At 38.7% G+C, this 1,111,349-nt stretch overlaps 1 protein-coding gene, 1 long non-coding RNA gene and 1 pseudogene across 22 annotated transcripts; all 3 read right to left on the bottom strand.

Annotated features, from left to right (window-relative positions):
* Positions 1-143,353: 143,353 nt before the first annotated feature.
* LOC147348230 (uncharacterized) lies at positions 143,354-460,360 on the bottom strand. Of its 17 annotated transcripts, none has more exons than XR_015151241.1 (10): positions 460,081-460,360; positions 377,360-377,478; positions 375,837-375,957; positions 303,076-303,143; positions 269,220-269,359; positions 252,563-252,900; positions 208,481-208,935; positions 181,050-181,156; positions 164,281-164,368; positions 143,354-147,174 (listed from the first exon to the last, which is right to left on the bottom strand). It is a non-coding gene; the product is annotated as an uncharacterized LOC147348230 (long non-coding RNA). The 17 variants fall into 17 exon arrangements; XR_015151240.1 differs by lacking the exon at positions 143,354-147,174 and adding an exon at positions 161,610-164,170; XR_015151242.1 differs by lacking the exons at positions 143,354-147,174; positions 164,281-164,368 and adding an exon at positions 172,504-172,669 and having other exon boundaries at positions 460,081-460,359.
* A 5,189-nt stretch (positions 460,361-465,549) lies between these two features.
* Positions 465,550-861,153, bottom strand: CNTN3 (contactin 3). Of its 5 annotated transcripts, XM_086366707.1 has the most exons (23): positions 860,923-861,153; positions 756,016-756,150; positions 730,146-730,272; positions 713,556-713,731; positions 648,065-648,160; positions 589,459-589,662; positions 587,905-588,007; positions 587,205-587,389; positions 583,368-583,504; positions 582,119-582,248; positions 579,303-579,453; positions 541,559-541,686; positions 539,089-539,264; positions 513,882-513,999; positions 512,685-512,843; positions 512,436-512,585; positions 510,482-510,552; positions 509,298-509,532; positions 505,398-505,513; positions 491,356-491,542; positions 470,661-470,773; positions 469,861-470,029; positions 465,550-467,551 (listed from the first exon to the last, which is right to left on the bottom strand). In XM_086366707.1, exons 2-23 carry the CDS (start codon positions 756,068-756,070, stop codon positions 467,451-467,453), a joined length of 3,087 nt encoding a protein of 1,028 aa, XP_086222833.1. In that variant the 5' UTR covers positions 756,071-756,150; positions 860,923-861,153; the 3' UTR covers positions 465,550-467,450. The 5 variants fall into 5 exon arrangements, with proteins under 5 accessions (XP_086222833.1, XP_086222834.1, XP_086222835.1 ...); XM_086366708.1 differs by lacking the exon at positions 512,436-512,585; XM_086366705.1 differs by lacking the exon at positions 465,550-467,551 and having other exon boundaries at positions 467,908-470,029.
* An 83,861-nt stretch (positions 861,154-945,014) lies between these two features.
* On the bottom strand, positions 945,015-945,113 carry LOC147348228 (U6 spliceosomal RNA; annotated as a pseudogene).
* Between the last annotated feature and the right edge of the window lie 166,236 nt (positions 945,114-1,111,349).

The following is a 1,111,349-nucleotide window of genomic DNA, read 5'->3' as shown; positions in this document are numbered from 1 at the left end:
AATGAAAAGCAGAGGAATGTCTGTGACTGATTCATAAGGAAGAGGTTGGACTAGTAGCCATTTTTTCGGGATGGAGATATAAATACTCAAGGCACCATGCACGCAGACCATAGTAGAGGTGGGGTGATGGGGGAACAGGGCCCCTGGGCTCTTGACACAGCATAGAATGGAGCAGTGACTACCATGCCTCTGCTGCTTCTCACTTTAGTGGAGACAGAGAAAATTTATTTATTTTTTTTTCCATTTAAAATTTTATTTTATTTTTAAACTTTACATAATTGTATTAGTTTAAACTAAATCTGCCATTGTATTTTAGATTCTGAATTCCAGTTAGATCAGTTACCAGACCAATATCTAAATTGATGAACAACAGCCAACTTGTCTATTTACTTTTACTTTGATTATCCTAGACCTCTCTCAGGCAAACAAGACCCCTCTCAGGTAAACAAGTCTTCATGCGTAACTCTCACCATTTACAGGTCCATCCCCCCGTGGCTTCACTGACATCCATTCTTCCATTTACCCCCACATTCAATAGACCGTGTAAAGTATGAACAGTAAACCAGGCACTGGAGAGATTACAGAAAATAGGAGACAGCCTTTGGCTTTAAGAAAACTATAGTCCAAGGATGGGAGAAAGACAAGGCAGCAACTATTGTGCAGAGGGACTGGAATTGTCATTAAGAGAAGGAAGTGGATGCAATGGGAGAAGGAAACAGGGGAGCTAAGATAGGAGGGGGCACCCAGGAAAGGCTTTGAGGAGGAATGATGCCTACCTGGGAGTAGGAGGAGCCTCACTTGAGTTCAGCCATCTACAAGAAACTTTGAAAGACACACTAGTATAGTGGTCAAAAGCAAGGCCTTGGCATCTGAAGTGAATTCAGATCTTGGGTCTAAACGGGTGAAACCTCACACTGCGACTGGATCGTGCATCTAAGTCCATTTTGCAGTTTGTAATAGGACCACCTTAACCTTGTGCTCCAGGGCTTTCCAGGAGGCTCAGTGGTAAAGAATCTGCCTGCAATGCAGGAGATGCAGGAGGCATAGGTTCAATCCCTGGGTTTGGAAGATCCCCTGGAGTAGGGAATGGCTACCCATTCCAGTACGCTTGCCTGGAGAAGCCCATGGACAGAGGAGCCTTGTGGGCTACAGTCCATGGGATCTCAGAGAGTTGGACACGACTGAGTGACTGAGCGACTGAGCATGCACGCGCACATCCTTGTGCTCCATCTGCCTGAGTGTATATTTTGAGTCCAGTTTCCCTTTAGTTCCTTCCTCCCACCATTTTCTCAAATACACAATATTATTCCCACCCGCAGATTCCTGGGCTGTCTACTGAGCTTCTGACTCCCTACTTTCTAGCTTATTTCTGCATAAAAGCATTCCCATAACGCAAGTCATAAAGTATTCCATCACTGCAGGTCTCAGTGAGTGTGGGAATTCCTTTTTGATGTTACAGTACTCAAGATGCTGTGGTCACTAAATAAACATTTATCAACTGCATGGGCAGATTATTGAAAAGGAAGAATATCCCATGGCAGTCTCATGAAATGAATGGCTTTATAGCTTCATATTTTTCCCTCAAAATCCAGAATTATCATTTATTACTGCTTGATTGCTCATGAAATGGCATCTCCCCAGAGGCAGACTCTTGGTATTTTTCTTGCTTGTTCCTAGAGAAATTAAATAATGCAAACTTATACTAGTGAAAGTCTCTGAATATCTGAATTCAGTTCAGTTCAGTTGCTCAGTCGTGTCCGACTCTTTGTGACCCCATGAACTGCAGCACACCAGGCCTCCCTGTTCATCAACAACTCCCAGAGATTACTCAAATTCATGTCCAGTGAATCGGTGATACCATCCAATAATCTCATCCTCTGTCATCCCCTTCTCCTCCTGCCCTTAATCTTTCCCAGCATCTGAGTCTTTTCAAATGAGTCAGCTCTTCACATCAGGTGGCCAAAGTATTGGAGTTTCAGCTTCAACATCAGTCCTTCCAATGAACACCCAGGGCTGATCTCCTTTAGGATGGACTGGTTGAATCTCTTTGCGGTCCAAGGGACTCTCAAGAGTCTTTTCCAACACTACAGTTCAAAAGCATCAATTCTTTAGCACTCAGCCTTCTTTATAGTCCAACTCTCACATCCATACATGACTACTGGAAAAACCATAGCCTTGACTAGATGGAACTTTGTTGGCAAAGTGATGTCTCTGCTTTTTAATATGCTATCTAGGTTGGTCATAACTTTCCTTCCAAGGAGTAAGTGTCTTTTAATTTCATGGCTGCATTCACCATCTGCAGTGATTTTGGAGCCCCAAAAATAAAGTCAGCCACTGTTTCCACTGTTTCCCCATCTATTTGGCATGAAGTGATGGACCAAATATCTGAATAGACCATGGAAATACTTGCTTCCTAATATACCTCCAATTTTATAATTTTCAGCCCTTAAAGAGGCTCACAGCAGGCATCAGGTCACTCATGGGTCCTAACATTCTTTAACTGCTTGGTGGGTATATCTCAGAACAATACATCGCTGGTTAAAACATGAGTACAGAAGCACAAAATGGAGAAGAAACAGGAAAACAAAGAAAGAGAAACCCGATAATGTAGCTTGGACTTGTGTTGAAAGTTAAAGGTTAGAACTACATGAGTTTCTTTGTTAGAGTTTCTTAGGTTAGAATTCAAGCTGATATGTAGCAGAGATCTCCTGGAAGCAAAAAGGAGAGAAATATTGGCTTACTACGATGGTGGGTTTCACTGGAATGGGAAATTCTCTGCTTCTGTAGGATATCTGGCATATGTAATGTTCTGAATTAGGCATAGAAGGTTACATACCTTGACCAAGGTGTGAGCTGATCGAATGGAATGATGTTTAGTACTTTAAATATATTATTTATTATCCATGGGAATATAATATTTTAAGATTTGTGGATAAGAGAACTAAGACTTAAAGAGATTAATTACCCAAGGACACAAGATTACAAGAGAAAAAACCAGGATTCAAAAATAAATCTACATTTAAATCTTATTTCAACTTTCATCTGAGAGCTTTCAGATACAATTTGCAGAAAGTAAAAAAAAAAAAAAAAAACAATTGGTTTTCATTTAGAAAGCTCATGTTTTAGCTTTAGTACTTAATCTGTACCACTGCACAATTTAAATTTCTATTTTAGTTAGGGCAACTTATGGTTAGAAAGGCTTCCCGTGTGGCTCAGTTGGTAAAGAATCTGCCTGCAATGCGAGAGACCTGGGTTTGATCCCTGGGTTGGGAAGATCCCCTAGAAAAGGGAAAGGCTACTCACTCCAGTATTCTAGCCTGGAGAATTCCATGGACAGTCCATGGGATCGCAAAGAGTTGGACACGACTGAGCGACTTTCACTCTACTTCAGTTCACTACGGTTAGGAACACTGAGATGCCAAAGGTCTCACAGGTCACAAAGGGAAGACCCAAATACCCATTCAGATATGTTTGATCCTGTTTTCCAGGTATGCCCAAGTTCTTACTCTGTTTATTTTTGCTTCAGACTTTTTCCTGTGTGTTCTCCTTGGTTCTCTGTTGAGCTTGGAACTTACACTTTAAATCCTATATCAGTGAGACAGCTGCTGCACCAAGGAAGTTAATAAAAGGTGGAATTCAGCTGCCACTGCTTACAAGCACCTCTAGATTTTAAATTAGGAGAGAATCTTACACACACTTTTACAGAGCTGGTTTTTTTTTTTTTTTTTTTCCTTTTATACTTTTCATCTGGGTGTCTCTTTGGTAAGTGCAACTTTGTATGGGGATGTTTGCCAAGAGCCTTACTTGGGAATAAGAAACATTACCATTCTTGAAAGGGGAACAGTGAAGCCTAGAAACAGAATGTGTATGAGTCACACATCACACATATCCCAGGGAAGCTGAAGTGTGCCAACCCACAGCAACCGAAATAGTGGCATCTTGAAAGTAAATATCTTATGGATCTTCAGAATAGACTGTTGATTAGGCAATGCAATGCATCTTAGTCCTCCAGCCCTAAGGCAGACACCACCATGGCAGAATCGAGTAGTGTTTAAAACGGGGAAGTTAGGAAAGGCATTTCTGAGATTTTAGGGCCCAGTATGGATGTTTCTAAGGTTTGTCTTACAGGATGGTGAATGGTTGGAATTGGGCGTATTTTATGACATATTAGCTGTCAGTGGTAGACACAAAGAGGAAAAGATCTGAAATTTAACCTTAGTGAACAAGCACTCCAGTTGAGTTCAGTTCAGTTCAGTCGCTCAGTCATGTCCGACTCTTTGCAACCCCATGAATCGCAGCATGCCAGGCCTCCCTGTCCATCACCAACTCCCGGAGTTTACCCAAATTCATGTCCATTGAGTTGGTGATGCCATCCAGCCATCTCCTCCTCTGTCATCCCCTTCTACTCCTGCCCCCAATCCCTCCCAGAATCAGGGTCTTTTCCAATGAGTCAACTCTTTGCATCAGGTGGCCAAAGTACTGGAGTTTCAGCTTCAGCATCAGTCCTTCCAATGAGTATTCAGGACTGATCTCCTTTAGGATGGACTGGTTGGCTTTCCTTGCAGTCCAAGGGACTCTCAAGAGTCTTCTCCAACACCACAGTTCAAAAGCATCAATTCTTCCGTGCTCAGCTTTCTTCACAGTCCAACTCTCACATCCATACATGACTCCTGGAAAAACCATAGCCTTGACTAGATGGACCTTTGTTGGCAAAGTAATGTCTCTGCTTTTTAATATGCTGTCTAGATTGGTCATAACTTTCCTTCCAAGGAGTAAGCGTCTTTTAATTTCATGGCTGCAGTCACCATCTGCAGTGATTTTGGAGCCCCCAAAATAAAGTTGACACTGTTTCCACTGTTTCTCCATCTATTTACTATGAAGTGATGGGACCAGATGCCATGATCTTAGTTTTCTGAATGTTGAGCTGTAAGCCAACTTTTTCACTCTTCTCTTTCACTTTTATCAAGAGGCTTTTTAGTTCCTCTGCACTTTCTGCCATAAGGGTGGTGTCATTTGCATATCTGAGGTTATTGATGTCTCTCCCAGCAATCTGATTCCAGCTTGTGCTTCTTCTAGCCCAGTGTTTCTCATGATGTACTCTGCATATAAGTTAAATAAGCAGGGTGACAATATACAGCCTTAATGTACTCCTTTTCCTATTTGGAACCAGTCTGTTGTTCCATGTCCAGTTCTAACTGTTGCTTCCTGACATGCATACAGGTTTCTCAAGAGGCAGGTCAGGTGGTCTGGTATTCCTATCTCTTTCAGAATTTTCCACAGTTTATTGTGATCCACACAGTCAAACGCTTTGGCATAGTCAATAAAGCAGAAATAGATGTTTTTCTGGAACTCTCTTGCAAGCACTAAGTCTTTATAAATAAGATACTTTAATTGGTAGGCATTCCAATCTTATATGAGGAAGGATTTCCTTCCAGGAACAGGTAGGGACTTACTTTTACCTGTTCTCAGTATTAATACATGCATGGGACAATATGCCCAACCCTAGTACTGTTTACCCAGGGACAGGAGATAAGGCTGGTTTCAGTTCTCAAAGAGTACCAGGATTGTTCAAAAGCAGGCCATGGCTATGATTGGCCTGTATTAGCCAGGGTCCTCCTTACAGGGCCAACATAAGCAGGAGTCCCTTTTTCAATAATACGTGATGACTAGGTAAGTCCCAATTGCCTTTCTTTTTCCAAAGGGCTTCTCCTATAGTATAAGCACTTCTAAGCTAAAGAGATAACAAAACTGAAAGTAATCATTTTCCTCTCCTACAAGTACTTTCTCTCAAACTTTGCTTTGCACAAGAATCTATCAGGGAATCTCTTATGAATGAAAATAATGGACTCACCCAGGTATGGTTGTGAAGTAGGACCCAAGACTCCAAATGTTAAATGAGCATCTCCCCTGTTATCCCCAACTATTACTACCGTTATCAAACGATGCCTGTGTAGTGGTCCCAGGACCACACTTTGAGAAACACTGAGAACTCTGAGTTTTCTCCGGTGGTATAGAGTCTAGAATTGCCACCTGCTACTTGTAGGTAATCTTTGTTTTCTCTGGAGTTTCCTTTTCCTGACATCTCTAAACATTTCAACATGGCCACAGGTTAAGGAATTAATTGGGTTTACCATAATTCTCTGGTAGATTATGTGAGATCGGGGTCCCAGAATCTACAGGATTTGTCTAGAAAAGCTATTCACTTTGTCCTTCTACTAATTATCTCACACCTTGCCAACTCACTTCTGATGCTTCGGTGGAAGATAGCCACACTGTGGGAGATCTTTAATGGCAATTTTTTTTTCCATTGGCATTTTTGGAGGAATAGAATTTCCCTTCTATTTTTAAATAAATTTGTTCATTGACTTTTTTTTTTTTTACAGAGAAGTGTAAAGAAGCATGTAAGAAACACCTAAAATTCTGCCATTTAGTTATCTTAACATTTGTGCTAAGACTTTGAGACTTTTTTCTCTGCAACTACAAATTTTACAAAACTTGGATTATGCTATAATACTTTTTCTGCTTCTTTAAAGAAACTTACTATGTCATGAACATTGTTTAACTTAATAAATTTAGTTGAATACATAGTTGTCATTTTTTTTTTTATTATGAGAAACCTGCTCCAAGGAATATTCCTGTGCACATATTTCAGCACAACTGCTTTAATAACTGCTTATGCTATGTTATTACTAGTGCAAACACTGGGTCACAGTTAAGATTTAAACACATACTATACAACTTTCTTCTGGGAAAGCTTACAGTTGTGTGTCTTCCACACCCTCAAAATGTTGGCTACTTAGAGAAGACTTCTATGATGGTATCATTCTAAATAAAACTGCATCACTTCCACTTCAGTGCTCTTTATCCTATTACCTTCTTCACTGTGCTTATCACCACTTGGCATATTATATATTTGTTTGTTTATATTCTCTCTCCAACTGAACTATACGCCCCACAAGAGAAGGGACTTTGCTCTTTTGTTCACTGTCGTAACTCCTGCTCTTAGAAGAGTGCCTAGCAGACAGTAGGTGCTCAATAATTTTTTTTTTTTTTGAGTAATGATCTGCTTCTAACACGAGATATTAATAGTATCTTTTATTCTCCTTTGTAAAGAGCCATCTTCCAGTTGAACAGGAAAAGTACAGTCATATGAGGGTAGCTTAGCCAATTAGTGTGTTCTGCTGTACCTGCTCCCATCTGTTCAGTCAGCTCTTCTTCAAAAGTCCCAGATTTGCTTACTTCAACTATGAAAATATTATTACTGTCAGAATGACAACATTTTTATCCCACCCATCTAGTGGAAATACCCTTTGATCCAGCATTGGCAAACTTTTTTGTAGAGAGGCAGATAATAAATATCTGAAGCTTTCTTGGGGCCATATGATCTTTGTCACAACACTCAACTCTGGTTGGAGCATGAAAACAGTCATAGATAAACAAATAGGTAAACACATAAGTCGGACTGTGTCCCGGTAACACTTGATTTATAAAAACAGGTGGCAGCTGGGTTTGGCGCCCAGGCTCTAGCTTGTTGTCCCCTATTTTAGAATCAAACTCTTAGTTCTCACTGATTGCATGTAATACAGAGTCAAGCTCTAGCCAATTAAAATGTATTGTGAGCCGCAGATGTGAGCCAAATATGTAATTTAAAATTTCCTAGCAGCCCCATAACAAAAAAATAAAAACAAAGAGGTGAAATTAATTTTAAGAATGTATTTTATGTAGCCAAATATATTCAAAATACTGTTTCAAAATGTAGATGTATTGACATGATAGTTTACATTCTTACATGAAGTTTTGGGGAGTCTGGTGTGTCTTGGACACTGACAGCACATGTCAATTCGCTCCAGCCACACTGCAAGAGCTCAGGAGCCACACTGGCTCGTGATCCTGTGCCGGACAGTGCAGATCCAGAGCACCTTGACACTATGGCCATTTTGAGCAGGAATGTACTTGGCTCCGGGGAATTGTAACAATGCATGATAAGATATCATCTTGCCTCCAGACTCTAGTAGTGCTTTTTCAAACTGTGACAATCAAAAATATCTCCAGACATCTCTAAATGTTCCTGGAAGGATAACATCACTCCAGCTGAAAATCACCAATATAGAGTAAGCATTCTAAAATGAAGTCGGTGAACCACCCGGAGCTGCACATGGCATTAGTGTCCACGTGCTTAGGTGCATTTTGGGGTACAAATCATAAAGGGGCAAGGAGAGGGTCTTTAGCTTTCCACAGTTTCCCAAAGGTATCTGTGACCCAAGAGATTTTAAAGCACTGATTTAGTGGAAAGAGATGTTAAATTATACAACGAGGTGCATGCCACCAATAAATTCATACTACAAGTCCAAACATCTGCTTTCAAAATGAAATCAATTCCCATGATAAACCTAAATATTTCAGTCTCCTTAGACTATGCTATTGCTTTGCCCTCTTGATCCTTTAGTGTTGCAATACTGATTTTGAACACTTCGTTTCTAGCATTAAATAGCAAGGAAATCCATGAAGAAGTAGATGCTGGTCAAAATACTACAACAATGGAAAGGGATTATAATGCAGCATTTTAGTAACCAGAGAATCATTATTATTGAAACTTCAAATTAGCTAAATGGAAAGGTGGAGAGATTAGAGGTGAAATTTATATGCTCTAAACAGCTATGGGATCTGTTGAGGCTGAGTGGGACTGGGGCACAAGCTTTATTAGATTGAATGAGAAGAAAATGAGATAACTCATGTAGGGGGTATTAAGGTTATTGTCTCCTTTACCAGTCACTCTGATTTACACTCAAAACTCTGTTTGACTGCTTACAACTACCTGCAGACACGGAGTGGAGAAGTCTGACTGTGATGACAAGGGTAATGAAGGTAAATGATAATGAGCTTTTCCTATTTCCTCCAGATGCTATAAAATATTAGGATGGGCTGATAAAAGCATTAGAATATGAACTATCTCTACTGGACATGAGCATCCAAAAAGAGAGCTCCTCAACCATCTGCTTTCATTCTGAGTCAATAATTATCCCTGTAAAGATATACTCCCTCTCCAAGCCCCCCATAAAGCGGATCTCCTGCCCTTAAAATCTGTGTGATTTGAATATGAATTTACTGAGGTTTGTCTAGGAGGTTGTTACTAAGAGGTCCTTTAGCTCGTCTCTAAATGAAATATTCTCAATTCCTGCTTGTTTTTGAGCCTAAATGCACTTCCGTATTTAGTTACATAGAAACAGTCTACTTTTCACACATTCTCTCAAAAAAAAAGGCTAAGCCATTTATTTGGCCCACGTTTCCCACTTAGGAAGGGCTTATATTTTTGATGTTGCATCCTTTTAGACTTTTGATGCTACCATATTTTCTTTCAATGAATGTATACTTATTGTTAGCGAGATGTACTGACAGGACTGAAGAAGGGTGGTGTTCTTTGTGCTGTGCTTAGTTACTCAGTTGTGTCCAACTCTTTGTGACCCCATGAACTCTAGCTTGCCAGGCTCCTCTGTCCATGGGATTCTCCAGGCAAGAATACTGGAGTGGGTTGCCACGCCCTCCTCCAAGGGATCTTTCCAACCCAGGAATCGAACCCAGGTCTCCCGCATTGCAGGCAGATTCTTTACTGTCTGAGCCACCAGGGAAGCACCTTTAAAATTATGAGCCTATACTAGATCACACTTTTCATAGTTCACTTGGAACCAAATTTTTATAAGTATTATCTGCAATCATCTTATAGGTAATGCAATTATACTGAAAGCAACTCTTCTGACCCTTTCCTATGCCTATTTCTGTTCCCCTCTAACCTTAAAAGAACCTAGCTCCAAGAATGAGATTGAAACCATTTACCAGTCTGGGACTCGAACCACATGGCTGGTACTCAGTTCAGTTTAGTCTCTCAGCTGTGTCTGACTCTTTGCGACCCCATGGACTACAGCACACGCCAGGCTTCCGTGTCCATTACCAACACTTAGAGCTTGCTCAAATTCATGTCCATCAAGTTGGTGATGCCATCCAACCATCGCATCCTCTGTTGTCCCCTTCTCCTCTTGCCTTCAATCTTTTCCAGCAGCAGGGTCTTTTCAAATGAATCAGTTTTTTGCATCAGGTGGCCAAAGTATTAGAGTTTCAGCTTCAGCATCAGTCTTTCCAATGAATATTCAGGACTGATTTCCTTTAGGATGGACTGGTTGGATCTCCTTGCAGTCCAAGGGATTCTCAAGAGTCTTCTCCAACACCACAGTACAAAAGCATCCATTCTTCAGTGCTCAGTTTTCTTTATGGTCTAACTCTCACATCCATACATGACTACTGGAAAAACCATAGCCTTGAATAGAGAGACCTTTGTCCACAAAGTAATATCTCTGCTTTTTAATATGCCGTCTAGGTTGGTCATAGCTTTTCTTCCAAGGAGTAAACATCTTTTAATTTCATGGCTGCAGTCACCATCTGCAGTGATTTTGGAGCCCCCCCAAAATAAAATCTCTCACTGTTTCCATTGTTTCCCCATCTATTTGCCATGAAGTGATGGGACCAGATGCTATGATCTTAGTTTTCTGAATACTGAGCTTTAAGCCAACTTTTTACTCTCCTCTTTCACTTTCTCTGCTTAGCTATTAATAGTTGAAATTGAGTTTCTCTTACAGGTAACCAAGAGTTGTAACTAATATCCTGAATGTCAAATGTTTAATAGATGGGGAAACAATGTAAACAGTGACAGACTTTATTTTTGGGGGGCTCCAAAATCACTGCAGATGGTGACTGTAGCCCTGAAGCTTGCTCCCTGGAATAAAAGCTATGACCAATCTAGACAGCATATTAAAAGGCACAGACATTACTTTGCCGACAAAGGTCCGTCTAGTCAAGGCTATGGTTTTTCCAGTAGTCATGTATGGATGTGAGAATTGGACCATAAAAAAAGCTGAGTGCTGAAGAATTGATGCTTTTGAACTGTGGTGTTGGAGAAGACTCTTGAGAGTCCCTTGGACTGCAAGATCCAACCAGTCCATCCTAAAGGAAATCAGTCCTGAATATTCATTGGAGGAACTGAGCTGAACCTGAAACTCCAATACTTTGGCCACCTGATGCGAAGAACTGACTCATTTGAAAAGACCCTGATGTTGGGAAAGATTGAAGGTGGGAGGAGAAGGGGAAGACAGAGGATGAAATGGTTGGATGGCATCACCGACTCCATGGACACGAAATTGAGTTAACTCCAGGAGTTGGTGATGGACAGGGAAACCTAGAGTGCCGCAGTTTATGGGGTCACAAAGAGTAAGACGTGACTGAACTGAACCTGTTGATGCTTTTCCTAGATAAAACGAAATAAGAATAAAGATTTAAGCAGTTTAAAAAAGTGTCTAGCTCTCTACTTTCAACAGCCCCCTAAGCAATCCTGCAGGCAGATCATTTGAGCAAGATAATATCTGAAGTAACAGTCAGCTAGTCTGCAAGCAACAGAGAATGAGGCAGAACCCAACATTCTCAACAATGATTCACTGAGATTCTTCCCACCACTACCTCATTTTCTCTTAAAAACTGTCATGGCTGAGCAGACTCTGGAGTTGGTCTCTGCACAGGAGTCTACTATCTCCCCAGATAGCCAGTTTTTCTGATTAAAGCATCTTTCCTTTATACTGATGCTTGCCTCTCAAATTATTGGCTTCTGTGTGGTGAGCAGCTGAACCTGGGTTTGGTAATAATATTGAATTGGTGTTAAAATTATTAGTGGAATAAAGTATTCCAATTTGGGAAGGAAAAAATATACTACAATTCTGCTAAATCTGTCTTGGCATTTTTTTAAATGTTTTAATATAAGAAGATGCTTAAGAATATCCATGCTCCAGGCCCCCCCTTGACGTCTGACAGGCACCTGATCTCTCAGATCCAAACCTAAAAGGAAAACCCTGCACTAAACTATAGTGGGGACAGGACCCAGAGACATCCTGAGGTGGTCGAGGGAAAGACTTTAAAATAAGAAGGGAAATAATGACCCAGGGTGGGGATACCTACACCTAGACATTTGTCACATGAATGCGTGGTCATCCGTCTCTTCATCAAACACCCATATGGACAGGCAGGATGGTTGTGCCTCCAACAGGAAGCAAAGGGTTTGTATCCCCAAGTGAGGACCTGCTCATTCCAGAAGGGTAATTCCTTCAAGCAAAAGAGGGTATCACAAAGGAATGTGATAAAAGGGACATCAGATTAGATTAGCCTGAGGACTCAAAAATGCCTTCCCAACTGCTTCCTGCTCAGTCAATTGAAATTGAAATTGACACTGAGCACCTGTGGCTCTTAGCCTTTTACCCTCCCGAGAGGACTTGACTTTAAAGGCAAACAAACAGCCTCCTTCACCAGCATCTTACAATGACTGTACAAAGTCAAACAAAGTCTGATCTAACATCTTTGTGGTTTTATTCTTAACTATTAGGCTCTCGAAAGATTTGGGTTCATTTCTGTTTAAAAAAAGAAAAAAATCTGAGATTTGAACAGCAGAAGACATTACGAATTTTACCTGACTGCAAACTGCTTCAAATTCCACCACTGGAGGGCACCAGTTGACAATATTACTATCCCACTAGTATTTTTGTCTTATTTGCCTTGCTAACTTGACCAAAGACTCTAAATAAAAGTCCTGTTTCACAGAATAAATTGGAGTCGCTTTATCCTTCATCATTCAGATTTCAAAGACCAATTTCTTAGAATAACTGGAAATCACAACATTTCATACTCATTTCTGGAATCAATATTTTTAGCCAATTCACAGTAACCCAGGAGGGTCACTCTAAGGAAATGACAGGGAAATACTTACTCAGAATCATTTAGAAATTGCTGTTTATCATAAGAGTAGGTCCGCATGCTCTAAGCACTGAAATGTTCAGCTTAGTAACATTTAAAGAATAACCACAACCAGTATAAATATTTAAGTTCATGTAAAAATATTATTTTCAGCTTATTTCAGAAATACTTTGAATTAGATATTTGAATAGAAGATCCCCCCTCAATCTTAGCACCTTATTGCTTCATTCATGTGCATTAATGTTCTCACAGGAATAATCATCAATTTAATTAATTAATCTGTCTCTACAGCACACCCCAAGTTTCTCTCTTACCAACAAATGCTACCAAGGCTAACGTGTGTGAATCAAGGAAAAATTACTTTCATGGAGAAAGCTGTCTTTAGAAATCCTAATCCGAACCAGAAGAATCTATTATCTTGAGACCATCTGTTATAGAGAAGATGGCCTTACCAATCCCCTTTTGAAGTTCAAGTTATATAGATTTGATTTTATCCTTATCTTATTCCCTGCAATCCTATTTGTCAGATACTCATCTGCTTGTCTGCTTTTATCATAAGCATCACTGTTCTGCTTTATTAATCATAATCATTATTATTTCCATTTACTAATCTTGACTAATGCTAGTTTTTGCTACTTGTCAGAGTCTGGACATATTGAAACTGCACACTGAGATAAATTCATTGTCATGAGTTTGGCAACATTTGGGTATTAACTGGCAAAAGTGGCTGAAGACAAGGATTTGGGTGTTATTGGCAGAGTGTTCCGTGGCATATGCTGTTTCTGAAGCTTTTCTGATAACTTTGGCTTCCACATAATTTCCTCCTATGTGAAATATTTCTTTGGACTGACATTCAAGAACTTTGTCTTCAAAGAAAAAAATTTATCATCTCTCAAATACCTTGTAGACATATTTGATACTAACTGAATTATGTTAAATAATCACTGGCAGCACAGTACCAGATGCAGAGAGGCTTAATAAATAGGCATTGTCACCCTGCTTTCCTACTGTTACCAAGTCCAAGCTCGCTCTGCTCACTGCAACTAATCTAGAGATGTGGTGTTGAGGCAAGGAGTACAACTTTATTCGGAAAGCTGGCTGACCAAGAAGATGGCAGAGTAATGTCTCAAAATAACCATCTTATCCGGGTCTGGATCCCAGGTTCTTTTATAGAACAGAGATGGGGGAGGTGAGAAAGTAAAGTAAAAAGGCCGTTAATCTTGCAGAATCTCCTGAAATGGCCAGCTCCATGGAGGAGATGTGTTAATTTCTTATTTCCTATAGCCATCCACAGGTAGACAGTATCCTAAACAAAGGTAATTTGGTTTAACATTCAGGCAGAGGGGCAGGGTTCCTTGAGGTAGTAGGCCATTACATATGGAGAGTACCCTTTCAGTGAAGAAAAGCAATGGGAAGCAAAGTTTAAAGTCAAAGAAACAGATCAAACATGGAGTCAGTTCTTCCCTGTAATACTACTTCCATTTCCTTTTTCTCTTCGAGTCTCCAGCCACATTTTATATCAATCAGAGCACTGGATTGACTAATTTGGTAATTGATTTACTTTCCTCCTCTTTGATCAAGTTTGCTGTTTTACTATAGACACATATGTTTTATTGTACTGAAGGTTGGTGGCAACCCTGCATTGAGCAAGCTTATTGGTGCCATATTTTCTAATAGCTTTTGCTCACTTCATGTCTCCATGTCACATTTTGGTAATTTTCACAATATTTTAAACTTTTGCATTATTTTTCCATATTTTCATTATAATGTTTTGCAATAGTGATCTGTGATCTGTGACCTTTGATGTTACTACTGTAATTGTTTTAGGGCCTCTCACAAACCTCATCCATAGAAAATGGTGAACTTAATGAATGTTGGCACTCTGACTATGCCAATAACCAGCTGTTTCCTTGTCTCCCTCTCCGTGGGCCTCCCTATTTCCTGAGACACAGTTCAGTTCAGTTCAGTCGCTCAGTCATGTCCAACTCTTTGCGACCCTATGAAATGCAGCATGCCAGGCTTCTCTGTCCATCACCAACTCCCAGAGTTCACTCAAACTCACATCCATCGAGTCGGTGATGCCATCCAGTCATCTCATCCTCTGTCGTCCCCTTCTCCTCCTGGCCCCAGTCCCTCCCAGCATCAGAATCTTTTCCAATGAGTCAACTCTTCACATGAGGTGGCCAAAGTACTGGAGTTTCAGCCTCAGCATCGGTCCTTCCAAAGAACACCTAGGACTGATCTCCTTTAGAATGCACTTGTTGGATCTCCTTGAAGTCCATGGGACTCTCAAGAGTCTTCTCCAACACCACAGTTCAAAAGCATCAATTCTTCGGCGCTCATCTTTCTTCACAGTCCAACTCTCACATCCATACATGACCACTGGAAAAATCATAGCCTTGACTAGACACACCTTTGTTGGCAAAGTAATATCTCTGCTTTTCAATATGCTATCTAAGGTTGTTCATAACTTTCCTTCCAAGGATTAAGCGTCCTTTAATTTCATGGCTGCAGTCACTATCTGCAGTGATTTTGGAGGCCCCCCCCCCAAAAAAAAAGTCTTACACTGTTTCCACTGTTTCCCCATCTATTTCCCATGAAGTGATGGGACTGGATGCCATGATCTTCGTTTTCTGAATGTTGAGCTTTAAGCCAACTTTTTCACTCTCCTCTTTCACTTTCATCAAGAGGCTTTTTAGTTCCTCTTAACTTTTTTATAAGGGTGGTGTCATCTGCATATCTGAGGTTATTGATATTTCTCCAGGCAGTCTTGATTCCAGCTTGTGCTTCTTCCAGCTCAGCGCTTCTCATGATGTACTCTGCATATAACTTAAATAAGCAGGATGACAATATACAGCCTTGACATACTCCTTTTTCTATTTGGAACCAGTCTGTTGTTCCAAAATTAAGTCAGTAAATCGTCCAGCAATGGCATCTATATGCTCAAGTTAAAGGAAAGGTCAATTGATGTGGCAAACTTCATTTTTGCCTTACTTTAAGAAGTTACCACAATCACCCCAATCTTCAGCAGCCACCACCTCAATCACTCAGCAGCCATCAATATGGCAGCAACATTCTCCACCAGCGAAAAGTTTATGACTCATGAAGTCTCAGATGATGGATAGCATTTTTTAGCAATGATCTTCCCAGGTGACTCAGTGGTAAAAATCCACCTATGATGCAGGAGACAGCTGCCAAGGAGGAGACCCAGATTCGATCCGAGTCAGAAAGATCCCCGGGAGAAGAAAATGTCAACCCACTCCAGTATTCTTGCCTGGAAAATCCCATGGGCAGAGGAGCCTGGCAGGCTACAGTCCATGGAGTTGCAAGAGTTGGACACAACGTAGAGACTAAACCACCACCATCACTGGAACTAATCCATAATATCTCAGAGGTGTGCCAGGATATTTCTTTCTTCTCAAATGCCTTTTTTGAAAATGAAGTGGACCTAACATTTTTTAAAATAAGTTATCTAAATGATTTGGAGCAGAAATGAGTGTTTGAGGAAGGAAAGCAGTAGTTCCTCTTGGGTTGTGATATTTCTGAATATTCCTGTACATTTGACAAGTTTAATAAGAGATTAGAAAGAAAGAAAAGAAAGTGAAGTCGCTCAGTCGTGTCCGACTCTTTGTGACCCCATGGACAGAGGAGCTACACCATGTGCAGTGATTTTGGAGCCCAAGAAAATAAAGTCTGTCACTGCTTCCATTGTTTCTCCATCTATTTGCCATGAAGTGATGGGACCAGATGCCATGATCTTAGTTTTCTGAATGTTGAGTTTTAAACCAGCTTTTTTACTCTCCTTTTTCACTTTCACCAAGAAGCTCTTTAGTTCTTCTTCACTTTCTGCCATAGGGTGGTGTCATCTGCATATCTGAGGTTATTAATATTTCTCTCGGCAGTCTTGACTCCAGCTTGTGCTTTATCCAGCCTGGCATTTCTCATGATGTACTCTGCATATAAGTTAAATAAGCGGGGTGACAATATACAGCCTTGACATACTCCTTTCCCAATTTGGAACCAGTCTATTGTTCCATGTCCAGTTCTAACCGTTGCTTCCTGACCTGCATACAGATTCTCAGGAGGCAGGAAAGGTGGTCTGATATTCTCATCTCTTAAAGAATTTTCCAGAGTTTGTTGTGGTCCACACAGTTAAAGGCTTTAATGTAGTCAATGAAGCCAAAGTAGATGTTTTCTGGATTCTCTTGCTTTTTATATGATCCAAAGATTGCTGGCAATTTTATTTCTGGTTCCTCTGCCTTTTCTAAATCCAGCTTGAACATCTAGAAGTTCTTGGTTCATGTCTTGTTTAATCCTAGCTTGGAGAATTTTGAGCATCACTTTGCTAGTGTGATGAGTGCAATTGTGCGGTAGTTTGAGCATTCTTTGGCATTGCCTTTCTTTGGGATTGGAATGAAAACTGACCTTTTCCAATGCTGTGGCCACTCCCAGGTTTTCCAAATTTGCTGGCATATTAAGTGCAACACTTTAACAGCATCATCCTTTAGGATTTGAAATAGCTCAGCTGGAATTTCATCACCTCTGCTAGCTTTGTTCATAGTGATGCTTCCTAAGGCCCACTTGACTTCATACCTCAGGATGTCTGGCTCTAGGTGAGCGAAAATCACATCATCATAGTTATGTGGGTCATTAAGATCTTTTGTATAGTAATTTTGTGTATTCTTGCCATCTCTTCTTAATATCTTCTGCTTCTGTTAGGTCCATACCATTTCTGTCCTTTTTTTGTGGCCATCTTTGCATGAAATGTTCCCTTGGTATCTCTGATTTTCTTGAAGAGATCTCTCGTCTTTCCCATTCTATTAGTATCCTCTATCTCTTTGCCTTGATCACTTAGGAAGGCTTTTTAACTCTCTTTACTATTCCTTGGAACTCTACATTCAGATGAATATATCTTTTCTTTACTCCTGTGCCTTTCTCTTCCCTTCTTTTCTCAGCTATTGTGAGGTCGGCTCAGACAACCATTTTGCCTTTTTGCATTTCTTTTTCTTGGGGTTAGTTTTGATCATGGCCTCTTGTACAATGTCACAAAGCTCTGTCCATAGTTCTTCAGGCAATCTGTCTATCAGATTTAATCCCTTGAATCTCTTTGTCACTTTCACTGTATAATTGTAAGGGATTTTATCTAGGTCATACCTGAATGGTCTAATAGTTTTCCTTACTTTCTTCAATTTAAGTCTGGATTTTGCAATAAGTTCATTATCTGAGCCACAGTCAGCTCTCGACCTTATTTTGCTGACTGTATAGAACTTTTCCATCATTGGCTGTAAAGAATACATTATCAATCTGACTTTAGCATTGACCATCTGGTGATGTCCATGTGTTGAGTCATCTCCTGTATTGTTGGAAGAGGGTGTTTGCTATGACCAGTGCTGTCTCTTGGCAAAATTCTGTAGTCTTTGCCCTGCTTCATTTTGTATTCCAAGGCCAAACTTGCCTATTACTCCAGGGATTTCTTGACTTCCTACTATTGCATTCCAGTCACTTATAATGAAAAGGACGTCATTTTTTGGTGTTAGTTCTAGAAGATCTTGTAGGTCATCATAGAATCATTCAACTTCAACTTCTTCAGCATTAGTGGTTGGGGTATAGACTTGAATTACTGTGATACTGAATGGTTTGCCTTGGAAAGGAGCAGAGATCATTCCGTCATTTTTGAGATTGCACCCAAGTACTGCATTTCAGACTCTTTTGTTGACTATGAGGGCCATTCCATTTCTTCTAAGGGATTCTTGCCCACAGTAGTAGATATAATGGTCATCTGAATTAAATTCACCCATTCCAGTCCATTTTAGTTTACTGATTCCTAAAATGTCAATGTTCACTCTTGCCGTCTCCTGTTTGACCACTTCCAATTTATCTTGATTCATGGACCTAACATTCCAGGTTCCTATGCAATATTGTTTTTTACAACATTAGACTTTACTTCCATCACCAGTCACATCCACAACTGGACATTGTTTCTGCTTTGGTTCAGCCTCTTCATTCGCTATTTCTCCACTCATTTCCAGTAGAATATTGAGCACCTACCAACCTATGGAGTTCATCTTTCAGTGTCATATCTTTTTGCCTTTTCATACTGTTCATGGGGTTCTCAAGGCAAGAATACTGAAGTGGTTTGCCATTTCCTTTTCTAGTTGACCATGTTTTGTCAGAACTCTCCACCATGACCTGTCTTGGGTGGCCCAACGCAGCATGGCTCACAGTTTCACTGAGTTAGACAAAGCTGTGATTCATGTAATCAGTTTGTTAGTTTTCTGTGATTATAGTTTTCATTCTGTCTCCCTTCTGATGGATAAGGTTAAGAGGCTTGTGGAGGGCCTGGCTGATGAGAGGGACTGACTGTGGAGGAATCTAATGCCTATCCAGAACTTAATGGATGCCTTGCACATAATGAAGCATTCAGTTATTGCCAACAGTATTGCTGCTACTGTTACCCTTCATTACGCACTGATATTGGTGGCACTGGTTGATGAGATGGAGGAGGAGGGTGTGACAAGAGACTACTGAGTTGGTACAGGAGTAGGTGGGCCTGAAGGAGAATAGCAGCTGTGAGGCTGCTGGGGACCATGGAGTCCCAAGTAACCTGTGGGGAGCAATGGTGATTGAGTTGAGTTGTGTCAGATATCATAATACTGTGGCACAGGACAGCTTGTCCAGCTGGGCATAGAACTTTTCCACTTGGGAATATTATCTTGGAACTTGAAGGTCAAGAAGCAAGCAAAACAATTCTCCCTTAAAATAAACCTGAAAGCCATTTCTGAAGCCCTGCTTTACCATCCTCTTGTCACTGATGAGTGATGTTTTGCCAGAATAAACAGTACTTAATACAGGCTTAAGAGGAAAAACAACTCTGAAACTATTGATTTATCAAATCCTCACTGAACATCATCATTTCACGGAGGCCATGGAGCACCATCATCCAGAGCCTTCCTGTCGCATAGGGCTGGTCTCTGAAGAGATAAAGAGCTTGGCCCAGAAGGAAAAGGTACATATTGCTTTCTTCATTGAAAAAAAAAAAAATCATCCCAAAGGGAAAAAAGTCACTGGACAGAAAGAGTATGCTCTAGTGACATAGTTAATTTGCATTTTGGCCCAAGTCTCTTATGTTGGTTCTCTGGTAACTAGTGCATAGTCCACATTTTTGAGTAAGACTAGTTTTGTTTTTGTTTTTTTTTCTTTTTTTAAAATAATTTTCACTGGGGTATAGTTGACTTGTGTTACTTTCTGCTGTACAGCAAAGTGGATCAACTATACATGTATACATATCCCCTCCTTCCTGGATTGCCTTCCCATATAGGTCACTACAGAGCAGCGAGTAGAGTATGTTCTCAGTAGCTACCTATTTTATACATAGTATCAATAGTGTATATGTATATGTGTCCATTTCACTCTCCCAATTCCTCCCATTGCCCTCCCCCCACTTCCCTTTTCCTTTTGGCATCCAAATATTTATTCTCCATGTCTGAGACTATTTCTGTTTTACAAGTAGAGTAAGACTAGTTTAGAGTAGTTCTTCTTAACTGGGGGAAGTTTTGCCTCCCAGGGAGAGTTAGTTCTGTCTGGAAACTGCTTTGCTGGTCACAACTGAGTTGGCACGTTGCTTTTGGCATCTAGTGGGTAGAAAGCAGGGAGGCTGCTAAACATTCCAAGGTGTACAACACAGTCCCCAAAACACAGAATTATGCAGACGCAGATGACAGTAGTGCCCAGATCAAGAAACCTGCAGAACATGGCTTTAGAATCAGACAGACGTGGGAGTCAAACACCTGCTCTGCCACTTAACAATGTTTTCTCCTTGACTTCAGTTCACTTACTCAGTTGTATACGACTCTTTGTGACCCCATGAATCACAGCATACCAGGCCTCCCTGTCCATCACCAACTCCTGGAGTTCACCCAAACTCATGTGCATCGAGTCAGTGATGCCATCCAGCCATCTCATCCTGTGTCATCCCCTTTTCCTCCTGCCCCCAATCCCTCCCAGCATCAGAGTCTTTTCCAATGAATCAACTCTTCACATGAGGTGGCCAAAGTATTGGAGTTTTAGCCTCAGCATCAGTCCTTCCAATGAACACCCAGGACTGATCTCCTTTAGGATGCACTGGTTGGATCTCCTTGCAGTCCAAGGGACTCTCAAGAGTCTTCTCCAACACCACACTTCAAAAGCATCAATTCTTCGGTGCTCAGCTTTCTTCATAGTCCAACTCTCACATCCATACATGACCACTGGAAAAACCATAGCCTTGACTAGATGGACCTTTGTTGGCAAAGTCATGTCTCTGCTTTTTAATATACTATCTAGCTTGGTCATAACTTTCCTTCCAAGGAGTAAGTGTCTTTTAATTTCATGGCTGCAGTCACCATCTGCAGTGATTTTGGAGCCCAAAAAAATAAAGTCTGACACTGTTTCTATTGTTTCTCCATCTATTTCCCATGAAGTGATGGGACCAGATGCCATGATCTTCGTTTTCTGAATGTTGAGCTTTAAGTCAACTTTTTCACTCTCTTCTTTCACTTTCATCAAGAGGCTTTTTAGTTCTTCTTCACTTTCTGCCATAAGGGGGGTGTCATCTGCATACCTGAGGTTATTGATATTTCTCCTGGCAATCTTGATTCCAGCTTGTACTTCTTCCAACCCAGCATTTCTCATGATGTACTCTGCATATAAATTAAATAAGCAGGGTGACAATATATAGCCTAGACATACTCCTTTTTCTATTTGGAACCAGTCTGTTGTTCCATGTCAAGTTCTAACTGCTGTTTCCTGACTTGCATATAGGTTTCTCAAGAGGCAGGTCAGGTGCTCTGGTATTCCCATCTCTTTCAGAATTTTCCACAGTTTCTTGTGATCCACACAGTCAAAGGCTTTGGCATAGTCAATAAAGCAGAAATAGATGATTTTCTGGAACTCTCTTGCTTTTTCCATGATCCAGCGGATGTTAGCAATTTGATTTCTGGTTCCTCTGCCTTTTCCAAATCCAGCTTGAACATCTCGAAGTTCACAGTTCACGTATTGCTGAAGCCTGGCTTGAAGAATTTTGAGCATTACTTTACTAGCGTGAGATGAGTACAATTGTGCGGTAGTTGAGCATTCTTTGGCATTGCCTTTCTTTGGGATTGGAATGAAAATTGACCTTTTCCAGTTCTGTGTCCACTGCTGAGTTTTCCAAATTTGCTGGCATATTGAGTGCAGCACTTTCACAGCATCATCTTTCAGGATTTGAAATAGCTCAACTGGAATTCCATCACCTCTACTAGCTTTGTTCATAGTGATGCTTTCTAAGGCCCACTTGACTTCACATTCCAGGATGTCTGGCTCTCGGTCAGTGATCACACCATCGTGATTATCTGGGTCGTGAAGATCTTTTTAGTATAGTTCTTCTGTGTATTCTTGCCACCTCTTCTTAATATCTTCTGCTTCTGTTAGGTCCATACATTTCTGTCCTGCATTGAGCCCATCTTTGCATGAAATCTTCCCTTGGTATCTCTAATTTTCTTGAAGAGATCTCTAGCCATCCCCATTCTGTTGTTTCTCTCTATATCTTTGCATTGATCACTGAGGAAGGGTTTCTTATCTCTCCTTGCTATTCTTTGGAACTCTGCATTGAAATGGGAATATCCTTCCTTTTCTCCTTTGCTTTTCACTTCTCTTCTTTTCACAGCTATTTGTAAGGGCTCTTCAGACACCCATTTTGCTTTTTTGCATTTCTTTTCCATGGGGATGGTCTTGATCCCTGTCTCCTGTACAATGTCATGAACTTCTGTCCATAGTTCATCAGTCACTCTATCAAATCTAGTCCCTTAAATCTATTTCTCAGTTCCCCTGTATAATCTAAGGGATTTGATTTAGGTCATACCTGAATGGTCTAGTAGTTTTCCCTACTTTCTTCAATTTAAGTCTGAATTTGGCAATAAGGAGTTCATGATCTGAGCCACAGTCAGCTCCTGGTCTTGTTTTTGCTGACTGTATAGAGCTTCTCCAAATTTTGCTGCAAAGAATATAATCAGTCTGATTTCGGTGTTGACCATCTGGTGATGTCCATATGTAGAGTCTTCTCTTGTGTTGTTGGAAGAGGGTGTTTGCTATGACCAGTGAGTTCTCTTGGCAAAACTCTATTAGCCTTTGCCCTGCTTCATTCTGTATTCCAAGACCAAATATGCCTTTTACTCCAGGTGTTTCTTAATTTCCTACTTTTGCATTCCAGTCCCCAATAATGAAAAGGACATCTTTTTTGGGTGTTAGTTCTAAAAGATCTTGTAGATTTTCATAGAACCGTTCAACTTCAGCTTCTTAAACATTACTAGTTGGAGCAAAGGCTTGGATTACTGTGATATTGAATGGTTTGCCTTGGAAACGAACAGAGATAATTCTGTGGTTTTTGAGATTGCATCCAAGTATTGCATTTCAGACTCTTCTGTTGACCATGATGGCTACTCCATTTCTTCTGAGGGATTCCTGCCCACAGTAGTAGATATAATGGTCATCTGAGTTAAATTCACCCATTCCAGTCCATTTTAGTTCGCTGATTCCCAGAATGTTGACGTTCACTCTGCCATGTCCTGTTTGACCACTTCCAATTTGCCTTGATTCATGGACCTGACATTCCAGGTTCCTATGCAATATTGCTCTTTACAGCATTGGACCTTTCTTCTATCACCAGTCACATCCACAGCTGGGTATTGTTTTTGCTTTGGCTCCATCACTTCATTCTTTCTGGAGTTATTTCTCCACTGATCTCCAGTAGCATATTGGGCCCCTACCGACCTGGGGAGTTCCTCTTTCAGTATCCTATCATTTTGCCTTTTCATACTGTTGATGGGGTTCTCAAGGCAAGAATACTGAAGTGGTTTGCCATTCCCTTCTCCAGTGGAGAAGTTTTTCTCCTTGACTACGAGCAAAATGTTTTGTCACTGTAATCACCAGTGTCCTCTACCGCCAAGTTTTAAACTGGTGTGGTTGTTTGCAAATAAGGTGAGCAAATGTAGGCTGCTCTTTACTGCTTCCCCTCCACCCCCCAGTTTTACTGAGATATAACTGCCATATGGCACTATGTAAGTTTAAGGCATAAGGCATAATGATGTGACTTTCTACATTATGATATGATTATCACAATGAGTTTAGTGAACACCAATCATCTTTTATATATTCAAAATAAAAGAAAAAGAAATATTTTCTTTCCTAGTGAGAACTCTTAGGATTTACTCTTAACAACTTTCGCATATAGCACACAGCAGTGTTAAGTAGATTGACTCTTTATAAAAGAAAAAAAAGAGTTCAATTAAGTGCAGATATTATTATAGTTTTAGCTATGGCTCTTATCCTGGTGGCCCATTAATTATCCAGGCAAGAATACTGGAGTGGGTTGCCATGCCCTCCTCCAGGGGATCTTCCCAACCCAGGGATCGAACTGGGGTCTCTGGCATTGCAGGTAGATTCTTTACCATCTGAGCCACCAGGGAAGCCCATGAATTGTCCAAGCACTCATTATATTAAGGGCAAAGACAGATTTTGTTTTCCTTCCTCCTTCCTTCCCTCCCTTCTTTTTTTCCTTTCCTTCCTTCCCATCTTTCTTTCATAAGTAACAAATTGCAATGACTTATTTGCAACCTTTTACTTTGAGGACCTAAAACTAAAATATAAACTCATTTCATGTCTCATTGAAGGTGAATGCAAAACAAAATAAAATAAAACCCTGAGCTTGATTTCTTAAGAGAAAACTCTACTGTCAGAGCCACTTCATAGACAGAGCTGGGAAATTCATTTGAAATTCCTCTTTTGTCCCTTAGGATGAAGTATGATGCATGCCCGGGAGCTTAATGGTTTACAAGTTGGGACTCCCACTGTGTCTTTTTTTGCTGGTGATTTTATGATTCTTCTACACACAACATGATGGATTCTTGAGTATCCTGAGCTTCGAATCCATACTTTTTTTTGTTGCTTGAGTGAAACCCTTCAGGCAGAGCTGTGAAGATGTGGGTCTTAAATAAAATATTTTTCTACTGTGCTAATAATTCACACATTCTCCACATTTCTCTTCTATACTCAGGGTCAGTGGGATACATCCATTTTTCTTAATTCTATCAGGCTTGTTTTTCTCTGGCTTCCAGCAGCTTTTTATGAAAGCACAGCATGGCTTATTCCAGATGCTGGTCTTTGGGGAGGGAGGAGGGCTTTGGAGGGGGAGGGGGCACTTTCTTCTTCTTTTCCCACCGCTCTATTAATGGTGGACTTTTAATAATTTGAAAACTCTTTGTAAGTGACCTAATATGAAATACTGCATTACAAACCCCCATAGGAGACACAATTCAAACAATAAGAGCAATAACACATTTTCATCCTGCTTCTAAGTTTTAATGGAGTGTATGTTATTGAGAGCCAGGATATTTTTTTTCCCATCTGAGAAGTCATTTATTTACTTGCTGGATTGCTAAATCTCTACAGAGTTGACATTCTTCTTTTGAAAAACTGGATGTTTAGATTTCTGGTTCAGATGGAAAGATTGTACTATCAGACGTGAAAATGTTACATATTTCAAGTGTGAGCATATGCCCTCACTTTTGCACATATGCCACCATGGCTACCGGGATAGGATGGACAGTCAGTAAGCAGTGATGCCTAGTTAAGGCTTCTGCTTTCCAGAAGACCTCCAGACAATATGATGTTGTCCACCCCATACTATTATTTAATCAAAATACACACATTGCACTTGAGTAAACGAGTAAACAGTACAAAATTGGCATATTTTAAAAATTCATCTTTGGAGACTCCAGGATGTAAGATCTCTAAATATGATCTAAAGTCGATTTTTCTGAGCATGTGTATTGTTTCTGAAAAATCTGACCTTAAAACCACGGAAAGCTGGAAGAATTCTGTGTTCTTTCTTTTGTTCTCTCATCTCTTTTGCTTATGATTTAGTTCAGTTCTTATGGCTCAGGTTTCTGAGTGTCTTCTGGGAGGGAGGACCCTTCTCCCTTCCCCCCTGTGTTTCTGGCCACTGTGTTGGAATTTCCCCAGGGTCAAGATCTCCACCCAGCCAGGGGAGGCCTGGGTGGCCCCAGATGCCACGTCTGTGACTAGGTGGGTACAATTAATCAGTTCTAGAGATCACTTTCACTTTCCACTTTCATGCATTGGAGAAGGAAATGGCAACCCACTCCAGCATTCTTGCCTGGAGAATCCCAGGGACAGGGGAGCCTGGTGGGCTGCCGTCTATGGGGTCGCACAGAGTCGGACATGACCGAAGCGACTTAGCAGCAGCAGCAGCAGCAGCAGAGATCTTGTTGCAGGAAGTCCCATTTTGACCTTCGATCCAAATGACATTATCCAATCCAGTTTTACCACTACCACTCATTTCTGGGGCAATTTCTCAATTGTCTCAAAATTTGAAAGAGAATGGTAATAAGAAGTTAGGTTTCCTACAAATCAGAATATCTTTTAAAAATCTTAGCACAGTTTATTTCTTGTACTACAAACTGCCAAGTCTTGTCATGCAGTTAAAAATAAAAACTTTATTTCATCATCATTATCAGGTATCATAATTATCTATAAGGACTTACCAAGGCCAGGACAATCTGTTAAATCACCCAGGATAAGACATCAAAGTCATGGATCAAACAGTCAAAAAGCTTCAATCTACTAAGGATTAATATATATATACATATATATATGTGTGTGTGTGTGTGTGTGTGTGTGTATAAAGAGTGCAAAATTTAAAAACTAAAGAGTAAATTAGGGAGGTATACATAAAATGCCATGGGGACATCAGAAAAGTGGATGTAACTTCCAGGTGGGAAGGGTTAGAAGTTTTTTTTAGAGAGAGAGAGAATTTATGGTTGGACCCCAAATGATGGATACAATTCAGATATGCAGATAAAGGAATGATGATTGTTTTAGAATACCTTTTGAGGTAGAGGGAATAGTGAAAATGTGTATGTGAAGGAAGAAATTAAAGGGAAAACCAGAAGTATTTTGCTAAATAATTCATATTAACAATCGCTGTTCACCTAAATCTCCACTGATGGAGGAATGGAAAAAGAAGATGTGGTACATATATATAATGAAATATTACTCAGCCATAAGAAGAATGAAATAATGCCATTTGCAATTACATGGATGGACCTAGAGACTGTCATACTGAGTAAGTCAGACAAAGGCAAACATCATATGACATCACTTCTATGTAGAATCTAAAGAAATGGTACAAATGAGCCTATTCACAGAACAAAATGGTACAAGTGAACTTATTTACAAAATCTATTTCTGTCACAGAGATAGAAAACAAACTCTGGTCACCAGTGGGGAAAGGAGAGGGGAGGGATAAATAGGCAGATTGGAATCGACATATACACACTACTATAGAGAGAATACAGAGCTACTAAGAATCTATGGACTAGCACAGGGAACTCCATTAAATACTCTGTAATGAACTATATGGGAACAGAATCTAAATAAGAGGGTATGTGTAGGAATAACTGATTCACTTTGCTGTAAAGCAGAAAGTCACTCAACACTGTAAATCAACTATACTCCAATAAAAAATAATTAAGGAAAAAACTTTAAAAAGTACTCAAACGTGGGAAGGAAGTTTAGATAGTTCTCTGGATATATATATAGAATTCCTCCCTGACCCTGGCTATTGGCCCCTAACAGTAAGAATAGGCTGAGTTATGCTGTGGTAATGGTGGTTTAGTCACTCAGTCATGTCTGACTGTAGCCCCTCAGAGTCCTCTGTTCATGGGATTTTCCAGGCAAGAATACTGGAATGGGTTGCCATTCCCTTCTTTAGGGGATCTTCCCAACCAAGGGATCGAACCTATGTCTCTTGTGTTTCCTGCATTGTCAGGCAGATTCTTTACCACTGCGCCACCAGGGAAGCCCATGCTGTGATAAAAGGAACTCCAAATCTCAGTGGCTTAAGAAAACAAACATTTATTTCTAATTCTCATTAGATCTCTACTGAAAGTAAAGAGAGAGATTCTGCTTGGCAGAGGGATTTCAGAAAACTGAACATTGGCGGTTAAATGTTTCTGTCTACAAGCGGTCATTTTGGCTCACACTTCCCTGGTCAGAAAACACTTTTTACACTCGCCTCACTTTAAGAGTGCAGGAAAATATGATTCTGTTGCGGGTTTAAGTAAGGGAGAATGGTTTTAATGTCTGTTCCAATTTCCATGTGTTGTTACCACAAGAATACATCCTCATTTTAGTACTGCAACTCACATGTCTCTAAATATTCTCAGATTTTTTCATTTATTGAATGTTTATCTATGTCAAGTACAGTCGTGTTAAGTTCAGTTGCTCAGTTGTGTCTGACTCTTTGTGACCCCATGGACTGCAGCACGCCAGGCCTCCCTGTCCATCACCAACTCCTGGAGTTCACTCAAATTCATGTCCATCGAATTGGTGATGCCATCCAACCATCTCATCCCCTGTCATCCCCTTCACCTCCCACCTTCAATCTTTCCCAGCATCAGGGTCTTTTACAATGGGTCAGTTCTTCACATCAGGTGGCCAAAGTATTGGAGTTTCAGCTTCAGCATCAGTTCTTCCAATGAATATTCAGGACTGATCTCTTTAGGATGGACTGGTTGGATCTCCTTGCAGTCCAAGGGACTCTCAAGAGTCTTGTCCAACACCACAGTTCAAAAGCTTCAATTCTTCAGTGCTCAGCTTTCTTTATGGCCCAACTTTCACATCCATACATGATTACTGGAAAAACCATAGCCTTGACTAGATGGACCTTTGTTGACAAAGTAATGTCTCTACTTTTTAATATGTTGTCTAGGTTGGTAATAACTTTTCTTCCAAGGAGTAAGCGTCTTTTAATTTCATGGCTTCGGTCACCATCTGCAGTGATTTTGGAGCCCAGAAAAATAAAGTCTGTCACTGTTTCCCCATCTATTTGCCATGATGTGATGGGACCAGATGCCACGATCTTTGTTTTCTGAATGTTGAGTTTTAAGCCAACTTTTTACTCTCCTCTTTCACTTTCATCAAGAGGCTCTTTAATTCTTCTTCGCTTTCTGCTGTAAGGGTGGTGTCATCTGCATACCTGAGGTTATTGATATTTCCCCTGGCAATCTTGATTTCACCTTGTACTTCATCCAGCCCAGAATTTCTCATGATGTACTCTGCATATAAGTTAAATAAGCAGGGTGACAATATACAGCCCTGACGTACTCCTTTTCCTATTCGGAACCAGTCTGTTGTTCCATGTCCAGTTCTAACTGTTGCTTCCTGATCTGCATACAGATTTCTTAAAAGGCAGGTCAGGTAGTCTGGTAGTCCCATCTCTTTAAGAATTTTTCACAGTTTCTTGTGATCCACACAGTCAAATTTGGCATAGTCAATAAAGCAAAAGTAGATGTTTTCTGGAACTCTCTTGCTTTTTTTATGATCCAAGGGATGTTGGCAATTTGATCTCTGATTCCTCTGCCTTTTCCAAATCCAGCTTGAACATCTGGAAGTTCACAGTTCACGTATTGCTGAAGCCTGTCTTGGAGAATTTTGTGCATTACTTTGCTACTGTGTGAGATGAGTGCAATTGTGTGGTAGTTTGAGCATTCTTTGGCATTGCCTTTCTTTGGGACTGGAATGAAAACTGACCTTTTCCAGTCCTGTGGCCACTGCTGAGTTTTCCAAATCTGGCATATTGAGTGCAGCACTTTCACAGCATCATCTTTTAGGATCGAAAGAGCTCAGCTAGAATGTCAGGTACAGGGCTGACCTTTTAAATAGGAACTTTCTCTCTGTATTCCAAAAAAATTTCTCTGATGTTGGTTTTAGCATCTTTCTGTCTGGTGAATTCCTGTCATTTGTTTTCTTACTCACAGGATACATAGCGCTGACTGTCAACATTTGCTCATTAGATGTATGCTTTCAGGAGTTTCTGAAAGATTATGAGATGAGCCACAGTGGATGGAGACAGGCTCTAGAGCTGCTATTGGTGCTGCCACCAGGATCACATTGTCATTTGCATGATTCCTCATATTTACTGAACACTCTATATGCCAGATGCTGTGCTTCACACCTGTAAGACAGGCATTGGGTTGGTCAAGAAGTTTATTTGAATTTTCTGTTAGATGTTACAGAAAAACCTGAATGAACTTTTTGGCTAACCCAATACTATATGTTTCCTCTCATTTTACAGATGAGAAACAGCAGAGAAGGGGTTCAATTTGAGTCCAGCTGATATTCTTAACAGAACTGCTATTCTACTAGAGGGGTTGGATAGGAAGAAAGAAGGAATGAACATTTGGGTTATAATTATGAGGTTCAGGATGGATGAAAATGAATGTGGAAAACACTAGAGAAATGAATGCCATTCCAGAGTATGAGATTTGGGACTGGAAAAAAAGGGATTTGAAACATTCCATAGATGTGGAACTCAAAAGACTATGGAAACTGACAGAGTGTAAGAAAAAGAGAGGAAATGAAAAGGATCCCAAATACTGGTACGGCACTTTATGGTTGGGGAAATATTGAAAGGACAATATTGGCTGTGGGTACATAAGGGGAAATACATTCATTGCTGAATTTACTGAATTTTCTGTACAAAGTGGCTATTTGTGTAGAAACAGTGAATCATTCATTCATTTATTTATTAACTCAGCACATAAAGAACACAGATCTATATTAAGCATTAGAGATACACAATAAAACTAGCTTTATAAATAAAAATACAATAGATAAAACTAGTGCTTAGAAATGCATGGGTCTGAAAGATATAGATTTGGTGTTTATTTGTTTATTCATTAAAACGTGTATTCGGGGTGTTCCAAAGCATGTGATATACAAAACAGAGGGGATAGAGGAATTTGGGAAAACAAACATGATCATCAAGGGAAATGGTAAGAGAAGGTGAAATGCCAGACTTCAGTGAGTGTCTATTTGAAGAGGTATAAGCAGGAGGCAGAGAAATTTGAAAAGAAGTGATAGTAAATGAGGGAAGAGAGCAGAACAACATAAAGTCCCAGAATGTGATGTATGAGAAAGGGTTTAGGAAGAAATTCATAAGAGCTCAATATGGCCAAATCCCACAGCTGCTGCTGCTAAGTCGCTTCAGTTGTGTCCGACTCTGTGCAACGCCATAGATGGCAGCCCACCGGGCTCCCCCATCCCTGGGATTCTCCAGGCAAGAACACTGGAGTGGGTTGCCATTTCCTTCTCCAATGCATGAAAGTGAAAAGTGAAAGTGAAGTCGCTCAGTCGTGTCTGACTCTTAGCTACTCCGTGGACTGCAGCCTACCAGGTTCCTCCGTCCATGGGATTCCCCAGGCAAGAGTACTGGAGTGGGGTGCCATCACCTTGAGATGTCAATTAATATAAGAAGTATATACAGACCTGTTTTTGAGGGATGAGAGGTCACTGAATGTAGGGAAAGCATGTTTGTTTATTCTTTTAAGTCTTTCATGAGGGAGACAGCAATGGCCCTATTACCTCTATTGCCTTAGAAGTAATAGGGCCATTGGGAAGATTTTTAAGGGTAAGTTTACAAAAAGGAGTTAGTGAAAAGGGAGTGGTTCTAGATGTAAGGAATCAGTTTTGGGGAGGCAGGTATTTTAGTGGAGTAAGATGGTATGTTAGGTGGGAAAATGGGGTGAAGGCCAAGGATGGCCTTCTTTGTGACTTTTTAAAGCAAATTTTATAGCTAACAAGAACCAGGGGCAAAAATTGGAAAAGACTTGGGATTGAGGATGGCTGTCATGACTGAGAAAGTGGTAAGGGACTTCAGGGCTAGGGTATTTATTTCCTAGGGTCGTCTTAACAAAGTTCCATGAATCGTTGCTATAAAACAATAGAAATTTATACTCTCACAGTACAGGAGGCTGAAGTCTGAAATCAAGGTGTTGGCAGGGCTCCCTCCCAAGATCCTAGAAAAGAATCCTTCCTTGCCTCTTCCTATCTTCTGGTGGTGGCCAGCAATCCTTAGAATCCCTTGGTTAGTGGCAGAATAACTCCAATCTCTGTTCACATGGCCTTCTTTACTGTAAGTCTGTGTTTCTAGATTTCTCTCTTATTAGGACATCAGTCATTGGACTTATGGTCCACCCTAATCCAATACGAACCCCATCTTAACTCGATAACATATATAAAGACTGTATTTCCAAATAAGGTCACATTCTGAGATTCTAAGAGGACATAAATTTTAGGGGGCTATTATTCAATACAGTAAACTCATAAGAAAGCTGTGAAATGATGGCTGTAGAAGAGACTGAACAGTCAAGAACTGACAAAGGTGATGACGAAATAAAACAACTCAGTGTGGTTATGGGACCAAAGAGGAGTCTGAGGTTAAGATTAACAGAAGTAAGAGGATGAGGGTTTTATTGACTGAAGGAAATTTTATAATTGGAGACATCGGGCGTTAGGCATTTAGTTAAAGATAGAGAGTACAAGGACTTAGGTTCTTCATGGATTCCTATAGTCTCCTTATCCTACTCTATAGAAAGATAATACATAAAGACCACTGATGCATGAAGAAGAGGAAAAAACAGGTCAGAATGTTAACTTATGGGCTAAGCCTCTACTCATATACTCATTCATTCAACAAGTATTTATTGGATGCTTACCATTCATTATAAAGTGTTCCAGGGATACAATAGTAAAAAAACAAACAAACAAGAAAACAAAACCCAAACACCTCTGACCTTACCTTTACAAAATTTGCATTCTGTGGGGAAAAAAGACACTAAACAAGGGTATAAATATACAAATACAGATTATGGCTCTTGTCCTTTCACAGAGGAAATGTACCACAGCCCTAAGGCTTAGTACCCTCCTTAATCTCTTGTATATAAACAAACTCTTGTCTTAATAAAGCAGTACAGTTTGAGAAATTTTTGTGCAATTCTTTTCTGTGTCTAGAGAAGTGTAAAATATGGCTGACAACATGATAAATAAAATGATGAAGAAACCATTCAGAAATGTGCCTGCACACAGTGGTGACAGATTAAGAGAAAGCAAGACAGGATTTGGAAAAAAAAATTTTGTATGATAAGGTATGGTATGCTTTAATCCTTTCTGTCTTAGGTCAAATTTCTCTGGATGGAATCAGAGCATTAAAACAGCAATAGGTAATTTGCATATAATAAGTGATTATCTTCCTTTTTGGCCAACTGACATTTGCCAAATGGTGCTTCTTGTATTTGTTGGTGAACTTTCCTTCTATGAATCCTGGGCGGGGGGCAGCAGATACTGAATCACACCAAGATACTACAAAGCCCCTTGCAGGTAGGGTACTGGCACAAGATAAAGCCTCAACCAAAAACAACCATGCATGGTCTGATGGTTATTTCAAGATCAACATGCTATTTCTGAGCACAGAAGTGGCAGCAATGCAAATGTAGTGTCATAGTCAGTGGTGGTACCATTTCTCACCTCTAACCCATTTCCAGTGTGGATCTGGGTGCTGCCCTGGTCACTTGGCCTCAGGCCCACCTTTTTACATGTGCTCAATAATCCTGGGACTTCCTACATATTAACCTTTTACAATCATTTTTTTCCCCTATTTCAATCTGTCCACTGTCAGCTTCAGTTACTTATGTCCAAGAAATCTAACTGATATATTGACTTTCTAGAGATATTTTTCAGTTTTTTTTCTTCATTCATTCAGATAATTATTGAGTGCTTTCTGATGTCAATTGAGGGTATAATGATAAATGAGGCATATCTAATTTCAAAGTTCTTGGAACATTCATAGTTTGGGGCAGAAGGCAGACAGGTAAGCAAACAACTGCAGTAAGATGAGCTATATGAGGTGACAGGATAAGAGAGCAAAGAAGGTGCTCTGCTAGTTTTCATCCTAATCCATACTTGGTGGTCCACAGGGAGGTGGGAGCCCAATTAGATGCTCAGGGTTGAGAAAGCAGGGTCCATATCCTGAAGAAAACTATCAAGAACTACAGAGAGAGGGAAGTGTCTTAACCTAGCAGAGAAATGAAATAGATTCCAAGCCATACTGGAAGTAGGATTCCAACCATATTGGAAAACCAAGCAGAGAGCTACCTCCCAAGGATCCAGACCAGTGGACACTGTGACACAGACTAGTTTCCTGTGAGAAGTGGGTCTTATTAGTGCTGGGATTAAGTGAAATCAAGTCAACCAGTAGTCTTTCTTCATCCTGGCATTTGATTTTATCAGATACTGCTATTATGAAAATATGGACTTGTATGTATTTGCCAGGCACAAATATGTGTGATTTAATTTAATCTTCTAAGGATTTTTTTAAATTTAATTTTATTTTTAAACTTTACAATATTGTATTGGTTTTGCCAAATATCGAAATGAATCTGCCACAGGTATACACGTGTTCCCCATCCTGAGCCCTCCTCCCTCCTCCCTCCCCATACCATCCCTCTGGGTTGTCCCAGTGCACCAGTCCCAAGCATCCAGTATCGTGCATCGAACCTGGACTGGTGACTCATTTCATATATGATATTATACATATTTCAATGTCATTCTCCCAAATCATCCCACCCTCTCCCTCTCCCACAGAGTCCAAAAGACTGTTCTATACATCAGTGTCTCTTTTGCTGTCTCGTACAAAGGGTTATTGTTACCATCTTTCTAAATTCCATATATATGCATTAGTATACTGTATTGGTGTTTTTCTTTCTGGCTTACTCTCTGTATAATCTCTGTATAATAGGCTCCAGTTTCATCCACCTCATTAGAACTGATTCAAATGTATTCTTTTTAATGGCTGAGTAATACTCCATTGTGTATATGTACCACAGCTTTCTTATCCATTCATCTGCTGATGGACATCTAGGTTGCTTCCATGTCCTGGCTATTATAAACAGTGCTGCGATGAACATTGGGGTACACGTGTCTCTTTCAATTCTGTTTTCCTCAGTGTGTATGCCCAGCAGTGGGATTGCTGGATCATAAGGCAGTTCTAGTTCCAGTTTTTTAAGGAATCTCCACACTGTTCTCCATAGTGGCTGTACTAGTTTGCATTCCCACCAACAGTGTAAGAGGGTTCCCTTTTCTCCACACCCTCTCCAGCACTTATTGCTTGTAGACTTTTGGATTGCAGCCATTCTGACTGGCGTGAAATGGTACCTCATAGTGGTTTTGATTTGCATTTCTCTGATAATGAGTGATGTTGAGCATCTTTTCATGTGTTTTGAGATAGAGTCTATTGCAGTTGTGGTGGAATGTTCTAATTCTCCATCTTACCGTGTCTTCCATATTCCTGGGCCCATGCAAGACTACATTTTCCAACTTGCGTTGCAGTTAATTGTGGTCATGTGACTGTATCTACTCTAGTGGAATGTGAGTAGAAGCAATATGTGCTGTAAGACCACAGTCAAGTTTCCTTGATGTTCTGTATTCCTTTCAGTAAGCTGCTGCTGCTAATTTGCGTCGGTTGAGTCCAACTCTGTGCGACCCCATAGAGGGCAGCCCACCAGGCTCCCCCGTCCCTAGGATTCTCCAGGCAAGAACACTGGAGTGGGCTGCCATTTCCTTCTCCAATGCATGAAAGGGAAAAGTGAAAGCTAGACCCATCAAAACCCAGCCTGGACTCTAGTGATAAAAACAAAGTTCTAGGGAATAGCAGAGCAACAGGAATACAGTCCATGGAATTCTCTAGGCCAGAATACTGGAGAGGGTAGCCTTTCCCTTCTCCAGGGGATCTTCCCAACCCAGGGATCAAACCCAGGTCTCCCTCATTGCGGGCGGATTCTTTATCAGCTGAGCCACAAGGGAAACCCAAGAATACTGAAGTGGATAGCCTATCCCTTCTCCAGGGGAGTGTCCTGACCCAGGAATTGAACTGAGGTCTCTTGCATTGCAGGCAGATTCTTTACCAACTGAGCTACCAGGGAAGCCCAATGAAGACCAAGGAAACCATAAACAAAATGAAAAAAAAAAAAAAAACAGCTCTCAGGATGGGATAAAATATTTGCAAATGAAGCAACTGACAAGGGTTTAATCTCCAAAATATATGCATGGCACATGCAGCTCAATATCAAGAAAAGCAAACATCCCAATTAAAAAGTGGGTGGAAGACCTAGATATACATTTTTCAAAGCCATACAGATGGTTAAGAAACATGTGAAAAGACACTCAGCATCACTAATTATTAGAGACATGCGAGTCAAACTACAATGAGGTATCACCTCACATGATCAGAATGGCAATCATCAACAAATCTACAAACAATAAAAGCTGGAAAGGGTGTGGAGAAAAGCAGACCCTCCTAAACTATTGGTGGGAATATAAACTGGTACAGCCATTATGGAGAACAGTATGGACATTCCTTAAAAAACTGGAAACAGAGCTACCATACGATGCAACCATCCCACCCCTTGGCACACATATATCAGGAGGAATACATGCTTTGAAAAGATACTTGCATCCTAATGTTCATTGTAGCACTATTTACAATAGCCAGGGCATGGAAGCAGTCTAAATGTCCATCATCAGAGGAAGGGATAAAGATGACGTTGCACATATATAGAATAGAATACCACTCAGATGTAAGAACAAAATAATGTCATTTGAGACAACATCAATGGACCTAGAAATTATCATACGAAGTGAAGTAAGTCAGACAGAGAAAAACAAATAACATATGATGCTGTTTACATGTGGAATCTAAAAGAAAAGGTACAAATGAACTTATCTACAAAACAAAAATAGAATTACGATGTAGAAAATAAACCTACGGTTACCAGGAGATAAAGGGGGAAGGCATAAATTGGAAGATTGGGATTGACATATACCCATTACTGTATATAAAACTACATATAAAATAGATACCTAATAAGGACCTACTGTATAGCCCAGGGAACGCTACACGATACTTTGTAATAGCATATATGGGGAGAACATCTCAAAAAGAGTAGATATACGTATACATATGAAAGACTCACTTTACTGCACATCTGAAACTAACGTAACATTGTAAATCAGCTCTATTCCAATACAAATTTTAAAAAAGAGCTCTGAGTGATTTTGTTGTATGGGGTGGTGTTACCCACCAATCTGGAATGTTCCTTTTAGACTCAGATGTGTGGAAGATAGAAACTTCTCCTATACTTAAGCCACTGGGTTAGTGTCAGATGTCTTTGTTGTAGTGGCCTAGACTCAGGCTAAATGAATATTCTCCCGCATTCTGTATTTACCAAGTGTCACCATTGTTCTGTTGGAGATGGGAACCCTGAGCCCCAGGAGAGACGGAGTGGTCCTGAGACCATACATGCAACAGACATAACTCAGATCTGCATGAGTGCAGATTTTGCGTTCTCAAACACTCTTCCACTTGGCCTAAGACTGGCCAGGACAAACTGAACAGACTAAATGTTTACAGTGTTTGCTATTGAGAAAAAATGGCAAGGAGACCAGAGACAAACTCTCCCCACAACACCGCTCATCTGGAGAAAACGTACAGTTATGCCGTTAAGACTGGCCAAAAGGCTATGTAAAAGGAAGAGATGTCTGAAAATCTTCCTATAAAAACTGGAAGAGAGCTCATTAATAAGAACATGTGCCATTTGTTGAGCAGAACAAACAAACAGATTTTTGGCAAAGAAATTTACTTCCAAGAAGAAAAGAGGTGCCTGCAGTGGTGGGGGCGGGGGCAGACCGCTAACACACAGATGTGAGAACAAGATGCTCGCACCAGCTGTGCACTAAAGAAAGTTACTGCAACTATCAATTTTCTATTTTTGTTTTAGTAATTTATCAGTTAGACTTATCACACTGAGAGCGCTTCATAATAGGGACTGCGATTTTGAAAATACAGTTAGCAACTGTTCCTAATACACACCCGGGCTCACACGCAGTCTGGGGAGAGGAGCCACGGAAAGGACAAGAGTCAGCTCTGTATGTTCTGTGCATCCGTGGGTTCCCATTACCTCAGCTTCAAATTATGCTTGTTCATGAAGAACAGGTGTTGGAAATAAAATCAAGGGGAAACCACTATGAATTCAGCCCCTCTAAAGTCATTGCAAGAATTTCTAAAATTACTCTTCTTAGACAAATTGCTCCCACAAGCCCAGATGATTTTTTATCTTGAGAGTGCACAGGGGGTACTAAATCTTCCTGCCGACACAAACTCGTTTTTAGACGGGGCCAGAGATCCCATTCATCATGCATGCAGGGCTCAGGGTGCCTGTGCCACATTAAAGGTTAAAGCTGAGAAAGTCTAGGCAGTTCTGCCCCGGACTAGTATGAGGAGGTCATGTCCACAGACGCGGGGGAGATTTTCCTTTTGGTAACATGTAAGGATGAGTAAGTTCATTACTGATTCAAATTAAAAAAGCCCAGGGTTGAAGTGAAAATATTTAAACTCATTTGTGTAAACAGAATCTTTCAAGATGAAGAGAATAAACAATTTAAGCATTAGTGAGCTCCAAAGGAGTGGAGTATGTGTGTATTTATATAATTTCTTAAAAGTGATAGACAACTAATTTAGATTATTTTCTAATGGCTTCTGCACCAAACCTACAATTTAATAAATACATTTATTAGAGTCAAATTCCAGTGGCTGGCACCTGCTTAGGCTGATATCAAGTTTACTTTGGGGAATGGAATTTGGTTTGGAGTCAAAAGAGTTCACTCTCAAAGATTGTATTTCCCAGTGCTTCAAAAATCATGGCCACAGAGTTTTCTGCTGGGCCAAGGAGAACAAAGTAAGGCAAACGTCAAAGAAGAAAGCTAAGTTCACTCATTAGCAACTTCATGAACACTCTGTTGGACTGGCAAATTAATAGCTAATGACATATCACAAAAATTTTAGAAGTATATTCTTTCCCACACTTAGAGCCTATGTCATTGGTCTGAGCCTAGAGTAGATGAGATGAGAGAATATAATCAACTGCTCAAAGCTGGCTTTAGTCAAATCTAGACAAAATAACTTATAGGATAAAGACATCATCTTAGATTACCTTTCAAAAATTGACAACACTGGAGAGATTACAATTTTATCTACCAAATTAGCTGCATTCATCTCTTGAACTAATGCTGCCAAAGTGTCAGAAATCAAACTGAACTCAGTCAAGAAATATTGAAAGAAGTAATACCTGAGGGAAAATGAAATGCATGCAGCCAAAGAAGCAAATACACATATTAATGGAAACAGACACCTTTTAGTTAATTTCTACTAGGAAACTGCTGCTTTGCTGGAAAATTACTCATCCTTATGTGTTAACCAAATACCCAGGTACCTGCCCATTTGTGTCAAATCTGAACAGCTGAAAAATCATGAATTCAGGGCTACTGAATCCTTAGTCCATTTGATGTACACAAAATGGAATTTTAATTCAAGATCAGAATCCGTAGTGTTGGTTCATCTGTTTCTTCCATTCAAGGTAGGGCCCTGGAGATAGTTTTTCTCCTATAGTAAGAAGTGAACAGGTTTACTACCTGGTTCTACCTAAATCAACCCAGCTAAATCCAGGAGAATGAAAACTATTCTTCAATTCTTAATTTTAATTCTTTCACATGAAGCTAATTTTAAAAGATTTAGACACTATACTACTATAAATTAATTACATCATGAAAAATTATGTTAAACTTTTGCTTATTTCTATCCAAAAGGACCAATGAAATTAATTTAATTAATTGTCCTTCTTGCCTGGATTAAAGCCATTTTATTGGGTAAAGACAGGCTTCACCTGGCCACAAAAAGTGATCATCATAGTGCATTTGACTGGCCATGAGTCCGGGTGGACTAGAGCAAGGTTTTGGTAACTCTGAACCATTTCCTAGAGGATGCCCACCCTCATGGCAAAAAGAAAATGTTGGGATTACAATGAAGGGGAATGACTTAGTAAAAGAGGGAGACCAAAGGTGAACATGTGGGAAACCAATTTTCTTGACCTGCTAGATGAGTCTGCTAGGGCTTCTGTAACAGTGTACCACTGAGTGAATGGCTTCAGTTCAGTTCAGTCGCTCAGTCCTGTCCGACTCTTTGCGACCCCATGAATTGCAGCACGCCAGGCCTCCCTGTCCATCACCAACTCCCGGAGTTCACTCAAACTCACGTCCATCGAGTCAGTGATGCCATCCAGCCATCTCATCCGCTGTCATCCCCTTCTCTCCTGCCCCCAATCCCTCCCAGCATCAGGGTCTTTTCCAATGAGTCAACTGTTCGCATGAGGTGGCCAAAATACTGGAGTTTCAGATTTAGCATCATTCCCTCCAAAGAAATCCCAGGGCTGATCTCCTTCAGAATGGACTGGTTGGATCTCCTTGTAGTCCAAGGGACTCTCAAGAGTCTTCTCCAACACCACAGTTCAAAAGCATCAATTCTTCGGCGCTCAGCCTTCTTCACAGTCCAACTCTCACATCCATACATGACCACAGGAAAAACCATAGCCTTGAGTAGATGGACCTTTGTTGGCAAAGTAATGTCTCTGCTTTTGAATATGCTATCTAGGTTGGTCATAACTTTCCTTCCAAGGAGTAAGCGTCTTTTAATTTCATGGCTTAAACAACAGAAATTTAAAACCTCACCGTTCTGGAGTCTATCATCGTTGTTGTTTGGTCACTAAGTCATGTCCGGCTCTTTGTGACCCCATGGACTGTAGCCCACCAGACTCCTCTGTCTGTGGGACTTTCCAGGCAAGAATACTGGAGTGGGTTGCCATTTCCTTCTCTGGGTGATCTTCCCAAGATTAAGGTACTGACAGAGGTTGATCCTTCTGAAGGCTGTGAGAGAAGGATGTGTTACTGTCTTCTCTCTTGGCTTGTAGATGGCCATCTCCTCCCTGTGTTTGTTCCTGTACAGAGTACAGGACTGGCAACATGACAGGTGTATGTTGTAAGACCTCATAACAGGAGTACCTGAGGAAAGGTAAATATTTGACAAGCCTATCAAAAATTTTACAATATTACAATAAGAAAATCTGGAATTAATTTATTTTTCATTTCAACATATAGGAAGGCTTTGTGTTCATGGTGTAGCATTTTTAATGTCCTGCTTTTCCATTTATGACCTCAAATGTTCAGTGCAGAGCTCTGGGGGAACTCTTTCTCTCCTTCTATTTCTGTTCCAAATGCCGAAGTCATGGAGACTCAGTGAAGATTGTTTTTATGAATAGATGCAATGAATTAGAAACAATGAACTGAGAACAATGACTTAATATCTAGTGACTTTCTCATTCTCTTTTTCATGAAATAAACCACTGTGTAGTATCACCCTTATTCTTTCATGTTATTAAATTTCTTGTCAAAATCTTCCTAAACCACAAAGACAAAGATGAATTCTCCCTCTGTGAGTCTGAGCAGTTAAATTTACTTCTCTGACACACTGCAAGTTGATTTAGAGCTAATCTGTCTCCTTTTTATTGGCTTCGTGTAAAACATTGCTTTTCCTGGTTTCTTTTCTTTCCTCCTGCATTGTCTTGTAGAAATATGTAATTTCAATTTATACCATAAGAAATTAGTCTTTCTGAGAAAAATTCAAGAAGACTTTTATAACAAAAGAAAAACATACATTACTCATATGCTTTTGAATTTCCCCCAGTGTAACCAAAGTTGGAATGTCAAGAATCTGAGGGGAGTGGGGCTGATAATCAATACCTGGAAAGGAACACTAATGAAAAGGACAAACCACAATCCAGACACAGTTGGCAACATGACAAAATGTTGCTTCTACTATTTATCTGAGCTAATCTGACCTTCCACTCCTCCAAAGGCTAAGAATATTTGACTTAGATTCATGATACCACATTCAATCCCCCTATTTATTTTATTAATGAACAGATACATTGCAGACCTATAGGAACAGAAGAAAAGAAACACATCAGTAATTTCAGGAAACCAGTATCGATTTACTGAGCACCAGTCCCAGAAACGAATCTCAATTTCTGATATTTGCTAAATTTGAGATGTGGGCAAACAAGAAACTATTTCAGTGGAAGTTCAGCCTTAGGCTTCTAGGATACCTTTTTGCAAAAATTTGGATTAGGTGATAGGACAGTTAAGTAGACTGACATCTGTTTGGACGATTATGTTTAAAGTTGATTGATGAATTAAAGTCATTGTAGAAGAATCCTAGTGGTGGTGGGGTGGGGACAAAATTCAAAAGCAATTCTTATTCAACATATTTTCATTCAATATTATTTAGTGATACTGTTCTCTGTAGCAGGTGTTTGGGCTACACATTGGGGGTGTCACTGTGTAGATGTCACAATGCCAGACATGGTTGGACATTCAAGACACTTGCAATTTTGGGGGAGACCAAGGGAGATGAGAGCACTAACAGTAGGGAGTGATACATCCTGTACATATTATGAATACTGTGGCAGGTTTGGAGTTCTATATGGTGATAAAGCTGTGCCTAAAAGAGAAAGAGAGTGTAACAGAATCTTAGGGAAAGCGTTATGGGGAAAATGCCATCTTGAATGGGAGCTGAAAGGTCACTAAAACTGAACCTGGTAAAATGCAAGGTGGGTGTGGGAGATCATCCTCAGGGAAAGATGTTTCAGGGAGAAGGAAAAACATATACAAAAGTCTTTTGTCTCATCAATGACTCGCATAAGGATTAAAGAGGCCAGTATAACGGTCAATGGTGTTGTCTCCCTAATATTCATTGTATACCAGCAACTTTGTGAAAGGCTTAGGGACTTATACTCTGACCACATTTTGAGGAGTTGGACTTGATTGGTGAAATCAATCCTTGCCATATTCTTTGCCAATGATTAGTTCACAGTCCTGGCTTAAGACACTCAGTCACAGTGATGTGAGAAGAAGGTGGGCTGGTGTGGTCCAGTAGGACATTTTCTGGGGGGCTTCTGGGAGACTGCCAGTGGAGAAGAAGATGTATCCTGTCTGATATGTGACTGTGATGGCATGAAGCCTAGAATGCTCTGGCAGGCATCCTATGATTACAAGGACGGACATTAAGCCTTGGAATGAAGATGACACTGCTGTCGAATGAAGCATGGAAAGGCCGTGAGTCCTTGGTAACATAACATGACTGAAACATCCAGCTCCAGAGCCTGGCTTACCCCTGCACTTTTGTTATATGAGCCAAAGTCTCCTGTTAATTAAACGAGTCTGACTTAGACTTGTGATTTTAATTGATGTATAATTTATTTATAATATTATATTAGTTTCAGGTGTATAACACAGTGATCCAGTACTTTTACAGATTCCATTAAAACAAATAACCAAATAATAGCTATAGTTTCCCATGCTGTATAACACATTCTGGTTGCCTTTTTCATACACGGTACTTTGCATCTCTTAATTCCATACTTCTATCTTGTCCTTCCTCCTTTTCCTCTGTTCATTGGTAACTGTTCATTTACTTTCTATATCTGTGAGTCTGTTTCCATTTTGCTATATAAATTCATTTGTTATATTTTTTAGATGCCCCAGTATTTTTCTTTCTCGGTCTGACTTACTTCATAAGCATAATACTCTTTAGGTCTATCTGTATTGCTTCAAATGGCAGAATTTCATTATTTTTAATGGCTGAATAAAATTCCACCATCTAAATAGATCCAAAATATAATGTGATTTATGTCAAAGAGTGTTCTGCCTATGTTCTCTTCTAGGAGTTTTGTGGTTTCAGGTCTTATATTTAGATCTTTAATTTGTAGCTTTTCAATAAAAATGCACTATCAGAAAGATAAAGTACAAAAATTAGTCCCATTAAAAATCCCATCAGAAATAATAAAATACCTAGGAATAAACTTAACCAAGGAGGTGAAAGACTTATAGCCTGAAAATTAAAAACACTGATGAAGGAAATTAAAGATGATACAAAGAAGTGGAAAAATATCCCATGTTCTTGATTTGAAATAATTACTATTGCTAAAATGACCACAGTACCCCAAAGAATCTATAGATTTAATGCAACCTCTATCAAAATACTCATGACATTTTGCACAGAACTACAAGAAGCAATCCTCAAGTTTATATGGAACCACAGAAGGCTCTGAATAGCCAAAGTTATCTTGAAGAAAAAGAACTACGCTACAGGTATCACCTGTTCTGTCTTCTAACTATACTACAAAGGTACAGTAATCAAAACAGTGTGATACGGGCATAAAAACAGACACAAAGATCAACAGAATATAATACAGAGTCTAGGGGAAAAAACCCCATGCACCTATGGTAAATTAATCTGTGTCAATGGAGGCAAGAATATACAATGAATGAGTCTCGTCAACAAGTGGTGCCAGTAAAACTAGACAGCTCCTCACAACATATTAAAAAAAAAACCTAAAAATGGATTATAGACTTCTGTTTGCAGCTGAAAATCCTTAAATAATAATTACTGATAATCATATTGACAGATAATGCAAGAGTAGGAGAGATAGCAAATAACTTAGATGAACATAAGAGGATTCGGTGAGTTATTACTGGGGTGGTGATGGGGGCTTGGGTAAACAAGAGGAGATTTAATATGAATAAGTATAAAATTTGGTGATTATATATAATATATATCAATAATATAAATATAAAATAATAATAAATAAATGATATATTTTTTATCATACAAAACAATGGAATGGAGGAAATGTAGATGCTATGATATATGTGAAGAATCTCTAGGGATGTTGTAAAACAACATTTGATAATTAAGTGTATCATATGGATTCCAACTGAGGTTGAATTAGAGTAATAATTTCTAAAAGTCATAGTCCCATATTTTTGCATGAGATGCTTATACTTCATAAAGACTCCACGTCCTTGGAACAATATTTGTAAAGGTTCAATGATACCCTGGGGAAGTAGAGAAAAGGCGGGTCTAGGAATGAAATTCTTGAAGGGACTAGAACTGAGAAGCACAGTTATTATAAACAATGGTTTACACATGCAACTCCTCCCCTTCTTTGCATTCATGGCAGACACTAATGTTCAATCACAAGGTTTTTTCCTGCTGTACTGGAGGGCTCATAAGGGAAAGAACCCCTTTTTATAAGGCAGCTCCCTAGGCATAAAGTCTCAAACAGAATCCAAGTTGGTTTACAAGATAAAACTTATTTACCACACCTAATTTTCCTAGAAAACACATGACTTCAGCAGTGGGTTGCAAACTAAAATTCCTTTGGATGCCAGACAGGTAATCAAATGAAAAAGCTACAGTATGGCAGAAACTGGGACAGAGATACTTAGTCTGAAAGCATGCAAGCTCAAAATTAAACAATAACAACAACTTGACTGTTCAGCCTAAATAACAGCCATCTGCAGACCAAAGCTAGTCCTTAAGTAGTTGTGTTCTCTCTGACATATGGAGTCATAAAACATTCTTCAAATAATTGAAGTGTGGACATATGAAAGAATGATTATTATGTAGCTCTTTCAAGAAGAGACGGGCTTCCATAGTGGCTCAGACAATAAAGAATCTGCCTGAAATGCAGGAGAATATAGTTCCATCACTGGATTGGGAAGATCCACTGGCGAAGGAAATGGCAACCTACTCCAATATTCTTGACTGGAGAATTCTAAGGACAGAGGAGCCTGGTGGGCTACCTACAGTCCATGGGGTCTCAAAGAGTTGGACACAACTGAGCAACTAACATACTTCAAGATGAAAAAGGACGAATGGTTGAAGTTACGGGTAGACTAAAGTATAATTTTATAATTATTGAAACTGTCAAATAATAATTTACTTTCTGTTAATATTATGAAAACTACTAATAACAAATCCAGATAGTCAACCCTCTCTGGATCAGAATTTTTAAAGCTAAATCCATAAAATCTTTACACATAAAAGATATGACTGTGTGCACTTTTTCTAGAGAAAAGTTACATGGCTTTTCCCAGTTTATTTAAAATTTCAGTTCCAATTGTTTAAGTAGTTGTGGTAGAAATGATGATATGTGTTTACCAAAATTTGCTTACGTTTCTTTCTGGGCACAGAAGATGACTGTATTTCTTCACTCAGTCATGTAACTTAGCTCTGGATAGTGGGTCAAGTCCAGACCTACTCCCTAAAACTTCTCACTTCTTTTCCAAGCTCCTTCTTTTCTCTTGTTTTAAAGAAATAAAGTATTTCCTAAGCTCCTGAGATTTGGGATTGTTTGTTACAAAAGTTAGTTTCTCCTGGCCAATTCAAAAATACTCTATGGACAGCAAGTTTAATAATTTATCAAGCTTGCAATTGTATTGCAGGAATTAAAACAAAGTGTTTTAAATCAAAATTCTTTAACATATGTATTACAAAATTGGCACGTACATATTTTGGGCTTTTAAGGTCTTCAAGGTTAATGACGGTAAGGCGACAAATAACAATATACTGTTACACTTTTGCAAATAATTTCTCTAGAGATGTTCAAGTTCCAGATTTTCATGGGTTCAGGTTCCAAACATTAAGGACATATTTACACGAGTCATCTATAAAAGTCATTTATTTGACAAGGTAATTTTCTTCCATATTTATATTGTGAATAAATCCATGAATGGTATGTTATTTTAATGCATTGCTCTAAAATCTCCAATGCCCTCCCATAAAGTGCAGATGCACGTCTCTGAACCCTCACTGCACTTTAGAATCACCTGAAGGAAAATTTAGCAACAGATATTTAATCCTACCTCTAGAAATTCTGATTTAACTGGCCATTAATATTTTTGACAAGTCCCTCAAGTGATTCTAATCTGTAGTCCAGTAGAGAACAGGGGTCCATAGGATCAAGTTTAATCTCCTCAGCATGGTATTCCTTGCTTTTCCTAATAGACTCAACTCAATCTAGCTTCAGAATAAACCATGTGCCATCAACCTTACCCTGTTTATCTTATCTTCAATTGCTATTTTTTTTAAAAATCCCTTTGTTATTCCCAATAATGTCCTAAGTCGCATGGCTTCTTTTTATATTTGGAAATAGTAACAAACTAAAAATAAAACCATTTGCCCCAAAGTCATTCATACTCCTATTCACCTATGTTTGCACAATATACAGAAAAGCAAGCCAAAATATTCTGTTTTGGAGTTTTGAAATGGCCAGGTTATATAAACTTTGCTAACAAGGTCAAAATTCCTGGCAGGATTTTCTTCCTTGAAATAAAGGCAAAATGTGGAGGGGAAGGGAAAAAAAAAAAAAAGAAACCTATGTTTCTTTGCACTCTTCATTCCTGTCTGAACAAAGATGTGAAGCCGAGCAGTACTGCAGCCATCTGTGACCATGTGGTAAAACAACGTGAAGATGAAGGCCCACAGATCAAAGGTGGAAAAACAGAAGAGCCTGTATCCCTGTCGATACCAATGAACTGCTATGTCACTCCTGAATCGCCAACTAACGGCTACACCAAAGTAAGTTTTTAAGCTACTAAAGTGTGTTTTTCTGTGTCTTGCAGCAAAATGTTTTCCTGAATAAAATTACTATGATTATATTTTGAATTATTTGATTCATCAGATTACTGGAAAATAAATTCAGTCACTTCAAAACACAGGGACTTTTAAGGGCAATTTTGGTGTCAGAATTGAAGAAAACCAATATACTACAACACTGTGATTAACTTTATAATGAGCAAGTTATACTTAACTGGGTAGGAGAAACAGTGGGACCATAATTTGAGGATGTCCAGAGAAATATTAATTGTGTGTTTTGAAAACAGCTTTAGAAACGTACTTTTTCTTAGATGTCTGTATTAAAAAAATTTTTCCCTAGCTCTATCAATCCTTTACACATTCATTTATGAAATCAATGTGGCACCTCAGATCTACAAAATGGCTGGTGGTTATATTTAAATAATTCATTGCAGATTAACAAGGCTTTTAGATGAACATGATTTTGGTTATTCATGGGTTGCATAAATTCATAATGGGGTACAAGGTCTTTCTTGCAAAGGATGCACTTTGCATTTGTCATTCAAGAATATTCCTTTGATGAATTCAGTTAGAATTTACTCAGCTGTCAGGACCTAATGAATAATGAAAAAAAATTGATCCTAGAAAATTGAGGTATTGGTGTGGAATTCTGTATATTTAAAATGTATCCTTTATTATATACATCTACTTTGAAATCAAATGGTTGGATTCTATATCAAATGGGTTTTGGAGTCCAAGTATGCATTTTTTTTTTTGTTTAATGAAAATGGTCTATAAAGCATTTATGACAAAGTTCAAAATCTAAGGTTAATACAAAAGGGTTTGAAAGCAATCACCAGATAAGTAGAAATTTAGCATAGGAAATGAAAGGCAAAGATGGGGAAATAAAATGAAGAGAAGCAGTGGGCAGAGAAGGATTTGAAAGGAACATTAATACTTCACATAATGAAAAAGAGTATAGGTAGATGATCGTGAATATGGTAATGGTGAGGAATAACGGATGGAGTTACTTCATTCTACACTAGAGAAAACTGATAATAAATAAAAGTCAGTTGGCAGATCTGTGGGTGTTCTGGACTTTTAAAAGACCAATAAATCAAGTGCTTATAACATGAATTTCAGAATGAGAAAAGCACGTGGGGCCTGCATCTAATTTCCCAGGCTTTAGGAAAATGCATGTCATGTCTATTGCCAAACAAAAACAAATCCAAGAGAGCTATTTAACATACACCAGTGAAAATAAAGATCAACAGAAATTGCCTTCTAAAAATATTTCTAGAGGAATTTAAAAGCGATGAGGTCCTCATTATTTCTATTTCTCTACAGATTGCCAATGTGCCTCTATTATTTTATGCTTTTTTCCTTTCAGTAAATGCTAATGAGCCAGCGATATGCATATGCATAATCTGGGCACAGCTACATATGTGAGATGATGCTCTGTGCATTAATTTGCCAGCTTCGTTTCTGTCAGCTTCACATATCTGAAGAGCTGGAAGAAAGTTCTAGAGGAGGAAATTTTACCCCATCATTGTGAATACTCAAGAAGTCAGGTCATTTTTCATGATAATTACTACCACACAATGATGGAACTGGCTGGGACTCTGAAAACCTGTTCATTCTCTTACTAATCACTCTACTCTCAAAAACCAACATTGTTTTTGGTAAGGTCTTCCTATGACATCCAGACTGTGTGTTTAATCATTAAGACTCTGGCCTGTTCATTCCACACATGAAAAATAAACACTCTGAGTAACAATTTCTAAGGAATTAATGTAACAAAATCCATGAAGGAGAGAAAAGTAACCAAGACATCACTGGACAGTTTTGGTAAATAAATTAGGCCAAAATTCTATGGGGTAAGACACCAAATGTTATTTCATTTTTAAAGTGTTACCCAGTATTGACAAAATTTGAGATCAATTAATTAAAAAGTTCTTTGCATACATTATTTTTTGCAAGTGGTTAAATTCCTTGGACAATCTGGGTCCAAATCTTAGATCTACCACTTATTAGACATCTGACCTTGGGGAAATAAATTAACCAAGAGTGTTCTTCTTTGTGAAATGGAGGTAATGGTATTAAAATACCTAGTTCAAAGCATTGCTGTACTATCTGAGACAATAAATGCACACCTTTTGCACTCTGATGTTTTCCAGTACACCAGATCACTTACCTTTAGGTTATAGAATACAGATTAGGTGATTGGTACCTGTTAATGATAGGACAGAATATATTGGATTTGTTCCTTTTTATATTTAGTCTCGTTGACTTATATAAGATTGGAATCAGGTAGCTGGTGTGGTTATGCCTTAAAACAGATGTCCAGAAGTGACTGGGTCATGAGGAATCTATGAGATCCTGCAGGGGAAGAATACAAGAACATAAGAGCTTGGGGAGAATCTAAGACTGTGGGTCCTCAGGGGTATTCGATTATTTAGGTAAAGTAAGTTTTTATTTCTTACTAGTTTTTTACCTTCTTCCAGTATACTGCCTGGAGAATCCCAGGGACGGGGGGAGCCTGGTGGGCTGCCGTCTATGGGGTCTCACAGAGTCGGACATGACTGAAGCGAATTAGCAGCAGCAGCAGTAGTATACTGAGAGTGATGAAGACAGTGAAGTCTGGGGGTTCAGGAGAAGGCCTTGCTTAATTCACAACTAACATGTCCCACCAGACTGTGCTTTTCGTCAGTTGATAGGCAAGTTGGAATGTCCCAGATACAGAACTGGCTTAACTTTCATGGTCTCAGCTATCAGTAAAAGGGCAGTGAGGAAAGTCAGGCAAAGTTTTAGGAAAATCAGTGTGCAATCTGACAGGTTCTCCTCAAGTAACTTCTGCCAAATCGTAAAGTCTTTTGCCCATGTTTCTGAACCCACCGCTAACACCCTGGGTATTTTTGAAATTGTATACAATGTAGGTCTATTACTATCCGTATCAGTTATAATCTCACTATGTGTAGAATTTTCTGAAACTTTTAAAAATAATCTTTGTGTAGTAGGTTTTATTTGGCAGTTCATTCAGCTAAGTATATTTTTACCTATAAAATCTACAGAGGCTGTGTCCTAGAAGAGAAAGGAGTGTGTTTCTAAAAGTAATCCCAAAGTAAAAATCTGAAGTTGGGACACTGGAAGGGGTTTAGGAATTTTACCATTTTTTGAAGGCTGTTAGCGCTCTGAACGGAGAAGGCAATGGCACCCCACTCCAGTACTCTTGCCTGGAAAGTCCATGGACAGAGGAGCCTGGTAGGCTGCAGTCCATGGGGTCACTAAGAGTCGGACCCAACTGAGCGACTTCACTTTCACTTTTCTCTTTCATGCATTGGAGAAGGAAATGGCAACCCACTCCAGTATTCTTGCCTGGAGAATCCCAGGGATGGCGGAGCCTGGTGGGCTGCTGTCTATGGGGTCACACAGAGTCGGACACAACTGAAGTGACTTAGCATAGCATAGCGCTCTGAATAACCCACTCCAGTACTCTTGCCTGGAAAATCCCATGGACGGAGGAGCCTGGTGGGCTGCAGTCCCTGGAGTCACTAAGAGTTGGACACGACTGAGCGGCTTCACTTTCACTTGTCACTTTCATGCATTGGAGAAGGAAATGGCAACCCACTCCAGTGTTCTTGCCTGGAGAATCCCAGGGACGGGGGAGTCTGGTGGGCTGCCAGACTGTCTCTGGGGTTGCACAGAGTCGGACACGACTGAAGCGACTTAGCAGCAGCAGCTGTGGCAGTGGAGTTGAAGGTATACAGAGTTGCATTGTATCAACAAGTAAAGTGTACTGCTGTTTGATTTTCACTTGTAAATAATTCACCTCAAGAGTTTAAAGAACGGACTGGAGTAACTGTGTTCTAATGTTTCTCTCGGGGCAGCATCACTGAACAGATTTTGGACAGCTGTCCTTTTGTTTTTCAGCCAATAAGTGATATTGACTCTTCTGATGACTCTTATTTATAAACATATAAAAACTTATAAAAAATAAGTACCATTATTTATAGATTTTTTATTCTTAAAGAACATAGAACCCTCTGCTCATATTTTTATTTGGGGGCCAGTTATTTTATCTGTAGAGTCAAATGTTTGTTTTTATTTCTAGCTTGTTTACTTGTTTGGATATTTTAAAAATATTTAGCCACATCTTGGAGATCTTCTAAATTGGTAATTTCCACTCTAGTTATTTTTTTACCATGTCCCCATATACAATCCATAGCAAAAGAGAAAACACAGCTTCTTTGATTTCTTTTACCCCTGAATCTTATAACCCAAAGTCTATTTTTAAAGTCTCCTATTTATTCATCTTTAACTTGTTTACAGTTTGGAATATTTGACCAATCTACTCTTAAGAGAAAGGCTTTCAGAGTTTACATAGTGCCTTTTTCTCTTTCCATTTTAAGGTTAATTTTCAAACTGTGTATATTTGGAGTATTTAAATATTCTCCTGGTCTTTCTCCTCCTGCAATTTTCAAACATTTTCCCTAATTTGGGTGCTTACAATTTAGTGAATGGGTTTGTTAAAATACAGTAGTTCAGGATAGTAAACAATTTCTTACAAGATCTGGAATTCCATAACTTTCTGTTCTGTCTTCCTGAAGCACGGTAATCATGACCCTTAACTCAGCTCTGAACTAGGGTTTAAATTCTTCTGATTCAGATCTACATTCTGGTTTAGCAATTTTAAGGGAGTACTGTACAATGTGTCAGCTTTTTTAAAGTGCAGATTCTTTCTTCTATTATGGATTGTTAGGTTGGGTATTTCATCTAGAGTCCTCAGTAGCATTTAACTCACTGCAATCCTTCCATGGTAAGTTAGTATCTAGGATGTGACGATCAGTAATATTTTCCCCCAAAGTATACTCTTATTCCCTTGAACATTCATAAATTATCTATCTCTTGGCAAGCTTGAATTCCCTCAAATTCTGTCAGTTAAAAAAAAATCTGTTAATTAACTGAATAAGATTTTCTAATTTAAGAATTTTACACTTAACCATCAACTCTTAGTCAAGAGGCATTATCTGTTTCTATTCCTAGAGTAAAACAGTATAAGGGGCTGAGGGCAAAGCAATTTTCTTCCCTGCTTATCTCAACTGGTATCTCTTTTCTGAAAAGATTTCCAGGCTAATATTGAAGATGGGCAATGGGAGTGGAAAAAAATTTCTTTAAATAAATCTATAAACTGTAAATCTTTGTGAAAAAATCAATGAAATTAATCTAAAGTATATGTCAAGTTTCTAAATAATTGTTAAAACATACAGTTATAGAAGTAGTTAAGTCTGCTGTTCACTCTCCCCTTACTCTTTATATCTTCTAGAGGTGGAAAGAAAAATAGTTGATCACCTCAAGGGGGCTTCAGGTTTGAAAGCATCTCACTTACAATATCAGGGCTCTAATTTTTAATGATAATTTTTAGGAAAATGGGTTTTATTCCTGGATTCCTTCTAGGGATTTTATGAGTCCTGAAATCTGCATTAGTGTATGTACAACTTTCCAGTTTTATTTCTCCTCCACTTCCCCTTTCTCCTTCATTGAAATAGCCATTCAGAATTTGGAATTCCTCAGACACAGTTCCTTCTATCTAAGATTTCAAGACATGAGTGTGCATACACACACACACACATGCATGTGCACACACAAACACACATGCACACAATGGAATACTACTCAGCCTTAAAAAAGAATGAAATCCTGCCATTTGCAACAACATGAGTGAACCTATGCTAAGTGAAATAAGTCATATGGAGAAAGACTAATACTGTATGATTTCACTAACAAAAGAAACAAACCATCAAAATTAAACAAAAAACCCCCAGAGATACAGAGAACAGTGCTTACCAGGTTAGTGCTTGCCAGAGGGCAATGGTATTTGGGGGTGAGTGAAATGGATGAGTCTATCACATGTGATGAATGGCAGCTAGAACATATGGGTAGTGATCACTTGTCACTGTGTACAGATGCCAGATTATAATGCTGTATATCTAAAACTTACATAACAATTTGTCAACTGCAAAATACCACTCAAATAGCTTTGAAAAGAAGAGTGTCACCCAATTCTGGCACCAAATTTAATAGAATATTACAAGACAGATTCTAATAAGAAATGCATATATTCAAGTCATTGTGTTAGTATATTAGTTAGGGGACGTGTGTAGGAATTTTAAGTAGTTTCTCCTACGACTTTAAGTAATTTCTTAAAACAGAGGGGATAGTTAAAAAATTTACCAATGATACAATTACTCATGGAGCACAGTCAATGAACTAGAGTAAGTCAAGAAATATTTACACATATTTGAGCACTCCCTATGTGCCAGACATTATGTAGACTGAAGACAGAATGGCAGATAGATGACTGCAGTAAATAACTCAGCAACTAGTGGTTGCTTAAGCATTTTTAATTCTACCGTTCTCCACCATCCACCAATTATTTTGGGCAGCAAGTATAAGTCCCAGACCACAAACTAAGAAATGTAAGAATTGGGAATATTTTTAGTTTTTAGAACTTAATGTCTATTATAAGATTCTGTTTTTCTAAAAGCTAAAAAATTAATTTCAGTGAATTCAGGGATCTGCTTTTCCTTCTCTTTCTCTCTACATTTGGGTCTATAATCTAGTGAGTTTATGTAATATCAGGGCATATTAGCTTAGAGTGGGGGTGAACACAAGCTTATTTGGGTCAACACCGTCTATTAACATCGGCATTTGCTGATAAGTTCTCATTTGTATCTGGATGTGGTCACTGGTCCATGTGGCTATTGAATTCAGCCTTGATTCCAGCTGTCAACATCTTCAGATCCTTCTGCTCTCTGTCACGTGCAGACACATGGTAAATCATCTCCCACTCCTGCACTATGCTGAATGGGACCTACTGCCCACTTCCTGTGCTTCCCAAACTCTGCTGTAGCCATGGGAACTCTCTGAGGAGGTCACAGTCTCATCTGCCTACACACATCTTGCAGAAATTTCTGCTATATTCCCCACCATGCTGGGTGGAGAAATCAATATCTGGTCATTTTCAGGGCTTTATCCAGTATATTAGGATAGTAACTGAGCTCTTTTATTTTGAGACAGCAAATAATGTCACTTAAATAAAATAGAAGTTTATTTCTTCCTCACAGAAAAATATTGGAAAGTGGTCCTGTGCTGATACAATGCTTTAAATGTGTCATTATCCAGGTTTCTTTCACCTCATTGCTCTACTTCAACCTATGGTCCAGTTTTCACTATTTCTTTTCATTATAGTCAAGAGAAAGAAGGAAATGAGGGTATACTTGGTCACATGATCAAATTTAGCTGCACAGAAGACCAAGAAAAATAGCCTTTTGCTTGGGAGGCCAGGTGGCAATTAAATCTTGCAAGTTCTCTGACTGAAGAAAAGAGGAAGTAAATTTGGTTTGTGGGGTAGAGAAAGAAATGGCAACCCACTCCAGTATTCTTGCCTGGGAAATCCCATGGGCAGAGGTGCCTGGTGGGCTACAGTCCATGGGGTTGCAAAGAGTCGGGCGTGACTGAGTAACTAAACAACAATAGGTGGGGTAACAAGGAAAATCTGCTATTTGGGGGACAGCTTTCCGTCAACCTGTTCTAGGTTTTCCATTTTGGCTCAGCAGGTAAAGAATCCACCTGCAATGCAGGAGACATACGAGACGTGGGTTCAATTCCTGGCTTGGGAAGATCCCCTGGAGGAGGAAAACAGCAACTCACACCAGTTTTTTGCCTGAAAAATCCCATGGACAGAGGAACCTGGTGGACTGCAGTCCAGGGGGGTCGCTAAGAGTTGGCCACAACTGAGAGACTGACACATGCACACACCACCTTGAGCCTAAATCTAAGGGTTCAGGGCTCTTTCTGTCCACTCATGTCTAAGTTCTTTTTTTCTGCTCTAGTCCTCCTTCCTTTCAGCAGCACAGGGTATTATTATTGTGATGGAAGTTCGGGAGAGGGATAGAGGCAGTCAGGAAGCCTTCTCTCCTGAAGCAATCACCATTTGCAGAGCAACAATCAAGCTTCTTAAAAATCAAAAGCCAAAAAATGGATTGTTTTTTGTTGTTCTCAGTCATCATTTTTCTGAGGCTATGAGCATAAAACATATAAGTGAGTGCCTTAATGGGGGAGGGTCATGAAGTAATGCTAAATTCTTGGAACTAAAGATACACTGGTTGAGATATTAAGACATTATTTGATTAAATGTGCAAAACGTGGGGCTCCCCTGGTGACTGAGTGGTTAAAGTATTCACCTGCCAATGTAGGAGACACGGGTTTGATCGCTGATCTGGGAAGATCCCACATGCTGTGGAGCAAGTAAGTCCACATGCACAACTATTGAGCCTATGCTCTAGAGACTCCAAGCCACAATTAATGAGTCCACGTGCTGTGAGTACTTAAGCCCACGCGCCCTAGAGCCTTTGCTCCACAACAAGAAAAGCTACTGCAGTGAGAACCCTGCCCACTGCAACTACAGAACAGCTGCCCTCGCTGCAACTAGAAAAAAGCCTACACACAATGAAGACCACACACAGCCAAAAATACGTAGATAAATAAATAAAATTATTTTTTTAATGTGAATAACCTGGACTCTAAAATAACCTGGCTTTTAATTTTTGCTCCTGTTGTCTTCAATTAATTTTGACAAAATTCTGAGTTTCACTATTTTCTTAGATAACTGTCTATATACACAAAGGGCATGAGGAATATTTTTTAAAAATGGCTAAGTATGTTTTATATAACAAAGTACAGAAAATATATTTCTTGCAAAGAGCTAACTGTGAGAGACATTTTCCCCCGTGGACCAACAGTCTTTTCTTCAGAGTATAGGCAATGCTGATCTCTGAATTAAAACTTAAACTTTCATAATAAGTATATAATTTGAAATATCTCTAATAGTTCATATATTAACAATGTCCCAGAGAAATTTTTCTTACACACATCTCAGCAATTAACCTAGAGTAGACAGAATATACATAGTATTATATGTGACTGAAGTATGGGTTTATCACTACACTATGGGCCTGGCAGGGTTAAATTTTGAAAATTTAACCTTGCAGAATTTAAGCTTGCAGAAAATAATCAGGATTCATACTTTTTTTTTTTATATTCCTCTTGTATTCATTGTGAACAAAATTTCAAATGCACACAACAAATTCTTCAAATATATAAAAATGTTGTAAATAGTCATTTTCCTAACACATCCTCAAATTAGACCCTTGGCCATAAATGGGAATTGTTTTATTTTTTATTTTTTAATGAAAAATTATTATAAGGGTTAATCTCACAGACAACAGGCTTTTGACTCAAGGGTAATTTAATAAAGGTATTGCTCGATTTGCCAATGATGCAGTGAATTTTGCCTGTGATGTTAGTCCTATCTTTTTATTTAAGAATTGCTGTCAAGGGACAACTCATAAAAATAGAATCTCATTACTACTAATCTTAATAATTCACTCAGCAAGCTCCTATGTCCAATTCTGCCTGACTCTTGTCCATGTCACAAAATGACTTTCTTGGTCTGATTTTCATAATAAAGCTTTAACCAAGTCATCTCCCAGTTAGATTATTCTGCATACAGAATGGGATTTAATGTATTTAGAATGAGAATGATACTACTGGAAGGTGCACTAGTGATTAAAAGTCCCACCCACTGGTTTTATAGATGATGAAACAGAATTTATGTGACTGGTTCAAGGTTATACAGCTATGCTATGTGTGTTTCAAATTCAATTAAGATGAGGATAAGAAGGTATGTGTCAATAAGTACAAATGTTCTAAGCTTAGATTTAGAATAATACCATAAATATGATAGAGCTGCATCTCCCTTGGATGTTATAACATAAAGACATTAGGCAAGATGAAATTACCATTTAATGATCATTTAACAGTAATGGTCAAATTGCCATTATCTTGTGGTTGACTTTCCAACACTGTACCCAGTGAAATGCATGGTACTGTGGCTTTTTTCTGTTCCATATGTTCTTGGTAGCATAGATGCAAGATTTGCTGTGGCTACGTTTATGCAACACACTGAAAACTGAAAAGGATTTCTCAACAAGTTCAACACAGCCCCCTTTCTTCCATCACTAAAAAAGACCTTGATTTCTTTAGTTGAGCACTAGTGAATACTACAAACACTCAGAGAATTAATGCCAATCCATTGCAAATTCTTCCAAGAAATTGAAGAGGAGGAAATAATTCCAAATCCATTTTACCAAAGCCAGGTAAGATACTACCAAAAAAATTAGACTAATATCTCTGATGTATATACATGCAAAATTCTCAACAAAATACTAGCAGATGAGATTTAACATGACATTAAAAGGAGCATACACCATGATCAATTGAGATTTATCCCTGAGATTTAAAGATGTTTCATCATATACAAGTTAATAAGCATAATAAACCACATTAACAGAATGGAAGATAAAAATCATATGATCATCTCAATAGATTCATTAAAAGCATTTTTTTCTGAATTCAATATCCTTTCATAATAATATATGAAATACAATTTCATAGTAATAATAAAAAAGAAAACTCCTAACAAGTGAGGTACAGAAGGACCATACCTCAACAGAATGAAATCTACATTGAGCATCACACTCAATGTTAAAAGCTAAAAGCTTTTCCTTTGAGACAGGAAACAAACACTGTATTCATGAATCGTTAAGATGGCCATACTACCAAAAGTGATCAACAGATTCATTGCAATCCCTATCAAAATTCCAGTGACAGTTTTCACCGAGATAGAAAAAACAAAACAATTCTATAGTTCATAACGAATCACAAAACTCCTAAATATCTAAAGCAATCTTGAGAAAGAAGAATAAAGTTGGAGGCATCACACCACCTGATTTCAAAATACACTGAAAAGCTATAGTAGTAATGACAATATGGTACTGAAATAAAATCAAATATATAGACAATGGAACAGCGGAGAGAACCCCAAAACAAATCCATTCATTTATAGTCAGATAACCATTCGTCTAGTCAAGGCTATGGTTTTTCCTGTGGTCATGTATGGATGTGAGAGTTGGACTGTGAAGAAGGCTGAGCGCCGAAGAATTGATGCCTTTGAACTGTAGTGTTGGAGAAGACTCTTGAGAGTCCCTTGGACTGCAAGGAGATCCAACCAGTCCATTCTGAAGGAGATCAGCCCTGGGATTTCTTTGGAAGGAATGATGCTAAAGCTGAAACTCCAGTACTTTGGCCACCTCATGCGAAGAGTTGACTCATTGGAAAAGACTCTGATGCTGGGAGGGATTGGGGGCAGGAGGAGAAGGGGACGACAGAGGATGAGATGGCTGGATGGTATCACTGACTTGATGGACGTGAGTCTGAGTGAACTCCGGGAGTTGGTGATGGACAGGGAGGCCTGGCGTGCTGCAATTCATGGGGTCGCAAAGAGTCGGACACCACTGAGTGACTGAACTGAACTGAACTGAACCATCTATAAAGGTGCTAAGGGCATACAATGGGGAGAGAACAGTTTATTCATTAAAGGGTATTGGGAAAACTAGGTGCATGCAGAAGAATAAAACTGAAACCTTATCTCACACCATATACAAAAATCTATTCCAAATACATTAAGGACTTAAGTATAAGAACTTAGCTGTAAAACTACTAGAAGAAAACATAGAGAAAAACTTCCTCGCATTGGTCTGGGCAACGATTTTTTTGGATATGACTAAAAGTACAGCCAACAAAAGAAAAAAAAAAAAAACAGGCAGATGGAATTACATCACATCACAAAGCTTCAGAGTAAAGAGGAAACCTTTGACATGAGAGGAAGTAATTTCAAAGCATAATCTGATAATGGATTAATGTCTGAAATCTATAAGGAAAACAAACAACTCAATAGCAAGAAAACAAATAACCCAGTTTTAAAATGGGCAAAGGACTTGAATAAACATTTCTCAAAAGAAGACATACAGGGGACCAACAGGTATATGAAAATATGCTGAATGTTACCAGTCATCAGGGAAATCCAAGTCAAAGCAACAATTAGATGTCACCTGACACCTATTAGAATGACTATTATCAAAAAGATAAATGGCAAGAATTGTCAGTGAGGACATGATGGAAAGAAGACCCTTGTATACTGTTGGGAATGTAAACTGGTATAAGTTTATGAAAACCAGTATAGAGATTCATCAAAAATTAAAAAAAAAATAGAACTATCATGTCATCCAGAAATCTCACTTCTGGATATATATCCAAAGAAAATGAAATGGTATCTCAAAGAGACATCAGCACTTCCACATTCACTGCAGTGTTATCCACAAGAGCCAAGATGTGGAAGCAACGCAAATGTCAGTCCATGAATGAATGTATAAAGAAAATGTGATACATATATAATGGAATATTATTCTACCTTAACAAAGAAGTAAATCACGGCATTTGTGACAGCATGGATGAACTTGGAGAACATTATGCTAAGTGAAGTAAGCAAGGCAAGAAAGATAAGTGCTGCATGATCTCACTTATATGTGGCATCTAGAAGAGTCTAACTCATACTTGTAGAGAGTAGAATGGTGGTTACCAGGAGCTAGGGGAGATATTGATCAAAGAGTACAAAGCTTCAGTTATGCAGGATAAACAAGTCTAGAGATCTAATGTATAGTGTGGTGACTACGTTAATTACACTGTAATGTATTCTTGAAATGTGCTAAGAGAGTAAATCTTAAATGTGCTCACCACACACAAAAATAGATAACCTTCTGTGACATGATGGATATGTTAATTAGTTTGATTGTGGTGATCATTTCACAATGTAATACCAAAACATCACATTATAAACCTTAGATATATATGATTTTTGTTAATTACACCTCAATAAAGTTGGAAAAATGTCCAAAAAGAGGGTTGTGTCTCATTTCTGATTGACTTGGTTAAGAGCATAGAGCAGTAAAACTGATGTTTGAATAAGAATAAGCCACATTTATATTTTTTGACATGACCCTTAGGGAAAAAAAGTCAAAGGAAAAGAATGAACTCCTGCTCATCTGATCACATAGGGGATGTCAATGTGAGCCATCTCAGGCTATTGGAAAGGGATACTCTGGTTATGTTTGTTCATTGAGAAGGTATTTATAGTGCATGTCCATCTCTTTAAACTGAAAGCTGTGTGAGGGCAGGGGCTGTATTTTTCTAATTCCCCAGCAGTCATTCTAGCTCTAGGTAGGCAGTACAGAGGCACTGGATAAACTTCTGGGGAATGCATACATGGCAAAATGACTGTATGCCTGATTTTACAATTAGACTTTGACGTCTCAGATTCAGAGATAATGGCTGATGCTTTTGTGATGCATTATTTCCCTTGGCACTTGGCGCAAAGTTGAGTAGATGGTAGACTCTCAATAAAGGCACCCTGGATAGCTTGGTGGAGGTAGCACATTTCCCCTTTGAAACCTCAATTGTTTTCTCTTTCTTCTTTTTTTTTTTTCCTATAGTATTTTGAGGTCAATAAGAATTTCTCTTTTACTTTTCAACTACTCTTTTTTTCCTTTGAGCTGACTTCCAAATATTTTTAATCATATCTCTTGACTTCTCATTGTCTAGCATCTCTCAGAAAATACCCAGTCTTCTAGTTCCATTAACAATCTAATGAGGTCATATCTCACTTAGTCCCCACAATTCAAGTAGTAGACTCATATATCTTTTGTTTGGAGGAGAAGCACTTTATACAAAATAGTACTGTATTTTTGTAAAAAATAGCTCAAATGTAGTATTTTCCTGTTGTTAAAGCATCTTATTAGATCTCCAGCTCACAACTCTTTAGCAACAAAATAAGGTCTGAAAAAGGGTGATGATTTTTACAGCAAAAGGATAGTTCATCTCTCTAGAGAATAAAACTGTCATTGATCTTTATGACAAATTGAATCTCGGGGTCTGAAAATATAGACCTTGTTTTCCTTCTTTTATCTTTTTTCATTATAAGAATGACCTTCCGTCTATTATAAATCAAAAGTAACTAGGCTTTTGTGGCTTCTACAAAGTTACAAGGGACAAAATGTGTCCATGGCACTGGGCTGTGACTGTGGACCCCATCTGGGAGGCTTCATAGATATGTCCTTTAGGTTTTGTGTTTTGAGACTTACTCTTCAGCCTCCTGGTTAAAGAGAGGGGACCCGTAAACTACATGACTCCATTGGGAGAGAGCAATTGTTTTAGGAATATTTCATGCCTGTAAAACACAAAAACAAAAAGCAGTAGTAATAGCTCAATCAAATGTTGATTTTTATTTTATAGTAATAGAACAAGGATCTCAAAAGCAAAGGGAAAAAACAGATTTAATTTCTATTTTCTAATTTAAACAAGCAAGGTGAACAACATCTTAAGATTTTACTTTCTAACTTTTAATTGTATGTTTCTATTTTAAGGGCAGAAATTAAAGGTGGAAGAGAATATAGGTGACCCTGAAAACATGGGTTTGAACTGTGTGGGTGTGCTTACATGTGGAATATTTTCAATAAATACATACTGCATGACCTGGGGTTGACTGAATTTGCAGAGGCAGAACTGCAGATATGGAAAGCCCACTGTAAAGTGATACTCATATTTCCACCCCCTCAACCCTGTTGGCTACTTATTTTACACATGGTAATGTAAGTTTCCCTGTTACTCTTTCCATACATCTCACCCTCTCCTCCCCTCTCCCCATGTCCTTAAGTCTGTTCTCTATGTCTATTTCTCCATTGCTGCCCTGTAAATAAATTCTTCAGTACCAGTTTTCTAGATTCCATGTATATACATTAGAATATGATATTTATATTTCTCTTTCTGACTCACCTCACTCTGTATAATAGGTTCTAGGTTCATCTACCTCATTCAAACTGACTCAAATGTGTTCCTTTTTGTGGCTGAGTAATATTCCATTCTCTATATGTACCACAACTTCTTTATCCATTCATCTGTCAATGGACATCCAGGTTGCTTCCATGTTTTAGCTATTGTAAACAGTGGTGCAATGAACAATGGGATACATGTGTCTTTTTCAATTTTGGTTTCCTCAGGGTTTATGCCTAGGAGTGGGATTGCTGGGTCATATGGTGGTTTTATTCCTAGTTTTTAAAGGAATCTCCATACCATCTTCCATAGTGGCTGTATCAATTTACATTCCCATCAACAGTGCAAGAGCATCCCCTTTTCTCCACACCCTCTCCAGCATTTATTATTTGCAGACTCTTTGATGATGTCCATTCTGACTGGTGTGAGGTGATATTTCATTGTAGTTTTGATTCGTATTTCTCCAATAATGCATGATGTTGAGCATCTTTTCATGTGTTTGTTAGCCATCTGTACGTCTTCTTTGGAGAAATGTCTGTTTAGGTCTTTTCCCCACTTTTTGATTGGGTTGTTTGTTTTTCTGGCATTGAGTTGTATGAGCTGCTTGTATATTTTGGAAATTAATCCTTTGTCAGTTGTTTCATTTGCTCTTATTTTCTCCCATTCTGAGGGCTGTCTTTTCACCTTGTTTATAGTTTCCTTTGCTGTGCAAACACTTTTAAGTTTAATCAGGTCCCATTTGTTTACTTTTCTTTTTATTTCTGTTATTCTAGGAGGTGGGTAATAGAGGATCTTGCTTTGATTTATGTCATCGAGTGTTCTGCCTATGTTTTCCTCTAAGGATACTCAGATTTTTGACTGTAAGGAGAGTCAACACCCCTAAATCCTGCACTGTTCAAGAGTCAATTGTAGGTATACCTTTAATTCTACTCAAGAGGTGTTTATTGAGCAGTGTGCCTCAAGAAGCTTACAGGACAAATCCACTAGTAAATCAAACTCTGAATGTGGCAAGAAAAGACAGCACTATTAGAATGTGGAAGAGGAGAGACTTAATTTAGAAATCACAGACAACAGCATCCAAAAGATAAGGATGCTTGAGCATGCATAAAAAGGAAAAAATACTTTAGAAGTGAGGGAGTAGCATAAGCGAAACACTGAAGTACTAAAATACAGGGCATGTTCACAGACCATGGACAGCATGGCTCTGCCCTGCAATCATACTGTAGAAGATATAGCTGGGAAGACAGTATGAGTCCTAGCACAGAGAATACTGGGCGACAGATGAAGAAGCCTAATGTCAATTCCACAAGTAATAAAGCATAGGGGCTATTGGTATGGGAGCTAGAAATCTGGCAAAAATAAGTTCAAGACCGGGTGCCAACATCCAGCAGTTGTGTGGCCTTAAGTAGTTTATCAGGTTTCTCTCTGAGAGTGATTGGCAATGTTGGTATATCAATAGTTCTTACCTCATTTGAATGCTGAGAGGGGCAAATAACCAAAGGCATGTAAACATTTAGCACTGTTCTAGGAATCAGTCAGTGTTGGAAAGGTGTTTGGTATGACTATTAAGGGCAATGGGATCTGAAGCTTTTGAATTGGGGGATGGATGGAGGCACCTGGTGGGCTGCAGTCCATGGGGTCGCTAAGAGTCCGACACGACTGAGCGACTTCACTTTCACTTTTCACTTTCATGCATTGGAGAAGGAAATGGCAACCCACTCCAGTGTTTTCGCCTGAAGAATCCCAGGGGCGGTGGAGCCTGGTGGGCTGCCATCTATGGGGTCACACAGAATTGGACACAACTGAAGTGACTTAGCAGCAGCAGCAGCCATATATAGAAGGGAGTTGAAGGAAGTGTGGATTTGGTATATGTTAGTATTAATGACCAGAAGTTCATTTGAGAGATGACTGAGGGAGACTTTGAAGATCTAGAGCGACAGGGGGCAAGATCAGTTGTTGGTGATAATGTCTGGAAAAAGATTATGAATTTGGCTAGTCTTGAGACAACCTGGAAAGTTTTCAACTCCTCATTGTTAGGATGTACAAAAGGACATCAACAAAGAAGGCACAAAAATGTATACTGACCCTTTTAAAAACCAACAAAGTAGATTGAGAGTGCAATTATTCCACTCTCAATGGAATTAATGACCATATTCTAGAATACTACAATTAAAATGATGTTTAGTTACATTACATTGATTTGGTATATGCCCAAGAAAATGGAAACAAGTTTCAGTGAAGATGACAAAAATTCTTAACCATCTAAGTTTTTTTTTATAACAAAGGGATAATAAAATACATATTTACATATTTAGAGTAAAATTAATAAAATTAGACCACTCTGAGGACTTCCATTAATTCAAGTGAGTCTTTGTCTAGCAAGCATGCTCAACTGAGATAACCTCACTTCTGATCAACCTGCTTATCTAAAGATGGACTTTTAAACTCAGCAGGTTATACTGCCAATCTTCAGAAGAAACAAAAAATAAATACTGGGATGTCTAGGCAGATATTGAATGACTTCTAATATCAAGATTAGTGTGAACCATAACAGAGTCATGAGACCTTGGATGAGGTCAACAGCCACTCTGGATTGTAAAATGTTTGCCTGTTGAAACAAGTTTAAATTTAAGTGTCTACTAATATATAAACTTTCCCATTAAAACATTATATAAAATTCAGGGTTTCTTTAAATGAAAAATTTTATCTGCTGTAATAACAGGTTTCATGCTATTTCCTGTATTTAAAAATATTGCTTTATCCACTCAAGGTTATCAGTATGCATATTTTAGTGTCCTAAAAAAGGCATAGATTAAATTAATAAATAACTTAGATGTGATGGAACATAAAAATAAATAACTAAGAATGAAACCTGGGGGTTATGAGAGCACATGGGCCAGGACCGAGTTTCACATGTTACTATGAAACAACCCTGCTTTGGTTGTACCTTTGATCATAGCAAGGTACAATGCAATTAAGCTAGCATTGCAATAATCAGTCTGAGATCCAATAAAGTTTGGATTGGTATTCATGACTTCATGGGTATTGGCTACTCTTGGGTCAAAGAGAGGGGGCTTGGCTAATTGAAAGAGAAAGAGGAGACTTCAAAAGCAAGGCCTGAAATCAATCAGCCCCTCAAAAACATCTTACTTCCCTCAAAACCTTTACCTACTGAGGTGATTAAAGGAAAAAGGAAAATTCTTTTAAAGCAAGATGAAGGAAAGCAGAAGAGAAACCTAATATTTTCTTAGGAAAATTGTAAACTTTTACAAGAAAACAATTTTACTGGTTGTTACTATTTATTAAATGCTAGCTTTGCTTTTTTGCTGAGAACTGTATTTCTCACATGTACTATCTTATTTAATCTTCATGGTGCCCATAAGAGGTGAGGATTGTCATCTCTATGCTGTAGAGAAGAAACCAGTGATAAAAGAGAAGTTGGTCAAGACCACAAAGCCAATAGGTGGTGGCACAGAGAATGAAAACCCTCTCAGTTGAACTTCAGGGCCAGTGCTCTTCATCATTACTCCATATTCCCTCTTCCCTCAAGTATCTCTGCAGCATTTACTTAAGATTCAGAAATAAAACATTTGAATAAAAACATGTATTTAATTTTTTTTTAGCTGCACTGTGCAACATGTAGGATCTTAGTTACCTGACCAGGAATTGAAACTTCACCCCTTGCCCTGAAAGAGCAGAGTCTTAACCACTGGACTGCATGGAAGTCCCCCTACAAACATGTATTTTGACTGAAGAATTTTCTGCCCTATGCAGAAATACTGCCTTATATTCAGTTACAGAAAGTGGCGCTGGTTGAAATCTTGGATTTTCTTTAACCTACACTTTTTCTATGTGTGTGAATTTCATAAGTAAATGGAAAAACTGAAAGCTGAGTTCAACAAGACTAAATCATGATCATTTCTAAATTCTTTAGTGTTTCCTTTTCTCTCTGGGGAGAAATAACAAATGATAGGTATTTAAGGGGGCTAATTATAAAGGGTTTCTTGGGAAAAAAACTAAAAAAAAAAAGATTAAAAAAAGTAAGTTATGCGTTAACAGAAGTGAGTCAGACTTCTGTATGGCAGAAAGAACTTTATTTTCAGGTGTAACTTTTGTCAATAGGATGGCTCTTCTGTCCATGGGATTCTCTAGGTAAGAATAATGGAGTGGGTTGTCACGATCTCCTCTAGGGGATCTTTCCGACCAGATATCAAACCTGCAACTCTTATATCTGTTGTACTGGCAGGCTGGGTCTTTACCACTAGCACCACCTGGGAAGCCCCCAATAGGACAGTATTTCTACTGAAAAGAATCCACGACTGCATAATGTCTCTCTCAGAATGAAAGGCAGTAGAATGCATTCACAGTAAAATGTGAAGAGTAAATATTTGGGGACCAAAAGGAAACTGTATTTGAGACTCAGATCTAGCACTTACCAGCTACTGGATTTTGTTACTCAAAACTGAAATGAAGTCGTATCTACCAAATAGAGTAATTGTGAGTTCTTAATAGGATAAGGCATATGAAGTGCATGGCACAGTTTCTGGCATATGATAATACTCCAAAAACAATAAAAGACGGTGGTAGTGTTAGGGATGGTATTGAGGGAAAACACTAGATGTCTCTTTTAGCATCGTTGTTTAGTCACTCAGTCGTGTCTGACTCTGCAGCCCCATGGACTGTAGCCCGCCAGGCTCCTCTGTCCGTGAGATTTCCCAGGCAAGAATACTGGAGTGGGTTGCCATTTCCTTCTCCAGTGAATCTTCCCAACCCAGGGATCAAACTCATGTTTTCTGCATTGGCAGGTGAATTCTTTACCACTGAGCCACTAGGGAAGCCACCTTTTAGAGGAGACCTTTGCAAACTGTAATATGTTTACAAATCACCTGGAGATTTTGTTAAAATACAGATTCTAATTCAGTATATCTACGGGTGAAGTGAAGTGAAGTTGCTCAGTCATGTCCGACTCTGCGACCCCATGGACTGTAGCCTACCAGGCTCCCCCATCCATGGGATTCTCCAGGCAAGAGTACTGGAGTGGGGTGCCATTTCCTTCTCCAGGGGATCTTCCCAACCCTGGGATCAAACCCAGGTCTCCTGCATTCCAGGCAGATGCTTTAACCTCCGAGCCATCAGGGAAGCCCCATATCTACAGGTAGAGCCAGATAATACTGAATTAGATATTTTCTCTCACATTCTGAGGTGATGCTGATACTGTTGGTCTGAGGATCATACCTGAAGTAAAGGTCTAGGTCACGGACATTGTATGTAGATCATACTTCTAAAAATAATAGAAAATCCCATTAAGATCATTCCCCCCATGCAGTAAAGAGAGGGTAGGGACTTCTGTAGTAATAATATTCTTTGACAATGATTTTTGCTTTCCAGTCGTATGCTTTGACCATCAGGCTGCTAAATTTAGTTCAGTAAGGTCTTTGGAGCAGTTACTTGCTGACCTCCACAGTAGAGAACAGGCAATCAGATGTGGGTCCTTCTTGTGGGGAATTTACAATTTACCTGCAATGATAGGACTCACATGAATAAGATGTGTTCCACATTTAGATGGAAATATAAAGAAGGATAAAATAAAGCACATAAATGCACAGAATGAGAAATTGATGCTTCTATAGGAAGGCAATGGCAACCTACTCCTGTACTCTTGCCTGGAAAATCCTATGGATGGAGGAGCCTGGTAGGCTGCAGTCCATGGGGTCGCTAAGAGTCGGACACGACTGAGCGACTTCACTTTCACTTTTCACTTTCATGCATTGGAGAAGGAAATGGCAACCCACTCCAGTGTTCTTTCCTGGAGAATCCCAGGGACGGGGGGGCCTGGCAGGCTGCCGTCTATGGGGTTGCACAGAGTCGGACACGACAAGTGACTTAGCAGCAGCAGCAGCAGCATAGGAAGGAAACGGGGGAGAAGCTGCTTTCAGTCCCCTGTACTGGTCATTTCAAAGAGTTTTTAAAAAATATTTTCACAGACAGGCACCCCACACTCAGCATCTCTCTGTAGTGTAGGAGAGCTGCTATCTGTGGTTATCAAAATATGAACTGGATCCTAGGGTATTTCAAAGTTCAAAATTGTAGGTCTATCCAGACCCCAAATAGTGAACTGTTCTTCATAGTTTGGGGATGATCTGATGGTGGAAGAAGTTACAAAGTGTCTTGGAAATTCTAACTCCTCAAATGCTTAGGGTTTTAAGAAAAGTTAAGACCAAAAACACAGCTAACCAGGAGAAAACCATAATTCAAAAAGACACATGCACCCCAATGTTCATTGCAGCACTGTTTACAATAGCCAGGACATAGAAACAACCTAAATGTCCATCAACAGAGTAATGGATAAAGAAGATATGGTACATATATAAAATGGAATATTATTCATCTGTAAAAAGGAACAAACTGTGCCATCTGCGGAAACATGGATGGACTAGAGACTATCACACAGAGTGAATTAAGTCAGAAAGAGAAACAAATATCATGTATTAACACATATAGGTGGAAACTATAAAAATGATATGGATGATCTTATTTGCAAAGCAAAAATAGAAACACATATGTAAAGAACAAATATATGGATACCAAGGCGGGGAAGGTGGCATGTAATATGGAATGGATTGGGACACTGAAATTAGCCTATGTGTAAAATGAATAATGAGACCTGACTGTCAGTTCAATTCAGTTCAGTAACTCAGTCGTGTCCAACTCTGCAACCCCGTGGACTGCAGTACTCCAGGCCTCCCTGTCCATCACCAACTCCTGGAGTTCACCCAAACTCATGTGCATCAAGTCGGTGATGCCATCCAACCATCTCATCCTCTGTCGCCCCCTTCTCCTCCCGCCTTCAATCTTTCCCAGCATCAGGGTCTTTTCAAATGAGTCAGTTCTTTGCATCAGGTGGCCAAAGTATTGGAATTTCAGCTTCAGCATCAGTCCTTCCAATGAATATTCGGGACTGATTTCCTTTAGGATGGACTGGTTGGATCTCCTTGCAGTCCAAGGGACTCTCAAGAGTCTTCTCCAACACACAGTTCGAAAGCATCAATTCTTTGGTGCTCAGCTTTCTTTATGGTCCAACTCTCACATCCATACCTGACTGTTGGAAAAATCATAGCTTTGACTAGAAGGACCTTTGTTGGCAAAGTTATGTCTCTGATTTTTAATATGCTGTCTAGGTTGGTCATAGCACAGGAAATTCTACTCAACACTCTGTGGTGACCTAAATGGGAAGGAAGTCCATGGAAGAGGAGATATATGTACACATGTGGCTGATTCACATTGCTGTACAGCAGAATCGAACGCAACATTGTAAAGCAAGTATCAGTTCAGTTCAGTTCAGTTCAGTCACTCAGTCATGTCTGACTCTTTGCGACCCCATGAACTGCAGCACACCAGGCCTCCCTGTCCATCACCAACTCCCGGAGTTCACTCAAACTCACGTCCATTGATTTGGTGATGTCATCCAGCCATCTCATCCTCTGTCGTCCCCTTTTCCTCCTGCCCTCAATTCCTCCCAGCATCAGAGTCTTTTCCAATAAGTCAACTCTTCTCATGAGGTGGCCAAAGTACTGGAGTTTGAGCTTTAGCATCATTCCTTCCAAAGAACACCTAGGACTGATCTCCTTTGAGGTAGACCGGTTGGATCTCCTTGCAGTCCAAGGGACTCTTAACAGTCTTCTCCAATACCACAGTTCAAAAGCATCAATTCTTTGGCGCTCAGCTTTCTTCACAGTCCAACTCTCACATCTATACATGATCACTGGAAAAACCATAGCCTTGACTAGATGGAACTTTGTTGGCAAAGTAATGTCTCTGCTTTTGAATATGCTATCTAGGTTGGACATAACTTTCCTTCCAAGGATTAAGTGTCTTTTAATTTCATGGCTGCAATCACCAACTGCAGTGATTTTGAACCAAAAAAAATAAAGTCTGACACTGTTTCCATTGTTTCCCCATCTATTTCCCATGAAGTGATGGGACCAGATGCCATGATCTTCGTTTTCTGAATGTTGAGCTTTAAGCCAACTTTTTCACTCTCCTCTTTCACTTTCATCAAGAGGCTTTTTAGTTCCTATTCACTTTCTGCCATAAGCGTGGTGTCATCTGCATATCTGAGGTTATTGATATTTCTCCCGGCAATCTTGATTCCAGCTTGTGCTTCTTCCAAAAAAAATGGCTAAACACATACTTCAAAACAGAAGATGAATACCACATGGTGGAAATATTCATATCATGTACAACATATATTTTCTTCACTTCTCTTTTCAAGACAGTTTGTAGGCAAAGTCAGTGGAATAGTAGCAGTTATAGATACACAATGGCTGTGTATATATATACACACACACTCACACACCAACTCTGACAAATGCCCAAAGGCAAAAAATGCTTTATCATCTCACAAAAATTAATTAAAGCAAGTGAAGAATGGAATCAATTAGAGCTACAGTGCTGTGTAATATAAAATACTTTCTAATCATTGCATCTAATTAAAAGGAAGAAAAAATCATGACTTTTAAAGGACCTTAATTATTACAGAAGAAGAACATTAATTAGCAGAAATTCTCAGCTGGACATTCATGGATGTCTTTGGACAAAAGGGATATCTGACTAAGGAGACCTGGCAGGCCAAAAAGATCAATGGGATTTCTGAGAAAAGAAGCTGTTGAGCACTTTGAATAATACCAGTTTGTTTGCTGATCAGTAGCATGTTCACTATGGATACTAGGACCCCAGAAGAAGATACATGGTAAAAAACTTGATTACAAAGGGCATGGAAACTCTAGTGAATCAGTCTTGTTTCTATCTTGGGTATGAGAAGTGGACTAATTTAAGAATTGGCTTTGTGAATCAATCTATATCCAACAACACAAATGTGCTTTCAGACCTTCTGTTGACCTTAGGGTTTTCATTATAAACAGGAATTATTCCTTCCAGTAATGGAGCACAATCTGTTGGTCATTATTGCTCTGGTTAATAACAGGATGAAAATCAGATATACTTCCATTCATTCAATGTTTTCAATCTCCTATTCGTTGATTTAGGACAACATCTTTCTTCTTAGAATATTTATTTTCTAATCATACAAACAACATATGCTCATTGAAGATACTGTAGAAAAATGAGTAAGTGCTCAAAACACACAAGGAAAACGAGGTCATTTTATTTCAATATGACTGTGGCAAAAAGCCTCGTGTTGGTACTATGAGACTTGAGAGTACCACAGATGTTTCCTGTGCCCGATGGATGGGACTGTGTTAATCAACTTTGACATCATTCTTTTTTAATCATTTCTGTTAGATATTATCCTTCATAGACATTGTTTTGTTATGTTTAAAAATTTAGATGGAGAAAATATCTATTTGAACAGTTTGTTGAACAAGCCATAATCTGTAGAATCTGAGCAGAAGGTAGTATCTCAGCTAACCCATTCTCACAGGAGTGTGCCTTTCTGGCTCTTGGATAAGAAACCAGGCCAGTCTCACAGATTTGATGGCAGTATCATCTAAATAGACCAGATTTCCAGCAGCTTAAATCTTGTTTTCCTCCTCTGGCTCAGACCTGCTTTGGGCTTACAAGCCTGACATGGGGATGGAACAGGGATTTGGGGGAAGTCCCAGCCAGTTCCTTCACAGTTTGTACACCTTATGTTTTATTTCCAACTTCAAATTTCCTATGCTTTTCCTAGTTACCTCAGGACAGGAGCAGACAGGAAGAGAAAAGGAAGGGTCTATAAATCTCTCACCAGGCTGGTACCGTTACCATCTGGTTTTGGTGTCCATTTGGTATGTCCGATGTTCCAAATGCATTCTGTATCTCCTGTTTGTGAGTCCTCCAGAGATGCAAATTCCCCCCAAGAAAGTATCAATTGTAGATACGGCTACCACCTTAGTACCTACTTCTGGAAGACTACCATTCTTTAGGGCTCACCTCTCCCCTCCAGGAACTTCTCTTAGAAGGATAGCTCTCAAACAATCCCATCTCTCCAGTCTACATCGGTGAGTGCTTCATCCCCTCCAAGCTTCAGCAGAGCAAGCTTTTCTCCAGGCAACCCAGGCTCTGTTATCCTGGTAAGCAGATCTCCCTGGTGTGTGTTAGGAACCATCCCTCCATCCTCAAATCCCAGCTCCACACTGCAAGCTTGCAGAGTAGTTTCCTTAGGAGCAGACTCTGAGACCAAGATTTCAGGGCAAGTAATTTGTAAGAGAGGTGATCCCAGAAAGCATCAATAGGGAACTGAGACAGGGGATGAGGGAAGCCAATAACAGGGATATTCTCAAGCATTTAGAACATGGCAGGCGATTGGGCCTCATTCTCATTGGGAGCCCTGGGAGATATTGCTGAACACGCTTTAGAGTCATCCCCTTTGCACAAAGATGATCTGGGGCAATAAACTACCAATTTCTTTTGGCCTTTCACTGAGGGTTGTTCCTAGGGTATATTAGAGTTCCTGAATCTCTGCCTGACTTGTACACAGACCTAGTGAGTTCAAGGGGCTAAAGAAGGCCTTAGGTAAAGTTCTGAACACTGGCCTTTGGAATTTGCTGGGTCAGCTCAACTGGAGGGGAGGAGGAAGCCATTTGTTTCTTCTATTACCAATTATTTTTTATTTTAAAATCTCATATGTATGTACAATACATATGTATGCATGTACCTATGTATTTATATTATGATACAATAAGCATAACATGAAATTCACCATTCTAACCATTTTTAGGTATACAATTTAGTGGCACTGAGTACATTCCTAATATTGTACAATCATCACCAATATCCATTTCCAGACTTTTTAATCATCCCAAACAGAATTCTACACCCATTAAACAATAACTCCCTATGCCTCCTCCCCGCCTTCCTGCATCAGCCTGTAGTAATCTCTATTCTTTTTTCTGTCTTTATACATTTACCTATTCTGAGTTCTGAATATAGATGGAATCATACAATATATTTATCCTTTTTGTGTCTGCAAGCCCTTCTTTTCTGATATCTTCATAGTGGGTGATAAGCTAAGAGTTTACAAAACTAGTTCCACAAACATTTTATCACAGCCTGCTATGGTGGCTGGGCACTTCTTATGGTGTTCTTGGCTTCAAGGCCTCAGCCAAAAGGAAGGAGGAGGTTCATTTGACAGCATGTTCACATCTGTATCAACTCATGCTAATACAGTGTGAGCTCCACTGAGGGAAAGCAAACATGATTTTGCCCATTAGCATTATGCCTTTCCATATCATACTCGGGTGGACCTTGATACATGAAAGAGCAGTATGATTATAAGGGTTTCAGTTGTCAATAGTCTACTTTTCTCTGAGGTTTTGAAATACTCTGCAACTCTGGGGTAGATAAAAATAACTTATTTAAATGCATACTGACTCTCTAGGATTAACTGTTTACACACTTTTCAGTCCTCTACAAAGGAAAATGATATTATCAATAAAGGACCCCAACATTTCAGACTGTACTGAATTTTAAGGTCAAGAAGTGATGATGAGAAGTGAAAGTTTGCTTCTTGAATACCATTTCTGTCATTTAGTATTCGACATCTTTATTATTTCATTTATATCTAGTGCTGTTTCAAGAAAGATTTGAGATTGGTTTCAAATGACTTGGCAGTGTTAATGAGGACAGTATACTGACAACTGAAAGAAAAGACATTCTCAACAGAAATTCATCATATCTTTAGTAGCTCCTGCTTTACAGAAATGATTATGGAAAGCATCAAGTTAAACTAAAGTCTGGCAGATTTCACCATCTCTATTCTTAAAAAACTAAGGATAAAACCACCTGAAGGAAGAACTTGGCTATGCCTATTTATAGTTTAGAGACTGGATTATGCATGCACATTTCTAAAGACAATGCAAAATGAAAGTAAGTGGGAATGGCCTCCTTGGGGGTGACAGTACTAAGATTTTTGTTGTTTTTCAAATAGAAATTCAGGACAATTTTAGATTGAAGCTTTGGGGTGGAACTGATAATGGGGAGAAAACATAACTGAGTATCAGAGAGCACTGTTGTAAACCTTTTTTAAAATTATTTTTAAGAAAAGATAAAGCTTCTAACTTAATGAGAAGCTTAAATTAATTTTAATTTACTTATCCATTTATTAGGAAATAGGGAACGAAGCTAAGTGGAATGTGGAGTGAGAAATTTTAAGGTTACTTGGACATAAATAAGGGTTAAGTTGGATCAAATTGGCCACAGTTTCAAGCCAGCATGACCATTACATTTTAATTTTTTTTCATTTCTCACAAGTGCTATTGCAATCTTAACACTTAGGGAATCTTGTACGTTTATGCATCTCAAAGTAAGTCAAGAAATATTTACTAAGCACATGTTAGGAAAATGAGGACTAAGGCTGATTTGGATTGGAAGCAGAAGAAACAAAAGTCATCATCCCTGCCTGTGAGGATTAGATGTGTTCAGTGCTTTTAAACTGTTCCAAGACTACATTTCATTTTCAAAAATATTCTGTAGCTGTTCAAGCACATACATGAGCAACACAGAGCTGTATCCGATTAATTTGTACATGGCCGATCTGAAATGTGTATACAGGATTTGGACTGAACTTTGTTCTTTTATCTTCAGTTTTGGCAAAGAAAGAGGATACTAAGTGGAATCGGTTTATTGAACACTGAACCAGAAAGAGCAGCATCATAAAACTGTCTAATTTTTTTCAGTAAGTGCCTTCTACCCTATGCTGCTAAATATTTCCTGTCCTTTAGGGACATCTTCAACAGAATATATAACACCTCCCTGTCAATGACTTCTGCCCAAGTACCACCAGAACATACCTATGGTCAATGAATGGGGGTCATTACTGGGTTAAGTGAGGAAAACCCCGGGCTGTGGGCAACTGTGAGGCATCTCCACTGGACAGTGTTAGAATGGACTGTTTACAAGACGTGGGCTTGTGTTAGGTCAATTTGAAAAGGGTTTAAGGTTTGGGGAAGGGTTTCAAGAAGTGAAGCTTTCTCTGGACAGGATTTTATCAGGAGATGGGTGATTCTACGAAGGCAATCTGAGTCTCTCTAGAGGGAGTACAGACCCAGGCTGGGTGAAAGCTGTCACAGCTAGAGTAGCAGTGGTCACTCCTGTCAGCCAGCAGAGAGGTTGTCTGGAACTCTGTGGTTTGCACAGTGACCTTGCCTTTGTCTCTGCTTAGACAAAATTATGAAGTGGTTTTTTTGTCTGCCTTCACAGTGTAGCAGGGCCTTGTCAGATGTCGGCGGTCTATGAAATTGTATACCTGCATGAGGAGAAAGCCAAACCCAGTCTGTGAGGACAGTGCAGCTCCTAGTAGCACCCAGCCGAGCTGGTAAAACAAGGCCAGCTCTTGGCCATCAACAAATGTATCTCTCTTTCTCATCCATCTCCTTTAGTTACTATCAGGTCTAGTCTGTACAATGTATCTCCTTCCCTTTGGAGCTCAAGTGTGATGTGTCCTTTAAGGACCTCCAAATCCCTTAAGATTATACAGTGGAAGTGAAAAATAGATTCAAGGGATTAGAGCTGATAGACAGAGTGCCTGGAGAACCATGGATGAAGGTTTGCAACACTGTACAGGAGGTGGTGATCAAAACCATCCCCAAGAAAAAGAAAAGCAAAAAGGCAGAATGGTTGTCTGATGAGGCCTTAGAAATAGCTGGGAAAAGAAGAGAAGCAAAAGGCAAAGAGAAAAGGAAAGATATACCCATGTGAATGCAGAGCAAGGAGAGATAAGGAAGCCTTCCTAAGTGATCAATGCAAAGAAATAGAGGAAAACAATAGAATGGGAAAGACTAGAGATCTCTTCAAGGAAATTAAGAGATACCAAGGGAACATTTCATGCAAAGATGGGCACAATAAAGGATGGAAACAGTATGGACCTAACAGAAACAGAAGATATGAAGAGGTGGAGAGAATACACAGAAAAACTATACAAAAAATATCTTCATGACCCAGATAACCTTTGTCAACAAAGGTCTGTCTAGTCAAGGCTATGGTTTTTCCAGTAGTCATGTATGGATGTGAGAGTTGGACCATAAAGAAAGCTGAACACCAAAGAATGGATGCTTTTGAACTGTGGTGTTGGAGAAGACTCTTGAGAGTCCCTTGGACTGCAAGGAGATCCAATCAGTCCATCCTAAAGGAAATCAGTCCTGAATATTCATTGGAAGGACTGATGCTGAAGCTGAAACTCCAATAGTTTGGCCACCTGATGTGAATAGCTGACTCACTGGGAAAGACCCTGATACTGGGAAAGATTTAAAGCAACAGAAGAAGATGACAGAGGATGAGAAGGTTGGAGGTCATCACTGACTCCATGGACATGAGTTTGAGCAGGCTCCAGGAGTTGGTGATGGACAGGGAAGCCTGGCACTCTGCAGTCCATGGGGTTGCAAAGAGTCAGACACGACTAAGTGACTGAACTGAACTGAACAGAATCGGGGCTTGCCCAGCAGTGGCTTGTCCCTGGAGCACATGTATCAGACAGCTGGGGGCCCTGCAGATTTTGCTCAGGTTTTAACTCACTGATTCAGAAGATTAAATTCCTTCTAGAACCCTTTCCCCATCCCCTTCCTTTCTCCTCCATTGGTTCATCTCATGCACTGGGATCCCTTTTCTTTATTTTGTCATCTCCCTTTGATTCTGTTCTTTCATGTCTACAAAAGTCCCAGGCAGGTTAGCAAATCCTTGGCCTAAGAAGAAGCTCAAGGGAGTTTTCCTCTTCTTGCAGCCCTCTTGATGTCTATGCATGGGTTCCTTGCAGCCCCATTCTCCCACAGATATGGAGGGGCTGATGGGCAGCATCTGCCATTTGGTGAAAGTTTCACCATTCCTTGTCAAATTGAATACTTATATGGACCACTGGAGGGAAGGGTGGCTGGATTTTTTAGGGGCTGCCAGAGACTATGTGGCTGCTGTTTTATTAGCCCTGGAGGTGGCATCCATTCTTACTTCTGACTGCAAGATTCAGTATTATGCCTTTTTTGTCCCAGCTTAGGGTCTTAATCTATAATTCCAGACCAGTGAGAGAAGTCATGCTCAGATTCTCACTCTAGAGGTTTGCAAGGAGGAGTTCTAAATCTCTTTAAAGACTTAATTATTGAGATTCACCTCTACTTGCATCTTTATGTTAATTACAGATATTTCTCCAAAATTGAAAAGGACATTTCCAGCTGACCTGCAATGGAATCCAATCTTTTGTAATGTCTGCCTCACATATACTTCTGAGAAAGATTCAAATGCATGGGAAAGAGTTCCATGATTGATTAACAACGTCTGTCATGGTTACAGCAGAGGAGAGTTCAGGTATGCTTGTCAAGCATACAGAATCCTAGAGCATGCAATATAGGTTTAACTAGAAGGAATAGAATATATGTTGCTGAAGACAACAAACTATTGTGGAACATTTGTATAATTTTGACATTTTTATTAATCCAATTTGAATTTCTCTGCCAATAGAAGCGAACTGGGAAATCAGTTTATATAGGGAAATAAAAATAATATGACAAACAGTAATAGAGAGATGCTGAATGAAAATACAGAAATAATATACAAGTCTCAGTTACTACTAGATATTCTATATGCCAAGTTTTTTTTTTTAAGTCACAAAATATGCTTGACCTCCTGCAAGGTGTTATTCAGGTTGTTTTAAAAATTGGCCTTAAAAATGGTTTTTAAGTTTTCAATATATCATCTTTCTTACAGTGACTGAGAGAATTAAGCCTAACTAAGCAGTGCATTCACTGAACAAGCAAAGATACTGAATTGACACTCGAGAAGAAATTAGATGAGGGAACCTGGGAATTTAAATGGCACACACAACAATGAAAGCTGCTGGAAAAATATGATAAACAAAAAGTCTGTTCCTATTAGAAGGAGCAATTATCAATGCAATAAGCACAAAAGAGAATTATTCTGAGAGCTAAATCTAGTAACAATGTGAAAATGGAGAGAAAATATACTATCATCAGCACTTTCATTCATTTTATTTATTAGTTTAGTTATTTTAACATAATAAATCCTCCTGTCTTATTGATCAGTGGGGAATAATCAGTATTTTTAGTAAATTGTCACCTTTTATCCACATAGACTTTTGCAAGAACCAAAAGGAGCATTGACATTTACAGTATGTTAGCTGACAAAAACAAATCCATGGGAAGTTCAAAAAGGGGTATTCATATTGGTAACTAGAATTAATCTATTATCCATTCTGTGTCAGTAAAGTGGTTGCAAATGGTGGACAAGTGAAAACTGTCAGAAGATGAGCCTGTAAATACATATGTAACATTGTCAATTTAAGAATAAAACTGATATGAAATGAAATTTCATGGTGCTTTGGTTACTGTCACAGAAATCATTTAAATTCAAATTATAGCAAACAAACCCAAGAAAACCCATTTAAAATCCAAAGAGTTTCCATTAAATAATATCAGAATACTTCATATTTCAGACTTGGAAATTTGGATTCATTGTAACTAACTGTGTGTAGAGGGAGGTAAACAAGCAAATCTACTCATTTTCAATTAGATCCAGAACTGGGGCTGGGACGTTCTTGAATTTTGGGGTCAGGTCTTTTTCCCCAAGTAACCAAACTCATGGCTTTAATCTCTGCTTTGTTCTCATGAAATGAATGACCAAATGCAAAGAAATCAGCAAATTATACTTGTTTTCATTTTTTTCCACCTGAAAAATTTCAGTTGAAAATACACAATGAACAGTTCTCAGAAGTGAATGCATGTAATTTGAAGGCAAGCTGACTCAAGTTTCTCTCTGGGCAACATCAACATCTGTGTCATTGATCTGGAGCAATCTCAGGATCTTTCCATGCCTCAGAGTCCTTATCTGTACAGTGGGAATAACAACACTACCTACAAATAACACTTTATGGGAGATAATGGGATCATGCCTATGAAACATTAAGCATAGTTTGTAGCAAATAATAAGTAACCAATAAATTTTAGCTGCTCTACTATACCATCAAAATTGTTGCCTTTTTTTTGGAGACATACCTAGTTAAAAAGCAATAGGATATGACATGTACACAAGGCATTCAAGTTTTTAACACTATAGATGTGACTGTGGTATTACCAGTCTCATCTAGAGTAAATTCTGCACAGAATTTCCAACAGATCAGATCAGATCACATCAGTCGCTCAATCGTGTCCGACTCTTTGCGACCCCATGAATCGCAGCACGCCAGGCTTCCCTGTCCATCACCAACTCCCAGAGTTCACTGAGACTCACGTCCATCAAGTCAGTGATGCCATCCAGCCATCTCATCCTCTGTCGTCCCCTTCTCCTCCTGCCCCCAATCCCTCCCAGCATCAGAGTCTTTTCCAATGAGTCAACTCTTCGTATGAGGTGGCCAAAGTACTGGAGTTTCAGCTTTAGCATCATTCCTTCCAAAGAAATCCCAGGGCTGATCTCCTTCAGAATGGACTGGTTGGATCTCCTTGCAGTCCAAGGGACTCTCAAGAGTCTTCTCCAACACCACAGTTCAAAAGCATCAATTCTTCGGCACTCAGCCTTCTTCACAGTCCAACTCTCACATCCATACATGACCACAGGAAAAACCATAGCCTTGACTAGACGAACCTTTGTTGGCAAAGTAATGTCTCTGCTTTTGAATATGCTATCTAGGTTGGACATAACTTTCCTTCCAAGGAGTAAGCGTCTTTTAATTTCATGGCTGCAGTCACCATCTGTAGTTATTTTGGAGCCCAGAAAAATAAAGTCTGACACTGTTTCCACTGTTTCCCCATCTATTTCCCATGAAGTGGTGGGACCAGATGCCATGATCTTCGTTTTCTGAATGTTGAGCTTTAAGCCAACTTTTTCACTCTCCACTTTCACTTTCATCAAGAGGCTTTTGAGTTCCTCTTCACTTTCTGCCATAAGGGTGGTGTCATCTGCATATCTGAGGTTATTGATATCTCTCCCGGCAATCTTGACTCCAGAAAATGCAAATCAAAATCACAAATATCACTTCATACCTATTAGGATGATTTTAATTTAAAAGATAACATGAAGAAACTGGACAACCCAAATTTGCATCACCTGATGGATGGATAAATAATATATTTTATAGCTAGACAATGGAGTATTATTCAGCAATGGAAATGGAATAATATAGTGGTACATGCTACAACAGGAATTAACATCAAAAAACATCGCAGTAAGTATAGTGAAGTCATCAGTGAAAAGAGCCAGTCAGAAAGGACCTCATATAGTGTGATTCTACCCACATGATATGCCCAGAATAACCCAATCTATTGGGAAGAATGGTTGGCTGGGGGTGTTTAGGCATGACAGCTAATGGGTATGTGGTTTCTTTCTGAAATGACTAAAATGTTCTGAAATTGATTGTGATGTCCATTACACATCTCTGTGTATATACTCAGTCATTTCACTGTACATTAAAAAAAATGGGCTTGACATATATATGCTCCTGCGTATAAAACAGATGAGAACTAGTGTGTAGCAGAGGTGAAAAAAAGAAGGTACAATTTGTTTGTAGGACATATATTAAGTTAACCTTAAAAATTCATTCCAATATACATTAGGTACAGCAAATGCTGTTTGATTTCATTTATACAAGCTACCTAGAAGATTCAAATTCACAGAGTCAGAAAGTTTATTGCTAGATGCCAGGAACAGTTTCAGTTGAGGAAGGTGAAAAACTTGGGAGATAGATGATGGTGAGAGTTGCATAGTGATGTGAATGTACTGAATGCCACTGAAATGTACAGAAAAATATGGTTCAAATAATATGTTTACATTATATGACTTTAAATCTAATTTGACAGAATAGGTAAATAAAATCAACTGTCATCAACTCCCATTTTATTTACGAGACGAGGTCAATGTTTTTATAGCATCAAACGAAGCAGCTTATTGGAAACAGATTTCAGAACCACTCAATAAAGGCAGTTCTGGAAGTTAGTTTGGTTTTAAATGCCCAAATTCGATGCATTATTTGAAAAAATGTCTTCAGAGAGCCTAAGACAAAATGCGGCGAATACATTCGGCTGTCCGGCCCCACCTAGTTGGTTCTGAGAACTGGGGCCCTCTCTGTGGAGGGACCCCTCCCGGTCCCTCGCCCCCGGGGTCAGGGCTGGGATCGCAAAAAAAAAAAAAAAAAAAAAAAGTTAAAAAATAATAATAAGGTTAGCAATACCAGAAATTCTGACTACATGGTTACAGAATTAACAGACTTGATCATACCTTCACTATAAGCTGTTACCAACACCCAGGATTAGAGAATGCTTAATTTCCATCACAGGAGTCAATTCTGTCAAAATACAAGTAGCCCTACTCTGGATAACAGATTGGTGGTGGTTTAGTCACTAAGTTATGTCTGACTCTTGCAACCCTTTGGACTGTAGCCTGCCAGGCCACTCTGTCCATGGGATTTTCCAGGCAAGAATACTTAGCAGAGTGCCATCTCCTTCTCCTGGGGATCTTCCCAACCCAGGAATCGAACTCAGGTCTCCTGCATTGCAGGCAGATTCTTTACTAACTGGGCTATGAGGGAAGCCTGGATAACAGATTAAGTGTCACTAAATTTTAACCCTTTCACAGAAGGTAGTTACTTCTTCGGAGGCTGACAAACTGGAAGCAGATTTTGTTGAGAAAAAGGCAAAGAAAAATGAAACGTCTTTTGATTACCAAGTAATTGATAAGTTTTGTGGTTGTTTTGTTGCCAAGTCATGTCTGAATCTTTGCAACCCCATGGACTGTAGCCCTCTAGGCTCCTCTCTCTGTCCATGGGATTTTCCAGGCAAGAATACTGGAGTGGGTTGCCATCTCTTTCTCCAGGGAATCTTCCTGACTTAAGGATTGAACTTGTGTCTCCTGTATTGGCAGGTGGATTCTTTACTGCTGAGACAACAGGGAAGCCAGTACATGCGTTATTCCCGAAAAAGAAGTATTCCTTCTAATATAAGTCTCCTCTCAGGTGTTATAGGAATTTGTTCATTCATCACTCTGAATTCACCATCAGAATTCAGATCTAAAGTCAAAGGTAGCATTCATCTTGGTTGTAAGAACATGTGAGTATTGAGGCAAAATTCTTCAGTGTATTAGTGGTAAACCCATTTTTAAATAACCAATCCATTTTGTATGAATCAGAAAACTTAGTCAAGAGGGCAGGCATGCTTACTGCCTATTTTACAGCCAGAGAGATGATATATAATCAAAACCACAACTAGTCTGCCTGAAGGACAAATTGGGACCCCAAAGAAATGTTTTGCTGGATTTGCACAATGGTTTTTGAATGATTTTTTCAATATCTTAGGTAGAATATAGATTCCATACTTCTTCATGATTCCACCACATTCCTATGGTTTAATCTCATGCTTGGCCTACTTCTTTATTTACTTTATTGGTCTCTATAAGCATTTCAGTTTGTGATCACCAGTGGTTTTGCTACTGGTCATAAACCATGAGAAAATAATAATTCAAAAAGACACAAGCACCCCAATGTTCATTGAAGCAGTATTTACAATAGCCAGGACATGAAAGCAACCTAAGTGTCCACTGACAGATGAATAGGTAAAGAGGATGTGGTACATATACACAATGAAATGTTACCCAGCCATTAAAAGGAATAAAATTGGGTCACTTGTAGAGATGTGAATGGAGCTAGAGTCTGTCATACAGAGTGAAGCAAGTTAGAAAGAGAAAAAAAAAGTACTGTATATTAATACATACATGTGGAATCTAGGCTAATGGTGCTAACGAACCTATTTGCAGGGCAGGAATAGAGACATGGACGTAGAGAACAGATGTATGGACACTGTGGGGGGATTAGGAGGAGAGGGATGAACTGAGAGATTGAGATTGACCTATAAACACTACCATGTGTAAAATAGATAGTGGGAGCCTGCTGTACATCACAGGGAGATGAGTGCTCTGTGGTGACCTAGAGGGGTGGGATGAGGAGGAGTCGGAGGCATGCTCAAGGGGCAGGGGATATGTGTATGTGTGTGTGTGTGTGTGTGTGTGTGTGTGTGTATCTGATTCACTTTGTTGTACAGCAGAAACTAAGACAATATTGTAAAGCAACTACACCCTAATTTAAAAAATAAATAAATATAAGGGAAAAACCATGCTAAAGTTCAGGTTTCTTCTGTTGTTCAGTCTCTAAGTAGTGTCCAACTGTTTGCGACCCCATGAACTGCAGCATAGGCTTCCCTGTCCTTCACTATCTCCCAGAGTTTGCTCAAATTCATGTCAATTGAGTAAATAATGCCATCCGCCCATCGTATCCTCTGTCATTCCCTTCTCCTCCTGTGCTCAATCTTTCCCAACATCAGGGTCTGTTCCAATGAGTCAGTTCTTTGCATCAGGTGGCCGAAGTATTGGAGCTTCAGCTTTAGCATCTGTTCTTCCAGTGAATATTCAGGGTTGATTGCCTTTAGGATGATTGGTTTAATCTCCTTGCTGTCCAAGGACTCTCAAGAGTCTTCTCCAGCACCACAATTTGAAAGCATCAATTCTTTGGCTCAGTTTTATTTGTGGTCCAACTCTCAACATCTATATATGACTACTGGAAAAAAGATAGCTTTGATTATTCAGACCTTTGTTGGGAAAGTGAAGTTTTTACTTCCTAATATGCTGTCTAGTTTTGTCACAGCTTTTCTTCTAAGAAGCAAGTGTCTTTTAATTTCATGGCTACAGTCACCATCCACAGTGATTTTAGAGCCTAAGAAAATAAAATCTGTCACTGCTTCCATTTTTTCCCCATCTATTTGCAATAAAGTGATGGGACTGGATGCCATGATCTTCATTTTTTGAACACTGAGTTTTTTTTTTTTTTTTTTATGTTTATTGGCCATGTGTTTATCTTTTTTTTAAATTTTATTTTATTTTTAAACTTTACATAATTGTATTAGTTTTGCCAAATATCAAAATGAATCTGCCACAGGTATACATGTGTTCCCCATCCTGAACCCTCCTCCCTCCTCCCTCCCCATACCATCCCTCTGGGTCATCCCAGTGAGTCTTAAGCCAGCCTTTTCACTCTCCTCTTTCACATTCATCAAGGGGCTCTAGTTCCTCTTTGCTTTCTGCCATCAGGATGGTATCATCTGCATAGCTGAGGTTGCTGTTATTTCTCCTGGCAATCTTGATTCCAGCTTGTGATTCATCCAGCCCAGCATTTGGCATGATGTACTTTGCATATAAGTTAAATAAACAGGGTGACAATGTACAGCCTCGACATACTCCTTTCTCAATTTTGAACCAGTTTGTTGTTCCATGTCTGGTTCTAACTGTTGCTTCTTGATGTACACATAGATTTCTCAGGAGGCAGGTAAGGTGGTCTGGTATTCCCAACTCTTGAAGAATTTTCCAGAGTTTGTTGTGCTCTACACAAAGGCTTTAGTGTAGTCAATGAAGCAGAAATAGATGTTTTTCTGGAATCCGCTTGCTTTTTCTATGATCTAACAGATGTTGGCAATTTGATATCTGGTTCCTCTGCCTTCTCAATTCAACTTGTATATCTGGAAGTTCTTGGTTCACATACTGTTGAAGCTTAACTTGAAGGATTTTGAGCATTATCTTGCTACTGAGAGAGTCGTTTCCTAGGCAGGTTGATAAGAAGTCCAGGGGTCCCCAAGGAGAGAGGAGTCTGGAATTCTCAAGGAGGAAGAAAGGACAAACTTTTTTTTCCCTTCTACATTCCTTAGGATTATATAACAATAATGTACCCTGCTTGAGGACAGTCTCTGGAAAAAACCTTCTGGCTAATCCTGTTATCTTAAAACTGTAAATTATGGGAGTAGGTCTAGTGAGGTCTGTACAACCTCCAAACATTCTTTTGATTCACTGTAATAATTAATTGGAGAGTATATAACTCCATTGCTAACATTAGCAAGGGGGTATGCTTTCTGCCCCCTCTGATGTCTATGTCAGAAGCTTTCTCTACCCCTTTTATACTTTAATAAAACTCTATTGTACAGAAGCTCTGAGTGATCAAGCCTCGTCTCTGGCCCTGGATTGAATTCTTCTCTTCCAGAGGCCAAGAATCCTGGCGTCTTTTCGTGGTTGAGCAACAACCTTTCACTACCATGTGAAATGAGTGCAATTACACGGTAGTTTGAACAGTCTTTGGCATTGCACGTCTTTGGGATTGTGATGAAAACTGATTTTTTCCAGGTTTCTTATGGACATTTTAAAATTCTTTAGAAAAGCCAGCACATACATATTTTCTTATGCCCTCCTGATCTACCATCTAAGAACCTTTAGGAAGTATACACCCTGGGGTGCACTACTGGTACACTGCATATGGACTATTGGTTCTCAAGTTTGATTAAGTATGAGCAACAACTAATTGGGCTGTTAAAATATAGATTTCTTGACCCTTTCCCCAATATTTCTGATTCACTGGGACATGGATGGGGCGAAATAATTTGCATTTCTCATGCGTTCAGAGATGATACTAATGCTGCTGCTCTGGGAATCACACTTTGAGAATCACTAACCTAGATCAATTTAAAAGTAAATATAATCTTTCTGTGATATTCATCCTGGAGCCCCAAAGTGCAATTAAAAATTTAAAATTACAACAGCTGGCAAATGAATTCTTAAACCCAGGCAAGGCAAGTTAAGCTCATTTTTTGCCAAGAGGACTAGAACAGTTGGAAGATTTTCTAGGCTTACTGGCACATAAAGAAAGTTCTTAAGGACTATTACTTAGGTGAATGGAGCTAAGAGATAGTTGAGCAGCATGAGACTGAAGCCTTAAGTCATGAAAGGGCTTGACAGTGTTCCTCCACTTGTTACATAAGTTATAGTCATCTGGGGTTTACAAATATGGATGAGGACCCATGTGTAGAGATCCTTATGTGCTCGAGCACCCCAGGCTAGCAGAAATCTGCTTGGTTAGAGCTGGGTAACTCCATGCAATCCATCAAACAGAGCACTCAGCACTCACTGGACATAACCAGGGCTGGAGGGTATGAAAAACCAGAAGTTCTAATGGAGGAAAATAATTTGACTTGGGAGACTTCATTCACTTCAACGTATTTATTATTCCCCAAGGGCCTGGGGAAATGGATACAATATAAAGAAAGCTCAGTCCCTAGTGCTTTGCTGAAGCTCCCTAGCCAGGACTATGGGCTACCGTAGAGGGTAGACCACACTTCCATCCCTCCCTGAGCTCCAGCCACCTGGCTAGGCCAGAAAATGGGCCAGCCTCCTGTTTCTGCCTCTTCTGTTGAGAAAGGGATGTTCCAAAAGGGGTCCATGCGTGGCATCCTCTTCACTCACGCTATACATCTGTTCTCTTCCTTTTTGAGGGCTACTTTAGTTCTTCTATATTCACTCATTTCCAACAACATGACACAGCTATAAACTTCCTCCAGGGGTTTAATTAGATGTTGCACCTTATCACAGCAATTAGAGGGAAGGGAGAGACAGGCAATTTGCACCAGGCTTGTGAAATCAGCTTTCTTGTAGCTTCTTTTACGCTTGTTGGAATATACGTTTGTAGAACTTGTTTCCCCAAACCTAACCTGGGCCCTGGCTCAGGTGCATGATGTAGGCAAATGCACTTAATCTTTCAAGGGTGCACACAAACTAAGCTTTTTATTATAGAACTAAGAATATTTTGGTAAAATTTATAAAAATATTTAATCATTTATCTCTAGTAGATTATTTATATGCACATCCAGCTCCTTTTTATGCCTATCACTCTAGTCCCTTTTTCTTGACAAAATGACTGATTAGAAATTTTTCCATTTCTACACCTTCCATTTATCTTCAGTGTCTCTCATAAATGTTGAATTAAGCAGGTTTTATGAAACTCATCATAAATTGTAGTTTTCATCGAAAGTGACTGTGACAGAGTAGATTTCTATACTCTCAAATTCAATTACAATAACTCAGGGTTTTCAGGCTTTAAACCAGAGAGTACCCACACCAGAGAAATTGTGTATCAGTCCTATGGGTAGAACAGTCAGGGTGTCTTTTCATTTCTGCTTCTCAAAATCAGTAGAACTGAGCAAATTTCAGGGGATAGGAAACAAATGATTTTTTTATGGATCAGAACTAGTAATAATAATAATTTTTTCTTCTATAGGCATCCAGTCCCATCACTTCATGGCAAATAGATGGGGAAACTATGGAAACAGTGACAGACTTTATTTTGGGGGGCCCCAAAATCACTGAAGATGGTGACTGCAGCCATGAAACTAAAAGACACTTGCTCCTTAGAAGAAAAGCTATGATCAACCTAGATAGCATACTGAAAAGCAGAGACACTGCTTTGCTAACAAAGGTGTGTCTAGTCAAAGCTATGGTTTTTCCAGTAGTCATGTATAGATGTGAGAGTTGGACCATAAAGAAAGCTGAGTGCTGAAGAATTGATGCTTTTGAACTGTGGTGCTGGAGAAGACTCTTGAGAGTCCCTTGGACTGCAAGGAGATCAAACCAGTCAATCCTCAAGGAAATCAGGCCTGAATATTCATTGGAAGAACTGATGCTGAAGCTCAAATACTTTGGCCACCTGGTGGGAAGAACTGACTCATCGGAAAAGACCCTGATGCTAAGAAAGATTGAAGACAGGAGGAGAAGGGGATGACACAGGATGAGATGGTTGGATGGCATCACTGACTTGATGGGCATGAGTTTGGGTAAGCTCTGGGATTTGGTGATGGACAGGGAAGCCTGGTGTGCTGTAGTCCCTGGGGTCACAAAGACTCAAACATGACTGAGTGACTGAACTGAACTGATAGGCATAAAGACACTGTGTTATTCTTTAAAATAACATGATACTGTAAATCAAGTATATTCCGATTTTAAAAACATGATACTGTATTATTTTCCAAAAGGTGTTTTTGAAAATTAACATTTATTGGGAACTTACCATGCGACAGCTACTTAAAATGTTTTATATTGGCTAAGATGGCGGAGGAATAGGACAGGTAGACTACTTTCTCTCCCACAAATTCATCAAAAGATCATTTGAATGCTGAGCAACTGCCACAAAACAACTTCTGAAAGCTGACAGAGGACACCAGGCACCTAGAAAGGAAGCCCATTCTCTTCGAGAGGAGGTAGGACAAAATATAAAAGACAAAAAGAGAGACAGAAGAGTTAGGGCCAGAGACCCGTCCCAGGGAGGGAGTTGTGAAGGAGGAGAAGTTTCCAAACACCAGGATATCCTCTCACCCGCGGGTCTGTGGTGAATTTTGGAATCTCAGAGGGCAACATAACTGGGAGAGAAAAAAGAAACCAAACCCACAGAATATGCGCCTAACTGCAACTCCCAGCGGACAACTGGCCCAGATGCTCACGTCTGCCACCAGCGAGCAGAGGCTGAACAGGGAAGTGCACACTGCATTCTTAGGGTAAGGACAGGGCCTGAATGCCCTGAGGACAATCAGAGGGAGCTAACGTGAGATAGCAACCCAAACTGTGAGACAGCCAGAGAGAGCAAAAAAAAAAAAAAAAGAAAAGAAAAAAAAGAGAGAGAGAACTTTCTCTCAAAAAGCTCTAACCTAAGGCACAGCTGGGCCTGCTCATAGAACAAAGGACTGAGAGAATACCGGAGGAGAGCTAGCTGGCTGCAGCAGACCGGACCATCCCCACCTGGAGGCAGACAGGCAGGCAGGCGACAGCCAGAGCCAGAAGGCGAGGGGCAGTCTTGGCCCCAGAGACGGCATCCTCCACCAAACTGTGAGCAGGCTCCCACTGCTAACCAAGTCTTCCTGGGATCCTGGACAGTTGACATCTGCCAGGAGGGTCGCAGCCTGAGATGAGCTTCCCAGAGGAGACACACCAGCACACCTGAGACGCTGCTCTCGTGGCACACCCAGGAAACCTAGCGGCCGGGACCAGGGAGGTGATAAGCCGCACCGCGCACCCGGGACAGGGCACTCCTCAAACACCTGATTGCCTGAGTTGCTCAGAGCTGGAAAGGGCACAAAACTCAGGCCCAACTGAGTCTGTGCCTTTGTGGAGTACCCCAGAACCTGAACCTGAGCGGCTTAGACCTGGGAAATGCATGCCACTCAGGGCCTGCTTTAGGACAGGTCCCCTGCGGAGCAACCTGGAGCCTGAGCAGTGTAGACTGGGAAAGCACACACCTCCGTGAGATGGGGCAAATCTAGTGTGGTCCAGACACTGCGAGCACTCCCCACACATGCCAGTGATATTTGTTTGCAGTATTCCTCCTTCCCCACAGCACACCTGAACAAGGGAGCCTAAATAAGTGACAACTTTTGCCCCCTTGTGTCAATGCAGAAATTAGGCATTGAAGAGACTTGCAAACAGAGGAAGCCAAAATAAACAGAGAGAACCACTTTGGAAGTGACAGGTGCAACAGATTAAAACCCTGTAATTAGCATTGACTACATTGGAAGCGGCCTGTAGACCTTGAGAAGAAGTATAAGCTGGAACGAGGAACTATCTGAAACTGAACTGACCCCACACTGCCCTTAACAGCTCCAGAGAAATTCCTAGATATATTTTACTGTTATCATTTTTTAATTAATTTTTTAAAAATTTTAAGTTCTTTATTACTTTTAATTTTCATTTTTATAACCTACTATTACCTTCAGAGAAGGCAATGGAACTCCACTTCAGTACTCTTGCCTGGAAAATCCCATGGATGGAGGAGCCTGGTAGGCTGCAGACCATGGGGTCGCGAAGAGTCAAACACGACTGTGCAACTTCACTTTCACTTTTCACTTTCATGCATTGGAGAAGGAAATGGCAACCCACTCCAGTGTTCTTGCCTGGAGAATCCCAGGGATGGGGGAGCCTGGTGGGCTGCTGTCTATGGGGTCACACAGAGTTGGACACGACTGAAGCGACTTAGCAGCAGCAGCATTACCTTGCAAAAAAACTCCTATTTTTAAAGCAAATTTCATATATATATCTTTTATAATTTTTGTGATTTTTTTAATATTGTATTTTTGAGAGTCTAACCTCTACTCCAGATTTTTAATCTTTGCTTTTTTAGTATTTATAATCTTTAAGAATCTAATCTTCGGTACCCATTTTTATGTAAGAGTCTGATTACTGGCTTGATTGTTCTTTCTCGCCTTTTGAATCTCCCTTTTCTCCCCCAGGTCACCTCTATCTTCTCCCTCCCTCTTCTCTTCTCTACTTTGTGAATCTCTCTGGGTGTTTCAGGCTGTGGAGAACACTTAGGGAACTGATTACTGGCTAGATTGGTCTCTCCCCTTTTTACTCCCCCTTTTCTCCTCCTGATCATCTCTATCTCCCTCCTCCCTCTTCTCTTCCCTATGTAAATCCATGAACCTCTCTGAGTGTTCCAGACTGTGGAGAACATATAGGGAGTTGAGTACTGGCTAGATTGCTCTCTCCCCTTTTGATCCCCCTTCTTCTCCTCCTGGTCACCTCTATCTCCCTCCTCCCTCTTCTCTCCATATAACTCTGTGAACTTCTCTGGGTGTCCCTCACTGTGGAGAATCTTTGCACCATTAACCTAGATGTTTTATCATCAGTGCTATATGGATGGAGAAGTCTTATTTCAAAATAAGACTGAAAGCCAGAGGCAGGAGGCTTAAATCCAAAACCTGAGAACACCAGAAAACTCCTGACTCCAGGAAACATTAGTCAATAAGAGCTCATCCAAAAGCCTCCATGCTGCTGCTGCTGCTGAGTCACTTCAGTCATGTCTGACTCTGTGTGACCCCATAGATGGCAGCCCACCAGGCTCCCCTGTCCCTGGGATTCTCCAGGCAAGAACACTGGAGTGGGTTGCCATTTCCCTCTCCAATGCATGAAAGTGAAAAGTGAAAGTGAAGTCACTCAGTTGTGTCCGACCCTCAGCGACCCCATGGACTGCAGCCTACCAGGCTCCTCTATCCATGGGATTCTCCAGGCAAGAGTACTGGAGTGGGGTGCCATTGCCTTCTCCAAAAGCCTCCATACCTACACTGAAACCAAGCTCCACCCAAGAGCCAACAAGTTTCAAAGTAAGACATACCAAGCTAATTCTCCAACAATGCAGGAACATAACCCTGAGCATTAAAATACAGGTGGCCAAAAGTCACACCAAATCCATAAACACTATAGACATCAAAACTCACTACTGGACACTTTATTGCACTCCAGGGAGGAGACATCCAGCTCCAGCCACCAGAACACTGATGCAAGCTTCCCTAACCAGGAAACCTTGACAAGACACTCATCGAATCCCACCCACAGGGAGGAACCTCCACAATAAAGAAGAACCACAAACTTCCAGCGTACAGAAAGGCCACCCTAAACAGAGAAATTGAAAAAAATATGAAAAGGCAGAGAAATATTCAGCAGGTAAAGGAACATGATAAATGCACACCACACCAAGCAAAAGAGGAGGAGGTAGGGAGTCTACCTGAAAAAGAATTCAGAATAATGACAGTAAAAATGATCCAAAATCTTGAAAACAAAATGGAGTTACAGATAAATAGACTGGAGACAAGGATTGAGAAGATGCAAGAAATGTTTAACAAGGACCTAGAAGAAATAAAAAGAGTCAATCAGTAATGAATAATGCAATAACTGAGATCAAAAGCACTCTGGAAGGAACCAACAGTAGAATAACTGAGGCAGAAGATAGGATAAGTGAGATGGAAGATAGAATGGTAGAAATATATGAAGCAGAGAGGATAAAAGAAAAAAGAATTAAAAGAAATAAGGACAACCTCAGAGACCTCTGGGACAATGTTAAACGCCCCAACATTTGAATCATAGGAATCCCAGAAGATGAAGACAAAAAGAAAGGCCATGAGAAAATACTTGAAGAGATAATAGTTGAAAACTTCCCTAAAATGGGGAAGGAAATAGCCTCCCAAGTCCAATAAACCCAGAGAGTCCCAAACAGGATAAACCCAAGGCAAAACACCCCAAGACACATATTAATCAAATTAACAAAGATCAAACACAAAGAGCAAATATTAAAAGCAGCAAGGGAAAAAAAAAACAAATAACACACAAGGGGATTCCCATAAGGATAACAACTGATCTTTCAATAGAAACTCTCCAGGCCAGAAAGGAATGGCAGTGCCGGGAGCCGGTGAGGCATTCCACTCGTGACAAAGGTCATGAGGAAGGAGGCTTGGCACAGGCAAAGGCGGGATTGAGCCTCAGGAGTCCGCCCGGATATTCTCGAGCATTTTCCCCCCAAAAACCAGAGTCTGCCTACTTTATTGCTTTGTGCTCTCACCTCTGACTCTACTGGGGGCTGTCCCCTACCACCATCTCGCTCTCTCTGTCAAAGAGTTAACTTACAGCTCCAATTAATAAAGTTCCTGGGCAATTAGGAGTGTTTAAATCCAAACCCCTCAGATGGCGCTCTAACTCGCCTGACAAGTTTACCCGGACTCCTGCAGCTATGCATACGATTGTTTACAGTTTCCCAGCCTCCAGAGGCACGGGAAGCATAAGATATTCAAATAGCTTAGAGCCTCTCAGAGAGTTAGAAACTGTCAGAATAAGACTAGTAAAGGATTTCATTGATGAGTCAATGTTTGTTGCCAAGTTTTCACATCCCCTGAATTGTATACTTGAATGTGTATTAATTAATAGTTGGTATATAGAAAAAATAAGTAGTGGCCTTGGTGTTAGTAACTTTAGACCCTTAAGGTAATAAATTCTTTTCTTTGTTGTAAGCCCATTACACATCCGCCCTATAGGAATGCAATTTTATCTTTGGAAGATGGCGCCAAACCTTAAAATAATTACTCTTAGAGAAAATAAGTCTTTGTTGATAAGTCCTTGTCAAGAGTCATAAAATGTTAGTAAGCCTTCTGGCCAGAAGATGATTAAATCACCTAAACCATTTGTATACGATAAATTTGCAGGAAAGAAACCCTGGTTTTTGATAAGAATCAAAGACTGCTGACTTTGCATCCCCTATTATCCTCTGTGTGTAACTTAGGGTATAAAAGCCCCTGTTAAAAATAAAGCTATGGGCCTTGTTCACCAACGCTTGGTCTCCCCATGTCATTCTTCCCTTTAACTTCCAGCTGAGTCTCCATCTGGAGCGCGGAACCCACCACGCTTACTAATTATGCCTGGGCTTCTAAGACCCACTCGAGAAGGTGTCTAGGGTGAGGCACCTTCCGCTATTCGAGAGGGCGCCTGCGGCCTACGTAAGTGGTGCAAACTTCTTGTCTTGAAGTTTTATTGGTCTCCAGCGTAAACCAAGCTACTCAGCCTCTTTTCTCCACTGAATTTTCCTACTGAGCTATCCTCATTCTATCATTCTTTATATCTCTAATTAGCATATAAATAGCCGCCTAGGCCGTCTCTCCTTCGAATACCCTGGATCAGCTGGGGCTGGTCCCCAGCATGGCAGGACATACTTAAAGTGATGAAAGAGAAAAACCTACAACCCAGATTGCGATACCCAGCAAGGATCTCATTCAAATATGAAGGAGAAATCAAAAGCTTTACAGACAAGCAAAAGCTGATGGAATTCAGCACCACCAAACCAGCTCTCCAACAAATGCTAAAGGATCTTCTCTAGACAGGAAACACAGAAAAGATTTATAAACTTGAACTCAAGACAACAAAGTAAATGGCAACAGGATCATACTTCAATAATTACCTTAAATGTAAATGGGTTGAATGCCCCAACCAAAAGACAAACACGGGCTGAATGGATACAAAAACAAGACCCCTATATATGTTGTCTACAAGAGACTCACCTTAAAACAAGGGACACGTACAGGCTGAAAGTGAAAGGCTGGAAAAGGATATTTCATGCAAATCGAGACCAAAATAAAGCAGGAGGAGAAATACTCATATCAGATAAAACAGACTTTGAAATAAAGGCTATGAAAAGAGACAAAGAAGGACACTACATAATGATCAAAGGATCAATCCAAGAAGATATACCAATTATAAATATATATGCACTCAACATAGGAGCACTGCAATATGTAAGGGAATGCTAACAAATACGAAAGGGGAAATTAACAGTAACACAATAATAGTGGGGGACTTTAATACCCCACTCACACCTATGGATAGATTAACTAAACAGAAAATTAGCAAGGAAACACAAACTTTAAATGATGCAATGGACCAGTTAGACCTAATTGATATCTATAGGACATTTCACCACAAAACAATGAATTTCACCTTTTTCTCAAGTGCACATGGAACCTTCTTCAGGATAGATCACATCCTGGGCCAAAAATATAGCCTTGGTAAATTCAAAAAAATTGAAATCATTTCAAGCATCTTTTCTGATTATAATGTGGTAAGATTAGATGCCAACTACAGGAAAAAACTGTTAAAAATACAAACATATGGAGGCTAAACAACACACTTCTGAATAACCAACAAATCACAGAAGAAATCAAAAAAGAAATTTAAAAAAATGCATAGAAATGAATGAACATGAAAACACAACAACCCGAAACCTATGGGTTCAGTAAAAGCAGTGCTAAGAGGGAGATTCATAGCAATACAAGCTTACCTCAAGAAACAAGAGAAAAATCAAATAAATAACCTAACTCTACACCGAAAGCAACTAGAAAAAGAGGAAATGAAGAACCCTAGGATTAGTAGAAGGAAAGAAATCATAAAAAATTAGAGCAGAAATAAATTAAAAAGAAACAAAGGAGACCATAGCAAAAGTCAATAGAACTAAAAGCTGGTTCTTTGAGAAGATAAATAAAATAGACAAACCATTAGCCAGACTCATCAAGAAAAAAAAGGAGAAGAACCAAGTAAACAAAATTAGAAATGAAAATGGAGAAATCACAACAGACTACACAGAAATACAAAGGATCATAAGAGACTACTATCAGCAACTATATGCCCATAAAGTGGACAACTTGAAAGAAATGGACAAGTTCTTAGAAAAGTATAACTTTCCAAAACTGAACCAGGAAGAAATAGAAAAATCTTTACAGACCCATCACAAGCACAGAAATCGAAACTGTAATCAGAAATCTTCCAGTAAACAAAAGCCCAAGACCAGATGGCTTCACAACTGAATTCTACCAAAAATTTAAAGAAGAGCTAACAGCTATCCTACTCAAACTCCTCCATAAAATTGCAGAGGAAGGTAAACTTCCAAACTCATTCTATGAGGCCACCATCACCCTAATACCAAAACCTGACAAAGAAGCCACAAAAAAAGAAAACTACAGGCCAATATCACTGATGAACATAGATGCAAAAATTCTTAACAAAATTCTAGCAAACAGAATCCAACAACATATTAAAAAGATCATACATCATGACCAAGTGGGCTTTATCCCAGGGATACAAGGATTCTTCAATATCTGCAAATCAATCAATGTGATATATCACATTAACAAACTGAAAGATAAAAGCCAAATGATTATCACAATAGATGCAGAGAAAGCCTTTGACAAAATTCAACATCATTTATGATAAAAAAAAAAAACCCTTCAGAAAGCAGGCATAGAAGGAACATACCTCAACAAATTAAAAACTATATATGATAAACCCACAGCAAACATCATCTTCAATGCAGAAAAATTGAAAGCATTTCCCCTAAAGTCAGGAACAAGACAAGGGTGCCCACTTTCACCACTACTATTCAACATAGTTTTGGAAGTTCTAGCCACAGCAATCAGAGAAGAAAAAGAAATAAAAAGAATCCAGATTTGAAAAGAAGAAGTGAAACCTCTCACTGTTTGCAGATGACATGATCCTCTACATAGAAAACCCTAAAGACTCCACCAGAAAATTACTGGAGCTAATCAATGAATATAGTAAAGTTGCAGGATATAAAATTAACACACAGAAATCCCTTGCATTCCTATACACTAACAATGAGAAAACAGAAAGAGAAATTAAGGAAATAATTCCATTCACCATGCAATGAAAAGAATAAAATACTTAGGAATAAATCTACCTAAAGAAACAAAAGACATATATATATATATATGTGTCTATATATATATATATAGAAAACTATAAAACACTGATGAAAGAAATCAAAGATGACACAAATAGATGGAGAAATATACCATGTTCATGGATCAGAAGAATCGATATAGTGAAAATGAGTATACTACTCAAAGCAATCTATAGATTCAATGCAATCCCTATCAAGCTACCAACGGTATTTTTCAGAGAACTAGAACAAATAATTTCACAATTTGTATGGAAATACAAAAAACCTCAAATAGCCAATTTTGAGAAAGAAGAATGGAACTGGAGGAATCAACCTGCCTGACTTCAGACTATACTATAAAGCCACAGTCATCAAGACAGTATGGTACTGGCACAAAGACAGAAATATAGATCAATGGAACAAAATAGAAAGCCCAGAGATAAATCTACACACCTATGGACACCTTATCTTTGACAAAGGAGGCAAGAATATACAATGGAGAAAATACAATCTCTTTAACAATTGGTGCTGGGAAAACTGGTCAACCACTTGTAAAAGAATGAAACTAGAACACTTTCTAACACCATACACAAAAATAAACTCAAAATGGATTAAAGATCTAAATGTAAGACCAGAAACTATAAAATTCCTAGAGGAGAACATAGGCAAAACACCCTCTGACATAAATCATAGCAGGATCCTCTATGACCCACCTCCCAGAGTTATGGAAATAAAAACAAAAATAAACAAATGGGACCTAATTAGACTTAAAAGCTTTTGCACCACGAAGGATACTCTAAGCAAGGTGAAAAGACAGCCTTCAGAATGGGAGAAAATAATAGCAAATGAAGCAACTACAAAGAATTAATCTCAAAAATATACAAGCAGCTCCTGCAGCTCAATTCCAGAAAAATAAACGACCCAATCAAAGAATGGGCCAAAGAACCAAACAGACATTTCTCCAAAGAAGACATACAGATGGCTAACAAACACATGAAAAGATGCTCAACATCACTCATTATCAGAGAAATGCAAATCAAAACCACAATGAGTTACCATCTCATGCTGGTCAGAATGGCTGCTATCAAAAAGTCTACAAAAAATAAATGCTGGAGAGGGTGCGGAGAAAAGAGAACTCTCTTACGCTGTTGGTGGCAATGCAAACTAGTACAGCCACGATGGAGAATAGTGTGGAGATTCCTTAAAAAATTGGAAATAGAACTGCCATAAACCCAGCAATAACACTTCTGGCATACACATCGAGAAACCAAAATTCAAAGAGACACATGTACCCTAATGTTCATGGAAGCACTGTTTACAATAGCCAGGACATGGAAGCAACCTAGATGTCCACCAGCAGATGAATGAATAAGAAAGCTGTGGTACATATACACAATGGAATATTACTCAGCTGTTTAAAAGAATGTGTTTGAATCAGTTCTAATAAGCTGAATGAAACTGGAGCCTATTATACAGAGTGAAGTAAGTCAGAGAGAAAAACACCAATACAGTATATTAATGCATAGATATGGAATTTAGAAAGATGGTAGTGATGACCATATATCCGAGACAGCAAAGGAGATACTGATGTTAAGTACAGACTTTTGAACTCTGTCGGAGAAGGCGAGGGTGGGATGATTTGAGAGAATAGCACTGAAACAAGTCTGTTACCATATGTGAAACAGATCGCCAGTCCAGGTTTGATGCATGAGACAGGGTGCTCAGGGCTGGTGCACTGGGATGACCCAGAGGGATGGGATAGGGAGGGAGGCAGGAGGGGGGTTCAGGATGGGGAACTCGTGTACACCCATGGCTGATTCATGTCAATATATGGCAAAACCACTACACTATTGTAAAGTAATTAGCCTCCAATTAAAATAAATATATTTAAAAATGCTTTATATCATTTCATCTTTATGACAAACCTACTTCTTAGAAGTAGGCACTATCACTATTCCCATTTTATAGATGGAAAACTGAGGCCAAGCTAAAGTCAGCTGTCCCATATCAAGTAAATGGAATAAATGTTATTTCAAACTAAGATAGGTTAATTAAAATTACACACACACATATACGTATGCTGCTGCTGCTGTTGAGTCGCTTCAGTCATGTCCAACTCTGTGCGACCCCATAGACGGCAGCCCACCAGGCTCCCCCGTCCCTGGGATTCACATATGAATAGATATATATAAACATACACACATATCTATACACTTACATATATGTACACAAATATATTAATGTAACAACGTGTTTGATTGTGGAAAACCAAAATCTAGAATCTGTACCTTTTTCCTATTGTACCTTCATCACCTCCACAACTTTTCCCACCATCATCGTTTCTGCTTTTATTATATGCACACACTTGACATAGACTATATCATTTAAATGTCTCTAAACCCTATGACTTATGGAAACATTGTCAGACTTTATTTTTGGGGGCTCCAAAATCACTGCAGATGGTGACTGAAGCCATGAAATTAAAAGACGCTTACTCCTTGGAAGGAAAGTTATGACCAACCTAGATAGCATATTCAAAAGCAGAGACATTACTTTGCCAACAAAGGTCCGTCTCGTCAAGGCTATGGTTTTTCCAGTGGTCATGGATGTGAGAGTTGGACTGTGAAGAAAGCTGAGCAGTGAAGAACTGATGCTTTTGAACTGTGGTGTTGGAGAAGACTCTTGAGAGTCCCTTGGACTGCAAGGAGATCCAACCAGTCCATTCTGAAGGAGATCAGCCCTGGGTGTTCTTTGGAAGGAATGATGCTGAGGCTGAAACTCCAGTACTTTGGCCACCTCATGTGAAGAGTTGACTCATTGGAAAAGACTCTGATGCTGGGAGGGATTGGGGGGCAGGAGAAGAAGGGGACGACAGAGGATGAGATGGGTGGATGGCATCACTGACTCGATGGACGTGAGTCTGAGTGAACTCCAGGAGTTGGTGATGGACAGGGAGGCCTGGCGTGCTGCGATTCATGGGGTTGCAAAGAGTTGGATACGACTGAACGACTGAACTGAACTGAAACCCTATGACTTAGGCACTATTATTACTTCATCCAACAGGAGAGGAAACAGAGTCTAAGGAACTTACTCAAGGTCACAGAGCTGTTGAGTTACAGCATGTATGATTCTAGGAAGTAAACTCTAAATTACTCAACCGTAGCACCATGCAATGCTGAAAACGAAGCACAGTTTTCTCCAGGAGGCACTGAGGAGTCACAGAAGGTTTTAAAGCACGCGCGTAAGAAGATGCAAGGATGCTGAGTGGACATGGGCAAGCACGTGCTGGAAATCATTAAGTGAATTGTTGAAAATGTTCTGTTCCCTGTTTTAATATTTCTCATGGCTGACAGCTGGTGTTCTCATTATAGGATTGTTAATACATCATTGAGCCTGGAAAAATGCTGGTCTCTGTTGGGTAGAAGCCAGTTGAAGTTTTGCCATTATCTATATGGAAGACAGTTAGTTATTTATGTATCTGCTTTTTCTAACCAATAGTGAACCATCTGACACAGGGCCCTTTCCTTATTTGTGTTTGCATGCCAGGCCTCACTAATGTCAGGCAGAATTCGGAGCTCTGGAAATTTGCGGAAATTGAAGGGGGAAAAAAAAGATGTAAAATTCATTCTTAGGTGACAAAAGAAGGGAAAGAACATTTTATGAGCATCTGTTGGTGATTTGGTCATATGCACGTGTCTTCTGAATAGCAGCATTACCTACTTGCCAGGCTGGCAGATTTTTCATTTGTTCTAGAATCCTGGGAGACACGACTCATCTCTTTTCTTTTCCAGCCTCACTGTAGAAATAATGCAATTCTCGGATGAAAAGGGTGGAGAGTTTTTTTCTTAGAGAAATGTAAGAGGATCTGATTTATGTCAGGCTACCTCTTACCGATGCATCAAAGTCACTGCCTCCCTAAATAACCAAATTAAATGGCTGGAAAAGGGCAATCAAGGTGGCTGTCACAACCCAGTGAGTGGAAGTCAGGGCAACATCTGTTTTGCCTGCTGTTTTGGAAGTCACTGGAACATTCTACAGTCTGGGATTAAATTTCTACTTTTTTAAAATACCTTATTGGTGGAGACTGTGTGTAAGAACTGCAATTACTTTGTGAAGATGTTCTTTCATAAGCTAATGTGGAAAGAGGAGAATAGTAACGGGCACATGAGAAACCTCCAAAAACTGTGATTGCTGTTCCTGCCATGAATTACGGCACATTCATATTTTGGCACTGGCAAAAATAAAGTCACCAGCATTGGCAGGCGGGTTCTTTACCACTAGCACCACCTGGAAAGCCCCCCAAAAATAAAGTGACCAAACTCAACAGCCAAGGCCACACTTGTATTTTTCACAGTTAGCTTGCATTTTCTTGCCTCTGTCCTCCTACTTAACTTCTCTCCATTTAGGATCACTTCTGTTTTCTTGAACAGTGTGCTGTCTGTGTGTTAGTCGCTCAGTCATGTCCAACTCTTTGAGACCCAAAGAACTGTAACCCACCAGGCTCCTCTGTCCATGGAATTCTCCAGGCAAGAATACTGGAGCGGCTTGCCAGTCCCTTTTCAAGGGGATCTTCCTGACCCAGGGATCGAACCTGGGTTTCCTGCATTGGAGGCAGATTCTTTACCATCTGAGCCACGAGGGAAGCCATTAAACATTTTTACTTACTTTTATTTCTTCGAATACAAAGGGATCAACAACTTATTCCTTCAGTGTTCACTGAATATCTACTTTGTGTCAAGTTCTAAGGTAGCAGTTAGGTATACAGTAATTAAAGTGGATCCTTAAGGAGTTCATAGTCAAATGCAGAGGGAGACTTGGAAATAAGCAGTAGCAAGAGACTGTCCAAGTGCTAGAAAACTGATTTCATTTGGTTTTTATTAAGCAAAGGGAGATAACATGGGTCAGTGGGAGAGATTTCGCAACGGAGGTAAAAAATATTCTAAGCTTTAAATGGTGAGTGGTATTTGAGTAGACTGAGATAGGGCACTTCAGGCAAAAAGCACTGTATAAGCAAGAATATGTATGCGGTGTGACCAGAGGTGCTCAGGAACTGTGCATACTTGAGAACGTACAAGGCAGGGCTTTCCCAACTATATTATGGGGAATTTTAGTATTAATCAGTGTTCCATGAAAGAATAATTTCCATGGTTTGGTAACTTTGGGAAATACCAGGCAAAAGAAATTGGACAGGCTTCTAACCTGAAGAACCTTGTGAATATGATAACATATTCCCAAGCAGGATAACACAAAAGATATAAAGTTCACTGAGCTCTTTCTTATAGAAAAAGGATAGTATTAATCTTTACTGGGTTTTATGTATGAAGTTAGTTAATGCAGTTAAAGTGCCTGCTTGGCACAGTTCATAGTGCACTAAAGTATTCAATAAATATTTGTCATTCTTTTTCATTTCACATTATCCTGAAATAACAAAATACTTAAAGAAAGTAGATTTATAGATCTGGATGAGATGAACTATTCTCATCAAAGTAGATCACCGGGGTTTGGTACTCTGTATCAAATTCTGCACCATAAATCATTCTTTCTTCTTTGAAGAGAAACAGGCAACGCTAGCTACATATCAGATATGACAGACCAATGAAAACTGCAGTGTATCAGCTCCCCCTCCCCCCACATTCAACCTTTTTACCCAGAGAAAATTTTTTAAATATTACAAAATGTTTAAAAAATATACTTCAACATAATCACAACAGTAAACAATGAAAGATGAAAAAAAAAAACCCTTTCTATGAAATCAAGTGTATATTAAGGCATTTGAGACAATTCTGGAGAGCACAGAGAGAAACTCAAAGTCTGAAAACTGTCAGATTTCAAATTCAGGGAGACCATTCAACATCATCTCTTTGGATGAACAGTACAATGTCAAAGGACTACAGCAATAATTTCCTCTGCAAAGAGACCTTTCAAATCCTAGTGCGGAAGATGCACTGTAAAGTCATTAACCCTTGCAATACCTCAGAGGTGGAGAGTGACTATAATTTACTGCTCCCTGTGCACAGATCAGTAGGGAAAAGGTCAGCGTCTGAACCTGGAAGAGACCCCTAAGCTATCTCATATGGTGCCAGATCCGAAGCTTGTGGTCATTTAGTCACTAAGTCATTTATGTCCGACTCTTTGTGATCCATGGACTGTAGCCCTTCAGGCTCCTTGCCCATGGGATTTCCCAGGCAAGAATACTGGAGTGGGTTGCCATTGACTTCTCCAAGGGATCTTCTCGACCCAGGGATCGAACTTGGGTGTCCGGTATTGCAGGTGGATTCCCTGGTGGGAAGCCCCCAAAGCTCATGATCACTTTTCTAAAGCAAGATTATGACAAGGCCTCTGTTCTTTGGGCATATTCTTAATTTTTCTCCCTTCTGTAGTTTTTTACGCCATTTCTCACTTTCAATAAAACCAATTTACAAAATTCAATCTGCAAAAGTCAAGGCTGATTCTCATTAACTGACAGGAGATGCTTCTCTGAAAATTGCCAATTTAACACAGTAGGAAGCAATGGGAAAGGGGGAAAAAACTCTTTCCACCAGGTCTATGGGACATAAAATTGAGGGTCAGTTGACAGATTCCTGCTTAGTTAAAAATTATCTGATCAAGTGACAGAAATAGAGAGTTGTATTTTTGACAGGACCCTAGAATTTAGACTGATTCTTATGGCTGCCTCCCCCATCAATTGTTTGAATTGCTCTAACAGGAGGTATATTATGAATACAAAGATACCCCTGTGATGATCTAGAAAAGGAGAGAAATTAGCATGCTAAGTTTTATTTAACTAGCCTGCATAATCACTAGGCTACATTTGTACAGCCTGCCTCTGGCATAATTTTGACAAGGTTGTAAAGGCCACCCATGATGTCCCAATCTCTGTCTACTCCCCCTGTCCCTCTGCCCTAACCACTGTTGTGCTGTGAATACACATCTTTACAATCTGTATGTTTTAGAGAATTTGCTAGGTTTAACCAAACCACAATTAATAGCCAATCTGGGCACTTGACTGAGGTGTCAATTTCAAGGAAGTGATAAACTATCACTGGAAAAGTAAAGGCATGGAAAAAATAAAAATCTACATTTACTAGACTGTCTCTTGGGGAAGTTCTGAACATCAGGATTGCAAACTTAAGTAATGCCAGGAGCAGTGGAGCAGTGAGGTCACAGAGAACCGAGATGCTGTGGGCAACAGGTGAGCATATGCACGTTTATGCACGAATCCTTTAAGGAGGTGATCATGACTAAATGAGGTCTCAGTGGTGGGGCCTCAGTGGTGGCCGTTTAAGAAGTGAAAGAGCTACCAGAGGTGCAGGAGTGCAGAGGAAAGGCCATTTGAGGACCCAGCAAGAAAGTGAGTGTCTACAGGCCAGGAAGAGAGGGTCTCCCCAAAATCAAGGCTGCTGGCACCTTCACGTGGGATTTCCAGTCTCCAGAATTATGAGAAAAGTACATGTGGTTGCTTAAGCCACTCAGTCTGTGCTAGTCTGTTGCGGCAACCAGAGGGGCCTAATACATGTTCTTTGTCTTTTTTCATTCCCTGAAGTAAATATTTCAGTAGGGGGAAGTGGGTCGTACTTTATGTCCATGTGGGTCAATGACTGCAAGGGTCTCTGGTCCCAGCTTTATTTCTGTCTGCGTCTAAACAGGGGATTTAATCCGAGGTCCACACCTCTGCAAGTTCATGGTGAAAATTCAGTGCCTGTGAATTTGGCTGGGCCCAAATGCCCTTGCCATGTTCACCAAATTTTAACTGAAATGCAGCATTTCTTTGTTGACAACAAACCACAGTAAGATAAGCAATAACCATGACTTTGTCACTGATGGAAATCACAATCTTTTCCCAATCATATTACAATTGTTTCTAATACCTCAAATAATCATTTATACTCAACACTATTTTGAAATGATGGTAATTATCGCATCCACAGCTAGTCCTCATTATTTTATTCATTAAAAAGTACATATTATTTTATAAATAGAAATTTATATATTTTGATAACTGTTTTGCTATAACTGGATCCCTTTACAATTTTTTGTATTTTATTTTGGTCATTTCTAAATATTATTCTTGGAGAAGGCAATGGCACCCCACTCCAGTACTCTTGCCTGGAAAATCCAATGGACAGAGGAGCCTGGTGGGCTGCAGTCCATGGGGTTGCTAAGAGTCAGACACGACTGAGCGACTTCCCTTTCACTTTTCACTTTCATGCATTGGAGAAGGAAATGGCAACCCACTCCAGTGTTCTTGCCTGGAGAATCCCAGGGACAGGGGAGCCTGGTGGGTTGTCATCTATGGGGTCGCACAGAGTTGGACACGACTGAAGCAACTTAGCAGCAGCAGCAAATATTATTCTAAGGGGGATTTATGGGCAGAGCTGTACTACAAAGTACCCATGGCACAGAAAATTTCAAGAGCTCTTTGATCCCAACTCTTATTTCCAGGTGACTGAATGGCCAGGCCTGTGTCACAGAGTAACCTGAACTCTATCCTCCAGGCACAAGGTCTCATAATGAATAAATTCATCTGAGCGGCCTGAGCAAGTGTATTTGACAATCTGGTATTGCCAATACTAGTTGATGGCACAGCACCCCTGGTAACAGCACCATAACCAGGAGAGTCACCAAGCTACAGGGCTTTCCATCCAACAGCTCACCAGGCTCTGAGTCATCCCTTCTCTGACATGTGTAAAGGTTTCCTGGCTAAGTCAACCTCCCCTTTGTCCCCTCATTGCTTATTCAACTTTTCCAGCAGCATCATCAGCTCCAATAATGAAGGCAAAAATGAGACTTCCTTGTTTTTAGCAGATCTCTCACTGCACAGCAGAGTTCTAGAACCCAGCAGATGCTTAGGAACTGTAGATGTGTGAGTGAGAAGACAGAAAACCAGAGACAACTCAGCAGAGCACGGTGCTTGTCTGAATCTTCTTCATTCTGAGCTCATGTCCATATTTCTCTTTCCTCATCCAATACCTTGATTATCTTCTTTTCCCTGCCTCTCCTGTCTGGCTGCATGTCCTATTGGGTTCTAGGCCATATCCTGCTTCTTACCATAATTATAGGGTATTTTTTATTTTACCAAAAATGTGCTGCTCATTACTTGTCAAGCACTGGGCTAACAAGTCTTGCCTATAATACCTCAGTGTATCCTCTTAATAAACCTGTGAGTTATTATGAATATATCAATTTTCAAGAGGAGAAAACTGACTTAAAAGACTACCTAATTTGCTCAAAATAACATAATTAGCAAACTGGAGAAAGAGAAATCTACCCTAGTTCTCTCCAACTCTAGAGCCCATGTCCTCTAATCCCCACTCCAACTTGGAAATTTGAATTCATCACCTATTAGATGAGGAATTTCACTCATCTCACACACTAGCAAAACAATGCTCAAAATTCTCAAGCCAGGCTTCAACAGTACATGAACTGTGAACTTCCAAATGTTCAAGCTGGATTTAGAAAAGGCAGAGGAACCAGAGATCAAATTGTCAACATCCGTTGGATCATTGAAAAAGCAAGAAAATACCAGAAAAACATCTACGTCAGCTTTATTGATTACGCCAAAGTCTTTAACTGTGTGGATCACAACAAACTGTGGCTAATTCTTCATGAGATGGGAATACCAGACCACCTGACCTGCCTCTTGAGAAATCTGTATGCAGGTCAAGAAGCAACAGTTAGAACCGCATGTAGAACAATAGGTTGGTTCCAAATTGGGAAAGGAGTATCTCAAGGCTGTATATTGTCACCCTGCTTATTTAACTTATATGCAGAGTATATCATGTGAAATGCTGGGCTGGATTAAGGACAAACTGGCATGAAGATTTCCGGGAGAAATATCAATAACCTCAGCTACGCAGATGACACCACCCATATGGCAGAAAGTGAAGAGGAACTAAAGAGCCTCTTGATGAAAGTGAAAGAGGAGACTGAAAAGCTGGCTTAAAACTCAACATTCAAAAAATGAAGATCATGGCATCCAGTCCCAATACTACATGGCAAATAAATGGGAAAACTCTGGAAACAGTGACAGCCTTTATTTTTTTGGGCTCCAAAATCACTGCAGATGGTGGTGACGGTAGCCATGAAATTAAGACACTTGCTCCTTGGAAGAAAAGCTATCACCAATTTAGACAGCATATTAAAAAGCAGAGATATTACTTTGCCAACAAAGGTCTGTCTAGTCAAAGCTATGATTTTTCCAGTAGTCATGTATGGATGTGAGAGTTGGACTATAAAGAAAGCTGAGCACCAAAGAATTGATGCTTTTGAACGGTGGTGTTGGAGAAGACTCTTGAGAGTCCCTTGGGCTTCAAGGAGATCAAACCAGCCAATCCTAAAGGAAATCAGTCCTAAAAATTCATTAGGAGGACTGAGGTTGAGGCTGACTCCAATACTCTGTCCACTTGATGCAAAGAACTGACTCATTTGAAAAGACCCTGATGCTGGGAAAGATTGAAGTCAGGAGGAGAAGGGGACAACAGAGGAGGGGATGGTAGGATGGCATCACCAACTTGATGGACACGAGTTTGAGCAGGAGTTGATGACGGACAGGGAAGCCTGGCATGCTGCAGTCCATGGGGTTGCAAAGGGTAGGACACGACTGAGCGACTGAATTGAACTAGATGAGGAAGGCTAGATGTCTCATTCGGAGAAGGCAATGGCACCCCACTCCAGTACTCTTGCCTGGAAAATCCCATGGACGGAGGAGCCTGGTAGGCTGCAGTCCATGGGGTTGCTAAGAGTCAGACACGACTGAGCGACTTCACTTTCACTTCTCACTTTCATGCGTTGGAGAAGGAAATGGCAACCCACTCCAGTGTTCTTGCCTGGAGAATCCCAGGGATGGGGGAGCCTGGTGGGCTGCCATCTATGGGGTCGCACAGAGTCGGACACGACTGAAGTGACTTAGCAGCAGCAGATGTCTCATTAGATAATAGTCAATAGTCTATAGCCTTCTAACAGGGAGAGACATTATCCTTTGTCATAACCTCCATATGTAAGTATTTTTTAGAGTATTTTTTGTTTGTTCAACACTTATAACAACACGATGAGTTGGATTAACTTATAACAACATGGGGAAGTGGGTTCAGAAAGACCAGGTGACTTACCCAAGTTTGTACAACTCATAAGCAAAGGAACTCAAATCCCCGGCCAGCCCTGTCTAACTTGAATCTACTATACTTGGATTCCTTTATGAGTCCATCAGTCTCACTTAGCCAGACCAAGCGCAGGATTGATGCCAATAAGCAAACAAACCAAAAGAGATTCTCCAGTGTGCCCAATTTCCTGCTTCACTTTAGAAAACCAGCATGCTGGGCTGATGTTCCTAACTTTAGGAGAACGGGGTGGTTTCCTCATCACCTGCTATACTGGAGTGTTGTTTGCTCCAATTCTGTCCTGGGCTCTGTGCAGATTCTCACAGAGGAAGCCATGTGGACACAATCAATAACCAACTCGGTTTTCCATCTCAGACTTGACTCCTTGTGTTCTCAGGAGTACCACCCAGTTAAAACGACTCTTTCATGAATGCATGCCATCTAAATCTGCCCTGGGACTTGGTCCCTTGGTTCTCCTCTGGCACGTCTCCAGTCTGAAGAAACTACCCCCTGGACGGTTTGGTATCACTGCTGTTCTGCACCCTCTGAGCCTCCTCTGAGGAGGGCTAGATTTTATTAACAGTGTCCATCTAGTGAAACATCAGTGGGATGGCAACACTTGGATTGTGCTCAACTTGTGATTAAGGAATCTTCAAAAGATCTGAGTAATTGTCCCTGTTAAAAGCTATCTACTTCCAGCAGGATTTTATCTATATGCTTTAACTGGCATCAGAATAGAAGTTAAATAATCATAATGATTATTTTGCAGGGAAGAGGAAGGTAAAGAAATGCTTTATTTTCTTGAGGTTGGCAGGCCTTTGAGAAAGAATTTCTTTCTCCTCTGTCACTTCTATAAAAAAGAAAAATCTATAAAAATCTTGTCAGGGAGAGCATTTCACATCCTTTTTGGCTATCCTCATGGTTTGAAGTGGTGGGTAGGGATTTAGATACAAAATTTCCCCAGATTTTAAGGCAAGTTCTTTCAGTTACACTGTAAGAATTGCTTACAAACCTGGTGTCCAATACCTGTGATATAAAGGGAACTGTTTTCCAGTGTCATTCCCTTTTATCACTTTTAATTAGACAAATAACAGGCATGCTCAAAAAAATGAAATGCAATTGTTAACTTCAGCCATTTTACAAGCCTCTGAATTTCTCAAAAGTTTTTTTTTTTTTTTTTAAAACTACAACAACAACAAACAAACAAACTTGAGGGCAACATTGTGTGATCAGGTACTGCTCTCTGTGGATTTCTCCTACACTCTCATGAGATCCTTGGGGCACTTAAAGTGACTCACTCATCTCCCTTTTTCTCTAATTTCTCATACAGTGTGGCTATTACTGGAATTTGAAAAGGAGTCTTGCATACTTCAGGGCTTCTCTGGTGGCTTAGACAGTAAAGAAACTACCTGCCAATGCAGGAGATGTGGGTTCAATCCCTAGGTTGGGAACATCCCCTGGAGATGGAAATGGCAACTCACTCTCGTACTCTTGCCTGGGAAATCTCATGGACAGAGGAGCCTGGTGGGCTGCAGTCCATGGTGTCGCAAAGAGTCAGACATGACTTTCTAATTAAACAACCACAACTTGCATTCGGTAGACAGCCTTACTCTAGCTATCCAAGGCTGAGGGTGTGAATAGAAGATGCATGTTAAATACTGCAGCGTAGACCACTGATTAATACCTGGCACTGGGGCCAGGCAGATCCAGTTTCCAAATTCTGCTGTCACTAGCAAGCTATGTCACTTTGGGCAAAGCCCTGGATGACTATAGTGCTCAGTATCCTCGTCTGTTTTGCCAAGATAATTCAGCCCCTTTGTAAAAGTGCTTTTCTGCACAACAGAAGCTCCATAAAAATCAAGGAATATTGTTTGCTTTGTTTGCTTTTACATCCTGGTGCTGAGCACAGGGTGTGGCACATAGCACTCAATAAATATTTATTTAGAACAGTGAATAAATAATTTTATATCAATTTTAGTTAATTCATAAAGTATGTAATCACTATAATTTCATCAAGATATTAAAATATTAGTGATAAGATTTAATGAGTAGTTATATTTGATAATGAATAAAAATTTATTTAGAATGAATGAATAAATATCCATTATTTAGAATAAATGAGAGATGATAGTTTTTAGTATAGCTGCTAGTCTATTAAGGCCCAATAAATAGTATTACTATTATTTTTTCCTCTAGGAGTTTCAGATTGGTCTCATACAGACTAAAGAGGTCACATAATTTACATCCCTTTCCTTCTTTCACCTGGAGCTTTATTCTCTGTGTTTCAAGTCTTTGTGAGTTATATTTCAATGACAAATGCTAAATACTTCCTGAGCACAATCATTATGTTCAATGTCAGCAGTTATATATAAAAAGTAGACGAAAAGCATGTTTATATTTTAAATGGGAAAAATAGATGCTGACACTTCTCACCTTGCTAAGCTTTAATGATTCAAATAATTTCTTCATTGGGATTTTAACAGCTAACATAATGGAGGGCTTTAAAATTTCTTTAAATAAATAAATTCCTTACTCCAATTCACCTATGTTTCTAATACTGTTTCATTTAGACTCTATGCTATGCTAAGTCACTTCAGTCATATCTGACTCTGTGCGACCCCATAGACAGCAGCCCACCAGGCTCCTCCATCCCTGGGATTCTCCAGGCAAGAACACTGGAATGGGTTGCCATTTCCTTCTCCAATGCATGAAAGTGAAAAGTGAAAGTGAAGTCGCTCAGTTGTGTCCGACTCTTAGCGATCCCATGGATTGCAGCCTAATAGGCTCCTCCATCCATGGGATTTTCCAAGCAAGAGTACTGGAGTGGGGTGCCATTGCCTTCTCTGCATTTAGGTTCTACTTTATTTATAAAAGATTTGCAAAACTTTGCTGAAATTTAATGGGAATTTCCCCCTATTTAGTTAGCTACAACTCAGATCTTTATAGCGTTTTCATATTCTCTGATTCATCTCCTATGTCCTATTTAAGTTCTACTCTCTGCTTACAAAGGAATGATTCTGTACTGATCCAGAGGCTTCAGTTAATTAGCAGTGACCAAAAGTGAGTTGAAGGCAAGGTGATGGCTGGGAGAAGGGAGGAGGCTAATGAAGGTGTTGGGGGAGTGAGACAGGTGGAGAGACTGTTTTCAGTCTGGCCCTCTCCAGAAAGAGACAATGGCATTGGATCAAGCTTCAGACACCAGGACTCTGCTTCTTAAAGTGTATTAGGAAGAGCCCTCATCAAGTACCTGTTAAAACTGCAGATAACCTGGACCATAGAGCAGGCATTTTGGGATACAATACAAAAATCTATATTTTTAAAGTAAGTCTTCATGTGGACACTTTCAGTACTAATGTACACAAACTTAAGACAACCTAGATGAGTGCTGGGACTTGCAGCCACTGGATCCCAGACCCCTTTTAATAGGAACAATTTTGTAACACTTCCTTGAGCCTCTTAGATCATCAACGAAAAATCTAACCTACCCATTCAAGCAGTGCCAAAAACTCCACACACTTTCCTAAAGTAATAAAAACTAGAAATGAAGTGAAAGTAATTTATATCAAATCAACACTTTGATATTTAAATGTTCATATCCAACTATGCCAGAAGACAATAGAGCAGTTTGTGCTTGCATTCAGACACAATAGTACCCTGACTATTACAGCAACAAAAAATGTTGCTCCAGGTATGTTTTGTTGGGAATTCAAAAGTTAAGGCACCACTGCCATTAGTGATAGAATTTTCCAAAACAGTGAACAACTTTTAGTAAAATTTTGAATGAAAGACCATCTTCCCTAAAACTGCATTGTGGTTGCATTCTTTGCAAAATCAGTGATATAAAAACGGTGCTAGGAAGACTTTGTAGATCATATGGAGTTATTTTCGTAGCTCAAATAATTACAAAAAGGCTTTCAGTTACAAAAATGTCCAAAGAGACATTTGAAGCTCATGCCAAATGCAGTATAGAGAATCATTTTTGTGTGGTTTCTCTCTCCTGTGCAGGAAATCCAACACCTATGGCTCCCATCTTTTAAATCCAAGAAGGATCGCCTTCATATACCAAGTTCTGTAACAACCCAAAACAGTCCTTCCCCCAGTTTGTACAATCCTCTCACTTAGAGCCACTGAACTAGAAAGCTATGAACCAGGAAGAGACATCAGCGAGCAGAGTGCAAAGAAGACCTGTCATTCGGTTCCTGAGCCATGACTGACCAGTCTCTGCTCAGTGTCTAAGAGTCACCAGAGATTCAGGGTGCTAAGCTCTTTATACTCAGTAAGTCCCTTCCTTGTCATAAAAATCCTTTGAAGTAGGTTTAAAGCCCTTAGTTCACATAAAGAAACTGATGTTTGGAGTTAAACAGTGTGTTCAAGGTCGCTGGGTGGCATCGTTGACACCTGAACTAAAGTGTCTGAATCGAAGGCATGGTCTTCCCATGGCACCTGCCACTGCCTGGAAAAAAGGAGCAATGCTGACCATCAGCAGTGCCAGTCTATGGTGCAAGAGTCCAGGGGAAAAAGAGCAACAGGTGTAACTTGTAGCAATGAATGTGATAGCATTTAAGTCTGGAACTGAACATCAATAACAAGGTTGGAAATGGACATAACTTCTCACTAAAACTTCCGTTTCTGGGCCTGAATTAAGTTAGACAGGAGTGTCCCCTGAATTTAGGGTTTGATTTTTCTGGGGTTGCCTTTAAACACCCAAGTGTCCAAACTCTTGCAGCATTACTTGGGCTTTAGGGTGGGTGTTGGTTTGCCAGAGGGTCTTCTCAGTATCTGGTCCACCTGCAGCTTGACAAGTTTTTACACCTGTCCCTTGAAGGGCCTTTTCTCTCTGCTTTTGTTCTTGCTCCAAAGATAAGACTCTTATTTGTAACTTGACACTTGCTTGGTCCTGATGGTTGGGGCAGAGGAAGGGTATACCCTGCCTTTCATGTTCAGCATCAGACTAAGCAGATGCTGGTCTTCTGTTGGCCTTTGCTAGCTTCCTCTTAATGGCTTGCTGGCTTTCTCATTTACCATGAACTGAATGCTCAGATGTCATGTCTTCTTTAAAAGGCTTGTTTGTCTTTAGATTTCAGAAGATTGACAGCTTTCTGATGGGTTCAGGTAAAGTTGTGAGTTGGGTGAGTATCTGGTATTTTTTAGTATAGTGGCAAAAATGGAAGGGACACTTCTTTTCTGCTTTCTACATCCTCAGTAGAGGTGAAAAATTGCTTTATGAGAAACATGAAATATTTCAAATGATCACATGCACATGGATAGAACTTAAAATGCTGCCTAAGAACCCCGTGTGAAAAAATAGTCCTTTGGGCAACTCTTTATCCTCTTCATGCTATAACTCAGAAGGAATTATTTTTATTTAATTCAACTCTTTCTGGTGTTATTTCTTCTATTATTTAATTGGTAATGCTGCCAAATACATGTACACACAGATATTTCTTGATTAATTAATTTTCAGTTCATTTCAGTCACTCAGTTGTGTCCGACTTTGCGACCCCAAGGACTGCAGCATGCCAGGCCTCCCTTCCATCACCAACTCCTGGAATTTACCCAAACTCATGTCCATTGAGGCAGTGATGCCATCCAACCATCTCATCCTCTGTCATCCCCTTCTCCTCCTGCCTTCAATCTTTCCCAGCATCAGGGTCTTTTCCAATGAGTCAGCTCTTAGCATCAGGTGGCCAAAGTATTGGAGTTTCAGCTTCAATATCACTCAACATCAGTATTTCCAATGAACACTCAGGACTGATCTCCTTTAGGATGGACTAGGTGGATCTCCTTGCAGTCCAAGGAACTCTCAAGAGTCTTCTCCAACACCACAGTTCAAAAGCCGCATTTTTTGGCTCTCAGTTTTCTTTATAGTCCAACTCTCACATCCATACATACGATATATGGAAAAACCATAGCCTTGACTAGATGGATGTTTGTCAGCAAAGTAATGTCTCTGTTTTTTAATATGCTGTCTAGGTAGGTCATAACTATTCTTCCAAGGAATAAGCGTCTTTTAATTTCATGGCTGCAGTCACTATCTGCAGTGATTTTGGAGCCCCCCAAAATAAATCTGTCATTGTTTCCACTGTTTCCCCATCTATTTGCCATGAAGTATTGGGACTGGATGCCATAATCTTCGTTTTCTGAATGTTGAGTTTTAAGCCAACTTTTTCACTTTCCTCTTCACTTTCATCAAGAGGCTCTTTAGTTCTTCTTCACTTTCTGCCATAAGGGTGGTGTCATCTGCATATCTGAGGTTATTGATTTTTCTTCTGGCAATCTTGATTCCAGCTTCTGCTTCCTCCAGTCCAGCGTTTCTCATGATGTACTCTGCATAGAAGTTAAATAAGCAGGATGGCAATATATAGCCTTGATGTACTCCTTTTCCTATTTGGAACCAGTCTGTTGTTCCCTGTCCAGTTCTAACTGTTGCTACCTGACCTGCATATAGATTTCTCAAGAGGCAGGTCAGGTGGTCTGGTATTCCCATCTATTTCAGAATTTTCCACAGTGTATTGTGAATCAATAAGGTCTAATCAATTTTAGACCTTTTCTATTGATTACTGATGTGACAGATGAGGACTTAGCTCAGTAATACAATATTCTACCTTCCTTCCCTAAAATATAACCATATTTCTAGATTTAGTTTCTATCTGAGCAATATTTGTAATTATAGGCTTTGTACTTTGATTCCACTTTTATTTATCATTTCATTCACTACATATTGCTTTGGATCACCCTGTTTACATTAAGCTTTCTGATCACCTCTATTTCTTTCCAGTTTCCTCTCATCCTTCTCTTTTCCTTGTTTATCTGTACCCACTCAAATTATTTTTTAGTTTGTGTTTTTCATAACCTTAATGAAGATTTTCTTGTTTTACAGGTAGCATGAATCCAATCATTGCCAACCAATGAGCAGGGATTGCATTATTATGGTGTTGCAGATATTTGTTACACAGTCAAGTAGTGTGTTATGACTATATTTCATTTCTTTTAGAAGTTTTTATAATTTCTATTTGTCATTCTTTCTTCAAGCATCATCTGCTTTTAATGCAGCCTATGTTCTTGTAGCATCTCATGGGTGGTACCAAGTCAATGACTGCTCTCCTGATTTCCTGAATCTTTGGCCTCAGGAAAGATTATAGTATTGTGCATATGTTAGTTCCAGCCTTCCAATTTACCCCTCCTCCTGGAAACCATAATTTTTTTTTTTAACATATGTGACTCTATTCCTGTTTTGTAAATAATTTCACCTGTGCCATTTTTAGAGATCCCATCTATCAGTTCAGTTCAGTTCAGTCGCTCAGTCGTGTCCAACTTTTTGCGACCCCATGAATCGCAGCACGCCAGGCCTCCCTGTCCATCACCAACTCCCGGAGGTCACCCAGACTCATGTCCATTGAGTCCGTGATGCCATCCAGCCATCTCATCCTCTGTTGTCCCCTTCTCCTCCTGCCCCCAATCCCTCCCAGCATCAGAGTCTTTTCCAATGAGTCAACTCTTTGCATGAGGTGGCCAAAGTACTGGAGTTTCAGCTTCAGCATCATTTCTTCCAAAGAAATCCCAGGGCCGATCTCCTTCAGAATGGACTGGTTGGATCTTCTTGCAGTCCAAGGGACTCTCAAGAGTCTTCTCCAACACCACAGTTCAAAAGCATCTATAAACCATATCATATTATATTTGTCTTTCTCTGTCTGACTTCACTCAGTTTGACAATCTCTGGATCTGTCTATGTTGCTGTGAATGGCATTTGTGAGTTTATAATGGTATCCTCATTGTAGGGGGTTTGTACACTTCAAATTTTTTTACTACAGTTGTAATGGAGTCTTGGGAAGGGGAAATACATAAATGCATGGACTCAGTCATTATCCTGAATCATATACTATGGTACTGTTTCATGAGCTTGTCTGGTCAACATCCCAAGGGAAGAGCAGAAGAGCATTTGTGTAGAGAGATGGAAGCAATCTGAAACTGTGTGCCATAAATTAGGCAGAGATACTTGTGATGAGCCTGGTAGGATGTAACGAAATGTTGTTTCTTAACTTCAGTTTCAGAGTTCTCAAAAATCTGTATTTACTGCTCACATAAGAAGACATAGACTATCCGCTGATAGTCCGAATCCTGAAGGAGACCAACAGAGGTGTATGTATCAAGTAATCTAGATGCATAAGAGCTACTGGAAACAAGAAAGGGCGCATATACAGGGAGCAGGTCATTCACCATTAGATCTATCCATCCCATCAAAACTGATGAGGTGATAGGGCTGATTTATGTTGATGTATGGCAGAAACCAAGACAATATTGTAAAGCAATTACGCTCCAATTAAAAATAAACAAACTTAAAAAAACTGATGAAGTGAATCTTGATAGCAGACAGGTAATATTTCTTTCTGTTAAATTGGATGACAAATTTATAAGCCCTTTCACCTCAACTACATCTAGTTCCTTAGCTCATCTATTGTCTTTAATGGTCACTGGACACAAGTTGATCCCTTAAGAAAGGCACATGAGTAGAAAAGCCTTGTCAGCCATGGGGACATGAACAGTCACCCGTGGGGCTCATTCTTTCCTTTGACATTCAGAAGATACTTATTGAACAACTACTCTCTTTTCAATACATCCAATTAGGAGAATCTTGAACAAGTTAAATTCTCATTGAGTATCTAATTGCTTTTCTGTGAAATGAGGGTTAAAATAGCATCTACTTCACAGAATGGATATGTGAATGAAGCGAATTTATTCTCATGAAGTGTGCAGCAATGTGTCTGAAATTACTAAATGCTTAGGGCTACTTTTATTACGAAGATTAACCAAAACACCTGGCCTTGAGGATCTCAAGTAGGAGAGAAATATATATGTAAACTAATATTGCCATTTAAGTATAAAATAAACTATTTGCAGGGAAGGAATAGAGACACAGAATAGAAAAGATGTAGAGCATGGACTTGTGGATGCAGCAGGGGAAGAAGAGGCTGGGACAAGCTGAGAGAGTAGAACTGACCTGTGTACACTACCGTGTGTAAAATAGATAGCTGGTGGGAAGCTGCTGCTAGCACAGGGAGCTCAGCTCGGTGCTCTATGATGAACTAGAGGGGTGGGGTAGGGGAGGAGTGGGAGGGAGGCTTCAGAGGGAGGGGATACATACATATATATATATATATATATATAGTTGACTCATATTATTGTATAGAATAAACACATTATAAAGCAATTATCTTCCAGTTTAAAAAAATAGGTGTTATGAACATTAAACAGATGAGTTAAATAGAAAATAACAATAAGATGGTAGATATAAGCCTAAATATGCCAATAATTATATTAAATATAAAAATTAAAAGACAAGATTGCCCAAGTGGATGAAATAATTCAAAAATGTAATGCTTATGAAATAAAACCTTACATATAAAGGATGCAGACAGGCTGAAGAGACTGGAAGAAGACATACCATAAAATGAGTAACAGAAAGAAAGTTTACAGTCAAAGAAGTATTTCTTCTTCACACCTAGTTTTGCAAAGATGAGTGCTAAAGAGCTGGGAGAGTGACTCAGCTTTCATGAGCCCTGTTCCAAGCTGGATCTTCCAGGTGCTCCCATTTCCCAGCCATGGGAAAGAAGGCAGAGTGTGCCTTCTTTGTACAGAGTGTGCCAGAATGTACACACTCAACATTTTCAGGTTCCAGGCACAGAACACCCATTACTTCTGCTCAAATCGCACCAATTGTACCTCTACCACATGGCTACAGCTAACCTGTAGGAAGACCACAGGATCTAGTCACTCTATCAGCAACCATGTACCAGGATGAATTTGTGGTGAGGGATAATTCTTTTAGAAAATAAAGATCATTGTATTTCTGTCTTAAATACAGGAAGGAGAATGGATATTTCAATGTCCCATTTTATAGGAGAAGAAATGGGGTTTCAGAGAAGTTCCTCACAGCCACTTTCACATAGCTAGTAACAGTGCATGCATGTTAAGTCAGTTGTGTCCAAATCTTTTGTGATGCTATGGACTGTAGCTCGCCAAGCTCCTCTGTCCCTGGGGAATCTCCAGGCAAAAATACTAGATGGAATTGCCATGCCCTTCTCCAGGGGATTTTCCTGACCCAGGGATGGAACCCATGTCTCTTATGTCTCCAGCATTGGCAGTCGAGTTCTTTACCACTAGCACCATCTGAGAAGCCCAGCTAGTAAATGCAAGGCCTCAAATCCTTGGCTGTTCAATTCCAGGGCCCTTGCTCTTATACAGCCCCCTTAACTCCTTTCCACATCTTTTCACTTATGCACCTCTCAGTTTCTCACCAAGTTTGGGAGAAGACTTGAAAGCCAGGAGAAAAACAGGACAACAAGAGAACCCATCAAGGTTAAGAAAGATCTCATCCCATCATACAGCCCACCAAGCACACCACAGGAATTACAAAGAGCAAGGCTGTTGGCATCTCGATTGGGTCCCACATTGGGTAACACTTTTCTGGTCTGGGAAATACAAATCCAGTTCAGACAAAGAATGATGTGCACCCTAGTCTCTCCATTTTTTGTGGGAGACAAATTATGCAGAAATGTAGCCAAGATTCAAAGAGGAAATTTTCCTTTCTTATTTCACTATTGTTATAATAAATTCATTTTTTCAGAAGCTTTATCATTTGGAAAGCATGGGGAAAAACAAAAAGGAAATCTGTTCAACCAGAAAGAGCATATTGAATTATTACAGAAGAAAGAGCCCTCAAATTTTGAAAATGTCCGGAAATTTCAATTTAATTCCAAAGTAGTGACAAAAGTGAAAGAAAGAAGCAGGAGAAGAGAAAAGGGGGAAAAAAAAAAAAAAAGGAGAGGTGAGGTGGGAGAGGCAGGGGAGGGGAAGAGAAGAGAGACCTGTCTTCCTATCATATCCTAAATTTCAAACTATCTTGATGTGATTCACCAAATTAAAACCAGTAGGTTTTCCTACAGATTTTTGTTGTAGTGATGCTTATATGTCAAGTCTCCACAGAAGCCCCTAAATCTGAAAAGACTCCATGGATTATTTTGGTTGCCAGGGAAACTGCCTGGATTTGAATGACTCTCAGTGATTCCTGAAGACAAGCCCTGGCAGTTAGAAGGGCCCATGGTAGTACTAGTTTTCAAGGGCTACGGCTCGGCACCATCAGTCCTCATTCTATTTCTATATCCAGCTACTTGCCTCTCAAATTCTCTGAAGTCTGAACTTTTCCTGGGAGGCAGGGGGTGGAGGGGACATACACGGCAGGGCTGTATTATGGCATGATAATTCCAGTAATTTACAAGGGCCTTAATTGCACACTCAGGAATCTTCTGTTACCAATTTTGCTTTTGGTTGGATTTATTTTGTACTTTTTAAAGCACATCAACATGATGTCACAACTAAGACATAATCTGAGAGAATAAAACTAAAGTGGATGATTGAAGTAGTAACAACTATTTGCTCTGTGTCTTCTAAGAATGATATATTTTAGTCATTATTTATTTAGTCATGCTTAGTCATTATTTTTTCATTATCAGTATAAGTAAAAGTTACTCAGTTGTGTCCAACTCTTTGTGACCCCATGGACTGTAGCCCACCAGGCTCCTCTATCCATGGAATTTCCCAGGCAAGAATACTGGAGTGGGTTGCCATTTCTTCCTCCAGGGGATCTTCCCGATCCAGGGATTGAGCCTGGGTCTCCTGCTTTGCAGGTGGACTTTTTACCATCTGAGCCACCAGGGACTCTGTTCTTAAAATCAGCCATAGAATACAACAGATTAGAGGGAAATGATGAAATGATTAAGTGACAAAATGTAGATGGATATGGTTACCGATCTGTAGGTCTAACTGATTAAAAACAAAGCCAATATCCATGAAGGCCCTCTTGGGGTGCAGGGATCAAAACTCTAATGTACATATTTATATTTAAATTCTATTTGTGTTAAATTCTCCAGATGTTGGTTTTGAAGGAGCAATGGAAAGAAGAATATTTTATTGCTCTGAGCTTGTTCTATGAATTCAAAGATGGAAAATGTTAAAATTACATTGGTTAATTAAATCAGATGAAGGCAATGTGGCTCCAAATACTTTATCATGTAACTGCTTAAGGGAATGAATTTCCTCATCAGTGAAAGATGAGAGAAAGGTTAACTTTCTAAGTTCTTTTCACTCTGAAATACTATGATTTTATCCAGTTATTAGGGGAAACGGGCATTTTGGAAGCAGCTATTAGACCCAGACATGGCTAAAGTATGGCATAGGGTGTGCGATTTGTTTTGCTGCCCATAATCCACTTGTCTTTCTTCTAACTGTACCTTTTCCTTTTTTAAAAAATATTTTCTTCAAATTGCCACTCCTCTGAAACTCATTTAAGGCATATCCGGTGGATTTAGCATATATATAGTAACTGACTTCCCTAGTTCCTCAGCCCAGATTTGTTCCAATTCTGTGATGAATCAAGCATCTGTGTGAGGAAGCCTATGGTCCCTCACTGACAGGCCTACTCAGAATTCATATCCTAGTAACAGCAATCAGGTTACCACTTCTAAATGTCCCAAATGGAAAAGACCCTGGAAATAATCCAGTCTATCTTCTCAGATCCCAGTTTAGGGAATCTGAGGCCCCCAAACATTAAGAGACTTGCTCAGCAACACGGAACTAGAAATGACCAAGATCTGGGTTAGAACTTGGCTCTCTGAATGCATGATCAGTAAATCACAACCAGATACGTAGGTTCATAAATTGTCAGGATTACCACATCCATAAATAAGTTTTAACACTTAATGGAGGTGTATTTTTCTGTACTCATCAAGTCATCTTGCTGAGTTCAATGGGCAAGAGAAGTTCAAAATTATCAAGACAACCTTTAAATAATTTCAAGTGAAGATCATACTATGAACGCTCCTCTGAAAGCTTCAGTCTCTAAATGGCAAATCACAAGAGCAATGAACTTCTTTAGTTCAGCTCTCTTATGTTCCATTTCTTTATTTGTAAAATAATGATAATAATAAATTTCCCTCAAACTGTATAAAATAATACAAGTCAGCTGCTTAGCACAGACCTTACTCAACCTTAGCACTCTGTTACGATCACTACAATCATTACTAATGCTAATGGTATTATTGCTCCCTGACTAAACCTGGGGAAATGTCCTTAAATAAACAACAATGCCTAGCTACACATTCTTTACTTAACAATAACTAAAATATGTTTTTCTTGCAATTGGCTTAATTAGTTAAACTCTTATCAGAAGAATGTTCTAGTACAAGTGTAAGGATGCCCAGAATCTGTTGAATTGCATCATTCAAGCTTGATTTAATCACCAGTGTGACCTATCTCACTAAACCAATCTAACCACCTTTTATTCGAACTGCCTTGACAAAAGAGAAGAGCTTGTGTAGCACTTCTGTGTCTTTACAATTTGATGAGTTTATTCTGTTGACTTCGTTTTTTTTGTATAAAAATGTTTTCTTACATACTTTCTAGTCACTAAGCAGAGGGGAAATAAAAAGAAAATGGAATTGTTTCGTAATAGGATTGAAAGGAAAGTATGTCTAACAAGCCTTGGAGTCCCAGAAGAATCAATGCAAAACATGTCTGGTGATAAACACACTCGGTTATTCTTGAATAAAAAGAGGGGTGTACAATTTAATTCAAATAAATAGAAAGCATTCAGTCTACAGTTTAAATGCTATGTTCTTGGACACCAGAAACCATCAAAATGGTCCCTCTTGACCCAGATAGGAAAACAGCACATTCTTTGGGTGTAAAAACAAAAGTTAGCGTCTTTACTTGTGTCGTCCAGCTTAGCAGCTCTTACAGTGAGGCCTTGACAGGAAGAGTCTAAGTCCTGAACCCATGAAAACGTTTTCTGAAAAGCCAATTGTAGTATGTTTTCTTCCGTGGTCTCAGTGGAATATAGAAGAGAAAGAAAGGGAGGAAGAGAAAGCTATTCTCTAAAAGGAAATGGAGCAGAGATCTGTAGAAATGCAAAACTCCACAGACATATTCCACATGGTTCTGATAAAGAGAATTCAGAGGTCTGGTCCTTTGATTGTTGAGCTTCCAAATTATGAAGGCCCCTCTTCCCTTGACTAGAAAAATAATGTAGAAAACTGGAAAGATTGAAGCATTCTCCAACCACCCAAAATAACCAATGTGATTATTCTGGAATATGCCCTTGAAGGAATTTTTTTTACAAGTCTACAAAATCATGACAAACTTTCATATTTCTTTGCTTGCTTTTAAGTAATTATCATGAAAATAATTTTCCTACAACATGGTTTCCAAAGGCTTCTTATCACCACCACTGCTATCAAGATAATTCAAAGTACTATCATCTTTCACCTGGATTGTGGTCTCCACTCTTCTGCTCTTTTCCCCTTTTAGTCCCTTTTCAGCCAGCCAGAGAGATAGCACTTAAACGTATGTCAGAAAGCTTCCTCTCTGCTTAGACAGAATCTTTCAATGACCATGGCTTTGCATTACACACAAAGTCAAAGACAAAATTTAATATGCCTCCCTAAACATCCTCAGCTTTATTTTGTCCTGACCTCGTATCTTATTAGCTTTGGCCTCATTTATTCTACATCAGCCATACTGACTGCTGTCTCACCAGGCATGCCGCTGTCTCAAGGCTTAGTGAATTAGCATGTACTGTCCTTTTGCATGGATAGTTTTCTTTCAGACCTACCCAGCTCCCTTCCTTCCTTTAGGATTTCACACCTGCCTGTTTCTCACTGTGACTTTTATGGGCTACCATATCTAAAACATATCTATCCCCATCTACCATTTTTTATTTTTTTTGGTTCAAGTTGTGTGAATGACAACCCAAGAGATGCTGTGGGGAAGCGAAACTGGGGACGGAGGGGCTATTAAGCAATATGCTACTTAGAGGGTCAATGCTGTGGGCAGTTGGGCTGAATTTACTGGGAAGCCCCTGAGAGACTTCACTGCACGTGCCTTGGAATTGTCTTCCTGAAGTGCCAGGAAGCTGAGGTGTTTATCTACTCACCCAAGCTCTTTCCTTGGGCCAGATGGGACTTTTAACAGAGACACACAGGAAACCATCAGCATGTATGGGGACTGGCTGCAGATCTCTCTGGGAATGGGGGTGTGTGTGTGTGTGTGTGTGTGTGTGTGCACGTGTGTGCTTGGCAGCAGTAATACACAATTAACATCTACTAACTGGTGGTCCTGTCTCCGGGTTTGCTCCCTCCCTCTCACCCCCATCTACAGCTCCCAAAGTAATGCATCTAAGACACCAACTAGATTAAGCTATTCACCTGTTTAAATCTGTCAATGGCTTCCCACTGCTTTCAGAATAAAATCCAAATTGATTCTGTATTTCACCACTCTTCAAGCTTCATCGCTTACTCATATGAGGCTCCAGGCAACCATACTACTAATAACTCTAGAGTATCTCTGAAACCACACTCATGAGGCCCCCAAACACAGCAATCCTTCTGTCTGAAGCCCACTCATAAATGTTTAACAATCATTTACTTGTTCAGCTACTACATGCCGGGCTCTGAGCAAGACACTGCAGATGCACTGAGGAAGAAACCACAGCTCTTGTCTTCAAAGAGCTCACTGTCAAAAAGCCTACTTCATGCATTTTCTCTTTTTATGTCTTTTTCTCTTAGCACTTAATTATCTAACATACTATAATATACTATATTGTTTTACTTATTTATCTTGTTTATTGTCTTTCTGTCTCACTAGATTACTGATTTTCAAAGAGAGAGATTTTAATTTGTTTTCTTGAATCTCCAGTGTTCAGAATGGCACGTGGCACATCATAGGAGAGGAGCCCCACAAATATTCATGGAATGAGTTCTTTATGAAAACTAGTTAACGAATGGCTTCCTAGTATTCACTTGCGTTCAGGTACCATACTTTACTAATCACCTATTTTGGCCATTTAGCTTGCTTCCATTTATACTTTTCCAATAAATGACACTTAATGAACCTCTGTGAACATACATCTTTGTCTATATTTACAATTATTTCCTTAAGTTTAATTTCCAGAAGCTAAATTGCTGGACTAAACTAGTTTACAACTCTCTATCAATTGTGTATCAATCTTGCAAGATGTGTAAGACACTATTTTTTTCTTCACACCCCATCTGGCACTGGATATAAGCATTGTTCAAGCCAGTCTGATAGGCATTTCATTGTGATTTTAATTTGTGTAGTTTTGCAAGTCACATCACTTTTTGAAAAAGCTGGTTTTGGTCTGTCCTATTTTATGTAGTTTTCTAGAATGCACATGGAGAAATAATTAGTAAAAGAAACACACTAAAGTTCACTTGGTCCCCTCTTGGTCTCCATCCATTTTATATTAAAATACGACTAGCACCAGCTGTTATACTTAGAAATGACAGCATATCTGGATACCTGATGATGTCATTTTTGGAAAGGGCACTGCATCAGTTTGATCACATAGAGAACTGAACAGATAAAGTTTTGAGCCAACTACCCTAGGAAAGAAGAGTTTCTGTAATATCTCCCACTTTGGACTTTGATGAGGATCTCCTGGTACCTCCAATATTGGGTCACCTGCTTTTGAGCTCAAAAAGCCACTTAGAATACCTGGAATAAACTCCATTTTCCAATATTAACAAACAAACCAAGAGCCCACCCAGAAATTCAAGGTATTATATACTTTTCTTTCCCAGAGTAAATACTGGCAAGCAGAGTGAGAAGTGTTAAACCAGTCTGAAAGAAAGAAGTCTCTACTCATTTTCTTAACTTTGAGATAAAACTGACATGGATATCTGAGACATCAACATGGTGTTTGAAATTCAAGCCCACTGCACAAACTCATCCCATTTTGTAAGAATCGACACCTCCAGGCATCAGGGCTGGACAGTGGGTCCCTAGGCACGCCATTCATGCCTCACCCAGCCCTCCTTGATGCCGGTGTATGTTTTCAATGAGTCACATCAAAATTCTAACCACAAAAATCCTGAGCTGATGCTCATTTTGGGAAGCCAGTTTCTCTTTCCAGCTGAAAAATTTATTAGTAAAAGAACATCATCAAAGAACCAGCTGCTATGATATCAACTAGCACAGGAATCTGCAAGAGCGGAATTTTTCTTTAATATTTTCTCAGAATTCCTCCCTTTTATGAATTTGCCTGAAAGGTAAGTTATATTCTAAAGTTTTCTTTAGGAAAACATTATCCTCTTCTTATATTGTGAGTTTTTTTTAAGTAAACCCTTAATTTTGACATATTTTTGGAAGAACTTGTTTTCCCCCTGGATCAAAGTAGAAATAATCTCTTCTTTCTACTTCTATTTTAGCTGAAGTTTGAGGTTGGGGCTTATCAAAGTGATCTGTACGGAAAGAGAGAAGCAGTCCTTGCTCTCTGTGCCAAACTCATCATGTTTAACCTCCAGGGATGCTAATGAGAATCAGAGCTGACTGGTCCCAAAGGAATGCCACAGGAAGCCAGGCTGTGTTCCTTCTGCATTTGAAAGGGCATTTAAATGAAACCTGCAGCTGTTTAGAATGTGGTTAGGAAGACTTCCTATGGACTTTTTGTCAGACCTCTGGGGCAGATATAATGAGAGATCTAGATCTAAGTTTTAGGGGAAAAAGATCAAACCACATGAATCTTAACCTTTGTTCTTCCAGTGAAGTGAGAGAAATATCCAGAATACAACTGTGAAATGCACCTTATGTCAGCGAGGACTCACAGCTCTGTGCATTCTGTTTGCTTCATTGCCCCATTCTTTCATGAGATGAACAGGAATTTGAAGTATGCACCATGTTCTAGATATGAAATTAGATGCCTTAGAGAAAGTGACTAATGTGTTAGTGAGGGTGATAATCCCAAAGGGAAATAAACAGGACCCTTTAAAGTTAGCATTTAGTGGAAAGTTAGAGAAGGAAATAAGAAATGCAAACCAAAACCACAATGAGGTACTATCTCACGCCAGTCAGAATGGCTGCAATCCAAAAGTCTACAAACAATAAATGCTGGAGAGGGTACGGAGAAAAGGGAACCCTCTTACACTGTCAGTGGGAATGCAAACTAGTACAGCCACTATGGAGAACAGTGTGGAGATTCCTTAAAAAACTGGAAATAGAACTGCCATACGATCCAGCAACCCCACTGCTGGGCATACACACTGAGGAAACCAGAATTGAAAGAGACACATGTACCCCAATGTTCATCGCAGCACTGTTTATAATAGCCAGGACATGGAAGCAACCTAGATGTCCATTGGCAGACGAATGGATAAGAAAGCTGTGGTACATATACACAATGGAGTATTACTCAGCCATGAAAAAGTATACATTTGAATCAGTTCTAATGAGGTGGATGAAACTGGAGCCTATTATACAGAGTGAAATAAATCAGAAAGAAAAACATCAATACAGTATATTAACGTATACACATGGAATTTAGAAAGATGGTAACGATGACCCTGTATGTGAGACAGCAAAAGAGACACAGACATAAAGAACAGACTTTTTGACTCTGTGGTAGAAGGCAAGGGTGGGATGATTTTAGAGACTAGCATTGGAACATGCATATTATCATGTGAAACAGATCGCCAGTCCAGGTTCAATGCATGAGACAGGGTGCTCAGGGTTGGTGCACTGGGATGACCCTGAGGGATGGGATGGGGAGGGAGGTGCGAGCGGGGCTCAGGATGGGGAACACATGTACACCCATGGCTGATTCATGTTAATGTATGGCAAAAACCACTACAATATTGTAAAGTAACTAGTCTTCATTTAAAACAAATAAATATATATATATTTTAATGTGATGTGATGGAGAATAGCTGAGAAGGATACACTTTATAGGTGCTCAAGGAGGGTTTCCAGGAAGAGGAGATATTTAGATAGAGATGTGGTGTTGCTTATTGAAATAGCTTTTTATTCACAGTATAACAGTGACTTAGAAACTCTGGGGTCTTTCTTGAAAAAGTCAATATCCCTTTCCTGTCTGAATAGGACAGCTTGTTGTTCAATTTCTCGGATAACTTGAGAGATTTAGAGATGCTCCTAGTTACCTGCTGTTCTAAGGGTTTAGAAGACAATCATGGATAATGAGTTAATAGAGCTTTTTCCCCCTTCTTCATAAGAACTTAACCTTTTGGTTAATTCTCTACTCTGTTCCCCTGGTAACCTCATAAGGTAATATGTCAACTGTTGCTAGGCAATGTTGTCAATAATAAAATGACTCCATACAGGAAGGTTACATTTAGACTGGAAGAAGTGTATCTACCTGATGGGAAGTCACAGCTCCAGGCTCTCCTGAGTGGCTCTGACAACTCGGCATGGCCCTTGCACGGACCCTGGAAACTCTGCCTGTGCTGCAGAGTTTGAGCATATAGGCTCCTGTGAGGCTAGGGCTGCTCAGATACCTGCCCCATATGCTTTTCCTGCACTCGAGCAATCACCTCAGGAGAGATGCTCTGAAAACCACAATAACTGTCCCACTCACACTGCAAGGCTTCCCACAGGAGGAGAATGCCACTGCCTCCCTCCTGGGAGCTTTGGATTCTGAATCCCAGCCTTCTCAGCACACTGTGGCCTATGGTGGCTCTTGAGTCTGAACCTAAAAAAATCCCTGGTAGGCTCTGCAGAGTAATACTCAGTGGAAGAGAAACTTTTAAAACATTGAGAGCTTTGGGTGCAAAAGTCAAATGCAGAGTGAGAGCCCTGAGTTGGGAGGAAATCAACACAATCTCCATTTGAAACTTATTTCTCTTCCTTCCATCTACATGGCTTTCTCTTCTCATTGATTTTGCCTGTTGCCAAATATAGAAGATATTGAAGCAATGACTAGCATCCACTCTGTTGTGTAATTCCAAGTCTCGTGGATTTCACAGCACAACGAACATAAAAAAATTATTGACCAAGCAAACACTAGGTTTGTTAAATTTTCTTCTGCCAACAAAGAGTACAAATAATTGCAGCACCAGCACACACACTCAATTCTCTGTGTCATTTCCAAAAGAAGGGAAATATTACACAAATGTAAGAAGGAGAAAACATTTAGGTTGAATAAATTTAGCTTTATGAAGCTTACCAGGTATAAGAGGACACCGTCCATGTTACATAGATCTGGGGAAAGCCCTACCTTAAAACTTGTAACCCACTTGTGATTTTTTTCTCTTTTTGCCAGTAATTAGGGAAAAACCCATCACAAGCTCACACTGGCCCACAGCACAGTATCTGGGAACCCCCAAATCAGATGTCTTCAAAGCTGCTTTCCAGCTCTGAAATTTTCCAATTCTAACCTCACCCACTCTACGAAGACCATTTTCATCACGCAGTTTTCTGCAATGGTACCAGCCTAATCCCTCCTCTCTGAATTATTTATACAAATGCAATCAATACTGCACAAGTTTGATATTTATTCAATTCTGTATTACACCATTAACTAAACATCTTCTCTGTGATCAGCTTCCCAGTCTAGTAAGATGACACATTCTTTAACATGTAAGGGGAGCTCTTTCCCATTCACTTAGCAAAGTTCTAGGCTAGAGGTTGGCAAACTTTTTCTCAAAAACTCCAGGTCATAAGTATTTTCAGCCTTAAGGGTCACGTGGTCCTTGGTGTAATGACTCAGTTCTGCAGGAGTAGAGTAAAAGCAGCCATTTGGCAATACATAAGCAAATCGATGTGGCTTTTTCCCCCAATAAAACGAAATAGGCTAGATTTGGCCTTTGGGCCATAGTTTGCCAACCTTTGTTTTAGGCAATAGGACAGGCTCTTATTTAGTCGTTAAGTCATGTTTGACTCTTTTGTGACCCCATGGACTGCAGCCTGCCAGGCTCCTCTATCCATGGGATTTCCCAAGCAAGAACACTGGAATGGGTTGCCATTTCTTTCTCCAGGGGATCTCCCTGACCCAGGGATCGAATCCAGGTCCCCTGTGTCTCCTGCTTTGGCAGGTGGATTTTCTGAGCTGCCAGGGAAGCCTATAAAAGCATAGGCACTCTTTGCCCTGTTTGCACAGGAACTAAGGATTCCAGTTAAACTATTGACATCCTACCATTGCTGCTTGGTACTCCATCGATTTATGAGCTGTTCATTTGGATATGGGAAAGTCATTTTCCCAGCAGAGTTCCAGATGTTGGAAAGAGGGAGAGAGAGAACACCCACTTAGTAAGCAGATTGACAAAATTAACTTTGGGTTAGGATGTCATGGACAACTTGCCCCCCATTAATTATAGCTTAATGGCAGAGTCTTTTCACAGATTCTGAGGGTTATAGAGTGAAACCTAGTTCTTTTGTGGCACTAACGATGAAGGAGAAAGAAGAGTGGGAGGCGGGGTAGAGAGGGAGGGAGAAAGTGATGAAGGTGAAGAAAAGGAGTATGAATTGCAGACGGAGGGTTTGGTTTCTTATTCTGGGGGATTGTTTAAAACTGTACTATTTTGTTGACTTTCCTATAATCCTCTAATAAAACACTTACTATGGAGCGAATGTTGCGGGTAGCAAGTTCTTATAATGTCTTTCTCTGAAATTAGACCAATTCCTTACCAGAATAGATACCCATGTTGTCGAAAGGGTTGATTTGGGGGTTTGTTCTTCACGGAGCTTAGTCTGTTTTGTAAAGCTCTCTACATTGCTATTCCCTAGGAACACCATGCAAATTCTGGTGACTGACTGACTGATCTGCGGGCTGTCCTGCTGTATTTTAAAACACTTTATGCTGCCAGCAGTTGTCATGACCCACTGTGTAGAAATTAGGAGGCAGTTACCTGCTTCTTTTTTTAAAATGACAGCCTAATGCAAGCCTATTGTTTTAAGGTCTTCTGTCCTTACAGGCTTTAGATGGGAACTGATGGCCAGACGAGCAGTAATAGTCAACCCTGTTTACCTGTGTGGGAGTCCCAAGACGGCACACCTTCACAGCCCCCGCCTCACAGTTCATGTTCAAGGTAATGGCAGGCCATCAGGCCATCGCTGTATATATTTGAAATAATGTGTTCCTCAGCAAGGTGTTTATTAATAGACCAGCAAAAGGTAGTGTTTTGTTCCTATTGTTTGACACAATACCAGTGCAATTCGCTACTGCCTAACCATTATGTCCTCCCATGAAAGGCAGTGTGGCCACAGCTTTCAGAATATTTTCCTTTAAGGGAGCTATTCAGACTGTCTTACTGATTCTCAGCAAATAGTCTCCAATTAGGAATAAGTTTTCTCACCCAGTTAACAGGTATACGAGATACTAATGAATAAACTAATATTCCCTACTATAAACAAAAGTAAAGCGGATGCAATGAGCTCAGAAAATGAATTGCAAGGCCATTCTGGGGGCTGACCAGCACTCAGGCCGCCTTTTGGAGAATGATAAGACCATCGTCACAGACACCCATGGCTCTTCTGGTGAGAGCTCTATCAAGAGAGCCTGTCCACCCTTTGGTGTGTGTGGGTCAGTCGCTCAGTCAAGTCTAACTCTTTGTGACCACATGGACTGTAGCCCGCCAGACTCCTCTGTCCACGGGATTTCCCAAGCAAGAACACTGGAGTGGGTTGTCATTTCCTTCTCCAGAGGATCTTCCCAATCCAGGAATTGAATCTGGGCCTCCCACATTGCAGGGAGATTCTTTACCATCTGAGCCACCAGGGAAGCCAACTCAAGTTAAGCCAAACAGAATTTATCTTCTGGAATTCGAATCTTTGGGAAGCTGCACAAAGATGGAAAACCCACAGGATGTCTTTCACTGGGATGCTCATGTCTTGAAATGTTCAGTGAGTTTCTGGGACCACATTCTCAGGGCTATGTATCTCCTATTCCCACCCGATGTCATTAGTATTCTTTGGATTCTGTGAGCTGCCCTTCATACAACCAGTATATTCCTTTTCTGCCTGGATTAGCCAGAATCCAGGTTCTTACCTGCAACCAAAGGGCCCTATCTAAGACAGTAAGTAAGAATTTTAAGGAAAATAACAGAGTTTATAGTTCTTGTTTCACTTTTTTCCTGCCAGAGAGACCTATAAATATAACATGGCAGTGACCTTTCCAAGTGTGAAAAGATAATGAAAATGTCATAGGCTACTAAAAATGTTTAGGAACTAGGTTTTAAAAGTCAACAATCTTTTAAAATAATAATCATTTTGCCAACAAAGGTCCCTATACTCAAAGCTATGGTTTTTCCAGTAGTCATGTATGGATGTGAGATTTGGACCATAAGGAAGACGCATGCCAAATAACTGATGCTTTTGAATTGTGGTGTTGGAGAAGACTCTTGAGAGTCCTTTGGACAGCAAAGAGATCAAACCAGTCAATCCTAAAAGAAATCAACCCTGAATATTTATTGGAAGGACTGATGCTGATGCTCCAATACTTTAGCCACCTAATGCCAAGAGCTGACTCATTGGAAAAGACCCTGATGCTGGGAAAGATTGGGGACAAAAGGAGAAGGGGGCAATAGAGGATGAGAACATTGAATGGCATCACCGACTCAATGGATATCAGGGTAAGCAAACTCCAAGAGACAGTGAGGACAGGGAACCCTGGCGTGCTGCAGTTCATGGGGTTGGAAGGAGTAGGACACGACTTAGCGACTGAACAATACTCATAGCAAATGCTGCCTATGGTCAGCAACATAGGCTGCTGTGTTTGGTGAACCGGGTGAAACACTGCTTTAAAATAGAGTGTAATTGTTGTGAAAACCACAAAGATTGGTATCAATATTTTCTATGGCTCAATTGTATAGGAAAAATAGATAGGAAGTTGAGTGACTTATTCTCATAAGCAACCTTCAGTGGATGTAGGAAAAGAAATCTGATTTCATAACCCCTGTTCAGGCATCTGTCTTTAAAACACTCTCACTACTGAGATCAAGTCAGTAGTGAGTGATTTATTACCAATTTTGGTTCCTATTGCTTTAACTGTAACCTTTACCTTCAAGTTCCTGTCATTTCTCCTTTCTTTTGAACTATTACTTCAACTACCTGGAGCATGTACCTCTTCTTTAACTTTTGTTTTTTTTTGGTTCAGTATGATTTGATGTGGATTCAATTTTCCAAAAATATCTCTCTGGCTCAATAGTTTCTACATGGAATATGGTAATGTGAGTCTTAATGAAAGCACTTCTCTCTCTTATTCTGGTGAATCCTTATCTCTGCTGAAAAATGATTAAATAACGGAAATCACGATGCCTTCTCTTTAGGTGAAAATGAGCTGTATGTTCACAACTTAAATATGTGAGCCTGGAAATGTAGTTCTTCGCTTGTTGTGTACTGCCTTCTGTGAAGAGTAATTATATGGTTTTGCTTTTAACAGCAATGAACTTGTAATGCATTAATACTCCAATCAATGGCTTATGCTTATATGCAGCCAGACTATCACTCCCTTTAATCTGCAGTATACTGACTTCTCAGAAGAGCACAAAAGAAAGAGGGCCTGTTTTCCTTAACTATAATTATGTATTTATTTTCAACCCTAGGATTCAATCATAACAAAGGCTGAGTCACTCCTTAGCCTTCAATGGGGCTCTGTGTTCATGGGTAAGATGCCTAATTGCAGATGTATCTGGCTACCTGAACTCACAAAGATTAAGCAATTTAGAACTAAAAGCAGCCACAGTGGTGCTTTATAGGGTCTATTATGGCAGTAGTAGTTTGATTTTCTGAACCAGAAATGCAATTACAACACAATCTTTATCTAATACATTTTCAAAGAAAGTGAGGAAGAGTCATGGTGAAATAAACAATTTGCTAGTTCTGCCACTAACCAGTCTGTGATCTAGGGCAAACTCCCTAACAACTCTCAGTCTAAAATGTATCTGTAAAATACATACAATAAAATATGTATTGTATATCCCAAAGAATCATTAGTGTATTAATACATAATAATATGTGTGTGCTTGGTACTCTGTCATGTCTGACTCTTTGCAACCCCATGGACAGTAGCCTGCCAGGCTTCTCTGTCCATGGGATTTTCCGGGCAAGAATACTGGAGTGGGTAGCCATTCCTTTCTCTAGGGGATCTTCCTGACCCAGGAATCAAGCCTGGGTCTTCTGTATTCCAGGAAGATTCTTTTACTGTCTGAGTCACCAGGGAAGCCCATTAATAACACATGAAACTATAAAGTCTTAGAAAGTCTAAGGCACTGGGTAACTGGAAATCATTCTTAAGAGCCAGGTTGCCATGGCACCAGGAATTAGTTTTATGTATCACTGAATTCTGACATGGATTCTGGATTCTTCTTCTACTCTGCCATTTGAGTGGGTCTGATGAGCTCCCAAGTTGGCATAAGCAACAGGCAGGCACAAGGCCATCCCTCTTGCCAAAGTGTTAGTTCAGGGATGAACAGCCAAGCACAGAGCAATTCTTAGCCACAGACACTGGTTCAGGGTAGACACATGACTTCAATGCTCCAAAGAGAGAGAAACTCAGGGCTTCTAGTATGATGACTTGCATCCCTGCTCTGGAGGATGTGTTGTACAGACATAGGTGTGAACTCCTGCAGTCATTTTGGTACCATAAGGGATACTCATCTGAGAAACGCAGAAGTTAAAGAGCTCCAGGGGACCGAATCCAACTGTACATAAAGCCTGTCCTCCCGCTGTACTGTTGGCATCATGGGAACCAAAAAATTCTCTTTTATTGTTCAAGCCAATTTAAACTGGGCTTTTTTTGATATTTCAGCTAAAAGCATTTTGGTTTATATATTGCCTCAAGGACATAATATGGAGAAAGACGTGGAGTGAGGATTAAGAACTCATCAAAGGAATGCCAATCAAATGAAAGAATAAAAAAACAGCATTAGAGAAGGAGGGATGAATATTCCTTCATCTTCTTCCTCCTTTTTCTTTCCTCCAGATTACTGGTTGTGTTTCCTGAGAGAAAGCGTATAGAGATGGAAGGAAAGATGATTACATCTTGAATTAATTAAGGTAATGCTTTAACTCTCAGTGACTTAAGAGAACAGTTATTTAGAATACAGTTTTTTGTGTGGAGGGGGAGAATACGTGAGTTGGCTCCTGACCCCAGGTTGATGGAGTCTTTGCACTTCTGCATGTGTAGCTTTTGAGATGACCTAGGTGGTTGCCAGTGGACACAAGAAGAAAAGAGAGTTACAATCCCTCTTCCATTAAATAAAACTTAATGACCTAGCAAGTGTTAGTCGCTCAGTTGTGTCCAACTCTCTGTGACCCCATGGACTGTAGCCTGCCAGGATTCCTGACGTAGCAAAAGAATCTGGGAGAGGAGTCTAGCTATGTGCTAAGAATGAGTAAAACGGTTTGGTGAACAGCTGTCTGGTCTCTACCTCACATTATAAGGGCTGTGGCTTTTGGTTTATAGATTCAGTATGAAATACTTTATGCGACAAATTTAAATAGGTACCACAGTCAGGCAGATAACATAGAGTAGCGAAACCATCCAGGCAGAATACAGTAAAGAATGGCAAAGATATGGTCAATACAGCAATTTAGTCATTTTGACTAAAGGAGGGAACTATTGATCACTCAGCCAACTGTTATCATGGATTTAAAAACATACCTGAGGCCAAGTAGATAACATAGTGAAACCAATCAGGAAGAATATCGTGATGAATGGCAGAGATTTGCTCAACACAGAGATCGAGTTATTTTGACAAAAGGAGAGAGCCATTGATCACTCCGCCAGCTGTGGTCACATTACAATCTGAATTCAGTGTTTCTGTAGCTTTTCATTTCCCAAGATCAATTAGAAATCTAGATTTTTCTGTTAAACATTTTGATTCTTAAATGTTGGAACATACTGTATTTTTTAACTACCAAGAAAACCAAAAGAGACCTGTTTCTGATACCCAGTTTCATCTGCTGATCACTAGCTCATGATATACATTAGTATTTCTAAAAATACTAACTTTATATTGGTGCACAGTTTGCATTAGTTTCTGGTATACAGCTAAGTGATTCAGATTATACATATCCATGTATTTATCCTTTTTCCAATTGTTTTCAAATGTAGGTTAGACTTCTTAGTCTATCAAGGAGTTTCTTTGAATGCTAAGCTCTAAGGCAAATGTGCACACATTTATTAAAATTATATAAATAAATCCATCTGTAGCTCAAATATTACTTAATGCTCATTTCTAACCGTTTAGATGTAAAACTGAAATAAACACTGGTTGCCACACTCTAGGGGAGTGGGACGCACACATCGTGTTTTGAATCTCACAGTTTTATGAGTTTGCTATTCTTCTTTTGACATTTAGTTTTTTTCTTAGGAAATTTTTGTTCTCTAAAAACCTTTACCTTATGTTGATATATTTATGCATATAAAATCAGTTACACAGTTGAGTTACTCTAAAGTGACCAGCCCTCCCAGGAGGCCCATCAGTAACCGTCTCTTAGTGATTTCGGGTAGCTATGACACGGACAGCTTTACGGCATTGTCGTAAAGGCCCATTGTCTGAGGTCCATTTCTCCTCCACATCAAATGGCTGCAGTTTATTCTCTTGTTGTGAGACAACAAACACTAAGGGATTTGTCTTTTTCCTTTTTTACCTCAAAGCCTACGTACATATTTTTGCTATTTGCAGAAATCCACTTCTGACTGTGATAATAATACAGAATTCCAGGGATGACGTATTTTATCAACCTGAAAAACTAGGAAGATACATGCAACATAAAGAGTCTTTATAAAATGTGTTCAGTAGATAAATACCATATATTACTCACTCAAAACGATATTCAGGCTTAGAAAGATGTTTGCTGATGATTTCCTTTACTGTTACCCTAAGGTATTTTTGAAGTACATTTTTCACATTTAAACAGCATCATTCATTGGGAAGACTCTTTCCACTGCAGCCAGAGTTCAGTATAATTGAGAGTTATATAAGAGAACCAAACACTTAGCAACAGGCAGAGGCTGTCATTACATACTATCCCTTGGGCCTGATCATGAACTTGATTATGAAAAGGAAAGTAATAGGAAAGGTCTGAAAGAATGCTTTCATGTCTGGTAGTCTTTGAATTAGAGAACTAAGAGAAAAGAACGTGTATATTTGGTTTTAAAAAAAAAAGAACAGATGTGTCTAGGTCACTGAGATCAGTGTGAACACTGAATACTATAGACCCACTACTATTAATAACAATTCTTCATAACACTAAAGGGCAGCTTTGTTTTCATTTCTTTAATTTCACTTTCACTGACTACCCAAGAGGATGACATTAAATCTTAGGTTGTGCCTGTTTTTAATACAAGCTTTGTGAAGATTTTATTCATGTCTCATTCAATCAACTCATTAAGCGTAAAATTCATCTCAATATTGCTAAACATTAGAGAAATGCAAACCAAAACTAAAATGCGGTTATTACCCCACAACAGTCAAAATGGCTACCATTAAAAAGTCTGCAAACAAAAAAGCTGGAGAAGATGTGGAGAAAAGGGAATACTCCTAGACTGTTGGTGGGAATATATAATAAATGGGAGCAGCCACTATGGAAAGTGCATGACATTTCCTTAAAAAACTAAAAATAGAGTTGCCACATGATCCAGAAATCCCACTCTTGAACACATATTTGAAAAGTGAAGTGTTAGTTACTCAGTCATGTCCAACTTTTTACAACCCCATGGACTGTAGCCCACCAGGCTCCTCTGTCCATGGAATTTTCCAGGCAAGAATACTGGAGTGAGAGCCATTCCCTTCTCCAGGGGATTTTCCTGACCCAGGGACAGAACCCAGGTCTCCTGCATTGCAGGCAGATTCTTTACTGTCTGAGCCACCAGGGAAGCTCATAAAAAAGTGAAATAATAGCATTTTCAGCAACATGGATAGATACAGAGATGATCACACTAAGTGAAGTAAGGTCAGAAAGAGAAAAATAAATAGTATATGATATCACTTAAATGTGGAATCTGAAAAATTGATACCAATGAACTAGTTTATAAAACAGAAAAAGATACACAGACGTAAAACACAAAATTAGGGTTACCAAAGGAAAAAGGTGGTGAGAAGGATAAATAAGGAGGTGGGGACTGACATATAAACACTAACATATATATATATATATATATATATATATATATATAAAATAAATCATCCAAAAAGACCCACTGTAGCCCATGGAATACATATTATATATTGCAGAACACTCTGTAATATCCTACATGGGAAAAGAATCCAAGAAAAAATAAATATATGCATAATTGAATCAGGTTGCTATCCACCTAAAACAAATACAACATATACAACTATACTCCAATCTAAAATAGAAGTTAAACAAAACAAAGAAAGCAAGAGAAAGAAAGAAGAGAGATAAACAAAGAAATAGCTACTATACTTCCCTCAGGCCTTGGTCACCTGGGCTGGAGTCACATCCCTGGAGCCTGAGCTGCTCTGGGGTCCCCACAGCTGGGCTGAGGCAGAGACGAGCTGGGGAGGATGTATCAGTAAAGGAGGCTGCCCCCCGAACATGCAGTGCCTGGGCCCCTGTGGATGAGACCCCAATCTCCAGATCCAGGTGGGCCCTCCCAAAGTTCCAGCAAGTCTAGTGCACTTAAAGGATGGTGGACCCTCTGGTCTGGAAGAGCTCTGAAAAATCACTTGGCCGCCAAGTCTCCCAGTGGTGGGGTTCCCGCCAGCATGCTCCTTCTTCGGAGTTGCTGTTCCTAAGTAGGACAGCATCCTCAACACTGCAGTTTTGCCAGGGTTTAAGGTTTGCCTGGGAGGTGCAGGGTAAAGGGGAAAAAGTAATGGGACACAAACCCTGGCACATTACACTCTAATCTACAAGCCAGTAACACGGCTTTCTCCAGGGCTCTTGGAATCCAAAAGGAGCATGGACAAGTGCTGCCGCCTTGTGGACATTTCCCAAAACAACAACTGGAAAACCCGGGCTTCTGGGTACTTTATATTCCTGCGGCCGTAAAGAACACTTGCCCTCAAGAAATGTTCTGGGGTAGGTAGTTGAAAAACAATTCAATTCAGGGCAGACTTTCAAGAAGTCAATCTCTATAGGTCAATTTAATGCACTTTTTTTCAATATAAAGCATATGAAAAGATGCTCCATATGGCTAATTATTAAGAGACCTGAAATCAAAACTGCAATTCAAAACTACCTACAAGTCAAAACTACCTCACACCAGTTACAAAAACCATCATCAGAAAGACTACAAACAGTGAACGGAAGAGGGCATGGAGAAAAGCGAACCCTCCTATGCTGTTTTAGAGAATGTAAATTGGTTACAGCTTCGATGGAGAACAGTATGGAGGTTCCTAAAAAAACCTAAAATAGAGCTACCACATGATCCGGCTGTCTCACTCCTGGGCCATTTCATGGGGAAAAACCATAGTTCAAAATGATACACGCACCCCAACCTTCACTGCATCACTGTTTGCTTTAGGCAAGCCATATTAATAGAAGCAACCAAAAAGTCCACCATCAGAGTGACGGATAAAGAAGATATGGTACACATATATGCACCATGGAGTATTACTCAGCCATTAACAAGAATGAAATGATGCCATGTGCAGCAAAATGGATGGACCTAGAAAGTGTCGTAGTGAGTTAAGTAGGTCAAACAGCAGGAAAAATATATACATCCCTTATTGAAGTATGTCTCAGTGAAATAATGCCTTTTCTAGCAATATGGAGGGATGTGGAGATGATCATACTAAGTGAAGGAAGTCAGACAGAGAAGGACAAATTGCCTACGATATCACTTATGGGTAGAGTTAAAAAATCAAATTGATACAAATGAACTCATTTACAAAACAGAAACAAACTCGACGACTTGGATAACAACCTTATGGTTAGCAAGAGGGTTATCATATACAGAGTAATATATATGAAATAGATAATTAACAAGGACCTAATGTGTAGCCCAGGAAACCTTTCAATGCTCTATTATGTATGCCTTAAACCCATCACTTCTCTATGTTGTGTTAAATGCAGCTGGTACCCTGAAGACAAGGTTCCCACCTCTACCGTTTTCTCCAGCCAGAGGCCCTCACTTTTTGTAGTACCTTCTCACGATCTCAGATCATTTCCACACGTGATAATTAATTTCATTGTCATGGAAAACCCAGCAAGTTCAGTTCATAAATGATAAAACAGAGGTTCAGAAGCTTATGTGAGTTTGCAATGATGGAGCCAAGTCTGGGGTTCATGATTCCCATATAATCCCTTCTGCCCATTAGGGTGGGAGCAAAACAAAGTCTGCCTGTCCTGACTGCCTTCTTGGCATCTTCATTTTTGTGCTCTCCTGCAGTGAAAAAGCACACCGGTCAGGCAGACACATGTTCAAATCCAGATACTCACCTTTACTTAATGGGTGATTTGAGTAAAGTATCCTGCTTACTGAAGCCTCACCTTTCTCATCTGTAAAATGGGAAGGTAATTATAAAAAAAACTCTATCTCACAGAATTGTAGTATGCGTTAAATGAGATGGGGCACATGAAGAGCTCAATACTTATTAGCTATCATCATAACTGGAAACACAGGCAAGGCATACTGTTGGCTATTATGTGAATTATTTGGTAGCCTTCAGTCAGCTCAAAGCGATACCTGAAATTCATAACCCACTGTACCACTGGGATAGAAAATTCCTGCATCGGTAGCTATCTGTGTCTCATTTCAAGGCGTTTTTTTTTGTGAATTCTATTAAGGAATACTATATTCTCAGGAAGGACTGCCAAGGCAGGGAAATTTTGACTTCCTATTTCTTACTCATAACCTAAAGAAAAATGACAAGATACTCTCCAGCCATATATATAGTTCCCTGCAAACATACCTTGGAAGCATTTTAACTGGCATCAGATTTGTGGGCTTTCTAGCACCACACTTGAATTTGTGCAGGATCCCATTTTGTAAAAGCTGACAGACAACCTCAAGAGATGGTCTGACGATCATTCCCTCCAACCCTTCCCTGGTGATGTTCTTCCGTTAACGCTCATTTTAGTATTTCAATAGCTTTTCCAAGACGCACTGGGGAAGAAGCCTCTGTGGTTACACATTCAGTATTATGAATGAATTATTCATATATGTCACGGTAATTCATAAAAAAAGTGAAAGCGTTAGCTCAGACCATTCTTAGAAGTATAGCTTTAACATACAAGATACAAGCCCTACTCAAACACACCTCAATGCTTTATGGCCTTCAGTGACTCAAAATTAAGTGACGTATTTTGAGCTGCTGAAACATTGAAGATGAGAGACCTATGTTCTATAACTCTGTGTCTTATACTGAGATAGACTTTGGAAAACTCCTTACTACCTCTTTAATAACTACATAGACTTCTCCAAAGTCCTGAGAAACCCTTTCTAAAGTCCACCTGTGTGTCACTGTAACCACTTTGAATACAGTCAATCTCTCAACAGGCTCAGAATATATATCCAAGAAAAATACTTCTGCAGGCAATCAAAAGAGCTCAGCTGAAACGCCCTGCAATTCTTCCAAGGGCTTATGTCTCAGTAACATCTCAGCTCTTCAGCTGAGCCAAATCAAGCATAGATGAAAAGGAGAGGTAACCAAAGAGGAAGTTAATGGACCTTCCTGTCATCACGTGACTATAAATGTAGCTCCCAGAGGACTCCTTGGTTCTGGAACATCTATCACACTTAGCAAGAAAGTTAAATTCCTAGTGAGTCTTTAGTTACACAACGTTGAGGAACTGATCTGAACAAAGACATGAACATTCTTGCTGCATGTGGAGTTTTCCCCAAGAAGCATTAATAACGAATCTTGACTCTATGGTTATTAACATTTTGTTGGCAAAGAAGAGCTATGGAATCTGAAATCCATCTCAGCTCTTAAATCAAGGTGTCATGCTAATGTGACCAGCAACCTCACCACACTGCCATTTTCCCAGACAATTAAGAATACAGGATTTTACCTTTTTTCCAGTTGTGTTCCACAGTTTGAAATAGTTTTGCCTATTAAGCAAAAGGTCACTGTTGTGTAGTTGCTAAGTTGTGTCCAATTCTCAGTGACCCCATGGACTGTAGCCTGCCAGGCTCCTCTATCCATGGGATTATCCTGGCAGGAATATTGGAGTGAGTGGCCATTTCCTCCTTTAGGGGATCTTCCTGACTCAGGGATCAAACCCATGCCTTCTGCATTTCTTGCATTGGCGGGTGGATTCTTTTACCATGGTGTCACCTGGGAAGCCTTGAAAATACCATTACTAAATAGCAATAATATTAACGGTTTTTTGCATTAATATCCACATTATTACATACTAGGTATCTTATATGACTTTTATATGGTTAGCTCATTTAATCCTCAAAAAACTGTATGTAAATGGGATTTTTACATTCCTGTTTTACAGATGAAGAAACTGAGGTCTCAAGAAATAGTGTATAGAAAGAGTTGTTGTTTAGTTGCTAAGTTGTGTCTGACTCTGTGACCCCGTGGACTTTAGCCTGCCAGGCTCCTCTATCCTTGGGGTTTTCCAGGCAAGAATACTGGAGTGTGTTGCCTATATAAAGAGGAACAGTTTTAATTTAAACCCATGTTTCTAAAGACAGTCCTCTTAAGCACTCTATGAATCATCCTTTGGTATCTCATGATTTTTAATGTTTTAGAACAAAAAGTATGTAGTTGTAAATATGACATTTTGGACCACATAATATAATCAACTTTAGCATATTGAGTTGGTAGAATTTTAGGTAAAAGCAAAATATTTCAAGTTTTTATAAATATACAAAGAGTTTTTATTTTCTAATATAACCTTTTAGTTGGATATGTTTTGAAGTATTGAAAATAAGTGAGAAATATTTATTCCCATCTCCTCCTCCACTGCTTTCTATATTCTTAAAGTTATAAGCGCTTCAGTTAGTGAACAGATTATTTAAGGTAGATGGTATGAAGTTTACTAACTCAAATGAACAAAAAGCACTGTTATATGTCAGTGGAAAGTTTTTAAGTTGTTGATGCTTTTTTTTTAATGTTGCTATTCACATACCTCTGTCCATCAGTTTTAAGAATGTGCAGTAGCACTCAGATTTCAATGTGCATAAGGGTTCTGCTTGTGATTCCCGGGTTCTTCCCAAACATTTTGATGCTGCTTAACTTAGGGACCTATATTCTTTGCACGTGGGCAACTGCGTTCTTAACAATCCTCCAGCAAGATTCTGGAGCAGATTATCCTCAGACCTAAACTCCTTACTCCTCAGTGAGAGCTCCTTGCTTTCTCCTATGCCATCCACACAGCATCAAGAATGACCCTGGGGGTGGCCCGCGTAAAAGCCTCCTTTGGCTTCTGCTGTGTTAAAGCACATTCCACCTCATGAGTTTGGCCCTGAGGGCTGTACGTTTTGGCCTCCCTCTCCTCCTGAGTCCATCTCTTGTCATTCTTCCCAAACTCACTCTGCTCCAGCACCTTCAGCTTCTTCCGTGGCTCAAAAAGGCCTGATGTGGTCTGATTCTAGGCCCTGTATGTGCACTGCTGTGATGGCTCTGCAAAGTCGATTCCTTCTTACCACTCAGCCTGTGCTGTACAACTCGGGAACTGCAACTACCGAGCCCATGCGTCACAACTATTAAAGTCAGGGCCCCAGAGCCTGTGCTCTGCAACGAGAGAAACCACTACAGTGAGCAGCCTGTGCACGGCAACTAGAGAGTTGCCCGTGCAGCAGCGAAGACCAAGCACAGCCAAAAATGAATAATTAAGTAAATAAAGAAATAAAATCTCGGTAAAAAAAGAAAAAAAAATCTGTTGGATGAATGAGTAAAACACAATACCTCACAAACATGCATAAATAAGACGTATTAGGAAAGTGCCAACCACCACCACCACCACAAATATTATAGGAGCCTTTCTAGGTATACTTTGTATACAAGGCCCCCTTTACTCTTTAAAACAATGAAGTGGGTGCAATGAAAACCTCTACTTTTGCAGACGACACAGAAAAGCTAAGCAATTTGATTAACATACAGCCAGGAATAGGCTCAAGCAAATGTATTCTGTTTCATGATGAAACACTGGGTAGGTGAGGAGGTGTATGAATGAATAAATGATTGTATGAGGGTGGCAGGGTAAACAAGTGAATGAATGAGTATCATCAACTCAGGATCCCAGATTGAAACGAGAAATCTCTTCTTCATTCAGATGTAAAGGAAACAGCGCAAAATTTACAATTCAAATGCTATCCAAAAGTATATCATGTGAAAACATTCATGTGAAAGCACTCACAGATACACAGCCTCTTTCCCAACAGAATGAACTTTCCCAAGACTGCTAGGAATCGACAGCAGTGCAACAAGGTGAGAGGGCAGCTTGTCAGGGTCACAGGCGGTGATATATAAGCACCACTTGAAGGGTTCAGACCAGCATCCTTCCAGCTGTGGAAACAACACACTGCTTTCGGAGACTGCCCGGGCTTTGGAAACTTGAGAGCTAGAAAGATGTGAGCATTTGATAGATGATGATCTGTATTGCGTGCCCCTGGCTTTCTCAGGCCATATGATACCTAGAGCTGGGCTTCAGGATATCACTATGCTAACCGCTGACTTTTAAGTAAAAATAAAATCAAACACCTGATCATCAGTCAGCACGGACTACTGGGGTTCCCACACACATTCGACCATAAGACCTTGGCCATGAAGACAGTTTTATTTCTCAGTTTAAATACAAATGGGAGATTTATTACAGGAGTGGCAGATAGCATGATTAATAAATATCTGTCATCTTTGATTTTAAAAGAAAGGCGAAATGAGAAGAGGAGGGAAGTGGAGGGGAAAAGGATCAGCAAGGGAGGAGACTAATGGGACGAGAGGGCAGGGAAAGTGGGAGGAAGGAGAGGGAGGAAGGAGAAAATAGGGCCTGTTACCTCTGGCTGGGAATATGCGACCTCAGAATCCTCCTTCCTAGAACCCACTAATCACTAATGTCTCCACTCCTCACTTGAGTAATTTCAGCAAGGTAGTTGGGTCACCTCCCTGTAACCAGCAGAGCACCATGATGCACAAGCCTCCAGGTCCAGAGCACCAGCTACTATTCTCATACTCCCCCAGCCCCGTCTCTTGGCCCACAAAAAAAGAGACAGAGAGAGAAAGTTGTATACAATACATACCTATTGGGTTGCCCAAAAAGTTCATTCAGGTTTGTCCATAACATCTTAGGAAAATACCCAAATGACATTTTGGCCGACCCAACACATGTTTGGTTTGTTTTTAATATTTTTTTTAAATTTTGTTTTAATATGCATCACTCCATACAGTCACTCAAGATAATTGAGATAATTCAGTGAGTTAACTGGAATGGCCCAAAAGATTGAGAAGCACTGTTCACTGTGGCAAAATATAGTGAAGAGATAAATATGCAACTTTCTTGTTACATATCTATATTCTGTTGCTGTTGTTGCTAAGTTGCTTCAGTCGTGTCTGACTCTGTGCGACCCCATAGACGGCAGCCCGCCAGGCTCCCCCGTCCCTGGGATTCTCCAGGCAAGAACACTGGAGTGGGTTGCCATTTCCTTCTCCAATGCCTGAAAGTGAAAAGTGAAAGTGAAGTTGCTCAGTCGTGTCTGACTCTTCGCGACCCCGTGGACTGCAGCCTACCAGGCTCCTCCGTCCATGGGATTTTCCAGGCAAGAGGACTGGAATGGGTTGCCATGTTTCTATAATTTTATTGCTACTACTAGTACTATAATGATCAGCACAATCATCATTACTATGATAATGATTATTCTGATTTCTTCTCTGTCTTCTCCTTCCACATTTATTTTCATGGTTCCCTTTTTCTACCACATTAGCTTTTGTTCGTCAAAGTGGTTGCTTAACTGTTTTTCCATCTTATCAGTTGATTTTCTATCTTAATGGTTCAAGTTTTCTCCTTACTGCATTACGTGATGGAGTGTTGATAACTGGATTTTCCCATAATTTATACAATGATGTATGGCATGAAGATTTATCTAAACTTAATATAAAAATGTATAGAAACATAAAATATAAAAAATATTTTCCTTCTTAGCCCACTCTCCATTTTCTTCCAGGTTATCTCAATTTTATTCGCCAGAGGAGTAGAAATCTTAATGTGTTTCATACATCCTTCAAGTTATTTTATACATACACACATATTTGTACTTCTTTATATAGTCACTAAAATTGGCTCATGTTACATATACTTTTTTATAACTTTCTTTTTCCCTTAAACACTGTGTTGGATCTCTTTCTAGGTCATGAGTAGTCATCTCATTCTCATTCTTTTTACTAACTTTCTGGTACTGTGTTGTATAAATACACCCTATTGAAAATAAAAATCTCTATAATACTTATGAACATTTAAATTCTTTCTGCTTTTCAATGGTTTAAATCAAACTACAGTGAATATCCATTCATGTTTGGACACACACACTTATATAAACATAGAGACAAACTTTTTTAAAAAATGAGATAAAGTCTTATGAGTAAAATTATAGCAGTAAAAGGTATTCTTATTTTGAATTTTAATAGTTTGCCAAATTTCCTGATGTAAAGCGAAATCAATTTATAATTTTAAAACTAAATTTATGTTCTTAAAATCTGAGATTAAAAATTAATGTATCCTCATTTTAACAAATAAAAATCATACAGAGATATACTGAGGGCCTTCTTTCCCCCACCTTCCAATTACAAACAACCCTTTAAAATACCCAGTGTTAATTATTTGGTTGATGGATTAGCAAAAGTCAAGAATATCTATCTAAATAGACATTATTTTTTCAGAGAAGACATACAGATGGCCAAGAGGCACATGAAAAGATTTTCAGCATCACTACTTGTTAGAAAAATGCAAATCAAAGAGGCATCATTGCACATTGGTCAGAATGGCCATCATCAAAAAGTATAAACAGTAAATGCTGGAGGGGATGTGGAGAAAAGGGAACCCTGCTTACTCCTGATAGGAATGTAAGCTGGTACAGCCATGATGGAGAACAGCATGCAAGTTCCTTAAAAAAACTAAAAACAGAGCTATCATACGATCCAGCAATCACATTCCTGGGCACATATCCAGAGAAAACCATAATCCAAAAAGATGCATGCACCCTAATGTTCATTGCAGCACTGTTCACAAAAGTCAGGACATGGAGGCAACCTAAATGTCCATCGACAGAGGAGTGGATATAGAAGATGTGGTACTTGTATACACTGGAATATTACTCAGTCATAAAAAGAATGAAATAATGCCATTTGCAGCAACATGGGTGGGCCTGGAGATAATCCCGCTAAGTGAAGGGAATATAGAAAAAAGGTGATAAATATCATATGGCATCACGTATATATGGAATCCAAAATATGATAAAAATGCTATTTATGAAATAGAGGCAGAGTTACAGATACAACAAAACAAAACTTATGGTTGCTGAGATGGAAAGTGTGGGAGAGGGATAATTTAGGAGTTGGGGATTAACGTATACTTACTACTCTATATTAAATAGAAAACCAACAAGGAAATACTGTATGGCACAGGGAATTATACTCAATATTTTGTAATAACATAAGATAAAGGAATCTGAAGAGGAATATATCTATGTGTGTGTACACACACACACACACACATATATACACGTATGTATAACTGAATCTCTTTGCTGTACACCTGAAACTAATACACTGTAAATCAAGTATACTTCAATAAAAAATTCTAAAAAAGTCAGTACCATAATTTTTTTAAATATCTTAGTTTCAACATAAAATATAACAATATAGATATTCTAGTTCTGAAGTGATGGAGTCATTCTATTCCTGATACTGAATATACTGCTGAGATATGCCATTTGAGCAAATAATGTAAAATCAGAGAACTAAACTATTATTAGTAGTTTCCCCAAAGAGTGGTTTTCGTTGTTGTTGTCATTCAGTTACTAAGTTGTGTCTGACTCTTTAAAACCTCATGGACTGCAGCACGTCAGGCTTCTGTTTACTTCACTATCTCCTAGACTTTGCTCAAATTCATGTCCATTGAGTTGGTGATGCTATCTAACTGTCTCTTCCTCTATCGCCTCCATCTTCTTTTGCCTTTAATCTTTCTCAGCATCAGGATCATTTCCAATGAGACGGCCCTTTGTATCAGTTGGCCAAAGTATTGGAGCGTCAGCTTTGGCATCAGTCCTTCCAATGAATATTCAGGATTGATTTCCTTTAGGGTTGACTGGTTTGACTTCTTTGATGTCCTGGGACTCACAACAGTCTTCTCGAGTACCACAGTTCAAAAGCATCAATTCTACAGCACTCAGCCTTCTTTATGGTCTGACTCTCACATCTGTACAGACCACGGGAAAAACCATAGCTTTGACTATATGGACCTTTTTCGTAAAGTGATGTCTCTGCTTTTTAATATTTGTCTAGGCTTGTCAGAGTTTTCCTGCCAAGGAGCATCTTTTAATTTCATGGCTACACTCACCACCTGCAGTGTTTAAGGAGCCCAAGAAAAGAAAATCTAACTGTTTTCACTTTTCCCTCATCTATTTGCCATGAAGTGATGGGACCTGAGGCCACGATCTTTGTTTTTTGAATGCTGAGATTCAAGCCAGCTTTTTCACTCTCCTCTTTCACTCTCATCAAGAGGCTCTTTAGTTCTTCTTCGCTTTCTGCCATTAGAGTGGTATCATCTGCATATCTGAAGTTGTTGATATTTCTCCCAGCAATCTTGATTCCAGTTTGTGATTATACAGCCTAGCATTTCATATGATATACTCTGCATACAATTAAATAAGCAAGGTGACAATGTATAGTCTTGGCATATTCCATTCCCAATTTTGAAGGTTTTTGTTTTGTTTTGTTTTTCTTTTTCTTTCTCTTTCATTTCAAACTTGTTTTCTGAACAACTTTATCTTGAAAGGCAACATACTTCAGGGTAGAAAAGCAGAATCTTACATTCATTTTCTCAATCTATGTCACCACTTGCACTTTTTTTTTGTTTAATTTGAATCAAAGTAGAATTGTTGACCACCAAATTTTCTTTGCTAATAATATGTCTTCTTGTTGGCACTAAGGTGAGAATCCTTTTCTTTGCAAAGCAAACTCCATCCATGCTACGTATGGGTTGTTGGAGTCCAGTGGGACTGATTTCAATGCACATTTTCTAGTCTGGCTCACAGATCATGAAAAAGAATTGTAAAACAACAGACACCTCCCTTTTCCTATATCCTGGATAAACAGAATAAAGCATGTCAAGCACTTCTTCTTCCTTTATGTACTGCATTTATGCCAAGAGCAGCTAATTCATACTCTCTCCATCAATGGCATCACCCAAGTCTACAGTGAAATATCTACCAGTAGACGCACAAGAGTGTAATTGCTCTTCCACAACGTATCCCATTGATATTTTGCAACATCCATCAGTGTTATTTGATAAGGAATTTTGCCAATACCTCATTCTGCTTTGCCTGTGATCACACTATTTGTCATTAACGTGGCAGCTGTTGTTATTAGCTTCTTGGCACTGGTGTGACTTGTACCTGTGTTTTGGCAAGATGAATGCAACCTTGAAAGATGCCTCTGTAGTTCTGGTCTTTTTTTTCCACCACTGACAGCAGAAGTCATCAACTTTGCTTCAGAAAGTATTATTTTGAGCTTGTTTAGGAAAAACAGAGAGGTCGAGGTCACTTAAAAAAAAAAAGCATAATATGAATAGTACTATGGGTTTATTCCAATATTGAATAAAGTTTTATATGGAAATTTTCTATATTTTGCTAGTTTAAGTACATACAATATTTAGGATATTCATGAAATTGTCACTTAAGATTCATTTTTCCTAAAACAATACCTATTCATATTATAGATTTGTACTAGAGTCTCATCACTCTTTATGGTTGTGATGCTTTCTGAGATGTATGTAGTGTTTATGTTCCAATTTAATCACCACTTTTATGCCCCAATGAACTCCTTTTTTTGTGACTTGAACAATTTTGAAAAAGTATAACATATTCAATAGGAATAAAAATGCAAATTTCACAGTTAATTTCACATTAGCCGAGATGAACTGACCATCAGTCTGGGTCAAACATATAAAACCCTAAAATGTAATGAGAATTCTATAACTAACACAACAAACCTTACATCTCATTATTTGTGAAATTCATATGAAAAGTGTGTTTACTGGAATCGCCCCAAAATACATGTACCATGTGTGACAGTTGACTGCTGGTCAAGAGTCAGCAGGGTTGGAAAACCCCACTTTGAGAAACGCTACTGCAGTGCAGTGATCGGTTGCTTCCACAGAGCTGCTGTCATCTAAGAGCTTTGCTGACTTTGGGAGAAGATGCCATCAGTACAGAAAGGGAAGATCACAAAGAGTACTGCAGCGTGGTTACAGTCTCTGTTTTTTCACTTTCCCTGAAGGCAGTCTTTTCATCTTTACCTGTGTTTCCCCATTCTGACACTAAGCTCCTTTAAGGGTCATTTACTGGATACCTGAGTGTAAATGTATACGAAAATACAGGCCTTTTATGTTGACTCTACAAATTTGTATTAAGCTCACTTTAGAGAAAAGGAAACTGAAACTGTGAAAGGTTTTTAAGTTGTCCCCTAATCACTTACCATTAACAGGCAGAAGCGAAGTGAAAGTCACTCAGTCGTGTCTGACTCTTTGCGACCCCGTGGGCTATACAGTCCATGGAATTCTCCAGGCCAGAATAGTGGAGTGGGTAGCTGTTCCCTTCTCCAGGGGGATCTTCCCAACTCAGGGATGGAACCCAGGTCTCCCACATTACAGCAGATTCTTTACCGGCTGAGCCACCAGGGAAGCCCAGGCAGAGTTGGGCCCAAACCCAGGTCTTTTGGGCTCTAAGTCTGGCCCCATTGGTCTGCATGCTCACTGCCTTGTTAGAATGCACATAAAATGTCTTTTTACTTTCTTGTTCTAAAATCTTCAGTGATCTGCTACTTCCTATAGGAAAAGGACAATCTGGCCTTCACCTACGCTTCCAGTCCTGACACCCACAGAATGCTCAAGTTCCCCAAGAGCACCATGTCCATCTCTGCTCTCAAGATAAGTTCAGGATCATTCGTTTCACTTGCCAGCCATTCCTAGCTTTGTTACCTATCAAAATCCAGCCCGCCCGCCTTCACATATCTCTGCCCCTAGGTCATATAGCATGCCCTGAGCCTCTGCAGGTAACCACTTATCTTTCCATTGGAGGAAAAAGCATGAGATTGACACCCAAAAAGGTACATTTATACCATAACTGTCCCGTGATTGTTATTAGGTGGTTAACTAACCACCAGCAAAATGATCATCTGGAAGGGCTTTAAAAATGCAGATATCAATGTTTCTTTCCACATATACTGCTGGGCTGGAGTAGAATGTCTGAGTCTTCAATAAGCTTCTAAAAGTAGTCTCTTCTATCTTAAAATTTGAGACGCTCTGTCTATACACATGTGTTCAAGGGATGCTGGCATTAACAGTGACTCAGTGACTTCAGGAAGGTTGGAGGATCACATAAGCCTGGGTATGTTCCATTATCCAAGCAAGCCCCTGAGGTCCAAAGTTGAGCCTGTATCTCTCAGGGAGGGGAGCCTGAGCAAAGGCAATGAAGGTGGGGGGAAAGATGAGGCTCTACCTGCTGGACACCCCGAGTCTCTCACTGTCTTTCCTTTGTCACCTTCCTGCACTGCTTCCTGAATCCATTAACGCATTCCCCTCTTGATAGCATCTCTTATTTTTCTCATTACAAATTGGCATATATTTTTGGAGAAAAAAATAATGCAGAATGAAAGAAAATATCTGCAAATGATATGATTGACAAGGGCTTAATTTCCAAAATATACAAACAGCTCATACAACTCAACAATAAAAACAAAAAAACCAATTCAAAACTGAGCGAAGACCTACATAGACATTTCTCCAAATAAGAAATACAGATGGCCAATAGGGACACGAAAAGATGCTCAACAGTGAAAATCAAAACTACAATGAGATATCACCTCAAAACAGTCCGAATGGCCGTCACCAAAAAGTCTACAAATAATAAATGCTGGAGAGGGTGTGAAGAAAAAGGAACCCTCCTACACTGATGGTGGAAATGTTAGTTGGTGCAGCCACTGTGGCAAACAGTATGGGTGTTCCTCAGAAAACTAAAAAGAGGACTACAATATGATCCAGAAGTTTCACTCCTGGGCATATATCCAGAAAAAACTACAATCAAAAAGATACACACACCCCAATATTCATATTACAGTAGTAGTATTCACAACAGCCAAGACATGGAAATGACCTAAATGTCCATTGAGAGATGAATAGATAAAGAAGATGTGGTACATGTATGCAATGGACTATTACTCAGCCATAAAACGAATGAAATGATGCCAGTTGCAGCAACATGGATGCAACCAGAGATTATCACACTAAGTGACGTAAGTCAGACAGGGAAAGACTAATGCCATACGATATCACTTACATGTGGAATCTAAGATATGACACAAATAAACCTATCTTCGAAGCAGAAACAGGATCACAGACATAGAGAACTGACTGGTGGTTGCCAAGGGGGAGGGTTCTGGGAGAGGGCTGGAGTGGGAGGTTGGGCTTAGCAAATACAAACTGTTATATATAGAATGGATAAATAATAAGGTCTTATTGTAAAACACAGAAAACTATATTCAGTATCTTATGATAAACCATTCAGTCTCAGTTAGGGTCACTGTCGTTCTCAAAGGACTTTGTGCTCTCTCTCTCTTCGAGTTCTCGTAATCTCTCTCTCTCTTGTCCCTTGTGGTCTAGAGGCAGGAATAAACTGGCTGCTATGTATCAAGAGTTCTGGAATGGAATCTCCTATTTCCTTTATACCCCACATATGCCTTTGTAATTTACCCCTTTGCAAATAAACCTCCTCAAATTAACCTTATTTGGATATGTCATTTGTTTCCTGTAAGAACTCTGACAAGACAGTCCTACGCGTTACAGGTGAGAAAACAGAGGCTCGCAAAGGAGGAAGTAGAAGAATACAGATTCAATCACAGCTCACCAGCCTCCAGAACTTGTGCTCTTATCCACTTTTATCACCTCCTTGCAGTATCAGAGAGAGGTAGAAGAAGCATACAGAGAGAACAAAGTTGGCCAGTGCAGAAGGAACTTTTTAGTTTCCTGAATAAGCCCAGCTTGTGCCCAACTCTGGGTCTTGTTTTTACTCTGCAATTTGTATGTAATTCTCTTCTGAGTTCACTTTTTCTCATCATTTGCCTCTCAACATAATATCATATTTTCAAAGAGACTTCTTCAAGTTCCTAATTTATTGTATGCACCCATTGTTACTCAGCTACTTTATCATACCACCTTACATTACTTTCTTTATAGAATTTATATTCTCTGGATTTATTCTCGTCATGCATTTATTTATTGGTATTTTTCCTCTATCTCACCCTCTGGCAGATAGAAAGTCTAAGGGCCAGGGACCATATGGGTGGTAGCCTTACTTTCCCACGGATGAGGACACTGCCTGATACACACAAGCAAATGCTTAATAGTAATCAATGAATGACCAAAAAATAAGAAATGAATAAATAAATGCAATTATATAATTTTAAGGTGAACTAAGAGGACAGATTGCAACAGGGTGAGTTGTGGCCAGCTAGGAAAGAAAGCAAATACAGATTTTTCTTTCTAGATGTTTCACATTGAAGGCAGCAGGGTAGCACAACAGGAAGCAGCCCTCACATCCCAGTTGAATTTATGATTAAAATAAAACTAATCTATGTTCCTGAAATTCTACTATTTTAAAGAACCATTTCACCATGATCATATGCTATTTTAACGCTTTCAATTATAGAACAAAAATAAATGCTTTAAAATAAGAATCAGGAGAAATCAGATTATATAATTATCAATTTTCAATGCAAATTGGTCTATCTCACACTTGGGAAGGTATTTCTCCTCTTTTATTCTCATTGTGGAATGGCAGTTTGTTGCATTTCTGTTGCTGCTACAAGAAAACACACGAACATCAATCAAATAGTTTATTTGGGGATGATGGTCCTTGTAAATCTTTGTCTTTTGAGATTCAAAGGTCAATGATATTTTCTGTATGGAAGTTTATTTGTTAAATGCATTACACATTACTAGTCCTGGCATCAGTGAAAACTACAAATTTATCACTGCAATAACTTCATAAATATGATGGGTCATTACGCACACAGTGTGACAATTTTAATTCTTTTATTTTCAGTGGCCTCTTACATACACACACACAAAGCTAAAATCTACTTTTCCCATGTGTCAAAACCAAATTCAATATCTTTTCAGACACTTTAATGGATTGTAATCCTTCATTCTGCTTAAGATTAAGCTGAACTTCTGCCCTTTAATAAAAAACTTTAATAAAAACTCTCCTGAAAAATTTTATGTAGTCAAGATGTATTTTTAGATTTGGATGCTTTATATTGAAACTAAACAATTCAAAATGACAGGAACCACTGCTATTGCTATATCTTGAATTTGATATGATTTTTTTCTTTAAGGAGCTTAAAATGCCCTCACATACAACTTTCCTTATTCAAAATGTCAGTCTAAAATGGAGATGCTGATTTTCACTTTACATTCTTTCATGCTCAAAAACTGTTTGTACCGCTCACACAGACACATTAATTTGTAAAAAATTAAAGGGATAGCAAGAGGGAAATGGAGAAATGGTAGAATCATGGACTACCGAAATTTTGGCATAGAAGACACATAATCTGTTATTCTGTGTTGCATAGTGAAGAGGATATGGAATATTGTTTTAAATCACTGAAGCTTGGGGCCTCTTTGTTACCTTAGCATCACCTCACCTAAACTGACCATATGGTATGAATATAGGTACCTATACTAAAAAATATTTTGTATCATCTATGAAAATTACAACATTTAACAAAAACTCTAGACTCCAATCCTATTTCTAATATCTACTCACTGTGTAGCTAGAAAAAAGGACAGAAATTTTTTGAATCTGTCCCTGGTGACTCAGCTGGTAAAGAATCCACCTGCAATGCGGGAGACCGGGGTTTGATCCCTGGGTTGGGAAGCTCCCCTGGAGAAGGAAAAGGCTACCCATTCCAGTTTTCTGGCCTGGAGAATTCCATGGGCTTTATCGTCCATGGGGTCACAAAGAGTCAGACACAACTGAGCAACTTTCACTTTCACTTTTCTGAATCTCAATTTCCCTTTCTATATAATGAAACCAAAACTGTATCTCTCACATGGCTGTTATAAGAATGAATAGAAATCGTTGCTCAGTGACTGATATCTATTAAGAATGTACTAAATGGAAGCCATAAACACAGAACCCACAATTTCAGTATAATGAGCTATTGACCATTACTAACATAGATCAGATTGGCAAGTCATACTTCTTGCTGTTTTCCCCTAATTGTGCTTCTTTCTCAGAAACCCTAAGCCTTCAACCCTAGCAGTTTCTTCTAAGTTGCTGTTTCTTCAGTCATATTGGTTTTCATAATTCTTTAACTATAGTGAGTGGCAACTAGTAACTACTATTCCTTTATCTTGATCTTGGCCTTGCAGTCTGAAATATCTAGTTCTCTTTTTGAAGACAGCTCTCTCCTTATTACATCTTTTAGGGAGTACCTAATTTCAAGTCTTCAATGTTCTCATTCTATCCCACTGATGGTTTAGTCCTTCTTATTCCCCAAGGAAAGGTGTCTCTAGTTATCTCTTTGTAGTCCTGTGTGGCTGACTCTAGCTTCCCTTTCAATATTAATCTGTCATTTTCTCCTACAGAATACTAAGAGGTCAATGGGAGCTTTATACATTAAAGAACTTCTCAAATAGATTTCATTCTACTTTTCTATTTTCAGTTTTTATTAGTTGCCTAAAATAATCATGTGGTTTTCTATGTTTAAAAGTAATACGTCGTTTCAACAGTGAAAGCCTGAAAGCTTTCCCCCTAAGATTAAGGACCAGAGAGGGAAGCCCACTTCACTACTGGTATTTAACTCTCCAGTAGAAGTTCCAGCCAGAACAATTAGGCAGTAAAATTGCCTAAGACAAAAGGCATTCACATTTAAAAGTGAAAGTTGCTCAGTTGTGTCTGACTCTTGGCGACCCTATGAACTATACAGTTCATTGAATTCTTCAGGCCAGAATACTGGAGTGGGTAGCCTTTCCCTTCTCCAGGGGAGCTTCCCAACCCAGGGATAGAACCCAGGTCTCCCGCATTGCAGGAGGATTCTTTATCAGCTGAGCCACCAGGCAAAGAAGTTAAACCATCTGTTTTCACAACTTACACGATTCTGTGTAGAGAAAATCCTAAAGAATTCACACACACACACACAAGCCTATTAAAGATAATAAATTCAGCAAAGTTCAAGGCTGCAAGATCAATATGTAAATATCTCTTGTATCTCTACACACTAGTGATAAATAATCTGAAAATGAAGTTCAGTTCAGTTCAGTCGTTCAGTCGTGTCTGACTCTTTGCAACCCCATGGACTGCAGCACTTCAGGCCTCCCTGTCCATCACCAACTCCTGGAGTTTACACAAACTCAGGTCCATTGAGTCCGTGATGCCATCCAGCCATCTCATCCTCTGTCGCCCCCTTCTCCTCCCGCCTTCAATCTTCCCCAGCATCAGGGTCTTTTCAAATAAGTCAGCTCTTCGCATCAGGTAGCCAAAGTATTGGAGTTTCAGCTTCAACATCAGTCCTTCCAATGAATATTCAGGACTGATTTCCTTTAAGATGGACTGGTTGGATCTACTTGCAGTCCAAGGGACTCTCAAGAGTCTTCTCCAACACCACAGTTCAAAAGTATCAATTCTTCGGCACTCAGCTTTCTTTATAGTCCAACTCTCACATCCATACATGACCATTGGAAAAACCATATCCTTGACTAGACTGACCTTTGTTGGCAAAGTAATATCTCTGCTTTTGAATATGCTGTCTAGGTTGGTCATAAGTTTTCTTCCAAGGAGTAAGCGTCTTTTAATTTCATGGTTGCAGTCACCATCTGCAGTGATTTTGGAGCCCCCATCCAAAAAAAGTCTGCCACTGTTTCCACTATTTCCCCATCTATTTGCCATGAAGTGATGGGACAGGATGCCATTATCTTCGTTTTCTGAATGTTGAGCTTTAAGCCAACTTTTTCACTCTTCTCTTTCACTTTCATCAAGAGGCTCTTTAGTTATTCTCCACTTTCTGCCATAAGGGTAGTATCATCTGCATATCTGAGGTTATTGATATTTCTCCCAGCAATCTTGATTCCAGCTTGTGCTTCTTCCAGCCCAGCATTTCTCATGATGTACTCCGCATATAAGTTCAATAAGCATGGTGACAATATACAGAAAAGGAAGTTAAGAAAATCCATTACGATAGCATCAGAAAAAATAAAATAATTGAGAATAAATTTAACCAAAGAGGTGCAAGATTTGTATACTGGAAACTAAGGAAAAAACATTGCTGAAAAAAAAATTAAAGAAGATACAAATAAATGGAAATTTCCCTGAAACTTTACCCAACACATAATTTCACTGTTAAAATTATGGTGTATGTTATTTTAGACTTTTTCTATTCAGTATGAATTATGATTCTTGATTGGAAGCAATAGGAAATTTCATATTGAATGACATTTGCCTCTCTGAGTTTCAGTTAGCTCATCTGGTTCCAGTCGTTTGGAGGGTTTGCTTTAATATTAAGAAGCATCTTACTTAGTTCCTCTTTTGCAAAACCATATTTATAACCTGTAACTGTTAGGATTTTTCTGGTTACAGTCTGTGACTCGTGGATATGGACAAGTACTGCAATAAAATAAAGTGAATTGTTTTGTAACATGGTTAAAAAAAAAGATATTATCTGGACCTATTGCATCTGGTTATTGTGAAGATCAAAGGAGATATAGCATATAAAATACACAAAACAGTACCTATTACATAAGAAAGCTATTTTCATATTTTAATTACTATTTTTATAGTTGGTTTTTTAAATCAACTGTAACTTTTCAGTCAAGACTCTGCTACAGCTGGCCTTACATTACATCCTAATTTAACACTCTCAATTAAAAAAAAAAAATTCCTCTCTTGTAAGAATGCTTTTCTTATTTTTTATTCAAAAGTATTTCTTCAATACTTTTCTTACTGTTATTCAATACTTTTATTTGTTTATTTTCTTCATTGTACTTCAAATTACAAGGACATTTTTTTCTTAAAGGCCATTTCCTTTTATCAGCAAATCCAACTCAATATAACACCTACTCAAATCTCAACTTCTCTACCACATATACTCTCATCACCATGACCCCTAATATCTACCTAGTGGGAATAATATGTATGTTAGATTGCATTCTTCTTCATAGCATTTGCCTTCCGGTATGAGACGCCTCTCTACAGGAGGCTTTCCTTCTCAAGGTTATATGACTTGCTTGAACCAATGGAAAGCAAGTGGAAGTGACAGTACTACTGATACTGGTGATGGTTGCACAAGGTTGTGAGCATATTAAAGCTGAATTATACATGTTAAGTGAGTAAATTCTATGACATGTGGATTATATCTCAACAAATCTGTTACAAAAATACAATACATATACAATACTAAAGTACAACAGAATTTAATATACATAAAGTAGAATTAGTGAGAAGAGATGATAAATAATTTTTTAAAGTGTGTGAACTATTTAAATGAAGAAAAGTCACATGGAAAACATAATTAATGCAGATCATTAATTAATGTGAATGTCAGAGATGCCTATTTCTATAAATTATATAGGAAATGTATTATCAACATAATAGTTGATATTAAATGTGTCATATCAATATATAATAGTATCAGTTTTATTAATTTCATCTTTAAGTGTCAGAAATTCCCAAATAATGGTGGCGTAAACATTACTGAAATATATATTTCTCTAATAAAAATGTAGGTAGTCCAGGACAGGTAAGTTGGCACAAAGAGTACCAGGAATCCAGGTGCCTTTTAATTTGTTGTTTCATCATCCACAACTCTTGCCTTCTACTTCATTACAAAATGGCTACTCCAACTTCAGTCATCATACCCACAGTTTGGCCCCAAGAGGACAAGTAAGGGCAGGAGAGGGGCATGCCTCTTTCTTTAATGATGTTAATCAAGAGCTACATATATATCTTTCATTTATTCACATTATCATGCCAAACTGAGAGGGATACTTGGAATTTTTATTTTGTTCAGCAATGAACCCAGCTCATATTAGTTTTATGCTAGAGAAGCAAAGCAGAATTCATGTTTGGTGACTACTTGCAGTCTCAGCTCAAACACCAAAAGGCAGAATGGCCAGAACTCCTCCCCAAATCATTTTATTATGTTTCAGGACAAAGACCATTTACAGAAATGCTGCTCTTTATATTAGTTTCTATTCTAAATACCTTGTAAACTTTAGTGCATCTCATTTATGGAGATCAAGCAGCCTCATGCAGGGTCACAGATAAAGCAGAGGACAGGAAGGATAATGAAGAGTTCCTGTGCTGGATGAGGGTGCCTCTCAATCTGGTGTGGGGAAGGCAAATAAGATAGATGGGTCCTGGTAAATTGGCAAGCATTGCGCTACTGAACATGATAGCTAGTTCATAGCTGCCTCCTGTTAAAACACATGGAATCCTGAGTCTACACCTAAAAGACATTCCAAACATTTAAGACAGGTGTATGACTTTTTACTGAACTCTGGATTCAATAGGAAATCACTTTTTCCTTAATTTTGTTTTTAATGTTTAAAAACTTCATGCTGCTTTCCTGTGGACCATCAGTTTGAGACATCTGGCTGAGAATAGTGAGGTAATGTATCAGGTATTTAACAATGGATAGCCCATCAGACTCTGAAAGTAACCTTTGCACCGAGAATTATTATAAAGGGTGGTGACAATTTGATACCTACTATCACTACCAACGTATTGAGTATCAAAATGTCACCTTTACTGAGCATTTCCTGTTGGAAGGTATTGTACTCAACCCTTTTTACATTCATTATCTTGTCTATACAAAATTTCTTGTGCTATTTCTTTTTTAAAAGGGGAGTGGATGGAAACTGTGGGCCATAAATCTTTAATAACAGACCCAGGGTCACACAGCTGGTAAGGGAAATGGCTGGAACTTCAATCTGGCCTTCTCAGATATCCAAGCCCATGTTCTTAATCCTCATTTAATATCATAAGTAATTTTTATGCCTTTCCTGGAGCAATATAAGGGAGGTTTGCCACAAAATAAAAATAAGAATGTGATAAGTAGGGAGGCAGAATCTCGACATTTAAGCATAGAGTCATCCCATCAGAGAAGCAACACAGAGGATGGAAGAGAAAGATTAACCAAAGTCTGAAAAGCCTCTAGAGGAATTCCCTGCTCAAAACATCATGCATTATCTTTAAACAACATCTGGAGGGCCCTCACACTATTTATCCCATTAAATGAAAAAGAGATTTTGACGGTTACAATTTCGTGGCTTTAAATCCACAGTGGAGCTATGCAACTTATTTAGCACAGGTGTTTAATTGTGATAAATTGGAGGAAGTCCTGGTATTCAGTGGCCTCAAATGAACATTACCATCTGGGTAGAGTAGGATAGTGATTTTCTGTCAACAAACTTGCTTGTAAAATTTCAAGGGCGGTGGCCTGTAGGAGATCTACAGGCATGGATCAGGAGGTTGGGCATGCATGGAGGGACAGAATATTTAAACCATCCCCAGGATGACAAAATACTACAGAGGATAAACAGGAAGACTTTGTGCTTATTATGTTTTTGATTATCTATTTCTTTTTCAACGCAACATCAAATATTAAATACATGTGGGTGTCTCAGTCAGTGACAGATTACATTGCCATTTGTACGTTAAGGGAAATTTATGTGGACAGCTTTTGGCAAATCTTTCTGTTCATGAAGAGTGCACAAATGTTCCTATGGTCTGCCACAAGAAATCAGGGCATGTTTTAGTTAATCAAAAATGGATTAAGGGAGACTTCTGTATCCAACTGATGTGAAGTAACTGGGACTTCTCACCTGGAATAATGGAAAAACCAAATATATATATGAACCAATGTTTTTCAAAACATTGGACATGAGGCAATGAAGGAAAGTAATTTCAGAAAGATATTAAAAAAATAAAGTGAGCTTTACAATTGACCCAGCATACTGACTTGAGAGTTTCCAGGCCACAATACAAGGAAGAATTGATGCAGCACCTGGTGGACTCCCCAGATGAAGAGACAGAGCTGAGAGTCTGGAGAGAGTAGAGCTGCTAGAGTTGGCAGAGTACCAACAAGGAGGGTCTACATAGAAGGTAATCAGAGAACTGGAGGGACTGTCTCTCAAATATTCAGTAGAGGACTAATTTATGTGATGTGCGAGGAAACTACCAGAAGCCCCACAAAGGTCACCGGAAAGGTGTATAGCACCTTTACAGGGCACTGAACCCAGGCAGGGCCAATAATAGCCTATTCTCTCCAGCCACATGGAAAAAACTCAAAATTCACAGGGCAGTGGGTATAGTAACCAAAGGAGCCTTGCCTAGTGGGTAAAATTAGCCCTGATTAAACACTGGTCTGGTTCTGCTTAAAAAGTCTTAAAGAAAGGAAACTGGAAAAAAAAATTAAATGATTTCCAAATAACTGAACTGTATATAAAAAGAAAGCTTAATAATATTTATAGAAATATAAAACAGCCAATATCCCACAAGATAAAATTAACAATACCTGACATTAAAAAAAAAATTACCAGGAATGCAAAGATGTTAAAAATAAGACAATAATGAGGTGAAAAATCAAATGACCAAAATTGAACCAGAACTGACATAGATGTTGGGGTTAGAAGACAAAAATATAAAAAGAGCTAGTATAACTGTATTCCTTACATTTGAAAAGTTAGGTAATACATGGAAGATTCAAAAACTCAAATCTAACTTCTAGATGTGAAGACTGTAATATCTGAGAGGAAAAATACACTGAATGATATTAGTGGATAATTCACCATGCTAGGGAAAATGTAAATGTACTTGAAGATTCAGCAATACAAAAGTATCTAAAATGAAATACACAAAGAAAGGTGATTTTTTAAAAATGAATAGAACATTATTAAGCTGTGGGACAAATTTAAGCAGCCTAATATACATGTAATTGGAGTCCACAAAAAAAGAAGAGGGATAGAAAAAATATATGAATGGCTAAAAGTTCCCAAACTTGTTAAAAATGATAAAACCATGGATCTAAGAAATTCAACCAACTCCCAATGCAAGGAACATGGAGAACATCACACCAAGGCACATCATAATCAAGTTGCTTAAAAGTAGGAATTAAAAAGAAAAATTGGAAGAGCAGCCAGACAAAAAAGCTGTATTACATTTACAAATAAAATAAGGAAATTGCATATTTCACATTGAAAATAATACATTTGAAAAACAATAGAGTAACATCTATACAGTACTGAGAGAAAAGAAGAAAAAAAAACCCATCAACCCAAAATATATAACTATATTCAGTAAAAATATCTTAAAATGAAAGTACAATGGAGCCTTTTCAGGCATACAAAGCTGAAATAATTCCCTACCATTAGTCTTGCATTACAAGTAATGTTAAAAGAAGTCCATTAGGCAGAAGGAAAATGATACCCAGTGGATATATGGATGAACAAAAAGGAATAAAGAGTTAGCTGGAAATGCTAACTACATGGGTAGATACACACTATATTTTCTTATTATTTAAACCTCTTTAGATGATAATTAAGTGTTTAAACAAAAACAGTCACAATGGGTGTGAGGTTTATAATGTTTGTAAAAGAAAAATATATGATAATAATAACACAAAGACAAAGAGGAAAGAAATTGAAGTATATAATTATGAACTTTCTAATATGTGAAATGTAGCACCACCACTTGAAGTTAAATTTCAAGGTAACAGGCTGATAAAAGAAGCAAGGCACAATTTAAAAACTAAATATTTGATCAAAAGAAGGAAGAAAATGTGAGAAAGGAAACAAAAACCTGATATTTCATAAAGAAAATAAACAGCAAGATGAACAAATTAAATTTTAATCACATCAAATGTTAAAATGCCTTTAATCTCCACTTAAAATGCAGAGATTGTCAAATTGATAAAAAAGCAAGATCCAACTCAAGAAATACACCTCAAGTATATAAACACACATACATTGAAATTAAAAGATGGTAAAAAAGATACACCATGCTAACATTTTTCAAAGGGAAGCAAAGGGGGCTGTGCTAATATCAGACAAATTAGATTTCAGAGCAAAGAATATTTCCAGTGATAAAGGTCACTTCATAATGATAAAGGGATCAATTTATCAAGCAGGCAAAATAATCCAAAATATTTATGCACCTAGTAACAGAGCTTCAAAGCAACTGAAGCAAGAACGACAGAACTGCAAGGAAAACCAGACAGATCCACAACTACAATGGAAGGTTTTAATACTACTCTCTTGATAATTGAAAATCCTAGTCAAAATCCCAGCAGGCCTTTTTGAAATTGGTAAGATTACTTTAAAATGTGTACGAAAATGCAAAGGACCTAAAATAGCCAAAACAACTTTGAAAAAGAAGAACAAAGTTGGGAAACACACTATCTGATTTAAACTTATTAAAAAGTTACAGTAATTGACACATTGTAATTTCAGCATCAAGTTAGACAAATAGATCAATGACACAGAATAGAGATTTCAGAAACATGCCCATGCATATAAGGACAATTGATTTTTGACATAGATACAAGGCAAATTCAGAGGTGAAAGAAGAGTTTTTCAACAAATAATACCAAAACACTGAAATATTTCTTTTCTTCTACCATACACAAATATTAACTGAAAGAACTTAAACCAAAATTTCTAGAAGAAAATCTTTGCGTTCTTTGGGTAGGCAAACATTTCTTAGACATAATATCAAAACCTTGATTTACAAAAAACAAACTGATCAAGTAGACCTCATTAGAATTAAAGTGTTTTCAAAAGACATTCTTTAGGGAATGAACGGACAAAGTCACAGACTGAGAGAAAATATCTGCAAAGCAACATATCTAATACAGGATTTCCATCTAAAATATATAAATAATATATAATATATAAATAATATATGAAAATTCTCAAAAAATGTAGGCAAAATTCTGAACATACACTTCAGAGAAGAAAACATACAAATGACAAATAAGCACATTAAATAATTACAAATAAGTACATCATTCATTAGCGAAAGGCAAGTTAAAGCCACAGTGATATATGTACCTTTAGGAATGACTTAAAAGGTCTTACCATTGCGAGTGGTTAAAAGACAACTGGAATTCTCACGCACTACTGGTGAGAATGTAAAATTAGGCAATCTTGGAAAATGGTTTGGCAGAATCTTGAAAAGTTAAACATACACCTATTAGATGATCCAGCCATTCTACTCCTAAGTATTTACCCAGCAGATATTAAAGCATATATTCACACACCTATGATCACAGCAGCTTTTTCTGTAATAGCCCCAAACTGGAAACATTCCAGGCCCATTAGTAGATGAATGAATGAACAAATTGCTACATATCCAAGCAATGGAATGTAAGTTAGCAATAATAAGAAATGAACTATTGATAAACGCAATACATTTCCCATGGACAAATACTAAATAGCTATGCTGAGTGAAAGAAAGTACCTAATCTTTTCAATGAATGATGTGTGAAAAATACTCACATGTGAAAAAGTAAAACTGTTCCCTTACATCACACACAAAAATGATGTAAACATGCATCAAAGATGTAAATTTAAGGATGAAAACTATAAAGTCAAGAAAATGTGAGGGAAATTTTCACAACACTCAATTACTTTCTTGGATATAACACCAAAGCACAGCCAACAAAGAAAAGAAAACTAAACTAAACAGGACTTCATCAAAAAATAGAAACTTTTGTGCATTGAAAGACTATCAACAGAATGAAAAACAACCTATTAATGGGAGAAAACTATTGGCAAATCGTATTTCTGACAAAGGATTAATAGCCCAAATACATAAAAACTTCTACAACAAAAACCAAACAACCTGATTTAAAAATAAGCAAAGGACTTGAATAGATATTTATCTAAAGAAAATATACAAATGGACAATTAGCACATGAAAAGATGCTTAACCTCTCTAATCATTAAGAAAATGCAAATCAATAAAATACTACTTTACACCCATTAGGATGACTGCTATAAAAACAAACAGAAATAGAAAATAACACATCTTGGTGAGGATGTGAAGAAATTGGAGCCCTTGTGGATTATTGATAGTAATGCAAAGTGTTGCAGCAACCTTGGAAAACTGAATAAAGCACCCTCAAAAAATTCAACATATTAATAGAATTATTATATGATTCAGCAATTCCACTTCTGGGTATATGACCAAGAGAACTGAAAACAGAGATATGAACAGTTACTGGTATACACTTACCGTCCATAGTAATATTATTCACAAAACCAAAAGTTGGAATCAACCCAAGTGTCCATCAACAGATGAACAAATAACCAGAATATGATATATCCATGCAATGGAATATTATTTAGTCTCAAAAAGGAAGGAAACTGGAAATGGGCTACAACCTGGAGGAACCTAGAAGACATTATAATATACGAAATTAGCCTGTCACAAAAGGACGCATACTGCATGACTCCACAATGGTAAAACGGTACAGACACTTTGAGAATAGTTTGGCTGTTCCTCAAATGACAAAACAGAATTATCTTTTAACCCAGCAATTCCCCTCTGAGGTATAGACTCAAGAGAAATGAAAACAGATGTCCACACAAACACTCGTACATAAAGGTTTATACCAGTATTACTCATAATAGCCAAACTGTAGAAACAACAAAAATGCCCATCAATGAACCAACAGATAAGTAAAATGTGGTGCCTTCATATGATACAATACTACTCCACCATAAAAAGTAATCGAGTGTTCATACATGCTACAAGGGATGAATCTTGGAAACACCATACTAAATGATAGAAGCCAGTCACGAAAGGCTGCGTACTTCATGATTTTATCCATATAAAATGTCTAGAATATGGAAATCTATAGAAAGTAGATTAATGATTTCTTACAGCAACCAAAGTGGGGAGGAGGTGGCATTAGATAGTGATAGTTAAAGGGTACAGGATTTCTTGGTGAGGTGATGAAAACATTCTAAAACTGACTGTGGTGTTGATTACATACAACTGTGAATATCCTAAAAACCACTGAAACATACACTTTAAATGGGTGAACAATATGGTATGTAAATTACATCTCAATAAAGCCATTTTTCAAAAAACTAATTAAGTAGACTTGTAATTAACACACTTATGATAAAATTTGGTTCTGTCCCTATATTTTAAATATGAGGATGATCAGAGTTATAGTTTCATCAGTCAGGATGTACTCATTTATGCTGTGGTAACAAACAAACCCAGAGAAGGCAATGGCAACCCACTCCAGTACTCTTGCCTGGAAAATCCCATGGATGGAGGAGCCTGGTGGGCTGCAGTCCATGGGGTCGCTAGGAGTCGGACATGACTGAGCGACTTCACTTTCCCTTTTCACTTTCATGCATTGGAGAAGGAAATGGCAACCCACTCTGATGTTCTTGCCTGGAGAATCCCAGGGATGGCGGAGCCTGGCCGGAAGCCATCTATGGGGTCGCACAGAGTCGGACACAACTGAAGCGACTTAGCAGCAGCAGCAACAAACAAACCTCAAATCTCAGCAACTTAAGATAGTAAAGATAAGTTTTTCACTTACATGTCCACTGCAGTTGATTGGGAGCTCAGCTCTTGCATCTTCATCTCAGGATTCAGACTGCTGAAGCTGCCACAAAATGGAACATTTCCTGGAAGAAGGAAAAAGGAACTCTATAGGGTCTCACTCTGGTAACCAAATGTTTTTCCTGAATTCTTTCACTCCCAACTCATTGGACTTCCCTGGTGGCTCAGACAGTAAAGAATCTGCCTGCAATGCAGAAGACCTGATCCCTGGGTTGGGACGATCCCCTGGAGAAGGAAATGACAATCCATTTCGATATTCTTGCTTGGAGAATCCTAATGGACAGAGGAGCCTGGCGGGCTACAGTCCATAGGGTTGCAACGAGACAGATACGACAGCAACTAACACTTTCTCCCAACTCATTGGCTGAAAATTTTCCAATCACAGAGATCCATGATATTCAAGTGGACTCTTATCCCAAGGCAGGGACTGGGGACTATTTGATAAACAGCTCGAATATAGCTAATAGCTATTTAATATAGCTAAATAGCCCACGTAGCTAATAGTCATTCAGGGTTTACTGTGTATCGCGAGTTGTTCTAAACCCTTGCATCTATGTTCTCACTTAATACTCAGCAAAAAAAAAAAAAAAAAAAACCAACAAAATATAAAACCTTCTGAGGCTGGTGCTAGTATTATCGTCAACAGCAATATTTTATACAGGAGAGAATGAAGGCACAGGGGACATTCCTAAGCTTAGTAAAGTTGGCTAGTGGTTGGGATCTGAATTCAGACAAGGTGCCAGAGCCAATGTTCTCAATTTCTTCACACGACTGACGCCTGGCATTCACATATTCCCCTACCTCTTATTCAGACAGAAATCTATCACAGAATCCAAAAGAATGTAAGAAAGCTAGCGTGCACACATTATTAGATAATGACAGGTTGGTGTTCAGGTCTCCTTGCTCCCATCTGGTGTCTTTCTGGCATCAGTGCTTTCCCCACTGTCCTTGGCAGAGCCCTGATTCTCACGCTTATCTCAGGCCTGCTGAGGCATCTGGAAGCTTCAGACAGAGCACCTCCGATTCATCCTTTGTGCTCTCACTTATTCCACTTATTTCTTGGCTGATGTCTCCATCCCCAGGAACAAATTTAAGCAAATGGAAAAACCGGGCTAATTTTCTATTTCTGTGGTCCAAAATGCTTACTTTTCTGTCAGAATAAGGGCACAAGTTTTGATAGACACAGCTATGTATGTGAGGTATTGACTAAAGCAGATTCTAGCTTAGGCAAAATAAAAATACATAATTCATAGAAAGGCATCATTAAGCTGAGGAGTTAGTAAGGAATGATACTAACAAGAACCTAGTTTAAGAACACCAGGGCTTACAGGTTAAGAAATAGTGGCTTTGATCTTTCAACACAGCCTATCATTCAGACTCAGGATTCATAGCATTAATTCTCATTGACCACTTACAGGGCCTAGCACTCGCCAACCTCATGGAAGATGTTTAGTGATGCCTGGTGAATTACTTGAGGGAATGAGTAAAAACCGGGCATAACTGAAATGTTCCAGGGTCACCAGGAATAGGAATACACTGGGTACACAGGACACCAGTAAAGCCTATTACTAAAGATACTACACAGTCCTGTTCCTTTGTTGTTTCTGACAATATAGATGCTGTTAATTTTTGCAAATAGAGCATTTGAACAGGTTAAGATCAGAAAACAAGTCTAGACTGCATCACTGGCATCAACTGATGGGGTGAGGGACCAGTGGGAGGAAAAAATGGGGAGTCTTCCCCAAACGACAGGCAAGAAAAAAGCATCTTGTTCAAGCTGGTGTTCTCAGTCTTCTGTTAGCAATAGGAACCAGCCCAATGTGATAATAACCTCTCTCTGGGGTGGCTTCTTAAAAGGAAACAAGCAACCCGCTTCTGTGACCATTTGGAAGAGGAATCCTGGCAGGTATCAGGGGTCTTGGCAAACACCCCCCCTCGAGCACTAGGACATCTTTGAAGAGACCAGCTTTGAAGAGTGCCTTCCGTTATTGTGAGCATGCATACACAATTAGGGAGAAAATCACCCAACTCTGACTTCCAACCCATTTGAACTTTCCCCTACTTCTTTTTGATAAAAGGCGACCTAACCCCCTTAGAGATTGTTCAGAGGCAGTGAGGAGCCACAGAGAAAGCACATTTTCATCAGGCTGTTATTATGGGAACACTGCCAACAGGAAAAATAATGGGCAAAGAAAGAAAATTCTGATTATCCAACCAAGAGGCTTGAAGCATCTGTGGCTTAAGGCCAAGAGACGGAAGGGAAATTAAATGACAAAATAAATCAAAGATGTCTTCACCCACCAACATGTTTGAAAGGGCAGAATGCTGCCTGCCTGTTTGTGCCGCCCAAGGTTTTCTCCATGTAACATATTTAGAGTTGATTTTTAGCTCATTATTGCAATTTTCTTTCGAGAGCTTTAACAGTCACAATTCAATTTAACTTCTCTCTCTTTTTTTTTTTGGCCGTAGTAAATCAAGTATTCTGGATGGGTCCCATCTATGGTTTTCAGTTATCTTGGAGACTTTTCCCTTGACAAAGATGAAAAAGAAAGACTTGAAAAGATTTTAGAATCCAGGGGATGCCACCTTTCATATAGGAAAGGAGGATGAGTTCAAAGATGGGCAAGTACATGGCTGTCCATGAGAATGACTAAAAACCTAGTCACCAGTGCTGAGTGCGTGCAAAAATCAGAATAATTTGTATTACTACTACAAATATTTCTCAAACAGTACTCAGTCCCAGGCACTCTGCAATGAGTTTTATATTCACAGTCTTACTTAATTTGGATGAGAAACATGGTGGTCTGCTTTCCAAAGGATTGCATTCCATTAAAAGGCTTTTAAACAGGAAGCAATTTGGAAATTATGCTATGGTTTACAGATGTTAGTTATTAATGTGATGTGCACATCATGGGATCATATTTTAATTTATCAATCGATATGTTTTTCATTTCTAATAACGGTTTCTCATCCTCTGGGCATTCTCCACGGATGCAAGATTAGAGAGGTCTCATGGCCTGAAAGAACTGTTAGTATAACACAAAGGCAGAGAAATGAATTTTTGAGTATCAAAAGCCCTGAAAAGTTGACCCTTTAAACAACAGATCTGGAACAATAATGATGGTAAGAGTCACCTTTTCTATGTCCAACCAGAAGCTGGACAGCTTTCTTAAGTGACCCTGAGAAGTGACCTGGGTATTAACCCCTTGGTAGGGACAGAGGAGCCTGGCAGGCTACAGTCCATGGGGTCGCAAGAGTTGGACATGACCTGGCGACTAAACCACCACCACCGCCAGGGTGCAGTAGAAACCTCGGGTCAATTTGGAGGAGTTGAATAATTTAGAAGGCTGTCCTTCCTTCCTCTGATTCTCCCTGGGGAAGTGACATGCCGCTCACCACCCCCTTGCCCTCAGAATTACTGGGGAGTTTTAAGAAGAGGTAGCTTCAGAGGGTCTCCACGAAGTTGAGACTGGGATCTCATTAGAGAGATTTTCTCTGGGTTTCATTTGGCTCCAGGAGAAACCAAATGTTTCTCTCATCTCTGGGTGGTCAGGAAAATGGCTGAAAGCCCGCCAACCTGAAAAGCACCAGGGTTAGGCTGGATAAGGAAGGGCAGAGGTGAAGTGACCTCTCCAAGACTCTGCAGTCAGGCGGACTGTTCATTACATATCAGAGTGGACGGGGGACAACACTTGACTTCATTCCTTGGCATGTCACACTTCTCTCCCAACGTTAGAGGCACAACTCAGAGAGATCAACGGATTGAAATGACCCTCAACAGACTGAAATGCATTCTCTGCCTCTTGGAAGAGTGAGTGCTTGAAAGAACAATTAAGCTGGTGTGTACAAAAGTAACAAAAGCTGTGTTTCTGCACACTGGCACCCACACCATCTCAGTGCACAGGGATGATATGTAAGAAAGGAGTTAGATAGCACATCCATTAACCCCTGGGGAGATCTTGGCAAATCACGTACCTTTCTGAATTTCAGTACCCTCATCTAGTGAACAAGAGAATTGGGTTTAAAAAATATATATTCTATGGAAATACCTCTTGGGTTTCTAGAGGGGAAGGTAAGGGGAAATCATTTCATGGGACCTAGTTCAAGACTCCCCTGCACCAAATTTCAGCTTGGACAACTCGATTTCAGTCTGATTTTTTTTTTTTTTTTAATGTATTGGAACCAATGTACTGAGTGCAGAGTTTATGATTCTCCACCTGCAATGGTATATTTTCATCATTGTATCACTCCTGACTTTTTCTCATTTGACTTTTTCCCCTTTCTTCCCAGTCTCCACTCCTGGTTTTGACAGTAATGCTGGCAACCTCACATATTTCCAAAAGCTCCCTTTTTACTTTGTTTACATTGAGAATACATGTAAGATTTACTTTTGGGGGAAAAAAAAGGATTAACTCCATTCTATATAGAGCAGTTTAAAAACCACTTGATTCCTTATTGACTTCTAAGGTCCTTTCTACTTTCTATATTCTAGGAAGATTTTTGAGGGGTGAATTGTAACTTTCCTCTCGAAAGACACATTGAAGACCTAACCCCTCTGAAGCTCAGACAGAAGAGAAACAGGAAACAGTAATTTACAAATATAATAATTCAGCTTCTCTGTACTTGGATGAATAGGAAGATTCCAATATGCCCCTCACTCCCTTCTTCCATCTGTTACATATAGTTTGTCATTCTCCCCTCTCTTTGTAATGTCTTTTTACACCCTGCACTATAAGATGGATTGCCAAAGAACAGAAGAAGTCGTTTCAGGGTTGTTGTTTTAAAACTTCTCTTCCAGTGCAAGAAAACCCCACTAGGGAAGTGCATCTATAAATTGTGCACACTCTCACCCACAGCAGCAAGAGGTTGCCTCATTCCCAAGGCATGTTTTGCAGTCTGCCCCTAGAACAGGATTCCAGGAGCTGATCAGCTCCTGCTGTCTTAGCACCTGTTTCTTGATGGTTTCTGCTTTGGTGACATCACATGTTTGATTGCTGCCCTGTAGAGATACGATGAGTATAATTCTGTGCTGGAAGGCTTCAGTTTGGAAAGCTTTGGTCCTGTGTGGGAGAAATGGCACTGAAACAGAAGCATCAGGGTGCTGGGATGTTACCATGGCCTGTTCTCTTGCATTGATCATTTATGTGGCAGGGCAGATGGAGGACCTGTTTTCAGAAGATGTGTTACTCCATGCTGGGTTTGCTCAATGAAATCTTGTCTAGTGCCAGCACACGAGTTAAGATATTTTATTTAGATGATTCATTTATGCATGTATACATCCATACACACAGTCAGAAATATTTATTGAATACCTATGATGTGTGGGGCTCTATATTCCAGAGATATAGCAGTAAAAAAGACAGGAAAACCCTTGTCCTCATGGATTACTTATTGATGGATGAAAGTGTTAGTTGCTCAGTCATGTCCAACTCTTTGCAACCCCATGGGCTATATAGCCCACCAGGCTTCTCTGTCCATGGAATTCTCCAGGCAAGAATACTGGAGTGGGTTGCCATTTCCTTCTCCAGGGGATCTTTCCCACCCAGGAATTGAACCCATGTCTCCTGCATTACATGCAGATTTTTTTTAACTGTCTGAGCCACCTGTGGATGGATGGAGTGGAACAATACATAAGCTAAATAAAAATAGATATGAATTTAGAAGATTATAACTACAAGAAAAAAATGATGCAAGTAAAAGGAATGACTAATGTCCCAAGGAAGTGAGGAGGGAAGTTGGAATTTTTAAACAAGGTAGTGTGCAAAGACTTCACCGAGGAGGTAACATTTTAGGGCAATTAACTTTGCTGCTTTCTGCAGGGAAATAGTAGTGAACTTGGAATTGGAAAACCTGCATCGACCCTTGTTATGAACTGAATTATGCAGCCTTCCCTCTTCATATGCTGAGGTTGTAACTTTTAGGACCTCAGAATATGACTGCATGTGGAGATAAGGCCTTTAAAGAGGAAATTAAGTTAAAATGAGGTCGCTAGGGTAGATGCTAATCCAATGTAACTGATGCTGGAGGAAGAAGATGAGACTCCTGGGATGTGCCTATATGGAGGGAGGAGAGACCTTGGGATCTCACAGCGAAAAGGTAGCATTTGGAAGCCTGAAGGGAAACCAAACCAGTTGGCACTTTAATTTTGAACTTTCAGCCTCCAGAACCATGAGAAATAAATTTCTGTTGTTTAAGCCACCCAGTCTGTGGCATTTTGTTATAGCAGTTCAGGCTGACTAATTCAACTCTGAATTCTGGTCCTTGAGACCTGCCCTCTTGATCTTCATATTTGACCTGAATACTTGGACCCTCAAACTCAACATGTCCCTAAATGAGCTCATGATCTCCACCCTTGTCAAGCTGGCTCCACCCACACACCTTCCCACTTCTCTTGATTTCAGCTCTAAACTTCTAGTTTCTCAGATCAAAAACAGTCACCCATGGGGTCACTGTTTTTGTCAAACTCTAAATCCAATATGCCAGCAAATTCTGCTGGCCCTACCTTCAAAGAATACTGAGGTCTAGTTACTCATCACCTGTGCTGCTACCACTCTGCTGCTGCTGCTGCTGCTGCTAAGTCACTTCAGTCGTGTCCGACTCTGTGCAACCCCATAGACGGCGGCTCCCCCGTCCCTGGGATTCTCCAGGCAAGAACACTGGAGTGGGTTTGCCATTTCCTTCTCCAATGCATGAAAATGAAAAGTGAAAGTGAAGTCACTCAGTCATGTCTGACTCTTCGCAACCCCATGGACTGCAGCCCACCAGGCTCCTCGGTCCATGGGATTTTCCAGGCAAGAGTACTGGAGTGGGGTGCCATCGCCTTCTCTGCCACTCTGCTGCTGCTGCTGCTGCTAAGTCACTTCAGTCGTGTCCGACTCTGTGCAACCCCATAGACGGCGGCTCCCCCGTCCCTGGGATTCTCCAGGCAAGAACACTGGAGTGGGTTTGCCATTTCCTTCTCCAATGCATGAAAATGAAAAGTGAAAGTGAAGTCGCTCAGTCATGTCTGACTCTTCGCAACCCCATAGACGGCAGCCCACCAGGCCCCGCCGTCCCTGGGATTCTCCAGGCAAGAACACTGGAGTGGGTTGCTATTTCCTTCTCCAATGCAGGAAAGTGAAAAGTGAAAGTGAAGTCGCCCAGTCGTGTCCGACTCTCAGCAACCCTATGGACTGCACCCTACCAGGCTCCTCCATCCATGGGATCCTCCAGGCAAGAGTACCACCACCTAAATTTCTGCAGTAGATGCCAAACGGGTCTCCCAGTTCCCACCCTTGCCTTCTCAGGATGTGTTTTCCCAGCAGACAGAACTTTTTAGCTCACCTACACCCTCCCCACGCTGACAGCCTCCAATGAGGACACACTGGATGTCTTCCCTTTAATCCATGGTAACACTTGCCACTCCTCTGCCTGCCTTTGCATCTCTGTCAAATGCAAGTGATGGGGGCCAATCCCTTTGCTACAGCAAACTCTGAATAAAGAAAGAGCCTCTGCTTATTCCCATTTGGGTGGCCTTCATTTATGTCCACAAAAGGCATGTTTAAAATATTTGATAATGTTGCAGACTGGTTTTATGGACCACACTGAATATTTTTTAATTTTATCTTTGCTCCATAAAGTGCTTATTTTGAAGATTGCTTATAGATCAGAATAAGAATAGCATTAAGTATAGATAACTAAGCAATTATTGGACTAAATGGAATTACATGAGCTTCTCTCGTTAAGCTCCCTGTTAGAGGATCATACTTAAACCACTCCAGCATTCTCTAAAAATCTGAGTTGCAACTAAGCACTTTAACCGTTTCAATGTTTCACTCTGATGACCTTCTTCCCTTTTTTCTACATGCATAATAATTTTCATTTTGTTGCAGTTCAAGTTTACGTATATTTGTTTTCTCCCCAGTAGAGATGGACATCAGAATCTTCTATGTTTTCAGTCCTTCAAACACTTGAAACTCTGTTAAATTGAACTTTATGTTATTTTCTCAATATTGGAACACACTTACCTTCATTTTTTCCATATAATTATTCTTTTCTAATATAACATTCCCAATAAACCTGTTTAGGGATCATAGCTGCGTGTGATTTTATCTACTTATTTATGTAAAGAATTCTTTGATTAAACAAGTATTAAGTATAATCGCAGGACTTCCCAGAGCCTAATATACAGAGTAAATTTTTAAGAAGTAGAGATATTTACATGATACTGAAGGATTTTTTTTTCTTATAGAGCATCTTCATGCTTGGGTTTCATGTGTCCTAATGCTCATATACTGTCATGACACTGATAAACTTTTCCAGGTTCCTCCCGCTCAGTAAGATTTATATCCCGGATGGTATTTGGCTTGTTTGTTAAAATACTGGGACTGAGAAGGTAAAGGCAGAAAACAGATCATTCTATTGTAAAAATAACAGTATTCTATATGTAAATCATGTATTGATCTTAGCATTTTTGTGGTCTTATATACACATCAATTACTTTCATTATGCAAACCTTTAAAAAACACACGATATCTTGGTTGGGTATGGCGTGAAAAGCTATCAGGGCTTAAAATAACAGCTGACATAACTTCTGTACTTCATTTTCTTGCTAAATAAGACCTTCATTCGCTGCTAAATGTGTTATTTTAACACATTTTAATTCGTGCCAAGCCCAAGATGCCATTGTGCACAGAGATATTTAATATTATGGAAAAGTGAAAAGTGTTAGTCACTCAGTTGTGTTTCGACTCTTTGTAACAGCATGGACTATAGGTAGCCTGCCAGACTCCTCTGTCCATGGAATTCTCCAAGCAAGAATATTTGGGTGGGTTGCCATTTCTTTTTCTAGGGTATCTTTCCTACCCAGAAATGGAACCTGAGTTTTCTGCATTGGCAGGTGGATTCTTTACAACTGAGTGACCTATACTTCAATTAAAAGGAAAAAAAAAGTTAAAAAAATAAAGCAGGTCAAAGGAGGAAGTTAAGTTCAAAGTCAAAGAGTGAAAAGATCACTCTAACCTTGGAGATGGTAGAAGCAGCAGTGAGTAGTTGGTGAGTAATGATCTTATCTACTGCAGATAGACTGATTTGCATTAGAAACTGATCCCTTTCTGCCAAGAAATATCCTTTTAACATGCCAATGCTATTGGAAGAAAAACAAACAAACAAACATAAAGGCTCTCCTTTAACAAGGGCTTCTCAGGCAGGGATTCCTGGGTAGCTCAGCTGGTAAAGAATCCACCTGCAATGCAGGAGACCCCAGTTCAATTCCTGGGTTGGGAAGATCTGCTGGAGAAGGGACTGGCTACCCATTCCAGTATTCTTGGGCTTCCCTGGTGGCTCAGTTGGTAAAGAATTGGCCTGCAATGTGGGAGCCCTGGGTTCAACCCCTGGGTTGGGAAGATCTCCTGGAGAAGGGAACGGCTACCCACTCCAGTATTCTGGCCTGGAGAAGTCGAAGGACTGTACAGTCCATGGGGTCGTGAAGAGTCAGACACGACTGAGTGACTTTCATTTCACTTCTTCTCAGGTAGGCTCAGTGGGTAAAGAACCAGCCTCCAACGATTCCTGTGGAGGAGGGCATGGCAACCCACTCCAGTGTTCTTGCCTGGAGAATCCCAGAGATAGAGGAGCCTGGAGGGCTACAGTCCATAGGGTCGCACAGAGTCAGACACAACTGAAGTGACTGAACACGAATGCACTCCTTTAACAAACTGCTTTAACTTTGTTCAATTGCCTAATATGCAGTGTCCATCAATAGCTAAGAAGAAGAATCTCTGGAGTGAAACAAAGATGGATCCATATTACCAAGGGGCTTTGGGGTTCAGGAGAAAAGGAAACCTACGTTCACGTCACAGTATGGAGGACACATGTAAATTTATGTAAGTGGGATGCTCAGGGCCTAAGGAAAAAGGTAAATTTCACTGGATATGTGGATACCCCTCCTAGATAATAAGTGAGGGTGTAATAAAAGGAGTTTACAGGTCCCTTAGTTTACAGCTTACATCAGTTTAGCGTTTACACAGAATGTCTCAAATACCATTTTTATTGCCCTGAGCTCTGCAATAGTTACACTGTTGATCTGGAGTTAATTGTTATAAAAAAGTTAGCATAAAGTCTTTTCCATGAGAGCTGAATAGATTTTTGCTTTTGATTCTGCGAAAGCACTTTCCTTTCAGTCACTTCTGGTTTTTAACTTATCAATATGACATAAGGTCATCAGAGCTGCAAGGCTGGCTCAGGTCATGAAACATATATACCTTGCAAGGTTCTGAGGCCTGTGGAAGCTTCCAAGGTGTGGCAATTATTGTATTAGTTGGGCTTCAAAGGAATGGGAGAAGTATAGCGACCTTGTCCAAATATGAAGTTCAAACCTGTCTCCAAGTATTAAAACATCAACATGTGTGAATTGAGAGCGCTGAATATGAGTGAGAAGCAGGGAGAGCGGTTTCTGTATAAATCTTATTTGGCTATTTAGAAGGATATAATTGGAATATAAAATAGCCACATTTGGACAGAGCACAATTCCACTCCCAAATGTATAAGCCTCCTCTAACTACACTGTCATGCAAATTAGGTCAAAATATGCTTAAAAACCTACAGCTCTTGGAATAAAGGGTATTTTCCCCAAGCCCATTTAAACAAAATGAATGACATATTCTCCCACAAAGAGAGATGATTGACATTACATATGCCATGAAAATTTCCTTTTTAAAATCATGACATTTATAACATAAAGAGATAGCAATTATATTATACAGTCTTCAAACTAAAAAATTAAAAAAAAAATTCCTACTGGGAAAACAGGAATAATATGTCCTACAAAGAATGCAATTAGACAGAGCTAGATTAGAGAATCCACAGAGGGTAAGACACAGGGCTGATTATCTTGAATTTAATTTGCTGCGTTTGATATTTCCCCCTGCATTTTAGTGATTCCATAGGGATCCGCCTGCAACAACTTCATTTTTCAATTGGTCTACTTAATGTGATGGTATTTTTTGTTTGTTTTTTTTTTTTCCAACAAGCATGGTAAAATATAACTGCCCAGACCTGTATCAGTCTTTCAGCTGTCTTGTCATTTCCAGTGGGAAAGTAACAGTAAGGTTCTTGACATCTAAATCTCCCTTGAGCTAGCTTCAGTCAAAATTTCTTTTAAATGGGGGCACTTGAAGTTAAGTTTTATAAATACTGAGATACGTTGATGTTGAGAACGGACCCAAACTTAGTAGATGGAAGAAAACATCTCTGGGTGCCTTCTCTGTCTCTTGAAATGCCAGAGTTCAAAAATAAATAAATAACTGCCAAGAAGCTATAAATAATCAAGGGATTTTTATTTTCCCCCACAAAATAGCCAAGAATTTTTATAAGGCACTGGAGATATAAATTTGTAACTTTTTAATTGCTTATATATCTTATAAACCCCACTGTTTCCTCATCTAGATGTACTGAGTCTGTCTGCCCCATGCCCAAAGACATGCAGATTTTAGCTTCCTTAGTATTTTCCTCAAGAAATTTCATCACATTCAATATATCATGAATATTTTATTGCCTTTACTACAAATTTAGCAGAAATATAGAGGAATTATTTCCATATACAGACCTCACTGTTGCAGGCAACTTCCTACATTCTCAAGAGTTTGAGTATCTCCAAAGTTCAAATGGTTTTCCCCTTTCCTCTTTTTCTACATTATTCACACTTGCTTCTCTTTATTTAAACTGAGCTGTGGACTCTACAAATTGCAGTGTTTAGTAAAACAGAAATGCACCATATTGAGCTTTGCAACTGATCCTTATTACTTGAGGAAATCCCTCTAGGTTTTGCCACCCTACCACATCCAGTTCCACAAGTTTTTCCTCTAATCACACATAGTTATGCGCCAAGAAGTGAATTGGCAGTACAAAATCACCTTTTATGAAGTTCTTTTTCCTTTGAATTTTTGGCTTGGAAAAGAGATTATAACAGTGATATTATTGGGGGGGGGCAGTAGCTTGGAGTTTAATGAGTAGAATTCTAATTTTAGGTGCTAGTAGGCAGTGTATTTTTTTCCCCCTTTTGGATATCAAATAATGCAGAACTTTAAGGAAGTAGCAGGTAAAACAGACAAGAAAATCTGGTTCTAATCATCCTACTGGAAACTTTTGTAACCTAAGACCTCTACTAGAAATTCACAAGGCTAATGCAATACCATTGATTATTGAATCTGAAGGAAATAAACTGTTTTTTTTGTTTTTTTTTAACTATAGTCACTTCTTCTAGTCCCAAAGTAAATTAGAAGGGTAATCTAGAAAATAATTCAACTCTGCTGCTGCTGCTGCTAAGTCACTTTAGTCATGTCTGACTCTGTGCAACCCCATAGGCGGCAGCCCAGCAGGCTCCTCCATCCCTGGGATTCTCCAGGCAAGAATACTGGAGTGGGTTGGCATTGCCCTCTCCAATTCAATTCTGTTATAGCTAAATACTACATATTAGGCAATCTTAAGCGTATAGTGAATTTGTTTTTTCCAATGATGCTACTTAAAAAAAAATTCTGAACTATTTGTTGACTTATGATTTTCAAATTACTACCTTACGCATATTTAAATTGCTTCTATATGTTAAGTTTAAATTATTGGTTTCATACTCTCACATTTTATAAACATGATTTTTTGAAGTTCTTCCTAACAATCTTTAACACTAGTGTCTTTGTCACCACCAGAGCTACTGTTTGCATCATCCAAGACATTTTTCTGACAGCTCCATTTCTCTCTAATTTCTTCAAGACTTTTTAAATCCATGTAAGAGGATGTCAATAGAGAATTTTATCCCAAGCCACAAGTATTCATTCATATAACCTGAGAAGAGCTGGTTTCTTGTTCATTCTGTAGGTGTAAAGTCATGCTCTCCAATTACTGGGTGGCCTTTAAAGTAACCTGAAAAGCTTGTTTACAACAGGCATCCAATGTTTGCAATTCTAAGGTCACACATACCAGGATAATTACCAGACCTTTGTTAAATGTCCACATCTTGCCTCACTTGTTAACAATTCTACTTTCTGGTCCCTGTGACCTTTTCCAACTAGCGTTGATTGCGGTCATCTCTAGCTAATGTAGACCTTCAAACAGTTCTTCATTTGATTAAAAAAAGGTAACTAGAGATGTTGTAAATAGAATAGCACCCCCTACTCCAAAGACGTCCATGTCTTTGTCCTCAGAATTTGAAAATATGTTAGTTTGAATACGTTAGCTTATATGGCAAATGAGAATTAAATTTGCAGAAGAATTAAAATTGCTAATCAGCTGATCTTAAAAAAAGATAATCCTAGATGATACAAACAGGCCCCAAATAATCATGAGGGTCCTTTCAAGCGAAGGAGTGAGGTTGAAAATTAGTCAAAGAGAAGAAATGACACAAGAAGAGGCTGGGAGATTTGAAACATGAGAAGTGCTCTCCACTGGCCCTGCTGTCTTTGACAATGGAGGAAGGCTCATGAGGGAAGATTTTAGAAGCTGGGAACAGTCCTCAGCCGACAGCCAGTAAGGTAACAGGGGCCCTTGTCTCATAACCATAGGGAACTGACACTTACAACAGCCTGAATGAGCCAAGGAATTGATTTTCCCCAGAAAGAAACCTCTAGATAGGAAAATAGTCATCCTGACACTGTGATTTTAGCCCCGAGAGACCGTATTGGACTTCCAACCATGGAACTGTGAGATGATAAATTTGCTTTGCTAGGACTCTGAATTTGTGACAGGAAACAAATATTTGAGCATACGTGTATTAGGGAACCGTTGACCAAAACTGCCTGACTTGACCAGCCACAATAATAACTGCTAGCATGGGTTATCTCACTATAGGAGGTCTGAATAATTAACATGGCGCTGCTGCTGAAAACTAACAGGGAGAATTTGGGAGGGGCCAGAAGGAGGGGGGAGATGCCAGCCCATAATCCTGTCCTGCCACCTTCCCAGAATCCTTCACGCCGGTATCCCTCTTGGCTAAGAGGTGCTCTGTGTAACCAGGAAGGACGCTATGGCTGTGTGTGTGCTCAATTGCTAAGTCGTCTCTGACTTTTTGTGACCCCGTGGACTGTAGCCTGCCAGGTTCCTCTATCCGTGGAGTTGGTTGCTATTTCCTTCTCCAGGGGATCTTGGGATTAAACCTGCCTCTGCTTCATTGGCAGGTGTGTTCTTTACCACTGAGCTGAATCAGACCAAATATGAGCCAAGAGAAATGACTGGCCAGAGACAATCCAGAAACTAATCCCATTACTGAAACTGCCATGTAGCAAAACTTCTGCTGTGTTCCCTTAACCTGCTGCTCTCCACTCAGCACCCCTTCCCTATGCCCAAGAAAATCTTTTGCTTTGAGACTTTCCTGATGGTCAAGTGGTAAGAATCTGACTGACAATGCTGGGGACATGGGTTCCACTTGTGGTCTGGGAAGACCCTACATGCAGCAGAGCAATTACACTCATGAGCCGCAACTACTGAGCCAGAGTGCCTAGAGTCCATGCTCCACAATAAGAAAGGCCACTGAAATGAGAAAGCCTTGCATTGCAAGGAAGAGTAGCCCCTGCTTGCCACAACTAGAGAAAGCCTGTGTACAGCAGCAAAGACCCAGGACACCCAAAAATAAAGTAATACTTTTTTTTTAAAGTCTTTTGCTTTGTCAGCCTATGTGTCTCTTTGGACAATTCACTTTCAAGTATTAGACAAGAGCTCACTCATGGGCCCTGGGAGGGATCCCCCTTCTGCAAAACCTTTAATCTGAGACACTTTATGACAACTTGAGTACCAGGTAACATTTGCTTTTAAGGAACAAAACAATTTAGGCAGAGAAATTGAGCCTTATATTCAGCATATATTGTCTATCGTGTTGGTAAGTTATTCCATCATACAATTATCACATCAGTAATATACACAGAACAAATGAGTAGAAAGCACTGCCCATTTCCTTCCTCTTAAAATGAGTAACACTCAGGTCCTCAAACCCCAAAACAGAGGAATAGTTTACAGTCACAGGGTAGCTGTTCCTAGAGTTATCCAAAGACAATTATTTACAGCAAAAAAAGTTTCACGAGAAAGGGGGATATACACATTTTTCCAGCGTCTCATTGTTCTACTACCCAAGGATTTGGGGCTGAGCTGTTGAATTTCAGTTTTTGTCAAAATGCTGCCTTTATCTAAGAATAGCATAATTTGGTATCACTTTAAAACATGAATGTGAAGAAAATGCCAGGTATGAGGAAGAGAGACCCAGGGTTGTCCAGCCTGAGTGTGGGATGCTTTGTGGACAGCAGTGGTTGGGGAGGGACAGTGGGTTGGGTGTGGAGGTCTGGGCCATGGTGAATCCTGGCCATGATTCTGGGGGAGCAGAACTTTCTCTGAAGGGATCCCTTCAGGGGTTTATGATGGGGAAGGACTTGATCAGATTTGTGTTTAGAAAGATCATGCCAAAGGACATAATAAGGTTAAAGTTACTGCTATAGTTTAGCCTCCGCTCTCCCCAGGAAATAACAAATCTGGCGGGAATTGAGATGGAGGCATAGTAACAACGACATTCGTTGAGTGTACACATATCTTCAACCCTCACAGTGATGCCTAATTTATCACTGAGGAAGCTGGGGCTCTGAGCAGTAAACTCGCTTCCCCCAGGCCATGAAGACAACAGTCAGAGTGCTAGCACCAGCCCTTCTGAGACAAATCAATGCCCCTTCTGCATTCATGGGATCGCCCTCTGTGCTTTCATCAGCAGTTCATCTGTGAAAGAGTCAATGCCTGTGTCTAACTCCACAGGTTACAAGAGATCAGAACTGCATAGGAACTCTGAGTTCCATTTATTAAAACAAACAAGATACTTTAGAGTTCAGGGTAGGAAAAAACTAGTCTTCCTCCTCATCACAAGTGCTCTGATCATGTTAATTGAAATTCATTAAAAAAATAAATGATTTAATTATACAAGTAACAGGAAAAAATAATCAAATCCATTTTATGTTTTGGAAATAGTGAAATGTTGGCTACATGTTCAGTTGCTCACTTGTGTCCAACTCTTTGTAGCCCCATGGACTGTAGTCCACCAGGCTCATCTGTCCATGGGATTTCCCAGTACTCCAGGGGATCTTGCTGTTCTAAGGATAGAACCTGTGTCCCTTACATCTTCTGCACTGGCAGGTAGATTATTTACCACTCAGCCACCTTGAGCTTCCTGTTTACTGAATGCTTAGGCTCTGCTAGGTTAAACACCGCTCTTAACATGGACACAGTAAGATGACATTGTTATCCCATTTTACTGGAGGAAAACAGAGGCTCAGGTCAGTTTAGTAATGTGCTCAAGGTCAGGAAGTGAGGACAGGGTCAGAGTTTGAGTCTAGGAACTTCTGTCTTAAAGTTCCTAACCTCCATGTCACAATGCCTTAAGTCTGAGAAGGCAGTGGGTAAAGAGAACATGAAAGAAAGTCAATATAAAATTAACTTTTTGGTGATTACTTATGACAGCTCCTAAACTTCTAGCATAAACTCAGGATCATTGATTTCTTCAAATATACTCAAGGGAATGCATGAATCTAGGAAACTGCATTTTTCTAGAGAAACTTTATGTAATTTTTATCAGATTCTGAAAGAAATTATGTGACCCTACATATAAAAGGCATCACATCAAAAGAAAGTATTCAGTGCTGAGCCTGGTTCCCCTGCCTTCCTCGGGGTCTCAGTGCTGAGAGCCTGGGTTATCCTCAGGTAATAATAACTGCTTGTGGACGAGCATCAAGATGGCTGTAACCTTACCTCCAGGCAGGCATCTGCCACAGCAATGCTCCTGTGTTGCATGAATTGGATCTTTTTTCCCTCAGAATCTTCTCATCCGTTCATTCTTCCCTGATCCGAGGGATTAACTGGTAAAACAGGGAATAGAATAACTTTGTTTTTCATTCAAACAAATCAAAGTTATGTTATAAAATATAGACAATTATTTGTAGAAGTGTCATTACTATTGTAGCTGCTTCACTATAAAATATATGAAAGACTTAAGTCTGTTGGGTGACAGAGAATCAAAATAGATCAGGAAGCCAGAAGTGTTGTAGAAAGGAGATGGAAGACAGAAGAGGGAAAAAGAGCAAATTGATAAAGGAGTAACATGAGGCCACCTGTGATGGGTGCTGAGGGGACCAGGGGGTGACTTGAAGAGAAAGTACAAAATATTTGTCTCATCCTTCTCCAGACTCTTATCTGTGACCTAGGAAGTAAACAGTTTATTTTCTGTCATGGATTGCATCTGACAATATTGCAGGAGAAGAATGAGTGCTTAAGATTCCAGGAATCAATTAATTCATTCTAGAGCTCAGCTTCATTGGTTCAGAGGCAGACAAAGTTCAAAAAACACAGCAAGTTTGTTTCACCCATTGGAAATTCCTGATAAAGTCGATTTTAGACCTTGTTAAGGTACATTATTATTTTTTTTCTTTTCCCCTTGTTTTGATTACTTCAAAAGGCCACCAACTTTACAGACAGCCTTTAAACTTGATCTATTAACTTTCCCTGGGAGCATAACAGTCCAGTAAACAGTGCCTCAGACAGCCTGCTTTCCTCTGTGAGAACTGTGTGGCTGGTCAAAAGGGACCCTCAGGGATGGGGCTTCATACAAGAAGAAAGAAATACAGGCTGCCAACAAGCCACTCTGAAAAGACAATAAGGAAAATGTCAGGTGCTGAATTTTATTTGTATATCAATCATTTCATAATAGCTTCCATTATTCCTGTTCACCAGCCAACTTTTACTTGAATGGTTGCTATTTTTTTTTCTTTTTACCTTTTATGCAATTTCTTTTTCCTCCAGGTAGAGAGGCACTTTAATTTTTTTAACTCCAAATCACTCCCAATTTAAAAAGTATGGCTTCAAAGATCCGACAAATAAAATTAGAGTAGTTTTATGTCATTAACTACAGAGCTGTGACCGATGTCATATGACGTGTATGATCACTCACCTAGAGGCAGGCATCCTGGAATGTGAAGTCAAGTGGGGCTTAGGAAGCATCACTTCAAACAAAGCTAGTGGAGGTGATGGAATTCCAGTTGAGCTATTTCAAATCCTAAAAGATGATGCTCTGAAAGTGCTGCACTCAATATGCCAGCAAATTTGGAAAACTCAGCAGTGGCCACAGGACTGGAAAATGTCATTTTTATTGCAATCCCAAAGAAAGGCAATGCCAAAAAATGCTCAAACTACTGCACAATTGCACTCAACTTACACACTAGCAAAGTAATGCACAAAATTCTCTAAGACAGGCTTCAACAGTTTGTGAAATGTGAAATTCCAGGTGTTCAAGCTGGATTTAGAAAAGGCAAAGGAACCAGAGATCAAATTGCCAACATCCGCTGGATCATGGAAAAAGCAAGAGAGTTCCAGAAAAACATCCACTTCTGCTTTATTGACTATGCCAAGTCCTTTGACTGTGTGGATCACAACAAACTCTGGAAAATTCTGAAAGAGATGGAAATACCAGACCACCTGATCTGCCTCCTGAGAAATCTGTATGCAGGTCAAGAAGCAACAGTTAGAACTGGACATGGAACAACAGACTGGTTCCAAATTGGGAAAGAAATACGTCAAGGATGTATACTGCCACCTTGCTTATTTAACTTATATGCAGAGTACATCATGAGAAACGCTGGGCTGGATGAAGCACAAACTGGAATCAAGATTGCCAGGAGAAATATCAATAACCTTAGGTATGCAGATGACACCACACTTCAGTTCACTTCACAGGAAGTGAAGAACAAAAGAGTCTCTTGAGGAAAGTGAAAGAGGAGAGTTAAAAATTTGGCTTAAAACTCAACATTCAGAAAACTAAGATCATGGCATCTGACCACATCACTTCATGGCAAATAGATGGGGAAATAGTGGAAACAGTGAGAGACTTTATTTTGGGGGGTCTCCAAAATCACTGCCGGTGGTGACAGCAGCCATGAAATTAAAAGACGCTTGCTCCTTGGAAGAAAAGCTATGACCAACCTAGACAGCATATTAAAAAGCAGAGACATTACTTTGCCATCAAAGGTCTGTCTAGTCAAAGCTATGGTTTTTCTAGTAGTCATGTATGGATGTGAGAGTTGGGCTGTAAAGAAAGCTGAGTGCCAAAGAATTGATGCTTTTGAACTGTGGTGTTGGAGAAGACTCTTGAGAGTCCCTTGGACAGCAAGGAGATCCAACCAGTCCATCCTAAAGGAAATAAGTTTGAATATTCATTGGAAGGACTGATGCTGAAGCTGAAACTCCAATACTTTGGCCATCTGCTGTGAAGAACTGACTCATTTGCAAAGACCATGATACTGGGAAGGATTGAATGCAGAAGAAGGGGATGACAGAGGATGAGATGGTTGGATGGCATCACCAATTCAATGGACATGAGTTTGAGTAAACTCCGGGAGTTGGTGATGGACAGGGAGGCCTGGGTGCTGCAGTCCATTGGGTCTCAAAGAGTGTGACATGACTGAGTGACTGAACTGACTGAACTAGCTAGAGCTAGCATGCCTAGGTCAGGAAGGCTGCAAAGAAGAACAGTTCTGGAATGCATTTGTAAAATTTTTTTGCTCATCTGATATAAGGAATTATTCACCAGTTGCTCATTGCCTATATTCAAAGGTCCAATTTAGATATTTAGTTTTAAAAATAGAACGAGTCTTAGGGATTAATATTCATAGAGGTCAAATAAGTTTCATCTCCAGGGTCATTGATTGAGCATGGTCATTGGGAATACTATGTTAAGTAGGATTCTCATGTTAAGTCTGGGTTCTGAGCAAAATGAGCCATGATAAATTTCTGTGTCCACCATGAGTGTAGAAATGGGGTAGAGCTGATGCAGATATTAATAGTTGTCATTCTGGCTGTAGCCCAACCCGTTAATTTACACAAGACAAAACTAACGCCCATTAGGGTAAAAAGACTTAAACTTCAGTCATTCCAGGATGTAACAGCAGACCCAGAGACACAATTTAAGCATAGACCTGAGTTCCTCACACTATCCACAATGAGCACGTATGATAAGACGGATGTGTGAATATTTTTTGATCAGCCTATTGCAGTTTCTTGCCTTTGCTAATTTCAGATTTCTGTCATTAGATATATCCTCCTTTAGAGTATAACTTTTGTAAAAATATTCTGAGAGTGGAAACACTTCACACTTCATATTTTTATATGAGTTACTCTTTCAGATAATTTGCTATGGTAACATAAAAGAAAATGAGAGCAAAGAGTTCTCTATCTGGGTGAAGGAGATCAAGAGGGTGTTCACTGGGGACTTAACAATTTTACCTCTGGTAGGATAGAAGGGAGAATAGAAATACATGGCTTGGGAAGTAGGGGGATGTGGTATTATATTATTTGCTGTCTTTATCCCCCTTGAACACCCTCACATCCCCAGAGTTCTTCAGCATCCTGGCTTAGCCCTACTTCTGTCTTTAGAACTATTTCCATAAATTTGGAATATTTCTATGTTGCACGCCTTTCCTACTTATACATCTCATGTTCAAATTTCACCTTATAAGCATGATTCCCTTCCTCTTTTTTTAAAAAATAGCATACTCCATCCCATCCCTTTGTCCCTTTCCCCTAACATGTTTTATTCATACTGCGTTATCACCTGACCACTGTAAATTCTTCCCGGCTGTATTTGTACAACATAGTGTCTGACACAGAATGTCTTTTACCTTTGTAACAAATGATGTGTTTGCGTTTCTCCCCTGTTGCTAGATTGTACACTTCATGATAAGCACAGTCTGTTTTGTTTCTGGCAGGTTTCTCAGCCCAAAGAATAATCTTTGGCACACTGTAGGTCTGCAGTGGAACCTATACAGTCTGTGAAGCCTAAACTGGTCCCTATCTGATCCTTTATAAAAAAGGCTTGCTGACTCCTACTACAGAGCATTACTAGGGATGAAACTAGTCAACAGCAGCCATAGCTATCTCTCTGTAACTGACTGAGATGATCTGCCGAGAAGGTGAAGAGATTGAAATAAGGAGGTAAAATAACAGAGCGATGCCCCAGACCTTGAGCAGGACTCAAGCTGCAAACCTCTGAGCAAATTCTGGATCTGTGCATTCTATTCTAGGACCCTAATTTCTACAGTTGGTTAACTTTACTGCATATTTTTAAAAAACTATTAATATCTGAGGTCTGCTTTCACCAGAAGGCAGTTGGGGCTGTGAATCAGGTTTCCCCTGTCTTGATCTTAACACATGAATAACCCAGCTTTTTCTTGTATCCCTTACTCATCCTGAACCAAGTCTCCATCTATTTCTCACAGTTCACTTCACACAGTATTGCTTCTGGACTGCAAGTGCCTGGTTTTTCGACTGGATAGTAAGATGGTTATTTGACCCCCAAACCAGATCTTATTGTCTTCCCTGCTCAAGTAGACTGCCTAAGCTTTCGCTTATCTTTCCTCAATTTATCATGACCTTTTGGTATTAATTCTACTTTAGATTAATATGAAAATTTCAATGGGATGGTTTCTAAATCCTTATTCAAGTTACTAAAATATTGAGCATCATAGGACTAAAAACAGAGCCTTTTGATGTACCCCTAAAAAGCTCCCCAAGCTTTAATAAGATCCCATATATAAGATAATTTCACCGATTATAACTCACACAGGTTATATGATACAGTCTTAACTTGCCCTTCTGACTATGAGGTTACTATGAGGATTTTTTTTGTTCTTTGCTCTATTCAATAACAGATGCACAACAGTATCATCCTGTGATATCTTAGTTATTTCTTGTGTGCTCAGTCACTTCAGTCATATCCAACTCTGCGATCCCATGGATGTAGCCCACCAGGCTCCTATGTCCATGGCATTCTCCAGGCAAGAATACTGGAGTGGGTTGCCATGCCCTCCTCCAGGGGATCTTCCCTATCCAAGGACTGAACCCTCATCTCTTCTGTGTCCTGTACTGGAAGGCAGATTCTTTCCCCCTAGTACCACCTGGGAAGCTGGGTATAAAAGTAGAATATCTCCCTTCTAATTAGGCTTGCGGTTTACATGGCATCTGTTTAGAAAACCAGACAACGACTGTCCCTTGGGTAAAACCACCCAAGTCTTCTGTGGCACACACAGTGATGACCATCAAATACCCCAGGTGCTTCTCTAGATTTTGGAGATCCCCTGCCATTAGGCAGAGTCTGGTAACTAGATCAGGCAAGGTAATACGATGAGAAGTGACAGGTGTCCCTCTCTGGCGGAAACAGTGACAATCTCACATGAATGTCTGCAGTATCTCTTTCCCCTGCCTTGGTGGCTAAGGATGACTGGTGCCCTAAGTGGTGTAGCTACTAGATGGCAGAGCCTCCATTGCCTGGGTCCCTGAACTACTGTGTGGAGAAGAGCCCCCTGCTTACCCCAGGGGGTCCCATGCATGGTGTCCCATCTCCGCCTCACTTCTCTAGCCACACTGACCTTGTCGTTGGTCCTGGAGGATGCCACACCCTTTCTAGACCTGAAGTCTTCCTGCATGTTCAGCTCTGGGAATCCAAGTTTCCTCTGCCTCAACTGCCATTCTACTCTCTCTGGACTTAGTTCAACTATTTTTCCTTCAGATCCTAACTGAAATACCACTTTCTGAGGGAAATTTCTCGACTCATTCATATTGTCTTAGAACTCCTATTACTATATGCTTTCATGACATCCTGTATCTCTCCTTCAAAGTGCTTTGCAACACTGCAGTTATAAAATATGCAACATTTTAATTTCACTCTATTTTCCTTGCTAGAATATACATTCATCAAAGTAGGGGCTTTGTTGAATTCACAACTGTAATACCAACACCTTGTGTAAAGCTGGTGCACAACCCTCAAATTACTGATAACTACTGGATACTCCCATGAAGTTGGAAAAAAGACAAACCCAACAGATTTTACACTTGTCCTTGAATTCCTCTAGTCGGGTTATCTGATTTCTTTTGATCTCTAAAGGCCAAGGCACTTAATATTATGCTTGAAATAGAATTACCTTCTCCTTTAAATTTAGCTTATCAGCGCTCCACATGATGTGTCGAAAAGAGACAGAAAATGGGTGAAAAGGACAAAGATGATGAAATTTGGTGCCCAGCTGTGTAACACAGTCACGAGAAGAGTGGAAACTGGAGTAGCAGACACGCTACAGGGTTTATGGATACGGGGGATGAGTGGTTCTGTGAGACCCGGGGATCTGAGAGGAAGGGTGATATTTAAAGGCAGGTACAGGTGCCAAGAACAGTTCCTGCCTTTCCTGGGGCCCAGGCACAAACTACAGATTAACCTTTTATCTGCAGCCATGAGTAGACCACCATCCCAGTTCAACTGTATCACCTACAAAAACCAGTAAGTGGCTGCTCCTACAGTGCCTAGGTTGGTGTGGGGAGCAAACTTGTAACAAATTACAGCTGAATCATCGATTCGGCACTTTAGAGTTAATGAACCACTTTATTAAGTCATTTTATACAGTTATTTCCAAAATTTGGAATCTCTTAGTCAAACCTAATATAAGCATCTCCAGGGCAGAAAAGTTTCAAGGCTAATAGTGGCTTTTGAGTATGATGGTAAACTCAGCTGGTATCTGAAGATGTGTGTCTGTCTCTGGCGGGAACGGGGATATATGCGTGTGTTTCCAGTGCCACATACTGAAAGACTCGTGACAGTGGACTTAAAACACTTTTACATATATTCTCAGTTTCTGGGTACATGTATGTATGTACATATGTGTGTACATGCATTGGAGAAGGAAATGGCAACCCACTCCAGTGTTCTCGCCTGGAGAATCCCAGGGACGGGGGAGCCTGGTGGGCTGCCGTCTATGGGGTCGCACAGAGTCAGACACGACTGAAATGACTTAGCATGCATATGTATGTATGTATTTATGTATGTATCTGTGTGTGTGTGTGTGTGTGTATGGATTCCAAGGTGGTGCTAGTGGTAAAGAAGCAGTCTGCCAATGCAGGAGATGTAAGAGATGTGGGTTCCATCCCTGGGTCGGGAAGATCCCCTGGAGGAGGGCATGGCAGCCCACTCCAGTATTCTTGCCTGGAGAATCCCATGGACAGAGAAGCCTGGCGGGTTACAGTCCATGGGGTCGCACAGAGTCACACATGACTGAAGCACATTTAGTCCCAGAAAATATCTTAAGAACTAACTTTCAAAATAAAAAACAAAAACTACTTTGCATCTATGAGTGAGTGATAGTCGCTCAGTCGTGTCCAACTCTTTGTGACCCTATGGACTGTAGCCCACCAGGCTCCTCTGTCCATGGGATTCTCCAGGCAAGAATACTAGAGTGTTGCCATTTTATTCTCCAATTTGCATCTATATTGTACTATAAATGGAATGTTCTGCAATAAAATCTATCAGTTGTGGCTCTTCTTTCTCAATCTGAATGCACACGTTCTAGTCTTGACCATTAATGTTTCAAGACTGGATACATGATAGCAGTTGACAACTGACAGGACAAAACCAGAAGACAATGGGGATCAGGTGACCCTATCTTTTCTCCAACCACAGGCCCTTCATCTAAAGGAATTGGGAGCCAGAGCTTCTGTTGTTATTCATGTCACTTATGTATTCCTCAGCATTTCTCAATTAACTCTTACAGACATAACACTTTTAAAATGATAAAAAATACCTGCTATGACCCTCATCACTCTATAATTTCCCCCATTAAGTGTGGTGGACTGGTGACTGTGATCGTCTCTCATGCCCAGAAACCAGATCCTCCTCAACTGGAATGAACTTTGAAGCAGGTTCTTTCCTAGAGTTTACAGATAAGAGCATAATGCAGTCAGTACCTTGACTGCCTAAGTAACAATCCCAGTCTCGTTCCACTGGTTTTCTGTCCTATGGAAATGTAAGATCATAAATGAGAATTATTTTAAGCTGCTACACTGTGGTCATTTGTTATATAGCAATAAAACACTAATACAGAATACATTAAAATTAGAAACTTGATCTATATTTCAGAAGCTTACTCTCCAATTTGGAAAATAGGTTTTTTATTCTCTACATGTTGGACTACCCAAGAGATACCAGTGGTAAAGAACCTGCATGCCCATGCAGGAAACATTAGGAGATGTGGGTTCGATCCCTGGGTGGGGAAGATCCCCTGGAGAAGGGCATGGAAACCCACTCCAGTATTCTTTCCTGGAGAATCCTATGGACAAATGAGCCTGTAGGGTTATGATCCATGGAGTGACAAAGAGTCAGACTTGACTGAGCAACTAACACTTCCTTTGAGTTAAGTTGAGTTCAGTTCAGTCACTCAATCATGTCTGACTCTTTGTGATCCCATGGGCTGCAGCACTCCAGGCCTCCCTATCACCAACTTCCAGAGTTTACTCAGGCTTATGTCCATTGAGTTGGTGATGCCATCCAACCATCTCATCTTCTGTCATCCCCTTCTCCTCCCACCTTCAATCTTTCCCAGCGTCAGGGTCTTTTACCACAAGTCAGTTTTTTGTATCCGGTGGCCAAAGTATTGGAGTTTCAGCTTCAGCATCAGTCCTTCCAATGAATATTCAGGACTGATTTCCTTTAGGATGGACTGGTTGGATCTCTTTGCTGGCCAAGGAACTCTCAGAAGTCTTCTCCAACACCACAGTTCAAAGCATCAATTCTTTGGTGCTCAGCATTTTTTATAGTCCAACTCTCACATCCATACATGACTACTGGAAAAACCATAGCTTTGACTAAATGGACCCTTGTTGGCAAAGCAATGTCTCTGCTTTTTAATATGCTGTCTAGGTTGGTCATAGCTTTTCTTCCAAGGAGCAAGCATCTTTTAATTTCAAGGCTGCAGTCACCATCTGCAGTGATTTTGGATCCCTCCAAAATAAAGTCTGTCACTGTTTCCATTGTTTCCCCATCTATTTGCCATGAAGTGATGGGACCAGATACCATGATCTTAGTTTTCTGAATGTTGAGTTTTAAGCCAACTTTTTCACTCTCCTCTTTCACTTTCCTCGTGAGGCTTCCTTGAGAGGCTTTCCTCAAGTTCTTCGCTTCCTGCCATAAGTGTGACGTCATCTGCATATCCGATACTATTGACATTTCTCCCTGCAATCTTGATTCCAGCTTGTGCTTCATCCCTACATGCTCACTTTTACCCAATCCCCCCCAAAGCAAAGTACTTTATCATATTTTGAAGTGTCAAGTCAGTGTCAACCTTCCATCCACTCTACTAAAGCTTTATAAACTCCTACCGTGTACCATGCTGTTCAAGTGCTGCATTCAGTATCCCAGCAAATTTTGGAAACTTAGCAGTGGCCACAGGACTGGAAAAGGCCAGTTTTTATTCCAATCCCAAAGAAAGGCAATGCAAAGAATCTTCAAAATACCGCACAATTACACTCATTTCACATGCTAGCAAAGTAATGCTCAAAATTCTCCAAGCTAGACTTCAACAGTATGTGAACTGAGATCTCCCAGATGTTCAATCAGGATTTAGAAAAGGCATAGGAATCAGAGATCAAATTGCCAACATCCGTTGGATCATAGAAAAGCAAGAGAATTCCAGAAAAACCTCTACTTCTGCTTTATCGACTAAGCAAAAGCCTTTGACTGTGTGGATCAAAGCAAACTGTGGAAAATTCTTGAAGAGATGGGAAGACCAGAGTCATCTTACCTGTCTCCTGCAAAACTTGTATGCAAGTCAAGAAGCAACAGTTAGAACCAGAGATGGAACAATGCACTGCTTACAAATTGGGAAAGCAGTACGTCAAGGCTGTGTATTGTCACCCTGCTTATTTAACCTATATGCAGAATGCATCACGTGAAATGTGAGATGGAAACAATTGAAACAGTGACAGACTTTATTTTCTTGGGCTCCAAAATCACTGCAGATGGTGACCATAGCCATGAAATTAAAAGACACTTGCTCTTTAGAAGAAAAGCTATGGCAACCCTAAACAGTATATTAAAAAGCAGAGATATTACTTTGCAGACAAAGGTCTGTATAGTAAAAGCTACAGGTTCTCCAGCAGTCATTTAGGGATGTTAGAGTTGGACCATAAAGAAGGTTGAATGCTGAAGAATTGATGCTTTTGAACTGTGGTGTTGAAGAAGACTCTTGAGAATTCCTTGGACTGCAAGGAGATCAAACCAGTCAATCCAAAAAGAAATCAACCCTGAATATTCATTGGAAGGACTGATGCTGAAGCTGAAGCTCTAATACTTTGGCCACCTAACGCTAAGAACTGGCTCATTAGAAAAGACCCTTATGCTGGGAAAGATTGAAGGCAGGGGAAGGGGACAACAGAGGACGAGATGGTTGGATGGCATCACTGACTCAATGGACTTGAGTTTGAGCAAACTCTGGGAGATGATGTAAGACAGGGAAACCTGGTGTGCTGCAGTCCATGGGGTCACAAACAGACACAATTGTGTGACTGAACCACAACATTAACCATGCAACCGTGTACCATATACTGTGGTGGGCCCTGGGATCCAGAAATAGTGTCTGTTCTGAGGAGGATCCTGATTGGAAGTATGAAAGCAACTACATGGCAGATGTATAGCTTTCTGCTGTGAAAAACCACAGGGAACACTGTGTTATGGATGATTCATTTTTCTCTGGGCAAGAAAGGCTTCTTAAAAGAAATGACAACAAAAATTAATACTGAATTTCAACAGGCTCAAACGTGTCTTCCAATATTAGGTTCAAACAGGTCTCATAATATTTCCAGACAATTTCACCCTGTGATTGTGCTTTAAATTTTTTATTGTTCAGTGGACACAGTGGTGCATTTAATTGCTTTCTTGGAAATTGTGGGGCCATTTATGCAAAATAAGAGTCTATATTGTCTCTGCTAGGTAAAACCTATCATTGCACCCAAAGTCATTTAACTTGATTCCTCAGAAAGTAAATTCTCAAGAGTTGAGGAAATTGACAAGTAGCTGCTGTTGATGAAAATTAAAATGCCTTTCCCTACTTTCCTCTTAAATACATTTGCCTGGATTTGAGAAAATAGACTTTTGAAGAGAGAGGAACTGATTACATTTCCACAACTGTAACTGTATAGAGGGAGGATAATGAGGATCACAGAGGAACTCAGCATCATAACTCTTCACAATAATTTTTAAGAGGGTCAAGAGAACCAGTCGAGTATCTGTGTATGTAAAGAGGTATGACTCAGGTTCTCGTTTGAAACTTCTGTCCTCTAAAAGAAAATGAAACAAGTACATTTGCTCTGCAATTTTCTCTCTTTTAAATTCAATTCCATATTTCTCCTCGTGAATTGCAAATTGCCCTTCAATTTTATGATCTTTTAGAATAATACAGCAAGGTCAAGAATATTAAAGGATATTATCATACAAAGATCATTTCTATGCAAAATATATATGCAAATATACACATGCACATACATGTCTTCTCATTTATACTGGCTGACTTATTTAGAACTGAACAAAATGGAATCTTGAAAGATGATGTCTTCCCAGGTTTCTTATGTCTAAGACCCAAGAATAATGACTATTGATTCTTGGTCCACCTTATAAAAAGAAATGCACTTTATCCATTGGTTCACCATTAATGGCTCTCACATAACAATAGGCAGTAAAATTCAAAGTGCAAATTGATATTAAAAGGGCATGAATAAGAGACCATTAAATGCAATTACAATAGAAATGAAAGAAAGCACACCTGCTGAGAGAGAGAGAGAGAAAGAAGGGAGAAGGTGAGTGCCTGTTAGGGGTGTGGCTTTATGATAAACGCAGCAAGAAAAGCTTTACTGAAAACCTGGGAGAGTTTAGAAGAGCTAGGAAGGAAGGAGGAAATTCAAAGGGTCAAGCTACTTTACATTACTGAGGTACTCTTCATAAGCCAGTTCAGCTCACTGGGGACCACAGACTGATAGCAGTCAAATGACCCCACACAAACACACACAGATACGCTACCCTTATCTGAGTCCCTATTTGAAATTCTCACTACTAGCATTACTCTTCAGGTAACCTTCTTGATGTCAATTGCTGTCAAACCTGGTTAAGGATTAAGGTATTTCTTGAGCACACAATTCAACTAGGTAATAAATTAACAAAGGTATATTTGTTTAATTCACTTTAGCACTTTCAAGCATCTAGCAGACAACACAGCTCCAAGGAAATGAGACATGAAATAGGTTAGTTTTGCTGGGAGTTAAAAGATGCAATGGGCTTACACTACTTGTCTGATATTCAGTGACAGTAGATGGAGGAATCTGAAGCTGCTGAGATGCTGAGAGCAGACTGGGGGACAGGGATGAGGCAGGAGCAAGAGTACCATGTGCCACTTTACATCTATCAGTTCATTTAGTCTCAAACAAACCTATACAAGTAGAACACTCATCTCCATTTTAACTACCGAGACACCAAATGTCACCTGAAAGAAGTGGCACCATGGGTGCCAGACAGTGTCAACAGAGTGTCTCCAATGCCACGGGGACCAATCCCAAGAGTCCGGATCCTACTTCTTGCCCATGGAATCTCTGGGAGGAGGTCGTGTAGGCAGCGACTGAGAAGACCTAGATGATCTTGGGTTCAACCCAAGGTGTGCTGCTAACTATATGGCTTTGATCACTTACGGACCCTTTTCAACCTCAACTTTCTTATCAATAATTTGGGAACAACAAGAGTGCCTGTTACATGTAAGGTGCTATCTGGCATGAGGACCTCTACCCAGTACGCTCAGGAAACCCCTAGTAATATCAACAATATGAAGCACAAAGAGGTTGTGTATCAGTTCAGTTCAGTCACTCAGTCGTGTCTGACTCTTTGCAACCCCATGAACCACAGCAAGTCAGGCCTCCCTGTTCATCACCAACTCCCGGAGTCCACCCAAACCCATGTTCATTGTGTCGGTGATGCCATCCAACCATCTCATTGTCTGTCATCCCCTTCTCCTCCTGACCTCAATCTTTCCCAGCGTCAGAGTCTTTTCAAATGAATCAGCTCTCCTCATCAAGTGACCAAAGGATTGGAGTTTCAGCTTCAACATCACTCCTTCCAAAGAATACCCAAGACTGATCTTCCTTAGGATGGACTGGTTGGATCTCCTCGCAGTCCAAGGGACTCTCAAGAGTCTTCTCCAACACCACAGTTCAAAAACCTCAATTCTTCTGTGCTCAGCTTTCTTTGTAGTCCAACTCTCACATCCATACATAATTACTGGTTTGATCAAAGAACTGTGGCTTCTGTGAATGCTGTAGAACAAGGGATTTGTTATGAAGCTAGTCCTTGCATGATTGTACAAGCTGATGGGGATGCTTAGGCAGGCTGTGGTCTCTGCATCTAGTGTTGAGCTCAGCATCACCAGAGGTGAAGCAGACTGGCAGTAAGGAAGGAAGGCCAGATATGGATGAGCAAAATGATGACATGAAACCCACGTGGACAAGCAGAACCTGTGCTATCCCATTTTGCTCTCCCATGTGGATACATGTCTCCCACCTTGATTTGGTGTTGAGATGCATAAGAAGCTGGCTCACTCTATACTTGGACCAGAGTGAGAGAATCTGGTGGACTACCTGTGGTCTAGCCAATAGCATGCACTGGCAATAATGTATTCAAGCTTCATGCACCCAAGCTAACCTTCAGAGTATAAAGGTACGGTTGCTGCATTGCACCTGTCTTGCAAATAACATACATAATTTCTCTTGTGGCTAACACTAAGTTTCAGGACACAGGGAAGGAAATTCTGGGAAAAGCAGGTCCAGTTTAGCCAAATTGACAAAGTACATTCAGGAAAACACATGTTACAGTCTCAATACAGGCCAGTTCCTTTATATTTTAAAATATAAATAGAGATATTCTCTTGAAACAATAGCCTGACTCTCCCTGGAAACCACCTTCTGATGGGCAACAATAAATGTCGGTCTAAACCTGTCCTCATCTGGACTTCAAGGAATCGAAGACTTTGCTTCTCACCAGCTTTGGAGCAGTAACTGCTGCCCAGGCACCACCGTATTTTCAGTGCCAGAAACATTATACTTCTCACATACCAGGTTTATTGAACACTTCTTTATTTAAAAAGCTCTGTGGACTCCTACTACAAGATGATTGAAAGCAAACTCCTTAAGTTGTCCTTCCTATCTGGTCTCAAACAGCTTTTTATTTTACTAGCTTTGTACCCCTACCCCATCCTGATCTACTTTTAAGATAGCCCCTCCAAATCATATTGTAGTAGGAAGTAGGTACGTCACCCACTAGATAATAAGCTACTCATGAATAGGGGCTGACTCAGTACATGGTTGAATGTATGGACGTATCAAAGAACAAACATTGTCTAAGTCTATTTTTCATTCACGTTCATTCAATTATTTGACAAGTTTATATGGATAGGCTTCTATAAGCCAGGTACTCTATTCAGCATACATAAAAGGGATGAAAACACCATGATCCTAGTCCTTGTGGTGTGAACATTCTACTCAGGAGTCAGATATTAAATAAAAGGTCTTGGGAAATCAATGTACAATCAGTCATTGTGATAAGGGCTGAGAGTGAAAATAAAATGATTGCTATTTTTATTAAATAAATTCATTTAAAAATGACTGAGTCAAGAAATGTGATTTGTGGATATCAGAGAGCAACAGGAATTAGCCCAATGAAGAATGGACAAGCAAATAAATTTGTCTTAGTGCAAGGCTCCAATTAATTGAAGGAGCCCATTCAATTCATCGTTTATTAGCTGCAAAGCATTCTACTAGGCAAGAAGTGAGTGGGACCTCAAAAACTGCCCAAAGAACTTTGAGAAAACATCTAACCACAGGCTCAGAATGGTTGTATAATATGACTAAATTAAGTTTCTCTTAGAGAATAATCTTTGCAGACAAATTCAGCTCTCAGGGATCAAGGTCATAAGATTTTGGATACTCCTGACCAAAGACTCTCAATAAATACATGAGGTATCAAACTCCTCAGACAACAATTTGGTAAAACAACCATTGAACTTAGGGCGTTGCATTTTAATAATGGAATGTTAATCATTTATTTTGTATCCAGCACATAAAATTCCCAGATGCCTACTACAGTGCCAAAAACGAACATGTGGAGAACAGCAGGTCTGAAATGATAAATCTTGTGATTCATACACCTTGCCTGCTGAAGGTCTCTAATGATTCATTTCATCACCATAGAGCAATTTCTTCTAACAAAATATGTCCTCATCCCTGAATCCAAACTCCTCATTTTCTATTCACTTTGTTTGTCTTTCAGTTTGGTCTTTGTCAAAACACTTCCCTCTTAAGAATCTCCTCCTTATAAAACTGTGCCTTTGATCATCTCCAAAACCTGTGAAAGATTATGAGAGGTAAGAACAAAGAGAAGCTATTTAAAATCTTGCCAACCATCTGATCTCTTTGTTGATTACATCTGTTTGTGAATTTTTTTTTCATGTCATATTTTTGTTTCAGCTTGTCATGGGTGAGATGAGAGATTAAAAATGCACGTGAACATTCACTAAACAGAAGTTTTGATACATCATGCGATGTTTAGAAACATAAACAGGTTTCAATTAGTGGAAAATACACTTTGAATTCAAAGGAGTCTTTATTTATCTGTTCTTTCATCCAATCATCCATATATTTATTCAATAAACATATATCCAACATATTTTAAGGAGCCAGATATTAGTGATCTCGTGGTAAGCAAGATAGGCATGGCATCTGCTTTTGGAGTGATAAGGTTAGAAAGAAATTAACACAATTTAATACACTACATTATATGCCTCTGTGTATGTCTGTGAGTACCTTAATACAATACACTCTATATACCTGTGTGTGTACATGCATGTGTGTACTGAGGGTAAAATAACATCACAATACTTGTTTAATGTCCTGCCTATGAGAGTATAAAATGACATTAGAACTAAAATTTAGTGAAGAGAAGAAGCCAGCCTGCAAAAATTTGGGAGAAAGGCTGTTTCAGTTTGGAGAAGGAACAAGTTAAGAGGCTATGTCATGAGTTTGGCATGCTTGAGGAATCAAAAGAAATCCAAAGTGAATAAAGTAGAGAGAGGGTTGCAAAATGTGGTATAAGATGAAAGTAGAAACATAAGCAGAGGTTAGATTATTGTGCGTTTATTTCTATTAGGAGCTCTTCATTTCTGGTATTACAGATCTAAGGATTCCAAAGATTCACAAAACTCTTAATTTTTAGCATACATTTGGTTTTTGTTATGCATCTGTGCATTTTTACAGTAGTCTTGACTCAAGGCAGTCTAAGAATTAAGACATGATCTGTTAATTTTATAGTTTTAATCCAGCATTGGCCTAATGTGCTTTTAATTAAAATATTGGGTAGACACATCATAAATTGAGGATTAGCTTCCTTCAAAGTCTCATGACCCCTTCCATTAGTGACTGTAATATTTTGGTACTTACACATTCTAATCCTAAATGGTTCAACTAGCTGTTATTTGAGGTTTTGTTTTTTTCGTGCAGGAAAAAGGAAGTATTTCATTAAATCATGCCAAGGGTCATAGTGTTAAACCTGCTTGAGAAGAAGGAAAAATTGGATTAGGAGTTGTTTTATTCTTCTTGAAATGTGCATTACACCAACATATTCTGAAATTGGTACAATAGGCAATTTTTAGCCCTTGATAATAACTAAAAATGTAAACTTCTTACATTCTCATTTTTCACAAGTGTTTGGCAAGTATTGTATGAGAACAATGGAAGCAGATATATGATTCTATATTCAATATCCCAAAGAGATGATGAATGATAACACTTACAGTTTAAAAGAAAAATGGCCCTATTTCAAGTGTCCTTTCTGGAAGTTCTATGGCTGTTTTGGGAAAACTTCCTAAAAACACTAAGGCAGTAGAGACAAGAATGAAAAGAGTGAAATATAGTCTCCATTCTTTTTTTATGTTCCTAAGGATACTGTTTAACATACATCATTTTGACAAAGCCCACTTATTTATTAGACAAAACTTATGATCATTAAATAGCTTTCCAGATGCTATGTCCGTGAACAGTGGATTCTGAGAAGGTTCATTATATGAGTCAAAACATTGAAATATACCACTTTTAATGTGATAAATGTCTTTGTCTGCTTTACCCCATAACTTCAACTGAAACGATCTGACACATAAATAAATATTTATATCAGCTTTTACACTAAAAATGAAAAGGCTGCTTGGAAATCCTATGTTGCAAACACTCATGGGTATTTGACTGATGATGATCTGTTTGTCTCTAATACAGGGTATGTTCTAAAATCAGCAGAATCTGGCAGAGAACCATCAAAGAATATGTTGACACCTTATTCAATTCACAGCACAGCTCTGAATCTTTGGTTGGGTTTTCCCACCGAAGTGACTAGTTTTAGTTTTGTAAAAACACCGATCATTGTGGTTATGGGATTACAGTAAAAGATATCTTTCTCTATGTGGTATGCTGGAAAGTTATTCTAAATCTTTAGTTTGTAGATTCAGGGACAAGCCTGGAATATTGATGGAAATGGAGGAGGACCACCTAGAAAGAAGACAGTAAAGTAGTAGTGATAAGGTCAGGACATATCATAAAAGACTAAATATCAGAGGATGGAGTTAGAACTTTATCTGTGTGCATTGACGAGCCTCTGAAAATTTTTAATCAGAGGAGTAACAGTGACATCGACTTCTCAAAATGATTTATTTGAGCAGAAGCTGCATGAAAGACCTGTATAAGGAAGAGCGTTTCCCTTTACAGTGCAAATATGACATCCAGCAATTCCTTCCAGCAAGAGGTGGACTCTGTTTCCTCTCCCCTTGACTCTGCATTGGCCGTGACTTGCTTTGGTCAAAAGGTCAGTGCAGAAGTGCTGCTATGTGAGAAGCCTAGAAGCTTCCTCTTCTGCTGCTTTGGAGCCCAGCTGCCATGCTGTAAGGTAATAAATGTACTCCATGAGCATATGGAGAGGCTCTGGAGAAAGAGGTGCCAGTGGAGATGGAATCTAAGTAATAGACTGAGGAATACAGTAGAGCAGAGGTGCCCCAGGTAACAAGCAACCCTAGGGCTTAAAACACGTGAGATAAGTTTTCTTGGGCCCCCAGTCCAGCCCTCTTGCCAGCTAAATGCAACTGATCAAGAAGACGAGCAGATGGATCATTCAGTCTATGACAGAATCTTGAGAAGTAGCAAATCACTGCTGTTTTAAGCCATTCAGCTGGGGGGCAGTGATAATTGCCCAGCAATAGAAAACCAAAATAGCATCTCACAGAGCGTTTTTCTCATAATCAAATTCAAGAAAGATTAATTGAGTTAGTAGCATGGAAACTGGTTTAGAGTTTAGTAAGTTTAGCCGGGGCTAATGAGAACATGGTCTGGGCTTCATTATGCTTATATTTCCTCCTCTCACCTGGAAAGAAGTTGTATAGCAGGTAAAAATGCTGACACTAGCCTAGTGTCAGCACTTAAACACTTCTTTCCCTAAGACTAGGTCACCTAAAACACAGAGCTAATGTTAGCCTCCACATAAGGAACTCAGTATAAAGATTAACTGGGGGAATATGTGAAATTACTTAGCACAGACATTTGCATATATTACGTCCACCATGAGATAACTCTGGTATTTGGAAATATTGCCCTGTTTCCAAAGTTTCCTCTTGACCTCCCCAAGTGTCTTAAGTATTTTCAAAAGGGAGTTAAAGAAGAAATGCATAGAGAAATAGAAAACAACTATTCTTTGTAAGTATATTTAATTTGCAATATTATATTAGTTTCAATATATAGTGTTTCAATATTTTTATAGCTCATACTCCATTTAAAGTTATTATAAAATATTGCCTATATTCCCTTTGCTGTACATTATGTGCTTGTATCTTACTTATTTTACATGTAATAAAATAAGTTCATAGCTCTTATTCCCTACCCTTCTCTTGTCCCTAACGTCATCCATGTCCCCACTGGTCACCATTAGTTTGTTTTTATATCTGTGAGACTGTTTCACCCCTGTGGTTTAGTTTTTAGAGTCCATCTATAACTGAGAACACATAGCAGAGTAAACAACAATTCTTGGTGGTTGAGTTTCAGAGGCTTAGAGAGTTTGTGTTTCAAATGGCTCTGGCCTGAGGCCAGTCTCTGGATGATAAGAGAGTGTCTACAACCTTCCCCTTGCTTCCTCCACCCCATCAGCCAAACTGGAGAGAAGGAAGAACACTCAAACTTTAGGTTCTGGGATATAGCCTCTAAGAAGGGTCTGTTCTCTAGCACATTCTTCCCCAGCCAGGCACCTAATCCAAGTCCCAAGAGAGGAAGGACTATTGTAAATTCTGGATGAATCCAAGATAATCTCAGAGACTTGTGTCCCATTTATATTTTAAGGGAAAATAAACTAAGACCATGGCACCTGGTCCCATCACTTCATGAGAAATAGATGGGGAAACAGTGGAAACAGTGTCAGACTTTATTTTTGGGGGCTTCAAAATCACTGCAGATGGTGATTGCAGCCATGAAATTAAAGGACGCTTACTCCTTGGAAGGGAAGTTATGATCAACCTAGGTAGCATATTGAAAAGCAGAGGCATTACTTTGCCAACAAAGGTCTGCCTAGTCAAGGCTATGGTTTTTCCAGTGGTCATGTATGGATGTGAAAGTTGGACTGTGAAGAAAGCTGAGCACCGAACAATTGATGTTTTTGAACTGTGGTGTTGGAGAAGACTCTTGAGAGTCCCTTGGACTGCAAGGAGATCTAACCAGTCCATTCTGAAGGAGATCAGTCCTGGGTGTTCTTTGGAAGGACTGATGCTGAAGCTGAAACTCCAGTACTTTGGCCACCTCATGTGAAGAGTTGACTCATTGGAAAAGATTCTGATGCTGGGAGGGATTGGGGGCAGGAGGAGAAGGGGACGACAGAGGATGAGATGGCTGGATGGCATCACCAACTCGATGGAAGTGAGTTTGAGTAAACTCTGGGTGTTGGGTGATGGACAAGGAGGCCTGGTGTGCTGCAATTCATGGGGTCACAAAGAGTTGGACACGACTGAGCAACTGAAATGATCTGAACTGAGAACTTAAGTTTCCTCTGTGCCCAGAAGCCCTCTGGGAGATAATAGTGGGTTAAACAAACAAACAAAACATTTCTAGATATCTTGTCCTTCCTTCTGGATTATCTCTACCTTGAGCTATTTTACAGGTCTACAAGTCATAGAATACTGACAATAACACAAATACTCCTTATCCACAGAAATGCAAGTGCTATCCAGTTAAATGAGATGATGGTTACTGCCCAGTGTATACTGCCCAGTTTGGAACACATTTGAAAAATCATTTTGCCAATCCTGATGTCCTAAGTGTTTCTCTTCTTTTGGATTTTCACTGGAAGCATCTATGGCTTTTGTTCACTTTAAATTTCACCAAGAGTCATGATTATACCTCTGTACTAGTTTGCCAGGGCTGCCATAATGAAGTAGACAGATGGGGTGACTTAAACAACAGAAATGTATTTTTCTCATGATCTGGAAACTGGAAATCATAGATCAAGGTGTTTATGGGATTGGTTTCTTTTAAGACCTCTCTCTTTGGCTTGCAAATGGCCATATTTTTCTATCTGTCAGCACACTGCCTTCCGCTTCTGTCTGTGCCCTAATTTCTTCTTATAAAGACACCACTTAAATTGGATTAGTGTCCACTCATATAACCTCATTTTACCTTAATTCTTTCTTTTAAAGTTACATTCTGAGGTACTGAGGTTTAGGACTTGAACCTATGTATTTGGGAGGGATATAGTTCAGCTCATAACAGTATCTTTAAAACAGTATATTAAAAATAGTTTCTTTAATACTTCTCAAGTGATGATTTCAGCCAAATAGACTTATAAAAGAATATTTAAAATGTCCTAAGTGAGCTGACATTATGGCTAGGGATTATGGGCTCCCTTTTTACCCACATGCACCAGTACATATACTTCCTATTATTCTTGGGTACTTTAGTGTGAAAGTCTTTCTTTTTATTGTTAGCATACTTTCATAGCTCTATTTTCAAATTCAATCAAATTGCTAACATCCTACCAAGTGTGGGGTATGACTCTCTTCACTGCCCCTCATCCCTGACCTATTATAAAATACATATTTTCAAGGGTGTGCAGAGTTAAGAAAATTGTGCTGAATAAAATTTGACATAAGGTGAACTGAGGATTTCAAAGACTAGTAATGACAGTAACAAAAGGTTAAACTTCCATAACCTCAATACCTAACTTTATCTAGAGGAAGTCACACATTGACTTCCACTCTCTAGTTTATCCATCATTGGGCTTGGATAACATGAAGTTGAAAATAACATCAAAGGCAATGTCAAAGGATGTGAAATGGGAAGATTCAAGACATGAACAAATTCTTCTAAATTCTCTTGGTAAATTCTCCTGGCATACTGGAAGGAGTCTGGCTTTGGAGTCTAAGAAATTTCCAGCAGTATGACAAACAGATATGAGAAATCAGATGAAATTATAGTTTTTGTTTACATGATTTTGTGAACACAAACAACTCCCATTCATTGACTTGGAAAAAAAACAACAAAACATATGACTGCCTGATGTCCCAAGTGATCTAAGAATTTGAGCTCTTAGGAGACAGAGGTCTGGTCCCTCTTACTCATGGCTATATCCCTCAGCCAAAGAAAAAGGCTTCAACCTAGTAGGTGTTCAGTACATATTACTGAATGGAATGAGTGAAAATCATCAAAGCTCTTTGGATTTCAATTATTTGTAACTAAAACAAGCAGGTAGGTGATAGTATTCACTGAATAGTGTTAGTGTAAGCAATAGATGTCAGAGTATGCATGGAGTTCCTAGGTATAGCAGGAACTTAGCAGGAGTTTCAGCCAGAATATTCCCCAGTTCCTCTGCAAACTGACTTCAGACTGGCCACCAGTCTGTGAAACACACTCCTGTGTTTGGTTCCCAGTTTAGGGTCTAGATCAGACACCAGCACAGCCGCTTGTACATTTATTAACATTCCCATCCCAAGGAAGAGTCAGACAAAATGACCTCAAAGTGTCCCTTATCCAAAGACACCTTTTCTGGTGCTTCTCATGGTATTTACCTTTAATTTCTACTTAACAAATATTTACTGAATGAACCAATGGCTTTCAGTCACAAAGCCTTTACCTTCTTCTTCCCTCCCCCACATTTCAGAAATTTCCCTTTCATAGATTCTGGGATGATCATAGGTATTAATTCCATTTTGAACCTGGCTGAGTTCTGACTCTAGGTTTTGAAAAAAGACTTAGTGCTCAAATAGGACTTTTAGACATGTGACAATTTACCAAAAGTGTAAGAGCTCCAGGAAAATTCTCTTAAGTCAGACTTTGGAGTGACCTCTAGAAAGTGATGGCATTAGCTCTGAGAGCAGCTGGCAGGTTCACTTTGGTGTCAGTATCTAGAGGGAGAGGTGAAGACCTCCTTCTCGCCCACCTCAAGTGTTCGACAGGCTTTCACCTGACAGTTTTAGCTGCAGAAGAATTCTGCAGACGGGCACAACAAAGAACAGAAAATGGAATATCATGTAAAACAATAAATAACCCTTTGAGGGGGATAAACCTCTCTCTCCCTTTTTTAAGTGCCCTGGTGGTGGAAGGACTCAGAGTCCAGAGGCGTGGATGCTGAGTATCCACAGTGCTTTTTTATTTAGATCATTTTTGTAGCATTTACCCCTGGTTCTTTGTCTCCTTTTATCACATTCACACAAAATAAGGAGTCGGGGTCTAGACCGGATAGCACACAAACTGGAACCTGTGAGAGAGAGGAAGAGACTGAGAGAGCATTTGAAAACGTCCACCTAACCCCCATTTGATTTGGTTTTAATTAACTATTTCTTCTGCTTCAGAATTGCCCTCAGGAGGAACTTAAAAAACCTCAGACTTCAGGATGTGCAGATTCCCCTCAAGCCCCTTCTGCCATTCTTCATGTGGCACCAAACACGATCACAGTCTAAAATGTTTAGCAGGAATATTTTAAAGAAAAAGCATCTCTAAAAGGTCGCCACAGAACACACATATGCAGCTTCTGTCTCTTTAAAAAGGATTAGAAATTGCACCACATGGCAAAAGGCACTACTGGTGCCTTCACCACTCCCTGGGAACAAGCAGAGAATCTTTGGAAATTGCATTAACTCTTTCAGGTAAGGCTGGGGCATGGACCCCTACACTGCCGTGTTAGCTTCATCAGATGTCGGTTTTTGTAGGTAGCACTGAGATTTCAAAAGCTCACCAGGCCATTTCAAGTTTCTATTTGTGTTACTCTCAGTGGCAATTGAGATGGAGCTCATTAATTTTCTTCTAAAATTACTTGTTTACTTTGTAAGAAAGTAAATATTTTCCTCAGAATGCTGAAAGGAAAAGCTATTGCTTTTGGATTGGAGGTCAGTTCCAGGCAATGAAGTGAAAAAGGAAGAAGCATACCTTGAAATCATGTGAGGTATGTAACCAGGTCCTATCTTACACCAGGGTCAAGTCATCAAGGCAGCAGGTGAATCCCAGATAAGGTCCAGTCGAAATTACACTTGAAGAATCCTTAGAAAGATGCCATACTGGAGATCCACCTACCATCTCTCAAACAGTTCAGGTGAGCTTTTGAGCACACATGTACATTTTTAAGGGTACTCTGGAGTTCTTTCAATCAGGTATAGTAAGACATGCATATAGTAAGATGCTTGCTCCTTGGAAGAAAAGCTATGGCAAACCTAGACAGTATATTAAAAAGCAGAGACGTTACTTTTCCAACAAAGGTCTGTGTTGTCAAAGCTATGATTTTTCTAGTAGTCATGTATGGATGTGAGAATTGGACCATAAAAAGGCTGAGTGCTGAAGAATTGATGCTTTTGAACTGTGGTGTTGGAGAAGAGTCTTAAGAGTCCCTTGGACTGCAAGGATATTAAACCAGTCAACCCTAAAGGAAATCAACCCTGAATATTCATTGGAGGGACTGATGCTGAAGCTGAAGCTCCAATACTTTGGCCACCTGATGTGAAGTGCTGACTCATTAGAAAAGACCCTTATGCTGGGAAAGATTGAAGGCAGGAGGAGAGGGGGATGACAGAGGGTGAGATGATTGGATGGCATCACCATTTCAATGCACGTGAGTTTGAGCAAGCTCTGGTAGATGGTGAAGGACAGGGAAGCCGGGCATGCTGCCGTCCATTGGGTCACAAAGAGTCAGAAATGACTGTGCGACTGAACAACAACAAAAAGACATGCAGACACAGAAATGACTGTTATGAAGGAAGAGGCTTGCCCACAGTTACCTAGACACAGAAGGCAAGGCCCACCACACAGGGTCACAATGGGAAGCACCAGCGTCAGAGAGGAAACAGAGACACTGAGGAGCAAACGTGGGCAAGTCCTTATTGTGGCTTCTGTGGCAAAGGGGGGATGAGACAGGGTAAGCAGGCTTAGGATTGTTATACTTTGAATAATTTCAGGGGTCTGTGGGGCAGAGGAACCTTTCTTTGTTGCCTGGTATCTGGTCCTAGGATGCTTAGTGTAGTTGACAATGACCCAGAATAAGTGCCCAGTTAAGGAAGTGGCTGGATGTATGGGCTCTGAATTGCTTTGCTTGCAAAGACACATCTCAAGCAAGTTCTGCAGCATCTCTAGGAATTAGCTAACTTTGGGAGGGCCAGTGCCTCCAGGATTAGAAAGGCCCTAAGATGTCAAAGCATCTAAACCATAAAGTAAAAAGTCAAAGATACAAAATAAAAGGACATAAGATATTTATTTACCTACCTACCTACCTATCTGTCTTGGGATACAGCATCTACCTATGTATCCTTTTATTTTGATTCCCTGCCCATCAGGCAACTTTGGAATTTTCCTCTCAGGGCATTTGCTTTTCGGTCTACTCAGTCCAATCACCACCCGTAATTCAGGTTGTTTGCTGGGGACTGGAGGAGGCATGGTGGGAGGGTGGGAATCAAGGTTCTTCTCCCTGACCAAGGGTTGGTTTTTGACACAAGCAATGGTAAAATTTCTCTGTCAGGGTTGAATCTTGCATAGAGCTTGCCCATATGATTTCAGTTCAGTTCAGTTCGGTCGCTCAGTCATGTCCGACTCTTTGTGATCCCATGAACTACAGCACACCAGGCCTCTCTGTCCATCACCAACTCCCAGAGTCCACCCAAACCCATGTCCATCAAGTCAATGATTTACCTTAAATTAAATTTTAATATAAGCTAGTCCATGTTAATTTCTGTTGTGAATAGCCGAAGAAACTACTGCAATGAAGTCTGTAAATATAGAAACTTATGGACTTAGACTGTTTAATATTGCTTATCTCTTTACAGTGATTTGCCTAGGTTTCCTTCTGATTGTGATCTTTGCTGCCTATATCCTAGACAAAGAGTATCCTAGACTTAGTCGCTTAGTTATCTCTGACTCTGCAACCATGTGGACTGCAGCCCACTAGGCTCTTCTGTCCATGGGATTCTCCAGGCAAGACTACTGGAGTGGGTTGCCATTTCCTTTCGAGGGGATCTTCCCACACCAAGGACTGAACCCCGGTCTTCTGCATTGCAGGCAAATTCTTTACTGTCTATGTCACCAGAGAAATCTCATATATCTATATATCCTATATTTTGCTCCCTATATCTTAGACAAAGAAGGAAAGAATCATGTAAATTCAGGGGCTTCAGTTTCATGGGGCATTATCCTTTCCATTGTATGCTAATAAATCAGCACCCCGTTTGCCACCTCAGTCTTCTGTATTATGGTTAGTGTGATGGCTCAGGGGCACTGACAAGAGCTAAATTCTGGAACCTCCAAGTGGAGGGCAGGGCCAGTCACCTTCTTTGAGACCCCATCAATCACTGAGGACCGATAACAGATAGAAGCTCTTATAATCCTCTGCTGATTTTCAAAGGTCTCAGTGACACTTTAGGGACTGAGGTGGAAAGGTTAATACAAAATCACTTTCTGGGACTTGTGGTCATAGCAACTAGAAGAAAAAAAAAAAATGGCATCAGTGCTCTGACAGTTGCCAGGACAATCTGCTTACTTTTTCTTGAAACTAGAGCAGTTCAGGCCTTCCTAACTAGCCCCATCTTGCCTGCTAGCCCTTGTGGATTTCTGCCCATTAATCTGTGACTAGGCGTGCTCACCCTACACATTCACAGAAGGGCCACGCCACTGGGTCAGACAATGGCTGAGTTGGGTCTAAAGGAGGAAGGGTTTTGACAGTTTCAACATCTCCCCAAAGAACGTCCATGTGACTAAGGGGCATTGGAAGATACATGCAATTGTGCTGTCCTCTGCCCTTTTATTACTTCTTGGAAAATTGAGGATTTTCTCACACAGAAGGTCATTCAAGAAGTGGTTGGAATCATGCCTCTTGAAGAAATAATGGTGACTGTCAACTCAAGCTTAGAGATGGTCTGTTTCAAAACACACTATTGTTGAAAGATAAAAGCCAATGTATTGGAAACAGATACTGTCAGAGGCCTCTGGTCTCAGAGAGAAGGATTTGATATAAATTCTCCTTACTCTCAAAGGTAGCACGCACCGTCTCCAAAGAAAATGTCAAAAATGTCTATCAAAGGACAGCATGGAAACAAGAACATGAAACTTGATATTCTATGTTTCAGGAAAGGTAAGCAAGGAATCTCACATCATGGAAACACACCAGTAGCATTAGCTGGTGCTGATGGTGTGCGCCATTGGCTGGTTGCCTGGAAGGCAGACTCCAGGGTATTTTTTACAGCAATCAACAAGTTTCAATGATGGATAATTAGTATCAGACAACGCTGGGAAAGCCTTTCATCTGATTCATCAAGCTCATAAACAAGACAGTCCCAGCATGCCACGATTCTATGAAATGAAAAGACATTTGTTATCCTGAATTACATTCAACAGCTATCCAGCTTAAGCCTCTGTGCACTGAAGGGTCCAGAATGCTTGGTTGTTCTGTGCCAAGGTCCATTTGGTTTAATCTTTTGTTCTCTTTTCCTTCACATAGACGATAAAAGGATGCCTCCTGGCTAAACAATAGAGGCCGAACCTTTTTAATCTACTAGCTATTGACTAGCTTTTAATATACTAGCTAACATATTCCACAGACCGCTGAACACTTTATATGCACTATTTCTTTTAACATTCCACCACCACCAATCCTATCATATTTGTAGGTAGGGACACTGAAATCATGTGATCTCTCTCCTGAAAACAGCAATAGGCTCCAAGATGAATTGCGAGACTGGGATTGACATATATACTTGACATATATACACTATTATGTGTAAAATAGATAACTAATGAGCACTTACTGTATACAGCACAGGGAACTCTCCTCAGTGTTCTCAGTTCGGTTGCTCAGTTGTGTCTAACTCTTTGGACCCCATGAACCGCAGCACGCCAGGCCTCTCTGTCCATCAACAACTCTCAGAGTTTACTCAAACTCACGTCCATTGAGTCTGTGATGCCATCCAACCATCTCATCCTCTGTCATCCCCTTCTCCTCCTGCTTTCAATCTTTCCCAGCATCAGGGTCTTTTCAAATGAGTCAGTTCTTCACATCAGGTGGCCAAAGTATTGGAGTTTCAGCTTCAACATCCGTCCTTCCAATGAACACTCAGGACTGATCTCCTTTAGGACGGACTGGGGTTGGATCTCCTTGGAGTCCAAGGGACTCTCAAGAGTTTTCTCCAACAACACGGTTCAAAAGCATCAATTCTTCAGCACTCAGCTTTTTTTATAGTCCAACTCAGAGCTCTGTGGTTATCTAAATGGGAAAGAAATCAAAAAAAGAGAGGACATATGTACACATATAGCTGATTCACTTTGCTATACAGCAGAAACTAACAGAACATTTTAAAGTAACTGTGTGTGTGTGTGTATGTGTGTGTGTTAGTCTCAGTCGTGTCGCACTCTTTGAGACCCCATGGACTGTAGCTCGACAGGCTCCTTTGTCTATGGGATTCTCCAGGCAAGAATGCTGGAGTGGGTTGCATTTCCTTCTCCATAAACCAATTATACTCTGACACAAATTAATGAATTAAATAAAATTAAAAACCTCAACTTCTCTCTGTGGTTGGTAATGTCCTGAGGGATCTAGCCTCTGCCTACTCTTCTGATAGTGAAGGATGGGGAAGCCTGGCATGCTGTAGTACATGCAGTCGCAAAGAGTTGGATACGACTGGGCAACTGAACAACAACGCTTCTGACATTATCTCATGATCTCTCTTCCAAACAGACTTCCCTTACTCAATTCTTTGAACTCACTGAGTATATCCTTGCTTCACAGTTTTTTCTCTGGCTGTTCACTTTTACATGCAATGCTCTTTGACTGACTGTTCATATTTGGCTTTTTATTATTTAGGTCTCAGCTGTAATGTCACCCACATGGAGAGATATTTCTTGATCACCTTTCAAAAAGATTTCTCCCTATTTCTTTCTTTCTTTTACCTTTTGCTTAATAGCACCTATTACCATGGGAAACTATCTTATGAAGTCATTTATTTTTATATCATACCTCTCTGATTAGAATATAATCTTCATGTCAGATGTATCATATCAGTCTTGTTCATCACTCTCTACTGACTCACTGGGACATTTAGTTTAGGTACATAACACATTGATTAAAGGCATGTGTGAATGAATAAACGAGTTTTGGGAAATATAGGTGATTCATATATTCAAATATAAGTGATTCATATATAAAGGTCATATAGCTATTGAGTAACAGAGGTGGAACTCAAATCCAGGTCACACTAATTTCAGAACTCAAATTCTTAATGACTGTCCTATATTGTTTTACTCTGGACAGAGTATACCAACTTTCATCATTTGAAACTGTGCTGAGATAAATGTGATTCCAATGAATTGGGGGAACTGAGACCATAATCAACCATGTGAAAAAACATGTAGAGCTGACATTCAACTGATACATCATAGCATGGCTAAATTGGTGTGAAAGAATTAAAATGCTTCAGTAGTGATTCCTGTGTAACCACTGCTACAAATTCTCGAAGTGAGAAGAGTCTCACCAGTGCCCTCCCATGAGACCTCTGTGAGACTTGGAAACTTCTCCAGAATCTCGACTTGATCCATCAACTAAAATATTTACACCTGGCAAAACCTAGGTTTCCATGACCATTTTAATTTGTTCTGATTGGTCAAACCCACTGATCATCACATCCATCACTTCTGGAAAGACACAAAAGACAGTCACTACAAAAGCCCAATTCTAAACTTGGTCTATCTTTTCTCAAGAAATAAAACCTGAGATATATCAGCTTAGCCATAGCATGATAAGAGATAAAGTAATTTTCCATTTTATCTCATCAAATGCTTGTTATAAATTTCAACTTAATAAAAAAAAGAAAAGGACAGGCGATAGTGGAGGGTAATTGTGAACTATTAATTGAACTGGCAAACCTAAAGTGTCCTGAAAAGGATTTAGGATTCTATAAGGGACCATAATAATCATTTTCCCTTCAACTTTAGCTTTTAATTATCTTTTTGTCCCAGGCCTCCCATTTGTATTGAGTGCTTAAGGGTAATCTGATGAATAAGAAACAGGGTAAGAACTATCTTCTGGTAACAGAAATGGCCAACATTTATTGGATATTTACCCCATGTTGGGAATTATGCTCAATATATTATATATGCATCATGCATTTATTCAAATGTCAACCTATCAGACATCAGCCTCATAACACAATTTTGTAAGGTAGACAGTATCATACTTCTTTTACAGAGGAGAGAGCTGAGCATTACAGACATTTGTGACTTGCCCTGGGTTTTTTAACCACTAAGGATTGGCATCCAAATGTGAACCATGGTCTCCCTGATGCAGAGTAAGATCTCTAAACCACTTTGCAGAACTGTCTCCAAAGCAAAAGTCAAGCTTGACTGGTTCTCCAAGTTTCTAGTCAACAGCTCAGCCAAGAGAACCAAAAGAAAATATTCAGTTTGTCTGGAAGTTCCTGTTAAAATGAAATGATTAACTCCTTTGAATTTAAGCAAGCAGTGCAGCGATGATTATCTGTTTTTGCTTTAAAATTTTTCCATATGTTTCTTTTCCATTGGCATATGGTAACACTGAATTTGAGTATCCCCTCCAATTTGCAGTGAAAAGAAATTAAGCTTCTGGATGAATCTAAACCCTAACACATGCCTGCAGGTCCATTTCACTAGGATGCTGTTTCTGGTGTATTTGTCAGTCTAACAGCTACACGGCTATATTAATTGTATCGGAGATTGTGAGTTAATCCCTTTGCTTTTTCTGACTTGCAACTGCCATTAACAATAGTGGTATAGGTGAAAGAAATCCTACCAAACCCAAAAAACATGAAATGAAGTCATGGGCAGGGCTGTCATGGGAAAAGCAAGCCCCTGAGGTATTATTGATTAACTAATTAGTCAAGGTTTATAAACAGTCTCAATAATTAGTCTTAATATGTACATTTTAAGGATCGTTTTATTGATAGCTCGGAAGTATGGCATGTACTGCTTCTCTTTACCACAGCAGAGGGGAGAATGTGTGGAATGGAAATAGGCATTAAATGGCAAAAGCCTGGTGATAAAAGTACACTATGACCTGGTTATTCGTCCATCTTACTATGTTTAAAACACTTAAGAAAACAATCAGACTACATCTAGTTTCAATTATTTGGAGACTAATCACTGGGGCTGAGGACGAGCCAGCTCTTCAGTCATTTTTCACAGATTTCATTGGCTTTTAGTTTTTTTACCATTCGTTGGCAATTTATGTGAATGTAGCTAGGATAACAGAGATAGGATGAAATCATACCTCTTTTCTTTCAATCCAATTCCTTTGCCTTTCTACTTGGCCACCACAATTTCTGTTTGTCCCCTCTGTGCTAGGTTCTTGGCTTGACATCATTTCAGAAGTCAGCTAGGAAGCCAAGGTAAACTGTGACTGTTGCCTCAATCACCACCTTACTCACACTCACTCACACACACACACACACACACACACACACACACACACAGATCATGATAATGCAAACCAAAACGATAAGTACTGTAGCAGAGGAATTCACACAAAATTAGCAATCGTAGGGAAAGAAAGGAGATGGGCATGGCATGGGAACATATAAAACTAATGATTTCTGAACACTTTTTCAGACATTTAATTTGTGTAATTTTATCTAATATTTGGCATAATTTTATGATGGATACTACCTTGTACTAATTTATGGTTGAGTGATGGACTGGCTTGCTCAAAAACCCATGGCTTGTAAGTGAAAATGCTAGAAAAAGAGCCCACATCATTGACCTCCATGTCTATTATCTTTCCACTGCAGAAGATCTGTTTCTCTTCTGATCCTGAGGAGGCCTCAGGGAGAAAGTGAAAATTGTGCAAGTCCTTGAAAGGTAGGTTGAGCTTGAACAGGCAGAGGAAGACTATGGCTATTTCAAGATAAATAATTTATTCAAAAGATAAGGATATGGGGGAAGCATACAGCTGAAAGTATAGATTGATGTCAGACTTTGAAAGGCCTCAAATAACTGTTTTTGAAATATCTATGTAATATGATTCTGCATGGCCAAACAAACAAATGAAACAAAAAAATCCCCTACATATTTGGAGACAGAGACATTACAGAAGTAACTAAGTCAAAATAAGATGATGTCCTTCAACGGAGAAATGGATAAAGAAGATGTGGTATATATAAGCAACAGAATGTTACTTAGCCAAAAAAAAAAAAATAAACAACAAAATAATGCCATTTGCAGCAACACGGACGGACCTAGAAATTATCATACCAAGTGAAGCGAGTCAGGGACAGAAAGACAAATATAGTATTGCATATATGTGGAATTTAAAAAGAAGGGTACAAATGAACTTACAAAAGAGAAGTAGAATCACAGATGTAGAAAAAACTGGTGGTTACAAGGAGGATAAGGGGTGGAAGGGATAAACTGGGAGATTGGGACTGACATATACACACCACCATATGTAAAATAGATAACTAAGAAGAACCTGCTGTATAACACAGGGAACTTTACTCAATAATCTATAATGGCTTATCTGGAAAAAGAATCTAAAAGGAAAAAATAGAATGGATATATGTATACGCAACAGATTTATTTTGCTGTATGCCTCAAACTAATACATTATAAATCAAAATACTTCAATTAAAAATATTTAAAATTAAAAAAATAAGATGATGGGGGTGAGCCCAATTCAATATGATTCTGTTCCTATAAGAAGAGGAAATGTGGATCCTGTTGCAGACCAAAGGAAGAAGACATGAATAAACAGAGCCAAGATGGCTGTCTACAAGTCAAGGAACAAGATGTAGAACAGGTCGTTCCCTCAGAAGGAAACAACTCTGCGGACACCTTGATCATAGACTTCTCGCCTCCAGAAGTGTGAGAAGGTAAAGTTCTGCAGTTTAAACCACATACTTCAAACACTCCAAAAGAGCAGTCCTGACAAACCAATACAAAGGGCAGCTTCCTAACCTCGTTGGTCTCAGTATCATTAAAGAAGTACCTTTCTACTTGAGTTCAACCAGTTCATGCTGTATGTGAATGACCTAGCCTCACCATTCATACTTACTACTTTAAAACGCTTTCCTACAACCTCATATCAAAACCCCCATTCTATCAAAAATGGAAAGACATCTTATTGGGTCTCTTCAACATTTTATATAAAATTAATCACTCTCCTCTTTTCACTTTCTTCCATATTTTCTCCTTCCTTTCATCTCAACCCCACCTACTCTGCTTCAACCTGCTCTTCCCCGAATCAAGAAGATATTTCTATTAACTCCATGTAGTACATAGAGATGGCTCAAACATAGCTTATGAGGAATAGTTACTATATATTTTTGGCAATCCAGAGTCCCAGATGTCACTGTCTTTAATGTCAGTGATGTGAAGTAGCTACAGAACTGCAGAACTGTGCAATGAAAAATAAAAACCATCAATATGTGTCATTTAAAAGGTCCTGAGCTCTCCACTGACAATAAATTTGGATCAGCTTCACACAGTTCATCAATTAAGTGTATTTTTCCATAATGCGTGTCAAGAAATTAAGTTCACCTTCCTTTATTTTTATATTGCTCTATTGTAAATGAAATGTTTATTGCCTCTCTTCTTCCATTAAAATGGAAGCTGCAAAACTGTTGGGCTCTTGTAACTGTTGTTCACAGTGGTATTTCCTGACCTGTAAGTAGTTCCCAGCAAATAGCATATATCGTATAAATTTCAGTTGAATGACAAAAAAATTTCCTGTCACTTAAAATTGTAGAAATATAATGATACTGATTCATAGAAATAGGTTAACTGGATGGGATTTGGGGTTACATTTAGAGATGTATTGGGTTAGCCAAAAAGTTCATTCAGCCCTAAAAGTAATATTTAAGGGAAAAAATGTTACTTGTAATTTGTGAAATATGTGCTTATAATTTGTCTAGAGTAAAGCCATTTGAATCAATGGAGTTGGGAGTAAATACTAGCACTTTAGAACATCAAAATATGCAGACGTATTAGGCTGAAGCCTCAAGGGAGAAAAAGTCAAATAATTTTATTTGACTTAATAAAAGAATAATGAATTTTACTGATTTAAATCTTATTAAAAACAAGACAACTGGATCAACTGGCCAAAGATGAAGTCATTTATGCTAGGCCCCACAACAGCAAGCTGAGACATAATAATGGTTTTAAGTTCAGTTCAGTTCAGTTCAGTTGCTCAGTCGTGTCCGACTCTTTGCGACCCCATGAATCGCAGCACACCAGGCCTCCCTGTCCATCACCAACTCCCGGAGTTCACTCAAACTCACATCCATCGAGTTGGTGATGCCATCCAGCCATCTCATCCTCTGTCATCCCCTTTTCCTCCTGCCCCCAATCCCTCCCAGCATCAGAGTCTTTCCCAATGAGTCAACTCTTCACATGAGGTGGCTAAAGTATTGGAGTTTCAGCTTTAGCATCATTCCTTCCAAAGAACACCCAGGGCTGATCTCCTTTAGAATGGACTGGTTGGATCTCCTTGCAGTCCAAAGGACTCTCAAGAGTCTTCTCCAACACCACAGTTCAAAAGCATCAAATTCTTCAGTGCTCAGCTTTCTTCACAGTCCAACTCTCGCATCCATACGTGACCACTGGAAAAACCATAGCCTTGACTAAACGGACTTTTGTTGGCAAAGTAGTTTTAGCTCTCCCCAAATAGAAACTTAAACCAGTTCATCAGTAACCACCTGATTAACACTAATCAGAGAATCTGCCTGCCAAAGACCCAGGCCATCCCCTAAAAGAAAGCTACCTTATAATAATTAACTTGCTTTTTTGCCTGATATAACTTTCCTGTCCTGTTCTACCTCTAAAGGTCTTTAATTCTGTCAATAGCTTTCCAGAGCTCCTTTATAGCTGCTAGATGGGATGCCATGAATCACTGAATAAAGCCAATAAGATCTTTACAATTTATTCATCTGAATTTTGGTTTTCAGCAGTTTAAATAAAAATGCAATAGCTTGTCCTCCTGGAAAGCCCAGTGTGAGTCGATATAGTGAGTTTCCACTCCTTAATAATTTTGTCCCTATTATACTGGGACTTTAAAACAGATGGTTTTCATTGAATCATTGAATGATATGCACTTAACATGTTTCTTACAAAAGAAATGGGAGTAGTCAAAATATATAAATGTCTTGGAATACTGATGAGGCAGGAGGTTCTTATATGTATCCAAAGAAATGGACGAGTGGTATACTGGAGCTATCAAAGACATGACCAGCGATGCCCATTTAAAGGGACACAGACAAGCCCACAACCCCAAATGCTGAAATGGCCATATTCTGAAGCATGCTTACAAACCTGCCATGGGTAATTCGGTCAAGGGTGAGAACAGAGCCAAAGGTAACCTAATTTTAGTCTTGCTCATGACATGGTGTGAGAGAGACATGAACCAATTTGTTTCCCTCTTCTGAGCACATAATCTAGAAAATACCAAGCAAATGAGGCTGATAACAGTGTGACCAAGGCCCACAGTTCTTGGCTGAGACTATTTAGGAGCAGATAAAATCAGAAAGCAAAAATGCTGAGATGGAAAAAAGAAATATTTGCAGACTTCCAAGACTGGCCTTTCTTGAGCCTTCAACCTATAGTGTCTACATGTTTTGATTTTCTAAATTTCTGGCACATACACCTGCCTCTAAGAGGCAAAAACCCAGGCTGCCAGTAGACCCTGAGTCCTCTAGATTCCTGATACCTTACAGTTCCGGATTCTACTTAGGTCTAAGCTCAAAATAAAGTCCATCATCTCTGGAGAGACACAAGTGAGTCTCTCTCAGCAATCAAAAGACCTTAAGCAGAGCAGTGTATGCGGTCTAAGTGGCTTCCTTCTCTACCACACTCAAAATGTATCTGAACAGCTACTATAAGATAACAAAATCTACTTGTGAGCAGAGTTTCTCAAATCATTGCTTTTCCGTACTCTGGATAAAGACCCCCACTGTGTCCTCCCATGCCCTGTAACTGTTCTATTTTCCTATTTATGGCATAACTTTTGTTCATACCCTTGACTGGTAAGTTGTTTATTTCTTTCCTGTCTTAAGCAGATAGGTCACAGGCCCCAGACAGAAAAAGCCCTAAGAATTTATAGCCAGACAAAAATATGCTACAGGGATGCCAAAATAAATAACAGCAAGAGAACTTGCTTGACTATTTTGGAAACTCAATACTTTGTTTATTCTCAATAGTTCCTTTGTTTTGGTGGACAAGGTACTTTCTGTCTTTCCAGAGTCTCCTCAATAAATAGCCCTATGAATGCAACGTAGGCTCGAGGAATGGAATATACAGATGAGAGAAAGAGAAAGTAAAAATCTCCTCTTTGCTCTTACATCTATTCCTGTTTGTCGTCTATCATTACTCAGTTGCTGGTGAATTACTCTATGGATATTTGCCTCATGGCAAAAGTAAAGGAAATATAATAGATTCTTTTTAAAAAGGGGACACTAATAGCCTTTTCCTGTTAATTCAGATGCAGCATTAATGGCTGCATTCTAATTTCATATCAGGCAGGAAGTGGGGAGGGAGTGCTGCCATTTCATGGAAAACATTATTGATTCTGTTGCTTATTTAGCTTTTATTATTGTTTATAAAGTTAGCAATTTAAAATTTTTAAAAATCACTTTATATGTGCAATTCCTGTGGAAAGAAAACCAGACACTTTAAATTACATTCCTATTTGAGAGAGGAAATCTAAATGAGTATTTGGAGACTCTCTACAGTTAGATCATTGATTTTGTGTGCTTGGAGGCAAAGTTAAGTTACAGCATCTTAAAATTATTGTTCCAGCTCTGAAAAACGGAAGAGAAGGGACTTCATGAACAATGCCACAGTCACATTTGTCATCCAGCTCACCCTGACTTGGGCACACCCTGATTAGACACATGCCTGGGTTTTGGATTTAATCAACTGCCTAGCACCCAACCCCACCTGCCCCCAAGCACTCATTGTATTTCAGTGGAGGGACAAAGCTCACTTTGTTGTTTTTGTCAGGTGTTTTGGTATAAGCAGGAGAAAGAAAACATTTTTGATTTTTGTCTTGTTTGTTTGGATTTTGTTTAAGTTTCTCAATGCAGGGGCTCCTGCGGAAGATGGAAACGGTGATAAGAAGCATATTATGAACTGGTTGTCTCTCATCCAGTGGTCCCTCCTGATGGACATATTTCGAGCCCTAGTGGGAAAAGAGACTATGGGCAGAGGTGTCAAGAGGCAAGTTCATGAAAGTCTGTAAGATTCGAGATACCAGCAGGGTTACTTCAGGTTCTACGTGATCAAGATCAATGAAGAGTGGGAAGAAGGGTATTTCACACATTTCTCAGTGAGTGCCCAGCAGCAGCCCCAGGGCAGCACAGTGGAACAACAGGAGAGCAGCCTCAGTGCCCACTGAGCCAGGCAGACTGGCCCAGGAGTGGTGTGTGTTCAGCTCCCCAGCACCCGTGGCCTCCAGACACACAGTGCCAGCCAGATTGTACTGGATGGAAGTGCATGCATGGATTTCCTGAGTATGATAGACAACTCTAAGGTTAAAAAAAAGCCTAAGACCTCCAGTCAAAAGGGAAGGAGCTCAGCTCTGGGGACATTCAGGACAGATGTGGATGTGACCCCAGTTGTACTCAGGCGTTCTTGTCTTTGGGTTACTTAAGCCTACATAAGAATGCTCAAACTACCGCACAATTGCACTCATCTCACACGCTAGTAAAGTAATGCTCAAAATTCTCCAAGCCAGGTTTCAGCAATATGTGAACCATGAACTTCCTGATGTTCAAGCTGGTTTTAGGAAAGGCAGAGGAACCAGAGACCAAATTGCCAACATCTGCTGGGTCATGGAAAAAGCAAGAGAGTTCCAGAAAAGCATGTATTTCTGCTTTATTGCTATGCCAAAGCCTTTGACTGTGTGGATCACAATGAACTGTGGAAAATTCTGAAAGAGATGGGAATACCAGACCACCTGATCTGCCTCTTGAGAAATCTGTATGCAGGTCAGGAAGCAACAGTTAGAACTGGACATGGAACAACAGACTGGTTCCAAATAGGAAAAGGAGTACGTCAAGGCTGTATATTATCATCCTGCTTATTTAACTTATATGCAGAGAACATCATGAGAAACGCTGGACTGGAAGAAACACAAGCTGGAATCAAGATTGCCAGGAGAAATATCAATAAGCTCAGATATGCAGATGACACCACCCTTATGGCAGAAAGTGAAGAGGAACTAAAAAGCCTCTTGATGAAAGTGAAAGAGGAGAGTGAAAAAGTTGGCTTAAAGCTCAACATTCAGAAAATGAAGATCATGGCATCTGGTCCCATCACTTCATGGGAAATAGATGGGGAAACAGTGGAAACAGCGTCAGACTTTATTTTTCTGGGCTCCAAAATCACTACAGATGGTGACTGCAGCCATGAAATTAAAAGATGCTTACTCCTTGGAAGGAAAGTTATGACCAACCTAGATAGCATATTCAAAAGCAGAGACGTTACTTTGCCAACAAAGGTTCATCTAGTCAAGGCTATGGTTTTTCCTGTGGTCATGTATGAATGTGAGAGTTGGACTGTAAAGAAGGCTGAGCGCTGAAGAATTGATGTTTTTGAACTGTGGTGTTGGAGAAGACTCTTGAGAGTCCCTTGGACTGCAAGGAGATCCAACCAGTCCATTCTGAAGGAGATCAGCCCTGGGATTTCTTTGGAAGGAATGATGCTAAAGCTGAAACTCCAGTATTTTGGCCACCTCATGCGAAGAGTTGACTCATTGGGAAAGACTCTGATGCTGGGAGGGATTGGAGGCAGGAGGAGAAGGGGACGACAGAGGATGAGATGGCTGGATGGCATCACTGACTCGATGGACGTGAGTCTGGATGAACTCCGGGGGTTGGTGATGGACAGGGAGGCCTGGCGTGCTGCGATTCATGGGGTCGCAAAGAGGTGGACACGACTGAGCGACTGATCTGATCTGATATGATCTGAAGCCTACATAAAAACCCCAACTGGAGAAAAACCCCAAACTTGCAACTCACCTTGGGGAAAACTGTGCTAGAAGAGAGAGTTCACAGATCAACCTGCCCCCTGACCTCTGTGACCATTTTGGTGCCTTTTTCTCTTCGTTTAGTAGTTTGCCATCTTTTATATCTCACTGAGTACACCCAGACCCTTGACTCTGGTAATCTGGACAGCTCTGTTGCTAGATTTGCTAGATTTTTCCAGTTCCTTCTTACTCTATCCCTCAAAACTTATTGTTCTAAGTCAATGGAAGAAAAATCAGACTTTAGAATTAGACCCAAATGTATATTGTAAATTGATTGTAGTTTGATAAAGTGAGTGTAGTATGTCAGGGAGGGGAGATGGAGATCCTCGAAATAACAGTTGTATCTCTAACTTACTGGATTTAATTAGATAAATTCCAGAAGGATCAGCAATTATACATGAAAAAACACAAGCATCTTCTAGAATAAAACATGGTGGAATATTTAACGCAAGAAATTGGTTATATCTGGCTTAAAAATAATATTTTACATAGGAAAAATGACTAATGAAATCCAATGATATTTTTGGTAAGTAGTATTTGCAATATAAATCACTAAACAGAGTTTCCATTTTTCTTTACATAAAAATAAATATTGCAAATCAAAAATTAAAAGGTTAACAACTCAATGAAAAAAAAATTTTGCCTGAGACATGAAGCAAAAATTCACAGATGAATAAAACTGACATTTAAACATACATTTTTAGAAAGCTCATATCACTCAAGGCAATTTGCAGATTCAGTACAATCCCTATCAAGTTACCAATGGTATTTTTCAAGGAACTAGTGCAACAAATTTTTAAATTTGTGTGGAAAAACAAAAGGCTTTGAATAACGAAAGGAATCCTGAGAAAGAAAAACAACTAGAAGAATCAGGCTTCCTGACCTTGGATTTTACTACAAATCTTTGGTCATCAAAATAGTATGATACTGGTGCAAAAACAGAAATATACTTCAATGGGACAGGATAGAAAGCCCAGAAGTAAACCCAAGCACCTATGGTCAATTTATCTATGACAATGGAGGCAAGAATATACAATGGAGAAAAGAGAGTTTCTTCAATAGGTGGTGCTGGGAAAACTGAACAGCTATGCTTAACAGAAAGAAATTACAATATTCTCTAACATCATACACAAAAAAAACCTCAAAATGGGTCAAAGATCTAAAGGTAAGGCTGGACACCATAAAACTCTTACAGAAAAACATAAGCAGAACACATTTAGACATAAATCACAGCAACACATTTTTGGATTCATCTCTGATTCAAGACTAGTCACGACATGAAAGCAACCTAAATGTCCATCAGCAGAGGTATGGATAAGGAAGACAAGGTACATATATACAATGAAACATTGTTGTTGTTGTTATTTAGTTGATAATTGTGTCCGACTCTGTGATCCCATGGACTGCAGCACACCAGGCCCCTCTGTCCATAGGATTTCCCAAGCAAGAATACTGGAGTGGGTTGCCATTTTTCTCTCCAGGGGATCTTCCTGACCCAGGGATCAGACTCACATCTAGTGCTTGGTAGGCAGATTCTTTACCACTGAGACACCATAAAGTGAAAGTGAAAGTTGCCCAGTCGTGTCCGACTCTTTGCGACCCCATGGACCCCATGGAATTCTCCATGCCAGAATACTGGAGTGGTAGCCTTTCCCTTCTCCAGGGGATCTTCCCCACCCAGGGATAGAACCCAGGTCTCCCACACTGCAGGCGGATTCTTTATCAGCTAAGCCACAAGGGAAGCCTCAGCCACCTGGGGAGCCCACAATGGGATATTACTCAGCAATAAAAAAATAACAAAATAATGCCATCTGCAGCAACATGCACGGACCTACAGGTTGTCATACTAAGTGACGTAAGTCAGAGAAAGTCAAATATTATATGAAATCACTCATATGTGGAACATAATTTTAAAATGGTATAAGTGCACTTATTTACAAAACCAGAGAAGGCAATGGCACCCCACTCCAGTACTTTGCCTGGAAAATCCCATGGATGGAGGAGCTTGGTGGGCTGCACTCCATGGGATCGCTAAGAGTCAGACACGACTGAGCGACTTCCCTTTCACTTTTCACTTTCATGCATTGGAGAGGGAAGTGGCAACCCACTCCAGTGTTCTTGCCTGGAGAATCCCAGGGACGGCGGAGCCTGGTGGGCTGCCGTCTCTGGGGTCGCACAGAGTCGGACACGACTGAAGTGACTTAGCATAACATTTACAAAACAGAAACAGACTCACAGATTTCAAAAACAAACTTACAATTACCAAAGAGAAAACATGAGGTGGGTATAAATTAGGAGTTTGGGATGACATATACACACTGGTGCTGCTAAGTCACTTCAGTCGTGTCCGACTCTGCAACCCCATAGATGGCAGCCCACCAGACTCCCCTGTCCCTGGGATTCTCCAGGCAAGAACGTTGGAGTGGGTTGCCATTTCCTCCTCCAATGCATGAAAGTGAAAAGTGAAAGTGAAGTCGCTCAGTCGTGTCTGACTCTTAGTGACCCCATGGACTGCAGCCTACCAGGCTCTTCCATCCATGGGATTTTCCAGGCAAGAGTACTGGAGTGGGGTGCCACACACTACTATGTATAAAATAGATAACCAATAAGTACCTACTATATAGCATAGGGGAACTCTACTCAATATTCTGTAATAACCTATGTGGGTAAGGGATCTGAAAAACAGTGAATACATGCATGTGTATATCTGAAACACTTTGTTGTACACCCGAAATACAACATTATAGATCAACTGTCATAATGTTTTTTTTTAAAAAAGTTTAACTTTACTTATAAGAAAAATCAAATACACATATAGAACAGTCTTTTGGACCCTGTGGGAGAGGGAGAGGGTAGGATGATTTGGGAGAATGGCATTGAAACATGTATAATATCATATGTGAAACGAGTCGCCAGTCCAGGTTTGATGCACGATACTGGATGCTTGGGGCTGGTGCGCTGGGACGACCCAGAGGGATGGTACGGGGAGGGAGGAGGGAGGAGGGTTCAGGATGGGGAACACTTGTATACCTGTGGCAGATTTATGTTGATATATGGCAAAACCAATACAATATTGTAAAGTTAAAAAATAAAAATTAAAAAAAAAACAAATACAAATTAAAATAACTGCCACTTAGATAGACAGAGACAATAGCTGGTGAGTTGCATCAACAAAGATAATCTCATGAAGTTTTGGTGAGAATGTCAATTGGCACAATCTGTACTGAGGACAATTTGTGAATATCTTTAAGATCACAAATGCTTATATCCTTTGACCCCAACAATTCCACTTCAAAGAATGTATTTTCTGGATAGTTTCAGATGTCTTAAAAGATGACTAGGTAAGAAAATTCCTTGCAAAAGTATCATGGCAAATGATTGCAAACAACCTATCCATCTTTTTTCCCTATCCATTTTTCAATGTGGATCTCATTAAATAAGTTATGGTACAGCCAAGATCCATTATGTGTACATGATGTGGAAAAGTGTCCAGTACATATTACCAAACTAAAAGCAAGCCAGATTTAATGTAACATGCACAGGATGCCACTATTTGTGGAACCACCTGCCTCCCACCAAAAACCACATACCCCGAGATCTGCTTTTAGGATCTCTTGAAGAACCCTCAGGAGAAGACAATGGCACCCCACTCCAGTACTGTTGCCCAGAAAATCCCATGGATGGAGGAGCCTAGTAGGCTGCAGTCCATGGGGTCGCTAAGAGTCAGACACGACTGAGTGACTTCACTTTCACTTTCCACTTTCATGCATTGACGAAGAAAATGGCAACCCACTCCAATGTTCTTGCCTGGAGAATCCCATGGATGGAGAAGCCTGGTAGGCTGCAGTCCGTGGGGTCGCACAGAGTCGGACACGACTGAAGCGACTTGGCAGCAGAAGAACCCTCAGGAAACATGTAACGTGTTGTTTTACAGGAGGGAACTGGGTTGCTGGAGGATAGGAGAAAAGAAATCTGTTTTCAGTGTTGACCTGTATACCTTCTGAATATTGAACTTTGCACATTTTTAACCCATTCAAAGGGAATAAATCACCTTAAACACTATCCTATTAGTTCTATTTCTGTACTCATGAGGCCCTGTGTCCTTTACAAGGGAACTGACTTCACCACGTTTCATCCAGCACCTGGTAGGTCATCACTATTTGCTGAATGGATGAGTGAGTAGTTAGCCTTTCCCCAGCAGTTTTTTGAATGGCTAGCTTACCCAAAGAAGGCATGCATTCTCAGGGTCAAACAAGTGCATAGGACTTCTCTCGCCCTAGTCCTGGCACTGTCAGTAAAACCACCTGCATGATCATATTTATTTCCTCATGGCATTATGACTCTATAATGACCCATTCATGTGTTTGCTTGTCATTGCCTGCCTCTGCCATTAGACTACAAACTTCATGAGGGCAGGGACCTCTTCTGCCTTGGTCCTGTGCCTCCAGTGTCCAAAAATTATTCATTTCCATTTGTCTGGCAAATGGAAGACATCAAATAATAGTTATGGGAAAAATGACTGAATGGAAATATACATAAATTGTTAGCTATTTTCCTCATATAAATGGATAACAGAGTTCACAAGATTCATTTTTTCCAGTGAATTATTTCTTCTCTACATGCTCTAGGTCTATCAAAACCAGCAGGGAAATGCACATACGACAAACAGGGGCTCTAAATCAAAACAATATATCAGACTCGCAACTATCCAGAATTTTGATACCCAAGTCCCACCTCGGACCTACTGAAGAATCCTAAACAGTAAGGCCTCAATATCTCTATTTTTCTAAAGCATTTAGATGACTTGGATGGATCACCAAGTTTGAGAACAGCCTATAAATATACAATCACATAACACATCTTTACCCATCATTCAAGAGGAAATAAGGTGCCCACAAGGGCGAATGAGAAAAAGGCAAATAGCTAGGAAATAAATAAGATACTTAAATTCGAACTGCATCAAGACTTCTCCCTTAGTGGCAGTAATGTTTGTGTGTTACCCAGAGTAGAAAGAAACTTGTGAAAAGCAGAATGAACAGATGCCTTAGTGGCAAACCTTTGGGTTGAAAGGGAGTGCTATTAAACTGACTCAAACAATGAAGGATATTTACTTTCTTAAGATTAAAAAGTAGTCCAGCTTTCAGGCAAGATTTGATCCAGCCACTCAGGTAATGTTACTAAGGGTGCACCTTCCTGTCTCTCTTCTTTCCTTCATGGTAACAATTCAGTTCTCAGGATTTAAACAGTGAATGTCCCTGTAAAAGCATCCAGGCTCTCCCCTCATGGTTGTAAATGGTTCCCACTGTTCCAGGATTCGTATCACACTCCTATATTTACCTAATGGAACTAAAAGAAGATGTTTTCTTTTGGTTGCTTTTCTGGAATAAATCTTACTTTCTATAGGCTCGACTAAACATAAATATTTTCATGAATCTCTTCTCCTGCATTGGGTCATTTCCCTATGTTCCAAACCCATAAAAATCTTTAAGGTTTTTGAATACACTGGTTACCTCAGTCACTGAGAGACCACACCTCAAGCAGGTATAAATTCAGTGATGAGCCAGCACTGGTTTGTACTGGTTCACAAAGTTAAATTGTTAATTTAGGAGAAAACTTTCCAAATGGAGGTTCGATAAGACATTATTCAGTATTAAATATATAAATGTGCAATTAAATAAATAATATGAAAAACAAAGGCAGCAAATACTCAAAATCCATCACTTAACTGCTTTACTACACTTGACCATTATCTATGCCAAAGATCAGTAAATTATAGCCCTCATGTCAAATCCAATCTGTAGCTGATTTTTTTAAACAGTATTATTGGAACACATTCATTTACATATTATCTAAGGCGGCTTTCACACCACATTGACAGAGTAGAGTAGTTGTGACTGAGAACTTATGGCTGGCAAACCTAGAGTATTTGCTATCCAGCTTTTCACAGAAAAAGTTTGTTTACTCCTGATAGATACTCTTGAGATTATTTGAGTGTTTCTTTATGATGAAAATATTATGAAATAGTATGTTTGCATGTTTCAAACATTATATTCAGTGACTTGTAACTTGAGATCAGCTATAGGAATATTTACCCCATAGGCATCAGAAAGCATTACAAATTGGGGCTTTTGTTTTTTCCTTACACACAAAAGCACTGGTTCAAGCATTGATTCATCTGCAAAGTAGTGTAAAAGCTACCTTAGATAATATATAAATGAATGTGCCCCCAAAGCATTGATTCAATGTTTACTACTACATGATTGCATGCAGTTAACTTCATCTAAAATATACAGCTGTGAAGGGGGAAAGAATGGCTTCCTGGAGGGCAAATGGATATAGGATGGTGGAGGACAAATAAGTGACCTCTGAAGTTAGTGTCTCCAGGCTTATGGTTTATTGCATTTAGTCAAATGAGCCAACAAAATACCAAGGGAAGATACTCCAGTGTCAGGTTATGTGCACATGTGCTCAGTTGTGTCCAACTCTTTGCCACCCCATGGCCTATAGACCACCAGGCCCCTCTGTCCATAGAATTTTCCAGGCAAGAATACAGGAACGGCTTGCCATTACCTACTTTAGGGGATCCTCCTGACCCAGGAATAGTACCCATGTCTTCTGCATTGGCAGGATTCTTTACCACTGCGCCACCTGTCAAGCTGAAGGAAGTTAAAAGAACATAGATACAGAAGATAGAAATTATAAACGGGAGTAGGAAATGTGGTGACTGCAGCCATGAAATTAAAAGACACTTGTTCCTTAGAAGAAAAGCTATCACCAAACTAGACAGCATATTAAAAAGCAGAGACATTACTTTGCCAACAAAGATCCATCTAGTTAAAGCTATGGGTTTTCCAGGAGTCATGTATGGATGTGAGAGTTGGACTAGAAACAAAGCTGAGTGCCAAAGAATGGATGCTTTTGAACTGTGGTGTTGGGAAAGACTCTTGATAGTCCCTTGGACTGCAAGGAGATCCAACCAGTCCATCATAAAGGAAATCAGTCCTGAATATTCACTGGAAGGACTGATGCTGAAGCTGAAACTCCAATACTTTGGCCACCTGATGCAAAGAACCGACTCATTGGAAAAGACCCTGATGCTCGGAAAGATAGAAGGCAGGAGGAGAAGGGGACGACAGAGGATGAGATGGTTGGATGGCATCATCAACTCAATGGACATGAGTTTGAGTAAGCTCTGGGAGTTGGTGATGGACAGGGAGGCCTAGCATGCTGCAGTCCATGGGTAACAAAGAGTCAGACACAACAGTGATTGAACTGAACTGAACTGAGAAAACGTGAAGTCTAATAATGGGTTCTGGAAAAAAGTGACAAAATCTGTAAGAGTCTAAGATAAGAAAAAGGAAAAAATAGAACAAAACATAAAACAATGGGATATGATGTATGCAGCAAATGGTCTCAGAACAAAATCTATTTAGAAAGTGAACAGGTGGAAAAACGGAAAGAGCTTAAGAAAAAATTGTGTCAGGAAATGGAGGAACAGACAGCATCTTAAATGAAGGAACTCAAAGGTGTCCACGGTCAGACTGTGGGTGGAAGTCAATCAGTTACTGAGGAGGGTTTCCATTATCCAGAGTTCAAATACCACATTTGGGGAAAGCTGGCTTCATTTCCTGGTCCCTCCTCCTCTAGTTGAGGATTTTCTACTTCCAAAGTTGAAAGGTAGAAAGGGTGCCTCGGAAAAATTCCTACTTATGATCACAGGTAATATACAAAGATGTTAAGAGCACTGGGTTGAAGGCCTAGCTACTCCAGGATGACATTGACCGGCAGGAGTCCAGCACAGCTGATGGACATCCTACTATGCTTGGAGAGAGGGAATGGAGGCAGTGTCTGCCTGTGCCAGTCACTGAGATAAAGAAAAAAAGAACCAAAACATATGTCACATGGATTTTCTCATGTGGCCAGCAAGCTGCTGCTGCTGCTAAGTTGCTTCAGTCGTGTCTGACTCTGTGCGACCCCACACATGGCAGCCCACCAGACTCCCCTGTCCCTGGGATTCTCCAGGCAAGAACACTGGAGTGGTTTGCCATTTCCTTCTCCAGGAAGCAGCTCTGGTCAAAACCACAGGAGGCTATGTACTTGATATTGAAAGCAGGAAAAACAAAACCAAATCTGTTCGCAGTAGAGTTATGTACAATGGGGAACCTAGGGGACATAGGCACCAACATATCAAAGGTTTGTCTTAATTATCTTTTCAAATAGAACAGAGCTGTGCTTAATGGCTTCCTGTGATAGTTATGTTCTTTAGAACAAAGGTATGGAAATAATGTTCTCAACAAGTGAACTGGGATCTAATTTAGTAAAGTGAAAGAAATAATTCCAATATACAGATGGGAGGATGTACATTATCTCTATAACCTACAAATATTGGTATTACTGAAAAGCAATTAAAAAGTTTTTTAAAGGTCCCTTGTATTACAGAGTTTGTTATAAGGCCAAATCAGCACTTATCATGAGCTAGGGTTACTACTTCTGCTTTTGACAAAGATTCTTTGACCAAACTTTTATCAAATTCCTGAACATTCTCTGAGGCCTGTGCACTTCCATATAAAATTCAGTTTCATCAGGAAGCCATCTAAGTCAGTTTAATCAGAACCTCCCACCCTTGATATCCTCCCACTTTACATATCTGATTAGGTTCCTCATCCCCCACCAACTCCCAGGTGACGTCTGATCACTCTGGCCTGTCTTCAGCAAGAATCCTATTGTTATCTCTGAAGTGTCCATGTAATAATTATTCTTCCACCCTACTCCATGGCTATAAATTCACATTTTTCCTGTGATGTATTTGGAATTGACTTCTGTTATATGAGAGTGAAAGTGTTAGTTGCTCAGTTGTGTCCAACTGTTTGCAACTCCATGGACGTCAGCCCACCAGGCTCCTCTGTCCATGGGATTCACCAGATAAGAACACTGGAGTAGGTTGCCATTCCCTTCTTGGAGGGATCTTCCCAACCCAGGGATCAAACCCAGGTCTTCTGCATTGCAGGTGGATTGTTTACCGTCTGAGCCACTAGGGAAGCCCCCAGTTGCAATAGTCCTGAATAAAATTTGTTTTACCATTTCAATTACTGGTCAGCTTTGGTGTTTGACACTTTTAACACTCTGCTTTATCTTCTTACATCAAAATGAGCACGGATTTTGAAGTATGCATCATCTTTGTGTATATATCTGCTTTAGACTTGGGGAGTCTCCTGCGGTTTCCAGTAGCACCCTTTATAGTTAGCGCCACATCTGATATCAGGTTCAAACTCAGGAATCCACAGACTCTACTTGTTTCATCTTATAGCTACTTAGTCAATTTGTCAAAGAACCAATGAATGCATACATACACACACACACACACACACACACACACACACACCCCCCAGACTGGAAGTTGGTACACAGATTTCTATCAGATGAATTTAATCAACAAATATTTATTATGCTTTTGCTTTGAGACGGGCTGGGCTCTGAGATAAAATTGAGAATTTACTGTCTAGTGTGGGAGAGAGGCCAGAAGAAAATTTAAGTAATAATTAATTATAGTTTGTGATAAAAGTTATCATAAAATAAACAGGGTGCTAGAGAATAATAAAAAGAGAACTCGTAAATTCATGTTGTTGTATAAATGACTGGCAATGGGAATAATAATCATTCCCACTGATATTTCCTTAGCAATTGGGCTAAAAGCCCAAATGTGAAATAATGATATTTTTATAGTTTAGTGATTTCAAAAGTTATTCATGTGTTGGACCACCTGGAAGATGTTGAGCTTAATTAAATAACACTACATGTAGTTAGCTACATCATGAATGTTTTAGCACACACATGCCATTTGGTTAAGTTTATGGCATTTTTAGGCATGTCCAATTTAATTAAATATATGTGCTACAAAACAATGTCTAAAAAAGTCGCAATGATAAACACTGCCCTAAAATCAAAACCGCTGCTGTACATTAGGCTCAGCAATTTCAAATTCTTCCATCAATACTGATTTGCTAAACTTAAATCATAGACAGATGCATGAGATCTAATGGAATTTGTGGAAGGAAAAACAGCAACTTTAGAGTCTATCCATTTGTCTTAATTTTAGTGGTCTGTTCTATATATCCACAGGCTGAGACTATTTCCCACCCAACAAAGATTTTTAGTACAGTGACTTTTGCTTGAATCTCAGTTATAAAACATGGATTTTTGTACACCTGAAATCATACAAATCACCCAATTATAACAATAGCTAAATTTCACTGGTGAGAAATAAAATATTGCCTGCCACAGAAGTAAATAAAGGATGTTAACAGCCATCAAACACATTACATCTGCCCAGATGGTGAGCCCTGAAGGAACTCAGGATGGAGACAAAGGGGCCACCCAGTGTTAAGCTCATCTAATAGTCAGCCACTGTTACCACCCCCACAATGCTGCCTGGGCAAACTCAGGATGAGGAAACACAGGATACTGGCCCCAGATAGCTGAAGTGCATATCAAAGGTAGGTATGATTCAGTGAGCCTAAACTCTTGCATCTAAACTCAGATGACCATTATATCTACTACTGTGGGCAAGAATCCCTTAGAAGAAATGGAGTAGCCATCATAGTCAATAAGAGAGTCTGAAATGCAGTTGCTGCTGCTGCTAAGTAGCTTCAATCGTGTCCGACTCTGTGCGACCCCATAGACGGCAGCCCACCAGGCTCCCCCATCCCTGGTACTCTCCAGACAAGAACACTGCAGTGGGTTGCCATTTCCTTCTCCAGTGCATGAAAGTGAAAAGTGAAAGTGAAGTCGCTCGTCATGTCCGACTCTTGGGTGCAATCTCAAAAACGAGAGAATGATCTTGGTTCGTTTCCAAGGCAAATCATTCAATATCACAGTAATCCAAGTCTATGCCCCAACCAGTAATGCTGAAGAAGCTGAAGTTGGATGGTTTTATGAAGATCTACAAGACCTTCTAGGACTAACAACCCAAAAAGATGTCCTTTTCATTATAGGGGACTGGAATGCAAAAGTAGGAAGTGAAGAGACACCTGGAGTAACAGGCAAATTTGGCCTTGGAGTACAGAATGAAGCAGGGCAAGGGCTAATATAGTTTTGCCAAGAGAATGCACTGGTCATAGCAAACACCCTTTTCCAACAACATAAGACAAGACTCTACATGTGGACATCATTGAATGGTCAATACCAAAATCAGATTGACTATATTCTTTGCAGTCAAAGATGAAGAAGCTCTATACAGTCAGCAAACAAGACCAGGAGCTGACTGTAGCTCAGATCATGAATCCCTTATTGCAAAACTCAGGCTTAAATTGAAGAAAGCAGGGAAAACCACTAGACCATTCAGGCATGACCCAAATCAAATCCCTTACAATTATACAGTGAAAGTGACAAACAAATTCCAGGGATTAGATCTGATAGACAGAGTGCCTGAAGGACTATGGAGAGAGGTTCATGACACTGTACAGGAGGCAGTGACCAAGACCATCCCCAAGAAAAAGAAATGCAAAAAGGCAAAAGGGTTGTCTAAGGAGATCTTACAAATAGTTGAGAAAAGAGAAGTGAAAGGCAAAGGAGAAAAGGAAAGATATACCCATTTGAATGCAGAGATCCAAAGAATAGCAAGGAGAGATAAGAAAGCCTTCCTCAGTGATCAATGAAAAGAAATAGAGGAAAACAACAGAATGTGAAAGACTAGAGATCTCTTCAAGAAACTTGAGATACTAAGGGAACATTTCATGCAAAGATGGGCTCAATAAAGGACAGAAATGGTATGGACCTAACAGGCAGAAGATATTAAGAAGAGGTAGCCTCAATACACAGAAGAACTGTACAAAAAAGATCTTCATGACCCAGACAACCACGATGGTGTGATCACTTACCTAGAGCTGACATCCTAAAATGCAAAGTCAAGTGGGCCTCATCACTAAGAACAAAGCTAGTGGAGGTGATGGAATTTCAGTTGAGCTATTTCAAATCCTAAAAGATGATGCTGTGAAAGTGCTGCACTCAATATACCAGCAAATTTGGAAAACAGCAGTGATCACAGGACTGGAAAAGGTCAGTTTTCATTCCAATTCCAAAGAAAGACAATGCCATAAAATGTTAAAACTACCATGCAATTGCACTCATCTCACACACTACCAAAGTAATGCTCAAAATTCTCCAAGTGAGGCTTCAACAGTATGTGAACCATGAAATTCCAGATGTTCAAGCTGGATTTAGAAAAGGAGGAGGAACAAGAGAACAAATTGCTCACATCCGTTGGATCATTGAAAAAGCAAGAGAATTCCAGAAAATCCTCTACTTCTGCTTTATTGACTATATCAAAGCCTTTGACTGTGTGGATTAGCAAACTGTAGAAAATTTATCAAGAGACAGGAATACCTGACCACCTGACCTGCCTCCTGAGAAATCTATATGAAGGTCAAGTGTTGGGGGCCAGAGTGAGGTACTCCGCCCGTGACAAAGGTCATGAGGAAGGAGGCTCGACATACGCAAAGGCGGGATCGAGCCTCAGGAGTCCCCCTGGAAATCCTCGAGCGTCTACCCCCATAACCAGAGCCTGCCTACTTTACTACTTTGTGCTCACCTACACCTCTGACTTTACGGGGGGCTGTCCCCTACCACCTCTTTTGGAGAAGGAGTTAACTTAGAGCTCCAGTTTATAATAATTCCTGGGCGTGATAAGAGTGTTTTAACCTACAAACTCCTCTGAAGGTTCTCTAGCCTGCCTGACAGGCTCCTCCGGCCACATGTGATTGCTCACAGCCTCCCAACCGTGAGAGGCACGAGATGCTTTAAACCTTCTAAAAACAGGTTCCTTAGAAAAGTTAGAAAACTATTAGTATAAGTATAATGGGCTGATTAGAAATTGTATTGGTGAAGGGTTTTTCATTTGTTGAGCCAATGTTTGTTGCTAAGTCTCCACATCCCCTGCCCTTACACACATTAATGAATATATAGAATTAACCTTTGATATTAATCACGTTAGACCTTAGGCTAAGTAAATTCTTTCCTTAACTAAAACCCACTACACCCTCACCCTGTAGGAATGTAACTTTATTTGGGTGGCGTCTGTTTTGAGAATAATCAGCCCTGGAGAAATAAGTGTCCTGATTGACTGACCGCTGTCACAAGGAGAGGGTCGTAAATTGTCAGCAGGCCCCCCTGGCCAGAAGATGATGTAACACCCCTAAGACCTCTGTATACATTTGTATGAAGCACCTGACTTTGATAAAAGTCAGGACTGCTGTCCCCACGTGACTTTTGTATAACATCTAAGTGTATAAAAACAGACTCTGGAAAATAAAGAATTGGGATCAGTTTCTTGAAATACTGGTCTCCCCATGTCGCTCTCTCTCTCACTCTGGCTGAGTCTCCATCTGGAGCGCGGAACCCACCATGCTTACTAATTATGCCTGGGCTTCTAAGATCCGACCGGGGAGGCCTCAGTGTCTCCTCTCCTTCGGGAGAACGGAAGGACGCCTGCGGCCTACGTAAGTGGTGCAAACTTCTTGTCTTGAAGTTTTATTGGTCTCCCGCGTAAACCAAGCTGCTCAGCCTCTTTTCTCCACTGAATTTTCCTACTGAGCTATCCTTATTCTATTACTCTTTATATCTTTAATTAATATCTAATTGAAGCTACTGTATCCTGATCCTCGCCTACGCCGTCTCTCCTTCGAATACCCTGGATCAGCCGGGGCTGGTCCCCGGCAGTCAAGAAGCAACAGTTCCACTGGACATGGAACAACAGACTGGTTCCAAATCGGGAAAGGAGTACACTGAGGCTGTATACTGTCACTCTGCTTGTTTAACTTATATTCAGAGTACATCATGTGAAATGCTGGGCTGGATGGAGCAAAAGCTAGAATCAAGATTGCTGGAGAAATATCAATAAGTTCAGCTATGCAAATGGTACCACCCTTATGGCAGAAAGCAAAGAATAACTAAAGAAACTTGAAGAAAATGAAAGAAGAGTGTGAAAATGTTGGCTTAAAACTCAACATTCAGAAAAGAAGATCATGACATCTGGTCCCATCACTTCATGGCAAATAGATGGGGAAACAGTGACAGACTTTATTTTGGAGGACTCCAAAATAACTGCCGATGGTAACTGCAGCCATGAAATTAAAAAATGCTTGCTCCTTGGAAGAAAAGCTATGACCAACCTAGACAGCTTATTAAAAAAGTAGAGACATTAGTTTGCCAAAAAGGTCCATCTAGTCATAGCTATGATTTTTCCAGTAGTCATGTATGGATATGACAGCTGGACATAAAGGAAGCTGAGTGCTAAAGCACTGATGCTTTAGAACTGTGGTGTTGGAGAAGACTCTTGAGAGTCTCTTGGACTGCAAGGAGATTCAACCAGTCTATCCTAAAGGAAATCAGTCCTGAATATTCATTGGAAGGACTGATGCCGAAGTGGAAACTCCAATACTTTGACCACCTGATGCAAAGAACTGACTCATTTGAAAAGACCCTGATGCTGGGAAAGACTGAAGGCAGTAGAAGAAGGGGATGATAGAAGATGAGATGGTTGGATGGCATCACCAATACAATGGACATGCATTTGAGTAAACTCTGGGAGTTGGTGATGGACAGGGAGGCCTGGCATGCTTCAGTCCATGGGGTCGCAAAGAGTTGGACATGACTGAGTGACTGAACTGTAACTCTTGCATCTACCCATATATACAAAAGCACTAAATTCCTTAACTTGAGAAATCTGGTTTTCTTTTATTAACAGTAATCTTTTGATGTTCTGACTACAAGGTCTTTTGTTGCAAAAACACCTATACATCCCTGCTTACCCAACCCTTGCCTCTTTGAAACAGTTTTCTTTTTTCTTTATTTTATTTATTATTATTATTTTACTTTACAATATTGTATGGGTTTTGCCATACATCAACATGCATCCACCACGGGTGTACACATGTTCCCCATCCTGAACCCCCCTCCCACCTCCCTCCCCGTACCATCCCTCTGGGTCATCCCAGTGCACCAGCCCCAAGCTTCCTGTGTCCTGCATCAAACCTGGCTGGCGATTTGTTTCTTATATGATATTATACATGTTTTAATGCCATTCTCCCAAATTATCCCCCCCTCCCTCTCCCACAGAGTCCAAAAGACTGTTCTATACATCTGTGACTCTTTTGCTGTCTCACATACAGGGTTGTTGTTACCATCTTTCTAAATTCCATATATATGTGTTAGTATACTGTATTGGTGTTTTTCTTTCTGGCTTGCTTCACTCTGTATAATAGGTTCAAGTTTCATCCTCTTCATTAGAACTGATTCAAATGTATTATTTTTAATGGCTGAGTAATACTCCATTGTGTATATGTACCACAGCTTTCTTATCCATTCATCTGCTGATGGACATCTAGGTTGCTTCCATGTCCTGGCTATTATAAACAGTGCTGCGATGAACATTGGGGTACACGTTATCTTTCAATTCTGGTGAAACAGTTTTCTTAGAGTGATCTGAGATGTTGTGTCCCAACATCTGAAATATTCAGAAAGTCCTCCAAATAAAATATAACTCTCAACTTTCAGCTAGTACATTTTTTTCCAGTTAACAATGGTGTGCAATCCGTACTGTAGCATTGCTTTTCCTGTATGTATACATTATAAATGTAGACATTTAAGAAGGGCAATCATTAGAATGTGAACTTAGACATGTTTTAAAAAAGATGGAGATTTTTTGAGTTTGAATTGTAAAATATCAAAAACATTTGACATGTATTTAAGCATCTAGAAAGTTGATTATTATAGAATTTCATGCAAAACAGAGCTGAGGTGTTTGAATCTACCTTCCTTTGACATACACTGAAATGCTTCTAATAACATGCCTCTTTCAGTGAGTACCCTTTCAGAGCCTAGAAATGCTGCCTAAATGCCACAGCATATTTTAATCATTTATGGTCAGCCAAGTTCTACTAATTTGTTATCATTATAAATATATACAGGGAATTTACATTGGTTCTTTTCTTCGGGCATATGTTACATGCTAATAAAGCTTTACAAAGACCTTTCCAACTTTTCTTGAGTATCATGTCTCAAGAATTTTAATGAAAAGAAAAATCAATTATGGTGAGGCTACACAGAAAGCTTTCAGTTTGCAAATGGTGATCTCCCTCTTAACATCTTAACAGTAACAGATATGAGCTGATAATTAAATTCTCATAGGTCATAACTGCTGGAAACAAGAGCACATCTTTCAACTCATTCTGCCATCTTTCCTCATGTATCTGCCCTGGAATCAGATGGCTTCTGCAGCCTCTGGTTTCTTGGTGATAAGGTTCAGATAATAGAAAGCGCTGCACACAACGTTTCTGAAACAGCTCCCTTTTACGTTAGCGTTCTGTAAATCGACTTTTCATATGCTCACATCTAATTACCTTGGCTAAAGGTTTTTCATCATGCTCTGAGAACTACCTTCATTTATTAGAGAAATGTTTATACATGTGTGCATGCTCAGTCACCCATGAGGCTCCTCTGTCCATGGGATTTCCCAGCAAGAATACTGGAGTGGGTTGCCATTTCTTCCTCCAAGGGATATTCTCCACCTGGGGAATGAACCCAGATCTCCTGCGTCCTGAACCCAGATCTCCTGCGTCTTCTGCATTGGCAGGCAGATTTTTAACCACTTAGCCACCAGGGAAGACAGGAGTGTTTATGATTTCTGTCAAATCAACAAGGAAGACCCTTGAACACTAAAACACAATATTTGGATTATTATTATAGTGCTATGTTAGCAGACTCATCAAATCTATTGGTAAACATTTAAATTGCCAAGCAATTAGTAAGAATGATTAATTGTTTATATTTATTCATGCTAGTTTAGCTCTTCAAATACAAATACTTTAGGATTTTGAGTTTCCAAAGAGTAAAGCACTCTAATCCTGGAAAATAATAATAAGTTCACCAGAATCCTAGAGTCATAAATATAAAATGTACTATATATAGTACCATAAATTTCAAGATTAGACATAATGTATTACTTGTCAAACATGTAATCATAAAATTTGTGCCTATATAAATATCAAACAAATATATGTCATGAAGTATATAACACTGGTTTCTTGGTTATATTTCTAATTTCCCATAATTTTATAAAAAGTAAAATCTTTTTGCTACATTTTATGTAATTAAGTATTCCAAAATTGGAGCTTCTGTGTTGCTCTTATGCTAAAGAATCTGCCTGCAATGCAGGAGACATGGGTTTGATCCCTGGGTCAGGAAGATCTCCTGGCGAAGGGAATGGCAACCCATCCCAGTGTTTTTGACAGGAGAATTCCATGGATAGAGGAGCCTGATGGACTATAGTCAGTGGGGTTGCAAACAGTCTGACATGATTGACTAACACACACACTCACACACACACACTCCACAATTATGTATTAAAAGCAAAGAGCTTTGGCCCATTTATAGACATTTCTCCAAAGAAGACATACAGATGGCTAACACATGAAAAGATGCTCAACATCACTCATTATCAGAGAAATGCAAATCAAAACCACTATGAGGTACCATTTCACACCAGTCAGAATGGCTGCGATCCAAAAGTCTACAAGCAATAAATGCTGGAGAGGGTGTGGAGAAAAGGGAACCCTCTTACACTGTTGGTGGGAATGCAAACTAGTACAGCCACTATGGAGAACAGTGTGGAGATTCCTTAAAAAACTGGAACTAGAACTGCCTTATGATCCAGCAATCCCACTGCTGGGCATACACACTGAGGAAACCAGAAGGGAAAGAGACATGTGTACCCCAATGTTCATCGCAGCACTGTTTATAATAGCCAGGACATGGAAGCAACCTAGATGTCCATCAGCAGATGAATGGATAAGAAAGCTGTGGTACATATACACAATGGAGTATTACTCAGCCATTAAAAATAATACATTTGAATCAGTTCTAATGAGATGGATGAAACTGGAACCTATTATACAGAGTGAAGTAAGCCAGAAAGAAAAACACCAATACAGTATACTAACGCATATATATGGAATTTAGAAAGATGGTAACAATAACCCTGTGTACGAGACAGCAAAAGAGACACTGATGTATAGATCAGTCTTATGGACTCTGTGGGAGAGGGAGAGAGTGGGGAGATTTGGGAGAATGGCATTGAAACATGTATAATATCATGTATGAAACGAGTCGCTAGTCCAGGTTCGATGCAGGACACAGGAAGCTTGGGGCTGGTGCACTGGGATGACCCAGAGGGAGGGTATGGGGAGGGAGGAGGGAGGAGGGTTCAGGATGGGGAACACAGGTATACCTGTGGTGGATTCATTTCGATATTTGGCAAAACTAATACAATATTGTAAAGTTTAAAAATAAAATAAAATAAAAAATAAATAAAAGCAAAGAGCTTCTGTTTTTAAACTTAAGAGTCCTGGCCTCATTTCATAAGTAACATAAAGATATCTTAGAAATTGAATATTCATTCATTTATTTATTCAGGAATTTTTTAGATAACATAATGTAAGTCAAGTAATTTCCTAGGTGCTATAAATATAATACTAGTAACAAGCAAAAAAAAAGACAACCAAACATTCAAAATATTGAAAATAAAGAAGGACTCTGTGTCTATGGTTCTTATTTTAAATAACCGAATGAATAAAAAATGATAAAAACTATAATGAACAACTCCATTATACTGAACAAATGAGAATTAGTAGGGGAGGGGAACTTTTGAGAGCAAATTCAAGTAGTACTTGCTGAGAACTTCCTTAGCAATGTGGTCTGATCTCATTATTATCACAAAAACCTTGAAAACAGGTATCAACTCCACTGACAAAATGTATTTTGTTGCAATCTTCTAGTTTTTCCATATCTGTTTATTTATTTTTTATGAAAACTATTGTCATGAAGTTTTAGTCATTTTCAGGAGAATGTAAAATGACTGCCTATTTTCACATGCACCTTCTAATCCTTGGTGGGCAACAACAGCTTCTTTATGTATATATATATACGTACTGCATGCAAAGAATGCTACAAGGTGGGGTTTGGTACTCACACGTGTAAGGCATTGTCTTAGTCTGCTTGGGCTGCCATAACAAAATGCCATCGGTGGCTTTAAGTGACAGAAATTTATTTTTTACAGTTATAGAGGCCGGGAGGTCCAAATCGAGGTGTTGGCCAGTTCAGTTTCTGGTCAGAGTTCTCTTCCTGGCTTGCAGAAATCTATCTTGTTATGTGCTCATGTGACACTGAGACTGTGTCTCTTCCTCTTCTTAAAAGAGCACCAGTCCTATTGTACTAGTGCCTTTCCCTATCAAATGATTTCATCAAAGCATCCGCACAGGCCCTATCTCCATAGGAGTTAGTGAGGGAACTAACACCCTCAAAGATGTCCTTTTCACTATAGGGGACTGGAATGCAAAAGTAGGAAGTCAAGAAACACCTGGAGTATCAGGCAAATTTGGCCTTGGAATACGGAATAAAACAGGGCAAGGGCTAATCGAGTTTTGCCAAAAGAACGCACTGGTCATAGCAAACTCCCTCTTCCAACAACACAAGAGAAGACTCGACACGTGGACATCACCAGATGGTCAACACCGAAATCAGACTGATTACATTCTTTGCAGCCAAAGATGGAGAAGCTCTATACAGTCAGCAAAACCAAGACCAGGAGCTGACTGTAGCTCAGATCATGAACTCCTTATTACCAAATTCAGACTTAAATTGAAGAAAGTAGGGAAAACCACTAGACCATTCAGGTATGTCCTAAATCAAATCCCTTATGATTTATACAGTGGAAGTGAGAAACAGATTTAAGGGACTAGATCTGATAGATAGAGTGCCTGATGAACTATGGATGGAGGTTCATGACACTGTACAGGAGACAGGGATCAAGACCATCCCCATGGAAAAGAAATGCAAAGAAGCAAAATGGCTGTCTGGGGAGGCCTTACAAATGGCTGTGAAAAGAAGAGAAGCAAAAAGCAAAGGAGAAAAGGAAAGATATTCCCATCTGAATGCAGAGTTTGAAAGAATAGCAAGGAGAAATAAGAAAGCCTTCCTCAGTGATCAATGCAAAGAAATAGAGGAAAACGACAGAATGGGAAAGACCAGAGATCTCTTCAAGAAAATTAGAGCTACCAGGGAACATTTCATGCAAAGATGGGCTCAATAAAGGACAGACATGGTATGGACCTAACAGAAGCAAAAGATATTAAGAAGAGGTGGCAAGAATACACAGAAGAACTGTACAAAAAAGATCTTTATAACCAAGATAATCATGATGGTGTGATCACTCGCCTAGAGCCAGACTCCTGGAATATGAAGTCAAGTGGGCCTTAGAAAGCATCTCTACAAACAAAGCTGGTGGAGGTGATGGAATTCCAGTTGAGCTATTTCAAATCCTGAAAGATGATGCTGTGAAAGTGCTGCACTCAGTATGCCAGCAAATTTGGAAAACTCAGCAGTGGCCAGAGGACTGGAAAAGGTCAGTTTTCGTTCCAATCCCAAAGAAAGGCAATGCCAAAGAATGCTCAAACTACCACACAATTGCACTCATCTCACATGCTAGTAAACTAATGCTCAAAATTCTCCAATCCAGGCTTCAGCAGTATGTGAACCATGACCTTCCAGATGTTCAAGCTGGTTTTAGAAAAGGCAGAGGAACCAGAGATCAAATTGCCAACATTGGCTGGATCATTGAAAAAGCAAGAGAGTTCCAGAAAAACATCTATTTCTGCTTTATTGACTATTCCTAAGCTTTTGACTGTGTGGATCACAATAAACTGTGGAAAATTCTGAAAGAGATGGGAATACCAGCCCACCTGACCTGCCTCTTGAGAAACCTATATGCAGGTCAGGAAGCAACAGTTAGAACTGGACATGGAACAACAGACTGGTTCCAAAAAGGAAAAGGAGTACATCAAGGCTGTATATTGTCACCCTGCTTATTTAACTCAGTAACCTCAAATATGCAGATAACACCACCCTTATGGCAAAAAGTGAAGAGGAACTCAAAAGCCTCTTGATGAAAGTGAAAGTGGAGAGTGAAAAAGTTGGCTTAAAGCTCAACATTCAGAAAACTAAGATCATGGCATATGGTCCCATCACTTCATGGGAAATAGATGGGAAAACAGTGGAAACAGTGTCAGACTTTATTTTTCTGGGCTCCACAATCACTGCAGATGGTGACTGCAGCCATAAAATTAAAAGACGCTTACTCCTTGGAAGAAAAGTTATGACCAATCTAGATAGCATATTCAAAAGCAGAGACATTACTTTGCCAACAAAGGTTCGTCTAATCAAGGCTATGGTTTTTCCAGTGGTCATGTATGGATGTGAGAGTTGGATGTGAAGAGAGCTGAGCGCCGAAGAACTGATGCTTTTGAACTGTGGTGTTGGAGAAGACTCTTGAGAGTCCCTTGGACTGCAAGGAGATCCAACCAGTCCATTCTAAAAGAGACCAGTCCTGGGTGTTCATTGGAAGGACTGATGCTAAGCTGAAACTCCAATACTTTGGCCACCTCGTGTGAAGAGTTGACTCATTGGAAAAGACCCTGATGCTGGGAGGGATTGGGTTCAGGAGGAGAAGGGGACGACAGAGGTTGAGATGGCTGGATGGCATCACTGACTCAATGCACATGAGTTTGGGTGAACTCCGGGAGTTGGTGATGGACAGGGAAGCCTGGCATGCTGCAATTCATGGGGTCTCAAAGAGTCAGACACAACTGAGCGACTGAACGGAACTGAACCCAGGGTTAGAGATTCAACACACAAATTGCGGAGAGGCACTATTTAAATTGTAACCTAGGCAGTCTATATTCTGAGTAGATTTATTACATGGTTAAGGAACAAAAGCCTTTGCATATACAGTGCATCAATAGCATAATATTTGGTGAAGATGCTGAATAAGAAAGAATATGATATGAGATCAGGAGAGTTGAGGAAGTGTGGCCTGTGTTGATGTGCACCTAAGGTACAGCTGAGTTGGGTCAGACACACTATGTGAATCTCAGTGCTGCCAAAGTGACTTGGGTAGGTTACCTAAATGCTAAGCCTGTTTCGTGAGTTACACATGGAGATGACCTAATACCCACTGGACATGTCACAGGCCAATAATGAAGACAATGGTTTTAAAGGGCCTAGACATGGTATTAACCCTTGGCTAAACAAGTGTTAGCCACCAAATGGATTACTATTGATAACCAAGAAAGGAACGTGGAGAGAAGGAAGGTGGGAAGGAGAGAAGAAATATGGGGACAAAGGAAAAAGAGATTTTACCAGCCTACATATGTTTTATCTAATGGAACTTCAATTTAAAAGTCATACCTTATGGGTGTCTGATAGAAGCAAAAGACCTAAAACTGCCTGTTAATGGCCTGTTACCAAAAAAAGGAAATCAGGCCCTAGGTATGATCTTCTTTTGGCCCAGGGATTTGCAATCCTGAGATTGGAAAGAGATGTAAGTGAACATTTATGAGATGGTATAAAACTGGAAATATTCTCACCCTTGGGGCAAAGCAGTCATGTGCTAGTACTAATTAAGCCTTGTTTACCTTGCTAGAGCAACAGAGGTTCACAGGCAAAGGAGAAAACAGATGTTTAAAAATCACCACTTTCCTTCACTTGAACTTCAGCACTTTATCCATTAACCTGGTCTCTTGCAATATTATTTTGAAAAGTAATTCTCTCAGAAAGAACTCTTTATATGAATGAGATATTAACACCAGTCAGTCCAAATCATGAGCATTCTTGCATTGAAATGCTTCTTCTATAGGAAATAACTTCCTAGTAATTTTTTTCACAGTAATTATTGTTTCAGGCAGCAACAGTGAGGAAGTTTTCCCTGTGGTAAGGTTAAGATTGCTCCTAAATAATTCTCAGTGCCTGAAACAGTTGGTTGGTCCCTTTTGGGCAAGGGAGGTATGGGGAAAAATATATGCAGAGGAGGGCTGAACCTGAACAGCAGTTTTAATATCACAGACATACGCAGAAAGACAGGTTACATTCTTCCTTGAAGTGGTTTCTTTGCCCAACCAAAGATAAACTGAATTAGTTCTACAATCTCTACGAGCTGGCTGAAGAAAATTAATACATGACTCTTCAACATAGCTCCAAGTCTCATATATGAATGTGTGAATTTCTCATAAAGTTTCTTTGCTTTGTATTATATAGTTATTCCTGAATAAATATGAAATACCTTTTCTCAGCCAACAGGTAGGCTTGATATTCTGTGTTCTGAGCTGATTTCATTATACTTCATTGTCTTTTTTCCCATAGGATGTGTCTATTTCTCTGTTATGTATTATCTTTGTTTTCTTTATTATCTTTGTTTAAACATGAAAGAAGACTTCCTTTTCCAATTAGGGGGTTTCCTTGATTTCTCATTGAAGATATGTGGGTGAATGAATCAGGCTATTGAGACTCCACATCAAAGCCACCAGCAACAGAGGCGCCAGGTCACAGAGATCCATGGAGAAGCCTTGTCTAAACCATGACATGTGGTGAGCACAAGAGAGAAATGAATTTAGAAGTTTGCCGGGGGAGTATTTCATACAAAGACAGAACAATTTAAGGCAATAAGGTTAGAGAACTACTCCTGGATGCTGTAAAAGGACTTCTGAAAATCTTGAAATTTTATTCTAAAGAAGAAGACTGATAAATTTGATTTGTAAATATTTTCTCCCATTCAGTGGGTTATTTTTCACTTTCTTGATGGTATACTTTTAAAACGCAAAAGTTTTTAATTTTGATAAAGTCCAACTTATCTTTTTTTTGGCAGGTCATGATTTTGGAATCATACAAAGCAATTAAAGAAATCAAAGTATACAGTGAAGGAAATGGGAGGAAAAAAGAAACATCACATTAGAGACTACTAACTCCATTCAGAGACCCTTTAACAGATCAGTTCAGTTCAGTTGCTCAGTCGTGTCTGACTCTTTGCGACCCCATAAATTGCAGCACGCCAGGCCTCCCTGGCCATCACCAACTCCCAGAGTTCACCCAGACTCACGTCCATCGAGTCAGTGATGCCATCCAGCCATCTCATCCTCTGTCGTCCCCTTCTCCTCCTGTCCCCAATCCCTCCCAGCATCAGAGTCTTTTCCAATGAGTCAACTCTTTGCATGAGGTGGCCAAAGTACTGGAGTTTCAGCTTTAGCATCATTCCTTCCAAAGAAATCCCAGGGCTGATCTCCTTCAGAATGGACTGGTTGGATCTCCTTGCAGTCCAAGGGACTCGCAAGAGTCTTCTCCAACACCACAGTTCAAAGGCATCATAGCAAACATAGCATAGTTTTCAGAGGATTTTATTTAATATCATCAAAAAATTTGAACTAAGTAACATATGCTTAATACATTAATATTTTAATATGAACTAACTGAAACATATTTAGTATTTATATGTATACCATCTTGACAGAGCACACATCTTCATTTAATGCCTATAAACTTGATGACCAAAAAATCTCAAATTCTAGAAGGCAAAAATCATAAAAATCTCATTCTTTGACAAAAATATAATAAATATAGAAATAAGTAAGAAAATAGTAGCAGAAAAGTAAATCAACAAAGAAAAAATTCGTCTTTGGATTTCAAAAGAACCTTCCTTTATGCAACTCTTAAACTAAAGAAGACTATAAAGCTGAAAACACTAAGTCTAAAGAATCATAATAAAAATATATCAAACAAATAAGTTATGCTTTGTATCATAAGAATTTGAATCCCAGTAATTGCTCTGGTCACAGTAATGTGTAAGCAGCATGTTGACCTGGGTTATTAGCAGTTGCTCTGTATCTGCTCTCCACACAGGACTCTCTTCTTTGCTAACCCTGTCTCTAGCTCTGCCATTTTGCCTCAATTCTGGAATACACATATGTGGAAAAAGTAGAATGAGAGGTTTCAGGGATTTTTGTTTTTAAACAAGATTAGTTCTAAATTTAACTGTACATTAAAAATTATCTAAACTTAAGAGTTAGTTTGAAGATATGACCTAATATTAATAAACATCTCTTTACTTAAAGATTCATTTGCTTCCTTATTAGATATTGTGAGTAGGTATGCTTAAACGGAGGAGCAGAAATATACATTCAGCAAAAACAGAGAGCAGTCATTTAAAGGTGGCTTTCACTCTGTGTCTGCCCTGGACTGAATTCAAGGTGAAATTCAGCGTCAGCTAGGATGTAGGTGTGAGGTGTGTAGACATCCTGTGCTGCATGTCAGTCTGGTGTTTAAAGGAATGTGTTTGTTGTACCATGTGGACTCTAAATTCAACTGTCTGTTCATTTTGTCTGGTGTTTAAATCAACAAAAAACTGATGTATTCTATCACTGGAGGGAAAATGCCAAAGTAGCAAACTTCTAATTGATGACATATCTCTTCATATGATGCCCCTTGCAAAGAATTGTTTGGGCTCTGACTTTGAAACTTGACCAAAAATGAGATTCAAAATCAGTTGTTTTTTTTTTTTTAAACAAATCTAAATGTATTTGATGTGACTTGACTTTGTTGGTAAGATGTTGAGGACAGTTCTTATTAGCAAAATCTTAATTTCTGGTAGATCTATAAAAAGAGGTATGTCCCCAAATTACAAATGAGAGAATGAGATATAAGGAAAACCTTGGTTAGGTTAAAATGTTTTGAAAAGTAGTAAGATAATATTTATTTGGCAAATACAGAATATATAACAAATTAGTATTATCAGAATGGGGCTGTTCTATCTGAAATTTACAATTGTATTAATATGATTTTTTTGGATCAAGAATAATTGGTTACATATCATCTCTTTTGGTGTTTGATATGTATTTTAATCTTTTTCCTTCAATAAATGTGATATATTAAAGAAAATAAAGTATGATGTAAGGCAAGAGCTTAAATTTTATATAATTTATATCTATTGTGAGAAAAGATTGCTTGCTTATCACTAGTGAATTCCTTTGTTTTCTAGGGGAAATAAAAATATATTTATCTTTTTACCTAAGTTTTTCAAATAAAATACTAAAGTGTTTTTAGAACAGCGATCATCGCAGTATTTTTGTACATCTTATCAGTGTGTTTTTAGAAAACAGGCTAATGGGAAGGAAATACAATACAGGGCCAAATTGATAAAACCAATGGAAGGTGGGCGAGCACAATGTGGTGTCAGTGTGACCTTGAGAACTTAGTTAAAATAAAAGACTGCAAGCGTTAAAAAAAAAAAAAAAAAGTTATGCTGTATTCAGAAGAAAAATTTTAGCATGAAACATGTAACTATGAAAGGAAATACAAAAATAAGTGAATTAAATATTTAATTCAAGAAATATAAAGGATTTATAAATCTTTTAAAAAAGATGACAAGAAATAGAGATGAATGCAGAAACTGATGAAATAAAAAAGTAATAAAATAAAGTGATTAAAACATCAGTGGCTTATTATTTGCATACACAAATAAAACAATCAATCCCCAGTTACACTAATCAGGAATACAAAAGGACAATTAAAAAACATGGAGATGATCACATATAAAGATGAATAATAGCAATTTTTCAAAACTCTAACAAAGCACACTTGAAAACCTGAATGAAGTTAATCTTTTGTAAATATGAGCCAACAATATGGATCCTGATATAGAAAAGACAGAAATAAATCTGCAAACACTAGGAGCTCATTTCAGAGAGCCCGAGACATTGTACTAATATCTTTTTAAGCATTTTCACATAACCTAAATATTTCATTTCTTAAACTACTGCAGAAAACGACAAAAGAAGATAAAACTCCAAATTCTTTTTATAACACCCAATATGTTTCAAATATAACAAAGATCATTTTCTTAGAATATGTTAGTTAGTTCTAATTTATTAATGATATTACTCAAATCCTCTGCTAGATTTAGTATGTTTTACCTGCCATGGGCTCTCAGAACTGAGTTATTGTCATATCAAGTGGCTTACAGCAACATACATTTATTATCTCACAGTTCTAAAGCTCAGAAGTCTGATATGGGTTTCATGAGATCAAAATCAAGATGCTGGCAGGTCTTTGTTCTTTTCTGGAGGTTTTAGAAAGCAATTTGTTCCCTTGCTCCCTTGGGGTTGGCAGAATCAGTTCTTTGTCCCAGTGCTCCCTGTTTCCTCGCTGGCTGCAAACTGAGGGCTATTCTCAGTTTCTAGAAGCTGCCTGCACCTCTTTGCTTGTGGATATGTTCCTCTATATGCAAATCTGGTAACTAGGTCAAGTTTCTCTCATACTTAAAATTTCTCCCCTCTTTTAGTCCATCGCAAGTCTCTGAAATTGGAAATGTCTCTACTTTTAAGGATGTCTGCCATTAGATAGAACCCACACAAACAATCCAGAACTATCTCTCCATCTCAAGCCAAATAATCTTAAGTACATATGCAAACTCTCTTCTTCCCTGGAAAATAACATACTCATAGGTTTTGAAATTTGGGCATCTCTGTGGGAATTAACTCATCCTTTGAACCACCCCATAACAACGAAAAAAAAAATGAAAAAGTTACAGATTAATTTCATCTTTGCATATTGATACAATATGGATAACCTAAATAAACACAGTAGCTAATAAAATTAAAGCATGTTAAAAGTAAAAGAATTACCTCTTTGGCTAAATGTGATTCATCCTGAAAATTCGAGAGTGATTTAAAAATGCAACTTATAATAATATATCACATCATTCAATTTATGACAAATCAACACGTTTTTGTTTAACACTTAAATGTTTCTTTTCCATCTCATTAAACTATTAGGAAAAGGATAAGAAAGTGGGCTGGAAGAGGTAGCTTGATCTGGACCTTTTCATTTCAATGGCTCATGATACTGAATAAGTCAGAGCACTAACAACTGACTAACCGCTCAATACAGAGAGAGGGTAGGTAGTACTGCACCATTTTATGCAAGAAATTAGGCTTCATTCCTGGATACCTTGCCTAAGAGCCCTTGGCCTGAGGCTTTCCTTCCATTATCTTTTCTTCCCACTCCTTCTGTGGGTCCTAGTGGCCACCACATCTGCACACTGGCACTCTACTTCCAAAAGTCTTTCAGATACTGGATGTGGATGGAAGAATAAACGAATAGTTTAATTTCTTGGAGTCAAAAAGGACCTTTTACATTCTCTTCTTCAACTCTGTGCTTTTACAAAGTAGAAAATGATTTAAGATACAGGATCTTGCATTTATTTTGAAACATCATCTGGATTGGAATCCAGTTATCCAGTTCCTTCTGCTATTATGCTGCTTTGATCGTCCTGGGTGAGGCAGAGGCAAGCGCCACAGAAAACTTGCCTAGCTCTGAAATTAACTAAGTTCCAAACAAAATGTGATCCCGACATTCTTGTGGTTGCTTTGGTTCTTTGGGGATTTAGGATGTCTGAATGTGCCTTCTTCCTTTCTTTTAGTGACTGGCTGGCCCAATCCTGCTTGACTCATCTCTACTTCCTGTTCTGCTCCTTGTCTCTTGGTCATTGTACTATGTGTAAGATCACCATTAGAACTCGGGAAAGACGGTAAAACTAAATTTGTGACTCTGGCAATTGTTTTAATCATTGAGACATTTGATCTCTACTGAGAAGCCATCTTCTTCCCAGGTCTTCATATCGCCTTCCCTCTGCATATAAGAATACTACCCAAGATTCACTCCTCAAATTAAAGTTTCACATCTTGACTTCCCAGCACACAATGACATATTCTCCCTCTGAACCCCATGTACTGAATATCTATTATGGGCCACATATTGAGTCAAAGGCTTTAAAATATCTTCACTTATTTAATCTCAGAAAAACTTGCTGAAGAAGAATTATAAGTTTTAAGATGAAGAGATAAGAAAATAAGAAAGGATCATAGTATTAAGAGGACTACACCAAAGCCACTGCTTACTGAGACTGGACCATGGACCAAAATGTGCAATAGGTTTTCTGTGTATTAGCTTGTGAAATTCTTCAGTAATTCTATAATACACTACTACAATTATCCCCATTTCATAGATAAGAAAACTGAGGCACAGGGGGTTCAACAAACATCCCCTGGAAAAGACACTTAGTAACAGCATTACATCTTGAAGTCAGGCAGCTGAATACAGAACCTAGGTCTTAATCACTATGATATTTGCCCAGGTTCACACAGTAGATAAATACAATCTTGTAGAAACATGAAGCTAGGCTTCAACAGTACATGAACCATGAACTTCCAGATTTTCAAGCTGGACTTAGAAAAGGCAGAGAAACCAGAGATCAAATTGCCAACACCCGATGGATCATAGAAAAAGGAAGGGGATTCCAGAAAAAAAGTCAATATCTGCTTCATTGACTCTGCTAAACCCTTTGACTGTGTGGATCACAACAAACTGTGGAAAATTCATCAAGAGATGGGAATACCAGACCACCTTACCTGCCTCCTGAGAAACCTGTATGCAGATCAACAAGCAACAGTTAGAACCAGACAAGAAACAATGAGCTAGTTCAAAATTGGGATAGGAGTATGTCAAGGCTATATATTGTCACCCTGCTTATTTAACTTATATGCAGAGTACATCATGAGAAATGCCAGGCTGGATGAAGCACAAGACAGAATGAAGATTTCCGGGAGGAATAACAATAACCTCAGATATGCAGATGATATCAACCAAGTGGCAGAAAGTGAAGAGGAACTAAAGAGCCACTTGATGAAAGAGAAGGAGGAGAGTGAAAAAGCTGGCTTAAAACTCAACATTCAAAAAACAAAGATCATGGTATCTGGTCCCATCACTTCATGGCAAATAGATGCGGAAACAATGGAAACAGTGACAGACTTTATTTTCTTGGGCTCCAAAATCACTGCGGATGGTGACTGCAGCCATGAAATTAAAAGACACTTGCTGCTTGGAAGAAAAGCTATGACAAAATACCAGACAGTGTATTAAAAAGGAGAGACATCACTTTGCCAACAAAGGTTCATCTAGTCAAAGCTATGGTTTTTCCATTAGTCACGTATGGATGTGAGAGTTGGACCATAAAGAAGGCTGAGAGCCAGAGAACTGATGCTTTTGAACTGTGGTGTTTGAGAAGACGCTTGAGAGTCCCTTGGACTGCAAGGAGACCAAACCAGTCCATCCTAAAGGATATTGGTCCTGAATATTCATTGGAAGGACTGATGCTGAAGCTGAAGCTCCAATATTTTGGCTACCTGATGCAAAAGGCTGACACGCTGGAAAAGACTCTGATGCTGGGAAAGACTGAAGGCAGGAGGAGAAGCAGACAACAGAGGATGAGATGGTTAGGTGGCATCACCAACTCGATGGACATGAGTTTGAGCAAGCTTCGGGAGTTGGTGATGGACAGGGAAGCCTGGTGTGCTGCAAACAGTGGGGTCGCAAAGAGCCGGACACAACTGAGAGACTGAACATAACAATAACTAGAGAAACAACCCACATGTCCATATCCAACTGAGAATGGATAAACAAACTATGGAATATTTATACAGGGATATTATTCACAATAAAGAGAAATGAAGTACAGATGCAGCCTACAACGTCTAAGTGATATAAGCCAGTTATAAAAGAATACACATTAACTGAACCCGCTTATATGAAATGTCCTGAACAGGCAAATCTACAAATACAAAAAATGAAATAGGGGTTACCTTAGGTTAAGAAGAGAGGGAATATACTTGAAGGAAAATGCAGATTGACTGCTAATGAGTATGGATGCTTTTGCGGGGGAGGGCAATGAAAGTATTCACAATTGATTATGGCTATCATTGCACAATTCTGTGAATATACTGAAAATCACTGAATTTTACAATTTAAATAGGAAAATTGTATAATGTGAATTACATTTCAATAAATTAATTAAAAAAATAGGGTTAGAACATCAATCCGAGAATTTTGGATTTAATTCTGTACTTTTTTGGGCTATACCTGGCAAGCCATCACTTACTAAGCCTCCCCTTGCATCACTAGTTAGCTCTCCTTATTGGTTCTTCTTCTTTTCCTAATCAGTGTAATAAACCACTGCTGGGCAAGAACGGCATAGTAATTATCTTTGTTGCATCAGATCCCCAAACGCCAATTCTGGTATTGTTATTCCCAAAGTCAGCTCAATACATTTTTTGTTTGTTGAATGATTAAAATAAAATACTTCCAACTGAGGTGATTCTAGGCTTATAGAACAGGACTGTCCCTGAAAAGCAGAATAAGGTTTTAATGTAAATGTCTAAATATTCTTGTGTGCTCAATATTTGGAAAAAATCATTATCACCATGTCACTATCTCGGTCTTAGAGTGAACAGCCATCTGTCTATTTTTATTTTTGGAAATCTGATTTTTGGAAGTCATACTCATGGCCCCTTAAAGCAGGTACATTTTAAATCTTCTTCTCTTTTTCAAGTTGATTTGGTTCACTGGTATAACACTGGAGACTCTACATGGAAAAATGCAAATGTATTACAAATGTTTTTGACATATAGTGTCATAATATTCTAAGTGGGTTTAACTTTTACATTTCCATTAGCTGGTGGTAATAACATAATAAAAAGTAACAAATGATTGGAACATTCAAAAGGAGGATAAACAGCTGTAAAGCTGTGTGAGAGTAATTCTGCAACAGTTTCCATGGATTTGTGCTATCAGAGAATCACATATAGTCGAATGCAGTAAACTACTATTTTTAAATGTTCCTGTTTGTTCTTACTCACCTTGCGCAGTCACTACTAAATCTCTTAATCATACAGTAAGGGCATTCCTTGCCCTTGTCTCTCCTCTCTCTCCCTCCCACTACACATGATTTCTCCCAAGAGGATCATGGGAATCATCTGTTGTTGCTATTGTTTAGTGGCTGTTTAGCTGCTAAGTCGTACCCAACTTTTTGCAACCCCAAGAACTGTAGCCTGCAAGACTCCTCTGTCCATGGGATTCTCCAGGCAAGAATACTGGAGTGGGTTGCCATTTACTGTGATGCAAAACATTCTTAGGTATACTTGGAGACAAGAGATAAAAGAAGGATGGCTGAAAAAGAGGGGCTAGAGGGAAGAAGAGACCCTTCTGTTTGGAGAAGAAAAGAACTTCCCCAGAGAACTAGGACACCACGCTTCCTGTTACTGTCCGGATAGCACAGTCCATCCACTCACTGGTGTGAATACTGAGTTTGACAAAACGGGTCAAGTCTCTGCCCTGGAGATTCTGCTCCAAGCATTCTTCCCCTCACCTTCCAGGGAAGGTGCACCTACAGAACCTCGTAGGAAATGTCAGAACGCTTTCTTTGTTTGCAGGCAGCATTTTCTACAGCACAAATCATCTCACGCAGCCTCATATTTTATGGAAAACTTGCCTTGTGTAAGTTTGAGTATTTGCATTCAATTTTAAGGGTAGAGAAAGACTGAGTTAGTGGATGGAGTATTTCAGAGGTGGATCATGGGACCTTATGGTCTTTCCAAAATTCCCAATTCTCTTGCTTTTTTGGCACAAATATTACACTACATTAAATTATATATTTTGGTATAAAATGGCTTCCAAAAGCAATTAAACCTCATCCATACTCAATCAAGGAAAGAAAGACAGTTCCAATGCTGCTTGGAAAATCTAGCTGGATTGAATTGCCAAGAGACAATACATATTATTTTCTAAAGGTTGGTTCAAGAATAATATGTATTAGTTATGGCTACATTCCACACTGGCTATAGAATGAATATTATATATAGAACTATATTATATATATATAATATATATATAGAACTATCATCATAGTCTACTTCATTTTATTAAGTTGGCCAAAATGCGTTCTCTGCATTTGCTTTTTTAGTGGGTTTATAGAATTTATATTAATTCACTTCAGTTCAGTTGCTCAGTCATGTACATCTCTTTGTGACACCATGGACTGCAGCACGCCAGGCCTCCCTGTCCATCACCAACACCCAGAGCTTACCCAAACCCATGTCCATTGAGTCAATGATGCCATCCAACCATCTCATCCTCTGTCGTCCCCTTCTCCTCTTGCCTTCAATCTTTCCCACCATCAAGGTCTTTTCCAATGAGTCAGTTCTTTGCATCAGGTGGCCAAAGTATTGGCATTTCAACTTCAACATCAGTCCTTTCAATGAATATTCAGGACTGATCTCCTTTAGGATGGACTGGTTGGATCTCCGTGCTGTCCAAGGGACTCTCAAGAGTCTTCTCCAATACCACAGTTCCAAAGTATCAATTTTTCAGTGCTCAGCTTTCTTTATGTCCAGCTCTCACATCTGTACATGACTACTGGAAAAACTATAAAAAATATAATTAGTTATATTAACTATATAACTAAAATATCCTTTTAAAACATCAGCAAGTAATATATCTGATAAAGAACTTGTGTGTACATATATAAAGAATACTTATACCTCATTAATGATTTAAAAAACAGCTTAAAAGTAAAACTTCATCTCTATGACATTCTATTACCAAACTCATAACTCTAGTCTAGTTATGGGAAAAATCATGAGACAAACACAGATTGGGAGAGAGTCTACAGGATAACTGGCCAACACTCTAAAACTTTCAAGGTCATGAAACCCAATGAAAGTCTTTGAAACTGTCAAAGACCAGAAGAGAAACATGACAACTAATGCAGTGTAGTATCCTAGGCTGCATACTGAATAGAAAGGGGAAGTGAATGGGGAAACTGATGAAATGCATATAAAATCCATACTTCAGTTCATAGTAATTTATCAATGTCAGTTTCTTATTTGTATCAAATATTCCATGTTAACATAAAGTATTAAGAGATATACAAGAACTCTCTGTTCTACCTTAGAATCTTCTTTGTCAATATAAATTATTCCAAAATGAAAAGCTTATTTTTAAACAATGGGTAAAATGTTTGAATAAACACTTTACCACAGAAAATGTACTAGTGATTTAAGGCAAGGGAAGACATCCAGCATCATTTAGCCATTCAGTTCAGTTCAGTTCAGTTCAGTTCAGTTCAGTCGCTCAGTCGTGTCTGAATCTTTGCGACCCCATGAATCACAGCATAGCAGGCCTCCCTGTCCATCACCAACTCCCGGAGTTCACTCAGACTCATGTCCATCAAGTCAGTGATGCCATCCAGCCATCTCATCCTCTGTCATCCCTTTCTCCTCCTGCCCTCAATCCCTCCCAGCATCAGGGTCTTTTCCAATGAGTCAGCTCTTCGCATGAGGTGGCCAAGGTACTGGAGTTTCAGCTTCAGCATCATTCCTTCCAAAGAAATCCCGGGGCTGATCTTCAGAATGGATTGGTTGGATCTCCTTGCAGTCCAAAGGACTCTCAAGAGTCTTTTCCAACACCATAGTTCAAAAGCATCAATTCTTCGGCACTCAGCTGTCTTCACAGTCCAACTCTTGCATCCATATATGACCACTGGAAAAACCATAGCCTTGACTAGATGGACCTTTGTTGGCAAAGTAATGTCTCTGCTTTTCAATATGCTATCTAGGTTGGTCATAAATGCAAATGAAAACCACAAGCAGATATCACTACAAACATAAATCAAAGAGCTAAAAATATAGTGGGACTTCCCTGGTAGTCCAGTGGCTAAGACAGTTTCAGTGCAGGGGTACTGGGTTTGATCCCTGGTCAGAAAACTAGATCCTACATGCTACAACTAAGAGTTTGCATGCTGCAACTAAAGATTCCACATGCTGCAACGAGGCTTGACGAAAAACCAAGACATGATACAGCCAAACATAAATTTAAAAATAAATATTTAAAAATAAAAAGTAGTGACAACACCTAATGCTCTTAAGGATGCAGAGAAACTGGATCACTCCTACATTGCTGGTACAAATGTAACACAGTAAAACCCCTGCAGAAAACTGCTAAGTGGTTTCTAATAATGTTAAGTACAAAGTTACAATATGACTTAGCAACTCCACTCCTAATTATCCATCCAAGAGAAATAAAAAATATGTTAATGGCAGCATTATTCATAACAGCCAAAAAAAAAAAAAAAAGGAAACAACCCAAATGACCATCAACTGGTGAACGGATACACAAAATATGGGTTGCAGTGGCACCCCACTCCAGTACTCTTGCCTGGAACATCCCATGGATGGAGGAGCCTGGTAGGCCGCAGTCCATGGGGCCGCTAAGAGTCGGACACGACTGAGCGACTTCACTTTCACTTTCCTGCATTGGAGAAGGAAATGGCAGCCCACTCCAGTGTTCATGCCTGGAGAATCCCAGGGACGGGGGAGCCTGCTGGGCTGCTGTCTCTGGGGTCGCACAGAGTCAGACACGACTGAAGCGACTTAGCAGCAGCAGCATACAATGGGATGTTATTCAGCCACACAACTGAAAGAGGTGCTGATTCATACTACAACATGGAGATATGTGTATACACACACATACACACACACACACACACACACACATACATACACATACCTTAAAAACATTATGCTGAGTAACAGACAGACCTAAGGATGGACCACACAGTGTGTGATTCCATTTACATGAACTGCCCCTAACAGGGAAATATACATTGACAGAAGGTAAGTCATTGGTTCCCAGGAGTTAGGGGTGGGAACTGGGAGTAACTGCAAATATACACAAGGCTTATTTTGGGGGTGAGAGAAATGCTCTAAAAATGACTGCAGAGATGATGGTAGAAAATTAGTAAATTTATTTTAAAATATTTAATTATCTCCTTAAGTAGATTTTGCTTTATATAACTTAATATATCAATAAAACTGAAAAACATGCTTTCTGTATAAAATTGAAATTATTAAGGAAAGTATAAAGAGAAAGTACTTATGAATAATTATTCCATCACTTAAAAATATAATTTGGTACATATCCTTTCAGTTTTGCTGTTACCTACTGATTTTAATTTTAAAATCAGGGCAAGTCAAGTTTATTTTTTCAGTTGATGTGTATTAATTTAAAAAGCTAACTAATTAGGGTTGATATCTTAGGAATTTTACTGACAGAACATGATCACCCCTTTCTATCACCTGGTTTAGTCCTTGGTGATGTAATTGCTAGGTAGCACTGACTACTGGTCCAAGCAGCCTGGAAAATCTCATTGCATCTTTGCACACAAGCCGCAGCTGCACCTCTAATCCAATTAAAAACTCAAAAGCTCTGTGTCCAGAAGAACAACACAGGAAATCAGGAAGGTTGCACACTTGACTTTGGCTTTTCAGCCCAGAATGCAGAGGGCACTTTTCTTGTCATAGGAACACGTGAGGATGTCAGATCCTGTCTGTGACCTTTGGTGGCCATGCTGTGCAGGGAGCTCCCTGCAGTTCTAAGAAGGCTCAAAATGAAACATGTAAGGTTATTAGGGAGGGTTTTTTTTTTTTATTCCTTTGTTTCATTTTCCTTTTTTATTATGGTCATTTTTGGTTTTCCAAGTAGAAAGGGAAAGTTCAGACATTTCTGAGATGAAGAACAACATCCCCCAGCCCAGACTCATCCAGAAAATTTTTTAGCTGATCCTAAATGAGATTTTTAGCACATGCCAGAGATGCAATTCATCTTAACCTGTGTCTAGATGATACAGGCAAGACAAGTTCGCAGAACAAAAGGCACTATAGGCCAGATACACACAAACACAAGCATGGCTTCAATTATTTCTTTCAAATCACCTGCTGTCCTACACACACTTTCTTCTCAGACAAGCAAAGGGTACAGACAAATCTTGTCTGTCGTAATGGATAAAGTGACTGAAAGTGGAATATTTCAACAAGTCTATATATTTTTGTTCTTTGCCAACTAAGAAGCACTCATAAGATTTCTCATGCTGTCTGAGTCTTGATTTTTTTTTTCCCTCTGATTGCTGTGAAATAATGGGGAGGCATCTTTCTAAGCACTTAATTCTAAACACCCTAATTAGAAGATGTCAAGCACCATTAGAAACATGCCCACAAGCACTAGAGGGCAATGCTGGAGAAATATTCCTGAGATTCAAGGAAACACTAGTGAGTAGGGACTAGCCCCTCAATCGTTTTCAAATGAACTGTGCTTCAGATGCGACTTTGAATATTCTACCTCCCTGAGTAGGGTGCAGCCTTCAGCTCTTTCCTTCCAACCTGGTTACAGGAATGGACAAAGAGGGTGAGGTTTTCTTGGTAGCAATCAACTCTGCTTCCTGGCTTTATCAGGGCTTTTTGCCCAGATTGAGGCTGGGCCAGCTAAAGAACAGGTTGGCAGAGTAAGGAGATAATGGCTAACATGAAAGCCAAGAAAGTTTCTGGAACCAGAAATCAGAATCAAAGCCTGGCATCTGCAGTAGAAATAAAAAGGCTGTGTACTCAACTGGCTCTCATGATCTCAAAGGATGCAACAGGGCTCAAGGAGTTACATGAGGGTGAGAATTATTCATACATATTCATAAAAACTAATTTAATTAAAGTCTAGATAACAACTCACAAAACTGTAAGATGATATTTTGTGAGGGTGTGGTGGTGGTGGTTGTAGTAACAATACAGGATTCAACTCTGTTTATTTTTCATTTCTCTCTCTAATGCAGTCTCCTTGGGCTGTGGAATCATGGTGCTGCTGAATCACTTCAGTTGCTGTCATATCTGACTCTTTGCGACCCCATGGACTGAAGCTGCTAGGCTTCCCTGTCCATCACCAACTCCCAGAATTTACTCAAACTCATTTCCATCATGTTGGTGATGCTATCCAACCATCTCATCCTTTCTTGTCGCCTTCTCCTCCTGCCATCAATCTTTCCCAGCAACAGGGTCTTCTCAAATGAGTCAGTTCTTTGCATCTGGTGGCCGAAGTATTGGAGTTTCAGCCTCAGCATCAGTCCTTCCAGTGAATATTCAGGACTGATTTCCTTTAGGATGGACTGGTTGGATCTCCTTGCAGTCCAAAGGACTCTCAAGAGTCTTTTCCAACACCACAGTTCAAAAGCATCAATTCTTCGGTGCTCAGCTTTCTCTATAGTCCAACTCTCACATCTATACATGACTACTGGAGAAACCATAACTTTGACTAGATGGACTTTGTCGGCAAAGTAATGTCTCTGCTTTTCAACATGCTGTCTAGGTTGGTCATAGCTTTTCTTCCAGGAGCAAGCATCTTTTAATTTCACGGCTGTGGTCACCATCTGCAGTGATTTTGGAGCCCCAAAAAATAAAGTCTGACACTGTTTCCACTGTTTCCCCATCTATTTGACATGAAATGATGGGACCCGATGCCATGATCTTAGCTTTGTGAATGTTGAGTTTTAAGCCAATTTTTTCACTCTCCTCATTCACTTTCATCAAGAGGCTTTTTCGTTCTTTGCTTTCTGCCATAAGGGTGGTGTCACATGCACATCTCATGTTATTGATATTTCTCACAGCAATCTTGATTCCAGCACGTGTTTCATCCAGCCCAGCATTTTGTATGATATATTCTGCAAATAAGTTAAATAAGTAGGGTGACAATATACAGCCTTGATGTACTCCTTTCTCTATTTGGAACCAGTCTGTTGTTTCATGTCCAGTTCTAACTGTTGCTTCTTGACCTGCATATAGATTTCCCATGAGGTTGGTGAGTGGTCTGATAGTTCCATCTCTTGAAGGATTTTCCAGGTTTCTGTGATCCACACAGTCAAAGGCTTTGGCATAGTCAATAAAGCAGAGGTAGAGGTTTTTCAGGAACTCTCTTGCTTTTTCGATGATCCAGTGGATGTTGGCAATTTGATCTCTGGTTCCTTTGTCTTATCTAAATCCAGCTTGAACATCTGGAAGTTCATGGTTCATGTACTATTGAAGCCTCACTTGGAGAATTTTGAACATTAGTTTGCTAGTGTGTGAGATGAGTGCAATTGTGCAGTAGTGTGAACATTTTTTGGCATTGCCTTTCTTTGGGATTGGAATGAAAACTGACCTTTTCCAGTCCTGTGGCTACTGCTGAGTTTTCCAAATTTGCTGGCATATTGAGTGTAGCACTTTCATAGCATCATCTTTTAGGATTTGAAATAGTTCAACTGGAATTCTATCACCTCCATTAGCTTTGTTCGTAGTGATGCTTCCTAAGGCCCATTTGACTTCGTGTTCCAGGATGTCTGGCTCTAGGTGAGTGATCGCACCATCGTGATTATCTGGGTCATGGTCTTTTCTGTATAGTTCTTCTGTGTATTCTTATTAGCTCTTCTTAATATCTTCTGCTTCTGTTAGGTCACTACCATTTCTGTCCTTTATTGAACCCATCTTTGCCTGAAATGTTCCCTTGGTATTTCTAATTTTCTTGAAGAGATCTTGTCTTTCCCATTCTATTGTTTTACTCTATTTCTTTGCATTGATCACTGAGGAAGGCTTTCTTATCTCTCCTTGCTATTCTTTGGAACTCTGCAATCAAATGGGTATATCTTTCCTTTTCTCCTTTGCCTTTCACTTCTCGTCTTTTCTCAACTATTTGTAAGGCCTCTTCAGTCGACCATTTTGCCTTTTTGCATTTCTTATTCTTGAGGATGGTCTTGATCACTGCCTCCTGTACAATGTCTCAAACCTCCGTCCATAGTTCTTCATGCACTCTGTCTATCAGATCTTGTTCCTTGAATCATGGAATCGTGGTGCTGCTGAATACTTGAATAAAGTCCCCTAGTACATATTCAGCAGCATCGAGGAACTTGCTAGAAGTTAATATTAATACTCAGACATGACCGCAGACCTCCCAAGGCAGGATATCTGGCAGTGAGGCACAGAAATCTGCATTTTAACAGCATACATATGAAAGTTTGACAACCACTAGACTAGAGTGAGGGCTGAACAGGTTGTATTTAGGAAATTACATGGTATCATATGCATTACAATCGTGCAGTATGTTACCAACTATATTTTTTACACTTGTTTTTTTTATCATATATACACAAAAAAATCTTTACATGCTATAACTATTTTCCAGAACACACAAATTATTTTTATGCACCTGAAGATGTATTTTATTCATAGCATTGATTTAAATATTGATGGCTGGATTCTAAGACTAGCACAAGAATGTTTACTATATTTCTAATAATAGTACTGATGGTAAAGCATACAAGCTTAAGTTTACAAGAAAGGCTTCAAATAGATGACATAATAGATTCTGGAAACTTCTTAAGGGCATACAATTAGCACCGAGTAGGGAGTCAAGATTTGAATCCAGAACTTGGAACACAAAACCAGTGTTCTTCTCATGACATCAAAGCTCCTTATACTGTGAATGAAGTACTCTAAATATTCACCAACAACACAAGGGATATTGTCACCAGAATATGATTTAGACAAAGTGGCACTTTCTTAAAATATTCTGGTGTTTGATGAAAATCAGTTTTAATTAGAAAGGAATGAAGTAGACAGAGTTTTCTGGAAGTGGAGGGAAACTTTGGACCATTTTTCAAGAATTAAAGAGGGACTTCAAGTGTGTAAAAGAGATCATGTGGGTGAATCTCACTGAGTTCTAAACTGGAAAATGGAAACCCTGGGGGCATGTGGTGAGTGCCCAGTGCCCCTGCAGGGGAAGAAAGGCAAGAGGGGCATGTGTTTGAGCTGGGGGTTGGGGGGGGGCTACTTTTTATGAAAGCTGAAGGTCTTGGCACATCTTAGATTGAGCAAGACAAGGGAAATTGTGACTGGTTATGATCAATCCATCAACATTTACTGGGGCATCACCAAGTCCTAGGGCTAGGACAAGGTGAGAGGGGTGAGGCTACTGCCTCCACTGCAAGATCAAAGGGGCTAAACAACTAGTCAGTAGTGGGTTAAAATGCAGCATTTTAAACCTTCACAGTAAACTCACAGAGCACAGACTTGTGGGTGCCAAGTATGCAGAGAAGGACTGAGAGAACTTGGGACTGGCAGCTGCAAGCTGGGCCTATTATATATGGGATGGATAAACAACAAGGTCCAGCTATATAACACAGGGAACTGTATTTAATATCTGGTGAGAAACCATAAAGGAAAAGAACATTAAAAAGATTATATATATATATATATGTGTGTGTGTGTGTGTGTGTGTGTGTATACTGAATCACTTTGCTGTACATCTGAAAGTAACACAACATTGTAAAACAACCATACTTCAATAAAAATTACAATCAATGTAAGAAATCCATGAGGAAGAAAATAGCAAAATTTTAAATAAAGATGGGCTCCATTTTAGTTTTTCATTTGTTTCAGGCTCCGGTATACCACTATGACTGATCTTGTCTTTATTTATAATTTTGACATGTTACTTGGGGTGTTTTTTGCATTAATTTTGATTTTGGAAAATATAGCAGAAAAATAATATTTACCTTGATTGTCAGCTACCTTGATTATTATCTAGTTAAAAACTCAACCTTACACAATGCACCCTAGTGTTATGCTGAAAGCTTTACATCAAGTACCTGAAGGCATCATCACAACCCATAAAGCACACAAGTTGTTAGGTATGCATATTCCGGGCCTATTTGATGCAAGAAAAACTGTGTATTTGAAAATAAACACAAACACATAAAGATACACGCATATATGCAAATATCCCAAATATTTGAGAGATAGCATATATCCATTAAATCCCACATGCTGGTTTCTCTTTGTAAAAGCCACAGAACACAAGACACAATTCCATGTGTTTGAATTACTTGTTCTCCTTTTTTGTATTGCTTTCCTAATTTTGTATGTGAAACATGCTTGGATTGTATTAGTCCTATAATCTGTAGGAATTACCAGACCACCACTGAAAGAAATGTTTCTCAAAATCTATACGTCAGAATGTGAGCTGAGGATTTCTGGCTGCTTCCTGAGATGGAGCGATTGTAACAGTGAAGGAACAGGTTGGGGGTGGAACTAGGTAACAGGAAAAAGAGAAAGGAGATGAGGCAGAAGCACCAAAAAGAAACACAGTTCCCCCCACCCAAGGTAGTTCTTGACTTCCTTTGTCTCAGAATCACCTGAAGCTTGCGAACTCCTCCCGAGTTTTAGATTCAGCTTGTCTGAGTTGGATCCCCAGCAGCACAGAGGATGCTGGGTGCAACTAAGCTTGAGAACCACTATCCTAGGGGACACAGGAGGCCAGCCTGGACTGGGTCAGTGTAAATGGAACTCTCCAAGGTCCTGCTCAAACAATGGTAGACGCTCAATGCTGGGCATCTCCTACAGTTTCACTGGGCTGTGAATGGGTTGGTAAACAGTGAAATCTGAACTATTCTAGGGAACAGAGGAAATTTTTAAGGGAGGTGTGTGACTGCAGAAGGGGAAGGGGAAGATGGGAAAACCGAGGATGAGATTTTCAATACCTTTACGGTGTACAGGGTAATGCATCAGTCCTTCTATCCATGTGCCCATGTGATCTTCAGTAAAACATTTATTTCTCATGATGGCCTCTAGCAAAGGCTGTCTGTGGGAGCTGATGTCAAATTGTTGAAGACTTTTACAGAATGGAGAGTTAGAAGAATAGGAACTACCCACAGGAGATTATGCTTCAGGTACAAAGTTGAATAAGGACGGGGGTCCTGGCAAATGCCAGGTCAGCAGATCCCAGCTTCTGAACACAGAGGGTGCCCTGTGCTGCTGCCAACCTCTGAATGAACTGGAATTTCACATGAATGATGACTGGAAAGCATCTCATTTTTCTGAAATCATAGTCTGAGTGGAATCTGTACTCTGGGTTTTTTGGTATTGGGCTGATACTACTTATTACATCCCTTCTTACAACCTCTTGTTGAAGAGATTTTTCACCAGTGAAAGTGGTGGTGTGTCAGTGTGTTATATTTTTAAAGTTGAGCTAAGTGCTATGAGTCATCACAACCCTTAAGAGGTACACACAGTCCCCGTGAGGCTTACACACATCTACTCCTGGTCATTTTCTCTCATAAGCGGAGTTAAAAGCAAAGTGTTATAAAAGAATTTCATGAAATGCCAGCATCATGAAAGTGTTAAGTGTAAGAGCAGCAATTTCTATTTGAAGATGATGTAGCCCAGACATGTGGAGGTAGAGCTGACTCCTCATAGCTGTACCAGCTTCACTTCTGACCTTGGATAAGAGATCTAGACTTCTGTGCTCAATTAACACCCTCTTCCCAGTTTTTCATATTAAATAAAAAGAGAGATATGGTGGCATTAAAAAAAAATGGCCACAGCAATATCTCTGCTTAACATGCTGCTTTCCAGAACCTTCTTACTTTATTTTTCTCTCCTTGACCTGGACACCTTGTGACTATGTAGACAAGGCTGGCAGAGCTGATGCTCTGAGACTTCCTAGACTGGTCACTTCCTGTCCTTGGCTGATACATGGGATGGTCCATTGCCCTCAAGACACTGTGATAAAGAGACCATATCATGAAAAGAGACCCCAGAGAGAGGTGCCTTAGGAGCCCTGGTTATTCCAGAGGCTTCCAAGCTCAGACATATAGTACATGAATATATAAGTGAGGAGAAGGCAATGGCACCCCACTCCAGTACTTTGCCTGGAAAATCCCATGGATGGAGGAGCCTGGTAGGCTGCATTCCATGGGGTCGCTAAGAGTGGGACACGACTGAGCGACTTCACTTTCACTTTTCACTTTCATGCATTGGAGAAGGAAATGGCAACCCACTCCAGTGTTCTTGCCTGGAGAATCCCAGGGACAGGGGAGCCTGGTGGCTGCTGTCTATGGGGTCACACAGAGTCGGACATGACTGAAGTGACTTAGCAGCATATAAGTGAACTTTGTATGATTCCAGCCCCCATCTATGAGCTGCCCCAGATGACATAAAATGGAGCAAAGAGGACCCATGCCATTAAATGCTCCATGAATTGCAGATTCATGTGCAAAATAAACACTGTCATCATTTTAAGACATCGAGTTTTAGGATGGTTTGTTACACAGCATTAGATAACCAGACCAGAGACAGAATGCCTATCAGTAGCAGTAAATACCATCAATGAAAGGAATATTCATGATCATCAAACATAAGGGCTTCCCTGGTGGCTCAGATGGTAAAGTGTCTGTCAGCAATGCAGGAGACCCGGGTTTGATCCCTGGTTTGGGAAGATCCCCTGGAGAAGGAAATGGCAGCCCACTCCAGTATTCTTGCCTGGAAAATCCCATGGACGGCGGAGCCTGGTAGGCTACCGTCCATGGGGTCGCAAAGAGTGGGACACGACTGAGTGACTTTACTTTCATACTTTCAACATAAGAATAGCAATCTTTGCCAGCCACTTTCTCCACTCTTTATATATTTTACTTTTCTTTGTAGTAAATACCACCACCTACTATTATATATTTACTTGATTGCTCATTTATTTCTTTTTCTCTACACTAATAGAGTAAGTTCTACTAGGTCAGAAAGAGACTACAGTTGTTCACTTTTGAGAATCTTGATTGGCTAAGTCATAGCATTGTGACTGGAATGAGAAAAGACACTTTATAAGAGGCCTGTTACTATCAGAACAATTAGGAAATAAATTTTAAATCTATATTTCATACTGCTTATGAGATAGGGTCAAACACTTGACTTGAATAAAAAATAGTCTTCAACAAACTTCCTTTTATTTTAGCAGAATTGGCTGAACTGAGTTTTTGTTAAGTATTTTCCTACCACTTCAACACCATGAGAAGAGACAAACCCAACATTTTTGAAAGGTGTTTGTTTCCCTTTACTGAAAGAAACTTGATGATTCATGAAATGTAGGTATGCCCAAACTTCTCATGAACCTAACGAGTGATATCTTCATAATGTAGTTAAAGAAATGAAAATTAAGGTCAGATTTATAAAATTAAGGATTCTGGCTTCTCAGGTGGCACAGTGGCAAAAAGTCTGCCTGCCAATGCAAGAGATACAAGAGATGCAGATTCAATCCCTGGGTCAGGAAGAATCCCTGGAGAAGGAAATGGCAATCCACTCCAGTGTTCTTCCCTGGGAAATCCCATGGACAGAGAAGCCTGGAGGGCTACAGTTCAGGGGGTGACAAAGAGTCGGACACAACTAAGCACACACGCACACACACTCACGCACACACATCATGTAAGGAAGGGCTCTATGACGTGACAGAATATTAATTACAATAAATGGTTCAGGGCATTATTTAAGTCTCAGATTCATGGACACAAATCACCATATCATTGTGGAACGACTGAAGAGAGTATTGAAATAACATATGATCTTATTCACTGTGACCACAAAGCCAATTCTGTTCAATTTTTCTTTTGATTCTAATTTTAAACTCAATTTTAAACTCCACATCATCAAATGTTTGCTGAAAAGAATCTGCTAAACAAGGCTATCAAACAGGAATGGAAAGGTTACTTTGTGTGATTCAAATGAGTTGCTCTAAGCTCCACCCAAACAGAGTTAATGAAAGGATCAGAGCTTGATATAGATGGTCAGATTTTATAAACCAATGGCTCAAAAAAGATGCAAAGTTTGGGAACATTTTTATAGGAACAGTTCAGATATTTGAACAGTCTATGCAAGCCTTTCTGGGCATTTATGCATTAATGAAAACTTTTCCTTCCTTAATTTTTGTCTAGCATTACTAAATAAAACAGTTACAGAAACTGAGTAAAAGAACACTGAACATCTCTAACACCATACATGTAAACCTTGAGGAAACTAGAATCTTCCAATAGACACCATATTCCCATAGCAGAAAACAAATGGAATCAACTTCATTTTCTGCCCATATAAACAAGACTCACTGTGCTTTCCAGGAGTAGATTTGAGTGACACAAAATATCCATTTCCTTAAATGCTGATACAGCAAACCCAGTTATTTTGTGTGGGACATGAACAACAACACAATAAATGACCAAAAAAAAAGCTTCAATGAGCAGTTAATACAAAAATAGCTGTTTTTACATCCATTGTTTTCTTAAGGGAAATATAACCATTGAATCGACTGAAATATAATCACTGAAGTGAAGAGGAACTAAAGAGCCTCCTGATTTAAGAGAAAGAGGAGAGTGAAAAAGATGGCTTAAAACTCAACATTCAAAAATGAAGATCATGGCATCTGGTCCTATCACTTCATGGCAAATAGATGGGGAAACAATGGAAGCAGTGACAGACTTAATTTTTTTGGGCTCAAAAATCACTGCAGATAGTGACTGCAGCCATGAAATTAAAAGATGCTTGCTCCTGGAAGAAAAGCTGTGACCAACCTAGACAGCATATTAAAAAGAAGAGACATTACTGACAAAATTTCTTCTAGTCAAAGCTATGGTTTTTCCAGTAGCCCCAGTAGCCATGTATGGATATGAGAGTTGGACCATAAAGAAAGCTGAGCGCCGAAGAATGGATGCTTTTGAACTGTGGTGCTGGAGAAGACTCTTGAGAGTCCCTTGGACTGCAAGGAGACCCAACCAGTCCATCCTAAAGGAGATCAGTCCTGGGTTTTCATTGGAAGGACTGATGCTGAAGCTGAAACTCCAATACTCTGGCCACCTAATGCGAAGGGCTGACTCATTGGAAAAAAAAAACTGATGCTGGGAAAGATTGAAGGTGGGAGGAGAAGGGGATGACAGAGGATGAGATGGTTGGATGGCCTCACTGACTCGATGGACATGAGTTTGAGCAAGCTCCGGGAGTTGGTGATGGACAGGGAGGCCTGGTGTGCTGCAGTCCACAGAGTCACAAAGAGTCGGACACGACTGAGCAACAGAACTGAACTGAATCTTTGAATCGAAAATTAACAATCTTAAATTCTCATGACACATGTTGTCATATTTGCTTCCAGAAATGTAACGTGTATTTACATTCCATTAACAGTGTGTTAGAGTGTTTATCTGAGTGTGCTCTCATCAGTATTGAGCATTATATTTTAAAAATCTTTATCTACTTCCTAATTGAATAATTTCCATTTTTTTGCAAAACAGTAAGGTTCAGAATTTTTAACTTCCTGACTCATAATTACTTTTTTATTGTGGTAAAATATATATAACATAAAACGTAACATTTAACTCGTTTTAAGTGTACAGGTCAGTGACACTAAATATATTCACAGTGTAGGAGAGAAAGAAAAACATTGCACTAGCCAAAAAGTTTTGTTTGGGTTTTTCCAGAAGATGTTACAGAAAAATCCAAGTGAACTTATTGGTCAATGAAATAAGTTCCCTCTACCCTTCTGAGTTCTTGGCTGATACTTCTGCAATACAAAACAGATTAATAAGACAAAACATACAGAATTTGTTAACATGTATACCTCATACATATATGTGTAATATTATATATATATATATAATATATAACATATTATACACACACACACAGGAGACACCCAGGGAAAATTAGTAACTCCCTCAAGTGGCTTAGAATGCAGCCTTAAACACTATCCTAATAGGAAAAGAGGGGGCCAGATTGGGGGCTATATAAACCTTTTAGAGGAGCACAGATAATTTCCAGGAAAGATGAATGGGTGCTTAAAAGAACAAGCAGGAGACATGATAGCTCGTGACAAAATTCATCTGAGTGTAATGTCAACCTCTAGTCTCCTTTCCTGTTATAAAAGTCAAAGTTTCCTGGTTGATGAAACTGCCAGGGAGGGGATTAACACTTAAATCCTTTTGAAGGATCTGTCTTTAGATAGATAAGGGAAATTCAAAGAAAGCATCTCCTTGCATTTGCTGTTTATTAAGTGCCTAGAGCTCAACAAAAATCCATATGGTAAAGTGGCCTTTTTTAGGGTGACGTACTCTGCTACCCGCCAGCAATGCTGGCCAACCGTCACGACTACCCAACTTTTCCACCACCTTCGACAGGAACTCTGTACCTATGAAATAATAACTCTCTATTCCTCCCTCCTCACAGATCCTAGTTATCCCACTTCTATTCTCTGTCTCCAATGATCTGCTTACTCTAGGTACCTCGTATTACTGGAGCTATATAATATTTGTCCTTTGGGGACCAATATATTTCACTAGCATAATGTTTTTAAGGTTCGGCCATGTAGCATGTATCAGAATTTCATTCATTTTTAAGGCTGAATACTACTCCATTGTGTGTATCAGTTTATATAACACATTTTGTTTACCCCTAAGCTAAAGCACATGGGAGAAAGTTTAATCACATCTCATGTAAGGAGAAATGTTGCTTCTGAGAAAATAAGAAGGGGAAAACAAGCAAAACAGTCTTTGGGGACAGAAAAGGCTTGTACCAAAGTGTGGTTGAAGGACAAGGACAATGTCCTGGTTAAAAGATATCCAGTAGGCATTTTAAGAATGTGGATATCTAATGTTTATTTTTAACATGACTACTTGTAATAAAACTCCTCTTCCAACTTTGTAAAATCAACACATTACACTCAGAAGTGCACAGTCAGAGTGATGCCATTCATTTATTTGTCAGCATCAATTGAGAATGAACTGATCTTTATGACTGGTTTGGAAGGACTCAGAATTGATAACGTAAAGTCAAGTTCTCAGGAATCCACTGAAATACAGCAGAGGGCTTTAGACTCTCTTTGGGCAGGCATGAGGGCCAAGGCAGTGACATCAAAGTTCAAGGGCTTAGGTGTGCATTCTGTGAGATACCTGGTCTAGGTATACTTTACTGCACTTTGCACTTGGGGAATTTTGAAAAATTATCCCACCAACCAAACCAAACAACTACCACCCCGTGATGCTGGGCAGTGGCAGCAAACCTCAGCTTCCAATTAGCTGCTTAATCAGGAGGGTCAACAACTGACACACTTAAAGTGATTCAGTACCCAGAAAACAATTCTATTTTTCATTTTTCAGTTCAGTGTCTCACAAATTATATGAGTTATTCAAGACTTTATCATGAAATAGCCCAATGGTTAGATGGTTTTGCCCAATGGTAGGCTAAAGTAAGTGTTCTGAGCATGCTTAAGGGAGGCTGGGATGAATGATGATGTTTGGAAGGAAGGGATATTAAATGTATTTTTTGTTTAAGGTATTTTCAACTTGAGATATTTTCATCTTATGATGGGCTTATCTAGCTGTAACCCCATGAAAGTCAAGGAAGACCAGTATTTTAAAAGAACTCCCACTTTAACTATTAGAAAACTTTCTCCTGGTTGGTGTTGACAACCTTTCCATTGGCACACAATGCTTTCTATTCAATTTCTCTTTGTGCATTTTAATCCCCACCCCCACCCTGAACACATACACACACACACACACACACACACACACACACACACACACACACACTTTATCATTCTTTAACTTTTTGGCTGCTTCTTGCCAAAGTTAGACATCTTTCTCATAATATCCCTCTTTTGAACAGGTAAGAAAATCTGTGAAGATATCGATTTGGACATCATTAAAAGGCAGTGTTGGCCTCAATGACTGATATGTTTGCTATAGTGTGTGAATCCTTATCAGCAATCAGCCTGCTGAAGGAAAAAGTCACCAGGACAAATAAATGAAAGACCTAACGATGCCATGAGGAAATGGGTTTTCAAGCTCGACGCCCAGCATGTTTATTACGGGGCCATGTCCCACATTATGCTCATCAGTCGCTCCTCTGGAATCACTGATGTGGGCTGATGTCAGTTCTGCCCTCTCAAGCATATCTCTGAATTACGAGAAAGATAAACGGATCAGATAGAGTAATCAAACTCTCTGTCGAGTGTAATTACTTGAACTCATTTTACAGGCATCCTTGTTCATATGACCTTGTTTAATTCCCAGAACACCACTTGATGCTCACCCTTTCGTGACACGCACACGGAAGCATTCTGGCACAGCGACCAGGGACTCCTGCACTCTGCGGGACACTGGCTCCTCATTCCTGCACTGACTTCCGATACCACATGGACAAACTGGAGGCAAGTTTGGGAAGGCTCAGATCTAGACGGTGTACACAAAAATCAAAAAGTGAAATTAATGAACAACTGTCAAGGGGATGGTTTAATTGTTCTTTCCCTTGTTCAACCCACAAATTAGCTATTCTAAAAAATACCAACATATTCACTGCCCTTGAATATACTTTCCATGAAAGACTGACATTGAAATGAATACAACAACAAAATATGTGTGGATAAATGCTATGGCTGAAAGACTACATGAAATGCTTCCAAGGCTGGGAGTTGAAGCTGAGTCAAAGGGAAAAATTCTTAACTTTATACACTCATTTTGGGTATCTCTTTCTACATGTCCTTCTTATTTACCTTTTTTATTTTGTGGTTCTTTCTATGTACTGTAGACATGACTATGAATATGAAGTTGAACCAGAAAAACAAGGTTTTTCCATTCATGGAGTTTATGATCCAAAGATTACAGTACTTTGTCTTAGAAGCACTTTGTTGCTAAGCAACAAAATAGCAACCCTTCATAATATTGATAGGTGATATTTCTTAGGCAATTGGTATGGGCCCTGGCACTTTGAACTGTGGTGTTGGAGAAGACTCTCGAGAGCCCCTTGGACAGCAAGGAGATCCAACCAGTCCATCCTAAAGGAGATCAGTCCTGGGTGTTCATTTGAAGGACTGATGTTGAAGCTGAAACTCCAATACTTTGGCCACATGATGCGAAGAGCTGACTCATTTGAAAAGATCCTGATGCTGGGAGGGATTGAGGGCAAGAGGAGAAGGGGAAGGCAGAGGATGAGATGGTTAGATGGCATCACTAACTCAATGGACATGAGTTTGGGTAAACTCCGGGAGTTGGTGATGGACAGGGAGGCCTGGTGTGCTGCGGTTCATGGGATCGCAAACAGTTGGACACTACTGAGCGACTGAACTGAACTGTTCCAAGTGTCATTAAACATATTTAATTCTCACAGCAATGTTGATGTGAATATTCTTATTATTCTCCTTTTTACACGTGAAAACACTAAAGAGCAAGGACATTAAATAATGTCTGTGGTCACATAAGTAGTAAATGGGAGAGTCGCTCTGTGATTTGCGATGTCTTATACCAGAAAGCATTCTGTACTCTCCTCTGAATGTTGGGTGCTAGTGTTCCCCTTGAACCTAATTTTTCTCCAAGTTCTGTTCTGATGGAACGAGAGGAAGGTCAAATGAAGCCAGCAAACAATCAATACACGGAGAACAGAATGGCCCAGGAAGATTAGAAGTGCTCAGTAGACAAAGCAATGAAAACAATGGGAGAGGGAGACTGTGAAGAAGTTTTACGTAGGAGAGATTTGAATTTAGGTTAAAAAATCTAAAGATACACTGTTGGATCTATAAGCAGCTAAGGAAGAACAGACACACTCTAAACTTTTCTCAATAAATGGGAATATCACAACGAACAGCAACTAATTATCAAGGGTAACCTCAGGAGTAACAGAAGAGTTGGAAGTCTTTCATTTCCTAAATTAACTGAGTCGAGATCTTAAAACTATTCTAAGCATTTTCTCTCACTTTTGTTATGAGGCGCCTGGTTATGTTTGTGTGCCTTGAAGGAAAACTTTCTCTAGCACTTACAAACATCTAAATTTTGGTAAATTGGTAACCATATTTTTAGAATTCTATCTAAAATTCAATGACTGGATGGGATTAGAGGCTTTTCTCTAATAAGACCATTCTACTCTGGCCATCACTGATATATGTATGGCCACAGGGTGCAACTGACAGAGATCAAGATGAACGACCATCATTGGAGGAAACAATGAACCAACCATCCAGAAAAATAAATGATTTATTTTTACCTATGAATGTGTTTTAGAATAGAAAGTAGGTGCTTTTTAAAATATGGGCCATTATTTTCCATTTCTGGGTGGTAAATTTGTTTTTTTTTATTAGCCAGATCAGATTAGATCAGTTGCTCAGTCGAGTCCGACTCTTTGCGACCCCATGAATCACAGCACCCTAGGCCTCCCTGTCCATCACCAACTCCCAGAGTTCTCTCAGACTCACGTCCATCGAGTCAGTGATGCCATCCAGCCATCTCATCCTCTGTCGTCCCCTTCTCCTCCTGCCCCCAATCCCTCCCAGCATCAGAGTCTTTTCCAATGAGTCAACTCTTCGCATGAGGTGGCCAAAGTACTGGAGTTTCAACTTCAGCATCATTCCTTCCAAAGAAATCCCAGGGCTGATCTCCTTCAGGATGGACTGGTTGGATCTCCTTGCAGTCCAAGGGACTCTCAAGAGTCTTCTCCAACACCACAGTTCAAAAGCATCAATTCTTTGGCGCTCAGCCTTCTTCACAGTCCAACTCTCACAGCCATACATGACCACAGGAAAAACCATAGCCTTGACTAGATGAACCTTTGTTGGCAAAGTAATGTCTCTGCTTTTGAATATACTATCTAGGTTGGTCATAACTTTCCTTCCAAGGAGTAAGCGTCTTTTAATTTCATGGCTGCAGTCACCATCTGTAGTGATTTTGGAGCCCAGAAAAATAAAGTCTGACACTGTTTCCACTGTTTCCCCATCTATTTCCCATGAAGTGATGGGACCAGATGCCATGATCTTCGTTTTCTGAATGTTGAGCTTTAAGCCAACTTTTTCACTCTCCACTTTCACTTTCATCAAGAGGCTTTTTAGTTCCTCTTCACTTTTTGCCATAAGGGTGGTGTCATCTGCATATCTGAGGTTATTGATATTTCTCCCGGCAATCTTGATTCCAGCTTGTGCTTCTTCCAGTCCAGCATTTCTCATGATGTACTCTGCATATAAGTTAAATAAACAGGGTGACAATATACAGGCTTGACGTACTCCTTTTCCTATTTGGAACCAGTCTGTTGTTCCATGTCCAGTTCTCACTGTTGCTTCCTGACCTGCATATAGGTTTCTCAAGAGGCAGATCAGGTGGTCTGGTATTCCCACCTCTTTCAGAATTTTCCACAGTTCATTGTGATCCACACAGTCAAAGGCTTTGGCATAGTCAATAAAGCAGAAATAGATGTTTTTCTGGAACTCTCTTGCTTTTTCCATGATCCAGCAGATGTTGACAATTTGATCTCTGGTTCCTCTGCCTTTTCTAAAACCAGCTTGAACATCAGGAAGTTCATGGTTCACATATTGCTGAAGCCTGGCTTGGAGAATTTTGAGCATTACTTTACTAGTGTGTGAGATGAGTGCAATTGTGCAGTAGTTTGAGCATTCTTTGGCATTGCCTTTCTTTGGGATTGGAATGAAAACTGACCTTTTCCAGTCCTCTGGCCACTGCTGAGTTTTCCAAATTTGCTGGCATATTGAGTGCAGCACTTTCACAGCATCATCTTTCAGGATTTGGAATAGCTCAACTGGAATTCCATCACCTCCACTAGCTTTGTTCATACTGATGCTCTCTAAGGCCCACTTGACTTCACATTCCAGGATGTCTGGCTCTAGGTGAGTGATCACACCATCATGATTATCTGGGTCGTGAAGATCTTTTTTGTACAGTTCTACTGTGTATTCTTGCCATCTCTTCTTAATATCTTCTGCTTCTGTTAGGTCCATACCATTTCTGTCCTTTATCGAGCTCATCTTTGCATGAAATGTTCCTTTGGTATCTCTGATTTTCTTGAAGAGATCCCTAGTCTTTCCCATTCTGTTGTTTTCCTCTATTTCTTTGCATTGATCGCTGAAGAAGGTTTTCTTATCTCTTCTTGCTATTTTTTGGAACTCTGCATTCAGATGTTTATATCTTTCCTTTTCTCCTTTGCTTTTCGCTTCTCTTGTTTTCACAGCTATTTGTAAGGCCTCCCCAGACAGCCATTTTGCTTTTTTGCATTTCTTTTCTATGGAAATGGTCTTGATCCCTGTCTCCTGTACAATGTCACAAACCTCATTCCATAGTTCATCAGGCACTCTATCTATCAGATCTAGGCCCTTAAGTCTATTTCTCACTTCCACTGTGCAAAGTCCAAAGGTTTGTGGAGAGTGGAAAATATGAGACAAAAATGTTCAAAGACCAATTTGTGATGTCTGCAATAGCTTTTAGAAGGGGAAGTGATTGTGTGTGTGTGTGTGTGTGTGTGTGTGTACGTATATATAAGTTGCTAAGCCTATTCTGGATCATCATCTTAAAATAAATGGCCAACCAAATGATGCTGCTTTACAGACATGGGAATTAGTACATGTTCTGTCCTGCGTCTGTGTTGTGGTTATGAAGGCAGATGAAAATAATCATTTCTCAAGATGTTTCATCACTCTCTGACATAAATCACAGCAGGATCCTCTATGACCCATCCCCCCAGAGTAATGGAAATAAAAGCAAAAATAAACAAATGGGACCTAATTACACTTAAAAGCTTTTGCACAACAAAGGAAACTATCAGCAAGGTGAAAAGACAGCCTTCAGAATGGGAGAAAATAATAGCAAATGAAGCAACTGACAAAGAATTAATCTCAAAAATATACAGGCAGCTCATGCAGCTCAGTACCTGAAAAATAAACAACCCAATCAAAAAATGGGCCAAAGAACTAAACATACATTTCTCCAAAGACATAAAGATGGCTAACAAACACGTTAAAAGATGCTTAACAAGACTCATTATCAGAGCAATGCAAATCAAAACCACAATGAGTTACCATCTCATGTTGGTCAGAATGGCTGCTATCAAAATGTCTACAAACAATAAATGTTGGAGAGGGTGCAGAGAAAAGGGAACCCTCTTACACTGTTGGTAGGAATGCAAACTAGTACAGCCACTATGGAGAACAGTGTGGAGATTCCTTAAAAAACTGGAAATAGAACTGCCAAACGACCCAGCAATAACACTGCTGGGCATACACACTGAGGAAACCAGAATTGAAAGAGACACGTGTACCCCAGTGTTCATGGCAGCACTGTTTACAATAGCCAGGACATGGAAGCAACCTAGATGTCCATCAGCAGATGAATGGATAAGAAAGCTGTGGTTCATATACACAATGGAGTATTACTCAGTTATTAAAAAGAGTACATTTGAATCAGTTCTAATGAGGTGGATGAAACTGGAGCCTATTATACAGAGTGAAGTAAGCCAGAAAGAAAAACACCAATACAGTATATTAACACATATATATGGAATTTGGAAAGATGGTAACAATGACCCTATATGCGAGATAGCAAAAGAGACACAGATATAAAGAACAGACTTCTGGACTCTGTGTGAGAAGGCGAGGGTGGGATGACTTGAGAGAATAGCACAGAAACATGTATGTTACCATATGTGAAACAGATGACCAGTCCAAGTTCAATGCATGAAACAGGGCACCCAAAGCCCAGAGGGATGGGATGGGGAGGGAGGAGGGAGGGGGCTTCAGGAGGGGGACACATGCACACCCGTGGCTGATTCATGTCAATGTATGGCAAAAACCACTACAATACTGTAAAGTAATTAGCCTCCAATTAAAATAAATAAATTTTAAAAAAAGAAGATGTTTCAGGAGTTAGACAATTTCAAAATGGCTTCTTTGCGCCCTGTCTTATCTCTGAGTCTGAGTAAGCATGCGGTTTCTTGGTCCCTTACGCAGTCCCCACAAAAGTGAAAGGTAGTCTCTGTTTGCCAGTGGCAGCCTCATTAATAACTAGTATCTGTGAGTATTATAATTATTTTGTTCCTAGATTTTCAATATGAAATGCACATAGCAAGTTATTTCATCTCCCTAAGGAGCCATGGAAAACACAATTAAAGCATTAAAACAACTAAAATTTTCATAAGAAAGCCCGTATAACAAGTCCTTTAAAAAAACAAATAGCAATACCGAAGCAGTGAGGATCTCTGAATTCTGTTTTGAGCTATCGGAGCATTCATACAGAGAAATAAAGACCCATTTGATAGTGTGATTTTAAATGTTTCCATTTTATATCACTTTAGCCACTGAAAATTCGTTTTCTTGAAAACTTTTGGCTTAAAATATGCTGACTTAATGCTGAGGTGAAGAGTGACTGTGGGTATAATTGGGACATTTCTCCACATCTTTGGCATTTTGTCCATTTATATATCATCACCATGGCTACTGTGATACCATTTAAAAGAATTCCGATGTGCATCTGACAGCACCTCATTAGGTTTTCTTAGAATCCTGTAATTAGGTAAGAAAAGACTGCTGATTGAGAAGGTTAAAGCTGCCTGAGACTGGATCACATTTCCAGATTAACAATCACAACATTCATCTCAAAAGTGCTCTTTAATTTAGTGGATGCTCCTTTCATCTGGGAAACAGGAGATAGTGTTAAAACTTTAAGGTTTAACAGGAAAAAAGAACAACCATGAGGGATTATTTCCTGTCTCGGGGGTGTGGCCAGACATAGGGTTGCTTTTCTCCTTCCTTTTCAAAGGACTCACACGTGCTTTGATGCTGGTTTCAGAAAAGCTTAGCACCCTGTGAAGGTTAAGTCCCTGGATCTCAATATTGTAGTTTACCATCTTTATTTTGCTTAACAAATTGAATAAAATTAAGGACGGTAAAAGTGCCATTAAATCAAGGTTCTCTCAGGATGAAAAGCTGCCTACCGACAGATATGGCACATATCTGATTCATTTCCTTAATAATCTTTAAATCTAAGGTGTATTCCTGGGTCCAGAGGTGAAGTTGAAGTTAAGCATAATTTTTAAATAAACACACTCTGTATTCTGTAGAAGGGAGTGGCATGAAAGCTATTTAAGCCGCCACTACAGTTGCCTTGTTTGCAAAAAGGCATCATAAATGCTCAGTTTGACATTCTTTGGGGTTTCAACTGAAGGGAGAATGTTTACACACTTGAAATCTTCTATAATGAGGAAGAATTTACACTAATTGGCAAATCTAATAGGAGAGCTGATTAGCTCTTACAAACAGCTCAACTCCATTATTTGACACGACTGCACAACGGTGGCCTTAAGAGAGCTCTCTTCAATTTTACAACAGAGTGGAGGAAAAAAATGCAGACAAAATCAATTTGCTATTGTTTTCAAAAAGTGTTGCTGTCCACCATGGAATTGACTTATAAAATTTGTGCTTAGCATCAAATGATCCAATCCGAGAGAGGAATCTATGTAGACGCACCTATCATACCAAGTTAAGAGAGTGGAGTCAGTGATCTAGAAGCAAACTGCAGAGCGGAGCTCTTGTAGAATACTTGATATCATGTGATGCTGGTATAAAATTGATGTTACATTAGAACAGATTTCTCAGTGATAAAATAATGGCATGACGTCTGCTTTTCCTCAAAATGATGTGTTCCCAACTCTTTACCAATCCAACAGTTAACAACTTGAGCTCTTTACCACTCCACCTGATTTTCAATCAGTGATGATCCATTGAGATGGGGATTATTTGAATTTCTTAAGACACATTTCATTGCCATAACATAGGGTTGTCACAGCAGAGGGTTATGCTTCTGGCATCTAGTGGGTTGCTTTCAAATTGTGGTGCTGGAGAAGACTCTTGAGAGTCCTCTTGGACTGCAAAGAGGTCAAACAAGTGCACAGGAAACCAACCGTGAATATTCATTGGTGGGACTGTTGCTGAAGCTGAAGCTCCAATATTTTGGCCACCTGATGCCAAGGGCCAACTCATTGGAAAAAAACCCTGAAACTGAGAAAGATTGAAGGCAAAAGGAAAAGGGGGCAGCAGAGGATGAGATGGTTAGAGAATATCACCAACTCAGTGGACACGAGTTTGAGCAAACTCTGGAAGATAGCAGAGGATAGAGGGGCCTAGCGTACTGCAGTCCATGGAGTCGCAAAGAATCAGACATGACTGAACAACTGAACAGGAACAACAATATTTAGTAGGTGGAGGTGGGGATGCTGATAAACATCCTACAATGCTCCACATGGACCAAACATAAACAGTGCAAAATGTCAATGATGCTAAGGTTGGAAAAAACCCTTTACATAGATGTACTGATTTTTTTCTTAACTTAGTAAACAAGTAAATGTTTCCTTAAAAATTATCCATTGCCTAGCCTTCCAAATTTGTTCATTCCATCTTTTTATGAAAGAGAAGATTCTGATGGAGCTTCAATATATAAAGAACCTTAAATCTTTCAAAGTCAGTATCTCCAGAAACAGAGGAGCTGACATTTTTTTCTGAAATCACAGAACAGAATCCCCTCACTTTGCTCTTTAAAACACATGTCCAAAGCAGGTGGCCTTCTGGTCTAAAATCCTGGGAGGAATCAGCAATCTTCCAGGCAAAGATGCTCCTTAGAAAAAGCAATTTGTGGCATGGTCAGCTTTACTGTTATCTTGAAAGAGGGCATGAGCAAAGGCCAGTTCTGGGCTAAAAGCCAGACGAGGTGAAAATCTTTTATAGTGACCAACGATGGACCCTTGGGTAAGCTCCAAAATGTCACTAGTGATGAGAGGAACAGCAAAACAAGTCAGAAAAAGTCCTTATTTTTAGACCAAGTGAAAACATTGCTGAAAGGGCACATCTGAGCTGCCTGCACACCACTCCATTTTTAAGACAGACAGGACTCTGACTTAAAAACAGTGAGGGAAACTGATGGTATATGTTTCATGACAAAGATTAAGTCAGATCAAACTTATTCTTTACATAGCAATTTCTGTACTGGAGATTATGTCTGTTGCCACATAATACTAATATGCAAGTATTAAATTATTTCAAATAGCAAAGCAGAAACTTTTCTAAAAATGGGCTCGTGTCATATATCTACCTATCCCACCTAACTCTGTGACAAAATGGTTTGGAGTCCACAGGAATTATTGCCCATAAAAAGAAAGCTTATGAAGTAGGTATTTTAAATTCAAGACTGCAATTAAGTTAGCTCAAGTTAATGTTTCAGGATTTATACCAACACAGAATTTTGGAAAAAGCTGAGATCAGACTGCATACTGCATTTATTATTCTCTATATGGGGACACTAATCCTAAAAAGACAAAGCACTTCTCTTCAAGCTGTAATCAAAAGGGGATAAATGGCATGAATCTAGTTAAATTTTGGCAAGATGATGAGATGACATTTTGCTGTAAGTTTTGCAAAGATCAAGTGTCTGTTAAACTAAAAATGAAACCAGCAGTTTCTGCTTACTCTTAAAAAATTAATGGAAAGCCAAAGCTTAGAAATTAGCAAAAGTTTCATGTTTCGCAAAAGTTTATGTTTCCACAAGAAGTATTCTTAACTTCTCTACTTGCTTCTCTTACCAAAGTTTTTTTTTACAACCTATGACCTTTCTGACCAAAAAAAAAAAAAAAAAGACTTGAATTTCATTGGAAAGATTTCATTTGGTTTAAAGAATTTCATCCCAGTTCACCACTCTTTTTTAACACAGTATGATTAACAATTTTCTTTACTCATTTATCTGAAAGTTTCTGGAAATACAAGGCAGGTGCCACAGTATACCATCTATACCACATGGAGGTAACAAGAGAAAAAAAGGGCTTAAGAAAAGAGGGGAGGAGGAGATTTAAAAAGCTTTTATAAACTATATGATCATGCTGCTGCTGCTACTGCTAAGTCGCTTCAGTCGTGTCCGACTCTGTGCGACCCCATAGACAGCAGCCCACCAGGCTCTGCCACCCCTGGGATTCTCCAGGCAAGAACACTGGAGTGGGTTGCCATTTCCTTCTCCAATGCATGAAGGTGAAAAGTGAAAGTGAAGTCTCTCAGTCATGTCCGACTCTTCGAGATCCCATGGACTGCAGCCTACCAGGCTCCTCCGTTCACAGGATTTTCCAGGCAAGAGTACTGGAGTGGGGTGCCATTGCCTTCTCGGGTATGACCATGACGAAAGCCAAAATTTACTTTTTCTCATCTTATGCCAGAAATACAGAGGAGATTAGACATCCGAATACACATCAGATAGTTTATATATTTGTGCTGTATGGTGCTTATTAGACATTTTTAATTGAATTCATCATTTCACAGGAAAATAGTTAGAAATTGACCAAAAACATAACAGTCTTTCCCCGCCTCCCCCCCCGCCCCACCATCAGAATATTGCCTAGATTGTCTGACTCCATGGGGTCTCTGGGCATTTCATTGTCTTTGAGTTATTTTATAGCCCTGTAAGCTGTAAAATACTGATAACAACACAAATGATTCTTGTCCCTAGAAATGCAAATTGCTCCTAGTGCAGTTATAGGAATTGATTATTGCCCTATGGATATTGCCCAAATTTCCATGAAGTAAGCAAATTTATTTCAGTAATCCTGATTGCCTATATATGTGTCTGCTATTCCAATGCTTCTTTCAACCAGTTGTAACATCTGACTGTTTCTATTATTAATTCATTAGTTAGGCAAAGTATTTGATACATATTCATTTTCCACATAAATGAAAATCATGATTATACTGTCTTTCTTAAATTATACTTTAAAGTAACCAATGTTTTAAAATTGGAAGATAATACTCAAAAGTCAAGTTCAACATCTTTTTTTAAATAACATATTCCAGCAATCAAAGGTTGTTGTGTTTTACAGGGATCAGTTAGTTTTAACAGAGAATTAAGTTGCTTCTATTTATCAAATCAATCAAATCACGGCATAACAGTGACCATTTCTCTCTCTTTTGTTTTATCCAACGTATGCATGTCTCCACCCCAAATTCCCTCCCCTTAACATTGGCAGACTCTCTAGTGGTTTAAAAATGCTCTCCCAATCCATATTTTATAGATTTGTCTAGATATATGGCTCCTTAAAAACATTTATTTAGATCTGTGGATCCTTGAAAATATATAGTGTTGTTCTGTATGTTTAAGTTACACAACCAGGAGTTTAAGACATATCTCACTCTGCTTCTTTCTTTTTTTTTTTACACAGTATTGTTTTTGAGATTCATACAGCCATGGGTAAATAAAGTTCATTACTCAGGATGGCTGCAGAGAATTCTATCATATGTACTTAAGACCAGTCCTCATCCTTTCTCCTGTTAATGCAATCAAAGTAATCTCCAACTATCTGGTACCCCACAGCACAGCAATGACCATCTTAGTACATTATCTCCTGTGGATCTGGAAGCTAGATGTGAACTTCTGGGTCTGACAATATTCACATGCTTGGTTAGGCTCAGCAGTGCCACATGGACCCCCATTAAATAGGGACTCCTTTCCCACCATCACTGCATGAGTGTTCCAAATCCCACAGTACTTCAATATTAACACAACTTTTCCATTCTTGCCAAATGTACAGATTGTGAAATGGTATCTTTTTTCTATCTTTGATATAAATCACAGAAAGATCTTTTTGATCCACCTCTGAGAGTAATGCAAATACACAAAAATAAACAAATGGAACCTAATTAAACTTAAAAGCTTTTGCACACCGAAGGAAACCATAAACAAGATGAAAAGGCAACCCTCAGAATGGGAGAAAATATTTACAAATGAAGCAACTGACAAAGGATTACTTTCCAAAATATACAAACAACTAGTGAAACTCAATATTAAAAAAGCAAACAACTCAATCAAAAAATGGGCAGAAGACCTAAATAGATATTTCTCTGAAAAAGACATACAAATGGGCAAGAGGCAGATGAAAAGACTGTTGTTGCCTTTTTTTTTTTTTTTTTTGGCTTGTCTTTTAAATTGCTAAGTCATGTCTGACTCTTTTGTGATGCCAAGGACTATTTACTTGCCAGGCTCCTCTGTCCATGGGATTTCCCAGGCAAGAATACTGGAGTAGGTTGCCATTCCCTTCTCTAGGGGATCTCCCAGACCCAGGGATCGAACCCAGGTCTCCTGCACTGCATGCGGATTCTTTACCAACTGAGCCACTACTGGGCATATACTCTGAGAAAACCGTAATTCTGTCTTAATTTGCATTTTATTCCTTAGGCCTTATTTTCTTTTTGAGGGTGCCCGTGATGTTGAGAGAATAGCAGCTGCAGAAGAAGAGAGCCAATAAATAAAGAGATGTAAAAGAATCATATTCAATTAATTCCTTTATTTCCAGTCCACAGAGAAAGAAAGAATTATTGATTCAACCTTTTAAGATTAGATCGTAGGCTTCCCTGGTGGCTCAGACAGTAAAGAATCTGCCTGCAGTGCAGGACACCCAGGTTCTATTCCTGGTTCGGGAAGATTTCCTGAAGGAGGAAATGGCAACCCACTCCACTACTCTTGCCTGGAAAATTCCATGGACAGAAGAGCCTGGCTGGCTATAGTCCACAGGATTATAGAGTCAGACATGACTGAGTGACTAATCCACACACAAGATTAGATCCTACACAATGTAGGTTATGTGATTCACACATTGAAAAGCAAACAGGAAAAGACATACAAATTCTTAAAAAAGAGAAACAAATTGATCAAATATTTAACTAAATTTTCTACAACTAGCAATTAAAATTTAGATATGGTTCCATTGCATACACTGTGCACATTTATGTATGATACAGATTATTTATTTTCATTTCACACAGGGCTAACTTCATCAACCATAGTGGATATGGCACTAAGGGCCTACAATGCTGTTGGTGGCACACAAAACTTTTTTATTATTACTATTATCTATTATTCTGACATCACGTTACATGATTGTGCTGTGTAGTCCTGGATATGCTAAAAACAACAGTTTATGCCTTAAAACCTTAAAGAAAGAACACACATAATCTTGTCTTTTATGCTTCCTCTTTTGGCCGTGACGACAAAATAAAAGAAACAGGAGCTCTTTTGCAGTCGAATAAGAGAATAAGGACATGCACAAAAAACAGATGGCAAGTGCACACTGTCATGATGGAGCATACGGGGTCCCTTGGAGGAACACTAAATCTATTCTAAGAATCACCTTGGGGTGCAGGTGAGGCCGGGGGAGAAGATTTCAACACTCTCTCTTTACTGTCCTTTCCTTTACCTTCTTTACCTTTCTTTCTTCTTCCCTTCCTCAGTCTGTACCATGACCAAACCTCTTCCATCTTAAATAAGATCCTACAACCTCATCCCATTACTGCTCTTTACCAAGCCTTTCTTCTTAAATCTCTTAAACGAACTGTTTATATCCTCTGCCTCCACTACCCTACTGTCTCTCTTCTTCTTATGCCTCTTCTATCTAGATTTTCCTTCCTCACTCTACTACTATTATATAAAAGAACTACAAGAGATTCCCTTTACTTTCAGACATTTATTTTCCGTCTTTGGCCATAAAAAATGATGCTGCTATGAAGATGTTTGTTGACCTCTCTCTGTGTACAGGCAGGGGGTCTTTTTTCTGAGATGAATTTCTAGAAATGGAATCAACAAGTCCAAAGAACAAAATATTTAATAGCTATTGCCAAAGTTTCTTCCAAAAGGACTGAATTCACCAACTGATATCCCTCTAATGGATTTCTCTGTAGCAACTGGTATTAGATGGTTCTCTTGTGTGTGTGTGAATCTCCCAACCCTATCGATTCTCAAATTCTAGTGGAGATGAGCAGAATTAGGGGAGTTGGTTAAAATGTGGGGTCCTAGACCCCCACCCTTGACCAGAACTTTTGACAAGTTTCCCTGATAATTCTGACGCACTGAATAAGAGTTTAAAGAAATTGCCCTTGACCCCTTGGCCTGCCTCCTGCCTCTGTCTGTCCCATGGAGCTTTTCGTTTTATGCTCAGCCCTTCGACTGTGGTTACCTCAGGCTTATCTCCTCTCACCCTGCATAACGTCCTGAAGTATTAGTAATGTTACTCACTCACATAGTTTTAATTACCACTGATATGCTGATGAATCCCAGAAATACATCTCCAGCTCTGACCTCTCCCAAGAATATTACACACACAATATCCAGCTGTCTACGGACTCTATCCAAACAGAGAGCAAGCAGATTCAGAGTGACCAAATTCAAATGACATCACCTTTCCCCACAAATCTACTCTTTCTATATCTTATTGGCAACCACGTTAGAAATCTCTCTCTGCTGCTTCTCATTCACTCCCCATTTCCCATCTAGTACCAATATTAAATCCTATTGATTACATCACCTAGATAATTCTCCGGTTCTTTTGTTCCTTCTCATTCCTGTCATCTACACTCTTACAGAGGCTTCCTAAATGGTCTCCAGGTCTCCTTTCTTTCATCTTTCTCTTTCTCATCTACTCTTCTCAGAGCCAGAATGAGCGGTAAAGTAAGGTATGCCAGGGCTTCTCTGGCCCCTCCTCTCTCACCAGCTTTCCCCTCCCAGCTCTTCTCATCCTGCACATCATTCCATCATAACACAAAATTGGATCTATTTTCCTGGCACAATATGCTGCTCACGACTTCAAGCTAACGCCATTTCCTTTGCCTAGAAAGACTGCCTGTCTGTTATTTTACTGTGTCCAGTAAATGTTTATTCATAGTTTAAGACTTAATTTAGGCATAATCCCTTCTTGGGGGCAGTCTTGGAATTCAGTTCAGATAAAGGACGTACCTTTTGTGTTCCAGAATCACATATTCATATTTTCACCTTCTCTTTCTGCAACAAATACGAACAGAGAAATTCTTATCCATAGGGGTCATCATAATAAACATTGGGGGCACAGTGGAGAATAAAATGGAAGGGCCCACTGAAACATCAGGATTTACTATTTCACAGTAAAGTGTGGTTTTGCATCTGCCTTCTCAAATAGACTGTCACCTCCTTAAACTTAATGACAATGTCTTACTGATTATCTTTGTATCCTGTTTCTTTGGAATAGGTCCTCAATTAATACTTTGGTCAAAAATGGACAGTTTTCAACCAAATGAGACAAAGATGACTTACAAATTAAGTGAAAGTTTCAACTAGTATTTGAGATGAGTCTTAAGCTCAGTTTGCTAGAAGAGTGTTTTAATCTGAGACAGGAACAAGTTATTTTTCACAAAATAATCATAGAGATAAACATTCTAATGAATTCCAGGTAATCTAAATCACCTTATTTTTTACCACGTAGTTCAACAGATACTTGGACTTAAAAAATGTCCTTGTGGAAAAGAAAGCTTTAATTAAAATGGACCAGAGGAGATCTGTTTTACTGGTCTGTAAAATATGGTGGCTTATCAGAGATACCCAAAAACATCTCAGATGAAACCGAAAGGCCGCAAACAAGCTCTATTTGAGTGTCAGCAACTCCCTGGACAATGGAAAGGCCTGGTACTTTCATAGGATTCTGATTATAGGCTCAGGAAGGGTTTGTAAACTCAGCACACAGGTTTATCAGAAACACCAGATGCATCCTGACTAGGAAGAGTGTTCAGTGCCTGTGAAAGAACATTTTGCTGAATTAGACTTCTATTACATGACATTTCAGGAGCATGAGTTTGGGTTCAGGAAAGCAGTATTTGGCTCTCTTTAGGTTTAATTTTTAAGCATAGGTATTTCCTAAATGGTAAGGCCTACATGGTGTTTTAAAAGTGCCTACATTCCATTTTGGAGCGATGGCAGAATATATATCATGTCCATGAGTCAGAACACTGCCTCACACCTTTTCAGCAGGGAAGTTTTCGAGAGTCCTCTAGACAGTGAGAGTGATGTAGCAGATGTTAACACAAAGGAAAGAGCAAATGAGATGTGAATTACAGGGTGACAAGCCTTGTAAGAATCTCATTTGTTTAACCATCTGAATGGCACACTCCAGGTACTAAATGAGCTAGAGAGTACAGAACACAATTTTCTGAATAGCCAAGAAGGTGGTTTAATGAACTATGCCCACTTGAATATCCTCATAGCCTCTTGCCTTTTCAACCAGCCATAGCTTATTTAGCTTTTCTATCCCAGTCTTTTAAAGGAACGCTTTGGATGATGATGACCTTGTCATTCCATTTTCTAGGTAATGTAACATCAGGGATTATTACATGATTAGTAATTTAATTATCAGGTGTATTAGCAGATATTCTTTTGCAAATTAAGAACTTACTCTTAATATCTTAATAACCACTCGACTTCAGAGTTGGCAGTTTGAGGTGTGCACACATTTAATGGGTCTATTTCTTCATTCCCACCCTGGCTGCTGGGAGGTGTGAAATCCCCAACTTTCCAAAATGTTACTTGTCTAAAAACAACTCTGTGGTTTCCCCGATGTTTTCAATGGCTTCACCTTTGATCAGTTTCATGATGCAAAGGTACTGGCCCAGGAAAGCTTCTCTTTTCCTGTCACTTCTGAAACGAGGTGGAATCATTTATTCTTGAGTTGAGAATAGAGACTATAATTTAATTTGCCAACAATAATGGAGAGTTCTACCACTTATTTCTCATTCGCTGGATGTGTTTCCCTGTTCACAGATGAGAATTTCAGTGAGCTTGGAGGATAAGTTAATTTGAAAGCTCACCCACAGACCTGCTATCCTCCACCTACTTCTGGGAAATAATTAGATAGGGAATATTTAAAACAGAGAATAGTTCTGTGGCTGCAAAGTCAACATTTCCCGGAAACTTTTCTGACTTGTAGACAATGTGGGTAGGCTTGTTTTAATGTTCTAATTAAAAGTAATTTGACTGCACTGTATATGTCAGTGTAGTAAGCAGGATTATATTTTTCCATTTTGTTAACAACTATGCCAGTTCAGGAATATATAAACCTAATACAACTGATGTGAAGGATATAAAACATTTTTTTAATATTAACATTAAAATATACTGTAAGTGTTATGTCCTAAAACTTAAAGATATCCTCTGCAGATGTCTTGTATTTCTGATAACTCAGAAACAAAGACAGGAATTTCTTTAAAGGTAAGTTGAAGGGTCACAAGAGGTAAAATGGGGGAATTTGATGATCCAGCATCCAAGGTTAAAATAGACACCCTCTCAAAGAAGTGAATAAAGCAGGGAAATCACAGGAAGCAACCACACTTATCTCCTGCACCAGTGGTGTGCTGGGGCCAGCTCCAACAAGGATGAAATTATTCCTATTACTTCTTGAGTTAAGTGGTATCTTGTTGGTTGCTTAAAATTGGCCAAGATAGAATAATTTATACCATGGGGATTAGCAAAGGCTGTGGATCTATTATTTGGCTTTTGTTTTTCCAGGCATACCACTATATTTTGACCATTGGCAGTTGGGTCTCATAAGGGATGGAACCTGAGATAGAGAAGAGTCAACCAAGATGATTCTCTCTGTAACCCTAGAATTTCAGAGCCTCTTGTGACTCCTCTTGCTGCTTTCATGCTCTTCCTGTTGACCTTTTTGTGAATTGGCATGGTTTCCAAGTTGAAATAGCCTAAGGAGAAACAGAATGAAACCAGAGCCCCTTGCATCATGAGTCCTTAGTATCAGCAAAGAGAAAACGAGTGGTCTTTAAAGAGAATCTTGAGTCTTCCCTGGGAATGTGGCTTCCACCCTTGCCCCCAGAGTCTAGTCCATACTCACCATCTAGAATGACCCTTTCCATCTGATAGTCAGTGCATATCATTCTCTGTTCAGATCTTCTAATGGATTCCATCACGTTTCAAGCAAATTCGGCATTCTCTCCATGACCTAAAGGACCTATTGTCTGACTCCTTCCCTCTCCAAGACCCAAGGGTGTACAATTCTCTCCACTTGGTCCCCTTTCTTGTGGCCATACCCTTCTCTTGCTGTTTCTCAGACATGCTGGGCATCCTACCACCTAAGGCTTTTATAAATTGTGGTGAATGTGGACTAGAAAGGTGAAGTTACACGAACTACAGGGGAATAATTGCATCGGGACATCTGTTAACCAACATTAGTAGTTTTATGAAACATATGCCCTGAACAGGAGGTACAAGCAATATCTAGACAGTGAATGAGATTCGTGAATAGATGAGATCAAAGGAAACTAAGAGAAAATTGAGAAATGCTAAGGAGGAAGAAAATACTCTGGTGCAAAGTTACAACAAGGCTTTCAAGTGACCACAAGACACATAAGAGCAAACTGATCACCATTAATGAGACTTCTTTTCTTTTAAGCAATGCATGGTATTTTGGAGAGAGTCAAACCACTGTGAACTACATCAAGCACAGAACTGAACATAGACAAGGTTGGCAAGTGTTAAAAAATGTGAGTCAATGGAAGCATATACTATAGTTTTCTTCTAATGAATATGGATTCCTGCTTTTTCATACCTACCACAAATCACTTTGTAAATTAAAATATTTTTCAAAAGCTAGGCAGTGGGGAGGATTATCACTGAGATATTATATTAATCCCTGTAGTAAGCAAACAATAACCATTAACTATGAGCCAACTCTAGATAATTAAATTATATAGAGAGAATTTAGATAGATATAATTATGTATATAAGTTAGGTATGCATAATTATATATATATATATATATATATATATAAAATTTAGATAGCTGTAAGTACCAATTCATGTATGTACAATTTTTCTTATATCCCAACAACTCAGTGTGAGGGATGGTATTAGGAATTCAATATTGTTGATGAAGAAACCAAAGTAGGGAGTGGTTAAATAACTAGGTTAATCCCTAAAGTTGCTTATGCATAGGCAGTTTACAGCCAAAGCCTACTCTCTTAGCCATTTAGATTCAGGTTTTTCAAAAATTATTTCTTAAACATTTATAATTTCTTAAGCTTTCAAGGTTAAGACTTCCTTCAGGGAGGAACTTGCATGTTAGCTGTTTCTTCAGTCTTTACATCTGGGTCACAAGCTCTCCTGCTCTCTGCCCATCCTCATCACCTGGCTCTTGTATTACCACCGAGACTCTTAGCTCCAGTCTTTCCACTTCAATCCACTGTGCCAGGATAAAGGTGCTCACCCTCACTCTTCCTTCTCCGTCTGCACAATCAGCCCCTCATTCCTGTGTGGTCTGTGTCCCAGGGCCCGTCTCTAAATGGCTTGTAACTGGTCCATGGCAAGGGAAACACAGACATGGAAAACACGCATTCAGTCACATAGCTATGCATCAGAGTTATCTCCATCTTTCGAACTCAGTGATGACCGTTTGAATTTGGATTTTTTGTATGTCCCTTTTACTTTCATTTTTACAGTAATTTTTTATCACATTTTATACAAGTATGGATATGCAATAGATTAGAAATGAAAAAGGGCTTTTGCCCCAGATAACTTTAGCAACACTTCTGTCCTGGGAGGTAATCAACCATCCCACTTGCCCAGGACTCAGGGAGTTCTCAGGACCCAGGGCTTTCACTTTTTACAACCAAGAAAGTCCCAGGTACACTGGATGTGTTGGCCAACTTAGTCTCCAGTTCCTAATCTATAGTCCAAATGTCTCTGCTTGTCTTCTACAGTTTCTTTTTTATTTGGTCTCATCTTACCAGCCACCCTTGCTTTCTCCTTTGCCTCAACATATACCATTTTATTTTCTGAAATTGAGACTTGTCAGTGGAAATGCTCAGGGCTGGAGGACATGATCTACCTTGAATGCCAACTCGGATCACATCCAAAGTGCTGTGCTGAGTCCTTGTCTGAGAAAGTCAGAGGATGCAGGGCAGAGGGAAGAACAGGGCCTTCAGAGTAAGATGGCAGGACCCATTCTACCACGCTCATGCTCCATGCTTGTCCTATGACAATGACCTTCCTTTTTAATCCAGTTCACTCAACGTTTACGTTAATTTTATGCATCAATGTGACTGGGCCACAGGGTGCGTAGATAATAGGCTAAATATTATTCTGGGTGTGCGTGTGTGAGGGTGTTTCTGAGTGAGATTAACATTTGAATCAGTAGACTGAGTAAAGCAGAAGATTCACTCCTTTGTGGGTGGGCCTCATCCAGTCCATTTGAGGATGGAAGAGAACAAAAAGAAGTTAGGGCAAATTAGCTTTCTCTGCTAAATCTGTTTTTGAGCTGAGATAATGGCCTTCTGCACTCAGACTAGAATTTACCATTGGCTGGACCGCCAGCTCTCCTGGTTCTCAGACCTTGCAGATTAGGCATAGAATCCAACTGCTGGCTTGCCTGGGCCTCCAGTTTGCTATTGGCAGATTGTGGAACTTCTCAGTCTCCATCAACATGTATCCTGTGAGTCAATTCTTTATAATAGAGAGATGATATAGATATAGCCATAGACACAGATACTGCTGCTGCTGAGTTGCTTCAGTTGTGTCCAACTCTGTGTGACCCCAGAGATGGCAGCCCACCAGGCTCCCCCATCCCTGGGATTCTCCAGGCAAGAACACTGGAGTGCGTTGCCATTTCCTTCTCCAATGCATGAAAGTGAAAAGTGAAAGTGAAGTCGCTCAGTTGTGTCCAACTCTTAGCGACCCCATGGACTGCAGCCTACTAGGCTCCTCCATCCATGGGATTCTCTAGGCAAGAGTACTGGAGTGGGGTGCCATTGCCTTCTCCAAGACACAGATACAGATAGAGATATATTGCATTGGTTCTGCTTCCCTGGAGAACCACAGTTAATATACTCGAGCATAAACTAGGGTTGTGTCATGGAATTCCTGGGCAGATTACAGGACACAATGTGTAAAGCAGGTTAGCAAAGCACTGAGCATATTGGCACAATTATATTATTACTACTATTTCAATAGTGAGTAATGGCATTGTCCATGGGTTGGAGGGCACATGGAGGTAAGTGAGAGAGGAATGTGTAGATGGCATGTATTTGTCTCTCTTTATTCAATATGACAAAAACACATGTGGATCACTTTGTGGAAGTTTTCCAATTTACTGTCTGAATCAGATCCATATTAATTTGAGTCTCAAAAATCCATACTGTTAAAAAGAGGTAGATGATGTCTGATCATATCTCTAATGTATATATTACATTATAATGTATCATATTAAGCACATAACATTGATAAATACATTTTAAATAAATAAAGGAGACTTCCCAATTAATTGCTGTTCCCAAAAAATACTGCCTATTTTTTACACACCAGATGTCACATTATTTTTTCATGACTTTGTATTTACTTGATATTGGTCTTAAGTTTGTTATGCTTAAATGTATACACCCTTATTTACAATGGAGTATTTGCTAACAGTATGTAAATATTTTTGAAAGGGCGAAAACCATTCCAATCAAACTGTGAAACTTTGCACTGTATATAAATCTCACTTTCAAAGCCAAACTTTTGTGTACGACTTTATGCCACGATTTTTGTCTTCTTGCTTTGTATCAGCATATCTCGTAGGTCGTTAGGATGGTAGCTGCAATTGTCACCAGTCTAGTCAAGTGTGACTCTTACATGTGGCGCTTTCTACTGTTGGCTGTAAAAATGCCGTAAAAAGTTGAAGGTCATTCTTACCGTCTGTTCATCTCTAACTGCAGAAAAATACAAGCATTCCTTTGAAAACAAGGCTTGCATTCTTTGGAAATTAAGTACTGATAGGCTGGCAGTCAACTAACTTAGAATAAAGTTACCTGATTTCTAACAATATTAGTGCTTAATATTACCAATTACAATATTCATTCATCAAACTGCTAGAGAAGTCTGGTCAGTTTGCTTAGACTTCATGTTTTTTGCTCCAATCAACACTGAACTTGGTCATTTCTACCGAGTTCTGCCTGCTTTCAGTGGCACAAGTGAGCTCTTTGGTCCACAAGTAGACCTGAATTTAAAACTTAATTTGTAGCACTGCATGATTATTTATCTTTCAAGCTGTTAGTTCAACGTCTGTAAAATGGGAAACTAATACCTACTGAAAAGGGACTTTGTGAGGCTTGAATGGGAGAATTATTCCTTTATTTACTCAACAAATATTTATTAAGTATCTACTGATTGAAAGCACTCTTCTAGATGCTGAGGGTACAACAGTTAAGAAACAGCCCTATTTTAAGTATAAAACATGCAACATGGTGTTAGCATCAAATGGATCATTAGTGTTGAGTTCTTTCTCTTTTAAAGTCCAAATTATTTTATGTTCTATGTTCTCATGTGCACCAGATTATATATAATATTTTATTAGCTTTTCAAATGTTTCTGTCCCATAACCAATTAGGCTCTTTGAGGACAGGGGTAATATCTTACAAGTTCTGCTGTTTTATACAACGCCTGGCAGTACTAGGTGGGAATCAGCCAACTCATTGATGGAATCACCAATGAATGACCAGTATTTTGTCTGGAGAAGCTGGAGGGGAGAGATGGTTTGAAGACCAATAGAATCAATTAAGTTCTTAACTTCAAAGACACATTCTTTGATGACTAGACTCAATTCCCACTTTTTACTGGATACCCCAAAGTGTGATTGCTGAAAGAATATTATTATTTTTCAGGCAGGAATAGTAGAGGAATACACTCTGTGTCACTGGCATTTCTCTGCACACTCTAGCATCAAATATTAATGTTTGATTTCAGAAAAAAAGTTTAAAGCCTTGAGCAGCACAACTATTTTTCAATGTCATGCATCTCAACATATTTCATCACCAGAGAACTATTAATAATTTTTAAAAATATTTAATTATAAAATTAATTTCCCTTGGATAAGAACTGGGGTTTTACAATATTTCTTCCACCCTTTCATATTTACACATGCATGCATGTGCTTGTACACACACACACACACACACACACAAGCACTTTCCCTGAATACAAAAATTGAAAACTTATTCTCACTCTATTTTTAGTCTAAAATAAATAGAAATGACTTTTGTTCAGTATTGTGTGAACTTTGTTTCTAGAAATTTTTGAGTAGGGCATATAGATTTTCAATATATTATGACTGAATCTTCATTTTGGTAGATATGTAGGCTGCCCTCAAGAATGTTTTTAACTGTTCTCATAAATGCAAAATAATTAATCCTCTATTTCTAAATGTCTCAAAGATAAGTCCAGGAGAGAATAAAAATAGTTTGAAGGAGAGAATATATAGTCTTCAAAACTATACTTTCACTTAAATAAAACTGTGACATTCATTTAATTTAAACTCTGTCCATTATGACTAAAGAAATCCAATTCCCTATAACGAAAATATTACTGGACAAAGGAATTTTATTCATTTCTGTAGGTTGAGATCAGTACATTATTCCTGAATAATTTTAGAGGGCAGAAGACCTTGTTCAATTACAGGACCAGCAAGTAGCACTATAAAACACATATATAATCAAATCTAAAAGTACTTTCTTTGAATTACCACATTTTTTGGATTTTTCACTTGTGTAATAACCACAAGAAACTCATGTTACATAGTTACAAATTGGGTCTTGTAGAGCCACACTTGCTCTTGGATGATAGCCTCTATTGTTGATTGACACTTCCAGGTGCCAAAGAGACCTTGCCAATTGGAATCTGATTTATCATCAACTCTTTACCATTGTACCTCATCATCTTTTTATTCAAGTCACTCTGACTGTATAAACTACAGAAAACATTTTTGAATCTTTACTGTTTTCCCCAATCACATTTCACTGCCCAACTATTGATTTTTCTTTCATGGAATTCTTGGATTCTGAATCAGACACTTTTTCTTGCCAGTGTCTGATTCAGAAACATGATACCAGATGCCTGTGTGATGGCCAAAATTGTATAATTGGTCTCACTAGTTTATATATTTTTGTTCAAATCCTTCAGTGATTTATATTCTCTCTTTATACTCTTACTGGTTTATACCCTTCCTTCCAATCCATTCTACACAGTCACAAAGACCAGTCTTCCTTAACAACACTGTGAAAATATCTCATCTTTACAATCCTTCCTTGACCTCACAAGGCACAGAAATGCTCTACAACTGTGCCAATGTTCTGCTAAGTCCTGATTCTAGTATCTCTCTGCCTTGAGTATATTGAAACAATAAATTAACATCAAATGAATGGTTACTACTTATGCCAGCACTATTACAAACATTAGCTGCTTCTACAAATGAAATATCTTTTTACTGACGTATACATAGAGAGCAGGGTGTGTAATTAATTATACAGCTTAATGAATTTTCATGTACAAAACACCCCTCTATAACCTGCTCCCAAATTTCATTATTTGCTTTAATCATCACAATTATTTTATGTGATATTGTGATCTGTCTAAAAGAGGTCAGTTATAAAAGGATGAGCTTAAATTTAAACTGATCCATCAAAATTCAGAGCCTATGCTCTTCATGACATTTGTAAGCATTATCTGTTTTTGCTCCAGACAACTCTGTATAATCGTTGTCCACTAAATTCATTTTGTACTTTTTTGCCTCCATTCTTGTTATTTTTAAAACCTCTAACTATTACCTCTCTTTTTCCCTCCCTTCTTAACTCTCCTTCTAACTCTGACTTCTGTTTTAATAATCAAATCAAGTCCTACTTCTCACTGTTTGGTACATTTTGGCAGCACTGGGTAGCAAGTAGAATCCAAGATTCAGAGAGAGAGAATTCTGGGTTCAAGTTCCACATGGGCCCCTTACTGGCATTTACCAACAGTCCCTGTGCATTGTCCTCATGTACTGGGTGGGCCAAAAAGTCGATTAAAAATAACAGAGTTTTCCAAAGTGAAAAACATCCAACATAGACTGCCTAGCACAACACCTTGTAAGTAATAGACAGTCTTTAAAAGATAATCTTTATCCTTAAAAACTCTTCAGCATCTCTTTCTCTCCCTCTAATAACTCTGTTAGTCTTCACCCATTATGTAACTTACTTACACACAGCTGGTGATTCTCTTTATCTTTGTCCTAGATTATCACTGACTCCTTTTCTTCTACTTCATTTGTATATATTTCTTGTGTTTCCAAACAGTTGGTAAGCTTCTTGCAGGGAGAGAAGGCATTTCGTTCTTATGTGTACTGTTCATTACAGGCACGCTCTGAAGCCACCCTATATGTACTGGTTGTTTCATAAACAAACCAGCTCATGGTAACCAATGGATGAGAAATTCTGACATGACAGATAAAAATAACATCTAACAACAACCTGAACCAAATTTAATATTTTCATTAAAATTATTTCCCCAGTTGCACTGATAAGAGGGAAACAACTGACATGAATTGTGCTTCTTAGTTTAATTAAATTACCTATGCCACCATGGTTCTGGGGAGAAAAAAGTGCATAATCCCATTAAAAGAAAGAAGAATACAACTCTCTGTGAAATTAAACTTCTGTTTTGAAAAATCCATAGGATTTGGTACTGTTGTCTTTAAATGAATGATCTAACCCCTTGGCTATAAGAAGCATTTATTGTACAGGTGTAAAAAGAAACAAAAGCAACCATGCAGAGGAGAAATAACTGCATTCTTGGAACAGAAAGCAATCAGGTTGGAAATGTAAGAAATCAAGTGGGAAATGAATGAGAGTCTTAACAAATCATCAATACACCAATTCTTGCCAATGGTTCCACCCCTTAAGACAGGTAGTGATTGTTATAATTCAGAAAATAATTTCCTTTGAGATTTGTAAAGGATGAGTTGTTTGAAAATTGTTTATGTCCTAGAGTTGAAAGTTGCTTAGACCTAGAGTCTAGGTTTTCACAAGCTGTCCCACTGTTTATTGCTAATATTTATGTATCAGTGATACAAAGAAAAGATACTAAATGGTAAGTGTTTGAAATATCAAGATGTTTCTGAGAAGGAATCATTTTTGCTCACCTGGTCAGATCCTGAACACCTCTGAAAGGATAAAGTCCAGGGAAGTGGAAATAAAAATAAGAAGGGAATTAGCAAGGATATGTGGGTCTTATAATAAAGAGCTTATCTAGAGAGTAGAGAGAAGAGGCTGCAAGGGAAACTAAGGAGGAGAGGTTGGGGGTGTTGGAATGAGGACAGGAGAAGATTTTAGAGCAACGTATTTGAGTTTGACAGATTGTGAAAATAAGAAGGATGATGAGAATATTAATGGCTAAAAGATAAGAACACATGCTCCCTCTGCCATTTTTGTGAGAGGCAAATATTATACCAGAGCTTCCCTGGTGCCTCAGTGGTAAAGAATCCACCTGCAATGCAGGAAACACAGGTCTGATCCCTGGGTTGGGAAGATTCCCTGGAGGAGGAAATGGCAACCCACTTCAGTATTCTAGCCTGGAGAATCCCATGGACAGAGGAGCCTGGCGGGCTACAGTCCATGGGGTTGCAAGAGTTGGGCATGACTTAGTGACTAAACCACCACCACCACCACATTATACCAGGGCAACAGTCAGCACAAATTTGATGAGCTGAGAGCCTTACTCTACTTTAGCAAACTTAAGAAACAAAATAATGCCCTCCTGCTCTCAACATCCCCCTAATGTTTCTTAGGAGATGCATCTTAGGTATCTATTTGGGGGTAACTTACTATAAAAGCAGCAGCAGCGGCCATAACAGTTGTTAATATTCACTGAACACTTACTATGTGCCAGTGGGAATCGAATAAGAATGAGTCTCTGGGTCATTCTACTGTATCATCACAAGCATATTTTATGGTAATTGTTTATATTATCCCCAGATGACAAATAAGGAAACTGAGGATCATAGTAGCTCAGCACTTTTCCATAGCACATATACTAGTTCAGTTGTAGGACTACCCCAGACTCCAAATACAGAGTTGTAATTACTACAGTGCTTTATAAAACAAATAAAAAAACAGACTGTGACATGTATTTATTGAGTGCTTACTCAGTGCATCAGAAAGTACATGTGGAGTTTTACATGCTTTGTCTCTCTTAATCTTCAGGAAAAAAGTTTTAATATTGCATAAAGTATCTCTAAGCCCCAATCATTAATGCAATTTGATACCTAGAATCTATAGTATTGATTAAATGTTCCTCAAAATCTAAACTGTTTAGTGACAAGAATGCTACTAATTTAAAGTAAGTAGATTGGGAGTTTGAGGTTGACATGCACACATTGCTTTATTTTAAATAGATAACCAATGAGGAATTGGTAGCAAGAGTTCCCTTGCTACAATATAGCTAGCAAGTGAACTCTGCTCATTAGTCTATAATAATCTAAATAGGAAAGGCACTTGAAAAATAATAGATATATGTATAACTGAATCACTTTACTATACATCTAAAACTAACAGAGCATTGTTAATTGCCTATGTGTATGTGCTAAGTCGCTTCAGTCATGTCTGGCTCTTTGTGAGCCTATGGACTGCAGCCCACTAGGCTCCTCTGTCCATGGGATTCTGCAGGCAAGAATACTGGAGTGGGTTACCATGCCCTCCTCCAGGGGATCTTCTTGACCCAAAAGTGAACCTGCATCTCCTGCATTGTAGGCACTGAGCCACAAGGGAAGCACTCCAATACGAAATAAAAATTTAAAAATCTAAGGTAAATAGAGCTCTACATGCATGGTATGTTGCTTCGGGTGGGTCTGCCTCTGTGTGACCCTATGGACGGTAGCCCGCCAGGCTCCTCTCTCCATGGGATTCTTCAGGCAAGAACACTGGATTGGTTTGCCTTTCCCTTCTGCAGGGGTCTTCCCAACCCAGGGATAGAACCCACATCTCCTGTTTCTTGCACTGGCAGTTGGGTTCTTTAGCACTAGCACCACCTGGGAAGCTCACATAGAGCTCCAACTACAACCAAAAACAGACTACTTTCACTTTTGAGAAGAAGGAGTACAGGTGTTTTCACCACCAAGTACAACTCAAAACCCTAAAAATTATATAGTAAGTAGATATAAAGTAAACAAATCTTTGAGCTTGTTGGGATACTCTGGGCCCAAGGAATGACAGGGTGATTGGTTTCCTGAGTTTTCTATGTATGCCTGATAGCTTACTGCCATACCAAAGGGCAAAGGCAAAATATCCTAATGAAAGCCTGGTATCTTCAACCTAAGGACAAGGAAAAGATAGCGGACCGAGACAAAAAAAACAAAACAAAACAATTTTTAGACAACAGTACTGTAGCCAACCATCACAGGAAAAAACTGTGGAATCTCCTCTACCCATGTGATGGACAGGGAGGCCTGGTGTGCTGGGGTTCATGGGGTCATAAAGAGTCAGACACGACTGAGCGACTGAGCTGAACTGATGCCAATAAATGTTAAGGCCCACCCTCTGGTCTCCCCTCTCCAGGCTGTAATAGGGACCTCCAACTGCCCCTCCAGCCTGGTGTCAGAAAAGGCTGAGTAGGGAGTTTGGACGTTAATTCTATGAAAGTGAAAGTTGCTCAGTTGTATAGGACTTTCTGCAACCCCATGGACTGTAGCCTGCCAGGCTCCTCTGTCCATGGAATTCTCCAGGCAATAATACTGGAGTGGGTAGCCATTCCCTTCTCCAGGGATCTTCCCAACCCAGGAACTGAACCTAGGTCTCCTGCATTGCAGGCAGATTCTTTATCGTCTTGAGCCACTAGAAAAGCCCTTTAATTCTATGTGACAGTAATAAACCCATTTTTCTCCTCCCTGTAATATCAATGAAGACCACATAAGAAACTTAGACTTCCACCTCCACATGGCAGGAATGGAGATACACTCCTGCTCTTTACTGGGGTGATGTCAAAGGAGACCTGATGAAGAGTCAGGAATTTTACCACCACCCAGTGTGGGTAATAAGGTCCCTGTCCCTCCTCATGATGCCAGTAGAAAAAACAAGGGAATAGTCAAGAGACTTTCTTACCCCTCCCAGCCAGGTAACTATCTTATCATTGGAGTTTACTGAGATCAACTTAGCAGTAAGGAGTTCACCCCATTGAAATAAGTGTTAATGGAGACAGAGTGGAAAATACAGACTTCTCCCTTTACCTAGCAATAACATAAAAGCAGACATCCTTCCTGCCAGAGCAATGTGAAAAGAAGTAACAACATTTAAGACATAAAGATCTAGAGTCTGAAAGCATAATATCCTGGATGTCTAAGATTTAATAAAAAAAAATATTATATAAGGAACCAGAAAGATCTTAAGCTTAATGAAAAAAAGAAAATAGCTGTCAATCCCATATTGACACAGATGATTTAAAGCAGTCATCATAAAAAAGCTTCAATAAGGAATTAATTATGCATTTGAAACAAACAAGAAACAGAATGTCTTAGGAAATATAGAACATTTCAGTAAAGAAATGGGAGAAATACAGGAAACCAACTGGAAATTTGATAACTAAGTATATATATGAATGGGGATTTTTTTTTTTTAAGTCAATGTCAGACTTTATTTTTTTGGGCTCCAAAATCACTGCAGATGGTGACTGCAGCCATGAAATTAAAAGACGCTTACTCCTTGGAAGGAAAGTTATGACCAACCTAGATAGCATATTCAAAAGCAGAGACATTACTTTGCCAACAAAGGTCCGTCTCGTCAAGGCTATGGTTTTTCCAGTGGTCATGTATGGATGTGAGAGTTGGACTGTGAAAAAAGCTGAGCGCCAAAGAATTGATGCTTTTGAACTGTGGTGTTGGAGAAGACTCTTGAGAGTCCCTTGGACTGCAAGGAGATCCAACCAGTCCATTCTGAAGGAGATCAGCCCTGGGATTTCTTTGGAAGGAATGATGCTGAAGCTGAAACTCCAGTGCTTTGGCCACCTCATGCAAAGAGCTGACTCATTGGAAAAGACTCTGATGCTGGGAGGGATTGGGAGCAGGAGGAGAAGGGGACGACAGAGGATGAGATGGCTGGATGGCATGATGGACTCGATGGACGTGAGTTTGAGTGAAATCGGGGAGTTAGTGATGGACAGGGAGGCCTGGCATGCTGCGATTTATGGGGTCACAAAGAGTCGGACACGACTGAGTGACTGAACTGAACTGAACTGAACAATCTTATCAACAGAATGGAGGGGAAAGAGCAAAGAATTAGTAAACTTGAAGGTAGAACAATAGAAATTAGCCAACCTGGACAACAAAGAAAAAGAAAATTCAACAGCAACAAAAAAACAAGCGAAGCTTTTAGATCCTGTGAGACTATAACAATCTTGCCATGGGAGTCCCTAAAGAAGAGAAGAAAGAAGCAGAAATGAAAAGATAGTGAGAGAAGTAATGGTTGAAAACTTGCCAAATTTGATTTAAAAAAATACAAACCTAAAGACTGTTGAAGCTGAACAAATGCCAAATGGGTTAAAACCAAAAATGTTCACACAAGCATGTATAATTATACTTCTGAAAACTAAAACCAAAGAAAAACCATAAATGACAAAAGCTAGAAAGAAATAAATGCATTACATACAGAGAAAACAATTTTATTGATAGCAGATTTCTCATGTGAAACCACAGACATCTGAAGGAAGTGGCACATTTTTTTTTTAACTGCAGAGAGAAAAAGATCAACCCAGAATGCTAAGTACCTTCAGAAATGGAGAAAAAACCAAGATATTCTAAAGATGAAAGAAAATTCAGAGAATGTGTCGCTTGCAGACCTACCCTAGAAGAATGATTACAAGAAATTCTCTAAACAGAAACTAAAAGGAAATTAAAAAAGAAGGAAGCTAGGAACCTCAGGTAGAAAGAATATGGTAATCCAAAAGATGTATAAATATTCTAGACTTTCTTTCTTTATTTAATTTTCTAAATCATGTTTGATGTTATAACAACAAAAAAATTATAACAACCATCTGCTGTTGTTTGGAACACATTTAGAAGGAATATTCAAGACAATTATGTAATAATCGTGAGAAATTAAAGGAAGATAAAGGGAAATAAATGTCTTTGATTTGTTCTAAATAATAAGTTGAGGATACAAGTAGACTTCCATTAGTTACCCGTGTATAACAATGTACTACCTAGAGTAACCACTTAATATTATGCAAATAAACACACTGAAAAATGCTACATATAAAATATGACTACAAAATATTCAAGTTAATTCATGGGAAGATATGAAAAAGAGGACAACAAACAAGTAGCACATTTAAACCCCAATATATCAATAATTATATTAAGTGTAAAACCAAATAGTTTGAATTCACCCATTAAAAGGCAGAGATTGGCGGACTGAATTTGTAAACATGACCCAACTCACTTCAAAAATAGTAACACAGGTTGTTGAAAGAAAATGCAAAAGGTTAAGCAAAAGAATGCAGGAGCGGCTACATTAAAATCAGTTGTATAACACTTCAGAGCAATGAATATGACCAGATTCAGAAAAGAGCATCGTCTAATGTTAGAAGTGTCCCAAAAGATAAACCAACACTAAATAAGTATGTAGCAAACAAGAGATGCAAAATATGTGAAGCAAATATTAGTAGAACTGAAAGGAGAAAGGGGCAAATCTGTAAGTATAGTTAGAGACTTAAATGACCATCCTTAATGATTCTTGAAATAGCAAGTCAAAGTATTAGCAGGAATATGGAAGAACTCAACACCATCAACCAATAGAACCTAATCAACAATACAGAACAGTCTGCAGAAGAACAGCGGACTACACATGGTTTGCAAGTGCCCACGGACATATACCAGGACTGCCCATATCACGGACTATAAAACAGACCTCAAAAAACTTAAAGAACTGCCATATGCAAGCATGTTCTCTGACTCTGATGATATCATATAATAACAGAAAAATAATAGGGAAAAAATCTCCAAATATTTGGAAACTAAGCAACACACCTCTAACAATCCACCAACCAAAGATAAAGTCTCAAATGAAATAAAAACATTAAATTGAACGAAACTGAAAATATAATATTTCAATATATGTGGGATACAGACAAGTAAGTGCTGAGACGAATATTTATAGCACTAACTGTGTACACTGGAAAAGAAAAAAAGTACGTCAAATTAATAGTTCAAGATCCTATCAAAAGACCCTTAAAAAGAATAGCAAAATAATTCCAAATCAAGTAGAAACAGGAAATTAATAAAAAGAAAAGCAAAACTCAGTGAAATTGGAAACAGGAAAATAACAGGAAAAAAAATGATGAAATAAACAACTGGTTGTTTTTAAAAATCAATAAAATTGGCAAACTAACCAGATTAGCAATGAAAAAAATTAAGAGGACAAAATTTTCAGCATCAGGAGAAAAAGTAGTTATCACTAAGGATCAAAAATCAAAATCAAAAAAAGGAAATAGTACAAAAAACTATGCACACATACAAATTTGATCATTTATGTGAGATAGATCAATTCCTCTAAAAAATCAGTGTGCCATATCACATGCAACATGAAATAGATAATTTTAATAATTCTTTACCTATTAAGTAAACCGAATTCTTTCATTATTAAAAATGTATCCAAAAACTCTTTGCCTAGGTGGTTTAACTGGAGAATTCTACAAAATGTTTAAGAGATTAGTACCAATTCTAAGACTTCCCAGGTGGTGCTAGTGGTAAAGAACTTGCCTGCCAGGGGAGGAGACTTAAGACATGTGGGTTGGAACCCTGGGTTGGGAAGATCCCCTGGAGGAAGGCATAGCAACCCACTCCAGTATTCTTGCCAGGAGAATCCCATGGACAGAGGAGTCTGGAGGCCTATAGTCCATAGGGGTCACAAAGAGTCGGACATGACTGGAGTGACTTAGCACGCATGCTCACACCAATTCTAAATAATCTCTTCCAGGATGTGTAAGAGATAGAAACCCTTCCCAGTTCATTTTATGAAGCTAATATTATCCTGATACTGAAACCAGTCAAAAACAGTACAATAAAGGAAAATGACCTACAAACATCTTCATTAATATAGACAAAAAAAATCCTTTAAAAAGTTAGCAAATAGAATTCAACAATGTATGAGAAGGATTATAAAACATGACTGCTAATGCTAAGTCACTTCAGTCATGTCTGACTCTGTGCGACCCCATAGACGGCAGCCCACCAGGCTCCCCAGTCCCTGGGATTCTCCAGGCAAGAATTCTGGAGTGGGTTGCCATTTCCTTTTCCAATGCATGAAAGTGAAAAGTAAGAGTGCAGTCGCTCAGTTGTGTCCGACTCTTAGCGACCCCATGGACTGCAACCTACCAGGCTCTTCCATCCATGGGATTCTCCAGGTAAGAGTACTGGAGTGGGGTGCCATAGTGGCATTTATTCTCCAGATGCAAGCCTGCTTCAAAACTAGAAAGATAATCTGTATAATTCACTATATTACTAAAGAAGAAATTTTTTCAGATAGTATTGTCACGTGAGCGTATGTTCCTCGGCTCTTTGTCTCGTCACAACAAAGATTTGGAGTGACGGACATTAAAGCCCTCCTCGGTGCGTCATAGCTCTCAGGTCTTGGATAGACCATGTTATAGCTCTCAGGTCTCGAAAGGACCATGTTATAGCTCTTAGACAAATCAGTGTTACAGCTCAGTGTTACAGCTCTATTTTATTTAGAAGATAGCAGGAAAACCCATCTTCGAGGCGTGAGGACATGGCAATCCAAAGACACGAGGAGAAGAGTACCCCAGTGCACGGCGGGGAGAGAGAGAGAGAGCTTTGGCTCCTCTTTGTATATGTTTCTCTCTCCCTGGGCCTGTCCTATGTACATTGGGCCAGCCAAGAGTGTTGTTTGTTTTACCTGAGGTCCTCATTCCGGTCCTCGGACCTTCTTTTGTTCTATTTTCGAAGGCTTTTCCCTTCCTTGTCTTTTAGCCTCCGCCATTTTGGACTCCTGTTCCCTATTCTACCTACCTAACATTATGAATCATTGCAGAGAAAGGATCTGACGTAATGCAATACACATTCATGATACAAGCTCTCAGAAAAAGGAGAAACAGAGGGGGGACTATAACGAGTCAATAAAAAACATCTGCAAAAACCTTCAACTAACATTTTAAACAAATTCTTTACATCTAAGATTGCTTCCCTGATAGCTCAGTTGGTAAAGAATCCGCCTGCAATGCAGGAGACCCTGGTTTGATCCCTGGGTCGGGAAGATCCACTGGAGAAAGGATAGGCTACCCACTCCAGTATTCTTGGGCTTCCCTTGTGGCTCAGCAGGTAAAGAATCCGCCTGCCATGCAGCAGACCTGTGTTCAATCCCTGGGTTGGGAAGATCCCCTGGAGAAGGGAAAGGCTACCCACTCCAGTATTCTGGCCTGGAGAACTCCATGGGCTGTATAGTCTATGGGGTCGCAAAGAGTCGGACACAGCTGAGCGACTTTCGCTTTCACTGTCACTTTTCACTTACCTCTAAGATTGGGAACAATGCAATTCAGTCTGCTTTCGCCACATTGATTCATCACAGTGTTGAAAATTCTAGCCAGCAAGGCAAGGAAAGGGTAAGAAAAGGAAGTAAAAGTACACAAATTAGAAATGAGATGTGAAACTGTTCCTTTATATTTATTTAAAGTTGATTGTCTATATAGAAAAATTTCAAGAAAATCTCCAAAAAAGGTAAAATTAATAAGAGAATTCAGCAAGGTTACAGGATATAGAATAAGATAACAATGAACACTTGGGAACCATATTTTAAAAAGTGTAACACCATTTACAATGGCTCAAAGAAACAGAATGCTTAGGTGTAAATCTAATAAAACTTATATGCTGAAAATTATAACACTAATGAAGGAAATCGAAGATTTAGATAAATTGAGATGTAACATTTCTTGGATCAGAAGATTCAACATACCAGAGATGTCAATTTTCCCCAATTTATATACAATAATGAAATTCCTATAAAAAGTACAGCGTGTTCTTTTTTAAAATAAATATAAGGCTATTCTTAAATTTATACTTAAAGACAATGGCACTAAAGTAACATCCTCCAACAAAAAACAAAACAAAAATTGAAGGTACTGCTTTTTAATCTACTAGATACAGAAGAATTTTACAACTGACTCCAGAAATTTTAAAAGGTGACTCAAAAAATTATTTGATGTACAGAATGTGGGAAAATATTAGTGAACCATATATCTTGTCACGGATTAGTAACTAAAATTTATTTTCAAAAAAAACCTCTTAAAACCCAACAGTAAAAGAATACACACAACTCAATTCAAAACTGGATAAAATATATGAAAAGGTATTTCACCAAAGTGGACACAGAGATGGCAGATAAACACCTAACATTGAAAAGATGTTCAATACTATTAGCTATTAGGGGAAGGAAAATTAAAACCACAATGACATAACTGTAGTCCTACGAGAAAGGCTAAACAGTAGTGAGAACAGCAAAGGCTGGTGAGGATGAGGAAGAACCGAAAAACTAATAAATTGCTAAAGACCTTGTAAAGTAGTACAGCCATTATGGAAAACTGTTTAGTTGTGTTTCTTAAAAAACTAAACAAGCAATTGCACTATGACTCAGTAATTGCACTCTTCAGTATTTATCCCAGGAAAATGAAAACTTACACTTATACAAATGCTGTACATGAATGTTTACAGCAACTTTATTATAAAAGCCCCAAACTGGAAAAATCCAGAAGTCTTTCAATGATGAATGGTTTAACAAACACAGATAGACCTATACCCTGAAATGTTACTCAGCAGTAAAAAGGAATGAAATATTGATGGATGTAACAACCTGGATAAATTTCCAGAGAATTATGCTGAGTGAAAAAAGCCAATCCAAACAAATTATACGTTGTATAATTTCATTTAAAGTTCTTGAAATGAAAAAAATATATATATAGAAATGAAGAACAGACTTGTGGCCACCAGAGATTAAGAAGCAAATGGGCATGAGAGGAAAGCAGTATTGTTACAAAAGTCTCCATGAGGAATTCTATTTTAATCACTTCCTCTTTACTCCATTAGTGAAGGACAGATTCCTGCCCTGGGACTATGGGGATGGCCAATCCTGGACAAGTGAGATCAAATGAAGCTTATCAGTCTCATGCAATCAGAGCCCAGAGAAGGATGACACTGCACCACACTCCACCACACGGGGGTTGCACTGGAAAACGGAGTGAACAACCAAAGGTTGTAGGAGGCTTTTGCGGTATCGAGGGTTTTGGATGACCGTTGGTTCCAATGCAGAGATGTGATTGGCTTATTTGAATAAATCCACAGGTGCCAGGGGACCAAAGCTCACTGCTCAGGGCTAAGTAGGAACGGGGCTTGTCCCCATAGTAAGCAGTGTTCTTTAGTTAAGGGTCCTTATCTGCTGGGGCAGAAGAGGGAGAGGGCTTATGATCAGGTCACTGGAGGACCTCTCTGTTCTTGATATGAAAACAACACCATATCAGGCCTTAAATTGAGGACCTATACTGTAAATCCTTTGGCAAAGGAAATGTTCTGCATCTCAACTGCATCAAAGCTAATAACCTTGTTGAGGTGATGTACTATAGCTCTGTTAGTCATTACTAGTGGAGGAAACAGTGCAAACCAGCAGAATGGTGGCTTAAGAAGATGAGGGGGTATTTGGCATAACCAGGACTTACTCCAGGAAGTTAAGAGTTGCTTCTGAAAAGAGCCAGGACTTGAATAGACAGCCTCCAGAACAATGTAAGCCTGTAAGTCTCAAAAGACTATTACAGAATTCAACAAGTATTCTTTCTATGTATTTGCATGCTGTCTATAGTTCATTGCTTTTTTTTCAGTGTATATTAGGATGTGCAAAAGAGGGAGAAGAATGGCCTTCCCTCCTGGGGAAGATGCAGCTTATCAGTTTTCAAACATATGAATGGATCAGAGAACATACAAGCTAACACGACTCAGTATGGTTCTGGTCAGTACAATATGAAAGTGCTCAATGAATACAAGAGAGTTTAGATTTGAGTGTACTTATAAAGCAGGAAATGGAAAATACACAAAATCATAATAATACAATTTGGGGATGTAAAGAGAAAGAGGACACGATAGGCTTTGAGGAGTAAACAGATGCAACAAAAGGTAGAGAAATATATATAGTGAGTTCAATGACAGCAATTAGCCCAGCCCAAAGAGAAATTTCTTTGTGGAATATTTCTCAGTGGTTAAAATATCACATTCTGATACTGGAGTGCCTAGTTCCAGCCATTTAATATAGGGCAAGTTATCTAACCTCTCTGAGCCTCATTTCCTCACCCATAACAAGACATGATGAAAAGGGCACTTTTTAATAATACGGTTGTGATGTCAAAATGTGAAAATGGGTACAAAGAGTTTGTCATAGTGCCTGCCATACAATACGCACTTGGTAATTATCAATGATGATTTCAAAGCGTCAGTCATACATAGATTGGGCCAGATAATCAGGAGGTTCAAAATTTCATGATCCAGAATCAGAACCTGGGGGGTCTAGGAAGTAATGAGGCGCCATGGAAAGCTTTTCTAAAAGGATCTAAAATCATTAAATAATAATCTTGACTAGAATATTTATTATTGTTAGAACTCTTTCATTTGCTGTTCCTTGCAATTATTTTGTGATACTGGAGTCATTATGACTGTTTTATAGATAAGGAAAGTGAGGCAGAAAGACAGTGAGTTACTCAAGTTCATACAGCAAGAAAGATTATAGGACCAGGCTTTCTAACTCTTGGTCCAAAGCTCTGTCTGTCAGTGTTTTCTGTGGAGAGTTGCTAGCACTTCTGCAGAAGGGATAAGTTCCACATCAGCAGAGAGAGGATGAGGAGTACACATGGAAGCAAGGAAGTACAATATAAAAGTTCATTATTACATACCAGGAAAGCAATCGTTCAGACAAATTCATCTTTTAGTAGAGTAAAAGTTGGGTGTGGAGAGGTTTGAGCTGAGGGACCATGTTATCACAATAATCCAAGAATATGAAGAAAACATCTCCCTTGCTTGTGGTAACTGGAATGGACAGGGCAGCTAGAACATCTAAAGGAGGAATCTACAGGGAAATCAACATATATTTTGAGATGGATACTTTAAATCTTAAAGCACTGACCTCTATGCTTTGATATCTTTTATACTCATTAATTAACCTGTCTTCTTCCAAAATGTCCCCCCAAACTACTAACAAAACCCTCTTCATTATGATTACAAGGGGGCAAAGATCTTTGTCTTTTTAAAATTATAATGATTATTGTGAAATGCTATTATTATTTCCTCTTTGGACAGAGGTTTTTGACACGTATAATTTTTTTGAGAGTTTCTTTGTCTAATTTTCTAACCACAAATTTACTAGAAGAATGGTAATTATATGGTAAACATCTGGCTTTGCCATTATTGCTCACAGTATTATAATTTTCTAACAATAAACCTGAAATTTTTCATGAATTATAAACACAATCAGCTGTCAAAGCCCCTTTTTAATTCACAAAGAATTAGAGAGACAGTGTTTCTGAGTTTTTCTCAAGAACCAAATTTAGCATCATGATAGGTATGCTTCTTTTCAATATTTTAATGAATATTGTCTGTAGTTCTCAACTCTGAATATTATTGAGTGATCACATTTTTCTTCTGTTTTAATTTATAGGTGAATTCTTTTGTTTGACAATTAGAAACATAATTAACTGTAATTTCAAAGCTTAGCTTTGATTTCTAAGAAAAGGAGCTACCCTAAGATTTCGAATAGCATATGAAGTGAAAGTAAAAACAATGTGATAAAATCTAAAGCAGACTGGGAAACAATCTAAGCCCAAAGACCTAATTTAGCTGTCTAACAACCATAGAACTAGTTTCTCATTTTGACAAAACTTATTTTACTTTTAAATTTCACTGACATTTGTACAAAAGATGTTGATATCTTAGAAATGAAAAATCTAGTCCCACTGACAGGTATTAGAGTTTCTGTGTATGCAATGGGACACAAATTAATTGGGGAATATTCACAGTCTTTCCACCCTCTCCCTTCCTCCTCTGCGAGTCTCATAATTAGCACAACTATCTTCTCCCTTCTTCTCCTTTCTAAAGAGCAAATATCTCATTCCACTAGAGAAAAGCTAGGTCAACCTATAGCATACAGGAGTGGACTGAGAGGGAGCGATGGAAAGATCTAGAAAGGACTAAATGGTATAGGGATGGGGGAAATTCTGAGAAACTATCTAGCCAATGTGACAGAATTGAGTATAAGAGAAAAGGAGATATTAGATTCTCCATGGAAAATAGTCCTAGATTCCTTTTTTGTATGGTTATCAAAAAATACAAGGGCTGTTGCTGGATAACACAAAAGGAGTTCACCGGCTTGGAATGGGTGTTTTCTCTTTTTCTGATATGAGGTCTTTGACCCCACCCTTAACAAAAGGCTCCCCCAAATCCTGTAGATTCCCAAGCGATAACAGCACTAGGAACAACTTTTGTTCTAATGATGCAACTCTGGGGGGGCTTCTGGATGGCCCCTAGATGCAAACTGGTTACCAGAGACATAAAACCATGACTACAAACTTAGAATTTTCACCCATTCTCCAGAGAGGGGAGAGGAGTTGGAAACAGGCTTAATGGTTGATCATGCCCACGTGAGGAAGTCTCCATAAAATGCCCACCATACAAGGTTCAGAGAACTTCCATGTAGGTGAACACAATCTGAGAGGGTAACACCCCCCAGTTTCACAGGGGCAGAGGCTCTTGTGCTCATGACACTCCCACACCATTGCCTGCATATTTCTTCATCTGGCTGTTTATCTGTGCCCTTCTCACATCCTTTAATAAACTGGTAGACATTAGTGTTTCTCTGAGTTCTGCAAGAATCTCAGGCAAATTAAATGAACCTAAGGAGGAAGTCATGGCACCCTGAGGTTAACAGAAGCACAAGTGATAACCCAGAATTGCAACTGTCACTTCAAGTCGGGTAGGAGAGGTCTCATACAACTGAGCCCGCAACCAGCAGGATCTGATGCTATCTGCAGGCTGGCAGTGTCACAGTAGAGCTGAACTGAAGAACATTCAGTCAGTGTCATGAAAATTGCTTGGTGGTGGAAATCACTCCCTCCCATTTGGTGACCACAAAGGTCAGAAGTTAAGTGTTCTGTAATAAGCAGTAAGTAGACACAGGAGGGAAAACTGGGTTTTCCCTAATACTGATGTTCAGTTAAATGTGATTTTCAAACAACAAATAATTTTTAATGTAAGGATGTCCCAAATGTTGGGTCATTTGGTACTTACCCCATGCTCAAATCTGTCAGTCCTTCTTTATATTATCTATTAAGGAATGGATTCTTTTAAAATTACTTTAGCTGTTGGAGTAAGTATCTTTGATGAGGCCCTATTCTGAGATAGGAGTAAGAGGATTTATGCTTTAACGAGTCACATTTCTAACAAAAGGCATCAAAGTGATGTCTTGGGAATTTTGTTAAAGTGAGGTAGAACCTGTGTCTTGAATATCCTGAATTTGCTGCAACAGACTCAGCATTGAAAGATCTGAGTGTGTAAGCATGAACAAAAGAATAATAATAATAACTTAACAAAGCCTCAGAAGCTCACAGAATGTCATGATATAATGTTTCAATAAATTTTTTTCTGTTTCCTCAGGATTTCACTCCATAATTAAAGCAATCATGGAAAGAACCAGATGTACACCGTAAGGTCAAGCTTACTGTAATTATTCACTATCACATTTTTGGCTGAAATTTTTACACACAAAATTCATTCCCATAGCAGAAGAGAGAAGAACTGTGCTATTGCAATTTCACTCACTTATTTTAAAATTTAAATATGGGGAAGAAATTATATACACAAAGCTGTTATTTGGCTGTCTCTTTGAGTATGCAGAAGAGAGATAGAACTCTTCATGCGATATGGGGCATGACTGCATTCAAATAGGCACTATAATTAGTCACAATAACTTTTTTCACACTGCTGGAAAATGCAGAATATCCATACGATAAGCTCTGAGCCTCAGCTGGCTGTATTTTATTACGCTAGTAAACGGGTATCTGATTAAAACAAAAGTTGAAGGGCTTTCTCTCTTGCAAGTTTTCCTAATAAATTTCTTTTCTCATCCCCACCCTTAAAGTTTCTGTGGTTCCAATGTTTTGCATACAAACTTTCAACAGTCCCTGACTAAACTCTGCATAAAATTCACGTGTGCTTTTTATGTCTGATGATGCTCTTTGTCACGTGGCCCCAGGGACTCTCCAGCCCCAAACTCCATGATCGTGACATGGTGGGCAATTTTCTGACACAACTCTGTGCCCCCTCTCAGGTAAGGAGCTTTGCACATGGTGGCCATCCTGGGTGGAAAACACTCGTCTCTATACTCCCACTTCTACGTGACTGACTCCTACTTATTTTCTTGTTATCAGTCAGCTTAGATGCCACTTCTTCTGAGGAGTTCTCCTTAACCAAGATTCACTGGGCGAACCTGTAGTTAGCTCCCATTCATCTAGACTTTATGTTAACGATAGCAATTATTACCCTATGAGCAATTACATTAGAGCAATATTACATTCAGTTGTACATGTTCACTTATTTACATGTGTGGTAAAGAATCCATCTGCAATGCAGGAGATCTGGGTTCAATCCCTGTTGTGGGGGAGGTCCGCTGGAGAAGGGAATGGCTACCCACTCTAGTATTCTTGGCTTAGGAAATCCCATGGGCAGAGGAGCCTGGTGGGCTACAGTCCATGGGGTCGCAAAAGAGTCTGATACGACTGAGCGACTAAGCATGCAGACAGAGAAGTTCTTTTAGGATCGAGTCTTATTTATGTTTTTATTCCCAGTACCTACCACACTGTTCTTACATAATGGGTCCTCAATAATTGCTGTTGAATGAATGAACACATAAATGTTTGTGCTGCTGGGAATTTAATGTGTTATGGCAGATTTTCCATTGGCAAACTGATTGTATCAGCAAAGCAAACAGCCATTCCAGTGAGAAACCGCAGAAAATTGCTGCAATTAGCAAAAACAGGTGGAATTTTGCAGGCATCTGCTTTTAGTACAATTCATTCTCTTTGAAAAATACTCAGAGAAAAGTGGTTTACTTTAGGTGCAACCAACTGTGCTCCAGTCTTGCATCACACATCACGTCCTGAAACTGTAATAATCACTAGCATGAGTGAATGAAAAGCGATACTTTTGTTGTTGTTGTTTAGTTGCTGAGTTGTGTCTGACTTTTTATGATCCCATGGACTGTAGCCTGCCAAGCTTTTCTGTCCATGGGATTTTCTAGGCAAGAATACTGGAGTGGGTTGCCATCTCCTTCTCCAGGGGATCTTCTCAACCCAGGGATTGGACCCAAATCTCCTGCATTCCAAGTGGATTCTTTACGGCTGAGCCACCAGGGAAGAAGTAGTAGGAGACACTACTCTCTCTTAAACACCCCCACCCTTCAGGAAGTCATGTGAATGGCCTGGACTTCCATGCAATCCATCAATCGATGAATGATTCAGTCCATTTTTAATTTCAAGTTCTACTCTAACAAAGCCCATGGTTGCAAGGTCAATACTTGGCCACTTGAAGCTCTATTTCCCAGGATGACAACTGTTTAATTGGTCAATTGCTCAGAAGATAATCCAACTGGCTGTCTAAATAATTGAAATACTAGAAATTATATTGTATTTTAGAATTTCTTAAAAGTCTTTTGAAGGCTGAATCAAATTAGCCAATTAAAATCTGCTCATCTGCTCAGCCATCAACCTACCAACATCTGCTTTAAGTAACCATACAGATTCAGACAATGGTGGTGAGTGAAGATGAACAATTTGATGATTTATGTGTCTTTCTAAATATGGTGGCTCAGATGGTAAAGAGTCTGCCTATAATGTGGGAGACCTGGGTTCACTCCCTAGGTTGGGAACATCTCCTGGAGAAGGAAATGACAACCCACTCCAGTATTCTTGCCTGGAAAATCCCATGGACGGAGGGACCTGGAAGGCTACCATCCATGGGGGTAGCAGAGTCAGACACAACTGAGCAACTTCACTTTCACTTTCTAAATACAGGAAGACAGTAGAAGAGGAAATGAGAAATCCCCAGTGTTTGAATCTGATTTCTATAAGAAGAAAATAGAAAATTCCAAAACGCATCTCCAAACTAGCTTTTTAAAGTAAGAGTATTATTTCCACCCTGCTCCCAATTATTAACAGCTAGAATACCAGGATAAGCTTAAGTAATTATACATAATGGCTACAAGTATTTCAAGAGGCAGGAGTTACCGTACAATGCTTCATTTTAGTGTCAGGCATTATAAACAAATCTGTCATTTATTGACAACTTAAACAATATTGAACTATTTCAGCAGTTTGTATAATTTACTATTATTGGGAGGGGCAGCAAAATGTAATAACTTAGTGATTACCTTGTATTATTGCTTCTTGAGTGATCTGGGATATAATGGCAGAGTGAGTTTAAATATCAAATAACTACCTTAAAAGTGTTGGGAGTTGGAGTAGCTACATCTCTGAGCATCTGTACCAAAGAGGAGCAACCTACTAGATTTGATATAAGCTTTCCAATTTATCCATTTTGTTCTGAGTGTTACCCATTTGAAAGCTCTACAATGTGATTTTTACAGCCAGTTATGAGAAATTTATTAGACACTGATGGAAAGTGTTGGGCCAGATATAATGGAAAAAAATACCTAGGTTCTACCCAGGCTATTTTCTTGGGCTTCATGAAAGAAATATAGAATAGTTAATGTTGCCTTGGGATTTATTGTCTCAGTTTGGGGACCCTTGGACATACTCAATCTTTATATCTTCATTTGATTTACACTGTCTGTTATAGACTAATGGGTCTTTTGAGAAGATACCAAGTACTAATTATAAATAACCTTAATGAAGTTATAAATATGGCCTCTGGGCCTTCAAATTTTCATCCATTTTGCTTTCATGAAACAAAAAGCTTTCAACCTGCGCTGAGTCACAGTGTCATTTTTTAAAACATTTAAACTGTCTCAGAATCTGACAGATGTATAACACAGAACATTTAAAGGAGAGTGTTTTACTTAAGTAAGTTACAAGGCTACAAAACACTGTCAAAACCCTGCAGAAACACTTCACTTCAAATAAGTGACTCAAGAAAATGCAAGAATAGATGAGTTCCTAAAACATCAACTAATTTTTATTTTGGGTTTGTTGGTAATAGACTAGGACACAGTTTTCTTTGGGAATGATAAAATCCAAAACTGGCTGGAGATGATCCATTAACATCCATTTTTATTGCTAGTGCAATACTCATCTGAAGTATGTGGAATGGGAAACTCTCTTGGTTACATCAGCTTGGGAACAATGCTATAAACTCAAGAACTCTACTCTGAACATCTTAACTCTCCTCACTTCCATGATCTTGATTTGAAACAAAGCAGTCAATTCTAAATAAAATTTTCCAAAGAGTCAGGGGGCTTTCTTACTCAACTTGAGCATCACTTATGCTCCATTCAGTTCAGTCACTCAGTCGTGTCCGACACTTTGAGATCCCATGAACCGCAGCACGCCAGGCCTTCCTCTCCATTCCCAACTCCTGAAGTTTACCCAGACTCATGTCCATTGAGTTGGTGATGTCATCCAACCATCTCATCCTCTGTTTTCCCCTTCTCCTCCTGCCCTCAATCTTTCCCAACATCAGGGTCTTTTCCAATGAGTCAGCTCTTCGCATCAGGTGGCCAAAGTATTGGAGTTTCAGCCTCACCATCAGTCCTTCCAATGAAAACCCAGGACTGATTTCCTTTAGGATGGACTGGTTGGATCTCCTTGCAGTCCAAGGGACTCTGAAGAGTCTTCTCCAACACCACAGTTCAAAAGCAGCAATTCTTCAGTGCTCAGCTTTCTTTATAGTCCAACTATCACATCCATACATGGCTACTGGAAAAACTATAGCCTTGACTAGGCGGACCTTTGTTGACAAAGTAATGTCTCTGCTTTTTAATATGCTGTATAGGTTGGTCATAGCTTTGCTTCCAAGGAATGAGTGTCTTTTAATTTCATGGCTGCAATCACCATGTGCAGTGATTTTGGAGGCCAAAAAAATAAAGTCTGACACTGTTTCCACTGTTTGCCTACCTATTTGCCATGAAGTGATGGGACCAGATGCCATGATCTTAGTTTTCTGAATGTTGAGCTTTAAGCCAGCTTTTTCACTCTCCTCTTTCACTTTCAACAAGAGCCTCTTTAGTTCTTCTTTGCTTTCTGCCATAAGGGTGGTGTCATCTGCATTATTGATATTTGATATTTGAGGTTATTGATATTTCTCCTGGCATTCTTGATTCCAGCTTGTGCTTCTTCCAGCCCAGCATTTCTCATGATGTACTCTGAATATAAGTTAAATAAGCAGGGTGACAATATACAGCCTTGACGTACTCCTTTTCCTATTTGGAACCAGTCTGTTGTTCAGAAACCTCAATAATTACCATTTATAAACTTGAGATTTAGAGACCCAAACTCTCTACTTCCTTCTTGCTCTGAAATGCAGAAATAACCTAAATGCATTTCCAATCACTTTCCTTAGGGATGTAATCCTCCCAACTCTTCTCTCTCTTGATAGATTTAATTTTCTCTATAGCATGAAGTACCATTCTCTTTTTTTGTTGTTCAGTTTTTTTTAGAATAATTAGACAAAAGTTTATTCACAAGGGGACTATTTAAACATTTGGGTGGGGTATAGAGGAAGACAAGAGGTAGTTCAGGAACCTATTGGGCTGTTAACACCCCTTGACCTGAATGGGTGGGGAGAAAAGGGAGAAATTACAGCATCTGAAGAGTCCTATTCATCAAGCCATCTTGAGAGGGGAATTACCTTCAAAGGAGGTTCATAGCTAGCCCAAGGCAAACTTACTGGGAGGTAGCCAGGGAATTACTACCTGCCTTCTCCTGCCTCCCTTTCACCAATCTCCTGCTAGGGTGTTCGCCCATACTTAAGCTGAAGTCGGTGAGCAAAGGAGCCCATTGACTTACTCTGCACAGTTTCAGTGTACTGGGCAGCAGTGAGTGGACAGTGGATCTAAAGGAGGAAACAGAAGGTATTCAGCGCACAAACTCGACCATCCTCTTTGTTAAATGTTTCACTTATTTATCTGTCTCCCTAAACTAGAATGCAAGCTCTAACAGAAAAGGGACTATGTTTTTCTTTTTTGTTGTTGTTCGCTGCTTTATCCCCAGGAATGTACACAGAGGACAAATCGAATAAATGGTTGTTGAATATAAATGAATAAGCACATAAACTGACAATAATAAGCTACTGATTAATAAAGGTTGTCAAGTGGAAAACAAATCTGGAATTAGATAAGGAGAGAATTGATTCAAAGATACTACTGCCAGGTGCAGAAGGAGCATATTGCAACTGGGGAACGGAAGGTGGTGCTCTAGAGAGAAGACCCTGACTATAAGGTCTGTAAGCATCTCAAAGGACATGTAGAAAGATTAGTCTGGTACAGGAAGGGGTAAACAAGGTTAGAAAGAACTAGGGGTGTGTGTGTGTGTGTGTTGTTGTTGGGTAAGGTGGAATAAGGATATGGTGACCTTGGATAGTTCATCAGGAATGTTCTTCCCTGATGTTAGCCTGTTTCAGTAGGAACCATTAAGGAGGTGCTGTTCTGCTTTCCAAGGCTTGTTCTGATTAGTTTACTCAAGTCAAGTTAGCATGTATTTTGTCCAGATTGGATAGTGGGGGCAAAAAGTCATCTAATCATTAATAAGACAAAGAATGAGAATTTGGAAGGTCTGTCTCTGGCCTTTTAAACAAGAAGGGGGAAGAGCAAGACATTTGAAAATCTTATCTAAGTCTCATGGGGATGTGTAGTTCTTTGCAGTAAGCTATTTCCCATAACACAAAAGTGCAAAGCAAATTCTTGACCACTGTGATTTTCCAGAAGCACAGGGCTTGGAGAAATTTTGACACTGTCAAGGGATTTATGTCAAGGGACTATCAAATGAATAACATTGTAAATATAAAATGTATTCAAACAAGAGATAGTTAGAGACTGTAGTGTACATCAAGTACACCTCATTGCATTTTTTCCTACTTCTAGCTGTGTCATTCTAGTAAGATGTTGCTTCATTTACACATTTATCACAATAACTACAAAAAGAACAAGGGTGGGAATAGTGTTTGCAATCCTGCCTGCCATTCATGGGTTAGGGACAATGGGAAGCATGATATGATTCTTTCCTCCTTTGTTTGGCAGTACTAATCGTGATGCTACTATTTAAAGATTTTTTTTAATGTTGTTGTTGTTTTTTAATGATAATGAACCTCACGAACAAACCAACTACTTTCATGTGCTTTCTCCTTCTCAGTAAACGGCAGATTCATACTTTCTGTTGTTTACGTCTCAAATCTGGAGTCATTCTTACTCCTGTCTTGAATTTAGCAAGCAAGCACATATTCAGCACATATTCAATTGTGCTGCACATATTCAGCACATATTCAATTGACCCAAAAAATGTCATCAAAACACAGGTATAATACAACCCCTTCCCACTGCCTCCACTACGGCCTGGCCCAAAGGTATCACCTGGAGTTCCACAGTCATCACCATCAGGTCAGATACGCTCCCACTTCAGGGGTCCTGGCTCCCTGTTTCTGTTCCCTCTATACAGAATGCTCTTCTTCCTTCATGCTCTGTCTGTACATTTTTTGGTTCTTGGCTTAAATGTCACCCTATCAGAGAGGTCTTTCACATCTACCCTGTACAGCTATCCCCTCATCCCTCAGAACCCCCTTTCTCTGCTTTATCTACTTTATGACACTCATCACCATGATTCATTCATTCATTACTTCCATCACTCAACCATAGAATGTTTTATTCACTATTGTGTCTCTGGCACCTAAAACAGCATCTGGCATAGCATAGGCATTCAAAAACTATTTGTGGATGAATAAATGATTTTTCTTTTCATGAAATTTCAAATTTTCTGTATAACTACCTTGCTCTGGAATAGAGGAAGAAAAGAGAATGACTTATCAGCACTACTGAAGAATTTTTCAGATTGTCATAATTATTTCCCCTTAGGAAAAAAGAAAAGTTATACTGACTACATTCGAGTGAATTTTTTTTTTTTGTATAAACTCTCCCGTGAATTTAAGTTACATACTATAAATATAAACTTATATTTTAAGATCCATTCAGGCGGATGTCATTTTGGGTCTTACTCATCCTTATATACACAGCATCTGCCACATGAATATAGGTTGGCATAACTTGATCAGAAAACATTTTTTTTTTTTCAGTTTTTCTGAATTTGTTTTTTTAATCAGCTGGGTCAGTCATTTTTAGACCTCTACTCTACTATAGTAGGTTTAGGGAAGATATGGTAACGACAGATATGGGCCAACTTCTGATGGAAAAGTCTTGTGAAAGTTGGATCAATCAAAAGCCAGCCCTGGGCCTCCCTGGTGGCTCAGTGGTAAAGGATCTGCCTGCCAGTGCAGGAGACACAGGTTTGATCCCCCATCCGGGAAGAGCCTACAGGCCATGGAGCACATGAGCCCATGCTCCACAACTATTGAGCCTGTGCTCTAGAGCCTGAGAGCTGCAGCTCCTGAAGTCCCTGTGCCCTATGGCCCGTGCTCCAAAGTAGGAGAAGCCACTGCAGTGAGAAACCTGCGCACCGCAACTACAGAGTAGCCCCTACTCTCTGCAACTAGACAAAAGCCCGCGCAGCAACAAAGCCGCAACTACAGAGTAGCCCCTACTCTCTGCAACTAGACAAAAGCCTGCACAGCAACAAAGACCCAGGACATCAAAAAAAAAAAAAGCCAGCTCTGCTTTAATGGAAAGGACATGAAGAGAAAGCATTGCAAAAGCTCTGAGACCCAAATCTAAACTGAAAATGGTAGAATTGGTACAAAAATCTGTACTGTTTGCAAGATATTCCAAGACTGAGCTTATATCTCACTCTTCTTAAACAGGAACAGTGGCCAGACCACACGATACAGCAATCCATCAATGGGATTTCATCCTGAGCCCCAAACACTGCTGGGAGAAGGAAGCCAGGGACATGAAAAACCTGGCTCAGGAACTAGGGGTGGAACAATAAATATAAGAACATAGATATGAGTTTCTTTCATTAATAAAATTTAATAAACAAGCCTTTCTCCTTTTCTGTGGAGGTTCAAAAAATATTTGGATATAAAATATCCTTCAAGATTAATTAAATCAGACAGCCACATGTGAAAGAAGGAAATCAAACCATTATCTTACACCAGGAACAAAAACTAACTTAAAATGGGTTAAGATTTGAATGTAAGACCTGAAGCCAGGAACTCCCAGAAAAGAAGATAGTAGGCTCTATGACATGTCTCTTGATGATGACTTTTTGGATTTGATATCAAAAGCAAGGGCAACAAAAGCAAAAATATGTAAGTGGCTTACATCAAACTAGAAAGCTTCTATACAGCAAGCCATCAATAAAATGAAAAGGCAAACTACAAAACAGGAGAAAATATTTGTAAATCATATATCTGCAAAAGGATTAATACCCAAAATATATAAAGAGTGCACACAACTCAACAGCAAAAAAACAAAACAAAACAAAAAACTGATTTTAAAATAAGCAGAGGATCTGAATAGACATTTCTCCAAAGAAGGCATATATTTGGCCAACAGGCACATAAAAGAAGCTCAACATACTAATCATTAAGAAGTATAAATCAAACCATAATGAGATATGACCTCACATCTGTTAGCTTGGCTATTATTAAAAAGACAGGAAATAACATACGTCTTTAAGGAAGTAGAGCAAAGGGAACCCTTCTACACTGCTGGTGGGAATGTAAATTGGTACAACTACTACAGAAAACAGTCTATAGGTTCCTCAAGAAGTTAAAAATAGAACTACACATGATTCAGCAATTTCACTTCCGGAAATTTTTTAAGGGCCAGGAGGGCAGGCAGGACGGACTCTAGAGGCAGTGCTGGTCCATGGCTGGCTCTGGTCTTCACCTTCTAGAGACAGGATTTTGGATCATACTGAGGGTCCTGGGAGAGGATCCAAGGCAACACAAGAGCACCTAGGGAATGGAGCACTTGGGAGCACAGGGCTGCCTATTTTGTTCTTATAAGCCCCACCCCCCTCCAAAAAAAAAGGGCAAGTGTATGGGATAACACAAAATGCACTGGCATCTGTCCTGAGTCCTGGCCCACATTTCCTAAAAGCCATGCAAGTTCCTCAGTGATGGGAGTGTCTTTCATCCTAATGGGGGTGACTCTGAGTTGGCTCCTCAGTTAGAGCTCATCATCAGAAAGATAAGCCATGGTGAGAAGTATGGCATTTTTAGCCCTGGTAGCCATTCCCTTGAGTACAGAGAAGGGCTGGAAATGGCAATAATAACCCATCATACCAATGTGAGGAAGCCCTGGGAAAATCCATAAAGAACAGGGGTTTGGTACGTTGCCATGTGGGTGAATATGTGGAGCTGCTGGGAGACAGCATGGAGATTACACACGCACACACACACACACCCCCAGTACTTATGAGGTTCTGTGCTCCTTCACCATGTGGATGCCCATCTGTACCCTTTATTCTATCCTTTAACAAACAGGTAAACATGAGTGTTTCCCTGAATTGTGTGAATCACTCTTTCAAATTAATCCAACCCTAGGAGGGGATCATGAAACCTCCAACCTAGAGCTGGTTGGTCAGAAGCACGAGTGATAACCTAGGTTTTTGAGTGTTATCTGAGGTATGTGTTGCTGAGGAATGCAGTGGAGGGGGTAAGGATTCGGGGAGGGGTAGTCTTTTGAGACTGAGGCCTTAACCTTTGGGATCTGAAGCTATCTCCTTGTCAACAGTGTCAGACGTGAGTTGCCTTGGAAGACACCCAGCTCATGTCACAGAGGACTGCTTGGTGTGGGGAAAATATCCACAAATCTGGTGATCCTAAATGGAATATTTTGTGGGAGTAGAAAAGGAGACTCACAAGGAAGAAACACACAAGTAGGGAAGAACTGGTTTTTTCTCTACACAAGTAGAAAAAAACTGAGCTTTCAATTCCTAAGATGGAAAAACAGTCTTGCTCAAGCCCCAAGAGGTGACTCTGAATCTAGTAAACTTTCCATTTCTTCATTCAACCAGAGGAAAGAGGTCTGAGCATTAGCATTTGCTAATGCATTTGAATGCTAGAAAGATCTTAAAGGATGACCTGCAGACAGGAAACAAAATGACTATGCTGGTCTGGGTGTTCAGAGAATGCAGAAGCCTGGGGAAATCAACAAAGGTCAAAGGCTGAGAAATGAGGGATGAGTGTCTCAGCTACTGCTGGTGGAGAAATTTCTAGACTCGAGAGGAGGCAACTTGCATGATTTTTTTTTTTTTAATGGCTGCGTTTTGTACATCAAGGTACCTTCCAAGATGACAGAGTAGAAGGACATGCACTCATCTTCTCCTGCAAGAACTCCAAAATTACAACTCACTGCTGAACAACCATCCACTGGAAAATGTTGGATCCCACCAAAAAAAAGATACCCCATGTCCAAGGACAAAGAAGAAGCCCCAGCAAGACGGTAGGAGGGATGAAATCGTGTTTAGAATCAAACCCCATACCCACCAGAGATGCTTGGAGAAATGCAAAAAGACAAAATGGTTCTCTGAGGAGGCGTTACAAATAGCTGAGAAAAGAAGAGAAGCAAAAGGCAAAGGACAAAAGGAAAGATATACTATTGAATGCAGAGTTCCAAAGAATAGCAAGAGAAATAAGAAAGCCTTCCTCAGTGATCAATGCAAAGAAATGGAGGAAAACAATAGAATGGGAAAGACTAGAGATCTCTTCAAGAAAATTAGAGATACCAAGGGAACTTTCTATGCAAAGACGGGCACAATAGAGGACAGAAATGGTATGGACCTAACAGAAGCAGAAGATATTAAGAAGAGGTGGCAAGAATACACAGAACTATACAAAAAAGATCTTCATGATCCAGATAACCACAATGATGTGATCACTCACCTAGAGCCAGACATCCTAGAATGCAGTCAAGGGGTCCTTAGGAAGCATAACTGCAAACAAAGTTAGTGGAGATGATGGAATTCCAGTTGAGCTATTTCAAATCCTAAAAGATGATGCTGGGAAAGTGCTGCACTCAATATGCCAGCAAATCTGGAAAATTCAGCAGTGGCCACAGGCCTGGGAAAGGTCTGTTTTCATTCCAATCCCAAAGAAAGGCAATGCCAAAGAATGCTCAAACTACCACACAATTGCTCTCATCTCACACACTAGCAAAGTAATGCTCAAAATTCCCCAAGCCAGGCTTCAGCAGTATGTGAAACATGAACTTCCAGATGTTCAAGCTGATTTAGAAAAGGCAGAGGAACCAGCATGTTGTCAAATTCCAAACATCCGTTGGATCATCAAAAAAGCAAGAGAGTTCCAGAAAAACATCCTATTTCTGCTTTATTGACAATGCCAAAGCCTTTGACTGTATGGATCACAACAAATTGTGGAAAATTCTGAAAGAGATGAGAATACCAGACCATCTGTCTTCTGAGAAATCTGTATGCAGGTCAAGAAGCAACCATTAGAACCGGATATGGAACAACAGACTGGCTCCATATAGGGAAAACAGTATGTCAAAGCTGTATATAGTCACCCTGCTTATTTAAATTATGCAGAGTACATCATGTGAAATGCTGGGCTGGATGAAGCACAAGCTGGAATCAAGATTGCTGGGAGAAATATCAATAACCTCAGATATGCAGATCACACCCTTATGGCAATATGCGAAGAACTAAAGAGCCTCTTGGTGAAAGAGGAGAGTGAAAAAGTTGGCTTAAAGCTGAACATTCAGAAAACTAAGATCATGGCATCTGGTCCCATCACTTCATAGCAAATAGATGGGAAACAATGGAATCAGTGACAGACTTTATTATTTTTTTTTTTTTGGTGGGGGGGGCGATGCAAAAATCATTGCAGATGGTGACTGCAGCCATGAAATTAAAAGATGCTTGCTCCTTAGAAGAAAAGCTATGACCAGCCTAGACAGCATATTAAAAAGCAGAGATACTACTTTGCCAACAAAGGTCCATTTAGTCAAAGCTATGGTTTTTCCAGTAGTCATGTATGGGTGTGAGAGTTGGACTATAAAGAAAGCTGAGTGCCAAAGAATGGATGCTTTTGAACTGTGGTGTTGGAGAAGACTCTTGAGAGTCCCTTGAACAGCAAGGAAATCAAACCAGTCAATCCTAAAGGAAATCAACCCTGAATATTGATTGGAAGGACTGATGTTGAAGCTGAAACTCCAATACTTTGGTCACCTGATGTGAAGAACTGATTCATTGGAAAAGACCGGGATGCCGGAAAAGATTGAAGGCAGGAGGAGAAGGGGATGACAGAGGATGAGATGCTTGGATGGCGTCACTGACTCGATGGACATGAGTTTTAGTAAGCTCTGGGAGTAGACAGGGAAGTCTGGTGTGCTGCAGTCCATGGGGTCACAAAGAGTGGGACAGGACTGAACGACTGAACTGAACTGAACTTTGTACTTCGAAAAACAAACATCCTTTTGCAGATGAGCATTCAAAGAAATTCTGCTTCTTCCTTTTCTTGGTCTACTGACCTTAACAGGTTTTCATTTATTTTGTGCTTTCTTGCTTTCATCTTTAAATATCATTTTATCTCTCTACAATAAAGGATAAGAATGGTAGAAACTAAGTTTTAAAAAAACTTCTAAGCACTGCATTTAAACAGTTATGATTTCTCTAAAGGTAACATATTCTACTCTATTAAGTCCCATAGAAATTCAATTAGTTTTCAAAGTGCCAGAACTTTATTCAAACTACAAGCATCTCGGAAAGGGGGCCATGCTCAGAAGCCTTGCCAGAATCAGACTTTAACTAGACATTTTAAATCTGTAATTCAGTATAATTCTGGCCCTCTGACTGCAATGACTGGCTCAGAAATGGATGCAGAACGTTCACTGGTTACCTGGTTACAGCTGGGAAACTTTTACTAGAACTGGATAGGAAGAGAAACTTTCCCCATGACCTTTGTGAGATTTCTTTTCCACATAATACGTAAGAAAGCCTGATATAAAGTGCTGATAAGTCTATTACCAATTTGTCTTTTCAGTCAACAAAAAAAGAGTCCTAATATGATTTGATTTTCTGCATGCAACATGCCTGAAGATCTCATACTCCAATTAACCTTATTTTTGGACTACGGCCAGCATGAATTTACAATGGCACCCCACTCCAGTACTCTTGCCTGGAAATCCCATGGACAGAGGAGCCTGCTGGGCTGCAGTCCATGGGGTCGCTAAGAGTCGGGCACAACTGAGCGACTGCACTTTCACTTTTCACTTTCATGCACTGGAGAAGGAAATGGCAACCCACTCCAGTGTTCTTGCCTGGAGAATCCCAGGGACAGAGGAGGTTGCTGAGAGTCCATGGGGTTGCTGCGGTCCATGGGGTTGCTGAGAGTCCGTGGGCTGCGGTCCATGGGGTCACTAAGAGTTGGACACGACTGAGCGACTTCACTTTCACTTTTCACTTTCATGCATTGGAGAAGGCAATGGCAACCCGCTCCAGTGTTCTTGCCTGGAGACTCCCAGGGATGGGGGAGCCTTGTGGGCTGCCGCCTATGGGGTCGCACAGAGTCGGACACGACTGAAGTGACATAGCAGCAGCAGCACTGACTTTTAAACTTCATGAAGATGTGTATTGTTGTCAACTCCTCAGGATGGGTATGGACACACGGCCCATGTATTTAACCTACAATTTCAAAATGCTAAAAAGAGTTAACAGAAATTGCCACCAAAAGAAGGGTGGGGTAGATTCTTATATTAGGAATTTCTTATAGAAAATTGTATCTATCCATAAGCATCAAAAGAACTGATCTTCTTTGAAGAACTTCCAATTATGGCAGGATAATGAAGATATTTCACTCATTTTTCTTGTACCTAATACTTATACCAGTCACCTTTATCTACTTGCACTTTCATTTTTTATGTTAATATATGAATATTTCAAGTTTGCAGTTGATGTAGAGAAATCACTGAATTGTTTTCTTTCTTTTATGAGCCTTCATGGAGGCTTCCTGGGTGGCTCAGATGATAAAGAATTTGCCTGTAGTGTGAGAGACCCGGGTTTAATACCTGGGTTGGGAAGATCCCCTGGAGAAGAGAATGTCTATCCACTCTAGTATTCTTGCCTGGAGAATTCCACAGACAGAGGAGCCTGGTGGGCTATAGTTGATGAGGGTGCAAAGAGTTGGATACGGCTGAGTACCTAAACATGCACACATGCAAGATGCTCTGGGGGTTAAAATTCCTCCATTGAGAATACAGTTCAGTTCAATCTCTCAGTCATGTCCGACTCTTTGTGACCCCATGGACTGCAGCACGCCAGGCCTCCCTGTCCATCACCAACTCCTGGATTTTACCCAAACTCATGTCCATTGAGTCGGTGATGCCATACAACCATCTCATCCTCTGTCGTCCCCTTCTCCTAATGCCCTCAATCTTTCCCAACATCAGGGTCTTTTCAAATGAGTCGGCTCTTCTCGTCAGGTGGCCGGAGTATTGGAGTTTCAGCTTCAGTATCAGTTCTTCCAATGAACACCCAGGACTGATCTCCTTTAGGATGGACTAGTTGGATCTCCTTCCAGTCCAAGGGACTCTCAAGAGTCTTCTCCCACACCACAGCTCAAAAGCATCGATTCATCTGCACTCAGCTTTCTTTATAGTCTAACTCTCACATCCACACATGACTACTGGAAAAACCATAGCCTTGACTATTCAGACCTTTGTTTGCAAAGTAATGTCTCTGCATTTTAATATGCTGTATAGGTCGGTCATAACTTTCCTTCCAAGGAATAAGCGTCTTTTAATTTCAGGAATGTAATCACCATCTGCAGTGATTTTGGAGCCCAGAAAAATAAAGTCAGCCACTGTTTCCCCATCTACTTGCCATGAAGTGATGGGACCAGATGCCATTATCTTAGTTTTCTGAATGTTAAGCTTTAAGCCAAGTTCTTCACTCTCCTCTTTCAGTTTCATCAAGAGGCTCTTTAGTTCTTCCTTTTCTGCCAGAAGAGTGGTGTTATCTGCGTATCTGAGGTTACTGATCTTTCTCCCAGCAATCTTGATTCCAGCTTGTACTTCATCCAGCCCAGCATTTCTCATGATGTACTCTGCATATAAGTTAAATAAGCAGGATGACAATATACAGCCTTGACGTACTCCTTTTCCTATTTGGAACCAGTCTGTTTTTCCATGTCCAGTTCTAACTGTTGCTTCCTGATCTGCATACAAGTTTTTCAAGAGGCAGGTCAGGTGGTCTGGTATTCCCATCTCTTTCAGAATTTTCCACAATTTATTGTGATCCACAGTCAAAGGCTTTGGCATAGTCAATAAAGCAGAAGTGGATGTTTTTCTGGAACTCCCTTGTTTTTTTGATGATCCAGCAAATGTTGGCAATTTGATCTCTGGTTCCTCTGCCTTTTCGAAAACCAGCTTGAACATCAGGAAGTTCACGGTTCACATATTGCTGAAGCCTGGCCTGGAGTTTGAGCATTACTTTACTAGTGTGTGAGATGAGTGCAATTGTGCGGTCGTTTGAGCATTCTTTGGCATTGCCTTTCTTTGGGATTGGAATGAATACAAGCCCTAGGTTATATGTTCCTTTGGAGAATAGGCAGTTTTCTTTCATCCCTGTCTTTTCTGCTAATCAACATGAACCCCTTTTTTTGTGATCTTTATCTTTGTTCTGTAGTTTGTGTATGGGTCACTTGCCTACATTTATTGCCCTGAATGAATGAGCAGTTTCACCTCCAAAGCAGAATACATTTCACAGTACATTTGGTCAACAGTACATTTTCAGCAAAATATTAGAAAACAGTCCTGCCCAGCTTCCCTCAGCCACTCATCCCTCTTTCCTACAAGTGTAAGAAGTTGGCATTTTTAATTTAAAGCTATGATCTACCAAAAGATTTGCCATTGGAGAGCTTTAAAAATTCCTTTTTGAGAAGACTTAATTCAGCCCTATTTTCTGAAGAAAAAAAAATGTATTTCTCTTTTTGATGCTGAAATACCATCTAAAGATTCTCCAAGGAACTTGAATTGGGTTTTCACAGATTTTTGAGAGAGTTTTTTCCCACAGCCTCTAGAGAAAATTGCCTCCCATTTCTTTAAGTAAAAGGAAACAGTTAGAGGGGAGAAGAGTAATTTTTTCTATTCAAATTTTTTTGTGCTGTGATGTTACTTGGTACCCCTGTGAGAAAACAGCTGCTGCTATCTTATTTCTACTTTTATATCTGTTTCTAAATTAATTTATGATCAATGCTGCCTTTGTTTTATGACTACCACTGAAAGATGAATTATGAATTAATAGGGAACTGCTAATTTCAGTACAATCAAGAACATCTTTAATAAGTGAGGACTGCCCATAAAGAACCAATAGATCATTATGGTAAGCATTAATAACTTACACTAAACTCAATGTGACCAATATATAAAAGAAATTTATTATAAGTATCTAGAAATAAACTTATGCTCACCTTAGTATGAGTTATACTTGTTGACTTGAATCAATATGATAATGAGAGATATTTTCAAGGCCTTGGGAGCAGGTTTTTATGTCGGAGACTAGAGAGTAAATTTAATTGACACTTCCCTGATATTCAGACTTGCCTTATCTATATAGCCTTCACATGAATTTTCAATTTGATTTTGACTTCAAATGGGAGTTCCCACAAATCCAAACACCTTGTTGAAGCAGCAGAAAAATGAATTATGTGGATAACAATATTTCATCAAGCTTGAAACTCCACTGTGTTATGTCCAAAGCAGTAAAACTGTGTAAATAAATTGCTAAGTCACAATGAAATTGATGACTTGTATCTCATGTTTTAAAACCAAGATGACTAGTTAAAAAGAGAGAGAGAAGGAAAATCATTCCTTTGACTTGGCACATTTTATTGTTATTTTCAAGTTCAAATGAATGTTGGAGCAAAAAGCTATCCTATTAGACCTAAATACCTTCAAATTAAGTTCTGTGACTCTCTCTCTCTCTCTCTGGGGGTGTGTGTGTGTGTGTGTGTGTGTGTGTGTGTGTGCGTGTGTGCGCGTGTGCGCATGTGTGCATTTTCTTGGCTGCTTTTTTTTTTTTTTAACTGAGATTTTCCTACTCAAAGATTAAAAAAAAAAAATAACTAAGTGATTGCAGTATTACTATGTAGGAGAGTAAAGTTTGCCACGACACCCCCTCCAGTATGTTCATTAGGCATGAGGATTAATTTAGGCTGAGTATTTTTAAGAAACAAAAGATTCATACAAATCTCCTTTTCTCTACCCCACCCCTTCACTGTCTGAAAGAACTAGATGGAGGGCCTGTTGCCAGAATAGAGCTACCACTAGAGATATACGCCAAGCATACGGGCTCGATGTGGTGAGCAAACTTCGCAGAGCCTAGGGCTCAGAGTCCACTGTGTGTCCCAGCAGCTCTGCCTGGCCCAGCAAACATTTGCGAGCCATTTGCTTTTCCATCTCCAGGTCAAATGCCTTTTTCTGCTTTGAACTCTCAAATCCCTATTCCCAACATCCTCTTCTGTCTTTAGCTGAAGATGATATTTAAAGTGAAGGTTTTGTTGAGTTTCTAAGTTGTGTAGTTCTCTGTCATGCATGCATGTTATTAAATGTTTAATTTTCTCCTGTTAGTCTATCCCACGTCAGTTTGATTTTCCGACCAGCCACAAGAATCTAAAAGGATAAAAATGTCTTCTTCTCTAACAATTGTAATATAACAGGACATACTTTTTAACTGTAGGGGATGGAAAAGTTTTCCTCACCCCTCTAAGGGTCCCTGGCTGGGTATGAAAACTAAGGTGAAAAAGACAGATGAACAGGAGAAAAGCATACATTTGTTATGAATTTTTACATGTACATGGGAACTTTTGTAAGAGAATGAAGGCCTGAAGAAGTGACAAGAGCAGAAAGTTTTTATGTCATTCAGATAGAGAAACAATAAATTTGTGAAGAGTTCACCAAAGAGTTTGGGCCAGGAGTAGTAGTGGCTAAGAGATAATCAGAAGTTAAGGATTAGTTTAATGAGGTTTATTTTTACAGATTTCTCAGCCCCAGGTTCCCAGTCTCTGGTGACAAGAATATATTCCATCCTCCTGGTTCAAGGAGGGTGACTTTCACATGGGAACTTTATGACTAGTCTCAAGAAAGAAGGGCTTGAGGTAGGGGTGGGTGATCACAGTGAGTGATCTTCCTGCTTCTGCCATTTTTTTTTCAAGCTCTTTTAGCTTAAGATATTAAATATGCCAAAGTCCCAGGCTGTGTGGTAGATTGTTCTGAACCTCATCCCAGCTTATCATCAATAAAACTTTAAAAAATGTACATGGCTGGAATATCAATTTTGGTACAAAGGTTAACCCAGGTAAGTTAAGCTCTCTACCACTTGTCACACATTTTAAGAATAACCACCCCCCAATCAAACTCAAATGCCATTAAAAATTTCCTCACAAAGGGCAAAAGTCAGAGACCCACCTGGATTTTGTTTTACCAGGTGGGTCTCTAACAAGTTGCTGACAAACAAACAAAAATTTTAAACCAGAGGTAACAGCAACACCATCTCCTTCTCAAAAGACTATTTGAAGATATTTTTGAACTCTGGTCTGAATCAGAAAGATCAGTAGGGAGAGCTGCTGCTAGAGGAAATCTATTATGGAGAAAAAAAATTCCTTAGGTAGATGTGAGTAGGAAAGAAGGAAAACAGCCTGAAAATCAACATAGAAGTAAGGAAAAGCATGGTGGTTCCCAACAATCTAGAATTATCAACGCAGCTACAGCTAGAGTGTTAGGATCCTCGTTAGACCTCCGGCACCTAGAAAGTAGGGTGAGTGTATTACACATCAGAAGTCTCATTCCATTGGCTAGAGCACTTTCTTTTAAAGGCTCCCTTACCAGATTCCAACATTCCCAGAAGAGACAGTTTATCTGTTATCGACTACTTTCCCTTGAGGACTACAAAGAGAGCTGGCCTGAGCAGGTAAGAAGTCTCAGAAGGATGCTGAGATCTCAAAGGGGAGGGAGAGAAACTTCTGTTGAAGATAAAAGAAGGGAGAACAGGTCTTGTCAGAAATAGCATAGGAAATAATTGTCATTCCTAAAAGGAAGCAAAGATAGCAACGGTGGCAAATGAACTGGAGGGAGTTGTTTACCACGTTGTTTTAGCAGATTCCATTGAAAGCAACCCATCTGTTGCTGCTTCAGTGCTGGTCTTCATCTAGGCAGCCATTCAGGCTGGGCTGCTCTGCTCTTCAGTGGTGGAGGAAGATTTGTACACTGAGTGGTGCCCGGACCTGCTGCTGATTCCCACTGATTCTTCTGTCGATTGCATCTAACTAGCCCCTAACCCTCTTATTTTGGAGAAGGAAATGGCAACCCACTCCAGTATTCTATCCATGGGAAATCCCATGGATAGAGGAGCCTGGTGGGCTACAATTCATGGGGTCATTAGACATCCCATAAAATTGGGGGTGTGGGCTGAAAACCAATGTATTTTCTAAAATGCTTGTCCTTATTATTTCAGCGATTTCATTGAGCATTAGGGATGGTAATGAGAGAGCGTGTGGGTAGGAAAGGTTTTAATTGGCTGTGTTCGTTTTACCGTCTTTACCCAGAAAAGTGTTTGCTATTGATTATTTGAAATAGATTCTGTTCTATTACAGAATTTATTCCTCTTTTAACTTTTAGAGAGAAACTGGGAAGGCAAGATAGATAATGTTTTCAGAGATGTGACCTGGCTCTATTTCATTTGGGGCTGTAGGAATAATAGAGTGCATTTATTGTTTAATATATGTCAGGCACTGTTCTCAGCTTTAAATATGCATGAATATAGCTTTACAATAGCCTTGTAAGATAGGTATGCTATTATTATCCCAAGATTATAGCTGGGATACCCACCTGAGAAATTTGGTTCCTTGAGACACACTTGTATCACTAAAATCACTGCCTCCTTTTATGCTGGGGGAAGCTGTGACCAGACTCTCCATGCTTACAGATAAATTTACATGTAATTCTTTGCTGTCTACATTCTGTCCATTTGAATATTAAGTTAGAATAAAGACAAAAGAAAACCCAGACCTCCATACTAGCTTTGTATGCTTCACTGAAGTTACACAGATTTCATGTTTTCTGAATCATGACTATTATGAGTCCTTTTCCTTGCACATCAAAAAACAAAACTGGCAGTTTTCATGTGCTGCATATCAAGGGCAGAAAAGGCAAAACCCAGGAACTCTATCAGAGCATATATAAAATTTCTACTCTAAAAATCAAATTTCTCATTTGGAATGATTTCCCTTTCTTTGATCTTTCACCAAGTTGGCATTCAATAGTTTTTTCTCCTCCAGGAGATCCCACTTTGGCATCACAATGGAGGGAAATTGCCAGTCCTCATGTCAAAGTTCTTTTAACAATTATGTGCATTTAGTTTATATTTTAATCAAATTTTCTTCATGTGCATATCATATGTTTATTGTCAAAGTACTGAGTTTTAATTGAAGAGCAAGGTACTTCCTGTGATTAGCACAGTCAGTATTCAGACAGCGGAGACAAATCTCTCAATATGCTTTGGTTGCTCCAGTTGGTCCATTGTTAAAGAATGGAAAGTGTCTCTCTACAGATTTATTTTTCCTGGTCTCCAGAATGCTTGCAAAATGTTATCTCTTTCACCATTCTACAATATGTTGGCAACTCCTGGCTGCCATGAGGCTGACATTATTGTTGTACTGCTTTGCCATCAACTGCTCATGACTGAATGTCTTCATTCTAGGTCATCTTTTGATGTCTTATTGATACTTTATGGGATATTTTGTTACTGTCAGAAATCCCACATTTTAGAAGCTCTTTAGATAATAAGTTTGATGACCATATTGGGAGATAACATGTTTTTTGTGGAGGATATATTCCAAAGTCCTTCCACAAATCAAAACTTGCATAAATCCAAGTCTCACTCTGACAAATGAAGTAATGCTCCTGCATGGCAACAATACTGGCCCAGTCAAGAGGTCACTTGCTCTTCTAATCTGCTTCAGTCGTGTCTGACTGCTAATCTGCGTCAGTTGTGTCTGACTCTGTAAGACCCCATAGACGGCAGCCCACCAGGCTCTCCTGTCCCTAGGATGCTCCAAGCAAGAAACTGGAGTGGGTTGCCATTTCCTTCTCCGATGCATGAAGGTGAAAAGTGAAAGTGGAGTCACTCAGTCGTGTCCGACTCTTAGCAACACCAAGGACTGTAGCCCACCAGGCTCCTCCATCCATGGGATTTTCCAGGCAAGAGTACTGGAGTGGGGTGCCAGTGCCTTCTGTGAAGAGGTCACTTACCATGGACATTTTGCAAGTCTGAGAAACTTAAAAAATTTTAGACTCATCTTTCTTCTATTTTTAAAATACAGACTTTATTCACACTATCATGTTGTATGCTTTTAAATTTCATAATCGAGATTAGAACAAATAAATCCACACTGTATTCTATCCTCTCATCTAAGGTTATGGAGGAAAATACATATTAAAAAATTAAATTTAGTTTTTGGTTGTACTTCAGTTCAGTTTAGTTCAATAGTTCAGTAGTGTCCAACTCTTTGTGACCCCTGGGACTTGCAGCACACCAGGCCTTCCTGTCCATCACCAACTCCCAGAGCTTACTCAAACTCATGTCAGTTGGTGATGCCATCCAAACATCTCATCCTGTCATCCCCTTCTCCTCCCACCTTCAACTTTTCCTAGCATCAGGGTCTTTTCCAGTGAGTCAGCTCTTCGCATGAGGTGGCCAAAGTATTGGAGTTTCAGCTTCAGCATCAGTCCTTCAAATGAATATTAAGGACTAATTTCCTTTAGGATGGACTAGTTGGATCTCCTTGCAGTCCCAGGGACTTTCAAGAGTCTTTTCCGACACCACAGTTCAAAAGCATCAATTCTTCGGTGCTCAGCTTTCTTTATAGTCCAACTCTCACATCCATATGTGACTACCGGAAAAAAATAGCTTTGACTAGATGGAACTTTGTTGACAAAGTAATGTCTCTGCTTTTCAATATGCTGTCTAGGTTGGTCATAGCTTTAAGAAGCAAGCGTCTTTTAATTTCATGGCTGCAGTCACCATGTGCAGTGATTTTGAAGCCCCCCAAAATAAGGTCTGTCATTGTTTCCACTGTTTCCCCATCTATTTGCCATGAAGTGATGGGGCTGGAGGCCATGATCTTAGTTTTCTGAATGTTGAATTTTAAGACAACTTTTTCACTCTCCTCTTTCACTTTCATCAAGAGGCTCTTTAGTTCTTCACTTCCTGCCATAACCCACGCCCGAGGCCAGGGACGGTGGCCAGGAGGACCAACCCCACATCCAAGGAGCCGTGGCTGTGCGGGCGCAAGAGGGCCTAGAGGAGCTATTCCACATTGAAGGTCAGGAAGGGCAGTGGTGAGGAGATACCCCTCATCCAAGGTAAGGAGCAATGGCTGCGCTTTGCTGGAGCAGCCGTGAAGAGATACCCCACACCCAAGGTAAGAGAAGCCCAAGTAAAATGGTAGGTGTTGCAAGAGGGCATCAGAGGGCAAACACACTGAAACCATACTCACAGAAAACTAGCCAATCTAACCACACTAGGACCACAGCCTTGTCTAACTCAATGAAACTAAGCCATGCCCGTGGGGCAACCCAAGATGGGCAGGTCATGGTAGAGAGATCTGACAGAATGTGGTCCACTGGAGAAGGGAATGGCAACCACTTCAGTATTCTTGCCTTGAGAACCCCATGAACAGTATGAAAAGGCAAAATGATAGGATACTGAAAGAGAAACTCCCCAGGTCAGTAGGTGCCCAATATGCTACTGGAGATCAGTGGAGAAATAACTCCAGAGAATGAAGGGATGGAGCCAAAGCAAAAAGAATACCCAGCTGTGGATGTGACTGGTGATAGAAGCAAGGTCCAATGCTGTAAAGAGCAATATTGCATAGGAACCTGGAATGTCAGGTCCGTGAATCAAGGCAAATTGGAAGTGGTCAAACAAGAGACGGCAAGAGTGAATGTCGACATTCTAGGAATCACCGAACTGAAATGGACTGGAATGGGTGAATTTAACTCAGATGACCATTATATCTACTACTGCAGGCAGGAATCCCTCATAAGAAATAGAGTGGCCATCATGGTCAACAAAAGAGTCCGAAATGCAGTACTTGGATGCAATCTCAAAAATGATAGATTGATTTCTGTTCGTTTCCAAGGCAAACCATTCAATATCACAGTAATCCAAGTCTATGCCCCAACCAGTAACACTGAAGAAGATGAAGTTGAAAGGTTCTATGAAGACCTACAAGACCTTTTAGAACTAACACCAAAAGAGATGTCCTTTTCATTCTAGGGGACTGGAATGCAAAAGTAGGAAGTCAAGAAACACCTGGAGTAACAGGCAAATTTGGCCTTGGAATACGGAATGAAGCAGGGCAAAGACTAATAGAGTTTTGCCAAGAAAATGCACTGGTCATAACAAACACTGTCTTCCAACAACACAAGAGAAGACTCTACACATGGACATCACCAGATGGTCAAAACTGAAATCAGATTGATTATATTCTTTGCAACCAAAGATGGAGAAGCTCTATACAGTCACAAAAACAAGACCAGGAGCTGACTGTGGCTCAGATCATGAACTCCTTATTGCCAAATTCAGACTTAAATTGAAGAAAGTAGGGAAAACCACTAGACCATTCAGGTATGACCTAAATCAAATCCCTTATGATTATACAGTGGAAGTGAGAAATAGATTTAAGGGCCTAGATCTGATAGATAGAGTGCCTGATGTACTATGGAATGAGGTTCATGACATTGTACAGGAGACAGGGATCAAGACCATCTCCATGGAAAAGAAATGCCAAAAAGCAAAATGGCTGTCTGGGGAGGCCTTACAAATAGCTGTGAAAAGAAGAGAAGCGAAAAGCAAAGGAGAAAAGGAAAGATATAAACATCTGAATGAAGAGTTCCAAAGAATAGCAAGAAGAGATAAGAAAGCCTTCTTCAGCGATCAATGCAAAGAAATAGAGGAAAACAACAGAATGGGAAAGATTAGAGATCTCTTCAAGAAAATCAGAGATACCAAAGGAACATTTCATGCAAAGGATAGAAATGGTATGGACCTAACAGAAGCAGAAGATATTAAGAAGAGGTGGCAAGATTACACAGAAGAACTGTACAAAAAAGATCTTCACAACCCAGATAATCACGATGGTGTGATCACTGACCTAGAGCCAGACATCCTGGAATGTGAAGTCAAGTGGGCCTTAGAAAGCATCACTACAAACAAAGCTAGTGGAGGTGATGGAATTCCAGTTGAGCTATTCCAAATCCTGAAAGATGATGCTGTGAAAGTGCTGCACTGAATATGCCAGCAAATTTGGAAAACTCAGCAGTGGCCAGAGGACTGGAAAAGGTCAGTTTTCATTCCAATCCCAAAGAAAGGCAATGCCAAAGAATGCTCAAACTACTGCACAATTACACTCATCTCACACACTAGTAAAGTAATGCTCAAAATTCTCCAAGCCAGGCTTCAGCAATATGTGAACTGTGAACTCCTGATGTTCAAGCTGGTTTTAGAAAAGGCAGAGGAACCAGAGATCAAATTGCCAACATCTGCTGGATCATGGAAAAAGCAAGAGAGTTCCAGAAAAACATCTATTTCTGCTTTATTGACTATGCCAAAACCTTTGACTGTGTGGATCACAATAAACTGTGGACAATTCTGAAAGAGATGGGAATACCAGACCTCCTGATCTGCCTCTTGAGAAATTTGTATGCAGGTCAGGAAGCAACAGTTAGAACTGGACATGAAACAACAGACTGGTTCCAAATAGGAAAAGGAGTATGTAAAGGCTGTATGTTGTCACCCTGCTTATTTAACTTCTATGCGGAGTACATCATGAGAAACGCTGGACTGGAAGAAACACAAGCTGGAATCAAGATTGCCGGGAGAAATAGCAGTAACCTCAGATATGCAGATGACACCACCCTTATGGCAGAAAGTGAAGAGGAACTCAAAAGCCTCTTGATGAAAGTGAAAGTGGAGAGTGAAAAAGTTGGCTTAAAGCTCAACATTCAGAAAATGAAGATCATGGCATCCGGTCCCATCACTTCATGGGAAATAGATGGGGAAACAGTGGAAACAGTGTCAGACTTTATTTTTCTGGGCTCCAAAATCACTGCAGATGGTGACTGCAGCCATGAAATTAAAAGACGCTTACTCCTTGGAAGGAAAGTTATGACCAACCTAGATAGCATATTCAAAAGCAGAGACATTACTTTGCCAACAAAGGTTCGTCTAGTCAAGGCTATGGTTTTTCCTTTGGTCATGTATGGATGTGAGAGTTGGACTGTGAAGAAGGCTGAGTGCTGAAGAATTGATGCTTTTGAACTGTGGTGTTGGAGAAGATTTCTTGAGAGTCCCTTGGACTGCAAGGAGATCCAACCAGTCCATTTTGAAGGAGATCAGCCCTGGGGTTTCTTTGGAAGGAATGATGCTAAAGCTGAAACTCCAGTTCTTTGGCCACCTCATGCGAAGAGTTGACTCATTGGAAAAGACTCTGATGCTGGGAGGGATTGGGGGCAAGAGGAGAAGGGGACGACAGAGGATGAGATGGCTGGATGGCATCGCTGACTTGATGGACATGAGTCTCAGTGAACTCCGGGAGTTGGTGATGGACAGGGAGGCCTGGCGTGCTGCGATTCATGGGGTCGCAAAAGTCAGACACGACTGAGCGACTGATCTGATCCTGCCATAAGGGTGTTGTCATCTGCACATCTGATGTTATTGATATTTCTCCTAGCAATTTTGATTCCAGCTTGTGCTTCATCCTGCCTAGCATTTCTCATGATGTACTCTGAATACAAGTTAAATAAGCAGGGTAACAATATACAGCCTTGATGTACTCCTTTCCTGATTTGGAACCAGTCTGTTGTTCCATGTCCAGTTCAAACTGTTGCTTCCTGACCTGCATACAGATTTCTCAGGAGGCAGGTCAGGTGGTCTGGTATTCCCTGCTCTTTAAGAATTTTCCACAATTTGTTGTGATCCACACAGTCAAAGGCTTTAGCATAGTCAATAATGCAGAAGTAGATGTTTTCCTGTAACTCTCTTGCTTTTTCAATGATCCAATGGATGTGGGCAATTTGATTTTTGGTTCCTCTGCCTTTTCTAAATCAGGTTGAACACCTAAAGTGCACGGTTCAGATACTGTGGAAGCCTGGCTTGGATAATTTTGAGCATTACCTTGCTAGCATGTGAGTTGAGTGCAATTATGCAATAGTTTGTACAATTTTTGGCATTGCCTTTCTTTGGGATTCGAATGAAAACTGACATTTTCCAGTCCTGTGGGCACTGCTGAGTTTTCCAACTTTGCTGGCATGTTGAGTGCCACACTTTCACAGCATCATCTTTTAGGATTTGAAATATCTCAGCTGGAATTCCATCACCTCCACTAGCTTTGTTTGAAGTGATGCTTCCTAAGGCCCACTTGATTTTGCATTCCCGGATGTCTGGCTCTAGGTGAGTGATCACACCATCATGATTGATGGGTCATGAAGATCTTTCTGGTATAGGTTTTCTGTGCCTTATTGCCACCTCTTCTTAATATCTTCTGCTTCTGTTAGGTCCATGCCACCTCTGTCCTTTATTGTGCCCATCTTTGCATGAAATGTTCCTTTGGTATCTAATTTTCTTGAAGAGATAGTCTTTCCCATTCTATCATTTTCCTCCATTTCTTTGCATTGATCACTAAGAAAGGCTTTCTTATCTCTCTTCCTATTCTTTGTAACTCTGCATTCAAATAGGTGTATCTTTCCTTTTCTCCTTGCCTTTTGCTTCTCTTTTTTTCACAGCTATTTGTAAGGCCTCATCAGACAGCCATTTTGCCTTTTTGCATTTCTTTTTCTTTGAGATGGTCTTGATCCCTGCCTCTTGTACAATGTCACAAACCTTCATCCATAGTTCTTCAGGCACTCTATCAGATCTAATCCCTTGAATCTATTTGTCACTTTCACTGTATAATCGTAAGGGATTTGATTTATGTCATACCCAAATAGTCTAGTGGTTGTCCCTACTTTCTTCAATTTAAGTCTGAATTCGGCAATAAAGAGTTCATGATTTGAGCCACAATCAGCCCCCAGTCTTGTTTTTGCTGACTGTATAGAGCTTCTCCATCTTTGGTTGCAAAGAATATAATCAATCTCATTTCGGTGTTGACCATCTGGTGATGTCCATGTGTAAAGTCTTTTCTTGTGTTGTTGGAAGAGGGTGTTTGCTATGACCAGTGCATTCTCTTGGCAAAACTCTATTAGCCTTTACTCTGCTTCATTCTGTACTCCAAGGTCAGGTTTGCCTTTTACTCCTGGTATTTCTTGACTTCCTACTCTTGCATTCTAGTCCCTTATAATGAAAAGGGCATCTTTTTTGGGTGTTAGTTCTAGAAGGTCTTGTAGGTCTTCATAGAACTATTCAACTTCAGCTTCTTCAGCATTACTGCTCAGGGCATAGACTTGAGTTGCTGTGATACTGAATGGTTTGCCTTGGAAATGAACAGAGATAATTCTGTCATTTTTGAGATTGCATCCAAGTACTGCATTCCGGACTCTTATGTTGCCCATGATGGCTACTCCATTCCTTCTAAGGGATTCTTGCCCACAGTAGTAGATATAATGGTCATCTGAGTTAAATTCACCCATTCCAGTCCATTTTACTTCGCTGATTTCTAAAATATCGATGTTCACTCTTGCCATCTCCTGTTTGGCTACTTCCAATTTGCCTTGATTCATGGACCTAACATTCCAGGTTCCTATGCAATATTGTTCTTTACAGCATCACACTTTATTTCCATCACCAGTCCCATCCACAACTGGGTGTTGTTTTTCCTTTGGCTCTGTCTCTTCATTGTTTCTGGAGTTGTTATTTCTCAACTGATCTCCAGTAGCAGACCAAGCACCTACCGACCTGGGGAATTGTACTTACCAGTATCAAAAATATAATAGTGAGGGATGTGAGGAAAGATACTCTTTCCTAGCATGGTGAATGGAATACAGTTGTGACTAAATAAATATTCAATGAAAAAGTGAACGAATGAATGAATGAGCTCTTACTGACCTCCAAATTACTTTCTTAACATGTGATCTCCTTGTATGTTGAGTAAAATTTTTAGTATGTAGTCTTTTCAACTTTGTAGAGGAAAAATGCCATGTATTCTCTTGGCATTTGTAATGCTTCATTAGGAACATGTTACTTATATCCTTAGCATTATTGATTCTAAATGGAGTGAGTGTGAGTTGACTGATGTAGATGCCAGCAAAACCCCATTCTGTCTAAGACTACACAGGTAGAACTACAGTTTCCAGAACAAAGGGGACAGCATTGATCTAGCTTTGCTCTGCCCCTCACTCCCACCAGGCTGCATCTGGCAGGGTGGGGTACTGTTAGGAAATTTTAAAAAAATATATTCTTGTTTAGGCTTCAAAAACAAAGCAGAGCAGGCCTCTGACCTTGCTTCTCACTTGCCTGGACACTGCCCTGACTGAGTGACTGTAAATGACTGCCTGCTGTGAGTGAAAGACTTGCAGCACCTTAGATAAGATGGAGGAGGAATCTTGTTGAATTGTTGAGCCCGTGAAGGGGGCCTGGCCAACCAAGCCCCAGGCTTAGCAACATTCCAAGTTTTAGAAAACAAACAGCATTAACCTGAAACCAGGCTTGCAATTGGGTCACAGGTTGATGATGATATCAGTTTGTGTCTATCCTGGGATTATAAGTAGGGACCCTGAACCGCAATCTCTGAAGTCTTACCTGTGGAGCAGACATGCTGCCTGGGACCCTTTCCCAACTGGGGACTCTACATGTGCTGTGATACAGGACTCCCCAGCACTGTTTAAATCTGGATGCTGGTCAAAATCCAATTTAGTGACTTATTCTTTGCTCTATCTCTCTTTTTCTTTTAATGTTAGTATACTGAAAATAAGCTAGATGATTCTCTAATAAATATTTGCATTATTTATGTGTATATAATGAGTAGCTTATTTTGTTAACAAATCCTCTGAACCTGAGATGAAAGTGAAAACTTTCAGCAAAACAGCTCCCCAACTGCAAACCCCCATTTCCAGAGCAACAGCCATACACCAGGTACTGTGTTAAGCACACAGAAGGCACTCTCCACTTGATTCCCCCAACCAGCGCATGGAAGACCTTTCGTTAATATCCATATTATACAAACATTTAGAGACATTTACCCCAAGTTCTCAGCTAATAAAGGAGAGCTTAGACTGAACAGATTCAAACACTAGTTGCATCTTCAACCACTTTCGTCTACTGCCTCACAAGATAGACTTGCCCAGAGAAATAATCGGGATGAGAAAGAAATTAAAATACTGTTTTTTGAATGACCAATATTACTCTGGGAAATTAGTCTGTATGATTAAAAGCAGGGAAAGACAGGGTAACTATTCTCAAATTTCTGAAAAGTTACCATGAAGTAAAAGTTAGATTTGTCTATAGAACACCCAACATTAGGTGTTAGGGTTAAAAATGGAGGTTTTAGGGTGAACAATTCAATCTCAATACACAAGAAACCCTAACAATATCTACACCAGAAAGATTACAGGCTGCTTTGGCAGGAAACAAAAGTTTCAACCAGAGACATGATAATGACTTTCAAAGGTGATAAAGAATAGATTTGTAGATAAAGAGGTACATCAAGTACCCTTAATATATCTTTCAAAGTAAATATTTTATGATTCAACAGAAGCTAGTAAAAGGAAGGAGAAGAAAGGGGGGAAATATTAAAATTATTGGCCACCCAGTTAAGAACACTATTTATGCATCATCTCACTATTCACCATAAGGTCAAGATTGCCCATTAGGTTAAAATATCCCATTTCTACCTTATGTACAAGGAACAAAAATCTGATATTATATGCCCATCTTGCAGACATGAAAACTGAGGTTTAGAGTATTTATGTTTGTATATATACACACATATTTATAAGTATATATAATATGTATATGTGTGTATGTGTGTGTTAGTCATTCAGTCATATCTAACCCTTTGTGATCCCATGGACTGTAGCCCACCAGGCTCCTTTGTCCTTGGGATTCTCCAGGCAAGATTACTGGCATGGGTTGCCATTTCCTTCTCCAGGGGATCTTCCAGATTCACGGATCGAATTAGGTCTCCTGCATTGCAGGCAGATTCTGTACCATCTGTGTGACCAGGGAAGCCATAAGACATAAATATGTCTAACACCACACAGTTGTATAATAGCAGACCCTCAGCTGAACTTCTGATCTTTTTGACTCTAAGCAAAGCTCATAAGCAGAAGGAAAAAAACAGTGGATGTAGAGCTACTGGAAAAGAGACAAGGAAGCTGTTAAAGAAAAAGAATATTCAATGACACTTGTTATAGTCGGCAAGGCAGACTAAATTCATTCAGGATCACCCCAGTAGGTGGGGCTTCCCAGGTGGCTCAGTGGTAAAGAATCCACCTGCAATTGCAGAAGCTGTGGGAGACTCAGGTTTGACCCCTGGTTCAGGGAGATTCCCTCACAGGAGGAAATGGCAACCTCTTCCAACATTCTTACTGGGATAATCCCATGAACAGAAGAGCCTGGCAGGCTATAGTCCATGGGGTCACAAAGAGTCATACACAACTGAGTAACTGAGCATGCACACACACACCATAGAAGGTACATGAACCACTGCAAAGGAATTTACAGTGTGGGAAAGAGATTGGGCTCAACACTAAATACAGACAGGCAAGTGGGGACTGACATTCAAGAAGTAAGCGTGGAGGTCAGTGGATGGGAAATTATTAAAAGGAAATGCCAGGGGTAGGAGAGATTTGGGCTCAACCAACTGAAAAGGAACCTCACTGAAGACCAACCATGTTAATGACACACCACCGGTGGAAGATGAGGAGACCAATCAGGTATCAAGGGTGAGGAGTTCTGATTCAGCTAATTCAGTATGTTTCTGCTAAAACTTGGTTTCCCAAGGAAGCACAGAGATGGACCTAGGAGAAGGTTCAGGATCAAGTTAGGTCAAGCAAAGAATCTTTGTCGAGGGTAAATGTAAGACAAATTGAAAGAGATAAATAAGGAGAAGTCAGAAGCTGGTGCTTGGCTGAAGAGGCAGGAGCTGCAGAATCTACCTTTGAGGGAAGGGCTGGCAGTCAGTGGGAGGTGTGGGGACAAAAGGGAGAGGGTATGGGTGCAGCATAAACACCTACCAGGGGAGCCTCACATTTGTGCTAAGGACTTAATGTTACTGCTCCAAGTAAATCCATTCTAAAACCGAATATAGAGAAACTGGGTGATGCAAGAGATTAGAACTGGGGTGGGAGGATTATGGAGGAATAATTCATGTATTTCCATCTAATTAATTTATTAGCCACTAACTAGAAGCATGAAATTAAAAGATGCTTACTCCTTGGAAGGAAAGTTATGACCAACCTAGACAGCATATTGAAAAGCAGAGACATTACTTTGTCAACAAAGCTTGGTCTAGTCAAGGCTATGGTTTTTCCAGTGGTCATGTGTGGACGTGAAAGTTGGACTATAAAAAAAGCTGAGCATCGAAGAATTGACGCTTTTGATCTGTGGTGTTGGAGAAGACTCTTGAGAGTCCCTTGGACTGAAAGGAGATCCAACCAGTCCATCCTAAAGGAAATCACTCCTGAATATTCATTGGAAGGACTGATGCTGAAGCTGAAACTCCAATACTTTGGCCACCTGATGCGAAGAGCTGACTCACTGGAAAAGACCCTGATGCCGGGAAAGATTGAGGGCAGGAGGAGAAGGGGATGACGGAGGATGAGATGGTTGGAGGGCATCACCGACTTGATGGACATGGGTTTGGGTGGACTCTGGGAGTGGTGATGGACAGGGAGGCCTGGTGTGCTGCGTGGTTCATGGGGTCACAAAGAGTCGACACAACTGAGCGACTGAACTGAACTGAGGAGCCCCATGGCAAGTAGTGTCCAAGTAATTCGGTTATGACTAACTTCTTACAGGCAACTTGGAAGTCTAATGGGCATTTCTCTACATTCATTTCTTCAGTGAGTATGTGCTAGATGCTGACTCTCTGTCACCGGAAAAAAGACATGAACCCCTATCTTCATGGTGCTTACATTTGGGAGCAGAGACCAAAATAATGAATAAATACATTCTTGAGCACACCAAGAGAAGTGCTGGGAAAGAAAGAGCATAATAAATGGTTGGAAGGTTGGGAGGGAGCTTTCCATTTTAAATTCAGCTGCTGAGAAAGACGCATTTGAGCAAAGGCTGGCAGCAGGGGGAGAAATGACCCCTGTAGCTATTCTAGACCCATCCTTCTAGAGGGAGGAATGGCAAAGGCCACAAGGAAGGAAACATGGCCACGTGTTCTAAGAAAAGTGAGATGTGGACTGGAGAGGAAAGAGGAGAGGTCAGGAAGAACCAGAAGATGAGCTCACGTCAGACCTTCTGGATCACTGCGAAGCCACCAACTTGCACTCTGCATGCAACGGAAAGCTACTAGAAAGTTCTGAGTGTAGGTGTAGCATGATCTAACTTGTATTTTTAAATTATAAAATAGACACCAAGATATCCCAATGTGTTCATGAAAAATGGATAGTCTGCTAGAGGCACCATAAGGAAACAAGAAGAGGATTCCTACTGCCTATCACATGGAGGAAATGTATTAAAATTCCCTTCCATGAACAGAGGATTCCTACTGCCTATCACATGGAGGAAATGTATTAAAATTCCCTTCCATGAACATGTCTCCACTTGCCCTAAAAAAAAAAAAAAATCTTACTGCTAGTAACAGCGTCTCCTTCCCCTCTTCCTGACTGAGCTGCCAAAATTCTTGTCTATTGTTCTCAGCTCTTGTTTTCAACCTCTCTACTTCACATGGCAAAACAAGTGTTCTCTATTTAACTTTAGAGCATACTTCTTATTTTCTCAAGCATGTCCCTGGAAAGGCTCCATCCCTTATTCGACCCAAACTGATTAAAATGTCCACCCAAGGAAACCAGGTCCTTCCCTTGGGGTTTTGCTGCTAAAAATAAATAAAAATTTTCCTATATATGCTGACATTCAAAAATATACTAAATAAGATTTGAAATTAAGGTTTTTAAGAGTTAGAGTTCAGGGTCTTTTTTGACATTAGTTTCTTGGACTAAGGTGTGTTTGCTCTCACACCTTATTTCAGAAGAGGAGGTATTTCATCACACTGTTGAAATATCAGCAGAACACTGAACAGAAGGTGAGGAAAGAAGGTTCCATTTTCACTTCCAAACTGAAGTGGAAATTTCAGTTTGTGGAATTGGAAACTTCCACTTCCAAATTATCCAGAAAAGGACTCATTAAAAGGCTCATGCTGTGGTATGACTAGAGGAAGAGAGTTTGAGACTTGGCTTATTCAAAACCGTGTTCTTCATCAGTTAAAGCCAAAGCCCCAGAAGCACAGGCAGCCTGCAGGGATGAGGAGGAGGAGGATGGCTGGGCCAGTGGACCACAAGGAGGAGGCAGACGGGAAGTGGAGACAGAGTGGGTGGAGGCGTGAGGAGGAGGAGGATGGCTGGGCCAGCGGACCACAAGGAGGAGGCAGACGGGAAGTGGAGACAGAGTGGGTGGAGGCGTGAGGAGGAGGAGGATGGCTGGGCCAGCGGACCACAAGGAGGAGGCAGACGGGAAGTGGAGACAGAGTGGGTGGAGGCGTGAAAGTCAAGCTTTGCCATTTTGCCCAAGGCTTAACCAAAACAGAGACCAGAGGCTGTGAAAAGCAGGAGACTCAAGTACACCCAGTTCTTTCTCCCACTCTCTGCAAAGGTGGTACCACCCGCGGGAATAACAACTCTTCACTAGTCTTCATTATAATAATAGAATGTCCTCCACAGATCAAACTGGATTACCAGAAACATCCACAGTAGAAGAGATTCCCACTCTTCATTCCAGATGGGCAGTGGGTAACACTAGAAAATTTCCTTATTCATAGTTACTCCAAAAATACAACCCATGCCCTAGAGCCCTGCTACTCAGTGTGAAACTTACCCAGCAACATCTGAAAAGTTCAAAATGCAGATTTTGAAATGATCCCCCCTTCTCCAGTTCTAATGCATCACAAGCTAATTTAAACATCCTTAGGGGCTTCCCTGGTGGCTCAGATGGTAAAGAATCTGCCTGCACCTTAGGGAACACAGGAGACACAGGTTCCATCCCTGGGTTGGAAACGTCCCTTCAAGGAAGAAATGGCAACCCACTCCAGTATTCTTGTCTGGGAAATCCCATGGACAGGGGAGTCTAGTGGGCTACAGTCCAGGGGTCACAAAGAGACAGGACTGAGCGACTAATGCTTTCACTTTCAATGATTTACATGACCTTTAAAATGATAGCAGTAGTGTCTTACAGCAACCATTCTCGAACTTTGCACATTAGACTCACCTAGAGAGCTTTTTAAACATCCCTATGTAAAATTGGTTATCATCTTTAAGGCTCTGATCATCAAACGTGTCTACTTATTGGAATCTCCTAGGGATTTAAAAAGTACTAGTAACAGAAATATATGATATTGAAGTACCAATGTAACAGAAATATATGATATTGAAATACCAATGTAAAATTGTACTTCAATATCATATATGATATTGAAATACCAATATAAAATTGTACTTCAATATCATATATTTCTATTACTAGTACTTTTTAAATCCTCAGGAGATTCCAATAAGTAGACACATTTGATGATCAGAGCCTTAAAGATGATAACCACGTTTGCATTCAAGTGAGAACATGCCCCCAAACTTTGCATTACTGATTACCACTGAGGTTTTCCCGGTAACTTAGGTATTGAAAATCTCAGTAAGTCCTACCGCAAAAAATTCATGGTTAAATTTCCAAATTCTGATGACTTAAACAATTTCTCAAATTCCAATGATACTCATTTTAATTTGCAACAGATCTGTAACTGACAAATGGTCTGAGAAATCCAGAAAGACTGCTAAGTCTCTTCACCCAGAAATGTCAACAATTCTTTGTTCTTAAATGCTGTTTGTAGTTCAAGTTTGTTTTTTAGATGCAATAATTTCTTGTTTCTTATTTCTCAAATCATTACTCAATAAGGAAAATAAAGAATCTTAACTATGCTCAATATTTCTAGGCATGATGATTGCAAATGTTTTGCAAGTTAGCTTCAGGAGCTGAAAAGATTTCTCAGTGGCAGGTGATATTTTTGTTGAATCAACAAGATAGACTGGTCTTGTGGTTGGTGTTTAGTAAGTCAATCATTTTCACTACACAATGGGTAGCACTGAAATAAATTTTCTTTTATTCATTGGAAGGCTATTTCATGATATTAAGAACAAAGAAAATCAATTCTCCAGGGAACCAGAGTCAATCTTCCAAAATGTAACACATCCATTAGCAGGAAAAAAAAAAAAAGTGTCAGATGAGAAACAAATTGGCTAAATTGGTTGAAACATCTCTTTAAAATTGTTTACATACTAAAGAGGAGATAAAAGAAATAAGATCATCATTTTCTAGCACACAAGTATCTACTGATTTTCAACTGTTTCACATTTCAGTTTTCTCTCTTCTTACATTTTAGCACTTTTGGTTATGAGCAGCAGAAAATAAAACCAAACTGACTTTGAAAGAAAAGAGGACAAATTTATTGGTGCACATAACTAAAATATTCAGGTGTGTCTGGCTTCAAGTATGGCCGTATCCAGATGCCCAGATTATGCTAAAAATGGTCTTTCTCCCTTGCAGGCCAAACTTTTTCTCTTGCTGCCTTAATTTTTAGTTAAATTTTCACTTCATAATGGGTCATTATATTCAATAAATTTCCTGTATATGTTGCACTGACTTGTCTTGTTTCAATTGCCCATCTCCTTAATCAAATTCCTTGCTGAAGGAGATGTTTGTTGGAAAATCAACTAACATCTGGGTTGCAGTGGAAGATGGAGCCAACTTTGTTAAAACTACATACAGTGAGAAGAGGGGAATAAGATTTCCCCAAAGGATAAACAAAGGTGTGATGTCAGAAAAGAAAATACAAATTCTGCAGAGGCAAAATAATACTCCATAAAGGCTCCTAAATTATTTGTTTTGAAAACAAATGTGTGATATTACAATCATCTTTGAGAAGTTCAGGAGAAACCAGCTTGGAGCATCATCAATTTTATTCCTTTTTTTTTTTTTAATCTTGTGGTGTGGGCTACCAACACATAGAGGGTGTATCAATTCCATTTGAGAAAACAGAAACTGTCTGATGTTCTCAATCAGAAATCTCAAAAGTATGGTTCTTAAAGAGGAAACTAGGGACAAGGAAGGGTTAGGTGTTCAGGCACACTGTGGGAAGCCTTACTTGTTAAGTGTTTATTTTGTTGGATGCTTTGTTGCATTGTGAAATCCATCTCTTTTGAGCATGGCCAAGTGCTAATTTTTGTAAGTACTATCTCCTTTATCCACCTATTGTTGACATAAAGATGCTTACACTCACTGTTTCTAAGTAACTAGAACAATGAAAAGAAGCTCTCAAAGGACAAAGACTCTGTTTTCCAAAATGCAATGCATTCAGGATTTCAAGGTGGAATCCTGAGATTAATAGCTATCTGTGTGGGGTGGCGGCTGGGAGGAGCAACCCCATGTAAAGGAGCGGAGGCTGCATGGGCTCAGGAGGGCCAAGAGGAGCTACTCCACATTTAAAGTCAGGAAGGGCGATCTCGTCCAAGGTAAGGAGCAGCAGCTGTGCTTTGCTGGAGTGGCCATTAAGAGATATCCCACGCCCAAAGAAAGGGAAACCCAAGTAGGATGGTAGGTGTTGCAAGAGGGCATCAAAAGGCAGACACACTGAAACCATAAACACAGAAAACTAGCCAATCTGATCACATGGACCACGGCCTTGTCTAACTCAATGAAATTAAGCCATGCCGTGTGGGGCCACCCAAGACAGACAGGTCATGGTGGACAGGTCTGACAGAATGTGGTCCACTGGAGAAAGGACAGGTAAACCACTTCAGTATTCTTGCCTTGAGAACCCCATGAACAGTATGAAAAGGCAAAATGATAAGATACTGAAAGAGGAACTCCCCAGGTCAGTGGGTGCCCAATATGCTACTGGAGATCAGTGGAGAAATAACTCCAGAAAGAATGAAGAGATGGAGCCAAAGGAAAAACAATACCCAGCTGTGGATGTGACTGGTGATAGAAGCAAGGTCCAATGCTGTAAAGAGCAATATTGCATAGGAACCTGGAATGTTAGGTCCATGAATCAAGGCAAATTGGAAGTGGTCAAACAGGAGATGGCAAGAGTGAACATCAACAATTTAGGAATCAGCTAACTAAATTGGACCGGAATGGGTGAATTTAACTCAGATGACCATTATATCTACTACTGTGGGCAGGAATCCCTTAGAAGGAATGGAGTAGCCATCATGGGCAACATAAGAGTCCAAAATGCAGTACTTGGATGCAATCTCAAAAATGACAGAATTATCTCTGTTCATTTCCAAGGCAAACCATTCAATATCACGGTGATCTGAGCCTATGCCCCGACCAGTAATGCTGAAGAAGCTGAAGTTGAATGGTTCTATGAATACATACAAGACCTTTTAGAACTAACACCACAAAAAGATGTCCTTTTCATTAAACGGGACTGGAATGCGAAAGTAGGAAGTCAAGAAACACCTGGAGTAACAGGCAAATTTGACTTTGGAGTACAGAATGAAGCAGGGCAAAGGCTAACAGAGTTTTGCCAAGAGAACACACTGGTCATAGCTAACACCCTCTTCCAACAACACAAGAAAAGACTCTACCCATGGACATCACCAGATGGTCAACACTGAAATCAGATTGATTATATTCTTTGCAGTCAAAGATGGAGAAGCTCTATACAATCAGCAAAAACAAGACTGGGAGCTGACTGTGGCTCAGATCATGAGCTCCTTATTGTGAAATTTAGACTTAAATTGAAGAAAGTAGGGAAAACCACTAGACCATGGTTATGATGATCTAGACCATGATTATACAGTGGAAGTGAGAAACAGATTTAAGGGACTAGATCTGATAGACAGAGTGCCTGATGAACTATGGACAGGAGACAGGGATCAAAACCATCCCCATGGAAAAAAATGCAAAAAAATAAACTGGCTGTTTGAGGAGGCTTTACAAATAACTGTGAAAAGAAGAGAAGGAAAAAGCAAAGGAGAAAAGGAAAGATATTCCCTTTTGAATACAGAGTTCCAAAGAATAGCAAAGAGAGATAAGAAAGCCTTCCTCAGCAATCAATGCAAAGAAATAGAGAAAACAACAGAATGTGAAAGACCAGAGATCTCTTCAAGAAAATTAGAGCTACCAAGGGAATATTTCATGCAAAGATGGACTCAATAAAGGACAGAAGTGGTATGGACCTAACAGAAGCAGAAGATATGAAGAAGAGGTGGCAAGAATATACAGAAGAACTGTACAAAAAAGAGCTTCACGACCCAGATAATCATGATGGTCTGATTACTCACCTAGAGCCAGACATCCTGAAATGTGAAGTCAAGTGGGCCTTAGAAAGCATCACTACATACAAAGCTAGTGGAGGTGATGGAATTCCAGTTGAGCTATTTCAAATCCTGAAAGATGATCCTATGAATGTGCTGCACTCTATATGCCAACAAATTTGGAAAACTCAGCAATGGCCACAGGACTGGGAAAGGTCAGTTTTCATTCCAATCCCAAAGAAAGGCAATGCCAAAGAATGCTCAAACTACCGCACAATTGCACTCATCTCACATACTAGTAAAGTAATGCTCAAAATTCTCCAAGCCAGGCTTCAGCAATATGTGAACTGTGAACTTCCAGATGTTCAAGCTGGTTTTAGGAAAGGCAGAGGATCCAGAGATCAAACTGCCAACATCCGCTGGATCATCGAAAAAGCAAGAGAGTTCCAGAAAAAGATCTATTTCTGCTTTATTGACTATGCCAAAGGCTTTGACTGTGTGGATCACAATAAACTGTGGAAAATTCTGAAAGAGATGGGAATACCAGCCCAACTGACCTGCCTCTTGAGAAACCTGTATGCAGGTCAGGAAGTGACAGTTAGAACTGGACATGGAACAACAGACTGGTTCCAAATAGGAAAAGAAGTACGTCAAGGCTGTATATTGTCACCCTGCTTATTTAACTTATAAGCAGAGTACATCATGAGAAACACTTGGCTGGAAGAAGCACAAGCTGGAATCAAGATTGCTGGGAGAAATATCAATAACCTCAGACATGCAGATGACACCACCCTATGGCAGAAAGTGAAGAGGAACTAAAAAACTTCTTGATGAAACTGAAAGAGGATAGTGAAAAAGTTGGCTTAAAGCTCAATATTCAGAAAACGAAGATCATGACATCTGGTCCCATCACTTCAGGGCAAATAGACGGGGAAACAGTGGAAACAGTGTCAGACTTTATTTTTTGGGGCTCCAAAATCACTGCAGATGGTGACTGCAGCCATGAAATTAAAAGACGCTTACTCCTTGGAAGGAAAGTTATGACCAACCTAGATAGTATATTCAAAAGCAGAGATATTACTTTGCCAACAAAGGTCCATCTAGTTAAGGCTATGGTTTTTCCAGTGGTCATGTATGGATGTGAGAGTTGGACTGTGAGGAAAGCTGAGTGCCGAAGAATTGATGCTTTTGAACTGTGGTGTTGGAGAAGACTTTTGAGAGTCCCTGGGACTGCAAGGAGATCCAACCAACCCATCCTAAAGGAGACCAGTCTTGGGTGTTCATTGGAAGGACTGATGGTGAGGCTGAAACTCCAATACTTTGGCCACCTCATGCGAAGGGTTGACTCATTGGAAAAGACTCTGATGCTGGGAGGGATTGGGGGCAAGAGGAGAAGGGGATATCAGAGGAGGAAATGGCTAGATGGCATCACCAGTTTGGGTGAACTGTGGGAGTTGGTGATGGACAGTGAGGCCTGGCATGCTGTGATTCATGGGGTCGCAAAGAGTCGGACACAACTGAGTGACTGAACTGAACAGTTCTGTATTAGCATAACCTCTAGCTGCCAGAAATTCAGGGTGGGTCCTGTCAAACAGTAGCTAGTATCACGGCTACAAGGAACAAAAAGCATGATTTGGGGACTTAGGGATGGCAATTCTAGAGACAAATTCAAAAAACTAAAAGGATGTTTTGGAGACCAGAAAGGGTTAGGGATTTTTAAAGCAAAGCCATGAAGTTGTTAAAGCTATCTTGCAAGAATTAGGATTGGCTCTGAAGCACAAATGAATATTTGTCCTTAGGGGACAGGCTATCATGAGTTATTTAGGGTAGGGACCCAATAAACAGCTTGAGTTTCTGGAACATTGTGCAGATGTCCTGAGCACCTGCACTAAGACAGCAAGTGGTCAGAACTCATATTCCATCAGCAGGAGACGCCTAAGTCTTCCTTTCACAGTGGCCCCCAGCTCCATTTTAGAGAGCTCTCTTAACAATACTGCCTCTATTTTCATTTTCTTTTCACATCCCAGAGACAGCAGCCACATGACTAAAAGTGAAATCTCATCTACTTTTAAGTCTTGTATTGGGTTTTAAGTAAAGAAAAAACATTTACAAGACTAAGTGAATTAAAGAAAGAGAATTGATGAATGAAATAATTAAGAAATGCTCAAATATTTTTGTGGAAGCTATGCCTTTCAGTGAATTATGGGTATACAGAGAAATATGCTAGGTAGCAGCCTCAGCATCTTGTCTATCTTCTGCCCATCCCACACCAAGAATTAGAATATCAGCCCTTATTCAGACTTGTCAATGTGTCAACCTAGAAGATTCACAGCGTGGTATCATTTTTAAAAATGAACACAGTTGCTTTAAAGTACTCTCTCACAACCTCAGCACTATTAATATTTTGAGCCAAATAATTCACAGCTGCAGAGGACACTCTCACGCGCTGCAGTATATTCAACAACACGCTAGATTCTACCCAAGGTGCCAGCACCAGCCCCCCATTTTGTAAGAAACAAAAATGTCTCTGACATTTCCAAATGTCCCCTGGGGCGCAAAATCCATTCTGGCTGAGAACCACTGCTTTAAAATCTGAAATAAAAACAGTGAAATATGTGGAACACATTTTACCAACATAATGTGAAAACTGTAAGCCTCTGGGGGCGGGGCAAAATTTGCCACGCCTAAATGTGTCTCCTTGGCATGAGGGTTATTTTAGGCTTTTTCCAAGAAACAGAAGACTCGGGAATTTGTTCTTTTTACCCTCCCCCCGCCCCCCCACCTTAACTGCCTAAAACATTTTAGTTGAAGACCCTGGTCTAGGAAAGCACTATCATAAGAGATGTCTACAAAGACTGTGGGCTAAGCATGGGAGAGCAAGCTCAGAAGGGGCTGGAGACCACAGGCATCTCTGTGTTCCTTTTTGTCTCTGGGGCACAGCAAACATCTGTTTACCAAACATCTAGTTTCCCATCTCCATGTGAATTACCTTCCTCCTTTTTGAAGTCTCAAAACCCTACCCCTCTCCCTTTCTTTCAAAAGACATACAAGCTTCAATTGCCTAACTTTTCCTTGGTCTCATTTCTCTTACGGGGGCCCTTGTAGGCATAAGATTAAACTTGTTCTTAGTTTAATTTAATTCTTAGAACAGCCAGAAGAACCCAGACAGGGCAGAGGAAAATATTTTCCTTCCCCAAACACCATAATATAAATATCTTGGCTTGTGTCATCCCTTAAATTCTGGCATTGTTACAATAATCTTGTTGAAATTACCCACGAAACTATTTTTTAAAAGTTGTGAGAATAAAATCTGAAACTGCAAAATAGGGCTCCCCTGGCCACATTAACCTTGAAAGTTACAGTAAAGAGAACTGCTGTTCAAAGTGGTACCAGATGGACATGCTTGTTTAAATGAAGATTCCTCTTTCCCACTTTGCTTCTGATGTCTGCTGGTCACTATAGCAACAAGAACAGGGGAGATTCAGAACCAGGACATATGCACTCCAGCATGACAAGTTCAATTTAAATCTAGATCAGCAATGTAACCCCCCAAAATAGAAAAAAGAAATAAACCCCTCAAAACTCAGGAGCATAATGAATACACATACACCATCAGAACATCACCATACTTTGCTGTGGCATTCCAAGAATGACACTGGTTTAAAAAACAAACGAACAAAAAACCCCAAAAACTTCGGGATTAAGAGTAGGAAAAACTTCAAACATTTTCATTAAGGCATCATTTTTTCAAATCCCTCCTGGGCGTTTTGGAGCCTTCAAATCTCAGGCAGGTTTAATATAGTGTTCTTTTTTAGCACTTGGATATTTTTTTGCCCATAAGATAGAGTGGTGATGTCACCAATAATAGTGAGTGAACAGAATTTTGAGTATTTAAATCATGCAAGAATACTCATATATTCCAAGTAAGGAATGAGCACAGAATCACCAAAGAGGGTGGAGGGGGAAATCTATTCTCCAATGGAATTTTTTAATTTCATGTCCTATCAAAGTTTTAAAAATAAAGTTAGAATAATGTTTACAGCCAGAGATTTATTTCCAAATTGAAATTGCAAAGTGCCAAAGAGAAACAATGAGTTATTTCCTAGTGGGATTAAAAGTCATTATTTAGGATATGTTATTTCCTGATTTTTATCACTGCAAATTCTTAAAATGATGTTTAGAGCTTTCTTTTCTTAGACACTGCTATAGCAATACTTCAGTTTAAGGAGCTTGGGGACTGAATTTCTTACTCTCATAAACTCAAACTTCTAAAGGTGACTTCAATATATCTCACTATGGATTAGTTTTTGTGTAGAACCAAATTTAAGATATTTTTAAAAACCCATGCTATAATTTTAATAAATCTCCTAGAAAAATTAGATAAAATTTATAACTCAATCATTCAAGAAGGCAGTTTATACTTATACTCAATTTAATTCCTCATATGCATCTAAAGGGCTGTCCAGGTGGCTCAGTGGCAAATAATCCACCTGCCAATGCAGGAGATGCAAGAGAACCAGGCTCAACCCCTGGGTTGGGAAGATCCCCTGGAAGAGGAATGGCAACCCACTCCAGTATTCTTGCCTGGGAAATTCCATGGTCAGAAGGAGCCTGTTGGGCTACAGTCCATGGCGTCACAAAGAGTCAGACACAACTGAACGCCACATACACGCCTCTAAACACCACTCTTTCCCAGCAACTGACAGAATTTGTAACTATGCCTGCTCTGCTGTGTGGTTGCCCTTCAAACATTCTTGAGAGGTATTGGATTTATATTTCTATTTCTTATTCTTTAGGTTAGCTTTTCTAACTCTAAAAGTAGTTCTTGGAATTGGTTTTCAGCTTTAAATTTTTAACCACTTTGGGTCTCTCTTTTGATTCAGAGTAACTTTGTAAATGAGGCTGTACCTATGTACTGAAAAGGAATGGAGTTTAATAAAATGCAGAGCAAATAAAACCTTTTAAATCCATATTCATATAATCTTGGTATTTTATTACTTAAGGGCATATACATATATATATATACATATATATATACACACACACACATATATATAAGATATAGTCCATATATATACATAATATATAATACACATATGAAAATGTGTATACTAAAATACATATGTATTTAAAAACTAGCCAGGGTTTAAGTGATGAAAGACTGGCTATTTTCTAAATGAGCTTAGAGTCTTTGGAATTTAATCCATAGTTTTTCTTTAAATTATCTTCTCTACTCTGAGATAAATGGCAAGTTAGTTATCCTTCATATGTGATAAAATTGACAAACCCCACCAGGCCCAAGATGAACAATGATATAGGGAATTTGCTAGAGTTCAGTTTCTGAGGTTTAAATGTGATGATGGATAATCACACTGGACCATAAGACATTAAAGAAAGGTCCTTGATGAAGAGTAAGAAATGTGCAGCATTAACCACAGGACAACAATCTGTTCCCATGAGGGCTTGGTAAAGATACATTTATAGACGTTTAAAGTTAATTTGTCCATGTAGAGAATGAAAACAAATGAGAAAAATAGAAGAGTACTTGAGTTTGCTAATATGTTCCCTTTTATATAAAATTTAGTTATGTAGACAGTAAAATTTCTGAACATTAAATGGAAAATGATATTTTCTTGTCAAATTCCAAGACATATTTAGATGATTTTTTAAAAGCCAAATATATATTTTATGTACATCTGGCTTCCTATTAACTTTATGTTAACTGTGGAAGTGCCAATAAATCCAAAAAACTAACAATTGGCTTAGATGCACATATTTTGAAGATTTAGAGGGTTTCAACAGCTTAAAGTGATAATATAATTAAAAAGGAAACAAACACAATTCTAGGGTCCTACAAAGCATGTAAGGTCAAAACAATTTATTTTGAAAACAACTGAAATTAGTGATCCAGAATATGCAGACACACCCTTATTTCAGAGAAAACTACATCCTAGGTCAAACACCCTGTTTGTAAAATTCCTCCATGAAAACTATTGCATCATTTGTGGGAAAGATAATTTTTAATCAGAGATTAGCTAATTTATTTTATCTTATAGAGAACCAATTTAATATTGATGTACAGGGTCGGGCATGAGGCCCAGGTTGAAGCTATTAGGTAAAATGACACTAGGTGTTTATTGGGGGATAAATGACTTTCCCTCAAGGTTAAGTCAGGAAGAGTCATCTCTTCCGTAAGGCAAGTGAAGAACCTGCCTCAAGCAGAAAGTTTGAGACACCAAAATTATCAGTGATCAAGACAAACAATGCTTTTAATGCACTAGTTCTAAAGATTAAAATGAATACAGAAATACACAGAACCACAAATACCACATTTTTTAAAAAGAACAAATCTGTATTGATTCCAATTTATTACTGGGAACAGCAGCTTGCCACTTGCTATGTCAAAATTTTTCGTTTTTAAAGATTTTCAAGATTCACTCTTTTCTATTCCACATTTTGAGAAAAGGGAAATGACTATTCCTTTTTTATTTGGTCTTTATGCTATTATTTCATGATTAACTAAGAAATATTTTCACTTCATGCTCATCGTTATCACAATATGCAGCTGAGTATGTTGCCTTATAAGTATACTGCTCCCTGATAGTTCACTTTGGATGTTAGGAGTGGGAGTCACCCCGAGCACCCACTCTTCCCTGAACACATACTCAAGACCCAGTACTGTAATTATGCCTTACACACTAGGTGCCCAATAAATATTGATTCAACTGAAAGTTAAGGTAACAGCTCTGGCTGTGTCCACTTTCAATCTTTTTCTTTGATAATCCCAGTTGTGTACTTAAAGCTTATCCTCTTTCCATTTTCTTGAAGTTGGCTACGGAGCATTTATATATATATATCTGAATATGTTAACAATGGTGGTCTACAACTAATTGGATGGTAAAAATTATTATTATTTATTTCTTCTCCTTTTGTTTTGTTGTTCTTCTTGTTGTTCAGTTGCTCAGTAGTGTCCAACTTTTTGCGACCCCATGGACTGCAGCATGCCAGGCTTCCCTGTCCTTCACCATCTCCCAGAATTGGCTCAAATTCACATCCATTGAGGCGGTGATGCCATCCAACCATCTCATCCTCTGTTATCCCTTCTTCTCCTGCCCTCAGTCCTTCCCAGCATCAGGGTCTTTTCCAATGAGTCAGTTCTACACGTCAGGTGGCCAAAGTATTGGAGCTTCAGTTTCAGCATCAGTCCTTCCAAAGAATATTCAGGACTGATTTATTTTAGGATTGACTGGTTTGATCTCCTTATAGTCCAAGGGACTCAAAAGAGTCTTCTCCAGCACTATAGTTCGAAAGCATCAATTCTTCGGCACTCAGCTTTTTTTGTTGTCCAGCTCTCACATCTGTACACGACTAGTGGAAAAATCAGTATTTGGACTGGTTTTTGACTATACAGACCTTTGTAGGCAAAATAATGTCCCTGTTTTTTAATACTCTCTCTAGGTTTGTTTTAATGGTTATTTAATAAATGTGAATTACAGGCATGCTTTTTTAAAAATTCAAAGGAAGCTACTTTGAAAGAAATCAGAGAATATATGCATCCCCAGTTTTTAATTTTAATTCACCACTATATTTACTTAAGCCAAAATGTAACATCCCCATCATATTTCTAGATGACTTAGCTTAAAATGTTTCTTGAGATTCTCAAAAGCAAAAAACACTTATCCTATAGTAGAGGTCTTCCTGATTTTCTTGTTTTTCTTAAATTTTTTTTGTTTATACATAGAAACTAAGAAGAAATAAATTATATATCCAATTCATGGAAAGATATGCTCTACCTTAGCAATTTATACTTTTCCAAAGACATTGCCTCTGCTTGTTACTTGGGGAAAAATATTATTACATCAAAGTTATATATATATTTATATTTATACTGCATTCACCCATTTCTCCCATCCCCCAATCCCCACCTCTGGCAACTACAAATATGTACTATCCATGAGCAAGCTATGTTTTTTCTTTCCCAGATTATACATATAAGAGAAATCATATAGTATTTGTCTTTCTCTGACTATTTCACTCAGCACAATACCCTCAAGGTCCATCCATATTGTCACTAATAACAATATTTCATTATTTTTAATGGCTAATATATATATTAGCCATATATAAATGTGTGTATATATACACACAAACACACATACATGTATTTGTTATATTTACTACATGTATGAATATATATATTAAATAACTATATATGTATACATAATTCAGCCATTATATGGGGGGCAGTTAACACAGTTTTTTATTCATTCATCCATCAATGGATACTTATTTCCATATCTTGCCTATTACAAAGAATGTACCAATGAACATGGAGGTACCTATATCATTGGAGGTTAGTATTTTCATTTTCTTTGAGTAAAAACCCAAATGTATTGCTGGGTCATACAGTAGCTCTATTTCTAATTTTTAAAGACACTTCTACTATTTTCCATAGTGCTTATACCAATTCACATTCTCACCAACAGTGTACGAGGGTTTACTTTTCCCCACATGTTCACCAACACTTGGTATCTCTCATCTTTTTGAGAACAGCCATCACAACAGGCGTGAGGTAACATGTCATTATAGCTCTGATTTGCAAAAGTTATGACCAACCTAGATAGCATATTGAAAAGCAGAGACATTACTTTGCCAACAAAGGTCCGTCTAGTCAAGACTATGGTTTTTCCAGTGGTCATGTATGGATGTGAGAGTTGGACTGTGAAGAAAGCTGAGCACTGAAGAATTGATGTTTTTGAACTCTGGTGTTGGAGAAGACTCTTGAGAGTCCCTTGGATTGCAAGGAGATCTAACTAGTCCATCCCAAAGGAGATCAGTCCTGGGTGTTCATTGAAAGGACTGATGCTGAAGCTGAAACTCCAATACTTTGGCCACCTGATGCGAAGAGCTGACTCATTTGAAAAGACCCTGATGCTGGGAGGGATTGGGGGCAGGAGGAGAAGGGGATGACAGAGGATGAGATGGCTGGATGGCATCACCAACTCAATGGATGTGAGTTTGGGTGAACCCCGGGAGATGGTGATGGACAGGGAGGCCTGGCATGCTGCGATTCATGGGGTCACAAAGAGTCAGACACGACTGAGTAACTGAACTGAACTGATAATTAATGATGTTAATCATTTTTTCACATGTCTGTTGGCCATCTGAATGTCTTCCTGGAAAAATGTTTATTCAGGTCTCTTGCCCAATTTTTAACTGGGTAGGTTGTTTCTTTACTACTGAGTTTTATGAGGTTTTTTTTGTTTTTTTTGAGTTTTTAAAATATATTTTGGATATTAGCCTAAGTAATTCAGGGCTGCAGGGGCAGCACCTCGGTCTTGAGGGTCGAATCGGCTTCTTTTTGCATTGAGAGCGTCGAGGGATGGCTTCGTTTTGTGTTCTGAAATGGTCGCCCGGGTCCTACTGCTAAGTTCACTTTTCCGGTAATTCAAGAAGTGGCCGTGTTTCTGTGCTGTGACGTCATGGCTGAGAAGTTGCACACGTAACTTTCTTTCTCAGCCCACTTTGGCTGCTATAAAACATACCACAGGCTGGGAGCTCATCAACAACAGAAACTTTTATCTCACAGGTCTAGAGGCTGGGAAGTTCAAGATCAAGGTGGTGAGGAGCTTCTTCCTGGTTGGTCCTTCTGTTGTGTCCTCACATTGTGGAAGGGACCAGGGACCTCTCTGGGGTGTCTTCTGCAAGAACGTTAATCCTAGTCATGAAGTCTCCACTCTCATGACTTAAGCACCTCCCAAAGGCCCCACCTCCTAGAATACCACCATCTTCGGGTGTTAGGATTTCAATATAGAAATTTTAGGAGGACACAAACATTCAGAGCACTTTCCTTTGCAGGCCAGAGGGAGTATTTTTTTGTATGACCATGTCAGTTTGAAAGAGCACAGCTAGTGAATACAATTTTTAACTTTTTGGCCATGTGCCCAATAACAACTGAGAAGACCTATTACTAAAGAAGAAAGGAAAGGATACGAGAGGTAACCAACATTTCTGGCACAAACATTAATGGAGGTGGAAATGTGAATTTTGTATCAATTGACTGTTTGATATTTCTCCATTATCTTTCTTTCTAGATCACTGAGCCATAAAATTACATGCATATGCTGAGAACTGTATCACACATGAGATAGTTAAGATGTAAAATCCCCATGAGGACAGCCCAAGGCAGATGTACTCAGCTGCCAGGGCATGTGGCAAGGTTGCAGTATAAAAACTAATCATTGAATGGCTCCAACAGAAACTGGTGAATATGAAACAACTAAGCCAAAAATTGTTGATTCAAAGAATATGGGCAGAGTCAAAGAAAACTGGTATGAGGACACAGGATAGAGAATGTACATTCTTCCAGTCAGGCCAGGGTGCGGGGCTCCAAAAAGAAATTTGGGAATTGGGGGAGGGTACAAAAAGATTGCCTAGTGCTGTAGTAACACAGTATGACTCAGGAAAACAGAAAATACCATTAGGAATTTGGATTGGCCTCTTGGAAGATGCAGAGAAAAATAAGTGTTCTGTTCTTAAAAATATATACAGTCTCATTGTCATTCACAGAATTAACTCTGGTAAAAGAATTAAACAATAGATAATGTCTCTCTTGGGCTGCGATCAGCAGATGAATGGATAAGAAAGCTGTGGTACATATACACAATGGTGTATTACTCAGCCATTAAAAAGAATACATTTGAATCAGTTCTAATGAGGTGGATGAAACTGGAGCCTATTATACAGAGTGAAGTAAGCCAGAAAGAAAAACACCAATACAGTATACTAACACATATATATGGAATTTAGAAAGATGGTAAAAATAACCCTGTGTACGAGACAGCAAAAGAGACACTGATGTATAGAACAGTCTTATGGACTCTGTGGGAGAGGGAGAGGGTGGGAAGATTTGGGAGAATGGCATTGAAGCATGTATAATATCATGTATGAAACGAGTCGCCAGTCCAGGTTCGATGCACGATACTGGATGCTTGGGGTTGGTGCACTGGGACGACCCAGAGGGAGGGTATGGGGAGGGAGGAGGGAGGAGGGTTCAGGATGGGGAACACGTGTATACCTGTGGCAGATTCATTTCGATATTTGGCAAAACTAACACAATATTGTAAAGTTTAAAAATAAAAATAAAAAAAAGAAACAATAATGTGGGAATGTGGGAGGGAGCAGGACTGAACTAAAATGAGCAGAACTTAAAATATAAGAAATGTTTAAAGAGTGTCTCTGGATGATTGATTTGTAAAACTTGAGCTAGATAGAAGATAATCAAATATATACTGATCATTATACTATGCACTGGTTTTAATGCTATTTTAAAAATTCTTCCTCCAAAATACAGAATCTGGGTTTCCATCCTTCAAAGTTCTTTTTCCAACCTTTTGACAAAAATCAATTGATGAAATATTTATTGAATACTAAGTAATATGATGTGCTGCCTAGTGTGACCAAGATAGAGCTGTGGCATTTGAGATGCTTACAAGTAGGGCAGAAGGAGGAGGTAGGCTCCCATACACATGGCAATGCCACACTGTAACATAATGCTAACCCTAAGATGCAGCAAAAAGCAGAGCCTACTGGACTGAGTTACTTCTGAGAGCAGATTTCATGGGAAAAAAGTAGCATTAAAAAAATCTCTGCAAGGAGGCAAAGATTTAAGAATCACTGCTAGTGGTACAGAAAGGCAAGAGCATGCAATGAACTCTCTGTATCAAAGAGAGAAGAGAAGGAGACAGAGAATGTGGGAAACAGACACACCCGTTACACTCTGTACAATGGTCTGTCATACATTTATTCCACCGCCAATAACATGCTCCAAACTATGTCTCTTTTCTGTCTCATATTCCATCTACAATGCCAGTACCTCCAGCTAAGCATCCAAGACTCTGTCTTTTATCCAGCAACTGTCATGGCCTCCTGTTGGATTGCACTCTGATGCCTGCAACTCATTCTTCATAAAGCAGCCAGATGTCTTTTTAAAAGGCAAAGCCTGTCCAATCTTTTTCCCGCTTAAAGCCTTGCAGCAATTTCCTAATGTGAACAGGGGGAAAATTTTATGTTTTTAACTCACCCTATGAGGCCTGCAAAACTTGGCCTTGTCTAGACTCCCAACAAATCCATCCACACTCTCCTCTGCGTGTATTGTAATGCTCCGTTCACACTGCCCCACTTTGATTTCCTGCCTTATAACTCCTGAGCATGCTGTTCCTGCCTCTAGAAATAATTTTATTGGGCAAATTCTCACTCATCCTTTAGATGACATCTTAGATGTCACTTCCTCAGAAAAATATCCCCTTCAATCTCAGTTGTGATTCTTTGTTAAAATCCCTCACTAGTTCCTTATGATTTGTAGGCTGTCTCCTGATTTCCAACATGTGTGATCAATGTGTAATATCTGTCTCCATTCAGTTCAGTTCAGTCACTCAGTTGTGTCCAACTCTTTGCTACCCCATGAATCGCAGCACACCAGGCCTCCCTGTCTATCACCAACTCCCGGAGTTTACCCAAACTCATGTCCATTGAGTCGGTGATGCCATCCAGCCATCTCATCCTCTGTCATCCCCTTCTCCTCCAGCTCCCAATCCTGTCTTTTCCAATGAGTCGACTCTTCACATGAGGTGGCCAAAGTATTGGAGTTTCAGCTTCAGCATCAGTCCTTCCAATGAACACCCAGGACTGATCTCCTTCAGAATGGACTGGTTGGATCTCCTTGCAGTCCAAGGGACTCTCAAGAGTCTTCTCCAACACCACAGTTCAAAAGGGTCCATTCTTCAGTGCTAAGCCTTCTTCACAGTCCAACTCTCACACCCATATATGACCACTGGAAAAACCATAGCCTTGACTAGATGGACCTTTGTTGGCAAAGTAATGTCTCTGCTTTTGGGATATTAAACTCTATGAGAGTAGAAACCATGCTGATCTTATGAAATACCTTGTCTTTGGTGAATGTCACTCAAAAGGTCTTCATTGAATAAGTGAATTAATGTATGCATGCATGAACAAATAATTAAGTACTTTCAGCAAAGATCCAATCTAACATGATTTTAAAATCCTTTTGATGTTTCGTCTTCATAAGATGAAGACATCTTTGTACCAAGATACACAGAAACAGCTTACATTTCTACTGTAGGGTTTTTGACTGCTACTGTTAAGTTGCTTCAGTCGTGTCTGACTCTGTGCAACCCCATAGATGGCAGCCCACTAGGCTCCCCCATCCCTGGGATTCTCTAGGCAAGAACACTGGAGTGGGTTGCTATTTCCTTCTCCAATGCATGAAAGTGAAAAGTGAAAGTGAAGTCACTCAGTCGTGTCCGACCCTTAGAGACCGCATGGTCTGCAGCCTACCAGGCTCCTCCATCCATGGGATTTTTCAGGCAAGAATACAGAAGTGGGGTGCCATTGCTTTCTCTGAATGTAGCTGAATCATCCCCAAAATATCCCTGCTCCTGGAACCCACTCAGAGGAAAAATTCTTCCACAAAACTGGTCCCTGGGGCCACAAAGGTTGGAGACCACTGATCTAATCAATAGTAAGAAGGAATTTAGACTTTGACTACAATAAGACACACTATAGGGCCCACAATGGTTACCTTTGTATGGGGATAAACTAGGTTAAAATATATCCTCTATCATGTGAAAACTTTGAGATCAGTAAGCATCCCATTGTTTTCAGTTTTTTTAAGCTCTGTTAGTGATTTAAATTTTTGAAAGGATTAATGTTTCTTGTACAATTATGTTATATTTTACACTGCATGGCAAGATTTAAGGCCTAAAATAATGGCATCAATTTAGAAAGAAAAATATCTGTTGGTAGTTTAGTAAATTACACCAGATGGGTCTTGTTAAATACAACTACTTGAAGATTTGACTTTTTAATAAAGAATATTATGGTAAGACATAATTTTATTTTTAATACAGTTCCTTGGAATAACTGTTTCATTCCAAACCAGGTTTTTCTGTCTGATATACATGAATCTAGAATTTTATAGATAGAATTATCCTCTACTAAATCTTATTCTTACTGTTAATTGGGCAACACTTTTCATATCACTAAAGAATGAAGGAAGACATGGTCAGATTCAATTTGAGTTAAACCAATCCTAATCAATATTTTTTGGGTCTCTAAGTATTAACTTTTAATAAGTGCATCAACTTGTCTCTTGAATGATATAATTTATACACTGGTCTAAGTGACCTAAATGTCAATAAATTACTGTTTTAAACCTTTCTCTGTTAATTAATTTTGCATCTTAATATATGCTAAGAAGAGTTTTCCTATTTTTGGTATACAGATACATAGGAACAACTACATGTGCAAATATGTATATATGTATTTTAGCTAATACAATGTGTATTCCAATGATACATATAACCTAACAGTTAAGATAATGAGTTTTAAATAAAGATCATCTGCAGTCCAGTCCTGGATCCAAATCATCTATTAACTTTTTAGTTCTATGGCTGAGTAAATTCATTTATAAAATGGAGATTAAATTGCCTATCTTATAGAGTTTTTATAAAGATTAAATGTGATAAGATAAACTTTTAACAGAGGAAATATTCTAAGTTTATGTTCAATAAATATTTGCCATTGCAATACAATTATAAAATATCTGAGCTTGTTATGACAGAACTTCAGAAATAATAAGTGAAAAGATTTAAATTCTGTTATTCTATAGGATTTGAAAAAATTTTGATATATTTATAAAGAGATTTTCTGATTTGTACTGAGAGATTCATTTAAAGTAGCACTATTTCTCATGTTATACTGTATCTCTCATTTTGATTCATTTTTATCTTGTGATGTAAAAGGAAAACAGTAGGAAGCAACATTTCAACACTCAGTGAATCTAACTATCTCACCTCAATTCATCACTCACCACTTAGTTAGAAATCAAAAGCATTCTAAGAAAACAATACTTTAACGATGAAGTGTGATATTTTAAGCCTTCAAGTAGGAAAGATTTAAGCAAAAATACAAATTAGTATGCAGTGCAGGGTCTGAGGTTGGGTTTTACCATTGGCACTCTTGAGCTGAGATTTTGGTATATGGAATTTTCATTTGAGCAACAAAATGCATCTAATTGTGTAATTTGCATTCCTCAATGACTGCATGTAGAAAGCAAGAGTAAATAGTGTTTTAATTTTTGAAGTGAAAAATGATTGGCTACTCGAAGGCACTGCCTTCCAAGAATCTTCCTGACTTAGAGTATATTAATGAAATTGTAGGGGAAATGAGAAACTGGGGTAAGTTTTCAATAGACTATATAAATAAAAAAACTCTGTGATACAAAAACCTTCAATGAATATTTGTGTATGTGTATATTCTTAAATATACCTCCTTCAATTTATTTTTTTCTATTAAGCTTAATTGTTTAATGTTGAATGAAACAATAATGGGATTATAGAGTGACACTGGGAGGTTTATTAAATTTTTCCACTCACTTGAACCAGGCAAATGCAACATTTTCATTTGAACAATGTAAAGAGTTGTTCTTCAATTTAAGTCTGAATTTGGCAATAAGGAGTTTATGATCTGAGCCACAGTCAGCTCTCAGTCTTGTTTTTGCTGACTGTATAGAGCTTCTCCATCTTTGGCTGCAAAGAAGAAAATCAATCTGATTTCGGTGTTGACCATCTGGTGATGTCCATGTGTAGAGTCTTCTCTTGTGTTGTTGGAAGAGGGTGTTTGCTATGACCAGCGCGTTCTCTTGGCAAAACTCTACTAGCCTTTGCCCTGCTTCATTCCATACTCCAAGGCCAAATTTGCCTGTTATTCCAGGTGTTTCTTGACTTCCTACTTTTGCATTCCTGTCTCCTAAAATGAAAAGAACATCTTTTTTGGGTGTTAGTTCTAAAAGGTTTTAGGTCTTCATAGAACCATTCAACTTCAGAGTCTTCAGCATTACTGGTTGGGGCATAGGCTTGGATTACCATGATATTAAATGGTTTACATTGGAAACAAACAGAGATCATTCCGTCATTTTTGAGATTGTATCCAAGTACTGCATTTCGGACTCTTCTGTTGACCATGATGGCTACTCCATTAGGGATTCCTGCCCACAGCAGTAGATATAATAGTCATCTGAGTTAAATTCATCCATGCCAGTCCATTTTAGTTTGCTGATTCCCAGAATGTCGAAGTTCACTCTTGCCATCTCTCTTTACAGCATTGGACCTTGCTTCTATCACCAGTCACATCCACAACTGGGTATTATTTTTACTGTGGCTCCATCCCTTCATTCTTTCTGGAGTTATTTCTCCATTCATCTCCAGTAGCATATTGGGCACCTACCGACCTGGGGAGTTCCCCTTTCAGTATCCTATCATTTTGCCTTTTCATATTGTTCATGGGGTTCTCAAGGCAAGAATACTGAAGTGGTTTGCCAATCCCTTCTCCAGTGGACCACATTCTGTCAGACCTCTCCACCATGACCCATCCATCTTGGGTTGGGAAAACCACTAGACCATTCAGGTATGACCTAAATCAAATCCCTTATGATTATACAGTGGAAGTGAGAAATAGATTTAAGGGATTAGATCTGATAGACAGAGTGCCTGATGAACTATGGACGGAGGTTTGTGACATTGTATAGGAGTCAGAGAGCAAGACCATCCCCATGGAAAAGAAATGCAAAAAAAAAAAGCAAAATGGCTGTCATGAAGCCTTACAAATAGCTGTGAAAAGAAGAGAAGTAAAAAGCAAAGGAGAAAAGGAAAGATATAAGCATCTGAATGCAGAGTTCCAAAGAATAGCAAGAAGAGATAAGAAAGCCTTCCTCAGCAATCAATGCAAAGAAATGGAGAAAAACAACAGAATGGGAAAGATTAGAGATCTCTTCAAGAAAATTAGAGATACCAAGGGAAAATTTCATGCAAAGATGGGCTCAATAAAGGACAGAAATGGTATGGACCTAACAGAAGCAGAAGATATTAAGAAGAGGTGGCAAGAATACACGGAAGAATTGTACAAAAAGAGCTTCATGACCAAGATAATCACGATGGTATGATCACTCACCTAGAGCCAGACATCCTGGAATGTGAAGTCAAGTGGGCCTTAGAAAGCATCACTATGAACAAAGCTAGTGGAGGTGATGGAATTCCAGTTGAGTTATTTCAAATCCTGAAAGATGATGCTGTGAAAGTGCTGCACTCAATATGCCAGCAAATTTGGAAAACTCAGCAGTGGCCACAGGACTGGAAAAGGTCAGTCTTCCTTCCAATCCCAAAGAAAGGCAATGCCAAAGAATGCTCAAACGACCGCACAATTGCACTCATCTCACACGCTAGTAAAGTAATATTCAAAATTCTCCAAGCCAGGCTTCAGCAGTATGTGAACTGTGAACTTCCTGATGTTCAAGCTGGTTTTAGAAAAGGCAGAGGAACCAGAGATCAAATTACCAACATCTGCTGGATCATTGAAAAAAACAAGAGACTTCCAGAAAAACATCTATTTCTGCTTTATTGACTGTGCCAAAGCCTTTGACTGTGTGGATCACAATAAATAGTGGAAAATTCTGAAAGAGATGGGAATACCAGCCCAGCTGACCTGCCTCTTGAGAAATTTGTATGCAGGTCAGGAAGCAACAGTTAGAACTGGACATGAAACAACAGACTGGTTCCGAATAGGAAAAGGAGTACGTCAAGGCTGTATATTGTCAGCCTGCTTATTTAACTTATATGCAGAGTACATCATGAGAAACGCTGGACTGGAAGAAACACAAGCTAGAATCAAGATTTCTGGGAGAAATGTCAATAACCTCAGATATGCAGATGACACCACCCTTATGGCAGAAAGTGAAGAGGAACTAGAAATCCACTTGATGAAAGTGAAAGAGGAGAGTGAAAAAGTTGGCTTAAAGCTCAACATTCAGAAAACGAAGATCATGGCATCTGGTCCCATCACTTCATGGCAAATAGATGGGGAAACAGTGGCTGACTTTATTTTTGGGGGCTCCAAAATCACTGCAGATGGTGATTGCAGCCACGAAATTAAAAGACACTTACTCCTTGGAAGGAAAGTTATGAACAACCTAGATAGCATATTCAAAAGCAGAGATATTACTTTGCATCTAGTCAAGGCTATGGTTTTTCCAGTGGTCATGTATGGATGTGAGAGTTGGAGTGTGAAGAAAGCTGAGCGCCGAAGAATTGAGGCTTTTGAACTGTGGTGTTGGAGAAGACTCTTGAGAGTCCCTTGGACTGCAAGGAGATCCAACCAGTCCATCCTAAAGATCAGTCCTGGGTGTTCATTGGAAGGACTGATGCTGAAGCTGAAAACTCCAATACTTTGGCCACCTCATGCAAAGAGTTGACTCATTGGAAAAGAACCTGATGCTGGGAAGGATTGGGGGCAAGAGGAGAAGGGGACGACAGAGGATGAGATGGCTGAATGACATCACTGACTCGATGGACGTGAGTCTGAGTGAACTCTGGGAGTTGGTGATGGACAGGGAGGCCTGGCGTGCTGCGATTCATGGGGTTGCAAAGAGTCGGATACGACCGAGCTTCTGAACTGAACTGAACTGAAAGAATTGTTAATTCTGTTATGGTTAATATTACTCTTAAAGCAAAATGGAACATATGGCTGAAAGCAACTTTCTGATATTTTCACTTCAAGAACTTCAATGCAGTTATTCATTTTTTGCATAAATATTTATTTTATATCAGGCATATGCACACATTAATTTGATATTAATATTTCTTCTCTGTTTTATGAAGAAGCAAAATGACACAGAATAAATGTTATCCTCACATGAACCATTTTATCATTCCTCTTTGATTTGAAGAACTAACCACCTTAAAAACTGCACTGTCTTGCATTCTTTGCCTATATAGGTGTCCATGAAAATAGATTCTAGCCTGTGAGATGTAAGCAAACTTAAAGACTGTCATACAGAGGGAAGTTAGTCAGAAAGAGAAAAACAAATATTGTATATTAATACATATATGTGTAATCTAGGAAAAGGGTACAGATGAATCTACCTGTAGGGCAGGAATACAGATGCAGATGTAGAGAACAGATGTGTGGATACCGGTTGGGGGAGAGGGTGTGGAATGAACTGGGAGATTTGCATTGGCATATATACACTACCCTGTGTAAAACAGAGAGCTAGTGGGAACCTGCTCTTTAGTACAGGGGCTCAACTTGGTGCTCAGTGGTGACCGAGCTGGGTGGGATACGTGGGTGGTGGGAGAGAGATCCAAGAGGGAGGGGATATATGTGTGTGTGTATGTATATGTACGTAGATGACTCACTTCAAGATACAGTAGAAACTATCATTGTAAAGAAACTACACTCCAATTAAAAAAAAAAAGTAAACCACACGTGTACATGTTCTCATAACTATATTAGCAAATTCTTCAATGAACAAAAAATAAGTCTATTTTATCAATAAAAAAGAAGTAATTAGATGGGGTTTCCAAAGGAATTTATCATGAAAAGATCTTAGCCCCTTGACCCAAATAGTCTTGGTACCTACATTCTATAAGTACAATGCTGTCCTAAAAATACAGAGAACCAAATATCAGGAAACTTGCCTCCTAAAGTTTTGGTAAAACTATTACTATATAAGACTTCAGACTCTGACGTGACATAAGAGAAAAAGAAACCCAAGTCTTATTTAATCCATTCTTGTTTGAGTCTTCTGTAATGAATACATAAAGCCACTATAGAAATGATGTTTGGGGACTTATATTCCCAAAATCATTATACTAATGCATTGTATAAGTTATTTAAGTTCTATAAATTCAGTAGGGAGTACACAGAATTTACAGAACTTATTTAACATACAGTGCATTAATAAAATGAATTCAGTAGGGAGTATACACCTCAGTATACTGAATTTACAGAACTTAAATAACTTATACAATTCATTAATAAAATGAATTCAGAAGGGAGTATACAACTCAGTATACTCCCTACTGAATTTATAGAAGTTAACTGATTTATACAATTCATTAGTAAAATGAATTCAGGAATGTAGGTCCCCAAAAGTCATTTCTTATATTGCATATGTGAAGAAAACCTATGGCTAACATTATACTGAATAAACACGAAAGGTTTTTCCCTTAAGATTAGGAACAAGACAAGGATGCTCACTTTTACCACTTCTATCAGCTGGTACTGAAATTTTACTCAGCGCATTTAGGCAAGAGAAAGTAATTAAAAGCCAAAAGCAAGATTTTCTCTGATCTCAGAAGACACTATCTTGTATGCAGAAAGACTTAAAGAGTACACATTTCTGGGCACATACACACAGGCAAAGTCTATCAGAGTTCATAGACAAATTCAACAAAGTAGCAAGTAAAAACTGAATGCACAAAAATCAGTTGCATTTTTTTTGCACTAACAAGAACCAATGCAAAAGGAAATAAAGAAAATTCTATTCATAGTAACATCAAGAAGAATAAAATAACTAGAAATAAATTTAATTACAGAGGCAAAATATTTGTACAGTGAAAACTACAAAACACTGCTAGAAGAAATTAAAGATCTAAATACATGCAAAGACAACCAGTATTCATGGATTAGAAGACTTAATATTGTTAAAATGGCAATACAATCCAAAAAATATATAAATTCAACACAATCTTTATGAAAATTCCAAGATTTATTTTCAAAAGCAGAAAAGCCCACCTAAAAGTTCATATAGTATATCAAGGGACTCCAAACAGCCAAACAATTTTGAAAAGAGTAACACAGTTGGAGGACTCATGATTCCTAGTTTCAAAACTTACTACAAAGTTATATTAATCAAAATAGTGTGGTTCTGGCATAATGACAGATTTACAGACCAAGGGAATAGAAAAGATCACAGAAATAAACTTTCACATATATCGTCAATTTATTTATTAATACAAAATAAGTGTCAAGGACAGTAGGTGGAAAAATGTACTCTTTTAATAGTGCTGGAAAAATTGTATATCCATATGCAAAAAATAGGTAGCTGGACCCTTACCTAACACCATGTAAAAAATTTAATTCAAAATAGATCAGAGACCTTAAGTGCTAAAACTAAAGAAACCATAGAAGAAGACATAGGGAAAGCCTTCATATTATTGAACTGGGCAATAACTGCTTGAATATAACACCAGACACCCAGGGGACAACAACAGAAATGTTGTTTGAACAGAAATGTCAGATGAACTAATGAACTGGATTTTATCAAAATTTTAAAACTTTCATGCATAGAAAGAAAACTGTCTAGAAAATGAAAGGCAACCTGCCTACTGAATGGCAGATGGTGGTGGTGGTTTAGTAGCTAAGACTTATCTGCCTCTTGCAACCCCATGGACTGAAGCCCGCCAGGCTACCCTGTCCATGGGATTCTCCAGGCAAGGATACTGGAGTAGCTTGCTATTTCCTTCTCCAGGGGATCTTTCCCACCCAGGAATCAAACCCAGGTCCTCTGCATTGCAGGCAGATTGATTACCCACTAAGCTACAAGGAATGGCAGATAATGTTTCCCAATAATATATATGATAAAACATTAATATTCAGAACATACAAAGAATTCCTACAACTCACCCATAAAAAAATTAACCAACTAACCTAATTCAAAAATGAGCAAAGCACTAGAACATTTATCCAAAGAAGATGCACAGTATGAAACAAGCACATGAAATGATGATTGATGTCACTAGTCACTTAAAAAATGCAAATCAAGTCCACAAAGATAAATCACCTCACATTGATTAGGATAGTTAATATCAAAAAAAGACAGAAAATAACAAATGTTGGGGTGAATGTGGAAAAATTGGAATCCTTTTCAGTTGCTGGTGGCAATATAAAATGCTGCAGCTGCTATGAAAAACAGCTTGGTGGATCTTCAAACAGATAAACAGAACTACCACAGGGTTCTGTGGAAAATTCTTAAAGAGATGGGAATACCAGATGACTTGATCTGCCTCCTGAGAAATCTGTACGCAGGTCAAGAAGCAACAGTTAGAACTGGACATGGAACAACAGACTGGTTCCAAATAGGGAAAGGAGTACGTCAAGGCTGTATATTGTCACTCTGCTTATTTAACTTATATGCAGAGTACATCATGAGAAATGTTGGACTGGATGAAGCGCAAGCTGGAATCAAGTTTGCCAGGAGAAATATCAATAACCTCAGATATGCAGATGACACCACCCTTATGGCAGAAAGAGAAGAAGAACTAAAGAACCTCTTGAGGAAAGTGAAAGAGGAGAGTGAAAAAGTTGGCTTAAAACTCAACATTCAGAAAACCAAGATCATGGCATCTGCTCCCATTACTTCATGGCAAATAGATGGGGAAACAATGGAAACAGTGACAGACTTTATTTTTGGGGCTCCAAAATCACTGCAGATGGTGACTGCAGCCATGAAATTAAAAGACACTTGCTCCTTGGAAGGAAAGTTATGACCAACCTAGACAGCATATTAAAAAGCAGAGACATCACTTTGCCCACAAAGGTCCATCTGCTCAAAGCTATGGTATTTCCAGTAGTCATGTATGGATGTGAGAGTTGGACTATAAAGAAAGCTGAGCGCCAAAGACTTGATGCTTTTGAACTGTGGTGTTGGAGAAGACTCTTAATAGTCTCTTGGACCGCAAGGAGATCAAACCAGTCAATCCTAAAGGAAATAAGTCCTGAATGTTCATTGGAAGGACTGATGCTGAAGCTGAAACTCCAATACTTTGGCCACCTGATGTGAAGAGCCAACTCATCTGAAAAGACCCTGATGCTGGGAAAGACTGAAGGTGGGAGGAGAAGGGGACAACAGAGGATCTGATGGTTGGATGGCATCACTGACTAATTGGACATGAGTTTGGGTAAACTCTGGGAATTGATGATGGACAGGGAAGCCTGGCATGCTGCAGTCCATGGGGTTGCAGAGTCAGACATGACTGAGTGACTGAACTGAACTGAACCCCATGGTTCAGCAATCCTCTTTATATATAGCCCCCCAAAACTGAAAGCACGGACTCAGTGGGATGCATGTATACCAATGCTGATTGCATGCATGCATGAGTGCATAATTAGCTTCAGTCATATCCAGCTCTTTGCAACCCCATGGACTGTAGCCTGGCAGACTCCTCTGTCCATGAGATTCACCAAGCAAGATACCAGAGTGGGTTGCCATGCCCTCCTCCAGGGGATCTTCCTGACCCGGGGATCAAACCCGAGTCTCTTACTTCTCCTGCACTGGCAGGTGGATTTTTTACCACTAGCATCACCAGGAAGTCCACTGTCCATTGCAGTATGGTTCAAATAGCCCAAAGATGGAAGTAACCCAAATGTCTATCATAGATGAATAAACAAAACGCAATATATCACTAAAATGAAATATTATTCAGCCTTAAATAGAAAAAACATTTTTATACATACTAAAACCTGGATCAACCTTGGAAATACATTATATGAAATAAGTGAGGGAAGGATAAATATTGTATGACTCCAATTTTATGAGGTATCTATAAAAGGTAAATTAAGAGAGACAAAATGTGGGATAGGGCCGAGGGAAGAGAGGATGGGGGAGCTGTTTTACAAATAAAGTTTCTGTGTGGTATGATGAAAAGTTCTGAAACTGGACAGCAGTAATGATTGCACAATGTGATGACTTTACTGAAGGCTGCCAAATTATCCACTTAAAATGTTAAAAATTGGTAAAGTTTATGTTACTTATATTTTATCACAATTTTAATAATATACTGCAAGGATTCCATATATGAGTTTTCATTGTATAATTATTAAAGTTACATTTAAAAATTTAAAATATAAATATATAATATTTATTATACTCATCTAGGAAAACAAAACCATAATGTTATAAAAATAATATAGTAATTGGTTATCTAGAATCTTTAAAATGATTATAATGAAAGATATCAATTTATTCTTATCATCATGGCTTCCATCCTTATGCATTTTTAATATTAAGTAAAGAATCCAAAAACCACAGAGATTCTATAGTGAAAGATAACTCCAGTAAATCTAATACTAGAAGAGGAGGGATTTCAATTTAATATATATTAGTTTCTCAATTTATAAATACCAGTATAAAGATGAAATCTTATGTAAGAATCTAGCCTTAGATTGGTGATGTCTAGCCTTAGAATTGTAAGCTAAGGTAAAATTTATTTTGAAAATAAAATAACCCACATTGGATTTTTACCCTAATTTTACATTTTCTTGCCTTTTTTCTTTGTGCATTTTACCTTAGAAGAAAGAAAAAGCAAAACAGCTTAATGCTTAAAACACAAGCTTTACCCATATTGTAAAGAACTCTAAAGAGCATTCTATTTCATTCACGTTTTCTAATATGCGTAGGAGGAATATCAGTCATGGCATTTGCAGAGTAAACGAACTAAGAATGTAGTGTGTGGCCGATTCTATCATGTGCATTCAAAATAATTCTTTAAAGATCAAGCATATGATCACTGTGTTCTGATGCCTTTGAATGTTAAGCTTCTTTTCTTTGATGGAAATCATGCAGTTTATCTCTGAATATCGAAGCCCACCTTGCTTTGGGAGAAACTGGAAGCAAAACATTTTTTTTTTTTTCACAGATAAGATAGGACACAAAGTAAAACAAGGATGTTTAATCACGAAATTCAGAAAGGAAATGAATAGCCTCAAAATATTACTTCTCTAATATTCCAAATTCTCTTTATAATCAACATCTATTCTGTTGTGTATAATTTTCCTTTCTCATACTGCCTCAGGAGAACAGCAGTACCCAACAGCCAATGGTTCTTTGTTCTTTAATTAAAGGACAGATGATTTACAGTGCTGTGTTCCTTGAGTTAGTTTCAGGTCTATAGCATGGCGCCTCAGTCAGTGATTCAGCCAACTTTTCCCAAGCAGCTTCAACTTCAGCTCTTAGAAGTTAAAAGTGAAAGTGAGCATTTAACACTTTGTGAAAAATAAAGTATGTTTGCTTTTAGGATTAGAGCAAAATAGGAATCATTTACTTTTTCAAAAGTATTAGACCACTGGCTTTGGTCAATATTCAACAGGAAATGTTTAGAATATTCTAATAGAAACCTATTTCATTCATTCTAGCTCTTGACTTTGAAAGACAAGATAATTACAAAAAAAGAAAACTTGGCAAATAAATATTGCAATATTTTGGCATGACTTATATCCTTTCAGTCAATGGATAGTTTTACAGTACATAATAACAAATTTTAAACTCCCAAACTATTATTGTACCAAGTACATGCATTAAAATGTTAAATATAATTTCCAGCACTGAGGCAGCTGTATTAGTCCCCATGCATTTAGTCATAGATATGATGGGTCAGACCAAATTTACTAACAAAGCAACTTGTTTGACAACTATTTATTGTCGGACAACTGAAACTGAAAACCTGTCCTATCTGCTCATCCATAGAATCCCATCTCTTGTTTAAAGGTGAAAGTGAAAGTCGCTCAGTCGTACCCAACTCTTTGTGACCCCAAGGGCTGTAGCCCGCGAGGCTCCTCTATCCATGGAATTCTCCAGGGCAGAATGCTGTAGTGGGTAGCCATTCCCTCTCCAGGGGATCTTACTGACCCAGGAATCGAAGCGGGGTCTCCTGCATTGCAGGCGGATTCTTTACCAGCTGAGCTACCAAAGGTGAAGCATAGCCTTATGTTTAGAGTATTAGAATATCAGATACAATTTAACTTGTTGATTGACAACAAATGTTTGAATATTTTAGTCTGAAATATGTAACTTATTTTCATGAAAAATCATTACCAATTGGAGATTCTAGGATAATAGTTCACTCATTTATCATTTCAAAATCCTCTGAGGGTTCTACTCAGGAAAGCTGGCTGCCAAGTCACCTAATTGTTACAGTGTAAGCCAGCAACAGAGGATGAGCTAGATGGATGGCATCACTGACTCAATGGACATGAGTTTGCGCAAACTCTGGGAGATAATGAAGGACAGGGAAGCCTGGCATGCTGCAGTCCATGGGGTCACAAAGAGTTGGACATGACTTAGCAACTGAACAACAGCAAAGCAGAAGGTCTACTTAACTTTGTCAACTTCAGGACAATTAGACATCATTAGTATTACCCACTGACTCAATGAACTATAAATTAAGATTTAGCACTTTATTCTTAAGATTCTTTAGGTGTCTAAGAAAGAAACTGTTCTGACTATGACAATGTTTTCTATAAAAATTAAATTAATAACCTAATAAAAAATAAGAATTCAGATGGCTTTTCAACTAAGTAAAGTGATGCTCTGAATGAGAACACTAAATCATATCCATTGATATTAAGATTCAATATTCAAGCATCAACATGCATATGAAGACAATTTTTGCCAAAGTTAAGACATCTTTCATCAAAATTAAGTAGCAGAAATAAGATAACTATAGACTAGTGACTCCTTCTCAAAAATAGGATGAAATCACTGTCAGGATATCATCACTTCCACCCAAAACAACTAGAATCAGTGATGTAGATGATCTGAACATCACTTTTAACCTAATTTGAAAACTGTACCCAACAATGAGAAAATAGACAATCTTTGTGAGTCTGCAGACAACATTTGCCAAAATAGAATATATGATAAGTCATCAAATAAGCCTAAACAATTTGCACAGAATTTAATTCATTCAAATTATGTTTTGGGGACATATGATAATTAATTAGGCCAATAAAAAATAATCAGAATATTTCCCAGATTCTTAGAAATTAAGCCATAAATTAAAAAAAAAATAGGTCAAGAAAGAAATCAGAAAGAAAATCAAGTAATCTTTGGAATTAAATGCTAACAAAGTATAATATATGAAATCTCTAGAGATACACATCTGACACAGTATTTAGAGGCATGTCTAATAAAATGCATATATCAGAAAATAATAAAGATTGAGAACAAACCAAGCATCTATCTAAAGAAACTAAAAGATTCTAGTGCAAATTAATCCTAAGAAAGTAAAGGAAGGAAGTAATAAAGAACAAAAGATAAATTTGGTAATTCAGTGAAAAGTGTATCATTCTTGAAAACTACTGATTATGAAACCCAACACATGAAACGCTAAGTCCAGATGGTTCTAGCAATGAACATTTCCAAATATTTAAGGAAGAAAATGTGAATTTCTAAAAAAAGGAGGGCTGCTTCTCCTGTGGTTAATGAGGCACATCTTTGATACAAAACCTGATAAGGGCATTACAAGAAAGAAAAATTATGGGCAGTTCTTATTCATCAACATAGATGTAAAATCTTCATAAAGTATTATATCAAATTCACTTATATATAGAAAGGATAATACACCACAATCAAGTGAGGTTTGTTTTTCAAATGCAAACTCGGTTAACATTTGGGGAAAAAATGTAATATAACACATTAACCACGAAAAGAAAGGCAAATTCTATGAATGTTGATAAAGTCTGTGATTAAATTCCACATTCTTTACTAAAAGCAAAACAAATGAGCCACCAAGGAAGCCCAAGAATGCTGGACTATGTAGCCTGTCCCTTCTCCAGTGGATCTTTCCGACTCAGGAATCAAACCGAGGTTTGCATTGCAGGCGGATTCTACCAACTGAGCTACCAGGGAATCCTCAAAATACAAATGTTCTTGGCCAAGGTGGAATAGATAAGAGTTTTCTGAATATGCTATCAGTTTTAAATGAAGCAGAAATTATACACAATGATGAATTACGAAATACTTTCTGCTTGAGATAGAGAGTTAAGAAAAAGATGGCTGCTCTTACCATTTCTGGTCACCACTGTACTGAAACTCCTCTCCAATACACGGAAGGAACGGTGAAAGAAAAGTTAGCCAAGAAAAATACATCTTTGTTCACAGACACATGAGAGTATCTGGAGAAAAATCTGAAAGAATCATAAATGAAGTTTAAAAATAAGCTAAACTCATCTCAAATGAAGAAAGTCACATTAACAATAGCTCCTGGGTAATGGTAAGAAGTAGTTTCTGCAAGGAACATGTAAGAATACTCCACTTCTTGATCCCAGTGCTATCTAGACTGATATGTTTCCTTTTTGAAAAATTTACTGAGCTAATACAATTAGGTTTTTATGCACTTTTTTCTTTATGTATGTGAAACTACAAATGTTTACATTAAATGTCATAGGTAATATTTATTGAGGCATGGAAATAACCACATTTCAAGCACGTACCATTTAATATTCAAAACAATTTCATAAGGCAGATTCTGTTTTTAACTTCATTTTACAAATAAAGAAATAAGTTCTTGAAAGCTGATGAAACAATCCAAGTATGTGTGATACAAAGAGTCAAGAAATTTCAACCCAGATCCTTCTGTTTGACAAATGCATTTTCTTTTATCACTAAATGTAATGCTTTCATTGCTTCTTAGGTCAATGTTTTTTTTCAAACTCTCTCAACAATTCTGTTCAAGATTTGGAGCACCAAAAACAGGCTGAAGTATAATTTTAAATGATTGTGAATTCACAACAGCCATGACCTCAAATGATTACCCGCCTGAAAAACTGATGCTTAGGGAGATAATGTTGAGTGCACACTGCATTTTACTTACATTCACACAAGATTGACTCAACCTGCCAAATGTTTAAAAATCAAAGCCAGACTTATGGCCCAAACATATATTAAATCATGCACACAAATGATTCACAACAAAAGCTAATCCACCTGCTGTGTGCTGGCAGCCATGAACAAGTCACAGTTACACGTAAATCTGAAGAACTATTCTGCTCATATATTGTTAATGATGCGATTACAAAAGCATCAAAGCACAGGAGATAAATGAGTGTCCATAAAATATAAGACATATTCTCTGGTAAGACTCAAAGTGATTGCAAGAAATTAGATCATGATGCTACTTTTTTCAATTCCATCTTCTTTTTTCAATCTCCCAGCAGAAGTTGATATAAGAAGAGAAAATATTTGCAGTCGATACACCAGGCAGTAAAACCTTCCCACTTCTGTGCAGATGGAAGCTAGCTTTATCTGGTTCATATGTTCTAAGCACATCTTAAAATAAAAACTGGAGGCTGATCTGCACCAAGAAAAACTGTGCATAAAACTGAAGAAGCAAGGAATTTAAATTTCCAATATGTCACTGCAATTTTTTAATTTTCAAAGGGATAATAATGCTGCCATTTCCACTTCATCTGATTCCTTTTGAAATCCACACATATTTCAAATATTACATCTGACCTAATTATTGCAAGGATGCTGAAGTCACTTAAAAAAAATCAATTACAATACCCAGTATGTTTTGTTTCCACTTACAAATTCATTATTTGAACTTGCTGTCAGAATTCATAGCAATAGAGTTTCCAGTTATAACACATGTATGACATCTGCTATTTTCTCTTGGAAGTGAAGCCCTTGAAGTACTTTGGCAAATTCTGTTAAGAAAATATACAGTAACCATTTTAGCATCATCCTACATAACTGTACATCATCCTACATAACTGTGCATAACTGGACAGTACTTATCTAACAATTATCTTTATATCTTTACTGAGTTTTAAAATCATATGCTACTCTTAACAACATAATCCATTTTTTTCCTAAGAAAAACAGAGAAACCAAGCACTACATTTTAGTGAAGTGTTCTATTAAAGAATTAGGTCCTTTGTTTACTATTTAACAACTTATGGGCATGTTTTCCATTTTAGGAAAAAAAATAAAAGAGGAAGGATAAGCTGAAAATAATGTTATCTTTGTCTTAGTCTATTGTTTCAATCCCTGATGAACCCAAATTCCATGAATGTAGGGACCATGAAGACCTTATTCACAAATTTACTCTTAGATTCTATCTAGCATGACACTTACTGCATAGTAAGTGCTCAGTAAATTTCCATGGAAAGGATGAGTGCATTTGTCATACAAGGTCACCTTTGATATCCAGGAACAAAGGAACAGAAGATTGCCTTTTGGTCAAGAGTCCTCAAGATCCCACTGAGGTTTGATGAGTTCCTAGGAGGACTCCCAGGACTCAACTGTACTCTCAGCTATGATTTATTACAGCAAAGGGCCACAGAGCAAAATCAGTCATGCATTCAGGATATTAGGAAAATGAATGCAAGCTTCCAAGAACCGGCTCCCAATGGAGTCATGAAGACATGCTCAATTCTCCAGCAGATGTGACAACATATATGAAACACTGTCTTCCAGGGAAGCTCACTGGACTCACAGTTTTACTGAGGGCTTGTCCCATATGCACCTGCTGCCTCAGTTCAGTTCAGTTCAGTCTCTCAGTCATGTCTGACTCTTTGTGACCCCATGAATTGCAGCACTCCAGGCCTCCCTGTCCATCACCAACTCCGGGATTTCACACAAACTCACGTCCATCGAGTCGGTGATGCCATCCAGCCATCTCATCCTCTGTCATCCCCTTCTCCTCCTGCCCTCAATCACTCCCAGCATCAGGGTCTTTCCCAATGAGTCAATTCTTCACATGAGGTGGCCAAAGTACTGGAGTTTCAGCTTTAGCATCATTCCTTCCAAAGAAACCTCAGGGCTGATCTCCTTCAGAATGGACTGGTTGGATCTCCTTGCAGTCCAAGGGACTCTCAAGAGTCTTCTCCAACACCACAGTTCAAAAGCATCAATTCTTTGGCGCTCAGCCTTCTTCACAGTCCAACTCTCACATCCATACATGACCACTGGAAAAACCATTGTCTTCACTAGACAGACCTTTGTTGACAAAGTAATGTCTCTGCTTTTGATTATGCTATCTATATTGGTCATAACTTTCCTTCCCATACCAAAACTGTAGACTCCTTGAAGGAAAACAGATATTCTGCATATATCATACTGTTTGCATCAACAGTTTAGGCACAGTGAGTCATTGTTATCTCTAGGCATGGTGGGAACTCTTTTAAAATCTGGGTTCCTAGACGTCACCCAAGGGTTTACGATAGAAGTGGCCCTCTTGATGGATAGCGATCTCAGGACTATTATGTTACAGTTTTCTACAGAAGACTCGTTTCAACTTCTCAGGTAAACACAGTGCTGCTCACAATTTCTATCTGATTCCCCTCTTCCATTTTAACACAGCCCTGTGGGGAATGTCATTTACCCAGTATCATTGATTGTTAGCATATGTAGTAACATAACTAATAATATGCACTTTTTTAGTGGAAGTTGTGATGAGAAAGGTATTAGATAATACGAAAGATAAAAAGTCAATTGCCTTATTGGACTTATGTACTATTATGAGTTATTTGATGTGTCCAGGGAGGGGTCAGTTTTCTGATATGAATCATTGTAAAAGGTAGAGATATTGTCTTATTAGTATTTTGTTCCTTGAAGCACTTCGACTTTCTGTAAATTATCAGTGCCACAAAGATTTGTTGAATGAATGAATAAATTTATGAACACATATTTACATATGCTCTTTGAAAGATAAATTTTGCTATTGGCTGCAATTTTTTACTCAAAATTCCTTTTAAAATACTGCTTTGCTGCCTCTTATGTTATCTGTTCTGGTTAAGTACATAGACTTTTTAACTTAATGAATTAATAAAATAAGTCTTAGCTTCAAATGGAAAATGACTGTGTTTAAGAAGGGAGTGAGAATTAGAAAATTACTGTCTTCTGATGGTAGGGTGATTATGGTAAGTTACCCTAATGATACCAATACTTCATGTTTTTAAGGACATGCCTTTGCCACATAACTGTGCATGCCCTCCCAACAAGAGGATGAGTATATTGCTCAACCCACTGAATCTGGATTTGATCACTGACTTTCTTTGATGCACAGCTTGTCATGATGTAACCAGAAGCTTGAAAATTCTTTGTGAGACTGGGTTTCTGCTCTCATGCTTCTATCATGGCCAAGGAAAGGATGTGCCTGGGCTGGCCCACTGCTCCAAGGGAAGGGATGGGAGACACGGGGCAGAAATGAGTGTTCCCATCCAAGCCCCATCTGGAGCAGCTGGCCTCATGCCAACTCTCACATATCTGAGTGAACCACACCAAGACCAGGACTGATACAGGAGAAATCAATGTTTATTTTTGAATGCCACCTGACTGTTAATGAAAGTCATCTAAAAAGTCATGGAGGCAAATTACAGGGGACCATTTGCCAAGTCACTGTGAGGAGTGTTTGTAACAATACAAAGCACTTATAGCTGACTGGAAGCAGATGCCAGGCACATCCTGGAAATGGCATTTAAAGTCTCAAAGGATTTTTTTTGCATCAGTTAAAACCAAAACATAAGACATATTTTGTAAGGGCCGTTTTAAGATATAACTTGAGTCATTCTAAGTAAAACATTAAAAGTTAATTTGATGTCATTTTATATTCACAGTCTTCGGAAATCTAGACTCCCTGGTTATACTCTATCAATTAAATTTTTGTTTAAATCTTAGACCAGTTTCAGTGTAGAACAAAATGGCATGGCAGAGTGAACAGTGAACTGCGAGGGTGGTAAGCGGTTGTCAAAGTATTCTCAGATTGGCACTGAGTTCACCAACAGGAGGGTGAAAAATAGGAGAAAAGATAAAAGTCAAACACAAAAATCCATGCCTTCATCTCATTTCATGTCTGTCTAACCAGAGGGAAAATAAAGGCAAGACATAGGGAAAAGGAAGCAGAAACTGTCCTGTTATGGCCACGAAATCCTGAATTTCCAAAGGGCTTGAATGGCTTGCACACACCCACCAACTCACAAGAATAAGGCAACCTGCTCCAACAGGTATTTTCTTTCAGATCCTAAATTCAGTTAGGTCAAGTTCTATCTGATTATGTGAGGATTAGTACTATCTACTATAACAAATTAATCCCCAAATGTCAATGGCTTAAAACAGCAAATGTTGATTTGTTTATCTAATAGTCCAATATGGGAGCCTTTTGTCCTTGTCAATCTTCAAACACCCAAACTTTGTCTTTCTTGTGGTTGCATACTTTCAGGGCCCTAGAGCCCTCTGCAACTAGCTAATGCCAAGGAAATAAAGAAGAAAGCATACATGCTTCTTTAAAGGATCAGAAGTCACACTTGCTCTGATTTTCTATTGACAAGAACTAGTCACACGGACACAGAGGTGAGGACGTGTAGTTTCAGGCTATATGGCAGCCTAGCAGAAGTGGGAGCGCACATTTTAGGAGGGGAAGTAGCCATCCCTGCCCTGCTGATACGACTGTGCTTTGCCCAGAGAGACCAGCACAAGCCTTCACCATAGCAAATGCTCAGTACATATTGGTAGAATAATTAAATTAGTGAATGATACAAACACATGTACCCATTTTTGTCTTGTAATGTTGATACAGATGTTATTATTGCCTCAATTGGTTTTCATCGAGTAAGGGCTCTAGGCTAATGGCTAAGCTCATTAACTCACTGTTTAAAATAAATATACCAATATCCCCCTCTTTTGCTAAGTGTTGAAATCAAAACTCAAGCTTAAGTCTGACTCTATAACTGAAACTTTCAGAGGCATTTAGTGACTTTTTCACAGTTTTAGCTCAATCACATGATCTGTAATTAAACATTTTCCATGTATAGAAACCTGTACCAGTTACTGCAGGCTCTTGGAGGACACAATCTCAGTCTTTAATTATTTTTTTTCCCTGTACCCCCACCTTCCTCACAGCTAGCATACATTTCACCTTATAGTAATTTATATTGAAACATAGGAAAATAAAAGTTGAATAATTTGTTTCATGCTGCAAATTGAGTCTATTTTAGTACATCCGAGGTATGTATAACAGTATGCATATACATAACAGTAAGCTTACTATGTGTATATATGTGTGTGTGTGTGTGTGTGTGTGTGTGTGTGTGATATATCTATGTATAACCATAAGTAAATACTGTTAAACCAAACCAGATTCTCACCAATTTTACTGCTCTACTGTCTGGTTTCAAATTAAGGTTTGAAAAAATAAAGAAAAATATAAATTCAGATAAGATTTCAGTTCTGTTTTTTTAAAAAGAAACAGATTGAATTGTTCCAGGGTTATAAACCAAAAATGAACCATTAATTTAGAGCCATCTTAATTATGATCTGAAGATATACCTTAAAGATCAAAACCATAGGTTCTGACTGAATCCATCACTAATAAATTGTGCATTTTATTCTGAGTTCCAGGGCTGAGGAGAGCAGAGCAAACTGTGAAAAGATTGAGAAACATAATATCCCTATAGAATTATTTTGATAAAAGTAAAAGTGATAAATTATTTTTATTTAATTAAAAGTATTTATTTCAAACATCTAAAGATTTTTTTTTTAAATGTTGAGGTTAGTGAATAGATTTTCCTATCATTTAGTAGAAGCTAGATAAATTATGAGAAGGCAATGGCACCCCACTCCAGTACTCTTGCCTGGAAAATCTCATGGGTGGAGGAGCCTGGTGGGCTGCAGTCCATGGGGGTCTCTAGAGTCGGACACGACTGAGCAACTCCACTTTCACTTTTCACTTTCATGCATTGGGGAAGGAAATGGCAACCCACTCCAGTGTTCTTGCCTGGAGAATCCCAGGGATGGCATAGCCTAGTGGGTTGCCGTCTATGTGTTCACACAGAGTCAGACACGACTGAAGTGACTTAGCAGCAGCAGCAGCAGCAGCCAAATTATGAAGGTCTTAATTTGTGACTGGAGAAATACAAAGTAAATTGCCAAACAATGAGAATTCCATACTAAATTCTTTGTGAGATCACACTGTGCAGATATATTCCTTTACCTGTGACAGTTTAAACCAACTTATCCCAAAGTTTTTGGGCTAGCAAATTACTAGCATTCAATTTTGCCAAATACTTTTACAGGAATTATTCTATGTTTTAAATAAGCAAGTAGCTACCTTCATATAAAAATTAAATAAAAATAGAATCTATGATTTATGTTGTTTGTATCAGAGGAAAGTTGTATTAGCTACCACATCAGGCAAACCTACAAAACCCAGTGGCTTCTACATCCTTTTGTCTCTGACATAAAGCCTACTGAGGGTTGGATGGCCTTCCTCCATCTTATATATATGCTGCCTGTGGTTTCTAAGGCTGCAAAGACAGGGAAGAAGAGAGGCAGGAAGCACATCTCCTAACTGTCTTGGCTCCTAAGTGACACATGTGTCTTCTAACCGTAGTCCATTGACCAGAAGTAGTCATGTGACCTTGACCAAACTACAAGGCAGACTGGGAAATATAGAGACACATGGGATTATTTGATGACCCTCTGTCTGCTACATCTACAGCAAAACCAAGCACACAACTTTCCCGAGAGCTGGTCCAGGCTTTTTTCCATGGATCTTACTGCTCCAGCAAACTGTACTTGTTAGCTGCGTTCATCACAGCTATCCTTCACATAAAAAGATATTTCTGGTAGAATTGTAGTGGAACATACTATCGTAACATTCTCAACCTTGTAACTCAGATTTTGAATTTCTGCATGTTGACCAAGGGATTTATTTGATAAGCTTCAAATGATTCATGGCTTGAAACCAGGTTACCTGAAACTTGATTCAGTAGGCCTGTATAGGAGTAGAAGCAGACATGCATAGTAGCAGGCATGGGTATGATTTAGTAGGGTCCTTCTCATAAAGAAAAATATTTTTTTCTCATTGGATATGAATTCTGTTTCTCAGATTCTTTAACAAAACCAAAGTATCTTGCACCAAACTCTTTCTGCATGTATATGTAAAAACTGCAGCATTATTTTTAAGTGCTAAAAGCAACACAGAATAAAAATAACATAGCCAGATATTTTTTTCTTTCCTTTGATAACATGGATCATGTAAAAAGTGTTATAATAAAATGAGGAAAATAATTTTTTGACAGCGTCAAAAGTTTTAAAAATTAATGCCATGCAAGTTAGATTGGTATTTTTCTAGTCTTGTTCCTAAAAGTGTGATGTACCATATTTCATAATAATTTAAATTTATTATTCATCAGTATCTCAAGTATTTTGTAAGCAAATTATGATTTTAGCAAAGCAAACAGATTTCTTCCTACTCTGCTCACATTGATTAGCAAAGATGTGCCTAAGGGAGTTTTGAAACTCTTCCAAGTGTTCTTGTATGTTAACTCCTTTTCATTATGATGAAACACAGCCTATTCTTCATATGGACTAGTGGACAAGAGAGGTATTTTAACCTACATTATGAGATATGGAGAAAATATTGTCATCATTCACCTATAGCAGATTATTGCAAGCATTCCTTATTGTAAAATAATTTAATCAGTAAATTCATTAGAATGATATTACACTGTACCTTAACTAATGCTTGTTTTCCCTGAATTTGAAATACCAGATGATGATATTAATAGTCACAAAATGACCTCAAAAATAATTCTGTTTGTATGCTATTTGAAGTCTGTATTCCCTAGACTTTAGGAAGAGGTTTTAGGAATTCTGATGTCTTGTTTTATTTATGCCTAAAAGGGGGATTCTGTCTAGTTTAAGCAAGCTAGAAAATGAGCAGAATTTCTTTTTTTTTTTTTTTTAAGACATTTGAAACAGTCCGTGAGTGCAAGTGGCACTCAGCATGGAGAATTCTCCCTTCTTTGAAGTTCTAAATATTTAGGTGAGCTTAGCATTAAATGGCTGCAAAAAAGTTTAACAGCGAGTTTTTCAAATACAAAAAAAAATTGTAAAGGAAGCTGTGGGTACAGTTGAATCATACATGCAGTGTACTTATACAAAATAAAGAATGAAAAGCATGAGAAAGTGAAGGAGAAAAGCATTTTAGTTAGAATCAGTAATCATTTTCACTCTTTCTACTCAGTAAATCATGTGCTAAAATGGTCATAAGATTAAAGAAATGAAGATGCTCGTCCCTGACCTTACATTTCAGTGACTTCTAAGAGTGTGAGCATCTCTCTACCTTAACAATGATTCTAATGAAGAAGGTTAAGTATCTGCATACAATATTTCCCCTAAATATCTTCATCTATTCCTCAACCAAGAAAACAGCACGAAAGGAAGAACTTACCCTGTTGGCCCTATTGGGAAATAATATGCCTGTACACTATACTTTATGGGAAACTGAATGGATTTTCAAAGGTAATTTTAGCAATGTGTACTTCTTACTTTATCATCTAATTTAAGACTTTGAGCATTTGAGAAGTTTTAATTTAATTATCCTAATCAGATCCATAGCCTAGCCATCAGATTCATCCATTCCCTCCGGGGCAGGGGGGAGCGGGTTGTGGAGGAAGGGTAAAAGTATTTTGTGGAGAGCTGGCAAACTTCTGAGGCTTTCTCTGGAGTAAAACGACCAACAATGTGAAAATTGTAAGCTAGAGATTAAACTGAAAAGGTTGAAATCAACTGACTGAGTGCATTTAAAACCCACAGTGGTCAAGACCTGGGCATCGTCTTAGAAAAGCAAGTCCATAACCAGCTTACAAGACACTTTCTTCTCTGCCTGGATGAAGTATACACATCAAAATGAGCATTATTCTCTGATTCAGTCAATGTTCAACAAATAGCTTACAAACTGCCCCCTACCAGCATGCAAGCCTTAGAGTAAGACAGGCATGGGGGTTCAAACTCCCTATCTTACACTTACCACTTGAAAGTTGAAACCGGCTAACATTTTCTGTGGCTGATCCTTTCCGTTGTAACTTCTCAAATCTGCCCTAGCACCAAAGCAGCCATAGGCAATGCATACATGGATGGGTGGGGTTGTGTTTCAGTAAAGCTTTATCACATAAATAGGCAGCTGATTTGGCCTGAGGGTTGCAGCTTTTCAACCTCTGGTAAAGACAGGCTCCTGACCCAGAAGCAACTGCTGCCTCCGGGGAAAATAAATTAGATATATGAAGTTCAAGAAACAGAGATTTACTTTCTATTGTATAACTTTCTATAATCGTGAATTCTGTACAATGCACCACATTAAATCCATAGTTGCATTTACCTTTGGAAATAATCATTATTGCGATCTATTAATAGCAATCAACTTGCCAAGGCATCCACTTTATCATCTGTGTAAAGAGGATACTTTATCTCCTCTCCTTCTTCAATAGGGCCATGGTAAAAAGGAAATCAAATACTGGATGTAAAAGTGCTATATAAAAATCTAAAGTACCACCTAAATGTACAGGGCTATTTTCATTATTTTATAACTGAAACTTTGGGGAAGGAAGAACAGCTTAGCTGTTAAGATCTCATGCATCAGAGTCAGACTGTTAAAGATCAACCAGAATATTTTCAGTTTCCTTTTCCTTTCACCCTTCCGTGTGCTTAAACAGAAACAAATTCCATATCAGTACTAGGCTTCAAGTAATTTAGAAGGCAAATATTGTGTATTAAAAATTAGTATATGAAAATCAAGGTCTAACTGGAACTCACACTTTTAATAATTCGTAGTTATTGTTTTCTTAAATCTACTAATATACTAGAAAAACTGAGATAAGAAATATGATTTCCTTTTATCCTTTTTTTTTTGTTTTTACTTTCCAACTCATTTCCGATTCAACTCTGGACCCTGTCCTTTTGACATTTACTGTCTCTGTTAAGTATTGTTCAATTGAAATTGATGAGGATCAGAATAATGACTTTAAGTGCAACAGAATCCTCAAACACAAAGTAAAATTTAATTAGATCATGTAAACATGATCAAAAAAGAAAATAGAAACATCTATTTTAAAATCACCTTCAACAATAAATCTTAACGTTAAAAGAAACTTCATGTTAAGCAAGTTAAACTAAACAATCTATTTTTATTAAATATAGATTGAGATTTATTGAAGGTAAATATAAAAGATTTTTGTATTACACCCTCTCAAGCTTTATAATTGCTGAAATAGTTAAGAGATGGAAACATTTTGAGATAAGAAGACAAACAAATCAACATGATGCAATAACGTACTCACTATTTAAAAAAAATATATTTAAGCACATTGATCAGTAATTGGTGAAATGGACACTTATCATGGCATTTGAACCATCTAGAAAAACTGAAAAATTCCTCACTCTTTTAAAGATCCTTGAGCTACAAAATCCACAAAGTAATGAAAGCTGGAGATAAGATGTGAAGTCTTTTGGGTATTTTTCCAACAACAAATCCAATATTGAAGTGGAAGATGCCATATATGTCATTGAGTCTTACACCCTGAGGTAAGGTAGCCACGAGCAAAAATGTAAGTATGCATAATTCTGAACTCAAGAAGTAATAAACTGGATCAGGAAATGGATTTTGAGTAGCAAATTCTCTGGGCAGCCAAAGATGAAAGACGTTCCTGTTTACAAACAGAGGCACCAGAGCAAAGAACGGCTTCACTGAGGCGAGAGCTAATTAAATCTTGAGGAAATTGTTCCAAGGCATGGAAGATGGAGAGCGAATATCAAAGGGACTCGTGTAAGAGGACTGCCCTAAGGATGAAGGAAATAAAGCAAAATGAAAACTTCCTGGAGGAAAAAAAAGGAAAACAAAGAGCCCTTACTGTGGGCCACATTCTTGCTGAAACAGGTGGTAGTAGAAGCTGTGAATAACATGGCACATTTCTGCTAAGAATTACTAACATCATAATGGAGTCACTGATATTCCAGAAACCAAATACAGTGACGGTACTCATCTCACAAGGGGCGCAGTCTGCTGAAGTGGTCTTACTAGTCACAGCTGGAGGACAACCTGTAGAGCTCATGCCCTGAAGGTAGAATTGTAGGGCTTGAAGCATGGACAACTTGGGGCCTTTCACCAAGTGATTTAAAAAAAAAAAAAAAAAATTGCTAATGAAAACTAACAAGGAATGTTTATCTGGAGTGACAAAAGAAACCATAACTGATTAAGAATGTTAAAAACCTAACATATGCCACAAACAGCCCCAAATTCAGAGAAAACCTTCACAGCATTTAATTCGTATCTTAACATAAACCTGACCCTGCACCTTTTGGTCAAGATGTCAGGGAAACTGGCAGTAGGATACCAGGGAGGCATATTCAGAATCCAGGATGGTTGGCTATACTTTCATTAGAGACATGGAAGTGACTTCGAGCCCTGCATTTCATGTAACCTCCCCCACATCCCAAAGTGAAGCTGAGTGTACACCTTAACTACACCTCCTTCAGCAAAGTTTATGTATAACTGGCCGAAGTCACTTCACAGAAGATACGAGATGAAAGGCATTTCAGAGGTGGGCAAAAGTGGTCCTAAACAATTGAAATCACAATATCCTATTTTTGCAAATTTTACAAGAACACATCGTGGTCAACCCATAGTGTACGCTTTGCTGGGCTCTTGCTACAATCTGGCGGGAGGCAGTGTACACAAGGAGCCCTGTAGCTTCGCTCAGCTTCACTAGTTTTCACAGCAAGTGCCTCTGCTCAGCCTCTGTGCTTCTCAACTGAACCCTGGTGGCCACACTTTGTCAAGACAAAACTAGTGTGGGCCAATGTGTGTGAGTGCCGAGCAGTACGGTTTTAACTGCTGAAGTGTCCATTGCAAAGACAGTCCATCTCAATTAAAGGTATAGCCAACTGTACAACACTCCTACTAGCAATCAGCCAGATAAGGAACAGGGCACCCATACTCACAAATTTCCCCATTTAGGAAGGCCTGAGTGCCCTACGTAACTGCCATTTGAGTGATCCTGCTTTTCCCACTTTGTATCCCAATTTTCTCTCTTGCATTTTAAATTAATCAATAAAGAGTGAACCCACAAAATATGAGGCACCCCAATGTTCAGTTCAGTTCCGTCACTCAGTCGTGTCCAACTCTTTGAGACCCGATAAACTGCATCACGCCAGGTCTCCCTGTCCATCACCAACTCCCAGAGTTCACTCAAACTCACATCCATCGAGTCAGTGATGCCATCCAGCCATCTCATCCTCTGTCGTCCCCCTTTCCTACTGCCCCCAATCCCACCCAGCATCAGAGTCTTTTCCAATGAGTCAACTCTGCACATGAGGTGGCCAAAGTATTGGAGTTTCAACTTTAGCATCAGTCCTTCCAAAGAACACCCAGGGCTGATCTCCTTTAGAATGGACTGGTTGGATCTCCTTGCAGTCCAAGGGACTCTCAAGAGTCTTCTCCAACACCACAGTTCAAAACCATCAATTCTTTGGCGCTCAGCTTTCTTCACAGTCCAACTCTCACATCCATACATGACCACAGGAAAAACCATAGCCTTGACTAGACAGACCTTTGTTGGCAAAGTAATATCTCTGCTTTTGAATATGCTATCTAGGTTGGTCATAACTTTTCTTCCAAGGAGTAAGTGTCTTTTAATTTCATGGCTGCAATCACCATCTGCAGTGATTTTGGAGCCCCCCAAAATAAACTCTGTCACTGTTTCCACTGTTTCCCCATCTATTTCCCATGAAGTGACAGGACCAGATGCCATGATCTTAGTTTACTGAATATTGAGCTTTAAGCCAACTTTTTCACTCTCCACTTTCACTTTCATCAAGAGGCTTTTTAGTTCCTCTTCACTTTCTGCCATAAGGGTGGTGTCATCTGCATATCTGAGGTTATTGATATTTCTCCTGGCAATCTTGATTCCATCTTGTGCTTCTTCCAGCCCAGCGTTTTTCATGATGTACTCTGCATAGAAGTTAAATAAGCAGGGTGACAATATACAGCTTTGATGTACTCCTTTTTATAGTTGGAACCAGTCTGTTGTTCCATGTCCAGTCCTAACTGTTGCTTCCTGACCTGCATATAGGTTTCTTAAGAGGCAGGTGAGCTGGGCTGGTAATCCCAGCTCTTTTAGAATTTTCCACAGTTTATTGTGATCCACACAGTCAAAGCCTTTGGCATAGTCAATAAAGCAGAAATAGATGTTTTTCTGTAACTCTCTTGCTTTTTCCATGATCCAGCGGATGTTGGCAATTTGATCTCTGGTTCCTCTGCCTTTTCTAAAACCAGCTTGAACATCTGAAAGTTCATGGTTCATGCATTGCTGAAGCCTGGCTTGGAGAATTTTGAGCATTACTTTACTAGTGTGTGAGATGAGTGCAATTGTGCGGTTGTTTGAGCATTTTTTGGCATTGCCATTCTTTGGGATTGGAATGAAAACTGACCTTTTCCAGTCCTGTGGCCACTGCTGAGTTTTCCAAATTTGCTGGCATATTGAGTGCAGCACTTTCACAGCATCAGCTTTCAGGATTTGGAATAGCTCAACTGGAATTCTATCACCTCCACTAGCTTTGTTCATAGTGATGCTTTCTAAGGCCCACTTGACTTCACATTCCAGGATGTCTGGCTCTAGGTGAGTGATCACACCATCGTGATTATCTTGGTCATGAAGATCTTTTTTGTACAGTTCTGTGTATTCTTGCCACCTCTTCTTAATATCTTCTGCTTCTGTTAGGTCCATACCATTTCTCTCCTTTATCGAGCCCATCTTTGCATGAAATGTTCCCTTGGTATCTCTAATTTTCTTGAAGAGATCTCTCATCTTTCCCATTCTGTTGTTTTCCTCTATTTCTTTGCATTGATCGCTGAGGAAGTCTTTTTTTTTTTTTTTTTTTAGTTGAAGGTGGCTTTTCTTTTTTTTTTTTATTTTATTTTATTTTTAAACTTTACAATATTGTATTAGTTTTGCCAAATATCAAAATGAATCCACCACAGGTATACCTGTGTTCCCCATCCTGAACCCTCCCCCCTCCTCCCTCCCCATACCCTCCCTCTGGGTCGTCCCAGTGCACCAGCCCCAAGCGTCCAGTATCGTGCATCGAACCTGGACTGGTGACTCGTTTCATACATGATATCATACATGTTTCAATGCCATTCTCCCAAATCTCCCCATCCTCTCCCTCTCCCACAGAGTCCATAAGACTGATCTATACATCAGTGTCTCTTTTGGAAGTCTTTCTTATCTCTCCTTGCTATTCTTTGGAACTCTGCATTCAAATAGGAATATCTTTCCTTTTCTCCTTTGCTTTTCACTTCTCTTCTTTTCACAACTATTTGTAAGGCCTCCCCAGACAGCCACTTTGCTTTTTTGCATTTCTTTTCCACGGGGAGGGTCTTCAAACCTGTCTCCTGTACAACGTCATGAACCTCCATCCATAGTTCACTCCAATAAAGAGACAGAACCCCAGGCGTGCCCACTTTCTCTCTCTCGCCCCCTCTCTCCCTCTTCCCCACCATACCTTCCCAACCCACAACCACACTGTGTGACCCTCAGGCATCTCGTGTACCCTCTAGGACTTAGGGACAGACTGAGAGTTAAGGACTGATATGTACATACTGTTATATTTAAAATACATGACCAACAAGGACCTATTGCATAGTGCAGGGAACTCTGCTCAATATTCTGTAAATAACCTAAATAGAAAAAGAATTAGAAAAAGAATATATACATGTTTATATAGAACCAGCTCACTTTGTTGCACACCTGAAAACAACAAAACACTGTGAATCAAGTATAATCAAAGTACAATACAAATTTTTTTAATAAAAATAAGTACATAAGATAGAGTAGTAACTCTCACTTTTTTAAAGTTCCAGGAGGGTTGTTGCTGAGGTGGATCTGGCAATCATAGTAAGAATCATAAGGGCTGGTCCAGCCACAGCCCTGGCTCCTGTTGGGAAATGTGTGTGAGCCTCACGCCCAATAGCAGGAGCCCAGGTGATGCCTCAGGCTTTCCTAGCCAATAGCATCTCTATCGTAGGCTGCGACTTACACAGACCAGCCACACACTAGATTTTCACAATAATGATGAGCAAGTTGCTACACAATCTGCTTCTAACTACTCTGCTTCTTTATGCTTATAAAGCTTACTGAAAATAAGAACAGTAACAGGTACTTTGAAATATTTAAAGAAAAGGTTTTCTTGCTTATTTCTTTGAAGATTCCAGACTCTTTTACAGCAAGACTAATGGGACTTCAGTTCCCAAAGATTTAGAATTTCTATGCTAGATAGTATGATCTGCAGGATGATGTTGGAAAGCTCTCTGCTCAAGAAAAATCAACCCAGGAAGAAGATTAAACTTCTCTCTCAATCATTTTAGAATAAAAGAGAATGAGTCAAGGCTACTTCTCCATTAAAATTCAAATCTCTTCTCCTCTATCAGGGGATTCTCCAGGCAAGAATACTGGACTGGGTTGCCATTTCCTTCTCCAGGGGATCTTCCCAACTCAGGAATTGAACCCAGTTCTCCTGCACAGCAGGCAGATTCTTTTCTGACTGAGCTATGAGGGAAGCCCTCTTCTCTAGCACAGACTAAGAAATCTGGCCACATTATTATAAATTAGAAAGCTCATCAAGAATCAGTATATTACATCAGAGAGTTATCAACCATGTATTTGAGAAATTACCCAGGAAAGTTGTGTTCTGAAGTTCTGAGTCAACACAGAGGAAATGAATATAGATAGAAGAAAATGCTTTCTTCCAAGATCTCTGCTTCTAGAGGACAAACCATCAATAGATTTTCAGTATGGGGTGGACACCGAAAGCATATGGGTGGCTAGAATTCTTGAAGAGGTAAGAAAAATGGAGAAGGAAGAGGCAATTCTGAAGTTAGATAAATTTTTGTTGTATAGTTTTGCCAATGGCCTGCTTTGCCCTTAGCTCCTACCCATGGTCAAAACTACACATTTAATGCCATATGGTCAAAGCCATGAGTATAACTGGAGAGCATTCATGTGTGCTCAGTCATGTCTGACTCTTTATGACCCCATGGACTTAGCCTGCAAGGCTCCTTTGTCCATAGGACTCTCCAGGCAAGGATACTGGAGTGGGTTGCCATTTTCTTCTCCAGGGGATCTTCCCAACCCAGGGATCAAACTCATGTCCCCTGTGTCTCCTACATTGGCAGCCGGAGTCCTTGCCGTTGGGAAGCCCTTAATTGGAGAGGGCTGTAATCAGAGTAAATTACAGTGAGTGAGCAGATGACGCCTTTACATGCCAGGAACTTTAATTATGGGAGGTTTGATAGAGGGCCAATTCAGAGCCCAGTCTTAAGCCAGCATTTCCCAAAAGGAAGTACAAACACTACCCTTGGTTTTCCAGATGATGTAACATGAGTGCCCATTCCTATTGACTTGCATTTTGCTTTTTTATTTATCTTAATGTAGTAAAGAAAAAATTATATCTACCTAGTAAGTTTACAGAAATGATGCTTTCTTTATAAATTAACCTCTTAAGAAAAAGTGGATCAACTAAATAATATTTTTTAATTAGATGATACTTGGATCTGATAAGAACTATGAAGGTGGGATAGAAGTAATGACACCTGAAAAATTGTCATATATAAGCCTCTCCTTTCTTAGGAGTGTTGAGAAGAAGCCATGTTTCAAAAGACGAAAAGAGACACAATACCTGTTGTATTAAGGTGCTCATATCTCATATTTCAAAAATTTAATCAAATAGCAGTGGATACAGTTAGAAAACTCAAAATATACCTAAGTTTGTTAGGTTTAAATCTGAGCAGGGATCATCCCTTTTTCCCAATGAGGAGCTTGAGGTCTGGAGTAAGTAAGTAGCTTAATTTCAAAGTACAAAGAACTGAGTTAAAGTTGAACACAGGTCTGCTACTTCCAAACTGTGTTACCCTAGCACTAGTTCCAGATGATATATTGGAAAAAAACTGATGTCACAGAATCAGTATGAGCAGGAAAATGGTAAAGATCTCAGGTATAACTCAGAATATTTACTTCATCAGCTATTTCTAAAATTTTACTTTCTCCTAGAAGAGAAACATGAACATCAAATCTGCAGTCAGGATATTCAACCAGAAAAATAAGAATGATGCATGCAAGAAAACTCTGTGTGGACATGTACATTAGGCACAAATGCCTATACTTCCATTATATGCATATGTGATAGGGTAATTTATTGATCAAAATCAACAGTATATTATGCCGTAAGAATGAGAGACCTGAAACCTTATCTTCTGGCCTCAAAACCCTTAGCTTCTATGTGATGTGGGGCAAGTTTTTCAACTTCTCTAAGCTTCAATTTCCTCAAAACAGGGCTAGTGACGGTAGCGGTACAGTTTCTGTGAAGATTAAACAAGCTAAGAGCCTCCCCCAAAGAAGGATTCCACACATATATACAGAGATTCTGAAAGGTAATTCCTGCCATATGCAGGGCAGTAGCCAAGAGTTGAAGCATCAATACAAACTAAAGATCCCAACAAGGTAACAAACTGGCTTAATTAGAAACCACAAATACTGACTGCACTTGTACTTCTCTTTACTGTGTTTTCTAGCAAGAGAGCTCAAAATATTAGATTGCCTCTTGCAATACCAGACATCAGGCAACCTTCCAGGCACTAACTCTGTATGTTATTTCTGATTGCATCTATACATGCACAGTGTCACAGTGGATGTTTACCAGAGATTTCTTCCCAGATCCACCCCACTCCTGGCAAGTGCAGTCAGTTAGTGGGCACCGCCCCTCCCCCCCCCCCCCCACCACTGCCTTAATCTCTCTCAATAAGTACAGTCTTGGAGGTTTTTATCCCATGAACACGTATACCAAGGCTAAACAAATCACATTCCACCAGCCACATGAGCTACATTTGCCCAATAGCAAATCTCAAGATTTTGCAGAGCTCGCTGACAAGATTCTAGCTGTTCCCACTGGATATGAACTGAAGGGGCTGTGAGACTGGAGCTCCTGCAACCAACTGTCCACCAAAGTAAAGAGGCTGGCATTAGAGGAAGAAGATAGCATGTGGACAGCAGAGCAAACACCTAGGGATAAACAGTTCTGTGGGAACAATTCGATGCCTGAAGGCAAAGCTAACTCTGCACTTTTTAAATTCAAAAGCCACTGGTTCTCTTTTTTATTAATACAAATAAACCCAGAGTGACATAAAATTATTACTAGATAGAAAAGATGCTAACAGAAATACCCAATGCTCATGTACTTTGTGAGAAAATTCTATGTAGTTCATAGAGTAATGTGGATTCATTGCTTCTCAATTTGTGATTGTATAAAGTTACCGCTGTTGTAATCACATCTTTGGTTCCCGTATTGTGTTGACCACATTTCTTAAACCGAATTTTGGCAAGCGTACTCTGAGAACCACGTACAACAGGGCCACGTGGAGTGTGGGCCAAGAGTAGACATTCCTGGGTTCAAGGCCAGATGTGTTAAGATTTCTAGGGAAAATGGTGAGGCCAGATAATCTGCATTTTTCTTAGACAGCTGGCACTGGTCACACACAGAAGTGGATGAGGACCTTCTTCCTTCATGGTTACTAAGCCTACAGAGTATATGGAAAGTGTGGGTTTGTGGTGCAGCACTGGACTAAGTCTTCACCAGATGTCTTTTGTATTTTTCACCTTACAGTTTCTTATTACAGCCTGGAAGTTTTGCACTGTGATATGTTGTGCTCAAACGGTACCATGTGCCGTAATTTCCAAAGACATTGGTATCAAAGCAGATTCCCGGGACTTATTCTGGATTCAGTTAAGAATGAATGGAGGGAGCCCTACAAAATCTGTACATTTTTATAAGTTTCCTAGGTAACACTGATGCATCCTGATATTTAAAAGACATTGAACTGTAAAGATCAAGAAAAAACTGAATTCTAAGCAGAGGAGAAAGACTATTAAATCTGAAATTTTTGAATTCCCTTTTTACCTGGTCTATCTAGGAGACACATTTGCTTTTATCCACCTGGAATAGGTTTTTCCTTTTTCAGCATACCACAGCTTCACCTCTGTAGAACTTTGAAATTCATGGTGATCTCTATATACAGCAATGCAAGCCACTTGCAGGCCCCAGCCAGTTTTTAATTAGAAATATCCCTAAGGGAAAAACTCAGGCAGGCTTACAGACACTGCTGTGCCCACACCTTGTCACTACCCAGCAGGGCTTAATGCTTGATGAATTTTAGGATATTTTTAAAGTAGGAAATTGAGCATACAATGAAAATGTAAAAATGCTGCTGCATTCATCAAATAAACTCACTGTGAGCTCTGAATTCCATTTTGTCCCTCAGTTAAAATTGAGTTTGGGTTATGCACATACTTCAGGAAGAGGAAAACCATTATTTGCCTCTTTTTCAGATATGGGTTTTGGCATCTCCTTCAAAACAGCTGTAGAAATTGAGCTGCATATAGGCAAGAAGAAATGCAGTTTCTTATGGTTTTTTTTTTTTTTTAAACAATGGCTTTAGATAGAAATGAGAATGCTTCTATGTTGTAAGATCTTGGGAAGAAGAGGAGGGACTGCATTTATAAAAGTTTTTCATTCTATCAAATAGACAGAGTTGCCTTAATTTGTTAATTTAGGGGCTTTCCTCAATTTTTTTTTTCTGCATAAATACAAATTAGACACTGGGAAAGAGAGAGAGAGATTTGATTTGTTTAATCAGTCACCTCCATATCTATTAGGAATCCAAAAAAAAAAACAACAAACCACAGTATTTTTTATACGTTATCTATTATTTCCTTAATTAAGAAATTTGAAGAGAAAAAATCCTTTAAGGTACTATTTTCATTTGTTTTCATAGAAGTTTTAAAAAGTTAATGCTTACAGATTTTATTATAATAAATGTTTTTCACATGTCACAATAATAAGACAAAGAGATTTGATTACATTTCCCCCAAAATAGAGGCATTAAAAAAATAACAATAATAAAGTCACCTTTAACACTGTACAGCTCACATGTATTTCCTTAAAACGCACCTCCAAATAAACTCTTGGCAATAAAGCTGCACAGAGCATTTCATTCCACTTAATCCCAAGAAATAAGCAACCCGGAACACCTTAAGTGCTGTGTTGGTATTTCCCATTCCTAGTCACACACTGGTCTTTAACAGTAAGGTCTGATTCAGCATTTGGCAGAAGCAAGAACCTACTAAGGCTCCTGGGTTCTGTCAATGGCTTATTTGATATATGGAACCATTAAGTGTTTATCCTTATTAGGGACTATTAACCAAAAGAAAATACTGTACACTTGGTTCAACTTTTCACATTGAATCCCATCTTATGTGAGATATTTGTCAAGTGTATCAGGGAGGGTTTGATCAAAAGAGGACCACTATGAGCCATGTATGAGAATAGGACATTATGCAAATGCAAGAGCTAGGGGTTAGGTCCCTGCAAGGCTATGGTTTCTGTACCTGGTTTTGGGTTTCACTTGTTGCAATCAGATAGGCTGGCCTCCACAAGGGTAGGCTGGATATGAGATGTGGTGTCAAGCACAAACAGAAACCTGAGAGGATGAACTATAACCCACCAAGACCAAAGATCTCTTCATTTCATGCCATGTGACATGTGTGTAACAAGATAATAACAGTGCAAATGACAGACAATGCTTATCACGGCACTGTTTCCCCAGTGATGAAACAATCTGCTTCAGAATCCTTCTAAACACAGATAACTAGGCAGTCATTTCCAATTCAGTGGAATTGATTGCAGAGACGATTGCTAATGTCAACACAGCATTCAATAAAGGGTTGCCCTTTTATAGGATTTTCTTAATCTCTTGATCTCAATCTTTATCGATTTTATGATTTAAAGAGGCTGTGAGGTAATTAATCAAGATTTAAGACATTACTTTTTAAGGGAAAAATGAATTTCAAGCTTCACCAACCAACTTATGAATGCTATGTTTGATTGATTATCAAGAGAAAATATTTTATTAGAAGTAGTAATAATAAAACCTGCTCTTATGAAGACTGAAAGTGAAAGTCCCTCAGTTGTATCCCTCAACTCTTTGCAACCCCATGGACTATCCAGCCCATGGAATTCTCCAGGCCAGAATACTAGTGTGGTTAGCCTTTCCAGGAGATCTTCCCAACCCAGGGATCAAACTCAGGTCTCCTGCATTGCAGGTAGATTTTTTACCAGCTGAGCCACAGGAGAAGCCCAAGAATACTGGAGTGGGTAGCCTATCCCTTCTTCAGGGGATCTTCCTGACCAGGAATGGACCAGGGTCTCCTGCATTGCAGGAGGATTCTTTACCAACTGAGCTATCTATCTACATTTATTTTTCTTTGTTCTAAACTTAAAATTCTTTGAGTCTATCTGAACTTGCTCAGAAAATTAGCCCCTAGATCTTAACAATGGGACAAAAGTCAAAAGGGGACATGCTTTCAAAATAAAAAACCAGACTGGTTGGAGCTGGCCACTGTCTTCATTCACTGTCTGTGGGAACTATTCTCAGTTCAGTTTAGTCATTCAGTCGTGTCCCACTCTTTGTCATCCTATGGACTGCAGCAGACCAGACTTCCTTGTCCATCACCAACTCCCGGAGCTTGCTCAAACTCGTGTCCATCGAGTCAGTGATGCCATCCAACAATCTCATCCTCTGTAATCCCCTTCTCCTCCTGCCTTTAGTCTTTCCCAGAATAAAGGTCTTTCCCAATGAGTCAGTCCTTTGCATCAGGCGGCCAAAGTACTAGAGCTTCAGCTTCAGCCTTTCCAAAGAATACTCAGGACCAATTTTCTTTAGGATTGACTGGTTGGATCTCCTTGCTGTCCAAGGGACTCTCAAGAATCTTCTCCAACACCACAGTTCAAAAGCATCAATTCTTCGGCACTCAGCTTTCTTTATGGTCCAACTCTCACATCCATACATGACTACTGGGAAAATCATGACTTTGACTATACAGACCTCTTTGCTTTTTAATATGCTATCTAGCTTTGTCATAGCTTTTCTTCCAAGAAGCAAGGGTCATTTAATTTCATGGCTGCAGTAACCATCTGCCATGATTTTGGAGCCCAGGAAAATGAAGGAGAACTCTTTTATAGTTGCTAAATAAAGGGAACGCTTCTATAGGCATTAAATCTATAAATGTCACAGGTGTGTGAACTTTCTTTGTGCTCTTAATCATATTTAGTTCAAATATTCTTTTTCTTAGATTCACTCATCTGATGTGAATTCTGTCTAAATTCCTTTTCTCCGTGTGATCTTTCAGTTCTTATTTTCCTCTCAAATCTCTGCATCTGACATCTGTTGTTTTATTAAAAATTCCTCTTTCACCATACAGCATTATTATTCACCCATTCATATACGTACTGATTGTTCTTCGCTAGAAGCCTTCTGGTTTATCCATACTTCTTTCAGAGTTGTAAGAGTCATAATATATTAAGTGCAGAATTGAGCCAGAGTATTATAGCACTTGTTCTGAAATGTACATTTCTATAATAGCCTTGGGCTTCCCTAGTGGCTCAGATGGTAAAGAATCCGTCTGCAATACAGGAGACCTGGGTTCGATCCCTGGGTTGAGAAGATCCCCTGGAGAAGGGCATGGCAACCCACTCCAATATTCTAGCCTGGAGAATCCCATGGATAGGGGAGCCTGGGGGACTATAGTCTACAGGGTCGCAGAGTCGAATGTGACTGAGCAGCTAAGCACACACATATAATAGCCTTAGAATTAAAAACAAGTTACTTCTTTTTTTCTATCCATATCATACTGTTTCCTCTTATTGATCTTGTGGTCAGTTAAACTCCTGAAGGCTTTCCACACAAGGTGTTTTAAATGACAATACCATTTCTATAACTGTACAGCTGGAATATTTTAGACTTGAGAGCAGGTCATTATATTTGTCGCTTTTACAGTTTATTGACCTCAAAAATATAATGGAATGATTGGGTCTACAGGGAAATTTTTTACTGAATATACAGTCACTTTAAGCAATCATCACTACCTTTTCTATGTACTCAGGAGTCAGACTTCCATAATGTTACTTTGGATTTTTCTGGCCTGATAGCAAGTCCACTCGGAGAAGGCAATGGCAACCCACTCCAGTACTCTTGCCTGGAAAATCCCATGGACGGAGGAGCCTGGTGAGCTGCAGTCCATGGGGTCGCTAAGAGTCGGACACAACTGAGCGACTTCACTTTCACTTTTCACTTTCATGCATTGGAGAGGGAAATGGCAACACACTCCAGTGTTCTTGCCTGGAGAATCCCAGGGACGGGGGAACCTGGTGGGCTGCCGTCTATGGAGTCGCACAGAGTTGGACACGACTGAAGCGACTTAGCAGCAGCAGCAGCAACAAAGTCCACTTGTATATTCAGGACACTATACTCATATTCTTATGAGACCGTAAACCACACAAGAGTTGAAATTTTTTTGCTGCTTTTTTCACTGATGTATCTCTAGTAGTAGGTGCTCACTCAAATCTGTAGAATAACCGAATGAATATAACAGGCACTTCCCATACACTGAATTATTTAATCCATTTAGTAGTCCTAACAAGTAAATGCTATTTTGATTCCATTTTACTGATGAGGAATTGATACATTTATTTCCACATTCAAACAGGATATTGACTCGTTGCTGGAAATAAGCTCTAATATATATATGGAAAATAAGAAACTACAGCCCAGAAAATAGACAGCCAACTTTCCAAAAGCAAATTAGATTTTCTTTATATACAAAGTCCAGCTATTCATTTACTCAGGAAAATTTTGAGTACCTTTCCACCTTAAATTGTATTAGCTCCTAGGAAGAATTAGGAGATGAAGGATAGCTCCTAGCCTCAAACAGCTGTGACTCGCAGTCAAAATAACAGGAAGTGTATACTGTGTATAAGATGAGAAGAAATAGGAGGGAGGTGAAGAACCACTCATGTGCTCACGCAGTGTCTGAGGGGTCATAACCCAAACTTACAAATAGGAAACCATTTAAAACAAAACCGATCAAAGGCTCAAATGGGAATTACAGAAGTTAAATCAGACTTCCAAATGAAATAGGAATCCATTCTCAACTGCATAAAAGCTAAGATGATGGGGGTCATTATGAGACCCAGACCAAGATTTATGAAAAGACTTTGTATTGTTAAGAAAACCATTGATGCTTTATTGCCTTATAAATAAGAGTTGGGCTGACCACATACATACAAAAAGACAGTTACTCCTCTGTCATGTCGGTGGAATTAATCAACTGAAGTCAAGCCAGGTTTTCAACGGGTCGAACTTGACTAGTTATGGTTTATATCTATTCTCCATTCTTGACCTTAGAAAAGTTCTTTAATTACAGGACTTCCTAAGTTATGAAATTCTTTTTTGGATTTTTTTTTTCTGTTTTCACATATATCAATAATGTACTAAAACAAATGACCAATTAAAAGAGTTTGAAGCATGAGAGTTCTAAAAAATAAAACTCTGAAGTTGTAATAATCTATACAGCTTGTGTCAAATGCTTAATACACATGTATTCCAACACAGCAGCCATCTGCTGCTGTTGTTCAGTCGTAAGTCATGTCTGTCACTTTGCAATTCCATGGACTGCAGCATGCCAGGCTCATTTCTGCCACTATCTTTCAGAGTTTGCTCAAATTTATGTCCATTGATTGAGTCTGTGATGCTATCTAACCATCTCATCCTCTGCCAACCCCTTCTCCTTTTGCCTTCAATCCTTCCCAGCATCAAGGTCTTTTCCAATGAGTTGGCTCTTCACATCAAGTGGCCAAAGTATTAGAGCTTCAGCATCAGTCCTTCCAATGATATTCAGGGTTGATTTCCTTTAGGATTGACTGGCTTGATCTACCTGTAGTCCAAGGGACTATCAAGAGTCTTCTCCAGCACCGCAATCCAAAAGTGTCAATTCCTCGGCACTCAGCCTTCTTTATGGCCCAACTCTCATATCCGTACATGATTACTGGAAAAACTGTGGCTTTGATTATATGGATTTTTGTCAGCAAAGTGATGTCTCTGCTTTTTTAATATGCTGTCTAGATTTTTCATAGCTTTCCTTCTAAGGAGCAAGTGGCTTTTAATTTCATGGCTGCAGTCACCGTCCACAGTGATTCTGGAGCCCACTAAAATAAAATCTGTCATGTGTAGGCTATTTGCCTTAATTTGACTTGTCCTATTAAGAATAAGCATGTGATATGAGTGATTAGGCCTAATTTCAGTCCAATGAGGCATTTGGGAGATGATTTATGAAATGATAAAATTCAGAAGTGAAATATTATTTTAGGTGATTCATTTCTTTAGATGGTATATTAATCTTGCTCTCACCACTACAAGCAATTCCAATCACAAGGTCATAGTCAAAACCAATTCTTCTCTTAATTTCAGCCAGAAAGCTGACTTTTACCCCATTTTTTATTTCTATACTTCCTAGTAATATAAGAAGCAATTTTAACTTCCTTGGTTACTGATGAGACTCTCAATATTAAAATTATTGAGAATCCCTTGTACTAGGGTTGGCCAAAAGGTTCATTCAGGTTTTTCTGTAACATTTTATAGAAAAACCCAAATGAAACTTGTGGCCAATTCAATACTTCATGAGTCACTCCTCCTTGCTTCTTTGACTTGTTTCATTTTGAGTTTTTTAAGACTTCAGTTTTTTAGAGCAGTTTTAGGTTCACAGCAAAATTAAAAGGAAGGTACAAGGATTTTTATACACATGCAGAGGCTCGCCCATTATCACCCTTCAGATGGTATATTTGTTACAGTTGAACTTACACTGACACATCATGATTACTCAAACCCCAGAGTTGACCTTTGTGCTCATTCATTGATGGTACACACTTTTGGGGGTATAATGACATGTACCCATTTTTTTTTTAATTTTATTTTATTTTTAAACTTTACATAATTGTATTAGTTTTGCCAAATATTAAAATGAATCCACCACAGGCATACATGTGTTCCCCATCCTGAACCCTCCTCCCTCCTCCCTCCCCATACCATCCCTCTGGGTCGTCCCAGTGCACTAGCCCCAAGCATCCAGTATTGTGCATTGAACCTGGACTGGCATCTCGTTTCATACATGATATTTTACATGTTTCAATGTCATTCTCCCAAATCATCCCATCCTCTCCCTCTCTCTCTCCCACAGAGTCCAAGTTGACCTTTGTGCTCATTCATTGATGGTACACACTTTTGGGGGTATAATGACATGTACCCATTTTTAAAATATCTTACACAGTATTTTCACAGCTCTGTACTTTGTGTATGCAATCCTCTGCCCATCCCCAACCCATGGTAACCAGTGACCTTATTATTATCTCCATAGTTTTGCTTTTTCTAGAATGTCACAGAACTGGAATGAAGCCTTTTCAGATTGGCTTCTTTCCCTTAGTTACATGTGTGTAAGTTTTCTCAATTTTTTTTAACGGCTTGACGGAATTTAGTGAATTCAAACTATTAAAAAACAGCCATGTATATGAATATTGGGAGATTTTCTATGACTCTGGTAGAGTTTATAATAAACTTTTTTTATAGTGATAATGTCAAATATCCAAAATAGAACTTTATAAAAATGATAGACAATAGGGTTAATAATTTTGAAACATGCAAAAAAAAAAATAAAGGTTAAGACATTCTGATCTATCTAAAATATATACTTATTTTAATAAGATAATTTAGATGCATAGGAAAATCACAAAAAGGTAGAATAATTACAGTGATTCATCATTTTTTTCTTGGGGAAATACACATCAAATGTCATAGTAGTTAAATGGAATTAACCATGCACCAAAGAGAGCATGAGAAGAAAAAAATGCGTGGGCACTGCTCCTTACCATGCATGGGTTGGGGTCGTTAACAGAAGTTAGTTCTTACAGCTACTAATACTTTAAGTGTCTCATTATGTTGCATCTGATTCTAGTGTTTAAAGACACATTGCTGGAGAACTTCTTTTTGCAAAAACATTTTGTCCTGGGTAGGCATTGTACATGTAAGCATCCCTTTTCTCACGCAGCATTGTGTGTATACATATATGTGCTATCACGCATAGTGGATTGAAGAGAAATCCCCGCAAAAGTCTCATTCATCAGAAACCTTAGAAGGTGAACTTATTTGGAAATAGTGTTTGCCAGTGTAACTGGTTAAGATGAGTCATACTAATGAGGGTGGGTCCTAAATCCAATGACTAGGGTCCTCCTAAGAAGAGGAGGGGCCTCACAGAGATGCATACAGACAGGAAGTCCCAGGAAGGCCGCCAGAGACTGCAGTGGTGCAGCTACCTAAGAAACACCACAGCTTGCTGGACACCTGGAAAAGGCAAGGAAAGGTTTTTCTCTACAATGTTCGGAGGAAGCATGGTCTGATAATACCTTGATTTTGGACTTCTGCCCTCGAGAACTGTGAAAGAATACATTTCTGTTGGTTTAAGCCACTGTTTGTGACATTTAGCCTTAGGAAACTATTATACCAAGTATCCCATATTTGAGAGGAAATATAAGGAATTTTCAAGGGTAAATTTAATTAGGCACAATTCAGCTTTATTTTCACCTTCAGTTCAGTTCAGTCACTCAGTTGTGTCCGACTCTTTGCGACCCCATGAATCGCAGCATACCAGGCCTCCCTGTCCATCAGCAACTCCCAGAGCTTACTCAAACTCATGTCTGTCGAGTCGGTGATGCCATCCAGCCATCTCATCCTCTGTTGTCCCCTTCTCCTCCTGCCCCCAATCCCTCTCAGCATCAGGGTCTTTTCCAATGAGTCAACTCTTCGCATGAGGTGGCCAAAGTATTGGAGTTTCAGCCTCAGCATCAGTCCTTCCAATGACCACCCAGGACTGGTCTCCTTTACCATGGACTGGTTGGATCTCCTTGCAGTCCAAGGGACTCTCAAGAGTCTTCTCCAACACCACACTTCAAAAGCATCAATTCTTCAGCGCTCAGCTTTCTTCACAGTCCAACTCTCACATCCATACGTGACCACTGGAAAAACCATAGCCTTGACTAGACAGGCCTTTGTTGGCAAAGTAATGTCTCTGCTTTCTAGGTTGGTCATAACTTTACTTCCGAGGAGTAAGCGTCTTTTAATTTCACGGCTGCAGTCACCATCTGCAGTGATTTTGGAGCCCAGAAAAATAAAGTCTGATACTGTTTCCACTGTTTACCTATCTATTTGCCATGAAGTGATGGGATCTGATGCCATGATCTTAGTTTTCTGAATGTTGAGCTTTAAGCCAACATTTTTACTCTCCTCTTTCACTTTCATCTTAAAACCACCCCCTCACATCACTTATATAATTCTACAGTACAAAGAATTTCATAACTGTAAATGCATAATTTCTTTGGAAACTATTTAAAACATAATGTATATTAAGTACTAAAATCTGATCTGTATTACTAGTGATATCATTCAAATGCTCTGACCTTCAACTTTTTCATTGGGAAAATGGGATTTTGCAGCCTCATCAATTACAGCCATTTTTTTACATGTGCACAGAAGTTTGTCTAAATTCCTCTGATGGAATTTAGACTGTTAGTGACTATTTAAAATCTTTGGAAAAAAAAAATAAAATCTTTGAGTCCAGGAATATTATTTCATCATCTTTTATTTCACATAGAATAGTATCTTTCCTGAGTTTTCCAAGCACCCAGATGTTGCCTATATCATATGAGGCTTTCAAAAGTTTGTTTAAATGATGCTATCTGCTCAATACCAGAATAATACTATTTTAGAGCTGAAGAAGAACTTTAAGGTGACAGTACAACTGACAGAATATAACCCTTCCCTTCTGGGTATTGAGGCTCAGAGAGTTTATAGCCACAATGAAACTACAGTCCATATTCTCAACTTCCACCTAATACAAAAAGTCCTGTTCTTATTAGAAGAGATCCCAACATGCTTTGCATAATTGGCATAATGGGTTAAGATGGAAGGCTTTTGAAAGCTGACTTCCTAGGTTCAAATTTTGACTGTACCATATACTAACTTTGCAACTTCAACAATTAATGCAGTTTCCCCAGAACTCAGTTTCTTTATCTGTGGAGTGAATGTAATAATTACAACCCCCTAGAGAATGAGTTAAGACATATAGGCAGATAATAAGGCATGAAGAATGTTGGTGGCTACTATGATTATAGCCAAATGTTGCCTGTACTTTCGTAAATAGCTGCTGGTCATGTATTTTGTGGCCTAATTCTGCATGTGCTCGCTTTCCTGCTTCATGGAGCACAAGGTTACTCTACCTAAGCACTACTGACATTTGGGGATGGTTAATTTTTGGTTGATGGTGGCTCCCCTTGGCATTGTGGTAGTGGCACTCCAAGTCACTATATGCCAGTAGCATACGTTGCTTTCTTTGTATAACAACCAAAATGTCACCAAACATTGCTAAACACCCCCAGGGGGACAGTATCTCTGATTTAGAACTACTACTCTAGCCTTATGTTTTTTGAGGGCTTGGAGTAGCTCTTACATCACTTTTTAAAGTACCACCTACTTGGCCTCGTGCCCTTCTATAAACACGGTATTTTATAACTGGTTGTATTATTTAATAAGTATAGCATGTTTAGAATATTAGAGCCTAAAATAAAGGGTTTTCCCACTCCCGCTCTCCCATTAAAACCTTTATCTGATATTAAAAGCTACCTCAGTGGTTGACATATTAGAGAGATTTCATTAATGATGGCTAAATGAATGAATGTTGGTGGGAGAAACTGTGACCTTTGTTGAGAAGGGTGAAATGTATCCCCTATGTACTGAATCTTTATCGTGTATGAGGCACTATAATATACGCCTTACACACAATTACTCTAGCTGCCACATTGTGGCAGAATCAGAGTTTGTAGATAAACCAAGGTTTAGTTCAGAGTCACACAACTAGTAAGACAGAAGCCCGTTTTCAGTGCAAATTTTCCCAAACCTTCATCTAGACTTATTTATCCTTTAGATATAATTGAGTTAACTTTAACAGTCCTTGAATGAATAGAATCATCTATTTACAGTATCCACCTTTTGAATGTGTTCCCTAAGAGTATACAAACATGGTAGAAAGTTTTATATCCAAACAAATGCTATAGAAACCAATGAAAGCATCTGAGGATGGCTTTGAAAGGCACTTTTACACTGTAAGGTTGAGGAAAAGCAAGCAGGTAACTTCCCCAAAGCATTTATTCATCAGTCACGAGCCCAGACCAACTTATCTTATTTGACATACATCTCATCACCTCTACTCATGCTTGTAGCTCTCATTGCAGGATGGCGTGTTCACAGCGGAAAGTAGTCTCAAAGATTTATTATGTCATTAATCAATACTCGGTGCCACAGAGCAAATAAACCACAAACATGCTGAATCTGCCTGTTCAGTTGTCTTTAATACGGTCAGCCCAAATGGACTGAGATCTGAGCGTGCTCATCCTTGTGCTGAGTGTGTCTGCAAATGCACATGTGCCAGGAAAGTCCCATCTCAAAAAATTAAAGACTACTTAATCATGATTTACCACTTCTCTCAGATCACACCATACCTTCATAAATTAGAGCCAGCCCTGTTATTTTAAATATAGAATAAAAAAAAAAAATCCTGTGTAAAAAATCACCCCATCTCCTTTTAGGAATATGAAGACTGATCACTGCATCCTTTTAAAAAATATATATTTTGAATTAGAGGACAGTTGGTTTACAATGTTGTGTTAGTTTCATATGTAAATCAGCCATAAGTATACATATATCCCCTCCCTCTTGAACCTCTCTCCCACTCCCAACCCCATCCCACCCTTCTAGGTTATCACAGAGCACCAGGTTGAGCTCCGATCTTATATAGCAACTTCCCACTAGCTACCTATTTTACCCATGATAATGCATATATTTCAATGCTAGTCTTTCAATCCATCCCACCCTCTCCTTCCCCCATTGTGTCACAAGCCTACCCTCTATATCTGTGTCTCTGTTCCTGCCCTGCAAATAGGTTCATCAGCACCATTTTTTCTAGATTCCATATGTGCATTAATACACGTTATTTGTCTTTCTCTTTCTAACTTACTTCACTCTGTAACAGCTTCTAGGTTGATCAATGCATCTTAATGGATAGCATTACCTTCAAACGTGTGAGCTCTTCGGTTTGTGAAACAAACCAGGTGACTGGCATATCTTTTTAATGGCTACTGGCCATTACATAGGGTCTGTTCTTTGGGGACAGCAAGGTGGCTTTTGCTCTCTTCAAATATAATACCTTAGGCGATGCACTAACAATTATGTACATTCAAATTTGGTAAAGTTCAATCTTCAATTGTGCTGTAAATAAAGAACTGCATGTGTTTGTTGCTTTTCAGTAGCATTTAAGAGGTGCTTAATATAACAATGCAAATCAAGTATACTTCAATAAAAGATAAACAAAATACATTTTTAAAGATTTCCTTAAAATTATATAAAATGTACAGTTACTAAAATAGATTTTTTTTATTCTCTCCCCCTTTGAAAGGAAGGGGATTCAGTTGTTCCTAGCCTAGCTAGAATCATAATAAAAGTATACCAATAATTCATAATGTAAGAATCACAACATGTTAGAAATAATCTTGCAGGCTTATTTCCCAAAGTTCACTTTATTGTGATCAGTTTAGATATTGTATTGTTTTCAATATTTTCATTATATGAAATCTACCATGTGTGAGAGATGATTTAATCTAATTAAGAACTGCTAGCAGGACTTCTACATTTATAGTAATTCAGAATTAGTAAGGAAAACAGTTTATCTTGGTCTAGTTTTATATTAAGATGTTCAGGTTGAAAGAGTGGTATAAAAAGCAAAACTAACCAAGAAACAGAAAACACTAAATTAGGGAGGGAGGAGGGTTCGGGATGGGGAACACATGTATACCTGTGGCGGATTCATTTTGATATATGGCAAAACCAATACAATATTGTAAAGTTAAAAAATAAAATAAAAATTAAAAAAAAAAACAAAAAACGAAAAAATAGTCTTCCCCAACAAAAAAAAGAAAACACTAAATTATATAAGTTGTGTCCAAATTCCATTCAATTATATATTATTTTCTGTTGCATACAGTCAATGAGAACTTGGTTATAAATAAGTATTAGACGTTCAATTTGAAGGCAATCGTTTCTATGTTGGAACACATTTTTCACTTCATAATTACAGGTTATATCTACAATTAATCAACTGAAATACATGGCATTATTTCAACAATAATCAACCATTAACTATATAACTTTTATTGAGCAACATATTAAAAAATTTTTGGAAAACAAACCTAAGTTCCTTCAGCAGCAATATAGTGTAAACAAAGATCAAGCTGCTGGCTACTGAAAAGTTCTGTTACCTTTTTAATTCAGCTCAAGCTTATTAAATACCGATTCTACTTTGAACTTTGTATCCTGCAGTCTGCATGATCATAGATGAAAACAGGAAGCAAATGTAACTATAAATAACAGCAATAAAGTGAGATAAGAATAACAATAGACTGAATACAAGTTACAGATTATGTAGGGAGGGGAAGAGGAAGTGGGGATGGGAGTTTGGGGCTTAACAGGGACTTCATGGAGGAGAAAAAGATTTCCAAGATGCATAAAGGAGGTCACATATATAGGGCATATTTAGGAGATTTAATCGAAAAGACAAAAGGTATGATTTTACTCCTTCCTATAATACCTGATGAACTCACTTGTAATTCTAGCCTTTCTCAGAGAATCTGGTAATTTGATTATATCACATCATAAGTACAAGTTATTATAACTAAACTCCATTTTGTTTTGAGTTTGAAGTTGTGGGAACAATCTTTTGAAATTCACATTTTTAATAACTTGGGAATTATTTCAAGCAATTTACATGCATTATCTGATTTAATTCCATGATATACTCACAAGGTAAACTGAAATTGCCCCCATTTTGTAAATAAGGAAATGAAGCACAGTGTGATCAACAGCTTTCTGAAATTCATGGGGCCAAGATTTAAACCCAGTCAGTCTAATTCTAGTCCTAGTTTTCACCAGAATCTGAATTAAAGTAATAAAATTTAATTAATAATGTAACTAACATCTACTTTGGTGTTTTCCCAGTTGCCATTGTATTTGAGTTCACATATCACACTGCTATTAAGGGGACTTAGCCTATTTCCTCCTGTGAAAATGATCTCTACTTTTTTATCTACTACATAGCCCATGACCCAGCAATTCCACTTTTCAGTTTAAACCCATTACATCCATGTGTTAGTACATTTAACAAAAGGATCCTCAAAGGCCTACGGCAGCATCATTCATAATACTGCCATACTATAAAATAGCAAGATGTCCTTCAGTACTAAAATGGATATATCATCTGTGGTAGACTTATGTAATGGAATGTTATACAGCAAGGGAATAAAGGGCTTACAACTACACACATCATGGATGAATCTTCCATGTAAGGTCTGTAAAATAAATCAGACACAAAAGAGTATCTACCAAATGAATCCACGTAGATAATGTAGAATAAGAGGCAAACCAATCTAAGCTGTTCAAGTCAGGGCTTTTAAGGACACCAATGAGGTTCTTTTTAAAAAATCTATAGCTGTTGATTACATGGATACTTGTACTTTGAGAAAACTTATTGTGTTCCTCATTTATGATATGTATACTCTTCTGTGTGTGTATTATATTTTGAAAAAAAATTTTAAAACGCTAATGACATAATGCATTGATTACTGAACAGAATAACTATATATAACAAACATATATTTCATGGAGGAAATACTAACAATTAAAAATAGCCTTATTTAACCAGAAACATTAATTTGGATATACAACTTTATATATTCAGCCATCCAATTGTAAGCTTATTTAAGCAGACATTTTATAGTCTTTAAGTAATATAAGCTAAGAATTTCACTCTTCTGATTTGCATCTGGGAAAAGGGTAATACACACACATGAGACAGTCTTATCAGTAAAACAGGGCAAATATTTGTGGGATGGGAGCAGCAGGTGAGCAGGAAACAGGGGAAGTAAATCAAAGCCTTTAAATAAAAATGCTGGAGCCCAGTTACTCATCACATTGTGGAACCAGACTGCAGATATAGTAGAGACAGTCTAGCCAGGCATGAGTCTATAAAGAAGTGGAGGAGGCTTTCTCTGGCTATGACTGCAGGGTCAAAGTCAAGTGTGAAGGGCCACGATAAAAAGTGACAGCTGCCATAAACAGCAGTTCCAGCCACAAATCCACGGTAACCGTCTTAAACTATGTTCCATTCCTCTGTTGGTGTTTTCAACTGCACAAACTATAACTGCCTTTAAAGCCATTGGAAAAATCTCCAAATCTTAAAAATTAGATATATGACTATATCTAGAACCAAGCAGTTATATGGGCATTGACTTTGTTATTCTTTTCCCATTAAAGCCTCCTAACAAAGTGAGAAATTGTTTTAGTCCTTCCCATGGAATGTTCATGTAAAATATTTAGAGGGGTCAAATGTTTGCAGCTGTTAAGTATGAAAATGTGAATAGCTGTCCTGAAGCACATAAAATACCATTACAAGTTGGAAAATATTAATAAATTGTTGCACACTTAAATTGTGCAGCCTGCGGCCCCCCAAATGATGAAATAGCTCTTTGGTTGGGCTAGCCAGGCATCTACTCATTGGTAGAAGGTAAATAAGCAGATTAATCTCCTTCGTGTTTGTGCTCTCTTATCTCCTTGTTAATCTACAATTTATTTAGGGAGCAGCACATATGATTGGGGACTAGAATCTGTTTTATCTCCCAACATCACAATGGTAAATCCCTTCATTAACAGAAGCAGGCCATAGGACAGTTATTAAACTAATCCTTTTTATGTTATACTGGATATTTGTTTCAGATTGCAGTTATGCATGATTGGGTAACATAGGATGCTTTGACGACCTTTAGAAATTCTTCTGATTAAATGCTGTTGTACTTCATTATGACATTTCCCTCCTTGTACTACCAGATTTGATGTGTATGGCTTAATAATGCAAGTAGACACGAATGTTAATAACTTTACAATTCATTGCTTTGCTATTTTTTAATGCACATGAAATTTAGTACAAGTTTCCCTGGCTGGAGGCTTACATGAATCATATAAATTAGAGGGTAACAAAAGAACATATTAGCATTTGTTAGCCTAGATGCACGAATTTTGTACTAACCATTTTAATATGTACTACAACTTTTCCACCCTCAAGGTAAAAAGCCTTTCAATTTTTCAACCAACATCATAATTGAACTGGTTCTCTTTCTGCCTACGGATGACAATTTTACACTGATGCAATCTTTATTAGATTCCAAGGATTATACTGATGGTACTGGTTTTTCAAGTTAAACAACTCACCCAGCAAAAGGGGTATTTCAACAAAATTATGAGTCAAAAACAACAAAAACAAAAAGTTAAATCTGTCTTTAAGGTTAAAAATGCCTCTTTAATTATTGTTTCAAAAGAAGCTGAAGGACATTTGATAATTGATTCTCAGGAAAGCTGGCCACACTATGAGAAGGATATGAAGCCTAGAACTTGTTAGAGCATCACTGGCCCCAAACCATAGTAACAAAACACCACATTTTTCACACTGGGTAGTGTTCTGTTACTTTCTGATAAATGCATTTTTAGGTTAGTGTTTGAAACAGAATTTTAGAAATCACAAGATATAATCTTTTTGTAGCTGAGAATTTTCTCACCTCAAATATTATTTTTGAAATAGGATTTAAATCAACAACTTCATAGAAAGTTTTAAATATCCTGCACTTGCCTTTCAAAGTCTGAATAGTATCTTGACAGTGATAGAAAGAAAAGCTTCAGATGCTCTAAAATTTAACACTCAAAAGTCACACACAGGAAATTAGAGATGAGCTAGATAGGCCACTTGTGTTTTAAACAATGAATCGCAAATTTTGAGAAACCAAAGAACACATATAATACAACAGGTCATTTTGATGGGTTCTTGTATATAGTATCAGCTCTTTCCATTGCCTTTGGTTTCTGGCTGAAATCTAGGTGAAGAGCAAAAATGAACATTGTTGATCATAAGGAAGAATTTAAGAATTAAAAGAATCACCAGAAAGAAAGCAAATTCATGTGACTTTCTTGACTTCAGGCCACACAGAGAAACTTCCTCTAATAAGCACATGAGCATGTATACACACACACACACACACACACGCATACAAGTCAATTGGGAGAAAATAGGATAATTCTCATAATCAAAACAAGAATAGTCTTCTAAAAAAAGATGAATCAGGGTCATTCTGGGTTTCCAGGTAGCATCAACTCAGGGCATATGTTTTCCCTATCCAGCATTAATCTGACTTTTTTCTGATAAAAGTACCTAGATTTTTCTCTCAGTAACCGACTCTTTTCTCGCTTAGCTCAAAAGTGGATCATGTGAGCTTAGCCTAAGCCAATCAGAGTGTCATTATTTTCTTAGCCTTGGTAACTGTCCATGCACACACATGTAACCCAACAAATAACATCTAAGATTTCTAAATAATACTTTTATTTCTGCCACCTCATTTTTAGACCCCAGAGGTTATATTTTCAGGGTTACTATAATAAGTTATTATTATTGAAAACAAATCACTGAAATTTAGCAAAAACTTGGAGGAAAAAAAAATACATATGGACAACAAAACCATTATATGATAAAGTAACTAATGTAGCAAAACCAAGCAGATATTTGCTCATAAGCCTCAAAACTAATACAATTTTTAAGAGAGTGAACGCTCAGTAAATGATGCCTGACACTGCTCAGAGAATAAATGCACAAAAGGTCTTCACTTAAGACCAAACCCTAAGCAGCTAACTGGAGGCCTCTACTTTCATTAAGATCTTGGTGAGCCTCTGGAGAGAGTCCCTATTAAGCCACTTAATTCTTTATCCTTAACAAACTTTCCATGTGTAATTAAATGTAGGGATGATGAATTAAACTGGAATTGAAGTAATCAGTTGAGTTCTAAAGCCCAGGAATTATTAAAACAGATTTAAATCCCTAAACAAAACATCAGTCATATATCCAAAAGTAGACTGTTCTAAATTGAACTTTAACAATGCCCCAGTCTCAGTGCTAGGTATATTTCATACTTCTCTCATTAAACCTCCACAATGACTTTTTCAGGTAGGCACAATTAATATTAATTTCCAGTTGAGAGGCAGGGGTACAGTGATAACGTGCCAGGCTGGGATTCGAATCTGAATCTGAATTAAGCCAACATCTTTTTTTTTTTTTTTTCCTACTGCCAGTCCTTGTCCTATTTGTAGATATCTTTTGATTTTATTCACAATATTATAATTTCCATACTGAGCTATTTTTTAATCTGTAAGCTCAAACTGAATCCCCTTCACATAGTTAGAGCTCCATTTATTATTGATCTCTCTCATATCAGGTCCCTCCCCAACAAATAAAAATAGGGTTGTTGGGATTGTACAATTTTTCTAAAACATGTGACAGCATGTTGCCAAAGTTTAAAAGTTCTTGCGCTGTTTCAAACAGCAAGATTAATTTTAAAACTATTTTCTAAATGGCTGAATGTGATCAGCTTGTTACATTTCAATGCAGTTTAGAATAGTAAAAAATTGGAATGCAATTAAATATCCAAAAGAAAGTGGGTAAATCAATTATTATTTAAACAATGAATATTCTGAAGCCATTTAAAATGTTTTCATAGAGCAATATATACCATGAAAAATATTTACAGTATATAAAATGGAGCAAGACACTAAATATTATGTATAATATATGTATAATACAACTCTATAGTTCTATTTCAATATATAGAGAGATGTTTTTGGTTATTGCTGAATAAAAGGATTATGGGAATTTCTTTGCAAAGACTGTTGTGATTGCAAGGAGAAATGTATTATATTTAGCTTAAGCATAAAAAGTGAATTTATCATGAGGATCCAAAGGTCTGTAAATGCAGTCAAGGATGGAAGTAGAATTGGGCTTCAGGAGAGATGGCAGTGGAAACTAACTAGAGAGATGGTAACACGCATGGAATCTCTTTTTCCTCAGGACTTTTCGGACAGTATCTTCTGCTCCTTTGAACACCTATCTCCTTCTGCTCTCCAGACTGGCTTTCTTTGCTTCTGGGTGTGTGTGGCAGAAACTGAACATCCCACTGTGTCCACGCTCACACAGTCTCACTTTAAGCAACTAGAAAACTCAGGTGAGTCTCTCATTCACCTAACATGGGTCACAGTATCAATCCTGGCTCAATACATGGTAACCAAGGGGAACAGGTCACACATTAGGAACCTGAGCTTTTAGTGCCAACTCCAGGGATTGGGAGAGGGAAGTCAAGGTCTGGGATGCTATGCTAACATTTTTTTTCTGTAAGAGGAAAACTGTCAGTACATCCTTGTTTCTGCATTTTTATTTTTTATTATTTTTTTTTCTGGATTTTGAAAGTGAAAGCATGCATCTTTTGTACTAATGAGGGGAGAAAAAGATGTCTATTAGGTTGAATAGACCAGGTGAGTCTTCCCAGGTGGGCAGTAGAGTCATGGGCTATTCATACCCTGATAAGACTTTCATAAAATGTAGGGGACATTTTGGCTAGGAACTTGATACAAACCTTCTTTCATTACTACTCTCTTTGCACCTCCAGGTTTCAAAGATCCCGAAGGTAAAATATCCCATGGGAGAGGGAAAGCTCAGTCCGGGGCCAAAGAGCTAAGGGTCTTGAAGTTCCCAGCTTCATCTGATGCCTAAAAGGATATGAGTAAGAAAAAGAGAAGCAGCATGATGCGATGTACCATTCATGCCCACCTTTAAGTCTGTCCCACCTTTTTGAAGTTAATCACACTCAACTGATTCTTAATTTTGCAAAATGAATAGGCCTGAACCAGGTGATCTAAAACTCTGAAAACATGCACTCTAAATAGCTTGTAAGATTAAGTCATTAAGTAATGAGCTTCGGATATTCACTTGGGTGTTCTGACAGCCAAAGTATATCTTCAAGCTATTTTAGCCGGTGTACTGGAAAGGAATTTTCAATGTTCGGGGTCTTGGTCATTTATTGCAGAATAGGCCTTGTCATTCAGGAACAATCAGGTGTGCAATGCAGTGCTACTTTAATGGGTTTTTAAACCCTCCTTCATGGTTCATTAACATGGATGGACATAATTTCAGAGGTCATAAAGCACAATAGCTTTCCTACACTTAGTTGATAAATAGGTCAATCAGCTTACTTTACAGAGTCAACAACATTCCAGACAAGCACAGATTGAAACTCACACACAACTAATTGTATATGGGATGTCCCAAATGTCAATACAGAAATGATTTCCACGCATTAAACTATTATCAACTATGTGAGACTGCCTTTTCAGTTTACTGTTTATATGCCACAATGTTCCCATTAAGAATGTTGTGACACTTTCTGCCGTTTTGAGAGATAGAGAGGGTAAGAAGTCATAGTTTTGCATATCCTGCAAGTTACACCGTCCTCTCAAATATGTTCACAATGGGAACTGATTCTCCATATGCCACACTCATTATTCTGTATCGTTTGCCCTCTTGCCCACTGCACAAGCATATTTTAGTGTCAGTCAACATGGCTCTTTTCTTAAAAGATGTGTTACATGTCATAAATGGACTTGCATTCCTCCTCTGATAATCAAAAGCCTGTCAGGAGGTTTGCTGGCATTCGACTCTGATATTACACTGTTTGACATCATTCAATAATGTGTTGCAAACTGAACAAACAAGTGTTACTCTTTAGTGTCTAACATACGTCAAAATAAATGGCTATTTCAGTTCTGGTTTTCACTGAGTGACATTTCTATGTGGTGTCATGCTTCTACTTATCGACCTTAGCTTCCTGGAATGATGAGTCTCAAGACCAAATATTAGCTCTGTTGTTCCCCAGCCTATTTTTAACAAGTTGTCAAATCCAGGGATCCATTGCAAACAATTTCAAAAAACAAATTGTCATGCCTCATCTACTAAACTGCTTTATTATCTTCTGTACCACTGGTACTCTCACTAGACCCTGTCTTCAAGTTTCTGATTTCATGAACCTCGGTTTCTATATAGCTTTTTTCCTCCACATAGATATAGGTTTCTGAATTGTTAATGCACATTGACAAGATTATGTCTGGGGATATAATCTTAAATAATTGGGATTATTTAAAAGTTATCTTTGCAAAGTGCTTTATAGACATTGCAGAGGCTTATAAAGGAAGAGACTAAAAAACTGAATTAACTGGAACTATGCCAGGCACTCCACTTCAATGCCAACATCTTACCAAGGATAATTCAAAACTACCTTACCAGTTTAGTCTGAATTTGTGTGTTCATTTATTCTCTCTATCAGTGTATTCTGTAATGGTTACTATGACAGATACCCAGTTACATCAAAAATTTCCTTTTTTTCTTTTAAGTATTTTGTTCTTTCCCTTTGTAATGTGGAGTCTTTTAGGTATTTCAAGTAATATCTTTCTCTTCCCCATATTTTTTATATATTGTATCTCAGGCTATAAAGAATCTGCCTGCAATGCAAGAGACTTGGGTTCAATCTGTGGGTCATTCAAGATTTCCTGTAGAAGAGAATAGCTCCAGTATTCTTGCCTGGAGAATTCCATGGGAAAGGAGACTGACCGGCTACAGTCCATGGGGTTGCAAAGAGTCGGACATGACTGAGGGACTAAAATTCTTTGTAATGTGGAGTCTTTTAGATATTTTAAGTAATGTCTTTGCCTTCCCCATATTTTTGATATATTATTTTTTGCAAGTGGATCATGGTGGTGAGAAGAGATAAGGTGTATATATGAATCTTGGAGAACACTTAGACTAAAGAATAACATCAAAACTACTCACGTATTATGAAGTCAAAGCACTAGAAATGAAGCCATCATGCCCAGCTCTAATGTATTCCTCACCCTATCCCCCAAAACAGAATCAACTACTTGTAAACGTTTGATATTAGGTCTTTTAAAGATTACCTCTAAATCCTAATTAGTACACTTACATTGATATTCCTAGATTTATCAATGTGAGACACTATTAAATATTTAGTTAGAATATGAGAACTTTGTTCATTTATTCTGCCTTTTATCTCCTCACCTTCTTGTAAGCAACACTATAATGAGCACCTGTCGTCTCCTCCTTACCATCAGTTCCCAATACATTCACAGATTCATATACCTGAAAACTACTATGTGACAATACCTTTTAAAAGTGCTTTGAAATATAAGTGTACATAACACAGCAAAGCCTCTGTTTTTAATGGGAAGAAGGAGAAAACAGACAGCAGACATAATATACCAGGTACTTGCTTATGACAGCTAAGAATGCAAAGTGAAGAGGAGTGAACGGGACCTAACATTTATTTCAGTTCAGTTCAGTTGCTCAGTCATGTCCGACTCTTTGTGACCCCATGAACCGCAGCACGCCAGGCCTAAATCCCTTATGACTATACAGTGGAAGTGAGAAATAGATTTAAGGGACTAGATCTGATAGACAGAGTGCCTGATAAACTATGGATGAAGGTTCATTACATTGTACAGGAGACAGGAATCAAGACCATCCCCAAGAAAAAGAAATGCAAAAAAGCAAAATGGCTGTCTGAGGAGGCCTTACAAATAGCTGTGAAAAGAAGAGAAACGAAAAGCAAAGGAGAAAAGGAAAGATATAAACATCTGAATGCAGAGTTCCAAAGAATAGCAAGGAGAGATAAGAAAGCCTTCCTTAGCAATCAGTGCAAAGAAATAGAGGAAAACAATAGAATGGGAAAGACTAGAGATCTCTTCAAGAAAATTAGAGATACCAAGGGAACATTTCATGCAAGGTTGGGCTCAATAAAGGACAGAAATCGTATGGACCTAACAGAAGCAGAAGATATTAAGAAGAGGTGGCAAGAATACACAGAAGAACTGTACACACACACACAAAAAGATCTATTTAATATAATATGGCCAGTAGTGGGATTACTGGGTCATATGGTAGTTCTATTTTTAGTTCTCTAAGGAAACTTCATTCTGTTCTCCATAGTGGTTATATCAGTAAAACAGAAACTAACACAATATTATAAAACAACTACACTTCAAGAAAAATTAATTGAAAAAATCATTTTTCTTGAGAAGTCCTTTTTCTCAAGGTAACATTTCAGCAGATTCTGAAAAGTAATGAACAAGTGAGCCATGTCAATATCAGAGGGGATATCAATAACAATAGCAAAAGCATAATTTATCTGAAAAAAACATGTTATGACAAACCTAGTGTTGATGGAGACAGTACATAGGAGTAGAACAGAAAATGAGAAGGTCGAGGGTGGTGGGCAGGAAAGGGGTGTGTTGAGGGCATGGAGAACACATTCAGCCAATAATAAGGAAATGTATAATATACTGAGTGAAATGAGATCCCAGCAGCTTCAGACACTGTGATGAACAGAGACATACAATGTCATCACCCACTATATCTCCAGCCTGGGCCCCTCCAGCATAGCCTATGTACCTACCACTAAGCACCCCCAGATTCTTCAATTAATATACTACTATTCTTAACAGTATTATGGAAAAGACACTGAAGTAGGGACAAAGCCATGGTAAGAAGAAAAGACAATGAACTTAGGTAAATCTAAGTAAAGTGGAAAAAACCCTCGAATGAAGGCAGTGATTCAAGGTGCAGAGAACAGTGGACAGACTCAAAAGAAATTTCCTGAAAGAAACTCGGGCTGTTCAAGTGTAAAGTTCAAAGGAGTCACAGGACAAGACAATTATACTTGTCTGAACCGTCTACCTCAGGAAATAGAGAGATGTAGTTGAGAAATTGAAGAGAGGAGGCAGGTTTGCTGAGGTTAAAAAAACAGTTTATTACTGGACTGTTAGGTTTTAGGTATGTGTTGGGTGTATGTCTTCACAAGTACAATGTGAAAAGCATCATTTCAGGGAAAGGTTTTTAAAATTCTCCTTTAGAATTTACTGTGTACTATTTTTTTTTGGTGGAATTAATTATTTTCCTTTAGTTTTACTGAATGAAAACTTTAGCTCATTTTGAAAAGATGATAAAGTGAAGTTGCTCAGTGGTGTCCAACTCTTTGCGACCCCACGGACGGTAATCTACCAGGCTCCACGGTCCATGGGATTTTCCAGGCAAGAATACTGGAGTAGGCTGCCATTTCATTCTCTAGGGTATCTTCCCAACCCAGGGATCAAACCCAGGTCTCCTGCATTGCAGACAGACGCTTTACCATCTGAGCCACTAGGGAAGCCCATTTTGATAAGATGATAAGTTTAAGCCAAAGGCTATACATCAGCAAGTTGACAGAAACAGGTAGAAGTACTCTGGAAGCAAGATCACTAATAGCTGATGATGTTCTAGGTGCTTGTTATATGAATGGGCTCATGTTGTGGCAAATGAATTGAAATGAACCAGAGCTGATAATCTGTGTACATTATGTGTGCTATAATACTTTAAAAATATTTTTAAAATTAAAACCTTTGGCCATCTTTTAAATCCTAACAATTTTGGAATTTCGACTATTTCCAATTTGAAAATTCACTAATTTTTCAATTTTTCCCCTCACACGAACATCAATGACCATTATGAGACATAGCTAAAATCAGTTGCAAGAAAGTTTAAAAATAAAGTATCAGCTCCTGAAAAATAACCCCAGATTTCCAGTAAAATTAATTTCCTTTTTCCTCTAAAGTCTTTTTAGAGAAACTAAAACTTTTGTTTCACTTGATTTTACCTTTATGTAAAAATATTATAATTAAAACAGTAAGCCAAATAAAAATTTGGAAATAAATACTTCAAAAAAATGAAAATATATCAAAATTTTAACAGTTTGAGCATTTGAGTACTTCCTTTCTTGAGTTAGGCAATGGGCAAACTAAAAAATAAAAATATATATATACAACTTAGATGTTTTTCATTTTTATTGCTTATATTATCTATTTCTTTTCACACACTTTCCCTCTGAATCTTCTGAAACATTTGCTATTTTTATTGACCATTATTTCTTTGGATGATAAATATAAACCATGCATTACAGAATTTACTTGGCAAATTCTCAAACACGTTCATTATATAGTTTTTGTGTGTGTAAAGCTGTCAATTGAACTAAGTTTACAAACACAAAATTAAAAGCTACTAAAAGCAGAGAGCACACCCAAGATGATTTAATTCCATTTTGGAAATTTCATTCTTTGCTAACAATTGATGTAGAAGATTTCTAATCTTTTGTGATCTCACTTCTGCTTGAGGTAACGTGAGGGGAGGGTGGTGGGGCTTGGGGAAAGTTTTTTTTTTTCCTTTTGCTCAGAAAGAGGCACTAGGAAAGATGCAGGATTCCTGTCTTTACTACAGGATCTGGGGAGTAACAGCTAATATGAGAGCAACCAACAGAAGGCAAAACTCACAACCTTTACTTAACTTTGATACGTAAACTTGTGACTATTCAGGTTTTTACAACTGACTTAATCTGTACCACAGAACAGAATTTACAGAGTTAGAATAATAAGCCATCATGAAGGAAAAGACAATGGAACAACCCAAGTCCTTGATGATGTTACTGATCTATTCATACCGCCTCACCTACAGCTGCCGTATCACCGGGCAGAAGATGCGATAATACATGTGCTTATTTTTAACCAATTTTTAATTGAAGTTATATAAGGAAAAATAAAACATCCTAAGGATGTTACATCCTCAGTAATCTAGGGGGACCAATCTATTCTAACACTTCCCTAGGTATTCAATACAGTGCCCCAAACTTGACAGATAAATATTTCCTGAATTTTCAATTTGAATTAATTTGCAATTTCAGTTCTTTAAATCTATATAGGCTACAGCAGTGTTTCTAAATTTTTTTCCTTATCAACTCCTCCCTTCACCTCAGCAGAAAAATTAAATGACATTTAAATTTATGTAAAATGGATTAATACAATTGATTTAACCTAAACTTTAATTTCTCCTTAAGAAGAGTGCAATACAGCCCACATATCCATTAAACATACAGGTTTGTGCTAGCCCCCATGTTCACTGCAGCAGTATTCACGATAGCCAAGACTTCGAAATGATCTGTGTGTCCAGTGATGGATGAATGAATAAAGAAACAGAGTGTACAGAGACAATGGAATATTATTGAGCCATAAATAATGAATGAAATCTTGTTACTTGTGACAACATATAGGGGCCTTGAAGGCATTATGTGAAATAAAATAAGTCAGACAAATCTTGTTACGACCTCACTTATATGCAGAATCTAAACAAAACAAGCTCATTGAAACTGTAGAATAGAGGCTGTCAGGGACTGGGAGGCGAGGGATGAAATGGGGAGACATTTGTCAAAGACTACAAATTCCCAGTTATGAGAGGAGTAAGTTCTAGGGATCTAAGAAACAGCATGGTTACCAGGATTGACAAAATTGTACTAAAAACTTGAAAATTGCTGAAAGAGTAAATCTTAAATGGTTTCAACTCACACACATGCACACGATATATATATACACACATATGTGGTAATCAGGTGAGGTGATGGAAGTGTTAATTAAGCTTATTGTGGTAATCATTTAGCAATATACGTGTATCAAATCACTACACTGTAAACTTTCAATTTACACAGTGTTATATATTTATAAGTGAAATCTCCATTAAAAAAAAGAATACATGTAACAGAGGATATGTTATCATGGTTGAATTTTTACACAGCACCGAGCATTTTTACCCAGTGTGTGTGGTAGGTGGGTGGGTAGTGGGTGTGTGTGTATGTATGTGGTAGGATGGGGTGTGGAGATAGTGTAACGTCATTTATTTGCTAAGTAGTTTTCAGCATAAAAATGACAATGACTGTGGCTCATTCTTCTAACTATATAGAGTACTTTTCTTCAATACAGAATAAACAGAACTGCACAATATAACAGAGAAGGCAATGGCACCCCACTCCAGTACTCTTGCCTGGAAAATCCCGTGGATGGAGGAGCCTGGTGGGCTGAAGTCCATGGGGTCGCTAAGAGTCGGACATGACTGAGCGACTTCACTTTCACTTTTCACTTTCATGCATTGGAGGAGGAAATGGCAACCCACTCCAGTATTCTTGCCTGGAGAATCCCAGGGATGGGGAAGCCTGGTGGGCTGCCATCTATGGGGTTGCACAGAGTTGGACACACTGAAGCAACTTAGCAGCAGCAGCAGCAGCACAATATAAATATTTACAAGTTTATTTTATTGTATATAAATAAATATTAAGCCTAGATTACATGCTGTTGGTGTGTGTGTGGTGTGTGTGTGGTGTTTAAAGGAACAGACATTTTTTCCTTGGGTGCACTCCTATCTTCTGAAACTTGTCTGAAACATTTCCATAAGATGCATTATGCAATATATCAGCAACTAATGAAGAAGAAATATGATGACCGTGCACTGTAAAATGTATTAGAACACTAATTAGACTATTGCAGAAATGCTTACTGATGTCTTTTAAACACCTGCTTGGTAATTTTGAAGCCTGGGTGTTACCTCATTTAACAATACATGCTTAATTAGGAGACCAAGTAAGGATTAAATAATAAACTCAGGACAGCCCAACATGCTCTATGACATTAACTTTCTATCTCATCCACAAAATTTAAATAACGATTATTCATTTACAGGGGAAGCGATAGGATAGATGTATCAGCTCCCACAAGGCAGTGTCCAATGGCTCTTAGGAACTTCATTTTGTAGAATGACAGGGCAGATTTAGGGATGAAGGTGTGTACAGGGATATTGGAAAGATGTTACACGGAGCCAGGAGGGGAAGGCTGATAACTTCTAGGATTTCTCCACAGGGTCTGGTAGCCCATGTCCCTGTGCTCAAAGAAAACAAAATGTCTCTGACGTTTCCATCCTGGGGTCCTGCAGCAGGTACCTGCTATGTTACACATGCCATTGCAACTCCTTTGCATATGCATTTATTCCCCTAGATTTTGACACATGAATACAATGGGAGATTCTATAGTCGTAAGCATGACAACACCCCGTTGGCCACAACTGATGACTGGTCTCTTCTACTGGAATATTCCACGGGCCAGCAGTATCGACCTCACTTAAGAGTTCACTAAAAGTACAAAATCTCTCACCCCACCGTAAACTGACTAAATCAAAATTTGCATCTTCAGAAAATCCTCTGATGATCTGCAGGCATGTGAATACCTGACGTACTTTGTTACTGATAGTTGATCAGTCCAAGCTTTTGACTCTTTGCAATACTTTGAAGTCATTGTCATCTACACCCTTTGTCCTCTAGTTCAGTAGGCTTTGGCTACCTGCAACTAGCAGAACCTAGAAAGCTCCACTTTACCTATTCAATCAATTTCATTTCTTAAAACAAATTTTACATTTAATTTGTAAACAATTTCCCTCCCCAAAGCAACATGAATGGCAACCCACACCAGTATTCTTGCCTGGAGAATCCCATGACACAGGAGGCTGGTGGGCTACAGCCCATGGGGTCGCAAAGAGCTGGACATGACGAGCGACTAACACTATACTAAAGCAGCATGAAAATAAACACTGAGAAAAAATAACATTGGAGGATCTGGAAGAATCATCTGTTGAGGTTTAAAGAGTGATTTAGCTTCAGCTTCTTTGAACACAGAATAACTACTCATGTTCAATGGCTGGATTTATCTGCAGGAAAAGCATGTCACCACCTATAATGGATGATTTTTAAAAATAACATTATGCTAACAAATTATAAGGAAAAGAAAAAGGATGGAGAGAGAACCCATAGATTAAGAGACTTAAAGGATTAAAATAAAGAGGCAAGACAAAATGTAAGTGTCTCTGCTGCACATCTGGGTGATAAAAAAAACACACACACACACACACAATAATAATGTTTACTATAAACCAAGGTAATGACTACTTACTACTTATGGAAGGGGGAGGGGGTGTGATTGAGACGGAGTCCATGGAAGGTACTGGGGTAGGTGGCCAAGTTCTATTTCTCATCCTGGTCATAGTTGCCATGCAAGATTTATTAGGGCATACATTTGCTTTGTGTGGTTTTTCTTTAATGTATACTTTATTTTATTATAAAAAATATATTAACACATCTGGTAGGACAGTGTGGTTCTACGCAAGAGAATAAATATTACCTTTTCTACACATTGGGCTCTTTACAAATATGTCTAAGGCATCTACTTTACTGGAGCAATATTAAAATCACATTAAAAAGAAAAATGAATACCCTTTAAAAAAAAACAGAACAAATACCGTGCATGTTTTCAGGACTCAGCATTCTGGATTCAGCTGTTTTTGACTCATTTCTTAAAGCAGTTACATCTTCTTATCTCAGCATTGCAGTAATCATCCAGGGCTTTAACAAGAATCTCTGGATCCTGGATGCCCCAATGCTAGCATGACCTCAATGTGTGAACAATAGGCCATTTACTCGTCCTCATCTGGGAAACAGGAGTAACTATAACAACAACCTCATGGCTTTCATAAGGATGCAAGTGTTCATATTAAATCACTGAGGCTGATCCATACATGGGGTGAAGACCCATTAGTTTCTAGAAGCGGTGACAAGAGCAGAGCTTATGGAGTCTAATGGTTTAGCCTAAGTCCAGATAATTTAAGAAGAGTGACTATTTTCTGCCTGATTTCATAAATAGCATAAAGGTTCATTTAGGAAAAGTAAATGTGTAAGTCATTTTCTATCATTCTGAACATCTGAAAAATAGGTTATATTCAAGTCCTAGATAATTGTTTTAGAATAATATCCTACTGGTTGACGTGCAGAGTCAAATTTTTGCACATTATAAAGTCTTTTGATAGTTACCATTTGCTGGTGTCATATCTAAGAATAGGTCATAAAACAATTAAAAAGGTTTTTGATAAAAATTGCCTTTGAATCTTGATAAATGTTTAATCTATTTAATGGGTATATGGTGGTTTACTATATTCTTCTCTATATTTCTTATACTTTTATTAAAATATCTCCAAACTCAAAAACTTATATACATTAAGTATGTACAGCTTTCTATTTACCAAGAATACCTCAATGGAGTAGTTTAAAAATATACAGGCTTAAAGAAGGAATAAAATTATAAGCACACACACACACACACACACACACACACACACACACGGCTGCTCTTCCAAATCTCTTCTAGAAAGGAAGGATGTTAGGAAAGTCTAACATGCAATCTTTCTGTAAGTCCAAACCCAGTTAGCCTTTCCAACTGGGTTGATATAGAGCATCTTTTTCTTTGGTTAAGCAACATGTTATAGAAAAGTAAAAGTTTCTCAATAGTGTCTGACTCTTAGAGACAGTCCATGGAATTTTCTGGGCCAGAATACTGGAGTGGGTAGCCTTTCCCTTCTCCAGGGGATCTTCCTAATCCAGGGATTGAACCCAGGTCTCCTGCGTTGCAGGCAGATTCTTTACCAGTTGAGCCACATGGAAAACCCAAGAATACTGGAGTGGGTAGCCTATCCCTTCTCCAGCGGATCTTCCCAATCCAGGAATTGAACCAGGGTCTCCTTCATTGTAGGTGAATTTGATACAAAGGGCTCACCAATTTGACAGGCAAAATATTTACGTTTTTCTTCTTTAGTTTGTGTTTCTCAGAACACTAGTGAAGTGGCCTTGTTACTTTCTACATTTATCAGTCCTGTGAAAAACTTCTTTCTTATTTTTGGCTCATTTTTCAATAGAGTTATTCATTATGTTATTATTACAAGGAACTCTTTATATATTGCAGGTATTAACTTTACTGTAGAATACATGTGCCAAATTTTTTCTGTTTTGTCTACTATTTATCATATATAGATGATAGCCTTTATTAATATCTGTATATACTTTATATATTTATGTATATAATTTTTCCTTTATGCTTTCTTTCTTTGCATTTCTACTTAGAAAAAACTCTCCATTTCTGTTACCTATTTATATATATTTTTCTTCTTATTCATATATTATTAAATATTGTATATATAATCAGACAGTAAAGAATCTGCCTGCAATGCAGGAGGCCTGGGTAATCCCTGGGTTAGGAAGATCCCCTGGAGAAGAGAACAGCTACCCACTGTCAATGCGCCTAGGAAATTCCATTGACAGAAGAGCCTGGTGGGCTACAGTCCATGGCGTCACAAGGAGTCGGAATCCATCGAGTGACTTTCATTTTCACATATTTTTGGACTTGGCATTTTTCCATTTAGAGCTTATTTAGATGCATTTTGTGAAGCAGAACTCTCAATTTAGTTTTTTTCCTGAAAGGAGTCAAGTACTGTTTATTCTAAAAACAAATACATCTGTACTAATATATTTGAATTGTCCCCTTCATGTTATAAAAATTACAAAAACAGGATATTTTTGTGCACATAGAATCTCTTTGTTATAGTTGACCAGTCAAAAAATGACAACAAGCAACTTTAAGTCTCTATAGCTGGAAATATTTATTTTCTCAGAAAGAGATATGCTTTGACAAATCAAAGAAAGAAACAAGATCCCCATTTTATAAATATATATATATATATATATGCCTCTCTCTCTATATATATATAGATACATATATATATATTAATAGGATGCGTAGGAAAGAGAATTTAAACTTTTAAATTGTTCTACAGGCACTTCTGTGGCCCATTCTGGTGCTGGAAACATAATTTTATTACAGTGAAGACAAAATTATGGTGCACACGATATTGAAATGATCTTGAAATTCCATGACAGGGGCAAAACTTTTCATTTTTACTTTGAAGATGAGACTTAAAACTGTAAATAACCTTAGAAGAGTTTATATCTTGTCTTTAGTGAACTTTAGGTGTGATACTGACAGGGTCCAACCCTGAGGACAGATACTGATGAGCTGCTGCAGAATCTCGAGCCAAATAGGACCCGCTGGAGAAGAAAAGTTAACCAGAGAATATGAAAAATAGATGTTTCTATCACTAGTCTCACTACATCCTCCATTTCTAGAAAGGCAATCATATCCTAAGTACAATCTAGCATATCCTTCTCTTGAAGACAGGCAAGTGGGTCCATTTAGAGAAAGCAAGGAAATTCTCTAGGCTGTACATTTCATTTGACCTTTCTGATGAAAACTCTAAATCATAGGTTGATGAGAAAGAGGAGATAAACAAGGAGACTCATAAACACAAGACACCATGATGTACCACAAACACAAATAAATCACACCTGCACTATATGAGGAACAACCTAAATTCTAAACAGAGAAAAAATACTGTTCCTACAATCAGAGTGGACAAAGCTTATAATTTCAGGGAGGGCACAGACAACATTTCGGTTATACAGGTGACAAGTTCTCCTGACATAAAGGGATGCGATGATTCACTGGTTAGACAACATCATAATTTTGGTGTGTACCTAGAGACAAGAGATAACCCTTCCAAGAGACACAATGACCTAGATTGATAGAAGCTGGGTCTATCAGTTGAACACACAGGTAAAAGATTAAAACACCTTCAACAACAACAACAAAAAAATGTGTGTTTTATTCAAAGAAATACATAAGACTACATTTACCCTTATGTAACAGAATCATCAAGGGAAGATATTTTCTTTTACAAAGAGCCCGAGAGTACTTTTCAATTCTATTTTTTCCCTCATAAACCAATGAATTTCAAGCGTTTTCCAACCCAATGCAATATATATATTTACAAGAAAGGGAAACACAGTCAGTCTGGAATATAATCCCTTGCCTTTACCCCTCTCTAGCTGATTGTGTTTACTTTCAAATAAGATATATTTTCTCATTTACATTGTCCTTCCTTGGAAATTGACTCCTATTTTCACATGTCTTAAAGCCAAAATCAGAAGTATGTTTATGGTCTTTATCTAAGTGCCCTTCTCTGCAAATTACGTACTAGGTGGAATTCTTATGAAACAGCATCTCTATGATATTCACCATTATTTATAAATGGTATATTCTTTTGGTTTTTACACGTCAGTTAAATTGGACTATTAATATTCAGGGTTGATTCCCTTCAGAATTGATGGGTTTGATCTCCTTGTTGTCCAGAGACTCTCCCCTGATGGAGAAGCTGAACCTCCAATTCTTCGGCCACCTAATACAAAGAGGCAATTCATTGGAAAAGACCCTGATGCTGGGAAAAACTGAGGGCAGGAGGAGACGAGGGTGACAGAGGATGGGATGGTTGGATGGCATCACCCATTCAATGGTCATGAAACTGGGCAAAGTCTGAGAGATGGTGAGAGACACAGAGGCCTGGTGTGCTGCAGACCACAGGGTCACAAAGAGTTAGACATGACTTAGCAACTGAACAACAGCAGCAAAATCGGCGTATGCGGATATTCCCCTTAGTCATCTCATCTTTTACTGTTAGTGGTGGTGGTTATGTATGTGTGTGTATGTATGTGTTCGCCAACTTAAAGATGCTCATTATATGGATGTTCACCCAAATCAGCATCTCCGAACCTTCTTCTTAATTTGAATTCACACCTCACACTGCCTGCTGGGTACTTCCTCTCCTTCTCACTGTTACCTAAAATCTAGCATGCTGGCCAACTGCGCAGTCTGTCTCCAGGACACAAACAAATGCCTTCGTTTGCTGTTTTCCTTTCCTTATCTCCATTATGCATAGCAATGATTGTTAGCAGAGTCAGAATTTGACACTAACAGAGTCAATGTCTAATTAAGACGAGGCTTGAAACCCTTCATCATCTTTGCTTCCTTCTCTACCCTTCTCCCTCCTCACATCCAGTTATCTAGTTTATGTGGTTTTCTTTCTATGCCTTCCCTGCTGCTAAGTCACTTCAGTTGTGTCCGACTCTGTGCGACCCCACAGATGGCAGCCCGCTAGGCTCCTCTGTCCCTGGGATTCTCCAGGCAAGAATACTGGAGTGGGTTGCCATTTCCTTCTCCAATGCATGAAAGTGAAAAGTGAAAGTGAACTTGCTCAGTCATGCCCGACTCTTAGTGACCCCATGGACTGCAGCCTACCAGGCTCCTCCGTCCATGGGATTTTCCAGGCAAGAGTACTGGAGTGGGGTGCCGTTGCCTTCTCCGTTGCCTTCCCTAGTCACGTACAAAAGCAAGCAAAGTCAGTGGACAATTCAAACCAGTCTGTGTTTCCTCCTTAGAGACAGTGTCATAAGCTGTTTCACTGCTACCAAGTTCTTGAGGACATTCTTGTTTCTTCTCTGGATTCCGAACTTACAGCACTTTTCTGTACAGCTCAGTATTTCATCAAGCTTTCCTTTACTTCACTCTGAAATGGCAGCTTCTTTTTTTCAAAAAAAGAGTCATCTTGATTTAAGTTGATATGTATTTTTGAAGCATATAATACATGCCCAACTTGACAAGAGAAAAAGAAACCTACCGGCAACTAAGGAGAATGGACAGAAACTACGTCTCAGTAGTTTATAAAGAGGAAGGGCCCACTTCTGTGTTGGACACTTCCCAGCAGGTGTACACTGAGTTTATTCTTACAAAATATCAGTGGCAGAGACCAGGATCATAACTAAACAACAAGAGTTAAAAAAGAAAAAAAAAAGGTGTTGTTTTGGTGGTAAATGACAAAAAAAGACCATCTTTCCAAAGGGAATGATGGGATTCTGTAAAAAAAAACACATAAAATAATGGAAAAAATAAGATGAAAATTCAAGATCTTTTGTATTAGACTGTAGTTTTCAGGATACAAGCCTGAATATAAAAGCGTCAGGAAGAGGACAGGGTTACTGAGGAGTCTGGTTCCTGGTGAAAGTCCTGAGTAGTGTGTTTTCAGGCCTGACCATGGCAGTTTGCAAAGGCTTCAACCGGCAGGTCCAGTGCAGAGCTGTGCATCAGATGCAGGCATGCAGTCTCTGCAAGGGGCCGCAGTCGAGGGCGCAGGCCCCTGGTCAGGTCATGCTCTTCACACACTTCCATTTCCAGCTCCAGAGTCCTCATCCCCCGGACTCTTTATCTCAGTTCTCAGGCCGATGTCTCCTTCAGGTACCTCAGCCGAGGCCCCCTGTTAAGGAGGGGTCAGCTCCCAGTGACTCCACACCCAGCATTTTACTATTCTGAGGTCTTCCCTTTCCTATTGCCCTCAACTTCAGGGTCCACAAAGCTGCCAGAGCCCTCGGTCTGCAGCTTCATCAGCAGGGGAAGGCCCAGCCCTCCCCCCAACCCTGCATGGGGGTACAGCTCCGTGGGAAGAAATGGGACAGGGCAGAGGGCTCCTTCTCTGGTTTTAAACTCCTACTGTTACCGTCACATAAATTGGTGAAGAGGCTTAAGGCTTTCATTTTTGTCTGTGGTTTTTAACAGGAAACATGGCCTTGCCAATTCCTTTAAGGAAATAATAAGCAAGGCCTTCTCTATGGGGCACAATCAAGAGGCTGTTCCTCCTCCAGGCCTGTGGGGCCAGGGCTTGGAGCTAGAAGCTCAAGCCTTTATTTCATCCTCGTCCACCTGCGCAGTCACAGCAGAGGCCCAGGCCCTAGCAAAAGACATGGAAGGGGGAAGGGGTGATTTCTCTATGGAGAGTAAGGCTCTGGGCAGACAACAGACAGAGCCAACACCCTAGGCTGCGTGCAGCAGCGACTATAGTGAGGACTGGAATCGGGCCTTTCGTTATAACAATGATGGAATCTGTGCAAAGTGGAGAACGCAGGGTCCTTTGTCGCCCTTCAGAAGGCAGTGAGTACACAGAGGCCTGCGGACAGTTCATCTCCCCACAACACAGGGGAGACGAACACACTCATAACTGAGAAGAAAATCGCGGAAAGAAACAAAGGCACTTCAAATAAATACCCAAACGTTCTCACACCCATTGTGTCGCTAGACCCATGATTAATACCTTGAGATGAGCATATTTATCCAGTCCTTTGTCAATGTTTGTTTTTATGAACTGTTAAAAGCTTGGATCTCTAGCCTCGAACTTTCTATTTCTATTGCTAAACTATAATTTCTATGCACAAACTAAAGAGCAGATGAAATGTAATTAGAATATACCTTTCAAGAAGAGAAACGAATACCTAATAGGAGCATGTCAAAACAAAGTTTGAGCTTGAGCAACGAAACTCACCAAATACTCTCAGTGTTTCGCTGATGCATGTGGTGATGTTTGAATTGGGGACCCTTTATTGGATAGAGATGATTGAACTCTTAATGAATTCAAAAGTGACCTGAAAAAACTACATCTATCTTTTTCCTTTGAAAAGGATTTGGAATCTAATCTTTACCCTCAAAGTATAATCTTTTTCAAGCAAGCACATTTTGAGGACAACATAATGACCTGGAGGTGGTGACTTTTTTGTTTTTTTTTAAATGTATGTCCTTCCCAGGTACAATGATCACTTGATTTCTAAAGTGCCTTTAAGTATGATAGTACCATTTTAGCTACTTTTAAAAAGTCAATGTGAATGTAACCTCAGATCCTATTATTACACCTTCAAAAAACCATTCTCATCCTCTTAAATTGAACACTTTTACAGTCTACAGTAGATCACCATCATTCAGAGATTTAAACCTCATGATTTTGACAACTGGCAGTGACTATGAATGTATGCTAAGTCATTTCAGTTGTGTCCGACTCTTTGTGATCCCATGGACATTTGCCCACCAGGCTCCTCTGTCCATGGGGTTTCCCAGGCAAGAATACTGGAATGGGTTGCCATGCCCTTCTCCAGGGGATCTTTCTGACCCAGGGATCAAACCAGCATCTCCTGGGCCTCCTGCTTTGGCAGGCGGGGTTCTCTACCACTATCGCCACCTGGGAACCTATAAATGTCTATGACATGTAGTAATTTGTCATTTTCTGGAGCCCTTCATTGAAAGAAGTAAATCCTTCCCTTCCCTTCCTTACCCACACAACTCCCTTCAACTGACCCATGAACTCAGCAGTCAGATGCTAATACCTAGCCTGGGAGGGGACCTCCCAACTTTTCAATCCATCATCACTCTTGTTTTAAAACTCAAAGAATATAATTGTCCAAGATCAATCAGAGCCCAGCTTATCCAGAGAGTAAGGGAAATGGAAGACATACTAAGGCTTCTTTTTAATTAAAGAGTTGACAAGTTTGTTTATGTCTGCTGCAGTCATGGTGGATTTTTTTTTCCCCCACCATGGAACAACCTGAAGTTTCTATGAATTCCTGAGGCTCTCAAATCTCCCAGACTTGTCCAATTGTGTCAAAGATCAAAAGGAATCTAAGAGGGAAATTCCTGCATTAATACGAATGCACCAAATTTCAGGGTGCTCTCTTTACTTTTAGAGACTCGGAGTGTTGACAGGCAGATGCGGATTTAGATTTGGGACATAGCCATCTCAACGATTCAATGAGACGAAAATGTCAACAACAATCTGAAAGTTGTTTCATATATAACCATATGACATAATAATGAATGCATGAGAATTTGTCATCACCATATGTTTTTAGATAATCATTGGGTTTAAAGATGTTCTAAAGCAGCACTAATACAGATATCCAGGGGAATGTCTTAGTCACATCTTGGATAGATTTTCCTCCCGTCCCTGTTGGCTAAGTTCTTCATGTGTAAATTATGCCAGTTTAAATTGAATCACTTTTCTCCATTTGGTCTTTAAACAATTGTTGTACCTCATAAAAAGCTCCTTCAATGTGAAACAAATGGTTTAAAATTTTCTGTCACCTTCTCTTTTCATTCTCCTTTAGTCAAATCATTAAGTACCACGTACTATGCTAGGTACCGGGGCTATAGATGAACAACATATAATATTATATATAATTCTTGTCCCCATGACCTATGTCATGAGGGTCAGATATAAACGGGGGATAGCAAGGAAAGAAGAAAAGGATGAGAAGGTCTTGACTTGGAAAAGCTACTCTGCGCAGCAGGAAAAAGAACTCACTATGTGGACATGGTGAAAGTCGCTCAGTCATGTCTGACTCTTTGCGACAGTCCCTGGAATTCTCCAGGCCAGAATACTGGGGTGGGTAGCCGTTCCCTTCTCCAGGGGATCTTCCCAACCCAGGGATCAAACTCAGGTCTCCCACATTGCAGGTGGATTCTTTACCAGCTGAGCCACCAGAGAAGCCCTACACGGTGGCCCTGACATAGTGGGAGGAGGGCAAAGAGGTACGGCATTTGTGACCTCATTGAAGATTTAAAGAACAACAGAAAAGATCTGAAGACGTACAAATTAAATGTCATACAGCGGATTCCATTTTTATAAAGATCTCTTGGGTCACAGTGTGAATACTGTCTTGGATAGGACTAACAAGGAAACAAACGATCCTCGTAAATATTTCATGCCAGACAAAGGGTGGCTTGAACAAAAATAATGGTAGTGAACATGGAAAAACATGGACAGATCTGATATACATTCAGGAGGTAAAATAATCAAGATAATTTGGTGGTGACATGAATACAAGGGATTGGGGTAAATAAGGATTGAAGTAGTGGTGTCATCTCCTCCATATTCAGAGTCAGGGGAGACTGTACTAGGGAAGAACAGAATCTATCCATGTTGGATCTTTTTCTTTTCCTTTAACCTTTGCTCTCTGTTGCTTTTGATAGGGTCATCACTGAAAGCATGCTGTCTATAGCTGTAAACATACAAAATGGCCTGTCTTAGGGAACCCTTCCCTTTGGCCTGAATGTTAAACTAAAATCCTTTGTTCAGCTCAAGGGAGACATTCTGACCCTGCTCACCTGTTAAAGTCTGCAGAAAAGCAGAAATCGACACATCTCCTCCCTGATGTTGGCCAAGCCAGGAGACATTTTGCAAGATTTATGGCCTTTTTACTTTACTTGCTCACTTCTTCTCCTTCTCTGTTCTGTAAGAGAACTGGCATCCGGGCCCCAATAAGACAGTACTCTAGGACGCTAGCCTGTCATCATCTTAGACACCCAGCTTTCCGAATAAAGTTTCTATTTCCTGCCACAACACCTCATCTCCCAATTGTTGGCCTGTCGTGTGGTGAGCAGGGCAAGCTTGGATTTGGTAACAAGATCAAAGGTTCATTTTCAGTTTTTCTCAAGGTCTATCAGCATTCATAAGGAGAGGCCATAGGGACTCAGCTCTCACTATGCAAGTCTAGAGTTCATAAAAATTAAACTTAATCATGTTGGTCACTAACATTTGCAGGAGCAGTATAGCATAGAGGAGAGTTTAGGCTTTGTATTCAAAGGCCTGGGAGGCAGAACCAAAGAGATTGTGAATCACCAGAGAAAGACTCTGAGCTAGCCTAGGAACTACTTTTATTGTTTACATGGTTTTCCAGTTCCAATCCACAAGTGTTCACATAATAGTAAACTTGACCTTATGGTTGCCTTGGTCTGTATCTTGAAAGCAAAGAAATAAACATAATGGATTTTCATTTGGCTCTGCTCAGATGACTAACTGACTGGAGGCTGGATAAGGAGGCTAAACTCAAAGGGATCAATAATCAAAACACACAGTAGCTCCGTCTTGCTCTGGAGACTTCTTTATACATTTTGCTTTTTCACTCTAATTGCTTGGCACTCTAGTTAATGATTTCTGTGGGATTAAACTCTATGACAAATAGTACTGATTCTAGCAAGAATCAGCTCTGTAACCATTCCTGCCCCTGTCTGTTTAGATGTCATCAGCAGAGCCAGTGAGTCCTACCTATGAAATCTACCTGCACATTTCAGTGTGAAGCAGTAAGCAAAATTCTCAGGATATTAACTCAGCACCAAAAGTACCCACTCTATACAAAGAAAATCATTACCTTTTTCATCTTTTATATATACCTTGCTCTTCCCTGTGCCAGCCTGGGAGATATTCTTTCCCTCTGTTTCATAACAAAGTCACATTTGGAAGGGAGTATCTTAATATAAATTGCTAAATTGGCTATGATTAGTCATAATGTTTCTCTAACATGATCATTTTCCTTCTCTTTTAATCCCTGATTGGACAAACTCACTCTGGCTTCTGCCTTGTCACTTATAAGACCTACACTTGATTGAGAAATTACTGTATACTTGGGTAATTTGGGTAAATTCTTTAAAATGCATTACAATTTAACCACTTTAAGAGGCAAGACATATCTATGTTTTATTATATATATCTGTGTTTATGACTAAGCTGTATTTATCTATCTATATATTTACCTATGCCTATAAATAGATATATTTTACTTTCATATAGGACTTCCCTGGTAGCTCAGACAGTAAAGCATCTGTCTACAATGCGGGAGACCTGGGTTCGATCCCTGCGTCGGGAAGATCCGCTGGAGAAGGAAATGGCAATCCACTCCAGTACTATTGCCTGGAAAATTCCATGGACAGAGGAACCTGGTAGGCTACAGTCCATGGGGTCGCAAATAGTCAAGACTGAGCGACTTCACTTACTTTCATATTATAAACATATAAATATACTTTGTTTGTTAATTATAGTCAAACAAGTTGAAGGTTAGTATGCTGCTGCTGCTGCTAAGTCACTTCAGTCGTGTCCGACTCTGTGGGACCCCATAGACGGCAGCCCACCAGGCTCCCCCGTCCCTGGGACTCTCCAGGCAAGAATACTGGAGTGGGTTGCCATTTCCTTCTCCAATGCATGAAAGTGAAAAGTGAAAGTGAAGTCACTCAGTTGTGTCCGACTCCTAGCGACCCCATAGACTGCAGCCTACCAGGCTCCTCTGTCCATGGGATTTTCCAGGCAAGAGTACTGGAGTGGGGTGCCATTGCCTTCTCCGTGAACTCTAGACTGCGTGATTTCCAACCAGAGCTCTTGGCTGCATAAAGGTGGTATTTTCAGAATCATTCTTATCTGTAAGATTCCATAATATTTGTGACATCATATGTCTCAATGAAATTAAATATTTGCATTAAATACCTGTATATGAAATACCACCTTCATAAAAGCTTATGTGCATGATCTTTGGTGTTTTGAGACAAATGTAACTGAGTTGCCAAAGAAAGAATCATTTTCTCAGACTAAATGCAACTACTGAGAATTATAGCCACTTGTTCAGCAGCAGTATCTACTTGCAGTGAAATGTCTTTAAAAATAATCGGCTCTCCTAGATATTCAGTTCATTTTCCAGCTGTAAATTATTTAGAAAAGGTATCATCTATGCAGTTCTAATAAATCCTATGGACTGTTTCTCATGATATCATATTTATATGAGAATGTGAAAAATCTCCATCATCTTCTTCTTTTGAACCAAAATAAAATATAGCAAAGCTGCTGAAAACTTACAGTAAAGCCCTGGAATTATGTTTCCAAAAATAGTCAGGAAATATTCAAATAGAAATTTTTTTTTTTGTATGTGAGTGAAACTGATTAAGAGCCTAACATACTTGTGAGCCAATGGAGGTGTCAAACTGATGGTATAAAAGGTTTCAAGTAGGTGTCTAACTTATTTTAAGGTGAAAACATACCACTCACCACATGCATATTGTTTTAATGCACATGTTTTCCTTAATGAGTTCTGAGTAATAAAAAGAGAATTATTCTAGGAATTTCATGTGGAATTATGTAATGCAATGAACAGTCTTTGCAAATGGTTTCTTTTCTACCCAGGAGATGCAGTGTGTAATTCACTAAAACCCTGGGTATTAACAGCTCCTATATCTGGGCTGAACAGCCTTAGCTACAAATGAAAATTTCATAGAAATATAGCCAAGTTTAAAACGTTGTTCTCAGAAGAAGTTGGGAGAGGAAGAATGTAATATTTTTACTTATATTTATTCCTTACCTTAGGAGGACAAGCTAAGAATGGTTTGACTTTTTCTGTGTTATGTAAAACATCAGAATATGCCCAAGGGGCATCACTCATTTTACCTGACACACAGTGATTTCTACTTCTTCTTGGGAGTCTTCACCCTTCTTTACTCAATCATAATCCTTACATCCCAAAGCAAGCACACTGAAATGTCTTAAGTCCTTCCTTACAGCATTCAGGAGCTGCTGCTGCTGTTAAGTCGCTTCAGTCGTGTCCGACTCTGTGCAACCCCATAGACCGCAGCCTGCCAGGCTCCCCCGTCCCTGGGATTCTCCAGGCAAGAACACTGGCATGGGTTGCCATTTCCTTCTCCAATGCATGAAAGTGAAAAGTGAAAGTGACATCGCTCAATCAAGTCCGACTCCTAGCGACCCCATGGACTGCAGCCCACCAGGTTCCTCTGTTCATGGGATTTTCCAGGCAAGAGTACTGGAGTGGGGTGCCATTGCCTTCTCCAAGCATTCAGGAGAATACTGTCCAATTAACTTCTAAGGAGATTCATCCTCAAAAGCTTCTTCTAGGGACATGGAATACAATGTCTTTATTACTTACATAATCTTTAGATCTCAGAGTGTCTGACAAAAAGTGTTATGAGGTTAAACCGTCCTCTGATAGCTAGCAAATCTCAAATATTAAGTCCTCTTAAGGCAACCCTGTAATTTTATCTTGCAGTTATTTCTAATAAGAAATTGTATACATCATGGAAATAGAAATTAATTTTCAAAAATCTGGGGTTCTTTGAGAGTGGTGTATACATGTATTTATAGAAATGAACTCTGCGTATTACATTGTATTTGCTTTTTAAAATTCTGTCTTATCCTAACATTCTCCAAGACAAAGGAGACTTCAATACTTGGACAATATCTGGGAGACTTCAGCAAGTAGAAGATGGTATATTCCAGAATTCAAGAAACAAAGGCCTCTTTGTTTTCAGTAGTAGCTGACAGCCTCACTTTTCTCAGGACTCAATTTAGCATGGTATTCCCTCCTCAGAGAGTTCAGGCCTAAAGTCATTAGGTGGAGGTGAGCAAAGTAAGTGTCCAGGTGGGGTTCTGGGGCGGGGACGTACAAGGGGAACCAGAGATCAGAGATGAAGAGGGGTGTTCTAGAGCAAGTATGGAATGGGGTGGAGGAGGCAGCCTGGCAGATAGCCTGGAGGTAGTGTCAGAGTCCTAGCAGGCTACAGAGTGCTATCCAGTGTGGGGTGTTAGAGCCCCAGAGGGGTCAGAGGGCAGGCATGCGGAAGACGGTCTGCCATGGGGTACCTGAGCCCGAGCAGACTAAAGTTGTCATCCACACGGGAAAGCAACTTGATTCAGGGTGTCAGGACTTATCTAGATGATGAAGGCATCCCTGCATGAGGAGAATATAGTTAGGGGATGTTTGAGGGTGCAGTTCTTGGTATGAGGAACTGGGATGTGGACAGGGAAAGGAGAGGTGGTAAGGGTTTTAGCAGGTGGTGGTGGCAATTCTATCTTGGTTACACATAAGCAGAGTGAGCAAATAAGTAAATACTGGGTTGGTCAAAAAGTTTGCTTGGATTTTTCTATAACATGGAAAGGTTCAAACAAACTTTTTGGTCAACCCAACGCTTCAAAGGATGTAGAGGCTGGGATTCTCATTGTCAGAAAATGCAGAAACCAAAATGCCACAGAAACTAAGCTGGTGCCCACTGAATCCCTTTTATGAGAGGGCATTGAGGAAGCACTTGGAAAGTTCTAATATCTGATTATTCAAGTCCGTGAAACTACATTGCTAGCCAACAGATGAGTCTCAGATGAATCCTTAGATTTTCCTGAGACTTAGCACATAATTACACATCATAGACTTAAAGGTACAGATTAAAGGCCCAATTCAGCCACCTAAAAACTGAAGAGCCTTAAACCTGATAAACGTGGGGACAGATGATCCTTCTCCTCTGAAGGACGTAGAAGAGTAACTTACTCGGTCTCATGGGACTAACCCCGGAAAAGGAGGAATGGGTAAGACTGCTAACAATCAACAGATTAATGTGCTGCACTACGATACATGCTTTACAGGTGTTTTCTCAATTCTCACAGCAACGCATTGTGGGTATTGGGAATATGGATATAGTAAGACTATTTTTCAGATGAATAGTGCAAAGGTTCAAAGTTAAATACATTGCCAGGGACTTCTGATGGTCCAGTGGCTAAGACTCTGTGCTCCCAATGTAAGGGGTTGGGAGTAGATTCATGATTGGGGAACTAGATCCCACATGCCACAACTAAGAGTTCCTCATTAACAACTAAAGATCTCACATGCCGCAACAAAGATCGGAGAACCCATCCCAAGTGCCACAATTGGGCCTTTGAATACGCATGTATTATTGGGTAAAAGACCTTCGTATGATTTTGAGCCCATATTTTCAGTCTTTTTACTTCTTTCCTAAGAAAGAAAGAAAAGTAGTCTCTCAGGTACAGTAGACTTTCTAATAATGTAGCATTGCCAACTTTCACTAAGTATGTTACAATAAATACTCTCTTACCAGGATACATTAGCATTGCGTATTCTAAGGAAAAAACCAGTGATGAAACGTTTATGGCTCTAAGATAATCAAGTGTTTTCTAAGGTAATGAGTTACTACTTTTATCCCTTTATAAGAAAATTTACACTTTATAAGAAAGCTGAGTTTGCTTTTTCTTGTTTCTACTGACTTTCACTCGTGGTGCCTTATTTCCTTATGTGTTTATCAATTTTTAACTGTTTGCTGCTCATTTTGTTCGTAGACTTACATGTGAAACACCTTTTGAGTTGTGGGATGCAGGTGGGTACCTCCTGAGGGGATTTGTCATCTGGTCCTGGCATGGGTCTTAAATGCACTATTACTTGGGAAACACTTATATCTAAATTTCTGGCTTGAAGTGGTTCTGTGTTGACCACATAGTATGAATTTATGTCATAGACTGGTTCAAATATCAGCTTCTAGTTACAGGCAATTCCCCCATTTTCATGTGAATACACAGTTACTTTTAATTCAAGTTTAGATGGAGACTGTAGCCCTTTTGAGACCCAGCTATCATAAAAGAGGATCCCTGTTTCCCTTTCTCATTTTGAATTAGCTTTAGAATTTTTTTTCCCTTCTGTACCAGTACCTTTTCCAGTCCTGTGAAAAAGTATAACAAGAAATGATACTCAGCAAATCTGATTCACATGTGCCCTCAAGGTGAAAGCGGGTGGCAGTTTTCCAATTATTCTCCAGTTCTTGCCTTCACTTAATTATTGCTTTAAATTTTTTGCTTTCTTGCTAGACTACATGTACATTTCTCTATTTTATTTACTGTTTTCAGAAGAAAGACTGGTCCTAGATCCTCACCTGCTACATTGCTAGAAATGGAACCAGAGGGTAAGTTTTTCACTAATTTCCATTCAGTTATTCAAACTTTATAGTTAAAAGTTCAATGATATGCATTATTATTTACCTGGGGAGAAACTATTATAGATGGCATGGATTGTCTCATAACTTTAAATTCAAATAAGAAATTTAAGCTATTTTAATCTTCCCCTGTTAATGGATTTCTATTCTTTTTATAGAAGCTCAATAATTTTCTCTCAATATTCTAAGGGATAATGATTTATTGACAGGCCCACACAGACACTTGCGTTCTATGCTAGCTTCTATACTAAAAAACTGTATCACTTGGTAAGTGACAATCTCTCTAGACTACAACTTTAAGAAGTTAGTAATCTCAAGTGGAAAGTTTTGTGTTTCCTATAGCATTTAATCATGGACAAGAATAATACACAGATGTAAAGAGTAAATCACAAAGAGGCCGGTTTGGACCTAAATCTCATTTCTAACCATAAGATCTTCGAGCATGTTGATTTTAAATTGATGCATAATTGCATAGCAGACACTTTCTACTTATAATTCTGGTGTCATTTGGTCTCACAAGACCTAATCTAAAGTTGGTAATGCTTATTACATTAAAACTTACCAATGCCACTTGGACAAATTAAACTGTGTTAGATAATTAAAATATGCAGTATTTAATATGATACTTCAAATCAGTACAGATACTTGACAGACGTATAAGGGCTTCAATGACTCATCTTTTAGAATTCAGTGAGTGAAGCTGCTTCTTTTCATCTTATGCATAATCTTGGACTTCACAAAGGAAACACACTGGAATGTACCGAGAGAAAACCAACAGTTTATTTTCACTTCTATTTATTTTATATGAAATATAGGTTTCTAACAACTACATAGTCAAATTATGTTGCTTAAGTCCTGATAAAAAATAAGATGAAAATTTCCTCTTGTTAAGTTCTGATAAAAACTAGAAGGAGTAATGCTTAGTAAATGCACGAATGTTTCCTTGTAAATTTTACACAAAACTTGGTTCAGTCAAGATACTTCACTGATTGGTTTTATGACAAAACCCACATGTTAAGTAATCATATTAAAATGTTTTGAGAATAATAGTATTGCCTGACAGTGTCTGGCACCTAAGAGCATCTGTATTTAGTAAAATATATGTGGAATAAATCAACCACTGAATGAATAAAATGTGTAACGGATTTACACATTTAAAATAGCTCAAATCAAATAGCACATTATTCTTTTTTTTTTAATTTTATTTTTAAACTTTACATAATTGTATTAGTTTTGCCAAATATCAAAATGAATCCGCCACAGGTATACATGTGTTCCCCATCCATTAACTTATCAAATAGGTATTCTAGGTCAGAGCTTTTAGCTCTATGGATGGACTAGGGAAGGTCTTATGCTTTTGTAAAGTATGTACAAAATTATGATTTACAGGCCTAAATGTATTGTTCCCCCCTGCTGAATGATCACGGCTCCCAAAAGATCCTTTAAGTGGCTGAGGTGAATAAAGGTCAAATATCACAATCTTAAGCAAAGATGGACTCACTGTTTGGGATCAAGTTATTTTTCTAATCAACATGATTCTCTTTTACCAGAACAAAAAAGAAAAAAAAAATACTCTGATGTAGTCAAGTCTTGGGATTTTAAAAGAACAAAACAGTATTAAGTTTAATCACTGCACTTCCTGACATAAAATCTCATGAATGTAAATTTCACAAGGGCAGGGCTTTTTTTGTTGTTGTTCTCTTGTTTATTGGATGTGTTTCCCAGCACCTAGAGTGGCACTTAGCTTATAAAAGTTCGTCAGATTTTGTTGAATAAAATCAATCAAAATTCAAATAAAGTATTAGACATTGGTGATATTTCAACAACTTAGTGAACTATCACTGTAAATATTAATAAGCTCAAAGCAGAGGGTGTATCCTCAAAAATATCAAGTTACATAAATATGAAATATTATATACAGATATTTTATGTGCTTAGATTCTGGAAAGCCCTTAATTATCAACTTCAGAAATACCTGAAGCACGGACTTCCCTCACGGTCCAGTGTGTAAGAATTCACCTTCCAATTCAGGGGGCGTGGGTTCCATCCACGGTTGGGGAACTAAGATGCCACGTGACACAGGGCAACTAAGCCTGCGTGTCACACCTACTGAGCCCAGGAGCTCTGGAATCCCCGCGTCTCAGCAAGAGAGAAACCTACGCTGCAACTACATAGCGCATGTGCTCTGGAGCCCGGGCGCAGCCAGGACAAGATCCGGAGTGTCAGCCACAATGAAAAGATTCCACATGCTGCAAGGAAGACCCGCCTCCCTGAGTGGCCAAAAAAATGAAATTTAAGAAGCTGTTGTTTAAATAACCTACCATAATTTTTGAAAACCTTCCTAGAGTATGGTAAAAAAAAAAAAATGGTTTTGCTCTATTGAATGGTTTCCCCTATCCCAGTCAACCTAAAGGGGTCCCAGTTATTTCATTCATCCATCAAAAGCCCAGTGTGCCCTATAAGCACAATGTGTTAATGAACCAGCTAGATACGACAGCACTTAAACTCATGCAGGTGAAAACTGAGAGATCCAGGTCTTTGATTTGTGTTTTCTGTTTGAAAAGATTAAATCACAAATTACTAGATAAACAAAAGAAAGCAAAAAAAAAAAAAAATCAAGAACTAACATTGAGTAGTAATACATTATTCATTATATCCACATTTACACATTAATGACAAGTTAAACCTAGAAGAATATTTAGGGATGATCCAATCCTACACTCATTTGACAGATGGAATACAGAAGAGCAAAGAGGTGACTTGGCTTATGCAGGATTAAAAGAAATAAAGCAAGAAATCAGAAGTTAGGATAGACAACCATGTTTTCTAATGGCTATCTCAGAAGGTACTTCCTCATAAAATGAGAATACACTTGTCCCCTAATATAGCCAGTCTGTTAGTTGAATATATTAGATACATTTTATTTCCCATATAAACAGACACATAATAGCATGCTAAAAAACTCAGCATAGTCAAGAACTAAGAGTAGGCCCTTTGTGTACTGACAGGTGATTATTTATTAGCTGGTATGCTAGTGGTTCTAATCTAAGAGTCTAAGAGCTCCCTTAGTAAAAAATTAAACTGTAGGTAATGGCTATCCTGGTGAAACGTTGATGGTTACATTCTGGTACACCATATTGGAGGGGCATTTGGCAATATCTATTAACACTATTGCTTATCTTTTGACCTTGCCATCTTGTTTCTAGAAGGTAGGCCTAAAGACTTGCATACACGTTGGCCAGGATACTTATAAAAGTAACGTGTAATAGGAAAGAAAAAAGGCACATGGCTAGCTCTGTTCAAATTTGTAGGATTACAGTGAAGTGACTATTTAAAAAGTATCTGAAAATTTTAGTCCCAGCATCTAGAATCGGTACGATACATACTTAACCTTTGAACAATATCAGGGTTGGGGCACCCACTCTCCACAAATATTCATGTATTGTCAGCCCTGTAGATCCTGGAGGTACTTCTGTGTCCTCTGTTCCTCTAAATCCACCTGTTCCACCAATCATAAATTATGTAGCACAATAGAATCTACTATTGAAAAATATCCACGTGTAAGTGGCTCCCAGAAGTTCAAATTCATTTCTTTGAGGGTCGAATGTGGACTATCAAATTCATCTTAACTAACTAATTCCTCAAAAGCACAGAAACTGACCCCTCTTATACAGAGAACTTCCATGAATGTTCCTGATCAACTCATTCTACCCTAAATGTACTCACTCAACCTACTAGGAGGTATCTCATGATTGGTGTCAAACACCTAGATACTTATCTAGACTGGAAACACTTAGACACTCAAAACCTGTTTTCCTTTTGTTTGTTTCTATAAAGCAGGGGTAATAGCACTAACTTCATTAGGCAGTTCTAAGCAATTATCCTAACATCAGAGCCACTTTGAATGGCCATCATCATCATCCTCTGTATACATGCACAGGCATTATATACCGGAAGTATCATTTTTGTTGTCTTGGAAGTGGTTAAAATACTGGCTCCATTTTACTGGGTTGCATTGGAGCTCAAGGGAAATGCTGACTACAATATCCTTTACATTTCACATAATTTTAAAGTAGTATTATTAAAAATTATATTTTAACAGAAATCCTAAGAATTCTTAATTGAGGTATATGTCTCATATAATAATTACAGAGGTTGTGACAGAGCTATGAAAGAAGTCTAGTAATATAGAAATCTATTTAAAGTAAAAGTACCCTGATATGCCATGTGCCTACTATACAGAAATTCTGCAAGTATAATAGTATATGCAGTAAAAAAGCCAAAATTCCTTCTTTTCCTCCTAAAGAATAACCATTTATTGAGGCTGGTATATTTTTTGAAGCATGTATAACCACTGACTAACACTGGGCTCTATATTTTAAAAAGGGACAACAGTCCACGTTTTTCTTTGCAAATTCTAGTTTCTATAGACCCTCAAACAGCTCAAATCTGACAATCTATGTCATGTCAATAATATATATTCTTGTGATTTTGTAGCTTCAAAAAGAAACAGGTTTGATTTTATTTAAACCGAGAGTCAGCAATCTTTTTTTTCCCTGTAAAGGGCCAGATGATATCTTCAACTTTGAGGGTCAGAGAGTCTTTGCAGCAACTACTCAACTCTGTCAATGTAGCATGAAAGCGGCCAAAGGCAATATGTAAATCCATAGGAATGGATGTGTTCCAATAAAACTTTATTTACAAAAAACCGGTTGTGGGTCAACTTCACCTAAGGTTTCTGTTTGCTGAGCCTTATTTTAGATCACTTTTCAGTATCGAACACTAGTTCCTAGTCCCCTAAGCTAGACAGCATTTACATGAACTTTATATCCTTGTGCAAACTCATGGAAACTAGAGATTTCACAGAGACTTTTAATTTCTAAAGGCACACAATTGTCAAATGATGAGTAAAACACTATCACAGGGCAAATAAAAGGCATCTTGAATATAACTGGCCCCCGTGGAGAGAATCCCAGTAGACTGTTACTTTATAAAGAGAAAATGGCACATCATTTATTCTTCATTAAATGAAAAGAACAAAAACTACTCAGAAAATATATTAAAAGCATGTGCAGATTAAGTGAAAAAAGAAATAGATGAGGTATGGCAGCAAAAAGAACTATGTCAGTGCATTTTATTGATCATTAACCTTTTGCTTTAGGAGGCATTTGACAACAGCAGAGAAGTTTGTTATTGGTTTGGCATAAAACCTCTAATGATGTATGAGAATATATGCTCAAAAATGTCAGAGGTCACTAGAATCACATATTGGCAGATAAAATGTTTTTGATACTGTGTTATATAGAAGTAAAAGGGCAGCAAGCTGACTTTGATTGTAATGCTCGCTGGGGAAGTTTTGTGGTACTTCATACAGTAAAGTTAAAACTGAATGTGGTGCAATGTAACCCTGACCTTTTTTCTACACACCATCAAATAACACTTTGCTAAAATAACAATGCCATGGATGTATTTCTTATCAAGTGTTCATTAAAAATGTCAAGTATCATCCAAAATTGTTATATTAATGGCAGTTCAACTATTTACCAGTGTAGATTTTTTGTCAAAAATTGGAAAACCAACTCACTGATAGAGACATAGGTGTCTATCTTAGAAAACAAAGTTCTCCTCCAATTTACTCATTCTGTGATTGCAAATGTCTAAAATATTTCCATGAGTGGTATTTTACCTAAGCCATTAAGCCTTACAATAAATTTGATTGAACCTACTTTTCTAGAATAAAAAAAAAAAGGGTCTAAGGAAAACAGGGATCTGCAAAGTTTTCCATATTTTTTAAAGATCACCAAATAAACATTGCAATAAAAAATAAATCCTACCATCCTCAGAACATTATACCTATAGGACCTGATCTGGATTTCTTGAGTTGCTTTATTTGGAAAATAATTCAACATTCTCTTTTCAAATAAAATCAATTTACAAAGTTAAGCTCTAGAGGTGTATTAATTTGATAAAGATAGAAATTAACTTTAGACCAAAAATAGTAACTTAGTATTAGGGTAGGATGGATTTCCCGATTTTTATTGACAGTGACCTACAATCTATCTGAAGAGAAGACATTTATAACATGTGGTATAAACGAGAATACCAAATACACAGGAAAAGAAAATTATCCTTATGCATTCTCCTAGAGACTTTTAAAAAATGAAATGCCCTGTGAGTTTTACTTTGACACCAAAAACAAAAACAAAATAAGACATCATCCTGTATTTCTAGTTTTCCCATATCCTCCCCTATTGAATTAATTAACACTATTATTGATCTTGTCCCCAGAATCTCACAGGCATTTCATTTCCATTCCTCTTTATCACCCTTTCCAGTTTTTACTCCAGTCTGCACAACCGAAAGTCTTATTGTTACAATCACACTGACCTCCCAACTGCCCTCCCCAGTTAAACAATTTAACACACATTGGCCAATTTGATTCTTCTAAAACTATCTAGATCATACCACTCTTATGCTTAAATATTGTTTTCCATTTTACTGACTATAAAATCCAACTTTATCATGACAAGTCTACAAGATGTTTGCATATTTCATGTGGTATTATTTTCTCTTGTTCAAACTCTATTCTTGCTCAAAGTCTTTAAATGCTTTCTCTGTTTGGAAATGTGAAGTAAAATTCATATTGTTTGGCAAGACAAGAAAAAATTATACATAAAATTTTTTTCTGTGCCCTTTCCCCCTGGCTGTGCACTGTGTATCTGAATTACACATGAACCGAACCTCCTCCACTGGCAGAAACACCTGCTCAACCATAAAAACCAATATTCTCTAGCATCAACAAGAATCAACCAGACAACTCTGCAAAAAACTAACACTCCTTCTTGATCTTGTAAGGGGTCACATGACCCACCGGAAGGACACTTAGATCAGGATTACATAAACTGTCAATAATATGTCATTTGACATAGTCTCCTCTGCCTCAAAAAACTTATATAACTGTGCCTTGATTTCTAATTGGTAAAACAGAGTGCCTGCCTGCTCAGTCGCTTCAGTCACGTCTGACTCTTTGTGATCCTATGGACTGTAGCCCACCAGGCTCCTCTGTCCATGGGGATTCTCCAGCCAAGAATAATAGAGTGAGTTGCCATGCTCCTCTTCTAGGAGATCTTCCCAGCCCAGGGATTGAACCCATGTCTCCCTCATTGCAGGCAGATTCTTTATCACTCAGCCACCGGGGAAGCCCAGTACTCATGAGTTTTCTGAGATGCTGTTCCTGGGTTATAATCATCAAATTTGGCTCAAATAAAGTTTTCTATCTCTTTGCCACAAATGATTAATTTCTCAATGACAACAGATTATCAGGCATTAAGGAATGAATGAGATACACACAAAGGATGGAAGTTCTGCAGATCCAAGGATAAAATAATGGCAATATAAGAAAAGCATGCACACACAGAACCAGATATTTTATAATTAAAGCCTCAAGTCTTAATTAGGCATTTTTTGAAAATGGCATAATTATAATCAGCTATTAAATGTAGACAGACAAGGGAGGGAAAATATTATAATAGCAAAAATTCAAAAACTCTTTTATGCTGAAAAAACATAAGAAAGCTTAAAATCAGAATGATTTTGTTTATGTAACTGATTTTATGTCCCCAGATTCAACAGGAGCCTGATTATAAACATTCCTCTATCAAAATGCATCTCAGTAAATTCAGTGCACTCCTAGCTACACCAGACTATGCACTTTGCTTTACTTGGGTTCCACATTAATTCTTACAACAGCTTGACTGAAGTGCTATGACCATTGTCGTCATTTTGCAGATTAGGGAATCTTGAGTCTCTTATCTCAACAGGCTATAGAAATAATACTTCAGCAAATCATTGGCGAGGCTTATAGAAATGAAGACACTGCAGATTTCACTGCTGTGTCTAACCATTTATGAATCTTAGTTTAAATTCCATCTCTTGCTAGAGACTGGAGACACTGTGGAATCCCTAGTTAATTAAGGGAAAGGACATTTCATGTCTTTCCCCATAATTCACACAGAAATGTCAGTTATTAGAGACTGGCATCAGAAGCAACAGGACTGAGAAGATGAAATCAGACTAACGGATGGGAGAGAAGATTCCAGAACTCTTATTAATTCATTTAATTATTTTATTTATTGATTCTCTACCAGTTATCAAGAAGAGTGCCTACCTCTGAGTTACAAAGATGAACAAAATGTATTCCCTGCCCTAGACTCAGTGACTGTCATTTGAGCAGAGACAAGTAAACCAATGATAAAAGTACACCAAATAACTTCTATAATACATGGTGTTTACGGAAAACTTTAGGAGTTAAATATACTTAGCTTCTGAGTAAAGGAAACAGTGCAAAACCAGTTGGCGTCAAATGCTCTCTTATAAGAAAGTAGGGAAACATTGAAAACACAACTCATGAAATAATTATACACAGTATATATTAATAGATATATAATCAAAAAACAGTTTCCAGAAGGAAATAGAAAAATTGCTGTGAAATAAGAAAATCTACTTTATTACTGTTTGACTATTTACTTACTTATCCCACTCACCAAATTCATACCATATTGCTATTTATTTTAGACATAAAGCTGTCAGATTAATGCATGCTTTCATGCAAAACTTTATCCTTGATTGTCTGAATTTAATTCCTAAGTGCCACTGCCTGACAGATGGTTTCAACTTTTCTATTCTCACAATAGACAAGTTTACCCTTCTCAGGAAAACAATCTAAATTTGATTTCCAATAATTCTTAAGGATAAATTAGTGACTACATATCTATAAAATGTCCAGCATATCTATGCAAAATACTTGACAGTCTATTGTCTTATAAACCAAGCGATATTTTTGTACTGACAAGTCAAATTTAAAGCATCTTTTCAAATTAATGTTGCTGGGAATATAAACACATTATTGTAAACACAAATACTTGACAAAAGCATTTCTATTCCTGAAAGGTTTATTTATAAGACTTTAAAAATTTATTTTCTTTCTTACACTTGATTCAAATATATTTCTCTTTGTTGGTATTTGTATAACACTGATTATTATATACTCCCATGCTTAAAAACTATTTTTAAATAACAATATAATTTCTATGTTCAGTTTGCAACATTCTCTTCTCTTTTTCATGCTTGTTTTATGTCATACCAGATTTTTAGAGATTAAAGTTTAAAAAGTTAAGGAATATAAAGAATATAAATATTCCATAATGAATGCATGATTTATTTGCACCATATTAATTATATCAAATTATATACATATATATATTTAGGAAAATAAAAATGAAACAGTACAATATATACAACACCAAGATTTTGCAAAACAAGATTTCCCTCAGGCCCCAGCTAGTAACCTTAACATGATTTCACGGCCTCCAAGCCAAGCAAGCATTTCAGAAATTCCTTTGACCTCTTCTGATTAATCACCCAATCTTTCTATAAGGAACTCCTCCTTTCACACCCCTGCTCCTTTGTCTAAACTGCAAATTTACCCTGTGCTTTATTGTATTATTCAAATTATGAGCCCATTCTTTTCCTGTTTTACTTGGCTCCAAGAACGATGACTTAAGATTCAGTTCAGTTCAATTGCTTAGTCGTGTCTGATTCTTTGTGACCCCATGGACTGCAGCATGCCAGACCTCCCTGTGCATCATCAACTCCCAGAGTTTACTCAAACTCATGTCCACTGAGTTGGTGATGCCATCCAACCATTTCATCCTCTGTCATCCCCTTCTCCTCCTGCCTTCAATCTTTCCCAGCATGAAGGTCTTTTCAAATGAGTCAGTTCTTCGAATCAGGTAGCCAAAGTACTGGAGTTTCAGCTTCAGTATCAGTCCTTCCAATGAACACTCAAGACTGACCTTTAGAATGGACTGGTTGGATCTCCCTGCAGTCCAACGGACTCTCAAGAGTCTTCTCCACCACCACAGTTCAAAACCATTAACTCTTCGGCACTCAGCTTTCTTTATAGTCCAACTTTCACATCCATACATGACTACTGGAAAAAACACAGCCTTGACTAGATGGACTTGACTAGCCTTTACTTTGTTGGCAATGTCTCTGCTTTTTAATATGCCATCTAGGTTGGTGACAGATTTTCTCCTAAGGAGCAAGCATCTTTTAATTTCATGGCTGCAGACACCATCTGCAGTGATTTTGGAGCCTCAAAAAATAAAGTCTGACACTGTTTTCCACTGTTTCCCCATCTATTTCCCATGAAGTGATGGGACCAGATGCCATGGTTTTAGTTTTCTGATGTTGAGATTTAAGCCAACTTTTTCACTCTCCTTTTTCACTTTCATCAAAAGACTCTTCAGTTATTTTTCACTTCCTGCCATTAGGGTGGTGTTATTTGCATATCTGAGGTTATTGATATTTCTCCCAGCAATCTTGATTCCAGCTTGTGCTTCCTTTAGCCAAGTGTTTCTCATGATGTACTCTGCATAGAAGTTAAATAAGCAGGGTGACAATATACAGCCTTGATGTACTCCTTTTCCTATTTGGAACCAGTCTGTTGTTCCATGTCCAGTTCTAACTGTTGTTTCCTGACCTGCATACAGATTGCTCAAGAGATAGATCAGGTGGTCTGGTATTCCTATCTCTTTCAGAATTTTCCAGAGTTGATTGTGATCCACACAGTCAAAGGCTTTGGCATAGTCAATAAAGCAGAAATAGATGTTTTTCTGGAACTCTCTTGCTTTTTTGATGATCCAGTGGATGTTGGTAATTTGATCTCTGGTTCTTCTGCCTTTTCTAAAACCAGCTTGAACATCTGGAGGTTCCCGGTTCACGTATTTCTGAAGCCTGGCTTGGAGAATTTTGAGCATTACTTTACTAGCGTGTGAGATGAGTGCAATTGTGCGGTAGTGTGAGCATTCTTTGGCATTGCTTTTCTTTGGGATTGGAATGAAACTGACCTTTTTCAGCCCTGTGGCCACTGCTGAGTTTTCCAAATTTCCTGGTATATTGATTTAAGATTAGTAAAGGAAAACTTTTTACTCATAACCAGAAGCTTTTCTGTGTGAATCAAGAAAACCTTCATTTGAAATCCACCTTGCTGGCTCTAAGGACTGGGGAAAACAAAGTATTTTCTCTCTTGCTTGGATTAGCCTTATTTCACTCACTGCCATGGCTATGAGCCCATAAAGGAAAACATACTCAGACCACCCCTGAGAAGACAATGCTATGATAACTGAATCTGAGACTTAAATCTGAGATGAAGCCTGAAGACAACAGGGTCCACATTTTAAGAGTGTGGAGCTCAACCTCCATGTGATACTTACAAACTATACTTCAATTAAAAAAAAAAAACTAAATAATAAAAATCAACGTGAGGAAAAACAAATTTTAGGAGTCAAAGCCCTCATTCATGCTAAACAAATGTAAGAAATTTATGAGGAAACATTTTCTTAAAATATTGAATTTTATTGAAGTATAATTCTCTTACAGGGTAAGTCCATAATGACTCAATATTTATATAGAATACACTCCATACAAAGTTATTATAAGAATTTTGAGGAAGGTTTTGTTTGTTAAAATTACAAATACTCATTCCCTTGCATTGGAAAGATAATGTTTCTTCCTCTTTAACTCAGTTTTAGAGAGAGGCTTCAAGGAGTTCACTTTATGTATCATCTGTATTTTGAGAACATAATGGACTGATGTGTGTGTGACTGAGCAGGACCCCATGGGGCCTTTCCAGGACAGACTCCTGCTGCTGTGTTCTCTGCCTGCCTCTTATTTATAGAAGACTTGTAGTCTCCTAGGGCTCTTCTGTGGAGAAGGCAATGGCACCCCACTCCAGTACTCTTGCCTGGAAAATCCCATGGACGGAGGAGCCTGGTGGGCTGCAGTCCATGGGGTCGCTAAGAGTGGGACACGACTGAGCGACTTCACTTTCACTTTGCACTTTCATGCATTGGAGAAGGAAATGGCAACCCACTCCAGTGTTCTTGCCTGGAGAATCCCAGGGACGGGGGAGCCTGGTGGGCTGCCGTCCATGGGGTCGCACAGAGTCAGACACGACTGAAGCGACTTAGCAGCAGCAGCAGGCCTCTTCTGAATCACAAAAGTCTGGCTGAAGAATTAATGACTGAAAGGATGTGAACATGAAGTGACAAAGATATCTGTCAGCGGCTTCTCTGGTGGTCCTGCCAAAGAATCGCCTGCCAATGCAGGGGTCACAGGTTCGATTGCTTGCTGGTCCAGGATGATCTCACATGCCGAGGGGCAACTATGCCCACGCAGCACAACCCTGAGCCAGCCCTCTAGAACCGAGAGTACAGCTACAGAGCCACGTGCTTAGAGTTCAGGCTCTACAAGTGAAGCCACCACAGTGAGAAGTCTGCATGCCGCAACTAGAGAGCAGCCCCTGCTCACTGCAACAAGATAAAGCCCAAGAGCAGCAACAAAGACTCAGCCATAAATAAATAATTTTTTACTAAAGGATAGCAGTTAGCCCAGCCTAATTGGTGAAAATTTAAATAGTGTACCAGTCACATGGAAATCACAGAATATTTAGTTCCTCCCTGAAGTACACAGGTAACACTATTTGATGCACAGTCCCTGAGTTGTTTTACAGATGCTGAAGCTCCCATCAAATGGAAGAAGTCAACTGCTTGATGACCATGAACACACAGTCCCCAGACTGGCTGAAGCTTGAGGACTGACAATGCTAATCCTGTGACAGCACCCTGTTACCACACCGTCAACCAGTCAGAGAACTGTGCAGGGCTGATCACATATCTGTAACTTCCCTCCCTCACTTTGCCTTTAAAAATGCTTCTCTGAAATCCAGTAGATAGTTTGGGTTTTTAGAGCATGTGCTGCCTGGACTCGTTGTACAACACCTACAATAAATGATACACTTTCCTTTACCACAAGGAGTTAGTAGATTGGCTTTACCACATGAGGGCAAGTGGACCCAAGTTTGGTTCAGTAACCTGTTTCCCACATGGGATTATCTGAGGACAAGGTGTTCAGCCTGCATTCTGAGCTGCAATATACAACATAATGACTAGAGTTAACAATGACATATAGTATATATGAATGTTCTTAAATTCTGAGTTCTCGCCATAAGAAAAAGATTTCCCCTTATTTTTATGAGATGATGAATGTTTACTACACTTGTGGTCATCATTTAATGATACATGTAAGAAAAGTCATCATGTTGTACACCTTAAACTTACACTGATGTGAAGTACAAGTCACTCAGTCATGTCCGACTCCTTTCCCTTCTCCAGGGGATCTTCCCAACCCAGGGATCGAACCCAGGTCTCCCACATCGCAGGCAGATTCTTTACTAGCTGAGCCACAAGGGAAGCCCAAGAATACTGGAGTGGGTAGCCTTTCCCTTCTCCAGTGGATCTTCCCAAGCCAGGAATCAAACCAGGGTCTCCTGCATTGCAGGCAGATGTTTTACCAACTGAGGTAAGCTTTATCAGCAAAGCCCCAAAACTTATACTACTATGTATCAATTATATCTCAAAAAATCCAGAAAAATACAAAAATAACAAGGTGATAAGTCAAAAATAAGATGCTTTATAGTTATATCCCAAGAGCCTTGCTTGTTTGTTTTTTGATATAAAAGTTTATACCACTTTTTAAATATGCTGCTGCTGCTGCTAAGTTGCTTCAGTCGTGTCCAACTCTGTGCGACTCCAGAGACGGCAGCCCACCAGGCTCCCCCGTCCCTGGGATTCTCCAGGCAAGAACACTGGAGGGGGTTGCCATTTCCTTCTCCAGTGAATGGAAGTGAAAAGTGAAAGTGAAGTTGCTCAGTCGTGTCCGATTCTTCTGGACCCCATGGACTGCAGCCCACCAGGCTACTCTGCCCATGGGATTTTCCAGGCAAGAGTACTGGAGTGGGGTGCCATTGTCTTCTCCGTTTTAAAATATATACCCAAGTAAATCTGGTCCCATCAATCATGGAAAATAGATGGGGAAACAGTGGAAACAGTGTCACACTTTATTTTTCTGGGCTCCAAAATGACTGCAGATGGTGATTGCAGCCATGAAATTAAGAGCTGCTCCTTGGAATACCTCCTTTAGGCCCTCCTGCGCCAGTGCAGCTACCACTCCTTGGACATGGGGTTGCTCATCTCGGCTGCTGCCCCTGGCCTCAGGTGGGGGATAGCTCCTCCCGGCCACCGCCCCTGACCTCGGACATGGGGTAGCTCCTCTCGGCTGCTCCAAGAAAATTAGACATACCAAGGGAACATTTCATGCAAAGATGGGCTTGATAAAGGTCAGAAATGGTATGGACCTAACAGAAGCAATAGATATTAAGAAGAGGTGGCAACAATACACAGAAGAACTGTACAAAAAAGAGCTTCACAAACAAGATAATCATGATAGCGTGATCACTCACCTAGAGCCAGACATCCTAAAATGCAAAGTCAAGTGGGCCTTAGAAAGTATCACTACAAACAAAGCTAGTGGAGGTGATGGAATTCCAGTTGAGCTATTTCAAATCCTGAAAGATGATGCTGTGAAAGTGCTGCACTCAATATGCCAGCAAATTTGGAAAACTCAGCAGTGGCCACAGGACTGTAAAAGGTCAGTTTTCATTCCATTCCCAAAGAAAGGCAATGCCAAAGAATGCTCAAACTACCGCACAATTACACTCATCTCACATGCTAGTAAAGTAATGCTCAGAATTCTCCAAGCCAGGCTTCAGAAATACGTGAACCAGGAACTTCCAGATGGTTTTCAAAAAGGCAGAGGAACCAGAGATCAAATTGCCAACATCTGCTGGATCATGGAAAAAGCAAGAGAGTTCCAGAAAAACATCTATTTCTGCCTTATTGACTATGCCAAAGCCTTTGACTGTGTGGATCACAATCAACTCTGGAAAATTCTGAAAGAGATGGGAATACCAGACCACCTGACCTGCCTGTTGAGAAATCTTTATGCAGGTCAGGAAGCAACAGTTAAAACTGGACATGGAACAACAGATTGGTTCCATATAGGAAAAGGAATACGTCAAGGCTGTATAGTGTCACCCTGCTTATTTAACTTCTATGCAGAGTACATCATGAGAAACGATGGGCTGGAAGAAGCACAAGCTGGAATCAAGATTGCCAGGAGAAATATCAATAACCTCAGATATGCAGATGACACCACCCTTATGGCAGAAAGTGAAGAGGAACTCAAAAGCCTCCTGATGAAAGTGAAAGTGGAGAGTGAAAAAGTTGGCTTAAAGCTCAACATTCAGAAAACAAAGATCATGGCATCTGGTCCCATCACTTCATGGGAAATAGATGGGGAAACAATGGAAACTGTCAGACTTTATTTTTTTGGGCTCCAAAATCACTGCAGATGGTGACTGCAGGCATGAAATTAAGAGACGCTTACTCCTTGGAAGGAAAGTTATGACCAACCTAGATAGAATATTCAAAAGCAGACATTACTTTGCCAACAAAGGTTCGTCTAGTCAAGGCTATGGTTTTCCCAGTGGTCACGTATGGATGTGAGAGTTGGACTGTGAAGAAGGCTGAGCCCCGAAGAATTGATGTTTTTGAACTGTGGTGTTGGAGAAGACTCTTGAGAGTCCCTTGGACTGCAAGGAGATACAACCAGTCCATTCTGAAGGAGATCAGCCCTGGGATTTCTTTGGAAGGAATGATGCTAAAGCTGAAACTCTAGTACTTTGGCCACCTCATGCGAAGAGTTGACTCAATGCAAAAGACTCTGATGCTGGGAGGGATTGGGGGCAGAAGATGGGGATGACAGAGGATGAGATGGCTGGATGGCATCACTGACTCGATGGACGTGAGTCTGAGTCAACTCTAGGAGTTGGTGATAGACAGGGAGGCCCGGTGTGCTGCGATTCATGGGGTCGCAGAGAGTCGGACATGACTGAGCAACTGAACTGAACTACTCCTTGGAAGGAAAGTTATGACCAACCTAGATAGCATATTGAAAAGCAAAGATATTACTTTGCCAACAAAGGCCCGTCTAGTCAAGGCTATGGTTTTTCCAGTGGTTATGTATGGATGTGAGAGTTGGACTGTGAAGAAAGCTGAGCACTGAAGAATTGATGCTTTTGAACTGTGGTGTTGGAGAAGACTCTTGAGAGTCCCTTGGACTGCAAGGAGATCCAACCCGTCCATCCTAAAGGAGATCACTCCTGGGTGTTCATTGGAAGGACTGATGTTGAAGCTGAAACTCCAATACTTTGGCCATCTTATGCGAAGAGTTGACTCATTGGAAAAGACCTTGATGCTGGGAAAGATTGAGGGCAGGAAGATAAGGGGACAACAGAGGATGAGATGGCTGGATGGCATCACCGACTCGATGTACACGAGTCTGGGTGAACTCTGGAAGTTGGTGATGGACAGGGAAGCCGGGTGTGCTGTAGTTAATGGGGTCGCAAAGGGTTGGACATGACTGAGCGACTGAACTGAACGGAAGTAAATCATGAAGCATGGAATGCATTATTTTAATTAAGGTGAATATTTTAACAAAATTATCATGGGTAAGGCTAAATACATCTTATATTTCAACTCCTAATCTCAATACTGCCACTTTATTCCAGAGATAACTATTTTTGATATAATATGTTTTCTTTCAGATCTATGGTATTATAATGAAAGTATATCCATTGAAAATATCACTTACATTTTCACATGATTAGAACCATTCATTTTTTTCATCTTTATATTTGCCTGTAACTCCCGAAACTTGCACTGGGGGAGGCAGTTAGGAAAACTTGACTGCTGGTTGACCCACAAGCTAGACCCAGGCAGCTGGAGGCTTCCATCCCACCTACCTTGTCTTGGTATGTGTGTTCAATTTGCCTTCTCTGTTCCTAGAAGCTGCTCCAGGGATACAGCCTCAAAAGAGTGACAAATCCACTTAGGTGCTCTATATAAACATTTAACCTCTGTCTGGTGGGCAAGGAGATAGTCTCTTCTTGCAACCATCAAGATGAGCCTTCTTCCATGCTCTCCTGCTTATTATTATTACAAACCTGCCACCTAGGAATCTGGATGATATGCCTTTTCCTTTGGTCTCTCACACCCTCCACCTGTTTCAGATTAAACCCAGGAAGCTCCTGAGGAGATTATGAAGCAGCAATCTCTCTTGCATATTTTTTACTTGCAGATTCCTTTTTAAGTACTCCACGCTAATCCTCAGCATCTATTTATCATATCATAGTTAATAGTTTTCCTTCTTGTGGATTTCTAAATTGTTCTTTTTTTTTTCACAGACAATGAATATCCTTCTTATACTATTAAGAAAGCATTTTGATATAAATCTCAGTTTATAAATTCTTAAGGCTAAAAGATAAATACTTTAATTAGATTCATTCTTTCATAGATCTTAATCATGATGTCTGATTTTACTTTACACATTATTTGTCTTATTAAGAAATGTTTTTGCCTTGTCTCAGATATTCTTTACTCATTTGTATTTTAGAACATTGGATACCAAATCATTTTAATCGGCTCATTAGACAAAAATTTGTAGATTCCTTCCCTTATCCTGAGAGACTCTGATTCAATACACTTGGGGAGGAGCCCAATTCTGATACTTTGGTTTCAAAGACCATAATAGAGAAAAAAGACCTAAAGACACACTCGTCCTTCTGTAAACATTTTCTTAAAGAAAATTCTCAGGGTAAGTTATTTTCATGCATATGCTATGCTGTGCCGTGGCAGCAGTATCTAGATAGTAACCTCTGATGTCCTGACACAGAAAACTGTGGGACTTGCTGGTATTTCTAACCACTGATATCATCTATACATCACAAATAGCTCTGCACAGGGCCTAGGTTTGGCCTGGGAAACATGGGATTTTCAACGAAGAGTCAAGAAGAAAATCCATAGTATATGCTGGTAGGAAGGCATTCAAAGATTTTCTATCTCAAAGTTAGTGGCTGGAAAGCTTCCTTTTTTTTTTTTTTTCCTGCTGTTGGAAAAGAGATCTTAGGTTTGTTCAAGTAAAAGAAAAATATCCAGATCCATACGTTTAGTTAAGGTACCACTCTCCTAGACAGCATATTAAAAAGCAGAGACATTAATTTGCCAACAAAGATCTGTCTAGTCAAAGCTATGGTTTTTCCAGTAGTCATGTACGGATGTGAGTGTTGGTCTATAAAGAAAGCTGAGCACCACAGAATTGATGCTTTTGAACTGTGGTATTGGAGAAGACTCCTGACAGTCTCTTGGACTGCAAGGAGATCCAACCAGTCCATCCTAAAGGAAATCAGTCCTTAATATTCATTGGAAGGATGGATACTGAAGCTGAAACTCCAAAATTTTGGCCACCTGATGTGGGAAAGATTGAAGGCGGGAGGAGAAGGGGACGACAGAAGATGAGATGGTTGGATGGCATCACCAACTCAATGGACGTGAGTGTGAATAAACTCTGGGAGTTGGTGATGGACAGGGAAACCTGGAGTGCTGCAGTCCATGGGGTCACAAAGAGTCGGACACGACTAAGTAACTGAACTGAACCGAACTCCTTAAAATCAGGATGTCATGATTAAACTGGAGAAGGAAATGGCAACCCACTCCAGTGTTCCTGCCTGGGGAATCCCAGAGACGGGGGAGCCTGGTGGGCTGCCGTCTATGGGGTTGCACAGAGTCGGACACGACTGAAGTGACTTAGCAGCAGCAGCAGCATGATTAAACTGTTTTCTTTTCTTTTTTTTTTTTTCAGATAGATGTTTTCAGGTAAAGATTTTTTTTTTAAATTTTATTTTATTTTTAAACTTTACAATATTGTATTAGTTTTGCCACATATCGAAATGAATCCACCAAAGGTATACCCGCGTTCCCCATCCTGAACCCTCCTCCCTCCTCCCTTCCCTACCCTCCCTCTGGGTCGTCCCAGTGCACCAGCCCCAAGCATCCAGTACTGTACATCGAACCTGGACTGGCGACTCGTTTCATACATGATATTATACATGTTTCAATGCTGTTGAACATGTATATACATGTTCAAAACTGTTTTCATGTTAGAGTCTTACTCAAATTCTCGAGAAAAATCTCACAAATAAGATTAAGCCTGAAGATATTCCTGCTGGCTCATACTTGTTTTATTCATAAAAATTTGAAAGTATCTAAGAGTCAAGTTTTACCTTTATTGATATAGAAAAGCTTTAAAACTAAAAGACTCAGATGGGAATATGCTATTAGAGAAGAGGGAGAAATGAGTTAATTTTTGGTACATTTTTTTCCTTAAGAATACCATTTTGTTTCAAGGAAAATAATAATTCAAAAAGAACAGTTAGGGATGCATGGCCCTAAAATTATTTACATGTGACCACTTTGGGAAAGTGTTCTGAATCAGTCAAGAATGAAGGCTACTTTTCCTTTTTGATCTCCCTTTTAAACCCAAGAAAAAGCTGTCGGTATTTCTTTTCAATATGGTGCTTTGTGTGTCAATTTTCACCCTGAGCAACAAGCAAGTGTACACATGGGGTCAATGAAAATGATACACAAAATGAAACTTCAAGTATTAAGAAATTAGCACTCACCTTCTCCTTTCTGTAATATTTAAGATGGGAGAAGAGCAGAACTGGTTCTAAGTTCAGAAAGCCGAGAGGGCTTCCTTTCTCAGGCAGAGCTGTAACCACGTTCTCCGTATTTTTTCCCTCATTTATCACGCACCAGAGGCAGGCACATCCCGCCTTCTTTTCACAGGTGAGGAAAGGGATTTTGATTGCTCAAGCACTGAGCTTGAAAGCCCCAGGCAAGTGAGAGACAGGCTCCGGCACTACAGGCTCTGATTTGAAAGCACATTATTGTAATCATTTCCTAAACCCTCCTACACCAACCCTTTTAAAACATGATTTAAGTGTACCTACCAAGACTGGATGCTCAGCTCACAGGTCTGCACCACTTCTTTTCCACCACTGTGTTGCTCAGATCTGGAAATTCTTTCCCCCACCACCCCGGAGGAAGCACCTTTGGCTTTGTCTACGACCTTTCAGCCTCCTTGCTTCTCTCCTGAGCAGCTGGGGCTCATCTACCTTCAAAAACACCTGTAGCCACTTAGCTGCCTTTTCAATGGGGCTCACTGCAGAATGATCTCCACAGAAGTTAGCAAGCCTCTGAATAGAAGTATGGGTATGTGTCATTTTAAAGAAAATTCTCTTTGAAGGTAGTGAACAACCTTTCAGTGAAAGGTACATGTCCCTGAAAATAAGTGAAATGTTTTCAATTAGTATACAGTTCAGTTCAGTCACTCAGTCGTGTCCGAATCTTTGCAGCCCCATGGACTGCAGCACGCCAGGGCTCCCTGTCCATCGCCAACTCCCAGAGTTTACTCAAACTCATGTCCATTGAGTCAATGATGCCATCCAGCCATCTCATCCTCTGTCATCCCCCTTTCCTCCTGCCTTCAATCTTTCCCCGCATCAGGGTCTTTTCAAATGAGTCAGTTCTTTGCATCCGGTGGCCAAAGTATTGGAGTTTCAGCCTCAGCATAAGTCCTTCCAATGAATATTCAGGACTTTTTCCCTTTAGGATGTACCGGTTAGATCTCCTAAATGGAAAACCACTTCAGTATTCTTGCCTTGAGAACCCCATGAACAGTATGAAAAGGCAGTTAGTATTACCCTAGAAAATATTCCTAGGACTTACTCTCCCCTGTGCCTTTTCTGTAGACTCAAACCTTGGCCTAGATCTTTGTTTTCTCTTTTATCTCTCTCTTCACGATCATTTCACTACTATACCAATGAATATGCAGAGCTATGGCAACTAGATTTTTCCCCCCATTCTGCATTCCTTAGCATCTCCTCTTATAGGAGAGGGGAGGCCCAAGGAAAGAATGGCTTTCTTTCCTACTGAAAGGGTCTAGTCAGGTGTTGCAAATTAAGATAAATGAGCTTAATTTCTGAAGTAAGAAAGCTTTTCTTCATGTGGTATCCCCCCAAAAATATCCCTTGACACTTGCAGTCCTAGCAGAACTTAGCCTGTCACTCATGGGCTGTGGTCCTGACAGATGACAGTAAACTGCTCTAAGTAAGACACCAAACTAAGAGCTGTCCTCAAAATGGGGCTCTCAGACAGTCTTCCCATGATTTCCTTTTACTCAATACATTCCTCTATGCCAAAGCTCTGCAAAAATTCTCAGCTCCTCTTGCTCTTCAGAATAACATCTGGAACCTTCTCTGTAGCCAAACAAGCTGTAGTAGGCCACAGACACTGGTTTCAACTTAATTACATGAGGAACAAGTATGAGGTCATAAACAGGCCTGCCTGACTGAAGGCAGAAGCAGTGACATTTTAGTCTGAGATCTAACATCTTTCTGAACAACATCTTCTGAGTAGTATTACTGCACTTACCTGTGACAACATTCTGAGCTACCTGCCATTTGGATCTTGTTTTCAGAGAATAAGGATTGCCACTAACAGAGACTGAGTGCCTGACATGTACCCAGTATTTTGCCATAAGCCCTATAAATATTACTTTAGTTCTCACAAATACTTAAGCATGTATTCTACAATATCTTTCTCATCCTCAAATTACTCTTTAGTCCTTTTCTTTGCTTTATAACTCACATGGAACCTCCATAAAAGGAGATATCTTGTCCCAAGACCAGTATCTGAAATTATGGATGAAATAATGAACTCCCATTGGAGGTTTAATATTGTTTGTGTATTTTGCAAGTAACTTTGAAGAATAATTCAGCATTTAAAACCCAATCATCATAATAGTATTATTATTAGACTCTCTTATTGAGTACTCATTAACCTAACATGATGAAAGCTTACTGTGATTGGATCATGTCCTCTTATCATGACTATTCTCCAAGGCAGGTCCTTCCGTTCATTGTTGTCTTTTTAGAGATAAGCATCATATCTCAGAAAGTTTAACCTGCCTGCACAAGGTCACACAGTTCTTTAGAGACATGCCTAGGGTTCCAACACAGACCTACTACTGAGAACAAATGTTCTTAACCACTATGTCACACTTCCTTCTTTCCAATTTGGTCAACTTTCCCAACAGAGATGATCTATTGCTTTTATTTCAAATACATTTTAAAATGCATTTTAGTCTCCTAATTGGCATATCTTAATGTCTCCAGGGGCAGCATGGGAGAAAAAACGTAAGTAAGTAAGATATGCAAGGGTGAGACAAAATGGTTCACTCAACTGTTAGGTGCTGAGCATCTGAATAGGAGCTGCACACAATGACGAGTGTACTTATTGTGCCACAGTTTATGATCCCAATGAGCATTTCCATATGTGAATCTGAAACTTACTCTTGCAAGGGCAGCCATTCCTGTCTGAAGGCTTTGGAAAAGTCAAAACACCAATCACACTGAATGGATCCTTCACTTCATCAATAGCCAGTCTCCACCAACACTTCACATTAGCATGGGCATTTACATTAGTCTGTCCCATTCCACTGTCTGATGGATGGTAAAATAATTCTACTAATTTGCTATTCTTATCACTTGTCTCTGTTTTTTTTTCCTGAGTTTTCCCAGGTAACATCCAATTATACAGGATTTAATTCTTTTCCTTCCCCATGGTATTACTGATCAAGGTAGAATCATCAGCCTGCAAGATAATTTCGGCAGGCAAAGTAAGATTCAAGAATAAGAATGAATGCTGACAATCAATAGAAACAACCCTTTCTTACAAATTTAATTCTGTATTATTCTGGTGCAAGTTCAAGAGGTAATTATCACCTATATGTAAACCAAGACATTAAATCAGGATAGGGTTCAAATAAAAACAACAGCAGAAAACCTGACCATTCAAAAGAATTATAGTCCTATCTGTTTACATATTTTCTTTCAAAAGAGTGGTACAATTTACTAATTGCTAAATTTGTAATTGCTGTTCTGGTGATTTTACCTCCAATATTTACTGAAGTGTATCCAAATGATAATGAATATCAGCGCAATTTTCATTTTTAAAAAGGGTAAAATACTTTGGAAAAAAATGAAACCAGTTAAGATTAATTTTAAATTTAAAAAGAGATGTTATTATAAGAATATGAAACAGCAGGGGTGATTTTAATTAGGAAATAAAACTTGTAACACTCTAATAATTTTTCTTTATTTAATTGAACTATACTCCTAGGTTTTCATTGAAAATGGTAATACTACTGAAAATCAACACAAAACATTTTCATTTTAAAAATGTCTGAAGAAAATTAAACATACAGCTTGAAAAATATTTTTAAAACAGAAAAATATTTTCGTAATTTTTACTAAAAGAATTCTGACACTTGGTCAATTTTAGATTGGATAGCCTTCCATGTAAGAATTAGAGACTATCAAAATCCACAATACCTAAAAGAAGTCTTCCTAGGTGTTTGGTTCTCCAACTTGAATTATCAATAATAGCAGCAGAACAAAGTATACCACAAATTGGCATTAGAGATACTTATTTGGGATCTCTAAATCTAATGGATCTGATTTTCAGAGAGATTAAAAACCTAATCATGCCTCAGCCTCAGGGGTTGCAGCCAGATTGCCTGGGCTAGAATCCCTTTTAACGGTGTCCCTGCTGGGATGATCTAGTACAGTGTCCTTAATCTTCCTGAACCTTGGTTTCCTCATTTGTAGAAAGGGCTGGATAACGGTATCTAGTTAAGAAGATGGCTGTGTGGATGAATTGAGAAAAGATAAAGAGCTTACCGCAGAATCTGGCACCTAGAGAGTGAAGACAAGTTAACAGCATCAATATTACATGATGATGAAAAGCTAATCTGATACTAGAATCACTTTACTCTCTCTTCTAGGAACTCCTGGAATCATGTACCTTTCTTCTCAGCAGAATGAGACCAAAGGAGAGCTCTGAACATACATAAGGCCACCTTCGAACATTGTCTTTTGTCTTCCAGTGTCATATAGTTAGCTACTGATACGAAGAATAATAAGGGCATGATTCTAGGCACTCACACACATCATTTTGTTTCCTAACTCTCAACAAGTAACACCAATAACCGCCATTTTCTTAAGAGTAGAAACTTCCACAAAGAGCAGTCACTGAAGATTTGACACCCCTGAGAAGATAATACCACTGGGGCTGGTTTGGATGGTCTAATCTGTTTCTGCACATTCCCCAGTTCTTTGACCTTTATTTGCATGTTCAGTCTCTCAGTCATGTCTGACTCTTTGCAACCCCGTGGATGGGAGCCCGCCAGGCTCCTCTGTCCATGAGATTCTCCAGGCAAGAATACTGGAGTGGGTTGTCATGCCCTCCTCCAGGGGATCCTCCTGACCCAGGGATCAAACTCATTTTTTCTGCATTGGCAGGTGGATTCTTTACCACTGAGCCACCAGGGAAGCTGAAGTTACACTAATACAACCAGTACAACTAGACTTAAAATCAGAGCCACACACATATGTGTGCATACACACATGTATTCTCACACCCTGGCAGAAGCCCTACACATACTTTTTCCACTGAATTCTCCTGCCTCTAAATATACCTTAGGTTTTCATGTAAGAAAATGATTGAATTATTATTTCACGTCTAATTTTCCTTACATCGATGATAACATTTAAAACTCTTTACTAATTAAAAATCAATCTTTTCCTACTGCATGTATTCAAATACTTAGTGTATATTATAGCACAAGGATTGTTTAGAAGCAAGTCTCTAACCCTGATACCAAGGAGAAAATTAATGAATGAGTTGATAAATTGACACCAATATTAAGAAGATACTTGTCAAAAAAGTGGGAGTAGCTGTATCAACCAAATAAAATCAGAAGAAACTAAATACTATAATTCAATAAGAGAATTTTCTGCTTCTCTTTTCTCCCATCTACCCAAAGCTGAAATGCCTTTAATAGAGAGGGCATTGTCTCAAACTACTGTCATGAGATTATAAAAAGATAAAAGTTTAAAAGATAGAAAGACAAAAAGTAGACTGAAAAATATAAGAAATGATAGCATCAGAACAACTATTATGATGCCCTCTTATTTCTCCCTTAAAATGTTCTTTTTGACCATAACACAATTAATCACACATAGGCATTTGCTTTTTATAAATTTTATTAGAATAATAAAAAATAATACATACAGATAACCATAGGATACACACACAGGAATTTAAAGGTAAATGTCATACTTTTCAATATGAAACAAAGTACATATCTCATGGAGATATATTTCTAGAAACACCATGAAACAAGAGATTAATCATCTTGAAAATGAAAACTATAGGAACATATTCTAGGAATTACTAAGTAATAAAAAGGTACAACTCCATTACATGTTGCATAAAATACAGGTATTGGAGGAAGTGTTCCCCCACTTTTTGACCTGAAATAACAATGGTCATATGAAATCTACTTGTTCAGATTTTTTTCTAGATATATACACTATATACAGAACTTCCAGAGAAAAGTTATAAATATTTTTTTCTTTGTGTATAATGATGTTATCTTAAAAGGAATCTCTAAATGTAAAGTAATGCTTTATGGTGATATCAGAATTTTGCTAATATGTATTCTCTTTTGATATCTGTTGGTTTCAAATTCAGGTATCTTTGCAAAGAACAAGTTCCTGCAAAATGTGAAACTGTTGGAAATAGGTAAAAAATTGGTTTTGCAATGTTTAACACTCAATCTGCTGATTTTCTTATATTTTTAACATATTGCTATGAAGTCATGTCTTTGACAATCCTTTGAACACAATGCATTGAGAGACTGAGTCATACATATCAAAGTCAGCAGCATGGCCATGGTTCTATTACAAATTTAGCTCAGGAGCTAAAAATTCTGCCAGACTCACTCTGATAGACTGTTGGACTTCATTAAAAAACCATCTCCACCATCCAAAAAAGAGTCCCGTAATGGAATAAAAAATTGGAAATGAAGGATCATGTGAATTTTGTATAATATATGGGTTAAGATTCAGGTCATTTCTTATTTCCTCCACCAGGTTTTAATAAAACCTGAAAGCTTGTTCATAGGTATGAAGGAAACTATTCCTTTTAATTTTATTTCACTTTTTAAAACTTTTGAGAAAAGGATAGAATGTGATCATGCCAAAATAATATCATGGAATGAAAGAGAAAGCATTACCTACAATGAAAACTTTGTTTAAAGTGCAAACTTTAAAAATATGACAGGTTCTCATGACTTTAATATTATTAAATAAACTCACACTAATATTTTGTACAGGCTTAGTGCATTAGGGGTAACAAAGCACTTTCAGATTTCCTTCTTTATCTTTTAGTAAGTAATGTACGGGGCAGAGGCAGATAAGATGGGTATTACTATCTCCACATTTTAGGGATGAGTAATTGAGAAGCAGAGCGAGAAAAGTGATTTGTAAACAATCTCACAAACACTCACTAGTTTACCTGAACAAATAGCACACTTCCACATTCTAGCGGAGCATCTCTAACAACGTTCTTTTGAATCACATGCACCCTTTTCCAAACAGGGTAAATTTTAAAATGTAATTTTTCATCCTTGAGTATTTCAAATGAGCATTTCAAAATAATATTAATTATATCTTCCAAATAGTGCTATTACAATGGGAAGAAAGCATTTGGATTACATGAGTTTTTCTCTATTAATTAAAAAAAAACCCCAAAAGCACCACAGCCATGCATGTGTCTGCATGTGCGTACACATGGTGGCATGTGAGTCTTTATCCACAGGCAGGCCTCAAATCATAGCTTAAGAATGTCTCTATCAAAAATCGGGTAGATGTAATATATAAATTCCTTTGGTTTATCAAGTAAATATTAAGGCATTTCAGAGTCCCCTAAAGGGATTTACTGTTTTTTTCTATTATATTCATATTTTACCTATGTAGAAATTTAAAAATACAGTTGAAAAAAAACCATGCATCATCACTGGATTTCATGAAAGCACTTCTTTTGTAACCAATTCAGTTTCCAATAAATAATTAAAAAGTGACTATCACCACAAGGTGTTTACAATAAAGAACATTATTACAGAGACATAACTTGACACAGGGTAGACAGTGGAGATGGCTGACGTACAACCTCTTGCATCCATATCTGTCAAAGACGATAAACAGCTCATTAATGAGAACTGCACCAATTTAAGCAACCAGGACAAAAGCAAAGTCTTTCCAATCATAAGCAAATCATATCAGGGACCTAATTTACTACCACAAGTTAACATTAGTTTTCAGTTTATTTATCAATGTAGCCGATTTTATTTGCCATGGGTATCTATAAACACCCTGACGTACTTAAGTTTTCTTAAATGATTCTGGGTTTTGTTTATCTAGTATTATTTAACTTTAATTGAAAGTGGAAAAGCAACTTAATCATTTTGAAAACAACTATACTCTATTACAGACAATTTTGAGCTAATTCAATGGTTTAATTAAAGCTTCATCAGAGAAGGGTTCTGAAAAATCTGTGTTTATTTCTCTTTTGTGCATTTGTACATAAATTGTTATGTATAATATAAAACAACATCTTAAAAAAGCAATCAGTAACAAGCTCCATTTTCCTAGAGATGGCTTTGTCTGCACTTAAGACTGGCAACCTATGCATGCTCAGCAAGATGGCAGATGTCAGAGGAAAAGGCTACTCTTGAGATGGCAGCCCTCAAATGCTAAAATCATGTCTGTTCCTGCAAACACACAGAACCCATTCCTGTTGACAGTTCCTCTTTGGCCACGCTGTGCACCGGATCTTAGTTGAGGGCACACGGGGCCTTCGGTCTTTGTTGCGGCACATGGGTTCATTAGTTGTGGCATGCAGGATCAGCAGTTGCGGCATGCGAACTCTTAGCTGCAGCATGCTAACCACCAGGGAAGTCCCCATGCTGGGTCTTTTAGCTGTAGCATGCAGCATCTTTTTCATTTCGGCCTGTGGCGTCTTTAGTTGCAGTATGCAGAATTTTCAGTGGCATCATGCAGGGTCTTTTAGTTATGGCATGCGGCATCTTTAGTTGTGGCATGCAAACTCTCAGTTGCAGCATGCAAACCAAGGACATCCCCACGCGGGATTTTTAGTTGTAGCATGCAAACTCTTAGCTGTGGCATGTGGGATCTAGTTCCCTGACTAGGGATCGAACCCCAGGCCCCCAGCATTGGGACTGTGGTGTCTTAGCCACTTGACTACCACAAAAGCACCTGGCCATATTGTAATTTTAACTCTGAACCTTGAGCTATCATAGAAATAGGACAGAATATCTTAATCTTAATTTTAAAACTTAAATATTAACACTAATATTACCAATAATAAGCTTAAATTAATTTCTGGTTTTGCTCTACTGAAGTGCATACACTTTTAAAAATGTCTGTAGTCCTAAATGGTTTCTACAGATTTTTATGTTGCAGAACTCAGTTCTGAGATAAACATTTCGCATTTTCTTCACATGGCTACTTGTTTGTTTTTGGTCTAAGTATTGCAGTCTTTATGCTTTCATGAAAAGATAAAATTCTTCCAAATTTCCGCATCTCCCTTTCTCTATATTTGCTAAAGATGTCCCATTTTGTTTTCCAAGATTACAGATAAGGGTTTTAATTTTGAATGTCCAAGACTATAGATTAGGTAGAGTTCAGTGAAAGGAAACAAAGTAATTTAGGTTACTAAGGACCAGAGAATAAAGTATGAAGACAGGATGGCTTCTGCGGTACTTAAATGAGGCCCCGAAACTCCACACTTGAGATTTAAAAGAAAAGATAAAATGTGTTCTACCGCTGTCACTGATAAAATATGTATGAAAAGTCTGTTTCCCTCAACTCTGAAAGTGTAACTTTATATTGTAATAAAGTAGGCTTCATGTGGATTTTGAAAGGAAAAGTAAGTATGAACTTCCTTTGAAATCAGAAACCAAGAATTTGTTTAGAAAGTGTCTTTCAGTTTGGCCAAAAGTGGGTTATGACCTTAAAAATGTTAAAATTTCTACTTGGTAAAGAACTGATAAGACATATCTATAATTTCTAGGAGGCAAACAACTGGAATATTAAAGATCTTAAAATTGTTTTGTGGGTTCAACATTGCCCTTGAGAAAAAGAATTCTATTTTTATGGAACTCCAAAGGCAAATTTATGCAAAGCTCAGAATACAAAAGTTAAACTAATAACATTTGCTAAACATTTCTCAAGGGTTTTTTTTTTTTTTTTTTTTCCTGTCTTTCGGCTCTTATCATTCTCCTTACTTAGCAGCACTCTTGAGGAATTCCTCCTTCCCTCACTTCTCATATTCTAAAACCTTCTCAGCATTCAGACAAAAGACACAGTAGGAAAAAAAAGAAAAAAGACGGGGTGGGGTGTGCGCAAACAGACTCTCTCTTGCAGGCTTATAACTGATGCTGGGAATTGAGACACTGACTTCGACCGACTTACTGGTTATTCTTGGAATCCTGATCTGTTCACTACTGGTCCCATCCCCGCCATCCGTTGTGGCCTTAACTTCAATAATGTAGTCCTCTTTAATGGGCAGCAAAAGTTCAGCTGAAGTTTTATTTGTGTTCAGCACTTGCACATTATTTTGACTGCTAGTCCTATAGAAAACCTAAAATGCATGAACAAACATAATCTTTTTTACTGCCTGCTTTTATTTTTTCATCAGAATTATTCCCCTGATGTTACTTCATTTATATCAGTTGTTTTTCTATACCCACTACAGTATCTGCTGCATTCATAGATCTATCATAGATCTTAGATGAAGGGTCAGCACATGGTAAGACTCATCAAATCCTCAAAATCAATGAGGTGGGGAGACTGAACTTCTTCCATGAAACATTCAGTTGGTTGGGTATTTCTAAGGCTTCAGAGACGGGGCAAGGACCTGAACACCAGACCAAGGAATCAGAGCCAAAACTATGGATTCATTTTAAGTAGTATATAGATGAGTATCAGAAATAGGAAACAACAAACACTTTACCAACATTTGGCCTAAAATTCCCATATGAGCACAATTATTTCACTTAAATTTATATTTAAGAAATCAGGCATTTTGGAAAAATATTCTTTTCACAAACAGCTTGATATCTGTATGTCAAAAGTAGTTTATAAAGACCACACCATCAACATTTAGGGGAAAAAACAAACAAACAAACAAACAAAAACTGTTCAAATCTAGCTTTCTTTGAAAAGTACTACCAGAAGTGGGAAAAGAAAGCATTGCAAATTATACCACTTACTTTATATCCTGTTACTTCTGATTCATTCTCCATGGCTTTCACTTGTTCCCAATTAAGCAACACTTTCGTGTCTGTAGCATTCCAAACAACATTTCCTGGTGGCTGACTGGGAGCTTGAAATGCAGAATGAGAAAAGCAAAATAGATTTGAGCATGGAGTGATATTTTACATACGACACATAGATAAAGGAGGCGGCAGAAGTAAGGCAGAATCTCTTTGGTAACTCATAGTGCATAGGCAGAATCAGAAAAAATAACAGAATAGCTAAATTTCCTTTTACAAAGTCATTTCCAGAACACTGTGAGACAATTCATTTTAGCATATTCATGATACACTTTAGGGCATTTCTTCCCAGGTGGCTCAGCAGTAAAGAATCCATCTGCAATGCAGGAGACATGGGTTTGATTCCTGGGTTGGGAAGATCCCCTGGAGAAGGAAATGACAACCCATTCCTGGAGAACCCCATGGACAGAGGAGCCTGGTAGGTTATATAGTCCATGGGATCGCAAAAAGTTGGAGACAACTTAGCAACTAAACCACCATCACCACAGTGATGTCTTGGAAAACTTGTTGATACTGGAGATAAAGAAATTCTTTTATCCACCACTAGAGGGTTGCCTGTTGATGGGCCAGGAAAGGCAGGCAGTGTGTCCTGTTTCATACATCCAGAGGCTGAGAGAAATTGCCAACTGAGCAGATTAAAGTTGTAGGAAATGAAGTGCAGATGATTTTTAAGCCAGCCATGTATGATGAGACGAGCAAAATGGGAGGCAATCAAAAATAAAGATTACTTAGATTTATTCCCATGAAGTAATAGCTATACACATGAAAAATTGCAGCAAACAGTCTATATTTTAGTCTTCGTTTTCCAAGTTTAAATCAATTTTTGAGAAAAATAAGGCAAAACACTAAAACGTTAATGAGAATTCCATTACATAATTAATGAAACTCTCTGAGGTTTAAAAACGTGGATTTATAATTTAGTTTCCTCTCATGAACACTAGCGGAGAAGGCAATGGCGCCCCACTCCAGTACTCTTGCCTGGAAAATCCCAGGGATGGAGGAGCCTGGTGGGCTGCAGTCCATGGGGTCGCTAAGAGTCTGACACACTGAGTGACGTAACTTTCACTTTTCACTTTCACGCATTGGAGAAGGAAATGGCAACCCACTCCAGTGTTCTTGCCTGGAGAATCCCAGGGATGGGGAAGCCTGGTGGGCTGCCGTCTATGGGGTCGCACAGAGTCGGACACGACTGAAGCGACTTAGCAGCAGCAGCAGCATGAACACTAGATGCAGGAGGAGGGGGGTTTGGTAGCATTTGTCAAGAGCAACATAGGGCACTGAAAAGTCAGTTTCTTAATCACAAAACAGCAAACATAATATTATCCATTTGGCAACAACATCACAATTGCCCAAAACAGTGCTGAAATACATTGTACTTGTAGATTTAGCCACAAAATGTAACTTGGTTAACTGAATTTGTTACGGGAAAATGATATAAAAGATTGGCCATGCTGAGACATTTCTAGATATCGCTGATTCATGCCATGAGGGAGAGGTGGCTGGACTTACACATGTGAAGACTGCACAGATACACTGAAGTGACTAATGATGCTAAACAAGACTATTCCCTGCAGATTCTTTGGCTTCCTGTCTGTTCTTTCATACTATTCCACATTGCATTTAAAATCTGTGATCTGATATTCACAAGGAGTTCAGGTCAGCTCAGAGCATTCAAGTTGCAAAGCTTATATAACAAAACATACATAATGGCAGTTGCCTAGGGTTCCTAATGACTATGTTCTGGGGGCTCCATCCAAATGTTATGAATGCACTGTTGTGAGAAGTTACCAAAGTCTGTGATTCCCCATGGCCTAGCAGCACCAGAAAAGGACAGGCTCCATTTGATGCAGTTCAGATAATATACTTCATCATGATGTGTCCTGTCAAGAGATATGTGCTTGCAGAGTATACAAAAGTTGAGTGATTTTGGTGGAATTTATTTTGGAGTGATTTATTCCATCACTAGTATTACAGAAGAAGTGACTTCATGTTTAGCATTCAGTCTTATTTTGTATGAGTCCCAGAATATCAACAGACGAGCTGAATGAGTGCATCCTAAACTCAATACTTTTTGAATGGACAAAAAGAAAAAAAAATAATAACAAAACAGGAAATGGGAAAGGGGGGAAAATAAAAGCTTCATGCTGGGTCTGATTACTCATTTTCCATATTGGTGTTTCTAAGCATCAGATAGTCATGTTCCATTTCCATCATTTTTGCTATTTTTTAAAAAATGAACTTGATTGAACAAAAAAACACATAAACATTGACTTTCAGTTCAGTTTAGTTCAGTTGCTCAGTTGTTTCCCACTCTTTGTGACCCTATGGACTGCAGCAAGTCAGGCCTCCCTGTCCATCACAAACTCATGTCCATTGAGTGGGTGATGCCATCCAACCACCTCATCCTTTGTTGTCCCCTTCTCCTCCCACCTTCAATCTTTCCCAGCATCAGGGTCTTTTCAAATGAGTCAGTTCTTCGCATCAGGTAGCCAAAGTATTAGAGTTTTTACTTCAGCATCAGTCCTTCCAATGAATATTCAGGACTTATTTCCTTCAGAATGGACTGGTTGGATCTCCTTGCAGTCCAAGGGACTCTCAAGAGTCTTCTCCAACACCACAGTTCAAAAGCATCAATTCTTTGCGCTCAGCATTCTTTATAGTCCAACTCTTACATCAATACATGACTAATGGAAAAACCATAGCCTTGACTAGACGGACCTTTGTTGGCACGGTCATCTCTCTGCTTTTTAATATGCCATCTAGGTTGGTCACAACTTTCCTTCCAAGGAGTAAGCGTCTTTTAATTTCATGGCTGCAGTCACCATCTGCAGTGATTTTGGAGCCCCAAAAAATAAAGTCTGCCACTATTCCCACCGTTTCCCCATCTATTTTCCATGAAGTGATGGGACCGGATGCCATGATCCTAGCTTTTTGAATGTTGAGCTTTAAGCCAACTTTTTCACTCTCCTCTTTCACTTTCATCAAGAGGCTTGTTAGTTCTTCTTTGCTTTCACCAACGCCATAAGTGTGGTGTCATCTGCATATCTGAGGTTATTGATATTTCTCCCGGCAATCTTGATTTCAGCTTGTGCTTCATCCAGCCCAGCGATTCTCATGATGTACTCTGCATATAAGTTAAATAAGCAGGGTAACAAGATACAGCCTTGACATACTCCTTTCCCTATTTATGTCCAGTTCTAACTGTTGCTTCCTGACCTGCATACAGGTTTCTCAAGAGGCAGGTCAGGTGGTCTGGTATTCCCATCTCATTCAGAATTTTCCACAGTTTGTGGTGATCCACACAGTTTAGCCTTTTCCTAAACACTAATAGTCACATAATCATGAGCCTGTTATGCTAGTTACATTCCTATGGTATTCTATTTAATAAATGAAGCATTATTAAAATTTAAAACATATTTATAAGCTATTTTAAAATCATCTCTTATCACTACTGGTAAGAATAACATCTGGAAAATACTTGATCAGACCAACTTTCTCTTCATATTTAACATTCTATTACTGTTAGCAACTAACGTTTATTAAAACCTAAACTATGTTAGGAATGGTAGAATATACTTTTTAGTAATTTACTCAATTCTCATTATATTGCATTATAATAATGCCCATTTTCTGTACATGGGTAATCTGGACCCAGAGAGTTTATAAAAACAGATTCTACATTCATGTTGATAGCAGCATCATCCCCAGTAGATGAAAGGTTGAGCAACCTAAGTGTCCATCAACAAATGAATGAGTAATCAAAATGAGGCTTATCCATAGAATGGAATACTATTTAGCCCTAAATAGGAAGGAAATCCTGACACATGTTATAATATGGATGAGCCTTGAGGAAATTATGAAATAAACCAGTCACAAGAAGACAAATTCTGTATGTGAATCCACATATACAAGGCAGCTGGAGCAGTTAATCCATAAAGGCATAATGTAGAATTGCGTTTGCCAGGGGTGAAGGAGAGGAGAAGAGGAGATGTTTAATAGGTACAGATTTTCTCTTTCCTAAGGTGAAAAGAGTTCTGGAGATTAGCTAACCAAGCCTAACAGCAACCAAGCCTAACACTCAGGAACTATACATTTAAAAACAAGTGAGATGGAAATTTTATGTCATGTGTATTTTTATCACAAAAATTAAAAGCAAAGAACTTGCTAAGATGCACAACTGGTAAGAGATACCATGTGGATTCAAACAAGCTCTTGTTAATTCCAAAGTCTATGCCTCCCCTATTACACTGTGCTGACTATCTGTGACTACAGCTCTTGAAAGAGTTGACAAATGATTTGTCCATATGTCCATAGTTTTTAGTCACGAATCCAGTATCCTGTCAAAGGTAGATATCAACTTAAGATTTTATATGTAACTGGCTGCCATTTTAAGGCAAGAAATAAAACACAAGGATTAAGAAAAAAACTTTTGTAGCATTATTAGAAAATAAGTTTGATCTATTCCCTATGTGTCCCTAAGGAATGGTTCATGCAATGATAAAGTAAGATAATGAATTGGGTAAAGAATCAGGAAAAAAAATATCAGTTTATTCACCATGGTATCATCAGGACAACATATGGCTGGACAGTGTTTTCAAATATGACATAATAGGATTTAGAATGTATTTTCTAGCTCCATGGTTTTTATAGTCCTCTAAGACACAACCCAATAAATGCTATAAATTTCACAAAGACCAAACTGGGACATTAATGCTGACCATCAGCTTGAGAGTTTGAATATAGCTGATCATGTTGAGGCTAAGAAGACAAGAAACATAACAGAAAGAAAAAATAAGAAAAAAACAGTTAAACAATTGGTGTGTTAGTTAAATACTTAAATGATTTGTTAACTAACATAGTTCTAAGTGTTAAGGGAAAAAGCAAATAAGGAGGTGCCAACATCTCAAGTGGATTTTGAAAGATGATAAGAGTTGAACATGTGGGGGTTGAGCCGGGCGTGGCAGGGGGTATCCAAGGCGAAGGAATGACACAGGCCAGGGTGCAGAGGCCAAGAACTAACACGGTGCCATGGGGAGCTGAGTCCTGACAATACAGGTAAGGATGAGGGGAAGGGATCAGAGCAAAGGCAGTTGGAGAGGCAGGTAGGAACCATATTCTAAAGGGTCTAGAAGGTCAAAGGAACTAGAAAAGGAATATTGCTTTGAAGGCAATTGGCAGAAGGCTGAAGAAGGATCAGATTTGTGGAACCAATAGGTGTATGCTCATAGATCTTCTGCGGGGCAGAGGGAGGAGGAAAACCTTGGTGGAAGCTCCGTAGGGAATACACTGTAGCATTTTGTGTAAAAGGCAATAAAGGTCCAAACGCAAGTGATGGTAGTGGAGTCGGAGGGATGGGGCAGAACTGGAATCTGTGAACAGGCCATGATGATGGTGGTCATATGAGTGGTGGGATAAGAAGGAAGGCATGGCAGACCGGATGAATGACACAGGCCTTGCAGAAAAGGTTGCTATCTGGAAATCCCTTTCAGTCACTACATACTCAATAAGCACTTGCTCTGTGTCAGAGATTCTCCTAAGTACAGTGAGAACAAGGTAAAGATATTTTCTGACTTCTAACCACGAACCACGTTAGTGGTTCCCAGAGATCAGTACTTGTACCACTAAGATGATTTACGTGGATAACATTTTAATTGCAATTATTTGCCTATATTCACATTAGGGAAAAAAAAAAACCTACTACATCCAACTCTTAGTTGGATGCAATTATTCATAAATATGATTCTTTTTGATGACGCTGAAATTGGCACATCAGTGGCAATCTACTTTAAATACAACACATAGATTAAACTATGATCTAAATAATGACACAGAACAAAGGGCATTATACAAACAAATAACTCAGATGTTTTCAGTTGCACACAGATGTCTGGTAAACACCCCAAAACACACAGTCATAATTCAAATTAACTCTGACCTAAGGATATATTTACTACAAATAATTCATCTCAAATTGAGCAATCAAGAACAGAATATCACTCTACTAGTAACAATCATTAACACTCCGATTCGCTCATTGCAAAACTTATTTTCATGGACACATTTCTGGCAAATGATTATGTTTCTTTTTGCTATTCACTGTAGTTTTAACTGTTAAACTTTTCTCTGTTTAAATAACTGATTTGCTTTCATTTTTATAGAAAAAAAAATGTAGGACTACCACTTTGTAATGGAGAGAATATTAACCATGTTCTGTAAATAACAATGATACAAAGCCTTTTAAAATAAATATATTTTACAAGCAACTCCTACAGCTCAACTCCAGAAAAATAAATTACCCAATCAAAAAATGGGCCAAAGAACTAAATAGACATTTCTCCAAAGAAGACATACAGATGGCTAACAAACACATGAAAAGATGCTCAACATCACTCATTATCAGAGAAATGCAAATCAAAACCACAACGAGGTACCATTTCACGCCAGTCACAATGGCTGAGATCCAAAAGTCTACAAGCAATAAATGTTGGAAAGGGTGTGGAGAAAAGGGAACCCTCTTACACTGTTGGTGGGAATGCAAACTAGTACAGCCACTATGGAGAACAGTGTGGAGATTCCTTAAAAAACTGGAACTAGAACTGCCTTATGATCCAGCAATCCCACTGCTGGGCATACACACTGAGGAAACCAGAATTGAAAGAGACACGTGTACCCCAATGTTCATCGCAGCACTGTTTATAATAGCCAGGACATGGAAGCAACTTAGATGTCCATCAGCAGATGAATGGGTAAGAAAGCTGTGGTACATATACACAATGGAGTATTACTCAGCCATTAAAAACAATACATTTGAATCAGTTCTAATGAGGTGGATGAAGCTGAAGCCTATTGTACAGAGTGAAGTAAGCCAGAAAGAAAAACACCAATACAGTATACTAACGCATATATATGGAATTTAGAAAGATGGTAACGATAACCCTGTATGCGAGACAGCAAAAGAGACACTGATGTATAGAACAGTCTTTTGGACTCGGTGGGAGAGGGAGAGGGTGGGATGATTTGGGAGAATGGCATTGAAACATGTATAATATCATATATGAAACGAGTCGCCAGTCTAGGTTCAATGCACGATATTGGATGCTTGGGGCTGGTGCACTGGGATGACCCAAAGGGATGGTATGGGGAGGGAGGAGGGAGGAGGGTTCAGGATGGGGAACATATGTATGCCTGTGGCAGATTCATTTTGATATATGGCAAAACCAATACAATATTGTGAATTTAAAAAATAAAATAAAATAAAATAAAATAAATAAATAAATAAACTAACAACAGAGTCTTCTCCAACAACAAAAAAACAAAATAATAAAATAAATATATTTGAGTATTAAAGTAAATAAATTAGGGAAATAATAATCAGATTGTTTGAGTATGTGACTAAAATCTTTCAAGAATCATTCAATGACTGGAGATTGTAAAACATTAAGCAAATTATGAACAAAGTTTGATTATTGTATGATCCAAACTTCTCTTTAGTTATCTTCATTCCTACTTTTGACTTCCACCCTTAGTAATCTTTAGTTACCCTGTATTAGGGGATTCTGTGATGGTTCAGTGGTAAAGAATCCGCCTGCAATGCAGGAGACATGGGTTTCATCCCTGAGTCCAATCCCTGGGTCAGGAAGCTCCCCTGGAGGAAGGCATGGCAACCTACTCCAGTATTCTTGCCTGGAGAATCCCATGGCCAGAGGAGTATGGCAGGCTACAGTCTAGAGGGTGGCAAAGAGTTGGGCACGACTGAAGTGACTGAGCATGCATGTACCTTGTATTAAGTCTTAACTGCTCTTCTTTTCTAGCTTACTAATGTCAAACTTCAAATATTAACCCTTTCCTTCCACAAACTAGCAAAACTATTTACCTTTAAGTGAAAGTGTTAGTCACTCAGTCATGTCCAACTCCTTGGGACCCCATGGACTGTAGCCTGCCAGGCTCCTCTGTTCACGGAATTCTCCCGGCAATAATACTGGAGTGGGTTGCCATGCCTCCTCCAGGGGATCTTCCTGACCCAGGTATCGAAGTCGGGTCTCCTGCTTTGCAGGCAGATTCTTTACCACTGAGCCACCTGGGAAGTCCTAACACTATGCCTTCTCTGAGACATGAGCTCAGACCCTTCAGATTAGGAGGTTGATGTGCTGCCACTTCGCTAAGAATTTACCTTTGTGCACCAACAAACAGCAAGCCTGAAACATCACAGACCAGATCTACCTAATACACTTCAGACTTTCTAGATGCACTGTGGCCATTCACAAGTCAGCTGTAATGAGTCTACTCCCCTGACCTGATAGACGCCAGTGTCTCAACTGCAAAAGAAGGAAAACGGCCGGCAGAGCTATTGCTGAAGTTAAAAACACAAGACAGTGAAACATCTGAAACTATAAAGCTTCAAATCAGACACCGCAACCTGAGAGTTCCTGAAAGCCAGACCCAGCTAACAAATATTTCTTGTCTAATCCAAATACTGTATTTTAATTTGGGGTAGGTGCCAACATTTAAATTTGGGAAGTTTCATTTAAGTTCTAGACTTCTGGTTTCTTTTGCAAAACCAAACAATGAGAAACACTGGTCCTACAGTGATGGATATAAAGGATGGGGTGAAGGAAGAAGAGATTGCCCCACTCACCTCCCATTGCTTAGTTAAACCTGCCTGTCTATTGAAGGCATTTGAGGTTATCATTCTTCTTTCTAAATCAAGAGTCATTTGGGGTAATTTTTATATGTCTTGGGGATATTTAATTGACATATTTATGTAAGTAATCCATCTGGCTGGAATAAATTAACTTGTTATACCTATAAAGGCTTGAGGTTGAAGATGCTGAAGGAAGGATATGAAGGACGAAGGCACAGGCAGTATAGGCAGATGAAAGAGCAACTCAGGGATCCCTAGGCATCTCTTGATACCTGCAATTTATTCTTAGCTCCTCCAGAAACATTTTTAATGATCCTTATTATTGGTTGGTAGGATTGATTATCAGTGTCTAAAAATGTTTTGGGGTAGACTGTATTATTATTTAAAGTCTCTGCAATCCTCTGTTCCTCACCCTCTGTGAGAAGATCAAGCTCCCCTGCCTCTCTGTCACTGACAAGCAGCTTGGCTACAGTACTTGTGGTCCCCTGCTCTTAGGAAGACATGCATCCCCTTCTCACTGGCATCTCACAGACATCAGGCTTTGTCATATGGCTTTCTTCAGGCAGGGGAAGGAAAGCAAATGTGGAATGACCCCTTTAGGAGGCACTGAAGAGCATGGTCCATCATTTTCCCTCTGCCGTGAGACCAGCACGACCTGGAAAGTGGCTGCTCCTCCAGTCTGGATCCTGCAATGAAGACGGAATAGACTGGATCTGAGCTACACCAGTGATGGATATGTAGTATGAATGGGAAAGAAACTCTTGTAAGTTTAAAGCATCTGAGGTGTGGAAATTTTCGATACTTGAGCTATGCTAGCCCAGTCTGACAGAGCTATGAAGCAGTAGCCTAAGCAGTTCTGGCTTCCCTTGGTGGCGCAGAGGGTGAAGCGTCTGCCCGTAATGTGGGAGATGTGGGTTCAATCCCCTGGTTGGCAAGATCCCCTGGAGAAGGAAATAGCAACCCACTTCAGTACTCTTGCCTGGAAAATGCCAAGGATTTTGCATGCTCCAGGAGGAGCCTGGTAGGCTACAGTCCAAGGGATTGCAAAGGGTATTACACGACTGAGCAATTTTTTTTTTTTTTCATTTTTTAGGCTTCCCTGATAGCTCAGTAGGTAAAGAATCTGCCTGCAATACAGGATTTATGGATCAGGATGATCTGATGGAGAAAGGATAGGCTACCCACTCCAGTATTCTTGGACTTCTATTGTGGCTCAACTGGTAAAGAATCTGCCTGCAATGTGGGAGACCTGGGTTCGATTCCCAGGTTGGGAAGATCCCCTGGAGAAGGGAAAGGCTACCCACTCCAGTATTCTGGCCTGGAGAATTCCATGGACTCTATAGTCCATGGGGCTATGATTATATGGGTTATAACCCTTATGATTATACAGTGGAAATGACAAATAGATTCAAGGGATTAGATTTTAGATCTGATAGACAAGAGTGCCTGAAGAACTATGGAAGAAGGTTCATGACACTGTACAGGAGGTAGTGATCAAGACCATCCCCAAGAAAAAGAAATGCAAAAAAGCAAAATGATTGTCTGAGGAGGCCTTACATAGCTGAGAAAAGAAGAGAAGCGAAAGGCAAAGGAGAAAAGGAAAGATATACCCAGCTGAATGCAGAGTTCCAAAGAATAGCAAGGAGAGATAAGAAAGCCTTCCTCAGCAATCAATGCAAAGAAATAGAGGAAAACAATAGAATGGAAAGACTAGAGATCTCTTCAAGAAAATTAGAGATACCAAGGGAACATTTCATGCAAAGATGGGCACAATAAAGGACAGAAGTGGTAAGGACTTAACAGAAGCAAAAGATACTAAGAAGAGGTGGCAAGAATACACAGAAGAACTGTACAAAAAAGACCTTCATGACCCAAATAATCATGATGGTGTGATCACTCACCTAGAGCCAGACATCCTAATGAGAAGTCAAGTGGGGGTTAGGAAACATCACTACGAACAAAGCTAGTGGAGGTGATGGAATTCCAGTTGAGCTATTTCAAATCTTAAAAGATGATGCTGTCAAAGTGCCACATGCAATATGCCAGCAAATTTGGAAAATTCAGCAGTGGCCACAGGACTGGAAAAGATCAGTTTTCATTCCAATCCCAAAGAAAGGCAATGCCAAAGAATGTTCAAACTACAATGGCACTCATCTCACACACTAGCAGGTAAAGTCAAAATTTCTAAGCCAGGCTTAAGCAGTATGTGAACTGTGAACTTCCAGATGTTCAAGCTGGGTTTAGAAAAGGCAGAGGAACCAGAGGTCAAATTGCCAACATTGGTTGCATCATGGAAAAAGCAAGAGAGTTTCAGAAAAACATCTACTCAGGCTTTATTGACTATGCTAATACCTTTGACTATGTGGATCACAACAAACTGTGGAAAACTCTGAAAGAGATGGGAATACCAGACCACCTGACCTTCCTCCTGAGAAATCCATATGCAGTCAAGAAGCAACAGTTAGAACTGGACATGGAACAACAGACTAGGTCCAAATTTGAAAGGAGTATATCAAGGCTGTGTATTGTTACCCTACTTATTTAAGTCATATGCAGAATACATCATGCGAGATGCCGGGGTGGATGAAGGACAAGCTGGAATCAAGATTGCCAGGAGAAATATCAGTAACCTCAGAGACACAGATGAAACCACCCTTACAACAGAAAGCAAAGAAGACCTAAAGAGCCTCTTGATGAAAGTGAAAGAGGAGAGTGAAAAATCTGGCTTACAACTCAACATTTAGAAAACTAAGATCACGGCATCCGGTCCCATTACTTCATGGCAAATAGATGGGGAAACAATAGAAACAGTGACATATTTTATTTTTTGGGGCTCCAAAATCACTGCAGATGGTGACTTCAGCCATGAAATTAAAAGATGCTTGCGCCTTGGAAGAAAATCTATTACCAACCTAGACAGCATATTAAAAAGCAGAGACATTATTTTGCCAAAAATTGTCTGTCTAGTCAAAGCTATGGTTTTTCTAGTAGTCATGTATGGATGTGAGAGATGGACTATAAAGAAAGCTGAGCGTGGAAGAATGGATGCTTTTGAACTGTGGTGTTGGAGAAGACTCTTGAGAGTCCCTTGGACAGCAAGGAGATCCAACCAGTCCATTCTAATGGAAATAAATCCTGAATATTCATTGAAAGGACTGATGCTGAAGCTGAAATTCAAATACTTTGGCCACCTGATGTGAAGAGCTGACTCATTTGAAAAGACCCTGATGCTGGGAAAGATTGGAGGCGGGAGAAAAGGGGATGACAGAGGATGAGATGGTTGGATGACATCAATGACTCAATGGACATGAGTTTGAGTAAACTCCAGGATTTGGTGATGGACAGGGAGGTCTGGCGTGCTGTAGTCCACGTGGTTGCTAAGAGTTGACATGACTCAGTGACTAAACTGAACTGAACTGAAGCAGCTCTGATGAAACACAGTGCATTTTTGTACCTGCATGGAGTTAGGTACTGAAGCGAAAATGGGCAGGAGAGTCGATGGCATCTCTCTTAGGAATTCCAGTTTTATTTTTCAGTTCCATCTGGTTAGAAACCCAACCCAGAAGGCTGGCTGAATTTCACACTTTATTAAAACTAACTTGATATACGATCTACATTTTGAAATTTGTGTAATCATATCGCAACTTTCATAACCTGTAGATTTTTCCTTTGTCAACTCAATCTCTACTGTATTGGCAGTACAGTAAAATAGAAAGAAAATAATAAAAACTAATCTAATTCTAGTAGAAATGTGGCACAGTGACAACACTAATTGATAGGCTGCAGCATTATTTCAGTAATTTCAAATGTTATGTGACAAGAATAATATTATGTCGAAGGCTTTTATTATTATCATTTTTTAGCACCTATAATGATATCCTCCATATATATGCTTATCAGACTCCTCAACACCATCTCTGTAAGTTTTACTAAGTCTGCAGCCACTTGACTGCATACAGGTGATTACAAGGCTGTTGATTGGATGAAGCTGGAAATATAAGACATGTCTACCAATAGGAAAATGGTTAAACTGTGGCGCATTATCACAATGGAATGTTATACATACACTAACATATTTACGAAAATTATTAATGACCTAGTGAAAGTTCTGATACCAGGTAGCTAAATACATGGCAAAACTGGCACTGTCTAAGAGAAATACCATAGAACATAAGTCTGGAAAGAAAGAACAATTTTAAAATGGTCTTTCTGAGTGATAGGCTTATGGGTGATTACTTTCTTCTACTTTCCTCCAATTTCTAGCAATGAATGTTTTCCCTTATTTATAAAAAGTAGAGGTTGTTAAAGAATATTGCTGCCAAGAATTTTCAGTAGTGATATCTTCATAGTGTGGATAGGGAAGTTGGCACTGACTTTCAAAACATGGAATTTTAAGAACATATGTTTGCTGTGACTTAAGGCAAAACTCAATAGATTTCTTGACTATCTGATGGTAACGAGCTGACTTACATGATAAGTGGTAGCTTGAGGATATACTTTCCACTCGGATTTCACTTGAGTTAAACATCAGCATTTGTAATTAAACTGCTAAAATATATGACATGGTGCAGAAAACAAATCACCAAAAGCCATTTTTTCCCAAATAATAAGATATATTTGTCCTGAAATCACTGAATTATAAATTTATTTACCATAGGAAATTGACACCATTTTTTAAAAACCCAACAAAAACACCTGCTTCTTAACTTAGCATAAACCCAGAAAAGCCTCTGCATGTGTGCATGCTAAGTCACTTCGGTCATGTCCAACTCTCTGCAACGGACAACCAGGCTCCTCTGTCCATTGTGTCCTCCAGGCAAGAATACTAGAACGGGTAGCCATGCCCTTCTCCAGGGGATTTGCCCAAGCCAGGAATCAAATCTGCGTATTTTATGTCTCCAGCGCTGGCTAGCGGGTTCTTTACCACTAGCACCACCTGGGAAGGCTAGAAAAGACGTTACTTGGGGTCTAATCTAGAAAGTCAGGGAAGAAATTCTTTCTTCATTTTTAAATGACCAGGGATTTCCTTAACCAAAATCTCTCCTTTAGAATAATATCAACATGAAAATTTGTAGTCTATAATTAGAACATTTACACATTTTTAGAGAATTCATGGGCAAGGTAGGCCAATTTTCAAAAAAAAAGTACCAAATCTCCTACCAAGTAAAGTTCATAAGATTTATACATTTTTCCAAAGGGAGGATTTGACTCTGTATTAGCTGAAACTTCCTAATGGAATCCTGATTAAATTCACTGTTATATTGCTATCTTGCTTCAGTGCTTACAAAATCAGGAATCAATTTCCTGAAGTCCACAGATTGGGGGGAAAAAAGTCTAAATCCGAGGCATGTGCATTGTTAGTAAACAGTATATTCTAATGCTGTATGTGTGATCTCTGGCATGTCATAAACAAACATATATACATGGTATGTGATACACACAAAAGCCAACAAATAATATTTAGTCATTGGGAGAGGAAGTGTCTTTTAGTCTTATTGGTTTCAAGAGAAAGCTGGATTTGGGGGCCATAAGCACAAATGCATGCATAGGTCCTTTATGGGCTTCCCTGGTAGCTCAGTGGTAAAGAATCCTTCCTCCATTGCAGGAGACATGGGTTCAATCCCTGGTCTGGGAAGATCCCCTGGAAAAGGAAATGAAAAGCCATTCCAGTATTCTTGCCTGGGAAATCCCATGGACAGAGGAAACTGGCATGCTATATAGTCCATGGGGTCAAAAAAGAGTTGGATATGACTTAGCAACTTAAACAACAACAGGTCCTTCATATTCCTTTAGTGCTACATCACAAACAAAGAGGAAGCAGGTTCAGATGTCTGAACAGACAAGACCATGTTGCTAGTATTTAAAATGGAGAATAGCTTATTTTTCATTATATTTATTTTGTCATTGTTATTTATTATTTTTTAACATCCAATGATATTGGTTTCCTTACACAGGAAGTTAGTTTTCATTTTCTTTAAGTTTGTTTAAGTAAAAAGAGAAGTTAGTTAGTTTTTAAGAAAAAATACTAGGTACACATTAGTAGAGAAGGCCTACAGAAATGGCAAAAATTGAGAAAGCGGATCATCTAAAATGAGAAGCCTTGCACTGATATATATATATGGATCCTGAGTCTTAGAGTGGTTGCTTATATAATTAAATTGTACCTATAAAAACTCTAGAATTTTCAAATTAGGTATTTGAAGCAGGAATATTCATTTTATCAACAGACTCTGAAATATTCTGACTCATACTCTTTCTATGCTGGTTTTATTCACATTTCCTTTTTACTTCCTGAGGACACACTTAATTGGCTTCCTTAAATCCAGGCAATTAATTTTGGCTCAACTTACACGGATGAGCTTTCCATTTGGACATGTGAACACTCAAGTGAAAAACTGATTTCACCATTTAATTTCATTGTTTTCTCAAGGGGAGAATCTGGGCATGTGACAGAGGCCAGGCCAATCGAGGTTTTCTCCCTACTGGCCACAATTTGGCTCTGAGTGCAGGAATCAGGAAGGAGTTGCCCAATTTCCCAGCATGTTGAGTTGATAGAAATGGGCTTGGAGGTGCTTACTGGAAATTCTGTTACTCTGAAGAGGGTATCTGGTGAGAATGATGCCACCATGGAACAGAGCCAAGAGATAGTCTTGTTGGTTTAATAAATACGTATAGGGCACCAACTACGATTACTTAGACAGTAATGATAGAGCAATGATCAAAACAGGGAAAATCTCTGCCCTGCAGGAGTCTGCCCTTCAGTCAAGGAAGACTGCTGAAACAATAAAATAAATACGAACATGCCACAGTATGTATGATGGCTCTAAGCGTGATGGGCAGGAATAAAGCAGCAAGGAAGATGAGGGAAGGCTGGGAGATGAGGTGCAGTGCTTTTAAATATGGCAGTCAGGGGGCACTGAGGTGACATGTGAGCCTGGGGGAGGGTGCCACATGGGCATCTAGAGGAAGAGCTTTCCCAGTAGAGGAAAAAGCAAATGCAGTGGCCCTGAAAGGAAAGTGGAATGAGTCAGGTGGAAGATAGCAGGAAGCAAGTCTAAGTAGGATTTGAAGTTGGATTATACAGGCCTTGTCCAATGTTTTAAGGATTTAGCATTCATCTGGAGTGGGATGGGAAGTGACTGGAAGGATCAGAGCAGAGAATTGACACCATCACTCCCACTCTGGCTAAGGGAGGCAAAGGCAGCTGGGCTGAATGACCAGGGCCACTGCTCTGATCCCTGTGAGGGCTGTACCAGTGGGTACCAGGGCGGCTGCAGTGAATGCCTTAAGAAGTGGTGGATTCTTGTAGAAGTCAGGTTTTGGATCAGGTGTAGGGTATAAGAGAAAGAGAAAAGTTGAGAGTGATCCCCACCCAAACTTTGTGCCTGAGCAAATGAGATAATGGGATTGAATTCACCAAGATGGGGGAATACTGTAGAAGGGCCAGGTTTGAAATGGGGTAAATAATTTAAATAATTTAGCTTTAGAAATGGGTTTCCCTGGTAGCTCAGTTGGTAAAGAATTTTGCCTGCAATGCAGGAGACCCTGGTTTAACTCCTGGGTCAGGAAGTTCCCCTGGAGAAGGGATAGGCTATCCATTCCAGTATTCTTGGGCTTCCCTGGTGGCTTAGATGATAAAGAATCTCCCTGCAACGTGGGAAACCTGGGTTTGATCCCTGGGTTGGGAAGATTACCTGGAGAAGGGAACAGCTACCCACTCCAGTATTCTTGCCTGGAGAATTTCATGGACAGAGGAGCCTGGCGGGCTGCAATCCATGGAGTCACAAAGAGTCAGATATGACTGAGAGTCAATTTGAGATAATGGATGATTCTCAAGGATGCAAAGAGCTGAATCTACCCACAATGAAAGCCAGAATTAACACCTGAATTTTCAGTCATACAAAGCAGAATATGTGGCCTCCACATTCTTTCTTGCAATCTCCAAACATAAACTTCTTAATATACATGTCTCCTTTCAGAAGCCACATCATTTCATCATTTATATGCCATCTGAAATTTTTCCTCATCAGCACCTTTAGATAAAAGTTGTTCTTAAGAGTTAGCTCTCTTTGGGTTTCCAGTTAAAAAAAAACCCATCTTATTTAAAGATGCTAATTAGTGTTTAACTTAGAAATGCTTTAAAAAATACAAGTATTTGGATATCAGAAATAAAGTGCTTAATGGAAGCTACACGTGCAGTACTTGAGAATCCTCATATTATTTACATTAATCAAAAATATCACCCAAGATCTGTATGAATATAAAGCCTTGCATACAGAATTCCCTGATTACAAGTACATGGAACTTGCACATTCTAAGCAAGATGGTGAAGGACTCCAGACATTTTGGAGTTTTGAATTCATCATGTTCAGTACTTCACACTTATGGGCTTCTTTAGATTTCATTCATCCATCTAGTCACCCACTCAATATTTAACGAGCGACCCTCAGAGCCATGCTGGGCACTGGGGCTGGGTAAACAAGACACAGAAGGACTCTTTCCCCATAAAGTTTACAATCCAGAGGAGAAGACAGATAGAAAGGAAGGACTCAAAGATGCTATTTTCATTCTTTATGCCTGACGCATGACAATAATTCTTATAATGATAATCACAAAAGCCTTATCAAAGTTCTTAACTAGAATTTCAAGCTAATACCACATTAAAGGTTAGGATGACTATTAAGAGCTGTCAGAAAAACTTTTAAAAGATTTTGTTATTTTGATAAATTTGAAAAATTATTACCATAAAATTTCAAAATTAACAATGATCTTTATATACAATCTTTGAATAGTTATGGGATTTTAATTATCTCTATGAATTTCCCACTCAGCATAAGAAAACTTTCTTTAATAACACTGACAGCCCCACAGACAAATTCCAGTTAATGGCAGTAGGAATGTATCATTTTCAGGCAGATATTATTCAATTGTTGGAAGTTCTATCACGCTCCAGCTCCATGAGCACAGAAGTTCTGTTTATCTCTGATCACCTTACCTGGTTCCTAAACACAAAGTAAAGTCCCGATAAATATTGGTGCTATGTATGACATGAACATTCTAATTATATGGTTGAAAGAAAAGATAGTACAGTGATTAAGACTAATTTGTATGGCTCTCTGGCTACTTTGTGATCTCATGGAGTTATATAACCTCTCATATAATTATAAATATAGTTATATGATGTTTCAGCAAACTCGTCTCCAAAGTGTGAGACTACTAATAATTTCCAAGTCATGGTGTTGCTGTGAGTATTAAGAATCAATACATGAAACACACTTAGAACAGTGACTGGAAATTGCTCTCTAAATTGCTAGTCATTAAAATCATCATCATCATCATTATTGTAACCTGCAAATTTCTACTTTAGATGGGGTATTTATAAGCTATCTTTAAATTTCAAAGGGGTTGTGCTTCCTTTTAAAATTTTATTTCACTCACTGTGCATTACCATGATATTCCTATTGATTTATAATCAATCTCTTCTGTCTAACCAATTCACGAAACTCTTCACTGATTCTATGATGATGTCACACTGTCTTTTACAATCATAATTTCTTAGTGAGTAATCACATCAATTATTAAGTCAGATGAAAGAACCAGATAAATCTGTTTGCATATATTTGTGCAATCAGAAATTTTGATTAATACTGTGCCTTTGAATATATAAATAATGATGTGTATTTAAATCTTACTAATTCACAAGTGTTATTGGGAATACCAAACATACTTAGTGAGAAGTTCTAAATGCAGAATATTTTTAGCTTGTTGTCACACCTATATGTTCCATGGTCTAAACCCCAACCATGTGCTATAAATAAGAGATTGGGTCAGGCTTCTCCTAATAATTAGTGAAGGACAATTAATTATCACATTAGATGGCTGCTTGTAAATACATGCTGCTTAAAGGGATTAAAGTGTTTTATTGCTAAACTTCTACTCCAAACTCTCTTTTTTATAGATAATATTGATACAAAAGTAACCATATGGACTTTCCTAATCAAATTAACACTGGTTAAAAAAAAATCCAAAGTAGTAGAATTATGTTGTTTGTTTTTCACTTTTTGGTCACACTGTATGGCATGCAGGATCTTAGTTTCCTGACCCAGGACTGAACCCGTGGCTCTCTGTAGTGGGACTATCTTAACTGCTGGACCACCAGGGAAATCTCTAGAATTATCTTTATATATATGTTTTAACTTAGATCTTCCCTGGTGGCTCAGATGGTAAGGAATCTGCCTGCATGTGGGAGATCCCTGGGTCAGGAAGATCCTCTGGAGAAGGGCATGGCACTCCAGTATTCTTGAATGGAGAATACCATGGACACATAAGCCTGGTGGGCTATAGTCCATGGGGTCCCAAAAGAGTCAGACAAGACTGAGTGACTAACATATGTTTTAATTTACCCACAACACTAGCCAATACAATTAAATTTTATACTATCTTTGTTCTTAGCACTTTTGGCCAGCCAATGAAAATCTGGGAATTATATATGGAAATAGGATTAAATGAAGTTGGCGATCAAGCAAAATAACTATTTCATTCCCATATACAGAAAGTTTAAAAACATTTTTACTGAGTTAATTTTGGGAATAAACTTAGAAGAAAAAATTGTTTTCTCCAAGTCAAAGTGATACATCATTATGGTAAAATTAAATTAATCCCTTCATGCCTCACATTCCTCACCTTTAAAAAAGAAAGAAAAATGACACCTATCTTAATGTGGTAGGTCTGAAGTGTAGATGTGGAAATACATGTCAAACAAGCGGACATAAAATGTTCTCAGTCGCTGTGATGATGACAATGTGACTCGAGTGGCTGCATTGCATACAGTGACTACATAGATACTGGCTGCTATCAGTTTCGTGGAAATATATGTGAACAGCAATCAGACTGCAAATCACTGATTTTCTTGTAGCCTAACTTGCTGCTGCTGCTGCTGCTAAGTCGCTTTAGTTGTGTCTGACTCTGTGCGACCCTAGAGACGGCAGCCCACCAGGCTCCCCCATCCCTGGGATTCTGCAGGCAAGAACACTGGAGTGGGTTGCCATTTCCATCTCCATGCATGAAAGTGAAAAGTGAAAGTGAAGTCGCTCAGTTGTGTCCAACTCTTAGTGACCCCATGGACTTCAGCTTTCCAGGCTCCTCCATCCATGAGATTTTCCAGGCAAGAGTACTAGAGTGGGGTCCCATTGCCTTCTCCAGTAGCCTAACTTAAAGCCAGGTTAATGTATAGCTCATAATTGGTGTTTGTGAATGTATCTGTGAATACAGTTACCAAAGACTCAGCTTTGAAGGAATCACTGACTGACATCTCTGGTCAGATTTCTAAATATATCAATATATTCATGTGGACCAACATCTTTGGATGGTAACCTTTTATTGTACACTTCCCTCTTTGCAATAATGTAGGAAAGAAAAAAATCACTTTTGATTGTTTGGCCTAAGCTCCCTGGTGACTTAGATGGTAAAGCGTCTGCCTGCAATGCAGGAGCCCCAAGTTTGATCCCTGGGTTGGGAAGATCCCCTGGAGAAGAAAATGGCAATCTACTCCAGCACTCTTGCCTGGAAAATCCCATGGACGGAGGAGCCTGACAGGCCACAGTCCACGGGGTCACAAAGAGGCGGACACGACTGAGAGACTTCACTTTAAGTTATTTATGCTTATCAAATATCCTCAAGCTTTGGAGACCTAAAAATACATGAAACAAACCAATTCGTGTGATCACATTTTTAAAAGAAAACTGGATAGCCTTGACTGAACATCCCACACTAAGACTTTTCAAAAAGTGCACATTCATATTCACATGGAATTTTTAACCAAAGATTTAGGGGAGTCAGGAAGACATGTACGTGTGCCTCTGAGTTTGAGCTGGCTTTAAAAAATCCAGTGGGCTTATGGACTTGGGTTGTCCATCTAGAATAATAAAGAAGACTATTATTTTTAAGTGAAAAGTATGTTTTTTGCCATTTAAAATATCAGAATGTACGTACGAGTTTTCTTGGTGGTTGCATTAACTGTGGCACTAAAGGGACCGGTACCAGCGCTGTTGAAAGCCCGGACAGCCGTGTAATATGCCAGGTTGCTCTTCAAGCCACGGAGTCTGGCTGATGTCACATTTCCTGCCACTTTCAGTTTGCTTGATGAGTCCTCTTCTCCTCCATTATTCCAGTACCTCACCTGGTAGAAAGAAAACATAAAAGATGCGGAGGGTTGACAAAACAGCATCCTTACATTAAATGATTTTCACCAACACAGGCACTGTAATTTATGTACTTCATCAGTTATTCCACAGGAGTTATTAAGGACCTACTACATGCTAGGTGGCTCAGTGATAAAGAATCTCCCTGCGAATACAGGAGAGGAGGGTTCAATCCCTGGGTTGGGAAGATCCCCTGTAGGAAGAAATGGCAACCCATTCTAGTATCCTTGCCAGGAAAATCCCATGGACAGAGGATCCTGGCAGGCTACAGTCCATGGGTCTTCGCAAGAAGCTGGATGTGACTTAGCATGCAGGCAGTGTGCTGGGTGCTGCTTTAGGCTCACAGAGGTGAAAGAAAAGGGACCCCAGAGGAGACATATTAAGTATGCAAATAAAGCATATAAATTCAAAGAGTAAGTGCTACATGCTGCTAGACCATAGCCTTATAAATGGGAAAATGAAGGGAAATCTGCATTTCTAATAGAGTGAGCTGCTCCTCTTTCTTAGACCCTAATCAACCTGGCCCAAGTTCTACTCCAGAAGGCTGACAGCTATGCTTAAACTCTAAAGGATTGTGAAGATTCCTTCTATGAGGAAACCGACTTGTCAGAGCAAAGAGGATCAAAAAGCCAGTACTGTCCACTGGCTTGTCCTACAGTGATAGCTAAGTATCACCAAGTCCCCCTGTGCAGGCAGAGCTGCTGCAGAAAACAGGAATGCATGTAGTAGGTAAATTTATGGATATATTGCAATATTTTATTTGTATTTCATTATACTGAATTGTGTGGAGAAGGCAATGGCACTCCACTCCAGTACTCTTGCCTGGAAAATCCCATGGGCGGAGGAGCCTGGTAGGCTGCAGTCCATGGTGTCGCTAAGAGTCGGACACAACTGAGCGACTTCACTTTCACTTTCCACTTTCATGCATTGGAGAAGGAAATGGCAACCCACTCCAGTGTTCTTGCCTGGAGAATCCCAGGGACGGGGGAGCCTGGGGGGCTGCCGTCTATGGGGTCACACAGAGTCGGACACGACTGAAGTGACTTAGCATAGCATAGCATACTGAATTGTGTAATATGATCTGAAACTTCTTATAAATGTATATATTTACATTCACAGTATAAAAATATAAAAGTAAGTTATGAGAGTATTTGATAAATTAAAGAAATAAGGGTAGAAGAGATAACCATAATAAGACATGTTCCCCAGTGAACTCCAATTTATGCAATGAAGTTTGGCTATATTTGGTAGACAGTTTGTACCCTTCCTAAGTAAAAAAAGAGACAAAACCAACAGCAGCAAGACAGTTACCAAACTATTCCTCAGGTTTTCCTGTGATATGTGCCCTTTGGTCTGATTTTCATTGTTCTACTTTGACAGCAAAATATGAAAACAAGAAACCATTTCTATAATTTGAGTAAGTAAACGGTTTCTTGAGCACCATGAAAACGGCAATCAAACCCTAGCCATCAGAGTCATGAAGGCAATACAGACTTGTGGGGTCTGTGGAAAAAAGACAGGCAAGTCTCATCTTTGTAATGGAACCTCTGCTCAGCTCTGACTGATGGGGAGAAGGTGGACCCAGTGTTTTCAGGTCTTTATATAAAAGAAAGCAGAAATCCTGCTTTAAATGTCAAATTGTCCTAAGTGAAGAGTTGGCTCAATCTTTTAAAAATAATGTGTGGACAAACAAAATGTGTTTATAGGCTGCATAGGGCAAACCCATTTCAGTTCTCTGAGAAAAATACACCTAAAGCTACATTTTGCTTTGTTTTTTATTTTAAATGATCAACTATAAAATTATTTCTTTAAAAAATTAGTAGTAAAATATAAAATCTCATGTTTTCCAATAATAATCACAAAATGCCACAGTAATATTATGCTAGATATTCTCCCCATATATGTGCATGTATATATGCATGTATATTTATATATTTTTATATTTATATCAATGACCCCTTAAATTCATGTAAAATACTGGGCTCATGGATAGGTGTATGTGCATTTTTCCTGGAAAGCAGTTGTCAATATTCAGAAAAAACCTTGAAAGGAAGATGCAAGCCCAAGTGATTAGGATTAAACTTAACATGTAGTTCCTACAGCTTTAAAGCATTAGATCTACTAAAACTTGGGCTTCCCGGTAGCTCAGTTGGTAAAGAATCTGCCTGCAATGCATGAGACCCTGGTTTGATTCCCAAGTCAGGAAGTTTCCCTGGAGAAGGGATGGGCTACCTACTCCAGTATTTTTGGGCTTCCCTGGTGGCTCAGATGGGGAAGAATTGCCCTGCAATGCGGAAGACCTGGGTTTGATCCCTGGGTTGGGAAGATCCCCTAGAGAAGGGCATTGAAACCCATTCCAGTATTCTTGCCTGGGGAATGCCCATGGACAGAGAAGACTGGCAGGCTATAGTCCACGGGGTCACAAAGAGTCGGACATGACTGAGCGACTAAGCACAGCACAGCACATACTAAAACTTGATGATAAAATTGTAGGAAAAAAAAATCCATATATCTGACACCATTTACTGTTCTCAAACAAAACTACATATTGTTTTTATTAATTAGAAATAACATGCCAAATTGTCTTTTATAAAGTCACACCCAATAAACTGGGGCTTCCCAGGTGGTGCAGCGGTAAAGAATCCAACTGCCAGTGCAGAAGGTTTAAGAGATGAGTTCGATCCCTGGGGTGGGAAAATCCCCTGGAGTAGGAAGCGGCAACCCACAACTGAGCACGCACACTCACACACGCAACAAACGGCTAACGGCCACTGAAAACTCATACTCTGGGTTAGCCAGAAACTGCATTTGGGTTTTTCTATAATGTCTTACAGAAAAATGCAAATAAACGTTTCTGACAGCCCAGTACATTCTAAATTCACCAACTGTAAGCACTAGAGGTATTGCTAGGTTTAGATGACTCCAAACATAAAATGCTCTCCCTGCCCTTGAAAGCATTGTCTAGTTATTAACCAAGAATGACACATAATTGATGATTTTAATAAAACATCATGGGCAACCTCAAAACTTGTGGCCTGAGATATAGCACAGATTGGGGAAAAGATCACATAATTATGAGCTTTAGTAAAGGTCACTCAACAGGTGGAAGGGCAGAGGTCAGTTGAAATTAAGTAATCAATCAGGATCCTTACATACCGGCCTCTTGTTAGGCTGCAATCCTTGCACCGTTCTTCTTGTATTCAAATTACCTCAATATAAATTGCCTAAGAAATCTCTCCTTAGAAGACTGATTTAAAGAAGAGATAAAAACAATTTTCGATTGGCATACGGATTATCTTTTATAAATCAATTCCTAAAAGGTGCTTGAAGGCTCTTAACAGCAGTTTCTGAAGCACTTGAAGCAATCTCCATGTATTAGAATGAGAGATTTATTTTTAGATCTCAGTTGCTGACAAGTATTATCAATATTTAATCATAGAGAAAATTAGTGCAAAAATTGAGCATGGTATTAGTTCGAATTGATTATATGATCTTCTCAAATAGCTTTACTTTAAAAGTTGAATAAAAATGCATATAACTAAAGCATAAAGAAATAAAGCAATGACATATATATTTCCAGGTAATAAATCAGTTACATTTTGGTCAAAAATATGTATAAGAGGATAGATACTTTTATTATATAAGTAATAAATTACTTATATTCTATAAAATTTTGTTCAAAATATTTATATGAGGATAGACTATTTTTAAAGAGGGAAAAGCCAAGCATGAAAAGAGACCAAAAGTTCTACACCCGAGAGGACAGAATGTAACTCCACACTAATTTGGATTTCCTAGGCACAACAGCAATACAGGGATGAAGAAAGGAAATGGGTCCCAGGAACACAACTGTGTAAAAAGAGTTAGTGTAACACTGACAGAACATGAAGGCAGCAGCTACAAAGGATGAGCAGAGAAAGAAATACTACAAAGCTCAGGAAGAGCTCTGCCCACAAGAAACAGAGTCAGCAGACTGGATGACAGGAGACGAGCTATAACACACTTATCTGAAATGACCTTGAAAGAAGTATACTTAAAATGTTCACATTTACTAAAGAAGAGACTAAATTTATGATATGAGAAGAGGAGACAAAGAAAAAAGATGGGGCAAATCTGAAAAATATCAAGTAGGATTCCGACCCCTGAAGAATACAGTGTTAAGAAAGAAATCAGTCCTAGAACTGAGCTGAAGGCTGGAAGGTATAGAAGAATGGATAATTCCAGAACATGAAGAAAGAAACAAAAATTATGAAAGCCAAATTAAGAAACACTGAGAATAAAATGAAATGTTCCAACCAGAGTTCCGGAAGGAAAAGTCCAACAATTAAAGGCACCAATTAAAGAGAAAATGTCCTGAGAATTTTCCAGACCTGAAGAAACACAGACATTTTCATGTGGTAGCTTCACTATGAGTTCAGAGCCAGCAAAAATAAAAGGCAAAGCTACTCCAAAGAAAGAGGTGATTAAGACTGAACTGTGGCTCTCAACACTGTTTCATCACCTGAGAGGTACAGGGCACTCCTTTCATCAGTAGAGGATGACGCTGCCTTGGTTTTTGCTAGAGGGAGTGTGCCCCAGGGGTAGCAACTGCATTCCTTGGCACAGCAGATAGCAGGAAGGGAGGATGCTAAAGTAGAATCAAGCATAGGAGGCAGATTTGTCCTAGTCATCACCATAGCTCTGCCACTCAGTACAAAGCTTGTACACATCAAGTACCCAATATTGTTTAATTTGTAAATAACTTAAACACATGCAGTTTACAAATCCCTCCCTCCTTCCCATCACAGAGATACAGCGGAAATATGTATCTGGCCTTTGCTGGAGTTTCCTGACACACCCCTCCCTCCAAATCCTTAGGATGTCAGAAGTGATAAGTGTCATTGTATGCCAATGATATATCTGGTGATTGTGCCTTCCTGGTTACCTTCAGGATGGAAATTGGTCATCAACCTTGTAATTACAGGGTTGGAACTTAGAGGCCCACCTCCTGACACAAGGCTGGAGGTTAATTTAATTTGGTTGCTGCTGCTGCTGCTAAGTCACTTCGGTCGTGTCTGACTCTGTGAGACCCCATAGACGGCAGCCCACCAGGCTCCCTGGTCCCTGGGATTCTCCAGGAAAGAACACTGGAGTGGGTTGCCATTTCCTTCTCCAATGCATGAAAGTGAAAAGTGAAAGTGAAGTCGCTCAGTTGTGTCCGACTCTTCGTGACCCCATGGACTTCAGCCTACCAGGCTCCTCCATCCATAGGATTTTCCAAGCAGAAGTACTGGAGTGGGCTGCCATTGCCTTCTCCATTAATTGACTCATTAGAAAAGACTCTGATGCTGTGAGGGATTAGGGGCAGGAGGAGAAGGGGACAATAGAGGATGAGACGGCTGGATGGCATCACTGACTCGATGGACGTGAGTCTGAGTGAACTCTGGGAGTTGGTGATGGACAGGGAGGCCTGGAGTGCTGCGATTCATGGGGTCGCAAAGAGTCAGACACGACTGACCAACTGAACTGAACTAAACTGAATGGTAAATGATTCAATCCTTCCTTCCTTTCAATGAAGTGCTAAGTTGCTTTAGTTGTCTCTGACTCTTTGCAACTCTGTTGACTGTAGCCTGCCAGGCTCCTCTGTTCATGGGGTTTCCCAGGCAAACTGGAGTGGGTTGCCATTTTCTCCCCCAGGGGATCTTCCCAACCCAGGGATCGAACCCACATCTCACGTCTCCTGCACTGGCAGGCAGGTTCTTTACCCCTAGCGCTACCAAGCCTCCATAAAAGACCCTAACTGACAAGGTTTGAGGGCTTCCTAGTAACTGAACATATTGAGGCGCTGGGAGAGTGGAGGGCATGGGAAGGGCATGGAAGCCCTGTGCCCCTTCTCACGAACCTCACCCTAGGCATCTCTTCTACTTAGCTGTTCCTGAGTTGTATCCTTTATGATAAATGGATAATGGTAAGCAAAGTGCTATCCTGAGTTTTGTGAGCCATTCTAGCAAGTTCTCAAACCCAAGGAGGGGGTTGTGGTAACCCCCCTAGTTGACCAGAGGAGACCTGGACTGATGGCATCTATGTTTGTGTGTGGTGGGTACCAGTCTTGTGGGACTGAACCCTTAACCTGTAGGAAAGTGAAAGTGTCAGTCATTCAGTCATGTCCTACTCTTTTCGATCCCATGGACTGTAGCCAGCCAGGCTCCTCTGTCCACAGAATTCTCCAGGCAAGAATATCGGAGTGGGTAGCCATTCTCTTCTCCAGGAAATCTTCCCAACCCAGTAAGCCTTGTAGTATCTGAAGCTAACTCCTCATACAGTGTCAGAATTGAATTGTATTTTGGGGCACCTAGCTGGTATCAGGGGCTTCCCTGGTGACTCAGACAGTTAACAATCTGCCTGCAATGTGGGAGACCTGGGTTCAATCTCTGGGTTGGGATGATCCCCTGGAGGAAGGCATGGCAACCCACTATAGTACTCTTGCCTGGAGAATCCCATGGACAGATGAGCCTGGTCGCTACATACAGTTCATGGGGTCGCAAAGAGTTGTACATGACTGAGTGACTAAGCACAGCATAGCTGCTGGTATCAGAGAACAGGCTGGTGTAGAGAAAAAAGAAAAACAACAACAACAACAACAACACATTTTTCATGTCAGAACTGTTCTGTGGATAGAACAGAGACGGATATTTTTTCTCCTTTAATTCACCAAGCTAGTTACTCAAGTCCTAATACTGTATGTGCCTATAAAACACTGGGACTCCAATTTCTTGATGAGATAATAATTTTTTCTTTAGAACCGTAACACCAGTTCACAAACCAATATATTTTGATCTGGGTAGGTAAACAGAAGCAAACTTGAGGAATATCAGCATTTTAAATGCTATCTCTATTCCTGCAAGTAATGTGGTTATTCCGAAAACTAATGTCCTTGCAGTGAGGAGTCCTTCATATTATGGCATCACAGATTTCACTTAACCTTAAACCAAATGCAGTTTATGAAAATAATGTATTGAAAAATGGCACCTTTTTAAGCCATTAAAGTACAGGTATTGTCAGAAATGCAGTTTTAATAGACCAAAATAATTTTGTGCATACTTCTAGATTTTCAGGGAGACATATTTTCTCTTAGCTGCCAGACAAAACACATTTCGATAAATATCAGGCAGGCAAATGCATTCGATGGTGTTTAAGAAGACAAATCCAGATCTATCTTCTGCTCTTCTTTAGGGGTTCCCTGACAGCCCTTCCCTGCTTGGCACTCAGTCCCTGGGGGGCTGACTTGTGAGAACTGCATGCCAGGCTCTCTGACCCTCTCTCTGGCTTCTCACTGGATGGAGACGAGATGGAGCAGGACGCTGTGGAACCCTCCAGGTACAAATCCTTTCTGTGTCCCCTATTTCTTGTTTGCAGAAAATAGTTTCATTTAACCTCCTTGACCTTCCCTGATTTCCAAAGGGCAGATTCAAATAGTTGCTTATCAGGAAAGAGAGGAAATACAGAAACTAAGGAGAAGCAGTAAAAAACTAATAGTGCATGGAAGTGGAGTGGAGGTGCAGGGTCCTCAAGAAATATACTTAACAATACCTCTGAGTTCTTCTGCAGGAACTTAGCACCACCCTTCCCCTCACCCAGGTGAAGGAGGAGCACAAGATTCCTGGAGTACTTTCCTGTTACCTCCCCACCAACCAATAAGAAAATAGTCTGCACATGACAAAGATAGATGAAGGTTCTGGCCCACTCCCCAAATGATTCTCCCTTTAAAAACTTGACTGTCGAGCAGAATCTTCAGAATCGGTTTGCCATCTCCCCAGGTTGCTGGCCTCCTGAATAAAGCAACCTTTCCATTCCTATCAGCACTTGTCTCTTGACCTTTTGAGAGGTGAGCAGCCAAACCTGAGTTTAGAAACAGAGAAGCCAGGAGATGGGCCGGTGCAAGGTAAGAGAGGCTGGGTATTTACTCTCTCAGTGCTGAGTGAGTCACAGTTTGGTAAGGACAATATGTGCCTAATAACAAACCCTGCTTTGTTTGGGCAACCCTCACTCACACACATACTTACTGCTCTCTCCAGCATAACAAATCCTTCCATTACCTCCCAATAGTCTGCTTTTTATTTACTCACTTCATTTTTTGCCAGCTTTCTATTTATTTAAAAGGGTTTGAATTGTCTCTATCCAATTTTCCTATGTACCTGTGACTCTTCGTTCTAGAATGAAGTTAATTCTTTGCCTGATTGTAAGGAATCAGACTCTGTCTATATGTTTTCATTTTTGCCAGTAGAAATTTTATATTCAAAAAGAATTCAAAGTATTTAACATCTTTTCCTATTCTAATTAAAATAGTGGGAGCTAAATATATTCCATATAGCTGTTTACAACAGGAGGCTGAACAGAGATATCAGTGAAGTTTCAGTTTGGTCTTCTGTATACATTTTTTAGTTATATTCTCCTGGCAACAACAACAAAAATCTACTAGGTCCCCCACCCCTTCACTGCCCAAGTTATGTTCCTCTGTCAAATATTAAAAAAAAAAAATCTACTAGCTCCCCTCTCAAAATATACTTACCTGTAATATTTCAAAATGCTTCCCAGGTGCCTCAGTGGTAAAGAATCTGCCTGCCAATTCAGGAGACTTGGGTTCAATCTCTGGGTCGAAAAGATTCCCTGGAGTAGGAAATGGCAACCTACTCCAGTATCCTGTCCATGGGGTAACAAGGAGTCCAACACAGCTGAGCGTGTGTGTGTGCACGCACACATGCACACACACACTATTTCACAATATAGCTTTTCCCATTGCTTGTCAAGATTATTCTTCCAAGTTTTATTTTCTCAAGTCACAAAATGACTGTAAAGAAATGGACCGTATGTACCAAAATAGAACTTTGGAGCTTTTGTTTCTCAGGCACCTACTACCCATGAATTTAAACCATCTGTCTCCTCTTTATCTTGTTCTTATCTGTTGTTTCTACAAAAAGGGGCACAAGAAGAGATCTGAGCCTGAGTGTTGTGGTTAGAAGATGAAATAAATTGGAGCCCAGGGAAATGAGCTCCTCAACGACTTCTTGGTCAAATCAGAAAAAAAAAAAAAATTAGTCTAGCTGCTAATGATGATGTGTGCTCAGCACGCCCCATGGCACATGATCAACCCCCACTGAGATGAGAGGAAGGCAGGAGCTATTAACAATTGCGAAGATATATTGGGGAAACTGCAACCCAGAAAGTTAGCCACACGACTGCTAATTAAATACTCAGCTAAGTCATTTATTCTTCCAGGTTACTGTTTAAATCATTACTGAGACTATGAAAATACGTATTTCTATCTTGGCACAATTATATACACTATTTCTTAAGTTGTCGCACAGAGTGTTTCCTTCTTTCTTGTTTCTTTCTTTTCATACACACCAAACCCTTGGGGAGTTCCCAGGGGGCATTAGTGATAAAGAATCCACCTGCCAATGCACGAGATTCAAGAGATGAGGGTTCAATCCCTGGGTCGGGATGATCCCCTGGAGGAGGAAATGACAACCCAGTCCAGTATTCTTGCCTGGGAAATCCCATGGACAGAGAAGCCTGGTGGCCATAGTCCATTGGGTCACAAAGAGTCAGACACCACCGAGCACACCCAGCACACGCAAGCCCTTGCGGGGGAAATTTTCACTAGCTGTTTCCTTTCAATACTGTACTCAGGCTTTATGTGGATGTTAAGTTCGCTACTCTCATAGGGAAGATGCTATAATTAATTCAAGGCAATTTCCATTTGCTCATCAGCTCCTCATCTTTTTTGCTCTCCTCGCCAATGGCAACACCAGTAGCAACACAAAAAATAGTACTGAGTCCCATGCTCAAGACTGTGCTATGTGTTTCAATACTACTTCACTGGTTTTCAAAATTTTCCTTCCAGTGAAATCTTATCCCAAAGCCCAATATGCAAAAACAGAAAAGCAGAAGCTCCCAAAGTCTCTTTGGCCCATTTTCGCAATGGCTGCTTTATCTCATTTAAAACTTCTCCAATGATGCTGTGAGTTACTTACTATTATCTTTATTTTAACAGGGCCTTGGAGAACATTCATCACGTGCTCAAGGCCAAAGAGCAATAAGATAATGGAGCTGAAATTGTATTTCATCAGTCACCATGAGCTTTCTGCAAACTTCCTCTGTGCTGGATACAACTGCTGGCACCTGGGATACGTAAGTGAGCAAACAGGCAGGGTTTCTTGTCCCTGATGGAGACTGTATTCTGCTCTAGTGGATCTGAATGCAGGTTTGTCTAATTCAAAAATGGTGTGAACTTAACAAGATAACTATTCTGGAACTACATGGATGCTTTGGTTTTCTCTCTTGTTCAATCAACCTCTCTTTCCTGACCTGAGCCACAGCAGTATAATTCTCTTTTCTTATAGAGTTGCTTATCTGGATGACTCCTGATCTGCTTAAACTGACATATTCTAACATCAACATCTACCTGCCTTCAAGCTGTCAGACAATCACCAGTGACTGATAACACTCCTGTGGCCCTTGGAAGCCTACAAAGCTCATTTATATATAGTCTCTTATTTATTTCTCTTAAGTATTTCACAAGCTACAACCAGGTCGAGAATTATGCCCCTGTCATAGAGTGTACCCTGGAGAAGGAAATGGCAAGCCAATCCATTATCCTTGCCTAGAAAATCCCATGGACAGAGGAGACTGGTGGGCTGCAGTCCATGGGGTTGCAAAGAGTCGGGCATGACTGAATGACTAACACACACTGAAACACACACAGAGTTTGTAAAGGACAAAGTTATTGAATGGGGGAGGTGTACCTCAGTCTCCTGTTGGAGGGATGTACGATGAGCTCATTTATTTTCTCTAAGTAAATCTGATTTAACATTGAATTTCATATCCTGCTTGACTTCAATCACTCCTGGGGTTCCCTTCCCAAAGCCTTGCCAAGATAACTTACTCTTAAACTGTTTGATCCCTGTAGGCCCAGCAATTCTGCCATGCTGGGGAAATAAAAAGTCCTTGTTGAGTATAGGAAGCGCATCTGTTCCCTTCTGTGGTCTCACCATCACCCTGGGCACTGCCAGGGAGAAAGTGATAGGACTCACAGGACTTCGTAAGCCTAAGATCTTTGTTTCTTCCAAAATCACCTGAAATTTCTCTTGCATTTTTTTCCGCTGTGGCATTTTCTCTCTCCCCACTCTCTAGGATACATGAAATAATCGGCTTAAAGGCCTGAGCTTTGGAAACAAAGCCAGGAAGGAAGGAATCTCACAGGTCATCCCATCTTAATAGCTGTCACAAACTCTCCTGAGGCAAAAGCGCTTAGAGTTGAAGAATTGTTTGAGAATATTTACTGGGAAGAAATCTATAAATTTATATCTCAAAATTCTTTGGGAATATGGCTCATGCTTCTTCATTGGTTACTAATATGAGCCAGAAACTGTGAGATGCACAAGTATCTAATCACAGTTTATGTTCTCAAAATCCTAGTTAGGTTAGGTCCATTGTTCCCACTCTGCAGGTGATAAAAGTAAGGCTCATAGAATTTACATCACTTTTGCAGCAAAGGGAAAGGCAGGGTTGGAATCTGGCACAGATTTGACCTCAGAACTATACTAGTACATCTGTGTTCCGTCTATCCCACCTACCTTCCCTGTCAATGCCACTTCTCTAATTATGGGGGACCTACTATTGGTTGCCCACTGTCTTTCACTGCTTCCATTCACTGCTAGGGAATTACAGGAATTTTTCATCCAAATGTTCCTGGCTCCCTTTAATATGCTAACCAAGTTGCTCTTCTATATGTATGTGGTGTTTTGCTTCTTCAATATCATTTTACCTTCCTTAAGCTGAACAGCTCTGTCTCTGATCAAGGGTCACTGTGCCAAGACCAGGGCCTCCTATACACACATGTGCAGGAAGATATTTCCCTATGGGTACTCACTAAAAATTCACATTCATGACATCTGTCTCTAGATGAGTGGGTTCAGTGGGTCCAGGGATGATTCTGGGGGCTCATCTTCAGCAAAAATTCAGGTAATTGCAGGCAAGATGGCCTATGGGGCCTCCTCTGAACACCTCTGCTCTAGCTTATCCTTTCTTGGCTTTGTCATTAGTGCTTACTCAAGTCACTGCTTGTTTGGTTACAAGGACCTGGAACTCTTGGAAGTTCACTTGTAAAGAAAGTTGACTGAAAAGAAGGACAAGGCGACATTATGAGAAAGAACACAGCCAACTTGAGTACTGGGTGCTGTCAAAGAGCTATTCTGTTCTGTTCTTTAAGGCTCCGTGGGTCCTTGTCTCCTGCATTTTTTTTAGGGTTGCATCCGTGTTCTTGCCTGGAGAATCCCAGGGACGGGGGAGCCTGGTGGGCTGCCGTCTATGGGGCTGCACAGAGTCGGACATGACCGAAGTGACTTAGCAGCAGCAGCAGAGTATGTCTGCTCCATCTTGTCCTGGTAGAGCTTCTTTGTTCTATTTCCCAATGGCCATCACTGGGCTTCCAGGGGGCTGAGATGGTAAAGAATCCATTTACAAGGCAGGAGACCTGGGTTCAATCCCTGAGTCAGAAAAATCCCCTGGAGAAGGAAATGGCAACCCACTCCAATATTCTTGCTTGGAGAATCCCACGGACAGAGGGGCTTGGGACCCTATGGTCCGCAGCATCTCAAAGAGAGTTGGACATAACTGAGAGAATAACTCTTTCTCACTTTCACTTGGCAAGTCTGACGTGGGTCCTAAATTTGACATATCATGGTATCACTCTTACTAAACACAACCTCTGTGTTGCTTGCTTCAAGACATCATACAAGAATCTGACTTAGTTCAGCTGACCTGTCCATGGGCAGTGGCCTTTGATCCACCTTTTGGCCACCCTGGTGTAATCATTTGAGGGTATGTTGGCAGGTGGCAGGGTACATGGTCCTGTACTGCAAACATGTGCTGCATGTAAACCTGCCACAGAATCAGGAATTAGAAGCATGAGGGAAGCTTCCTAAGCAGATGGCTGGGGGTGGAGGTAAATCACAACGACGGCTACTACAAAGTGGTAGAGAAATCTGAAGACTGGACTTTTTATCTTGTCCATTCTTTGCCCATTTGTTTTCAGTTCTCCCTAACGGCTCCCTCCTAAACATGGGGCCCAGTCAGAATGGTTCTTCTTAACAGTTATGGCCATCTGTGACGTGGCCCCACTGTATTTTTCTTTTCTTCACCTGAAACCAGCTTCCACAGGCAGACCGCTACTCCTTCCATTCCTCCAAAGTGCCATGCTCAGTCTGGAATGTTTCCACTTTCTCTGTGTTTCCTTACTTTTTCTGTTAAGCCTGAATGCCCTTATGAAGTCTTTCAAGGTCTCTCAGCCCTCAGCCACTCTGTGTGACCTAGTCTGATCTTCATGACATTTGGTTGTGTGTTATCCTATTTCACACCATTCATCTTCTTTCACCAAAGGCAATTATTTGAAGGCAAGAATTATATTCTACACAGATGGCTTCTTCAGAGCCCAGAAGCAACAAGTCCACCAAGAAAATAAGCCAAAGCACTGGAGATTGAGTTAATTGTCGTCAAAGTCATCCTATGAACTTAAACACTAGAGTTCAATCTTATTTTTTGTCAATACAGCTAAAAGATTAGGCCCATGGGATACATTATTTCCTTTCATTTTATTATTATTTTCTTTTCTACCATGCTAAAGTTATTTTCATTCAATTGGTTGAATTAAAACCAATATTTGTTGATAGTCACAGGGAACAATATCCAAAGTCAGACTTTAGCTAAGATTTCATTACTATAAAGACTTGTAAACGAAAGCAAAGTAGCCTGCCAACATTCATACACGAGCTAATTAATTTTAAAAGATATTACCTCATAACCGAGTAAGTGTCCATTGCTCAATTTCCAAGGAATGGCATTCCATGAAACTTCAATTTCTGAGGAAGATAGGCTATTTGCAGAAACTTGAGATGGAGCTATTGTAGGCTCTGTTTGGGAACAGAATGTGAAATCCAGTTATAATTTTGATAGTTAATTTAAAAAATCTACTGAAGTCTTTATTTAAAAAAAAACATTTCAACATATTTGAAAATACTATAAAATACTCTTTAAAAATATTTGAAAATATGAATCATGTCTTGGTCATGTCCCATTTCCTAGGAAAAGATGGCATCAGAACCACAGGCTTCTTGCTGAACAACCAGAACAATGCTACCCTCCTCTCTGGCACTCCTTTCTGGGTATTCTACTTTTCTCCCTTTTTTCCCCCTTTGTTCTTTCCACTATATCATTATTTCTCTCTTTTTCATCCTTCAGCCCTGGTGGGAAATCCTATGTCCATAAATGCTACCTATTTTTATTTTTGGCCTTGCCAAACAAAAGTCAAGGTCTACAGAATTCATTTACTCAATAAGCATTTAGTGAGTGTCTTGTCCAACCAGGCTCACAAGAGGGGCAAAGTTCAATGAGATCCTGTACTCTGCTGAAGAAGGAGATAAACCTGCACAGAGCTATTACACAGTACAGAGATCCCCTTGCTAATGGAGAACTCCTGGGGTTTCACAGGCCCTCCGCAGTGATTCTCCCATCTCAGGACACAGCTCTGAGTAGACCTGTCTCCTCCCCCAACATTCATTTCTATGTTAAAGGATCCTGCTCCCTGGCCATGGCTGATGGATACTGACAGCCTGGTCCAAGGATGGGCCTATTAGATAACTTTCTCCTTCATTGAGCAGTAGATGGACTTAAATAATTTACAATAAAATTGTTGATCCAAAGCGCAGGACTACAAACCACAGTGGTAAAACTGAGTAGCATATATCATCAGACTCTAAATTCTATGTAATCCGCTGCAACCCAGATTGTATGTTTTATGTGTGTTTAAATAAATACATTAAATACACGTGTATACATACACACAAATATAGCAGATCCAAGACTGACTGACTTGATTTGAAATGGTTGAATCTGCAGTGTAAAATGTGGATCAGCCATGATTAGGAACTGAAATTTAGCATAAGAGAGAAAAGGACTTGATGTACAAAAATCCCGGTATAGAGCACTTGGGGGATGGGTGGGGGCGGGTTGGTGAGACAATCAGATCGGTAAATTGATTAAATGCTCCTAACCCTGTAATTTTGTGCGTAGAGCACACTGTGCTGTGGAAATAACTGTTCTTAGATTTTCATTGTAACTGGACTGTTCAGGTTGCCCAGAGGGAAAGAACATTCCTAATTCTAATAAAATAAACTTTTATTTTGTTAAAAAAAAAAAAACAAAAAAAAAACAAAAAACTTTCTCTTGAGAACGTGGGTTTGGAGAAACAAGGAGGACTTGAGGCCAGTCAATCAGCCCTAGAACCCTAGAGAAGCCTTAGGTTTCTGAGGGCTCAGAGCTTCCTTGATTAAGACTCTTCATGAGGTCTGCTATTCAAAACCTCCCCCTTTGATTCAGTGAAATGTCTGAGGATATTTCCAATAACTCTCGCTTTTTTCAAAGACCAGTCAAGTCAGATTCGGACATCTGGAACAGACAGAAAGACCTTTAACTGACTCATCAGTGGTTGCAGGGAAGGTAACAGGAGAAGGAACGTGCAGGAGGCAAGAGCCTCCGGCTGCTGCCTCCCTCCTAGCTACCAGCTCCACTCCTGTCCAGGATGCCCAGGGTGGACAGCACCCCAAAACTCCCTGGTCCCTCCCCATCACTCCCCAGACCCCTGACCTGCCTTTGTAATGATAATCCTTCTCAGTAACTCTTGGAGAAGAGTTCTGGCTATGAATTTAAAAGCTCTTTCTGCTGCAAAAATTCGGATAATGCCTTTTCCTTTTTCTCTCAGAACTTGGTGGAAAAAGAATAAAACTAGAGGGTGATGGTTTGATGAAAAAGTGAGCTTTCCTTATTTGTTTTTATGAATGACAACTGTGGACCCACTTCTGCAATTTACTGTAAGGCTTGGTGGATAGAGGAGATGCTGTTAAATCTTATTTCATGAGCTCAGACTACTCAAGAGCAAAAGCCTAAGTTAAAATACTAGCTCAATAGGTCTGTATGGATTTTGGCAAATTCATTAATTTTTCACCAAGCTTCCATTTTCTCCTATGTAAATGGGAAATGACAATAGTACCAACACATCACTCCTCTTTGGAAAATTCAAATTAGGTAATGTCTGGCTCATAGTAAGCATTCAATACTTGTTACTCCTGCCATTCTAATTAGGTAGAACCACGTGAGCTAGCAAAATATTCAGCTGCTTTTAACCTATAAAATGGCTTTATAGACTTCTCCTAACACTACTATTATTTTGTAAAGAGATGCAATAACTGGGACAGAAAGGCAGACAAAGGGAATGAGTCCAGAGTGGAGTGTGTGTGAGTCTATACTAACTGGAACTGGTGAACCCCATCCTCGAACCTGCACATTCTGTGCTTCACCAAAGCCATACTTGTGGTCTTCCCTCTCCAATCTGCTAAAACCTCTCTTTCAGCAATTAGGAACCACTTTATAACTTGAGACTAGGGCACTTCAAAGAGAGTATCTTAATCTTACCCCCAAAAGAAGAAAGCTCTGGAAGGCAGAGCTGCTCCCTGCTTCACAGACTAGGATTCAATGTATTTCCCCCTAAAGAGATGTTTAACTAATTGTGAATCCCTCTGACTATTCACTGAATTTCACACTTCAGGTAAGCATGGTTGATCTTTATTACCTGGATGAGGACTCTAACTGTGACTTCAAACATTCTTCTTTTGAAGAAATATATCTGAACTCACAAAGAACTTCCAAATTGGGGTTTTGGATCATAATTGGATTATTAAGTTTGGAACTGATAAAAAGAGCTTCCTCTATTTATGATGAGGCTTCCCTGGTGGCTCAGATGGTAAAGCATCTGCCTGCAATGTGGGAGACCTGTGTTCGATCCCTGGGTCAGAAAGATCCCCTGGAGAAGGAAATGGCAACCCACTCCAGTACTCTTGCCTGGAAAATTCCATGGATGGAGGACCCTGGTAGGCTACAGTCCATGGGGTCACAAAGAGTCAGACATGACTGAGTGACTTCACTTATATATCAACAAACACATTGTCAGTCAAAAATATAAGTTGAAAATGCATTTAATACACCCAATATATGAAGAGCATAGCTTAGCCTGTGCTATGTGCTTAGTTGCTTAGTCATGTCCTACCCTTTGCGACCCCATGGATTGTAGCCTGCCCAGGCTCCTCTGGCCATGGGGATTCTCCAGTCTAGAATACTAGACTAGGCTACTATGCCCTCCTCCAGGGGATCTTCCCAACCCAGGTCTCCCACATTGCAGGCACATTCTTTACTGTCTGAACCACCAATGAAGCCCAAGAATATTGGAGTGGGTAGCCTGACCCTTCTCCAGGGGATCTTCCCAACCCAAGAATCAAACCACGGTCTTCTGCATTGCAGGCAGGCGGATTCTTTACCAGCTGAGCTACCAGGGAAGCTCTAGCTTAGCTTAGTCTATCTTAAACAGGCCCTGGACACTTACATTAGCCTCCAGTTGGGCAAAATCATTTAATACAAGGCCTATTTTACAATAAAGTGTTGAACATCTCATGTAATTTATTGGCTACTGTACTGAAAGTAGCCAAAACTAGGAGATGTGTCTACTGCTGCCCAACACCCTGATACATTATTTGACTCCACATGACCAGCCCAGGAAAAGACTGAACCAAAGTAAAATTTCCACTGAATATGTGGCCCACTTCACACCACTGTGAAGTTGACAAATCATTAATAGCCTTTCCATACCTTCTTCTGCAGAGAAAACCGTTGTCACTGGGCTAAACGGCCCTTCACCTTTGTTATTATAAACACCCACTTTAACTTCATACAGTGAAAATGGCAGGATGCTTTCATTCCTAAAGACGTATCTTGGGGTATCAGGAGACGTGACCACTGTCTGGATCCAGTTGGTTACTCCAAGAGGGCGGAAAGCAACAACATACCCAAAACCTTCACCATTCTGTAGTTCTTCAGGGACTGGCTATAAAGGGAAGACATATTAAATCACACTTTCACATGAGGGCAAGGCAAAAATAATTTCAGCTATAATGCGGAGTCTTTTCTAAAACTAAAAGTCATCAAATAATAATCTTCATTGTATGAAGTGGCTGGATTAGGAAAGGAGAAAAGGGACAAGGAGAGAGTGAGCTGCTTTAAAACAGACACACGCCACTCTTTCATAGCCATCTAGATAACTAACTACAATTTTCCAAAATAATTTAGATTTTTGAGCATCCTGTAGCCCCAATTTGAGTTCTGAGTAATAAAGATATACTTTCAGTTGAAATACTGTATCTCTAAATTAAATAAAAATCATCTCCTCCCTAATGTTGATCTTACAGAAAAAATTATATATTGACATGATAATTCACTGCAAGAGTAAAACTTTAAAAAAGGAAGTAAAAACAAGGTTTTAAACTCAAAGCTGTATTTGCATCATGTCAAAAATTTCTACTGATACTCCATGATCTCTTGACTTCTTATTTCTCCATCAACATCTTCAAAAAATAAAGATAACTTTAGCGCCTTCTGCTTTGTTAGTTAACATTTTTCCCAATTATGACATAAAGCAAGGGCTGAGAGAATGGCCAGAAGGCAGCACTGCCTGGAGCCGTGGCGTGTGCATCCTCAGTGGGGGAACAGCTCCAGAGCCAACAGTCAAGACTTGACTCATCCCCAGCCAGATGACCTTGGGCAAAGTATTTCATATCTCTATGCCTTAGTGTTTTTAACCTAAAAAATGTTGTGAGGATAAAGTGAAAAAAAAAAAAGCAAAATGCTAGGAACAGAGAATAACACAAAGTGAACATTAAAAAATATGAGCCAGTATTAATAGTTCTACCACCATCAGCACCATCAGCATCACCCAGGAAGCCATGGCTATGGGAAGACCATCACCCTAAGGGGGCAGACGCGGCCCAGACACTTACATCCCAGGTGATCACCAGTTCAGACCGGCTCCCACCTCCTCCACTGACTTCTGAAGGAGGCACTTCTGGTACTACACAGGTTAGAGAGAAGAAATGAAACCCTATTCACATTTGGTAATATTTATCTGAAGGAAGACTCAACATTGTTTACTTTTAATATCTGAATAATTCTACGATTGGCATATTACATGTGTGTGTGTGCATGTGTGCGTGTGCATATATACATGCAATATACATGTGTGTATATCTAAATATATTTATCTTTTGAGGAGATAGTCACATGATTTACATTTGCATAAAATTATTAAAGATTCAAATATTTCAAACAGTAAGAAAAAATTACTCAGTATGAAGGTTAATAAAATGAGAAAAAGCATTTCACGAGGGATTATGATAAATCAATCCAGCATGGAAATTTTTTTCCCCAAGTGTCAAAGTTACTTTTTTTAAAATTGAAATATAGTTGATTAACAATGTTTTAGGTGTACAGCAAAGTGATTCAGTTATAGACATATATACATACATATGAACACACACATATATATATTTTTCAGATTCTTTTCCCTTACAGTTATTGCAAGATATTGAATACAGTTCCCTGTGCTATAGAGTAGGTCCTGGTTGCTTATCTATTTTATATATAGTAGTGTATCTGTTAATCCCAAATTTCTAATGTATCCTGCCCCTTTCATTCTCCCTTTGGGAACATTTCTTTTCTACGTCTGTGAATCTATTTCTGTTTTATAAATCAGTTCATTTGTACCATGTTTTTAGAGTCCACATATAAGTAATATCATATGATTTAATTTTACTTGGTGTGATAATCTCTAGGCCTATCCATGTAAGCATGAACATTTAACTTGTGACTACTCTAAGTAGAGTTCCCACAACACTGGTTTTATATAAAAATGACTCACACTGAAATCTTCAAATCCTGCTCTTTTATGAATCTCACACAGGCATTAGATTTCTCACTAACAGAAATTTGTTTTATAAATCTCACGACACACCTAGAGCATAAGATACCTAAAGGTAGGTCCTTGTTGTGTTCACAGCTGTACCCACTGTACCTAGAAAGTGCTCAGCACACAGCAGATACTTTCTAAACATATTTCTGTGAATAAGTGAACTGAGTCTCAAGATGGATGTGCTCCCCAATTTCTCATAATCCCTGGCACGAACATTCTATGCATTGTCCTAAGTGAAAAAGCATCATTAAAATTACTGAAATACATTCCATGACTTCTATCTTGGCTTTGTTCCAAAGTGATACATCGGCTGTATTTCAAACATAATTTTAGTCTTAACACTACAGATTCTGAAAAGGAAAGTCTTAAATCCTGTCTGATGCCTCAATAACGTGATACCATACACACTTTCTGTTCTGCGGTTTCAATGTTAGGCTGTTTTTAGCATTACAAAGGGGTCTTATGGTTAATATTAATAGTTACCCTTCATGAAAATTTTAAAAATAATTCTCCCTTAATTTAATACTCAAGGAGCCAAAATATACCTATTCATCAATCACTTAAGCTCATTCACTGAGCTTGGAGGGCAGAATGAGATTTCCTAGCAGCTGATCTCCCAAAAGTCATTATCCTACCAATTTGTCAATGCTTGTTATAAATGAAAACAGCACTTCCCCTGTTAACAAGGTGACGATGTCAGATAGTAATTATAACCTTAAGTGACAAAAACATAGTCACTCTACATGCACTAATGAAGGCTGGCACTGGACTGAACTCTTGCAAATGTCACACTACATCAGATTCACTTACACGTGTGTCTTTTGACAAACGCCATATGGCCAGTCTGCCGTGAGATAGGTCAGATAATTGCAACGAGGCATTATTGAGGCTGAACCCCTGCTGGCCTGGGGATCAAGGGCAAGAGAAGTGGAAACACACCCCGAGGAAGACCTATGAAGCCAAGACTCAGAAAACAAAACACTAACCTGCCTCTTCAGTTCTTACTTTTTCTGAGGGTAAACTGGGTTCTCCACCTCCGATTTTGTTACTGGCTACAACCCGAAATTCGTACTCCACCCATGGATTTAACTCGACTACCGTAGCTGTGTGTGTTTTCCCATCAATGACCTCAGGCACTACAAAGGAATATTTCAGAGAGGTGAACGTTTGCGCATCTTAGGGTTGATCTGAAATCCATTCATTTGTACCAGTGGCATCTGCCTCACCCCCTTTACCTGTTGTGGCCGTTTGCCAACCCACGGAGAAGGGCGTCCTCGCCTGGACAGAATAGGCTATAACTGGGCTGTGGTTGTCTGTACCTTCTTTCCAAGAGAGCTGGGCAGTTGTGTCTGTAATTTCATCTACCTTCACGCTCTCTGGTGGCCCAGGTGAACCTATGGAAAGCAAAAATGCAAAGAACAGTTCAGTTCAGTTCAGTCACTCAGTCACGTCTGACTCTAGTTAGCAATTCCATAAACCAAAGTGAAGAACCTGCCTCATGACACGTGACACCTCATGACACTCCAATGGATCCCAATTTCAAAAGCACTTATGGAAAAAGGAAATTTCCCTGGCTATAAAACAGCCATTTTCTTTTGCATTCCTGTTGTTAGATATTTAATCTGGATTTTGAGCCATGAATTCCAAAGGCGTAACACTCCATGACTGCAAATGTACATCTGCTTTTTGAGTCCTCTGTTTGGCAGGATTCCTGTCTCTTTCCAAATTCAATAACCTTCACTTTTGTGTGAAGCCTTTTTTTTTTTTTTTTTAACCTCTTGGGACATCTCTGTAGTTTCCAGTTTGTTATCTAGAGTTGTTTTATTCTACAACGCACTCTGGGTCATTTTTCAGCCCAGTAGAAAGTCAGTACTTTGGACAGTAGTTCAGATTGGCAAATTTTCTCAGGCATTCTGGATGATCCTGGTTTTTTGGAAGTACACACACACACACACACACGCACACTCTATCACTATTATCTTTCACATTTTCACATTAAACACTATCACTGAATTAATGACATATTCAAAAACACATCAGCTTGGCAGCAGCTGTGGAATGCTTATTACTGTGAGAGCTATTGGAATGACAGAATTGAGATTTTTATTTCTTTGAATTAGCATCTGTCCTCATTGGTACAACTTCTGGTCTATTTGGGTGGGGTGGGTATCAAATCAATATTATAACTTGCATGCTCATACTGCTATCTCTGGAGAAGGAAATGGCAACCTACTCCAGTATTCTTGCTTAGAGAATCCTGTGGACAGAGGAGCCTTGTGGGCTGCTGTCCATAGGGTTGCATAGAGTTGGACACGACTGAAGTGACTTAGCATAGCATTGCTATCTCATCATGGTTTTTTCTTCAGCAAGGAAGGCTCAGTTAACATGTTTAAAAACAAAACAAAACAAAACACTGAGCCATTAACGCTTACCTCTTACTATGAGGTCAGCAGCAGATGAAACGCTGTCCACCCCCGTCTGCACCATACAAACATATTTTCCACTGTGCTTCAGTTGAATGTTTCTGATCATTAAATCACCTGATGAACTCTGTTGGAAAACACAGGTAATGAACATATTATTATTCAGAAAACACAGAGAATCTTAAAGGCCATATGCAACACCATTGGGACAAAACCCATATTTAGAAAGAAGACCTAGCTGGTTACAAAACAGAAAATTGCTCCAATGGAAAGTATGGAAATAAAAACAAGTTAAAAACCACACATGACTGCAGACATAGGTTTCTGTAGCTAAATAAATGACAAGCTTTCCCCTGAGCGTTTATGGTTTCACAGATAAATAAGGGCAGAGATTACAGTCTCAGAGTCTATTTACTTCCACTAGGGTGACACTTCTTTTTATATCCACTGCTCAGCACCAGCTCAACTCTTTTCTCTTGTTCCAGCCTCTCTGCAATTATCTGCCTGAGAAGAAGAGGGAAGCATTTAGGTATCTGGTGAGAGATAAATGCAGCACGACAAGGGGATTACCACGGTTGAGACACTTTTCTGAGCTCTTTGAAGCTTAAAAAGCCTAATGCTGTTTAATTCCTTTGCTACAGAATTTAGGGACAGTCAGTATGAACCTCTCAGTAAGAAGAAATTAAACATTTTAAACCAAAAAATAATAGCTGCCCATAAAGACACTGGCTGGCGTTTCCCAGTGCCAATTAATGAAGCAAATGTATTTCTAAAAGCTCAACTTCAAATAGTCTTCATTTTAAAAGAATGTAAAATCATGTTCATAAAATGACTAACTGCAGGCCAGTTTCACGCATTAGTAAAAGTATGGATTGAAATAAAATGATTTGGAAAGCAAAGCCTTTTGAAAAGGATCACTTACTGGGAAAATCTCTAAACTGTACAGACAAGGAAGCAATGAGTGGTTTGTATTATACATTAAAAGGATAGTTTTACTTTTGGGTTTTCCTAGTATTTGTTGAAAGATGGATTCCACTATCTTGTTTTTAGGTAATTTCCCGAGATCTTCTCTAGGTTGATTTCTTAAATATTGCTTCAAATCCTCAGGACTCTTAATGGTCTATACATTCTCTGATGGTTTGGACAGTGGCTTCAGCATGATTTTCTTGAGTACTGGGAATAGACAGATGTGAGGTGATTGATGGCTGTAATTAAATAATAATCCAGAAACTGTTAAGTTTGCACATTTTACTTTGATCAAGTTAAACTCTTTCCTTTCTCTCCCTCTCTCTCTTTCTCCTCAGGGTTATTTAGAAATTTATCCCTAGGACAAAACCTTCAATGCTTGTTGACCTTTAGAAACTCTCAGGTTTTATGAGCTCCATATCCTCACAGGAGGTTGATTATCATTTCTATAGAAATCTCTTATTTTCAGTGAAGTAAGAACTTTTTAACGATTAAATTCCATTAAGGCATTAGGGTAAGCTGTTATTATTTCCTGTGTTTATTTGCTTATTTTGAAAGCAGTTGGGTAAAAAGGGGCTGAAAGCAGGATTTTCTTTATGTCCATAGATTCATGAATACAGTTTCTAGGCATATAAGCTGGTTTTGTTTCTTGAAGAAGTTAAAAAAAAAAAAAAAGACTGATGTTGGGTTTGTCATTTCTGTTCATTTCGGTATTGATGGGTGAAGAGAGACATAACTTAGCTAGTTTATGTAATACCCAAACCATCTTCCTGAAGAAATATAGCTAGGCTCACTCACGATCAAGAGAAATATAACTTTTAATTATTTTTTACACTGAGAGTGAAAACAGAAACAATGAACATGCACACAAGGAACAATTGAGTTTTTCTTTCAGAACCAACATGAAATTGAGTGGATGAATACATTAATGAAAAACAAAATGCAGCAAAAACAAAGAAGGATCCTGTCCTTAATTTTTGTCTTTCTCAGTAGACAAAATTTATGTTATTCCTCTTCTAGCACTTTTTCTCTCTCACCCTATCTGTTGTCTTTTAATGAAGCAATATAAAGAGTCAAGATTGATCTTAACAAAATTTCATTAAATGCTTGCCATATATGACTCACTTGAGGTTAGAGAAGTGCCTTATACATAACCTCTGCTCCCTAGGATAGAAACCTAAGTCAGGGTTTTATGTGTGTGTGTATGAAAGAATTTATGTTTACAAATTTATGGAAGTTTACTTAATAAAGGTTCAATAAATCACATGGCACATACCATATATACACAACCTCAGAATGAAAGAGGAAAGAAATTTCCAGTCCCGCTGAGGATATGGAGCAACTGGAACTTTTATTATTACTTATGGGAGTGCAGACTGGTGCAATTACCCTGGAACTCTGTTTAGAAATATCTACTAAGGCAGGATATAAGCATAATCTACAATCCGGCAATTCCACCCCTATTACATACTTTACAGATATGTGTACATATGCTCCCCAAAGACATTTATAAGAACGTCTGTGGTAGTACTAACCATAATAGCTAAAGGATGAAAACAATCTAATGTCCATCACAATAAAGCAGCTTAATAAGCAGTGAAATATTCATTTAATGAAATACTAATAGACCATGAAAATCAATGAACTATAACTACACAGATCATGCAGAGCCAAGACTCAACATAAATAAAAGATATAAATCAGATAGAAAAGAGTAAAATGATACTGACCTATCATATTATAAATCTGGATTGTGACTATCTTTGGTGGGCTATTTAGCACTGCAATGAAGCAATCACTAGACTTCTGGAATAGGGCTTCCATTGCTTCTGGGTTTCACTGTTGTTTACTTGAATGGGTTCATTTTATGAAAATTCATCAGGCTATACATTTATAGCTTGTGTATTTTTGGTGAGAACATAATAGCTCTCAAGATGTAGTTATTCTAATGTGTAACTACGGCTCTAAAAGCACCACTCTAAATAGGACCATAGTTGAAATTGTCAAAAAAACATGGCTGTAATTCTAAACTTCAATTTCTTTCACAAGAATAAAATGCTTAATAATAATAAAATACTATTAATTAAACCATTTGATACTTTCTTATGAAAATGACTATTCCCAGACATTAAAAAAAAAAGATAAAAAAGGACAAGGGAATTCCAAAAGAAAGTTTCACTTTGACCAAACCAATCTTGTCCCCATTAGTTTTCACTGTTAATGGTTAAAATACATGCAATTAATTACTGATTACAATAAAGATAATAGAAGAGTGTAAAAAAAAATCCAAGTAGAATTAGTCTGTTTGTGGTATAATAGCACTTGATAGATTATTTTTCAATATAGTCATCAGGAAAATTACATCTATCATTTAGAAATATTTAGAAACAAGCTTGTAATCCCTTGAGTGTAAACATAATTCACATAAAGCAACTTATAAACATTACAAACATTAATACTCTTTGAATAAATTCTTAGAAGCACAATAATTCTTTGAATAAAAATAGCTTCTACTTTATTATCTCTTAAATTAGTATTTTAGTCTTTCTTTATACAGTTTTCCTAAATTTTCCTTCCCCTCACCTCAAAAACAATGGACTAGAATTAGAACAATACAGAAGCAAATCTTCATTTCCCTATCCCTATTTCCCTTAAAACATCTCCCTCAAACTTCAGCAGTATAATTTCAGTCTTTCAGAAAGCAAGTCCTTTTTCTACGCTGCTGATAACAGTATTACTTGAAAACGAAGCTTTTCAGTAATAGAAGAGCCCTGTTCCTACAGGTTAAACAGGGTTTTAAGATGAGGGAGACATTTAACTAAGTCATATGAATTTTAGCTCTTTCTAGAAAGCACTATCTTTTTAAATATGATCATTGATTCAAATAATGGCTATCAAACCATTCAATATCACAGTAATCCAAGTCTATGCCCCAACCAGTAAAGCTGAGGAAGCTGAAGTTGAACGGTTCTATGAAGACCTACAAGACCTTTTAGAACTAACACCCAAAAAAGATGTCCTTTTCATTATAGGGGACTGGAATGCAAAAGTAGGAAGTCAAGAAACACCTGGAGTAACAGGCAAATTTGGCCTTGGAATACAGAATGAAGCAGGGCAAAGACTAATAGAGTTTTGCCAAGAAAATGCACTGGTAATAACAAACACCCTCTTCAAACAACACAAGAGAAGACTTTACACATGGACATCACCAGATGGTCAACACTGAAATCAGACTGATTATATTCTTTGCAGCCAAAGTTGGAGAAGCTCTATACAGTCAGCAAAAACAAGACCAGGAGCTGACTGTGGCTCAGACCATGAACTCCTTATTGCCAAATTCAGACTTAAATTGAAGAAAGTAGGGAAAACCACTAGACCATTCAGGTATGACCTAAATCAAATCCCTTATGATTATACAGTGGAAGTGAGAAATAGATTAAAGGGCCTAGATCTGATAGATAGAGTGCCTGATGAACTATGGAATAAGGTTTGTGACATTGTACAGGAGATAGGGATCAAGACCATCCCCGTGGAAAAGAAATGCAAAAAAGCAAAATGGCTGTCTGGGGAGGCCTTACAAATAGCTGTGAAAAGAAGAGAAGCAAAAAGCAAAGGAGAAAAGGAAAGATATAAGCATCTGAATGCAGAGTTCCAAAGAACAGCAAGAAGAGATAAGAAAGCCTTCCTCAGTGATCAATGCAAAGAAATAGAGAAAAACAACAGAATGGGAAGGACTAGAGATCTCTTCAAGAAAATTAGAGATACCAAGGGAACATTTCATGCAAAGATGGGCTCGATAAAGGACAGAAATGGTATGGACCTAACAGAAGCAGAAGATATTAAGAAGATATGGCAAGAATACACAGAAGAACTGTACAAAAAGATCTTCACGACCCAGATAATCACGATGGTGTGATCGCTGACCTAGAGCTAGACATCCTGGAATGTGAAGTCAAGTGGGCCTTAGGAAGCATCACTACAAACAAAGCTAGTGGAGGTGATGGAATTCCAGTGGAGCTAGTTCAAATTCTGAAAGATGATGCTGTGAAAGTGCTGCACTCACTATGCCAGCCAATTTGGAAAATTCAGCAGTGGCCACAGGCCTGGAAAAGATCAGTTTTCATTCCAAACCCAAAGAAAGGCAATGCCAAAGAATAATCAAACTATGCACAATTGCACTCATCTCACACACTAACAAAGTAATGCTCAAAATTCTCCAAGCCAGGCTTCAACAGTATGTAAACTGTGAACTCCCAGATGTTCAAGCTGGATTTAGAAAAGGCAAAAGAACCAGAAATCAAATTGCCAACATCTGTTGGGACATTGAAAAACCAATAGAGTTCCAGAAAAACATCTATTTCTGCTTTAATGACTATGCCAAAGCCTTTGACTGTGTGGACCACAACAAACTGTGGAAAATTCTTAAAAGTGATGGGAGTACCAGACTATCTTATCTGCCTCCTGAGAAACCTGGATGCAGGTCAAGAAGCAACAGTTAGAACTGGGCATGGGAAAACAGACTGGTTCCAAATTTGAAAGGAGTGTGTCAAGGCTGTATATTGTCACCCTGCTTATTTAACTTAAATGCAGAGTACATCATGAGAAATGTTGGACTGGATGAAGCACAAGCTAGAATGAAGATTGTCAATAACTTCAGACATGCAGATGACACCACCCTATGGCAGAAAGTGAAGAAGAACTAAAGAGCCTCTTGATGAAAGTGAAAGAGGAGAGTGAAAAATTTGGCTTAAAAGTCAACATTCAGAAAACTAAGATCATGGCATCTGGTCCCATCACTTCTTTGCAAATAAATGGGGAAACAGTGGAGACATTGACAGACTGGGCTCGAAAATCACTGCAGATGGTGACTGCAGCCATGAAATTAAAAGACACTTGCTCCTTGGAAGAAAAGTTATGACCAACCCAGACAGCATATTAAAAAGTAGAGACATTACTTTGGCAACAAGGGTCTATCTAGTCAAAATTATGGTTTTTCCAGTAGTCATGTATGGATATGAGAGCTGGACTACAAAGAAAGCTGAGCACCAAAGAATTGATACTTTCAAACTGTGGTGTTGGAGAAGACTCTTGAGAGTCCCTTGTACTGCAAAGAGATCCAACCAGTCCATCCTAAAGGAAATCAGTCCTGAATATTCATTGGAAGGGTTGATGTTGAAGCTGAAATTCCAGTACTTTGGCCACAGCCACCTGATGCAAAGAACTGACTCATTTGAAAAGACTCTGATGCTGGGAAAGATTGAAGGAAGGAGGAGAAAGGGATGACAAAGGATGAGATGGTTGGATGGTATCACCAACTCAATGGACATGAGTTTGAGTAAACCCAAAAGTAAGCTTTTGAGTATAAGTTTGGTGATAGACAGAGAGGCCTGGCATGCTGCAGTCCATGGGGAAACAACGAGTTGGACACGACTGAGCAACTGAACTGAACTGATCCTTTACAGGATTTAGATATCAGCTTCTTTTATCCTAACTATTGCGAGAGTGACATATAGAAGATAAAAGCTTGGTCAAAGACTCTTCAGACATATATTTAATTGTATCTAATATCCAAGTTACCTTTGAGGTATCAGCTTCTATTTCAACATCAAGCTCATATTAACGACCTGGGGATTTTTTTTTTTTTTCTGGTCAGGGTAGTGTTCATGGAGTATCTTACTGGAAGCTGGTGATCTCAAGATCCCAAGTGTCTGTTCCCAGAGTGATTGTTTCCTCAATGCTTCCTAAACTTCAGCCATTAGAAGGACACCTCTGCATTTTTGGTAAGCCACATCTCAGGACAAAATGCTCTATTATTTACTTAATTTTTTCTTAAACTATTTAACTTTCTTAAACTTAAATTATATAGAAGTCAACACAGAAATATGTGTACTTTTATCTAACATGGAACACTGCTGACCAAAATAATAGTTAACTGATAAAATGAAAAGTGTAGAAATAGAAAATAATGCAAACAGACATGGTCCACAATAATGTAAATGGACACTAGCTGTACATTTTCAAAGTCTCTGAGAATGTGACCTTTGCTCTTTTAATTAAAAAGGCAGATTAACAAGAATTGGAAAATCATTTGTGACCAACCTAACATCATACTGAATTACTCTCATTGATTTAACCTAAATGATTGAAACAAAATTGAAAACAGCATGGATCTTACTCTGCTTTGTTGTCTATGGTACCTTATCTTTGCTTTGCAAAACACTTGGCTACTCAGATCATTAAGCCAGTAGTTCTCAACACTGGCTGTACAATAAATTCACCTGGACAGTCTTTATAAACATACCAGAACTCATGAAGCTACATCTCAGAACAGTTAAATTAGGATGGATAAGAAATGGAGAGCTTTTAGCTAATTCTAATGATCAGCTAGTATCAAAACTCGTTAAACTCCTGAGATTTTATATTCTTCATCTTCACTCCTCCTGGAACGAAAAGGCTCAAGACAGTCACCAACATCTTCTCCCTAGGTTTAAAGCTCCACAGTCAATAAATGCAAAAAATAATCATCAAGTTAGGTTGTTTAGTGCTGGATTTATAAGCAGAGGAAAGTATCCCGGTACATATTTTCATTCTGGAGGATGGGTGAGAAAGTAATATTTGTGAAACAGGAACTATAGGTCAAGCACAAGGCTCATTTCCTTGACATTAGTTGCACTGACGTACCTGTAGTCATTTTAAAAACAATAGTCATTGAAATAATTCAACACAGTGATAGGTTTCTACAGAAACTGTTAGTCAATGTGAATCACCCTAAGATTACTCTGAACTGATGTGACAATTCTGACAAAGAATGAAGGTGTTTCAAGTCATAATATCTAAGAGCATATCTTGAGTGGCAATCACATCTCACAGATCAAATGTCTTTTTTCTTTTTGTTGTTTTTACCCTGATACAAGAGGTTTAAAATATACTGGGAGTAGATCTGTCCTTTGTAGAATTATAAAGTAGCACATAAAAAAATGAAATCCACTGATACAAAGGTACAAAAAGCCACTGTTTCATGGAAACTTGAGCAAGCAATTTGTGCCAAATGTCTTGCGTTGACTTCCTAGTTCCAATTAATTTTGGTGTGTAATAAATTACTCCCAAAATTTAGTGGCTTAAAAAAATGATGATCATTCACACCACTCAACAATGTGTAATCTGAGCAGAGATCATCAGCTCATCTCAGTTGTAAACCTTATCAGCTGGGGCAGCTTGAATGGGGACAGTACCAGCTTACATGACTGTTGAGTGGTGTTGGCTAGTGAGTGGAAGCACAGCCCTGCTCTTAAGGTAGACCTCTCTGTCTACCTGTTTGTACTTCCTCATATTATGCTGGCTGGATTCCAAGCAAAACTGTACCAATACAACAAGGTGGAAGTGCATGCATTTTTATGAGCTAGCCTCAGCAATCACAGAGCTTCACTTTTCTTTATCAGTTTATCATATTTTCTTTATCAGTTAAGTTTTCTTTATCAGTTTATCATATTTTCTTTATCAGTTAAGGCAGTGACAAAGGTCTACCTGGGTTTAAGCAGAGACGCATTCATTTCACCACTTGATGAGAAACAGTGTCAAAGTCATAGTGAAAGAAGAGCAAGTTGGGCAAAGTGTGCTTGTGTAGCCATTTTTGGAAAACACCATGAGCCACGTCCCTTCAGATCCATTCTGTAGCTGCCATACTGCCTCTTTTGAGGGTAGGTGACCTACAAAGACTATACAAAATGGTCCTCTTACTTTCTGTCTTTTCCTCGGCTTCCTCCCATCAGCAGTTCTGAGAGAGGGAGAATGGTGAGTTTATAGTTTTTGTTCAAAATTCATCCTTGCAGGGTTGTTTTAAGCTGACTGTGCCAAGAAACCAAAATAGATGTGAAAAACTCCAACAACCCTGAGCTAGATGTCCTTGCATGTCAGTAGCCTGTGTGATAAGCCAGAGAAAAGATACCCACAGTCAGAGAGAATAAAATCATACTCTCTCCTAGGAGAGTTGTTCACAAAGTGATCATGCTAGCTTTATTACGACTTCAGACCAAAATATTCCAACAGTTTTCCTGATACTCCAGAAATATAGATTTTTAAAATCTCAAAGTGAAAGAAAGAAAAGTGAAAGTGAAGTTGCTCAGTCATGTCTGGCTCTTTGCAACCCCATGGACTGTAGTCTGCCATGCTCCTCCATCCATAGGATTTTCCAGGCAAGAGTACTGGAGTGGGTTGTCATTTCCTTCTCCAAAATCTCAAAGTCTTATTTAAAAATATAACAAAAAAGATGAGAGACTGAGAGAGTCAATTCCTAGGCAGGTTGATAAGAAGTCCAGGGTCCCCAAGGAGGTCTCAAGAAGGAGGAAAGGACAAATGTCTTTTTTTTTTCTCTACATTCCTTAGTCTTAGTCACATAAAATGTTTTAAAATGTTATATAAATTAGTCACATAAAATGTTTTCCATAACTGATGATTACGCAACAAACAACTCTGTTTAAACTTTGTACTAAGGATTATATAATATATCTTGCTTGAGGACAGTTTCTCCTTCTTGAAAACCTGACTAATCCTGTTATCTTAAAATGTATATTATGGGAGTGGGTCTAGTAAGATCTTTACAACCTTGAGACATTCTTTTGATCTACTGTAATAACCAATTAAAAAGCATATAACTCCCTTACTAACACTAGCGAGGGGGGCACTCTCCATCCCCCTTTTGATGTCTATGTCAGAAGCTTTCTCTGCCCCTTTTCTTACTTTAATAAAACTCTGCTACACAAAAGCTCTTGCGTGATCCCAAAGCTAAATCTTCTTCTTCTTTGGAGATCATGAATCCAACATCATTCACTGTAAGCTATCAAAGACAGAAGGTTGGACGTCAAATATTATCATTAGACTATTTTTCTAGTAAAAAGCATCATCTAAAATTTTCAAGTCAGTATTAATAAATGGTTTTCAAAATTAGAGTATTTACTGTAATAAAAAATGGCTGAAATTCCTGGGTTTTGTGTCTAAAATTTTCAATTGCCCAAAATGAGCCATTTATTCTTCACTTTCTTTTTCATGTCCAGATCAACTATATGGTATAATTAAATATTATGTCTTGTAAAGTAGAGTAATTTTCTTTCTGAAATTGAGACATAAAAATCAAGCCACTATGGACAATTACAACTCAATAATAAAAAGTCAAATAACCTAATTAAAAAACAGGACAATCACCCTGACTTCTGATTTTCAACTGGCATATAAACAGTTTAGCAGTCATCACTCTGTTCTGACAACAAGTAAGAAGCTAAGCAACTCCTGTTAAATCTGACAGAGAAGTGAGGTCAAGAATAAAACCACTACCTCTAAAATGGAGAGACAATAGGCAAATACAGAGAACCACAACTTTCCGGAGCAGAAATCCAACAGCAGAATTTTCCCTGGAAGCCAGTACTGGAGTAGAAAAATCTGAACTGTGATTGATGAATTTCTGGAGGGTCAGCAGAACAAGTCTAAGAGCTAACACTCCTGGGAACCCAGGACATAGGTGGTTCCCCACATTTTTCTGAGTTTTACCTCCAGGAACTCAACTGGATCATCATAGTGAAAAATGATTGAAGATCTTCTCATACTTCTGGGAGGGGGAGGTAAAATGAACCATTCTGCAACAAGCCACAGCACTATATTCTTCTTAAAAAACAAATTTTGCCTTCAGAAGAAACTATTTTACCAGAGCCTAACCTGCTGGGGTTTTGTAATAGCCTAGTAAATCTTGTCCATGGGGTCGCATAGCATCACACATGACAGGAACACAGCACCACCACCTCTTTCTAAGAAAAATACCCAAATATAGCTTTCCACACGGGGGAAAAGAAACACACAGCTCCAGTCCCTCAGCCATCCTATCTCACCAAATGGGTGAGGAGGAGACAAAGAACTGGTGAAGTTGATAATTCAGGAGGACAGGTTCACCAAAACAATGGGACCAAGACACATAACTAGAGAATACTCCCTCTCACTCCCATACTTTCCCACTATATTTGTAAAGCCCTATTCACTGCACTTCTTTTAGCCAGTACATCATTCATGGGTTTCAAGAGAAAACTTACACAGCATGTTAAAATGCAAACCACAACAGTATTAAGAGGTTGAATACACATCGGAACAGGCATCAGACATGGCATGAGTTATCAGACCAGAAATTTTAAAGAACTATGATTAATATGCTAAGGTATTTAATGGAAAAAAAATAGGTAGTATGCAAAAAATGGATAATGTAAGCAGAGGAATGGAGATTCTAAAAAAAAAAAAAAAACACACAAAAAACTAAAAAAGAAATATGTGAGTTGAAGGGCAAGTTCCTATCATCTATAGGAAGCAGTATAAGACAAGGCACCTGTTTTCTTAAGGATCTGTAGAGAAGAAAGTCTCCTTAAAAAAATTCTTAAATTTAAAATTAAAAATTTAATTTTAGTTTTAATTAAGAAAATTTAATTTAATTAATTTAAATAAATTAATTTAATTTTTAATTAAGAAAAATTCTTAAATCTCCTTAAAAATTCTTAAAAAAGAAAGCCAGTGATCAAAAATACTGTAAAGAGATAAGTAATGACTTTGATGGGCTCATTAGTAGACTAAACATGGTTGAGAAAACAATCTCTAAGCTTGAGGATAAAGTGTGTATGTGTGTGACAATCAAATGTTCCAAAACTTAAAAGATGAAACAACTGAAAATAAAGAAGAAAATACTTAAGAACTGTATAATGGTGGTAACAGAAGGAGAAGAAAGAAAAAAAGGAACAGAAATAACATGTGAAGCAGTGGTGATGAAGAATTTCCCAGATTTATATCTGAAATCAAACCACAGGTCTCTCTCCAGAGAGTACGAAAGTGATAAAGGCCAGAAACACAGGCCTAAATAAGAAAAGAAGAACATCAGAAAATAAATAAGTAAAATATTCCTAATTGATCTCATAGTTTTTTTCAAAATAACAATTCACTGCTAGGAGGAAAGTGAAACTAAACATATTCTTGCCATTATGTAGGACCATAGGAAAAACAAGAGAATTCCAGAAAAAACATCTGCTTCATTGACTATGCTAAAACCCTGGACTGTGTGGATCACAACAAACTATGGGAAATTTTTCAAGAGATAGAAATACCATACCACCATACCTGCTTCCTAAGAAATCTGTATGCACGTCAAGAAGCAACAGTTAGAACTTGACATGGAACAATGGACTGGTTCAAATTGGGAAAGGAGTACCTCAGGCTGTATATTATCACCCTGCTTATTTAACTTATATAAAGAGTACATCAGGCAAAATTCCAGGCTGGATGAAGCACAAGCTGGAATCAAGATTGCCAGGAGGAAATATCAATAACCTCAGATATGCAGATGACACCATGCTTATGACAGAAATCAAAGAGGAATTTTTCATCAGCCAAAGACCTCTTGATGAAAGTGAAAGAGGAGAGTGAAAAAGCTGGCTTAAAACTCAACATTTAAAAAACCAAGATCACGGCATCAGGTCTCAGCACTTCATGGGAAATAAATGGGGGAAAAGTGGAAACAGTGACAGATTTATATCCCTGGGCTCCAAAATCACTGTGAATGGTGACTGCAGCCATGAAATTAAAAGATGCTTACTCCTTGGAAGGAAAGTTATGACCAACTTAGCATATTCAAAAGCAGAGACATTACTTTGCTGATAAAGGTCTGTCTAGTCAAAGCTATGGTTTTCCCAGTAGTCATGTATAGATGTGAGAGTTGGACCATAAAGAAGGCTGAGTGCTGAAGCATTGATGCTTTTGAATTGTGGTGCTGGAAGACTCTTGAGATTTCCCTGGAGATCTCCCCTGGAGATCAACCAGTCAATCCTAAAGGAAATCAACCCTAAATATTCACTGGGAGGACTGATGCTGAAGCTGAAGCTCCAATACTTTGGCCACTTGATGCAAAGAGCCAACTCTTTGGAAAAGACCCTTATGCTGGGAAATATTGAGGGCAAGAAGAGAAAGGGACAACAAAGGAGGAGATGGTTGGGTGGCATCATCGACTCAATGGATATGAGTTTGAGCAAGCTTCGTGAGATAGTGAAGGACAGTGAAGCCTGGCCTGCTGCAGTCCGTGGGGTTGCAAAGAGTTGGACACGACGGAGTGACTGAACAACAACAACAACAACAAAAAGGACCTAGAAATCTTACTCTTTGATGTTTAACCAGATTGAAAACTTATGTCCATACAAAACCTGCACACAGCTTTATTCATAATTTCAAAAACTTGGAAGTGACCAAGCAGGCCTTCAGGAGGTGAGTGGTACACTATTATATCCAGTACAAAAAAAAAGAAAAGAAAACCACTTCTTAAGCCACTAAAAGATAGGGAGGAAATAAAAATGTACAGTACTAAGTGAAGTAAGTCAATCCAAAATGGCTATATACCACGTGATTCCAACTACAGGACATTCTGGAAAAAGGCAAAACTATGGAGATAGTAAGGAAAAGGCAATGGCACCCCACTCCAGTACTCTTGCCTGGCAAGTCCCATGGACGGAGGAGCCTGGTGGCTGCAATCCATGGGGTCACGAAGAGTCGGACACGACTGAACAACTTCCCTTTCACTTTTCACTTTCATGCATTGGAGAAGGAAATGGCAACCCACTCCAGTGTTCTTGCCTGGAGAATCCCATGGACAGTGGAGTCTGGTGGGCTGCCGTCTATGGGGTTGCACACAGTCGGACACGACTGAAGTGACTTAGCAGCAGCAGCAGCAGCATGGAGATAGTAAAGATTATAGGATGCCAAGGGTTTTTAGGACACTCTAAAGTTGATGATGATGATAGATGTAGATCTCTTTGAACATACCAAAGCTGTTTAATGGTACACTTTAAATAGTTGAATTATGAGAATTATTTCCTAAAAAAGCTTTTAAAATAATAAGTCATCAGGAATAAAAGATAATGCTGTGATTAGCAGATACCATTTACCTCCTCATTTGGTTTGACTGATTTGTTCATTTATTGGATTTGTTAGTTTTAAGCCTATTTTTGACATTTTTCAGAATGTATTCATGAACCTTTGGCTCACCCCAAAAATAAAACCAAAATTACAAACTGCTAGTTTGTTCCTCCACCTCCAGAGATGAGATATTTTAAATTTGCAAATCATAGATACAAGCAAACACCTGTTATTTACAATGGTGGATCTGAAAGAATTATAAGCAATACTGAATGAATTATTACTGACTCAGAACTTCCTTTGGAGATTTTTTAAAAGTATCTGTACATAGCTGCATTTAGATTTTCATGTGCTGGGATATATACAAACATATTTATAGATACACAAACATACACATTAGTATCTCTTTGGTGGTAGCTTATGGTTTTCAACTGGCTAACTGGAGGACGGGTCCCGTGGTGGAATCTCAGTATGTCCTAAGATCAACAGTAAACAATAGATACCCCCACCCCTGAGAAAAATTCAATTCCTAAAAATTGGAGTGGTGACATTTTATAGAAGTTATGTGGGGAACAATATGAAATTAACAGCAAAATCTCCCTGAAATATTCTGTAAATATCTGCATATCTCCCAAAGTTCCTCTCCCATAGCATTAGCCTAACTTCTCCAAATTTTCTAATGTTACTCTCCATGAATACTAGTTTTAAAATCTTCATATTCCTTTTCAAATTGCTACAGTTTGAATTTTCCATTCAATCCAAGAAAAGTTATGAGAACTATTAGGAAAAGAACAACACAGATTTTTTTGACTACATGAAAATGAAAAGTTTTATTCTGAGTGATATAATAATAGACAAGTTTAACACAAAAGTGGCATACTAAAAGAAGACATTTCCAGTGAATCACACTAAGATAAGATATAATTAAGAGTCTGACTATATAAAGACCTACTGTAAACCTGTAAAACAAAAGACCTGACTTCTAATGGAAGAAATGAACGGAGGATACAAATCTGCAAGGTATGGAAGAGGAACAGGAAATGGCCAGTACATACTGTGAATTTGTGTGTAATATTTCCTGCTATGACCTAAGGAGAACACTGTCTAAAGGACACAAAAAATACGTGAGATTAAAAATCTATTATATGAAAATATCAACATCATTACTTTGTTTCTAGCAGAAATAAAATAGGTCTGATTTAGCTGATGGTTGTCTTGAAGCAACGTGTTCTGCTTTTGCGATCTGGGGAAGTCATTCTCTATTGCTAGATTTAAAATAATTTTTTGAATATTCTTCTGTATAATAATTCAGGCAGCTGGGCTTTTGTAAATTTCTTGAGCTAGAAATTAGGCAAAATTTTTTTGTTTTCTGCAGAAGTTTCATGCATTTCATAAGTCAGTATTAAGCCCCAAATTTTCTTGATTTGGAGGAGTCTGTTATAATTCTGAATCTTCCTTAAGTATCCAAGTTACTAATAAGCAAAATGGAAAGATTCTCAATTTTACTGTTTATTCTGAGAAATGAGAAACTGTTCATAAAGAGATAACACTTCTCAACCATCTGCTTGGGAATTTTTTTATTTAAAAACCTCAAGGGAAAAGATGTGTGGAAACGACTGGGGAAACAGACACCCTCCTGCTCTGCTAAGGAAGCTGTAAATTGTTGCAGTTTTCCTAGAGAATTCTTTAGAAACAGTCCTACCAGTGGTGCTAGTTGTAGTAACCACAACAACAGCAGCAGCAAGAGCTAACACAAGTTGGTCCAAGTGTTTTATGCATACTTTAGAATAAATTACTATTATCATGTTAGGTTTATAGATGAGTAGATAAAAGTTTTATAGATGAGGCAAAGAAAGATAAACAGCAGTTCACAGGAGAATGAAACAGGTTACAAGAGTTGGAATTTTGAGTGCAGATGATTCAGTGATGTAACTATATGTATAATTCCAATCCTATCCAGTAATTCATACCGGAACACATATCCTCCAGAAAACAACCTGGGAATTGCTGACAAAGTGTCATTACTCTTCTTTCAGAACACTCTAAACTTTTCTTTTCTTTACCTCAGAATTGTCCCAAGTGGAATCTGACTGATAGTCATTTTGGAACCATGGAAAAATCTAAGAAAAATGAAAAGCCTTACGATACATGGCTCTTATATTTCATCTAGGAGCACTGATGGTTTTTATTATTCTTTCCCTGTGTTTCTCTACATCCACCCATTCATCCTAAGAAAGTACTGTAGCTGGCTTTATTTAGACCTTCTGCACTTGTGCAAATTATTAACATATATTTTAATCTATCTTTTGAGGGACATTTTTGTATACTTTTCATTGGCTATTGTTGACACATAAATAAGTCTATTGCTTTTTGTGAATTTATTTTGTATCACAGTAGTTGACTGAACTCTGGTTAGTTTTAAAAATTTTTAGAGTTGATACTATTCGGTTTTGAGAAGCCCTAGTAAGTCGGACACGACTGAAGTGGCTTAGCAGCAGCAGCGGCAGCAGTATCATTTTGTTCTCCAATAATGATAATTCTGTCTCCTTATTTCACAAATTAGACATTTATTCTTGTTCATATCAACTGTATTGGCCCAAAACCCTCCAAAGGGATTTAAGGTAATGGTCTATGTGAAAGTCGCTCAGTCACGTCCAACTCTTCACAACCTCATGGACTATACAGTCCATGGAATTCTCTAGACCAGAATACTGGAGTGGGTAGCCTTTCCCTTCTCCGGGGGATCTTCCCAACCCAGGGATCGAACCCAGGTTTCCCGCATTGTGGGCAGATTCTTTACCAGCTGAGCCACAAGGGAAGCCTGAGAATACTTGAGTGGGTAGTCTATCCCTTCTCCAGCAGATGTTCCTGACCCAGGAATCGAACTAGGGTCTCCTGCATTGCAGGCGGATTCTTTACCAACTGAGCTATCAGTGGTATTTTTGAGGTGTGAAGAAGCAATTATTTCTTCCTATATTGGTCATTAATTTTATTGAATGTCTTATAAATGTCCATTGAGGATACAGTGGTCTATTTTATTATATTTATTGATATGAAGCATGCACATTTCTGAAACCATCACTGAGTACTTCAGATTTTATTAGGACTTCCCTGGTAGCTCAGATGGTAAAGCATCTGCCTACAAAGTGGAGACCCAGGTTCGATCCCTGGGTCAGGAAGATCTTCTGGAGAAGGAAATGGCAACCCACTCCAGTACTCTTGCCTAGAAAATCCCATGGACAGAGGAGCCTGGTAGGCTACAGTCCATGGGGTTGCAGAGAGTCGGACATGACTGAGCAACTAAACTTTTCAAATTTTTTTGCTAAAATCTTATTTAGGTTTTCACACTATAATCATGAAATTGATTCAAATTTACTAATTTTTTGTAATCTTGCCAGGTTTTGTCCTCAGGAATATACTAGCCTAACAAAATAAATTAGAAAGATTTAAAACTTTTTATATTTTCAAATAGCTTATATAACAATTTATCTACTGCCAAAGAATTGAAAAAAAATTACCAGTAAAACTCTAGTTTTAGAATCCTTTTTTTGTGGGGGCAGGGGGTTACACAGTTTTTTTTATGATTATGGATTTACAAAGGAATTCTTATTAATATTGATCATTTATATTCTTCCCAAAAGTTTATATTTAATTGAGTTTTCATACATATGACTTGAACATGGAATGCTGTTTATTAATTCTTTCTTACCTATCACATTCTCTTTCTCATTTCTAATTTTAGCTGTTTTAACAGCTGTATTCTTCATTAGTATCTTTCAGAGCTCAACCATTGCTCTTGGCCATTCCTCCATCCTTCCATTTCTTCCTCTATCTATCTCCTTTCTATATAATTGTTTTGTTATTTTTATTTTCTAAAATTCACAAAGGTGTGAAAAGGATGAAAAAGAAGGTATATTTTTTAATTTTAGGATCAATGTTTTATATGTATGTTACTTCCATTATGAAATAGTTTTTTTCTAATTTTTGGCAAACTATCTGTTGATGATTAAAAGAGGAATTCTCAGACTACATGATAATTTTGTTTCTCACTTTTCTCTTTGTTCCTGACTTGATACATTTTAATGGCATATTAATTAGACTATTATGATTCATGATTACTATCTTTATGGCAGAGCAAACTTTTTACAAAATAAATTTCCTTTTTTACATTAAAGGTTTGCCTTGAATTACTATTGTTTTTTTTTAATTTTATTTTTTTGTTTTTGTTTTTTTTTAATTTTATTTTTAAACTTTACAAATTGTATTAGTTTTGCCAAATATCAAAATGAATCCGCCACAGGTATACATGTGTTCCCCATCCTGAACCCTCCTCCCTCCTCCCTCCCCATACCATCCCTCTGGGTCGTCCCAGTGCACCAGCCCCAAGCATCCAGTATCGTGCATCGAACCTGGACTGGCGACTCGTTTCATACATGATATTATACATGTTTCAATGCCATTCTCCCAAATCTTCCCACCCTCTCCCTCTGCAACAGAGTCCATAAGACTGTTCTATACTTCAGTGTCTCTTTTGCTGTCTCGTACACAGGGTTATTGTTGTTTCTGAAATTAACACTTGTTAGCCTTTTTTTTTCTTCTGTTAAATATGACTGATAAGTATTTGCACATCTTTTCACTCATAGTGTTGGTTTTGTTTTAACTCTGGCTGTTTTTATGGATTTTAGCTCAAGTTATAAGTTACTTGGTCTGACTTCTGCTCATCTTCTTATAAATTTAAATCTTGCAGGGTTTCTACTGGGGTGGAGCTTAATAAACACTGTATATAATAAACACATTCCTGGGATACTAATCACACCTTAATAAGGAACTGAGTCTATATGCCTGGGTGGGCAAATGATGAGCTAGTAAAACAAGCTCAACTTCAGCTATTGTGTGCAATTCCCTTTTTCCAACAGGCATTGGAGAATTCTTATTTTTTCATCCCCAAATAGTTTTGTGGGAGGAATTGTGAGGGGCTATTGTACTATGCTCAAGATGAATAAAAATAATTCTTCTGGTGGAATCACCAACTTTTATGGGCTCATTGCTAAATACAGTCTCCTAATGATCTTTCCAAGTCAGTTAATATTTTGAATTTGGACAAGGTATAACATTTATATGACACTCTAAGTGGAAGATGTTTAAAAACACAGTGTATTACCACTGGTACTGTTTGGAATGAGTGCTTTGCCTCGGTTCTGTATTTCAAATGCACATAAAACCTCTTACAGAATTTCGTATCATAAAATAACTGGTATTTTCAAACCCTTAGTCATCATACCCAAATAATTCTATGAAATTAATCAAGTCAAAGTGACCATATTGTGTTATTACACAGAAAGGATTTCTTTCAAAGATACTCTTTCCTGCCATCGAGGGATGGGAAATACATCAAGACTCAGGCTCACAAGGAGTGGCTGTCACTCGACTGTGATTGTGGCCCGTGGGAGATAAATCACACTGAAGGCAGTCAGTTCAATGAATGGCAGATTGGTTGTCACTGCTAAACCTCTTATTGCTTCCAGTGACTTTTATCCACACACATTCTAATCCATCACAGATCCAATTCCACAAACCGTGTATAAAGCTCTACAGCTTGGCTCTATACATTCCTCATTTCTAAACTATCTGCCCCACATCAGGTTTATCAAATATACAGGGGACTCATGAGATGTTTAGGTTTGAAAGTTTCAAGCTATAGTCAGTCTCCATTATGTAATATATCTAAGTCCAAAAGTTAACTTATCACAGCAAGCCAAATTATTTTTGAACGTTCTTAAAAGCATACTTAAGTTGTCAGGCCCTTTAAATCCTTAGGTACCAGCCAATAATGTTCTTTCATTTCTCCTGTGCTTGGGGCTATTATCCCCTTTTTCTTGTCAGTAGAAGCTTGCTGCTGCTACTGCTGATAAGTCGCTTCAGTCCTGTCCGACTCTGTGCGACCCCATAGACAGCAGCTCACCAGGCTCCCCCGTCCCTGGGATTCTCCAGGCAAGAACACTGGAGTGGGTTTCCATTTCCCTCTCCAATGCAGGAAAGTGAAAAGTGAAAGTGAAGTCGCTCAGTCGTGTCCGACTCTTAGCGACCCCATGGACTGCAGCCTACCAGGCTCCTCTGTCCATGGGATTTTCCAGGCAAGAGTACTGGAGTGGGGTGCCATTGCCTTCTCCACAGTAGAAGCTTAGATATATTTAAAAGCAGAGAAAGAAAGATGCTATACTGGGTACTGGGTGAATGATGCAATTCCTCTTTTTTCTTTCTCCTTTTCTCTTTTTCTTTTATTTCTTTTTTTTTTTTTGGAGGGGGAGTGAATGGCATAGAGTTCTGTTGATTAAACATGGGTATGATAGAATGCTACTGTAAACATACTGTTAGGACTGTGTCTCATCCTATTACTGTGCATATATGAAATTTAAGTGTATACACAAACCCACATACATTCTTACCTACATATACACAACTACATATGAAGATATCTAAACAGGCAAAAGGAGAGAGAACAGTATTCTTGGAAGAGGGATCAATGTGTGCAAAATCTTGTGGCGGGAGGGAACATGGCAAATACTAAAAAGTTTTGGGAAAAGCAACCAGAAAATGGGGAACATAAAGGACCCCAGGCAAGGGTATCATCTAGTGAGCAAGAGGATCTAGACCTCACCTGTACCTGAACACAAACTCCCTGCTTCTCTATTTATACCACATGGCACCTGCAAACAAGATTTGCTTGGCCAACAGTGGACTTAAGTGGAAGCCTTTTACTGTTGACTTAGTTATACAACTTTGATTTGTCGTGTGGAACAAAGCCTGTATTTGACCTATATTTCTCCTTGCTTTACACAATTAGCTTAACAAGCTTTTCTGAATGTTATACATTCTGACAGAGCAGAAACCTGAACTGCAGTTGAGACAGGAGGTAAGTAGGCGGGGCACAACAATGAGATTAATGAAGCAGGGGTGCAGCCTTTAGGATGTGATAAAAACTGGATGGAACTGGCTGAATGCAAGGTGGAACGGAGAACAGTCTGGTCACTGACTTTTAGCTCATTGTATCTTCATTACAATACTCAAAACCAGTCTCTTGTGCACCATGAGAATTCCGAGGTGGACCATAAAAGATCAAAAAGTGGGAAGTAGCCCAGTTCCTGGGGATCTGCATCCTTCCCTGGAATAGTTAGAATATTCTTCCGAATCCTTACAGCATGCAATTACTCAGTCCATAAAAACCAACAATCCCATGCCCTGGGGCCCCTCTCACTTTCTGAGGAGGTCCCGTTCTGCCTATGGAATATCTGTCTCTCTAAATAAATTTGCTTTCAATTTACTCTGGCTTGCTCTTGAATTCTTTTCTTCATGAAGCCAATGACCCTCACTTGGTGACCTGTATTGGACATGACAATTTCCTCTCCTCCAACAGTCATCACACTCCTTTGGCATGATGTACAAGTCTATACAACAGATTTAATCTAAATTGTTAGAGGTTGTTTTGAGCTTCTGGGTTTTTCTCGAAAAGTGTGTGCTTTTTATAACAAATGAATACTGAGTACTCAGAGTAGTCTCAAGGACAAGTGGCTGAAATAGTTTAAAGCTGTATGCTTGATTTTCCATTTTTAAAATTCTTTCTCTCTTTTTCTTAAAAAAAAAAATGGTTCTTAGACTATCCAGCTTTCTAGACTACTTTCCCACTTGGCAACTCCTCCCTCACATTCCATTGCTTTTGAAAACAGGGAATCTATCTATGAACACAATGCGATAAAAGAAAAGCAGACTTTCTAGATATTAACGTGGATGCTGCAATGAACACACAATCAGAGGATAAAGTGTTGTTATGTGACTCCCTTCTCATGCAACAGAAAACCAATTTATTTAATAGCCTGTACTTGAGGGTAATGTCATCTTGTAGGGCTTACCATTTTACATTGATGGGAGAATATTAACTTAACTAATGTGACAAGTCAATAAAAAATTCATAGGCTGTGATCAAGGATGTTAGAAAAAGAACAGAATTGGCAAGTGATAGGGTTAATTCATGAAATTGCATGGTTCAGATACCCGACTCTTGTAGAGAGATGGCTGACTTAATACTTTTTATGTAGAACCTATCAGCAGCACAGCAGCAGTTAAGTAACATTATTATCTTGAATATTCTCAATTCTAAGATCCTCTTAAGAAAGCAGCTGTCTACTTCAGTCTTAGCAAATGTTTCTTTGAGGATGTTTGATGCATATAAAATCAAAATACTTTGAATTTTTAGTATATCAACATATATTTCTTTAGCATTAGCTCAGATGGAGGACATTGTATTGGATAAAATATTATCAACAGTTTAAAATCCAGAGGATAAAAAAAAAAAAATCCAGAGGATAAATCACAAATACTGTTATCTACAATATGCAGAAAAGCAAAAGTTTTAAATCAAATTCTTTATGAATTAGAGTAAGAGCTGGGTTACAGGAGAAGCATTTTTCTGATTGGATAAGCAGTTATTGTGAAGGTAACATTCTTGCCTTTTTTTTTTTTTTTCCCTCCCCATTGCCTCCTCTCCAAGAAAATGCAAATGATAAACCCCAAGCATGGAGTAAAGAGCTGGCAGAGGATACTGGCATATGCCTTTTCCTGTTGTGATAGAAGAGATTGGTGATTTTTAAAAAAAGCATTTAAAGCAATAGTGAAAGAAATGGTAATGCTTTGTAGCAACTGATGAAGTTCTTAAAAGCCTTGAATTGGTCAGAATAATTTGGAAAGTTAACTAGAACTTTGAAAACAAAAGCCAGATGACAGAAAATAGAAATAGCATTGAAATTGCACTTAACTGTGGCTAGATATCTAAACATCTTCAATTTCTTGAAGACCATTTGTAGAGGGTCAGTAGGGCTGCTATAACACAGTAACATAAGCTGGGGGGCTTCAAACAACAGAACTTTGTCCTCTTAGAGTTTTGGAGCCAGAAATCTGAAATCAAGATCTCTCTCCAAAATTTCTAGGATAAGACCCTTCCCTGCCTCTTCCAGGTTCTGGCAACTCCAGGAACTCTAGGACTTGTGGAAGCATAACTTCACAGTGCCTGCCTCCATCTTCACAGGGCCATTTTCCTTGTGTCTATGACTTTACAAGGTGATCTTCTCTCTGTGTGTTTGTCTGTGTACAAATTTCCCCTGTCTTATAAGAACAACAGTCATACTGGATTAGGGTCCATCCTATTCTAGTATGACATCACCATAACTTCACTTACTATTTCTGCAACAACCCTTTCCAAATAAGGTCACATTCTGAGGTACTAGTGTAAAGGACAAACTCTTTCTGTGTCACCTTTACGGTCAACTACTCTACACACACTTAGAACACCAAACGTGTGTGTCTTCCATATCAGGCAAATTTCCAACACTAGGTCTGGTAATTCAATGACAGGCAGTCCTATAATTCAATTCTGGTATTAACTGCCTGGAGATAGCATCAGATTGAGTCTCAGATTGCCATTTGTACTCCTCACCAATCACTTATAAACTGATGTTCCCATGACATGCTCCTTGGGCTCAATAATGTGCTAGAATGACTCACAGAGCTCAGGGTAGTACTTATTTATTTTATGATGCTTTAAACATTAATGCCATAAAGGATCATTAAGAATGCACCTAAACATCCAGAGGAAGAGATATAGGGTGAGATCCTGAGGGGTTTCAAGTGAGAGAATTTCTATCCCATGGATGTGGGGTGTGTCACCCACGAAGCATGTAGCTATGTTCACCAACTCAGAAGCTCTCTGTGGTGAAAAGTATTTTACTTTTGGGATGCTTCTGGGAGCATCATCACATAGGCCTGGTCAATCATAAGTTCAATCCCCAACCCTTCCCTCCTTCCTGAAGGATGGGGATGGGGTAGGGAGTGCTGAAATTCCAGGCTTCTAATCATGGCTTGGTCTTTCTCATGACCATCCTGAAGCTATCCAGGAGCCCACAGATTCACTTCATTATGGCAAAAGAGGTTTCATCACCCTGGAAACTCTAAAGATTTTAGAAGCTCTTTGCTAGGAACCAGGGACAGAGACTAATAATTCTATTTCACAGCTAGGCATTAGGATTAGAACAGATCTTTTAAGGGAACACCATTCAGGTGGCTCAATTGTAAGGAATCTGCCGGCCAGTGCAGGAGACACAAGAGACACAGGTTCGACTTTGGGTTGGGAAGATCCCCTGGAGAAGAAAATGACAATCCTCTCCAGGACTTTTGCCAGGAAAATTCCACGGACAGAGGAGCCTGGCAGACTACAGTCCATGGGGTTGCAAAGAGTCAGAAACGACTGAGCATACACACACACATTCAAGTTTTAACACCATCCTTTGAAGTTGCACACAATCCTGACACATTACTAGGTCCATGTATATACATACGTACTTTTAATAAATACTTTCAAATGAATATAGATGAATTAACCATCATACTGTTTTGTCCATAAGGAGAAAACCCAGATTTCATAATGATGCACCACTGACATCTTAGCCAAAATGAGTGAAGATAATTTTGTGTCGATGCAAACTGGCTGGCAAGGAAAGCTGGCCTTGTGATTCTCGATTCACAGACATGTGGCCAGGTATGAGGTTTAACTCTGAGTGGTTCACAACACTGAGTCCCTTCTCAGCAGTTCTCCTCAATGTGTCTATTTTCCCTTGAAATTTATAATTCTTCCTCAAGTAGAACCATCACACATGAGGTGAAAAAATGGACCAGAAGAAAATATATGTGTAATTTGGGGACTCACATATTTAAACTTGGATCTAAGTTCCACCACTAACCAGCTCAGTGACGTTGGACAGATTAATAAGTTTACAAATCCTTGGTTTAAACACCTGCAAAATGACAATTCTTACCACTAACATCCAGCACCACTGCAAGAATTAACTGGGATGAAGAACCTGACCTGATACATTGGAAGCACTTCATAAATGTGAACTTCATTCAATTTCATAACATTTTATGTTGAAAATAAACACTTGCATAAGAACACCTTCCCTTCTGGAAGGGAATACTCATGACAAAAGTATCACAAAGTACTGTTAACACAAATACAAATTTATGTTCATGTTAAAGTAATATTTAACATAAACACAACAAACATTAATTTTAAATAAAATTATAATTTACAGATTGAAGTAAATGTGATCACTTTCTGGTAATTACAATGATAAAGTTAGATCACAGATCACTACAGAATTGAAACCCTACTTGTCTCAAAGAACAAACATTACTGGCGCAACACATATGTCCCTGATGTTTCTATGGGGATAAAACATCAGAGACGTGTAAAAAGCAGGAGGAAACTGTCACGACTTACCCCACCAACTTTCTCAAAGTGAGATCCATCTTTCCTAAAATCTGCGAGGGCCCCATTGAAATACCAGGTAAACATGGTAGCTAACAGGGGGTCGTGTTGCACCTGGCAGGGCAAAATGACGCTCTCACCCACGGAGACATCCATGTTGGACGGTGCCAAGGTTATCCTCGTTGGTTCTATTGGGGAAACAATAAAGTGTTCAGCAAAGCTTCAGCATTTTTATTTCAATAAAAGCAATTTTCAGAGGCAGATTGTTAATCTCACTTACAGTATGCATGTTTGTGTAGGTATATATATGTGTATGTGTGTGTGTGTGTGTAAATATACCTCTATATAATGAAAAGTCTTCAGGATTAAAACAGACATTTTGATGAAGATCCATAATATATTTCACTGCACACACAAATTCTTGTTAAAAGAATTAGGATATCTAAACCTATAGGCTATAGAAGTTTAAAAATTAAAGTCACCTGTAAACAAGAGTTATAATACTATTACAAAATCAATTTCATTTTAGTTTTATTGCTTCATGAAATATAAGAGTAGAAATAGAAATCACTGCATTTTCAATGATTGGAAAATATACTACTACCAAGATTTAAATAGACTCAAAACTTTTGAGATACTACAAAATAAAAAAAAATGATGTTTAGAATAGGTAGGATACTTAGTTAAAATGCTAATTAATTTGTTTCTTCCTAAATGCAAATATCCACATGCGCATTTCTGTCATCATAGTCCTTCCAACTTTTATGAATTCAAAGTTCTCTGACTCCACTTTTCCATTGCTACTCCCCGTTTCTTGCTCCATGTCACAGCAAAAGTCTTCAAAAGAGTCATTTACTATGTTTTCCACAACAGCAATCTCCTGATGCTCCTCCTACCCTACCTGGTAGGACCTCAGCCTTTCTCATCTCGGTTGTTTTGGCTGGTGTTCTTCCTGCTGTTCACCACATACCCTGCAGGAATGCTTCTCTGAGCACTCATATCCAGTCTGCCAGCCATGCCAGTGACTCCACACTCAGAATATATTTAGATTTGAATGCCTTCCGTCCATCAGCTGCTGCCGCCATCTCACTGTGGTCATTATCACTCCCGCCTGGATTACTGCAGTGTCTCCTGGGACTCCTCCCATTTCGGCCCTTGACTCTCCATAGTCTGTTCTCTACTGAGCAGTGAAGAGTAAACCTTTAAATATACACTTTCCATCATTTCATTTCTCTGCTCAAAACTCTGCACCGGTCTCTACTTTTCACTCCAACTAAAACCTTAGTCCAACTAAGTGCTAACAAGGGTTACAGAACCTCTACAGGATTGTCCCTAAGAAACCAACTGAATTCCTTCTTCTCCATGAAATCTTGGTTCACATCTCTCCTTCTCCGATCCCCTGGTTTCATGCTCCAGCTTATGTTTCTCAGACACTCCTCTGGTATTTTCTGCTTGTGTGAATTTTGTTTTCAGTGGATTTCCTTGCTTTATATTCCTTGCAGTATACTTATATACTGCCTATTTTCTTTGTACCTCTGGAAGAAGGTACAGTGCATGTGGGCAGCATCTTTGTCAGTTTGTTTACTGAATAACCCAAGCGTGTTGTTGTGCTGTGTTAGCTGCTCAGTTGTGTCTGACTCTTTGCAACCCCATGGACTGTAGCCTGCCAGGGTCCTCTGTCCATGGAATTCTCTAGGTAAGAATATTGTAGTGGGTTGCCATTGCCTTTTCCAGGGGATCTTTCCCAACACAGGGATTAAAACTGTATCTCTTGAGTCTCCTGCATTGGCAGGCAGATTCTTTACCACTGCACCAGCTGGGAAGGATAACGCAAGCATGGTAGGTACTCAATGTTTTTCTTCGGTGAATAAATGAACAAAAATACAATCACAACTCTAAGTAACTCTGACTGATAGCAAGGATTATTTCAGAGATTTAAACATCTGCAGAAAATATTAAAGATATTGAAAAGGGAAAAAGTGTACAAAAGATTTGACATAATAGAATAGCATAACATAAACGTATAGGAGCAAAACACGCGACTTGCAGTTCTATTGACCATTACTCCAACTGGTAACTCGTAGATTCCCGGTACACACTGTGATGTCTAAGGAAATATTAAGAACTGTTCTCTGACTGTCACTTGTTAAAGATAGTGAAAGTGTGGAACTGTTAGTCACTTAGTCATCTCCAACTCTTTACAAACCCATGGACTGTAGCTCACCAGGCTCCTCTGTCCATGGAATTCTCCATGCAAGAATATTGGAGTGGGTAGCCATTTCTTTCTCCAAGGGATCTCCCTGACCCATGGATCGAACCCGGGTCTCCCGCATTGCAGGTAGATTCTCTCCCATCTGAGCCAAACACAAGGCCGACCTTTATAGTGCACTGCATATCATGAGAAACATTTTTTCCCTTTGATCTTAGTAAGAAGGCACACAGCATATCCCTATGTAAAGAAGTCTTTAAGAAAGGCACCTACCTGTAACAACCAAGTGTGTTGTGCCATTTGCTTTCCCAAACTGGTTTTCAGCTATGCAGGTATAAATTCCAGCATCAGCTTTAGTTACATTGACAATTTTGAGTCCTCCATCATTTAGGAAAGAAGTTCTAAAGGAAATACAAATGAAACAAATAAATGTCTAGAAGTCACTTTTTTCCCCAAAGTAAACAGAGTTTTTTAACAGAAGTATCACCTTTAGCTACTATATTTAAAGCAAGATAAAGCAGCCCCTTAGCTTTCTTGGGTATTAAAAAAAATTAAAACAAAAGACTGTTCTATACATCAGTGTCTCTTTTGCTGTCTCATATACAGGGTTATAGTTACCATCTTTTTAAATTCCATATATATGCATTAGTATACTGTATTGGTGTTTTTCTTTCTGGCTTACTTCACTCTGTATAATAGGCTCCAGTTTCATCCACCTCATTAGAACTGATTCAAATGTATTCTTTTTAATGGCTGAGTAATACTCCATTGTGTATATGTACCACAGCTTTCTTATCCATTCATCTGCTGATGGACATCTAGGTTGCTTCCATGTCCTGGCTATTATAAACAGTGCTGCGATGAACATTGGGGTACATGTGTCTCTTTAGGGAGGAGGGAGGAGGGTTCAGGATGGGCAACACGTGTATACCTGTGGCGGATTCATGTTGATATATGGCAAAACCAATACAATGTTGTAAAGTTAAAATAAAATAAAATTAAAACAAAATTAAAACAAAATTAACATACACATGCACACAGATGACTAAAAAGAGACATTCTACCAATTTGAGTATTTCTCGATATTTTTACACAAATTTACCTAACAGCAATACCAAATATTTTACCTGATTTCAAGGATGCCTTTATCATATAAGTGTGGTATATTTTCTAAAACTATACGGTGAAGGAGATTACTCAAGGTTTTGCCTTCTCAATTTGGAGAAAACAAAAAGACAGGACACCATTTTCCTTAAGTGTGAAATAGCTTATGAGAAATAAGAAACTCCCTGGCCTTTAGTGATGAACTTGGGAAAGTCATATCTAACCCAGTATAAATCCAAATTTTGCAAAAGAACATGCATATGGTCACTCACGAAATACTGCAGAGAATTGGGACAACGTAAATGAAAATCACATTTGAATTTCTGAGGGTACGCTTAAAGTACTTAAGGCTTTTGCATCTAACTAATTAACTAAGGACACAGAACTGAGTACCTTACATGTGCTAGACACTATCAGAGTCTCTGGGATCACAGAGTGCACAAGAGAGAAAATTCCTACCTCGTGGAAATAACAGTCTAGTGAGTGGCACATGCAGTAAATGATTAAACAGGTAAATGTGGTAAGTTCAGATTTTTGAGAAGTAATCAAAAAGATTCAGATGGGGTGATACAATAAAGGCAATGGCCACAGGGAATATTTCCATGAGAGAGCGCTTCCGAAAAGCCTCTTAGAAAAGGTGCCATTTGAACTGAGAAAGAAGAATGAGAAAGAGCTGACCTGTCATTAGTCCGATTCATGAATCTTTACTGCCCATCTTGTCTACCCAGAATTATTTTCCTTTTCTTTGAATCCCTAAAATCTTTACTATCTATATTATACATTTAATGCTTTGAATACTTTTTATTGTTTATGGTTCACATCTCTGTTACCTGAGTGTCGTATCCAAATGAGTGGTAAATTTCTTAAAAGATCTGCAACTCCAGCATCAGCAATGCATGATAAGTGTAAATCCTGGGAGAAACAATGCTCCAACTTCTGGGTGACATAGTACAGTAGACAGGAAAGATGCTGAGGACCTTAGACTAGAGTTGGAGGATCTCAATTCAATCTCTAAATACTATCCTATTTGTGGGAAGATATTTAGGTGTGTGTCAAAAAATGTGACTATTAGGACAAGTTTATGTATCACAATACACAAGATACAGATTTCATGCTGTATATGTACATATATATGTGTGTGTATGTATATATGTGTGTGTATATATATAATTTGTATGTATTTTTCATAGCTTATGATTCACCTTCACCTGCATCTTGGTTATATTTTCTTGGTGGGAAGGTTGCAGTGGAATCAGAGCTCACACACAGGGACCTGTTCGTGATTCTGGGTACAGATACCCATGACTGTTAGTTGCTCATATGATTTTTTTTTTTTTTTTGACATGTCCAGGTATATTCCAAATACAAAGGTTTAAAAGCAATGGCTTGGGCAGCTAACCACAGAACACACAGCACTATTTTATCTCAATTTGAAGAACTACAGTGAAGGGTTAAAAATTCTAAGATCCTGTAAAAAAAGGCACTATGTCTGATTTCCTTCCAGAGGCCCTGCCCTCTTTGCTGGGTGTGAAATGTAATCTGATCACTTTTTGCAAAGGGATGATTAAAAAAAAAAAAATCTCTTTATACCTTATCATAGAACAGATATTTTCTTAAATAGTGTGCAATAATAACTGAAAGAGAAAAGCCTGCAGGGAGGTACACATGAATGAAAGCTTAAGATACAAAGATTCTTTGGAAAAACATGGGGAGTAAGCTTAGAGAAATAGAAATCTGACCACTAATCCTGCCTTACTCCCTTCTGCCCAATTCTGGCTTAGACCTCCTTCCTGGCATCTTATTACCTGCAGGAAAAAGATGACATCCTAAGCCCTAAATTAGCCATGTGTCCCATCAGGACCCTGCCCCTCTAACTACAAAAGGCCTCAGGAATTCTATGCTTTGCTTTTCTCATCACCCAAGCCTTCTTTTAGCTGCTTTTGTGCTTCCTGTCTTGGGGCCTTTATAAAACCTGTTCCCTATGTTTGATAAATGTGTACTCAATCATCAGATTTTGGTCATTTCCCTAAACCGGTTGGATTACATCTTTCTCTACTGATTATACATCATCTGTGCCTTTGTCATAGCAATGGGCAACTGGCCAAATATATACCTGTGTACTTATCTGGCTAATATTTTCCTCCTCTTGTGAGTTTAGAGATGCTAAGGTCTTTTGAAGCACAGAGTGGATAGTATCAGGATTTTTCATCACTAAATTCCTAGAGCCTTGAATTATTTCTGGTATAGAGAGATGCTCAAATATAAAGCTTGCTGAATGAATAAATGTTTATGTTCTTTTAGAGAGTCAGTGTAGAGGAGAGGATTAGTGAAGGCAGGATTCAAGGCACTGAGAAGTTTACAAATTACAAGGAAGTAAGTTCAGAGATCAAATTGCCAACATCTGCTGGAAAATGGAAAAAGGAAGAGAGTTCCAGAAAAGCATCTATTTCTGCTTTATTGACTATGCCAAAGCCTTTGACTGTGTGGATCACAATAAACTGTGGAAAACTCTGAAAGAGATGGGAATACCAGACCACCTGACATGCCTCTTGAGAAACCTGTATGCATGCCAGGAAGCAACAGTTAGAACTGGACATGGAACAACAGACTGGTTCCAAATAGGAAAAGGAGTTTGTCAAGGCTGTATATTGTCACTCTGCTTATTTAACTTGTATGCAGAGTACATCATGAGAAACGCTGGGCTGGAGGAAGCATAAGCTGGAATCAAGACAGCCAGGAGAAATATCAATAACCTCAGATATGCAGATGACACCACCCTTATGGCAGAAAGTGAAGAGGAACTCAAAAGCCTCTTGATGAAAGTGAAAGAGGAGAGTGAAAAAGTTGGCTTAAAGCTCAACATTCAGAAAATGAAGATCATGGCATCTGGTCCCAACACTTCATGAGAAATAGAGGGGGAAACAGTGGAAACAGTGTCAGACTTTATTTTTGGGGGCTCCAAAATCACTGCAGATGGTGACTGCAGCCATGAAATTAAAAGACGCTTACTCCTTGGAAGGAAAGTTATGACCAACCTAGATAGCATATTCAAAAGCAGAGACATTACTTTGCCAACAAAGGTCCATCTAGTCAAGGGTATGGTTTTTCCTGTGGTCATGTATGGATGTGAGAGTTGGACTGTGAAGAAGGCTGAGCGCCAAAGAATTGATGCTTTTGAACTGTGGTGTTGGAGAAGACTCTTGAGAGTCCCTTGGACCGCAAGGAGATCCAACAAGTCCATTCTGAAGGAGATCAGCCCTGGGATTTCTTTGGAAGGACTGATGCTAAAGCTGAAACTCCAGTCCTTTGGCCACCTCATGTGAAGAGTTGACTCATTGGAAAAGACTCTGATGCTGGGAGGGATTGGGGGCAGGAGGAGAAGGGGACGACGGAGGATGAGATGTCTGGATGGCATCACCGACTTGATGGACATGAGTGTGGGTGAACTCTTGGAGTTGGTGATGGACAGGGAGGCCTGGCGTGCTGCGATTCATGGTCCGCAAAGAGTCGGACACGACTGATCGACTGAACTGAAGTTCAGAAAGTGTGCACTTTTATACACACATATATTTATGTATATATGCACATATGCATGTTTTTTCTCTATATAAATATATATGTTATATTGTTGTTGCTCTGTTGCCCAGTCATCTCAGACTCTTTGCGACCCCATGGACTGCAGCATGCCAGGCCTCCCTGTCCCTCACTATCTCGTGGAGTATGTTCTTTGCATTGCTTATACCATTCAACCATCTCATCTTCTGACGCTCTCTTAAATGTGCGTGGGTATATATACACAACTATACATATGTACATACATATATATGTGGAAAAGGAAAGATGAAGCAGTAGAGGGCTGGGTGAAGAGAATTCAACAACTCCTAAGTTAAGAGGACTGAAAATGCATTTGTACTATTAAGCAAGATGCTAATCAAGGGGGAAGGACTGAAAATAAGGGGAAGAGAAATGGGGCGGGGGGTGGGGAAAGAGAGAACACTGATGGAGAAATGTCTCAGAGGAAGAAGGAATGAGAATAAATGAATAAACCCGGGCAATGTTCCTGACTGATTCTGGTTACTAATGTACTTGTTAAACTTTTGACCAAGATCCCCAAAGAAGACAGTCCTTGATCCACAGCTTCACTCATTAAATTTTCCCTCCCACTGCTTTAAAAAGAAAGTGGAGGTTTGCTGGACATTTTCATATTTAAAACAAAACAAAACAAACAGGCAAGCAAAAAAAAAACAAGTTGATGTCAGAAATATGGTATCAGAAGGTCCTGAAGACATTGAAAGGCTGAGGCAACCTTATCTGTTCTGAGTTGGAGGATAGAAATAGAACTGGAATCTCCAGGAGGTGGGCAATCAACTTCTGAGATTTGTAAGCGATAAAACAAAGTAAAGATGTCTACTGTCGCCTGAACAAATATTCAACTTAAGCATAGCACTTCTCCATTTGGGTACCACAGAGCAGAGATAGGCAATTTCAGATATCTTCTCAAGCTATAAACTAGTGTAACTGTCAACCTTTGACCACAAATAAAGAACTATTTACTGTTGGAAGAACTAGAAATCCTTTAGTGCATGAGGTTTAATAACTCTAAACAAGCAGGCCTAGACTCATGGCTACGTTAAGATAAGTAACAGTTTAAAAGGCAAGGCTGGTACCTCGGGAATTGCACAAAAACTCCAAAACAAACATACTGACGCTCAAAGAATGCAAACTCTGTACATTGTAAAATTTTGAGCTAATTGGATATTTTCTTCGTCAATTGGTTCTTCCAGTCAATTCTAAGAGGCCCACAGGGCATTTCACACAACATAAAAATAAACAATATTCAGTAAATGGATAAAGTAATTGTTTCTCAACAGAAAACCTTCAATAACCCGTGCTTCCCTACAGAGATTCGAAGTGAAAATTTTATACCACTTCACTATAAATGAAATTGCTTTCTGTGCTTTCTGGGAACACGATTTTCTGCAAATGGGTAGAGCTGAAAAGGTAGATAACCATGAGTGACTCTAGTCTTGGCACAAAAAGTTTAATGAAGATTTATGAGACTGAAATTCAGAAATGTGGTACTCTGGGCTGATTTGAGAAATGTGTAATTTTAATCACTGTGGAATTTTATCTCCTCGATCAGTTTTACGATATACCTTTATATGAAACCTTTTACTGGTTTTTCCTTTTGTAGTAAAAGAGGTTAAGTATTTCACTTAACTTCATGCAGTCGATGGTTAGTTTGGAATAAGGAAACTTAATGGCTCTACACTGCTCTAATGGGTCCATTCTGTAATTCAGTGATAGCATTAAATTTATGGCTGTTAAGAAACTCTGTTTGCTCAGAAAGTAGACTGCTGTCTATGCAACACTGACCTGTACTATATGACGACATTTTAGCATAAAAACACACTATGTATCAGAATGGAAGAAGTATGGAGCATTATGTATGCAAGGCAGGAAAACATTGTTTTCCCCCCGCCTAGGTTCTGAATATTACAGTAATTTATTCAACTTGAATTTTAACAAACACACGGCAACTCTATGTTTTCTCAGGAACCTCATCTCAGTGGAGATGAGATCACATGAGACTGTAATGATTAAACCGCTCTATAGAAAATAACAAGGCTATTTTGGACTTCACTTTCTGAGTACATATTGTAAGAGACGGATGCTTACAATTAGCAATAAGAAAAAAGTACTCATGATGCATATACTACAGGATAAATAATGACATTTAAGAAAAGCAAATATAAATTGATGAAAATGCATGAGAAAATAAATGTCAAAGACAAAGAGCATATAGCGTATGTTTTCATTTACAACCAATCTCACTCCCGTATGCTTGGTAAATAACGTCTCTCCACTGAGTTCAAAGATAACCTACAAATAGTATTTAGGAAAATAATATTAGCATTTTCATCCTTTTAGCTATACCATTTGGAGCTTTCATCTTATGAATTCAACAGTGTTAGTTTAGTGATTTATTGATGAGAAAGTCTCCAAGGAAAAGAGAGACAGAGTAGAGAAGACTCAGCAGTTAATTATCCATTCTTTGAGTAAGTACCAGGCTAATAATATGCAGCTCTGTTACTCTGTTGGATACACAGGTTACATGGAACAGGCACCTGAAGTCCTAAAGAAATAATACAGTGTGGCCCGACTCTGTAGCCAAAATAAATATGCATTTCTCACATTAATACTTACCCATAGTCATAAGAAGAGAACCAACAAAAAAAGAACATTTTCATTACATTTATAAAACTTTTCCAAATGTGTATCTATCATAACAAATATATCTGGAGCTAAATTTATTGTTATGACACAGACAACGGTTTTACTCCTAAAGTAGACTCACATCTATAGAACAAAAGGCCCCTAAAAAGAGATTTCCAGTTTGAATGAATATATAAAACTATTTAAGTAATTCATGAAGCCTCAGCAACAACCCATTTGAAACATTTAAATTCTCATACAATAAATCTGCAAAAATTACAAATACTCAGATGAATGAGTTAGTAAAACAAACAAACATGACAAATCAACAATTCTCTGATGGCTCATGTATTTAAAGAAAACCTCATAAAGAATATTTAATAACATTCAAAGGGGCCTCATACTTGACACTGTTCCTCTCTGCCTGAAACAGAGAGTCATGAATCAAATCAATGCAAATCACAATGTCAGCTGTATTACAGGAAAAGGTAGTTCAAAACTGCTTAAGTGAGTGGCTGTGGTTTCTTGACACCTCACCCCAGAATTAACAAAAATGGTATGGACCTAACAGAAGCAGAAGATATTAAGAAGAGGTGGCAAGAATACACAGGAGAAATGTACAAAAAAGATTTTCATGACCCAGATAATCATGATGGTGTGATCACTGACCTAGAGCCAGACATCCTGGAATGTGAAGTCAAGTGGGCCTTAGAAAGCATCACTACGAACAAAGCTAGTGGAGGTGATGGAATTCCAGTGGAGCTATTTCAAATCCTCAACAATGATGCTGTGAAAGTGCTGCACTCAATATGCCAGCAAATTTGGAAAACTCAGCAGTGGCCACAGGACTGGAAAAGGTCAGTTTTCATTCCAATCCCAAAGAAAGGCAATGCCAAAGAATGCTCAAACTACGCACAATTGCACTCATCTCACACACTAGTAAAGTAATGCTCAAAATTCTCCAAACCAGGCTTCAGCAATATGTGAACCATGAACTTTCAGATGTTCAAGCTGGTTTTAGAAAAGGCAGAGGAAGCAGCTGGATGCCAACATCCGCTGGATCATGGGAAAAGGAAGAGTTCCAGAAAAACATCTATTCCTGCTTTATTGACTATGCCAAAGCCTTCGACTCTGTGGATCACAATAAACTGTGGAAAATTCTGAAAGAGATGGAAATACCAGACCACCTGACCTGCCTCTTGGGAAACCTATATGCAGATCAGGAAGCAACAGTTAGAACTGGACATGGAACAACAGACTGGTTCCAAATAGGAAAAGGAGTATGTCAAGGCTGTATATTGTCACCCTGCTTATTTAACTTATATGCAGAGTATATCATGAGAAACGGTGGACTGGATGAAGCACAAGCTGGAATCAAGATTGCTGGGAGAAATATCAATAACCTGATATGCAGGTGACACCACCCTTATGGCAGAAAGTGAAGAGGAACTAAAAAGGCTCTTGATGAAAGTGAAAGAGGAGAGTGAAAAAGTTGGCTTAAAGCTCAACATTCAGAAATGAAGATCATGGCATCTGGTCCCATCACTTCATGGCAAATAAATGCGGAAACAGTGGACACTGTGGTTGACTTTATTTATTTGGGCTCCAAAATCACTGCAGATGATGATTGCAGCCATGAAATTAAAAGACACTTACTCCTTGGAAGAAAAGTTATGACCAACCTAGATAGCATATTGAAAAGCAGAGACATTACTTTGCCAACAAAGGTCCGTCTAGTAAAGGCTATGGTTTTTCCAGTGGTCATGTATGGATGTGAGAGTTGGACTGTGAAGAAAGCTGAGCGCCGAAGAATTGATGCTTTTGAGCTGTGGTGTTTTTTTTTTTTTTTTAAGAAACAACAGCTTTATTTTTTCACGCTTATCATGCTAGCCCATGCTTTTCTTACCAGCATTTTTATTTAATGTTTTTTATTTTTTATTTTTCTTAATTTTATTTTATTTTTAAACTTTACATAATTGTATTAGTTTTGCCAAATATCAAAATGAATCCACCACAGGTATACATGTGTTCCCCATCCTGAACCCTCCTCCCTCCTCCCTCCCCATACCATCCCTCTGGGTCGTCCCAGTGCACTAGCCCCAAGCATCCAGTATCGTGTATCGAACCTGGACTGGCAACTCATTTCTTACATGATATTTTACATGTTTCAATGTCATTCTCCCAAATCTTCCCACCCTCTCCCTCTCCCACAGAGTCCATAAGACTGTTCTATACATCAGTGTCTGTTTTGCTGTCTCGTACACTGGGTTATTGTTACCATCTTCCTAAATTCCATATATATGCGTTAGTATACTGAACTGTGGTGTTGGAGAAGACTCTTGAGAGTCCCTTGGACTGCAAGGAGATCCAACCAGTCCATTCTAAAGGAGTTCAGTCCTGGGTATTCTTTGGACGGTCTGATGCTAAAGCTGAAACTCCAATACTTTGGCCACCTCATGTGAAGAGTTGACTCATTGGAAAAGACTCTGATGCTGGGAGGGATTGGGGGCAGGAGGAGAAGGGGACGACAGAGGATGAGATGTCTGGATGGCATCACCGACTCGATGGACATGAGTTTGAATGAACTCTGGGAGTTGGTGATGGACAGGAAGGCCTGGTGTGCTGCGATTCATGGGATCGCAAAGAGTCGGACACGACTGAGCAACTGAACAGAAGTGAGACTTCCTGGCACAGGTACATGAGCACAGATCCTCCCTGTGAGGGCAATCCCCATTCCTGTACAGTAAAGAGAACAGCAGAATATATTTATTCTCTACAGGCAGCGGACCAACAGAGAAAGAAGGAAGATGTCTTAGCTACAATCTCAAGGTCTTCCACCCAATTTTAGGAGTCAGATGGTTTCTCTGGGGAGGTGTTGAGGAGAGACACAAGTGTTATCCAAATGAATGCTCTTTTTCTAGAGATGAGCAGTCCTGGAATGGAGCCCACTTTCAACAATAACTATAGAAGCAAGATACCGTGTATGCAAAAGAGAAATGTCATTGACTCAAGGAATGTGGAAGGTACTGGGCATTTTTGGTTGCCCAGAGTCTATTTCGCTTTCCTAAGTAGCCAACATTGATCTTTCTTCGGAGAATTCTCTTCCACTGTTGTATGCGGTCTTGGTAGGAATATGAGTTAAGGTCCTCATCCTATCCTAGCCAAAGGGGAAATATGGAACACAGGGCTACAGCGTTTCTCAAACTTTGTGTGCATGCTCAGTCGTGTCAGACTTTTTGCCACCCTGTGAACTGCAGCCTGCCAGACTTCCCTGTCCATGGGATTTTCCAGGCAAGAATAATGGAGTGGGTTGCCATTTCCTAATCCAGGGTATCTTCTCAAACCACGGATCGAACGTGTTTCCTACAATGGTAGATTCCTTATCACCGAGTCACCCAGGAAAAGTTTCACCTTCTCAAACTTTTGTTGTTGTTCAGTTGTTCAGTCATGTCTGACTCTTTTTGACCCCATGGACTGCAGCATGCCAGGCTCCCTGCCTTCACAGTCTCCTGGAGCTTGCTCAAACTAAGGCCATTGAGTCAGTGATGCCATACAGCCATCTTATAATCTGTTTTCTCCTTTCCTTCCTGCCTTCAATCTTTCCAAGCATCAGGATCTTTTCCAGTGAGTCAGTTCTTTACACCAGGTGGCAAAAAAATGGGAGCTTCAGCTTCAACATCAGTCTTTCCAATGAATATTCAGGACTGATTTCCTTTAGGAAACCCCAGTCCAAGGGACTGTCAAGAGTCTTCTCCAACACCATAATTCAAAAGCATCAATTCTTTGGCCCTCAGCTTTCTTTATGATCCAACTCTCACATCCATACATGACTACTGGAAAAATCATAGCTTTGACTATAGAGACATTTGTTTGCAAAGTAATGTCTCTTCTTTTTAATATGCTGTCTAGGTTTGTCATAGCTTTTCTTCCAAGGAGCAAGTGTCTTTTAATTTCATGACTGCAGTCACCATCTACAGAAGTTTTGGAGCCCAAGAAAATAAAGTCTGTCACTGTTTCCATTATTTCCCTATCTATTTTCCATGCAGTGATGGGACTGGATGTCATGATCTTCGTTTGTCACTCTCCTCTTTCACTTTCATCAAGAGGTCTTTGTTTGATGAAAAGTTCCTCTCTGTTTTCTGCCATAAGGATGGTGTCATCTGCATATCTGAGGTTACTGATACATCTTCTGGCAATCTTGATTCCAGTATGTACATCATCCAGCCTGTGATTTTGCATGATGTACTCTGCACATAAGTTAAATAAGCAGGGTGACAATAGAGAGCCTTGACATACTCATTCCCAATTTGGAACCAGTCTGATGTTCCATGTCCGGTTCTAACTGTCACTTCTTGACCTGCATACAGGTTTCTCATGAGGCAGAGGTTTCTGGTATTCCTGTCTCCTTAAGATTTTTCCACAGTTTCCTGTGATCCACACAGTAAAAGGTTTTAGCAGAGTCAATTAAGCAGAAGTAGATGTTTTTTTGGAATTCTCTCGCTTTTTCTATGATCGGACAGATTTTGGAATTTCATCTCTGGTTCTTCTGCTTTTTCTAAATCTAGCTTGAACATCTGGAAGTTCTTGGTTTGTGTACTGTTGAAGCCTAGCTTACAGAATTTTGAGCATTACTTTGCTAGTGTATGAGATGAGTGCAATTGTGTGGTAGTTTGAGCATTCTTTGGGATTGGAATGAAAACTGACCTTTTCCAGTCCTGTGCCCACTGCTGAGTTTTCCAAACTTGCTGGCATATTGAGTGCAGCCCTTTCACAGCATCATCTTTCAGGATTTGAAACAGCTCAAGTGGAATTCCATCACTTCCACTAGCTTTGTTTGTAGTGATGCTTCCTAAGGCCCACTTGACGTCACATGCCACAATGTCTGGCTCTAGGTGAGTGATCACACCATCATGATTATCTGAGTCATGAAGATCTTTTTTGTACAGTTCTGTGTATTCTTGCCACTTCTTTTTAATATCTTCTGCTTCTATTAGATCCATACTGTTTCTGTCCTTTATTGTGCCCATATCAAACTTAATTTTGTACCATTCACCTGGAGGACTTGGTCTTTCAAGTAATCCCTCCTGAGCCCACTGCCAGATTAAGGGCCAAGGAGTTACATTTCTAATTTCCCAGATGGTTCTGGTGCTACTAATTTGGGGATACACTTTGAAAAACAGTAATGTAGGCTCTGTCCTTTGGACTCACCCACTTCAGACTTTGATTTGTAACATAAGGATGAAAATAATGATTAGTTCACTCATTTCAGCACTTGCTATGACAAGATGTTGCAATGCAGGATTCCTGGAGCCATTCAATTCCTGTCCATTCCTAAATCAGTTCTTACAGCTTATTTAACAATTTGTTCAATATCTTTGAATTGCTTCTCAGCTAGAGTGCCCAAATCCCTAAAACGTACAAGTTACTAAAAGTCAGTGCTATGCACGTAGTACCTGTTGAATAAAATTTTGTCTTAACCAATGTGAAGGGTTCAGAGACAGTTTTCTACATAGAGAGGATGAGGTTTTTCCACAAATTGAGTGACCCTACTATTCCAATTCTAAAGTCATCCTGTTTTAGAGATGTCCATTAAAGTTTAAGTGGCTCATTTAGAACTTTATGCAGTGTTTACCTGGGACACAAAGTTCTTTGAATATTTGAAAAATCTGAGGACTCCATCTGCAGAAAACACACACACATAAACAACTATAGTAATAACAACAGATCTGATACAATTCAGGATGCATCATTTATGCTTCTGTGGACACCAGGTTAGCAACTCTTGGTAGAAATTCAGCTCATCTGATGAGACGGGTGTATTTAGAATGTCTCTGCTTTAGATGTTTCTGTGTGAGTCTTTTACGCTGTGCCTTATTGAGCTTTTCTTTTTATAATGACTATGTACATTTGATTACTGGCTACTTATAAATTATTTTGCACAAAAGAGAGTACTGATATTACACAGAAGGGAGAGTCTTAGATCCCACATTCATCCACACACTGGAGTGGGTTGCAAAGTTTTCTGAGAGAAGAATCTCAGCCCCAATAACCTGAACTTGCTTTTCCCTCCTTCACACAGAGGTTTAATCATCATCATCTATTTCGACACAGTATCTGGTAATCCACCAACCCTTGATGAGATGATATAAACTTTAATGTTAGTCCAACTGACTCAGCATTTGACTGCATTTTCACAGCAGCACCTTCTCTTTCTCCAAGACTCTTGACACTGAACATAACCTTCTATTTTCAAGCTTATTAAAACATACATGTGAGAAATAAGCTTCATGGAAAATTAGCTAAAAATAATGGCTATCTATTCCTTAAGAGTATTAAGCCTTAAAACTCAAGGTTACCCTTGGATTTTGGGAAAGAACAAAAAAAACTTTTCAAGTCATATTTCATCTTAAGGACATTAATTTATATATTACTCAATGTTATCTCCATCACAATCCACTGACTTTGGACATATCCATTTGCATATTTTTGCCTAGGAATAGCTGCATATCTCCTCATCAAATGGCTTCATTCAATATTACAGACAGCATGGATTCTGTTATTAGCAGTACTATTCTTTGCTCATTTGTTAAAAGCTCTGAGTCAACACTGTGGATCTCAACTAAATGAATTAATCTGCTGGCATATGTTTTGTACACCAACCTCAGACATTCATTCTGTAAGTATTTAATGAATGTGGACTATGGACCATGCTCTGTGATAAGCAAAAAGGATTTACTGGGAAGAATTTATCCTGTCTTGATGAAACCTGTGTTCTAGAAAATTGGAACTCTGGCATGATTTTTCTCCTCAATGTTCACTTTGTGACTACTTTGATAAACTATCCTCAAACTCTTCAGAATGAGGCATGATGTCAGGAAATGAAATTAACTAGAAAATATAAAGTTATTAAATCAGTAGAGTCATAAGCAAATAATAAATTTAGTGAGATATAAGGTGTTTCAAGAACCTAAACTAGAAAAACATACTTTATATCAAGCTTTAAAAACAATTTTACCAATTATGTGAATTGAGAAATACTGCAGAAAATTAAGTACATAGTACAATCTTCAAGTTAAAGGGGCTTCCTTCTTTAGCATTTGAATGTAAAAGGTAAGAAAATGATTTCTTCAAAACAAGACAGATTATATATATTCAACCTCAATTACAGATTTTTTTCTCAGAATTACAAGACTCACAAAGGGTCAAACACTCTCGTGCCCCAAAACAAAAACTGCTTTAGCAATTAAGTCTACATTAAGATATTAATGTGGTCTACATTAAGATAAAACATTGCAAATAATATCAGTAAATGAGAAACAGGTAAAAGTACAAAATGATTTTTCAAAATTTTAAAAAATTTGTTAGGCAGTAAGAAATGTAACTCTGGGTACCAACTGATTAGAACTTATATAACAGATTATAAAGAATTTATATAATAGATTATAAATTATGAATAACTCCTTTCCAGCATAAGAATGTAGGAGGCAGCAACCATCAGTGCCAGTCCACATGCTTATTCCTTTTTCTATAGACGTGCAATGCCAGCTCACCTAATCATTCATTCAACCATCCTATCCATTCCACCCCTCTTTCTATTATGGGCTTCAAGAGGGGGAAGAATAAACCAAAATACAGCACTTTTCATATTTTAATAGGAAGCTTCAAGTATAAATCTATAAAAAAATCAATTTTATCCATTTCTAAGAAATTGTTGCAATAAATTAAATAAGAAACTTATAGGTACTTTTAAGATATGGGAAACTATCCAAAAAAAAAGAATAAAATTCATTTCAACAAATACTTGTTGAGCACTTACAACACAGTTTTCTGAAAAACTCACCGAGGAGTAAGGACTGGCCCCCACTCTTTAGAGGCTTACAATCTAATGGTTGCAGGGGGTGCATTTAGTTCATGCACAACTACCAGTAAAACCTGAGGGTCTGGTAAGAAATTTTGTATCTGAGGTACAAATGTATCCAGCTCGATCACAATATGCACAGTAACCTTTTCTCCAATTCCTACACTTTATTTGAAATCAAGCCTCTAGTAAATACTGCCTGGACAACTCCACGTTGCCTCCTAACCAGAGTCATTGTGCTTTCCCTCTTTCTCTCCTCAACCCACTCTCCACACTATAGCCAGCGTGGTCTTAACCAGAGCATGACACACCTCTGGGTTAAAATCTCCAATGACTTATTATTTCTAACAGTTTTATCACAGTCTTCAAGGATCCCATTTCTGGATTCCGCCCATCTCTGGTGCTATTGTTGTTCAGTTGCTAAGTTGTGTCCAACTCTTTGTGACCCATGGACTGCAGCACGCCAGGCTCCTTGGTCCCCCACTATCTCCTGGAGTTTGCTCAAATTCATATCCATTGAATTGGTGATGCTATCTAACCATTTTATCATCTGCTGCTCCCTTCTCCTTTTGCCTTCAACCTTTCCCAGCATCGGGGGCTTTTACAACGAGTTGGCCCACCTCTGGGACCTCATATTTCATTATTCTTCCTCTCTGTGCATGACACTTCAGTCACACAGTCTCAAATAACTCAATTTCATTCCCATCTCCTGGCTTTTGTTTTTATCAGTGCCTCTCCATGAATGGCACATCTTGGCATGACCCACTGCTTCTTACTATTTAGTTCTTGTCCAATAGTTACTTCCTTAAAGAGGCCTTTCTTGAAACCTCCTATATAATTAAATAACTTTCCCCCTTGGTGGCTAATATAATTGCATTTTTACCCTATTAAATGTGGTCTCTCCTTCTCCAAGTACCACGAGGAAGGGACCATATCTGTCTGGTTCACTGCTATTTCCTCCCATTCCAGCACAATGCAAGGCATGTGGTGGGTGTGCTAGACTGCATTTCTTAAAAGTGGCCACAGAAGGACTTCCCGTCCTAAATGCTCTCCTAGAATCTCGCCATTCTCTCACGAAGATAGAAGGTCCAACTCCCCTCTTTCTGAATTTGGTTAGGTTGGGAATTCACTGGTAACCAATGGAATGCAAGGAAAATAAGGTTCCGTGTCTTTGAAGCCTAGGCGATCAGATTTCCACTTTGCTTGCTTAAAAATTCACTCTTGAAGCTCTTGCTGGCCTTAAATATTTCAGCTTCCCCTGAGGCTGCTATGTTTTGAGGGAACCCAAACTAGCCCACAGAGAAGCCATGGGCTGGCCAGAGAGAGAGCAGTGCACAGCCAGCCCTCAGCTACTGGAGCCCCAGCACAAGCCTGACTACAACCATGTGAGATGCTCTGAATAAACAATGCCCAGCCAAGCCTTTCCCCAATTCCTGACCCATGGAAACTGCAAGAGATAATAAAATGATTGCTGTTTTATATTGTTAAGTTTGAAGGTGATTTGTTATGCAGCAATAGTTAAAGCGAACAGTTTAGTTCAGTTCGTCGCTGTCACGTCCGACTCTTTGCAACCCCATGAACTGCAGCACGCCAGGCTTCCCTGTCCATCACCAACCCCCAGAGTCCACCCAAACCCATGTTCATAGAGTCGGTGATGCCATCCAACCATCTCATCCTCTGTCATCCCCTTCTCCTCCTGCCCCTAATCTTTCCCAGCATCAGGGTCTTTCCCAATGAGTCACCTCTTCTCATCAGGTGGCCAAAGTGTTGGAGTTTCAGCTTCAACATCAGTCCTTCCAATGAACACCCAGGAACTGATCTCCTTTAGAATGCACTGGTTGGATCTCCTTGCAGTCCAAGGGACTTTCAAGAGTCTTCTCCAACACCACAGTTCAAAAGCATCAGTTCTTTAGCGCTCAGCTTTCTTTATAGTCCCACTCTCACATCCATACATGACCACTGGAAAAACCATAGCCTTGACTAGACAGACCTTTGTTGGCAAAGTAATGTCTCTGCTTTTTAATATGCTGCCTAGGTTGGTCATAGCTTTCCTTCCAAGGAGCAAGCGTCTTTTAATTTCATGGCTGCAGTCACCATCTGGAGCCCAGAAAAATAAAGTCTGACACTGTGTCCACTGTTTCCACATTTATTTGCCATGAAGTGATGGAACCAGATGCCATGATCTTCGTTTTCTGAATGTTGAGCTTTAAGCCAAATTTTTCACTTTCCTCTTTCACTTTCCTCAAGAGGCTTTTGAGTTCCTCTTCACTTTCTGCCATAAGGGTGGTGTCATCTGCATATCTGAGGTTATTGATATTTCTCCTGGCAATTTTGATTCCAGCTTGTGCTTGCTCCAGCCCAGCGTTTCTCATGATGTACTCTGCTGCTGCTGCTAAGTCGCTTCAGTCATGTCCGACTCTGTGCGACTCCATAGACTGCAGCCCACCAGGCTCCCCCGTCCCTGGGATTCTCCAGGCAAGAACACTGGAGTGGGTTGCCATTTCCTTCTCCAATGCATGAAAGTGAAAAGTGAAAGTGAAGTCGCTCAGTCGTGTCCGACTCCCAGCGACCCCATGGACTGCATATAAGTTAAATAAGCAGGGTGACAATATACAGCCTTGACGTACTCCTTTTCCTATTTGGAACCAGTCTGTTGTTCCATGTCCAGTTCTTACTGTTGCTTCCTAACCTGCATACAGGTTTCTCAAGAGGCAGGTCAGGTGTTCTGGTATTTCCATCTCTTTCAGAATTTTCCACAGTTTACTGTGATCCACAGAGTCAAAGGCTTTGGCATAGTCAATAAAGCAGGAACGGAATGAATATTTGATAAGTAAATGAATGCTAAAATGAATAAACATGTATGGAACAGTGATCTAGGCTACAAAGATAGAGAAGGTGAGAACCCAGCCGAGATCGCCTCCTGCACGAAGAGCTGTGTTAAATGACACAGTTGGGTCTAAAGAAGTCTCAAGGGTAAAGCAGAAGAGCTATGAATCTCACCTACTGGGCTCGGGAAAGGGTTCCCATAGTGAGTAATAATAAGATGGGCCTTGCTTGATAAGTAGAGGTTTGCTGGGCTGAAAGGAAAAGACATTCCAGCCCAGGAAATACAGAGTTATAAATGCAGGAATATATATGCAGACTGCAATAAGAGTTCTGCTTTGTCTTTAAAAAAAAAAAAAGAATTATGAAAAAGGCAATGGTATACACTCTTGATAATGTTAAAATCAATATTCTTATTCTGAGAGAAAGTTCCTCTTTTTTTCTATCTTAAACATTTTTATCAGAAAATGTGCAAAGGTAGTACATAATGATATGACAGGATTCTATGACAAAATAATTTTTCTTTAAGTTTTCAGTGAAAGCAGGGATATAGAACATGATTAGGCTGTAGGCAAATGCACATGGGATTTTGGGGCTTGAGTGAGAAAATATATATGACCATATGGATGTGGTATGGGGAGACGCACCCAGTAAATAAAACATCTATGCTGAGCATTGTTATGAATTAATGTACCCAGTTCTAACACAGAACTGGCTAGAAGTAAATTCCAATGCCCAGCACATTCAAATTCATTAACCAGCTTTCCCCTACCAAAATCATAAACTGACAAAATATTTTTAAAGGGGCCTTAACTTTTACATCCATAAAAATCAAATTTAAAATATGGATTTAAGAACCACACAGTCATGGGCAAAATTTAGATGATATACTTTTAGGAAAACATTTGAAAGCTGCCAATTCTTTAATAATATGTGGGTGGAATTTATTCACTTGAGGTTAAATAACATAAAACTCAAAACTGGTTGCTGTAAAAAAGAAAGGTCTTTTTTGTTTTGCTTTAAGAAAGCTCTTTGCCCATCTTTCTTTTTAACCCAGTCTTATTACTTTTAATGTATATGAGTAACATGATGAAAAAAATAATATTAAAAACATAGATGTGGGGATTAACAGATGCAAACTGTTATATACAGGGTAGATAAACAACAAGGTCCTACTGTATAGCCCAGGGAACTATATTCAATACCCTGTGATAAACCAAAACAGAAAAGAATATGAAAAAGAATATATATAAAGAACGTACATATGTATATATATACCCACACACACACGTGTGTGTGTGTGTGTGTGTGTGTGTAGTATATGTGTAACTGAGTCAGTCTTCCCTGATGGCTCAGTGGTAAGAAATCCTCCTGCAATTCTGGAGATGTGGGTTTGATCCCTGGATCAGGAAGGTCTCCTGGAGAATAAATGGCAACCCACTCTAGTATCCTCGTCTGGAAAATCCCATGGACAGAGGAGCCTGGCAGGCATCAGTCTGTGGGATTGCAAAAGAGTTGAACTTGACTTAGCAACTAAAGAACAATAGGAAATGAATCATTTTGCTGTACAGCTTAAATTAACAAAAAATTGTAAATCAAACGTACTTTAATCAAATAAATTTGAAAAAACTGTATCAACAGCAGCAGGTACATTTTTTTGAGAGCCTATGTAGAAGCCACCACCATAGTGGATGCTTCATATATTTCATTTTATTATTTTTATTATTGCAACTAGAGTCTACTGAGACAAAAAAAGAATGTAAGAAATTACTTTGGGTAGTATACCCATTTTCACTATATTGATTCTTCCAATCCATGAACACGGTATATTTCCCCCTATGAAGCTACCAAAGGTATTTTTCACAGAGCTAGAACAAATAATTTCAGAATTTGTATGGAAATACAAAAAACCTTGAATAGCCAAAGCAATCTTGAGAAAGAAGAATGGAACTGGAGGAATCAACCTGCCTGACTTCAGGCTCTACTACAAAGCCACAGTTCATCAAGACAGTATGGTACTGGCACAAAGACAGAAATATAGATCAATGGAACAAAATAGAAAGCCCAGAGATAAATCCACACACCTATGGACACCTTATCTTTGACAAAGGAGGCAAGAATATACAATGGAGAAAAGACAATTTCTTTAACAAGTGGTGCTGGGAAAACTGGTCAACCACTTGTAAAAGAATGAAACTAGAACACTTTCTAATACCATACAGAAAAATAAACTCAAAATGGATTAAAGATCTAAATGTAAGACCAGAAACTATAAAACTCTTAGAGGAGAACATAGGCAAAACACTCTCTGACATACATCACAGCAGGATCCTCTATGACCCACCTCCCAGAATATTGGAAATAAAAGCAAAAATAAACAAATGGGACCTAATTAAAATTAAAAGCTTCTGCACAACAGAGGAAACTATAAGCAAGGTGAAAAGACAGCCTTCAGAATGGGAGAAAATAACAGCAAATGAAGCAACTGACAAACAACTAATCTCAAAAATATACAAGCAACTCCTGCAGCTCAATCCCAGAAAAATAAACGACCCAATCAAAAAATGGGCCAAAGAACTAAACAGACATTTCTCCAAAGAAGACATACAGATGGCTAACAAACATATGAAAAGATGTTCAACATCACTCATTATCAGAGAAATGCAAATTAAAACCACAATGAGGTACCATTTCACGCCAATCAGATAGGCTACAATCCAAAAGTCTACAAGAAATAAATGCTGGAGAGGGTGTGGAGAAAAGGGAACCCTCTTACACTGTTGGTGGGAATGCAAACTAGTACAGCCACTATGGAGAACAGTGTGGAGATTCCTTAAAAAACTGGAAATATAACTGCCTTATGACCCAGCAATCCCACTGCTGGGCATACACACGGAGGAAACCAGAATTGAAAGAGACATATGTACCCCAATGTTCATCGTAACACTGTTTATAATAGCCAGGACATGGAAGCAACCTAGATGTCCGTCGGCAGATGAATGGATAAGAAAGCTATGGTACGTATTCACAATGGAGTATTCAGTTCAGTTCAGTCGCTCAGTCGTGTCCGACTCTTTGCAACCCCATGAATCGCACCATGCCAGGCCTCCCTGTCCATCACCAACTCCCGGAGTTCACCCAGACTCACATCCATCGAGTCAGTGATGCCATCCAGCCATCTCATCCTCTGTCGTCCCCTTCTTCTCCTGCCCCCAATCCCCCGCAGCATCAGAGTCTTTTCCAATGAGTCAACTCTTCGCATGAGGTGGCCAAAGTACTGGAGTTTCAGCTTTAGCATCATTCCTTCCAAAGAAATCCCAGGGCTGATCTCCTTCAGAAGGGACTGGTTGGATCTCCTTGCAGTCCAAGGGACTCTCAAGAGTCTTCTCCAACACCACAGTTCAAAAGCATCAATTCTTCGGCGCTCAGCCTTCTTCACAGTCCAACTCTCACATCCATACATGACCACAGGAAAAACCATAGCCTTGACTAGACAGACCTTTGTTGGCAAAGTAATGTCTCTGCTTTTGAATATGCTATCTAGGTTAGTCATAAGTTTTCTTCCAAGAAGTAAGCGTCTTCAGCCATTAAAAAGAATACATTTGAATCAGTTCTAATGAGATGGACGAAATTGGAGCCTATTATACAGAGTGAAGTAAGCCAGAAAGAAAAACACCAATACAGTATACTAACGCATATATATGGAATTTAGAAAGATGGTAACAATAACCCTGTGTACGAGACAGCAAAAGAGACACTGATGTATAGAACAGTCTTTTGGACTCTGTGAGAGAGGGAGAGGGTGGGATGATTTGGGAGAATGGCACTGAAACATGTATAATATCATATATGAAATGAGTCACCAGTCCAGGTTCGATGTACAATACTGGATGCTTGGGGCTGGTGCACTGGGACGACCCAGAGGGATGGTACGGGGAGGGAGGAGGGTTCAGGTTGGGGAACACGTGTATACCTGTGGCGGATTCATGTTGATATATGGCAAAACCAATACAATATTGTAAAGTTAAAAAATAAAATAAAATAAAAAAGAAAGTAAAAAAAGAAAAAAAAAACTAAAAAAAAAAAAAAAGAATGTAAGAGAAATGGGGCAGGACAGAGCTGGAAGTAAGTTGTCCTCTCTCTACCTGTCAACCAAGACGAGTCTTTTTAGCCAACCTCTTGCTAAGAGTTGGCTATGCCACGAAGCAAATGTCATCTAATATACTGACTATCTCTGCACAGTAAGAATTTCTGGCCCTAATACACAAAATAAGGAAACCAAGGCTCAGGGGTTAAGTAACTTGACTAACATCACACCTGTGTGGTAAATGGCAGAGTCACAATTTGACCAGTATCTTTTTGACTTCAATCCTCTGCTCTTTCCACTTACTAAAATTAAATCAAGAAGCAAATAAAATATATACTTAACTTCATCTGACACAATGAGTAATATGCACAGAATTAGTATGCATGTAAATAATGATACAAATAGGCAGAAAATTAAGCTGACTGCAGTTAAGAGGAGATCATCTGTAGGTCTTGTTTGTGGCTGGAGAATGGGAAGGAGGAGAGAAGTGATTATGATCCCTTCCCATGAGTCCCATTCAAAACCCAGTCTTGGGCTGCACGGACTCCTCTCTTTTCTTAAATAGTAGTTGATGCTCTTACGGTGTGGGGATTATGTGGCAAATGCATCCTTTTCCTCTTCTTTTCCCAGCTGGAAGCATAAGAGAAACAGAGGTATGGGTTGGGTAACCCAGTGACAGGAGAGGAATGTTCTCTCTTTTCTGAGATTCTTGTGTATTTACCCAGGTGTATCAACCTCCCCTTCAGGAAAAATTATCTTCCTCCAGGGTTCACATCCTCTGAAGGAGAAAGATGGTTCCCTATATGGGAAGGAACTCAGGTTAGGCTTTCTTATTTTCCTAGTTACATGAGAACTTTACTTTGGACATAATTGTAATACATAAGCAGTTTTACTTCCTGTCCATGCAATGGTTTTGTTCAGATGGTGTTTTCCCTACTATTTTTCCTTTGCTTGGTTTCATAGATCCTTCATAATGGAGCTTCATCATCACTTCCTTTGAGATACCTCTATGTATGGAGTTGCTTGCCCACTCCCCCAAGATGCTGGCTGAGACAACAACTCTTCTCTGTGCTTCTTACTGTCTTACAAACATCTCCATGATAGGGTGGAAATGTCCCATTTCCTTGGGCAAGTCTCGGTTTCTATGTGTTGTCTTGGCAGGAATTACCAACAGGGTCCCCTTTCTCACCAGAATGCCCCAGACTGTAGAATAAAGTACGTATGGTCACCTTAATCATACAGTCCCTCCCAAATTAACTTATGGGTAAATTCTCCACATTCTAAACAGAATGTGTGTGGACTCCCTGAGGGTTTATCTCTATATTCCCAGCCCAGTGCATAGTCCCTAGTGTTGAAAAGATAAGAGAAACTAGTGGACAGCCTAGTACCTTCCCTGCAGACATGAAGCAGAGACAGCAATCTCAAAATGACTAATATCCAGGTCCTGAAAGCTGGCAACATCACAGGTGTTAAATAAATAAAATTCTCCTCTGTTACTGTAAATTTACCAGTAAGAGATTAATCTGGAGTTAAGGGTACAGTCCTTTGGCCACTTGATACGAAGAGCTGACTCATTGGAAAAGACCCTGATGCTGGGAAAGATTGAGGGCAGGAGGAGAAGGGGATGGCAGAGGATGAGATGGTTGGATGGCATCACCGACTTGATGGACATGAGTTTGAGCAAGCTCTGGGAGTTGGTGATGGACAGGAAGCCTGGCATGTTGCAGTCCATGGCATAACAGAGTCAGACACAACTGAGAGACTGAACTGAAGGGTACAGGAGTAAAGGTTCCTTGAGATCTTGGCTTATGTGCCCAGGGGTAGATGAACTGAAACTCTCTGAGCTTCATTACCTATCTGATCAGTGTGAGGGGACAGCTGTTGAGATGGGGACACCAAGGATGATGAGGAAGATAATCCAGTCTGGATTTTTGTGAAAGGAGCAATGGCAGGCAGAGAGAGAACAGCATTTTTGAATAGTATGAAGAAAAATCGACTCCAGTGTGATAAGAGACAGAGGAGCCAAGAAATGTGAGGAAATAGGGAAGGAATGGAGACAGAAACGATTTGGCAAAAAAATTCTTCATCTTCATCTAAAAGCTCCAGCCAAGGGAAATACCATCTAACAGATTTGCTGGATAGTAACAGAGTCCCCAGACACATCTTTACAAAACAAGACTGTGGCGACTACTAGCAGCAATGGCAGAAATGCCAAGTGGTTCTTGCTCTGATGAATTATCTTGTTTACTGGCAAAAGTTTAGATGCTACTTCCAAGTAACGTCATCAAACTACTCAGAGTCCTCAAAGGGGCAAAGTGACCAGTTGGGGGCATTTCTTGAGCTCTGAAACTCCTATATTAAGCTACTCATGAAATCAGATATATTTAAAATTGCATGCAAAAGTTTGCTTAATATATTTAGGTATAATTTATAGACAAAATAACCTTTTTGGCACAGAGTTAGGTGACTTCTAAAGAAGCAATGCAGTCATGTAACCATTGTTATAATCAAGGTCTAGAACAATTCCCTTACCCTCCAAATTCTACCATGACCCCAAAGAGACAATCTCTCCTCCCACTCTGAGCTCTGGACAAGCAGTGATCACTGTTTTATGTCTGTAAAGCAGACTTTTTCAGGTATTACGTATACATGGAATCATACAGCATACAAAGCTAACTGACTTTTAAAGCCAGCTCCTAACTACATGTGAAAAAATACATTAAAATTGGCTAATATATTTTAAAACACTGGATTATGGCTATTAATATTTGGGGAAATCTTTATTTCTTTCTTTAGAAAGCATTTAAATTTCTATAGTATTAAATGCTGCCTAAAACCTTTGAGACAACTTTAATGTGTTTAATTAGAAGTAATGGGTCATTCTTAGACTCTCTGCTGAATTGAGGCTATTGTAATAAAATATTTACTGTTATAAGCAATAGCATTCAAGAGAAAACCCCATTTTTAAAGATAATTGGCTAATGTGTTTTAAGTACCACTAAGTGATACAAAAAAGCTAAACATTCTCTAAAATATGCCAGCTGGCTTTCTCTTCTTGCATACCATGCCTATTCACATTCTCAAGCATCTTCTACAATTCTCCTTGGCCGAAAAAAGACAACACACCCTGTTTTAATTCAAGTCTTTTGAAAATATGTGAATTTAAGTAAATGAATATAAAAGCACTAAAATTTTGACATTTAGTGAAATACCATTGTATGCTCGAAAGGGTACAGCATTTCTGTTTATAAAGAAAACCTCCATTTTACAGGGTAAAAAGCAGAACAGTTCTTCTTAGTACTGGATGATACAAATATAAAACAAAAAGAAGGGGAAAAACTTTATCAGAATTAATAGTAGTAATTTAAAAGTTTAGAATATCTGCATTCCAAGCAACAAGCAGACCTTTACTTAACAAATCAATTACTATATAAATCAATTGTGACTGTTGGTCATTTAAATGATGTAAAAATAGGCATCTTCTACTTACATTTAAATTTCCATCAGCTTCAGAATTAAAGATACAGGCTCTCTTTTAAGTAAATGATTTACTACTTAATGATATGTACCTGCCAAAAACTTTGATCCACTGCCATGCTTTCAGCTACCATCTATATACACACAACACCTAAATTTCTATCTATACCTCCGGCCTCATTCCTGAGTTCCAGATTCAAATAGTCAATCTCCAAACCCACATAGATATATCCAGTTGGTTTGTCAACAAGCAGATCAAACTGAAACAATTCCAAATTGAATGTATCACATTTGCCCTCACCTCCACTCTTTCTGTATTGGTCCCTGTCTTACTAACTAGGTCTAACACAATCCTGATATCTGAAATGGAAATTTAGGATTTGACTTTTACTAGCTTCTTCCCTCCTCATCTTTAATTGAATCAAATCCTGTGTCCTGTTAATTTAACTGTTTCACAACCCTCTCTATTCTCTTTGCTATTTCTTTACTTTGGGCTCTAATTCTCTCTTGCTCAGACTGCTGAATTGTTGCTAACTGGGATTGTTGCCTTAGGTTGCAGTGATTTCAATTCATGCTTTCTGTGATTTTTTAAGAACATAAATTTTCTCTTTCTCCTGGGCATAAATCCAGTTAATGGGTGCGTGTGTGTTAAGCACTTCAGTTGTGTCTGACTCTTTCTGACATTATGGACTGTTGCCCTCCAGCTCCTCTGTCCATGGGATTCCCCAGGCAAGAACACTGCAGTGGGTTGCCATGCCCTCCTCCAGGGGATCTTCCCAACCCAGGGATCAAATCTAAGTCTCTTACATCTTCTACATTGGCAGATGGGTTCTTTACCACAAGTGCCATCTGGAAAGCCCTCATATATCCAGAGAAAACTGTAATTCTCAAAGATATATTTACCCCAATGTTGACTGCAGCATTATTTACAATAGCCAAGACATGGGACTATGTAAATGTCCATCAATAGAAGAATTCCTAACACACACACACACACACACATATATATACATACATACACACACACAAACACACACAATGCAACGCTACTCAGCCATTCAAAAAGAATGAAATAATGCCATTGGCAGGAGCATGGACGGACCTAGAGATTACCTTATGAAGCAAAGTAAGTCAGACAGAGAAAGATACATACCATAACATACATATGTGGACTTTAAAATATTACACAAATGAACTTATCTACAAAATATAAACTGACTCAAAGAGTCAAACCTGTGCTTGCCAAGGTAGAGGAGAGTGGCAGAGGGATGGAGTGGGAGTTTGGGATTAGCAGACACAAACTATTACAAATAGAATGGGTAAAAAACAAGGTCCTACTATATAGCACAGGGAATTAAATTCAATATCTTATGATAAACCATATGGAAAAGAACATGAACAGAATTTGTATATATGCAAACTGAATCACCTTGCTGTGCAACAGATATTAACACTATATGGTAGATCAACTATATTTCAATAAAAATTTTAAAAATAAATAAACGTGATAGTTTATGTATTGTTTTATTGCCATTTTATTTTGTTGCTTTCATCAGAAATAAAGTTGGAACTGTTTATTTCATTTGGTTTCCTGTGCCACTCACAATAAAGTCCTTGCTCACCTCCACGGCCTCTCTCCACAGCCTTCTCTCCTAAATCACTTTACACTTGAACAGATTCACTGAACATCAGATGCCTATGCTGTTATAGCCTTTGTGCCTTCGCACATGCTGTTCCTCCTGCCCAGAACACTCTTCTCCAGTGGATCCCAGTCATCGTTCAAGTCTTGCTATACATATTACATCTGCCAGAAAGCCTGCTCTACTCTCTAATTAGAAGATGGGGCCTGTTCCGCTAATCACTGAATACTCTGTACTTTGCCATTTGAGTTTTACTATAACTGTCCTCTGATATCTGTCTTCATACCCTATAAAGCTACAAATAATGGGATGGACTTCTCTAATGAAATGTAAACTTAGTGCCTAGCACATAGTAGGTATTCAAAATATTTCAAGTGAATGAATGAGCACTTAATTTTAAGGGCTCAGGAACCACTATTTCCATTATAAGCCCTTATTATCTATTCAGACCAGCTTCACTAAGACCTCTGTTACAAAATAATCTTTTTATTACCTTAGCTTGAAAGGTTCTCTCTACTTCTAAGCACTAACACTGGTTTCTTTAAAACTTTTCTGTAATTCAGGTGTCTCACTCACTTAGATCCACAATACTATGGCTGATGCAAAACTGCAAAGCTCTTACTGTGCTAATACAAAACCTTCACACCACGTAAACTCTAATTATTTAAACATATTGTGTGGTTTACATCGGGTATATCTATCACTTTATCCAATTTTTAAAAGACACATTTAATCCTTGAATTTGTTTTTCTGGTTAGGGTTTGAATGATACTATATATCTATATAAATACACAGATATCTACATTTATGTCTCTATCGCATACTAGATATAAATATAGACATGCGTTTATACATGTGTGTGTGTACGTGGTCACTTCAGTCATGTCTGGCTCTTTGCAACCCCACAGATTGTAGCCCACCAGGCTCCTCTTCCTATTGGATTCTCCAGGCAAGAAAACTGGAGTGGGTAGCCTTTCCCTTCTCCAGGGGATCTTTCTGACCCAGGAATTGAAGCTGTGTCTCTTATGTCTCCTGTATTGGCAGGCAGGTTCTTTACCGCTAGCATCACCTGAGAATGTATATACAGGTTTAATGAAAGAAACTGTCAGCAACCCCTAAGCTAGGCTAGGGAAAGCTTTCCTATTTATCCCAAGTTTCTTATTCATTGACAAACCCCTCTTGATTTACCTAAAAACACCAAACAAAACAAAAAAACAAAGTACAACCAAAGTAATTAAGTAAGAAATGGATTGAAAATCTTGCCATAAATATGTTACCAAAAAAAATTTTGCCTTATCTTATATTTTTAAATTCACCAGTGAATTCATTTGTCCCCAAGATGAGATCTGAATCTGCATGTATTATGCTGGAACAGCCCATGATTGAACAACCACAATAAATCTATCATTTAAAGTGCTTCCTCAATTTGGCTTAAGGCTGCAGACCAAGAGGGATAGATACGGGGTTTCTGTTGCCAAGTGATGGCTGAGACCCACTCCAATTTCACATGAACTTGGAGAAGATTCAACTCTGCAACTTGTTCCATAATTGCTTCGAGCAGCTTTTCCCCTAAGCATCAAGGCCCTGGCTTATCAGTGCTGTTGCTGTCCAAAGAGATAAAAGCAAAATCCAAACCACCAGCTCTGGTGCCATATACTGAGTATTAGTGTTTCCCCCAAATTTTTATGTTAAATCCTAGTCTCCAATGTGTTCAGAGGCAGGGCCTCTAGGAGGGGATTTGGTCATGAGGGTAGAACCTTGATGAACAGGATTAGTGCCCTTATAGACAAGACCTCAGAGAGCTCTCTGGCTCTTTCTGCCTTGTCAAGGATATAATGAGAAGGCAGATGTCCTTACCAGGAGTCAACCATGCTGGCACCCTGATTCTGGGCTCCCATCCTACAGAACTGTGAGAAAGAAATCTCCAGTGTTTAAGCCGTCCAGTTTACGGTGTTTTGTTGTAAAATCTCAAACTAAGATACCTGTGGAGAACCTGCAGCACTGTGACCCTTGCCTTAAACATGTTTACTCTTTTTAACCTCATTTTTATACCTGAAAGTTTCCTTATTCACTGAGGAGATGTTAGAAATACTTCAAATGGGAGGTTCAGGAGGGAGAAGACATATGCATACCTACGGCTGATTCATGTTGATGTATGGCAGAAAGCAGCACGATATTGTAGAACAATTATCCTCCAGTTAAACATAAAGGTACTTAATAAAACAATAAAAAAAAAAAGAAATACATCATACAAAGTAGAAGGTCAGAAGGCTTAAAGGGGCTTCCCTGGTGGCTCAGATGGTGAAGAATCCACCTGCAATGCAGGAAAGCCAGGTTTGATACAGAGGTCAGAGAAACAACATTAAACATGAGACAGGGCTGGAGTGACCACCACTTTCCCCTTTCCTCTTAAATCATAATCTCAATTTCTCATTGGGCATATTCCCATCCAGGAAACAAATCTGTATTTCCCAATCTCTATGGTAGCTACATTTGGCTAGGGAACTAACTTCTGACAAACTGGGTCAGGGAACTAATTTTCCATAAGGAAAATTGTTGGATGGAACTTCTGGGAAGTTTCTTAAAAGGAAGTAAGTAGACTTTGGTTTCTACCTTCCTCTCTCCTGTCATCAGGGGATGACATGGGGATGACACTGGGAAGAATGTCTTTGAGAGGCTGAAGCCGTCTAGCAGCCGGCCTGGTTCATGATGGGAAGCTGGAAGCAGCAAGATAAAAAAGGTATGTATCTTTGATGTGTGTGGACTCTGGGTAGCCTTAACTGCCAACCTTTCAAGAGACCAACCTATCAATGAGTAGCCCAACCTACCAACAAAAAACTTCGTCTCGCAGCCACTGCTTCTTCCAATGTTTTATTTATAATGTAACCTCACTGGCCTGTATAGTAAAAGCTATAGTTTTTCCAGTAGTTATGTACAGACGTCAGAGTTGGACCATAAAGGAGGCTGGCACCCAAGAATTGAGGTTTTTTGAACTCTGCTGCTGGAGAAGACTTTTGAGAGTCCCTTAGACAGTGAAGAGATCAAACCAGTCAATCCTAAAGGAAATCAACCCTGAATATTCATTGGAAGGACTGATGTTGAAGCTGGAGCTCCAATAATACCCTTTGGCTACTTGATGAGGAGAACCGTCTGTTTGGAAAAGACCCTGATGCTGGGAGAGTATGAGGGCAGGGGCAGGGGGTGACAGAGGATGAGATGGTTGGATGGCATCACTGATTCAATGGATGTGAGTTTGAGCAAAGTCAGGGAGACAGTCAAAGACAGGGAAGCCTGGTGTGCTGCAGCTCACGGGGTTGCAAAGAGTCAGACATGACTTAGCAACTGAACAATGCTAACAGCAACCACCACTACCTCATTCTTATTGATCAGTGTATCTACAGACAGTGGGTAAATGCTTACTTTACAGCAACTGTATAAGGTAGGAGTTTATCTTTCAGTGTCATATCTTTTTGCCTTTTCATACTGTTCATGGGGTTCTCAAGGCAAGAATACTAAAGTGGTTTGCCATTCCCTTCTCCAGTGGACCACATTTTGTCAGAACTCTACACCATGACCCGTCAGTCTTGGGTGGCCCTACATGGTATGGCTTGTAGTTTCATTGAGTTAGACAAGGCTGTGGTTCTAATTTGATTAGTTTTCTGAGATTGTGGTTTTCATTCTGTCTGCCCTCTGAAAGATAAGGATAAGAGGCTTTATGGAAGCTTCCTGATGGGAGAGACTGACTGTGGGGGAACTGGGTCTTGTTCTGATAGGTGGGGCCATGCTCAGTAAATCTTTAATCCAATTTTCTATTTATGTGCAGGGCTATAGTCCCACCCTTTTGTTTGATGTGAGACCGAACTATGGAAGGAGTAATGAAGATAATGGCCACCTCCTTCAAAAGGTCTTGTGCATCCACTGTTATATTCAGCGCTCCTGACCCTGCAGGAAGCCACAGTCAACCCATGCCTCCACTGGAGACACCTGGACACTCAAAGGCAAGTCTGGGTGAGTCTCTTGTGGGGTCATTGCTCCTTTTATTCTGGGTCCTGGTGCACACAAGGTTTTGTTTGTGTCCTCCAACTCTGTCTCCTCAGTCCTGTGTAAGTTCTGTAATCAAATCCCACTGGCCTCCAAAGTCAAATACCCTGGGGGAATTCTGAGTCCCTTTGCGAGATCTTCAGGATGGGAAATCTGTTGTGGGTCCTAGAACTTTCTTAACAGTGTGAGAATTTATTTGGTATAATTGTTCTGCAATTTGTGGGTCATCTGCTCAGTGGCTCTATGATGGGGTTAATGGTGACCTCCTCCAAGAAGGCCTATGCCACATACTGTGTGACCCAAGTCTGCAGCACCCAGAGTCCCTGACCCTAGGACAGGCCACTGTTGAACCATGCCTCCGCAGGAGATACTGACACACTCAAAGGCAGGTCTAGCTCAGTCTCTGTGGGGTCTTTGGGTCCTGGTGCACACAAGGTTTTGTTTGAGCCCTCCAAGCATATCTGGCGGGTATGGGGTTTGATTCTAAATGTGATTGTGCCCCTCCTATCATCTCGTGGGGCTTCTCCTTTGCCTGTGGACATACGGTATTTTATTTTTTTATGGTATCCAACATTCTCCTGTTGATGGTTGTTCAGCAGCGAGTTGCAATTTTGGAGTTCTCACAGGAGAAGATTAACATATGTCTTTCTATTATGCCATCTTGTTCCCAGTATGAAAAGGCAAAAAAATATGACACTGAAAGATGAACTTCCCAACTGGGTAGGTGCCCAATATGCTACTGGAGAAGAGTGGAGAAATAACTCCAGAAAGAAGGAAGAGACAGAGAGATCCAAAGTGAAAACAAGACCCAGTTGTGGATATGACTGGTGATGGAAATAAATTCCAGTGCTGTAAAGAACGATACTGCATAGGAACCTGGAATGTTAGGTCCATAATCAAGGCAAATCGGAAGTGGTCAAACAGGAGAGGGCAAGAGTGAACGTCAACGTTTTAGGAATCAGTGAACTAAAATGGATTGGGATGGGTGAATTTACTTGAGATGACCATTTTATCTACTACTGTGGGCAAGAATCTCTTAGAAAAAATGGAGTAGCTTTCATAGTCAACAAAAGAGTCCAAAATGCAGTACTTGGTACAATCTCAAAAACGACAGAATGATCTCTGCTTGTTTCCAAGGCAAAGTATTCAATATCATAGTAATCCAAGTCTATGCCCCAACCACTAATGCCCAAGAAGCTAAAGTTGAAACGTTCTATAAACACCTACAAGACCTTCAAAACTAACACTCAAAAGAGAAATCCTTTTCATCATAGGGGACTGGAATGCAAAAGTAGGAAGTCAAGAGATACCTGGAGTAACAGGCAAACTTGGCCTTAGACTACAGAATGAATCAGGACCAAGGATAACAGAGTTTTGCCAAGAGAATGCTCTGGTCATAGCAACCCTCTTTCAACAACACAGGAGAAGACTCTACATATGGACATCACCAGATGGTCAATACTGAAATCAGACTGATCATATTCTTTGCAACCAAAGATGGAGAGGCTCCACATAATCAGCAAAAACAAGACCAGGAGCTGACTGTGGCTCAGATCATGAAGTCCTTATTGCCTGATTCAGACTTAAATTGAAGAAAGTAGGGAAAACCACTAGACCATTCTGGTATGACCTAAATCAAATCCCTAATGATTATACAGTGGAAGTGACAAATACAGTCAAGGGATTAGATCTGATAGAGTGCCTGAAGAACTATGGATGGAGGTTCGTGACATTCTACGGGAGGCAGTGATCAAGACCATCCTCAAGAAAAATAACTGCAAAAAGGCAAAATGGTTGCCTGAGGAGGCCTTACAAATAGCTGAGAAAAGAACAGAAGCTAAGGGAAAGGAGAAAAGAGAAGATATAGCCATCTGAATGCAAGTTTCAAAGAATAACATGGAGAGATAAGAAAGCTTTCCTCAGTGATAAGTGCAAAGAAATAGAGAAAAGCATTAGAATGGGAAAGACTAGAGATCTCTTCAAGAAAATTAGAGATACCAAGGGGACATTTCATGCAAAGATGGGGACAATTAAGGACAGAAATTGTTGGACCTAACAGAAGCAGAAGATATTAAGAAGAGGTGGCAAGAATACACAGAAGAACTATACAAAAAAGTTCTTTGTGACCCAGATAACCATGATGGTGTGATCACTCACCTAGAGCCAGACATCTTAGAATGGGAAGTCAAGTGGGCCTTAGGTAATCATCACTACAAACAAAGCTAGTGGAGGTGATGGAATTCCAGTTGAGCTATTTCAAATCCTAAAAGATGGTGCTGTGAAAGTGCTACACTCAATATGCCAGCAAATTTGGAAAACTCAGCCATGGCCATAGGACTGGAAAAGGTCAGTTTTCATTCCAATCCCAAAGAAAGGCAATGCCAAAGGATGCTCAAACTACCTCACAATTGCACTCATCTCCCACACTAGCAAAGTAATACTCAAAATTCTCCAAGCCAGGCTTCAACAGTTCATGAACTGAGAACTTCCAGATGTTCAAGCTGGATTTAGAAAAGGCAGAGGAACCAGAGATCAAATTGCCAACATCCACTGGAGCTTCAAAAAAGCAAGAAAGTTCCAGAAAAACATCCTATTTCTGCTTTATTAACTATGCCAAAGCCTTTGACTGTGTGGATCACAACAAACTGTAGAAAATTTTTCACGAGATGGGAATACCAGATCACCTTACCTTCCTCTTGAGAAATTTGTATGTAGGTCAAGAAACAACAATTAGAACCAGAGATGGAACAACAGACTGCTTCCATATTGTGAAAGGAGTGCATCAAGGCTGTATATCATCACCCTGCTTATTTAACTTATATGCAGAGTACATCATGTGAGATCCAGGCTGGATGAAGCACAAGCTGGAATCAAGATTGTTGGGAGAAATATCAATAACCTCAGATATGCAGATGACACCACCCTTATGGCAGAAAGCAGAGAAGAACTAAAGTGCCTCTTGATGAAGGTGAAAGAAGAGAGTGAAAAAACTGGCTTAAAGCTCAACATTCAGAAAACGAAGATCATGGCATCTGGTCCCATCACTTCATGGCAAATAGATGGGAAACAATGGAAACACTGGGCTCCCAAATTACTGCAGATGATAACTGCTGCCATGAAATTAAAAGACACTTGCTCCTTAAAAGTAAAGCTATGACCAACCTTGAAAGCATATTAAAAATCAGAGACCTTACTTTGCTGACAAAGATCCATCTAGTCAAAGCTATGTTTCTGCCAGTAGTCATGTATGTATGTGAGAGCTGGACTATAAAGAAAGCTGAGCACTGAAGAATGGATGCTTCTGAACTGTGGTGTTGGAGAGTCCCTTGGACCGCAAGGAGACCAAACCAGTCAATCCTAAAGGAAATCAACTCTGAATATTCATTGGAAGGACTGATGCTGAAGCTTAAACTCCAATATTTTGGCCACCTGATGGGAAGAACTGACTGATTGCAAAATACCCTGATGCTGGGAAAGATTGAAGGCAGGAACAGGAGGGGATGACAGAGGATAAGATATTGGATGGCATCATCAACTCAATGGACATGAGTTTGAGCAAGCTCTGGGAGTTGGTGATGGACAGGGAAGCCTGGAATACTGCAGTCATGAAGACTCAGACATAACTGAGTAACTGAACTGGAGGTAAGAATTATCATCTCTCTCTTATGGATGAGGATATTAATGTTTATGGGAGAAGGCAATGGCACCCCACTCCAGTACTGTTGCCCGGAAAATCCCATGGGTGGAGGAGCCTGGTAGGCTGCAGTCCATGAGGTCGCTAAGAGTCAGACACGACTGAGCGACTTCACTTTCACTTTCCACTTTCATGCATTGGAGAAGGAAATGGCAACCCACTCCAGTGTTCTTGCCTGGAGAATCCCATGGACGGAGAAGCCTGGTAGGCTGCAGTCCATGGGGTTGCACAGAGTCGGACACGACTGAAGCGACTTAGCAGCATTAATGTTTATAGGTGTTAGAGAAGTGACCTAATGATACTAATGTAGCAAGTGGCCAAGTGAGAAACACCAGGTGAGATTCTAGACCTTAAATTTTTTAGTGCATCATCCCATCATTATGTAAAGTGAAAGTTGCTCGGTCATCTCCAACTCCTGGGACCCCATGGACTATACGGTTCATGGAATTCTCCAGGCCAGAATACTGCAGTGGGTACCCACTCCCTTTTCTGGGGGATCTTCCCAACCCAGGGATCAAACCCAGGTCTCCCTCATTGTAGTTGGATTCTTTGCCAGTTCAGCCACAAGGGAAGCCCACCATTCTCTAAAGTGGGAGTAAATCTCTCCTGTGTGCCTTCAGCTAAACCCGCTAATCTTCTGTCCTCTTTTAAAGTTAAGATTAAAACCTCTGCCTACTATAGGCACTACTGTGAGGACAAGTGTGTTTATTATTGTGCAAAGCATTTAAGTCCTTGGAACATAATTACTATTTAATTTGTGTGTACAATTAAAAGTCTTTAAAATGTTTTCAACAACAAAACTGTCACCATTTATACAGAAAGGTTTAACTTGCAGCATTGTAAAAATTAAATGGTTTGTATCTTGACCTGTTTAAACTGGCTTGGACAACTAAATTCGAAATCACTAATTACTTTTCTGTTCCAGAAATCTATTCTGTACTGCCTAGCACTTGGTTAGACTGTGTTTCGTAACCGCTCAGTTCACAATTTTGCCTTGTCATCCCGCTGTGGCTGCCTGAGGCATAAAGTATCCTATAGTCCCCCACAAAGTATCATAGGAATAGCAGATTGTGTTATCCTAACCAACTCACAAAAATAACTTTGGGACAACAATCTAAATGCAGTTCAACCTGGTTGTCTGTCTGCAGTAGGCCTTAGCAGTTTTGGAAAAGTAAATTTACATTTCTTGGTCTAAGAACTTGTTTCCTTGTTTCCCTCCATCTCCAAAAAGAATAATTCGGACCCCCTGATTTCAAAGGCTGAGACCACCTCTCAGATTCTGTGTTCTCTATACAAAATGTTGCCCTGAAAACGCTTCATGGTTATGCCCTAGCTATGGATTCACTCTGGCTATGTGACTTAGGCAAATTATATAATTCCTCTAAGCTTTAGTTTTTTCATTAGTGAAATGGGGATAATAATATGATATAAACAGCACAGAGCTGCAGAAATATTGAAAGGAAATAAGATGTGTGGCACTCTGTATCAGTTTCCTTTTTTTCCAATTACAAGTTACTATAAACTTGGTGGCCTAAAGCAACACAAATGTATTATATTACAGTTCTGGAGGTCAGAGGTCCAGTATGGGTCACAACGGGCTAAAATCAAGGTGTTGTTAGTGTTGTGCTAGTTTTTGTTGTCATCACTGGTGTTCAATCGATAAGTCATGTCAGACTCTTGCGACCCCACGGACTGCAGCCGGCCAGGCTCCTCTGTTCCTGGGATATCCGAAGGCAAGAATACTGAAGTGGTTGCCCTTTCCTCCTCCAGGGGATCTCCACTCCCAGCCACTGCCATCCCCGACATATCAAATGAATGTCTTCTGCCTTGGGAGGTGGATTCTTTACCACTGAGCCACTTGGGAAGCCCTGTGTTACTCTGGAAGGTTCTGGAATCATTTTCTACTCTTTCGCATTGTTGGAAGAATTCACTTCATTTAAGTTGTGGGACTGATATCCCTATCTCCTTGCTGACTGTCAACTGAGGATTTTCCCATTTGATAGAGGAATCTGGAATTCCTTTGTTCCTTGGCCCCCTCCCACCATCTTCAAAGTCAGCAGTCCCAATTAGGGTCTCCCTCATGCTGGAAATCTCTCTTGCCCTTCCTTCATTATCATACATTTCTTTCAAACACTTCTGCATCTTCTTCCCCTTTCAAGTGCCCATCTAGAGGATCCAAGATAATCTCCCTATTTTAAGATCAAGTTGTTGGCAACCTTAATTTCACCTTTAACTTTCATTATCCTTTGTCATGTGACATAATATAATCAAATTCTCCAGAAGAAGGACGTGGACATGTTTGCGGCCATCAGTCCACTTATCAGAAGCTTTCAGCACAAGGTTCCAAGAGGTAGTAAGTACTCAATCAATTAGAACAATACCCAATACTTATGTTTACTCTCTGCCAGGTTCTGACCTAAGTGCTGTATAGATATTTATGGGTTTTATCCACATACCAACCCTCATAATGTGATGTATTTGCTAATCCTATTAATTAACAAATGAGGACTCAAAACACACAAAGAGTAAGTCACTTCCTTGATCTGGTAAAAGAATACAGATTGGAACCCGACAGTCTTGCTCCAAAATCTGTGCTTTAAACTAAGCCCTATTCTGCTTCTTCATTTTAAATGTTATCATAGCAGTCAGGAAATCAAGAGAGCCTTTGCTTAAACTAATACCCATAAAATTACTTCAATATAGGCCAACAAGATTGATATTCATCTAGCATAGGCTGCCATCTTCTATTTTCTTTGCCCTGAGACGTTGGGCCACCTGAGAGAGAGCCTTGGGCCAGGGCCGGCATTCCTTTGTCATTCCAGTTTTGAGTCTTACCAGTCAAATGTGGAAGAAACTCATTTCTAAAATACTCTATGTTGGAAGAGTATTTAGATTTCAAAACCTGATTAGTATCATCTCAAGAGTATTGCGAACAAAAATACTGCTATTATGGTTCCCGAACACCTCACATTTTATTGAAATGCTACTGTTTTTCATTTCATATTGAAAGCCTACTTCAGCATTGCTATGGAAAGCAAGAAGCAGGTAAATCACCACCTTTATGGGCAATAGAATACCTTTCGTTTTCCTGAACGATCACCTCTCCTTTCTTCCAGGAGGAGAGTGCCCTGGGGGAAGCTCTGGGTTTACAATCCAAGTTGACCTCACTGCCCACCTGCACCTGAATCAACTTCTTCATTGGAGTCTTTGAAAAATCTGGAGCAGAAGCTGAAAAAGAGGAAAGAATATGATTTGATTTTATTTCTTTAAATTCCTATCAATTCCAAAGGTTTACTTTATAATGATTTTTTTAAAGGTTCTTGACAGGTGAGCTATGACTTCTTGATTTGTTTGACTGACTGGGGACCACTTACAAGATGTTTTCGATGCTCAAAAGCTAATTCCTACTATTGTGTTTTATGGCAAGTACTAATTCTTGAGACAGTTACTTTATATGAAAATTTTAAGTTTACCATGAACTTTTAAAATAGCTCAGTCACAAATTTAATAACACTAAAAATACTTATCACAGAATGTTCTTGAAAGTTCCATAAAGATAACAGGGTCAGTCTCTCTCTCGTGACTTCAAAGACACAGTGTATAGCACAGTGCCTGATAGTCAGTAGGTACTCAGCAATGTTTACTGAATAAAGGCTGAGTGCTGAACACTTAGTCTCCTGGATAAACATTATCAAGATCTATCATAAACATTATTAAGATCTATTATAAAATGTTCATGTGGTTAGCTTTAACTTCAAAGTTGGAGAAGAATAACATGCATCATTACACTATGTTACAATATTCAATTAAATAATATGTAGAAAACACGTTTGCTAATAATGCATGGAATGCTGATCTTGAAACAATACCTGAACATTCAAGAGACAATCTATCATTTGAAGGAAAGCATATGTTAATCAGAAAATCATCTTCCTTTTACTGCAAATGTGGAAAAAAGTTAAGAACTCAGTGCATTTCTATAAATATCTAATCTACTTTCCTATGGCATATCCCAATGAATATAATTTATTTTTTAATAACTGGATATCATACAATGAATTATATGATACATATATGTGATTGCAGATAAAGAAGACATGTTATCTTGGAGGTTGCTGGCCTTAAAAATTAAAATTCTAAGAGAATGCTGCTGCTGCTGCTGCTAAGTCGCTTCAGTCGTGTCCGACTCTGTGAGACCCCATAGACGGCAGCCCACCAGGCTCCCCCGTCCCTGGGATTCTCCAGCCAAGAACACTGGAGTGGGCTGCCATTTCCTTCTCCAATGCAGGAAAGTGAAAAGTGAAAGTGAAGTCGCTCAGTCATGTCCAACTCTTAGGAACCTCATGGACTGCAGCCTACCAGGCTCCTCCGTCCATGGGATTTTCCAGGCAAGAGTACTGGAGTGGGGTGCCATTGCCTTCTCTGAGTCTAAGAGAATAATTTTTACTAAAACAAGCCAAAAATATCTTTATATATTAGTATAATCTCTTTTCAAACATAGGTCATATTTTTTTCCCATTAAAAAAACCCATGCAACACTAGGCAGAGATTCATTTGGTTTAAGATGAATAAACTATGGTTTATAAGACTGATTGAGAGTACAGCAGGCTTCCACTTCAGATATGTGCACATTTCACCTCCTTTCTGTTGTAATACCATATGTCTCTGTCATGGATAACACCAGCCAGATTTTCAGGTGATGATCTGCTGTTTCCAAGCTTTAGTCTTCTTGGTACAGATGAAGTGTTTCTAACTTCCAGGCACCAAGAGACACCTGTTTTCCTTAAACCAGTGTTTTTCCATGAAACACATAACATTTTGGCTATCTTGGGCACTGAAGGACATTAAGCAGTCTCTCTGGTATCTGTCTGCAAGATGCCAGGAGCATATGCAGGCTCCATCCCTTACACTATGGCAGCCCAAAATGTCTCCAGACATTTCCCACTATTTCCAGGGTGCAAAACCGTCCCCAGTAGGGAAGCACTGAGTTAGATCAATCAGGACTGTGACTTGCACTTAAGCAATTAAGAAAGCTATCCTTCTTTCACTAGATTGATAATGAAAATTGAATGTCCTGGGGATCATCATATGAGACCTGAGAGTGGTGATGATGTTAGAACCCTGAGTCAAATCAAACTGAAATCCAAATTCTCTATTTTAATTACAATGAACAATACATTTCCCCACTCCCCTTCTCTTTCCTTCTTCCCACCCTCTTGCTTGCTCTCTTCCCTCCTTCCCTCTTACCCTTCCTTTCTTCCTCCTCTCTTTCTTTCTTATCTATACATATTATGTTATGGTCTGACAATTTCGGTTGGACTTGAAGTCATTTGCACCTTACAGTGTCTTTTCTGGACAATGGGCCTAAACATAACATTTCCTTTCTTCTCTTATACCTGAAGTACAAGAGAAACAATTCATAATTTCAAGTAGTTGAGCCTCGGTTAGTTAAAGCTCTGGTGTGCCCAAAACTTAAACCTTCCAGCAGAGTTATTAAAGACAAGGACAACAACTCCTTTTGGATCAATAAACTATTGATTGGAATTTTGATATTTACTTTTATGGACCAGCAACTGAGAACACCAGAGTCACTTATTCTCCTAAAAGGTACTACTTATTTCACACTATTGGTGCTGGATAAGGATGTTTTAGCTCAACACTCTCTCCCTATTGTTTCTCTACTTCCAACTTTGGGTTTAATTCTGGCCATAATTGTTGCCTTTCCTTAGAAATCATTAAAGTGTACGCCTCGATTAAAAACTCTGCATGATTCTGCTGCAATACTGAAAATGTTATTAGATGTAGGAATCTAATATGAAAGGTAAATATTTCTGCTTCTGGCAAAAATGGAGGATTTAAGAAAAATAAATTAAGATGAGAAAGTTGGTCTTACCCATGACCTTGAGCTCAGCACTAGAATAGACGAGACCATGTTTGTTCTCTGCTATGCACTGGAACATGCCAGAATCGGTCACATTTAGGTTTGATATTGTAAGGGCACCATTTTCTATCTGTATTCTCTCCTAGACAATAATAAAAATGCCTTGCATATAAATGTATATACCATTTTAGATGAAAAATGATAACCACTGAATATTATTTCAATCATGCAAAAGTGTCCTTAATTTCTTCCCTCATAGTATTAGGCAATCTGACCTGAAATTTAAATGATTCCCTTATTTGAAATGCTGAGAGTGACTTAACAGCTAGACATTAAAAATACTAATAAATATACTGCAGTCAAAAAGTATATCAGTCAAATAAATAACAAAGCATAAATGGAAAATATTGCAACTATTTCATTTTTCCCTATGGATAAAGTTGCAGATTTTAAGAAATGTACCAGGTTCCCAACCCATGAACTGGAAAGGTTTTCACCAGTTTTTAAAATCATGCAAATTGAAGACATAATAAATTCTGTGTATTAAAAAGGGTGCTGGAAAACATATATCTATTTAAGATTTGTAGTATTATGAATGGTTATGTGGAAAAATCTGAAGGAACATAAGTGACTTAGTACAACAATTTTTAAAAAGAGCAAAAATTACATGGCTTGAGAAGTGATTGAGAAAATACTCATGTAACAAGGTAAACATATAATTGATACATTTATTTTCCAGAGGCCATCCATGTCATTAAACAGGAAAAATAGAAATCGCATTCTACGAATGATTAAAATAAAGCCTTCTCTAATTTCAAAATGAAAAAAAACAATAGTGCAGTGGACCAAAGTTTGAACTATGGGGAGTCCACTTATTTCATACTTTTTCATTGAAAACTGCAAATACTACAGGACCTCATAGTCCCTGGTTGGTTGCATCCATGGATCAGGGACACAGGAAACTGATTATAAATTATACAAGAGCTAACACTTGCACTGTTCATAGGTTGACTTTATATCATGAACTAAATTGATAATATAATCTTTCTCCAATGAAATTCAATACTGAAAATATTTCCTCCTTGGAAGACTGGGTACTTGATTTTATCCTTTTTTCCCTTGCACCACTTCTCAGATGAATGTGATAAAAACTCTTCAGATGAATGTGTGCAAACTCACCAGTTTACTCTGGCAGTTGGTACCAGAAAAGGCATTTATACAAAGCGGGAAAAATGTGTATTAACCAGGCACATGACCTTACCTCAAGCACAAGGGCTTCTCCATTTTTCAACCATCGGTAGGAGGGTTTGGGCTTACCACTAGCCCGACATTCCCAGTAAAGACTGTCCTCCACTGCTAATTCTACATCTTTTATGAGTTGAACCCAATGAGGCTTTGCTGCAACGAAAAAAAAAAATTCAAACCACTCCACGATAAAAAACAAATACTTTATCCACATAAATATAAGTGGATATGACTATGGGCAATAATAGATTAATGTAAGCTAATGTAATGTAAGTGGCTAAAACTGTATTTAATTCACTAGGTATTTATTAAGTGGTATGTGAAACATTTATAGATTTGAGAACGGATGTTACAACCTGCCCTTTCCTAAGTCAAATTCATTATGCTTTCTCTGTTTTCAAAATTCTGGGCACTGTATTACGTTCTTCAGATATCAGCAGAAAAATGCAGGTACACAAACTATATAGATTTTCTTGTCCAAGTACATTTTTGAATTACGAGCTCACAACTGATGGCAACTTAATATGTGAATGACAGCAGATACCAGTCTTAATTATGCACTAAAAATCAGCATCAATAGAAGAGAAACTTGTACAGCAGAAGAAAAAAAATATTTCCTTCAGGTTAGAAATAACTCTTAATTAAATACAAACCAGTGAACATCTTATGAACCTTTGTGCAAATTAAAATGAAAGCAGGGAAAGATGGATAAATTCATTCAATTTGAATCAAATGATTTTTTATGAAAAAGAAGTAACTCGTGCAACCTTAAATTAGGTATGCAAATCAGTTGCATCAAGTGGATTTATCATTTTTACTTGCATTTTAGAAGACACTTGGGAAGTCCTTTTACAGATGAAAGCAACATACCACTCACAATGAAAGTCACTCAACATTCAAAGTATATGTAGCCAAATCTCAGTCTGTGTTTTCGATCTGAGACTAGGAGGTGAGATTTCTTCCCAATTTCACATTGCATTATACATGTGATATGTACTTCGGGGTTCACATTTGCATCCTCCATATGAAGAAAGATTTTATCTATTGCTATTTAATTTCAACCATGGGAAGATTTGTCTTTCTGTTTATATCTCATAAAATTGCCTTTTCTATAAATGAAACTGAAACTATAGCTATTCAGCTTTTAGAGAAAATGTACCCATCGAAGTTTTACCTTATTTTGTCCTTTTATAAAATATAAACAGCTTGCCCAATCTGAAGTATAATTCAGTCCCAGATCACTCCTCTCTACTCTATATTGAAACACACTGTCTTCTTTCAGGAATTAATCAGCCTAGGTGGGATGAGACTACAGTAGACTCACATATGATCCCTTGACTGAGGCTCAAGTTTCTAGCAAAAATTTCCACTGGCTTCTCATACTACTGTTCTCCAAATGGAAAGATAATTTGCTGGACTAAGTGAATCCTAAGACTACAATTGCCGCATAATGTGATTTATCCCCTTATTCCATCATATGAAATTCAAATATTCTACTGGACCATTTTTTACATGAAATATCAGAGCAGATAATCAAGAACTGCAAGGCATTTATTGAATATACTAGACTTCAGACAGAATTTTAAAGTAACTTTCATCAAACTCTCTAATTGATTTCTGATTTCTTTTTTTAAATTGAGATTTTTTTTTTCATTTTATTTTTTGGCTGCACTGCACTGCATATGGTATCTTAATTTTCTGATGAGGGATCAAACCTGTGACCCCTGCAATGAAAGTGCAGAGTCCTAACCACTGGACCACCAGGGAGTTCCCTCTAATTTATTTCTTAGGTACATATAAAAATGGACTAAAGCAACCATCTGCCTCATTTACTAAGTATAGCAGATGATGTTTGTTGTCTATTGTGTATCCATTTTCTCTCTTCTTTATTCCTAAGATGCCCTCATTTTTTATTGAATTATCTTCTCTTCTACAAAATCCAGGGAAACCTGACCATATTTTGTATTCCAAAAAAGGCTCATAAGTTGTTGAAGCCAATTTGTCTTGTTAGTGATTGGTTTAGGAATGAACATGCAGCCAATGAGATCTGAAAAGTGAACTGCAAGATGTTTTAGAGAAAGGAAGCATGCACAAGAACGAATGTGCTGGTCACTGCTGGTAGCCATTCTATGACTGTCAGGGAAGTCAACATGCAGAGAAAGGGAAAAGGTAAGGGCAGAAAGAAACGCCAGAGAAACTGAGCCAGGGCCTGATTATAAGGCGCTTAAATGTCAGCTTAGCTTTGAATGTCTTGCCAAACAAGCAAACAAGGGTTTATTATTGGTGCAGGGCTGCCGTTCCATACAGCTAAAAACATTCCTACTAAAACATTAAGACAGTTGGAATATCTTGTATTTTCCGGTCCTGGTCACTTCTTACCCTGGGTCAGGTACTGGCTGTTTAGAAAGGAGAAAATGAGCTTGGACTTGTTTGTGGTCAACTTAGAGCCATACAAGCGCATGGTTTAGGGGTCCCCCGCACATATCCGTATCATCCTGCCAACATGTAGAACGTGGTGTCTGGGAAACTGCAACTTAGCGCTGTGTATTCTAACCAAATCTTGTAATAAGAAGGGAGAAGTACAACACAGAATGGCTCATGCTATCAATCCACACCTCCGTTTTGTTCCTGGCAGATCCTATAAACTTACAATAAAACAAGTGTCAGTCTAATCAGATGTAATGCACTTGCAAACTTCACGTTCCTTTGAAGAGGCTTTACTTGTCTTTGCAAAATTTTTCCTCTCTGTAATATTTATGTACACTATACAAGTTTGCATTGCAAATTATTTCAATTTTCAGTTTTTAAAATAAATAGAATATATTGTCATTTGCCGTTCACAAAAGTGATCAATTCTCATTCATTTTACAATGTTTTTAATGGTTAAACTGCAAAAATACATTCACTGAGTTTACATCTTCACATATTTTATAGTAGATGATTTATTTCTAGTTTCTAAATCATACTTTCATAAAAATACTTAATATTATTTTTCTTAATAAAAGTGATTTGAAAAGAAGTTTGGGCAAAAAAGATAATCTAATTTTCCTAAGACCCTGATGCTGGGAGATTGAAGGCAGGAGGAGAAGAGGACGAGAGAGGATGAGATGGTTGGATGGTATCACCCACTCAATGGGTATGAGTCTGAGTGAACTCTGGGAGTTGGTGATGGACAGGGAGGCCTGGCGTGCTGCAATTCATGGGGTCACAAAGGGTCGGACACAACTGAGTGACTGAACTGAACTGAATTTTCCTAAAAACAGACTCTAAACAAAGGTAATTGTATTAACCTTTCTTACCCAAATTTAACAGTACATAAAATAAATGTGACTACAAATTAAAGGCGGCAAACATGGTACATTTTTATTATTGGAAAGCATAGAATAACACTGAAGAGGTCAAGCGAGCCTGAGTTTATGTGGTTGGACTAATGCAGTAATTTCAGGTTTTCCAAGTAGACAGTTTCTTTCTGCTTAGTAAAGATCACAGAGAAAGATATAAAATCCCATTTTCTAGAGGTAATAGCAGACAGAAAGGAGATCTCTCCTTGATTCGGTTAAGTGAGTAAATTGCTATTCTTAACCCCCCCAAAAAAAAGTGAATATTTCATTATCATATAAATCAGTTTAAAATGCAGTAAGAATATATTACGTCTTCAACTTCATTGCAAAATTTTCTTTCTTTTTAATTCCTTTTATGATAAACATTTATCCTCATTTAACAAAGTATAGAACAGGACAAGCTGGACATTGGGATTCTGCTAAAATCTCCTACCCAGCCTCCAATCCAAATACCAATAATTTATAGAGAGAGCAAAAGGTAAAAATCCAATATGCCAAAAGTGAAGGCTTACCATAGTAAGTGAGACGCCCCCTGGCAACATTTTTCCCTCGTGAATTCTCAGCAATGCATTCATAGGAACCTGAATCTTCTTGTTGGAAGTTGGGAATTTCAAGCACACCACTGAACTTCCTTAACTTAATTTTACTGGAAAAAGGCAGTCCATCACTTCTTCTCCAATTAATCTGAGGTACAGGACTATGAAGAAATTTATCAAGTTATTTGCTATTTTAAGCCATGTCTGGAAGCCTTTTAGGCTTGACAAAATAAAACTTTTGTGAGGATAGAATAGAAATGGTACAGATTTTTCAAATGCAGAAAGTCAGCTGTCAATTACTAAACCTGCAAATGCAAAGATTTATCTCTTTAACTTGATATTTTAATAAAATAAACTGTGCATTTTCTCGAGTTAATTAATAATTTAGAGAAAATGCATACCCACAGTATTATAATACAACAAATGAACAAGCAAAAGAAAAATAACACCAATTTAGTTTATGAAATTAGGCAGGCACAGTCATTTACTGCAAATTGCCTTTAAAATTTCAAACTAAATTATATATGTGAATTTCCCCTCTATTTTAATTTTCCTTTACTTCTAAATGAAAGACATTTTTAGAAAGTAAGGAAAAGAAGAGTCTGTCTAAAGCTATCTTGATCTCTCACAGCAACCAAATGTTTCCGCATATCGGTGTAAATGTTATAAAACTTACTTTCCAAGGGCAAAACATTCCAATTTCACAGTTGAACCTTTAGCTGCTGGAAGAGTTTCTGGAAACTGAACTTCTATTTTTGGCTCATATTCACCCATCACACCTGTAAATGCACAATACAAAGTTAATGGTTTCAATCTTTCCTTTCGGAATTCTCCCATTTTTCTTAAATAAATTTTTTTTTGCTCTATTTTGAAGTACTTCTTCCTAATGATTTAAATTACTGACTTGCCATCTAGTAGGTACTTTTAGAAGCAGTGTTACCTTGGTCCAAATACGCAATATCATTAAACATGTGGAAACTTTGGATTCCATGATTCATAAGTTACAGCTTACAGAGGAGTTTCAAGAAAACAACTAGACCTTTTTCACATTATATAAAATGGGAGGCTTTTTTATTCTGTATTCAATTTGGAAATTTCTAGTCAAACTTCAATATACAATATATTATGATTTCTTAAAATTTCCTAAAGAGCAAAAATAATGGGAGGAAATTTACTTAATGGTACCCTGGTAGCATAGACACAACCTTAAACTTATTAAATAGCTCCCTGAAGTCAAGAAATGGTAATGTAATAAACAAGAACGGTCAAATTCAATTACACCTGACTGGAAAGAAGTACTTAGATACTTCGTGTTCATGGCATTGTGCTGTATCAGATATTGTTTTGTGTAACTGGGACAGTACCCAGGCTTATAAATCTGCTTTGCAGTTCATGGGCTCCCTTGAAACAGTCACTGAGGGGCTAAAGAAACATGTTTTCCTTTTCCCCCCTCCAGTTTTAGTGAGGTATGACTGACAAATAAAAACTGCATAATGTCATTTTTTAGGGTGTACAATGTGATGAGTTCATACATATATACATTGTGAAATAATTACACCAGTCAAGTCAACATATTTAACACCTCACATATTTACTATTTTCAATTTTTAAAAATAATTTTTTTTTTCTCTAGTGAGAACACTTAAGATCTACTCTCTCAGCCAATTTCAAGTTTGCAACACGGCATTACTATAATCGCTATGGTGGTAGGGGTAGGGGAAATGAGGTGATGTTGGTCAGAGTGTACAAACTTTCAATTATAAGATGAATAAATTCTAGGGATCTAATGTACAATTTTTTTCCTTTAATTTTATTTATAGATGCTTTTTAACCTATAACAAAATATCTAGAACTTTAATAATGTCAGGCTGGCAAAAGTCAAGACGGGTGACGTCATGAGAATGCAAGGTGACCCCCAGGCTTGAAGGGTTCATATTTGGTTTAAAGGCATAGTGCCACCATCTTGAGATTCTTTAAAACATTTTAACAAGCAGTTCCTCATCTTTACTCAGTATTGGTCCCTGCAAATTAGGAAGTCAGTTCTGACTAAGAATTACTTTACAGGGACTTATAGTTGATGGAATCATTTTAGCCACTGTACTCATAAATATTTTTTGTTCTGGAAAAAAAAATAATTCTACAGGATACACTTTTCATTTCTCCTAATTTGTTTTGTCTAGTATTCACAACAGCATTTCCACTTAGAATTGCCCCTTGAAATATTTCCTACCGTCAGAACGAAGCACCAAAGGAGTTGGGGAACCCAGCACTCTGGCATTTGTCACTGTACTAGTCACCACACACGTATAATTGCCCACGTCCGATGGTTCCACTTTGGCTATGTAGAGGTGGCCTGTCTCTTGAGAGACAAATCTCCGACTATCTTCTTCGACAAATGATGGATATTCATTGAAGATCCAAGCATATGACAGTTCTAGTAAAATTTTTAAAGAAAAGAAATTCTATCATGAAGGAAAAATTTCTACAATATATTAAAAATATCTGAAATCACCTTTACTGCAAAGCAACACTTAGGGTTTTCTTGCAGGTCATGGAGAGAAACCATTACGTGACATGATGCTGTTTACTCTGCGTTCTACGGAGGTCACTGTCGATCCGCATTCTTGTGGGAGCGATATTATCACTGTTATCATTATCACTACTCTAGACACCTCCTAACCAGTTTCTCTGGCTTGTCTTGCTCCCTTTTAATTTGTGTCTCCACGCTACATGCTCTATGATCTCTCAAAATTATCAGTCTCATCATGCCACCTCCTGCTATAACACTTTCGGCAATTACTCGGTACTCTTTGGAATAATGAAAAATTGCTTAACTTGAAAATGAGACCATGCATGATTAAGCCCCTACTTATTGCCTTAGAAACTGAGAAGCCTACTACTGTCTCTTGTTTGTGGGTCTTTATATATGCTGCTCTCAGAGGCTGTACTGTCCTTTTGCTCTGTTCAAGGCTTTCCTCCCCTTTCAACACCAAAGCTCATTCTGTCGAAATAACTTATAAAGTTATATTTTTCAAAGATTGGTTCCAACATCATGAATCACCTACTCAGAGAAGTCTTCCTTATCTCGCATTCTCTGAGTAAGTGCTTCTATACAGAGCAACTCTATGCTGATATTACTTAAATTATTTGTCACTTCTGTCTTCCCACCACTTGGTAAACAAAAAGAGATGTCAATTTTTATCCTGCTTGCCTTCCTCTTCTAAATTAGCAAATGGAAACATCCAAAAACGTCTAACTGCCCTCGATAAATATTTATTGAGTTAATTAAGATAAAATTATGTTACTAATGTCCAAATCAAGTCCAACATTAGAGTTTTCCTGAACTTTGGGAACAAGGCAAACGAACTCTCCCTTTTAAAGGAACTGTTGTTCTCCTCCTCTGTGATAATAAGGGCTAAATATTAGGTTGCTTTGCTCTAGATGCTCATATTTTTCAGAAGCAAGTCATTATGTAATATAGTTATTGTAGTTGGCCTATTTAATTTTTTCTTTCTGTGGCTGTATTTTCTTTTACAATTTCACTAACCTTGTAGCACTGGTTCATACTGTAATGCTTTTCCAAAAGCATCTTCAAAAACCAGATGCAATAAAAATCAATTTTAATGAATAACAAACTCAAAGAAATATATTTAAGGCACAATTCCAAAGGTGTAGGGTCTTTCTACTTGTTAGAGGGAGACAATTAGTCATTACACAAATAACAGTGACACAGTGTCACTGGGTGAGAGTTACTGTGGGTTTCAGAGGAAGGAGAGATGACATTCTTATAACTGAAGAACGGGTCTTAAAAAACAGGAGAACATTCTGACACGAAGGGATAAAAGTGCTCCTGACGGAGGGAAAAGAGCATGTAAAAGGGGAACTGGGTGAAGAGCAAGCACCTGGTGAAAATGAAAAATGACTGTCTCTCTTCTACCTTCAAAGCAGCTGGGAATGCTGGATGATTCTAAAGCTTAGCAAGTCAATGTCATACTGTGCAGATGTTCAGAAACATTGATCTGTAATCCTGAACTGAGCTTTACATCGGGCTATCATATCAGCAGAGTGTTTCATGAAATTCTACTCAGTCATGTGATTTGTTTGTTAAATTGTATGAAAACAAAAATGTATCTCCAACATCCACTCCACAGTTGGTCTCCTGCCTATCCTGATGGTGCTTTCTCTTGCACTAGTACTAAATAAACTACAGAGCTGAAGAATGTTGTAGGCTCCCCTAAATGGCTCAGTGGGTAAAGAATCCACTGCAATACAGGAGATCTGGTTTCAGTCTCTGGATTGGGAAGATCCCCTGGAGAAGGGAATGGGAACCCACTCCAGTATTCTTGCCTGGAGAATCCCATGGACAGAGGAGCCTGGCAGGCTACAGACCATGGGGGCTCAAAGAGTCAGGACATGACAGAATGACTAATCCGGGTTTCTTTGTTTTAAAGAAAGCAAAGCAAAGCAATCTTATTCTGCTTTTTGAAATGTTTTATTCATGAAATTGATATGATTGTACCTCTCTCTTTAATCCAGGGAGAGTAAAACTTCTGCTGCTCCCTGACAGAACAGGCTGCTTCCAGCTAACGAAGTTCCCCTAGGGTGTTAATGCTGCCATTCCTGCAGGATTCCTCACAAGGGCAACTAACGCTTGCGGACTCCACCAGAATGGCCACGGTGTTTTCAGAACTGTGCTCTGGCATTCTGCCTGCCCAAGTTTTCCTCCCCTATCTTTGTTCAAAGCTTTCAGAACTGAATCTCAGTCTGAATCTCCCTTGACCCATTGCTGCTCCCTTCCTCCTTATCCTTCACAGGCACTTTTTCTGTTTTGTTTGCTTGTTTATGTGTGTGTTTTTAATGTCTGATTCTCTGATCCTGTCTTGTAGTCTGTCTCTTAGGAAACCTGAACTCACACGATGTTGCTGAAATTGAGCAACACACTATCTTCCTTCACTGAGGGATATTTAAAAACTGCCTCTCCCTTCAGACCTGGAGGAAACATTGCCTTTCACTCACTTTCTTTCAGGCAACTGCCCCTCTCTACAACTTCCATCAAGAGAGTCCTGCCCCTCATCCCCCAAGCTCTTCAAATTTACAAATTGATCTTTGGTTTATTCTTAGTGGCTCAGCTGGGAAAGAATCCACTGCAATGTGGGAGACTGGGTTCAATTCCTGGGTTGGGAAGATCCCCTGGAGAAGGGAAAGGATACCCACTTCAGTATTCTGGCCTGGAGAATTCCAAGGAGAGTATAGTCCATGGGGTTGCAAAGAGTCTGACACAACTGAGTGACTTTCTCTCTCACTTTTTCACTTTTATTCTTAGTACCTGTCCTCTAGAGAAGCCCAGACAAATCAGCATCCCAGAGTCAGTGTAAGCCTATCTTGATACCTAACTCATGCCCCTTCAAAGAAGAAAAATTTCCACCATTTATGCAATCTTTCTGGGCTTAGTTACTGATTTCTTGTTCAGTCACTAAGCTGTGTCCAATTCTTTGCAACCCCATGGACTGCATAATGCCAGGCTCCTCTGTCCTCCACTGTCTCCCTGAGTTTGCTCAAATTCATGTCCACTGATGCTATCTAACCATCTCATCCCATGCTGCCCCCTTTTCCATTTGCCTTCAATCTTTGCCAGAATCAGGGTCTGTTCCAATGAGTCAGCTCTTCACACCAGGTGGCCAAAGTACTGGAGTTTCAGCTTTAGCAACAGTCCTTCAGAAGTAATGAATATTCAGGGTTGATTTCCTTTAGAAATGACTGGTTTGATCCCCCTGCTGTAGAAGGGACTCTAGAGTCTTCTCCAGCACCACAGTTTGAAAGCATTGATTCTCTGGCTCTCAGCCTTCTTTATGGTCTGATTCTCACACATGTGTGTGATTACTAGAAAAACTATAGCTTTGATTATACGGATCTTTTTTTGCTGTTGTTGTTGGCAACCGATACCTCAGGTTTTTAATACACTGTCTAACTTTGTCATAGCTTTCCTTCCAAGGAGCAAGTGTCTTTTAATTTCATGGCTGCAGTCACTGTCCGCAATGATTCTGGAGCACAAGGAAATAAAACCGGTCACTGCTTCCACTTTTCTCCTTCTACTTTCCATAAAGTGATAGGACCAGATGCCATGATCTTAGTTTTTTGAGTGTTGAGTTTTAAGCCAGCTTTTTCACTCTCATCTTTCACTTTCATCAAGAGGCTCGTTAGCTCCTTTTCACTTTCTGCTGTTAGAACGGTATTATCTGCATATTTGTGGTTGTTGATGTTTCTCCCAGAAATCTTGATTCCAGCTTGTGGTTCATCAAGCCTGGCATTTCACATGATGTACTCTACATATAAGTTAAATAGGCAGGATGACAACATATAGCCGTGATGTACTGCTTTCCCAATTTGGAACCAGTCTGCTGTTCCATGTCCGGTTCTAACTGTTCCTTCTTGACCTGCATGCAGGTTTCTAAGGAGACAGGTAATGTGGTCTGGTGCTCCCATCTCTTTAAGAATTTTCCACAATTTTATTGTGATACACACAGTCAAAGGCTTTAGCATAGTCAATGAAGCAAAGTAGATGTTTTTCTGGAATCTTCTTGCTTTTTTGATGATCCAATGGATGTTGGTTCCTCTGCCTCTTTGAAACACAGCTTGTACACTGGAATTTCTTGGTTCACACTCTGCGGAAGCCTAGCTTGAAGGCTTTTGAGTATAACCTTGCCAGCATGTGGAATGAGTGCAATTGTATGGTAGTCTGAATACTCTCTGGCATTGCTTTCTTTGGGATTGGAATGAAAACTGACTTTTTCCAGTCCTGTGGCCACTGCTGAGTTTTCCAAATTTTCTTACATATGAGTGCAACAGTTCATGGTTCACCTACTGTTCAAGCCTGGCTTGGAGAATTTTGAGCATTATTTTGCTAGCATGTGAGATTAGTGCAATTGTGCGGTAGCTCTAGCATTCTTTGGCATTGCCTTTCTTTGGGATTACAATGAAAACTGACCTTTTCCAGTCCTGTGGCCACTGCTGAGTTTTCTAGATTTGCTGGCATATTGAGTGCAGCACTTTAACAGCATCATCTTTTAGGATTTTAAGTAGCTCAGCTGGAATTACATCCCCTCCACTAGCTATGTTTGTAGAAATGTTTCCTAAGGCCCACTTGACTTCACACTCCAGGATGTCTGGCTCTAGGTGAGTGACCAAACCATCTTGGTTATCTGGGTCATTAATACCTTTCTTGTATAGTTCTTCTGTGTATTCTTGCCTAGTTTTCTTAATCCCTTCTGCTTCTGTTAGGTCCTTGCAATTTCTGTCTTTTATTGTGCCTACCCTTGCATGAAATATTTCCTTGATATCTCCAATGTTCCTGATGAAATTTCTATAGTCTTTCCCATTCTATTGCTTTCCTCTATTTCTCTGCATTGTTCATTGAAGAAGGCCTTCTTGTCTCGCCTTGCTATTCTCTGTAACTCTGCATTCAGCTGCATATATCATTCCCTTTCTCCCTTGCTTTGCACTTCTCTCCTTTCCTCATCTATTTGTAAAACCTCCTCAGATAACCACTTCACCTTCTTGCAGTTCTTTTTCTTTGGGATGGTTTTGGTCACCATCTCCTGTACAATATTACAAACCTTCGCTCATAGTTCTTCAGGAACTCTGTCTCCCAGATCTAATCCATTGATTCTATTCTTCATCTCCACCATATAATCATAAGGGATTTGATTTAGGTCATATGTGAATGGCCTAGTGGTTTTCCCTACTTTATTCAATTTAAGCCTGAATTTTGCAATAAGAAGCTCAGGATCTGAGCCACCAGCAGCTCCAGGTCTTGTTTTTACTGACTGTATAGAGTATCTCCATCTTTGGCTGCAAAGAACATAATAAATCTGATTTTGGTAGCCTTAAACCACTGTACAATAACCCACCTATTGGAATATGATATAACCAGAATAATACAGTGGTTTTCCTCCACTGCTTCCTCCAAAGACATCCTCAGAAAATCAAGAGGGATAAAAAAAAAGTCTAACAACACAAAATACTAACTCTAAGGTTTTGAGCTGGAATAAGCAGAGGAAATAGGAAAATCAGAAAGAAATATCACTGTGGAGATGGGAAAAAGGTTGTCCTGAAAAAAGATTTTGAGACACTAGGAAGATAACTTAGAAGCAAATGCCTAACACATGGGCAGAAACCTGGCAAACAAAAGTTTAAAAGAGAGCCCGGGCTTAATAATGGTAGACAAAATAGTATACATTCTTTGAGTTTACATACTTTTACTTTAGAACATGTCTACATCCTAATTCCTAAATTCTGATTATGCTAGCTGGTAGGGCAGGAGGGACTTTGAAGATGTTAATACATTGAGGGTGTTGCAATGGGACAATTATTCCAGATTATCTGGGTGGGCCCGCTGTCACCTCAAGGGTCCTTATAAGAGTGAAGCAGGAGGGTCAGAGTCATTGAAAGGATGTGTGATGTCAGAGGCAGAAGTTGTAGTCAGAGAAAGATTACTTCAAGATGCTAAATTTGGGGTTTGAAAATGAAGAAAGGGACCACAAGTCCAAGAATGCAATGACTTCTAGAAGCAGGAAAAGGCAAGAAGTCAGATTTTTCCTTTGGACCTCTGGAAGGAAAGCACATCTGCCAACATCTTGACTTTTAGTCAAATGAAACTGGTTTTGGACTTTGGACCTTCAGAACTAAGAAAGAAGAAATGTGTGTGTTTTAAGCCACTAAATTCATGGTGATTTCATTACAGCAGCATTAGGGGAAATAATACAAACAACAAAGGAAGTCTGCAGATGTGATCAAGTTGAGACTCTTAGATGGATCTGGAATTATGAAATGTAATCTCAAACGTCCTAAGGAACAAAATGGGGAGACAGGAGGGTCAGAACTGCAACCAGGAAAGCAGAGAACAGAGTTATGGGATTGCTGTCTGAGACCAAGAGCCAACAAATGTGGGTAGCCTTAGAAACTGCAGAAGCAAGTGAACGTAGCCCTTTATTTTAGCCCAGTGAGACCTGTGTTGGACTTGAAGGACAGAAGAATATAGCACCTCAAAATATGCCTGTTTGGCATAAGGATCACTTTAAGTTGGTTATTTTTAAGAAGCAGTACTTAGGGAAAGCTCTGAAAACTGAGTAGAAATTATCGTTTTGTAAGAGATGTTTGCATTTATAAGGGGAATCTCTATCTGTGTACCAGGAAAAAAAGGATGACTAAGCTCTAATCAATGTGGAATTTAAGAATTGAAATCTATATAACTGTCTTCATCTTGCTGAACATACTTTTCCTAACCACCTCCTATAACAGCTGTCCTCCTCCCCGACCACATTTTTTTCTGTCTTTTATCTGGAAATGTTTGTTAAGGTGGTGACTCTGGCCATTACAGGGAGTTATTCATTTTTCTTGGGTCTCTTTAATGTACATATGAGACATATGCATGTATACTCAGTCGTGTCTGACTTTTTGAAACGTATGGACTGTAGCTCAGCAGGCTCGTCTGTCCATGGAATTTTTTCAGCAAGAATACTGGAGTGGGTTGCCATTTCCTTCTCCAGGGCATCTTCCCGACCCAGGGATCTAACCTATGTCTCCTGCATCGGCATGCGGATTCTTTACCACTAGCACCACCTGGGCTATCATATTTAGCGTGTTCATATATAATATATATGTTTTATATTCAAATTCTGCTTGCTTTTCTTCTGTTCATTTGTCTCTTATTATGGGTGGGGGGTGTCTAAGCCAAGAGACTAGAAGGCTAGAAGGAAAACTATTTTTCCTCCTCCACAGGTTTCTGACTTGCAGCACTGTGAGATAATAAATTTGTGACGTTTTGAGCTATGAAATTTGTGATAATTCCTAACAGTGGCAACAGAAAACTAATACAAATGATGATGACAGTTCCAATGAAGTGGTCACTATATGTTAGGCACACTAAATGCTACAGATACAATTTTCAAAGAAAAGCAAACAACCAGGGACAAAGAGTGGAGAAAGCATACCCGGCTAATGACTAAGGAAGAATTAGCTTTTACACAATCTATTTATAAGATCAATACAAGTAGGGAGGGGTAATTCCAAAAGAGATACTAAGCTACAATGAAATCACAAGGCAAATGAATTAGTGAGTGTTCTATATAAAGATTCAGATCCTCAAAGATTTATGGGAAGAAATCAAACCTATAGTTATAGTATATACTGTTCATGAGTGGTACACAGAATTTTCTAGCACCAACCTTCCTTTCTTTACAGACTTTCTCATTGAAATGGAATGAAATATAACTTTTCTGTCTTACAGTGAAGAGAAAGAAGATCTGCACTATTTCATTTATTGACTGCATGTCTATGTTAAAATATATACGGTGCCACTCTGATTAAAAATGTTAGAAAATTATGTGATTCACTGTATTCTGAAAAAAGAAAAAAAAATACCTGGCATAATACTATCAGAGTTTTATTCATCACAAAAATCTGCATTTGCAATAAATGTTAATTGCATACTGCAAAGTAAAATGTATATCAAATCAGCATTCTTTGGAGACTTTTCAACATCATTTTATGCATGATGATAAATACAAAGCTATAATAAAAATGATAATTTTATATACTCAAACAAGCTAGGCTTTATGAAACCTTTCCCAACCTCTTGTATAAATCACAAGCACATTATGCCAAAACTTCTTGGCCGCTGGGCTTTCTATTAACAATGTTACATGAATATTGGGAATGAGAAATATTTCTTATTAGAGAACAAAGAGGTTTTACCAATCGAAGCCATAAATTAACAAAATGCAGTACTGAACCTCAGCTTTCTAAAAAGTAATACTTGATGAATGACATCATTCCTCCAATCACCTGCCTTCCTGAGTCACTTAAGCGTAAGGCCAGTCAACTTAACATGAAATATGTCACCTCAGTGTTTACCTGGAAATACATTAATACGCATATTACTGATATTTAAGGGTTTATTTCAGGTTCCATTATAAAATTCTATTATGAGGGATATCCAATCCTTTGTATAGGCATTTTCTAGAAGAAATTCTGTCAAACAGAACTGCAGTTGAGCAAATCTGTGCAAGTAACAGGCGATTTTCTGTGGTGCCAAGTGGAAAGTGTGACCTACTTTAAAATAAGACATATTTAAAAGGGTCTGAGAGCTTGTTTGATGTCACTCAAGATTTTTAACACTGATTCATACAGTTGAGAAGGAAATTTTGCTAGTTTACACATGACACCACAATGACAGAGGATCTAGAACAAATAACATATACAAAAACTAAGGCAATGGTAGACAATTGAAACTTTGAGTTTCAAAGAAGGATCGAGGATTAGGATAGAAAAGTCTGCACCTTGAAGCAGAAGGCATCTACGGCCACTTCTAACATTTCAATGTCTAGTCTTTCAAAAGTTGTTTTGTAATAACTTTTGGTGACAATATTACTTATACCGGTTTCCAATGCGTTCTGATTTACAGGCTTACAGGCTTGGCTTGTGAAGGTCCTAGGATTAGAACAATGATCGGGGAGGGAAAACACTAAAGGTGACATTTCTTTTCTCCTTTCATACCAGGTGGCCACAGGTCAGCAAGAAACACCTAGGAGGTCAAACCCAGACTGCTACCTGCTTTGTAAACTACATCTTTCGGAACGTACTCACACCTCTTCAATCGTTGTGCAAGGGCCACTTTCGGGCTGTGAGAGCAGAGTGAGTAGCTGACACAAAGACTATATGGCTCGTGAAGCTTCAAAGATTTAGCTGATCTTTTTTTTTTTTTTTTAATTTGTCGACTCTTATTTTAGGTTAATATTATCTCTAGACCAAATTTATGAGTTTGATGACCTCTTAGTTGCCTTATTTATTTTTACTCCTCCCTTCTTTATAGGGCTGTCATGTTTTCTTCTTTAGTGGAAAAAAAAAAAAAAAAAATCATGGAGCTCATGCTAGCCCGTTAGCCCCCTGTACTTCACCTTCTTTGTTTCTCTCTCTTGCTTTAGTGAGTACCATGAGGAAGCATATACCAGCCATTCTATTGTGTAATAACTTCCAAGAAATAATGTAGTTCTGTGACCACTACTTTTGACTCTACTATTTTCTTTTAGGAACAGGGAGTATTTTCAGTGGGTACCTGCATCTTCCATCACATTCTGACTTGACTAGGCATTGCCATCCTTGTCTTTATTTTTATTGCTTCTGCTAGGGAAGCCATGAAATTAAAAGACACTTACTCCTTGGAAGGAAAGTTATGACCAACCTAGATAGCATACTGAAAGGCAGAGACATCATTACTTTGCCAACAAAGGTCCGTCTAGTCAAGGCTATGGTTTTTCCAGTGGTCATGTATGGATGTGAGAGTTGGACTGTGAAGAAAGCTGAGCACCGAAGAATTGATGCTTTTGAACTGTGGTGTTGGAGAAGACTCTTGAGAATCCCTTGGACTGCAAGGAGATCCAATCAGTCCATTCTGAAGGAGATCAGCCCTGGGATTTCTTTGGAAGGAATGATGCTAAAGCTGAAACTCCAGTACTTTGGCCACCTCATGAGAAGAACTGACTCATTGGAAAAGACTCTGATGCTGGGGGGGATTGGGGGCAGGAGGAGAAGGGGATGACAGAGGATGAGATGGCTGGATGTCCTCACCGACTTGATGGACATGAGTCTGAGTGAACTCCAGGAGTTGGTGATGGACAGGGAATCCTGGCATGCTGCAATTCATGGGGTCGCAAAGAGTCGGACATGACTGAGCGACTGAACTGAACTGAGGGAAGCTCATCTCCTAACAAATGCCTTCTGGGTATCATGGCTGCTAAAATTGATTTGGTGCCAAAGTGACACTCTTTCTTCCATATTTGTTGAGGCAGAAATGTGCACTGCCCTCTCTAGAGGCTATTTTTTTATTTTTGTTTCTATATACACGTGTGTGCCTAGGTGCTCAGTGACAGCTGGCTCTTTGCGACCCCGTGGACTTCAGTCCTTCAGGCTCCTCTGTCCATGGACTTCACCAGGAAAGAAGACTGGAGTGAGTGGTCATTCTCTTCTCCAGAGGTTCTTCCTGACCCAGAGAATGAACTCGGGTCTCCTGCACTGTAGGTAGATTCTTTGCTATCTGAGCCACCAGGGAAGCCTGCTTCCATGTATGCATTCTTCCTCTTTCTCAAGAACATTTATTTATTTATTTTTCCAATTAACCTCCTCTCTCTCATCCTTAGTTCAAGTTATTCTGGTGAGACTGTCTCCTTGCTACAAGGCAATCTCAAGAGGAAATACAAGTGGGAGTCCACTGCAGTGACATTCAATACTTAATGCCCAGAAATGATCTGGGGTAAAAGAGGAGACAGATTTAGAGATGGATTTGCAAAAACACTGGCAAGGTATTTACTGACATACTTCCTTTGCAAGGGTGCTAAAGAAAAAGGATATTGCTACAGCAAGTGGTTCAGACTTTCATAGAAGATGAGATCTAACAAGGACAGGATGGAGTCATCATGATGCTTTATGAGGATATGACAAGACTTCTCATGCCACAGACCCAATCAGCAGTTACTCATCCCCCAGCTTGTATGAGAATTGCTGGTATTACAATGACACTCAGGAAGAGAGCCACAAAATGGTAGTTAGAAGTTAAGAAAAAAGAGACTTTGGGGAATATAATTCATTTCTTCTTGACTTCCTCATCTTTATTATAAAAATGTACCTTTTCAAAGAGTGTAGATATCCTGAAAATGTTAAAAAGTGATTTTATGATTAGCTCAAATGCTACAACATTGGAAGTTTCATTGCCATGACTTGCTTGTGCAGCTAAAAGAAAATGCTTTGTAACGAACACGTTTTTGTACACTGCTACACTTGACATGGGCTTCCCAGGTGGTGCTGGTGGTCAAGAACCCCTGCTGCCAGTGCAGGAGACATAAGAGACAAGATTCAATCCCTAGGTCGGGAAGATCCCCTGGAGGAGGGCATGGCAACCCACTCCAGTATTCTCGCCTGGAGACTACCATGGACAGAGGAGCCAGGTGGGCTACAGTCCATGGGGTCACAACGAATCAGACACAACTGAAGCAACTTAGCATGCACGCACACACACATGCTTGACATATTGTGCATTTGGTGCACAGATCTTAAATATATGCCATATCCTTTTTTCCAGGTTTGCACTTGCTTCATCACTTACACTGAATAATGGATATTTTTAATGACTTCAGTGACAGTAAATAACATTTTCTTTTTAAGTGCAGCCCAAGAGAAGGTAAAGAGTCCTACAGCTCATGGGAGTGCTAATTGGAGCCAATTATAATTTGATTGACCTGCCTTGCTTATTAAAATGATATGCAAAATTTACACTGCCTTGCAAAATGGAAACTGTCTTTAGTACAAGCTATCTATGGGAAGGCTGCCTTTTAATGAATCTAAAGGTGGTGTTTTGGGGCTGTAATTCCCACATCAAACCTCAGAAGCTAATTCCAGACAGGGATTTCATGGGATTGCAAATGATACAAAAGAAGTCTATGGAGGAGGAAAATGTGCAATAAAATAAATGAAATAATTAAGGGCTAGTTAATAAAGGAGCAGCATCACAATAACTCTGTCCATTCCTCATCAAGTCTCATTTTCTTTTATGAAAATTAAAATGATTTTCTTAAGGAATGTGTTGAGGACTTGATATTTCTCTTCTTACCATGGTAGGTGATTTTTTAAGCAGAATAAACGTTCATTCTCACTGTTAAATAGAAATCAGGTTATTAGTAGGAGATGAAGTCATTCTGCCAAATCACAAGGGTCTTCGTACAGAAGACAAAAAATGAGTTCTTAGGAAGGTAAAGACATTAATGTTTCTCTCTCTCTTTCTCACACACACACACACACACAGTACAACTACTTACCATTAGTAACACATCAAACTGTTCATCAAAATAGGGTTGAATACCATTTAAAAAAACTTATTTTAAAATGGATCTTCACCCTTCCTGGTCTAGCTTTTCTGAATGACAGATTTTAAAAAGTAGTGGCTCCATGATAAATTATACTACTAAAATAATTCTAAGTCATCTCATTAAAAAATAAATGAAAATCAAATGAATCCAAATCAAATAAATATTTGATTATGGCAGGATGTGCAATTATGCCTGAATAAGTGAAATAAACATGATAACAAAAAAAACAAGACCCAAAGAAATCAATCACCAAAAGTAATTCCCTTCCTTCAAATCTGCAGGGCTCTATAAACGCCAATTTCTTTAGGCACTAAAGGATATGCTCTGGAGATTTCATAGCAGCCTCAGGTTCAAGTCAAATATAGACAGAAGTTTGCAGGTTTTCAGAAAAGTGATAGATCACAGAGTCAGAAAAATAGCTTTTAGACCACCTCACATTTCCCTGCCTCCCATGCTCCCTAACACATGTATAAAGGCATACATCACTTTATTGAGTTTCACTTTATTTTGCTTTGCAGATACCCTATTATTTTCCAAACTGAGAGTTTGCAGCAACCCTGTGTTACATGAGTCTGCTGCTGCTGCTGCTGCTGCTGCTAAGTCGCTTCAGTCGTGTCTGACTCTGTGCGACCCCACAGACGGCAGCCCACCAGGCTCCCCCGTCCCTGGGATTCTCCAGGCAAGAACACTGGAGTGGGTTGCCATTTCCTTCTCCAATGCATGAAAGTGAAAAGTCAAAGTGAAGTCGCTCAGTCGTGTCCGACCCTCAGCGACCCCATGGACTGCAACCTACCAGGCTTCTCCGTCCATGGGATTTTCCAGGCAAGAGTACTGGAGTGGGGTGCCATTGCCTTCTCCGTACATGAGTCTATTGGGGCCATTTTTCCAACAGCATTTCCTCACATTCTGTCTCTGTGTTACATTTTGGTAACTCTTGCAATCATTATTTCAAACTTTTCATTATTATTATATTTATTATGGGGAACTGTGATCACTGACCTTTCATATTACTGCTGTAAGTGTTCACAGCATCCACTTAAGACAGCAAATTGCTGGGGGCCAGGAAAGGCTACCCAAAATACGACTCAATGGCATATTGATTACTTTGAATTAAAGTTACTCAAATGGCCAATGCAGGAGATACACTCTGACCCTCGTTTCTGTCTCTCTGAAAGAAAGAAATAAATGTCTCCTGAGAAAGGTGTGCTCCTGTGTCTGGAGGTAGAAGGACATCCTTATCACCACAGATAGGAATCTGGGGCCAAGAAGCTCATATAAACAAACCTTGTTATTTCCTTATTTTACTACCCAGAGCCCATACTTTGTTTAAATTCTTCACTTATTAAGAACCCAAAGCTTCAGTTTCTTTGTCCTGTCAAATCTTCACAAATGTACTGTTTCTTTTTCTAAAAAGTATAACAGCAGCCTGTTTGGCCACTTCTGAATTCACTTTCTGTGCACATGAATTAAAATGTGTTTCTTTTCCTCTGGTTAATCTATCTTGTGCCAATTTAATTATTAGTCAAGCCACAAGAGGGCTTCCCAGGTGTCTCAGCAGTAAAGAATCTGCCTGTCAATGCAGGACGCAGGGTTCGACACCTGGCTGGGGAAGATTCCCTGGAGAAGGAAATGGCAAGTCACTAGTGTTCTTGCCTGGAGAATTCCATGGACAGAGGAGCCTGGCAGGCTCCAGTGCATTGAGTCACTAAGAGTCAGACAAGACGGAGCAACTAACACACACACAACAACGAGGAAGGCTTGTGGAAAGCTGAGACAGGCAGAGAGCTAGGCTTCTTGTGCCGGTTAGGAAGTTGTGAAGGCAAAGGAGAGGTTCTTGAAGGAAATTACAAGTGCCACTCCACTGAAGACATGGATTATCAAAAAAAAAAAAAAAAAAAAAAAGCCCAACAGTCTATTTGCTGATATGGAGAAAGCTTTTGTGGTCTAGATAGAAGATCAACCAGCCACAACATTCCTTTAAGCCAAAGCATAACCAAGAGCAAGGCCCTAACTTCTTTTCTTTCCAAGAAGGCTGAGTGAAGTAGGAAGATGCAGAAAGAAAAGCTGGAAGCTAAAAGAGCTTGTTTCATGAGATTTAAGGAAAGAAGCTATCTCCAAAACATAAAAGCACAAGATGAAGCTGCAAGGACTGACGTGGAAGCTGCAGCAAGTTATCCAGGGGATCTAACTAAGATAATAATTGAAACTGCCTACACTCAACAACAGGTTTTCACTGTAGGTGAAACAGCTTTATGTTAGAAGAAGATGCCATCTAAGACTTTGATAGTTAGAGAGAACTCAATGCCCAGCTTCAAATCTCAAAGGATAGGCTGACTCTGTTGTTGGGGATTAATGCAGCTGATGACTTTAGGTTGAAGCCAATAATCATTGATGATTCTGAAAATCTTATGGCCCTTAAGAATTATGCTCCATCTACTATGTCTGTGCTCTATAAACAGAACAACAAAGCCTAGATGGGAGCACATCTATTGACAACAGGGTTGACAATACTTTAATACTTTCTGAGACCTACTGCTGAGAAACAAAGACTCCTTTCAAAATATTACTGCTCCTTGACAAGGCACCCAAGAACTCTGATGGAGATGTATGAGAGTCTTGCTGTTTCCATGCCTGCTAATACAATGTCCATTCTGCAGCCCATGGATCAAGGAGTCATTTCAAATTTCAAGACGTATTATTTCAGAAATACATTCTGTAAGGCTACAGCTGCCATAATAGTGATTCCTCTGACGGATCTGGGCAAAGTCAATTGAAAATCTTCTGGAAAGAATTCACCATTCTAGATGTCATTATGAACATTTATGATTCCTGAGAAGAGGTCAAAATATCAACACAAACAGGAATTTGGAAGAAGTGAATTCCTACCTTCATGAATGACTTTGAGGGTTCAAGACTTCGGTAAAGGAAGTAATTGCAGATGTGGTAGAAACAGTAAGAGAACTAGAATTAGAAGTGGGGCTTGAAGATGTGACTGAGTTGCTGCAATCTCGTGATAAAACTTTAACAAATGAAGAGTTGCTTCTTATGGCCAAGAAAAGAAAGTCATTTCTTGAGACAAAACCTACTCATGGTAAAGATGCTGTAAAGTTTGTTAAAACAACAATAAAAGATTTAGAATATTACATACTTTAATATGTAATATTTGAGAACTTTGCCTTTTCAGAAGATTTCAGAAGATTCTCTAATCCTGAAGGTTCTACTGTGGGTAAAATGCTATCAAACAGTACTGACTGCTACAAAAAATCATCCTTGAAAGGAAAAGCCCATTGATGAGGCAAACATCGTTGTTGTCTTATTTTAAGAAATTGCTGCAGTCATACCAGCCTCCACCAACCACCACCCTGATCAGTCAGGAGGCATCAACACCAAGGCAAGTCCTTCACCAGCCAAAAGACTGCAGCTCCCTGAAGCCTCATAGATTGGTTAGAATTTTTTAGCAATAAGGTATTTATTTATGTATTTATTTTTGGCCACACTGCTCAGCTCATGGGATCTTAGCTCAACAATCAGGGACTAAACCTGAGTTCGCGGAACGAAAGCCCCAGGTTGTAACCACTGGGCCACTAGGGAACTCCCTGCAATAATTTTTAATTAAGGTTAAGACACTCATTTCAAAAAATAAAGTTATTTCACACTCAATAAACTACAGTCTAGTATAAACGAATCTTTTATATGTACTGGAAAGACAAAAACATCATGGGATTCACCTTACTGCAGGATTTGCTTATTGTGGTCTGGACTAAACCTGCAATCTCTGAAGTCCGCCGCTAGTGGTACTACTGACAATTGTCTCCAAAACGTAGTAAATTTTATGTTTACTATTTTAATTAATTTCTCCCCTTTCACTTTTTTCAAACAAGAAACAATTATAATAAAAGCTTTAAGAGCAACTGACCCTTTTTGTGGCTCAATATATTTAACGGAAACAATACAAAGAAATGCAAAACAAAACCACCACCTGCTCACTCTTTCAAACATTCCATTGCAAAATGTTTCTAATAAAGGAGAGAGGTTTCCTTTTGAAAAGAAACAGCAGCAATCATGTAAGCTATTCTTCAGCTGGTATGATGAAATGTTTGTTTGTTTGTTTGTTTGTTTGTTTCCAAGAAGCAAATATGCAGATCTGCAGTATAAGAGTATTAGATCTGGCCTTGATCAAAGTCAAGAATAAATATATCTAGAAATTTTAATCTGTTTGACATAAATGTTCACTGATCCTTTTTCACTGAGAATGATACTGAGCTTCATTCCTTCAACTTCTAATTCAATATTATGTCTTCTATTTATTTCCCTAACAATATTATATTTTTTATTTTCAGAATAAATTCATATTAAACAAGTTGTCCTGCTGCTTTACCCTGCTTTCTTTGATTCTTTTCCTTTCACATTACCTGAGGTGATATAAAGATTTCTTCTGTCAATTATTTTTTCAGCAGTTAATACTCTATTATAAGCAAGAGTAATACATTTATTTTAGTTACCCTGTAGGACTCTAGTCCTCTGCTTCTAGATAGGTTTGCTGTCTTTTTTGAGACCATCTGTTTAAGGCTCTGGGAATTATTGAAACAGCTTATATTTGTTTTATACCACATTATATTTCAACAACATATCTTCTGGGAAATTTATAAGAATGCTTATTTCTCTCACTCGTTTATTGTATTAATTCAATTAGTTGACCTTCAGCTGGCATGCAATGAAGGACTTTCCTAGCTTCCAATGTGAATGTGTTAAATCAAATGGGTCAGAGCTATATTTTATTTCTGTTGCTTACGGACACTTAAATTACTTGGGCTCCAATTAAAAAAATAAATTTTATCTCTTCTCTTTAGAAAAAGATTTTTGAGTTCCAGTCAGAATTCTCTTTTTGTACCACTTGTTCACAGAGAACATGTAAGAAGGCAAGATCTTAACACTGAGGATTCAGTCATCAACTCCTAGGAGTCCTGAGACTAACAATGGTAACAGTTACACAGGAGAGAAACTGTTCTGTCTTTTCTCCAAATTTCCCTTCAGCTTCATACAAGAAGATACAAAGGGAAGCTTTTCTACTGCTTAGCAAGGAGAAGGAGTAAATATAACATGGATAATGGAAACTAAGAGAGCTTGAAATATTGTTTAAGGATGACACAAATTTTGACCAAGCTATGTCTTTGATTGTGAAACGAACCTGAAATAAGCTTTGATGGTGTGAGGCATTTTTGGAAGAAAGAAAGATTTCTGCACTGGAGTCATGGGATTTGGGGTTTACACCTGACTTTCTCTCATTCTAGGTATGTGCCTTTGGTAAATTCACTTAAAATATCTGGCCTGTTTTTTTTTCCCTTACATGAAAAATGAGAGCGTTGCATAAGATTGCCCTGAGTTGCAACCTGTAGGTTTTATGAGATTGCTCTGGTTGCTAACCTATAGGATATGGGTTCTTTGGGAATTTGGAATTGCCATAAGACTAGGAAATCCATATGCATCATCATGATGGATAGACTAGATACATGATGTACTACAAAATATATAAAAAGGTTCTGCTATTTAAAATGTGAGTTGTACTGTAATTAACAAAACTATACATTCAATTAAAAAGTGTTAGTGAAGTCATTGTGACTTTTAGGTATCATGCATTTTCTCTCTCAGAAATACAAAAAGTAATAAAATCACCTGAGTATTTACTTTGAATCTGATACTGATGTTCTCAAACTAAACATATTATGTTATTTAATTTTCACAAAAGTCTATAAGGTAAGTCTACATACTTTTTACACAGACTTGGTAACTAAGACAATGAAGGAAGTTCCAAGTAGTAAATAGTGTTAGAAGGATTTGAATCCATGCAATGTGGAATGGCTTGGAGAAGGGAATGGCAACCCACTCCAGTATTCTTGTCTGGAAAATCCCTTGGGCAGAGGAGCCTGGTGGGCTATAGTCCATGGGGTCACAAAGAGTGGGACACAACTGAATTGACTTAGCACCCAGCACCTGGTGGCTCAGATGGTAAAGAATCCACCTGCAATGCAGGAGACCAGGGATTGATCCCTGGGTTGGGAAGATCTCCTGGAGGAGGGCATGGCAACCCACTCCAGTATTCTTGCCTGGAGAATCCCCATGGACAGAGGAGCCTGGTGGGCTACAGTCCATAGGGTTGCAGAGAGTAGGACATGACTGAGCGACTAAGCACAGCACAATGTGGAACAGAGTCGATCCCATGATACAGGGCTGTCTTCTCTGTGTGGTGTCTAAATTATGTGACAATAGTAAAATTTTCACAGTTAAGATGAATCCATAAATTCAAAAGGGTTGAGGACTATTTGTGTTTCAGATTCCCTTTTGTCCTTTAAATATCCTCTGGTATAAGTTTTATCTCAACAAAAGATAATCTAGGGTAGAAGTTAAAAATAAAAATTGCTGGTAAATTAAACCATAAACTATGACTGGAGTCCACCCCTAGTTCCGTCCCTACAGCTATGTAACCCAGGGCAAGGCTTTTTTCTTCTCAGTGCCTCAGTTTCCTTATTTGTAATATAGAGATATCCCATAGGTTTGGTGTTTGGATTAATTAAGAAAACACAGAGTATTTACAGTTATGCATGATAATTAGTAAAGGTTCAATAAATGTCTGTGTTTATTGTTTTTGTTGTTTTCCTCGTTTGATTGTCCTCTGTGGGGATCCTACAAAGAAGCTAAATATGCAAATTGCAGATTTTGTGGAGGAAACAGAAAGGCAGGACTGCATAGCTCAGACACTGCAATGAGCCAGCCCATCCAAATTCAAAGAGTAAAGATACAGTTTTCACTGGCAGATCTAGGGAGCACACCAAACCAACTGGAGGAGTTTAAGATGCTGGTAGCAGATGTCAAGCTCTAAGATGATGGTGTGCATGAAGATACTTGACTCCTATAACCAGCTAGGTTGAGTGGTGAGAGTTGCTTTTTGATGGTGTTTTGATGCACTTTAAGGAGACATTGAGATATGTACTTCTGGATATTTAACTACAATCACACGTGAAAAACAGAACAAGAACTTGGCAATCAACTTTTCCCAAACAAAAGAACTGACAGAACTGGACAGAGCAGATTAAAATCATTATACAGCACAACCAAGATTACAGCTTACTCATGAGAGAAAGAGAGATTCTGAGATGGTCCACACTCTGTCTGTGGCGTGCCAAGTCACTTCAGTTATGTCTGACTCTATGCAAACCTACAGACTGCAGCCCCCCAGGCTCCTCTGTCGAGGGGATTCTCCAGGCAAGGATACTGGAGTGGGTTGCGATGCCCTCCTCCAGGGGATCTTCCCAACCCAGGGATTGAACCTGCATCTCTTATGTCTTCTGCATTGGCAGAAGGGCCACCTGGGAAGCCACTCTTAAGAGAAAATACAAACTAAACTAAGTGTTCTGAAAAAAATCAACTGGTCTCACTTTAAAAGGAAGGTAATAGGATTGAACAATGATTCTGAGAAATAGTCACAATGCAAGCAAGACAAAATGCAGCATCCTTTTTGCACAATTAATCAGATGAGCTAAGTATGCCACAAAAGCAGGGGTTCACAGCACACATGGTGCCAAGTGAGCTGGGGAGTGGGTACCCTGCTCTGCTCAGCACTGAAAGCTAGCAATGATTTGCAGTTCTATTTCTAAGTTGCTCTTGGAGTTATTTCCAAATGGGAATAATCATTTCTAAATGTCAGTTGACTGTCTGTTATCTTAAGTCATAGAAATATCTCCTCACATCTCTATGAGGATATTGAGAGAGGCTTTGCCTTTAAAATCAGAAGGGCTGTTAATTAAATGCTCACGTGTGTGCTCTTGTTTTGGGAGGCATACAGATATTAAATGAAACGAACAGATCCCCATCCCACTCAACTGGTGAACCTTAATGATGACATAATGACACAGGTAGGAAAAGAAACTAAATTTATATTTAACATTCTAATATCGCAGACATAAAATGAGATCCCAGTAATTAAGAATGCTCTCTACTATTCTTTAGTTGATGAATTCTTACCCTGGGGTTAAAGGGAGAAAGTTTAAAGGCAGATGATCAGCCCAAATTAGCTCTCCTGACTGATGGCTGAGTCAGGATGGTTTATTCTAGGCTCTCTGAATAGCCAGACAATAGCCCATTCCAGTGCCAGGGTGATTTCTGATAAAAACTATATCACTGAAGTAAAATTAGCCTAGTGTTTCTCAAAAGGTAGGCACCTAATGGATAGTGCCTAATAAGCTAATGTGGACAAATTTTAAAAGGAACATGAATTTAAATAAAATTCTACATTGTAAATATTTATGAAAATTTAACATGCCAGAAAGGTAAGTATTTAAAGCCTCTTAGAATTATTAATTATATAATATTATGATCAGATATATTCAAATTGAGTGGCTATAAAGTCACTAACTTTTGATAAGTATCTTAAATATGACTCAAAAATTAGTACCAGAAAAATTCTAGCATATGAACGCTCAGAGATGTTTCATAATTGTTTAAAAGAAAAAAAGAAACAAAGAAAAAAGCTTTTAAAACCCAGCAAAAGTTTATCTTTATTAAAAACTTTCCTATCCCACAAAAAAGGTTTTCAAATAAATCCTAATTTCCTAATTATTACATTTAACAAGTTTTTTCCTTTAAAGTTGTATTCTAAGGGGAAGCTAAAATAGTCTTTGGATATACAACATAGGTTACCCATTTTTCTTCACAGTACATCTCACAAAATTGCCTATAGGCACACAGGCAAGAGAAAATTGACTGGCCTTTATAACCTTAACAAAGAAGGCACTCTTGTAGGCCACTTGGCAGAAAGTCCTGGATAAAAATCAAGGAAATAAAATTTTATAAGGATTTATCCTTATACTTACTTCAGAGAAAAGATGACTATTCCATTAGACCCTCTTCTTTTTTTTTTTTCTTTTTCATCTCTTAGGCTAGTTACCAAGTTTGATTTGATTTGATTACTGAAGCTAATTCTCACAATTTTCCATATTAAAGATCAATATATATACTCCTGGCACTTTTCCTAAACAACTGATTAATTTTTCAGTTTGGATCCAGTCTGTGAACATGAAGCAAGTGACTTTCTATGCAAGTTATTGTTAGAAGAAATTAAGGCATATAAAATATAATTTTAATTATTGAGCCTTATCTTTCAACAATTGTATGTTCAAATAGATAATTTACAAACAAACCTATGGAATCAGATATATTTGCAGAAAGACTAAATTTAAGTCACCCTCATATTGTCACTGAATCAATAGGTTGAATTAATTTGGGAAATTAACATGCTGCTTAATAAAGTAAGAGTTTACGAGTTACATGACAGGAAACAGGTATCCCCCTTTCTCATGGGAAGAATATTTCTGACTCTTATAGTCTATTTAAAAAATACTTCTTAGGACTTCCCTGGTGGTCCAGTGGCTAAGACTCCATGTTCCCAATGCAGGACACCCAGGTTGTATCCCTGCTTAGAGAACTAGATCCTGCATGCCGCAACCAAGACCTGATGCAGCCAAATAAATAAATATTAAAAAAGAACCCCAAACCAAAAAAATCCCGGTTCTCACAAACATCAAAAACTCACATAAGGACCATGACATTATTTTTGTGCTGGTTGCTATGGTTTGAGAAGTATTACATAAATGAGAAGAGAATCTTATCATTTTAATCCCATTTTACGGAGGGGAGTAATGAGGTCCCAAAATTAAATGAGTTCTTATACACAGTATGGGACTAAAGTAAACTTGAACCCAGCCTGGTCCCTGAGACCCTGCTCTTAAAATCTAAGCAGCTCCATATCCACTAATTCAGGCTTGCCATCATTATTCATTCTCCCTCTTTAATCCAAGCTCTGTTCCATATGCCAAAGATAAAAGAGAAAATGAAGGCCTAAAAGTTAGATTCCAAGCCTAACGACTTGGAAGGAAACCTTATTATTCTCTCTGAAATAAATCATGAACTCCTGGAAGATGTAATTAAGATTCTGGGGAACAAGCATGATAATGACTTGTAGGAGTCAACACATACCCTTGCCTATCTTCAGATCTCTTCTTTTGAATTGATCCTCTATTCACATGTCTCCCTCACCTCTCACTGGAGCTAAACGGTACTGAGAATTACATTCAATGGTCTTCAAAAAGTACTCTGTGAAGTACTCAAAACAAAATTCTAATGTATTAGCCTAGCGATCTCATTAAGGAGCATTACTCCGGCTGTCAACTTAAGAGCTCTAACAGGGCTGGATTTCCAGATCCTGAAGTATTTGACTGGGGTGGGACAGGGGCCGAGAATGCCAGCTTTCGTCAAAGGGTTTGACTAAATAGAAGAAAAATGTTAAACAACCCTAACAGCGTGCCATTTTATACTTTTTCTCTCTGCTGAGAGTCTGCTCTTTTTCTAGAAAGGGCCATTTCATGACAGAATAATTGGTTCTGATTCACAGTTTTCTATGTCAATGTTCTTTCTTCCATGAAGCCTCAGAAAGCTCTAAGCTCCATTGGGGGTAAAAAAAATCAGGATACAGACTCAACCCATTTAGAAGCTCCAGCCCAGTTGGAAAATCAGGCACTGGAAACAGAGCAGAAGTCACAGAAGATGAGTCCTTCCTCTGAGAATTGCACAAGGTCACTGTATTCTGGGACTTCCCTGGTGGCTCAGATGGTAAAGAATCTGCCCGCAATGCAGGAGACCTGGGTTTGATCCCTGGGTTCGGGAGATCCCCTGGAGGAGGGCATGGCAACCCACTCCAGTATACTTACCTGGAGAATCCCCATGGACACAGGAGCCTGTGGGCTACAGTCTTTGGGGTCGCAAACAGTTGGACAGGACTGAGTGGCTAAGCACAGCACAGCACTGTATTCGTGCCCAGAGAATTTCATGGACAGGGGAGCCTGGCAGGCTATGGTCCATAGGGTCACAAAGAGCTGACATGACTGAAGCGACTGAGCACGGTCATCACTGTCATGATCAGCCCAGCCTCGGCCTACCAGGCGACCTGGGCCAGCCTGATGGGCTCCTAGCGCACAGTATCCACCCGCTCACCTGTTCTTCAGGTCCCCACTTAACACTTCCAGACGTCTTCCCAACACAAATTAGACCACTGTAAAGTTGGTAATAGGCTAACAATAAAAGTCAGAATTTAGTAGTGTTCAGACAAATAGGTAAACGTAACTGAGCAATCAGAGATATGATACACATGCTAATTTAGGTGAACAAGTAGGATTATAAAGGCATCCTGCGCTCTGAAAGCATTTCCTCTCACATTTATTAGTTTCTCTGCCACAATGCTATTTATTAAAGTATAATAAGAGCCCATTCGTGGTCATGAATTATCGGAGATGGGTCTTACCAGAGGAATTAAACACGTAACAGCCTGTGATATGAATGAAGCTGTTTTAATAACTTTGGGTTTGGCAGCCCAATAAAACATTATGATCATCTTGGGATTTACACTGAAGTTAGCAGTCCTGCTTAATGGAAACAGGCTGCACGTGGATAATCTATGCTTGCCTAACTACATGTTTCCTCCTTAGGGTGATATGGGTTCAGATTAAAGAACATACGGAGGCATATCATATCACGGGCATAAAATTGCAAAGAATGTGGATGTTTCTATAAACAGTAAATATTTGTTTCCTGGGTTAAGAGGCAGTTTTAAGTAGTGCTCAAGAGCATTAACTCTGACTCTGCTGCTCATCAACTACCTCTGAGCTTCCATGCCCAACTGTGAAATGAAGAAAATAATACCCTGACCTTTATGAGGTTGTTGTGAAGATTAAATAACTTAACGTACTTCAGTGGTTCAAATTAAATGCTCAATAAACTTTAGCTATTAGTCTATTTTTTTTTGTATTATTATTTTGCACTCTTCTACTTAGATTGGTGAGAACAGAGCCCTCTAATTTTGATGTGAACTGTTATGTGACTTTACTCAAGTAATTAGAGATGGGATGTGGAATGACAGAGAGGGAATGAGAAGGAATGGGAAAAAAGGGATGAAGACAAAGTAAGAGGAAGGGGAATTAAGGAAGGATTGAGGGGAGAAAAAAATGACAGAGTCTATATCAGAATCCAGTAATTGGAATATTTAATTCAGGAGACATTAATTAGAAAGCATTACTCCAATGGAAAGGGCTGTGCTTAGGCAAAGAAGAGCTGCTGGTGAAGAGAATTAGAGGTGACCAGGCAAAGGTAGAAATGGCAACCCACTCCAGTGTTCTTGCCTGGAAAATCCCAGGGACGGGGGAGCCTCATGGGCTGCCGTCTATGGGGTCACACAGAGTTAGACACGACTGAAGCGACTTAGCAGCAGCAGGCGAGGGTAGAAGGCCCATAGCTCTGCTTGTCCTGCTGACACTTTGTCCTTTCTCATCCTTTCTTTCTTTCCTTTCTTGTTTTACTCCTTTCTTTTTCCTGCTTCCCACCTACCCTCCAGTCTTTTCACACTCCTTCTCTCCTTCCTTCTTTCCTCCCATTCACCCAACAAACATTTATTCAGGCGTCATTAAATCCTCAGAATATCATAAAAATACACGCTACATAAACCTCAGTAACAAAAGCGGAAAGATTAGGTATCAGATAGACAGGATATTTGGAGAAGGCGATGAAACCCCACTCTAGTACTCTTGCCTGGAAAATCCCATGGATGGAGGAGCCTGGTGGGCTGCCGTCTATGGGGTCGCACAGAGTCGGACACGACTGAAGCGACTTAGCAGCAGCAGCAGAGAGGATATTGCAAAGTCCATGAAGACAGAGAAATTCAGTGCCAGTAGAAGTGTGACTGTATGGTGACTAACAATTTAGAGGAATACTCTGCTCTTAGGGAGCCTGCATTTTCATAACAGACACAAAAATCTGTATCAGAATAACATCATTTGATGAGAGCTACTATGAAGAAAGTGTCAGAAGGTAAGACAGAGAGAACTCACAGGGTGCAGGGTGGTCAGGAACAGGATTTACTTCCCTAATTTTTGAACTGAGGTTTAGCATTCACCTACAGAGAGCAGCATTCTAAATGCACAACAGGGTGCATTTTATATCTATATATACCTGTGCAACTATCTCCAAGATCAAGTCCAGAACATGTCTAGAGATTTGGTTCATGTATTTTAGTTTTTCATAAATGATATTAATAGCATGCTGTATCTCTCTCTCTTTTTTTTTCACCAGGCACTATTTTAAGACCTCTCTCTACTACACTATTTACTTATGTTTTCTAACCTCTGTACATACTCCGTGATGTGCATCAACCATACTTCTACTCATCCTCTAACCTGGTAACGGGTCTAAGGTTGCTTCCAACATTCCGGCCATGTAAAGAACACGGAAAGGGACATCCTCAAACATTAACACTTACTGAGCTATATGAATTTTTTAAAGAAAAATCATGAGTAGAAGCAGTAAGTCACTATCTGAATCTATAGGAAGAATAATTTGATCAGTGCCAGATTACTTTCCAGAACACATACCACTCTGCACTCCCACCAGCACTGCACATTTGACTATTGTTTTGTATATTTACATCCCCTGACATCTCAGAATTTAGAAAATTTTTCACGTAACTCTAAAGCCTCTGAATTTCCTCCTCTTAAACTTATCACTCCTTTCCTGGGGTACATTTTTCAAAGTGTGTGGCTGTCCCCTTCTTGATTATTTGTAAGAAGAGTATGATTGGGGTAATACAAGCTTAGATGTGATTAACACAGAGGAGCAGACGCTGAAAAGATAGGGGAGGAGCAGGCAGAGGACAATGGCCCTCAGGCAGGACGGAGGCCCATTGTGTAGAGGAACAGGGAAGTTCACCAGTGTGGCTCAAACACAGTGGGGATGGGTTGGGAACAGGGGGAAGGAAAACAGATGAGGTCAGAGATGGAGAAAGGGCTGGAAATAGCCACGTGATTCAGAATCTGCCAGACAGAGCAGTTTTCCTGTTCCACTTGCAGAATTTTTAAGTGTTGAACCTAACCTTTTAGTTGCCATCAATGAATGGAGTATGACAAGACCAACTTCAGCTGATGTGCCTTCAAGAGGTTAATAGTAATAAAAGTGTTGTGTTAGTCGCTCAGTCGTGTCCAACTCTGTGTGACTCCATAGATGGCAGCCCACCAGGCTCCTCTGTCCCTGGGATTCTCCATGCAAGAATACGGGAGTGGGCTGCCATTTCTTCCTCCAGGGTATTTTCCCAACGCAGGGATCAAACCTGCATTTCTTGAGTCTCCTGCACTGACAAGCAGATTCTTTACCACTGCACCAGCTGGGAAGCCCAGTAAAACAATTGTGACTCTGAGCATTTGGAACATCAGAAAAGTGCATTCTAAAATAATCTTAATAACAAAGAGTTAAAATATTCTAAATCAGGTAGAGGAGAATTTGTGTAGCAGACTAAGACACACCACTGAGAGGGCACAGAAAATTGCTTCCTCTTCACGGGAAAGGCTGAAAATAATAATAATAATACACTTAATTCATTAGACAAGTCTGTGGAGATATTCTCCTCAAATTACTATTGAATTGAGTCTACACAAGGTAAGGGATTTTGAGATTTAAGTTTAAGGACAAACTGTTCTCATTTTTAAGTAAAAACTCAAAGGGTAGTAAGTTAATAGCTATTAAAAAAAAAAAAAAAACAAGCCTGGGACTGATTAGTGAGAACATTATATAGTCTTAATAAAATATATTAACTTTTCAGATGTTAATTAAGCATCTAGCAATATAAAAATAATGTGATTCAGAAGCAATGTATTCTAAGGCTCCTGGAGAACAGAAATAGAAGATTTATTATTTTAATCTGGTAGAGAGTGAAATGGGAGAAAAAAATGGCAACCCACTCCAGTATTCTTGCCTAGAGAATCCCGTGGACAGAGGAGCCTGGTGGGCTGCTGGCCATAGGGTCACTCAGAGTTGGACATGACTGAAGTGACTTAGCATGCATGCATGCACTGGAGAAGGAAATGGTCACCCACTCCAGTATTCTTGCCTGGAGCATCCCAGGGACAGAGGAGCCTGGTGGGCTGCCATCTGTGGAGTTGCACAGAGTCAGACACGACTGAGAGACTTAGCAGCAGCAGCAGAGAATGAAGTAACAAAGACTTTGTTGTTTGACACTGGGGCACATGACATCTAACCTCAATATGTCTGGCCAACAGTAAAAAAGTCATTATGAAGATAATGGCGAGCATGGTTAAAAAAAGCAGCAGCAGAGAAGAGTAAACACAGAGATAAGTATATTTATGTTTGTTGTTGTTTAGTTGCTCAGTCGTGTCTGACTCTTTGCGACCCCATGGTCTGTAGCCCACCAGGCTCCTTGAGAGATTTCCCAGGCAAGAATACTGGAGTGGGTTGCCATTTCCTTCTCCAGGGCATCTTCCCGGACCAGGGATCGAAACTGCATCTCCTCCATTGGCAAGCAGATTCTTTATTGCTGAGCCATGAGGGAAGCCCCCATATTTATGTTTATTTTATAAATAATTTTTTTCAAATATTAAATGGGAAGTTAATCTCTCTTTTTAGCTATTTGATTTGAAAAGATGGTGTGGAACAATAAAGGGTGAAGATAGTTTCTAAGCCTTTGCAATAAATGTTAAAATAACCATCACAATTAAGAAAACCTTTGATTCCTCTCTCATCTTTAACAGTGACTTCTAATTTTAAAAAGAAGATATGATTTTAATCACTCCTTTTTACTCTGCGGTGATGATTAATAATTTGATATGCACGGAAGTGCTTTGAACTCATAGAAAAAAAGAATCTATAAATATAGAACTCTCATTCTTTCAAACAGTATAAGAAAATGTTTAATGTACAATGAAAATGAAATATATATTAATAATGTACTAAGATAAAAATGCAAATAATCTAAATTGATATAATGATCAAAACAACTGTAATTAACTGAGTGGCCTGAGAAGTCTAGATTAGATACACTTGATTACATAGGCCTATCCTGTATATTCTGTTTTCCTACAAATTGTTCATGTCCTTCTCTGTTTCTCCTATTGGTCCCTAAGCATCTCAGATAGGAGCATCATCCTCACCTCTGTGGCCCAGAGCATGGGATGGGGAAAGAGGTCAGGAAACATATGAACTGCTCTGTCCAATGAGCAACTGAGGGAAACACACATGCTTTGAAAAATAAAACCAAAATTGGCTTGATTCAGCTTTTCTGTAATCATCCGGATGCTAAGCATCCGTCATTGCCTACTCTATTATATATACATACACACACACACACACACACAAACCCATATACATGGAAATTAGAAAGACACTGAAATCAGAGCAAGACATATGAGTCTGACTCCTAATAAATACGGATTTTATTATTAAACATTTATGATAGTATCTGGTGTTTAGTAAGGCTTATGTAAGTGCTTGATTTATTTTAAAACAAACAAAATGGTACTTCATAGTGGTTTTGATTTGCATTTCTCTGATAATGAGTGATGCTGAGCATCTTTTCACGTGTTTGTTAGCCATCTGTATGTCTTCTTTGGAGAAATGTCTGTTTAGTTCTTTGGCCCATTTTTTGATTGGGTCGTTTATTTTTCTGGAATTGAGCTGCAGGGGTTGCTTGTATATTTTTGAAATTAGTTCTTTGTCAGTTGCTTCATTTGCTATTATTTTCTCCCTTTCTGAAGGCTGTCTTTTCACTTTGCTAATAGTTTCCTTTGATGTGCAGAAGCTTTTAAGGTTAATTAGGTCCCATTTGTTTATTTTTGCTTTTATTTCCAATATTCTGGGAGGTGGGTCATAGAGGATCCTGCTGTGATGTATGTCAGAGAGTGTTTTGCCTATGTTCTCCTCTAGGAGTTTTATAGTTTCTGGTCTTACATTTAGATCTTTAATCCATTTTGAGTTTATTTTTCTGTATGGTGTTAGAAAGTGTTCTAGTTTCATTCTTTTACAAGTGGTTGACCAGATTTCCCAGCACCACTTGTTAAAGTGATTGTCTTTAATCCATTGTATATTCTTGCCTCCTTTGTCAAAGATAAGGTGTCCATATGTGCATGGATTTATCTCTGGGCTTTCTATTTTGTTCCATTGATCTATATTTCTGTCTTTGTGCCAGTACCATACTGTCTTGATAACTGTGGCTTTGTAGTAGAGCCTGAAATCAGGTAGGTTGATTCCTCCAGTTCCATTCTTTTTTCTCAAGATCGCTTTGGCTATTTGAGGTTTTTTGTATTTCCATACAAATTGTGAAATTATTTGTTCTAGCTCTGTGAAGAATACCATTGGTAGCTTGATAGGGATTGCATTGAATCTATAAATTGCTTTGGGTAGTATACTCATTTTCACTATATTGATTCTTCCAATCCATGAACATGGTATATTTCTCCATCTATTAGTGTCCTCTTTGATTTCTTTCACCAGTGTTTTATAGTTTTCTATGTATAGGTCTTTAGTTTCTTTAGGTAGATATATTCCTAAGTATTTTATTCTTTCCGTTGCAATGGTGAATGGAATTGTTTCCTTAATTTCTCTTTCTGTTTTCTCATTATTATAAAGTCTACAAATAATAAATGCTGGAGAGGGTGTGGAGAAAAGGGAACCCTCTTACACTGTTGGTGGGAATGCAAACTAGTACAGCCACTATGGAGAACAGTGTGGAGATTCCTTAAAAAACTGGAAATAGAACTGACTTATGATCCAGCAATCCCACTGCTGGGCATACACACTGAGGAAACCAGAAGGGAAAGAGACACGTGTACCCCAATGTTCATCGCAGCACTGTTTATAATAGCCAGGACATGGAAGCAACCCAGATGTCCATCAGCAGATGAATGGATAAGAAAGCTATGGTACATATACACAATGGAGTATTACTCAGCCATTAAAAAGAATACATTTGAATCAGTTTTAATGAGGTGGATGAAACTGGAGCCTATTATACAGAGTGAAGTAAGCCAGAAAGAAAAGCACCAATACAGTATACTAACACATATATATGGAATTTAGAAAGATGCTAACAATAACCCTGTGTACGAGACAGCAAAAGAGACACTGATGTATAGATCAGTCTTATGGACTCTGTGGGAGAGGGAGAGGGTGGGGAGATTTGGGAGAATGGCATTGAAACATGTAAAATATCATGTATGAACGAGTTGACAGTCCAGGTTCGATGCACAATACTGGATGCTTGGGGCTGGTGCACTGGGATGACCCAGAGGGATGGTATGGGGAGGGAGGAGGGAGGAGGGTTCAGGATGGGGAACACATGTATACCTGTGGTGAATTCATTTTGATATTTGGCAAAACTAATACAATTATGTAAAGTTTAAAAATAAAATAAAATTAAAAAAAAACAAAAACAAACAAACAAAAGCCAAGCTAGGCCAAACCTATGGTGTCTATTAGCTTGTCAATCTTGGGTGACTTTTTTTTACTGCTCTGAGCCAGGGTTTCCTATATCTGAAAAATGGAATACTTCTTACTTAACAGGATTTTTGTCAGGAGTAAAATATAGAAATGAACAGAAAAGTATTTAGCATGCAGGTTCAAAAAACACTACCTCTTTTCCCCTACTGCTGATGTCTACCCTTTAAAAAATGATCTAGCTCGACTGCTGTAATGTGTATCTCTAAATTTACTCTTAAATAATTAACTTTTGGTAAAGTGAGTTTCTATGATGAAGAGTCATACGATAAGAGAGGTTTTACAGAATGCTGTGTAAAGGTGAAACTTTAGTCCCTTGCTAACCTGTGAGTCCCACCTGTCCACCCCCAGGGCAATTCGTAAATGCCTTCACTGCTTATCATGTGGCTTATAGGTCTCTTTTTCACATGTTTCTCTATCCCTAGATTATGAGCAGCATCAATGCAACAATTATGTCTTCTTTACTGTTATATCCTTTGAGCCCAGCACAAAGTAAAATAAACGCTTGCTGAATTAAATGAACAAGTGATATTGTGAGTCAAAACCTCCTGACTCATCTGTTTATGCCTGGCTGCATCACAAAACCAGAAAAGTTAACCTACTCTGGACAGAGACTTATAACTGGGTTTAAATGGTTAAAAATAAATTTCTGATTGAAGCGTCTAATTAAAATTTGAAAGTAAATTTTACACAAAGATTCTCCAATTTAACACAAGGCTCTTCCTTTCTCCTTCAAAGATCCCATTACTTTTTCTTTTAACTTTCCCATTTGTTTATCTTCAAATAGGAGGTGTTCATAATCATATCCATTTAACAGATGGGAACACTGAAGTTCAGAGCTGCTGTGAAATTGCTTTCTCAAACAAGAGCACCATCCCAGTTGGGGTCATGATAGAAGTCCTATATCTCCCATTACTCTTTCAATTAGAATCTGCTTCCAAGTAATTAACACATTTTCTTTAGCTTGCAAAATAATAATCTTTTGTACAGCTGCAGTGTGGAAAATTTTTATTTGAGAAAGACTTATTTTGGGAAGTTTTATACGAATGTGTAATCGCAGGCCATTGTGAAAATCACCATGCCATTTCAGGTTTAAAAGTGTAATCGTGATCAACAGTTCTCTGCAACCATGACAACACAATGTGTCCCTTTCTAGCTGTTTACTCTCAAAGAATTAGAGACTATTTAAGGATTCAGATTACCATGCATGCTATACCAAATGACCTTACAAAGAAGAAGATAAAAGCTCTGGGTACTCAGCTTTGTAAATCAGTGCTAGTGATTACTTCAGATTACATAGGTATACATAAAAATTCAATTCCTTGGGAAACATTAGATTAGATTAGATATAGATTCCTATAGGAATCTAGCAATGACAATGATATTTTAAGAACTGATCTACATACCAAAGGGAACTTTATTATAATATTTGTTTCCATAAGTTTATGGATCAGTGTTTAGTACCTGTTATGAGATCAAAGCAAAGGAAGATTCCTTCTACCTTGAATTTCCAAATCAGAAGACAATCAGACTTTTGACCGCTTCTCTTAAAGATCTATTAATGTTCATGTAAGATGAAGAGAGAAGAAAAACTCAAGAGGGTTAATTGTGTGACCTTGTAATAGAAAGAGAAAAAAAAAGCATCTTAACTCCAAGGTTATTTGTGCCTGACTACCAAGAGACCAACTCAGTTATTAACAAAAATATCAAGAACAAACAAAGGCTTCATGTATTTTGGTTCCACTACTTAAAAAAAGATTCAACTTAATCTATTCTTGAAGCTCAATCACTACCCAGGATGAGTTCTTTAATCACAACTTTTTAAACTGCTTATACTAAAAAAGGGATTCAAACTGTCCTTATTGTAACCAAATTAGTTTTCATAAAAGCTTGTGCTCAAGATAATAGGAAACCAGTATTTAAAGAATTTTTTTTTTTTTTTTTTTTTACCAATTTACCTCTAAGCCACAGGTCATTAATCCATCTAGCTAAATTCGAATGCTTTAATCTTATACCCCAGATATTTGAAACAAGCTGATTTAGGAGCCTAATTAAACATTACAGTATTTGTAAGAACCATTCTAAAATGTATGACATGCTTCTCTCTCTTAGTATACTGAGTCTGAGGAACACAACTCTCATAGCAAAAGCATTAGTTAACATAATGTAATAAACTGATGCTAAGAGATGCTCCAGGGAGCCATAGGGACAGAGTTGAAGTCTCTGTAATGAATGCTCCCAATGCTCCCTCAGCCTCTTGTGTCCCTCATCCTGTCATATCCACACAGCTCACAACTCTGCTACTCAGCGAGTTATTTTTCCAGACGAGCCCACTCTTCTAACCATGCTCATGGTTAAGCTTTCGTATCATCTTTCTACGGTGAGGGACAGGAAAGCCTGGTGTGCTGCAGTCCATGGGGTCACAAAGAGTTGGACATGAATTGGTGATGGAACAACAAGAAGAAATCAGCATTCTATATTTACTTTTAAGCAACAGGCTGTGGTTACGAAGCAAGCTCATCTCCTAAGGATAAACTCTGCAAAAGATATAAGATCTTTTATGTTTCTTAGACTGAAGGGTATGCTCCTCAGAAGCAGAAGCTTGGCTTCTGGGGATATGAGGCTCTGGGGCACACACTGCACATCTTCCAAGGGTATCTATTTTACCATGTGGATACACCGTGGGGCAGGAAGCAAAAACTGCAAGAATCTTCAAAGTAAGATCTGAGACTTCAAAGGATTCTTGGGTTTATGTTTGCTTTCCCATGGCTATGTCCCAGAACCCCTAAGGTCTGTGCTTTTTTTCCTCTCCTCTTTTCAGAAAGAGAGAGAGAGAGAGAGAGAGAGAGAGAGAGAGAGATGAACATTACAGGCAGAAAGAATAGCCCTAAATGCTGGAGGTTCTGAGGAGTAAAGGACAGCAGGTCTAGGCAGAAGGAAACACTGGAGAGGGGAATGGGAGAGTGTCCTACCTTGGGTTGATACCAGATGTTCCACACTGCGTGGGGAAGACAAGGATCTGAACTTGACTTTGTGATAAGCATCTGCTGAAGGGCTTTTAAGCAAGAGAGTGAGGTGACTGAATTTACATTTTAAAGCCATAACTGGCTACTGTGTGGACAAGCACTGTAGGGAGAGACTATAGTGGAAATGAGAAATCTGAGAGGAGACTCCTCAGGTACAGACACTGGCAGTTTCCAGAACTGGAGAACTTAAAAGATGTCCAAGCCTTTGTTGAGTGGAATTGCTAAGGTCAGATGAAGGGTAGAGAAGAACATAGAACACCTCACATGCATTCTCTCAGCCTAAGGAGTCTGGAGGTCCCATGATGACCTCATGCAAAGTCATAAGGTGCTGCTGCTGCTGCTGCTAAGTAGCTTCAGTCGTGTCCGACTCTGTGCGACCCCAGAGACGGCAGCCCATCTAGGAGGTTTAATCAGGACTGAAAGTAGAATTTTGACTCCACCCACAAACTTTTTGATGTCAACTGATCAGTTCAAAAATTCTAGTTCTTCAATAGAAAGCAAGGCAATACGATCAGAAAGAACTTAAAAGTCTAGTTCAATCAACCCGATGTTTGACTGTCCTCTACCACCATCCCCAACATACCACAAAGCAGTGGGTGTTCAATATTGCATAATTTCAGGTTTTTGTTTTTGTTTTTTTTTCAAAAACATGTACTCAGAAAAATGTCATAGGAAATAGGAGCCTGTTCAGGTGATCATGAAATCAAACAGAAGTTCCTGGGCTTTCAGAAATATTCTCATTTCCTTCTTGTTTGCCATTAAACCCATTAATGTAGGGAGTTCAAGTATTCTCCTCTGATTCTCGTTTCTCTCCTTTGTCTAGATTTATTGATACTCCATGCCCTAATGGAGAAAGCAATGGCACCACATTCCAGTACTCTTGCCTGGGAAATCCCATGGACGGAGGAGCCTGGTAGGCTACAGTTCATGGGGTCGCTAAGAGTCGGACACGACTGAGCGATTTCACTTTCACTTTTCACTTTCATGCATTGGAGAAGGAAATGGCAACCCACTTCAGTGTTCTTGCCTGGAGAATCCCAGGGATAGAGGAGCCTGGTGGGCTGCTGTCTATGGGGTCGCACAGAGTTGGACATGACTGACGTGACTTAGCAGCAGCAGCATGCCTTAATTCTGAAAGGCCACTTTGCCAGGAATCTCCTACATCTCATCAAGTAAAACAGTCTTTCACAAAATGCCCCCTTTTTGAAATCTTCTCTTCTCAGCTCCTAATATGGGGTTGGCCAAGCTTCGTTTGGGTTTTTCTTTAACATCTCATAGGAAAAACCAATTGAGCCTTTTGGTCGACCCAATACTTTCATTCACTTGGCTCTGATGGGTTCACCATTCTCTGTCTTTCCTTATTAGACCAATGTCTAAGGCTCCCGCTTACACATTAGAAATTACTTCTGATTTATCTTTTTGACAAGATCCTTTCCCCACACAAAAGGCAAAAAATGAATATATACAAAGTAAACAATTACCTAACTTTTAAGCTAAGTTTACTCTATAAGGGGTCCATTCCATTTTAGAAAAGATGCCAAGGGATCAGAAATTTTCTTTCTTAATTTAAGTTGGTGAAAGTGAACTCACAAACATTTGTTAATTCAGTAATTATTTACTATGCCTTTTCAGTAAGATAGCGATGCTGTACTCATTGGACAAACAAAAGAAAGGAGGATGGCTAAGTCTCCTCAATGTCCATTATTCTGGTTTCTCTAACTGGGGGACCTTGAATATGATAAATCATTTCCATGCTTGACTCTCTTTGACTACAATATCACCTTTTCCTCCCAACTAAAACTGAAGTCTGTTTCCTTTTAAGAAAAGCTTAACACCCATTTTTCCTTATAGAATTCATCATGTTCTTAAAAGAAGCCAGAAGACAGCACCCTGTACTGAAAAGAACAATTCAGAGTTATCAAAAAACCTGAGTTTGACTAGGGCTCTGACATACACTATGTGATTTTGCTCAAATCAGTCTATAAAGATCTCAAGATTCCTCATCTGTAACTAGACTTTTCTATAGCATACTAATGCAAAATACTGATGTGGTTATGAAACAATATAGTTTGCTTGAGATATTGATTTTTTTTTTTTGCTTGTTTGTTGGGACGCTTTTAAAGCAGTGGAAAAGAAAAGAAAAAAAGATAGAATAGACAAGAATGGCTCGTATTTCAACTACAAAAACTGTATCATCAGGCTCACTATTTGTGGTCTTGAAAAGGAATTCAAATAGAGAAAAATCTTTTATAATAACCTTAACTATGAACTAAATTTTACACTCAAAGCTATTCATCACAGCATTATAACAGCAGAAGTCCAAACAATCTAAATGACCAAACAAAACCATGATGATTATCTATTAGAACAAAAGAAAGATAGCCCTAGTTACACAAGAGCAATGGAACTCTCCTCCAGGTGTATTTCAAAAATGGCTCCGCTGGTATCTTCTGGGGACACAAGAGCATCACCCAAGAATTTAGACACTAACTTAGTGGCCAGAAAATTTGCAAATAAGTATGGAAAACTAGGTAGCCCCCTTTAATTTAGTCACCATGTTTTTTTAAAAAATGTAAATTAAAAACATTTAAATGTAATGACTCTGATGTGCGTTTAGAAGAATGTGTTTGAAAGACTTTTTTTTTTGTTTTTTGGCTAACTGTATAATAGGATTTGTCCCACAAATTATTAAAACAGTATGGAATTAAAATAGATACAGCATTTAAATACCATGGTGATGCTATAGCAATAGAACAGCAACACAGAATAAAGAGTTCAAAAATTTATTCATGCATGTATATACGTATATATCAATCTACATGATATTTTAATACAATTTTGATGGAATTTCAAAGATGTCGAGGAAAGAAAGGATTAGTCATTGAAGTGTGCTGAGATAACTATTAATAGCTGTTCGTGTGACAAGTTCAGTTCAGTTCAGTCGCTCAGTTGTGTCCGACTCTTTGCAACCCCATGAATTGCAGCACGCCAGGCCTCCCTGTCCATCACCAACTCCTGGAGTTCACCCAAACCCATGTCCATCAAGTCAGTGATGCCATTCAGCCATCTCATCCTCTGTCATCCCCTTCTCCTCCTGCCCCCAATCCCACCCAGCATCAGAGTCTTTTCCAATGAGTTAACTCGTCTCATGAGGCAGCCAAAGTATTGGAGTTTCAGCTTCAGCATCAGTCCTTCCAAAGAACACCCAGGACTGATCTCCTTTAGAATGGACTGGTTGGATCTCCTTGCAGTCCAAGGGACTCTCAAGAGTCTACTCCAACACCACAGTTCAAAAGCATCAATTCTTAGGTGCTCAGCTTTCTTCACAGTCCAATTCTCACATCCATATATGACCACTGGAAAAACCATAGCCTTGACTAGATGGACCTTTGTTGGCAAAGTAATGTCTCTGCTTTTCAATATGCTATCTAGGTTGGTCATAACTTTCCTTCCAAGGAGTAAGAGTCTTTTAATTTCATGGCTGCAATCACCATATGCAGTGATTTTGGAGCCCAAAAAAATAAAGTCTGACACTGTTTCCACTGTTTCCCCATCTATTTCCCATGAAGTGAGGGGACCAGATGCCATGATCTTCGTTTTCTGAATGTTGAGCTTTAAGCCAACTTTTTCACTCTCCTCTTTCACTTTCATCAAGAGGCTTTTGAGTTCCTCTTCACTTTCTGCCATAAGGGTGGTGTCATCTGCATATCCGAGGTTATTGATACTTCTCCCGGCAATCTTGATTTCAGCTGTGCTTCTTCCAGCCCAGCATTTCTCATGATGTACTCTGCATAGAAGTTAAATAAGCAGGGTAACAATATACAGCCTTGACATACTCCTTTTCCTATTTGGAACCAGTCTGTTGTTCCATGTCCAGTTCTAACTGTTGCTTTCTGAGCTGCATATAGATTTCTCAAGAAGCAGGTCAGGTGGTCTGGTATTCCCATCTCTTTCAGAATTTCCCAGTTTATTGTGATCTACACAGTCAAAGGCTTAGGCATAGTCAATATAGCAGAAATAGATGATTTTGTGGAACTCTCTTGCTTTTTCCATGATCCAGCAGATGTTGGCAATTTGAAATTTGGTTCTTCTGCCTTTTCTAAAACCAGCTTGAACATCTGGAAGTTCACGGTTCACGTATTGCTGAAGCCTGGCTTGCAGAATTTTGATCATTACTTTACTAGTGTGTGAGATGAGTGCAATTGTGTGGTAGTTTGAGCATTCTTTGGCATTGCCTTTCCTTGGGATTGGAATGAAAACTGACCTTTTCTAGTCCTGTGGCCACTGCTGAATTTTCCAAATTTGCTGGCATAATGAGTGCAGCACTTTCACAGCATCATCTTCCAGGATTTGAAATAGCTCAACTGGAATTCCATCACCTCCACTAGCTTTGTTCGTAGTGATGCTTTCTAAGGCCCACTTGACTTCCCATTCCAGGATGTCTGGCTCTAGGTGAGTGATCACACCGTCATGATTATCTTGGTCGTGAAGATCTTTTTTGTACAGTTCTTCTGTGTATTCTTGCCACCTCTTCTTAATATCTTCTGTTTCTGTTAGGTCCATACCATTTCTGTCCTTTATTTAGCCCATGTTTGCATGAAATGTTCCCTTGGTATCTCTAATTTTCTTGAAGAGATCTCTAGTCTTTCCCATTCTGTTGTTTTCCTCTATTTCTTTGCATTGATTGCTTGCCATTCCCTTCTTGCAAGACAAAAATGATGCTAAATCCTTATCTTACACATTACATCAAAGAAATTCTAGATAGATCAAAAGCATAAAGACTGAAAAAATACATATTTAGTTGAACTTATAACGTGGAGACTTTATCAAAAGTGACACTCAAGGCAGAACACTGTATATAAACCAAAGGGATTTTACTATACAGTTTTATTTTTGATACTCTAATAAAGCAAAATAAGGAAACAAAAACAAAACTAACTAAATACAATAATAAAAGGTGACAAATAAGATAAAAAGTACAAAAATGTGCCATATATGACAAATAAAATGATATTCATCTTAAAATATAAGGAATGATTTAAATCATTATTTTTATATAAAGGTTTTCAATAAGATAGGATTGTTTCTAAAGTGTTCGTACTAACATAGAAATGTTACCACATTAATAGAAAAAATGTAAATATGTCAGTGCAGTTGCTCTCGATTATGAAACAAAATATGTTAAGAAAAAATAAAATAAATAGATCAAGATGATGGCTATTTTGGTAATATGGGTAATTTTACCTCTGTGATTTAAACCTGCTAAATTTTCTGTGTTCTATAATAAGCACCATTGATTTTAACACCTAAAAAAAAAAAAAAAAAACCACAAACTCTTTTTTTTTTAAGTATCTTCAAGGGAAAATATTGGGTTTATTTTAAAAATCTTACTTTTCAATATGTTCTTTAGTTTAACTATATTTAGTGGAGACTATGTGTCAATAAATACCTCCTTTTCTCTATGCATGTCATTCTCCTGCATCGACAATTCCCTTCCTTAGCAAATCTACAATTTTGCCAAAAAGCAATGTGTACACATGCACACAGGAAGGAAATAAACAGCTGAAATATAACAGCTACATTATTTCTCATTGTTAGTAATTTTTTTTTTCTGCCAGAGGAGGAAAGCAATAAAGAAAACATATATAGAATTTTAGCAGTGAACACGTACTTATTATTCTTTTTCAGGGCTACAGTGACAACTCTACTTCATTTCCTACATTGTATCTTGAAAAATATACAAAGGGACAAAAGAAAAATGAAAGTTCCTGTGCTCAGCATCCAGTTCTCAGATCTGAGGTTTACATAAAAATGTGGTAGAGTGGAAGGAGTCCTGTATTCTCCTTTACAACTAAACATGAAGTCTTCTTTCAGTTTCAGTGGTCAACTGGAATTTGTTATACTTTTCTATGTAAAGCTCAAGATAAGTGGAACTTCAGAGAAACAATAAACTGAAGAATCAGATCAGATCAGATCAGTCGGACTCTTTGCAACCCCATGAATCGCAGCACGCCAGGCCTCCCTGTCCATCACCAACTCCCGGAGTTCACTGAGACTCACGTCCATCGAGTCAGTGATGCCATTCAGCCATCTCATCCTCTGTCGTCCCCTTTTCCTCTTGCCCCCAATCCCTCCCAGCATCAGAGTCTTTTCCAATGAGTCAACTCTTCGAATGAGGTGGCCAAAGTACTGGACTTTCAGCTTTAGCATCATTCCTTCCAAAGAAATCCCAGGGCTGTTCTCCTTCAGAACTGAAGAATAATACATGCCAAATGTTCTTCGCAAAAGACCCAGAAATTTTTGTGCCCAAAGAAGAATTTTAAGTAGCAAGTTTGGAATACAAATAAATAAATACTTGATGGTAAAATATAACACACATCGCATCCATTCAAAGATATCCATTTAAAGATATCTCAGCTTGAGAAAATATCTCACCTTGACAGTGTATTCAAAAAGCAGAGACATCAATTAGCTGACAAAGGTCCCTACAGTCAAAACGATGGCTTTCAAAAAGTTGATGCTTTTGAATTGTGGTGCTGGAGCAAAGAGATCAAACCAGTCAATCCTAAAAGAAATCAACCCCGAATATTTGTTGGAAGGACTGATGCTGAAGCTGAAGCTCCAATACTCTGGCCACCTGATGTGAAGAGCCAACTCATTGGAAAAGACCCTGATGCTGTGAAAGATTGAGGGCAGGAGGAGAAGGAGGCAACAGAGGATAAGATGGTTGGATGGCATCACTGACTCCATACATGAATTTGAGCAAACTCTGGGAGATAGTGAAGGACAGGGAAGCCTGGCATTACTAACTCAATGGACATGAGTTTGAACAAACTCTGAGAGACAGTGAAGGACAGGAAGGCTGGCATGCTGCAGCCATGGGTCACAAAGAGTCAGACACCACTTAGTGACTGAACAACAACAGCTTGATAAAATATAATACCTTGTCAACATTTAAAGGAATCATCTTCTCCCTAACTATACAGGATGCATATCATAAATGCCATGTACATACAAGACACGTTCTCCAATGGGGGTCCATGTTTGTGAGCAACGTGAGCAGTCTCTAGTTAACCTTTCTTTGACCTGATATTTCCTAGATTAGCCAGAATGACCCAGGCAATCACTGGCTTCCTGCAGTCAGCTTGTAATTTGGGGTAGAAAGGACCTTAAGAGGTTATCAACAGTGCCTGAATAAATTTCGCTCCATGGTGGGAGGATGCAAACTTCAAGCTCTTGTACTTCAAAGGAAATTAATTTCCCACTGGTCTTGCAACTTTGTGTTATATAAATCCCTGGATTTAAGACTAGGAATATTTCTGATGTGCTTTTGAAAATCTGATCTAAGAGTTTAAAAAAAGGAAAACAAAATTCTCTAGAACGAAGCACTGTAGGCCTTTAATAAAAGGTTTGCACTGAGTAAGTCTTATCCCTGGATTATCTCCCTAGTACAGTAACTGGCTGGTTTTTAAAGGGTATCACAGAAAAAAGAGACAATAATAGGGCACGCTCAGGAGGCAGTGCATGGTATTCTTTCAACTGTACTTGGAAGTTTTGCCTGTCCTTGGAGGGGACACAACCAGGCCTGAAACCAACCTGCAATTGGAATGTTTCCTGATGCATTTCCAAACTGGGCCAGATTGTTGGAGACATTCTCCCAAAGGTGCATTCAAACCGCATACCCCTATCCTGACAGAGATCATGCTGAACCTCGGTAAACAGACTTGGAATTCTCTGGAGAATGTCCCTCATTTCCCATGTGGAATTGTGTACGTGACTTTGTTAAAGAATTCCTTTCCCTTAGTCAGGGCAATTATCCGGCAAAGGAGGCTCTTGCATTCTCCGATTCCAAAAGAATTTTCATAGAACTCATCTGTCCTTTAGTCTTCCAGTGAAACAACCCATTGTTCAAAAGACCATTTGAAGGTTATTTCCCTAAGCTCTTACTAGGATTCTACTAGCACTAAGATAGAGTATGATTGTCTATACATTTATCAACTCCATTATATTTTTTCAATTCCAGGTATAAAGGTTCTCATTCATTAGGCTTGCACAGAGCTTAGAAGAATCAATTTTATATGATACAAAATTTTAAATAAATTTGTGTGCATATATATATATATATATGTATAATGGTTTTAAGTTATGTCCTCTATTAGGATGTCTTATCATAGTCCTAGTAACCACTGTTGTCCTGTGTGCTGTGCTTAGTCGCTCAGTCGTGACCGACTCTTTGCAACCCCATGGACTGTAGCCCACCAGGCTCCACTGTCCATGGGGATTCTCCAGGCAAGAATACTAGAATGCGTGCCATGCTCTCCTCCAGGGGAACTTCCCATCCCAGGGATTGAACCCAGGTCTCCCACATTGCAGGCAGATTCTTTACTGTCTGAGCAGCCAGGGAAGCCCAACCCACTGCTAGTTGTCTCAATTCCTATTAAAAGAGATTCAAGGAATTAGTCTCTAATCATGTACATAAGACTGAGAGGGTCACAAGTGTAACAGCAGATATACACAGATGCTGTTCTTTGGGAAAAACTCTCTCACAGTTTCAGTTCTGAATTTTCTCTACATAATACTTCCAATGGAAATTCCCAGCCTATCTCTTTAATGCTTCCTTCCTTTGACTAGGTATCCAATTCATGCATTGTTTTCAAGTTCTCCCAACTTGCAGATACCTGGATTTTCAGTGAGTTCTGCATTTCATCTACTCCTTTCACTTGCTCAAGATTTCCTTCATTATATTACAATGGGCTGATCGTAATGACTTGGCTTTAGAAAACCAGCATTTCTTTCAATTAAGCGTAGGATTCTTAATGATTCTTTGTAGCTTGGAATATATACCTCCAAAATACTTCACTGAGAATCAGAAAGAAATCATGGGCACTTTGATACATTCCAATGCCTATTGCTACTGCTGCTGCTGCTAAGTCACCTCAGTCGTGTCCGACTCTGTGCGACCCCCGCCCCTGGGATTCTCCAGGCAAGAACACTGGAGTGGGTTGCCATTTCCTTCTCCAATGCATGAAAGTGAAAAGTCAAAGTGAAGTTGCTCAGTCGTGTCCAACCCTCAGCGACCCCATGGACTGCAGCCCACTAGGCTCCTCCATCCATGGGATTTTCCAGGCAAGAGTACTGGAGTGCGGTGCCATTGCCTTCTTCACCAATGCCTATTGGAGATATGTAATTGTGCCTCTGTTCTGCTTCCATAATAGAAACATTAGCAATGCCTTAATTTTACCCTCTTTTGCATCTGCATCTTGTTCTAGTATTCCTTTAACCTTCCTTATTCTCCACTCTGGGGCTTCCCAGATAGTGCTAGTAGTAAAGAACCCACCTGCCAATGCAGGAGATGCAAGAGATGCTGATTCAATCCCTGGGTCGGGAAGATCCCTTGGAGAAGGCATGGCAACCCACTCCAGTATTCTTGCCTGGAGAATGTCATGGACAGAGAAGTCTGGTGGGTTACAATCCACAAGATCACACAGAGTCGGACACAACTGAAGTGACTTAGCACGCACGCATGCATTAGCCACTCTAGTACTGTAAAGGACAAAATTCTCTCATTTTATGGCTAAGGACTCTTGAACCTCTGCCACTCAACTAATCTATACTAAGGAATCCAAGATTCAGAACCACAGCGAAGGAAAACCAAGAAATAACTTTTACTGCATACCAGCATTAGTTTAAGAAAACTCATATAGATTATGTGTTATAGCCATGGGAAAAAAACAAAACATTTCACACGAGTATTGGAAAGCAGTTGGCAATATTAAGTATGTGCTAAGAATTAACATTTCATGTTTACACCAGATGTCAGGTATACCACTTCTCTCTCTGAGCTGTCAAAAAAGCATAATGCAGAGAAAAAAGGTCAAAGAATCCTGAGGGACGCGAGTGGTGCTTAAAGGCATAATGATTGAAAAAGATTGCTTTAAGCCTACATACATCACCACTTCAAATGTCATTTCAAATCACAAGTGGAAACAGAATAGGCCTTCTCAAGAGATTTGTGGAATACAATATGTTTTGGCAGTAGTCTTCAAAACACAGTATGGTTACTGTAAGCATGGGCCGGCATTGGGCCCCTTATCTGAAGATCAATGATTAGAGATGATTGATGGACTCGTTTTCTCAGCAGAAAACACCAGCCTGTTGTTATTACTGTAACAGATGTAATGTGATCCACACATAATTAATCGAATTTATAAAATGCTAGAAGTATATTAACTAGTCAAAGCAACCCTTATTTTTCTCCCCCAGTTTTCATAATGATATAATGAAGACTTCACCCCCTAATACATTAACAATTCTACAGCCAAGATTAATCAGAACAAATGCAGGGAACTGACTGCACCTGCTCACTGATAAGATAGGCATGTCCTCTACTGCTGTCCTTCTCTTTTCTTTCCTCCTCTCCCTCTTCTTTCCTCTCTCCCTCCCTTCCTTTTATAATATGTTAGTACAGAATTCTATCTTTAAAAACTATTCATGTGTAAGGTAAGGTAAGGTAAGTCACTTCAGTCGTGTCCGACTCTGTGCGACCCCATAGACGGCAGCCCACCAGGCTCCCCTGTTCCTGCGATTCTCCAGGCAAGAACACTGGAGTGGGTTGCCATTTCCTTCTCTAATGCATGAAAGTGAAAAGTGAAAGTGAAGTCGCTCAGTCGTGTCCAACTCTTAGCGACCCCATGGACTGCAGTCTACCAGGCTCCTCCGTCCATGGGATTTTCCAGGCAAGAGTACTGGAGTGGGGTGCCATTGCCTTCTCCAATTCATGTGTAACTACAACATTTAAAATTGGTAAAGACAGAATTGTTCTATGATTCAGGAGACCTGGGTTCGATCCCTGGGTTGGAAAGATCCCCTGGAGAAGGGAAAGACTATTCACTCCAGTATTCTGGCCTGGAGAATTCCAACCAGAATTTACAACCATGGGGTTGTAGAGTCGGACACAACTGAGTGATTTTCACTTTCCCTTTTGGGGAAATGTGAGGTCTGTACACTAAGCTATCCCAAACTTTCAGAAACCCTTAGAGCATTTGGCAGAGGATATTTTGAAAATTTTTCTGGTATGTATGGTCTTTAAGCTATGTAAATGTTTCCTGAGGTGTACTTCTCAGAATATCTGGTCTTGCAAGATGCTGCATAAAGGGTTCTCTTGTCAAGTAAGTTTGGGAGAAGATGCACACTAGAATCCTCCTCTAGGTTACATAAAATTAACACTGTGCTATTAAAAGTTCTGAGAAATAAAAGAAAGGTGCTTTCTTTTGCTTTTCCTAGCATTTTTGCAAACTTTTTTTTTTTTGTAAACTGCCTCACTCTTTTATTTGATGCCTATTACTATTCCACAAGAACACGGTGAAAAATGTTTGCTCAGTGTCAAACAAATGGTCTATGAGTAAAAATATAAAACCACAAGAGAAAACACGGAGTCTATGGCAGGTACACAGAAAGTACCTGTACCCAGGGTATATAATCTATCAACCCATGCGTGAGATGGTCGTGGCAGGGGGCAATGCACAGGAAGGTTCCTTTCTATGATGGGTGATCAAGACTAGGGAGTGCAGATGTATGTGTAATGTTGTATGAAAATTATAAGGAAATTAAAAGAAGCGATACAAGTGGGCTGCAAAATACATAATACTTTCAAGTACAGCAATGTCACTGAAAACATTAAGATTATATTAGAAACAAGAAAAAAAATGTCTTCTTTTTTTTTTTTTCTGGCTACTCTGCTCGGCTGGTGGAATTTTAGTTTGCCAGATGAGGAATTGAACTGGGGTTCTCAGCAGTGCAAGCATGGAGTTCTGACCAATGGACTGTCCGGGAATGCCTGAAAAATTCTTAGCTTTTTACATGTACATAAAAATTTACATTAGGAATAAAAAATGATATACTCATAGCTACAACAGAAGAACTAGCTATGTGGCACCAGTGTTATGAACCTGCCTGCCAATGCAGGAGACACAGGAGACATGGGTTCGATCCCTGGGTTGGGAAGATCCCATGGAGGAGGGCATGGAAACTCACTCTAGTATTCTGGCCTGGAGAATCCCATGGACAGAGGAGCCTGGCAGGCTACAGTCTATGGGGTCACAAAGAGTCACACAAGACTGAAGCGACTTAGCGCACAACACTGCTGAATTGTCATGTTTACTCTTGGGAATACAGTGCTTCTTTATGGCAACTGAACTTTAGCTGACATCTACCACTGACTTTCCAAGTTCATTTCCTTTCAGATAAAACCAAACGGAATCTCAAAAATGACAAAGTTTGTACTTACATCTAATAAAACCTCACACATTAGACCCCCAGGACTTTGCTGTGTATAGTTGACTGGTTTATTCCCACTTTGGGGGCATAAAACATTTGCTAACAAACGTAATAATGAAAACAAACTGAAAGGGAAGAACGCTTAAGTGCTTCAGAAAATGGATATACAATGAATTTGGAAAACTGTTTAAAGAAGGATTGAGGTGCTACTTCCAGCACTGCAGGCCTCCAGGAGCCCATAATTAGCTGTTTTAATTAGCCGTATTTGGAATTATTTTATGTACTCCTGAATCTCATAAAAGATGAATTTTTAAAGGCTATAAACAATACTTTCAACTTTCTCTTAGACATACATCCCCTTGGACTATTGAGTGAATAAGACTTTTTAAAAAATTAACATTAATTGAATGTGCTTGAGGAAGAGACTTCTAACTACAACCCACCGGTTAAAGGCACCCTCAGACCAAGTACTATCTGATTCACATTGCTAACATTTTGGAAAATTTTGCCAACATATAGTTTCTAGCTATACTTGCTTTCCCCATGGAAATAATTAACTGGAGATGAGCAACATTTGAACACTTTGGGTGGTGTGACCCTTTCGTGTGCCATTTTTCATCATGATATATCATTGTACTTAAACATTTTTGTGTTGGAAAAGCGGGATATCTTAAACTAGTTGTTGGATCTAGGTGTCATCACATCTGGGGAAATTGAAAGAGATTACAAGGCCAAAAAGCTAAAGAAAACAATAGGAACATATGGTCAATTACATTATTAGTAAAGTTATCTGTTGCTCCTTCTGTGACAGAATGGTTTCTGGCTCATTTGATCAGTATTGGCCGTAGTACATGCTTTTCAAAACAGAATGGGAGCAAAAATAATGTATATACCACCTGTGAACAGGCAAAATGGGTCTTACAATTTTTTTTCTTCTCCCATGAGAATGACATATCCCAGGGACTTCCCTTGTTGGTTCAATGGTTAAGAATCCTCCTTGAATGTGGGGGATGTGGATTCGACCCCTGGTTGGGAAACTAAGGTCCCATATGCCTCAGAGCAACTAAGCTCGAGGGCCACACCTATAACTAGAGAGCCTATGTGCCACCACTACTGAAGCCTGCCTCACGACTAGACAATTGGTGTACCACCAAGAAAGATCCTGCATGATGCAATGAAGATGTGCTACAGCTTAAAAAAAAAAAAAAAAAAAGACAAATCTCAGACAGGGGCTGCTTTTTCCCAAATTAAGTAAGTCCCTTGGGTTTCCCTGATAGCTCAGCTGGGAAAGAATTCACCTGCAATGCAGGAGACTCTGATTTGATTCTTGGGTGGGAGCCGCTACAGAAGGGATAGGCTACCCACTCCAGTAATCTTGGGCTCCCCTGGTGGCTCAGCTAGTAAAGAATCTGTCTGCAGTGTGGGAGACCTGGGTTCGATCCCTGGGTTGGGAGATTCCCTGGCGAAGGAAAAGGCTACCCACTGCAGTATTCTGGCCTGGAGAATTTCATGGACTGTATAGTCCATGGGGTCGCAAAGAGTGGGACATGACTGAGAGACTTTCAGTTTCATGGAATATAGCGGCAACCAACCCCCAGCATAGAGCCTACAAAACTGGAAATCAATCTAAATTATTATAAGCCATTGAGACTCTGGAGTCATGTGTTACTGCAACAGAACTTAGTAAAAGCTTGACTGATAGAGAGCAAATTTCAAATAAAGAAAAAAAATATTTCTATGTGTTTAATATGCCAAGTGTGTCTGTATCTAATGACTTTAACTCAAGAGGACATTAGGAAAAAAGCCACAGTAAGAACTGTAAGCAGAAAATGGAAAGTATGTCTGATAAACTCTCCATAAACTCAGAGTTCAGTCCAGTTCAGTCACTCAGTCATGTCCGACTCTTTGTAACACCATGAACCGCAGCACGCCAGGCCTCCCTGTCCATCACCTGGAGTCCACCCAAACCCATGTCCATTGTGTCGGTGATGCCATCCAACCATCTCATCCTCTGTCGTCCCCTTCTCCTCCTGCCCTCAATCTTTCCCAGCATCAGGGTCTCTTCCAATGAGTCAGCTCTTCGCATCAGGTGGCCAAAGTATTGGAGTTTCAGCTTCAACGTCAGGTCCTCCAAAGAACACCTAGGACTGATCTCCTTTAGAGTGGACGGTTGAATCTCCTTGCAGACCAAGGGACTCTCTAGAGTCTTCTCCAACACCATAGTTCAAAAGCATCAATTCTTTGGTGCTCAGCTTGCTTGATAGTCCAACTCTCACATCCATACATGACTCCTGGAAAAACCACAGCCTTGACTAGATGGACCTTTGTTGGCAAAGTAATGTCTCTGCTTTTGAATATGCTGTCTAGGTTGGCTATAACTTTCCTTCCAAGGAGTAAGCGTCTTTTAATTTCATGGCTGCAATCACCATCCGCAGTGATTTTGGAGCCCAGAAAAATAAAGTCTGACACTGTTTCTACTGTTTCCCATCTATTTGCCATAAAGTGATGGGACCAGATGCCATGATCTTAGTTTTCTGAATGTTGAGCTTTAAGCCAGACCTCAAAGGGTAAAGGGAGTTGAAGGATTTTAAAACTCCTCCCTGATAAGATCAGTCTGGGTTCTACTCCAGATGGGCACATCCCCTTGAGATGAACACTCACACACAAACAGACAATAACAACAATAAACAAATCCAAACTGCTCAAGGATAAGATACTCAAGGATTGAAAGCTCTGAAAACTTAACCAATGCACAGTTCCTGTGATTATTAACAAGCACAGCTGACTGCCTGGCACCAATTGCTCCACACGTGGGAAAGTGGATGAGCCCCAGGGAATATTCCGCTATACACCTAGGCACGCTGGAAGCTGTACTCTCTAAGAGGATCAATGTTAATGAAGGACAAATTGAGCTGAGATAGGAATTGTCCAGCTTATAAATAAATGAACCTCAATGCCATATATAAGGCAAAAATTCCACTTTCCTTTTAAAGTCCAACATGTCCTACTTAAGAAAATGTAACTCCTGAAATGCTTCAATGCAGTCCACCAGGCTCCTCTGTCCATGGGATTTCCCAGGCAAGAATACTGGAGTGGGGGTGTCATTTCTTCCTCCCAGAGAGCTTCCCAACCCAGAGATCCAACTTGCATCTCCTGCCCTGGCAGGCAGATTTGTTTTTTACTGCTGAGCCATCTGGGAAGCCCCAAAGAGTGGAGATTCCCAGGAAAGACTCCACATTAAGGAATGAGAATCTCTGAGAGTGGGATCATGGGATACACATTTTCAACAAGTTCTCCAAAATGAGCTTCTTATGTTGCCACTAGAGTTTATGAAATACAGACTTTTGAGACACTCTGCACCTCATGTATCTTTGGTCTTAACATGTTTGTGCTTATTTTCAAAAGTACGTGTCAGAGTGTGGCAGAGAGACCCGTTCCCACTTCCCTGGGGACACACAGTGGTCCTCCTTTGCTCTCGCTCTGACTGTGTGACTGGGGACCAGTCAACAGAAAGTACACTTAAGTGACGTGCCATCTCCTGCAGTCAGAGGTCCATAAAAACCACCCATGGGGCTTTCCCCTCCTTTTTTATCTGTCAACTCTACAAAGACAGAGGTAGTGACCATGGATTTTAGATGCTGAAATGGAGAGGCATAAACAGATGGAGCCAGAGGCCTATGATCAAAAACACTTGATGTGGACTTTGAGCAAGAAATATGATTTGGTTTGAGCTAATATATTTTCAGATTTCTTTGTTACAGTAGCTCATGTAATCTTAATTAAAACATTAGTACATACAAATGCATTTTTATGGCAAATCAATGAGCATTTAACTCTCTTGCTAGCACACAAATTAGTTCTTAGGTTTCCCCTAATGCTACTGTTTTTGTTTTTGACAAAACCCACCAAGTAGTAGTTATCCTTAATTTCTGCTTAAGCTGGCAAGAATCAAAGCCTTTACTATTTACAGTGCAATTTTTACTTAAAGCAGAAAACGTCAGAGCTCTGCTACCTTTAAATTCTTATAGAAGAAACTTCCAGCTTACACATGTGATTTTTTTGTTGCTTTCATGAGCATAATGTTCTTTCTTACTTCTCTTTGTGAGTGGATGGAACTACAGCAAGGAAAACTATGTGGTCTTTTCAGTGGGAGAAAATGATTTCTCACTGACTATACCAGACCATTTACGGGATTTGAGAATGAAATGGGGGGCGGAGTGAGCCTGAATTCATGCTGCTGTGATGAAATATATGCAGAGCAGTCCTAGATAGTCCTAAAATTTTCAGGAAACCTACTCATAGAATGAACAGGTAAATAACCCTAAATGCAGTTTCTTCAAATTGTCTTCTGTGACCTGTCTCCTTCTAGGACCACTTATGGTATGTTCTGTGCTGACTTCAATCACAAATGGATGCTAGAACAGCGCAGGGGCTCTTGTGCAGACATGTAGCTTCTCTTCCTTTACTTTTTACATTAAATTTCCTCTTCTCCTTGCATCAGTTATATTACCTCTCCACCTCCACACTGGTGTAGCCCTAGCCATAATGCCCTTTGTATTAGCTCGAGCCCTTGGATGTAAAAAACAAACCCAGTAGACTCAGATTAAAATAATTAAGGGAACAGAATACATATCCCTATACTGGGGCTGTTTCATGGCGACAGAGGATAAGAAAGCAGCTGCTAAGGGAGGAAGGCTGGAGGGCCGGCAGCCAGGCAATCTTTAGCCTTCACTCTGTCCCTGGTCTCTGTTTTCAGTCTCTGAAGGGCTGCTTCTCTGTTCTATGTCCATCAGCTTTCTCAGCATGATAGGGAAGTTCTGCCTCAAATCTCCAAATTCAAACACTGCAGCCTGTCAGGTCAATTTTCTAACTTCTAGGAGAGAGTAGCTGATTGACCCTTCTCTGGGCTAAGCAGCTGAGACTGGCTGGAACACACTAGGTGTGGGTCTAGGCTGTGGAGGCGAAGGAGGGAATCCGCAGGAGGAGAGGCAGCCACTAATGCTTGTACAGGCCGGGCACCTCAGAGGCATCTCTAGGCCTCTAAGTATCAGCGTGTTGGTAAGCAACACATAAACAAGTCTGAAGTCTCCAACCACAGATAATCCGACCCTCATGGCTGCAAGCAGGAAACCCAAACACTCTCCAGAACCGTGTTTTCTAAAATGGGGTACCAATATTCCAGACAAATGTACAAACGTACCTTGGGGTACAAGAAGAAAACAGAAATAAACCCTCTTCATAAATGTACTTAGCTATTTTAATTTTATATTTTCTCCACAGTAAACATATTAGGATTATAGTATATTTTGATCTATATAAATAAATCAGACATACATTGATATATATTATTTTCATAAATTCTCACAACCACCCTATAAGTTCTGTGATTATTCCCTGTTTACACATAAGAAACAGAGATTCAGAGGCTAGTTCTTGGAGGCCTGGTTTGTCCTCCCTGTGCCTGCAGGTCTGACTCAGTGTTTATGCATGTGTGTGCACTGGGTGTTGGTGCTTAACAAATATTTTAATTATATCAGTGCATCTGTGAAAAGGGTTTGGAGAATGCTGTCCCAGAATGCAGAAGATATGTAAATCGGAAAACTGAAGCCTGTAGTTTCTGGAAGCATAAGAAAATTTTCCATCAGAAAGCAATAGACCTAGGTCTGAAGTCAAATTTACTGTGTGTGTCTTTGGACAAATCACCTGACTGCTCTGAGGCCCAGCTGGTTGGTGCAGAGTGATCCTCCCTTCCTTGATGCTATCAACAACAAGCTCAGCATCCACCTGAATAACAGCGCTTATCTTACTGTCACTACAGGGTTAACCCATCACCAGTAATCCCACCTTTCTCCCTTCCAGTGGAGCCATAGCCCTTGAGGACAGGTGGATTCCTACTGCCTATAGTATGAGTGCATTGCACTTCATTTGGGGAGCAGTTTGGGTGGGGTTCAAAAAATATTGATTTGATACACTCCTATCAAGTTTATCAGTAATGCTTTCTACTTTATTCTATTTAATATTAAAATTATTTGAGTAAATGGCCATATTTAGTATTGTAAAAGTAGCATTATAAGATATAAATACCTTTCCTACATCAAAAGATACTTGATGAATGCATGAATAAATCAAAACATGAATAAAATAGTTGGATGGGTAGGTGGACAGATGGAAGGGTGGATGGATGGATGGAAGTAAGGAGGCATGGCAGACTCAAGGAATAATTTTTTTTAATTTAAATTTATTTATTTTAATTGGAGGCTAATTAGTTTACAATATTGTCTTGGTTTTGCCATACATCAACATGAATCCGCCACGGATGTACACGTGTTTCCCATCCTGAACCCCCCTCAAGGAATATTTTTAATTCACAGTTTCTACATTTAAGCAATCTGGAGAAACTAGCGGTTTTTCATTTCCATTTCCAACTATAAAATCAATGTGCAGGAATAAGAGTATTTACTACAATAGATACTTCCTTGAGAGATCAAAATATTTCATTGTTATCCATGTAAGCAGTGACTGAGGCTTTTGTGTTAACAAATTCAGAACATACTTGTCTAAATGCTGCTAGGAATTTGTTAATATTTTGGACTCCTATAAATATCGACAGTCACATCAACATTAGCATATAGTCAAAAAACAGTTTTACAATTGAAAAATATGATTCAGTCATTGTATAGATGGATTCTCTTAACTCTTTGTCATGACATGGTAATATCCCTCCGCCTTCCAGGCTTGGGGGCATTAACTGAGGAGTGATATTTTGTGGTGTAGATAGAGGCTTACTCCTCAGTAACCCACCAATCATCTGCTGGATTTTGATTTCACAATCTGTGACAGTATAAAGGTGTGCATGGCGCAACTTTCAGACACACTGTTTTAGGGAAGGGGAAATCGCTGGGTTCTCAGAAAAACCTTTTACACAGTGACCAGTGATGCAAAGATCATGGGAGGCAGAAAGCACATTTTGCCCATGAACAGTCTATGTATTCTTTACCTCAAAGTTTTGTAAAAAGCTATTGTTGCTGCTTAGTCACTAATTCGTGTCCGACTCTTTGTGACCAACTCTTTCTCGCCTCTTTCAAGGGCAAGAATACTAGAGTGGATTGCCATATCCTTCTCCAGAGGATCTTCCGGACTCAGTGATAAAACCCACATCCCCTGCACTGGCAGGTGATTCTTTACCACTGAGCCACCTGGGATCCAGCAACTAAGATTCCATAGATTAGGAACCTCAACAGTAGAGAAGTGTAGTTCAAGGAAAAATGAGTGCCCAAGACAAGACTTGCGAAGTTTACACATTAAGGTATTTAGGGAAATTCTCGATTGGGGTCAAAGTCACATTGAAAATGCTTGGTAATATCTCATTCCCTTGAAACAAAGTCTAGTAGCTGGACGAATCTTTCCAGAACATTCCTACTTGGAAACTTTTCTTTAAGTTCCCCCAGCTAAACTATCTGAGTTAGCTTTTGGGTTTTGGTCCTCGGTAAAGGGGGCAGGAAAAAAAAAAAAGATGTTGCTACAGAGTGTGTAAATCCCATGCCATCTGGTTACGCTGCTGACAGTTCTCACCTCTGTCACACCAGGATTTACAAAGCAATTTTTAAGATGAAGTTGCTTCAACCTCCACTACTTGTTGTTTGGCATCTCACACTCTCCTTTTCACATCTTAGAGGCTGTGTTGTTGTAAGTGGATGGCAGGGTCCAGGGCTGTTATTGCAAGAAGAATATTCACAGAGCACAGACATGGGAAACTGAATCAGACACCAAAGTCATCTGCTTATGAAACACTGCGAAACACTCAGGTCTATTATTTACTCAGAATAAATCTCATTAGCCATCCTTGGACAAAAATCAAGTCTTTGTTCACATGTGTGTATGCAATAACTTGATTAACCTATGAATTCCTGTCTAATTAGTACTTATCATGAAGGACTCATAATCCAGTGTTGTATCTTTATTTATACTAGGATATTTTTTTGTATGCATTTGAATTTCTAATGATCTTGTAGCGAAATCAGTAACTGACTGGTAATTATACTAATTCCCAGCTTTTCACACTACTGGTAACTAGAATAATAATTAAGCCACAGATAATCCCTGGCTGGTACCTTTTTTTTGGCTTGCTAATTCCTGATCTTCCAACTAATTTTCAAGAGTATACAAATCCTTTTCGCCTTAAAGAAGTACTGGATTATTCTGCAGAGATGATGATGAATAGGAAGTGGCAGAAAGGTCACAGAATGCGTGAGAGATAAGACTCTTGTCAAATGACAGTAGCCTGCATTGCTTAGGAATTATGCGGACCCCCAAGAAACATTTCTAATTGTCACTCATCATGAAACAATTTTTCTTTCTTATGGCATCAAATAAATGGGGACTGCTCTTCAGCAAAGCAGCCCCAGGTGGCTGCTACTTTCCTATAAATTATCTGCATACATGAATTAATTAAGGGAGTAGGAGGAACATATGCAGTGTCCATAATCTGGGACTCCTGTTGAGGCTCTCTCCTTGCATATCTATCTCCCTTGTCACTTATCTGGTTCCTCTCCATACTTTTAATCAAAAGAATCTCCTAGAAGTTGATTTATTTCCACCAAGAGCCAGCATACTGCTTGGCAACTAAGTAGCACTCAGTAAATTGAGGGTACTATTATTTGTTGTTGTTATTATTACTGTCATTACTTCTATTATTATTTTGCCCCTGTGTCTACTCTGTCAGGCTATTAGAGCATATGACAGATGAATAAAATATGAGGGTATCTTCAGTAATCAGAAAGTAACAATGACATTAAACATTTCTGACCAATGAAAAGAGACCAAGTAGAATGGAAGAAACATGGCAAAGTGAATAAAAATAACACAGTGGCGAAGACAGAAAAGGGAAACTCATGTCCTGGAGGGACGATGGGACTTTGTGGGAAGAAGACAAAATAGGTCACAGCAGGGCGGCCAGTGCCCCACATCACGCCTGCTGATAAACCCTGAGGTCATGGCTTTGGCTGCTCTATGCTGCCTCATATCCTCCCCTGAATTAGAAGTCTCCCAGTCCACAAGAAAATGAAGAAGGGCAGATAGAGTTGCTGTGGTCAGAGTTCACCATGATCTGGCCATGTCTGCACCTGTCTTCTTGGTGCCCAGGGCATATCAACTGTTAAATGCGTCTATGTCTAGAAACAGGATTTCCAGTACATTCTCAAAAAGCATTTATCATTGGCCAAATCTAAGAAGATTCCTCTGTTCATTTCATGAATATGTTCATTTGTTAACTATTACTTACTGACTGCTTGTTATAAACCAGCCTTGTGCTGGGCTGCTGCTGCTACTGCTGCTGCTACGTCACTTTAGTCGTGTCTGACTCTGTGCGACCCCATAGACGGCAGCCCACCAGGCTTCCTGTCCCTGGGATTCTCCAGGCAAGAACACTGGAGTGGGTTGCCATTTCCTTCTCCAATGCATGAAAATGAAAAGTGAAAGTGAAGTCGCTCAGTCGTGTCCGACTCTAGCGACCCCATGGACTGCAGCCTACCAGGCTCCTCTGTCCATGGGATTTTCTAGGCAAGAGTACTGGAGTGGGGTGCCATTGCCTTGCTGGGCACTTGGGTGCAAGGCAAACTTGAACATAGGCTCTGTCTTCAAGATGCTCCCAAACCAAGGGGTCAGAGCAGTGGATATAAACTGTGTCTTGGCAGGCACAGCATTAGGTAGACCTAGATCAATGACAATCCTGTTTTCAGTGTCTACATCTGTTGCTCTGGTCCCTATCATTTTCCTGCACAACCTGGCATGAAGGCAAGTATGCTTTTGTTCAGTTGTTTGTTCTCCCGTGCATGCACCGAGTTCTTAAGAGCTAATGCACCATATCCAGGCAGATTTCTTTCCTTCTTTGCCAACAGTTCTACAGACCTCCACTGTCAGCCCAGACTGTGAGCTTTAAAAATGAAAGGAGAACTATATGAAGTCACCAAAGACAGAGAGAAATCAGGATGTCATTACATGAGGAGAGCTGTGATTGGCGAGCAGTTCTCCAATTTCATGACAACAGAAATGATTCATCTTTTGTAATATGTTTTATCCAACAGCTTATTAAGACACCCTCACGGTGTGCAACTCAAAGAGCCCCTCCTCTGTCATCAGTGAGCGCATCATAAAAGCGCTTAAAGAAGATCATCTAGGCAGGCTCATAAATCGGGTCAGCATTTCCCAAATACATCATAAACAAGACTGCCTAGCTACTATTTTATGTTGATTTAAACAGTAAATTTTAGTAATTTTGATACTTGCTTACTAGCTGTAATTCCAACACTGTTTAGTGGTTAGTGTGTATCTAACACATCCCTCTCCCTTTTTTTCCTTTTTTTTTTTTCTCATAATGAAACCCTTTTCCTTTGAAAACGATGTCTTTCTTATTCAAGTGCTTGTCATTAGATGGAGCTGATTTCAGCCCTTTGCTGGAGGGAAAAATCTGATAAGCAAGGCCAGTCCAATTAACATCAGGAGCTACTGAGCAACAGGCTGTCTGGCCCAAGAGGATCTTTAGCATCAAGGATCATGAGAGCCCAGAGTTGCCAGGGGCCACCTGTGCTACACAGGGAGTCTACAGAACAACGGAATCAACATGGAGGGAAGCAGAGCCAAAAAATACCAAGAAACATAAACTGCTTAAGAAATTGGCTAAATTAGTGAGTTCACTAGTTTGGGTTCTCAGGGAGCAAAAACTAGAGTCTGGGATGAAAGATTTTGATTAATGATCAAAACCTGTGAAAACAAGGAGGCAGAAGCAGGATCTGAGATCAGAAAGAAGTCAAATTGGGGTCATCCAAAAAAGCCATGGTCATCCTGGCAGGTAGCTCTGGATAGAGCACGGGCCACCAGAACTTCCCAGTGTTAACAGGCAGAAATGGCTGACCCCAAGACATCCTCTCCTTGTTCAGACACCAGAGGCAGGCAGCACCTGGAAGGGTGAGGTCACAGGCAAGTGGCTCCTGCAGCCAATAAGACTAGGAAGGAGCTGAGAGCAGGAGGCCACCGGTTGACCCCACTACCCACAGTGAGGCAGCGAGCTGTTCTGGGTGGCACATCTCCATGTTAACCACACAGCTCTATAGACAGCATGCGATCAACCCAGTTTTATAAGCCAGTAAACTCCCTATTTTCTTCAAGTCATTTTGAAATCAGTTACTTTTCTTGCTAATCAAAAGAATCTATGCTTCCCTTCAAAGTCAAAGATCTGATGGAACTTCATGATGTCAGCAAAATATATACTGCTGAATTAGACTGGGGAGCCCAATTTAAACTCGTACCCACCAACACGAGGGCAGGCAAAGCAGATAAGCCCCAAATTTGCAGTGTGCAGCTGGCTCAGACATTTCAAATGATCAGATACTGAAGACGGGAAATGTCTGTTTTACTGGGCTGAAGGTTTTGTGATTTAAACTGCCTACTCACCAAAGGGCCACAAGGACTTTGCTTCAGATGTCATGAAACAATTGAAGTCTAGCATATTTTTATTTGAATAAGCTTTACTCTCTTGGGAAGAAGACTTTTGTTTCCCCTCTGGTCAGGAGCATGAGAGCAAAATCCAACCAGCACTCCAGGCTCTTAACAGGGAACAGGGCTTATTAAATTACTTTCATACATGCAGAAGTTCATTTTCACTCTTGCAGCTTTTTCATTAAGGTCCTGAATTTCCAGCAATAATTCAATTTATACCAATGTAGCATAAAATTTGTAATTTCAACACCTCAATAAAAATGATATGAATATAAACATATTTCATTTTCAATACATATTACATATATATCAAGAGGTCCAACAGCATATATCAATAATCATGTATAAGTGTGTGTGTATGAGGCAGGGGGAGAGACAGAAAGAAAGAGAGAGGGAAAGAGAGGAAAGAACCCCACGGACACCAATATATGTCATGGTCTAAAACTGAATAACAAATGGTAATAGTGTAAGGATGAAGCATTGTTCAGCACCATTAGGGAACTAGAATGAACTTGATCTTGCCTGCCTTTAGATCTTTTTTGTTGGAATGAGTAAATCATGTTTGTAAACTTCTCGAGATAGACAATGTTTTGTTGAGTTTCTTATATTCCAACTCAGCCGACAGAATACAATGCTTGGATTATCAAGTTTCTCAAAGTAATTTATGGAAGCAATAAGAGCACATATACTGTGGGTCTTGCCCTGAAACTTATTTAATAAATATAAGAAGCAAAAACATAGCACTTGTTACCTCCAGAGTGTGGCGGGGGGCCGCAGAGCAGGACGACTCCCTGGCCTTCACGCACTGACACTGTACTTCTCATTTTGGTTTTAAAATTTTCAAGATCTGATTTGAAAACAAAACAAAACAGGATTTCAGAAAGGACCATACATTTAAAATGTTTGAACAAGAGACATTCCTTTCCTTTTATAGGAAAATTAAAAAAAAAAAAAAAATCCCTCTCAGGAACCTTAGGAGAACTTTCAGCATTTGCTTTGAGAAGGAAACTTTGGATTTTGATTTCTTTATTAGTGTTTCTAAAAATTCAGTAATAAAAATAAAAACTATACTCACTAACCCTGTGAATTAAATTCACATATTTCTTTTTATTTATAGTGAAAAAAATACAAACTGTTTTTATCATTGCCCACATAATTATTTTTAAGTATTTAATAAAGCAATTAAGGCAAATACTATTTTGATCACCAGTGATCTTTTTAAAAAACCATTTGATTTCTTCTCATAACAATCCAGAATAGCAAATTCTAATTCATATTCTCCAGCTTATAGCATGGAGAAAATTTATGGGTTTCATTTGAACAAAGCTTAAGACTATGAGGAAAGAGAAGAAAAGCCTGTTTCTCTAAACTCTGATTAAAAAAAAAAAATACTGTGCATTCCACAGTTAATACACCGCGAGGTGTCACTTTCTGTATCAGAACACTTGTACTGTCAATTTGTGAAAGAATATACTTACTTCACAGCTTTTAAGGGTTGATATAAATTGCCTATGTGGTGACTATGAAAAGTAAGGCAGAGCATGAATTTTAAGATACGACTTCAAAAATTTCAACTTTGCCTTGAAAAATGCAAAAACTGAAACAACCATCTTCAAATTGATAAAACTACAAACTGTAGACACATGAATATAGTCAACACATCAAAGGGAAATAAGAACCCTACGCTGTTTCATTTTATTGTTACTAAAAATAGTATTAAATTGTTAGATTATAAACATGGAATTAAACAATCAGCAAAACTGATCATATGTGTGACTATAAAAGAAGAAAACATAGTGTTCATGGTCTTATTCAGAGTTTACCCTACAAAATTTATATAACAGTATTATAGCATCTTAAATCTGTAACCAAAAGCTGCTGCTGCTGCTAAGTCACTTCAGTCGTGTCCGACTCTGTGCGACCCCATAGACAGCAGCCCACCAGGCTCCCCTGTCCCTGGGATTCTCCAGGCAAGAACACTGGAGTGGGTTGCCATTTCCTTCTCCAATGCATGAAAGTGAAAAGTGAAAGTGAAGTCGCTCAGTCGTGTCTGACTCTTCTCGACCCCATGGTCTGCAGCCTACCAGGCTCCTCCATCCATGGGATTTTCCAGGCAAGAGTACTGGAGTGGGGTGCCATTGCCATAACCAAAAGCAGCATTATCAAAACAGTAAGGCTCTTGAAATGTAACTGAGTTGAAACTGCAATACTGGAATGTTTTCCAAAGACTAGAGAGAAGAGTACATCATATCAGAATGTTAGCCCATACATGGAAAAAGTTTCAAAACATTATTTTCTGACAACCAAGTGTGTATCATAATTTTTACTGATTTCTTGTCCAATTCCTTGTTCTCTTCTATTGTATATAACTTCGCATCAGAAAACATACTCATCACTGATTTTACCTAGAATACACCAAAACAGATAGAAGTCCTACAGAAACTAATGTCTCTTCTCTTCCAAAGGTGAGAGACCTATGTCTGTCACAGGTCTGTCCCTTGCTCTGCAGTGACACTGTCTCTACAGTATATAAGGGCGTGTGTGTGTCTGACACTCTGAGACCTTGTGGACTGTAGCTGACCAGGCTCCTTCGTCCATGGGGTTCTCCAGGCAAGAATACTGGATTTGGTTGCCATGCCCTCCTGCAGGGAATCTTCCCAACCCAGGGATCGAACCTGTGTCTCTTTCATCTCCTGCACTGGCAGACAGATTCTTTACCACTGCACCCCCTGGGAAGCCCCACAGCCTATAAGGGCAAGGTACATTATTTGTGGAAACCTGATGTGGCCAGTTCCTGGAGAATATGCACCAGAAGAGCAAAGAAAAAATAACTGTAGTGCTGTAAGTGTTTTCCCAGCTTTTTTTCTTTTCTTTTTTTTTTTGAACCTTAGGGAATATAGAGATAAAAGCAGTATAAACATTCAAAGTTTCAGATTACTGATATATCCTGACAGATTACATATACAACCCCAAACTCAAGTCAAAGCTGCATATGGTTCAATCTTGACAAGAACTATATTAGAACAAGGCCTGTCTAGGAGTCAAAATAAATAAGAAGTCATGCCAGAAATTATTTGGTAGAAACTTCTCAGAATTTTCTTCCTATCTCCTAATTCTTGCAAACTCTGACATTATTCTGAAGCCTCCAAAGCCAGATTTCAAGAAACCAATGTGATAAGGAGCATCTAAAAAGAACTACATCTAGGACCAAAGCTGAACGTGAATTTCAGAAAGAGGATGGTTTACTGGTTGCCAGTGTTTAGGGTTTCCATCTATGGGGTCGCAACAGAGTCGAACACGACTGAAGCGACTTAGCAGCAGCAGCAGCAGCAGCAGTGTTTAGGGAAGCTGGGGGCAGGACTATGGGAGTGGTTATAAAAGGGCATTGTGAGGGATCTTGACCATGAGGTGGATATACAAACTACATGTGATACAACTGTATAAAACTAAATACACAGACACACACAAAATAAGTATATATACAACTGGGGAAATCTGAATTAAAAATCAAAGGCAGAGACTTCCTTGGCAGTCCAGTGGTCGACGTCACGCTTCCAGTGCAAGGGGGTGCATGTTTGATCCCTGGTCAAGGAACGAAGATACCACAACAAAGATAAAATCCACCTGTCCACATTTTTTACTTTCTTTCGCCTTCTTCCACACCACCTCCTACAGGATCCAAATGGCTCACCTTGACTGCCCTTCTGGCCACGCGCTGTGCAGCTCTAAGGTATCCCAAGTTCTAATCACACCCTGGAGACAGTAACTCCCAAACTGACATTAAAGGCAGGAACGTAGAACCATGAGAGATACACTCTGTATTCTAATTGCTTTCTCTGTGAATATGCACATGGACCATTCTTGGTGTATAAAACAGTTCACCCGGACACATGTTAACTTTCTATACTGGGTCAGGTTTTCTAAGGTCTGCTCGCACACTTCACTTTCAAGTTGATCTCACCACACCAGAGAGAGGAAGACAAGGCCACAAGACAGAGGCAGTGCCCACAGAGAAGAGTGAGGAGTGACTCTGATTTCCTCCGACATGCATGTGCTCAGTTTGGAGTCTGAGTCTACTGGCTACATATCACTGATGCTGGTTTCTCTGTGTGGATTCATCCAGGTAGGCTATCAAGCAGGGTATGTGAAATGTCACATAGTATAACTGCATGGCTTAGAGTACACAATTCTACCTCTGTAGGACTTGAAATCCGGAGAAGGCAATGGCACCCCACTCCAGTACTCTTGCCTGGAAAATCCCATGGATGCAAGAGCCATGGGGTTGCAAAGAGTTGGACATGACTGAGCGACGTCACTTTCACTTTTCACTTTCATGCATTGGAGAAGGAAATGGCAACCCACTCCAGCGTTCTTGCCTGGAGAATCCCAGGGACGGGGGAGCCTGGTGGGCTGCCGTCTATGGGGTCGCACAGAGTCAGACGTGACTGAAGTGACTTAGCAGCAGGACTTGAAATCAGCCAAAGAATGACGACGGTTTCCCAACAAGAAGCACTTGTTTCTTGAGCCATAAGATGTGTTCAGCTAAGCAAAATGAGAAACATCAAGTACAGTATGGCAGAGACAGAAAATAAAATAAAATATGCACTGATAATGTCTACTACGGTGGGATGGATGTTACAGAATGGCCTATATATTTCTGACCAAAGAATTCTGTATAGATCGTTTTATGGGAAATGGTGGAAAAGGTCATATGTTGAACTGGATATACATATGTGCAGTTGAATATGTCATAATACAAAACATATGACAATAAGAGATGTCAAGGTAAAAAACAAAATCCCCCTAAGAGGATTAAAATGGAACATACAAGTAGCAATAAATCTGAAACTATGGCCAGCTGACTAAATGGTCCTAAAATTTAAAAATTTAGAGCTCAGTCTCAAAACACCTTGTGATCACTTGCAATTATAACACGAGAAGCTGATAAAATCAGCATCACTGAAAACTGCATGTGAGCTTTACTACTTATATAATACAACCCTACTGTATTCTATGAGGCGACGTGTTGCTTTTTCAATTAAAATGCAAAATCCTGTCCAGTAGTGATAGTTAAATTGCAAATGGAATACAGATATTAGCAATGTAATAGCTTTTTACACATAATTCCTGAAATTTCTTTAAAGTTTAATATTGAAATGCTTAATGGTTTATAGTTACCAAATTAAATCATTACCCGAACAGTGTCAACAACAAGATTGCTTTTGAAGGAATCAGAAAGCTTCCAGTAAGAGAAGTCATGCGTGTGAGTAAAAAAGCTGGGGGAAAAAAACACAATGAACACATCCAAAAAGACAATAAAGATCAAGACTGCAGTTCAGTGAAGATTTTGGTCTGAATCTCTCTGATACCAGATGTTACAAATAAAGAAGAATCCCATGCAATGATCCAGCTTCTATGATCAGAGGTATAATTGCAATTAGCTGAAAAATCTCAGTAAAGGATGCCCTACTACAAAAAGAAAAAGAAAACTAGGGATCAGGGGATGATCACGACTTCTCCTTTTTCCTGACAAAAGCTGAAGCTTCTGGAAGGCAGCCCAAATGTGCATATAACACAGAACCCATTGACTCTTAATCATAATCTGTGCATATAACACAGAACCCATTGACTCTTAATCATGATCAGTATCAGCAGGACATAAACTTAACCATTATTTTCTGCTCTGTATTCCAACCTCCAAATTTAAAGCGTCTCCTCCTTTTTGTTCCCTTTCCTACTTAACAGGTTAGTCAAATTCTCAAAATGTTTAATCAACATTGAAGTTTCTAAGGGAAAATTCTATCATGGCAGGCAATATATATGTCCTGGGAAAATAAGTGTTTCCTTCTGTAAAAACAATGGTTTAATCAACAAAGTCAACAGTATCTTAGTTTTTCTTCTCCAAAAGTAGAGCCAAGAAAGACTTGAGTGACTGAGTGTATATGGATGATTATCTCAGGAGGTAAGAGAAACAGTCTGAGGTAAGCAAAAAAGGGATGGAGGAAAAATCATTACGTGGTACATTACTTACTAGAATCAATGAGGGCTTGATTCTGTATGAACCTCTGATAAGTATACAGAATGCCTCCTAGAACTGTCAGTTTGAAAGATGTGCGGGGAAGGGGGGTACTTCCCTGGATGTCCAATGATTAGGACTTCCCCTTCCAATGCATGGGATATGGGCTTAATTCTCAGTTGGGCAGCTAAGAATCCATAACCTCATGCTCCCCCCCAAAATTAAAAAAAATAAAACAGAAGCAATATTGTTCAGCTGAGTTCAGTTCAGTTGCTCAGTCATGTCTGACTCTTTGTGACCCCGTGAACTAGAGCACGCCAGGCCTCCCTGTCCATCACCAACTCCTGGAGTTCACTCAAACCTGTGTCCATTGAGTCAGTGATGCCATCCAGCCATCTCATCCTCTGTCGTCCCCTTCTCCTCCTGCCCTCAATCTTTCCCAGCATCAGAGTCTTTTCCAATGAGTCAACTCTTCACATGAGGTGGACAAAGGACTGGACTTTCAGCTTTAGCATCATTCCTTCCAAAGAAATCCCAGGGCTGATCTCCTTCAGAATGGACTTGTTGGATCTCCTTGCAGTCCAAGGGACTCTCAAGAGTCTTCTCCAACACCACAGTTCAAAAGCATCAATTCTTCGGCACTCAGCTTTCTTCACAGTCCAACTCTCACATCCATACATGACCACTGGAAAAACCATATCCTTGACCAGATGGACCTTTGTTGGCAGAGTAATGTCTCTGCTTTTCAATATGCTATTTAGTGTGTTAGATGACTGCAATTGTGTGGTAGTTTGAGCATTATTTGGCATTGCCTTTCCTTGGGATTGAAATGAAAACTGACCTTTTCCAGTCCTGTGGCCACTGCTGAGTTTTCCAAATTTGCTGGCATATTCAGTGCAGCACTTTCACAACATCATCTTTCAGGATTTGGAATAGCTCAACTGGAATTCCATCACCTCCACTAGCTTTGTTCGTAGTGATGCTTTCTAAGGCCCACTTGACTTCACATTCCAGGATATCTGGCTCTAAGTCAGTAATCACACCATCGTGATTATCTGGGTCGTGAAGATCTTTTTTGTACAGTTCTTCTGTGTATTCTTGCCATCTCTTCTTAATATCTTCTGCTTCTGTTAGGTCCATACCATTTCTGGCCTTTATCGAGCCCATCTTTGCATGAAATGTTCCTTTGGTATCTCTGATTTTCTTGAAGAGATCCCTAGTCTTTCCCATTCTGTTGTTTTCCTCTATTTTTTGCATTGATCACTGAAGAAGGCTTTCTTATCTCTTCTTGCTATTCTTTGGAACTCTGCATTCAGATGTTTATATCTTTCCTTTTCTCCTTTGCTTTTTGCTTCTCTTCTTTTCACAGCTATTTGTAAGGCCTCCCCCAGACAGCCATTTTGCTTTTTTGCATTTCTTTTCCATGGGGATGGTCTTGATCCCTGTCTCCTGTACAATGTCATGAACCTCATTCCATAGTTTATCAGGCACTCTATCTATCAGATCTAGGCCCTTAAATCTATTTCTCACTTCCACTGTATAATCATAAGGGATTTGATTTAGGTCATACATGAATGGTCTAGTGGTTTTCCCTACCTTTTTCAATTTAAGTCTGAATTTGGCAATAAGGAGTTCATGGTCTGAGCCACAGTCAGCTCCTGGTCTTGTTTTTGCTCAATGTATAGAGCTTCTCTATCTTTGGCTGCAAAGTATATAATCAATCTGATTTCGGTATTGACCATCTGGTGATGTCCATGTATAGAGTCTTCTCTTGTGTTTATGGAAGAGGGTGTTTGTTATGACCAGTGCATTTTCTTGGCAAAACTCTATTAGTCTTTGCCCTGCTTCATTCCATATTCCAAGGCCAAATTTGCCTGTTACTCCAGGTGTTTCTTGACTTCCTACTTTTGCATTCCAGTCCCCTAGAATGAAAAGGACATCTTTTTGGGGTGTTAGTTCTAAAAGGTCTTGTAGGTCTTCATAGAACCATTCAACTTCAGCTTCTTCAGTGTTACTGGTTGGGGCATAGACTTGGATTACTGTGATATTGAATGGTTTGTCTTGGAAACAAACAGAGATCATTCTGTCGTTTTTGAGATTGCATCCAAGTACTGCATTTCAGACTCTTTTGTTGACCATGATGGCCACTCCATTTCTTCTGAGGGATTCCTGCCCGCAGTAGTAGATATAATGGTTATCTGAGTTAAATTCACCCATTCCAGTCCATTTCAGTTCACTGACTCCTAGAATGTCGACATTCACTCTTGCCATCTCGTTTGATCACCTCCAATTTGCCTTGATTCATGGACCTGACATTCCAGGTTCCTATGCAATATTGCTCTTTACAGCATTGGACCTTGCTTCTATCACCAGTCACATCCTCAGCTGGGTATTGTTTTTGCTTTGGCTCCATCCCTTCATTCTTTATGGAGTTATTTCTCCACTGATCTCCAGTAGCATATTAACTCAAGGCAAGAATACTGAAGTGGTTTGCCATTCCCTTCTCCAGTGGACCACATTCTGTCAGATCTTTCCACCATGACCCGCCCATATTGGGTTGCCCCACGGGCATGGCTTAGTTTCACTGAGTTAGACAAGGCTGTGGTCCTAGTGTGATTAGATTGACTAGTTTTCTGTGTGTATGGTTTCAGTGTGTTTGCCCTCTGATGCTCTCTTGCAACACCTACCATCTTACTTGGGTTTCTCTTACCTTGGGCATAGGGTATCTCTTCACAGTTGCTCCAGCAAAGCGCAGCCATTGCTCCTTACCTTGGACGAGCAGTATCTCCTCACCGCTGCCCTTCCTGACCTTCAACGTGGGATAGCTCCTCTAGGCCCTCCTGCGCCCGTGCAGCCACGGCTCCTTGGATGTGCGGTATATTTTCTATACTTTCCTGTTTTTCCATTTTGTTCTCTTATTCTAGGGGCTCCAAAAAGATTAGAACATTGTCATTTTCATCTTGATAGCTCTAGACTATTGCATATTTGCTGGCACTGTATGGGTCATCAATAGTTGTTTGAAATGAGTTAAATTATCTTTGCATCCATCATGTCATTTTCCTTGGAATCTCCATGCTGGTTCTCCCCACCAAAGTTAAATCCTGTGTGCCTGGGTTGCAGATTTTTAAACTTTCTACCAGTGAAATTTAGGAAAAGAACACAAGACTGAGCACACCAGGAATCCTGTCTCAGCTCTAAGATAATCCAGGTCTGTAAGCCTGGAGGAGTTACCACTTGATTGGTCTGTTGTTTTTGTTGTTCAGTTGCTCAGTTGTGTCCAGTACTTTGCAACCCCAATGGACTGAACCGTAGCAGGCTTCCCTGTCCTTCACCATCTCCCAGAGCTTGCTAAACCAATGTCCATTGAATCGATTATGCATCCAACCCTCTCATTCTCTGTCATCCTCTTCTCCTGATTTCAATCTTTCCCAGCATCAGCTTCTTTTCCAAAGAGTTGGCTCTTCACATCTGGTGGCCAAAGTATTGGGCTTCAGCATCAGCATCAGTTCTTCCAATGAATATTCAGGGTTCATTTTCTTTAGGATTGATTGATTTGATCTCCTTGCACTCCAAGGGATTCTCAAGAGTCTTTTCCAACACCACCATTTGAAAACATCCATTCTTCAGGGCTGAGCCTTCTTTATGGTCCAAATCTGACATCCATACATGACTACTGGAAAAATCACAGCTTTGACTAGACAGACCTTTGCTGACAAAGTAACGTCTCTGCTTTTTAGTATGCTGTCTAGGATGGTCATAGCTTTTCTTCCGAGGAGCTACCATCTTTTAATTTCATCGCTGCAGTCACCATCTGCAGTGATTTCAGAGGCCAAGAAAATAAAATCTGTCACTGTTTCTACTGTTTCCCCACCTATTTGCCATTAAGTGATGGGATCAGATGCCATGATCTTCATTTTTTGAATGCTGAGTTTTAAGCCAGCTTTTTCACTCGCTTCTTTCACTGTCATCAAGAGGCTCTTTAGTTCTTCTCTGCTTTCTGTCATAAGGGTGGTGTCATCTGTATATCTGAGGTTATTGATATTTCTCCTGGCAATCTGGATTTCAGCTTGTGTTTCATATAAGTTAAATAAGCAGAGTGACAGACAATATACAGCCTTTACATACTCCTTTCCCAATCTAGAACCAGTCTGTTGTTCCATCTCCAGTTCTAACTGTTGCTTTTTCACATGCATATAGGTTTTGCAGGAGGCAGGTAAGGTGGTCTGGTTTTCCCATTTCTTTAAGAATTTTCCACAGTTTGTTGTGATCCACACAGTCAAAGGCTTTAGTGTAGTCAGTGAAGGACAGGCAAATTTTTTTTCTGGAATTCTCTCGCTTTTTCTATGATCCAACGGATGTTGACAATTTGATCTCTGGTTCCTCTGCTTTTTCTAAATCTAGCTTGAACAACTGGGAATTCTCAGTTCCTGTACTAGCGAAGCCTGGCTTGGAGAATTTTGAGCATTACTTTGCTAGTGTGTTAGATGAGTGCAATTCTGTGGTAGTTTGAACATTCTTGGCATTGCCTATCTTTGGGATTAGTCTGTACCTCCCAGTTTTTCATTTGTAAACTGTGGACAACACCTGCCCTCTGAACCTCACAGGCTTTTTGAGAGGGAATCTCCAGCATCACAGGCCTGCAAGCCCTTTGACAAATAAAAAGAATTCTAGCAGTGCAAGACTCCCTTATTCCTTTTGAATCTCTTCCCCCTCTAGTATTCCAGCACTTATATATTTTAAATTATTCAATAACAATCTAAGATGTTCATAATTATTTTAATGTTCACAATCAGAAAGCTTGATGAGGTACCCAAGACAATAGCTCTCATTCTTCTAGATCCTGAAAGCAGGTGCCAGGGCAGAAATCACAGGAGGGCTTATTCCTGCGGCATCCTGCCCATCACAGCGTATGGAAATTGCTGGTGCAGTCATATTGCTGTTTTGGGTTTTTTTTGCATTTTATTTTTTTTTAATTGGAGGACAAGTGCTCTACAATATTGTGTTGGCCTCTGCTGCACATCAACATGAATTAGCCACAGGTATACATATGTCCTCTCCCTCTCTGTTTTTACAACTATCTGTATTTCAGTCTCTTTCATCATCTCGTATATGATTTCAAACATGCAAAGATCATGTGTACAAAAGCAAAATACATCTTCCAATAACTCTCATGCTCCACTTTTGTTAAATAAGTTCCCTTTCCCACTGACCACCTCTTTGTTTCCTTCCACTTTTTAACTTGGGTTAAACTCAAGTCTGTATCCTCAGGAGTCGGAAAAACCCAGCCACAAATCCCTTTCCTGAAACTGCCTGACCTACGGTACATTCCTTCACTTGTTGATCCACAGTTTCATCATCTGTAAATTGAGGAAAATAATAGAAATTATCTCTGCTATTGTCATGAGGAAGAAATAAGATATGCCATATCATTCACTTAAAACAGTGTATAACATAGAAATGTTCAAAAGTGATAACTATCATTTTTCTTTACATTCTCTCAGAATTCGTGATGCTTCTACCACTGTGCATATATCAATGCTGTGCTCATCAAAATTTTGATTCAAAACATGCATTTTCTGCTTGCCTTCTGGATACATTTTGGAAATCTAAATGCCATCTCATAGTCAACATTTCATTTTCCTATTCTTACAGTGGCCGCTCTAAAACCCTACAACTTCTGTACTGTATTGTTACTAAGACGCCCATGTAACTTGCCACTGGTCATTCCTACATTTGTTTGACTCATTCAATTTTATCATGTTAATTGTTTTGCTAAGTTCATCCTCTTTCTTCCCATTTTTCTCTAATTTCTCACAAGCACCATTTTAATTTTATTGAAAAAATTTTAGAGTGCAAATTCACTGGGGGTATACAAAGCATATGGCCCCAACATGCCATGTCTGTCTTTTAAATCTCAGCAGCCCCACTGTCAAAAGAATATGCTCTATCAAAACTCACTAAATTGATATATGAAGGGATTAATGGATGAATGGATTTACAAGGCTGTGTGACAGAATTTTGTGGAATTGAGCTAATTAATTTTCACAAAAGCTCCATTTAAAGGTAACATTTTTTCCATTTTCCAAAAAAGCTGTGGCTCAATTAGTTATGGACTTTGACAAAGGTGACACAGTAAGGGATAGAGCCGCTTACACTGATTTCCAACCCAGTTCTTTTAATCTTTATACTGTGTGAGAAGTTTATCTAACCTTTGGGCTGGTCTCCCCAGCTGTGGTCTCACCTTTCTCATCAATCCATCTATGTGCCCATAGAGTTGAGTTTAGCTTTCTTCATAAAACACATTTCCAGTTTTTAATACCTGCTCAAAATTTTACATCAGTCTCTCATTGCCTAGATGATGAAGTCCATTTTCTTGTCCTAACATTTGGCCATTCATTAGACAGACATGTTTATATTTGTAAATATAGGTGCATGAGTCTGTATGCATGCGTGAAATATGTACCTGTGTTCTAGGTATTGAGACAAGAGAGCGTGGTTTGTCATTCAGAGTATTTCTGATTCTAAAATTTTACTTATTCCCCATCCTTCTCCTTTTAATTTATGTTAAGTTTCCACATCTCAGTTCAGTTCAGTTCAGTTACTCAGTCATGTCTGATTCTTTCTGACCCCATGGACTGCAACACATCAGGCCTAACTGTCCATCACCAATTCCCAGAGCTTGCTCAAACTCACGTCCATTGAGTCAGTGATGCCATCCAACCATCTCATCCTTTGTCATCCCCTTCTCCTCCTGCCTTCAATCTTCCCCAGCATCAGGGTCTTTTCCAAAGAGTCAGTTCTTCGCATCAAGTGGCTAAAGTATTGGGAGTTTTGGCTTCAGCATCAGTCTTTCCAAGGATAATTCAGGGCTGATTTCTTTTAGGATTGACTAATAGGATCTCCTTGCAGTCCAAGGGACTCTCAAGCATCTCCTCCAACACCACAGTTCAAAAGTATAGATTCTTCTGCACTCAGCTTTCTTTATAGTCCAACTCTCACGTCCATACATGACTGGAAAAACCACAGTTGACTAGATGAACTCTTGTTGCAAAGTAATGTCACTGCTTTTTAGTCTGCTGTCTAGGTTGGTCATAACTTTCCTTCCAAGGAGCTACCGACTTTTAATTTCAAAGTAGCTCCTTGCAATTTCTGCAGTGGGCTTTGGAGCCCAAGAAAATACAGTCTGTCACTGTTTCCCCATCTATTTGCCATGATGTGATGGGACTGGATGCCATGATCTTAGTTTTCTGAATGTTGAGTTTTAAGCCAGCTTTTTCACTCTTTTCTTTCATTTTCATCAAGAGGCACTTTAGTTCTTCTCTGCTTTCTGCCATAAGGGTGGTGTCACCTGCATATCTGAGGTTATTGATATTTCTCCTGGCAATCTTGATTCCAGCTTGTACTTCATCCAGCCCAGCATTTCTCATGATGTACTCTGCATATAAGTTAAATAAGCAGGGTGACAATATACAGCCTCTGACATACTCCTTTCCCAATTCGTAACCAGTCTGTTGTTCCATGTCCAGTTCTAACTGTTGCTTCTTGACCTGCACACAGATCTCTCAGGAGGCAGGTTTAAGGGGGTCTGGTATTCCCATTTCTTTAAGAATTTTCCACAGTTTGTTGTGATCCACACAGTCAAATTTGGCATAATCAATAAAGCAGAAGAAGATGTTTTTCTTGAACTCTCTTGCTTTTTCTATGATATAACAGATGTTGGCAATTTGATCTCTGGTTCCTCTGCCTTTTCTACATCCATCTTGAACAGCCGGAATTTCATGGTTCACATACTATTGAAGCCTGGTTTAGAGAATTTTGAGCACTACTTTACTAGCATGTGAGATGAGTACAATTGTGTGGTAGTCTGAACATTCTTTGTCATTGCCTTTCTTTGGGATTGGAATGAAAACTGACCTTTTCTAGTCCTGTGGCCACTGCTGAGTTTTCCAAATTTGCTGGCATATTGAGGGCAGCATTTAAACACCATCATCTTGGTCCAGTTAAAAATACTCATCCTTTGTGACAGAAGAGTTCTCAGATAATTCTGAACTATACAGTAATTGTGTTTTAGATTAGCTGCTCTCACAAAACTAAGGATTTTGGTTAGGCCCTCCTCTAGCTGCTCTTTTTGCTTTCTGCAGACCTCAAAAAGCACCTATCCAGCACAAATGGCTTCCACTCAAGCAGTATGATTTACCCCCTCTAAGAAAGATACTGTCGGCTGTCAAGAGCACACAGAATGCTTGTACCTAGTAGCTACTTTCTAGCATGCCTTTCTGCTTCCACCAGGTGAACTGCTTGTATTTGTTAACAGAACTGATCACCTTCGCTACACGTCTTTGCTGTTGCTGAAATTAAATTACTAGTGAAACACTAAAAAAGTTGATGGAATAAGTATATGAGAAAATAGAACTGTTGCTTATAGAGAATTTTTAACTTTTGAAAAACTCAATAAAGAAACTCACCCCTTCCCCAAGATTGATGCTAAAATAGATGGAATACATGTTGCAAAATACCATAGAAGCTTATAAATACAAGATAAAAATCTTTAGACTATTTCCATACCCAGGTTTCTTAAGAAATATTTTTAAAAATTATCACTTAAATTCAAAGAAAAACAATAGCTGGAAATCACAACATATTCCTAAGAGGTATGGTTTATACAAATAATAAAATGAATAATACCTTCCATCAAAGAATAGTGCATGGCACTACATTGAAAACTAAAAAAAAAAAAAAAAGCAGAAGACATATATAGATTCATATTTGAAGCAGAAATAAAATTTTTATAATAGCCAGATACTTTTTCTTTAAATGGTTATATATTTTAATTTATTAAGGAGTTTTTCAACTAAATAGTCCAACTACTGGTCCTGACTATATCAAAGCCCCCTGTGTATTTGAGGAAAGGTAAATGTTGGATTTTTAAATCAAACGAGAAAAATTATGATGTTTTTGATACTGACAGTTCTACTCTTCCAGTACATTAAATCTAAGAAAAAGAAAAGCAAAAAATGGTTCCCAGTTGACTGTGGATATTAATTTCACCTGTAATACTATATTTTAAAACATGAACAGTTTAATGTAAACCGAAGAATAATATAAATCTTACTTTCTGAAAATTTTTTCTTCTTATGCTTCATGTATAATTTAAAAAGCTAGCTTTGTCATTAAAACCACATTTTAAAAAATTTATGTGGCAATATTATAAATCATTTTCATTTTCTGTGAAACTAAGATCTCCAGGTATGCCAGAGGTTTGAGATAATTCAGAAAATCTGTATGAGAACCATCCTTTAAAAGACAATTTGATTTTTACAGGGCCATTGAAGCCAGTTTTCTTATACAAAACAGTACCAAATACAGAAAACTATTTTCAAGACTTTTAAAAAATGTTATATTTCAAAAACTAACCATTATTGGGTGTGTCACAGAGGAATTCTAATGATTAGTTATACAAAGATGTGCTTGATCTTTTCACTTAGAAACACCTACTTGCCAATTTGGAAATAAAAATATCACATAAAATGACAATATTCTGAAAATCGGAACAAATCACATAATTTCAATGCAGTTATCTTAATAATATCTCAAACATTTAAAAAAAGCTTTTCAACAGTCTAGATTAAAATGGCTTAGTGACTTCTTCAGCAAAGAATCTAAGTTAGATTTCTGTTAGAGTCTCTGCTACTAAAGTAAGTTTTGTGATTTTAGACAGTTTTCTCAGACTCTTTGATAAGCAGATTCTTCTGAAAAATGCAGATAATATGACCTGTGTTAGAAACCTGCTGAGAGGATTATATGGGAAAATAAATACAAAATTCTTGGAATTTATTAGGTGTTCAGTAAGTATTACCAAGCTGCTTCCCCTCCCCAGCCAAGGGTAAATTCTACATACTCATCAGCCCAGACCTGCATCATTCAAGCCCAGCTAAAAGTTTCCATTCTCCTTTGAAGATTTTAACAATATTTCAATTTATCTGTACTTGGTCTCTTGCTTTTAACAGGCATGTCTCTCTCTCCAGGAACATAATAATTTCTACTGTTTTCTCCCTGCAATTAGTAGAGTAGTTGCTAAGTAGTATTTATTGAAATTCAACACATGAAGTGAATTTTTAAAAAGCTCCTGTTATTTGCTAAATTGGCTGAGTCACTGAGACTGTTTATACATTTCATGGAACAGTTGCCATTAAGACACATGTGATTTTAGCAATGAATATATAGTGTTACATTATATGCTTATTTCTATCCATTATAGGAATAAAGAAAAATAAAAATAGTGACTGAAGAACAATCTATTACAGGAATAAAGAAAAATAAAAATGAATTAGCATAATGCAATAACCCTCTAACATTATAAGAAAAAAATATCAAATACTGCATTCTTACCCTTATTTATAAATAGCTTATTTTTTTTTTTTAATGATTCACTCAGCAGCACATTTGCAGACTAATAGCAGGGCTCACAGGTAATAAGAACTCCTATGGTCTGGCATTTAAAGATCACCTTTTTTTACACAGAAAGAAGCTAATTAGGTTTATTTTTCTTTAATTGTATGAACACTTCACACTGTCCATTTTCATCAAAGTGAGAAAGAGAAAGAGACATCAAAGATTAGTTAGGGAGTGCCTGAAAAAAATTACTTACTTAATTCAAATTAAATGAAGATTACTTTCTAAAGAATCAAAATTACTTGCATGTGCACAGACCTCTTGAGGTAGACACATCTTATCGCACATTTCTCAGAAACAATCTGTGAGACAGGCAACACATATATCATTATTCCCAATTTCTACAAGAGCAAGCCAAGTCCAAGAGAGGTTAGATTTTACCCAAAGTCACACTGCTAATTAAGTATCAGGGCCAGACAGATGACATAGCCTCTGATTTCTAACTTGGAGAAAAAAAGGAGGAATATCACACCCAAATTAAAGTTTAAGCTTCTGATTCTTTCAACTGGTTATTCAATTCTTTTTTTTTATCACTGTGAATATCAACATTCTATTTTATTTTTTTTTAATTTAAATTTATTTATTTTAATTAGAGGCTAATTACTTTACAATATTGTATTGGTTTTGCCATACATCAACATGAATCCGCCACGGGTGTACACGTGTTCCCAATCCTGAACCCCTCTCCTACCTCCATCCCCATACCATCCCTCTGGGTCATCCCAGTGCACCAGCCCCAAGCATCCTGTATCCTGCATCAAATCTGGACTGGCGATTCGTTTCTTACATGATATTATACACATTTCAATGTCATTCTCCCAAATCATCCCCTACCCCCATTCAATTCTTCAACAAATGTTACTATGTGCCAACAAGATATTGAAGAAGATGTGCTCTCCCTCTGGACCTTGCCAACTCAGTCTTCAACCATGCAGTGCCTTGGTTTTCTCTCTCAAAACAAGGAGGGATAACACCCACCCAGGAATCCCTTGGGGTTTGATACAATGATCAAAGGCAATGATCAATGAAACAGATTTCAGTAAATGATAGCAACATATTTAGCTGTAAATGCGCCCATTTGTCATCAATCTCTTGATCTTGCGTACTTTCTGTTTCTTTGAAGTCATTATACAATATTGTAGAATGTACTTACTGTTTCTTCATTTACTGCCCATCCATCCCTCAATCCTGGGTAGAAAGTAAACTTTACAAAACTAAAGCCTTTCTTCTGCTTAATTTTAATAGTAGGCATACAGAACAGTGTTTTGGATATATTACGGGTCAAGTACATAAATTAATGTTATCACAGTTCTCATTTTCCATGCCCCTATATTAACAACACATATAAACTAATTCCTGTATGTTGCTGCAAGATTGAGAATACCTTAGATCATCACCTTGTGCACAGCTGACTTCTGTTGTTCTGCTGCGTATCTCCTGAATGATTAAGTTAAAGCTTACAAAGCAAAATAGCTATAAAAAAAACTCCCCAAAAATATCATTATGAAATCTAAAGTTATGCATGATGCATGTATTTCTCCCTAATTTTCATACAGGTCAGACTTACTGTGTTGTGTACATCAATTTCAAAACTTTTATAAACAAATAATGTATATAATTTAAAGTAGGGAATAATAAAAATCTACACATGATTCATGTTGAGGTTTGACAGAAAACAGCAAAATTCTATAAAGCAATGATCCTCCAATAAAAAATAAATTAAGTAAAAAAAATCTACAAGTGTAATAATGACTTCTTAATTTTCATGATGTCTTCAAAACCATTTAACACAGAAAAAAGCAACCTAATATAAAGTTATTTAAGAAAATAAGGGTGTATGTTATCGTACCCTAAACACCAAACCCTAAAATAAACTAAAGCATAATAGATGATATAAATATTATGATAGTCTGCTTGTTGCCATGGAAACATCACTATCAGTCAACCTCTGAATATGCATTTGCCTATGTTTCTTAGAAGAAAGCAAGCATGAATTTATATTACTTGTTTTCTTTATAAGTTATATCTGAATTTGAGAATAAGCAAAGAACAACAGTGCAATTTTGTGCTACAGAAATGCATTACACAGGATACTAGGTGACACTAGGCCCCCCCGACACACACATACACTTCAGTACTTAAAGAGTTAGTGAAAAAGGTCTTATCAGTCTAAATTTTTAAAGCATAAATGTGTATACAAATTAGAACGCAATTAGGGCAAATGTGCTGATGCAGAGAGTAAAATAAAGTGAAAATGGGACAAATGTAAATATACTACTGTTAGAATAAATGAGACAACTTATTTAATGGGTTATATTATCCTTTGCACCTGTTTATTAAAGGTGCCAGAAATCATGAAGCTGGTGGAAGAAATGCACTCCATCAATGCTGTGGATGATGTTTCTATCCATAAATAAGCCCTCTCTAGCATTTAACCAATATGAAACATTAGGCTACCATTCTTCCCTAAGTATATATTCTATGCTTGAGTGTATGCTAAGTCACTTCAGTCATGTCTAACTCTTTGTGACCCTATGGATTGTACCACCAGGCTCCTCTGTCCATGGGATTCTCCAGGCAAGAATGCTTGTCTGATTACCATTTTTTCCTCCAGTGGATCTTCCCAATCCAGGGATTGAACCCGCAACTCATGTCTCCTGCATTGACAGGCAAGTTCTTTACCATTAGCGTCACTTGGGACCCCATATATTCCATAAGCTCTATTTTTCAAACACAGAGGTCGCTGTTCCTATTCTAATCAAAATCATTTCTTGTTTAATGATTACATAATCAGGTAGGAGGTAGATACATCACTCCAATCTCTGCCTTCATAGTCATATGCCTTCTTCCTGTGTGTGTCTATCTTCACAAGGATGTCCTCTCATAAAGACATCAGTCACATTGGATCAGGAACCCACTCTACTCCAGCATGTGAAGTGTGAAAGCGTTAGTCACTCAGTCATGTCCGACTCTGCAACCCCATGGGCTGCAGTGTTTGCCCATGAAACTCTCCAGACAAGAATACTGGAGTGGGTTGCCATTCCCTTCTCCAGGGGATCTTCCCAAACCAGGGATCGAACCCAGGTCTCCTGCACTGCAGACAGATTCTTCACCATCTGAGCCATCAGAACCACATCTTAATTATTTACATCTCCAGTGACCCTATTTCCAAATAAGGGCACATTTTGAAGCATTGGGTTAAGACTTCAATGCAGTTTTTCTGAGAGAACAAAATTCAACCCACAACAGGTAGTGAACAATATAATAAAGGCAGCAAGTAGAAATGTTCTGTCTGGGGCAGAAAGGGTATTCAAGAATAGAGACTTGGGCATTTTTCTTATATCTATGCATATTTCAGTGGATATCCTACTGAAAGCCACACTTTTTATGTCTCTTCCCAGAACTTTTCACCTCTCAGACAATGAAGTATGTTAAATCACAAGCTTCAAGTTCATATGACAGTTTTCTTTAGATTCTTTTTATGTCAAACAGAACCAACTTTCCAGTTTTCCAGTTTTCTTGGTGTTGTCTACTTCCAACACAACTGGCACATTAAATGCAGCAAAACTTCACTTAAACTTTTTTAAAATTAGTACTTTAAATTTTGATACCCACTAAGAAAACCATTTTAATTCAGGTATTTTTATTATAACAACAATTAAAATTTTCTCCATTATAAACCTATCAGGAACTAACTGAATATAGCCTGTTCCTTTACTGCTCAATAAAGGGACATTACCAACCAGAAACAATTAATTTTAATTGAAATCCACAAATGGTTAAAACTAGGTAATACTGAATATAAATGACTCTGAATATTTTTACATACCACAAAGATATCTTACCTGTGATACATGTTAATACAGAAACATGATAAAAACTATACCTAGAAGAAATTAAATATAGCTATCTTTCCTGAAATCAGCAAACATTCAATAAAGCATATATTGTCTAGACAGCTACTGTAGTATTACTCCATGATGAATACTGCATTTCAGTATGCTTGATGCCTCTAACAGCATTCATAATATTTAAAGCACTCATGATATATTTTAGTTAGGAGGTTGGCTGATGTTTTCAATGCAACACTTTCTAGAATGTCACAGTCTTCTGACAGTAACATATGGAAACATTAAAAACTACTCGTTTTATGAAAGCCTTCTATTAGAATCAATGAAATTAAAGAGAAATGCTTTAATAAGATATGTATTTAACTATGACAGTAGGCAAAAGCAGTACTACTAAGGCATGAATTTGGAAAGCAATACATTTTATGCAGCTCCTTAATGTGTATTGCCAAACCAGGGGTAACAAAAATGAGGGATATGATAGTCATGCTAGTGGAGAAAGATGTGTGCCTCGTGATTAAGAATCACAGGACAAGTCAGGGCCTCTGTGATGGCATCAGAGTATATTCTTCATTAGTGTTTTTTTTTTTTTTTTAAAGAGAGGGAGCTCTAGTAATTTGTCTATTGATTTGGGGTACATATGCACCTGAATTCAGGGCTGCCACCCACAGCTGCACAGATTGTAATTCAAGTGAGAATCCTTCGCATGGATATGATGTGAACAGGGCCCTGAGGATGTGTCCTGTGTTCAACTGTCAATCAGAGAGAAGTTCTGCTTAACTGTCAAGTCTCTATGATCCTGATCTTTACACTATGTAACACATGTCTGACAATGTTGTGGCCTAGGGCAAAAGCAAGTAAATGCCAGATCAGAATTTCTCTCTTTCCCACTGTCAACCCCTATAGGTCAAACCTACCTCTACCTAGTCACACCTGGAGGACTCGGACCTCTGGCTTCTAAGTGCATTGGTTTTAGAGCCATAAGAACTGGATATGAGTCTAGGATCTGTTACATAAAACCTCTGCAACTCTGGGCTAGCTGCTTATTCTTCCTGTGATTCAGTTTCCTTGTCTGTAAAATAAGAATAATACTCACTTAGAATATCTTAAGAAGATTTTAATGACAACCAGTAACAACAGCAACAACAACAACAAAAAACACAACATATACGAAGTTGTACTATGCACCAGGTTTCCTTGGAAGAAAAGCTGACAAACCTAGAAAGCATATTAAACAGCAGAGACATTACTTTGCCAACAAAGATCCATCTAGTCAAAGCCATGGTTTTACCAGTAGTCATGTTTGGATGTGAGAGTTGGACTATAAAGAGGGCTGAGCACTGAAGAACTTATGCTTTCAACTGTGGCGTTGGGGAGAAGACTCTTGAGAGTCCCTTGGACAGCAAGGAGATTAAACCAGTCAATCCTAAAGGAAATCAACTGTGCATATTCATTGGAAGGACTGATGCTGAAGCTAAAGTTCCAATACTTTGGCCAAATGATGCAAAAGATCGACTGGCTGGAAAAGACCCTGATTCTGGGAAAGACTGAGGGCAGGGGAAGGGGGTGACAGAGGATGAGGTGGTTGGAACACTGACTCAATGGACATGAGTTTGAGCAAATTCCCGGAAATAGTGAAGGACAGAGAAGCCTGGCATGCTGCAGTCCATGGGGTCACAAAGAGTCAGACCCAACTAAGAGACTGAACAACTCAGCGCCAGGCACTGCTTTAAGTGTTTCACAAACATTAATTGTTGCAGCCCAGTAGAGCAGTCACTACCCACATGCAGCTACTGAGCCTTAGAAATGTGACTAGTCTGGACTGCATATACTGTAACTGGATTTCAAAGATTTTGTATAAAAAAAAAAAAATTAGATGCCTCATTACTAAAATCTACTGGTATAACATCAAATAACTCACTAATAATTTTTTATATTGAATTCATGTTGACAACAAAACTTAGGATATACTGTGTCCAATAAAATATATTATTAAAATTAATCTCACCCATTTCCTTTTCCTTTTAATGTGGCTACTGTGACATTTTATATTACAAGAGTGACTTGCATTATATTTTTATTCGACAGTGCTGCTTAAAAGTATTTTTCATCTGGAAGCCAAAATACAAATACATTTCCAGAAATTAGGGTCAGAATGTATGGATTTTGACTTTTAGTCAGAAAGACTTGCATTATAGGGCATGCCGATAAATCTTACCTTACTATTCTCTACACAAATATTCCACACCAGGTGTTATTTATATGAATATAATACAAGTAATTTGAAAGTTCCAAAGACATTTTCTTCCATTTGGGTCTATTTACAATTATTTCATAAATGTGTATTCATAAAGCTTCCTGCAGTATACAGGGGGCACACTTCACTGGGGCAACTGGAGAAGAGTTTGACAAAGAGCAGGGTATAAGGAAGCTGACAAAGCATGAAGCAGAATTGCAGGGCTAGTGACAGTGGGGAACAAGAACATGCTTAGATCCAAACAGTGAGAGGACTGGAGATTTCCAAAACACAGAGATGGTAACTGTATAGAGACAGGTACTGTTCGGAGCTGTAGCCTCTAGTAGGAGGACTCCTAGATAATATACAGTGTCTAGCAGCCAGTACTTTTGCCTGGAAAATCCCATGGATGGAGGAGCCTGGTAGGCTGCAGTCCATGGGGTCGCTAGAGTCGGACACGACTGAGCGACTTCACTTTCACTTTTCACTTTCCTGCATTGGAGGAGGAAATGGCAACCCACTCCAGTGTTCTTGGCTGGAGAATCCCAGGGATGGGGGAGCCTGGTGGGCTGCAGTCTATGGAGTCACACAGAGTCGGACACGACTGAAGCGACTTAGCAGCAGCAGCAGCAACAGCCAGAGAGCTGGGTTGGTAAATACCCCGACCTTTCCTCTTCCCACTCTCCAACTTCCTACACTGTCTCTCATGAGCCAAAACCTATCCAAAAAGCCAAATGGCAAAGGAACCCTCTGATGTGGTCCATATGGGTCTCATGGGGGCAGAAAACAGGGTGGAAGATGGATCTGGAAGGGCAGATGGAAGACAACTAGCACAACTTATTTTTATTCTTTTTTCATTATTCTTTGGTCAATTAATTGAATAAAGAGATGAGTAATTACAGGGAAAATAAGACATGCTAAGATGCTCCCCCAAACATTTGAAATTGAATTTAGTTGAAGGCTGTGGCATTTTTGTCACAAGTGAGGTCACAATATTACTCTCACCACCTGTCCTATTTTCAAGTTCAAGATTTACCATTAACTTTCTTAGAATGAATGATCTAGTTTTTAGGTGTTATTATCCTTTAGGTGAAGAGTGCAGGAGTTTCACTGCTCTGGGTTTCTAAAAGGAGGAAAATAATTTAGATCTCAAATTAAATTGTTCTATTTGAAAAACATGATGCAGTTTATAATGAAGAGAGGAAAGCAATCTCAATAAGTCTTTTTTTTTTTTTTTTCAGTTACTTGGAGAATAACTCATTCTGGCAGATCCATCAGGATGCAGCCCAGCTTCAAACTGGATGATCCACTGCAGCCCACTGCCTGATGTCACTTTATGGATGAGGCACTCAGCTGGGAACATCTGCTTTAAGATTTTCCAGGTTAAAGCTTTGTCTTCTATACTACATGGGGCAGAACTCCAGGGCTTTTTAATGAATTGCTTGCACACATACTCAGTATGATCCATGGATCTCCTCTGGACAAAGAATCTTTTTACTCTGCTACCATCATGAATTCCATGATACACACCCACACTGCAGTTGGAAAACCCAGGGTCTAGGTGAGAATAAGAGGGCAAATTCATCTTTCTTCCTTGCTTACATCCATTCCAAACACATATGTTTGCCATGTATACTGCCATAAAAGCACATAAATAGATGGGCTTCTTTTAACCTACAATATAAAGTAACAACAGAATCTTTAGACACCATTTTCATCTCAGGACACTAGACAAAGGGATTAAGGTCATTTGTCTTGGTCTAGAAAATGAAAGGCTGAAATAATGAAACGACAAACTCTCTATTCATCCTTATTCTCCAATATGCACAATTTATTATTTTAATTTAGGACAGCAGAAGGCAAACCACTTGGATGAATCTGATAAGCACATAAAGTGTAATACGAGACTCTCAAGTCAGGGTGACACTTGGTAACCCAAGCAACTCAAATTACTCAGCCTCCCTACACACACCTAAGGTTCTAAGATGTAAAACAAGAAGAACAATATTATATACATTTCTGGGTTTGTTTTTTTTTTTTTTTTGAAGATTAAATGAAAAACCATATACCAGGGCAGGACAAACACCAAATGTTAGCTATTATTATAAGGTATTAGCCAAATTCCCTGGTGGCTCAGACGGTAAAGTGTCTGCCTGCAATGCCGCAGACCCAGGTTCGATCCCTGGGTTGGGAAAATCCCCTGGAGAAGAAAATGGCAACCCACTCCAGTATTCTTGCCTGGGAAATCACATGGACAGAGGAACCTGGTAGGATACAGTCCATGGGGTCACAAAGAGTTGGACACGACTGAGTGACTTCACTTCCCTATTAACCAAACAAGAAGTGTCTTTCATGGCTGTATTTAATGCAAAGCTCTCAGAGTAACTAGAATGATACATTTCACAAATATTTTTCTCTATATTTTGCAAAACATTTATTATTTTCTCTGTTATACAATATCCATCACTATACAGCCCACATTCACACTTGCTTATTTAGTTCAAAGAAAATAAATGTTAGCCTCTTCTGACAGTCATATATGCTTTCTATAACCACGATTAAAAATGTATAAGCCAACGTGTTTCATTGGGTGGCAGTGATCAGGATACTTCCCAGCTGTTAGAATCAGCATCTCCCAGATGCCTCTGTCTTTTAAATGGTCTCCATCCATTATTATCTGTGGCTGTCCTGCTTCATACTTTCTTCTGCAAGCCAACTCTAGTCTTTTCAGGAAGCATCAAGTATAAATCATGAAGAAATATCTACATATTTATAATAAAAATTAATGGAGATTCACTGTGGCTGCTTATTGCACCTGCTCTGGGGCCATTTCATTGTCAACTGACATCCTACCACAAGAATGACAAAGAGAAAAGGACTGAAAATCATATTTGGATGAGGTTCTGACTTTTAAGTAAATCATACCATTATAGCAAAGAGTTTAAACCTGAATTATTTATATGCTCTTTTAGAACACTAATCTCTTTAGTCATCTGTGCTCAATTAAAAAGAAAACCAGCCATCATTTTTAATAGAGAGAAGAATAAAATTCACTCTGGTATATAATAATCAGCAGGGAAGTATGCTTAAAGTTAAGATCCCCAGGCCCCAACTCTAAAGATTCTGATTCTGCCAGCAGGGGGCGGAAGGCTTTTGGATTTATTATTAATAAATATAAAACATGTGCACACATGCATGCTCAGTCGTGTCCAACTCTGCAACCCCAAGGACTGTAGCCCACCAGGCTCCTCTGTCCATGTGATTTTCTAAGCAAGAATACTAGAGTGGGTTGGCATTTCCTCCTCCAGGGAATCTTCCCGCCAGGGATTGAAACCACGAATACAAATATAAATATGAAATAGGTACATCTAGTTAGTGATTTGAGGGCCACACATTTTAATATTTTGTACAAAGGGGTAGTCTACTTGACAGGCAGCAAAACCCGCTGACAGAATTTACCCTTCATTAAAATATAAGCCTGGGTTGACTGAAGTCATTTTGATTCTTACAGTTACCAAAAGCTATGTGGCCTTAATTGCTCTTTTCCCAAATGTTCAGGAAAACAGAAGACTACTCCATTATAGAGTAAGTAAAATACATGTACCCAGGACCCTAAGATCCATAGGAATATCTTTGGAACACTGTCATTAAACATAAGAAGTGTTTGAAAATTCTGGACACATAAGGCAATTTAACTCCATGTTTCTCAAAAGAGCATGTTAAAAATACATTTCTTACTTTCATAATAATTTCTGTGATCTTAAGTAGTTACATAATAATTTAGTCACAAGAGAATGAAATATACTGAGTGTATTTCCCTCATTCCTTATCTAAAAATGAAAACCCTTCACTTGAAAGCTTATGAAAATTAAGTTACTAAATTTCTACAAAAGCATCTTACTCTATGCTAGGGAAGATTTTTATTTTGTTTTATAACTATTTGAAATATATTTTACATGTGTACAATTCTTTGACATACAGTTTTTAAAAACCATTGAATCTTCCAATTATAAGGATACAGACATACACCATGTATTTAATTTCCTAAGCATACCAGGAACTCCATATTTTAGACTAATTATACATGTGTGCACTCTATAAATTATTCTGAATTTAAGAACTTGCTCATTCCAAAAGTTCAGTTCCAAGTTTGTTTGACTGGAGAATGCAGAACAGGAAATACTTAATTTTGAACCTATTATTTTTAAGCATCTGCCTCTACCTTCCCTGCTCTAAGAGTGCTAGAAACCTATTAGATCTTAAAGAGCCCTTGTTCCAGTTTTCTACTGCTGGGTAACAATCATTCCAAATAAATTAGTGGCTTAAAATAACAATAATAATTTGCTTCTTCACAAATATGTAACCAGGGCAGGGTTCAGCAAGGAACTCTAATAATCTCTGCTACATGTGACATCAGGTGGGGCAGCTATTGGGACTGGAAGGTTTTCTTCAAAGAGAGCAAGCTGACATTGACTGTCAGTGGGGAGTTAAGCCAGAGCTGAGAGCAAAGAACCTTGGTTCTCTCAATGGGTGACATGGTTTTGTTTTGCTTTGTTTTGTATTTTGCATAGTTGCTCAGTTTCAAGAGGGACTATCAAAGGAGGACAGACAAGCAATATTGCCTTTGATGACCTCTTCTTTAGAAATCACGTATGATCACTTCCACTGTGGTTACAGGATTGCCCAGATTCAAGAAGGTTGCACAGATCCTACTACTTCTCTTTGGGAGGAATGTTAATATCACACTGTAGGTCGGCCATCCTGAAACAATCTTCCACAGCCCTTTTAATATTCTCTCCTCCTGTAATCACCTACCTATCTATAGGATCATATTTTCTCAGTCTTTTTTGGTGCCTTTTTCCCCCTGACAGATCCTCTGTCTAGCCCTCTTAGCCATTCATTTATTATCAATACTAATCTTTAAAAGTTACAAAAATAGAAGAAAACCTCAAGAAAGATTGTTTTAGAAATGCTTAGAAAAATCTCATACATTATTGGTGGGGATGTACATTGGTATAACTTTGAAAAGCAGTTTAACAAAGATCCATCAATCTCCTTAAAAGGTCTATATATAAGGATCTTCACTGCAGTACTATTCATAAAAGGAAAAGGCTAGAAAAAGCCTAAGTGATTTTTAATAGACACCTCTATAAAGAAGATGATTCATCTGAAGCCCCGCATCTCAAGCTTTCGTGGGCATCAGAATCTCCTGAGATCTTCTCGGGTCCGACCCAGAACTGTCTGATGCAGTAGGTCTGCATTAGAATTTGGATTTGCAATAAGTTTTCAGGTGAAGCTGATGCTGCTGGTCGGAAAGAACTATGCTTTGAATTTAGTGGTCTATGGCGTGGACTGTTACACAGCTCTGTGGGGGAAAGCCATATATTCAGATAGGAAACAATATCCAGTATATACTAAATGGGAATTGTAAGGTGCTGAACAACGTGGTGTTACTATTTTAAACCTATGCATGCTTGAATAGTCATACAGGAATTGTTGCTTGGCAACCAAAGGTATGGGGGTAGGAAAGAGACACCCTTATCAATACAAAGCTTTAACATATTATAGGGCTTCCCAGGGCACTAGTGGTAACAACTGCCAATTCAGGACACATAAGAGACTAGGGTTCAATCCCTGTGTCAGGAAGATGCCCTGGTGGAGGGCATGGCAATCAACCCAAACATTCTTGCCTGGAGAATCTCATGGAGAGAGGAGTCTGGAGGGCTACAGTCCATCGGGTTGCAAAGAGTTGGACATGGCTGAGTGACTTAGCATGCACACAGGCTACTTTTAAAAATGAAGATCTATTGATTGAAAAAAATTAACAATATTAAAATTTAATTACTTTTCCACTAACTCACAAAACCCCTCTATATCTTTCTTGCCTAGGAGCATCTTACTTCAGAGTTATTGCAGTAGCATAAAATTTGCAATCTGGAGAACCCTAAAGCCACTTATACACTTTTTTGGCAATGTGTTAGAATCATATTGCATTAATGGGTTCAGGACGAGTGGTATAGATATAAAAAGTGATTTGTTTCTTTTAGAGCAGTAAAGTACACTACTAAAATAGGAACATAATGTCAGCATGTAGGAACAGATGAAAACACTGAAAGAGATAATCTGCTCATTTAGCATTAGGCGGTATGCGTTGGTAAAAGCACCTGATATTCATGCAGGTGTCAAGAGGTGGAAAGTAAATTATTAAAAACAGTTGGGTTGTTGAATGTTTTGCTATCTAGGAAGCCAATGACTGGTAGGAAGTTACACTGTAGGTGATTTTGCATTTGCCATTAAATAAAACAAAACTTTTTCAATTTCCCTTTTTATGACTTAGGTTAAAACTTTCTTGGTAGATGAACACGTGGTGTTCATTTCATCTGGCTGAACATTTACAATGTTCCTTTTATATTGAAATAGCAAATTAGGACACATTTAAGGGAAAATAAAATCTATTTATGAAGAATTTTTAATATATACTTTGCATACTATAAAAATAAAACAAAGTAATTCTTAAGGCCAATGAACACAAAGGATATTAATAAATCTCCTTCTACAAATATGCCATGTTAATGGCAGAGTTTACTTTACCTTCATAAAATATTATATTTTGTAAAAGAATAGAAGCGAAAAGCAAAGGAGAAAAGGAAAGATATAAACATCTGAATGCAGAGTACCAAAGAATAGCAAGAAGAGATAAGAAAGCCTTCTTCAGTGATCAACGCAAAGAAATACAGGAAAACAACAGAATGGGAAAGACTAGGGATCTCTTCAAGAAAATCAGAGATACCAAGGGAACATTTCATGCAAAGATGGGCTCAATAAAGGCCAGAAATGGTATGGACCTAACAGAAGCAGAAGATATTAAGAAGAGGTGGCAAGAATACACAGAAGAACTGTACAAAAAAGATCTTCATGACCCAGATAATCACGATGGTGTGATCACTGACCTAGAGCCAGATATCCTGGAATGTGAAGTCAAGTGGGCCTTAGAAAGCATCACTACAAACAAAGCTAGTGGAGGTGATGGAATTTCAGTTGAGCTATTCCAAATCCTGAAAGATGATGTTGTGAAAGTGCTGCACTGAATATGCCAGCAAATTTGGAAAACTCAGCAGTGGCCACAGGACTGGAAAAGGTCAGTTTTCATTCCAGTCCCAAAGAAAGGCAATGCCAAAGAATGCTCAAACTACCACACAATTGCACACAAGTGCAATTTACGCTAGTAGAGTAATGCTCAAAATTCTCCAAGCCAGGCTTCAGCAGTATGTGAACCGTGAACTTCCTGATGTTCAAGCTGGTTTTAGAAAAGGCAGAGAAACCAGAGATCAAATTGCCAACATCCACTGGATCATCGAAAAAGCAAGAGAGTTCTACAAAAACATCTATTTCTGCTTTATTGACTATGCCAAAGCCTTTGACTGTGTGGATCACAATAAACTGTGGAAAACTCTGAAAGAGATGGGAATACCAGACCACCTAATCTGCCTCTTGAGAAATTTGTATGCAGGTCAGGAAGCAACAGTTAGAATTGGACATGGAAAAACAGACTGGTTCCAAATAGGAAAAGGAGTACGTCAAGGCTGTATATTGTCACCCTGCTTATTTAACTTATATGCAGAGTACATCATGAGAAACGCTAGACTGGAAGAAACACAAGCTGGAATCAAGATTGCCAGGAGAACTACCAATAACCTCAGATATGCAGATGACACCACCCTTATGGCAAAAAGTGATGAGGAACTAAAAAGCCTCTTGATGAAGGTGAAAGTGGAGAGTGAAAAAGTTGGCTTAAAGCTCAACATTCAGAAAAGGAAGATCATGGCATCCGGTCCCACCACTTCATGGGAAACAGATGGGGAAACAGTGGAAACAGTGTCAGACTTTATTTTTCTGGGCTCCAAAATCATTGTCGATGATGACTGCAGCCATGAAATTAAAAGACGCTTACTCCTTGGAAGGAAAGTTATGACCAACCTAGATAGCATATTGAAAAGCAGAGACATTACTTTGCCAACAAAGGTTCGTCTAGTCAAGGCTATGGTTTTTCCTGTGGTCATGTATGGATGTGAGAGTTGGACTGTTAAGAAGGCTGAGGGCTGAAGAATTGATGCTTTTGAACTGTGGTGTTGGAGAAGACTCTTGAGAGTCCCTTGGACTGCAAGGAGATCGAACCAGTCCATTCTGAAGGAGATCAGCCCCGGGATTTCTTTGGAAGGAATGATGCTAAAGCTGAAACTCCAGTACTTTGGCCACCTCATGTGAAGAGTTGACTCATTGGAAAAGACTCTGATGCTGGGAAGGATTGGTGGCAAGAGGAGAAGGGGACGACAGAGGATGAGATCACTAGATGGCATCACTGACTCGATGGACATGAGTTTGAGTGAACTCCGGGAGTTGTTGATGGACAGGGAGGCCTGGCGTGCTGCGATTCATGGGGTCGCAAAGAGTCGGACATGACTGAGCGACTGATCTGATCTGATCTGATGGTAAAATTAATATTCTAGTAGTTAATAGTCTTTTATTTTAATATTATAAAAATCTGATATTTTTGCAGAAGCCTATGATAAACAAAATTATACAACTGAATTTATTGGGGGAAAAAATCACCATTTAACATTAAGAGTGAGAAAAATTAAAAACTGTTTTAATTGTTTGCAAAGGTTTAATGTACTCCAAATGGGTAACAGTTTTCAGAAAATAACTCTGCATAAAGGTAGAAATTTACAAGTTAGGTATGCATAACAGCTTTTCAGCTACAGGTAAGTAGCCAAGGTTTATCATAATCTGTATGCCTAAATCATATCACCTAAAGTCTTTGAGACTCAGTATTCTCATCAGGAAAAGAGGAATAACAGAATAATACCATTTACCATAACCAAATTAAGTAAGATAGCCCTCCGAGAAGCTTCCTCAATCAAAAAAAAAAAAAAACACTATTCAAATTTTAAACATTATTTGTAGAACAAGGTGTAGGTGTAGGAAGAACACTGTGTAGCTATTCCTAGTGCCCTTTAAAAATAATTAGGCCAATAAAAAAATTACTTTCACTCCATATGTTTACTTTGACCTCTTACACTCACTACCAAAACTAAGAAATCTTTTACATTTATTATGTATAAAGAAAGCATGACAAAACTTAAAATGCATTAAATTTTAAATGCCTTGCCTTTTTTAAGAAAACTTTTGCATGACTCAGAAGGACAAGACAAAAGAATAATAAGATCTAAAATGTGTAAAAAGTAAAAAGCAGTGGTATAAAATATGGAGAATTAGGAACTGCATAAAGTCCTACCTTCTTACATTCTAGTCATAAATTTCATTCTGAGCTTTCTAATGATTATGAAGAAAACAAACATTTGTTTGGTTCAACAATGCACTATGTCCAGAAAGACTTTTTTTTTTTTTTTTTCCATTCCACAAGTGAAACACAACCATAGCTGATACTAAATGTTCCCATACAGAGAACGGTTGGTATTTCTGAGTGTTTCACGGCTATTTCTCACAGCATCTTCCACATAGGCTGATGAGCTCTGGATTGACCACATAACATCATCTACCTCAAGACAATTTTGAACGTGAAAATAGGCACTAAATACACATGCAGATGCTTGCTCCTTGGAAGAAAAGCTATGATAAACCTAGAAAATATATTAAAGGGCAGAGACATTGCTTTGCCAACAAGGGTCCATACAGTCAATGCTGTGGTTTTTCTGGAGGTCATATACGAATGTGAGAGTTGGACCATAAGGAAGGCTTGATGCCAAACAGTTGATGCTTTAGAGTTGTGGTGCTAGAGAGAACTCTTCAGAGTCTTTCAGACTGTACAGAGATCAAGCCGGTCAACCCTAAAATAAATCAACCCTGAATACTCAGTGGAGGGACTGCTGCTGAAGCTGAAGTTCCAATGCTTTGGACACCCAGTGTGAATGACTGACTGGGATGGACCCCGATGCTGAGGAAGACTGAAGACAAAAGGGGAAGGGGGCAGCAAAGGATGGGATGTTTAGATGGCATCACTGACTCAGTGGACACAGATCTGAGCAAACTCCAGGAGACAGTGGAGGACAGAGAAGCCTAGTGGGCTACAGTCCATGGGGGTGGCAAACTGTTGGCCACGACTTAGCAACTGAATAACAACAATGCACCAAGAAGGGAAAATAGATCTTAGCTGAAAATGCCCCAGGCAAGTTGACATCAGTGGTCATCCTTGCTGAATTTATCAGTAACAGTTGATTCTTGAGAGACTGAGGAAGAGAGTGGCTAGTACTTTGATGAGGTTCAGGTACACAACTCTCTGATGGAATTAATACATATCTTATCCTCTTCTAATCAGCAACGGAGATCATAAGGCTTTTATAGTCATCAATAATAAAAGTAGTTAACATTTTCTAGGATTTACAATATGTTTGGGGTTAATGGTTTGAGATTTGGCACCCTACTGCCTAAACGCCAAATCCAGTGTGCCATCTAGTTTTTGTTATTATTGTTCATTATATTAGTTAAAAATAATGAAAAGAAGAATTCTCTTTAATGACATTTAACAACTATAAGAAGAAAAAAAAATTCACTGCCAAAAGATGGTTGTACTGGAACACAGCCAAATCCATTTTATCTATATATTTTCTATGGCAAAGGGAGAACTGAGTATGAATGGACAGAGACCAATATGGTCCACAGAGAAGCCAGACTCAAAAGATTATGTACTGTAAATCCCATTTATATGGCTTTATGGAAAAGGCACAACAATATACACAGAGAAGAGATCAGAGGTTGCCCAAAGTAAGGGATATGGGAAATTGGACTACAAAGGAAAGCTGGAGAAAATGCGCTTCACTGTGCCATCGTGCAGCTGTCAACACCTGTATATCTATATACACCAAATGGTGTGAACGACATAATTAAGGGAGAGAAAAAAGATCTATTCGGTTCCAAACTCTGTAGCCATCCAGACTCAATAAAACACAGTTTTGTGTCTTTTCAGTTCTGTTTTCTTCCAGCTGGAAGCTACAGAGCAGCTGTAAATCTGCAGTCTCTATTCACATACCATGTAATGCAAGAGCTATATTTCATTCAGTTAAAGACTGCTAAGTGCATCTGCCTCATGTGAAGATCAGCCAAAGCCTTTGTCCCCTTGACTGACCTAGAACCCCACAGCCATTCCTACACTGACTGGACTGCTCAGCGCTCCTCGAATCTTCAGCTCTGTGCCTTGTAACAGGGGGTTGTGCAAAGTAGAGCTTGCTCTCTTTACTCCATGTTGCCTCTTCATACCCCATTGTTTCCCCAGACCCAGAAAGATCTTGCTACCACTTTTCACTTATTCTTCCTTACACTCAATCTATCACCAAGTTCTGACACTTCCAATTACCTCATGAACCTCCAGGGTTACGATCCTTATCTGAGCCACCATGATCAATCCATTTTAGCAAACATCCTCCACAATCATCCAAGTGCAAATCTCACTCTCCTACCTCCCAGCTTACACCACTTCAATGTCTTCCCACTGACTGACTTCTTACCAAGGCTTGTGAGATCCCTGCATGCCTCATCTCTTTCCATCGATCTCTATAAATTCTAGAGTCCAATCATCAAAGTACTCTCAAGCCCTAGCATGTCCTATGCTTGCTGCTTTTCCGACCACTAAGACTCTATACGTGCCATTCCCTCTGTTGAAACTTTTCTTCAATCATTCTACTTGGGTCTTCACCCTGTATTCATCCATTAGCCCTCAGTTAAAAGCTGTCTTTAACCTTGAAGGTAGCCTGCTTAAATTTAGTCCGTGAACAAGATCACGTCCATCTTTCATCACACTTTTACTAAGGTTTCATACATTCTACTTTTATATTTTCCTGGGGTACTTTAAAGCAAATCTGAACAGCTCATTATTTTAAATACAGTCAGCTCTCTGTATCCATGGCTCCTGCATCCCGGGATCCAACCAACCACAGATTGAAAATACTCAAAACAAAGTTCTACCAAGTTTCTTCCAAAAAGCAAAACTCGAATTTGCCTTGAGCTGTGAACTATTTACATAGCATTTACATTGTATTTACAACTATCTACATAGCATTTACACTGTATTAGTTATTCAAGCAAACTAGAAATGACAAAGTATAATGAAGGCTGTGGATAAGTTATATGGAAACACAATACCATTTTATATAAGAAACTCAAACATGGGGGGATTCTGGTATGTGGGGTGGTATCCTGGAACCAATCCCCTTGGATACAGAGAGACAAGTGTATTGTAGTATTATTTCTAATAGCTACAACCCATTTCATTCAGTTAACATATGAGCTTTACCATTAGCACACACAATGTTTGCAATAATTTCTTCTAGTCCGTAGGATAGATTTTCATCCTCTTCCCGTGGTCTTTGATAGGGCAAAAAATGATTCTTAATTAATGAGGTCTAACTTAAAATTTTTCCTTTTATGAATAATGTTTTGGAGCCCAAGCCTAAGAACTCTTTAGCTAGTCCTTGGGCCTCAAGAAATTTTTTTCCTATTTTTATAAGTTTTATATTTTTGCATTTTACACTGAAGTTCATGATTAATTTTGAGTCGATTTTTGTAAAAAGTATGAAGTTTCTGTCGAGTCATTGTTTTGCTTAGACATATCCAATTGTTCCAACACCATCTGCTGAAAAGCTTGTATTATCTTGAATTGCCTCTGCATCTTTGTTTAGAATATATGTGTAGGTCTAGGTATGGATCCTCTATTCCACTCCTTCATCTGTGCGCTACCCATTTTCCAACACAATGGTCTTCATTACTGTAGTTAAATATTAATCCTTAATACCAGGAATCAGAGTGATTCCTCACACTTTATTCTTCCTTTAAGGAGTGCTTTCAAAGTCTATGCCTCATATAAATTTTAGAGGAAGTTTTTCTATATATAAAAACAAAACAAATCAAAATAAAGTTCTTTTTTTTTTTCCTTTTGGAATGTAATTAAACCTTCAGATCAGTTTGGAGAGAACTGACATGATGGTATTCTGTTTTATGAACATGGTATTTCATTCCATTTATTTAGGTATGCTATTTCCTTCATTAGCATTATACAAATTTCAGCATAAGGATGTTGAATGTATTCTGAAAAGTCTGTATCTCTAGGATTTCATTTTCTTTGGAGCACCTGTAACAATTTTGATTTCAGTGAGTTCACTTGTCATCGTATAAAAACATGATTGTTTTTTGTGTGAACTTGTTTTCTTTGACCTTGCTAAACTTAGTTCTAAGAGATTTTTGTAGATTCCTTTGGATTTTACATATATCTGTAAATACAATTGTGGTTTTTTTTTGTTTTTTTTTTACTTTCCAATATGTATGCCTTTTCTTTTCCATGACTTACTTATTGCAGGGGCTACAATTTCTAGTATTATATTGAAATAATAAAGGTTAGAATGGGCATCTCTGCCTCATTTCTGTCTTTACATGGAAACCATCCAATCCTTCACCCTTAAATACAATGTTAACTATAGGGGCTTCCCTGGTGGCTCAGATGGTAAAGAGTCTGCCTGCAATGAGTGAGACCTGCGTTTGAACCCTGGGTTAGGAAGATCCCCTGGAGAAGGGAAAAGCTATCCACTCCAGTATTCTTACCGGGAGAATTCCATGGATAGAGGAGCCCGATGGGCTACATCTCTTGGAGTCACAAAGAGTCGGACGTGACTTAGTGATTTATTATCCTTATACTGAATAAGAAAGATGAGAATAAACATCTTGGTCTCATTTCTGACCTTAAATGGAAACCATTCAATCTTTCAGCATTAAATACCATGCTAACTACAGTGAGGTAATTCCCCTGTATTTTTAACTTGGTGAGAGATTTTATCACATATGGGTGATAAAATATGTAACATGATCATATGACTTTTCTTGTGTATCATGTTGATAAATGTACTGGTTGATTTTTACTTCTTTTACAATGTAAGGATACAAGAAGTCTGTGACTCTCTGTGAAGAGGGCCCTCAAGGGACCAGGCTGAAACCCTGGTCTTTGACTTCCAACCTCCAGAAGTGTGAGAAATAAATGTCTAATGTTTATAAGTTCCCAGTCTGTTATTTGATATAGCAGCCCAAATGAACCAAAATAACAAGCTTTTTGTTTCACTGATGTGTTTTACCTCCCCTTCTTCCTGCTCCTTCTCTTTTTCTTCGTGCCATTTTTATGTTGAAGGAAATGAGTCACGTGTGCTGTTGAAATGATTTTAATATAGACTAATTGCATCCCTGTGATTTCTTTTAACTTGAACTTCTATCCCTAAACTGGTAGTTTGACTTAGAAACTTAATTAAAGTCATTATTTTTTACTTATTTAAGTTAACCATCATTTATAGGTTTTACTTTCCATAGCATCACATCGAGAGGCACCTAATTCTGGATGCTCCTTTTTGTGGATGTTAAAATTGATCAGTAGGTTCAGATATTATTTGTTTCTCTACCTAGATGCATTAATCTCCATCACTTGGAGTTTTGATAAAACTGCAATTCCACTTTTCAATCTGTTTGCATTTAATCCACATTATATTATTGGATACTTGAATTATCATTGAGATGGCTTGAGAAAAACTTAGGAGAGGTCATAGTTGATACTAGGGGTATTAGTAAGGAGGGATATTTCAATGTGGAATGCTTTTATAAGTGCTTAACTTATTAATGTTAGATCACTGAAAAAGCAAGAGAGTTCCAGAAAAACATCTATTTCTGCTTTATTGACTAGGCCAAAGCCTTTGACTGTGTGGATCACAATAAACTGTGGAAAATTCTGAAAGAGGTGGGAATACCAGACCACCTGACCTGCCTCTTGAGAAACCTATATGCAGGTCAGGAAGCAACAGTTAGAACTCGACATGGAACAACAGACTGGTTCCAGATAGGAAAAGGAGTATGTAAAGGCTGTATATTGTCACCCTGCTTATTCAACTTCTATGCAGAGTACATCATGAGAAACACTGGGCTGGATGAAGCACAAGCTGGAATCAAGATTGCCGGGAGAAATACCAATAACCTCAGATATGCAGATGACACCACCCTTATGGCAGAAAGTGAAGAGGAACTAAAAAGCCGGTTGATGAAAGTGAAAGAAGAGAGTGAAAAAGTTGGCTTAAAGATCATGACATCAGGCACTTCCTAGAGCTTGGTCCGACCACCAGTGGGGTCGGAGCGGAGGCGCGGGCTGGCGGAGCGAGGCGGTCCCTTCCTAGAAGACGCACTGCAGGGCGTCTAGGGTCTGAGAACCCCGGTCCTACCTCGGAGTCGAGTGCGAGCAAGGGGAGGAACAGTTCGTTCCGACCACCGAGCGCCGCGCACCCGGAAGTGGCGCGCTTCTGACTTTGTGACTCCTGTGTACCTTAAAAGATGCTGGAGTCTATATTTAAAAAAAAAAAAAAAAAAGATCATGACATCTGGTCCCATCACTTCATGCAAATAGATGGGAAACAGTGGAAACAGTGGCTGACTTTATCTTTTTGGGGCTCCAATATCACTGCATATGGTGACTGCAGCCATGAAATTAAAAGACGCTTACTCCTTGGAAGGAAAGTTATGACCAACCTAGATTGCATATTCAAAAGCAGAGACATTACTTTGTCAACAAAGGTCCATCTAGTCAAGGCTATGGTTTTTCCAGTAGTCATGTATGGGTATGAGAGTTGGACTGTAAATAAAGCTGAATGCAGAAGAATTGATGCTTTTGAACCGTGGTATTGGAGAAGACTCTTGAGAGTCCCTTGGACTGCAAGGAGGTCCAACCAGTCCATCCTAAAGGAGATCAGTCCTGGGTGTTCATTGGAAGGACTGATGTTGAAGCTGAAACTCCAATACTTTGGTTACCTGATGAAGAGCTGACTCATTGGAAAAGACCCTGATGCTGGGAAAGATTGAAGGTGGGAGGAGAAGGGGATGACAGAGGATGAGATGGTTGGATGGCATCACAAACTCAATGGACATGAGTTTGGGTACACTTCAGGAGTTGGTGATGGACAGGGAGGCCTGGTGTGCTGCAGCTCATGGGGTCGCAAACAGTCGGATATGACTGAGCAACTAAACTGAACTGAATTTATTAATGAATATTTTCTTATTAAAATCACTTTGCTGCTCAATTGTACTTCTTAACTATAAGGAATCAGATAATGAAAACTTGCATATTGAGAAGGCATCCTATCCTTCAAATGACCTAGCTCCCATGCTCTTCCACTATAGTTTATCCTCCTAAATTAGAAAATACGGGGGAGAGCAAACATAAGAAGGACTTTCCTTATAAACACTTTTCTCTCCCCTAGCACATAACTAAAACATTGGCAGCTGAATAATATATCAATAAATGTCTCAAAAAAAAATGCTTTTTACCCAGTCCTCTCAAGCTATCACAGCACTCTTCAATCTCCCCGTTACACAAAAGTAAAAGTGAAGAATCAGCCTCAGAGTCATCTTGCTTCTTTATTCATTACTCAGATCTAATCCAGACTATCTTGAATGTGTTTTATCAATTCTTTTCCTGCTGCGTCTAACTGCAGTCTAATTAGCCTTCCTTTTTCTAACCTCTTCACCTCCAAACTACCATATAATCCTGCAGATCACACATCTGAAAACACACACCTGGTCACCTTGTCAACTCTGATATTTAATATCTTTCCATTGACTATAAATGAAGTCCCAAATTCCATACAATTTCATAAGACCTATGTCATCTATTCTTATTTCTCACCAGTCTCCTTTGTGCAAAATTTACTCAAGAAACAAACAAAAACCCTCTTTCCTTGCATCCATATGTCTGTACTTTGTTTAAAAAGGACTACTGGCTAGCATGTTATCTCTAAAAACTGAAAGCTGTGTCAATATTCAAAGCTTTTGATGAGCTGTGTGACATGGGCACCAACAAACAGGTTGACTGCCAGCCAATAAACCCCACTGGTTGGTATAAGTTTTAAAGCAGTCTGACTGTCAAGTCTCAGCATTCTTTGGGAAACTATGTATTGAGCTCCTTCCTCTACAATATTTCTGTGTATTCCTCCAGATTCCCATAGTCCTATTAGACTTTAAAGTATCACCTCACTCCATTTTTAATAGTTAAGGCATATGTCATTTTCCCTTTTAATCTGTAAATATCCTGAATTAAGAGCTCTCAGATTTATCTTTAATGTCTTTACCATGCCTATAATAAAGCCTGTGCTCCATTTATCTAAGAAAGACCTGTAAGTCTTTGAAGTCCAAGAATAACTGGCATCTCTGAAGTACAACCTTCCAGAACCTTCATGAATTGGTTAATATCTCCCTAGTCTGTACTTCAATAATTTCTTCAAATTGCTACCCGCAGATAAGTCCATCTTTCCTGGTAAGCTATAAGTCAATTAAGGGCATGGACGCATGCCTTTATATCCCACATATTTAGTATAAAGACAGGCACATAGAACTTGCTCGTAAAGAATTATTAATTTATATAAAGCATTAAATGTGCTCAGGATCACTGCTTCAATGAAGATTTGTAACAGCTTTGATCCATTAAGTGTTAGTTCTACAATGTCTTGACTTAGCTAATTTGCATTTTGTGTATATCCTTTTTTTGGCAAAAGACCGGAAACCTCATGAGTATGTGCCATGTCCCTTTTGTCTCTCCCATAATGTTTAATATCTCTGAATACCTGAAAATGATTGATAGCTAGCATCAATACAATTAGACACGAATTTCAGTTACCAAGTAGATGATTAAAAGCTCACTCTGCAGGATTCTAGGCAGAGTAGAGAGGGAGTGAGGCATACCTATCCTGGTAGCCTGCTGTTAGAATGCATGGTTCTTTCTCTCATTATAAAGCTGACTCCCTTCCTGAATGCCACTAGGAGGAACTAATTGGTTTTCTGGATTCCAGATTTCCTATATAAGATGTCAAATGAGTTTGCACTTCATGCAGACATATCTCACAGCAGGGACCAGACTATCTCAGAAATGTTACATGTTTCCAGTTTAACACTGTTTTGGCTGGTTTCCTGGTCAGTCACTTAGGGAAATCTGAGAAAACATGTCTTGTGTTGTTGTTTTGTTCTCAGGTCAACATCTCCTGGAGAGCTAGCATGTCTTATTCACACCTTTCACTTTCTCTCTAATGAAATGATGCTGTTGTCTAAATAATTGTCTGTCTTGTCCACCAGCATCTTTAAATCAATCCATACTATACAAGTGTTGAATCTGAAGACAAAAATCCACAGGGACAAGAAACAGTGGTTTCCAACCAAAGGTATATGGGTCTGGTTTTACTGTTTTTATTACACTTGATCCAGTTGAAACTGCCAAATAAACTTTCCCTAAGAATCCCTTGACAGTGTTTCCCACTAAACCTAGCTGGGCCTTAAATGTCTTCCATAGTTGTTGTTTTTTTTTTTCCCCCTAGAGTCAATCTATGCTATGCTATGCTAAGTCACTTCAGTCGTGTCCGACTCTGTGTGACCCCATAGACGGCAGCCACCAGGATCCTCCGTCCCTGGGATTCTCCAGGCAAGAACACTGAAGTGGGTTGCCATTTCCTTTTCCAATGCGTGAAAGTGAAGCTGCTCAGTCGTGTCTGACTCTTAGCAACCCCATGGACTGCAGCCTACCAGGCTCCTTCATCCATGGGATTTTCCAGGCAAGAGTACTGGAGCGGGGTGCCATTGCCTTCTCCGAGAGTCAATCTAGTTAGTGGTTAAAGCATGGGTTTTGCATGAAAGTATTAGGTTTCAAAATGTGGCTCTCCTCTTGCAAGCTGTGTGACCTCATAGAGTTGTTATAAGAATTAAATGACAGGACCACACAAATGACGTCATTAGAACTATGCAAGTGTTAGTCACTCAGTCATGTCTGACTCTGCGACCTCATGGACTGTAGCCCACCAGGCTCCTCTGTCCATGGAATTCTCCAGGCAAGAATACTGAGTGGGTAGCCATTCCCTTCTCCAGGGGATCTTCCTGACCCAGAGATCAAACCCAGGTCTCCTGCATTGCAGGCAGATTCTTTACTGCCTGAGTCACCAGGATGCAAGTTCACAATAAATGCTTTACATATGTGTACTCAAATACACAAAAGGAAAAAACCATAAACTATGTTTTGCTAACTAGCACTGAAAATTCTCAAGTGAACATACTATCTATTGGCCCCAAAGTAAACTTGGTTATGGGACCCAAACTAATGTATTATGATCTCTTCTTTGCTGAAATACTTGATGGTATTTGCAGATATAACAGCAGAGGTGTACAAAACAGTGCTAAAGCATGACATAAGAAGAAGAATTTAAAGGAGAGAATGACAGTAGCAGAACCTGCTGACAGCTTAAAAATCAGCTGTCAAAGTCCATAGCACTTATACCTCAGTCAAGAGGAGGCCCATCAAAACCATTTACTGAGGAACCACTGAACCCAGAGGACAGTATGTGAAAAGTGCCAAGTCAGGGAAAAAGTCTGTCTTATTCGGTAAATCCATATAATAAAACTGTTGAATTTGAGAAGAGTCCACAGAGGAAAATGGTGTTTCCAGTCAAGAATACATAGGTACCACATTTTACTGTTTCTATTACATGTACCTCTGTTACTAGTAAATACATGTTCTCTAAGAATATCCTCTGACATCAGTTTCCTGTGAAATCCCACTGATCTTAAAATGCTTTCCCAGATACTTAAGAAAGCAATTGGTATATGGAAGGCCCTCATAACTGTTAACAAGCTATCAAAATTATTTTCCTTCAGGCACTGTATACCATTCTGAGGACAAAAAGTCTATAACATGATCCCACACAGTGTACTAAGTGCTGTGGATATAGACAAAAAGCACAAAAAAATAAAGGTCCTTATACTGTTATTAGGCTCATGAATCAGTTAGCGGGGGTGGTGACTGGTACATTATTTAAGAAAGAAAAAAATAACTACATAGTAAAAAAGTTCTAGGGGAAAAAAGCAAACAACTTGACTACAGCTTCAATTAACCAACTACCTCTGAAATTGTTTTCTCCTGCTGCTTCTCTAAAAGAAAGAATCTAGAAAGCACTGTAAAGTGGTGATTGTTTCCAGGGCATTAAATGCTTTCTTATCCTTGTCCAGGAACCATCTTTGCACACACAAAATATATTTCTATCCAAGAAAATGGTTACCGTGGTATATTCCTTTTTGTCTCTGCAGCCTCCATCCCTCCTTTGGTAACAGAACCTTTAATTTCCTTTCAAATCACTTTCCAACCTGCACTCCCTCATGCCTCACTGTAAAAAGAGTGAAGGAGGCTTACCCATTGGTATATTCCACCCACCTTGTCAGAGTTGGTCCAAGACAGAAAGGCCTCCCATTCAAGGTGGGTAAGGTTTACATTTGGGCTCCTCTCGCCTGAGATCGCTAAGCTTGGGATTCTGACAGTGATCCTGACATGGAGCAGACAGAGGATGACCCAGAGTGACGCCAACAGAGAGGAAAGGCGACACTGGAGAAACCAAGGCTTGCGGGGCATCATTTGAACCCTTGGATTCAGTCTTGAGTAAAGCCAATTGACTTAGGACTTTTCAGCTGCAGGAGCCAAGAATCCCCTTTGGAGCTTAAGCCAGTTCTGATTTGAGTTTGTATCACTTGTCACTGAAAGAGTCCAAGCTAAAATAAGTGGGGTCTGAAAAGAAATAGAAAGACACTGCCAACAGGAGAGAACGATAGCACTAAGTGAGTTTGGTGGGAGGGCAAGAGACTCCTGGCAGGAGCAGAGGCCAGTTAGGGAGCAGTAACAGACAACAGGGGCTTCCCTGGTGGCTCAGTGGTAAAGAATCCGCCTGCAGTGCAGGAGACACAGGAGATGCGGGTCCAATCCCTGGGTTGGGAAGATTGCCTGGAGGAGGAAATGGCAACCCATTCCAGGATTCTTCAAGTAAAATTCCATGGACAGACGAATCTGGCAGGCTACAGTTCAAGGGGTTAAAAAGAGTCAGACACAACTGAGCAGAAACACTCGCACATACACACACGAGACAACAGGAGAAGATAAACATGCCAAGTGGCGTAATATTAGTCTTACTGGATACTCAACTCCTTGCAGAGGAGCCCAGGATCTACTCAAGGCAAAAATAATTTGAATTGCTGACACTAGCGAAACACAATGTTTAAAAAAAAAAATCCATGATTAAAACATTACTAACAAAGAAATTTGGAGAAGGCAATAGCACCCCACTCCAGTACTCTTGCCTGGAAAATCCCATGGATGGAGGAGCCATGGGCTGCTGTCTATGGGGTTGCACAGAGTCGGACACGACTGAGAGACTTCACTTTCACTTTTCACTTTCATGCATTGGAGAAGGAAATGGCAACCCACTCCAGTGTTCTTGCCTGGAGAATCCCAGGGACCAGGGAGCCTGGTGGGCTGCCTTCTATGGGGTCGCACAGAGTTGGACACGACTGAAGCGACTTAGCAGCAACAAAGAAATTTATAATAAAGAAAGACAGGGAAATATAATAATGAAATTGAGATCACCTACTAAAATTTATGCTAACTATTATTATTCATTAGGAGATATAACTATTTTGATGGGTGAGAAAATTATAATATGTATAGTTATATGCCTTATCATTAATATCTCCTCTGATAGGAGATTCAAGTCTCAATGAGTTGTCATGGGGAAAATTTATCTAAAAATCCTGGGTTGAGGGAGACATTTTATTAATAAGTTATCTACTGAAAAACCTGGAGCTATAGATTTTTAGGAAACATTTTCAGTGTATACATTAAAACAAATTTAATAATATGAGAAGTTAGTTACCATTAAAAAATGTGAACTTGATAAAGTCACAATCAAGATACTATGGATAAAAAAGATACACTAAAGAAATGAATATTACCTGTTGACATTAAACCATTAACATATTAGTGTTTTTGAGAAGGGATACAAATTCAGTGTGAAAGTCACAGACAGCATTGTTAATCATAATCTGCACATAAAGAAAGAGAAACTGATTAATGTACACAGTAGGAAATTTCTATCAATAGCTTTACCAAATCAAATAACTGAAGTTATAAAATAATAAATTTTATAAAGTACTATCCTTTGAGATTTTGAAATAAAACACTCTTAAGCATGATCTATAAGCCAATAGAATTTTTTAAAAGATATAATGAACTCTTGAATAGCATATTCTTCCCTCTATCACAGAAAAATTAGGGCAGAAAATTCACAAAACAAAAAGAATAATGTGTTTCACAAATCAAATCATTTAAAAACTGACAAACAGGAGATGATTTACCAAACTAGAATAATGAAAAGATGTACAGTGAAGTATTATATGCTTATAAAAGCTATTTTGATTTTTAAAGTCATAACTCCAAATTGAACAAAAATAAAGGAAAGGAGGAAGAAGAGAAAAATCCTCCAAAACAGATCATTACTCTGAAAATTACAGGATTTCAGGTGTGATTTTAAAGACATTTTTCAACATTTGCAAAATAGAATCACAGCAGTATAATGGATGAGCATTAAACCAGAACTCAATTAAATAGATGCTCCTGTAGAAGAAGAAATTATAGAATATTTTTAGCATGCTGCAGCAAGGAAATACAACAGTCTAAAAAATTATGGTACACGATATACTACGAAACACCATACACATATAATAGTGCCTTATCCTAAATTAAATGCTTGAGTTCAATTCCAGCCTTTTCACAAGCCATTTGGTTTCAACTTTAAATACACCACCCAAGCAGCTGCTTCCTTCACCAGGCAACACTTTCTTTCGCAGACAAGCCATAACAGTTCTACTATAGACAGGAAATTGCTTTCAGAGTCCTTAAGAAGAAGTGATTAAAAAAAAAAATCCCAACAGAGCAGCAATAAAGGAACACTCCTACAGTGACCAAAGAGGGAAAGTAAAACAAAACAACAGGCAGATGATTTCTAAGCAAGAACTTCTCTGAGGTTCAAGGAAATAAAACTGATCTATCCAGAGAAATATCCAATCTACTCCTACTGTATGAACAGAAAAAAATCCATATGAAAGAATGCCAGTTAATCCAATGGCCAAATGGGCTGATGATATTGCCAGCTTTGAGAAATTTCCAAGTTTCTGGGATACTGCATTCTGACAAGACAGGATTTCATATGCATATGTACATATATTACAGCATATATATATATATATATAGCATCTATATAATGAATATATTGCATTTAATTTGAAAGCAATTTGAATCAGCTTCATTAAAAGTTAAGCAGCATTTTTTCTTTGATCCCTACCATGATGTAATCAACATGCTTTGCATTCAAAAATATTTATAGCAAGTTAAAATGTTATTGCTACTCAAGCAAAATCTTGACTCTAGAAGTTTTCCATGACAGATAATGGACAAAAAAGGGAAGGGGACTAAAGTCCAAACAAGGCTTAATATAAAAGATTTAAATTATTTTTTAAAGAAATGTAATAAAAACTAAATTATATATGTAATTAAGAGATTAGAAATCTTTTAGATGCTCATGCATGAGATATTTTTCCATCATTATCAAAGAGTCTAACTTAATGAATTTTATATAACATCCAGTGATTGGCCCATGCTGATGAGACAACTCTATTTCAATAGCAACATGTCTGATGGAAATATTCTATTTGAATTCATACAATTAACTGGTCAAATTTTTTAATGATGGCATTAACCAAAACTAACTGGATAAGACAAACCACAGCTGAGAAAAAAGCAAAAAAAAAAAAAGAAAGAAAAATATATTAACCATCAACTGGATTTCCAAGAATGCTACTAAATTTCAATACAGGAAGAGGGAAGTACCTAGACTTTCCAGAGTAACAACCTGTGGTTATAGCAAACAAGAGCCACTTCCAATTGTCAGCCTCCACATGACAGATGAGTCTCCTTGAGACCATAGATTCTGGAGGAATTTAACATTATTGTTCAAACTGTGAATCATTTTATAGAAACAGTTTATAAGCCTTTATTTGGTTCTTAGTTTCAACAAGACTCCTTGGAAGGGAGAAATGCAAGGGGATTCTAAGAACCCTTGTTAGTACCCTGACATTTGGAGAGTTCTCAACAAAAAAAGAAGAGGCGAAAGATATTCCATCCAAACTCTCAGTTGTTTCAAAATCCCAAAGTTAGAATCTTTGCCTGGAAAGGAAAACTAGGTTCATTCTCTTCAACTTAACTTCTAAACTTAGAATTACACAATAAAAGAAGGAGAGTCTTTTAGGGGCTAAATTCTTCCTTACAAGTAAAGCAGTTAAAGCCCAGGGTGGTCAAGTGATTCCCACATAGTGGCTGAGCCAGAACTAGAACCAAGATCTTCCACATCTAATCTTGAATTAATTCTATTCTATCACATTGTTTGATTACTATAGTATCTGAAATATTTCATTTTAACCCTGCTGGATGACTTTCAACCTTTTCAGCCTACTATTTGTACATTTCTACCACTGACCTCAGAAATTTAATTATGTATGATGTATAGAAACCAACATAATATTATAAAGCAATGATCCTCCAATTAAAAATAAATTTAAAAAATAAAGCTAAATAACACACAAAAATAAAAATAAAGAGGTGACTAAAAAATTCATCTTATCAATAGAATGTTAGGAAACATTACATGAATCTGACAAAGGACTTCTTATATCTAGTATGTATAAATAATTCATAAAACTTAGTAAGACAAATAACCCAATTAGAATATGAGCAAAGGATATAAATAGACCTTTTCCCAAACCAGAGAAATGGCCAATAAATACATGAAAGCAGGTTTGAATCACTAGTCATCAGGGAGATGAACATCAAAACCACAATGAGATATGACTTCATACCCACTAGGACCATTGTAATCCAAAGGACAAATGTAACACATGTTGGCTAGCCTGGGGAAAGCTGGAACCTTCATACACTGCCAATGGGACCGTTAAGTGCTGCAGTGACTTTGTGAAACAGTATGGCACATCTCCTTAAGAGGTGAAATATAGAGTTATCATATAGTGTAGTGATTTCAGTCTTAGTTACAAATACAATAGAAATGAAAACTGTCTACAAGAAAACTTGTACACAAATGTTTACAGCAGCATTAGGTATAATATCCCTTAATGTGAACACAACCCTAATGACCATCAACTACTGAAATGATAAATAGCAAGTGACATATCCACATAAGGAATACTATTCAGCGATAGAAAGGAATGAACTACTGATGTATTTTACAATATAGATGAAGCTCCAAGACATTATACCAGATAAAAAGAGTCAATGAAAAATGACCTTATATAGTCTTACTCCATTCATATAAAATGTTCAAAACAGGGAAATCCATGGAGATAGAAAGTAGACGAGTGATTTCCAGGAGGAGGACCCTTGGGAGGAAATAGAGAATGACTGCTAAAAGGGTACAGTTTCTTTGTGGGATTATAAAAATGTTCTAAAACTGATTGTGCTGGTAGTGAACATGTATATCGTACACAACACATGAATGAATTTATATATTTAAAAACTCTGTGAATATACTGTAAATAACTGAGGTATAGTCTTTAAAAGGGAAATTGTTTGGTAATGTGAATTATATCTCAATGAAGCAGCCATAAAGTAATATCAATTAAATCTGTCCATTGTCTCAACTCAAAACACCCCTAGCTATTGACAGAACCATCGTGACATATATAATGTCTGTGTAAGAACTGTAAAAAGCTCCCTCTTCTGGATAAGACAATAAGTCACCTTGTCCTCCATGCAGACCCAGCCAGAACAAGGGCAGCCTGTCTCAATGGAAAAGGAAGCCTTAGTTAGACTTCATCAAAGTGCCTCTGGGCAAGGCTTGGCCTGAACAAACATGCATGACAATCAGGCTGATAGATTGCTCTATTATTATCACACCAGATGGAAGAGATACTTTTCAAGTTACTTATAGAAGATGTCATAAATCTGTTATTGCTGTTCAGTCACTCAGCACTGTCTGACTCTTTGTGACCCCATGGACTGCAACACTCCAGGCTTTCCTGTACTTTAGCATCTCCCAGAGCTTGTTCAAACTATGTCCATTGAGTTGATAAGGCCATACAACCATCTTGTTCTCTGTCGTCCCCTTCTCCTCCTGCCTTCAATTTTTCCTGGCATCAAGGTCTTTTCTAATGAGTCAGCTCTTGGCATCAGGTGGCCAAAGTATTGGAGTTTCAGCTTCAGTGTCAGTCTTTCCAATGAATATTAAGGGTTGATTTCCTTTAGGATTGACTGGTTGGATCTCCTTCAGTCCAAGGGACTCTCAAGAGTCTCCTCCAACACCATACTTCAAAGGCATGAATTCTTCAGCACTCAGCCTTCTTTGTGGTCCAACTCTCACATCCACACATGACTACTGGAAAAAACATCGCCTTGACTATATGGACCTTTGTTGGCAAAGTAATGTTTCTGCTTTTTAATATGCTGCCTAGGTGGGTCATAGCTTTTCTTCCAAGGAGCAAGAATCTTTTGATTTCATGGCTGCAGTCACCATCTGCAGTGACTTGAGACACCAAGAAAATAAACTCTGTCACTGTTTACATTGTTTCCCCACCTGTTTTCCATGAGATGGGACTGGATGCCATGATCTTCATTTTTTTAAATGTTGAGTTTTAAGCCAGCTTTTTCACTCTCCTCTTTCAAATTCATAAAGAGAATTTTTTAGTTCCTCCTTGCTTTCTGCCTTAAAGGGGGAGTCATCTGCATATCTGAGGTTATTGATATTTCTCCCAGCAATCTTGATTCAAGCTTGTATTTTATCAACCCTGATATTTCGCATGATGTACTCTGTATCAGTTCAGCTCAGTTCAGTCGCTCAGTCATGTCTGACTCTTTGTGACTCCAAGAACCGCAGCATAACAGGCCTCTTTGTCCATCACCAACTCCCAGAGTCCACCCAAACCCATGTCCATTGAGTCAGTGATCCCATCCAATCGTCTCATCCTCTGTCGTCCCCTTCTCCTCCCACCTTCAATTTCTCCCAGCATCAGAGTCTTTTCCAATGAGTCAACTCTTCGCATCAGGGGGCCAAAGTATTGGAGTTTCAGCTTCAGCATCAGTCCTTCCAATGAACACCCAGGACTGGTCTCCTTTAGGGTGGACTGGTTGGATCTCCTTGCAGTCCAAGGGACTCTCAAGAGTCTTCTCCAACACCACAGTTCAAAAGCATCAATTCTTCTGTGCTCAGCTTTCTTCATAGTACAACTCTCACATCCATACATGACTACTGGCAAAACCAAGCCTTGACTAGACACACCTTTGTCTCTACTTTTTAATATGCTGTCCAGGTTGGTCATAACTTTCCTTTGAAGGAGTAAGCATCTTTTAATTCCATGGCTGCAATCACCATCTGCAGTGACTTTGGAGCCCAAAAAAATAAAGTCAGCCACTGATTCCCTGTCTATTTGCCATGAAGTGATGGGACTGGATGCCTTGATCTTAGTTTTTGAATTCTGAGCTTTAAACCAAGTTTTTCACTCTCCTCTTTCGCTTTCATCAAGAGGCTTTAGGTTCTTCTTCACTTTCTGCCATAAGGGTGGTGTCATCTGCATATCTGAGGTTACTGATCTTTCTCCCAGCCATCTTGATTGTAGTTTGTGCTTCCTCCAGCTCAATATTTCTCATCATGTAATCTGCATGTAAGTTAATTAAGCAGGGTAACAATATACAGCCTTGACATACTCCTTTTCCTATTGGGAACTGGTCTGTTTTTCCATGTCCAGTTCTAACTGCTGCTTCCCGACCTGCATACAGGTTTCTCAAGAGGCAGGTCTGGTGGTCTGATATTCCCATCTCTTCAGAATTTGGCACAGTTTATTGTGATCCACACAGTCAAAGGCTTTGGCATAGTAAATAAAGCAGAAATAGATGTTTTTCTGGAACTCTCTTACTTTTTCAATGATCCAGCGGATGTTGGTAATTTGATCTCTGGTTCCTCTGCCTTTTCTAAAACCAGCTTGAACATCTGGAAGTTCACCATTCATGTATTGCTGAGGCCTGGCTTGGAGAATTTTGAGCATTACTTGACTAGTGTGAGAAGAATGCAATTGTGTGGTAGTTTGAACATTCTTTGGCATTGCCTTTCTTTGGGATTGGAATGAAAACTAACCTTTCCCAGTCCTGTGGCCACTGCTGAGTTTTCCATATTTGCTGACATACTGAGTGCTGCACTTTCACAGCATCATCTTTTAGGATTTGAAATTGCTCAACTGGAATTCCATCACCTCCACTACTTTGTTTGTAGTGATGCTTCCTAAGGCCCACTTGACTTCACATTCCAGGATGTCTGGCTCTAGATGAATGTGAGTGATCACATCATCGTGATTATCTTGGTCGTGAAGATCTTATTTGTACAGTTCTTCTGTGTATTCTTGCCACCTCTTCTTAATATCATCTGCTTCTGTTAGGTCCATACGTTTTCTGTCCTTTATTGAGCCCATCTTTGCATGAAATATTCCCTTAGTATCTCTAATTTCCTTGAAGAGATCCCTAGTCTTTCCCATTCTCTTGTTTTCCTCTATTTCTTTGCATTGATCACTGAGGAAGGCTTTCTTATCTCTCCTTGCTATTCTTTGGAACTCTGCATTCAGATGCTTGTATCTTTCCTTTTCTCCTTTGCTTTTCACTTCTCTTCTTTTCACAGCTATTTGTAAAGCCTCCCCAGACAGCCATTTTGCTTTTTTGCATTTCTTTTCCATGGGGATGGTCTTGATTCCTGTCTCCTGTACAATGTCATGAACCTCCATCCATAGTTCATCAGGCACTCTATCTATCAGATCTAGGCCCTTAAATCTATTTCTCACTTCCACTGTATAATCATAAGGGATTTGATTTAGGTCATACCTGAATGGTCTAGTGGTTTTCCATACTTTCTTCAATTTAAGTCTGAATTTGGCAATAAGTAGGTCATGGTCTGAGCCACAATCAGCTCCCGGTCTTGTTTTTGCTGACTGTATAGAGCTTCTCCATCTTTGGCTGCAAAGAATATAATCAGTCTGATTTCGGTATTGACTATCTGGTGATGTTTGTGTGTAGAGTCTTCTCTTGTGTTGTTGGAAGAGGGTGTTTGCTATGACCACTGCGTTCTCTTGGCAAAACTCTATTAGTCTTTGCCCTGCTTCATTCCGTACTCCATGGCCAAATTTTCCTGTTACCCCAGGTGCTTCTTGACTTCCTACTTTTGCATTCCAGTCCCCTAGAATGAAAAGGACATCTTTTTGGGGTGTTAGTTCTAAAAGGTCTTGTAGGTCTTCATAGAACCATTCAACTTCAGCTTCTTCAGTGTTACTGGTTGGGGCATAGACTTGGATTACTGTGATACTGAATGGTTTGCCTTGGAAACAAACAGAGATCATTCTGTCGTTTTTGAGATTGCATCCAAGTACTACATTTTAGACACTTTTGTTGACCATGATGGCTACTCCATTTCTTCTAAGGGATTCCTGCCCACAGTAGTAGATATAATGGTCATCAGAGTTAAATTCACCCATTCCAGTCCATTTTAGTTTGCTGATTCCTAGAATGTCAACGTTCACTCTTGCCATCTCCTGTTTGACTCTTTCCAATTTGCCTTGATTCTTGGACCTAACATTCCAGGTTCCTATGGAATATTGCTGTTTACAGCATCGGCCCTTGCTTCTATCACCAGTCACATCCTCAAGTGGGTATTGTTTTTGCTTTGGCTCCATCCCTTCATTCTTTCTGGAGTTATTTCTCCACTGATCTCCAGTAGCATATTGGGCATCTACTGACCTGGGGAGTTCTTCTTTCAGTATCCTATCATTTTGCCTTTTCATACTGTTCATGGGGTTCTTAAGACAAGAATACATCAGGTGACCAAAATATCAGATCTTCCGCTTCAGCATAAGTCCTTCAAATGAGTATTCAGGGTTGATTTCCTTTAAGATTGACAGGTTCAATCTCCTTGCTGTGCAAGGGACTCTCAGCAGTCTTCTCCAGCATCACAGTTTGAAGGGATCAATTCTTCGGTGCTCTACCTTCCCAGCTCTCACAACCATACATGACCACTGGATAGACTATGGCCTGGATTATATGGACCTTTGTTGGCAGATTAACGTCTCTGCTTTTCAACACACTGTCTAGGTTTGTGGTAGCTTTCCTGTGTTGGTGGTATAGTGGTAAACATTTTCACATTAAGCTCCTCAAAAACAAGAGAACTGAATTGTAAACACAGCAAATCCAGTGGAAACTTAGATTAAGACACTTGTCAGTGCAATCTTCCAACTAGCTTTGGCCCCAAAATGTAGAAGTGAAATAATATTTTCATAAATGTCCTAAGATATCAGCAGTTATTTTATAAACTAAAACCTTTCATGATTCAAAGGCAAACAACAAATATATTCCATTTACATGGAAAAACATAAAATACATAGACTGAGAAGTTACTGAAAAAACACTGACTTTAACAGAATCTTAGTTTTAAAGCTCACAACCTTCCTGTGTGACTAGGTTGAAATGTATTGTGTTTGACTAAAACACTTGCTTTTCAAATTCAGAGAGAATGAACAGACTACTGATAAAGTTACAGCCTTTTAAAAGAAATTTAACTTGTTGTTAAACCATCAGAGCAAAGTAGCTTTGAACTTCATCAAAGTCTTTATGTTCAAAGATGAAATTTATTTTTTTAGCTTCACTTTTAGTTACGAGAAATAGCACTGCCTGTAACTCACAGCAAACTAAGCTCCTACTAATTATAACAGAACAATTTTAGCTAATTAGTCTTTAGTAATTTTTCTTTTCAGATACCGCCAGCCACTCTGGGATTCATCCTTCAAAATTTTTGCACTTCTTTAATCTTTCTTCACATTTAGTTTTCTAAGTCTCTATGTGTTTTTAAAGAGGAAGAAGTAAACTTTTGTAGTCGAAATATAGTCAATTTATGTTTTATACAAAGATTGCAAATGGACAGAAGTTAAAAGGGAATAAAAAAGGAAAAAAGAAGCTTTGGGCTGAAGAAATGAGCTCTTAAATATCTTCTTAAGAGACAGAGGTAAGAACATTTCATAATCTAGTGTAACATTTTTTATGTGTTGAGAGCATCTGTTCTCAACATCTAGGTTGGAAGTCATTAATGACAACCCCTGGGCTATATTTGACTTTCACTTGTCTGCTGCAGATAGGGTTGACTCATGCAGTGTTTTCGTAAAAATTAAACTTAGTCTCTAATATGTAAAAGGTCAAAACACTGTATGTAAATAATGGATTCTGGGTTATTCTGAAAAGTGATCAGCTTTGGTAACTGTATGGTCAGGCTATTCTCCTGCTCTCTGTACAGACCCAGCTCAACCAGTACCTGATTCTCCTACATCCTCCTGACTGACCTTTCTGGCCCAGGCCCCAGCTAGAGATTGTACTTATCAAAGAAGTGGTGAGGGGCTTGCTCTTATGCTAGTCTCCCTGGTGACCGAAAAGCCAACCTGGCATCAATTTCCCCTCTAACTGGCAATCTCCTCTTCTTCCCAGGAGTAAAGACTCCCACCAAGTCCTGCCTGCCTTCTGCAGAAGATTGCGGGGTATCACTTCAGGACTTTGTTTCAGACATGTCAGATTCCCCATCCAGTAAACTACTGATGTCTCTGTCACTGACTCCGGGCTCTTTCTTGGGTCTTGAATCTGGGCAAACACAGGATTTATAGACCTGTGGGCTGCACCCCAACAGTAACACTGTTTCTGCATTTCTCACTCATTATTTCACTCATTAATTCACTCATGAAATCATGAATAGTTCATTCATTATCTCATTCATTATTTCACTCATTAATAGCAAATGAGTGAAAATCTGATCGCTTTTCAGAATAACCCAGAATCCATTATTTACAAAAGACTGGATGGCTGCACAGTGAGCACCCCTATAGGAAGAGCATGTCATGGCCTCTGATCCATTCCAGATCTCACTATCCTTAATGCTTACACAAAGATGGCTTCACTCATGAACATTATCTTCCTAAGTAATCCAACTGAATAGAAATATAAAGAAGCACAAAAAAATGGTAGGAGATTTTGAGTTCCAAAAATTGCTTTGCAATGCTGGTTAAAATACAACAAAAATTTAGTTGAATGTAAAGCTGAGCAAACAAAGTAAGCTGCAAAGCAGAATGATTAATTCTAGAGCCTAGGCTGTGACAGCCAGGGCAGCAGAAAGGTGTGGGGAATGGGAGATCAGTCTGGGCAATCTGATAGCGTAGGTTTAATTGCCCTTGAGGAAACAGGAGATGAGGAGGTCCTGGGCTCAGGAGCTGGATATTTGAAAAGGAGTCCTTTCAGACATAGCTGGGTTTCCAAGGTGGCTCAGTGGTAAAGAATATGCCTGTCAATGCAGGAGATGCAAGTTTTATCCCTGGGTCAGGAAAACCTCCTTCAGGAGGAAATAGCAACCCTCACCAGGATTCTTGCCTGGGAAATTCCATGGACAGCAAAGCCTGGTGGGCTACAGTTCATGGGATTGCAGAGAATTGGACACAACTGAGCAGCTGAACACACATTCGTGCTTTAAGGGCTGCACTCATGCGTAAACCCACCCACAAACTTAGAGAGAAGGCTAGGGAGTTAGTCTATCCTTCATTTACTTTTTGGAGTGAGGTTGCAGTGAGGTGGGAGACTTGGAGGGAGCGGCCACTTCAATGAAGAATTCATGATTGGGGGCATATATCTCACATGATTCAGGGTTTCATATGCATTTTACATATAATAGACCCTCATTTGTGGATTTCATATTTGTGAATTCACCTGCTCCCTAAAATGTATTTGTAAAGCCTTAATCAGTATTTGTGCACTTTTGTGGTCACTCTCAGATATGCTCAAAGTGGTGAAAAATCTGAATCACTCCAGGTGCACGTTTCCAGCTGAGGTGGAAGGCAGCAATGCTTTCTGCCTTGCTTCAGTTTACCTTCTTTACTCTAACTGTAAAAAAGGGTCCTTTTTCCTACACACTTAGTGCCTTTTTTTTTTTTTTTTTGGCATCTTTGTGCTTTCTGTTGACTCTGCTTTTTAAATTGGAACTAAAGCATAATGCTGAAACGTTATCTAATCTCAAGCACACGGAGGCCGTGCTGGTCTTATGAAGAAAAACCCATGTTAGGAGAGTTTTGTTCAGGCTTGAGTTACAGGGTTCCTGACCATGAGGTTAATGTTAGCAAACCAACAATGTTTATTACATAAGATGCCTTTAAACAGAAATATCCATAAAACAAGGTTATGTATTGAATGGTGGATGAAAACCATACGGCCCAAGGTTTGCAGGAACCCGCCAACCCTACTTTTCCTAAAAGTGATGCTGCAGTATCTACAAATTCATTTTTACAGGTGAGTGATAAGAAAAAGTGACTATAGATGGTAGGCTACATTGAGCCAATACATTAACATAATACAGTCTCCAGGCTGGTTATATCCCTGGTTCCTGGGGAAACCCACAAAAGCTGTTGGGTATGGACACTTCTTCAACCAAGGTTAAGAACAATCTCATGTTGACATGGGAGGGGAAATTCTCCTAAAGATCAGATTCACATCAAACATTACAAAAATGGTAATATGTTCTACAAATGAGAGTGAACAGATCAACAAATCACAGGTTAACATCAATGATATCCTGAGCTTACAGAACAACATAACGAAAGAACACCTAAATGAACTTTAAACAATTGAAGTAATAAAAAAATGAAGATGGGTGTCAAATCCTCAGAAAAAACAGGATGCTCTAAGGAGAGAACAGAAACATATGGAAAACAATCAGACAGAAAGTCTAGACAAGAAAAATATAACCACTGAAATTAAAACTCAAAGGACAGTTTAATAGTAAATTAGGCAGAGAACAAAGATTAGTGAACTGAAGATAAGAACTAAGTAAGCAGAGATAGAAAACATGAAAGACAGGTTAACAGACATGGTGAAATGAGAAATTTCAATATACACTTATAAAGGAAAACCAAAAGGAGTAAGGAGCAGACAAACAAAACTGGAAGAGATAACAGCTATGAAATCATCAGTTACCATAAGACATGTATTTCAAGATCTGGGAATCATAACCTAGAATTGTCTAAATATGATAATAGCTTATCTTTGAACAGCAGGCACTGTGTGCCAGGCACTGCTCCAGATGCTTAACAATATTGTAGCTCGTTTAACCCTCACACCTGATGAAGTAAATTCTACTGTTATCTTTGATTTACAGTTGAAAAGTTGGAAAAATAGGTTCAATATTTGTCCAAAGTTACATGGCCGCTAAGAGGAAGGATTTGAATCCACACAGCCTGGCTCCAGTCTCTGCACCTTTAAAATTACATTTTATAGCAGAATTATTTTTGGAAGAATAAGGGCAAGTAACACACTCTCTGAAGACCAAAAGAGGGAAGGGAAGAAAAACAAAAGAGTACTGACCATCAATGGAAACTCACAAAATGAACTTCTAGAAAATAAAAAGTCATAGATGCATGAATGATAGTGCACAAAGGAAATGATAAATGTGGGTAAATCTAAAAAAAAAAAACTAATATGAAATAAGAATAAGTCTCTTAGGGCAAACACACACATCTGTACTTTCTCCATTCCTCTGAGAGATTCCCCAATGTAAGACGTAAGTGCAGCAAAGATATTTTTTGAAGGTATAAACTCAACAAAAACAAGTAATAGAAGAGCAAAGTGCAATAAAATTTTGGAAACTAGAAAGTAGAAGTGATGGTGTTGAGGGTTCGACATAACAGAGAAAGATGTCTTTAAACTTACAGTGAGGAAAGGAATGGGAGGAAGTAGTAAAGTTGGAATTTTAAGCAATTGCTAGGTACTCAGCTTCCCTGTCCCACCTACATATCACTCCACATCAGGTCAGAGGAGGCTTAACTCTCTAGAGAGGGTAAAACATAGGATGCCAACAGGTCACTCAGCAGATTTTATAGAGGATCTTGTGAGGAAACAGGTGGCTTAAGGAAATATATATGTACACACACTGGATGCTGCAGTCTCTTAGGCCTCTTCTCCCATCAGGCTTCCAAATGCCAATGGAGCCTTTCATCATCCAAGGGGGCGTTTGGACTATCTCTCAACCAAGCATGTCAGTATAATAACTTTTAGAACATATGCTCCAGAACAATCACAGCTATCCTTCATCCTTTCTTGAGATACTTGAGGACATGGTGCTCTAAGGCACTGAACACCAAGAACAGGATTATAGCGGAAGGAAGATCCTGGAAATACAGCCTTGCCCCTAATGTGCAGGAAAACTAAATCCAAATGGGAGCACCCCAAAACCTCCAAAAAAAGATTTCTCCAAGAAGGTAAAATAGAATACTGGACACCTCTCAAAAATTTGAGAAGAGATTCAGAAAACTGGTCAAAGTTTTGGCTGATGTATGTCTCTCTCTCTCTCTAGTCTCTAAGTCGTGTCCAACTCTTGTGACCCTATGGACTGTAGCTTGCCAGGCTCCCAAGTCCATGGGATTCTCCAAGCAAGAATACTGGAGTGGGTTTCCATTTCCTTCTCCAGACATAAATATAAGACCATAGCAAAATGGAAAATTAAAAAGTAAGATTACTAATTTGAAGGAAAATAATTATGCATGGAAGGAAAAACAATCATAATTATAGTGTGCTATAAAAGTCAGCTCTGAATATCATTTATAAATTCAGAGTAATATAAACACTGAATATTGACCTAATTCAAATTCTGACCCAATAAACGCCTGTAATAAAATGCCCTGAATTAATACATGTTCAAATGTTAATCCCTGGAAACTGGAGGCAGGTGAAATGTTTATTCTCTGTGGAGGTTTGAATGGGGATTGGGTTGAAGAATGGGCTTGTCATCACTCTATCCAATCAAAGTACAGTGAATGGAATATAGTGTGGATTTCCCTATTTTTAATTTTTGTGTTTTTGTACAAGCTATGCATTTTAAAATGCTGTTATTTTCATAAACCTCATAGAAAGGCAACCTTACATTTCTATGGTGGCAAGGTAGTGGTATGAAAGCGTTAAAGCATCAGCTACCAAATTTGATGGTCAACAGTAATACTTAAAATTGAAAAAATCAAGAGGTAGCAAATAAGCAAATTATTTCAAGAGCCAATCAAAAAGTTGAAAGTTGTTCTCTCTAGGAAAGGAGAAATAAAAAGGATGTGAGCAGAAGTCTAACATTTTCCTTGAAAACAAGCAAGAAACTCCCAAACTATGTAGAAGTTTGCACAGACTTATATTATTTCAGATATAAAAGAAAAACTAGAAAATAAAAGGAACAGTAGCAATAATATCTAATTAATGGTGTTAAAAATTTTGACTAAACTACTGGACAACAATAATATTAATATAACATCCAGGAGGAGGGAAATACAGTTTAAAATATTGGAAATTTTTCTATTGTTGGAGACATTAAGTTTAGAATTTGTTAAATATGTCTAGTAAATTTTCTAAGGTGATTATTATAAGAAAATAAGTAGAGTATATAACATTTGATGTTACTGAAGGAAAAATAAATTCTCAATCAGTCCAAGGAAAGAACACAAATATTAACATTTCTGTATTAATATGTTAATATTTAAACTATAAGGCAAATGCCTTATTAGAGATAAGTGGGTCACCACTTATCTATTAAATGCTTTATTAGAGATAGTGGGTCACCTCATACTGACCAAAAATATACCCATTCTAAACTTTCATACATCAATAATTTATTAATTAAAAAAAGCAAAATAATCTGAAATATCAGGATAAACAGAAATCTACCATCACTGTGAGAGAAACTGATAGATTAATTAGATAAAGCATCATTAATGATATATATGATTTGAATACAATTGCGGACTTTAACTCAAAGAACATAAGGAAGACACTTCTCTTGTCAATAGGCCACTAGGTTAGAAATCAGTAACCAAAGATGACTAGAAAAATTCCATATGTTTGGAAATTTTAAAACACACATCTGACAATTCATGGATCCAAGAGAAAGTAATAATGAAATCATAAAATTTATAGACAGTGTGAAAAGTGTTAGTTGCTCAGTCATGTCCAACTCTTTGTAACCCCAGAGACTGTAGCTCCCCAGGTACCTCTGTTCATGGCAAGAATACTGGAGTGGGTTGCCGTTCCCTTCTCCAGGGGATCCTTCTAACCCATGGATTGAATCCAGGTATCACACATCGTAGGCAGATTCTTTGCTGTCTGAGCCACCAGGGAAGCCATAAAACTGAACCAATAAATATGCTACAAGTCAGAACACTGGTTTACAGCTAAAGCTGTGCTTTTGAGAAAATTTAAAGTCATACATATTTAAATTAGAACAGAAGAAAGGTAGGAATGTAAGGAGTTAACTACACAATTTAAGGGATTAAGAAAAGAACAGTCAAATAATCCAAGAAGTTGGAGAGAACAGTAAAAAATTGAGTGAAATGAATGAAATATAGTATAAAAATTCAAAAGCAAGGAATAACATTAAATTCTGAAAGTTAAGATACTAAAATAATACTTAGAATGAAATAGGGAATGTATCTATTGACAAAGCACAGACAAGAAGATTGAGAAGATGCTTCGAAACAACTTTTGGGCAATTCATTAGAAAACAAAAACCAAATGGATATAATTCCTAGAAGAAAAAACACAACATACCACAAAGAAAGAGATAGTATGCTGGTCCTACAACTATTCAAATGATTTCATCAATAGTTAAAATATTTCCTGAATGAGAGCTCCAGGCCCAGTTAGTTTTATTTGTATGTTTTACTTTTTATTCAAGAAGTAGATAATTCCAATATTTTTAAAATCTTATAGGGAATATAAAATAAGAAGTAATCATCTATTCATTTATAGAGACAAATGACTTTGATACTGAAGCCAAAAAAGTACAGTATGAGAGAAGGAAAGAAAATCTCCTATATTGATATATGTGCAAAATACTAAACAAAATACTTACAGATAATAACGTCCAAGTATTAAAAAACATAAAAGCCAATCTGAAACTAACCCAGGACTAGAAGGTTGGTTAATACTAAAAATGGTTCACTGTATTAACAGGTTAAAGGAGAAAAACAGAATGACTATCTCAGTAAATGTAGGAAAAGCATTTACAATAATAAAGAATTCCTGATTAAAAACTAACAGAGAAGAACTGCCTTAACTTGATAAAGAGTACCTATGAAATCTAGAGTAACCATCATACCAAATGGTGAAATGTTAACCTTATTCACTCTTGAAAATCAAGAGCAAGACAGGGATATTCATGCTCAATATACCTATTCAACACTGTACTGGGTGAGAGAAAGTGCACTCATATAAAAGCTATAAAAGGAGCCAAAAACTCACACTATTTCAAATAATACGATTTTCCAGACACAAAATTCCAAAAAAGCCAGAGACATGACCACACGTTGCTTTACAGTTGGTTAAGAATTGCCATCAACTGAGCACGTAGAGTTGATTCCCCTCTGAAATAAAATAAACAAGTAAATCTACTTCACAAGATATACAAAACCAATTCTAGGTAATTAAAGACTTAAATGCAAAGAGGAGAATATTAAATGTTTATAAGTACATTTAAGAAAATGTTTTTACCATTTCACGGTAAGGAAGAAAAAAAATTTAAACGATTCATGAGAGAACATGAGCTATAAAAAAAAATCAATACTTTAATGTAAAATTAAGAACATCTGCTCATCATTTGACAGCATCAAGGAAAAATAAAAAACCTAGCCACTAAAATGGAGAAACATATATAACTGGCAAAGGATTAATCCAAACTATACAAAGAACTCGTAAGTTTAAAAACAAAAAAGACTACCATACAGTGAAAAAGTATCTAGATAACAGAAACATAAACGTGGTCAACAAATATCTGAAAATGAACTTGCTGCTACTGCTAAGTCACTTCAGTCGTGTCCGACTCTGTGTGACCCCATAGATGTCAGCCCACCAGGCTCCCCCGTCCCTGAGATAGAAATGCAAATTAAAACCAAAATCACATTTTATTTAAAAAATAAAAATGGAAACTGAAAAGTGAAATACAATTTTGTATTCAATAGATTTGCACAATTTAAAATACAGAACAATAACAAATGTTGACAAATATCAACAGATATTCACAAATATAATGCTCATGTGAAAAGTAGTGTAGATATAAGAATGCTGCTTGATGTCATTACATAAAAGTTTAGAAATTAAAAAGGTAAAAATTTTATCTGTTGCTTAGAAACACATACATATTTATTCAAACAATAAAAAAAAAAAAAAAACCATATAATTCAGAACAGTGACTACCTATTCAGAGGGAGCTTAAGAGAGAAGGAAATGTCATCAAGGTGAGTTACCAGGTAAGTTTAATTGTACTCTGAATTTTTAAATCTTAAGATAAGTGGTAGCTACACAGGCATTCTTTATACTTTTCTCCATACCATTTTCATGTCTAATATAATTCATGATTAAAATGTATTGCACCTTAAAATAGGTAAAATGAAAACATTTTAACAAAGAATGTCAGGAAATTCAAGAGTAAGAGAAGTAAAACTAATTGTCAACAAAGCAAAGATATTTGTAGTTTTGGAGGTACTGTCCTAACATTTTGTGGTTGGAATTCAAATTCTGTCAAAAACACCTGGAAACACATTTTAAAAGCTTCAAAAATCACACACATGCAACATAACAGCAAATCACTAAGAAAATGTCTACAATTCAAACACTGCATTACTTCATGTATTTTTCCCCTCTCTAAATTTTGTGATTATTCCACAAAGCATCTGTTAAAAGGGATAAAGAATGCTTACAGAAAGCAGACAGCTTAAACTATGAATGAGCTTTTCACCTTCATTTAATTATAAATACTATTTTTAAGCATCTTGAACAGTAAGATAAAATTTCATTGCATTTTCATCAGTGTTAAAAGTGGTGCATTGAAGATGTTATTTATTCATTTCTCCACAAAGAACATTTTGAATGTATTTTTCCATGGCTGACAGAAACAAAGAAGTATTACTAAGTTTGCAAACATAGAACAATTAGAACATTTTTCAACGACAACACTTCATTAATTGTTTACCTGTGACAAAACCAGTCACGGCTCCCCTGTAGTCATGAGCACCTAGAAGGATATACTTGGAGGAATACAAGTCTCCTTATTAACCCCTTCTTTCAGTCCATGTATTACATCCCTTCAAGGCCTCCAAGTGAAAGCAATGCTTTCTAATGCCTTGTAACTTGGAACTCTGATGTATTAAATACTTTCCACTTTTTGCCACCTTCTTTGGCTTCTTTACCAGAAACCTGTATCTCAGCCTGTACCTTAGGTTGAGAAATTTTAAAAAAAAATTTTTTCATTTTTATCTTCTTAGCTCAATTAGGCATGGGCTAAGAATACCCAATATTGCTCTTCATAACTTCCAAAAACCACATGTGAAACCATCAAAAAAAATTACAAAGCAAACAAGACTAAAGAATATCACTGTATGTCAAAAACCACAAAAGCAATCACATGCCAAGCACATGAGAAAATAAAACTCATGAGGCAGATGAGGATAAACTGCAGGGAAACCCAACAGACTAAATGCTACATTCTGGGTTTTCTTTATGAAAGCAAGAAATCACAACAGAAGTAGGAAGGTATTCTGTACCTTACTCCCCACACTTATCCTGACGGGATGCACCCAAAAGAGAAACTCAAGGACAGTAGTACCAAGTGAAAAATAGAAAAACTTAGTTGGGAGAAGCAATCCACTCCATGTGCTCTTGCTTCCTTTTAAGATTTTCTGGGTTTGCCAAGAATGAAAGGCCTAATCATTCTTTACCAGGCCCATTTCTCATGAATATATTTTCAGAGAGCAACCAGGAGGAATAAGACAAGCTCTCCCTCTAGGAAAAGCAGGCTTGCTTACTGCTTGCTATAAAAGAGGTGGATTCCCTAATCTTAATGCTCCTCCTAGAATGCAGCATCCATCCTGGCTAAATCCTATCACCTCTGTGGGACCTGGGGGCAAGGGGAATTGAAGCACGGAGCTTGCTATGTGGTGAGTAATAAACCTCTCTGTTACTGACCCAGGAAATCATGTCTTCTGGTAGCATCCATAAAAGAGCAACAGGCTAGCTTATTAGCTTCTAACTGGGGTAAAATAAAATCCCCGGATCAACAACTTTATCCCACTTTGCCTATAAATTACTGGCCATGAAGTAGGGGCAGACTTCAAGAGGCATGATATATTTTCAGAAGTATTTCCAAACAAGTTACATTCTCCAGGAAGAATAGACTGAGGAAAAACTTGTAAGTAAATGATACTTTGTCAGATATTGGAAGAAAAGACTAAGGAAAAACTTGTAAGTTAATAATACTTTTTCAGATATTAGAAAAGTATAGCATGCAGTAAAAATATACTCCAGTATTTCTATATGCATTAAGAAATATACTTAAATATGTGAAAGTCACTCAGTGTCTCTTTTGTGACCCCAGGGATAGTCCATGGAATCCTCCAGGACGGAATACTGGAGTGGGTAGCTGTTCCCTTCTCAAGGGAATCTACCCAACCCAGGGAATGGACCCAGGTCTCCCACATTGCAGGCTGATTCTTTACCAGCTGAGCCACCAGGGAAGCCCAAAAATACTGGAGTGGATAGGCTATTCCTTCTCCAGCGGATCTTCTTGACCCAGGAATCAAACGGGAGTCTCCTGTATTACAGGCGGATTCTTTACCAGCTGAGCTACCAAGGAAGACCCTACTTAAATACAGTTAGAAGAAATAATGTATTTTGTGAAAGACTCCTGGCAATACAAAATTAAGACTGGAAACTGCACCTTCCCCTGTAGATCAGAGAAGTGCATCTGACCTCTGCAAATTCAGAGTAATCAACTGACATGTGTGTATAAAGGCTGACTTTGGACAAAATTTGCTTTCTAACCTATTAAAAGTTTTAAGCATAAAAATGGGAGGACCAAATGGAAGTAGGAAGAAAGACTGCCTATAAGAGCCAAAATGGCATTTTAGAGAACTGACTGTATCTTCAGAATAATACAAGCAAACAGATGTGACTTCAATAAATCAGAAACAGAAATTCATAGGAAAGAACAACCTGAAATAAAAAGTATTTCAAGAAATAAGACAAAAATAATCCCTTTCTACCCTTTTAAGAATATAAATAAATCAAACATAAAACAAATAGAGACACAAAAATTTCCTAAATTCTTTATGGGATGTGTAAGTATAACAAAATAAATTTTCAAGTTCTAAGCAAAGCAAATTAAGAGATCTAAACGAAGCTACATGCTGGAAAATTAAATATATATGCGTGTATATATATATATATATATGTATGTATGTATATACACATATATGTATGTATGTATATATACATATGCTATGCTGTGTTTAATAACTCAGTGTTCAACTATTTGCAACCCCATGGACTACAGCCTGCCAGGCTCCTCTGTACACGGGGATTCTCCAGACAAGATCACTGGAGTGGGTTGCCATGCCCTCCTCCAGGGGATCTTCCCAACCCAGGGATCAAACCCAGGTCTCCCGCATTGTGGGTGGATTCTCTACCAACTAAGCCACCAGGGAAGCTGAAGAATACTGGAGTGGGTAGCCTATCCCCTCTTCAGAGGATTTTCCTGACCCAAGAATTGAAGCAGGGTCTCCTGAAAGCTATCAAAATACCCAGGGAAGATACAGGTAAAAAAAAAAAAAAAATATATATATATATATATATTCAAAGAGAGAAAAAAACTGAAAATGAAAGAAGTGAAAGAGCAAGAAGTATGAAAAAAAGAACACACAGAATATAATGGCAGGAATAAAACCAACCACTGCCATTATAAAAACAGAAAGCAAAAGAATAAGCCATGCATTAAATGACACATCATCAATTTATTAATGGCTTGTGGCAGTGGGGGAAGACTACTACCACATTATTAGAACATCTGCATTCTAATTTCGGAATAACTGAGGTGTAAAGAACTAAAAGAAATCTCAGAACCAAGGTAATGATGATATGCATTATATACGAAACATGGCAAAAACAAAGGAAGACAGACTAGTAAAAAGAAAGAAAAAGTAGAAAATGGTCTAAATATGCATCAGGAAGATAAAGACTAAATTAGGTCTCTGGTCTCAATTCTAAATTCCCAGCTAAAGAGCATGTGATTTCCTCAGGATGGGACATGGGTTCACCCTGGTCCAATTAACATGGTACAGACTGTCTCCAGAGCCAGACCTCATGGGGGTTGCACTGAAGGTCATCGTGAGCTGGCCAAAACTGCCATGGAGGTCAAAGATATGTTACATTCTTTTCTTTCTCACTGTCTTTGTTCCTTTATATTTTCAGATTTGTTAGATGTAATTTTCTAATTTCAATGTTCTGCCAGAGCAAAGGTCGTGACTGACAATTTGTTCATACTCTTTTTAGTTCTAACATAGTACAAAGCACAGAGTAACTAATGAGTAAACACATCCTTAACTAGATTATTTTTCCTCCCTTAAGCAGAATCCTTACAAAACAGTCAAACAGAAAACAGGCATGCACACACACACCACATTCTCTCTCTCTCTCTCTCTCATACACACACACACACACTTTAAACTCTGCTTTGTACCGTATATAGAGATAAAAAACATTGAATTAATTTCTCAGCCTATTTCCTTAATTAATAAAAATCCTCATACTGTTTCTGAAATCCAAAATGACCACACAAAGTCAGTTATATGTTTTTAAATGTTGGATTTGTGACATGTGTAAACATACACTTACAGGCAAACTGGAGCTTAGCTTCTCTGCTGACAATTGTCCCGACTGAATTTGTGGCAAAGCATTGATAATTTCCTGTATCCCAATTTCTGTTGGGGTTAATAACCACAAGATTTCCTCTTATCAGCTTATAATGATACTCCATACTCAAATCAATATCGCTTCCATTCAGCTGCCATCTGTAAAACAAATGTCCAGGATTTCTCCCTTAGTATAATTAAAAAAAAAAAAAAACCTACATTATAGAGAATCTACTTTAAACATCAGCTCTCTTATGAATGAAAGGGGACAAATATATCATTCAATTGTTATATAACTGGAAATCAAAGATACCCCAGTTTAAAAAAAAAAAAACAGAAACAAAAGGTTAAATTATAGTAGAAAGCACAATAGAGTAGTATCTAAAAGCTGAAAGTTTTCAAGATTTTCTGAAGAGGAGAAAATAATTTAGTTTGTTCACTAGGGGGAAAATTAGTCTAGGTCTGCATAGGCAAAGATGAAGTAGAAAGTTGAGGTAATTATCTCATACACTTCAGGCCAGTCTCATGCTGCCGATGGAGGAGGGGGAAGCACATTTCTTTGATTTACCCAGACTGACTGAGCACATTTAATAAATTAATTGGGTAAGTGTTCAACCATCCATTTCAATTTGTCTGGGTAAAAACCTGTCCCCAAGGCACCTTCGGCTCGTCTAAGCCATCACAGAGCTATTTACTAAATGGTACACTGTGGTACAAGACCCTAAATGCCACCCAGAGGGTCGGAAACGGTAAAGGCACTAACCTGAGAGCCGTATTTATCAATGGGAAGCCAAAAGAGAAAAACAAAGTAGTTGGTTTTTAAATAAGAGTTTTTAAACAGAAAAACCAGAATTTTTTTAAACAGTCAGCACACCAGACACGTCAAAGTAAAAAGCAGACATTACGTTTAAAAACTCATTAAATACCCCGCAATCTCAAGAGCACATCCATTGTACAAAGCCATCGACCTGCCAGAATGCTTGATTTTATAAGAAAATTACACTGGTATCGGGTCTATAAATTTAAGGGTAATATGGCAACAATCATCTCAATTCCTCTTTATAATAACTTTCAGAAAATGGGTAATAAAACACCCATTTCACAGATGAGAATTTCAATAAAACAGCTTAGTGAGCTGTTGTCAACTTTCTCCAAACTCTTAATTACAGATCAGAACTACTATCCATTTGAATTCTGGCCCAGAGATTTTTAACCATGTCACGGGTCATATAAAAACTGTATTAATACACAAAATGTTTAACCTGGAAATAGCAGCATTGTGAAAACACATAAAGTATTGTGAAATGTGAACATTATCACAAATAAAAGTGCATGAAGTTAAAGGAAATATCACATAGCTGTGAAAAATGTATGAGATTTTGTAAACATAGAAAAGCCTTACAAAGGTGAAAACTTTTTTGCAAAATGCAGTTCAATATTATGTATATAAAGTATTTAAAGATATAAAGTAATATTAAGGAAGTATTAAACATGTTTTTAAATGTATAAAAACAAAACACTTCAAGTTTAAGGTATTTTAGAGTTTTCACGGAGGGAAAAGTGTGAAGAGGTTACAGGGCAAACACTGGAAATTGAGCTTTTTAGGTTTGATTTTCTAAACCAAATAGTGTTTTTATGTGGTATTCATCATTACACTTGCCTCTATGTTTGTATCATTTTCTATACCTGAAAGAGCAGGACATTTAAAAAAAAATTAATGCTAAGAAATGAATAAATTTAAAAGTTTAGTTTCTATTGATCAAAGTAGTATTGTATCATTTGCTCAACTTAAAAATTAAGACTTCCTTGATTTTTTTTTTTCTATATTCACATACAAGACTCCTAGGTTTAAAGCAACATTCTGAAATTAAGAGGAAAATCTGAAGGCCTCAAGTCTTTTCTTTTGAGCTGAAAAAATACCTGTGATGGATTCATTTTGATATTTGGCAAAACTAATACAATTATGTAAAGTTTAAAAATAAAATAAAATTAAAAAAAAAAGAACAAAATGTTAAAGAAATAGAAAAACGCCATAACTGCTTTCTCATTTGTGGCAGATTTTTGCTATTGGTTTGATTTTGCTTGGCTTGTACAGTAACTCCCTTATGATCCTTCCCAAGGCAAGTCTATATTTGCATGTGTCTTTTAGATTACTTTCTTCTATTCGGACTTTAATCCTGCCCCTAGAATTTTGAAGTGGGACTGTAAACACCTATTACCCCTTCTTCATTTGATTCCTGCCCAAATCCTAGAACTATGGAAACTTAGAAAAGGAAATTAAGGAAAACTGTTCATCCACATTCTTTCTTAATACTCTGCACTCTTGATATACAAGGTGGTCTGCAGATGAAGGTCATGAGCACCCTAATTATCATCCAAGAGTATGCTTTAAATGCAGAATCTTAGACTCTATCCAGGTCTACTAAACCAGAAAATGGCATCTTAGTGAGAGTTGCCAGTGTTTAATAGGCCCATTCCAGTTTGGAAGAATTGGTCTATAATATCCCCAAGAAGTAACCATGGACGGCCTATGAGGGACATAGATAAGAGTTACCCAATCTTGATTTATCCCATTTCATTTTCAAGAACTCTTATTAGAAAAATCAACCCTCCTTCCTTCTTTCCTTCTTCATTCTACCCTTCTTCCCTCTCTCCCTTCATCCCTTCATCCCTTCTTGGCAAAAAAATATTTGAAAGGTAAGAGAAAAGTGTTAGTTGCTCAGTCGTGTCCCACTCTTTGTGACCCCATGAACTGTAGCCCACCAGATTCCTCTGTCCATGGGATTCTCTAGGCAAAAGTACTGGAGTGGGTTGCCATTCCCTTCTCCAGGGGATCTTCTAGACCCAAGGATTAAACCCAGGTCTCCCACAATGCAAGCAGATTCTTTACCATCTGAGCCACCTCTGAGTGCTTATGTGTCCAGGCTCTAAGGAAGGGGTGAAAAAGCTCCTTCATGGAGCTTACACTGTGCGAGAAGCCGTTTTTCTGTTTCTCAGTTCCTGTCCCTCCCCCCGTGTCTAGCCCAGTCTCTATCCAACCCTACCATTAACAGCAGAATGAACAGAAATGAGATTCATAACCAAGTGCTCCTTGGTTTATGGGTTGAACTCATCGTGTGACCATGAGCAATTAACCAAACTCCATTAAACCTAAGATTTCAACATGTAAAATGAAGACAGTATCATCTTCCCCACATGGTTGTTCTATCAATTTAATTACAAACCGCTGAGAAAAGAAGTAAAACAAAGGTGAAGGAAAAAAGGAAAGATATACCCATCTGAAGGCACAGTTCCAAAGAATAGCAAGCAGACATAAGAAAACCTTCCTAAGTGATCAATGAAAAGAAATAGAGGAAAACAATAGAATGGGACAGATTAGAGATCTCTTCAAGAAAATTAGAGATACCAAGGGAATATTTCATGCAATGATAGGCACAATAAAGGACAGAAACAGTATGGACCTAACAGAAGCAGAAGATATTAATAAGAGGTGACAAGAATACACAGAAACTATACAAAAAAGATCTTCATGACCCAGATAACCATGATGGTGTGATCACTCACCAAGAGTGAGTGATTCCAGATATCCTGGAATGCAAAGTCAACTGCACCCCAGAAAGCATCACTACCAACAGCTAGTGGAGGTGATGGAATTACAGCTGAGCTATTTCAAATCCTAGAAGATGATGCTGTGAAAGTGCTGCACTCACTATGCCAGCAATTATGGAAAATTCATCAGTGGCCACAGGACTGGAATAGGTCACTTTTCATTGGCATCTCAAAGAAAGGCAATGCCAAAGAACTTTCATACTGCCACACAATTGCCCTCATTTCACAAGCTTGAAAAGTAATGCTCAAAATTCTCCAAGCTAGGCTTCAACAATACATGAACTGAGACTGTCCAGATGCTCAAACTGGATTTAGAAAAGGAAGAGGAACCAGAGATCAAATTGCCGACATCCGTTCAATTGTAGAAAAAGTAAGAGAATTCCACAAAAACATCTACTTCTGCTTCATTGACTATGCTTAAGCCCTTGAGTGCGTGGATCACAACAAATTGTGGAAAATTCTTAAAGACATGGAAATACCAGACAACCTTACCTGCCTCCTGAGAAATCTCTATGCAGGTCAAGAAGTTACAGTTAGAATGGGACATGGAACAACAGACTGGTTCCAAATTGGGAAAGGAGTATGTAAAGGCTGTATATTGTCAACCTGCTTATTTAACTTATATGCAGAGTACATTATGCAAAATGCCAGGGTGGATGAAGCACAAGCTAGAATCAAGATTGCTAGGAGAAATTCCAATAACCTCAGATATTCAGATGACACCATCCTTATGTTAGAAAGGGAAGAGGAACTAAAGGGCCTCTTGATAAAGGTGAAAGAGGAGACTGAAAAAGCTGCCTTAAAACTCAACATTCAGAAAACGAAGATTATGGCATCCAGTCCCATCACTTCATGGCGAATAGAAGAGGAAACCATGGAAACAGTGATAGACTTTATTTTCTTGGTCTCCCAAATCACTGCAGATGGTGACTGCGGCCATGAAATTAAAAGATGCCTGCTCCTTGGAAGAAAAGCTATAACAAACCTAGATAGCATATTAAAGAGCAGAGATATTACTTTGCCAACAAAGCCCCATATAGCCAAATCTATGATTTTTCCAGTAGCCATGAATGGATGTGAGAGTTGGACTATAAAAATAGCTGAGCACCAAAGAATGGATGCTTTTGAACTATGGTGTTGGAGAAGACTCTTGAGAGTGTCTTGGACTTCAAGGAGATCAAACAAGTCAATTCTAAAGGAAATCAACCCTGAATATTCATTGGAAGGACTGATGCTGAAGCTGAAGCTCCAATACCTTGGCCACCTGATTCGAAGAGCTGACTCTTTAGAAAATACCCTGATGCTGGGAAAGACTTAAGGCAGGAGGAGAAGGGTATGACAGAAGACAAGATGGTTGGATGGGATCACTGACAGCTGACAATGAGCTTGAGCAAGCTCTGGGAGATGGTAAAGAACAGGGAAGCCTGGCATGCTGCAGTCCATGGGGTTGCAAAGAGTCAGACACAACTGAGTGACTGAACAACAACCATCAATCAATCAATTTATTTAAACAGTGTATATAAAACCAGTGGCTCATGGTAGTCATCCAAAAAATAGGCAGGCGCCAGTGTTAACATGGGAGGGCTTTCCATCCAAATCTGCAAGTCCATCCATTTGCTTTGTTTTTCTTTTCTTCTATCCTCATAGAGCATATGCTGGTTAAATGCAACCTGTGTGATTCAATGCTTTGGGTCATCTCTTCTCATGTGGAATGAACTGTGTCTTCCACATATGGTTTGTCTGCATTTGTACCTGACTTAGAAGTCAGTGAAACGCGGGACAAAACACATGCTGGGCTTGACCTTCAGAGAATAAATCTGACAGTAAATCACAAGTAGGTGGGCTGAATTTTTAAGCTGCAAACAGTTTGCTAGTTACTAAGTTATTTGACGGCTTGTGGAGGAAGAAGGGAAAACTCCTCTACATGCAAAGCAGGAAAAATGCAGTTAATTTCACACACTTTTGAATGGAGAACTCTCATGACAAATGGTACTTGTGGCTTTGTTATCTACAAAGAACAGTGTGTATCAAGGAAAAAAGGTTTCAGCTCCACAGTCTAGAATGTTTATGGCCTGATGAAGCGTGCCTGATGGCTTCATTTGAAAATTCTGTTTTCGTGTTTAGCTGATGAAAAATAAAGGTACAATGGCTATGTGGCAAATTGTAAAGATAAATAAAAATATATAGAAGCACTTCTTCTTGTCTATTTAATAGCTGGAAAGATTTAAGAGATCATAAAATATGTGGGAAAACACCTTATTTCAGTAAGCATCTAAGATGTAAAAGCTATCATATCTCTCAGTTTTGACTGAAGAGCCAAAATGGAAAACATTTCTTACATTATGCATGAATGTTTCTTACTTATGTTATCTCACTCTTTGTCATATACACACAATCTCTAAATTATTTTACTGTGCAAAAAGACCAAAACTGCTCTTGTACATATGTTTCTGCTGTAACAAAATTATAACTGCGTTTGTTTTAGTAAACTCATTAGAGTGAAGATATACTTGAGATACTCAGAAGATGGTTAATTTTCTTTTAACAAAGCAATATAATTATGTCTCTCCTTCTTAATATTATTCATCATTAAATGGAACCCATCCCCCGGTGATATAAAATTTCTCAATATCTTATTATACACGGGTTGCTTTTCTTCTTGCTAAAAATATGTTGATTCAAAAGGGTTGTTTTTAAACTCTGCAATGTGTAAGCAACCCGTGAGCCTGGGCATCCAAGTGTTATTTTATTCTGAGAAAATAGTGCACTTCACTTCCTAATACAGAAATTTATTTCGGAATATTTTCAATAGAATCTTTTGTATAAGAAATAATCAGGAAAATTGAAGGCACACAAACATACTCCTTCCACAAAGAATGTGTCTAATAAATCTACAAATTAGACTACATTTCTTTGGAGTAAATTGTAATCCAACTGTCCAGAGTTCGTGAACATCATGCACAGTGGTAAGACAGCAACAGGTAAATGGTGCATTTAGGTCATAAATTTGGGAAGTTTTCAGAAGCAGACAGTGCCTTTTAGCTTTGAACATGCACAATCCTTTGTGAAAGTTAAAAATGTCTACTTTTATGAAGGGATTTTGAAGTTCCTTAGGACTTTAAAGTCTCAGAATGAAATACTTTTTGAAATATGGAAATCATTTAAAACTTCATAAAAGTAAAATCTGCATATTCCAATTTCATTCCAAAAAGCTTCATGCAGTGATTTGGAGCAAAAGAAGACAGCTCTGGGGCTCTGGGGGTGATGTACACTAGCATTTCAATCATATAACATTTACACTGTGCTCTGGAAGCAGACTAACCTTGTAGCTTTAGTTCAGTGGTAAATGTCACAAGATTAAGTACCTTTGCATACTCATCATCTTGTAATGCTCTTGAATGATCTTGTAAGATCACTGTCAGCTTTCAGTGTTCAAACGCTCATTCTACATGAATTAGGATTTGCTTTTAGAATCCACAAGTGAGAAATGGTTTAATTTTCATATTTCACAACTCTGATTCTCAAGCAATAGGCTCTCAACCCCTTTAACTGCTTGATGTGGAACTTATATGTGAATTAAGGTCAATAACTCGAGGTTCAGATTCTGGAAGAAGTTGCAGTTCCAGAAGAAGTCCTGGACCACTTACTCTGCCAGCTGACCTGAGGTAGCATGAATTAGATCGGTCCATTTCTAAATTTCAGTTACACACTCTATACAACAGGAAGCTGTTACTGGCCTACAACTTCTTTAAGACATTGTACAGGCCCTTGGGTTAACAGGTTTTGAATCTTAAGTATAAAGCATAAGGTGGGGATATTTCAACTGGGAGTTAATAGTTTTAAATGATGGAAACAGTAATTGTGACTTCTAAGAAATAACAGAATCATCAATCATGGGGAGTATATGAATCACTACCTTCCAATACAGAGAAAAAAATATGTGTAAGATTCTGTGTATGTTTGTGTGCAAACAAAAGTTTATGTAACAATGAGTAAATTAACATAAAAAGCCTAGATTCTAAGTGTCGAAAGGTATTTTCAAACCATAAGGCACGCTATCAATCACTGCTGAATTCCTACCATCAGTCGTAACAGGTAGGTGAGCATACTGGGTGCTCACAGAAGTTCCCTGAATGAAGTAATCTTATTCTACCCTCTAACCTAGCCATCCTAGCCTACATACAGTCATCCCTCTCACTGTGGTCATCCATATTATCAATAAATATCTCAAAGACAGGGAATGAATGTATAATTATTTTCACTACCATCCAGTTATTATTTATTTATCATACTAGTTAATATTGGATATGGCAACCTCTTTACACAAAACCACACTAGTATGGAATGAGAATCATGAAGATAAACATAGACATATCTTGTTGTCAGTTTAATTTAAGGCACTAAATCCTAACTTGGATCTTCCACTAAAACTCTGAAATAAAAGGTTAGAGAATATCACCCTTTGAAATCGAAACTAACAAAACTCAGTGACAATAAATTGAGTGACAATCAGGTAGTTTCAAAATAATCTCAGGATGTAATTCATCTCATGGTTGACTGTATTATCCTTCAAGGTATCTACACCAACTTATAAAGTTTGGTCAGGAAAAATGGAAACATAAACAATATTCTGGAGAAAAACAAATGCTACATATTAGAGTTTGATGAAAAACCAAGAAAAAAGCAAAATAATTTACTAAATTCTTTAAGAAGCTGGGGCTGAGTTTTGAAAATATGCCCACATTAAACACTTGTTAAATCAACAGGCAATATTTTATTTAGGGTTTGACAGGAAAATTAGGAATTTAATCACAGAAGCAATTTGTGGTTGTGGATGCAGCTTTCAAGTTAATAAGCAAATGCATTTGTGTTCAAATGCAATGTTTGTTAATATGTTTACTGAAGTGATGAGAATAATTGCAGCCCTTGAAGAATGAATGCCTGAATTTGCATATTCAATACTTTATCCAAAAATAACTAGTTAGGCTTCAGCAATAATTAGTGACGATACAAATGAGTTAAACTGTGATGCTGTGTTTTTAAAAATGAATTTCTAAAATGTGTTTCATGACAGAGATTCCCACTCATTGATAAATTTTAATCATATACAATAAAAAAAGACAGTTTAAAAATAAAATAAAATTGGAAGAATAAAAAAAACAAAAAAATAAATTCCATAAAAAAAAAAAAAAAAAAGAAGAGATGAGACCTACACTGGGATTAAAAACAATTTAACTCCTCAGTTTATACAGGTAAAGCCTAGCTCAGACTGACCAGTGATTACCTTTATATTACGCTGAGAAGAATCAAAGAAGATGGCTGAGCTTTCTGCATCTCTGCTTTCCTTTCAGCTTTTACTGGCAGCATCTTTCTCATTCTCCTCTGGACAGACCACGCCTCCCAGGACCCAGGCATGGCCACTGAGACCATTCCTACTTTCAGGCCTTAGAGATTAGTTAGTTGTATAACTGTGATCCAGTTGATTTAACTAGTGTTTGATCAGTATCTGTTTTCCTTCCTTCTTGCCTCATGACAAAAACATAACAACAAAAATATGTTAATTTTTCAACTACCATCTTTAATATCTAAAACCTAACCTCTACATTTCTCCTGGGTTTTGACTACTGACAGTATTAGCTGTGTTTTTATTTCATGTTTTTCTGACACCTTTCAGAGCTTCTGGTAACACTAATAGGAAATATTTCCTCTTTTTCTAGTTAACATTTTGTGGAGGATGTAAGTAGACCTAGGCAGTCATCTTTGCCATTTCAAGGGCAATCTGTCTTAAAATAGAGCCATAAAGAAGGGCTCAATCCAAATTTAATATCCTATAGAAGCAACTATAGATTGCTTTTGTTCCTGTGATGCTTCATGATACTCTTGACTCCTGAAATAAAACCTAATCCCAAACTGTTTCTGTTTCCTCCCAGTTAACTTCATCCCATTTCTTCATTCATGCCACCTATTTACTTTTCACTACCATCCCTGTGGAAAAGAAATGCAAAAAAGCAAAATGGCTGTCTGGGGAGGCCTTACAAATAGCTGTGAAAAGAAGAGAAGCCAAAAGCAAAGGAGAAAAGGAAAGACATTAGCATCTGAATGCAGAGTTCCAAGAATAGCAAGAAGAGAAAAGAAAGCCTTCCTCAGCAATCAATGCAAAGAAATAGAGGAAAACAACAGAATGGGAAAGCCTAGAGATCTCTTCAAGAAAATTAGAGATACCAAGGGAACATTTAATGCAAAGATGGGCTCGATAAACGAAAGAAATGGTATGGAACTAACAGAAGCAGAAGATATTAAGAAGAGGTGGCAAAAATACACAGAAGAATTGTACGAAAAAGATCGTCACGACCCAGATAATCACGATGGTGTGATCACTGACCTACAGCCAGACATCCTGGAATGTGAAGTCAAGTGGGCCTTAGAAAGCAGCACTACAAACAAAGCGAGTGGAGGTGATGGAATTCCAGTTGAGCTATTTCAAATCTTGAAAGATGATGCTGTGAAAGTGCTGCACTCAATGTGTCAGCAAATTTGGAAAACTCAGCAGTGGCCACAGGACTGGAAAAGGTCAGTTTTCATTCCAATCCCAAAGAAAGGCAATGCCAAAGAATGCTCAAACTACCACACAACTGCACTCATCTCACACTTTAGTAAAGTAATGCTCAAAATTCTCCAAGCAAGTGTTCAGCAATACGTAAACCGTGAACTTCCAGATGTTCAAGCTGGTTTTAGAAAAGGCAGAGGAACCAGAGATCAAATTGCCAACATCCACAGGATCATGGAAAAAGCAAGAGAGTTCCAGAAAAGCATCTATTTCTGCTTTATTGACTATGCCAAAGCCTTTGACTGTGTGGATCACAATAAACTGTGGAAAATTCTGAAAGAGATGGGAATACCAGACCACCTGATCTGTCTCTTGAGAAATTTGTATGCAGGTCAGGAAGCAACAGTTAGAACTGGACATGGAACAACAGACTAGTTCCAAATAGGAAAAGGAGTACGTCAAGGCTGTATACTGTCACCCTGCTTATTTAACTTCTATGCAGAGTTCATCATGAGAAATGCTGGACTGGAAGAAACACAAGCTGGAATCAAGATTGCTGGGAGAGATATCAATAACCTCAGATATGCAGATGACACCACCCTTATGTCAGAAAGTGAAGAGGAACTAAAAAGCCTCTTGATGAAAGTGAAAGAAGAGAGTGAAAAAGTTGGCTTCAAGCTCAACATTCAGAAAACGAAGATCATGGCATCCGGTCCCATCACTTCATGGGAAATAGATGGGGCAACAGTGGAAACAGTGTCAGATTTTATTTTTTGGGCTCCAAAATCACTGCAGATGGTGGTTGCAGCCATGGAATTAAAAGACGCTTACTCCTTGGAAGGAAAGTTATGGCCAACCTAGATTGCATATTCAAAAGCAGAGACATTACTTTGCCAACAAAGGTCCGTCTAGTCAAGGCTATGGTTTTTCCAGTAGTCATGTATGGATGTGAGAGTTGGACTGTGAAGAAGGCTGAGCGCCAAAGAATTGATGCCTTTGAAGTGTGGTGTTGGAGAAGACTCTTGAGAGTCCCTTGGACTGCAAGGAGATCCAACCAGTGCATTCTGAAGGAGATCAGCCCTGGGATTTCTTTGGAAGTAATGATGCTAAAGCTGAAACTCCAGTACTTTGGCCACCTCATGTGAAGAGTTGACTCATTGGAAAAGACTCTGATGCTGGGAGGGATTGGGGGCAGGAGGAGAAGGAGATGACAGAGGTTGAGATGGCTGGATGGCATCACTGACTCGATGGACATGAGTCTGAGTGAACTCTGGGAGTTGGTGATGGACAGGGAGGCCTGGCGTGCTGCAGTTCATGGGGTCGCAAAGATTCAGACATGACTGAGCGACTGAACTGAACTGATTTGCTAAGCATTTTGAATGAAGGATAAAGAAAGAACTGTCTTCACCTTAAGGGAGTTACATTCAACCAGGCAAGTACACTTCATTTTAGTAAACTTAATAATACAGGAAGGCATAGGTACAATAGGCAGTGCATGGTGGGAACACGGAACCCAGCTCTGAGGGTATCGAGAAGGCTTCATGGGAGAGATGGTAGCTTAGTCCAGTTTAAAATGCCTACCTCTACTTGCCATCAGGCACCACAGAAATTCTTTGTACTTAGTGTTTGCAATCATTTCAATCATGTAAACATTTCACTGCTCTTAGTAAAAGTGACTGTGGGTTTGGGGACCACAGCTTATCAGCTAGAGAAGTCGGGATGCCAAGGGAAGTTGAGCTTGAGGATAAACAGAGAATTGAGCCTAGTAACCTGGCAGAATGCACTGTATCTCCTTAGGACCAAGAGACTTTAGAAGAATAAAGGGACAAACTGCATATAATCAAAGATATACTAAATATAGTCATATTGTATTAATATAATGTATCACATCCTATATATAATACATAGGCTATGGATGCTCTACCCTATAAACTATATGTGGTCCCATGTACAGTGTTACATTTGTGTGTCTGCAAGGATGTGTGTTTTTAGATAACAAGTAAACACCTTACATTTACTCCCTGGATAAATGATGGCCAGAAATTAGTCCATTATTATTATTTTTTCTTTCTTATACTGGATGCACTTAGTAGAATTCCAATAAATTAAACACATGAGAGCTAACTCCATTACAGCAAATGCTACTTAAAAGGGAGAAACTACCGCCTGAAAATCTGCATTTTGCAGTGCTATGTAGTCCTTACAATGTGTATATCCAAGAGTCCTCCCCTGTACTTCATTAAAATTGTTTACTTATTATATAAAGCTAGAAGAGAATTATATTCTGGTTGCTTCCTTGTGCTGAGAATAAAACAGAACATTTATAGAAAAGCTGTGGATCCAACAAGGATCAAAGTAGAGCACTGCTGTCCAACAGAACTTTCTGCAAGCACAGAAATGTCCATTTGTGTGTCCAATACAGTAGCTATTAGCTACGTGTGGCTACTGAGCACTGGAAACAAGGCTGCTATGACTGAGGAACTGAATTCTTGGTTGAACTGATTTAAACATACATGGACACATTTGGCTACTGGCTACCATACTGGATGGCACAGCCTGTTAAGTCTTGAGCCAGACTAAATGTTGTAAACACAAAACCCACATGGCCCACATTCACATTTAAGGCTTATCATCTTTGGCCTTTACTATGTTTAAAAAGTGAGAGTCAACATTAGAAATACAGAGAATCAAAAAAAGAAAATTACTCAGTTTTAAACATCTCTTGAAAAGGTTTTGTAGTAGTGGACCAGGGTTCCTGGATGATAACAACTGGCCAGTGCTCAGAAGCAATCATGACCACTGGATGGACTTCTGGCTAAATGTGGGCCAGTCTCTCATCATGATTCGATGTGTCTACATGTTATTAAGGGCCGCCTCTTCTAGTTTGTTACTTGCCTGGTCCCCACTGACATTTCCATATTAAACCCTGGTCAGTCCAATATGTGCCTTGTAATGCTGAATGGCATTAGTTGAAGTGACCAGGGAACTTCTTATTTGGGGTCTTTCATCTTAGCAAATGATGGGCAAATTTAACCCTATGAGAAGTCAGAGAAAATCCTTCCCATTTAAAAAATGTTATTAATACTTCCTCAGGGCAACCTCTTTCAGCATCATCAGCAATTACAACCAGACTGAATACTAATTAACCTTTAAACATAGGCTTTGGGGCTCAAGTGGGAAGAGGCAAAAGAAAGAATAAAATTCTCAATTAAACCCTAAGATGAGTAATTTCTCTTGAGAATTTCTGAACTTTTAGATTTCTAATATGGCCAATTAAGAGTTCTTTTTACCCAGTGGGATAATAACAAACACAAGATCTCTCATCAGAAAAGTTTGCTTCAGTCTACAAGACAGGATCTGGGCTTTCAAAAGGATATTCCTTTACAAGACTCTTAGACTTTACTCTGAGTCTTAGAGAATGTGTTTGGGTTGCTTTTAATTTACATTTTCACATGAACTGTTAATTTCCTCCTTGATATCTTTCTTTTACCCTCCCTTCTTCCCTTCCCTCATTCTTTCCTCCCTCCCTCCCTTTTCTCTTTCTTATCTATGTGCTTGTATTTATAAATACTTACAAAAACATATCCTTTCTCTAAATTAATGTAAAAAAAAAAAATGCCCATGTTAGATGGCTCAGATGGTAAAGAATCTGCCTGCAATTCAGAAGACTCGGGTTCAATCCCTAGACTGGGAAGATCCCCTGGAGAATGAAATGGCTACCCACTCCAGTATTCCTGCTTGGAGAATTTGATGGACAGAGGAGCCTGGTAGGCTAGAGTCCATAGGATGGCAAAGAGTTGGACACGACTGAGCAACTAACACTGTCTTTCACTTTTAAAGTCATTACCTATTTGCACTATTTATTCATAATTTTTAAAGGATAGCAGAAAATAAGAACCAGCAAGTGTATTTTCTTCTGGAACAGGTAAAGGAATAATGCAGGATATTACTTGGTTGACTATTAAAATCAAAAACTAGGAGAAAAATCAGGCCATAAGTGAAGGTGTTGTCTAAGCAAAGAGGCGGACATGACTGAGCGACTGAACTGAAGTAGATGAGGTATAATTACAGCCCACTGTAGTCTATAATCCCATCTACTCATCAGCATAATTACTGATTCAGATAACATGGTAATATGGAATCATTGCTTATTATAGAAAAGCCTAATATTTTCACAGGGAAAGGAGGTTTCCTCATGCTTTTTCTAGGTCTCAATTTCTAGTAACTCTAATGTGAAATTTTATACTGGTCAGAAGTTTTAACTTCAGAGTATCTTTAGAGTTATAATGAAAGTGTTTTCTATTTGCCTATAAACCAAATATTTTAAAACAATACCTAGCATGTAAAATTTCTTCATTTATCAAACTTAAAACTGATTAATTAATTTCAGTCACACATCTCCTATTTTCAGGTACAGATTTGTTTCTACATGCAACATATAGTCTCAGGACATACAATAAAACATAAAAAGTACTGTGCAAATGACAGAACTTTGTCAACATTTTATACATGTTATCAGTTTATTTAAACACATATATCATGTCTATACAATAGCATTTTGAAAACACTTGGTACTTTAATTGTATTTACTCTAATTGTAATACACTGGCATTAAAATAAGTACCTGATAAATAAATAAACACAACAAAAAGATATTTCTGAATCTCTAAGCTCAAGACTTCTTGCTGTTTGATTACTTTACCAACATAATTAATCTGTTCATTTAGAAATAAAATCCTACGTGACTATATCTTATATCTTGACAAGTTTTCAACTGAACAGATTCATCACCAAATTATTCATAAGATAAAATGCCAGGAAATAATTTTACTGACAACCAAAAAAAAAAAAACCAGCCCAGGCATCAGTCATTCACATGGATTCTTTAAAATATTTACAGTCATATCTAAAAGGATAATCTTCCATTTCAGGGAGAAACAAACAGATGCATTTAGAAAGTGTTAGAATGTCCTACAAAAACGCTGGTGAAAATGTTTCCAGGACAATGTCCTAATTAAGTGGATCTGTTCATCTTCCCTCCAAAGAAGAAAATATTTCCACCTGTTGCAGGTACGGTGTCTGATTAACTGACCAAGCTCATAAAATAGTTTTTTGTTTGATTTTAAATCATGTTGACAACTTTTCTTATTTCTATAGGTTAAGGAAAAGGCAGAGAAGAAAATCTTCTATCACCTCAGCCAATTCTGACCAGTAACCAGGATCATTACAATTATTGTGTTGAAAATACTCAACAGGTGCTCAATATATACGCTGTTGAGTCCTGCTGACAGAAACTGACTTTTACTTGCAAATGCAAAAATACAAAGGTCTACCTTCTAACCTAAGCTTGACCCAAGTTAACAATGATTGTTGGCTACTATTATCAACATGGGTTAAGAGAACAATAGGAGTTCAATAAGATCTACATCACTACTCAAAACACTAAGAATTTCATTAATAAAGGCTGAAGTCTGCTTGTCCTTCAGGTTATAGAAAAGGTTTTGCCAAGCGAAGTTGACTGTAAACAGGGAGTTTGAGACAAACGCTTGCAGTACTCAAAAGAGCATGCTGTTTTCAAGGTGCCTCGGGCACTTTCTCATAACCATTTAAATAAAAGCAGCATATCCTGTTTATAAATAATTCATCTCTTCATTAATGTGGGTCCCCTGAGAACCCTAAAAGTAAAAATCGTTAATCCTGTATTATTTAATAAAGTATATACCCATCACATCCAAATAAACTATCATCATCCCACCAAATATTATATTTTTATCTTAAGGTGATGGGAGTTCAGTTTTGTTTTGTATTTTTTTTCTGTTTTTCCTTATACCTTTCTGTGTTGCTGGAAGGTTTCTAGTGAACAGGTTATTATTCATATTATTTGAAAAATGTATACTTTCACATGAAAAAAATACAATAAAATTTATTTTCTCTTCAAGAACAGTTAGTATGACTTTAGTAGGAACGTAGTTTATTCTTCTACACTGTATGAACCTTCTAACACATACTCAGTAAAATAATAAAGGAAGAAGGATAGATGCGGTTACTTTTTTCTAAAACTGTGATTGCTACATACTTTTACAACATATTTAATTTCATTCCTACAATGGATGTGTTCCCCAAAACTACATGTAAATCCAAGTTTATACATTAATTTCTACCACAAATCAAATGAAAAGACATTGCTTATTTAAGAGACTCTATCATGTTTTCTTTAATCAAGAATTCTTACTGTAAAGTAAACAATCAATCAAATATACAAAATATGGACCCAAAGTTTAGGTATGACTGTTGAATAAAGCTTCATGTATTATAACTTACTGATAGCATAAGTATACTGAAGCAAAAAAAATAAGTTCACAGTTGCCAAATTGCTTTTTTTTTTTAATATGGATTTTCAAACTTTTTCCACTGTACCTGTAATGAGGTGAAGGGTTGCCTCGTGCTTCACAATTTAAAGTTATTTTTTTATCCTCTGAGCCAACAGGAAAAATGCTGTTGCTGGGTTCTTTGACAAACACTGGGCCCTGTAAGAGCAGCTCACCTATATGGGTAGAAGACATCCAAAAAATAATCATAATAAGTAAAAGGTACTGTACCAGCTGCACTCTAGAATCAAAGAAGAAAAGCAACCAACCAGTGTCTCTAGTGCTGTTTTTTAAAAAAGGGAAGCAGACACCGCTTCTTCCCTTATCCACAAAGATGCTCTGCAGGCACTGCTTTGTTGACAAGGCATCACTGAAGCTGTCCTTGCAACCTAGTAACACTTCTAAGAAAATGAAAATCACTATCAAAACCACTGCCATATTAATAAGATTACTTAAAAGAATAAATAAGGCTGTACTAATCATTTTTATAATATAAATTCTACCTAAATTATCATTGGTGAATTACCTGGTCTAGGAAGTCTTTCTGTCATAAGCCTCTTTACAAAACTAAAGCTGTATTCAAAATCACTTGAATCCCTGAGTATTGTCTTTCTCATAATACTTGCCACGAATGCAAATCTGAGTGTTGACAATGTCATTTTGCATTCCAACCTCAAAACGCTCAATATTTGGTAGGATTTCCATTTGATTACTAGCAAATTGAAGAGAAGGATACAACACTGAACAAGTGTCCTTTAAAAAGTGCTTTTACTTTGGTTAAGAGAACTTGAACTTCCTGAGAATTTCCACATATACACAACTAGAAACCTGTGTCTTTGTATGATGAACTTAAAAAGGAAAGAAATAATGCCATCACTAACAGCTTATGCCACTGCAATTGTATAATCATTGGCAGAGCATTCTGAAAACAAACACATTCACAGGAAAAAATATAAACACAACCAAACCCCTTACTCCTATTTTGAAATGCTCAGTAAAACTGCAGGAAAAAATAAATAACCAGACTAGGAGACAAAGAGAACCTCTGAAGAGATAACAAAGAAAATTAAATAGAAAAGCATTCAAAAAGCCTAGAAACAATTTAGGCTACCTAAGTAGTAATAGCATTATAACATTAACAAAAAATTTCCCATATTAACAGGAATAGTAAAATAACACACTACTGAAAATAATTATTGAAATGATGAAAAAGCCACAATGAAAGCCACCATGTGAACTCTACGTGTCCACATCTGTTCTGTAACTTTCACCACGCTTTAGGAGGTAAGTCCTGTAATTATTCCCAATGTACAGAAGAGAAGGGTTGAGTCTAAAAGTGGGTTTATGAAACATGCAAGTACACACAGCTTTTCAGAATGTGCAGTTGATGATAGAAACGGCAGTCTGGAGACTGTGCAGTCAAACGCCAAGCTTTGGCTGAATCTGAGCACTCTTCACTGAAACATCACCACACAGTTAACCCCTACTATGGCCCACAATGATTTAAGAAAGTCGTGGACTGTCCTCAGAAGTCCCTGGTTTTTATTTACATATAAGGGGAAAATGTCACAAGGGGGAAAAAAGTCTTACTTTCCCTTTGGACAATCTCCAGAAGAAAGGGATTTTGAAACAGGTACTAAAGAAACAGCTCTTAATTAAAAAGAGCCAATGCTGTCATTTTCTTGAATTTCCCCCCTCAGTTTATTGCATAAAAGTAAAAAAAAAAAAAAGTGTATCATTAATAATATTTACTGTCTTAGAAATTTGAATATATTTCTGTCTGTTACAATGTCTGCCTGTATTTACAAAAAAAAAATAGATTTTTTTCAGTGTTTTTTCTAGTGCAATGGCTTCTGAATATTTTGAGTGGCATATATTTTACTCATTTAGGAGATGGTATAGCAGTGCTGTCCTGACCAACTGATGTTTGCAGGGCTTGACAGCAATAATATATTAACATAATAGTGTATGTTTGAAACCAACAGGTAAATTGGGGAAGCAAACCAACAAAAGGAAAATTGGGTATAGATAAAAAGGGTGATTTCAATGAAAAAGACAGGTGTGTTTAGAGAATCAACTTACAGTCACTAGGGTGAAGAAGGGTAAGAATAGATTAGGAGTTTGGGATTGATACATACACACTGCTATATTTAAAAAGATAACCAAAAAGGACATACTGCTAAAGATTGATAAATAGAGGTGTTTTTTAAAAAAATTTTCCTACAAGTGACCACAATGAAAACACAAACATTCATCATAATTTAGTAAAAGTCAAATTCCCAAATGATGTTCTAATTCTTCTCCAGAGACTGCTATTAATTTAAGGCGACAGTATTAAATAATTAGAAGCATTTCTTTCTGAGACCCTTTTGAAAGAGGGGTGATAACAGCTAATTTGCTAACATTTATGAGCCAGGCACTGTACTCAGCCATCCACAAGCCTTTTCTCCCTTATTCCCAGGCTGCATTTGCCCCACTGCCTACTTTCTGAGGTCCAGCTGCACCATCATCCTTGTCTTTGGCTCTGAGACACGCTGAATTTTGGGTTGACCTTCCTTCTTATTCTTGTGTTCTCATTTCCTTTTGTCATTCAGAACAGAGCATAAATGTCATCTTCTCAGCTTAAATAAGACTGCCCCTCCCCCAACTATGTCATGACTCACCCCTCACTTCCACCAGTCACAGACATCAGCTGTGTATCTCACTATCTATAAATATTAGACACATTTATATAAGTGCTTGCCATTTATTTTGTATCGAATTCATTGCTGCTTCTCCAACTCCTAGAGCATGGCAGCTATTCAATATCTGCTGAACAGGTGATTAAGATGAAGAAATTCTCGTAATAACTCAATGTAAGACAGATATTATTTTACAGCTGGTGAATGACAAAGTTAAGGTTTTAATTCCAGAGCTTATATTCTCACCTTATAGTTGTTCAGCCTCCCCAGAAGAAATGAGACCCAAAGAGGTTAAATAATCAACCACGGTAACACAGTTTTTGGCTGAGAAACCTGGGATCACAGCCCAATGGTCATATTCTTGGTTTGTTTCTCTTTCCATTAAACTACACTGTTCTAAATAGAGTCAAAGGTGAAAACTAACCATCAACTTGCTTTGTCAACTTCAGTATTTCCTGATGATGGTGTTCCCAGGTGGTGCTAGTGGTAAAGAACCTGTCTGCAAGGCAGGAGACATGGGTTTGATCATTGGGTCGGGAAGATCTGCTGGAGAAGGAAATGGCAACCCACTCCAGTAGTCTTGCCTGGGAAATCTCATGGACAGAAGAGCCTGGCAGGTTACAGTCCATGGGGTCGCAGAGTTGGACATGACTGAGCAATTGAGCACATAACATTTCCTGATGACACACTAGAGTTAACAGCCTCTGAGGCACACACCAGGCACTTCTGAAATTTAAGGCTCCTAAAGGCATTTCAGACCACCAGCAGCCATTCCCGAGTCTCCAACGACTCCTAAAATGTAAGTGCAAATAATAATCAAACATGACAGGCTGGTTCATGCTTTACATGAGAGACAAAGGCCTCTCAATCTTGTTTCCCCGGAATGAAATCGGTGATGAGAGATGCTGGGTTATAATATTCTAGTCTCCTGCTAGCAATATAAGCTTAAAAGGAAAAAAATTTCTGAGGTCTTCACTAACCTAAAGGAAATTATCCAACAGTTTCTTCAAAGCTAATTTTGATCCTCCAAAGGACAAAACCTTGACTATTTACACGTAACCAGCAGAAAGCAGTTTGACTGAAAACAGAAGAGGGTTTCATGCCTAAGTAAAGGGATTCAATGTAACATTTAGATTGATGCTAAACTTTACTTTCTGTGACAGGGCATTTTTTTTTTTTTTTTGGTATGTTGGCCTGGCTCCTAAGCTCCATTTTAAGTTTACAACCTAAAATAAAGGGCATATAACATTTCCGAATGGGACTAATAAGTCGAAAAATCCAATCCTGAGGTGGTTTTTTTTTTCTTTCCCCCAAACACCCAGAGGCTATAAGGAATAACTGCCTTTGAATGTAAGTACAAGCATTATGAGCTCCTAAGGTAATGTCACTAAAAGATCAAACTGTGGCAAATCAATTCTAATGGTCATACTCTGTACAATTTTTATGAAGAATGACAGAGAGAAACAGACAAAGGATTGCAGGCAGTTGCATTACTTTTACTAGAAGAAATGAAAATCCTAAAAGACTGTAATGTTACTCCTGAAATTCACACAGAAAAGGAAAGCATATTCCCCATTTCCCCTGGCAGACTTGCACCATAGCTACACGGCACAATACAGGAGGAAATGGTCAATCCAAAAGGGAGCTAGGATGGTAGTGCTATCTAAGAAAGAATTTAAGAGACAGTGGATCTAGAAAGGAATTTTCAATGTACTTAAAAGAGATACCCAACCTAAACAGAAGGATGTCTAGTGCAAGTCAGAGAAAGAAGAAAAATATATGCCACCAATGATACGAGATCTATAAAACAAGCCCTATTATTCCACAGGGAAGGACATTTGAGATGGAGAGAAACACTTTGTAGCCGTGGGACATCACCACTGATTTTGGCATTGGTGCCTTACAGCTAGAAAATGCTAGAAAAAAAGGCAAGAAATGATTGAAATACAATTTCATTAATATTCTTCCAAAGTCAGGAAAGGCCAAACATTTCAATAATTTCTTTAACAAATTCTGAATGCCAGACATGTGCACCACATGAAAAACCAGCTGTGGCAGATACTGTCTGCTGTCGACTCAACAGTTCTTCCGGAACTGTTTTCCCTGCCAACAGAACCCGCCTTTCACCTGAGATATGAAAAGCACCAGTTATGTTGCCTTTCCAGACCTCTGCAGTTTCTGACTCTGGGGAGCAGGGCAGACAGCGGGGATTAACTATGAGACCAGGAACAACTGCAAAGGGGTTCATTAGTTTGCCAGGTCTGCCGTAACAGAGTACCACAAACTGGGATGTTTAAGAAGCAGAACTTAACTCATCTCACAGTCTGGAGACTAGGACTTTGAAATCAAGGTATGGGCAGGGCTGAATTCTTCAGAGGGCCCTAAGATGAGTTCCAGGCCCATCTCCTTGGCTTGCAGGTGGCCACCTTCTCCCTGTGTCTCTTTACCACATCTTCCCTCTGTGTGCGTCTTTATGCCTGAATTCTAACCCCCCTTAATAAGGATACAGTCATAATGGATTAGGGTCTGCCCTGATGATCTCATCTTCAAAAATGATATCTACAATGACCCTGTGTCCAAATAAGGTCACTTTCTGAGGTCCTAAGGATTACAGCTTCAACATACAAATATTCAGGCGATACAATTCAACCAGTAACAAGTGCAGTGAAAGTTGCTCAGTCGTATCCACTCTTTGAGACCCCATGGACTATACAGTCCATGGAATTCTCTAGGCCAGAATACTGGAGTGGGTAGCCTTTCCCTTCTCCAGGGGATCTTCCCAATCCAGGGATCGAACCCAGGTATCCGACATTGTAGGCAGATTCTTTTCCAGCTAAGCCATAAGAGGTAGAGGAAAATCCACTAGGATCTTCTAGAAAAGAGCCCTCACATCCTTGAGCTCTTGAATCAATAAGAACTATATTAACTCTAAACATTATGTGTTGGGAAAATAAACCTTTAATGCATTGTTATCACCTGCAGCTGAATTTACTGTCAACCAGACACTAAAAAAAGGGGGGGAGACAATACAGCATGCTTTAGATGAGAAAGGCCAATGCTTATGAAGAATAGCCAATTCATCCATTTTCCATATTGGAAATGCTATCAAGCAATTAGGTTAAAAGGAAAAATGTTGGAGCATGACATATATTTGGTGTAGTACAGCATGACAGAGAAACTGATAAAAAATTCTTTAAATTGTAAGTTAACAGCTTACTACATGTTTTGCTCAATCTTTAGTTCATGCTTCATTCATACCCCAAATGGAAAAACTGCAAGGGAAGCAGTGCTCAATAGTTAGAGAATTAGAACTGAAAGCAGCTGTTTGAGCTTTACAAGTACTAGAAATAAATGTTCACATAAATGAATGTTCTTCCATAAAGTGGCAGATACCTTTCAATGCAGGAAAAAGTTTTTTAGCCAAAAATTGCATTTTTCCTCTCACTGCAACCTGCTTGTAAAAAAAAAAGTAATAAGGTTCATATCCAGACACATTTATGTACATAACAGTCATGTTTAAGGTTAAATATCTGGATTTTGGCACTTCAGTAAACCAATCACAGATTTTGATGTAAGATACCATCTATTTCACTGGATGGATTAACACTCAATATATAATATAGCTGAGTAATATTAGAGAACTTGGGTATATTTCTGAGAGAATATGATATTTTATCTTGATGCTTTTAATCCAATTGCTGTATTTCTGATTTGTCGAATATTCTTTACATTTGAAAGATGTTTAAACAATGTACAGTCCTATGACAAGAAATAATGTATTGGGAACAAAACAAACATAGAGGAGATAGGTTGAAGTAGATTAAAATGTTTTCATAATACTGTCCCTTTCTTTATTTAAATACGTTATTGTCTTATGAATGTGAGTTCTAGTGCTTTTAAATATCTCTGACATAGTTCCATAATACCCAGTCCATAATTATACCTTTCTTGATAGATGGCTTAATAGCAACTCAACATAATAAATATCTTATAATGCTATTGAAAGATACAGTGTGGAATGTGTACAGTACACTCAGGAGTACACAATTCACGGCTCATTTATTCAAAATGGAAAAAAAAAAAAAAAACAACACTTATATCCCCGCTTTCTATTATACCAACTTCCACTGAATATCTTTGAAGTATGCAAATTCACAAGGTTCTCTCCAACCATGTTGAACTGAAAAGACTTCATTATTTCATTAATCAAATTAAAAAAAAAAACACACACATTTCTTTAGTAAACTTCTCTTGGAGAGTTTAATAGAGTTGGTTGTATTTGTGGTTTCTATTCTTTACCAAAGAGATTGGGTCAAGGCTCTCTGGGGCTCAGGCATGATTCTCTGTGTATTTTAATAAGGATGTTTCATATCAAACTCTAGTTGAAGGCTATTGTTTCTATGAAAAAATAATTATACAATAAAAAATTCCCTGTTATAAAATGGTTATAATGGAGAAGCTATTAAGAAGTAATATGAACCAGTGATTGCATTTTGTAGTATTTTTGCAGCTGTAATCTCATAAAGTCGAAGGGAGGATATTCTTTTCTTGCCTGCACATCAGCAAGCAGAAGCGGGAACGGTGTCTGTAAATATCTGAGTATATGAGATACAATCTAGTTCCCTCTTCCCACTTCTTTTCCCAAACAGGGACTTGCTTTTATATTTCTAGACCATTAGTGGGGAATTAAACTGGGTTATCGGGTAGGTATAGAGATCAAAGAAAGTAAGACAATGAACAACCACTCCCAAAACTGTATCTGGAACTCTGGGGTCTTCTTGGGTGAGTCTCAGAGTTGCAGAAACATGAATAATTAAATAATTTTTCAAATTATTTTTCATTTGACCTACAACTTAGATTCACTTTCCATCGTGATTTATTGTAGATACAGTGTGCATGTGTATATAATCACATACACAACTGATTAAAAAGTTTCTTGAAATAGTACTAATTCTTACTGCATGCAGAATCATAACAGTTTTTTCTATTTTATTCTATTTCATTTTCTACCCCTAATTTGACAATCCATGGTCTAGAAGCATACTTTCTATCCCCAGAGTCCAAGATTACTATTTTCGGGGAGGGGAGTAAAATTGTAATGATTGCAAGGTATTTCTTTCATTTCCTTCACTTAAGAATCGTGGCAATGAAGGAAAAGAACAAACCACATTCAACATGGAAAAAGTTTCTGTGGTCCCAAGATGTAGTGGTGACAAGTGAGCCTTCTCCAAATCTGTGAAATCACTACATCTGTAGGCTTGGGGAGAAAAAACAGTATTGTGTCCTGCCGGTAGTCAAAGGAAGGAAACAAATTTTACTCTGAAAAACATAGCTCCTTCGTTCTGTATAATATGGAGAAAAATCCCTCATCATAAATACTTCATATAAACACATGCACAGTCTCAAAAGTTAACAAAGAAAAAAATAAACATTGAGGATCAGGCCCTACTCTAGACATTTTATATCCACCAAGTCACCTAATTCTAAGTGAATATTGAATACTGAATAAAAAACAGTACTCATTTGAACATTACTGCTATTGTTAATATTGATACAGATTATAAATAATAAACCTAAGGGCTAGTAAGGATGAGTTACATCTCTCTAGAATTTTGGTACCACCATCCTGAAGAACATCTTGCTGATATACATGAGAAGTCACAGGCTACCCAGGTGGATCAATGGTAAAGAATGTGCCTCCTGTGCCAATGCAGGAGATGTGGGTTTGACCCTGGAAAGATAACACAGAGAAGGAAATGGCAACCCGCTCCAGAATTCTTGTCTGGGAAATCCCAGGGACAGTGGGGCCTGGTGGGCTACAGTCCACAGGGTCACAAAGTCAGACATAACTTAGTGACTAAAAAACAACATGAGAAGCTACAGTCATTTAGGAAGTCTAAAGAAACTCACTAAATTATTTCATTAATTCTTCCTCCATGTAACCATTTAGTAGCAATCTTTTCCCATTGCGAATTATTAGAACAATTTTTCCATGTTTTATTCATCACAATTTCCCTAGTGTACTACACATTACCTTCACTTATTTTTCACTCATAACTCCTCCATCACCAGTCTTTAAACTTTTAGAAGACAATAACTATATTCAACATATATATATTTACCCCCTAAGCATCCCTATCATATTGTATACATTGGATAATTTGATAAATTAGTATTTGAAAGGAAATGTGTGTGTTTATGCTTCATTGCAAACGGCTTTAACTTACAAAATGTTAATAGAGGATCAAATGAAAGAATATAGCCATTCTCAAGATAAATGTATAAGCAAATATTCTATCTCCAACTGGAATATGTATATCTAACTGAAAAATGATTCACTTTGTGAAAACAGGAGCTTATTCCCATAAGCTAATTGAATGATTACATCTGTGACTCTTAAAAATACCGTCACTATGTTTTTACAGTAGTTGTTCAGTCACAAAGTCAACTCTGACTCTTTGAGAACTCATGAACTACAGCACGCCAGGCTCCTCTGTCCTCCACTACTTCCCAGAGTTTGCTCAAATTCATGTCCATTGAGTCGTGATGGTGATGCTATCTAACCATTTCATCCTCTGCCACATCCTTCTGCTCCTGTCCTCAATCTTTACCATCATCAAGGTCTTTCTCAGTGAGTCAGCTCTTCTCATCAGGTGGCCAAAGTACTGGAGCTTCAGCTTTAGCATCAGTCTTTTAAGGGTTGATTTCTTTAGGTTTGACTGGTTTGATCTGGTTGCAGGCAAGGAATTCTTGAGTCTTCTCTAGCACCACAGTATAAAAGCATTAATTCTTTGGCACTTAGCCTTCTTCATGGTCCAACTCTCACATCCATATGTAACAACTTAACTATATAGACCTTTGTTAGCAAAATGATGTCTCTGCTTTTTAATATACTGTCTAGGTTTGTCATAACTTTTTTTCTTTTTATTTTAATTGGAGGCTAATTACTCTACAATATTGTGGTGGTTTTGCAATACATTCACATGAATCAGCCATGGGTGCTCATATGTTCCCCATCCTGACACTCCTCCCACCTCCTTCCCCATCCCATCCCTCAGGGTCATCCCAGTGCACCAGCCCTGAGCACCCTGCCTCATGCATCAAACCTGGACTGGCGATCTATTTCACATATGTTAATATACATGTTTCAATGCTATTCTCTCAAATCATCCCACCCTCGTCTTCATCCAGAGTCCAACAGTCTGTTCTTTACATCTGTGTCTGTCTTGCTGCCTCGCATACAGGGTCATCGTTACCATCTTTTTAAATTCCATATATATGCATTAATATACTGTAATGGTATTTTTCTTTCTGACTTACTTTGCTCTGTATAATGTCATAACTTTCCTTTCAAGGGTCAAGTGTCTTAAATTTCATGGCTACAGTCACCGTCCGCAGTGATTCTGGAGCCCAAGGAAAGAAAATCTATCACTGCTTCCACTTTTTTTCCTTCTATTTGCCATAAAGTGATAGGACCATATGCCACGATCTTAGGTTTTTTTGTTATGTTGAGTTCCAAACTACCTTTTTCACTCTTCTCTTTCACCTTCATAAAGGGGCTCTTTAGTTCCTTTTCACTTTCTGCCATTAGATTGGTATCATCACCTGCATATCTGAAGTTGTTGATATTTCTCCCAGCATTCTTGATTCCAACTTGTAATTCATCCAGCCCAGCACTTCGGATGTATACCCTACATAGAAGTTAAGTAAGTAGGGTGACAATATAACAGATCATTGCACTCCTTTTCCAATTTGGAACCAGTCAACTGTTTTATATCGAATTCTGTTACTTCTTGACCCTCATTCAGGTTTCTCCCAAGACAGGTAAGGTAGTCTGGTATTCCCATCTCTTGAAGAATTTTCCATAGTTTGTTATAATCCACACAGTCAAAGGCTTAAATGCAGTCAATGAAGCAGAAGTAGATGTTTCTGTGGAATTCTCTTGCTTTCTCCATGATCCAACGAATGTTGGCAGTTTGATCCCTGGTTCCTCTGCCTTTTCTAAATGCAGTTTGTACACCTGGAAATTCCTGGTTCACATCCTGCTGAAGCCTAAATTGAAGGATTTTGAGCATAATCTTGCTAGCATGTGAAATGAGAACAACTGTCCAGTACTTTGAAGATTCTTTGGCATTGCCTTTCTTTGGGATTGGAATGAAAACTGACTTTTTCCAGTCCTGTGCCCACTGCTGAGTTTTCCACATTTCCAACATAATGAGTACAGCACTTTAATGACATCATCTTTTAGGATTTTAAATAGCTCAGCTAGAATTCCATCACCTCCACTAGCTTTGTTCAGAGTAATGCTTCTTAAGGCCCACTCAACTTCACACTCCAGGCTCTAGGTGAATGATCACACCATCGTGCTTATCCAGCTTATTAAGACATTTTTTGTATAGTTCTATGTATTCTTGCCACCTCTTTAATTTTCTCTACTTCTGTTAGGTCCTTATCGTTTTTGGCCTTTATCGTGCCCATCCTTACATGAAATATTCCCTTAGCATCTCTAACTTTCTTGAAGAGATCTCTAATCTTTCCCATTCTATTGTTTTCCTCTACTTCTTTGCACTGTTCATTTAAGAAGGGCTTCTTATCTCTCCTTTTTATTCTCTGGAACTCTTCATTCAGTTGCTTGTATCTTTCCCTTTCTTATAGTAGAAGCATTCACTATTATTGGGTGGCTATTTCTGTTTGGGCAATTTGTAGGATCTTGGCCATCTACGTTACACACGCTCCTTTGCAGTACTGAGAATACAAATACTACACAGGAGTTGTTTTCCTAAAGCCACACATGAAAAGCACTTTAAAAGCAACAACACTTTATTAGTAATCTCGTTTATAAACTCTGAGTGCTGAAGCAAAGTCCCATTTCTGAATTTTAATGACTTGTTTGAATAGCCACCAGAATCTTGAGCTTTTGGTGGGCTGTTTATTACCCAGATACCTAAGGAAGTTTTTTATGCTTAATGTTATTTTGAAGACGGGTTTCAAGAGGATTTCAAAACATTAGCATCTGCACAACTTTGACCATTCCATGGGATGGATCTCTTTGCAAAACAACCCCAGATCTGTGATACAATGATACCTGTATCTGTGACACATGTAAATCACAAATTTCCTTAACACATAATCAGCCCTTAGTCTAAATCTTCAGGCTAAATTTTTCAGTTCAGTTCAGTTGAGTCCCTCAGTCATGTCTGACTCTTTGTGACCCCATGGACTACAGCACACCAGGCCTCCCTGTCCATCGCCAACTTCCGGAGTTTACTCAGTCATGTCCATTGATTCAGTGATGCCATCCAACCATCTCGTCCTCTGTCATCCCCTTCTCCTCCCACCTTCAATCTTTCCCAGCATTAGGGTCTTTTCCAATGAGTCAGTTATTCACATCAGGTGGCCAAAGTATTGGAGTTTCAGCTTCAGCATCAGTCCTTCCAATAAATATTCAGGGTTGACTTTCTTTAGGATGGAATGGTTGGATCTTCTTGCAGTCCAAGGGACTCTCAAGAGTCTTCTCCAATACCACAGCTCAAAAGCATCAATTCTTCAGCACTCAGCTTTCTTGATAGTCCAACTCTCACATCCATATATGAATACTGGAAAAACCATAGCCTTGACTAGATGGACCTTTGTTGGTAAAGTAATGTCTCTGCTTTTTAATATGCTGTCCAGGTTGGTCATAACTTTTCTTTCAAGGAGCAAGTGTCTTTTAATTTCATGGCTGCAGTCACCACCTACAGTGATGTTGGAGCCCCCAAAATAAAGTATGTCACTGTTTCCACTATTTCCTCATTTATTTGCCATGAAGTGATGGTACCAGATGCCATGATCTTAGTTTTCTGAATGTTGAGTTTTAAGTCAACTTTTTCACTCTCCTTTTTCACCCTCATCAAGAGGCTCTTTCATTCTTCGCTTTCTGCCATAAGGGTGGTGTCATCTGCAGATGTGAGGTTATTGATATTTCTCCTGGCAATCTTGATTCTAGCCTGTGCTTCATCCAGCCCAGTGTTTGTCACGAAGTACTCTGCATATAAGTTAAATAAGCAGGGTGACAATATACAGTCTTGATGTACTTTAGTCTAAATCTTCTAAGGTTAGGATGGAATGTTAGGATTTCTATCAGTCACTTGTTGAATGCCTGAACATGCTCCACATTTCTCTTTACCTCAGAATTTGAGTTTAACTTAGGAAGTCATGTTTGCTTTTCAGATAGAACCCGAGCTAGACTGTCTTTCTGGAGTTCAGCAAATCTGTGATTCTCTAATTATATGGAGCTTGTATGATGTGACCCACCATATATATTTGGAATCTTTAGTTTGACCTCATTTAAAAATCAAAATGTATTAGGTATAAATTCAAAATTCACCTTTAAAAAAATCATAGGTCTAGCAATAGTAGGTCTTGTCTGTCTCTTGGCCCTCCTTGTCTGGGCACTGTCACAGAGACAGAGCACATTCTCAGCTTCCCCTGAAGGCAGTCCTACAGGCAGGGCTGTCAGTAAGAATGTCATCTATAATTATATGCAGAATAACTGTGTTTACTAAATAAGTTATCCTTAATTGATTTATGCCATTCTTCTGTCTGGAATGTTTCCCCAGTCTGTCCTTCAAGACACAGAGTATTATTTTGATAGTCCAGCCAAAATTAACTCCACTTTATCAGAAATTCAATGGAATCTACTGGATTATACCTCTCCCAAAGCATCTATATTTTAGTAATTTCCATGAAGGTTTCCTTCTTTTTCCTCAACCGACTGCCTTTTTATTCCCTTAGAAAGTGAAGTTGCTCAGCCGTGTCCGACTCTTTGCGACCCCATGGACTGTAGCCCACCAGGCTCCTCCATCTATGGGATTCTCCAGGCAAGAGTACTGGAGTGGGTTGCCACTTCCTTCTCCTTTATTCCCTTAGAGCATACAGCAAAATACCTTGCCCATGATAGCATGATAAGTGCTTGATTAAAAAATGATCTGAAAAAAACATGTATTTATGCTTTAGAACTGGGATCAGGAAACTATGGCCCATTGGTCAAATTCAACAGCATCTGTTATGTTATGACCTGTGAATCAAAAATATAATATTCCATGTCACATGAAAAATATATGAAATTCAAATTTCAGTGTCCATAAATAAAGTGTCACTGGAACACAGCCAGGTACTATCTGTGGCTGCTTTCGTTTTACAGCGGCAGAGATGGGTAGTCATGACAGAGACCATATGGACTGCAAAGCCCAAAATACATCCTATCTGAACATTCTATTAAAGAGTATGCTGACCACGGCTTTAGGAAAAGCTACGTCTGTTAGCAGAACAGTGACTTTGCCTTGTGAGAAAAAAGATTTATTTTATAATACTTCTATCTAGGTTTAGGAAGTCATTTTAGCTCTCAGAGTCCCTGAATTCTCTACTGCTCTACAGGAATGATACCAATATTACAGGGCTTTTGATGCAGAGATAAGCAAAAAAATTTTAATACAGCAAGCAGCAGTATCATAAATGGTATTGTTACTGCATTTTTTTGCCTAACCCTCATGTCAAATGTTTAATTATCTCTGGTTGAGGACTAGTAGTTTATGAGAAGGCAGCCTAATAAATGACTTCATTCACTAGAGTCTCATATCTACATGACACAAAAAATAGGATGTGATTTTCCTTATTTTCATGATGGTTGTGAACACTGGCACCTGTGTTCACTTACCTGGTTTGAGCAAATAATTGCAAGTATTATGCCAAGAAAAAAGGTGCCTGTGGAGGGTGACTGCTTCAAAAAGTTTTGAAATATGGAATTGTCAAGACACGCATGCCATCAGTTCTCACTGAGAGACAATTCTCCAACAAGTATTTACTTTCCACTCTGTCTTCAAATAATTACCCACCAATGAAGTGTCAATGGAAAACTCAACAAGGTAACAGCAAAGAGCATTCAAAAACCCCATGAAGCAGGAAAAAAACACGGGATTCTCTTATATTGCTGTTAGCAGGAGGTGTATCTTCTCTCTTCTCCCATAATAGAAATTATTGCCACAGCACTGAGGATCCTCATTTTACTTTGCTGTGTTATCAAGCACATAAAAAAGGCTTGCATGGCACTGAATATGCTGTAGTAAATATTATTTCTTAACTAAAAGATAGATGGGCACTCAGAAACCCATGCATCACATTGTTCAACATCCAATATTTCATAATTACCTACATAATTATGCTCTGCATGTGACTGCTTTTCTATATTTCTTATACATATGTTTGAGTTTAAATATCATGTGTGAGTGTGTGCACACACACATACTCATGAGGTCAGAATGAAAAGCTGTTTTCCTATAGAGTCAAAAAGTCAAAGCGTATTAAAATCACTAAAATCCTGTGAAAGAACATGTAGTTATGCAAGTCTTAGGTGTAGACTAAAATTCCAGGAGTCCTGCTATAAAAACTTAATGCTAGAATAAAAATGCACACAAAACACATAAAAACACAAAACTGCCATCCTTCTTTAAACCTACCTGGGTGGCACATGAGACTGCCCTTTGAGTGGGCATATTCTTAGAACAAGAGACGTATATTGAAGAACAGGGACATTCTGTTCCCAGTATTCATGTATTCTCTAAACAACTGTTGAAATTTATCAATGCCCCATGTCCACGAAAGTGAAAGTGAAGTCCCTTAGTCATTTCCGACTCTTTGTGACCCCGTGGACTGTAGCCCACCAGGCTCCTCCATCCATGGAATTTTCTAGGCAAGAGTACTGGAGTGGGTTGCCATTTCCTTCTCCAGGGATCTTCCCAACCCAGGAACCGAGCCCAGGTCTCCTTCATTGCGGGCAGATACCTTACCATCTGAGCCACCGGGGAATCCCATGTCCATAGGCAGTAGCAATCAATGTCACAATGGTAGCAACCAATCCCAGCACCACCTGGATGCCTTAAGTCCAGCCAACAGTATCCTTCACCACACCTCCTTGCTTGTAGGATCAGAGGAGCAAATAAAGTTCACATGCTTGGAATTAATTGAGTTAGTCATCAGAGCCACTCAAAATAGCAGCTTACAAATTCCACTCTCAAGTTTAAAAAGAAAAAAAAAAGTGAATTAAGTCATGGGTTCAGAGAATGTGAATTCATGAGCCACCACACCATCTCACACCATCCCTTGAATTTTCTTTCTTGACCACAGATGATGGGGTTCTCAGTGACTATATAGTAAGTCCAAGAAAAAAGCCACTCTTCCTTGAAATAGTCTCCCAAGGTCACTCAATACAAGCCGGGCATCAGATCTACCTGAGAAAGCCCTCCTTTCTTTCTTTTTTTTTTAAACTGTTCTTTTAGTTAAAAGGAACAAATTGCCTCCTGTTTAAGTGACAGGTGGGAACATTACCTTTGTCTCCAGCAATCTTATAAATAAGTAAACCTAACAGGTGACTCTTACCTACTAAGATAAGAGCTTAATTCCTCAGCTGCCAGGCAGCAGTTGGAAGAGGAAGCACATTTGCATTGGTAAATCTAGTAGGGATACAGTAGATTTTTTTGTCTTTCCCTTTTTTGCCAAGATCAAGTTTGTTGTTTTCTTCCTTTATACACAATAAATGCCCAAAACACAGTCTGACCAAAAAGCAGTGTTTCACATTCAACAGATGGTTTTCAAAATGAATGGAACATTGAACAAACATTTTATTAACAGCAATACTTTAATCTTAACCTTCTAACATGGAATTTTACAAGTAGAAGTGTCACAGTGATGCACAACTGCACAACTGCTTTGGTAATGCAATAGCAGTTATTTCAGGCTCCAATTATGCCATTCACTTGAAAGATAAAAGAAATAATAAATAAAAAAGGATGTTGAACAATTATATTTATCTACTGAGGGACAAATAAATTCTAACATTTCAGCCATTTCCAAATGTCATTTGCCTTCTCATTTTCACTGACAACCTTCAAAGAAATAAATGTGGTGTTCCTTGTGGGCATTGTTAGTTACCCTTCTGTAAAAAAACAAAAGAAAACTGGCAATCACTGGACAATTACCAACCACACAAAAACAGCTAAACCTCCACAGTTGGCAAATAAAACCTCCAAAAGTTGTTCAATAATGTTATAGTGCTTTAAGTTTATGGAAAGCTATATCAAAAAAAAAAAAAGAGATAAAATGTCTATCTTCTCCTATAGTTTCTTCAAATTATACACACAGATACTTATACATGTAAAGATGTATCCATAATTCAATTGCTCCCTACCACATACTATTCTCATTAAATAATTTTAAATTTAAAAATGTTTTTTGTAAAATAACATCCAGTGCTGCATGCATTGCCTGGTGGCTCAGATGGTACAGAATCTGCCTGAAGTGCAGGAGACCCAGGTTTGACCCCTAGGTCGGGAAGATCTCCTGGAGAAGGGAATGGCAACTCACTCTAGTATTCTTGCCTGGAGAATTCCAAGGACAGAGAAGCCTGGCGGGCTACAGTCCATGGGGCGGCAGGGGGTCAGGCATGACTGAGCAACTAAGCGCACAGTGCTGCGTATCTACTCACAGAGTTCTGTCTCTTGACACTGTCTCAAACTTAAAGTGAGGACTGCTGTTCAAAGAAAGCGACGTGCAAAAGTGAAGATAAATTGGATCTCTATGATCTTTGGTGAGGAGGAAGTATAGACAGGGTACCTTAGGCTTCACTGGCAAAACGGAACAAGCAGCTGTGCCACTTCCCCAATTAAAATATGCAGCAGGTTTTTGGGTGAGAATTTTCCTTCGAAAGTAATATGGATGAAAAAACGGTCCCTCTGCATGGACATTTTCTGATGACCAAGCTATGCATGTATGCAAACAGCGAGGGTACTGGGGCGAGGGTGTCACTGGAAAAGATGAAGTGGAGGAAAGGATCCCCATGGGATGCCTGTCAGGCTTTTTCACTACCATGGGATCCAAATGATATATTAAGCAAAAGAAAAAGAAGTTTTCAAACTGAGCTAAAACGAAAGACAGGAAGTATATGAGAAGGCTTCATTGATGGCTTAGTGGTATGGGATCTGCCTGCCAATGCAGAAGTCAGGGGTTCAATCCCTGGTCCAGTAAGATGCCACCTGTCATGGAGCAACTAACTCCAAGTGCCACAACCACTGAGCCCATGTACCACACCTACCGAAGTCCATGGGTCCTACAGCCAGTGCGCCACCACAAGAGAAGCCACCGCAATGAGAGCCTGCACACCATAAGTAAAGAGTAACCTCTGCTTGCCGCAGCTAGAGGTTGCGTGCATGCAGCAATGAACACCCAGCACAGTCACAAATCAACAAAATGATGTGAGAATTACAGAAACATGTAGTAAAATACCCTGCACAGTGCTGAGCACTGAGGACAGCCAAGCAGCGACGGTCATAATTTTTAGGTAAGCTCAGAGGCACTGACAACTGACATTTGTGAGGAAACGGCTGATTTCCACACTGGTGGGCATTTCCAGTCAGGCTCATATACTGATGAGCAAGACGGCACAGGCTCAGTATAGAGGATACATACGGCACACTCAAGAACCCGACTCCCAACACTCAGCAACGCGCGGGATGAATCAGCAGTCACTTGAAGCAATACACACTGGTGTGTGTCCACAGTCTATTCCAGGAAAGCACTTCACAGTCCTCAAGAGGGAAAGCAAAGGAGATAAACACAGAGGCCAGGCCTAGAATTTTATTAGGAACAGCAATGTGATCCCTCAGCCAGCTGGCCCATCAAGGCAATTCTAAGCAAGCTAATACCAATTAAGCCTCACACTTTTTGAATTCAAAGTGGCTCTATGTCACAGGCACCATTTTCCTTTCAGCAGCCCAGTCTCTCTAGGGCAACACTTTCTGTCCATTCATTTCAACAGTCATGTCTTCACAACCCAGTGAACTGTAGTCTACCAAGCTCCGCTGTCCATGGAATTCTCCAGGCAAGAATACTGGAGTAGGTAGCCATTCCCTTCTCCAGAAGGTCTTCCCAACCCAAAGACCGAACCCAGGTCTCCTGAAATGCAGGCAGATTCTTTACCGTCTGAAAAACCAGGGAAGCTCACTTTTCTTAAATAGGATCCTAAATCTACAGCCACAAAATTAAATGATGCTTGCTTCTTGGAAGAACAGTTATGTTGAACCTAGACAGCATATTAAAAAGCAGAGATGTTACTTTGCCGACAAAGGTCCATATAGTCAAAACTATGGTTTTTCCAGTAGTCATGTATGAATGTGAGTTTTGGACCATAAAGAAGGCTGAACGCCAAAGAACTGATGCTTTGAACTGCAGTGTTGGAGAAGACTCTTGAGAGTCCCTTGGACTGCAAGATCAAACCAGTCAATCCTAAAGGAAATCAATCCTGAATATTCATTAGAAGGACTGATACTGAAACTAAAGCTCCAACACTGGCCACCTGATGCAAAAAGACAACGACTCGTTAGAAAAGACCCTGATGCTGGGAAAGATTGAAGGCAGGAGGAGAAGGGGACAACAGAGGACCAGATGGTTGGATGGCATCACTGATTCAATGGACATGGGTTTGAGCAAGCTCTGGAGATGGTGAAGGAGACAGGGAGGCCTGGCATGCTGCAGTCCATGGGGTCGCAAAGAGTCGGACATGACTGAGTGACTGAAAAACAAAAATCCTAGCATTTTTTCTCCTCTCATTGTCTGCATGTGCCTTCTTTCACTCTCAGACAGAATGCAACCTGACTGACTCATCTTGAACTCCTCCAAAGCACTTATCGCAATGCCTCACACAGAGCAGACACTCCGTGAATGCCTGCAGGATGGCTGCACAAAAAGAGAAGTCTAGTTGCAACGTATGAGATGCACTGCAGAAAGGAAGGAGAAGCGGGCACAGAGAGGAGGAGCAAGGCCAGGGCAATAGTTGAGATGAGAGACAATAAAGGCAAGAGCTGTCCATGTAAACATATACTGAAGTGGGAGTAGAGATAAGGTGAGAAAAAAGGACAATGAAGAGGAAGTATAATTTAGTATCACAGCATAAACCCTGCCTTCTCTTTGCTTACAGGCGTATTTGCAAAAGAAAAAAAAAATGTGTTATTGACTAGAATCAAGATTCCTTTTGTTGTGGTTTGTATAAATGTATATATACACGTGTGACTGTCTTATACTCAAAGTTCAACATTATTCATGAGCTAATACTTAAGAATGCACCCTCACATCCCAGGAGTCCAGACCATTTAGCTCTGCTAATACAATTCATAGAAGACATAATTTGCACAGGGGTACTTAAAAACACTTTCATGTGATGAGTACTTTAAGACTGCTTACCATTTAGGCAATAGTCAATTAAATTGGTTTGAATGAGCACTTTATTCACAGGAGTCAGTGAACTAATCAACAGAAACTTTTGAGACAATAGCTATTTTAAGAGCTAAATAAAATTGTGGGTTTTATTTAACCTTATGTGCTTGTTGAACTCTAACAGCATTTCCAACATACATTATTTTTTAAGCACCCCCCCCAAAGCCTTCTTAGTCACCACAAAGCTTACAAAAATCCATTATTTGGAGATCAAGATTACAGGAAGAAAACACACCAATGACGCTTGCTTTTCCTCTCCCTGATTTTCACATGCATACTCTGATAAACTGTCAAGATATAAATAGTACAAATGAAAAGCAATTCAAGATTTAGGGTGGTGCAACTGAGGGAATGATTTGAAATAACTTTACCGGTGAAATCATGGAGGACGTGAAGATTTATAAGCACAGATCAGTGACGTCTCCATCTCACCAGTATCAATGATATAACATCATATTATACACACAGAAAAATGACAGCTATTTGCGTTAATGGCAACAGTTTACTAGAAGCACCACATCCAATGCCACAAACTCATTTTCTCAATGATTTCAAGGGTGGCAGTTATTAAACCAATTGAACAATATTCCTCAATTATCTCAAAGAGAACTTGGAATGTGTAATCTGTTTCCAAAACTTTCCTTAATCACTATTTGGATGAAAGACTAGTGCAGAAAGTTTTCATGTTAAGATGACAAAGAACAGGATGGAACCTATGATCAAGGGCACTCTAAGATGCTTGCCAATAAGCTCAATTTGTTTTGTATTTGCACACAAACTATCGGCCTTAAAACACGCAGAGTTTATGATGTGCAAATGCAGCCCAAACCTGTGTATTTTCTTTGTACATGCTGTCCATTATTAAATCTATACTGTAAAGGAAGCCAAGGCTCATGCCCAGTGATCACACATTTTAGCCTCAATTATAATACCAACAATTTAAAAAAATGATTTAATCTAGATGATATAAATCTTCTCATAAAGCTGAAGTCTTTTCTCAGTTATAATGCATTCAGGGATACCTGTGAGTGGACACAACCTTCACTGCCTTGGTAGGTCCTGAAGAGGTAGGTCCTTTTTCCAGCTCTGTGGCAAAAGGGTTATGCCCGGTCACAGGGGCTGGAGGAGGGGCATTTTCTGCTTTGGATGACGTGTAAGCCAGAGGGGGCATATCAACATGAATTCATCAAGGGGCTGGTGTCTTCTGATTTCTCTGATCTGAATGCAGAGTCAGCTCTGCCCTCAGGCTGGCTTCCCAGGTGATTGTAGGCTGGACACCTGATGCAACCAGGATGCCAGGATTCCTCATTCAGATACACTAGGAGAAACAGCACTTTTCCTAAAGTTTGAAGAAAATGTCCTTGATTTAATCAAATCTTGTGTTAAAAAAAAAAAAAAAATCCCTTAAGCTCAGTGGCTTAGGCCAATCACTGGGGCAAATCAGAAAGGTCTATCTGTAGGGCTCTGCATGGGGTTAGTCTCTTCCAGGCCTCAGGGCTGTTTCATGACAGCAGTAAACAGTTGATACTGGAGACACCAACAGAATATCCACTACAAGAAAGCTGCTGCTGCTGCTACTGCTGCTAATTTGCTTCAGTCGTGTCTGACTCTGTGCAACCTCATAGACGGCAGCCCACCAGGCTCTTCTGTCCCTGGGATTCTCCAGGCAAGAGTACTGGACTGGGTTGCCATTGCCTTCTCCAATGCATGAAAGTGAAAAGTGAAAGTGAAGTCACTCAGTCGTGCCCGACTCTTAGTGACCCCATGGACTGCAGCCTACCAGGCTCCTCCGTCCATGGAATTTTCCAGGCAAGAGTACTGCTCAGGAAGGCTTTCTTATCTTTCCTAGTTATTCTTTGGAACTCTGCATTCAGATGTTTATATCTTTCCTTTTCTCCTTTGCTTTTTGCTTCTCTTCTTTTCACAGCTATTTGTCAGGCCTCCCTAGACAGCCATTTTGCTTTTTTGCATTTCTTTTCCATGGGGATGGTCTTGATCCCTGTCTCTTGTACAATGCCACGAACCTCATTCCATAGTTCAGCAGGCACTCTATCTATAAGATCTAGGCCCTTAAATCTATTTCTCACTTCCAGTGTATAATCATAGTGCCTAAGTATCCATTAATGAGTACTGTTAGTATTACTAATTTTGAAGTCTTCACTATTATTTTCCTCATCTGAGTGTTACTTCTTTTTCTGGTTTCTTAGACTTCTGGAGGGTTCTTATCTCTAAATCTCTGTTTTCTACATAGTTCTCAACTTTTTTCATAGCAACTCAGTAAGAAACATGTGTAAGATCAAGACTCAATTCACATATATTAAAAGGACAGCTCTAGGAGGACTGGGACATTGTTTTGTTCACAGGTATATCCCAAATGCCTAGAAGTGCTCAGCAGACTATATTTACTAAATGGACAGTGAATGCTGATACATTATACTTTAAGGTTATTTTATTTTCTAATGAAAATGCTTGACATGATCCAAAGAATCGATCTTTTAATCCCTTACTTCGTAATGACCTTCAGTTTGGAAAACTCATCCCTGTCTTCTGCCTGTTCTTCATTTCATTCACAAGGTACACCTCTTCAAGTGGACGCAAGGTGACACTTGAGCCTTGAGGTTATCTTCAAGCCTTTCTTTTTTCTCATATCCCACATACATCCCATCCACAAATCCTCATGAGTATATATTCAAAATTTATCCAAAATCTGACTACCACCCTGATATTTTAGCCACCTGATGAGAAGAGTCAAGGCCTGATGGCTGGCAAAGATTGAGGGCAGGAGAAGGAAGTGACAGAGGATGAGATGGTTGAATGGCATCACCGATTCAATGGACATGAGTGTGAGCAAACTCCAGGAGACAGTGAATGACAGGGAAGCTTGCCTGGCATGCTGTAGTCCATGGGGTCACAAAGAGTCAGACACAGCTTAACTACTGAACATCAACAACCCCTGCTACCACCCTGAAGTCAGCTACCAACATCCCTTCCCTGATTACAGCATTAACTTCCTACTGGGGCCTCTGCTTGCTCCCCTTTATCTCTACAATCAATCCGCAACACAATGTCCCGCCAGGTCCTTAAAAAAAAACACACAAAATTACATCACTGCTCTGATCAAATCACACTATGGCCCCTGAGGGCAGTCAAAGCAAGAGCAGTAAATATTTTCAGTGATACACAATGCCTTCATGTTCTGCTGCATCCATCTCCACATTACTTCTTGACTTTCACCTACTACTTCTTTTCCATAACTCTTCCATATCTAACCAGGCTAACTTTCCTGCTATTTCAAGAAATAATCAGCATGTCATATATTAAACACTTGCATGGATTGCTGACTTTGCCTGAAGCTCTCTTCCCTAAATACCCACAAGGTCAACTCGTTCACTGCTAAGTCTTTGTGCCACACATCACCTTCTCTATGAGGATGAATCTGAACACCTCATTTAAAGTGGTAACTCACGTCCCAGCCCCCCAAACTTTCATGTTATGCGGCTTATTTTTCTTCATAGCGCCATCATCTACTAACTCAGTGTGATTCTCTACCACAACCTGAGTATATATAAACCCTACATGACACAGATCTCTGTCCCTTTTCTTCACTGGAAACAATGTACAACATATAATACATGCTTAATAAATATTTTTTAAAGAATGAATGCAGCCTGGTTTTTTTGAGGAAAAAATGCTCATGTTCATCTTAGGAAAAACTGCCAGCTCAAAATTGCAATTTGCCTCTTTGCTGCAGAGAGAAATATGCAGAGACAAAACAATAGAAGGAAATCATTTTTAAAATGCACAAAATAATGGATAACAGAAAGCTTAGATATGAAAAAACAGAAAGTCAAAATTATCAAGCATTTGCTCTATTTATTGAGTTAATGTCTTAGGATAAACTCTAGGTAGTGAATTCACATAATATGTCTTTACTTGGTATTTATTTATAGATACCTACTACATCAGGAACAGATTTTAAATTTAATATTTAAAAAGTGACCCAATATTGGTTAACAGAATATCATACTCACAAGCTAGCTTTTTTGTCTAAATTTTATATAAATGCAAAAAGAGTACCAATATTGAGTATATAAAGAACTGTAATGCAATCAATACTCTTCAGAAAAGTGGTCAGAGACAAATTATTCTCCATACCGTAATTGTAAAGATTACCAATTCTGTAAGTAATGCTCTCTATATAATTTACCATGTATTAATCCAATTCTCCTTTACCAACTTTTATAGTTTTTTAACATACCTAGAAAATCAAGTGTTCCTTTAAAACTTTTTAAATAATGTCTTAATATTTTGTAAATGAATACTGCTTTTACTGCTTTCTCTATAAGAAAGCAGTATCATAAGTATAAAACATTTCTAAGTTACTGAAAGCAAGCAATACAGTTTGTACACAGTGCCAAATTACAATTTAAAATTTTAAACCTTTGACACACTAATCGCACTTCCTTTAGCTATATTTCTACTTTCTAAGTATATCTACCCGCTTCCAAGTAACTGTAAAATTTCAAGGTTGTTTCTATGAAAGTTGACATTGTGAATAATAATACTGCTGAAGTATATTTCCTTTCATTTTTCTCCTTTAACAACAGAACTCAAATTTTAAATTTTTTAAAATGAAGGAAACAGTGCAAGAAAAAATTGCTTTCATATCTGTGTGGATCGTCTCCAAAGACTATTTAAAATAGTAAAAATTTAAAATAATTATTCCTTTTTCGCTCACTGCTAGGTTAATAGCAAAGAAAATCTTTTAGAGAACAAAACTGAGGCATCAGGGAAAAACCTGCTTAAAAAAAAAGTTTATTTTAAAAGTTGGAGGTTTAAGTATCATTTAAATATTTTAAGAATGTTTAAAATTTGACATAAGGGCTCAGAAGTCTACTCCAATATAAACATGTCTTCAAGTGACATATGTTTTACCTGACACTGCATTTGGCCTCATTCCACACCAATTTCCTCCTCTTAGAAAAGAAAAATGACAGGCCACTTTTTTTTTCTACTTTCCTTAAGTATCAAAAAGAACTTGTTCGTCTAGAAAATAGGTCATCTTCTCAGGAGACAGATGCTTAAATTTTGTGGGTGAGAGGTGAAAACTTCTGTAACCTACTTTCAAGTGGTGTAGTCAACCTACCAATAAATGGAAAATGCATATACATGTGCATATAGATAGAATAAGTACAATTAAAGATGCAATAAAACGGTGCGTATGTGGGTATTCATCGTACCATTCTTTCAACTGCTTAGGTACCGGAGAAATTTTATAATAAAAAGAAATAAAGTAATAAGATGAAAAAGCAAAAAAAAAAAAAAATTAATCCTTGTACATATATTACTTCATTTAAAGCAATCTTTGTCTTTACTCCTCTACTGTTCCAGAAAATGAAACAAAACGAACAAAATGAAACACATTTTAAGAGTTGCTTTTGTATGGTGGATATAGGAGAATCTTTCCCTTTTTTGTTTTGTTTCAAGCTACAAATTTTCAAAGTTTAAAAAATTAAAATTCTATCTTTATTTTTACTCCCTTAAAAAAGTTATTTGGTAGAAGAAAAACTGTATTGCTTTTCAGATTAGACATGAAAATACTGAAATTCCTTAAAATCTATATTCTTCCTTTATACTAAAGTTTACAAGATTTAGACTTTTTGGAAAAAATGTCATACACTACTCTTCTCAAGTTCTGGTTGTTATATTCATAGCACTAAACTAGATCTGTTTCAGTAAGTGACACTATATTTGTGATGAAAGTAAAATAGCTTGCAAAAATTAGGAAGCAAAACAAGACTCCATTTATCAGAAAAGTAGTATTTTCTTTCTGGGAAAAAAAAGATTTGTGGAGTACTATTCAACATTTAAAAATTATTTAACATATGACTCAAGCATAGTTCTAACTTCAACTTAGAAAATACAGTTTATTATTACCTCCTAGGCAGCCAATGAATGAGAGGAAGATCAAATGCTTCCATGACAACAACATCTTTAACTTCCAAAAGCAAGAGTAACTCTTGTCCAGTTTCTGATGAATAGAATGCTTAGTCTTCAGGTAAATCCTTTAATCTGTAAAATATATACACAAAGAAGTCAGACTTTAAAAAAATGAATTGCTTTAAAACATAGATTTTCTTCTTCTCATAAAACTGTACCATTCACAACACCCAAAACAGCACCCAAAATCCCCAAATGAAACGAATCTTTTTGAGGCAAATAAAGATGTATGGTATATAGATGCTTAAAAAACTCTTTATGTAACTGATAGGCATATGGAGGAAGCTTCACAAAATTAAAAATGTCCAACAAAACTAAAATATTAAATATTAAAACTTTGCTTGATAGTAATCATAACAAATAAAATACGGCCTTGAAATTAAAGCTTTTCTCATTTTCTTTCATGATAATAATTTTGGTTAAACTAAAGGAGTCAAATCAGTAGATATCTTGAAGCAATGCTTTTCATAGTCTCTTAATCCTTCATAAGACATATAAATAACATTGTCAACATTCATCCTAAGCCTTTTTTTCAGGAACACCTGTAGAAAGCCCTCAATTACTTATGTTTCATAAAACAGATAAAAATGCTAACAATGAAAATTGTTCAGTCAGATAATCTTGCACATGGAACGACCTTATTTTTTGCTTTCTTGAATTTTCATAAACTTGAATGTGCTGGCTAAGAGTAGATAATTATGTGAATATCCTGTGTCATTTTTGGTGGCCATCTGAAACTACCTCAACTGCACGGTTAACGATCAAGTAGGTTAGATGCACACACGCATAAAATCAGAGAATCACTTTTCGATTGCTGAAACTCAACTGGTTCCACACAGGAGAATTAATGACTCTAATGTCAGCCGTTTTAGCAGAGAATGTGTATAACTTTCAGTCAGCAGCTGCTATGGACTGGGCTATCTTAGTTGTTGCTAAGAAAGGAGAGCAATCTCAGTAGTGCTAAACTACAGGATCTTGCCATGACATGTGATGTATTCCATTAGAATTAAGTGTGTCCCAAATAATAATTTCAAGAGTAAAAACATGGTATCTTGCAACTTACATACTTAAAACAAGTTATTAAATCAGTTACTGCTATATGATGTTGCTCTTGTTCACTTACAATACAATTCTTGGGGGAGGCCGAGGTAGAACTGCAGCCAGAATTCTGAGATTTGGGCATAACTTTGACTTGGCCTATGGGAATCTGAGATAGATGGAAATACAATTGAGAACTACTCCTCTAAGAACTGCAGGTTGACAGCTTACACCATCATGGGATCTGTGACCATTTTTCACTATTAAGGTTCCCCTTAGTGCAGACACTGCAAAACGAATTGAAGTGCAAGCAGTTTACATGAGAGGTGAACAATAAAATCAGTCGGGACATGGAGAAGTGAAAAAGAAAGGAAGACAGCCAATAAAGGCTAAGCTGTGAGAGCTAAGCAGAGGTTATTCCTTCTGGGGAAACTCTGAAGTCCAGCTTGTGTAGGACATATGCCTCAGAGTAATGACAGAGGTACACTTGAGTTGTCCAGTTATTCTTGCCAAGGGGCAAGGGAGCTGAGGTATTTTTATACCAGCTCCCAGGAGTCACTGTTTGGAGGCTGTTTTCAGGGAGTATTAATGAGCCAGCACTTCTAGCCTCTCAAAGGGGCAGCAAAATGGCTCTAGAAGCAAAAAAAAAAAAAAAAAAAAGCTATTAGGTCCAGTCAAAAAAGGCATTGGGCTTTCATGCATTGGAGAAGGAAATGGCAACCCACTCCAGTGTTCTTGCCTGGAGAATCCCAGGGATGGCAGAGCCTGGTGGGCTGCCGTCTATGGGGTTGCACAGAGTTGGACATGACTGAAGTGACTTAGCAGCAGCAGCAGCAGAAGTGATGTGTGTACTGAAGTGAAAAAGGAAAGAGAATATGAATGAGTCACATGTGGTGTCTGTCACACTGTGCATATGAAGCTGAGATGTTTTGAAGCTATTTTCAATAGCATTCAGTTCCAAGAGATTTATGCCCAAAATCATAAAATGATTTAAGATAGAAAGAAGGACACATATTCTACCTCATTCGATCATTGCTTCTCAAAGCTTTCCAGTGGTTGATTTCCCCCACCTGGACCAAAGGGTTTCAGTTACCTAGCCTGCCTTCATTTTTTCTGCTCAATCAGTAAGATATTTAATTTATTTTTTTAGTATCTTATTTACTTATTTGACTGTGCTGGGTCTTAGCTGCAGCTTGTAAGATCTTTCGTTCTGAAACGTGGAATCTAGTTCCCTGACCAGGGACTGAACCCAGGCCTCCTGCATTGGGAGCACAGAGTCTTAGCCAATGGACCACCAGGGAATTCCCTGTATTTATTTCCAGCCATTAACATGAATAATTACTTTAATGATTCTACAATACACTTAAATATGACAGCCTTGCATGAGTCCTATGGACTGCAAGGAGATGAAATCAGTCAATCCTAAAGGAAATCAATGCTGAATATTCATTGGAAGGGCTAATGCTGAAACTAAAGCTCCAATACTTTGCACACCTAATGTGAAGAGCCGACTCATCAGAAAAGACCCCGATGCTGGGAAAGACTGAAGGCAGGAGAAGAAGCGGATGACAGAGGACGAGATGGTTGGATGGCCTCACTGATCAATGGACACAAGTTTGGGCAAGCTCCAAGTGATGGTGATAGATAGGGAAGCCTGGTGTGCTGCAGTCAACGGGGTTGCAAAGAGTTGGACACAACTGAATGACTGAACAACAACAATCATGCATGTGAGGATAGCATAGTGTGTATGTCACTCTTCTCACAATTTCTGCACTATACAAATATATACACAGTAGAAAATCGAAAAACAATTACATTTCAAATAAATACAATGACAGTTATTCATAAAAGGCATTGGAAACATTAAATGCAATAATATGATACATGAAATGTCAAACCTTCATAAAAAGTTAGGGAACAGTTGCAAGGAATATTAAAGTCTGGGGACAATGGTTAAGTCTCACACACAGGAAAGCCTTGAGGAATGTAACAATGATTGAAATAATACTTCGTTCTTTGAGAAGTTAAAGCTACCCAGCTTACACATTAAATGTACTTAGAAAGAATTTGTTAATAACAAAAAAGTAGACTTAAAAAGAACAAGTTGTTGGAATTTTCGAGAAAAAAACAAGGATAAATTTTAGCAGAAGATCCTGTGGAAACATTATCACAATCATTAAAATGCATCCAAATAAATATGAAGCTTTGCTCTATGGTCTACAGAGAGCAAATATATGGTCTACATGCTAATACAGCAATTGGAAAACAAAATATTACAAATGCTTATAAATGGGATAAAGAGAAAATTACTAAACTGAAGTGTCTCTGAAGGTAGGACCACAGATTATCCACCACTGGCTGTTCCAGTGTTCCCAACACCCTGTACATTATTGTAGGCTTTTAAGTAATTTTTCTTGCTGAGCTTTAAGGAAAATGAATAAATCAGCTCTGAAGATTAAATCATTTCACTGGACATCAAGTGAGTGAGAAGCATTTCTACTGGAAAGAAAAATAACAGCATGGGATACACCCACCACTACTTAAAAATTTATTTCAGAAAATTGTGCAAGAAGGCATTAAGAATATGGCCACTTAAAAAAAAAATGTTATCTACTCAACAATGCATCCCACAAGTAACATGCATACCAGCTGCATTTGCAAAATATAAACATGCTCAAAGAAGTTCTAAAGTCTTTTTGAGCATTCATTCAATAATATTTACCTCCTATTAGGTGTTGAAACTTTAATTCTGAAAGAAGGTAGAAATGGGACTGTCAGTTAACTGATGACCCCTGCCCTCCTGGATTATACAAACTAACGGGAGTGACATATGATTCAATTACTTATAAAGTTTATTTGTAAACTGACCACTGTGAGAGATAATGTGAAAGGTACAATGTGAAGAGATAGGAGTTTCTAATGAAAACCTCAGTGAGAATAACCTTCATCAGGAAGGTCAGGGGAAGCTCCTCTGAAGTGAACGGAAAATGGAAGAAAAGAAAACATGATATGATATAATCAGATTGTGTATGTGTTGCAAGGTGAAGACAGAAAGAAATTTTCCAGGTATACACAAAAGACTTAGTATGGCCTTCAGTTGGTAAGTAGGCTGGTGAGTAGCCATTGTCTGGACCTTTTCCCATCAACTATCACCTTGCCTCCCAGGCTGGACCAGGACCCTAGCCCACAAACCAAGATGCATCACCTAAAAAACTAATGACCGGCTGAGCAAGGGGCTTCCAGAATCCTGCTTTAGTCCGTCTCTCTCTCAATTGGTCAGTGGCCATGCCCTATTGCTGGTTAAACGCTCTGGCAATCAACTCTCATTGTAAAGGATAGAATATGCAAAGGCCCCGTGGCTTCAGTGTTCATGACTTGTTGTAAGAACAGAAAGAAGACTGATGAGATGGAATGCAGATGGCCAAGTTCACTGTGGGGTGAAATGAGACAGCAGATATATAATAAGGGTCAAGCTTCTGTGTCTGGCTAAGAATATTAGTATCAAGATAACGCTCTTAGAATACAAGACACAATTTTAACCAGGAGCTAACATGATCAGATTTATAATGAACATTTGAATCAGACATATTATAATCTGTATCAGGCTTAAAAGGGTAAGAAGACAATACATTTTGCAAGACACCAATTTCATTCTTGCAAATTCATAGCAATCAGAAACTGGACCACACTAACCAAACTATCTGATTTAAGAGAAGAAATAAGTATATTCCATTATTCTTATATATGCTCATATACATTCATAGGCACATACTGTATAAAGTTGAGGATAAAAAGAAACCTCATTCAAGAATATTATTTTTAAAAATTATGCTGCTCATTTTTAATCACTGCTAAAGTGGGGTACTGACTTTATAAATAATGAAGGTAATTAATACAATCATGACCTGACTTGTCAGTGCTGCCAAGTATTGTCACAGAGAGAAGGGTCATACAAAAGCTCATTCCCTTTCTGAAATCACCATGCCAAAATAAACACAAAGGAAGCAAATAAAGCAAGACAAATACAAATCAAAATGTCATCTGCTACAATAAAAACATTCTACTAGTCACAGAAATGTTTTAAATCAAGGAAAAAAAATAGATACCCTTTAGAATTTTCTCTGTTAGTAGACATTTGCATCTGGCAGCTAAAGCTTAATATATTCATAGCACGTTTCTCATGGTGGTCTTTAAAAAGCCCCCCAAATTCATACATATTAACAATGGCACTATCTATGCTTAATGTCAGCTGAGTTAAAAATACTAGACCTTGGACTTAAAAACCAAAAATGCCCAAAACAGTTGTTCCTGAATGCTCTAAAGGAAGAGACCATTGGTGACTTTAGTCATACACTTTACAAAATTGCTACTAAGCTTGTGGATCATGAAATACTGATACATATTTGATAATATTAAATGCATACACACAAGTTTGAATGCAGTCTTAACAAATGCTCAGTTAAGTTTCTTCATGCAGTGGAAAGTTTTGGTGTGAGAATGACTTGACTCCATTTCTATCAGAGTAACCAGAACACCTGATCTGCCTCTTGAGAAATCTGTATGCAGGTCAGGCATCGACAGTTAGAACTGGACATGGAACAACAGACTGGTTCCAAATAGGAAAAGGAGTACGTCAAGTCTGTATATTGTCATCCTGCTTATTTAACTTATATGCAGAGTATACCATGAGAAACGCTGGACTGGAAGAAACACAAGCTGAAATCAAGATTGCCGGGAGAAATATCAATAACCTCAGATATGCAGATGACACCACCCTTATGGCAGAAAGTGAAGAGGAACTCAAAAGCCTCTTGATGAAAGTGAAAGTGGAGAGTGAAAAGTCGGCTTAAAGTTCAACATTCAGAAAACAAAGATCATGGTATCCGGTCCCATCACTTCATGGGAAATAGATGGGGAAACAGTGGAAACAGTGTCAGACTTTATTTTTTGGGGGTCCAAAATCACTGCAGATGGTGACTGCAGCCATGAAATTAAAAGGCGCTTACTCCTTGGAAGGAAAGTTGTGACCAACCTAGATAGCATATTCAAAAGCAGAGACATTACTTTGCCAACAAAGGTTCATCTAGTCAAGGCTATGGTTTTTCCAGTGGTCATGTATGGATGTGAGAGTTGGACTGTGAAGAAGGCTTAGCACCGAAGAGTTGGTGCTTTTGAACTGTGGTGTTGGAGAAGACTCTTGAGAGTCCCTTGGACTGCAAGGAGATCCAACCAGTCCATTCTGAAGGAGATCAGCCCTGGGATTTCTTTGGAAGGAATGATGCTAAAGCTGAAACTCCAGTCCTTTGGACACCTCATGTGAAGAGTTGACTCATTGGAAAAGACTCTGATGCTGGGAGGGGTTGAGGGCAGGAGGAGAAGGGGACGACAGAGGATGAGATGGCTGGATGGCATCACTGAGTCGATGGATGTGAGTCTGAGTGAACTCTGGGAGTTGGTGATGGACAGGGAGGCCTGGGGTGCTTCGATTCATGGGGTCGCAAAGAGTTGGACACGACTGAGTGACTGAACTGAACTTAACTGAATAGACATCTAACGATTATTCTCCTCTTCAAAGAGACAAACCTTATAGCAATTTTGTTGAGAAACATTGCTTAACACATTTCTCACATCTAAAAAAAATCACCTCCAACTCTGATATTCAAGAAACAAAATCTATTCATGAATATACATTATTTCCAACCCATATCAAAAGCCCCCCACAAAAAACCTTGAGCAGATTACAGACGTTTAGCAGACCAAAATGTTTAATCATTAATACCTAAAAGTCTGATGAATATGGTGTTGTATTTTGAGTCTTATAGAGAAATTACCTCACCATTGTGGAATGCAACATACGACCACAGTAGTCAGCTAATAAATGAGTTTACTACTTGATAAGATTGCATATCATGCCAGTTCAGAAATCAGGCTTCATACACCACTTGGTTTTCATTCATAATCATTCATTCATTCATGATCTCTACATTTTCCAAAAATGTAGTTGATCTACTCTGCATGCTCAACCTCTTTCCTGCTGAAACTGAACAAGCAGAGGATGAAATTTACATGAACATTGGGCTCCAAGTCCAAGATTCTTGACAATTCCACATATATTCTCCCTACAATTTCTAGGTGTCCAGCAGCTAAGAAGTGGGGGGAATATGAGCCAAGCTTGATGTTATCTTCACACCAACAGTTCTATGCTTACAGGAGCAAAATCAGCAAATAAGGCAAATGACAGCTGCAAGGCCCCTCCTGTTCTTAAAAACACTTACAGACCTTTATCATCCTTCCCTGACCCTCAACATTTTCAACACCTTCCATCATGGTTAGAGAGACTATGGCTTTTCTCTCCAACTAGACTACAATCTGCAAAAAACAGTGATTCATTACCTTATGTAGGTTAAGGTACCTTTTGAGAAATAAATCAAATCTATGGACCCACTTAACTCTCTATTCCAAATACAGATAGACTGACATAAGATAACTTTTGTTTCATACACATTTTGTTTTATTACACTGGAATTTTTTTCTTTTACATTGATGTTATATGTCTGTGTGTGTTGTGTATACTTTTACATGTTTATATTTATTACATAGAGGTGGGGTATGAGTGTGTACATGTGTACGTGTGTGTATGTTTTTTGCAGATTTATTTCTTCTTTCTTTTTTCATGCAGAAATCAATGAAAAATAAATCAAAATGGAGGTTAATATAAAACATGAATGTTGGAAAGAAAAAAAATGTTAAATAAATGCTTTTGAAAAGGCCACTGTTGAAAAGCTTGACAAGCTGAAATCATGAAAGTCTTTGGGATGGAGAGAGGCATCTTATTTCTCACATCCAGTTAATTTTTTTTGTTTGATCTTTTAGCAATCAGTGTACACAGGCAGTAGCGAATCAGAGCTCTTTTTGTGCACACTGCAGTAGATTAATCAGCTATATAAAAATACTACCAGAACGCTCTGAGACACCTTATGTTGATTTCAGAGCCTCTTTTTACTTTGTCCTCAAAGAGGTCTTCTTTGGCAACTCAAGAGAGTTGTCTGGCAACTCAAGAGATCTCTCTATCCTTAACTCAAAGACAGTTTCATTGACACCACCACAGGAAAAAAAAAATTACAATTCCATTTTTCAGTTGGTTACACTAATTTCACCCAAATGCAAGCTAAAGAGGACACAGCCAGAAAATCATGCCAAGCTATTTTCTGCTTCAAAATATTAGACACAATGTTGATACTCCTATGTATATCTACCAGAGGGTTTAGTTCAGTTTTTGGCTTTACTATAAGTCTCAAAATAATGTGGCCATTTCCAAGGCACAGTGTTTTACAAACACCTCTCCAATCAGGGCTGGCATGCAACAATGACCCTTGAAGACTATTGTGTTATGGAGCAAGCCCAAGTTTCAATAAAGTTACAGCATCTTCTAATGGAATCTTCATCCCTGAAAAAGGCTGGCACACTCATGTTCTTCCAAGGTAATCAGAGTGAATGTGCTCTTGTGGGGACTTTTTTTAAATTTAATTCTTGCAGTGAAGAGAACCTTGCCCTAAGAAAGAGCCTTAGACTTCCGGGTCCTACCTCATTTAATGGTAACAGGAAAACTAAATAACAAGCAAATACTTATCCTTGACAATTTCCAAATTAAACAAGAAACAAAATGAAGAAAGACAAATTTCTGTAATTATAAATACTGCATGAGTTTTCTTCACTTCTTACTGAATGGGCAATTACTGCAGACCTCATGACATGGTGATGAGGAGCAACGGATCCTTCTTAAGTCTATACCACAACATTCATTGCCACTATATATTTATTTAGAATTTTAAAATAGTTTAATAATCACATGATGCAAATGATTTTCCAAATATCAGGAAGGAAAATGAATTGTAATAGAATAATCACTGTGTTTTATTGTTTGTAATTTGCCAGATATTGTTTCATAAGTTAACTCACTTCATCCTCACAACAATCCATGAGGCTCATTCTATTACTAACCCCATTTTTCAGGTAAAGAAAGACAAACATGGGTTAAGACATTTACCCAAGATAAATGAAGACAGACCCTTTATATGTTCAATTTTTTCACTGAATATGTAGCAAATGGAATATTTAAGCAATCAGTTTGACAGGGAAACATAAAGTACAACCTAATCTTTTATATACCTTTAAAAGTTCCTATTAATATGGTTGGAAGTTGAAACTAGTGTGATAACTGATAATACATTAAATTTCATTTAATTTCATTCAGTTCAGTCGCTCAGTTGTGTCTGACTCTTTGCGACCCCATGAATCACAGCACACCAGGCCTCCCTGTCTATCACCAACTTCTGGAGTCCATCCAAATCCATGTCCACTGAGTCGGTGATGCCATCCAACCATCTCATCCTCTGTTGTCCCCTTCTCCTCCTGCCCTCAATCTTTCCCAGCATCAGGGTCTTTTCAAATGAGTCAGCTCTTCACATCAGGCGACCAAAGTATTGGAGTTTCAGCTTCAATATCAGTCCTACCAAAGAACACCCAGGACTGTTAATTTAATTACATTTTAACAAATTAAACTTCTTTTATAAAGGGAAAGTACTGGACAGTTTAAATGAATAATCCTTCTGCTTGATTTCAAGTATACACACTGTAATCACGAATCATCCCTATTGCAGCAAAGAATCAAAAAGAATTCAGCAACTCTATTTGAGATTAAACCAAGAAATCTCAAAGACACACGAAGCCACAAACACAAGATTCAACACAAAGTGTGTTAAGTACCATGCCTTTTTTATGGAGACAAATATATATACCTATATACATTCACAAAAACAAAGAACAGTTCGAAAGAATATTTGAGGACTGGAGGAAACAGTTGTCGCTGGGGAGGAGGACTGTGCACTTCAGAACAGAAAACAGACAAAATCCTTTTCTCTCGCCATTCTACATATATTTTAAATTTTATACAATGTCCACATATTGATTTCTCAAAACACTTCCAAACATTTTGAACAGGGGAAAAAATCCTCCTTTAACATCACAATAGGTTCCAAAATATGTAAATAATTCTTCTGTGGGGACTGAGGAGAAAGGGGTCAAGAGGATGCGAGGGGCTTAAAAAGTACTTTCTGGCCCAGATGAAGCAGTACTCATGGGCAGTCCAATTCTGGCAAGGCCATTCTATTTTTTTTTATCTTGCAATTTTGAATGGAGAATAATCTTGGTGAAAAACCTCACATTCACTGAATGCTTACAGCATGTCAATTACAGGCACAGACAGAGTATTTTAAAATAAATCATCGTCTTTGACCTCCAGGTACTTACAGTCTCAAGAAGCAAACTGACCCAGAAATATTTTAACACAAACTTCTAAACCAGAGGAGAGAGGCCTGTATGTAACAGGATGTTAATGGGAAGTTTCTTCTCCAGTCGCCAAGACACAGCAGGTGTTATACCCTAAAGGTAAGAGAGGTGCCAGAACATAAGGAGGAACAAATTTTCAAAGGAAATGCTGCAAAACCATCTGTCTGCCTTGGAGACCCTCGCTCACATCAGAGGTGCTTGGAGATTGAGTAGAGGATTTGAAAAAAAGCTCCTTCGGAGAGAAATCCTGTGAGTTCCACTGATTCAGGGGAAAAGGAGGGTATTCCTCTAAACCTGCTGAGGGGGGACATGCTCTAAGGAGACCACAGCGAGCTGCATTTTGAGGGATGCAGGGGTATAGCACCACACTAAGGAAAAAGACTAGGCTAAGAGAAGATTGCAATTATGAAGAGAGGGGTCCTCAGAGACATTAAGGGCACGGAATGCATGGTGTGTTCTGTGAGCCAGACACCCCCCCCACACCTGGGAGTGCCTAGGGGGGACAAGCTGTCAATCATCCAGGCAAGAGAACCACTGTGGGTTGGTGGGGAGGGGTACGGGAAAACCTTCCAGAGGGAAGCCAGGGCATCTAAGGAAAGAACCACTGAAAGAAAACACCAGTTCTACATTCCTGGTTAGTGCTTGATCATGATCCTAACTCACAACAATGGAATCAATCAGGTTAAAGGTGCAGTTTCCCTTCTCTTCTTTTGTAACACAGTAAGTAGATCCGGTCCCATCACTTCATGGGAAATAGATGGGGAAACAGTGGAAACAGTGGCAGACTTTATTTTGTGGGGGTCCAAAATCACTGCAGATGGTGACTGCAGCCACGAAATTAAAAGACGCTTACTCCTTGGAAGGAAAGTTATGACCAACCTAGACAGCGTATTCAAAAGCAGAGACATTACTTTGCCAACAAAGGTCCGTCTAGTCAAGGCTATGGTTTTTCCAGTGGTCATGTATGGGTGTGAGAGTTGGACTGTGAAGAAAGCTGAGCGTTGAAGAATTGATGCTTTTCAACTGTGGTGTTGGAGAAGACTCCCGAGAGTCCCTTGGACTGCAAGGAGATCCAACCAGTCCATTCTAAAGGAGATCAGCCCTGGGTGTTCTTTGGAAGGAATGATGCTAAAGCTGAAACTCCAGTACTTTGGCCACCTCATGTGAAGAGTTGACTCATTGGAAAAGACTCTGATGCTGGGAGGGATTGGGGGCAGGAGGAGAAGGGGACGACAGAGGATGAGATGGCTGGATGGCATCACTGACTCAATGGACATGAGTTTGAGTGAACTCCGGGAGTTGGTGATGGACAGGGAGGCCTGGCGTGCTGCGATTCATGGGGTCGCAAAGAGTCGGACACAACTGAGCGACTGAACTGAACTGAACTGAAGCAGAACTGGAAACAAGTTAGGGGAAGAAGGTGTAGACCTATTAGGTGAGAAAAGAGGCCAAAACATTCTTTCTCTGATTGCAGACTTCCCCTCTCCAGCAGTGAAGCACTGGGGAGGGAGATTTGTCTTATCTTTAAGGGAAGTTCTAAGTTGTAATGATTATACAGGACAAGAATATTACAGTTTTTTGATTGAAATGATGTCAGATATAGAAAGCATCAGCAAAAATGGAGTGGACAGGGCTGCCTGGGTTTTATTCCAGGGGCAAGCCAGGAACTAAGAAAAGAAATCCACAGAGAGACTCTAAGAGCACAAAGAGAGACAACAAAGTTGTCTGAGGGTCACAGCTCATGGGCCATATTTCTTTAGATATAGCTGTAGATAAGAAGTAGGAATGGGGGTTAGAAAATGGGAAAACTTCACAGTATTGGTGGCATCTGAGGTCATTCTTAAAAGGAAAGTGAGGGCTTATCTAGGAGGAAAGGAAGGAGATGAGTATGGGGAAGTGAACAGGATTAGCAAAATCTAACACCATTGATTAGATTCATGGGAGTGAGAGAAATGGCTCACAGAAAATCCAGAGAGCAGTGGGCTGAGACAGTAGGGCGAAGAAATCCAGTGTTTAGGACGTGGGCAGAAGAAGATCAAATTCTTGAGGATGACAGAAAAGGAACATACCTAGAGATCCAATGCAACTCCTGCATGTCTGGGTTAGGAAAGCTAAGGGTGCACGCAGAGTGTTTTGCTTTCCAAGGGGCTGACGGACATCACAGAAAGAAATAGGTTGCTTGGGGCTGGAAGTAGAACAGACATGACTGACAACAGGCAGGGAGGCTCTTTCTAGGATGATCAAAGTATTTTAAAATTGGTTTGTAGAAATGACTGCACAACTCTGTAAATTTACTAAAATCACTGAGTTGCACAATACTATGAGTACAATTTATGGTATGTGAATTTTACCTCAATAAAGCTATTTAAAAAAAAAAAGGCAGAAATAAAAAGAGAATGAGAGCAAGAAAAAACTAGGAGAGACAGAGGGGGGAAAGAGAGAGAGAGGCTATAAATTAAGGTCTCCTAATGCCTCTGGTGATGTCATTCTGCCCAGTTTCAGCAGAGTCCTGGGGGAGCATCAGCCTCACTGTGGTGGGCAGAAGTGTGAATAGAGGGTGAGGAAGCGGAAATAGCTAGAATCAGCTACTCTCTCAATAATTTAGAATGAGAGAGATGGGATTGCGGTTGGAGATGGCTGGAGGGTCGGTCGATACAGAGTCAATGAAGGATATTTTTAAGTTGAAAAATTCTTGAGCATATTTATAGACTGAGGGGAAGAATTTAAACTACAGAAAACGAAAGGTATATTTTACTAGAAGAGAGATTCTTCTGAAGTGAACTTGCATGGTAATGACTCTGCCTCAGCCAAAATCACATGAGCAAGATTCAAAATAGATGCTGAAAAGGAAAGAGCAATGATTCACCACCATTCAGTGACCAAAAGGTGAACTTCTAGAGTGGAGACACTTTGTGGAGCATTTCAGGCTCATCACTGTGGGTTTTTTATCAGTGTCTCCAGAGGGTGCAGAGCATGACTCAGACTAAGCATTCTAAGTAAACAGTCTCAAAGCCCTGAGATACACTGAGCAACACTAGTATCTAAACATGATATTAATACAGATCCTGACCCAGGGATCCTGCACTGCAGGAGGATTCTTTACAGTCTCAGCCACCAGGGAAGCCCCTTCACTTTCCAGAGAGCCCCTTCATTTCTCAACTACCCAAACCACAATTCCAGTACAAGTTCTAGGTAGGTGATAACAGCAAACCCTTAATGTATGCCAGGCAAGACTCTAGGTGGTTCATGAATATAAACTCATGTAATATCACAAAGGAGCTGTCACCCATCCCCATTTTACAGATGAGGGAACTAAGGTAGAGAAGAGTTAAGCAAAGTGCCCAGTTTCATACACGTGATCCCTCCTGAATCTGGTATCTTTAAGTCAGTCCCTAGTAGTGATGATTCTGCCCAATGGATTCCTCATTTACCTAAGACACAGGCAGAATGTGGTTCTCTGAAGTTTTGTTCCTCTGCTCAAAGCCCAGCTAGACATATATACAAGGTGGGCACAGGCTCTATGGCAGTGGTTCTCAACCAGGAGTGACTGTGCCCCCTGCAGGGGACATCAGTGGTCCCTGTGTGAGGAGGTTTTCAGTTGTCACTGCTGGGAAGGGGAGGGGTGTGCATTTACCACCTGCCTGGGTGGGGGGTAGTCCACCCTACAATTCTAAGGTGCACAGCAAAGTCCCTCACAACAAAGAATATCCACCTTGGAATGTCAATCGTCTCAAAATTAGAAACCTAACTTTACAGCCATCTGGCAGCAGAAGGGTTTAAAACCAGCATCTGTCCAGCCTGGCTACTTTCTGTTCACAAAACTTTACAGAATAAAGGTCACACTTCAACCTACACAGTCCTGCTCTCATACAACCATGAGCCTTGTGGGAAAACGGAATAAAAGATCTTGGAGGCCCTTCTACTTTGTCAAAAGATCTTTCTGTTACGAAAAAAATCCCAATCACATACAAAGTAAAGCGAATAGGATAATAAACTCCCATATACTCACCACCAATTTCAAACAAATATCAATAATCTGCCATTCTTGTTTTTTTTATAGCTCCACTCACCCTACCCCCTCCTGATTATTACTTTTTATTTATTTAAGGTATAATTTGCATACATTAAAACCACTGTGTAATTTTTTAATATAGAATTATTTTATTGTAAAATAAAACAAAGACCTTTCTAATGTAAATGAAACACATATACAGAGGCAGATGTATGTCATCATAAATTACTGAACCGCAAAACCTCCTGTATCTGCACTCATTTTAAAAGCATCTGCCCTCCTCATTCTCATCATCCGAAATTGATTCCATAACATCTACCTTCTAAGTCAGTGTTTTACAAACTTCAAATTGCATCCCATTTGGAGGACTAGGCACAGGGCTTTTAAAACATCTGTGTGTTTGATACAGCGGCAACTAAGAGAACAGAATAAAATAGAAATGATCAAAATGCACTACATTTAAATAAGGACTAGAACTGGTTTGTATAAGGACACTATGGAAGGACGACCTATTAAGCATTAAACTCTGAAATAACTAGTATTTCTTACTATGAATGGCGGTAAATCAAGTTTAAAAACAGGACAGGCAGAAGTAACTGTGGTTAAACACGGTATATGTGTATATGTGTGTGTACAGATACGTGTTAGATAAATATATCTGTATATACACATTCTGCTGTATAACCTCAGGCAAGTTACTTGTTACTTAAACCTCTTTTGCTTTTGAATTTTGTAGCTGTAAAATGGTAGTGGCAAATATTCACATAATTGGTTTACTGTAAGAATTAAATATGACTGTGATTATATGATGAACCAACTTTTGGTATGCAAGACATGATAGTTACTGCTATTATTTCAAAGATATTAAATATAATTAACACCTTCATTGAAATCAAAGACTTAAATGAAGTACTAACTCAACCATAGGTCTCTAAATCATTTTAAAGAGACATTAACACCTCATGGACTGCTTACATCTTTTTTTTTTAAACTTGTGTTGCTTAACTGTGTTGTTTAAAATTGCTTTATCACAACCAAGGAAAGGAGTGATTTTGACACCTTTTGGAACTGCTAATCGTGGCTATGAATAGTTATCTGCTTAGCATTCACACCTACTAGGGGCTGTATTTAGGTGTGTAAAACATCCACTCTATCAACAGAGCAGTGTAAACCTAAACTGAAGCAAACTGTGATAGAAGCTTGAATTTACCTCGGTAGTATCATTTTCAGCTGAGGACACAAAGGAAAAGCGTCCTGGACCCCCTCCTCCACTGCAACAAACCTCTATCTGTTATCAAACAAATAAATAATGGTTCACATGAAGCCCATAACCACAAACTGACTGCCTGTATGGAATAATCTGGAATGTACACACATAAAGTCATAAGGAGGGTGGAGCCGGAGAACAGGAGTACATGTGCTCATATAACTCAGCCTCAGGGGCTGTCTACTGGTGCAAAGAGAAGCCTGGACAGACAGAGCTTTTGATAAAATCTCCTAGTTTTCAAATATTAGCAAGCAACTATTTAAAACCATCAGGTCAAAACATTTGTGTTGACCAAACAAAATATGTCTGCAATTTAGATACAATCCATCTTGAAACCTCCAACCAAACTGCATGCTCCTGATTAAAATTCTGAAAAGCATAATTGATCACTCTATTGCTCCCAGAGAAATATGCAACACTGCATACCAAAAACACTTTAATATTTTTTTTCTAACCAGGAATACATTTTCAAAAAAATTTTGTTTTCTATTTCCACTGGGGAAAGTATGACAATGAAGAGGTTACATCTCCCTGACTTTCCAGAGCAGGATATCTCTGTTATGTAGAAACTCTCCTGTTTTCTTCATTGAGATGGTTCTCTTTCATCCACTAATGACCTCAGGCCTAAGAACCAAAACTGCAAGAAAAGTTCAGAGTGTTCCAAAGACTGTGTCCTCAATGGAGATTTCCTCAGCTCTGTGTACCCAGGCTACCTCTGTCACAAGGAGACTCCTTTTTCTACCCAGATGCTCCACATAGATACAAACATTTCTATGCATGCCACACAGGAAACCTTAGGAAAGCATTTGTAACCACTGGCAGGAAAAGTTTGAAGACCTTAATGAAGACTAGGAGCTGCAGCTAAGAGTTGATATAGTTTAGTTCACACAACAGTCATCACTGTGGTTTCATTTCCCCACATGGTTTGATTTAGGAGATGGAAGTAAATTTACCAAAAGGCTACATGCAGATCTGTAGGTAAAGGTACAATTCTGAATACCAGTCCTGCTTCTTTAGCACTGAGAATTCTGCCTGGAGGAATACATTTATAATACATATACTTCTAGGAATGGACTTCTGAGATTGCTGGTTTGTTCAGAGCACAGATGCTTACTTCCTGGTTCTCTAGTTGCTCATTCTGACTCTGCACCTCCATGGATTGCAGCACACAGGGTTTCCTGTCCTTCACTATCTCCCAGAGTTTGCTCAAGCTCATGTCCATTGAGTCAATGATGCCATACCACAATCCATTCCATCTCATCCAGCTGTCTCTGTTGCCCCCTTCTTCTGCCCTCCATCCTCCCAGCATCAAGGTCTTTTCCAATGAGTAGGCTCTTCGCATCAGGTGGCCAAAGTATTGGAGCTTCATCTTCAATATTAGTCCTTCCAATGAGTATTCGGCACCGATTTCCTTTAGGATTGACTGGTTCTCTAGATCCTCCATATAAAGTCGCATTATGTGGACATTTGAGGACACATTTCATTTTGTAGATCCTGAACAAATTCTGTTCACTGAATCCTCACATTTCAAAATAACAAGTGATAGTTTTCATGAACACATATATAATTTTCTTAATATCCTCATAATGTCAGGATATTAAAGAACAGGCAGACATTATAAGTTAGTGATAATGCCAGATGGTGATGGCATGGAGCTGCTGAAAGGCTACCCAATAAAAGGGACAGCTGCTTCTCAGTTTGAGAAAATAGCTGCTAATCTCTTTGTTTTTCCATGTTGGTGATTTTTTTTTTTTTTTTTTTTTTACATGGGACTGTCCTAACAAACTGTAGGGACCTGAGACCTCTGGATACAGTTATGGCGGGGGGAGAGGGGGAATAACAAAAATCCTCTTAAGAGAGACATTCTTCTTCACATAGAGATGAGCTCTGTTGTGCATACTGTCTGCCTAGCCGTTTCTGTGCACATCCCCGCTGCACGCCCAAAACCCTGCCGCAGTGCTTGGTTCACAGAAGACACTCAAAACAATATGTGTGGAATTAATGAACGTCAGATTTAGGGCAGTAACTGCCACATTTGGCTACATATCTGACTATCTGGGGGAGCTGTGTAGAAACGCTGATTCCCCTGGTCCCACTGCTCCAGAACTTCCAGGCACCAGGCCCAGAACTGCTTGTTTGTTTCTTTTTAACTTCACAAAGTAATTCTGCTTCAGGGTCATCCATGCATACAGGAACCACCGCCTAGGACTCAGCGAGCCTCCAAATTCTAGCCCTAGTGTCAGAGACAAGACTGAAAGGTATCTTCAGTTCTGGGGCTGTTGTTAATATTTTTAACTTGCTTTGTTTCCCCTGAGTCTACCCCTTTTGCTAGCTCTGTGATTCTTTATCACAAGGAAGGAGGAGGCAGGAGGGAAAGTTAAAGTTGTCCTCCCAGCAAACTGCTTCCAAAAGCACAAGCTGTTCCCAAGAAAATATTGAGAAGATTCAACAAAAGGATAGAAATACATGAATACCTTCCAGCTATGGAGGTCTGGAAGGCCACAGGACGGTGACTGGACTCAAGAGAGGAACAGTGACCCAGAGCTCTCTCAGGGAGATGAATTTGGAAAAGCTTCTAAGAAACAGGGGCTGGGACAGGCAGTCTGACCAGAAGAGACAGTGGAGAGAGACAAGCTCAATGGATAAATGACCCATGATCCATCCTTCTAAGCCTTGCTCATTCTCACCCAATTCACAAGTCACGGGCTCTGTGATGACTCTGGCAAATGTAAGAGAGTAGCTGGAGAGGCAGAATAAGTATGCCATTAAAAAAAAAGCAAATGGTGAAGTTGAGATACAAAAATATAGGAAGTAGAGTTGTTTGTAGCATATGAACCTGGGGTGCGGGGCTGGTGCGGGTCAAGATCTCAGCCCCTGAAGTGAAGTCGCTCAGTTGTGTCCAACTCTTTTCGACCTCATGGACTGTAGCCCACTAGGCTCCTCCATCCATGGAATTTTCTAGGCAACAGTACTGGAGTGGGTTTGCCATTTCCTTCTCCAGGGGATCTTTCTGACCCAGGGATCAAACCCAGGTCTCCCACATTGCCGGCAGACACTTTACGGTTTGAGCCACCAGGGAATCCCTATCAACCCCTAACACCTGTCTAAAATAGCCTTTTTATATAAACTCAGGGGTGATGCTTAGTTGAAAGGATTTTCCACAGATTGATTAGTAACTGTGAAACAATCTGGTGCAATAAGAATGTTCCTTATTTTGTTTTTTTTTATTTTTAAACTTTACAATATTGTATTAGTTTTGCCAAATATCGAAATGAATCCACCACAGGTATACATGTGTTCCCCATCCTGAACCCTCCTCCCTCCTCCCTCCCCATACCCTCCCTCTGGGTCATCCCAGTGCACCAGCCCCAGGCATCCAGTATCGTGCATCGAACCTGGACTGGCAACTCGTTTCATACATGATATTATACATGTTTCAGTGCCATTCTCCCAAATCTTCCCACCCTCTCCCTCTCCCACAGAGTCCATAAGACTGTTCTATACATCAGTGTCTCTTTTGCTGTCTCGTACACAGGGTTATTGTTACCATCTTTCTAAATTCCATATATATGCATTAGTATACTGTATTGGTGTTTTTCTTTCTGGCTTACTTCACTCTGTATAATAGGCTCCAGTTTCATCCACCTCATTAGAACTGATTCAAATGTATTCTTTTTAATGGCTGAGTAATAACTCCATTGTATATATGTACCACAGCTTTCTTATCCATTCATCTGCTGACGGACATCTAGGTTGCTTCCATGTCCTGGCTATTATAAACAGTGCTGCGATGAACATTGGGGTACACATGTCTCTTTCCCTTCTGGTTTCCTCAGTGTGTATGCCCAGCAGTGGGATTGCTGGATCATAAGGCAGTTCTATTTCCAGGTTTTTAAGGAATCTCCACACTGTTCTCCATAATGGCTGTACTAGTTTGCATTCCTACCAACAGTGTAAGAAGGTTCCCTTTTCTCCACACCCTCTCCAGCATTTATTATTTGTAGACTTTTGGATGGCAGCCATGCTGACTGGCGTGAAATGGTACCTCATAGTGGTTTTGATTTGCATTTCTCTGATAATGAGTGATGTTGAGCATCTTTTCATGTGTTTGTTAGCCATCTGTATGTCTTCTTTGGAGAAATGTCTATTTAGTTCTTTGGCCCATTTTGTGATTGGGTCATTTATTTTTCTGGAGTTGACCTGCAGGAGTTGCTTGTATATTTTTGAGATTAGTTGTTTGTCAGTTGCTTCATTTGCTATTATTTTCTCTCATTCTGAAGGCTGCCTTTTCACCTTGCTAATAGTTTCCTTTGATGTGCAGAAGTTTTTAAGGTTAATTAGGTCCCATTTGTTTATTTTTGCTTTTATTTCCAATATTCTGGGAGGTGGGTCATAGAGGATCCTGCTGTGATGTATGTCAGAGAGTGTTTTGCCTATGTCCTCCGCTAGGAGTTTTATAGTTTCTGGTCTTACATTTAGATCTTTAATCCATTTTGAGTTTATTTTTGTGTATGGTGTTAGAAAGTGTTCTAGTTTCATTCTTTTACAAGTGGTTGACCGGATTTCCCAGCACCACTTGTTAAAGAGATTGTCTTTAATCCATTGTATATTCTTGCCTCCTTTGTCAAAGATAAGGTGTCCATATGTGCGTGGATTTATCTCTGGGCTTTCTATTTTATTCCATTGATCAATATTTCTGTCTTTGTGCCAGTACCATACTGTCTTGATAACTGTGGCTTTGTAGTAGAGCCTGAAGTCAGGTAGGTTGATTCCTCCAGTTCCATTCTTCTTTCTCCAGATCGCTTTGGCTATTCGAGGTTTTTTGTATTTCCATACAAATTGTGAAATTATTTGTTCTAGCTCTGTGAAGAATACCGTTGGTAGCTAGATAGGAATTGCATTGAATCTATAAATTGCTTTGGGTAGTATACTCATTTCACTATATTGATTCTTCCAATCTATGAACACGGTATATTTCTCCATCTATTAGTGTCCTCTTTGATTTCTTTCACCAGTGTTTTATAGTTTTCTATATATAGGTCTTTAGTTTCTTTAGGTAGATATATTCCTAAGTATTTTATTCTTTCCGTTGCAATGGTGAATGGAATTGTTTCCTTAATTTCTCTTTCTGTTTTCTCATTATTAGTGTATAGGAATGCAAGGGATTTCTGTGTGTTGATTTTATATCCTGCAACTCTACTATAATCATTGATTAGTTCTAGTAATTTTCTGGTGGAGTCTTTAGGGTTTTCTATGTAGAGGATCATGTCATCTGCAAATAGTGAGAGTTTTACTTCTTCTTTTCCAATTTGGATTCCTTTTATTTATTTTTTTTTTTTTCTGCTCTGATTGCTGTGGCCAAAACTTTCAAAACTATGTTGAATAGTAATGGTGAAAGTGGGCACCCTTGTCTTGTTCCTGACTTTAGAGGAAATGCTTTCAATTTTTCACCATTGAGGATAATGCTTGCTGTGGGTTTGTCATATATAGCTTTTATTATGTTGAGGTATGTTCCTTCTATTCCTGCTTTCTGGAGAGTTTTTATCATAAATGGATGTTGAATTTTGTCAAAGGCTTTCTCTGCATCTATTGAGATAATCATATGGTTTTTATTTTTCAATTTGTTAATGTGGTGTATTACATTGATTGATTTGCGGATATTGAAGAATCCTTGCATCCCTGGGATAAAGCCCACTTGGTCATGGTGTATGATCTTTTTAATGTGTTGTTGGATTCTGATTGCTAGAATTTTGTTTAGGATTTTTGCATCTATGTTCATCAGTGATATTGGCCTGTAGTTTTCTTTTTTTGTGGGATCTTTGTCAGGTTTTGGTATTAGGGTGATGGTGGCCTCATAGAATGAGTTTGGAAGTTTACCTTCCTCTGCAATTTTCTGGAAGAGTTTGAGCAGGATAGGTGTTAGCTCTTCTCTAAATTTTTGGTAGAATTCAGCTGTGAAGCCGTCTGGACCTGGGCTTTTGTTTGCTGTAAGATTTTTGATTACAGTTTCAATTTCCATGCTTGTGATGGGTCTGTTAAGATTTTCTATTTCTTCCTGGTCGAGTTTTGGAAAGTTGTACTTTTCTAAGAATTTGTCCATTTCTTCCACGTTGTCCATTTTATTGGCATATAATTGTTGATAGTAGTCTCCTATGATCCTTTGTATTTCTGTGTTGTCTGTTGTGATCTCTCCATTTTCATTTCTAATTTTATTGATTTGATTTTTCTCCCTTTGTTTCTTGATGAGTCTGGCTAATGGTTTGTCAATTTTATTTATCCTTTCAAAGAACCAGCTTTTGGCTTAGTAGATTATGTAACCAAAATAAGGAACATTCTTGTTGAATGTTCCTTATTTTGGTTACATAATCTACTAATTCTGCCACTGGAAAGCAAAGTGATTAAGGTTTTATCACAAGCTACAAAAGCCGAGAAGGCTAAACTTCAGTGAAAGTTCTCTCCCCATGTATTTCCTCCTGAGCCCAATTATCTGTAGGGTCAGACATTTATAATTTTATTTAGCAAAACTGGTGCTCTGAAACACAGTTTCAAGGAACAACAAGAAAGATTCTGGTGTACCATAATAAAAACCTTCCTGTTTTATTTTCATGTGGGGGATGCCCTATTATATTGGAGTACATGTATTTGAATAGATAATGTTTATTGTCATTTGGACATTTTGAGAACTTACGTATTTTATGATGTAAAGGATACAAAGGATGTGTGGATACTCAGCTCCTTGGTAGATGGTATGCTTTTTTGTGAGAGGAGCTTCCCTGGGGGCAAGAATGGTAGAAACAAATCAAAAACAAAGCTGCTGGCTCTATAGGGACCAGTTACTAAAAGACTGGAAATGGAAATGGCTAAAGATTTGCAGCCACAACCCAGACTCTCCAAGCCAGGTTCAAGGTTGCTATTTAATTCAGGTGTCCACAGTACAGTCATGGCAATTACATGGAGTTGCTGTGCATTCTGATAGGGAAATACCACACCCTTTCTAATATTTTGACTATCAGTCTCACTACATTAAAAAATAATTTAGTGGATTTTTTCGCATTATATGGGAGTTTATAAACGATCTTTTCCTAATGTTTTAAAAAGAAAGCTGCCCAATAATTTCAATGTGCACCAAGATATTAGGCTGGCCAAAAAGTTAGTTTGAGTTTTTCATAAGATATTCTAGAAAATCCTGAATGAATATTTTGGTGAACCCAATGTTTTCCTCTCAGTACAGCATCTCCCATGGACATGGGTCTGACATAAAAGAAATACATACGAAGCGCAGGATGATGGTAACAGTGAAATCCAAATATTTAATGTGCCCTTTGTGGCAGGATTGTCAATTTGAAATTTCAGAATTCAATTTATTGTATTAATATTTAATATTGAATAGTGGTGCTAAGAGATGTTTTTATGTATTAATTGGCAAATACTGGTAGTGATTCCTGTCACTTAATGATTACCATGTGCCTGGCACTAAGCTTATTTAATCCTCCCAGCAGCCCTCTCAGGGAAGGGCTTTGACTCTTCCCATTTAGAGAGGAAAAACTAAGGCTTAAGAGAGTGAAGTAATATATCCATCATCACACAGCTACAGAAAAGTGGTTTGGAGTCCACTCCAGTGGAATTTTTAAGACTGAGCTACTAAATTTCCACTTCCTGAAACAGCCATGTGTCTCTTTAAAACATCTGTTCCTTCTGGGACAGAATGGCAACACAATCATAATTTAAGACATCATCCCCCAGGCAGCTGCTGCACAGATACTTCCAGTGTGGAATTCTGGCACTGCTTTTTTGTTAGGTCATGGCTGCCACTTCTTTATGTTTATATTTGAGTTCACTGACATGCTTGTACTTTCCTTGCCCGTTTGAGACTCTGAGGCGGGGATGGGGGTGGTGGGTGAACTAAGATGGGAAAGAAGTAGGAATAAAGGAACATGTCAGTTCAATGCAAAGCCCCTCACCACAGTCTAAACACCAAGGCTTTCCTCCCCACTTCCACAGTGTATTTGTTCAGAAAATAGGCTCCATTTTGCTTTAAGAGGTGACCGAATAATGACCTGGCAGAGAGCCTTCTAGAACCGCACTACACATAAAATCCAGACCAGCATGACCAGTCACACCAGCATTAGAGAAGCTCATCTTCTACAAGGTTAGCACTCCAGGGGACAAAGTTTCTAAGAACTAGCGAAGTACATGGCTAGCAAAACACTTCTCTCGCAGAGATCTGGCAGCCATCCATGCTCCAAGAAGTAGATATCTGAATTAGAAAGCCAGCTTTTTGAACATCCTAATTCCTCTCTGGTTTCTATTTCTGTTCATACTTTTTTCCTGAGGTTTTCTTCAGAGATTCCCCTCATTGGTTATTCAATAAAAGGGATAGGGGGAATGGGGAAAGCTATGGATAAATAAACAATAAGGAATAGTTTGGGGGATTCCCCTTCATGTACTGCTTAACAGTTAATACTTTCATCCTTAAAAATGAGTTTATATGAACACTGATTAGATCATAAATGATATATCATTTTGCTTTTGACAGTTAGTATTTGTTTTCCTGTATTGTTACTTTCTTTATGTACGTCCTGTTTCTCCAAGCAGATGCTCATCTAAGTTTGCTGAGCAGTGACTCCATGCCATGTTCTACAGAGAGGGTTTTATATAGATTTTATCAATTAAACTTCACACAACACATAAGGCAGTCGTTATTAGGGTCTACCTTACACTAAGGAATTTGAATTTAAGTTTTGAGGAATTTAAGTTTGAGAGATTAAGCAATTTGCACTTGGCTAATTAGTGACATAGCTGGTAGACAATCCCCAAAGTGCTATCTCCCTATCCCCACTCCTTTACACTGCCTCCTAATCTGCCCAAGACTTTCTTCTGCTTCTCTGTATCCAAACTGCAAAATTAATCCCTAGGACAAAAAGGATACAAAGAATAAAGGACATTGCGAAGTGGTTCTACTGAATCAAATAATAATAATTAAGTATTCACCTGTTTTATACGTGTGAAGTGAAGTGAAATTTGCTTAGTCTGACTCTTTGTGACCTCATGGAAAAATTTGTATGTGTGTATGACTATACATACACATATATACAGACAGCTGGTACATATAATTTATATGTTTGTAATTATAACATATGGATTGTCCTGTAGTCTACATTTTTCCATTTAAAATATTCAAAACTTTTGGTTTTAATTTAATAATATAAATTCACTGTGTAAAGTGTAGAATATGATGGAAAATTGCTTTTACTTTACATGTTAATTTACTCTTTGGCTATAGCTTTCTGTCAAACTATGTTAAAGATGCTCAGACCAAAACTGAATTCACCTGGAACGAAGGTCATGCCACACTGCCAGTGTACACCGTGGGTTCAAGTGGAACCCAAGAGTTTAGTGCCAGGGATTTCTGTTGCTTGATATCAGTTAGAATTAAGGCTGTATTTGTAGCACATTCTAGCCTTCTCTAGGGTGAGGAGTGGATAAATGAAACACTACAATGTATGAACGTGCTCACTTGCTAAGTCGTGTCCAACTCTTTGCAACACCACGAATTGTAGTCCACCAGGTTCCTCTATCCATGGAATTTTCTAGGCAAGAATACTGGAGTGGGTTGCCATTTCCTTCTTTAGCAATTTACAAATATTCTCCTATAAATATGGGGACTCACAAAGGCCTTGGAATAAAGATGTATTTAAAGGTCTTCTATTTAACGAAGTGATTTTAGAATTCCCTAGCAGTCCAGTGGTTAGGACTCAGTGCTGGGGCCTGAGTATAATCCCGGGTTGAGCAACTAAGATCCCACAAGCCATATGGCACAGCCAAAAATGAACAAATTAATAAATAATGAAATATTTATTTCATTTAGGGAAATAAACCTGGTAGTTACTTGCAAGATTATAATAAGATAAATCAGATCACTGAATCAGAAGATTACTGTGAGGCACAGTTTTTGCAATCCATATGTTTTGCTCTACCCAAGAAAAACCTAAGGTTTGGGAACATACATGTGAAAAAGTTCTTAATGCAATTCTGATCCACACAGCTATTAATTCTGAAATAGATGGGAATACCAGACCACCTGATCTGCCTCTTGAGAAATCTGTATGCAGGTTGGGAAGCAACAGTTAGAACTGGACATGGAACAGACTGGTTCCAAATAAGAAAAGGAGTTCGTCAAGGCTGTATATTGTCACCCTGCTTATTTAACTTATATGCAGAGTACATCATGAGAAATGCTGGACTGGAAGAAGCACAAGCTGGAATCAAGATTGCCGGGAGAAATATTAATAACCTCAGATATGCAGATGACACCAGCCTTATAGCAGAAAGTGAAGAACTAAAAAGCCTCTTGATGAAAGTGAAAGTGGAGAGTGAAAAAGTTGGCTTTAAGTGCAACATTCAGAAAACAAAGATCATGGCATCCGGTCCCATCATTTCATGGGAAATAGATGGGGAAACAGTGGAAACAGTGTCAGACTTTATTTTTGTGGGCTCCAAAATCACTGCAGATGGTGACTGCAGCCATGAAATTAAAAGACGCTTACTCCTTGGAAGGAAAGTTGTGACCAACCTGGACAGCATATTCAAAAGCAGAGACATTACTTTGCCAACAAAGGTCCGTCTAGTCAAGGCTATGGTTTTTCCATGTATGGATGTGAGAGTTGGACTGTGAAGAAGGCTGAGCCCCGAAGAATTGATGCTTTTGAACTGTGGTATTGGAGAAGACTCCTGAGAGTCCCTTGGACTGCAAGGAGATCCAACCAGTCCATTCTGAAGGAGATCAGCCCTGGGATTTCTTTGGAAGGAATGATGCTAAAGCTGAAACTCCAGTACTTTGGTCACCTCATGCGAAGAGTTGACTCTTTGGAAAAGACTCTGATGCTGGAAGGGATTGGGGGCAAGAGGAGAAGGGGACGACAGAGGATGAGATGGCCGGATGGTATCACTGACTCGATGGACGTGAGTCTGGGTGAACTCCAGGAGTTGGTGATGGACAGGGAGGCCTGGCATGCTGCGATTCATGGGGTCGCAAAGAGTCGGACACGACTGAGCAACTGAACTGAACTGAACTGATTCCTCTAAAATGCACTGAGTAGTATTAGGTAATATGATGAATCAAAAACAGTGACTGTTCCAATTTGATATGAGTCAGTAGTAATCAGTTTAAATGTAGCTAGCAGTTTAAATGTGTCAGTCATACACACTGTTTAAATAGCGTGCAAAAGATTCACTAATTTCAATTCTATTTATTTCTTTCTACTTTTACAATTGCAAAGGTTGTTTGATGGCTTTATATATTCTTCATAAAATAAAAAGTACTAATTAAAAGAATACAGTTTCAGTGATTCGGAAGTTGACTTGATAGTTGAAAATAGTGTATTAGGTTTCATAGTATTCAACAGGCAGAAAACACATGGAATGTGTGGAAAACTCGGATACATTTCTCAAGATAAAAAGAACACATGGGCATTTAAGAAGACAATGTTATCAGATGAAAAGTTTAAAATAACAATTTATTGCATGGGAACAATGAACTCTAGTGGTAACAGATCTGCTGCTGCTGCTGCTGCATCACTTCAGTCATGTCCGACTCTGTGTGACCCCAGAGACGGCAGCCCACCAGGCTCCCCCGTCCCTGGGATTCTCCAGGCAAGAACACTGGAGTGGGTTGCCACTGAGGATACTTCAAAATTCATGTAGTCAAGCTAAGACTATGGAGTTAATAACCAACTCCTGGCAAAGACTTGGTTATGACACATTGTTTTTCTACAAGAAGTAGCTAAAGTGAAAACAGTCTGAGATCCAAATGGGACAATATATAAAATTCATTCACAGGAAATATGAATTAATTTGAATAAACTAAAAGATTTTTCAGGTTTAGTGATATAAATTGTTGTGATCCACACAGTCAAAGGCTTTGGCATAATCTATAATGCAGAAGTAGATTTTTTCTGGTACTATCTTGCTTTTTCGATGATCCAACAGATGCTGGCAATTTGATCTCTGGGTCCTCTGCCTTTTCTAAATCCAGCTTGAATATCTGGAATTTCACAGTTCACGTACTCTTGAAGCCCAGCTTAGAGAATTTTGAGCATTATTTTGCTAGCATCCGAGATGAGTGCTATTGTGCAGTAGTTTGAGCATTCTTTGGCATTGCCTTTCTTTGGGATTGGAATGAAGACTGACCTTTTCCAGTCCTGTGGCCACTGCTGACTTTTCCAAACTTGCTGGCTTATTGAGTGCAGCATTCGCACAGCATCATCTTTTAGGATTTGAAATATTTCAACTGGAATTCCATCACCTCCACTAGCTTTGTTCATAGTGATGCTTCCAAAGGCCCACTTGACTTCACATTCCAGGATGTCTGGTTCTAGGTGAGTGATCACACCATTGTGATTATCAGGGTCATGAAAATCTTTTTTGTATACTTCTTCTGTGTATTCTTGCCACCTCTTTTAATATATTCTGCTTCTGTTCGGTCCATATCATTTCTGTCCTTTATTGTGCCCATCTTTGCATGAAATATTCCCTTGGTATCTCTAATTTTCTTGAAGAGATCTCTAGTTTTTCCCATTCTATTATTTTCCTCAATTTCTTTGCATTGATCACTGAGGAAGGCTTTCTTATCTCTCCTTGCTATTCTTTGGAACTCTGCATTCAAATGGATATATCTTTCCTTTTCTCCTTTGCCTTTCACTTCTCTTCTGTTCATAGCTCTTTGTAAGACGTCCTCAGACAACCATGCAATTCTTTAAGAGAAGGGAATACCAGACCACCTGACCTGCCCCCTGAGATATATGGATGCAGGTCAAGAAGCAACAGTTAGAACTGGACATGGAACAACAGGCTGGTTCCAAATCGGGAAAGGAGTACGTCAAGGCTGTATATTGTCACCCTGCTTATTTAACTTATATTCAGAGTACATCATGAGAAATGGTGGACTGGATGAAGCATGAGCTGGAATCAAGTTTGCCGCAATATCAATAACCTCAGATATGCAAATGACACTACCCTTATGGCAGAAAGCAAAGAAGAACTAAAGAGTCTCTTGATGAAAGTGAAAGAGGAGAGTGAAAAAGTTGGCTTAAAGCTCAACATTCAGAAAACGAAGATCATGGCATCTGGTCCCATCACTTCATGGCAAATAGATGGGGAAACAGTGGAAACAGTGACAGACTTTATTTTGGGGGGGCTCCAAAATCACAGCAGATGGTGACTGCAGCCATGAAATTAAAAGATACTTGCTCCTTGGAAGAAAAGCTATGACCAACCTAGACAGCATATTAAAAAGCAGAGACATTACTTTGTCAACAAAGGTACATCTAGTCAAAGCTATGGTTTTTCCAGTATTCATGTATGGATGTGAGAGTTGGACTTAAAGAAAGCTGAGCACTAAAGAACTGATGCCTTTCAACTATGGTGTTGGAGAAGACTCTTGAGAGTCCCATGGACAACAAGGAGATCCAACCAGTCCATCCTAAAGGAAATCAGTCCTGAATATTCATTGGAAGGACTGATGCTGAAGCTGAAATTCCAATACTTTGGCTACCTGATGTGAAGAACTGACTCATCTGAAAAGACCCTGATGCTGGGAACGATTGAGGGCAGGAGGAGAAGAGAAAAACAAAGGATGAGATGTTGGATGGCATCACCGACTCAGTGGACACGAGTTTGAGTAAACTCCAGGAGTTGGTGATGGACAGGGAGGCCTGGCGTGCTACAGTCCACAGGGTCACAAAGAGTTGGACACAACTGAGGACTGAACCTACCTGAACTGAATGATATAAATTAACATAGTAGAAGGTCATAAGTACTATACATTAGACCTTCAAAATTATTGCATAATTTAACCTGGAAGATATTCTTATCATTCATATCTTATGCACAGATACTTCTTTTTATTTCCATCCCTCCCCCAAATTTAGAGGAACATTTCCATCATAGCAACTGCACAAGCATAGGCAACATATAGTCAAATCTGTGATTGGACCATGGCTACCTTAATAAAGACCTGATAGCCACTGCCTCACTTTTCCAATCAGAAGATCACAGAAATGCCAGGGTTGGGCAGAACAGCTGAGACAATATGGGGAATGTAACTGGACAGAGCAGCAATGTGATCATCCAACCAAGTCCTCTTAAGAGTTTTTCCGGGGGAAAAGAAGGTCAAGTACAAAGACAGCCCAAAGAACACAAAAAACATTAACATTTCTTTGCAAATGGCTGTTCCTCATATTTGACTGGGAATTTCAAGTTAAACTTTCAATTTGCAGTGGTGGAGTTTGTATAGCTATTGAGGATAAATTCATCAGCAACTCTAGGAATTCAAAAGTCAGAAGGAAAACAGACTGATTTTTCTATATTGATCACAGACCACAGGTAGGAAATAAATTGAAGCAACTAACATGGGAGGTCAGGATGGCATTGAAAGGGGAAAGGCATTGTTAGAATTTCTTCTTGATAGATTATGATATGAACTCACAACCTTATGATAAAACAATACACATTGAACATTCAAGAGTATAATCTGGTTAACTCTGAGAAACTTTAAAGTTTAAAGGAGGCTTTATTCATTTTCAGATCATCTTACTGAACTCTTCACTGAACATATGCCTGAATATTTGCTTCTAATATAGTATTTGCAATACAGGTTTTTAGTATTTGAACTAAAATTTAATGATGGTCAGACATCATTTTATCTAAGAATAGCTATTTATAAGTCCATGGCGAATTTTCTAAAGTTGAGAGGGTGAATATAGACAATCTTCTATTCTAAAATAAAGAATGTATGGTGGCTTTAGAAAGATATGACTTGAACTGTCCCCTTCAGAATCCCTTGGAGTGCTTATCTTAAAAAGCATATACAAAGTGACAGAAGTTCCAAGACACTGCTGGGGTGTTTGCCTTGCAGGGCAACTGTTTCAAATACTCACTAGTTAACTGACAGCTATTCGTGTCTATTACCCCAAACCACAATTTAAATCTCTACTGTCTACTTTAAAGTTTTCTAAGTAGAAATCTGTCCTAAACATTTCTCTAATCTCTGATAAGCTGTTGATTCAGATAGCTAATATTTTCTATGTAAGTAATTTGCCTTAAGTGTTACATAGAAAATGTCTGTATTGTTTTCTCACCACTAAATTAAACTTGGAGCCTCTTAAATGTCTTTCATCCATACAGAATTCATATCTAATTATTTATCTTATACATATACGCACACACACACCCCATATAGTAAGATAAGGGGCCCACCTTAATTTTTACTCCAGATGGATAGTCACTTGTGCCAATACTACTTCTTAAAGGAGTCATCCATATACCATTACAATGGAATGCCACCTTTGGTATATATTAAATTCCCACACATACTAGTATCTATTTCTGATTCTCTATTATAGTCCACGAATCTATTTGTCTATTCTTACGTCAAATCCTACAGATTTGTTAAAGTAAAAGTGTTAGTCACTCAGCCACGTCCAACTCTTTGCAACTCCATGGATTGCTGCGCCCCAGGTTCCTCTGTCCATGGAATTCTTGAGGCAAGAATCCTGGAGTGGGCTGCCATTCTCCAGGGGGTCTTCCTGACACAAGCATCGAAACCAGGTCTCCTGCATTGCAGGCAGATTATCATTTTAGCCACCAGGGAATCCCTAATAAAGTTTTCTGACACAATGTGATCAAAGGCATCTTTGTCTATTTCTTAATTTAGCTTTAATGGTTGGCCATTTTGGCCAAAATATGCAGTTTTCATGGTTTTTGCTATATAGCCTTTACTATATCTAAATATTGTCTCTTCTCTTTTATCTATGTACTAAATGAGGAATCACAACTGAACCCTATCAAATGGCTTTTCACTATATATTTACCATGGTCACATGATTTTTCCAAAATAACTTGTTGACTCTGATGACATAGTAAAATACTCTTCCTTTCCTTGAAGAAACCTTCCCTGGTCAGAATTATTATTCTCTAACATACTGCTAAATTCCAGCTGTTAGTATTTCAATTCTAATTTTTACATTTTAGTTAGAATTCAGTTCAGTTCAGTTCAGTCGCTCAGTCGTGCCCGACTCTTTGCAACCCCATGAATCGCAGCATGCCAGGCCTCCCTGTCCATCACCAACTCCCAGAGTTCACTCAAACTCACGTCCGTCGAGTCGGTGATGCCATCCAGCCATCTTATCCTCTGTCGTCCCCTTCTCCTCCTGCCCTCAATCCCTCCCAGCATCAGAGTCTTTTCCAATGAGTCAACTCTTCACATGAGGTGGCCAAAGTACTGGAGTTTCAGCTTTAGCATCATTCCTTCCAAAGAACACCCAGGACTGTTAGAATTAGTTTTCCTAAAATCACATGTATTTTGGTAACTTCCTTTTAATATACCATAATAGCGTTTATGAGAGACCCAGGTTCAATCCCTGGGTCGGGAAGATCTCCTGGAGAAGGAAATGGCAACCCACTCCAATCTTCTTGCCTGGAAAATCCCATGGACAGAGGAACCTGGTAGGCTACAGTCCATGGGGTCACAAAGAGTTGGACACGACTGAGCAACTTCACTTTCTTTCAACAGCTTTTGACATTAAAACTATATAGGATTCATAACATGAACTGCTGAGCTTTCTATATTTTTCTAGGGTGTCTGCTTGGGATAGACAACCATATGTATGTATTTGTGGTCTTGCCCTAAGATATAGTAACTCTTCTAGTTATTGGCACTGTATAGTTTCAAGGGAACTAGACAATGTGGATCCTCTGCAGAAATGATGTTATGTCAATGAAATCATGTTAATCAGACCAAACGAGCAAGATATGTCAAGCATATTAAAAGCCCTGATAGAATACATGTGTTCCAGGAGGTAGGAGGAAAATCTCATCAACATCCAGGGGTCTTACTCATAGCTGAACTGTAATTTTTTTTTTTTTTTTTTTATGATTCAATGATCTGGGACAAGTGAGGACATTTTCACCAGACTGAAGGACAAATTATTATGTGTCAGATCTTCTACTACCAGTTTGCTCTCTTTGTCTTAGGAATACTACTCTGCCTATCTGTCATGTAATACAAAGGCTGCCAACATTGAGTAGGCCCAGAGTAGTAAAAGACTCTGCAGCAAGCCCTTCTCCAAGGGCCAAATGACCTGGCAGATGCTTGGGTTTAGAGATATCAGTGGTGGGTAGATGCACTGTAAAGTTTCTGGCAAGTTCCAGTAAGAGAATCACAGCATATCCCCTCCAGGTCCAGGAACAAGTACATGCCGTCTGCAGTGAAGAATGATACACCAGTTGGACAACAGTCCCTAGAATGCCACTAAGCTCCGGTAAAGAGAGATGTCTGACATTATATGGGACATGATACGACCATTCCAACAGAACTGCCCATCACAACTTGGGTTCAGTCAAACCCACCAAATCAAACAGTCAGGCAGGCACATTCGAAACCTGTCATAACAAGAAAATGGTATTCCTGGGATCAGGCATGAACAGGGTCAGACCAGCCAGTTGTGTATGTGGGTACAAATCAAAAGTAAACCGCTGTACCACATCTTCATACCACAGGTCACCCTGAAAGAAAGCAGTGAAGGAAAATCTCCACAATGGGTAGAGCATCCATTTTCTGTTAAAAGAGAAGTATCCCAAGGTGAGAATAAATGTACTGACAAGCAGTGTTAAACAGTTTGGCTAAGGTGGTCAGGAGCCTGAAAAAAAGAAATTGTAGACCACAGACAAGGTAACCTGGGGAACAGTCTTGTGAACAGAAATAGGAGTGAGAATAAAATGTGAAGACCTTACAATTTAACGCATACCAGTGAAAGTGAAAGTCGCTCAGCCATGCCTGACTCTCTGTAACCCCATGGACTATACAGTCCACGGAATTCTTCAGGCCAGAATACTGGAGAGGGTAGCCTTTTCCTTCTCCAGGGATCGTCCCAACCCAGGGACCAAACCCAGGTCTCCCGCATGGCAAGTGGCTTCTTTACCAGCTGAGCCACCAGGCAAGCCCAAGAAAAGTGGAGTGGGTGGCCTATCCCTTCTCCAGCGGATCTTCCCAACCCAGGAATCAAACCAGGGTCTCCTGCACTGCAGGTGGATTCTTTACCAGGTGAGCTACCAGGAACATAACAGAGAGGCACCTAGTACCCAATTCAGGCAGAACAGCTCGCCTGATGGTATCAGCCACTTTTGCCATCATCCACCAAAGAGCCAGCACAACAGGTGTATGAATGGATTGGCAGCACAGAGAGAGGCTATGGATGTGCCCCAAAACATGGTCTCCCCATTCACCAAAGTCAGGGCACCCTGCCATCAGGAAACCAGTGATGAGTCCCTGAAATGACACTATCCCACCAGCAAACAACAAGCAACTTGGCAAGGAGCTGATTACATCAAACTCCTTCTATTACTGGAAGGTGCAGTAATTCATCTGGATGGAAATTGATCTATATTCTAGATACAGATTTGCCTTTTCTGCACATGTGTCCTGGCTAGCACCACTATAAAAGTGCTTACAAGGTATCTAAATCATCCAACATGAGATCACATACAGCACATAAGGTGAAAAGGAATACTCTGAAGCCACAGAGATGCCAAAGACAACACAATGGTACCCAAGCCACTATATTAACACACTCCATAATATCAAGAAGCTGTCAGCCTGATTAAGTGATATAATAGCCACTTTTTAAAAGAGACTTTATTTTTAGAAGTTTTAAATTCACAGCAAAAATGAGGAAAACACATATTTTCTATATATTCTCTGCCTCCACACACACACACAGCCTCCCCCACTATAAATATCCCACATCAGAGTAGTACATTTCTTACAACTGATGAACTTACACTGACACATAATTATCACCCAAAATCCATAGTTTACCTTACGAGTCACTGTTGGTGCTGTACCCTCTATGGGTTTTGGCAAATGCATAATAACATGTATCTACCATTAAAGTATCCGGAGAAGGCAATGGCAACCCACTCCAGTACTCTTGCCTGGAAAATCCCATGGACGGAGGAGCCTGGTGGGCTGCAGTCCACAGAGTCACTAAGAGTCAGACACGACTGAGCGACTTCACTTTCACTTTTTACTTTTATGCATTGGAGGAGGAAATGGCAACCCACTCCAGTGTTCTTGCCTGGAGAATCCCAGGGACAGCGGGGCCTGGTGGGCTGCCATCTATGCAGTCGCACAGAGTTGGACACGACTGAAGCAACTTAGTAGCAGCAGCAGCAACCATTAAAGTATCATAAAGACTAGTTTCACTGCTCTAAACAATCATCTGTTCTCCACCTACTTATCCCTCTCTTCCCCTTGTTGTCATGTTGCTCTCAGTCGTATCTAATTCTGCAACACCATGGACTATAGCCTGCCAGGCTCCTCTGTCCATGGAATTTTCCAAGCAAAAATATGAGATTTGGTTGGCATTTCCTACTCCAGGGTCTCTTCCCCTTTACCCCTAGAAATATTGATCCTTTTATTGTTTCCATAGTTTTAACTTTTCCAGAATGTCATGTGGGTGGAGTCATTACTTCATGGCAAATAGATGGGGAAAATGTGGAAACAGTGACAGATTTCATTTTCTTGGGCTGCAAAATCACTGTGGACAGTGACTGCAGTCATAAAATTAAAAGAAGCTTGCTCCTTGGAAGAAAAGCTATGGCAAACCTAGACAGTGTATTAAAAAGCAGAGATAACACTTTGCCAACATTGGTTTATATAGTCAAAACTATGGTTTTTTCCTGTAGTCATGTACAGAAATGAGTGTTGGACTAAAAAGAAAGCTGGGCGCCAAAGAACTCATGCTTTTGAGCTATGGTGTTGGAGAAGACTCTTGAGAGTCCCTTGGACTGCAAGGAGATCAAACCAGTCAATCCTAAAGGAAGTCAATCCTGAATATTCACTGGAAGGATGGATGCTGAAGCTGAAGCTCCAATACTTTGGCCACCTGATATGAAGAGCTGACTCATTGGAAAAGACCCTGATACTGGGAAAGACTGAAGGCAGGAGGAGAAGGGGACAACAGAGGATGAGATGCTTGGACGGCATCAATGGACATGGGTTTGGGTGGACTCCGGGAGTTGGTGATGGACAGGGAGGCCTGGTGTGCTGCGGTTCATGGAATCGCAAAGAGTAGGATACGACTGAGTGAATGAACTGAACTGGTCTTTTTTTACACTTACACAACGTATCTAAGAAATCATTGCCCTATTTCAAATCTATGAGTCTTTACACTTTTCTTCGAAGATTTTTATGGTTTTAGCTCTTACAGTTAGGTCTCACCTATTTTGAAAGAGCGTGGCCTGCTGTGTGACGTAGCAGTCTGACCTCTTCTACATGTGGATACCCAGTTGTCCCAGCATTGCAATAGCATTTCCAAGGTCCAATGAGGCGTCAGCTTATAGAGCATTCCCTGCAAGAATGTGTATAAGAATTCTCTAGTGCACAGAATATACTCTAAATCAATGTCCACCCTATGGTGCTGTGTCCTTAATAAGGAAAACACATACATTTATGAACCAACAAATGGAAGCAGACGTGGCCTCACTTGTGACTCTAACTCACATCAAAAATTTCTTCTTTAGATTTTCTGAAACTCTGATCATTTAAGAATCTGTCTCTAGAGAGGGAACGTTTCTGCCAGAGGACAAAGCCAGAGTCCCACTGAACTTTAAGTTATAGTTTGCACCTTGTCACCTCAGGGTCCTCATGCTAGATGGTCTATAGTAAAAGGCGGTAGAGATGGAAATGCCATTCAAAGGGAGTCTAGTGTTTTTAATATATTATCTGTATAATGATATACAGATTTTATACTTGGAGGCCAAATGCAGAGATAAACAATGCGTTTTGTCCCACTGGCTGTCCCCTAATCAGACCAAATGTTTTGGTAAGTTTCTTCAAAAATAAGGCCAACAGGAATCTTGGAAAATCTGTTTCCAAAACCTATTAGAAAACACAAGTGGATGTGTTCAACACAAGGAGTGGATGCAGTGGTCCTTCAGAATGAAGCATTCATGACCCGAACTGCAGGAAACACAGATGAGACAACTCAACAACAGTGACTGACATATCCGTATATCCCTAAGTGATATATTAAAAATGATGATCTGAGCTGTCCTTTTCTTAAAAAAAAAAAAAAATCAGATATATATCATTTCAAAAATCAAAGAAAAAAAAAAAAAAGAACAGCATACAGATGATTTGCATAGTCTCTGATATGATGTACTTGAATTTGAGTCCTTACTCTGCTACTTACTGTCTCTGACTTTGGGTAATTACTTACTACACATATACTATTTTATTCACCTATAACATGGGGTTAAATAAAAGGAACTGTGCTCAGGGAGTCATTTTAAGAACTAAATAATCCCTGGCACAAAAGGTAATGAGCAACAGAGCTAAATAAAAATTACGTATTATTTTCATAATTAAAATTACTAGGAAAAACCTCATAGAAGTGAGTTTAAGCTCCAGTCCTGACACTGTTAAAGTGTTAAACTTAATCAGGTTTCTTTGTCTAGCCTACACCTCAGTTTCCTTAAATGCAATATGAAGAAAGCAGAGGAAGACTTGTTGAGCTATTTTCTCCAAAAAAAGAAAATAAAAACATCATGATTCTTTGGATACATAGACCCAAATGACTTGCATCAGGGTGTTTTTCAGTATTAACAACTCCGGGGATGCTGCTGACTCCTTGGCAGTCAAGGAGAGGCACTGGCAACCCCTGCTCCTCTGGGGCCTCATTAGAGCCTGGCTCCCCAGCAACTCAGAGGACCCCTTATTCTCAGGGACTTCAGCGTGTGGCAGTGGCTTGTGACTTTACATACCTAGGCCAGCAGGGAGCTTTGTGGCTGACAGCCCATCCTGACAGAACTGGAGGGTAAACACAGAAGATTAAAATAAACAAACACACACACAACCAACCTGGACTAAAAAAAAAAAAAAAAGCAACACTGAGCAATATTTTAGCACTTGTACAGAAAACAAAGCAGAAAAACAGAAAAGGAAGAAAAAAGTCTGCCTCCTTAGAAGAAATGAAGTCATCCTAATTTTACTTCGATTTTTTCTTCTCTTTAGATGGCTTCCTGATCACATGGTGCAATTATTTGATGTAATGATATAGAGATTCTGTGGCTCCACAAAGTATATTTCAGGGACCCATTACCAGAATCATGGAGACAACTGTCTCAGTTATGATGGAATTTAGCGTCCAAGACCTTGGGGCACTCAAATGATCTGGAAGTCCAATCTCCTAGTCTAAAATGTGCTTCGCCAAGAAAAGTAAGATCTTGTATCATTTACTCAAAGAGTGAAATTCAATAAACACGTTATTTTCTTCTCACTTTTGTGGACTGGATAACTATAAATGATGCAAGTATACTGTCAGCACCATCCAGGCTCTGAAGCCAGAAAGCCCTGGGTACAGATCTCAGCAGTGACCTCACTGGCCAGCTATCATTAGTTCCTCCTCTAGAACAGGAATTACAATGGCACTTCCCTTCTGAGAACTGTATGAGCTAATAACTATGGAGCACTGAACAGAGCACCCAAAAACGGGTGATCGCCTGATAAGGGCTATTTTTAAAATTTAATGTATGTTTAATTTTATATTGGAATACAGCTGCTTTAAAATGTTGTGTTAGTTTCAAGTGTACACTAAAGTGATTCAGTTATACATACATACATCCATTCTTTTTCAGATTCTTTTCTCATATAGGTTTCTATAGAATATTAGGTAGAGTTTCCTGTGCTATACAATAGGTCCCTGTTGATCACTATTTTATATAGAAAGGTGTGTATACCTTAATCCCAATCCCGTAATTTATCCCCTCCACCTTTTCCTTTTGGTAACCATAAATTAATTCTTGAAGTCTGTGAGTCTGTTTCTATTTTATAAATAAGTTCATTTGTATCATTTTTTAGATTCCACATATAAGAAATATCATCTTTCTCTATCTTTCTCTGTCTGACTTATTTCATTTATTATGAAAATTTCTAGGTCCATCCATCTTGCTGCAAATAGCATTACTTAATTCTTCTTATGGCTGAATAATATTCCACTGTACATATGTACCATATCTTCTTTATCTATTTCTCTATCAATGGACATTTAGGTTGCTTCCATGTCTTCATTTCAGTTCAGTCACTCAGTCATGTCCGACTTTTTGCAACCCCATGGAATGCAGCATGCCAAGCTTCCCTGTCCATCACCAACTCCTGGAGTTTAATCAAACTTATGCCCATTAAGTCAGTGATGCCATCCAACCATCTCATCCTCTGCTGTCTCCTTCTCCTCCCGCCTTCAATCTTTCCCAGCATCAGGGTCTTTCCCAATGAGTCAGTTCTTCACATTGGGTGGCCAAAGTATTGGAGTTTCAGCTTCACCATCAGTCCTTCCAGTGAATATTCAGGATTGACTTCCTTTAGGATGGACTGGTTTGATCTCTTTGCAGTCCAAGGGACTGTCAAGAGTCTTCTCCAATAATACAGTTCAAACGCATCACTTCTTCAGTGCTCAGCTTTCTTTATAGTCCAACCCTCACATCCATACATAACTACTGGAAAAACCATAGCTTTGACTACATAGACCTTTGTTGGCAATGTCTCTGCTTCTTTAATATGATGTCTAGGTTGGTCATAGCTTTTCTCCAGAGGAACAAGTATCTTTTAATTTCATGGCTGTAGTCACCAACTGCAGCGATTTTGGAGCCCCCCAAAATAAAGTCTGTCACTGTTTCCATTGTGTACCCATCTATTTTGCATGTCTTGGCTATTGTTAATAGTGCTGCAAAGAACACTGGGGTCCATGTATCTTTTAGAAGTATATTTTTCTCCAGATATATGTCCCAGAGTGGGATGGCTAGATCATATAGTAGTTCTAGTTTTAGTTTTTTAAGGAATCTGCATACTGTTCTCCATAGTGGCTGTACTAATTTACATTTCCACCATCAGTGTAGGAGGGTTCTCTTTTCTCCACACCCTCTTCAGCATTTACTGTTTGTAGACTTTAATGATGGCCATTCTGACCAGTATGGGATGATACTCATTGTAGTTTTGATTCACATTTTTCCAATATTCATGATGTTGAACATATTTTCAAGTGCCATCTGCATGTCTTCTTTGGAGAAATGTCTATTTGGATAATTGTCCATTTTGATTAGGTTGGGTTTTTTTGTTTGTTTGTTTTTTATATTTAGCTTCTGAGCTGGTTGTATATTTTGGAGATTAATCCTTTGTCAGTCACTTCATTTGCTAATATTTTCTCCCACTCTGTGGGATGTCTTTCATTTATGGATTCCTTTGTTGTGCAAAAGCTTTTAAGTTTAATGTCCCATTTGTTTCTCTTTATTTTCATTACTTTAGTAGGTGGATTAAAAAAGATGACTTCAGACACTACTACAAAGGTACCGTAATCAAAACAGTATAGTACTGGCACTAAAACAGAAATATAGGTCAATGGTACAGGATAGAAAGCCCGGAAATAAACCCACTTATCTATGGTTTATTAATCTACAACAAAGGAGGCAAGAATATGCCACAATAAAAGACAGTTTCTTCAATAAGTGGTGCTGGGAAAACTAGACAGCTACATGTACAAGAATGAAATCAGAACGTTCTGTAACACCATACACAAAAACAATGTCATAATGGATTAAATACCTAAGTATAAGACTGGTCACTATAAAACTCTTTGAGGAAAACCTAGGCAGAAGACTATTTGACATAAATCACAGCAATATATTTTTGGGTCCACTGCTAAACTCCTATTACTCTTAGAGTAATAAAAAAAAAGGGTTATTATTTATTATGTGTGATGTTATTATTGATGACAACCTCAACATAAGTCACATATTTTTAGACATGCCTCCAATGCCTCACTTTCATATAAACGCATTATGATTTTTAATTTTATATATGAAATAAAATATATAATGATACTTCTCTCTTCTTACACATGTATATATTTATGTGTATACATGTATGCAAACAAAGATTTATAGAAACTTAGAAATAATCTATCGATGACTCCCATCTTCAGGCTATCTTCCCTGTGCAAACTAACCTCTTAAAAGGATTATTGAAAACGACATTTAACTAACCTGCTTCTACTCTTGCCCTCCTCCTTTTCATTCTTCTTCTAGAAGCCAGTGCTCAAAACCCAAATTGGCACTTAGTACCTGGTTTCAAACTCTCCAACAGCTTCCCATTGTCCATGGAATGAAATCCAGACTCCTGATCATGGGCTACAAGAGCCTTCACATCTGGACCCTGTCTCTCCCTCTGACCTCCTCCTCTTTTACCCTCAGGCTCCCATACTACACTCTAGCCACAGTGGCCTTATTCCTACTCTTTCAGTAAGACAGATTTATTCCCTCCTTGGAGCACCTGCACTTGCTACATTAGGTCTTAGAATATTTCTTCTGCCCCAGCATCCCACAGCTGGCTTTTCTTCTCATGTTTCTGGCCTCCAATTAGGAGAAGCCTCCTTCCATAAGAGTCCTCTGTCCCTCAGCTCTCCCATTACAAAACCTTGTATCATCCTCCTATTCATTATCACTCCCTGGGTTCATAACGGTCATTTATTTTTTTACACTTATTGTTCACCTCCTTTCCATTAGCAAGGAAGTTCCATGAGAAAGAGACTGAAAACAGTTAACACTAATTAGGTACATTGTAAATGAATGATTTCCCAATATCATTTTTATAGAGGAAATGATTTATACACCAAGAGAACTTGTAATCATTTTTACAGAAATGCATTTTATTTCTACTGACCATCTATTTCACAAGTAAGAAAGACCGAATTGGATTTAGCATTCAAAATGCAGCTCTGCATGATCCTTAGAAAACATTTCCAGAAAATATGAAGTAAGCTATTCTCACAAACCTGACTCACCCAGGACAGTAATTCACCTAAACCCTTGGGATTGAGATCCTATAAGCCTCTTGGCACTTCCCCCATATTTCCAACCAGTCACATCATTTTTTATTCTCATTCGCAGCAGAAATGATTGACAACACAAAACAAACAAACAAAAAAAAAAACTGTTAACATATTTGCAGGTAATGGATTCTAGCATGTATGACTAGCTAGGAAAATAAACACATTCAGTTTTACAAAGTCAGATCCAAGTTGAAATAAATGAAGACCTGCTTTTCTTGCATCTGGTGTTAGAGCCATAATTTCCCAAAATAATACCATTCTTTCTTTTTAAATTTCTCATTTTTGTGTGTTTACTTTCCGCTTTTCATATTTCTTTTGGTATCTAAAGGGAAAGCTCACACATCATTGTTATTTCGTCTCTGTTTGCCAAAGAATTAAATGCTATGGCAACAGCACTCAGAACACGATTATTGAAAATAATTAGGACTTAAACATTGACACAAATTATATTCAGGTAATAAACTCAAAAGAAAAAAAAATAAAGGGGCTAATGATGGGCCTTGGAAGGTAAACTCTTTTTTTTTTTTTTTCCCCAAAAATGAGTTCAACATAAACTGGTGAAGGTGTCTATAATCTTGAAAACACTGGCTGTAAATGGTTCTTCCTCTCTCTCTCTCCCTTTGCAACCCTGGCTCAGCACTGAACTCTGGATGCTTTATATTAACAATTCCAGAGCACTCTCACTCAAGTCATCATTGGGAGTACTTCTCCCTCCAGTTCACTTTAACTTTTCTAATCCTTCCCTTCAAAGCAGTTTAGATGAGAGAAAGAAAAAAAAAAATTACTATATTTGACCTTAAATCTCATTTCTTGAATTTCAGTGCAGTTAAAAACAGCTGAAATGTAAACCCCACAGTGAGCTTCTATTAGAAAAGCTAGGAGACACTGAGGCATCCCCGGCATGCAAAGACAGTATACCCGTTTGAGGATAATGATAAGGCAGCTGCAGATGTTCAGTCAATTAGATTGCCTGATTAGCGCAACATTCCAATGCATCATGCAATTCAATAACAGTCTGCCCCCCTGCTCTGCTTCTGGGGGAATGGCTTTAAGCAGCATACCCACCACAGCTGCTGGGTTCCATCTATTTGTTTCTACACATTCCACTACTCAACCCACCTCTTCTTCATGCTCCTTTTGGTTGCCAAGTTGCAGATGTTTCTGTCTTCTTATTTCTCCTCTACAGAATACCTTTTTTTTAATTTGAAATCAAATAAGCCTAAAGGGGAAAAAAATCCACAGTAGCTCTTCAAACAGTGGGAGCTAAAAACAGATACATCACTGTCTACTGAAAAGGTTACATCTGCAAGTGCCAAGTTTCAGGGTGCTACTGCTAAGCAAGAATGAAACACACTTTACAGTCACCTCTCAGTGGAGAGTGATGGCCATGCTGGTAGGTCCATTCATTTCCCGAACACACAGCAGCTATTCTAGCACTGGATCTTACATTGGTCATGATATTTATGACACAAGGTGTGAGGTCCATGGTTTTTGTCTGTGTAAATTCTTGGCCTAGCTCTCGGGTCTCAGATATTTTCTCCTTCATTTATCAAACATCCTTTAAATAAATTCCCCTTTCTGCTTATAGAGGTAGAGTCAACCTATATTGCCTACAAATTAAGAATTCTGACAAATATGGCCAGAGGAGAACAATGATATATGATGGTTAGAGTACAGGCTGGTACAAAGAAACAATCATACAGTGACCCTATTTGGGTCACTTATTTAGTGACCCAATCATCTTATTTAAACAGATGCTTATTTTTCTCTGAATAATCCAGACATCAATAGCTCTGTGCCATGAGGTCATTTGGGGATCTGGGTTCCTTAGAGCTTTTTCCATCATCTTCTTCTGCAAGGTTCAATTCAATGGCCACTATTTTTACAGTTCAAACCAGAGGAAAAGGAGAAACAGCTGAGTGGAATACAAGTAGTTTTCTTTTTTGATCTTTTTCCCACTAATGCTATAAAAGATTCCCCAACTTTGTGGCTTAAAATATCATAAGCTTATTATCTTGTAGTTCTGGAGGTTAGAAGTGGAAAATGGATCTTACAAGCGAAACTAAAGGTGCCAGAAGTGTTCCTTCTGGAGGCTCTTTCAGTTTTTAGAGTCTGCCTGCATTCCTCAGCTTCTGTCCCCTCACTTCATCTGAAAACCAACAGTCTAATGTCGGCTTCCATAACACATATGTATGACTCTGATCCTCTGCGGCCCTCTTATAGAGACTTTTGTCATCACATCGGTCCCACTGGGATAATCCAGGATGCCATTTAAAGAGCCATAAATTAACTGCATACAGAAAGTTCCTTTTGCCACAGAAAGCAAGATGCGTATTCAGGGGTTCCAGTGATTAGGACATAGACACACTTGAAAGACCATCATTCAATCAACCACAGAATGGTCCGCAGAAGCAGAACCTATCATTTTCACTCACATCTCACCAACTTCAAATTAGCCACATAGCTACCCATAGCTGCAAGAGATCCTGGACATTTCAGAAAACCCCGTGAACATGTGCCTGGCCAAAACTTAATAATAATGGTAAAGGGCAAGGGTTTCTATAACTAAAAAGAAGATGAGAAGAATGGAAACTGGGTGTGTCAGTCAAGGTTATTTCAGTAGGAGAGGGCCAATTCAAAAGCTGTAACTGAGTTCAACAAACGGACTGAGTTCAATAAATGGACTATTCACAAATGTATGAACAAGGAAACTCTGCGAGATAGTGGAGGACAGGGAGGCCTGGCTTGCTACAGTTAATGGGGCTGTAACGAGTGAGATATGACTTAGCAGCTGAACAACCACAATATGAATAAGGATAGAGGAAGTTATTATGGGATATTATCTTAAAATTAGCAACAGTGGAGAGTGCTTACCACTCTTAGGCCTAAGGAAGGGGCAAAAGGAGGAATGTCTCCTAGGGCTACCAGAATCAAACACCACCAATCAGTTGACTTAAAATAACAAATTTATTCTCTCAGTGCTTTGGAGGACAGAAATCTAAAATTACGGTGCTGGCAGGAGCAGGCTCTCTCTAAAGGCTCCAGGGAAGAACGCTCCCCTACTTCTTCTAGCTCTTGGTTGTTGCTGGCAATCCTCAGCCTTATTTGGTATGTACCATCATAACTCCATTCCTTGCCTCCAACTTCACATGGTCCTCTTCCTTGCATCTCCACTGCTCTTTACATCGCTCTCTTTGTCCTTATAAGGAGGCTGGACACCAGCCCTTGGGTTTATTTAGGAGCCCCCATCCTAATCCAACATGACCTCATCTTAATTTGATTACCTCTGCCAAGATCCTGTTTCCAATTAAGGCCACCTTCACAGATACGGGGGTAAGGACTTTAATTTTTTTTGAGGGAACATAATCTAACCCACAATAGAAGGGAAGGTTACCAGGTACTGGAGAGGGCTTCCAGCTTAAGAACACAGCATATGAGAAGTTGTAGCCTCCAGTACAGGAACAAAGCTGATGTATGATGACTCAACATGGATACAGATGATGGAACGACCACTGTGACTACATTCTCCTCACCCTCTGATGCTCTGTCATCAACTGACTAACTGGTGTCAACTGAAATGGGGGAATGAGCAGCAAGAAAGTCCATTAGACCAATCCATACTAGTTAATCCCTCAGGGCATAGAGCAGACTGGAGAGCAGGATGAAGAAGGAAACAGAATCTACATTAGGGGGCACTTACAGTCTCTGCCAAAGGGACCTTCAGCAACACAGCACCTCAAGTGGCTTCTGAACCTCTGATAAATGTGTATTAGTAGAAATCAATTCAGCATGCTGTGCAACACATACCATGATAAGCACTAGAGCAATGACAAAATCTGAAATACAGCACCTACAGCGACCTTGTTGGTGGGAAACAGAAGGCACCTGCCTATCTTCCAAGAAGTAGACCCTTTTGAATCTTGAGAAGATAAAGGGTGCAGGCTTTTTTCACAAGATAATTTTCCTCTGCTGATAGCCTGACAATTGCTTCCGGGTATCTGTTTTCAAGATGCTTAGAGTTGCATGGAGGAGACACACAGCTAAACAAAAACAATTTGATGGGAAATTTAAGAGTATGTAAAAGAGCTAAGAGAATACAAACGAGAGAACAATTAGCTGGGTTCAGTACATTGTTGGTTATAATTTACTGGATTTTCTCTCCTTGAAAAATTGTCAATCTATGAAAAATAACTAGAGGAATATTTGCATTAGCAAAATTGGAACAGTTCTTGTAGTTCTCAGTCTTTCTCTGTAAACTGGGAGTTACTAAGTGAAGCCCACTTGGTGACTGTTCTCAGGGACATTCCTCACGGCAGCCCTGTAACTTTCTAAACCAAAGTAGAAAGAAACTGTTAAGCATTTTAGTAATCATCAATATCAATTCTTAATGACTGAAAGGCAATATTCTCTCAGTGCTGTCCAATAAAGAACTCATGTATCTAACAATTAAAAAAAAATGTTATGTGACATTTGAATAGTGATTCCTACATGATTTGATGATGGCAAATGGAAATATTCTCATCTGCATGTACAGAAAGTCTAATACAGATTCTAAACACATGTGTTTGCACTTGAATGGAAGCATATGTATATGTGTTTGGGGAAAACAATTTCCTCCACTCCTTCTATGTGGACACAGTCTTACTAACCTACCACTGCACCTTCTTATTCCCCTGCTCGCGGAGAGGTGGAGTGATTCAAGTGCCTGATCCAGTTGGAAACAATAAATTGAACATGCTCAGCTCATTCCACACTGCTATCCTATGATTCCATGCTCATTCTCCTGCTCTTTTCTGGAACAAGAGTCTGAGCAGTGAGACCCTGTCCATCTTTGCTTATAAGAGTGCAGACACACTGCGCTACTCGTAGGGTTCAGCCTTAACAAGCCCACTTAGCCCACAGCACCTAAACTGCTCTCCGACTTGGCCTCTGCCAGTAACAAATGTAAAAATTTAGCTTCCATAGACGTCTTTATTTTCCACTGTTTCAGAATGTAAGTAGGTGAATGGGGTTCTATTTATTGAGGACCCTCTCAATGTCTTCAGGCTTCGGGGAACGATCTCGGGTACTATGAAGGACACATCAAAGTGTCAAAGTTGGTGAAGCACATGGTGCTCTCAGACACTAAAACCTGTGGCTTTTAGTCTTGCATTTTATCGTGTGGGTAAAGGAAATAAATTTTGATGGCTGAGTCTTAAACTTTAGAGTATGGGTTAAAAAAAAAAATTAATAGATGGATAAACCTTATGTAAGGCCAAGAGGGGGTTAAACAGCCATGCCTTGAGAACGAGGATTCATGTCTGGGGCTTGTGGTATCTTGAACTTGGAGGACTTAGGGAAAATAGCTGATATTCTACTAAGATCCGCTTATATCCATTTGACAGTGTATCCTGTGTATCTAACTCCCAGTTTCTATATGCTTTGTGTTTATAAACATTCATTCCTCTTACCTGTAACCTCCATTAAAGACCTCTCCTTGTATCCTAGAGATAGATCACCTTTCTAAGCACAAAACAAAAAATGGCTGGGAATTACATCACATGGCATAACCCAAAGCCAAGAGGTGAATGCATGGGAGAAAAAAGGCCCAGCTTTCCCCAGTTAACATGGGACAGACTTCAAGGGGTAATTTACACCCCAAGTTCCCTGCAAGAGCAAGATCAGCCAGGACTTGGCCTGGATCTGCCCACGGCTTGGCTGCTTCCCCTTTCTTACTCTGATCCTTACTTGTCTACCAGCCCCTTCTGGAAGCTTTTCCTCAAAAACTCACTAATACGAAAGTCCTCACCTAGGGGTCAGCGTTGGGGTGTCCAGCCTGAGAGACATCAGAGCTTTGGCCCAAGCGAGTAGCTGTGTACACAGAGACAGGAACTAAAGCACAGCCTAGGCCTTAAGCACAAGTACAGATGCAGGTAAGCCAAGTCTGACAGCAGTGAGGGGGTTGACTGCAGGGGCTTGGGGGGGCGGGGGTGGGAAAGCAGCACTGTCTCCAACCAGGAGAGGTGGGTAGCTTCAAGCCTCAAGGGCTGGCTGCTGCAGTTGACTAAGAAGACACCGCTGTCTTCAGGCAAGGTTGCGGTCAGGATTTTACTGAGCAAAAGAAAGGCATTTTGTAGGCTTTGAGAGGCACAACAATTTTTACAATGTTTAATAGCATTGCTCCACTTGCCACACAGAACGAGAGCGCCAGACCTAGGACAGCTGCACTAAGAGCCCTAGAAACCATTCTGTATTCTGGGCCGCAGGCAGGAAGTCGTAGTAAGACTGAGACTGAAGGCCTTTTGCTGGTCCACGGACTCAAGAAAGAAGAGCTTTCAAATCACTCAGTGACTAAGTGATGACCTAACTATGACCTTTGAGGTGGGTGAGTAAGTAAGGTCTGAACCCTGACGGAACATGATGGAGAAATAAATAGAACTTCAAAATAAAGTCTTCAAACAGAAGTACTGGTTTTCAATAGCTCCTGAGGTACAAGCTCCAGTAGCATCAACAGCAGCCTGCAGTCCTAGGATCAGCTTAGAGGAAGTTTGCAGGAGAAGATGCAGAAAAAATCTTCCCCAGGAGACACTGAGGCAGTAGGATGGCTGTGGGGGCCGGAAAGTGAAAATGTACAACATCACGAGAGATGACATGTCAGAAGATAAACCCACACTCCACTCAGGGCTGGATGGAGTGAAAATGGACATATCTAGTGGGTAAGATAAATAAGACCTACTAATCAGAGCTACTATCACTGCACTTTTTTTCACTTGGCATACTAGTTTTCCATGGGCTTCCCTTGTGGCTCAGCTGGTCAAGAATACACCTGCAATGCGGAAGACCTGGGTTCAATCCCTGGGTTAGGAAGATCCCCTGGAGAAGGGAAAGGTTACCCACTCCAGTATTCTGGCCTAGAGAATTCCATGGACCCCATAGTCCATGAGGTCGCAAAGACTTGGACACGACTGAGCAACTTTTATTATTTATGTATTAATTTTCTGTAGCTGCATAACAAATGACCACACATTCACTGGTTATAGTAATACAAATTTAGGCTCTCATAGAGTCTGTGAGTCAGGAGTCCAGGCACGTTTTGGCTGTGGCCTCTGCTCAGGGTCTCACCAGGCTGACCTCAAGGTATCAGCTGGGGATGTGACCTCACCTGAGACTCTTAGACTTCTTTCACAGTGACTTGGATGGTGGCAGAATTAATCGCTTGAAGTTGTAGAACTAGGTTCTTGGTAGCCTGTTAGCTATCAACCAAAGACCACTCTCTGCTCCTAGAGTTCACACCTGAGTCCTTGACACATATCCAGGACAGTCCAGAACACAAACGGCTATTTCCTTCCAAGCCAAGAGAAGCACATCTCTCTACAGCCAGCTGGAGAAACTGCTCTGCTTTTAGAGGGCTTGCCTGATTAGATCAGGTCAACGTGGATAATATCTCTTTGTCCTATAAGGTACCAGTAGCATAGAGTGAGATCTCATTATATTCACAGAGCTCCATCCATATTCAATTAGATGATATAATAAAGCAGAGGCTCAGGAGTCTTGGGGCCACCTTGCAATCCTGCTTACTACACTTTGCAAAACAGGCTAAAGTCTAAAATACCATTCTCTGAAAACACTATGTAAAGGTGGATTTTTCTCCCAGGTATGGCAAATGGATAGCATCAATTTTAAACTCTCATGAAAACAGAGTTTCTTTTCGTGAGGAAGATTCTGCAAAGGAAGTTGAAATCAAGATACTCTCTATTAGCTCCTCGTGATAGTGGAGCACTGGACTTCTGGCAACATTAAATGCTGGGTTCTGCAAACATATGCTGCCTGGGATAACTGCTCTGGAGACAGGTTTTGGTTTTTTGTTTTTTTTTTTAACTCAGATTATGTTGTAGTGGAGCCAATGTTGTGTAATAATCTCATGTGTCACATTAACTCTCTGGTTCTTAAAAAGGAAAAGGCATCAAAGTCTTGGCCTCAATTTCTGAGGTCTTCCTCAGACTGCAGGAGCTCAAGGATCACCAATTTTCTGAGGCATTGCTTAAAATGAATTAGAGGGAATGGAATTGGAATCAACTGTTATTTTAAGATATTGAAATTTTAACTGAAAGACAAGGAATTTGATTGCAGATTTTAATTTAGTTGAACTTGAATACATTTTCTTACTTCTGAGAAGGATTTGATTTTTAGACTGAACGTTTTCCTTGAGACAGGATAGTGGAGCATTTATTCATACTTGAATTTAAGGCATTCCTAAGATAATGTAATTTATAACACAATAGAATAGAAACATCACAGTGTGTCACATCTGCATGGATAACTGCTTTTACATGAAAGTGTAACTTAGGAACTATGTATATCTGTATATTTGTGCTTGGTTACAATATAAAATATATTTCATACTATGTGTTAGTTGCTAAGTTGTGTCTGACTATGATCCCACAGACTGTGCAGCCTGCCAGGTTCCTCTGTCCATGGAATTCTCTGGATGAGAATATTGCAGTGGGAAGCCATTCCTTTCTGCAGGGGATCTCCATACCCAGGAATGGAACCCAAGTCTTCCGTACTGCAGGCAGATTCTTTACAGTCTGAGCCACCAGAGAAGCCCATTTCATAATATAGATTGTAGCAAAAGCAACTTGAAAGCCATTTAATATATCTCAAGTGCTTAATGTGGTCTCTGGCATATAAGAAGCACTGCTGTATTTTAGACAATGTTTCTATCAGCAGTAGCACTGGAATCAGTGACTTTTTCACCCTGGGTTGACCATTCCATCGTTTGGGGAACTTTAAATTACCTGGGCATGCTTGCTTCCTCACACCCACTCCCTGCACCCAGATTCTAATGTGGCTGCCCTGGGATGTGGCCTGGACTTGTATGAAGATGGTGATTAGCTTGGTGGTTCAGACCTACAACTTGGCCTTTCAGTGTTGTGTCACCCTGATGCATGGTAATACGGGTACAATTTTACTGTCTGTTTTACAGAACTCTTCCATAATAGGATTATTATGAAGCTTTAATGCCTTGAAAGTGAAAGTGAAGTCGCTCAGTCGTGTCCAACTCTTTGTGACCCCATGTACTGTAGCCTACCAGGCTTCTCCATCCATGGGATTTTCAAGGCAAGAGTACTGGAGTGGGATCCTACTCCAGGGGATCTTCCCGACCCAGGGATTGAACCCAGGTCTCCCACATTGTAGGCAGTCGCTTTTACCATCTGAGCCACCAGGGAAGTTCAAAACCTCTTAATACCTTAATATATATAAGTATGAGTCACTCATTCGTGTCCAACTCTGCCCACCAGGACTCAGTCATGTCTGACTCTTTGCCCATCATGGCCTGTAGCCCACCAGGCTCCTCTGTGTATGGAATTCTCCAGGCAAGACTACTGGAGTTGGTTGCCATTTCCTTCTCCAGGGAATTTTCCCAATCCAGGGATTGAACCTCGGTCTCCTGCATTGCTGGTGAATTCTTTAGGGCTATGCCACCAGGGAAAATCATATATATAAAGCACTTAGCAAAGGACCTGCCCTCTATGTTCTAAAGTGGTAGCTACTGTTCAGACATATTAAAAAGCTACAACAACAGGAAACATGAATTTAGGCGTTTACTCATGACTTTTGTCAAAATAATCTAGTCATTTCTTAAGATAATACACATTAGAAAACATCATTTTATACTCTGAAGCTAGGAAACAAAACTTGTAGAACTTAGGTCTGTCTGAATAACACCAATTATAAGTCCCATGTTAATACATTTTGTCACTTCTTCCTGTTCAACTATTAGTTGCCCAAGTTCATATTTTCTCTTTCTGGCTTTGCAGTCTTTCACAGCTGTCAAATAAGGTATAATATCAAATACTTCACTGGTGGCTTTGGGTCATATACTGACCTCTGCCTTGACTGCCCCTCCATCTGTGCTCCACCTGCCACAGGCTCTACGTCTTTGCAAATCTTATCAACTTCTTTAGTGTTTCTGAGTTACTTCTAAATAAAAGATCAGTTTTCATTCCAAGCCCAAAGAAAGGCAATACCAAAGAAAGCTCAAACTACCGCACAATTGCACTCATCTCACACGCTAGTAAAGTAATGCTCAAAATTCTCCAAGCCAGACTTCAGCAATATGTGAATCATGAACTTCCAGATGTTCAAGCTGATTTTAGAAAAGGCAGAGGAACTAGAGATTAAATTGCCAACATCTGCTTGATCATCAAAAAAGCAAGAGAGTTCCAGAAAAACATCTATTTCTGCTTTATTCACTATGCCAAAGCCTTTGACTGTGTGGATCACAATAAACTGTGGAAAATTCTGAAAGAGATGGGAATACCAGACCACCTGACCTGCCTCTTGAGAAACCTATATGCAGATCAGGAAGCAACAGTTAGAACTGGACATGGAACAACAGACTGGTTCCAAATAGGAAAAGGAGTATGTCAAGGCTGTATATTGTCATCCTGCTTATTTAACTTATATGCAGAGTACATCATGACAAACACTGGGCTGGAAGCTGGAATCAAGATTGCCGGGAGAAATATCAATAACCTCAGATATGCAGATGACACCACCCTTATGGCAGAAAGTGAAGAGGAACTAAAAAGCCTCTTGATGAAAGTGAAAGAGGAGAGTGAAAAAGTTGGCTTAAAACTCAACATTCAGAAAACTAAGATCATGGCATCTGGTCCCATCACTTCACAGGAAATAGATGGGGAAACAGTGGAAATAGTGTCAGACTTTATTTTGGGGGGCTCCAAAATCACTGTAGATGGTGACTACAGCCATGAAATTAAAAGATGCTTACTCCTTGAAAGGAAAGTTATGACCAACCTAGATAGCATGTTGAAAAGCAGAGACATTACTTTGCCAACAAAGGTCCGTCTAGTCAAGGCTATGGTTTTTCCAGTGGTCATGTATGGATGTGAGAGTTGGACTGTGAAGAAAGCTGAGCGCCGAAGAATTGATGCTTTTGAACAGTGGTGTTGGAGAAGACTCCTCAGAGTCCTTTGGACTGCAAGGAGATCCAACCAGTCCATTCTGAAGGAGATCAGCCCTGGATTTCTTTGGAAGAAATGATGCTAAAGCTGAAACTCCAGTACTTTGGCCACCTCATGCAAAGAGTTGACTCACTGGAAAAGATTTTGATGCTGGGAGGGATTGGGGGCAGAAGGAGAAGGGGACGACAGAGAATGAGATGGCTGGATGGCATCACCGACTCGATGGACATGAGTCTGAGTGAACTCTGGGAGTTGGTGATGGACAGGGAGGCCTGGCGTGCTGTGATTCATGGGGTCTCAAAGAGTCAGACACGACTGAGCGACTGAACTGAACTGAAGGGAAAGGGGCCTATCTTGCTTTTCTACTTTCTTCACTAAGAACAGCTATACCCAAAGGTCACCAACCAATACATATAATGAATTTTAGTTTCCTGGGTCTCCAAGGAAGACTAAGCTAAAAGAAAATGCCACTTTTCACCCAACAGGTTAACATACATTTCAAAACCTGGTAATATCAAACATTGGTAGAAAGGAGGCCAATAAGAAGTCTCCTGTACTACTTGAGGGAATGAAATGAGTTACTGCTTTGAACAGCAACTGGAAATTATCAAAATTTAAAATGGACTTATCTTTGCATGGTACACTTACTGATGAACGAACAATTAATTCTGAATATCTAATGTAAGAGAAATCTTCCCACATTTGAAGAACGAGGCACAGTCCATGACATTCACTGCAGCCCTGGGACCAATAACAAAAATCTGGAACCAACATAAATGTTTAGCAGAAAGGGAATGGCTAATTAAACTATGATATAGTCCACTATGGAATAAAAGCAAGAATCAGATCTACCTACAACACAACATAATATGAAGTAATAAAAGGATGATGAAGAGGACATATTATGAAGTTACTCTTTTTAAAACAATATAGGACACTACTGTGTGTGTGTGTGTGCAAGTATATATGTGTGTGTGTAAAAGGCCCACAATATACAAATGAAACTGTTAAATCTGACTGTCCCTAGAATGGTGGGTAATCTTATCTATACTACTTGAATTTTATTAAAGGATATATTTATTAATTATATAATTAAATCCATGTTTATAAAATTCCTATTTCTAAAATAAGAAAAACTGACCTCTATTTTTCTTTTCCTCTTGCAGCACTTAAACTGGTGATAAATGAAAACTTTTAGGAGAAGCCAAGAGAAGAGGAAAGTCTGAATTATTCTACCTTTTAAGTAGCTGCCCCCAAAAGTACCTGGTGGGGGGGACTCCAAGGGCCATATTTAAATCACCATGTTGGAATATAGTTAGTGCTTAGATGGACTGAAGAGAATGGAGGTTCCTTTTTATCTTCACAGAGCAAGCTGGGATGGCAGTTTCCACAGGGCACACGATTCCCTGCCTAAATGCATGAAACCCAGAGCAGCTTGCCTTCTACCCAGACCAATGGAGGGGATCCATCAGCACACCACTAAGTTGGGAAGGACCTATTCAACCTGAAGGACACCCCAAGTCTCAGGGAAAGGACATAAGGAGACAGACACAGCAGACTATGTCTGAGGGCGGCATGAGATGGGGGTGGGTGATAGGACAGGTCAGATAAATGAAAGACTCTTTAATTGTGCATGCTTTCAGAAGCACCAGTTCCATAATACCAGGCTGCCACAGAGTAAGGTCAGTGTATTTCCTCTGCACTTATATTTCCAAATCTACACGGTAAGTCACAAATCACCACTGGTATTCTATGGAAGATAATTTTGACAGAAATGAAAGTTTAGAGCAGTTAATACCTAAGCCAAGCCATAAAAAGTAAGTCTAGGAGTCATGGACTACCTATACAAGAAAATGTTTTCAAAGGTTCAAGGCATGCAAAAATTATACCCAACTTATATATCCAACAGTTAGGGACTGATTAATGGACTGCAGTATCCTCACTACTGGAATATTATGTGCCTTTTAAAGGGGTAGTAGAGATATAGATTGTTCAACATAGAAAACTGCTCAACAGAGACAAGAAGGGATAAAGTTCAACAGAGGCATCCTGAAGCAGACAGCCTAGGACTGAGTCTAGGATACTGCATTTGTGATCTGTGGAAATATCAGCAAATCTCCCACCAAGTCTCTTAGCTAAGACTTGAGCAATACCCGTAAGCTGTGTCTCAGTATTATAATGCATCAGACTTATAGAGGCTATTGTGAGAATTAAACTATACACATGCACACCTCAGAAAGGTGCCTTGGACTGAGTAAATCTTCAGTAAATAAAAACTACTACTATTCATATTATAATTAATCAAGAATCCCCATTAAATCATACAAAAAGTTCATAATACAATGAAATATTTTCTCATTTTGAAAAAGCATATAAATGTATACACAATCTATATTGATATATAGAAATAGCTAAACTACACAAAGGAGAAGGCAATGGCACCACACTCCAGTACTCTTGCCTGGAAAATCCCATGGATGGAAGGGCCTGGTAGGCTGCAGTCCACGGGGTGGCTAAGAGTCGGACACGACTGAGTGACTTCACTTTCACTTTTCACTTTCATGCATTGGAGAAGGAAATGGCAACCCACTCCAGTGTTCTTGCCTGGAGAATCCCAGGGACGGGGGAGCCTGGTGAGCTGCCGTCTATGGGGTCACACAGAGTCGGACACGACTGAAGCGACTTAGCAGCAGCAGCAGCAAACTACACAAAACATATGTATGTATTAAATTTTAATGATACAAAAACAACTGAAAACATAAATTTACTGAATACTCTACTTCCTCTCTTTGCTTATTGGAAAAGCACAATTGTTAGAAGCCTGGGCTGTCAAGCCAGATCATTAACATTCAGTTTCTGGGTTGACTGACTACTTGTTGACTATGTGACCTTGGGAAATTCATTTAATTTCTTTGGGTCTCAGTTTTCCTCATATGTCAAAGGGTAAGATTATTTATATTTACATTAAATAAGAATGAAATACTTATTTAAAAATCATACTATTTACCAATGCACATGGATTATTGAAGATCAAATGATTTAAATATATGTGCCAGACATAAAAGCATCATGCCATTTTTTGTTTTCTATCATAAGTCTAAAAAACCAGAATTTTCAGATGACACATTTTTATATGCAGACGATCCTAAAGAATCAGCAAAATAACAGAACTATACGCACAGAATGGAATATTATTTAGCCATAAAAACAATCACTGATACATTCTACAACAAGGATGGACCTGGAAAACATTATGCTAAGTCCAGGAAGCCAGACACAAAAGGCCACTTATTGTATAATTCCATTTATATGGACTTTCGCAGATTAGTCATTGGTCGGAACTGGAGGGTAGGGAGAACAAGTGACTGCAATGGGTTTAGGAGTTTTTCAGGGTGATAAAATTTTCTGGAATTAAATAGTAGTGATGGTTGCACAACTTTTACAATTTCCCTCCTTTTGAGTATACTGAAACCCACCGAAGTGTACACTTTAGTGAATTAAACAATATGTGATTTATATTTAAAGAAAAGAATACTGCTTAGAACATATTTACAAAGCTAAATAAAGTTCTTTAATTCCTGGCTATGTTTCATTGTGATGAAACCAAAGCCATTTAGGCTTTTGAACTTCAAGATCTTCCAATAGAATTCATGTCACTTTTCTTTAACAAGCTTTTTCTTTTTCCCAGTGTCACATCTATGTTTTCAATCATTCCAATAGTACCAATAATTTGGGGAATCAGATGCTACCAAATTAGATTAACCTCTTTTTGTAAGATTCTCGGAAAAATCTGCTTATACCTGACATTTCCTGAAGGAGCAATAATACCTCCCTATACTTAGTCCTACCTCTGAAAAAAGATGAAAATTGCTGGTGAGAAAGTGAATATGAGATACTAAACAGCATAGTGATAATTGTGATAAAAATAGATGTTTTCTCAGAATTTTTTACCTATTAAAAGCACGAGTATACCTGTGGCGGATTCATTTCGATGTTTGGCAAAACTAATACAATACTGTAAACTTTAAAAATAAAATTAAATTAAAAAAATAAAAATAAAGTGATTAATTTTTAAGATATGTAATTGTGAGTCACTGACCCTTGAGTCTCTCCCACAACACACACATATGCATACATGCACACACACACACACACACACACACACAGTGTTTCAAACTGTACAGCCTAATCTTTTGTGGCTCCTTGATTTAAGGAGATATATCAGTGTGGCTTTGTTCCCCTAATTTCCTTCAGTTTGGGGTGTCCCTGTCTTAAACCATGTTAAATCTTTCTGAGCAGCTTCTCAGCCCACTGGGTTACTATGGAAATACCTACTATCTCAGCCCACAGGGTTCTGAAAAGCCAGCATGTTTATTTACTTTTTCAGAGGCGAGCCTGGGTGGGTAAACTAGGATGGCCACCGTGGTGCCCAGAGCCTAGCCTCCCTAGGTCCCCCATATGTACTGCTGCCTCAACCAAAGCACCCCCAAGCCCAGGAAGACTCTACCACCTGTGCAGGACTGGCCACAGGCACCGCTCCTTCCAACACCCCAGACCTCCACCTCCTTCTAATGTTAAGCTTCCTTCTCCTGCTTGTTATCAACTCATTCCCCTCCCTCCTCTCTTCTCTCTTCTTTTCGTCCTTCCCTCATTGCCAGAATCTGACATTTTCCCTGAGAGGCAATGCAAAGGAACAGTAGGAATATCACACACAAATCTGTGTCTTCAGAAATTATCCTGCCATCCAGGTATGTGAAAATAAACACAGGTCTCTGATCTAAGCATATCAAATAAGCTTCCAATATTTCCATCAATAAAATGAAAGAAGCTGGAGAGCTAACCTGCCTAGCCTCATCCTTCCCATTTAAAAAAGAAAAAAATTCAATATCACATACAATATGTCTAGTTGAATAGAACAAGAAAAATTTATCCCCGAAACCTAACCAGACAAAACACCATATTCTGAATGTACAAAACCAATAATCCTTAACCTAGCCACAAGCAAGGAGGAAACAATTTCATAAATCTATAGAAATTGAAATTACATTAATCATTTATTGTAAAACAAAAAAGGCCTTTTAATGGCTGAGATAAAAATTAAGCTAATCATACATTATTCTATCAAAACGTCCTTAAACTGACATCCTTAAACTGTACTTATTCTTTAAAAATTTTTTTCCTGATGATATAAACTTATACTAAGTAAAAAAATAACGGGGGGTGGGGGGACATACTGCAATGCTTAATGATGCTTTTTCCTATTTAGAAAAGATAAAAAGCAATCCTACACAGTACTGGCTTTAAACAAGTGTATGGTTTTTTGCATTTGTGTGTGTGTGAGTGTGTGTGGGTTTTTTTGGCCACGGTGTGCAGCTTGCAGGATCCTTCCAGTTCCTGACCAGGGATTGAATCTAGGTCCCCCGAACGAAAGCATGGAGTCCTAACCACTGGACCACCAGGGAACTCCTTTAACAAGCGTATGTTTTTAATGTTGTTGTTTAGTTGCTAAGTCGTGTCCGACTGTCACCCCATAGACAGCAGCACACCAGGCTTTCCTACCTCCCAGAGTTTGCTCAAATTCATGTCCATTGAGTCTGTGATCCTATCTAACCATCTCATCCTCATGTTTTTAATGAAACAAATTCAAAGAAAGCCTTAAATCGTAACTCCCATGTTTAAGGTGATGTTACTTTTCAGATTAACCAACAATTCCTGAAGAATCTCAGTGACCATCCTTGGCCTTCTAAGGAGAAGCAGGAGAGAAATTGTAAGCAGACTTCCTACTATACCTGAGAGTATCGTAAATGAACACCTCCTGGAAGTTTATTGTGTCCCTACTTCATTCAGGAAGGAAAACAAAGCACACTGCTTCCTAGAAAACAATGTAGTTACTACAGTCAGAATACAAAGTCAAGTCCTCATGACCTAAAGTCAGGAGAAAAGCCATGCAGGGAACCATGCCAAAGATGTTTTAGATGAATGGATAAACTAATATCAAATGAGTATCAAATGCTTCCATGCACTATAAAAATGAAGAGATCCTTCACTAAAACAGATTGTTAATCTAAGGGATATCAGCAATTTCTTTCTTGGAAGTTGTGATTTCTAACTGCTCAAACTTCCCAAGTGATTGCATTAAAATGCATCTGGCTTCATTCCTCGATTGGCTTCACAGCATTACTTATTCTATTACACATTTTCAACAGTGGAGGGGAAAAAAAAGAATTATAGTTACGTGTATGTTACTGCAACGACCTCAAACCCAAATAGCATAGTTCTCTCTCATTTAACCAATGCATATTTCATTTTTACTACCATATAAGAGCTCAAGTTATTCTAAATTATTCATGATCACTCCTTCCCAGTACCATCCATATGTTCCCACTCACCCAAAAAAGAAAAGCCATTTCCATTCTTGATTAGTAGCATTTGTAACCCATCACCTTTCTTTACAATAAAAGAAGGTTGAGTATTTCAAAAAATAAGCATTATAACATTGGCAAAAGCTGAAGACCTGGTCACATGCTAGCATTAATTTTAGGCGAAAGTTTTCTCCTGAACCACTGATGGATGTTACTGACAGAAACCTATGATTAGATATTTTAATATTAATTACGTTACCAATATATATGCAGTTTGCAGAATCTTGAAACATGCTTGGCCCAAGGCAGGAATTTTACACACATTTGTTAACTTTACTAATGAATGCCTAACTGATGGAAGTTTCATTTTAGAGTTTTTTAAGAAAAGGATATATTTATTTAAATTTTCCATATTTCCACTACAATAAACTTCTGATGAATCCATACCAATTTGCAAATTAAACAACAAAAATAGCAACTTCCTTATAAGGTAAAGTTAATGCTATTTATGAACTTCCTCTTAAAGAAAGCCTAAATGACTGTATACTTAAAATTCCCATTTGTGTTAAGCAAGTTTTCAACAGAGGTAGAATATCAAACAGCCCTATAACCAGATTTTGGCTGTAAAATATAAAAGAAAAAGTTGAAACTATAAAAACACTACAGAAAACATTACATAAAATAAAATTCAGTATCAAACTACCAGATACCACAGTCAAAGGTTTCTCCACTGTTGGAAATTCATGTAAAAAATTACAAATCACACACAAAAGAGATTCTCATGCAATGCATCACTTCCAGTAGTGAATTAATGAAATCATGTTCTATGAAAGGCTGGCAGGTCATCTAGAGTTAAATCAAAGTACCGTTCTTCTACAAAGTGGAATGCGGACATCTGTTCTCTACAAGCCCGTGCTGCAACTTCATTTACAAGTGCATTCATTAACCCTCAGAGTATTCCATCAAGAAATCAGGAATCATTAACAATTCATAGTTGGCTAAAGTAGCATGCTCCACAAAGGTTAAAATGTAGGGCCCTTCCATAAAGGGCCCCAGGACTCATTACATTTTCTATGTGTTCTGGAAAAGACAGGGGAGGGGAGAAAAATCACAAGGTTTTAATCACTAGTTGCAAAAGCTTTATCTGTTTTTTTTTTTTTTTTATTCTTCCAATTTTATTTTATTTTTAAACTTTACATAATTGTATTAGTTTTGCCAAATATCAAAATGAATCCGCCACAGGTATACATGTGTTCCCCATCCCGAACCCTCCTCCCTCCTCCCTCCCCATACCATCCCTCTGGGCCGTCCCAGTGCACCAGCCCCAAGCATCCAGCATCATGCATCGAACCTGGACTGGCAACTCGTTTATCTGGTTTTAAAAGGGCTACCAAGGCAATGGCGCCCCACTCCAGTACTCTTGCCTGGAAAATCCCATGGACAGAGGAGCCTGGTAGGCTGCAGTCCATGGGGTCGCTAAGAGTCAGACACGACTGAGCCACTTCACTTTCACTTTTCACTTCCATGCACTGGAGAAGGAAATGGCAACCAACTCCAGTGTTCTTGCCTGGAGAATCCCAGGGACAGGGGAGCCTGGTGAGCTGCCTTCTATGGGGTCGCAGAGTCAGACACAACTGAAGCGACTTAGCAGCAGCAGCAGCTTTAATTTAAAAATCTCAAGTTTGTCAATTATATTTCAACAAAGTTAATAAATTAAATAAGTAAATTTTGAAAATTAAAATGGTGACTTTGTCCCCTTCCTCAACAGGAATCAGGAGTGAATTCACGTATACCAACATATGACACTCTTCTCTAACCACATCAACAGTTAAATATAGCCAGACTGCTGCTGCTGCTACTGCTAAGTCGCTCATAGTTTTAAGTCTCAATAGAGAAGAAGAAAGATTCAAAATTAATCATCTGAGAGCCTACTTTAAGAAGCAAAAATAGAGGAGCAACTGAAGTTCAAAATGAACGTAACAAAGAAAATGTTTTTAAAAGACCATAAATAAATGAAATTTTAAGGCACGAACAACAGTGAAAATCAGCAAAGTAAAACACTGTTTCTTTGACTATATTAATAACATTGACAAGTCACCAGTAATTCAACACATGAAAAAAAGAGAAAACACAAAGTTCAATTTCATGACATGAAATGAACAGTATCACAACAGATCCTGCAAATATTAAAATGATAATAAAGGAAGATACTGCAAACAACTTTATGCCATAAATTCACAAAATCTGATGAAAAGGATACATTGCTTCAAAAACAAAAATATACCAGTTGATGCAACCTGAAGCAGAAAATCAAAGTTATCCTGTATCTATTAAAGAAATTGAACCTGAAATCAAAACCCTTCCCAGAAAGTAAGCCTCAGGCCAGATAAATTCATTGAGGAGTTATAATATCCAGAAAATAATTATTTTGTACAAACTGTTTCAGAATATAGGAGAAAGAAGAATACTTTTTAACTCATTTTATGAGGTAGCATTATTATGTTACTAAAAATATCTGAAAATACTATAAGTTACTGACCAATATTTTCTCATGCAAAAAAAAAAAAAAAAAAATCCCTTAAGATTCTGCAAAATGCCAAACTCCTTAAAAGTACTAAGAAGTCAAACATTCAATATAAAAAAAAGTAAAATATCGTGAAAAATACGTTGTTTACCTCAGAGGATAAGATTGGTTTAACATTCAAAATACTAATCAGTGCAATACTGCCATGTTAATAAAATAAACACTTTCAGTGTAAGAAGAAAATGCATATAAACAAAAGCCATGATCATCACAATAAAACTGTCAACAAAGTAGGAATACTAAGCAATCATCTAAATACACTGCGTATCACCACCACCACCACCTCTATCTATAACAAAAACCCACAGCACTTCCGTTAATGGTAAAAATTAAACCCGTTTCCCATACCATCAGGGAGATGGAAAGTATGTTTTCTGTAACCACATGTATTTATCATGGTACTGGAGATCCTAGACAATGTAATAAAGCAAGCAAAGGAAATAGAAAATAAAAGGCATTCAGATGGAAATATTTATAAGACTCTCATTCACAGACACTGTAACTGTTTTAGAAAACACCATAAAATGTACAAAACAGGCACAAACATACACATTACACACACACACAACTGCTTAGATTAAAATGGGATTTAGCAATGTTGCAGAATATCAGGTCAATATACTAAAATTAATTGTATCTCTAAATATAACAAGTTGGAAAATGAAATTTTAAAATTATACTTACAATAGCATGTAAAACCATCAACATATCCAGGAAGAAATATGACAAGTATGTGTAATATTTCTACACTGGAAACCACAAATAGTGGTGAGTTAAATTAATGATGACCTAAATAAAAAGTTATGCAGCACTCATTGATTTAAAGACTCAATATTGTTATGAAGTCCATTCATTCTAAAATGCCTTATAGATTCAATGCAATTCCTTTCAAAATCCCAACAGGCCCTTTTGAACAAAGAGATAAGATGACTAAAATTTATATGCAACTGCATAGGATCTAGAATAGCCAAAACAAATTTCAGAGAAGAACAAATTTTAAAAACACTAATTGATTTCAACCTACAATTAAGACTGTTGAATTTACATCGATAGACAAATAGATCATTAAAGAGAAGACAGACTTCAGAAACAGACCCCAAATGTTAGGACAATGTTTTTGTTATTAAAACAAGGTACCAAAGCATTTCATGGGGGAAGTGTTTTTAATAAGTGTTATTGCAGAAACAGATAACTATATATTAAAAATCCTCAAAACCTATGTCATTGCATCAACAAACTCTTATTTGACATGGCTCATAGATCTAACATGGCTCAGGCTTCCCTGATAGCTCAGTTGGTAAAAAATCTGCCTGCAATGCAGGAGACCCCGGTTAGATTCCTGGGTCGGGAAGATCCACTGGAGAAGGGAAAGGCTACCCACGCTAGTATTCTGGCCTGGAGAATTCGATGGACTGTACAGGCCATCGAGTTGCCAAGAGCTGGACACAACTGAGTGACCTTCACTTTCACTTGCATACATCTAAACATAACCCAGCAAACCAGAAAGCTTCAAGAAGATCATATAGGAGAATACTTTTGTGACCATGGGCAGGACACACAAAAACTCAACAACTTAAAAAAAATTAAAAATTGAATTTCTTCAACATTAAAAATTCCTCATCACAATGTCATTTAAAATATTACTAGACAAGCCAGTCAGGAAAAATACTAGCAGTCAACTTGTATGTTGAATAAGTAAGTAAAAAATAAAAATATAAAAAGCCCTATAAAAATGGGCAATAGACTTGAACAAACTCTCCCCAGAAGGATATGTATAAATGATAAACTAGCATATGAAAAGATGCTTAACAGCCATTAGTCATGCAAATTAAAATCATAGTACTATACACTTTGTCTTTTACTAGAAAGGCTAAAATAAAAAAGACTTGACAGAAATATCCCAAACAAGAACTGTAATAGAAACCTCCAAACAGTCCTGATGTGAATGCAAATTGGTACAACCACTTTAAAAACTAAGTGTGTGTGTGTTTGTGCATGCATGCATGTATGACCCAAGGACAAAGAAGGTCTACATTTAGGTATTTAACCCAGAGAAATTAAAGCAAGCACTCAAATGAATGATATACACGTGTCCATGGTGATGGTCACTCAGTCGTGTCCAACTCTTGCAACCCCATGGACTGTAGCCAGATAGGCTCCTCTGTGCATGGAATTCTCAAGGCAAGAATACTGGAGTGGGATGACATTCCCTTCTCCAGGGGATCTTTCTGACACAGGGATCAAACCCAAGTCTCCTCCATTGCAGGCACATTCGTTACTCTCTGAGTTAAAAAGGGAAGCCCAAAACATAGTTCAAACTGTCCCATTTGTACCTGTGGGGTTTTAAATTATGAAGGTGACTGAGTGAAGACACAGAGAGGGAAATGCCACTAAAAGAAGATTCACAGCTTACATATTCCAAGAGAAGGGGACAAGCCAGGCCACAGGGCACAGGAGAAAGCCCCAGTTTTGGACAGGAAGGAGAAGCAGAACGGCGGTGAAGGTATAAGACTTAGCCTTTCTAAGTAAGCATTCTTTGACATTGCCTTTCTTTGGGATTGGACTAAAAACTGACCTTTTCCAGTCCTGTGGCCACTGCTGAGTTTTTCAAATTTGCTGGCATATTGAGTGCAGCACTTTCACAGCATCATTGTTTAGGATTTGAAATAGCTCAACTGGAATTTCATCACCCCCACTAGCTTTGTTCCTAGTGATGCTTCCTAAGGCCTACTTGACTTCGCATTCCAGGACATCTGGCTCTAGGTGAGTGATCACACCATCATGATTATCTGGGTCATGAAGATCTTTTTTGTACAGTTCTTCTGTGTATTCTTGCCACCTCTTCTTAATATCTTTTGCTTCTGTTAGGTCCATACTGTTTCTGTCCTTTATTGTGCCCATCTTTGCATGAAATGTTTCCTTGGTATCTCTAATTTTCTTGAAGAGACCTCTAGTCTTTTCCATTCTATTGTTCTCTATTTCTCTGCACTGATCACTGAGGAAGGCTTTCTTATCTCTCCTTGTTTTTCTTTGGAACTCTGCATTCAAATGGGTGTATCTTTCCTTTCCTCCTTTGCCTTTGGCTTCTCTTCTTTCCTCAGCTATTTGTAAAGCCTCCTCAGACAACCATTTTGCCTTTTTGCATTTCTTTTTCTTGGGGATGATCTTGATCCAAGCCTCCTGTACAATGTCACTAACCTCCATCCATAGTTCTTCAAGCACTCTGTCTATCAAATCTAATCCCTTGAATCTATTTCTCACTTCCACTGTATAATTGTAAGGGATTTGATTTAAGTCACACCTGAATGGTCTAGTGGTTTTCCCTACTTTCTTCTATTTAAGTCTGAATTTAGCAATAAGCAGTTCATGATCTGAGCCACAGTCAGCTCCCTATCTTGTTTTTGCTGACTGTATACAACTTCTCCATCTTTGGCTGCAAAGAATATAATCAATCTGATTTTGGTATTGACCCTCTGGTGATGTCCATGATGTGTAGAGTCTTCTCTTGCATTATTGGAAAAGGGTGTTTGCTACGACCAGCATGTTCTCTTGGCAGAACTCTGTTAGCCTTTGCCCTGCTTCATTCTGGACTCCAAGGCCAAATTTGTCTGTTACTCCAGGTAGATACCTTGACTTCCTTCTTTTGCATTCCAGCCCCCTATAATGAGAAGGACATCTTTTTGGGGTGTTCTAGAAGGTCTTGTAGGTCTTCACAGAACCATTCAACTTCAGCTTCTTCAGCATTACTGGTTGGGGCACAGACTTGGATTACTGTGATACTGAATGTTTGGAAACAAACAGAGATCATTCTGTTGTTTTTGAGTTTGCATTCAAGTACTGCATTTCAGACTATTCTGTTGACTATGATTGCTACTCCATTTCTTCTAAGATATTCTGGCCCACAATAGTAGATATAATGGTCATCTGAGTTAAATTCACCCATTCCAGTCCATTTTAGTTCATCGATTCCTAAAACGTCGACGTTCACTCTTGCCTTCTGTTTCACCACTTCTAATTTGCCTTGATTCATGGACCTAACATTCCAGGTTCCTATGCAATATTGCTCTTTACAGCATCAGACTTTACTTCCATCACCAGTCCCATCCACAACTGGGTGTTGTTTTTGCTTTGGCTCTGTCTCTTCATTCTTTTTGAGTTATTTCTCCACTGATTTCTAGTAGCATATTCAGTACCTACCAACCTGGGGAGTTCATCTTTCAGTGTCCTATCTTTTTGCCTTTTCATACTGTTCATGGGGTTCTCAAAGTAAGAATACTGAAGTGGTTTGCCATTCCCTTCTCCAGTGGACCACGTTCTTTCAGAACTCCCCACATGACCCGTCCGTCTCGTGTGGCCCTACAGGACATGGCTTAGAGTTTCACTGAGTTAGACAGGCTGTGGCCCATGTGATCAGAATGGATAGTTTTCTATGATTGTGGTTTTCAGTCTGTCTGCTCTCTGATGGAGAAGGATAAGAGGCTTATTGGAAGCTTCCTAATGGGAGAGACTGACTGAGGGGGAAACTGGGTCTTGTTCTGATGGGCAGGGCCATGCTCAGTAAATCTTTAATACAATTTTCTGTTGATGGGTGGGGCCGTGTTCCCTCTCTGTTATTTACTTGGGGCCAAACTATGGAGAGGCTTCCCTGGTGGCTCAGAAGACTGCCTTTGTCTGTCTGTAAAGCATCTGCCTGCGATGCAGGAGACTCAGGTTTCATCCCTGGGTTGGGAAGATCCCCTGGAGAAGGAAATGGCAACCCACTCCAGTACTCTTGCCTGGAAAGACCCATGGATGAAGGAGCCTGGTAGGCTAGAGTCCATGGGGTCGCAAAGAGTCAGACATGACTGAGTAACTTCACTTCAATCTACAGAGAAGGCAATGGCACCCCACTCCAGTACTCTTGCCTGAAAAATCCCATGGATGGAGGAGCCTGGTAGGCTGCAATACATGGGGTCATGAAGAATTGGACACGACTGAGAGACTTCACTTTCTCTCTTCACTTTTATGCATTGGAGAAGGAAATGGCAACCCACTCCAGTGTGCTTGCCTGGAAAATCCCAGGGACGGGGGAGCCTGGTGGGCTGCTGTCTATGGGGTCACACAGAGTCGGACATGACTGAAGTGATTTAGCAGCAAACTATGGTGGAGATAATGAAGACAAAAGTAACCTCCTTCAAAAGATCCCATGTAGATACTGCTACACTTAGTGCCCCAACCCTGCAGTAGGCCACCGCGACCCACACCTCCGCTGGAGACTCCTGGACACTCATGGGTAAGTCTGGGTCATTCTCTTACAGGGTCACTGCTCCTTTCTCCTGGGTCCTGGTGTGCACAAGGTTCTGTTTGTGCCCTCCAAAAGTCTATTTCTCCAGTCCTGTGTAAGTTCTTGCGGCTCTATGGTGGGGTTAATGGTGACCTCCTCCAAGAGGGCTTATGCCATACTCAAGTCTGCAGCACCCAGGGCCCCTACCCCTGCAGCAGTCCACTGGAGACCCATACCTCCACAGGAGACACTCAAACACAGTTCTGTCTCAGTCTCTGTGGGGTCTTTGGGTCCTGATGCGCACAAGGTTTGTTTGAGCCCTCTGAGTATCTCTGGCAGGTATGGGGTTTGATTCTAAACAAGATTTCACCCGTCCTACTGTCTTGCTGGGGCTTCTCCTTTGCCCTTGAACATAGGGTATCTCCTCAAAGTTGCTCCAGCATGGCACAGCCACTGCTCCAGCACTGTGCAGCTGAACTAAAAGATGATGCTGTAAAAATCCTAAAAGATGATGCTGTGAAAGTGCTGCACTCAATATGCCAGCAAATCTGGAAAACTCAGCAGTGGCCACAGGACTGGAAAAGGTTGGTCTTCATTCCAATCTCAAAGAAAGGCAATGACAAAGAATGTGCAAACTACCACACAATTGCACTCACCTCACACGCTAGCAAATTAATGCTCAAAATTCTCCAAGCCAGGCTTCAACAGAATGTGAACCGTGAACTTCCAGATGTTCAAGCTGGATTTAGAAAAGGCAGAGGAAACAGAGATCAAATTGCCAATATCCACTGGATCATCAAAAAAGCAATAGAGTTCCAGAAAAACATCTACTTCTACTTTATTGACTATGCCAAAGCCTTTGACTGTTGTATCACAACAAACTGTGGAAAATTCTTAAAAGAGATGGGAATACCAGACCACCTGACCTGCCTCTTGAGAAATCTGTATGCAGGTCAGGAAGCAACAGTTAGAACTGGACATGGAACAACAGACTGGTTCCAAATAGGAAAAGGAGTATGCCAAGCCTGTATATTGTCACCCTGCTTATTTAACTTCTATGCAGAGTACATCATGAGAAACACTGGGCTGGAAGAAGCACAAGCTGGAATCAAGACTGCCAGGAGAAATATCAGTAACCTCAGATATGCAGATGACACCACCCTTATGGCAGAAAGTGAAGAAGCACTAAAGAGCCTCTTGATGAAAGTGAAAGAGGAGAGTGAAAAAGTTGGCTTAAAGCTCAACATTCAGAAAACGAAGATCATGGCATCCGGTCCCATCACTTCATGGCAAATAAATGGGGAAACAATGGAAATAGTGACAGACTTTAGTTTTTTGGGCTCCAGAATCACTGCAGATGATGACTGCAGCCATGCATTTAAAAGACTCTTGCTCCTTGAAAGAAAAGCTATGACCAACCTAGACATCACTTTGCCAACAAAGGTCTGTCTAGTCAAAGCTATGGTTTTGCCAGTAGTCATGTATGGATGTGAGAGTTGAACTATAAAGAAAGCTGAGTGCCAAAGACTTAATGCTTTTGAACTGTGGTATCAGAGAAGAGGGCTTTCCTGGTGGCTCAGACAGTGAAGCGTCTGCCTGCAATGCGGAAGACATGAGTTTGATCCCTGGGTTGAGAATATCCCCTGGAGAAGGAAATGGCAACCCACTCCAGTACTCTGCCTGGAAAATTCCATGGACGGAGGAGCCTGGTAGGCAACAGTCAATGGGATCTCAAAAAGTAAGACATGACTGAGAAGACTCTTGGCCTGCAAGGAGATCCAACCAGTTCATCCTAAAGGAAATCAGTCCTGAATATTCATTGGAAGGACTGATGCTGAAGCTGAAACTCCAGTACTTTGGCCACCTGATGCGGAGAACTGACTCATCTGAAAAGACCCTCTTGCTGGGAAAGACTGAAGGCAGGAGGAGAAGGGGATGATAGAGGATAAGATGGTTGGATGGCATCACTAACTGAGTAGATCTGAGTTTGAATAAACTCTGGGAGTTGCTGATGGACAGGGAGGCCGGCCGTGTTGCAGTCCATGGGGTCACAAAGAGTCAGACATGACTGAGCAACTGAACTGAACTTTTTGGGGAGAGGGCAAGGCAGGGCTGCATACACAGTTTAGGATTGGCTGGTTTGAATAATTAAGGGGGAACTGTGTGGAATAGCGACTGTCCCCAGGTATCTGGCTCCTAAATCTGGATTGATCTAGGGCCATGGAAATACTGGCTTGGTGCATGAGAGTAGATAAAGGAGGTGGTTCAGAGTAGATAAAGGAGGTGGATCACAGGGGAGATATAAACAACTCTGGCCAGTAGTTTGGCCCTGTAATTAACAGATGTCAAAGAGACAAATAACAGAACCTAAGAAAACACAGTTAGAATAATAATAGTCCGAGAGTGGAAACATGGAAACCAAACCAAATGTCCATCAGGAGACCAATGAATAAACGGTTTATGGTATATCCCTGTAGTGAAAGATTACTACTCAAGAGAAAAAAAAAAAAAAACTAGTAGATGCAACACTACTTGACATAAATCTGAAAAACATGATGCTGAACAAAACAGCCATACTATTAAGAATATATGCATGATGCTTCAGGTTAATAGAAGTCTAAGAACAGGTAAAACTCTATTGTGGCAGGGGGCGAGGGGCTTGGGATTGACTAGGAAGGGCCATGAGTGTCCTGTATCTTGTTGTGGGTATCCATTTGTGACAACCTGAGGGTAATTAATTGTCAAAAGGCGTCAATTTGAACGTTAAGACCTATGCATTTAATTGCATGTTAATTATGCTTCAACTATTTAAAATGAAAATAATCTGTTAAGGAAAATTAGAAATCTAAAGTACAGAATTGCTCTATTTTTATTGCTTACTTTTCATGTGTATCCTTATTTAGAGTCCAGGAAGAAGACAATAAAGGGCTTCCCCAGTAGCTCAGCAGTAGAGAATCTGCCTGCAATGCAGGAGCTGCAGGAGACTATGGTTCAATCCCTGGGTCAGGAAGATCCCCTTGAAGAGGACAAGCCACTCCACTATTCTTGCCTGTAGAATTCCCATGGACAGAGGGGCCTGGAGCATTACAGTCCACAGGTTCACAAAGAGTCAGACAAGACTGAAGCAACTGCGCACGCGTGCGTGTGAGAGGCAACTACAGTAGTTCTAAGTGGAGGGTTTCCAGACTTTTAACTTCCAGTCCTGGCTCTTGTTCCTGGTTCTCATCCAAAAATCTCTGTGACTTTTTACCAAGGTACTTATTCTTTGAAAGCCTCAGCTTTTTCACTTGACAAAAATGGAGATAACAGTACTTATTTCTTATCTACATAAATATTCTGGCAACAACACAAGAGAGGTGATAACTGATAATCATAGTCACAGTAAAGATTATATTGTTAATAAAACCTGTATCAAACATGTCTCCAGGATGGATAATTAGAGGTAATACAATTGTAATATATGATTATTACATGTAATATGTAAATTTTGTACTTTACTCTTTATAATAGAATGTGACACCTGATACAGTTGTTGACATCCAAATGAGACAATATACAGGAATATAACATGTCGTTATATTATCTTCTTTCTCAAAAGGTATGAACTGCGGCACAGCACTTACAATCTGTTTTACATATATTATTGCATGTGATCCTTGCAACAGGCCAATTAAATAGATCCTATTATTATTCTCATTTGACATTTGAGGAAACTGAGGCTTAAACAAGTACCAAGCTCAAAGACGGAAAGTGGATAAGAGGTAGAGTAAGGATTTCAACCTTCTCATTAAGAACTCAGATACTTTCCATCTTTCCATCCTGACAGCCTCAGGAAAACAGTTCATCCCCTCCTGATTGTAAGATGGCTATCTCTGACTGGATATCACATCTTTATACAGAATCCCAAGTACAGAAGGAAGAAAGAGGGCCATTCTGCTTTGTTCTTTTTTAATCCAACCAGTTGAATAACTAACACAAAGAGGGTTTCACCATTTTAAAATTCCTTTGAAAGGAAGAAGCTAGGAAGTGGCCTATCTTGCTTTAAAAAATATATTGTAGCTGAGATTTTTACATGCATTGAGAGTCATTAGATTGAAGGCTTCTGATGGGTCCATATTCGCAAGTCACAAGTGGGGACCTGCACAAATGAATCCACGCTAGAGCGACAGGGAGAATCAAATTAAAAGTTGTAAATCCCAGACTGTACTTATGTATGATTGAAACAGAAGTGGAGTATCTAATTCACATTACTTTCAGTGTTAAATAATAACAGTGTATAAGTCTAAACTCCCTGGATTTTCTGCAAAAGAACTGTGGAAATTGAGTTCTTGCAAACTACAGAATTAATCATTTACTGACATTTGTGGGCTTACATTGCATTAGATTTCTTATTTTGAAGTCAGGTTTTAGACAAGCAGAACACTACATACAACTGACCACCCTTTATGGTATAATAAGCTGAATTAAATGTCATATTTGCAATTGACCCAAAATCTCTTATAGAATAACATTTGCCTTTTGTAAGACATACCAAAAACATTATATCATTACATGCTGACTTGATCATTAAACATTAAGTATGCTGCTGCTGCTGCTAAGTCGCTTCAGTCGTGTCCGACTCTGTGCGACCCCAGAGACGGGAGCCCACCAGGCTCCTCTGTCCCTGGGATTCTCCAGGAAAGAACACTGGAGTGGGTTGCCATTGCCTTCTCCAAAGCATGAAAGTTAAAAGTGAAAGTGAAGTCACTCAGTCGTGTCCAACTCCTAGTGACCCCATGGACTGCAACCCACCAGGCTCCTCTGATCATGGGATTTGCCAGGCAAGAGTACCGGAGTGAGTTGTATATACATTTTAAAACCGAGTGTAAAATTAAAACTCTTTAAGTTTAAAAACCTTTATAGTACCTATCATCTTGAAATACTAAATGGCTCTCTTAACAAAACCTAATGATTGTACTGTCTGAAATAAACAAAACTAAAAACGTAATTTTAATATATCAGATAAATAGATTAAAAGGGGATGTATCTGTGCCCATTTAAGAGTTCTTTTAGCTGTCAAAATGAGCTACAGAAGAACAAATGGGAATTGCATTCTATTTTATTTCACCTTTCTACAGAGGCACAGTATGAAATTCTTTTCTTGTAACTTCCTTGTTAAAATTACAATGTATCAAGTTGAACACCGACCCACTGGGATAATGGTAAAATTACTGTCTTGGTATTCAGACTTCATTTCCTCAAAGATTCTGGAAGTTGTGACAAGCTGCTAGATGTCTTCAAACTACAAAGGAAAGCAAAATACCCTTATCTTGGCTGGCACAGGACAAGCCAGCAAACAAAGTAGGGCATGTAGCCTCGGGCAATGGTTTCTCTGTAGAGACTCCAGATCTGAGAAAACCACTTATCAAAATATTTGCTCTTCTTAGTCATAGAGGAGGTTTTCAGCCAAACATGGAATGGGTATTTCATCAAGAAAACATATAAAGGTCATTAATAACATGGGAGAATGGAAGGAGAATATTAAACTATACACACATACACACACACACACACACACACACCCCATTAATTTCTTTCCTTGGGTTGACTGACAGAAACACTCCCCTTGATCTTGTGGAATTAACAGTCCTTTTCTGCCTTTCAATCTGCATTAATGATGAGGGATATACTGTGCAGTTTGAGGAAAAATGTATTAAAGTACATCAAGTGGCCGCTCAGTAAATAATTATACTGGTGGAACACAGAGCTGCATGTACTGGGTTTAAAACCCTGGCACAGACAGTAAAGAATCTGCCTGCAATGTAGGAGACCTGGGTTGGATCTCTGTGTCAGAAAGACCCCCTGGAGGAGGAAATGGCAACCCTCTCCAGTATTCTTGCCTGGGAAATCCCATAGACAGAGGAGGCTGGTGGCCTATAGTTCATGGGGTTGCAAAAGAACTGGATACAACTTAGCGACTAAACAACAATAACAAATAATACTAATATAATTATATTATAAATGAACGAATAAATAAGCAACAATTTAAGAAAGATACTGTCTGAAACACTTCCCATGGCATATTTTTTTAAAAAGTATTAAGCATCTTTGTTCATGAAATGATGAATCTAATAGGGAACACAGGAGTGTCCATGGCATTTGCCTGCCTTTGTCTTGCATGTGTTCTGCCTTGAGTTTACTGTGATGAGTAGCACCCCCCAAGCTACTCTCCCCAGACCTCTCCTCCCTCCGCAGCTACTCTCCCCACTTATAATTCAGGCGGGGCGTTTCCCACTTCCTTGGTTCCCAATTCAAGGATACACACATGGCCCAGAGTTGGCTACAAGAAGTCAATTTCAGAACTTGGTCTCTATTAATAAGAAAACAACCTCTTTTTCCACAGAGAAATAAAAAAGCATTTAAAAGATAACAGGGGAGTCAGGTAAAGCATGGAGGAAGGGGTGTGTATGTAGAGACAGTGCAGGCAGATAACAATGCAAAAGAAACCCACGTGTCTTCAACATCTGGGCTTATCTGTCCACAAATGCTATGCTTTCCCTTTCAGTTCAGGCACAGGAGAGGACTGCACTCCCACTCTGAATACGGACATGCCCATCTGACTGGTTTTAGCCAGTGAGATGTGAGCAGAAGTGACCTGTACTTCCTGTAGGCTTTGAGACAACTACACATCTTGCCATGCTCCATTTTCCACGTCATTGGGAGAACAGAGGCACAAGCCAGAATTGCGCTTCTGTCAACTTGGGTCCCTGAGTAACCACAATGAGCAGATTTCATCTGCTGCTTAGGTTAGATATGTAGCATGAGCAAGACATAAGCTGCAACTGTATGACGCTATAGTGAATCTGAGGACTTAGCCTGCCAGATGAATACATGAGCAAAAAGAAAAGAGGGGGATACAGGCAGAGCAAGCCAGAAACCATGATAAACCTCTGGTTTCACTCTGCCCAGTAAACGAGTCCTGGACTTTTCAATAAGGAGGGCTGATGCACTTAGAGGGGGTGGAGGGTAGAGGCTTGAGCCCGTTTGAGTTGCAAATCTGACTTTTGCAACCAAATATATACCTTCTACTACAAAAGAGGCACCATTCATGTACAAAAAATAAATAAATAAGCATACACAACAGGTGCTAAATTACCACAATGCACTTTTAAGCAGGCGGGAGGTCAGAGTGTAAGGTTTAGGCATGGATTTGATTCTGAGAAGCAACCAGAGGAGTGCAGACTTTCCCCAGGAGAAAGGCACACACAGGTAAAGGTGAGTGCACAGCACAGAGGTAGCGATGCCCGTGCAGAGATCAGAGCAGTGGCTCTTGGCACCATCCCTCACCTTACTGTGTGGATACTTTGGAAAACATCTGGGGGCATTCTGGTTCTCTCACTGGGGAATACCAGGGTCTTTAGAAAGCAGAGGCCATGAAAGCTAGATATTTTGCAATGCAATTCCCACAGGGTTTTCATATGGGAAGGTTATGTAAGAAAAAACCTATCCATCATTACCTGAGCCTATGAAGAATAATTTGCATGGTCTTAATACATAAGGATGCAAATACTGTGTGAATCAAAGGAAGACCAAATTTGCAATGAATGTTTAGATGATACCAAGAATTGTCGCTCCTATCATTTACCACATCACCAGTGGCAACATCCATAATGGGAACCCAGTCAACAATCTGACTCACAGGTAACCGGTCTGCAGCTGTAGCCACCACATTCCCAGCGATTTTATGATTATATTCACATATACATACTTAGTTATCATGTTCATGTCAAATATGAAGACAATGCTAAAGTTTAGCTGACAACTGTCTAGTGTCTCTTCAATCCAAGCTTAATGATTATAAGACATGCAAGCACAGACAACCTTATCTTCTGGGGTGGGCATAACAAAACACTGAAAGACTAGAACAACAGAATCATGAACCAATTTCAAACAATAAATTACAAATAAAAAAACATTATAATTTCAAACAACAAACTGTGAATCAAGTTCCTTGTATTTCTCTTTTTTTATCATACATAAGATCTTACACCAGGCTTTCTGAAATCATGTGAACAATTCTGTTGTATTAACCATAATGTCATGTCAACATATAAAGGGGATGTTACAAAATACTAGTTCGTATGTATGCTCGTTGAGAACCACTGATTTTGAGGACAGCAACTGAAAAAATAATACTGTTGCCAAAATGCAAGAAGCCTTGAATACCAGGTTAAGGACTTTTATAAGCAGCAGAAAGGTATTACAGTCACACAGTGAAAAAACTGAATGAACATGGCTATGTCCAAAGATAACTGATATGGTACCACAGAGGGTGGCAGCAGAAGAGGAGAAACCAGGAGGCTGTTGCTGTGGCCATGGTAACATGACGATAAAAGCCTAAAGCAGTGCAATGGCTGGGGAGACGGATCTGAGGAACGATGCAAAGATGACTCCAGCATGATGAGTGTCTGGTTAGGGAAGTGGGGAGGTGAGGAAAGAATCGATGGGAAATCCAAGGCTTCTGGCTCCTTTGACAGGGAAGACTGATGGTCCAGAGACAGAAATAGGGTAGAATAAGCCAAGAAGTCATAAGATGAGGAGAAACAGGAGTTCAATTTCAGACGTACTCAAGTTTAAATCAACAGTAAGACATTCAGATGGAAATGGTGTGGTTGGGGAAACTGGGACTAGAGTGACAAGACCTAATCAGCACACAGGAACAACAGAGTTACAGAGAGAATGGAAGGACTCTACTGGAAGAGAGAAGGAAGAAAGAGAAAAGACTGTCAGCAGCTGAAGCTCAGACAACATCCACAACAAGCAAGGTAAGGATAAAAATCAGCCAGATGGAGCAGACACATAAAAGGACTCTAAACGTTCAGTGCTATGAAAGTCACAAGAAGTAAAGTGATGGTAGAGATCAGCAGCAAATAGCACTGAGAGCTTGGAAACAAGGACTGAGACACAACCACCGAACCTGACCTGCAGAAGCTTCCTGTGATCTCAGAAATGCCACCAGTACAGGCGTGAGATCAGAAGGCAGACAGGAAGGCTATCCAAGTCCAGAGAGGACAAGGAATCAAGGGGGCACATACAGGGCACACGTTCTAGAAGCTCAGCAGTGTACAAGAGGGCCAAAGGAAGAAACCTCAAGTCACTGATTACTGATTTCCACATGGAAGATGAAAAGATATGTTGATTGGTACAGACAGGGACTTTAACCTAAAACTGAGAACTGGGGGAAAAATACATCTACTCGAAAATGCATCACGGGGCAAAAAGAAAAACAAAATGAGACATATACAAATCATATCCAATAATTCTCAAAGAAAGTAACACACACACTTTTTCAAAGCGCTCAGACTTCAGGATGTGGCTGCCCCATGTGGCTTAGCTGTGAGATGGACTGACATTCTGGGTCACTGTTTCCCTTGCTTCCCTGAACAAAAATGAGGGTAAAACACAGATTCTTAATTGCAATTTTGTTCACAGCAAATGACTGTGGGTCACACCTAACTAAAGATTTACCTCTCCAGTATTCTTAATAAAGTTATTTTTCAAAAAGCTTAAACAAAACTCTGGATACATATGTCTCACTGATCATAAATTCTCTCTAGGAAATCTCTTTCTAGTAAGGTTAAAGAATAAAACATGTATAATTTACTACATCAACAATTGTTACCATTAATCACTTCATAATAGGAGGAACCATTGAGTGGCTAGTAGATTTCAGGCATAGGTATAGCTTTAAAATAACTTAGCTTGCAAAAAAGTAAATGATTATGCATATTGACTCAATAGTCTAACACTTCTTATTAGATATTGAATTTTGTTTTTGTTTTTAGAAGTCTCACAAATTTTGACTAGCAAATTAACTGAGAGTTTTATAGCCTGGCAAATTTGTTTTAACTTTAGAACAATTTATGACAAGGAGTCCAAAATATACTGTGGCTAATTAATGACTTTTTTGTGGTTTCACATACATAATGCATTAGCCTTGTGATAGCTTCACCTCATATCCTACTGAACCATCTCTCTCTCTCAAATTTTAATGCATGTAAGTGGCTGAAAGAATAGAAACTCCATTTTCTCTTCTCTTTTACAACAACTTCTGGTGCAAAGGTGATTTGCTACTGAACATCAAAGAACAATAGAGAGACTTTGAAGGTTAAAGAAGATTACTATATGTGACTTTAAATTTCCAAAAATATTACACAGTAGTCCAGAATTCCTAGTGGTGTTACAAAGTCTATATGCCCATAGAAAGAGAAAGTATTTTCATTAATGCTAAGAAAACACTACTGCTATTTGAGCAGAGTAGTTACAAGTGCCAATATTAACTCCGTGCCAGAAACCGTATTATTTTTAATTTAGACAAGGAGATTTTATAGGGTACACACACACACACACATACACACAAGAAAGCCCCCACTCCCACAATGCATGTGTGTGTGTGTGTGTGTGTGTGTGTGTGTATACACACTTGGGGGTGTGAACCTATGCAAAAACCTCGCTTTGACCCAGTTCACTGGTTGCTATTGTTTTACCAGTGGGATCAATATTAGTGGCTGTTTCTATTATTTGAGCATCTACTAAGAGGAAGCCCTGGATAGTAAAAGCTGTGTCATTGACTTAAAAATCCTTATAAAATAGAACTATCAAATGTTATATATCTTCTTGCAAACCGTCTCACAACCAAGCCACAATACAGTGGGGTAACATGAACAGAGTGACTGACAGTTCACTCTCTAGAAGAGGAGAAAGAGAGATAGCACTTCAGAAGACAGACAGGACAGAAAAGGTCAAGGACACATGGAAGAGAAGAGATGAAACTCTAAGGGGAACAATTTATTCTGCCCAATAAGAGGATATGTTCAAGCTAGTTTTAGAAAAGGCAGAGGAAGCAGAGATCAAATTGCCAACATCCACTGGATCATCAAAAGAGCAAGAGCATTCCAGAAAAACATCTATTTCTGCTTTATTCTCTATGCCAAAGCCTTTGACTATGTGGATCACAACAAACTGTGGAAAATTCTGAAAGAGATGGGAATACCAGACCACCTGACCTGCCTCTTGAGAAACCTGTATGCCGGTCAGGAAGCAACAGTTAGAACTGGACATGGAACAACAGACTGGTTCCAAATAGGAAAAGGAGTACGTCAAGGCTGTATGTTATCACCCTGCTTATTTAACTTACATGCAGAGTACATCATGAGAAACACTGGGCTGGAGGAAGCACAAGCTGGAATCAAGATTGCTGGGAGAAATATCAATAACCGATGACACCACCCTTATGGCATAAAGTTAAGAACTAAAGAGCCTCTTGATGAAAGTGAAAGAGGAGAATGAAAAAGTTGGATTAAAGCTCAACATTCAGAAAATGAAGATCATGGCATTTGGTCTCATCACTTCATGGGAAACAGATTGGGAAACATTGAAAACAGTGTCAGACTTTACTTTTCTGGGCTCCAAAATCACTGCAGATGGTGACTGCAGCCATGAAATTAGATTTTGTACTCCTTGGAACAAAAGTTATGACCAACCTAGATAGCATATTCAAAAGCAGAGACATTACTTTGCCAACAAAGGTCCATCTAGTCAAGGCTATGGTTTTTCCTGGGGTCATGTATGGATATGAGAGGTGGACTGTGAAGAAGGCTAAGCACCGAAGAATTGATGCTTTTGAACCGTGGTGTTGGAGAAGACTCTTGAGGGTCCCTTGAACTGAAAGGAGATCCAACCAGTCCATCCTAAAGGAGATCAGTCCTGGGTGTTCATTGGAAGGACTGATGTTGAAGCTGAAACTCTAATATTTTGGCCACCTGATGCAAAGAGCTGACTCATTTGAAAAGACCCAGATGCTGGGAACGATTGAGGGCAGGAGGAGAAGAGGATGACCGAGGAGAAGATGGCTGGATGGCATCACCGACTCAATGGACATGGATTTGGGTGGACTCTGGGAGTTGGTTGGTGGGCTGCCGTCTATGGGATTGCACAGAGTTGGACACAACTGAAGCGACCTAGCAGCAGCAGCAGCAGCAGCAGCAGCAGGGAGGCCTGCCGTGCTGCCGTTCACGGGGTTGCAAAGAGTCAGACACGACTGAGCAACTGAACTGAACTGAACTGAAAAGGGAGCTAAGGGTGAGTTAAGAAGCACAGCCAGCCTCTCAATAGACTATCAGCATCTGGTTTGTTAGAAATATCCTAGTGCACTCCACGTGGGTGTGCTAGGTTATAGGCATGTTTGCAGTGGGCAATTCCACCAGTGCCTACACTTATATGAAAAAAAAAAAAATAGTACTGAAGTTACATATTCTAAACAACCTCTCCTATTTCAAAAAATCATTAAAACAATGTATACAAAACAAGAGCGGAAAACCCTACAATGTATTAATATCATCAACACTGAAATCCATGGATCTCATTCCCTGTGTAAGTCAATGAATGGAAAATAAAGAAGGCAAATGGACTTGAGTACCAAAGGTCTTCCAGTTGGAAAAACTATAATTCTGTCACTGCAAGGTATTACTGTTTATGAGGCAGAGTTCTGTCTCCAGCATGGCATCAATATGAACCTTATGGACCTGGAATTAATCCTTTTCCCTTCAATGGATGCATGAGCAATGTTGCCCTGGAATTAATGTCTCTCCCATCCTCCTAGGTATACGTACTTGCAGGAGAAGCAGACAATTTAAATATACCATCCATTTCATTTACAGAGAATTCTAAGGCGGCAAAGTAATCAGAAGGATAAGAGGGCTCCATTCGCTGTCTCATCAGTTCACAGGTCTGACGGGAATCATCAGTGCAGACTGACTGTACACAAGGGTTGATAAATCAGACTTATACTAGGTTTGGTCCTGAACCAAAAAACCACTGTTTATAACCATTTAAGAAAGAAAAACTTCATCATTATCCTTGCAAGAATAATTTCATTAGATATATAAACCTCTTCACACGATTTAATATCATATGGAGAAAATATCTATAAGCAAAACTCTTTTCTAAGCAAAAATCTTCCTAGAACTAAGATTTACTGGGGAGTTGGTTGTTGGTTCTTTTTTTTTTGGATAAGGAGTAACCCAGACTTTGTTCCGCCTACTTACTGAGCTGTGGCTTTGTGAAATGGAATTTACAATTACTAAAAAGAAAAGAGCCCTAAATCCCACAACTCCTTTCACTTAATTATTCATGGCATTGATCAGCACATTTATTTTTAAAAATAGATAAAGTTAGAGCAGTGCTTATAGAGGAAGAAAACTTCTTCTTCCATACTTACATTACAGTGGACTTAGGAGTTTCTTTTTCCAGAGTTTGTACTTTGCATACGTAAATTTTAAAACCAATCAAATATCATCACAACATATTTGAAACAAGTTTACAATGTTCAAAGCTATTTTGCAGGTGACACTTCTCATTCTAATTCACTCACCAGGATTAATTTCTGTTCAGTTCAGTTCAGTTCAGTTCAGTCGCTCAGTCATGTCCGACTCTTTGCGACCCCATGAATCGCAGCACGCCAGGCCTCCCTGTCCATCACCAACTCTCGGAGTTCACCCAGACTCACGTCCATTGAGTCAGTGATGCCATCCAGCCATCTCATCCTCTGTCATCCCCTTCTCCTCCTGCCCCCAATCCCTCCCAGCATCAGAGTCTTTTCCAATGAGTCAACTCTTCGCATGAGGTGGCCAAAGTACTGGAGTTTCAGCTTTAGCATCATTCCTTCCAAAGAAATCCCAGGGCTGATCTCCTTCAGAATGGACTGGTTGGATCTCCTTGCAGTCCAAGGGACTCTCAAGAGTCTTCTCCAATACCACAGTTCAAAAGCATCAATTCTTCGGTGCTCAGCCTTCTTCACAGTCCAACTCTCACATCCATACATGGAAAAACCATAGCTTTGACTAGACGGACCTTTGTTGGCAAAGTAATGTTTCTGCTTTTGAATATGCTATCTAGGTTGGTCATAACTTTTGTTCCAAAGAGTAAGCGTCTTTTAATTTCATGGCTGCAGTCATCATCTGCAGTGATTTTGGAGCCCAGAAAAATAAAGTCTGCCACTGTTTCCACTGTTTCCCCATCTATTTCCCATGAAGTGATGGGACCAGATGCCATGATCTTCGTTTTCTGAATGTTGAGCTTTAAGCCGACTTTTTCACTCTCTACTTTCACTTTCATCAAGAGGCTTTTGAGTTCCTCTTCACTTTCTGCCATAAGGGTGGTGTCATCTGCATATCTGAGGCTATTGATATTTCTCCTGGCAATCTTGATTCCAGCTTGTGTTTCTTCCAGTCCAGCATTTCTCATGATGCACTCTGCATAGAAGTTAAATAAGCAGGGTGACAATATACAGCCTTGACATACTCCCTTTCCTATTTGGAACCAGTTTGTTGTTTCATGTCCAGTTCTAACTGTTGCTTCCTGACCTGCATACAAATTTCTCAAGAGGCAAATCAGGTGGTCTGGTATTCCCATCTCTTTCAGAATTTTCCACAGTTTATTGTGATCCACACAGTCAAAGGCTTTGGCGTAGTCAATAAAGCAGAAATAGATGTTTTTCTGGAACTCTCTTGCTTTTTCCATGATCCAGCGGATGTTGGCAATTTGATTTCTGTATATTGTTCTTAATCATAAAAATTAGACACATCTAGCAGTACTAAAAATAAATGTGGTAATGAGGGAAATAGAATGGATAAGTCTTAGAAATTACCTCAGGTTTTACCAAAAAAATATTAACTTTCAATAAATTACAAGACATTGAATTTAACAGAATAGACTTCCCACACCCCAAATCATTTAAGAGTACCTTGGAAACTTCTAGAAGAAAATTTAGGAGATACAGAGTTCCCTTAGAGTGGAAAATCATCTGAAAATATAGCAGTCAGCAATTCTTGGACTTCTCTGGCAGTGCAGTGGTTAAGAGTCTGTCTGCCAATGCAGGAAACACAGGGTCAATTCCTGGGCCAGGAAGATCCCACATGCCTAGGAGTAACTAAGCCCGAGTGCCCCAGCTACTGTAGCCCACAAGCCCTAGAGCCCAGGCTCTGCAACAAGAGAAGCCACCACAACGAGAAGTCTGCACTCCACAACTATAGAGTAGCCCCGCTTGCTGCAACTAGAGGAAGAATGAATGCAGCCAAGACCCAGCACAGCCAAAAGTAAATAAATAACTAATTAAAACAGTTCCTCTGAATGCTGTGTGCCGCACTGCTTATTCCCATCAAGTATGTATCGCCTATTCTTGATTCTGGACTGGCCTGGTGACATGCTTTACTCAACAGAATACAGCAGAAGGGACATTCCGCTGGTTCCAGGGTTAGACCTTGAGAGGTTTCCACTTTCACTCTTATGGGAAGTAAAGGAAGCCAAGGCTAGCTTACTGAACCATGACAGGTGCAGTAATAGTAACGATGACAGAGCAACCCATCCAGGTCCCAGTCAGTCCAGTTACCCCAGGAGGCAACAAGCTTGGGGGTAAAGGTATCCTAGATACCCAGACCCAGACCCAGATTAAAGATGCGCTGTGCCTGAACAGCCCTGGTTGAATCTCTAACTTACTTACAGAGCTGTAAATGATAAAGTGACTGTTTTAAAAACCACTAAATTTGGGAATGATTGGTTACCCTGCAAAAAGTAACTGATACATTTATAAGTGAATTAAACACTGTGTCATTTCCACTCACATTAATTCTAAAAAAGAATCAGTGAACAAATATTTCCTTCCAGTGAGACATCTACTAGTTATAAGGCACAGAGAAAAAAAATTAATAATAATCATAATCAATTCAGTTCAGTTCACTCGCTCAGTCGTGCCTGACTCTTTGCTACTCCATGAACCGCAGCACAACAAGCCTCCCTGTCTATCACCAATTCCCGGAGTCCACCCAAACCCATGTCCGTTGAGTCGGTGATGCCATCCAACCATCTCTTCCTGTGTCGTCCTCTTCTCCTCCTGCCCTCAATCTTTTCCAGCATCAGGGTCTTTTCAAATGAGTCAGCTCTTCGCATCAGGTGGCCAAAGTATTGGAGTTTCAGCCTCAGCATCAGTCCTTCCAATGAATATCCAGGACTGATCTCCTTTAGGACGGACTGGTTGGATCTGCTTTCAGTGCAGGGAACTCTCAAGAGTCTTCTCCAACACCACAGTTCAAAAGCATCGATTCTTCGGGGCTCAGCTTTCTTCGCAGTCCAACTCTCACATCCATACATAACCATTGGAAAAACCATAGCCTTGATGAGACAGACCTTTGTTGGCAAAGTAATGTCTCTGCTTTTGAACATGCTATCTAGGTTGGTCATAACTTACCTTCCAAGGAGTAAGCATCTTTTTATTTCATTGCTGCAATCTCCATTCACAGTGATTTTGGAGCCCGAAAAAATAAAGTCTGACACTGTTTTCAATGTTTCCCAATCTATTTCCCATGAAGTGATGGGACCAGATGCCATGATCTTAGTTTTCTGAATGCTGAGCTTTAAGCCAATTTTTTCATTCTCCTCTTTCACTTTCATCAAGAGACTCTTTAGTTCTTCTTTGCTTTATGCCATATAGGTGGTATGATCTGCATATCTGAGGTTACTGAGATTTCTCCCAGAAATCTTGATTCCAGCTTGTGCTTCATCCAGCCCAGTGTTTCTCATGATGTACTCTGCATATAAGTTAATTAAGCAGGGTGACACTATACAGCCTTGACGTACTCCTTTTCCTATTTGGAACCAGTCTGTTCCATGTCCAGTTCTAACTGTTGCTTCCTGACCTGCATACAGGTTTCTCAAGAGGCAGGTCAGGTGACTGGTATTCCCATCTCTTTCAGAATTTTCCACAGTTGATTGTGATCCACACAATCAAAGGCTTTAGCATAGTCAATAAAGCAGAAATAGATGTTTTTCTGGAACTCTCTTGCTTCTTCGATGATTCAGTGGATGTTGGCAATTTGATCTCTGGTTCCTCTGCCTTTTCTAAAACCAGCTTGAACATATGGAAGTTCATGGTTCACATACTGCTGAAGCCTGGCTTGGAGAATTTTGAGCATTACTTTTCTAGTATGAGAGATGAGTGCAATTGTGCAAGTTTGAGCATTCTTTGGCATTGCCTTTCTTTGGGATTGGAATGAAGACTGACCTTTTCTAGTTCTGTGGCCACAGCTGAGTTTTCCAAATTTGCTGGCATATTGAGTGCAGCCCTTTCACAGCATCATCTTTCAGGATTTGAAATAGCTCAACTGAAATTCCACCACCTCCACTAGCTTTGTTTGTAGTCATGCTTCCTAGGGCCCACTTGACTTCCCATTCCAGGATGTCTGGCTCTAGGTGAGTGTGAGTGATCACACCATCATGGTTATGTGGGTCATGAAAATCTTTTTTATATAGTTCTTCTGTGTATTCTTGCCATCTCTTCTTAATATCTTCTGCTTCTGTTAGGTCCATACCATTTCTGTCCTTTATTGAGCCCATCTTTTCATGAAATGTTCCCTTGGTATCTCTAATTTTCTTGAAGAGATCTCTAGTTTTTCCCATTCTATTGTTTTCCCCTGTTTTTTTGCATTGATTGCTGAGGAAGGCTTTCTTATCTCTTCTTGCTATTCTTTGGAACTCTGCATTCAAATGGATATATCTTTCCTTTTCACCTTTGCTTTTTGCTTCTCTTCTTTTCACAGCTACTTGTAAGGCCTCCTCAGACAGTCATTTTGCTTTTTTGCATTTCTTTTTCTTGGGGATGCTCTTGATCCCTGTCTCCTCTACAATGTCACAAACCTTCATCCATAGTTCATCAGACACTGTGTCTATCCGATCTAGTACCTTAAATCTATTTGTCACTTCCACTGTATAATTGTAAGGGATTTGATTTAGGTCATACCTGAATGGTCTAGTGGTTTTCCCTACTTTCTTCAATTTAAGTCTGAATTTGGCAATAAGGAGTTCATGATCTGAGCTACAGTCAGCTCCCGGTCTTGTTTTTGCTGACTGTATAGAGCTTCTCCATCTTTGGCTGCAAAGAATATAATCAATCTGATTTCAGTTTTGGCCATCTGGTGATGTCCATGTGTAGAGTCTTCTCTTGTGTTGTTGGAAGAGGGCGTTTGCTATGACCAGCAAGTTCTCTTGGCAAAACTCTATTAGCCTTTGCCCTGCTTCATTCCGTACTCCAAGGCCAAATTTGCCTGTTCCTCCAGGTGTTTCTTGACTTCCTACTTGCATTCCAGTCCCCTATAATGAAAAGGACATCTTTTTTGGGTGTTAGTTCTAAAAGGTCTTGTAGGTCTTCATAGAACTGTTCAACTTCAGTTTCTTCAGCATTACTGGTCGGGGCACAGACTTGGATTACTGTGATATTGAATGGTTTGTTTTGCCTTGGAAACAAACAGAGATCATTCTGTCATTTTGGAGACTGCATCCAAGTACTGAATTTCAGACTCTTTTGTTGACTATGAAAGCTACTCCATTTCTTCTAAGGGATTCCTGTCCACAGTAGTAGATATAATGGTCATCTGAGTTAAATTCACCCATTCCAGTCCATTTTAGTTCGCTGATTCCTAGAATGTCGACGTTCACTCCTGCCATCTCCTGTTTGACCACTTCCAATTTGCCTTGATTCATGGACCTAACATTCCAGGTTTCCGTGCAATATTGTTCTCTACAGCATCGGCCCTTGCTTCTATCACTAGTCACATGCACACCCAGGTGTTGTTTTTTCCTTTGGCTCCATCCCTTCATTCTTTTTGGAGTTATTTCTCCACTGATCTCCAGTAGTTTATTGGGCACGTACCGACCCAGGAAGTTCATCTTTCAGTGTCCTATCCTGTCCTATACTGTTCATGCAGTTCTCATGGCAAGAATACGGAAGTGGTTTGTCATTCCCTTCTCCATTGGACCACATTCTGTCAGACCTCTTCATCCTGTCATATCAACAATATAATGTGCATTTAAGCACGATTATTAATTCATTAAATGAATATGGAATGGCTACTAAGACACAGATTGTATCCCACGAACAGGTGACCAGCAGGTAGAAAATTTTATAGTGTAGAAGGGTATAAAGCCAATGATAATTCATAATGCCAAACGCTATCATGTGCTGCCCTTTGCTAAATTGCTTCAGTTGTGTCTGACTCTATGTGACCCCATGGATTCCAGCCCACAGGATCCTCCATGCAACAATACTGGAGTGGGTTGGCTGCCATGCCCTCTTCCAGGGGATCTTCCCTACCCAGGGATCAAACCTATGTTTCTTAAGTCTCCTGCATTGGCAGGTGGGTTCTTTACCACTAGCACCACCTGGGAAGCCCAAAATAACGGAGTTAAAATAAAGGTATGGAGATTTTTTTCTAAATCTAGAAATAACTATGTTGAAGCAATATAAGCATCATAAGAAAGGTGGCTCATTTTTTGTAAGGATTAAATGAAGTGGTTAGCATAGCACTTAGCACGTAATTAGGCCACATTAAATGGTGCTGAAAAATCTCAACTATACAAAGAGTTACACGAATTCAAACAGGGAAAGCTCATGAGTGGTTTGCAGGTTATTTGCAGATTTTTTCTAATTCGTTCAATAATTTTGAGAGGGTACTCTGTGCCCATTGGGAGAATAACCCAGAGGGGCCAAAATAAAGACACATTTCCTTATCTCAAATTACTCAATGTGGAAAATACACACCAAATAAGAATAATGAGAGATACAAAAGGTAGAGCAAAAGAACATAACCTGTTCAGGAATGCTGTTTAATCTGAAATTCTTAAGAGGAGGAGGAGTAAGCCAGGCAATGGCTGCTGGGCATGTATGTATGAATCTATTGATATGTGTGAGGGTGAGGCAGAAGCAATGGGAAGTGTAACCCAGCCATTTGTAACAGTACATGCAAAGGTCTGGTCAAGAAATGGAAGACACCCATCACTGTTAGAATCAGAAAGCACAGGGAGGACCTCCCTATAGTAAGGCCAGAGGGAGCAGGGGGGTGAGAGATCACAGAGTCCTCAGGATTCATGTCAAGTAACCTGGACTTTAACTTAAGATCAACTGAAGTTTACCAGAGTTTTGGTAAGCATTTCAACAGGGTTTTGTATTTAAAACACATGATGCAGTGTGAAAATAGAATCAGAATAGTCAAGAATAGATATTGGAGACAGAAGCCAGACCGTATGCTTTTGCAATAATTGAGAAAAATGATGATGGTGGTTTATCTGAAGCTGCTGGCATTAAAGGTGGAGGGAATGGGGCAGTTTCAGCAGATATTCTGGATGTAGGAAAGACGGGACTTATTGCAAATTAATGCCTCAAAAAAGGGGAAGAAGTCAGCAGGAAATCCTAGGTTTGTGGGTTGAGCAACTGATTTGATTCTGGTGTTGCTTCCCTGTAGGGACAATGGAGAACACATTGGTAGAAAAATAACTCTGGCCAGGACTCTGGCTGACAAGGTCAGCTCTATACCTATCAAGGCTGAAGGGCTCTGAAACATCCAAGTAGACATTAGACATTGTATATTGACCAGCATAAATGAGGTTATGCTATACCAACAAACAGCTTGCAAATCTCTGTAGATGACAACAGTGAAGTTTAACTCATGCTCATATTTGATGTCCACTGCAGGTCCACGGAGGGCTTTGCTCACGGCAGCCACTAACCTCCCAGGATCACGGAAATTCCATCTAAGCTCAGGCTTTCCTGGCTGCAGAAGCAGATGAGGACACACAGAACCATGGATGGGCTCCCAGAGTCCCTGCAGGGAGGGACAAAATGTGAGATGTTCACATTCCTTTGGCCAAAGTAAGTTAAGGAACCAAGCCTGCCATCAACAATGCGGCAGGAAAGAAATCATCCTTTCCTTGGGAAGGGGTAAATGATTATCAATAGCTTCTTACAGTAATAAAGCAAACAATAAAGATAAATAGGTTTAGACTTTTAGATTAAACTAACTAGAGAGAGCGAGAGAGCAAGAGAGAGAGAGAGATGTGAGAAGAGAGATGTTAAGGTGAATTTCTTAAAAGATGGGTATGATTTTCAAGGGGGTTCCCAGGTGACACAGTGGTAAAGAAGCTGCCTGCCAACGCAGGAGATGCAAGAGATGCAGGTTCAATCCCTGGGTGGGGAAGATTGCTTGGAGCAGGAAATGGCAACACATTCCAGTACTCTTGCCTGGAGAATTCCATGGACAAAAGACCCTGTTGGGCTGCAGTCCATAGGGTCGCAAAGAGTCAGACATGACTGAGCAACTCTTAATTGTGCTCATAAGCATAGCACATGATTTTGACAGAAGAAAGAAAATCATTAAGGGCTTCCCTGGTGGTCCAGTAGTTGGGACTCAGCCTTGCAATGCAAGGGATACTGGTTTGATCCTTGGTCCGGGATGATCCCATATGCTGTGGAGCAACTAAGCCTGTGCGGCACAGCTACTGAGCCAGTACTCTAGAGTCTGCAAACTGCAACTACTGAAGTCTGTGCGTCACAGAGCCTCTGCTCTGCAACATGAGAAGCCACTACAATGATGAGCCTGCGTACCACAAGGAGTAGCCCCCACTCGCCACAACCTGAGAAAAGCCTGCACAGCAAAAAAGACCCAGTGTAGCCATAAATAAGTAGATTTTAAAGAAAAAAAAATTAAGAGGATTCCAGATATTAATGTGGGATGATGGAAAGCAACAGTGACAGGTGAAAGTTTTCAGTAGATTTTGCACACCTCTCTTTACAATGAAGAGGAAAAAGTGAGGGGGGAAGTAAATGATTCATTTAAGGGAGAAGGAAAATGAGCCAATCAAAGTCTCCATGACCAAAAGAGGAAAGAGCAGACCACCCTGGAAAGAAGGGAAATGACAGGGTTAAGCTGGGAAGGGAAATTGGGAAAGGAAGCTGAAATAGGTCCTGAAAAGTAAAGTCAATTTTAGACAGAGATGAAATTTTACATAGAGAGAAAAATGAGTCTACTTGGGGTCTGAGATGAGTAGAAAAGTTCACTCACAATCACTATGGAAGACAAGGCAATAGCTCTCATTTACAGTTATATATATATTGTTTTTCTTATAATAAAGAACAAATAAATAACAAATAAAATTGTTGTTCTGGGGTGAAATATGCATTGCTTTTGGACATGGGACATGCAGATTCCATTTCTGGTTAGGCTGTTAATCTGTTATTTGACCTAAGGTACTCAATGAATATTTTTGGTCTCACTAGTAAAATATATTCTAAGATGCTAAGTTGTATAAGCATTTTTGGACCTAACATGAAAGCAATACAAAAAGAGATTTTACCTAGATCCACTCCCTCCTTGGTCTCTTAGTACCTGAGATTCACAACAGGATACAATCTCCAATCTACCTCCATGCTCTAATACCTGACACTCCACCCAAAGCAAAATCTTCCTCTGTCACAATTTACAACCTGCCAGCTATCCACCTAACATGTTCTCCATTGCAACAAGCATGGAAATGACCCACCGGTTCAAGAACTTGCCAGGACAACTCTTACCAATGATCAGGACGGCCTTCCCTATCATTCTACTTGACAGTCAGCTCGGATTCCTTTTCTTCTGAACTCCCTTGTCTTTTCACATATATCACATTTCCATTTTTCTATGAATGTATATATATATATATAGAGAGAGAGAGAGAGAATGCAAATACTAAGGACACCAACACTAATATTGTCCAAACACAAATATCAATAGGTAGCAAAACTATTGAATTTCCCCTAAGGTTCTTGCCTCCTATACTTATTACAACAAATCTATACAGGTGGAATCAATATTCCAACTTTAAATATGAAACTAAGCTGAAGAATGTAGCCAAGGTCACCAACTATTAAGTGGTAAACAAAGTTGGCCTGGATTAAGATGCACAGGCATTATGACAGGCACAATTTCATAATATTGTTCACAGGTTTCTAAATACATGTCAGTTCTTCCCATTGGACTGTATGCTCCCTTAGAGCCTTCATTATATTTTCTCTCTATTACTGGACCTCATACTAAACTCTTCCACTCAGGCAGCAATTAAAGAGTTATAATTCATTTAAAGGCAATAAACTGACATTTACATTTCCTGTTCCTTATTTGAAAACCAACTAAAATCTAGAGGGCATTTACAACGCTTAATGGATATCAGGCTTGCTGGTACGGCAGTATTCATTATTGGCTCAAATTCTCCACCCCTCCCTACCTGTGCCTTGGCCATGTGACAGTTCCTCCCACTTAAGGGGCAGAGGAGAGTCCCGTTCCCTGGAATTTGGCTTTGGCCGTGTTTCTTGTTATGGCCCACAGAACACACAAAGGTGACATGCTAGTTGCAAGCCAAGATCGTGATAGATCTTCTATGTTTCTACTTATCCTTTTGTACTCATGCAACTGGCATAAGAATAGTTTCCACCACGGAGCGTCTCCTTCAGCTTGTACCCCAGAATAACATGTGGAAACACCTGAATCAGCCAGACCTGCAGCTTGAGCAAAGCCCAGTCAAGATGTGCCAACCCTCAGCTCATCCACAAAAATACAAGCAAGAGTAGCTGAGTTCAGCAGAGCCACCCCAGCCAATCTGCAAAAATGAGAACTAGATAAATTTCTCTTTGAGGCTACTGAAATTTTCTGGTTGCTATTTATGTAGAATCAGTGTGGCAATAAATCAATCATACATGTAAACTGTACTCATGTTTCACAAATTGTTCTTCTTCACCCCCAGACCTATATATGGCATGTGTTTCCGCCCACTGTCTTGTCCATGCAGTTTTTTGATAGCATATCGAGATATGAGGCATATGCCAGGACCCAGAAGAAACTATAATGTGCTAGGAAGGGTTTGGTTTAGTCTCATAAGATGTTGAGACTTTACTAAATCTTAGACTTCTAGCCTGATGATATGATTAGATAAGACTTTGGGGGTATAGTTTTTGTAGAGGGAGTGAGCAAAATTTGTATACATGTAATTAAAAGCATACTTTGTGTGCATGAGGTACACTATAGTAGATTTACTATTATTTGTAAACATTTACTTTATCTTTTTATTGGCCATATGGTGGCTTCTGGCCAACAAAATGCTAGAAAACCTGATATATGACCAGTTCTAGCCAAAGTTTTGAAAGCAACTGCACAGTTCAGGTAAGCCCCTTGGGTTTCTATTCCCCTCCATGAGAATATAGCTGAAATAAGGACCCTTCTTAACTTGAATTCCCTAGGAACAAAATCTGAGGTGAAGAAGGTTTAACGGAGAAATAATTGTGAAAAAAGCAGGGGGAAAAAAGGTATTAGGAAGGTAAAAAAAGGAAAAAGGCAAGAACAGCCAGAGGGGAACTGGTACAGTAGCTGCAATGGAGGCGTCAGTTGGTCCTAAAAGGCTTTTGGAGTTGGGATGATCCTTCAGAGTTGTGCCAAAACCAGGGGACCAGGTTTTGTTATCCCTGTATCAGTCAGTCGCCTGTATGAGCCACCACCCAAGAAAAGGCATAAACTTGGCTGAGACAGCTCCCTACACAAGAGGAAATTCCTAGGTGAGAGAGGAAGCTGAGGGCCACTGATAGTTGGTTTTCCGAGCAGACGTGGGTAGATATACTGGCCCTGAAGAGGTGGACCTGGGGAGAACACCACAGTATCCACTACAACTGGGCCTTCAACCTGGACTCCAAAATGGAAAGCAACATTGGAAAGTCACTCCACAGAATGGAAGGGAGCCAGACCGTCCCAGAGCCAACCCTCAGCTCACAGGCAACAGAGGGGAGGGGACTCTATTGTTAGAAGCCCTTGAGATTTTCAGATAGTTAGTTATAAAAGAAAAGCTGACTAAAAACATTTATAAAATAACAAAAAAGAGATAAGACCCCACGTTTTTTAAAAACGTGACCAGTTTTTGTTTTTAACATTTACCTATCTTTTATAATATGCTTTTAAAATTAGAATGTGTGTGTTATTGCTGCATAAACTACCCCCAAACCGAATCACTTAACCACATGTATTTGCTGATTATTATGCATTTGACATGAGTTAAGCTGAGCAATTGGTTTGCCATTATGCCTGGGGTCATTCATGTAATATTAATCTTCCGATGGCTTAACTGATCACTCACATGACTGATTACCAATTTTGGCTATTGGCTCTGCCTTTATCTGGCTACTCATTGTTACAAGGCTTTCCTGGACTTTTTATGTGGTAGTCTCAGGGAGAGATGGGCTTCCCAGGGGGCTCAGTGATAAAAAAAATCCGCCTGCCAATGCAGGAGACACAGGTTCGATCCCTGGTTCTGGCAGATCCCCAGAAGAAGGAAATGGCAACCCACTCCAGTATTATTGCCTGGGAAATCCCATGGACAGAGGAGCCTGGCGGGCTACAGTCCATGGGTTGCAAAGAGTCGGACGTGACTTAGCAACTAAAACAACTCATGGCAAGAAGGGAACCTCCCAGTGTCTTAAGATTGAGGATCAGCATTCACATTCATACCTACACTTCACTTTATCTACATTTTATTGCTCAAATACCATAACTTAGCCCAAAGGGAAGGGAAACAGATTCATTGCTTAAAGGGAAGAAAGAGCAGAGTACCAAGGACAGTGTTATTGCAGCCATCTTTGCAGACAGTTTCCCACAGGGCTGATGTGTGCTTTATCTTTTTCTAAAGTTATTTTTCTCTGATATTCAAACTTGACAGACACATTTTAGACTTTCCTTTCCCCACCCTGGGGGTGGGGGCTGGGGGATACCTGCAAACATATGTAATTTTTTCAATTACAGACAACAGAAAAAATTTACCTACTAGGGGTCAGTCTAGAAGAGTCAGTTCAAAAATATGACCCTAAAGCAAGAAATAAAACTAAGAAAAGGAAATAAAGAGAAGGGGAGATGAAAAATAAGGGAGGAAGAAGATACTAACTTTAAATAACACTGACATTTAACCCTATATAAAACTGCAAAAGCCTTCCCATCATTAGATTTTATTCTCTTCTGCTTGGACGCAAACAAAATGGATGCATTTCTTACTCTATGAAGTTGTGTGTGTGTGTGTGTGTGTGTGTGTGTGCGCGCTAAGTCGCTTCAGTCCTGTCCGATTCTATGCAACCCTATGAACTACAGCCCACCAGGCTCCTGTATCCATGGGATTCTCCAGGCAAGAATGCTAGAGTGGGTAGCCATGCCCTCCTCCAGGGGATCTTCCTGACCCAAGGATCAAACCTGCATCACTTAGGTCCCCTGCATTGGCAGGCGAGTTCTTTACCACTAATACCACCTGGGAAGTCCTATGACTTTATGATTTGGGATTAATCTATTCCCTATTCTAATCTATGTCTTGGGTAAGGTGTGTTCGGTAGATGTGGGTGGGAAGAATGACAAAGAAATAATCAGATTACTAATAATCAGATGGAATAATAATTAAAAAAAATAAATCAAGATTCAGGAAGAAAACCCCATAAGAAGTTTCTGGAAAAATGACAAGGTATTCCCAAGCTAGTTGTAATGCAAAAACATTTACAGCAACAGACAATTATGACCCTATTAGATTAAAAAGAGATAATGCCTGTAAGTCTAGAACTTCTCATCTTTGGAGATACGTATGCCCTCCATGTATAAGAACCTTTACAGAATATATGATTTGTTTTATGACACAACAAAACCTATATACTAAGACCTTTTTGTTATTTTTAAAAACTAATATTTCTAATGAGTACTACAACAACCCCACAGAGGCAATTACTGCTTAATATTAGCGATATAACAATTCAGTACATTAGCACTAAATATAAACATGTATTATCTTTCCATTGCATATGAGAAACATTTTATTTAATGGCATGAGAATATGAGCAAGAAAATATTTGACACACAAGACTCAAGTTTCCAAACTGCACAGCAGGTATACACAGCACTCAGTTGGTTTCGCTTGTCAAAAATAAAAGAAGTCCCAGTAAAGAGTCACTGAGAATAGCTGAGAAAAATGACAAACTGCCCAATGTATAAATGTGAATGCCTTTGTAGGTATAGGGAATGGGTGGGGGTAAAGGAGGTACTGTCGACTGCTGCATGTACCCAACTTGGGTACGACTGAGCCTTATCTATATTCTAGAGGCCTCAGAATATTCATCAGAATTAGTAACAAGGAATGGTAATCAGCAACTTTCGGCTGCTTTACATTCACAGAGGCGGCCAGCCCCAGTGAGTAGCAGCCATAAGATTAGATCCCTCGCTATACTGTTCAGTTGATTTTAATTGCCTGAAAAGGGTCATTACCGTCTACTGCAACGTGTTAAGTTATTTTAAAGAGTGACTATTTCTATGTAAGAAATAAAAATGGACTGTGATTTGGTTTGAAAATACAAGAACGCATTCAGCTGGGTCTTCGTCGTGGTGGCATAAAAGTGCCATCCAACTCTGATTAAACAAACACGTTTGCCTGCAGGACTTGTTAAAAGTAGTACTGAAAGTCAACACAGATTCCCAAACCAATGACCACAGAGAACCACCCAAATGTCATATCCTGGTTTATAAAATGCCAAGATTTCCATTTCTATAGCAACTTTTTTATATATATATATATATATATATATATATATATATATACACACACACACATACACACAGGCAACTCCAAGGTAAAGAACTGCATGATATTTAAGAAGACAAATATTTGCATAGAAAAAGGTCTGTAGAAGTGGCACTTTTGACACCTCAAAGATACTTGAAAAATATTACATCAGTGTAGGCTCACATGGAAACTGCAGCTCTCAGGATAGCTGTCCTTTAAATTAAAATTCTAGACTCATGAACCTATATATGGCATAAAACAGCACAGAGGTATGTACACATTCTTGCAATCAGGTTAAACCAATAGTGACACAGAATAAGATCTGCTGTCTGGTTAATGCAATGCACTAGGATCGATTTACTGGTTCTGGTATCATACTACAGCTATAGGCAACGTCGCCATCATGGGGGGATGGGTGAAGGATATTCAGAACTCTTTGTACTATCTCTGCAACCTGCTATGAGTATAATAACTTCAAAACAAAAAGTTTTAAGATGTAGGTTACCAAGACTCACTCCCACAGGTAACTCTGAAAGTCCTGTAAGGGCCAAGGGATTTCCATTATTTCAAGAAGGAAAGTCCACGTTTCTAGAAAGATCATTAACTGGGAAGCAGTGAAAAAAGAGTATATTCAGCACAATAAAAGGGGCTTTCTGTTTGAAGGATAACTGGTGAGACTGCTTAATGCTCATAAAGCTTTCATTCATTTATAAGCAATTACTTATAGCTCAGGAAGAAATGCTTTTGATTTCTTGCGATACAGTCATTTAGTTATTTCTTATCCGAATGTTTTATTCTAATAAAAAATGAAATTTGAGAATTCCAAATTATCCCCTTGCGCTAAAATGAACCAATTACACCAAGGACCAATCCATAATACTGACAACCTTTAGCTTATGCTTCTTTTAGGGTATAGGTCTGTTAAAAGAATTTTCTAAATTCAGATCATTATCAAGATATTCATCTACTGTCAACGAATGGCTTGTCACTCTGTGTAAAGTAAAATAAAATCTTTACATATACACTAAAATAATTTTAAGTTCAAAAAAAGAAGCCCTAATATAACTACAGTAGAATCTATCTTTATTTCCTTCCACAAATACTTACCAAAATCCTAATACGTGGGTTCTACTCTACTCACAGACTATCAGGAAAGGCAGATGTTAAAAAATTAATAGTGTTAAACTCTAATCCATTGTCTCTCTAAAGAACATTTTAAAACACAGGTAAGAGCAGACAGCATGGGGCAAATCTAGCCTGGGAGGGCAAGAAAGACTTCTTGGAGAAACATGGATGGGCATAGCTGGATAAATGGTAGGATTGAAAGTAAAGAGCTTTCCTGTCAGAGGTAACAGTGAATTAAGGGTAGAGATGAACTGAAATGGAAATGAGGGGCTTGAGATGGAACCCCTGGGTGCAGAGACCCCGAAGTCATGTCACACTGAATTGTAAGGAAAGATGGTGCCTGTAGTGGGAATGCTCCATGTGGGGGGAATTAGGGGAAGAAGTCTCATGCAGACAGGCTGCATCAGTGGCACTTCTTCTCTAGGCAGTGAGTGTCCAATGACACAAAATGGATTAACATAACACCATGGGTTGGAAAGACTGGAGCAAGAAAGGGAGTGAAGGAAGACCGTTTCTTAACCTGCCGTATTTACGTAAAATGCGTACAGGAAATAAAGTGCTTGGACTCTAAAGTGAAGGTGTTAGTCACTCAGTTGTGTTCAATTCTTTGCAACCCCATGAACTATAGACCACCAGGCTTCTCTGTCCATGGAATTATCCAGGCAAGAATACTGGAGTAGGTAGCCATTGCCTTCTCAAGGGGATCTTCCCAATGCAGGGATCAAACCTGGATCTCCCGCATCGTAGGCAGATTCTTTACCTGAGTCACCAAGGAAGCCCTCGGACACTACACTGGTGCATAATAACCTGAATAAAAGTTCTTGTATTTTTAAGCAATTGACTACCTACAGGAACAAAGGACGGAGAAGGCAATGGCACCCCACTCCAGTACTCTTGCCTGAAAAATCCCATGGACGGAGGAGCCTGGTAGGCTGCAGTCCATGGGGTCACTAAGAGTCAGACACGACTGAGCCACTTCACTTTCACTTTTCACTTTCATGCATTGGAGAAGGAAATGGCAACCCACTCCAGTGTTCTTGCCTGGAGAATCCCAGGGACGGGGGAGCCTGGTGGGCTGCCGTCTCTGGGGTCGCACAGAGTCGGACACGACCGAAGTGACTCAGCAGCAGCAGCAGGAACAAAAGAAGAGGGTGATGCCAAAGACCTCTGGTGCCACATGCCTTGAGGACCACGATGAGAGTCAAAGAAAAAAGACATCATCTAAATTTGAACCAGCTTGAGAAGAAAAAGGATGACTGCCATATTGACAAAATAAGTCTGAAGTAGTAGGTATTCAGGAGATCTAAGAGACTATGCACAATGCCACAGAGAGAATACTCTGAAAGCCAGCTGCAGACTTTTGCTGAACAGGGAGAATCTTCACGGAATCCCTGGTCACAGGGGTGCTCAGTCACATGTTGCAAACTCAATGCCCCCAAAGCACAGTTCTCATGGGTGGGATCAGGGCTTCCTAGTGGCTCAGTGGTAAAGAATCTACTAGCCAAGCAGGAGACAGAGGTCGATTCCTGGGTCAGGAAGATCCCCAGGAGAAGAAAATGGCAACCCACTCCAGTATTCTTGCCTTGAAAATCCCATGGACAGAGGAGTCTGGAAGGCTATACAGTCCTTGGGGTCACAAAGAGTCAGATACAACTTAGAAAGTGAACAGCAACAGCAAGCTGCATGGTGGATCAAACTCACTGTGAGCCAGGTACTATGACAGGAGCTGCCTTGCACTAGCAAGGAAAACAGATGTGGTAACTGCTTGACCAAACTGATCACACAGATTGCAGCCCTGTCTTACTCAATGAAACTATGAGCCATACAATGTAGGGCCTCTCAAAATGGACAGGTCTTGGTGTAGAGTTCTGACAAAATGTGGTACCCTGGAGAAGGAAATGACAAACCACTTCATCATTCTTGCCTTGAGAACCCCATGAACAGTATGAAAAGGCAAAAAGATAGGACACTGAAAGATGAACTAAGGTCAGTAGGTGCCAGATACGCTACTGGAAAAGAGTGGAGAAATTGCTCAAGAAGGAATGAAGAGATGGAGCCAAAGCAAAAACAACACCCAGTTGTGGATGTGTCTGGTGGTGGGAGTAAAGTCTGATGCTGTAAAGAACAATACTGCATAGGAACCTGGAACGTTAGGTCCATGAATCAAAGTAAATTGAAAGTGGTCAAACAGATGACAAGAGTGAACATCAACAGACTCAGTGAACTAAAGTGGATGGGAACAGGTAGATTTAATTCAGATGACCATTATATCTATTACTGTGGGCAAGAATCCCTTAGAAGAAATGGAGTAGCCATCATAGTCAACAAAAGAGTTCAAAATGCAGTGCTTGGGTGCAATCTCAAAAATGAAAGAATATCTCTGATTATTTCCAAGGCAAACCATTTAACATATTAGTAATCCAAGTCTATGCCCCAACCAGTAATGCTGAAGAAGTTGAAGGTGAATGGTTCTATGAAGACCTACAAGACCTTCTAGAACTAACATCAAAGAAAGGTGTCTTTTTCATCATACGCGAATGAAGTGCAAAAGTAAGCAATCAAGAGATACCTGGAGTAACAGGCAAGTTTGGCCTTGGAGTACAAAATGAAGCAGGACAAAGGCTAACAGAGTTTTGCCAAGAGAACACACTGGTCATAGCAAACAACCTCCTCCAACAACACAAGAGATGGCTCTACACATAGACATTATCAGATGGTCAATACTGAAATTGAATTCTTTACCATCTGAGCCATCAGGGAAGCCTGTACTGAAATCAGATTCATTGTATTCTTTGCAGCCAAAGATGGAGAAGCTCTATACAGTCAGGAAAAAAAAAAGACTAAGAGCTGACTGTGGCTCAGATCATGAACTACTTATTATAAAATTCAGACTTAAATTGAAGAAAGTAGTGGAAATCACTAGACCATTCAGGTATCTAAATCAAATCCCTTACAATTATACAGTGGAAATGACAAACAGATTCAAGAGATTAGATCTTATAGAATGCCTGAAGAACTATGGATGGAGGTTCATAATACCGTACTGGAAGCACTGTTCAAAACCATCCCCAAGAAAAAGAGGCAAAAAGGCAAAATGGTTGTCTGAGGAGGTCTCACAAATAACTGAGAAAATAAAAAGCAAAAGGCAAAGGAGAAAAGGAAAGATATACCGATGTGAATGCAGAGTTCCAAAGAATAACAAGGAGATATAAGAAAGCCTCCCTAAGTGAACAATGCAAAAAACAGAGGAAAACAATAGAATGGGAAAGACTATATATCTCTTCAAGAAAATTTGAGATACCAAGGGAATAATAGTCCATGCAAAGATGGGCACAATAAAGGACAGAAATGGTATGGACAGAAGAGATTAAGAAAAGGTGGCAAGCATACATGGAAGAACTATACAAGAAAGATCATAATGACACAGATACACACGATGGTGTGATCATTTATCTAGAATCAGAGATCCTGTAGTGCGGAGGTAAGTGGGCCTTAGGAAGCATCACTACGAACAAAGGTAGTGGAGGTGACAGAATTCCACCTGCTGCTGCTGCTAAGTCGCATTAGTCATGTCCGATTCTGTGCGACTCCAGAGATGGCGGCCCACCAGGCTCCCCCATCCCTGGGATTCTCCAGGCAAGAACACTGGAGTGGGTTGCCATTTCCTTCTCCAATGCATGAAAGTGAAAAGTGAAAAGCGAAAGTGAAGTCGCTCAGTCGTGTCTGACTCCTAGTGAATTCCACCTGAGCTATTTCAAATTCTAAAAGATGATGCTGTAAAAGTGCTGCACTCAATATGCCAACAAATTTGGAAAACTCAGAGGTGGCCACAGGACTGGAAATGCTCAACTTTCATTCCAATCCCAAAGAAGAGCAATGCCAAAAAATGTTCACACTACCACATAATTGCACCTATTTCACATGCTAGCAAAGTAATGCTCAAAATCCTTTAAACTATGCTTCAACAGTACATGGACTGATAACTTCCAGATGTACAAGCTGAATTTAGAAAACACAGAGGAACCAGTGATCAAATTGTCAACATCCATCAGATCACAGAAAAAGCAAGAGAATTCTAGAAAAACATCTACTGCAGCTTCATGGACTACACTAAAGCCTTTAACTCTGTGGATAGCAACAAACTGTGGAAAACTCTTAAAGAGATAGGGATAACGTACCTGCTCCTAAAAAGTCTGTATGCAGGTCAAGAAGCAAGTTAGAACCGGATAGGTGACAACAGACTGGTTTAAAGTTGGGAAAGGAGTACATTAAGGCTGTATATTGTCACCCTGCTTATTTAAATTGTAAGCAGAATACAGTATGTGAAATGCTGGGCTGGATGAAGCACAAGCTGGAATCAAGATTGCCGGGAGAAATATCAATAACCTCAGATATGCAGATGACACCACCCTTATGGCAGAAAGTGAGAAGAACTAAAGAACCTCTTGAAAGTGAACAAGGAGAGTGAAAAAGCTGTCTTAAAACTCAACTTTCAGAAAACTAAGATCATGGCATCTAATTCCATCACTTCATGGCAAAAAATGGGTTAACAATGGAAACAGTAACAGTCTTTATTTTCTTGGGCTCCAAAATCACTGCAGATGGTGACTGCAGCCATGAAATTAAAGACTCTTGCTCCTTAGAAGAAAAGCTATGACAAATTGCAGACAAATGTCTGTCTAGTCAAAGTTATGATTTTTCCAGTAGTCACACATGGATGTGGGTGTTGGATCATAAAGAAGGCTGAGTGCTAAAGAATCAATTCTTTCAAATTCGGGTGCTAGCGAAGACTCTTGACAGTCCCTTGGAATGCATAGAGATCAAACCAGTCAATCCTAAAGAAAATCAAGCCTGAATATCCATCGGAATGATTGATACTGAAGCTCCAATACTTTAGCCACCTGATACAAAGAGCCAACTCATTTGAAAAGACCCAACTCATTGGAAAAGACCCTGATGCTGGAAAAGACTGAAGGCAGGAGGAGAAGGGGACAACAGAGGACCAGATGGTTGAATGGCATCACCAATTCAATGGACATGAGTTTGAGCAAGCTCCGGGAGATAGTCAAGGACAGGGAAGCCTGGTGTGCTGCAGTCTATGGTGTCACAGAGAGCTGGACACAACTGAGCGACTGAACAACAACTGTTCACAAGATGGCTCACAGAACAGTCAACAGGTATCAGATGAGGAAACAGTTCCAAGTTACAACAAGAAGGACATGAACAGAAAGTTATGGAGGATATGAACAGAGGTGCCCTGATTTAGAGAAGAAAGGAAATCAAAGAGAGCCCTCTCTGAGAAATTGGTATTTGAACTGTGACCTAAGGAATGAGCATCAGGCAAAATATTCAGAGTGTGTGTGTGTCTTCATGTGTTTGTGTGTTTGGGGGTAAAGGCTAAAGAGAGCTACGAGACAACGGGACAGATGGAGCCCTAAGGCAGAAAAGAGGTCAACAAAACCACAGACATAAAAAATAAAGCCTAGAAGCAGAAGGAAATGGCAACCCACTCCAGTGTTCTTGCCTGGAGAATCCTAGGGATGGGGGAGCCTGGTGGGCTGCCATCTATGGGGTTGCGCAGAGTCGGATATGACTGAAGTAACTTAGCATAGTAAGTTCTTACTGGTAGTGTTTGAATCCTACAGGACTCTCTTATCACAAATAGCTCTGAACACCATAGAAAGCCATCTAAGTGCTTGGAGGAGAGGAGTACTAATTTAATTTACATTGAAAAAAGAAAAATACTGCCCTGACAGCTGTGCAAGAAGAATTTGGGGAAAGAATCAAGAAAGAAGGCAGGGAAGCCAGCGTAGTTGTCTCAGGAGAGAAGATGGTGAGTTGGAGTAGGATGATATGACTGGAGGGAAGTGGGCAAACCGGAGAAATGTTTTAGAGTTATAATCAAAAGGACACATGAGAACTGAGTTGCACTAGTTCCCAAAATAAGAGTTTTTCAAGTTTTGTGATCCCAATAATTCTTTATTCTATTAAAAATAGTATACTGTCAGGCTCATTTATCAGCAATATAATCAAAGTGCTTTTTGAATTACAGAGCTCATCTCTTAACATTTCCAAGGCATTCAGAGTCACGATTTAGAAAAACAAATCTGTTCTATTTTAGAACACAGAAAGTTTATAGTCTGATTTCTAAAGGCACCTAAGAGAGTGCTATGGAATTGCTATAACATACATAATCTATTCTTAAAATGTCAATATGTCTACCATAAGGAATATGCATACCTTCTGAATTATTTTATCCTACTTAATAAAATAGTCATTTCTTCTCACTTTTTTTTGGCAAGGCAGCTTCTTGCACAGTAAAGATTCTACAAATATTTACATTCCAAGTAGCAGAGCTGTTTGAGATGCAATAAAGTTCTGCCAGCACTTCTATTACAAAGCCTTATTTCTTGTTTATAACATGTACATAAAAGGGGGGGGATAAAACTCTACTGTGGATTGAAACTTGGCATACAAAGTTTCAAAGAGAAAGTGCATTTATCCTGCAGCAAATTTTCAAAAGGAATATTCCATCGTGTTTAGGAGACATACTGAGCTGCAATGGGGATAGGGACTAAGGGGCAAAGAACGCTTGGGGGGAGTGGACACAAAAATCATTTCACACACATGATCCAATTCTCAATTCTGAATTTTTTATACAAATTAGATCTGAGACTGAGATCTGTAACCCATCAATCTCAAGCAGTGTTCTATTTTAAAATATTCTGTGGCTGCAGGATGCTAATTACTGCCAAACATCTTTGCAAAAAGGGGTATTATCCAAGGCTTATTATCAAGCGTAAGAAAGGAATAGCCCAATAGCACTAAGTGACTAATAAAATTATAGGAGCACCTCAGAGATGCCCATCTTTAGGGAGACAAAGTACCTCCCTAAGATCAGAAGGGTTATTAAAGTTGGACTGGTAATGATTAAATCAGAGATGGCAAGCAAACATGCACAGCATCAATAAATCCTCCTGCCCTCCGCGTATCTCCTAATGCATAAGATAACATTACCTTACTGCTAACAACTTACTAACTGGTGACTGGAAAATAGAGCTTCTCTGTTTGGTGGCATTGCAACAATACACTGAGCTATATATAGATCTGGCGGTTTGAAAGGGGCAATTATATCTATATACTATTTCAGCACAAAACATATTAAGAGTTAATGAGAACTTCAAGTTGGATACTTAAATTATGCAGTAAAAACAAAGCTGGAAAATGTGTACTAAATGGATGAGAAGGAGTTAGAAACTTATAAAAGAGAAAGACATACCTTGCCAGCAGAGCGAAGAGGTTATTATTTTGTAATAACTAGGCATATATGAAATGTGACAGTGATAAAATTGAACATAAATCAGCAACAGAAAGGCCACAGCTTGTTGTCCGCAGCTAATCTTTTGCTCGAGTTGAAATTGCTCAGCACTTTGGTCCTATTAAATGTTTTGTTCCCATTTGAAGGAACACTTGGGCTATCTGGTTGTGTTGTAAAAGATATTTAAAAGTTAGCATTCTCCTGTGGAAATGAACTTAATGCCTTCATGTCTTCAGGCTGACATTAATGACATCCAGACAGCAAGTAGGGCATGGGGCTGAACATTATTGTCTGCTGAGGCAGGCAGTGCCTGAATCTATTCTGCTGCAAATCAATTAGCCACTCAATGCCTCCGATAGCCCATCTTTAGAAAGGAGGCCCATGCATATGTATTCAGTCCCACCACTCACGTAAAAACAAATGTGCAGCAATTGGCTCTATGTTCCTGATAGATATGGATCCTTTCCGGGGTCCTCAAACTACATGTTGACTCTCAACTGATTACAAGCATGCATTCAAACATGAGTAATCCCTGAAGCCCCTAATTTTATAATTTGCAGTCTTCCCATTAAGAAAGCTGAACCTATCAGACATCTTTTATGAACAATGCTTGCGAGGACCTGTCTTATTGCCCTCAGTAATTGGCACATAGTAGGCATTTTGCAAGCACTGTTCAAACGGATATGGATATTAACCCCTGACAACTTTGTCGCTAGTACCTTGACCCACAAAGGGTTAAAACCACAAACTCAGATGCCAGGTTACAGCAGCCAAAGTCCTGTTACTGTTAGTAAACAGAGCTAACAAGGCAAAAGTAACACATTTGACTTCAATATTGAGACATAATAGCTGTTTCAAAAGCAATTACTTCTCCTTTCAATCTCAGAAGGGCTCTGATTCATTGTTCTGATTAATTCCTGTTTTTAATCTATTTACAGATCAGAATTCTTTTTCAGCTGGTGTGATATTCATCTCTGTGGGGGTAGACAGAGACCACAGCACTCACAGTCTTCCTACTTTTTTTCCCCCAGTTATTCTTGCTTAATCATCTTTAAATTATTTCTGCATTTAGCTAGTCACCACATGAGCCGGGGTTTCTGACCTCCCTCCTGCACAAGACACATCTCCTGTCTGTTGCTTTCTCTAGCTGTGTTTCCCCACATCTTGGTTTGAGATGGACAGATTTAGCCACCCCTTTCCCAGAGCTCTATCTGTGTCCCTCCCTTAGGCTCAGAACGGAGATTTGCTCTCCTTCCCATAGCGGGCACCGTTTGTTATTAAATCATTCCTCTGGGCGCATCTCTGTGTTGAAAATCAATAAACAAACGCGATACAGGGAAGGATACAGGGAAGGATAGGACTGACGGGCCGTGGAGCTTTGCACAAGCAGAGCCCAGAAGCTGTTCACATCAAGCAAACCAAAAAAAAAAAAAAAATCCCCCAAGGTGTTATGACTTGGACTGCCCGGTTAGCACTTCCTAGTTTTCTGATCTCAATATTCTGATACCTGCTTGGTGAGCTTCGCAGGGCTCCTCAGAGAACTGAGAAGCATCCAAAGACCAGTGGCCAATCTCAATTACACTGGATCACTGCCCATCAGAAAAAACCTGGCAAATGAACGCAACGGAGGATTCCGTCCAAGACTGCAGATTTGAAAGTGGAAACTGAATGCAGCTGGAAAACTTGATTGCTAAATAGAAGCATCCTCCACCCTGGCTTGCTCAGAGCTGGAAGCCAGAAGGAGGGTTCTGGCAAAAAAAAAAAAAAAGGTTTCCCATTTTCACTCTCTGCACCATGAACCTGGGGTTCTTCCTCTGCACCCTCATGGTTAGCAACTTTTCCTCCCAACTTTCACTGGCCAAAACCGCTCCGTAAAGGGTAAGCCAGGGGAACCCACCTCGCTTTTCGCCACGTTCCTGCCAGGGATGCGGCGTCTTCCTATCTGGAAATCAATCCTCCCCCGAGAAAAGGCAAAATAACCCCTCTAAAGCAAAGCAGCCAGGAGAGGCAGCTTTTATTCTCGACCCTTGAGGTGTATTTCTCCGCAAACAAACTTTGGGGCTGAGGAGCCATGAAGCCAGTGAGGAAAGTTTACCCCAGCTGATGGCTCATTCCAGTACCTGGACCGGCGCGAGGAGCCGGGCATGTCAGAACCTACCTGGTCCCTGCAGCTAGCTGACCAGGCGCTAGCCCCGCCAACTTGCCAGCCACCGACAGCCCGGGCCCGCCGGGCAGCAGTGCGCGCCCGCGCGAGCCGCCGCCGCAGTGTCCCGGTCCGCGCTGTTCCCAGCCGAGCCCTCGGCGCCCGCCCGACAGCCGCCGCCACCGCCACCGCGCGCCAGGCTGCTGTGGCTGCTGCCGGCGCCGAGCAAGCGCTGCCTGCGCCTCCGCCTTTCCGCGCGGGCGCGGGAAGGAGGGGAGACGCGCGGGCGGGAGGGGCGGGGAGCGCTGCGGAACAGCCAACGAGGTCCCGCGCCTCGCGCCGCCGGCTCTCCCCGCTGCGCCCCACTGGACCCCGCGTCGCCCTGCGCTCGGGCCGCGTGCGCCCGCGTGCGTTCGCCCTCCGCAGGGCCCTGGGCGAGGCGCCGGAGGGGGGAGGTGGTCAACGTGTCACCACTGGGTGGCCTCGTGCGCGCACAGTTGGGCTCCAGGGAGCACGAGGTTAAAGGTAGGGGGTTCCTGCTGCTTCGCTCCTACAAGTGCACAAAGATGGACAATTTTAATATCGAAGTCAGTAGTACACCAAGGGTTCTCTTTGTACCAGGTAGTAGACTGCGCGGTTGAAGTGAATTAGTTATTTATTGCTTGTCCCCAGAGCACCCCTAGATCTATTATTACTCCCTGCTTTAGTAATGAGGAAATAATTTGACTAAGGCTTCATTGAGTCAGTTATGAGAATAATTCCCTCCTTGGGGGTGGGGGGGCGGTGTCTTTTTACAAGGACCCTGTGAGGTAGATCTTATCACCTTTATTTTCTTAAATAACAGACAGTGTTTGGAGAATCTGGCCTTGAATGAAAGCCTGCTGAAGTCCTAAACCCGTGCTTTGAACAGCTAGACTAGACTGACTTCCTATCTGTGCAACGGTTGTTCAGTGTAGCTTTACTTCTAATTGAAAAACTGTAGGAAACAGCCTACCATGATTAGGAGAATAGCTAGTTAAAACATAGTGGAGGCATAGGATGTAAAATATAATACAGCAACTACAGAGACGGAAGTACATATACCGATATTGGCATGAAATGACCTTCAAGAGGTATTACTAGGAGAAAAAGGGTTCAGGAAAAGTATTTTCAGTTTTTTGCTCATAATACATGTGTGCATGCATATTTATGCCTTCACCATTTCTGGAAGGATGTCCCAAGATACTGATAACAACAGTCCTTGTGAGTAAAACTGAAACTGGGACTGAATTTTATAATTATTTGACATTATTTTTAAAGTTAGCATAAATTTGCCTTCCTTTATAGTAAAAAAAAAAAAAAAAAAAAACTCTCTCTTTTAAAAAATTACACTTAAAAGAGCCCTGTCTCCTCTCCTGTCCTTTCCTCTCTCTGATCCCTCTCGTCAGAGGAACACAACCTCGAGTCAAGAGCAGTGACCTGGGCCAAAAAGACCTGAGAGGGGGGTTAAGGAAAATGGCTGCTCGACTGTTCTTTCTCATTTTTGCTTATTTCTCCCAGAAATATGTGTTTCTGTTTAGTCCCCTACAACTCAGAAAGGGATTCAGGCTTTTGGAAAACCCCTTCAGGAGGTATACAAGACAACAGGTAGAACCCAGGTCAGTAAGATGCAGGACACCGCTCCCTCCAGTGAAGCCCACACGCAGGGCTCCAGTCCTGCCTGCTGGCAGAAAGAAACTGCTTCAAAGTGAGACGGTGTACCCCAGAACTATGTGGGCAGCTATGCCTCCTTTCCCCTTGAGCACACAGCAGGGTCCTGGGATATACTGGGTAACTTTGATCGTGCCCACTTTAACCCTGTCTCTCACTTTGTCAGGAAAACTATTCTTCCCTGTCAAAGAAATGGCTGAATGAAAAAAGAAGAAGAAGAAGAAGATGAAATTATTTATGTTTCAAAAGAGGGGAGGCAAGCATAGATAGAGCTCACTGCTATAAATAAAAATAATGTGCTTTTCCCCATCAGAATTAAATTGCAGTAAATTTGGACTCCTTAAGGTCTCTCTACTTAGCAAAAGAAAAAAATAGAACAGGTACCCAACGGTGGTTTATGGTCGCTTCAGTTGTTATTGGTTACTGTAAATAATCTTTTTGCTTGCAATCTGGGAACATGTTGGCAAGCCCCCTGAGTGTGACAGCATGTTTTATTGGGTAGAACTGGTGTATTCTGGAAGGAACTGAGGAAACTTTCCATGCAAATTATGTTCATGCCTTCACCTAGCAGGTGCAATTACTGCCAGGCCCACATCCATCACAGGAGTGCCTCTTCTCTTAATATTTGCAAGTTGATGTCTCACAATGCATTTTCCTTCGCATACATACATAAACATAGACCCTGTCTAATGGGAAGGGAAAGAGCATTTTTATCAAGGAGGGGGAGCTGGCCCCAGGCAGCAAAATGATGGGAAAAAGACAGAAGTTGCTTTAAATGAGAGGGAGAGAAATCCAAACCTGAACCCTCCACTGCTGTCTGCAAATAATTAGTCATTTCCAAACTCAGATTACATTGCCTGTGCTGGCGAAAGCTGATTAGCTCTGGAAAGATATTTAGTGGAATTTCGAATCTATGGTTGTAGCAGAGAGGGGGACACCCTAAATTTGCAGGAGTAATGATGAGCATTTTGTGTGAGCCAGTTTCATAATCAGAAGAGGTAAGAGGTGTGTAAATATATGTATATAAAGAGATATGCATCATTTTATTTCCTCCCTTTGCTCAAAATGTAAAGCATAATGTGAGTCAACTGAAAACCTGATATTTACCAAAAGTTGATACACAAGAGCAGGTTTAAATAAAATTTCCATCCAATTTCTGGGCCGGAAGCCCAGGAAATTTAAAAAAAAAAATTAAAGGCACATGTGGGTCTTCTCACTGTGAATGCCGGATGGAGTTTTTATTGAATTTGGCCTCAACTGATTGTAGCATTATAAGCAATTCTGCAGTTAATTTTCAGCAGCCATTTAGATGGCAAACCCCCCTCTTTTTTAGGGGATTATAACTAAGAATAATAACTTCCTTTTTATATGGCACCTTTTATATCAAAGCACTTTAAAGTGTGAGATCATCTTCTCATTATTAAGATACCCCATCTGTGTTGGAATATAGAAGCTATTTCATGCCACTGACACTGTATAACATTTATTTGTTTGCCTATTTATTGCGAAGCAGAAGGAAATGAAGAAAAATACCTACTAAACCCACAGACTGACATTCTGAGGGAAAAGTGTAAATTGGAATGTAGCCAAGTTACTAAGTTAAACATATGCGTGCTAAGTCACTTCTGTTGTGTCTGACTTTTTGCGAGCCTCTGGACTGTAGCCCACCAGGCTCCTCTTTCCATGGGATTCTCTGGGCAAGAATACTGAAGTGGGTTGCCATTTCCTTCTCCAGGGGATCTTCCCTACCCAGAGATCCAATCTGCATCTCCTGAGGCTCCTGCATTGTAGGCGAATTCTTTAACTCTGAACCACCTGGAAAGCCCCATGTTAAACATACCCATTTCTGTAAAAAGAGGTGAGGAGTCTTCTAGTTTCCATAGGTGGAAAGATAAGTCCTATGAACTTTCACATGATACTGTCCCCAAGTAAAAAGCTAGCTGTAGAGATTGTATTATTGAGTATACAGAATTGTCATCTCTAAGGCTGAGGTGGGCGGTTTAGGAAATTCCTTGCGTCAGACTAAAGAGTTTTCAGCATTCCAAATGAGAGTAAAAACTAGTCACAATAACTGGGTAACACAAGCAAACATTCTTCCATGAAACTTTCACCTTAAATGTCTTATTCAAGCAATTTCTCCACTTTTATGGTAAGAGTCAAACTGGAGGATTCTGGAAACATGAATGCATATAAAAATGCTTATCAATGTATCTGAAACTTAGCTTCTGTTTGGTTAAGATAACTAATTCATTTGTCTATGATGCTGGGAAAGATTGAGGGCCTAGAGGAGAAGGAGGTGGCAGAGGATGAGATGGCTGGTTAGCATCACTGACTCAATGGACATGAGTTTGAGCAAACTCTGGGAGATAGTGAAGGACAAGGAAGCCTGGTATGCTGCATCTGTGGAGTCACAAAGAGTCAGACACGACTTAGGGACTGAACAACAACAACTCACTTTTCTCCTCCGAAGGTGATTGCCAAAATTTCTGTAATAGCTTTGCTGTCATTCTGTTTACTTCACAGAATAGCCCTATGTGACTTTTTTTTACGTTTTTTTGTTGCCAGAATCCATCGATAGAATGTAAGATGCACAAAAGCAGGGTCTTTTTTTGTTTGTGTACTGTGGCATTCACTGCTCCCAGTACATATCTGACCTACACATGATACGTGTACCATGAATGTTTAATGACTGAAAGAATTTCCAGTGTGCCAGGTATTCATTGCTTATACCCAGTACCTTGCAACTCTTAAAACAACCCCAGGAGGTAACTGTTGTTTTAACATCTTTTTACAGATGAAGGCACTAAGACAGAAAAATGAATTCATATATTTGGAAGCTCTCTGTTTGAAGATTATGCAAGCTGTAAGTAGCAAGGTTTGGCCTTGAATTGAGGGGGTCTGGTGCTAGACTCTCCTTTCTGTACATTCCTGTGAGTTTTAGTGGACTTTGCTACCCATTCTAGTCCAGCACTTGTAAAACTTGAATGTGCCTGCAACTGGAAATACGGATAAAACACAGGTTCTCATTTAGCACATCTGGAGTAAGACCTGAGACTCTGCATTTCTACCAAGTTCTCAGATGATGCTTGTGCTGCTGGTCCAGAAACCATACTTTGAACAACTATGTTTTCATGTTAACACACCATCCAATTGGCACATCTCAAACCTTAGGGATGGAAATTAATGGAAGTTAAAAAACAATATTGGAATTCCTTAAATAGGTATGAAATCACAGAGTTCTACTGAGAATTATTTCATCTAGGTTAACAGTGACTAGTCCAAAGTAAAATTTTAAAGAATATTAATTTCCTATACGGAAGAAGTTGCTCAGTCGTGTCTGACTCTTTGCAACCCCATGTACTGTCCATGGAATTCTCCAGGCCAGAATACTGGAGTGGGTAGTCTTTCCCTTCTCCAGGGGATCTTCCCAACGCAGGGATCGAACCCAAGTCTCCCACATTGCAGTCGGATTCTTTACCAGCTGAGGCACAAGGGAAGCCCAAGAACACTGGAGTGGGTAGCCTATCCCTTTTCCAGGGGATCTTCCCGACCCACGAATCGAACCAGGGTCTCCTGCATTGCAGGCGGATTCTTTACCAACTGAGCTATCTACAGAAGAAGAAACTGAGGCACAGAAAGATTATGTAACTTTTCGCAGTTCCCTGGTGGCAGAGCTAAAATGGCAACCACCTGTCCTGTTTTTTATCAGAAAGCCCTGACTCCTCTTGATCAGTTTTTTTAAAAGTAGATTGCATGGAAATTTGAAACAGCACAGACTGACAAGGTTAAGAGAGTTGGTAAAGAGAGTGTGCACAAATGTAGTTAGCGATTGCACTTTGGTAGAGATGAGGTTGTTGCACCCTAAGGAAGAAATGAGGCCATTTGAAGTTCAGAGCTCTTGAATTGATAACCTATTACATAGCATGATAAAGACTACTGAATATAAAAGCCCTTCCCCCTAATGTATGTGACTATACACAAATAGTATAAGTTTCCTACTTAGTAACTCTATTTATAGGTTTTTTTGCCCCTATATTAATGGGCATAAATTTAAATATTTAAATATGATCATGTTTCAAAAGAGGTTTTGTACATATGTCCCTTCATTGAAAATATGGGCTTTTGCACAAAGTAACTTGCCTTTCATTAATTTACCTCATCCTTTTTTTTTTTTTTAAACTATGAGCTTCAATAAATATTTTATCACTGTATCTATCTAAAATGTTTTCCCCAAGACTGCCAACATTTCTTGGATAAAATGAAGATTTTTTTCACATGCTGAAATATAGAAAAACATCCCTTTTATATTTTAATTCTGTTCATACTGTTATTATGATGCAAATTTTTGACAATAATAAGTATTTGATGTTAAAAATGGGCTTCTTCTCTATATGTATCTTTGAAATATTTTATACATCTAAAAAGCTTAGCTAATGTGGTAAGACAAAGGGTGTTTTTTTAAACTTATGGTGAAATAAAGTTCTTTACAGAGAATTTGAGAATAAAAAACAAACACTTTTTTAATGAATAGAGGATGACAAGTATTAATTGAAAAAGTATCTTGGATGCGGAATAAAGAATGAAAGCAAAAGTTGTTTTAGTCAGCTCTGTGTCCTAAAGCAAATTACCACAGACTGGCTGGCTTAAAGCACAGGCATTTATTTCTCACTGTTCTGGAGGCTAGAAATGCAAGATGAAGATACCAGCATGCTGGGTTCTAGAAAGCCCTCCTGCTGGTTTGTGCATGATGACTTATTGCTGTATCTTCACCTGACACACAAAGAGAAAGAGTTCTCTGTTCTCTTCTTCAGTTCAGTTCAGTCGCTCAGTCGTGTCCGACTCTTTGCGACCCCATGAATCGCAGCACGCCAGGCCTCCCTGTCCATCACTAACTCCCAGCGTTCACTCAGACTCATGTCCATCGAGTCAGTGATGCCATCCAGCCATCTCATCCTCTGTCGTCCCCTTCTCCTCCTGCCCCCAATCCCTCCCAGCATCAGAGTCTTTTCCAATGAGTCAACTCTTCACATGAGGTGGCCAACGTACTGGACTTTGAGCTTTAGCATCATTCCTTCCAAAGAAATCCCAGGGCTGATCTCCTTCAGAATGGACTGGTTGGATCTCCTTGCAGTCCAAGGGACTCTCGAGTCTTCTTCAACACCACAGTTCAAAAGCATCAATTCTTCGGGGCTCAGCCTTCTTCACGGTCCAATTCTCACATCCATACATGACCACAGGAAACACTATAGCCTTGACTAGACGGACCTTTGTTGGCAAAGTAATGTCTCTGCTTTTGAATATGCTATCTAGGTTGGTCATAACTTTCGTTCCAAGGAGTAAGCGTCTTTTAATTTCATGGCTGCAGTCACCATCTGCAGTGATTTTGGAGCCCCCAAAAATAAAGTCTGACACTGTTTCCACTGTTTCCCCATCTATTTCCCATGAAGTGATGGGACCAGATGCCATGATCTTCATTTTCTGAATGTTGAGCTTTAAGCCAACTTTTTTACTCTCCTCTTTCACTTTCAAGAGGCTTTTGAGTTCCTCTTCACTTTCTGCCATAAGGGTGGTGTCATCTGCATATCTGAGGTGATTGATATTCCTCCCGGCAATCTTGATTCCAGCTTGTGTTTCTTCCAGTCCAGCGTTTCTCATGATATACTCTGCAAATCCCATTCATGAGGGTTGCACCCTAATGACCTAAGTACTTCCCAAAAGCTCTACCTCTTAATGTGAAATTTTTAATGTAACAGGCAGTTACTTCACCAGTAAATGTGAGTTTATTCAAGAATAGAGGAATTGCAATTCGGAATACCTAGACATGGAGGATAACAGACAAATCTGGAGAACAAGGAAGAGGAAGTTGGTTTAATGGGGAAATGTCAGGGGAGGGGGTGGTAATAAATGGTCCTTTGGGAGAAGCTGGGAATACAAAGTATGGAGGCTTTACATGGGCTGAGCTGCTACCTTCTGATTGGCTGGGCTGTCTTAGGGTGGAGTTCACTTTTCTCCTCCATGTTAGATAGTAAAGTAGGCAAGCCTTTCTCCGTGAGATGCCTGCATATGTCTTTTTCTATTTGTAGGAAATGACCATGTATGGCAGACATGAGAGCTCCCCCCACAAACCTGCACAGACTCCAATTTTAGCTGAGGTTTCTTTCATTCATTTCACAGTATCATTACATTGCTGCTGCTGCTGCTGCTAAGTTGTGTCCGACTCTGTGCGACCCCATAGACAACAGCCCACCAGGCTCCCCCGTCCCTGGGATTCTCCAGTCAAGAACACTGGAATGGGTTGCCATTTCCTTCTCCAATCATCACATTGGGGGGTTATGATTTCAGCAGATGAATTTTGGGAGGACACATTCATTGCGTCACAATGACATGAAGTAAGTTGAGGTAAATACTATGCTAGATATAGAAACCATTGTATAGAAGAGAGAAAGAAGAACAAGTTTGTGTTGCTTCATTTGCTATCCTCAGATCCTAATAAGCCTACACAGTAATATGGTGAATAATATTTTGACAACATTTATAGCCATCTGTATGAATTGAGTCTTTTAGGCTCTGAAAAAGGAAATATAAGAAATTGTTTTACATTTCAGCCAGTTTACCCCATTGGAATGCTTTTTTCTTTATGAACTTAATGTAACACGAAAATGAGTAGTGTTAGTTGCTCAGTCTTCTCTGACTCTTTGCAACCCCATGGACTGGAGCCCACCAGGCTAAAAATAGCACAAAGTAATTATCATAATTCCTGAACATCTAATCGTAGCCACTTGATCTATAAATAATAAAAAAAAAAATCCATTTCCACTATTTGCTAATAACTGGGGAGGAGTAACTTCCACACCTAGTCACAACTGACCAAAATTCAAGGAGACCTTCTCTTCCTCCAGACACTGGAGTAAAAGCAGCTGATTCCTAAGGTTCTAATAACCATTTTTGGACCTCTCACAGGGTCTAACACACAGAAAACATTAAAATGTTCATTGAATGAATGTGTATCAAGTGGCAAATTTCTAAAATTCCTTTTGATTATGTGCCATTCTGATCCCCTACTTTTGATTTTTTTTTCATTATTGTCAATGTGGTTAAAGGGAAAGATTTTTCTTATTGAAGTACACACACTTCATTATGCTAAATATCCTTTCAAGAAACTGATAACTAGAATCCTTCAGTACTTCTGAGACTTTTGCCTCACATTAGATTCACATGGGAGACTTAAGCAATCTGAGTGCTTGGTTTCACCTCTTACGCTGAACTTTATATTTCTAGGGTACGATACCCAGGTATATCAGTATTGTATTAACAGACCGTGCAATTCAACCATGCAGCTAAGTTTGAGAAGCACTGTGGGTGGACATGTGTCCCCTCAAAAAAGATATTGAAGTCCTAACCCCAGGTACCTGTGAATATGCCTTTTTTGGAAATAGGATTTTTGCAGATGGAATTAGTTAAATTAATGCAAGATTTTAAGGATTAAGGTGAGCATTAATGCAATGACTGGTGTACTTTTACAGTCAAGGAAATTTGGACATACAGAGAGAAGAGAATACCCTGAAAAGACCCAGGGACAAATAGGAACAGAAGGAAGACAGCCATGAAAAGGTGGAGGTTGAAACTGGCTTTGTACAGCTATAAGCAAAAACACATCAAGGAATTCCAGGAAGCATGAGAAACAAGAGAACAGCCATGGAACATCTGCTCCCTCTGAGCCACCTTGAAGAAATCCACCCTGCTGATACTTTGATTTTGGACAGCTGGATTCCTGAACTGTGAGGGAGCTAATTTCTATTGTTTTAAGCTACTGAGTAATTTGTCACTGCAACTCTAGCGAATGTATGCAGCACTGCTTAGTTGGTCCAAGAACAAAGCTGGCTTGCAGCTAGTGGATTCCTCCTTTTACTTAGTCATCTAGCTGAATTGGTGGGTGGGTTCTAAATCAATAGCTATTTTCACTGACTGCTAGAGCAAATGTTCTTCCTCCTTCCATTCCTCTCTCTGCCCTACCTCAGTCATTAAGCCAGGCAGAAAAATTTAAAGCACTTATTTGCATGAAACATTTGTTTGAGTCACTGTTTTGGGGCTTAGACTTTGCCACTTGTTAGCCCAAGCTTTTGTTTGCTTACATTCTTTCCATCATGATCCGTAAAATACTGAGTCACGTTACTCCAGTATTTTCTCTTTTGGCCAAGTTCAATTGAAGCAAGAGTCAGTTAATATAATTGAAACATTTTAACATTTGAAAACAATGAAAAAGAAATAGCTTTCTTTTTCTTGAATTTTTTAGCCAAGGCAATAGGTCCCCAAATATATGTACCCATAAAACAATCTCTTCCAATTGTTTTTTCAGTACTTATGAAATATGCCTACATTACAAATTATTTTAAATATGAGATTCAAAGTGACTTTAGGTGACTCTTAATCATTTTCAAACTATTATCACAGTTATCACTATCACTGGGAAAACAAGTGTAGGCATAATTTGAACATTGGTGCAAACAACCTAGTAATCAAAACCCGAGAAAGCAACTCTCTTCCCAGTCATTCATTTTAGGTGATAAAACAAGTAACTGTAAATATGACTCTGTAGTTAATGAGGATATTCTGGTTATAGCATGAATGTGTGTGAAACTTCAGAGCAGACTCAGGAGTTTATAATCCCCAGTATGACCATTGTGTATCTGACACCTTAACTGAGACAGGAGAAAAGGGGCAGGGCATAAGAGAATGGCCTGGCCATAGGAGGTGCCAAAAACTGGTTAGAATCAAATAGGTCCAAGATGGCAGAAGATTATACTTCCAGTGGACCTTGAACCTCATTATACACTCATTGTAATACATTAGCATCTAAATGACACAGCCACCAGTGAGTGCCATGACAGTCCTAAGGCCAACCACAAGAAGTCAAAAAGTGAGTGGTGGCCCAATCATGGAAATCCTTACCCATTCCCCCAAATAATTGGAAGAATCCACCTACTTAGGAGCCTATGAAATTATCCAGCCCATAAAAACTAACCACGTCATATTTCAGGGCTCTCTTGCATTTTGAAATGGCCCACACTCTATCTGTGGAATGTGTTTCTCTGTCAATAAATCCTCTTACTACCTATCACTTCTTCTCTGTATTCTTTCTCAATGAAGCAAGAACTTTAAATTCACCAGAAACACAACTAACAAAAATTAGAACCATAAATGCAGGTGAACAATTACAAAAGCATCAGGAGAGTTATCAAGTGAGTTTTTTTTGACATTGGTTAGTGAGTCTTATGTATAGAAGTACCACTAGTGGCGAGAGAGCTTCTGACTTCTGTTATCAAAGATTGCTAGTTTCTAGAAATAAGCATTCCTGATATTTTGGCTAGTCCTATTTTGACCACTAGGTATATTTCTCTGGGGCTGTTTCTGGCTTTTATATCCTCAGGATCCTTAGCAGGGAAAGCAGGCATAAAGAAAGGAAGGTGGAGAATTACAATAATACTACCTAGATGATTGGAGAGGAAAGATCTCTCCCGCTATGGAGAGCTGATATATTTTATATGCAGCTAATGGTTGACAACATAATTTGTGGCATAATTTTAGTGTGAAATGAAAATGTGGGACCCCTTGTTCAAAACACAGGAAAAAAATGTCTATAAATACAGCTTTTCCCTTTCTTTCAGAGTTAATCTCTCTTAAGTTGTCGTGTTCTTTATTTGCTGTTTAATGTCATTCTAAGAAGAATTAAAAATATTAATTTTCAGCATGAATTTTACCGTGAATATTTATGTTGTGCACTACCAGTTTTAAATGCAAAAAGGCACATTTAACTCATATGTGGTATCACCAAAATTACACAATTTATATTTTGTAGCTTCTACATGCATATGTATTTTGTTCTTCCCAGAACAATGGAAATACTGGACAAAGCTAACTCAGCTGTTGTTATTTTATCTGATATGTATACATTCTACCAAAACTCTCTATTTTGTGTTTAGTGATGAATGAGGAAGCATTGAAAGGAAAAGGAAGTGTAGGTTGCTTTATCTTTAACTTTCACATTTGTGAAAATTGGCTAGTACAGGAAATGATAGCAAATAAGAAAGAATATAATAGTGTTCTTTGGTTGTTAGTATTCTTCAGAATGCCATTGCTCTTTCTGCACTGGAAACAAAATTCTGATTCCAATGGAAAATGTGCCCTCTCGGGGCTATCGGAGAAGGAAGTGGCACCCTACTCCAGTACTCCTGCCTGGAAAATCCCATGGATGGAGGAGCTTGGTAGGCTGAAGTCCAGGGGGTCTCTGAGGGTTGGACACGACTGAGCAAATTCACTTTCACTTTTCACTTTCATGCATTGGAGAAGGAAATGGCACCCCACTCCAGTACTCCTGCCTGGAGAATCCCAGGAACAGGGGACCCTGGTGGGCTGCCATCTATGGGGTCACACAGAGTCGGACATGACTGAAGTGACTTAGCAGCAGCAGCAGCAGGGCTGTCAGCACCTTGCTTACTCAGTTGCAGATGTAACCAGCTTTTTCCTTTGATTCTTGTTGAATACCCAGGCTTAGTGAGTGCAGTGGAAATCTGTGCTTATGGGCTTGCAAGAACACTTGTATGGCACACCAAAGACTGTCAGAAACCAAGACTACATGTATCTCCTCTGCTTAAGCACATACTCTGTTGTCTGATGGATTTCATTTACAGAACACAAGTTCAAAGATAAATTTATTAAGAATTTCAGGGCAGCTGCAATATAGCATTAAACCAAGAGCTGGACAACTGCATGGGTCAAGCCACCATGAAGCCCCCTGGGAAAAGCTGGTGTAAGCCTATAATTATAGTTTTCAATTTTAACTCTGCCCTTCCACTAGCATGCAATGTCCTGGATTATATGTAGGTTTCAGGGTGATAGCTAAGACATTCAATCTAATAGATTACTTGAGATATATAAAAAATAGTGCCTTCATTTTTTAGCCCTTATAGCCACATTTTGACTCACTAAAAGTCTATTATTGTATAAAATAGGTAAGAACTGTGTCCCTGAATATGTATCACCCCACTCCCTCCTTTCCTTCCTTTCTTTCTTTTTTCCTTTCTTCTTTTTTCTTTATTTTTCCTGTGTCCTTTCTTTGATTCATATTGAAAGTTTTCTCTCAAGAACTACCCACAGTTTGTGTTGTCGACCTAAAAAAGCTATCTAACAAGCCTCAGGCAATACTATTTACTTGAAATCAACCTTAAATATTCATTGGAAGGACTGATGATGAAGCTGAAGTTCCAATACTTTGGTCTCCTGATGCCAACAGCCGATTCATTGGAAAAGACCCTGATTCTGAGAAAGATTGAGGGCAGGAGGAGAAGGGGGCGACAGAGGATGAGATCGTTGAATGGCATCACTGACTCAATGGACATGAGTTTGAGCAAACTCCCAGAGACAGTGAAGGACAGGGAAGCCTGGTGTGCTGTAGTCCATGGGGTCACAAAGAATGGAACATGGCTTAGCAACTGGACAACAACAGGAGGACAATATAATTCCACAAGCAGTCATACTGTCCCTCTTCTGCATGCATTCATGTGCATTTTGTTCTTTTCTTAAATTAGTGAAGTCATTGATTTTGTTGTCTTTCTTAGGGAGCAACTTTTACCCTGCATGTTTAGATGGTGATGATAGGGTTCTTAGATATGTGGCCTTGTGATTTGTATAGAGCTTTTGAGGGTAAATCTGCCTTTTCCGCACTATTCAGCTCTTTTCGCCACCACTCCTTTTTTAGAGAGTTCTTGCATTGAAAATTTACATCATTAACTTTAAGCAGGAAATGGAAGAATCCCAAAACTGACATAGGTTTCACAAAAGCAGCGTGGGGTCTACATACACTCCTCCAAGTTTTCATAATCCCAAGTGCTGCTTCTGCTGGAAACATTGCAACTCTGCCCTGTATCTGGTACACTGCCCTGCTAACCAAGAGTGCAAATCTCATAAACCTTACTCTTAATAAGGCTACCAGGTTCAGAGCCAATCAAAAAAGGAACAGCCTTTATAAATATTCACACCTCACCAGAGACTGAGCTATAAAAATTAATGAATAGTCATAGGGAATCTCATCACTGACTGAGACCCATCAATGCAAAAAACAAAACCCTATTTCCAAAAACAAAATAAAGGAAACACGTCTATAAAATACAAGCTAAGAGTAGTATTATGAGAACAATTATTTCAATTTAGAGATGTCTCTGTTATCGTCCATGCATCATTTATTTTCTCCCGCCCAGATTAAAAATAGATTTTTAGATATAAATATCTGTTTTTAACATCACCCTTACGGCAGAAAGTGAAGAACTAAAGAGCCTATTAATGAAACTGAAACAGGAGAGTGAAAAAGTTGGCTTAAAACTCAGCATTCAGAAAACTAAGATCATGGCATCCAGTCCCATCACTTTATGGCAAATAAATGGGGAAACAGTGGCAGACTTTATTTTGGGGGGCTCCAAAATCACTGCAGATGGTGATGGCAGCCATGAAATTAAAAAACTAAGCTTATTCCTTGGAAGAAACATTATGACCAACCTAGACAGCACATTAAAAGGCAGAGACATTACTTTGCCAACAAAGGTCCATCTAGTCAAAGCTATGGTTTTTCCAGTAGTCATGTATGGATGTGAGAGTTGGACTGTGAAGAAAGCTGAGCGCTGAAGAATTGATGCTTTTGAACTGTGGTGTTGAAGAAGACTTTTGAGAGTCCCTTGGATTGCAAGGAGATCCAACCAGTCCATCCTTAAGAAAATCAGTCTTGAATATTCTTTGGAAGGACTGATGTTGAAGCTGAAACTCCAATACTTTGGCCACCTGATGTGAGGAACTGACTTATTTGAAAAGACCCTGTTGCTAGGAAAGATTGAAGGCGGGAGAAGAAGGGGACAACAAAGGATCAGATGGTTGGATGGCATCACTGACTCAATGGACATGGGCTTGGGTAAACTCCAGGAGTTAGTGATGGACAGGGAGGCTTGGCCTGCTGCAGTCCATGGACTCGCAAAGAGTTGGACACGACTGAACGACTGAACAGAACTGAACTGCTATGTTTTTAAAGACCTATGTTTCCCAATATACCATTTCCCCCCCTCCTACTTAGATAACTGTGTGTTCCTGTGCCACAGACAGCAATAAGATACATGCATTTTCTCTGTGTAGCACATCTGTTGGCTTGCAGGACTCATGGGAAAGTAGTAGGTGATTTTTCGATGGTTTCTGGCTTGTTGTAAACATTTCATCCTGAAAACTGGAAAACCATTTGGTTCAACTACCCTCAATTTGAGAATAAAATATTTGGGTTTAAAACATAAAGCCGATAGAGGCATATGGGCTACAATGAGTCAGGAAGTATTCTGGACATTAAATCTAGGAAAGTGGAGGAAAATGTGTCTCTCCTTCCTTATTTCTCCCTTTACTGCTTGTTAAATAGAATTGTCATAACCTCCAACCTCCTACATCTGTTGCGATGTTTTGTAGATTATGTATTTGGAAAGCACTGTTGTTTTTCTGAATCTGTCCTTCATGTGATCAGCTCTCTGTTCTGAAACCTGTACAATTATAAATGATTTCATAGGTATGTGCTATGAACAGGACACTTCTGGTTGTATGATGTACTTACCTTCTCACACCCTGCATGCATCTGTATGATTAAACTCTAAGAAAGACCAGAGCACTCTGAGTATTTTAATGTATACATGAAATAAGTCCACAGAGACTTTCTTCATTTATTCTTTTAACACTCTTGTGATCCACGGCTCTCTCTGTGTTTGTTTCTCTTTTTTTTTTTCTTTTTTTTGAAGTAAATTATAGTTGACTTTCTGTCCATGGAATTCTCCAGGCAAGAATACTGGAGGGGATAGCCACTCCCTTCTCCAGGGGTTCTTCCTGACCCAGGGGTCAAACTCAGTTCTCCTGCATTGCAGGCAGATTCTTTTTTTTTTTTTTTTTTTTTAATTGGAGGTTAATTACTTTACAGCATTGTAGTGGTTTTTGCCATACACTGACATGAATCAGCCACATGTGTCCCTCTCCTGAACCCTCCTCCCTCCTCCCTCCCCATCTCATCCCTCTGGGTTGTCCTAGTGCACCGGCTTTGAGTGCCCTGTTTCATGCATTGAATTTGGACTGGTGATCTGTTTCACATATGGTAACATACATGTTTCAATGCTATTCTCTCAAGTCATCCCACCCTTGCCTTCTCACACAGAGTCCAGAAGCCTGCTCTTTATATCTGTGTCTCTTTTGCTGCCTTGCATGTAGGATCATTGTTACCATCTTTCTAAATTCCATATGTGTGTATTAATATACTATATTGGTGTTTTTCTTTCTGACTTACTTCACTCTGTATAAAAGGCTCCAGTTTCATCCACCTCATTAGAACTGATTCAAATGTGTTCTTTTTAATAGCTGAGTAATATTCCATTGTGTATATGTACCACAACTTTCTTATCCATTCATCTGCCTGTGAACATCTGGGTTGCTTCCATGTCCTGGCTGTTGTAAACAGTGCTGCCATGAACATTGGGGTACATGTGTCTCTTTCAATTCTAGTTTCCTCGGTGTGTATGCCCAGCAGTGGGATTGCTGGCTTGTATAGCAGATCCATTTTCAGTTTTTTAAGGAATCTCCACACTGCTCTCCATAGTGGCTATACTAGTGTGCATTCCCACCAACAGTGTAAGAGGGTTCCCTTTTCTCCACACCCTCTCCAGCATTTATTTTTTGTAGACTTTTGGATAGCAGCCATTCTGACTGGCGTGAGATGGTACCTCATTGTGGTTTTGATTTGCATTTCTCTGATAATGAGTGATGTTGAGCATTTTTTCATGTGTTTGTTAGCCATCTGTATGTCTTCTTCAGAGAAATGTCTGTTTAGTTCTTTGGCCCATTTTTTGATTGGGTCATTTATTTTTCTGTTATTAAGCTTCATGAGCTGTTTGTATATTTTTGAGATTAATTCTTTGTCAGTTGCTTCATTTGCTATTATTATTTCCCACTCTGAAGTCTGTCTTTTCACCTTGCTTATAGTTTCCTTCGCTGTGCAAAAGCTTTAAAGTTTAATTCGGTCCCATTTGTTTATTTTTGCTTTTATGTCCATAACTCTGGGACGTGGGTCATAGAGGATCTTGCTGTGATTTATGTCAGAGAATGTTTTGCCTATGTAGGAGTTTTATAGTTTCTGGTCTTACATTTAGATCTTTAATCCATTTTGAGTTTATTTTTGTTTATGGTGTTCTAGTGTCAATTATTTACAAGTGGTTGACCAGTTTTCCCAGCACCACTTGTTAAAGAGAATGTCTTTTCTCCATTGTATATCTTTGCCTCCTTTGTTAAAGATAAGGTATCCATAGGTACATGGATTTATCTCTGGGCTTTCTATTTTGTTCCATTGATCTAAATTTCTGTCTCTGTGCCAGTACCATACTGTCTTGATGACTGTAGATTTGTAGTATAGTCCGAAGTCAGGCAGGTTGATTCCTCCAGTTCCATTCTTCTTTCTCAAGATTGCTTTGGCTATTTGAGGTTTTTTTGTATTTCCATACAAATTGTGAACTTATTTGTTCTAGTTCTATGAAAAATGCCATTGGTAGACTGATAGAGATTGCATTGAATCTATAGATTGCTTTGGATAGTATACTCATTTTCACTATATTGATTCTTCTGATCAATGAACATGGTATATTTCTCCATCTATTTATATCATCTTTGATTTCTTTCATCAGTATTTTATAGTTTTCTATATATAGGTCTTTTGTTTCTTTAGGTAGATTTATTCCTAAGTATTTTATTCTTTTCGTTGCAGTGGTGAATGGGATTCTTTCCTTAATTTCTCTTTCTGTTTTGTCATTGTTAGTGTATGGGAATGCAAGGGATTTATGTGTATTAATTTTATATCCTGCAACTTTACTATATTCATTGATTAGCTCTAGTAATTTTCTGGAGGCGTCTTTAGGGTTTTCTATATAGAGGATCATGTCATCTGCAAACAGTGAGAGTTTTACTTCTTCTTTTCCAATCTAGATTCCTTTTATTTCTTTTTCTTCTCTAATTGCTGTGGCTAAAACTTCCAAAACTATGTTGAATAGTAGTAGTGAGAGTGGGCACCTTTATCTTGTTCCTGACTTTAGGGGAAATGCTTTCAATATTTTGCCATTGAGGATAATGTTTGCTGTGGGTTTATCATATATAGCTTTTATTATGTTGAGGTATGTTCCTTCTATGCCTTCTTTCTGCAGAGTTTTTATCATAAATGGGTGTTGAATTTTGTCAAAGGCTTTCTCTGCATCTCTTGAGATAATCATATGGTTTTTAATCCTTCAGTTCATTAATGTGGTATATCACACTGATTGACTTGCAAATATTGAATCCTTGCATCCCTGGGATAAAACCCATTTGGTCATGATGTATGATCTTTTTAATATGTTGTTGGATTCTGTTTGCTAGAATTTTGTTGAGGATTTTCACATCTATGTTCATCAGTGATATTGGTCAGTAGTTTTCTTTTTTTGTGGCATCTTTTTTCTGCTTTTGGTATTAGGGTGATAGTGGCCTCATATAATGAGTTTGGGAGTTTACCTTCCTCTGCAATTTTCTGGAAGAGTTTGAGTAGGATAGGTGTTAGTTCTTCTCTAAATTTTTGGTAGAATTCACTGCAGGCAGATTCTTTATCATCTGAGCCACCAGGGAAACAACAGTAAAAAATCTGCCTGCAATGCGGGAGACCTCGGTTTGATCCCTTGGAGAAGCGAATGGCTATCTACTCCAATATTCTTGCCTAGAGAATTCCATGGACAGAAGACCCTGGTGGGCTACAGTCTATGGGATTGCAGAGAGTCGGACAGGACTGAATGCCTAACACTTTCACTTTTCATTATACTTGATGTAGAGCAAATTCATTTCATAGTCTGTCACCTGTTCCTCAAATGCCCCCCACCTTCAGTTCTAGAAACTTGCAGCTGCTGACTACATTAAGTATAAATTCATCAACTTTACATTGTGCTTTTTCTCATTAGTACTCTGTCAGCATTACGATGCTTTGGGTATCAAAAAATAGATACCCAAACAAAAAGGAAAATGTGCTTGTTTGTAAAACCAAAAAATCCAGAGCTATAGTTAGGTTTTAGATAAAACTAAAGGCTTTAGATAAAGATATAGGGCTTTAGATCCAGAGCCTTATATCATCTCATCAACACTCAGGCTCTCTCTTCTCTCTTGCCTTTGAATTAAGTTCAGTGTTCTCACCATTTGGCTACTCCTGGTAGCTGCAGGCCTACATCTCTCACAGTTAAGTGTATCTGAATGAGATTGCTCTCAATCCCAACAGTTCTAAAAGAAGTTCCAGAATGAAGTCTTAGGACTCACCTGGTGGTCCAGTGGCTAAGACTCTGTGCTCTGCATGCAGAGGGCCAGGGTTTGATCCCTGGTTGTGGAACGAGATCCCACATGCTGCAACTAAAGATCCTGCATACAGCAAGGAAGATCAAAGATCCTGTGTGCTGCAGCTAAAACCAAGCACAATAAATAAGTAAATATAAATATTAAAAAAGTAAATCTCTTTGTATTCTGGGCCTGCTGCTGCTGCTGCTGCTGCTAAGTTGCTTCAGTTGTGTCTGATTCTGTGTGACCCCATAGACGGCCTCCCACCAGGCTCTCCCGTCCCTGGGATTCTCCAGGCAAGAACATTGGAGTGGATTGCCATTTCCTTCTCCGATTCCTTGGCCTGCCTTATGTTATTTGCTGATCTTTGATCCAGTCTCTGGAACCAGAGGAGATGAGGCTTTGATTGATGGATTTGAGTCCTGTTCTTGACTCTAAGGCATGCAGTCAGCTCCTCTTAACTGCACAGACTGTGATACTCATAGGAAAAGTAAGGTCCTGTAGACAAACAGAGAGTTGAAGCTGGGCAGGAAGTAACAACAGACATCCACCAGAACCCAGAGCCTACATTTCTTATCTTCTCTCATTTCCCTCAAACAACCCGTTGTGGTTTTATCTTTTTAAACCAAAACCTCTTTGGTTTTATCAGCCACAGCACAAGGGGAGGTCATGAGTATCAGGCATGGCTTAGGGATCTGTAGTCCTTGAGTCCTCTTCCCATGTGACTGCCTTCAGGCATATAAAATTTGCAGGAAGTCTTTCTACCAGTTCTTAGTCCAAAACTTAGTCTTGAAATCAAGTCTCATTCCCAAAGACATTTGTTTCTGGGGAGATTGGGTCTCTATTAAAATAAAAGCTTAAACTTGGACCAGAGTTTCGTGGCTGTAACCTCTCTGAGATGTTTAACTATATATTCAACATACGTTTAATCATATACTGAACATCATATAGCAAGGATGGTGAGGTAATCATTCTGACACCAGGGACCTCCCAATTGCATTAAGCCCCACAATGCAGATCCTCACTGCAGTGCAGCAGTCAAACTGACAACCCAGTATAGCCCTCTTAAGACGTTGCCTCCCTCTTTGACCTATTCAAAAGCTATTTCTGAAAGGTTTAATTCTGCTAAGCAATGCATCCCCAGTAGAAAATAGGATGCAAAGACATTAAAACATTAAAAGATAAGTATAAATTTTATAACCTACTTTTGGCATTAATTTTTTTAATATCCTTAAATCCTCAAAAAAGGCCTTCTGTCCTCAATACCTTTAAAATTCTTTCTGTATTGAAACTTTTCAGATGCCACTTTCCTCTAAACCGTCACAGCAAGTTCTGAACTTCACACTGAATCATTATTTTCTGCTTTGAATTAGAGTCATTGTGTGCAAGCCTCAGATAGCAACCTTATGAGATCAAGGTACATTTATATCTTGCCTCTGTGATATTCACATTTTTTTTTTTTTAATGCTATACTTGTTCAAGCCTTCCAATAGTATCACATTCACCTTGAGGATGGGACCTTTGTTCCACTCACTGATGTATCTAGTCAGAGCCTGGTCCAGGATTCTGTGTACAGAGTTGGTACGCAATTCATATTTATTAGAATAGCATGAATCTTTTAGTCTTCATTTGTCTTAAAAATGTCTATTTCTTGTGTGTACCTCAATCGTCTCAATTGTAGTTGGTAATGAAATCCATATTTTGCTTTGATCCTGTGAATATATAAAGGGCTGCCCCTCTGAGAAGTACTTTTTATAAATACTCCTAACTTGCAATCAGATAGAACTGATAGCTTCTCTGGCCCATTCCACATACTTTTCAGTCCACCATTTATATGCATCTGTCAGGTTGCATTTTTATTAATAGTTTCTGTGCCTATAACATCTCCTATTTCTGTGAGCCCTTCAAAAGACATGAGCTGTTGTCTTATTTTTAATTTTTGTAATCCCTATGCCTAGATCATAAATTCTGGTCTGTCATTATTTTTTATGTTATATAAGTGAAACAATGTATTCAACATAAGACAATTAAGACAGTTCTTCAAGGGAAGGATGGACTTTGGTGTAACAGTTAATATTTACCATGATACCACTTCATAAGAAACTGCCCCAAGATTGTGCGGATTAAGATAACAATCATTTATTCATGCTAATGTGTCTGTGCTTTGATCTAGCTGTGATCCAGGTGGTCCAGGCTCCTCACCACAAATTGGGCTCGATCTATACCACATGTGTTGATTCTGGAGGCCTGAGTGGAGATGTGGCAAATTACCCATGGAAACCCTTGTCATAGTGATGGCAGAAACGCAAGAGTGCAAATCCAATCACATAAACATATCAAGCCTTTGCTTGCATCGTGATACTGATATCAAGTTGGTATTAACAAGCAACAGGGATATATTGTACAGCACAGGGAAATAGAGCCCTTATTTTGCAATAACTTTAAATGGAGTATAATCTATAAAAATATTGAATCACTATGTGGTACATCTGAAACTAATGTAGTATTATAAATAATCTATACTTCAATTAAAAAATATAGTATCAAATTGGTATAAAATAAAAATCCAAATGGCTAAGCCTAAAGTCAGTGGATGGGTAAGTACACTTTGAGGCTATGAGAACTGGAAAATCTTGAAGTAAAGGGCATAGGAGCAGGCAAGGGTGAAGAATTGTGGTCAACATTTCCATCTGGCATATCAGGTTATAAAGAAGATTCGTGAAAGAAATGGCAATCCTAGAGTTGGATAGTTTCATTCAGCAATTGCTGTTTGGGGATTTATCTGTGGTCGGCATCCAGGATACCTAACGATGATTCTACTTTAAATCATATTTGAAGATCTCCTGAGTTGAGGTTTATGAGTTGCCTTTTTACTGCATTTTCAATATAAATTGTATACATTTATGATATCAAAATGTTGCTGTGCTATGCTTACTAAATCTAAGGTTAGTGTCTTTCATGACTAGATTGTCCTTATTATGACCCTCATTTTAAACACTCCCCTAAGTAAGTTGCATCCTTAACAATTATAATCATGGCACTGTATTCAGAGAGGCAGTGTTATTAATTGCCTCCTTTCTCATAATCAAGTCAGACTCCATGATCAGTTAAGGATCTTTTTTTTTTTGAAGTTGTAAATGAGTATAATTTTATTCACATTTATGCAGTAGTTCCAAGGTTTAATATTTTGCACCCTCTGCTGGGGAAAAAAAGAGAATTATAGCAGATGTGGAGAAGTAAATGATTTAGAACTTGAAGTGAAAGCTTATATGACCACTTGGCTCATAAAATTCTATTATTTCCAATTAGTTTGAGAATATGGTTCTGTAACTCTCCTTACATAAACAATATATTATGAATATTAAATTCATTAACATTAACCTGAAAATATCCAAGGTTACAATATATGGGGTGCAGAAATCTGAAAAATCCCTTTCTAGCCTTCCCTATGGGTGGATTTTGGAATATTTAGGTTAAATCCTATTGATAAGAACCCAAAATAACAAGAAACAGAAATACTAAATATCTGAGAAGACTGAGACTTAAGTGGTAGTTTCCATTAAGAATTTTACAGGCTAGTAATTTTCTGTTCTCCATTCTACAAAGAGGTTGTCAGCTTATGCAGTATTTGAATTATAGGGAAACAAATATCTTTTTGTTTCAAAAATAAATTTAAATGCTGTAGCCTCTTACAGTGAATTACTAAGAAAGCTAATGGCAATATCTACTGGCATACACTTTCATTTAAAGGTCTCCACATACTACGGCAAAGACAGTCTAAAATTTCTTCAAGTTAGGTTCAAACATACCATAAATCTGAATTCCATAATGCCTTTCATAAGACTGAAGAAAGTAGCTACCTACAAAACATTCTCCAGCTCTTATTCATAACAGGTGAACAGTTTCATCAGAGTGAAACGATCACTTAGAATGACAAATGTGTTAAATGGAAGAATATGAGATTCAAATAGATCTTCTTTCTAAAGCCTTTCATCTACACACACACACACACACACCTGTGTGACTGTCCTAGTTTATGTTGAATGCCTCTATCTATTGTTGAAAGTGGTCAGACTTAGCCATTTCCCACGTTTTATAATCCACTGTTCAAAGAATATTTCAGCTGACACGGCTGTCTCAGTAGCCTCTGGAGCAACACAAACCTGGTATTTTCTAATCCAAGGTTATTTTTCAGGTCATCAATTCTATTTCCAAACATCTGACAGATCCTGGTGTTCTTAATTAGAATGGTGACACATCTATCGATCATTATCTTTATGACTTCAGTTTTCTTAATGTGTAACATGTTCAGAAGCAGGTTTTCACAGACCTTGTCGGTTGTTCTCTGGATCACATCTACTAGCATTTACTAAGCCAGTCTGACATCATTTGATAAGTAAAACACGGATCCTCAGATGGTAAATCAAAAATAGAATGGTTTACCTCCAGGGAAGGGACCTTAAGGGCAAAATGGTAAATTCTGATCTCAATCTTCTGCTTGTACCCTCTTTTTCTCCCTCCATTTCTCTGTCTGCCTGTTTCATAAAACCATACACTTACAAAAATATCAGAAACATATATAAAAATGTAACATAGAAATACAAATAAAATTACTTTTCCATATCTTGTTGCTAGTCTTTAAATGATGCAGGAAACATACATACGACATTTGTGAATACATGCAGTCTTTCTAAACTGTGCCATGTATAGGAATACAGGGAAAAGAGCCATAGAGGTATGGTATTTTCCAGGTTGATAGTATGTGATATTATGTGAGGATGTCAAATAACTTAGCCTTTCCTTTCCAACTTTCTCCTCCAGGTTTTACAATGTATGCTATTTTAGTAGATCCTCTGCCTTTAATAGCATTTCAAAAGGCTACTCTTGCCCATTTATTCATGTGTTAGAACCTCTACTGACTATCTTCCCTTCTCATTTCTGCTTCTTCACACTATCTCTCACTCTTTGCAACCCCATGGACTATACAGTCCATGGAATTCTCCAGGCCAGATTACTGGAGTGGGTAGCCTTTGCCTTCTCCAAGGGATCTTCCCAGCCCAGGGATTGAACCCAGGTCTCCCGCATTACAAGCGGATTCTTTACTGGCTGAGCCACAAGGGAAGCCCAAGAATACTGGAGTGGGTAACCTATCCCTTCTACAGTGGATCTTCCCAACCCAGGAATCAAACCAGAGTCTCCTGCATTGAAGGCAGATTCTTTACCAACTGATCTATCAGGGAAACCCTCCTGTATGATAAGTAATGATTAAAATTCTTTTTCAAAAAAGTCAGCATAAAATAATAATTTTTCTAAGGCTATGACTAATCTAATTATTTAATTCAGTTCAATTAAATGTTGTCACATACATGTCTTTTCAACACAAATTCAGGTTGAGTAGGTTAACCCTTATATTTCTGGATCCAGATTCCCCTTTGCAATGTCCTGGGGTTGCAAGTGGGAGGATATCTTCCATCCAATAACAACCACTGTTTTGATTTCCCAGTCTTATTTTCAGATCACATAGAGAAAGATCTTAAATTAGAGTTTGTCTCATCTTCGTTTTGCACTCCTTATGCTTTCCCTGAGTATTTTCAACCCTTTTCAGTCTCAAGTAACAGAAAACACAGTCAAACTAGTTTAAGGTTAACAAAAAGAGTTTATTCTGGATGCAGCAGGGAATAATACAGGGTAGTTCTCAGAATGAAAAGTAGAGATCTAAGCCTTTAGAGTCTAAAAATGAAGTCTCAATGCTTTCCAGATACTGTTTGTATGTATATCTTCTGTCTCTCTCTTTATGGGACTCTTCCTCTGGCTCAGCAAACCTCTTTCTGTGTAGTGAGAATCATAGATTAACTAATATGTTTTCACAGCTGGTGTTAATAAAAAAGATTGTTCATTGCAATGGTACCATGTACCCAAGTACAACTAGAGTGAACAAAGGATCCATTTACAGTGCGACCTACATGTGGGTATGAGATCACACCAGATCTCCCTAAGAGCAGAAGCCATAACAGTTTTGTTTACTGTTTTATCCCCAACACCTAATACAGAACCTGCAAAAAAGCAGGCAGTTAATACAGTAATAGTGACTGAAGAAAAATAAATACATGCAAATGTTTGAATGCACTTTGAAGCTATGCTTTGGATGATAAATAATACTCCCTAAGTATATGAAAAATTAAATTCATTAGGTACCTGACATTTTACTGATGGCTTTGGTGAATAAACTGTGAGATAACACACCAGAAATGAAATGCTGTATGTGGAGGACAATAACAAAACTTTAAAGTTAACCCTAAAAGATGATGCTGTGAAAGTGCTGCACTCAGTATGCCAGCAAATTTGGAAAATTCAGCAGTGATCACAGGACTGGAAAAGGTCAGTTTCCATTCCAGTCCCTAAGAAAGGCAATGCCAAAACATGTTCGAACTACTGCACGATTGCACTCATCTCACACACTAGCAAAGTAATGCTCAAAATTCTCCATGCTAGGCTTCAACAGTATGTGAACTGAGAACTTCAAGATGTTCAAGCTGGATTTAGAAAATGCAGAGGAACCAGAGATCAAACTGCCAACATCTGCTGGATCATTGAAAAAGCAAGAGAATTCCAGAAAATCATGTGCTTTATTGACTGCACCAAAGCCTTTGTGTGGATCACAACAAACTGGAAAAGTCTTCAAGAGATGGGAATACCAGACCACCTTACCTGTTTCCTGAGAAATCTGTATGCAGGTCAAGAAGCAACAGTTAGAACCAGACATGGACAACAGAATAGTTTCAGATTGGGAAAGGAGTACATCAAGACTGTTTATTGTCACCCTGCTTATTTAACCTATATGCAGAGTCCATCATGTGAAATGCCAGGCTGTATGAAACACAAGCTGGAATCAAGATTGCTGGGAGAAATACCAATAACCTCATATATGTAGATGACACCAACCTTATGGCAGAAAACAAAGAGGCACTAAAGAGCCTTTTGAAGAAGGTGAAAAAGGAGAGTGAAAAAGCTGGCTTAAAACTCAACATTCAGGAAACTAAGATCATGGCATCTGGTCCCATCACTTCATGGCAAATAGATGGGGAAACAATGGAAACAGTGAAAGATTTTATTTTCTTGGGCTGCAAAATCACTGAAGATGATGACTGTAACCATGAAATTAAAAGACACTTGCTCATTGGAAGAAAAGCTATGACCAATCTAGACAGCATATTAAAAAGCAGAAACATTACTTTGCCAACAAAGAAAGGTCCATCTAGTCAAAGCTATGGTTTTTCCAGTAGTCATATATGGATGTGAGAGTTGGACTATAAGGAAAGCTGAGCACTGAAGAATTGATGCTTTTGAGCTGTGGTGTTAGAGAAGCCTCTTCAAACTCCCTTGGACTGCAAGGAGATCCAACCAGTCAGTCCTAAAGGAGATAAGTCCTGGGTGTTTATTGGAAGGACCAATGCTGAAGCTCCAATACTTTGGCCACCTGATGCGAAAAACTGACTCATTAGAAAAGACCCTCATGCTGGAAAAGATTGAAGGTAGGAGGAGAAAGGGATGACAAAGGAGAAGGTGGTTAGATGGCATCACTGACTTGATGGACATGAGTTTGAGCAAGCTCCAGGAGTTGGTTACATCTTGTCTGGACAGGGAAGCCTGGCTTGCTGCAATGCATGTGGTCGCAAAGAGTCAGACATGACTGAGCAACTGAACTGAAAGTTAATGAGAAACTAGTAATATGTACTTCTCCATTTTAAAAGATGAATAAAATGAGAATTAAAGGGATTAAATTACTTAACTAAGATCACACTTCTAGCCAGTTAAGAAGACAGAACTAAAACCCAGGACTTATGAATTCCACTTCACCCATCTTTCTATTTTTAATTAAAAGAGAAAACTTAATATCCAAGAATACCAGGTTGTGTTTTTACTTTGATTCATTTTTATGAGTTTAACTTGTTTAATTTTTGTTTATAGATATGCACGTGATTGAAACCATAGCTAACTCTTTCATTTAGTTTGGAAGTATTTACTTAGGACCTACCAGACAACATCTACTGTGAACAAAATATCAGAGAGCTTTCCATACTGAAACTTACTAATTATGAAAGAAACAGACAAAAATTATCAAAGATCAGTAAACATACTTACTGCACATTATGAAAAGTCCTCCTAAGAAAATTAAGTCATTGCTAAGACAAAGATTAATAAAGGATTTGGGAGAAACATGGATGACCAGTTTAAATAGAGAAGTCAGGAGTGTATTCTCTGAGGAGGTTACATTTATGCTGAGACCTGAACTGTGAGAAGGAGACATGCAGAGACTGAAAAGAACATTCTACCAAAAAAAATATGTACAAAGGATTTGAGATAGGAAAGAAGTTAAAAAAATTAAGATAGAGTGAACGGAGCCTGGAGTGGCTGGAGTGAAGAGCAAGTAAGTTGGAAGAACAACTTGTTGCAGATAAGAAGAAGGCTTGTTTTCACCAAGATCTTTCTTTCTCTTCCTTGATTCTTCTTTATTTTCTGATCTGTGTTTAAAGAGGCAGTTGGTAGACATAGCTTCCTTGGGCCTCTTGCTCTCCTATATATCTGGCTGGCTCCGCTAAAGGTACAAGCTTTTGCAGCCCTTTTCAGGTATTTCTCAGGGTTATTTATTCAGCCAGTAACCTTGACGGATGAGATTACTTCTTGTCTGGACAAAGAGCAGGCTTGCTTACTATCTGTTATAAAAACAATGGATTTCCCCAACCTCAGAGTTCTCACCTATGACACAGACGCATTATGTGTGTGGCATCACACACATTACCCACCACCCCCACCACAGGACTTGGGAGCAAGGGTCACTGAGGTAGATACACAGATATATCAGTATTCATGGTGCTGATTGTGCTGTAAGTGTAAAGTCATGTGTCTCTGACCCAGCCATCTTGTTTCTTAACCAGCATCTATGAACAGTAACAGGATCACATTAGCTTGTAAGTAGTGTAAAGTAAATCAATTCCCAGCCCTGACACTATGTTTGTTAACTCCTCAACAATTTGGGGGAAATAATAGAAAAGATAAGATTTTGCCTTTTAAAGAGCTTAAGCCAGAGATTTGACTGAATACAGTCACATTAACTTTTAGTGTAATTTTTAATAAGGAATGACATATGAGAATATTATTAAGGTTTGGTTACCAAGGAGATCAGTCCTGGGTGTTCATTGGAGGGACTGATGTTGAAGCTGAAACTCTAATACTTTGGCCACCTGATGTGAAGAGCTGACTCATTGGAAAAGACCCTGATGCTGGAAAAGGTTGAGGGCAGGAGGAGAAGGGGACAACAGAGGATGAGATGATTGGATAGCATCACCGACACAATGGACATGGGTTTGGGTGGACTCTGGGAGTTGGTGATGGACAGGGAGGCCTGGCGTGCTGCGTTTCATGGGGTCGCAAAGAGTCGGACACGACTGAGTGACTGAACTGAACTGAACCATCTGTGACTAGATGCAAAAATATCATTTGATTACCTTCAGAGAGATAATAAATATTATTTTGTAAAAAATAAAGAATTTCTATTCCCGTGAGTAGATTTTCATCTTGAATTTACAGTGTTGAAATACAAATAACCAATTTAGTTTTGTTATATACTACCTAGGAAGCTTTATTTTATTGAAGTATCTGTACCACAAATGTATATTTTTCTAAGGTATTCTTATTTCTGTAGTTTCTATTTATTTTGCATAATAATGATGCATTAAAATACATGGATATCTAAGGACTCTTTCAATAATAAAGTATTGGAGATTGACATTTTATCTTTTAAAACTTGTCATTTTTAATAAGTTATGTTGAACTCTCAAAAATTCTCTGAACTAGAACAAAATATCTCAAATTTGAATGGAGATGCAAAAGACCCCGAATTGCCAAAGCAATCTTGAGAAAGGAAAATGGAGCTGAAGAAATCAGGCTCCAAGAGTTCAGAGCTACCATCATCAAAACAGTATGGTATTGGCACAAAAGCAGAAATATAGATCAGTGGGACAGGATAGAAAACCCAGAAATAAACCCAGGAAAAAACAGAAATAAGTACCAATAGTCAATTAACTATGACAAAGGAGGCAAGACTACAAAATGTTAGAGGAACAGTCTCCTTAAGAAATGGTGCTGGGAAAACTGGACAGCTACATGTAAAAAATAAAAAAAAAAAATAGATCATTCTTTAACTCCATACACAATGATAAGCTCAAAATGGATTAATACCTAAATGTAATACTGGATACTGTAAAACTTTTAGAGGTATATATAGGTAGAACTCTCTCTGACATAAATCACAACAATATCTTTTTGAATCTCCCTCTCAGAATAGTCAAAATAAAAACAAAAATAAACAAATGGGACCTACTTAAATTCAAAAGCTTTTGCATAGCCAAGGAAACAATCAAGAAAATGAAAAGACAACCCACAGATTGGGAGGAAATATTTACAAATGATGTACCCCAAAGAGGATTAATCTCAAAATTTTACAAACAGCTCATGGCACTTAACAGCATCAAAAGAAACAAACCACTCAAAAAATGGGCAGAAGACCTAAATAGACATTTCCCCCAAGAAGAGATACAGATGGCCAGTAGTCACATGAAAAGATGTTCAACATTGCTAATTATTAGAGAAATGCAAGTCAAATGAGATATCACCTCACACCAGCTAGAATGGGTATCATCAAAAAATCCACAAACAATAAATACTGGAGACAGTGGGTAGAGAAGGTAACCCTTCTGCACTGTTGGTGGGAGTGTAAACTGGTACAGCCACTATGGAGGAGAGTATGAAGGTTCCTTAAAAAACTTAGTGTAGAGCTATCATATGATCTTGCAATCCCACTCCTGGGCATATATTCAGAGAAAAACATGATCTGAAAGGATACATGCACCCCATTATTCATTGCAGCACTGTTTACAAAAGCCAAGACATGGAAGCAACCTAAATGTCCATCAACAGATGAATGGATAAAGAAGATGTGTTACGTATTACGTATATATAATAGAATATTACACAGCCATTAAAAAGAACAAAATAATGCCTTTTGCAGCAACATGGATAGACCTAGAGAGTGTCATACTGAATGAAGTAAGTCAGAAAAGGAGAAATATTGTAAGATATCCTTTATATGTGGAATCTGAAATAAATGATGCAAATGAACTTACTTACAAAACAAAACAAGTTCACAAACTTAGAAAACTAGCTTATGGTTTCTGGGGGAAAGGACAGGGAGAACAGATAGGGAGTTTGGGATGGACATGTATACACTAATATATTTAAAATGGGCAACCAACAAGAATCTACTGTATAGCACAGGGAACGCTGCTTAATGTTCCATGGCAGTCTGGATGGGAGGGGAGTTTGGGGGAGAATGGACACATATATACGTGTATAGCTGAGTCCCTTCACCGTTCACCTGAAACTACCACAACATTGTTTGATAATTAGCTATAACCCAATACAAAATAAAAAGTTTAAAAAAAATTCTCTGCCACCCAACATGTAAGAGCATGAACATTTTATTCAGGTCATTGCAACAGGAAAAACTGTCAAAGGAAATAAGTGTCTCCTCAAACCTGGTGAATAAGAGGGACTTCTTAGGGGAAGGGAACAAAAGGAGCAACACACTTGCTGTAAATTTGGTGGGTTTTAGTGAGGCAAGGACTTCAACTGTGGTTGAAAGGAGAAGGGTTTTATGTAATAGTGTGTCTGTGTGTGTGTGTGTGTATGTGTGTGATTTGGCCCATTATCAATCCTTTACATCCTGTTCTTAGACTTTTTGACTTAAAGAAGGCATTTAGAAAAAGGCAGTATTTATTAACATGAAATAGAACATTTTTTCCCCAAAATGTTCACTTCTGTTTAAGATTCTTTTGAAGATTGACTAAAGGATTGATATTATTTTTTAAATGTATCTGTTAATATTACAGATGTTGTCACCAGATTGCCAATAAATTTATTTTAAAAATAAATGAAACTTCTAGACAAACGCAGTTATTTAATATTCTGCAAGATATGTTTTGAACCTCCCCTTGTGAAACCTTACATGAATGAACATTCCACTGATTAACTGTGGAACAGTGATTTATCCTACCTCAAACTTGGGAGTCTAAATATAATCATTTCATTACTGGTAACAAATCACCTTAAGAGCAGTTACAGCTAGAATATTTCCTCACATCTGGAATTAAATGTTGAATGCAACTTTCAGCTCTATCTCCCTTTATCATGCTGCAATGAACCCGAAGGTTAATTTACTTCCCATCTGCCTTTTTTTCTTATTCTGTCGATCTTACACTTTTTTTTTTTCTTCCATTTTTTCTTTCATGAGAATATATTCTCCATTCCAGCCTTCCTTTTTTTTTCACTTAGTAGAATTAGGCAGCTCATTTTCAGTAAGACATCACACTAAAGGATCATGCTTTCATTAGCATAACATAAATACTCTCTCTTTCAATTAATCAGCAGACTTTATAATCTGAATTTTTAAAGCATCTTTTTTCTTAATTTTCTCCTATAGATGAATAGGACTTTGAAATTTGTAGAAACAAATACTGTTAGTCCTATCTAAATGAGTCCATCTAAATGATATTCACATAACTTAGGCATATTTTTCTGATAATGGAGCTATTATTACTTTTTTGTCCCTTTAGACTTTGTCAATACTAACTAGCACATGACATGATACTATCTGCATCTAAATATATTCAAGGAGAGAGGCAAATTTAATAACATCACTTTTAAATTTCAATCAGAGTTTCAATCAATGAAGAAAAACTTGGATAGTCTGATGGGGTGTATAATGGGTTATAGCACAGTTTGGCCTTCCTCTATCAACTTGTAGGTGGTGTAGTACAGTGGTGAAGGACATTGTTTTGTGGTCAGTGTCACTTGGTGACTTTAGTCTTAACTGTTTAACTGGATCTGTGAGCTTGGGAACGGAGAAGGCAATGGCACCCCACTCCAGTACTCTTGCCTGGAAAATCCCATGGATGGAGGAGCCTGGTAGGCTGCAGTCCATGGGGTCTCGGACATGACTGAGAGACTTCACTTTCACTTTTCACTTTCATGCATTGGAGAAGGAAATGGCAACCCATTCCAGTGTTCTTGCCTGGAGAATCCCAGGGACGGGGGAGCCTGCTGTGCTGCCGTCTCTGGGGTTGCACAGAGTCGGACACGACTGAAGCGACTTAGCAGCAGCAGCAGCAGCAGCGAGCTTGGGGAAATACCTAAACCTTATTTTCTCATCTTTAAAATGGGAACCATACCTTGACCAGAGAGTGACTGTAACAATATGTATTAATAGATCAATAAATGTTATTTCTCTATTATTACTATTACTGATACTAAGGCAGAGACTCTGTAATGTGCATATTTACTACCAATCTCAGATGCCTGTTTTGAAACAGCAAGTCAGTTACTTAGTTTTTACATATTACACAATGTCTTAATGACCCTATTTGAAATCTAATAATAAATCTAAATAGATGTTATCTTGGCCTCAGTTTAGACTACTGGGCACTTGGATTATGAACTTTAACATTTTAAGTCATTCATCTTAAAGTGTCAGATATTTTCAACCTTTTTAAAATATTTTATTGTATAGTTTTTTTTTGTTGTTGTTCTTTTACTTTTCTTCGAACCTGACATCAGTGCCTTGCAATAATATGTAAGTTTTTGTTACCCAATGAAAACATGAGGAGAAAAACTAAATAGAAATTTCTCCAGCCAAAGATGGAGAAGCTCTATACAGTCAGCAACAACAAGACCAGGAGCTGACTGTGGCTCAGATCATGAACTCCTTATTGCCAAATTCAGACTTAAAGAAAGTAGGGAAAACCACTAGACCATTCAGGTACGACCTAAATCAAATCCCTTATGATTATACAGTGGAAGTGAGAAATAGATTTAAGGGACTAGATCTGGTAGACAGAGTGCCTGATGAACTATGGACTGAGGTTTGTGACATTGTACAGGAGACAGGGATCAAGACCATCCCCATGGAAAAGAAATGCAAAAAGGCTAAATGGCTATCTGGGGAGGCCTTACAAATAGCTGTGAAAAGAAGAGAAGTGAAAAGCAAAGGAGAAAAGAAAATATATAAGCATCTGAATGCAGAGTTCCAAAGAATAACTAGGAAAGATAAGAAAGCCTTCCTCAGCGATCAATGCTAAGAAATAGAGGAAAACAACAGAATGGGAAAGACTAGAGATCTCTTCAAGGAAATTGGAGATACCAAGGGAACATTTCATGCAAATATGGGCTCAATAAAGGACAGAAATGGTATGGACCTAACAGAAGCAGAAGATATTAAGAAGAGGTGGCAATAATACACAGAAGAACTGTACAAAAAAGATCTTCACGACCCAGATAATCACCATAATGTGATCACTCACCTAGAGCCAGACATACTGGATGTGAAGTCAAGTGGGCCTTAGAAAACATCACTACGAACAAAGCTAGTGGAGGTGATGGAATTCCAGCTGAGCTATTTCAAATCCTGAAAGATGATACTGTGAAAGTGCAGCACTCACTATGCCAGAAAATTTGGAAAACTGAGCAGTGGCCACAGGACTGGAAAAGTTCAGTTTTAATTCCAATCCCAAAGAAAGGCAATGCCAAAGAATGCTCAAACTACCGCACAATTGCACTCATCTCACACGTTAGTAAAGTATGCTCAAAATTCTCCAAGCCAGGCTTCAGCAATACATGAACCGTGAACTTCCAGATGCTCAAGCTGGTTTTAGAAAAGGTAGAGGAACCAGAGATCAAATTGCCAACATCCACTGGATCATGGAAAAAGCAAGAGAGTTCCAGAAAAGCATCTATTTCTGCTTTACTGACTATGCCAAAGCCTTTGACTGTGTGGATCACAATAAACTGTGGAAAATTCTGAAAGAGATGGGAATACCGGACCACCTGACCTGCCTCTTGAGAAACCTGTATGCAGGTCAGGAAGCAACAGTTAGAACTGGACATGGAACAACAGACTGGTTCCAAATAGGCAAAGGAGTACGTCAAGGCTGTATATTGTCACCCTGCTTATTTAACTTCTGTGCAGAGTACATCATGAGAAACGTTGGGCTGGAAGAAGCACAAGTTGGAATCAAGATTGCTGGGAGAAATATCAATAACCTCAGATATGCAGATGACACCACCCTTATGGCAGAAAGTGAAGAGGAACTAAAAAGCCTCGTGATGAAAGTGAAAGAGGAGAGTGAAAAAGTTGGCTTAAAGCTCAACATTCAGAAAACGAAGATCATGGCATCTGGTCCCATCACTTCATGGGAAATAGATGGGGGAACAGTGGAAAGAGTGTCAGACTTTATTTTGGGGGGCTCCAAAATCACTGCAGATGGTGATTGCAGCCATGAAATTAAAAGATGCTTACTCTTGGAAGGAAAGTTATGACCAACCTAGATGGCATATTAAAAAGCAGAGACATTACTTTGCCAACAAAGGTCTGTCTAGTCAAGGCTATGGGTTTTCCAGTAGTCATGTATGGATGTGAGAGTTGGACTGTGAAGAAAGCTGAGCACTGAAGAATTGATGCTTTTAAACTGCGATGTTGGAGAAGACTCTTGAGAGTCCCTTGGACTGCAAGGAGATCCAACTAGTCTATTCTAAAGGAGATCAGTCCTGGGTGTTCTTTGGAAGGACTGATGCTAAAGCTGAAACTCCAATACTTTGGCCACCTCATGCGAAGAGTTGACTCGTTGGAAAGACTCTGATGCTGGGAGGGATTGGGGGCAGGAGGAGAAGGGGACAACAGAGGATGAGATGGCTGGATGGCATCACTGACTTGATGGACATGAGTTTGTGTGAACTCCTGGAGTTGGTGATGGATAATGAGGCCTGGCGCGCTGCTATTCATAGGGTCGCAAAGAGTCAGACACAACTGAGTGACTTAACTGAACTGATACTACTATAAAAAATGATATAAAAATAATAATTTGTTTTTTTGCACTTTGTTATTATATTTGTTGAAGAAGGGAGAGTTCATAGTCTTAATTTTTATAGTTTATTTTCCTCCTAGTTTCAAGCATTGTATTGTTTTAAAATGTTTCCTTTATACTTAAAAGCCAAATATATCATGAAAGTGTAAACATAGAGTCATGGGGAAAGACGACAAGTTGTAGCTGGAAACTTGGAATCACAATCTAGTTTCCTTGCTCACTGGTCATGAGGTCTTAGATTAGTTATTTATACTGAAAAAATGTCATTTTCTTTGTTGATAACCTGAGGATAGTAATATACATGTACGTTTACAGAGAAGATTTAAGGAAGAAAAAATAATATTGTAAATAATAGAACATATACAAATGTAAATTGTTACCATGAAAGTGACTCAAATCCCTACCACTTAAATTTTCTAATAAAAAAAAAAAATAACAAGTATTGCTGAGGATGTAGAGAAATTAGAGCCCTTTTAGTCTAGGTGCTATGAAAACTGTATGTTTTTATATTTATATTTTTATATTTCAAAAAATATAAAATATATTTATATATTATAAATATGTAAAAATATAAAATATATTTATATATATAAAATATTAAACAGAATTGCCATACGATCCAGCAATTCTACTTCTGGTTGTATATTTAAAATAATTTGAAGCAGGGTCTCTAAGAAGTACATCCATGTTCTTAGAACTCTTTTATGCAATATCCAAAAGGTAGAGGCAACCCAAGTTTCCACTGACAAATGAATAGATAAATAGAATATACACTATAATGGGATATTATTCAGCCTTATAAATGAAAGAAATCCTGGTATTTCAGGAAGGGGGATTCCATGTAGGGCCTAAAAGCAGTCTCTTTTCTAACACTCACAAATGAATGATCTGAGGAGACACATGTGGAAGAGACTTTATTGGGAGAGGGTGCTCAGGTGGAGAACAAGAGAATAAGGAAACCCAGGAAAATTGCTCTGCCACACGGCTCACAGCCTCAGGTTTTATGGTGATGGGATTAGTTTTGGGATTGTCTTTGGCCAACCCTTCTGACTCAGGGTCATTCCTAGTGGTGCATTCATTGCTCAGCCAAATGGATGCAGGTGAGAAGGATTCTGGGAGGTGGTAGGACTTGTGGTGTCTACTTCTGACCTTTTCTGAACTCTTCCAGCTGGTGGTGGCTTATTAGTTCTATGCTCCTTATCAAGACCTCCTGTCGCAAAATAACTCATGCCAAAGGTTACTGTGGTGCCTGACCAGGGTGGTCGGTCAGTCAGTGTGTTTCCCCTGACACACACTACAACATAGATGACCCCTGAGGATGGGACACTAAGTGGAATAAACCTGCCACAAAAAGATAAATATTGTTTTATTTCCCTTATGTGAGGTACCTAAAGTAGTCAAGTATTTAGAGAAATAAAGTAGAATAGTAGAAGTTTCTGGGCACTTTGGGGAGGGGATAGTGGGGACATATTCTTTAATGGATACATTCCACTGAGAAGAGTTCTGGGGATTGACTGCATAACAGTATGAATGTATAAAAATGTGAGTACTCAACTTGTTGCTGAGCTGTACACTTACAAATGGGGAAGATGGCAAATTTTTTGTTATGTGTATTTTACCACAATTTTCTTAAAAATAGCAAATTGTTTTTGTCTGGCCTTCCTAAAGGCTATATGAAGTTGAATAGCATAGCATGGTACTTAAAAATGCCTGAAGGGGTGTCAGGCAAACCTTGCTCAATTACTTACACCAGGCTGTTCCTAACTCTGAAGTAAGTAACTCTAAACTTGAGTTACTGCATCTATAAAGTGGGTGGGATCAATGCATCTACTTCAGTAGTGCTATTTTGATGTTTTAAAAGAGATATTGTTCTTAAAGCACAGCAGGTTATCTGTATTCATTTGCTAGAGCTGTCATAACAAAATAGTACAGACTGGGAGGCTTAAAAAGAAACAGAACTTTTATTTTTCCTCAGAGTTCTAGAGGCTAGAAGTCCAAGATCAAGGTGTTGGCAGTTGGTTTTTCTCTAAGTCCTTTCTCCTTGACTTAGATGCCGCCTCCTTGCTGTGTCCCCTTATGGTCTTTCTTCTCTGCATATGTTTGTCCTCAAATCTCCTCTTTTTATAAAAATATGGGTCATATTGAATTAGGGTCCACCTGAAATACCTCATTTAGCTGAATTACTTCTTAAAAGATCTTATCTCCAAACATCCTGAGGTACTAGGAGTGAGGGCTTCACCATATGACTGTGAGCAGGCTACCCTTTAGCCCATAAATGTGGAGAAGAGAGTGGAGAGTAAGTGCAAACTTGTGTATATTTGTTATTTTCATAGATATAACATATGATGTTGTATATAACAAATAACAAGAAATTTATATATTTGATATTTCATGTATATAACATGATAGTCTTACAATTTGTATGTTTTTTAAAATTTATTTATTTTAGTTGGAGGCTAATTACTTCACAATATTGTATGTTTTGAAAATTAAATATGATATGGACAAAGTTATTCATTCAGCAAAATGTGACTCATCAATCACTTGAATGGACAAGGGCTTACTGTCAGAATTAAAACATGGTTCATGCTTTCTAGAAACTGAAAATGAATGCCATTGTTTTCATCATAACATTTACATAGCACCCAACTAGTCCATTCTGAAGGAGATCAGCACTGGGATTTCTTTGGAGGGAATGATGCTAAAGCTGAAACTCCAGTACTTTGGCCACCTCATACGAAGAGTTGACTCATTGGAAAAGACTCTGATGCTGGGAGGGACTGGGGGCAGGAGGAGAAGGGGACGACAGAGGATGAGATGGCTGGATGGCATCACCGACTCGATGGACGTGAGTCTGAGTGAACTCCGGGAGTTGGTGATGGACAGGGAGGCCTGGCGTGCCGCGAATTCATGGGGTCACAAAGAGTCGGACACGACTGAGCGACTGAACTGAACTGAACTGAACTACATTTTATCCTGTTTCTAAGACCTTTGTAAGGAAGATATGGGCCTATGTTTTATATGTTTAATATGATATATTTTTCCTATTGCATCTGTTTCTAGGGATGAATTGTGATGGTTTGAAAATGATATCAATTGTTCCATTTAAAACGAGAGTAAGGCAATCTTGACAATAATCCAAGGATAAAAACTTACACAAAATACTGAGAAATATGGACTCAGGACACAATATGGCTACATGTCTGTAATATTCCCTTCTGTTCCAAATCTATTCAAAAAAGAAAAAGAATATGTATGTACATCATATGTACATCCATGTAGCCTGTTCTGCTCCTTTCTCCAAATTGTCAAGGGCAGACTCTTATAATCATAATCAGCTTCTATATTGCAACATGAAAGCAGACAATCTTCACATATCTGAGGAAAACTGAGGCAAGGGGAAAAAGGGCTGGTGGAAGAGTTAGCAGAGGGCTCAGGAAATGCTTTAAGGTAAATGGTCTCAGAGCCATGAGGGAGGATTAGCATCCTAACCTCAACAATAGGCTGGAAAAGTAACCTAGTCAAGATTTTTTTTTTTTTTCAAGAAACTCTTGTGAAATTATAATAAGAATAAATTGTGCTGAATATCAGAATGGGAACAACAATGGAGGAAATTAAGGAGCAAGAAAAGGAAACCCAGGGATGTTTAGAAAATTTACTGCAAAAGTCAAAAGATATGATAAGAAGAACTAAAAGGTAATAGGAAGGAGAGGAGGCATTTATAAGTTTCAGCGAGATGAAGAGAAGATGACAAAGTAATTAGGGAAAAATTTCTAAATGAGCAGCTAATAAGATGAATGAAACTAAAATTATTCATTTTTTTTTCTCAACCACTCTAGTGAAAGTCTGGAAATTCAAGGTAAACAATGAGGAATAAAGAGTACAATACAGAGGAAAGCAAGTTGTCTACAAGTAAATGAAAATCCAGATGATATCAGGGTTATTTTCAATAAGAGTCAATGTAATAGAACAGTAACAAAATAATTGAATATTCAGAATTTCCCCTGGATTCAAGTGTATAATCATTTTTATCACGGAAGACTGAGTTTTATCATTTTTTCTTTGAAAGAATTACTCAAGGATATGTATTGGTAATACATGCATACTTAACATACATGCAAAGAAAGAAAGGAAGTGAAATTAGAAACTTGGTAACAAAAACATGTGGCAGGCAAAGAGCCTAGTAAAAACTTCCTTTAGTTAAATCTAAAACATATTGTTGCACAGGAAAAAAAATAAATTTATTTTATTTTTATAAAAAGTACATGTAAACATATGAAAGTCTGAGACAGAAAAAGAAGAAAAGATAGGAATAAACAGAAATAGGAAGGATACAGTGAACTTCAATTGTATGGAGGAGATTTAAAAATAAGTGACTGCTATCTTGCCAAAATGTATGAATTTCCAGACAATATTTTGAGGAAATAAAAGGCCAAGACTTTGAATACGAAATTGTGATGTAAGGTTTATGTTGTTTGTTTGAAGAGATGCTAACCTGAAAGTATGACCCCTCGGCATGTTGAATATTTTAAGCTGAAGGAGTTTGAGAAAATAGCTGAAGTATGAAGGTTACTCTGCTCTTTCTCCAAACCTGCTCCCTTGAAACAGGACATAAAATTCCTATATGAGAGGTGCCCTCCCCATATTCAGAAGAAAGACACATCCTTATCTTTGAAGACAAATAAGACATCAAAAGGAATCCTAACAAACCTGTCTTTGCTGTACCCTCAGTTTACTACACTTAACCTCATATCCTTTAACCTATCATACTCTACCTGCTCTTCATCAAGCCTACACTCAGGTTTAATTGTTTCTTTGGGTTTTTATTTCCTAATGAAAGGCTCTCGCACATGAAAATAAACATGTGTGCTTTATTCCCTCTTAATCTGTATTTGTCAGTTTAATTTTTTCAGACCCAGCCAGGAAGTCTAGAAGGTGGAGGGGAACTTCTTCCTTCCCCATATATATATATGACCATAATCCAAGGACCCCCACCTTCACTTTCCAAAAAGCTTCTCCAAACTGATTTTGAAATCAATAGTGAAGAAAGGACCTTTTACTCATAAAATGAGCACGTTTTTGTAAAGGCTCTTAGAAAGGAAAGCACTTTTGATATGGACCCGAAAAGAGGTCAAATGCCTTTGGAAAGGAAACTTGAAGAATCAGAGAATTTATTCAGAAGTCAAGGGTAGTTTTACACTGAATATCTATAAAGGAATCCTGGTATTTTTCAAGGGAATAAAGAACTGATGTCTGCTTTGTTCCTTAAGTTTTAATTCATAGGACATAAAGTTCTCTAATATGCATAATTATTTTAATTATGAAGAGAAAGGTCTCATCTAAATACAGTTTCTTAATTGACTCAGGTAGTAGTGAGCCTGTACAAATGGCTATCTTAGTAATAAATGGACAAGTCATTCACAAATTTGTTGTTGTTTAATCGCTAGATCAGGTCTAACTCTTTTGCAACCCAATGGACTGTAGCCCACCAGGCTCCTCTGTCCATGAGATTTCCCATGCAAGCATACTGGGGTAGGTAGCCACTTTCTTCTTTAAGGGATCTTCCTGATCCAGGTATTGAATCTGAGTATCCTGTATTGGCAGGCTGATTCTTTACCATTGAGCCATGATACATGGGCTTAAGTAAGTTAATTTATATACATGATTTTTTTTAAAAAAAGATGTTACTATATGATATATATTACATCATATAAATAATTCCAGGGCATCAGTTCAGTTCAGTTCAGTCGCTCAGTCGTGTCCAGCTCTTTGCGACCCCATGAATCACAGCACACCAGGCCTCCCTGTCCATCACCAAATCCCGGAGTTCACTCGAACTCATGTCCATCAAGTAGGTGATGCCATCCAGCCATCTCATCCTCTGTCGTCCCCTTCTCCTCCTGCCCCCAATCCCTCTCAGCATCAGAGATATTCCAATGAATCAACTCTTTGCATCAGGTGGCCAAGGTACTGGAGTTTCAGCTTTAGCATCAGTCCTTCCAAAGAACACCCAGGACTGATCTCCTTTAGAATGGACTGGTTGGATCTCCTTGCAGTCCAAGGGACTCTCAAGAGTCTTCTCCAACACCACAGTTCAAAAGCATCAATTCTTCAGTGCTCAACTTTCTTCACAGCCCAACTCTCACATCTATACATGACCACTGGAAAAACCATAGCCTTGACTAGACGGACCTTTGTTGGCAAAATAATATCTCTGCTTTTCAATATACTATCTAGGTTGGTCATAACTTTCCTTCCAAGGAGTAAGCGTCTTTTAATTTCGTGGCTTCAGTCACCATCTGCAGTGATTTTGGAGCCCAAAAAATAAAGTCTGACACTGTTTCCACTGTCTCCCCATCTATTTCCCATGAAGTGATGGGACCAGATGCCATGATCTTCGTTTTCTGAATGTTGAGCTTTAAGCCAACATTTTCACTCTCCTCTTTCACTTTCATCACGAGGCTTTTTAGTTCCTCTTCACTTTCTGCCATAAGGGTGGTGTCATCTGCATATCTGAGGTTATTGATATTTCTCCCGCAATCTTGATTCCAGCTTGTGCTTCTTCCAGTCTAGTGTTTCTCATGATGTACTCTGCATAGAAATTAAATAAGCAGGGTGACAATATACATCCTTGATGTACTCCTTTGCCTATTTGGAACCAGTCTGTTGTTCCATGTCCAGTTCTAACTGTTGCTTCCTGACCTGCATATAGGTTTCTCAAGAGGCAGATCAGGTGGTCTGGTGTTCCCATCTCTTTCAGAATTTTCCACAGTTTATTGGGATCCACACAGTCAAAGGCTTTGGCATAGTCAATAAAGCAGAAATAGATGTTTTTCTGGAACTCTCTTGCTTTTTCATGATCCAGCAGATGTTGGCAATTTGATCTCTGGTTCCTCTGCCTTTTCTAAAACCAGCTTGAACATCTGGAAGTCCACAGTTCATGTATTGCTGAAGCCTGGCTTGGAGAATTTTGAGCATTACTTTACTAGCCTGTGAGATGAGTGCAATTGTGCGGTAATTTGAGCATTCTTTGGCATTGCCTTTCTTTAGGATTGGAATGAAAGCTGACCTTTTCCAGTCCTTGGCCACTGCTGAGCTTTCCAAATTTGCTGGCATATTGAGTGCAGCAATTTCACAGCATCATCTTTTAGGATTTTAAATAGCTCAACTGGAATTCCATCACCTCTACTAGCTTTGTTCGTAGTGATGCTTTGTAAGGCCCACTTGACTTCACAATCCAGGATGTCTGGCTCTAGGTGAGTGAGCACACCACTCACTAGATCACACTAGATCACACACACAATCACACAGATAATGTGATTATCTGGGTTGTGAAGATCTTTTTTGTACAGTTCTTCTGTGTGTTTTTGCCACCTCTTCTTAATATCTTCTGCTTTGTTAAGTCCCTACCATTCCTGTCCTTTATCGAGCCCATCTTTGCATGAAATGTTCCCTTGGTTTCTCTAATTTTCTTGAAGAGGTCTCTAGTCTTCCCCATTCTGTTGTTTTCCTCTATTTCTTGCATTGATTGCCAAGGAAGGCTTTCTTATCTCTTCTTGCTATTCTTTGGAACTCTGCATTCAGATGCTTATATATCTCCTTTTCTCCTTTGCTTTTTGCTTCTCTTCTTTTTACAGCTATTTGTAAGGCCTCCTCAGACAGCCATTTTGCTTTTTTACATTTCTTTTCCATGGGGATGGTCTTGATCCCTGTCTCCTGTACAATGTCACGAACCTCTGTCCATAGTTCATCAGGCACTCTATCTATCAGATCTTAAATCTATTTCTCACATCTACTGTATAATCATAAGGGATTTGATTTAGATCATACCTGAATGATCTAGTGGTTTTCCCTACTTTCTTCAATTTAAGTCTGAATTTGGCAATAAGGAGTTCATGATCTGAGCCACAGTCAGCTGCCGGTCTTGTTTTTGCTGACTGTTAGAGCCTCTCCATCTTTGGCTGCAAAGAATATAATCAATCTGATTTTGGTGTTGACCATCTGGTGATGTCCATGTGTAGAGTATTCTCTTGTGTTGTTGGAAGAGAGTGTTTGTTATGACCAGTGCGTTTTCTTGGCAAAAGTCTATTAGCCTTTGCCCTGCTTCATTCTGTACTCCATGGCCAAATTTTCTTGTTACTCCAGGTGTTTCTTGACGTCCTACTTTTGCATTCCAGGGCATAGAAACAACTAAATGCTCAGGACTGGGGTGGCTGAAAAAATTTAAAATCATCAATATTATAAAATAAAATGCAGGCATTTTACAATGAGATGGCCCTTTATATAGTCACATAGATGAATATTCAGGACAATATTTCCATTAAAAGTCACAGAAAAAAAGTATTTTCATTTTAAGTTAACTATATACACATATTTAAATATACATATAAAGTTAAATTGATACATGTAGTAATCACCTCACAGAAGAAGAGATATATGTGTATGTGTATTAAGGCATGGGTTGGAAGACTGGGTGGAATTGAGACATTCACATTAAAATCTATTGTTTCTGTGTTTTGTTAATATTTTTGAGTCAGAATGTTTTTGTTGCCTACTTTGTAATGAAAATATGCTTAAATTAATAGGATAAAATAGAAATCATGCCAAAGTGTTTCATTTTCAGAGAAGGATGAAGGTGCTGAGTCTTGGGCTTAACCAGCTCTTTGCTAAGTCAGGAAGCTGGAATACTAACCTGAACTCAAGACCAGATTTTTGGAACTTACTGTCCCCCAACTGATATATTTATTTCTAATTCTTATTTTATGTGCATTATAAATTACATGTGAGGAAATTCTGAAGACAAAGCTGCCATGCACACATACTTCATGCATTAATTGCAAAAAGTATAAAAAGAGGCATGAATAAAGATCACTTACTACTGCGTCACTTGAAGGTAACTACCTTGGTGATCCAGTGGCTGGAAATCCACACTCCTGATGCAGGGCACCCAGGTTTGTTCCCTGCTTGGGGAACTAGATCCCACCTGCCACAACTAAGGATCCTTTATACCTCAACTAAAAGATTCCATATGTTGCAACTAAGACCCGACACAATCAAATTAATTAATCAATTTTAAAAGGAAGGTCATTAATGTTAAAATTCTTAGGTCTACGCTTCTAGAAATATTTTTAAAATTAAGGTTATATATACATATGTATATATTTCTAGTTTTTACATATGACTATATGTGTGTGTGTGTGTGTATATATATATATTTATAAAATAAAGGTCGCAATATATGTTATGGCTTTTTTCTCATACTGTACAAAATTTTTCTCCATGCCATTGAACAGTCTTGTAAAAGCAGCCCAAGTAGTTGTGTATTACTTAAACTTTTGAAGGGATGTGGCAGGACTTAGTGAACCAATTCATTGTCACTGTAACTTTTTACTATATATATCTATGAGCCTTTTTTATAGCAAATCCCTAGAAATGAAAATTTTTGGCCAGAAGTCCTTTAAAGGCTTTTGATAGACCCATGGAACTGCCTTCCAGAAAGTTTTTACCACAATGGTTTAATAAGCAGGTTATTTCCTCTTACCTCAGATAAAATCAAATAATTAAAAATAAATTTGATCATTAAAGTTTCCCAAAATGATGGGTGCAGATGATATCCTTCTACTTCTCAGGTTCTACCACTTAGTTTCAGTCAAAGTATCTGACAGAAACACAATACTCTGGACAAATGTTTACGGTAAAAAGCAAGTAGGTTTTAACTATCAAAGTATTCCGTTAGAAGTAGGTCATTCCGGAAGAATTCCTGAGTGTCAGTTATGTTCTAGGTATAACCCAGATAACAGCCGAAGTAACTGACTCTGTCCTTTGAGATGCAAATAAAATTAGTTCAAGCCTGCTTTGTTGTCCTCAGGAAGTATAATATTCCCCTGAGATGTCTGAAACTCAAGAAGCATAGCTTTCATGGTTATCCTGTACTCTGATTTCTTGCTCCATCCACACTTTCCTCCCTCTAGCATCGCTCCTGTGGAGTCCTACTCCCATCCTTGCAATGTTGACAGAACAGGGGCCACGCTCCTGACACCCTTCTTGCAGTTCAGTCCTGTGTGTAATGGGGTCGCTGTGGGTGGGAACTATAGCGTTTGCACCCCAATTCTACCCAGCAAGTGACATTTATACATTATGAATTTAGGAAGTGAATAGAAATTAAATATTAGCCATTCCAATCTTTAAAGTAATTCAGCTAGCATGCCTGGCCCATCTCACTGCTCTGCTTTCTCCTAAGGCCAGTCAACTGCTCATGTGCTTAGTCCCTCCATGCTTTTACATCGTGCACTCTCATTTCTTCTGTTTCTCTTCATTCAACTCTCCCACCAATCCAAACTCTCCTAATTTCTTATGTAGAACAGTTTAATGATCACTTTTTCTACCTCAAAACCATCCAGCCAGACACTTCATCTTCATAAATAAGTGTGCCCATACAGGAATGTTTGTGGACAAAGACAATATTCTCCCAGAGAGGTGTGTTATCAGCAGCACTTAAAAGAGTACATTCAGCCCCCTCACTGTTTCAAAAATACAATTATAGGAAAACTTGGTCATGCCTCATGGAACAAAATATGATTCCTGCATCCCAGTTTCTCCTAATCTAGGCTCTTTCCTCGCCTCATTCAGGATCCAAATATTCTTGCAAGGTTACTTTTCAGTTCACCTGCAGACTGAACTCCCACATTTTGCTGTCCCACATCAGGGCCATGGTCAGTATTAACTATCTCCTAAAACCATTCTGGACTCCTTATTGATGCCAGAGGACTTCTATGCCAAGATAATACATATTGAGTTCATCCAACTTGAGTTCTGTCTTTATCCTATTGAGCTTTCAGAATGAGTTATTATTTAGGATACTTTCTTCAGTGACAGACCCAACTCAAATTACCTTAAGAAAAAAAAGAAAGAGAGAATTCATGATTAACATCTTAGGAAGCCCAGTGGCAGGACTGACCTCCTCTTTCTCTATTTCTCTAGAAAATGAAGTGCTACAGAAGAGGGTAAGAGCAGCTGGATTTAAGAGATAAACACTATACAGATTCAGGCAGTGTGGTATTATAGAAAGAGTCTTGATTTTGCAATTAAAATTCTGGGTTCTAATCCTAGTTTTGGCTCAAGCCAGCAGTAGGTCCTTAAGGAACTTTCTTAATTCCTAGACTTTTCCAGGACCTGCATTTCTCATCATCCTGTAGTTCACCTTATAGTTTATTGCAATTACCTGCAGAGTTTATGCAAAGCAGGTGCTTGAGCTGTATGGCAAATTCATTGAATCACTATCTCAGAGGAAAGAGTTCCAGATACTGGGAACACTGTGGTGATGCTTATGTGTGACCAAATTTGTGAAACACAGAAATAGTCCATTCTTTGGTGGGGGCAGTTCTTTTCAGACATACAATTTATGAAACTAGGAAGTTGTAGAGGGACTAAATCCAGCTACATAATATTTTGAAAGTTCATTATAAAAAAAGCAATATCATTACAAACAGTTCAAGAGAGTCAGGTTAGACTTTATGTTCTCTGAGATAAAGTAAAATGGATCTTCTAAAAGTTCACAGAAAAAGCTTCCAAACATGCAGGGAATATGGTAGGCATGCACTTCTCATAGATAATCAACCAACAAAAACATGAATCTGGAACTTGAGGGAAAAGAATAGGTAGTGATGGTAAATTAATTAATGTAAGCACCATGGAAATTTTTGTAGCAAAATACAAGATAAATGCAGAAATAATTATATGACTTACTAGTTAAACAGGAAGAGACAAGGTAAATCTCATTACTCAGAACAGTGGTCATGACACTTCTCAGTGTAGCAGGATTCTTGTGGACTTTCATACTCAGCTTAGTAACTTAGAACTTAGTAACAATAATTTAAAGAGAATCATTTTAGTGTATTTTATTATTTTATTATTTCTCTAATAATAAAATAAGAGAATCATATTTTACATAAGGAGTGCAAAGGAGACTCTGCACTCCTTATGCATGGGGCTCAACTTCGAGCCCTGATCAGGGAACAAGATCCCACATGCTGCAATTAAGAGTTCACATGCAACAAAAAAATATCCTGCATGCCACAAGGCAAATCAAAGATCCTGCATGCCACACCTAAGACCTGGAACAGCCAAATAAAGAAATAAAAATATTTTTATAAAACAAAAATAGTCACATTGTGACCCATGTTGGATCCTTCTTGGTTCTAGATGAGCCCAATAAGGGGGGGTCTTTACTTACTGAGTACTCAGTCGCTTCACTTGTGTTTGACTCTTTGCAACCCCATGGACTGTATCCTCCCAGGCTTCTCTTTCCATGGGATTTTCGTGACAAGAATACTGGAGTGGGTTGCCATGCCTTACTTCCTATATTGATTTAAAGTTTCAGATGGATCAGTGGTAAAGAATCTGCCTGCCAATATAGGAGACATAGGACATGTGGGCTTGATCCTTGGGTCGGAAGGTTCCCTGTAGTAGGAAATGGCAACCCACTCCAGTATTCTTGTTGGAGAACCCCATGGACAGAGAAACCTTGCAGGCTACAGTCCATGGGATCACAAAGAGTCAGACATGACTGAGCATGCACGCACATGGAATAACTTGATACACTGTTTAGGTAGAAAATCCTACAATACTTTTTACCCTGAATTAAATAATTCATTTCCCTTTAGGCAAATAAGCATTTTACCCTAGCTAAAAATTTATAGTTTATAGTAGTTCAAGAGTCTTTCAGTTAACAGACAAGAAACAGTCAACTCAAATAAGTTTATGAATAAAAAGAAAAGGAGGAAGGAAGGGAGGGATGAAGAAGGAAAGAAAGAAAAAGAAAAAAAGAAAGAGGAGGGTATATCTTATTTGGTCACATGATGGGAAATCTACAGTCCTTCTTCAAGTCAGCACGTTCTATAGTTCCAGTGCTGTCTTTAAGCCTTGGTTTCCCTTAGTCTCCTCTTGCCTACACAATCATATAGGCCATCTCCATTTGGCAGCCTGAGGATGGAAGGCATTTCAAATAATTATTACTATCAAAGTAATAATGCTTCACATTTCTAAGTACTCTACATGTATGCACTCCTTTATCCTCACAATAGCTCTGTGAGACACGTCCTATTATTTCCCCATTTTAGAGATATGAAGACTAAACCACAGAGAAGTTAAATAATTTACCCAAGTTAGCGAGTATTAGAACTGGAATTATAATCCAGGCTGTCTGACACCAGAGCCCTAGTCAAACCTGGGTCAATTGCTTTCAGTTTAGGGTGAAAAGATTAGATTCCTGCTAATGTTGTGCCTGACAATGATTATTATAAAACTAGGAGTGAAGGCAAGGTTTCCCCAAAGGAAGCAATGATGGAGATACAAAACCAACAGACTGTCAAACCTCAACATGAATCAGCTATAGGTATACATATATGGCTGATTCATGTTGAGGTTTGACAGAAAACAATAAAATCTGTAAAGCAATTATCCTTCAATAAAAAAATATATTAAAAAGAAAAAAATCTCTAATAGAAAAAAAAGACTAAGATATATTTTTTCTTTCCATAATTCAACAACAAATGTAATAGAAAAAAATGCATTTGGCTGTAGGACCAATGAAAGAATTAATTAGAATTAATCTAATAGTTAATGAGGTCTGTGAGAAAAATTAATTTTTGTGGGAGGAAGTATAAGAGTTGATGATATGGAATAAAGGAAGCAGCAAAAATGGGAAATTAAATGAATCCACCTTAGTGAGGTCTTTTTTTTTTCCACCTCCTAGTTTTCAGGTAGCTTTATGAAAGACATTTATATTTCAGAAAGCAAAACAATTTTGTAAAGCAATTATCTTTCAATTAAGTAAATAAATAAACAAAAGCATAGAACAAATACTGAGTGTTCAGTTCAGTGAGTCACTCATCGCATCTGACTCTTTGTGACCCCATGGACTGCAGCACGCCAGGCTTCCCTGTCCATCACCATCTCCTAGAGCTTACTCAAACTCATGTCCATTGAATCAGTGATGCCATCCAACCATCTCATCCTGTCTCATCCCCTTCTCCTCCCACCTTCAATCTTTCTCAGCATCAAGGTCTTTTCAAATGAGTCAGTTCTTCATATCAGGTGGCCAAAGTATTGGATTTCAGCTTCAGCATCAGTCCTTCCAGTGAATATTCAGAACTGATTTCCTTAAGGATGGACTGGTTGGATCTCCTTGCAGTCCAAGGGACTTTCAAGAGTCTTCTCCAACACTACAGCTCAAAAGCATCAATTCTTGGGCACTCAGCCTTCCTTCTAGTCCAACTCTCACATCCATACATGACTACTGGAAAAACCAAAGTTTTGACTACATGGACATTTGTTGGCAAAGTAATGTCTCTGCTTTTTAATATGCGTCTAGGTTGGACATAACTTTTTTTCCAAGGAGCAAGAGTCTTTTAAATTCATGGCTGCAGTCACCATCTGCAGTGATTTTGGAGCCCCCAAAAATAAAGTCTGTCACTGTTTCACTGTTTCCCCATCTATTTCCCGTGAAGTGATGGGACTGGAAGCCATGATCTTAGTTTTCTGAATGTTGAGCTTTAAGCCAACTTTTTCACTCTCCTCTTTCACTGTCATGAAGAGGATCTTTAGTTCTTCTTTGCTTTCTGCCATAAGTGTGGTATTATCTGTATATCTGAGGTTATTGATATTTCTTCTGGCAATCTTCATTCCAACTTGTGTTCCATTCAGCCTAGCCTTTCTCATGATGCACTCTGCATATAAGTTAAATAAGCAGGGTAACAATATACAGCCTTGACTTACTCCTTTCCTAATTTGGAACCAGTCTGTTCTTCCATGTACAGTTCTAACTGTTGCTTCTGGAACTGCATACAGATTTCTCAGGAGGTAGATCAGGTGGTCTGGTATTCCCATCTCTTAAAGAATTTTCCACAGTTTGTTGTGATCCACACAGTCAAAGGCTTTGGCATAGTCAATAAAGAAGAAGTTGATGTTTTTCTGGAACTTGCTTGTTTTTTCAATGATCCAATAGATGTTGACAATTTGATCTCTGGTTCCCCTGCCTTTTCTAAACCCAGCTTGAAAGTTCATGGTTCATGTACTGTTGAAGCCTGGCTTGGAGAATGTTGAGCAGTACTTTGCTAGTGTGTGAGATGAGTGCAATTGTGTGGTAGTTTGAGCATTCTTTGGCATTGCCTTCCTTTGGGATTGGAATGAAAACTGACCTTTTTCCAGTCCTGTGGCCACTGCTGAGTTTTCCACATTTGCTGGCATATTGAGTGCAGCACTTTCACAGCATCATCTTTCAGGATTTGAAATAGCTCAACTGGAATTCCATCACCTCCACTAGCTTTGTTTGTAGGCATGTTTCCTAAGGGACACTTGACTTCCCATTCTGGGATGTCTGGCTCTAGGTGAGTGATCACACCATCGTGATTATCTGGGTCATGAGGATCTTTTTTGTATAGTTCTTTTTGTATTATTGCCACCTCTTCTTAATATCTTCTGCTTCTGTTAGGTACATACCACTTCTCTCCTTTATTGTGCCCATCTTTGTATGAAATGTTCCCTTGGTATCTCTAATTTTCTTGAAGAGATCTCTAGTCTTTCCCATTCTATTGTTTTCCTCTATTTCTTTGCATTGATCACTGAGGAAGTCTTTCTTATCTCGCCTTGTTATTCTTTGGACCTCTGCATTCACATGGGTGTATCTTTCCTTTTCTCCTTTGCCTTTTGCTTCTCTTTTTCACAGCTATTTGTAAGACCTCCTCAGACAACCATGTTGCCTTTTTGCATTTCTTTTTCTTGGGGATGGTCTTGATCTCTGTCTACTTTACATTGTCACAAACCTACTTCCATAGTTATTCAGGCACTCTATCAAATCTAAACCCTTGAATCTATTTCTCACTTCCACTGTATAATTGCAAGGAATTTGATTTAGGTCATATCTGAACGGTTTAGTAGTTTTCCCTACTTTCTTCAGTTTAAGTCTGAATTTGGCAATAAGGAGTTCATGATCTGAGCCACAATTAGCTCCCAGTCTTGTTTTTGCTGACTATATAGAGCTTCATTCCTTCCCTGGTGGCTCAGATGGTAAAGTGTCTGCCTGCATTGTGGGAGACCCGAGTTCGATCCCTGGGTTGGGAAGATCCCGTGGAGAAGGAAATGGCAACCCACTCCAATACTCTTGCTTGGAAAATCCCATGGACGGAGGAACCTGGTGGACTACAGTCCATGGGGTCACAAAGAGTCGGACACGACTGAACGATTTCACTTTTATAGAGCTTCTCTGTCTTTGGCTGCAAAGAAAAAATCAGTCTGATTTTGGCATTGACCATCTGGTGATGTTCATGTGTAGTCTTCTCTTGTGTTGTTGGAAGAGGGTGTTTGCTATGACCATGTGTTCTTGGCAAAACTCTATTAGCCTTTGCCCTGCTTCTTTCTATAGTCAAATGCCTTAAGAAAGATAGGATATAGTTCAATGAAAAAGGAAAGTGAGAAACAATTTTAACGTATGAGTTTTCAACATCTTAAATTTACTTGCTTTGTTGTTTAAACACACACATTTTACACACACACTTTTTTGTAGAAACACCAAAAGTGAATGTTTTTCATATCAGAATCAAGACTGATGGCATCTTTTGTATGATTAATTTCTTTTCCTCTAGAAAAGTCATCTTTCTTTATTCTCTGTGCCCAGAGTGTTTTTTTTTTTTTTTAATAGGTTTTGAATCACAACAAATCTCACCTGAAAACAATGAGGGGCTAAAAAGCAGAAGGAAATAAACAATGTAAGAATCAAGCTACACAATTAAGCACCAAAGAAGGGCAGGAATGGGCACGTTTTCTGAGTGTTTGTGTTTTACCACACTTAGCTGGTTCTGTAGCAAAGGCCAACCTCTTATTGTTGTGGTAGTAAACTTTTTATGTAGGACATATATGACAAGAGCAATCATTTTTGCTTTCACTGCTAAGCAATATTTTAGAATAAGATTTACAGAATGGCCATAAAGAAAAACGTAAACCTTCCTCTCTCCAATAACATATTGCTGCTTATTGGTACAATATACTAGCTGGAGAATTTTTATTTTCTGGAAATATTTTCACATATTTTCCATCACTTTTGGGGGTGATTCTCTTCTGAACATTTTTGGTGTGATTTAATGAGACAGTAGAATCACCATGATTAGGATGGCTTAACGTAGAGGATTTTTTGCTGGTATGTATGAAAAATATTCTCAGAAGTCCATCATCTTTTTGAACTTAATACTGTACATGGTGAATGTGTCTTTTTAGAAGTGAGTATATGGGTGTTCTTTGGAATAACTGATGCTAAAGCTGAAACTCCAATACTTTGGGCACCTCATGAGAAGCATTGACTCATCGGAAAAGACTCTGATGCTGGGAGGGATTGGGGGCAGGAGGAGAAGGGAATGACAGAGGATGAGATGGCTGGATGGCATCACCGATTCAATGGACATGAGTTTGAGTGAACTCTGGGAGTTGGTGATGGACAGGGAGGCCTGGCCTGCTGCGGTTCATGGGGTCACAAAGAGTCGGACATGAGTGAGCGACTGAACTGAACTGAACTGATATTCTAATAAAGCTTATTTTATTTGGTATATTCCATACAGGGCTTCCCTGGTGGCTCAGATGGTGAAGAAATCTTCCTACAATGCAGGAGACTAGGATTCAACCCCTGGGGTCAGGAAGATCCCCTGGAGAAGGGAATGGCTACCCACTATTACCCAGTATGGTTAGTCCCATCATGACTGGTATTGTTCTTAATGTTACCTAAATGAGGTTGATCACATTTTAATAATAACCAGATTCCTACTCCTTTAAGGGATCTTAGCTTCTTTGGTAAAGTTGGTGGTAAAGAATCCACCTGCAATGCAGGTGACACAGGTTAGATCCCTTTGATCCCTGAGTTGAGAAGATCCCCTGGAGAAAGAAATGTAACCTACTGCAGTATTTTTGCCTGGGAAATCCCATGGACAGAGGAGCCTGGCAGGTTACACACAGTCCATGGGGTCGCAAAGACTTGGATGTGACTTGGCACGAAACAACAACAACAACCTATCTTTAGCGGGTATTTCTTCTTCATTGCAATGTTGCTGTGATAAGAGATGAGATACTTGGAAGAGATTGAAAACAGTGTTTAAGGTTCAGTTCAGTTCAGTCACTCAGTTGTGTCTGACTCTTTGTGACCCCATGAATCTCAGCATGCCGGGCCTCCCTGTCCATCACCAACTCCCAGAGTTCACTCAGACTCATGTCCATCAAGTCAGTGATGCCATCCAGCCATCTCATCCTCTGTCGTCCCCTTCTCCTCCTGCCCCCAATCCCTCCCAGCATCAGAGTCTTTTCCAATGAGTCAACTCTTCACATGAGGTGGCCAAAGTACTGGAGTTTCAGCTTTAGCATCATTCCTTCCAAAGAAACCCCAGGGCTGATCTTCAGAATGGACTGGTTGGATCTCCTTGAGGTCCAAGGGACTCTCAAGAGTCTTCTCCAACACCACAGTTCAAAAGCATCAATTCTTCGGCGCTCAGCTTTCTTCACAGTCCAACTCTCACATCCATACATGACCACAGGAAAAACCATAGCCTTGACTAGACGGACCTTTGTTGGCAAAGTAATGTCTCTGCTTTTGAATATGCTATCTAGGTTGGTCATAACTTTCCTTCCAAGGAGTAAGCCTCTTTTAATTTCATGGCTGCAGTCACCATCTGTTTGCTGCTGCTAAGTTGCTTCAGTTGTGTCCAACTCTGTGCGATCCCATAGACGGCAGCCCACCAGGCTCCCCCGTCCCTGGGATTCTCCAGGCAAGAACACTGGAGTGGGTTGCCATTTCCTTCTCCAATCACCATCTGTTTCAGGTTAGGCTTGTGTAAACAGTGAATGGACTCAGCCATACATATTTGTGTATCCCTTCTTCCCCAAACCCTCTCCCATCCAGGGTGTTCACCTGAAACTATGACAACATTGTTAATCGGCTATACCCCAATACAAAATGTTTTTGGTGTTAAAAATTTTTAAAGAAAATAAAATTAGAAGAAAAAAATTGTTAAAAAGGTTAGGTTTCATCTTCTTAAAGCAAAATAAAATCTAATTAGAATAATGTATAGGCAATTTTGAAGTCTTTTTGAAGCTAGATATAAATATATACTTTCAAATAAATTAGTGAATTTGATAGAATAAAAATATATTGAATTTTGTATATGTCTATGAATACTGAGATACACATTAAACACTAAACATTTGTTATCATATATAATGTCTCATAGTTTTAAAAGTAACTAGTTTCATTTACTATTATCCCACTTAATACTATTGAATTATAGTGTTTTCTGAAAAAAACTTTTCAAATTTAAACCTGTTTCCTTATGTACCTAAAAACAGATAATCACTGGAATAATACAGAGATCAATTTTATTCATTTATTCATTAAAATTGTAATTATCTTTGAACCCAAGAATTTCTTATGTCTAAATTCATCTTTGGAAAGATGGCATCATGCACTATTGGTGGAATTCCATTAAAGCTTATAAGAATTTTTTTTCAAATTACATTTCTATATTTACTTTACCAGAAACAATATTCTTTATTTTGTTTAATTAGTAAGATCTGATTATCTGTCAGTAATGTGGGCAAATTAATTTCTTCCACATTGCAATTTTTCCAGATTGTAATCTTCACAATATATTGTGTATTTATTATTTTCTAATAGATGATTTTTATAGCAAGGCTTCAGAGAGATTGTAAATTATTTTCACTAACGTTTAATACAACACTGTGCTTATTACCTATAAAAGAAGGCAAAGATTGATACCATTTACAGTTACTGGGTGGAATTTCTGTGTGTTTCTGTTTGTATGTCACATTTTCTAGTATTTACCATCTACCATCTAGTATTTACCATCAGAAATGTTATTTTTCACTATTTAAAACTAATTTACTGAACTGAAACTGGCCACATATTAGGAAGCTGAATGTCACAGGCTTTAAGTTATTTTTAAATAGACAAAACATGCATATATTCTGGAGACTGTAGTGGTTGATTATTTCCATCCTGCCCCCAAATTTTAACTGTGAGTATAACCACTGAAGTAATTTGGTTTTTAAATATTGATTCTCAATCAATCCCAGGCTTCAACGAAAATACCAGGAAAGAAGACTGATTATAGTAAAAACTTCTGTGTTTAGTAACCTTAAAACACATCAATATGTTAAAGTACAACAGTTACAGAATCAGAATGAAAAAATAGAAATATTTTATTTCAAAAAGTTTAAACCATCACACATACAAGAAGTTGGAGGTCAATGTGGTGTCATTATTCTTTGATTGTTGAGCCTTTCTTTATTTTGGGAGGGAGGCAGTGATTAGAAACAAAGGCTCTGACATCAGATATAATTAAGTTTTGGTCTTGAGTCCCTCTCCTTGTAGCTTTACATCAATTTCTTAATTTATAGAATGGAGACAATAATAGCTGCTTTGGAGGGTTGTAAGGATTAAATGACAAATATACCCAAGTCCTCCATGTACTGCCTGGCTAAAAATCAAGGAAGAGTTAATGATGTTGCTGTGCCTGTATCATAGTTGTTGTTATTATTATTTTTGTCTCCTGCTGGTGAGATAGTTTGTAATCAGGCAATCATACTATTTTGATCTTTTAAGATAATAATTATTTACCTGTGAATGCCTGGGGAAAGCTAGTAAGCTTAAAATATGTTAGTAGATTTTCACTTTATAACCAAATTTAAATCCCTGAATTTGCTGGAATTTATTTAAGCACAGAAAAAGGGTATCGGCGGGAGTGGAGAGCCTTTGTTGTTGTCTCAGCCTCCTATAATAGAATACTTCCCAACACACTGGGTGGGAGGTGGGCTCCAGGCACAGACTGTAGAAATGAAAGACGCTTGATTCCACTGAAGCACTCAAACCTCTTTGTATTCTATACATGCCATGGAGACTGGGACCATATCTATTTTGTTTTCTACTGAATCCTTTGTATCTAGCACAGAATCCAGATTAAATATATATGTGTATATATATATATATATATATATATGCTGTGTTGTGGTAAATCGCTTCAGGCGTGTCCGACTCTTTGTAACCCTATGGACTGTAGCCCACCAGGCTCGTCTGTCCATGGGATTCTCCAGGCAAGAATATTGGAGTGGGTTGCCATTATCTTCTCCAGGGGATCTTCCCAACCCAGGGATGGGACCCAAGTCTCCTATGTCTCCTGCATTGGCAGTTGGATTCTTTACCACTAGCACCACTTGGGAAGTCCAAATATATATATATTATATATATATATATATATTTTTTATTTTATATATATATATTTTTATATATATATATAAAACACTAAATATATATTTGCTGAATAAATCTATCAGAAAGGGTATTAAATCACAATGCCATTACAAAGCTTCTATCTCCTTATTTCTTAAAATTCTGAAAAACATTAGCTAAGCTAGTTTCTTGTCAATTTTCAAGTTTGTTTTCCTTATTACATACATATAAATCTGTGTTCCTTGGTATTAATTACTAATGTCAAAGTAGAAAAAAGGCTCCAGTTTCATCCACCTCATTAGAACTGGATGAAACTGGAGCTTATTATACAGAGTGAAGTAAGCCAGAAAGAAAAATACCAATACAGTACACTAATGCATATATATGGAATTTAGAAAGACAGCAATGATAACCCTGTATGCGGGAGAACAAAAGAGACACAGATGTATAGAACAGTCTTTTGGACTCTGTGGGAGAGGGAGAGGGTGAGATGATTTGGGAAAATGGCATTGAAACATGTATAATATCATAAGACATGAATCGCCAGTCCAGGTTCGATACATGATGCTTGGGGCTGCTGCACTGGGATGAACCAGAGGGATGGTATGGGGAGGGAGGTGAGAGGGGTTTCAGGATGGGGAACACATGTACACCCGTGGCAGATTCATGTTGATGTATGGCAAAACCAATACAATATTGTAAAGTAATTAGCCTCCAATTAAAATAAATAAATTTAGATTAAAAAAAAATTTTTTTTTTAAGTAGAAAAAAGGAGAGTCTATTCGAAGATACTGACTTACCTTATTGAAGCCAGAGGGGTGGTGGAGGGGAGGACAACTGACAACAAAGGTCAAGATTAATAGCAGATTCAGGAGCTTCTGCATAATGGTTTAGCTGCTGATAGAGTCCAGTCTCACTGTCTTTAAAGTTTCAAGAGACTGTAATTAGCCCACCTTGAATGAGCTGTCTACTTTTGGACCAGTCAACTATAGCAGGGATAGCATCACTCATTAGTAACATGTCTGCTAAGAATCTGCCTGTGGGTAGCTTACCTAATGTAGAGGAACTGAAAGAGCCAAAAGACAACCCATATTTATCAGAAAGAGCTAAGCTATTTGTGGTAAGGAATAGGCCCAAAGTCCCAATGACTCACACAAGTTTTCTTTCTTTCTTTCAGCACATTTCCATTGCTGATTGCCTGGGGGCTCTGCTCTGCAGTGTCCTCACTTTAGGACCCAGGTTGAGAGAGCAGTCAGTACCTAGCAATTTGCTGTCCAATATAATAGCCTCCAGGCACATGTAGCTGTTTAACTTTAAATTGGTTAAAATGAAATGGAATGAAATAAAATACACAGCTCCTCAGTCACACTACCCATGTTTCTAGTCCTCAGTAGCCCAATGTACTGTGGCTACTGGCTAATATATTGGACAATACAGAGAACATTGCCATCTTTGCAGAAAATTCTATGGGACAGTGCTGATCTATTGCTGATGACTGGCAGAAGAGAAGAGAGCTCCAAGGGGTTTTGAGCTGGCAATTAAGTGCTTTAACTGAGGAGCAACATATATCACTTTCGCTCACAATAATGACCCCATCAAATTTCATGGTCCCACCAACCATCAGGAGAGTCCAGGAAATGTGAGCTTATGCTGGTGGTTAGTTCCATATGTCAGTCTGACTCAGCCAAAGGATGCCCAGATATCTAGTTAAACATTATTTCTGGGTTTGTTTTTGAGGGTGTTGTTTTGGAGGGGATTACTGTTTGAATTGATGGACTGAGTAAACTGTATGGCTTTCCCCAGTGTGGGAGGGCATCATCCAATCCATCGGGGGCCTGAAGAAAGCAGGGCAGAGGCAGGTGACGTTGGCCCTCTGCCTGGCCGCTGTAGGTCGTGCACCGATCTGCTACTGCCCTTGATCTTCTTGGCCCCCAGTCCCTGGGTTTTGGACTGGAATCTACACTATCCACTCTCTGGCTCTTAGGCCTTATACCACACCACCAGCTTTCCTGAAGTTCCAGTGTGCAGAGAGCAGACTACGGGACTATTTTTATAGTCACATGCATCAATACCTTTAATAAATCTTTTTCGGTCTGTATATATATATGTATTTGGCATATATGTGTGTATATATATATGCTGCTGCTAAGTCACTTCAGTCGTGTCCGACTCTGTGCGACCCCATAGACGGCAGCCCACTAGGCTCCCCCGTCCCTGGGATTCTCCAGGCAAGAACACTGGAGTGGGTTTTCTTCTCCAATGCATGAAAGTGAAAGTGAAGTCGCTCAGTCACGTCCGACTCTTAGCAACCCCATGGACTGCAGCCTACTAGGTGCCTCCATCCATGGGATTTTCCAGGCAAGAGCACTGGAGTGGGGTGCCATTGCCTTCTCTGTATATATATATAGATATAGATAAATATAAATATAAAACTCTGTGTCTTATGGATTCTATTCCTCTGGAGAACCTTAACTAATAAACTTACTATATGACTAGAAATAGGAACCAGGAAATATTTGGTGAATGAGCACAAATAGCAACTACACAAGCCAATACACCTTTACTACAACAGCAAAATTTAGAACCATGTAATACTTAAAAAGCATTTTTTTTTTCAGTAAAATATGTGTGACTTCTACAGTTTCTTGTTTGTTTGTTTTTGGAGAACAGTGTTGGACATAAAAATCTTTATTTTTTGATCTGGAATGTTCACACCATCCAAGAAGGTACCAAATCTTCTGCGTATGCGTATATGTGTGTGTACATGAGCAAGAAAGAGAGAAATGGTGAAGGGTGACAAGAACCTGGTGGGTTTTGTTACTTTTCTACAGTTCTGCTTGAGGACAGCATCCAAATGCTTTGTTTCTATTCTCAGAACATTGTACTCATGTGACTACAGTTGTTTGCTAAGCTAAAAAGGAAAAAGTATCTGATCTTAGGAAAACAAGTAGGGTGGTGATGGTGTTGAGGAACACTTCTTACTCTCTCAAACTCTGACCATAACCATAGTAACAATATGTGCCTGGAATTATGTTACATCTGTAACTAATTATTTTATTAATTCAGTTCAGTACAGTTCAGTCGCTCGGTCGTGTCCGACTCTTTGTGACCCCATGAATTGTATCACGCCAGGCTTCCTTGTCCATCACCAACTCCTGGAGTTTATTCAAACTCATGTCCATAGATTCGGTGATGCCATCCAGCCATCTCATCCTCTGTCATCGCCTTCTCCTCCTGCCCCCAATTCCTCCCAGCATCAGAGTCTTTTCCAATGAGTCAACTCTTCGCGTGAGGTGGCCAAAATTAATACTTATTAATTAAATTATTTAATCATCACATCAGAATTTTATGAATAAAGAATTGTGGAATAGCAGCTCGAGATCAATGAGGCTGAAATCGTGTCTGTCTCCCCATCTGAATTCTAAGTCCATGTCCTTGATGACTTCACAGTGCTGTTCCTCATGGCTTCCTTATGGTGTCCCTTCTAGGCACTAAGATAATAGCTATACTTAAAGAGAAAATCTTTAGAAATTGAGATTTGCTAAAGACCTTTAATCTCCTTTTGAATAACTTATCTTACAATTGGACTGGGAGGGCTACATGGGGTTAAGGCTGTTGATTAAGGTCACAGAAGTAGCTATTAGCAGGGGCTAGATGGAGACCCATGCCTGCTGAGCCCTGTGGCTGTTTACATTTATGGGGCAGGGGAAAGGATGATGCTTCTCCAGCTACCTGGTAGATTTTTATTCATTTAGTCACACATTAATTCACTCCACAGATAGTGGAATATATTCCACATTTCTAGTCCTCAGTAGGTCATATGGACACAACGCTAATCAGGTATGGTCTCTACACTTATAAAGGTGTTATTAATTGTGGCATAAATTTAGTTACTTCTTTAAAACTTTGATATATTTTCTATCCTTACAGCTTTTAAAACTTTAAAATAAATGCTAGTTAATGCCAGCACCTTTTACTCGAAAATCAGTTTTGTTTTTCTTTTTTCCTCTATGCTCAGAAAAACATGAATACTTGTTTAAGATGGACGGTGCCACTCCAGTTTTATTAGGCTGCTTTAATATTTTACTCTCAGCAAGGCTTTTGAGGCCCTCTGCCCATCTCTGTGTTGTAAGCTTTTCTGGATTTGAACCACTGACGCAGAAGTGATAGAATTTATATTCTGCATCTGACCCAGTTTATAGTCTCTGACACCTCCCGTTTTCTCCAAAGGGTTGATTTATGATTGTACAACAGATCGTTATACATTTCTTCAGTCACAAGATACACACTGACGGCTGCTCATGCACGTGTTGTCTGAAGACCTTGCTTTCTGAGTTCTTTTAAAGCTGAGCCATCTGTCTTGAATGCTTAGTTTAAGCAAACTTGACTTCCTTTTGCTATCAGATCCCCTATTTATAAGGGTAGTTTCATGCCATTTACACAGGAAAAGCATAGAATTTGCTTTTCACATAAAGAATTATGTATTGTCCTTGGTGCTCTAGAGATTGTGAAAATGTACCTATTGCTTTGGAGGATTTCCCCCTGGAAATCATGAAATCTTAATTTGCTTTATAAAATATTATCTTATTATTTTGGCCATATCTTTTTGAAATAGATAATCTGTCTATTTTCCTCATGGGAAGAAAACAGACCATCTTCCAAACTAAAAATCAATATTAAAAAAAAAAAACAGACAAAGGAAAGGAAGGCTGTTATTAATGTGTAGGATATCATGTACATCTCTTCTTAAATTTTGAGGCCATACATCAAATAAAAGCAAGTGCATGATAGTCACTATAGTAACTTGCATACAGACTATAATTTATTCTCTGTAATTATTTGGTCATTTGGATTGAGAGATGGGGTGTACAAGGTAATGGATGCTGTTGGTTTCCCACCTATATCCTGCTTTTCCAGCTCAGTACGCCCATTCATCAGCTATTTGTGAATGATGGCAGCTAGTGGCTTGCTACTCCAAGGAAATTAGCCTTCCTGCTCCAAAGAGTTAGCTTTGGTTGATAGGAGCCATGCCACCCAGGAAGTCACAGAGTAAATCAATGATCTGGAGGTCCTAAAGGCCACTATCTTACCTCAAAGTGATTCACCTGTGTTCCAGAGTTCCCTGTGGATCAGGCAAGGTTAGACTTAAATGAAACCATATCTCACACCCTTGCTTATCTTTTTTTCCCTCTGCCCTAATCTTGCTTTCTTCCTTTAGACATCTTACCCATAACAGAGATGCAAGACTTTTAAGAAGACTTTTCTGTACAATTGATCTTAGAAAGCAATAAATAATGTGGTGAAACATGAGAGAATAGATTTTATTTTCCAGATTCTTGGGAACCGAGAGCTGGAAAATCTGCTCAATGGCTAAATGATGGAAAGGGCCACTCTAACAGCCAGGCCAGATGTCCAAATTGCCAGATTTCTCCACTGTAAATTTATCCCATTTCCCTTGCCATACCTTATTCTTTGGAATTGAGATAACTAAATGTAATCCACACTCAAGTGGAGAATTAAATTACCCTTCCTGAAAGGGAGAGTATCTATATACCTTACGTAAAATTCTTCTGCAAGGAATATTTGTCCTTTTTAAAGAATGCACTATTTACATCTGAAAGACAATGAGAGAAATCAAGAAGACAGAAAAGGAAATCATAACTAGTCATGAATATGTAAATCTGACAGAAACCTGGCCCTGGCAATCATGACTTTGACGAAGCTTAACATCTTTCACAATAATTTTTTGATATCATGTACTCCCGATTTGATGTCATGAGTTAGAGTGCACTTCACATCTCTGGTATTCTTCCTTTAAACTGATAACCCTAGTCTAATCCTGAGAAGACACCAGGCAAACCAAATTGAGGGACATTCTTCAACACACCTGATCAGTATCATTAAGAAATGTCCAGACCATGGAAGACAGAAAAGATTGACAAACTCTTACAGATCAGAGAAGAAGGCAGTGCTGAATCCTGAGCTGCCTCCCAGTGAACCGAGAGGATACTAGTGAAAACACCATGAGATCCAAATAATGGACATGATTAAGTTCATAGCACTGAATCGATGTTATTTACTCAGTTTTAACAAGAGCACCACAGTTATGCGAGAGCATCAGGGGAAGCAAGACAAACAGTGTAAGGGAACTGTGTACTATCTTTGCAGCATTCCTGTAAATCAAAATTATTCCAACATAAAAAATTTTGTTAAATAAAAAGAAAAAGAACCTTTGCTTTGGTATAGACACTTTTATATCCAAAAGTCAATGATTAACTTAAAGTAACAAAACCAATGTAATGGAATAATCCTCACTACAATTGGCTGATTTTAATCTCGATGCCCTGAGATAAGAAATACCAAACCAAACTGATAGAGAAATTTTAAAAGATCTTTTAAAATCTGTTGATCATACCAAATAATTTTTGAGATCTCATTATGTGTCAGGCACTTGAAGTAAATAGCCTTATGCCTAACATTATGCAGTATGTGCTCTAGAGACCAACTATCTGAATCCAAAGCTTGAATTTGCTTCAAATAATTGAACTATTTTTGTGCCTCCATTTATTTAACTATACAATAGGTGATAAGAATTGTACTTAATTTTATAGAGCTGTGAAAAGTAATGGGAACAAAGCACATTCAACAGCTGATGCATAGCCGTGACTCACATGATGAACCACTTGTTAGGTATCTCATTATTATAAGGGTCAGATACACCAATTTGGTATTATTGCATGCATGTGTGTTAAATCGCTTCAGTTGTGTTGGACTCTTTGCAACCCCATGAACTGTAACCTGCCAGGATTCTCTGTCCATGGGATTCTTCAGGCAAGGATACTGGAGTGGGTTGCCATTTCTACCCCTAGGGAATATTCCCGATCCAGGGATCAAAACCACGTCTCATGTCTTTTGTATTGGCAGGCAGGTTCTTTATCACTAGCACCACCTAGGAAGCTTCAAGAGCTACGATATCAACCACCGTTGCATTAATGCTATCAACTATAAATTTTAATTTTCTTGATTCTCATAACATCTATGTTTTAAAATAAATACATTTCATCATTCTGCAGAGGTGAATTCTTGGACCATATATGGGAAAAAATGTTGAATGGTCTGGCCAGTGTGCAAATCATTTAATAGTGTGAACACCAGTTACTTGAATTTAAATCATTAAGAAGAGTAATAGATTTTGGATCTGTAAATGATACTATTTAAAGTTCCACTGTAGTCATTTACAATTGCAGTTTGGGGATGTTTATCATAACCATTTAAAGAAGAAATTGAGGCTATGTGTGAAAACCACATTTAAATAAATTAAAATAGATGGATAAATTCAGTTATGAGATTACACAAACAGATAACATTTAAGTGAAGGAGCTGAGAGCACACTGGCACACAATCAAAGAATTGAAGTCGGTTCTCTTTAGCTGGCTGCAATACGGAAAAAGACTATTTTCCCAGTCTTGTCTCTTGCTTGTCACCCTTTACAGCCAGAACCAGATAAAGCAACTTTGGGCCATTTGTTTACTGACATTAAAGTGGATTTACCAAGACTGAAAGCTTTTCTGTTGTCCCTTCTGGGCTGAATCAACTTTATTTAAATGGTAATTCACTCACATATGTCTAATCCCCTTCAAATGCTTTCTTTGTTTATAACAGCCAAGATATTGAGGATTTAGAAAAACAGTTTGCAAACGTTATTGAACATATTGGCTAATAGAAGCCGTGTGCTGATACTTAGTAAATTCGACAGTCCTAAAGAAAATGGAGTGGAATATTGTCATTTTCAAACTAAAGATTTAAAATATTAGACACAGGATTTAAACATAATCCTATATGTATAACTAATCACTAATTCTGGTAGATAGTTAATAACTACTCCAAGAAAATAGAGCCTGTTATCATAACTTTCCATAAGTCATTTCTATTGTGTTTCCTCTTGGTTGAAATAATTCTAATGGAAGTAAGGATTTTTTCTTTTCTCTTCTCTCTCCATATGGGTATTTTACCTTGTGCTACATTATTTCACTAAAATTTATCTTTCTTTTTTAAACACAATACTTTTAAAATAAAGTCCTTGGAGTTTAGTTTGACAACTGTATCTGTTCATCTGACTTGCATACTTGGTTGCTTAGTGTTTCCTATTTCTTCTCTTTTTTAAAAAAATATGTGTTTTGAAGGTTTTATGTGCTTGCATTTCATAATCAAACCTATGAAACCGTGTAAAACCAACCCCAATTTGTGAATGTATATATATACGAAGTGCTGTCTTTTTAACCAGCTGATTGTTCAGGAATGTTAAGCTGATGTGTCAACATGGTCAGAAAAGGTGGAGAATATACAGACAACTGGATATAGTTTTGGTATATTTTTATGCGTTTACCAAAATTTGATTACAGGGATCTCACTTATAAATTTTGTTTGGATTAAAAATTCTCTAGCACTCCAATTAAAAATATGATATTCTTTGGCTGAATAAAAATGCAAGATTCAACTATGTGCTGTTTATAAGAAACAGACTTTAAATGTAATGAAACAGAGGACTTGAATAAAAATAACTACCAGTATAATACCATGACCTAATACTAAAAGCATTGTGTTGAGGGCAAAAAGTCAGACACCCCTGCCAAATTACATATGAGTGATTTCATTTATAAGATGCCAACGACAGGCAATTATAAATGTATAAATTAGTTTAAAGGCAAACAAAAACACCCACTGTACTCTTTAGATCAGAATTACCTGAGATGCTTGATAATTTCCCAGGCTGTACCAGGTATTTTGAGGTAGAATATTTTGGGATTAGGGCCTCAAATTTGTATTTTAAACACATTTCCCAGGTGATTCTTCGGTAGTCTAAAGTTTAAGAAATGGAGTACTAAATGATAGGTAGACAAAGATAAGCACAGAGAAGCGAGGTGACTTATCCAAGGCCATGCATTGCTTGGATTGTGATCACATCTCTTGAGACTCAGTCTGTGACCATTCCCTTTATATAAAACACAATTCTTAGTTTAGATATGGGAGCCAGTTAAGTGGATCTGTGGAATACATTGTAATGCTGACGTCACAAGTGACCTTAAGCCATGGCTACTTCTACTTACAATCCCAGGAGTATGTATTTCCAGGCTTGTATAACACATCACATTCAGTATCACATGAGAATTTGCTAGAGGATTTATCAGAGGAGAATGCTAATCAGAGAAAGCAGACTGATGTTTAGAAGAGAAGAGGAAGATGGTAGATTCAGGCAACAGAGAAAGAGAGAAAATAGACTAAAGTCTCTAACTTATGTCAAAAATCAGAAATAATAAAAATTTAACTTACAATGATTATTTTTATTTCAGAAATAATATTTTAGTTTCTAGTTAAACAGATCTGTATCATGTAGTAATTTATACACATAAATCTATTAATATATTTACTAAGTGGAAATAAATTAAATATAATAGTATGAACAAGGATACAGTACCATAAAGAAAGAATATTATAAGTTTTCTCACAAACATTCTGAAGAGACTTATTATCATTAAGATAGGTGGGAAGAGCATTAACACCATGTTTTTTTCAGTATCATAAGAAAGAAATACTGTTATTTTTTAAGTTGAGGGCAATAAAAATAAGGCTACAGGGTTGTGGGTGATTATAAACTTTGATCCTTGATGATGGTAGAAAAGATTGCTTTAACTTGTTTCTTTTTGTGAATGTGGTACTTGACATTGATAAGTTTAAACTTTGTGGTTTTTTCCTTCTAATTGCCATAAGGAATACTCATATATGAAACAATAATCATCACAGTCTATCTTATTAACATAGATACCTGAAATTTAGACACAAATTAAAAATAAATCTTCAGTTATTTCTCAGAAGCAAACTGAAGTCTATGAAGAGGAACAAGGTATAATTCAATGAATTTAATCAATTCAGTTTGTTGAATCCAGTGAATTCATTAAAAAAATGAACTGCTTTTCATCAATACTTTTGAAATCACCATTGCTCAAATCCACAATTCAAATAAAACCCTTGGAATGCCTTAAAAGATGAATGTATTAAAATATATAACTGCGGGATAACTAGTCCATTTTTAATTTTTTTGGAGTGAAATGAGGGTAAAACTTGGCAACATGTGCATAAACAGAAGTGCAAATCTGAAGACTATTCAGATTTTAATATCAATATCAACAAGCCAAATCAGCTCCCTAAGTTCTAAAAATAGGTAATAGAGAGCTCTGTAATTTACAAAATACCTTCAAAGACATTATGACAAGTCATCTGAACAAAACCCATGAGATAAGAGGAAGAGGTATGATAAACATGTGTGACCATGGAAGTTATGGAGACTCAGCTTGTCATGATGGGGGAAATCAATGTAGGGTTTTTAGATATTTAGTGGTTATTATTTTCCTCATTTAATAGTTGTGGAAATTAAGGGGTTCAAAGTAGAATTAGTTATGGTTTAACATCACTTGAGAGGTAAAATTGCTCAGTTCAGTTCAGTTCAGTTCAGTCGCTCAGTCATGTCCGACTCTTTGCGACTCCATGAGTCGCAGCACGCCAGGCCTCCCTGTCCATCACCAACTGCCAGAGTTCACTCAAACTCATGTCCATCGAGTCAGTGATGCCATCCAGCCATCTCATCCTCTGTCATCCCCTTCTCCTCCTGCCCCCAATCCCTCCCAGCATCAGTCTTTTCCAATGAGTCAACTCTTCGCACGAGGTGGCCAAAGTATTGGAGTTTCAACTTTAGCATCATTCCTTCCAAAGAACACCCAGGAATGATCTCCTTTAGAATAGACTGGTTGGATCTCCTTGCAGTCCAATGGACTCGCAAGAGTCTTCTCTAACACCACAGTTCAAAAACATCAATTCTTCAGTGCTCAGCTTTCTTCACAGTCCAACTCTCACATCCATACATGATTACTGGAAAAACCATTGCTCAGTCATGTCCAAATCTTTGTGACCCCATGGACTATACAGTCCATGGATTCCTCCAGGCCAGAATACTGGTGTGGACAGCCTTTCCCTTCTCTAGGGGATCTTCCTAACACAGGGATTGAACCCAGGTCTCTCACATTGCAGGCGGATTCTTTACCAGCTGAACCACCTCATGGGAAGCCCAAGAATACTGGAGTGGGTAGCCTATCCCTTTTCCAGCAGATCTTCCTCACTCAGGAATCGAACCAGGGTCTCCTGCATTACAGGCGATTCTTTACCAACTGAGCTCTCAGGGAAGCCCCTGAAAAGTAAGCGTCACAATGTATTCCATACGTTTACTTAAATGACCCCACATTTAAACTTAGAATCACTGTGTTCATTAAGGGCAATGGCTCCCAGTTTATTACTCCCAGTAATAGAGTGAGAATCAAAAGATATGTAATTGCAACTCATTCAGTGTCTGACTTGAGTATGGAGAGAAATGATTTGTAAAAGGACATAAACGACTGGAGGTCCTGCAGATGGTATTGGAACCCAGATACTGCTCTCTGGTCAAGGTCACCTTCAGAGGAGGGCACTGAGTTTGGGGGACTCTGATGATCATGTTGAGAGGACCCATGTCTGATTATTTCACTTTGTGCCTTATGGGTACAGCCACAGAATTCAACTCCTAGTTTCTTTTTTATTCTAATTGCACCTAATTTTCCATCCTCATGGTCTTCTGTCCTCTGAGTGGGTCACAGAGAGATGACTGAGACCATAAAGCTGCTGAAAGTAGCATAGATAAGAATGACAGCATATTCTAAAAGAAAAATATGAAAATTTTATTTAGGAAACATGAGTTTTCTCTCTTGTCTGCCACTAGTCATCTATATGAACAGCAAAGAGGCTCTCCATGGAGAGATTCTTGTAATACATGTATTATTTATTTCATAGGGTAATAATGAAAGGAAACTGTATGTTAATAGAGTTTATAAAAATAAAATGTCCTACACATACAATTTGTCTCTGTAAGATTCCATTCCTATTAGGCTATGAATAACTAAATTGAGAGTCAAGTAACCTCTTTTAGGTACATTCTGGTTTATAAATATCATCCCCATTAGCATCACAGAAAACCAGGTTTGGAAGGAACTTTAAATTATTTAGTCCAACCACCCCACTGTTGCTTAGATACATTCCACATAAATGGAAATTATATAACTAATGAAAGCATTTGACCTAATATCCAGACATAGCACTCTAAGGAGAGTCTAATTTTTATACATAGTAGTGATATATTACACTGGAAGTTTTCAAATCATGGAACATATGGATATATGTATAATGGAATTGTAGCTTACCTGAGGATTAAGTTAGGAAGTCAGCGCTAAATCACTCATAATGGCTTAGATTGAGGCTGTCAAGATTTAAGAACTAACTTGTTTTGTTTCTCCACATGTATGCCGTTTAGTTACTGGGGCTAAGGTTTTCCTTGAGGAACATGTTGGAGACTGGGCACAAGTGGCTTACAAAGAAATGATTCTCTGTTTTGCTGATTTCTTCACATTTATTTTGCTTATGTTAAATGTGTGTATTCTTGATTTCAGTTGGGCCTAAATTTATTTCTAATGTGGTTAAAAAGCACTAACTATAACACTGCAATCTGTTGCTTGCAGCCTCAGTAAGCACACGTGTCCATGTTCACATATCTTCCACACTTCTCAGAATTTTCTTTTATCTGTATCATTTTTGTAAAACTTCAGCAACTTCACTTTATATGGCATGACTGAACATTTTAATATTCTAAACTTAGCCCTGAAATTATTTCAAATTAAGACTAGCTCCCTTTCCTTCTTTCTTGGTTGGCATTGACCTTTTATTCTCAAAGCATAGCAGAGATCATGACACAATGATGTGTATATAAAGTCAGAGGCAATTTGAACAGAAGAAAACCAACCCTTTTTCATACAGCATGACAGTGCTTGGAGGTCTGAACAGTGGTTTGGTGTCTGTGGAAGGATCAGGTAACATGTGCTGTGGTTTCACACTTTAGTCATGTTTTCTAAATTATTTCCTGTTTATCTGCTACAAAATTCATACTTGAATTTTTGCAGCCAAAAGTATTTGATTTCTTTGACATCTTTTCAGGAGTTTTGGATAGATAATTCCTAGATAAGTGTCAAATTTTCAAGTTATTTCTATATATATGCATGTATTATTTTGTATGTGTGCATCTGTTGGGAAAACACAGTTCCTTTTTTCCTTTTTTTTTTCTTTACTCTCAAACACTTCTGACATCAGACGTATGGGTTTTCTACACCATGCAATTTTGACACTAATGGCCTTAAGTTAGGGCAGACCCCACAGATTAAGGTTCAGTCCCACAAGATTGCTCCCTACTTCAAAAGTAGTAAGTCCCCAAGTCACTCAGAATTTCTGTCTGGCTTGGCTATAAATGGGAGGTTCACCTAGTATGGCTATAAATGGGAGATTTGATAATTTGTTAGAGCAATCTCACAGAACCTAGAACAGAGTTTACTTATTGATTGCTGCTGCTGTTGCTAAGTCGCTTCAGTCGTGTCCAATGTATTACAAACAGTGTGCTTCCCGGGTGACTCAGTGGTAAAGAATCTGCCTGCAACTCAGGATATGCAGGAGACGTGGGTTCAATCCTTGGATTGGGAAAATCCATTGGAGGAAGGCATGGCAACCCACTCCACTATTCTTTCCTGGAGAATCCTCATAGACAGAGGAGCCTGGCGGGCTACAGGCCATAGAGTCACAAAGAATCAGAAGTGACTGAAAACTGAACGACAGCATAGCACATTATGAAGGGTATTTTAAAGAACACAAATGGACAGCCAGATAAACAGGTGAACAGCACAGGGACTGGAAGAGCCCCAAGCACAGGAGCCTCTATTGTCATGGAGTTGGGGTATAATACCCTCCTAGATGTGGATGTTACCAACCTGCCAGCTTTTCAGACTCTCCCTGGATCAGGAAGATGCCCTGGAGAAGGAAATGGCACCCCACTCCAGTATTCTTGCCTGGAGAATCCCATAGACGGAGGAGCCTGGTAGGCTACAGTCCACGGGGTCGCAAAGAGTCGGACATGACTGAGTGACTTCACTTCACATAGCATGATTGATAATTATACCAATCTCCATTTCTTCCCCAGAGGATAGAGGGTGAAGCTTAAAGTTCTAAGCTTCTAATCAGGCTTAGCATTTCTGGGGACCAGCTTCCATCATGAAGCTATCCAGGAGCCCACCAAGTGTTTCTTCATTAGAACAAAAGACATTCCTACCACCACGCAAATTCCAAGGAATTTAGGAGATATATGTTAGGAACTGGGTTAAAGATCAAATGTTAGAACAAACGTTGCTTTTAGCACTTTTACCACTTTGGAAATTACAAAGGATTTAAAAGCTCTGGCTAGGAGCTGAGGAAGAACACCAAAGTATATGTTTCTTATTATATCACCATATCACGGTGAATATATATTTGTATATTTCCAAACCATAAATCTTCTTGTATCTCTATCTCCGTAACTGGACATTTATTAACTCACACTCTCCGCTGACTTCTATGCTACTCTTATTGGTTAGCAAGATGCCCCTGGAGTCTTTGTGCCTGAGCTTTTCCCAAAACTGTGATTCCCTCCATGTGTAACTTAGAACAAATTACATAACCTGTCTGAAATTTCAGTCTTGCCATCTGTAAAATTGGGATGGCAGTTACACTGACCTCATAGGATTGCTGGGAGATGTTGAGCGCCTAGTACAGGACTGGCATCATATAAATAGTCATTGACTATTAGGTCTTAAAGCACACACATACACATACATATATATGTTATTAAGCAGTAGAAAAAGAAGGACATTCTGCCATTTGTAATAACAAGAATGAACCTTAAGAATATTATGCTAAGTGAAATAAATCAGAGAAATATAAATACAGTATGATCTCACTTTTATGTAAAACCTGAAAGCACTTAGCTCACAGAAACAGAGAAGAATGGTGGTTGCAGGGGCTGTGAGGTGATGCTAGTCAATGAGTACAAATTTTCAGTTATAAGATGAATAAGGTCTGGGAATCTAATGAGTAGTGTGATGACTACAGGTAACAATATTGTATTGTGCACTTGAAACTGCCCTGAGACTAGAGCTTTAATGTTTTCACCACAACAACAGCAAAGCAACAAAAGTGAGATTATGTGAACTAAAAGATGTGTTAACTAAGCTCATTGTGGTAAATATTTCACAATAGATAACATATATCAAATTATCACATTATTCACCTTTAACTTGCACAATGATATATGTTAATTATATCTATATAAAGCTGGAAAAATAAATATTAACTCCTATTACTCTCCTTTGCAAAGAGTTGACTCATTGGAAAAGACTCTGATGCTGGGAGGGATTGGGGGCAGAAGGAGAAGGGGACGACAGAGGATGAGATGGCTGGATGGCATCACTGACTCGATGGACGTGAGTCTGAGTGAACTCCAGGAGTTGGTGATGGACAGGGAGGCCTGGCGTGCTGCGATTCATGGGGTCGCAAAGAGTTGGACACGACTGAGCGACTGAACTGAACTGAACTGAATCTTCTTTTGGTTTTACCATTTGTATACTCATTTAATTTCCTCATCTATATTGTAAATGTCTAAAGAACAAAGATTTTATCTTGCCTGACTTTGTTTTCTAATGACTATTCCCTTATACAATGAGTAGTACTTAGAAATACACATGGGCTTTGTGGTCAGAAAGATATGTGTTCATGTGTGAATTCACATCTAGGTTCCAATACTTGAGAACAAGTTTCATTGTTTCATGTGTATATTTCAAGTAATAAAAACACCAAGATCATAGGTACTCCTGGTTTTCTATAATGTAAAAATCATGAAGAACTTAGCTCAGTATCTGTCACATAGTATTAAGACAATATTAATGGTAGTTCTCTTATTGTTATCACTTGGAAAATGAAACATCACACAAAAACTTATGTAAGTTTTGAAAATTAACTGTCTAAAATCTACTAAAATTCTTTCCCATGCATACAGCGAAATTATTTGCACTTTTTATAAATGGGGCAGAGTCTTATTCTGGAGTCTACAGCATTTTAGAGACAGCAAATTTTCCCCTCAGTCAAGCAGATCAGAAAATGGAGATGTAGGAAGGAGAATTAGTTTGTAAAAGAGAGCACAAATCTTTAATGATGCTATCTTGTGACCTCTTTTAATATTTCTTGGTCTTCATTTCTTCCAAAGGTAATCTCTAGCCAACATGAAAGTAATAATTTGGAAAAGATTTCTAACTTACCTTATCTGCTCTTTTATGTTTTTTATCCTTCTCTTTCTTTTCCTCATATCTGGGACAGGAGATCTAGCTCATCATTTAATTTGAGCTTCAAAATAGCCCTGTATTGTATATAGGACAGGTATAATTATAGCCAACCTTAAAATGAGAAATAGCCTCAAATAGGTTAACTATCTAAGGTCATACAACTTTAGTCACTAAAAGGCAGGAAATGAACCTTGTCCTTGACCTCCACATTCAGTGTTCTTCCCATCACATCCGCTGGTTGTGACTTTTAAGACTGCTTGGGCCAGCAGTAAGCAGTTTTTAACTTGGGATGAAAGGCATGCCTCTTGCCATCAGCTCTCCGGTCAGTTGACAAGTGTCAACTTTGTTGTGAGCATAATAGTGCTTTATAACACTTGGAGGCAAGAACAATTCAAATCCCCAAAACAAATGTATCAGGGGAAGAAAAATGTTCACTATCAGAAACATTTTAGCAAAATAATATGCTCTGCCAATACAGTCAAAATGAAAGAGTTTCATGACTATTTGGTTCATCCTTGAAATTTCTGATACAGTGCTGAATATTTGCTTAGGAAAAGCATGTTTTCAATGATAAAACCCAATTTTAAAAGTGCAAATCTGCCATGAGATGTTGGTGTATAAAGACGTTATTCACTTTTTGAGAATACAGGGGTTTTTGATGCCCATTTATGCTTTGAGTCCATTTCTGAGAAAATATACATCTCAGAGTTCCTATTTTTATTCTTGACTTCTCCCAATAATGTTGAATATAGGCATTAAGTTCTCATACATTAAAAAAAAAAAAACTACTGAGAAAATATTATTCACTGACTTACTGAAATTAAACCTCATAGCACAAAAACACCTCCTAGTTTCTTGGAGGGGCTGGAGTCAATAATTCATCTCCTTGTAGACAAGGTGGAAAGCAACTCTCCGCACAGCTGACTGCTCCTGCTCTGAGTGGTGATTGATGGGGGAGGAAGTAGGCAGAGAATGCTCTTAAGGATTTCTTGCAGTCAGGGTTCTTAACCTCAAGTTCATGGATAACTTGGGGCTTCGGTGATAAACTTTATAAGGTCTGCAAACCACCACTAATAGTGTATAAATATACCTCAAGAACTTTATATGTACATCCTACTTGAAATGTATATAAACATAGTCCCTCATTAATAATCTCTGGTGTAAAACACCAGTGTAGTTAATTTAGGGACATAGCTATCACAAGCCGCAAGAGAATTGTGTAGCCCACTGTTTCATAGATCATAGGGAATAGCTGAAATGTTGAATCTTTGCTATTGTAGCTTCACTGCCCCAATCTTTGTGGATTATGGGTAGGACAGAATATTGTGAAATGTGCTTTGAATATGAATTTCCAGTGGAAGTTGCAAAGTAAATACAATTATGTTACCCATTTCTGTTAAGTGTCCAAAAATATCCCATTACATTCACTCTAAATGATACCCATGAAAAATGTGCAATGAACAGCTATGGAAGGAATGATGAAGTATTGGGAGAGCTGAGTATTTCAGGGTAAAATAAAGTAGATAGGAAAGAACAGAATATGTCTCCAGAGAAGAGAATGGAGTGGGTAATTGTACTGCAGTCATTAGGACAGTCATTTATTGTTAGGTTTCTTAATGTTCCATAAGACATTGTTTATTTCTAAATGGTGAGTCTTCTGTACTTTATTCTTTAGTATAAATGGCAGCCCACTCCAGTATTCTTGCCTAGAGAATCCTGTGGAGGGAGAAGCCTGGTGGGCTGCTGTCCATAGGGTCGCACAGAGTCGGACACGACTCAGGCGACTTAGCATGCATGCATGCATTGGTGAAGGAAATGGCAACCCACTCCAGTATTCTTGCCTGGAGAATCCCAGGGACAGAGGAGCCTGGTGGGCTGCCATCTATGGGGTCGCACAGAGATGGACACGACTGAAGCGACTTAGCAACAGCAGCAGCATATCCCATATTTAATATCTGCCTTCATCACACTTCCTTCTTTTCTTACCATTGGATTATCTTTTCATTTTCTTGAATTCCCTTACATTGTAAGCTTCATAGGACATATTTATTTTGTCACTCTTATCTATGTGTATGAAATTTTTTTCTGTATACAAATATCTATGCTGAAAAGATGTTGATAAGAGAAAGTATCAGCCTCTGTGCTGAATGTCACTAGATATATTTACCTGCAGATTTTCAAACCTACAATTCTCTTTTGTATTTTTTCATTGTTCCCATTAAATGCATGTGATTTATAGTGAAATTTGCAGAAGTAAACTGGGATGACTGAATGGAGTATACTGCAAATGCCATAGACCTGTGATAAATGAGGTAAGTCATATTTGCTATTTTGGAAAAAATTTCTTCCTTTCTAATTCTGGAGTGATAATAATTTTCAGTTGCTTGGAATACCTTTTCATGTTAGTGAGTTCTGTCTACAATTTATATTGAGTTTCAGAAGAGGAAAAATGCATATTTCACTTGGTTGAGACAAAGAGTGTAGGGAAATTACAGAAGTGCTAACTATGGACAATTGTCAAGTCTGGTATGCTAACACTATTGATTGTGTTTTCTCTGGACTTGAAATCATCTTTTCCTAATGATGAGATTTTATAGGCCATAGGGTTTACTGTAAAAGAAGTTCACTGCTTTACTACAAAAGCTAAAAGAAAAAGAATTATCCTGGTTGTTGAGCAGAGGGCAGTCTGTAAAACAACTGTATTAATTTATACACACATTGCATTGCTATAATTACAGGTGAGAATCATCTTAGCAATGAGCCTGTTCATCCTCATAATTATCATTGTCCTTGAAGGATAGTATTTATTGTAATTTTTTTTAATTTTAAGAATAAGTGATCAGAGTTAAAATTTTTTTGAACTTGTGTTTTGGGGTTACCTGAATGAGAATTAATCTTTATGTAGGAGGCCAAAGCAAAGCTTAAGCTTAGTTAACATCTAAACATTTTTCCCTTTGACAGGCTTAAGCCTAAGTAAGCAGATTATGTTGATATAATAAAAATGCCTTGTTTATATAATAGATAATCAAAGCTATCAAGGATAATCTGTTGTGAATTATCATGGATAATCTATTTTGTGGTTTTATTAAACTTAACAAAAATGGAGTCTACTGGGAAAAACACACAGTGTAAAAGCAGTAATTTGAATTTATTCTGTATCTTACTAAGGACTATAGCTTGGGATACAGACACTCAGATAGCTCTGAGGAACTGTTCAGAAAAAGTGGTGGGGGGTGGTGAGCAGAATATATGTGATTTTGTCAAAAGGGTTTATACAATCATCCACACATTTTGATGGAAGATTTTATCATGAGGAACAAATATCTCAGGTCATATTTTACTGCTTTCTTAGATATGAGAAGATGCAAGAATTTGGGTTCATAAAAATTTCTCCTGAAAATATATCTATCTGAGTCTTTTCTGCTTAATTTCCTCAAGCACAGAATGTCTCATTACTGATTTTCACCCTTGAAATTCCTTTCAGGGTGTACTGCAGATTAATGACTGCAGTTGTTTGTAGAACCAAATGGTGAGTGACATTCTTTAGTTTATAATAATCAATTTAGTTTGATGCACATTTATAAATCAGTTAGGAAGAAATTTAATTAGGATAAGGGTTTCACTTATTTGACTTCAGATTATTCAGTTTCAATTATATTCAAATCTGTTGAAGCTTTTCAAATAATATAACCTTCAGTGAAAATCTGGAGGGTTAAAAAATTGATATCAAATGAGTAAACTTCTTTCTAGGCATGAAGAAAGAGCAGTAACAGTTATTCAAAGCCCAATGTTAGTAAACTAGCTAAGTGGAGCTCTTTATAAAGTATATTGATGTTGTGGATATAGCTGACTGGGTTATTTGTGCTTTGGAAAATCAAAGCTTTTAGTTTGAATCATCTAGGTTCAATCTTGTGATTTTTAAATATCAGCTAAAATACCTTCTATTGTCTGAAAACTGCCAGGGGCATTGTATCTTAATGCTCATATAGTTTCTGGTACACTGTGACCATTTAGTGAAAGTATGGGAGAAACAAATGTGTTTTTCTAGTTTATTTCATGTGTTATTTTCCCCTAATAGACCTAATTTCCATACTGAAATGGTGAACATGACTTGTCAAGGTTTTAGACCATATTTTATTTTGCATCTGGCTTTTCAACCATTGTACACGTTTTTCACCATGCCTCTTTCCTTCCTGGTCCCTCTTTCATAATTTCTTTTCCTTTTAATAGAATTCTCTGTTTCTATGATTATTTGTATATAAGGGCTTGAGCTTAGCTTTCTGATTCAACTTTGGTAACATTGTCTCAATTACAAAACTCTTAAGACATTTAGTTGCAGAGTCTTCCTTACCAAGACTACAACCCATCACAATAAGGTGTTGGCATCAAAATAGGGTGACTGCTGCAGATGTCTTTTTTTCCTCAAATAGGAACAGAACATTTCTGATTCATTACTTTCTAATGATGCAATCTTACCCAGTTTTATTTTGTTAGATGAATTAAGAATAATTCAGGGTAATCTAAATATTCAATTCTAATTTTTATTTACAGAAGGTTTGTGGAAAAAAGTTTTTTTTTTTTAACTGAGGTTTTGAAAATCATGAAAACCAAACCCTCATGAAATGAGGGGAGTCTTCTGTTTATGCACTGCAATCAAGCCACTTTCTCAGTGCTTTAACCTCCTGAAGGACCTGCTGTTTAACCCTCCAGTTTTTTTCCTTTAAATCATATGACTTATTTTTCCTTCCTAAACCATTCCTTAGGATCTTCCTCAATTATCTCCTGCCTGCAGCGGTCTTACTCAGAATTAACGTGGATAACTTGTTCCTACCTTCAGCTTGTCTTCAAAAACCTACCTTGACCATTTTTTGAATCTTAAAATTATGCTCTCACCCCAACTTTTGGTTGTCTCCTACTTACTCTAGTTGACTTTTCCTTTTATCTATAGTATTCATCATCCTATACCCTAGAATACTTACTTCTTTTATTTCTCGTATATTCCTTTAACTCTCATCCTATAGCATAACCTCTATAAGAACAGGAATATTTGTCTGAGTGACTCACAGATAGGTTTTAATGACCCAGAACAGTGCTGAGTTACAGTAGAAGTTAAATAAATATTTGCTGAATGAATAAATTACAAGACCTGTTTGATCTGTTAGATTTATCTCTATTGCAAAGTAATTTCATAAAAAAATACCAAAAATGTTCTTAATTATTCTTAAAATTTCTGGTGTAAACCGTATATTCGAGCAAAGAGAATAAAATATTTACCAAAAACTACAGGTTAATTCCAGTAGTCATGTATGGATGTGAGAGTTGGTCTATAAAGAAAGCTGAGCACCGAATTGATGCTTTTGAACTGTGGTGTTGGAGAGACTCTTGAGAGTCCCTTGGACTGCAAGGGGATCCAACCAGTCCATCCTAAAGGAAATCAGTCCTGAATATTCATTGGAAGGACTGAGGCTGAAGCTGAAGCTCCTGTACTTTGGCCACCTGATGTGAAGAACGGACTCATTGGAAAAGACCCTGATGCTGGGAAAGATTGAATGCAGGAGGAGGAGGGGACGACAGAGGATGAAATGGTTGGATGTCATCACCAACTCGATGGACATGAGTTAGAGTAAGCTCCGGGAGTTGGTGATGGACAGGGAAGGCTGCGTGCTGCAGTCCATGGGGTCTCAAAGAGTAGGACACCACTGAGCAATTGAACTGAACAGGTTAGTTACCATAAATGTGATAGTTCAGTTTCTGTCATTAGCCTCAAATAAAAAGAAAATTCAAAGCACTCGCTTTATTCTTTAGAAAGAATACTATTAGAGAAATGAATTTATTGAAATAAAATATTCTAACATTTTAACAGCATCAGTAAAATTGTACATCTCAAAACATTTTCTGAGCAGAAGCAGAAATGTTGTGAAGGTTTTATAATGATACAGATCTGAAATAAATGGCAGATTTGATTCCTTAGAGAACCATGGGATTCTTTCAACCAGAGTAGAAAATAACTTTTTCCCTCTTATTGGAGAGTTTTGTCCAAATTACAAGCACTATTAAAAAATGAATTAAAAATGTTTTTTAACTTACAGCTGTGGAACTATTTTTGTCTCTTAATTTGTACTCTATTTTATATTCAAATAAAATCTAAATTAATGTCAACTTTTGATTTGAGGATGTTAGGTTTTTAGAGTAATATCTTTTGAGACACAAGCATTTTCACTGTAAATACACAATAAGCATTCATGCAATAAATCCACCTTTATCAGGCACTATATTTGCTGATTGAGAAAAGAATATAAAAGAGCTATTGACTGAGAAGAAAGGTTCAATAGCAATCTCCAGTTTACTTTATGGAGAGAAAAAATGGTTTTCTTTGAAGAGTGGGGGAGATTTAATTAAAAATAAAATAAGGAAAAGGTTACTTTCCATTAAAATTTGAAAGGTTAAGAAAGTAAATATGAAGAAGTCCATGACACCATTTTTTTTTCAAATTCTCACTTCATTTGCATCATACAAAGCAGATAAATTGTGTACTCCCTCCCCAAAGCGGGTAACAGAGATATGCATATAACATGAAAGAACATCTGTTAGTAAGTCTCTCCTGAAAAAAGCGGGAAGGGCAAAAGCTTACTTCTTTCAGAATTAATTTGGTAATAAGAGGTCCCTTTGAAACTTCAGATGGCTCAACACAGAATAGCACAGAATGTCAAAGTGTAGATGGAATTTCCAGTGTAAATTAACAGGTAGATGGTAATAAGTAGATGCAGTGCTAATTCCTCATTTACTAATTGCAGATACAATAATAATTTGTTAAGACAATATGGGAACACATGAAAGTAAAAAAAGAAAAAGGACACATCTGCTTATTATTAATTATGTAAGTTAGAAATACAGCAGTAAATCCATCCATGAGGGAAACTCAGTTATTGTTTTTTTATCATCCTTCCTCTCAGGGAATTGCTCTATTTCCCAAAAATGAGTTTTTTAAAAAAGAAAACTATAGCCTCTACTTTGAAACCAGGTACAATTATCTTATTAGCAATTAAAACCTTCCCCACATTTGGAGAGGCTTAATTTAAACTTCTTAGGACCTAGGTAATTGGATTGAGATCAAACCAGTCAGTCCTAAAGGAAATCAACCCTGAATATTCATTGGAAAGATTGATGCTGAAGCTGAAGCTCAGATATTTTGGCCACCTGATGCAAAGAACCAACTGATTGGAAAAGACTCTGATGCTGGGAAAGATTGAGGACAGAAAGAGAAAGGGGCAATAGAGGAAGAGATGGTTGGATGGTATCATGGACTCAATGGACGTAAGTTTGAGAAAACTCCAAGAGACGGTGAAGGACAAGTAAGCCTGGTGTCCTTCAGTTCACGTGGTCAGGAAGAGTCGGCCACGACTTAGCAACTGAACTACAGTTGAATTGACTATTTGCTCACTAGTAACTAGAATGCATTTACTAAGATGCTCAATCATTTCTTCAGTCCTAAGAGTGTAATCTCCAATTCATAATCATCAGGGAACATCTGTGGAAAATTTCTGCCTTGAGTTTATTTTGTGAAAATTTAAATAAGGCCTAAGGAAAATCTAAAAGTTGCTTTGAGTGCCCTCAGCATGGTGATGGGAGTTAAGGGGTTCTCTTGATAGAAATATGCTTTTCATAAAGATTTTTTATGATCATATATAATTATCTCAAATAAAATAGACAGTTAATACATGTTATTTGAGGATAATGGGAGGCAATAAGTAGAGGGAGTGGAAACATTATGTTTTTGCATACTGAGTTGTTATTTATTCATAAGTTGCTCGCTGTCCCACTTTTCAACTAATTATAAAGAAAAAAACAAGCCATAAACTGTCACATTAAAATATCAATGGCTAATACTGTACAAAGAAAATTGTATTACTCTTTCCAAGGTGGTTTGCATCTTCAAATACAATGTGTAAAGGGGGAGATATTTTCATTTAAACAAAGCATCTCTAGACAGCGGTAGATGAAAGAGATCTATTTGGATGTATGCTATCCTTCAAATCGAATGCAATAGGGAAGTTTCTGTTATGCTTATAATGAGTATCCTGGTTGCATATTAAAATGAAACTTCTAAGTGGGTTCCAGTTGCAGATGATATAGAGTAAGGACACTCAACCCCGTGTCTCCTACCGGAAGCAAGTGTAAAACCTGGAAAGAATGCATGAATCAGTTATTTGCAGTCTCTTAAAAGTAAATGTATTTAGGAAACAACCCAAATTTCCATCAGTGGATAGTGGATAGTGGATAAACATGCATACTATGGAATATTATTCAGCCTTAAGAAGGAAGAAAATTCTGACACATCCCAGGTATAACACAAATGAAGCTTGAAGACATTATGCTTAGTGAAATTAACCAGTCATAAAAGACAAATGCTCTATGAATCTATTTAAATAAATCATCTAGAATAATCGAATTCATAGAGACAGAAAGTAGGGGAGGGTAGAATGGGGAATTATTCTTAAATGGGTACAGAAATTCAGTTTTGCAAGGTGAAAAGTGTTCTAGAGATGCATGATTTCTATGATTTGACAACAATTCAAATGCACTTAATACTATCATGAAAGTGAAACTCTCCCAGTCGTGTCTGACTCTTTGTGACCCCTTAGACTATACAGTCCATGGAATTCTCCAGGCCAGAATACTGGAGTGGGTAGCCTTTCACTTTTCCAGGGGATCTTCCCAACCTAGGGATCGAACCCAGGTCTCCTGCATTGCAAGCGGGTTCTTTACCAGCTGAGCCCAAGGTACAGTACATTTAAATCTGGTTAGACTGAATTGTCGGAGAAGGCAATGGCACCCCACTCCAGTACTCTTGCCTGGAAAATCCCATGGACAGAGGAGCCTGGTGCGCTGCAGTCCATGGGGTCCCTACAGGTAGGACACGACTGAGCGACTTCACTTTTACTTCGCATTTTCATGCATTGGAGAAGGAAATGGCAACCCACTCCAGTGTTCTTGCCTGGAGAATGCCAGGGACAGGGGAGCCTGGTGGGCTACCATCTCTGGGGTCCCACAGAGTCAGACACGACTGAAGCGACTCAGCAGCAGCAGCAGCAGCAGCAGAATGATGACATTATAGACTGAATTGTGTCTCCTGACCACATTCACATGTTGAAGTTATAATCACATGTTTATACCTTAAGTAAAGATATAAATCACATGTTTATACCTTAAAATATGACTGTATTTGGTGATAGAGTCTTTATAAAATGTATTTGAGGTTTAATAAGGTCCATATGCCAGCAAATTTGGAAAACTCAGCAGTGGCCACAGGACTGGAAAAGGTCGGTTTTCATTCCAATCCCAAAGAAAGGCAATGCCACAGAATGCTCAGACTACTGCACAATTGCACTCATCTCACACGTTAGTAAAGTAATGCTCAAAATTCTCCAAGCCAGGCTTCAGCAATACGTGAATTGTGAACTTCCAGATATTCAAGCTGGTTTTAGAAAAGGCAGAGGAACCAGAGATCAAATTGCCAACATCTGCTGGATCATGCAAAAAGCAAGAGTTCCAGAAAAACATCTATTTCTGCTTTATTGACTATGCCAAAGCCTTTGACTGTGTGGATCCCAATAAACTGTGGAAAATTCTGAAAGAGATGGGAATACCAGACCACCTGACCTGCCTCTTGAGAAACCTGTATGCAGGTCAGGAAGCAACAGTTAGAACTGGACATGGAACAACAGACTGGTTCCAGATAGGAAAAGGAGTAGATCAAGGCTGTATATTGTCACCCTGCTTATTTAACTTCTATCCAGAGTACACCATGAGAAACGCTGGGCTGGAAGAAGTACAAGCTGGAATCAGGATTGCCGGGAGAAATATCAATAACCTCAGATATGCAGATGACACCACCCTTATGGCAGTAAGTGAAGAGGAACTCAAAAGCCTCTTGATGAAAGTGAAAGTGGAGAGTGAAAAAGTTGGCTTAAAGCTCAACATTCAGAAAACAAAGATCATGGCATCTGGTCCCATCACTTCATGGCAAATAGATGGGGAAACTGGAAACAGTGTCAACTTCATTTTTTGTGCTCCAAAATCACGGCAGATGGTGATTGCAGCCATGAAATTAAAAGACGCTTACTCCTTGGAAGGAAAATTATGACCAACCTAGATAGCATATTCAAAAGCAGAGACATTACTTTGCCAACAAAGGCCCCTCTAGTCAAGGCTATGGTTTTTCCAGTGGTCATGTATGGATGTGAAAGTTGGACTGTGAAGAAAGCTGAGCACCGAAGAATTGATGCTTTTGAACTGTGGTGTTGGAGAAGACTCTTGAGAGTCCCTTGGACTGCAAGGAGATCCAACCAGTCCATTCTAAAGGAGATCAGTCCAGGGTGTTCATTGGAAGGACTGATGCTAAAGCTGAAACTCCAATACTTTGGCCACCTCATGCAAAGAGTTGACTCACTGGAAAAGACTCTGATGCCTGGAGGGATTGGGGGCAGGAGGAGAAGGGGACGACAGAGGATGAGATGGCTGGATGGCATCACCGACTCGATGGACATGAGATTGAGTGAACTCCGGGAGTTTGTGATTTACAGGGAGGCCTGGCATGCTGCAATTCATGGGGTGGCAAAGAATTAAACACGACTGAGCGACTGAACTGAACTGAAGGTCATAAGAGTGGAACCCTCTCAGAAGGACTGGTGTCCTTCTAAGAATAGAAAGAAATTCTAGAAATGTGCACATACAGAGAAAAGATACATTAATACCAGATACCAAAATATATTTTAAAAAACTAAAAAGATACAGGAAAGGGAAAAACAGGGAGACAGAAACAGAGACATCAAAAATAAATACTGGTAGCTGCTGCTGCTGCTGCTGCTAAGTTGCTTCAGTCATGTCCAACTCTGTGGGACCCCATAGATGGCAGCCCACCAGGCTCCCCCGTCCCTGGGATTCTCCAGGCAAGAACACTGGAGTGGGTTGCCATTTCCTTCTCCAATGCATGAAAGTGAAAAGTGAAAGTGAAGTGGCTCAGTCGTGTCTGACTCCTAGCGACCCAATGGACTGCAGGCTACCAGGCTCCTCCGATATTTGGCAAAACTAACACAATATTGTAAAGTTTAAAAATAAAATTAAATTAAAAAAAATAAAATGTAAAAAAAAATAATAAAGCCAAAAAAAAAAGAGTACTGGAGTCGATAGATCCAAATATATCAGTAATTACATAATCTGTAAATGTTCTAAACACAAAAATTAAAAGTCTCATAATATATAAAACACTTGGCCTAAGTATATTTTGGGGCTTTCCTGATGGCTCAGATGGTAAAGAATCTGCCTGCAATGTGGGAGACCCGGATTCAATCCCTGGGTTGGGAAAAACCCCTGGAGAATTCCATGGACAGAGAAGCCTGGTGGGATACAATCCATGGGGTTACAAAAAGCTGGACACAAATAAGCAACTGAGCAAACATGCACACACTTTTAATATTAACTTTTATAATTTTTGAAAGCTGTGTTTTTAAAAATATAGGACACTTCATGAATTTACATGTCATTTCTGCTCAGGGACTATGCTCTTCTCTGTATCATTCCAGTTTCAGCATAGCTGCCAGTGAGCATTCTTACAATAATGCTCTTATTTGCTTTTATCTTTACTAAATTAGAGGCCTTGTTGAGGCAGAGATGATATCTGACTTATTTATAATTGTTTTTCCTAGGCTTGTACATTAAATATTTGTTGAATGAGTAGTAAAACTTTATGGAATTTAACTGTACGCTTTTTACTGAGAGAATTTAACATATGGTTGTCCACTGGTTCTTAGTTACTTATGTTAGAGGCAAGCGTGAGAGTATTGGTTATACACTTGAAGGGAGACTGAATTGTACTCAGTTTTTGACGTTTGACTCCTCTGTTTCCAGCTAGTTACTAAGCCAACAATTACCATCTTTATCCCAAATCAGAGTTCTTTCTGATCTAATAATTGTGTGATCTTTTTTTTCAGGAAGGGCTTTATATAATGCTCACTTAATATTATAATATTCCACTCTCCATGGTTTCCTATATTTTGATAAACCAAACATTCTGTCTAGCACATGTATTGATAAGAAAGTAGCTCTTCAATTGTAGCAGAAATAAATTTGGCACATAATAAAAATGCTGGCATACAAATGAAGTAGTGTCAAGTTAACTGATGTGTCATAGCACAGCAAAACAGCATAGTATTTATTGAAAAAAATACATTAAATTTTTTATATATATATAGCAATTCAGAAAATGAAGATCATGGCATCTGGTCCCATCACTTTATGGGAAATAGATGGGGAAACAGTGGAAACAGTGTCAGACTTAATTTTGGGGGCTCCAAAATCACTGCAGATGGTGACTGCAGCCATGAAATTAAAAGACACTTACTCCTTGGAAGGAAAGTTATGACCAATCTAGACAGCATATTGAAAAGCAGAGACATTACTTTGCCAACAAAGGTCTGTCTAGTCAAGGCTATGGTTTTTCCAGTAGTCATGTATGGATGTGAGAGTTGGACTGTGAAGAAAGCTGAGCACCGAAGCATTGATGCTTTTGAACTGTGGTGTTGGAGAAGACTCTTGAGAGTCCCTTGGACTGCAAGGAGATCCAACCAGTCCATTTTAAAGGAGATCAGGGTTCTTTGGAAGGAATGATGCTAAAGGTGAAACTCTAGTACTTTGGCCACCTCATGTGAAGAGCTGACTCATTGGAAAAGACTTTGATGCTGGGAGGGATTGGGGGCAGGAGGAGAAGGGGACGACAGAGGATGTGATGGCTGGATGGCATCACTGACTCGATGGACGTGAGTTTGAGTGAACTCCGGGAGTTTGTGATTTACAGGGAGGCCTGGTGTGCTGAGATTCACCGGGTCGCAAAGAGTCGGACACGACTGAGCAACTGAACTGAACTGAACTGAAAGAGATCTAAAGAACATTCTGAAACTTCATTGTTTTGATATTTTAGAGTCTACTGACAGATTTGTCAGAATTAATTTACAATTTTAGGATCTGCTTTTATGTTTCTGTAAGAGGACATATAATTTAGTTTTAAAAGTAAAATTATAGACAAAGCATAGACTTTTAATCTTGACTCATTATTGAAGATGTAAATGCAAACAACAAATGGCTGCTAATTATAGTAGAATAAATATCTCATTTAGTATCACCTAATAATTTAAAATCTGTCTTTTATATCCTAGATTAAGTGGGAAAGATGATTTTAAAAATATGTATAGATTCTTTTCTGTAACAAAAATTGTTTTGAATTGTTTTTTAATTATTTTCTATTTCTCAGAGCTCTCCCCTGGCTCAAGTTAAAATTCCTTGAGGGTATGAAACATGAGTTTTAGCTGTTTGGTGCTGTCATAGCACAGAAAAAAACATATATGTATACATAGTAGGTTCTGATAAATATTATTTGAAAGCATGCTGCCTCTCTGGCACGTTCTGTTCTGCCCTCTCCTGGATGCCTCTTCCAACACTCTTCTTCCTGTATGGCTCTACTGTTTCATTCAGTCTCTGCTCAAATGTCATCATGTCAAGGATGCCTTTACCATGTTATATAAAATCTCAGTTACTCTTTCCCTGGTCCACTGTCCTGCTTTAATTTTCTTCATTTAAGAAATAAAAATCATGTTTTTTTTTTTTTTGAAACCAATTTTAAATATAATTTAAATTTTTTTCTATGACAGTGATATGTTTTAGTGAAAAATTAGAAGCTGTACGACAAAAGAAAAAAGTTTATCATGCAATAATATAAATATGCTTAATATTTAAATTTAACACTTTCCAGGGGTTTCTTTATAAATATTAACTTATTTTATTTTTTGCTTTCATTTCTGAAGATATAACACCAATAAAACATACATTATTAAAATTTGAGTTTAAATAAGAATAAAATATGCCATTAATTTAAACTATTAAGAGCTAGAAAATTTTGGAAAGCTATGATGAGAGAATTTGAAATGACAATATAATGGTATCATTAAAATAAATTTGTTTATATAAAAATAGCATCAAATTTTCCAGTAGTAATTAAGAGAATTAGAGATCTTAATAGCTATTTCACTGATACTGATATAGATATTTCTACTTAAATTTTAGTTTTAGTTGACTGAAAAAATAATAAAATCTGTTTACCAAAATTGGATTTTGCCTTAAGTTTCTTCACTCTTCCATAAAGGATTGATCTCACAATTTCAATTAAAAAGATTTATAAATTACAACTGATCCACACTAGATGACATCCTTAAAGTCAACAGATATACACCGGATAAAAAATTCTCTGTACTGTTGAATCAACAAAGCTGATGTAGTAACATTCTGATCAAAAAATTATTTCCATGTTGGCACTGGTTTTGGAAGATTCAGTTTACACCCATATGGAAGTGGAAATGTTAGACTACAATTATGAAGAGGTTTTGACTATTGGACAGTTTTGAGGTTTCCCCAACTAACTCCCTTTTTATCTAAACTAGTTCGAGTATCTAATATTGATGCCAAAACCTCCCTTGCAGAATACATACCTGTCAAGAATTCAGCACAATGCATATATTAGACAGCTCAGCACACTGGGACTTATTATGCATTTGTTTGCAAGTTAAGTTTTACTGTTTTCTCATACCATAAGTTAAATTTGACTTTTTTCCCCTAAATATGTCTTATCAACACAAGGTTTCACCAATGACTTATTCTTTTAGAGGAAACAAAGTGGAACCCTGGCTATTATGCTTAGATTTTCTAATTATCTATGTGACCTAGATCACTCATTTGTTTTCAGGTTGTGAAGCAGAGACAGTACTATTTACCTGTAGAAATATAGGTAGGTGGTAAAGATAGGAGACACTATTTGCAAAGAGCTTTCCAAAATAAAAACTATCTTTGGTTTTGCACATTTTTATCAGAGATTACAGATTTTTAGCCCTGGACTAGTTGGGTCCTAAGACATTTTATGTGGCATATATACACAATTTCTTTCAGAAAGACCCTGTGTCTTCTTCACAATTCCTATGTTCTTATTTGCTCATTTTATTAATTTGCATTTCCTGTAAATACTTGAGTTGCTACTGCAGCTCTTAAGAGTTCAAAAATGAAATTTTATTTTGTGAAAATATTAAAACCTAGTCATTTCTTTCTTAAAACCACTTTGGGTTGGAAATCCTCAATGTTATTCCAACAACATCTATCAATGTTATATTGTTACTCCAAAATCAGAATTCTTATCCAGCGGTCCTTGATAGAACTCAAGAGGTTTGCGAATTTCAGTGTGTGTGTGCTAAGTCACTTCAGACACATCTAACTGTTTGGGACCCTATGATCTGTAGCCCACCAGGCTCCTCCATCCATGGGATTCTCCAGGCAAGAATACAGGAATGGGTTGCCATGCCCTCCTCCAGGGTATCTTCCCTGACCCAGAGATCAAACCTGTGTTTCTTTTGTCTCCCGCATTGGCAGGCAGGTTTTTTTTTTTTACCACTAGTGCCACCTGGGAAATCCCTTGTGAATTTCAGTGGGGAAATATAAAATATTACATCTTTATTTTCAGCATCTATTAATTATGATTGTAAGTAACAAACCACACTAATGTTTGTTGTACCTAATAAAAATTACAGATAATTTTGTATCACATGACACGTATTTCTGACATCTTGAAATAGTGCTCTTTAGTTTGGAATGATGTTGGTTGTTAAACTCACTGCTAGATTGTCTTATTTGATATGTTATTAAAGGAGTGCACATATTTCTATACTACAAATATATGCTATTAATATTTTGATAACTGTACTTCAGAATAATGCATTTCCCTTTTATTTCTATATGTTTTAGTTCATGCGCTTAGCAAATTTATTCTGAGAGGAATCGTGGTATGAGAAAAAGGAAACAAGAAATAAGACAAAATCTACTGCCCTGAGACAATGTACTTTAATCTAGAGAAAGTACTTATTAGTTCAAAACAATAAACATGTCAAGTCTATGTTGACATATAATGTTTTAATTTCAGTGCAACAAAATACATTGGAAATATTTATATTCCAATTGCAAAATTATTCCTTTAGTTAGTGTTTCTTTTCTTAAAAGCATAGTTCTTACAAACACAATTATATACACATTGTATCTTTTATCACACTTGGCTAAGTGTAGCAAAAAATGGTTTAAAATGATGTATTAAGATTTGATTACACTCACCACTGGATTTACATAGACTTGAAAATAGCAAAATAGCACAGTATAAATCATACACAACAGGGATTTTGAAAATCTGGATAAAACATTCAATTGTAAAATTTTAAATAGCAGATCTAGACTTTGAGAGTCTCTTATTATTAAGCTGTTATCTGCTGCAACTGCCCGATTTATGTATTCTACATGTTGGAGAACCAGGTATGTAGGATTTTAATCTTAATGTCAGCGCTGAGTTTCTGAAGAAAAAGGCAGCCACTCCAAATACACCAGATGCTTCTCTCTGTGTTTTAAACTCTCAGTGTAATGATATTCTGTACTAATGTAGCTTTTGTCAGATCAGAGTGTGAATATGAAGGGTTATGTTCCTGCTAAACAAATGATGCTTTTTCTTACACGCCTCCCTGAGCAGTGATTATCAGAATTCTAACTTTCAAGAGACAAGTATGGCATTAAAAAATATCCAAGTTATTAAAAGATAGGTTAAAATAACAAAGAAACTTAATAAATACTATTGTAACAGTATTGTTCCCTACACCAACCAAAAAAAAAAAGAAGAAAGAAAAGAAAAAAATGAAAAAATCAGTATGGAGAAAACAGATATATTATACATCTGTTGACGGTTTCTCAGTTCAACTCCAGAGGTTATTAGTGTCTAAGAGAATTGTAACATTTTGTACATTAATAACAATTTCCATAATTCACCCTAGATTGTAAACTCCAAAAAGTGGCAATCTTTCTTTTGGCCCATTATTCAAATGCAGGATGCTTTGGAATGCTTTACTGGTAAAGTGACCCAAACAGCATCACAGGGGCAGGAGGAAGTGAGACAAGGAAGGGAGGGAAGCCAATAAGTAGGACTGGTGATGTAATTCCTCCGGAAAACTCTGGGAAAGTGTGGGAAACAACTCAGAAGGTGGGGCAGTTACTCTCCAGCTCTAATCTATCATTGGCTGAGGGCTGCTGTGGAGCCATTAATGCTGCTGCACTTTGCACTTGTTTGTCCCATGCAGAACTCAGCCAGGCAAAAAGAAGCCCTTAGGGTCAGGTGATCATAGCATGAGGCCTTCCACGCCCGCAGGACTGATGAGCACAGAGAGATATCAGGGGAGACCAATTTTTTGTATGATTCATAAAAAGAAAACTGTATGAGGTTAGGAGGGAAAATTGCCTAGAAAGTCTAAGAAAACAAGACTGAAAAATAATTTTAGAAATCACTTTCCAATGCTTCTTACAGTTTTGCTTTAGGATAAGCATTTACATTTTTGTCAACAGAAGCATGTCTGCTCTTTAATAAAACTTATAGAGAGAAGGTGGGTAGAAAATAAGGGCAAAGTACATGTGATGAGGAAAGGAAATGAATAAAATTGCAGTATTGAAGGAAAGCAAAACGTGCTCAGTGTCCCACAGTATTTTAGCACAAAAGGCGTGAAGCGAGAATCAAGGGCAAGTATTTCATCCTTCTCTCCCACCAGGCAGAATTTGCACTATAAAAATTGACAAGTCTTTAGCTTTATCAAAGTTAATATTATAGAGTATTTACTATTAAATCATATTAAAACACACAGAATTTATTATAGCCACCACTGCATTTACCTAGATTTTAAAACAGCAAAATAGCACTGTATAAATCATACACAACAAGGGTTTTAAAAATCTGGATCAAACAATCAGTTATAAAAATTTAGGAGAGCTTGACTTTGAGAGTCTCCTACCTCTTAATATTAAGTTATCTGCTGCAACTGCCCATACACTCACATTGAAATAGTTTTATATATATATATAAATATGTGTTTTATTTTGGAAAGAAATGACTCATTCTACGGTATCCATTAGAAAATGCCTCAGAATTATGGAAAGTTTCTCAGTGTGATGTAATCATTTATTTTACTTATTTTCCTCTGACTAGGATATAAACTCTGTGAAATCAGGAACTATATGTGTTTTTGCCATCTACTAACACAATGTCTAGTATGCAGGATTCACTCTGTATGTGATAGTTGGATGAGTGAATTTAATTGGTTATATTAAATGAAGTCATTTCATAATCCAGTGACTCTTAAAGGGGGATAATAGGAGATGATTTGGCCTTTTTGCATTCTGCCACCCCTGGGACATTTGTCAATATCTAGAGAGATTTTTGATTGTCAGAAAGGAAGAGGGGACTACAGATATCTAGTGGGTAGATATCTGGAATGCTGCTAAACAACTCAGAGTGTACAGGACAATCTCCACAACAGTTATCTATCTCAAATGTCAACAGTGACAAAGCTTTTTAACCCTGTTGTGATACCAAGCAGTGTCCAGTCATTCACACATTGTATTCACGCTTTATAAAATGCCCTTTTAGTCAATAACTAGCAAGGTGTTTTTGTTTTTGTTTTCTTTTGGTCCAACATTAATCTATCTCACACATAAACTTCCTTGATTCATTCTAGAATTAATGCCTGTCCACTGTTTGTGCTAAGTTACTTCAGTCATATTGGACTCTTTGTGGTGCTTTGGACTGTAGCCCACCAGGTTCCTCTGTCCATGGGGATTCTCCAGTTAAGAATACTGGAGTGGGTTGTCATGCCCTCCTTTAGGGGATCGTCCCAACCCAGGAATCAAACCCACATCTCACGTGTCCTGCATTGGCGGGCGGGTTCTTTACCATTAACGCTAACGGGGAAGCCCTTCCTGTGTTTGGATTCACCTAAAAGCCAACCCAGAGATAAGGAGTCCTAAAGAAGTAATTTGGGAGTTGACCTCTGAGATATCAGTAGGAAGTGGAGAATTGAGGTAAGGAAAAAAAAGAAGCAGTTAATGGTGTAGCGTTATTAGGATATTGACCACTGTGGGCAACTGGAACTAACAGTACTGGAAGACCTGGGAGATCAAATAGAGTACAGCTCAAAGCCATCCCAAATGTGGGGTAGGGACTCTGGGGCATGTATTCACTGATTTTGTATCAGTTACTCCATCATGATGTGCCAGGTTTATGACCAAATGTGAGTTCACATAGGCAACTGCATGACTAAAATAGTTTACAGTGAGTTTTTACTACACTCTTCTTTTTCTCTTTGAAGACTCAGTACTCTTCAACCCTTAATTTTATTATTATCCTTGGGATATTTTGGAATTCTAGAATCATGAAGCTTTTCAGTGTATCTAACCCAGTCTTCTCTATGACTTGGACAAACTGATAACTAGCTTCTGTTTCAGCATTTATGTCCCACTACTGTCTAACTATTTGATTAATTGAATTGATAATGAATAAGAAATTGTCTGTTTTTCTTTGTGCTTTCACTTTTCATTATGGATTAATTAATGTCAGACTGCCCTTGCCATCTAGATCTATTGCTCCTAGAAATGCCTTGTCATTAATACTTGATTTATTCTTGGAGAAAGATATTAAACTCAAAAGAATTGGCCAAATTTTGTGTAGAAAATGGTGACTGTTTGAAGGTCTCTGTATTTTGTGTACATTTGTAGTTTAAATATTAATGAAAGCTTTCCATTAAATACTCATTCCAATAGGTGTGTGATATTAATTTATAAAGAAACACAAAATTAGTTTTATAGAAACTTCTAAAACTAGTATTAATCAACACCCTATGCAATATTCATCTCTGTCCACACATTATATTAAAGTGTGCTAAAATGTGTAAATTTAACCCTGATGCATACGGGCTGAGGGCTCTTTTATATGATTTATGGGATCACTTAAAGATTTATTTCTCCTCCCTAGTCGTTTTTCTACTATCATCCAAAGATTTATATTATCCAATCAGGTAAAGACCACTTTCAACCCTATTTGAATAACCGCTGATAAGTCATAACTTTTCTAGAAAGGTATATCAGGTACAGTGGTGATATTCTTTGGTTTGACAAATCTTGAACAGGAGAAGCTTGGCTTTTGGAATTTTCAACATGAATCCATTTTTGAGTTTTTATAGGTTTTTTTTTTTAAGTCTCAAAACACAAAAATGAACTATTTACATCAACTTCTCATAAATAGTTACCACACACACACACACACAAAACCTTGTTACCAAAAAAGCTATTCTATTTAACTTTAATTTGAGGAAAGATTATTGATATGGATGATTATATGACAGCTACAATTACTTCCATGCCATAAATAATGTGAATTTATCACATATTTCAAAGAAGGCAATGGCAACCCACTCCAGTACTCTTGCCTGGAAAATCCCATGGACGGAGGAGCCTGGTGGGCTGCAGTCCACAGAATTGCTAAGAGTTGGACATGACTGAGCGACTTCACTTTCACTTTTCACTTTCATGCATTGGAAAAGGAAATGGCAACCCACTCCAGTGTTCTTGCCTGGAGAATCCCAGGGATGGGGGAGCCTGGTGGGCTGCCGTCTCTGGGGTCGCACAGAGTTGGACACGACTGAAGTGACTAAGCAGCAGGAGCAGCAGCATCACATACTTCATAAAACATGCTCTGTAAGTTATATATTTTTTCTTCGAGTTCTGATTGGATGCAGTATCATTTTTGTCCAGGCACATTTACCTCACATTTTATTCACTGCTATGAGCTCTATCACTCTGTAGAGAGTTAACAAAGGGCAAGAACACTAAAGATAACATTTTAGATACTATTCTATAAATATTTTATAGAAGCTTGATATCTAGGAGGAAAAGTTTGCTTCCATTAAACACATAGAAAACGCTATTTAAATCATTTTAGATCATGCCACTGAAACTATTCTTCAAGTAGTTTATGAAAATTATGTTTTAGAAGAGATTCTAACACCATGAAAGACATTGGTTATACTTATGGTTTACTGAAAGATAGTTCTTAAAGAAATGATATAATATTTACAGTGAATCTGGAGTGAATTTGTCCTAGTTCCATTTTGATATATGAATTGCATTTGATATCTTTGACAAAGTGCTATAGCAATCAACCTGGTTTTTATTTAGCCTCTGAAAGGACAATCAGCCAAATTCTAATCTCAAATGTGTGATTTTATTACATATTTCATAAAATATGCTGCTTTGCAGTCTCAAAAATGGATTTAAGACATTTATGGCAATACACAGCATGTGAGAGGCACATCAAGTTGGATGAATTTATTTTCAGGGAATGAACCTGGGCTTAACCAATGCCTTCAAGAACATAAGACTTTTATTTTTGTCTACAGGTTCTAGTCAGCTCAGGAAACTTGTTATCTGTGGACAGAATAGAGAGGCTAACCATTTTGTGTGGGAAGAAAGGAGGGCAGCAAAACTTGGAAGTCATAGATTATATGAGAGCTGCGGCTGCTACTGCTGCTCCTAAGTCGCTTCAGTCGTGTCCAACTCTGTGTGACCCCATAGACAGCAGCCCACCAGGCTCCCCCGTCCCTGGGATTCTCCAGGCAAGAACACTGGAGTGGGTTGCCATTTCCTTCATATGAGAGCTACTCAGTGCAAAATAATGATTATGTTTTCTCTCAATTATCCCTGATTGAACTAGTCACTGATGATTTGCATTCTCCTACATAGATTTTCCTAAATTACAGTTATACTTCCTTTTCCACTGGCTTGCTGCTGCTGCTAAGTCACTTCAGTCATGTCCGACTCTGTGCGACCCCATAGACAGCAGCCCACCAGGCCCTGCCGTCCCTGGGATTCTCCAGGCAAGAACACTGGAGTGGGTTGCCATTTCCTCCTCCAATGCATGAAAATGAAAAGTGAAAGGAAAGTCTCTCAGTCGTGTCCGACTCTTAGCGACCCCATGGACTGCAGCCTACCAGGCTCCTCCATCCATGGGATTTTCCAGGCAAGAGTACTGGAGTGGGTTGCCATTGCCTTCTCCGTCCATTGGCTTGATAGCCTACCAAGTATGACTATTATTTCTTTAACATACGTGTTCATGATTTGATTCTTTCCCTCACTTTCTCTGCCTCACAATGAGAAATGTTACAAAAATGTTAGAAGGTGACAAAGGACCTTTAATATTTATACATTTAAATTAACCTTCTATCAATTAACCTTCTAAACTTATCATCCATGAAAGTCAATCCAGAATATTTCACCCTTTGAAGCATCTCTGATGAGTTTCAATGTGCAGCTTAGCTGTATCATAAAGAGAAATATTTACTGCAGGAACTCATATTTTGTGTATCTTAACCTCTACATTTTGAAGCCTGATCATGTATCCTATACACCACATTTCCAGCTATGTTTAGTCAATTGTAGCTTTTTGACAAGTTCTAATGAAACATTGACTTGTCAATTTTTAGTTTTCTTTACGGGAGCTATGGCTCTTAAACATTATTATTTAATATGAACTAATAGTACCATTTATGAATGTAGGCTACATTCCGATAAACAATTAAGTATTCTGAAGGAGGTAGCTTTATTTTTAAACATGCAATTCAATTGAAACTGACATTATGAAGTTCAAAATATATATATTTAGTCTACCTTAAGTTTGGAGATTTATAATCTGAATGCATTTCTTTCCGCTGTTAATAATAACTCTGCCTGAAGATCAAGCCCTGTAGACAAACCACAAGCCAACCTTCACCACACATTGGTTCTTTTAAGTGGCCAATTTAAAACATACACACTCAAGTGTACTATCTTTCTTCCCCCTTATATGCTGTGTGAATATGTCTCTGAAAGAAAGTCTCAAGCATAGATATTTAGTGTTTTCTATTGTAACTGCCTCCTTTCACTCTGTAATAACATACTGTTTGCATCATATAGTAAAGATTCTTTACAAATCAAGATAGAGAATATGAGTGAGATTGATCAACATTACTTTCTAAGTGGCTATGAAGAAGATGGTGAATCTTGGGAATCTTTAATATGCAATGGAGAAAATTGTGTAATGACTTATTGCAACATTTTACAAAGGAGTTTTACATGCTTTAAGAATGTTTAGAGTTATAATGTAATAGTTTATACATTTCCGTGAGTAATGTTGCCTGTATTACTGTATGCCTTATACCAGGCTTCTCTGGCGGTTCAGACGGTATAGAATCCACCTGCAATGAGGGAGACCTGGGTTCAGTTCCTGGATCAGGAGAATCCCCTGGAGAAGGGAATGGCTATCCATACCAGCATTCTTGCCTGGAGAATTCCATGGACAGAAGAGCCTGGTGAGGTACCATTCATGAGGTCTTTTAAAGAATCAGACAAGACTGAACGACTAAACACACACAGCACAAACATCTAATATCGAAGCAACAATGTCCCGGCCAGACTGAATCCACTCATGGAACTGTTGTTATGGTTACCGTTTTTAGTTTTATTGTTGCACTCCTGCAACAATGTGTTGCATTATATTACTGTATGCCTGATACCAGGCTTTCCTGGTGGCTCAGATGGTAAAGAATCTGCCTAAAATGCAGGACTCAGGGTCGATCCCCAGGTTGGAAATATCCCCTGGAGAAAGAAATGGCTAGCCACTCCAGTATTCTTACCTGGAAAATGCCATGGACAGAGGAGTCTGGCAGGCTACTGTCCCTGGGGTCACAAAGAGTTGGACACTACTGAGTGACTAACATGGTTACAGTTATGCCTTATACCATGATACGCAGTAAGTGCCTTACTCATAAAAGATACCATACCAGTAAGACACCATTCCTGGCCTCAGAACTTCAGGATTTATTCAAATCATCACAATCTATGATATGGCGAGAATCATGATGAAAGAATAAAACAGGAAAGTTGTAATGGCACAACTGTTTCAATATGCAGCTACCATGCTGCTGCTAAGTCGATTCAGTCGTGTCCGACTCTGTGCGACCCCAGAGACAGCAGCCCACCAGGCTCCCCCGTCCCTGGGATTCTCCAGGCAAGAACACTGGAGTGGGTTGCCATTTCCTTCTCCAATGCATGGAAGTGAAAAGTGAGAGTGAAGTCGCTCAGTCATGTCCGACTCTGTGCGACCCCATGGACTGCAGCCTACCAGGCTCCTCCATCCATGGGATTTTCCAGGCAAGAGTACTGGAGTGGGGTTCCATTGCCTTCTCCGTGCAGCTACCATAGATCCTTTTAAATTGAATTTGCACCTCTTGTATTTCATACTATCTGAAGTAAATCTCTAAATATGAAACATAGTTGCTTAAAAGTTTACTATGTAATAATCCAACGTGCACAAATTAATCATCATCAATAGTAGTTGGATGATTCAATGATGGAAACTTATGGAATATTTCAAAACTTAGGCTAGATAATGAATCTTTGGTAAAGTTACATGTTTAATATGATGGTTTCCTTGGTGAATCCTTTCTTCTCTAATTCAATTCTTAATTTTGAATCTTTGGTAAAGTTACATGTTTAATATGATGGTTTCCTTGGTGAATCCTTTCTTCTCTAATTCAATTCTTAATTTGGCTAATTAAAATTATTTAGCCTAATATTTCACTAAATTATAATACTTTGCTGTGCTGTGCTGTACTTAGTCACTCAGTCATGCCCAACTCTTTGTGATCCCATGAACTCACAAGGTTCCTCTGTCCATGGGGATTCTTCAGGCAAGAATACTGAAGTGAGTTGCCATGCCCTCCTCCAGGGTACTTTGCTAACTTCTTAGAATTCTACAAATATTTATTGGGCCCTTATTGTATGCCTTATATCAAAATAGGCACTAAGTACCTATAAGAGATATCAGTAAGATACCATTCCTGACCTCAGAACCTCAAGATTTATGCAAATAGTCACAATTTTTGCTATGACAAGAATCATGTTGAAGGAATTATATGAAGAAAGAATAATGGCACAAATATGTATTCTAATAAATAAATTATCAAAATTCTTGTGACCCATTTTCTCAACAAATATTCATCAAGTAGTTAATAGGGATATATTAGTGAACTAAACAGACAAAATACCTCTTCTAGTGAGGCTTACATGCTAGTGGGGGGAGATAGAAAATGTCATAAGTACCATATATAAGTAAATTCTGTATTAATGGGATGCAATATTCGATTAACCATTTTCCCCCTTTGAAGGAAATAAACTTATGTCCTGGTAAAGGAACATATTTGGGGCAATTAAAAACTTATTTAACTCAAATTATTCATGTTGAATTTCAAATGTATTGGAAAAATATGAAATAAATTCTAGGTAACTTCACGAAATTTCGTATTTTATTGCTGCTAATACTTATTTAGTGACTCTGGAAATAGAGCGTGTCATTTAATCAATAGGATGTAACTTCATTGTCAGCATGGTAGCAGTTGTGTGGTCACCTACTGTGCATGCACCAACTTGGAGTTCATTCATGATGGCACAGTGGGAAAACAACTACCCCGTGGCCTTTAACACACCATGTATGAACACATTAAAGAAAGAATATAAGTGCTGGTTGTGGTCTGAAACCTGAGATTAATTCCCTGTGTAAGGTCACAAAAGCACTGAATAAAAACTTACCACAAGTGTGGCAGCAGCTCTTGGGAAAAGCTCTTGGGAAAAGCACTCTTGAGAAATGCTGTATCACCAATGCTGTCGATGGCACAGGGGTCAGTACTGTGGCAATAAGACAGAACAAGGATATAAATGACTCTAAGTAAAAAAGGGATTCAGGAGAATTGCACTCTGAATGTGAAAACATTTTGAAAATACCCCAATTATTTGGTTTATATTTCCATTTTTGGGTGTACACAAAGTGATGTTAAAGATGTTAGCTAAGTCTAAAATGCCTCTGCAATATTTTTAAATGAAAATTTCAGGTAATATGAATGTATAATCCATCAAACAGGCAGCTTTTTTCTCATTTTCAATGGAACATAAATTAATAGTTTGTTTTATAATTAATGATGCTTTAAATTTTAGCAAATGCAATATTGTATAAGTGATAGCTGGATTTTCACTTTTATTCAGGGAAATAATTATTCCCAAATGAGGGGAAAAAAATCCTTATATTTGAAAACTATCATAGAAAAGATTACTCTTTGGATGTTTACACATGAACATTCCATGATCAGCAGGTTAAAAAGACTGAGACCATCTGTTGCAATTAAATGTGGAAGCTTTCATTCAAATGACTGAATAATTTCTATAAGCTCTTTGCAGGAAAATGAAAAGCCATTGCTTTAGTTCTTTTTGTCATTCAGAATAGTTCAGTCAAGTTTTTGAAAGCCATGATATTTTTAAAAAGATACATTGTTGCATGGTTTAGAATTTGTTCATCTCCACCACTCTGATTTTTAAAAAATGTATTCAAGTTGATTGATAACAGTGATGTAGTTTTCTTTGTAAATTCAATTATGTTTGCAAAGCTATTGCTCTGTTGTGCATACCTGGCAGGTAGACTTAAAATTTTCAACCACCACTATTATGACAATCGATCGTTTAACAGCTTGTTTGGAGATAATGGCATGGTGGTAAAGAACTGAGTGCATGATTCAATTTCTGTTTGGTACATATTACGGATTTCAGGATTTCAGTCTGTCTTCAATCTTTGAGGTTCCTGGTCATTGTTTATAACACCACTTCTTCCTTTTGTCCCATGCCAAATCATGCAGACACAGTGAGTAATATATATTGTTTATTAAAAAACAAACAAATGTAGGGAACACACAATTTTTCGTCCATATTTCGGTGTGTTGTGGAAGGAAAGGATTCTTTCTGATCCTCCTCAAATAATGCCCAGTGAATACTATCTTTCAAGTTTTTGATCACTTTTGGTGAAATGGAAAGCATACCTTCTAATGCATGATGTGTGCCTGCCCACTAAGTTGCTTCAGTCGTGTCCCGACTCCATGCGACCCTAGGGACTGTAACTCCCCAGGCGCCTCTGTCCATGGGGATTCTTCCCGCAAGAATATTGGAGTAGGTTGCCATGTCCCCCACCAGGGGATCTTCCTGACTCAGGGATTGAACCCGTCCTATGGCTCCTGCATTGCAGGCAGCTTCTTTACTGCTGCCACTGGGGAAGTCCCCCTAATACATGATATGCTATTTCAAAAATCAGATAAAATGTGGACTTTCCATTACTGTTTTTGATGTAAGAATGTAGTACTTTTTTGCTTTGTTGAGCCAATGTCATTTTAAAAAATGTGTGATACTCGATTACTCACCTCTGTTACTCTGTTGATAATATCATTTATAAAATGAATGGTCTATAAAACATGAGTAATTTTTTTAAAGACTAACTTTCCATTAAAATTTCTTTCTGAAGTTATTGGCAGACATTTCTCATTTTAGGTTACACAATTTCCTTTTGTCATTGAGGATATTGGTGAAATTATAGAAAATCTAAATGATGCATTATGAGACCCATATCTCAGCAACAGGGTTTTACTGTGACATATTAGTTTTATGGTGTGCCAAACTTACTAGGCACTGGAGAATAATGAAAGTTTGGATAAATGAGCATTTTCTTTTTAATTGGATAACTTTAAATTTCATCCACTCAGAGGCAATTTTTTCTTTAAATGTAATGTACTTTGTTCTTCCTTAAGACGTAGAAACCACTTGACTTTATTTGGTCCCCAATCAAGGTCATCTTTAACATTGATTTTGTTTTATTTGTTGTTCAGTTGCTAAGTTGTGTCCACTCTTTGTTACTCCATGGACTCCAGATGCCAGACTTCCCTGTCCTTCACCATCTCCTGGAATTTGCTCAAACTCATGTCCACTGAGTCAGTGATGCTATCCAACCATCTCATCCTCTGTCACCCCTTCTCCTCCTGCCCTCAGTCTTTCCCAGCATCGGGGTCTCTTCCAGTGATTCAGCTCTTAGCATCAGGTAGTCAAAGGATCAGAGCTTCAGCTTCAGCATCAGTCCTTCTAGTGAATATTCAGGGTTGATTTCCTTTAGAATTGACTGGTTTGATCTCCTTGCAGTCCAAAGGATTCTCAAGAATATTCTCCAGCACAAGTATTCAAAAGCAGTAATTCTTTGGTGATGAGCCTACTTTATGGTCAAACTCTCATATCCATATTTGACTACTGGAAAAATCATAGCTTTGACTGTACAACCTTTTATTGGCAAAGTGATGTCTCTGCTTGTGAGTATGCTTTCTAGATTTGTTATAGCTTTCTTTCCAAGAAGCAAGCATCTTCTAATTTCACGGCTGCAGCATTGTCTGCAGTGATTTTGGAGCCCAAGAAAAGAAAATATGTCATTGCCTCCACTTTTTTCTCTTCTATTTGCCATGAAGTGATGGGACTGAATGCTATGATCTTAGTTATCTGAATGTTGAGTTTTAAGCCAGCTTTTTCATTATCCTCTTTCACCTGCATCAAAAGGCTCTTTAGTTCCTCTTCATTTTCTGCCATTAGAGTGGTATCTATAATCTGCATATCTGAGGTTACTTATATTTCTCCCAGCAATCTTAATTCCAGCTTGTGATTCATCTACCCCAGCAATTCATATGATGCACTCTACATATAAGCTAAACAAGCAGAATTACAAAATATATCCTTGATGTACTCCTTTCCCAGTACTGAACTATCTGTTGTTCTAGGTTCAGTTCTAACTATTGCTTCTTGACCCACATACAGGTTTCTCAGGAGACAGGTAAGGTGGTCTGGTACTCCCTTCACTTTAAGTATTTTTGGTGTGATCCACACAGTCAAAGGATTTAGTGTAGTCAATGAAGCAGAAGTAGATGTTTTTCTGGAATTCCCTTGCTTTCTCCATGATTCAGTGAATGTTGGCAATTTGATAATTGATTCCTCTGCCTCTTTGAAACCTAGCTTATACATCTGGAATTTCTCCATTTACAGACTGCTAAAACCTAGCTTGAAGGATTTTGAGCCTTAACTTAATAGCATGTGAAATGAGCACAATTGTATGATGAACATTTTTGGCATTGCCCTTCTTCAAGGTTGGAATGAAGACTCACTTGTCCAGTTCTGTGGCCACTGTTGAGTTTTCCAAATTTGCTGACATATTGAGTGTAGCACTTTACAGCATCATCTTTTAGGATTTTAAATAGCTCAGCTGGAATTCTATCACCTCCACTAGCTCTGTTCCAAGTAATGCTTCCTAAGGCCCACTTGACTTCATTCTCCAGGATGTCTGGCTCTAAGTGACTGTCTACACTATTGTGGTTATCCAGGTCATTAAGAGCATTTCTGTATAGTTCTTCTGTGTATTCCTGCCACCTCTTATCTCTTTTTTTTTTCTGTTAATTCTTTATTGTTTCTGTCCTTTATCATGCTCATCCTTGCATGAAATATTCCCTTGATATCTCCAATTTTCTTAAAGAAACCTCTAGTCTTTCCCATTCTATTGTTTTCCTCTATTGTTTGCATTGTTAATTGAAGTTTTCTTAGTTTTCCTTGGTATTCTCTGGAACTCATCATTCAATTTGGTGTATCTTTGCCTTTCTCCCTTGTCCTTTGCTTCTTTTCTTTCCTCAGCTATTTGTAAAGCCTTCTCGGATATCCTATTTGCCTTCTTAAATTTCTTTTTCTTTGGGATGGTTTTGGTCACTGCCTCCTGTGACCTCCATCCATAGTTCTATAGACAGTATGTGTCTAAAGAGACATAGACATTATGTATTTGATACGTCTACCAGATCTATTCCTTTGAATCTATTTGTCACCTCCACTGTATAATCATAAGGTATTTGATTTAGGTCATTCCTGAATGGCCTAGTGGTTTTCCCTACTTCAGTTTAAGCCTGAATTTTGTAATAAGGAGTTCATGTTTTGAGCTACAGTCAGCTCCAGGTCTTGTTTTTACTGACTGTATAGAGTTTCTCCATCTTCGGCTGCGAAGAACAAAATCTGATTTTGGTATTGACCATCTGATAATGTCCATGTGTAGAGTTGTCTCTTGCATTGCTGGAAAAGGGTGTTTGCTATTACCAGTGTGTTCTTGGCAAAACTCTTAGCCTTTGCTCTGCTTCATTTACTCCGGTATCTCTTGACTTTCAACTTTTGCATTATAATCCCCTATGATGAAAATGACTGTTTTTGGTGTTCTATAAAGTCATGTAGGTCTTCAGAGAACTGATTAACTGCAGCTTCTCTGGCATCAGTGGTTGAGTCATAGAACTTGGATTTCTGTAATGTTGAATGGTTTGCTTTGGAAACAAACTGACATCACTGTGTAGTTTATGAGATTGCACCCAAGAACTGCATTTCAGACTCTTGTGTCTACTTTAAGGGCTATTTCATTTTTTCTAAGGGATTCTTGCCCATAAGTAGTAGATATAATCATCATGTGAACTAAATTCACCTATCCCTGTCCATTTTAGTTCACTAATTCATTAGACGTTGATGTTCAGTTTCTCCATCTCCTGCTTGACCCATCCAATTTACCTTGATTCATGGACCTAACATTCTAGGTTCCTATGCAATATTGTTCTTTGTAGCATCGGACTTTACTTTCACTACCAGACACATCTACAACTGAGCATCATTTCCCCTTTGGCCCAGCCCTCTGCTCTTTCCCAGTAACATATTGGACATCTCCCGAACTTTGGACTCATCTTCGGGTGCTGTATCTTTTTGCCTTTTCCTACTGTCCATGAGGTTCTCCAGGCAATTATGCCAGAGTGGGTTGCCATTTCCTTCCCCACTGGATCACATTTTGTCAGAACTCCTCAATAAAACCTGTCCATCTTGGTGGGCCTGTACAGCTTGGCTCATAGCTCCATTGAATTATGCAAGCCTCTTCACCATGACAAGGTTGTGATCCATGAAGGGGAATAGCATTGATTACTGGATGGCAATTATAAAATAAATGAATTTTTGTGGGGGAGCTTTTAAGAAGCAGTTAATTAGCACATGAAAATACTTTGATGAATGGTGTGTTGTTCCACTTATGACCATTGCTTTCACATACTTTATATTCAAGTAATTTTTACTAGCCTCTTTACATCTCAGCTGGCCATGACTGCCAGCTGTTTATATCCTCTATTTTCTTCCTACTTTGGTCTATTTTCTTCCTTTCCCCCGTCTTCTTTTCTTTTATCTTGTCACAATTTTTTTTCAGACTTTTTGGCTTTCGTACATTAAGATTTGGCTCATAATTATCACTAGACAACAAAAGCAAATTCTTGGTTGGATTAAGACCCCTTCTTTAGTTCTTCTTGGCTAGATTTACTGGTAGAGTTTTCTATTCCTTCTCTTGTCAGAACTGTTTCAGCATATTGGCCATGCCCACTATCTAAGTGCTGGATATACACTGCATTCTTATGATAAAAATGAGAGCCTTTGGATATGTGAATTCTCTATGCCAATTTTATATACATGGCATTTGGATGCATAACAATATTTTATGAAGGACACTACATATTGTTGCCAGAGTTTGTGTCTGATCTAAAGTCTGTGACTGCTGTGCCAACAATATGGCTAATAAGTAGATTAAAAAAATCAAATCTGATAAACATCTGAAAAGAAAGTGTCTAGTCACCATCAATTATCATTTACATTATTTCATGAAATAAGAAGTTGGCATTGAAAGCATTTTTAAAAAATTTTGAAACGTATCTCCTGTGTAATGATATATCTCTGTACCATCCCAATCTATTTGAATGAAATCACCAAAATAATCAGAAAGCCCATAACTTAGAGTTTTTGTCCTTAGTATCTAATACAACAAGGACCCACATTTTATAATGAAGTATATTCTGGACAAATAATGTAACTAGGCCCATACATCTTATCTATTATCATACATCTTATCTATTATACAATTGCTAATGTGAGCTAATGTGAGCCTTTGTTCCTAGTTATATATATTTCTAAATTAAAACATATAATTTGTGCATGTTCCTCCCAATTTCTACATGGAAAAATATATTAAAATTTTTTGTGAATCAAACCTGTGTCTCTTTGTCTATGGCTTCACAACTCTTACTCAATTCTAAAGCACTCATATTTTTTAAGCAAGAGACAATGTTATGGGATATATCAGTTCAGTTCAGTTCAGTTCAGTCACTCAGTTGTATCTAATTCTTTGTGCACTGCAGCACACCAGGCTTCCCTGTCCATCATGAATTCCCGGAGTTTACTCAAACTCATGTCCATCGAGTTTGTGATGCCATCCACTATTTCATCCTCTGTCATCCCCTTCTACTCCCACCTCCAATCTTTCCCAGCATCAGAGTCTTTTCCAATGAGTCAGTTCTTCACATCAGGTGGCCAAAGTATTGGAGTTTCAGCTTCAACATCAGTCCTTCCAAAGAATATTCAGGATGGATTTCCTTTAAGACTGACTGGTTGGATCTCCTTGCAGTCCAAGGGACTCTCAAGAGTCTTCTCCAATACCACAGTTCAAAAGCATCATTTCTTCAGTGCTCAGCTTTCTTTATAGTCCAACTCTCACATCCATACATGGCTACCGGAAAAACCATAGCTTTGACTAGATGGACCTAATGTCTCTAATTAGAGACATTACTTTGTTGGCAAAGTAATGTCTCTAATTTTTAATATGCTGTCTATGTTCATCACAGCTTTTATTCCAAGGAACAAACATCTTTTAATTTCATGGCTACAGTCATCATCTGCAGTGATTTTGGAGCCCAAGAAAATAAAGTCTCTGTTTCCCTTGTTTCCCCATCTACTTGCCATGAAGTGATGAGACCAGATGCCATGATCTTAGTTTTCTGAATGTTTGAGTTTTAAGCCAACTTTTTCACTCTCCTCTTTCACTTTCATCAAGAGGCTCTTTAGTCACTTCCTGCTGAAATAGTGGTGTGATCTGTGTATCTGAGATTATTGATATTTCTCCCGGCAATCTTGATTCCAGCTTATGGGATATATGAGTTCTTTCAAATGATAGTATAACATGAAGCCAAGAGGCTGACTCTGGAGTTACACTAACCTAGGTCAAGCCTCAGTGCCATTATCTTTAATTTTGGGATATAGGACAAGCCAAACTTTTAATTCCTGGATTTCACTTTCCTCATCTGTAAAATGAGAGGGGTTGGGGAATACTATGAGTGCATTTGTTATACAGCTTTGGAGAGAATTAAATGACAAAGTACATTTAAAGCACTTAAATTACCTGACCTATAGGAAACACTGACAAATGTTAGATCTTATACATATATTTTCTGAGTAGCTATTTTCCATTTAGACATGAAATGTGTAAGAATGAACAAGAATTTGCAGGTGTATTTATTGAAGAAGCCATGATTACATATTAAGAATCACAAGTAAAAGGACAGTGTGATCTTTCCTTATATATATATACACCTATATTTCAATGAACAATTCATCTTCCACACTATGCAATTTAATTTAGAAAAACCTTTAACATGTAGCCAGAAGAATAAGGTTTTGTTTCTCTGAATATTGTCACTATGCTGGAGAGAAAACAGGGAATGATATAAAGTGGATTTCAGTTTTTAATACTTAGAAACTCACTGTCTAAAATGAATTTATATAAATGGAAGTTGATCTTTCAGAATTTGTGAAACATAAAATGGAACTCAGCTGGATGCAGGGTAACCTCCTTTGCCTCTGATTACTATATACACCACTGACTCTAATTTTAACATAATATTTAAAAATCTGATACCAGCCCTGATGTGTGGGGTCTAATATCAAATATAATATTGAGGACATTTTGAGAGCTAAATGTAATAAGAAAATAATTATAATGTCTGTTGGTATTTTTATACATAAAAATAAAAAGCAGTATGGGTTTAATGCTTGGTTTCCAGAAATTATTGTTTTAAATTATTAATAATTCAGTTGTCAAATCTAGAGTATAGAAGAAAATTTTTTCACGTGTTTCAAAATTTCTCTATCCTTTACATGTGAATTGAAGTATTTAGTGAGTTTGATTTGAATGATATTTAATAATTCATTTTGTAGAAATGTATTCTTCTACTATAACAAGATAATGACCCACTTAATGAATGCTAAACTAAAACATGTACTTTGATCCATGTTTCAATTAATCAGTTATCCAAAATTTTATTTACAAGTTAATGCTGAAAAGGATATTAAATATTTTCTACGTGTTTACAGTTCAAGGGGGAGGACAATAGTTATGTATATGTCACAAGTAGACAAATCATTAAATGTACCTCAGAGTACACAGGATATTTTTCAAAAGCTCTAAAATAACAGTTAAATCTATGGTGCTGTCAGCATTTCATGTAAGTCACGCCATTTCACAAAGCAGCAAAGCATCATCAGAAGAGCTACAGAAACTGGCTTAACATTTGAAGTTTTTTCACTCCACCATCCAGACCAGCTCATGTCAGTGCTACTCGTGATTATCATCAGCCTTGGCTAGAGGTTGCTCAACAACAAATATGTTAATATGCAATTTCGGAAGATCTTATGGGATAATACAACATTTTCATATTCTATACAGTTTCTGCATAAAGTTATAGTATTGCCAAAGGGAATGTGAAAGCAGTGCATAGCATGGTGGCTCCGATAAAATGAATAGAGACCTGGCAGTCATTAGCAGATCATTTTCTATTGTAAAATGCTGAGGACATGCAATATTCATATGTGGTTGTTCAAGTTGTACATGGCACAACTCTAATGCCTATTATTTGCCTATTTAACCAAGAAAAAAAATTTTTTTTTCACTACAAATATTTGATTGATAACAGAGAGGAATCTCCAGAGCAAAGTGTAGATTTAAAGCAAAGAAAACAGGTAGGCTTTTCAAAGCAGGAATGACTACATCAGTGCAAGTAATGGTGATGTTGAATGTGAACTATCAGTTCAGTTCAGTTCAGTCACTCAGTCGTGTCTGACTCTTTGCGACCCCATGAATCGCAGCAGGCCAGGCCTCCCTGTCCATCACCAACTCCCGGAGTTCACTCAGACTCACGTCCATCGAGTCAGTGATGCCATCCAGCCATCTCATCCTCTGTCATCCCCTTCTCCTCCTGCCCTCAATCCCTCCCAGCATCAGAGTCTTTTCCAATGAGTCAACTCTTCGCATCAGGTGGCCAAAGTATTGGAGTTTCAGCTTTAGTATCGGTCCTTCAAAAGAACACCCAGGACTGATCTCCTTCAGAATGGACTGGTTGGATCTCCTTGCAGTCCAACAGACTCACAAGAGTCTTCTCCAACATCACAGTTCAAAAGCATCAATTCTTCTGCACTCAGCTTTCTTCACAGTCCAACTCTCACATCCATACATGACCACTGGAAAAACCATAGCCTTGACTAGATGGACCTTTGTTGCTAAAGTAATGTCTCTGCTTTTGAATATGCTATCTAGGTTGGTCATAACTTTCCTTCCAAGGAGTAAGCGTCTTTTAATTTCATGGCTGCAATCACCATCTGCAGTGATTTTGGAACCCAAAAAACTAAAGTCTGACACTGTTTCCACTGTTTCCCCATCTATTTGCCATGAAGTGATGGGACCAGATACCATGATCTTAGTTTTCTGAATGTTGAGCTTTAAGCCAACTTTTTCACTCTCCTCTTTCACTTTCATCAAGAGGCTTTTTAGTTCCTCTTCACTTTCTGCCATAAGGGTGGTGTCATCTGCATATCTGAGGGTATTGATATTTCTCTCAGCAATCTTGATTCTGGCTTGTGCTTCTTCCAGTCCAGCATTTCTCATGATGTACTCTGCATATAAGATAAACAAGCAGGGTGAGAATATATAGCCTTGACGTACTCCTTTTCCTATCTGGAATCAGTCTGTTGTTCCATGTCCAGTTCTAACTGTAGCTTCCAGACCTGCATACAGGTTTCTCAAGAGGCAGGTCAGGTGGTCTGGTATTCCCATCTCTTTCAGAATTTTCCACAGTTTATTGGGATCCACACAGTCAAAGGCTTTGGCATAGTCAATAAAGCAGAAATAGATGTTTTTCTGGAACTCCCTTGCTTTTTTGATGATCCAGCAGATGTTGGCAATTTGATCTCTGATTCCTCTGCCTTTTCTAAAACCAGCTTGAACATCTGGAACTATCAGTTGCTTACATATCCTATAGGCAGGATTCTGACAGATAATTCTTTGAAGGGGTAAGAAAATATTTTATTTTCAGTTTCTGTCATTTTCCTAGGTTCTATTTCAGATGCTTTTGAGAACTGAATTGGTGAAGTTTATGTTTTTGTGTGTTTGGATTGCTGGAAGATCTTCAGTGAAGTTGAAAGCAAATCTGTCTACACAATATGTAACAATTCAATATTAGTTTAATATCTCTTTTACCTCCTATTTATCAACCACCCTCAGGATTAAGAACATTTCTAGTAACTGAAACCAAAAAAAGCTTATTTTATTTGTATATAGGGATAAATTTATATAAGTATAAAGTGTATAGTATCATTAGATGCAATATTATAGTGTGAAGAACTGTGAACAGAGTGCTCAAATGTACTAGCATATGTTGTGTGGAGATTCAGCTGCCATCATTCTCCTTTGCCACATTTCTGCATAGCAGGAGGGACACGCAGATGGACTGCTGTCTTGGAAAGGTAAAGCAGAAGAAAAGTCTTTTCTGAATTATAGATTCTTACCTCTTATCAGTTGAAACCATTTATCTTGATTAAAATGGAGACCAGAGATACCTAATGTTTATGGACATTGCAAACTCAGCTCCCTGATCTGTACTGATGAAAAACAAGAGTGGTGGAATAGGGCTGAGTTTTGCCAAAATTCATTCCCCGGTGGCTCAGTGGTAAAGAATCTGCCTGCAAAGCAGGAGATGCAGGATTCATGCCTGGGTCAGAAAGATCGCCTGGAGGAGGGCATGCAAAACACTCCGATATTCTTGCTTGGAGAATCCTGTGGACAGAGAAGCCTGGCAGGCTACAGTCCATGGGATTGCAGATTTGGACACTACTGAAGCAAGTGAGCACAGGACTTTATAAGAGCATTTTAGTGTATGTAAATTGTATTTCGATAAAAGTGATTTTGAAATACTAGCTACTTATATCCAAAAGTAATATTTCTGTATCCAAAATAGAAAAATGTTTTGTGTTCTGAAGAAACAGTGGTACATCTGTATATTTGAAAACAAAGGAAGAAGTCATGTTGAGAATTAATTCTTAAAGAACTGAATTTAACTAAAAATAAAATATAACAACATCATTGAAAAATGTTTCCAGGTCATTAAATCTCTATGAGTATGTTTGAGTGTGTGGGTATATGTGTGAATGAAGAAATAATTATCCCATAGCTAATCTAAAAATGTATAATTTGTTTGCTATGAACACTGAACATTTTCTCCTCTTAAAAAATGTAATTTTGGTACAAATTAGTACATTCACATTCTCTTTGAAATATTTGAGCTGTATGACATACTCCGTTTTTCTCCTTGCTTCCTAGTGCTCATTGCTCAACTGAGACATCACAACTGGAAGCTCGCACTTGTACTTTGCTGTGTGTTATTTCAGATTTTATTTATTCATTCATTGAATATTTTGGGTACGAATGAGTGGATTCACAAAGTAGATACACACACTAATTCTACAACTTTATCTCCACTTAAGTATTTAAAAATATTTCAAACATTACTAAGTAGGACTCTGTGTGTGTGTGTGTGTGTAAGTTGCTCAGTCATGTCCGACTCTTTGTGACCCCAAGGACTGTGGTCCTCCAGGCTCCTCTGTCCACGGAATTCTCCAGGCAGGAATACTGGAGTAGGCTGCTATGTCCAGATGCAAATTCATCTGACCAATTTTAAAGCATAGGCTTCCTCCAAAGTTTATTGCAAATGGATCTTACAGTAGTTAGAAACCCACTTCAGTATTCTTTCCTGGAGAATCTCATGGACAGAGGAGCCTGGAGGGATACAGTCTATAGGGTTGAAGAAAGTTGGAAATGACTGAGTGACTAACACTTTACTGTAGTTAACAATTTAAAGTCGTTGATTTCAAGTGGCTATTAGAGCAAATATTTTAAAAATTTTAAACTTATATGTAAATTACAAAGCATATACCTTAAATTTAATCTTGACAAATGCAAACATGTGTAATCCACAACTCTATCTAGACATATAATTTTCTCAACTTCCCAGAAATTTCTTTCACATCCTTACACAAGCAGTATCTGTGGCATTTGTTCTTAAGTCTTTTACCATAAATTAGTTTTGTCTCTTCAAGGACTTCATATCACAGAATGCAATGGCACCCCACTCCAGTACTCTTGCCTGGAAAATCCCATGGACCGAGGAGCCTGGTAGGCTGCAGTCCATGGGGTCGCTAAGAGTCGGACATGACTGAGCGACTTCACTTTCACTTTTCACTTTTCACTTTCATGCGTTAGAGAAGGAACGCACTCCAGTGTTCTTGCCTGGAGAATCCCAGGGACTGGGGAGCCTGGTGGGCTGCTGTCTATGGGGTCTCACAGAGTCGAACACGACTGAAGCGACTTAGCAGCAGCAGCAGCATTCCTTTTTAGTGTTGACTAATATTTGGTTATAGGAATATACTATTGTTTGTTTATCCATTTTCCTTTGATGGGTATGAATAAGTGCTTAAGACCATTTTTATACAAGTCATTTTTATGCCTAAATGCCTTATTTCTTTGGAGGTGAATGCTTAGAAATGGAATTGCTATGTCTTAGTGTCTGGTTAACTTTTTTAGAATCCACTAGACTTATTTCTAGAGTGGTTATATCATTTTACACTCCTACAAGCAGTGCATGCCAGTTCTGGTTAATAGTCTATATTTTAAAGCTATTAACTTCAAAGGAATTTTGGTACCCAGTATTTTAAAAGAACCATGAGTCTAAATGGACAATTTGGTCACCGCCATCAGGGAGCTACTTTTAGCTCTAAGAGGTCATTTTGTAGGGCAAGAGTTAAATGTCAGAAACTGAACAGTTCAAATTTCTGCTAATTGTCAGGTGTATTAAGAAAAGTCCTTGACTTTTCAGCTGTTGTGGGGCAATATCAAAACTACCATATTGCTTCAGTATATGACATATTTTGAAATATTATATAAATTAGTAGTTGCTTAAAACAGAACCTAATTTCCAGGGTTTTCCTTTTTAAAAGCTGATACAAGCCACCATCTCCCAATGACTTAATTGTAAAGTGCATTACCCAGCACAGAAATAAACACATATCCTCAGTTTTGTCCCTAATCATTTTCCCACCAACTCTGACATTTCTTTACAAATTTGAAGTCTTCCAGTGGGGGTTTGGGGGTTGTATAAACATCAAATTCTAACTCTACCCCTTACTCTCTTTAGGATTTGGGCAGGTTAGTTAAGAGAGAAGGGGATGAATGGGGGGGTGGTATAAAAACTACATACAGTGATGCAGATGAGACACTTAAAGGATGGCAGGAATTTGTAGCTATCGGATATTGTAGTAGGAGGAGTCTCCTTCCTTCACCCCATGCCATAGACAAAGTGGGGGTGCTGATTGTCTCCTAAAGGTAGCCTGTTGTCTCTCTGCAGTGCCTTTATCCATATTGTTCCTACTATCAGGGCAGGGATCTCTTCCTTTTTCCATAATTCTAGACCCTCATAGTAGTTCCCAATTCAAAGGCCACCACTTTATCTGAGTCTCTCAAATTTCCTGCCTGGAAACAACAAACTTTCAAGTGAAGTCTAACTGTCCTTTAAAAACAGGACAATTTTGTTTTCATGAAAATTGTCTTGATGACAATTTTGTCATCATGTTTTGTACTGTTAGAAAGTAAGTTACAATGAACATTGGGGTACATGTGTCTTTTTTTCAGTTATGGTTTTCTCAGGGTATATGCCCAGCAATGGGATTGCTGGGGTTGCTAAGTCTATAGTAGTTTTATTCCTCCTAGTTTTTTAAGGAATTTTCATATTGCTCTTCATGGACACAGACCCAGATAACAGACTTGTGGACATAGGGTGGGAGGGAGAAGTTGGGACAAATTGAGAGAGTAGAATTGAAACATATGCATTACCATATGAAAAATTAGATGGCCAGTGGAAATTTGCTGTATGACACAGGGAGCTGAAGTCTGGTGCTCTGTGACAACCTAGAGGGGTGGAATGGAATGGGAGGTGGGAGGGAGGTTTAAGAGGGAGGGGACATATGTATACCTATGGCTGACTCATGTTGATACATGGCAGAAGCCAGCCCAATATTATAAAGAAGTATCCTCCAATTAGAAATAAATAAATTAAATAAGAAGGTAAGTTAAACAAAAGTTGATGTGTTTTGTTTATTTATATTTTTCACTCTATGAGAAGTATAAAAAGTACCATGCCATATATTACCATCTTTATCATCACTATGAGAGCTAACATTAATTAAGTGCTTTCCATGAGCCAGGCCAGTCACTAACCACTGACATTAATGAATGAGGTAAATACACTTGGGGATTTTTAAAATCTCACTAATATTAGCTTCTTTCCTTCAAAACTTCTGAGTATGCTAATTTCCTTTAATCTAGTACTGAGACTCAGGGTAGACATCACATGAAAAATCACTGCAGAGAATCCTACATTCATCTAGAGTTTGACAGAGATTAAAAATGAACATTCACTATTAATGTCTAATTTCAGGTACTTTTTAAAGTTTCCTTTCTCTCTGTCTCACTTTCCCCGTCTCTTTTAATCCTAGCTCATATGTGAATTTCAGCATTAATATTCATAAATTGGATTATGGTGAGGAAGACTCACTGAAATACTGTATGAACTCTTTCAGTGCATATCTGCAATGCAAGTTTGAACATGTCAAATTACTGGAAAGTGCACTTGTCTTTCGCATTGAACTTCTGTAGGTCATCTGAGAATACCAAGGCAATTTTTCAGGCATCAAATAGACAAATCCATACCAAATTTTCTTCCATATCTGGAACTTTCTCTGACTTAATCAGTGGATAAGTTGTGTCCTATAATAGCTCATGATTGAAACACATTCTGTTTATTAATTTTATTGTAACTTTAGACATTGAATGATGTTTTAAATGACTTAATTGACGTACTGTTAATATTCAATAATATTAACCTACTTAATTGTATAGCTTAATGAGTTTTGTCAAACGTGTACTCTCATTCATCAACCAAGAATCAGGTATAAATCATCTCCATCACTTAACAAAGTTTTCTGGCACTCATTTGCAGCCACTTCCTATCATTTCCACATCCTGACAACCACTTCTTTTGCATTCTGACATAGCAGATCAGTATTGCCTGTTCTACAACTTCATGTAAATAGAATTCTTAGAGTCTGTACTCTTGCATCTGGCTTATTTAGTGCTCCATAATATTTTTGAGATTTTGCCAAATTCAGTTTTTTTTTTTAATGTGATCTAAGAGCTTGATCTGTCTCTTGAGAAACCTATATGCAGGTCAGGAAGCAACAATTAGAACTGGACATGGAACAACAGACTGGTTTCAAATAGGAAAAGGAGTATGTCAAGGCTGTATATTGTCACCCTGCTTATTTAGCTTCTATGCAGAGTACATTATGAGAAACGCTGGGCTGGAAGAAGCACAAGCTGGAATCAAGATTGCTGGGAGAAATATCAATCACCTCAGATATGCAGATGACACCACTCTTATGGCAGAAAGTGAAGAGGAACTAAAAGTCTCTTGATGAAAGTGAAAGAGGAGAGTGAAAAAGTTGGCTTAAAGCTCAACATTCAGAAACCCAAGATCATGGCATCTGGTCCCATCAGTTCATGGCAAATAGATGGGGAAAAAGTGGAAACAGTGTCAGACTTTATCTTTTGGGGCTCCAAAATCAATGCAGATGGTGATTGCAGCCATGAAATTAAAAGATGCTTGCTCCTTGGAAGGAAAGTTATGACCAACCTAGATAGCATATTCAAAAGCAGAAATGTTACTTTGCCAACAAAGGTCCATCTAGTCAAGGCTATGGTTTTTCCAGTAGTCATGTATGGATGTGAGAGTTGGACTATGAAGAAAGCCGAGCACCAAAGAATTGATGCTTTGGAACTGTGGTGTTGGAGAAGACTCTTGAGAGTCCCTTGGACTGCAAGGAGATCCAACCAGTACTGGGTGTTCATTGGAAGGACTGATGCTGAGGGTGAAACTCCAATAATTTGGCCACCTGATGAGAAGAGCTGACTCACTGGAAAAGGCCCTGATGCTGCGAGCGACTGGGGGCAGGAGGAGAAGGGGACGACAGAGGATGAGATGGCTGGATGGCATCACCGACTCGATGAACATGAGTTTGAGTGAACTCCAGGAGTTGGTGATGGACAGGGAGGCCTGGTGTGCTGTGATTCATGGGGTCGCAAAGAGTTGGACAGCAACTGAACTAAACTGAACTGAATTGAAGAGCTATAATAAAATTATTTTTATATAGAAAGGATATGAACTAAAATATGTTGATTTTTCCCCATATGGATATTAGTTATTTCAACACCATTTGTTTAAAAGTTTTCCCCTTTCCACATTAAACTAGATTAGAACCTTTGTGAAAATTTCAATTGGCTGCATACTATGGGTCTATTTCAGAACTCTGTATTCTGTTCCTTCAATCAAATAGTCTGCCCTCATACCAAAACTGCATTGTCTTTATTACTATAATATTACTTTATTACTATAGTCTTTATTACTATACATTATAGCTTTATAGCTATAATATATAGCTATATATACCTATAGCTATAGATATATTGCAATCAGGTGTGATTTTTTTTTTCTTTTCAACTTGACTTCATTTTCTTTTTCAAACTTATTTGACTATTTCTGATCTTTGTTATTTCCATATAAATTTTAAGAATAGTTTATGTGGAAAAAAGATGGGAAAAATTTGATAATGATTTCATTGAAACTACACATCAACTTGGAAAAAAACGAAACCTAAATACTATTGAGTCTTCTAAAACATGAACAGTATTTATCTCTATTTAGGTCTTCTTTAATGACTTTGAATGCTGTAGTTTTCATTATAGTAATATGGATCAATTTCTATTGTATTCAGTCCTAGGATATTGATTTTTTTTAATGCAGATATAAATGATATTCAAAAATTTACTTTGTACGTTCCTTGATAAGGTATTAAAGTGCCATTTTTTTCTGTATACTGATCTTATATCTTGCATCGATACCAAATCCACTTATTATTTCTAGTAGTATGATTTTTTGCATATATTATTTTAGATTTTTCTCTGTACACAATCATAGCTTCCAGGAATAATGGCATTTTTACTTCTTCCATTTTTGACATTTCTATTCTATAGACATTTTCCCTTGTGCTCTCAGCACATTACAATGCTGACCAGAAGTGGAGATAGTAGACATTTCTGCATTGTTCCCAAACTCAGAGAAAAAAGATTCACTTGTACACCATTAAGCGTATTATTATGTTTTTCATAGATACTCATTATCTCATTGACAAAATCCTCTTAATATCTAGTTTTCTGAAAGTTCTGATAAATATGTGTTGAAATGTATCAAATGCTTTTATTGTATCTTGAAATAATCATATAGTATTTCCTTTCTATTGTGAACATATTGTGAAGTGTATTTATTAAAATCTTAATGTAAATGCAGTCTTTGATTCCTAGGACAAATTCTAGTTAGTATTATACAGTTTACATGTACTGGATTTCATTTACTTATTTTTAGTAAATATATTTTTAAAATTTTAATTATTTTATTATTTATTTTTGACTGTGCTGTCTTTGTTGCTGCCATGGGGGTCTACTCTCTAGCTGCATGCACAGGCTTCTCTCTGGGGTGGCTCCTTTCATTGCAGAGTGTGGGCTCTAGAACATGTGGGCTCAGTAGTTGTGGCATGGGCTTAGTTGGCTCATGACCTGGGATCTTCCTGGACAAAAGATTGAACCCATGCCACCTACACTGGCAGGTGGATTCTTAATCAGTGGACCACTAGGGAAGTCTGATAAATATTTTTGTACCTATATTCATATGGACATTAATTTTCTTTCCTTGGATTACCTTTGACTTAGTTTAGAATCTCAAATATTCTGGCCTAATAAGATAAAAAAATAATTGCTTCTCCATTTATTTTCTGAAACAGATTGTCTAATATTTTTATCTTAGTTTTGAAACAATTTATCAGTAAAGTGATCTTGATTTGATTCCTTTCTTTGCTGAAAAGTTAGCAGCATTTTTATTTTGTTTAACAAATATGGGACTATTTCAAATTTTTCCTTTTGTATTAGTAAAAACGTTTATTGGAAATTGTTAATTTCATCTAACTTTTCATATTTATTGGCAAATACTTTTCTCATTAATATTTTCTTATCCTTTTAGTGTCTGTAGGATCTGCACAGATGTTTGTTATTTTCATTCCTGAAATTGGTGATTTATATCATTAATTCTACTCCATGATCTGTATAAGCTTTTCTGGCTTATTTTTGTTGGATTTTACTTCGGATTATGGGTTATAATGTATGCTACTTTTTTGTACATTTACAGTAGAAGTTTCTTCAGAAAAACAGCTCAATTATTTATTGATCAGTTTATCTTTTCCTTTTACTTCTCCTAAAAGCCATCTTTTAAAGCTTTGTTAAAGCATATTTAGGCTTCCCTTGTAGCTTAGTCAGTAAAGAATCTGCCTGCAATGCAGGAGACCCAGGTTTGATCCCTGGGTTGGGAAGATCCCCTGGGGAAGGCAATGGCAACCCACTCCAGTATTCTTGCCTGGAGAATCCCATGGACAGGGAAGCCTGGATGGCTACAGTCCATGGGGTCTCAAGGGTCGGGCACATCTTAACCGCTAAATTACCACCACAGCACATTTAATGTACCTTTTACACTAAAGCCAATTTAGTTTAGTCTTAATATTTAGGTGTGATCTCTGGCAGCTCTGCTGATTGCCTCAGTGTTCAACAAGGTCTTTCTTCCAGTGACCAGAGGTTTTGCTTATAGATCTCCAGCTGTTCTTGTTTTCTATTGCTTCAGCTGATGGAATCTTTCCTTTTGAAAAGTATGATTAGTATTTAGTGAAAACTCAGCGAACCTCCTGTGCAGACTGTGTGTGTGTAGTTGCTCATTCATGTCCTACTCTTTGCAGCCTCATAGATTGTAGCCCTCCAGGCTCCCCTGTCCATGGGATTGTCCAGGCAACAATACTGTAGCAGGTAGCCATTCCCTTCTCCAGGGGATCTTCCTGACCAAGGGAAGGAACCCAGGTCTGCTGCACTGCAGCCAGATTCTTTACTGTCTGAGCCATCAGGAAGCCCTATGCAGACCACTGGTACCTTTTCCCCACAGATAGCTCCCTCCCATTCAGTACTCCGGTCCACAAATTACAGCTGATTTTGCCTCCCTAAAAGCCTATCAGTGTCTCTTCATCCTATCAAGATCTCCATTTTCTGCATAGGTTCCTCCTTCCTATTGCCTATGTTCTGAAATCAGCTTCAGGTAGTAAGCTGTGACTTACTTTTTTCCCTTCCCTTAGGGATCACAGTTCTACACTTACTGTTCACGTGTTTGAAAACAGTTGCTTCCTATATTCAGTTAAGTTTCTAACTTTTATTTCAGAAAGGCAGGTTTCCTACTTGTCACTCTTTCATAGCCAAATGTAAAAGTTCTGAATTATACTTCCATGTCTTGAATTTCCACTATATAAACAACCATAAATTATTGCAAACTCTGGGGTCACAAAATAACTTTGACTTTATAGAGATTTATTGGATAAGTTGTAAAGAATTTTAGTTTCCTTATTCTATGCCAATTCTGTTTGTAAAACTAATGACTTAATTGAACATTAACATAGTAATACTATTTTAAATTATTTGATTACTTTTCAATGGATCTATTTCTTTCCCCAAAGCTTCTCAGCATATGTTCAAAATTAGTAAAACTAGATTGAGGTTAACTGGGGTAATAATAACAACATTGAAGTGAAGTGAAGTCGCTCAGTCATTTTCGACTCTTTGTTTATAACAACATTAACTAATATTTATGGAACCTTAATTATGTGCAAGCTGCTGAACTAGATTATTTATATAGTTTATTTTATTGGAAATCATCAGTTGTTATTGTGCTGATATATTGATGAGAAAGCAGATAAGGTAGATAATATTATCATACCCATGTTTCATAAGAAAGTAAATGCTTAGAAATATTATACACTTTCTAGAATATGAACTTAGGTTTCTCTCAGAAAAGTACAAATAAATGTTTTCTCTTTAAAAAAACAAAACCCATGTGAATTTAATGTGTGTGTTTTAGGATATTCCTGAAAGAATAACCTTTAAAACCAAAGCCAGAGGCTGATTTGGGAATGTGAAAAACACTCCTCTGTTAAAATTACTTGCAGTGTCCATTTGAGATTTCAAAGGCTCTTATTAGAAACATAAAAGTTTATTTCACAGTCTTTTATTTACTTTCACTTTTATAGTTATTGACATCATTATTTGTGGGGACAAATATTTTCCCCATTTCTAATTCCTTTATTTATCAATATTTAGTTGTAATCAAGATCACCACCATTAGTATTTCTCCAAAGATCTTTATGCCATTACAATCTGTCCTGTTTTACTCTAGACATAGATTTATTTATATTCCAGCACCTCTCAATGCACTTTGCACATACTGTAGTGTTATTCATTATGCATTTGTTGAATAAATGAGTAAATGCAATGAATAAGTAATAAAAGTCTGAAGTCCCATGTCTGCTCTCCAAATTCCCTATGCCAATTACTTACTCTTTTTGCTCACCACAGAATTCCACATCTCTAAATCACTTACATTGTGAACAAGTTATTGCTCCTCTGTAGAGAATCTAAATTCTATCACTTTATTTACTCTTTCCTCCCTTCTTTTTACACTTACCTCTCTAAATTGTAAATATACATACAATACACAGACAGTATGTATTTACTAACACAGTTTACTTTTAATTGTTCAAGTTTCATTCACTCTTTCACTAATGAAATACACCTGATTGACAGGAAACATCTTGCAATAAATGGAATGAGTGTGTCCACCAAAGACTGTCCACTACTAAGGAAAATGCTCTCTAATTAAAAAAAAAAATTTTATTATTATTATTATTTTTTACTGTACAATATTGTATGGTTTTGCCATACATCAACATGCATCTGCCACGGGTGTACACGTGTTGCAGAGCACCATATGCCACCAAATTTGGTCATATTTAAGGATTATATACATATATTATCTATATTTTATATATATATATATACACATACAACCAAATACTGTCTTCACATAGCACTTTATAATGTACTCATTTTATTTCATGATGTAAGTAAGCAGCTGCTGCTGCTGCTAAGTCACTTCAGTCATGTCCGACTCTGTGCGACCCCATAGACAGCAGCCTACCAGGCCCCACCGTCCCTGGGATTCTCCAGGCAGGAACACTGGAGTGGGTTGCCATTTCCTTCTCCAATGCATGAAAGTGAAAAGTGAAAGTGAAATCACTCAGTCGTGTCCGACTCTTAGCGACCCTGTGGACTGCAGCCTACCAGGCTCCTCCGTCCACGGAATTTTCCAGGCAAGAGTACTGGAGTGGGTTGCCATTGCCTTCTCCATAAGTAAGCAGACACAACCCTAATTTATAGAAATATATATTTTAATATGAGGAGAGTTTTTAAAAGTTTAACCTAGACATTTTCTTTTTTCTTTTTCTTTTTTTTAAAGCAACAGAACTGGGTGGAAGAACAGACTGGTTCTAAATTGGGAAAGGAGTACATCAAGGCTGTATTTTGTCACCCTGCTTATTTAACTTATATGCAGAGTACATCATGAGAAACGCTGGGCTGGAAGAAGCACAAGATGGAATCAAGATTGCCAGGAGAAATATCAATAACCTCAGACATGCAGATGACACCACACTCATGTCAGAAAGTGAAGAACTAAAGAGCCTCTTGATGAAAGTGAAAGAGAGTGAAAAAGTTGGCTTAAAACTCAACATTCAGAAAACGAAGATCATGGCATCTGGTCCCATCACTTCATGGCAAATAGGTGGGGAAACAGTGGAAACAGTGACAGAGGGGCTTCAAAATCACTCCAGGTGGTGACTGCAGCCATGAAATTAAAAGACCTTTGCTTCTGGGAACAAGAGTTATGACCAACCTGGACAGCATATTAAATTATCATGTTAATATATTATTAATTATATAATAATTATAAAATATTATATAATATTATTATATTATATTATATATTATAACATACATATAATTATATATATAATATATATCATTAACTATATTTCATTTATATATGTTTTAGCACAAACAATGTGGGGGTTAGGGATGTCAACTCTTCCTGAAGTCTAAAATTAATGTGTAACTTACAGCTGGCTTTCTGTATATGTATTCATCATACCCATAGATTTAACCAAACTCAGATCTTATCTACTGTAGTATTTACTATTGAAAAAAGTGAACCAATGCAGTATAAAAGTGAATCAGTACAGTTCAAACCTGTGTTGTTCAAAGGTCAAATGCGTTTATTTTGGGGAACTATAAAACTAGAAATACAAATGAGAATATAACATAAGATTAAGGATGTGCATTTGGTATCAGCTCTGGGTATAAAGGATAACTCTGGACTTATAAGCTGTAAGGTCCTGGGGGAATTACAGAAACTCTCTGATCCTTAGAGAGAATAGCTGTTTATATGGCATTGTTTTGATGATTTAATGGTAAGAGGTAAATTCTCTCAAATACTTTCCTATGAATACATTTATAATTACTGTCATATTTACATATCACCTATAATTTACTTAATGTTTCTCTAAATGTACCCATATTTTGACTTTTGTATTTAAAAAGAAAACCATAAATGGAAGTATTATTTTTTAATTCAAATGAAAATTAATGCATACATATTGATATAAGAAATATTCGTAAATCTTCAATGATACACATACAGTTGTACTTAGGTTAAACCTGAGACAATACTAAATTGGAAGAGAATGTGGTACATAACTACTGCTCAGTAAATTATGACTGTAATTATTGCCCATAACTAAATAGGATAATAATAATAAAATAAATTGTGTTATTAGAGGTATTTATAAAGGAAAAGATACTATTTTACTGAGATAGTTAAGCAGGAGAATTTGGTAAATGGGTGCTAAAATTTCAGGGAGGTTTGTGAACCTATATCCCAAAATTTGCTTCCAAATGTATGAGAAAGGATACAGACTTGATGCCTGAGACCTAGAGGAAGTAAGCAGTATATATTTATAGTAAGTTTCCAAAAAGTACTGATACTGCCGGTCCTTGGTTCACACTTAGAGAACCACTGCTCTAAGTCATTTAGTCCATCTTTCTCTGATCATTTACACATTTGTTTCTTTCTTACATGTTGGAATAAACCTACTCTTGGAATAAATTCATGTGAAATATTTGGAAGACTACCTTAAGGTAAGGGACTCCCCAAAATTATCTACATTAGGTTAGTTCAAGACTCCCCAAAATTATCTACATTAGGTTAGTTCATTTTTTCTTGACTTTGACAATCCATTTCACCCACCCTAGGTCATTAACCCTATTGATTATGAATCTTAAGATAAATCTCCTCTTCTATCAAGGTTCATAAATCCTGTCTCAAGTCTTGCTCCTTTCTTTCATAGAGTTGCCTCCAAACAGAATCTGCTCTTAGGAAATTTTCCTGAACTCCACTGATGTTTCCATCAAAATATATGAGGGCTTTGCTAAGAGTCAGACACGAATGAGCGACTTCACTTTCACTTTTCACTTTTCACTTTCACACATTGGAGAAGAAAACGGCAACCCACTCCAGTGTTCTTGCCTGGAGAATCCCAGGGATGGGAGAGCCTGGTGGTCTGCCATCTATGGGGTCGAATAGAGTCGGACACAACTGAAGCGACTTAGCAGCAGCAGCCTTCCTCTTGACTCTGCTTACTTATTGGACAAATAAACTTCTATTATGTCTGATAATGCATCTCTTCATAAGCAAAAGTGGATACCTTATAACCTTGATGTACACATGTCTTATACAACACAGGGGGAAGGAGTGTGAAGTGACTTCCTAGGGACTGGCTAGGATCAGGAACTAAAAAGCTATTAGGATACACATCAATTTCATGTATGTGCAAACAAGATGATCAGTGTGTTTGTTAAAAATCAGTGGATAGACGGGTGAGGAGACATAGGTTCAATCCCTGGGTTGGGAAGATCCCATGAAGAATGGAATTGCTACCCACTCCACTATTCTTGCCTGAAAAATCTCATGGACAGAGGAGCCTGGTGGGCTATAATCTATGGGTTGCAAAGAGTTGGACATGACTGAGCGACTAACACACACACACACAGAAGGGAGGGATGAGGGGAGGAGAGGAAGGCTCAGGAGGGAGGTGATATATGTATAATTATGGCTGATTTGCATTGTTTATGGAAGAAATCAACACAACACTGCAAAGCACTTTTCCCCAATTAAGAATAAGTTTAAAAGTCAATGGAATACAGAATTTGGCCTAGGTTGATGTCAATTGTTCAGTCATTTACCAATTAACCATGTCCACAGGAAAAGTGGATATCGTACAACTGTAACTGTTAATGTCAACCTGGGTGGTGAGGACAACTCTGAGATGAATGTGAATTTCTCATTCATGGAAAACATTGATATTTAGGATCTATTTATAAATATTACATATGAATTTTAAAATTACAGAAATGAAACTTGCATATAGTAAACAAAGGACATTCAGATATGTAATTAATGGAACTAGAGGAATCAAGCTCCATGACTTTAAACTATACTAAAAAGCTACAACCCTCAAAACAATATAGCACTGGCACAAAAATGAAATACAGGCACAAAAATGGAACAGGATAGAAAGTTCACAAATAAACCAGCACACCTGTAGTCACCTAATCCATGACAAAGTAGGCAAAAATATACAGTGGAGAAAAGACAGTCTCTTCAATAAGTGCTGCTGGGAAAACTGGACAGCTACACATAAAACAATGAAATTAGAACATTCTCTAACACCATGCACACACATGCAAAAACCTCAAAATGGATTAAAGACCCAAGTAAGGACATATGCTATAAAACCCTTAGAAGAGGACAAGGCGGAATATTCTCTGACATAAACTGCAGCAAGATCTTTTTGACCCATCTCCTAGAGTAATGAAAATAAAAACAAAATAAATCAGTGGGACCGAAAAACCTTCACACAACAAAGGAAACCATAAACAAAGTGAAAAAACAGTTCAGAGAATAAGAGAAAATATTTGCAAACAAAGGGACTGACAAGATATTAATCTCCAAAATATACAAATTGCTGCTCATGCAGCTCAATACAAAGAAAACAAACACCAACAAAACACAGTTAAAGAATGGGTGGGAAACCTAAACAGACATATCTCCAAAGAAGACATACAGATGGTCAAAAGGCACATGGACAGATGCCCAACATCACTACTGATTAGAGAAATGCAAGTCAAAACTACACTAAGGTATCACCTCACACTGTCAGAATGGCCATTGTAAAAAAAAAAAAAAAAAATCTATGAAAAATAAATGCTAGTCTCCTACACTGTTGGTGGGAATGTAAACTGGTAGAGCCACTATGGAGAACAGTACAGAGGTTCTTCAAAAAACTAAAAAACGAGCTACCATATGATCCAGCAATTCCACTCATGGGCATATATCCAGAGAAAATCATAATTCAAAAAGATATGTGCAACCCAGTGTTCATTGCAGCACTATTTACAATACCCAGTACATGGATGCAAGCTAAATGTCAATCCATAGAGGAATGGATGAAGAAAATGTGTTACATATATACAGTTCCCTGATAGCTCAGATGGTAAAGAATTTGATTATAATGTGAGAGACCTAGGTTTCACCCCTGGGTTAAGAAGATCTCCTGGAGAAGGGAATGGCAACCCACTCCAGCATTGTTGTCTGGAGAATTCCATGGACAGAGGAGCTTGGCAGGCTATAGTCCATGGGGTTGCATAGAGTCAGACACGAATGAGTGACTAACACACACACACACACACACACACACACATATATACAATGGGATATTACTCAGCCATAAAAAAGAATGATGTAATGCAACTTGGAATAACATGGATGGACCTAGAGATTATGATAATGAGTGAAATGTCAGACAGAGAAAAACAAATATCATATCATATCCCTTATATGTGGAATCAAAAAAATGGTACAAATGAAATTACTTACAAAATAGAATCACAGATGTAGAAAATTAACTTATGACTGTTGTTTAGTCTCTAAGTCACATCTAACTTTTTTGCAACCTCATGGTCTGTAGCCCACTAGGCTTCTCATCCATGGAATTTCCCAGGCAAGTATTCTGGAGGGGGTTGTCATTTTTCTCCAAGGGATCTTCCTGACCCAGGGTTCAAACTTGAGTTTTTTGCATTGGCAAGCAGATTCTTCAGCACTGAGCTAACAGGGAGCCCAACATAAGGTTACCAGGAGGGAAGGGAGATAAGTTGGGAGACTGGGATTGACATTTACACACTACTATATATAAAATAGAAAACTAATATAGACCTACTCCATAGCACAGGTAACTCTACTCAATACTTTGTAATGCCCTATGTGGGAAAAGAATTCTAAAAAAGAGTAAATATATGTGTATGTATAACTGAGACTTGGACTATAAAGAAAGCTGAGCACCGAAGAATGATGCTTTTGAACTGTGGTGTTAGAGAAGACTCTTGAGATTCCCTTGGACTGCAAGGCCATCCAACCAGTCCATCCTAAAGGAGATCAGTCCTGGGTGTTCATTGGAAGGACTGATGTTGAAGCTGAAACTCTAATACTTTGGCCACCTGATGCAAAGAGCTGACTCATTGGAAAAGACCCTGATGCTGGGAGGGATTGAGGGCAGGAGGAGAAGGGGACGACAGAGGATGAGATGTTTGGATGGCATCACCGACTCAATGGACATCAGTTTGGGTGGACCCCAGGAGTTGGTGATGGACAGGGTGGCCTGGCATGCTGCAGTACATGGGGTCGCAAAGAGTCAGACACGACTGAGTGACTCAATTGAACTGAACTGATAACTGATTCACTTTGCTGTACAGAAGAAACTGACACAACGTTGTCAATCAACTATATGCCAATAAAAATTTTCAAAATTATATACAATGGTGACTTCAGCCATGAAATTAAAAGACACTTGCTCCTTGAAACAAAAGCTATGACAAACCTGGGCAGCATATTAAAAAGCAGAGACATTACTTTTCCAACAAAGGTCTGTCTAGTCAAAGCTCTGGTTTTCCCAGTGGTCATGTATGGATGTGAGAGTTGGACCATAAAGAAGGCTGAGCACTGAAGAATGGATGCTTTTGAACTGTGGTGTTGGAAAAGACTCTTGAGAGTCACTTGGACTGCAAAGAGATCAAACCAGTCAATCCTAAAATAAATCAACTCTGAATATTCATTGGAAGGACTGATGCTGAAGCTGAAACTCCAATACTTTCCCACCTAATGTGAAGAACTGACTCATTAGAAAAGACCCTGATGCTAGAAAAGATTGAAGGGCAGAGGAGAAGGGGATTACAGAGGATGAGATGGTTTGATGGCATTACCGACTCGATGGACATGGGTTTGAGCAAGCTCCAAGAGATGGGCAAGAACAAGGAAGCTTGGTGTGCTGCAGCCCATGCGGTCATAAAGAGTTGGACATGACTGAGTGACTGAACAACAACAGCAATATGTATACCATCCTTGAGGTAACTACTTTAAAATTTTTTAGTTTGCATGAGAGGTGAGAGGTGTCAAATGCCCAGAAATTCTAGGATACCTTATGTAAGGGCTGAGCAAGTTTTTTATGAAACCACAGAAAATCCTTGATTATAGAGGCAGAATGATGCAGGTGCTTTTGTTGAGAACTTGTCAGTATTGTTAGACAATGTTCACTGCAATTACAAGTCAGCTCCAAAGGGGAGTTGGGACAGGACGTAAAGACTGTCTGTTATGCAATCTGTAAAGACTGTCTGTTATGTAATCCATCTGAGAAAAGCAGGAGGAAGTCCCTGTTAAACATGGTGGATGGAACGTGTGCATTTACCATGCCTCCACCTGAAAGTCTCTATACAATGACTGACAAGGAGTAGAAATTTTTTTAGAAAACCTGGAAGGATCAAGAGAACAGAAGAGACAACAGCAGATAAGACCTAACAACACAATGTTGGAAGACAGAAGGCAGAAGGATGAGCGGTAACAAGGTAATCGAACAGCAAGAGAGTCTGCCTTGCTGTGGAAACCATCAGAAAAGCAAATAGATCCCTGCATGGTGATTTTCTTCTTAAATATTTAAAAACCTTAAATAGATGAAAACATACTCAGATACTCATTTTTTCAACAATATTCTTTAAAAGGTTCTTTGCTAACCAAAACAAACAAACAAACAAACTTGGAGTTATTTGTGGATACCTCCAGACTCTCTATTCTGTTTCATTTATTTATTTACCTATACTTCAAACTAAGAGAACACTATCTTCCTTACTGTAGCTTCATATGCAGTGTTGAAGTTTGGTAGTAAAAGTCTTACAACTTCATTCTCTTTCAAGACTGCTCTGTTATAGTAGACTGTTAGAATTTCATTATAAATTTTAGAACCTCTCAATTTCTCTAAAAATCTTGTTAGCGTTTTGATTAGGATTTAGTTCAGCCAATTATTGATGCTGAATATGAAAAGGAAAAATAAAAGTAGATGCCCACTCTGTTGTTTTATTCTGGGTTTTGGGGGCATTAGTAGTGAGTAGTAATGGGATTTGTTAACTCATTAGTAAAGCTTCTAGAAAGGGAGATCTGTGTTAATCAAGTGCTTTATCTTCTGTAGCTACTATTACTTGCTAAATAATCTTAATATATGAAACAATTAAAATTTGTTTCTGTGTCACTTGGCATCTTAGTTTGGGTTCCTCCAGAAAATTTCTCCCAGCAACAAGATTTGACTGCACATAGTTTATTTGGGAGGTATCTCCAGGCACAGAAGAGGAGAATTGAGCAGAGAAAGACATTATCAATGGTTCCTTTTCAAGCCAGATAGTCACATAAACAACTGGAGAAGCCATTCTTCAGAATTATTGCTCCTGAGAAAGAATAGACCTGTTGTATTTACACCCCAAACATCTGCCAGTCATTCACTGGTTGAGTGTTGACCCTGAGGTTGTTAATCTCAGCACTTTTAACCTGTTGTACAGTCAGAAAAGCAGGTTTCATCCTTCCAGAGAAAACCCTCAGGCAAAGCAGTGTAGGTTGTAGAGGCTGAAGATGAGCCAGTGAAAACTGAATTAGAAATAGGGAAATGGGGAGGGCCCTGACAACATGTATTACAGATAGATTAATTTTCCACTAATTTGCTGTCACATACAGTAGTAATATGGCACAATGGTAGGCAAAGGGAAAAGAAGTTGTTTTAAAATTATATATTAAAACACGGAATTATACCATCGCTCAGGAAAGAATAAAATTCTTTAATGCCCATGTAATTTATGGTAGATCCTGGTACATTCTTAAAAAACTACTAATTTATAAATCATAATGGTTTACCAATTCTATTCAAGTATTTGGCTTAATATGTGCTTTTATTTCCCTCAAGTGACACTTAAAAATACAAAGGTTATAACAAACCACTCAGGAGTAATATGCAACAACTATATTATAAAGCACATTCCAGGAAATCACAACAAATGACACAGAATAACGAAATTCAGCTACAGCATTACAAAAGGGATGAAAATTCACTGAATATATTAACAATTTTAGCTTCTAGCTCAATTTTAGCTTCCAAAATTTACCTCTTTTTCCTCAAAGATCCCATTATGATCATGGCATTGAAGTGCAAGTAATAATAATACCAGAATGACAAGGAGAATTAACACACATGAGATCTTAAGATGTTTCTGCAAGCCAGAAAGTCTGTTGTTTGAACTATCAATGTATTTCAGATTCTTGGAAGCAGTAGTCTGACATATGACCCTAGCGAACTCATGTGGATATAACATTTGGTCTGCAGAACAAAACTGCATAAAGGTGCTCAAATTGATATTGGAAGAAAGGAAAGAAAGAAATAATGAGAACGAATGTATGAATTGGGGTATTGACTGATGATCTGTAAATCAAGAAATAATTAATCCAGTATAAACAGTCACTACCAACCCAGGAGGGTCTTCTATAAAGAAATCAGACACAGTCTCTCTGGAAAACTAATACATGTGATTTATGTGGTGACAACTTGGAACAAAACTCTCTTTAATTCTGTCCTTTAATAGAACCACGCTTGGCCTGATAACATTTTCTTGAATGACCACCCTAAATTGAAGTCTTATTGTTAACACCAGACTTCCTAATCTGGCATGCCACTCTGAGAAAAGATCTATTAGAAAAAAGACAAATTTATTAAAAATCAAAGGAAACTAATATTAGCTACCTAAAATAGTCCTCTCAATTCTTTATTCTTAAATAAGAAATGGTAGTTGACGATCACCTGAACTATGAACAAAGTTAGCCGTATGTAAAAGACAGATAAAAATTGAAGAAAAACTGATTCCCTTAAGAAATAATTCTTTAAACCTATCTCTTAAAAATAAAACAGACATAGCCTCAAAATAGAGTAAAACAAAACTTGAAAAATTAATTTTAATTTTCCTGAATGGTAAACGATTGTAATAAAACATGAAGAGTAAACTATGTAATACAAAGCATTACAGAGTGTGTAAATACCTGTTATAAATTAAATATGTGATTGCAAAAATTTTTAATCAATTGAAAAGTTGGAAATTAATCTAAATAAAATATCCCAGAATTAAGAATTAAAACATTAGACATAGAAAAATCTGGAAAAAACAAACAAAAAAAACCTTGAGAAATAAATAGTACAGCATATTCATCATCAGAATTGGAGCCCTGGATAGAGTTAAGAAAACAGAGAAGAGAAAAACCATCAAAGAAATTATACAAGAAAATCTCTCACACTGGAGGTGAACTACATGTCTTTAATATGAAAGGGTTCATTGATGAACATGAAAATTGCTGTACCTTGTCACATTTATGTGGTCTGAATGATGAGAAGTCCCTGAAACTAAGTTGAAAAAGATTTAAACAGAAGATAGGACAAAGTAAAGAAAGGCAGGCAGGTATTAGTAATATAGAATGATAAAAGTTAATGAAGTTAATGTTTAACATTTTGAGAAAAACACTATTAAATCTAGAATTCTATATTCATTCAAAATATCAATCAGTTCAAATACTTAAAATGTTCAAAATGTTAACAGTTACTATTTGTGTATCTTTTCTTAGCATTTTCTTGATGTATTTTAGCAAAAGTAAGAAGAAAACCAAAAATAAAAAGCTTATGACATCCAAGAAAATATAGATATTACCTTGGAGAGTGGAGAGGTTCTAAGTTAACAGCTTCTGATCACGTGACTCTAGGATTAGAGAAGATTGGAATATTTGGGGATTTTTATATTTTGGGGAAAAGATTTTATATAATATGTGATTTTTTTTTTTTTTTTTTTGTCAATGGATATGTGATAAATTGAAGCTATAGCAAAGCTTTTTGCTTTGGCTTTTGGTCAAGAAGAAAAATGAAATGTGATTAGACTGTTCAGGATGATCCAAATATGAAGCAGACTCATGTATGGAATGGTTTGAAATAGAGAAGTATAAGAAAAGTAATTTTATTTGACTTATTCTTCAGAGCTACTCTGGAATCAAAATAAGCTACAATAAAGTAGAATGTTCAATCTGGCAAAGACTTATATGAAGTTAAGACACTCATAACAATATTGATACAGCCTATTGGGTTTCAACTTTATTAATAAATCTGTAAAAAAGCTCAGATGTAACTATGAATATAGAATATAATGTTAATTTTAATCTTAAAAACATGCAAAAGATAAATCTGAGAAAAGGCAGAAGGTGAAAAGTAGTGAGAGAAGATGGGATGAAAGGGCATGGGTGATGATATGTCCATCTTACCTTGACAAAACTATGTACTGACTGAGGTTAATGACACAAGAAATAGAGCTATAAAAATGTTATTCAAAGTTAAAAAAAATGATATAAGAGTGCAATTGGGAGGATGATTGCTTTTCATTACAATTTTTATGTACTCTTTAATTTTTATTATTTTTCTGTATTACTATAATAAATACATTAATTTATGTACAATATGGAGGAGCAATTGCTTACTTTTTATGTTACTTTATCTCTTATGTTACTTTATTCAAAAGCAACATTTTTCTAGGCACAATTATCTCATGATAGATGAAGAATTATTAAAAAAATTAATGAAGGGTTATAGGTAAAAACCAAGGCAGACAAACTCCAAGATTGATTCTGAGAAAAAGACACAAGGGCAAAGGTAAATGGCTGAAAAATTTACAACAAATGTGAATTTCTAGGCTGCCAATAAGTCATTGTGAAATATTTAACTAAGATCACAGAAAAGGAAAATTTAAACAATTACTTTTATAACATGGTTTTTCACTCTCTAGTTACAAATCTCATCTCTTTTTTTCTCTCTTATCTATGATCTCTTTTCAAATGTACTGTTTAGATAATTTCTTATTAAAAGTTGATTATTTGAGTAACCTATGCCTCCTATTATATGAGTTTACAAAGTCAATTGTTGTATTATGACAGAGCTTTTTACATACTTGTAATGAGAATTACAGTCTTATTCAAATAGTGATATCAAACACATTTGTACATTTAGTCACAAATTTCTTAGGGATGTAATGTGAAAAACTCTGCAGGCATCTAACCTACTGCATTTCATTTTGGTACCCTGGCTGTCATTAGGTACCATGTGATGTGCTTTGAGCTCTAGAGCTTAACAAAAGATATGGGAAAACCAGAGTCAATGAAAAGGATTAAAGACTTGACAAGATAATAGTTGGATATAGAAACAGAGGTTTAGCTTGGCAAAAATTATTTTTGGAGAAATAACTAGTCATTTGTGCCATTTTAACAGGGTGACTGTTTCAGTCACATTGAAAGAGTGGGGTAGTGTTAATTTCTCCATCCTTAAAATTAAAGGATTATTTTATAATATCTTAAAGATCTCTTTCATATCCAAATTGCATAATTCTATGAAGCATTAGCACAGAAAAGGTATTGTCTTAAAATATTTTAAACTGAAGCAAGAAAAAGATAAGGCTACAAATTTCAAAGAAAAAGAAGAGTCAACCCAGTTACATTTTTTCAAAAGAATCTCTTTATGGAATTTTTGTAACAATAGGAAGCTAATCTGTGTGGGTGTTTGCTATGACCAGTGCATTCGCTTGGAAAAACTGTATTAGACTTTGCCCTGCTTCATTTTGTACTCCAAGGCCAAATTTGCCTGTTATTCCAGGTATCTCTTGACTTCCTACTTTTGCATTCCAGTCCCCTATCATGAAAAGGACATCTTTTTTGGCTGTTCATTCTAGAAGGTCTTAAAGGTCTTCATAGAACCATTGAAATTCAGTTTCTTTAGCATTACTGATTGGGGTGTAGACTTGGATTACTGTGATACTGAATGGATTGCGTTGGAAACGAACAGAGATAATTCTGGTGTTTTTGAGATTGAACACAAGTACTGCATTTCAGACTCTTTTTTTTGGGTATGAGGGCTACTCCATTTCTTCTAAGGGATTCTTCCGCACAGTTGAGTTCAGCTGCTCAGTTGTGTCCGACTCTGTGCGACCCAATGGACTGCAGCACGCCAGGATTCCCTATCCATCACCAACTCCTGGAGCTTCCTCAAACTCATGTACATTGAGTTGGTAATGCCATCTAACCATCTCATCCTCCGTCATCCCCTTCTCCTGTCACCTTCAATCTTTCCCAGCATCAGGGTCTTTTCCAATAAGTCAGTTCTTTGCATCAGGTGGCCTGAGTATTGGAGTTTCAGCTTGAGTATCAGTCTTTTCAATGAATATTCAAGACTAATTTCCTTTAAGATGGACTGGTTGGATCTCCTGGCAGTCCAAGGGACTCTCAGAAGTCTTCTCCAACACCACAGTTCAAAAGCATCAATTCTTCGTCACTCAGCTTTCTTTATAGTCCAACTCTCACATCCATACATGACTGCTGGAAAAACCATAGCTTTGACTAGATGGACCTTTGTTGGCAAAGTAATGTCTCTGCTTTTGAATATGCTGTCTCGGTTGGTCAGAACTTTTCTTCCAAGGAGCAAGGGTCTTTTAATTTCATGGCTGTAGTCACCACCTGCAATGATTTTGGAACACCCCAAAAATAAAGTATCTCACGGTTTCCACTGTTTCCCCATCTATTTGCCTGGAAGTGATGGGGCCAGATGCCATGATCTTAGTTTTTTGAATGTTGAGTTTTAAGCCAATTTTTTCCACTCTCCTCTTTCACTTTCATCAAGAGGCTCTTTAGTGCTTCTACACTTTCTGCCATAAGGGTGGTGTCATCTGCGTATCTGAGGGTATTGCTATTTCTCCTGGCAATCATGATAAAGGAAATCAGTCCTGAATATCACTGGAAGGACTAATGCTTAAATTACAATACTTTGGCCATCTGATGTGAAGAACTGACTCATTGGAAAAGACCCTGATGCTGGGAAAGATTGAAGGTGGCAGGAGAAGGGGACGACAGAGGATGAGATGGTTGGAGAGCATCACTGACTCAATGGACATGAGTTTGAGGAAGCTCCTGGAGTTGGTGATGGATAGGGAAGCCTGGCGTGCTGCAGTCCTTGGGGTCACAGAGTCAGACATGACTGAGCGACTAAAGTGAATCTGTGTGGGGAAAATGTCTATGCATATGTCAGGACAGAGTGGACTGAGGTCATTTAAAAAATTGATACCTAATCTCACAAACTTCGGTTCTGAACAAATGGAAACTAGCCACAGCTTCAATCATTTAACCTAACTAATCCAGACACACAGACCAGGATAAGTTCCTATATATTTTAATTAACCATTCCACCTTCACAGGATTTTTTTCTTAATTGGAGGATGCTTGTTTTTCAATGTTGTGTTTGTTTCTGTTGTAAAACAGCACAGATTAGCCATCAGATCAGATCAGTCACTCAGTCGTGTCCAACTCTTTGCAACCCCATGAATTGCAGCACGCCAGGCCTCCCTGTCCATCACCAACTCCCAGAGTTCACTGAGACTCACGTCCATCGAGTCAGTGATGCCATCCAGCCATCTCATCCTCTGTTGTCCCCTTCTCCTCCTGCCCCCAATCCCTCCCAGCATCAGAGTCTTTTCCAATGAGTCAACTCTTCGCATGAGGTGGCCAGATTAGCCATAGGTATAAGCAATAATCCCCTCCCTCTTGAGCCTCCATCCCACCCATCTCAGTCTTCACAGAGTGTCAGGCTGGGCTCCCTGTGTTATATAGCAACTTCCCACTAGCTATCTATTTAACATCTTGTAGTGCATCTATTTCAGTGCTGCTTGCTCCATTTGTACCACACTCTCCTTCCCCTACACATTTCCTTGTGTCCATTTCGAATACTTTTCCATCACCTTTTAAGTCTGCTCATCCTGAAGACCTTTTAAGTCTGCCAATCCTGAAGATCTCAGTTTAAGCATTATGTCTCCCTTGGACGTTGCATAACTCTTCTCATTACACCAAACTGCCCTATTATGAACTCTATTAGCAGCAAAATATTGCCTCTACAAAGTGGATGTCAGGATTGGAATTTTCATGTCATTTATGTACATATTTGGACATGTTCTATCTCCTGTTGGCTGACTCTTTGAGGCTAAGGGACCAATTAGGATTTGATCTTAGTTGCATTCCCAAGTTTTGAGACAGACTGATACAAAGAAGGCACAAAACAGGTAGATGTTGAATGAAGGAATGGATATTTTTAAACTTCTATAGAGATTTAAACCAATGGAGGTTTTAAACCTCTTTGGAGGTCCTCAGCTCAGTTCAGTTCAGTTCAGTCATTCAGTCGTGTCCGACTCTTTGTGATGCCATGAATATCAGCACGCCAGGACTCCCGTCCATCACCAACACCTGGAGTTCACCCAAACTCATGTCCATCGAGTCGGTGATGCCATCCAGCCATCTCATCCTCTCTCATCCCCTTCTCCTACTGCCCCCAATCCCTCCCAGCATCAGAGTCTTTTCCAATGAGTCAAATCTTTGCATCAGGTGGCCAAACTATTGGAGTTTCAGCTTCAACATCAGCCCTTCCAAAGAACACCCAGGACTGATCTCCTTTAGGATGGACTGGTTGGACCTCCTTGCAGTCCAAGGGATTCTCAAGAGTCTTCTCCAACACCACAGTTCAAAAGCATTAATTCTTCGGTGCTCAGCTTTCTTCACAGTCCAACTCTCACATCCATACATGACCACTGGAAAAACCATAGCCTTGACGAGACAGACCTTTGTTGGCAAAGTAACGTCTCTGCTTTTCAATATGCTATCTAGGTTAGTCATAACTTTCCTTCCAAGGAGCAAGCGTCTTTTAATTTCATGGCTGCAATCACCATCTGCAGTGATTTTGGAGCCCCCAAAAATAAAGTCTGACACTGTTTCCACTGTTTCCCCATCTATTTGCCATGAAGTGATGGGACCAGATGCCATGATCTTTGTTTTCTGAATGTTGAGCTTTAAGCCAACTTTTTCACTCTCCTCTTTCACTTTCATCAAGAGGATTCTTAGTTCCTCTTCCCTCTCTGCCATAAGGGTGGTGTCATCTGCATATCTGAGGGTATTGATATTTCTCCCGGCAATCTTGATTCCAGCTTGTGCTTCTTCCAGCCCAGCATTTCTCAAGATGTACTCTGCATATAAGTTAAATAAGCAGGACGACAATATACAGCCTTGACATACTCCTTTTCCTATTTGGAACCAGTCTGTTGTTCCATGTCCAGTTCTAATTGTTGCTTCCTGACCTGCATATAGGTTTCTCAAGAGGCAGGTCAGGTGGTCTGGTATTCCCATTTCTTTCAGAATTTTCCACAGTTTATTGTGATTCACACAGTCAAAGGCTTTGGCATAGTCAATAAAGCAGAAATAGATATTTTTCTGGAACTCTCTTGCTTTTTTGATGATCCAGCAGATGTTGGCAATTTGGTCTCTGGTTCCTCTGTCTTTACTAAAACCAGCTTGAACTGGAAGTTCATGGTTCATGTATTGCTGAAGCTTGGCTTGGAGAATTTTGAGCATTACTTTACTAGCATGTGAGATGAGTGCAATTGTGCGGTAGTTTGAGCATTCTTTGGCATTGCCTTTCTTTGGGATTGGAATGAAAACTGACCTTTTCCAGTCCTGTAGCCACTGCTGAGTTTTCCAAATTTGCTGGCATATTGAATGCAACAGTTTCACAGCATCATCTTTCAGGATTTGAAATAGCTCAACTGGAATTCCATCACCTCCACTAGCTTTGTTCGTAGGGATGCTTTCTAAGGCCCACTTGACTTCACATTCCAGGATGTCTGGCTCTAGCTGAGTGATCACACCATCGTGATTATCTTGGTCATGAAGATCTTTTTTGTACAGTTCTTTTGTGTATTCTTGCCACCTCTTCTTAACTTCTTCTGCTTCTGTTAGGTCCATACCATTTCTTTCCTTTATCGAGCCCATCTTTGCATGAAATCTTCCCTTGGTATCTCTAATTTTCTTGAAGAGATCTCTAGTCTTTCCCATTCTGTTGTTTTCCTCTATTTCTTTGCATTGATCACTGAGGAAGGTTTTCTTATCTCTCCTTGCTATTCTTTGGAACTCTGCATTCAGATGCTTATATCTTTCCTTTTCTCCTTTGCTTTTTGCCTGTCTTCTTTTCACAGCTATTTGTAAGGCCTCCTCAGACAGCCATTTGTTTTTTTACATTTCTTTTCCATAGGGATGGTCTTGATCCCTGTCTCCTGTACAATGTCACGAACCTCCATCCACAGTTCATCAGGCACTCTGTCTACCAGATCTAGTCCCTTAAATCTATTTCTCACTTCCACTGTATAATCATAAGGGATTTGATTTAGGTCATACCTGAATGGTCTAGTGGTTTTCCCTACTTTCTTCAATTTAAGTCTGAGTTTGGCAATAAGGAGTTCATGATCTGAGCCACAGTCAGCTCCCAGTCTTGTTTTTGCTGACTGTATAGAGCTTCTCCATCTTTGGCTGCAAAGAATATAATCAATCTGATTTCAGTGTTGACCATCTGGTGATGTCCATGTGTAGAGTCTTCTCTTGTGTTGTTGGAAGAGGGTGTTTGTTATGACCAGTGTGTTCTCTTTGCAGAACTCTATTAGCCTTTGCCCTGCTTCATTCCATACTCCATGGCCAAATTTGCCTGTTACTCCTGGTATTTCTTGACTTCCTACTTTTGCATTCCAGTCCCCTATAATGAAAAGGACATCTTTTTGGGGTATTGTTAGTTCTAAAAGGTCTTGTAGATCTTCATAGAACCGTTCAATTTCAGCTTCTTCAGCATTACTGTTTGGGGCATAGACTTGGATTACTGTGATATTGAATGGTTTGCCTTGGAAACAAACAGAGATCATTCTGTCGTTTTTGAGATTGCATCCAAGTACTGCATTTCAGACTCTTTTGTTGACCATGATGGCTACTCCAATTCTTCTAAGGCATTCCTGCCCACAGTAGTAGATATAATGATCATCTGAGTTAAATTCACCCATTCCAGTCCATTTTAGTTCGCTGATTCCTAGAATGTCGACATTCACTCTTACCATCTCCTGTTTGACTACTTCCAATTTCCCTTGATTCATGGACCTGACATTCCAGGTTCCTATGCAATATTTCCCTTTACGGCATCGGACCTTGCTTTATCACCAGTCACATCCACAACTGGGTATTGTTTTTGCTTTGGCTCCATCCCTTCATTCTTTCTGGAGTTATTTTTCCACTTATCTCCAGTAGTAATTTGGGCACCTACTGACCTGGGGAGTTCCTCTTTCAGTATCCTATCATTTTGCCTTTTCATACTGTTCATGGGGTTCTCAAGGCAAGAATAATGAAGTGGTTTGCCATTCCCTTCTCCAGTGGATGGGAAGGTCCTAGCTCTCATTATATTTTAGATTTCTCATTTTGAGGACTGATAAGGTTCTTTATGAACTCACGATTTCTTCCTTCACTTTTACTCTAAGATGGGAGGTAATCTTTATTAACATTCAGGAAATAAATTCTTAGACTTATGAGACATTTGGAAGGGCAACGTCAAAGAATATTAAAAATATCAGATATTAAAAAGTCATAGATTCCAGTCCAAATCAGACCTATTAACTTTGTCCTTTGTTCTTTGTTTGTTCATATGTAAAATTGAATTAATAATATTTGCCTTGCCTGCTGTGCTGGGTGGTTTTATGCATAAAGACAAAATACTTCCAAATTTTGTTGTTTTTCTGTTGTTTATTAAACTGAGTATATCTATCTAAATATAATCAGGAAAAATAATAAGCAAATCATGAACAGTTATGTATTATTAGAGCTCTTTCAGTTGTAAGTAATGCAAGTGAAATTCAAACAGGCTTAAGAAAAAAGAGACTGTCTTAGCTCATCCAAACAGAAAAGTTCAAAAGAGATTTGAGCACAACTGGATTCAAAGGCTTAAATGAACTCAAAGTCTTGACCTGTACTCTGCCTCCTTTGTATTAGCTTTAGCTTCTGGTAGGATCACCACGTATGTTGGCCAAAATGGTCACATGTAAATCTGTTGCCTACTAGGTTAGCATCACCAGCTGGAAAAAACAAATCTTTAACTGCTGGCCTCAAGTGTCCCAGAATTCATTGACCTGTCTTGCCTCATGTATAGTTCCCTTAATCAATGATTTTGAGATTTGATTAGTTAGGCTAAGACAAACATACTTTTTTGAGTGAAAATTAGGGTAAGTCATACCCACACGGATTGAATGAAGAGAGAGATTGAATTTTCTACAGAAAAAACAGTGGGCCTTTCAGGAGGATGGAATACTAAGAAGGTAAAATAAAATATGCCTCCTGAAATATTTCTCTTGTTACTAGGATTACCTATAATCTGTTATCTGCTTTTTACTCCTCTGTATTTTTCAGTAATTCTACAATAATTATATGCTGTGTGGACAGTAACAAAAATATAAATGAGATACTGTATACAATAGTGTGCTCTAAACTCTAGGGAGCTATATAATGAAAGGGATTATTAAGACGACTGGATTTTTTTTTTTTTTCAAATAGAATAAATAGGATAAGCAAAAACCTCAACCAAAACACCTTTAATCCCCAGCATTTTAGACTTACTGAGAATGTTTATGTAATTTTAAAAAAAATGTGCTTTACCTAAAAAAAGAATTTGAGGTGGTTTTTATAGCATAACGCTGTCATTGCTTCTTAAGGAAAATTTGGTCTATTTGCTGTGAATGCTAGTGAATAACTGTGGCTCCTTATAATAACTCAGCAACTCTTTCCCTACACACTCTTTGGCTTAAGAGAGTATTTTCTCATTTTTCATATATTTCCAATATTTCTAATTCTACTCTTTTATCTTTGGCACTGTAGACCAGTGGTAGACGGAATGCATGTATGACTCTGAAGTTGGTAGAATTCAGCAGCAGCCAATGTGCTTTCTTTAGTGCATCATACTGAGAGAAACAATCTAAATAATTATTTTCAACTGAAAGTTACTGTGATGCTTGTTCATTTCTCACCGCCCTCGCCCCCCCCCCCATCTTTCACAGTTTTTTCAAAGGACTCAGCTTTAGAAGGATTCTGTGTACGATAAACTCTCTCAGGTCAGGTTACGCAGGAAACAGACTAGGGGACAGAGATTTGCATGCACAAGATTTTGGGGGGAATGCCTTTCAAGCAACACCTACCTAGCAGAGATGAAATAGGATCATGCAGAGAGAAAAGTTGCACTATGGTGTGGTGAGAACAAAGACTGATTCTGTGGGGAGCTGAGGAGCTTCAGTGACCCACTAGATTTGTCCTGAATGCAGAAGAGGACTTTTGTACCCAACATAGTTCAGTTATTGAACATGCAGGAGACCCTGGGAAAGAGGTGCAATGTAGGTGAGGGAGCACCCTGTGAATGAGGGCAATTCTTAGCAGGTCTCTTCTGTGAGTGTTTAGTAGTCAACAAGTTCTGGCAACTAGGGAATGAGGATTTTTATCCTAAAAGGAAGCATCTAAGTAGTACAACACATCTTCTACTACATTTATCTAGTGAATTGATGGTGAAATTTAGAATTTAGATTAAAATAACATTTGAATAGTCTCAATAATTAAGGGCAAATATCTAATATAAGGCTTTGATACTTGTATCTAGCCAGCAAAATCAGTTTGATTCTTTTTTTTTAGTATGCATTTTGCTATGACTTTCTCTATCTCTTCATTCATTCCTGAAAATTAAATTTTGCCTCTACTATTATTTTCCTTCAACTTGAACTTCCTTAAATTTTTTCTTCTAGTTTAGATTGGCTGGCAACAAACTGTCTTTGTCATTCCTTGACTTGACAATGTCTTTATTTCTCTTTCATTCCTGAAGTAGATTTTTACTAGATATATAATCTGAGTTGAAAGTTTTTATGTTTTTTGTTTTTTTTTTCTGTCAGCTCTTTAAAGACATTGTTTCACTAACTATATTCTGGATGGATTTTTTAATGAGAAATTCAGTAATTTAAATGGTTATGCTTCTTTATTTAATGTATTTAAGTTTGTTTGCAATGTCTTTGGTTTTTCTCAGTTTGATTATGTATGTATGTATCTTAGAATGTCTATCTTAGGGTTTATCCTATTTGGAATTTACTGAGCTTCTATATTGTAAAAATGTATATATCCTACAAAATTTGGCGTATTTTCAAATGTTATTTCTTCAAATATGTTTCTGCCCTAATATCTTTATCCTCTCCTCTGGGTTAGCAAGGCAACTTACTTTAGACCTTTTACTATCATTCCACAGATCCCTGAGTCTTATTCAATTTTTGTCAGTCTTTTTTCTTTTCTATTTTTGAGCAATTTCTATTAACCCATATTCAAGATTACTGAAATGTTCCTCTGTTACATATATATATATGTGTGTGTATATATGCGTGTATATATGTATATACACACACATACATGTGTGGTGTGTGTGTGTGTATATATATATTCTGTTATTGAGCCAAAACAGTGAACTTTTTATATGATATTGCTTTTTTCACTTTAAAAATACTTGTTTAGTTATTTTTTTTAAATTTTATTTTATTAACTTTACAATATTCTATTGGTTTTGACATATATCAAAATGAATCTGCCACAGGTATACATGTGTTCCCCATCCTGAACCTTCCTCCCTCCTCCCTCCCCATACCATCCCTCTGGGTCATCCCAGTGCTCCAGCCCCAAGCATCCATTATCGTGCATCGAACCTGGACTGGCGACTCATTTCATATATGGTATTATACATATTTCAGTGCCATTCTCCCAAATCATCCCACCCTCTCCCTCTCCCACAGAGTCCAAAAAATTGTTCTATACATCAGTGTCTCTTTTGCTGTCTTGTATACAGGGTTATTGTTACCATCTTTCTAAATTCCATATATATATGCATTAGTATACTGTATGGGTGTTTTTCTTTCTGGCTTACTTCACTCTGTATAATAGGCTCCAGTTTCATCCACCTCATTAGAACTGATTCAAATTATTTCTCTACTGATATTTCCCATCTTTATATTCATTTCAGTATAAGTTATAACAAATAGTAATATTTACAATAGCTGCTGGAAAATCCTTGTCTGATAATTTAAAAAATCCAGGTCACTTTGAGCTTGGCATCTGTTGGTTGTCTCTTCACTTAAAAATGGGTCACGTTTTCCTAGGTCTTTCCATGTCAATTTTTGGGTCATATTTTGCTCATTGTTACTGGTATATTGTATACATTCTGGTTTCTATTATAGTCCTCTCGGGAATGTGAATGGTTTTGTTTTGGGAGGCAACCACTGTGGATACATCTGGACTGTAAGATCTCTCTTGTCTTTTGTGGATGGTTGTTTACAATTTCAGTTCAGTTCTTTTAGATTTTGCTATGCTGGCTTGGTTGTATTTTGTGATACACTTTTTTAGAGGTTCATCTGAACAGTGTTTAATCAGAACATCTTGCTTTATTCTCAGTAAGTCACACTCATAAGTTGCATTTCTCATTACCATCAAGCAACATTATGTATTGCCAATTACAGATTGACATATATCAGTTAAATTTTCTGAATGTTATTGAACTGAATTTACATTAGGGGAACCTTGTCTCTTTTAGATTTATCAGAGAGGATGATATTTTCATATTTTTTGAAAGCTAGTCCATTAACTTCTACAAATATCTACCTTTTAAGAGAAAAAAAAATTAAGCTTCTAGTAATGACTAACTAGGAGGTTTCAGAACAGCCTTTTTGCTGAGAACAATGAAATAAGTTAGAAAAATACTTAGAATACTATCTGTTTTAAGACATTAAAAAGATACCAATGGATTGAGAACTTCAAAAAAAGACAAAGCATGAGGAATACCAAAGGAAGTTATTGCAGTGCCTGGAGCCACTTCTCCCAGTAAAATTAATAACAAATACTAAAGCAGTGGTTGAGAGGATAAGCAACTCAGCAGAGTATTGGCTGTCTCATGTTGCTGAGGGAAAACTATGGAGTCAAGGGCTCTGGGTAAATACCCCAATCTTTCAGCTTGTATCTAAAGATCTTGCATTCTACATGTGATATTGAAAGAGAAATAGATAAGTATTCATAATAACTAATGCCCAACTTAAAATTGTTTCAGCTTCCATTTGGATTATGGAGACACACCCACCTACTTTATGATAACACAAATAATTCTTCTATGGAGAAGGATGACATTAGCTAATGCTTCAAATGATTGATGCTAATCTTTTATACAATGCTGTGCAATGTGGTAAACAATAAAAACTAACCAGGCACTTAGAAAATAAATATGATACAACGATGTAATGAACAGGGAATATAATCAATATTTTATACTAACTACAAATGGAGTATAATCTATAAAATATCAAAGCACTAGGCTGTACATCTGAAGTGAATATAACACTTTAACTATAATTCAGAGTAAAAAGCAATAAGGTGCAAAATGTCAAGAACCAGCCCAAAACAAGGAAAAAAGCAACTGAAATTGACCAAGAAAATAAGCACATATTAGAGCTATAAAACATAGCTTTTATTAATATGTTCAGAAATTGTGACAAGATGGTGAATTTTAGCAAAGAATTTGGAATTTTAAAAGATAGAAATTCTAGAACTTAAATAATAAAATGAGTGGTTAAGATCTCAATGGCAGAGATTTTGTTAAACAAAGTGGTTGGATTCATCAGCAGACTAACCACAGCTGAAGAAATAAGAAGTTGGAAAATAAGTCAAAACAAAATATTCAAACCGAATCAAGGAGCTCCATAAGATAGAGAATATAGACAGAAACAAATGGATGTTTAGAATATAGTACAAATGTCTAACATATATGTGATTGGAGTCTTAGAAGTAGACAAAAGAGTGAATAGGGCAGAAGCAATAGTTGAGAATATTGGGCCTAAGAACGTTAAAAAACTAATCAGTGTCCAAGGCAGAGATTCAAGAAGTACTGTAAAACCCAAGAAACACAGATACAAAGAAAAATATACTGAGATATCTCATATTGCTGAAAATGAAAGATAACAAATTACAAAAGCAGTCAGAAAGCTATAGATTCAGCTTAGTCCTGATCACAATTGCAGCAGTATTTTTTTAAGAAATTAATGAACTTATTCTAAAATTAAAATGCAACTGCAAAGAATATGTGTATATATTTATATAAGATATATTTGTATAAAAGCATACTTTTTTTCTTAATGCACAAAGTTGAAAGACATATATATTACATGCTTTTGAGAACCACTATAAAGCTACATTAATTGAGATAGTATCAGTGTAAGGAATGACAAATATGTCAGTAGAACCAAATGGAGTTGAGATATAGACCTATATCTATCTATCTATCTATCTACCTACCTACCTATACAGCCTGCTATTTTAAACCAAGGTGTTAAATTTGTGGGGTAGGAATGTCTTTTTAAACAAATAATGCTGAATCAATTCCATATATCAGTCCAAAATAAAATTAACTCAAGATAGATCAAATGCCTACATATAAAATCTACAACCAGAATGCTTCTATAGGAAAATGTCTTTATCATCTTGAGTAGGCAAAGATTTATTAGGCAAAACACACAAAAAAGCACTAGCCATTACAAAAATTGATAACATGTATTTTGTCAACATTAAAGATAAAACTACTATGTATCAAAAAAATTAGGAAAATGAACAGGCAAGTCACAGACTCAAACAAAATATTTACAGTTCAAAAATCTGAAAAAAAGGACTTTTACCCAGAATATATAAAGAATATCTACTTATCAATGTTATAAGGACAGATGATTCAACAAAAAAGGGTAAAACTTTTGAAGAAATACTTTACTAAAGGAGATTTAAGAATGATCAATAGGCACAAACATGGAAAAAATGCTTGACATCATTAATTACCAGAAAAGTGCAAATTAAAACTGAAATCATGTATCATTTTACACTACTACAATGAATAAAATTGAGTGTGACAATGCTAATTGCTGGCAAAGAAATGGAGCTAATATAACTTTAATAAATACTTGTGACAAGTGAAAGTGTTAATTGCTCACTCGTGTCTGACTCTATGCAACCCCACAGACTGTAGCCTGCCAGGCTCCTCTGTCCATGGAATTCTCCAGGCAAGAAAACTGGAGTGGGTAACCATTCCTTTCTCTAGTAGATCTTCCTGACCCAGGAATCAAAGCCACATGTCCTGCATTGCAGGCAGATTCTTTACCATCTGAGCCACCAGGGTAGTCCCATTAAATGCTTGTAGGAAGGTTACATTGTACAGATATCATGTATAACTAGTTAGAAGTTTCTTATAAAATTAAATATACATTCTCTTCTTACCCCTAGAATTTCAATCTAGGTATTTACCCAAGATTAAAAAAAAAAAAAAAAACAACTAACAAAGATTCACAGAAAGATTTGTAAAAATGTTCATCATAACCCAGTTTGAAGGAACTCAAATGGTCATCACCAGGAGAATGGAATAATCTGTGGTATATTTATACAATGGAATATTGTTTGGCAGTTAAAAGTAAATGAATAATATTGGCATATGTTATAATGAATATTGTAATAAATTACAATATCAAACACAAAATATTGAGCAAAAGATGCCAGACATAAGTGATTATATGTTGTAGGATTTTACTTATTTGAAGTCCAAGAAGAGAACTATAGTGATAGAAATCAGGACAGTAATTCTTCAGGTGGGAGCATGAAATTGCATGAAAAAAGGAAAGACAATACTTTTGGGGATGATGGAAATATTCTATACTATATTTTGTTTTAAATAAAGGTTATATCACATCCTCTGCTCCTCCCTTCTCCTTTTGTCTTCAATCTTTACCAGCATCAGTTTCTTTCCAATGATTCAGCTCTTTGCATCAGATGGCCAAAGTATTGGAGCTTCAACATCAGTCCATCCAATGAATATTCAGGGTTGCTTTCCTTTAGGATTGACTGGTTTGGTCTCCTTGCAGTCCAAGGGACTCTCTAGAGTCTTTTCCAGCACCACAGTTCAAAAACGTCAATTTTTTGGCACTCAGCCTTCTTTATGATCCAACTCTCACATCAGTACATAATTACTGGAAAAACCAGAGCTTTCACTAGGTAGACCTTTGTCAGCAAAGTGATGTCTCTGCTTTTTAGTATGCCATCTATGTTTGTCAGAGCTTTCCTTCCAAGGAGCAAGTGTGTTTTCATCTCATAGCTGCAGTCAACGTCTGAAATGATTTTGGAGCCCAAGAAAAAAATATTTGTCACTGCTTCCACTTTTTTTCCCTTCCATTTGCCATGAAGTGATAGAGCTGGATGCCATGATCTTAGGTTTTTGAATGTTGTGTTTCAAGCCAACTTTTTCACTCTCCTCTTTCACTTTCATCAAGAGGTTCTTCAGTTCCTCTTCACTTTCTGCTATTAGAATGGTGTCATTTGCCTATCTAAGATTGTTGATGTTTCTCCCACCAATCTTGATTCCAGTGTGTGATTCATCCAGCCTGGCATTTCACATGATGTACTCTGCACAGTAGTTAAATAAGCAGGGTGACAATATACAACCTATTGTACTTCTTTCCCAGTTTTGAACCAGTTGTTCCATGTCCAGGTCTAACTGTTTTTTTCTTGATCTGCATACAGATTTCTCATGAGACAAGTAAAGTGATCTGGTACTCTCATTTCTCCAAGAATTTTCCACAGTTTATTGTACAAAGTGAAAGACTTTAGAATAGTCAATGAAGCAGATGTTTTTCTTGAATTCTCTTGCTTTCCCTATAATCCAATGACTGTTGGTTAATTTGATCTCTGATTCCTCTGCCTTTTCTAAATCCAGCTTGTACCTCTGGAAGTTCTCAGTTCACATACAGCTAAAACTAACTTGAAGAATTTTGAGCATAATATTGCTAGCATGTGAAATGAACACCATTGTTCTGTAGTTTGAACATTCTTTGGCATTGCCCTTCTTTATTATTGGAAAGAAAAGTGACCTTTTCTAGAGTAGAGAACAGAGGAGCCTGATGCATTGCAGTCCATAGGGTCACAAAGGGTCAGGCATGACTTAGAGACAGAATAATAACAGAATGTTTACATGGATTAATAAATTTGTGACATTCATGGACACAAGATATGTGCATTTTGTTGTGTGAGTATAAAGAAAACAGGAATCCAGTGAAATGATACTATATATAAAAATGGCTAAAACTAAAAGCAAAGTAAACATGGTAATGCTGAGCACTGAGGGCTTTATAGACCCACTGACATGTCCAAGCAGTGCTTTCAATAGGCTAAGTTAACACTATTGGTTTGGAAATCTAAAGCATGAGAGCCACAAAGCTTTGACCTAGCAATTCCACTCCTAGGTATAATTTCCAAAATATGTAAGTATAAAAGGCTGGTACAGACTATTTATACCAAAGATATTTTAATGGCAAAACTTGTTATGTACATTAAAGCAATGAAAATAACCACTACATGTAACAACATGGAAACAAATCTTACAACCATAGTATTTTATAAAAGAAACCTCAATAGAAAGAATACATATTGTGTGAGTCCATTTATATAAGCCTCAATGCATGCTAAGTCACTTCAGTCATGTCTGACTCTGTGCGACCCCACGGACAGCAGCCCACCAGGCTCCTCAGTCCATGGGATTCTCCAGGCAAGAATACTGGAGTGGGTTGCCATTTCCTTCTCCAATAAGCCTCATAAATGACTATAAATTTCCATATGCATTTTTCTGTTTGTATGTTTTATTTCAATTTCAGAAAGTGCATTATAAAAAAGAGAAGGAATGGATCTGGGGTAAAGAGGAAGAGGAAATTTGGACAGGAAGCAAGGACTTTATATTTAATCCACATTTCTATTATCAGAAAAGCATAGTATCTCTTTTATACATTTAATTTTTTTATTTGTTTTTACTGTATTCATGCCAGGATAAAGTCACAAATCCATAGCCACTGAAATATTTTTTTTTTCTCTTCCATATGCACTCTACATTATACTTGTTAAAGTTCACCAATGCTATGGGAATGTAAGTTTTGTGCAGCCACTGCAGAAAGCAGTTAGAGTTTCCCCAGAAAACTAAACATAGAATTATCATATGATCCAACAGTCCCATTCCTGGACTTATATCTGGAACAAACTATAATTCAAAAAGATATATGCACCCCTATGTTCAGAGCATGTGAACTATTCACAATTACCAAGACATGGAAAAGACCTAAATGTCTAGCAACAGATGAATGGATAAAGAAGAGGTGGTACGTACATAAAATGGAATACTACTCAGCCATAAAGAAGAACAGAATAATGCCGTTTGCAGTGACATGGATGTAACTACAGATCATCATAGTAAGTGAAGTAACTCAGAAAGATAAAGATAAATACCACATGATATCACTTATATGTAGACTCTGAACTACGACACAAATGAACTTATCTATGAAAAAGAAACAGAATCATAGACACAGAGAACAGACTAGTGGTTGCAAACAGGAAGAGGATGGGGGGTTGTAGTGGGAGGTTGGGCTTAGCAGATGTAAACTTTTATTTTTTTTTTAAGAATTTTTATGAGGAGCATTTTAAAAGTCTTCACTGAATTTGTTATAATATTGTTTCTGCTTTATGTTGGTTTTTTTTTTTTTTTGGCTATGCTGTATATGTGATGCTGTTCAGGGATTGAACTAGATTAGCACCCCTTGCATTGGAAAGTGAAGACTTAACCACTGGACAACCCGGTAAGTCCCAGATGTAAGCTTTTATATTTAAGAATGGATAAACAACAAGATCTTACTGTATAGCCCAGAGAACTACATTCAGTATCCTATGATAAATCATAATAGTAAAGAATATTTTTTAAAAGTGTATATATGTATGTATAGCTGAATCACTTTGCTGTACAGCAGCAATTAACACAATCTTTTGAATCAATTTTACTTCAATAAAAAAATAAGTTCACCAGCGCCATATTACCTTATTATCTTGCTGAATATTTTATGCATAGACACTTCCTTTGGTATTTGCTTTCACAATTTTGCCAATTTTTCATTAACTTCCAAATGCTAGCTTTCTGCTAAGACTAATACCTTTCTCAAGTCTGTCAGATCCCTGTTAGCTTTTGTAAAGTACACTGACCTTTATGATTGCACTGTTAAACAGTATGGTTGACATATACATTTCTGAAATTAGGATATAAACAGGCTCTAAAAGAAGTCATAATTTAATTAGATTATTAATCTGTTTCATTTATGAGCATTATTTACTCATAAAAACATGATTGCCTCAAATCCAATTTTGTTCTGCTGTGTCATTTGATAATTTCAGTGTCAATACTTGCTTTATAATGAATAAATTACCTAATTAGGAGGATGGGTTAATTAGATATTTACATGATTTGAAGAATTTTTCTTCTAAAACTCCAGTATTTAAACCATGACAGCAATATAGGATTCTGAAAAATCAATATTTTTCCTTTTACAAATCCTTTCGTGTATACATTCTGTCTGGGAAAAGTAATTTGTCTTAAATATGTGCATTTACAGACAAGTGTAAATGTAATTGGCAAACATGTAAAATGTGTTTATAGAAAATACAGCAGCCATAATTTAATTAATACCTACTGTATTATGGTGCCACATAGACTATTTTCATATATTGTTTTATACTAAGTGTAATTTTCACTGTAAATCTCTATAGTATATCATCTCTGTGTGCTATTCCTTTTTGCAAATGAGGAAACTAAGTCTTAGGGAAGCAAAACAACTTGAACAAAACACGAGACCCTAATGACTCCCACTATTGCTATTCATGATTTTCATGGTTGACAATGACTTGCTCAAGGATTTGATCCCCACCTGTTCATCCATAGAGAGAAAGGCCATTAGTAGTAGCTTGGTGTAGTGGTTTTAAAGTTCTCATCTGATATGTGGTAGAGGTATTTGTTAATAAGGTAAAAAACATGATATAAATATTAATATGAAGGACACTCTTGCTCATAGCAGTGGAGAAATAATATTGCTTAAATGATTCGTAACTCCAAACATTGGGGTCAAGTACATGTATGCATGTCTTTCACCTCCAGGTGTTTCCCTTCTTAATGCTCCTCCCATCACCATTCTTCCACGTCTCCTTTCTGGGTACCTCATTATTCTGCTTCCATTCAGAGCTCATGGATTGTGCTTACTGTTCTAGATTCTTCCTCCTTCTTCCTCATGTACCAAAATATCCCTGTTAGGTGTCACATATCTTCAACATTTTGACATCTAATGAACATATCATAATAGAGCTTTCATTGTGTTTTGAGCATTTGCAAAAGTATCCTCTTGCAAGTGACAGTAACCTATCTATAAAGAGCTTAAACAAAAAGTGAATTAATTAACTTCAATTAACTGAAACATTATGGTGGTTCTTCCATTAGGTAGCACTTCACTCTTGGCCTTAAATAATGGGATTTGTCTTTCCAAGTCTCCTAACTGCTTGTTGTGCTACCTGCACCCTCAGATGGACTGCCTTTTTGGAGCAAATATACATTAACCTCCAGGGTTACCCGTGAGCAGCTGGACATCTCAGTGGAAAGAGAATGCATTTCTTCTAAGAGAATGTATTTCTTCTAAAGAAAGACCTGTCTCCAGTTGGTTAGTTGGTCCCATCCTGATTGCTGCAACAGATCACCACCTCATGGTGACACAGTCTTCTTGCATGGATGGTTGGTCAGGGAAAAAACATATCGAACACAGTATATTTTAAAATAAGTCTTAACACAGTCTTGTCAAGACATATGTAACCACAGGATTAGTGAAGACATTCCTATTTGCATTTTAGCAGTTTCAGTACCAGAAAATTGACATTCCTGGGATGTCATTTGCAGATATAAGGGCTGATGCAAATGTTCTTTTGGAGTATTTGGAACTGGAGTTAAGGGCACAACTTCTTTCCATAAGTGCAACAACATGCAGAAATGAACAACTTGCCTTAGTAGGATCTTAACTGAGATAGGATTCTCTCATCCATGTTGCAATCCTGTTTTCTTTGTTAAGAGCTTTGTTGCATGGGTTTCAGAATATTCTAGGGACTGTAGCTTGTTTTGCTTTTCTGGTAACCATATGGTCTCATTACAACCAAAAATGCATTCCTCCTTTGAGGGGGATTTTATTCTGCTCTGGCTTGGGGTGAACACTTGTGCATTTTCAAATTCATGTCCTTGCTGAAAATATGAAACTTCTTAAGGTTTGTATAGCTAACAGTGAAACATTATGGTGCATGATAAAACATGACTAGTTTATTTAAACAGCACAAGTGAAATGTCTTCAGCAACTTGCACACCATTAGAGATATTTCTCTGCGGTATACCCTAATGCCTAATATGTTGCATGTAACTGCTGGAAATTTGATCAGGGATTCCCTGTGCAGTCTAGAGTTGAGGATAAAAGAGCAGGACTTAAATTTCACATCTAAAATATCATCTTTCCACCCAATTGGGTAAGGTTGGCGTTATCAGTCTGCGTGTATAAAATGGAAAAACTATCCCTAGAGTTTAATTCAGAATCAGGGAAAATACAGTATGCTCTTCTGTTAAGCAAACAGCCTTCTTTGTTGGAAGTGGGTCATCCAGAGACCCAGTTGCTTAAGGAAAACAGATGAAATACAGTAATTCCAAGAACAGACCAATAAAGGCCAAGTGCTCAGTTAATCTTTCAAAGAACAAGTCCCTCAGTAGCCATGAATGCCGTTAAGAGTTGAACGTGTCTAATTTATATATGACTCCAGGGTCAACATGATTTAGTGGAAAGGGAATAAGGTACAGTTTGTAGAAACCAATGCAAGGGAAACTGTTAAGGAAAGTTTTAAGGTTTAAAATATTTTAAGGAACATTTTCAAGGAAAGAGAAAATGTCATAGCCTTCAATTGACAATTGCCCCAGAGAGAATCAACGAAGAGATTTAAGCTCATTAACTCCTTTTTTTAAAGGTCTAAATAAAAACAATGTAAAGATGCCATAAAGCAAATGAGGACAGTCCTGGCATGGGATGAACTCTCAGATGTTCCAGATCAACTTGCCTGGTAAACACTTCATTACATCATTTTCAAAGGTCAGTGTGAGGTGTGATATGACATTCTTTTTTTATAGCATGAGAAATTCAATATGGATACAATAGTTCCCTCCCAGCAACTTATGAAATAGGAGGACAATTTCTAGCCTGTTGAAATTTATCAAATCCTTCTTGAACTGTGCAAACCATATTGTAGAACATGGCAACATTTTTTAATAGAGGACTACATAGTAAATATTTTCATTTCTGGGGATAGATGCTCCCTGTAGCAACTGTTTGACTCTACCACTGTAGTGCAAAAGCAGCAATAAGCAATGTGTAAATTAATGTTCATGACTATGTTCTAATACAACTTTACTGACAAAACAGGCAGCAGGTTGAATTTGAACCATAGACTGTTATTTGCTAAACCTTACTGTAGGATATTATTTAGATTAATGGTAACAATGATTGGCTGTAGAGGTTAGTGGGTTGTAGGAATATGAACAGTTAAGTTTCAAATATCTAGTTAGTGATGTCCCAGTATGACTTGGGCTAATTCTGGTATCACTAGTAACTGGTAAAACTTATAATTCTGAGGGCTGTGGACGGTTCTCAGGGATCTGACTGTTAATAACTCTTTTGGAAACACTGCATTCTAATTTGTGTGTACACACACATACATATCTATACATGTATATATTTTATGAAAATAATTTTTTGTAACACTGTCAGTTCAGTTCAGTTGCTCAGTCATGTCCAACTCTATGCAACCCCATGGACTGCAGCACACGAGGCCTCCCTGTCCATAACCAACTTCCAGAGTTTACTCAAATTCATGTCCATTGAGTCAGTGATGCCATCCAACAATCTCATCCTCTGTTGTCCCCTTTTCCTCCTGCCTTCAATCTTCCCAGCATGATGGTCTTTTCAAATGAGTCAGTTTTTTGCATCAGGTGGCCAAAGTATTGGAGTTTCAGCTTCAGCATCAGTCCTTCAAATGAATATTCAGGACTGATTTTCTTTGGGATAGACTGGTTGGATCTCCTTGCAGTTCAAGGAACTCTCAAGAGTCTTCTCCAAAACCGCAGTTCAAAAGCATCAATTCTTTGGCATTCTGCTTTCTTTATAGTCCAACTTTCATATCCATATATGACTACTGCTTTGACTAGACGGACCTTTATTGGCAAAGTAATGTCTTTGTTGTTTTTTTTTTTGTAACACTGTAGTATTTTGGAAATAAGGTAACTGAATTATTTAAGACACTACAGCTACTGATTTTGTCACAGACCCCTTCCGGACATTATTAGTAAACTATATTCAATTGCACTTTTCTGTTATAAATAACCATTGTTTTTTGAAGCTGCATAATTAAGTTATTTTACTTTGCAGCTGCTGTTGTCTTGTACTCTCTGAGAATAAGATATCAAGTTAGTTCTTACATAAGCAACATAGTGGTTAAGACTCTTAAGAACATGAACTGGGAAATCAGATAAATCCATATTGTGTTTTAGTTCTGCTTTTTATTAGCTTTTGGGATTCTGTGCAAGTGACATCACTTATTTGAGCCTCTCTTTTTTCATCTGTATGTAAGATAAAGTAGATAATGTGTGTTAAGCATTTAGCATAATCCTGGGCATATAGGAAATGCTTAGTAATTTGCAGCTAATATTATATTATCTTTAGTAAGATGTGATAACCACTCACTTACCATTATATTGTAACTGTTAATATTTTTCTTGATAAAGTGGATGATTATTGTTTTTTGCTTGCCAAATATTCATTCTCAATTCTTACAGTAATTTTACTGGATTTTCCTTGTGGTTTCGAGGTGCTTAAAAGTGAGGCTGTCTTCATCCCTGGTTCAAAGCATAGGTATACAGCCTACTGGCTATAGGACTGAAATGTGGCACATTATCCTTTCTGGTTGATGAGATTTGATTCTGGGATTTTTCTTAGAAAGAGATGATGAGAATATGTAAACCTAGAGATGCTGGCAAAGATATTTTCTTGAAGCCATACCACCCACGAACTTTTCATTTGCGTGAATCACTAAATATTCTGTTGTTGGATTTTGTTTTTGTTTTTTTTTTTGCTTTGTCTTTTTTGATGTGGGTGTCTGTCACTTATAACTGGTTCTAACCAATACAGCTAATTATTTTATGTTTGCTAACAGGACAGATTCTATCAGCTAATCAACATCTGAACATTTTAAAGTTTTTTGTTTTTTTTTAGAATAGCACATATGATTGACCTTCCTCCCTCCCTCCCTCTCTCCTCCCTTCCTTCCTATCTTCCTTTCATTTTTGAACCTGGGGACCAAATTTCAAACTAACCAAATGGCAGAACCTAAACTTGTTATAAAGATCAAACATTTTATTTTGCCAGCTGAGATAATAGAGTACTTAATAAGACTTTAAGAGCAAAAATCAAACAGTATTACCTCTGGGACGTGGAAAGTTACCAAGCAACAGCTCCCTTTTTTTCCCCCCACAGAGAGCATTTTGCCCTACGAGGTTTGTCCTAGATTGACCTGCCCAGGTCCCACAATTAGTTACAAAATAGGATTAAATTCAGGTTTCCTATCCATACATTTATATGTTTAGCAAGCCTTCTTGTCTGTGCTACATGAATTCAAATGAATAAGATTTCTTGGATAAAAATACAAATATGTATGTGTTTTTTACATACAGCCTAAATATACCTGTAAAAATAATAGCATCTGTTTAAAAGCAAGTAATAGCTTAACATAGTTGTCAAAACTTTTCAAGCACTTGGGGGTATGGAGGTTACTGCAATGGCTTTTTTTTTTTTTTTAAGTAAGAGAGTCTGGGGTTCAACTCTCAATAAAGGAAGGAATGGTGGGAATTTTTAGTCAAAAATCAGAGTGACATCAATAGATGGACAATTGCCAAGAATAAACATCAGGGGTAAGACAGGATTCTAACTAAAATGAACCTAACAGGTTTCTTTCTCAAGGGGTCAGGGAGATCAGATGTCACCTGGAGGGAGTGGGGATGAGGAATCCAATTAGTGATCAAAAGTGATAAGATATTGAGAATGGGAAATTATGGCTAACCTGACTTAGCAGGATTCTTGTTGAAATTGTACAAAGTCTCAAGGAGAGGCAATTTGTCAGATCTCATGACCTCTGCTAACCCTCATTCCTCCCAAAGGCCCTGTCTCTAAATGCCAACACATTGAGGGTTAAGGATTCAATATATAAATTTTGAGAGGATACAAGCATTCAGTCCTTAATGATTAGTAAGTGTTCATTATAGATTAGTGTTCATTTTTTAAGATTATTATCCTTTTGTTATTGTATTCTTTCTTTAGTTTTAAAATTAAACCTTAGCCTAGGTTGGTTATTTGGATTTTTTTCCATCCTCCCATATGTTATCATGCTTTGTTTCAAAGTCTGGGATTTTGGTGAGCTTCCTCAGGTATTTTGTCATCTAACAGACTGTGTAATAAAAGTGGAGTGGAGTGCATGTCTGAAATGGGTAACAATTACAAGTTGATCTATTTGTTTGATAATTGCACAGTTTAAAAAAATAGGCAACCATACTCCTGAAAAATAGAACTACAGTTTCAGGAAGCCAGTGAGTTCATTAGTTTCTTTTAACGATCTAACAAATAACATTTCACACATTATAGCTTTCCATCGGGAACCCTAAAGAAGAAAATTAAGCTTTTTGTGTCACAGCCTGTATTCTATTGGTATGATATGTAGCAATCTTACTTACAACAGCAAGATATTACAGAGGAATAGTCCAGGGGAATGGATGGGAAGGGAAGACAGCAGGGCAATACCTAGAAATCATGCTTGGAAAGAACCGTAAGACAATATTTTTTTCCCCTAATGTAAAGCATTTGATTGGAACCAGGTGATGTGTATATTTCACTGAGTTCCTAAAGGGACTTGAGATCTCATGAAACTGAGGCCCAGATTGGTACTTGGCAACATCCTCATCTCTTCTGTCATTCCCTATATTGGAATTTTCTCTGCGCTTTTCACCCCATTCAAAGCAGCAAATTATTAATAGGATTCCTTTAAAAGGCCGGTTACCTTTTAGATTATGGTTCTCAAACCTTAATATGCATACAGGTCAGCTAAGAGTTATCTTCAAATACAACATGGAACTTGATATTATGTATTCCTAACTAGCTCGCTGGGGATGCCTGATATGCAGGGGTCTGCAGACCACACTTTGAGTGGCTCTGCCAATGGAACTCCTTGTGATGAAGAATATTCTGTATCTATGCTGTCTGAGAGGTAGCTACCAGTCAAAGGAGGCTCTTAAGCACTTGACATGTAGATAGTGTGGTTGAGGAATTAAATTTCTATATCTTTACATTTAAATGTCAATAGACATATGTGGCGGAGAAGGCAATGGCAACCCACTCGAGTACTCTTGCCTGGAGAATCCCATGGATGGAGGAACCTGGTGGGCTGCAGTCCATGGGGTTGCTAGGAGTCGGACACGACTGAGCGACTTCACTTTCACTTTTCACTTTCATGCATTGGAGAAGGAAATGGCAACCCACTCCAGTGTTCTTGCCTGGAGAATCCCAGGGACGGGGGAGCCTGGTGGGCTGCCGCCTATGGGGTCACAGAGTTGGACACGACTGAAGCGACTTAGCAGCAGCAGCAGACATATGTGGCAACTTGTTGGGCAGTGCAGCTTTTCAGTTCAGTCACTCAGTCATATCCAACTCTTTGTGACTCCATGGACTGCAGCACGCCAGTCTTCCCTATCCATCACCAGCTCCCAGACTTTACTCAAACTTTATGTCCATTGAGTTGGTGATGCCATCCAACCATTTCATCCTCTGTTGTCCCCTTCTCCTCCTGTCTTCAATCTTTCCCAGAATTAGGTTCTTTCAAATGAGTCAGCTCTTCGCATCAGGTGGCCAAAGTATTGGAGTTTCAGCTTCAACATCAGTCTTTCCAATGAACACTCAGGAATGAACTCCTTTAGGATGGACTGGTTGGATTTCCTTGCAGTGCAAGAGACTCTCAAAAGTCTTCTCCAACACCATAGTTCAAAAGCATCAATTCTTTGGCGCTCAGCTTTCTTAATAGTCCAACTCTCACATCCATACATGACTACTGGAAAAACCATAGATTTGACTTTTTGATGGACTTTTGATGGTAAAGTAATGTCTCTGCTGTTTAGTATGCTCTCTAGGGTGGTCATAACTTTCCTTCCAAGGAGTAAGCGTCTTTTAATTCTATGGCTGCAATCACCATCTGCAGTGATTTTGGAGCCTAAGAAAATAAAGTCTCTCACTGTTTCCATTGTTTCCCCATCTATTTGCCATGAAGTAATGGGACCAGATGCCATGATCTTAGTTTTTCGAATGTTGAGCTTTAAGCCAACTTTTTCAGTCTCCTCTTTCACTTTCATAAAAAAGCTCTTTAGTTTTTCTCACTTTCTGCCATAAGGGGGTGTCATCTGTATATCTGAAGTTATTGATATTTCTCCTGGAAATCTTGATTCCAGCTTGTCCTTCTTCCAGCCCAACATTTCACATGATGTACTTTGGGTGACAATATACAGCCTTGACGTACTCCTTTTCCTGTTTGGAACCAGTCTGCTGTTCCATGTCCAGTTCTAACTATTGCTTCCTGACCTGCACACAGATTTCTCAAGAGGCAGGTCAGGTGGTCTGGTATTCCCATCTCTTGAAGAATTTTCCACAGTTTCTTGTGATCCACACAGTCAAAGGCTTTGGCATAGTCAATAAAGCAGAAATAGATGTTTTTCTGGAACTCTCTTCCTTTTTTGATGATCCAGCAGATGTTGGCATTTGATCTCTGGTTCCTCTGCCTTTTCTAAATCCAGCTTAAACATCTGAGAGTTCACAGTTCACATACTGTTGAAGCTTGGCTTGGAGAATTGTGAGCATTACTTTACTAGTGTGTGAGATAAGTGCAATTGTGCATTTGAGCATTCTTTAGCATTGCCTTTCTTTGGGATAGCAATGAGAACTGACCTTTTCCAGTCTTGTAGCCACTGCTGAGTGTTCCACATTTGCTGGCATATTGAGTGCAGCACTTTCACAGCATCATCTTTTAGGATTTGGAATAGCTCAACTGGAATTCTATCACCTCCACTAGCTTTGTTCATAGCGATGCTTCCTAAGGCCCCCTTGAGTTCATATTACAGGATGTCAGGCTCTAGGTGAGTGATCACACCATCATGATTATCTGGGTCGTGAATATCTTTTTTGTACAGTTCTGTGTATTTTTGCCACCTCTTCTTAATATCTTCTGCTTCTATTAGGTCCATACTATTTCTGTTTTCTATTGAGCCTATCTTTGCATGAAATGTTTTCTTGGTATTTCAAATTTTCTTGAAGAGATCACTAGTCTTTCCTATTTTAATGTTTTCCTCTATTTCTTTGCACTGGTCACCTAGGAAGGTTTTCTTATCTCTCCTTGCTATTCTTTTGTTTTGTTATTCTATCTCTGTTCATTTCCAAGGCAAACCATTCAATATCAGGGTAATCCAAGCCTATGCCCTGACCATAATGCTGAAGAAGCTGAACGGTTCTATGAAGACCTGCTGCTGCTGCTGCTAAGCCTACAAGACCTTTTAGAACTAACACCCCAAAATATGTCCTTTTCATTATAGGGGACTAAAATGCAAAAGTAGGAAGTCAAGAAACACCTAGAGTAACAGGCAAATTTGGCCTTGGAATACAGAATGAAGCAGGACAAAGGCTAATAGAGTTTTGCCAGGACAACACACTGCTCATAGCAAACACCATCTTCCAACAACACAAGAGAAGACTCTACACATGGACTTCACTAGATGGTCAACACCAAAATCAGATTGATGATATTCTGTGCAGCCAAAGATGGAGAGTCAGCAAAAACAAGACCGGGAGCTGATTGTGGCTCAGATCATGAACTCCGTATTGCCAAACTTGGATTTAAATTGAAGAAAGTAGGAAAAACCACTAGACCATTCAGGTATGACCTAAATCAAATCCCTTATGATTACTCAGTGGAAGTGATGAATAGATTTAAAGGACTAGATCTCATAGACAGAGTGCGTGATGAACTATGGCTGGAGGTTTGTGACGTTATACAGGAGACAGGGATCAAGACCATCCCCAAGTAAAGAAATGCAAAAAAGCAAAATGGCTGTCTGAGGAGGCCTTACAAATAGCTGTGAAAAGAAGAGAAGCAAAAAGCGAAGGAGAAAAGTGCAGCTCTAGGATCAACAAAACTAATCTCAAGTATAACCCTGCCAGTGTCCTGTCTGCCATTAAACCCTAAAGAGGTTCCCCTTGTATTTACAGAATAAAGGTGGAGCTGATCCACAAGACTCAGTACCTTCTTCACACAATCTGCTCGCTCTGCCCTGTTGTTGCCATACCCTGGGCTTTGTGCATTTGTCATTTTCTCTCCAAGCTTCTTTATCCCACATCATTTTTGATATTGTTTTCCCATTGCCTGGAACACAACCACCTTTTCCCTTCTTCTTGAGTTCATTTATACTCAACTTTGGGTTTCAGTTCAGAGTTTTCCTTGAAATTCCTGGCCAAATGTCCATATTTCTGAATTTCTCTCCTTCATAGCCTGTGTCCTAGTTGAGAGTTGGTGCTTGGCTCTGTGTTGCTTATATACAAATATCCAGCTCCTCACTCAGCTGAAATTTTAATTGGATGTGGATTATGTCTCTGTTTATTATTGTAGTCCCAGAAATTAGTATAGGAAATGGCACATAGTAGATGCTGAGCATTTATTTGTTGAATAATATTTAATTTATATATCATACACCCAAATTACTTGGGAGTACTTATTCAAAATGGAAACTCTTCTGTCCTGCCTCCTCAAATCTGAGTTCACTAAAAGGATTAGGATAAGACATAGTGGTTCTCACTTTTCAGAAAGCACTCAAGCTGCCTCTAATGCAGTTGTTTGTGGGTTCTATTTTGAGAAATCATACTCTAGACAGTCCTAGAGGACATCTAAGTTTAAGTGTATTTTTGTTTTCTTTTAGTGAGAGGAGCAGTGAACAGTAGTTTCGTCTTTTTTCAAGAATTAAAGGAGGAGCCCTCCTCCCTCACATGGCATACTTAAGCAAAGCCAGAGCAGAGCTGAACACAGCTGGGAAGTAGTGCTTTCATAATACAGTCGTGTGGAGTTTCATAATGCAGCCAGGGAGCAAACTGTATCCAAATAAAGTAAATGATATTAAAGGACAATACCTACAGAGTCGGAAAAGAACACAGTATTCCAGAGAATTGAATAAAATTATGATGTAGTTGTTTGAAAACTGCTGTTACTAATATTATACTAACAAGTTGTGCTATAATATTTAAAATTAAAAAAAAAATGTAACACTCCCAAGAAAAAGGGGAAAAACACACCTAGCTAGCAAAGGTCATTTGCTCTATGATTGCAAATCATTAGTGTGGAGGTAAAAGCTGAGTGAAGATGGTAAAAATAATAAAGGAAAATCCAATATATTTGGATAGTTGGCCAAAACGAAGGGGGCCCATCTCACACTGAACGTAGGGTGAGAAATGAAAGTCTCACCATTCTATCTTCTTGCCTTCATTCCTCTGCTGAAAAAAATATAATCTTAGAGGAATTAGAACTCACTTCTTTTTTCAGAAGGAGGTCAGGAATATTAAAACAAACAAGCAATCCTGTTGTTATGACAATGGTTCCTTCTGTGCTTTGTTCAGTTCATTTAATCAATGTATATTCAATAGGAGCACAGCAGCGGTTCAGTTCAGTTCAGTCACTCTGTCATATCCTCTCTTTGCAACCCCACATGCTACAGGATGCCAGAGTTCCCTGTCCATCACCAACTCCCAGAGCTTACTCAAACTCATGTCCATTGAGTCGGTGATGCCATCCAACCATCTCATCCTCTATCATCCCCTTCTCCTCCTGCCTTCAATCTTTCCCAGCATCAGGGTCTTTTCAAATGAGTCAGTTCTTTGCATCAGATGGTCAAGGTATTGGAAGTTCAGCATTAGTCCTTCCAATGAATATTCAAGACTGATTTCCTTTAGCATTGACTGCTTTGATCTCTTTGCAGGCCAAGGGACTCTCAAAGTCTTCTCCAACACCACAGTTTGAAAGCATCAATTCTTTGACACTCAGCTTTCTTTATAGTCCAACTCTCACATCCGTACATGACTACTGGAGAAAGCACAGCTTTGACTAGATGGACCTTTGTTGGCAAAGTAATGTCTCTAATTTTTAATATGCTGTCTAAGTTGATTACAGCTTTTCTTCCAAGGAGAAAGCATCTTTTAATTTCATGGCTGCAGTCACCATCTGCAGTGATTTTGGAGTCCAAGAAAATAAAGTCTCTCACTGTTTCCATTGTTTCCCTATCTATTTGCCATGAAGTGATGGGACCAGATGCCATGATCTTAGTTTCTTGAATGTTGAGTTTTAAGCCAACTTTTTCAATATCCTCTTTCACTTTCATCAAGAGGCTATTCAGTTCCTCTTCATTTCTGCAGTAAGTGTGGTGTCACTTGCGTATCTGAGATTATTGATATTTCTCTGGCCGTCTTGATTCCAGCTTGTGCTTCATCCAGCCCGGCATTTCACATGATGAACTCTACATATGTTAAATAAGCAGGGTGACAATATACAACCTTGACGTACTCCTTTCCCAATTTGGAGTCAGTCTGTTGCTCCATCTCCAGGTCTAATGTTGCTTCTTCACCTGCATACAGATTTCTCAGGAGGCAGGTAAGGTGGTCTGGTGTTTCCATCTCTTGAAGGATTTCCCACAGTTTGCTGTGATCCACACAGTCAAAGGCTTTGGTGTAGTCAATAAAGCAGAAGTAGATGTTTTTCTGGAACTTTCTTGCTTTTTCTGTGATCCAACGGATGTTGGCAATTTGATCTCTGGTTCCTCTGCCTTTTCTAATCCAGCTTGAACATCTGAAAGTTCTTGGTTTACATACTGTTGAAGCCTAGCTTGGAGAATTTTGAGCATTACTTTACTGGCGTGTGAGATGAGTGCAACCGTGTGGTGGTTTGAACATTCTTTGGCATTGCTTTTCTTTGGGATTGTAATGAAAATTCTGACCTTTTCTAGTCCTGTGGCCACTGCTGAGTTTTCCAAATTTGCTGCATATTGAGTGCATTTAGATCCATTTAGGGAGGCAGTATAACCACCATCTATATCCCATCTAGTTCCCTACTTAAGACTCCCTTGGACTGGAAGGAGATCCAACCAGTCAATCATAAAAGAAATCAATCCTGAATGTTCATTAGAAGAACTGATGCTGAAGCTGAAACTCCAATACTTTGGCCATCTGATGTGAAGAACTGACCCACTGGAAAAGACTGATGCTGGGAATGATTGAAGACAGGAGGAGAAGGGGATGACAGAGGATGAGAAGGTTGGATGGCATCACCAACTCAATGGACATGAGTTTGAGCAAGCTCTAGGAGTTGGTGATGCACAGGGAAGCTTGATGTGCTACAGTCCATGGGGTTGCAAAGAGTCAGACACGACTGAGTGACTGAACTGAAGGGAACTGAATTTCCCAAGTAGCTTGGCTCAGTGGTAAAGTATCTGTCTACTAATGCAGAATATTCAATCATTGGGTTGGGAAGATCCCTTAGAGAAGGAAATGACAAATACCCTCCAGTGTTCTTGTCTGAAGAATGCCAGAAACAGAGAAGTCTGCTGAGCTACAGTCCACAGGGTTTCAAAGAGTCAGACACAAATGAGCAACTGAATAACAACAACAGTAGCTAAGATCTAGGTGGACCTTGATGGGAATCCCAGCCTCATGACTCTGGGAACCATTACCACAGTCACCGGATAGATCATGGTACATGTCACAGAGATTTGCCATTTGGAGAAGGTTGTGGCATGAGCCTTGCACATCAGGAGTGGAGAGATTCCAAACCAGTGGATAGTTACTACAAAGGCGGTCTATCATGGCATATTGGAGGAAATGCAGTAACTCCAGTCTATCATGACATGTTGGAGGAAATGCAGTGGGTTTGTTGTGACCAGAATCAAATCAAGGAGGGGGAGGTAGTTGGGATCAACAGATAATGAGAGGATACAATTCTTAGAGACCATTGTAAGACTTTGGCTCTTACTTAACGTAAGATGTGTGTTTATTGAAAGATTTTTTTAACACATGCTTGTTATAGGAAAATACTCAAATATAATAAGCGTATATAAAAAAATCAAGGTGCAATTTATAAAAAATATAATTCTAGAAAATTCTGAAGATAAAGGCATATATTATTAACAGTAATAATTATTTTGTGTTTGGAACATGGCAGGCTATTATTTCCTTAATAACTTTCAGTATTTTCCAAATAATACAAAATGGTATGTATCACTTTTATTTCAGAGAAATAATATATTATTTTCTAAACAACCAAAAGTGAAATATTAACATCTGATAATATAATTACCAGATACTTGGCCACTCTCTGCTTGGTTGCTAAAGAAAACTTTACTCTGAGTTCAGGTAATCTGATTAAGTTTCCTTTAATAAATTACAGAAAATACACTTTACCTGTATTATCTAGAAAAATAGATTCATGCAGACTTGGCTCAGGATAGATACAATTTATTCTCTCTGTCATCAGAGGTGTTTTGTGTCTTCTTTATAAACCTGGGATTAAACATGTTCATTTAAAATTTAGTAGAGTTTTAGATAGTCTCTTTTACTGCCTTGGGAAGTTTGGAAGATTTTATAAATTTAGGTTGAATTGATAAAATATTTTGACCTGTAGGAAAAATATTATAATTTCATTTTATCTTTGAAATGTTAATTTTACATTGGAATTTGGATAAACTATAATTATGTCATAATGATACTCACCTTTACAAGAAAATTATATGAATAGAAGGAGATTTAGGCATCTATTTTGCATATGCTTTTATAATTATTCTCTTTCTGCAGTAAATTCTTCTTTTTATACACATTACAGAATAACTGAGTGTTTCAGCTCAAATAAAGGAAAACTGTGTTTAAGAAGAATATTTTCTCTGGATAAATGCCCAGCAATGGGACAGCTGGATCATAAGGTAGTTCTAAAGTTTTTTGAGAACCTCCATGCTGACTTTCATAGTGGCTACACCAGTTTATGTTCCTACCAACCTCATCCTTAAGCCAACACATTTCTTTTCTTGTGGGCACATTGTAGGGTATAGAGAAGTAGAAGTATAATGCTGTGTACATGAAATTCATATAATGCTATAAATCAGCATTACTGCAATAAAAACAAATAATTTAATTAATTTTAAAAAGGACAAATTAAAAAATATTTTCTCTATTTCCTATGCTTTAAATTGACACCATAGATACTGTATCCATTATGAGTCTCATTGTGGTCAGTAACAAATAACTCCATAAAATTGGATTAAGGAATAAAGGAAATTATCAACACATATAAAGATCCATAGCTAAATTAACTTTCCAATATAGTTGGGTTCAGAAACCGGGCAGTCTCATCATCAGGATTTGTTTCATGCCTCAACTTTCATTTTTGTTGACTTTTGTCTCCATAGCACTAGATTTCTCCTTTGTTAGGAAGATGTCTGTTGTAGTTGTTCAGTTGCTAAGTCATGTCCGACTCTTTGTGACCCCAAGGACTGCAGCATGCTAGGCTATCCTGTCCTCACTATCTCTCAGATTTTGCTCAAACTCATGTCCATTGTGTTGATGATGCCATTCAACCATTTCATCTGTCACCCCCTTCTCTTCTTGCCCTCAGTCTTTCCCAGCATCAGTGTGTCTTCTTTTCCAATGAGTCAGCTTTTCACATCAGGTGGCCAAAGTATTGGAGTTTCAGCTTCAGTATCAGTCCTTCCAATGAATGTTCAGGACCGATTTCCTATAGGATTGACTGGTTTGATCTCCTTGCAGTCCAAGAGACTCTCAAGAGTCTTCTCCAACACCACAGTTTGAAAGCATTGATTCTTCAGTGCTAAGCCTTCTTTATGGTCCAACTCTCACATCTGTACATGACTACTGGAAAACCAGAGCTTTGACTATAGGGACTTCGTCAGCAAAATGATGTCTCTGCTTTTTAATATGCTATTTAGCTTTGTCATAGCTTTCCTTTCAAGGAGCAAGTGTCTTTTAATTTCATGGTTGCAGTAAATGTCTGTAGTGATTTTGGAGCCAAGAAAATAAAATCTGCCACTATTTCCACTTTTTCCCCATCTATTTGCCATGAAGTGATGGGATGTGCCACGATCTTAAGTTTTTTAAATATTGAATTTTAAGCCAACTTTTTCACTTTCCTCTTTCACCCTCATCAAGAGGCTCTTTAGTTCTGCTTCTTACATGTCCCATTTTTCTTCAAATATTAGAAGGAAACAGTGGAATTCTTTTCTGGTAGTTTTTCATGAGGTCTTGAAATTTATTGTGCTTGGTCCAGCTAAATTTTTATGCTCATAAATGAGTCAAATTACAGTGACTAGAAAAATGCCAAGACTTGGTTTATCGCAGCATCTCCTTCCTATAGAAGGAGGATAAAAGCAGATTTTTGATTGAAAATCAGGGAAACAAATGCTGGGCAGGTAAACGCCAAACATCCATAGTATAAACATTTCTAGAAAAGCTTTTTTAAAGAAAAATAGTAGTTTTACCCCTTTTAACACACAGCCTCAAAAATCTCAATGGCTTACAATGGCAAATATTTTCTTTGCTTTCAAGTCATGGGTCAGTTCTATATTTCTCTAATTTGTTAATAGTTGTGTGAGGCATGTTCCTCTTATGGCAAATGGCATGAAAGCCAAAAAGGTGAGCAGAGTTATGAAATGCCTTTAGAGGCTTCAGCTTGTGTCTAAGGACCATCACTTTAGTCCACATGCTATTACAGGACAAACAAGTCATGTGACTAAACTCAACAACAACTGAATGAGGAAACATACTATACACATTAGTGGGAGGACTCTGATGCTGGGAGGGATTGGGGGCAGGAGGAGAAGGGGATGACAGAGGATGAGATGGCTGGATGGCATCACTGACTCGATGGACGTGAGTCTGAGTGAACTCCGGGAGTTGGTGATCGACAGGGAGGCCTGGCGTGCTGCAATTCATGGGGTCGCAAAGAGTCGGACACGACTGAGCGACTGAACTGAACTGGACTGAACTGAAAACAAAATTATGTGACAAAGGGCATGGAGTCTGTAATTCCAGTACAGGACAGGAGTGAAGAATTGAGAGTAATGAACCTATTTACCAGAGAAGTTTCTAGTGTTTACTTGATGACAAAGTCAGCTATCAGAAGATTTTTCTCCACTTCAAGTCTCTGTAAGTTTATTATTAAGATAGAAGAGGGTAGTATTCATCACCATTACATTTCTGTTCAAATTTCATTATACATTAATATCTGTATATAGTTTGTTCTATAACAGATAAGTAAACAAAGCAGTAACAAATGTATTTTATTTTCAAGTTATTACTGACATTTTCCCATATTATAACTTTTGACTATCAAACTGTATTGAAATCTTTGTAGTTGTTCTTGAAGAATTCTGATGTCAATTTCAGGTTTCCAATTAAGATATTTTTACTACCTTTGGTTTATTACTGTGGGGTGTATTTTCTAAATCCCACAAAGGATAGTTAGGTCAAATCACCATTAATTCTGAACATGCTTGTGTTTGATTGGTTAATGTCATAACTTTAATATGAGCTAAGTGTATTTTTATGCAGCAATTTGGTAAATCATCTCAGTAGATAATAGCAAATTATCTACCTTTGTTCTGCCTGATGGATAATACGTTCTAGCTGAGTAATTAGGTATTAGTTATACCCAGCTGCAGCTTGTGTACAACAAGTACTTTTCTAGTCACACATTTATCTCTCTTTGTGGATGAATCGGCAACATGCCCCATACAGGTTTTTAATGTACTGTTTTTAGGTAACTATAGGCTACTGGTCCAAAGGGTATATGCATACAGTCAGATGGTAATACTACCTTTGAAGGTAAAACCATCTTTGAAGAGGAGGACAAATTTTTATTAAAATTCATACATGCTAACATTGATATGTCATTATTTTTATATAATACAACATTTTTGATATTTCAATTATCCCTCCATGATTCTTCCTTTTAGGCTATCCTTTCCAACTTTGAGAGTCTAAAGGTTGTATTTCATGGCTTTGCAAATAACATTTGCCTATGCATAATTAGTATGCTTGAAACGTTGGAGACCATGTCATTGACTGCAGTGTCACTGTGCTACAGTGGTGCTCCTTAAAGTGGGATATTAACCTGGGCACGGCTGACATTCTGGGCCAGCAAATTATTTATTGCAGGAGGCTGTCCTGTGCACTGTGGGATGTTTAACAGCATCTCTGGCCTCTGCCCATGAGATGTCAGTAGTACTTTCCTCTACCTCAGGTTGTTTAAACCCAGAATGTCTCCAGACATTTGTATATGTACCCAGAGGGGCCAAATTGCCTCCACTGAGTACTGCTGCTTTAAAATACTTTCTAATTAATGATGATATATATTATAGCAACCCCTTCCTCACATCTGCCTATCATACTTGAAATTGTTGGCCTGAAAATTGATAAAGGAGTGATGAAAAATGAGGCTAAAATGTCTCATTTAACATAAACCTATGACTTTGGACAACAGTGAATTATATATTAGAAAAAAATATTTATATTGTTTTACTCAGGTTTTTCATATAGATCTTCATAGGATAGTAAGATTCAGATCTACCAGGTTTCTCTTTCCTTTCATTAGATGTGCTTCTCACTGTTATTGCTGTTATTATTTTTTCCCTTAATGGCCATTAATTTAAAAGGTTGCATTTATTTTTTTCTTTGCTATCCAAAATATTTTAGAATAGATGTTGCAAGTGAATTCCATTACGTCTGTGAAAACTTACTCTGAGTAGGTGGTTCCTGTAAATTAGAAGTGTCTGGGGAATAAGATTTTTTTTTTACATTTGGAGAGGACATGGTTTGGGGTTAACTGAACATAGTTATTAAATGTTCTCACTCCCTTAGTGTGTCTGTTGTTAAGGATAACAGATGAAGTTTCAAGATCTTATTTTTCTGTAAGAATACTTTGCCTTCTAAGTTCACAATTTTTGAATCTAAAACAATTTCATGAGGCTTGAATTCTGGGCTCTCAAATAGATTCTAGGGAAATATCCAATCTAGCAGAAAGAACATGAGTTTTGATTAAACAGAATGGAATTCCAGTTCTGATCCCTAAGTACTTGCTGTACAATTTTGGCTAAGTTACTCAAAATCTCTGAAATTGTTTCCTCATCAACGAATAAAGACAATACATTTTATTGTTGAGACTGGGGCAGGGGTGAGTTGACTGTGTGGACGTGACTGCATTTACGTTCTCCAGTTTCTTTTATTTTCTTCTTTATACTTAACATCATCTGTTTTCCTGAAAAATGCTTTCACAGAATCTCCAAAAACCTACTCTGCTGATAAATCCAAAGGGCTCTTCTTAGGCATTTTTTTTTTTTTTTGGTCAGCTGCTCCTTTGGATTAAAAAAATAAAATAAAATCACTGGCAAACATTTTCTTTAAAGAGCTAGATAGTAAATATTTTTGATTTCTTGAGATAGACAGTGTCTGTCTCAGTTACTCAATTCTGCCATCATATGTAAAAATGGCCAAAGACAATATGTTAATGAATGCATGCAGCTGTATTCCAATCACACTTTATTTAAATAGCAGCTGGAGAAGTGGATTGGGCCCATATGCGTAGTTTGATGATCCCTACTCCAAGCTCAATATTGGTTTCTCATTTCACTTCATATCCTTTAGTTTTCTGACTTCAACGAATTCATTTCTTCTCATTGATCACTACTCCTCTACTCCTTCACTGGGATTTCTTTTCTGTTCACATATTAATTGCCTAAGACAATTTACTGGGAGGAGGCAGCAGATGTGAATTATTACCAAATTCAGACTTAAATTGAAGAAACTAGGGAAAACCACTAGACCATTCAGGTATGACTGAAATCAAATCCCTTACGATTATACAGTGGAAGTGACAAATAGATCCAAGGGATTAGATGTGATAGAGTGCCTGAAGAACTATGGATGGAGGGTAGTGACATTGTATAGGAGGCTTGGATCAAGATCATCCCCAAGAAAGAAATGCAAAAAGGCAAAATGGTTGTCTGAGGAGGCCTTACAAATAGCTGTGAAAAGAAGAGAAGCAAAAGGCAAAGGAGATGATGGAAGGCAAAGGTGATGGAATTCCAGTTGAGCTATTTCAAATCCTAAAAGATGATGCTGTGAAAGTGCTGCAATCAATATGCCAGCAAATTTGGAAAACTCAGCAGTGGCCACAGGACTGGGAAAGGTTAATTTTTATTCCAATCACACAGCAAGGCAATGCCAAAGAATGCTCAAACTAATGCACAATTGCACTCATCTCACACACTAGTAATGCTCAAAATTCTCCAATCCAGGCTTCAACAGTATGTGAACCATGAACTTCCAGATGTTTAAGCTGGATTTAGAAAAGGCAGAAAAATCAGAGTTCAAATTGCCAACATCCGCTGGATCATCGAAAAAGCAAGAGAGTTCCAGAAAAATATCTGCTTCTGCTTTATTGACTATGTCAAAGCCTTTGACTGTGTGAACCACAACAAAGTCTGGAAATTCTGAAAGAGATGGGAATACCAGACCACCTGACCTGCCTCTTGAGAAAACTGTATGCAGGTCAGGAAGCAACAGTTAGAACTGGACATGGAACAACCAACTGGTTCCAAATAGAAAAAGGCTGTATATTGCCACTCTGCTTATTTAACTTATATGCAGAGTACATCATAAGAAATCCTGGGCTGGAGGAAACACAAGCTGGAATCAAGATTGCCGGGAGATATATCAATAACCTCAGATATGTAGGTGACACCACCCTTATGGCAGAAAGGGAAGAAGAACTAAAGAGCCTCTTGATGAAAGTGAATGAGGAGAGTGAAAAAGTTGGCTTAAAGCTCAACATTTAGAAAACTAAGATCATGGCATCTGGTCCCATCACTTCATGGGAAATAGATGGGCAAACAGTGGAAACAGTGTAGACTTTATTTTGGGGGGCTCCAAAATCACTGCAGATGGTGACTGCAGCCATGAAATTAAAAGATGCTTACTCTTTGGAAGGAAAGTTCTGACCAACCTAGACAGCATATTAAAAAGCAGAGACATTACCAAAAAAGTACCATCTTGTCAAAGCTATGGTTTTTCCAATAATCATGTATGGATGTGAAAGTTGGACTGTGAAGAAAGCTGAGTGCCAAAGAATTGATGCTTTTGAACTATGGTGTTGAAAAAGACTCTTGAGAGTTCCTTGGACTGCAAGGAGAGCCAACCAGTCCATCTTAAAGAAAATCAGTCCCGAATATTCATTGGAAAGACTGATGCTTAAGCTGAAACTCCCAATACTTTGGCCACCTGATGCAAAGAACCGACTCATTGGAAAAGACCCTGATGTTGGGAAAGATGGAAGGCAGGAGGAGAAGGGGATGACAGAGGATGAGATGGTTGGTTTGCATCACCAACTAAGTGGACATGAGTTTGAGTAAACTCCAGGAGTTGGTGATGGACAAAAAAGCCTGGCATGCTGCAGTCCATGGGGTCTCAAAGAGTCGGAAACGAATGAGCGACTGAACTGAACTGAACTGAAAGATAATTTGATTGGGAGGTGGAAGCAGATGTCAATCAAAATGAGACCATCAGTTTTCTCTCAAGTATTTATCTTCTTTGTGAAGGCCAAGTCAAAGAGAGGCAGACAAGGTTCTCTGTTTAATTTCTGCTCATCTTTGCATCCTCTTGTCCTTAAATGCCATATTACCTGTTACCCTTCCAAGCTATTTGCATTTTCTCAATTTCCCTGGTGCTGCCCCTTAGCCCTGAGCTCAGCACAGATGACTTCTTCCTCTCACAAGATTTTTTTAATCTTTTTTTTTTTCTTTTCCTGAATGGAGGAAAAAAAATTTTTTTATACTCCACATTAATTACCTTCTGCTCTCAGCGGACTTCTTTAAATCCCCACCCAAGACTGGATTGGAACTTTTTATACATGATTTATTTGTGCATTTGTCATACTGTATTGTGGCAATCTGTTTACTTTTTAAAGTCAGAATGACTAGAATTAAAAGAAACAACAGTACCAATTCCAAAGACCGGGAAGAATGGAAAGATAATATGCCTTGCTACTGGGGATGCAAAATGGCACAGCCATTCTGGAAAATAACTTGGCAGGTTCTTGAATATCTAAACATAAATCTAACTACCATATGACCCAGCAATTGCACTCTTGGGCATTTATTCCAGAGAAATGAAAATTTATGTTCACACAAAGACCTGTACATGAATGTTTATAGCACGTTTACTCCTAGTTGTCAAAAACTAGAAACAGCCCAGATGTCCTTCTGACATCTGAATGATGAATGATTAACAGTGAATGATTAAACAAACCATGGTACACCCATATTATTGGGATGCACGAAAACCTGGATGAATTTCCAGGGAATTATACTTAGTTAAAAAGCAATCCCCAAAGATTACAAACGTTATGACCCATTTATATAACATTATTGAAATGACAAAATTATAGCATGGGGAAAAATATTAGTGTTTGTTTGCCAGTGGTTAAAGATGGTGTGGGGTGGGGAGTGGAAAAGTGGGAGGAATGCTGATGTGGCTGAATAAAAGAGAGATCTTTTGGTTGATGGAAATGTTCTGTATCTAGACTATATAAATGCCAATATTCTGGTTGTGATATAGTAGTAAAGAAAAATATTTTCATGGAAAGAAACTGAGTAGAGTGTGTATGGGATCTCTCCACATTATTTTTTACAAATGCATGTATATTTTAAATTATTTAGAAATTAAAATTCAATAAAATATCAATGTAGTCTGTTCCATAATAGAGTTATGGTTGGGTTGCTATGAAAATGCACAGAAAGGATACTACACCTATTCTTGGAGACCAAACTTCCAGGGAAGGCATTAGGGGAAAGTGATTTTTCAGTTGGGTCTTGGCACAGAGGACCAGGGTAGGAAGTTTCTGCTAAGCTGATGGAATGTCAGAATTCCAGACTGTGGGGCACTGGGCACTTTGTGGTACAGTTCATATTTTAGAAGATATTCTGAGATTCATGTCTCTATTTTCTGCAGTAAGGTTTCACTTAGATAATTGATGCTTAGTAAGGAGATCCAACCAGTCCATTCTAAAGGAGATCAGTCCTAGGTGTTCTTACAAGGGAATGATGCTAAAGCTGAAACTCTAGTACTTTGGCCACCTCATGTGAAGAGTTGACTCATCGGAAAAGACTCTGAGGCTGGGAGGGATTAGAGGCAGGAGGAGAAGGGGACGACAGAGGATGAGATGGCTGGATGGCATCACCAACTCGATGGACTTGAGTCTGAGTGAACTTTGGGAGTTGGAGATGGACAGGGAGGCCTGGCGTGCTGCAACACATGGGGTCGCAAAGAGTCAGACATGACTCAGTGACTGAACTGAACTGACTGAAAATGTTTGTGGGTATTCAAACGATACAACTTTATTCTTTAAAACTACGATAGACTAATTTTTTTAAAGTAGGCATTTACTTTTGATCGATATTACTATATTAATCAATTAAGATAATTTCAAATCCTGAAAGATGAGGCTGTGAGAATGCTGCACTCAATATGCCAGCAAATTTGGAAAACTCAGCAGTGGCCACAGGACTAGAAAAGGTCAGTTTTAATTCCAATCCCTAAGAAAGGCAATGCCAAAGAATGCTCAAGCTACTGCACAACTGCACTCATCTCACACACTAGTAAAGTAATGCTCAAAATTCTCCAAGCCAGGTTTCAGCGATATGTGAACCGTGAACTTCCAGATATTCAAGCTGGTTTTAGAAAAGGCAGAGAAAGCAAAGATCAAATGCCAACATCCGCTGGATCATCGGAAGAGCAAGAGAGTTTCAGAAAAACATCTATTTCTGCTTTATTGACTATGCCAAAGCCTTTGACTGTGTGGATCACAACAAACTGTGGAAAATTCTGAAAGAGATGGGAATACCAGACCACCTGACCTGCCTCTTGAGAAACCTATATGCAGGTCAGGAAGCAACAGTTAGAACTGGACATGGAACAACAGATTGGTTCCAAATAGGAAAAGGAGTACATCAAGGCTGTATATTGTCACCCTGCTTATTTAACTTATATGCAGAGTACATCATGAGAAATGCTGGGCTGGAAGAAGCACAAGCTGGAATCAAGATTGCCGCGAGAAATATCAATAACCTCAGATATGCAGATGACACCACCCTTATGGCAGAAAGTGAAGAGAAATTAAAAAGCCTCTTGATGAAAGTGAAAGAGGAGAGTGAAAAAGTTGGCTTAAAGCTCAACATTCAGAAAACAAATATCATGGCATCTGGTCCCATCACTTCATGGGAAATAGACGGAGAAACAGTGGAAACAGTGTCAGACTTTATTTTGAGGGGCTCCAAAATCACTGCAGATGGTGATTGCAGCCATGAAATTAAAAGATGCTTACTCCTTGGAAGGAAAGTTATGACCAACCTAGATACCATATGAAAAGCAGAAACATTACTTTGCCAACAAAGGTCTGTCTAGTTAAGGCTATGGTTTTTCCAGTGGTCATGTATGGATGTGAGAGTTGGACTGTGAAGAAAGCTGAGCACTGAAGAATTAATGCTTTTGAACTGTGGTGTTGGAGAAGACTCTTGAGAGTCCCTTGGACTGCAAGGAGATCCAACCAGTCCATTCTAAAGGAGATCAGTCCTGGGTGTTTTTTGCAAGGAATGATGCTAAAGCTGAAACTCCAGTCCTTTGGCCACCTCATGCGAAGAGTTGACTCATTGGAAAAGACTCTGATGCTGGGAGGGATTGGGGGCAGGAGGAGAAGGGGACAACAGAGAATGAGATGGCTGGAGGGCATCACCGACTCGCTGGACATGAGTTTGAGTGAACTCTGGGAGTTGGTGATGGACAGGGAGGCCTGGCGTGCTGCAATTCATGGGGTCGCAAAGAGCTGGACACGACTGAGCCTCTGAACTGAACTGAACTGAAAATATAGTGATCTTTAATCACAATACTGTAGGTGATCTTTCACAGATGTATGTATGGCTAATTAATCTCCCCTCCATCAATATCCAACAAAGTACACAGAGATCTTCATAAACATTTTTTGAATGAGAGAAACATTCTGAATGTTGCAAGGAAGTGGCACCAGATAGAAGGCAAAGAGAAAACAATGTGCCAAACTCAAGAATAGATGCATGCAAGGCATAAAATAGATCTTGGTGCCACTTGCTGATAACAAAATAATCATAAGATGCAAAAGGCAACTAGAATTTTGAGCAAAGGGGAGTACAATAAAGAAAAACGATTTATAAAATTCTAATCTCTGAGTTGAGACATAAAAACAAATTTCCATTTTAACTAAGGCATTCAAGAGATATTCATCTTTTTCTCTTGATGTTCATTCATGCATGCATTCCAAAAATGTCTATAGAATACAACTTATTCAAATGCACTACTTCTGGCTCTCATTATTTTTCTTATTAAATCCTGAAACCTTGGTATTAGCTATGTATATATTTACACACACATACACATATGTATGCATATACCTGCATTCAGTTTCTTTAACAAAAAAAGCTGGCTATTTAGGATAAAATTGTTTCTGAACACCTACAATTACCATCTCTCCTGTACTGAACATTTCTTGACTACATCTTGCAATAGCTTTTTAATTCATGCTTTTCACAAGTTATTTTTGATGGGAATAAAGTTTATGGGAGAAACCTCCCAGAGTAATGGAAATAAAAGCAAAAATAAATAAATGGGACCTAATTAAACTTAAAAGCTTTTGCACAATCAAGGAAACTATAAGGAAAGTGAAAAGACAGCCTTCAGAATGGGAGAAAATAACAGAAAATGAAGCAACTGACAAAGAATTATCCTCAAAAATATACAAGCAGCTCATGCACCTCAATACCAGAAAAATAAACAACCAATCAAAAAATGGGCCAAAGAACCAAACAGACATTTCTCCAAAGAAGACATACAGATGGCTAACAAACACATGAAAAGATGCTCAACATCACTCATTATCAGAGAAATGCAAATCAAAACCACAATGAGGTACCATCTCATGCCAGTCAGAATGGCTGCTATCAAAAAGTCTACCAACAATAAATGCTGGAGAGGGTGTGGAGAAAAGGGATCCCTTTTACACTGTTGGTGGGAAACCAAACTAGTCCAGCCACTATGGAGAACAGTGTGGAGATTCCTTAAAAAATTGGAAATAGAACTGCCATATGACCCAGCAATCCCATTGCTAGGCATACACACTGAGGAAATCAGAATTGAAAGAGACACATGTACCCCAATGTTCATCACAACACTGTTTACAATAGCTAGGACGCAGAAGCAACCTAGATGTCCATCAGCAGATGAATGGATAAGAAAGTTGTGGTATGTATACACAGCAGAATATTACTCAACTATTAAAAAGAATGCATTTGAATCAGTTCTAATGAGGTGGATGTATCAGGAGCCTGTTATACAGAGTGAAGTAACTCAGAAAGAAAAACACCAATACAGTATATTAATGCATATATATGGAATTTAGAAAGATGGTAACAATGACCCTATATACAAGGCAGCAAAAGAGACACAGAGACAAACAGACTTTTGGACTCTGTGGGAGAAGGCGAGGGTGGGATGATATGAGAGAATAGCATTGAAACATGTATATTACCTCCCAAAGAAAGGCAATGCCAAAGAATGCTCAAACTACCACACAACTGCACTCATCTCACATGCTAGGATAGTAATACTCAAAATTCTCCAAGCCAGGCTTCAACAATACTTGAACTGTGAACTTTCAGATGTCCAAGTTGGTTTTAGAAAAGGCAGAGGAACCAGAGATCTAATTGCCAACATCTGTTGGGCCATTGAAAAAGCAAGAGAGTTCCAGAAAAACACCTATTTCTGCTTTACTGACTAAATCAAAGCCTTTAACTGTGTGGATAACAAAAAGCTGTGGAAAATTCTGAAAGAGATGGGAATACCAGACCACCTGACCTGCTTCTTGAGAAACCTGTATGCAGGTCAGGAAGCAACAGGTAGAACTGGACATGGAACAACCGGCTGGTTCCAAATAGGAAAAGGAGTACGTCAAAGCTGTATATTGTCACCCTGTTTGTTTAACTTATATGCAGAGTACATCATGAGAAACGCTGGCCTGGATGAAGCACAAGCTGGGATCAAGATTGCCAGGAGATATATCAATAACCTCAGATATGCAGATGACACCACCCTTATGGCAGAAAGAGAAGAAGAACTAAAAAGCCTCTTGATGAAACTGAAAGAGGAAAGGGAAAAACCTGGCTTAAAGCTCAGCATTCAGAAAACTAAGATCATGGCATCCTTTCCCATAATTTCATGGCAAATAGATGGGAAAACAGTGGAAACAGTGGCTGACTTTATTTTTTTGAGCTCCAAAATCACTGCAGATGATGACTGCAGCCATGAAATTAAAAGATGTTTATTCCTTGGAAGGATAGTCATGACCAACCTATATAGTATATTAAAAAGCAGAGACATTACTTTGCCAACAAAGGTCTTCCTAGTCAAGTCTATGGTTTTTCCAGTAGTCATGTATGGATGTTAGAGTTGGACTATAAAGAAACCTGAGCACCGAAGAATTAATGCTTTTGAACTGTGGTGTTGGAGGAGACTCTTGGAGAGTTCCTTGGAGCACAACAAGATCCAGCTAGTCCATCCTAAAGGAAATCAGTCCTGAATACTTATTGGGAGGACTGCTGTTGAAGCTGAAACTCCAACACTTTGGCCACCTGATGTGAAGAGCTGACTCGTTTGAAAGACCCTGATGCTGGGAAAGATTGAAGGCAGGAGGACAAGGGGATGACAGAGGATGAGGTGGTTGGAAGGCATCACCAACTCAATGGACCTGAGTTTGAGTAAACTCTGGGAGTTGGTGATGGTCCAGGAGTCCTGGCATGCAGTCCATGAGGTCGCAAAGAGTTGGACACAACTGAGCAACTGAACTGAACTGGTGTATATCACCATATGTGAAATAGATCGCTAGTATAGGTTCAATGCATGAGACAGACACTCAGGGCTGGTGCACTGGGACAGCACTGAGGGATGGGATGGCAAGGGAGTTAGGAGGGTTTCAGGATGGGGGACACATGTACACCCTTGGCTGATTCATGTCAATGTATGGCAAAACCACTACAATATTGTAAAGTAATTAGCCTCCAATGAAAAGAAATTAATTTTTTTAAAAGTTCATGGGAGAACATAGCAATTACCAAATACTTATTGCAATGTGACCAACATCCAGGAAAAGAAAAGAAAAAGAGGAAAGCTGAATTTTCTTACAGACCGCCTTCAACTTATTCTCAGAATTCGAATAAAGAGAGATAACTTGTGGAGAACAAACACCATTGAACAGGTGCCCAGGGAGTTAGAGTTGACTTCCCGTTTTAGTGGGGGTGAACAACGAGTCCCTGATATATGGGAAGAACAGTTTCTTTCCGGGTGTCCCCTAGAGATTTTGTGTCCTGTCAACTATGGCTGCATCCATTCCATTTCTAGGCTAAAAATATTAAATATAGCTCAAGTATCTCATGCTGCATTTTCCAAAAGAGTGTCCTAAGAAAACAATGCAGATCATATATATCCATAATCTATTAGAGTTCACCATAGACTAGCTAGTTGCTCATTAAATATTTGCTGAGATCAAAAGAATGCATTATAACTCTATAAACGTAAAAGACTTGTCAAAGTCCAGGAATGAAGTGGGAAATTATCACTCTTTATAGACATTTAAAATAATGTCTGGCTGTTGACAACTTCTTGATAATTCACAGGTTACTTATGTTCAGGAAATGATAAGGGAGTACACGGAGTATGAACACATAGAAAATAGATGGGGAAAAAGTGGAAACAGTGACAGACTATTTTCTTGGGCTCCAAAATCACTGTGGACAGTGACTGCAGCCACAAAATTAAAAGACGCTGGTTTCTGGGAAGGACAGCTATGACAAACCTAGACTATGTATTACAAGGCAGGGATATCACTTTGTTGACAAAGGTCTGTACAGTCAAAGCTATAGCTTTTCCAGTAGTCAAGTACAGATGTGAGAGTTGGATCATAAAGAAGGCTGAATGCAGAAGAATTGATACTTTTGAGCTGCAGTGTTGGAGAGGACTTTTGAGAGTTCTTTGGACTGCAAGGAGATCCAACCAGTCAATCCTATAGGAAATCAACCCTGAATATTCATTGGAAGGACTGATGCCGAAACTGAAGCTCCAATACTTTGGCCACCTGATGCGAAGAGCCGACTCATGAGAAAAGACCCTGATGCTGGGAAAGATTGAGGCCACGAGTAGAAGAGGGTGACAGAGAATGAGATGGTTGAATGGCATCACTGACTCAATGGACATGAGTTTGAGTAATCTCAGGGAGATAGTGAAGGACAGGGAAGCCTGCATGCTGCAGTGCCTGGGGTTAGAGGCACTGACCTGTGCCTCTTATATAAGAGTCAGACATGACTTAGCAACTGAATAGCAACAACCCTACCCATAGCACTTCTGCAACTTCTGAAGATAGAAATAATAATTATTTTCTCAAAAAATTTAGTGGCATTTAAGTGAAGAAAAGATAATGCATTTCATTCAATAATTATCACATTGTAGACTCATATAAGAGAAATGCTAAAATGAAATTATGAAGTTAAAATATAATACATATTACAGTTTCCTTTGCTTTAAATAATATTCTATAAAATAAATTTGTGTTAATGATTGTTAGGTTTGCAGTGTTCTGATTTCTCTAGGGATATAATACTAATCATATAATCTGAGAAAAGATGACAATATTGCTTATAGACTTTTCTATAATTTTCAGTGGGTATCTCGTTCCTTGCATCAGTCTGGGGACCCATGAAGAATGGGATTAAGAAATAAATAAAAGCTTTAAAAATGTTAGCTTGAAGGCTTTCCTTTTTCTGATGTCTCTTCAATATCCTAAGTGATAAGTGCTAGGCAAAGCATGATCTGACTAGGAAAGTGAATTACTTTATAAGTGTTAGGAGAAATTCAATTAAATTATGTTATATAGAGACTGATAAAAGAAATTCCTTGAATATATGAATATTTACCATATGTTTTTCTTTGAGCCCTTCTCTTTTCTATTTTTATTTTTAAAAGAAATGGTAAACAATCATTTTATGTTACTTCTTGTTCTAATTTTGCTTAAACTTTCCCAATTCTCATTTTCTCATTTCAAACCACCCCATTACCATAAGCATCAAAAAAAAAAAAAAAAAAGGAGAAAGAGAGAAAAAGGAAGTCAGACTTGTCAGACTTTGCCATCATCATTCCAGAAGGGAATTATCACAACTTCTTTTCTTTTCATTCCACTGCTAGTTATTTAAAATTTCTGTTGGAACCAGAGAGGTTACTTTATTCTAGGATCTCCCCTAAGACAAAACTCTTGGTAACCATAGCAGCATTGCCATCCAATCTCTTGAATCCACAACAAAATGCAGCTAGAAATGCTTAGCGAGTGCAGTCTCCCAAGGCAAACATTGCTGTGATGAGTGACAAACTGAAACAATAGGAGCTGCTCCCGTTGCCACGGAAACAGGCCTTTCCATCTGAGCAGTTTCATCCCAGGATTCACAATCTAAAGCTTTGCAAAGGTATGCTGGTCTTAACTCCCCTACTGGCAGCACTCACCACCAGACTAACACTGCTGGGATGACTGACATGAAAAAACAATGAGGGCTACCCCTTACTGCCACAGTAACCCTGGTTTCCAGTAATTTGCCTTAATGGGAAGTTGAAAGAGCTTTGTAGCAGATGTCTACAGTAGCTAAATCAAATGACAGTTAAAGAGAACAATTGTGATAAGTTCCTTAAAAGTTAAATGCACACGTTTTGGGGTGTCACTGGGGCAGTGTTTTCTAAAAAAAAAAAAGTATGCTCCACAATGCTTTTGATGAATCACAATGTAGAAGATGAAGTAGTGGAACAAAATATGCTTTATCCACTTGCAAAAATGTTTATATCGGATAAAAAGTTCTCTGAATATAAATAGAAAGCACTTAGTTATTCAAGACGCTTTCTTTGGGAATCCTTTGAAGGGAAAGACTCTGTTGAAACATGTGACAGAAATCTCACTGAAATAACTGGCGTATTTATGAGTAACTGTATATCCTAATTGTATTTTTTTTTACCAAATGACTAGTCAAAATAACAGATTTAGAAAGTTATGATGAGCTGATAATTCATCATCCTTATTTTAAAAATTAAGATTAAAAACTTTAACAAGATTTGAAAAATACTTCATATATTATGATTATTTCAGGTCTTGTCAATAATATGATCTGTGAGGCAGGCATTATAGTGATCACGGTTCAGTTGGTCAGGCAAACCCACCTTTGGGGGGTTAAAGTGATCTATACAACTGACACAGTAATAATGAAACTTAGCTTTGAACTCAGACAGCTTGGTTCTACAGTCTCCATTTTTTTAATTTTATCATCTTACTTTAATTTACATAACATGTACCTATTAAATATCCTCAGAGAATTTAACAGAAGAGTAATTTTGGCCCAAGTTAAATGAATGTATAGTTCCAGATGCCTTTGGCACACTTCTGTATGTATTCCACATTTTTCACTGTGGAATGCTTTGTAGACATGAAAACGGAGTAGAACACAATTTCCCGAGAACTAATATTATGACTGGACTTTGAGCTTTAATCAGGAGTATATCACAGGATATTTTAAGGAGTTGTGGAATTGTCATAGGGTAACTTATCTGACAACCTGTTAGACAAGTGCATACAAAACTCAGAATTCCAAAACGAGGGGAAAACTCAGGGCTCAAGTCCTCTCCTAGGAAATGTGCATAAGGTATAGTATGCATTTGTTACTCAGGATACCAGGTGCACTACAAATTCTACACAGAGCTTCTGCAAAACTATGGGACCGTATGTATGTGTTATTGAAAATAAATAGACCACCTGTTACTGGTATGAATAGAATGTTTTATAAACAATAGTATAGGAATTGTAAATAATGGGTTTTTATGACAGTTCTAATATTTATTAGCTGTGTGACATTTGGCAAGTTACCCAACCTCTATCCTTCCTTTATAAAATGGGGATAATAATTAATAAAGTTGACATGAGTAGTAAATAAAATATTAAACATACAAATCCCTAACATGGCAACTGGCCCATAGTAAGGACTCCATAAAAGTTCAGTTCCGTTCAGTTCAGTTGCTCAGTCATGTCCGACTCTGCGACCCCATGAACTGCAGCATGCCAGGCCTCCCTGTCCATTACCAACTCCCGGAGTTTACCCAAACTCATGTCCATTGAGTCAGTGATGCCATCCAACCATCTCATCCTCTGTTGTCCCCTTCTCCTCCCGCCTTCAATCTTTCCCAGCATCAGGGTCTTTTCCAATGAGTCAGCTCTTCACATCAGGTGGCCAAAGTGTTGGAGTTTCAGCTTCAGCATCAGTCCTTCCAATGAACACCCAGGACTGATCTTCTTTAGGATGGACTGATTGGATCTCCTTGCAGTCCAAGGGACTCTCAAGAGTCTTCTCCAACACCATAGTTTAAAAACATCAATTCTTCGGCGCTCAGCTTTCTTCACAGTCCAACTCTCACATCCATACATGACCACAGGAAAAACCATAGCCTTGACTAGACGGACGTTTGTTGGACCCCATATCCAAGGTAAGAGAAACCCAAGTAAGACGATAGGCGCTGACAGAGGGCATCAGAGGGCAGACAGACTGAAACCACAATCACAGACAACTAGCCAATAAAAGTTAGGTTGCACTCATTTGTTCTTGTAGATGTCAAAGGTCAAGTAAGAAGGGATCCTTTGCAGCTTCTTCAATAACAGAGCAGACATAGTTTAATAGAAAAATATAAGAACAATTAATATTTTACTCAATATGAGCAACATATACTTTCTTAAAAAAAAAGAGCCCTTTCCTTCTAAACAAAATAATATGTTACCTTGGCAGAAAGTATGAAAGGTTATACAGAAAGGGTGAGGGTGAACTCTTTTGGTTTGGTATTATCGGAGGGGTATTTACAGCTGATACTATGCACCAGGTCATCAGATTTTATTTTTTAAATCATCTAGCATGAATGACAGCTTCTTTTCTTCTTTTCTACCACTTCCAGTATCACTGTTGCAAGTTGCAAGGAGCCCTACAGCAAATACCATTAAATGAGTACAGCAAGGCATTGGAAATGAGACTTGGTACTAATTAGGCAACTTCGAAGGAAAGACATCACAGAATGTGAAATGTAGAAAGTACTAATTACTGGCCTTGATATAATCACCAAACTTTAAGTTAGAAACTCAGAAGTAGTTTAAAGACAGCAGGAGAGGCAATGGAGGACTCTTTGTCTTAACATGCCTATAAATAGTATGGAATAACACTAGGAAAGGAGAAGACAACGGCACCCCACTCCAGTACTCTTACCTGGAAAATCCCATGGACGGAGGAGCCTGGTGGGCTGCAGTCCATGGGGTCTCGAAGACTTGGACACGACTGAGCACTTCACTTTCACTTTTCACTTTCATGCATTGGAGAAGGAAATGGCAACCACTCCAGTGTTCTTGCCTGGAGAATCCCAGGGATGGGGGAGCCTGGTGGGCTGCCGTCTATGGGGTCACACAGAGTCAGACACGACTGAAGCGACTTAGCAGCAGCAGCAACACTAGGAAAAACTCTCCATGTTATGTTCCTATCCCTTTTTTTTTCTTACCTTATCTCCTGCTGTTTTTCTGAACACACTGTGATCTCTGCAGTTCTTCAAACATCTCAACCTTCGCTGCCTTTATTCCATTGTTTATGTGCTTCTGTCACCAAGAACAACAACCCTCTCAGGAAAAAACCAACAGCGCTAAAATTTTATTTTTCTTTTCATGCCAATATCAAGAGGTGGCTTCTTCACAAACTGACCTTGATGCTTCCCACTTGAGTGTGTGCTCTCCCTGCCTTTCTTGCAGCTGTTCAGATTGTACCTTGGAGTCCAAGTATAAACTATATTGCACACAACAGGGAGACACGTAGGAGAGATGGAAAGAAAGAAATGACAGAGAAGCGGAAGAAAAACCAGCTAAAGTTGTTGTCGTGGTTCAGGGGTGGGTTGGAAAGGAATTTCCAGACATGAGACAGAGTGAGAGGGAAATAAAATTTATGAGAGTGGGAGACGCTGTTAGAACAGCAGGCCAGCTCAAGGGAGAATCGACGTTGAACAGGGGTCCTTAGTCCACTTTTATACCCAGGGTACAAGGAGTGGGATGGGGTCTTGTGGGTAATGTGCTGATTGGATGAGGCAAGTATACTGGGTGGGGGGAGAGTAGGGCAAATGCCTTCTTCCTATGGGGTAGGAGGGGAGACAGGCTATACTGTTCCATTAATAGTTACAACATGGGGGAGGGAAAGATGATAAGGGTCTGTTTTCTTGAGTTCCTGCATTCCAAGACCCTCCTTGGTTTTATCTGCTCTTTTGTCCTTGGGTCACCACAGCCCAGACAGAACCTTGCCTTCTAACTTGACTAAATAATTAACAGAGTCTAGTTAGAACTAGACGGTGCTGTTAAAATTGGAAGATGTTGAGATATTGTTGATAAACAAAATGTATTTCCTCACTGCCTAGAAGGATCAGAGTCCATAAAATGTTTAGGTCAGTTGCATAAAATAATTAAGCTATAATTTTCATGCACATCTGACTATATGTACATTTTGACAATCAAGTTATATTGGAAAAAGCTTAATAATTTCATCTAAAGTACAGAAAGTAAACATAATTGCAAAGAGGAAGAATTAATAAAAGGAACAGGGAAGGACAATAAGAATGTCATAGCAAAAATAAGTATAAGTGAAAAGTGAACGTGAAGTTGCTCAGTCACGTCCAGCTCTTTACAACTCCGTGGACTGTAGCCCACCAGGCTTCTCCATCCATGGGGTTTACCAGGCAAGAATACTGGAGTGGGTTGCCATTTCCTTCTCCAGGGGATCTTCCCCACCCAGAGGTCGAATCCAGGTCTCCCTCATTACAGGCAGATGCTTTATACCCTCTGAGCCAACAGGGAAGCTCTATAAGTATCTATAAAATGAGATAAAGAGAGACAGGGCTAAGTCATATCTTACATAATCAGGTGAGATGAAAACGATTTGTAGTCAAATTTACTCCTAAAAGTCCTTGGGAAGGCAACTGTGGTATTACTGTTTTAACTCTCAATAAGGGCAACCAAAGCTACTTTACAAAGTCCTAGGATTCCAGAATCAGAATCCTCATCCCACAGATTATCTAATACATTCTAAAGCACTCAATTTCCACACTAAACATCTTGTGACTTGCTTTAAATGAGGCAATTAGCATTTTTTTCCATTAGGATAAGGTGAGGCTACAACCAATTAAATTTAAAATTTTCTCTTTTTTTTTTGATTATGCATATTCATGAATTGTTGCAAAGAGAAAATGTATTACAGAATTTTCAATTATGAAAATCTATTACAAATACTACAGTTATAGTTACAAAAGTTGAGTTCATATGTTTTGTAGACATTTAATTAAGTGTTGACTCGGGCTTCCCTTGTGGCTCAGCTGGTAAAGAATCTGCCTGCAATGCGGAAGACCTGGGCTGGATCCCTGGCTTGGGAAGATCCCCTGGAGTAGGGAAAGGCTACCCACTCCAGTATTCTGGCCTGGAGAATTCCATGGGCTGTATAGTCCATGGCGTCACAAAGAGAAGGATATGATTGAATGACTTTCTCTTTCACTGACTCATTTTAATTTTTCAAATCTCTGTAATTTGAGGTCAGTATATTTTATTTCAAAGTTCAACTGGTTAAGAAAGTTTTGAATAACTCCAAAGCTGGGAAACAAATTGTTTTAAACATAAAGCAACATTGAGTCCAATCCAGCCAACATCAGGAACAAGAACCATATCGCTATAAAATCACTGCTTATAACACTTGACTGAGTTGGGGAGCAATGTAGTAAAAATATATGAGTATGTATCAGTGTGTCTGATGTGTATATATAATATATATCTATATATAGATCCATCTATCTAGAATCCATTATATATATACTGGATTCCACTGGGCTTCCCAGGTGGCGCTAGTGGAACCCCCCCAGCCAATGCAGAAGACATAAGAGACGCAGTTTGATCCTGGGTCAGAAAGATCCCTTGGAGGAAAGCAGTATTCTTGCCTGTAGAATCCCATGGACAGAGGAGCCTGCAGGCTACAGTCCATAGGGTCGCACAAAGCTGGACATGGCTGAAGCGACAGCACACACAATGGGGTAGGATGATCTCAGTAAGCTATGCATGCAGGAAACTAGGATCACCTTAGGAAAAATATAACCCCACATCCCAGCTTACTTTGGGCCCTACATTTACAAACTGAAATGAAAGACAGAGTCTTCTGTACAATTTGTATACAGTCTGCCTTCTGTATCTATAGGTTATGCATTTGCTGATTCAACCAATTGATCCCCAGTTAGTTGAACCTCAAGGCTGACAGACGCAGGCCCCCAAAATGCAGAGGGAGTGCAAACAGTATTATGCTATTTTATACCAAGGACTTAAGCACCTGTGAGACGTTCTTGAGGGTGTCCTGCAATCAATTCCCCACAAATATGGAGAGACAACTGCCATGGTCCGGGTGCAGGTTGGAAAGCAATTTCTAGACATGAGACAGAATGAGAGGGAAATAAAGTTTATTAGAGTGGGCAACGCTGTTAAAACAGTGGGCCAGCTTGAGGGAGAACCGACATTGAACAGGGGTCTTTAGTCCACTTTTATACCCAGGGTACAAGGAGTGGGATAGGGGTCTTGTGGGTAACGTGCTGATTGGATGAGGCATGTATACTGGGTGGGGGAAGAGTAGGCCAAATGCCTTCTCCCTGTGGGATAGGAAGGGAGACAGGTTATACTGGTCAGGAGGACCTGAAATTCATTAATAGTTACAACATGGGGGATGGAAGGACGACAATAAGGGTCTGGTTTTTCTGTTCCTGTATTCCAAGACCCTCCTTGGTTTTACCTGCTCATTTGTCCTTGGGTCACCACAAGGGCTACCTCACCTTTCCCCTTCAGACTTCCCTCAGTTGGCATCTGGACATAAGTGTCAGGTCTTCACTATGTTTTATAGAGGGAAACATAGTGAATGGTTTATAAAGGAAAACATAGTGAATGTCTGGAATTTTACCTACTTTTGGAATTCAATGCCGGGTAATGGACCTGGGATTTACATATTCACCCGTGGTGTCTGCTGAGGTGGAGTTAGTTGAGCTTTATTCCTGGGCAGCCAGCTCTTTAGGCTACTGTAGTCTATGGCTAGTGACCTTGGGGTCTGGTCTCTTAGCTCTGGCCTGATCACTGAGTCCCACCTCAGTAATTGCTGGTATTATAGAGCCATCCTGAAGGCAGCTGTGACTGTCTTTGAGCTTCATCCATAACGACCAACCTTCTTGTTCTTGGCTACAAGGCCATTCTGGCCACACTGTTCTTAACAGTAATTCTCTTTTGGTAATTCCCTCAGCCAACCTTTTGATTCCTTATTACTATTACTTATTCCTTATCACTATTTTCAATTTGTGATTCATATCACATATTTTTCTTTACTTATATAACATTTTTATCTTCACATTTTTCTAAATTCAAACCCAGTTTCCATTTTTTTAAAAAAGGAAATGAAAAATACCCATAGGCTGATAAAAGGTAGCTTAAGTTTACACAGCTTATATCCACTGAACAAGATAACTTTTGCAGTGCCTTTCAGGCTCCGTATAATCCATTCATCAATACTTTTACCTATGGGAATGGGATGTTACAGTAAATTTTGAAATAAAAAACTATTCTGTTGGACACATTTGATTATGTGAAGGTTTGATTATGAGAAGGTGACTGGCTTAAACGGGTCAATCATATTCTTTTTCCAAAGGTGCTATGATATAGTCCTTGTTAATCAGAAGCAAAAGGAAGAATGGGTAGCTTTTCATAAAAATAGGTAAAATAATTTCTGGGTTCCAAATAACATTCTATTCCTTATTACCATCCTGCTTTGTGGCCTTCGTACACAGCCTTGCCCTTGGAAAATGCAAAACACTTTGAATCTTCATAACAAATTCCCATTACATTTCTATAAGGTATCTCAAGTTGATTTCTAGAATATTTAATTAAAGTTATAATGAACACATCTGTGGGGTTTATTTCTTTCATGGTCAAATTGCCTCACCAAAAATGAAACCGAAGTTTTGGTTGGCCTTTATTTTGGATTCTATCAAGGAAAAATGGTTCTAAGAATTTAAAGGGCAGATAAATCTCAATTTGTAATTCAGAGATGCACAAACTCAAAATAGTCTTCTCATAGCTACATAGGTAAGTACAATCTTTCTCTGTTTTTCATCTGAGTCACCTTATTGTCTGCTTTATATTACCATATTGAGTAATTTAACCAGTTACTGCAGGTGCAATGAAAGAAAAAGTCTAATTCTACGGGCTGATGTTTAAACATTTCCTAGCTGTCAATATTATGAGTATGCAGGTGAAAATTTTGCTTTAACTACTGCTGGAGTTTTTTAAAGCAAAACAATATTATTGCCTTTTTTTATTCTTAATGCAGTCTTTGCAATGATTTCCTGCTGTCTTGGATGTTGGTACCTAATGGTATTTCCTGCCTGTGTCCAGTTTACTTTCTTTCAGTTTTTACAACTCTGTTTTCCTTTAGGGAAATGTTTCTCCTCATTTCTTGCAGCCTTAGCGGAACTGATAATCCAGGTACTCTAGCTTGATCTGAGAAAGTCTATCAGCTCTCATTCTCTCATTCTCTAGGTCCTGATGTAGTTACTGGACTTTCTGAGCTCAGGTTGTGCTAACTTTCCTTCAGAATTGTAAGTTATTCCATGTTCTCCCCCTAAATGCCTTCTTATTTCAAATAAAGTTCTGCTTTTTGCAAATAAAGAATGCTAAGGGAAATAAATATTTTCTCATTAAAAAAAAATAATCTGCTGGTCTATTTTAACTTCAAGCTGACAACCACATATTTTGACTGAACTAGTTATTCCTTGGACACTTTTCTATCGCCTTTAATTACTATTTTAGATTTTGCTGTACCAAGCCTGCTTTTATTTTGCTTTTTGAACTTGGAAACCGATTTCCTAGTGTTTTTTTTTTTAACATGGGGGAATGAACAAAGCTTATTTATCCTCAAACTATCAATTTATAATCATTCATTTAATTCTTTCTGACCATATGCAAGATCCTGAAGAGGCAAAAAACAAACCGAACAAAAACAAACACACCACACCAAAATGTAGTAGAAATTTCATGACAATGTTTAAAGTATCTGAAGCAAGGTTATTTCAAACTGTTTAGAGTATTAAAGAACAATCCTTTTTTCTGGTGAATACAATGTCATAGTAAAGTGGGACTTAGGAGCTTGCCTGGGTATGGCAAGGCCAGCCTCTAGGGTCAGCAAAAGTCCTCATTTAGGGATTCGAACATGTAGGATCTTCACCCCGTGGAGTTCCCTGACCAGGGGATGCCCGTGACTTGATCTGCAGGTGTGAAGCTGCTGACTGGGATTTCAGTTTGGGCACTACAGACAGGAAACAAGGATGTAATAATGAGGAGGTGTTAGCTGTACTAAACCATGAACTGGGGCACTGGAATTTGGGACACACAGTCAAAAATATCATTCTTAGCCAGATGAATTATTTCCTGTGTTTTTTTCTTGCTTGCTATATTAATTGATTGAAAAGGAGCTTTCTGTTATGCTTGGTTTTTATGACAGCCATTATGCTCAGATTGGACTATTGATCATCTTCCAGTTTATTTTCCTCCTTTATTATGAGGTCTTTCTTTTTGCCTACTGGCCCTAAGCCACAGATGTGACTTTCAAGCTGATGCATTTGCTAAGACGCTTGGAAAGGCTAAAGACATATTCTGCTTTAACCAAACTAAACAAAAGCAACTCTGAGTCCCTTGTGTTTGAGTAACTATTTTCAATGTCACATTATTTTCATCCTCTGCTACCAGGGAGATTTCAAACTTTGGAAAATTCCACCAAGACTGAGTTGCCCAGGGTCTGTGAATGAAGACGCTTCTGATTAGTTGTTTCCTGCTAATATGTTCCATCTCTAGATGCTTTTAATCTTTTCTTTAAGAAAATTTATTAAGTACATAAAATCCAAGATTTAAGTATATTTAATATCTCATTTCAAAAATTATTTTAATAATCCATTTCTTAAAGAAAACAGTAGATGAAATTTATAGGCTTACGTTTTTAAAAGCACAGTCTTTTTTAAAGTATAATTTACTTACAATGTTGTGTTATTTCTGCTGTATAGCAAAGTGATCCAGTTATACATATATATTTGTTGGTATTCAGTTGCTAAGTTGTGTCTGACTCTTTGCAACACCTTGCACTGTAGCATACCAGGCTCCCCTGTCCTTCACTTTCTGCTTGAGTTTGCTCAGACTCATGTCCATTGAGTCAGTGATGCCATCCAACCATCTTATCCTCTGTTGCTCCCTTCTCCTCTTGCCCTCAATTTTTCCCAGCATCAGGGTCTTTTGCGATGGAAGAGTCAGCTCTTTACAACAGGTAGTAAAAGAATTGGAGCTTCAGCTTCATCATCAGTCCTTCCAATGAATATTCAGGGTTGATTTCCTTTAGGATTGACTACTTTGATCTCCTTGCTGTCAAAAGGACTCTCAAGAGTCTTCTCCAGGACCACAGTTCAAAAGCATCAATTCTTTGGTGCTCAGCCTTCTTTATCATCCATCTCTCACATCAATATACATTTTTATATTCTTTTCCATTATGATTTATCACAGGATATTGGATATAGTTCCCTGTACTATACCATAGGACCTTATAGTTTATCCATTCTCTCTATATAATGGGTTACATCTCCTAATTCCAAACTCCCACTCCATCCCTTCCCCATCCCCTTTTCACTTTGGCAACCACGAGTTTGTTCTCTATGTGTGTGAGTCTCTTTCTGCTTTATAGATAGGTTCATTTATGTTATATTTTAGATTCCATACATAAGTGATATCATATAGTACTTGTTCTTCTCTTTCTGACTTACTTCACTTATTATGATAATCTCTAGGTCCATCCATGTTGCTGCAAATGGCATTATTTTGTTCTTTTCTTGCGGTTGAGTAATATTGCATTGTATATATGTACCACATCCTCTTTATCCATTAATCTGTCAATGGATATTTAGGCTGTCTCCATGTCTTCACTATTGTGAATAGTGCTGCTTTAAATATACAGGTGAATGTATCTTTTTGAATTATACTTTAGTTTGGATACATGCACAAGAGTGGGATTGCTGGATCATATGGCAATTCTATTTTTAGTTTTATGAGGAACCTCCATACTGCTTTCCATAGTGGCTGTACCAGCTTTCATTCTCACCAATAATGAAGGAGCATTCCCTTTTCTCCACATGCTTTTCAGCATTTGTTATTTTTAGACATTTTTAAGCATGGCCATTGTCAGCACTTTTTGGGCTCCAAAATCACTTCAGAAGGTGATTGCAGCCATGAAATTAAAAGACACTTGCTCCTTGGAAGAAAAGCTGTGACCAACCTAGACAGCATATTAAAAAGCAGAGACATTACTCTGCCAACAAAAGTCTGTCTAGTCAAACTATGTATGGATGCAAGAGTTGGATTATAAAGAAAGCTGAGCACCAAAGAATTGATGCTTTTGAACAGTGGTGTTGGAGAAGACTCTTGAGAGTCCCTTGGACAGCAAGGAGATCCAATTAGTCCATTCTAAAGAAAATCAGCCCTGAATATTCATTGGAAGGACTGATGCTAAAGCGGAAACTCCAATACTTTGGCCACCTGATGTGAAGAACTGACTCATTGGAAAAGACCCTGATGCTGGGAAAGATTGAAGGCAGGAGAAGGGGATGACAAAGAATGAGATGGTTGGATGGCATCACTAACCATCATGTATGGACATGAGTTTGAGCAAGCTCTGGGAGTTGGCGATGGACAGGGAGCCTGGCATACTGCAGTCCATGGGGTTGCAAAGAGTCAGACAGACTGGGCAACTGAACTGAACTGATTCTGAGCAGTGTGATGTGGCACCTCATTGTTGCTTTGATTTGTATTTCTCCAATAATTAGCGATGTTGAACATCTTTTAATGTGCCTATATTTTTTCTTTGGAGAAATATCTATTTAGGTCCTCTGGCCTTTTTTTTTTTTTTTTTTACTGTTGAGTTTGGGGCTATTTGTATATTTTGGAAATTAAATCCTAGTTGGTAGCATTGTTTGCAAATATTTTCTCCCACTCTTTAGGTTGTCTTTTCATTTTGTTTATGGTTTATTTTGCCATGCAAAGGCTTGAAAGTTTGATTAGGTCTCATTTATTTATTTTTATTTTTATTTTGCCTTGGCAGACTAACCTTAGAACATATAGGTATGATTTATATCAGAGAATGTTTTGCTTATGATACTTTCTAGGAGTGTTTATGGTGGCATGTCTGATGTTTAAGTTTTAAATGAATAGTTTTATCTTTAAAATATAATTTATTATCAACTTGTAAAATTATCTGAGAAACCACAGAATTTCTTTTACTTACACACTTACATGTAATCATGTAAGTTGTGAGCATATGTTTAAAAGAAGGAAAATCACCTCTGAGTGCTCTCTGTAAGGCAGAGATAGTGGCCCCAAATCATTGTGCTTATACCTCAGTTGAGACTTGTTTTTACTTTCATGCTATTATTTTTTAACCTGCCAGCCAGTGTTTTAAGTGAAAAAGAAAGTTAACAATTGGTAAGGCTAGTGTTATTTAAATGAAAATAGAAATATGCTCTAGCATTTACCAAATTTCTCTGTTCTCTCTCTAGCTACACAACAGATCAGGAGTTTCTAATGATGCTTGCTTTGAAATGATGAATTATGTATAGAATTTTTAAATCACTGAGCTTCATTTTTGTTTTTAAGAAAATCCCAGTCTTTATTTTTCTTTTTTACTTACTGGGAAAATTAGTATTTCATTATGAGCAAATAAGTATTTTGTTTTAATATATTCAGGTTTTTCCTCATTTGTAATCTTTTAGTCAATAAATAGTGGATCTTTTCACGTAGCAGAAGTTGCCATAATTATCGGCTTTTACTGTTTCTAAAGGGACAGAATGTGGATAGAAGAAGAAATGACATTTAAGAGACAGGGGGTGAAACACTTGTGGTTCTCCTACAATATTACAAGAAAAAAATACAGTTTTCTATCTCTTTCAAAGAGAGAAGAGTTTTAGTTTCAGTTTTATAATCTTATCAGTAAGTCATAAGTAATGTTTAATCAGGCCTGATTCTATTTTTGAAAATTATAGCTCTTGGTATGCAGATAATTTTTATTTTCAAAACGGATGTCATAAAATTTTTCTTTTCCAGTTTTCAAAGTTCTTTGTTTAACTGCTTTAAATCTCTGTCTACTTTCTGACATTGTCCCTAGAGCCCCCAAACACTGACAGTATTTTACCTTCTAGGGATTTATTCCAGAGTAAGCTTAAAGCTCAACATTCAGAAAACTAAGATCATGGCATCCAGTCCCATCACTTCATGGGAAATAGATGGGGAAACAGTGTCAGACTTTATTTTTTGGGGCTCCAAAATCACTGAAGATGGTGACTGCAACCATGAAATTAAAAGACACTTACTCCTTGGAAGAAAAGTTATGACCAACCTAGATAGCATATTCAAAAGCAGAGACATTACTTTGCCAACAAAGGTCTGTCTAGTCAAGGCTATGGTTTTTCCAGTGGTCATGTATGGATGTGAGTTGGACTGTGAAGAAGGCTGAGTGCCGAAGAATTGATGCTTTTGTTTTTTTTGTTTTTTTGTTTTTTTTTTTAGTTTTAAACTTTTTTATTTCTTTATTGAAGTATAGTTAGTTTACAGTTACATTCTGCAGTATTCTTGCCTGGATAATTCCATGGTCAGAGGAGCCTGGCAGGCTACATGGCGTTGCAAAGAGTTGGACACGACTGAGCGACTAACACTAACATATTAATTTCAGGTGTACCACACAGTGATTCAGTTATATATATGTATCTGTGTGTACATATATGTATCTGTGTGTGTATATGTATATATATATATTTTTTCAGATTCTTTTTTTTTGACTCAATATAAGTATATATTGCAAAATGATTCCCACAATAAGTCTAGTTAACATCCATCACTATACATAATTACAGAATCTTTTTTCTTGTGATGAGAACTTTTTTTTTTTCTTTTTTTTTTTTTGTGTTCCCCATCCTGAACCCTTCTCCCTCCTCCCTCCCCATACCATCCCTCTGGGTCGTCCCAGTGCACCAGCCCCAAGCATCCAGCATCGTGCATTGGCTTTTGAACTGTGGTGTTGGAGAAGACTCTTGAGAGTCCCTTGGACTGCAAGGAGATCCAACCAGTCCATTCTAGAGGAGATCAGCCCTGGGTGTTCTTTGGAAGGAATGATGCTAAAGCTGAAACTCCAGTACTTTGGCCACCTCATGCGAAGAGTTGACTCATTGGAAAAGACTCTGATGCTGGGAGGGATTGGGGGCAGGAGGAGAAGGGGACGACAGAGGATGAGATGGCTGGATGGCATCACCAACTCAATGGACATGAGTTTGAGTGAACTCCAGGAGTTGGTGATGGACAGGGAGGCCTGGCGTGCTGCGATTCATGGGGTCACAAAGAGTCAGACACGACTGAGCGACTGAACTGAACTGAACTGAAGATCAACTATACACCCTTGGTATCTGACCAGAAAGTTTTTGGCTCAACTGATATTTGGGTGTTGTATTTATGTGATAATATAATAAAAAATAAGTACATAATTTAATGCCACATTATTTATTTTCCTAACGCTAAAGAGGAACAGCCCTATGATTTTATCCAGTGTCTTGCCTGCAATGCAAGAGATGCAGATTCAATCCCTGGGTTAGGAAGCTTCCCTGGGGAAGAAAATGGCAACCTGCTCCAGTATTCCTGCCTGGGAACTCCCATGGAGAAAGTGATGGGCTACAGTCCATAGGGTTGCAAAGAGTTGGACATGACTGATCTCACACACAGACACACACACACCCCTACATGTGGACTTATGCTCTGACAACTACCTTTCCTTCTTTCTGTCCCTTTAAGTATAATTTTCAGTTCTGCACATGTGAAACATTAAAAATTGCCAAAGAAACTTTTTTAAAAAGTGTTTGAAGCATTAAAGAGGCACTGGAAGCAGTGAGAAGTAGATACAGAACTCCTGAAATGAAATTAAGTAGGTGAGAACTGTTGCGCAGTGTTAAAGAATATGTCTACCAATGCAGAAGATGCAAGAGACAAAAGTCCAATTTCTAGGGTGAAGAAGATCCCCTGGAGTAGGAAATGGCAACCCACTCCAGTTTCGTTCCTGAAAATACCATGGACAGAGGAGCCGAGCAGGCCATGGGGTCCCAAAGCGTTGGACACAACTGGGTACACACACACAGGTGAGATCCACATTTAACTTACTTTCCCTGAGGGGATGCTCCAGTCTGTGTGGGTATACCAAGGTTCAAGGTGAAATATATCTTGATTGCAGAGTTGGATATCACAGTGTGAAACTGTCAGAGAGATTAAAAATTGAGAAGAAATGGTAGAAAGTAGTTAGATACAGAAGGAACTCCCCAAATCTGCAGATAGACTCATAAATTTTTCAGTTTATGTGTCAATCCACAGAGCAAAACTTCAAGGAAACCAGCAGAAAGCAACTGATAGAAGGTTTAAAATGTGAGCAAAGGTTTTGTCATTTTCCACATTGGAGAATAAAAGTTTCATGTTGGAGTCCTATCAAGTTGAAATGGTTTGATACTTTGATGTCTATGGAAAACTTAGAAGGGACATACTTTAGGAATAGTCTGCAGTAAGGGCCATGCCCAAAGATCAAAGGCAAAAGCAAAATAGTCTTGCCCTAACAAAGCTTAATAAAAGTGTTCTCAAAATTAAAGTGATCTGTAAATAATATGAATGTGTGCTAGAAAAATTCTAAGATGCTTAACAGCATCTAGCATCTCTACAAATCATACAATTTTTAATAAAATAATATTATAAAAATTACTATATTCTTGAATATATTAGAATGTCACCATATTCAAGAGAAGAATGAGTCAGTAGAAACAGATCCAAAGATTACTCAGACATACACAGCCTTTATAACATTTTAGTATGTTAAATAATTTACAGGGAAATATGGACATAGTGGCTGAAGGCACGAGTTTCTCAGGAGAGGAATAAAAAGTCTAAAATGAGTCAATTAGAAATTTCAGAACTAAAAAATGCAACATTTGACTTTGCAGAAAACTTCATTAGGTGGGATTATGAGCATACTGGCATAGTTCAATAAAAGTTGTGAACTTGAAGTGTTAATAAATTAAAAAAAAATCTTTGTATTTATAATTTGAAACTCTAACTTTTGTTTAATTAAAATCCAAAGCAAATACACACATATACAAATTAAAGTGTCTGAGTTTTAAGTATTAAATATATATAAAACAACTTTCTAAATTTGAAGCAATTTCCTCTGTTTCTCCATTTCTTTTGATGTTTTCTTTTCTGATTCAGTCACCAAAGCCTGAAATCCATCAGACATGGCTCTCAACCACCTTCATGTAGTGAATATTAAGTCAACCTCATGGTAAAAAGTTTCTGTCCATTCTTTTAGTTTCTTTTTATTTCTATTGACACTCCCTTCTTCCCTAAAAATAAAATGCTTATTCTCCAAATAGGAATATAAATAATAGGTGAATACATGAGATTATTCAGTTACTTAAAAATGGAGTTTTCTCATGGCCTTGAGTAAATTAATAGAAAGGAAGACCCTCTTCTGCTCACGGAACTTAGAGTTCTTTGAAGGAGCACGGTTTATGTGATAGACCTTATATGATACTTATCCACAACTCTACCTTTCTTGTTCGCTATCAGAATCATAGCTCTGTGTGTGTGTATGTGTGTGTGTGCATGCACCCGTGTGTGTTTGTATGTTTGCTTTCTTTTCTTTGAAGAACAGTAACATGTCCAAATTGAGGGGATAAATCATGACTGATCCAAACAAACCTCTATCTCCACCTTTCCTAATTGTCATGTACAACTTTTTCAGTGTCATTTATAGCCATGTGAAGATTTTCTGACCCATAAGATATAAGGAGAAATCTTCTGGTGGTGGGAGCATGGCCTTCAAGTAAAGCTTTAATTTCCTGATACTGACTCTGAAGCTCCAACGCTTTGGCCACGTGATGTGAAGAACCAACTCATTGGAAAAGACTCTGGTGCTGGGAAAGATTGAGAGCAGGAGGAGAAGAAAGCAACAGAAGATAAGATGGTTGGATGGCATCACTGACTCAATGGACATGAGTTTGAGCAAACTCTGGGAGACAGTGAAGTACAGGGAAGCCTGGCCTGCTGCAGTCAATTGGATCACAAACAGCTGGACATGACTTAGTGACTGAACAACAAGACAACATAGACTCAGGAAAGAAAACAGAAAACTTCCCTTCTCTTTCCAGTTTTGAATATAATTGGAACACTTGGCACTTGTAACTATAAAACAATAAGCCTAAGACAAATAAAACAAAGACAACAAAATATACAAAACCAAAAAAGCCAATATGTCAAAAGAATGGGCAAACTGAAAAAATCTGTTATTCATGATTACATTATCCTCAATTCTGAAGACCAGATTTATAGAAAGTTTTTTATACCTTAGTCATTTGTGGGCTACCTTCATGATTTTCTTCCATAACAACTAAATTGATTTATTCAGCATCTTACTTGATGTGACTCCTTGTTTTACTTAAATAATTCTGGCTCCCTCTATGGAGTGCATGAGGGCATGCTAAGTTGCTTTAGTTGTGTCCAACTCTTTGTGGCCCAATGGACTGCAGCTTGTCAGGCTCCTCTCTCCATGGGATTCTCTAGAGGGTTACCCATGCCCTCTCCTCCAAAGGATCTTCCAGGGATCAAACCCATATCTCTTACATTTAACCTGCATTGGCAGGTGGATTCTTTACCACTAGTGCTTCCTGGGAAGCCCTGCTATGGAGTAAAAGACATTAAATCATTAGTTTGATCCTCTAGTTATACTTTTCTAATAGGCATTAGAATGTTATTTCTAATAGGCATTAGATGCTCCCAGCATTTCTCAGTGCTTTCCTACTTGGGGGCTTCCCAGATGGCTTAGATGGTAAAGAATCAACCTGCAATGCAGGAGACCTGGGTTCAATCCTTGGTCAGAAAGATCCCTTGGAGAAGCGAATGATTATCCACTTCAGTATTCTTGCCTGGAGAATTCCACAGACAGAGGAGCCTGGCAAGTTGCAAACAGTCAGACACAACTGAGAGACTAACACTTTTAATAGGCATTATAATAAACAAATATTAAAGTAAAAATGTTAATATTTATCTTAAGTAATATGTGTAACACATATTGAGAAGTACTGCAGTAAATGTATTCCTATAAAGATTTTGTGTGTCTTAAAACCTTTCTACTTTTCCTGCTATGTTGAAGCCTCTTTCCATTCATTTTTTTCTCTCCCTCCTTCTCTCCTTTCCTTCCTTCTTTCCTTGTGACAAAACAAATTAAACTTATTTACCATAAAGCTAAAAAATGTAATGAGTGTGAATCTTTCAACTTAAAGAGAGCTCTTACTTCATGATTGCAAACAGGTAGGTTATTTTTTTCTCTTAGCTACCGTGGTAAAATTCAGATTTTCTATATTTTTTGATTCATGTGCTTTTTAGATATGAAGTAAAAAATGTTTTTTATTAAAAATTAAGAAGAAAGGTTAGATAATTTTTATCTATATGTTATTTAAATTTATATACAATACTTCAATTTGAAGGATAATAAAATTTAATCCTATTTTTAATAAATGTAAGAGACATGGTGGTAATTATTTTCTAGCAAACAGTTATGGCTATATCAAGGAAGTTAAATATATCTTAATGGAACATTTTCAAGACTTTTAAGAATCAAATCCCAAATTTTAAAATAAGAAAATACATTGTGGATTATAGCCATTTTCATGTGTGTGATGGTTCCTTATTTGTTTTTCTCTAATTAAATTTTCAGTTACCTCACATTATCTGGTTAGTTTTAGGTAGATGCTCATCAATGCTTGACAGCCTCCAGCATGTCATAGTCTTGTTTTATGAAAACCCTAGACAACCATTCACAGAGATTGTGTGACTGCAGAGAGGGCTTAAGGTAAGGCTTTAAAAATGTCAGTAACTCAGATGTTAATTTCTTCAAATCAGCTCTCATTTCATTTGCAGAAGGACAGTTTGAAACTCGATTTCTAAGGATTTAACAATAAGTGAGTTCTGAAACATTTTTCAAACAAATATTACTGAGTAATTTTAGTGTCACGTTAATGAGAAGAAATATTCTCTGATGCGAATTAATGCACAGCAATGCAAAAAAAGTTAATAAGAAATTTATAGAGATGGATAAATTGGAATAAAGCAATGAAAACTTTTAAAAAATAGCTTTGTGGGAAAATTATAATGTACTCATAGAGTGAAGAGAAAGAAAACCACATAATTAAAAAGTGAACCCGTTTGGGTGCAAATTTTTCAACTGGAAAGATATTTTTGTAGATAAAATTATGCTTTAAATTAATTTTATACTCATTTTACAGGTGAGAATATTTGGATATAAAATAAATTGAGATGAAAATATTCAATTTATATAGTTAAGATGCATAGATTGGCCTCAAATTCTATTCCTTTCATCTAGATTTGTTGCGGGAGGTAAATAAATGATAACTATTCAGATGCTTGATTAATGAGAATTCAAGTGAACAGTTTCTTTGGATACTACTTATTTTCCCAAAACCCAGTCTAGTCGTGAAATTTCAAAATAAACTAAAAACCAACTTTTATAAGTTGCTAACGTGAGAGAAATCTATGGACCCTTTGAAAATGTCAGTAATGTGCTTATTATGAGAAGCAGAATTCAGATTGAACAGTATTTTTATGGTTTGTATTTAAACAAAAGATTTTGGCTTAGGTTGACTCATGGGACAATCCCACCTTATCCTACTAGCTTTTATTTAAAGCAACAGAGATTTTCTGGTTGAATCTTGCTATTTTTGTTGTTGAATTTTGTTTTCATAGGTCTAAATCTTACATTTAATCAATTTCACGGTTGCTTCTATGTGCTGCTAAGAAATAATATATATATATATTTTTTCTCTCTCTGTGTTTATTTTCCTCTATTTAACTGAAAGATTTTTCAATCCTATCAAAATGGGATTTATACTTGCTTCTGCTTTATTCAACTATCTATGCTACTATGTGATATGGAATTTGCTTAGTTGCTTTTATATTTTAAGTGCAAGTATCATATTTAAGATCATACAAAGATATAGTAGGCCATTTTCTTGGTGTTCCATGGAATGAAATTTTTTACAAAGCCAGAAATAAACACAATTATTACCAGTATAAGTTCTACACTAAAAACTGAAAAAAATTATTGAATAAGAAACAAAATACTCTGAACAGGTTATATCAAGGTCTGTGATACATATTTGTGCTGAGTTAGAGGTTGCTGATGCTCTAAGTCAAACAACTTTTCAACAGACTTGATGCCTAGTTTTTTTAAATAAATAATACAGATTTGTTTACATTGATTTCTCTGTATTTTTCTATTCAGTCATCCCAATGATAATTATCTATATTTGGGAATCAAAGGTAAAAGTCAGAATATAAGCCAAGAAAAAAACAAGAATAGAAGAATTTACCTGCTACTTCATTAACCTATTATCTAACCATCCAAAGTTAACATTTAAATATTTTTATTAAAATGGACTTTATTTTCCCATCTTCTTAAACCACTTTCTTCCCTTCGTGGCTTTTATTACAGTCTATACTTACAGTGTTAGGTTATATACTGGCCTCCGTAGAGCTTATGCCTGTATGTTATAAAATAGGTTTCATAAGAACAGATAACTTTGTCGATTTTGGTCTCTACTACATCACTGGGGTCTAGCACAATGCCTGCTGCTGCTGCTACTGCTGCTAAGTCGCTTCAGTCATGTCCGACTCTTCGCGACCCCATGGACTGCAGCCTACCAGGTTCCTCTGTCCATGGGATTTTCCAGGCAAGAGTACTGAAGTGGGGTGCCATCGCCAATGCCTGGCACCTAGCAAATGTGTGTTTCAACTGAGTATACGAATGGCTTAGGATAATGGTTTATCCTAACCAGGCACTATCTGGTTTCTGTTTCCAGGCACTATGTAAGCTCACCAATCCAATTCTCGGTACAGGAATTCTACACCTAATTGCCTAAATATCGTGCATGGTTTTTGCCCTCTGGAGCAACAGAAATGAAAACACTACTGCATTGAATTGAAGCAACTATCATTGCTCCATTGTCTCCTGTTTTTCTCTCAAACTAACCCACTTTCTGTTCTGCTTATTCTCTTTGAGTTCTCTAGTATAATGCTCTAGTGTTTTAATGCTTTATTGTAAGAGACAAAAGTCCTTGCTTAAATTTAGATACACAGTGTTGCTGAATTCAGTTAATAAAGTAACTGATGACTGAGTCCACTAGGCAATTAAGTCTAACTTGAACTAGAAAGGGAAAATCTTAAGAAAAACCTTAGCATGGTTCACAATGGAGAAACATCAACTTTGAATGGTTGAATGACTTTACAATGTTACAAGTGTAGGTAATAGAAACTAAAATGCTATTTAAAACAGTATAGAAGATTTTCATTTCTATCAAGACATCTAAACTCCTAATTTCTTTGACTCTCTGATTAGGGGGAAAAAAAGTGCATCTTTACATATCTGCATATAAAAAGTAAAAACAACAGTTTGTCCATAAAGTTTCCAGTTGTTGCTGTTTAGTCACTAAAGTCATGTCCAACTCTTTTTGACCGCCATGGACTGTAGCACTCCAGGCTCGTCTATCCTCCACTATGTCCCAGAGTTTGCTCAAATTCATGTCCATTGAGTCAGTGATACTATCTAACCATCTCATACTCTGTTGCTCCCTTCTCCTCCTGCCCTCAATCTTTTCCAGCATCAGGGTCTTTTCCAATGAGTCGGCTCGTCACATCAGGTGGCCAAAGTATTGGAACTTCAGGTCAGCATCAGTCCTTCCAAAGAATATTCAGGGTTGATTTCCTTTAGGATTGACTGGTTTGATCTCCTTGCAGTCCAAGGGACTCTCAAGAGTCTCTCAAGAGTCTTCTCCAGCACCACAATTTGAAAGCAGCAGTTCTTTAGTGCTCAGCATTCTTTATGGTCCAACTATCACATCTGTACTTGACAACTGGAAAAACCGTACCTTTGACTGTGTGGACCTTTGTCAGCAAAGCGATGCCTCTGTTTTTTAATATTCTGTCTAGGTTTGCCGTGGCTTTTCTTCCAAGGAGCAAGTGTCTTTTAATTCCATAGCTGCAGTCACCGTCTTCAGTGATTTTGGAAATCACTGAAGAAAATAAACTTAATGCAGATAACTTTGCATGAATGAAACTGGCTTTATTTCAAAAGCTCTATTAGATCTTGCTTTACAAAGATTTTATTGGAAATAGGTATATATTTTTAATATTGTTGAAAATGATTCATTGCTTATTTTCTTCACCCAAGAAAATAAAATCTGTCACTGCTTCCACTTTTCCCTCTTCTATTTGTCATGAAGTGATGGAACTAGATCCCATGATCTTAGAATTATTAATGTTGAGTTTCAAGCCAGCTTTTCCACTCTCCTCTTTCATCCTCACTTTCTGCCATTAGAGTGGTGTTATCTGCATATCTGAGGTGATAGCTTCCAGAGTTATGTATAATTTGGAAAAAAGAACTTGTTAATCAAAAAGCCTCTCTTGTAGATTTACTTTAAGTAAGAGGGAAAAGTGAGTGATAAGAGAAGAATTCACTTTGAAAAGTCATCTATTTAAGATGGTTCTGGAGGAGTGAAAATAAATTTCTTTAAAATAAGCATGATCATGAGACAACAAATAACAAGCTGAAGTCTGAACACATTTTCACTGAGAAAAGGAATTCTAGCCCCTGATATGCAGCTAGAACTTGATGTTTCTGTAGACTGATCTGATGTTCACAGTCATGTCTTAGAGTTCTCCTGTTGAATATAAACTGATTCAGAGAACATCAACATCAGACATGGCAACTCCATGAGCATGATGGATAAAAATAAAAGTGCTGCAATCATGCCTGAACACAAACTAAACATTAACACTGTCTAAACCATGAAATACCAAACACCTCATTCTTCATTATGATATAAGGGACTATTGCTTTTTCACCCATTAGAGCTGAAGGTTTTAATCTTCTCCTCTAGGTAAGATTTATTAATATATCCATTCATAGAACTATCCCCGCTGCCTGAGAATATCCAATCCAGAGCAAAATCCCATATCTTTAAACTCTTCCCCAAAGCACTTAACATAATTCCAAGTTCTGTAACAAGTCCTTTCTAACATCCTCTTATTTAGTCATTCCATGGTTCCCATGGCAAGTGTGGTCTATCGCTGCTATGGATAATAAACCTAACTTGTTCAATGACAGCTGTAATACTGGTGGGCTTTGATTGGAAAGCACTGGTAGCAGATAGATGCCTTGGACAGTTTTGGTGAGTAATGGTGCATGTAGTAAGGGCAGGAGTGAAAAAATCTCTTAAAATTTTAACTGACACCATCTTCCTAGATAACACTGAGAGATATTTGAGCTATTTGCATCAAGTGCTTTTCACTTAAAGCAGATAAGTTAGGCATAAAATCAGATTTTTGTAGTGGTTTAAGCAATTAAAGATTGTGTGGTACCTCCAAGGATTATTGGTTGTGCAGTTCACTCTGAAAGGAGAGTCCTTTAAATAACAAATTCTCCTAGTGCTTTTAAAGTGTGATTGATTATCAGAAATTTGATTTAAGAGGAACTTTCCATGAACACATTGAAAGCCGAGTACAGCTGTGAGGGGAAATATTAGAACTTGGTCTAAACGGTAATTTGATTTGCTTTCATTTTTTAGTATCTAGGTACACTATTCTAAACTTAATTAAAGCCAATAGGGAAAACATTCACTTGCAGAAAGGATGTTTCTTAAGGGCTCATGTGAAATATGAAAACATTTCTGATCTTTTATGAACTTTTATCACTTGAGGTAGAGAGAAAAATGCACCTTCTCTATATTTTCCAGAGAATAAGTTGGCATAAAACATTCTTAGTAATTCAATTTTTAAAGATCAACAGTTTCTATTTTCTTTCCTATGTATCTTAATTCTTTTTCAGTGTTATGTAACAATAACATACTCTTCACAGCAGATACTTTGCATGAATGAAACTGGCTTTATTTCAAAAGCTCTATTAGATCTTGCTTTACAGGATTTTATTGGAAATAGGTATATATTTTTAATATTGTTGAAAATGATTCATTGCTATGAAATGGTTGTCTTTCGTCCGGTCACCATTGTTTCTGACAGAAAGTCACCAACCAGAGGTAACCACATTTATGCTATTTTCTTCTCAGATACATTCGATAAAAAGGGAATTCTCAAGGAATCTGTGTACAACCTGGTCTTTAGATTTCATTCCTTGTATGAATGACCAAATACAATGTTTTAAAATTTTAATCGCAATTTCTACCTGCTTTTAATGTTATAAAAATAATCATACAGTTGAGTGAGACTTTAAAATGAGAGAATAGAAATGGAAAGGTGAAATTCTTAAGTTTCACCTCTGTTTAGGGTCAATATTCTGAGGAGGTGGCTGAAGGTAGTGGTGACTTGATTCATGGAAGTAGATGATACATGTTGCACAAATGACCTGTGGGAAGCATAACTTGGTTCTCGAACACTATCATTTGTGCCTTGAACTTTCTCTACCTTTTTTTCCCATTTTTTCAGATAAACTTACTTACTAAAAAGTGATTTAAACTAGTGATTTAACTAAAATAGTTTAACTAGTGATTTAAACTAGTCATGCTGGAACATCTGGAGATTATCATTACAAGTTTATTTTTGTTTCGTCTTAAGTAAATGATACTTTTAATCTTAGATTTGAAGAACACTGATTCTTAAATTGTTGCTTAAAGACAGAGTCTTCAAATCTACTAATCCAATGGTTTACAGTGTAATTTTAGAGACAGAACCTATTCTTTTAGTCAAAGCTCACTCAGCATCCCAAAATGTAAAATATGTAATGTCACAACTTATGCATTATTTATTATATATATTGAAGTAGGAGAAACATAAAGCTATTCCTGCTACCATGTTTCTCTTATCCTCTAACTCCTTCCCCAGCCGGATAGTCACTGAGTCACTCTATGAAATCCTAGGATCTTCAGGAACATGGGTGGGAACATCAAGGTATTCATTGTATCAGGGAAGAGATTAAGTTATTTCAAGAAGTGGTTTTTGAGAGCCCACAGCCATTGAATGATAAAGATTGAACCAGAATACAAATACCTTCACTCCAAGCCTGGTTATTTTTGATAAATATTATTACATGTTGGTGTGATTCTTTAATCACTAGGTCATTTTTAGAAAAATAAGGTGATACCAGAATGATTATGAAGAGTACTTCTATTTGAGTAGAAAATAGAATTATGAGCATAATGATTTATACTCTTGTTCATAAAATCTATTTCTTCTTGAAATTGTAACTATAATTACTTTATAGTTATTTTGTATTTATAGTATAATTACCAATTACTTTGGTAAGCAGAATATAAGCAGTTTCCCATATCATAAAATTGTTGAGCAGACTGATCTGGGACCATAAGAACAAGTTAAGATCCCATGACATACAATATTTGCTTCATGTCTTACCCTAACAACTCTAACATATTTAATAAAGAAAATGATAAATTGATCTTTTTGCACTGCTAGCTCCTTCTCATTCTTCAGAGATCAAGCTAAATTTCATTTTTCCAGAGAGGCCTTTCTTCAGGTTCTGCTTGTCCTTTTCTATAATGACAGTTGTTTATTTTCTATAAATGAAATAATCCATATTCATCCATTTTGCATGTATTTCCTTAGTACTTATCTTTCTGCACATTTATACTACAGACTCTATCATACCACAGTTCACGTCTGTTTTTGTCACTTTTGTTTCTTTAGCAATTAGTATATTTCCTGTTACAGGACAAGTGCCCGATACATAATTATTGAACAATAAATGAATATATTAGATAACTATCCCATATATATCTTAATATCAATCATATATAAACACATTCTAAGATGCATATCATATTTACTTATATATGTTGCTGTTTACACATTCCCCAATTGCTATTTAGTTTTGAAAGTTTGATCCCTGGGTTGGGAAGATCCCCTGGAGAAGGGAAAGGTTACCCACTCCAGTATTCTGGCCTGGAGAATTCCATGGACTATACGGTCCATGCCGTAGCAGAGTCGGACACAACTGAGCGACTTTCACTTTTGAAAGTTTAGATTGTTAATGGCAGTTGTTGGATGACATCTTGATGTGCATTTGGGGTGCTTATATTCAGTTACAGAGTTCAGTGAGCAAACTTCATGAGGAAATATTCAGCCATATGCTGCTTCGGAACTGCAATAAAAGTGTGACTAATCTCTGCAGCTTTTTCTTTCAATAACTTTGAATTTCCAAATGGTTCAGTTACTCTCATTTTAGGTTTCATTTTTGGCTTTTTTTCCAATTGCCACAGAATTATAGGAAAGATTGGATAACATAACTGTAAAGTTTTGTAGATCTGTGGTACTTAGAACTTTGAAAATAATAGAAAATAATAATGTAATAGGGTACAAAAATGACTAAGTTTTGTTTAATAAATAGCTCAAGGTATTCTAATCAATCAATCAAGTAATCAATTTACCATCTCTTTATTGAGACCCTACATGGGCAGCATTGTGATATAGACATAGAAATATATAAACAGAGGTCCTTCGCTTTAGAGAAGATAGTATCTATTCATGGTAAATATCATCCTGCAAACCAACTAATTATTTGCTTAAGCAAACTGGTAATAATTATGTGTGTGATTGAGATAACTAAAAAAAATGAATGATAGATGTGAGCTGGAATAATGATGCAAGAGTACTGGAGTGGGTTGCCATTTCTTTCTCCAATGGAAGGCTTAATGGAAGTTAATTTAATTTTTTAATTAATTTATTTTAATTGGAGGTTAATTACTTTACAATATTGTAGTGGTTTTTGCCAAACATTGATATGAATCAGCCATGGGTGCACATGTGTTCCCCATCCAGAACCCCTCCTAACATGTGTTAGTATGTTGTATTGGTGTTTTTCTTTCTGACTTACTTCCTTCTGTATAATATACTCCAGGTTCATTCACCTCATTAGAACTGATTCAAATGCATTCTTTTTAATGGCCGAGTAACATTCCATTGTGTATATGTACCACAGCTTTCTTATCCATTCGTCTGCCGATGGACGTCTAGGTTGCTTCCATGTCCTGGCTATTATAAACAGTGCTGCAATGAATATTGCGGTACACGTGTCTCTTTCAATTCTGGTTTCCTCAGTGTGTATGCCCAGCAGTGGGATTGCTGGGTCGTATGGCAGTTCTATTTTCAGTTTTTTAAGGAATCTCCACACTCTTCTTCATAGTGGCTGTATTAGTGTCCATTCCCACCAACAGTGTAAGAGGGTGCCTTTTTCTCCGCACCTTCTCCAGCATTTATTGTTTGTAGACTTTTGGATAGCAGCCATTCTGACTGGCGTGAGATGGTACCTCATTGTGGTTTTGATGTGCATTTCTCTGATAATGAGTGATGTTGAGCATCTTTTCATGTGTTTGTTAGCCATCTGTATGTCTTCTTTGGAGAGATGTCTGTTTAGTTCTTTGGCCCATTTTTTGATTGGGTCATTTATTTTTCTGGAATTGAGATGCAGGAGCTGGTTGTATATTTTTGAGATTAATTCTTTGTCAGTTGCTTTGTTTGCTATTATTTTCTCCCATTCTGAAGGCTGTCTTTTCACCTTGCTTATAGTTTCCTTCGTTGTGCAAAAGCTTTTAAGTTTAATTAGGTCCCATTTGTTTATTTTTGCTTTTGTTTCCATTACTCTGGGAGGTGGGTCATAGAGGATCCTGCTGTGATTTATGTCAGAGAGTGTTTTGCCTACGTTTTCCTCTAGGAGTTTTATAGTTTCTGGTCTTATGTTTAGATCTTTAATCCATTTTGAGTTTATTTTTGTGTATGGTGTTAGAAAGTGTTCTAGTTTCATTCTTTTACCAGTGGTTGACCAGTTTTCCCAGCACTACTTGTTAAAGAGATTGTCTTTTCTCCATTGTATATTCTTGCCTCCTTTGTCAAAGATAAGGTGTCCATATGTGCGTGGATTTATCTCTGGGCTTTCTATTTTGTTCCATTGATCTATATTTCTGTCTTTGTGCCCGTACCATACTGTCTTGATGACTGTAGCTTTGTATATTTAATTTTATCTTTGAGGTATGGGTGGTATATGTGGAGAGGTTCTGGCATTTTGGCTTTTTCAGGACCTGGTGAGAATGGGAGGGAACAATACACAAAAGTTCAAGTTTCAGAGGATAAAGGAGATAAAGAAGTTGGTTGAATATGGTAGACCCAGTTTTCTGAGAAGTAGAAAGAAATGAATTGGTGGTTTTAGGCAAAGAAAAATTTATGGAAGACCTAAAATGTGAAATGGTCTCTTGAAGTATGTAATAAGGAATTATTTTATATCCCTATTCAGGGACATGATGCAAAATTTATTTTTAGAAAATTTAATGTGGCAGTGATATGCATAATTAATTTGAAAGCAAAAATGGAGTTGGGGAGAGGAAAATAAAATATATGCTTAACTCTTTTCTCAAGAATTTCTATCATAGCTTTTTAAAAACACTCTTTAGTTATCCAAAACATAATCTGACTAGAACAATATATAAATCACTCACAGCTTAAATATGACAAGGTATGTACTAAATGAATCTCAAATTACAGATGTATAATTTAGAGCCATTTTTGTTTATGAAGAAAGATATATCCAGTTAAGTACTTCTTACCTACTGCTATATTGAAACAAAACACTCAGAGACATCTCTTTGACAGCTCCATGTAGATAAAATGTTTTCATTAGGTTTATGATAACAAACTAAACCCAGAACAAATTCAGAGTGTGTTTAAAGGTAGCAGATGAAATGAGAAGAAATTCATAACAATATCTCAGTAGCATTCAAATTGATCAGTAGATAGTGAGTGGGTGATTGCGATTGATCTACTTCATACGCATGTACAACAGATATTATCTTTAAACACCTCCAGAAATATGTTTCTTGCTGAAATCTGCAATCAATAAATTTAAAAATACTGAAGATTTAAGGTAGATGCCAGGAATGCAAAGCTGATGGCAGCATCTGGGGCTGTGTCAGGAGAAAAACAGCATTTCTAAAGGTGACAAAAAACAGTCAGTCAATTTGTTCTTGGGTTTAATTCCAGGATTTAAAAGTAATTTAGGGGAAAAAAGTTACATTGGATTTAGTGATATCAACAGCTAGGATTATTTTATTCCCAGGATTAGCCAGTTACCTATCTATCCTGCTGAGCAACCAGAAACACAGGACTCATTCTTAATGTGTTGCTTACTTGCATAGCTCCCATCCATTCCCTCGCTGAGTCCTATTGGTTTTACATATATCGCTGTAATCAGTCAGCTTCTCATCATCTCCACTGCCTCACCCTTGTCTGAAATAGCATCAACTCTTCTATGATTATGTACCCCGCATTCATGCTGGCTCTTGTCTTGTCTATTCCTGATATAACAGCCATGATGATCTTTTCTGTACCTCTCCCTGTTCCCATATTTAAATCTTTCCATTCTTATGGTTTCCAGGGGTGGGAGAGATAGTTAGGGATTTGGGGATCGATATATACACACTCTGTTTAAAATGAATAACCAACAAGGACCTACTGTATAGCACAGGGAACTCTGTCTGCTCTGGCAGCCTGGGTGGGAGAGGAGTTGGGGAGAATGGATACATGTGTATGTATGGGTGAGCCCCTTTGCTGTCCACCTGAAACAATCACAACATTGTTAATTGGCTATACTCCAATATACAATTAAAAGTTAAAAAAAAAAAAAAACACCTTTCTATGACCTTTTATTCTTAGGAAACAATTCCAAATTTTTAACCATGGCTAAAGGCCAAGTGTGTTGTTATCACTGCCCATCTCTGCAAACTCCTTGCTCACTAGTCCCTCCCCAGGTCTTGTCATAAAAACCATTCTTTACATGCTCACCAGTTCTGTGTACACACTGTATCTTATATCTGGAAGATCCTTCTGCCTCTTCTTTTCCTACTTGACTATTATCTAGTCCATGAAAATTAGCTTCAACGTGCTTCCTAAGGGAAGACCTCTGTGAACTCTTAATTTAGAATAAATGATATTATGTGTTATATTATGTCCCAAGGTCATGTTTCTCTTATTCAAAGAACTCAACTTGTTTAATATTATAAACTTGTCAGTTTGACTTTTTATTTTACATTTGTTTCCTGTACTATATTTTGTGCACCATGAAAGTAGAGGTCAAGGCTTCTTTCTCTTGCTATTTTATCCCTAACAGCTAGCAACATGTCTCACACATGGTGGGTATTTGATCTGTTTTTACTCCCATGTTTATGACTGGTATTGCTGAGACCCATTGACAAGTTCTTAGCCACCAGTCATTGTTTGCCCACCAATAAAATGGGTAATCATTAAGTCCTATTTCTGTTAAAATATATTCTTTTTGACAGTATCTACTTAAGCTCAATATATGCAGTTGGATTCAGAAATTTCCCAAGACCCTCTGACTCATGAATTCCACTCCTAGGTATAAATCCAACAGAAGTACGTTCATATGTCCCCTAATAAATATACATTAAAAATGTTCATTGCAACATTATCATACTAGCTAAATTTAGAAACTAGCCCCAATTTGCAAGTACCAAATGAATAAATAAATCATGATGGAGTGATGAAATTAAATAGTACCCACAATGAAAATAAAGACAACAGAAGTGGATAAATCTCATGAGCATAATGATAAGCAAGAGAATCCAGAAATAAAAGAATACTGTGAAAAAAAAAAAAAAAAGAATACTGTGGGCTGACAGTTACAGTTATAAGTTTAAAAAATATGCAAAACTAATAGGAACCAGATAGTAACTAACTTTAAGAAGCTACTGACCAGGAGGTGGTGTGGTGGGAGATACTGGGGTGCTAGTAAAATTCTGTTTATTGAGCTTAACAGTAGTTACATGGGGGTTTTACTCTGTAGAAAACTTAATGAGTTGAACACTCATCACCGTGTCCATTTTCTGTGTTTGCTATATTTTACTAAAAAGTTTAATGTATAAATTCCATGATTGTAGATAATTTCAAATACTAATATAATGGGTAAATAGGAGAAAGTAGGTTTTATCTAAGGTGTATCAGGATTTTATGAAGATATTAAAATAATTTTGTCAAGAAAAGGTTACATGAGACTTACAGATTAAGATATGTGAAAGATAAACAAGTTTTTGTTCTGGATGGAATAAGCTATTTAAATTTTGAATCATTTCTATTTTGTTATACTATATTAACTAGAAAATGAGCATTTACATTTTCAAGGTATTAAATTATGTACATTCTCCTAATTGTTAACTGAGACAAATATTTTTGTTGTTCTGCACTTAGACACTGGCTAAAATCTGTAATAATGGCCAACATTAAGTGAGTCCTTATTTTAGTCCAGACGTTGGTCCAAATGCCTTGTATACAATATCTTTTTTAATCTCTGTAACAACCATGTACACTTGGTACTATTATTGTCTTCATCTTATGAATGAGTATTCTGAAACTGAGAACTTAAATACCTTGAGGAAGGTGACAGGATGAATAAGTGATAAAGCAATTAACTGAACTGAAATTGAGGGCTCTAGCCCCAGCATCTTAATTGTTACTCTGGCTCTCAACATACACAAATAAAGGCATCAATATTTGTTTAATATAAGAATTACAGCAAAAAACTTTTGGCATAGTTATATTTATTAAAGGCTTTCTTATACTGCCTAAGAGACAGACCCTTACAATCTAAGTGTTTACATGACTAGACCATATATGAATTTTAGAGATTTAAACTAATGTCAAAGCTAGGTTTTTTATCCAGTAGTCAGGTATGCATGTGAGACCTGGACCATAAAGAAGGCTGAGTGCCAAAGAATGGATGATTTTGAACTGTGGTGTTGGAGAAGACTCTTGAGAGCCCCTTGGGCAACAAGGAGATCAAACCAGTCAATCCTAAAGGAAATCAACCTTGAATATTCATTGCAAGGGCTGATGGTGAAGCTGAAGCCTCAATACTTTGGTGACCTGATGTGAAACACCGACTCATTAGAAGACTCTGATTCTGGGAAAGATTGAAGGCAGGAGGAGAAGGGGATGACAGAGGGCAAGATGGTTGGATGGCATCATCGACTCAATGGACATGAGTTTGATCAAGCTCTGGGAGATGGTGAGGACAGGGAAGCCTGGCATGCTTCAGTCCACAGGGTCGCAGAGTCAGACAAGGCTGAATGACTGAACAACAAAAACAAACTAATAAAATTTTTAGTTCAGCCAGAATAGAATAGCTAGAACATTAACGATCTTTAAGAATATGGGCAAAGCAAAGAAACCTGTGGAATGGGAGAAAATATTACAAATGATGCAAACAACAAGGAACTAAATTCCAAAGAATACAAACAGGTCATACAGCTTAATATCAAAAAACAAACAACCCAATCATAAATCAGCAGAAAACTTAAATAGACATTTCTCCAAAGAAGACATACCAATGGTCAACAGACACATGGAAAGATGCTCAATATTGCTAATTATTAGAGAAAGGCAAATCAAAAACCACCATAAAATACCACCTTATATGGGTTGGTACAACCACTGTGGAGAACAGTATGGAGGTTCCTTAAAAAACTAAAAATGGAGTTACCATATGATCCACAGATGCCACTCCTGGGCATATATCCAGACAGAACTCTAACTTGAAAAGACACATGCACCCCAGTGTTCACAGCAGCACTATTTATAATAACCAAGACATGGATATGACTTAAGTGTCCATCAACAAAAGAACAGATAAAGAAGATGTGGTCCATATATACAAAGGACTATTAGTCAGAACACAGAATGAATTAAGGCCATTTGCAACAACACAAGTGAATGTAGAAATCATCATACTAAATGAAGTCAGATAGAGAAAAACAAATGCCATATGATATTATTTATATGTGAAATCCAAAAATAAGACATAAATGAACTTATTTACCTAACAGAAATAGACTAAAAAACATAGTAAATAAGCTTAAGGTTACTAAAGAGGAAAAGTGAGGGGACGGATAAATTTTTACTTTGGGATTCACAGATATAGGCTTCCCTAGTGGCTCAGACAGAAAGGAATCTGCCTGCAATACGATAGACCTTGCTTCATTCCCTGGGTTGTAAAGATCCCCTGGAGAAGGGAATGGAAAGTCACTCCAGTGTTGCCTGAAGAATCCCATAAACAGAGGAACCTGGCAGGCTACAGTCCGTGGGGTCGCCTAGAGTCAGAAACGACTGAGCTACTGAGCACGGTTAACAGAATACACATTATTACATATAAAATGAATAGTACAAGGTCTTATTGTATAGCACAAGGAACTATATGTAGCATTTTGTAATAACCTATAATGGAAAAGAATCTGTAAAAAACTATATATGTATGTAAAGGAATATATATGTATGTATGTAAAAGTCATACATACATACATATATAACTCAATCACTTTGCTGTACTCCTGAAACTTAGTAAATCAACACTTCAGTAAAAATGTTTAAAAGAAGAGTTAAAAAAAACAAGAATATGAGCAAAACTATAAAATAATCCCAATATTTCTCTAAACACAAAAAATAACATTTAACTGACCAGTGCTATATTTTATGAACAGAATAAAAATTAAATTACATATTTGAATGGTGATTAAGTGTAATTTACCAAATGGTTCAGTGGGTAAAGAGCCTGCCTGCAATGCAGGAGATCCGGATTTGAACTGTGGGATGGGAAGATCCCCTGGAGAAGGGAATGGTAAACCACTCCAGTATTCTTGCCTGGAGAATCCCGTGGACAGAGGAGCGTGGCAGGCTACAAATCACAAGGTCACAGAGTCAGACACGACTGAGGGACTTTCACTCACCAAATTTCTATATTTTACTAGCCTGTTACAGACTTAATTGCCTAGTTTTCAGAGCAAGTATTTTATGTCTATAAATGTGCTCATTATATAAATTTTGGTGTACTTCCAACAAATAATTTCTATAAAGATACATCTGAAACATATAAAATATAGTTAGTACTCTTCAACAACTTTTGTAACTGAAGCAAACTATTTAAAATCTTCAAGTAATCTACAAGTGATTAGGAGCATTAAAAGACACAGAGCCAATGAAATTGGATGCATTCACAAAAGATTTGTTAGCTCTAATGTTATAATCGATCATATTTGTTATCCTGGAGGACATTCCAAAATGAACTAAAATAATTCGTTAACTTTTTAAGTGTAAGAAGTTATTTATAATTGCTTGTATACAAATAACTATAAATTATTTATTAGAAGGAGAAAACTGCCAACAGTGATAGCACAGTGCTCATTGTTGATATTAATGCAAAAATAATAGTAGCTGGCTACTCCACTGAATATTTTCTCCTATTAAATGGCAGGGAGAAACCAACACAAGCTAAAACAGTTACAGACAGTGCCCTGAAGGCATTGAAGACAATAACAGATAATGTGAGTTTAAGAAACAAACTTAATTTCCTGGCCTGGGTCTTGCTGTTAGTACTCCATGCTTTCACTGCCAAGGGTGTCGCTGGTGGGGGAACTGAGATCCCACAGGCTGTGAGGTGCAGCCCAAAAAGAGAAAGGAGACAAGTCTCCTAACTCTGATCTGCTGTTGGTCCAGAAGTTCCCCTGGGCTTGATGAACTACCAGTATTCATGCTGATAATCAACATATTTCCATCATTATCTCTAAGAAGTGAACTAGCCTTATTGTCCTATCATTGCTATGTTTATGTATGTATACATAGGTATATGGATGTGTATATACATGTATATATCAGATCAGATCAGTCGCTCAGTCGTGTCTGACTCTTTGCAACCCCATGAATCGCAGCACGCCAGGCCTCCCTGTCCATCACCAACTCCCGGAGTTCACTCAGACTCACGTCCATCGAGTCAGCGATGCCATCCAGCCATCTCATTCTCTGGCGTCCCCTTCTCCTCCTGCCCCCAATACCTCCCAGCATCAGAGTCTTTTCCAATGAGTCAACTCTTCGCATGAGATGGCCAAAGTACTGGAGTGTATGTATGTATAATATACATATATATTATATGTATACATATATATTATACTGAAGAATTATTTCATTATTTCCTTGACTATAATGATAAATCAGGAAGCTAAAAACATCAAACAAGATGGCACTATTTTTATTTTATTATATTACAGGCTTGGCTTCATATCAGGACTAATGTTATTAGGATCCTTACCCTGGCAAAACACTTCAACGAAATTATCTTTACTTTCCTGCAACTCACTTCCCTAGGATTGATGATGTCTGCCAGATAGTAAATAAATTTCAGTGACTATGAGTTAAGTGAACAAAATTGATGTTTCAAGGATTCATTGAAGGGAAATTGGGACAAGAGTTGCCATCCCTAAAGATGGGACCACTAATCATTCATCTGTCTCTTGGGACAGAGACGAAACAAAGGGGCAGCGTGTCCTGCTTTCTCTTTTTCTTCTTGATGGTAGTTCTGTCTGGAAATAGCCATTATGTTATTTGATCCAGCACCTGCTGTCAACTTTAAAACTTTAAAGTCTTATCATTGATTTCCTCATTCTGAGACTTTGCAGGAAGGAGTGAAGTTTTTCTTCTCTTTCCTTTTCCTGTTACCCTTTAATAGAAGCAGAATGAAGCGATGGTGATGCATAGATGAGGAAAGTTAGATGAGACTGGGTCTGGCCAGTTCCTTCCTCATTCATTGTATGAGGTAAGTCCGCTAGAGTTGATTTGAATAGAAGGGTGTTGGCCCTTATAATTCTCCCTCCTCCAATAACTCAAACTCTTTGTGACCAGCTTAAATCTGTACATGGAGAAGGCAATGGCAACCCACTCCAGTACTCTTGCCTGGAAAATCCTATGGACGGAGGAGCCTGGTAGGCTGCAGTCCATGGGGTCACTAAGAGTCGGACACGACTGAGCGACTTTACTTTCACTTTTCACTTTCATGCACTGGAGAAGGAAATGGCAACCCACTCCAGTGTTCTTGCCTGGAGAATCCCAGGGATGGCAGAGCCTGGTGGGCTGCGGTCTATGGGGTTGCACAGAGTCGGACACGACTGCAGGGACTTAGCAGCAGCATATCTGTACATCTCTAGCTGATGCCCTTTGCTCATATTTCCACCCAAGGACTCTCATTTACATCCTTCTTCACAGAATTGCTATTAGACACAAAAGCTGATCCCCAGGGAGGGGCTTGAGAATGAAAGAAGCCCCACACTTCACCCAAGGCCAATGACTGCTTGGGCAGGAGACACAAAAGCTCAGCTATTTGCCTCCAGGCAAAAGAGATTTCCTATGCAAATTGAACTCCCCTGTGGGATCAGACTGTGGCTAGACATCACCAGAAACCACATCCTTACTTAGCTTCTCCCTTTCTCCAGAGAGCACACCATTAATGAATTTCTAGGATAAGAACCCCCACCTCAGGCTTTCTTTTTAGGGTATCTGACCTAAGAACATATATGCAAATTGTATTTGTATGTTTAGACCCAGTACAAAAGGCACGTTGTCCTGAAACCTTTCTACTAATCTCAGGAAAGGAAAGAAATTTCTTTCTGGGAATACTGTACATTCCTTAGAGATTTTATTATTTCTTATCGTTAATCAGAGATATCAGTAATGTGGGTTTGCTCCTCACTAGAGTGGGTGCTCCTTCAGGAAATGGTAACATCTGTGCCACTGTGGCCTCTTCTATTAGTACTTCTTTTCATACTGTAATAGCAAAGTGCTTTTGTACTCTGTTACAAGTTAATCACTAAACGGATGTTGCCTAAAAGCTTAAATTATCCATAATGGACCATCTCTGAGAATCCTGCCTCCCAGGTAAAGAGCATTAAGCTAAAATACCTTTATTCAGCTCACAAGAAACATCCTGAGGAGGCCCACTTGTGAATGACTACAGGGAACATGAAATTAACACAACCCCTCCAGAGGCTGATGGGAACCAGGAAGTGGCTGACTTCACGCTCTTCCCTTTTACTATAAAAGACACCTGAATTCCAGTTCATGCCCAATGGTTTTTTGGGGGCACAATCTCACCGTCTTCTTGGCTTGCCCTGTCACGTGGCGAGCAGTAAGAGCTTGGACTCAGTAAGGATGCATCTCAGTCTGTTGGTCTCTTTTTGCCTATCTTTCCTTTAGTCCCCACTGCCCTCCTTTTAGTTCCTGCAGCCCTGTCTAATTCTTGACCTTTGTTCTTGCTATTCCCTGTGGCTGGTATGCTGTTCCCCTGTCATTTTGACAAGCTAATTTATACTTCTAATCTCCCCTTAAAAATCACCCTCTGGCAGATGCACTTTCCCTGACCACCCTGTCTGAACAGCTCCGGAGGCATTGTTTTCTATTATACTCCTCTGCTTATTTCCTTCATGCCTACTGTTTTAGTTTCCCATGGCTGCCTTCAAAAATACCATAAACTGGTAGCTTAAAACAGCGAAACTTTGTACTCTCATAGCTTTGATTCTCAAATCAAGTGATGGCAGGGCCAACCTCTCTTTGAAGGCTCAGGAGAGGATCCTTCCTTGCCTCTTCCTAGCTTCTGATGCTGGTCGGTCTTCCTTGATTTTCTTTGGCAAGTGAGTACATCATTCCAATCTCTGTCTTCTCATGGTCTCATCTCTGTGTGTCCATGTCTCTATCCAAATTTCCCTCATTTTATAAAATCAACAGTAATATTGGATTTGGAATCTACTTTGAATCAATTAGGACTTCTCTGGTGGCTCAGATGGTAAAGCGTCTGTCTACAATGTGGGAGACCTGGGTTTGATCCCTGGGTTGGGAAGTTCCCTGGAGAAGGAAATGGCAACCCACTCCAGTACTCTTGCCTAGAAAATCCCATGGACAGAGGAGCCTGGTGTCCATGGGGTGTCCATGGTGTCATCGGACACGACTGAGCGACTTCACTTTCACTTTGAATCAATTAGGTGCAGTATGACTAGGTACAGAGACCCAATTTCCAAGTAAGGTCACATTTCTAGGTACTCAGCCAACATGCATTTGGCAGGGACACTCTTCAGCCTAGTAAATCTTTAAAAAAAAAAAAAAATTATTTATTTTTGTTTGTGCTGGGTCTTCACGCTAGAGCGTGAACTTTGCTCTAGTTGTGGTGAGCAGGGGCTACTCTGTGATTGCGGTGAGTGGGCTTCTCATTGTGGTGGCTTCTCTTGTTGTAGAGCACGGGCTTCAGTAGTTACGGCATGTGGGTTCAGTCATTGCAGCTCCTGGACTCCAGAGCACAGGCTCAATATCTGTAGCGCATGGGCTTAGTTGCTCCATGGCATGTGGGATCTTTCTGGATCAGGATTGCTCCATGTCTCCTGCGTTGGCAGGTGAATTCTTCAACCACTGAGCCACCGGGGAAGCCCCACTATGTCTTCTTAACATTTAACATAATCTCTGCTTTGGGGAATTAGTCTCCCATTTAATTGTTTCCTGTTTGTATCTTGGCTGTGTCTGCTGTGTCCACAAGTTGTATCATTAGCTCCTAGATTTGAGTACCAGACACACAGTAGGCACTCAATAAACACCGAATGCATTAAAGAGATAAAGCATTTTTCAAGCACCAGGCATAGATTCTTAAATAAAAATAGTCATATTCACTAATTATACATGCAATTAGTTGTTAGTTCAGTACCTGCATTGTAACAGATAAGTTTCTGCAGGCCATGAGTTTTGTCTACCTGCTTTTAGAAAAGGAACAGTTAAATTTCAATCATAAAACACTAAAATTTAGGTGATGTTTATGACTAATTTATTAGCTTACTGTTAAATATCATTCAAAGACCTGTATCTTTTACTTGGAACTCAAATTTTCTTTGCTTAAATTTAACACATGTATTTATATGTCTCTATAAATAATGATATGTAACCAATAGAATTAAAGGCAGCTCAAAACATCATCAAGTTTTGTATTCTGGATAAGTTGTCAGACATGTGATTTTAGTTGCCCATAACCTACATACTCAAACTACTTTGAGTATGAACTTTTTGGGAGAATGCATTTTTTTCTTTTGACACAGTGAGTGATTTCATAAATAGACAAGGGCTGTACTTTGCAAAAACAATGAGATGTATTCAGAGGCTCAGTGGGGCTGATGCTAATGAGAGGGAAAAAAACAAACATAAACAAAAACCTTTGCATATAAATGATGTTTCAGATATTAATTTTAATTAACTTGATATGATTTAATATATGGTACACTGGCCTCTAACTTTCTTTTTTTTTTAAAAAACAATTCTAAGCCCAAAGTATATATTCATATTAGTACCATCAAGGCCACTGGGTATAGGCAATATGGAATTACCTGGATACAACACATGGATTCTATTCACAGAGCCCAGAGACCTGTGGTATGAGTATTTTTTGGTCCTTGGGAATAATGGTAGAACTGTTTAGCTATAGAACCAGGAGTGTAGCTGTGTGACCATTAATAAGTTACAGAACCTGTTTATAATTCAGTTTCCTCTTTTATAAACTGGAAATAATAATAATACTTCCCCATAGAGTTGTTGTGAACATTTAACAAGTGACCACGTGTAAAATGCTCAAAGCAGTGCCCAGTAGTAATCAGAACTCTGTATGAAGCTATTATGATCATGATATGGTAATGATGATAAATCTCATTAGAAGTTATTTCCAAGAGTACAAACATTTTTTATCTTGAAGCAGGATAGCTTTTGAATGTCTATCTGGGTAAGACCTTTCTTTTGCTTAAAATTATTTTTCTTTTCCTCCAACTAATTGACTGCTTCTTTTTGTTTTGTTTTTCCCCATTTAGTGAACTTAATTTGAGATCTTTAGTTTTTAGCTCTTTGTAAATAATAGTTGTAACTGAGTGGGAAGAGTGAAGAATAACTGTTTCCTTTCCTCCTAGTATACAACTATCAAGAATTTTGGGTTTCTGAGGTTTACCGTGGGGCATCAGTGAACAGAAAATAACAAGGTAAAATGTAGAAGACAAATGTGAAAGTTCAAATTGCAAGCTGTGACTGAATGTGGCAATATAAGATACACATAAGGTGAGAACATTTAAGAAGGGCTAAATTTGTGGCTTATTAATCTTTGCGAAAAACTTGTTTTGGAGGGGTGGAGTTCGGAGTCAGATTTTGATTTTGCTTGCAATTTGTCTGGGTCACAATGGCAGGAGATAAAATCCACATCTGATAACTTCAGTCTAATATTGGCTGGTCAACAGTGCATCCTCAATGATATTATTCTGAAAACCCACAACTACTCAGCAAGGGGCTTAGGAGAAAAGTAGAAAACATTGTACAGTGTATTCAGTTCTGTTCTCTCCATCTGGAACTAGCCTAAAGGTTGATTATATTTGAATATTTTTTACATAACATTAGAATGACACACATCATTTTAACAGGTATGCTAATCTGGCAGCTATCATGTTTGCTGTTTGTATTTTTCCTTTTAGTTCTATTCTCTTCAGCTACAAAGATAATGTGTTTAATCCTAAATGTGGAAAATTTTAATCATTATTGATCTATTTCTTTCTGCCACCCATTGCTTTTCTTTCAAAAATATTTTTGTATTTTATTTTGTTTCTATTCTCATGATGATATATTGTATTTCAGCTCTTCCTGCCAGCTTATGTGGTTTGTCCTTAAATCATCTAAGTCTTTCTCCCAAGAGCAAATTTAATTTTCATGGCATTCACAAAAGCAGTTTATTACATTTTCCATTGTTAAACAGTTCTTATTAGTGAGAAATTCTTAATGTTTTAAAGGACTTAAGGATCCTTTGGTACTTCAGACTATCTTAAATGTCAAAGTTAATTTGATGCATCTAATGAATAAACCTAGAAATAGATTTCCTGTCTTCAGGTATGGTTGGAATCAGGTGCTCTAAAGATACCACGGTTATGTGGTTTCTTTCTTATTTTTCAAATCTGTTAAATCATTATCAGTCATATGGTCATCAAAAGCAGTCTTCCATCCTTTCATGTACAAATCTGTTGAAAAAGATTGCTGCATTCTCACAAGTTTGAACAGAGGCATTGGGTCTGACTTATATTGGTCTAGTGGGTCTAGTAACAGGTATAATTTGAATTGCTGGACTTTGTTCAAATATCCACTAACTAAAGCTTTATCTTTCAGATTGTTACAAATTTTCTCATTGACACAAATTTTCTCATTGAAGAAGTAGGATTTCCAAAGTTATCCAATGATTTTAGATAGGCTTTAAGTCCACAAGTAGATGGAAGCAGCATCAGGAAAGGCTTGATTATACTATCAGTTCAGTTCAGTTCAGTCGCTCAGTCATGTCCGACTCTTTGCGACCCCATGAATCACAGCACGCCAGGCCTCCGTGTCCATCACCAACTCCCGGAGCTCACTCAGACTCACATCCATCAAGTCAGTGATGCCATCCAGCCATCTCATCCTCTGTCATCCCCTTCTCCTCTTGCCCCCAATCCCTCCCAGCATCAGAGTCTTTTCCAATGAGTCAACTCTTCGCATCAGGTGGCCAAAGTATTGGAGTTTCAGCTTTAGCATCATTCCTTCCAAAGAAATCCCAGGGCTGATCTCCTTCAGAATGGACTGGTTGGATCTCCTTGCAGTCCAAGGGACTCTCAAGAGTCTTCTCCAACACCACAGTTCAAAAGCATCAATTCTTCGGCACTCAGCCTTCTTCACAGTCCAACTCTTGCATCCATACATGACCACAGGAAAAACCATAGCCTTGACTAAATACAGTATATTATAATGTACTGAACTATAATATTTGAGGAATAACATATGCACATCATAATATTCTTATTTTTCATTATGGTCTTATATTTTTACATTTAATGTTTCATGAAAAGTGAAAGTGTTACTCATTCATTTGTGTCCAACTCTTCGCAACCCCATGGACTGTAGCCCGCCAGACTCCTCTGTCCATGGAATTCTCCAGGCAAGAATACTGGAGTGGGTAGCCATTCCCTTCTCCAGGAGATCTTCCTGACCCAGGGCTTGAACCCAGGTCTCCTGCATTGAAGGCTGATTTTTTACTGTGTGAGCTACCAGTGAAGCCCTTAATGTGTCATATATGTATTTATAATATTAATGACAATTTCAAGTTATTTTTTGGCTGGTACAGATGGGCGACTACTTTGTTTCATCATGATGTATTTTATAGGAGTCTGAATAGTCTTTGGAATCGGACTTTTAGGAGTCAAATTTCAGATTAGTTGCTTAATCTCCTAAATGTCTGTCATCATAAAAATGGTCACATCATTAATTGGGATGAAATAACTAATTGAGATAGTGAATGAAAAGGATCAATACGGTATGTATTATTTTCTGGCTTTAATTTTATACCATACCCAAATGGTCATTGGGAACAATGACCATTTCTTCAAATACATGAATTCTCTACAGTTTCAACTTTGTAATCATTATAGTTATCTAAGGTACAAATCTGAATCCTATCAAAAAGTTTATAATTTTAGAGGAATGTTGGTTGTTGAGTGATGGGTTATTTTTGCTGTTATTTGCTATCATCGGTCTTTGCAGTTTACTCTGTTTTGGTTTTTATTTGATTTTCCTTTTCATTGAGGATTCTCTTTCTATATTGAAGCACTGTGGCTTATACAAAACAGACCAGGTGCTATTGTATTGGACTCTCCAAATTCTTAAATCTGAGATTAACCTTTACCAGATTGCTTTAGTACTTGGTCAATAGGCCTCTTTATTTATTTATTTATTTTTAATGTCTAGGTGCTGAAATATTTCTTTCTCTAAGCACCTGTCAAAAGTCAATGAAGAAAAAGAGGATATAAAAACAGATGGTTGACTCATATTTATAATCTTAATGACTTGTATAGTTTGCTGAAAAGTATCTTGCTCGTGGTGAAGACTAACAAAAAAGAGAACAGCAAATGCTAGACATCTGGATGCCAAATAAAAATAAAGAAAGACAGATGCCCTTTCTGGGCCCTCCTGCTGTTTTATGACACTGTTTCTTAGGAAAAGATATATAGTCCATGGGTCACTACTAAACATGTGCTTTTACTTTTATTTTCTTACATTTGTGAAAAATGAAGTGAGATCAGATACTTACAGGCAACCTAAACTATCCAGTGAGATGGAATGATAAATTTTGCTGATAGAAGGAGTGTAAAACAATATTCCAATGATCTGCTTTGTCCTATATAATTTATCCTTAGTCTTCATCTTTCTGGTATGAAATCAGAGGATTTTCAGAGAAATAATACCTTCATTCATTGGTTTACTATGTTATCATAAAAGAAGTTAGCAACAGTTATAAGAAAAGATATGAATAAAGACTTTCAGATGCACAGTATATTTAATACACCATGAAAAATTGTAAGGGCTATGTGGTATATATCTTCCCATTTTACAGCTGTAGTGAGGTATATAAATCTAGAGCCTGTTTTACAGAGTGAAGTAAGTCAGAAAGAGAAAAATACTGTATATTAACACGTATATATGGAATCTAGAAAAATAGTACTGATGAACCTATTTGCAGGGAAGGAATGGAGACATAGATGTAGAGAAGGGACTTGAGGGAAGGAGAGGGTGAGATGATTGAGAAAGTAGCATTGACATACATATACTATCATGTATAAAATAAATAGTTGCTGAGAAGTTGCTACATAACACAGGAGACCAACTTGGTATTGTGTAATGACCTAGAGGGTTGCATTTGGGGGAGTAAGGGAGACTCAAGAGGGAGGGAACATATATATAATTATGAGTGATATGCTTTATTTCACGGCAGAAACCAACACAACATTTTAAAGCAATTTTCCTCCAATTGAAAAATAAATTTTAAAAAGAGAAAGGCTAGGTGTTTTATCCAAGGTCACCCAGACAGATAATGGTTAACTGGGAGCCAAATTTGATTATTTATTTCTTATGCAACGTTCTAGTTCACAGAACTATCTCCCAGAAGATATATATTCACATGGATGAATGCAAAACCTTAAAAACTTCCTAAGAAATGATTTTCAAATGTGTAACAATCATTAGCCATTGCGAATATTGACAAGCCACAATCCCGTTTTTGTTTAAACTTTTAGAAGGGGATTTTTACCATATTGAACTAATAGATATCAGATTTAAGTTCCAAAGACTGCGATTTCATTTATGTTTTCAAAAGCATGGTGAGCTTCACACAAAACAATTTTCCATCTTTTAAGTCTTGCTAATCCACTTTAAGCTAGGGAAGAGTTGCATATCATCTCAACCACTGTGATCACATACAAACAACCTCTGCTAATCTCTTCAAGGGGGATTTTCCTTTGCACAGGCATACTGTGCAGCATGGACCTTAAAACTAGTACCTTGCAAAGTTTCATGGGTTCATTTATAATTCAGTCTTTATCCTTAAACTATAGCATGGAAGATCTCTTCCAAACAATTTCAGCCTCTTTCAATGCTGCCTTTGGTTGTCTCTGTAGCTTTTTAATAACTGATGAAGTCAAGAATGCCATTACAGCAAGGATTAACTGTGATCCACATTGTTTATTTGCAAATGGAAATAGAAAACTACCCTGATATTTGACACATTGAGTTTACAGGATGTCTCCAAGGATTTTCGTCACTGCATTTTCTTAGCTTAGTAAATTATTGAAAAACAAACAAACAAACAGAAAAACAGTAGTTCTCTCTTGTGTCTCTAAATGCAATTTCCATTTTAGATCAAGCATTTGAAAATCTTAAGCATGATTTCAATAGCTTCTAGTACATAATGAATGGTAATATAAATAAATTTGCATGCTTATGCAAAAAATACAAGCACAATTTTTCTTGAACAATTTGACAGAAATCTATAACTGAAAGAAGTTAACAACTACTTGCTTGACATACTTTAAGACACACAAAACTACACAACTGACGTATATTCCAGAAAAAAGAATGAATAAGTTTTATCAGCAAATTCAAGAACATGAAAAGTAAAACCCTATTTTACTATTACATTTGTAATGATATTCTGCAACTCTGTGATTTAATTCCCCAAATTTTAGCTTGAGAGATTCACTTTCCCAGTCCTGTGTATTACAACTTTGGAAAAGTTTATGGTTTAGAATCTTCAGTATAATTCACTGTAGCGCATTTCATAGAACTCAGTTCACTTCTAATGGTAACTTAGCAAAGTATGCTATGATCAACAGGATGGTCACACCTCCTTTTGTTGTTATTTTGCAAAATTGACAAGATTCTAATATTAATTTATTTCTTCTGCTGAGAATTGATACTTGAAATGCTGGAATAGGAGGCAGAAGTTCATTAAACATCCTTTTTAGACGACCTAAGATCATACCACTGCTGTCTCTTATTTTGCTAGATAAAATCATTCATTAAAAGTCTTAGCAAGATGCATATCTTTGGAAAAATTCACACAACTCCTTTAGATGGGCAATGTATTTTTCTCAGGTTAGTTCCTTTTTTGGAACATATATTGCCTATCCTAAGAACTATCATCAGTTAAGGAAAGAACAATGATTTTTTTCAAAATTGTTGATTACAGTATTTTAAGAGGAAGTTTTTTCTTCCCATCTATCTATCTTCTAATATCCGTAAGGAGTTAAGTGAAGTCCCCATCTTAAAAAGAAAAAAAAAAAAGTGGGGAGGGGATAAATAATTATCTCATAATCTTATATACTTAATTCATCTTTTTTGTGATCAGATTTTAGATATCAAGCTGATATCAGAAATGCAGATTTTTTGAGACATTCAGTTAGTGATACAAAACATCAGGATTTGATTTCTTTAAACCTAGGGCTTTCTAGAATGTAGGAAGGAAAAAATACAGAATTGCAATTCAAATCGTAATCACTCCCTTGATTGTTCTTTGTGGTCTACTGTGAGAATAAAAGAATAGACATGGTATCTTCTGAAGCTTTTTCTAGTCCTGTGATATTTTTCATTTTCAAACATAGTACAAGTCTAAAGAAGATAAACATGCCCTGCTTTTAACAGGTGCTTTGTGGTAAGTGCCTCAGTGATTTTACTTTACTGTCAATTCTCCTTGCTTTCCACTCTGACCCTCCTCTTTCCAGGAGGCAAAAAAGTAATAAAATACATAATAACTTTGCTTCTCTTCACCATCCTCTCCCTTTAAATTGTTACGTATATCAGCAAATAGCTCATTGGAAAGTGAGATTACCTTGTGGGGAAAAAAAAATGTAAAACAGAATGATGTTAAAAAAAACTCAGTTATTGCTTCCTTGAGCTGAAAGAATGGCTAGTACCTTTGGTCAGTTACCTCTGCGTGTTTAGATACAGTAAGTATATCTAGCATTTTTGTGAGGGAAAAAGATTTCAGTAAAACAGCGGTAGATTTTGAGTGCTTCATATATTATATCCCTAGAAAACCAGGTCAGGTTAGATCAATTACAACACAAAGGAGAAAAGCCAGTGACCAGAGCAGAGTGTCATATGTTTTGCCTCAGTTCTTAGTTCAGTAGCTGATTATTCTCTGGGAATAGACAACTGATCTCCTGTGGAATGTATCTCTCTGGCTGCATCCTCACACATCTATATTCTAAACTACAAGCCCCATTAGCATGTACAATACTAGGTAGAGTCCTGATGAAGGTTTATTTGGCATAGTGTTCATCCTGTTATGCACAAGTGCATAGAATTAAAATAATAATTTCTAGTTGATTTCATGCTTCCATAGCTTAATGGTCTCCAACGTTACTAGTAGATCCATTATACATATCTTTGTACAGAAAAGATGTGTTGAAAGAAAATGTCAGCTTTTGAATAAACCTGTATCCAAATTTACTCCAAAATGAAATTGAAAAGAATATTGGAAATATGACTTTTAGAAGGATTTACTACTTGCTCTTTTCTGGGTAATTTGATACTGTGGTATTCATAATGATCAGTGAAGTACTAAGGACAATTTTGTGCTCATCTCTACACCAACCTGACATCTCCTGTTTTTCCTTTAAGTGCAGTGGAATGTAATTAGCCAACAGCTTGGGGCTTGATTAAAATGTCACATTTTATAAATTTATGGTCATCTTCTGTGCCTTCCTGAAATTGAAAGACTCGGAATTCCACTCGACCTACATGCTGGGTAAAGGTATTCCTTCGTTAAGCAAGGGAAATGTACTCCCTGATGGTATTCAGGAGTTTTTATCAACTTTCTTTATAATGTACATGTAAATGATTTATAAACACTAAACTCATGCATTATTAAGTGTATTTTGATTGCTAATTTTTAAAAAAACAAAAGCTATCAGATTTATCTCCCCAATTATGCAAAAGTACGTTAATAGGACTAATAATAAAATTAGAACTTGATTTCTGATTGCTGTGAACCTCCAAATATGAAATCTAGAGATGGTATGATAGATGGAGCCTTTGGACTAAATTTTTTTCATCTCTTCCCAAATCCTTGCTCTTTGCCATAAAACTTTGCAATTCTTCCAAAAACAGGTGGAGTGGGCTTTCAACCTCTTGGCCTCTGTATATTGCATAAGACTTGCTTTAGCTAGTGAAATGTGGAGAAGTGATCGTGGCTAGTTGTGAACCTAAGCTTTAAGACTTGTCTATTTGCACTGGCTCTTCTGCAATTAGATGAAAAGATCTTTCTCTGGGAAATGCTTACCTCTTTCTTCATGGGGAGCAGTCCTAAGCGAGGAGTCAAACTCAGTCAGACCTAACTTGTAGTCACTCAGGCTACACTCAGTTATCTCTCTAGATGTGTCAGCCACCAGCCAGCTGACCCAGTGGAATAAATAATTGTTTATTGTCACCAATAGGACTCCATGCTTCTTGGTTAAGCTACAAAGGTTGATTGGTACAAAAATGGAGGAAAAAGATATTTGGAACTAACTAAATAGTGCTGTTGATGGATATCAGTTCTGGTACCTAACAAAAACAAGTAGATATTTTAAAAATTTAGCACACTTTTTAAAAAGCTACCTAGAGGTTCTGGGAGCAGAAATTCTCTTCATCAAATTTTATATATAAGATATATATCTGTATAATTTATTATTTGTTATTACTTATTAGTATATATTATATATAAAATATATATTGTATAGAAATATATTTGTTTGTATTAATATATATATCTAAATATAGTTTGGCTTCCCTGGTGACTCAGACTGTAAAGAATTCGCCTACAATGTGGGAGACATGGGTTCAATCCCTGGCTTGGGAAGATCCCCTGGAGAAGGGCATGGCAACCCACTCTGGTATCCTTGCCTGGAGGATCCCCATGGACAGAAGAACCAACCGAGCTACAGTCCTTGGGGTTACAAAGACATGACTGAGTGATTGAGCACATATATATATATATTTAGGAGTAAGCATTCTTGAGATATTAGATATTTGCCTTATTGCACAATAGGGCAGCTTATTAAAGTGAAAGCAGCCTAATCTCAGGATTTTCTTCACCTAATTATACTATATCAGTTAAGGTTCTCATTTGAAGAATGAGAATCTATACATTCTTATTAGATTAAACACCAAGGGACTCCTTCAGTTCAGTTCAGTCGCTCAGTCGTGTCCGACTTTTTGTGACCCCATGAATCGCAGCATGCCATAAAGGGCTTCAATTGCTGATAGAATGTTTGTGAAGACTGAAGAAACAAACTCTGTTCTTAGCTTCCAGGAATGATTCTCAAAACTCATTATAGCATTAGGCCCCTAAAGTAGCTGTTGCCTGAGCTCTGACCAGGAAGGTTTCCCTTACTGCCAGCCCCAAAACCACACACCACAAGTGGTGAGTCACACTTGTACATAGTTGCTTTTTTCTCCACCTAACTGTAATCAGTCTCTACTATGGCATCTGATTCATGGAGCACAGAAATAGGTGGAAATCAGTATTTGTAAAATAACTACAGTGCCTACAATGTGCCAGCCACTGGCTTAGGTCCTGTACTCATGGACTTTACATTCTGGAATGGAAAAAAATAAAATAAAATAAAATATATGATGTACTGGATGATGATAAATCCTGCAGAAAAGGAAGAAAGCAATGAGCAGGCAGTGCTTTGAGTGAGGGTATATAATTGAACTCTGGTTAGAAGAAAAAATGAACAAAAAACTCACTTTAAAAGGAACAGCTGAGCAGAGTTTCAAAGGAGAGAAGAAGTGAATCATTCAGATATCTGGAGGAAGAGCATTCCAGGAAGAGGGAACCATAAGTTCAAAACCCTGGTAGGGAGCATACCTGAGTGTTTAAGGAATGGCAAGGAGACTGCTATGAAATGAAAAAAGGATGAAAGTAGAACACAAGGGCCCGAGAGAAATGACAGAGGAGCAGACTGTGTGGGTTCTTTGCAGGGCATCATAATGACTTTTTCTTTTACCGTAACTGGGTTGGGAAATCATCAGAGGGTTTGACCAGATGAGTGATTTGAACTGCCATTTTTCTCATTTAAAAAATAGTAAAATCAAAATAATATAAAATAACCATCTCAAAGTCCAGAATTCAGTGGCATTTACTACATTCACAGTGCTATACAACCACCACCTTTATCTGCTGCTGCTGCTAAGTCACTTCAGTCGTGTCCGACTCTGTGCGACCCCATAGACTGCAGCTCACCAGGCTCCCCTGTCCCTGGGATTCTCCAGGCAAGAGCACTGGAGTGGGTTGCCATTTCCTTCTCCAATGCATGAAAGTGAAAATGAAAGTGAAGTCGCTCAGTCATGTCCGACTCTTAGCAACCTCATGGACTGTAGCCCACCAGGCTCCTCCGTCCATGGGATTTTCCAGGCAAGAGTACTGGAGTGGGGTGCCATTGCCTTCTCCACCACCTCTATCTAGGTCCAATATATTTTGTCATCCCAAAAGAAAACCCTACTCTACTCAGCAGTCATCTCCCATCCCTCCAGGACCTGAAAAACACCAGTCTGCTTTCTGTCTCTATGGATTTACCTGTTCTACAAATTTTATATCAGTAGAATCATACAGTATATGGCTTTTTGTGTCTGACTTCTTTCACACAGCATAATGTTTACAAGGTTCATCCACTTTGTAGTGTATGTCAGTGCTTCATTCCTTTCATGGCTGAATGATATTCCAAAATATGTTTAGAATGCATTTTGTCTATCCAGTCATCAATTGATCCATTCATCAATTTTTTCTACCTTCATGTACAAGTATTAGTTTGAGTACCTTTCTTCAATTCTTTTGAGTATACATGGAGTAGAATTGCTAGATCATGCAGTAACTCCATATTTAACTTTTTGAAGAACTCTTATACTACACCTGCATCATTTTATATCCCCACCATTATTATGTCTAATTTCTCTACATCCTCACCAACACGTGTTACTATCTATCTTCTTTTTATAGCCATCAAAGTGGGTATGAAGTGGAATTGTTTTGTTGCCATTTTTCCAAAACAAAATCAGTCTGGCTGTTATGTTGAGAACAGGCTGTACAGGCAAGGGTGGAAGCTATAACAATTGGAAGAGTATATAAAACTACTCTGCTGCTGCTGCTGCTGCTGCTAAGTCACATCAGTCGTGTCCGACTGTGTGTGACCCCACAAAGAGCAGCCCACCAGGCTCCCCGTTCCTGGAATTCTCCAGGCAAGAACACTGGAGTGGGTTGCCATTTCCTTCTCCAGTGCATGAAAGTGAAAAGCGAAAGGGAAGTCGCTCAGTGGTGTCCGACTCTTCGTGACCCCATGGACTGTAGCCCACCAGGCTCCTCCTCCATGGGAGTTTCCAGGCAAGAGTACTGGAGTGGGTTGCCAGTGCCTTCTCCAAAACTACTCTGGTAGGATAGAAAACAAATTTTCATTGTCTGTTAAAAGATCTATGAATATATAGAATGAAAAACCATGAATGTAAAGATTTCCATTTAGGGAAATTTATGTTTAATGTTAAAAGAAAGAAAAGTAAGTATAATAACATTTTTACAAAATGACCACAGAATGTTGTACTCTGAATGTTTAAAAGAAGTCATGCAGTTCTAGAAAACAAAGCCTGAGAAAGAGAATTTAGGCCTCTGTATTAGTTGTTTTCTCTTCAATTGTAAGAAAGAGAAAAGCCAAACAAAAACTGGATTAACCAATAATGGAATTAATTGTCTCATGGAACTGTTTTCCTAGGGGTATAGGAGTGGCTTGAGTGATATTCCCAAAGGACCCAGTTTCTTCATCCGTTGCGTCTGTATCTAGTTCCTGTTGTGTTTGCATATGATGTTAGTATGTGCAAAACTTATTTTTAACTCAGATTTAAATCCTTCAAGGAAAGATGTGAATTCTCTTCCCAGGTGTCCTAGCATATGTGCCGTCATGGCACCTTATTGACGTCAGTCGATCATGAACCAATCTCATACACTGAGACTGTATCCCAGGCTCTCCCCATGAAGAGCTCACATCTACTACACAGATGATAAATGCAGGAGAGGCGGATTGCCAAGTGACTGAGCAGAAGGCAGAATAGATGCTAAATTACCATAATACAGTAAAGTCAAATATATCTGGATATATTTCCTGACTACTAGATATCTGTTTTCTAAATTTGGATGTGTTAATACTTCTGAGTCTCAATGTCCTTTTTAAATAACTGGAGATGGAATTATCTGTCCATATGTTTACTAAAAAGCTGAAATGAGATAAAATATATAAAATGTTTTATATATCTTAGGAACTGAACAAATGTTATCTGCTTTTATTTTTATAACAATGGTTATAAACCATAATTAAATCGAGTAGAACACTTAATATTTTACATTTCCTCAGTTATCCTTGTGCTGTGCCCATAATCTATACTGAGTAGGTACTGTTAAATTGGAAATTATCTGTCTTTGCTTCTTTTTGTTTTTTCCATTTTTATTGAGAAATAATTGATATACATCTTTATAAGATTAAGGTACACAGCATGATGGTTTGATTTACATTTATTGGGAAATGATTACAAAGTAGGTTTATATATCTTCTCATATAGATACAAAACATGTTGCTTGTGATAAGAAATCTTAGAATCTACTCTCTTAACAACTTTCCTAAATATCATAAAGTAGTGTTAATTATAGCCATCATGATTTACCTTATATCCCTATTACTTATTTATCTGAAAATTTGGAGTCTGTACCTTTTGACAAACTTTCTCTAGTTTCCCCTGATCTCACACATTACTTCTGGTAACCAAAAATGTGGTCTCTTTTTCTGATATTGGTGGGTTTTTTGTTTTTAAGTTTTTTTAGATTACACATATAAGTAAGATCATACAATGTTTGCCTTTCTCTTTCTTTTTTTTTATATTGTCAATTTTATTTTATTATTTTTTATTATTTTTTTATTTTTATTTTTTAACTTTACAATATTGTATTGGTTTCGCCATATATCAACATGAATCCGCCACAGCTGTACTCTGTGGGAGAGGGAGAGGGTGATGATTTGGGAGAATGGCATTGACACATGTATAATATCATATATGAAACGAGTTGCCAGTCCAGGTTCGATGCACGATACTGGATGCTTGGGGCTGGTGCACTGGGATGGCCTTTCTCTTTCTGACTTATTCAACTTATCATAATATCTTTAAGGACCATCCATCCATGTTGTTGAAAGTGGTAGGATTTCCTCATTTTTCTATGGTTGAATTATACACACACACACACCATAGGTTCTTTATCCACTCATTCATTGGTGGACACTTAGGTTATTTCCATGTCTTTGCTATTGTAAATAATACTGCTACAGACATGGGGGTCAGATGTTTTTCAATTATTATTTTTGTCTCCTTTGGATATATATTCCTAGAAGTGGGATTACTTTATGGTAGCTCTATTTTTAATTTTTTGAGGAAATTGCATAGTGCTGTACCAATGATTTGCCATCTTTGCTTATTTTAATTGACAATGAATTTTTAATATACATTCATTGAATGGAGTTCCAATTCTTCTCTCTACAATAATTTCTTCTATTGTACTTGCTATTCTTTTTTTAAAATTAATTTATTTTTTATTGAAGGATACTTGCTTTACAGAATTTTGCTGTTTTCTGTCAAACCTCAGCATGAATCAGTCATAGGTTGTACTTACATCACCTCCCTTTTGGAACTCCCTCCCCTCTCTCTCCCCATCCCAGCCCTCTAGGTTGATACAGAGCCCCTGTTTGAGTTTCCTGAGTCAATACAGCAAATTCCTGTTGGCTATTTTACATATGGTAATGTAAGTTTCCATTTTACTCTTTCCATACATCTCACCCTCTCCTCCCCTCTCTCCATCTCCATAAGTCTATTCTCTATATCTGGTTTTCCATTGTTGCCCTGTAAATAAATTCATCAGTACAATTTTTCTATATTCTGTATATATGTGTTCAAATATGGTATTTATCTTTCTCTTTCTGATTCACTTCACTCTATATAACAGGGTCTAGGTTCATCTACCTCATTAGAACTGTCTCAAATGCATTTCTTTTTATGGCTGAGTAATATTCCATTGTGTAGATATACCACAACTTGTCTATCCGTTCGTCTGTCAATGGATATCTAGGTTCCTTCCAGGTTCTAGCTATTGTAAATAGTGTTGCAATGAGCAATTTTGTTTTCCTCAAGGTATATGCCTAGGAGCGGGATTGCTGGGTCATATGGTGGTTTTATACCTAGTTTTTTAGGGAATCTCCATACCGTCTTCCATAGTGGCTGTATCAATTTACATTCCCACCAACAGTGCAAGAGTATTCCCTTTTCTCCACACCCTTTCCGGTATTTATTGTTTGCGGACTTTTTGATAAGGGCCATTCTGATCCGTGTGAGGTGATATCTCATTATAGTTTTGATTTGGATTTCTCTAATAATGAATGATGTTGAGCATCTTTCCGTGTGCTTATTAGCCATCTGTATGTCTTCTTTGGAAAAATGTCTGTTTAGGTCTTTTCCCCACTTTTTGATTGGGTTGTTTGTTTTTCTGGCATTGAGCTGTATGAGCTGCTTGTATATTTTGGAAATTAATCCTTTGTTAGTTGTTTCATTTGCTATTATTTTCTCCCATTCTGAGAGTTGTCTTTTCACCTTGCTTATAGTTTCCTTTGCTGTGCAAAGGCTTTTAAGTTTAATCAGGACCCACTTGTTTAGTTTTGTTTTTATTTCCATTACTCTAGGAGGTGGGTCATAGAGGATCTTGCTTTGATTTATGTCATCAAGCATTCTGCCTATGTTTTCCTCCAAGAGTTTTATAGTTCCTGGTCTTACATTTAGGTCTTTAATCCATTTCGAGTTTATCTTTGTGTATGGTGTTAGGAAGTATTCGAATTTCATTCTTTTACATGTAGCTGTCCAGTTTTCCCAGCACCATTTATTGAAGAGGCTTTCTTTGCCCCATTGTATATTCTTGCCTCCTTTGTCAAAAATAAGGTACCCATAGGTGCATGGGTTTATTTCTCGGCTTTCTATCTTATTCCCTTCATTTATATTTCTGTTTTTGTCCCAGTACCATACTGTCTTGATGACTGTAGCTTTGTAGTATAACCTGAAGTCAGGAAGCTTGATTCCTCCAGCTCCATTCTTCTTTCTCAGGACTGCTTTGGCTATTTGAGGTCTTTTGTGTTTCCATATGAATTGTGAAATTTTTTAGTTCTGTGAAAAATGCCACTGGTAATTTGATAGGGATTGCATTAAATCTGTAGATTACATTTGGTGGTATACTCATTTTCACAATATCAATTCTTCCTACCCAGGAACATGGACTATCTCCATCTGTTTATGTCATCTTTGATTTCTTTCATTCAGTTCAGTTTAGTTCAGTCGCTCAGTCGTGTCCAACTCTTTGCAACCCCATGAATTGCAGCATGCCAGGCTTATAATTTTCTGTATACAGTTCTTTTGTCTCCTTAGGTAAGTTTATTCTTAGATATTTAATTCTTTTTGTGGCAATGGTGAATGGGATTGATTCCTTAATTTCTATTTCTGATTTTTTATTGTTAGTATATAGAAATACAAGTGATTTCTGTGTATTGATTTTGTATCCTACAACTTTGCTAAATTCACTGATTAGCTCTAGTAATTTTCTGATACTATCTTTAGGGTTTTCTATGTAGTTTCATGTCATCTGCAAACTGTGAGAGCTTTACTTCTTCTTTTCCAATCTGGATTCCTTTTATTTCTTTTTCTTCTCTGATTGCTGTAGCTAGGACTTCCAGAATTATGTTGAATAACTGGTGAAAGTGGACACCCTTGTCTTGTTCCTGATCTTAGGGGGAATGCTTTCAGTTTTTCATCATTGAGAATAATGTTTGCTGTAGGCTTATCATATATGGCCTTCACTATGTTCAGGTAGGTTCCTTCTATGCCCATTTTTTTGAAGAGTTTTAATCATAAATAGGTGCTGAAATTTGTCAAAGGCTTTTTCTGCATCGAATGAGATGATCATATGGTTTTTATCTTTCAATTTGTTAATATGGTGTATCACATTGATTGATTTCCGTGTATTGAAGAATCCTTGCATCCCTGGAATAAACCCAACTTGATCATGGTGTATGAGCTTTTTGATGTGTTGCTGATTTCTGTTTGCTAAAATTTTGTTGAGGATTTTTGCATCTATGTTCGTCAGTGATATTGGCCTGTACTTTTCTTTTTTTGTTTTGTCTTTGTCTGGTTTTGGTATCAGGGTGATGGTGGCCTCATAGAATGAGTTTGGAAGTGGTCCTTCCTCTGCAATTTTTGGAAAGAGTTTTAGAAGGATAGGCATTAGCTCTTCTCTAAATGGTTGATAGAATTCTCCTGAGAAGCCATATGGTCCTGAGCTGTTGTTTTTTTGTGAGATTTTTTATCACAGCTTCAATTTCAGTGCTTGTAATTGAGTTGCTCATAATTTCTATTTCTTCATGGTTCAGTCTTGGAAGATTGAACTTTTCTAAGAATCTGTCCATTTCTTCCAGGTTATCTATTTTATTGCCATATGGTTGTTCATAATAGTCTCTTATAATCCTTTGTATTTCTGCATTGTCTGTGGTAACCTCTCCTTTTTCATTTCTAATTTTGTTGATTTGATTCTTCTTTCTTTTTTTCCTTGATGAGTCTGGCTAAGGGTTTGTCAATTTTGTTTATCTTCTCAAAGAAGCAGCTTTTAGCTTTATTAATCTTTACTATTGTTTCTTTCATTTCTTTTTCATTTATTTCTGCTCAGATCTTTATGGTTTCTTTCCTTCTATTAATTTTGTGGGTTTTTTTCCCTTCTTCTTTTTCCAGTTGCTTTAGGTGTAAAGTTAGGTTGTTTATTCAATGTTTCTCTTGTGTCTTGAGGTAGGATTGTATTGCTATAAACTTCCCTTTTAGAACTGTTTTTGCTGCATCTCATTGGTTTTGAGTTGTAATGTTTTCATTGTCATTCGTTTCTAGAAACTTTTTGATTTCCCTTTTGATTTCTTTAGTAACCTGTTGGTTATTTAGAAATGTGTTTTTTATTCTCCATGTGTTTGTGTTTCTTACATTTTTTTCTTGTAATTGATATCTAGTCTCATAGCATTATGGTCAAACAAGATGCTTGATACAATTTTGATTTTCTTAACTTTACTGAGGTTTGATTTGTGACCCAAGATGTGTCTATCCTGGAGAATGTTCCATGTGCACTTGAGAAGAAGGTGTATTTTTCTGCATTTGGATGGAATGTCCTAAAGATATCAGTGAGATCCGTCTCATCTAATGTATCATTTAAGACTTTTGTTTCCTTATTAATTTTCCGTTTTGATGATCTGTCCATTGGTGTGAGTTGGGTGTTAAAGTCTCCTACTATTATAGTGTTACTGTCAGTTTCTCCTTTAATGTATGTTAGTGTTTATCTCGGAGAAGGCAATGGCACCCCACTCCAGTACTCTTGCCTGGAAAATCCCATGGCTGGAGGAGCCTGGTGGGCTTCAGTCCATGGGGTCGCTAAGAGTCGGACACGACTGAGAGACTTCACTTTCACTTTTCACTTTAATGCATTGGAGAAGGAAATGGCAACCCACTCCAGTGTTCTTGCCTGGAGAATCCCAGGGATGGGGGAGCCTGGTGGGCTGCTGTCTATGGGGTCGCACAGAGTCAGACACGACTGAAGCGACTTAGCAGCAGCAGTGTTTGTCTTATGTATTGAGGTGCTTCTATGTTAGGTGCATAGATATTTACAATTGTTATGTCTTTCCCTTGGATTGATCCCTTGATCATTATGTAATGTCCTTCCTTATCTCTTGTACTCTTCTTTATTTTAAGGTCTATTTTGTCTGATATGAGTATTGTTACTCCAGTAGCAATTTTTTGCTTTTGCTTTACTTTTTCAAACTGTATATTGCTTCCCATTTGAATGGAATATATTTTTCCATCCTCTCACTTTCAGGCTATATGTGACTTGAGGTCTGAAGTGGGTTTCTTGTAGACAGCATATATATGGATCTTGTTTTTGTATCCATTCAGCCAGTCTGTGTCTTTTGATGGGAGCATTTAATCCATTTTCATTTAAAGTAATTATTGATATATATTTTCCTATTGCCATTTTCTATTTGTTTGGTGTTGATTTTGTAGATCTTTTTTTCTTCTGCTGTATTTCTTGACTATATAGGTCCATTTAACATTTGTTGTAAAGCTGGTTTGGTGATGAACTCCCCATGTCGGTAGATGCCCAATATGCTACTGGAGATCAGTGGGGAAAATAACTCCAGAAAGAATGAATGGATGGAGCCATGAAAAAACAATACCCAGTTGTGGATGTGACTGGTCATAAAAAGCAAGGTCCGATGCTGTAAGAGCAATATTGCATAGGAACCTGGAATGTTAGGTCCATGAATCAAGGCAAATTGGAAGTAGTCAAACAGGAGATGGCAAGAGTGAACGTCGACATTCTAGGAATCAGCAAACTAAAATGGACTGGAATGGGTGAATTTAAATCAGATGACCATTATATCTAATACTGTGGGCAGGAATCCCTTAGAAGAAATGGAGTAGCCATCATGGTCAACAAAAGAGTCCAAAATGCAGTACTTGGATGCAATCTCAAAAATGACAGAATGATCTCCGTTCGTTTCCAAGGCAAACTATTCAATATCATTGTAATCCAAGCCTATGCCCCAACCAGTAATGCTGAGGAAGTTGAAGTTGAACTGTTCTATGAAGACCTACAAGACCTTTTAGAACTAACACCCAAAAAACATGTCCTTTTCATTATAGGGAACTGGAATGCAAAAGCAGGTAGTCAGGAAACACCTGGAGTAACAGGCAAAGTTGGCCTTGGAGTACAGACTGAAGCAGGGCAAAGGCTAATAGAGTTTTGCCAAGAGAACGCACTGGTCATAGCAAACACCCTCTTCCAACAACACAGGAGAAGACTCTACACATGGACATCACCAGATGGGCAACACTGAAATCAGATTGATTATATTCTTTGCAGCCAAAGATGGAGAAGCTCTATATAGTCAGCAAAAACAAGACCGGGAGCTGACTGTGGCTCAGATCATGAACTCCTTATTGACAAATTCAGACTTAAATTGAAGAAAGTAGGGAAAACCACTAGACCATTCAAGTATGACCTAAATCAAATTCCTTATGATTATACAGTGGGAGTGAGAAATAAATTTAAGGGACTAGATCTGATAGATAGAGTGCTTGATGAACTATGGACGGAGGTTCATGACATTGTACAGGAGACAGGGATTAAGACCATCCCCATGGAAAAAAAATGTAAAAAAGCAAAATGGCTGTCTGAGGAGGCCTTGCAAATAGCTGTGAAAAGAAGAGAAGCAAAAAACAAAGGAGAAAAGGAAAGATACTCCCATTTGAATGTGGAGTTCCAAAGAATAGCAAGGAGAGATAAAGAAGCCTTCCTCAGGGATCAATGCAAAGAAATAGAGGAAAACAACAGAATGAGAAAGACTAGAGATCTCTCCAAGAAAATTAGAGATACCAAGGGAACATTACATCCAAAGATGGGCTCGATAAAGGACAGAAATGGTATGGACCTAACAGAAGCAGAAGATATTAAGAAGAGGTGGCAAGAATACACAGAAGAACTGTACAAAAAAGAGCTTCATAGCCCAGATAATCAGGATGTTGTGATCACTCACCTAGAGCCAGATATCCTGGAGTGTGAAGTCAACTGGGCCTTAGAAAGTATCACTACAAACAAAGCTAGTAGAGGTGATGGTATTCCAGTGGAGCTATTTCAAATCCTGAAAGATGATGCTGTGAAAGTGCTGCACTCAATATGCCAGCAAATTTGGAAAACTCAGCAGTGGCCACAGGACTAGAAAAGGTCAGTTTTCATTCCAATCCCAAAGAAAGGCAATGCCAAAGAATGCTCAAACTACCACACAACTGCACTCATCTCACACGCTAGTAAAGTAATGCTCACAATTACTCAAGCCAGGCTTCAGCAATACATGAACTGTGAACTTCCAGGTGTTCAATTGGTTTTAGAAAAGGCAGAGGAACCAGAGACCAAATTGCCAACATCCACTGGATCATCGAAAAAGCAAGAGAGTTCCAGAAAAACATCTAGTTCTGCTTTATTGACTATGCCAAAGCCTTTCATTTTGTGGAAAAGGAGTACGTCAAGGCTGTATACTGTCACCCTGCTTGTTTAACTTATATGCAGAGTACATCATGAGAAACGCTGGGCTGGAAGAAGCACAAGCCGGAATCAAGATTGCTGGGAGAGATATCAATCACCTCAGATATGCAGATGACACCACCCTTATGGCAGAAAGTGAAGAGGAACTAAAAAGCCTCTTGATGAAAGTGAAAGAGGAGAGTGAAAAAGTTGGCTTAAAGCTCAACATTCAGAAAATGAAGATCATGGCATCTGGTCCCATCACTTCATGGCAAATAGATGGGGAAACAGTGTCAGACTTTATTTTGGGGGCTCCAAAATCACTGCAGATGGTGATTGCAGCCATGAAATTAAAAGACACTCCTTCAAAGGAAATTTATGACCAACCTAGATAGCATATTGAAAAGCAGAGACATTACTTTGCCAACAAAGGTCCATCTAGTCAAGGCTGTGGTTTTTCCAGTGGTCATGTATGGATGTGAGTTGGACTGTGAAGAAAGCTGAGCACCGAAATATTGATGCTTTTGAACTGTGGTGTTGGAGAAGACTCGAGAGTCCCTTGGATGGCAAGAAGATCCAACCAGTTCATCCTAAAGGAGATCAGTCCTGGGTGTTCATTGGAAGAACTGATGTTGAGGCTGAAACTCCAATACTTTGGCCACCTGATGTGAAGTTGACTCATTGGAAAAGACCCTAATACTGTGAAGGATTGGGGGCAAGAGGAGAAGGGGATGACAGAGGATGAGATGGCTGGATGGCATCACCGACCTGATGGACATGGTTTTGGGTAGGCTCCGGGAGTTGGTGATCGACAGGGAAGCCTGGTGTGTTGTGATTTGTGGGGTCACAAAGAGTCAGACAGGACTGAGCAACTGAACTGAACTGGTTTGGTAGTACTGAATTACTTAAACTTTTGCTTGTCAGAAATCTTTTTATTTCTCCATTAATTTTGAATGAGATCCTTGCTGGGTACACTAATCTTGGTTGTAAGTTTTCCCCTTTCAGTATTTTAAATATATCCTGTGATTCTCTTCTGGCCAGCAGAGTTTCTGTGAAAGATCAGTGTTAAGTATGTGGCGTTTCCCTTGTATTTTACTGGTTGCTTCTCCCTTGCTGGTTTTAATATTCTTTCTTTGTGTTTAGTCTTTGTTGGTTTGATTAGTATGTGTCTTGGCATGTTTCTCCTTGTGTTTATCCTGTATGGGATTCTTTGTGCCCCTTGGACTTGATTGGCTATTTCCTTTTCCATGGTTATGGGAAATTCTCAACTATAATCTCTTAAAAATTTTTCTCATACCCTTTCTTTTTCTCTCCTTCTTCTGGGACCCCTATAATTCGAATGTTGGTGCATTTGATATGGTCCCAGATGTCTCTCAGACTGTCTTCAGTTCTTTTCCTTTTTACTTTATTCTGCTCTTCAGAAGTTATTTCCACCATTTTATCTTCCAGTTCACTGATGTGTTCTTCTGCTCAGATATTCCTCTGTCGATTCCTTCTAGAGTATTTTTAATTTCAGTAACTGTATTGTTTGTTTCTGTATGCTTATTCTTGAATTCTTCTAGGTCTTTGTTAATTGATTCTTGTTTTTTCTCTATTTTGTTTTCAAGGTTTTGATCATCTTTACTATCATTATTCTGAATTCTTTTTCTGTTAATTTTCCTATTTCCTCTTAATTTATTTGGACTTCTGTGTTTCTAGTTCGTTCCTTCGTTTTTGCAATATTTCTCTGTCTTTCCTTTTTTTCTTTTTTAAAGTTATTGTGTTTGAGGTCTCTTTTTCCCAGGCTTCAAGGAAAATTGAATTCTTTCCTTGAAGAATGTTGAATTCTTTCTTCCGTGTCATTTCTACCCTGGTAAGGTTGGTCCAGTGGTTTTTGTGAGCTTTGTATAGTGTGAGAATTGGGCTGAGTTTTTGTTTGATTGTTTTTCCTCTGATGGGAAAGGCTGGGAGAGGTGGTACTCCTGTTTGCTGATGATTGGGTTTGTATTTTTGTTTTGTTTGTTGTTTAGATGAGGCATCCTGCACAGGGTGCTACTGTTGGTTGGGTGATGCCAGGTCTTGTATTCAAGTGGTTTCCTTTGTGTGAGTTCTCACTATTTGATACTCCCTAGGGTTAGTTCCTATTTGGAACCAGTCTGTTGTTCCATGTCCAGTTATAACTGTTGCTTCCTAACCTGCATAGGAGTTCGTTCATGATGTAATGCAGAGTACATCATGAGAAACACTGGGCTGGAAGAAGCACAAGCTGGAATCAAGATTGCCACGAGAAATATCAATAACCTCAGATATGCAGATGACACCACCCTTATGGCAGAAAGTGAAGAGGAACTAAAAAGCCTCTTGATCAAAGTGAAAGTGGAGAGTTAAAAAGTTGGCTTAAAGCTCAACATTCAGAAAATGAAGATTATGGCATCCGGTCCCACCACTTCATGGGAAATAGATGGGGAAACAGTGGAAACAGTGTCAGACTTTATTTTGGGGGGCTCCAAAATCACTGCAGATGGTGATTGCAGCCATGAAATTAAAAGACGCTTACTCCTTGGAAGGAAAGTTATGACCAACCTAGATAGGATATTCAAAAGCAGAGACATTACTTTGCCAACAAAGGTCCATCTAGTCAAGGCTATGGTTTTTCCAGTGGTCATGTATGGATGTGAGAGTTGGACTGTGAAGAAAGCTGAGCGCGGAAGAATTGATGCTTTTGAACTGGGTGTTGGAGAAGACTCTTGAGAGTCCCTTGGCTGCAAGGAGATCCAACCAGTCCACTCTCAAGGAGATCAGCCCTGGAATTTCTTTGGAAGGAATGATGCTAAAGCTGAAACTCCAGTACTTTGGCCACCTCATGTGAAGAGTTGACTCATTGGAAAAGACTCTGATGCTGGGAGGGATTGGGGGCAGGAGGAGAAGGGGACAACAGAGGATGAGATGGCTGGATGGCATCACTGACTCGATGGATGTGAGTCTGAGTGAACTCCGGGAGTTGGTGATGGACAGGGAGGCCTGGCATGCTGCGATTCATGGCGTCTCAAAGAGTCGGACACGACTGAGCGACTGATCTGATCTGAGAGTTAATTCTCTAGTAGTATAGGGTCTTGGTGTCAGTGCTCCCACTCCAAAGGCTCAGGGTTTGATCTCTGGTCAGGAACAAAGATTTCACAAGTGGTTTGTTATGACATTAAGGGAGAGTAAAACAAATATCCCAAAATGAGAAACCAAAGACAAACCCCAGACAAATGGCAGTTACAAAATTAGGCAAATAATAGTTAAAATAATGGAATATACAGATATACATTTACAGCCATGGGCAAAGTGAAAACAGTCCAACAAAAATAAAGTACAGTAGATTGATCTGGTGAACAAAGGAAGTCAAAAATTTATTTACCAATTAAGAACAAAACTAAGTTAAGCACAAACTGGAAAACAAAACTAAAGCAAGGTACCAAGTGGGGAATCAAGCAATGAAAATAAAACTAACAAATATGTTGAGAGGAAAGGAGAGAAAGAAAAGAAAGAAAGAATAGATATGCAAAGTTAAATAGAGGTAGATAAAGAAGATTTATATATGTTAAAGATTAACTGCAAGGGGAAAAGAACAGTAGCAAAAGCAAACAAAGGAATAAACGTAGAAAAAATAATAATAGGTTTAAAAATTAAAATTAAAAAAGAGAGAAAAGGAAAGAAAAAAAAAAAAAAAAGGAAAACCCCACAGAACTGCAGAAGCCCAATGCAGAGACAGAGGTTTATGACAACAATAAAAAATGTGACTGAGCAAGAGAAAAAAAAAAAAAAAAAGCTCAAAGACTTAATTGGATTTCTTCTTAGTTACAATAAAATCAACAACTACAACAGAGAGGGGAGAAAAGGAAAAAAAAGAAAGAAAATCCAAAAGAATCTACAGAACAAGTCAAAAAATAAGAATAATAAATGTTTTTCTTGAGTCACTGTTGTCAGAGTCCTTTCCTGTGCTGGGAATCACAGTCCACCTTATCTCCCTAGGATGTCCTCTAACACTGTGCTGATCTCTGAATCTGCTGTGGGGGCAGCTCAGATTCTAATCTGGTCCTACTCCTGCGTGTTCTTGCCACCAATGTCCACAGCTATCAGAGCTAGTGCGTTTTCTTTTGTGGGAGCTCTCAATGGCCTTTTATATATCCCATAGACACAGAGTCTGCTTAGTTGATCGTGTGGGTTTAATCTGCAGGTTGTACAGCTGGTGGGAAGGTTTTAGGTCTTCTTCCTTATTCACACTGCCCCTGAATTTCAGTCGTGGTTTTATTTCCACCTCTGCATGTGAGTCACCCACTGGGGTTTGCTCCTGAGGCTGCCCTGGAGGGCTTGCGTTTGCCCCTGTGAGGGCCAGGTGTGGAAGTGGTGCAGCTGCTTGGGTTGCAGGGGTTCTGGCAGGACCAGGTACTCAGGGGGGTTAGTGGCTAGGGCAGCAGGAAATATAGTGCTCCAGAAGGGTATGGCACCCAGTATTGGCTAATATGCTCCAGTATTCTTGCCTGGAGAACCCCTTCTCTGACAGAGAAGCCTGGCAGGCCACAGTCTACAGGGTGGCAAAGAGTTAGACAGAACCGAAGCCACCCTGCATGCATAAACACAAGACCTTTTTTTGCCTCCCCCCCCCACTTTTTTTTGGCCTGTGGCAGCTCTGCCCCATGAGAGTTGAGCATGAAGGTGATGCAGCTGCTTGGCTTGCAGGGATCCTGGCAGCACCAAGTGTTCAGTGACACACACTGCCTCCACAGCAGGAGTTATCGCCCTGCTGCTGCTGCTGCTAAGTCGCTTCAGTCGTGTCCGACTCTGTGCGACCCCAGAGACGGCAGCCCACCAGGCTCCCCCATCACTGGGATTCTCCAGGCAAGAACACTGGAGTGGGTTGCCATTGCCTTCTCCAATGCATGAAAGTGAAAAGTGAAAGTGAAGTCGCTCAGTCGTGTCCAACTCCTAGCAACCCCATGGACGGCAGCCCACCGGGCTCCTCCGTCCAAGGGATTTGCCAGGCAAGAGTACTGGAGTGGGTTGCCATTGCCTTCTCCGAGTTCAGAGTCTTTTTTTGAGCCTCCAGTAGCTGGCGATCAGAAGGCCTCTGGCCAGTCTTTCTCCGTAGCTCTGCCTGTTCAGGCACTCAGATGGATCCCTTGCCTAGGGTCCTACTCTGTAGATTGGTGTATCAGGCACTTAAAGGGGCACCCTGGGTGGGGTCCTACTCTGTAGTTCAGTGTGTCAGGCATTTGATGGGCCAGCCTCTCTACTGTTCAGCTACCAAAGCTGGTTTGTGGAGACAGTGAGTCTATGGTGATGGCTCCACCCCCTACATGTGACTCAGCACTATCGCCTTGCTTCCATGGCTGCTTGACTTTCCTCCACAGGTATTTGCCACCATGATCTCCTCCCTCACATCCCCTCAATCCGTTTCTCCGCAGTCAACAGCAGTCCTTGCTCTGGGATTGCTCCACAATCCCTAAACTCCAGCTCCCAGCTACTGGCCCTTGCAGGAGACCAGTGATCCTGTCTGGCATATGTATGGCTGCTTCAAGGACTGTCTGATTCTCATTCCATTTAAGTTGCCACAGATCAACTGTTTCACTCTCAGCCTTAAATGCTCCTCCTCTGACTCAGACAATTGCCCTGCTGTGCGGATCAGACCCCTGCTTCATTTCCCCCACCTGCTGAGGGTAGGTCCAGTCCTACTAATACTCCTGTTTTTCCCCCTAGTTCCTTCATCCTTCTGAGTTTTGTGTGGTTCTATATATTCTTTTCCATTGGTCAGGTCCTCCTGTCCACACTCAGCTGGTGTTCTGCATGCACGTCTGTGTCTCAAGGTGTATTCCTGATGTATCCATGGAGAGAGATGTACTCCACATTCACCTACTCCTCCACCATCTTGTTCTCCCACCTGTACTTGCTATTCTTAATCAGAAGACATGATCAGTGTATCAAACATAGATTTTACCCCATTCTTAAGTTTATTCCTTGAATTCAATATTTATTTCTAGGGCACTAGAATAATTTTCATTTGTATCACTATTTCATGGAGACCTTTTTCAGAGGATATATCTTAGATAGGATTCCTTCATAGCAGATTGTAAGACAAGGATTTGAATGCAAGACAAGGATTTGAACTCCTGGGAGATGATTTTAGAAACTGCTGAAAGAGTGGAGAAGTATGAAAGGGAAGGAAAGACAACCAATAAAGGTTGCATTTCAAATCATCTATCACATGAGTAATTGGAACTTGACACTTCTGTGGAAATTCTGAGACAGGATGAAACACACAGCTAAAGTTATACCGCCCAGTGGGCAAGGATTTATCCACAAATACTCGTAAGTATGTACACCAGATCTCGTGAGTCATTGGTTGAAGATGCTTTCAGTGGGGGATCAGATCTGCAACACTTTCAGCATATGGTTTATTGTAGCAAGATGCCCTCCAGTGGAAAGAAAGTATCCTCAGGGAAAGAAATGTAGGATTTTACAGTTAGGAGAAAATAGGTTCTTATAGGTACTAAGCGTCAAGAATATGGGTAGGGCGCAGATGGAGCAACTGTTGCTGATATATCTTGGAAAATAAAGTTAGAGAATTTAGTAATTTGGGGGGACTTAGAAGGGAAACCTCTTGCAGTAACTTACAAGCACAGTGTGACCAATGATGGACTACAGAAGAGAGTACTGAGTCTGTCATTCTGAGAGGTGGACTAAGACAAGGACAGAACAGGGGTCAATTGTCACAGTACAGATAACTTCACACAGGACACTCAGAATCTCATATATTCATTCCCCCACACACACCCCAACAGATTGAATCAACATATTCAGAAGTAAGTATGTGTCAGGATTGTTTCCAATTCAGACTATCCAGTACCCTTGTCAATAGCCATGTGCAGCTGTTGAGCACTTGAAATGTGGCCAGTGCCACATGTGGAAATCATATTTGAGAGCCACATTATGTTTTTACACATAATAAATACATTTTACATTTAGTTTACCTGCTGCCTTCTACTTTTTAAATGAAGCTTCCAGAAAACTTTAAATTACATATGTGGCTCCCACATTTATATTGGAGAGCACTGTTCTATGTATTTGCGAAGACCTTCTCCTCTTAGACTTTCAATTCTAGAGGAAGAAATGAGACAACTAACAAAAAATCTAAGTGAATTATATGGTATGGTAGAAGTTGATGAATAGTATGAGGCAAAATAAGAACTAAAGCAGCATAAGAGGAATCAGGTGTAATATGGTAGGTTGTGTTTGTCAGTGTGAGTGTGAGGTCAGGTTGCTTTAAGAAATTTGAACATTTGAACAAAGAATCAGGCAGGTAGAGGAAGAGTTGCACAGGAAGTAAGAAAACCTTAAGCAGAAGCTTCCCTGACTTGTTTGAAGAACAACTAAGAGACGGAGAGGTCTGGAGTAGAGTGAGACTAAAGAGAAAACTGTAAGGACTGAGGTCAAGGAGGCAATGGGTGTAGGAGGTGGGGCAGACTTGTGTGTTTGAAGACCTAGACATTGCTTTTGAATGAAATGGGGATCCAGTGGGTGAGAGGAATGGCCCAATATGCTTTCATTTTAAATGGATTGTTCTGGCTAGTATGTTGCAGCCAGTTTACAGAGTCAAGTGTGGAAGCAGGAGATATATGTGTGGGCTCTGAACTGACCCAGGTGGGAGATGAAGATGGCGTAGGTCAAGGAGGTGGCAGGACAGACTCTTAAAAAGGGTCAGATCTCCAAACCACTCAACTTACCAGCAAAATAATTCAAACCCTCAAGCTTAAGACAAACTAGAAAAATCCTGAGGTTACTAGTGAGTGTCCTTGCCAAAATAACATGGAGTTTATTTCTTGGTCTGCTTGTGTAGAGATCTGAGCTCTGTTCCTTTTATCCCAATATAAGCTTTGAGTTATTTATGTTACTTAAATAGGTTCAAGTGTTTCCCTGGGAAAGAATTATCCTCAGGAGTCAGAAGCTTTGCATATTTGATTATCAGATATGCATTTCCTGTTTGGTGTCTTTCTATTTTCTACAAAACCTCAGATGGATGGAAACAATAAATGTTTGTTCAGCAACAGCTGGTCCCAGACTCTTATTCTGTCTTGAACATATTTTCTTTATTCATCTTCATTTTTCAACCTCTTTTGGTAGCCTTTCCTTTTCTCTAGGCATTACATGTGAAATAAAAATGAGTAGCACTTAATGTGTTCACTCTCACATTTCTCCTGCTGAATTAAGTACACTTGTATTTATACAAAAGGCCTTAGGATATCCACTGTGCAAACTGACAATTTAAATAAGAACCTGAGAAATGAAGAAAAAGATCCTTCAACATTGCATAACATCAGAGCAAATGCTTCACTTTTTAAAATATCTTTGTGGGGAGGTCTTTAATGTTGACTTGAGAGAATCAGTTGCTTCAAAAGAATTAATCTAGTGTTCTATGTGAAAGAATCTAGAGAAAGAATGAAAGAAGACCCATAACCATAAAACCTACTATTGTACCAATACTGTTATCTTGTACTAAGTGAAATGAATTTTTTAACAGGAGCAACGACACCTTCATTCCCTGGATTGTGCCCCATTTATCTTAAAAGCTAGAAGGAGCACATGGAACCTTTCCTGTGCTTAACATCTCTCTGACTTCCCCTTCTGCAGACTTTCCCTGACTTCCTCTTTCAGTTCTACTAGTTAATGCTCATGTGATTATATTGGTGTTCTCTGGATAATTTAGGCTACCATAGCTGTTTTAAGGTCAACTGATCAGCAGCGTTCATCACATCTGCCAACTATACGGTGCCATGTACACATTCACGGAGGTAACACAAGGGGCAAAGCTGTGGGGGCTACAAATCTGTAGTACAAACTGTACCACAGTTTGTAACATACTTAGCACACCCTGCTTGAAACAGAATGAATGTTGACTACTGGTGTTTACAGCAACAGTGAGGACACTACATTACCATGTGGGAATCTATGCATTCTAAATGAACATGCTACCCTGAAGTAACTTCCAGGGACATGAGAAACTATGATTGTATTTAAGGTGCCTTTTTATAAAGTTGGACAATATCAGAGTATCTCAGTAGCAGCTTCATTTGCCTGAAAATGAGGAACTAAAATCAGAGAGGAAGTATTAATGTTTATACCTTTTCTGAGGTTTAGAAGAGCTGGAAACTGTGAGGACTGATGATTAGACAGCATTCTGCTCACAGGGAAGGGGACTTGTGTTCCTGAAGGGAGCCCTTAGGTTAGAAATCACTAGATAAAACATGACAGGAGGCACCAGGATGGTGACAGCAATTTTAGCTGTATACAGCAAACAAAGATAAGGGATTTCTGCAAGAGCATGTTGTCTCCCTTAAGAGAAAAGGACATTCCAAGGACAGTAGTCTAAGAGCAGTGAAAAGGAAGCTTACTGAGTGCAACGGTCTTATCAGAGTGAAAAGACATAAAGCAAACAACAGTATATGCATGTAATCTGGATGGATTAACTGGTTTTTTCTGATGTTGGCAATGTTGAAAACACAACAGCACTTGGAAGAGAATTAGACAAACACACAAAAAAGCGACGCTCATAATATGGGAGCTACTGTTGATGCCCTGCCCTTATTTTTTCATCATTGCTAGTTCACCTAAACCAAATTTTCAAAGGCTTGGAGCTATTTGACATTTTATGCAATTTAACCTTTATTGTGGAGCTGTCTTCTTCATTGTAGACTGTTTCACAGAATTCCAGACCTTACCCGCTAGTTAGTACTACCCTTCCTCTCCAAGTTATGACAACCAGCAATGTCTGCAGACATTGACAAATGACCCCTGGTGAATAAAATTTCCCTTGGTTGAGAACTTCTCCCTAGACCAGCATCTAACACATTGAGTGACACTGGAATTATCTGGAGTACTTGGTAAAATACAGAACGCTGGACCACAACCCTAGCATTCTTGCTCTAGGTCTTGGGTGCTGCTTGAGAATCTGCATGCCAGGTGGTGCTAGTGGTAAAGAACCCACTTGCCAATGCAGGAGACATAAGAGATGCAGTTCCATCCCTAGGTCAGGAAGATCCCTGGAGGAGGACATGGCGACCCACTTGTCCAGAGAATCCCATGGACAGAGGAGCCTAGTAGGCTACAGCCAAGAGTCAAACATGACTGAAGCAACTTAACACACATCCACACAATAAGTTCTCAGATAATTATGATATTCGTGGTGCAGGGACCATACTTTGAGAACCAATGCTATAAATACCAAAAGCTTCCTGCTATAAACACCTATCATTCTCCCTGGGGGCTTTCTTTGGCCACAGGTAATGCCCAGCTTCTCCCACTAGGCAGGCATTAAACGCCAGAGAATCAACAACCTCAGGAGTGGTTTTAAGCAACTAGGGAGGGAAGCTGGTGACTCTAACCCTCATGTCCCTCACTTTCAGGGGAACGAAACAGGCATGTTCTTCCCCATGTCTCAGGGGTTCTGGCAGGATTAAGCCCCAGTGGCATACAGCAGTAATCTGTTCATTAACCTCTACTCCTTCTTACCTCCACTGTCTCACTTTCTTTCTTCCTCTTTTGGTACTTTCTGGGACTACTTCCCCAAAACATGGAGAAGGATTTGCATGTTATCAAATCCTTATATCAGAGTTGCCTTTGAAGAGAACCTAAAGTAGGGCAATATTATCACTAAAATTCCTAGGTTTTTATGTTTTATTTTTTAATGGCTGTTACTTTTTCCCCTTTTAGGTCTGTGGTTCTCAACTGGGGCAGATTTGCCCTTCTCTACCAGAGGACATTGACAATATCTGGAGACACTGTTGGTTGTCACAAATATGGATGGCAGGTGCCACTGGACAGATGGCAGGGATTCTACTAAACATCCTATAGTGCACAGAAAGGTTCCAAATACTAGCAGGGATAAGGCTGAGAAACTGAGCTCTACTCAAAAGGGTCTAAGGAAGATATACTCCCAACACTATGCACTTATCCTTTCTGGAATTACTTGAGGTTCAAGTTCAGGGACTGTTAATATTCTGAAATTGTAGCCATTCATCTGCCTCAGAAATAGTAATCACACGCATTCTGTGGTATTTTTTCTTACCCTATGAATTGGACTATTCCTAGATAAACTTCCATTAAGTCTTTGAATTCCTTAAAATAAAGGTTTTCAAAAGTAAATGTTCAGTTTTCAATGGATAAAATTTAATGAAGGATGAAAAAATGCAGTTAATGTGTTAATAGTTACTTTTGAAAGTTTTAGATTTCCTGTTGTTATCTTGTTTTCCTTTAAGGAAAAACAACCAGCTGCTAGTTATGTGTGTTTAAGTTACATTTCAAGTCAATGTTTTATGTAAGTGTCTATGTACAGCAAAGTGTCTTATAAGATCTTCTATAAAGAAGGTGATCACCAAGTTGTTTCTATACAAATACCGAAATTTTTGGCAGAAGATTACATTGCCATTGTACAGCTGGAAAGTGGTATATTTGGGTAACTGCAGGTTTTCTCATCTGTCCATATTGTTACCATTCAAAGGCATTTTTTTTTCCATTGTAATCTTTTGAAAAATTGAATGTTAATGAAAATGTTCAAAAAAATTAATGCAAAAAATTAGCCATGATAAAAGTACAATAAAGAAAAGAATTACTGAATAAAATCAGGGGTTTCTTTTATAAATACAAAGTTTGAAATAAGTAAATTAATTTGTGAGTTATTGATGTTAAAAAAAGAAAAATTAGGCATGGGAAAAAGAGTTGAATTTGAACACACCCTCTATAATACTAATTTCTCAAAAAAAAAGTAAGCAAATCACTTCTGTTTTTAAACTGCAGAGTGTATTATTTTCAAATATCCATCCATCTGTTATCAATATCAGTAATCTAGATGACTTTAGATTGAACTGATTTTAATCCTATTTATCAGAAATCTGACATTAGTATTTGAAGATTTAAAATTCAGTTTAGTATTTTTTTTTAACATCACACAGCCTTTTACACACCTGTTAATTAACTACTACAAGTGACTCCATTTGCAATAATTATTAGGAAAAAACCTTCTTAATAACGTTGGGTTGCAGATTGAAAGAGAAGGTCAGTCTATGTCACAGTATTTGATTTAGTCAACTTCTTGTTATAAAGATATAGTCATAAGACCACCACTGTATTTAAAACCATAGATTATTTGTGCTCCCTCAATAAGGAACATAGTGTTTCACATTATAGCTTTTCTAAAGACTATGGTGAAGTAATAGGAGTACATGAGCAAAAGAGAGGGCAGGGGAAGGGAGAGGTGATGAATGAGAGATGTGGCTTGAACTTTCTGATTAGGCACAAAGATTTTAGGAAATATATTTATGTAAAAAAATCTTAAAAATAAAATTTTCCTCAGTGGAAGACAATTTTTCCTGTATATGAATCAGTGAAGCAATTATGTAT

The sequence above is a fragment of the Bos grunniens genome, chromosome 22 (genome assembly GCF_055505025.1).
Source record: "Bos grunniens cultivar Pamir isolate PY7600 chromosome 22, Bosgru_T2T1.0, whole genome shotgun sequence".
Lineage (NCBI taxonomy): Eukaryota > Metazoa > Chordata > Mammalia > Artiodactyla > Bovidae > Bos > Bos grunniens.
Note: the sequence above shows the minus strand (reverse complement) of the source record. Positions and strands in the feature narration are given on the sequence as shown.

What these genes read in the sequence shown, in the direction of transcription:
- CNTN3 (XM_086366705.1), bottom strand. Translation starts at nt 756,070, where the DNA reads ATGTTGTTGTCATGGAAGCATTTGATCTTCCTCTCATTCATTGGCTGC. An exon ending in GGGGCGTCTCACTTACTATG is followed by an intron (nt 583,505 to 587,204) that starts GTAAGCCTTCAC and finishes TTTTCGTTGCAG; the next exon opens with CAAAGCCTCATTGGGTTCAA. An exon ending in ACTTTGAGAAAGTTGGTGGG is followed by an intron (nt 514,000 to 539,088) that starts GTAAGTCGTGAC and finishes GTTTTCCAACAG; the next exon opens with AGTTCATCAGGTGATTTAAT.